At 40.1% G+C, this 1,020,389-nt stretch overlaps 1 protein-coding gene across 1 annotated transcript; it reads left to right on the forward strand.

Annotated features, from left to right (window-relative positions):
* Positions 1-174,638: 174,638 nt before the first annotated feature.
* Positions 174,639-758,189, forward strand: TAFA1 (TAFA chemokine like family member 1). Its single transcript, XM_062200197.1, has 4 exons — positions 174,639-174,756; positions 637,232-637,372; positions 752,114-752,238; positions 758,172-758,189. The coding sequence occupies exons 1-4, from the start codon at positions 174,639-174,641 to the stop codon at positions 758,187-758,189; spliced, it is 402 nt and encodes a 133-aa protein (XP_062056181.1).
* The last annotated feature ends 262,200 nt before the right edge of the window (positions 758,190-1,020,389 follow it).

Consider the following 1,020,389-nt stretch of genomic DNA (forward strand, 5'->3'; position numbering starts at 1 on the left):
TTGCTGTTGATTATCCTAGGCCTATATTCCTATACTTCTCTGGTTTTTTACAAGATTTATTTTATTATTTATTTGAAAGAGTTTGAGAGAGAGAGTAAGAGAGCTCTTCCACCCACTGGTTTACTCCTCAAATGGCTGTAAACACAGGGTCTGAGCCAGCCTGAATCCAGGAGTCCAGGATTCCATTGTGTTCTCCCCCATGGGTGACTGTGGCCCCAGCGCTTGGCCAATGCTCCATTGCTTTCTCAGGCACAGGAGCAGGGAGATAGATCTAAAGTGAAGCACATAGTTCTGGAACAGGCATTAATTTGGAATGCCCCTGTTGCAGTCTGCAGCTTAACCCACTGAGCCACAATGGCAGCCTTAATTCCTGTGCTTCTTAAGCTCTTAGTTCAATATACATCCCCTGGAGAGCTTGTTAAAATACAAATTTTGATTTTGTGGGCCTAGAATGGGGCTAAGTATTGCATTTCTAAGAAGCTCCATCTGATGCATAAGTTGCTGATCCTGACCCCACATTTGTTAGCACTAGTGCATGACAAGCATTCAGTAAGTCGTTTTGTATTTAACTTATTTATTTATGAGGGGGAGAGAGAAAGAGTGGTCCTATTAACTGCCCCACTCCCCAAATGCCTCCAGTGCCTAGGGCTGAGCCAGGCTGAAGCCAGGAGCGAGGAAGAGAGAGAAGAGATGTATAGTATGGCACATGCTCAGTCGGACTTGCCCCTAATGGTAGAGTTAGAAACGTGCCAGGGGATTCCAATGCAATCCCATCAAGGTTGCATGTTCCAATGCCATCTCACTAGTCCAAGTGATCAATTTCAGTTCACAATTGATCACACTGATAGGTCTAAGAGTCAAGACACTCTGGCAAAAAAAAAAAAAAAAAAGAAAAAGAAAAAAAAGAAGACCTAAATGAAAGATCTCTGCAAGTGAGATCCCAGTGGAAAGAACAGGGCCATCAAAGAAGGAGGTACCTTTCTCTGAAGAGAGGAGAGAACTTCCACTTTGACTATGACCCTGTCGGAATAAGATCGAAGTCGGCGAAACCTAAAGGTTTCCATAGCCTTGGAAACTCATGACTAGAGCCTAGGGAGATTACTGACGCCATAAACAAGCGTGTCAAATTGTTAAGTCAACATCAGGAGTCACTGTGTACTTACTTCTCATGTGGGATCTGTCCTTAATGTGTTGTCCAATGTGAAGTAATGCTATAACTAGTACTAAAACATCATTTTACACTTTATGTTCTGTGTGGGTGCAAACTGATGCAATCTTTACTTAGTATATACTAAATTGATCTTCTGTATATAAAGATAATTGAAAATGAATCTTGATGTGAATGGAATGGGAGATGGAGTGGGAGATGGGAGGGGTGTGAGTGGGAGGGAAGTTATGGGGGGGGGAGCCATTGTAATCCATAAGCTGTACTTTGGAATTTTATATTTACCAAATAAAAGTTAAAAAAAGAGAAAAAAATAAGAAAAAGGGAATGTAACAACAGACACCACAGAAATAAAAAAGAATCATCAGAAATTACTACAAAGAGTTGTGTGCAAGAAAACAGGGAAATCTATCAGAAATGGATAGATTCCTGAACACATGCAACCTACCTAAATTGAACCATGAAGACATAGAAAACCTGAATAGACCCATAACTGAGACAGAAATTTAATCAGTGGTAAAGTCCCTCCCAAAAAAGAAAAGCCCAGGACCAGATGGATTCACTGCTGAATTCTACCAGGTATTTAAAGAAGAACTAACTCCAATTCTTCTCAAACTATTCAGAACAATCGAAAAAGAGGGAATCCTCCCAAATTCTTTCTATGAAGCCAGCATCACCTTAATCCCTAAGCCTGAAAAAGATGCAGAATTGAAAGAAAGTTACAGACCAATATCCCTGATGAACATAGATGCAAAAATCCTCAATAAAATTTTGGCCAATATAATGCAACAACAAGTCAGAAAGATCATCCACCCAGACCAAGTGCGATTTATCCCTGGTATGCAGGGATGGTTCAGTGTTTGCAAATCAATGTGATACACCACATTAACAGACTGCAGAAGAAAAAACATATGATTATCTCAATAGATGCAAAGAAAACATTTGATAAAATTCAACACCCTTTCATGATGAAAACTCTAAGCAAACTGGATATAGAAGGAACATTCCTCAATACAATCAAAGCAATTTATGAAAAACCCACGGTGAGCATCCTATTGAATTGGGAAAAGCTGGAAGCAATTCCACTGTGATCTGGTACCAGACAGGGACGTCCACTCTCATCACTGCTATTTAATATAGTTCTGGAAGTTTTAGCCAGAGCTATTAGGCAAGAAAAAGAAATTAAAGGGATACAAATTGGGAAGGAAGAACTCAAACTATCCCTCTTTGCAGATGATATGATTCTTTATTTAGGGGATCCAAAGAACTCTACTAAGAGACTATTGGAAGTTATAGAAGAGTTTGGCAAAGTAGCAGGATATAAAATCAATGCACAAAAATCAACAGCCTTTGTATACACAGGCAATGCCATGGCTGAGAAAGAACTGCTAAGATCAATCCCATTCACAATAGTCTCAAAAACAATCAAATACCTTGGAATCAACTTAAACAAACAAACAAAAAAAGATGTCAAAGATCTCTACGATGACAATTTCAAAATCTTAAAGATAGAAATAGAAATACAAGAGGATACCAAAAAATGGAAAAACCTTCCATGCTCATGGATTGGAAGAATCAATATCATCAAAATGTCCATTCTCCCAAAAGCAATTTATAGATTCAATGCAATACCAATCAAGATACCAAAGACATTCTTCTCAGATCTGGAAAAAATGATGCTAAAATTCATATGGCATCACAGGAGACCTCGAATAGCTAAAGCAATCTTGTAAAACAAAAACAAAGCTGGAGGCATAACAATACCAGATTTCAGGACATACTACAGGGCAGTTATAATCAAAACAGCATGGTACTGGTACAGAAACAGATGGGTAGACCAATGGAACAGGAACACCAGAAATCAATCCAAACATCTACAGCCAACTTATATTTGATCAAGGGTCTAAAACCAAATCCTGGATCAAGGACAGTCTATTCAACACATGGTGCTAGGAAAACTGGTTTACATGTGCAGAAGCATGAAGCAAGACCTTTACCTTACACCTTACACAAAAATCCACTCAGTATGGATTAAAGATCTAAATCTACGACCCAACAAATTCGAATTATTAGAGAACATTGGAAACCTTGCAAGATATAGGCACAGACAAAGACTTCTTGGAAAAGACCCCAGAGGCACAGGCAGTCAAAGCCAAAGTTAACATTTGGGATTGCATCAAATTGAGAAGTTTCTGTACTGCAAAAGAAACAGGAGAGTGAAGAGGCAACTGAAAGAATGGGAGAAGTTATTTGCAAACTATGCAACAGATAAAGGGTTAATAACCAGAATCTACAAATAAATCAAGAAACTCCACAACATCAAAACAAACAACCCACTTAAGGGATGGGCCAACGACCTCAATAGACACTTTTCAAGAGAGGAAATCTAAATGGCCAACAGGCACATGAAAAAATGTTCAGGATCACTAACAATCAGGGAAATGCAAATCAAAACCACAATGAGGTTTCACCTCACCCCGGTGAGAATGGCTCACATTCAGAAATCCACCAACAACAGATGCTGGCGAGCATATGGGGAAAAAGGGACATTAACCCACTGTCGGTGGGAATGCAAACTGGTAAAGCCACTATGGTAATCTGTCTGGAGATTCTTCAGAAACCTGAATATAACCCTACCATACAACCCAGCCATCCCATTCCTTGGAATTTACCCAAAGGAAATTAAATTGGCAAACAAAAAAGCTGTCTGCACATTAATATTTATTGCAGCTCAATTCACAATAGCTAAGACCTGGAATCAACCTAAATGCCCATCAGCAGTAGACTGGATAAAGAAATTATGGGACATGTACTCTATAGAATACTATACAGCAGTCAAAAACAATAAAATCCGGTAATTTGCAACAAAATGGAGGAGTCCGGAAAACATCATGCTGAGTGAAATAAGCCAGTCCCAAAGGGACAAATATCGTATGTTCTCCCCGATCAGTGACAACTGAGCACCAAAGGGGAAACCTGTTGAAGTGAAATGGACACTATGAGAAACAGTGACTTGATCAGCCCTTGTCCCGACTGTTGATGTACAATTTAATACTTTATCCCTTTTAGGTTTTTTTTTACTTAATACTATTGGTTGAACTCTGTAATTAACACACAATTATTCTTAGGTGTTTAAATTTTAACTGAAAAGTGATCCCTGTTAACTATAAGAGTGGGAATAAGAGAGGGAGGAGATGTACAATGTGGAACATGCTCAATCAGACTTGCCCCAAATGGTGGAGTTAGAAACATCCCAGGGGATTCCAATTCAATCTCATCAAGATTGCATATATTAATGCCATCTCACTAGTCAAGGTGATCAGTTTCAGTTCGTAATTGATCATAATGATAGGACTAAGAGTCAAAGGGATCGCATAAACAAGACTAGTGTCTGCTAATACTAACGGAAAGAATTAAAAAGGAGAGAATGTCCAACATGGGAAGTGGGATACACAACAGACTCATAGAATGCAGATGTCCTAAACAGCACTCTGGCCCCAGAATCAACCCTTGAGGCATTCAGATCTGGCTGAAGAGCCCGTGAGAGTATTTCAGGCATGGAAAGCCAAGACACTCTGTCAAAAAAAAAAAAAAAAAAAAAAGAGGACCTAAATGAAAGGTCTCTGTGAATGAGATCCCAGTGGAAAGAACAGGGCCATCAAAGAAGGAGGTACCTTTCTCTGAAGGGAGGAGAGAACTTCCACTTTGACTATGAACTTGTCTAAATAAGTTTGGAGTCGGTGAACTCAAAAGGCTTCCATAACCTTGACAACTCATAACTAGAGCCTAGGGTGATTACTGACGCCATGAACAAGAGTTTCAAATTGTTAAATCAAGAACAGGAGTCACTGTGCACTTTCTCCTCATGTAGGATCTCTGTCCTTAATGTGTTGTACTATGTGAATCAATGGTATAACTAGTAATCAAGCAGTACTTTATACTTTGTGTTTCTGTGATGAGTGCAATCTGTTAAAATCTTTATTTAATATATATACTAAATTGATCTTCTGTATATAAAGGTAATTGAAAATGAATCTTGATGTGAATGAAAGGGGAGAAGGAGTGGGAGAGGGGAGGGTTGTAGGTGGGAGGGAAGTTATGGGGGGAAGCCACTGTAATCCAAAGGCTATACTTTGGAAATTTATATTTATTAAATAAAAGCTAAAAAATGCTGGAATACTCACACTACTAATGATGTACTTTCTCTCAATCTCATTTCATATTTTTGATATAAAAAAAAAAAACAGGTAACGTTGATGTTCCTCCTATGTCTCCCAATTCATGTTTCCTTCCTGGGCCACTTCTGAGTTAGAGATGTGTGCTTCTGGGTTAGGTTCTAAACTTCTATGTCTTGTGTCTGGAATATATTTTTCTATATCCTAGAAAATGTTTTACTATTTGGTAGTATTTTATAATACACATGTAGATATAATACTATAAATAGTGTATTGTTTGAGTGTTAAAATATTCAGACTTACAATATACCTATGTAACTATCTACAAGGGCTGCTTTTCACTTGCAATTATGTTATTTGTATCTGCCCTTGTTGAATTGCACAGGTATAACTTTTTCATTTTAAATTCTACCACATTCTATTTTAATTTTCTGTTATGCAATTGATGGATGTTTAGGTTGCTTATAATACAATTTCACCACTGTTAGTGTAGACATTTTTGAACAGTCTTAGGGGACCTAATTGCAAGACTTTCCATACTATATCCACATAGAAATGGAATTTTTGGATTGCAAACTGTATTGTATCATTTTAAAAATTATTGACAAGTTGCCAAATTATTCTCAAAGGTAACTACAGCGGCTCAGTTCCTTCTAGTATGGGAAGTTGTGTTAGCAATTTGTGAGGTCAGTACACCTCCCCCTATTTGAGAAGTATGAAATTATATCTCATTGTTCATTGTTATTTTACTTTGCAATGTTTTGATTGCTACTTGAAGTTGAACTTTTTTTATTTTTGGCTATTGTGCTTATAGTTTGCCTATTTGGATCTTTAGCTCATGTTTTCTAATTAATTTATAATGCTTCTTATCTGATATTAATACTATGTGTTACTGGTGGTGCATTATAAATAACTAGTTGTATTTTTTCAGTTGTTTGTATTACCGTAATTGATATCCACAAATTGATAGCTTTCATTTGGATGAAGGACACTTTTTCCTTTTGTGTTCTATTCCTTTATGAAGGGCTTCTTTGGTGCAAGGTGGTATAGCAAAATGATTAGGGGCACTATCTCTGGAGTCGGATGGCCTGGGATAAAGCAGAGTTGTCAGCTGTCTTATCCTGTCCAGTCCAGTCCTGTCTGATTTTATCACAGCTTACTGATGAAGGCTACTGGTATCACGTTAAATGGGGAAGGTGGTTAGAGGAAGTAAGTTCAGTGGAATTTCTTGTGCAATACCAGCATTGTCTTAAGTGGGAATTAGAGAATTATTTTTTAGCCCTGCACTGTGCAGCAGGCAGTAGGATGAGGGTATCTTTTGTTGATGGCGCCTCATCACTGCAGGAGTTTCGGCAACATTAGGACCTATATGTGAAGATAGCAGACTTAAGTCAGAAATTCTGAGACTAGCTTTAGGAGCACCCCCAATTTGCTATTTGATGCTCTGTAAATCTTTTTGTTGCCATTTTATTTATTGACAGCCCTCAGTGGCAATATTATTGGCCAATGCAATTCCTTTTTTAAAAAATATTTATTTATTTATTTGAAAGGCAGAGTTACAGAGAGGCAGAGGCAGAGAGAGAGAGAGAGAGAGAGAGAGAGAAAGAGAAAGAGAGATCTTCCATCCACTGGCTCACTCCCTAGATGGCTACAATAGCCGGAGCTGCACTGATCTGAAGCCAGGAGCCAGGAGCTTATTCTGGGTCTGCCAAGTAGGTGCAGGGGCCCAAGCACTTGAGCCATCTTCTGTTGCTTTCCCAGGATATTAGCCAGGAGCTTGATTGGAAGTAGAGTAGCCAGGATGCAAACTGGTACCCATATGGGATGCTGGCACGGCTTTACCTGCTATGCCACAATGCCAGCCCCAGCCAATGCAATTCTAATACTCTAAAGTACTATGCGTATTAAAGGTGCTTACTGGATGACTGCATTGACAATAACACTTTACCTCTCTCTTCTTTTTAATGTATTTATTTATTTGTTTATTTTTTTGACAGGCAGAGTTAGACTGTGAGAGAGAGAGAGACAGAGAGAAAGGTCTTCCTTTCCGTTGGTTCACCCCCCAAGTGGACGCTACGGCCGGCGTGCTGTGGCGATCCGAAGCCAGGAGCCAGGTGCTTCCTCCTGGTCTGCCATGCGGGTGTAGGGCCCAAGGACCTGGGCCATCCTCCACTGCCCTCCCAGGCCACAGCAGAGAGCTGGACTGGAAAAGGAGCAGCCGGGACAGAATCTGGCACCCCAACTGGGACTAGAACCCTGGGGTGCCAGTGCCGCAGGTGGAGGATTAGCCTAGTGAGCCTCAGTGCCGGCCATTTTACCTCTCTCTTAAAAGCTATCTGAAAATGGGGTCATTGAAGCTTGCTCCACCTTCTTCAAGAAGTTGGGAAGATTAAATCAGATAACATGCTGTGTAAAGTCACCCACAGTCTATGATGAGGACTGATTGTAGCACAAATCACTACTCAGTGGGTCCTTAGTATGGATTCTCTACCAGAGTGTGAATTCCGTGAGAGTAGGAATGTTCTCCGACTTGGTTATGACTGTGAACTCAGAAGTTTGCTGGATACATGGAATAAAACATAATTTAATCAAGATCTTTATTTGAGTTGAAGAAAACAAAGGAGAACATAAAACTGAATTCAAGGATCTGACATGAGAATATATATGAGTGAGGGTGTGTGTAAGAATAGTGGAAAAGAAAACCCCCAAAAGAAAAAAAAAGGATGAAAATGCCATAAATGAGAATCAGGGAGACATTGTCTAGGAATTTAAAACTCCTAGACTGAAAAGGGCATTTTGATATTTGGAGTTGTTTTATAACTGAATAGGATCGATCGGATGACCAATCTGATTGCATACAACTGGCCATTAAGATTGTAAAGAAAACCACAATCTCACTGTTAATGCTTGATGTAGTGTTTGTGAGTCTATGAAGGGAGATGAGAGACAAGAGTCTGCAGATTCCTGACCTTTTCCATTTTGGGGAAATGCTTTCAGTGTTGGAAAGTTGCCTGTGCTCTGAAGACAATAATAATGTATTCTGAAGAACTTCGAGTTTATACTTGGGTTTTGTCCATCTGCCACCCTCTGCATTCTCATAAAAGTAGTGCTACTTGGCATCTATTGTTTTTGCTTGCTCTCTCTCTCTCTCTCTTTTGTTGCTGTTGTCTGCTAACAGCATTCCAGTTTGTTTTGAGGAATGTCTTTTGGGCTTCTTCATTTGAGGATCAAATGCTGTTCTATCTCCAAAAGCGACTGTGTGACCCCGGCCTCCAGGCCAGGGAAATCAACGTAGGCCATCTTGATCACAAAGCTTAGCTCAGGGAAGGACCCAAGGGCCACAGGAAACAGACATTTGCTTAGCGACTTGTTCTTTAGCTGTAGTCAAAGAGAAGTCATCTTGCAACTAGGTTTCTGGTTGACTGTAATCCAAAGGAGGGAACCTCAGACATGGATCAAAAGCAAATGGGGGCCGGCGCCATGGCTTAACAGGCTAATCCTCCGCCTTGCGACGCCCGCACACAGGGTTCTAGTCCCGGTCGGGGCCCCGGATTCTATCCTGGTTGCCCCTCTTCCAGGCCAGCTCTCTGCTATGGCCTGGGAAGGCAGTGGATGATGGCCCAAGTCCGTGGGCCCTGCACCCACATGGGAGACCAGGAGAAGCACCTGGCTCCTGGCTTCGGATCAGTGCGATGTGCCGGCTGCAGCGGCCATTGGAGGGTGAACCAACGGCAAAAAGGAAGACCTTTCTCTCTGTCTCTCTCTTTTACTATCCACTCTGCCTGTCAAAAAAAAAAAAAAAAAAAAAAGGCAAATGGGGCTAACAGGGAGAGACTGAGTTCTGACAATAATGTTTGAACATCTGAATCCTTTATTGCTTTAAGATCTTCCTTCCAACTCATTCAACCAGATCATCCAGAAAATTCTCTGCTTCCTTCAATTTGAGTGAAAGATCACTTGCTCTCCCAAAGAGCCTTAATTAATATACTTTGATTTAGTTGAACTTTTCAATGGAACCAATTCTTGAAAATGAAGCCCTTATGTATAGATTATTATAAATCAGAGTACTTGTATGTGTGCTTTATTTCAAGGTAATTACTTACTGAAAACACTTCCTCGGACCCTTAAATTCTCATGTGTTTGCACATGTATGGCTACAAGTTGCACTAGATTATCTCAAATTGATTTCCATGTTAAAGTAAAAAAATCATAGATAGGTTTTCCTATGATGCTCTTATGCTCTCTCCTGTTTCTTAGTTGTGCCTGATAACCAAGGCTAATTGTTGCCCAATTTCAGAATACATGCTGTCTTTTATTCTCTTACTTTTTTATATTCATTTCCCCTAGTATCCCTGACAACAGAAGGTGGCCATGCAGCTATGAAAGTGATATGAAATTCCTGCCATTCTAAATTGTTACAGTACTAAGGACATCAATGTTCCCAAGATCCCAGTGAGCCAGGAATTAATGTGTATGTAATCACTAATACAGCATGAGTGCCTTGAGTTCATTCAGTATATGTTCACCCCAGTGTACACCCCAAAAAAGAGGTGAAATTTTTCCAGCTTTTCCGTAATTAGGGTCCAGAGTGTTGGTTACCATTGGAGGAGCTTGCAAGTCCCCTGAGACGTTAAGATGTATAACCATGGGGTATCACTTGGGTGTATATCCTTGGGGATATTGAATGAGGTATACTAAGTCTTTTTCCATAAATAAGCATCTCTCCTACCAGGAGTTTATGGTGATGTGCTGTTCTTTTGGTTTTCCTAGGAAAATCAGCTAGAAAGGTCTACTTTCAGTGATAGCAAGAGGATCGTAGTGCCTTTTTCACATGACCTTCCAGAGTGTGTGTACAGTGTCACCCCAAGTGATGTGCTTGAGGTTGAAACTTGGCTCTTCCTAGGTGGGTAGTCTTAAATCTTTTAATGCAGCTGTTACTAGGATCGGATTCTACTATCCTAGGGCATTGTTTTAAAAAATAATTCTTCCACTTTCTTTTGATCTCTCTGCTATCTTCTCCCTCTCTTCCTCTTGTTTTTTTGCGACTTTTTTTCCTTCTAGTTCTTTCATAGTTGATAGGACTAAACCTACAAACTATTAGCAACCAAAAATAAATTAAAAATTTTTTCTCCTTAAAAGTGAATCTAAATTGGAAGCCATACCAGAAAGTGAAAGGAAATGCTTAGAATTAATACTCCAATTTCATTAAGAAAAAGAGAAAATGGAATTAAGCATGAAAATGTTTATATTCTAAAACGACTTCATTTTACAGATGAAGGAAGTATGGCTCAGAGAATTTAAGTAAAGAGTCAGAGTTGGCAGGGGTAAAAGCTCTGGAGCTCCAAGTCCAGCCTAGATGGAACTGAGTATAGGGCTCTGTTATTATCTATTAAGTCTGAAGGATGGGGCAGGATCTGGCCCATGATGTATTCTTGGGAAAATTATCCTAGAAAAATGTCACAAGTAATAGCTTTTAGAAAAAAAAGCACATAAGTCACAAGATTTGACAGATTGTCTCTTCCACAGGTTGTTATGGGAATAAGCCAACACAACATTTAGAAGCCTATGTAGATTTCCAAAAATGGGACTGATAATAGTCTTTGACAGTAAACTGCTTTCTTCTCTGAAATTCACAGTTTATATACAAAGTCCTAGGCATTGGTTTTGCTCTAAGCAGATAAAAGAACTTTGAAATATTCTATGTGTAACTTTACTAACTAAATTTTACAACCAATACATGTTTATAATGCATTCATAGCCTTATGTCTTAATATCTGGTGAGTTATACTCAAATATTTTAAACTTAATTTTGATATAATAGCTAAGAACACAGTAATTTGTTATTCTACAAAAAATAGAAAGTATACTTTAAATATAAACTGCTACTGGCTTTTTACATTTTATGAATATTTTTGCTAGATAGAATGCCCCTTCTTACCAATTCTTGATAAATTCTTATTCATTTCTTATATCAGGGAAGAGGAAGCGAATAGGTACACATTTAATATAATAAGAGCATCTAGCCATATTTAAAGTTGAACACTTAATTCTATAACTTTCAACTTGCATAGAAATGACTTATAAACCTGATAGTAAAATATGATTTCAATTAGCAATTTCTAGATACAGAAACTGAAGATCATCTTACATGAAGCTTTGGCTTTCAAATAAAGTAGTGCCTGAATTCAACATGTTTCCATGTAACTGCATATCTTTGCTTTCTATAGTAAATTGTCACTTTTAAGTTCTCAGTATTTCTTCCATTGTATATTTTATTTTATGGTCCCAGAATTAAAAGTAGCAGATTTACAGAGGCATAAATGTTCATATTCCAATTGCTATATATTGGATAGGATTAGAAATCATAGGGAAATACTAGGACACTTGTTGCACTTTGGGTAATGTTAGAAATGCTTATCTATGTTCTTTATATAGACAGTAGGTTTTAGTTTGTTTGTGTTTCCTTTGTTTCCTGTATTTTTAGCTTAAAGACCATTGTCAGAGATTGCTTACAAAAAGCAGTTATGTCGAAGTTGGGAAGGAGAGCTAGGGAAAAATGCCGGAATCAGAAGAAACGATAAGCTAAAACGATGGGGATTTCCTTGAGATTAGTTCTGGTGATAATGATAGTTCAGAGCCTTCAAAATCTAAAGGTATTGGGATGATCTAGAGGAGAACAGGTCTTGGGTGACAACAGACAATGCTTAGGTAATGTAGCTGTGAAATAGAGATGTGACTTTAGGTACAGGTTGAGCCACTACATACAGGTTAGTCGTGTTATATCCAACAATGTGAACCCCTTTCTCAAGGCCATTACTCAAAGGTGAAAACAATAAAAAATTCTGGGATACAGGAACTGACATAGTGTCTATAACACTCTGTAAAATGAAACATCTGTACCTCTGTGTAGCTGAGGATGACCTAGGGATGTGTTCAGAAGAGGGAGACTGGGGCTGGCACTGTGGCATGGTGGGTAAAGCCACTGCCTACAGTGCCAGCATCCCATATAGGTGCTGGTTCTAGTCCAGGCTGATCCAGCTCTATGCTATGGCCTAGGAAAGCAGTGGAAGATGGCCCAAGTCCTTGAGCCCCTGCACCCACGTGGGAGACCAGGAAGAAGTTCCTGGCTCCTGGCTTTGGATCAGTACAGCTCCAACTGTTGTGGCCAATTGGGGAGTGAGCCAGTGAATGGAAGACTTTCTGTCTCTCCTTCTCTCTCTGTGCAACTCTGACTTTCAAATAAATAAATAAATCTTTAAAAAAAGAGGGAGACTGTGCTTTCTCCTCCTATGTCCCTGTTGATGCTTCAGACTGAACTTGTCTCAATGGAATTCTCCCTCCGATTGGCTGCTTCTTCAGTATATTCTTTATATGGGCAAAGGGAAGCATGATTGTTGGAATTAAGCATGTTACCTAGATCCACACATAATAAGCTCTCCATCAATGGCAGCTTAGGGTTATGATAATTAGTATGTATCACTTTATTTGGTTCTTCTAAAAAATTACCAATACCTGCCTTTTTAGATGAGAGAACTGAGCATCACAGATGTTAGGTATATGAACCAAGATGACAGTTTGTAGGCTACAGAGTAGGAGGCAGTGTAGAATGTGTCACAGAAAACTTCTAGCACTAACCACTGATCTCTACTGCCTCTGAAGAGCGTCTGATAGGATTGGGTTATGACAGGGAAGTGCGAAGAGGAGGTAATGATTTCCACATTGCTTCCAACTGTTCTGAAAGGCCTTGAAGTACAGTTTAATGGTGTTTTAGCTTTCACTAGAATTAAAAGTCGAGTGGCATTGTGTGCTGGTTTTTGTTCCCCCTTTAGCTTATATTTGGAGAAGTAATTATTCTGAGGCTTCCAGGATGTGTGTACCATAAAGCCAACAATAAAGAGAGACCTCTTGAGGTGTGCTATGGATATTTATTTCCTCCAGATACTTCTCACTGAGAACAACTCATTGGCTACATTTTTGACCCACTATATTTTTTCTCCTTAATAGGAAGGTAAGGAGACCTTAGATCTAATTCTCCTGAATTCGTAGCATGGATAAATCACACAGTAAACAAACAAACGAAAATCTTCTAGACCTTAATATTTCCAACTCAGGAGGGGAAAAACAGAGCTGCACTGTTTTTATCAGGCACTGATTAAGTTCACTGGGTGGTCATCCTTGAGAGAAGCTCAATGTGGTGGGCTGAGCAAACTTGAAATTGCCTGGCAAGGAATTTGCATCCTCCATGACCCTTCCTTTAACTATACTGAAGTTTAGATATCTTTCCCTTGCTTAAATTTCTCTAGCATTTATTTCTTGTATTTTATCTCTTCAGATTTGTAGGTTGTTGGCTTCATCTCCCAGTTACAGCAGCGCCTCTGCCTGCTTTCTTCCCTTCCACCGTGTGTGCTGGGTAATCTATGTGCTGGGTTCCATGTAGAGGGTGGAGATGAGAAAGACTGGCACGGCTCAGGGACTTGAGATAGGGACTGACCAGTTTTCTATCTTCTCTGTTATTCAACACAGCTCTGGTTTGAGGAACTGTAAGGATGCTTAATAGGTATTCATTAACTTAATGTATTTAAGAATGAGCCAAGAAGGTAATGGAGCTCTGATTTGGCCCCAATGGTTACTATGGAAAGCCATCTCAGTTGACTCCATCCATGACATATGCAATAGGAGCAGCAGCATTTGTAATCCTATTGTAGGTCAGGGATATCTGCTGTATTCTGGGAGCTTCTGAGATGGAGGTAAGAGATGAGAAAATGAATTGATTTATAAGAAACAAAGTGGATGTGGGATTTGTAGGAACTGAAAAAACATGTTGTATCATCAAGTTCAGAATTCAAATCTCTGAAAACAAATGAACACACAACAAAGGGTCCTCAGAAGGTTCACAGACCTATAAGGGGCTGATTGACGGGTTCTGATTAGAGAAAAAAAACTGTGCAAGTTTAGAGGACATCATCAATGATTTCAGCAGTTCAATCACACTTTTACAATATGGTTGATTCTGAATTTTTTTTTCCTCTGTAAGAGAGATTTCAAGTGAAAATCATATTCAGATATCTGAGGGACTAACACAGAAGAAAAGGACTTACTGAATATGTGAGACCAGTGTTTGGAATTCAGAGGGAAACAGTATTTTAGTTGAACACACTTGCTGGAGAATTTTTGAATGCATTCTTATGAGTAATGAGTTCTTCTCACTAGAGGTGTACAGGCTTTGTATAAGAAATCTACAGCTGGAGTGTTGAAAAGGGGTTGGATTTAAGAATGTTTGTGGTCTTTCATTTGTTCTACAACTGCGTGATTCCTTCAAGGTCAAGATACAGAGATACATTCTGGGTGCAAGTTTAAGTATGAGCCTCTTTTCCAAGCTATTTGTTGAAGATGGAACAAATGTCTTTCCACTCTGCCATTGTGTCCTGGAAATGGATATGCACTGAACGGAGGCGCAGACACTTCAGTCTTAGGAATCTTTCAGATGTCAAAAATTGAACCTCATAGACCATAGAAAGAATATTATAGGCTTCTTAACAATAACCAACACTGGAGAATATTTAGTGCAGTAAATATTCTTTCTGTTATTAAATAATCACTTTACAGTCCAGAGAAGTAACTGTTGGGCCATCTTGCTAGTGAATTAGTTACATGTCATTGCAAAGCAGATTACTCCCAGACACAGTGGCTTGACACATTAAGGATTGTTTATTATGTATGGTTTCTGTGGATCTAGAATCCTGGAGTGGCTTACCTGGGGAGTTCTGGCTTGGAGTGTCTCATGAGATGGTCATCAAATTGTCAGCCAGGGCTGCAGGCATCTTTAGACTTGGCTGAGCCTAGAAATTCTGTTCCCAGTGTGGCTTATATTCACTTAACTGAATTTAAGTTGATGCTAGCTGTATTATGAAGCCTCAGTCCCTTCCCACTTGGCCTTCTCCAGAGGACAACTTGAGTGTCCTCCTCATATGGTGGTTGGCTTTCTCCAGAGTGACTGAGCCAAGAGAGGGCAAGTTAGAGGCTGCAGAATCTTTTTTTTTTTTTTTTTTTTGATCTCAGAAGTTATAGACCTCCATTTTTTCGTAGGCCAGTCTTACTCACTATAGGCTGGCACCACTTAAGGACAGGAGCCAAGAAACATTGTGGACTGTATTGGGTGCTGGGCATCATGTGGGATCAGACTGCAAAATATCTCAAGTATTTATCCAAGATTGGGATATCTCTAAAAGAATGTCAACATAATTCCATAGTTTTCCTTCCTTTTGTATTTTTTTATTCGAGTCACTCTTTTTAAAATTAATTAATTTGATGAATTAATTAACTTGTTTTTTACAGAATACAAATTTCATAAGTACAACTTTAGGAATATAGTGATTCATCCCACCATACCCGCCCTGCCACCCTATTCCCACCCCTCTTCCTGCTCCCTCTCCCCTTGCCAGTCCCATTCTCCATTAAGATTCATTTTCAGTTAACTTTATACACAGAAGACCAACTCTATACTAAGGAAAGATTTCAACAATTTGCACATACACGTACACAAACACACATACAAAACTTCTTGAGAACTAGTTTTACAGTTAACTCTCATAATACAACTCATTGAGAACAGAGATCCTGCATGGGGAGTTAGTGCACAGTGACTCCTGTTGTTAATTTAACAATTAACACTCTTATGTATGATGTCAGTGACCACCTGAGGCTCTTGATGTGAACTGCCTAGGCTATGGAAGCCTTTTGAATCCACAAACTTGGTCAGTATTTGGACAAGGCCATAAGCAAAGTGGAAGTTCTCTTCTCTCTTTAGCGAAAAGTACATTTTTCTTTGACGGCCACTTCTTTCTCCTGGGATCTCACCCACAGAGATCCTTCATGTAGAACATTTTTTGCCAAAGTATCTTGGCTTTCCATGCCTGAAATGCCTAGAGTCACTCTTTATCCCTTTGTTTTGAAGGACAGCTTGACAGCATTCTGTCTTGGATCTTTTTGACTTCAGTTCCTCACAAAACATTTTGCACTGAACTTCCAAAAGGCACATGGTTTAGAAAATAACCCTATGGTCAGACATTGAGCCATCTAATATTATTGACCCCTTGTTTAAAAATTTTTACCAAGTTCTAAAATATTTTTGCTCTTATAATTTCTGAAGTATAATTAATGCATTTGTGATGCATGGGAATTCACATTGTCCTCTCTGTTACCAATATTCAATCTACTACTTAAACCAGCTGGGCAGTGTTCGCTGGAAAGGAGTCAGAGGAAATGTTTTATTGGGTCCATTCCATCCGTTTTAGGATGGGCTTACTAGACATATCACAGAGTTGCTGTGTCAGCGTATATCACTTTGCAACAATAGGCAGTTGGATGAGATATTTTTGCTTTGCATCACTGTCAGTTGCTGAGCTTTTCCCCCTTTGTACCACAGATTGTTACAGTATTTAACGTTTATGAGTTCTCTCTCAGTACCAGCTGGGGCCATGGCCAAAATACTGATTGGGAGTAGGTGGTGGGATTGGAAACTATATATATGATGGCTGAACAGCTGGGATAATCTATGTTTTTGAGGCAATAATCATGAATAATGCAAATGTAGCTATAAAAATAGAATGGGGAGATGATATCTTAGTGGGTGGGGATTTTAAGGGAAAGTTATAGTTTTAGAGTTGTAATGATGGTACCTCTGGCTAGGTGTCAACATTAACATTCCCTGTGCACAAAATTTGGAGATGCCAACATAACATTTTAATTTAACCCCTAAAGAACAGTTGACAGGGAATTTATCTGTTGTTGTCTTCTCTGGGAAGGTTTCCCCTCCCCAGCTCCCCTGCACTGTGTCAGGTGCTCCATCAGGGTTATCACACAGCATCCTTTATTTCTTCACTGTTCACAATCATGGTGACTTTTTGACTCCTAGTATTTCTCTCAAGAATGATAGGTCAGTGAGGCAGGGAGTACACATCCCTCAGTCACTACTGAGTTCCCAGCACTGAGCATGATATAGGCAAGGTAGGCAAGTGCCTTTGATTATTAAGTGAGGGAAATGCAATTCAGTGTAACTGAAAAGGTAGAGTAAGAATATTGCTCAATATAAAAATTATCTACAGAGAGAACCTGTGAAAGACATGGAATGAAGGTTTTGACTGCTGACATGGCGTAGGCAGTAGAAGAGAGAGGAAAAAGGTATTCTGGCCAGGTTAAACACAGGAGCAAAGGCCAAGAAAGGACCATGCCAGATGGGAACACTTCAGAGGCCTGTAACTGGTGTAAATAATATATTTGAACCACAGCTTTCTCAACATGAAGATTACTTCACTTACTATTATGCTACATTGCTCTCTTGTAAAAGCTATATTATAAATGCTATCTTGGATTTAGATTAAGAAGGCAGAGTAGGGGAGGGAGCTTGTTGTTCTCATCTAGGAGAAGATAGTTTAAAAAAAGTGGAAAGTGTGAGCCTCAGGGAAGAGTTAGGGAAAAAATCGCAGAGGAATCTCTATGCAAATTGGAGGGACACAGTGGACCTAGATGGAAGGCGTGGACATGCACAACTCAGGACCCCAGCAGCCAAGAGCCTCCATACCAGTGCTGGAGAGTGAGGTGAGACCAGACTGCAGCTGCCCAAGCCACCTGCAAAAAAGCTTCAGGAAAAGCCTGGAGGGAAGCTGACTTGGAGCACTTTGGGGGATAGTGTATCTATAGCATCCTATAACAAGCCAATAGAAAGCAGATGCCATTTTGGACATCTGTAGCAACTGCACCAGCCCGTGTCTGCACCTAGCAATGAGCCAAGCAGAGACTCCTAAGTCTGGTGCGGAGAACAGACTGGGGGCTGGGTGCTCGTGACTGTGAGAAGCCTGTGTACTGGGACTGTGAAAATACTGAGGCTAGGTAGGAGGACTCACAGTGTGGCTGGGACATTGGGCAATCACTGTGGGAGGATGCACACTCAGGGCTCCCTGGTTACCTTATGAGGGACATTGCTGGGGAATCTGAGCTTACACTGAGGACTGCACAGATCCTTTGTGTGGTTCTTGTTGCAGACCGGACGAATAATATACCCACTCAGTCTAGTGCCCAGGCACTGGTCTCCTTTGAGGAGCTCAGCTGAGTGTATGCCAACAGATAAGAGCAACCTCCCCTCTGACTAAAAAAAAAAGAAAGAAAGAGGAGATTTACCACAGCAAACCTGAGTGTGTCACCTCAGACACAACCTTCACCCAGGAGAACTGAACAGAACTCCCTGGCCATACCCACCAGACACCTATAGGTATTCACTGAAAGCAGACACTCCAGTAATCTACACAGGCCTAGTACAAACATAAAAAGCTGCCACAGTGAAACAACAAAGAAGAAACCAACGAGTATCTCTACAAATGCTGAATAACAAACATACCAATTCAAGAAACAAGAATAAGAAAGACAATATGATTCCCTCAAAAGAACACCTATTTCAATATTAGATTGTGAAGATGATGAGACTGAAGAAATGCCAGAAATGGAATTAAAAAATTAATCATAGGATTAATTAGAAGTAATCAGAAGCAAATGTATGAACTAATGAAATCCGCATATGACATGAAAGAAAATTTCTCCCAGGAAAGTGATATCTTAAAGAGAAATCAAAATAAAATCATGGAAATGAAGAATTAAACAGAACAAATAAAAAATTCAGTAGAAAGCCTTAACAACAGAATTTATGAAAAGCAGAACAAAGAATATCTGACTTAGAAGACAAAGCACAGGAAATTATACAGTCAGACCAAACACAAGAAGAATAAATTAGAAAACTAAAAACCACTGTTGGGAATCCACAGGATACTATCAAACTACTCAACAGATGAGTTATAGGAGTTCCTGAAAGCATGGAAAGAAAGGATTAGAAGGTTTTTTTTAGTGAAATAGTAACAGAAAATTTCCCTAATTTTGAGAAAGGGACATCCAAGTACAGGAAGCACATAGAACTCCTAATAGACATGACCAGAAAAGATTTTCATCACGACATATTATAATCAAACTCTCACAGTAAAAGATTAGGACTCTAAAATATGCATGAGAGAAACAGCACATTACTTTCAGAGGATCTCCAATCAGATTCACAGTGAACTTCTCATCAGAAACCCTACAGGCTAGGAGAGAATGGCAAGATATATTCCAAGTCTTAAGAGAAAAGAACTGTGAACCCAGAATAGTAACCTTGCAAAGCTCTCATTAATGAATTAAGGTGAAATAAAGACCTTCCATGACAAACAGAAATTGAAAGAATTTGTTACCACCCGTCCAGCCCTGCAGAAGATGCTTAAGGATGTGCTGCACACAGAAACACAGAAAAAAATCACTATTAAAGAAGGCAAAAGAAGAACATCCCCCCATAAAAAGTACAAAGGAAATTCAAAGTAAAAAATAAAAATATTTATGGAAAAGTTGCAGGGTAAAGTCGCTACTTATCAATAGTCACCATGAATATATATTTAGCCTCAACTCTCCAGTTAAAATACACAGACTGACTGAATGGATTGAAAAACAAAAGCCATCTATTTGCTGCCTACAAGAAACACGTCTCACCAACAATGTTGCATGCAGACTGAAAGTGAAATGATGGGAATTGGCTTGCCATCCTAAAATCATACAAAATAGACTTTAACATAAAAACTGTTAAAAGAAGCAAAGATAGTGAAGGTATCACTTCAACAGGAAGATGTAACTATTATAAACGTATATGTATCTAATTACAGGGCACCTGGCTATTTAAAAGAAATGTTAAAGGATTTAGAGGGAGACACAGACTCCAAAACCATAGTAATGGGAGATTTCAATATCCCACTTTCAGCAATGGACAGATCAATCAGACAGAAAATCAGCAAGGAAACAGCAGAGTTAATTGGCGCAATAGACTAAGTGGACCTACCAGATATCTACAGAACTTTTTCATCCTACAGTTGCAGAATACACATTCTTCTCACCAGTACATGGAACATTCTCTACGATTGACCACATGCTAGGCCATAAAGCAAGACTCACCAAATTAAAAAAAAAAATCAGGATCATACCATGCGTCTTCTCAGATGCATGGTATGCAATAAAGCTGGAATCAGCAGCTCAGGAATCTCTAGAACATATGTAAATACATGGAGACTGAACAACATGCTCCTGAATGAACAGTGGGCCATAGAAGAAATCAAAAGACAAATCAAAAAATATCTGGAAAGAAATGAAGATGGCAATACAAGATATCAAAACTTATGGGATATGCCAAAAGCAGTGTTAAGTGGAACGTTTTTAGCAATTGGTGCCTATATCAAGAAATTGGAAAGGCACCAAATAGTTGAGCTATGAATATGCCTCAAGGATCTAGAAAAACAAGAGCAAACCAAACTCAAAACTAATAGGAGAAGAGAAATAATTTATATTAGAAAAGAAATCTACAAAATTGGAACAAAAAAAGATCAGCAAAAAGAAGAGCTGATTTTTTGAAAAAATAAAAAAATTGACACACCGTTGGCCCAACTAACCAACAAAAGAGAGAAGAGACAAATCAATAACATTAGAGATAAAAAAGGAAATGTAACAACAGACACCACAGAAATAGAAAGAATAGTCAGAAATTACTACAAAGAGCTATATTCCAACAAAGTGGGAAACCTAGAAGAAATGGATAGATTCCTGGACACCTACAACCTATCTAAATTGAGCCAAGAGGATACAGAAAAACTAAACAGACTCAAAACCAAGACAGAAATTGAATTAAAGTCCCTCCCAACAAATAATTCACTGCTGAATTCTACCAGACATTTAAAGAATTAACTCCAATTCTTCTCAAGTTATTCAAAACAACTGAAAGGGAGGGAATCCTCCCATATTCTTTCTATGAAGCTAGCATCATCTTCATTCTTAAGCCTAAAAAGGTGCAACAGAGAAAGAGAATTACAGATCAGTTTCCCTGATGAACATAGACTCAGAAATTATGAAAAAATTCTAGCCAATCGAGTGCAACAACACATCAGAAAGATCATTCATCCAGGCCAAATAGAATTTATCCCTGGTATGCAGGGATGGTTGTTTTTCTAAATCAATCAATGTAATACATTACATTAAGAAACTGCTGAACAAAAGCCATATGATTATCTCTATAGATGCAGAGTAAGCATTTGATAAAACACACTTTCATGATGAAAACTCTAAGCAAATTGGGTATGGAAGGAACATTCTTCAACACAATGAAGGCAATTTATGACAAACTCATGGCCAGCATCCTATTTAATGAGGAAAAGTTGGAAGCATTCCCACTGAGATCCGGAACCAGACAAGGATGCCCACTATCACCATTGCTATTCAATATAGTCTTGGACATTTTAGCTAGAGCCATTAGGCAAGTAAAATAATTCAAAAGGATTCAAATTAGGGAAGAGGCAGTCAAACTATCCCTATCTCCCAGGTTTCCCACATGGGTGCAGGGGCCCAAGGACTTGGGCCATCTTCCACTGCCCTCCCAGGGCATAGCAGAGAGCTGAATCAGAAGTGGAGCAGCCTGTACTCAAACCGTCACCCATATGGGTTGCTGGTGTTACAGGCCAGGGCTTTAACCCATTGCACCACAGCACCAGACCCCGGACTACTTCTAAGTGTACAGTTAAAGACTTGCCATGGGACCCCAAACCCCATTAAGCTGAGTGGTAAAAATGCCATCTTAAGTGTTAAAGTGACCACATTGTGTTAAAGGGATCATATATATAAGATCATGTATCCGATAATAGTAATAGAATTAAAAAGGAGAGAATGTTCCAACATGGGAATCAGTCCAAACAGCAGACTCATAGAGTGACAATAGCTTTAAATAGCAATCTAACCTCAGAAACAGCATTCTGGTTTGGCTGAAAAGCCCATGAGAGCATTTCAGGCATGGAAAGTCAAGACACCTTGGCAAAAAAATGTCCTCCATGAAGAATCTCTGTGAGTGAGACCCCAGTGGAAAGAAATGGCCATCAGAAAAGGATGTACTTTTCTCTGAAGGGAGGAGAGGACTTCCATTTTACTTATATCCTTGTCTAAACACTGACAGGGATTGTGGATTCAAAAGCCTTCCATAGCCTTGGCAGCTCATGTCAAGAGCCTTGGGTAGTCACTGACTTTCATACATAAGAGTGTTAATTGTTAAATTAACAACAAGAATCACTGTGCACATATTTCCTATGTAGGACCTCTGTCCTAAGGTATTGTATTATGAAAACTGACTGTAAAACTTGTTCTCAAAAAGTTGTGTGTGTGTGTGAAAATTGTTGAACTCTTTACTTAGTATATAGTTGGTCTTCTGTGTATAAAGTTAATTGAAAATGAATCTTAATGGAGAATGGGACTGGTAAGGGGAGAGGGAGGAGGAGGTGGTGTGGAAGGGCAGGCATAATGGGAATGTATTCCTAAAGTGGTACTTATGAAATTTGTACTCCTTAAATAAAAGATTTCTTTGAGGGAAAAAAAAAGAAACCATTGAACCCTGTAGCAGAATGTTTTAAGCTGCAAGAAACAAATCAACTCAGTGGCTTAGACTGTGGTTGATCCTATGCCTGGCTGGAAGACTGCCTGCTTAGCCTATGCAGGAGGTGAAGAGGGCAGGGCACACCATGGCCCCTGAGAGAAACCCTGGTTGAGGACTCAGCACACTGAGACCCACATATGACCTGACTGCAGGCAGGCGGCAGGGAGCCCAGGAACATTCCCCCACCCCTGCTTCCTGTTGAGGGGCCTTGTTATTTTCAGCTAGATCAACAGCTCCCAGATGTGGCCCAGACTCATAAGACCACCTGGAAGGCTACATGGGCTGTGTGACCTTCCAGCTGATTGGAGAAGCATAGTGGCGCCAGTATTGGCTTTATCCTATAGAATTAGTGTTGCTACCCTGAGCTAGGTACTTCCCTTTGTCTTCCCTATAAAAGCTTGTGTCTAACTGCTAACAAACAGACAAGATCACCGAAACTGTCTTAGGTGCTTCTTAACAAAAAACACTGTCGCCCTACCGTACAGATAGCGTGGGCCTCGCAGGACGAGCCCACATTTGATAATAATGAAATTCATTTTCTCATGTAATAAAATATCCACAGGGTGTCACAGGAAAAAAATGCTATCTTGTTCCACTTTTTTATACCTTTATGTGCTTAAGGCAAATTCAAACACTGGATAGGATAAGCCATCTTCAAACTGTCTGGAGAAAACAGAAGGAGTTGATGTTTTTAGCTTTCCACATGTCATTTGAACAGATTTTACCCACCTGGGTGATAAAGTTAGGTATAACTCTAGAGCTGCTAGTGCAACAAAAGAAAGATGCCAAATGAATCAGTGTGATTTCTGAAAATAGAAAGCAGATTATGAAGACAACAATTTTGCTGAAGTGAATCTCAATATAGAAATTAACCAAGGGTTCTTACACAAAGGCTTTGAGATGGAGTAGTATGACATTGCTTAATCTATAGTCATTCAAATATTCACATGATTTTGGTTCATTGGCAAATTATAGTGTCCACAAGGGAGTTAAGAGGCAGACGTGTCACATTTTACTTTAATGAATTGCATGTCTTTTTTTTTTTTTTCAACAGGCAGAGTTGACAGTGAGAGAGAGAGACAGAGAGAAAGGTTTTCCTTTAGGTTCACCCTCCAGTGGCCGCTGTGGCCGGCACACCACGCTGATCCGAAGCCGGGGGCCAAGTGCTTCTCCTGGTCTCCCATGCGGGTGCAGGGCACAAAGAATTGGGCCATCCTCCACTGCACTCCAGGGCCAGCTGGACTGGAAGAGGGGCAACCGGGACAGAATCCGGTGCCCCAACCAGGACTAGAACCCGGTGTGCTGGCGCTGCAGGTGGAGGATTAGCCTATTGAGCCATGGCACTGGCCTGAAACCCTTACTTCTACAGTTGTTGTTCTGCTCCCCAAACACACTTCCATATAATATTAATACATATTCAAAAGCAGAGTACCTGACCTCCCAAATGTGAAATACTATATGGCACTCAATGTGTTTACAAAGAACCATTTGTCTGGTATCTTCACATGAGGTCATTCTGTTGAATTTTAGATGCCTGTAAAAGGCTATCAAGTCAATCAGAATATGATTTATTGTTAATTGGCACTAAGATTTGCAAGAGGTCTTACTATGTGTCAGGATCTGGTGCCAAGCATTTTACAAGTGTAATCTATTTTAATTGACCAGCATTTGTATAGATTAATAGTGGTCTGGGCAGAGTAGGGGCAATTCATTTAGCTTCCTCCTTGGAATTCACTGTAGGAGCAAGGTTATTACTTCTCTTTCTCCCTCTTGAATTAAAATAAGTGGCCAGGACTTTGTGGTACACGTTTCATTCCCGAGACCCATATCACTCAGGATCTGTCTGCAAACATGAATAACGTGGCTGAGAGTTTCTGTCCCACGCAGATGTTTCAGGCCACACGAAGAAGCAGACAAATATGTCCAGTGGTGCAGTCTCCACTTGTACTGGTGACCTTGTCTCTGGCAGATCCAAATAGCCCGAGTGAGCAGTTAGAAAATGAATGGATTTTTCTCCAGGGCCCTCTCTTCACAAAATTATTTTTTAAAAAAATTCTGTTCATGTTTTAGTGACAAGATGAAAAATTAAATACTCAGTGTCTCTAAGCCTAAAATATTTAGATAATGTGTAAGTGAATCCCATAATGTGACCAAAAACTGGCCAAAGTTGTAATACTATGTCTGTGCTTAGTAAGTCATTTTTATGCTGAAATACAAGTTCCCATTTCCCAACTGCCTATGAGACCCCAGAACCATAACCATCCCTAAACTATGTCTTGTTTTTGTGTGTTAATTGCAGTAAGGTACTATGATATTTTTGTCTTAATGTTGTCATTGTAGCCTCACTCTAAATAATTTTCATCATTCTATTTAGTCTAATGTATTCCTGGCTATGCTTTGTATAAACTAGACCTTTGAGTATAGATAGATGGTATGTTAATGTTCATTTATTTTAAAAAAAGTTAAATAAAGCCCCAAGAAGTACCAATCTGGGACTGTCACCTAGGAACATAATGATCCACTTCTATCTGTGGCTTGCTCCACAGGAAGGGAAAATCACTCCTGGCCAGCTGTTGTTTCTGCAGCATCTTGCCTGTCTCTGGCAGGAGGAAGTACTTTTCCTTTCTTTAGGCAGAAGAGAATTTAGAATTTGGGAGAGCACTGAGGGGAAGGTCAAGTATGACTGGAAAGGACATATGAAATAACTGGTGATGCTACTTGGGCTCTTGCATATCCTGAGCTGTTTCATTCTAGAAAGCAACTCTAAATATCTTAAAATTTAAAAAAATTCACATAAAAGTCTTGATACTTATATATTTTTTTTAAAATTGGCATCCAAATTGCACACCAGGAACTTTAAAGGTCTGTATCAGGTACCAATTTCTAAATTCCTCAAATTTTTTGAGTCACTTACCTAGCAAACAAATCTAGCTAACTGTCCAGCATCAGGACCTCAATGGGTTTTTAATATCCTTGACTGTTTCCTACATTTAATAGATTTTATGAATTGATTAAAACAATAGTAGCAGCTTTGTTTCTTTAGTAAAATGGCTAGCAATGAAGGTATATTTACTCTACCTGTCACTTGATATTTTCTGGGAGTAAATTAAGGAAGAGGAAAAAAAGGCAGAAAAGGGAAACAGCACATTGCAGGTTGTAAATCCATCCTCCATTTAGAGATGAAGAAACAAGGATGTAGTTGACAGCATTGAAAATGATTCGGTCAGGACCTCCAAAAGTTCTTTTTTTCCTTAAAGGCAATGAGAAAAATTAGTGAAAGTGATCAGAAGCATCTTTTTTAGGATTAACTAAAGGCTTGGTCCCATCTGGTGAACATTTAAAAGAGACAGGTGAGTCTTCATTAGAAGAGTGAGCTTTGTTGAACTTTGATTTGCTCTATTCCCATATCCCTCTCTACAGCACTGTAGTAGCATTTAAAACCAATAAAACAGGTTGGCTCTGTGGAGTAGTGGGTAAAGCCGCTGCCTGCAGTGCCAGCATCACATGTGAGCACTGGTTTGAGTCCTGGTCACTCCACTTCTGATCCAGCTCTCTGTTGTGGCCTGGGAAAGCAGTAGAAGATGGCCTATGTCCTTGGGACCCTGCAGCCACGTGGGAGACCTGGAAGAAGCTCCTGGCTCCTGGCTTCAGATTGGAGCAACTCCAACTGTTGCAGCCAATTAGGGAGTGAACCAGAGGTTGGAATACCTCTCTTTCTCTCTCTCTGCCTCTCCTTCTCTCTCTGTGTAACTCTGGCTTTCAAATAAATAATCTTTAAAAAAAAAAGACTTATACAAAAAACCAATAAAACAAATCCTTGTGAAAACTCAGCAATGTAGTAGCCATTGCAGGAGGAAGAACATGCTGGAATCCATTCGAAGTCTCATTCCAGAGAATTGTTAATTTGACCTGTTTGGAAATTCCTGAGGAGACTCCAGTTACATGGATGTCTTTATTATGACCTAACATATGATCAAATGAAATCCTGTTCTGTGGAAACATTTGTCTAAAACATTTGGAGGCAAATGTTTAATTGTGTGGCTGCCTGAGGAGATGGACAACAGTTGGGGGAAATGATAGGCTAAGCAAAAAACTTGGAAAGAGAAGTTGGGGAATGATAAGTACATAAAGACATAGAAAAACTGAAAAAAATGTTTATGAAATTAAAGGTAAGTCTGAAAATAATTCTTCCCATCATTTAGAGATTAAGGAAAGGACACATATCTGGAATCTGAATTGATGAAATATCTCTACAATACTTTTGCTTTAGCCTCTTATTAACCTTTTTCTTGATTGCTTCCGTCAGTTAATTCACTTTAAATGTCTAATAGTTTTAAATGGCAATTCTATGCTAACCACATCAAGAGCTTTTTTGTGAAATCATGGGTTAAATATGCTTGTAATAGTTCTACTAACATTAAAATAAATATATAATTATTAAAAACAAAGATTGTCCAGTTAATATCTAAAGGTTTTTAGGAGCCCTACAGAGCACAATTGTTGTCTTAGGAGAGACATAGCCTTCCTTCTGGGAGGAGTTGTTTCACCAGAATTCCAGTTTCTGGTATATTTGTTTTATGATTCTTTGTGCACAAGGCAAATTCAATGGCCTTATCTGTAACATGTGAGGAAAATATATAATACCCATATGACTATCACTGACAGAGAGCCTCTTGGAAGCTCTGGTTGTCCACTATATATAGTTGTAGGTTGAATTGTATTATTGAAAAAGATATTTTGAAATCCCAACTCAAATACCTATGAATGTGATGTTCTCTGGAAACAGTCTTCCTAGATGCTGTCAAACTAAGGTGAAGTCATATTAGTTCAAGGTGGGCCCTAAATCCAATCACAGGCATCATAAAATGAGAAAGTTTTTAAAAAAGACTTATTTATTTATTTGAAAGGCAGAGTTAGAAAGAGAGAGAGGGAGAGAGAGAGAGAGATCTTCCATGTACTGGTCCACTCCCCAAATGGCTGCAATGGCTAGAGCTGGGCCTGTCCTAAGCCAGGAGCCAGGAGCTTCTTCCCAGTCTCCCACATTGGTGCAGGGTTCCAAGCACTTGGGCCATTCTCTTCTGCTTTCCCAGGCACATTAGCAGGGAGCTGGGTGGGAAGTGGAGCATCCAGGACTTTAATTGACCCCCTTATGGGATGCTGAGGTTGCAGACAGCAGCTTAACCACCTACTTTGCAAATGCTGACCCAAATGAGAGAATTTTTAAAAATTATTTATTTGAAAGGCAAAGTGACAGAGAAAGACAAAGACACATACATACACGAAGGGAGAGGAAAAGAAAAAGAGAGCTTTCATCTGCTGGTTCACTTCCCAAATGATTGCAACAGCCTGCGTGTAGGTAGCCTGAAGCCAGGATCCAGGAACTCGATCTAGGTCTCCCACCTGGGTGGCAGGGGCCCAAGCACTTGGGCCACCTCAGATGCTTTCCCAGGCACTCTGATAAGGGATGGTGGTTTGCAAGCAGCAGCTTCACCCACTGCAACACAATGCCAGTCCCAAGATAAAAGAAATTTTGATGTGCTGGAAGAATTTCATGTTTCAGTAGAGGCAGAGATTGGAGTGATGTCTCTGCAAGTCAGAGCATGCCTTGAATCCTGGCAATCACTGGATGCCAAAGGGGAGAGGAAGCATCTTCTCCCAAAGCTATTGGAGGGAGAACAGCTCTGGGGATTCCTGGATTTCAGACTTCTAGTCACTAGGGACACATACATGTATGTTGTTGTAAGCCACTCAGTTTGTAGTAATTTGTTACCGGATCCTGGGGAAATCATGTTTCTATCTTTTCTTGTCTGTGTAAGCTACATGAAGATGAGGTCTCAATTTGTTGACTGTTGCTTCTCAGATCCTACAATAGGCACCCACACCTGGTAAATACTTATTTGATATTAAATTTTAAAAATTATTAGTTTACTTGAGAATCAGAGAGACAGACACACACACAGAGGGATGCATAGTAAACACTTAATTGATATTTTAAAAGTATTATTTATTTTTAGAGAGAGAGGGAGGTTGACAGGGATAGAGGGAAAAATGCCACCAATTTGTTCAATCACCAAACGCAACACCCAGGACTGGGCCAGGACCAAAGCCTGGAGCGGGGAATTAATCCAGGTCTCATGTGTAGGTGGCGGGAATCCAGCCACTTGAGCCTTTGCTGGCTGCCTATCAGAGTGCACCTAGGCCAAAAGCTGAAATTGGGAGCCAGAGTTGGGAACTGAATTCAGATACTCTGCTATGGAATGTAGGCATTTAATTGTTAGACGAGGCATTCACCTTGATTCATAATTTTTGAATGAATGAATGAATAATGTCTGTTAACAGTTGTGAGAGTTATACATTTATTGTACTGTATCTCCAGGCCTGGGAGAATTTTCAAAGTATGTCTAAGTTCACACAGCCAACAAGTAGAGAGCCAAGACTTAAACCTAGATATGATACACCTGATTCCAAAATTTTTTTCCCTTCTTACTATAATCTGCCTAATGCCAAACACAGAGTTGGAACCAAGGGATGTCTTGAGTCCCTTGCAACTGAGAACAGTGGTTCTATAACATAACTTTTTGAAGATGGCATTTTGAGTCATCACATCCTATAATATTTGCTGAGATTATGTCAAAATTGGGATCTCCAACAGAGGAAGGCAATAACTAGTTTTGTTTCTTATTCAATTAATATTTGATGAGTACTTATTATAGACCAGGCCCTACAAATATTTCACATGATGGATCTTTTCATATACTTTTCCCAGCAATCTTGCTGCGTTGAAATTATTGCCATTTTCACCTTAATCATGAAAAAACTGAAGCACAGAGAACTGTTGCAACTTGTTGAATGACACAGCTAAGAAGTAGCCAATTTTGGAGGGCCGGCGCTGTGGTACACTAGGTTAATACTCCGCCTGCGGAGCTGGCATCCCATATGGGCACTGGTTCTAATCCCAGTTGCTCCTCTTCCAGTCCACCTCTCTGCTGTGGCCTGGGAAGGCAGTGGAGGATAGCCCAGGTGCTTGGGCCCCTGTACCCGCATGGGATATGAGGAAGAAGCACCTGGCTCCTGGCTTTGGATTGGCGCAGATCAGTGCAGCTCTGTCCGTTGCACCATTTAGGGAGTGAACCAACAAAAAGAAGACCTTTCTCTCTGTCTCTCCCTCTCACTGTCTGTGATTCTACCTGTCAAATAAATCAATATTTGCAGACACTAGTCTTGTTTATGTGATCCCTTTGACTCTTAGTCCTACATTATGAACAATTCTGAACAGAAATTGATCACTTGGACTAGTGAGATGGCATTGGTACATGCCACCTTGATGGGATTGAATTGGAATCCCCTGGCACGTTTCTTTCTCTACCATTTGGGGCAAGTCAGCTTGAGCATGTCCCACATTGTACATCTCCTCCCTCTCTTATTCCCACTCTTATATTTAACAGGGATCACTTTTCAGTTAAGTTTCAACACTTAGGAATAATTGTGTATTAATTACAGAGTACAACCAATAGTATTAAGTAGAACAAAAGATACTAAAAGGACTAATGTATTAAGTTGTTCATCAACAGTCAGGGCAAGGTCTGATCAAGTCACTGTTTCTCATAGTGTCCATTTCACTTCAAAAGGTTTCCTTTTTGGTGCTTGGTTAGTTGTCACCGATCAGCGAGAACATATGATATTTGTCCCTTTGGGACTGGCTTATTTCATTCAGCGTGATGTTTTCCGGACTCCTCCATTTTGTAGCAAATGACTGCATTTCATTGTTTTTTTACTGCTGTATAGTATTCTGTAGAGTACATGTACCATAACTTCTTTATCCAGTCTACTGTTGATGGGCATTTAGGTTGATTCCAGGTCTTAGCTATTGTGAATTGAGCTGAAATAAACATTAAGGTGCAGACAGCTTGTTTGCCAATTTAATTTCCTTTGGGTAAATTTCAAGGAGTGGGATGGCTGGGTTGTATGGTAGGGTTATGTTCAGGTTTCTGAGGAATCTCCAGACAGACTTCCATAGTGGCTTTACCAGTTTGCATTCCCACCAACAGTGGGTTAGTGTCCCTTTTTCCCCACATCCTCTCCAGCATCTGCTGTTGGTAGATTTCTGAATGTGAGCCATTCTAACCAGGGTGAGGTGAAACCTCATTGTGGTTTTGATTTGCATTGTGGATTTGATTGCATTGACTGCCTGTGCCACCGAGTGTCTTTTCCAAGAAGTCTAAGAGTCAAAGGGATCACATAAACCAGACTAGTGTCTGCGAATACTAACTGATAGAATAAAAAAGGGAGAGAATGATTCAACATGGGAAGCGGGATACACAGCAGACTCATAGAATGGCAGATGTCCTAAACAGAACTCTGGCCTCAGAATCAGCCCTTAAGGCATTCGGATCCAGGTGAAAAGCCCATGAGAGTATTTCAGGCATGAAAGCCATGGCGCTGTGGCAAAAAAAAAATAAATAAAATAAAAAATGAAATGACCTAAATGAAAGATCTCTGTGAGTGAGATCTCAGCAGAAAGAATAGGTCATCAAACAAAGGGGTACCTTTCTCTGAAGGAAGGAGAGAACTTGCACTTTGACTATGACCTTGTCTAAATATGATCAGAGTCGGCAAACTCAAAAGGCTTCCATAGCCAGGCAACTCATGACAAGAGCCTAGGGTGATTACTGATGCCATAAACAAGAGTGTCAATTTGTTATGTCAACAACAGGAGTCACTGTGCATTACTCCTCATGTAGGATCTCTGTCCTTAATGTGCTGTACATTGTGATTTAATGCTATAACTAGTACTCAAACAGTATTTTTCACTTTGTGTTTCTATGTGCGTGCAAACTGTTGAAAGCTTTACTTAATATAAGCTAAATTGATCTTCTGTATATAAAGAGAACTGAAAATGAATCTTGATGTGAATGAAAGGGGAGAAGGAGTGGGAGAGGGGAGGGTTGTAGGTTGGAGGGAAGTTATGGGGGGAAAAAGCCATTGTAATCTATAAGCTGTATTTTGGAAATTTATATTCATTAAATAAAAATTTAAATAAATAAATAAATAAATCTTAAAAAAATAAGTAGCCAATTCTGAACTCAATCTAGACCCTGAATCTACAAATCTCAATTGCCGAAGTGCTGGATCCTTTTTTATGTGTTCTTTCCATTCTTAAAGTCCTAGTCTAGCAACTCACACCTCAAAAGCCCCTTTTTTATGCTGTGCACCTTCTGGTATATTTTTCACATGTGAAATATACCTGTGCTCTCTATTTTGGTGGGTACCTGGTCCATATCTAAGCTACACTCTTAGCCTTCCAAGCTTATACACAGTAGATATAGCATAATTGTGGCTTACATTGATGAACCTAAGTTTCATGGATTTCTAGGCAAATTTTCAAAATGTTCTGAGATGATCACATTTGGAACTGGTTAAAACTATCACCTTCTCCCAGTTTTAATCACTTGCATTAGCAATCTGCTTGCTAAAGTTACATTTCTTCAGGCTTCACTTCAGCCCTAGTCCATCTCCAAGTGGGATCTTCTCAATCTCAGCATTTATAGTGTTTATTCAATGTCTGTGATACCTTCTCCCAGTTCAGTGACTTCTTTGGAAATATTTCTATTCTGTTTTAGGTTTTGGCTTAGATATCCCAGTCTTTAAGAACATCTCTTTTGATCCAAAGCTACAGGCGAGATGTTAATTTGTGCTTCCACTGAACACTTTGATATTTAGCCTCATAATAGTGCTTTGCAGGCTCACATGTACTTACTTCTCTACTTAGAAGTGTCCCTTTCACATACTTGTGCACTCTTTGGGGTCAAGACCTTTCACTATCACCTCCTGTGTACCTATCACTGTCTCGGGACATTAGCAGGTGTGCACACCAAAAAGGAGATAGTGGAATTAATGAACCATTGGGAGGCCTTAATTTGTGCTCAAATCTTTGGGGTCAAGATCTTTCACTGTCATCTCCTGAGTACCTATCAATGCTCAAATCTCTGCACAGGTCAGAATGCCTTTATATTTAGTGTCAGCATGAAGATCACATTCCTCCCCTACCCCTACCATGCCCCTCGTACCTGGTTATATCCTCCATTGCAGGACATGAGTTAGAATTAATAGTCACAGAGGGGTGGGTGCCATGTGCAGTAGGTTAATCCTCCATCTACCGCGCCAGCATCCAATATGGGTGCCGGTTCTAGTCCTGGCTGCTGTGGCCTGGGAATGCAATAGGAGATGGCCCAAGTCCTTGGGCCCCTGCACCCACACGGGAGACTGGGAAGAAGCACCTGGCTCCTGGCTTCTGGCTTCAGATCAGCACAGCTCCGGCCATTGCGGCCATTTGGGAAGTGAACCAATGGAAGGAAGACCTTTCTCTCTGTCTCTCACTCTGTCTGTAACTCTTCCTCTCAAATAAATAAATAAATAAATAAAAAATAGTCACAGAAAGAAGGAAAGCACAAGTGCTGATGGGATTGTTTGTCTTACTAATTTAGTTTAAGAAGGATGCAAATGCAGTCAATTTAGATATTAATAGTACAACAGCACTAAGCCCCTTAAATAGTTCCTGAGTCAGCTTGGCTTGGGCTTGGCTTGGCTTCTGTTGGAATACATGAAGAAACCGGGAATGACAGCCACATAATTTTGCAAATCACAGTATTTCAAATAAAACACACCCTTTTGGCAATCTAGGCTAACTACAAATTAAGGGAGCCAACATTTCTTTTTCATAAAATGTAGAATGTTTTCATTTTCTGATAGCATCTAGCAGGTGCCACATTGACTATGTAGGCACTTAATAAATGCTTAGGGATTCTACTTCATTAGCAAGTGGCTTTCATAATAAGGTATGGGGGAAAGGCAGGAAAAGTCTTTGGAATTTCTTTCCTTTGTGATATACATGTTTACACAAACCTGACTCATGATTACACAAACAAGCAGAGATTCTTAGATCATGATAGAAAATATTCCTAGGCATTGGCTTTTTGAGTGTGTCTCTAACTAGCCAGGTGACCTTAGATAAGACACTTAAGTTCTCTCATTTTTTCTTTATTTTTATGACCTTTTAGTTTATCAATGGAGATAAATCTAGCCTCTTTCTTAACTCATATTTTTGTTTATAGGATTTAATGCAGCAAAGTGATATTGAAGATTTAGCTTGCATATACTATAGAGTCACTTAATAAATATAAAAAATAATACATAAGTGAAATAATATGCATGAAAGAGATTTATGGGTCAGAATTACCCCCAAACAGTGAAATCTGCCATAAGGCTGGAAAGTGCCAAAGAAAAATATTTTATGAGTTTCAGCTTCTTCATTTGTAGCTAGGCTCAGGCCCACTGATCCTCTGAGCACTGGCTTATGTCAAGGTTGCTTCTGTGGGACAAGGGCCACAGGTAGGATGAGTTTTGGTGGAAGGAGAAATAGCTGATACTTAGTGCATTATGAGGTTAAACTCTGGGTGGAACCCTTGTCTTCTGAGGCAGTGACAAAGCAGGGGGGGAGATTGTAGGGAGTGTAGGGAAGCACCTAAGCTGAAAAGACAACGTCATCTACTGCTAATGGGAAGGTTCTCCTAACTGTATAGTAGTTCTATGCCTAGGCCTTGGGCATACGTGGCAATATGCTACTCAGCGTTTAACATTCAGTTTTTTTTTTTCAAAATAAGAATAATAAAAAAGCCCCAGTTTGTAACATTAATGGAATTTCATCATATGAATATACGCACCATGGCTGATTTTAAGCCACCAATGGTTTACCAATAGCCTCATATAATTTCTGAAAATCTAGCAATCAGCTCTCATGAGTCAGTGTAAGCCATCTCCAGAAAAATCATGGGAAATCAAAGATATCAAACAGTAAAGAGAATTAGCCTATAGACCCTCATGTTTCTGTTGGTAGCTTCAATAGCATCACACCACACGGAGTCTTGTGTCATCCATATCCCACCTGCTCCTTCCATTTTCAACTGGATTATTTTGGAAACTATACTTCAAAATGTATCTGAAAGATAAGGACTCTAAAAAATACCTACAATGGCATTATTATACAAAAATGATTTCCTCAAAACCATTATGTATCCAGCCAGCTCTCATGCTTGCCTGATTCATAAATATACACGAAAATATTTTTATGTATATGCATCTTTCCTCCCCCAGAGGGTATACAGTTGGTTTATGTAAATCAGGATCCAAACAAGATCTGTGTCCTGCATTTAAATGATATATCTGTTAAGTTTTTTTTAAGCTATGGGTTCTTTATTAACCCCACTCATTTTCTTTGCAGTTTGCCAAGGAAATTGGGTCACTTATCATGTAGTTTTCCACTGTCTGAAATTTGCTGGATGGCTCATGTGTGGTGTTAATGTGTCCTCCTGTCTCCTGATATTTTCTATAAAGTGGACATTAGGTCTGAAGGCTTGATCTCATTTAGGTTCTCTCTCTCTCTCTCTCTCTCTCTGTGTGTGTGTGTGTGTGTGTGTACCTGCATGCACAAGGATCTTTCGTGAGGAGAGGTAAAACTTGCCATGACTTCATATTCGGTGGTGCATTGTGTCTTGTTGTCCCTCTTTTAGGGATATTAAGATTGATCAGTGGGTTCAGGCTGAAGTGGATGGCATTTGTGTTGCCAAAAGGACACCCAAAATCTGAGATAAATATTTTCTTCCTCAGCCTCAAAGATGCCGTTTAACCACAAACACATAAATCCATATAGAAGTATAAACAGTTACTAAATCAACCCATGTATTTTATTCATGATCACTTCACATTTGAAAGCTCTTGCTGTGTTTATTTTCTTTGAACTGAATTTGGGGCTTTGACTGCGAAGCCATAAATCCGGTTTTTGATGAAATACGACTTCTCCATGGTGCCAGATTGGAACTCGTTCCGTGCTAATTTTTCTTCTTAGTCTGGCTTTGGTAAGTGGCAACTGTTCTGATTGACTCCTTTCAGGGCGAACACACCACTGATTCAGATTCAAGCTTCTAGAATACTTTTCCTTTAGTGCTTAACTTTTGATGGACAGTGTATTACCAGAGATGTTCAAATCTGCAAGGTCGTACAGGCAAGATGTGATGTGTGCCTAAGGTACAGGCAGGCAAGCAAGTTCCGTCACCCGGAGTGTGGCTGCCTCCTCTAAGTTTCCTTGGCCACCAGTGAGGCCTTATTGCACTTAGAAGGTTACTCTTCTAATTTGAACTCTGTGAGACTTTGGCTGGAGGGTAGTACTGTGTCCCAGTGATAAAAGAATACATAAAACAACCCAGTGGCTGATCATTCTCCCTGGCTGTCAGGGAGTCATGTCTAATAGCATCTCCATGCCGTTTGCGCCAATTTGCTTGCAATGGCATCCTTTTCCGTGGGCTGGCTGCTCAGCAGGCCCTGAAGCAATCTATGAATAACTTCCCAACAGATGCTGTTTATGAATTGAAGCAAATGGCTTCCCTGTTTCTCTTTTTTCTCACTTCAATAATTTTCAGTTACATTACGATGAATATTTATAGTCCTGTAGCAGTGCATAAAAATGGAGAACAAGCAGACCTGGGCATTGTTTCCTACGTGAGTGCTGTTCTAATGGGCTTTGGCTGACTGGTTTTAATAATGTTCTGTTGATGGACTGAAAAGATGATGCAAATTGGAGATCAGTCATTTTCATTCACTGTTTTAGCAGGACAGGCATTGATGGAGTGCTGGCTGCATCTGTCACTAGCCTGTGACACCTTGGCTAGCCCAAACAACACATCCTGGAGCACATAAGTCTCCTCTTTCAACTCCTTTTGCCTTCTTTTGAGCCATTTCAAATGTTTGATGACCATGGAGATCTTGACATTAATATAAGAGTTCATTAGGTTTCTTTTGCCTTTCTCTACAGGTATTGCCATTTGCTATTCAAATGACTAACTGCATTAAAAGCTGCAGTCCAACTAAGAAATCACTCCCAGGAATTAAAATGTAAAATTATGAAGGAATATGTTCGGTTTTGATTTGCTAGATTCTTTTATAGAAGGATATTGGGAGACATTTTCATCTCAAATGGCTTTTTCAAATGTTTTGTATTTCCGTGTTCTCTTAAATATTACAAAAATGAGAAAACTTATATCTAAACATAGCTCCTAAATTTAGTTCTAGGGGAACTACTCTATCTTCAGGGGCTTATATTCAGATAGCTGATATACCTTACTTGCATTTTCTATTTTACAATAATGAGTTAGTTAACTAGCCTATATTTTCCAAACCATTGACTATGTCATATTGGCCCACAGACAAATAATTGCCTGTTTGGCTATTTGCTTATAAATATGAGTGATGAAAATTGTGTGTAAATATGTATATGCATGCTCAGTGAATATATATTGAAGCCTCCCAAAATATTTAAATTGTCCCATTTTCTACTCTTGCATTATGAAATACTCACCAACTACTCAAATAGAACTAAATTTATTATGCATGCAAACCCACAATATCTATCCCACCTATCATTTGTATGCTATACACAGAAGGTTGTGCTGTATCACAACAGTAAAAAAGAGGAAAAAAAGGCAATTTGGAGAGTAGTACGTTTTTTGCTCTCACAGCAGCAGATGCAGTGTAATTTTCCTTTGAAAATGGGAAATATAACCCACAGTCCTAAAATATTCAAAACGTTAATGAAAAGCCAAAGAATTTAATACAGGCAGACTATTTTTCCAAACTTTTGTGTATTTTTTTATTTATTTAAGAGCCAGAAAGATAAATAGATGGGAGGAGAGAGAACAAGAGCCAGAGAGAGAGCAAGAACAAGAGCGAGAACGAGAGAGAGAGAGCCTGCATCTACTAGTTCATTTCCCAAATGCCTGCAATGGCTAGGGTTGGTCCAGGCCAAAGTTGGGGACTTGAAACTCAATCTGGGTCTTTGACGTAGGTGGTAGGGACCTAATTACTTGTCATTATTGATATCTCTCAGGGTTTGCATTAGCTGGAAGCTGAAATTGAAAGTTGGAGCTGAGATTCAAACCCAGGCACTCTGATACAGGACACAGATGTCTCAGTTGGTATCTTAATCATTAAGCCAAACCCTTGCCCCAGGAAATGTTATTTTTAAAGAAACTAATACCTAGCATAATGTCTCAAAATGATTATCATGTCCTCAAAATATAAAACTGAGAAACCCTGGAAAGACTTTCAGGCCTAGAGCAAAAGATCTAAGAATAGACTCTGGTCCCTACTTTTGCAGAACAATTCAGCATAGCACCTTCTATTTATTTTAACTAATAGTGAAACATTGAAAAAGAATAAATGCAATGAACATCTCAGGAATTGAATGTGAACATAGTTGTGCTCACTAGGATAAATAGTTCATAGTAATTTGTATGTGATTTTTGCATATGATTTTAGAGGGCAATGTACACATGAGAATTCACAGTTGCACAGAATACTTTTCTTTAATGTGGAGCTTTATTTCACCATTAGAAATTTCTGGATCTTTGCTTCCTTTTTTCCCCCTTGTTCTATGGTTAACCACTCTCCTGATTTCCATGTAGACAAGCCTTTTATTTAGCTTATTTTCTTTCATATTATTCCTTACCCTGAAGTAAGGAATATTATTTGATTTATTCGTGTGAAAATATTTATTTGTGTGAAAGATGGAGTAATGGGGGGAGGAGGGAGGGAAGGAAGAAGGTGGGGAGAGAGAGAGAGGCAGGGAGGGGGAGAGAGAGAGAGAGAGAGAGAGAGAGAGAGAGAGAGAGATCAATCTTTAATCTACTAGTTCAATCCCCAGATGACTGCAATAGTCAAGGCTGGTCTGGATCAAAACCAGGAGCCTGGCACTCCATCCATGTCTCCCACTTGGGTAGCAGGGGCTCAAGTGCTTGAGCCATCTTCTGCTAGTTGTCAGGGAGCTGCATCAAACGTAGGGATGCTAGGAATCCAGTCATCATTCTGATATGGGGTACCAATGTCGCAGTGGCAGCTTAATCCTTCTCACCGCAATGCCAGCCCCTTATGTGTGAATTTTAAAAAGCAGGAGGATGTTTTGGGGAAAATTTTCATTTGCTGATGGTCTTTTCTACAGGGGGCACAGCATCATGGAATTGAATTTACTTCCCAGTGCACAGGTGCTACCAAAACATGACCTGAGTATATAGAGTTTTATGTGAGATTTAGGCTTCTGGAAGAGTGTTAGACTAATCAGGTTGGTAGATACACTGATGAAGAAAGTACTAGATGCAAATGATGATTATGAGTTGGTGGCCAAGAAAGTTCCCAGTAGAAAACTTTGAGTAACGCTGAGTTAGAACCACGCCCAGAGTTTAGAGATGATGCAGTTTTGCCTGAACTTTGTTCCTCATTTAGAAGACAAAACTGCCTGAATAATTAAGGAAGATCCACTGAGGCTCACTCAAAAATCAAGATAATGATCTCAAGTGACTTTGAGAGGCTTGGAATGTTTCAAGTTGACAGTGGCCCTACTGGGTTTTAAGCCTATGTCGGGGTGACATCAAAAGCCACACTCTTGACTGGCGCGCTCCTTCAGGTTTTCAGATGAACTCTCTGGAGGCTGGCAGTGGGAGAATCTCATTGATATTGGAGGCCATTCGATAGGTAGTGTCCTAGTGCCATCCACTAATTCTCCCTCTCCCCTGATTAAAGGGCTATTTGTCTGCCCAAGTCAGAAAGAAATTGGGACAGTAGGGATTGTGAAAGTCCTTTACAACTTCTTATATCCATGGATGTGTCTACAACAGGCAAATATGTATCACTTTTATTATTATTATCCGTGGTCATCAAAGAAATCTTTTTAAAAAGATTTTTATTTGAAAGGCAGATTTATATATAGAGAGAATGAGAATGAGAATGAGAATGAGAGCGAGAGAGCGAGAGAGCGAGAGAGAGAGAGAGAGAGAGATTTTTCCTTTGCTGGTTTACTCCCCAAATGGGCTCAATGGCCAGGGCTGGGTCATGCTGAAACCAGGAGCCAGAGGCTTCATCTAGATCTACCATATGGGTGGCAGGGGCCCAGGCATATAAGCAGGGAGCTGGATTGGAAGTGGAGCAACTGGGGCAGTAGCTGGCCCATTTGGGATGCCAGCACTATAGACAAGTGCTTTACCTGCTATGCCACAGTGCCAGTCCCCAAAAGCAATCTTTAATTTCTAAAAAGCCAAATACTGTATTGTCAAACTTTATGGACATCCTGTACAGCTATCTTGAAAAAATAAATCATTTTTTCTCGCAAAATATTTGCTTTGGTATCTTGTGGTGTTAAATATATTGTTCTCTGAGTCCTGTATTCAAGGTGACTAAATTACCCTGTGCTATTTTCACATATAACCTTTCTTATCCATCCTCATCTGTCCTGTCCAATTCCTTCCAATAACTCATTCATCCATTGATCTCTTCTTGTTCTTGTCCAATACTGTGTGTAGGGCAATTACTGGCAGATAGTGTAGTGATCACCAGAGACTCCGTGGTAAACAAGGTAGAGCTTGAACCCACACTCAGGGAATGCTATCTCAAATGGGTTCCTTTCAAAGCACAAAGCTTATTACGATATCATGAGATAATGCTAGAAAATGTAAGCACAGTGATATGCAAGTGGGCCTGAGGAGGTTGGCTGGAGCTGGGAAGGATTGTGTATAATCAGAAACCTTTATGATAGGTGAGGATTGGCAGGTGAAATGTATAGGAATGATAGAAAAATGTTCATGTGGAAGGACCAGGATAGATGAAGTTCAAGTTGGGGGTCAGAGCATGGCCTTGTGAAGAAATGAAAGTTAAGTGCATCTGATGTCAGGGTTTAATGCACAAGTGGGAAGCACTGTGGAGACAGAAATAGAGGAAAGACATCACCAGAAACCAAGACTGGGGATGTAGGCAGTTATGCTTGGGCCTGATCTTAACAGACTATGGGAACCACAGTGAGCATCTTAGATTCCATTTTTTCTGAGGATAATGGGGATTGCAGATGGGTTGCAAGAAGAATAAGGACATGCAATTTTCATTTTGGAAGGACCACTGAGAACAAGCATGGCAGGCATACTGGGAAAGCAGGGCTGAAGGCAGAGATACAGATACAGATACAGGGAAACTAAGCAGGGAGATAGACAGGGATAAATGAGCTGGAGTTTCTGCCATTCCCTTATGGTGACTGTATCCCCTTGCATACCATCCTAGTGTAACCACTTTCCCATTATGCATCTGTGTCTCATCCAGGACCAGGAAGGAAAGGGGCCATGGTGGCTACCTGGAGGTTAAATTCCATGTGGCAGTGCCATGAAACTCCTAGAAAGCTTCATGCGCACTGAACTGCACCCCATTTGTCTATTCCACTAGGATACCACTGCCAACTTCATAAAAGAGACTGATAATGGGGCAGCACAGTTTTGCTTCTTTAGCTCTGGGCTTCTGGACATTCTTATGTATCTTTCTCTGGCCTCCCCCGTGTCTCTCTCCCCATAGGTACCTCTCTGGGCCATGCTTGACACATATCTTGGGTATCCCACTGTGTGGTGTGACCTGCGCTCATGGATGAATGTATATTCATTTTCTCTTACAAATAACTCCTGCTCTTACTTGTGCACTTTAATAATGGCTCAGTCTTGCATTGTTTTCTCAGTGGAGGTAAGAACCTGGAGTAAAGATTAAACCACTCAGGTCCATGCAAGAGCCACCTAGCGTGCAGCTGTGGTCCAGCTGAGAGGGGATGGGGACATGACTTGAGCGAGCTGAGAGAAGTCCGGAACCATGATATGCTCTGAGCATTGTCCTCTCCCTGGTATTCAAGATGCCTCCCAGCGTGGACCATGCTTCTTCTGCCAAATTGAGGTCCCAACAGAAACTTACAGTTGGGGTAACTATGAGTTCTTTTTAATCTCCTGAAAAAATCTCCCTTACTGTTCTTTTTTTTTTAGTAAATATAAATTTCCAAAGTACAGTTTATGGATTATAATGGCTCCCCCCCATAATTTCCCTCCCACTCGCACCCCTCCCATCTCTCGCTCCCTCTCCCATTCCATTCACATCAAGATTCATTTTCAATTCTCTTTATATACAGAAGATTAATTTAGTATATATTAAGTAAAGATTGCATCAGTTTGCACCCACACAGAAACACAAAGTGTAAAATACTATTTAGTACTAGTTATAGCATCATTTCACATTGGACAACACATTAAGGACAGATCCCACATGAGAAGTAAGTACACAGTGACTCCTGATGTTGACTTAACAATTTGACACTCTTGTTTATGGCGTCAGTAATCTCCCTAGGCTCTAGTCATGAGTTGCCAAGGCTATGGAAGCCTTTTGAGTTTGCCGACTTCGATCTTATTCCGACAGGGTCATAGTCAAAGTGGAAGTTCTCTCCTCCCTTCAGAGAAAGGTACCTCCTTTTTTTATGGCCCTGTTCTTTCCACTGGGATCTCACTCACAGAGATCTTTCATTTAGGTCTTCTTTTTTTTTTCCAGAGTGTCTTGGCTTTCCATACCTAAAATACTCTCATGGGCTCTTCAGCCATATCTGAATGCATTAAGGGCTGATTCTGAGGCCAGAGTGCTGTTTAGGACGTCTGCCATTCTATGGGTCTGCTGCATATCCTGCTTCCCGTGATGGATTGTTCTCTCCCTTTTTGATTTTATCAGTTAGTATTAGCAGACACTAGTCTTGTTTGTGTGATCCCTTTGATTCTTAGACCTATCTGAGCCATCGAATGTGAACAGAAATTGATCACTTGGACTAGTGAGATGGCCTTGGTACATGCCACCTTGATGGGATTGTATTGAAATCCCCTGGCACATTTCTAACTCCATCATTTGGGGCAAGTCCAATTGAGCATGTCCCACATTGTACATCTCCTCCCTCTCTTATTCCCACTCTTATATTTAACAGGGATTACTTTTCAGTTACAATTTAAACACCTAAGAATAATTGTGTGTTAATTACAGAGTTCAACCAATAGTACTAGAACAAAACAAAGAAAAAATAATAAAATGGATAAAGTGTTACATTGTACATCAACAGTCAGAACAAGAGCTGATAAAGTCACTGTTTCTCATAGTGTCCATTTCACTTCAACAGGTTTCCCTTTGGTGCTCAGTTAGTTGTCGCAGATCAGGGATAACATATGATATTTGTCCCTTTGGGACTGGCTTATTTCACTCAGCATAATGTTTTCCAGATTCCTCCATCTTGTTGCAAATGACTGGGTTTCGTTGTTTCTTACTGCTGTATAGTATTCTATAGAGTACATGTCCCATAATTTCTTTATCCAGTCTACTGTTGATGGGCATTTAGGTTGATTCCAGGTCTTAGCTATTGTGAATTGAGCTGAAATAAACATTAATGTGCAGACAGCTTGTTTGCCAATTTAATTTCCTTTGGTAAATTCCAAGGAGTGGGATGGCTAGGTTGTAAGGTAGGGTTATATTCATGTTTCTGAGGAATCTCCAGACTGACTTCCATAGTGGCTTTACCAGTTTGCATTCCCACCAACAGTGGGTTAGTGTCCCTTTTTCCCCATATGCTCGCCAGCATCTGTTGTTGGTGGATTTCTGAATGTGAGCCATTCAAACCAGAATGAGGTGAAACCTCATTGTGGTTTTGATTTGCATTTCCCTGATGGCTAGTGATCTTGAACACTTTTTCATGTGCCTGTTGGCCCTTTGGATTTCCTCTTTAGAAAAATGTCTATAGAGGTCCTTGGCCCATCTCTTAAGTGGGTTGTTTGTTTTGCTGTTGTGGAGTTTCTTGATCTCTTTGTAGATTCTGTTTATCAACCCTTTATCTGTTGCTTAGTTTGCCGATATTTTTTCCCATTCAGTTGGTTATTTCTTCCCTTTCCTGATTCTTTTGCAGTACAGAAACATCTCAATTTGATGCAATCCCAAATGTTAATTTTGGCTTTCACTGCCTGTGCCTCCAGGGTCTTTTCTAGGAAGTGTTTGCCAGTACCTATATCTTGCAGGGTTTCTCCAATGCTTTCTAATAATTTGATGGTTTCAGGTCATAGATTTAAGTCTTTAATCCATGTTGAGTGAATTTTTGTGTAAGGTGAATGGTAGGGATCTTGCTTCATGCTTCTGCACGTGGAAATCCAATTTTCCCAGCACCATTTATTGAATAGACTGTCCTTACTCCAGGGATTGGTTTTGGATCCTTGATCAAATATAAGTTGACTGTAGATGTTTGGATTGATTTCTGGTGTTTCTATTCTGTTCCATTGGTCTATCCCTCTGTTTCTGTACAAGTACCATGCTGTTTTGATAACTATTGCCCTGTAGTATGTCCTGAAATCTGGTATTGTGATGCTTCCGGCTTTGTTTTTGTTGTACAAGATTGCTTTAGCTATTCGTGATCTCCTGTGTCTCCATACGAATTTCAGCATCACTTTTTCCAGATCTGAGAAGAATGTCTTTGGTATTTTGATTGGTATTGCATTGAATCTGTAAACTGCTTTTGGGAGAACGGTCATTTTGATGATGTTGATTCTTCCAATCCATGAGCATGGAAGATTTTTGCATTTTTTGGTATCCTCTTCTATTTCTTTCTGTAAGGTTTTGTAATTTTCACCGTAGAGCTCTTTAATGTCCTTGTTAAGTTGATTCCAAGGTATTTGATTGTTTTTGAGACTATTGTGAATGGGATTGATCTTAGCAGTTCTTCCTCAGCCAGGGCATTGCCTGTGTATACAAAGGCTGTTGATTTTTGTGCATTGATTTTATATCCTGCTACTTTGCCAAACTCTTCTATAACTTCCAATAGTCTCTTAGTGGAATTCTTTGGATCCCCTAAATAAAGAATCATATCATCTGCAAAGAGGGATAGTTTGAGTTCTTCCTTCCCAATGTGTATCCCTTTAATTTCTTTTTCTTGCCTAATAGGTCTGGCTAAAACTTCGAGAACTATATTGAATAGCAGTAGTGAGAGTGGGCATCCCTGTGTGGTACCGGATCTCAGTGGAGATGCTTCCAACTTTTCCCCATTTAATAGGATGCTCACCATGGGTTTTTCATAAATTGCTCTGATTGTATTGAGGAATGTTCCTTCTATATCCAGTTTGCTTAGAGTTTTCATCATGAAAGGGTGTTGTATTTTATCAAATGCTTTCTCTGCGTCTATTGAGAGAATCATATGGTTTTTCTTCTGCAGTCTGTTAATGTGGTATATCACGTTGATTGTTTTGTGAACGTTGAACCATCTCTGCATACCAGGGATAAATCGCACTTGGTCTGGGTGGATGATCTTTCTGACTTGTTGTTGCATTCTATTGGCCATAATTTTATTGAGTATTTTTGCATCTATGTTCATCAGGGATATTGGTCTGTAATTCTCTTTCAATGCTGCATCTTTTTCCGGCTTAGGAATTAAGGTGATGCTGGCTTCATAAAAAGAATTTGGGAGGATTCCCTCTTTTTCAATTGTTCTGAATAATTTGAGAAGAATTGGAGTTAGTGATTCTTTAAATGACTGGTAGAATTCAGGGGTGAATCCATCTGGTCCTGGGCTTTTCTTTGTTGGGAGGGCCTTTATTACTGTTTCAATTTCTGTGTCAGTTATGGGTCTGTTTAGGTTTTCTGTCTTCGTGGTTCAACTTAGGTAGGTTGCATGTGTCCAGGAATCTATCCATTTCTGATAGGTTTTCCTGTTTGTTGGCATACAAGTCCTTGTAGTAATTTCTGATGATTCTTTTTATTTCTTTGGTATCTGTTGTTAAGTTTCCTTTTTCACCTCTGATTTTATTGATTTGGGTCTTTTCTCTTTTTTTTTTTAGTTAGTTGGGCCAATGGAGTGTCAATTTTGTCTATTTTTTTCAAAAAACCAGCTCCCCCTTTTGGCTGATTTTTTGTAATGTTTTTTTTTTTTTTTATTCAATCCTGTTGATTTCTTCTCTGATTTTAATTATTTCTCTTCTCCTAGTAGATTTGGGTCTGGTTTGCTGCAGATTTTCTAGATCCTTGAGATGAATTGAAAGCTCATCTCTTTGTTGCCTTTTTAATTTCTTGATGTAGGCCCCTATTGATATAAACGTTCCTCTTAACACTGCTTTTGCTGTATCCCATAGGTTTTGGTATGTTGTGCTGTTATCCTCATTTACTTCCAGAAATTTTTTTGATTTCTCTTTTAATTTCTTCTATGACCCATTGTTCATTCAGGAGCATGTTGTTCAATCTCCATGTGTTTGCATATGCTCTAGGGATTCCTGAGTTGCTAATTTTCAACTTCATTCCTTTATGGGCTGAGAAGCTGCATTGTATGATTCTAGTTCTTTTGAATTTGCTGATTCTTGCTTTATGGCCTAGTATGTGGTCAATCCTAGAGAAGGTTCCATGTACTGCTGAGTAGAATGTAAATGTTTTATGTGTAGGATGAAAAGTTCTGTAGATATCTGTTAGATCCATTTGGGCTATAGTGTCGTTTAAATCTACTGTCTCCTTGTTGATCTTCTATCCTGATGATCTGTCTATTTCTGAGAGTGGAGTATTAAAGTCCCCCAGTACTCTTGTATTGTGTTTAAGTCTCCCTTTACGTCCCTTGACAAATCTTTTAAATAAACTGGTGCCCTGTAATTAGGTGCATATACATTGATAATCGTTATATCTTCCTGTTGAATGGATTCCTTAATCATTATATAGTGTCCCTCTTTGTCTCTCTTAACAGTTTTTGTGTTAAAGTTTTTGTTGTCCGATATTAATATGGCTACGCCTGCTCTTTTTATATTTCTGTTGGCATGGTATATATTTTTCCAGCCTTTCACTTTCAGTCTGTATGCATCTTTGTTGGAAAGATGTGTTTCTTGTAAGCAGCAAATAGATGGGTTTTGTTCCTTAACCCAATCAGCCAATTGGTGTCTTGTAACTGGACAGTTCAGGCCATTAACGTTCAATGTGACTATTAATAAGTAATAACTTTGCTGTGCCATTTGCCAAAGATATTTTCTAATATATGCTTTGAATTCCCTATATCTTTTGCTGTGAAGTTTCCTTCCTTTACCTCCTTTCATACTGATGACTGTGTTTCTGTGTTTCTGTGTGTAACACATCTTTAAGCATCTTTTGCAGGGCTGGACAAGTGGCAACAAATTCTTTCAGTTTCTGTTTGCTGTGAAAGGTCTTTATTTCACCTTCATTCACAAATGAGAGCTTTGCAGGATATAATATTCTGGGGTGGCAGTTTTTTTCTCTTAGAACCTGGACTATGTCTCGCCATTCCCTTCTAGCTTGTAGGGTTTTGATGAGAAGTCTGCTGTGAGTCTAATTGGAGATCCTCTGAGAGTAATCTGACATTTCTCTTGAACATTTTAGGATCTTTTCATTATGTTTCACTGTGGTGAGTTTAATTACAACGTGTCGTGGTGAGGATCTCTTTTGGTCATGTTTATTAGGGGTTCTATGAGCTTCCTGTACAAGGGTGTCTCTGTCCTTCTCCAAACCTGGGAAGTTCTCTGCTAGTATCTCACTAAGAAGGCCTTCTAATCCTTTCTCCCTCTCCATGCCTTCAGTAACTCCTAGAACCCGAATGTTGGATTTTTTAATAGTATCCTGTAGATTCCCTACAATATTTTTTAGATTTCTGATTTCTTCTTCTTTTCTTTGGTTTGACTGTTACCTTTCCTGTTCTCTGTCTTCTAAGTCCGATATTCTCTCTTCTGCTTCACCCATTCTGTTTTTAAATCTCTCTAATGTGTTTGTCATTTGATCTGTTGAATTCTTTTCATTATGGTTTCTTGTCACTATCACAGTTTCATGTTCTACTAGTTGTTTCATTTCATTTTGATTCCTCCTTAATATTTCATTTTCACGAGAGAGATTTTCTATCTTGTCCATTAAGGATTTCTGTAGTTCAAGAATTTGTTTTTGAGAACTTCTTAATGTTCTTATCAATTTTTAAAGATCCACTTCTTGCATTTCTTCTATCTCGTCATCTTCATAATCTTGAATTGGGGTGTCTTGTTCATTTCGGGGCATTGTAGTTTCTTCCTTGTTCTTGTTACCTCGGTTTCTGCATTTGTTTGGCATTGTGGAGATATTCTTTGGTTTCTTTGCTGTGGTTTTTTTTTTTTTTGTCATTATACTGTGACTCTAGATTAAATGGACTGTCTGCTTTTGATGGAGCCTTAGAGGCTTGAGATGGGTGTGGCCTGAGAGCTCTGTTTGGTTCCTCAGGGTTAAGGGTGTGTCAAAGGTGACACTCCCAGGTTAGGAGTGGTAAATCTCTCTCTCTCTCTCTTTTTTTTCTTTTTTTTGATTCAAAAGGGAAGTAATTCTGCACAGCTGAATGGAATTGGAGGTAGTTAGCAGGCGAATGATATACCCATAGGAGCCAGAGATCGGAAGCTCTTTCCCAAGGACCACACAGGGAATCTGTGCTGCCCTCAGTATTGGCTCAAATTCTCCTGCAGTCTCCCTCTGGGTTGCCAAGGTTACCGAACTGTAGCGTCTCACGAAAGTACTCATGTGAATTCTGTGAGTTCTCTCCCCCACCGTCTCTTTTTTCACAGTCTCAGTTCATTAGCTCCACACATTCACTAGGTCCTAATCTCCTGTTATTTCACCCCCCACCAGAGTCAGGTTTTTCTGCTAGGCTCAGGGCCGGTGCAGACCTGAGGGCACCCTGCTTATGACGTATGTCCAAAATGGTGCCTGCTCTTTGTCTTGCTCACCTTTGAGAGGTGAGCGGAGAGAGAGAAACTCATGTCCGTATCGGTCACTTTTTTTTTTTCCTCTCTCTTCTAGTTAGGTTTCAAGCCTCATTCCCTCTAGTCTGCTCTTTCTGCTTGCCCACCAGTGTCTCGGGCTGTTGAGGTTTGGCTCACCTCGCGTTCCAGTGCTGGTGTGTTGAGTCTGCTGCTGGTGTCCTGAACTGTGGGCTCCCACACTCTCCATGCAGGTCCACTGTGAATCACTAGTTCCTGAAGAGTTTCCTCTGCTGTTTCTTCCCCTACTCTTCCTTGACCCTGCAGTATCTCCACTTTTATTAAACTGTTGCTTCCCAGACTATCAGTGTGCTCCCTTCCTATTCCACCATCTTGGCACTCTCCCCCTCCCTTACTGTTCTTCCAACCACTTTTTATTGTCCGTGTCTCTGTTGTTTATCGTATCTATATTATATGCATACCTTCATATTAATTTTTGTATTAAATCATCAATTTCATATAACTTTGGTATACTTTTGAAGCACTGTGGTTAAGGGTGCAGGGCATGGTATTAGATACACATGTGTTTAAGTCTTTAACCCTGCTATTAAATATTGAAGTTACTCTGGGAAAATTTGTTAATCTGTGCATCACTTTCAGTACTTTTTTTTTTTTTTTGACAGGCAGAGTGGACAGTGAGAGAGAGACAGAGAGAATGGTCTTCCTTTGCCGTTGGTTCACCCTCCAATGGCCGCTGCGGTTGGCGCGCTGCGACCGGCGCACCGCGCTGATCCGATGGCAGGAGCCAGGTGCTTCTCCTGGTCTCCCATGGGGTGCAGGGCCCAAGGACTTGGGCCATCCTCCACTGCACTCCCTGGCCACAGCAGAGAGCTGGCCTGGAAGAGGGGCAACCGGGATAGAATCCGGTGCCCCGACTGGGACTAGAACCCGGTGTGCCGGCGCCGCAAGGCGGGGGATTAGCCTAGTGAGCCGCGGCACCGGCTACTTTCAGTTCTTTTAAGATGGAATAACAACAACAATTATACCTACTTTCCAACTTTAAGAACAACCACTAATCCACTGTAATAATCCTTTTTGTAAGGTTTGATTCATTATAACAAACACCTCCAGAAGATTACAATCATATGTGAAGAAATAGTGTATTACTCTGTTTCTTTTTCTCTTGGTAAAGATATAAATTCAAACCTGTTGAGATAATGTAAGCAAAAAATTCCATTACTGGAAAAGAACAGACTTTGTAAAACATTAATGCAAACTGGCAACTCTGGGTCCTAAATTATTTTAGATTACTTGTAAACCTTACAATATTTTACTCACACAACCCAATAACTAGAGGTTAGATGTAGTTAAAAATGATTGCTGCCCCAGTCATCCTAAAAGCATGCATTTTTAAAAAGTATATTTTAAACAGCAGAGAAAGTAACAAATGGCAATTTCTCATGGAAATTACTTTTTTGTTCCTGGACAAAGAGTTCAGAGCCAATCCCGAACCAATCAATATAAACTCTCATATAAGCCATAATTAAGGATGACAAATGGATCCTTGTGTGATACTAAATAATGCATTTATACAAATAAATATCTAAAGTAACACTTAAGAACCCAAACATCCAAGTCTAAAGATTGCATGCTAGCAACATTCTTGTTCTTCTCTACAGATTGCAGTGGATACTGCGACAGTAAATCTTAAGGGGTTGCACATGTTGGGACTGTGAGTTCTGCGTCGTGTTACAACTATTTTAGAGTTTCAGATAGGGCTGATTTGTTTTAGTCAACTCTTTAGTTGCTGTATTGATGGGGTCACCGGTTCTAGGATTTTCCCATGAGATGGACAGGGAGACCCCTGTGGCTCTTAGAACATTGGGGCTAGTGGACATCTCTCCTATGTTCTCAAAATGGCTGAAGTTGATATTGAGAACCTGTGCAAAACAAGAATATGCATGTTAGCCATTTCAGAGCAAGGGTTTATAGGAAAAACCCAGGCAACAAAAGCTGGGAATAATTTTGGATAATGTGTCTAATAGGAAGCCATCATTCAAAAAGTTTTTTTAATGTATTTAATTTATTTGAAAATTAAAAAGAGAGAAAGAGCGAAAGCCAGCTCCTAGCTGGCTTACTTCCCAGAGAGCCACAGTGGTCTGAGTTGGTCATGATGAAGCTGTGAGCTAGGAGCTCAATGCAAGTCTCCCATTTGAGTGGCAAGGACCAGCTACTGGATTGCATTTGCAAGGAGCTGGAATTGGGAGTGGAGGCAGGGCTCAAATCTAGGCTATGGGATGCACACATCCAGAGTGGTGCCTTCATCACTTTGCTAAACACCCATCCCCACCATTTGGGAAGTGGACAGGACTGAATCCACACACACTGAGGGCACTACTTCTACTATGCTCCCAACAAATATTGGCGTGTTGGGAAGTAATTCTTCACATGCTATACAATATAGGAAAGGCATGTACAAAAACTAGAGTATTTGCACTTGATATAGCTCCTGTGAGGTCAGTTTTCTTTATAAGTGGGCTGAATATTTGGAAGGAAGGTAAATATTTATAACAAATTTTTGTCAGGCAACTTATATTTATATAGGAATCATGTACTGGAAATAAAGCCAACCCTCTAAGCTTTCAACATTTCAAATGAGTCATTAAATATTTTGTATCTTTACTATGCTGTCTGATCAATAAAGTGTAAGTAAAAATGGTTGGCATTGAGGGACAATGGGTTTAGCTGCAGCTTGCAACTCTGGCATCCCATGTTCGAGTGCTGGGGTTTGAGTCTTGGCTGCTCTGCTTCTGATCCTGCTTCCTGCTGAGGCACCTGATAAAACAGCAGATCACCTAAGTTCTTGGACTCCTGTCACCCATATGGGAGATTTAGATGGAGTTTCAGGATCCTGACTCAATCCTGCTCATTGCAGATGGAAGATTTCTCTGTTTCTCTCCCCTTCCCTGCTCCCTATCATGCTGCCTGCCAAATCAATCAATCAATCAATCACATTTTAAAAACAGTATAGGTAAAAGACACTGTACAAAGTTATAGCTCATTATACTATAACTATTAAATTTAAGTTGATGACTGTAGTTTGCAGAACTTAACATAAATTTCTAGTTACCAGCTGTTTCTTTGTATTTTCCTATTTAGAGATAACTTTCAAAGAAATCCCCTTACCTAATAGATGCACACAGAAAATATTGTCTTTAAAATTTGGTCTATGTTTCCTCTGCATGGTTGAATCTGTGCCCATAGAAATGTATTTTTGGGCTGTGGACTTCTTTGTTTTTTGAAGGGCTACAAGGGAATTGAGAAAATCTACAAATCAGGGGCTGGTACTGCGGCATAATGGATAAAGTTGCTGCCTGAGATGCTGTCATCCCATGTGGGCACTGGTTCATGTCTGTGCTACTCTGCTTCTGATCCAGCTACCTGCTAATGGCCTGGGAAAATAGTGGAAGTTGGCCCAAGTGTTTTGGGCCTCCGCCAATCTTGTAGGAGACCTGGAAGAAGCTTCTGGCTTTGGCCTGGCCCAGACCTGGCAGTTGCAGCCATATGCAGAGTGAATATCTACAGAGTGAACCAGGGGAGGGAAGAGCTCTGTTTTTTTCTGTCTCTTCCTCTCTCTCTGTAACTCAGACTTTCAAAAAAAGGAATAGATTTTTTTTAAAGAACATCTACAAATCAGACCTTCTGACTACAAAGCAAAGCTATACCCAAACCACGTGCCACCTGGCAAAATTTACCGTGTCAGGAATAAGGAAGGAAACACCTGTTCTTCCTTGCCACGTGGAGGATAAGTTGAGGGCTCAGAGGCTGAATCTAGTTCTTTGGACTCAGCAATCTTCTGGGTAAGTTGCCTTGTTCTTTGTGTTGCTTGGATTGGCAAAGATCTGGCAACAATTTTTTTTTTGCCATATATGCAGAAATAACTGGATATAGTGAACAGGAAATCTGGATTCTACGTTTTTTTTTTCTTTCTGGCTCTAATCAAACTGATAGTGATGCCCATTTATGAAGCATCTTTGATGAGCAGAGTGCTGTGCCTTGGTAGCTTAAATATAGTATCTCAAATATTATGCTACACAAGAACCCTATAAGAATCCTGTAAGACAAAGACTCTGTAGCATTTCCCAACTGTTGGAGATAAAATAAACTGAGGGTCAGAGTGATTAGCTAACTTGTTCAAGGCCAAAGAATCCAATATTTAATCCAGCTACATTGGACCTTCTCTATGACTCTTACCTTCCAATTCTGTAGTGCAGGCAAGAGTGCTTTTTGTGCGTGCACTGTCTCTGTCTGTATGATGAGAGATGAATGATAGATTGCTTCCAGGGCTTTGTGCAACAATATGAAGTCTTAATTTCATTAATTCAGTACTTTTCTATAGAATGCAACTCAGTGTAATAAGTGTCTTTTTTGGCCTGATCACTATCCAAGATGTGTAGTTAATAAATTACTAAGAATTTTATTAATACCTATTGTGAAGGGATTTTTTGCCTGCTATTTAAGCCTTTTCATGAAAAGAACCTTAGAAACAGCACTTGCAAATGTTCAAATGTTTGTGATGTGTCATTTTCTACTCCAAAGATGAAACAAAAAAGTCTTTTGAAAAATGCAGGCATTAGAGGAGTTCATAGATTCATTCTTCATAGGAATTAGGGTACTGATATTTTATTCCAGGAATTATTATGGCACAATTTTAAAGTTGATGGCAGGGCTTCTTTTGCAGTGAACTATAACAATCAGCTAAAATTTTATTTTTAAGTGACACCTGTTGCATCTCTAGGCCTACCCTGGAAAGATAAAATACAGTCCTTTCTTAACTCAATTAAAAACACCACAAGTGCTATCTCCATTTCCCTGTGTGTTCTCCCAGCATGAGATGACTCAGCCAGAAATAGTGTGATAATATCGCAGATGTTCCTTTGCTCTGATAGCTGGTTATTGCTTATCTCAATGATATTTTAATACAAACACACAACTGTTCACCCTGCTTTATGGCTGTCAGAATTTTGCTTCATATTTAACAAATGTAAGTTTATGAGCAGATGTATCATTGACTCAGATTTACTTTCCCCCTCATTATGGTGCATGGTAAAGCTAAATGCTGGAGAGGGTATTAGACACATCTGCACTGAGGAACTCTTGGATTCCAGTCATTCATCCAGTCTGTCATTTCCCACCAGCCCCCAAGCCACGGGAGCCTCATTCTCTATTGTTAAGACCAAAAGATTAAAATATCATTCTAGGATCACCAGCAAAAATTTCCTCCATTCCTGATAATGAGCTATGTTTAATATTACCAGTTTGTCCTGTATAGAGTTTTATAGAAACACCAAAATCATTTCCTGAGCCATCATCATCTTTAAGTGTTTGTTTATTGTTTAATTTTCATCTAGATTGTTGCATTGAGGAAGGTTTTGGAACCAAGTACACATGACTTTGAGTTTTGACTCCCTATTGATTTAGCTATATGGCCTTGGTGGATTCATTTACATTTTGTCTGGTCCCCTCTGCCTGTCTCATCTTGGGCTCTATTTAATTTTTCTTTAGTTGCACTGACCTTTTCGGCTTCTTTGCTGGAACAAGTTTCAGGATGTCTCTGACTGTGTCTGAAGCTCTAGAGTACTTAGGGATTCATAGACCTGGACCACTGACCTTGTGTGAAACTGAGCAAAGTTTCACGGTTGTTAGCAGTCTCTTCCTCTTAGTGGGAAGTCAGTCTCACAAACCATTGAGATGGGACAGAATATTATTTAACAAAAAACAAAATGAGTGGAACTGACCAACAGGGTCCCATACAGATGATGTGTTGCAATACTTTTCCCCATAACAGCGTGATCAGTCACTGGGAAACTTCATGGGGACAAGTGAAGCCCCAAAATCGATAGCTCTGATAGAATATTGAGAACTCTGGTTCCAAACTAGAATCTCATGTATGATCTTTTGGACCCAACCATAGCCAATTACAGACAAGGCATTGCCTGGCGGGCCCATCTGGGGTGGGAGTGGGGAACTCTTCTTTCAACACCAGATGTGATACACAAGCAGGGCATTGCAGTGTTTTGGATGGAGGTACAGCCAATGGTGCGGGGCTCCTTGGGCCAGCCCCACCCATGTGCACGTCATCATTCCTCACCCAGGTACCACCCTTGAGAGGCCTCCTAATCCGAGATCTCAGCTGAGGTAGTCCACAGGCACCACCTCCTACAGCCCATGGACTCAGGAAGAAGCAGGAGATGATTCCTCTTATCTGCAGTGCATATCCAACCCTCTCCGGGCACTGTTCTGTGGGAAAAAATGGGAGTCTGGGGGAGCTGGTGCCTCTCTTCTCACTTGCACTTCACTCTGAGTGAATCAAGGCTTGATATCATTAGTTTGACTCATTGTCCTGATGGGACATTTTGACATCTGGCTGCCCAACAAGAGGAATTCTGCATACTTTAAAGATAATAATAAGAAAACATCAAATTTACTGACCATTAACTGAGTACTAAGCATTGTTTTAAATGCATCATAAAAATTAATTCACTTAACAAAATTCTAAGTTTGGAACCCCTTCTATTCAACAAGTGGCTACATAATTTGCTTAATGTACAGAAAAACATGGGACAATCAGGATTTGAGCCCAAGCAATAGGAGTAGACTTCAAAAAGTCCAGGAAAAAATGCATTAAAGGTATGAACTTGGGGCACATGTTGTGATGTTGTGGCACAGCAGGTTGCAATGTGGCATCCTATATGAGCATAGGTTCAAACCCTGGTAACTCCACTTCCAGTCCAGCTCCCTGCTAATGTGCCAGGGAATGCAGTGGAGGATGGTCCAAATCCTTTGGGCCCCTTTCATCCATGCAGGAGACCTAGATTGGCTCTGGGCTCCTGGCTTCAGCCTAGCCCCATTCCAGCCATTGTGGCCACCTGGGGAGTGAACTAACAGTTGATAGATACGTCTTTCTGCTTTTCCCTTTCTTTCTCTCTCTCAGAGGCTCTGTATTTTAAATAGATACAGATCTCTTAAATAAATAGTGTATGAACTTGAGAGTAGATATTTGGTATAGTATGTCGAATGCCACTTGGGATTCCCACATCCCATATCAAAATGCTTGACTCAAGTCCCACTTCTGTTTCCTATTCAGCTTCCTTGAAAAGCAGCAGATAATGGCTGAATTTCTTAGGTCTTTCTCACCTGCATGGGAGGCCTGGATTAAGTTCCTGGATCCTGGAATCAGCCACCTGGTCCAGCCCCAGTTGTTGTGTACATTTGGGAAATGAATCAGCTGATAGAAGATCGTTCTTTGTCTTTCCTTGATCTCATTATTTCCGTTTCTCTATCTTTAAAATAAAACAAAAAATAAATAAATAATGAAAAAGTATGAGTTTATTTTGGTACAAAAGTATTTTTGGTGAAAATTGTTTTCCAAAATTTGTGGAAAATGAACATTATGAAAAAACTATGCATGGGTTTTGTTTGTTTGCACCATAATAGACTCATCTTTTTAATTCTGTTTTTCCATGCACTTTTTAAGGTATGCTTAATAAGTGGCCAGAGTCTGTTCTCCTAACTACTTGTTTATACAACTTGCCTGAGAAGCAAAGTGGTATGCATCCCTCACCTCTGACTTCTGACATATTCCCATCAACCATGTGACTAGGAGGCTATGAAACCAGGATGGCATCATTTCCCTTCTCAGGCCTTTTGCATCTCAAGCCTACCCCCACGTTTGTCTGACTGCATTTTATTCATTAGTCAGATACTGACTTAAATACATTGTCTCAGAAACACTTTCCTTTGTCTCTCTGCATTGATCCTCATTGCTTCCTGTGTCTCTTCTTCCAGCGCCTGTGACTATTGCAGTGGTCTTCCATCCACTGGTTCACTCCCTGATTGGCTGCAAAGGCTGGAGCTGCGCTTCTCCGAAGCCAGGAGCCAAGAGCTTCTTCCAGGTCTCCCACACAGGTGCAGGGGCCCAAAGGTTTGGGCCATCTTCACTGTTTTCCCAGGCCATAGCAGAGAGCTGAATCAGAAGTGGAGCAGCCAGGACTCGAACTAGCGCCTATATGGGATTGCCGACACTGCAGGCGATGGCTTTACTAGCTACGCCACAGTGCCAGCTCCAGCAATGAGTTTTGAGTCCATCAGGTCTAGTAGCCCTGTCTCTTTGTGTCTGAAGGATGTGTTTACAGTCCCTAAGTTTTAGGTTACTTATATGTAAATTGAGGATGATGAATTTCTAAGTTGTGGTTTTGGTGAAACTAAATTTAATACTAAGTTTATGTAGCATATAAAACAGATCTCTCGAAAGAGTAATTCCACATTGTAATGTACTGTCTAGGTACTTATTTTTTAAAGATTTATTTATTTATTTATTTGAATGGCAGAGTTACAGAGAAGCAAATGCAGAGAGAGAGAGAGAGAGAGAGAGAGAGAGAGAGAGGTCTTCCATCTGGGGGTTCACTCCCCAGATGGCTGCTACGGCTGGAGCTGAATCAATCTGAAGCCAGGAGTCAGGAGCTTTTTCCAGGTCTCCCACATGGGTGCAGGGGCCCAAGGACTTGTGCCATCCTCTACTGCTTTCCCAGGCCATAGCAGAGAGCTGGCCCAGAATAGGAGCAGCTGGGACTTGAACCGGCACCTATATGGGATGCCGGCACTGCAGGCCAGGGCTTTTACCTCCTGTGCCACGGAGCCAGCCCTGTAGGTATTTATTAACATAGCTATTTCCCAAGGGACTTTCCCATGGCTTCATAATACCATGAATGTTACTAAAGAAAACCTCCCTTCCTTTCAAAGTGTGTTTATTCACTCATTCATTCATTTTTATTCACTTTAGAAGCAGAGAGATAGTCAGCTTCACTCCCCAAATGTCAATAGCACACTTGAGACTTTTTTTTTTTATTGAATACTCTCTTAAAAAGTTTGCAACATGCACTTGAATGTATGAACAAAATAAAAATAGTAGCTAACATTTATCAAGGATTTTCTGTGGCTCAAAAACTTTTATAAGTGCTTTAGAAGTATTAACACATAGAAATTAGGAGTCAGGAACTCTTTCTGGGTCTCCCTTGTGGGTATCAGGGACCAAACTAGTTGAGCCACTACCTGCTGCCTTGCAAGGTGTGCATGAGCAGGAAGCCTGATTGGAAGTGGAGGTGGGTGGGAATCAATCCCAGGCACTCTAGTGTGTGACGCCATTATCCCAAGTGGTGGATTAATCTACTGCAATCCAGTTGCTGCCTCTGGTTTCCTTTCAAAGGTGTAAGAACTATTTGGCAAACTGGTAAAGCCCGGTATACCCAAATGATGATTCAACATACTTTCTGGGCAGGGCATAGATAAATGGATATTCCAAGGAAGAAATTATTTGAGCATAACTACAATAAACAGGTAAAGCAGGAGCAATAAAATTGAGCAAAATAAATAGATTTTATAAATATAAAGTGAAAACTAAATCACTCTGGCAATTACAGCTTTCCTATGATTTATGTCTTTAATTCATCTAAATCAGTGACCCATGGAGTATTGGCATAAAAATTTTAAATTCAGCAAAAACCTAAATCACTGGAAGGAAACACTGAATTTTTATTAGTTATCCCTCTTTCATTGACTTCTCCCAAACAAAATAAATTCTTCCCTGAATAAGGCAAAATGAAGTATTACACTTTACTAAGATAGTATTGATCTGTTGAGTCATGGCATCTAATATGTCACAGAAACAAAGACGCCCAACTTGACTGTGAAATGGATGGTGAAAAATTACCATTCAGAGACTTGCCGCTTTTTCTTCTGCTTAACATTAACATGACATGTCAGGATTATATGGTGGGAAGCAACAGAAATAGACTCTTGAAACTTGGGTAAAACATACAAAAAACAAAAGAAAACCTCGAAAACTCCTTGTTGAGGTGTCTCAGCTGAAGATATGAGGTGAACATCCAGGCTTCAGAAAGTAGAGATACAAGCCCAGGAGTGTAGAAGCAGGGGTGAATGGCCAGCCTGTTGAATTCTTACTTAGCAGGAAGTTAATCCTATGATTATAAAATAAACTGAGAGTATGTCATTATAAAAATTAAATGAAAGAATAGAATGACAGGAGGAGGCAGAGTGAGAGCATGGGGCAGGAGGGAGGGCAGGGTGGGAAGTATCACTATGCTCCTAAATCTGTGTATGTGAAGTACATGAAATTTGTTCACCTTATATAAATTTAAAAAAAGAAGAAGAAACCATTCCGATGGACTCCATTTTGAATTACTCCTTTGAAATTCAAATCCTTAGAGGAAAATATTTGATTGGATCTCAATGACCAGAAGAAAGAAATGATCCCATCTGATTTCATAGCAAAAACATCACGGCCGGCGCCGTGGCTCAACAGGCTAATCCTCCGCCTTGCGGCGCCGGCACACCGGGTTCTAGTCCCGGTCAGGGCACCGATCCTGTCCCGGTTGCCCCTCTTCCAGGCCAGCTCTCTGCTGTAGCCAGGGAGTGCAGTGGAGGATGGCCCAAGTGTTTGGGCTCTGCACCCCTTGGGAGACCAGGATAAGCACCTGGCTCCTGCCATCGGAACAGCACGGTGCGCCGGCCACAGCGCGCTACCGCGGCGGCCATTGGAGGGTGAACCAACGGCAAAAGGAAGACCTTTCTCTCTGTCTCTCTCTCACTGTCCACTCTGCCTGTCAAAAAAACAAAAAAACAAAAACAAACAAACAAAAAAAAACATCATGTAGTTGGTGGGAATATGTCATCCATCTCAGGCAGAGAATATATATAGGTTTTTTCTAAGGGAAGAAAAGAGAAGTTGTGAAACTGAGTGGTTAGGAGTATAGGCTCTGGGTACTTATGAGCATACCTTAAAAGTGCTTGGAAAAATATAACTAAACCACAAGGTACCTTGCTACAAAACTTTCTTTTGCTGAAAACATTTCTTCATAATACATATAAAATGTGTATTATGAAAAAATATACTTTGATTTCAAAATTTTGTTGCATCAAAATAAACACTTTTTAAAGATTTATTTATTTGAGATGTAGAGTAGCAGATATAGAGAGGGAGAGGCAGAGAGAAAGGTCTTCCATCTGCTTGTTCACTTTTTTAATGCCACTTATTCATGAGTGTTTTGAAGTACCCTTATACTGCCAAGCTTCAAATCCCATTTCCCCAACATACTACCTGAAAAATAATAAGCAAGTTACTTAACCTCTTATTGTCCCAGTTTCCTCATTTACACACACACACACACAAACAGAAAAACTTTCCATGTTCATTTATTGAAGGAGTTAATGTAATCAAAATATCCATACTACCAAAAGCAATGTACAGATTCAATGCGATCCCAATCAAAATACCAATGACATTCGTCGCAGATCTATAAAACAAACGGTGGTAAAAAAAAAAAAAAAACCGGTGGTTTCATATGGAAACACAAGAGACCCCAAATTGCTAAAGCAATCTTAAATAGCAAAAACAAGGCTGGAGGCAACAAAATACCAGATTGTAAGATGTGCTACAGGGCAGTTATAAGCAAAACAACATGGCACTGGGAAAAAAAAAAACAGACTTGTAGGCCAACAGAACAGAATGGAAACCCCAGAAATCAACTCACAGACCTACGACTAACTAGTCTTTGACAAAGGAGCCAAAATCAATCCCTCAAGAAAGGACAGTCTCTTCAAGAAATGGTGTTGGGAAAATTGGATCTACATGTGCAGAAGTATGAAACAAGACCCCTACCTCACACTTTATGCAAAAATCAACTGAAAATGAATCAAGGCTCTAAATCTGTGACTTGGTACCATCAAACACTGGGAGAACATTGGGGAAACTCTGCAAGACATTGGCATAGGCAAAGATTCCTTGGAAAAGACCCCCAGAAGCACAAGCAGTTAAAGCAAAAATAGACAAATGGGATTACATTAAGCTAAGAGACTTCTGTACTGCAACAGAAGTGCTCACCAAAGTTCAGAGGCAATTGATAGATTGGGAGAAAATATTTGCAAAGTATGTAACTGATAAAGGATTGATATCCATAATCTATAAAGAACTCAAGAAACTCAACAAAAACAAAATAAACAGTCCAGTTAAATAATGGGCAAAGGACTCAAACAGGTATTTTTCAAAAGAGGAAATTCAAACGGCCAACAGACACATGAGGAAATGCCCAGGATCACTAGCCATCAGGGAAATGCAAATAAAAACAATAGTGAGGTCTCACTTCACCCTAGTTAGAATGGCTATCAAATAGAAATAAAAAAATAGTAAACACTGGCAAGGATAGGAGAAGAAGGTACCCTAATCCACTGTTGGTGGGAATGTAAACTAGTACAGCCATTGTGGAAAACAGTATGGAAAATTTCTCATAAATTTGAAAATAGATCTATTATATGATCTACCCATCCTATTCCTAGGAATTTATCCAAATAAAATGGAGTCAATATACGAAAGAGTTGTTTGTACTCCCATGTTTATTGAAGCTCAATTCACAATAGCTAAGACAGGGAGTCAACCCAGATGTCTGTCAACTGACTACTGGATAAAGCAAATGTGGTATAAATACACTATATAACATTTCTCAGCCATAAAAAGAATGAAATTCCGACTTTGGCAACAAAATGGATGAAACTGGAAACCATTATACTTAGTGAAATAAGCCAGACCCGAAGAGACAGATATCATATGTTTTCCCTGATCTGTGGTAACTAATAGAGTACAAAAAATGTAATTTATGTGAGTGAAATTGACATCTTGAAATTTGATTATGATTTGCAGTCTACTGTTAAGGAACAATGTTTTCTTCTCCTTCCCCTTCCCCTTCCCCTTCCCCTTCCCCTTCCCCTTCCCCTTCCCCTTCCCCTTCCCCTCCTCCTCCTCCTCCTCCTCCTCCTCCTCCTCCTCCTCCTCCTCCTTGCTATTTATTGAATTATTTACTTGGTTGAGTCTTAAGCTGTTGATTATGGAGTGAACTTCAAATATTTCATTGTAAAAACTAGAAGAGAGAATGGGAAGGGAGGGAGGAGGGGATGTGGGAGCATGGGCAGGATGGAGGGTAGGTTGGGAAGTGTCACTATGCTCCTAAATCTGTATATATGAAATACATGAAATTTTTTCACCTTATATAAATTCAAATATTTAAAAAATTTGAATAGAATGATCCCTACCTTAGAATTTTGGTTAATCAGTTAAATTTTCTGAATATTTAATGTTAAACAGTGCCCAGTCCACAGTTAACTCAGAAATCCCATTTTCAATTCTGTGGCTATTTCAACAAAGTAATATTTAGTTTGAAGTTACCATACTAAGTATATTTATTGCTCAATTTCAGTCTTTAAGGGAAATAATGGTCTACTCAGTACACTTCAGTTTTCATCTTATTAGAAGATATTCCCTACATCAGGGATCCCCATCTGCCTCCAGACATGATTGAAGCCCTGTCAACTAGAATTTTGTTTCTAGCTCAATGAAACCCATGTTGGATTCCTAACCTACAGAACTGTAAAAAAATTGTGCTTTTAAAGCTACTGTGTGTGTGGTAATTTGTTATGACAGTAAGAAAAAACTAAATCATCAGCCTTTTAAGATTTAGTATAAATATGTCTTAATTACTGTATGTGACATCCTTATATTTAAAAATGTAATAGATGCTAAGTCCCTTCATACTGAAGTATAAAGCAAAGTAGGATATTCTGAAATGGCCAGGCTGGTTGCCCAGTTTTTAAGAATAACCACTCTGGCTTCTCTGGGCAGCTAAGGTTGGAAGGAAGTGTGAGGAGAAATGTTGATATGGCATAACCCTTCATTTTCACACCATATTACACGGGATGTATTCCCCTGAACACAACTGGATGTGGTGTAAGAGGAATGCTAATCGGTGGCTGTCTCTTCCAGTTTGAGTATATGATGGTACAGCAAAGAGAAAGCCTGTGTACTTCCGTTGATGTTAGGGAAAGCTGTTTGATTCACAGAGGCATTGCCAAAAAGCCCCCACCCAGGAGAAATGACCCAGGAGAGGAGTGGAAAACAGGCTGTCCAGGACAGGATGAGGAGATGGAAGTGACCAGTGGGGAGAATGGCATTGCCATTGTCAAGGGTACTATAGTCAGAAGTTCCTGATGGGAGGGTGTCCAAAGAACCACAGCACAGTCCCCATGTGAAGGACTCCTCACTAGTATTGTGCCGTCCCCTGGGGGGTTTCATTAGTAACTTCTTCCTGGATTAGAGTCTTTGTGTCGCAGAAGCCAAGCTGGAGAAGAAGCTATAGAGGACTGGGCAGGGCCAAGAGAACAGAGGAGACAACCCACTACTGACTTCTCTGCTTAAAGTGGATCTAAACTGGGGAGGGAGAGCAGTTCAAAATCAGATACATAATATGCTCTACACTGGAATTTTATTACTGTAATGAGACTGTTCTTTTGACTTGAAAGGGACCAAGGAAACTGTGGGACTTGTCCAACTTATCATATCAAAACAAGAAAGGATTAGCACACAGTGTGGGTTGGAAGAAGCAGTAGGAGCAAGTGACTCAATTTTTTCTGCATGAGTGTGTTCCACTGAGTCCAGTATTTTCATATAATAGTTACAGAAACAACAGAGTGGCTTATAGACTCAATGAAACAAATTGATTCCTAAAACAACATCCTTAAAGAACAGATCCAGCCGGCACAGCGGCTCACTAGGCTAATCCTCCGCTTGAGGCACCGGCAACCCAGGTTATAGTCCGGGTCCCGGTCGGGGTGCCGGATTCTGTCCTGGTTGCCCCTCTTCCAGGCCAGCTCTCTGCTGTGGCCTGGGAGTGCAGTGGAGGATGGCCCAAGTCCTTGGGCCCTGCACCCAGACAGGAGACCAGGAGAAGCACCTGGCTCCTGGCTTCGGATCAGCACAGTGCGCCGGCCACAATGCGCTGGCCCCAGAGGCCATTGGGGGGTGAACCAACGGAAAAGGAAGACTTTTCTCTCTGTCTCTCTCTCTTACTGTCCACTCTGCCTGTCCAAAAAAAGAAAGAAAGAAAGAAAGAAAGAAAGAAAGAAAGAAAGAAAGAAAGAAAGAAAGGGAAGGAAGGAAGGAAGGAAGGAAGGAAGGAAGGAAGGAAGGAAGGAAGGAAGAAAGAAAGAAAGAAAGAAAGAAAGAAAGAAAGAGCGAGCAGATCTAATAAATAGAAATAATAAGTGAGAGAATCAATCTGGAAATTCAACTATTGGCAAAGAGAAAGAGTGTATGTAATTATAGTGAGTGAAGATGAGATTAAAGTAATAAGAATGCTAATAGACAAATATGACTAAAACAACCAGCATGAATAAATGAAGTCTCTGAGATAGATATTTCCCCTGCAAAGACAAAATGAAACAAGATACATTCAAAAACATAATAGTTTCCCACAAAGAAGGAAGGAACAATATCTTCAGATCAATGAGCACATGTACTTCTGTTTTCCAGGCATAAAGGGATATTGTGTACCTGAGTGAAAGCATCCATTGGCCACAGGCTTTTCCATAGACAGGGCATTCCATTCCAGAAGACAGCAATCTTCTCCGTGTTTGGAGGGAGAGCCCCCAAAGACATGCTAAATGACAGAGTTAGTGTTTTCTGAATGGTTGCAGAGACAATGTCAGACCCCATGAAATGAGGAAATGTAGAGCTCACTTATGCTTGTGGGGGAGTAAATATCTCAAACACCAAAGCCAGCCAGTGGAGAGACCAATTAGATTAAGAATCCAGGAATTACACAGACGGGTACAATTAATCATCTGGTGGGGAGCAGGATTATATTTAAATACAGATATGTGGGCAAGTATTGTGGTGGAGCATGTTGAATTGGTCCTACCGATGCCAGCATCCCATACTGGAGTGCTGGTTAGAGTCTTAATTCGCTGCTTAAAATGCAGATCCCTGCTAATGTGCTTGGGAAGCAGTGGATGATAGCTGAAGAACTTGAGTTCCTGCCACCAATTTGAGAGATCTGGATGGAGTTTCTGTCTCTTGGCTGCTGACTGGTGCAGCCATGGCTGTTAACACTATCTTGAGCGTGAACCAGTGGATGGAAGATAACTCTCTCTCTCTCTCTCTCTCATACACACACACACACACACACATACACACACAGCACAACCTTTCAAACAAATAAATCTTAAAAAGATAAATTTAAGAATAATGCCATAAGTCACACAGTCCACATCTATATTATCCTTTTATAGCTCAATGTTGTATAGCAAAATCGTTGTTTCTCAGCATCCCTTCATTTAGACTGTGCCAACCAGATGTTCCGGAAAAAGGCTCAGAAGGCAGAAATAAAATGTAGTACAGTTGTCTGCCTTCTGCCTTCTTTGCCTGCAGGCAACAGAGGGGAAACCTTGAGTTTTTGTTGACATGCTCCAATGCGTAATAATCTGATTACAGGATCAAGCTAGGGCAGGGCATCTATTTTTTCCTTTTGCCAGTGTGAATCTATGAAGCAGGTTAGAGCTATGAAATCAAGTTGTGGCGACAGTGGTTTTCTGAAACCTGTGTCAATCCTTGGAGTTGGCCATTCTGTGGTGGCCACACTTTATTTACTTGGGAGCCAATCCTTTCTATTCTAAAGTAGAGTTTTGTTTTTTTTTTTAAAGGACTATTTCTTATTCTGCTTCCCTTTTCTCCAGTGAGTTTTATAACATCTAAGTTTGTGCTTGGAAGAGGAGGGGCATGTGATCTTCTCCGTCTTATTTTGTGCCATTTGTTTATTCAGTAGATATTTATTGAATACCCCCAGTAGGGCAGGTTCTAGCTTAGGTACTGAGGATGTTAAGCTAAGCTAACAATAGTTCTTGCCTCTGAGGAGCCCTTTCAATCTGAGACACAAAAGGGAACAAATCATTTCAATACTGTTTCCTCTGTTGCCGCTGGCAACAGCAACTTCTTTGCCATTATTTAAAAATTGGAATGCAATAGGCATTTGGTCTAGTGGGTAAGATTCCAGGGTCCCATGTCAGAATGTCTATGCTCAATGCCCATCTCCAGATCCTGACTCTGGCTACCTACTAATGCTGACCTACAGAGACAGTGGTGATGGCTCAAGTAACTGAATTTGGTGGAACCCAAGTGGAAGACCTGAATTGAATTCCTGGCTCCTGGCTTTTGGTCCAGTCCAATTCCAGCTGTTGTTAGCATTTGGGCAGTGGAGTAGTGGATGGGAATGCACATTCTCTATCTGGTCTGTCTCTCAAATTAAAAAAAACATGTTTTAAAATACAGGAATTAAGCTCATAATGGATTAATTTCAGTAGGGAGACAAGTGAATACAGACACACATCTTCAATCAGTGAGTTGCTCAAATCAATCAGAGGTGAATGATGAGTGAATGTTCGTAGATGAAGGCAAGTGCCAGTACCTAATGGAGGGGGGCTGGAAAAGTGTTCACTGGTGTAGCACAGTCCATTATTGGCCCACCCAGACCCTGCAGAGGCTATGAAGCAAAGCAGTTGTTAGAGAGAAGGACTAACTTGTGGTATACATCTTATGTGAACTCTATTTTGCATACAATATACCTGCTGCATTAGAGTTCCATGTCTGGAACATTTCTTTAAAAACAGAATAGAAGCAGAAGTCATCTGCATCCATCTTACAGTTGCAAGCAACCCTGCCTCTCTCTTAGCCATCAGGAACTGAAAATCTTGCCTTGTACTCATATCTGTGGAAAGAGTTCCAACGGTCAAAAACCCCGAAAGAAGATTGTTGAAATCTAACTGCAGTGTTCTTTAGCCAGCATTTCAATTGGCTACACAGTAGTGAAGCTGGCTCTTGCTGCCACATGGTCATGAAATTTCGTTGCTTGAAGACCTTGTGCTGAGTCTTCTGTCTGGGAGGAAGAATTTTATATTGCTTAAATGCATCCATCACTAAGAGAAGAGAAAGCGTGTGCTAGATACAGGTTATATGTCTCCTCAAATGTGCTCATATTACCTGCACTGCCTCTTTGGGGGCCTTTTTTGCTTGCCCATATTCCTGTTCAAGTAGCCCCAGTGGGGAGTCCTGCTTTTATGGCTCTAAAGTTCTTACGGACATTTCTCCCCTGAGGACAAAAGTCAGACAACTGCTTGGTCTTCATAGTGCTCAGTGTGCAATAGCAGCAGCAGTTCTAGTTCCTGGAGCTGGAGCTACAGGATTCTGGCTTTCCCAGTTGCTACCCAGAGAATAGAGAAGACAGTAATCCATGGGGAGGACTTTGAAATATAAACTACAGGCGATGGGAAGGGGCCATAAGATAAAGTGTTGGTACTGTTTCCCTTGGTAGACTGTTCTTAGATATGGCTACCCCACTGGGCTTCTGAGTGGCTGATCACTATGTTTGTTGAGAAGCTAAAGCCAGCAGGGTTCCATGGTATAATGGTTAGCACTTTGGACTCTGAGAGGCTGAAGCCAGCTCAGGAACCCTGCCTTGGTTTCCCTTCATTCTTTGACTTGATTTCACCCATTCTCTTGCTCTTGCTTCCCCAGGATTAAATACCCCCTAATAAAGTGTGGACTTATTTTTCACTATATCCTAAAAATCAAGATTGAATAGCTACACACATAACTCTTAATTTTGAATTTTAATTAATTTAAAAAAACATTTAAAAACTTTGTAGACAATCTACATTAGTTCAGGCTATCTTAACCGATGACATAGTTGAAGTGGATTAGACAGCAGACATTTATTTCTTCTGATTCAGGAGGCCAGAAGTCCAAGAACCAGGTTTCAGCAAGGTCAGGTTCTGGGAAGGACCTTCTTTCTGATTATGTCCTCACACAGCCTTCCTGGATGCATATATGCAGAGCAGGAGTTCATGTCTCTTCCTTTTTAAAAAATTCGTTTATTTATTTGAAAGGTAGAGTTACAGAGAGACAAGTCATACCCGCTCACCCACACACATACACACACACACAGAGAGAGAGAGAGAGAGAGAGAGAGAGAGAGAGAGAGAATCCTCCATCCACTGAATCACTCCTCAAATGGCCACAATGGCTGGTGCTGGGCTAGACTGAAGCCAAGAGCCTGGAAAATCATCTGAGTCTCCCAAGTGGGTGGCAGGGCCCAAGGACATAGGCCATCTTCTGCTGCTTTCCCAGACCCATTAGCAGGGAGCTGGATTGGAAGTAGAGCAGCCAGGACTTAAATTGACACTCATATGGCATTCTGGCATTGCAGGAGGCAGCTTAACCCTCTGCACCACAAGGCCAGCCCATTTTTATAGGGGCATTGATTCCATTACTGGGCTCCACTCTCAGCATCTCATCTAAACCTAATTACGTCACAAAGGCCCTGCCCCCAAAGGCCATCACATGGGGCATTACGGCTTCGACATATGAATTTGATGGAACATAAGCATTCAGTCCATCACATAGACCATCTCACTGAACATGATTGTAAAAGCAACAGATTTCACCTTAGAGTAACAATGACAGTGTAACGAAGAGAGCAATCAATGGCAACAGTTTGTCTGCCAGGCCACAGTGCCAATGAGGTGGAAAGGACTAAAATGAAAGAACACCTGTCTATGTTTGAAGTCCCTGAGAGGCCTGTGTTATAGGATTCTAGCTTTAGGTCAGTGAGCATACCTTTCTGGGGAGAGAGTGAAAAAATGTTTATAATTTGGGAGCTCAATATACTAAAACCTAAATCCTCTGATGGAAGAGGACCTGGTGCATTGCCTATCTTATAGAGCTGTCCTTGCAAAACACATCACTGAAAAAGAAAAAGACAGACCCCTGCCTCAAACTGGAATATCATCTTCCAAGCAACACATTGGCTTTTTCTGTCATGATCAGCTGTGGCAATTGGCTGCTGAGAAATCTTTGAAAGACATTGTGCAATATGTAATATCAGTAGAACCACATGGATGATTTTCCTCCCTGGTGAGTAACTCCAAATTTTTTTCAGAAGCAGTCATTAACACTTCTCTCATCCCCTGTGGATTTAGAAAGAAATCTAGATCTCTCATATCCAGACCACTGCTCTGTCCGTTGGGGACAGAATTTTCAGCACTAATAAAAAAAATTTTATATTCTCTGATTTAGTCCCAGTCCCAAGATTACTTTGCTTTAACTTTGCTTTGGCAGCTCATTTCCTTCAAGGGGTTGTTTGTTCTAAAAACCAATGGGACATGAATAATGTATACATTTTAAAAACTACCCCCTTTCCATGGCCTCATTATGGCCCACTGTGTTTTTAGGAGCATATGTGTTAGTGGAGTGTTTGCAGTATTTATGACTTGAACTTCTAATTTATGGGCTCTTAAAGGTACACTAATCATCAGCATACTAATTATTAATATTGTGCTCTGAGGGTTTTCCTCTCCAGCTCTTATTGCAGGCAGAAAGCTTGCTCTTAAAAGTAACATTTGGCAACTTCCAAGCCAAGCAGGACCAGGTCAGACTGGAACATGGGCCAGGACAATTGATGTGTGGATGGCAGTATCGTAGGAGGTTATTTACTACATGAAAGGCCAACTTTGCCAATTTTTAAATGTTAATGGCTTGTGGTGAAGATAAAAGGTTTTATGCTGTCTACCTAGAGATTTCAGAATTTTGTAATCCTGGCATGGGAATGGCTTGATTATCTCATAAGTCATTTTTACTTCTATTTTAATTAGAGTTGTTTATGAACTTTTATAAATTTAAAATCAAAACTTTCTTCAGTGTTATATATAATTATTGGGTCTAAATGACCGAATTTAACATGCTGGATTTAGTGATTTGGAGGGAGAACAGATATCTTTGTTGGTCCTAGGGGAAAAATGAACCAAAATAAATTTTTAAAATAGATAATATGGATTTGTCTAAGCCAAATCCAGAATGTTCAGCTGCATATATAGGAAATTCTAATTAACTCAATAACTTGAGTGCATCATCATTAGCAAATTAAGAAAGAGTTGCCCAGGGCCCAGCTTATTCTAAGAGAATTTGCTTAAGTGTTCATAAAAGTTTTAGTTCATTACTTAATTTTTATTTGTTGTATATGAAACTTCTTTTTGAAATGTCCTACTCAAAATATGTCTCATATTTGGATAAAACTTTTTTTAAGATTTATTTATTTGAGAGGCAGAGAGAGCTCTTCCATCCACTGGTTCACTCCCCAAATGGCTGCCATGGCCAGAGCTGGGCCGATCCAAAGCCCAGAGCCAGGAGTATCCTCCAGGTCTCCCATGCAAGTGTAGGGGTCCAAGGACTTGGGCTGTCTTCTACTGTTTTCCCAGGCTGTAGCAGAGAGGTGGATTGGAATTGGAGCAGCTGTGATATGGGATGCTGGCACCACAGAGGAGGCTTAACCTACTACACCACAGCGCCAACTCCTGTTAAAGTTCTTTAGATGCGTTTTCCCTTGATTCCATACTAATTTTAATATTTTAAGAGACAAATCTTTTTTTTTTTTTGACAGAGTTAGACAGTGAGAAAGACAGAGAGACAGAGAGAAAGGTCTTCCTTCTGTTGGTTCACCCCCAAAATGGCCACTATGGCCGGTACTACGCTGATCCAAAGCCACGAGCCAGGTGCTTCCCCCTGGTATCCCATGCAGGTGCAGGTGCCCAAGTACCTGGGCCATCCTCCACTGCCTTCCTGGGCCACAGCAGAGAGTTGGACTGGAAGAGGAGCAACCTGGACTAGAACATGGCACCCATATGGGATGCAGGTGCTGCAGGCAGAGGATTAACCAAGTGAGCCACAGTGCTGGCTCCAATAGACAAATCTTAAAAGCCTTATTTTAGGATACAGTTGAAAACTGTTCCCATTATTCATGTGATATTAGTATAGTTAATAATATGTTGTGTGTATATTATCTATATATGGGTGATATCTTTAAATTAAGTAAGAATCATTACTTAAACACTTGTTTATCATGAAAAAAGCTCCACGCACTCCTTCTCTGTAGTTACCTGGGATTTCAGGAGATTTAGGGAAATACATTACCTTATCAAACTTGAGTACAGGGAATAGACAGAAATACCTGTGGCTATACATGATATTCAGATTGAAGTTTCCACTTACTTCTTTGAGAAACACATTTTCAGCAATTCTAAAATATAGCCAAATAAAATATTTTAGTAATTACAGAAGATAACTTTATAACCACCGATTAGTAAAAAGAAATGGAAAACAGAAAAATTATTCATGTTAGTATTAACATTAATAATGATTTTATCTTTGAGTGTCTTAATTTCTAGTCTTTTACTTACATATAGCCTGTTTGTAGTTTTGATAGTACACTATTTAAATCTATCATTAAATTCCACTTACATTGTATTTATGCTATAAATATTTTCTATACATTTTCATGCTATGTGTTTCTATAATAAAAATGATTGAAAGTTACATGAGTGGGAAATATAATAATGGCAATGTAAATAGATCAGTTAATTCCTCTTACAAAAATGGTTCTAAAGGACTTCCATTTTTGTCTCAACATGTCTGTTACCCATTTTATTGTTCTTTGAAAGTCTTTTATATATTCTTGAAAATCCTGTACACCAATGTTCATGGCAACTTGATTTATAATAGTTCAATACTGGAGAAATCCAGATATCCTTATCATGTGAATGGCTTAAAAATATGTGATGCATTTATTCCATGGAAAACTGCTCATTAGTAAGAAGAAAATAATTACTGACAAATGCCACAACTTGAATGAATTTCTGAGGATTATATTAACTAAACAGAGTCAATTTCAGAATGTTGTATGATATAAAATTCCCATTCATACAATATCATTTACTGACAAAAATTGTAGAAAGGGAGTACAGGCTGGTCATCACCATGGGTTAAAGAGAGTTGTGTGCAGAAGGAAACTGGATCTGATCATCATGGAATTCTTGAGATGAAGGAGATTTTGAGTAGCTTGATTGACTGTGGTGTTGAACACATGAACCTACTCATGTGAAAACATTTTCTAGAAATAAACATACGTATGCAGAGTATTTTTGTTAGTTTGTCCAAAAGATCAAAATATATCAAACATAATATTTTATGACTTTTTCTAAGAAGTAACAGTATGTTACAGTTTTTTGTCAAAAGCCACATCATTTCAGTGTCAACTTGAAATTCTTGTAGATATGTGCCATAATTTATTTGTCTCATCTTCCTTTTTAATGGATATTTAGTTATATTCCCATTTTTTGCTATTCAATTAATGCACTGAGAAAAAAAATAGGGAATGTTTCTAAACATGAACAACAAGCTTATGTGATAAAGAAATTAAGGGAAAAATTCCATTTCCAATAATGTCAAAGATACTTGGAGTTAAGTTAAACCAAAAAGGCAAAAGATCTGCATACTGAAAACTATAAAACATTGTTGAAAAAAATTGAAGAAGACACAAATAAATGGAAAGATATTCTGGGTTCATGGGTTGGAAAAAATAACATTGTTAAAACAAAATCTATTTAAAAAATGAATGCAAGCCCTATCAAAATTCTAATATCACTTTTCACAGGAAAAAAATTCTAAAATTCATATGGAACTTCAAAAGATCCCAGACAATCAAAACAAGATGTACCAAAAACAATCAACTGGATGCATTACATTACCTGACCTCAAAATCTATTAGAAAGCTATGGTAATCAAAATTGCATGGTAGTAGCTTAAAAAAAAAAGACATATTATGCATTGGGGTAGACCAGAAAGCACAGAAATAAGGACATAAATTTACAGCCAATTGATTTCAACAAAGGTGCAAAGAACATAGAACACAGAATGGAATAGTCTTTTTAACAAATTGTGTTGACAAAACTGGATATCCACATGCAGAAGAATGGCACTAGAGACCTACCTCATACCATATACACAAGTCAATTAAAAATGGATCAAAGACTTAAATATGAGAGTGGAAACTGTAAAACCACTGTACATTGTGATTTAATGCTATAACTAGTACTCCAACAGTATTTTTCACTTTGTGTTTCTATGTGGGTGCAAACTGTTTAAATCTTTACTTAATATATACTAAATTGATCTTCTGTATATAAAGAGAATTGAAAATGAGTCTTGATGTGAATGGAAGGGGAGAGGGAGCGGGAAAGGGGAGGGTTGCAGGTGGGAGGGAAGTTATGGAGGGGGGAAGCCATTGTAATCCATAAGCTGTACTTTGGAAATTTATATTCATTAAATAAAAGTTTAAAAAAAAACACTAGGAGAAAACAGATGAAAAGCTTCATGACATTGGTCTAGACAATTATTTGTTGGATATGCCCCACAAGTATATTCAGTGAAAGCAGAAACACAACTGCATTATATCAAATTGAAAAGTTTCTGTACAATGAAAGAAACAATGTGAGGAGACACAAATGAATGGGAGAATATATCTGTACACCATATATTTGGTAAGGTATCCAAAATATATCCAAGATACATAAGGAACTCAACTCAATAACAAGAAAACCTTAATAAAGAGGCAAATCAGTTGAACAAGCTTATCTCAAAATAATGTACACAAATGTTGAAAAATACAGAGTATATGTTCAACATCACTAACCACTAAGGAAATGCAAGTTTAAAAAGCAGTGAAATATCACCTTGCACCTGCTTGAATAACTATTTAAAAAAAGTTAAGAAATAACAACTGTGGCCAAGATGTGAAGAGAAGAAAATCCTTGTGCACTGCTGGTGAGAATTTAAATTAGGACAGTCACTACAGAATATAATAGGGAAGTTCTTTACAACACTATAACTAGAATCACCATAAGATCCCACAATGTCACTTCTACGTTATATAGCCAGTGGAATTGAAATCAGTATGTCTGAGATCTTGGCACTGCCATTTTCACCGTGGCATTATTCACAATATCCAAGATATGAAAGCAACCTAGGTGCCCCTCAGTTGACTACGTGAATAAAGAAAATGTGGTAAATATACACAATGATATGTTATTCAGCATTTAGAGTGATGGAAATCCTGTTATTTGGAACAGTGAGGATGGACCTGGAAGACATTATGTTATATTATTACAATAAGTGAAATAACTCACACATAAGACAAACAGTGCATGATTTCTCTTCTATGGGAAATACAAAGTAGTTCAACTCAGATGAGTATGAAGATGTTTCCAATAATTTAGTGGGAAAGGAAATGGAAAGAGAGAAGGAATGGAAAGATGGTCACAAAACACACAGTTAGACAAGAAAAAGTGTTAGTGCACTACTGCACAGCGGGCTTAACCACAGTTTATAATAACATATTGTATATTTAAAAATTCTAGAAGAGTAGATTGCAAATATTTTCACCACAAAGAAATAAGTATATAATGTGGTGGATATACTAATTTACTTGATTTGGTCATTCCACAATGTATACACATGTTATAACATCACATTATATCCCCTAAAATATATACCATTATTGCCAATTAGAAATACAATCAAATTAAAAACAACTTAAATATTTCAGCAAACATACTGTTAATTATATCTTATGTACTTTTTCAAGTTTTTTTTTTTTAAGATTTATTTTATTTGTTTGAAAGTCAGAGTTACAGAGAGAGAGAGAGAACTTCTACTCACTGGTTCATTTCTCAAATGGCTGCAATTGAGGGGACTGGGCCTGACTGAAACCAGGAGCCAGGAGCTTTATCTGGATCTCCATATATGTGCAGGGGCCCACATACTTGGGCATCTTCCCCTGCTTTCCTAGGTGCATTAGCAGCAAGCTGGATTGCAAGTGGAGCATCTGGGACTTAAACCAATACCAGTATGGGATGCCAGTATTGCAGGCAGTGGCTTAACCTGTTGTACTACAATGTCAGCCCTCCTTTTCAAGTATTTTAATATTTATTTGTTTGAGAGGGGAGAGAGAGGGTGCTCTTGTGGGGTCACTCCCCAAATGCCCACATCGTGTCGGAGTGGGCTGGGACAGAAGCCGAGCTGGAAACTCAGTCCAAATCTCCCACATGGGTGCCAAGAACTCAGTTACTTGAGTCATCACTGCTGCCTTCCAGGGTCTGTAGGAGTATGAAGCTGGAACTAGAAGTTACAGCCCAGAATCAAACCCAGGCAACTCAATGCGCAATAGGAGAGTCTCAAGTGCCAGGCTGAACACTAGCTCTACTAAGCATTTTGTTGTTATTTAGGTGGCTAATTCCTCCCTTCAAACTGTTGAGTCACGTGTTTTGTACATTATCAATATGAATCAATTTATGTCAAGAATTCTTCTGAAAGTAGTTGAGAACTTCTGTTTCAAAGTGATGAGTGTTTATTTTCCCACATTCTTAACAGAGTGTCATTAACATTTTTTTTTTATCTAACTGGGGCATAATAATATATTATTGATGTTGTTATTTGCATTTCTTTAATTTTGGTGAAGTTGAATGTGTTCTTTATGTTTTTTGATTTATTACATTTTCCTGATAAACTGCCTCTTCATTTACACTTTGCCAATTTTTACCGTTTTGACTGATTTGTTTGAGTCCTTTATAAATTAAAGAAATTTGTTCTGTCAGAAGTACTATGCCAAACTGTTGAAATCTTTACTTAATATAGACTAGGTTGATCTTCTGTATATAGGGATAATTGAAAATGAATCTTGATGAAGAATGGGATGGGAGGGGGAGTGGGATGTGGGATGGTTGTGGGTGGGAGGTTGGTTATGGGGGGAATACAGCTATAATCCAAAAGATGTACTTTGGAAATTTATATTTATTAAATAAAAGTTAAAAAAAGTATTATGCCAAAAAAAAGAGGCAATGGTTATAGTAATGCCATATAAGTTAGACTTTCATACAAAGCATATTAGAGACAAAGAGTGATAGAGTGGTATTTAATAAAAAAAAATCAGTACAACAGGTAGATACACCAATTTTAGTAGTCTTTAAATTGGGTAGCAGAACTCCATACAATGAATGACAAAAAACTGATAGGACTGGAAAGATAATAGACAATTTAATTATTATTTGCAATCACGTCAGAAGTGTCAAAACACGTCTTTCATTAATTCACAGGAAAAAAATAAGTAAAAAATCAGTAGAAATATTAAAAAAACTTGAGGGCTGATGCCATGGCATAGTGGGTTAACGCCCCAGCCTGCAGTGCCAGCATCCCATATGGGCACCAATTCTAGTCCCAGCTGCTCCATTTCTGCTCCAGCTCCCTGATGATGTGCTTGGGAAAGCAGCTGAGGATGGCTCAAATCCTTGGGCCCCTGCACCTATGTGGAAGACCTGGGAGAAACTCCTGGCTCCTAGCTTCAGATTGGCTCAGCTCCGGCCATTGGAGCCATTTGAGGAGTGAACCAGTGGATAGAAGATCTCTCTCTCTCTCTGATTCTGTCTCTGTCTCTACCTCTCTCTGTAACTCTATCTTTCAAATAAAAATAAAATAAAATAAAATAAAATAGAAATATGAACTAACCTGACCAAAGTGATATTTATAAAACAGTGCAAACTTAATCAGCAGAATATAAATTGTTTTTATGAACAGAGGAGTGCTTACTAAGACACAGCCGATGCAAGACCATAAAACAAGTGTCAATAAATGCTGAAATATTTAAATCGTGTAGAGTGTTTTAATATAATTAAATTAGAGATCGATAACTAATGATCATCCAAATGTTTGGAAAATATACATTTATAAATAATTCTTCATTCTAAAGGAAATTAAAGTTCTATTTCTGGGTGTACAGCCAAGAGCTGACAGCACAGACTTTGAAGAGATATTTATGTACCTGTCCTCACGGTAGCTTCATTTACAATAGCCGGAAGGTGGAAATAACCTAAATGTCCATTGATGGATGAACAGATAAGCAAAACGTTGTACACACACAGAGAGACACACGTACACACACACACGCAGGGAGAGGAATATTTTCAGCCTGAAAAAGAAAGACAATTCTGATACACGCCATGACATGTGTGAACTTTGATGACACGATCCTAAGTAAAATAAGAAAAGCACACATTTTGGGGCTCCATTTATGCAGAATTTGTGGAGACAAACTAGAGCAGTGGTTGCTGGAAGCCCGTGGGAAAGAGACATGGGCGTCACTGTTCAGTGAGTACAGAGCTTCACTTTGGGAAGATGGGAAATCCTGGACATGGATGACAGTGCTGGCGGCACAAAAATGTGTTTAGTGCCACTGCATACTGCATTTAGAGATGGGTATTCTCTGAAGAAACAGAAAAAATGAAGATATTACAAAGGTAAATCTTGGATTATATGTACTTCACTACAGTAAAAAGAAAACACATTTTAACAAAATCTAGACTATGTTTTGAATGGAATAAACATGAGAATAAAACATTAAATTTTGTGAAATACAGCTAATGTATCTCAGAAGCACTTTTATATATTTAAATGCTTATATTTAAAAAAATCAACTCAAGTAAAAATCTAAACTTGCACCACAGGATGCTAGTAAAAAAGAGTAAACTAAATTCAATAAATAGAAGTAATAAAGTAATAAAAATGAGAGCAATATTATGAGTAATCAATGAAAGGACTATTATGAGTAATTTTGCATTGACACTTTAGATGAAATGGACAAATACCTTAAAATATTTTCACAAAACAGTTTCAAAAAATATAGTATCCAAATAATAATAAAAATAGCATTCATATAACCCTAGGCTCATTTTTTTAAAAAAATTTGTTTATTTGTTTGAAAAGTAGAATGACAGAGAGAAAAGGATAGAAAGAATCCAGGAGCCAGGAGCTTCATTCAGATCTCCCACACAGGTGCAGGGTGCCAAGCCCTTGGGCCATCTTCCACTGCTTTCCCAGGCACATTAGCAGAGAGATGGATCAGAAGTGGAGCAGCAGGGACTCGAACCAGTGCCCATATGGGATGCCAGCACTGCAGGTGGAATCTTAATCTGCTAAGCCACAGTGCCAGTCCCAACCCTGGATTCAATAAACACATGGAATTTTTGGTTTCAAAATGCTCCAGTAAAGAAAACTGTATGAATATGTGACTTCACTAATGAGTCTTACAAACATTGAAGAAAGTAAATCTTACACAAACTGTTTCCAAGGAGAGAAGATCTACTTCCCAGCACATCTTCTTTTTATTTTTAAATGATGCAATATGTGCATGTAAACCAGGCACGTTCTTCCATATACTTTATTTTTTAAAAAAAGCTTTTTAAAATTTATTCAAAAGGCAAAAAAATTTATTCAAAAGGCATAGTTACAGAGAGGGAGAGGCAGAGAGAGAGAGGAAGAGGGAGAGCGAGGGAAGGAAGGAGGAAGAGAAAGAGGGAGAGGGAGAGAGAGAGAGAGAGTCTTCCATCTGCTGGTTCACTCCCCAGATGGCCACAATGGCCAGGATTGGACCACACCAAAGCCAGAAGCCAGGAGCTTCATCTTAGTCTCCCATGTGGGTGCAGGAGCCCAAGTACATGGGCTACCAACACATTTTATAGGGAAATTGTTACACTAATTTAAAATTACATTAAGATATTTCAAGAGTAGGAGCCCGGGTTGTGGCATGTCACAACTGGCAATACTGGCACCCCATATGGGCACTGGTTCAAGTCCTGGCAACTGTGCTTCCAATTCAGCTCCCTGATAATGTGACTAGGAAGTATAACTCTGTCTTTCAAATAAGTATGTCTTCAAAAATATCAAGAATAGAAAACTGCATATGAGTATATATCACAAATATAGATGGAAAAATTCTTAAATCAAAATAGACACATATAAAAGAGTAGCTCATTACCAGCCAGAGGGCTTAATCCCGGGAATTCAAGAAGTGCTTAACATTCAAGTATCAATTAATGTCATTTATCATATTAATAGAATAAAGGATAAAAAAATCCTTGGTCATCACAATAGGAGAAGAAAAATATTTTAGAAAGTAATATATATTCCATGATGAGAAGTTGATGAAACTAGCATTAGAAAAAATACATTTTCTATTTGTTAAGCAGCAGCTACACAAAATTTACAATAAATGATGTGCTTAGTCAAAACTATATAAGTTTTACTAAAAATCTAGAATGATTCAAGGATGTCTACTTTTACTATACCCATTCAGTATTGTACTGGGAGTCCAAATGAGGCAGAAGAAAGAAATAAGAGGCATCCAGTTTAGAGGAAAGCTTGTCATGAACATAGAAAATCACAAAGCATGCCTTTAAAAAACTGTTAGAACAAGAGTGCTTAATTACTTTACAGGTCAAAATGTCAATATAGAAAAATGAACTTTATTTCCAATGCTGTTTATGAGCAACTGGAAAACAAAATTAAAAGCATAATTGCAGTTATAATGGCAAGTTTAACAAACTGCCCTTTAGAATAAATGTATAAGGAAGTGTTAGCCCTGTATGCTTTGCTTAGATAAATTAGAGAAGTCCTAAATAAGTGGGAAGAAGTTCCATATTCTTAGATCTGAAAACTCCATAATGATAAGATGTCAATTCTCAAACTAGCATATAGAATCAATGCAATTCCAATAAATATTTCATCAGGAGTTTTGTAGAAAGTGACACAAAGTTTCTAAATTAAATAGAAACACTAAAGTTACATGGTTGCAAAAAAGAATTTCGAAAAAAAGACAGTGTTAAAAGATTTATATTACCTGATTTCAAGACTCAGTGTAAATTTACGTTGAGCAAAACAGTGTGGTCTTATTTTTGAAATAGACAAACTAGAGGAACAGAATAGAGTCTAGAAATAGTTTCATGCGCAGATGGTTAATTCATTTTCAAGAAAGGTGTAAAGTCAGTTCAACGGGAACAGAACCTGGTATAGTTGATGTGGTGGGCAAAATAATGTCCTCCCACTCCAAAAGATTTCCATATTTTAATTCTCAGAACCTCTGAATATGCTTGGTTACATGGCAAAGAGGATGGAAGTTGCCAATAGCTGAGTTCAATTTTGGGAAATTATATTGGATTATCCATGAGGTCCCAGTATAATTGCAAATATCCTTAGAAAAGGAAGAGGAAGCAGCAGAGAACCTGAAAGATGGCAGAATAAGAAAGGTTGGCCCCAACGTTACTAGTGAAGGAAACCAGATGGTGTCACCCCAGAGTCTGCCTATATGACATAAATATTCTTTGGCAAATGTTATTACGCAGCAAACAGGGGCCAGTGTTCTGACGCGGCCAGATGTGATGGCAGCATCCCACACTGCAGTGCCAGTTTGAATCTGCTGCTCTGCTTCTGAGGCACCTTCCTGCTCACGCTCCTGGACAGTCAGCGCAAGGCGGCCCCAGTGCTTGGGCTTCTGCCACCCATTGTGGGAGTCCTGGACGGAGACCGTGATGTCTGCTAGCTTCAGCATGGCCCATGGCCTAGCCTTGACTAGTGTGGTCATTTGGGCAGTGAACCAGCAAATGGAAGATCAGTCTCTGTCTCTCCCTCTCTTCCTGTCATGCTGCCTTTCAAATAAATAAATCACTCTTTTTTATATGAAGCAGCAGCAACCTGAAGAAGATCTCTTTTTATTCAGAAGACGTGGTACCAATTCTGCTTTCCTAGAGACCTCCCTTAACAGCTCGAATGTGAAACCCAAGAAACTCAGAAACCAACTTTGCCCCATTAGTTACTGCCATACATTCATCTTTGCACAGTTTCCCACCCCTGGAGCCGTAAACTGTTCTTCTTTGTCTTATCACTTCTCTAAATGTACTTTTCTTTCCGGAAGATTCTATAGACACGAGAGTGCTAAGCCACTGCTTGGTGAGGTTTTTTTTCATGTGATGTGCTCTGCATGCCTTAATGAACTTGCTGCTGCTCCTCTTGTTACTCTATTTTTTGTTACAGGAATCTGTTCCAACTCAGAACTTAGGAGGATTGAGGAGAAATTATATTTCCTTCTCGACACTGGCTTTAAAGATGAAAGAAGGTGGCCGTGAGCCATTGGCTATGAGCTCCTTCTAGAAGCTAGAAAGTGCAAGGAAACGGATTCTCCCCTAGAGCTCCCAAAATAAATACGGCCATACTGACCATTTGATTTTTGACTCAGTGAGACATTTATTTTGAAATGTTAACCTATCACCAAAAATAAGATGAAAAAAATGATGCTGTCTTGATCATTATTTCATGTCAATTTGCTACAAAAGCCATGGAAAATAATATAGTTGCAAATCTGTGTGGGTGGAAAATCTCCACCCTTATTTTACATTATTCTCAAATGAAAGGAAATGGTTCCTAAACCTAAATGCAAAAGCAAAAACCAGAAAACCTCTGGGCAAGTTGAGGAGAGAACTTTGTGTTTAGGTTTAACCAGATTTCTTATGTATGATACAAAAAGCATGAGCCAGAAAAGAAAAAAAAAATGACAGATTGTTTCCTCAAAATTTTAAAGCAATTTATCTCTGAAAAAAAGTCCCAATAAATTAGGTATAGGAAGAATATATCTCAAAATTTTAAGGGCTATGTATTATAAACCCACTGCCGCTCTCAAAATGAGTGGGAAAAAACTGGAACCACTTCCCTTCAGACCTAGAATGAGACAAGGGTGTTCACTTTTGCTACTCTTATTCAATGTATTATTGGAATTATTAACAAAAGCAGTTAATGAAGAGGAAGAGGTAAAAGGGCATTGAAACTGGAAAGGAGGAAGTCAAAATATCCATGATTGCAGATGACATGATTTTGTACAAGGAAAAAACTGGGCACTTTAGCAAAATGCTGAAGGACTGATGAGTGAGTTTAGGGTAGTCACAGGATGTAACATCAATGTACAAAGAGCAGTAGCATCTGTATACATGAAGAACGACCTTGCTGAAAGGGATATCAAGAAAGAAATCTCAGGGCTGGCATGGTGGTGCAGCGTGTTAAGCAATTGCTCGTTACATACTTTGGGAAATGAATTGGCATTTGCTTACATGTTAAAATATGCTTGTTTTATGGTATTTCTTTCCTGGTTATCTACTCGAGAAAAATTTATAACATCAATTATTAGAGCAAACCAAAGTTTTTATCAACTGTTTAAGATAATAAAAATGTGGTATAAACAAATAATAGGAAACTGCTCTGCAATATAAAAGAATGAACTGCTGATAGGTGCAACAATACAGGTAACTCTCAGCATACTTGTGGATGAACACTGTCGTGCTGAATGGTAGACTCCAGACAGGAATAACTGAATACTTCATGGCTACTTACATGTGAAATCCTAGAAAAATCTTGGAAGCAGAAAGCATATTGATGGTTGCCAGGAGTAAAGAGAGGGAACTGATGACAAAGAATCAGGAAAAACTTGATGCAAATGAAGGAAATAATCACTGTTTTAGGTCAGTGATAGTTACAAGGCTGTAAACTTTGGGCCAAATTCATTAAACTGGGCACTTAAAATTTGTGCATTTTTATTATGTGTATATTATACTTTAGCAAAGTTTTAAAATTATTAAAAATGACTCTAGTATTTATTAGTAAAAATGACTCTAGTGTTTAATTGTATGGTCAGATATGATTAGCACTACTAAAGTGTAATATTTACTGAGTTATTATATTCTTATTGAATTCATACTTCCTGAGTTTAGTTTTTAGAATTGTGATGCTTTATGCGTGTCAGTTGCTTTGGAAAGTATTGGAAAATAACCAGGATTCATTTTTCAAACTACATTACATAATTTGATATGGGAATTGGTCAATTGAAATAATCACTATTCAATTATAAAAAGCCCTGGTAGAAATGCCTGGTATAGGTTAATTAGTGCATAACTGTATATCATTCCTGGAAATAATAGCAGTAGTGTCTACCTCAGTACTGTTGTAAGGATTAAATGAATTGAGCTGCATGAAATATGAGAATGTTTCCAAAAGTTCATGGAAATGAAATTACAGGATAAATTTTGATGCAAACAAAACTTTGAAATGCATGCATAATATTTTCAAAATACACATTTCCACGAACTGTTTGAAGACCCTTTATACTTAGCATAGTGCTTGGTGCATAATTAGCCATCAATACTTAAACCTCTATATCTGTGGATTCCATATCTGTGGACTCAACTGACTGGCTTGAAAATACTCAGGAAAAAAAAAAAAAAGGATCTGCTGTAAACACATATAGACTTTCTCTGCCTGCCATTATTCACTAAGCAATACAGCATAATTACTCTCCATGAGATATTATAAATAATCTAGAGATGATCTAAAGTATATAGGAAGCTAATGATAGGTTGTAAGTAAACTCTATCCTATTTTATATAAGGCACTTCAGCCTCCTTGGGTTTTTGTATCCTCGGGTGTCCTGGAACCAGTGCCCCAGAGATACTGAGGGGGAATTATCCAAGGTAGCCATTACCATGCATGATACCTGAGCTTTCTCATGGAGGAAGTGCATCACTATTGCAGTAGTCACATTTCATTCCTGCCTGTCCATCATGCCTTCTCCATTCTTTGGGTAACAAAGCATCCTATTTTCCTCACACACATGCCCTTTCACCAGTCAATGAGATCCTGGAGAGAGAGTTAATACCAGGCAGGCACTCACACAGGGTTCAGCAGTGTGTTTGATCTCTAGGCTGCGGTCGCTGGGTAAGCAAGAATCCCTGGATCAAAGCCAGGCCATGTAGAAACTTACATGAGACTCATTGATGAAGGTGAATGTTGGGAGCTACTTGCTGCTGTTTTCTGTTCCTTGTGGAGAAGCCAGCCTGAGACTGAATCCTGCACAACCTGGGAAGAGGCTGCATGCAGGGGAGCCCCAGGCTTCTGAAGTCACTCGAATCTATCGCTTTGTGCTTTGTGAGGGAATGAAAACATCTTCTCGCTGCCCACTTTGTCTGAGATGATTTGGTTTCTGTCATTTACATCCAAAAGTATTCAGTGCTTCAAGTTTTGGTTTTTAGCAAGAACCATTTTATTTTGAGATACACAATTGTTTGCATGTCTTAGCGTCTCTATTTTCCTATTTATTGACATTTCGATTTTCATGCTGCAATAAGATGGTCAATTTTGAATTTTGCATGTGAAACCAGATTTAAGTGAAAAGGCCCCAGGCCCTTGCACGCAAGGCATTCTGATATTACCAGCTTTCAGATCATCAAGACAGTTTGCATTTGACCTGGTGATAGGAAATACAGGGGCAATTCAAAATGTTCATGAGAAGTGGAATCAAAAGCTAAGTATGTTTAGTACAAAACTTCTTGAAGTCCACACACAGGGTCTTCAGAAAGTTCATGGAAAATGGATATTAGGTAAAAAATGCAGGGGTTTAAGATTCTAATTTTGCCTCAGAATAAACTCATATTTTAGTGCTATTTTCCCACAAGCCTTGAAGTTCTCTTGCACTTACACCCTTGGAACAAACTATGGCAATTTTTGGAGAGTTTCAGAGGCCTGTTTAAACTTAGCCATCCAATGATGACTGTCCTATGTCTAGAGTAACTTGCCTTCACAATACTTAAAACATTTGATTTATAAGTCCTTTAAGAACCCTTACCTTTAACTTGCCTCTCATCTTCTCTCTCTCTCTAGGAAACTGACTTTTTTGGATACTTTCCTTGTAATATTTTTTTTGACAGGCAGAGTTAGACAGTGAGAGAGAGAGACAGAGAGAGAGTTATAGACAGTGAGAGAGAGACAGAGAGAAAGGTCTTCCTTCCGTTGGTTCACTCCCCTAATGGCCTTTACGGCCGCGCTGCACCAATTTGAAGCCAGGAGCCAGGTGCTTCCTTCTGGTCTCCCATGTGAGTGCAGGGACCCAAGCACTTGGGCCATCCTCCACTGCACTCCTGGGCCACAGCAGAGAGCTGGACTGGAAGAGGAACAACTGGAACTGGTACCCGGCACCCCAACCAGTACTAGAACCCAGGGTGCTGGCGTCGCAGGCGGAGGATTAGCCAAGTGAGCTATGGTGCCGGCCTCCTTGTAATATTTTATTAAAGGTTAAGCTCCAAGCTATTTCATTCTTTTCTATATTTTTAATTTAAGGTATACACATTTCATGCATTTCATATGCACAGATTTAGGAACATGGTGATAGTTGCCACCCAACCCTCTCACCCATGCTCCCACTCTTCCTCCTCCTTCCTCTCCTATTCCCTCTCTTAATTTTTACAGTGATCTACTTTCATTTTACCTTATACTCATAAGGTTAACCCTACACTAGGTAAAAGAGTTCAAGAAATAGTAAGAAAAAAAAAAAAAAAACACTGTTCCTCAACAGTAGAGTAGGACTATAAACAATCATCAAATCTCAAAATGTCAATTCACTCCTATATATTACATTTCTGATATTTCTGATGTCACTGGAGGAAAGGCCGTGGAAGCTGTGGGGTTCTTCAAGGAAGAAAAAATTGAGGCATGAGATGGAGAGCAGAGTGATAAGGCTTTATTGGGGATAGGGCATCATCAGAACGGAAGGGACAGATAGAATGCCCAGTTACTCGGATGGGTGGTGGTGTTGGGGGAGAGGGGAGATCGGGGTTACATGGTTGAATGGAGAGAATACACCTGGGCAGGCCAAGTGGGTGGCTCAGTAGAGAGGCAGAAAGCTGAGTGCACAGTCTGTTTGAACTCCCTAGGTTTTTAAGGGAGTCTGTTTACCCACCTCCCCCTCTCCTCCAGGACAAAGGATGGGAGGTCCTAGTGGAAGCGTTAGTTGGGTGAAAATTAGCAAATTCCTCCCCAGATTTGCTGGCAGAGCAGCAGAGGGGCTTCCCTTAGTGCGTCTGAGAAAGTTTTATTGTCCCATGTTATCAAGTCAGGTAACCCATTTGGTCCTGAGGAGAAAGAATTCTGGGTGCTTTCCTTGGGGTAAGGGCTGGGACCTCCTGGAAAGTTATCAGGGTCTGAGCAGAACTTTGAAGTGCAAGATGCTGGGCTTCTGGATCTTCCACAGTAGGTGCTGGTCTTCAGGCCTGTCTTCTCATACACACATAGGCTAAATTTCTGACTTCTGACCTATCACTGATATTCTACTTGTTGTCACCAATCAAGGAAGACATATGGTATTTGTCTTTTTGGTACTAGCTTATTTCACTAAGTATAATGGTTTCCAGTTGCATCCATTTTGTAGCAAGTAAGGATTTCATTCTTTTTTCATCTGAGTAGTATTCCTCTCTCTCTCTCTCTCTTACTCTCTCTATATATGTATATATATTTCTTTAATATATGCATGTATATATAATTTCTTTATCCAATCATCAGCTATTCTGAATTGAGCACAATAAACTTGCAAGTACGATCACTCTTTTATATACTGTTTTCATTTCTCTTGGGTAAATTCCCAGGCGTGGGATGGCAGGGTTATATGGTTGACCTGTTTATAGAAACTGACATTTGAATACTGTTAGCTACTCAGACTTGGGGACCCTGAGCAAGTTTCCTAATATCTCTGAGTTTCTTCTCCTTAAAATGATTGCAGTTGTCCCTATTTGCAGAAGATGGAGAGATTTAAATGAGTTGTAAAGGGCTGAGAACCAGGCCTGAAATTTAGCTAGTGCCCAAGAAGGGTTTGCTATACTGTTATTGCCCATTTTATTTCTTTAAGCTATATTCTGGTAGAATGAGAAGTATGTAAGACTTGGGCGTAAAACATTGGTAATGACCATTGCCATTAGTGATTGGATAAGTAAATACTTCAATGGATTATATATTTAATGTGTACAATGAGGTTATTCTTTCCAATTGCAACTTCCTTAGTAAATGTCTTCTGGGGTAGGGGCTCAATATTTGTTCAGTGAAGTTGGTTCCCTATAGTTCATTATCAGAGAACAGCACAGTAACATTGTTTACCTTAGGACACTGAGAAGTCCTTGTCTTCACAGGTGACTTGCTTAGCTAATTATAGTTATCTCTCCTGTGAGCAAAATGTTAACTGCAATAACCACAAAACTTAGTGACAAAATGAAAACCTTGCCACAATGAATTACAGCTTTCTTCACCACCTTAAATAGTGGTTTGAACAGAATTTCATGTTGTGTGTAAGATATCTAGGGTTATCATTTTTACTGTTGTTGAACCATGTGGACAATGCAGGTGTCCTGAGCTGCCTTTTACACTTCCTACAGAGCTGTGCTGTTGAATACTTGTATCAGACATTATATTATTTTCCATCCTTTCCTTCAGTATTTGATACCTCTTTTTGACACAGCTTCCTTTCATCTTTTTTTTATTTTTTTTTAAACTTTTATTTAATGAATATAAATTTCCAATGTACAGCTTATGGATTACATCTTTTTTTTTTAAAGATTTATTTGTTTGTTTGAAAGTTAGAGTTACAGAGAGAGAGAGAGAGAGACAGAGACAGAGAGACAGAGACAGCCCTTCCATCTGCTGATTCACTCTCTGGGTGGCTGTAACAGCCATGGCTGAGCTGGGCTGAAGCCAGAAGCCAGGCATTTCTTCTGTGTCTCCAACGTGAGTGGCAGGGGCCCAAGCACGTGGCCCATCTTCTACTGCTTTTCTTGACCATTAGGAGGAAGATAGTTGGGAACTGGAGCAGCCAGGAATTGAACTGGTGCCCATATGGGATAACAGCATCGCAGGTGGCAGCTTTACCCACTATGTCAAATGCCAAATGCCAAAATGCCAGCCTCCATTTCCTTTTATAATTCATTTTTATAATAGCTTGTGTACAGGGAAATGAAATAATTAATAAAACTGTGTCTAAGATAAGAGGTGGGTGTTTGCTCTAGCTGTAAAAATGCCAGTTAAGATGCTGACATCCCACATTAGAACTCCTGGGTTCAATTCTGGATCCATCTCTTAATTCCAGCTTCCTGCTAACATGACCCTGGGCAGCAGTTGATGATGGCTCAAGTATTTGGGTCCCTGCCAGACATGTGGGAGACTTGGGTTGTGTTTTGGGCTCCCACTTTCAGCCCATCCCCAGCTATTGCCACCATTCAAGAGTGTGAACCCATAGATGGGAGCTCTCTGTGTCTGTCTCTCTTTCTGTTGCTCTGTGTCTCAGATAATGATATTTTTAAAAAATGTCAAAAATGTGGATAAGTAATTAAGTAGTGAGTATATTGAATTATTAGTGAGTGTATTAGTGAGTGTATGTTCCTAAGAATAAAGTCTCTTACTTGGTAACCCTCATGCATTTTAGTGTTGGGATCTTGGCTCCATTTCAGTTGAATTCCACGTACTTCTTTGCCTGAAGGAAGTTCTGCATCTGAATGAGTTACCTGTCATAAAGCACTCTGAGTTTCTCAGTCATGGAAAGCCAAGAAACTGTAGCAAAAAATGACCTAAATGAAAGATCTCTGTGAGTGAGATCCCAGAGGAAAGAATGGGCCATCAAAGAAGGAGGTACCTTTCTCTGAAGGGAGGAGAGAACTTCCACTTTGACTATGGCCTTGTCTAAATAAGGTCGGAGTTTGTGAACTCAAGAGGCTTCCATAGCCTTGGCAGCTCATGGCAAGAACCTCAATAAGAGTGTCAATTGTTAAATCAACAATGGGAGTCACTGCGCAATTACTACCTATGTAGGATCTCTATTCTTAATGTGTTGTACTATGAGAATTAATGGTAAAACTAGTATTCAAACAGTACTCTATACTTTGTGTGTGTGTTTGGGTGCAATCTGTTGAAATGTTTACTTAGTATATACTAAATTGATTTTCTGTATATAAAGATAATTAAAAATGAATCTAAATGAAGAATGGGATGGGAGAGGGAGTAGGAGATGTGATGGTTTGTGGATGGGAGGGTGGTTATGGGGGTGAAAAAACCACTATAATCCTAAAGTTGTACTTTCTGAATTTATATTTATTAAATAAAAGTTTTCTTAAAAAAATAAAGCACTCTGAAATGTTCATGAGCTGAATTGGTGAACTGTATTTAGTACTAGTTTTTCCAAGAGGTAAAATGATAATATGATTTTTTTTGATTATGTAGCAAACAACTATGCATAGATTTCAAAAAAAATTGACCAAAATAAACTTATCTTTTAGCTCCATTTTCTACATACTTTTTGAAGTAGTTTTTGCATTGGTAGGAAAATATTAAGATTTAAAGATGAAAATTCCTTAATAGTATCTACAGTATGCAACAGAAATGTGTAGTGGATTTTTCAGTAGTATAAAAATTAAGTTTTTGATCAGAGTTGCCTGTGTTGTGGTCTTTGCTAAATACCTGGTAGATGCTTAATTTTGCATTTGTGTATTGGTTCTCCATGCTGAAAATAGGTAGGTGTTTGGTGCAATGGTTAACATACCACTTGGGGTGCCAGCATCCCACATCACAGTGCTTGGTTTGAGTTATAGCTCTTCTGCTGCTAACCCAGCTCCCTGCTAATGCACACTCTGGGAATCAGCATGTAATTGCTCAGGTATTTTGGTTCCTGCCACCCATAGGGGAGACCTAGACTGAAATTCCAGGCTCCTTATGTTGGCCTGGCCCAGCTCAGGTGTTTGTAGCCATTTGGGGAATGATTCAGTGGATGGAAGAACTCTATTTCTGTCTCTCTGTACTTAAAATAAAATGAAAATAAAAGTAAATAAAAATTTTAAAATATTTATTTCTTTATTTGAAAGGCAGTGTTAGAGAGGGGGAGGTAAAAGCAGAAGGAGAAAAGTCTTCCATCTACTGGTTCACTCCCCAAATGGCTGTGAAGGCTGGAGCTGGGCCAGTCTGAAACTAGGAGCCAAGAGCTTCTTCCAGGTCTCCCACTTGGGCACAGGGGCCCAAGGACTTGGGCCATCTTCTATAGCTTTCCGAGGTGCATTATCAGGGTGCTGAATTGGAAGTGTAGCAGCCAGGTCTTGAATGGGTGTCCATAGGGGATGTGAATGCTGCAGGTGTCAGCTTAACCCACTATGCCATGGCACTGGCTCCTAAATTAAAAATTTTAAAGAATAGTTCACAGAAAATGGAATGAAAAAGTAATATGATTTTCCCATGAACTTTTGGAGACCCCTCTTGCTAAATCTGTAAAATAGTCATATTTACAGTGACTTAAAGTCAAGTTGAGATTTGAGCTAAAAGCTTTACTAACTTCTGTAAGCAGCAAGAAGTGATAATGAAAAAAAAATTAATGCATCGGTTGTGACAACTATACACTAACAACGTGAATCTTCCTTGCTCTGAAGTGCAGGTCATTATTTCAAATGAAGAACAACCACGTTCAGTGACACTGACAATGTGGACTTGATACAGAGCTCCTTCTAACTTTTTACCCCTCACTTTCTAGGTTCAGGCAACAGCTGTGGGGGTTATAATGTCATTTCCATAAATGCTGGTATAATTTCAGAGTTTTCCCCAGTATGGAGAAGTCACACTTTTTACCATTAACTTAAACCAAGGAATCCGATCATGGCTCCTTGTAAGCCACTTATGTCTTGATTTACGTGAATAGACCTGATGGCTAATTGTCAAAGGCAGAGTGGATTTCTCAATCACAGTCTTTTCTTATAGAGTTGTACATGCAACTTTCATTCATTAATACTGGGGCATGTTGAGAAAAATATGTCCCTCTTGTGGAGGGTTGTACTTTATCCATACATGAGTAGTTTTGACTCGAGTGACCTATATCAAGAGAGAGATTAAGTAGAGTAGAGGAAAGACTATGAATCGCAGGCTGCGTCTAGGCAGGAACACAAGGTTCAGAGAGTTAACAGTGTCCGCAGGAATACGAGTATAGGACGTGATGTTATTCCCCAAATTATCAGGGAAAAAATACAAAAGAGGGGAAAAAATAGTGGGAACAGTCTTCTACTCCCACCTCCCCGATGTTCAAGTTCATCTTTCCTTAGATGGAGTTTGTGCCTCAGATTTCTCTTCTGAAAAAGTTTAATGTTTTCCAGGCTCTCGTCCAGTGAGAAATAAACCAAAAAGCTTTTGTTTATTTTTGTAGCAATCACTGTGTCCTCGGGATGTAATTCTCAGAGGCCCACTGGTGGGTATTCTAAGAAAATGTGCTGCCTCCTATGTGATAAAACCAGCGCACACGCTCATCTTCTAATTTGACGTCCAAGGAGAATGTCTGTTTCATCCTCTTGCAAGCCAAGGATCTGTCTCCACTCGACCTGCTTCTTGGGGGGGATTCGGCTTTGGGGAGGCAGCTCTCCTGGTGTGTCACCCCTTCCCTGCCTCCTCGTCTTCCTTCCCCCTTCTTTCTCCCTCCTGCTCTTCTTCCTCCAGCCCTTCCTTTTCTGCTGCCTCTCCTTCCACCCACGTTAGTTCTTGTAACATCGCTGAAAAAAAAAAAAAACAACTCTGTCCCAGATTTTAAGCACTTTGAAATTCGTGTGATAAGAAATGTACCCTGAATTTAATCTGATTATTAAAAAAGAACTGCAGATTCAACTTCTTATAATATCTTGCTACAATTTTATCTACTTTTATCTTCAGGACTTAGCTAAAGTCATCGGAAGTAGATGATAAAAAGAAAAAACACCTGTATTTCTCTAATATATGATATAGACTGAAGACTATCTCAGGAATTTAGGGATTATATTACAGATTGTTTTTGCCTGTACTGGGTGCTACAAGGAGTTTAGATGTGTTTGTAGTTTAATATTCTATTTTACTTGTTTTTGCAAGGTAGAATGTGAGGGAGGGGGAGAGAGAGAGAGCGTGCACACAAGAGAGAGCACTCCTCTTGTTCCATGGCTGATTTACTCACCACTTGCCCCTTACAGCTGGGAGCAGGTCCTGCTGAAGCTGGGCTCTGGGAAGACAATCCAGACATTCCATGTGGGGCACAAGAATCCAGTTCCCTGAGCTGTCACTGCTTCCTCACAAGCCTGCACTGGTGGGAAACTGAGCTGGACACTAAACTCAGGTACTCTGATGTGGCACATGGGCATCTTAACCTCCAGCCCAAACACTCACTCCTTTGCTACTTTATTTTCAAGGGTGATTTTGAGAGGGACAATCATTAAGCCACAAAAGTTCTTCTAAAAGACGCAGGTTCCTTAGTTGGATGAACTTGACTTTTCTGCAAGTATGATCTTTGATCCATTTTGTAAAATATTTATTAATGTATTTGAAAGTCAGAGTTACAAAGAGAGAGAGGGAGAGCCAGAGAGATCTTCCATCTGCTGGTTCACTCCCCAGATGGCTGCAATAGCCAGTGCTGGGCCCGTCTGAAGCCAGGAGCTTCTCCTTTGTCTGCCATGTAGGTGCAGGGGCCCAAATGCATGGGCCACCTCCTGCTGCATTTCTAGGCCATTAGCAGGGAGCTGGATCATAATTGGAGCAGCTGGGACTCAAACTAGCATTCATAAGGGATGCCAGTGTTGCAGGTGGTAGCTTTACCCACTATGCCATAATGCAAATTCTGGCCTTTGATCTTTGAATGGAGGACTTAAATTTGCCTGCTCATCTCTTACGTGAGCTAATTGTATCCAGGTTTTGGTTCTGTCTGACATTCTGACACTCGGTAAGCAAGCTGCTTTCTTTCATATCTAATTTTATTTTAAGGTTGAAGATTGATTTCCCACATAAGTCATTCTTAGAAAATATGACTTCTTATTAAATAATGGATGATATAGTTATGACAGTAAACAGCTTTTTAAAGCAAAGAATTAAACTTTTAAAAGATCAGAATCCCAACGGAAGCCCAATTCTGTCTTTTCAGGTTTGGGGACTCATTTTCTATTTAAATAAATTTCTATTGCAGGCCTGAGGTCATAGTTACCAGTTCATCAAATGTTAGTTCAAAGAGAAGGGAAAAATGGCCTCTAATGACCCTCAACTTCCTGGCAATCACAACCTGACTCTTTCTCTTCAGAGAAATGAACAAAAGGAATTGAAAGCTGAATAGGAAATCTGAAGCTTTCGCAGTCTTCTGGACACTGGAGCACTTGCCGTCACAGGCACTCAGTAGCACTGACCTTGTCTTGGACTCCACTCATTTCAGGTCCTTTCCTTCCTGACATGATATGGTTTCCAAGATAAGTTGTAAAATGCAAGCAAGCAAGGAGGGAAGCAAGTACAGATCTGCACATTCCATATACATACATGTACTTTCTGTGTACATGTACAGCCTGTATACAGTATCCCTGGGAGAAAAGGTGACAAAATGGTAATAACAGTCCCTGTAGAATGGGACAGGGAAAAGAAAAGAAGCTTACATTTTCACTTTTTAATTGTCACATTTAAATTTTAAAAGAAGACTAAGAGTTCCTGTTTCTATAAAACTATTCATAATACCAAGCTGATCTCTTCCATTAGTTGTCTCTTAGTTATTTATCAGGTTTGAAAGAAGGTGCTTCTCCCATTACCTTGGCCAAAATCTCTTATAGATTGACCAGACTGTACCAGAAATTAGGACCTAAATATTGTCCTTGTTAGTATTGATTTATAATAACCCACAATGAAAGATGCAGAAGATTCTGATATGAGCCAATGGGAGATATTTTTATACAGCCAACTACAGTTTGTGCATAGATATATGTCTCATAGGAATACTATGGACTATCTGAACATATTACATAATATATAGGAATTCTGTACTGTATCTGAATGTCAAGTTGCATTTAATGCTCTAGAGTTAAAAGCAAATTATGAAAAATTGAGGAAGAAAATGTAGTTTCATGTAGGTATGGTTGAGCAAAAACATTCAAAATATGGCTCCCGATTCTTCTGAGCAGTGCTAGTGTAGGGTACTCTTCCTCATTTATCTGTGGTCAGCTCTGAGTGATCACAGTAGAGCTGCCCTTGCTCTGCTGATCAACCCGGGGCTTGTGCCTATCTGGGTTTGCAGTGGCACAGTAGGGCTGATGGGCCTCTGACCCACTCTGTCTCCCTTCCTCCTGCAGACTGGAATTTTTTTTTTTAAGGAAAAGGGTTTATTGCAGGAAACCCAACAGATGGGAGGGAAGGGGCGAAGAAAGAAAAGAGAGAGAAGGAGAGTGTAAGAGAGAGATCCAGAGAGAGATCAAGAGACAGAGAAAGGGAGAGAGATCAGGAGACAGAGAGAAAGAGAGCTGTGTGTTCAGGAACAGGTCCTTTTAAAACTTTGCTGGGGGTCAAGCAGGGAAGTAGGAGCAGCAAATCGCATTAGAATGGGGGTGAAGCTGACACCAGTGGCTGGGCCATGTGGCCACCTGGCTTCCAGCAATGGCGGTGAGAGCTAGAGCCTACCTAGGATGATGCCAGGGTGTGTATCGCACCATAGATAAGACTGTGCCATTTTACTAACATTCCCTCCTCTTGTTTTTTATAAAGCAGTTGTATGGGATTATATTAACCCAAAAAAGTCCAGGAGGCATAGAGGGATGATGATCTGTCTTTAGAGCTACTTCCTGCTGACATGGGCCGATGAGGCACTCACTGCTGTCATGGGGCAGTGTCGCAAGCTGCTGTCTCCTGGGTGGGGGCGAGTATATACCTGTAGCAGCATTTGGTTGATTGCCTGGTTGGTGAAGGCCTTGTTTGTTCCATTATTAACCCCTGTAAACACTTAAACAGACACTGTAGCATAAAAGACAGGGTGAAAATAGCAACCAATGATCCCAAGAGTGGCATTAACCAGGTAATGAGAGGGTTTCATAGAGAAGAGAAAATAAGGAGGGTCTCTGGACTGTTTGATGGATGTGGTTTAAAGCTGATCCCAACCAAGACTGGGAGAAAAACCACTCATCTTTTGCAGGTAGAGGGGTTTGTCTGTAGAGAAATTCTGAACAGTCATACAACATTAAGTGGTGGAGAGGACCATCAATACGCACAGGTCAGGAGTAGAGCCATTGATGTAAGAGTAGGGCTATGATTACAAAGGAGTGAGGCCCCAAGTGGGCTAGACAGGGTCTAGAACAAAGGACAGAGTCATTATTAGAGGACCTAAGAAAGGCGCTGTTCTCCAATTGAGAGGCAAATAGAACCTGACAGAGGGGGCCTGGTAATAATCTGGTGGGCTTTAAAGCTTTATCAATTATGAGGCCCAGACCTATATATTCTTCATATGGGGTACATCCTAATGGAGGGGTGAACCTCCTTGGGGAAGGCACCCTGTTGAGTTCCATTACCTAGCTGGCCTAGAAGGAGAGCTGGCCAGGTAAAGGCAGGTGGCATCTTCTGCCTGCAATGTTACTGACCCTACTTAGCTGTCCCCTCAGCAGTAGTGGTTACTTTGGAAGCTGGGCTGCGTGAAGGGCTCTTCAGCTTGGAACCAGCAAGATCCATGGCTCTGGCCTGGGCGTCCTTTGACTCTGGGGCAGTTCCAAGATCCAACTCTTGGCTGGCAGAGTTGCCAGTGCTCTTCATAAGCTGACTTCCGCTGAAGCCCTGGCTTTCCACATACATTGACAGCCACCTGCAGAATGGTCTTAGGCTATTCTTGTGATCCAGACAAAATGAGAGCTCATTTTGGTGGTCTCAGAAGGCCCATGTGTGGAACAGGCACTTGGCCCCTCAGGCTGCATTCTGTTGACTAAGCCACAGCCAGCCCAGACCCAAAGGCCAGGCACAAGGGCTCCAACCTCTGCTGGAGAGGTCATCAACATCTTAGAGGCAGGAGACTAGCTCCTAGGAAGGGATCCACTGTGGCCACGTGGTCTTGAGCTTTGGGGAAAGGATGCTCCCTTAGATGAAACACTTGTATTGTTTTGTTTTTAAAGTATTTTCCATAGTCTGAAAAATTAATTTTAAGCTTTATTTTGGAAATGGGTCATAATTCTACATCCTATATTTTCTTATTCTACTACAACAAAAACAGAGATTATTTACTGAGCACTCCTGATTTTCCAGGTACTCTACTGCTCACAAGGCATTTTGTACATATTTATCTCTCACTTATCACTACTATAATGTAAGATAGATAGTCCCATTTTCCAGAGGAAAAGACTAAAGTTCTTTGGTTCATAAGAAGTGGCAGAACCAGCAGTTGCTTCCAGATCTGTGTGGCTATAATATTTGGGCTTCTACAGTATGATAGAGTCCCAAGATATTTGAAATTAATCTTTCTAAAGTCAATTATGAAAGCCTTATATAGGGTCTGGGGCTGAAGGCTGGCAGAAAACACAGGAGAAAAAATAATTTAAATAATATGAGCAATCCATGCAGTCACTTACCCAATGAGGGTTTGGCCCTTAGGATCTCAGGGCTGGGAACCATATATTTGTTGTTATCTCCATTAATCCCAGTGGCAAGGTGGTTCTGAGGCTAATGCAAGTTTTTAAAAAAGGATTTATTTGAAAGTCAGAGTTACAGAGAGGCAGAGACAGAGAGAGAGAAAGAGGTCTTCTACCCTTTGTTTCACTCCCCAGAAGGCTGCAATAGCCCAGGGTTGGGCCAGGTGGAAGCCAGGAGCTAGAAGCTTCTTCCTGGACTCCCACTTGAGTGCAGGGGCCCTTGGACTTGATCCATCTTCTGCTGCTTTCCCAGGCACATTAGCAGAGATCAGATCAGAAGCAGAGCAGCTGGGGCTCAAATCAGTGGCCATATGCGATGCCAGCACTGTAGATGGCTGCTTGACCCACTGTTCCACAATGCCAGCCCTGCTAATGTGATTCTGTTAATTTTTGTGTCCTTTTCCTACTATTACTCTAAATGCAAGCCAGTTCCTTTATCCTGTATTCAAACAGAGAAAAAAGTGATTGAAGAAATGTTAATGAATTGTTGGTGTGCAGATAGCAAGTTGCAATTGGTTTGCATTGTGCCATGTTACTGGGGAATGTTCAAGGATTTTGACTCTACATATTTTTATTTTAAGAGCAAAGGTCTGTCTAAATCTCAGTAAAATGTAAACTCAGTTAGCTATATCATTTTGTGTGGTGTGGATTTTAATGTTTGTAAAAATGCCTTTCTAAATTGGTATATAAAATATTTATTCTTGCAATCTTAAGGTGTATTAATCTAGTTTAATCCATCAGAAAAATAAGTGACATTACTGTGACAATGTTGTTTCCATGCCATTTTGTAGAATAACTAGCTTTTGCATGGTGTTTTATGAATGAATCACTAATTAATAGAAAATACTCTGCAAGGAAGAATGCATTTTTGTTATTAAGTGGACTTAGCTGTTGATTATCATAAAGTTAATGGAGAAAACAGCATATGAATTGAAGTGAGCAGACAAAATCTTATTATAAACATTCTATTTCATTTTTTTACTGCTAAATTTTTATTGAAATGCAATTTACACTAAGAAATGTGCGCATGGAAGTGTATAAGTCAGTATATTTTCTCAAACTGAACACACCTCTGTGAATATCACTGATAATCAACAACCTTAGAAGATCCCTGATTCTCTCTCGAGACACAATACCCTCTTTTGGAGTTTTGATGGTATAAATTAATTTTACCTGCATCTCAAATACTGGAATGATATAGTTAGTGCCTTTTTGTGAGTCTGATTGTTTTCCATCATCATTGGCCTTGAACGATTAATCCATGAGACTATGTGCCATTGTAACTGCTTTGTTCCCAGGAGGGAATACACCACCACTTATCCAATCTACTCTGGTGAGCATTTGGGCAGTTCCCAGTTTGGGTCCATTAAAAATAATGCATTGTGGATACTCTAATATGTTTTTATGAACAAGTATTACATTTCTGTTGTAACAGGATATAAGAGTGGACTTTTGGGATCATGGATTGTGCATGTTGCCTCCTTGGTAGGAAATGTTAGGCTTCAAAAGTGATTGCCAATTCACTTACTTGAGAAGAATACAAGAGCTCCCAATATTTGGCTCCATCCCTTTAATTAATTAACTTTCAAATTTTTTTAAAAGATTCATTGTATTTATTTGAAAGGCAGAGTTACAGAGAGAGGTAGAGACAGAGAGAGGTCTTCTATCCGATGGTTTACTCCCCAAATGACTGCAATGGCTGGAGCTGCGCCGATCTGAAGGCAGGAGCCAGGAGATTCTTCTGGGTCTCCCACGTGGGGGCAGGGGCCCAAGAACTTGGGCCATCTTCTACTGTTTTCCCAGGCCATAGCAGAGAGCTGTATCAGAAGAGGAACAGTCGGGACTAGAACCGGCACCCAGATGGGATGCTGGTGCTTCAGGCCAGGGAGTTAACCCACTGCGCCACAGCACCAGCCCAAATTAATTAACTTTGAATTTGTTTAAAAGGCAGAGAGAGGGGCATAGAGTGGGGGTGGGGGTGGGGAGACAGAGAGAGAGAGAGAGAGAGAGAGAATGAATCATCTTCTGTTGGTTTACTTCTGAAATGCCCACAACAGCCAGGGCTTGGCCAGGCAGAAGCCAAGAGCCTAAAACTCAGTCCAAGGCTCGCATGTGGGGGCAAGGACTTGAACTGGTGTCTTCTCAGTTATGCATTAGCAGGACGCTGGGTTTGGCCATGAAGCAGGGACTGGAACCCCGGTGTACTGATATGAGTAATTGGCATCATATGCAGTGTCTCATCCACCACACCAGTGCGCATCCCACTGTCATTTTAGCCAGCGTGGTTCCCTCTTAGCTGAAGGATTGTAATGGCTGAGTTTTCCCATTATTGTAGTCTCAAGGCTCTGGGTTAACAATTCAAGAAAATAGTTATTAAAGAAAGCTCTGATGATTATAAAAAAGAAAACTAGAGGAAATGTCTCCTTTTTAAAAAAGATTTATTTATTTATTTGAAAGTCTCTCATTCATGCACACACACACACATATAGATGATTCACACTCTTAATTTTTACGCTGATCTATTTTCAGTATACTTAATGATCGTATGGTTAACCTTACTTTAAGTAAAAGAGTTCAACAAATAGTATGAAGAGAAAGAAATCAAAACAAAATAAAACAAAACAAAACACTGTTCCTCAGTGGAATAGAGAAGGGCTATAAACAATCACTAATTCTCAAAATGTCTAATTCATTTCAATACATAATGGTATACATGCACTATGTAATGTTCTTCTTAACTGAGTTACATTAAGCTCACCTTTGGGAAAATAGGACACAGAATAGTTTAAATTAACAGCGATGGTATCTTGTTTGCATTTGTTCATTGTTCGTCTCTCTTCAAGTTATTAGGAGTGACTAACCTGTGCAGTACCTTCATTTAAAAAAATACTTCTACAAAATAATATTTCTCTCCATTTTGTCCAGGCACTCTGGTTCCTATTCTAAAGAAAACCAAGTCTGATTCAAATTAGAAAATTATCCCATGGGGGGGCGGAGCCAAGATGGCGGATAGTGAGGACGTGTGCCTTAGTTTGGGAAAATAAACTTTCATAAAAGCGGAATTACTGTAGCGTCAGGAAAAAACTCAAGAAAAAAACTGCAGAGGAATCGCTTCCGGATCTTGTGGAGGAAACACAGAGGACTTACAGGGAACCCACCGCGTGGAAAACCAACCGAGACAAGCCAAGCGGCAGCGGCGGGAGAGGAGGCAGAGCCACAGAATCTCGCCAGCGCGGGAACGGAGGAGGGTAAGAAAGACAAAAGACCTGAGAAGTCCGAGACATTGGGGGGAGGGGGAACAGAGGCCTCTCCCTTCACTCACCAAGCAAAACAAAGAGCACCGCGATTTTACATATGTAAAGCTCAGCCAAACTCAGTATCTTTAGCGAAACTGGAGAACACATTGAGGGCTGCATAAACTCTTTGTGTGGCCCCAGGGGTAGATCAAAGGAATACTCACAGAGGCCAGATTTCAACTACCCTCAACTCCACTCCCAACTGAGTCAAAAAAAAAAAAAAAAAAAAAAAGAGAGAGAGAGAGAGAGAGAGCGTCCCAGCAAGGAGCAAATAATCTGGGAGAGTCGCTCTTTACACAGCCTTAAACCTCAAGAAACAAGCATAGCTCTCTGGCCATACCCATCACAGCCCCTAAGGCTCCAACAAAACAGACAGCTCACTTAGAGGCATAGTATAACGAGAGAAAAAAAAAACAAAAACAAAAACAAAAACACCACAAATTATCTCTAACTTGCCAAGCGGGAACGGAGGAGGGTAAGAAAGACAAAAGACCTGAGAAGTCCGAGACATTGGGGGGAGGGGGAACAGAGGCCTCTCCCTTCACTCACCAAGCAAAACAAAGAGCACTGCGATTTTACATATGTAAAGCTCAGCCAAACTCAGTATCTTTAGCGAAACTGGAGAACACATTGAGGGCTGCATAAACGCTGTGTATGGTCCCAGGGGTAGATCAAAGGAATACTCACAGAGGCTAGATTTCAACTACCCTCAACCCCACTCCCAACTAAGTCAAAACAAAAAAAAAAAAGAGAGAGAGAGAGAGCGTCCCAGCAAGGAGCAAATAATCTGGGAGAGTCGCTCTTTACACAGCCTTAAACCTCAAGAAACAAGCATAGCCCTCTGACCACACCCATCACAGCCCCTAAGGCTCCAACAAAACAGACAGCTCACTTAGAGGCATAGTATAACCAGAGAAAAAAAAACAAAAACAAAAACACCACAAATTATCTCTAACATGCCAAGCAAGAAACATAGAAGCGGAGCTACCAAGAACAAGGAAGGCACTATGACGCCCCCAAGTGAACAAGACATGCCAATGCAAGATTATGAAGATGAAGAGATAGAGCAAATGCAAGAAGCAGATTTCAAAAAATTCACAAGAACATTAAGAAGTTCTCAAAAACAAATTCTTGAACTACAGAAATCCTTAATGGACAAGATAGAAAATCTCTCCCGTGAAAATGAATTATTAAGGAGGAATCAAAATGAAATGAAACAACTAGTGGAACAGGAAATTGCGATAGTGAAAAAAAACCTCAATGAAATGAAGAACTCAATAGATCAAATGGCAAACACATTAGAGAGCCTTAAAAACAGAATGGATGAAGCAGAGGAGAGAATATCGGAATTAGAAGACAGAGAACAGGAAAGGAAACAGTCAAATCAAAGAAAAGAAGAAGAAATCAGAAATCTAAAAAATACTGTCAGGAATCTACAGGATACTATCAAAAAACCCAACATTCGGGTTCTAGGAGTTCCTGAAGGCATGGAAAGGGAGAAAGGATTAGAAGGCCTTTTTAGTGAGATACTAGCAGAAAATTTCCCAAGTTTGGAGAAGGACAGAGACATCCTAGTACAGGAAGCTCAGAGAACCCCTAATAAACATGATCAAAAGAGATCCTCACCACGACACGTCGTAATCAAACTCACCACAGTGAAACACAAAGAAAAGATCCTAAAATGTGCAAGAGAGAAACGACAGATTACTCTCAGAGGATCTCCAATTAGACTTACAGCTGATTTCTCATCAGAAACCCTACAAGCCAGGAGAGAATGGCGAGATATAGCCCAGGTACTAAGAGAGAAAAACTGCCAGCCCAGAATATTATATCCTGCAAAGCTCTCATTTGTGAATGAAGGTGAAATTAAGACCTTTCACAGCAAACAGAAATTGAAAGAATTTGTCGCCACTCGTCCAGCCCTGCAAAAGATGCTTAAAGACGTGTTACATACAGAAACACAGAAACACGGTCACCAATATGAAAGAAGGTAAAGGAAGGAAACCTCAGAGCAAAAGATCACAGGAATCTCAAACCAGATATTAGAAAATATCTTTGGCAAATGGCAGGGCAAAGTTACTCCTTCTCAATAGTCACATTGAATGTTAATGGCTTGAATTGTCCAGTTAAAAGACACCGATTGGCTGATTGGATTAAGGAACAAAACCCATCCTTTTGCTGCTTACAAGAAACCCATCTATCCAACAATGATCCATACAGGCTGAGAGTGAAAGGCTGGAAAAAGATATACCACGCCAACAGAAATGAAAAGAGAGCGGGCGTAGCCATCTTAATATCGGACAACATAAACTTTACTACAAAAACTGTTAGGAGAGACAAAGAGGGGCACTATATAATGATTAAGGGATCCATTCAACAAGAAGATATAACGATTATCAACGTATATGCACCTAATTACAGGGCACCAGCTTATTTAAAAGACTTGTTAAGGGACTTAAAGGGAGACTTAGACCCCAATACAATAGTACTGGGGGACTTCAATACTCCACTCTCAGAGATAGACAGATCAACAGGACAGAAGATCAACAAGGAGACAGTAGATTTAAATGACACTATAGCCCAAATGGATCTAACAGACATCTACAGAACATTTCATCCTACATCTAAGGACTTTACATTCTTCTCAGCAGTACATGGAACCCTCTCTAGGATTGACCACATACTAGGCCATAAAGCAAGTCTCAGCAAATTCAAAAGAATTAGAATCATACCATGCAGCTTCTCAGACCACAAAGGAATGAAATTGGAAATTGGCAACTCAGGAATCCCTAGAGCACGTGTAAACACATGGAGATTGAACAATATGCTCCTGAATGAACAACGGGTCATAGAAGAAATTAAAAGAGAAATCAAAAATTTTCTGGAAGTAAATGAGGATAACAGCACAACATACCAAAACCTATGGGATACAACAAAAGCAGTGTTAAGAGGAAAGTTTATATCAATAGGTGCCTACATCAAGAAATTGGAAAGGCACCAAATAGACGAGCTTTCAAGTCATCTCAAGGATCTAGAAAATCTGCAGCAAACCAAACCCAAACCCAGTAGGAGAAGAGAAATAATTAAAATCAGAGAAGAAATCAACAGGATTGAATCCAAAAAAACATTACAAAAAATCAGCCAAACGAGGAGCTGGTTTTTTGAAAAAATAAACAAAATTGACACCCCATTGGCCCAACTAACTAAAAAAAGAAGAGAAAAGACCCAAATCAATAGGATCAGAGATGAAATGGGAAACGTAACAACAGACGCCACAGAAATAAAAAGAATCATCAGAAATTACTACAAGGACTTGTATGCCAGCAAACAGGGAAATCTATCAGAAATGGACAGATTCTTGGACACATACAACCTCCCTAAATTGAGCCAGGAAGACATAGAAAACCTAAACAGACCAATAACTGACACAGAAATTGAAACAGTAATAAAGGCCCTCCCAACAAAGAAAAGCCCAGGACCAGATGGATTCACTGCTGAGTTCTACCAGACATTTAGAGAAGAACTAACTCCAATTCTTCTCAAACTATTCAGAGCAATCGAAAAAGAGGGAATCCTCCCAAATTCCTTCTATGAAGCCACCATCACCTTAATTCCTAAGCCAGAAAGAGACGCAACATTGAAAGAGAATTACAGACCAATATCCCTGATGAACATAGATGCAAAAATCCTAAATAAAATTCTGGCCAATAGAATGCAACAACATATCAGAAAGATCATCCACCCAGACCAAGTGGGATTCATCCCCGGTATGCAGGGATGGTTCAACATTCGCAAAACAATCAACGTAATACACTACATTAACAGACTGCAGAAGAAAAACCATATGATTCTCTCAATAGACGCAGAGAAAGCATTTGATAAAATACAACACCCTTTCATGATGAAAACTCTAAGCAAACTGGGTATGGAAGGAACATTCCTTAATACAATCAAAGCAATATATGAAAAACCCACGGCCAACATCCTATTGAATGGGGAAAAGTTGGAAGCATTTCCACTGAAATCTGGTACCAGACAGGGATGCCCTCTCTCACCACTGCTATTCAATATAGTTCTGGAAGTTTTGGCCAGAGCTATTAGGCAAGAAAAAGAAATTAAAGGGATACAAATCGGGAAGGACGAACTCAAACTATCCCTCTTTGCAGATGATATGATTCTTTATTTAGGGGACCCAAAGAACTCTACTAAGAGACTGCTGGAACTCATCGAAGAGTTTGGCAAAGTAGCAGGATATAAAATCAATCCACAAAAATCAACAGCCTTTGTATACACAGGCAATGCCACGGCTGAGGAAGAACTTCTAAAATCAATCCCATTCACAATAGCTTCAAAAACAATCAAATACCTTGGAATAAACTTAACCAAAGACGTTAAAGATCTCTACGATGAAAACTACAAAACCTTAAAGAAAGAAATAGAAGAGGATACCAAAAAATGGAGAAATCTTCCATGCTCATGGATTGGAAGAATCAATATCATCAAAATGTCTATCCTCCCAAAAGCAATTTATACATTCAATGCAATACCCATCAAGATCCCGAAGACCTTCTTCTCAGATATAGAAAAAATGATGCTGAAATTCATATGGAGACACAGAAGACCTCGAATAGCCAAAGCAATCCTGTACAACAAAAACAAAGCCGGAGGAATCACAATACCTGACTTTAGGACATACTACAGGGCAGTTGTTATCAAAACAGCATGGTACTGGTACAGAAACAGATGGATAGACCAATGGAACAGAATAGAAACACCAGAAATCAATCCAAACACCTACAGCCAACTTATATTTGACCAAAGATCCAAATCTAATCCCTGGAATAAGGACAGTCTATTCAATAAATGGTGCTGGGAAAATTGGATTTCCACATGCAGAAGCTTGAAGCAAGACCCATACCTATCACCTTACACAAAAATTCACTCAACATGGATTAAAGACTTAAATCTACGACCCGAAACCATCAAATTATTAGAGAGCATTGGAGAAACCCTGCAAGATATAGGCACAGGCAAAGACTTCTTGGAAAAGACCCCAGCAGCACAGGCAGTCAAAGCCAAAATTAACATTTGGGATTGCATCAAATTGAGAAGTTTCTGTACTTCAAAAGAAACAGTCAGGAAAGTGAAGAGGCAACCAACAGAATGGGAAAAAATATTCGCAAACTATACTACAGATAAAGGATTGATAACCAGAATCTACAAAGAAATCAAGAAAATCCACAACAACAAAACAAACAACCCACTTAAGAAATGGGCCAAGGACCTCAATAGACATTTTTCGAAAGAGGAAACCCAAATGGCCAACAGACACATGAAAAAATGTTCAAGATCACTAGCAATCAGAGAAATGCAAATCAAAACCACAATGAGGTTCCATCTCACCCCGGTGAGAATAGCTCACATTCAGAAATCTACCAACAACAGATGCTGGAGAGGATGTGGGGAAAAAGGGACACTAACCCACTGTTGGTGGGAATGCAAACTGGTTAAGCCACTATGGAAGTCTGTCTGGAGATTCCTCAGAAACCTGAACATAACCCTACCATACAACCCAGCCATCCCACTCCTTGGAATTTACCCAAAGGAATTTAATTTGACAAATAAAAAAGCCATCTGCACATTAATGTTTATTGCAGCTCAATTCACAATAGCTAAGACCTGGAACCAACCCAAATGCCCATCAACAGTAGACTGGATAAAGAAATTATGGGACATGTACTCCATAGAATACTATACAGCAGTAAGAAACAACAAAACCCAGTCATTTGCAACAAGATGGAGCAATCTGGAAAACATCATGCTGAGTGAATTAAGCCAGTCCCAAAGAGAAAAATATCATTTGTTTTCCCTGATCGATGACAACTGAGCGCCAAAGAGGAAACCTGTTAAGTGAAATGGACACTATAAGCAACAATGAACTGATCAGCTCCTGTCCTGACTTTAGATGTACAATGTAATACTTTATCCTTTTTAGTATTTGTTGTTGTTGTTGTTGTTCTAGTACTATTGGTTGAACTCAGTAATTAACACACAATTATTCTCAGGTGTTTAAATTTTAACTGAAAAGTGATCCCTGTTAAATCTAAGAGTGGAAAAAGAGAGGGAGGAGATGAACAATTTGGAACATGCTCAATCGGACTGGCCGCAAATGGTGGAGTTAGAAATGTGCAGGGGATTCCAACACAATTCCATCAAGATGGCATGTACCAATGCCATCGCACTAGTCCAAGTGATCAATTTCAGCTCACAATTGATAGCTCTGATGGGTCTAAGAGTCAAAGAGATCACACAAACAAGACAAGTATCTGCTAATACTAACTGATAGAATCAGAAAGGGAGAGAAAGATCCAACATGGGAAGTGGGATACACAGCAGACTCATAGGATGGCAGATGTCCTAAACAACACTCCGGCCTCAGAATCAGCCCTCAAGGCATTCAGATCTGGCTGAAGAGCCCATGAGAGTATAGCAGGCATGGAAAGCCAAGATATCATGGGAAAAAAAAAAAAAGACCTAAATGAATGATCTCTGTGAGTGAGATCCCAGTGGAAAGAACGGGGCCATCAAAGAAGGAGATACCCTTCTCCGAAGGGAGGAGAGAACCTCCACTTTGACTATGACCCTATCGGAATAAGACCAAAGTCAGCGAACTCTAAAGGCTTCCATAGCCCTGGCAACTCATGACTAGAGCCTAGGGAGATTACTGACGCCATGAACAGGAGTGTCAAATTGTTAAGTCAGCAACAGGAGTCACTGTGTACTTACACCCCATGCGGGATCTGTCCCTAATGTGTCGTCTAAAGCCAAGTGATGCTATGACTGGTACTGAAACAGTATTTTTATACTTTGCGTTTCTGTGTGGGCGCAGACTGATGAGGTCTTTGCTAATTATATACTGAAGTGATCTTCTGTATATAAAGAGAATTGGAAATGAAAAAAAAAAAAAAACAACCTGGTGTTAAAATGGAAATGGCATAGAAAATTAATTATTTTGAAAAAAAAATTATGTAGGATCTCTGTCTTTAATGTGCTGTACATTGCTATTTAATGCTATAATTAGTAATCCAATGGTAGTTTTTTCACTCGATGTTGCTATATGGGCAAAATGTTGAAACCTTTACCTAATATATACTAAATTGATCTTCTGTATACAAAGAGAATTGAAAATGAATCTTTACATGAATGGAAGGGGAAAGGGAGCGGGAGGGGGGAGGGTTGCGGGCGGGAGGGAAGTTATGGGAGGGGGGAAGCCATTGTAACCCACAAGCTATACTTTGGAAATTTATATTCATTAAATAAAAGTTTAATAAAAAAAAAAAAAAAAAAAAAAAAGAAAATTATCCCATGGGGCCAGTGCAGTGCCTCACTTGGTTAATCCTCTGCCTGCAGTGCTGGCATCCCATATGGGTGCTGGTTCTAGTCCCGGTTGCTCCTCTTCCAGTCCAGCTCTCTGCTGTGGCCCAGAGGGCAGTGGATGATGGCCCAAGTGTTTGGGCTCCTGTGCCTGCATGGGAGACCAGGAAGAAGCACCTGGCTCCTGGCTTCGGATCGGCGCAGCCATTTGGGGAGTGAACCAACGGAAGTAAGACTTTTCTCTTTGTCTTTCTCTCTCACTGTCTATAACTCTACCTGTCAAAAAAAAAAAAAAAAGAAATAAAATTATCCTTTCAAAGCAGTCCTATAGATTATAGTCTTGTGACACAATGCGATGTAGAAGACACACCTGTGGTTTTATTTTCTTAGCATATGCCTCAAGGAAGTAGCCCATCTGTACAAACAAATTCCTCTTTTGCATCTCAAAAAATAAGGCATGTCTCAAAATAGCAAGTTTCTGGACAGTATACAATATTTGGAGAACTAAAGTTTTCGTAATATTTGGTTTGGAGACAATTTACAAAGTCAATACTAGCATTTGACTTAGCTATCTTACTAATGGATAAGAAATATTTAAAATAACAAAAAGTTTAAGAAGATAGTATCACTTTACAAAGTAAATGGCAGTAGGACAAAGTTGACATTTATCAGTGGTATTGTTGTGATTTTCAAAAAGCTTTGGCAATCAAGGATATAGGCTTTGTCTCATATGTTAATTTTGATTTGCTTATAGGAGTTAATTCATTTCTGGTGATTTTAGTGGAAGAGTTACAAAATCTGCTGAGCCTATTCAGTTTAACAGCTATTATTTTAATTGTTCCTTAACATCAATCCATATGAAAAGGAGTTTCCTGTTCAAGTGCAGGTCATGACTGTTTTGATTGGTGTGTTCTCCTTTTATGGGTAAACTGGAGCTGCTCTGAACAGAGTATCTTTCTTTCCTTTCTTTTCTTTCTTTTTTTTTTTTTTTTTTGACAGTCAGAGTTAGACAGTGAGAGAGAGAGAGAGACAGAGAGAAAGGTCTTCCTTCCGTTGGTTCACCCCCAAATGGCTGCTACAGCCGGTGCTGTGCTGATCCGAAGTCAGGAGCCAGGTGCTACCTCCTGGTCTCCCATGTGGGGGCAGGAACCCAAGCACTTGGGCCATCCTCCACTGCCTTCCCGAGCCACAGCAGAGAGCTGGACTGGAAGAGGAGCAACCGGGACAGAATCAGCTGCCCCAACAGGGACTAGAACCTGGGGTGCTGGCACCGCAGGCGGAGGATTAGCCAAGTGAGCCGTGGCGCAGGCCTGAACAGAATATCTTTCAAACCTGGTGTCTTCTATTCTGGGGGGAAAGAAAAACACCAAACAACGTGGCAAACACTACTCAAAAAGAAAAAAAAAATTAAAGGTAAATTTTATAAGGAGCTTACCATATTTAAAAGTTTAGAATCTTTCTTGCCATGGTGTCCCATGAATGTTAACCAGAAGAAAAAAGCCATAATGTTAAATGCTGTCATTAGCTCTATTTTACAAAACAAGCATGTTGCGTCTCGAGTGCATTAGAGTGAGCAACTTGTCCAAATCACTCAGCTAATGGGTTTTAGGTGTGGCTCTCAAACTTATTAATGCCATTTTTTAACTGTGTAAATGACTCAGACTTAAAACATTGTATACAGGCAGTCCTTGCTTTATAGGGTATTTCAATCTCTGCCAGTTACTTAAATAAAAATGCAGGTTAAATTTTGGTTGCCACAGACTATTAATTGTAATTGTATGAAGTCCGGTCCTCTCCAATCTGTCAGTCACTGCCTGAATGGCAGGTGCACACGATGATCAATGACCAGTCCTGTACCCAGTCCTGCTGGTGATGGATCACTGTGTGTCTGTTATTCAGATGAGCAGTACACATAGTTGCATTGCCTCTTGTCTCTCAGGGTAGATCCCATGTTTTATAAAAACGGATATTTAGAAGAAGGAATTGGCCTACAAATGTGAAGGTGCAGGGAGGACATTGAACATGATGACACTGGACGTGACCTGCAAATCAAGTGTACATGAGGTGAGAAAAGAAACGGCTGTCTGGGGATATGGACACTGTCACTGCCTGAGAGATTCTAGATGTACAGCCAGAGGGACTTGGTGAGAGAAAATTATCCACATAAATGGGGAAAGTGAGCGGGAGGAGAGGATGAAGATGTCCTAGCACAAGTGACATCAGCGAAAACTTCACATCAGAGGAACTCTTGGAATGAGTTCGTGACACCCAGATCTAAAAGTGTAAGGTGCTAGAAGCTGATTCAAACTTAGAAAGGAATATGACAATTTGCCAAGGCACAGAAAAGATCTGGCTCAGAATCCTAAGTTCTATGATGAGAACAAGGCAAGGATTGCTTAAACTACTCTTTTTTTTTCTTTTTTTTTTTTTTTTTCAGTAGAAAGAACTAAAAGAACCCTCTCTTAGCTGGAGTGGCTCTAACAAAATGCCTCAGTTTTTTTACTTTTATTTGAGAGGCAGATATTCAGAGATTGAGAGAGAGAGAGAGAGAGAGAGAGAGAGGACTTCCATCCTCTGGTTTACTCCCCAAATGCTGTAACAGTGTTTGGCTGCACTGAAGCTGGGAACTCAGTCCAGATCTCCCATGTAGATGGCAGGAACCCAATTACTTTATCTATCACTGCTGCCTCCCAGGGTGTGCAGTAGCAGGGAGCTGGAGTCAGGATCTAGAGCGAGATAGCAGACCCAAATACTGCAATGCAGGAAGCTGGCATCTTAACCCCTAGGCCATATGCCTCCCTGATAAGTAATTTAAAAACAATTTATTTTTTGCAATTCTGGAGGGTTGCAGGTTCAAGACCAAGCTGTGGGCTAGGAAAGTTTCCTTCCAAGTCCTTGTCTCACTGTCTGTAGGCAGTTGCTGACTCACTATGTGTTCACAAGACCTTTTCTTTGCCCAAAGTGCAGACAGAAAGAGGGCGCTCTCGAAGCCTCTATTTATAAGGGCACTAATCCTAGGATAGGAGTCAACTTATGACCTCATTTAGCTCCGTTTACCTTCTGAAAGCTGTTATTTTCAAGAACAGTTATACTGTGGGCTCAAGCTTGTCTATGTAAGTATCATGGTGACACAGTTCAGTCTATAACACATGTCGATTTTCAGTATTTCTAAGGATGTAAACTAAACAATGTTCTAGTAAATATATGTTACTTCTGTTCTTACCACAAAAAATGAAAGCTATGTGAATTAAGGTATATGATTTAGCCATTCCATAATGTATGCACATTTTAAAATAGTATTTTTGTGCAAAAAAATATGTATATGATTTTTGTAAAAGTAAATAGGTAGGGGTAGGAGTTTGCCACAGTGGTTCAGATGTGCCTGGGATCCCTATATTCCATCTTGGGTTTGAGTCATGGCTTGACTCCAAATTCCTGTTTCTTACTAGTGTGTAAACTTGGAGACAGTGATGCTGGCTTAACTAGTGGGGTTCTGAATTGAGTTCTGAGCCTCTGACTTCCGCCTGACCCAGCCCTGGCCATTGCAGAAATTTTAGGAACCAGAAGATGCGAGATCTCTGTCTCTCTTCCTTTCAAATAAATGCAATAATAAATAAAAATTTAAAAATTAGCAAATTAAAAAGTAAATAAATATTAGTGTAACTTCAAAAAATCTATATTTATAATGAAGAGTAAGATAGTTTTAAATGAATAAATAAAAAAGTGGTAAGATTCAGTAAATAATTGTAATTTTTCCTTTTGGTTAGTGAGATGACTTCACACTGTGTGACCATTGGTCATTTTTTTAAGACTATTTATTTGAAAGGCAGAGTTAGAGAGAGACAGAGAAAGAGAGAGAGGTCTTCTATCCACTGGTTCACTCCCCAGAAGGGTGCAATGGCTGGAGCTGGGCTGATCCAAAGCCAGGAGCCAGGAGCTTCTTCCAGGTCTCCTATGCGGGTGTAGAGGCCCAAGGATTTGGGTAATCTTCCACTGCTTTCCTGGGCCATAGCAGAGAGCTGGATCAGAAGTGGAGCAGCTGGGACTTGAACCAGCGCCCATTTGGGATGCCAGCACTGCAAGATGTGGCTTTATCTTCTACGCCACAGCGCCAGCCCTGACTGTGGATCAGTTTTACAGCTCTGTGCTACCTAATAAAGGAAGGACTGCCTGTGCTGCATGCTGGGGGTTTTGCAGTGAGGTGAGCATTCTCAGACATGGCCAGCATGAGTAGATATTAGTTAGCTACACTCTTCATTGAGCACACATTGACCGAATGTAACCAGGAACTTAAAAATATTACTCTCGGTGGCCTTCTAATGTCACTGCCTGGATGATGTCACCTGGAAACAGACACACTGAGATTCGTATTCAGGGATGTTTGCTTTACCATTTGAGATTGCTAGGTTGACTGAAGTAATAGAGCTTCAAGAAAAAGCCATGGAAAGACAGGTACCCCAGAATTTTCCTAAGTACAGAGTAAAGACAATGAATACAGGGAATGTTAACAATGTTCCCAATTACATTCTTTTTTTTTAAAACTGAACACACAATTTCTGAGATCTGACTCAGCAGATTTCTCTACCATGTACAAATCAGATATTATTTTCCTCTGATTTTGAAGGGGCTTCTTGTCTGGTCAGAATAAAACTCAAATTCTATACTGTGGCTAAGAAGGACATTAAACTCCTCTCTGATTGCACCGCTTTTGTGTTTGTTTTCATCTTAGCAATTTGCACTTGTTCCTCTGCTTTGCAAACTCAGCAACCACGTCTCTGTGGAGGTGACTCCTTTTGTCCCCTCTGGGTCTCAGCTCCTCTGTACTCTTACCGTAAAAGATTGCCCGGGCTTCCTCTCCTCCACGCCAGTTATACTGTGTCATTGTTCTCTGTTTTCTTCCTTGTCTTGTATTTGACCCTGGATTGACTGGAGCCAGAATATGAAACAAAGGTTTGAGTGCAGGGAGATTGTTGATAGATGGATCTATGAAACTGTTGTATGGTTAAGCCTAGTGGACAAAGAAGAGATGAAAAGCAATAGAATAGCCGGCACCGCGGCTCACTAGGCTAATCCTCCGCCTTGCGGCGCCGGCACACCGGGTTCTAGTCCCGGTCGGGGCACCGATCCTGTCCCGGTTGCCCCTCTTCCAGGCCAGCTCTCTGCTGTGGCTAGGGAGTGCAGTGGAGGATGGCCCAAGTCCTTGGGTCCTGCACCCCATGGGAGACCAGGAGAAGCACCTGGCTCCTGCCATCGGAACAGCGCGGTGCGCCGGCCGCAGCGCGCTACCGCGGCGGCCATTGGAGGGTGAACCAACGGCAAAGGGAAGACCTTTCTCTCTGTCTCTCTCTCTGTCCACTCTGCCTGTCAAAAAAAAAAAAAAAAAAAAGAGAAAAGCAATAGAATAATGAGTTTTAGGGTTGAATCCTGCTAAGGGACACAGGTGCTAGACCCTCTGAAAGACATGTCTGAGATGTCCATCTTAAGGAAGAGCACTCAGACCACAAAGGTCAGAAGTAGCCAGGAGGTCATTACTTCCTCACATTTTCTGGAATGTAGAATTTTGTTGTAGACACCCTATGCTGTGCTGTCTTAGATAAGTTCAGAGGCTAGAAGCAAGAGGTACATGAAGTAGGACAAAAGCTTAACATTTAAAGTAATTCTTGGGCATACTGCATGAGATAGAAAGTTGCAGATACGATCCAACATTAGAAGGGAACAAGGCATGGTGAGGTTACACCTGCAAAAGCTCATCAAAACTTGGCAGGAACCATCATCTCATGGGTAGCTGGAGTGAGAGATGAACCAAAGTGGCTGTAGGAGAGACATGTGATACACTACTAGAGATCACGCATGTTGAGGAGTCTTCTAGAAGTTGATGGGAGATGCATAGTGTTAAAGTGTGCACAGATTTCAAAAATTGTTTTCACTGAAATAAACATGTTTTTTAAATTCCATTTCTTGACTTTTTTTTAAAAAAAAAGTTAATTTCCATTTATTTGAAAGGCAGAGAGATGTAGATGGCAGGAGATAGATGGAGAGAGATCTTGCTTCTAGTGGTATGTTCCTTAGATGCGCCCCAACAGCTGGGCTACCTTGGGCTGAAATCAGAAGCCTGAAACTCATTTAAGGTCTCCCATGTGGGTGAAAGGGGCCCACGCACTTGAGCCATCACTTGCTGCCTTCTAGGGTGCTCATTAGCAGGATGGTAGAATCAGAAGTGAAGTTGAGACTGGAAACTAAGCACTCCAACGTGGGAAATGAGTGTCCAAAGTGGCAACTTACCCCATGGGCCAGACACCTGCTACTTTCTCACAAACATGTTGAAGGACCTTCATGTATTTGCTTATATACTGACTGTTTCTAGAGGGCTTGCAAACATAACTACAAAGGGTGAATAAACAAGCAAAATCTGAGATTCTTAGACTAAGCCTGTTGTTGCTTACTCTAAGCAAAAGGAAAAGCAAATTCTGTATGGTAGATGTACTGCTGTGTGGTATCCAAATTTCTGGTTCATTAACATCAACCAATTGGATCTCACAAAGCAAAATGATTGACAGCAAAAACAGGCAATCACATAATCACCTGATGATTTGGTATAGGAATATCACATCCAGAATATGCAATCAGATGGAATATTTAAATAAATAAAAATGAGCAAGCAACAAGGAAATTATCAAAAATAACCAGCTATTTGGTAAGTAAAGTCTATTTTCTTTTCCATTATGGTTAGCTCTTTTTTTTGGGGGGGGGGGTGGGCAGGCAGAGTGGACAGTGAGAGAGAGACAGAGAGAAAGGTCTTCCTTTTTCCATTGGTTCACCCCCCAATGGCTGCTGCAGCCGGTGAGCTGCGGCCAGTGCACCACGCTGATCCAAAGCCAGGAGCCAGGTACTTCTTCCTGGTTTCCAATGCAGGTGCAGGGCCCAAGGACTTGCGCCATCTTCCACTGCACTCCCAGGCCACAGCAGAGAGCTGGATTGGAAAAGGAGCAACCGGGAAAGAATCCAGCGCCCCAACCAGGACTAGAACCCAGGGTGCCGGTGCTGAAGGCAGAGGATTAGCCTATTGAGCTGCGGCACCGGCCTATGGTTAGCTCTTTGATATCAGAACTACAGTAGAAAATACAGATATGCGGTTCATGCATGCTACTATACAGAAAAAAATAAATTATTAGGATAAAAATGTCATTATATAAAAATAAAAGTCACAATTCATTAGGAAGACACAGCAATTTTAAATGTGTATACTTCACACAATAGTTTCAGAATATGTAACACAAAAATTATCAGAAATACAGAAAGATACTGAGAAATCTTAAATGATAGTTGGAGGTACACACAGTGTGCTCATTTGTTGAGAGGGCTAGCAAGTATCTATTTCATTAAAAGCCATTTTATTAATCTTTTCAGAACTGCTGATTGGGTGACAATGACTAAATCTTGCATTTTGACCTAGAGAATGCAAAATTTTCTAAATGTTCCATTTCAACTTTAGAAGAGTTTTCCCCAGCCAATTGTCAGGTGTTTAGAATTTATTTTCTGTACATTTGAGCTTATTGATTGTATAATTCAAACCTTGTGTCACCTTATGAATTTCTTCCCACTGAGGAAGTACCAGACTTGGTTAGCTTTATAGGCAAATTCTGTAATGCTTTGAAGGAACAAATCATCCCAGTACTATGCATGTTCTCTCACAAAATATAAAAAAGAGAGACTACAGTTCCATTCTGTGAGCCAAAATGGAAACAAGGGGTGATTCCACTTAGACATGCAAGTGTTAAGATATTAATGAAAATATTGGAAAGATGGGGACCACTGTAGTGCTGCAACCGGTAAAGCTGCCATCTGCAACAAATGAGCGCCTTTCAAATCTCAGCTGCTCTGCTTCTGATCCAGCTCTTTTCTAATGTGCCTGGGAAGACAACAGGCGATGCCTTAATGCCACCCAAGTGGGGTACCTGGTTAGAGTTCCAGTCTCCTGGCTTTGGCCTGACCCAGTACTGACTGTTGTGGCCATCTGGGGAGTGAGCCTGCAGGTAGATGATCTCTCTTTCTCATTCTCCTCTCTCTATGTAAATTTGCCTTTCAAATAAAGAATAAAATAAATCTTTAAAAAGTATTATAAGAAGAAATTCAGCAATCTATTCAAAAGGTAATTCATTAGAACTAAGATGAGTTTGTTTTAGGAATTCAGAGGTGAGTTAATGTTAAAAGTTTATTCACATAATTTCCCACTTTAATATGTATAAGTATTAAAACCACGATTTCAACAAATGTCAAATAAGTACTTAATAAAACCTTTTTTTAAGATTTATTTTATTTTACTTATTTGAAAGACAGAGTTACAAAAAGAGGTAGAGACAGAGAGAAGTCTTCCATCTTATGGTTTATACTCCAAATAGCTGCAATTGTAGGAGTTGAGCCAATCCAAAGCCAGGAGCTTCTTCCAGGTCTCCCATGTGGGTGCAGAGGCCCAAGCACTTGTACCATTCTTTGCTGCTTTCCCAGGCACATTAGCAAGGAGCTAGATCGGAAGAGGAGCAGCCAGGACTCGAACTGGTACCCATATGGGATGCCAGTGCTGCAGGCTGGGGCTTTAACCCACTGTGCCACAGTGTCGGCCCCTATACTAAATAAATCCTACAATTCATTTGTAATAAAAATTTTGGCAAGCTGTAAATAGCAAAGAATTTCTTTAATCTGTTAAAGGGTACCAAAAACACCTACAGCAAACATAATTCTTATCAGGAAAACAGCAGACATTGCTTTTAAAACTTAGACAAGGATGCCTACTTTTGCTACTACTGTACAACATCGCACTGCAAGTCCTGACCACTGTAGTCAGAAAATAGAGAGAAACAAGAAGTATAAGGGATGCAAAGGAAGAAACCAATCTCGTTGTTTTTGACATGATTTTTCACATTGAGCACTGTGTAGAAAAATAAGATAAAATAATAATAGAGCTTACAAAGACAGGTGGATGTATTATTTGCATTTATATCTAGCAACTAAAGATTTATAAAACAATTTTGAAAAGATGACATTAGCAACAAAGTATGTATGATACCTAGGAAAAAATTTCAGCATTAAAAGTGTAGTACTGATATGGAGAGAACAGTTAACACCTTTATATTTTAAAGTATAAAAAGAAAATGTTAATAAATTTGATGAATAAAAACGTTTAATATTATAAAATATTTTTAAGGATTTATTTTATTTATTTGAAAGGCAGAGTTACAGAAAAAGAGAGGGAAAGAGAGACTGATCTTCCATCCACTGGTTCACTCCCCAAATGACCACAATTGTCAGGGCTGTGCTAAGCTGAAGCCAGAAGCCAGGAGCTTCCTCTGGGTCTCCCCATGGATAGAGGGGTGCAAGGAGTTGATCAGCTTCTGCTGTTCTCCTAGGTGCATGAGCAGGGAGATGAATCAGAAGTGGAGCAGCTAGGATTCAAATGAGCGCCCATATGGGATGCCTGTGTAGCAGGTTTCAGTTTTACCCTTTACACCACAATGCCAGCCCCTAAAAAGTTTTTTAAAAATTTATTTGTTTTAGAGGATGAGAATCAGAGAGAGAGAATACTTCCTTTTGCTGGTTCATTCTCTGAATGCTCATAATGACTAGGGCTGGGTGAAGCCAGGAGTGAGTAATATGATCCTGGTCTCCCACATCGATGCCGGAACCCAGTGACCTGAGCCATCATTACTACCTCCAAGGATCTGCATTACCAGGAAGCTGGCATCAGGAGCTGGAGATGGGAATCAAACAAAAGTATCCACACCTGGGATGAGGCCATCTAACTGCTAGGCTAAATGCTTGCTCCCTATAAAACTTCTAATACTTCCATGTTCATCAGGAGATAAAATAAAATTCCACTTAAAATCCCAACAGACATTTAAGAGGCAATTTAAATGCTGAATTCTAATTTTAATGGAAGATCATAAGGCAGATATTTGGCACAGAGTTAAGATGACTCTTGGGATGCCAGTATCCCATATGGGAGTGCTTGGGTTGAAATCCTGCCTCTGTTTCTAATTCCAGTTTAGCACTAATGCACATGCTGGGAGGCAGCAGATGATAGTTCAAGTACTTGGGTCCCTGCCTCCCACATGGGAGATTTGAACTGAGCCTCACAGCTCCAGACTTTACCCTGGTTCAGCCATAACTTTTGCAGGTATTTGGAAAGAGAACCAGCAAAAGAGATGTCTCTGTCTCTGAGTCTGTCTTTCTACCTTTCCAATAAATAAAAATTAAAAAAAAAATAGTGGAAGATCAAATTCCCAAAAACAACCAAGAGACTCCTCAAAAAAAAAAAAAAAAAAAAGGAGATGTACTAGATAAGAAATGCTATAGATAGTCTGTTTAACAAATGATGTTGAGAATGTTGGATCTCTGCATGCAGAGTATGAAACAAGACCCCTACCCTACGCCCTATACAATAATCAACTCACAGTCGACCAAGGATCTAAACCCAAGACTTGAAATCACCATACCACTAGAAGAAAAAATAAGGGACACAACACAAGACACTGTCATAGGCATAGACTTATTGGATAAGACCGTAGAAGCACAGGCAATTAAAGTAAAAAATAGATTAATAGGATTAAAACAAGAAGTTTCTGCACAGCAGTGGAAACACTCAACAATATGAAGAGGCAACTGACAGAAAGTGAGAAAATATTTGTAAATTATGTATCTTATAAAGAATTAAAATTCAGGGTCTATAAGGAGCTCAAAAAACATAACAGCCAAACAAACAATCCAGTGAAGAAATGGGCTGAAGAGGCTTTGTTCAAAGAATGAAATACAAATGGCCAACAGACACATGGAAAGATGCTTAGGATCACTATCCATCAAGGAAATGTAAGTAAAAATCACAATCAGGTTTCCGTCACTCCAGTAAGAATGGCTATCATCTAAAAATCAAAAAATAATAAATGCTGGTGAGAATGTGGAGAAAAAGCTGCTCTGATAAACTGTTTATGGGAATGTAAACTGGTATAGTCACTATGGAGACTCTTCATGAATCTAAAAATAGATCTACCATATGACTCAGTCATCTCATTCCTGGTAATGTACCCAAAGGGAAAGAAATCAGCATATGAAAGAATTATCTGTACCCCCATGCTCATTGCAGCTCCATTCACAGTAGCTAAGATATGTAATCAATCAGTCTATCAACTGAAGACTAGATAAAGAAAATGTGTTATATATACACTATGGAATACTACTGAGCCATGAAAATGAATGAAATCCTCTGTTTTGGAAAAACATGGATGAAACTGGAGACCATTATGCTAAGTGAAATAAGCTAGACCTAAAAAGACAAATATCATATTTTTTCTGATTTGTGGTAGCTAATGTAGTGAGTACCAAAAAATTTAATTTATATGAATGAAATTGATATCTTAAGCACTCTGACCTCAGAATCAGCCCTTAAGACATTCTGGCTGAAAAGTTCATGAGAGCATTTCAGGCATGGAAAGCCAAGACACCTTAACTAAAAAATGTCCTACATAAAGAATTTCTGTGAGAGAGACCCCAGTGTAAAGAAGTGGCCATCAAAGAAGGATGTACTTTTCTCTGAAGGGAGAAGAGAACTTCCACTATGTGTATTGCCCTGTCTAAATACTGATGGAGACTGTGGATTGAAAAGGATTCCACAGCCTAGGCAGCTCATATCAAGAGCCTCAGTGATCACTGACATCATACATAAGAGTGTGAATTGTTAAATTAACAACAAAAGTCACTGTGCACTTATTTCCCATGCAGGACTTTTATACTCAATGAGTTTTATTATGATAATTAACTGTAAAACTTGTTCTCAAACAATTAATGTGTATGAGTGTTTGTGGGGGAGTGTGCAAATTGTTGAAATCTTTACTTAGTATGGAATTGGTCTTCTGTGTATAAAATTAATTGAAAATTAATCTTAATGGAGAATGGGACTGGGCATGGGAGAGGGAGGAAGAGGTAGAGTGGGAGTGGTGGTGGGAGGGCAGGTATGATGGGATGAATCACTACATTCCTAAAGTTGAACTTATGAAATTTGTACTCATTAAATAAAAGATTTTTTTGGAAAAAAATTTTTAAGCTCCAAGGGAGCATTAATTACATTTAAAGTTAAAAAACAGAAGAAATTGACATCTTAGCATTTGATTATTGTTTATAGCCCTTGTCTATATTCCTGCTGAACTGTGGTCTTTCTACTTTTTACTGATTGAACTCTTTATTCAGTGAAGTATTAAACCTATGACTACAAAGTAAAAATATGTCATTTCAATAATTAAAAGAAGAGGGAGGTGGGGAAAAAAAAGAAGAAAGGAAGAAAGGCACAAAGAAGGAAAGAAAGAGCTAGAGAAGGAGGGAGGGAAGTATCAATAAATTCTTAGAATTGTACCCCTGACACGAAATTTATTCTCATATTAATAAAAATAAATTATTAAAATGTGAAATTTAAAAATCTATAATAAAATTTCAATTATTAATATTGTTAATAGGCAAACTGGCCAATGGAACAAACTCAAGATCCTAGAAAGAAGCCTACCTTTACTTGGCAATTTAATGTACAGTAGGGACCTTCAAATTAACAAAGAAAATATGAACCTTTAAATATCTTGTGCTGGAAAAATTTATTATCCAAATAGAAAAAATAAAAAAACAAAATGCAGTTCCTACCTCACACCTTCAAACAAGAATTACCATTTGATGAATTAAAAATTTAGTTGTGAAGGCAAGTATTTACAATTTAGAAGGCAACTTATAACCTTCATAGGTTTAACATTTTAACATTTTTTTTTTATTTTTAACAGGCAGAATTAGACTTTTTCTTTATAACACAACAATTGTATCCACCAAAGTAGTTTCCTATGGCTGCTGTAACAAATGATGACAAAGAGCGTGGTTCACAATTGGTTCTCAGACAGTTCCGGCATCTGGAAGGCTGAACACACTGTTTCTTTTTTTTTTTTTTTTTTTTTTTTTTTTTTTTGACAGGCAGAGTGGACAGTGAGAGAGAGAGACAGATAGAAAGGTCTTCCTTTGCCGTTGGTTCACCCTCTAATGGCCGCCGCGGTAGCGCGCTGCGGCTGGCGCACCGCGCTGCTCCGATGGCAGGAGCCAGGTGCTTCTCCTGGTCTCCCATGGGGTGCAGAGCCCAAACACTTGGGCCATCCTCCACTGCACTCCCTGGCCACAGCAGAGAGCTGGCCTGGAAGAGGGGCAACCGGGACAGGATCGGTGCCCCGACCGGGACTAGAACCCGGTGTGCCGGCGCCGCAAGGCGGAGGATTAGCCTGTTGAGCCACGGCGCCGGCCTGAACACACTGTTTCTACAGGCCCATTCTTGCTAAGAGCACATTCAGGAAGAGTCCTTTCGTGCCTCTTCCAGCTTCTGGTGTTTGCCAGCAGTGCTTGGCTTTCCTTTGCTTCTAGCTGCCTTACTCCAGTGCTCCAATGTCTCCCGTGGCTCCTCTGTTTGCATGTCTAACTCTTCTTCTTATATGAACACTAACTTTGGACTTGGGGTCCACTCTAATGCATTACAACCTTCGCATAACTTGATCTTGTCTACAAAGATTAAAAAATTATTTCACTATTTACCATAAAAGCACATAAAGATAAGATGTAAAATGTAAGAAGATATTAGTAATCTATATAATGAATGTATCAATGATATGAATCAATAACAAAGACAGTACAGTAGGAAAGTTGGCAAGTGGTCATGAATATGCAATTACAGAGGAAAAAACATGTATGGTAAATTATCTTATGAACATGTGCAAAACTTTTGTAGTAAGTAAGGAAATGCAAATTAAGATTGGAATAACTAGGCCGGCGCCGTGGCTCAACAGGCTAATCCTCCGCCTTGCGGCGCCAGCACACCGGGTTCTAGTCCCGGTCGGGGCACCGATCCTGTCCCGGTTGCCCCTCTTCCAGGCCAGCTCTCTGCTGTGGCCAGGGAGTGCAGTGGAGGATGGCCCAAGTGTTTGGGCTCTGCACCCCATGGGAGATCAGGATAAGCACCTGGCTCCTGCCATCGGAACAGCGCGGTGCGCCGGCCGCAGCGTGCTACCGCGGCGGCCATTGGAGGGTGAACCAACGGCAAAGGAAGACCTTTCTCTCTGTCTCTCTCTCTCTCTCACTGTCCACTCTGCCTGTCAAAAATTAAAAATAAAAAAAAAAGATTGGAATAACTTGTATTTCATTTTCCTTAAATTATGGCTGCTAACAATACCAAGTATTTCTAAAGATTAAGTAACAAATTTTCATACATTCCTAGTGACGCTTTTCATAGAAACATTATTGGCAATAGTAAAACATAGAAGCAATTCTATGTTCATTGGTGGGATAATTGATATATTGTGATATGTTTATTTAATGCACTGTTACACAGCAACAAAAGTGAATTAACAATAGAGATGTCAAACAGCAGAGTCAAGGATTCAACAGGCAGAAGTGTTTACACAGACACGGATGATGAATCTATGCTAATAAAGCAAGAGGATGAAAATTAAAAAGAAATGATTACCTTCAAGGAGGAGGCAAGAAGTTGAGACAGAAAGGAGCCCATAGAGATTTTCCTAACAGTCTCATTCTTAGAAGGCATGTGTTCATCTTTTAGGCATCTTAAGGTACAGGCATATTGTGTGTGCTTGTGCATGGGAGATATCCCTTAACACACAAAAATTATTTTATATATATTTTAGGTTTCATGATATGTGCATCGAGATATGCTCAGTACTCTGAAACCAGCTTCATTATCAATGGAGTGTTGGTAGACAAGGATTCAGGCAGTCAGTAGAAGACATTGGCAAGTGTTGGGGTGCAGAGTACCACTATCTACATGGGAAGCTTGACTCATTGATTTATTAACTGCAGGATATTGGAAAGTTTCTTCTTTTTTGTTGTTTTAAAGATGTATTTATTTATGTGAAAGGCAGGATTTCAGAGAGAGAGGTTTTCCATCTGCTGGCTCACTCCCTAAATGGCCACAGTGGCCAAGATTATGTCTGGCCAAAGCCAGGAGCCAAGAGCCAGGAGCTTCTTCTGGATCCCTCAAATGGGTAGAGGGGCCCAAACATTTGGAAAGTTTCTAAATATGTCTTAGACCATTTTTGCTTACAAATCACACAATACCATGGGTTGGATAAGTTGGGAAAAGGTTTACTCTCTCTCATGGTCTTAGTCTAAGGTCAAGGAGCCACATCTGGTGATGGTCTCCTTGCTGGCAGAGTCCCAAAGTGGTGAAGAGCATCCCACAGCAAGGGAAAGGTGCATTCATGAGAACTTTGCGAACTGGCTTTTACAGATCTGCTCTTGAAGTAGCCCATTAATCTATTAATTACATAAATGGATTAATCCAATTTTGAGGGTAAAGCAACAATCACCTCTTATGAAAAATTCTGTTTAATTGATTTAAAAGACAGGGCAACACACACAACTTGAGAGAGAGAGAGAGAGAGAGAGAGAGAGAAAGGGAGATAAATCTCCCAACTCCTGCTTCACTTCCCAAATGCAAGCAAAGGCTGGTGTTGGGCCAGGCTGAAGTGAGGAGCCCAGAGCTTAATCCAGGTCAGGAAGCCAGGCACTTGAGCCATCATCTGCTGCCTCGCAGGGTGCACAATAGCAGGAAGATGTAATGGAACTGTGTCTGGGACCAGAACCCAGGCACTCCACTATGGGATCTAGATACCCCAAGTGGTCTCTTAACACATGTGCCAAATGACTTCCTCCCCATAATAACCTCTTAAAGGTCCTGTGTCTTAATATTTTTATCTCCCTAAGAGATTAAAGTTCAGCAATAATTTCAGAGGAGCGAAACCATATTCAAGCCATAGCACTTGTGTTTTTTGTTTTTTGTCTATAAAGTGAAAGTACAAAGGTGGGCCCTGTTTCACAAGGTAGTTCTAAAGATTCTGTGAAAGAATGAAGGTAAGTTCTTTGTATTCAGTAGGTGAACACATAGTAAATAGCTAGTGAATGTAATTTAGGTGGATTAGATCAGAAGCTTGAAATATACTCACAGAAGTCCTCTCTCGCACTTCTGTTACTGCTTTGAAAAGCCCTTGTCCCCGGATGACTACTGCCCCCTTTTGCTGAGAATCCAAAAGGAAAATCCAAGCCCAAGAGGGTCTGCAATTTGAAGCCAGTTGTCTGTCTGAGCCCAGCGTCAACCCATCCTCAGCTGATAAACTGTTGGAGATTAAAGAATAAGTAATTGTTTAAACTAATGTGTCCTAGTATTTTATTTGTAAAAACAGTTAACTGATACATGAGCTGCGATTATTGTTATAATGAGATAATCGCTCTTGGATCTGCAAAGTTTATCTCAGAGCCATTGGTTGTACCTAGGCAGGTTGGATTTAATGCCTTAAAGCTCTGAGAATTTTAAGCTTCTCTCTTGAGCAGCTTCCACTAGCATGAATGGTTTACTCACACTGGTCTCATGTTTCCCTTAGTTTCAGAAAACTCTGGCTTGACTCAATTCTGCTTTAGCACATGGGATCATTGTTCACCTACTGAATACTGAAAGGAGAGAAGAGTCCTGTGCTCCCTAGTTCAGCTTTTTAAGTAGCAATTTGACATCTATATTATGAATGTTTCCCTTTGCTGTTAGAACAATGCACAAGCCACTTATGCATGTATTGTGTTATTGATCTGTGCCGCAACTTGGCTAGTAGCCATGGTCAGGGTTATGTTGGGCAGTCGTAGTGACTTGCCCACAGAGTTGATATGGCACAACAGGACTTAGATCTGCAGCTTTCGATTCCAAGTCCTGGCTTGCTTTCGTGGCTTCATGAATGTCTTTGAATGCGTCCAACTTCCTTGCCAGAGAATAGACGCTGTTCAGCAGACTGGGTCACCAACAGATGTAGTTAGTACTGGCCCTGAAGGAAGTGTGCAGCAGCCTGTGATCCCTGTGGCAGCCACTGGAACTCAGACACATACACACATTTCAAAATGTCAACAATTCTAGGGCTTTGTATGGGATAGGGACAATTCTTTACCCACAATGCCTTGGGAACACTGAAATCGCTATCATATGCATTAACAACAGTATGGAAACAATAAAGCAGATTCTGTGTTTATATACTTACTTGGAAATTAAGGTACCCTGTGAGATAAAAAGGTTAATGAATTTACTGTATTTTCTATAAATTCCTGCACAAGGGGTAGGTATCAGGAGGAGTGGTAAGACACCTCTTGGAAAGTCCATATTCCACATGGAAGTATCTGGGTTTGAGTTCTGGCTCTGTTGTGAATTCCAGCTTTCTGCTAACCTGCACCCTGGGAGGCAGCAGGTAATGACTCAAATAGCTGGGTCCCTGACACCCATGTGGGAGAGTGGCACTGAGTCCCCAGCTCCTGGATTTGGCCTGGCCCAGCTCAGCCCCTGCTCCTGGGGCATTTGCACACAAATATGAGCCAGGAAGTGAGCTCTCTCGCGCTTTCAGTCTCTCTCTCTCTCTCTCTCTCTCTTGTCTCCCTCTCTCTTTCTCTACCTCCTCAAATAAAATGAATTAAAAAATGAAAAAAGTGAAAATTAAAGTTTCTGCACAAATAGTAAGAAAGTAACGTGAGCTTTCCAAGGGATTGTCACTGTTTAGAATATTATTGAATATTCTTTTAAGTAATGTTGCAGTATTTTAAATCATACACTTTGTTTTTACTTGTTACTCCACCTTCTCCCCTCACCCTGTTTCTAACAGCATTGTTTGTTGGAAGATAACTGAGTTCAATGATCTAGCATGAGGGATCAAGTCTTCCTTTACTGGTTTTATGACTATGAACTTCTGTTTTTTTAAAAAAATGATTTATTTATTTATTTCTAAGATAGAGTTACAGAGATAGAGGGAGAGGCAGAGGCAGAGAGATCTTCCATCCACTGATTCACTCCCCAAACGGCTGCAATAATCAGGGCTGGGCCCAGGCCAAAGCCAGAAGCGAGGAGCTTCATCCAGGTCTCCCATGTGGGTGCAGAGGTCCAAGCATTTGGAACATCTTCCACTGCTTTCTCAGGCACATTAGCAGGGACAGGGATCAGAAGTAGAGTAGCTAGGACTCAAACTAGCTCTCCTATGAGCTGCTGGAGCTGCTGGTGGTGGCTTAACCCATTGTACCACAGCACTGGCCCCATGACTTTGGATTTCTAAGCCTCAAGTTTCTTATCTACAAAATGTGACAACTAGTAGGACTTTTCTCATTGTTGGTTTTTAGAAGATTAAATAATTCATATATAGTGCTTAGAAAACAACTGGTTTTGGTCAGCATTTAAATGCTAGAAATTTATTATATATGCAAGGAATTTATACCTCAGATTATAAGGAATCATGAAGGTCAGCCCTTTGGCATGTGATGTAATCATTGCTGGTTGCTTCCCCTGGGCAGTATGCAGTGTTTATTGGTGTAGCTGAGTGTTCTGTAGGGATCAAGAAGTCGCATTGAGTCTCAGGGCTTGAGTTTCAGATTCCATGGGCAGGTAACTGAAGATCTCTTGGCTCCAGTGCCCTTTTCTTCATAAATAATCCTAAACCCAAGAGACTCTTCCTCATTGGATTGCTCAGAAGATTGAAAAGAATGGATGGAAAGCATTTAGTACGCTGCCTTCCACATACAACTCACAATAAGCAATAGCAGTGCTATGGCATAGAAGGAGTTGGGATAAAGCTGTATATTGTGCTGTCTCCCCTGGTCTGAGGTGTTGTTTCCGTAAGTCTCCAACAATAATATATATATTTTTCATTTATTAAACTTTTATTTAATGAATATAAATTTCCAAAGTACAGCTTATGGGTTACAATGGCTTCCCCCATAACTTCCCTTCCAACAAGAATATTTTAAAGCTGACTGACACCTTCCTGCTGTTAATTGCCAGCCCTGGGTCAAGGGCCTCCCGGTTCCTGTGGAGTAGCTCAGCCCGCACTTGGCTTTGGGCCCTTTCTCCTAAAGAGACCTTTTGGGGCAGAGCCAAAGTCCGTACACACTCAGTGGGCACTGCCGCTCACAGCTGCTACCCATGTGTCACTGAGAACACACTCTCCTTGACAGAGCTCCTCGGAGTCATCAACACAGCAGGGGACTGAGTAGAAAGTGTCCCGCAGAGGTTCCCGTCTCCAGCATTCGACTTGCCATTTCTGAGAAACCCATTTCTGCACAGCCTTTGCCCCAGCCAAGCTCCAATTGCCCTCTCTGATCCCTGATCCACTCCTGGAATACTCCTACCTTTCACTGCAGGCTGTGAAAATCCAAGTCTGTTCACCTTTCCCGATGTAGTCACAGGCGTATCTTAGCTCACAGCTAATCAGAAATTCTTCCTTCATCTGGACTTCTCAACACTCGTGTAAAAATAATAAATCTAAACTCTCTATCATGGCCTAAAAGGCCTTGTACAATCTGGCGCTTTCTGCTCCTCTGATCTCATTTCCTACTTGTGTGCTTCAGTCACACAAATCTTCTCAAAGTTCCTTGGGCGCTCCAAGTTCATTATCAATTTATTGCCTTAGCATTTACTGTTCCCTCTGCCTGGAAATCTCTCTTCCAACATCATTGACTGGTTGAAAATCTTTTTTTTTTTTTTAATCTGTTGCCATCAAAGGATCTTCCCCTGTTTAGCAAACAACTACAATACAACCTATATTCCTATGACTTTTGCATAAGGATTCTCAACCAGGGATGATTTTGCTTTCTAGGGGACAATTGGCTATTTCTAGAGGCATTCTTGATGGTCATAGCTGGGGGCAAGGGGCTACTGCTATTTGTATTTAGAGGCCATCAATTCTCTAAACATCATAAAATGCACAGGGCAGCCCTCCACCCCCCAGCGAAGAATTATCTGGCACAAATTGTCAACAGTACTGAGGCTGAGAATCTATACATAGCATGTGGTCTCATTTTAGGTTTCCCAAGGACTGTGGCACTCTGAAGTTATCTCATTCATTCAGGCTTTTAACTTTGTTTTGTCTGTCTCTCAGACTAGAATATAAGCTCCTGAGAATGGGAATACTATATTTTTTTGTCTTACTCAATTGCAAGTAGACACTTCCATCTCCAAGGTCTAGTGTGGTATCTGACACTTATACCTTTAAAGTATTGGTGAAATAAAAATATATCAATGAACCAATTAATTGCTAAATAAAAATTTGGTTATGTCCTACATATAGCACTTAACCATATTGCATCTTAAGTAGACAAATGTGTCTTGGTTGTATGTGCATATTGTAGGATTATATACCAAATGGAAAGATGTGATCCCATAGTGATTAGCGTGATGATAAATATATGACAGCTGAGATGTACTCCTAGGTAGGAAATCTCTAGTGAAGAGGGTTTTGCTTTTCCTGTGTGTAAGTATTCAGGTAGCAACACTATGAATCATGGACTTGTGGTTTCTTAAAGGTGCTTGGGTAAGAGTTCTGGGAGATCACTGTGTGATTAATTCTGATATTATTTTAAACTGTATTTTTAACCACCTAAAATTTTAAAGGAAATATGCACTTTCATAAAAACTGTGTACCATTTTTGGACACACTGAAATTCTTCACATCTAATTTTTACAGCCAGGTGAACAAATCAGTTTTGTTTTTTAAAGATTTATTTATTTATTTGAAAGGCAGAGATAAAGAGAGAGAAGGAGAGAGAGAGACAGAGACATAGAAAAAAACAATCTTCCATCCACTGGTTCACTCCCCAAATTGCTGTAATGGCTGGGGCTGGGCTAGGCTGAAACCAGGAGCCAGGAGCTTCATCTGGGTCTCCAACATGGGTAACAGAAGTCCAAATGCTTGGGCCATCTTCCATTGCTTTTCCAGGCCATTAGCAGGGAGCTGGATCAGAAGTGGAAGAGCCAGGACTTCAAAGGGTGCCCATATGTGATGCAGGTACTGCAGGTAGAGGCTTAACCTTCTACACTGCTGTGCCAGCTTGCAGGCTTAGGAATGACACCTGTTCCCCGCCCCCAGTGCTGAGCACACACACACACACATACCCTATTCCCTTGCATATGCAGTGTTTGAAAATGATTAGGGACTATCTGTGCATAGTGCAACTGGTTAAAAATGCAGGTGTTCCTTGCTTGCTCAATTAGAAACACACAGGTGACAGCAACCTCAGACTGTCAGTAATGTTTGCTTGGCATAGTTCTCCTTAAGGGCAGAATAGCATATCGTGCATCAGTAAGAGTTTGTTAAGTATGAAATGGAACTCCGCTCTTTTGCAGAGCATTTAAAGCATTCTAAAGTGTGCAGTTGAACTCCACTTGTCATGGCATTGGAACCCTATGTCCTGCTTTGTTCTAAAAGGAGTCAGCCTGAGATATCCATGGAAGGCTTGATAAGAACAGATTCCAGATCAGCATGCCTATATCTCTCCTGCAGCCTATGTGAGAATAAGACTACAAATACACGCAGACAGGGAACTGTGCTGGGTTTTGTTCCCCATCCTCTGGGAAGAAGGACACGTAGAGACCAGGAATATTAGATCATACAAGTTAATTGTGTTGTTAAATTTTTTTTAAATTATTTATTTATTTTAAAGTCAGAGTTACACAGAGAGAGAAGGAGAGGCAGAGAGAGGAAGAGAGAGGTTTTCTATCTGCTGGTTCACTCCCCAAATGGCTGCAATGGCCAGAGCTGAGCTAATCTGAAGCTAGGAGCCAGAAGCTTCTTCCAGGTCTCCCACATGGGTACAGCAGCCTAAGGACTTGGGCCATCTTGTAGTGCTTTCCCAGGCCATAGCAGAGAGCTGGATCAGAAGTGGAGCAGCCATATGGGATGCTGGCACTGGAGGCAACTGCTTTACCCGCTATGCGACAGTGCTGGCCCTGTTAAATTTTTTATATTCCTACTAAGTCTTTTTTCTACTTGTGTGAAAGGTAAATCATTCTCCCACTGTCAGGGTGAGATTGTCTACTTTCCATCTTGTCACTCTCATTTTTTATTTCTGTATTTTGAAACTAAGGTCTAGACCTTCTCAGTGAATCAAACTGCTCTTATACTTATTACTAAACTATTTCTATACATTTCTGTTTAAAAAACCATATTTTTCTAGTGTTATTATTTGTATCTATTTTCTATTAGCATGAGTAGTTACTGATATATAAGCACACTTGTCTTTCAGACAAGGATTTATTGAAATCCCTTGAGTCCTTAAATTTAGGTGTGTGTGTTATCCTGTCAATAACATAGAGCTACTGGATTTTTAAAAGCCACTTTGCAATCTTGTATAACAGAATACTGAAGGATTTAACCCATTTACAGCCATGTGACTGAATTTATTTGTATTTATTGCTGTCATCTTACTTATTCTATGTCTTATTTTCCCCCTTTCCCCTTCTCTTTTTAAAAGAGTTATTTGGGAAGCAGAGACGCATACACATAAACATATACACAATAAGAGAGAGAGAGAGACAAAGAGAGAAGGGCAGGGAGGGGAGAGAGAGAGAGAAGGAGAGAGAGGGAGAGAAGGGAGAGAGAGAGAGAGAGAGAGAGGTTCCCATATACTTATTCACTCTCCAAAGTTTGCAATGGCTGGGCCAGGGCCAGGGCCAGGGCCAGGGCCAGAACGTGGAGCAGGGAATGCATTCAAGGTCTTCCAGGTGTTGGGAAAGAACCCAATTACTTGAGCCAATGGCCGCCTCTCAGGGCCTGCATTGGCAGAGAGCTGGAGTTAGGAGCTAGAGGCAGAAATTAAACACAGGCACTCCAGTGTAAAACACAGGTGTCTTAACTGCTATAATGGGTAAAAATCTATTGCCTTTCTTTCCTTGTTTTAGATTGAGAAAGGATTTCCTCCCTCATCCTGTTTTATCCTTTTATTTGTTTGGAAATTATATATTGTATGTCTATTTTAGTATTACAGAAACTTTTGGTACATACCTGTCTGCCTTGATGACGTCAGCTGTTACTAGTGTTGTCATGCTGCAGAATCAAGCAAGATATTGTAACAGTTTTATTCAGATCACATCTATTACTATTTTTTTTTTGACAGGCAGATTTAGACAGTGAGAGAGAGAGACAGAGAGAAAGGTCTTCCTTCCGTTGGTTTACCCCCCAAATGGCCACTACGGCTGGCATGCTGTGCCATTCCGAAGCCAGGAGCCAGGTGCTTCCTCCTGGTCTCCCATGCAGGTGCAGGGGCCAAGCACTTGGGCCATGCTCCACTGCCTTCCTGGGCCACAGCAGAGAGCTGGACTGGAAGAGGAGCAACCAGGACAGAATCCGGCACCCCGACCGGGACTAGAACCTGGGGTGCTGGCGCCGCAGGCAGAGGATTAGCCTAGTGAGCGTAGGCGCCGGCCGATCACGTCTATTACTATTACCTAGGTTTTCAGTTTTAGTCTTAATCGCTCCCCAGTAAGACAATCCTATAATATTTCATTCTGTTGATGTTGTTTTATTGACCCACATAAATGCCAATATCGTTCTCATGCTTCTTCAGAACTTCTGTGTGATACATGATTTTCTTTCTGCTTAATGCATGTCCTTTAAAGTATTGTTGCTGAGGATCAGACTCATCAGAAAATATTTACTAGGTTTTCATTGTCTGATTTTTGCTCTTATTCTAGAATATGTGAGAAAATTCTTGATATTTCTAGTGATTAAACTTTGAAGCAAATTTCCCAGGATATCTGTTTCAAGTTTCTAGATGTTGTACATCAAAGAGAATTGAAAGATCACAAGTAGGAATATTTAGGGAACACAAGCACAGTTCTTATTGTTGAGTTGAACCCATACAAGTATGATATTGCCATTTATGCTGGTTAAAATCAACCGATGCCAGCAATTCCATATGGCTTATTCGGTTATTTACAACTGTTCACATTTAAGATTTAAGAGTGGAAACATAGAGGTAATAAGGCCCCAAGACAGATAATAATCTGAAACTTATTTTGATTTATCAAAAATTTCTTATTAATGACTTAAATAAAAAACTACAAATTTGAACATAAATTAGTTTACAAAAATAAAGGACCATTGTAGTTTGCTTTGGGTTTAATAAATATTTCATTTGTGAAGAAGATTCTTCCAAGTAAATCAAATCAAGGGTGAATTTTGTGTTTTGTCCGTAGATACATGATTCTTTACCTGTTTATGAGACTTTGAAGTAGAACCTTATGACATACTCTTGCTGTTGATTTTTTTAAAATAGTTATATATTTTCTGCTTTACCATGACTCCTAGAAAGCTTTTGAAAATGTTGGCTAGTACAGATTTTCCTCTTGTGATTCTGTTCTTGAATTTTCCCTCACTGAAAATGAAGGTTAACTACAATTTAGTTCTTTAATTCCATGCTTTTCCTAAAATTCTTCAAATCCTTTCTAGCATATTCTATCATATAACCATTTATACTTACTTGGAAGAGAACTTGATGTCTGTAATGAACCAGGCTAAAATATATGGATTGTCATCAATTCAACAGTTACTAATCAATTCACTTGTTCCTTCTTGAAATTTCCTTCCTCCTCATAGAATATAATATTTCCCAAGTTTACATGCTTATTGTCACAAAACGTTGCTATGATGATTTGTTATGATAACACAGTTAAAATGACTTTGTTGCCTGTAATGTAATTCATTCTTATTTAATTCTTGGAAATATAAATCTGCGTTCTTTATGGTTGCCTTCTTTATCTCATGAACGCTTTTTTAAAACAAACAATCTGATCTTTGTGACTGAACAAAATAAAAGAAAACTTTTAACAAAATTCAACAATTATATAACTATTGATGGTTCTACCTTTAAAAAAAAATGAGAGGGAGGGAGAGAGACAGAGCGAGAGCAAGCTCCTGTCTGCTGGTTCACTCCCACAAATGCCCACAATGATTGGGTCTGGGCTAGGCTAAAACTGGGAGCCCACAGCTCAGTTCAAGTTTCCCTTTTGGTTGGCAGGGATCCAAGGACAGCATCACTTGCTGTCTCTCAGAATATGCATTAACAGGAAGCTGGAATTAAGAGGGGAGCTAAGACTTGACCCCAGGTACTCCAATAGGGTGTCTCAAAACTGTTGTCTTTTTATTTTATTTTATTCATTTGAAAGAGTTACAGAGAGAGGTAGAGACAGAGAGAAATCTTCCATCTGCTGTTTCACTCCCCCAAATTGCTGCAATGGCCAGAGCTGAGCTGACCCAAAGCAAGCAGCCAGGAGCTTCTTCTGGGACTACCACATGGGTGCAGGGGCCCAAACACTTGGACCATCTTCTCCTGCTTTCCCAGACATATTAGCAGGGAGCTGGATTGGAAGTGGAGTAGCTTGCTACTCAGACGGATGCCCATAGGGGATGTCATTGCCACAGGCTGCGTCTTTAACCTGCTGTATCACAGCATCCTCCCCTGTATTTTTTTAAAAGATTTTTAAAAATTTATTTGAGAGGTAGAGTTACAGGCAAAGCGAGGGAGAGACAGAGAGGGAGAGAGAGGTCTTCGATCCACTGCTTCACTCCCCAGATGGCCTCCATGGCCGGAGCTGCACGGATTCGAAGCCAAGAGCCAGGAGCTTTCTCTGGATTTCCCACGGGGATGCAGGGGCCCAAGGACTTGGGCCATTCTCTACTGATTTTCCAGGCCATAGCAGAGAGCTGGATCAGAAGCCGAGCAGCCAGAACCAGTGCTCATGTGGGATGTCGGCGCTGCAGGTGGAGGCTTAGCCTACTATGCTACCACACCAGCCTCCCAAAACTGCTGTCTTAACTACTAGGGGAAGTGCCTTGCCTGGTGATGCTGCTTTTAATAATTCTATAATTTAATCATTTAATTAAAGCCTTATTTTTTTTAGAAATCTTTTCCTATAAAATGATTTTTTTAGAGATTTTTATTTAAAAATAAAAGTGCTGGCATTGTCATCTTCATTAACCTTCATTTTATAACCATCATATTTACTACTCCTTATATCATACTTTCTCCCCACATTGCCTTAAATGATTTAATTTGGGCTGGTGCTGTGGCTTAACAGGTAAAGCCACCACCTGCAGTGCCGGCATCCCATCTGGGTGCCGGTTCTAGTCCCGACTGCTCCTCTTCTGATCCAGCTCTCTGCTATGGCCTGGCAAAGCAGTAGAAGATGGCCCAAGTCCTTGGGCCCCTTCAGCCTTGTGGGAAACCTGGAAAAAGATCCTGGCTCCTGGCTTTGGATCGGCGCAGCTCCAGGCATTGCGACCATCTGAGGAATGAGCCAACAGATGGAAGACCTCTCTCTCTCTCTTCCTCTCCTTCTCTCTCTGAGTAACTCTGCCTTTCAAATAAATAAATATTTAAAAACTTATTTCATCGAATTTTCAATGTAATTCTGGAAAGTAGAGTGATTTATAAATGAGGAAAATAAGTGAATTACTCCCACTGAGCCTTGATTCTAGGCCCTCAAGTCTGTCTACCTTTCTTTCCCTTCTGTTGTGCAATCTTTGTACATGAAAACCTGAATGTGTCACCTGTAACAAGCAATGATCTCTATATAAACTAGTAATAATTCACTTAAACAATTCTTGAATCTCAAAAGAGTGCTGAGTATGTGAATTTTGTAGATGAACCTGTTGTTTTGTCTTGGACAGCAATTATAGTTTTGCTATTCCTAGTCGTGTGAATTCCAGCTTGGTAGTCACTAATTGTATGTGACGGTTGAGCATTTCGACTGTGGATAGTGTGAATTGACTTACGCTGTAAGAATAAAATGCACACTGTATTTCACAAGCTCACTGTACTAAGAAGGATGCACTGGACATCCTCTGCATAGGTAAAGGGAACAATCAGCAGAGTGAAGAGAGAATCTATGGAATGGGAAACAATTTGTGCAAACCGTATTTCTGACAGAGCGCTGATATTCAAAATACATAAACTACTCAAGTAATTCAATAGCAAGAGAACAAATTAATAAATGGGCTAATGAAGGGGCAAGTGCTGTGGCGCAGCAGGTTAAAGCCCTGGCCTGAAGCGCCGCATCCCATATGGGCACCGGTTCTAGTCCTGGCTGCCCCTCTTCCAATCCAGCTCTCTGCTATGGCCTGGGAAAGCAGTAGAAGATGGCCCAAGTCCTTGGGCCCCTGCACCCATGTGGGAGACCTGGAAGAAGCTCCTGGCTCCTGGCTTCGTATCGGCACAGCTCCAGCCATTGCGGCCACCTGGAGAGTGAACCAGCGGATGGAAGACCTCTCTCTCTGTCTCTACCCCTCTCTTAACTCTGACTTTCAAATAAATAAAATAAATCTTTTTTTTTTAAAGAAACGGGCTAATGAACAGCAAGACAGTTCTCAAAAGACACACAAATGACCAAAAGATAATATGATAAAGTGCTCAACAATAGTGATTATTAGGAAAATGCAAATCTAAACCACAATGAAATATGTCTCATCAATTTAGAGTGACTGTTTGCAAAAACAAAAAAGGTAAATGTTGGTGACAATGTAGTAAAATTATATGCCATTGGCAGAAATATTTATAGTAAATAGTTTGGAGATTCATCAAATTTTTTTTTGAAAAATTCCCATATGCTCTGGCAAATCCCACTCTGGGTATACATCCTAAGGAATTGAAATCAGTAAGTCACACAGATAGCTGCACTTCTGTGTTCATTGCAGCATTATTCACCATAGCCAAGATACAGGAGCAACCAAAGTGTTCTTCACTAGATCAATGGATACAGATAACATAGTTTATATACACAATAGAATACAATTTAGCCTTAAAAAGAAGGAAATCCTGTCAATTGCAACAACATGAAAGAAATCTATAGGACATTATGTTAAATTAAATAATCCAGCATGGAAAGACAAATATCACATAATCGTCCCCATATGTGAAATAGAATACAGTTACTCCTATGGAACTAGAGAATAGAATTGTGCTTACTAGGGGTTGGGATTGAGATGAAGTATGAGGGATCTTTGCCAAAGGATAAAGTTTCAGGAAAGTAGGAGAAAATAGATGCAAGAGATGTATGGTACAGCGTGGTGTCTATGGTTAACAACAACATAACATGTTCTTGAAAATTGCTGAGAAAGTATATTTAAATGTTCTCAACATAACATATGATACGGATGTGAGATAATACATATGTTAATTAGGTTGCTTGCATCATTCCAGAGTGTACATGTGTTGCCACATATCATGTTGTATGCAATAAACATGCACAATTATAGTTGACAATTAAAAATAATTTAAAGGGGCCGGCGCCGTGGCTCAACAGGCTAATCCTCCGCCTTGCAGCGCCCACACACCGGGTTCTAGTCCCGGTTGGGGCACCGGATTCTGTCCTGGTTGCCCCTCTTCCAGGCCAGCTCTCTGCTGTGGCCAGGGAGTGCAGTGGAGGATGGCCCAAGTGCTTGGGCCCTACACCCCATGGGAGACCAGGAGAAGCACCTGGCTCCTGCCATTGGATCAGTGCGGTGCGCCGGCCGCATCGCGCCAGCCACGGCAGCCATTGGAGAGTGAACCAACGGCAAAGGAAGACCTTTCTCTCTGTCTCTCTCTCTCTCTCTCACTGTCCACTCTGCCTGTCAAAAAAAAAATAATAATAATAATTTAAAGGGAACATAAATGATTCGTGTTTAATACTAATTACACATAGAAATGGAAAGATTTTAAGTCTAATATGTCTAATGTTTTAACGAAGTTAATTTCACTTCATTTAAAAATTATTTCAATGCGTTTAAAACAAAACATAAACTAATACAGATGACCTGTATGTGAGCCTTCGCTTGTCTTTTTATTGAACAGGACTGATGCAGGGCTTTCCTTTTTCTTAGGCATAGTTGTTGATTTCACTCTTCAGTGTGTTTTTCCCCTTAGAACGATTGTAAGTTTTCTGTCAAGTACTTAAACCTTACTATAACATAATCATCTGTTTTTATACTCTATTTGGCATATGACACCTTCATTTAGACTCTGTTATGCCAAAAACATAACTAAAATTTATGGAAACTTCCTAGATATTTGAATGACTTTCACATTAGAATTTCAGGCATATTTAAAAAAGAGTATAAAGGGAGGGAGAGTTGAAGCACAAATCATTTTTATACTGTGAGAATGGAATCTAATGTTAAAGTAAAATTGTGTTCAATAATTACATTGGGAAAGTTTTGCCTGCTTTTCCTTATCTGTTGTGAGTGTTTGTGTGCATATTAGGGCCCTTCAAGGATGAGATAAATCAATAAATAGAACAGTTTCTGCCATGGACTAAATAACACATATTGGCTTATATTTTGTTATGAATTTTGGTTTGGAGGGGCAGGCATCTGGCTTGGTAAGTAGGATGTCTTGTCACGATGTCTGCACCTCATATCGGAGGGCTTGGGTTCAATTCATAGCTCTTGTTCCCAATTCCAGCTTCCCACCAGTGCAGGGCCTGGAAGGCAGCAGGTGATGGCTCAGGTAATTGGGTCTCTGCCACCACATAGGAGACCTGAAAAGAGTTCCTGGCCCATGGCTGTGGCTCCAGCTCAGCCGTGACTTTTGGGGGACATTTGGAGAATGCACCAGAGGATGGAACTCTCTTTTCCTTTCAAATGAATGAAAAACATGTTTAAGCATATAAATTTTTTTGATTGGGGATATCCTACAGATCAATATATTCCTAAATGATCTGTGGTACAGTGGAAGTTTGTAGCTATGATAGGAGTAATTATTAATGAGTGATAGTTGTGGAAACACACCTAAATGCAATTCTGTTTTTCTATTTCCTTTGAGCTAACTATCCCTTCACATTTGCAGTTTTATATTTTTATTGTCTTTGGAATTATAGACTATCACCACTAAAGGCAAAATTACAGTTAATCAAACTCTCATATTAAGCAGATGAAGAATGTGCCACCCCCAAAAGTGTTGTTGCAAGACTTGTGCAAAGATAGTTGTTTAAGAGATGAAGGCCTAACAGTGATATTTTATAAAAACAAAGGCCATAGTCCAGGGCTCAGAAAAGACTTTGAAGACAGTATCTCATCTGATCCTTATAACAAATAAATAAATAAATACTTCTTTTCCCATGGCAGGGGTGGGAAAATAGAGGTTTGAAGAAACTCAATTGGTTGTCCAAGGTCACACATCATGTTGACCAAGAGTTAGTGTACAAATCTGAGTTGGATTCCAAAGAAATAATTCTGAACTATTTTGCTTCTTACATTATTAATTTTGTTTTATTTTTAAAGCAAAGTGATAAAATAAGTGTGTTTAAACTAGCTGTTTGGTATTTTTTTTTTTTTTTTGGTCAGTCTTGGATGAAGGTGAACTGAAGTCAGTTTTCAGATCTAGGCTCTCATTCGTGGCCAAGAACTACAAGGAAGGGAGACAGCCTAAGTGTCATAGTGACGAAGCCCAGGGCCAAGACCCCAGGGCGTCCCTTGATGTGTTCAAACTCAGCAGGACAAAACACACATACAGGATGAAAAATTAACGATGGACAAAATATGTAGACACATTTCCTTGAGGGACATGTAAATTGATTTAAAGAGCAAACAGAGACGGGATGTGAAATGGACTGTGAAAATGACTTTGTGTTTCGTCTCTGTCTAGAGAAGCTAAAGCTTGACTTTGCAGCTCCCAGTAGAATCCTGAAGTAAATTATCAGCAAATCTCAGGTTCTTTAAATTTTTGGTTCTTTAGCCTCAGTATAATGAATTAAAATAACTTTAAAATTGGGTAAAAGAAAATGGAATTAATTTAATTGCTTATAATTAAGTGAACAAATCAACTCCATTTACTGTTAAACTTTAAAATTTTATCTTAAATAATTTATCTCAAGTAGTATGAGGTCTACTGGGCTTAATGATTTGCAGAGCCAAATTTAATTTGGAACTGCCTGAATTCCTTGGATTCTTCTAGCTGGTGGGAAAAAAAAAAGACCACCCATAAATACATAAAGGACCCTACTGTACATAGAAATGGGTGGGAGGTAGAACAGAAGGTGAACAAACCAAACATCTTGTTTCTAATGTACTGGATAGGATAGTTCTGGAAAATTCACATGAAAAGAGGTTACTCCTTGTAAGAATGGGAATATTGCTTTCCTATTGCCCTTGTAATAAATCACCACAACATCACTTGCTCTCTTGTTTTAAAAAGCCTCGGCACAGCTATGTCACTCAGGGAGGTTTTAGGGGAGAATTCACTTCCTTGCCTGGGGCAGCTTCTTGAGGCTTCCCATATTGCGTGCTTGTGGCCCCTTTCTTCCCTCTTGAAGCCCAGCAGAAAACTGTCTTCAAATCAACCTCTCTCTCTCTCTCTCATGTTCTCTTCTTCTTTTTTTTTTTTTTTTATAGGCAGAGTGGACAGTGAGAGAGAGAGAGACAGAGAGAAAGGTCTTCCTTTTGCCGTTGGTTCACCCTCCAATGGCCGCCGCGGTAGGCGCGCTGCGCCCAGCGCACCGCGCTGATCCAATGGCAGGAGCCAGGTGCTTCTCCTGGTCTCCCATGGGGTGCAGGGCCCAAGGGCTTGGGCCATCCTCCACTGCACTCCCTGGCCACAGCAGAGAGCTGGACTGGAAGAGGGGCAACTGGGACAGAATCCGGCTCCCCGACCGGGACTAGAACCCGGTGTGCCGGCACTGCTAGGCGGAGGATTAGCCTATTGAGCCGCGGCGCCGGCCTCATGTTCTCTTCTGACTCCCTTTGCTACTTGGCAGGACCTGGGTACCACCAACTTTCATTTCCCCCACATATGAACCCAACTGTATGCTGTTTCTGTCTGCTCTGATTCTGCTTGCTCCTGCCTTCCGCTTCCTACCTCCTCTGACATGAAGTCTTCAGAGGCCGAGGTCCTGCTCCAGATTAGTGTTGCTAGCATTTTACTGTACTTAGTTATTGCTCAAGAAGCCTTGTCCACCTGGAAACACATTGACCCAACATTAAGCAAGTTTAGTCATGTGTTCTCTTGAGATGTTGGCTCCCTTACAACCTTGTCCCAATACCTTTGTGTCTTTTCTCTGCGTAATAGGTCACTAGTGGTGTGGTACGTGCTAGTCTCTCGATGCAATTCCTACTGCTCTCAGTGACCTGACCTAATCCTTGTTCTCCGTCTGTGGTTGCCATGTGTATACACAATATGTATGTACAACAATGCACATAATACCTGAAGGCAGACAGTTGCTCACCACATCTGGGTGATTGGACAGACACATATATATGCATACATAATGTAGGGATACAGATATTTGGCAAGAACATGCTCATTTAAGAGAGTACTGTCCATTACTTGTGTTATATATTTGGAAAGTTTTGAAGTTGAGTTATATGGAACCTGTATGATGATGTTACGTAGGTAGTTTCATTAAAAGAGACTGATGGATAGAGGACTTCCTGTCATCTAGAGTCCAAACTTTGGTTGCTGGGACCCAACCAAGTGTCACTGACAGGAGGTAAATCTTACCGTAAGTTCCCAGGAATGTTTAATCACCAGTGAGTCAGATCATAGAAGCGTTGTAGTCTCGTATTAAAATGTATCACTACTGGTGAATTAATTGTACATAGTACATATTATTTTATCACTTAATTTAAACCATACTCTGCGACAAATAAGCCAAAAAGAGCTATTTTCAGATGGAAGAAATGGTAATTTTTCCTCTTGAAGTTTGGTAAATAATTTACTAAATCTCCTACCAGAATCCCATGGAATTTCAAATAAATCAGTAGATTTTCAGTTTAGCTGTTTAGGATTCATAATGAATCCTTAATGTCTAACAGCATCTACTGTTTACATTTGCCTGGGGTCTCTCAAACATTATGAGATGAAATGATTTTTCTGTTCCTTGGTGAATGGCTGTCATAGAATTAAAGTGTTTCATGAATTTCATATTTGAGTGAATGACTTCCATTCGTCAGTCTCATGTGGGGAAGGAGAAATAGGCGGAGCTGCGTTTAATGGTATCCTGTCTTGTCTAGATTGAATTTGTTATGAATTGCATGGTTCTCAATTGTACTCTCATGTGTCCTTAAAACAAACCACAAATTCTATGGGACACATATTTTGTTCTTTTGCTGAACACTCTGAGTGTATAAATGATGATTTAAGGGCCATGAAACTGAAGTTGGTATAAGGCTACAAACAGTATGTAAATTTTCTTTGGAACATAAAAGAGAGCTTGTTTTGAATATCCTTAAAAGTTTAATAAGAATTCCTTTGAAGGCAGTATAGAAATGCAGCTCCACAGAAAAATAAATACGGATCCATTAGCCTTTACCAAAACATACCCAGATTATAAAATTTTTGTAGAGTCAATGATTTCCTCCTTTTAAAATCACTTAAAACAAGTGGTAAGAATTATATTGTTATTTAAATAAGGAACATTTGTGTATATACAATGGATTTCTGCCTAAACTTGGGAGATTGCAAAATTGCAGTGTGAGTCTATTGGAACACTTTGGGAAATTCATCAGGAGGCATCCAAATAGCACAAACAGGAGGAAGTTAACTGGCTGGGCCCTGTGGAACAGTCGGTTGCTAACCTTTTCTAAGAACACAGACAATTAAGTGTCTTCGCAAATCTCTACTGTTAGACCTATGAGAGCTGGATTTGGTTCTGGGCACTAGCAACAAAATATTGGACAAGTAGGATAATGTATCTGCCTCAACAGTTTTTGCCTTCTTCTCTTGGGGAAACAAAGCTCATACACAAATTAGTGTGTTCTATTCTGTCAGGTCATTAGAAATACTACAAGGAAGAAAAGAAAAGGAAAAAAAAAAACAAAAAAACAAGGTCAAGTCTGAACATAACAAGAGTGTGACCCAATGGCCCGGGCTTAGTTTTCCTCTCTGATGGCTCTATCTTATGATTTTGTTTTGCATGGGAGTTTGAAGCAGTTTATAAAAATACAAAACTCACATAATAATAGGGTAAATATCTGAAGCAACTGGGTATATAAGGGCAGGAAAACTATTTTTTAAAAAATATTTATTTGCAAGTCAAAGTTACACACAGAGAGAGAGAGAGAAAGAGGTCTTCCATCCTATGGTTCACTCCCTAGATGGCCACAATGGCTGGAGCTGCACCGATCTGAAGCCAGGAGCCAGGAGCTTCTTCTGGGTCTGCCACACAGGTGCAGGGGTGCAAGGGCTTGGGCCATCTTCTACTGCTTTCCCAGTCCACAGCAGAGAGCTGGATCGGAAGTGGAGCAGCCAGGTCTCGAACTGGCGCCCAAATAGGGTGCTGGCACTTCAGGCCAGGGCGTTAACCCACTGCACCACAGCATCAGCCCCAGGAAAACTATTACATCTCAGGATTAAATTAGATCACAGAAATGTAGAGTTTGCAGCTTAGTACAGAATAGACCACAGACTGACCCTCAAGCTCCTACTAACCCAAGTAAAAAGGAGTATTCAAGGGGTCTTGTAGACTGGCTTGTCTAAAACATGGAGGTTGTATATTTGTTGATGAGGAGAATATTGTGGTTCAGTAGAGACCTAGAAAGATTTTTTCTGTGTGGAGTTGGCCTCACACGATAGATTAGATCACTCTCTGATAGTCTTCAGTGAAGGCTGGAGGGTCATTACTCAAGCCAGATCAACAAAAGCAATTAGAGATCAAACCATCTCTGCAGGACTATTTATTTTCTCTTGGTCATACCTTTTTGTGTGTTTTGTAGGGAGACTCCCAGGACCCTCTGAGAATCTTATGGAAATTCTGAACCTTACACCCACACATAGATCCATCCATGTGTATTTTGGCAAATAGAATCAGGTGTGTTCATAGAAACATCATGTTTTGTATATCCTGTCAATATTCCCATGTCTGTCTGGGTATAGAGCAGCAAACATGTACTGTTACAGATTCTGAGTAAAAGAAAAAAAAAGTGCAAATATTGTGTGGCTGATACTACTTAGAACCACTGCTGGTTTTGCAAACTAAAGCCTTAAAGAAAACTGAGGAATGCAGCTGCACACTGGCATTTCTGACAGCATGTTAACAGGCAAGATACATCAGCTCACACGTGACACCTACCACCGTTTATGTCTACAATATCTAGATATCCACTTTTCCCCTTTCTGCTTTATTCACCTTTCCACTTTTAAGCAACACAGAAAGAATTTTTGTGACAGTGTGAATATCTGCCTCTCAGTCTGATTTCATATCTTGGAAAATTGAATTAGCTCACTAATAGAATAGAACTGAAAAGTTAAACAGAACTTCTCAAGTGGAGCCATAATTGGAATTCACATCACAAAGAGATCGATCAAGAACAACAAAGAAACTGGTCCCAATCTTGGTAGACAAAAGTCTTAATTGCCAGGTATCAGTTTTTAAGTTTGGCTTGGCATCATTAAGAGGATTTCAAAGTCTTTTACTCACTGGGATGCCTTTGACCACGCCCACAACATTTACCCACGTGACTTGCCTAAACAAAATTAACTGAATCAGAGTCAAAGGGCCCATTGTGACATGATATAACTGTACCCATTATTTTTCAGCAGTTCCTTTTCCATTCTCTACCTGTTTTCCCATTTGCTCCCCCATGGTTTTCAAAACCTTTATGGGACACTGAGAAAGCCAAGGGTGGGAGAGTCATTAGTTGCTATGGAAGAGAAGAAAGTTCTCTGCGTGAGACGGGAGACTCTTTGGTAGTCAAGCGGAGGTTCTGAGGTCCTGAATTGCAAACACCTGCTTCTGTTTTAGAGCTCCACAATGGTAACACTCAGCAAGACAGAAAAATTCTTTCTTAGAAAATAATGCCCTGTAGTGTGAATTTCTCTTCAGGTACACATGCATAAACACTTATTTTATATGGGTGGATTTGTGAGACTCAGTTGGCGTGTTTCTTACAAGTTCCTTACCCATGAGATGTTTCCACTTTGAGTTCTGTTTACCAAGAGAATTTGATTAGATTTTCTGAAAACTTTCTATTTGTGACCTTTTGCTGGTGTGCTCACCATTACCTAAGAATAGTCATAAGCCAGTGTAATGTAAAAGAAATACTCAAGGATGTATGTGTACATTTCATGTAAGATATTTCTGAAAAGCATAAGGTTATATCCAGATAAGTTTTTAGTTGGCAGCATTGAGATAACTATATATGTATTTCAGCTGAGAAGGCAAACTTCTCCTTTGTAATCTTTCAAAGCCCAAAATAGTAAATTTGTTTTTGTTTTTTTCCCTTCATTCCCCTGAGTTTATGCTCCTTCTCTCTTGTGATTATATATTAAATATTAAATAAGGGAAGGATAGCAAGGGAGCAGGTGAGAGCCGAGAATGATAAACCGTAATTAAATAAATATGTCCTTACTGCTGCTGGTTCAGAAATGTCCTCTGGGGTTGCCCACATGTGAGGCAGCTTGCATCAAATCAATGCCCAAAATTCAAGGTAGCTTCCCTGTGGATTTTGATTTGGGCACGCATTTGCAGTACAAGTATTGTTTTCACCCTTGGTGCAGTAAAATGTTTTGACTTAATCTCCCCACTTTTTTCTCTTAAGATTTATTACTTGATAGAGTTAGAGAATGACAGATTTTTTTTTTTATTTGACAGGTAGAGTTATAGACAGTGAGACAGAGAGACAGAGAGAAAGGTCTTCCTTCCATTGGTTCACTCCCCAAACAGCTGCTACGGCCGGCGCGCTGCACCAATCCAAAGCCAGGAGCCAGATGCTTTTTCCTGGTCTCCCATGCGGGTGCAGGGGTCCAAGCACTTGGGCCATCCTCCACTGCACTCCCGAGCCACAGCAGAGAGCTGGACTGGAAGAGGAGCAACCGGGACTAGAACCCGGCGGCCATATGGAATGATGGTACTTGCAGCAGGTGGAGGATTAACCAAGTGAGCCATGGCACCGGCTCACAGAGGGAGATCTTCCATCTGCTGGTTCACTCCCCGAATGACTGCAATAACAAGGGCTGGGCCACACTGAAACTAGGAGCTTCATCCAGATCTCTCAGGTGAATGCAGGGGCTCAAGCACTTGGGCCATCTTCCACTGCTTTCCCAGGTGCATTGGCAGGGAGCTGGATTGGAAATGGAGCAGCCAGCACTTGAACTAGCACCCAATATGAAATGTCGGCACTTCAGGCGATGGCTTTACATGCTAGACCACAGTGCAATCTCCCCATTCTTTAGTTTGCTTTTCATAAAAGGAAGATTAAGGGCAACCATTTAGGCTGGTGGTTACGATGCCACTAATGATACTGGTGTCCTACACTGAAGTGCTTAGGTATCATCCAGCTTCCTGCTGATGCAGATTCTGGGAGGGAGCACAGATGGCTCAAGGAACGGGGTTCCTACTACCCACATGGGAGACTTGAATTGAGTTTCTGGCTCCTGGCTCCTGGCTCCTGGCTCCTGCCACAGCCCAATCCTGGTATTTGGAAAGTGAGCCAGCAGATAAGAGCTCTCTTTCTCTCTCTCTCTTTTTTAAAAATATTTATTTATTTACTTGAAAGTCAGAGGTTACACAGAGAGAAGAGAGGCAGAGAGAGAGGGAGAGAGAGAGAGGAAAAGAGAGAGGGGGAGAGAGAGAGAGAGAGAGATCTTCCATCTGATGCTTCACTCCCCAGATGGCCGCAACGGCCGGAGCTGAGCCGATCTGAAGCCAGGAGCCTGGAGCTTCTTCCAGGTCTCCAACGTGGGTGCAGGGCCCCAAGGACTTGGGCCATCTTCTACTGCTATCCCAGGCCATAGCAGAGAGCTGGATTGGAAGAGGAGCAGCAGGGACTAGAACTGGTGCCCACATGGGATGCTGACGCTTCAGGCCAGGGCTTGAACCCACTGCACCACAGCGCCGGCCCCAAGCTTTCTTTCTCTGACTCCCTCCTCCCCATCTCTCTGCCTATGAAGTGGGAAAAAAATAAGAAAAAAAGCGAGGATTAAGAATCATGCCTTGTGGCATAAAGTTGTGGCCAGGGTAAAGGAATGGATACATGAAAAACATACAGAACCTGATGAGATGATGATGTTAGTGTCTCTCTTTTACAAATTTAGGTTGTTTTAGAGATCTTTCTTTTCCACAGTATTTATTTATTTATTCACGTATTTGCAAAGCAGAGAGAAACAATGAGAGGTGAAGATCTTTCATTCACTGCTTCACTCCACAGATGCCTACGACCACCAGGGTCAAAGCCAGGGACTCTATCTGGGTCTCCCCACCGTGGGTGGCAGGAACATCAGAACTTGGTCCATCATCTGATGTCTCCAAGGTGCATTAACAGGAAGCCTAACTGCATATGGAGGTGGATGCAAGTAGCCTAAGTGGCAGCTCAACAGGCTATGCCACTCCATCCACCTCAGCCTTTCTCTCTTGATTGCTACTTTGTACTTCATTTCTAGTTCCTCTGAAGCATAGCATCTTGTCTCTTTGATGAACTTCAGTCTCACATCCGAAATTTAGCAGAGTGTGTGTGTGTGTGTGTTGGTATCCATCTGTAAATACAGCTACAAATGTGCTAGTTCCTCTATTAGCAGTGCCCTCCTACCTCAAACGCCCTCAGCATCTCTCTGCTCTCCTGCCTCAATACCTCTTCCAAAGCCATGAGCAGTTTTTATATACAAGGATGACAACACCATGCAAATCTCAGCCATTAGATCGTGAGAGCCTTTAGATAATGCTTTTGGAGGGACCCTTCTGAAACGCGTTCCACGTGGTTCTGACACTTCTCAGCAAGAATGAGCCTAGTTGCTCACCATCCTCACCCATTCAATAATGCAGACTTTAGCTTTTCTCATTCTATCCTTTCTACTTCCTAGAATAATTTCTCAAAATCTCTAAGACTTTCCTGTGGCTCTTTAGGGGAAGAATCCAGTGTAAAATGCAGAAATGAGTCAGACCATTTTGCCCTCTCCAAAAGTATTGAGCATTTATCTGTGTATTTTTCATGTCATGCAGTAAAAAGGAGGCAAATTGATAGAAGCCCAATTTTATTTATATAGAAAAATCTATAAACTTAAGTACTTCTTGGAATTCTTAAGGGCCTCTTCTTATCAAATAAATTATCTAACAAATGAATACCCCCAAAACTTAGATATCTTAAAGGTGCTTACTACTTAATTCTTTTAATCTTTCTTTGAAAGAAAGAATCCTATTTAGAGTGTTAGTTATGTCCTCACTGTGTACATTTTCTAGGTTTGGCCTTTGGGACACTTGTAATTTATGACCACTACTGTTTGCTGTTTGACTAATGGAACTGACCAGAAATACAGTATGCTGATTTAGGCCTAGACAGGTCAACTTGTAGTGTGGTAACTTTTCTTTGGAAAACAAGTTTGCATTTCTCTTAGCATTTTTCTAGGATCCATGTATGATTTTCTGTCTTGGATTGTGGGGAACCGCAGGCTGGCCACCTGTGAGAACCTCCTCATCTACATAGTTTGCAGCAATCGGTCGACCACAAGGCCTACGAAAACAACCAGGTGAAACAAATGAAACAGAATGGACTCTGCATAAACAACTAGGAAGAACCAGGTGAAACAGATGAACTTTCGACCTGAGGCTATACGCACCCTTTCATCTGATTGGACGATATCAGCATAAAAGGACATTGGGAGCTGGGCGGCCACCGCAGCCCCTTCTCCTCTTTTCTCGTCTCTCCACTTTCCTTCTCTCCCCACAAGTAAAAGTTCCTTGAGAACCGATGAACAGTGACCATGTTGTGACTACGTTGGACCCTCGCCAGCGAGGGTCCGACATTGGATCATCGTGGACAGTTAACTGTTTGCTTGTAAGTGCTTGCATGATACTAATAGCTATTTTTCAGGAAGAAAATTAATTGTGATAAAGATATATGTAACCTGCTCCCCTCAACAGAAACTTACCTGTAACAGTAATCACTTAAGAATTGCTCGCTCTCGCTCTCTCTCTCTCTCTCCCTCATCTATCCATTTATTTTCAAAAGGCAGAGTTACAGAATGAGGGAGAAAGAGAGAGAGATTCTCCATCCACTGGCTCACTCCCTAAATGGACACAAGGCCAAGGTTGGGTCAGATTGAAGTCAGGATCCCAGAGCTCCTTCTGGGTCTCCCACCTGGGTGCAGGAGCCCAAGCACTTGGGCCATCCTCTGCTGCCATCCCAGGTGCATCAGCAGGGAGCCACACAGGAAATGGAGCAGCCACCACTGGAACATCTGACATGGGATGCTGGGGTGCTACAATTTTCAGGGATAATTCTTAACTCACACAGCTTTCTTCATAAAGACAAATAGCTTATTGGTTCGATTCAGCTGGACGACACGTTGATTTGATCCATATGGCAAAGATAATGTTTCTAATTGGAATTACTTAATATTTAAAGATCTGGTGTGTTTAAACAAAAATGAATATTTTGAGCTTCTGAAACGTTGGATGCTGAAACATACCTGGGTCTCTGTTCCGACACTATATTCACAACCTCGAGCAGAAGATAAGATATTTTTGCATCAGAGGTTGTCATTCTTTCTTCCAAGGTTGTCACCTCTTGGTCCTTCTCCTTGTTTTCCTGCCTCACTCATTCACACCACCAGCCTAGTGTCTATGGGGATTTGAGACTGGATATCATTTTTAACATATTTAATATGTTTCTCCAGTGTGTGAGTATATTTAAACAAAATACTTTATAAAACCAAGTTATTTATAAAACCTGAATTATAAAATGCAGAACTGCTTTCAAGCAACCAAGAAGCAAATCCGTTATGCTTTTGAAACAGTCTGGGTAGACGTTACGAGCGTATTGTGAAGATGATAGATCAATTGGAAGGTGAGAGCACACACAGAGACAAGAGAATATGGTGACAGAAATCAAATGCCTTGAAAAGGTAGACTGTATTACTTCTTCAGTAGTTGTTTATCCTAGCGTATTTACTGGATCCTTCGCATTTGCAAGTCTCTTCCACTATAAGATCTGGACTTTGCATTAATAGTCATATATATTCCCTTCTAGAATTTTCTTAAAGGTCACCCTGAGAATGACCTGAGAACTTTAACAGGACATGAGCCCTCATTAGCTACTCAACCAAAAACTCTTAAATATATTGGATCCTGAGTTGGTATTAGGGTACGATGACAAGACCACTTTTCCCTTTCAAAGCATTTCAGGAAATCAACTCCAGGTAAGGCCTTTAAGGCCCATTAAAAATCTCCAGATGTGACATGTCTTTGATTGCTGAGTTGGTGAGTAGAGAGGAAGTGTGTGCCTCTCAGAAGCAATGAAACTCATATTCAATCAGGATTGTTCTCTGAGAATGCCAAGCTTGCAAGGCACCAGGTAAATCAAATCTCTTATTTATATATTTGTTTTCTGTGAACAAACCAAACAATTCCCCGTCTCCTCTGAAAAAATCCCCCAGGTCATGTGCAACACATACGAGGGTCTTCAAATTGAAGTTCATGGAAAATGTGTATTATGAAGAAATCTGAGCACAGATTTCAAACAGTTTTTGCACCATAAGCAGCTTACCTTTTAATTCCATCTTCCATGACCTTGTTGAATTGCCACATACTAGTTCATAGCTTTGTTTAAATAGATGTTCCACGCTATGCAGTTTTTATTACAATCATCTCACAATGGGGCTCTGCTTCTATTCTTAACCCTTTACAGCTCATTTTTAATCCCACAGGCAAACCATCCTGCTACAATGGAAGTCATATTGGGTTGCTCCTGTCTTCTAACATTCTGGAAGAAGTTAGTTGATTCCGAACAAATGAATAGGTTATTATAGTGCCTCACAACAGTAATTCTCATAGTCCCTGGATCAGGAACATGAGCATCATCTGGCAACTTGTTGGACATGCATATTCCCAGAGCCTTCCCCAGATCTACTGAGTCAGAAATAGTGAGAGTGAGCCCAGGCATCTGTGTTTAAACAAGTCTCTCATGAGGTTATGATACTTTCCCAAAGTATCATGACGTTAGCACCTCGTTTACCCTTTGAGCAAATGGATGTATTATTTCTCTCCTTGTCCTACCCCTGCCATTCTGGTTTCTGTGATAAGTACATTCCTGCTCCAGGCCCTTTGCTCTTAGTACTCCATCCACTTCCCCAGAGCTTTGTGTGTGGCTCCCTCTCCCTCACTACAGGTTTTTAATCGGGTATCATCCTCATGGTTGAAGCCTCCTTTCTTATTATGTTAATTTCCTGGACCACAAACTGGGTGGCTAAAAATAATAACCATTTCTTACCCCAGAGTTCTTGAATTTAGCACGGCTGTTCTCACTTTGAGACTCTAGGTAGAATTCTCCCTTTCATTTTCCTAGATTCTGGTATTGGCCAGAAATCCTTGGTGGCCTCTAGCTATGGCAGCATCATTTCAGTTTCTGCCTTTGCCATTGGCTGGGACTCCACTCATGTGTCTTCACAAGGTCTTTGTAACACACCAAATTGAACTAAGAGCCCAGGCTACTCCAGTTGGATACATCTTAATGACTTATACCTGCCATCACTGTTTCCAAATAAGAGCACATGCTGATGTACTAGGGAGTAGGACCTCAACGCATCATTTTATGGTTGAACACAGCTCAGTCCACAACACCCCCAATTTAATTGCATCTCACCTTCCACACTGCCTATCCCACTTCTCTGCTTTGCTTTTCTTCTTGCTATTTATTGCTTCCTAATACACCTTACAATTTACCAACCTATTTGGTTTACTGTCTGGCTCTCTACATTGGAATTTAAGTTTCATAAGGGCAAGGGCTCTTGCTCATTTTCTTTCCATCCTCAAATCATCAACAGCTTTTAAAACATGCCTGGGACACATGAAGGGCTCTGTAAATATTTGTTGAGTAAATGAAGTGATAGACCACTAAGGACATCATTTTATTGTTACAAAGTCTGATGACTTATATTTAATTTAAAACACAAAAAGCAAACTTTTTTTTCTTCCCCTAGAGCCAAGTTATAGAGAGAATATGGAAGTGCTACCTGGGAAAAGATACGTTCATTTGGAACCTGATAGTAAGCTTCTGGATGGACCAGGTGTTCTCTCAGGAAAAAGCCTAAGGGATGCTTTGGAGCTGGGTATATTCATAACCAAACTGGCAGCCAGGAACCCGGGATGGACTGGTATCAGAAGCTTCACTGGTCAAGGCAAGTCAGAGTAAAAGGCTCCTCTACTGAAGCCTGTTGTGCCTGCATATTGACAGCTCTCTTCACTCATTTGTTCATTCATTCATACATCCAACAATATTTAAATATATAAGTGTTAAGCTCTGGGCTATAGCCTTGGATTATGAGATCAGACCTCTGAGATTCTGGAATTTACAGGGGAGAAAGAGGCTGGATACAGATGTGTGTACACTTGCCCCACAGCCACTCTGTATGTATTCCAAAGAAACTTAACTTTCATTAACAAAAGCCATGCACAAAAAAACACAGGTGTTTAGTTGGTCAACTGGAAGTTCAGTTGGATTGGAATTTCGCAGGTAAGAGTGCTGTTAATCAAGATTTGTTATGAAAGCCAATCCTTGGTGCACTCCTGAGTGATAGGATTAATTGCAAGAGCTATCTGGTGGAGCAGGTTGGAATGTAAGACTTCAATCTTCTATCTCCACTGTGCCATTGATGAACCACATAACTTAAGAAAAGGCACCTAAACTATCTGGGGCTCTGTTTTCTCATCTACTTTATATATCTCCCTATCCTATCTTCTATCTACCTATCTCTATCGTCTGCCATTTATCATTTATATCTGAGAGAGAGAGAGCACTCCCATCTACTAGTTCACTGCCCCAATGCTTCTGATGGCTGGGACTGCGGCAGACCAAAGCCAAGAACTGAGACTACAGTGTGGGTTTCCCAGTTGGGTGGCAGGAACCCAACCACTTGAGCCTGAATGGCTGCCTCTCAGGGTCTACATTAGCACGAAGCTGGAGCCAGGAGCTGGAGCTGAGAATTAAATCCAGATACTTTGATGTTGGAAGCAAGTGTCTTAACTGTTAGGCCGAAACACTTGACTCTGTTTTCCTCATCTATAAAGTAGCATTCATCTTTCAGTGTTGTGAGATGAACGCAAATGAAAAAAAAAAAATTGACACGTTTAGCAAAGTGCGAGGTCCACAGCAATCACTCAGTAAGCTTATACTGGAAAACAACTCCAGATGTGGCATATCCAGGAGTCTGGGTGGACCTTTGCTTTTCTTCTGTAGCATCATGGAATTATAAAAGTGGAATCCTGGAAACAGTATATGCTAGATTTCTGCAAATGTGAGCAGCTCCATCAATCAAGATGTAGGCAGTTTTTTGGGGGGAATAGTATAGAAAATTAGAAACTTCTCCTGTGTTTTTTTTTTTTTTTTTTTTTTGAGGAGGTTGTCTAAGCTTTAGCATTGATGACTCTTGGGTGGACAATTGAAGGAAAGTTTGACAAAACCATCAGGGAAGTGCGCCATCCCACTAGGGGAAGTTTCATCCCAGTATTGTTAGAATTAGGCAGAATGGCTTCGGAAGCCGTTCTCTTTAGCGGCTCGCCTAGCCATGTTGCTTATAAAAGACAGCAGTGAATTGAAACTGAACAGCAAACTGTGCTCTCACCATCTGTCTGGAAGGAAGCATGATATAGGAGTGGCTGTCATTCAGGCTTCTTGGAGAGAAAAATCATTTATAAGTAAGTTTTTCAGCCCTGAGCTGAGGGCTCTTTGGAGAATTGGACCGTCAATATTCACATTGCCTCCTAAAGTGACTTCCAGGTCTGTATTTCAGTAGGAAGGCTTCTACAACCATGTTCACTGATCATTCTCATTACTTTATTAGATCTGTTTAATTAAATCCCTGAAGATAAGAAACTCCCATCTACTCTGTTCTGATTTTTTTTTTCTCCCTTTGGAATTCCCCCTGTGTGTCATCAGAATTTAGATAGTGTGCTGGAAGGCTATTCAAATATTCAGTAAATAATACCCATAATCATTGCTTTGCTAACCTGTTGACTTTCAAAATACTGCACTTATAGCAACAATCAGGTTTTAAGCTGTGAAAATTATTGTACATTAAAAAAATCTGGACCTGAATAAATAGAGAAAGTGGTTTGTTTGTTTATTTATTTATTTTTTAGGGCGAAGACACCATTGTGTTTTAGATGGAGACAGAGGGTGAATGAAAAAGTCTATGGTTCCCTCCCTTTGCTAGACTCTCCAGGATGCTGGGAAGATAACAGCTTGCTGGCCCACTTCTGACTACATAGAAAGATCTTTCCTTACAGGTAAAGTATTTTATATACATTTTTTTCCATTCTGGAAACATGAACAGTGGCCTTTTTTTAGGTCAGATATATAGGTCTACATTATGGATGGCACACAGTGCCTGCTTCTATAAACTGATTGCTGTTCTGTCCTTGCTTACCCTACAGCACAGAAGATATTCAATCCAAACAGGCCGGCTTCTGCTAAATGACCTTCATTCTGTATTGCTCTTGTTATTACTTCACACCATGTCTATAGCATTGGATGAAACTGGGCTTAGCATCTATTCAGTAATTCCTTGAGCCGTAGGTTTCTAAATTTAAAGCAATACAGAAGAACTCTGCTTTATTGCCAGGACTGAGGGGACTATTTTACGAGGAGACATAATTTGACTTAGAATATTTCCACCTTCTTGTAACAGTGTGCTGTATTTTAATAGACTTCCCATGTATTATGCAAACGAAATGTTTTACAGACTTGTCACAGATGGCAGTTGGCAGTGACTATTGGACGATCGCTTCATACCATCTTCTTAAAAATGACAAGTTTGATTTGCCTACCCATGATCCCTGAGTTGAGGCGCATACGCCACAGAATTAAGGAAAACTTCTAAAGGACAGAATATTAGAGTATTCCTTAAACAATGACTGGAATGTCTTCCTATATCGAATCTGAAAGAGGATTTCAGGCTCCCAATAATTCATAATATTATGATGATGACTATCGTTACTATATATTAGACATGATGCTGGGACGTAGACTGGAGACAGGCAAGATAAGTTTTTTGAATACCTGTTTGGATTTGCATTCTCATTAGCAGAGTTGTATGCCAGATTTTCCACAGTTAGCCTTTCTTTTTGGGTCCTCCTTAACCAGTCTGGAAGCTCACCCCACTCCTACCTCGTAGTGCATAGTGCCATTTCCCGTAACAGGTGCCATTCACATTTCCCTGTGCTATCAGTTTATGGGTACTTGATTTTTATTTCCTGAAACCATGGCTTCTGCCCCGTGTTAACTTATTACTTCTGATTGTAAATCTGGTCACCAGTAGCATTACCATGTAGTTTAACTATTTGTTGAATGAGACAACTTTTGTTTTAGTGGGTGAAATTTGTTTTAAAGAATTTAACTAAGTTAGTTCAAGTATAAGTGGGGTTGTTGATAGGACACAGAGGAATTTTATAGAAATCACAGGCAGAGGGGCCGGTGCTGTGGCATCGTGGGTAAAGCCGCCGCCTCAGTGCTGGCATCCCATATGGGTGCCAGTTCAAGTCCTGGCTGCTCCGCTTCTGATCCAGCTCTTTGCTAAGGCCTGGGAAAGCAGTAGAGGACGGCCCAAGTGCTTGGGCCTCTGCACCTGCGTGGGAGACCTGGGAGAAACTCCAGGCTCCTGGCTTCAGGTCAGCCCAGCTCTAGTCATTGTGGCCATTTGAGAAGTGAACCAGTGGATGGAAGACCTAGTCTGTCTGTTGTCTGTCTGTCTGTCTCTGTCTCTTTTTCTCTCTCTCTCTGCCTCTGTAACTCTGCCTTTCAAATAAATCAATCATTCTTACAGAAACAGTCATGGGCAGAAAAAAATGCAGTGTCAGGGCCTTGTAGGAGATGCAGTAGAAAGTCTTGATTCAAACAACTCTGGGATCCTCAACAGTCATGGTGTCCACAGATTTGATGTCCACAACCAGTCCAGTGTTTCAAAATCCAAAATCCACATCCCTTGTAAGAAAGTCTTTTGGCCAGGTTGCCCTTTCCTTTTTATTTTCCCTGTCAATGGACGTTGTAGTTGATTCTTTTTTAAGTCAGGTGTTCACTTCTGGTCCCATGTGATGCAATGGTAGGAGGCATGGTGAGGGGAGAACATGGAGGAAGAATCCCACGTAGAGGCTATGACTAGTGACAGGTTATTTCAGAAGGCAACGAGGGTGTAGCCTCTAAGATGAAATGTGGTTACACTTGTCCCTAAGGACTTTTCTGGAAGACAAGGGAATTTCAGGGAAAGCAGTTTTCAGAAGGAGCTATAGGTGGGAAGGATGGTTTTCACTTACATTCAAATTATATTCAGTAAACGCTTCCTGTTTTGTCAATGTTTCATTCCTGACAGCAATTAGAAAAGTAGAAGACTTAATACACATGTTCTGAGCATGTTCAGGCCTCAGGGGAGAGAGGGAGAGAGAGAGAGAGAGAGAGAGAGAGAGAGAGAGAGAGAGTGAGCGAGCAAGCATGAGAGTGGGACCATCGTTCTGTGCACACACATGTGTGGGGAAGAGGAGAGGAAGTAACATGAGCTTTCAGTGCTGGCAGTAATCTTTGGGCTCTTCTGGCTCACCATACATTTCATAGATGAAGAAATTCAGACTCATAAAGTTTATGTGGCTGGCTTAAGGGCACACAGCTATGAATTAAAAGAACAGAGACTCAGGTCTCTTGAGCCACAATGCAATGAGCTTTATAACCCAACACCATAATATTTTTGTCTCTAGAAAAAGAATTTTTATTAATTGAAATGGGCCTAAATATATGTATCATACTCTATCATTGGAAGTAGGCTTGTTTCCTTTCAGGTCTTGGCTCCACGTTCATCATTACCCCAGAGGCTCCCTGACCACTCCCTTAAGTCAAATCCTGTTCCTCATCCTCCAGGCTTTCTATTTTATCATTATTTTCATAGCCCCTTATCATTTTCCATTCTCTTTAATCAAATTGTTTATTTCCGTTTTTCTCTTCCACTAAAATATGAGATTTTATGAAGGTAAAGCTTGTCTTCTTCATGTCTGCATCACCAGCCGCTATCATCCTGCTCAACACAGAGTAAGCACGTGTACATAATTGGCCATGCCAATTAATTAAATATTAAAATAAATAACAAAATAAAAATTATAAGATTGTAAATAAATATTAAAATAATAAATAGTTTTGGAAGACATACACTGTTTTGGCTACATGTACTTCCTAATTGTTGATATCATCCAAGGCTTAATATCTTCACAGTATTTTATTTCTCTAAAGATTCCTGCTTATTCTCGTATATCATGTTATAATTTCAGGCTAAAACAAAACCTGGAGTTCATAGCGAAGGGAACTAGCAACATCTGATTCAGATGTGACTTTACCTGTGTGGGTGTATTCCACATAAACTGTGAGTGTGTTCACAACAGAGAGGAACTTGGCTTGGAGATGTAGCATCCCAAACATTCTCTGTATGTGACTATTCCTGTGACTCTGACAGTAGAGCTGTTCCTGCTTATTTCTGGCTCTTGGCAGCCTACAGATGCTTCCTGTTAGTGCTCCTGGCAGGTTACTGATGGGGCCTGTTGTTTATTGCCCTATCTATCAAGTACTATTTATTTTTAAAATAAACTTTAAGTGTACTGTAAACTCCCTTCGCAAACAGATTTTTCCTCCTCTTTTACACTTGACAAGACTTTTAAAGGAATAGAAACTCTGCCTCATAAATATTTGAACTTGATCCTTTTAGAAAAGAATTACACTTAAGGTACTCAAGAACAGAAGTCCTAGTCCAAAATTTTTCTTTCAACTACTCATCCCTTTTTCTCTCTTTCTCCCCACCTCAACTGACCTTCTTTTTTTGCTTTATCTTATTCTAGCTTCTATACTGTTTCTCAACCTACTCCCAACCCAATCCTCTAATACATTCATGTTACCTTTCTCAAGTACTGCTTATATAAAGTAAAGGGACTTGCACTATGGTGCAGTGGGTTAAGCCACTGTCTGCAGCTCTGGTTTGAGTCCTGGCTGCTCTGCTTCCAATCCAGCTCCCTGCTAATGTGCCTGGGAAAGCAGCAGAAGATAGCCCAAATGTTTGTTCCCATGCACTCATGTGAGAGACCCAGATGAAGCTCCTGCTTTAGGCTTGGTCCAGCCCTGGTCTTTGCAGCCATTTGGGGAGTGAACCAGCAGATGGAAGATCTCTCTCTCTTTCTCCCTCTCTCTCTGACTTTCAAATAAATAAATAAATCTTTTTATAAAATGCATTTATTGTGAAGGTTAGAGGGCTTACTGTTTTTCAGATCATTAAATCTAAACATTTTACATCTCTTGCTTCATCTTCTGTCATGGAAATCTACTGTCCCATTCAATCCTTCAACACAAGGCTAATGACAAAGGACATAGACATGGTGCAACATAAAAGAGTTGGGGATTTCGACTCATGCTGACTTAAATTCAATTCTGTCACTACAACTTATTAGTTTATAGCCTTGAGGACATCCCCTAACATTTATAATTTTCTTTTATGTCCTCATTAGAAAATGAAGACTAAAAATATCTGTTTAGATAAACATTCATGGTGTCCTCTAAATATCCAAGCTCTTCCTCTAAGCACATGGCAACATTATAGTCCACCAGCACTTTTTATGTTAGGCCTGGCTATCTGACTTACTTGGTTTAATATAATGAGAGAGAAGTGATGTGTTCTACTTGTGAAACAAAACTTATCCTATCCCAACTGAAACATACACTTTGTGAGATTAGTGGCAAGAAATGTAAAAGTTGCAGTAGGCAATCAATGCATGGTAGCTGCCATCATCAGGAGTATTATTTTTTTTAAGATTTATTTTTATTTATTTGAAAGAGTTACAGAGAGAGGTAGAGACAGAGAGAAGTCTTCCATCTGGTGGTTCACTCCCCAGGTGGCTGCAACGGCTGGAGCTGGGCCAATCTGAAGCCAGCAGCCAGGAGCTTCTTCCGGGTCTCCCACGTGGGTGCAGGGGCCCAAGGACTAGGGCCATCTTCTACTGCTTTCCCAGGCCATAGCAGAGAGCGGGATCAGAAGAGGGGCAGCTTCTTCTGCTCTTTGTTAGTTTTATGTATACTTTCTATTCCGTATTTTGTCTTTATTCCAATTATGTTACTGTTGTACAAATATGTGTTTGAATTTCTGGTGCTTCAATAAATTATAAGACCTTTGAGAAGGACAAGATACTGCACATGCTTTTGTTCAAGCATATCCAATTAGGTATGGTGTATGTTGCAACTTTGCTACCATTGTAATAGTATAAAAGCAGCTATAGATACTAGGTAAATAAATGGGCATATCTGTATTCCAGTCAAACTTGACTTCTGAAAACTGGAAGCAAACCATAGTTTGAAATCATTATTAAGACGCTGTTATTACCCTTCCTCCTCCTCCATCTATCAGCTCTGGTATTTCTCTTTCTCATGGATATGACTGTATCCTTTGAAGCCACAGGTAGCATCTTTTCTTCACAGAGAGAATAGCCACTACTAGCTGTTAAGTGTGCTACAAAGGAAAGAAATCCCTTTCTCCCTGGTCTGCCTTAGTGGTGTGTGTCCACACTTAGATCTTAGATCAGTCTCTGTTGACAGAGCATGGGAACTCCTGATTGGTGAGGCCTAAATCGTGTGACTACCTTGTGACCAGAGACTGGTGGGAGGCAGTGTAATGAATGAGCCACCTAATGTGTAGATGGAGGAAGTAAGGTGGATTCAACAGGCTGTTCGCTAAGTCTCCTTTCTCCTATATGTGCAGAGAAATTGGAAAGGCCCTAGATAACAGGGCCATTCCTAAGAAATGTTTATTGAACAGGAAACTTGCCATTTTAGAACCAATCTTTTCAGACATTCCTCAGAGATTTCCTATGGGGTCTGAAAACAAAGACATTGATGGGGATTTCTAATGGGTTAGGTGGTATTACAAGTAGGAAAAAGAGCAACCCATGGTTACTCTTACATTTTTGACCTAAGCCCTGGATTGCATAGGGGTACCATGTTTTTAAAGGGTTAAAATTCTTCTCTTCATCTTTGAGGGGAAGCAGTAACATGGCTAATTCCCAGCTGGCTTATAAGTATATTTCCAATAATCTGGGAAAACTCAAAGAACTTTGTAAAAGGTGCTAAACAGAGCAATATGATGCTGTATGAGTCAGGACTCCATGGAAACTGTCCAGATTCCTTTCTGTGATATGGAGAACACCTGAAAATTCCTAATATGAAATTCCATAATAAGGACAAAATCTTACTCTTGCTGTTCCTGGCCACATAAATTCTGCTAACGAGCATTACTGGCTACTGTGGATATGTTTCAGGCACTCAAAAACTGAATCAATTTGATATATCAGTACTTCCTCTATTTTTACTTGGCTCAGAAAATTTGATGAAATTATACAAATCCCTGAAATCTAATATTTTTATGTGATAAGATTGTGTAAGAGGAGGGGGTGGAAGAGAAGTTTGGAAAATGTGGTGACAGATGGCAAGTGGGCTCAGGCACATAACGTTCCTATATATAGGGGAGGGGACAATCTGGTTAATCAAGGGGAGGGGGGAGCACTTTTAAATTTAGATTCAAGTATTTTATATATTCAGCAACATCGTTTACTGAAGCAGCCTCGCTGGGTAGCTTTCATTTTAAATTTTTTCATGGTTGGGGTGAATTGTGTGATACATATTTTCAACAGCTTTCCATATTCTTTCATGATGTCTACATTTCAAAATCCAGTGGTATCTGCAAGTGTGGCATATGTCTTTGGAGGGAGGGCTGAGAATATAAGCACAGGGAAATATAGTGATATTTTGAAAATTAGGTCATGACAATTCATTTATCAACTTGGAAAGCTGAAATTGGTCACAATGAGGGTGATTTTATAGTTGAATAGAATTAGGAGTGAGATGGCAGAGAGGGAGAGGACTCCTGAGATCACTGTCCATCTCTAGGTAAGATGTCATCAGGTGGATTGTTTTACCTTGTATGAGGAACCTCAGCACTTTGAGTCTGAATTATTTTTTATTTTTTTAACTTTTGAGAGTTAAAAATAGTCTGAGTTATTCATTTGTTTTCATTTAATCTGAAATAGAGAGCGCGCGCGAGAGAGAATATCCATTTAGTGGTTCACTTCCTGTATGTCCTCAATAGCCAGTGCTAGGCCAGGATCCCAGAACTCTGGGTCTTCCATGCGGATGGCAGCTCCTATATGGATGGGACAGAAGAACTTCAGCCATGACCTGCTGCCTTCAAGAGCGCTCACTAGTAGGAAGCTGAAATCAGAAGCAGAGCCGAGACTTCAGCCCAGGCTCTGTGATACAGGATGCAGGTGTCCCAAGCTCTGTCTTAACTGCTGTGCCAAATGCCCACCGCATGGTTTTATTTTATTTTCAAGATGAGGGTTTGAGTTAAATGATCATTGGAATATTTCAGTTTTGTATTTCCATTGTTGTAGTCTATCTCTTAATGTACTGTTAATTAGCATGCTTTTGTTTGCAAGTAACAAAGTCTTACTTGAAATGTCTTAACCTGTATCAGGTAAAGTCCAGTGTTGAACAGAATTTAGGGTTGATTTGATTCAACAAAGGACATTTCTCCTACTTGTTAGCCCTGCTTTCCATGATTTCAGCCTCATCCTAAGATTAGGACCCCTTCAGGATCTCAAAATATCTGTTAATGACTCAAGGTCCACATCAGGATGATAAATGAAAATAACCTCCTGAAGTTGTGAGGCAGTATCATTCCAGGAGATCCTTTTTGGCTTTGGGTGGTGGCCACCTGAACTGACAAGACTCCTAGAAGTGACAGTTCAGCGGGGGGTGGGAGGTGAGGTGGGGATTGTGGTTGCAAGATTGAAAATCAAGAAGAGGTACTATGTGGAAGGGAGGAAACCATGAAATCTAGTAAACTTGCTTATAGCATGTAAACTTCATGTCAGCTATGTGATTAAATAAGAACCAGAAAAAGAACTCAACTTCTTGAAACAGTAGCTGTTATCATACCAATCTCACAGTAAGCACGCAGTAAAGATGCCTACGTTGGGCTAGCCTTCAATCTGTTAGACATAGGGAACATGCCTTTCAGTTGGCAACTAATTAAGAAGAAATTTCATCTGCTTCTGGAGTTACCATAGTGACCAGAGGCTTATCGTGGTAAGTCTTTGTTTTAGTGCAGTGGTTTTCAAACGTGGCTGCAAATTGGGACCTCCTAGGGAGATTTGAAAACTGCTGCAGGCTGAGTCACACTTCCAGAAGTGCTGATTTGATTGATTTGTGCTGGGGTCCTGGGCGACCAGGATTTCTAGAACTCTCCACATTATTGTAATTCACCGCCAAGATTAAGGACCTCTGGTCTAGGGAGTCTGAGTATGAGCATGCTCCATTCCTTCCCTGCTCCTGTTCAGGAATGTCCGAGGTTTTCCATGAGCTCCCTTTACTAATTCTCTTTTCCTCTACTCCAGACTCGGAACTGCTAGATTCTCCTCTCTGAGCTGGGACTCCCAGAAATACACATGCTCTCCATTAGGGTATGAAAAAACTGGAATGTGAGGGAGGAAACCAAAAGTGGGGAAGGCCTACTGTCAATATGGTGTGTTAGAAGAAGAGGACAGGGGGGTGGGAAAAACAAGAAGAGATGTAAAAAGCCGTTCCCTCTGGCACGGCGCTGTGGTTGCAGAAGCACATTTAGGCTCTCTCAGACTCAGATTCCCACACAAACACCCATACACATACAGACACATCATCTGAAATTCTTCCCAGCCTCCTCCCTGCTCAGCCCACTGCCAACCGCTTGCTTGGAATCTTTCTGCAAATTCATAAAACACCTAGTACATGAATCAACGAACAGTGACTGTGTTCACTCATTCACACATTCATTTATTCATACATTCTATAAATATTGATTGAACACCTACTATGTGCCAGGTAAATGGCTACACAAAGAGTATGAACAGTGATGAATAAAACAGGAGCTTTTTGCTTGTACAAATGCCCTGAATTTAGAAAGCGATTGATATGTATGAAGAAGGGGATGATTATCTTCTACCCTAGGTCTTGTAATCTGGTTTCTGCGTTTTATTTTTTTTTTATTTTTTAAAGATTTACTTATTTATTTGAAAGGCAGAATTACAGAAAGGCAAAGGCACAGGCAGAGAGAGAGAGGGAAGTCTTCCACATGCTTCACTCCCCAAATGGCTGTAATGACTGGAGCTGCGCCAATCCAAAGCCAGGAGCCAGGAGCTTCCTCTGGGTCTCCCACACGGGTGTAGGGGTCCAGGGACTTGGGCCATCTTCTACTACTTTCCCAGGCCATAGCAGAGAGCTGGATCAGAAGTGGAGTAGCCGGGACTCTAACCAGCACCCATATAGGATGCCAACACTGCAGGCAGTGGCTTTATGGGTTATGCCACAGTGCCAGCCCCCTCTGTATATTCTTTATTGAATGAATACTTACTGGATGAATTAATTGCTGAATGAATGACTGAAAGAAGACCTAAATGACTGGAGCATGCTAAGTGTGCAAATAAGTTGGGAGGAGTGGAATGATATTAGGTTGAAAAAATGGACAGATGTCTGTTCATGCTGATTCTTGTGGTCTATGGCATTACAAAATAAGATGCTATATTCTGTGCACTGGGGAATGATTGCATGTTTTCAAACAGGGAATAAGGTCAGGAAAAAAATCTGCCTGAAAACCAGAGGGATAAAATGCTACTTGGACAAAGAATAGGATGAAGGAATGTCCCAGAAAGAACAGAAAGGGCAGTAGCTTTGAGTCAAGAAATGTCTAATATGTCTGAGGAACTGAAGGGCATGGTGCTTTGTATGGGGATGTGGAGATAAAGGATAGTCTATTCGAGAGACAAATAATAGACATGTATGGCCCAGAGCCGTGGATGTTATATAACAAATGCAAGGGTTGGCATTGCATCTTATGGAAATGTGGAGAGGGATGTAAATCTATACTTCAGAGGCAAACCAAAACTCCATGAATGACATACAAAAATTAAATCTAAAAAGGTGAGTTGAGTTAGGATAAAGAAGGGGAAGAAGAATGTTAGGTGTCAATGGAAGGAGGGATAAAGATGTCTTATACAGAAGAATTGGATTTGCAAAGGCATAGACAGACAGGAAAACATTCAAAATTCTTAGAAAAAATTCTTACAGTCAAATTTAAATTAAAACTTTATAGCATAGATTCTAATAATTAGTAAGACATGGAACTGACAATAGAGGTTCAAGCAGTCTGACACCAGACTCCAACATAAATAAATAAATAAAAACGAAGGAAAACCCAAGGATATATGGATTAAAGTATGTATATTTCATTTTTCTGTTTGTTTTACTTTTTCTAGAGTTTGTATTTTTACCATAATTAAAATTCAAAGAAGATATTATATAAGCAGCAGTATTGTTAGTAAGACAAAGACCAGAAGGAAAATATATTTGAAAATAAATTAGACACAAACCTAAGGCATGAAGAAAATAGGGTTTAATCCCACATCATGGAAAAGAGATTTGTATTTTTTTGTTGTATTTAACCACTGGTAAATATAGGAACCTACAGAAAAAAGCAAAAGCACTCCTGTTAATTTTACATCTTGCTTAAGCAAAAACTTTACTGTGAGAAAAGTAAGATCAACAAAATCTTTACGCAACAAATGGATGAGAAATATTAGAGAAATAAAAGTGCTTTAGATTATTTAAGTAGAGTAAGGGCACCACTAATGGAATAGAAGACATTGCATTTTGAGAAAGAAAATCATACTACAATTTATGTTAAAGCACAATTGTTTTAAAAGTAGCAGTACTAAATAGGCATTTTTTGGAACATGTTAGTGCACACACTGACGTATGAATAATGGGAATGAAGAATGCTTGTGGGAACTTTGTGTCAGCATGAAAAGAGCAAATATCTGAGTTATTTAGATTTAAGAGGGACTTGAGAATGCTAATGGTTGTAGAAAGCATATTCAAGGATATGATAATAGAAAATATCCCAAACTTAGAGAAAGGTATAACTACCTAGACACGGGAAAATCAGGTATCATCAGTCAGATCAACTCATGGAAGTCTAACCTGAGACCTTAAAATGAAGCTCTTCAAAGTTAGAATTCCCCAAGCTGCAGGGAAAAAAAAAAAGAAACAACACATAAAAGGTTTCCCAGTGTGCTTGACTGAAAGAATTATTGGCAGAAACCTTACAGGTTTATAGAAAGTAGGATGAGATTTTTTGCAATACTGGAAGAAGCAAACTGCCAACCTAGAACACTGTACCCAGAAAAGCTATCATTTAGATGTGAAGGTGTGGTAAAGACATTCCCAAACAAAAACAGAGTTTATCACAATACCTCTCCTACAACATACACAAAAAGGAGCTATTTAAAGTAAGAGAAAGAAATGGTACAAGTTGGAAGAAAAGGGGCTGGCACTGTGACATAGCAGGTAAAGCAGCCGCCTCCAGTGCCAGCATCCCATATGGGCGCTGATTAGAGTCCCAGCTGCTCCACTTCCAATAGCAGCTCTCTGCTATGGCCTGGGAAAACAGCAAAAGATGGCCCAAATCCTTGGGCTCCTGCACCTGTGTGAGAGACCCAGAGGAAGCTCCTGGCTTCAGATCAGCACAGCTCTGGCTGTCGCAGCCAAATGGGGAGTGAACCAGCAGATGGAAGACCTCTCTCTCTCTCTGCCTCTCCTCCTCTCTTGGTGTAACTCTGAGTTTCAAATAAATAAATACATCTTTAAAAAAATAAACAAATTGGAAGAAAATACCAGAAGGTAGAAACCTCACTGGATAAAGAGCTTAGAAGTAAATCCATGCATATATCTACAGTCAACTGATCCCTGACAAAGATGTCAAGAACATGCCTTGGAAAAAGGACAGTCTTTTCCATGAATGGTGCTGGAAAAATTGGATATCCAAATGCAGATGACTAAAATGAGACACACCCTTCTCTCTCATAATGTAAAAAATCAACTCCAAATGGATTAAAGTCCTAAATCTAAGACATGAGACTATGAAACTATTAGAAGAAAACAAAAGAGAAATGCTTAAGGACATTTGAATGGACAAGGATTTTGAGGCTAAGACCTTAAGAGCACAGGAAACAAAAGCAAAAACAGACATATGATATTTCATCAAACTAATAATGTCACATAACAAAGGAAATAATCAGTGATTGAGGAGACAACCTACAGAATGAGAGAAAATATTTATAAACTATACATTTGAAAAGATGTTAATAACAAGAATATATAAGAAACCCAACTCAATAGCACAGGAACAAATAATAAAATGGGCACTAGATTTGAACAGACATTTTTCAAAAAAAAAAAAAAACCTTACAAATAACCAAAACCACATGAAAAATATCCAGCATGGCAATCATCAGGGAGCTGCATATCTAAAACATAATGAGATATTAGTTCATTCCAGTTAGAATGGCTAATACCAAAAAGACAAAAGTTAACAAGTGCTGGGGAGGACGTGGATAAAGGGAACCTTTGGGTAGCATTGGTACGAATGTAAATTTGCCCAGCTATTGTGGAGAATAGCGTGGAGGGTCCTCAAAAACTTAAAAAACAGAACTACCACATGATCCAGCAATCCTACTATTGAATTCATATCCAAAGGAAATGAAATTAGTCTGTAGTACATGTTTATTACAGTCCTATTCATAATAGTCAAGAAATGGAAATAATCCAAGTGTTCATCAACTTTTGAATAAGCAAAATATGGTATATATACACAATGGAATACCTTTCAACCACCAAAAACATGAAATGCTGTTGCTTGTGACAACATGGACAACATGATAATGAGGCAAAGAAATACCAGCACCTAATGATTTTACCCACATGTGGAATCTAAAGAAAATGGTCTCAAGGAAGCTGGATGTAGAACAGCACTGAGGCAGAGTAGGGACAAAGAGTGGGAAAGGTGGATTAATGGGGACTAAGTTAGATAAAGAAGTTCTGTGGTTCTGTCACACAATGGAGTAACTAGATGATGATAATGTACTATACAGCAGAAGAAAAGCTAGAAGAGGAGATTTTGAATGTTTTCACCAGATAGAGATGACACATATCTGAGGAGATAATTATGTTTACCCCAAATATAACATTGCATAATGTACACTTCTATCAAGACATCACATGTTATCCCATAAATATGTACATTTTTTATATATCAGTTAAAAATAAAAATGTTTAGAAATGTGAATACTGTAGGTTTTGTATAATAGATTACAGATGACATTTTAAATATTCTATCTGAATTTTGAGTTTTCAATATTTTAAAATATGAATATGTTTTTATTGGGAGAAATAATATAAAATATCAAAGTACTTTAGTCCTAAAAGTACATATGGAAAATATTGCACTATAGTTAACTCTGTGATTATGTCTCTTCCCCTTTTATCCTTATTATCTTAATTTTTCTTTATGTACCATACCTCCTTCACTCCATGCATTTCTCTTGGAAAAACTTGGTGTACTTTTGAGTTAGGGGCAGGGCATTGCTGCAGCTCTAAACCTAACAATGTTGTCTTTTCCCATAATCAAGGTAACGGAGTCAACGAGGGGCAAATGACTTATTCTCCTTATCCTCATGCTGATTCTAAAAGAAGATAAAGCAGACATTTAAGCAAATGATTTCAGAAATAGCTATTTGCGGTGCTAGTTATGGCGATAGCGTTTATATCCCAAGGGCTACAAGAATATAAAGCATGGTAGCCTGGTCTAGTCTGGAGTGGCAGAAAAGGATTATGAGGCAAAGTTTCCCTGACCCTTCAAGGACCCAAGAGAAGAGTGTAGCAGAGTGGAGAAGAAGAGTGTGGGCAAGCGATGAAGCTAGAGAATAAGATAGGGAGCGGCCAGCTATGCAGAGGGCCTTGTCAACTGTGGTCATGAATCGGGACTTTGCTTTACGCTCAATGGGAAACCATTGAAAATTTTTAAATATCAGAAGTGACATGACATGATCATCATGTGTTGCAAGCGTCCCATCGGACTGCAGAGTAGAGAAGACATGAGTGGGAACTGTACACTCTGAGAGAAGTTAGGAAAACATTAAACTGAAATAAGTTTGATCTCAACTAGGCTCTGCGATTACACTTGGCCTAAATCAGCCTCTCTACAAGTGAACTAGCTTTATACATAAACCAGGTGTAATCTAACCTAAGCGTATCCCCTCTTACCCAAGCAACTAAGTCTCAGGCAATCACATACTCAAGCTTCAGTGGATCACAGGCTGCCAATTGATCAGACCATGTCCAAATAAGGCAAATGTCTTATCATAACACACCTGTGTAAGATAGATGCCAACTGAAGTTACTCAGGTTGTTTCTGCGTGTTACTTCCTGTTTTCTGGGTAGATACACAACCTGCTTATGTGATGGTGGTGGTGATGGTCAATTTGGAACCATCCAGATAGGGTCTGTAGTGCTGCCCAGTTCTACAGCCCCTTTCCTGCTAAATACTGCTCAAGTTAAGTTGTTTCAGTTTTTCTTTTAACTGAAGTGTTGCCATAGTTCATAGTAAAAGATGAAGATATCCTGGGTAAGGATGTTTGAATGGAGAGGGAGAGAATGGACTGATTTGAAGCACTGACAGAAAGTAGAATTGACTGGAAGTTGTACCTTGATGTGGACATCCAGGGAGAGGGAGATAGGAAGGGTTTCCATTTCTTTTCTTTTCTTTTTTTTTTTTTTGACAGGCAGAGTGGACAGTGAGAGAGAGACAGAGAGAAAGGTCTTCCTTTTGCCGTTGGTTCACCCCCCAATGGCCGCCGCGGCTGGCGCGATGCGGCCGGCACACCACGCTGATCTGATGGCAGGAGCCAGGTGCTTCTCCTGGTCTCCCATGGGGTGCAGGGCCCAAGCACTTGGGCCATCCTCCACTGTACTCCCTGGCCACAGCAGAGAGCTGGCCTGGAAGAGGGGCAACCGGGACAGGATCGGTGCCCCGACCGGGACTAGAACCCGGTGTGCCGGGCGCCGCAAGGCGGAGGATTAGCCTGTTAAGCCACGGCGCCGGCCGGGTTTCCATTTCTAACACAAACCGTTGGGTGGATAAAAGATCATTTCTCAGAGCAAAAAAGGATTTTGATAACAGCTATGGATCTGAGATTTTTATAAGCCAAAGATTATAATATTACAATAATTTTCATGCTCTTTATGTGCGTATGTGTTCGCATCCCTTTAATTAAGAGATGACTTGGTTTCTAACATAGCAGTGTATTCATTACTTTAATTAGAGAGAAAGAGATGACACTGTTGTGATTTCAACTTTCTTTTTGTCCTAAAGGGAGAATAAAGAGATGAGAAGTGAAAGAACAAAAGAAATGACCTTCTTCTCTTTTTATTCTGCCTGGAAGACAGACAAGATAAGCAATGAGGAATTATAGTTGATAAAGTAATTGTAGAGATAGGCTGGTGGAGGTGAAAAATGAGACTCTCACGTGAAGGTTATCTTTTCTTTCAGCCTAAGAAAAATTTTGGCTGCCATTTCCTTTTTCTAACAGTTGCTGAAAGTGCTGCCCCACATATCCTGATTCAAATAACAGAATCAAGTATCACTAGTTTTATAAAAGATAATTTATCCCTCTGATTTACTCTGCTCATTCTCTCTTACTATCAAAGATGTTTAATTCTTATTCAACAGTAGTTGGGGAATTTTTTTGTTTTCTATTGAGGCTGTTATTCAGTTCTGATCAAAACCTTGTGGATGCTTTGGATTTTTAAGAAAGGATTGTTCCCCTCTTTACTACTACTGCTGGGAAACTTAGAATTCAAACAGTGTTTTTCCTGCATCACTTCAGGACTTGCATTTCATGTGCTAGTTTTGTAGATGGTGCATCTTGCTTTACCAACTTGATCTTTTGTATTATACTTATGCTCTAAAATTTACTGTTTCTTAGAAATATTGTTTGTGTAGAATTTATCTTCTTAGAGCTGAAGCTCTGGGAATCAGAAATGAGCCTGAATTATAGTTCTTTATCCTTCATGTACAGGTATGAATGACATTAGTTCTATAGCTCAATTTCTCTGAAATTCATGTTTTCACTCACAAAATGGACATCATTATAATATGAAGCTATTAGGACTTTGGTGAGTATTAAATGAGTAACTGCATATGAAAACTTGGACTAGTGTTTGGTATCTAGAAAGGCCACTCCCTCCTCCCCCCCCACAAGTAAGTATGAATATAATAGCATCATCATCACGTGATCAACTCATATTCTCTTTTTGTGCTTTATCTGTTTGAACATATTTTGAAGCAAGATATAGAAACAAGCAGGTTTATATATACTTTATTTTTTATTTACTTTGTTTACTTATTTATTTATTCCAAAAGTACAATGGAAAAGCTAGGGGTGCTGCTATGTATCTGGTATGGGACACATACTAGGACTCTAGGAAAATGTCATTGTGATGGGAAAACTTCAGGTAGCATTTTAGTAAAAAAAACCTGAAATAATACAAATGACTTGGAAAATTGGGCTTGGGGAGAACTAATGGGTCAAATCAACTCTAAGCCAAGGAGGAAAGGTATGTTGCCTTCACATGATCAGATCTTTCAGACATTGTTAATTGACTGATGTGTAGCCCCAGTGATTACAGGAAACAGAAATTGGGCTTCGGTGCTACCAGGCAGATCGAGTAGAGGTAGGTGGCCGAGGTAGGTGGCCACCCTAGTCAGGCTTTGATCCGTGCCTCCACTTTCATTAACCAATTTAAAAGGATCAAGAAAGTTACCAGGGATGTGAAATCACAACCAAAATGTGTTATTTCAAGAAATACTTAGAATGGATTTTAAATGGTGTACATCTAAACCACTTTAATTTGCATTGGACTGAAACTTGGCATGTTTCTCAGTCCAGATGTAATTTATTTAAATTCCATTTTAGTTGTTTTTCAATTTAGAAATATGCATAGACATAAAATTTTGCATGTGTCACATTTTCTTTTCTGCACATTTGTGGATTAAAATTAGCCCAATTATTAAATGGCCTGATCTTAAAGTGAACTAAGGACAGTTTGCAGTGTAAGTGACAAGAAATGAAAAGTGTGGTCCTCAGGGGAGTGAGGGATTCTCTACCCTTGAATAAGTATGTGGTGGTGCTTGTGGCCTGGATGCAGGATTCGTCCCCTTCAATGTGTTTCCCAGGGACATTAATCACCCCGGAAAAGACTTCTATAATCATTTGTGGAGACACAGTCAGAGTATGGGATGGCATATGTAATTTTCCACCAATAAAGCCCCATCAGACGTCCTGATCTTGGTCTTTCTCTTCCTCAGCTTCTGCTGTGTTGTCCTTTCTCCACCTCTTGGCCTCCACCATTGTCTTTCTCTCTCCAGATTTCCACTGCACTCCGTCCTCTGTCCTCTAGTGCCCTATTCTCACTTTTATTATGCAATGCCCATGGCTGAACATTCTTAGTTACTGAAATATTCTGAGGGTTTCAACTCCCCTCACCCCGCTCTCATGAGGCATTCCTTCTGAATAAATATGGGTTTCTTTGTGAGAGTTCCAGTGGATATGATTTTCTTTCTTTTGATATATACAAATGTGCAAATAAATATAATCTACTCTGTTTAAAATGTGTGTCTTTGGTTTAGCCTGGAGCACATTCTGAACACCGAAATGCTTGAAGTGTCCTGACTTTGTGAAACTGGATGCTGGAAAGCAAAGGTGCTGCAGACTTTTGCCTTCCAGACACTGTGTGGCACATGATCTTGAGGTCTATGAGCGATCAATTTGTAACTCCTGGATCACAAGAACCCTAAGGGGTTCCAGCTGTGATAATCAAGGCTTTGGATTTATCACTGCCATAACCAAAAAATCTCCACTGGATCTCTACTGTAGCATGCTCTGTGAAAACAGGAACTTTAATATGTATACTACTGTCATCTCATGAGTTCCAACCATGCATACAGCAGAAAAATTCAGTTAATAAATGAATAACACAGGTTAAAGTCTTCATCAGGCAGGACCAATTAGGTTGTGCTACAATAACAAATAACTCTAAAGTCTCAATTGCTTAAACAACAAACTCTTTCTTATTCACTGTGTGCATCTATCCTGGGTTGGCACAAGAAGGGGAGCAGGGCTCTGTTCATCTTAGGCACTCAAGGGTCCAGTATCAGTGCAGCTAGTCCCTGTTCCAGAAGCAGAGATCTGGAGAATGTCACTCCAATGATGAAATGTTCCAGTGACACCATCAGTTCTACTGACATTTCCTTGGTCAAGAACTTTATAATCCACCCAACCATCAATGAATCAGAAATTGTAATCTAACAATTATTAGAAGGTAGAAAGGCCCAACTTCTACAAAAGGTATGAGAGTAGTTTTGATCTAAGCTGTGGAAAGGTCTACATGTCCTTAAACATCAATCAGCTCTTCATGGTTACATTAAAGAATGAACGATCATTGGTTACAATGTAATACACTGTAAGGTGTTTGGCAGGAGAAAAAATGAAATTATATTGATATTTTTGTTTTATCACATGCACATGTAGAATGTCACTAAAGACAAATCTTTTTTTCCAGTCTTTTTTCCTTTTAATTTTCAGTAATACCTGTCTGATTGCCTTGAACATAACCCATTAGCTGTTGCTCCAAGTATGTTAAATTCAATTGTAGACAAGTAACTATCTTGACTCTTAGTCTGACCTCTAGAAATGGAATGCATGATAGTTTTAATTTCTTTAGATTTTTATTCTATTTATTTGAAAGGCAGGGTTATACCCCCCCCCCCCACATACACACACACAGGAGGTGGGAAGATCTTCCATCTGCTGGTTCACTCCCCAAATGGCCACAATGGCCAAGGCTGGGCCAGCTTGAAGCTAGGAGCTTCTTCAGGATTTCCCATGTGGCTGCAGGAACCCAAGCACTTGGGCCATCCATTGATGCTTTCCCAGGCACATTAGCAGGGATCTGGATTGGAAGTGGAACAGCCAGAACTCAAACCATTGCCCATATGGGATGCTGGCACAGCAGGTAGCAGCTTAACCCAGTGTGCCACAATGCTGGCCCCATGGTTTTAGTTTTTAAAAATGGTAACCGTTAGTGGTAAATGTGAGCTTTCTTTAATTTTAATTCATTATCACACCAAAACACAATCAAAAGCAGTCTTGGGCAAAGAATTTCTTACACATTCCCATATTTCAAATGCATCACATAAATTATGCCTCTAGAGTGGGTAACTCATATTTTTTTTCAGAGTATCTTATATTAAACAAGAAAATGCACTGTTTTTTAAACATTATTTTTCCATGAAGTATTTGATCTGTGGATTTAAGAGACAAGTTCTTGAGCCAGATCATTTGGATTGGAAACCTGCTGCATCATTTAGTAGTGTATTACTTTGAGCAAATTCTTTAACTTCCCTATTTCCTCTCATTGCCTATTTATACAATGGAGATACTAATAGCTATCTTATGGGATTAGTAAAAAGAATCGAATTACATTTTATAAAGCATACTGCAGGATAAGTCCAGCACAAAGTGGAGTTTTAATGAACATTAGGTGCTGCTGCTATGGATCTTCTTGTCTTGATACTACAGAATGAATATAAAGTTCTATGCGTACTCACTAACCCAACAATAACAAACCACAAAATCATCCCATATCAGTTAGAACTTAGGCATTCTCATCTTTGACTGTAAGATAAATAGCCACTTTTTTTGTTTGTTTTTGTTTTTTGACAGGCAGTTAGTGAGAGAGAGAGCCAGAGAGAAAGGTCTTCCTATTCTGTTGGCTCACCCCCCAATGGCCGCTGTGGCCGGTGCACCGTGCTGATCCGAAGTCAGGAGCCAGGTGCTTCTCCTGGTCTCCCATGCGGGTGCAGGGCCCAAGGACTTGGGCCATCCTCCACTGCACTCCTGAGCCACAGCAGAGAGCTAGACTGGAAGAGGAGCAACCGGGACAGAATCCGGCGCCCTGACTGGGACTAGAACCCGGGGTGCTGGCGCCACAGGTGGAGGATTAGCCTAGTGAGCCGCGGCGCCGGCCGCCACTATTGTTTTGAAATCTGGTTAGTGGTAAACTACTGCTTCAATGTGAAGAGTCCCCATGTGTGTTTTGTGCAGGAGAAAGTCCAGCAGGAAAGCCAGGGTAGTCTGAAGGATCCTTCACCCTCTTACTCTGTGTCAGAGGAGAAGACAATGGCTTCCACAGAGGCAGCAGCATCAAACCTTCTTTGTAACACCTGCAAAAGGCAAGAGAGTACGTTGAGGAATTTTGAGAAGTGTTCCAGGAAGAAAAATTGTAAATACTACTTCAATTTTAAAAACAACACAAAAGAAGAAACAGTTTGATTTGCAGTAGGGGGCAAGTGGAGATCACATCTGTTCTCCTTTGGCCCCAAGCACTTAACACATAGTAGGTGCTTCATAAGTGATTTATGTAACAACTTAATGAGCATGTCCGATAACTGCTATAGTGCAATCTATCAATGGAAACTAGGAGCTGGAGTGTAGCCCAGTGATTAAACTACCCACATCCTCCCTCAGAGGACCTGGGTTCAATTCCTAACACCAGCTTCTTGATAATGGGCACCCTAGTTGGCAGCCGTAATGGCTCAAATAATTGGGTTCCTGCCACTTGCATGGGAGGCTTAGATTGTGTTGCCAGATCCCCATTTGGCGTGACCCGGTCCCAGCTGGGGAGTGGACCAGTGGATGAGATCTCTCTGTATCTGTCTCTGCCTCTCGAATAATAAAAAAAAAAATTAATGAAAACTAGGTCATCTTATATGCATCACTGAAGCTCAGATACAGTCCCACTATCCTGCTGAAGAAGAAAGGGTTCAGACCATAGTACTAGGGAAAAAAAAAAAAAGATCCTGAACTTCTGAGTGTTTCCCCTCCGCATCCCAGCATGTTATTTGAATGAGGGCAAAAAATTTTTAAAAGATCCTTGAGCATATTTCTCCACTGAAACTCAGTCTCCGATGCTGAAAATGATATGTGTTTATTTATGAAATAGATTCCAAAAACTCAGTAGGTTTTTATTGGGGTTGTGCACATAAACATCCTTATTGTAGCCCAGCTTTATTCTCAGATTTAGCTGCCAAAACAACCAACAGACTGCAATTGGCATAAACCTAACAATAATTTTGTTTAACTTCCTGGCTCAAAGAACACTGAGAGGGAAGAAATGGCTTCTATTTCACTTTCCCATTTACTGTTAGAAGTCTAACACCATTCACACTATCAATATTTTGCAGGATTTTTTTAAAATCCATTTTGTTTCCGCTTTCCTCTCTATATGCTTTTGGCAAATGAACAGCGTCAGTAAAACTTCTAATAGAATCCCTCAGGCCATATAGGGTTAAAGCACTGCTTGACTTATTGGAGAGTTGTGGGCAGGTATTGCAATTCGCTGTGCTGTAATTGAGGGTAATGTCACTTTAAGACATGTGATACTTTAGAGAGGAGGGATGTATTGAAACAGACTACTGCTACTTACAGCGCCGTTCAGCAGCCTTGCTTTTTCGCGGCACTGCCTTACTCTGCCCCGCAAGCACTGGAGTGGGGACGGTCTGTCCGTAACTCAGCTGATTCCCAGCAAGAAACTGCACATTCTCTCACCACCACTTCAAAGGTCTCGGCAGGCAGAGGTGACGCCAGGAGATGATTTAAAGGTGAAAATGACAAGGTTTCCACCGCTCAAACCCTGGCTCCTTTTCTGACAATACGGTTTGAATGAACCTGATGTCTTCTTTACTGTGGAAATAGGACCGCAAGAAGAAAACAGCTTTTTAAATCCTGATAAAGAAGATTGTTGGGAATCTGCTTCTTTCTTTCTTTTGTAAATCTCAAATGGTGACACAGATGGATTTTAAAAAGTGTTAGAGCTTTCCAATGAACACTAATAGAGTACTCTTCTCTTGGCTGGATTTTTCAGGTAAGAAGTCTCTTTACGGATTGGAGGTGCAGAAAGCAGATTCAGTGAAACCCAGAGAACTATGCAAGGCTGGCTGCATTATTTGGGGAGAACACTTATTAACATTGAGACAACCTCCCTGTCAGAGAAGGAGCTGTGACAGCCAGATGCAGGAGCCTCGGAAGCAAAGGCTAAGAAAGAAAGAAAGTGCAATTTTTTTTTTAAAAGCGGAGAAAAATGGGAGAGGGGCATACTGCTAACACCACATCACAGTAATCTCCTTGGGTGCTAAGATCTTTGTGGGTGAGGAAAGGAACATGAGGAAGCAGTCACTGAAGAACTGTTCAGTTTTGATCGGGATAGGATTTTTTTCAAGTTTCGATTAATAATTCCTGGGGCATTTTAACTGTGACTCACAAATAGTAAATGCATGTCCCAGTCAGTCTACACTTTTTTCTATAGGGTTGTTGTGAAAAGGCTGCAGAATGCATTCACAGGAGGAGTGTTGCTTTTTCCTCTCTGCTGTAGCAAATGTGTGTATGTTATCCTGATAGCTCTGGAAACAATGAGGCCAAGTGTGTTGTATACAAAAGTAAACAGTACCCAGGGAAACTAATTAGAAAGCAAGGGGTCCCTCACAGACTGGGGCGTGAATGGCACCATGCTGTGGAAAATAATGTTTTTCTACTTTGCACTTAATAGTAGTTGTCACCATTTGTCTATTATAGTCTTAAGCCCTTCTCAAAGATGATGAGGCTCTCCTAAAACCCACAAATTACCCTGTATTACGTGCAGATGTGCATATATAATGTATATTTTTGCTTGCTGAACATCACAGCTTTCACAAGAATACCAATTTCCGTGGATCAAGAAGCCACGCTGGGAGGCGACTCGTAGCTTTTGGATGTGTAATTGAAAATCTTGAAGGGGGATGATTTGACAGTGGAAAGGGACAGAAAAGCCCAGTCTTGATTCTAAAGCTCTCTGTCTACCCAAGAGAAAAGCATGTAGTTGCCTGGATTCTTGTGTAGAAAATGCTTCCTTACCACTGGCTGGGTAAGGATGATGCCTGAAGTTTGATTAATTTGGCAATAGGAAATGCAGCAGAAGGTGTTGTTTAAGGAATTGGACAATATGGAGCGCAGTTGAGCCTCTGTGGCTGCTAAGATGCTCATAGGTGCAGCTAAGAACTGGTGAAGTTTCACTGCCTGAGAAAAGGTATATGTTCATCCATAAATACACACACCACCTGTATATGCATATTCATCAACATCGTGCAACAAATGCTGCCACAGAGTCTGAGGAGGCAAAGCAATATTGTAAATTGTGGCTCACTCTAGGACAGAGGCATAGATCTTGCCTCTGGAACTCATTCTGGCTTAAGACAATGTCTTCTGATTAAGTCCAGCCAAAAGGATCGGCTCTATCAGGAGATGATAGCATGCCTCTGAGAACTGATTACTTAGTTTAGAAGACAGCCTTGCAATTAAAAATTCATGACTGTAGAATTAAAAAAAAAAAAAAAACAGTCTTTCCTTCCAGGCTTATGTCAGACTCGCAATGAAGTTAGAATGAATAGGAGTTTGCAGCTTTCCACTGTCTGGGTTAACAATAAGGAACCTTGTATAAAATAGAAATTTTAGCCAGCGTACAGGGATCCAAAACTATCAAGGGTCCCAAAGTTTATTTTTGTCTTTTGGCGATCCTTGGAGTTTTGTGATCCAGATTTTGAAAAATCAGTGTACGACCTCCTGGAATAGGCTTTCTCTCCACCCCGATTTGTGGCATGACCTCTGCTGAGCATTCATTCTAGCCCAAGAAGTCATCAAGAACATGACGTCTGAGCCCTTCCTTCCTTGCTGAGCTGGGGCTTGAGGCAGGGGTAACCTGTTCTGTCTAATGTTTTCTTTAGAGGATGGCCATGGTGTCGGCGATGTCGTGGGTCCTGTACTTGTGGATAAGTGCCTGTGCACTGCTGCTCTGCCAGGGGTCTCTCCAGCACACGTTCCAGCAGCACCACCTGCACAGACCAGGTAAGTGGGGAGCTGGCTCCACCGCAGCCTCCGCCAGTCTCACCGCTGTCTCCTTAACAGATGGTTGAATGCAAGTGACAGGAAGTGGCTGGGCGCCGCCGGCAGCTTGCCTTTGGATTCCCAGATATATTGTTGGCTGGGTGCTCTGGGGGGAAGGGGTGTGCCTCAAAATACCTTGGAGGGATTTCTATTACCGTCCTCCCCACCCACTTCTCCATCCCTGAAAAGCCCAAGGCATCGGTTCCGGGATGCTTTAGCCAATTGCAGAATATTCTGCAAAAAAGTGGGGTAACTTTCAGAACTTGAGGGATTTGTAGGGAGGCAAAACCGCTATCATTGCCTGTCTGTGCTTGGGATGCATTTTGAACCATAATCTCAGTATGTGACTAAGGACTGCGGGGAAGTGTTAGGCTCCGAACAAACTTGGCAAGTAAGTTGTCAGCGCAAAACAAATGAAAAGGGCACTTACTATGCCTGGTCTGGTTTAACGGGCCGCCTCTCCTTTCTCTTCTTCCTGCATTCTCTCCAGCGGCTTTTCTTTCCTCTCCCCCCCAGCAGCTGCGAGGACAAGCCGGCTCCTGCTTGATTCTTTTCTGACGTTCCCTATATTGAACTCTCCGTTTTGGAGGCATTTTGCTTTCTGCGTCTTTCCGTTCCAAGTCCTGTCCTGCTGTGGCCTCTCTCTTCCATCGGGATCTTTCTCTGCTTCTGTTACCTGTCCAGCTTTCTCCTTCGTGTCGCTCCCAGAAAAGGGGGAGGTTTCCTGCCAGTTTCTGTTTAGCTTCAGCCTTTGTACCTCCCGGCTACTCCACCCGTCACTCTCACCCCTACCCCCGCCCGCCATTCCAATCCCCAAGCTTGGCGTCCGGGACCAGCAGCGCGCCTGGAACCCCTTACCCCTCACCCCCAGCGCCCCCCAGTCCCGAGCGGCTCCCGGTGTCCGGTCCCCGCCAGGCCTCCTCCTGGGGAGCCGGGTTTCCTCCCGCCGTGCGGCTCCCGGCTCCTTGGCACAGCCCTCCCGCAACACCCCCGCCGCCGCTGGCACAGCCTCCGAGGCTCTGCTTCCAGACAAGAGGCAGGCTCGGCCGAGGAGCAGCCCGGATCCCTGTCCACGGCGTGTCCGCTCCGCGCTGCCGGCCGGCGCGCCAGGCTGCTCGGCGCCGGAGCCGTGGCGGGGGCGGCCGTGCGTGGGGCTGCGGCCAGGGACTGCCTCCGTCCGGGCCCCGGCAGCCACGGTGCCCACGCCCCGGGTCGGGGAGGGAAGACGAGGCGGCGCGGGTGCCCCCGCAGGTGGGCATGGAAACCGCTCCGCCTCCGCGCGCCGCCCGCCTCTGCTTCAGCCTCCGGCGCCAGACCCCGGAGCTTCCAGGTGGAGGGAAACGAACGTGGACTTGGCGGTCTCCGCGTTCCCTCCAATCACCGAGTCGCCAGTGTATTCTGGTAAAAGTTTCACTGGTTGCATGGCCATACGGATAACGGGCGAAACCTGTGTTCGTTGTGGTTCCCAATAGGCTGGGTCATGAAAAGCTTTAGTCGTGGCAGGAGCCATAGGCCGGTTTCTCTCGGGGTTAATCCCGTTATTTGGGTGAGCCCTGGGCCAGTGGGTGTGTCACTTCTCCGCTTTGGCCCGGGAAACAAGTTCCGAGAGGCTGAGTGACTTGGCTGAGAACACACAGCCCTGGCATCAGCAAGGTTTGTTTTTGCCGTCAGAGCGGTGACCACGGGGTGGAGGTGGGGGTAGGGGACGGGGAGAGGCCCGGTTTGTGCATGAGGTGACCATTTCCTGATTTATGGAAACCTTTGTTATCTCAGTTCGTGGGCCTGAGCCTGGGAACTGCAAACTCTTCGCTCCAGAAATGGCCTTGGCAGAACCGGCGAGTGACAGGTGGTGAGGGGCGCGTGGCAGAGTTCAGGCCGGGCCACCGCCAGGTCTCTGTGTCACCTAACGCTGGTGACATGACCTTGCGTCTGGTGATTTTGCTGCTCTGAGCCCAGTTCCCCATCCTGAATTTGGGGGGGGGGGGGTGAAGGTGTGAATAAAAGAACTTGTGAGAAGTGGCTGTGATTGTCAAGTTTTTGCTAAATGTCAGGAACAGGAACGCTGTAGTTCTCCAGTAAAGCAGGCCGCAGCCCTCTAAGTCAGGGGTGCTGAATGAATGAAGTTTGGCTGTGTACACAGCTAATAAGCCACATAGCCAAGGTGATTTTTTTTTTTTTGCCTTTGCCCTTTACTTTTGTAAACCATGTGGTGTATGGCTACAATATATTACCAAATGGGTGTGTCTTATTTTGCACGCGATGCATATACTTGTGAAATAGATACAGTGCAGTGTGCAATAAGCTTTCTCATAGGTTGTTTCTATTCATGAGTTAATACATTTTTTTTTTGGTTGGGGGTAATGGCTATTTTACTTTTATAAGTAAACTCACATCTTTGTAGGGCTTATTAAAAAAAAATCTCTTGATTTTTTAATTAAGAAGCACCTCATCCTGTGCTGACCAAAACTGAATTTAATTGTCTATTTCCACCAGTGTCTTCCTTAGCATCTGCTTGTTATCAGCCATGCACGGCTGATCCACTGTAGCCCTGACACTACTTTAAACCCAAAGTGCTTATGCATTTGAGACCCATCTCAACTTTGTTGCTGAAACGAAGGAAGCCATAAACAGTCCCTTCTAGATGCAGAAAGATTAAAATGATATTAAACTGAAAGTTCAATGATTCTATGTAATAAGTTTATTCAACTTTCTTGGGTTTCCAACAATAGCTGCAGAGATTAAAGTGATACATCTTGGTCAGAGCAATATTCTAGATTATTTCAGTCGGACTCTTTAATGCAATCTTCTGTTTTGATTTCCAGAATAAAAATATGCTTTCTTTGATGAGAGTTGTGACGTTTTTCCTTGGTGGGTCTTAAATCTTCAGGGACACTAATGAAATGTGTATGAAAACGAGAGAAATCAGGGCCAGTTATCGGTGGCAGTCCACCCCTAAGTGAGCAAATAAATAAATAAATAGCTGGATAAATGAGCAAAAAGGAAAAACATAATCTCATTTTCTCTGATCAGTTAAAACAAGTGACATGATGAGAACAAATGAGACACCAGCAGACCCTGAGCTTCGCCACATTTGCCTAAGCTTGAAAAATCGCCTCTTTCATAAAGCCAGAGCAGGCAGCCCTGCGTGCATACCAAGTATCCGGGAAATGTGGGAAATGACGAAGCTTTCACTCAGAACTCTGGATGGAGGGAGAGTGAGGCTTTGCAGCTGCCTCCTCACCTGCTTAGGAAAGGCCACCCCCTCCCCCACAACCCCTCCACCCTCTGGGTGTCCCTAGCCAGCCTCTTAGAGCCAGCTTCCCTGTCCCCTCTGCAGTAAGATTGATGGTGTTCCAATGGCAAGCAGCAATTTCAGTCTCTCAAGAAATAATCCACCACACTGACAGATGAGTGGAATTGGACGCGCTGTTCCCCTTGTTCAGACTGTGCAGCACCTGGATGGCACCAGTCTGCCAGGGTCCTTTAGGGGCAATGCTTAGAGATTTGGGCCAATTTCTGCTGTCATAACATGAGATGCAGACAATGTTTTTGTGAGGCATGGATTTGTGATCTGTCTCCTCAGTGCGGTGGGTTTGTACATAAACAGAATGAGAATATGTTAACTACTAAACTGACTGATTTTAATGCATTTGCCTGCAGTCCCCAAGTACTCCCTATTTTTCATATTTATGGTATTAGAAATGCACTGTTTATTTTCAGTTACTCACCAGTTAAGGAAGATTAAAACAGTCAATCAATGGAAAGTGAATTTTAAAATTACATAACAGAGTAAAATGGGCTGTAGATTAACAGATTCATAATTTCAATAATTTAATATTTGGCTAGATCAAGTTTTTATTTTGGAAGTGATATAGGAAATTACCATAACAACTTGAAGGATATGTGGGCTTTTGTCTTCATAGTAAAGCAATAGGAATGATGCTTAAAGACAGACCTAATAATGAAAACTTAAAAGTCATCTTTCCTTGTTTAAGGTGATTAAAATAGACAGCCTCAACTCTTTATAATCACCGGTTTTTATGTAACACGTGAAAAAAAGGATGAATGGCTTGCCAAATGTAACTTTCTAATTTAGAATTAGTTTCTTGCCTCTCTTATGATTTATGAATTATGGCAGCACTTTTAATGATTACTTAATTTTGGATGTGTGGGTGTTTCTGTGTGGGGGGACATCTTTGAAACTTAAAAAAATATGGATCATTTGAGAATTCTTTAGCAAGAAAAGATCTCTGTGGTTCTTCAGTAATTTAAAATCACACAGATAATTAAGAGAGACAAGAAGTTGTAAGTGTCTAATGAATCATTTTCTCTTGAGTCACTACAATTTTAGTGACGGGGTGTTTATATATATATATATATATGCGATTTATGCTTGACAAGATTTAAAGGTATATTAAACAACCTTTTTATATTAGAGGTATTCATTTATGACTTGATTATTACACACTGAACTTCACCATCTGTTTTAAAGCGAGTTGCTTTTGTAAAATAATTATAAAACATTCTTGAATGCCTTACTCTTATTGGTTGCTTTATAACATTAATGTAAAGAAATGGTGGGAACCGCAGTGGTTGGATATGGACTTTTTAACAATGCATATCAGTGCTGGGTTGCTAAGTGTAGTGCATTGGCCTGAGAATTCCAGCAGATAGGTTGTTATTTGGTGTAAGCTGTTGCTAGTGATAATCCATTGAGCCCTGAGTCAAAGCATAGCTGGGAACACTTGATAAGACCCCAAAATATCAAAACCGAGTAAAAAGACAAGTAAATAGTTCCTGCTGATGCTTGAACAAACCAGACACTTATTGCAATGCTCTATAATCTCTTATTTGAGCTCAAGTTCGTGGCGTCAATTCACAGTCAAAAGCAGTAAATGCTATGCTTTCCTGCAAGCAAAAATGTAAGTGGCACAAATGAACCTTAGCTTGTAATTGTCAGTTTCTTAAAGTTCATCTAAGATGATATTGAACTCTTTTAAACTCATTCCATTTTAAACCCTGTATAAAAAAAATCTCAAAGTTTAAGTACACCAAAATTAGTATACCATTTTTGAAAACAATTTGGCTGTGTCTCCTAAAATGTAAAATGTGCAAATCCGGACATAGAATTCCATTTTTAGATGCCTATACTAAGAAAATGATTTGACACAAATGAAAAGATGTATGTATGTTAAGGTATAATCACTGCAGCAATGTTTTTAAGGGCAAAAAAGAAGAAAGGAGTTCATCTCCATCAAAAGGGGCTTGGTAAAATCAATCATGGTATATAGGCACGCAGTGGGATCCAGTGCAGCCATGACAAGGGATGAGATGTATTTATATGTACTCATGTGGAAAAGTGCCCGTGATGTATTGCTGAGTGAAGAGCTCAAGGAACAAAATACTCTGCTTCAGAATTATCTTGGAGAAAAAAATCATATTTGCACTTAAAAATTTGTCAGAAATGATATGCACATCCTTTCAACGGCTGTAGTTAAATCTGGTGAGAGGGCTGAAATGACTTAGACTTTGTACGTCTTATAATTCTGTATTTTTGTTTTGTTTATAACGTGAGCATCTACTACATTTTTAATATGTTTGAAATATTAGCTCTAGAGCATTTGAATAGTAAAACTAAAGAAATCAATGTTTCCAGTTGAAGTAGGAAAGTATTGTGAGATCCTTTTCCTTCCTGGGGCCTTATCCACTCAAACATGTAGGCCAGCATTTCTCAAATGATACTTCATCAGCTGCTGTTCCACTGAGGTTCTCCTTGGGAAAAAAGTGTTGATTAACAACACCTGGGGAAGCACTCACCTGATGCTGTTGTCTCCTTGAAGGTTTAGAGTGCATGTGTAAGTGTGTGAAAGTTCTGGAAAGATTTGCAGGTCAGAAACCTGATTTCGTTTAACTAGAGTTTTCTAAACTTTTTTTTTTTTTTTTTAATCTGGGCAACGCCTACAGTGCCTATTCATATCGCATGTTTGGGGAAGTGTGGGACAAGATAATTCTGGAATCCTGTGCTATTATTCATCTTTTTACCTCTCTCTCTTGCTAAAGTAGTTGACATGTAGTAGGTGCTCAGAAAATACTTGATAAATTACGAAAAGAAGGAGGAATGAAGGTTCTGGTAAAATCTTAAATTCTCCCTTAGCTGTTGCTTCCTGTGTCTGAATGTTTGTATAGGTGTGCATGGCTGTATATTTGTGTGTGTGATAATAATTTGTAGGTATCTTAAATGATGAGTAATATAAACATGAAGTTGTCACTGTAACAGAAATATATGGATGTGTGCATGTTTTGTGGGTATTTGAGTCTGCTCAATATCTGAGGATATACTTAGATATGTAGTCAAAATTAGACCTGTCAGGTTTTCAATCACAGTATCAAGTTTTCCTTTGGCTTTTTTCACACATAGGTCTAGAAAATAATAAGAGTTGTGCTGAGGGCCTGAAGAGCAAGTCTCACTGAGTAAATTGGAAAAGGCCTCTTTTGTTTGCAAATCTTTTATTATCATGAGAAAATTTTACTTCATCTTTGTAGCAGGAAGGAAATATCACCAAACAAGCAATTTCTCATTTCCTTGAGGGTAGAGAGAAGACGACTTGTTTAGTTAAGGATCTGTATGAACTAATCAAAGCCCTCAAAGGTCATGTCCCTAAAGCGCTTAGGGAACTCTCTTTTTCCAACTTTACATAGGAAAGGTCCAGAGAAAGACAAGAGAAAGGAGGTCCCAGAGATTGTGTCACAGGAAATGGAAGTGATGCTGAGTGCTGCCTCCTCCTGCAGTGATACCTTCCTGCGTGCTGAGGGGAAGGAGTCAGGCCTGTCTCACCCCGAGTCTGGCAGGGAATCAGACCGTCCGCAGCCTCAGGTGTGGCCACCGCCCCGCCGATGCAGCGCTCCGCATTTACCTTTCCTGTATCTTCGCTACACCTTTTCCTCCCGGTTTGCTTGCTTCCTTACGTTTCTCCTTAAGCGTAAACCTGAGCTAACTGAATCTTTATACTCATACATATAAAGGAATTTTCTGACTTCTTGCTTGTGTGGGTGAAAAATGGGCCTTATTGAGGAGTAAGTTTTGAAGCACCTGCAGCATATGAGCTCCCAGATTGAGACCGGCTACCACGCCGCTGCGGGAAAGACTTCCGGGCTCTTGAAATGAACAGTATATCCTGGATTAGAGTCAGCAGGCCAGCGAGTCGTACTTCCCACTGAATAAACATTGGGTAACTAGTCAAGAAATATTTGATCAACTAGGCATTAGCCATGCAAGAACTATAAATCCTTTAAAACCCAAACTCTGGTGGGAAGGGAGCCCAGGAAGCCTTTGTCATACTGAATGGGAGTGAGGAGTCAGGCTGGGGCTTTGGGGACCTCTGGGAAGGTTTCAGGTGGCAAGGCTCCAGCTGAGAGGGTCAGAAGGAAGGAATGATGTTGGTACCACAGCTCCTACCTGTAAGGAGGTGACCCGTGCATTCCATTAACAGGGAAGTGTACTCTGTCAAATCAAAGGAAAGCTTAAACTGCCCAAGGAACTGATTTATTCATTTATCCATCTGATGCAGCCAGAGTTACAGCAGAATCATCCTTGTATATTTAAGAAAACCTTCCGCTAAGACTACTTGGGACCTTGCTGGATGATTTCACAGATGAACTAGGCAGATACCTTCCTGGTTACAAAATGAGTGAGTTAGCAAACGATTGAGCCAGACACTGGGAAAACTCCACAGCCTATGCACGTGCAAGGACACCCACAGTGCATTCAGTGCTTTGCCTGAGATGGGCCCAATGTGGAAGCAAGACAAAGACCTAGAATTTTCTGTGTAATTTCCTCACTTTCTAAATGTCAGGTGAGACAAGGAAAGCTTGACTAAGGGATCTAGCCCATCTGCAGGCTGTTCCCGTGTAACCTCAGAAAAGATCACCTCCAGTGCCAACATTTTATGGTTCCTAATGAATTTATCAAATATCTTTCTGTAAGCAGCACAGAGAGAGGTAAGGGCAGTGGAGCCCAAAGGGGACGTCTTTGCAAAACGATCTTGGTCAGCTTAAAATTATGGCCATGATTCAGTTTCATCCTGACTTATACCCAAAAGGCTAAGACTCCATCTCTGTGTCTCTTGCAGCTCGGTGGTATTGTTAGGAACTGCTAAACAGGTAGCTTTTCTGTAATGAAATCACTGGTCTAATCAGAGAACTCCTCTGAACCTCCACTAAAAACCAAGTCATTTTCTTTTAAGTTACAGTTTGGGAGTAATAGCAATTAGTAAATGTAATAAAAGGCAAAATAGTGATGCCTATATAAAACTCTTAATTTAATACTTTATTGAAGTTCTTAAAATCTGTCTGCAGCCCACCAGTCACTTACAAATTTATCTTGAAACCCAAGATTGTTTATTCTGTTGTTCTTTTAAGCGAATGAGTCAAGATTTCATGTGCCTTCATTTTGTATATGAATAAAGGCTATTTATTAGCCAACCGAATGAATGATCATTCTACTGGAAATGACAGGTAACCAAGGTTTACTGAGCTCCCTCCATTTAGTATTCTGGTAAGAAAACTGGCTGCCAGCTCTTGGAAACCTTGTGAGGTTTCCCGCATGCAAATACTGGAGATTCACATAGTTTGGAGAAAGATAATTTGTTATCAGGGGATCCTGAGTGTTCTCTTGAGTTACTAGTGATTTGCAGTTGCTGTGGTCCTTGTTTTTAAACTATAAACTAGTGTTGGTTTGGTTGCATCACTATAAATTGTTTGCTGTGGGCTGATTGGTTAACTATAGTTTGTAATGATGCATATCTCAGATTCCACATTTGTTTAAGACTAGAATTTAAGGCATTCTTGAATTGTGGTTTGGAAATGACTGCTCTGTATTATGATTGCTAAAACGTGTTGTGTAATCACCCAAAAATTGGCTTGCTTACTGATATTTGTGGGATTGTTTATACACTGTGACCCTCTGCAACATGTTCTCATGGTACATACGTCTTTCTTTTATATCCATAAGGTGTCATTTTATAGTATAGTATATTAATAGGTTCATCTGATTCTATAAAAGTAGTGATTCATAAATGCTTCTTTCCAAGAATTTATTACCTAAGTATTTTGCTACTGGGACATAGAAACAGATAAGAATGAAATGTTTTACCACCTCCCCATGCTATGGTGGGGAAAGTTGGAATACCTCTGTTGTATGAAGAAATTGTAACTACAGGCCAACCCCTTTATAGAATACTGAATTAAAAAATATGTAACATATAGGAGAAAAAGTTTGTTCTGTGAAATAAAATGGTAAGATGCAAAGACAGAACTACTAGCTGTTTGGAAGCTTCTCAGATGAGGTCTTATTACACTGAATCAGTTTTGTGGCTTCTTACATCTCTTTATCTGTGAAAATGCAAGATGCCACATCCCCGACAGGTACTCAAGAATCGAGGTCATTGGGTGAATATTTGTAGGGCAAATTTTTGACAGAAGTTCCCAAGATTGCTTAAGAAGGAAGAGCAAATTTATGACATGCCTGTTGCCAATCTCTAGCCTTCTATTTGTCATAGACCTAAGTAATCAGTCACAATGATTGTTCTCACTCAGCCTAGATGTGATTTCAGAATTGTTCTCAATCCTCCCTGGCACTGTCTATCTACTGAGTGACACCAGCCTACCCCTGATGTGAGCTAACTGGTTAGCCATCTCTTGATTGTTCTTAGCCACTCCCACTCCACTCCTGCTGAATATGTACCACAAAATTCTTCTCATTAAAGAACAAAAAGAAAATGAGACAAATTTTAATTTAATCTAGTCCAAATGTTAAGAGCTGCACGAGAACTAAGCTGGTTTTTGAGACAATGCAGCTTTAGACAATATTGTTGATCTCTGAGAATTGCAAAATTCTACTTTCAAAAAATTTTTTTAAAGATTTATTTATTTATTTGAAAGGCAGAGTTAAGGAGGGGCAGAGAGAAAGAAGTCTTCTGTCCCCTGGTTCACTCCCTAAATGGCCACAATGGCCGGAGCTGCACTGATCTGAAGCCAGGAACCAGGAGCTTCTTCCAGATCTCCCACTCAGGTGCAGGGGTCCAAGGACTTGGGCCATCTTCCATTGCTTTGCCAGGCCATAGCAGAGAGCTAGATTGGAAGTGGAGCAGCCAGGACTTGAACAGGTGCCCATATGAGATGCCGGCACTGCCAGTGGTGGCTTTTCCCACTATGCCACAGCATTGGCCCCTCAAAATTCTTAATTTCTCTATGCATTTTTTGCTAACTCTATGTCTAAGATGCAAAGGTACAGGGCCGGTACTGTGGCATCATGGGTAAAGCCACCGTCTGCAGTGCCGGCATCTTATACGGGCTCCAGTTCAAGTCCTGGCTATTCCATTTCCAATCCAGCTCTCTGGTATGGCCTGGGAAAGTAGTGGAAGATGACCCAAGTCCTGGGGCCCCTGCACCCAGATGAGAGACCCCAAGGAAGCTCCTGGCTTCGGATCAGCCCAGCTCTGGCCATTGATGCGGCCATTTGGGGAGTGAACCAGCAGATGGAAGACTTCTCTCTCTCTCTGCCTCTGTCTCTGCCTCTCTGTAATTGACTTTGAAATAAATAAATGAATCTTTAAAAAAAAAAAAGAATGCAAAGTTACTTGTAATATGGGCTCTACCTGCATACGGTACTGCTGTGTTATCCTAAAGCAGAAAGAAGTTCATTCTGAGCAGAGGAGATTTGGGAAAATCTGGGAAGGGGTGATTTTGTGTTGAGTTTTCAAGGTTGGGTAGAAAGTCAGCTAATGCCAAAAAGATCTTGGGTGGTTTCTTTGGCCCCAAGGGATCAGAACAAAGAATGAGAGGCTGGTGAGGATAATAGAGAGGCAAATGGACCTGAGGCTGCAGGCCCTGCAGTGCTTACAGAAATATTTGAACGATTCCAATGAAAAGGAAGGCATGGCTTTTTTCTTAGTTGCTGTTTTGTAATCAGAAGGCTGCCTTGTCGGTATACATCTGGTGATCACAGATGGAAAGCTAGGTAAGATGGAGGCAGAGGCGCCAGTAGCACAATCAGCAGTGGCTGGTTATGAAGGAAGCAGCGGCTGAACTTGGGCCAGCCTCTCTGCACCCCAGGAGGCCTTTCACCTTTTCAATAATTTTTATGTAATAAAAGACAAAATATGTCACCAAGGTTGATTTTAGATATCTGGTTATTATATTTAAGCAATCTGAATCTTTAATTGGCAATCAAAAGATCTTAACTTTTATTTTTAATGTAGCATTGTCACTCGCTTCCCAAGGAAATTAATTCCAGGACATTCCCTTACCCCACACCCAGAATACCCAAATCCAACAATACTCAAGTCCCTTATACAAAATGGCTTAGTATTTGCACATAACCTTTGCACATCCTCCCGTATACTTGAAATCCATCTCTATACTAATAGTACCTAATACAATGTAAATGAGTAGAAGTAGTTGTTACACTGTTTTTTTAGGGAATAAGGACAAGAAAAAAATCCTGTTCAAGTTTGGTACAGACACATTGGTTTTGCAAACATTGACTCCATGAACTACAGAGGGCCAACAGTACAACACTTTTAATATCTGATATTTAGTAAATGTGCTTGATCACCTACTAGGTGCAGAGAACCACACTTTCCAGTAATAACAAAAGTGGTTCTCCCATATGAATACCGCTTTATCAGTGCTTTCCCTATTAGATACAAGCTATGTGAGGGTAGCAGTGCTTTAATCAGTGTCTGGAATGTGACAGGGTCAAATAAATACTTGTTGAATAGATGAATGAATGATCCTAAACATTTGGCTCTTGGATTTAGTCCTCAGAATAAGTTGGGATGCAGGATATCTGCTCGTTTTACTAATAAAAGATGCTAAAGAATACTTCGATGGATTTGTTCAAGGTCATTTAGCTTGGGGATTTTTGCCAGCCTCTTTCTGTGTATGTGGGTCCTAATTTGGATTATTTCTTCTTATATAATGTCTGGCTGGCAATATGGTTGCTAATATGGTTGGCACTCTTGTTGCCATTGTACAAATCACTGGGGAATGTGGAGAATAGTTAACAAAGGTTAGAGGAAATCTTAACGTTGTGCATTGACTCTCAGTCATGTGCTGGTTTTGTTGTTGTTGTTGTTGTTGTTTCCTATCACAGGCATCACTTTCAGGAATAACAGCATCCTAGTATAGGCCAATTGAAATCACAGATCAGATGTCTATGATGAAGAACATTGTTCTGCAGACGCCAGGCATCTTTTTTCTTGGGCATTTCTCTTGGTCTGTTTCATGCAAGTTTTGAGTACTGTAGACAGATGATGGTTTAGTCTTAAGTTTTGCTAAACAAATGGGCCTAGCTCAGAGCACTCTTTGCTTGTAGGTTTAACAGCACCTCTTCCTATTCAAGTGCTTTTCACAGGACTATTGTTTCTCAATTTGGAGACCATTTTGTGCTCCAGGCAGGGAAGCAGTAGCATAGGATATGTCTACATTTATTAGACTTAGTCTTAGTGTAGATTTTCTGTTAAGTTTAAAATGAAGTTATAAATCTTTCACACTGAAAAAGAATTCTTGCCAAATGCAATTGAACTTTTTGATAAGGTTTTCTGGCATTTATCATGTTGAGACTTTATAAATTATCAAGAATATTGTAAAGTGGGCTGACCTTTCTGGTAAGTGCTTTGATCATTTATATCAATGTCTTTCTGCTAAAAAAGTAGAACTTGCTGTCTTTTGAATAAAACTTGCTGGACCCATTGTCCTATAATGTGTTGGGTAGCAGTTGTTTATGAATCCAACCTGAACTTTCCAATTCATATCATCATCAAAATAAAAACTTTTTCTCTTCTGAAAATATCCTGATGATCATACAAATTCCTGGCACATAGCTCATTCTTCTTATGATCATGCCCTTGCAGACATTGTCAATCAATCGTGGAATACTTTTGTGTTTGAACCCAGATTCAACCTGTTAATCCTCCCAAGCACAGTGCTTTTGTAACTGGGTTATTAAGTTTGAGAGACCTGGTTTACAAAGTGTCAACAAGCGTAAATCCCAGAGCAATCATTTTCCAGTACATACTTTGCACCTTTGTAAGAGCCTTCCGTGGACTTGCTGTTGAGTTTTGAGTTTTGTTTTTTTGTTTTTTGTTTTTTTTGACAGGCAGAATGGACAGTGAGAGAGACAGAGAGAAAGGGCTTCCTTTGCCATTGGTTCACCCTCCAATGGCCACCGCGGTGATCCGAAGGCAGGAGCCAGGTGCTTCTCCTGGTCTCCCATGGGGTGCAGGGCCCAAGCACTTGGGCCATCCTCCACTGCACTCCTGGGCCACAGCAGAGAGCTGTTGAGTTTTGAGATCAAACATGAGGTCGCATTTTTTAAATAAGTTTTTATTTATTTATTTGAGAGGCAGAGAGACAGAGGAACAGGCAGAGGGAAAGTGTCCCTATCGTCTGGTTCACTCCCCGAATGCCTGAAATGGCCCAGGCTGAAGCCAGGAGATGGAAGGGCAATCCAGGTTTCCTATGTTTGTGGAATGGACCCAACTACCTGAAGCTTCACACTGCTGTCTGCCAAGGTCTGTCTCAGCAGGAAGCTGGAGCCATGAACTGAACCCTGGTACTCCTTATAGGACATAGGTTACCTTAACCACCAGGAAACTTGCACTCAGGCTGTTCTTTTGTGTATTTCAATTGTCCAATCAAGGTGAGTGATGTTATTCATTTAAAAGTAATAGTTCAAGTTATTGAGTAAATGAGTGCATATAAAATACTTAGAATGATTTTTGGACCCTGTAAATGTAGCATCTACCTACATCTTTGGGAATCAAGTAGAGTTGATTGACGTGGGGCTGGCACTAGCATAGCAGGTAAAGCCACTGCCTGCAGTGCTGGCATCCCATACGGGCTCCAATTCGAGTCCTGGCTGCTCCACTTCCATCCCAGCTCTCTGCTAAGGCCTGGGAAAGCAGTAGAAGATGGCCCAAGGGCTTGGGCCCCTTCACCCACGTCGGAGACCTGGAAGAAGCTCCTGGCTTTGGATCAGCACAGCACCAGCTGTTGTGGCCATCTTGGGGAGTGAACCAGCGATGGAAGACCTCTCTCTCTCTACCTCTGCCTCTCTATAACTCTGCATTTCAAATAAATAAATAAATCTTGGGGCCGGCGCTATCGTACAGCAGTTTAACCCCCTGGCCTGAAGCGCTGGCATCCCATATGGACGCTGGTTCGAGACCCAGCTGCTCCACTTCTGATCCAGCTCTCTGCTATGGCCTGGGAAAGCAGTGGAGGATGGCCCAGGTCTTTGGGCCCCTGCACCCACGTGGGAGACCCAGAGGAAGCTCCTGGCTTTGGATTGGTGCAGCTCCGGCCATTGCGGCCAACTGGGGAGTGAACCAGCAGATGGAAGACCTCTTTCTCTCTCTCTCTCTCTGCCTCTCTTCTCTCTGTGTAACTCTGATTTTCAAATAAATAAATAAATCTTTTAATAAATAAATAAATAAATCTTTAAAAAAGGGAGTTGATTGACTTGCAGATCTTGTACAAGATCTCACCCTCTTTACCACTGGTGATTCTTGATCTGGGGAGGCTGTAGGAATAAGGGCAGCTTGGTATCTCAGACAATCTAGGAATTCACATCCTCTTCCATTGCTATACTTGCTTGCTCTAATTATGGGCATGTCAGTCTATCTTCCTCTTCCTCACCCATAAAATAGGGCCTCCTGTTTATGGAATCTCTCTCTAGAAGGCATAAGTAAGAAATACAGGTGATGTGTGCTCCACACCTGCTATATAAGTAGGTGTTTAGCACATGGTATCTAGTTATTGTGTTATATAAATATATGAATGTCAGAGTAAAGATAAGATAGATGGATTGCTTAATATGAACACGTACACCCATAATATTTTATTACTTAAAAAGATGCACACAGAAATTTTACAATTTGGATTTATTTACTCAGGCTCACATCTGAGTCTTCTGATAATAAAACCCATGTGCTCAGCACAGGCAAAAGATTTTATGGATAATCTCTACTCTAGAATATCTAATAGCCGTGAGTCCTAAATCAATATGAACTGTTCAATACTTGCAGTATCCTTCCTTCCAGCAGCAAGTTACATATGTGATTACTGGTGAAGGTGTTCTAGTCAAGGAGTTTGGTGTTGTCTATGGGTTGCCAAACAGAATGTTTAATTTATTTAAACATCTGACCAATAATTCCTTAAAGGGAAACAGTCCGCATATCAGCATTGGTGTTTTGTTACTCTCATACTGGAATATAATCCCAATAAAACTCCCTTAAAAGAGCTGCTGGTCAACTAAAACCTTATATGATTTAGCCATGCTTCTTCAGGTGTTTTATTCTTCTAAATCGATGGTGTTATCTGTCCTTATAGCATCCCATCACCTTTTAATGACAGGACCTAAAGGAAAACCCAGGTATACACTGACCAGTGGCATCTACATGTTCATTCTATAGCACCATTTACGTGTTTAGCTATGTTCCTTTGTCTATGTAAATACAAAACAGTATCTTAGGAAATGCATAAGCAACATGGCATCTAATGTTGTGAACCTTAGCAATTGAAAAATTTAGAAAAGGAAAAAGAAGTTCCATTGGTCAGCTTCTTATGTTCAAGATTCTAGGGAATTTGGGCTAACATGAAAGAATAGCCTATGTATATTAAAGATATTGTAGATGCTGATAAATTTGCAGTTAGTGTTTCAGAGTCTCCTAAAAATCATACCCAACAGGCACTAGCTCTCTGCTGAAGAAGTCAAAAGCTTTGTAGGAGCCTTGCTGAGTTCTTGATAAAACTTTATTATCTTTTTTTTACTGTCATCATTAACATATTTCACAAATGCTGTTAAGTATTTCTGGCAAGCAGAGCATTGGAGTAATTTTACAGTAGTGTAAAGGATTTATTAATTATAATCTTTTCATGAGTCTATTTATACCCAATGGTGACATTAATAGGCTGCCAAAACAAACTAGAGTTAATTGTATTTAATTAAATTGTTGAAAACAAGTAAGAGTACTTTATTATTACTATAAGCAGAAAGCCCTATTGATGTACTTGTCTGTGTGAATAAGATTTGGTATAAGTTCTTTGTATTGGATATGGTATTATTCATCAACAGAAAGCAATATAAAAATGCTAATTCAGGAAAGTTGTCAGCACAATAGGATATTTGGAGATGAAAACTTCACATACTATTTGTACTCTTATATCTAGTGTTAGATAAATAAAACTGAGTTCCTGACAGAGCTGATATTCCTGTCTTTCTCCTGCGGCATCCAGGAAGCTTCAAGGCCATTTTTTCTACCCCATCCCTTCCTTGGAGAGGTTGTTAGTACACAGAAGGGTCTAAGCTCTGAGTCAGGACATCCATGAGAAAGCAATGCTTCAAGTAAGTCCTGAAAAAGTAGGAAAGGACTGTCCCAAGATGAACGGGTGGAATTTGGGCAACAGAGAATCCTAGGTCAAGATAATAGCATTCATTACCTTTGGCCAGGAGGCAGAATGGAAGTCACCTTAGAAAAATATGATGATTGTGCGAGAGGTACTGCTTTGTCATGGATTAATGCCTGTAAATGCTTTGACGATTGGAGGGGACTGAATAAAAGCTGACATTGGAAGGAAAATATTAATTTAGTTCACCTCCTTTGTTTGTTTTGGAGATTTATCAATATCTAAAGATTTTTACTAAGTACTCACTATGTGCTAAGCTTTTCTTGTTATTTCATTAATTTTTATAGTTTCCATTGTGAGCCAGCTATTCATGTTGTTTTACTTCTGCTGATGAAAATAATGCTCAGAGAGGTTACCTAACTTGCCTAAAGTGCACAACTCATAAGTGGGGAAGCCTGGATTTAAATTGGGGAAATCTGATTCCAGACCCCACATCCTCAATGACTATAGTACAGTCACTCTGCCTGTATCATTAGATTTACTTGTGATGGACAGTGTTAAGATGTGAGCAAACGTATATCAGGATAGACTAGGTGATAGCTAATTCCTCTAAATCTCAGTGCCTTAAGATAAAAAAGCTTAGTTTTTGCTGATGCTGCTGTCCACTAAAGGTGGCTGGGGACTATGTCCCACCTTATCTGTAATCTGCAATTCAGAGCCGCAACCATTGGTGATCATTTTGTTCATCATGGCAGTAAGAAGAGATTTTTAGAGATCTAATATCAAATCAATGTTCAGCTTGAAAGTGGTACAAGTCATTTCTGCTCACGATTCATTGACCAGACCTGGGCACATGCTGAAGGCAGTATCAAGAGGCCTGGAAATGCAAACCTACCATGTTCCCAGAAGACAGACAGAGATACTTGATTAGCAGCATTTGTATTGACCATAAACCACCTCAGTCATTATGATATTCCCTTTATTATAGTACCTTTCATCCTTAGATATCCAGGCTCAGATGCTGTAGCTTTTTTCAGTACTTGAATAAGCCTCCAGAAACTTCAATTACTCAATCTGACAAAAGCAAAAGAATAAAGAAAAATATAAGCCAGCTAGTGAATCCAACAAAATAGAACAAAGAGACACCAACCTTGCTTTGCTTTATTTTCATATAGTTGACTTTGGAATGAATGGATGTCACATGATAATATCCTTATTTGAGTGAAAAGAAAGCAAACCTTTGAGATTGCTAGAGTTCCTTTCCTTGTCTTCAGTGAGTCTCTTTCCCAGAGCAAACATTGGACACTTTTATTTGCTCGTCATTTCTTCTTCCTCACCTCCACATTCTCATTTATGTGAATCTAATCTGTGAATTGATTTCCAGTTTTTAGAAGAATTGTCATCTGGGAATAAAGGTTCAGAGTTTTCAATACTATCTGGGATACTGCTGTTTGCTTTAGATGAAACTTTTATGTGGCTTATTCTGCAAATAGGTGATATTTTTCTATTATCCTGGGTACCTTTTATTCTTATTTTCATTTCCAGAAATATATCTGTTTCTACTTGTCAGGTTGAGAAATCAGTTATGGATCAAATGAACCCATTTGCCATGGATTAATGCACGTAAATGCTTTGATGACAGCAGGAAACAAAGGCTTCTGAGGATGGATGCTGACTTTGGAAGAAAAAAAAATTAATGAAGCTAGGAAAAGAGTGAAAGCAGAGAACATTGCAATTTTAGGTGCTAAATGACTTATTTTCAAGCCCTAGGAGTATGGCAATATTACTCCTTTCCTCCTCCTTTTAATTAAGTGCTCTCATAATGCATAGTGACCTCGACTGAAGAAAACTTGTTTTAGGGAACATTTGTCTTCCCAATAGCTGTTATTTAACCAAAAGGATTTTTCCTTATTAGCTAAAAAAAATCTCTGTTGATAGGCAGAGCAGAAGAAGCTGTAATTCATCATTGTGAGGCTAAAGGAGAGAAGAAACAATGGCAGGACTGGCTTGGTCTGCAAACATGTCTGTGTGTCACAAATGTCATTACCAAGTGTGACTTTGCTGTGTTTGATTCAGAGAGACAAGTTTGCATATCAGATTTAGTTGTGTGAAATGTGGCTTTAATATTCAACTTCCCATCTCTGAGGAGTGGAATGAGGTTGAGGCAATTGTTTTGTTGAGATTTTAAATAACTCCGGAGACCTTCTCCATGCTCTTCCATCCCCCATGCCTTCTTAAAAAGCAAATTTAAGCAGTCAAGAATTTGAAAATACCTTAGCAACCAACCATTTAGACAAAGCTTTCAGTGGATACTTCATTTGTATCAGAACATCACCTGCCTAGTGGTTGCTTGTTTATTGGTTGGATTCACAGCCATATTGTTTTGGGGCATGCTGAAATTCAAGATGCCTCCTTTTCAATCCTAGGACTGTTCACCCCCTCTTTCTGCAATCGTTTTCTTCAGCACCATGGAAAGCAATACCATCCTTCCTATTCCTCACATCAAAAACCTTGCAATTACTCTCAACAATCTTCCTTCTTTTATATTTCACATTAAATCCCTCAGCAAAGCTGTTTGTCTAACTTCTCAATATATCTAGGCTCAAACCATTTTAGACTACTTCCACTGCTGTTAGCTAGGCCAAGCCACCAGCTCCTGTAGGTGGTATTTTGTAAAAGCTGTTGGCAGTCACCTGCTTTCTCCATCATCCCCTTCAATCTGCTCTCCATTCAGCAGGCGGAATGAGAGGTTAGAAAGGTAGCCATACCTTGTCAGTCATCTGTTCAAAATCCTCAGTGGTCAGATGTCTCTTGGAGTAAAAGTCAAAGTCTTTGCAGCAGATCTGACACAACTTGTTCCCAGCCATCTCTGTGCTGATTTCTGCTGTTACTCTCTTTATGACTCTTCTCTGTCTGCAGTCACTGGCTTGCTGGCTCTTTAAAGCAGCCACAATTCTGAATTGTTTCTTCTCTATCTGGACCATTCTTTCCCAGATAACTTCATGATGTGCATTGTCACCCTCTCAAGTTTCTACTCACATATCACCTCCTCAATGAGGTCTCTCTAGTCCATTTTATTAATTTCTTTTTTTTTTTTTTGACAGGCAGAGTGGACAGTGAGAGAGAGACAGAGAGAAAGGTCTTCCTTTTGCCGTTGGTTCACCCTCCAATGGCCGCCGCGGTAGCGCGCTGCGGCCGGCGCACCGCGCTGTTCCGATGGCAGGAGCCAGGTGCTTCTCCTGGTCTCCCATGGGGTGCAGGCCCAAGGACTTGGGCCATCCTCCACTGCACTCCCTGGCCACAGCAGAGAGCTGGCCTGGAAGAGGGGCAACCGGGACAGGATCGGTGCCCCGACCGGGACTAGAACCCGGTGTGCCGGCGCCGCAAGGCGGAGGATTAGCCTGTTGAGCCACGGCGCCGGCCATTTTATTAATTTCTAATTTCATATTCCTCCTAGAACCCCTGCTGTACTTGTTACACTAGCATTTTCTGCTTTTCAACTTATTATATTCACTTATTCATTAAATTTGTTGTTCATCTCTTTCCATTAGAATGTAAGTTCCAAAAAGGCAGTGATTTTCATTACTTTGATCCCTCATATTTTAAAGGGCAAAAAAGAAGGCTCTTTTTTCAAATTTACTTTTTATTTTTTTAAAGATTTTTATTTATTTATTTGAAAGTCAGAGTTACACAGAGAAAGGAGAGGCAGAGAGAGACAGAGAGAGAGAGAGGTCTTCTACCACTGGTTCACCCCCCCAAATGGCCGCAATGGCTGGAGCTGCACTGATCCGAAGCCAGGAGCCAGGAGCTTCTTCCAGGTCTCCCACATGGGTGCAGGGGTGCAAGGACTTGGGCCATCTTCTACTGCTTTCCCAGGCCATAGTAGAAAGCTGGATTGGAAGTGGAGCAGCTGAGTGTCGAACCAGCGCCCATATAGGATGCTGGCACTTCATGCCTGGGCGTTAACCCGCTGCGCCACAGCACCGGCCCCAAAAGAAGGCTCTTAATAAATATTTGTTGAATAGAGAAATGAATCAATTTTAGGGTCTCATGAGCTCAGAACAGACCCAGCAAATGCAACATAAGTAGTCCCATAATTACCTATACCCCCAGCCTACATCAGTTTGCTGAGAATGGAATCCCTTCACAGCTCTCCTGGCTCTAGACCCATGAGCATGAATGGCTCTGTTTGTCATGGCAGTGAGCCTGGGGGTTGTCCCAAGGCCAAATCCTTGCAAAAATATGGTGACATGGTGACTGATCCAACAATTTGGGGCATAATGGAGAATATGTCTGACAGATTTTGTAGCAAATGGTGGTACCCAATAGTATCCTCATCCATGGATCCATTTTCTCTCATTTCTCTAATAGAAGTCCAGATGGCAAATTAGTGTGATTTTTAAACACATGGGAGTTTTAATGAGAAATATTTCATATTTAAATGTCCTTTTCTCCTGGTGTTGTATTAAAACTTTTATATCATTTATATACATATATCACTCTAAGCACTGTATACACATAGAGAGATCTCTCTCTCTTTTTTTTTTAAAGGTTCATTTATTTGGAAGGCAGAGTTACAGAGAGGCAGAGGCAGAGGGAGATAGATAGAGGTCTTCCATCCACTGGTTCACTCCTCAGATAGCTGCAATGGCCGGAGTGATCTGAAGCCAGGAGCCAGGGATTTCTTCCAGGTCTCCCACATGGGTGCAAGGGCCCAAGGACTTGGGCCATCTTCTACTGCTTTTGCAGACCATAGCAGACAGCTAGATCAGAAGTGGAGCAGCCGGGACTTGAACCAGAGCTCATATGGAATGCTGGCACAACAGGCTGCGGCTTTACCTCCTATGCTTCAGTGCCAGCTCTGATCTCTCTCTCTTTATAAATATTATCTTCACAATAAGCTAAGGAGGTAGGAATTTTTATTATCCTAATTTTTCAGATGAGAAAATAGAATCTCAAGGTGATTCCCCTAGCATCACACATCTAGTAAAAGAGAGGTGGGATTCAAACCCAGATAGTTGGAATCCATTGAACATGTTCTCAGTGACTGTGTTGTGTATTCACTTGTGTGTACCTTGAATCAGGAAAAGAGTACTCAGGTATCTTGAATGTCATTTTTCAGGAAGGTAAACAATACTCCAGACTTGTGAAGATTGTTTCTCTGGGGGTGTCATCTAAGACGTGGGATGTGTGTCACCTTCTTGGGTAGACTGTTTCAATGCTGGCTTGCTGACGTGGTAGTTTTTTCCCCCTTGATGCTTAACAGAATCCTGAGGAAATAAGGGCTGAGAAGGATTGATTCCAACTTTCTGGTAGGTTACAGAGCTGGCCCATTGTGTCTTTGATGCAGAGCCAATGAGATGTGAAGGCAATGAGGATGTTACTCCTGGCTTCTCCCTTTTCCCCACTAATTGATTGTCATAGGAAATGTTTCCTCTGTGAACTAGGACAGGACTATTGCTTGTGGAATCCTGATTTTTATTTAAACAGCCCGAGGTCACAATAGCTATGTTGGCAACTGTATCACCCTGCCAACTCAGATTGAGTTTGTCATTGATGAAAACCCCCAGGTCTGTTTCACACATGTCGTGGCCAAGTCAGAACACTTCTAATCTCTGTTCTCACAGCTGGCTGTTTGGACCCAAGTGGAGACTTGAAATTTTTCCCTGTTACTTTCTGTCTTGTAAGATTTCAACCTTCATTTCATCCTAATGGGAACTTTAAAATTTTTCAATTCTTTCTCCTAACACATGAACAAGAGTTCCCAGATGAATGTTTTTGGATGGATAATGATATCTACAAATTACAGATTAACAAATTGGTTCCTAATTGACTTGAGCACTGCTATGTTCTAAGAATGTGAGTTTTAAGAGGGCTTGGGAGCTGCTTCTTTTCTACATGACTTGTGAGATGGAAATTTGAGGAGAAATGTTCACTGGGAACATATACCATCTATGATCATTTATTGCAGTGTAGTCTGGTGCAATAGAAATAATTGTGTAATACAAAACATATGTAAAATTTAAGATTTCCTAGCAACCACATTTTGAAAAGTTATGAAAACATATAGAGTAATTGAAATATTTTAATTCAATGTCTTCAAAATATGAATTTACTAGTTTCCTGTGATTGCTGTATCATTATCAGCAACCCAGTAGCTTCAAACAGTAGAAATTTACTTCCTCACAGTTGTGAGGAATGGAAATCCACAATCAAGATGTCAGAGGGCTCACGCACCCTCTGAAGGGTCCTTCTTCTAATTTCTTGAGGCTGTTTGTGTTCCTTGACTTGCAGCTTCAAATCACTCTATTCCTCCTCTGTTTTTCAGATCTCCCTTGTCCTCACTCTTAAAATGACACTTTGTCTTTGGATTTTAAGTTCACCTGTATTAGAATATGTGCCTCCTTTCCAGATTCTTCATCACATTCTTCTATATCCATGTACTGTTCACTCATTTACCATCTTTTTTTTTTTTTTACAGAGTTAGACAATTAAAGAGAGAGAGAGAGAGAGAGACAGACAGACAGAAAGGTCTTCCTTCCGTTGGTTCACTTCCCAATTGGCCGCTATGGCCGGCGTGGCGCTGATCTGAAACCAGGAGCAAGGAGCTTCTTCCCGGTCTCCCATGCCGGTGCAGGGGCCCAAGCACTTGGGCCAGCCTCCCCTACCCTCCCGGGCCACAGCAGAGAGCTGGACTGGAAGAGGAGCAACTGGGACTAGAACCTGGCACCCATATGGGATGCCGGTACCGCAGGCGGAGGATTAACCAAGTGAGCCACGGCACCGGCCCCCACTCATTTACCATCCAAGGGAAATATGCAAGGGTTCTGAGGACTAAACATGAGCATTTGGAGGAGGGGCTATCATACAGTTCATTACATTCATCATGCTCACATGCATTCAGTGTAAAGAGTAATCATGAATTTTTCTTTTTTTTCTGGACTAAGTCTTTGAAATCTAGTGTGTGTTTTATAGTGACAGCACATTTCAATTCAGGCACCCAATTTTTATTGGAAATACATGATCTGCACTGAAATTTTGTAAAGTTTATATTTGAAAAAGCTCAGTTCACATACTTGAGTTGTTCCAACCATATTTAAAAGTTTTCCAGCAAGTGAAATCAAAGAGCAATAATAAGTTAAAGTGAAATTTACTATTCATTTTCCTGGTCAATGGAGCAACATTTTAAATACTTAGTGGCTAGTGACTACTCTGTTGTACAATGTTACCCTAGAGCTTATTTCAATCATAAAAGCTAGTATAGTATATTATATAATGATGATTTAACTTTAAAGTATTGAGATTGGTAATTTACTCTTTTTTATTTTATTTTATTTTTTGACAGGCAGAGTGGACAGTGAGAGAAAGAGACAGAGAGAAAGGTCTTTCTTTTGCCGTTGGTTCACCCTCCAATGGCCACCGCAGCCAGCGCACTGCGGCCAGCGTGCTGTGGCCGGCGCACCGCGCTATTCCGAAGGCAGGAGCCAGGTGCTTCTCCTGGTCTCCCATGGGATGCAGGACCCAAGCACTTGGGCCATCCTCCACTGCACTCCCTGGCCACAGCAGAGAGCTGGCCTGGCAGAGGGGCAGCTGGGACAGAATCTGGCGCCCCGACTGGGACTAGAACCCGGTGTGCTGGCGCAGTAATTTACTCTCAAAGCATTTCTGAGAACTTATACTGTGCCACGACCTGAAAATACAGTAATAAACAAGACATACATGAGTCCTCTTAAGGAGTTTTCTGTCTGAATGCACTTGGGGTTTCTTACTTGCCTGTGCTCTGGTAGTCAGAAGTCGGTATGGAATGATAAAGGTTGATTGGAATGACAGATACAGAAAGCCACTGGCTAATGCATCTAATCATTTTGGCTAAGAGATCTTGCTTCTGATCAGAATTGCAGGAACACCTGATCTTCTATTTTCTATCAAGTCTACAGGGATTGTCTTTTAAATTTCCTCTAATTAACTTCTCTTCAGAAGGTGCCTTTGTTGTGTTGTAAGATGAAGGAATGAGACAATACCCTTAAGATGTCAGGAGAATGAAGATAATTGGAAGTGAAATGAATAACCTTATTAATAATGGTCAACAGCAATATCTCATCCATAAAATAAGTTATATAGGTCAAACAAGTTCAAACTTTTTCTTTTTTTCTTGTTTTTTTTTTTTTGACAAACACTCATTTAATGAATTTTAAATCATCCTTATTTTATATGGTACATTTTGCCTGAGAGATGTTGCAAATAAGATGTTGATTGTTTCTCCTAATAGCTATGCTGGGCTGAAATGGCCCTTTTTCAGGAGAAGAAAGGATACTCCTTTAGAGTAGTTTTGGAGAGGCCACAAGTCATCACATATATTACATTTCAAGAAATGTAAGAGCTTAGCTTCAATGCCAGAAAGAACTCTACCAATAAAAATATATTGTGGCTTTTGAGATGGTTGAGTTTCTATTTTGCTGGTATACATCAATTCCAAACTTTGAAATTATTTCCTATCTCAACTCAGAAGTTCCTATGCAGAATCAATTCCCAGCAAATTTTTTAGAATAATAATAAAAAAATAGAATCCTTATTTAAGTGTAGAAAGCTACAGGCCTCAGTTGTAAATACTTTATACAATTGGTATTGGAAAAGGAAGAATAGTCAGTCTGTATTGGGGCCTAGGGTTGTCCATATTGAGAAATTGATGGTGAAGTAATTTCCTGGTGGGATGTCTAGTGACCAATTTTGTTTCCCACCTGGATTCCGGTTTCATTCCACACACATTTATGTGGATGCTGTGCTGACCCTGGTAGGTGACAACGGAGAAGATGAATAGAAGTATACTTTGTCACGAAAGCACTTAGGAGAGAGAGGACAATGCTTAAAAAATGAAAACTAATACATGGTGTGGAAAAGTAGGTAGTGAATGGAGGAGCAAAGAAGAGAGGGGAATGATGATGGTAACCTAGAAGCATTGGGGAAGACTTCATTTGTGGAAGATATTGCAGAGGTGTGGGATTGGAAGAAAGATGAAAGCAGTTGTTGCCATTTGTTGAGTTGTTCTTAGGGGGCCAGCTGGCCATAGATCAGAAAGCCTGATTTGGAGTGATCCATAATTAAAAAGGGTTGTGAATACATTGAACAGACAATTTAAATAGTTTTATCTAAAAAATTGGTAGGCTTCATGAGTAAACATTCATCCTAAATAACAGTTATACTATTTAAGGGAGAGAGTTCTATTCAATAACTTATGTCTTCTATTATCTTTCCCGTGGCTTCTATTTTCAGTTCAATCTAAATACTGCTTGAGTCATGTCCCATTGAGATAAATCAAGCCAGAATTGAGGCGATACAATTTTTATACTTAATCTCTAAATTATACTATTTGAATCTTCTTACAGATTTTCTTCCTCTGAGCTGCAGGGTTTATTTACTTATTGGACACACTGAAATCCGAGTCTTGATATTCTTCTATTTTTCTTTTCTCTGAGATTTCTTTGTGTATTTAATTTTAAGCTTTATGCAGTGCCTTCATGTCCTTCCAAACTGTGTTGGGTTTGGGCAGCTTCATGTTCACAGAAAACTCCATGATGCTCTGAAAAGGACACAAATTCTTGAGAAGAGCAAATGCAATAAATTACAGAGAGGAAATGTACAAGAAGGGATGCTAAAGTGACCAAGTATCATCATATTTAGTCTGCTTCTTGTTTTCATCTTTTATTTCTTATGCTCTCTTATTCTCTATGCTCATGCAATGTGAATTTTGAGCATCTCACTCCCAACCAAAAGCCTACCTCATCCCATAACAATCCAAAAGAGACACCAATCTGATGGTAAAATTTTAGAGGGTAAATAGGCCTTGGCTGACAGGATCTTGTGGAGGCAGACAAAGGTCATTACACCGTATGATGCAGAGTGAGGATTTGCTGAAGTCCTCCTTGCCTTAACCCAGCCTCAGTTCTCCCAGTAGTGCTCCACCTCTGCTCCACCTCCCCTCTCTCTCTGACTTCACTTATTACATTCCAGACTCCCTTCTGTTTTTTCAAGGGGGACCCTAAACCGCTTTTTAGATACAATAACCTGTTCTCTTGAATGTATCCTTCATGCCAAACTACCCAGTAAAACAAAAGTATCTTGCTTATACCTACATACGCAAGAACTTGGGAGATTGTTAATACAGCACCCTTTGGTATCCATGAAGGAGTCATAATAGGAACCTTGTGGATATCCAAATCTGTGGATGCTCCAATCCCTTATATAAAATGTTGTAGATTTGGATATCACCTAGGCTATCATTCCATGTACTTTATCATCGCTAGGGGCCAGTGTTGCTGTGCAGCGGGTTAAACCACCATTTGCAGTATCAATATCCCATGCCAGAGTGCTGATTCACATCCCTGCTGCTCCATTTCTGATCTAGCTGCCTGCTCATGAGCCTGAGAAAGCAGTGGATAATGGGGTAAGTACTTGAGTCCCTGCCACTTATGTAGGAGACAAGGGTGGAATTCCTAGTTCCTGGTTTTGGAATGCTCAGCTCTGGCTCATATGGCCACTTGGAGAAAGAATTAATAGATGGAAGATTCTCTCTCTATATATTTATCTTTCAAATAACTAAATAAATCTTTAAACCATCTCTAGATTACTTATAATACCCAAAATACTATAAATGTTATGAAAATAGTTGTTATATTGTATTATAAAATTCATATTATTTTTAAGTTTCTCTATTGTTATCTTTCATTATGTGTGGTTTTTTTTTTTTTTCCTGTCAGCAGTTGGTTGAGTCTGTAGATGGAAATCCATGGATAAGGAGGGTGACTGTACTTATAAATGAATTGTTTGCCATTCCTTTTTTTTTTTTCCAAAGATTTATTTGAAAGTTGAGTTATACACAGAGAGAAGGAGAGACAGAGAGAGAGGGGTCTTCCATCTGCTGATTCACTCCCCAGTTGGCTGCAATGGCCAGAGCTGTGCTGATCTGAGGCCAGGAGCCAGGAGCTTCCTCCAGGTCTCTACACGCATGCAGGGGCCCAAGGACTTGGGCCATCTTCTACTGCTTTCTCAGAGCTGGATTGGAAGTGGAGCAGCCGAGACTCGAGCTAGCACCCATATGGGATGCCGACACTGCAGGCAGCAGCTTAACCTGCTAATCCACAGCAGTGGCCCCTGCCATTCCTTTTTCTCTTCCTCGCTTAGGTTCTTTCTCTATTCCCCCTGTAATTCTTTACCTCTTCCTTTCCTTTCTAAAGTCTGACATCCTTCCATTTCTCCCAAAAGTAAGTCAGAGGAAAGAACATTTATTTATATGGGTTTGATGGAAAATATATATACTTACTGCTCATTCAGGAAGATAATGCCCAGTTGTAACACCTTTACAATAACAAAAAAGTGGTTAAATTGCCTTCAATTTTCAACAGAAATAGATAACATGTGTTGCAATTTTCTACATTTTTCTATTGACCTAGTTGCTATTTCACTGTATGAAAGTAGGGACTCACATTTGCTGTGTCTGAGATTTTATACTCAATCCCTGTTCTGCCAACTTGCTCAGCTGTTCCAGTCTTCACCCACTGTCTGTCCTCACAGTGGGGGATGATGCTTTGACATTCAACACCTGACATAACTGGAACAATCTACCTCAAAGTCATACATGTTTATGTCTTTTTTCCAGAAACTTTGAGTTATTAGGTTTTTTTTTAATTATTAAAGCATCCACAAGGCAAATATTTAGCTTCTGACATTGATATTTATTTTGTGTTATAGATGAGACACTTCTCTTTTAAACAAAAACACTCTCCATCTACTCTCAATCCCCTGATGATAAAATAGTATTTTTAAATACTATTGTATAAGCCAATATGATGTAACAAATATCAATTTATGAATTATTGGATTAAATCTATGCTAGACATGACCTTATTGAGGAATGGGTAGTATGAAAAAAATTAACATATGAAATATTTTTTAAAGCTTGTAGTCTTGTTCTTCTCTGTAGAAAGTAGAACTGAAATTTATGTTTTCCCTATCCACAAAAAGTTTTACTGGGTACAAGCAATCAGCCTAAAGTTTAAGAAGCCAATTAAAATGCCTGTGCTCCATATCAGAGTACCTGGGTCCCATACTCGATTCTGTAAATTCATTTACTCCTCACTCTGACTGCAGCTTCCTGATAAGGAGGACTCTGGGAGGTGGTGGTGATGGGTTAAGTAGCAGGTCCTTGCCACCTACTTGAAAGACCTAGGTGAATCCCAGCTCCTGACTTTGGCCTCAGCTAGGATCCATTGCAGGTTCAGGGAACGATACAGCAGATGGAAGTTCTCTCTCTATATGCCTATTTTTCAAAAAATAAAGTTAAAAATTTTTTAAATCTTTCATAGAGGACGTGTTTGTCAGTGTATAAATGCTGGAAAAATAATTTGCAGCCTCCCTTCAGTTACATTTGGTGAATAAATAGACATAATCATTAGATTTATTTCTCATTTGGGAGTTGGGTGTACTTTTCAGATCAGTCCATTTAGAAGAAGAATGGAGAGGTGAAAGGATCACTGTGAAATAAATGAGAAGTCAGTATCAAAGATATTCATTGTGAAGGCATCTTCACCTTTGATCTACAAACTAGAAAGAGTGGTGTCTTTTATGGGCATGGTGTTGCTTAGTTACTAACCCACCTCTACATGTAGTGGCCATGATCTCTTTTATAAACTGAGTCAAATAAATGGTATCTTGGGTTTACAGAAGAAAATCTGTGTGATTTTAGTGTGATTCCCTAGCGTACTTCCCCCTTTTGAAGTATATGGTGAAGTTAATTAAAATAATAGCATGTTTTTAAAAAATTATTATTACCTGAAAGGCAGTGTGACAGAGAAAAAGGTATCTTCCATCTGCTGGTTCACTCCCTAAATTGCCGCAATGGCCGGAACTGAGCCAATCTGAAGCCAGGTGACTGGAACTCCATCTGAGACTCCCACATGGGTGGCAGATGTCCAATTATTTGGGTCATCTTCTGTTGCTTTCCTATGTGAATTAGCAGGGAGCTGGATTGGAAGCAGAGTGGCCAGGACTCATATTGCTGATTTGATATGGATGCCCATGGAATAGGCAGTGGCTTAACTTGCAGCACCACAACACTAGCCCAGTAATAACTTTCTTAAAAGCAGTAACAACTAACAAGCAATTTTCACATGTTTTAGGCCCTGTAGTGGTCTCCTTTATGTAAATTCGTTTACTCCTTATATGGAATTTGTACATTAATACTATTTTGACCTTATTTTGCTGAAGAGGAACCTTAACACAGTTCTTCATAGTAAGTACCACATGCTTAACAAGTATGGAGTTCATTTTGAGACCAACAAGTCTGATTCCAGACATCATGCTTTTAAAATATTACCTTAAATGAATGCTAGTCCAGCCTTGCCTATTGCAGGAATTCTAACAGGGTTTCTTTTTTTCTTTTTCTTTTTCTTTTTCTTTTTCTTTTTCTTTTTTTTTTTTTTTTTTTTTTTGACATGCAGAGTGGACAGTAAGATAGAGAGAGACAGAGAGAAAGGTCTTCCTTTTGCCGTTGGTTCACCCTCCAATGGCCACCGTGGCCCGCGCGCTGTGGCCGGCGCACCGCGCTGATCCGATGGCAGGAGCCAGGTGCTTTTCCTGGTCTCCCATGGGGTGCAGAGCCCAAGCACTTGGGCGATCCTCCACTGCACTACCTGGCCACAGCAGAGAGCTGGCCTGGAAGAGGGGCAACCGGGACAGGATCGGTGCCCCGACCGGGACTAGAACCCGGTGTGCCGGTGCCGCAAGGCGGAGGATTAGCCTAGTGAGCCGCGGCGCTGGCCTAGGGTTTCTTTACTAATGGATGCTTCCTGCTTGTAGTTCTTGTGTTCCATGGAGTGGGCAATGAGTAGTTGTTATTACTGGTTCATATCATTGTGATGTGAATGGGAACATTTTGTGTCCCAGAATAGAGGGAAAGAGGCTCTTATAGCTTTATCCTCATGATGGGTTGAAGGAAGAAAAGTTGGGAACATTATAGATTGGTGAGGGCAGGAATGTTGGGGTGAATGTTGACTAGGTGTCTGACACAAGCCTAGAAAGGAGAAGTGAAATAATACCTTACCCCTAATCAGGTATTATGTGATCATTGTTGCTTATATATCTATTCTTATTGTGATGCGCAGGTTGGAGGTATCTTCAGGCTTCTCACAAATTCTATTTCCACCTGAATATCATTCCTCTGAGTCACTCATTCAACATTTTTGGGTAAGACTGTGAATACAAGGACTTTTCCATTCCCCTTTTCATTGCTTTCTCAGCTCTTGTCTCTTCTTTAATCAAGAAGTCAAGCATCCTTCTGATTTATAGTTTGTAATTAGACCTTTCTCTCCAGAGTTTTGTAGCCCAGTGTAGCCTGTGGTGATGCATTCCATGTGATACTGAGAAATATCTGACTTCAACATAAACCTATTTCACCAATAATCATAAACTACATTCTCTTTTTTCTTTTTTTACTATGTTATCTTAATCCTGAGTTTACATATGTTTTCTCACATGCTTTCTTATATTCATTAGTATATTTTGTAGAAGCAACACTCTTGATATTAGTATGTCACTAATAGTAACTTGATTTTTTTCATATTACACATAATTCTTGTTTATTTGTTTAAAGTCCTACCTTCTATTTCCAAGTGCCCCACCTCCAAGATCTTATGATGAGAATGGCAAAATTCCAAAAATCTTGACAGCATCAGTTGCTGGCAAGAATCTGAAGCAAATATGGCAACAAAAAATGCCCCAATCACTTCTGAAAGCCATTTGGAAGTTTCATATAAAATTAAATGTGTGTGTATTATGGGACTCAACATTCCTGCATGTATGTATTCAACCAAGAGGAATGTAAGTGTGTTTACACAAAACCACATGTGAACATTTATGGGAGCTCTATTCATAGTTTCTGAGAAATGAAAACACTCCAGGTGTCCTTTAATGGGTGAGTAGGTAAATAAATTGTAGTATATCCATATATCACAGTAGTGATAAAATACAACAAAATGGCTGAATCTCAACTGCTGTATGCTAAGTATAAGAAGGCACATGTGTGACCACATCCTGCATAATTTAATTCACATGACACCAGAAAAATGTAAAATCATGGGGATAGGAAATTGATCAAAAGGGTCAGGGGTATGACTGAGGGTAGATGCTGACTGTGAAGGGCCAGCACTGGGAGACTTTGGGGCATGACAGAAATACTCTATATTGAAATAATGATGATAGTGTGGTGCCTGCATGAACTTGTCAAAGCTCATTAACTAAAGAAATGAGTGAATAAGATAAAAAAAAAAACACAGCAATCGTCTGACTGTTTTGCCTTTGACTTTCTATATTTTTGTCTTGGGTATTAGAAAATTAAAAGCAAATGTTGCCACCTTTCCTAGGAGTATCATGTTTGGCTGTGGGTGACCTTCAGATAGGTCTTGGTAAATCCTGGTAAGGTTAGTTGAGTTGCACAATTACCAGAGAAGACAGACCTTCTTCTCAAATTTCTGCCCTGGCCTCAGTTCATGGCTCCTGTCTCTCTAGGAAATGTTAGACCATGAAGGTTACTCTTCTGATCCCCCCATAGATACTGACTTCAAATGCGATTCCTCCTACTTCGTTGACAATGCTAGGAACTGAGAAAATTCACCATACAATCATTTCTTCACATAAGAAAAAAATTTAGTCTTTGGACATTCCAAGATCAACAGGCTTTTGAACACTGATATTCATTGGTGTGAGCATTCACTTACCAAACACTCATCTCATACACACTGGATGTCAACTCCTAAGCCAGTAACTGATGAGCTTGAACTAAGCCCATCCCTCTTGTGTCTGTAGTCTAGTGGAGCATAGAGATAGGTAATGGTTAGATGCAGCAGTATAATGATTGTAGCAATTACATTGGACTATGAGGAGGCAGTGATTAGTTTTTCTGGGTAAGGTCAGGGAAGAATGAAGAGAAATTGTGGTAGCTGAGTTAAGTCTTGAAAGATGAACCCACTCGCCACCCTTCCCCATCCCCAGAGTAGAAAAGGATGAAAAAGGGGCTTCCCAGGCTGAAGGAGGGACAAGAAGAAAGACAGTAAGGCATGAAAGAGCACAACGTGTTTGGAGAAAGTCCAGCACTGCAGAGCTGCTGGAGGGTGACCCATCAAGGGGCTCATGTCTGGAGATGGTGTCAAAGAGGTGAGGATCGGATTTGCTGAGGAATTTGTCCTTGTATCTTACATGCCTGTGATGAGCACCCCAGGAGCTCCAGGGCTTTGTATCACTCTCCCTGAGCCCGCAGTCTGGTTTCACAGAGAAATATTAGAAGACTGCCTTCTGGCTGCTGCTTTTTAGAAATGTCGAGTATTAACATTTTATGTCCAAACTACAGTTTCAGTTTTTTCCCAATGACATTTTTTTACTCAAAAAAGTAGGTAATCCATTTTGAGAGAAATACAGTTCATGCAAGGGATTCAGTAAAATTATCTTCAGTTTTGGTGGAAAAAATTTTAGCCTGTAAATATTTTAATCTTTTCTTCTGGTATGTGGAAGGGGTCCTGCTAAATGGTTTTAGGCAGGAAAGAGAGCAAGATTTGCATTTAAGAAAGATCATTCCTAAGGAGATTTGCAGAGAGAAGGTCTCTGGCAAGATATATTTTACTGTTCTAGAGGCTCAATTTAAGCAAATCCTTTTTAAGCATCTTATGGCTAGACAGGACAACAGAGGGAGAAAATATATTTTTACCGTATGTCATTCTATCCAAGTAGAAATGAAATCTGAAGAAAATTGTGTAGTCTCTCTCTTTCTTTCCAGAACAGCTAAATGAGGAAATGAAAGACAAAGAAAACCACAAAGCACCTTTCTATATAGTTGTATACAAGCCTGGTGTTATTAAAATTATTGTATTTAACATGATCCTTAACTGATCATACCATTAACAAGCCATAAATTGATGCAGCAAAGATTCCACAGCAATGTTGATTTCTGCTTACTGTATTTAGCTTAATGTATACTTGGTTTGCTTGTAGAACAATTGATCATGTATTATTAAAGTCATCATTGTCATATATAAGAGCAATAGATCACTGTGTCTACATAATCTTCCTTACGCTTTTTGTTAGTGAGCCTTCTTGGGAGGTTGATGGGTAAGAAGAAAGTTGGAGAAAAATCACACAAATCATTAATACCTTTGGAAAGTCAAGATTTTGTGTCAGAGGAATCTTTAGCCAATATTATTGGGAAGACCTAATATCAGTGTAGCCAGGTGGGAAATCTCTAAGGAGCTCAGTGTAAGTGCTTTGCTTTATCTTCTTCATTGGGCTATAGGTTCTTGGAGGTTGGGAGCCATGGCCTTCTTGGCTGACAGGTGAAGCCAGATCAGGAGACGGAGAGCATGTACTCCATCAGGAGATCAGCAATATCAACTGCATGCATGAATGATGCCTAGGAGTTGCAGCACCGGTCTATGCAGTCTCTAGTGGGAGGGAGTCACATTTCCTAAATAATTGCATTAAAATAGAGTAGTCTATCATTTTTTTTAAAAAATTAAATAACATAATGCTGAAAGGAAAAAATTATATAAAAATAGAAAATAAACAATTTTCATCCTTTGGAAATGTTCAGCTGAGATGGTTTTGAATAATCTTCATTACTCAGACAGCATTATTGCTACCATTTTATGATACAACCTCCTGTCTTCTTTTCAGTGCATGGTTATATGTATGCATTATTTTCATAAAAATGTGATGCTATTATACCTTTTGTTCAGTAACCTGTTTGTACTAATCTGTTACATGTATCTGCATTTTGTAACTTGCAAATGCTGTGTCTATCTATCTATCTTTAACTTGCACTGTTCATGATTTTACTTCAGTGCATTGTTCTCTAGTAGAGTATAAACTCTTTATGGACAGGAGCTATATCTCCCTTGTCCTCTGTCCTATATCCAGGTTCTACTATCTGCTGGTTCCTATATCAGCATTGGTTGATTGATGCCTATCTTTTTGTTTGCTTTGGTTTCATGGTTGCTCATTCTTTGCATCCAGCATAATACATTTACTTAATCTTCTATTGTTGGAATCTTAGACCTCTTTGTAAAGATTTTTATTTATTTTCATTTTGAAAGGTAGGGAGATGGAAGGAGAGAAGGAAGGCAAGAGAGAGAGAGAAGGATAGGAAGAGGGAGAGTTGGGGGGGGGGAGAGAGCGGGCTTCTATCCATTTGTCACTCCCCCAAATGCCCACAATAGCCAGGGCTAGTCCAGGCCAAAGCCAGGAACCTGGAACTCAGAATTCGCAAGTACTTGAGCCATCGCTTGCTGCCTTACAGGGTGCACAATAGCAGGAAGCTAGAATTGGAGCAGGGACTTGAACCCTGGCATTCTGATAAGGAATGTAGGTATCTCAAGAGGCGTCTCAACCACTGCACCACATGCCTGACCCAGGGAATCATAGACTTTTGAATATTTTTTGGACATGAATATCTATGAGCAGATTTTGCTTGTCAGTGTTAGTAATTATGGATACTTTAAGTTGCTTCATTCACCATGTAGAAATAGAAATCTGGTGGTTAAGAGACAAGTACTCTATAAAGCCCATTCAGGATAGAAGGACTCATCATTATCAGTTTAATTTGAATCTTACAATGTAATTTTCAAGGACTTTCTGTATATATATATATATATATATATATGTATATATATATGTGTGTGTATATATATAACTATATAAAACTACACTGTGGAAGGTATATGCTATCATATATTTTCTATAATTGATATGATCTTGTTATTCTGTGGATTTCTCCTCACTCAATGACTGTGTAGAATTTCAACTCACACCACGACAGGCAATTCTTTTTTCTCTTACTGTTTTGCACAGTGCTTCAATAAACAGCTGAATTATACCAGGAAGACTTTTGAACAAGGATTTGAGTGCAGATCTTGTACTTGAAGGCCATTGTTGATCTCAAGAGACACCAGTAGGCAAATGGAGATGTGAGACAGCAAAGGGAAGGAAGGAGGCCAATATGTATGGCTTCCATAAGTAGGTTTCTGACGGGAGCAACTGGGATTTGCTCCCACTGGGGTCTTCTCAGGGGCTGAGTGTGCTTAGGAGAGGTTCAGCTGGTAGAGTTACTAAGCCACGGTATTAATCCACCAACTCCAGCTTGTCATTGGCTGTGGGCTGCTTTCAGGGTAGTAACTCAAACATTTCTGAGCTACCCTGTGAGAAGCAGTCAAGTGTAGCCCTGTGCTCTTGTTCCCAAGAAGTCCTCAGTCCCAGGCACCCAGAGCAGAAAGCTGATGTTGTCAAGTGTTGACTTCTGAAGGAATATGAGAAGGCCTTGGGAACAATGGTGACATCTTTTTGCGCTCTTATGTGTTGGTGGCAGCATTTGAATCCCTTCTCTGCTTCTGACTCAGCTTCCTGCTTATGTACACCCTGGAAAACACTAGGTGAAAGCTCAATACTCGTGTCTCAGCCACCCACCATGGAGATCTAGATGAAGTTCTTAGCTCCTGGCTCAGTCACACGAGTGGTGGACATTTGGGTGTTGAATCAGTGGATGCAAGATCTCTCACTTTGTCTCTTTTTCAAATAAATAGATAAATAAAATCTTAATACATATTTTAGTAAAATATTCAAATTATTCCTTTAATTTTTAACTGGACCCTCCATCTCAGCTCAGTGTATTTTCCTGTATTCTTTTGCAAGGCAGTCTTACTCACTTTGACCATTGTTATAAGTCCCACTTTGAAATGCTCCTCTTCACGTCTAGCCTCCTCTCCCTGTGGAGTCAGCCAATTACTCTGTCTTAAAACACTCATGAGTGCTTTTGAGACAAAGCCCACTCTGTCACTCTGCACTGTTCCTGTAGATGGGTTTCAGGACAGTCACTGATTGAAGCTGTAGTACAGCTTGTGTGTCCAAGAAAGTGTCTTCATTAATGCTGACTAAGCAGAATATAGTTTGTGCCTGTGCTTTCATGACGGGGTTAATGATCTACCCAGAGCCACTCTGGAGCATCATTTTGACAAGGGTGTTATGATTTCCCCTTGTTTGCTGGTTCACAAAATGTGATCATCATACTGGCAGCATCCATATTACCGGGAAATCTATTAGAGGTATACATTTTTGGCCCCTTCCTCCCTCGGCCTACCAAGTCAGACTCTCTGGTGGTAAGATCCAGCATTGGATGGAATTCTTTTAACAAGCCATGCAGGAGATTTGGGTTAGCACTAATATAGGGGAGCTACTGTTTCATTTGTTTATAATTTGCATTTATTCAAGTTTTTCTTATCCAGTTTTTAAAAAATACAATTATTTGAGCAAAACAGCAAGTTCTTGGCCATTTTGAAAACTTTTTCTCTTTTGCTTCAGTAACACATAACAATGAAGATTCCAGTGCCCACATTCTCTGCCCATTTATGGATTATGTAACTCTGGAATAACAGAGTGTTATTTTGAAATCACATCAAGACAATGCCTCTTTCTGCCAATACATCAAAACATATTTTAATTGCACGATGTATCACATTAAATTATTTTTATAGAATGATAGAGTATTTGCAAGTAATATGACTAATCATTATAAAAGAATGCATCACACAGTAAAGAAATCTATAATCCCAAGCCAGAAAATGTTTTTTTCAGCCCTAATTTCCCATTCTCTGTGATTTTTCACATTTCTAAGAGACTGACTGTTGAGATCCTTTTACATAAAACATATCCTTGTTGCATGTGAAATAACCTCATTAAAAAATAATGGAACCAACCAATTCGGTTTACCAAAATTCAGTTTTGTACCCTCCTACAGTTGATGCATGGATTAAAACCCACATATATGCACTGAGTTGGTTGCTAGGAAACATTCTTGCTGAGAATGTTGAGTCATTCGTGTTGATTATTTCTTGCATTTGCTCTATCTTTGTGAAGGATACATTTTTTTCCCTCCCATTTTACACTGGAAAATTCAAACATGGAAAGGCTCAGAAAATGGACTTGAACTAAAAACATTTTCAGTGTAATGCTTTGCTTATTAACCTATTCATCCATTGAAAAACATTTATTGAGTGCCTTCCATGTTGGGTGTTAAGACTGCATGGGAAAATAGGACAGTCAACTAGGACTTCCAGTCCCAAATAGGCAAAAACCATGTCTTTTATTATTTTCCTCACTACCAGCGAACTTTTACAGTAGTAGAACTCTAATTCAGAAGATGCTTTATCTAGAAGCTCAGTTTGTAAAAGACAATATTTGAAATGTTCTGGTAAAAGAAGAGCATAGAGTGCTTAAGAGGGCATGGCTAGGCCGGTGCCGTGGCGCAATAGGCTAATCCTCCGCCTGCGGCGCCGGCACACCGGGTTCTAGTCCCAGTCGGGCCACCGGATTCTGTCCTGGTTGCCCCTCTTCCAGGCCAGCTCTCTGCTATGGCCCGGGAAGGCAGTGGAGGATGGCCCAAGTGCTTGGGCCCTGCACCCCATGGGAGACCAGGAGAAGCACCTGGCTCCTGCCTTCGGATCAGCGTGGTGCGCCGGCTGCAGCGGCCATTAGAGGGTGATACTAACTGATAGAATCAAAAAGGGAGAGAAAGATCCAACATGGGAAGCAGGATACACAGCAGACTCATAGAATGGCAGACATCCTAAACAACACTCTGGCCTCAGAATCAGCCCTCAAGGCATTCGGATCTGGCTGAAGAGCCCATGAGAGTATAGTAGGCATGGGAAGCCAAGATATCATGGAAAAGAAAAAAAAGACCTAAATGAATGATCTCTGTGAGTGAGATCCCAGTGGAAAGAACAGGGCCATCAAAGAAGGAGGTACCTTTCTCCGAAGGGAGGAGAGAACTTCCACTTTGACTATGACCCTATCGGAATAAGATCAAAGTCAGCGAACTCTAAAGGCTTCCATAGCCCTGGCAACTCATGACTAGAGCCTAGGGAGATTACTGACGCCATGAACAGGAGTGTCAAATTGTTAAGTCAGCAACAGGAGTCACTGTGTACTTACACCCCATGTGGGATCTGTCCTTAATGTGTTGTCTAATGTGAAGTGATGCTATAACTAGTACTGAAACAGTATTTTTATACTTTGTGTTTCTGTGTGGGTACAAACTGATGAGGTCTTCACTAATTATATACTGAATCTATCTTCTGTATATAAAGATAATTGGAAATGAAAAAAAAAAAACAACCTGGTGTTAAATTGGAAATGGCATAGAAAATTAATTAATTTTTTTAAAAAAAATATTATGTAGGATCTCTGTCTTTAATGTGCTGTACATTGCTATTTAATGCTATAATTAGTAATCCAATGGTAGTTTTTTCACTTTATGTTGCTATATGGGCAAACTGTTGAAATCTTTACCTAATATGTACTAAACTGATCTTCTGTATATAAAGAGAATTGAAAATGAATCTTTATGTGAATGGAAGGGGAAAGGGAGCGGGAAAGGGGAGGGTTGCGGGTGGGAGGGAAGTTATGGGAGGGGGGAAGCCATTGTAACCCATAAGCTGTACTTTGGAAATTTATATTCATTAAATAAAAGTTTAATAAAAAAAAACACAAAGCTAGTAAAGAAATAAAATAAATAAAAGTTTTTTTAAAAAAAAGGGTGAACCAACGGCAAAGGAAGACCTTTCTCTCTGTCTCTCTCTCTCACTATCCACTCTGCCTGTCCAAAAAAAAAAAAAAATCATTGAACTAGATTGGATAGTGCTAAGATATTTTATTATTTTTTAAAGATTTATTTATTTACTTGAAAATCAGAGTTACAGAGAATGAGAGGCAGGAGAAAGAGAGAGAGAGAGAGAGAGAGAGAGAGAGAGAGGGAGAACAACAATAGCAGCAACAGCCAGGGATGGGCCAGACCAAATCCAGGAGCCAGTAGCTTCAATTAGGTCTCTAAATACTTGCAGTATTTAAAAATATTTAAATACTGCAGCTTTCCCAGGTGCATTAGTGGAGAGCTGGATCAGAAGTGGAGCAGTTGGGACTCAAACTGGTGCCCCCTATGGGATGCCAGCGCTGCGGGTGGTGGCTTCATCCACAGCATCACAGTGAGTGCTGGCCCCAAAGAGAGTACAGTTTTATATATGACTAGCAAGTCCTATCTTCTGCCTCTCCATCTGCTATGCGACTGGTGCTATCTACATAAAGTAGACAATGATGACTGACATGAAGGAGAGAAAGAAGTCTTAAAGTAGTCTTCTCAACACTTTCTCATTTTGGTACACTTTAAATCCACCCAGGTCTTCTGAACTTTTTTGAGTTCTTCTATTTGAGATGGGAGATGAATTGTTTTGAGAATTAGTTGAAAGATAAACCCGCTTTAAGGATTCCATTAAGTGAAATGGAGATTAGCCCTAATGGTTTTGTTGCTGATTGGAATGACTGCATCCCACGTTGGAGTACCTGTGTTAAGTCTCGGGTCCTCTCCTGATTACAGATTCCTGTCAATGAACCACTGGAAAGTAGCAGTGATAGCTCGAGTCCTTGCGTCCTGCCACCCGGGCGTTTAGGAGAGTGAACCAGCAGATGGAATGTTTGTCTATTGCCTGTCTGCCTCTCTGCCGCTCAAGTAAATAAACATTTAAAGAAAAGAATTACATTCAAATGTAAAGGATTATCCAAATAGTAAAGCTCCTGTTTCAAAGAAATTACCCACATATTTTTATTTTTGTCAGCCTGTGTATATTTATTTTAATGTGTTTTCAGGAAAGGTCATTAGAAAACTAGTCAGACCAAACAATACTAGCATTTAATCTATTGTAGAAACAAAATTATTTTCCCTTAGTATCTAAGAGAAGTCTTCAAAGCAGTTTGATTTTGCTTTTGCTACTGAAGACATGTTGAAGTCTTAACATGAAAAATAAAAAAGTGAGTTTATTATTCATAGAATTTTCTATGAGTTCTTTTTCTCTGCCATCTAAAAGTGAGGCTAGCGTTTTGCCTTCTGTTTTCCTCTGAATCCTACAAGAGACTGAGGCTGCTTATAGGATTTAAGTATTTTTTTGCTCCTAGATTTCTTTCTTCCTTGTCATTGTACAACTCTTGGATGTTGCTTGCGTAAGTCAGAAGCAGTCTACATTGCTAATGGCATTTATTTTGGAGTTTGCTATTGCTAAGAGATGCACGGGAAATTCTTTAGGAAAAAGCTTTTCCTGTTTTCTAATCAAAGCCCACTCTACATCCTCCCAACCAATCTTTTTCTACTCAGACATAGAGGCTAGAAAATTCAGTCTCAGATTTAGGGTTCTGCTATCTGAAGACCCAAGACTGGGACCGTGTTTGACAATAATTCCATGTCCCTCAGTTTGGATAAGAAGCCTTTCTGTCACATCATTTGCTTGCTTGTTTGTTCATTCATCCTCTTTCCCAGCCTACCTGCCGCTGGTGTAGGAGATGTGAGTGGAGTTCCAGGCTCCTGGCCTTGCCAAGGCATTGCTCTAACAGGCATTTGGGGAGAAAACGAACAGATGGAAGATCATTCTCTCTCTCTTTGTTTCTGTCTTTCAGTAGGTGAAAATAAATATACATTTTAAAAAGAAAGAAATCTCCCATCCACTGGTTCAGTCTCCAAATCTCCACTATAGCCAAGGATGAGCCAAGCTGAATCCAGGAACCCAGAAATCAATCCAGGTGTCCCAGGTGCCATCACCTGCTGCCCCCCCCCCCTTCCCTCAAAAGTATGCAGTAGTAGGAATCTGGAATTGGAAGCAGAACCAGACCTTGAACCACTCTGATTTGGGATGGGGGCACCTCAAGCAGCATCTTCAACATTGCACCAAATGCTCATCTCCGCTTCCCTGTCTTGATCTTCTGATGCCTTCCCACTATGTGCTTCTGGGCATCCATGACATGGATTCTTTTATGATTTAAGACACACACACACACACACACTTCTTCAGTGAAATTTCAGTTGTACATTACAATGTTGGAATTGATTGTTAAATGTGTAAATGAAGGGCAGAGAGAGAGAGAGAGAGAAAGAGAAAGTGTGATATTTGGAAAGAATATGGAATTTTAGTGCTGGCCATGAGTTCAAATCATAGACCAGACATTTACTCAGGGTTGGATATTGGACAAGCTTTAAAAATTTTCTAGATTTCATCTCCCGGTTTCTAAAAATGGGATTAATAATGCTGAAATGTCAAATGTTCCATGATTAGATATGAAGTGACCCAGTGTCAGGCATATAGAAGTTATTTGATAGCAGTTATTAACATCATATCCATCACATTAACATCATATCCATATCTATCAATTAGCTAGTGGTTTATATCCAACAACAACACAGTCTTGGATCACAGAAGGTTAGTATTTTTTTTTGACAGATCTCTGGGTTCATGGAGACAACTAGTTGGTCTCAGCTGGCTCATGTATGCAACTGGGAGTTGACTGATGTTGGCTGGGATATTTTTCCCTGAGTGGAGGGACCTGCCTGCCTAGACCTGCTGTATGGGCCTCATTCTGCAGTTCCATTTGAAAACAGTCAGCTCTCTGCTTCTTCTCCTGGAAATGGCTAAGGAACAAGAGGCAACATCTGAGACATCTTTTGCATTGTAATCTTGGAACCAGGACTGGATCCCTTATGAACAGTATACTGGCCTAAGAAAATCGTATGCATGAGCTCAATGTTAAGAAGTGGACAATTGCACTCCAATTTGCTGGGTAAACAACAAAATTTTCTGGCAAAAGATCAAAATATAGGGAAGAGTGAAGAACTAGGGCTAATAGTTTAATTGATCTTAATAAATGTTCTATAAAATTGCAAAGTCAGGAAATTTGGGTTCTTCTTCCGCCTTTACACCAAGCTTTGTGATCTGAGGGAAATCCCTCTCCTACTTTACACTTTAGTGGCAACTTCTAGAAAGGAGAAGGAGGAGGTTCCACCATTAGTAACAAGCTTTACTTGGTAGTAGTCATCTTGTATTCTTTAACGAGAAAGACACTGAGCTAACCCAAGGCTTTCAAGAGAGCTTCTGTCTTGATTACATCTAGCAAAGGCATTTGGGATGTAGCACAGAGGTTGCATATTGATTATGTTATTCGATCTCTTTTTTAATGTATAACAATTCATTTATTTTTTCATAAATACAACTTTAGGAATATAGCAATACTTCCCACTGTACCTGCCTTCCCACCTACACTCCCACCCCTCTTCCTCCTCCCTCTCCTATTCTCATTCTTATTTTTTACTAACATCTATTTTAAATTAATTTTATGCACATACAGTTAACTCTATACTAAGTAAAGAGTTCCACCAATTGTATGAAAAAATAAACCTGTTCACCAACAGTTGAGACATGGGTTATTCAAAGCCATTGCATCTTAAAGTGTTAATTTCAATTCTATAGATTGCCTTTAGGTGCTCTATTAGTTATCACAGATCAAGTAGAACATATGGTATTTGTCCTTTTGCAACTGGCTTATTTCACTAAGTATGATATTGTCCAGTTTCATTCATTTTCTGGCAAATGACAAGTTTTCATTTTTTACCGCTGTGTTGTATTCTATGGTGTACATATCCCATAATTTCCTTATTCAGTCTTATGTTGACAGGCATTTGGGTTGATTCTGTATCTTAACTGTTGTGAATTGAGCTGCAATAAATATGGGGGTACAGATTACTCTTTCATATGCTGCTTTCATTTCCCCTGGCTAAATTCCCAGGAGTGGAATAGTTGGGTAATATGGTAGATCTATATTCAGATTTTTGAGGTATCTCCATACTGTCTTCCACAGTGGATGAACCAGATTACATTCCTACCAACAGTGGACTAGGGTGCCATTTCCCCCACATCCTCACCAGCATTTCTTGTTTGTTGATTTCTATATGAAAGCCATTCTAACTGGGGTGAGGTGAAATGTCATTGTGGTTTGGTTTTTTTTATTTCCATTTCCTTGATGGCTAGTTATCTTGAACATTTTTTCATGTGTCTGTTGGCCATCTGGATTTCCTCTTTTGAAAAATGTGGCTTAAGTTCTTTGCTCATTTCTTTTTAAATTTTAATCAATGAATATAAATTTCCAAGGTACAGTTTATGGATTACAATGGCTCCCCCCACCCCATAACTTCCCTCCTACCTGCAACCCTCCCCTCTCCCGCTCCCTCTCCCCTTCCCCTTTGCTCATTTCTTAACTGGGTTGTTTGTTTTGTTGTTGTGGAGTTTCTTGATCTCTTTATATATCCTGATAATTAATTCTTTATCAGTTGCAGAGTTTGCAAATAATTTCTCCCATTCTGTTGGTTGCCTCTTTACTTTCCTGTTTCTTTTGCATTACAGAAGCTTGTCAATTTGATGTAATCCCATTTTTTAAAAAGATTTATTTATTTATTTGAGAGACAGAGAGCTACAGAGAGGAAGAGGCAGAGAGAGGGAAAGAGGTCTTCCATCCACTGGTTCACTCCTCAGATGGCTGCAGTGGCTGGGGCTGTGCCAATCTGAAGCCAGGAGCTTCTTGCATCTTCCATCCACTGGTTCACTCCTCAGATGGCTGCAGTGGCTGGGGCTGTGCCAATCTGAAGCCAGGAGCTTCTTCCAAATCTCCCACATGGGCAGGAGCCCAAGGACTTGGGTCATCTTCTACTGCTTTCTCAGGCCATAGCAGAGAGCTGATGGGAAGTGGAGCAGCCAGGATGTGAACCGGCACCCATATAGGATGCCAACACTGCAGGCAGTGGCTTTGCCCACTACATCACAGTGCCGGCCCCATCCCATTTGTTAATTTTGGCTTTTATTGCCTGTGCCTTTGGGATCTTTTCCAGAAACTCTTTTCCTGTGCCAATTTCTTACAGGGTTTCTCCAATTCCCTCTAATAATTTGATGGTATCAGGTCTCAGATTTAGGTCTTTAATCCATTTTGAATGGATTTTTGTGTAAGGTGTAAGGTAGGGGTCCTGATTCATACTTCTGCATGTGGAAATCCAGTTTTCCCAGCACCATTTGTTGAAGAGACTGTCCTTGCTTCAGGGATTGATTTTAGTCCCTTTGTCAAAGATAAATTCCTTGTAGATGCATGGATTGCTTTCTGGCATTTCTCTTCCCTTCCGTTAGTCTGTCCATCTGTTTAGGTGCCAGTACCAGGCTGTTTTGGTTATAACTGCCTTGTAGTATGTCTTGAAAGCTGGTATTGTGATGCCTTTGGCTTTGGTTTTGTTGTATAAGATTGCTTTAGCTATTTTGGGTCTCTTGTGTTTCCATATGAATTTCAACATCATTTTTTCTATATCTGAGAAGAATGTCTTTGGTATTTGATTGGTGGTGTGTTGAATCTATAGATTGATTTCAACAGTATGAACCTTTTGATGATATTCGTTATTCCAATCCATGAATATGGAAGCTTTTTCAATTTTTTTGTGTCTTCTTTTATTTCTTTCTTTAATGTTTCATAATTTTCACCATAGAGATCTTTGACATCCTATGTTAAAATTATTCCAAGGTCTTTGATTTTTTTTGTAGCTGTTGTGAATGGGATTGATCTTAGAAGTTCCTTCTCAGCCATGGCATTGTCTATGTATACAAAGGCTGTTGATTTTTGTGTATTGAATTTAGATCCTGCTACTTTTCCAAATTTTTCTATGAATTCCAATAGTCTTAGTGAAGTCTTTTGGAACCCCTATATATAGAATCATATCATCTGCAAATAGGGATAGTTTGAATTTCTCTTTCCCAATTTGTATCCCTTTGGTTTATTTTTCTTATCTAATGGCTCTGGCTAAAACTTTTGGGGCTATATTGAATAGCAATGATGAGAATGGGCATCCTTGTCTGGTACCAGATATCATTGGGATTGCTTCCAACTTTTCCCTATCCAGTAGAATGCTGGCTGTGTGTTTGTCATAGACTGCCTTGATTGTATTGAGGAATATTCCTTATAAACCCAATTTGCCTAGAGTTTTCATCATGAAAGGGTGTTGTATTTTATCAAATGCTTTCTCTGCATCTGTTGAGATAATTGTATGTTTTTTTCTTCAATTTGTTAATGTGATGTATCACATTGATTGATTTGCAAGTGTTGAACCATCCCTGAATACCTGGGAGAAATTCTACTTGGTCCAGGTGAATGATATTTCTGATTTGTTGTTGGATTTGATTGGGTAGTATTTTGTTGAGGACTTTTGCGTCTGTGTTCATCAGGGAAATTGGTCTGTAGTTCTCTTTCTCTATTGAGTGTTTTCCAAGTTTAGGAATTAAGGTGATGCCTGCTTCATAGAAAGAATTTGGGAGGATTCCCTCCCTTTCAATTGCTTTGAATAACTTGAAAAGAAGTGGAGCTAGTTCATCTTTAAATGCCTGGTTGAATTCAGCAGTGAAGCCACCTGGCTTTTCTTTGTTGGGACATTCTTTGTTGCTGATTCAGTGTCCATCTTGGCTCTTGGTCTATTTAGGTTTTCTGTGTCTCATGGCTCAATTTAGGTAGGTTGTATGTGTCCAGGAATCTGTCCATTCTTCTAGGTTTCCAGATTTGTTGGCATACAGCTCTTTGTAGTAATTTCTGATGATTCTTTTTATTTCTGTGGTGTCTGTAGTTAAATATCCTTTTTCCTCTCTAATTTTATTAATTTGGGTCTTAGGCCAATGCTGTGTCAATTTTGTTTGTTTTTTCAAAAAACCAGCTTTTTGTTTTGATGTTCTTTTTTTTGTTTTGTTTTCATTTTTTAATCCTCTAATTTTATTTCTTTACTAGCTTTGTGTTTTGTTTACTGTTGTTTCTCTAGGTCCTTGAGATGCATTGATAGCTCATTGATGTTGAGACTTGCTTTATAGCCTAGTATGTGGTATATCCTAGAGAATGTTCCATTCACTGTTGAGAAGAATGTATATTCTGTGGCTTTAGGGTGGAAAGTTCTGTAGATACCTGTTAGGTCCATTTGGTCTATAGTGTCGATTAACTCTGTTGTTTCCTTGTTGATTTTCTGTCTGGTTGATCTGTCCATTGCTGAAAGTGGGGTATTGAAGTGTTCCATTACTACTGTATTTGAGTATATATCTCCTTTAAAATTTCTTTTAGTTAGCCATGTGCCCTGTAATTACGTGCATATATTTATAATAGTCATATCTTCCTGTTGAATTGCCCCTTTAATCATTATATAGTCTCTTAATAGTTTTTTATTAAGATCTATTTTGTCTGATATTAGGATAGCCACATCAGCCCTCTTTTGGTTTCTGTTACCATGGATTATCTTTTTCCATCCTTTCACTTTCAGTATGTGTGTATCTTTGTTGGTAAGATGTGTTTTTTGTAGGTAGCATGTATATGGGTTTTCTTTTTTAAACCATTCAGCCAGTCATTTCTTTTAACTGAGGAATTGAGACAATTTACACTCAGGATGACTCTTGTTAAGTATTGACTTTGCCTTGCCTTTTTTCTGTAAATAGTCCTAATTTTGTATTTTGGGTTTCCTTCATTCTTTTTCTGGGTCATTTTCTGCTAGCATGGAATATATTCTTTTATCCTTTCACTTTCAGTCTGTGTGTATCTTTTTTAGTGAGATTTATTTCTTGTAGGCAGCAAATAAATGGGCTTTGTTTTTAATCCATTCAGCTAGTCTGTATCTTTTAACTGGAAAGTTGAGGTCATTTACATTCAAGGTGATTATTGATAAGTAATAACTGGGCCCTGCCATTTTTCCATAAATATCCCTATTTTTTACTTTGGATTTCCATTGAATTTATACTGGGAGATTTTCTGCCTTCACCTTCTTTTATAGTGATGGCCATGTTTTTCGATTTCTGTGTGTAGCACAACCTTAAGGATCTTTTGTAAGTCTGGACAGGTGGCAACAAATTCTTTCAATGTCTGTTTGTCATATAAGGTCTTTATTTCACCTTCATTCATAAATGAGAGCTTTGCAGGGTACAGTATTCTGGGTTGACAGTTTTTTTTCTCTTAAGACTTAGAATATATCTCGCCATTCTTTCCTAGCCTGTAGAGTTTCTGATGAGAGGTCCACTGTGAGTCTAATTGGAGATCCTCTGAAAGTAATCTGGCATTTCTCTCCTGCACATTTTAGAATCTCTTCTTTGTGTTTACTTTGGAGAGTTTGACTACATATGTTGTGGTGAAAATCTTTTCCAGGCATTTCTATTAGGAGTTCTATGTGCTTCCTGTACTTGAATGTCCCTTTCTTTGTCCAAATTGGGGAAGTTTTCTGTTATTATTATTTATTTGAAAAAAACCTCCTAATCCTTTCTCTTTCCACAGCTTTTGGAATTCCTAATTCCCTTATGTTGAGTCGTTTGATAGTATCCCATAAATCTCCAGCACTCTCTTTTCAGTTTTCTATTTTCTTTTTTTTTTTCTCCTTTTTGGTCGACTGTAAAAATTCTGGAGATTTGTTTTCTGTCTCAGATATTCTTTCTTCTGCCTCATCGAATGTGTTCTTAATGCTTTCCACCATTCTTTTAAATTGAATTCTTCATTTCCAATATTTCATTTTGATTTATCTTTAAAATCTTAATTTCATGGGAAAATTTTTCATTCTTGTCATGTACAGATTTCTTTATTCATGAGTTTGCTTCTAATTACTTCTGTGTAATCTTACAATGAATGTTTTGAATTCCATTTCTGGCATTTTGTCAATCTCTTCATCTTCACATTCTGGTATTGAAATGTTGTGTTCTTCTGGGGGTGTCATGTTGTCTTATTCTTGTTTCTTGAATTGCTGCATTTATAATTAGGCATTTATGGTGACACTTGGCTTTTTTTTATGTGATGGCTTTTATCTTTGAACTATGCCTCTATAGCTAAGTGGAATGTCTATTCTTTCCATGAATACTCAGAGGCATGTGCTGGGTATGGTCAGGGAGCTCTGCTTAGTACTCCAGGGTGAAGGGAGTGTCCAAGGTGACACCCAAATTGGGTGTGGTAAATGTCTTTTTTGTTTGTCAAAGGGGAGGTTTGTTCTACTCTGTTGGTGTATTGTCACACTCACCTCCTCTCTTCAAAGGAGACCAGTGCCTGGGCGCTAGCCCCAGTGGGTATAATTTTCATCTGTGCTGCCACAAGAGCAACACAAAGGATCTGTGCAGTCCTTGGTGTGAACACAGATCCTGTAGTAATGACCCTCACCAGGGAATCAGGGAGCCCCGAGCATGGGTGCCACCTATAGTGATTTCCCAAAGTCCCAACCACACCCCGCACCCTCCCACACAGCCAGTGTTTTCACAGTCCTAGCATACAAAGCTCTCACAGTCATGAGCTCACAACTCCCTGTCAGTTCTGCCAGCCAGACTTGGGCATCTCCTCTCATATGGTTGCTGGGTGCATGGAACATGAGCTGGCTCAGCTGTTAATGTATGTCCAAAATGGCATCTGCCCTCTCTCGGCTAGTTGCAGGGCACCAGTACTGGGTGACTGGGGAGAAACATGCCCCATTTTTTTCCTTTCTAGGTTGGTAGGCACACTGTCCCCCACAGGGCTCCAAGCTGGGCCCATGGCAGGCTCTTTCCACAGCTTTACCACCAGTGGCTTGGGCTTCTTCAGTCTGATCTCACCTCACTCCAAATCTGGTGCTGAGGCTCTTGGCTGCTGGGATCCTGAGCTGTGCACAACCACACCCTCCATGTAGGTCCACAGTGTCCCCCTCCATTTGCATAGAGATTTTTCTGCTGTTTTCTCCCTAACCCTTCCTTGTGATTGCACTCTCTCCACCTTTTTTGACTATCCTTCCCTAGACTAGAGAAATTCACTCCCTCCCTATGCCCTGAATGAGTTCTGCCCTAGGTGATTTCTTACGTCTCTTTCAGCTCTCTAATCATTGCTTTCATAATTTTCCAAATTGTACTCCATTTTGAAAATAAAGTGCCAAAATTAAAAAGTGGGGAACATTTTTAGGGGCAGAATGCTTTCATCCTAGAATTGATTTAACTCATAAGTGACTAACAAGCTGTAAATAATACAAAGCAGCATTTTAGTGATATTGGCATAAATTAATTACTAAAGTTTTGAATTAGTTTAACATGACATGATTTAATTAACATGCCCTACCAGCGGCCTCTTTCCACTAATAGGTTTACAGTGCCTCTTAGATTCACAGTAACCCTTCCTTTTTCTCGTATCTCCATTATTTATGTAAGCCATATTCCCAATGAGGATCTCATTTTTGCAACCACAGTGTTAGATGGAATATAGCTATTTTGGCAGTGGTTTTCAGGATTTGAAACCAGTCCATGTCTTTATTTAGTTCCTGTATTAAATGAAAAAAATAGGACACAGGTCTAGATGATTTTTATTGGTGTTGTCGCCTGTAATGATAAGGTTCTATTTAGGTGACTTTGGCTGTAGAAGTTTAAAATAATTCATCCTGAAAACAAACACATTGCTACCAAGATCATTAAAAGTTTTGTTGTTTCATTAATCCTGGAAAATACCTAATTTATACTTTATTTTTTAAAAATATCCATTATTAAAACACTCTGTAATAACTGTGCTCCTTAGCTTGAAATGACATATTTTTAATGTTTGAAGCAAAGGTTGGTTATAAACAAGAGCTCTTGAAACAAATCAACAACATTTTTCAAAGTAAGGTCTGATTATCTCTCTGTTTGGGTCAATGATGAGTGTGTGTTGATTCTCTGATGGTAATGAGTATTGATTGAGTGCTTACTGTGTTTAAGCATCATTACAAGTATGTTCTGTGGATGATCTGATTTAATCCACACAACACTATGCATGGAAGTTCCACCTATTGAATTGGTAATTGGGCCAAGATTGAGAGAGATTAAGTGACTTAGTTGGTTAGAAGGCAGGTGGTCTGACTCTTGATCCTGGGCTGCACTGTATTAGCTGCTATACTGTGTCTACAATATGCTTAAATCTGATGGCATCAATTTATCCTTAGAAAATGGTATAACATACAGCATATATATTTTTAAAAGGAAAACACATGTCAACATGTACTACTTTTGTTGGAAGTCATGAATAAATTATGTAAGGACTGTACTTAATAAGATGTAGGTAAAGTTTTGGCTACATTTGTTATCCTAGTTACACCTATGAGAAGCTATTTTAACATTCAAGATAGATGAGTTTTAGCTCTTTGCTTGTCCTCATCCTCATGAAAGGAAGCAAATTCTGGGTCCTACATAGATTGTCTTCATAAAGCTCCTGTAGTGAGAGCAGATTTCCTCTCCTTCAGGATGTACCATTGGACACCAGCCCACCTTTCACACAGGGAACTCTTGAACAGACTGAAACTGACCCTCCTGATATCTTGACAGAGACCCATATACCTGAACCCAGGTATGAGGCAATTCTGAAACAATCGTCCAGTTAAAATAAAGTTCACAGAGAATATGGGAGGAATAAATTCAGGACAGAACTCATCATAAAGAAATGGCATAGCAGTCAACTGAATTTCATGGAGGGCTTCAAGGGCAAGCTCATTTTCATGGGTGATGAGCACTTTTAAAGATGAAGCAAAGCCCTCATCTCTGGAATGAACTAAGATCAATGGATATCATTTTTTCCTCCTGTGATGCTGTATAATTTCAGTGGATTCTACTGTCACGGGAGAAGCATTCTTCCCTAATAACAGCCAGGCTTGTAATTTAAGCTACTTTCTTACAAGAAATAGAGAGTTACTAAAATTATTTTACATAATAGGGTCTGGTATGTATTGGAGAGATTTATGTGTGTACAACTAAGGAAGACAACATCTAGACCTGTGGAAGACACCAACACTTGGGTGATGATAGGTGTGGGACGGCTCTGGAAACTTCTGCAACATCAGATGCTTCTGCCTCCTTCACCACAAGGCAGGGGACTCAACCGTGGCAAGGGTGTTTCAGGTCATGCAAATGGGTAAAGCTGGTTGATGCTTATGGGAGATGACGCCTCAGGACTGCAGTAGCCATCTTCTGACCAACAGGAAACCAAGGTGATTGCAAGGAAATTGACCCTAAACCCAGACATCATGGAATCACTTGGGAAACAAACCTCAGAATTACCATTTTCCCTTCTTCCTGCTTTGTGAATTCTGACTGTTGCTAGTTCAGTACCCCATTCCTGCTGAGTGAATCCATCCTGATACTCTCTCAGAAATCATCAGTACTGGATAACATAACATCTGCTATTATAAGAATGTATTGTGCAGTACAGACACATCATGTTCACAGAGCATGAAGATTGGTCCTGCCAACCAGAGATGGGAGGATTTTGCTCTGCACGATGCTCAGGGAGCACCAATCAATAGTATAATGTACTACTATGTGCGGTAGCACCAGTTTGATTCCTCACTTTCTCTTTCTAAGACCTACAATGTTCTTAGAAACTCCTTTTTTATAATTCAGAGGCTTTTGAAAACAAAAACTCTGTATCTTTGCCTATAGTGCGTGGAGTAAGATAGAGGCAGAGAAGTCTAGTGAAAAGGGACTGTTTCCTTGGAGGAGCAGCTCTTGCTCAGATACCAGGTAGGATGTCTATGTGACAGCAGAATGACTTCAAGGCTTCTCATTAAGTGGGGTTTGTGGGCTGTGGATGAGGAATTACAGCAGTGATATATTAATCAAATATGAGGATTTTTTTAATCCCTATGGAAAATGAGGGTGGCTAGTCTGTTTGTTTCCACACACTGTAAGAGGCATAGAAATGTGATTTTTGTTGGCAGGCACACATGGATTCTGCATCTCAGCAGTGGAATCTGGACATTGTTTTCATATCTACCACAAGGCCTGTGGAAGTTTTAAACCCTGATTGTTCACTTGGAGCTCAATGGAATAGACCATTTCAAGGTCGGTGGTGATATACAAGCAAAGGAAATGTATAGATGTTCATTTCTAAGAGAGAAAAATATTTCTCTCTGTCCCTCTCTCTTGTCTGATGGCATAAAAACTGTCAACATCACAGAAATGGTTCTTCCTACACTGGGGGAGGAAGGAACAGGGAGAGGGCATTCTCTGTGTGTTTTTTCCCCCTCAACTCCCTCTCATCCCTTCTTGAGTTAACTCTCAGAGGTAGTTTCACGAATGTTTGCTGTTGCTGCACAGTACAGAAAAGGGAGACAGAAATACTCAAGTGCTTCCATAGATGATTATACTATAAGAATTGTTTGGCTAAGAGTGCATGCTCTAGAGATAGATCTTCTGATTCAAGTCTTGACACCACCAGTTACCAACAGTGTGACTTTGGGCCAGTCAGAAAACTTCGATGGGCATTCGTTTACCTGCCTGTAAAAATAGTATATCTTGGTTTGAATTTCCTAAGAACAGACTTTGAGATAAGGATTCACATAGAGGTAGATTATTTGGGGGGTGATTTCAGGAAACATATTCTGGGAAGCAGGGAAATAGCAGGGAAGGGGCTGAAAGGCAAGAAAGAGCAAATCAGCAAACCAGTGAGCACTAGAGAACTGATAACTCAGTCTGAGAGTATAGAGTGGATATCAAATTTACTCCAATTAAGGGCAGACTCTGAGGAATTTACCACTAACCCTAGGAAGGCAGCATATATTAGTCCATCTTTGCTTCTGTAACGAAATACCTGATACTGTTTATGTATATGGAAAGTTTATTTGGGTTCATATTTCTGGAGGCTGAGCTATGAGACGAGCTTCTAGTGGGAGCTTTCTTAGTGTATAAGATGATAGAAGGCGACAAAAATACAAGAGGTGGTCTCGTAGCACAACAACCTGCTATTGGCAAAACAAACATGTCTGTGAGAAAGGCATTGATCCCTCGTATGATCTAATCATCTCTTTAAGGGCCCATTGCCTCTTAACACCATTATATTGGGAATCAGATTTCACCATAAGTCAGAGGGAACGGACTCTGTTCAACCCATAGTGCTGTGTGTGGGTTATTTATGCTCTGTAGCTTCTCACTTTGCCTGGGCATGTGTAGAGTATGCTCCCTAGGCTAGGAAGCGAAAGTCCTCAGTGAGTGGAAGTGAATGCTTAGAGAAGTTGGGATGGGCATCAACATCATCGGAGGAGGAACATCATTGGGTAGTTGGGAGGATTAGAAGAGTTTCTGGAAAAAAAAAGTGCTTAGAAGAGTGCCTGGCATTTGTTAAGCTCTAAGTGTTTACCGGCTGCCATGGTTGTTGCTATTGAACAGAGTCCTAAAGGTAAGAATCCGAGTCCAGAATTGGGCTGGATTCAATTTCTGGCTCTACTACATACCATTGAAGGGGCTATTGTTTTAGCCTCTAATACAGGGGTCAGCATCAACAGAACTTGTCCGAAAAGGGCCAGATAGAATGCTTTTCATCTTTGCTAGTGCTGCAGTCTCTTTTGGGACTATTCACCTTGCTTTGTAGTGTGAAAGCAACAATAGGCCCATCCATACGTGAGTGAATGTGGTTGTGTTTCAAGAAAACTTAATTCACTGCAATAGGTGATGGACTGAATTTGACCCCACTGGTTATGTTTGGCTTTTGTTCCAAAGTATCTATTCCCACAGCTAAATAATGTCGGGGAAAAAAAAAAAAAAGTTTACTTCTTGGGAGAAAGCAGAACCTAGATTTTTTTTTTTCATTTTCAATTCTCTTTATATACAGAACATCAATTTAGTATATATTAAGTAAAGATTTCAGTAGTTTGCACCCACATAGAAACACAAAGTGAAACTTACTGTTTGAGTACTAGTTAGAGCATTAAATCAAAATGTACAGCACATTAAGGACAGAGATCCCACATGAGGAGCAACCTAGATATCATATGTAGCATCTCTTTCAATATGCCTTGGTTGAATCTTGCTGTGAAGACATTATACATTGATGACTTCATATGAGACATTCCTTCTCGTTCATGTTCACCATCAGTTTTTCCATCTTTTGTGTTTTTTTTTTGGACAGGCAGTTAGACAGAGAGATAGAGAGAAAGGTCTTCTTTCCGTTGGTTCACCCCCGAAATGGCCGCTACGGCCGGCGCTCTGTGGCCAGCATACTACGCCGATCAGAAGCCAGGAGCCGTGTGCTTCCTCCTGGTCTCTCATGCAGGTGCAGGGCCCAAGCACTTGGGCCATCCTCCACTGCCTTCCCCGGGCCAGATCAGAGAGCTGGACTGGAAGAGGAGCAACTGGGACAGAATCCGGTACCCCACCCGGAACTAGAACCTGGGGTGCCGGTGCTGCAGGCGGAGGATTAGCCTAGTGAGCCGAATGGGGGTATTCACTATACCTGCTCCTCAAGTTGTGTTGTGGGATTCTGTGGCTTAATCCTGTTCCCCAGTTTAGCTTAGTATTTGACACATATTACATTTATTTTGATTTCTACACTGACTCTACTTTTTTTATTAGCAGAATCGGCTGGGATTATTCTGTTGGGGAAAAGACAACAGGGTATTTTTTGAAATCCTCACAAATACTTAGATCCAGCACAGATATTTACTTGTTAAATTGGAATAGCCCATTATAACTGCAAAGGTTTTATGAGAGGTTCTTAAACAGAGGGGATTTTTGCTACTCCTCTCCCAAGGTCTGGAGAGTCTTTTTTTTTTTTTTTTTTCAAATGGAGGGGAGAGGATGGGAAACGCTAACTAAGGAAGAGTGGGCTGCAGGCATGTTGTGGGCAGAGGTCCAGGGATGCTACTAAGCATACTGCTATGTACAGCACAGTTACGCACAACAAGGGCTTATCTGGACCCAAATGGCATTAAAAGTTGAGACACATAGGTTGTGGTTATATATGTCACTTCTGAACTTTTACCCTCTAACATTTGCACTCTGTATGTCACAGTATTTCATATGATTTTAAAATTATGGTCACGATTTTTCTGGCACATAGGCTTTGAAAAGATACATGGAAATATTTTGTCAAGATAAGTAGATTTAGGTGTGCAGTGGTATTTTGTTGAATGACACTTTCGTTTAAAAAAAAAAAAAGCAGGTGCCTCATTGATAAAACCATGTAATTTATGTTCTTTTAAAGCTACTTTAAATGTTGAAGAATATTTTTAGCCATACAAATGATATCCTTTGCATTCTCTGTCTTTTGGTCAACTTAAAGCATTTTGAGATGATAGAGGACTGGCTCTTAAAGCCCTCCTCTTTGTTATAATTTAAGGAAGTCTTTTCTTCATAAATTACTCAGATGTCCGGCAATGAAATGGGTGTAAGGTGATTATTTATACCTGTTTACCTCTCAGTATTATGACAGCATGATATTTGAAATGGAATATCCCTGTTGAAAGTGCTTTCTATACTGCATTTCACCACACTAGATGATTGTTAATAGCTATTTACTGTCAAAAAATCACCATGACCTGTTGTTTCATTTCTAAGTATTGAGATCTTCTCTCAACTTGACAGATGCATTTGCTAGAGAATTTATATCATGAAAAAGCTTTAAAGAGGCCATTTCCTTCGAAATATCCCTTTTCAATACACGCTCTGGTTTTGGTGCTCAACTTCTACCTAAACATCCCCAGATTTCTATAACTTATCTGGGTCTGTGAATGTCCTTACGATGTTTTATATCCTCCTCTAGCCTATGTTGGGAACCGTGAGCTAATTAAATAAGAGAATTCTCTGTGGTGGCACATCCCATCAATCAGGACACAAAACTTTGATGGAGGGCTCTTGATCAGAGAACCATCTTTACACTCTTCTAAGGCATTCCTGAAAGTAATACTCTAGATAGGTTTGCCCCTCACTTCATATCCTAATTAACCATCTCCATTCATTTTTTTTGTTCATTTATTCATTTAACAACAAATATTTTTTGAGCTTCTATGTGCCTGGCACAAATGGAACAATACAAAATTTCCTATCTAGTTCATTTCTGAATCTTGTATCTAGTATTAAAAGATGATTCTCAAAAATATAAAATAATGATTCACACAAATACAAAATAAATATGTCAATGATTTTATGTGACTCAATTAGTAAGAGGAACAGTTAGATTTTACAATTGACTTAGATGAGGATTTGATTTATAAAGATTTATAATCTCTATCCAATAATCTTAATTTTCACTGCCACAAGCAAAAATCATTTGCCTTGTCCTGGACAGGAAATATTTATTTCACTAACACCATCCACAATTTAACTTCTTTCTCCCTGGAATTGCAAAATTGATGGATGGAATACAATCAAGATTGCATGTATATCTCATGAAATCATCCTATTCCTGAAGTATCTGTGAAACATCATCAAGTAGTCTATAAGAACTCTGGTTCATTTCCCAGTCTTAAAGACTTTGCCTAACAAAAACATAGATAATTTTCAAATATGCAAACATTGCAAAAGTTGTTAGTGCAATGGACAGAAGGAAAGCAATGTATTGTGAAAGAATAGTAGGTAGAGTGAGAGTCTTTTTTAAATTATTTTAAATTTGAAAAATTTTAAATATTTTGCCATGTTCACCTCATATGTAGCTATTATATACATATGCATACATACAATCTTTCTTGAAAACAGTGATATTAATATCATATAACATGGGATTCATCACACTGAATGGAAAGAGAGGAAAAAGTATACATTGTTATATAGATGATATAATTCAGTTTATAGTACTGAGTAATATGGCATCCAATCATTTGTTATACTCTCCTTATATTAAGTTCCACATATGAGAGAAAACATGTAATATTTGTCTTTCTGTGTCTTACTTGTTTCACTTAATATTGTGGTCTCCAGTTCCATCATTTTGTCACAAATGTCAGGATTTCATTTTTTATATGGCTGAGTAATATTCCATTGTGTATATATACCATGTATTCTTTATCTAGTCATCAGTTGATGGACATCTGTGTTGAGGTATTTAGATGGGAAATCCAAGGATAATGCCTGCCAGTGGTTTACAGTTTCATTCCCCATGGATCTCCTGCTTAAAGTTTAACAGATGTAGTAAAAACCTGAATTTCTATGTGTGAGTAATGTTGTCACACCAGTATCGGCTGCTAGTAGACTCCACTAGTGCTTTTCTGAGTAAGAATGAAAATAATATCAGAATTGCCTTCTAGGACCCTATAACTCTTTGTATTTTTGCTCTCAAAGCTTAGAATTTGTATTTTAATAAATAATTATTTTTATTTTATTCAATCTGTGGACTCTGCTTCTGCTCTTCATTTTATAACAATTTATTTCACAGTAATTTATGTGGTATAAAATCACCTAAATGGCAAGTGAAGATTCTAACAAAATAGGGTCACAAAAAAATAAAAGAAATCAGGATTTTTTGAAAATATTTTGCGAAGTACAAAAATACAAATCAGAGTAATTCTGGGTTCCCTTTCACTTGTTCCCAGGCAAAGTTTTGCCAAATCCTGAGTTACATAATTGGTTGAGGATAATCATCACATCCATTTATTTAACACACACTTAATGAGTAGTTACTGTTTGCTAGATGCTTCTCTATGATCTGGGAGTATAGAACTAGTTAAATTACAAGACAGATTGATGACTCTAAAGTTCTTGATCTAGTACTAAATACGTTTATTTTTTATGTGATGGATTAAAGTGTGAGCTCTAAACCTTGGTAAGGAAGTGGTTGCTTTCATGCGTTGGTTTACAGAAACAGACTCCAAGGCAATGATTTGAGTCCAAGCGTTTTATTTGGATGGCAAGGGTAGCATCTCCAGGAGTGGGGAAGTAAGGATGGGATGGGAGGGCAGTCAAAACTGGTATATTGGTGAAGGATGTTTGGTGTAGCTGTTAAGACCCTACATGTAATGCCTGTATCCTGTATTGGAGTACCTGGTTCCAGTGCTTCTGGTCCAGCTTCCTGAGAATGCACACTGTGGGAGCCAGCAGGAGATAGTTCAAGTACATAAGTCACAGTCACCATATGGGAAACACAGACTGAGTTCTTTGTTCCTCGCTTTGACCTGGCCCAGCCCTAGCTATTGAAGGTAGTTGGGGAATAGTGGATCAAAGATATTCTCTCTCTCTCTCTCTCTCTCTCTCTCTCTCTCTCTTTCTGTTTCCATCTCTTTTTCTTTCTTTACCTTTCAAATAAAGTGAAAATAAACAATTAAAAAAAAAACTGAAGGAGTCATTACAAATCCACCTGCCACAGTGTGTGATAGAAGCTTACTCCCATGAAGAAACTCTGAACACCTCGCAAACATCCCACCTAAGGAGTGAGGAACAGCGGTATTTATACATCAGTTCTTATAATTGAGTCATTAATTGAGAGCTACTAATGTGTGTGTAGGGGATGGGTTTTGGGAGAGAGGAAGTTGAATTCTTCAGCGTTCCAAGCTTCCCTGTGCAATGAGTGCCTCCATCAGTCTACTTTTCTTTGTCTCACTCTCCACTTTGCTCCTCTCTAGCACCCCAAGCTACACAGCCCTCAAGATCTGTTACCAGATATATTTTCCCAGTTTCCATAGTCCCTGTGAGCCTATGTTGTTCAGTAATTCTTGACTTCCTGAGGCAGAGTTTATCTTTTCCCATTGAAGCCATGCTGAAACTTAGCCATGGTTTTTGACTTGTGTTGGAAAGCAGGGCAGGTCTTGAGGGAGCCCAGCATCTTTCAGGACTTCCTTGGTGGAGCTTCTGCTTGGTACCCCAGCAGGAAGACAATGCTGCTTTCTAACTAAGGGGTGTAGGTAACTACTGAAATCCCAGAGAATTAAGGGGAATCTGAGAGTTCCAGAGTCTAGGTCGCATGACTGACCCGCCCCTTTCCCATGTTTCAGAGCCACCCTGCCATCTGCCCACCATCTTCTTTACCAATGATTTGACTTCAAAGGTTTGCTGGGGCTGTTGCTGAAATACTTTCTATAGTTCTTTCCTCACATAAGATTCTGGCCTCAATTTTCAGTCTGATTTTTCCCCAGCCTAAAGAAGATGAGAACCTATTTATTTATTTGTTTGACAGGTAGAGTTATAGACAGTGAGAGAGAGAGACAGAGAGAAAGGTCTTCCTTCCATTGGTTCACTCCCCAAATGCCGCTACTTCTGGCACTGCACCAATCTGAAGCCAGGAGCCAAGTGCTTCTTCCTGGTCTCCCATGTGGGTGCAGGGGCCCAAGCACCTAGGCCATCCTCCACTGCCCTCCCGGGCCACAGCAGAGAGCTGGACTGGAAGAGGAGCAACCGGGACTAGAACCCAGCGCCCATATGGGATGCTGGTACTGCAGGTGGAGGATTAACCAAGTGAGCCATGGCACCGGCCCGTAGAGCCTCTTTATACCCTCAGACAGGTTTTCTGGCTTCTTTACCATGCCTTGGGTTGTTTAGCTCATGTGAGCCTGTCATTTTATTCCTTTCAGGTTATTGATATTACTTGGCTGGGCTATTCAATTCCACAGCCTTTCCAATGGCCACTACCCCTGTACCTCTCAAGTGCCCAGAGAGATTGCATAAGCTAGTGAATTCATGAACCACTGCATCCCTGTCCAGCTGTGCCCCATCCTAATTCCCTTTTGGGTTAGAGTCTGAGTTCTGATGTGACAGCACGCCACTCCACTCTACTGGCAATGGTTGATTTTGCTTACATTTTGCAAGTTTCTGGTTGCAAAGACTGATTTAAAGGTTTGTTTCTAGGATCACTGCAGTTGAACTTAGGGTGACTAATTCATCCTAGTATAAGTAAGACTTTCTGAGATGTTAACACTGGAAGTTTTACCTCTTGAAAAAGCCTTCAATTCTGGGTGCATTTGACATATTTTTCCAGGATTGCCTTGGTTTTAAAATTAAACCCCTGATCCAGGGCTGTGGCATAGTGGGTAAAACCACCACCTACAGTGCCGGCATCTCAGATGGGTGCTGGTTGGAGTCCTGGCTGATCCACTCCCCATCAAGTTCTCTGCTTTAGCCTGGGAAAGTTTTAGAAGAGGGCTGAATTCCTTGAGCCCTCGCACCCATATAGGAAACCTGGAAGAAGCTCTTGTCTCCTGGCTTCAGATCAACGCAGCTCCAGCTGTTGCAGCTGTTTGGGGAATGAACAAGCAGATGGAAGACGTCTCACTCTCTCTCTCTGCCTCTCTGTAACTCCACCTTTCAAATAAATAACTCTTAAAAAGGTAAACCCCCATGTTCTAGAAACCTCCTAAATCTTGAGCAAACTAGGTGATTGGTCATTGTAGTTACAATTATATCACCCCAGAGGTATATCCTGAAATAAATCTAGGCTTCTTTGGGAAGTGCACGAAATATTAATATGATACAGGGAAGGTAGGACAGTCAATCAAGAAAGTTTTGTGGTGCAGCATTGTGGTGTAGCAGGTTAAGTCACCACTTGAGACTCCAGCATCCAATGTCAGAGTGCTGATTTGAATCTCAGAGGCTTCATTTCTGACCCAGCTCCCTGCTAATGTACCTGGGAAGACAGTAGAAGATGACCCAAGTATATGGTAAACTCAGATGGAGTTCCTGGCTCCTAGCTTCAGTCTGGCCTAGCACAGGCTGTTGCAATCATTTTGGGAAGTAAACTAGATATCACAGTGAACAACCAGAGCTTAATCTCATGGAAAACTCTGGGAAGTAGGGAAAACATATACTCAGAAATTTCTCAGTAGAGAAGCAAGGGAACTGGGGGATTTGCATTCCAACTTCTGAGTTATCTGTTGAAGGCTATTTATTTCCAGAGGGTATCTGACTCCAGGTACTTTCTGTTCAGCTGATCATGGACAGGATGGCTTGATTGTAGCTGCAGTAAAAACGGTCAGCCCAGGTGTGCAGACATGGACAGTGGGAGCTTGGCAAAGACACTGAAAGGTATGCATGATAGGAGTAGGAGCAAAGTGGTGTTTGCTGCTTCTCACCCCTGTAATGACTCAGCTCCTACTGTGACCAGTGTTCACTTGACTTCATCATTGTTTTTTTTTTGTTTGTTTGTTTTGTTTTTTTTGGCTGTGGTGTTTTTTTCTCATTATACTATGCCTCTAAGTGGGCTGTCTGCTTTGATGGATCCTTAGAGGCTGTGATGGGTGTGGCCAGAGAGCTCCGCTTGATTCTTCAGGTTTAAGGCTGTGCAAAAAGCGACTCACCCAGATTGTTCTCTCCCTTGCTCCTTGCTGGATTGCTCTCTCTCTCTCTCTTTTTTTTTTTTTTACTCAGTTGGGAAGTTATTTGGCACAAGTGAGTGGAATTGAGTGTAGTTGAAATCTGGCCTCTGTGAGTATTCGTTTGATCTACCCCTGGGACCACACAAAGAGTTTATGCAGCCCTCAATGTGTTCTCAAGTTTCACCAAAGTTCCAAAGTTACTGAGTTTGTGAACTCGTTGGTGGCGCTTTACATATGTAAAATGGTGCCTGCTCTTTGTTTTGCTCGGTGAGTGAATAGAGAGGCCTCTGCTTTTTACCCCCCCAATGTCTCGGGTTTCTGATGTCTTTGTCTTACCTTCCGTTCGTCCCCCCCCCCCCCCCCCCCCCCCCCCCGTTGGCGAGATTCTGAGGCTTGGCTCCCTCGGTTGGGTTTCCACGTGGTGGGCTCTCTGTAGGTCCTCTGTGTCACATCCACTAGATCCGGAAGCGTTTCCTCTGCAGTTTTTTTCTTGAGACTTTTCCTGAGGCTACAGTAATTCCACTTTTATGAAACTTTATTTTCCCAAACTACGGCGCACGTCCTCACTATCTGCCATCTTGACTCCGCCCCCCGACTTCATCATTGTTAACCAGGATGTTTAGTGAGAAAAGCTTCAATCCTGAGTGGTAGATCTGAGCTTCAACTGAGAGTCATCGTCTCTCTCTCTCTCTGTCACCCATTGTGGATTCCTGTTACCGCGGTCAGCAATTCTGTTCCTCCATGGAGGGCAGAGCATTCTGTCCTAGATCAGAGTCGGCATGTATTTTTCTCCCCCGAATTGAGAATTAGGAATAGAAATCTGTAGTTTGTAGATTTGCCATTGCAGTAACTCAAATGCTATCTAATGGTTCACAGCTAGAGATATTTCAGATGTCTGCATTAAGGGACTGAATCCCATTGCTTGAAACAGTGCTTCTTCATACACCCAAAGCCATGCTCCACTCCTCTCATTGGTATTGGAAAGAAATGATGCTGTGTAGCATCACTGCCCCTCTGATGCTGGCCAAATGTGTCTTTTTACTAAGTCAGTGAAACAACATCTACTCCACTGTTTCATTTAAACAAGGATCTTTGTCTCAGAAAATACAGTGGGGTGGAAGCAGTGTACTTCCTTTCCATTTGTATATGTTCGAAAAATTAGAAGTAATTATTTAACTGTAGTTTATAACTTGGCCATTACAGTATGTGATAAGCAAAATAGTGGCTACCTGGAAAGATGTCCACATCCTAATCCAGAGAATCTGACTGTGTTACCTTCCACAGCAGAGGGGACTTTGTGATGGTGGTGAACACCAATGCTCCTCCAGCAATAGAGACATCCCTGCCTCTGCATTTGCTCCAAAGTTGACTCTAATCTTTTATTGTCTTTTAAGTACATTGAGCAAAATAATCTATATAATGCATTAAGGGAGTTCCTGGCACATAATAAAAACCCCAAAACATTGCCTATTATTACAACATCACAGTAGTCATCTTTATGATTGTGATGACTTCACAGTTTACAAATTGTTCTCACATACAGTGTATTCTTCCTTTAAATGTAGTTTTGTGTTTTGCAGTTTGATTTATACTCAGTCAACCATGGTCTGAAAATTCTAAAATTAAATGGAAAATTTAAGGAAAAATGCATACAATTTAAACAAGTTTATTACGGTTCACGGGTACCACTATTCTATTTTATTAGTAGTAATTGTTGTTAAGCTCTTGCTGTTATAACCTTAAATTTATCGAAGGTATGTAGGGTCACGCACAGGAAAAAACAGTGTATACAAGGCTGGTACTCTCTGTGGTTTCAGGCATATACCAGGAATCTTGGAATGTAGGAACTACCTGGTAACTGCTGGAGTTGGGAGCAAATGGTGGAGATGTTTGCTCCTTTATATTCGATCTCCACATGTTGCTCCTCTTGTTTTCCTATTGCCAGTAACAATGAGGTGCCTCCTTTCCTGCATCCTCACATTTCCCGCAGGAAAATTCATGATAGTGACCTTAAGAAAAAGACCATGTGATTAGGAAGACCTTGACCTTAGATGCCTTTTATACTAACAATGACAATATTAATTCTATGGCATGTTTGGGAAGTGCCGGGTACTGCTCTGATTACTAGTATTTATGGATTTCAAAAATGTTTGAAACCAAATAAATATGACTTTTTAAACTTTTATTTAGTAAATATAAATTTACAAAGTATAGTTTATGGATTACAATGGCTTTCCCCCCCATAACTTCCCTCCCACTCGCACCCATCCCATCTCCCGCTCCCTCTCCCCTTCCATTCACATCAAGATTCATTTTCGATTATCTTTATATACAGAAGATCGATTCAGTATATGCTAAGTAAAGATTTCATCAGTTTGCACCCACACAGAAACACAAAGTGTAAAATACTGTTTCAATACTAGTTATAGCATTACTTCACATTGGACAACACATTAAGGACAGATCCCACATGAGACATAAGTACACAGTGACTCCTGTTGTTGATTTAACAATTTGACACTCTTGTTTATGGCGTCAGTAATCTCCCTAGGCTCTAGCCATGAGTTGCCGAGGCTATGGAAGCCTTTAGGGTTCGCCGACTTCGATCTTATTCCGACAGGGTCATAGTCAAAGTGGAAGTTCTCTCCTCCCTTCAGAGAAAGGTACCTGCTTCTTTGATGGCCCCGTTCTTTCCACTGGGATCTCACTCGCAGAGATCTTTCATTTAGGTGTTTTTCTTTTTTTTTTTTTCCAGAGTGTCTTGGCTTTCCATGCCTAACATACTCTCATGGGCTCTTCAGCCAGATTCAACTGCCTAAAGGGCTGATTCTAAGGCCAGAGTGCTGTTTAGGACATCTGCCATTCTATAAGTCTGCTGTATATCCTGCTTCCCATGTTGGATCTTCCTCTCCCTTTTTGATTCTATCAGTTAGTATTAGCAGACAGTAGTCTTGTTTGTGTGATCCCTTTGACTCTTAGACTTATCAGTGTGATCATTTGTGAACTGAAATTGATCACTTGGACTAGTAAATATGAATTTTAATTTCACTTTCATGAACTTTTTGATGTTTCGTCATATGTAAATATCTATCTTCCTTACAACAGTAACTCTGTGAGGCAGACATAATTATTGGTAGGAGTTTATTAATAAGATTGGGGAAGAGGTGCTAAATAACTTGCTTGCAGTCACAGAGTTAGTAAGTGGCATAGGTGCGATTTGAACTCGGGTAATCTAGTCTCAGAGCCTACATTCCTTCCCACTAATAAATGATCTTGGCAGGTAGAGAACAAATCTTTGAAGGAGAAGAACACAAGGCAGGTGAGTTTTGCTAGCAGGAAGAAAGATTGCTCTGTAAAAATGCAGTCTCCAGTGAGTTACCACATGGCTGTGCCCCTGATCTCTTCATGAAGCAAAGGATCTCAGTGATCTGTCCTCCACATCTGTGAGTTTCACATCTGTAGACTTAATCAATCATGGCTGGAAAATATTTTAAAAATATTGTGTCTACTCCAGAAAAAAAAAAAAAGGCCTAAATGAAAGATCTCAGCGAGTGAGATCCCAGTGGAAAGAACGGGGCCATCAAAGAAGAAGGTACCTTTCTCTGAAGGGAGGAGAGAACTTCCACTTTGACTATGACCCTATTGGAATAAGATCGAAGTCGGCGAACCCTAAAGGCTTCCATAGCCTTGGCAACTCATGACTGGAGCCTAGGGAGATTACTGACACCATAAACTAGAGTGTCAAATTGTTAAGTCAACAACAAGAGTCACTGTGTACTTACATCTCATGTGGGATCTGTCCTTAATGTGTTGTCCAATGTGAAGTAATGCTATAACTAGTACTGAAACAGTATTTTTACACTTTGTGTTTCTGTGTGGGTGCAAACTGATAAAATCTTTACTTAGCATATACTGAATCGATCTGCTGTATATAAAGATAATTGAAAATAATAAAAAAAAAAACCCCTGGTGTTAAATTGGAAGTTGCATAGAAAATTAATTAGTTTTTAAAAATATATATCATGTGGGATCTCTGTCTTTAATGTGCTGTACACTGTTATTTAATGCTATAACTAGTACTCCAACAGTGTTTTTTCACTTTGTGTTGCTATGTGGGGGCAAACTGTTGAAATCTTTGCTTGATATGTGCTAAGCTGATCTTCTGTATATAAAGAGAATTGAAAATGAAAAAAAAATTGTGTATATACTCAAACACATACAGACTATTGTGTCTTATTTTTTATCTTAAAAGATGTTGTATTAGGCCGTGACACTTTACTTTAAAGGGATAGACTATAGCAGTAAAAATTCAGAAAGAATAGCAGATAGGTGAGGAGGAATATTCTAGACCAGTAAATAGGATTGTGGGCTCTTGGCTGTAAACCGCTGGTTGGATTTTCACTGACAGCTTTACCCTGACCCCTGTGAATGTGGAGAAACTGGCCTTGTCTGTGTCCTGGGTCAGTTCTCTGTTGAGCTGCTGGTCTTTGTCATGGATGTCAGGTGGATATGCCTTAGAGAAGAGATAAAAGAGGGCAAGGATGGGCTTTGGAGATGCTGTATAATTTTATTGAGTAATATTTCTTCTTTAAATGGGCTCATGGATAATTCAATTAGCTGGCTTTTGATTGCTGTTCTTAGTGGGTAGGCACTATGTAATGAAAATGTGGATTGTTCAAGTCCCTCTGTCACAAACCATCTTGTCAGCATGGGTGATTGAACCTGATCCCACTGTGGGTTCTACAGAGGTCCCAAGTACATACTCCCCTGTAGCTACATCTTTCTTTTTTGTGTGGGTTTTCTCATTCCCTTTCTTTTCCTCTCCCCCTACTTCCTTTCCATAGCATCTCTCCCTCCCTCCAGATGTTTTCCCCAGCTTTCTTTGGAGATAGAGCTAACAGTTGCACAAACTAAAAAATCCTTAGACTAAAGGGACACCAAATGAAGATATTGTGAACTCCTTCCAGTGGGAACATCCATGACATGGATGTTTTATCAGTGCTATGTGCAGATGGTGTCTATCAGGTGGTAGAGTTTGGGAAAGATTTAAGTCATTAAGGCATATCCACCTGACACCCATGACAAAGACCAGCAGCTCAACGGAGAACTGACCCAGGACACAGAAAGTATCAGATTGAAAGTTGGATTTTATATCTTGAATATGAAAATCACACACACATACACATTAAAGCATGGCTCTTGATAATTTTCTCTATTCCTTCCACATCAAAAATTCTCTATTGAGGCTGGCGCTGTGGCTCAATAGGCTAATCCTCCACTTGCAGCGCTGGCACCCTGGGTTCTAGTCCCGGTCGGGGCACCGGAATCTGTCCTGGTTGCCCCTATTCCAGTCCAGCTCTCTGCTGTGGCTCGGGAGTGCAGTGGAGGATGGCCCAAGTCCTTGGGCCCTGCACCTGCATGGGAGACCAGGAGAAGCACCTGGCTCCTGGCTTCGGATCAGCGTGGTGCACCGGCCATAGTGGCCATCGGAGGGTGAACCAATGGTAAAGGAAGACCTTTCTCTCTGGCTCTCTCTCTCACTGTCCACTCTGCCTGTCAAAAAATAAATAAATAAATAAAATGAAATAAAAAAATTTTCTCTTTTAAATTTAGTCTCCAGGAGAATGGGAAAGCAGAAGTCCTGAAAAAGGACTGTGTTCAACATAGTGGAGCATTCTTCCTCTGAGAGCAGGCTAAAAAGTGAAGTAGGGCTCAGTGTAGGGCTCCAAGGTGGAATAGGCATGGTCTATACACATCCACATAACTAGAAGGGGTCCCGGCATGAGGAATATGCACTTGTCTATAATGTCTCTGAAAACTATGGGGTTTGACTTGAAGCTTCAAAGAGATGATTTACAACCAGAATAACAGATTGCTTTTGCACAAGTTGCAAGCACTATTCATCATGAGCAGTGTCTTGAAAAGGAAGTAGATCCCAAAGAAGAGCAGATAAGTAAGTGAAGATAAAACTGTAGCTGATGATTAAAGTTCATTAGTATCATTCAGGAAATCTCTGTTGTTGAGATCTTTCTCCACCATACTCCCTTTAAGGAGGCCGATGGAGTTGAACCATTGGTACAGTGTTGTTTCTCTGTTTTTATGTTCTTCATCACAGAGGATTTTCCTATTCATGGGGAAGTCTAGATATATCCCAGTAATTGAAACCTCTGTTTTCCAATCCATAGTAAGAGTTCCAGTGCTTCTGGCAAAATATACTAGACATAAGTAAATACTATTATGTTAATTAAAAATATTTATTTGAAATACAGAGTTCGATAAATAGAGAGTGAGAAAGAGAAAGAGACAGAGGAAAATATTTTCCGTCTGTTAGTTCAATCCCCCAATGCTGACAACATCTAGGACAGAGTTAGACTAAAGTCAGGAGCCAGGTACTTCAACTGGGTCTCCAACATGGGTAGCAAGAATCCAAGTGCTTGGACTGTCATGAGCTGCCTCCCAGGCACATTCGCAGGAAACTGAATCAGAAACACAGACTAGTGGGGGTTTCCACCAGCCTCTGATAGGAGATACAGGTTTTGAATGGGCAGTTTCACCTGATATGCCACAATGCTTGCCCCGATATTTTATTTCAAATGGTGTCAATTTACCTTTTGGTACTATATGGCTAGCAATCAAAACCTCTTAGTGAACAGTATCCTTTTTCTCCTTAATTATATTTTTCCTTAGATTAGATCATCCCAAGCAAAGATGCCTCCAGGGATGAGGCCAAGCAGGTGATGAGAATTATCCAAGTGGCTCTAAGTCGCTGCAAAAGGGGATAGTGGCAATTGTACAAACTGGAACCTATATGCCTTTGTTCAGAGAGGCTGCTGCTACTCAGTCTCTGCCAATAGTTGCCATATAGGGCTTCCAGCCCAATGTTGTGATTCTGGAAAGTGTTTTCAGTAGATGCTAGAAATATGATCAAATAAGCCAAGTGTTCTGTTGTTCCAAATGATGTACAAAACCTGAAAGATTAGTTTGTGAACTCTGGAGAATAATTTGTTCTTGGGGAATTATTATTAAGCAACTAAACAAAAACAAAAAAGCACCAAGAAAACAAAAAAACGGGTTCTTGACCAAACCAGTTCAAACACAGGCCAACAAGGATGAATGGCTGTATATACATGCAGGACCCTCAGGCTTGTTCAGGTGAAAGTCAAAACTGTAAGCTGAAATCTCAGCTGTCTCCCAGTATGTGTGAGGGTGGAAGAAAACATTTTAATTTTGAAGAAATGGGAGAGGGCTCATGGAGGAGGCGATGTTTGAATTACGAAACAGGGATGCGACTAGGTCAAGAGGCAAAAGGGAATGAAGAAGCAGTCCTGAAGAGCTGACTGCAGGGAAGATATCTCCCCTAGTAGAGAAAGATACTGATTCCTCTCCTGCAATAATGGGGACCCCAAGAGCTCACAAAAGCAGTTAGTTGAAGGCAGTGGTTACTGACAATGCCAAGTGGCAGGCTAAGGAGCATAAACTTTATTAATCTGGTAGGTGGTTGCCAACTCAAACGCTTGCAGAGATCAGCAAAGTAACCTCTAAAGAAAAATTACCTTGGAGGTGGGGGCACTGAATCCAGATAAAAGACTCCAGTGGACGGTTGCCATGTAGAAATGAGGTGCCAACACTGCCTCTGAGAAGTTTGAAATCTGGATTTTATTTGCAAGTTAGAATTTTTAAACGTTGGCAGCAAAATCACATTAAAAAAGCAAAGTGTGAATTGAAGCTTATTTGGAAACCCATATGTAAAATAAACTCAGAGCTGGTGGGTGATAGGTGTTGGGGTAACCCATGTTCCAGTGCCGGCAGCTATGTCCTTCCCCTTCTTAAGCTGGTTGTGGTTTTCCCATCTTAGAGTACATATTAAATATTAGTGCTATTGCTAACCATTGAGGATATAACAAACTTTGCATGGACGTGTAAAGCCCTATGTTAAGCAATGTGTGCACATGGACGAGAAATCTAAAATGAAAATTGTGTTTAAGGGTTGCTGTGATTTGAATGTTTCTTCCCCAAAAATGCATGTGTTGGGAATTGAATCTGCAAAGTCACATGTTAATCATATGTGGAGCTGGAGATTTGGGTCCCACTTTCATGGATGGATTATTGGAATAATGGGTTATTGAGGTAATGGCTTTGTTAGGAAAGCAGCTCCCATTGGCACACTTGTTCTGTTTTACTCTGAGATGCTGGACTGTAAGAAAGTCCTCACTAGCAAGATATGATTGGAGAACCTCAGAAATCTGTATATAGAACTACATATCATCCAGCCATCCCACTCCTAAAATTTACCCAAACCAAAAGAAAGTAACATGAAAGAATTATGTGTATCCCATGTTTATTACAGCTGCATTCATAATAGCTAAGATATGGAATCAACCTAGATGCCCATCAATCAATTATTGGATAAAGAAAATCTAGTATATATATATACTATGGAATTCTACTCAGCCATAAAAAAAGAATGAAATCCTGTCTTTTACAACAAAATGAATGTAACTGGAAACCATTACACTTAGGGAAATAAGCCAGTCTCAAAAAGACAAATACTGTTTGTTTTCCCTGATCTGTGGTAGCTAATAGAGTACCAAAAATATAATGTATAGGAGTGAAACTGACATTTTGAGATTTGATGATTGTTTACAGCCCTTATCACAACTGTTGAAGAACAGTGTCTTTTTCTTCCTACTATTTTTTGAATTCTTTACTTAGGAGAAGGTTAATCTTATTATTATAAAAATAACCTGGAAGTATGTCATTGTAAACATTAAAAGAAAGAATAAGAAAGGGAGGATAAGGGAGGGTAGGAGCACAGGTGGGAGGAAACTTGGGATGGGAAGTATCAGTATGCTCCTAAATCTGTATGTATGAAATACATGAAATATGTTATATATATTTCATGTATTTCATACATACATATATTAATTCATTCAATGTATTCATATATATATATAAATGTTAAAATAGATTAGAAGCAAATGGACAGAATTTTGCTCTGTGGTTGATTTTGTAGCCAACTTAACTGGAGAAGGTAAAAAGAAAGATGATGGAGTAGGCATTGTAGTAAAGTAGGTTAAGCCTTTGGTTGGAATGCCCACATCTCATATCAGTGTTCCTGGGATTGAGTCCCACCTCTGCTTCTGATTCAGCCTTCTGCACATGAGCCTGGGATGCAGCAAGTGATAGCTCAAGACTTTGGGTCCTTGCCACCTGCAGTGGAGACCTGGATCTATTTCTTGGCTCCTGGCTTTGTCCTGGCCCAAACCTGTTTGTTGCAGGCATTTAGGGAGTGAACCAGTAGATGGAATCAACCAACCAACCAACCAGTCAATCTCCCTTTCTCTGCTACACTGCCATTCAAATACCTAAATAAATAAATAGTTTTTTAAGGTAAAAAAGTGGGACAGAAAGATGGCTGAGTGCGATCATGAGAAAAATCCATCTGCAGGAGCTAGCATTTGATCTAGTTGTTGAGACATGTATTGGAACCTGTGTTGTCCCATACTGGAGCACTTGGTTTGAAGTCCCAGTTCTGTTCCTAATCCCTCCTTCCTGTTAGTGGGTACCATAGGAAGCAACAGGTGATAGTTTAAGTAATTGGATCCATACCACCCAAGTGGGAGACTTGGATTGAATTCCCAGTCTTTGATTTCAGCATGGCACTGAGCCAGCTATTGTGGGCATCTGGGCAGTAAATCAGTGGACGGGAGCTTTTGTTCTAATAATTTCTCTTTTTCTCTTTCTCTCAAATAATTAAACTAATTATTTCAAAAGAATGAAAACGCAAACAACTAGCTAGGAACACGTTTTCCTCCAAAGGATGGGGAAGAAGCAGTGATAGTTGATGAGGAGTGGGGAGGAAAAATATCTTCTGAAGCTGCTTTTTTTTTTCTTTTGCTTGACTGGTGATGAAAGGACAGTTTTCATCTCCTAGAGAAATGTACTGGCTGTGACCAAATTAGTTCTGAATTTGCTATTATTGAAATGCAGTTTCTTGTATTTATTAAAATGAAGTGACTGTCATATTAAAATTGAAAACGAGCAGTTGCACATGCAAATTATTTCTAAAGTTCAACTGCTGCTAAATGAGACACAGTGCTCCTAAACTTAGAAATGCTTAACATAAATTATGACCTAATTAACATTTGTATGGTAATCTGGACTTCCTACAGCTTATTCTTCTAATTAACACATGACAAATGAGCACACATTAATATTTTATTGTAACATAACTTGTCCAGGAGAGCTTCTTAACTCTTCAGAAAACACTTTGCATTTTGTGTATTTTTTGTTTGCCATTTTCCACCTGAGAAGTATCCTGTTGTGCTTTATGTCATTATATAATTTTAATGATAAAATTGTCCCATGTTGTAAGCTTAATAAGTTCTACAAAGATGTGAACTCCAGGAGTCTCATTTATACTTTTTTTTTACCCTTTCCTGGAAACATCTGCATTTTGAGATAAAAAGTAATTAACCTTATATGTACATTTTCATTAATTATCACCTTCCATGGTGGGTGTAAAATTCTATCCCAGAGCTGTGGATTCCTGTGTATATCTAGAGCCATGAAAGAGGTCACTCTCATACGTAAGGCTATGGATTTTGTACTTTGCAAGGGATTTCCTGTTGATTCCATATTTAATTAGTTCGTGTCATTCCTCATCCAAATACCAGTCCACAAATTAGTCAGGGAGATCTGAACACCGCTGCATCTACCAAGGAAAGAGTACCTACCTATGAATATCCGTTGGAACTGGTTTTCATTGGGTTGCAATTTTTGTGTGTGTGTGTGGCTTTCCTGTACATTACGAGGTTTTGTGTGTTACTTTGGAATTTCAAAGAATGATTGCATAGTGTATTTTTATATGAGGGCATAAATTTGGGTCTGTGACCTCTGAGGTCTAGTAGAGTTTCTAGACTACAATGAAGGAAAGTTGCTATGATGAGCAATGTTTTGGGTGTTATGTAAGTACTTTACAAGGGCATCTGTGATCATGAGGGCTCCTGGTTTGTTGCCTTCTGCATTTAAACATGCCGTTGAGGTTATAGATCAAACTTTACTGCCTAATGCCTGTGTCTCACTCACAGCCTCTTAAATCTACTGTTGTCCAGCTCCTTCTGGTCATAGGAGAGCCGAGGGAAAGTGTAAATTTTGAGTGGAGACATCTATGAGTGTTCCATTTTAATCCATTAGGAATTTGTGTGTGTATACACTATCATAAATAGGTCTAAATGAATATACTTGGCTCTATCTATATATAAATACAAATGTATCCATATATGTCTTTTTATTAGCCAAGATCTGGAAACAACCCAAATGTCTACCAACACATGGGTAAAGAAGTAAACTGTGAATAGCCAAAGAACAATATACTACTCAGCAACAAAAAAGAATAAACTATTGATATGTGCAACATCGATGGGTCTCAAAATATTTATGCTGGCAAAATGTGCACATACTACATAATTTCACTTATATAAACTTCTAAAAAACACAGAAGTGATAGAAGCTCAGTGATTACTTGGAAGGGGACAGAGCAGGGGTTATAGAGTAGCAGGACAAATGCCCTTGATTGTGGGATTGGTTGCACAGATTATATATATTCTGTATATACAGATATATGTTTTATATGTATATATGTATATATACAGATATATAAATTTACATATATACATATGTGTGTATACAAAATATACATATATGTAAATTTATTAAATTATACAACAAATATTTGCATTTCATTTTATATCAAAAAAGTGGTGTGTGGGTATCCATGTTCATGCATGTGTGTGCATGTTTCTCTGTGGACTAGTGAAGTATATTAGTTCCATGAGAGCAGAGAATGTTATCTTTCATCCACTGCTGCATTCCCAGCTTCTGCAATGGTGCTTGGTACATAGTAATTACTTAACAGGTATTTGTTTGAGGACTACATAAGTGCAATGAGTGGATATTCACTTGCCTGCAGATATTAATAAACATTCTATTTCTTCTTTTGAACACCTGTCTACCTAAAATTATAACCATTTTTTTCTCTCTCAGTAGAGCAGGGATGGTGTATAAATGAGGTGGTTCTGGAAAATGTAAGAAATAAACTCATGAGCAGTAACTTCATTGCACAGAATGGCCAGGTAGAAGGAAACTCTAGCTACAGATTGAGAGGCAATAGAATAGCCAAATGTTTCATGATCAGAGTTTACAACATAGACTTAAGTCCTGGTTTCTTGGACGTAAGGCCTTCAGATGATTCTGGATATGTAATAAGATTATAAAAAAAATAAGATTATAAAAAAAAAGTCATCAAGTGGGAAGAGTAAATTGAAGCAAGGTAACCCATGATGATGACCTGATAAATTCAGGGCAGAAAGGAAGATGAACAAAATATCAGGGGATGACTAGAGGAGGGGAATGCTGGGTGCGTTTGTAGGGCAATGCCTCAGGATCTCTGTCAAGGTGAAGTGGTGACACATCTGCTTGAAGCACAGGGTTTAGAATAGTGATTAAATAAAAACAGTTAATGCTAGAGTCTTTGACTCAGCAGCATGTAAGATGGCCAATTATGCCTGGAATAACTGATCAATAGATTTTCTTGTGGATTTGTCTAGGGTGACTGGCATAGGGTTGTATAGTAGAATTTCTTTGTCTCTATTAGACTGGCCAGGATTCAGTTTGAAGACCAACAGTGAGATTATTTTTTCTTAGACTAACTGCACATCTATTTCCTTGCCATATCTGTATTCTGATCCTAATTTTGCATCCTGTAGTCATCCTAAATATGTCTCGGATAAGGATTTACTTCTGTAAGTGTCCCAGAATGTTTCTGTGGTCTCCCTAATTTTCTCCAATTCTTATCCATTCTTCATGACATGCATGCATGTTCGCTCGCTCGTCAGCTTCTTACTACTTAATACATCACTGTGTACTTCCCCATTTGCAGTGAGAAGTTTCCTTTCCATTCAAAGTATAATGCTCTTCTCCCTCCAAGACTGGAGGCTCATTGAGAATAAGGAATGCAGTTACGTTCATTTTTTATCGACAGCATTTAGAAAAGTATCGCATATTGGCTGGGTGCTCCAAAAATATTTATCAAAAGAATTAACAAGTTGATCACTGTCTTCTGGATGCAGAATTGGACAAAAGTATCAAGATTTGGGCTTCCTTTTACAAAATCATCCTTCATTTGGAATGCTGTATGCCTATCAATGCAGGCTAATGTTTGTGTATTATTCACATTACTTTTTTGAAATGATGGCCAACTTGCCATTAACCATTTATGCCAATTTGCAACTTAAAATTGCAGCCAATTGGAGTTGTTAAATATCTTTTAAATGGGCTGCTCTGAGCTCTTTGACTTTGTTGTTAGGCAGATGAACTTAAACACTAACTCCAAGGCTTTTGATGTGAGAGAAATAATTGCGGAAACTAGCACAGTCTCTGGTACATGGTATAAATCTAGTATTTATTTTTTGAATGGGTGATTTTACAGAATTCTAGGCATTATATTGTTATTCCAAGCCTGGAATTTTCATCGCTTTTAATTATAGATTGCTAAGTATTGTCACCATTGACTAACAAACTTCCGCCACTCCCTACCTCTTTCTTTTTTTTTTTTTTTTCTTCTTCCCTTTTTTCCTGTTCAGCAATCCTTTAGTGATTGCCAGTCCCATGCTAGATCTGATGACTCAAAGTTGAAGGAGACCTTGTCTCTGCTGCCAGGGGTGTGAGAAACATGAATAATCATTTTAATAGGATTAGGAATAGCCATTCTTCCCATAAAGGAACTATGAGATGTGTAAACAAAGCCATGAAGACAGGCATGTTCACTCTTTTGACTTCCATCCACTTGTTGCATCCTTTGACTTTTTATCAAGCTTGCAATTCTTCACATGGAAGCAATATCTTCAATACCTGAAGACAGCAAATCATTTCGGGTTGTCTGGCTCTGGGTACTGTTGATCAAGATTAGGAGCTAATGCACACAAAACAAAAACTTCCAACTCAAAAAAAATTTTTTTTAAATGGACTATTTGATGAGAGATTAGTTGCATAGCTGATTTTCATAAATGATGCACATAAAGTAAAAAATGCAACAAGGAATAAGAATTTATATCTGTCAAAGGTTTTAATGTACTCATCATGGGGTGAACTTTAATGCCAATTTTATTTTCCATAATCAGACACTTACTTCTCTGTGTCTTATTTCTGCTCAAGCAGATTCCTCTTGTTTATATTCTCTGGCTATTTCTGCTGTTTTGAGGCTGAGACTTCAAAGTATGACAGTGCTGATGGCTCTAGGCTCTTACATTTTTAATCATCCTAATTCCTGTACTTGGGGTCATATTACTTAAGCAGGCGCCACTATACTCAGGAATAGTGCTGCTAAAATAAAAACGTATCTATGTCTTTATTCCCCCTGTGGTTTACCGAACACTAACCCCAAAGAACATGGAACTGGAAACCACAAAGTTCTTATTTCCTCCAAACATATTTTTTGATCAAAAAAGATCTCCTGTGTTACTGGTTCCAGTAGCATTGTTTGCTTTGTCTTTTTCCTGATGTGTTCCTTACTGAATAGAAAATTCATTTGACCTTATTATCACTCTCTTCTCTTCATATCAAACAATAACAAGGGCAACCATAAAAATAATAACGGCTAAGTATTTTGAGCATTTATTAAATGAGAACCTGTGGTCCAAATACCATACATGCATTATCTGATTTAATCCCCTATACTGTTGTTCATAGTATATTCTACACAGGTTGTTTTTAGCAGATTTCTGTGCTCTATCCTTGAATATTTTGGTTCAGTAGAACCAAATGAATGAGGTGCAAAACTCTACATTTTTGGGTAATTTTAAGAAAGGAAACAATTTGAACTCTGCAGTTTTTAATACCAGAATAATCTAATGGAAGTATTGTCAGAACTCTGCTTTAAGAAATCATGATATATGTATACCAAAACAGATAATTCACTGTGATGGAAATCAATTGGTCTGGATCTGGCAGTAACTATGCCTCACCAGTGGAGAGAATGGGCTGATGACGGGAAATCAAGAAAGACTCCCTGGAGGACATGTTGTGTAGTGCTTTAGAACAGAACTCTGGAGCTAGGAAGCCTAAGTTCCCATGCCAGCTCTGCCACTTGCTAATTGTAACACTTAGCCTTTTCATGCCTCAGTTTCCCATCTCTAAAAATAGGAAGAGTAACAGTACTTTACTCATATAGTCATTGTAAGAATTAAATGAGTTAATAAATTTAATTTGCTTAGAACATCACAAGAATTGTTTACTGCTTTTTCTCTTTCTTTTTTATTGGAGAGTATAATCCTTTACATGAGGCTTAAAAGATGCAGAAGAGCCAGCCAGGTGACCGGCCAGATGTGGTAACAGTAGGTGGGCTTCTCATCCAGGCAGGCATGAACAAAAGCACAAATGGAAGCATCCGGGTATTGGTATTGTTAGAGTCTAAAGTATGTGGTGTGAGGCTGGAGCACCAAGCAGAGATCAGGTTGTCAAGGTCCTTGAGTTTTGTATCAGACACTTTGAAGTGAGGAAGACCCATGCACAGGAGTAGCAGAGGCTGGCTTGGCTGTTGTGACAGTGGGGAATGGAATATGCATTTGAAGAAAAAAGATAAGAGGCATAGTGACTAGGTGGGTGGAACTACTGGGGTCCAGGTGACACAAGGTGAAAAGATCGAATGGGGATGGCAAGAAGAAGAATTAAGAAATGTTTAGGAGATAAAATAGATCCTGTTTTTATGGTTAGAGGTTAAGTTGAAGAAAAGACCAGTCAAGGTTCTGCCTAGGAATGAGGTAAACGTCAATGGCGTTGAGGTAAAGTGGATGGAGTTTCCCTACATTTCGCTAGCTTAGTTTTAGACAATGGAGCTTGTGACACCCCTGACAGATGTCTCTGGGCAATTGTACAATTATGAGTCTACAGATGGGTGAGTGGGTTTATCCAAAGTTTGGAACACATGACTTATTGTGTATGAAAACTCTGGCCAATTGAAGGGAGCAACGCAAATATATGGGATTCAGATCAATGTTACTCCCTGACTCATTAGAAAGATTTCCAAAGAAAAAACTCTGTGCATTGACATGCATTTAAATTCAGGTTTCCAAAGGAACTTTCCAGAAAGTCCATCCTTATTCTTGGTTATTTAGAAAAAAAATAGATAAACCAGCAGAAAGGAGCTCTGTTGGATAGGATTTGCTATTTGTTGTGTGCTTTGTGAAGGATAACTTATTCCTATGGCTCTATTATAGGAAGAAGACATTTTTATAGATTTACAGAATATTAAAGTAAGAAACAACCTGATTTTACAGTGTGTGGAAGAAAAAAAAAAGGGGGGGATCTCCTGGGGCTAAGTGATTTACTCCAGGTTACCCTGGAAATACCAGGCAGAATCAGGCACTGGCAGCAAAGTCCACTGGGCTGGCCAGAGGGCTTCTCCACTGCTTCATGCTGACTCTCATTTGTAACATCAAATAATGTGTCTTTTTTTTTTCTTGACAGGCGGAGTTAGACAGTGAGAGGGAGAGAGACAGAGAGAAAGGTCTTCCTTTTTCCGTTGGTTCACCCCCCAAGTGGCCGCTGCCATGACCAGCGCGTAGCAGCCGGCATGCTGCGCCAATCCGAAGCCAGGAGCCAGGTGCTTCTCCTGGTCTCCCATGTGAGTGCAGGGCCCAAGGACCTGGGCCATCCTCCACTGCACTCCAGCGCCACAGCAGAGAGCTGGACTGGAAGAGGAGCAACCAGGACAGAATCCGGCACCCCAACCGGGACTAGAACCAGGGGTGCTGGCGCCGCAGGCGCAAGATTAGCCTAGTGAGCCACGGTGTTGGCCAATAATATATCTTCTACCCCTTCATTATTTGTCTTTTCCATTTACCTTGCAGTTAAAGAGAATTTAGATATGATTAAACGTAACATCACTATGTGGCCATGTTATCCAAGAATGCTCTGCTCAGTGATGCTAGTATTTTTCTTTTTTGAGAGGAAAAGGAGGAAGAGAGGGAGGGAAGGAAAAAGGGAGGAAGGGAAGAGAGAGAGAAAGAGAGTACTTCCATCCACTTTCTCATTCCCCAAATGGCTGAGGCTAGACCATGCTGAAGCCAGGAGCTGGGAACTCAATCCAGGATTCCTACTTGGGTGTCAGGGACACAACTTCTTGAAGCATCACTCACTACCTCCCAGGCTGTGCATTAGCAGGAAGCTGGAGTCCTGAGCCGGAGCCAGGAATCAAAGCAGGTACTCTGATGTGGGCTGCTTCTTAACTGACATCTTATCCACTAGAACAAATGCCCACTCCCATACTAGTTTTAAAGTGTCCAATCAAGTTCGGGATGTTTTATGTTAGACCTGAAATTCAAATCAGATCTATCTGAATCCTGAGGCTGTCTCCTGACCCCCTATATTTTCCTCTAAATATATTGCTTCAGTTTTGAATTTTGAAAATTGCTTCTTGAGTCTGAAAAAAAGCATCTTATTCAGGCATGTTTGTATTTGCCATTTCGGAGCATTTTTTGAACTACTGAATATTCCGTTTCTCAGTCCTCTGGAATTGTTGCCACAAGATGCCTCTGTTGTAAACATTGGTCCTTGCATCATGCGTAGATAGCCTTTCCTAGGACGCTGACAACTGGCAAAAGGTGCACATAGAGTGTGTAAGACTGAGGACTTCACAAAGTAGGATCACAGAAGGTGGATCTGGGGTTAATAAGCATCATTGCCAGAACAGTATGTAAAGCTATGACTCTCCCTATTTCTTTTGTATACGACCCACCGTTGAGACTGGCTGCTGATGTCTTCTGCTTTGTGCTGGCTGCACAGTTAGCACTTGCCTTTCTGTCTTGGACATACTAACTGGCACCAGGGGTAAAATTAGCTGCTTTTTAACTTTCCACTGTAGTCTTGAGTTTCTGATACTGACTCTTACTCCTAGGCTAATAGACTATCAGTCACATTCAGTGAGTTTCCTTCCTCTCTCATCCTTTTCCATAAGCTGATTCTGAAACCAATTTGTAGTTTGTGACAAGAATGTAGAAAACCTAGCTAGGATATTATATTCAAGTCCACAAAGAGAAGTCTACCACAATGGAATGATAATGACTTGCTTTCATTTTACACCATTTTAAGTCCCAAGAGAGTTATTAGAAGCAAATGCTGTTGTATTACATATTGGGAAGAAGCAGCCATTAAGGTGTTGTCAACCTTCTAACCCTTAGACATATCCCAAATGGATGGTAAAGTAAAGGTGACATCAACACAGCTGATGCTGGGCCAAGAATCACGATCTTTCATAGAAAAAAAATGCGTACAATCATCTAAGAAAAATCACCACCCACAGAATTAAATAAGCCACATGGATATCTTTTGAGATGTTTTGCCATTGTTCTACTGCTCCTTTAACATTCTTGATGAAAGTTAAGTGGAAAAGCAAATATGTAGTTATTTTGACTCTGTCAACTCCTCTGGGGACAAGAACTTGATTTTTAAAAAGGCAAATTTTTAGTAGCCCAGGTCATTTTTCTCCCTGAATCAATTTCTATAAGCCATAAATATAGGAAGCACAATACCTCGCTGGTTACAAGTTTGAACTTTGCCATCTTAGAGACCTGGATTCAGGTTTTAAGTACAGCATTTTCTAACTTTGTGACATCAGACTCTCAAAGTCTTATCGGCATGTCTGTCAGATGGAGCCTAAACTATTTTGGTTGTTGGAGGACTTAATACAGAATTGAAGTTGGTATCAAAACATACTCTACGTTGTAACTGTCTATGGTGACGATTTCATTTTTATGTCATGATAATGTGTTTATGTCTGTCTCAAGTGTCTTACATGGAGGAAAGTACTATGTTCATAGTATGTCTTCAGGGACTGATACCATTTCAGATACTTTGGAGGCATCAGAAGGAGGACTGAATTGATGGCATTGGAGCTTCAGAGTTCTCAAGCCCTACCTTGTCATTACTGATCACCCCACTGTTTGACATTGAAGAAGTCACTGCCACTCTTGGTTTACCCACTTTTCTGTATATTAGGAGTGAGTGTCCTACCTGCCTTTCAGAGCTGCTATAAGAATGCACTTAACATTTAGTGGAAAATTGTATCTTAATTTGTGAGGGATTAATATTTAATGTGAATGTAGTTCATAGCCTTCTGTTTCACTCCATTCTTTGTACTTGTGAAATGCTCACTAGCATTAAAGGAGACCTAATGAAAGAGTGCGAAGGCCATGCTTTATTTCCTGCATGTATGGAATGAAAAAGTGCTTCTACATCAGAGAAGGGCTCTATCTAGAAACGAAATTCATTCTGGGAGGAATGGAAATTAATTGAGCCACTCAACTACAACAAGCCTCCAACCTTAACCTATTAATTTCTAAGTAGTTAAATATTTTCAGTGATAATTACTTTTGTCTTTGCTTGAATTAACTGGATTTTAATAGCCTGTATCCTATAGATTTTGTGTGAAAACCACTTACAATAAAATTATGCTTCCAAAAGACTGGAGAGGAATACTCCCAAATGATCATTATGTCTGGACAGTGAGATTGAGACTATTGATGACTTTTTTGTTCTTTCTTAAGCTAACTTTGGCTTAATTTAGCTCTTTTGGTGGCATTCAACATTCACAAGATTGGTACAGGTGCATGGGTGTTGATGGCCAGTAGGTCAATGGGCTGCCTTGGGGATCTGTGAGCAGGTGTAGTAACATGGATGAGGCTCATGGCAAATGGAGATGTATGGGGAGCAACGCCAAAGGTCTCAACAGTGGGAGTTCCCTGTTGCTCTGTTAGTTACAGGCTTCAATAATTTTCTTGGTTTTTACATGTTTTCTTGCTTCTGGCTCATTGTCCACCAGCTGGCTTTCAGCCATTCTTTTAAAAAAAAAAAAAACTCTCAATTTTCGTTTCCTCTTGATCTCTGCCTCTCATATATTCAGCTCATTCTTCAGTTTGTCTGCTTTGTGCTCCACCTGGCCCCTATACTTCTCAGGAGCCTTTCTTTTCCTTGCACACTTTCGAAATTATCCACCACTGCAGTCTCTTCTTTATGTATTTTCTTCCTCTTCAAATTTCAGAGTTTGAATCAGCTCATGCCTGTGTAGGCAGTGCTGTTCATGACAGTTTACCACATGGACTCCTTGCCAGCTCGTTGACTGGTTCATCTTAGTCCTGGAGGTGACCCAATGTGTGATGTGGTAGATACACTATGCAGCGACCTGGGGCATCCCTTACAAGGACTCTGAGTGGGGAAAGTTTCCTAATGGAGGAAAGTATGACAGACACATGTCTAATAGAGTTACTAGATTATTTTTGTACATTAAATGTAAGTATTTATGTATTTAGCATTGGAAGTAGATTATAAGACGAATTTTATTCACATTCCAGCTTAGAAGAAGTCCTTTCTTTCTCTCTATGTATGAGGTTTTTTTTTTTTTTTTTTTTTTTTTTTTTTTTTTTTTTAACTCAAGGTCTTTTCTGCGACCTTTGGTTATTGCTGTATACTTGCTTATGCTACACCCTGATCTTGGAAAACCTGTCCATAAAACTCTCTCTTTAGGGTGCCTCCAGATTTCAAGCTCTGCTTCCAACCCTTGATCTTTTGTCCCTTGAAATAACACTTCCTATGCATATTGAGCATCCCTAATCTGAAATACCTAAACTTGAAAGGTTCCAAAATTTGAAACTATTTGAATGTCGATATGACACTACTAGTGGAAATATCATGCTTGACCTCATGCTGACAGGTCACGATCAAAACACAGGGACAGCAATGGATGTTTGGATCAGTGGTTACAACACCACTCGGGATGCCCATGTGCCATATCAGTGTGCCTGGGTTCTAGTCCTGGCTCTGTTTCTGATTCTAGCTTCCTACTAAGGCACACCCTGGTAGTAGCAGATGACGATCCATGTACTTGGTTTCCTAGTACCCATGTGGGAGACCCAGATTGAGTTCTGGACTCCTGCCTTCAGCCTGGCCCAGCCTTAGCTGTTATGGACATTTGAGGAATGAACAGGTAGATGGAAGATCTCTCTCTGTTTCTCTTGCTCTATCTCCCTGCCCTTGAAATAAAAGAAACAATTTTTTTTATACACAAGCATACTAAAAATATTATACAAAATTACCTTCAGGTGATGTGTAGAAGGTCTATATGAAATATAAATGAATTTCATATTTAGACTGGGTTCCATCTCCAAGATATCTCATTATGTATATGCAAATATTCCCATATCCAAAAAAATTCAAAATCCAAAATACTTTTGATTTTAAGCATTTTGGGACCTCTACTGCAGTGGGAGTTGACTGCCTTTTTTTTTTTTCACATTGACTTTTTTTTTTTTAACTTTTATTTAATGAATATAAATTTCCAGTGTACAGCTTATGGATTACAATGGCTTCCCCCTCCCATAACTTCCCTCCCACCCACAAGCCTCCCCTCTCCCGCTCCCTCTCCCCTTCCTTTCACATCAAGATTCATTTTCAATTCTCTTTATATACAGAAGATCAATTTAGTATAAAGATTGCAACAGTTTGCACCCACATAGAACACAAAGTGAAACATTCTGTTTGAGTACTAGTTATAGCATTAAATCAAAATGTACAGCACATTAAGGACAGAGATCCCACATGAGGAGCAAGTGCACAGTGGCTCTTGTTGTTGACCCAACAAATTGACACTCTAGTTTATGGTGCCAGTAACCACCCTAGGCTGTCGTCATGAGTTGCCAAGGCTATGGAAGCCTTCCAAGTTTGCCAACTCTGATCATATTTAGACAAGGTCATAAAAGACAGGGTGAGGATAGTAACCAATGATTCTAAGAGTGGCATTTACCAGGTTTGAACAATTATACAGCATTAAGTGGGGAAGAGGACCATCAGTACACACAGGTTGGGAATAGAGCCATTGGTGGTAGAGTAGAGGTTATGATTACAAAGGAATGAGGCCCAAGTACGCTAGACAGGGTCTAGAACAAAGGACAGAGTCATTATTAGAGGAGCTAAGAAAGGTGCTGTCTAACCTACAATTAAGTTTTCTGATTGAGAGGCAAATAGAACCTGATAGAAAGGGCTTGATAATAATCTGGTGGGCTTTAGGCCTTGTAAGTTAAGAGGCCCAGACCTATCTATCTCTTCACATGGGGTATATCCTAAGGGAGGTGTGAACCTCCTAGGGGAAGGCACTCTGTTGACTTTCATTACTTGGCTGGCCTGGGAGGAGAGCTGGCCAGGTAAAGGCAGGGGGCATCTCTAACAAGAAATTTACAGTTCTGCCTGCAATGTTGCTGACCCTACTTGACCATCCCCTCAGCTGCAGTGGTCACTCTGGAAGTCGGGCTGAGTGAAGGGCTTTTCAGCTTAGAGCCAATAAGATCTGTGGCTCTGACCTGGGCATCCTTCGACTCCAGGGCAGGTCCATTTCCAGTGACCCAACTCTTGGCAGAGCTGCCAGGGCTCTTCACAAGCTGACTTCTGCTGAAGCCCAGGCTTACCTCATTGAAAGCCACTGCAGTGGACTGGCCTGTTGGGTCTCCTTGAGGGCAGATCACTATACAGATCAGCCATTAATAGGCCTGCCACCCATTGCTTCTGATGCCTAGCTTTCTTTTCCTCCTGGTTTGTGTTAAAGCAGACCAGAGGATGCAAGTCAAGGGAGTGCCCAAATCCCATCTCTAATCTTCGGTGGCCTGAACTACAAGTCTATAGTCACAGGCATGTTCTGTAGTAGTTTTTCTAAGGTAGACAATGCCCATGAGGAAAATTATATTCTCACTTTAAAACTTTCTTTCCCTTTGGTCTGAAAGGGAGGTTTTTTCTACTTACTGTATACTTCGCTGATGGCGAAGTGAATCTAGCTATGAGATTATTATTTAAGTTCTTATTTTGGCTATGCTATTATAGAAAAATGTTAGCCATCTCTTTTATAAGGTCTATAGATTAAATTGTGCGTCCTACAGATTCCTTCATAATAGAATTAGTTTCCTACCTTGAAGAGAATAGAGAAATGAAAGAACAAGTTGGGCTTAGAATAGAGAAATGAGGGAGCAAGTCCTAGATCGCTTGCTGACATTAGCAATATTACATGAATACTTAGCAAACAGTTTCAACCATTAGATAAGAACTTAAGAAAACATTTACCAGAAGGTCCAATGCCTTCTATAAATTTTAAGAATCATGTATTTGAAAACACCTCTTCAATATCTAACATGGTATAGTTTGTTTAACCAGTAAACTTAAGCACAACCATATAAAATGTTTTTAGTTTCTTTCTACCAACAAGTTTAAAACATATGATACACAGATTCAGGTCACACCAATTAAAATGTATCTTTGATTGATTTTAGCAGCTTAAATTTATGGACAATCTTATCTATAAGCCATTTAAAGTAAAACTCTTAATAAAATTTCCCCATGTGGACATACAATATGTACACACATATAACATAGCATAATAGACCAATATAGCAATTTTAATAATAGCTTTTAAAATCTTTAACTCTTTTTGTAGATTGCCAATTGATTTGAATTGCTTTTTGTTTTTAGATTACTTTAACACATACTCTTTAGTTCTTTGTCCTCTTATTGCAGTTGTAAACATGCATTTTGCATTAGAGACACTGCCGCATTTTTTGCCTCCCAGCCATAATCCAAACTCCAGGTCATAAAAATTATATCATGTTAGATTCTTGTGTGCTACTTTAGAATGTTGTAGGTGCTACAAACATGTATGGACTACTTTGAGATTATAATATCTGAATGACAAAATGGGCTTCCATTGTGTTTTCTCACCTACTGTGTGTCTGAGTTTTCTCACTTTTTTTATACCTCCTGAGAGTTAGGTATTACTATCCTTGTCTTCCAGATGAGGATTGTAAGACTAAAATTAACAGTAAAAATAAGTTAAATAAATCTGGACACATTAGGACAATGGGAAGATCACAAAGGAGGCAACCCTGCCAAACTTCCTTGATGTTGATTGTGATCTACTGAGGAGTAGCTGGGACGGTTGATGAACAGAGGATCACAGTGTGAACCAAGCCAAGGTGAATGATAGTGTCACAATGGAAGTGGGCATTTCAGCAGTTCCTCTGGAAGTTAAGTGTGACTGTGCTATTAAACACAACGGTCTCTTAGTAAGCTATCTTCTGTAGCTCTTTTTTTTTAGTGCAAAAAATAAATATAAAATTTATTAAAACACCCACAGTATTTTATAGCTCTTAATGGTTATCACCACTCCTAACCTTTAGAAGAAACTGGAGCTCTAGATCCTGCTTTCTGTGGAGCTTTGGAGTGACTTTTGTTTGTATTTTTATCCATTTCAAAGAATATATCGACCCATTCAAATCAACCAATTTTTTTGCTATGTATTTATTTAGACTTCATAACCACTTAGGGAAAGGAAGTTCTGTATTTGAATGAGATTTCAGTAAATCTTCCAAAGTGAAGACTTTAATATTTTTCATTTTAAAATTTAAAGAAATGTTTAAGAAATAGAGATGCAGAAAGAGGGAGCAAAGAGGGGAAGAGAGAGAGAGAGAGAGAGAGAGAGAGAATGAGAGAATATGATAATCATTCTCATCTGTTAGTTCCCCACCATGAATGATCCCAATGGCCCCAGCCAGTGATGAAGTAGGGTTCCAGAAACTCAAGACAGGTCTCCCATAGGATGGTAGGAACCCAACTACTGAGCCCTCACTGCTGTCTGACAGAGTCTGCATTACCAGAAAACTCGGCTCAGGAGCCAGAGCCAGGAATCAAACCCAGGCAGTTCTGGGTGGAACATGAATATCTTGATGGATATCTTGACTGCTAGGCTACCTGTCTGCTCGCAATATTCTTCTTATTCTCTTTCCACACTTGATTCAGTGAAACTTCCGCACAACAAGCAGCCATTTTTTTTTTAACTTTTATTTAATGAATATAGATTTCCAAAGTACAGCTTATGGATTACAATGGCTCCCCCCCCCATAACTTCCCTCCCACCCGCAACCCTCCCCTTTCCTGGTCCCTCTCCCCTTCCATTCACATCAAGATTCATTTTCAATTCTCTTTATATACAGAAGATCGATTTAGTATATATTACATAAAGATTTCAACAGTTTGCCCCCACATAGCAACACAAAGTGAAAAAATACTGTTTGAGTACTAGTTATAGCATTAAATAACAGTGTACAGCACATTAAAGACAGAGGTCCCACATGATATTTTTAAAAAATTGATTAATTTTCTATGCAATTTCCAATTTAACACCAGTTTTTTTTTTCATTTTCAATTATCTTTATATACAGAAGATCGATTCTGCATATACTTATTAAAGATTTCCTCAGTTTTTACCCACACAGAAACACAAAGTGTTAAAATACTGTTTCAGTACTAGTTATAGCATCACTTCACATTAGACAACACATTAAGGACAGATCCCACATGAGACATAAGTACACAGTGACTCCTGTTGTTGACTTAACAATTTGACACTCTTGTTTATGGTGTCAGTAATCTCCCTAGGCTCTAGCCATGAGTTGCCGAGGCTATGGAAGCCTTTAGGGTTCGCCGACTTTGATCTTATTCCGATAGGGTCATAGTCAAAGTGGAAGTTCTCTCCTCCCTTCAGAGAAAGGTACCTTCTTCTTTGATGGCCCCGTTCTTTCCACTGGGATCTCACTCGCAGAGATCTTTCATTTAGGGTTTTTTTTTTGTTTGTTTGTTTTTTGCCAGAATGTCTTGGCTTTCCATGCCTAAAATACTCTCATGGGCTCTTCAGCCAGATCCGAATGCCTTAAGGGCTGATTCTGAGGTCAGAGTGCTGTTTAGGACATCTGCCATTCTATGAGTCTGCTGTGTATCCCGCTTCCCATGTAGGATCATTTTTTCCCTTTTTGATTCTATCAGTTAGTATTAGCAGACACTAGTCTTCTTTGTGTGATCCCTTTGACTCCTAGACCCATCAGAATGATCAATTGTGAACTGAAATTGATCACTTGGACTAGTGAGATGGCATTGGTACATGCCACCTTGATGGGATTGTATTAGAATCCCCTGGCACTTTTCTAACGCCACCATTTGGGACAAGTCCGATTGAGCATGTCCCAAACTGTACATCTCCTCCCTCTCTTTTTCCCACTCTTATATTTAACAGAGATCACTTTTCAGTTAAATTTAAACACCTAAGAATAATTGTGTGTTAATTACAGAGTTCAACCACTAGTACTAGAACAACAACAACAACAACAACAAATACTAAAAAGGATAAAGTATTACATTGTACATCTAGAGTCAGGACAAGAGCTGATCAGGTCATTGTTTCTTATAGTGTCCATTTCACTTCAACAAGTTTCCCCTTTGGTGCTCAGTTAGTTGTCACCGATCAGGGAAAACAAATGAAATTTGTCTCTTTGGGACTGGCTTAATTCACTCAGCATGATGTTTTCCAGATTCCTCCATCTTGTTGCAAATGACCGGGTTTCATTGTTTTTGACTGCTGCATAGTATTCTATAGAGTACATGTCCCATAATTTCTTTATTCAGTCTACTGTTGATGGGCATTTGAGTTGGTTCCAGGTCTTAGCTATTGTGAATTGAGCTGCAATAAACATTAAGGTGCAGACAGCTTTTTTGTTTGCCAAATTAAGTTCCTTTGGGTAAATTCCAAGGAGTGGGATGGCTGGGTTGAATGCTAGGGTTATATTCAGGTTTCTGAGGAATCTCCAGACTGACTTCCATAGTGGCTTAACCAGTTTGCATTCCCACCAACTGTGGTTTAGTGTCCCTTTTTCCCCACATCCTCGCCAGCATCTGCTGTTGGTAGATTTCTGAATGTGAGCCATTCTCACTGGGGTGAGGTGAAACCTCATAGTGGTTTTGATTATATTTCTCTGATTGCTAGTGATCTTGAACATTTTTTCATGTGTCTGTTGGCCATTTGGATTTCCTCTTTTGAAAAATGTCTATTGAGGTCCTTGGCCCATCTCTTAAGTGGGTTGTTTGTTTTGATGTTGTGGAGTTTCTTGATTTCTTTGTAGATTCTGGTTATCAGCCCTTTATCTGTAGCATAGTTTGCAAACATTTTTTTCCCATTCTGTCGGTTGCCTATTCACTTTCCTGACTGTTTCTTTTGAAGTACAGAAACTTCTCAATTAAGACCCCTACCTTTCACCTTACACAAAAATTCACTCAACATGGATTAAAGACTTAAATCTATGACCCGAAACCATCAAATTATTAGAGAGCATTGGGGAAACCCTGCAAGATATAGGTACGGGCAAAGACTTCTTGGAAAATACCCCAGAAGCACAGGCAGTCAAAACCATAATTAGCATTTGGGATTGCAACAAGCAGCCATGTTTGACAGGTGTGTCCATCATGGAAAATTCTAGCCGCAGTTTGATTTTTGTTGCAAAAGCAGAGCATTAATTCTGTTATTTGAAAAAAAAATGCACATCTGATCTCGATCATATCTATCACTATTTTTCCTGCCCTGAAGGAATTTTCTCTGTTCACAGGAGGCACAGCCTGTTTGTAAATACTGAAATGGCTAGTGATTAACCAAGACATCTGGAAGTGGAGGATGACCTGATGCTGTGATGTACTAGTGGTACAGAAAGAAAACCTCCTAAGGTCATCCTCCTTGCCTTTCCCACAATGTTCTGTGGTTACAGACACTTCCAGAATATTCTCTAGGTTATTCAGTGCATCGTGGCTGACTTCATCTGGGGAGGATATGACCAGTGTCAAGGATTAATAACCGCATGGAGCCTCTTGGAGAAGCAAGTTGTTTTCTGGGTAGTCCATTGCAGTGTGCGGAGGGTCTTGTCTTTGTCTTTGTTCTCTGATTTCAGTGGCACGGGTTGCATATTTCTCTCTATTGCCTCATTACTGGAAGTGTTTCTGACTGTTTTATGTAAAAACAACATTCTAGCTTTTTATTTTTCACTTATTCTTAACTCATGAGATCAACCAACTATATAAAAAAAGTATTCTTGCTATCATTTCCTCTTCTGATTTTAAGATTCATATCTAAATTGTGGTTTTTTTTTAAGTTGTTGTTGCATAATGAGGATGAGAGGAAAGGAACGTGAGATCCTGCTACTTGCCTTTAATGTAGTCTAAAGAGTAAGGGCAGCTTATTGCTAATAATGTTCTGAAGTTCATACTCATGGTCACACAGCCTGTTGAGATATAAACCATGTTCCCAGACAGTGGCCTGTTGGAAAGAGATTCTTTGAAGCTACCAGATAGCAAAAGGCTTCGGGTAAAATTCCCTTAAATGCTTTACAAAAATAATCTTTCCGCTTGATCAGGATCATCCAGGTTAACATGGGATGTTAGAGCATCATTCTCCTTGCAAGATCATCGTTTTATCAAGATGAAAAGGGTCTTCAACAAGACACCCCACAAATCCCAAGACAATAATTACATTCTTGGAACTGGAAATCTTGCATGTTTGCAGACATTTTAGAGTCTGGCATTTGTGGCTTTTCTCACACTATGAAATATTTATGCGTTTTTCAAATAACCCTGCTTAGTTACCATTGGATACCTACTGTTGTACGGGAATTGCATTTAGAAAGAAATTGAATCTGATTTGCAAAATCCATAAAGCTTTCATACCAGATGCTTCAGTAGACAATAGTTGAAAATGCTGGGAAATAGATGTTAATTTGGTTTGGAAGGTCTTTTCGTTGTTGATGGTGGTTAAAGAAAATAATAACTCCTGATGTTTTGGTTCTCATTTATAGGAAATGATAGTGCCAATAAAATTGGACTGTTTTAGATATTGCAGCTCAATTCACAATAGCTAAGACCTGGAACCAACCCAAATGCCCATCAACAGTAGACTGGATAAAGAAATTATGGGACATGTACTCCATAGAATACTATACAGCAGTAAGAAACAACGAAACCCAGTCATTTGCAACAAGATGGAGCAATCTGGAAAACATCATGCTGAGTGAATTAAGCCAGACCCAAAGAGAAAAATATCATTTGTTTTCCCTGATCGGTGACAACTGAGTGCCAAAGGGGAAACCTGTTAAGTGAAATGGACACTATAAGCAACAATGAACTGATCAGCTCCTGTCCTGACTTTAGATGTACAATGTAATACTTTATCCATTTTAGTATTTGTTGTTATTGTTGTTGTTCTAGTACTATTGGTTGAACTCAGTAATTAACACACAATTATTCTTAGGTGTTTAAATTTTAACTGAAAAGTGATCCCTGTTAAATCTAAGAGTGGAAAAAGAGAGGGAGGAGATGAACAATTTGGAACATGCTCAATCGGACTGGCCGCAAATGGTGGAGTTAGAAACGTGCCAGGGGATTCCAACACAATTCCATCAAGATGGCATGTACCAATGCCATCGCACTAGTCCAAGTGACCAATTTCAGCTCACAATTGATAGCTCTGATAGGTCTAAGACTCAAAGAGATCACACAAACAAGACAAGTATCTGCTAATACTAACTGATAGAATCAAAAAGGGAGAGAAAGATCCAACATGGGAAGTGGGATACACAGCAGACTCATAGGATGGCAGATGTCCTAAACAACACTCTGGCCTCAGAATCAGCCCTCAAGGCATTCAGATCTGGCTGAAGAGCCCATGAGAGTATAGCAGGCATGGAAAGCCAAGATATCATGGAAAAAAAAAAAAAGACCTAAATGAATGATCTCTGTGAGTGAGATCCCAGTGGAAAGAACGGGGCCATCAAAGAAGGAGGTACCCTTCTCCGAAGGGAGGAGAGAACCTCCACTTTGACTATGACCCTATCGGAATAAGATCAAAGTCAGCGAACTCTAAAGGCTTCCATAGCCCTGGCAACTCATGACTAGAGCCTAGGGAGATTACTGACGCCATGAACAGGAGTGTCAAATTGTTAAATCAGCAACAGGAGTCACTGTGTACTTACACCCCATGTGGGATCTGTCCCTAATGTGTCGTCTAAAGCCAAGTGATGCTATGACTGGTACTGAAACGGTATTTTTATACTTTGCGTTTCTGTGTGGGCGCAGACTGATGAGGTCTTTGCTAATTATATACTGAAGTGATCCTCTGTATATAAAGAGAATTGGAAATGAAAAAAAAAAAAAACAACCTGGTGTTAAAATGGAAATGGCATAGAAAATTAATTAATTTGAAAAAAAAAAATTATGTAGGATCTCTGTCTTTAATGTGCTGTACATTGCTATTTAATGCTATAATTAGTAATCCAAGGGTAGTTTTTTCACTTGATGTTGCTATATGGGCAAAAAGTTGAAATCTTTACCTAATATATACTAAACTGATCTTCTGTATACAAAGAGAATTGAAAATGAATCTTTACATGAATGGAAGGGGAAAGGGAGCGGGAAAGGGGAGGGTAGCGGGCGGGAGGGAAGTTATGGGAGGGGGGAAGCCATTGTAACCCATAAGCTATACTTTGGAAATTTATATTCATTAAATAAAAGTTTAATTAAAAAAAAAAAAAGATATTTTTAAAAAGAATAATTATGTTAATATAAGCATTTCACTTTATAAACAAAATGTAGAAAAGCTATCACCTAGAGAAAACATTTTAGAAAATACTGTGCTAGTTTTGTCTTCATCCTTTGCTCTCTCCCTTTTATCTTCCCTGTTTGTCCATCAATCCATCCATCGTCCACTCATCCAACCCATTGATCTTTCCATCTCCATCTTTAAAGAATATTTATAATAAACATAAATTCTGTAAAACTTACTTTTGTAATGAAATAACACACTTTGAATGTTTTCCATGCCAGTCAATGTATAACTCTATTTCATGGGAATTTTATTTAATTACAGAATATTCCATGGATTGTATATCCTATCCCTTACTATTCAATGCCTGTGTTGTTTCTCTATAATAAACATTTCTGTGATAGGCAGCATTCATTTGCTTATTAGTTCAATACAATAAATATTTACTGAGTTGATACTGGGTGCCAGGTTCTGGGGCTACAACCATAACTCTGTCTTCCTGTGCTTCCTTGATACATAAATCTGACAAAATCATTCAAATTTACTTTGGAGTAATAATATTTATTTTTGCTGAGGCAGTCTTTATCATCACTTAAAAGGTTAATGTTGCTGGTTATTATTTTCTGGATCCATTAAAAGATTTTTATATAAATAATACTGTAATGAAGACTTGAAAATAATATGTACTTAGAGAACATCTGTAACCTAAGTTAATTGAATTGAAAAATATAGCAGTTGTATTATCTGACTGCTTCCACAGCCACAGTGAACTGATGATATCAGGCAAATCCAGATAATTTATGATTCCATAGATTTTGGTTTTATTGATCATTTGTGGCTGTGACACATATAGAGGTTTCTACTCATAGCAACCAGACAAGTGGAGATAGTGTGACATCATGTATAAAGCATTGGCCAAGAGCCAGGGTTCCTCAGTATATAACTAATTTCAACTACTTATTAGCTGTTTAACCTTTAGAGGTCATCAAATATTCCTGAGTTTCAGATTCCTGCTCTGTAAAATGAGATTCAATTGCTAACTAATTTCTTAGTTTCTGTTAGTCTAGCAATTTTGAATCTCTGAATTTTCTAGTGTTTCTACTGAAAATTAACAATGAAATGATTTGTTAACCTATTGAAGCTAGTCTAAGGGACAGGGATAAAATAACAATAAATATATTGATATCATTAAGCCAAGGAGTATTTGAATTCTCTGCAAAAAGTCCAATACGGAGTAAAACATGGAGCCCATACAATTAACAAGCTGAGAAATTACAGTGCTGTCACTGGAGATAGAAGTAGTCACATTATGTTTCTATTTGAAGGTCAAGCTGATCAGCTATGCTGATAGCTAGGATGTTGAGTGAGTGTAAAAGAACTTTCAGGATGATTCTACCATTTCTGGCCTGAACAAATAATGCCATTCACTCAGACAGAAAGTCCTGAGGTTTTTATGGGGATTTGTGTAAGGTTGTTACTGGGATGGGTAGTGAGGTTGGGCAACATTTTGGCTTTGCATATACTCTGTTTAAGGGGCCTACTAAGCATTTAATTGGAGATATTGGAGTGAAGTTGGATATATGAGTCTGAAACTCAAGAGAAAGGTCAAGGCTGATACTTTAAATTTGAGAATTATCAGCATTGGCCAAGTGATCTTAAGGCAATTACTCATGCTATACCAACTCATTTCTAAAGTGGTAGCTATGCTTTTTGTGCAGACTAGATGAGATAATATGAATTGCATAAAATTTCCAGCACACTGCTTTAATAAATTGGGTAAATAATAAATATTAGCTCTTCCTCTTCATCATGATGATGGATGAATGGATGGACAGATTCTTGGTGAATTAGTTAATCAGCATAAACATTAAAACACGATGTGGAGTCTTGGCCCATCTTGGAGAAGATAAAATGTGTTCATCTGGCTTCAGTGCAGTGTACAGGAGAAAAGTTAGATCCCCATATGTGAGTGTGTGTATATATATGTGTATGTGTGTGTGTGTGTGTATATATATATATATATATATATGATGTTGAATACATTGTTATTAATCACACCTTCCAGAAAAAAATGGAGCCATGAATCCCAGGGTCCACGTCATCAGGGTTGACTGTGGCAATTCCGGTCTTTGTGGTTGAAGTGTGGTCTTGACCCTTCTTGTCTAGATGGAAATGTTAACTAGAAAAGTCTATGTAGTCCTTGATGTTCTCAGAGAGAATCCTTTTAATAATTCAGTCAACAGTATTTACATGGTCCCTCGATGTCTGGGCTAGGTCTTGTTAGGAATGAAGGATAAAATATTAAAGAGAGAAATATAAACAATCCTGGCTTGAATTACAATTTCTAGTTAAAAAACGTGTTCATGATTCACAGAAGCTATTATATGTGTGATCTCTGAAAATGAAATTGGCTGGCTGACCTCCTAAGGGCCCCCTCTTAAACACTAAGTGCATATTTCACCATAATAACCGAGACTTTGCAGTTAAGGTTAGCAACCAGGACCCATCTACTCACTAATTCCCTCATTCATTCAATCACCAAAGCTGTGAAGAGCGACTAATGTGAGCCAGCCATTCCAGCAGCTGAGAATTTCAGGGTTTCTGGAGTTGTGATGGCTGAGATGCCACTGCTTGCATTGCTTGTATGCGAGTATTCTCCCCAGCACGTTAAAAAAATAAATTCCTGTAAGATGTATGTCTCTGTTTTTAAAAACTAAGCACTTTGAGACACTTGTTGAGTCACATGCATTGCTAAGAAACAGTGTTAGAGTATGGATGCTATGTACCTTTCACTCCATGGTAGCTGAAGGCAAAACTGTAGTATAATTACACCATGAAGTACTAATTCACTTTTTGTGAAGATTTGATATCACTAGAATTACAAATCTAAGATGTGAGACCACGATCTAAAGACATGCAAAGACTTTTAGTGAATGCTATTTTTCTTATTTTGTAGCTTTCGCTGTGTGTTCCCCTCTACCAGGGCCCCTGTGCTGCTGGATGTCTGTTTCTTCGGCAAGTTCCCCAGCCACACCAGTTCCCTGTCCTTTCCAGTGCTCAGCTCACTACAGATTCCTTGTTCAATATCATGTTCCCTTTGTAACTGTAACTCCAAAGGAAAAAACAAACAAACAAACAAACAACCTTTCTATGGCCTCTGGCAAGGTATTTGGTCCTGAAAGTGGCAGGATGAGTGTTATTTGGATGACAGGATCAACTAATCTGCCCAGCTGAGGAAACATACATTTCAAAGAAATGGATGAGAGAGACCAGGAAGTTTTGGTGATGTTATTGGCAATCAGTGTCAGGAAGACTTCTGCTTCTCTAAGCCCAAATCTGTCCTCTTTGAACAGATTTCCTTCCACAACAACAACCAAAGTATATTTGCATTCAGATACATGGGAGAAATATTGTTCTTCACAACAGTCTAATCTGAGTCAAACATCAATCAAGCAACTGCTGAATCATCTTGAAAGTGGGTCTGAAAAAAAAAATTAAACAATCTATTCCAGAATAGCATTCTTGATGAAGCACACATTTTGTGTTGTTATTCTCTAATATTGTTCTAATCAGCTGGTCAATCTTAGCTGAAAGATATCCCCTATAAAATGACAATAGAAGTTAATATTTCCTTAGGCCTTTCTGATGGCCACTGAGGACATTGACCAGCTTCACTCTAGGGATAATAGAGCTCTGGTATCAGGGCATTTTAAATAGCTTGGCGTGTAGTTTGCAACAGTCTAGTAAAGATATATACCCTTATAGATAGCTCTGAGAACATTTGAAACACCTTAAAAACTATGTACATAGAAATACTATGTATTTCTTTCATGGAAAGTTTTCCTCTTCAGAGTCTGGAATAACTGGGTAACTTTACTCTCCATTCTTCACCAGTGCTCTGAGCCATGAAATTTAACTTCTCAGTATCTGCATTAAGACCTTCCAGCATGTACCAGTCTGCTGGGTGCTTGCTTTCTTTGGCACTGATCAGTCACTTGTGATATAATGATGAGCAAGGTGTTGTCTTTACAGAGCTTCATTTCTCATGTCAGGAACAAGTAATAAATCAACTATGCAGACCAATGAATTAAATAATCTTGATAAACCATTGCAAATGAATGAATGAGTGTGCAAAGGAATGAATGGAAAAGCTGTCCTGAGAGCAGGAGCTGGTCTTAGAATTTTTAGCTGGACCCTGATATTCTCCTGTTCACATGAACAATTTCCCAGAGCTTCATAATCAGACAAGGCCACTCTGCGATGGTAGTGAATCAAGATAATGCTTCTGTGATTATCCTTGAATACAGACAAAACCATGAGTGCTGTCCAAATCACAATAGCCACCTAATACTTCCTGATAATGGTCAATGTGAGTGAATTGCTTTTTTACCAATGAATTTAAGCCTCTCTCATTTTTAGTCAAGAATTGTGAGATGCCATGTCATAGAACTATTCCTTCTCTTGGAAATGTGTGTATCTCAATTGGGCAGATTAATTGATGCTCTCATCTAATTAAAAGTCATCCTGCCTCTTTGGGGGCCGGATGCTTTGCCAGATGCCACAGAAAGGGTTTTCCCTCTGAGGTTAAAGTTCCAAAGGGAAGGTGATTTTAAACAGGGAATTTGTAGTGAATTGAAAGTTGGAAAGGAGAGGACTTGATGCCAATGAGACACATACAGAAAAAGTACACATATGTGCAGTTCACACAGCAAAGTCCTGTTTCCCAAATCTCCCAAATGCCCTAACACAAGCTCAAATCTTTTTTAAAAAGATGTATTTACTTACTTTAAAGGCAGATATAGAGAAGGAGAGAGGGAGAGGGGGAGGGAGAGGGAGAGATCTTCCATTCACTGGTTCACTCCTTATATGGCCACAACAGCTGGGGGCTTTGCCTGGCTAAAGCTAGGAGCCTGGAGCTTCTTCTGGGTCTTCCATGCTGATAAAGCCCTCAACTTAAACCACAGTGCCACAGTGCCGGCCCCCAAGCCCAATTCTTAAGAGTTTTTTTTTGGTACCCTATCCACATGCTAACTTAACTACAGTCCCGTATGTTAGGAGCTCTCCCTGGTTGCAACACCCAGCATTCATAAGGAGTGTGTTCCTACTCTATTTGGCTTGAAGGCATCAATGAATGAAACACAGACCATTTTTTCTGATGCCTAAAGATTTTGTCACTGGGTAACTGGTTTAGATGTTAATACACTGATTGCTCTCGTCCCATATCAGAGTACCTGGGTTCAAGTCCTGGCATCACTTCTCATTCAGTCTTCCTGCCAGGGCGCACCCTGGGAGGCAGTAAGTGATGGTTCAAGTACTTGAGTCCCTGCCACTCAATTAAGAGACCCAAACTGAGTTCCTAGCTGCTGACTTTGGTCTGGCCCAGCTCCAGTCATTTCAGGTGTACATTGAATGAACCAGTGGATGGGGGAATTTCTCTCTCTCTCTCGCTCTTGCTCTTGCTCTTTTGTCTCTCAAACTAAATAAGTTAATTACATTTTTTTCTCTTTTTTAAAAGATTTATTTTATTTATTTGAAAGACAGAGTAGGGACAGAGAGAGAGGTCTTCCATCCTCTGGTTCACTCCCCAGATGGCTGCAACGGCTGGAGCTGAGCCAATCTGAAGCCAGGAGCCAGGCACTTCTTCCAGGTCTCCCACATGGGTACAGGGGCCCAAGGACTTGGGCTATCTCTACTGCTTTCCCAGGCCACAGCAAAGAGCTGGGTTGGAAGAGGAGTAGCCGGGACTAGAACCAGCGCCCACGTGGGAATGCCGGTGCTTCAGGCCAGGGCTTTAACTCGCTGCACCACAGCGCTGGCCCTAGTTAATTACATCTCCAAAAAATATTTAATTCCTAATTTAATTACTGGTTCAAGATTTGGAATAAGACCTGCTAAAATGCAAATATACCCAGAATGAAAAAGAGCTTAGTCAGCAATGACTTGTTACACAGATAAAGTCAGAGAGGGCAGCCAGAGACCTAAGTGATCCTCAGAGAGAAAGGTTGTGAGAGGGACAGGAGGAAGACTTCTCAGAAAGAAGCGAGGAAGAATGGAGACCAGCATGGGAAGAGATTTCAGCTTATGGGAAGAAGAGTTTTAAGTCAATGAGAGCTCGCTTGTGACAAATGGGCAAGAGTGGAAGAAGGCAATTGAGCCACATTCTGCCAGTAAATTCTCCTTCTCTCAGGTAAATCTTTGATGGGCTGATGAAGCAGTTTTCCTCCAAGAGTTTATAGGTACATGAACAGGCGAAAGAACACTTCTTCCTTCCAACAAACAGCTCTCAGAAGTCATAACAGAAACTCTAAATATCTGGACATCTACCAGAATAGCAATTGTACTCCCCAAATGTGCCAAAATAAAACAAGCTGGCTCCCGGAGGATACCCAGCAGGGCAGGACACATTGTAACTGCTCAGTAAGTCTTCTTCCACCCCAGAATGGAGATTTGCACCCAGTTCACTTTGTGGTCTGGAGCCAAATGAGACTGGCTGGGCAAAGCTTAATTTTAAGTATTTTGTTCCATGATGTTTCTTAAATAATCTTTTCAGATTAGCTCAGTCTCCTTTGGATAAATATTCAGTCAAGCTGGTGGTTGAAATTCATTGTTGTGTTTATTTATTTAGTCTCAAAAGTTTTTCCTGTCTTTCCCAAAAATCCAGGATGACTTTAGGTATAGGAAGAAAGCATTGTGTGTTGTCCTGGTGGTTGAGGAAGCAAAGCTGGAGTGAGTGGGTAGCTGGACTGTTCCCTGGGCTCTTGTTGGTTTCTGCAGGGATCCTCCTTGTCCACCTGGTCGCTGAGAGTCTTGTCTGTATGTGTTTCTCAAATTCAAAGCTGAATTTCCACAGTGGCATTCCTCTGCACTTCTCTTTCTCACTCCGTAACTTGATCTAACTCAGCTCCTGCTGGCTCAGGAGAGCATCTTGGGTCTTAGCCATGGTGATATTTAGTGTATGTCCATCTGCCTTATTGCAGCCATCAGAAAGATCTTGAAAATTCCCCTAGCAGAAACAGGACAGGCCCTTCTGGGCTCTGAAATCTCAACTACTGTTTGTTTTACCTAAGGCAACTTTGAATCTCTCCCATATCATAAGCAATGCGTGAAGCACCATAGTGAGATCTAGGGGGGGTGGGGTAGTCAGTGGAGTTTCTTTCTCTCTAAGTCGTATGTGGCCACATGCTACAGCTGCCCCATGTCAGAGGGGTGCACACAGCTAGTTGCATTCTCCTGGGACTATCAGATAGTAACCTTCTTATGGTACTCTACAGCAGTATAGCTTGGTGTTTTCATTACTCCTTTTGAGGACTGGTCCCCAAAGGTGGATAGGGGTTGATAATAAATAAGTCACTTTTTTTTTAACCTTCCTAGAAGCAGTCTCAATTCCCCTATTAGATGGGAGCTATCTTTATCTTGTATCCTAAGTTTACTCTGCCTTTGACACGTAGAAAAGCCCCATGGATACCAAGCCTGTTGCCTGATATGAAAAAGGAGCTTTGGGAACTAATCATTTTTTTCTCTTTTGACAATGCCTGACTATCAGAGTCATTATCTTTGTTATGAACTCAATATCTAATTTGACATTCAACTTGCAACAAGACTTTTGTTGCCAATGATGCCTATTCTTTTTCTGAGCCACTGAAATTCGCTAAGGGAGGGTATCCTGATTTAAGATGAATGAAAAGTATATCAGTTTAGCGTTTTCAAAAATATTAGACTCATCACAATTTGAATTCCAAACAGGTATGGTTTCCAGCTTTGATTGGTTTGTGTTTATTTAATGTACTCACCTACTTAAAACCAATGGCTCTTTCTCTGATATCCTACATAGTTTACTTATTTTACTTATTGAGTTTGTGGGTAACTATCTCACTTCCTCCATTAGAATATAAGATCCACAGAGGCAGTGCTTTATTCATTGTAGGGACCCATAACTAGTTGTTCAATGAGTAAACAAAACAAGCAGAATTCCCTAAACTCGGTTCACAAAAGTATTAGGAAGAAAAGCATATCTTGTGTACAGGTGAGAAAGTGGACTATCAACATTAGTTGAAGATGCTAGTACCGGCCCTTGTGCAAACCACCTGGTAATGAAGACAATGATTGTTATGGTGATACTGATAGTTTTAATAGCACTAATGGTAGTATTTATTGAGCACTTGCTGTGTCTTAAGTACAGTGTTAAGCACTGTCTATGGATTAATTACTTTAATCCCAACAAGATCCCCTGCGAGGTAGGTACAGTTGGTGTCCCCATTTTTCAGACCCAGGAAATGGCCCCAAGATGTGAAATGGCTTGCCAGAGTAGTAGAGCTCAGTCCAGAGAATTTCCTTTCCTAAAATGCTGTAGATATATTATTTTATTTTATTTTGCTGTTTCAACAATTCTGCCAGGTAGGAGCATTGCCTGCACTTCCTAGCACAGGACACCAAGCATCAGGGAGGTGGACATAACTATGCCAGCATCACATGGTTTATAATCCCAGTGGAGATGGGATTCGGAATCAAAAGTTATCACCCATAAATTTCAAACCAAATGAGCTGTTGTAGTGACTTGACATCAAACAAAAAACACACTATCATTAAAATGGAGTATGTCTAGAATAATATACAAACTCTCTCTCTTTCCCCCCACCCACCCTCAGCACCTTGAGGGAGTTGGAGTCACAAAGCCCATGTGTATACCTGAGAAGTGAAGATTGGGAAAATTATTCTCAGAGGCAATGGTGAAGAGCAATCAGATGGATTGGAGGGTTTGGAAAACATCCAATTACCACTCAGCAGGTGTATACCCCCAGGTACCCTCAGCAGGTAAAATGGTATCTGGGGATTGCAGTGAATATTTCTTTCACTAAATGGTCCTTTCTGTCTACACTGTGCTTCTGTGAGCTCAGGGATTTAATAACAGATGCTCTGGGATTGTTCTTATTAAAGCTAAAGAATTGTGTCTGCTGTCACCATAGATGCATTTTCCATGCTTGTGTTCACCATAAGAATATCCTAAGAGAAATAATCACCAGACACGCAAGCAACAGGAAGTCTAACCTGGGCTGGCTTTCTTGTGATTACAATTACAGAATCTCAGCTTCATTAACACAGGCTTTTACACCTGACACTTCTTTCCCATAATAACCCTTATTTGAAATGAACACCTTTCAGCCTCAAGGCCACAACAATTATGTTCAGGTTGCAGAGCAATTAGTTTCTACTTCTGTTAGGGTAAACACAATAAATTATTGTCTCTGTTTGTTTTCCTGCCCTATCTGTGTTTGGCTCTGTGTTCACTGAATGGCACGCCACTACTAAACATTTCTCATCTATCTGAAAATGTGCCTCGGATGAAATGTCTCCTTATGTATCATCTGGCTTCATATTCTGTTGGCTCAAAGTGATGACTCGGTACTTTGCATCCTTGTAGACTTAGTCATCTCACTCATTCTTACTGATAGCAGAAAGAAAGGTCAACAGGTGCCTGCCTGTGTGGAGCTTACGGTTGGACGGAACACAGGGCAGGATGTTTTGTCTGCCTTCTTCACTGCTGTGCCCAAGGCCTGGTGCTTAATCAGTGCTCCATAAGTACTTGTTGGATGAGCGTAGTCAAAGTAAAGTGAGTAAGGGGGCTTCCTAGGAGGGTTATTAGAGAGCCATAGACAGGTGCCATGATGAGCTGATTTCCCTGAGGAAGAGCATAAAAAGGTGTGGCAGAAGCTCACAGAGAGAGATTCCCTGTAGCTTGCAGTACAGAGTGTGGCTTCAATTGTCAGGAACCTATGGATCCAGACCCCACTTACCCCTGCACTAGGCATGAGTGCTGGCAGCTTGTTCATCTCTAGCCTCAGTTTTCCCAAATGTGAAATGGGAATTTTCAATGTGGTGTTCTTAGTGACCCACACCGTGTTGGACCGTCCATACTGGCCATTGACTATGAAGGGCTGTTTGGGTTCTTGCTGTGCGGAATGACAGTATTCCTTTCAAATGAAACCTTGTACTGGATTTCTTCTCTTAACAGAATCACAATGAATGTCTGCCATTGAATGCATCAAATAGGGAAAGAGAAAATAAAAGCATGCCTCCCATCCAAAGACATTTTAAAGTGAGACTATTTTTTTAAGATTTATTTATTTATTTGAAAGAGTTACAGAGAGGGAGGGGAGAGAGAGAGAGAGAGAGAGAGAGAGAGAGAGAGAGAGAGAATGAATATGAATGAGAATATCTTCCATCTGCTGGCTCACTCCTCAAATGGTTTCAATGGTTGGGACTGGGCCAGGCTGAAGCCAGGAGCTAGGAGCTTCTTCCAGGTCTCCCATGTGCATGGCAGGGGCTCAAGCACTTGGGCCATTTTCCACTGCTTTTCCCTGGCACATTATCAGGGAGCTAGATCAGAAATGGAACAGCTGGGACACGAACTAGTTCCCATTTGAGATGTCAGTCTCACAGGTGGTGGCTTTATCTGCTAGGCTATAATGCCAGCTCTAAAATGTGATTATTGTTGAAAACATTTCTGTTATGTACAACTACATGACTGGTGTTTTCTTAGGAAGGGTAGAGGTTTCTATTATGCTATGTGGCTTCCTAGCTTGTGTTTTGAGGGGAGTCACTGCAATACTTTAAGCTTCAGTTTTACAAACTGTAAAATGGGAAGAATAACAATAGTGGCATAGCATGACAATTGTGACATAGCATGCTAGCCATCGCTTGCAATGCCCACATTCCATATTGGAGTGCCTGGGATTGAGTCCTGTCTCTGCTTTGCATCCAGCTTCCTGGTAATGTGTACCCTGGGAAGCTGAAGTGCCTGAGTTTCACCCACTTGGGAGACCTGCACGGAGTTCCTGGCCCAGCCCTTGTTGTTACAGGTGTTTGGGGGAGTGAGTCAGTAGATAGAAGAGTTTCTCTATTTTCTCTCACTCTGCCTTTCAAATAAATAAAAACTTCTAAAACTTGAAAAATTAATTTCTGCATCTCAGATTTTAGGAGACTTCTGTCTTTTTTATGGGTTTAGTAGTCAGCCAATCTTTGATAGCCAATAATTATAGGCAGTGGTTATGCTGGTCACATACTGGCATCTCTGCCTTGAAGATTACATGGTAGGAGAGGTGGGGGAAGGTGCTGACAGACATGTGTACAGAGTTAATACTCTGCAGGAAGGGCTATGATGGGAGGATATGCCGAGGACTGTGGGCACATAGATTGAAGGTCTGAGCTTGACCTGAGACTGTCAGGGCTGCCTAAGGGAAGTTTTGCTTTCCAAATCTTAGTCCCATATTTGATGCCTAATTCTGCATGTCACCATATCATTCATGCATGTTTAGAATACATTCTGCTCAGATCAGCTCTAAGCATTCTATTGTTGTGTGCCGTTCACTAACCCAGGGGCTATTTCCTGAGACATACTGGGTTTTAAGCACTCTGCCATGAAATCAGGGGTGAGTGAGATCCCATCTGCCTCCTTGAGATGCCTCCAGTCTTAGGGCAGTGATGTAAGGGAAATATGTGGCATTGTATCTCAGAGGCAGATGAGAGAAAAACCATAGCAGAAACCAAAGGCTAGGAAGGACTGCATGCAGGTGTTTTCACAGACAATAGCACCATGCATTTAGTCACCTGCCAAGCCCTCAAAACCCTAGGGTTCAGAACTCTAGGAAAAAGAAGTCAAGATGCCAATGGGTGAGACGTCAGAGGCCGTGACTGCCAAGCCAGAAGGGTTCTTCAGTAGACTGACCCTCTGTGATTTGAAGTGGAGAGAGAAGGGGAGCACACAAGGACTCAAGAGCAGCCCTGCCCTAGTCTTGCAAGGTGACAGAGGTGGATGACAGTTCTAATGGGGATGGTTTCTCCAGGGGCATTTGCAAGCTCATTTCATAAAATCTTTACCTAAACCCTGGCAGCCTCCCTGAACATCTGAGCAGAAGTTGCCTTAGCTTGGGTAATTCCTGAATCTAATAGGGTCAGTCACTCTCTGAGCATCTTTCTGGAAGCTCAAGTTAACACAGACCTCAAAGTGGCTGGTTCTAGGGAGATGTGGGCAAGCAGCGTCTAATGGCTCTACATGCTTCAAGGTGGGGCTGAGGTCAGATCGATTTTAATATCAAGTGTCTTATCAAAGTCACAAATGCATGACAGATTTTATTTTGCTTTTCACGACAATAAAGATGGGAGTATTAGAGTAGCTGTAACTTTTTGACATTTCAGCCCTGGAAGTTAGCCTGCCTTTTGATTCAGTGTGGTGCGTCTTTCATTTCGCCTTGTGTCAGTTAGAAAGAGGTTGGTGTGAGATGGAAAGCTCTGAGATGGATGCATTTCTGAAAATGTAAGGGCTGAAAGCTTTCCTATGACTTTCCAGTTCTTTTAATGGTCTGCACTTCGGATTTAAAAGGCTGCTGGTTTATGATCATTTAATTATCAGCCTTTCAGCAAACTGTGGTATTCAGAATTTGCAACATCTTGTAACTCTCTGTTCAACCATTCAATTATGTGTACAGAAGGACTTTTAATAATCCTAATACCAGGTAGAGACATTCATATCAGTTAGCTAATAGATGTAGAAAGCTTGCTGACAATTCTTTTTCCCCATACTAAATTATTGGAGTTTACCTGGGACTAAGTCTCAGGAGACTATGATGCAAAAATCAGGCAACTTACCATTGTATATTATAGTTATCAGAAGTTTATTGATCAGTTTCTGGGAAAGTAGGAAAAACATGCCTGAATTTGCAAGCAATTTCAGTTTGTTACTTACTTTTGCCATTTGCGAAGAGGCACATCACATGCTTCCCTGATTTCCCTTTAGTGTCCTGTAGTCTGTACCGCTCTTGAATCCAAGCCAGCTAGCCTGCACTCCAGGTCTTGGTCTTGAGAGTCCAGCTCTGGTTCCCTCCTGGTTGTGCCCCTCTCCATGGATTTGGAACCTTAACATCAAGAACTTTGTCCATCCAAAACTCATGTCCTCCCGACCACACCTTGCTCTGGGTAACTGATGTTTCCAGGATTCTCAGTACAAGTGCCCTGACCTTATTTCCTGGACCTTATGATCCTTACTCTAAGACTACTTTTAGTAATTTTATTGTACTTGGGTAGAAATTTTATATTAGTTAAATAGAAAAATAAAAAAAAATACATATATTTATGATATACAACATGATGTTTTTGAAATATGTCTAATATCATGGAATGGCTATATCCATGTAACTAATATATCCATCCCATCACATTCTTACCATTTTTTTTTTTTGAGACAAGAAAACTTCAGTCAACTCTGTGCAACTTGTAAGTGTTCAGTGCCTTATACCTAACCACAATCATCTATCGTGCCTCATTCTCCTGAACACATCCCTCCTAGCCAAACTTGTATCCTCTGGCCAACATCTGCTTGGCCAATTCCCACCCCCACACCTGGGAACCATCATTCTATTCCACTTTCTAAGATCCCCTACAAGAACCTATGGTCATACTCTCAGGGTCAGAGAAAGATGCTGGACATGTGCACACATGGAGTGACCAGGGGTTGGGATTAGTAGCAAGTGCTCTGCTGTCCAAAGTCATGTGCTTGGCTTCCCCACAGTACAGGCTGGGATGCAAACAGAGAGAAGAAAGGGGGCTGGCATAGGGTGGTCTCCATTTGTACACTTGCCTCAGGTGCTACAAGTGTGGGGCAGCCTTGGTCAGATCTGTCCATGCTCACCATATAGGAAGATAGTAGGGGAATTAGCTGCAGGAAGGCCTGTCCTAACGTTATTTGACAAACGTTGTGGAGTAAGTGTGCTTAAAGATCTCCCTGTTGTCAAACATGCTTATTAACTATGTGTCACTGTGGTTCCAGCTTTTGAGATTCATTGCTCAAGTTTAGACACTGAATCTTTGTTGAAATGTGAATAATTCTTGGGAAGTGTTAATTCATCTATGTTATTCACCAGTAACAGTTAGCATCTTTTGTATGCCTTCATCATGTTGACAGTTGGTGCTGAATTAGTATCCAGGAATGTCCTGCAATTCCCTGAATATGCTAATCACTCTGACATCATCATCACACCAAAATAATAAAATACTAGTTGCCAATATCCACTGTTTGCTGTGTTCCAGGCTCTATTCTAAATACATTTAATAGGTCATATTACGTGATCCTCATGAACTCATGAGGTAGATTCTTTTATTTCCACTGTTGTACAGATGATAAAAACTGAGGCACTGAGAGTATAAGTGGTTTTCCAAAATCCCAGAGTTAATAAGTAGCTCCCAAAGTCAAGATTTGAATTCAGGCCTTCAGATGGCTCCTTCTCATTGGCTTAAGATTTTTATTGTGTGTGTGTGTGTATGTGTGTTTTATTATTAACTGATCAGTCTTTCATGTGTTTTCAGTACAATACAGAAATTTAAAGTCTAAAAGTAGATTATCTTGTGTATAATAAATCTTCATGCCCTATTATTTTGATTGTCACATTCTGGACTTAGTAGCCATTTTATATTAGACTCCTATTCTGGTCATTAAGAGGCTTAGGAGATTGCCGATATTCAGATTGATCTGGGTCAACAGTGTTTGTGTAGCTAACCACAGAAGCAATGGACTTAGATTAAACAATTCCAAGGATAATTTCCTAATAATTCTTACATTAACAATTAACCATTTTTATGTTTTCAGTGTTATGTCAAATGTTCAATGTTATGTTACTATATAGCATTTACATAAATTATCTGAAATACAAAAACAGAGAACTCCAATTCACTGGTTCACTTCCCAAAAGCCTTCAGTGGCCAGGACTGAACCAGGGCTTAAGCCAATATTTCAGAATGCAATCCAGGCCTCACACAGTTCTTGAATCCAGTTATTTGAGCCATCAGCCCTGACTCCCAGTAGTAGGAAACTAGAGTCAGGAGCCAGAGATTGGAACTGAACCCAGGCACTCTGATGTGGGAATGTCAGCATCTTAACTGCTTAAACATCCACTCTAAAATATAGAAGTTTTACATTAAAAGAATATACATACAAATTGTAAAATGTGGTAACAGAAAAAAATTCATTAATTTTATATTGTGATTAAAAATATTGCATGCCTAAAATATATAATGTTATCTTTAAATGAGTTATCTTTACATTTTATTTATTTTTATCAAACTGCATTCAAATGAGAATTTTTGTTTTCTTTTTTGGTGGAATAAGAATGAAGAACTCTGTACCATGGGCAGCAAACTGTAGCCTGAAGCTCAAATCTCCATAGCCTGTTTTTCGAAATGAAGTTTTATTAGAAGATAACCAAGCTCATTTTTTTTTTTTTTTACAAATTATGATTGCTTTTGTGCTAAGACAGCAGGGTTGAGTAGTTGTGATAGAGACTATGTGGGGAACAAAGAGTGAAATGGTTAAGAGAGTTTGACAAACCCTGATATCAACAGTTTGTCCAATCTGAGATGTTGGCTGATACACATTTCAGCCATACTTAAAGTCCCTGAATATTTGAGACTTTGCAAATAGATAAAAGACTGTACATATGAATTTTTGGACTCAAAAATATTCTGCCAGTTAAAGGAATATTTTATTGCTACCTGGGTTGATTTCAAAAAAGGTCACAAAATCAAGGTGAGGTTATCTCAACCCTGGGATAGTTCTTTAAGCAAAAAAATAAATATCTTTATTAAAGTTTACTGAACAGGGAAGTGGAAATTCAAGGGTACAAAACCCCTGAAAGGTATGGTGATAAAATGCAGAAGTGAATATTTACTTTATTCACTATAGCAGAATTAAAATGAGACAAGATAAACAACAAAGTGATTGTGAAAAGATTTTTTTTCTGCTAAATAAACTTTTAAACAGTAAGAAAAAATAATTATACCCTTTTCCTGCTATTTAAGGTCTGTTTTCAGGGACCCAACTCTATACCTTAAGACTCTTCAGTAGTTTCTTTGCAAGAGATTGCCTTTCCCATGCATTTCAGCTGCCTCCCCGTGCAAACCAAATGCATCCCTTGGGGCCTGATAGACATTTGGTCAGAAACAGATGTTGGTGGGAGAAATAAAGTACAGTAGGTAATACAGTTGGAATCTTTGGCAAGCTTAATTTAGCCACAGCTGTTAGTATCTAGTATGTTATTCCTAGGTATGCCTTTTTTGAAAGGGGTAAAATAGTCTCCAGGGAAGGCCCTGTGTCTAACTGTCACCCACAGTAATTACAGGATGCGGAAAACAAAAGTAGGCTTCAAAACTGTTGCTGGGACCACTTGAAATCCATATGCAAAAGCAAAATAATATAATACACAAAGATTACTTTGAGGAACAGTGACTGTGGTGTAGGTGCCATGGATAAGACACTGCTTGGGATGCCCACTTACCACACTGGAGTGCCTGGAATCAAGTTCCTCCTCTGCCTCTGATCCAGCTTCCTGGAAGGCACCTGGAAGGCAGTGAATATGGCCCAAGTACTTGGAATCCTGCTGCCCTTATGGGAGATTTACATTGATTTCCAGGTCCCTGGCTTCAACCAGACCCAGACCTGGCTGTTACAGATATTTGGAGAGTGAACTGGCAAGGTGAGAGTTATCTCTCTCACCCCACCCCCTTCCTCTCTCTTATTCTGTCCTTCAAATAAATTTTAAAAAGAAGAACTTGAGAGGCTATGACTGTGGCATAGTAGGTTAAGCATCTGCCTGCGGCGCCAGCATCCCGCATGGGTGCTGATTCGAGTCCCAGCTGTTCCACTTCTGATCCAGCTCCCTAATTATGGCCTGGGAAAGCAGTATAAGATGGCCCATATGCTTGGGCCCCAGCACTTGCGTGGGAGACCCAGAGAAAACTCCTGGCTCTTGGCTTTGGATCAGCCCAGCTCCGGCTGTTACCACCATTTGGGGAATGGACCAGTGGAAGACACCTCTCTCTCTCTCTCTCTCTCTCTCTCTCTCTCTCTCTCTCTCTGTAATTCTGCCTCTCAAATAAATAAATAAATCTTAAAAAAAAAAAGATGGACTTGAAATATATCCAAGTCTAAAGGTAAAACCTAAAACTACAAAGCTTCCAGGGAAATGCTGTTCAAATACAAAATTGAAAACGGAAGAAAAAGTTCAGCAGCTACTCTGCACAGTATGATAGCCATTAGATGATGAACCTTTTAAGGAATTGAAATGTGACTTATGTGACCAAAGAACTGAAATTTTAATTTTACTTAATTTTAATTGGTTTAAACATGAGCTGCGACTAGTGGCTATTACATCCAACATTTGGCTTTCAGAAGAAAATGTAGAAATAGATATTTTTATCTTGGGTTAGGCAAATATTTCTATGATAGCACTGAAAAGCAAAAACAATTAAAGAAAACTGGACTTTATCAATGCTAAAAATCTTAGCGTTTTGTTAAGAAATCTTAGACATTATTCAGAAAATGAAAAGCCAGTGACTGGGAGAAAGTACTTACGGTCTAATACCAATAAAGGCTTGTCTCCAAAATACAAGTGGGCTAATGCAGACATTTCAGCAAGAAGAGATAGAAAATGCAAATGGGCATAGGAAAAGGCATTTCCCATCATTACTGCCTGGGAAAACAAAAATCACAATTACATTACGTTAAACAGAGAGTAGGCTGGCTAAAGTTGAGGGAAACAACGCTGAACATTGTTGAATGCTGGCTAGCTTGTGGAGCAGTTGAAACTTTCATAAATGTCTGGTGGGAATGCAAAATGTCAAAGCTCTTTTGAAAACCAATTTGGCAGTTTGTTATAAAGCGAGAGGTTTACTTACCATACAGCCAGTGTTGTGCTGTAACCCTACCCCTTCCAACTCATGACAGTCAGCTACACGTATCTATTTCTAGCACTGCATGAGTGATGTCATCTTGGAAGCTACAAATAGGCTAAGGTGGAAGTATTCACACCACAGGGATTACAAATGGTACACATCACAGACTTTTCTGGGGGGGGGAGTTAAAAAGTTAATTTTTAAATATTTCTCAGTATATCACTGTATATGGCCTTTCTCTGGTCCTAGAGAAATGAAAATGCCCACCAGTCCCTGTAGGTAAAAGTTTATAGTAGCTCTGTTCATACTTGCTGAAAACTGGAAACAACCAATATGTCTATCAATTGGTGGATAGATGACTGAATTGTGGTAAATATTCGTAAGTGAAATACTACTCAGCAATAAAAAGCGATGGACTGCTGATGTTTGCAAAAAGCTCTACCACTTTTGAAAGTAAAACAGAAACCATGAATTAAGTTAAATATTTTCCTTAAGACCTGAGTCTACAAGATTTTCTTTCAGGATGTTCCCAATTGTCACAGCCCTTTGAACATCAAAAGCACTTTGGAATCACTAGGCAGGCTGTAGTTGCTATTAATCCACCAGGTGGATTTCATAGACATGTCTTATCTTTCATGAGCCTCAGGAGCTCAGAATTCTCTGACTCAGTCAAGTTCTTAGAAGTGGCTGGATTTTGTATGATTTCTGATACTCTAACATAGTACCGATTAACAGTCAAATTTTAAATCCAGATTCAAAGGGAAACGTGTTTTAGCACATATTTTAATGTCTATTCAAATTTATTTCTTGTGTTTTTATAGATTTTGCAAGGACCCTTGAATGGGTCTGCCCTAGTCATTATGGAACTAAATTCTGTTAAATACTTATTACGAACTAAATTACTTATTCATGCCAAACCCTGGTGATCCAATACTATAACGTATGTATAAGGAAATTCAGAGATTGACAGATTGGTTGTGTGTTTTTCTAAAAATCTTATGTTCCAATATTTCTAGTCAAGTTTTGGGATTTTGCCTTGATACTAGTAAAATCACCCTTCATAGTAATTTCTATATAATTCTATGGTATGGATATTTCAGATAGCATACAATAGATTATTATTTCTGTCCTTTAAAGTATCTATTTCATGTTATAAAATGTACAAACTTATTTAGACATGGACTGTGAAAGACATTTTTGAATCCAGTATACTGGTTGAACCGAATTGTACCAAGTCATAATTTTCTAATGCATCAGTAGGTTATAAGATAAAACAAGAATGAGACCAAAATATATTCCTATTAATTAGATCCCCTCTGGGATGTGAGTGTAATAAAGGCAAGCTTAAGCAGTGGGAAAAATGTCTTCACTGAAGATTTCTTTTGTGTGCTAAGAAAGAGTTAAGGCTACCTATGATGTAATCCAGCTGCTGGCTACCATGCCAACCATATTAGACTTGGGATTCCACAGTGTTGACTGGTGAGTGCCCTGGGATTAAGGTGCTTGCCAAACTAGACATGAAGTGAGAAGAACAAATGAATCTAAATGGTATAAAGTGTTACAAGCACATTAGAAATTTTTGACACCTTGAGAAAACTGTCATTGCTGATAAGACAAAGATACAGTAATAAACTTAGAAAATGTTGAAAATCAGTGAGGGGCCGGCGCCATGGTTCAATAGGCTAATCCTCCACCTGCGGTGCTGGCACACCAGGTTCTAGTCCCAGTCAGGGTGCCGGATTCTGTCCCGGTTGCCCCTCTTCCAGTCCAGCTCTCTGCTGTGTCCTGGGAGTGCAGTGGAGGATGGCCCAAGTGCTTGGGCCCTGCACCCGTGTGGGAGACCAGGATAAGAACCGGCTCCTGGCTTCTGAACAGCGCGATGGATGGCCATTGGAGGGTGAACCAACGGCAAAAAAGGAAGACCTTTCTCTCTGTCTCTCTCTCTCACTATCTACTCTGCCTGTCAAAAAAAAAAAAAAAAATCAATGAGGAAGTAAATTTTTCAATTTCTGAGAATCTAATTCAGTCTTTCATTATTAGTAAGAACGTATCTGGGCTGGCACTGTGGTGTAGCAGGTAAAGCTACCTCCTGTGGCTCTGGCATCCCATATGGGCACCAGTTCTAGTCCTGGCTGCTCCACTTCTAATCCACCTCCCTACTAGTGCACCTGGGAAAGTAGCCAAATGTGGCCTAAGTCCTTGGGACCCTGCAACCACATGGGAGACCTGGAAGAAGTTCCTGGCTCCGGCCATTGCAGCCATTTGGGGAGTGAACCAGCAGATGGAAGATCTCTCTCTCTCTCTCTAACTCTGCCTTTCAAATAAACAGATCTTTAAAAAATTTAAAAAAAAAAAACATATGAAGTAAAATGCTAAACAAAACAGATATAGAAACAGGAAATAATAGTTCTTGCCCAAACACATCTTCATTGTGTAGCACTAACTTAAGTATCTGACAGTACTTTAAAAAGTTTGTGGAAAATAAAGTTCATGGAAAATAAAATTAAAAGATAAGTTTCTTGTGCAAAAAAATTTTAAAAACCATGCATATGAGGGGTAATCAGAAAAATTCATGAAAATGCATATTATGAAGAAAATATGCATGTTTTCAGAACTCTTTTTCACCGGGCTGGTGTTGTGGTGTAGCTGGTGTTTTTCACTGGGCTGGTGTTGTGGTGTAGCTGGTGAAGCTGCTATCTGCGATGCTGGCATTGCGTATGGGTGCCAGTTCATGTCCTGACTGCCCTGCTTCCAATCCAGCTTCCTGCTGCTGTGCCTAGGAAGGCAGCAGAGGATGGCACAAGTGCTTCGGTCTTGCACCTGTGTGGGTGACCCAGAAGAGGCTCCTGGTTCCTAGCTTTTGTGACCATCTGGGGAATTAACCATTGAATGGATGATCTCTCTCTCTGTGGCTTTTCCTCTCTCTCTGCAACTCTGTGTCTCAAAGAAATAAATTGATCTTAAAATGTGCCAAAATCAATTTATCTTTAGTTCTGTTTTCATGAACTTTTTGAGGTATCCATGTATATGTGTACACATGGACTTATATTTTAAAAAATAAAAACTGTATTGTGTATATCTACTTCACAAGTTTTTCAATTGATAATGTACTAACATTTTCTATCAAAATACCTTCTTCCTCAAGGCTACAGGTAATTATGTTCTAAGATAAAATATATATAGGCAAATCTCCATTAGTGAATATTGAGGTTTCCCAATTCCAGGGCATATTTTGTTACCCAATTATTTGTTTGCTTCTATGGCTGTCTCTGGTTGCATGAGTAGGATGTTTTTTGCTTGAAGCAAAGTTCTTGGGGAGAAATGGGGTAATGTCATATTGGAAACTTGGAATGAAGGATACAAGTGAAGAAAATCAAATTTCTGTAGGAAGATGAATTCAAATACCTGGTCTAATGACTTAAGAGCCTCATGTTCTGAGTTTCTGCAAATTTATTTTCAACTCCCCTCTATGCGTCAGCATTGTGCCCCACACTTGTATGAGTGGTCTCTGTTTTCCTTGACTTGCTTTTGTAATCAGTTATGACATTTTCAGGCACTCTTTGTATCAGAAAAAAAAACAAAGATCTTTTCACATTATCTTCAGCTGAGCTTTTTTGTGTGGAATAAATGTAATAATGCCAGTTTTATGAGGACCCTCCATTCTGTTCTCCAAAATAACTAACTCTCTTAATTTGTATTTCTACCAGTAGTGTAGAGGAGTTCTTAATTTCCTATACCCTTGCCAAAATTTTTTCTTATTTTTAGTTTTGTGATCTTTTTAATAACAACCATTTTGAACTATGCTAAGGTGATATTTCAGTGTGATGTTGATTTGTATTTTCCTGATAGCAAACGAAATGGAGCATTTTTCAAATATCTATTCATCATTTGTCTATCTTCTTTTGAGAAATGTCTCTTTAAATCATTTCCTCATTTTTAATTGGATTATTTGGGTTTTGTTGTTAAGATTTTGGAGTTCCCTATGTATTCTAGATATCAGTCCTTTGTCAGATAAATAGTTCACAGGTATTTTTTCTCATTTTATCAGCTGTCTCATAACTCTGTTGAATGTTTCTTTTGTTATGCAGAGCTTCTTTGCTTGATATAATCCCATCTGCCTACTTTTTACTTTTGTTGCCTATGCTTTTGTAGTGTTACATGATACAGCCATCCTGCTTTTGAGGATAAATCCAAAGGAAATGAATTTAGCATATCAAAAGGATACCTGTATCCCCATGTTTTCTGCTGTGCTATTCAGGATAGCTAAGATATGGAATCCATCTTGTTCTCCATCAGTGGATGAATGGATAAAGAAGCTGTGGTCTACATACACGAGGAATATTATTCATCCATAAAGAATTATGCAGCCCTGCCATTTGGAGCAACATTAATGGCAGTGGAGGACATTATATTATGTGAAATAAGCCAGGTGCAGAAATACAAATATTGCACGTCCTCCCTCATGTGTTGAAGCTAAAGCAGAGCAGATTACAGGAGGTTAGGAAGGATGGGGTGTAGGAAGGGATAGACAATAGGTACCAAGGTACAGACAGGAGGAACAGGCTGCAGTGTGGCACAGCGCTATGAGGTGACTGCAATTCACAACAACCTATTACATGTTGTATGAAGAACCACAAGAGCGGCACTTGAGAGCTCTGGATAGAAGAAATGAAAAGAGGTGGCAATGTTAATTCCCTTGATTTGATCACTACCCACCATGTAAATGTCTTAAAAGATCACTCAGTAATCCAGAAATGCATACAAGTATTACACTCTAATAAAAAATATATAAAACCCTTGTGGAATGTAATAAAAATGGTAAAAACAACAACAACAACAACAAAAAGAACAATTTCAGAACAGTCAAGGCTATGAGTAAAATAAAATGGAGTAATGCATAAAAGAGTTGCTGAGGGAGGAGGACTTCCTAGAAGTGGTAACATTCAAGGTGAAACAGAATGACTAAGAGGAACCTGCCAGGTGTTTGATAGAGAGACTGGGTTTTTAAGACTGCAAAGAAACTAATAAAGGAATTAGTCTGGTTTACTAATAAACCAAAAATGTTCCAGTAGATTTGAAAGACAAGGACCAGGGGCCGGCGCGTGGTGCAGCAGGTTAAAGCCATGGCCTGAAGTATTGCCATCCCATATGGGTGCTGGTTCTAGTCCCTGATGCTCCTCTTCTGATCCAGCTCTCTGCTATGGGTTGCGAAAGCAGTAGAAGATGGCACAAGTCCTTGGGCCCCTGCACCCGCATGGGAGACCTGGAAGAAGCTCCTGGCTCCTGGCTTCAGATCAGCGCAGCTCTGGCCATTGCAGCTACCTGGGGAGTGAACCAGCAGGTGGAAGACCTCTCTCTCTCTGTCTCTACCTCTCTTTGTAACTCTTTCAAATAAATAGAATAAATCTTTAAAAAAATAAATAGGCAGGAACCAAACTGTGCAATGTTTTTGAGGGCCAGGGTAAGAAGTTTGGATGTAGGAAAAACCAGGTCCCCAGCTGATGATCGTTTGACTTAAATTTTCTTACTTTACATGTTGCAGAAGCGATACACATCCCATAGAAACCACAGCTTGCAGTTTGCAGTCTGAATTTTGCTATTTTTTCCAGGTTAGTGATATGCAGCATGATATTTTCAGGAGATGCTGGTCAGATAAGTGGCCACAGTTCTCAGTCAGCCACCTGGTCATGAAGACAAATGATCAATACTTTTCAGTGCACCCTGTTGCTAAGCTATAATATTCTGTAGATTATGTGTAGTAAATGATTTTGACTTGAGGTCAAAGTTTTAACTAGAGATGAGTTTATTAAGACCTAACTCCAGTATAAATTAAGGAGCATTAGCACTTCAAGTTTAGTGGGAAGTTATTGAAGAATTTTAATTATTTTTTTAGCATTTTTATTTTTGTATTTATTTTCACTTCATTTAAAAGAGAGACAGACAGAGATCTTCCATCTGCTGGTTCACTCTCCAGATGTCTACAGCAGACAGGACTGGGTCAGGCTGAAGCCTAGAACTCAGTTTGGTTCTTCAATGTGGGTAGCAGAGATACAAGTACTCAAGCCATCATCTGATGCCTTTCAGGGTATGAATATGCAGGAAGCTGTATTGGAAGTGGAGGAGCGAAGTTGTGATCCAGGCAGTCCAATATGGCATGCAGGCATCCCAAGTATCATTCTCAACTGTTGTACCAAATGCCCACCACTGTTGGGTAATCTTTTTAAAGATTTGTTTTATTTATGTGAAAGGCAATGTAATTAGTTGGGCCAATGGGGTGTCAATTTTGTTTATTTTTTCAAAAAACCAGCTCCTCCTTTGGCTGATTTTTTGTAATTTTTTTTTGATTTAATCCTGTTGATTTCTTCTTTGATTTTAATTATTTCTCTTCTCCTACTGGGTTTGGCTTTGGTTTGCTGCAGATTTTCTAGATCCTTGAGATGACTTGAAAGCTCATCTATTTGGTGCCTTTCCAATTTCTTGATGTAGGCACCTATTGATATAAACTTTCCTCTTAACACTGCTTTTGTTGTATCCCATAGGTTTTGGTATGTTGTGCTGTTATCCTCATTTGCTTCCAGAAAATTTTTGATTTCTCTTTTAATTTCTTCTATGACCCATTGTTCATTCAGGAGCATGTTGTTCAACCTCCATGTGTTTGCACGTGTTCTAGGGATTCCCGAGTTGCTAATTTCCAATTTCATTCCTTTGTGGTCTGAGAAGCTGCATGGAATGATTCTAATTCTTTTGAATTTGCTGAGACTTGCTTTATGGCCTAGTATGTGGTCAATCCTAGAGAAGGTTCCATGTACTGCTGAGAAGAATGTAAAGTCTTTAGATGTAGGATGAAATGTTCTGTAGATATCTGTTAGATCCATTTGGGCTATAGTGTCATTTAAATCTACTGTCTCCTTGTTGATCTTCTGTCCTGTTGATCTGTCTATCTCTGAGAGTGGAGTATTGAAGTCCCCCAGTACTATTGTATTGGGGTCTAAGTCTCCCTTTAAGTCCCTTAACAAGTCTTTTAAATAAGCTGGTACCCTGTAATTAGGTGCATATACATTGATAATCGTTATATCTTCCTGTTGAATGGATCCCTTGATCATTAAATAGTGCCCCTCTTTGTCTCTCCTAACAGTTTTTGTGGTAAAGTTTATGCTGTCCGATATTAAGATGGCTACGCCCGCTCTTTTTTCATTTCTGTTGGCATGGTATATATTTTTCCAGCCTTTCACTTTCAGTCTGGGATCCTTTACAGTGGCACACTGGCATGTGGTTGAACCAAAAGCAGACATCCCATAGACTGTATCACAGTGTGAGCTGTTGGGGTTTCCTCCTTCGCCCCACATATCTCAATCCAAAACACTGGGATTAATGGGATTCTGAGTTGCTAGGTCGCAGCTGCCAAGGTGAAAATGAATAGTTATTTATCTTAGAGAAACACAGGAGACTTCAAGTGATTTCTACAAACCACATTTAAAATGGAATGTCCAGATTGCTCCATCTTGTTGCAAATGACCGGGTTTCATTGTTTCTTACTGCTGTATAGTATTCTATGGAGTACATGTCCCATAATTTCTTTATCCAGTTTACTGTTGATGGGCATTTGGGTTGGTTCCAGGTCTTAGCTTTGAACGGAAAGCAATGTGAATGTCAATCAATTATAAAATGAATAGTGACATGTTCATAGAAAAAAATGCTGTACCGCAATAAAAATTTAAAAAGACATTCCTTTTTTTTTTTTTTTTTTTGACAGGCACAGTGGATAGTGAGAGAGACAGAGAGAAAGGTCTTCCTTTTTGCCGTTGGTTCACCCTCCAATGGCCGCTGCGGTCGGCGCATCATGCTGATCCGAAGCCAGGAGCCAGGTGCTTCTCCTGGTCTCCCATGCGGGTGCAGGGCCCAAGCACTTGGGCCATCCTCCACTGCCTTCCAGGGCCATAGCAGAGAGCTGGCCTGGAAGAGGGGCAACCGGGATAGAATCCGGCACCCCAATCGGGACTAGAACCCTGTGTGCGGGCGCCGGCCAAGACATTCCTTTTTAAAGTGGCAAAATGTAAACTCTACCAAAGAAGTCAGGTATTGAGAATTAAAAGAGACAAAACTAAACTGAATTGTAAGTTATACTTGGAAGGAATGAAGAAAGGAAGGGAGGGAGGCAGGCAGGGTAGGGAAGGGAGAAGACAGAGAAGAGGGAGGGAAGAGGAATTAAAAAAGAAGTGGAAAGGGAAGGAGAGAGGAGATACCATTATATTCTTAGAATTGTATTTATGAACCACATTGAAATTGTTCTCTTTGTGTTAATATCACATGATCATGAAAAAATAAAAATTTCAAAAAGTAAGGGAGTGATGACTACAAGCAGCAGAACAAGGTTGACATTTAGCAAGGGCACAGGAGGGAATGAGGGGCTTATAATGAGGAAGGAGCAGGTAGGAGCTTTCTAAGTGCTCGCAGGGTTTTATGTCTGTATCTGGGTGGTGGTTATGCGGAGGTTTGCTCTATGGCAGTGTATTAATTAGTACACTTATATTCTAAGCACGTATGGCTATGCAGCATCGTATGGTCCCTAATGAACATGTAAAAGAGAGATATGAGAGTTCAAGAGTGGCAGTCCAAGGCTGAGTTCTTGGCACAGTGGTTAGGTCACTGAATGGGGTGCCAACATCCCTTATTGGAATGTCTTCCTCAAGTCCCCACTACTCTGCTCATCCAGCTTTCTGCTGATGCACACCCTGGGAGGCAGCAGGTGATGGCTCATGTTCTTGGGTCCTTGTACTCACATAGGAGATCCTGTTTGAGTTCCAGGCTCTGGACTTTGGCCTGGCCCAGGTTTGGTTCTTGTGGCAATTGGGAAGTGAAAATGGAAAATCACCCTCTATCTCTCTCTCTCTCTCCTCCCCACCCCCCAATCCTTTTCAAATAAAATGAAAAGGAATAAATAAAGGTAAAGAAGTAGAATGGTGGTTGTGAATTTCTAACTGAAAACTCAACCAGCTTGCTACTGCCCCCAGGTGTTGGCGTTGCTCCTCTACGTGTGACATCCCTAGTAGCTTGGCCATATAGCTTGTTCTTTGTCATTCTGGAATGTTAAGTGCTAAATAGGAAACATAGTGGACTGTGTTTTGACACATAGTTCAAATAATCAGTCCTAAGATTAGTGAGAAATGACATCTGATGGGCCAGGCTGAGGTTCTGATATGATCTGAGTAGCCACCCACATTAGCCAACACACCCCCTACACGGCTCTGCACCTTGCAGGTGGGCTGGTTTCAGTCACACTGAAGGAGTGTCCCTGTCTCCCAGTTTTACAGACTTGTCAGCAGAAAGCCCAGCAGGATGCTAATCAGGAGGTGCCAGTACCTTATCAGCTTATTTCCAGGTGCTGCTCCTTTATCTTATTTATTTATTTATTTAGTGACAAGAAGATTGTTTAATTACCTAATTCAAAGCCCGGTCAGTGTATCTAGGAATGACTTTAGACTCACTTGTAGCACTTATATAATACATTTCCTATTGTCACTGTAAAAATTCCTGGTAAAAAAAATTCGAGAATGACACACCCTCTAGTAATGATATGTAAGAGTCGCTGCTTGGGCTGTCCACATGCCCTTTTCAGAGTACCTGGCTCAGGTCCCAGCTAATCCATGCTTCTGCTCCAGCATCCTGCTATTTCACACCCTGGTAGACAGTAGATGATGGTTCAAGTACTTGGGTCTCTGCCACCCACATAGGAGACCCAAATGGAATTCTGGGCCCTTGACTTCTGCCTTGGACCAGCCTTGGATAGTGCGAGCATTTGGGGAATGAAGATCTCTTTCTTTATCTCTGCTGCTCTCTCTCTCCCTGTCTGATTTTAAAATAAAATGAAAATAAATAAATACTTATTTTAAAAAGAAACCCCTCTAATCCAAATAAGAGAAATCCTTAAAGATTAACACATAGTTTATGTTATACATGTAATGGAAATATATTTAGCTTTCTGACATAAGCAAAGTGAATATCGTCATGGATCTTGATGATTACAATGTGTATCTGTTGGCCTTTGTACATTGATGAAGCTAAATTCATTGGTAAATCATTGATTCAACTTTGATATTTCTCTCTTTTTGTGCCAATAAGATTAACATGAAGATCTAATTATTCTCAACCACACTTAGAAGAACAAAGATTGTTTGACTAGAAGAACTTTGCACAAAGTAATTCCCCCTGAGACATATTCTAGATCCATGCAAAGTTTTTCTCAAATACGGCCCCATAATCAGAACTTTTGGCAAATCTCTCTGAAAACCTATTGAATTGCCGGCTTTAACAGCAGTAAATATGGGAGGTGTTCCAACACTCTCTCTCTCTTTTTTTGGGGGGGTTTATTAAACTTTTATTTAATGAATATAAATTTCCAAAGTACAGCTTATGGGTTACAATGGCTTCCCCCTCCCAAAACTTCCCTCCCACCCGCAACCCTCCCCTTTCCCGCTCCCTCTCCCCTTCCAATCACATCATGATTCATTTTCAATTCTCTTTATATACAGAAGATCAGTTTAGTATATGTTAAGTAATGATTTCAACAGTTTGCCCCCATATAGCAACACAAAGTGAAAAAAAAGTACTGTTGGAGTACTAGTTATAGCATTAAATAAGAGTGTACAGCACATTAAAGACAGAGATCCTACATAATATTTTTTTAAAAAAAAATAAATTTCTATGCCATTTCCAATTTAACACTAGGTTTTTTTTTCATTTCCAATTATCTTTATATATAGAAGATCAATTCAGTATATAATTAGTAAAGATCTCATCAGTTTGTACCTACGCAGAAACACAAAGTGTAAATATACTGTTTCAGTACTAGTTATAGCATCACTTCACATTAGACAGCACATTAAGGACAGATCCCACATGGGATGTAAGCACACAGTGACTCCTGTTGCTGACAATTTGACACTCCTGTTCATGGCGTCAGTAATCTCCCTAGGCTCTAGTCATGAGTTGCCAGGGCTATGGAAGCCTTAAGAGTTCACCGACTTCGATCTTATTCCGATAGGGTCATAGTCAAAGTGGAAGTTCTCTCCTCCCTTCGGAGAAAGGTACCTCCTTCTTTGATGGCCCCGTTCTTTCCACTGGGATCTCACTCGCAGAGATCTTTCATTTAGGTCTTCTTCTTCTTCTTTTTTTTTTTTTTCCCATGGTATCTTGGCTTTCCATGCCTAAAATACTCTCATGGGCTCTTCAGCCAGATCCAAATGCCTTAAGGGCTGATTCTGAGGCCAGAGTGTTGTTTAGGACGTCTGCCATTCTATGAGTCTGCTGTGTATCCCACTTCCCATGTTGGATCTTTCTCCCCCTTTTTGATTCTATCAGTTAGTATTAGCAGACACTTGTCTTGTTTGTGTGATCCCTTTGACTCTTAGACCTATCAGAGTGATCAATTGTGAGCTGAAATTGATCACTTGGACTAGTGAGATGGCATTGGTACATGCCACCTTGATGGGATTGTATTGGAATCCCCTGGTACATTTCTAACTCCATCATTTGGGGCAAGTCTGATTGTGCATGTCCCAAATTGTACATCTTGTCCCTCTCTTTTTCCACTCTTAAATTTAACAGGGATAACTTTTCAGTTAAAATTTAAACACCCAAGAATAATTGTGTGTTAATTACAGAGTTCAACCACTAGTACTAGAACAACAACAACAACAGCAACAACAACAAATACTAAAAAGGATAAAGTATTACATTGTACATCTAGAGTCAGGACAAGAGCTGATCAGGTCATTGTTTCTTATAGTGTCCATTTCACTTCCACAGGTTTCCCCTTTGGTGCTCAGTTAGTTGTCGCCGATCAGGGAAAACAACACTCTCCCTTTAAAATGAGTTACTGGGGCCGGCGCCGTGGCTCACTTTGTTAATCCTCCGCCTGTGGCGCCGGCATCCCATATGGGCCCTGGGTTCTAGTCCCAGTTGCTCCACTTCCAGTCCAGCTCTCTGCTGTGGCTTGGGAGGGCAGTGGAGGATGGCCCAAGTGCTTGGGCCCCTGCTCCCGCATGGGAGACCAGGGAGAATCACCTAGCTCCTGGCTTTAGATTGGCGCAGCGCCGGCCATAGTGGCCATTTGCGGAGTGAACCAATGGAAGGAAGAGCTTTTTCTCTGTCTCTCTCTCTCTCTCACTGTCTAACTCTACCTGTCCAAAAAAAAAAAAAAAGTTACCTCTGTGTCATTATTATATCCCATTACTTTCTTAGTTTTATCTGCTTTCTTCTTTCTTCTCTAGTAGACTGTAAACTTCATGAAGACAAGAACCTCTGGGCCTAGTTCACCACAGTCTCCCAACATACATCACAGAGATAGACTGGCAGCTAGGCCTTGTAGGTCACAGCCAGCCCACCTGCCTGGTTTTATAAATAAAGATATATTGGAACCCAGTATTGTCTGTTGATTTACATATTGTCTATAACTACTATGAAGTCACAGTGGCACAGTTGAGTAGCTGGTGACAGAGCCCACCTGGCCTGTAAGTCTGAAATATTTACTGTCTGTCCCTTTACAGAAGCCATGAGCTGGTGATGCCTGTGCTAGGACAGTAACTAGTATATGGAGGCTTCTCTGTAATTGTTGACTATCGAATGAAAGAAATAATCACTTATTAATGTCTCTAAGCAACTCTTTCCTGCTCAAGTAAATTTTCCTCATGCATACTACTCTTAATTAATTGTTTTATTACACTGTGATCTCTCCTCGGAAACCTGCACCCCTCATTGTGTTATTAAGTGCCCTTCATTTTCCCTTGGAGCCAATCTAGGGTTTTGGTTATGCTACAGTACAATGAGATATGGGAGTATATGAATCAATTTATGCACAAGTTCTCAGGAGCATGCTAATTAATGCTATGAGAATTTTTCGGCTGCTCCATTCTCTGAAGAGTGGTAAATAGTGTATCAGATTACACTATTAAATGGAAAGTTAAGTTAATCAGGATGGGATATGGTGTATTAGAGTGGCGGGCATGATTTCTTATAATCCCTGGTTGGATTTAATGTTAGTGCACTTCATCTCTGGATGCTGATAACCTATCTTTCAACAGAGAACAGAAAATCCAATGAAGTGATTTCTAGGTTTGTAATCCAATTAACTATCAACATAACCTTGGACTGGGACACTATTTAAGTGGATTTCTCAATGTCTTCTTTAGTAAATGGAAAAACTAGATTAGTTGGTGCTTATACTTCCTTCTAATTATGTTGCTTTATAAATAGGAAACTGTAAGAATTAACTCGAAAATATGGTGGAATCACAGCTGAGTACAGGAGCCTGGTTTTAAAGGTTTTCATTACTTCATGATGAAACATTTCATATAGTTGAAATTGCCTTTGATTTTCACTTAAGTGACCTGATTCTTTAAAATTAGAGTAAAATTGTCCATCTTAACCATTTTTAAGTATAGAGTTCGGTTGTTTCGAGTATATTTGCACTGTTACAGAATCATTCTGCAGGACTTTTTCATCTTGGAGAACAGAAACTCTGTACCATTCAGCAGCTGCTCCACATTTCCTGCAGCTCCTGGAAAGCACCGTACTGCTTTATGTGTGGTATATTTTGGCTACTCTAGCTACCTGATGTTTGTGGAATCATACAGGATTTCTCTTTCTTGTGTGTGACTGGCTTACTTCACATTCCATAATGTCCTCAAGATTTCTTCCATGTGTTCATACAGTAGTATTTTCCTCCTTTAGAAGCATGGATAATATTCCCGTGTTTGTTTATATTGTATCAATTGGTAGACACTTAGGTTGCCCCTACCTTCTTGCTATTGTGAATAATGCTGTGAACATGATTGTATAAGCCTCTCTGCCAGATCCTATTTTAATTGCTTTTAGGTATGTACCTAGAAGTGGGATTGCTAGATCATATTGTTAATTTTTTGAGAGCACCAAACTGTTTTCCATAGGGACTACACTAATTTGCATTGCCGTTCATACAGTGCAGAAAAGTTAAGTTTCTCCACATCCTGATGAACACTTGTTATTTTCTTTTGTTTGTTTTGCTTTGCTTTGTTTTATTTTCTTTGGATAGAAGTCATTCCAATGGGCCTAAGATGGTATCACAATGTGATTTTGGCCTCATTACCCTGATTATTAGGGATATTGAACATCTTTTTATGTGCTTTTTGGCCATTTTTATATCTTCTTAGGAGAACTATCAAGTCTTTGCCCAAATTTTAACTGAGTTGTTTAGTTTTGTTAATGTTGTTGAGGATTAGACGTTCTTTATATATTCTAGATATTAACCACTTATCAGAAGTATGAAATGTAAATATATTCTCTCATTCCATGGATTGCTTCTTCACTTATTGATTGTAACCTTTTATGCACAGAAGTTTTAAGTATTTATTTATTTTGATAGGAATTTTGATATATACACCTATTTTTACTTTTGTTGCTTCTGTGCTTTTGGTTTCATATCTAAGAGATCATTGCTAAATCCTAGGTCAAGAATCCTGTTCCCTGTTTTCTATTAAGCTCTTATGTTTAGGTGTTTGATTTATTTTGCATTCATTTTTCTTTATGCTATAAAGTAAGGATCCATTTCCGTCCTTTTGCATCCTTTGCTGAAAATATCATCCTTTTCACAACAAATGATCTCGGAACTTGTGTCAAAGATCACTTGACTGAATACGTCAGACTTTATTTTGTGGGCTATTTGACATTGTTCTACATGGCAGTCTTTATGCTAGTGCCATACTATTTTTGTTACTATTACAATGTAATGAGTTCAAATCAGGAAGTATGACATTTCCAAAGGTGTGCTTCTTTTTCAATACTGTTTTGGCTAACATACAGTTATTTTTTCCTTTTCTCCTTTTTTTTCTCCCCAAAGAAACCTTCCATTCAATGAGTTCAGATTTTACAAGCATAACTCCTGGGATGTAAAGATTCCTCCCACCATACCTGCCCCCCTCCAGGCCCTCCCCACCTCCTCTTCCCTCTCACATTTCCAGTACCACTCTCCATCAAGATTCGTCTTCTATCAGCGTTATAAACAGAAGACCAATTCTACACTAAGTAAAGATTTCAACAATTTGCACACATACAACTCAAACTATAAAATCTGTCGAGAACAACTTTTATAGTTAATTCTCATAGTACAACTCATTGAGGAGAGAAGTTCTGCATGGGGAGTAAGTGCACAGTGACTCCTGCCATCAACAAAACAATTAATTAACACTCTTACTTATGATGTCAGCGATCACCCAAAGGTCTTGACATGAGCCCCTAAGGCCATGGAAACCTTTTGAGTCCACAATCTACATCACCACATAGATAATGCTATAAACAAAGTGGAAGTTCTCTCCTCCCTTCAGAGAAAAGTACATCCTTCCTTAATGGCCCCTTCCTTCCACTGGGGTCTCATCCACAGAGATCCTTCATGTAGGACATTTATTTTTTGCCACAATGTCTTGGCTTTCCATGCCAGAAATGCCCTCATGAGACTTTCAGTCAGAGTAGCATGCTCCAAAAGCTGATTCTGATGTCAGAATTCTATTTATAGTAATTGTCCATTCTATGAGACTGCTGTGTGGGCTGCTTCTCATGTTGGAACACTCTCTCCTTTTTAATTCTATGTATTGTTATTACCAGACAATTGGTCTTATTTATATGATCCCTTTACCCCTTAATTCCATCTATATGATCAGTTTAACACTTAATATGATCACTTTAATACTTAAGATGGCATTCTTACCACCCAGCTTAATAGAATTTGAATTCCCATGTCAAATTTTTAGCTGTACCTTTAGAATTCTGTCCATAGGAATGTATGCAGATCTATACAGCTCCTCCCTCTCTTATTTTTTACTGGGATCTATTTTTACTTGACTTTATACATATGTGATTAATTCTATGTTAAGTAAAGAGTTCAACCAATGGTATTAAGAAAGAAGAGGGGAAAAAAAAAACTATTCTTTGACAGTCAAGACAAGGGCTGTTCAAGTCATTGCTTCTCAAAAATGTCAATTTCACTCTACAGGTTTCCTTTTAGGTACTCTGCTAGTTATCACAGATCAGGAAGAACATATGGTATTTGTCACTTTGGGACTGGCTTATTTCATTAAGAATGATGGTTTCCAAATTCATCCATTTTGTTGCAAGTGACTAGATTTCATTTTATTTTACTACTGTGTAGTATTCCAAATAGTACATATACCATAGTTTCTTTATTCAGTCTTCAGTTGATGGGCATTTAGGTTGATTCCCTGTCTGAGCTATTGTGACTTGAGCTGCAATAAATATGAGGGTCAAATAACTTTTATTTTCTAAATTCATTTCTGTGGCTAAATTCCCAGAAGTGGGATGGCTGGGTCATATGGTAGGACTATATTCAAATTTCTGAGGTATTTCCAAACTGTCTTCCATCGTCGTTTTACCAGTTTACATTCCTATCAACAGGGGATTAGGGTACCCTTTTCCCCATATCCTCGCTAGCATTTATTTATGAAAGCCATTCTAACTGGGGTGAGGTGAAACCTCATCGTGGCTTTGATTTGCATTTCCCTGATGGCTAGTGATCCTGAGCATTTTTTTATGTGTCTTTTGGCCATTTGGATGTTCTCTTTTGAAAAATTTCTGTTTAAATCCTTTGCCCATTTCTTAACTGGGTTGTTTGTTTTGTTATTGTTGAGTTTCTTATTTTTTTTTTAACTTTTATTTAATGAATATAAATTTCCAGTGTACAGCTTATGGATTACAATGGCTTCCCCCTCCCATAACTTCCCTCCCACCCACAAGCCTCCCCTCTCCCGCTCCCTCTCCCCTTCCTTTCACATCAAGATTCATTTTCAATTCTCTTTATATACAGAAGATCAATTTAGTATAAAGATTGCAACAGTTTGCACCCACATAGAAACACAAAGTGAAACATACTGTTTGAGTACTAGTTATAGCATTAAATCACAATGTACAGCACATTAAGGACAGAGTTCCCACATGAGGAGCACGTGCATAGTGACTCCTGTTGTTGACCCAACAAATTGACACTCTAGTTTATGGCGCCAGTAACCACCCTAGGCTGTCGTCATGAGTTGCCAAGGCTATGGAAGCCTTCCAAGTTTGCCAACTCTGATCATATTTAGACAAGGTCAAAAAAGAGTGAGGATAGTAACCAATGATCCTAAGAGTGGCCTTAACCAGGTCTGAACAATTATACAGCATTAAGTGAGGAAGAGGACCATCAGTACACACAGGCTTGGAGTAGAGCCATTGGTGGTAGAGTAGAGGTTATGATTACAAAGGAATGAGGCCCAAGTACGCTAGACAGGGTCTAGAACAAAGGACAGAGTCATTATTAGAGGAGCTAAGAAAGGTGCTGTCTAAGCTACAATTAAGTTTTCTGATTGAGAGGCAAATAGAACCTGACAGAAGGGGCTTGATAATAATCTGTTGGGCTTTAGGCCTTGTAAGTTAAGAGGCCCAGACCTATCTATCTCTTCACATGGGGTACATCCTAAGGGAGGTGTGAACCTCCTAGGGGAAGGCACTCTGTTGACTTTCATTACTTGGCTGGCCTGGGAGGAGAGCTGGCCAGGTAAAGGCAGGGGGCATCTCTAACAAGAAATTTACAGTTCTGCCTGCAATGTTGCTGACCCTACTTGACCATCCCCTCAGCTGCAGTGGTCACTCTGGAAGTTGGGCTGAGTGAAGGGCTTTTCAGCTTAGAGCCAATAAGATCTGTGGCTCTGACCTGGGCATCCTTCGACTCCAGGGCAGGTCCATTTCCAGTGACCCAACTCTTGGCAGAGCTGCCAGGGCTCTTCACAAGCTGACTTCTGCTGAAGCCCAGGCTTACCACATTGAAAGCCACTGCAGTGGACTGGCCTGTTGGGTCTCCTTGAGGGCAGATCACTGTACAGATCAGCCATTAATAGGCCTGCCACCCATTGCTTCTGATGCCTAGCTTTCTTTTCCTCCTGGTTTGTGTTAAAGCCGACCAGAGGATGCAAGTCAAGGGAGTGCCCGTGTCCCATCTCTAATCTTCGGTGGCCTGAACTACAAGTCTATAGTCACAGGCATGTTCTGTAGTAGTTTTTCTAAGGTAGACAATGCCCATGAGGAAAATTATATTCTCACTTTAAAACTTTCTTTCCCTTTGGTCTGAAAGGGAGGTTTTTTCTACTTACTGTATACTTCGCTGATGGCGAAGTGAATCTAGCTATGAGATTATTATTTAAGTTCTTATTTTGGCTATGCTACTACAGAAAAATGTTAGCCATCACTTTTATAAGGTCTATAGATTAAATTGTGCGTCCTACAGATTCCTTCATAATAGAATTAGTTTCCTACCTTGAAGAGAATAGAGAAATGAAAGAACAAGTTGGGCTTAGAATAGAAAAATGAGGGAGCAAGTCCTAGATCGCTTGCTGACAATAGCAATATCACATGAATACTTAGCAAACCGTTTCAACCATTAGATACAACTTAAGAAAACATTTACCAGAAGGTCCAATGCCTTCTATAAATTTTAAGAATCATGTATTTGAAAACACCTCTTCAATATCTAACATGGTGTAGTTTGTTTAACCAGTAAACTTAAGCACAACCATATAAAATGTTTTTAGTTTCTTGCTACCAACAAGTTTAAAACATATGATACACAGATTCAGGTCACACAAATTAAAATGTATCTTTGATTGATTTTAGCAGCTTAAATTTATGGACAATCTTATCTATAAGCCATTTAAAATAAAACTCTTAATAAAATTTCCCCATGTGGACATACAATATGTACACACATATAACATAGCATAGTAGACCAATATAGCAATTTTAATAATAGCTTTTAAAATCTTTAACTCTTTTTGTAGATTGCCAATTGATTTGAATTGCTTTTTCATTTTAGTAACCTCAGTTAACCATACTTTCTCTCAGTTGGTACTGTTAATACATTATTGGCTTCATCTGTTTACAGAGCCATCCCAAAGTACTGAATACAATAAAAGTGGCTGGAAAAAGTCCATAGGAACCTATAGGAGGGCGGCTAAACACAGAACCAACAACGCTTTAGTTTTATGAGCAGCACATCATATATAACTGTGGATGATAAAAGACTTTAAGTCGCCATGTTTAAAATTATAAACTCATCAACCAACAAGAGGCACTTGCTTACTTCACAGTATTTTTGAAAGCACCTGTAGGATTTTACAAGTATTTAACCCTTTAGGCCTCTGGGGCTTTCTCATTAAGATAACTATCATGCCTAGTAACACAAGATCATCAGACTTTTTAATTCTGAAACATTTGTATTAATAGCATTTTCCATTATAGAAACTTAAAGTTTGGTACCACATCACATCTTGACAGTCCTTCTAATATAATCCAAATAGCCTGATTAGTTGGTGTCTCTATACGATGAGAGACATAGGTACTTCGATTTTTCAGTTGGGCCCAAACTGGAAAAACCAAAGTCCAGGATTTACTGGAAATTTTAGAGACCAGATTGTTTGAAACTTTGATTTTTTGAATGCCTGTCAAGAATGCCAAGAAGGCTCAAAATCCAAAATATCTGGTTGAAATAAGATTCCTTAAAATCATGACATAACATAGACCAAATTTGATCATTGTTACAAGGTGATTATTCAAATCTTTGAAAATAAGCACATATTTAAATAACCCATAGCTCTTAATAAAAATGCAGCTGTTTTTGAACAATTAGAATTTAACAGACATCATGAGAACATAATAGATTACTTTAACACATTGATTTAACAGAGCATCAGATTTTAATTCTATGTCAAAGAGAAATTGAGCTTCCTGTGATCTTTTGCTGTGAGGTTTCCTTCCTTTACCTTCTTTCATATTGGTGACCATTTTTCTGTGTTTCTGTGTGTAACACATCTTTAAACATCTTTTGCAGGGCAGGACGAGTGGCAACAAATTCTTTGTTTCTGTTTGCTATGAAAAGTCTTTATTTCACCTTCATTCACAAATGAGAGCTTTGCAGGATATAATATTCTGGGCTGGCAGTTTTTCTCTCTTAGTACCTGTGCTATGTCTCGCCATTCCCTTCTAGCTTGTAGGGTTTCTGATGAGAAGTCTGCTGTGAGTCTAATTGGAGATCCTCTAAGAGTAATCTGGCGTTTCTCTCTTGCACCTTTTAGGATCTTTTCTTTATGTTTCTCTGTGGTGAGTTTGATTACAACGTGTCGTGGTGAGGATCTCTTTTGGTCACGTTTATTAGGGGTTCTATAAGCTTCCTGTACTAAGATGCCTCTGTCCTTCTCCAAACCTAGGAAATTTTCTGCTAGTATCTCCCTGAAAATGCCTTCTAATCCTTTCTCCCTCTCCATGCCTTCAGGAACTCCTAGAACCCGAATGTTAGGTTTTTTAATAGTATCCTGTAGATTCCCGACAATATTTTTTAGATTTCTAATTTCTTCTTCTTTTCTTTGGTTTGCCTGTTTCCTTTCCTGTTCTCTGTCTTCTAAGTCTGATATTCTCTCTTCTGCTTTGCCCATTCTGTTTTTAAGGCTCTCTAATGTGTTTGTCATTTGATCTATTGAATTCTTCATTTCATTATGATTTCTCGTCACTATCACAGTTTCATGTTCCACTAGTTGTTTCATTTCATTTTGATTCCTCCTTAATATTTCATTTTCACGAGAGAGATTTTCTATCTTGTCCATTAAGGATTTCTGTAGTTCAAGAATTTGTTTTTGAGAACTTCTTAATGTTCTTATCAATTTTTTGAGATCCGCTTCTTGCATTTCTTCGATCTCATCATCTTCATATTCTTGAATTGGGGTGTCTTTTTCATTTGGGGGCGTCATAGTGTCTTCCTTGTTCTTGTTAGCTTGGTTTTTGCGTTTGTTGTTTGGCATGTTGGAGATATTTGGTTTCTTCACTGTGGTGTTTTTTCTTGTTACACTATGGCTCTATATTAAGTGGACTGTCTGCTTTCGGTGGAGCCTTAGAGGCTTGAGATGAGTGTGGACTGCTAGCTGTGTTTGGTTCCTCAGGGTTGAGGGTGTGTCAAAGATGACACTCCCAGGTTAGGTGTGGTAAATCTCTCTCTCTTTCTTTCTTTTTTTGATTTAAAAGGGAAGTAATTCCGCACAGCTGAACGTAATTGGAGGTAGTTAGCAGGCAAAGGATATACCCACAGGAGCCAGAGATCGGAAGCTCTTTCCCAAGGACCACACAGGGAATCTGTGCTGCCCTCAGTGTGGGCTCCAATTCTCCTGCAGTCTCTCACTGGGTTGCCAAGTTAGATGCTAATCTCCTGTTATTTCACCGCTCCCCCCAGAGTCAGGTTTTTCTGCTAGGTTCAGGGCCGGTGCAGACCTGAGGTCGCCCTGCTTATGACGTATGTCCAAAATGGCACCTGCTCTTTGTCTTGCTAGCCTTTGAGGGGTGAGCAGAGAGAGAGAAACTCGTGTCCGTTTCGGTCACTTTTTTTTTTTCCTCTCTCTCTTCTAGTTAGCCTGGTGAACTTTTCCCCATAGAGTTTCAAGCCTCGTTCCCTCTAGTCTCCTCTTTCTGCTTGCCCGCTGGTGTCTCGGGCTATTGATGTTCGGCTCACCTCGCGTTCCAGCGCTGGTGTGTTGATTCTGCCGCTGGTGTCCCGAACTTGGGCTCCCACGTTCTCCACGCAGGTCTACTGTGAATCACTAGTTCCAGAAGAGTTTCCTCTGCTGTTTCTTCCCCTACTCTTCCTTGACCCTGCAGTATCTCCACTTTTATTAAAGTGTCTCTCCCCCGGACTAATAGTCTGCTACATTCCTATTCCGCCATCTTGCCGCTCTCTTATTTCTTTATATATTCTGGTAATTAATACTTTATGAATTATGTAGTTTGAAAATAATTTTTCCCAATCTGTCAGTTTCCTCCTTTTCTTTTGGAGTACAAAATTTTCTCAACAATATTTTTTAGATTTCTAATTTCCTCTTCTTTTCTTTGGTTTGACTGTATACTCTGCTGTGCTCTGTCTTCTAAGTCTGATATTCTCTTTTCTACCTCACTGATTCTATTTCCAAGGCTCTGAAATGTGTTTGTCATTTGTTCTATTGAATTCTTCATTTTGGTTTTGGTTTCTCTTCAATATCTGACTTTCATGTTCTACAAAATTCCTCATTTAATTTTGATTCCTTCTTAAGATTTCATTTTCACGAGAGATATTTTCTGTGCTGTCCTGTATGGATTTCTGTAGTTCATGCATTTGTTTTTGATAACTTCTAAATGCTCTTATCATAAATTTTTTGAAATCCGTATCTTGCATTTCTTCTATTTCATCATCTTAATAATCTTCTATTGGAGTGTCATGTTCATTTGGGAGTCTCATGATGTCTTCCTTGTTCTTGTTTCCTCAGTTTCTGCGTTTGTTGTTTGGCATTATGGAGATATTCTTTGGTTTCTTCTCTTTTTTTTCTCACTGTGGTGGCTTTTCTCGTTATACTGTCACTCTAGATTAAGTGGACTATCTACTTTTGGTGAATCTCTAGAGGCTTGTGGTGGGTGTGGCCAGAGAGCTCTGTTCAGTTCTTCAGGGTTAAGGGTGTGCCAATGGTGATACACCCAGGTTTGGCGTCGTAAATCAATCAATTCTCTCTCTCTCTCTCTCTCTCTCTCTCCCTCCCTCCCTCTCTCTCCCTCCCTCTCTCCCTCTCCCACTCCCACTCCCACTCCCACTCCCACTCCCTCTCCCTCTCTTTTTATTCAGAAGGGAAGTAATTCCACTCAGCTGAGCTCTTCTCCTTGATGGCAATCAGTGCCTGAGCACTAGCCCCAGTGGGTATAATATTTGTCTGCTCTGTCCCAAGGACCATGCAAAGGATCTGTGCAGTCCTCAGTGTAAGCTCAGATTCCCCTGCAATGTCTCTCACTGGGTAGCCAAGGCTGCCCAAATTTGTGGCATCTCCCACTGAGACTACTCATGTCTCAGCCACACTGAATTTTCCCACACACCCTCAGTTGTTTTTTTCACAGTCCCAGTTCATAAGCTCCACACATTCACTAGGTCTTAGTCTCCTGTTATTGCTCCCCACCAGAGTCAGGTTTTTCTGCTTGGCTGAGGGTGGGTGCAAGCCTGAGCTGATGCAGCTGTTATGTATGTCCAAAATAGTGCCTGCTCTATTGTCTTATTTGCCTTTGTAAAGTGAGTGGAGAGAGAATCGTGTCCGTACTGGTCCCTTTTATTTATTTATTTTTCTCTCCTCTAGTTAGGCTGGTGTAATTTCCCCCACAGGGCTTCAAGCCTCATTCCCTCTAGGCTCTTCCTGCCACTTTTCCGCCAGTGTCTTGGGCTACTGTGGTTTCGTCTCACCTCCGTTTCCAGCGCTGGAGTGGAGAGTCTCTCAGCAGCTGGGTTCCCGAGCCGTGGGCGCCCATGCTATCCACATAGGTCCACCATGTCCCTCTAATTCCAGAAGAGTTTCCTCTGCAGTTTTTCCCCTAACTCTTTCCTGAGACTACAGTATCTCCACTTTTATTAAACTATCTTTTCCTGGACTATCAGTGAGCTCCCTCCCTATTCTACCATCTTAAATATTCTGTCGTTGTTATTTTGATTGGTATCACATTGACTCTGTAAATTGCTTTCAGAAGAATGGGCATTTTGATGATACTGATTCTTCCAATCCATGAACATGGAATATTTTGCCTTTTTTGTTGCTTTCTTCTATTTCTTTCTTTAAAGTTTTGTAATTCTCATCATAGAGATCTTTCACATCCTTGGTTAAATTTATTCCAAGGTATTTGATTTTTTTTTGTAGCTTTTGTAAATGGGATTGATCTTAGAAGTTCTTTCTTAATCATGGCATTTTCTGTGTATACAATGGCTGTTGTCTTTTTTAGTACTGATTTTATATCCTGCTACACTACCAAACTCTTCTATGAGTTCCAATAGTCTCTTTGTGGAGTCTTTTAGATCCCCTATATATAGAATCATGTCATTTGCAAATAGGGTTAATTTGACTTCATCTTTTCCAATTTTAGTCTCTCTGATTTCTTTTACTTGCCTAATGGCTCTGGCTAAAACTTCCAGGACTGTATAGAATAGCAGTGGTAAGACTGGGCATCCTTGTCTGGCTCTGGATCTCAGTGGGAATACTTCTAACTTTTCCCCATCCAATAGAATGCTGGCAGTAGATTTATCAAAAATTGTCTTGACTGTGTTGAGGAATGTTCCTTCTAAACCCAATTTACTTAGAGTTTTCATCATGAAATGATGTTGTATTTTGTCAAATGCTTTCTCTGTGTCTATTGAGATAATCGTATGATTTTTGTACTTCAGGTTGTTAATACGATGTATCACATTGATTGATTTGCAAATGTTGAACTATCCATGCAGACAAGGGATAAATCCCACTTGGTCTAGGTGAATGATCTTTCTGATGTATTGTTAGATTTGATTTACCAGAATATTGTTGAGGATTTTTGAGTCTATGTTCATCAAGGAAATTGGTCTATAGTTCTCTTTCTCTGTTGCATCTTTTTCAGCTTTATGAATTAAGGTGATGCTGGCTTCATAGAAGGTGTTTGGCAGGATTCCATTCCTTTCAATTATTTTGAATAGCTTGAGAAGAATTGCAGTTAGTTCTTTTTTAAATGTCTGGTAGAATTCAGTGCTGAAGCCATCTGGTCCTGGGCTTTTCTTTCTTGGGGAGATCTTTATTACTCATTCAATTTCCATCTTGGTAACAGTTCTGTTTAAGTTTTCTATGCCTTCATTGCTCTTTAGGTGGGTTGTATGTGTCCAGGAATCTATCCATTTCTTCCAGGTTTCCCAGTTTGTTGGCATATAGTTCTTTGTAGTAGTTTCTGATGTTTCTTTTTATTTTTGTGCTGTCTGTTGTTAAATTTCCTTTTTCATCTCTAATTTTATTGATTTGGGTCTTCTCGCTCCTTTTTTTGGTTAGTTGGGCCAATAGTGCATCAGTTTTATTTATTTTTTCAAAAAAGCAGCTGTTTGTTTTGCTGTTCTTTTGTATTTTTTGATTTAATTTTGTTGATTTCTTCTCTAATTTTAATTATTTACTAGTTTTGGGTTTGGTTTTCTGTTGTTTTTCTAGATCTTTGAGATGCATTGATAGCTCATTTATTTGGTGCTTTTCCAATTTCTTGATGTAGATACCAATTGCTATAAACTTTCCTCTTAAATATGCTTTTGCTGTATCCCATAAGTTTTGATATGTTGTATTGTCATTTTCATTTGTTTCCAGAAATTTTTTGATTTCTCTTTTGCTTTCTTCTATGACCCACTGTTCATTCAGGGGCATGTTGTTCAGTCTCCATGTGTTTGCATATGCTCTAGAGATACCTGAGTTGCTGATTTCCAGCTCCATCGCATTGTGGTCCAAAGAGATGCATGGTATAATTTCAATTTTTTTGAATTTGCTGAAACTTGCTCTGTGGCCTAGCATGTGGTCAATCCTAGAGAAAGTTCCATGCACTGGTCAGAAAAATGTGTTTTCTGTGACTTTAGGGTAGAAGGCTCTCTATAGATCTGCTGGATCTATTTGGTCAATAGCATCAGTTAATTCTGTTGTTTCCTTGTTGATTTTTTGTCTGGTTGATCTGTCCATTCCTGAAAGTTGGATATTGAAATCCTGCATTAGTATTATATTTGAATCTATATCTCCCTTTAAATCCTTTAACATTTCTTTTAGTTATCCATGTGCCCTGTAATTAGGTGCATATACATTTATGATAGTCACATCTTTTTTTTTTTTTTTTTTGCTCTTTCAATACTTTTTTGTTAAGATCTATTCTGTCTGATATTAGGATGGCCACATCAGCTCTTTTTTGGTTTCTGTTAGTTTGGATTATATTTTTCCTTCCTTTTACTTACAGTCTGTGTGCATCTTTGTTGGTGAGATGTGTTTATTGTAGGCAGCAAATAGATGTTTTTTTCTTTTTTAATTTATTCAGCCAGTCTGTGTCTTTTAACTTGGGAGTTGAGACAATTTACATTTAGGGTCACTTTGTTAAGTACTGACTTTGCCTTGCTTGTTTCATAAATAGTCTTAATTTGTATTTTCGGTTTCCTTTGTACTTTTGCTGGGTCATTTTCTGTAGTGATGTTCCTGTTTCTGTGTCTAAAACATCCTTAAGCATCTTTTATAGGGCTGGGTGAGTAGTTCAAAATTCTTTCAATTTCTGTTTGTTGTAGAAGATCTGTATTTCTCCTTCATTCATAAATGAGAGCTTTGCAGGCTACAATATTCTGGGTTGACAGATTTTTTCTTAGGACATGGAATATATCTCATCATTCTCTTCTTTCCTGTAGTGTTTCTGATGAGAAGTCTGCAGTGAGTCTAATTGGATTTCTTCTGAATGTGATTTGGTGTTTCTCTTGTGCACATTTTAGCATCTTTTCTTTATGTTTTACTGTGGGGAGTTTTACTACAATGTGTCCTGGTGAAGATCTTTCCTTGTCATGTCTATTGGGAGTTCTCTGTACTTCCTGTGCTTGGATGCTTCTTTCTTTCTGTAGATTGGGGGAGTTTTCTGTTATTATTTCATTAAGAAGGCCTTCTAATCCTTTTTCTCTTTCCATGTCTTCCAGAATTCCTAGGATCCATATGTTGGGTTGTTTAATAGAATCCTGTAGATCTCCAACTGTGTTTTTTAGTTCTCTAATTTCTTTTTCTTTTATTTTGTCTGACTGCAATATTTCCAGAAATTTATCTTTTAGTTCTGATATTCTTTCTTTTGTCTCATCTATTCTAAGACTTTCCACTGCATTTTTTATTTGATCTATTGAATTCTTCATTTCTAGTATTTCATTCTGACTTCTCTTTAATATTTCAATTTCTTGGGAGCACTTTTCACTTAGATTGTAAATTTGCTTCTGATTGCTTCTAAGTAATCTGAAAATTTTCTGAATTCCATTTCTGGCATATCATTAATATCTTTCTCTTCACCTCTATTATTGGAGAGTTGTAATGTTTCTTTGGGGGAGCTCATAGTGCCTTCCTTATTCCTATTTATGGGTTTTCCTTTGTTTTTCAGCATTTGTATATTTTTTCTTTTTTTGAGGGGGGGGTGTCTGGTTGCTTTTCTCTTTATTTTGTGTCTTTGTGCTTGTGGTGTGGTTTCCCTCTCATATGAGATGCTTTGTGTTTGTGCATTGCAAGTGGAAGCACACAGCACCACCTACTGGAGCCCAGCTCACTTCTCAATCATGGTGAAGGTGGTAAGAACTCTGGTGCACAGAGCTACACCTACTGTTGTCTAGCTCACTTATCACTGGTGGTTGCAATGAGCTCAAGTTTTTGATATTTAGGACTTCTCCTTGTTGTATAGCTTGTGTGGTGGGAAAGAAATTACTCTGAAATGCTGTGATCCCCATTCTTGGGTGGGGGGTATGGTGAGGTGGCCACCACAATTGATGGGCATGTGCGTGGGAGGTAGAGGCAGCAGTCCCCTGCTTACATTCTGTAAACAAACAATATGGCTTCTCCCAGTCCCTGCTGGTTTGGTTGGGGAAGGGGTGATGTAGATGGGCAGGGGGGTGCCCTACCTCTCTGTTTGTTCCTCCGTACCTTCTCTTTTTTCCTGTGTGCAACTTCAAATGTAGTTCACTAAGCTCCCTCTCCTGATGCTAGTGCAGGTCCATAGACCTGCAATTTCCTATCTCATCTGACCTGCTGAGGGCTGGCACCAGCCTCTCTGTTCCATGCTTCTGCCACGCCTCTGCTATTTCCTTTTCATAGTTGCTCCTTCAGCGTGGACCTGCCCAGTCTTTGTTGGTCTCCTGGGCTTCCCCTAGTGAATTTCCCATGGCTCTGTCTCCAGCATGTATCCTCTCTCCTTTTTAACTATCTATTTTGCCCCACGTGACTCGGATCCTCCTGTTGCTATACTGCCATCTTGGGATCTAACATATAGTTTTATATGCATCATTTCTCGGAGTTCTGGAAAGTTAATTTTAGGAATACTAAATTTTGAGAATTCTCAACCTTGATTAAAAGAAAGGAAAAAGAATGTCCATATGCAAATGTCTACTAATTCATTCATCCTTTTAAAAAACTGTGGGATCAGATGTTTGACATAATGGTTAAGATGACTCCTAAGATGACTGCCTTCCATGTTGGAGTGCCTGGGTCTGAGTCTCAGCTTCATTGCTGATTCCAGCTTCCTGCTGATGTGCAGCCGGGAAGACAACAGGTAATAATCAAGTAGTTCAGTTGCTGCCACTCATATTGGAAACCTGGATTGTGTTCTGTGATCATGGCTTACGTTTGGCCCAGTCCTGGCTATTGCAGATGTTTGTGGAACAAATCAGAAGATGAGACATCTCTCTCTGTTTGTCCATCTTAATAATATCTCTGGACTTTCAAATAAATTTATAAAAAAAGAAAATTATTAAATATTTCACAATCAATTATGACTGAAGAGAATGAAGAATGCTCAAGAGGCCCTATTTACCTGCAAGATTTTGCTGGTCAGTTTTCATGGTAACCCTCTGTAGCTTCCACATTTCTGTCTAGATCTATTTATTCTCATGAGAGTCATGTAGATGAGACAACTTCATTTTACAGCAAGTGAAGTTCATAATATAGGGTAAAGGGTTATTTGAAGATGCACCATTGTCCATCTTCATGTTTCTATGTGACAGAAGTTTCTCATTTCTCTATGAGTCTTAAAGAGCATGAATCTAGTACCCATGGCAATTGATTTTCTCCATGGAATGTGTCCTCCTAAGAGAATAAAAAGGATTGGCTAAGAACCCTTAGGAATATGACAATCTAGTTCCAGGTCTTATAGATGCATGCCCATAAGGTTAATGAAAGACTTTGGACTGTGGACTAAGTTGCAAAATCACATTCTGCATGGAGTCAATAGTCTCTTATTTCTTACAGTAGCTTTTCATTTTGTTTCAGTTAATATCTGCTACTGAGTCAGCAGTATTAGGAAGAAAAGCAAAGATGTGAAGCTCTCCAAGTTTCATCAGAGAGAAAGTATATTTAGTTTCCTTGCTAATAATACCTTCTAAAATGCATTCCATCCTAATTATTCATAGAATACATTTTAATTTAGACTTTTTCAATATTGTGCATAAGTGTGTTTATATGCATGTATGTGTTTGTATACAGGAACTTCAGAAAGTGCTTCAAAAAATTCATGTAAATGGACCTAAATGACAAGTGTTCTTCAGCGCAAAAATTGTGGAATCCCATGTCTTCTAAAGTTCATAGAAAATGCATATTATGAAAATACTCTGTATAGATCTCAATGTTTTTGCATCAAAATGAACTTATCTTACAATTTTATTGTCTATGAACCCTTTAAAGTAGTCTATATATGTGTGTGTCCCTCACCAGAACCAGGGCCTCCCAAGAGTGAACTCAGAACATTCTGACTCAATAATTATTAAATGATAAAAATAAGAATATCCCCTTCTCTGTTTTTAAAAGTCTTGGCAGAACTCAGTATTCTGTGTCAGTGGATCTTTCACATATGCAAGCTTATTTTTGGTGTTCCAAGTAATCTGAAGTTCACTAACGAGGATTGAAGAACACTCTTGAACTGAATGTACAAGGCTGGAGTTGAATAAGAACAAAGTGTTTAGAGTGCGAATGAGCCAGCTGGGATACAAAGTTCTTCATGGTGTCCCTAATTCAGCAATCATGAGTTTTCCAATTTTTCCAAAATGAGGCAGGGTTTGTAGCTAAGTGTAAAAATATTAAAATAAATGCACATAATTTACTATTCTGCTCAAAATTATACCTTGGTCATCTCGATCAGTCAAAATACAGCACATATTCCAATTTGTAACAGTGGGCAATGTCTTCCCTTCAGAAGTTGAAGTATGATTTTTCAGATATGAGATTTGTAATTTTATTGGAAATGGAGGTTAATTGAAGGACATTTATAACTATTGAGATCTTTTGTATCTATTAATAATACCAACTAATGTGACCAACATAGTGGTGTAGCAGGTAAAGCTGGTGCCTGCAATGCTAGTGACCCATGTGTATGCCGGTTCACATCCTGGCTGCTCCACTTCCCACCCAGCTCTCTGCTAATGTACTGGGAAAGCAATGGAGGATGGCCCAAGGGCTTGGAACTCTGCCAGCCATGTGGGAGATCTTGACTCCTGGCTCCTGGCTTCAGCATGGCCTACCACTGGCTATTTCAGCCATCTGGGAAGTCAAACTGTGATTGGAAGATCTCACTCTCTGTCTACCTCTCCCTCTTTGTCTGTAACTTTGACTTTCCAAATAAATTTAAAAATCTTTACAAACGAATAATACCAGCTAATGTTCATGGAGCATTGTACAAATCAATCACTCTACTAAGTGCTCAGCCTGTTATATTTACAACTATCTCATAAAATACAGTTTCCAGAAAAGGAAGCTGGGTTCTGTCCATACCTCATGTATTTAGGATTCAAGCCTCATCCCATCTAACTCAAGAATCAAATTTTCATGATGATCCTATTCTATGAAAGTCTCTGATACAGAAGTTCTTTGTATTGCTGAATTCTGAGGCTTTCTCAATAATTTAACTTTGCTAATGATTTTGAGGGTTCCCTATCCCAGCCTATAGCCAAGTCATTTGTGTTCTCCTCAGCAGGGACACCAACACTGGGAGGTGTGATCCTTGCAATGCATGGGTTTCACAATATTTATAAACACACTTGGCCAGAAAGGGTTCTGTCTTCTGTGTATTGTCAGTTATAAAGAATTAACAATCACATATGTTCCCAGGGTTGTGCAGCTGGAAAAGGATTATTTTTAAATGAGATGAAGAGAAGAGAATGGAAAGATTGTATGGAGCACAACATAGTGCACAATTTAAGCAATCTGCACAAAAGGATCACTTACCCCTTATGGAGAGAGAAAAATAAGTTAGGTGGGAATTAAGGGCCATGTTCCAATGAAAAGCCAAATCAAGAAAAACAATAAAGTTTACTATTGGCAGAGTTTATGTGTTTTTCATAAAAGGCAAAAGCGTGGCAAAAAGCCAGGTGCCTCTAATTCCATAAACAGAACTTGAAGTATATTGGAAATTTGTTTATTGTTATAGTAATACTTCAGTTGCTCTTGCTCACTGTAACTTGCTTCATGCTGTCATGTATTTATGTGTGTGTGTACACCAAGTTTTTATATTTTTAAAAAGATTTATTTATTTGTTGTGAAACTCATACTTAGAGAGAGAGATTGACCTTCCATCCACTAGTTTACTCCCCAGATGGCTGCAGTGGCCAGCACTGGCTAGACTGAAGCCAGGAGCCAGGAGCTTCATCCAGGACTCCTATGTGGGTAGCAGGGGCCCAAAGACTTGGGCCATCTTCAGCTACTTTTCCCAGGTCATTATCAGGGCACTGGATCAGAAGTAGGGCAGTCAGGACACCAGCTCACATAAGGGATTCTGGCATTGCATCCAGCAGCTTTACCTGCTACTTCACAATACTGGCCCTGAAATTTTCATATTTTGCATATATGCACACAGATGTAAAATATTTTACATAGGTACATATAAAATTATTTATGTCACATACCTATACATACACACACAAAATTTTTATGACTTATTACGGAAGTAAAGCGAATCAGCTAGAAATGTCAGTAAAGAAATTAAGAAGGTTTAGAACGTTATCCTTGAAATGCACTACTTTAGAATCTTTCCTGCCTCCCTTCCTTTCCCAATGCAGACAACTCCTACACGGAAGTTTCCTCTTTCCATAGGAAAGCACATTAATTCCTCCCCCTGGACGATTCTTTAAGCTTGTTCACAGGTTTACTTTTTTATATAAAAAGATTTATGTATTTATTTGAAAGTCAGAGTTGGAGAGGGAGGGAGGGAGAGAGAGAGAGAGAGAGAGAGAGAGATCTTCCATGTGCTAGTTCACTCCCCAGATGGCTGCAATGGCCAGTGCTGGGCCATGATGAAGCCAGGAGCCAGGTGTTTCATCCAGGTCTCCCAGGTGAGTTACAGGAGTGCAAACACTTGGGCCATCTTCTGCTATTTCTCCCAGGCCATTAGCAGGGAGCTGGATTGGAAGTGGAATAACCAGGACACAAAGTGTCATCCACATGGGATGCTGGAGTTACAGGCAGAAGTTTGCCTGCTGCTCCAAAACACTGGCCACAGGTTTACCTGTTTAGATGCTAAGCTGTGTCTTCTTTATTTGAGAGGCAGAGGAGAGGGAACTCCAAGACTCGGGTTCAGTCTTTGAATGCTTGGGATTGCAAACCAAGTCTCCCACTTGAGTGGCAGGAACCCAATTACTTGAGTCATCACCACTGCCTTCCAGGGTCTGCATTAGCAAGAAACTGGAATTGGCAGTCAGAGCCAGAACTCAAAGCCAGGCACTTCGATAAGAGATACAAGTGTCCCAAATCAGCACCTTAAATGCTAGGCCAAATACCCCCCCATGGATGCATTCTGAATGCGGAAGAGTAGAAGAGGAAAGAGATACCTAAAGAGGAGCAGGGTTGACAGGAAGCAGAACAGATACCATTTAAAGGTTTGCTAGCACCCCACTTAGTTTAAGTATTTGCCAGAGAGTCTGGGAAGGGTAGACGCTGTCTAAAATGAAGAGATGGATGAAAGACCCTGCAGAGGAAATTGGGGAAATTAGGGAACAGTTATTTCCTCTTGCCTGGGCTAAGGGGGTTCCCGCCTGAGACAACCAGGAACTTTGCCTGCTGTGCAGCCTGAGACTGTGGTACACAGCCTGCTCGCAGTAACCTCCAGGGCGGGTGAGACTTCTTTCCATGTCTGATATGGTAGATGGTCTACCCTTGAGAGTTTTCATCACATGCTTCTATCTCTTTCAGTCTCTGGGATTTTTCTCTCTCCCAAGTTAGCATGGTCCAAACTTGCCTTTAACAGCCAACCGATGGAATGCTGTGCGCACTGGAAATATGTCTAAATCCATGCAGGTGTGCATCTGAAATTTGGATGGAGATTTAATAATAAAGACTCATCACTGAGCTCAGTGCTATGAGCTGCTCTTGCTCTGTTAAGCAGCTGCTTTGTGAAAGTAACTGCATTTTTTGTTTTTACTTTTTGGCTTTTTTATGCTGATAAAGGAAAAATTTTTTTCATCAAAAAATGCATTTGATTCCCTAAAAGAGATTTTGGCTGTCACCATACTGAAGTCCTCTTAGGTTTTGTCAAAGCTCCCTTAATCTTGCTGAATGTTAAACCATGTCATTGTGAGGGTCTGGGGTCCTTTTACATTGAAATCCTTAAAATACTTGGCAATTTGCTGATGTATGTTAATATTCACGTGTAAACGATTTTTAAAGCTTTTTTTGAAAATTTTTTAATGTTGCCTTCAATTAAATTAATTAGAAATTTAATTGTGCTTGGTGTAAGTCTTACCAGTTAGTGGTAACAGGTTTTTTAAGATTGTCCATAGCTAAAAAACGAGAGAAAACACTTCTGTTTTTCTTTCTTTCTGTCCTCCGTGTTGTTAGTGGTTGATGCACACTCAGGTCCCTCTAGATTTTCTGAAAAATCTTTCCAGTAGATTGACTTATAAGGGAGGCATGTCTACAGTGTCTGCATGGCCCATAAGGATACAAAAGGGGTCTGAGTTATAAAAAATGATTAGGACCACTGGACTGTGGAGAGGGGGAGAATGCCCAGGTAGGTTTTCCTTTAGGCTGAGAGGATACATTATAGGGAGCATGGAAACTGGAAGTGTGGATTGCCCTGCTCCTTTGACCTTCAGTTAATCTCAGTACTCCTTGGTACCTTCCATTGTCCCATCTGAACAACTGAGCTGTAATAATGAGCATGTGCAGAACTGTACATCTCCTCCCTCTCTTATTCCCACTCTTAGATTTAACAGAGATCACTTTTCAGTTAAATTTAAACACCTAATAACAATTGTGTGTTCATCCTTGAATTATGAGGGCTAAAAAAGCTGATGCACACCAAACACATAGAACAGCCCAGAGTAGCCAAGGCACTGCCTGTGCTGCTGTTATTCATGCTATGATTGTTACCAGTACTGTTGTGGTTTTGAAAATTAGTTTTTACAGATGGGCCAAGGACCTCAATAGACATTTCGCAAAAGAGGACATCCAAATGGCCAACAGACACATGAAAAAATGTTCAGGATCACTAGCCATCAGGGAAATCCAAATAAAAACCACAATGAGGTTTCACCTCACCCCGGTGAGAATGGCTCACATTCAGAAATTCACAGACAATAAATGCTGGAGAGGATGTAGGGAAAAACGGACACTAACCCACTGTTGGTGGGAATGCAAACTGGTTAAGCCACTATGGAAGTCAGTCTGGAGATTCCTCAGAAACCTGAATATAACCTTACCATACAACCCAGCCATCCCACTCCTTGGAATTTACCCAAAGGAAATTAAATTGGCAAATAAAAAAGCTGTCTGCACATTAATGTTTATTGCAGCTCAATTCACAATAGCTAAGACATGGAATCAACCTAAATGCCATCAACAGAAGACTGGAAAAAGAAATTGTGGGATATGTACTCTATAGAATACTATGCAGCAGTAAAAAAAAAAAAAGAAAGAAAAGAAAAGAAAAGAAAAGAAAAGAAAAAAGAAAAGAAAGAAAGAAAGAAAGAAAGAAAGAAAGAAAGAAAGAAAGAAAGAAAGAAAGAAAGAAATCCGGTCATTCGCAACAAAATGGAGGAATCTGGAAAACATCATGCTGAGTGAAATGAGCCAGTCCCAAAGGGACAAATATCATATGTTCTCCCTGATGAATGACAACTAACTGAGCACCAAAAAAGGAAACCTGTTAAAGTGAAATGGACACTATGAGAAACAGTGACTTGATCAGCCCTTGTCCTGACTGTAGAGGAACAACTTACTATTTTATTCCTTTTAGTATTTTTTTTTGTTCTACTTAATGCCATTGGTTGAACTCTTTAATTAACACACAATTGTTATTAGGTGTTTAAATTTAACTGAAAAGTGATCTCTGTTAAATCTAAGAGTGGGAATAAGAGAGGGAGGAGATGTACAGTTCTGCACATGCTCACTCGGACTTACCCCTAATGGTAGAGCTAGAAACTTGCCAGGGGATTCCAATTCAATCCCATCAAGGTGGCATGTACCAATGCCATCTCACTAGTCAAAGTGATCAGTTTCAGTTCATAATTGATAATAATGATAGGATTAAGTGTCAAAGGGATCACATAAACATGACTACTGTGTGCTAATACTAACAGAATTTAAAAGGAGAGAATGATCCAACATGGGAAGCAGGATACATAGCAGACTCATAGAATGGCAGATGTCCTAAACAGCACTCTGACCTCAGAGTCCTTAAGGCATTTGGATCTGGCTAAAAAGCCCATAAGAGTGTTGCAGGCATGGAAATCCAAGACACTGTCACAAAACAAAATGACCTAAATGAAAGACCTCTGTTAGTGAGATCCCAGTGGAAAGAAAGGGCCATCAAAGAAAGAGGTATCTTTCTCTGAAGGGAGGACAGAACTTCCACATTGACTATGATCTTGTCTAAGTAAGATCGGAGTCGGCGAACTCAAAAGGCTTCCATAGCCCTGACAGCTCTTGATGAGAGCCTCAGGTGATTACTGACGTCATCAACAAGAGTGTCAGTTGTTAAATCAACAACAGGCGTCACTGTGTACTTACTCCCCATGTAGGCTCCACATCTTTAATGTTTCGTACTATGGGAATTAACGGTAAAACTGCTACTAAAACAGTACTGTATACTTTGTGTGTCTGTGTGTGTGCAAACTGTTGAAATCTTTACTTAGTATATACTAAATTGAGCTTCTGTATATAATTAAAAATGAATCTTGATGAATACTGGGATGAAAGAGGGAGTGACAAAAGGGATGGTTATGGGTGGGAGGGAAGTTATGGGGGGAAAAAGCCACTATAATCCAAAAGTTGCACTTTGGTAATTTATATTTATTAAATAAAAGTTAAAAAAAAGAAACCTAAAAAACAATAAAAAAGAAAATTAGTCTTTACAACTCTTTAAAAAGAGAAAATGAGCCTCATTATGTTTGTGGCTATGAGTTCAAGGATATTCTAAATGTGCTAGAGAGACCTGGCCTCTGTGATGATGTGGGAAGTTGGAGATTGAGAAGCTCTTTGTCTTTTGAAGGTCACAGAATTGCAGCATAGGACCTGTCACTGGAAACTCTGAAAGCATCCCCTCATTTAATGCCTGTTGACAGGGTGACTGCCAATCTGTTGGTGTCCCTCATCCCCCCTGTGGTTTGCAGTGCCCTGGGGGCTCAGATTCAACTCATGCTGGCAACACCTGTGTGGTGTCCTTAGATTGACTTCTTACTACAGGGAGTTTTCTAATACTGAATGAACTTGCACTGACGGTAGGTAAGGGGAGCCCAACGCAACTCTTAAGCAATGGAAATGCAAGCACTAGGCAAATAATATTCCCATTTTCCAGGTGGGTGATTCCAGGAATCTCTGTGAGCCTCTCATATACCCCAGTGGATTTTCTGCATCCTTGCCTGCCTTCAACAGAGATCTTCAAAACACATACTTTGATTGGATTTGCTTCTAATTTTATCACTCTCCCTGCTTCTGGGTTCCTGTCTCCTACAATCTCTTTCAAATAAACCACCTGCACCTAAACCCTCATTGCAGCCTCTGATTTCTCAAACTGAGACCCACACTGCTCTGAAATCCTAATGCTGAAGCCAGTGTCTGTGCAGATGTACTGGATGCTCCATTTGTCTTGTTCAGTGCTATGTCCCCAGTGCATGGCATACCGCCTGACAGCCTGTAGGCATTAGTAAATACTGGTTGAATGACTGAAGCAGTGAGTGGATGAGCAAGCATGTTTCTTGGAACCTGATAATGAACAGGTCAGTTCATTTCTGTTCAGGTAAATTCACTAAATATTGTAGTGGAGATATGGCCAGAGGATGTCACTGCCTTCTCCGGGGACTCATACCTATTGCCTGGTTATGACTGTCTTCATTCATGGCAAGCTTTCAGTTTCTCCTGCAATCCTGAAGGGGGGAAATGGTGAATGTGATGGTTCTCTGTACATGTACGTACCTTCAAGTACATAAGTGCTTCATAATTGAATACATATTCATCTATCCTGTGTTATGGGCCCTACTCCATGTATAGATAATAGAAAAGGGTGAACTATTTGGTGCGCACCTTGTATGAGGCACAGACACTTGGAAGTGATTAAAACTTGGAAGACTTGGAAGTGATTAGAACAGACACATTTTGTTATATAAGGCTCACTTGAACAGGTAGCTCACCTGCTAACATAATAGCACAGTAGGCCTCCGAGGTGACTCGAAAATATAGTATACCCTTTTAAGTGGCATTCTTCTGCTTGACAGCCCAAAAGAAATTTAAAGGAGTGCAATGAGTTCCATAATTTCAACTTTTGTACAAATGGAGTATTTGAAGTTTAGACTATTTAATCTATAGGATCAAATGAACTTAATGTTTTAGCAGATATTTATTTAGAACAATTGATGCCACTATATAACGTAAAAATATAGAATGTGTACAACAAGGCTTCCCAGCCCGAGCAATTAGTACAACCTGCAAACCCCTGAATGGGCCTTATCAGTTGACTTAATGCACTCTGACCATAAGCAAAATCCAACATCAGGATTCTGAAGTTTCTGAGCAGATCTCTGCTTTACTCGGTCATTGAAGAGTGTGAGAAAGTCTTTATAGATAAGTTTTATAAAGACAGTGAGCCTTATGTAGTGATTAATGATAAAATAGTAAGTCCATCTACATTGTTTGATGTCTAGAAAATGAATAAAGAGCCAAACATTCAAAGGAAGGTATCATAAAGGGACCAAAGTGAGAGGTATGATTGACCCAACCTTGGTGGTAGTGAGACTGTTGTCTCATATCTTGCTAGCTTTCAAACTATTTTTATTTATAATGTTGCAAAAACATGATCATAGGGGAAATGGACTTCTATGGGGCATGATATTGCTCTATATGGTGATGATGATGATGACAATAATAGTGGTGGCTACTGTTGGTTATGTCACAAGCTCATTCCTCATAACCACTCATTGATGTAAGGTAGATATTGTTACTATTATTGCAATTATTATTCAGGTTTAAAGATTAAACAAAATATTTGAGATACAGAGAGAAAGAGGAGAGATAGTTTGGGTTTACTCCATCCACTTGTTCACTCCTCAAATGCATATAATGGCAAAGATTGGGGCAGGCTGGAGCTTGGAGCTGGGAACTCAACCCAAGTGTCCACGTGGGTGGCATGAATCCACCATCTCCCAGGGTCTGGTTTAGCAGGAACCTCAAGTTAGGAACCAGAGCCAGGTATTAAGTTCAGGTACTCGGGGCCCGGCGCCGTGGCTCACTTGGTTAATCCTCCACCTGCAGCACCAGCATCCTATATGGGTGCCAGTTCTAGTCCCGGTTGCTCCTCTTCCAGTCCAGCTCTCTGCTGTGGCCCGGGAGGGCAGTGGATTATGGCCCAAGTGCTTGTGCCCTATATCCGCATGGGAGACCAGGAGGAGGCACCTGGCACCTGGCTTTGGATCGGCACAGTGCCGGCCGTAGTGGCCATTTGGGGGGTGAACCAACGGAAGGAAAACCTTTCTCTCTGTCTCTCTCTCTCACTGTCTATAACTCTACCTGTCAAATAAATTTAAAAAAAAAATTCAGGTACTCATTATGGGACATGGGCATTTTAACCACTCAACCAAATGCTCACCCCCTTAATAGGGTTTTAAAGCTAGAGAAACAGATTTGGGGAAGTTACACAGTTAATAATCCACAGAACCGAGACTCAGACTCAGGCAAACTCACTCCAAAGGCCACACAGTTAACTCCACATAGTTTTTGCTAGTAATCTAATATACTGTTTGCCAACTTAAACTCATCAATATTGTAGGCCATCCAAATTCAATTCGAAGTAAGACCCTACTTCCCACTGCTAAGGGACTTCAAAGTGTAACGAACAGAAAATTGTGCAGATTCTGAGGTCGATGGCTGGGAGGCAGGACATCCACCACAACTTTATTAGCCAAGCAACCATTTCATTAAATAGATAAGCAACTCTCAAAGGGACTGTCAACAGGATGATGTTGTGTTTTAAAGGTCAAGCACTGGTTTCCAAGAGTTTTAAGTAAGGCAGGTATAAGGTGTGATTTGAAATGGATAGTTTTATTGGTAGTCACAGCAGACTTCCAACATACTCATGCACAAATGTCATTTCTGATTGTTTGCAATATTCTCCTGAGCCATTCTGCCTGCTCTTCTCCCCACGTGATGCAATGTGGCTATGCTCTGTGGAGAGGGGATCTTTGCTACTTAGAGAATGCCCTGGGAATCATTTAGCCATCAGCAGCTCAGTCCTTATCTCCCACTAGGATTCCAATTTTCCTCACATTACTTGGGTTCAGTGAGTTAACTCCAAACCCAACGCTTCCAGAAAAAAGAAAAAGAAAAAAAAAAAAGAAAGCCTTTTGCTCAACGTTGATTTCTAAAACAAGATAGTCTTCCTAGTTTAAGTGAAAATGTGCAGCTTTTATCCTCTGTCATTTAAATGTGAACTTAGATATAAGAATAAATCATGCTAATTAGAACTCAGAAGAGAGCAAGCATTTTTTTTTTCATCTTTTGCTACCCAGCATTCCCTTAGGAGGTCATCTCCATCAAAAAATACCAACTTATTCTACAAAGTAATATTTTACAGGTAGTATTCTACAAGATCGTTAGCAACTGTAAACATTTAATAGGAAATGTGCTAAGTGCTTGAGTGGTGTGGACCCATTTAATTCTCATGAGAAAGCAAAGGATGGCTGGGGGACCCTGTTGTCATTTATAGCCAATGCAGATGAATTAGTCCCTGCTCAAAGATACTAAGCCATTTACCTAACATCACACAGTTGGTAAGTGGTAAAGCTAAAATCTATACCCCTTGATTGCCTTGCTCTGGTCTTCAGTGCTACTTGTGATTATAATCACAATAGGAGCCCCACACAGTGAAGGAATTCTATAGCTAATCCCAGTATTTAAACAAATCCAGTGCTGGAGCATTGTGGCATAGACAGTAAGGCTAGATCACTGAGATCACCCAGATCACCCAGATGCCTACACCAGCATCCCACATGGGTGCTAATTAGAGTCCCAGCTGCTCCTTTTCCATCCAGCTCCTTCCTGTTGTACCTGGAAATGCAGCAGAAGCTGGCCCAAGTGCTTGTGGCCCTGGTACCCACAATGAAAGACCTGAAAGAAGCTCTGGGCTTTTAGCTTTGGCCTGGGGAGTGAACTAGCAGATGGAAGATTGGTCTCTCTCTCTCTCTCTCTCTCTCTCTAACTCTGCTTTTGAAGTAATAAAATAAATCTTAAAAAAAAAATACAATGGTAGCCTGGTGAGAAGTAAAAGTGTTGACTCCATGTATGCTTAATAGATTTAAGCAAGTAACTCAAGGTCATCAAGCTCCAATGTTCTCTTCTGTTAAATGGGTGTAACAATGACTGATTCACAGGTTTCCTGTATGGGTTAAGGGAGACATCATTTCCAAAGTATTTTAGATAAGTTTCCTGTACCTTTCACTCTGTGACAGATGCCTTCCACCTTGGCACCTAAGCAAGTTGTGGGCTTTCTTTTCTGATAATTCTTCAAAGCACTCATAATTAGAAGTTTGTAGTATCTTTTCTCTGCTGAAGGATTTTGAATTTTAAAATTCAAATGACCATCTAAAAGATCTGGAGTCTCGGCAATAGGCTTGTATGATTCTGTTCCATAGTGTTTGCAAAACCGGCTCCACGGGAGTTGTAACCACATTGCTGAAAAAGAAAAAGTTCCTTCTCAAAGTAAGTGTGAGAAAAATGGCACAATACTGGAGAAACCCATCCAGGTGGACTCAGGGAGTTCTCTAAGCCCTGCCATGGAGAAGTCTGTGATTGCTTTGATCATGGAACACTTGCTGTCATGTTTCTTTGAGCAACATTTTTAGAATATTTGGGAGATGCTGACCTTGAGCCTTAAAGACTTTTGTTTTACTTATTAGTGATCATGTATTTCTTCACACCAGCCCTGCCAGGTAGCCAGGGCTGGCACTGCCCTGAGATGCAGGTTCTCCTGAGGCTCAGGGAAGTGAAAGAGTTGACCAACAGCGATGTGGCCATTCGTTAGGAGGGTAGAGCTGGAAGCATAACTGCCGAAAATCGTGTCTTGAATTCCTGTTGAACATAACCTGATACCTTTTAAAATATTTAATCACAGGAGTTTCAGGTACAGGAGCAGTTCTCTGCTGACACTTGGGGCAGTGGAGCCCTTGGCAAAAAGGCTCAAGTCATTCCTTCTCTGTGACACAGTTCACACCCTCTCATTTATTCCATTTCAGCCACTACCACGCTCATCCCAACCAGCTTGGCCTCCACCATGGCCTCCTAATCAGTCTGCATTTCTTACCTTATTCCATTGGGTGCCCTTTCTCAGGCCAGTCATCAAATTACACTCCACAGCACATCATGGTGTGCTCTTTCTTACAATGTCCTAAAAGTTTCTGTTTTCTTTAAGATTTGTTTGTTGATGTATCTGAAAGGGAGAGGGAGAGGGGAAGGAAGAGGGAGAGGAGAAAGAGGAGAGAGGGGAGAGAGAGGAGAGAGGGAGAGAGAGAAATCTTCCGTTCATTGGTTCACTCCCTGAATGTCTAATAGCCATGACTGGGCTGGGCCTGGGCTGGTCTGAAGCCTGGGGTACAGAATTCCATCGGGATTTCTCATATGGGTAGCAAGGACTCAAATACTCTGGTTATAATCCACTGCCTTCCCAGGTGCACTGGCAGGAAGCTGGATCAGAAGCAGAGTTGCTGGAACTTGAACCTGCATTCCATTCTGGAATGCGGGCATCCCAAGTGGTGGCTTAACATGCAGCATCACAATGCCCTGCTCTTCTTTTCCTAATATTAAACCCCAGGTGCGTGTGTTAGCCCACAAAACCCTATTTACATTGACTCCTGTCACCTTCTCCAGCCTCCTCTCATCTTCATTTCTGTTCTACCATATTCTAGACACAATTCTCTGCCTCAAGCACATCAAACCACTTTGTGTCTCAAGGCCTTTGCACCTCTGGATCCATTTGCCTGAACAGTTCTTTCTTCTCCAGCAATTTTCTGGTGTGGTTCCCTCATCATCTCAGCTCAAATGTAACCTTCCTGTAAAATACTTAGTCCTCTCCGATTAAATTCTCCTTCTTGGCCTTTTTAGACTCGTTGCACTGTCTCTTTCCTTCGTAGCAGTTCTTTTCTTGCTCATCCATTTGTTGGCTTGTTTGTTATCTATAAACTCCATGGAACAGAGACCTTTTAGGTCTGTACCTTTTCATTGTTAATTACTGCATCATGCATGGCACACACTGGGCTCTTCTGCATTCTTTTAGGAAATAAATACCTATAGAATGGATGAATGAATTGGTGGGTAACTGATGAAGTCTCTTTTCCCAGGGGGTTCCTGTGTCCTGTGCTGTCTATGATGCCACATCACACCTGTGACCTTTGAAACTAAGCAGTGGTTGTTTTTCTTACTTGCCACTGTCTCCATTAGGGTTCCTCTCTAGCCAACTCATGTTCTCCCACACTTGGGGTGACATGTCAGACCGTCTTCCCATCATCATCTCTGGTTGCACACAGACCAACACATTCACATACACCCCAACCAGAAGATTATCTGCTTGGAAAGTATCTGTTAGAGCTGCATAAGGTGGCCAATTAGTTGACTATTGTTCTCACCAAAGGGAGAAAGAATGTGTATTTAGTACCTCCTGGGCTCACCCATCTTGCATTCTTATTCTTATTTTTATTTTTAGATTTCCCACTACTACACTGCTGCCCTTCTTCACTCTGCTGCTGTCCTTACTACTGCTGCTCCCAAGTAGATGAAGCAAACATTTGAGCTGTTGCTGTGAGCTATTTCATCTTCAAAGAGTAAATCCAGGCCTCAGCTACTAAACAGGCTGAGTTGAGTGCTGTGTGAGCCCTGATCATAAAACCTCTGGCATTCAAGATTCATGCCTTAGAATCACCATGGTGTCATGGTTAGAGTGCAAGCCTTAGAGCCCAAGAAGCTAGGTACCAGAGGGGGCCTGTTAGCCTTGTGTGTCACTTAGTTTCTGTGTAGCTGTTTCTTCAGTTCCTGGGAAATAGGAACAATTAGGGAACTTTCCCATTTGTTGAGAGGCAGTACGGATGAAACATTCAACATCTGGTGTCTACTTTTCACTGGGAACATGACTTGGGAGACAGTGGATGCTGAGGTTCCTTCAGACAATATATGTTTCACCTTTGTGCTCACAGAAGATCCTCTGTCCCTAGTTTCCCTAAAGTAAGATACCAAAGCAAACAATCAAACTGGCCTCATTTAACAAAAGCTTACTGGATATTAGGGACTGGGCAAGCTGGCAGGGTCAAAGAGGTAGACGATGCAACGTTTACCACAAGAAACCCTAGAAACTTGCTGAAGGGACATGGTCTTCATGTGAGAACAGGATAGTTCTAACTAAAGATGTAATTAATTGGAGAGTTGAGGAAAGTAGATCTCACATAAGAAAGACATTTCTGAGCCCATAATGGTCAGGACTGGCTTCTAGGAAAGTGTGGGAGTTGGGCTGGACATTGGAATAAAAGTGGGATTTAGATGAAATGTCAAATGTGATGGAAACTGGAGGGGACACTGCTGATTGAATTTTTGATTGATGATTAATTGATTGATTGCAATAAAAAGAGAGCTGAAGCAGCTGACCCTGTGGAATTGACTTTTGATTAAGTCATGCAACCAAGTGTGCCAGTATTTGCTGATAGAATCCATTGCAAGTAGCAGATGCTACACCAAGTCCATTAATCCATGACTTCATCTCATCCTCCCAATCACCCAAAGAGGTTGGTATCCTTGGTGTCCTCATTTATCAATGGGAAGACTCTGGAATGTGGAAAGATTAGACAGCCATAGAAGAAAGCCTTCTAAAATGGCATGTACAAAAGGAAAGAGTGGCACCAGCATGGGGGAAAGATGGGGGCTTCCCCACAGCAAATGGATCTGATGGTCCATAGGAGAGCTGGGCACAACGAGTTATGCAGAGGAAGTCAAGAAACACTCATGGCACATTCAGTTTCTTCCTGGGATGAGTTTCTATAAGGGCTGCTGAGATAAATGTGATCAACCCTCTGTACCCATGAGTTCACCTGTGGATGTTACTCACCCTGAATGCAGGATATTCAGAAAAAAATGTGTCTGCATTGATCACATACAGACTTTTACTCATCATTAGCCCCCAAATAATCCACTCTAACAACCAGGTACATAACATTTACAGTGTGTTAGGTTTCACAGGTAGCTTAGAAATTATTTAAAGTGTATGAGGGGACGTGCATATGTTAAATCAAATTGTCACACCGTTTTATGAAGGACTTTTGTATCCATGGATTCTGGAATTATGGGGATCTTTTAAACCAATCCCCTGAGGATATCAAGAGACTACTGTGGTTGTTTCTTTGATAGATGTGATTGTTTAACAATCCACAAAGCTCCTTTGTTAGCCACTGTCATTTAGAGACACAGATTGAATTCTGGTTTCTCGTTTCCTTCAACTTGGGGAATAGTTGGTTCTTGCTGTCAGTCTGTGTCGGTGGCCTGCTGGAATCTTTCAAGAGTATATGTTCTTATTGTTAGAGTATTTAAATTGAAGTTGGATTTAAAAAAAAATTCTGAAATCCAGAAAGCTAGAATTCTTTCTGTGGTTCTAAAACATCTACTAGTTTAAACAAGTAACCAGAGACTTTGTGATGTTGATCTGGAAAAGTTCTAGACTTTGGGAGGTTTTTCAAAGAGAAGATAATAGAGGTAGTGATTAACCTTACCACTCTTGGGAAGACAACGACATGAATCTTGGCTCCTTTCACTTTCTTATTCTAACAACTTGTCATTTTCAGTATAGACCAATTTTGGCTGCATAAACAGAAATCCAAAATAGTAGTGGCTTACGTGAGATAAAAGGTAGTTTTTCTTTTGGGTAAAATGATGCTTACACTAGAAGAGTCTTCAGGTATGTGAAGTTTCTTAGCATGTCATTTCTGTCCTCTGAGTTGCTTCATAATTATGACCTCTTGTTCATTTTTCAGCCATTGGTGAGTGTTCTAGATAGGAAGAGTGAGACATGGGGAAAGACAGAAAGGGTGTATTTCAGCTGCAAACACCTTCAATTACATCTCGTTGGCCACCTGTGTCTATAAGAAAGGCTGGAAAATGCATACTTTTAACTGGGCACATTGCCACCTAATAGTAAAGAGCGGGGGTGGTGGTGGATTTTAAGTAGTCATCAAGTGGCCAGCGCTGTGGCTCACTAGGCTAATCTTCCGCCTGCAGCGCTGGCACTCTGGGTTCTAGTCCTGGTTGGGGCGCCAGTTCTGTCCCGGTTGCTCTTCTTCCAGTGCAACTCTCTGCTGTGTTCCAGGAGGGCAGTGGAGGATGGCCCAAGTGCTTGGCCCTGCACCCGCATGGGAGACCAGGAGGAAGCACCTGGCTCCTGGCTTCTGGCCATTTGGGGGGTGAGGCAATGGAAGGAAGACCGTTCTGTCTGTCTGTCCCTCTCTCTCTCACTGTCTAACTCTGCCTGTCAAAAAAAAAAGTAGTCATCAAGCAATGTCTTCCATACCACATCTCTGGGATAGGTGGTGCTGGCCAAAGCTAAGAATTTATTTCCTGACATTACTCCAGCACTCAGTGGGAGGGCATGTGCTTTGCATGTCTGTGGTCCTGCATTTGGCTTTTGGCATTTCCCTATTTCCAGGTGGCATGGAGGAAGATGCACTGGCTGTAGAGTCTGTAGGTCCCAGATCCATACCCCCACCAGGGTAAACTTAGTCGAGTTGCTTTAAACCTCTAATCCTCTATGAGTTTTTCTTGATTGTAAGCCACCATCTCTTAAAGTTGTTTTTTTGAGAATGAAATGACATTATGAATATAAAGAACCTACCCTTGTGCTTGGAACATAATATGTGCTTGAGAAATGTCAGTGATATTTGTTGTATGCTCAGAGTTGGAAGCTGATTCTTTAAGGACTGGAATATTTGAGCTGTGGAAAGGCAGTTTATTTAAACAGGTGTTATTGAGTGGCAGTCACTGTTTCTTCATTCCTTTCAATAGTTCAAGATTTTTCTTTCCCCCTTTTACATTTAAGCAGCTGTAGGTGTTATAAGTGTACGTTTCACTTATGTTTGAGATATGTATCTCATGTGCACATAAATATATTTTCTTTCATTAAAACTAGGCAATTTTGCCGAAGTTAACAAATGAATTCTACATATTGTTAAATAATTCTCAGCCAGTGATGAAAACAAATTTAGCTTCAGAAAAATGGGCTTGTGAATATGTTTCAGATTTTCACCCATGCCTCCTTTCAAGAATGAGAAAAGATCTAATTAAGGCAACAGATGGAGGATTTTATTTGCATCCCTCTGGGAGGGGTCATGAGTCAGGGTTTTGCAAGTTTTCTTAATATAAGTAAACACAATGCATAGAGACTCTATGTGGGAGAGGGACAGCTTTTTAGCAAAGGATTGCTATTGTGGGTCTTTTCAATGTGGCACCATGTGCATGTATTTGAAATATGCTGTGAGTTAAATCCACATAGTCAGGGCACAGCTCTTCTAAACACAAAGCACACCACTACCTCCTCCCCTCCAAAAGGACAGAGCCATCTCTGGAGAACAGCAGAATGGTGTTCTATTGAAATTAGGGGGACAGGAGTTATGAGAATTCTGAGGCTGTAGCAGCGTTTTCTCTGACAAGTTGCCCTCCACTTTACCTGGAACAGCTTCTCCATGGCAACCCCTTCACGGGGAGCCTTCATGGCCTCTTTGTAAAATGAACCTGTTGGAAAGGAACTGGAATATGGATGCTTGAGCTCCTACGTGGAAAAGGGGAAGGAGTTATAAACACCAGGGAAAGAGTAGAGGATTTCTTTGCTTGTTATTATTTTGTCTTCTTAAAAAAGGAAGGTTTAAATTTTGCTTTGTTTGTTGGATCCCCTCTTTCATCAGTGAACATTCTGATGAGCTGTAGTTTCGATTCATTTGTATCACAGGGATACTAAGTTTTAGCCCCATGGTTTGCAGCAATTTCAGAGGATATTTCAGTCTCTTTTTCACCTGTTCATTCAACTCTGTCATCAGCTACTCAGCACAGAGGATTTGGCTGAGGGAAACATCTCAGAATAGTGTTTTCAAGAATACAAGTTTTAGAAAGAGAAGACCAAGAGCACCAGGATAGTTCTTTCCATTATGTGTGAGGGATATTGTTTTCTAAACTCTTTTCTGAAGGTCTAGAAATAAGAGTACTTTGTAGGAAATTGTCTGATTTGTTCACATAGAATAAGTGAAGAGAATCCTCTAAAGAGAAAAAGGAAGCAAAGCAAACAAAATCCCCAAGCATTCAATCACATCCAACTGTTTGACAGAAAAGCCCTGTTCTTCTTTTTTCTTCCCAAATGTTCTATAATTAAATAAAAGAACGGGCCTTGACTAGATGTTGACCTTCCTTCAACACGTTGGTTTTCTTGAATAATTTATTCTATCAGATTTTGTTCACAAAATGTTTGATTTCAAACTAAGAAAATACACTTCAAGTTGCAGTATACCCACAACAATAGTAGTAGAAGATGAGATTGTGCAAGGCAATACAAAAGGAAGGTGTAGAAATTTTATGGGTTCCTGGAATATACTAAAAGCAAATGAAACTAATACCAGTAAGTCTATGAATGCAAAGGTTTTTATACTCTAAAATCTTTCCTATAGTTTTAACAGAAGTAGAGAAGGATAGAGAGGAACAGTGCCTATCACACAAATTATTGTCCTGCTCTGGATGTCCTTGGACTTGGCAGTTGTATTGGTCAGCTATAGTCAGGGAGTGAGGCCACAAAAGGTAAATCATGGGAGAAATGAAGGGAAGGTCAAAAGAAGCTATTTTCACATCTGCTTGTCCCTTAAACTTGGAATTTTCTCATAATAACAGTTGAAGGAGAATAGAAGCTCTATTATTTAGAAAGGAATGGCAATATCACAATGGTGGCATCAACATATTCAAGATACTCAAACCCATTTCTTTCTATTATAGTTATCTTTATCAAAGTTTTTTCTTTAGCCAATTATCCTAAATGCTATTATACATAATCCATCTTAGCTACTATTTACAGTAAAAAAAAATATGGATTCAGTGAGCAGATGTTTACCTCTTCAGAATTACAAAGAAAAACTTGAAAATGTCAATAGAATTTATGTGCGAATGTCCAATGTATAGGGTGGCCCAGTAGGTCTCCTCCTGCTTTGGGCTCTTGAAAAGAGTTACATGGTAGACAGATTTTTTTGTTCATTGAATAACCATGTGCTTCCCTTGCTCCCTCCACCCTCATTTCAGTGTAGAAGAGTCAGGTGATAAGTAGTGGCAGTGGGCTAAGAGTAGAATTGATATGTCATATGTGGGCTGAAGCATTTAGAAGGTAGATTATCCTGCATCCCTTGCCCTCACTAGATTTATATATACCATCATGAGATTTGTGTTGAAAGGGCAGAGTAGCAAAGTAAAAGTTCCCAGGAGAATGATAAGGTAGTATAGAAGTGGTCTATCTTGGATTAGATTGTGTGACTTCAGTTGGAGACTCTTGGATTATCTGTTACCATAGCACATCTTCATCTATCCCGACTCATCTCAGTAAATCAACATGAAATGTTTGTTTCCAAGGTTTATTTTCTTCAGCCAGTTGTTTAGAATAAAGGGAATAATGCAATTGGTGATCTGTAGGCTGAGGAATTAAATAGAATTGGTTTGGAATCCTAGTTCCACCATTTATGAGCTGTTGAAACACAAAGCACATGATTGAATATATTTGTGCTTGCATTTCTTCATGTCTAAGATAAAAACTCCTCACACGTGAACAACTTATTTTCAATAACTAGACTGAAGTATTTAGCATGATATTGAGCATGTAGTATGTATTTGATAATGTTCAGAGCTGTCCTTGCTTATTATCATAGATATTTGGTTTCTTTAAGAGCAAGGAAGCATTTGATAGGGATCTGAATCATTGCAAGTCTTCAGGAGAGAGGCTATGTTTAACGTTGCTGGAACTTGCTAGGACTACCGGAATTGGGGTTCTAAATGCCACCATCAAAGGAAGAAAATTCTGCACCAATAAGCAGTAAGTCCTGTTTCTTGTGATTACTGCCCTTGAGGGTAGCCATGCAGGAACAGGCAGGCTGCTTTTGTCCCGTGTTTTAGACTGGTGCTGATATCTTTAGAATTTTTATACTAACCATGTATTTTAATTGTTAAGGAATTCCATCAGGAAATAAATTTCTACTGTGTTGCTATATCTGTCATTATATATACTTCTTGTTTGCATTAACACATGCAAACATTGATATACCAAATACAGGGCCAATTAACCTTAGAAATTAATTGTGTATTTAAATAGCAGTAAAAGAAGAAATACACACCATTGGAAGTTAGAATTGGGAATAGGTTCTGTAAAGTGAACACTGTTTCAATAATATGTGGGAATGAATAATTCCCCACCAAACACCAAAGTAATAATGTGCTGTAGGCTTGCTTTCCTCTGTAGAATTTGCCAGGAATTCAGTGGGAAACAAGTAACATTATGGGGAAATATTGATTCAGTGTAGGCACAGTGAGTCTTGTTATGATAAAGACAAAGTCTGTGGCCATTTCTTTTCTCATTTTCTTCTTTTTTTTTGAACAAGAAAACAAAATATGTCAAATTGCTTATTGTAGCTGAGACATTTATATTTCTTCCTTTTAGAAAATAAGCTAGAAGATTTCTTGAGTTTCACCAATATTTTCATGATCCAGTACCCCAAGGTCATGAAAAACTTGAGCTGATGTAATTATGCCAGTTCTGGTTTTTGAATTTTGATTAAGCCTGGAGTCTTGTGCAGGAATTCCTTCCATTAATTGAAATCTTTATCTTAACTCATCTGTACTCATCACCTGCTCTGTCACAACTTAGATCCACATTGGAAACTGAGAATATAGTGGTTAAGAGTCCAACCTCTTCCTGTTTAGCTTGCTGCACTCCTTACTAACTGACCTTGGGTTAAATTCTTCAATGAACCTTAGTTATCTGAACAATGGAGACAATAGTAGTGCTTAACCCATGCAGCAATGTCTGGTACTAAAAAAAAATGTATGAGAAATTATATATAAGTACCCTATAAATATTAGACATTACCCAAGCTGGCTTTCCTGTGGCTCCTTGCAGTCAGTTTCACTCCTATCTATGCAACTGCGGTAAGAAATAGATAATAGGCAAGAATGAAGGTGTTCTGGTGTCCCAGTCTGTCACTCCAGCTGTCCATTCATAGCTTATGTGCAGGATAATTGGCCATGACAGCACTTGACATGGATTATCAGAGTTGATTCAGAAAATACAGCTGGGTTGGATTCCAGTAAACTTCTTGATTCATGGCATAAAAGGGGGATTGATTGCTCATCAAGCTTTTAACCAAGGAAACTGGGTCATTTGCAGGGGTGCTGAGGATGATGCTGTGTAATATCAGAACAAATTTCCTCTTCCAGAAAGTCCTTTCGGATTAAACTATTACATTTTCCAATTGAGAATCATACCGTTTCCTCTTTGGTTGTCTTGATGATATCCACTACTTTGGAATAGTTCCTTTCTTCATGGAGTGGGTGCATGCATCACTGAGTTTTTCCCCTTTACAAACATATTTTGGATGCCTACTGTATACAAATCCCTTTGCTGAAAACTTTTATTTTGCCATTTGCTTGAATTGTGACCCTGGTCAAGTTCCTGAACCTCTTGTGCCACCATCTATAAAATGAAGATAACAATGGAATCTGCCTCACAGAAGTGAGTATGGGAATTCGATACAGTAAAACACATAAGGCATTTCAGGTAGGGCATAATGAAAGTGCTCACGGAGTAGTGAGTATTACCATTACCTCTAGTTTATAAGAGCAAATTGTTTCAGGAGAGTTAAACAGCTTTCCCAGGATTTTAGAGCCTTCTCTCCCTGCCCTCAAAATCTCAGCATTTAACCCCACCCCATTTAATCTCCTACCTCCTAGGATCCACCCTAGAGATCTTTAAATCCAGTTCCTTGTTTTCCTTAAAAATCACTTATTCTAAGTTGGAGTGACTCTTATGAGCTTAAGAAAACAACACACCAAACCTATCTTGAAGAGAAATATGGAAGAAATGTCATATTAAATTCAAATTTCTATTTGTTTATAGAAATATCAGCATGGGCTTTATTCATTCATTCATTCACTTGAAAGGCAAAGTTACATTCAGGCAGAGGCAGAGAGAGAGAGGTCTTCCATTTGTTGGTTCACTTCCCAAATGGCCAGCTGAAGCCAGGAGCCTGCTGCTTCCTCTGAGTTTCCCATGTGGTTGCAGGGGCCCAAGGACGTGGGCCATCTTCTGTTGCTTTCTTAGGTGCATTAGCAGGCAGCTGGATTGGAAGTGGAGCAGCGAGACACAAACTAGTACCCATATGGGATGCTGGCACTGCAGGGAATGGCTTTACCCACTAAACCATGGTGCTGGCCCTAGTCTTAGCTCTTTAGCTTCTGAGGATAGCCAAATGGAACTGCAGGTCAATAGTTGGCAGGAATCTGTGAGGGTCTATTTTTCTCACGCATCCAAACTGCTACACAAGAGGTAAGCAACATAGCACATGGCACCTAATTCTAAAGTAGATATGTTTTTAATGAGACTTGAATAGCCCACAATAAACATCTTCTAGCCCAGCCTTACATAATCTACCCTCATTCTTGGCCATTGTTCACCTCAGTCCATAACCACTCACCACGGATGATGTTAGGGAAGAAGGTAAGGAGGTCCCCTGTTGAGAAAGACAACTCTGGTCAGCAAGTGCGGAGGATGCCTCTGTTTTTGCCTGACTGGCATCTCGTCTGCCTTTTGCTCATTCTGCCCTCTCAGTCTACCTGGTTCAAGTGTGCTCTGACTGCAAGAATAGACACCTGACTCAGGCCTGGCCAAAACAGAATACATCTTGAGATTTATGCTGGAGTTAGAAGGAAATAGAAGTTTTGTTCTGAGAGTCTTGACAGCAAAAGGATGAATATTTGGAGTTCCTCAGGGCCACGACTGCAGAGAGCCTGGCTGACAGTGAAGTCAATGCAAAAGAAAGCAAAGCCAAGAGATAGAAAGGGGCAGATTGCTGGTTGTTTATTTGGATCAGCCGGATACTGCTTGGCCTGAAGTTTTCTACCGGGCTTCCCATCTATGATGAGGGTTGATAAATGTCTTCTCATTTGTTCCTTAAGGCAGTTTCAGTGACTCTCTGTGATTCTCCACAGCCAGCTTTGTCCCAGTTCTGAGATGTTTTCCCTCACTGCTCTCTTTTACCTTCTGTGAGAGCTTGACATGATGTGAGACTCCCTCAGGAGTCTCTGAAGAACCTGGGGTCACGGAGTTTTGAGATTCTGCCCTTCCGTTTCTTGGTTAGCAGGATTACTGCTACTCTGCATGCTCTATTCAGAAAAGAGGAAAAGTCTCACAAGACCAGGAAAATAGAGAGCATCTCTAACATTCTATATTAACATATGAGGAAATAATAATGGTTAGTTAAAATTCTTATATATATTGTTCATACTTCTCCAAATCTCAAAAACTGGTAATATCAGTCTGTTGCATATGAGGAAAAGTTAATATCAATCTGTATTGCATATGAGTAAATAGCTATATGTCTGGATTCATGTAGTCCAATTTCTAAATAACAGAGAGAGAGGCAAACTGCAAACATGAAGCCACCTTTACACTTTTTGCGGATCCTTTGTGCTTTGGTATAGGATTCAGAGTTCTCTCATTTTAACTGTTTCCATGGTACACTGTTCATCTACAAACCTCAATCATCCTTGCTGGGGGTGGTAAGCCTTTTTCCAGACTTCAGCTTCAGATGCTGCCCACCCAACCATCTGTGCAACAGATTTGTGTGTTATCAATTAAAGTCGAAAGGAAGTTGGCAAAACCTCCTACTCTAACAGGGTGGGCTAAAGAAGTTCCTGTTGAAGCAGAAATGGGTTGTGTCTATGATAGTGGTAGTTGGTAGCTTTCCAGGAACACTTTAAATACACTCCCATGCCATGAATCGCTCAACTCGGATTTGCCTTAACATGTTCCTCTCAGAAGTGGCTTGTTCCTGTAGAGTAGACCAATGCATTAGTAAGCAGCAATGCCATTGTGGAAAGCCAAGCAGTGCCTACACTTTGGAGAATCTGACCTTATAACTTTCACTTTGGGACTCAACTTGGATAATCACTGTTGTCTTTTTTTTTTTTTTTCAGTATAAAAATCTTTGCACATGAAGTATGCTGTATTCCATTTATAATCACAGAAACTCCTTGATTTCAGCTACTCTGGAAGACTATCCATCTGTTTCAGACTCCTCACCCAGGGAACATCAAAATATCAAGCAAAAAAAAAAATGGCCTGTTACTTTAAGATAGACTGTCTCAAGCACAGGCCCCTTAGTTTTGTGAAAATCCATCTTCCTTTATTTTTTATAGAGCTAGATGACTTAACTTTTTGTACAGAGATTTGTAAAATATTCATTGAACATCTATATAGATAGACCCTCTAAGAATAGAGATTAACCATACATGGTTTCTGCTTTCATGGAACATATTTTCTAATAACTAAGACTAGACAATCCATAGAGTTAGCCCATTTCAACTACCAAAAATGAATTCCAATTTGGCTTATAAATGGGTCCCTGAATTTTAAGAAACGTGGTCCCATCATGAGTAGACCTTTACAATTATAGCTGTCAAATAAATTATCAGCCCTTCCACCAACATTCCGTCAGTAATACATAAGGAACAATAACCACCCCCTCTTTCTTTTGTAAAATTTATCAATCTCAGCATAATCACTTTTGGATCAGTTAATTCATTGTAGGGACTGTCTTGCACATTGTAGGGCTTTAGTATCATCCTTGGCCTCAACCTACTAGAAGACAATAATAACCTCCCTTCCCAAGTTGTGGCAGTGAATAATGTCTCCAAATATTCACTACTAAGTGCCCCCTGGATGGGGGTGGAGTGGGATGAGAAAAAAAAAAAACACCCCTTGTTTTTTGTTTTGTTTTGTTTTGTTTTTTTGACAGGCAGAGTGGACAGTGAGAGAGAGAGACAGAGAGAAAGGTCTTCCTTTTGCCGTTGGTTCACCCTCCAATGGCCGCCATGGCCAGCGCACCACACTGATCCGATGGCAAGAGCCAGGTGCTTCTCCTGGTCTCGCATGCGGGTACGGGGCCCAAGCACTTGGGCCATCCTCCACTGCACTCACTGGCCACAGCAGAGAGCTGGCCTGGAAGGGGGGCAACCAGGACAGAATCCAGCGCCCCGACCGGGACTAGAACCCCGTGTGCCAGCGCCGCAAGACGGAGGATTAGTCTAGTGAGCCACGGCGCTGGCCAAAAAAAAAAAAAAAAACAAAACAAAAACAAAAAAAAAAAAACACCCCTTGTTAAGAACCCCTCAAGAGGAAGAGTAAGTATTGAACAGTGAAATTTGAAGGCCATCTTCTGCTCTGTTGATGCACAGAAAAACATGCTAAAACAGAATTAATTTTGTTCTATAATGATCCAAATTAATGGAGAATGATGAGTCATTCATGGGGATACAGGGATGTATTCAATGGCTTTTTACAACCCCTGTCAACCCTGAAATCCTAGATCACTTTTTATCTATAACCTGCCCTGGATCTTCCCTGTCCCTGCAGCTCTGGGACCTCTTACATTTATAATGAGCACCTGACAAACACCATCACCATTGAGCATGCCCTTTGTGGTGGAAGGAAGCCTGAAGGACTCATTTTTTAAAGATTTTTTTTCTTTGTTTTTGAGAAAACCTGGAAGAAACATTCTTTTTGAAACAGGAAAAAAAATTAAATTAAGGGCTGTAGAAAAATAACTTTATGTGCTCTTAGGTACCAGAATCAACCATTTGTTAGAGCTGAGCGTCTGCTAACGTGTGAAAAATTCTTGGAAGGCATTTCCTAAACTTTGTTCCTGTCATTTTATCGGTTTGTTCCCATGATCCTTCTCATTTGCTGTCCAGATCACGCCAGCCAACTGAAGTGTGGGCACTTTGATCCTCAAGATCCTATTTATTTGGTATCTGGGAAGGCAGTCAGACCAAAACTAAAGGAGTTCAGGATCTGAACATTTTAAGACCTGGTTTTGAATCTTGTGGTCGTGATTTCCTGACTTGGTAATGTCAGGAAAAAAATAGTTAAATTTCTATATCTTACTTCATCCTTAAAAATGTGATTGGTCCAACTCTCAACTGCTGTCAAGATGGTAGCTATTTGTAAATTTCAAAATTACCACTCAAGTTATTTGTTAATATAATTGGACCTGAAAAGTATGTTTCATCATTGTCTATTTATGCAAGGTTCTTTATTTCAAGTTGGGCAAAAGCAAAAATTTGTCCACCAAGGATATGCTCTGGCTATACTTTTTATTTTAGTCTCTCCAAATGTAATCCCCAAGTCTCTACTGCCTCAATGGGCTATCCTACAAATTTGTTCAACCTGATTTTTCTGTAGTAAAAGTGTGATATCTAGAATTAGATTTGGGATCAAATCTCCCAATTCGCTACTTTCATCTCCATGCTTGCCTACATTGAGGATTGAGCACACTGTCTATTATGAACCCAGAGGAACCTCCATTTCCTCACTGGAAGATGAGAATTATAATAATCCATATTTTGGGGCTGGCGCTGTGGCACAGCAGGTCATGGCCTGCAGTGTAGCATCCCATATGGGAGCCAGTTCTAGTCCCAGCTGCTCCACTTACAATCCAGGTCTCTGCTATGGCCTGGGAAAGCAGTAGAAGATGGCCCAATCCTTGGGCCCCTGCACTTGTGTGGGAGACCTGGAAGAAGCTTCTGGCTCCTGGTTTTGGATCAGCTCAGCTCTGGATATTGCAGCCATTTGGGGAGTGAACCAGCAGATGGAAGACCTCTCTCTCTCTGTATCTACCTCTCTCTGCAACTCTGTCTGTAAAATAAATAAAATAAATCTTTGTTGAAAAGAAGCCCATATCTTAAAATATAAAGAAAGATTGTACAATGGCATCAAGATATCTAGACCCCATTGAAAATGCTCAAAAAGTTAACTTTCACAATGATTGAGTTCATTATAGCTCTTTAAGAAAACTGATGTAGAAAATCTTTGTCTTCTCTTTAGTATAATGTGAATTTTGAAAATATTTATTTGGCTTACACAGCTCTAAAATGCTGTTGACTTCATGGTCTACATGACTGCTATACCTTAGAGTTATACAGCCATGGGCCTGGTGGCTTTTACTGCCTTTCAGTGAGCATTGAACATTTGCTGCAGAAAAACCTACTGTTGACACGTGGGTAGAGTTTTTCTCAAAGTCCCAATGATGAAACTCTGAGAAGAGCTTTGAAACAACAATGGATTTACTACATTAATTATTTTTAAATTAAGGAGAGAGGGAGAGAGGGAAAGAGAGAGGGAGAGAATATATGAGAATGAATTTTCTCTCTGTTGATGAAAACAACCATGGTTGCACCAGGCTGAAGCCAGGAGCCCAAAACTCCATCTTGGTCTCCCATGTTTGTGTCAAGGATCTTTAGCCATCATCTGCAGGAAGCAGAATACTAGGATAGGGGATAAAAATTGTAACAGAACCCACTTTAGGGAAATAGTTCCATCTGGAGTGGGCTTTTGGTGCAGCAGTTACCACCGTTTGGGACACCAGTATGCCATGTCAGAGTGCCTGCTTTCAAGTCCTGTCTCCCCTCTTTATTCCAGCCTCCTGCTAATGTACACTGTAGAAGGAAGCAGGTGGTGCCTCATGTAGTTGTCCCTGCCACTCATGTGGGAGACCTAGACTGAGTTCCAGCTACCAGCTTTGGCCTGAACCAGCCCTGGTTGTTGTGGGTATTTAAGTAGTGAACCAATGGATGGAAGATCTCTGTCTCTTAGTGTCTGTCTCTCTCTGTCTTTCAAATAACAAATTAATTAATTAATTAATTAAAAAAGATATGGTCCACATGATAATAGATTGTTAATTAGAGGTGATAGTTCCTGAAATATCAGACTTATATTTATGCAATAGGATTTCCTGTTTAAACAGGCTTAAATGACTTAAACTTGGCTGGCAATGTGAGGATACTAGAGCTTAGAGCTTGCCAGAGTGAGCACAAGGAACTTTAAAGGCTCCCTGTATATGGATATGATGATATGATATGTATACACATATGTATCCATATATAAATGTATATGCATATGATATGATATGAATATGGATGTGATGATGTTTTGAGATCTTTAACAATAACAAGAACTTCTGTAGCTTTGGAGAGACTGCCCCTATTTGTAACAAGTTCTTCATCACAGGAAAGGCTGAGCTAGGATCCTACCTTTAGCAGGGAAATGAACCAGTCCCTATCCATACCTCCTACTTCTGTCTTCAATATCAGGAGGCAGCATTCCTTTGCCTGATAACTCCATGGACATATGCCAGACAATTAGAGACTACCCATATCATTTAGAACTGCCCCATATTATTCAGAATAGCCAGTCCTCAATTGTTTGCCCTGCTCTGCCTTAGCTGAGGAAATGCCAGTCAAGGCATAGACTCTGCCTCCTCCCTCGTTGTCCAGCTTCTGCCTTCTGCTCCCATCTGCTTTGCGTTTTGCTCACATGGCCCTACCAAGGAACCCATGCCTCCTGTCTCTAGGACCGGTAAGTGTAATGAGCTCTGTTTCCCAGTGTCTATCCTGTCTCCTCTTACTGCCATGCCTCAACAGCTTAATTCATATGAAAGAAATAAAAAAAAAAAAACAACTACTCAACAACTCCCATGTTATTGAATGTATGACTCTGTCTATGCCTCCTCGAGGCTCCCATCAAGGATAATTTGAATGTTCATGCTTCAGATATTTAAGAAAAACCTTGTTTGTAGCTACCGTGTTGATGAGTTCTATTCCTGGCTCTTTTGCTCACTTAATGATAGACTTTGAGCAAAGCCAATGATCCTGTCCATGTGTCATGTGCCTTGTTTGTAAAATAGGACAGGTTCCTGTCCTGCCTAACCTCTCAGACCTGTTGTCAGAGTTAAATGTGGCCCTATGCATTGAAAATACTACACTTGGGAAAGTGATGTGCCAAACACCTGTAAAATAGTCCAAAATATTTGTACCACTGTGAAAGAAAGCTGTCCTGTCCCTTTTTGCAAATGAAGTAAATTTCTTGGCCTCTTTGATGACTTGCTGCAGACATTCGAGAAAATGTAGGAGTCTGCTTCTGACTGTGTTCTTGTATTTGACCTCTGCCAAGCACCTGGTGCTAATTATTTCTGTGTGGAAGAGGCAAAAAACCAGTGTTGTTACTGATGTGTCTAATTAATAACTACAGGTCAATTTGTTTATCAGTTACTTCTCTTACAGATTACTTGTTTTTTGACTAATTGGTTGTGTTAGAAGATGGTTGTGTATTATGCCAGAAAGGTACCCTACCATTGAAAAACAAATGACCTTTAGATGATCATTTGAAGTAACGCATCAGTCTGTACCTTATGAGAGGCCTTATATGTTTAACGTCTTTCTCTCAGACCATGTGAATGAGTGTAGTCTGATTGGTGAGACTCTTTTTAATGGCCAATAAACTCTAACAAGTGTTCAGTTCAGTTTGTCTCAGCAGTTTTGCTTTAACATTACTATGCATATCCTGTGTCCTGTCTCCCTCAATTTTGGTGATGGGAGTTGAAATACTTAACATCAGACCATCCACTTTCACCTGTGAGATGCTGGGGACTTGAGAAAGTCGGTCTGTGGAGTGTCACAGATTTCAGAAGAGCATCTGGCCTGTGTTCCTGCAGCTTCCCAGCTCTGCCTCTGTCACATGCCCTGCTGGGTGCAGTTTTCCTTCCTAAAACAGCCTCCTGGTTCATCCTCATCAAGAGGCAGAGTGGTCCAGCTGCAGCCCTGCTCAACCCTCTTTGGGGACAAAGAGCTGAGGGTTCTCCCTCTGATGCACAGGGCCTGCCTTTGCAGAAGGCATTGCCATCACAATTAAACTGATTCAAGTCCAAAATGCTTGGTACAAATCCAGTTCCCAGGAGTGTCTACATCACTCTGCAACTGGATACAGAGTACCTAAAGGAAAAAAAAATTCTTCCAATGAGTTACACATCTTTTTAAATCTTTTTCATGAACAATATTAACATCCTGCTTGTGGTACAGCTGCTACTGTTAATGAGGCTGATACTGATCAGAATGTTTATTGATTGTATATGCCTGGAGACAAGTTAAGCATTTTACATGTATTAGCTCATTTCATTCTCCTGAAGACCATATGTGCTAAGAGGTGTTCCTTGCCTCCCATTTTATGATTAAGGAAACTGAGGCTTGGAGATACTAATTGTTATACCTCCCTTAAGTACTTACTTGATATCAGCTCTTACTCTAAGAATTTCCGTAAGTTAAGTCGGTTAATCTTAACTAATTTAACCCTGCGAATTGGGCATTATTGTAATCCCATTTAATAGATGAAGAAGTTGAGGCATAGGGTTTTTCAAAACTTGGCTCATTTCTTTGGATTTAGATAGTTGTGTGACTGGTAGGTCCTACTGGCTTAATTCTAAAGTTTGCCTGTTCCCTCATTCCTCTATTGACAGGGGGTTAGAAGTGGGAAGTATCAGAGACGGACCTAGGGGTGGAGTTGTCCTTCGTTGTGAAGTCCAACACCACCTGGAAACCTGTACTTACTGCATTTGAGGTGCTGCACGGGTGACATTAAGCAAGCTGTCTAGTGCTAAGATGTAAATATGGCTGTCATCTGCAAGATATGATTTTTTATTCCAGTAATAGGAAAATTGTCAATTATGGATGAATTATGGATGCTACCGATATCTATAATTTGCAGCTGCAGTTTTGTAAACACATGCAGCTGCCTTTAATTTTATTTTCCTACTCAGGTAATTCATTAACACACACCTGCAGTTCCCTATGATACAGAAATGAATGAAACGGGTTTGTGGTTTCCACTCATCATGTTTCATACACCTCTCTATTTAATTATCACACTCAGAGGTTGTAAAATTGGTTAAATATACGTGTGTCTGAATAAGGAGTGTAGTGATTATCCTTTAAAGAATATACCCATATTCCCACTGTAGCCATTGACTTAAATCATTGCTTTATCAGCCAAAACCCACAGCAGTTTGGAAAAAGAGGAAAATGTATAATTGATGTTTTTCCTAACTTTTATGGCAACAAAGGCGAACCATTAAAAATCGGACTTTGAAGAGAGCTTGTTGAAGAATCCTTAGCACGAGATGAGGGCCATGACTGGCGCTGGTATGTTCTTGTTGCTCCACCATTGATGATGACAAAAGCTGGCAAGGCCACATGCAGGCACTGGGTTGTTGCAAGAGCAGAGTGGCAAGAAGTACTTGCTTTAACCTTCCCTTTTCCTCTTTCTTCCCCACCTGTTGAAACTGATAGGTTGGGTTGTTTTCCGATTGTTTTCTCTGACACATCTGTAAAAGTATAAAGTGATTTGTGTGGTTTATCTGCAAACAGTCTCTTATGGTCAGTTTTTTAAGCAAGGGCTTCTATAAATACACATTAATTATAATCAATAATAATCACATTGGCTACTTTTTTTTCAGCACTGACCTATGTCCAGCTTTTCATTCAACATATTGTATTAGTTATTTCATTGAATCCCCAGAGCAATCTCACATATTGGCTTTATTTTCCTATTTTTTAAACACTAGATACCAGATCTAAAGAAGCTAGGAGACCCATTGTCATAATGATTCATCTGGCAAATAGGGACTCTGTGATTTAAACCTAGTGTGGCCATCCTTCAAAGCCTGCCCTTCACGTCCCAATGCCATGCATTTAGACCTTAGACAGATACTCTGCTCAATACCACTTCCACTTTTACCTTTAACACCCACCTTGTATAGTTGCACCTATTACAAAAGCTACAGAATATTTGCTGATACTGGTGCCAATTCCATTGCCTTACATTTGTATTTAGGCCATTGTTATTTAATATACAGAAGTTTTCAGTGTGTGGACTAAAATTATGTTGACAACCTTAATGTCCTAAGCAGTTTAAGGCAAGACAGTAAAGTGAGATAGGTGATTTTTCTTGGTGTTTTCTGTCCTTTGTGCACGAGAATATTCATTAGGATGAGGAAAAGAGCCCACTTCCCCATTTTTCACACAGTCTTATATATCCTGTATATCTTTGTTACCAGAGCTTATATGCTACCAGATTCTAGTTGGTAATAATTAGTTTATCTGACAAGCTTACCTGTGAACTGAATTTCCAACAGATAGTATTTATTGGAGCATTATTATGTGATAAGCACTGTGTTAAACTTTTTCTTAGAATTATTATCTTTCAAAGCCCTTTATGATGTCATCATTATCTTCATTTACAAAATAGGAACCCGAGGCACACAAAGATGAACTAATTTGTCCACAGCATAGCTTCAACAAAGTAAAGCAACAGAAGCAAGGTTTACAATTTATTTTGGTATGACTTCAGTCCATGAGTTGTGATCTTCCTGTCACAGGTCAATTTTGTCAAGGGTACTCATTAGCAGGAAGCTGGAATTGGGAGCAGACCAGGGACTCAGGCACATTGATATAGAATGCTGGTTGCCCAAGCCGCATATTCACTGCTGTACCAGACACCCACTTCTTATAGTAATTCTCTTGCTTGTGCAAAACACAGCTAGATTCAGATGCTAAAATACAGTCACCACACATACTTTTCTTTTCATATTTCAGCTTATTGCTCCTCTGTGTTGGCTTCCTTCTTAAATTGATACTTCTGAAGTTCAATGAGGTGGGCCCTACCAGCTCCAAGATTATATTTTCCTGGGTTAGAGTTTCCAATGGGAAGAATACATTATTCAAATTAATTTCTCAAAAGCCCTACAATTGAGGTTCAGATTATGACCATGACCTTCCCAAACCAACATTGAATCCTGTCCACAAGCCTGAAAGTAGAGAGATAAGAGAATGGATGATGGGACCAGCTACACACAGATCACATGACCTGTGGGCAGGGGAGACTTAGTTCCCAAAGGAAAGTTAGGTATTAATACTAGGAGGCAAGGATATCCTCACCCATAAACAAGCACAGTGAGGTACACTCTGCATATAGTTCAGCTGTCATTTTCCCTTATGTGACTAGATATAGCGTGATTTTCTCTGCAAATATTTTTAAATGGTAGCCAGTCTAATGTGAACCAGTGCTATGTGTTTCTGCCTGGATCAGTAGCAAATTATTCACATCAGACCCAATTAGCATTCTAATGGAATTTGTTTCCCACATGCTTTAAACCACTGAAATGAACAAAGTTTTTTTGATAGGTCACAGGACACTTTCCAGGGCCAGTAAGAAACCACTGCAGTCTGGAGAGAGCAGGGAGGTCATCATTGGGGGCCGAGAGGGAACTGGGGCTGAGAGAGTGGAAAGAATGGGAATTCTGTTGTGGAAGCTGTAAGATGGCCACAGAGATGTGCGTGATTCTGAGATGTAATTGGAAAAGCTCTCCTGTAGCTTGAAGGACTTTGGGATTGAGCTCTCAAAAACTGCTTTATTTTATTTGTTCATATTTTATGTATTTCAAACCTCCTCATGTTAGCATCATTCGGGGTGCAGAGGGAACTTCGGGGGGTGGCTAAAATGGACATGACAGCCTGTTGAGTTTATGGTGTTCTTGTGGCTAAGCCACAAACCTTAACCTTTGCCTTGACTGAGGAAGCCCCATCCTCTGACTTTCCTGAGTTAGTCAGCAGAGCAACCCTTCCTGAGAAATACTTGCCTGTTGTCTTTGCTAGTGCCTACATGTTGTTTAGATTGCTGCATGGAGAATTCAATTTCCATAATAATAAGCTATGCACAAACTTAGGTCTAAGACATTATATTCTTTAGTTACTGGAATTTGGCTTTCTAGTCCCCATCTTTAGAGTTGATGACAGATACTACGTTAGACATTTTATTGATAAGAGTGATTAATGTGAGAGGGTCTAATAAACAGAAACCCATTTCAGTGATTTCATATCACATAAATCTATTATCATAGTCTGTATATTTAGCAAGTGAAATTTCACACACAGTTCAGGGACCCTACATCCTTCTATCCTTTGGTGCCACCATTTTCCATGACGTCATAGATTTGTCTTCTACAACCTCTGCTTTCAAGTGATGACCTGAAGGGGTTTAGAGGAGCCTGTAGGCATCTTTCCTCCCCAGTTTCTGTTGGCCAGCTCTGGCTGCAAGGAGCCACCTCCACTGCAAGGAACACATGTGGAAGTGCACTCCCCTTGCACCCGGAAGAGGAAGTGGATTCGGGAGCATCCAGTCACCTCCTGCTGCTGTCCTTCCTGGAGCTTTGCTCTGCACCAGGATTACAGTAGAATCGAGGGAACTCCATCGCTAGGTGAGGACTGCTGAACTTAGGGTTGCAGCTGACAGTTCTGTGATCCAGACCCATCTGCTTCTTGGAGGTTCCTATTTCTCTTCTCACAACTCCACAAAGGAAGCTTGGCCCACACTTCTAGGGAAGTCATGTGGCCAACTATGCAGAGTTTTGTTCTGCTCTGGGTTTTATCTGATGTGGGGTGCGGTTGGGGGAGGGTCGTCCCTGCACTGGCCACCCACAAGATGTCCTTTCTCTGTCCTGACATGAGGTACTTCTCTCTCCATGAACTTCTGTTCTCACATAACGCCTCCTCCTCCAGTCTTTGATACACACACACACACAACACACCCCTAGTGCCTTTTTTTTAAGATTTATTTTATTTGTTTGAAAGACAGAGTTGCAGAGAGAGGTAGACAGAGAGAGAGAGAGAGGTCTTCCATTGTTGGTTCACTCCCCAAATAGCTGCAATATCCAGAGATGAGCCAGTCTGAAGCCAGGACTCAGAAGTTTCTTCCGAGTCTCCCAAGTGGGTGCAGGGGCCCAAGGACTTGGGCTATCCTCCATTGCTTTCCCAGGCACAATAGCAGGGAACTGGATCAGAAGTGGAGCAGCTGGGACTCGAACCAGCACCCATATAGGATGTTGGCAGTGCCGGCCAGAGGCTTTAACCCACTGCGCCACAGTGCCAGCCACTCACCCTTAGTGTTATCTTACCAAAAGCTTTGGAATAAAACAGTATAGAAGACCGTTGTTCTGGGATGAATACAGGAATAAGCAACAAGAGAAAACAAGAGAAAAATAAGAAAACATCATTTCAATAAATTATCATACAATAAATAAAAGTTAAGATATATCAATCATGTTAATTACTTATAAGACCTATGACTTATTGCGATGACTAATGAAACCAACCCTATGAGGGAAGTGACATTTCTCCCCATTTGAAGATGTGCAAACTGAGACCAGAAGTTACATCACTGGTTGGGGGAGTTCCCACTGAGAACCCATGCGTAGCAGACCAGATTCTGAGCCATCAGCAATGACGTCACAGGGGTGTGCCTAGACAGTGGGCAGCTATAACCCTGACGGACTCCCAGTGGAAGCCTTGCCACTTCCTGATTTGTGCAGGTATCAGCAGACTGCAAAGGCTCTTGAGCTTTTACCAAGCATTCACTTTCTTCCAGACATCGTGTTAATCAATTTGTGAGCTTTGTTTCACTTACTGCTTCTAACATGATTGTCCCCATTGTCTAGACGAGGAAACAGAAGCTGCTTGGTGTTGTGACTTGCCCAGTTAGGAGCAGAATCAGGGTTCAAACCATAATCGTTGTGATCCCATAGTCCATTGTCTATTGCACTCTCAGTCACCTGTCACCGTGGGGACCCATGGGGAGTCATTATTCCTCATGTTACGGGGGAGAACAGCCACTGTTTGTTCAGACTCAGGCCGCAAGTTGGAAACTAACAGGTCATTTCATTAACAGTGGCACAATGGCAGGGACTGGACGTAAACCTCATACAGGAAGACTGAGTATGAGGCATAGCTAGGAAAGAACTGACACAAACCTGGTCCCTAGCATTTTCCCTTAATTTGCCAAAAGCCTCCTTCCATCCCAGGTTCAAAAAGTCATTTCAGGGTTTTCAACTTAAACAGCTTACAGTTATATAATTAATTGCATTCAGCTTCAGTTATAATTACTAATTGATCCAAGCCTGCCAGCGTCACACCTGGCAGCAGTGAGGAGCACAACTGTGATGACAGGAGGTGGCTGCGATAATTAGGTTAGTACTTTTTTCTCCTTTCAAGTACCAGGTGCTCCAAACCACAGGGTCCGGCAGACTGTATTTGGCCCAAGGGTATCCTTTCCGTGTCTGGATTCCTTTTGAAGAAATTAAGAGCCATGGCTGAATGGACTGGTGGATGAGACAGGGTCAAGTACAGGCACCAAACTGAGCTTACCGAGGAAGGTTCAGGGAAGAGGACTTGGGATCCTGAGATCAGGTTGGGAGGAAGGGAAAGACCGTCCGATGAGTGTTCATTGCATACGGGGTCTTGAATAGGTTCTTGGGAGTGCCTGCTCATAGTAGGAAAATACTAGACATGGATTTCAAAAATTGTTTGTGGCTGGAAAAACTTCTTTTAATTCCACTTCCCACAAAAATGTTTGAAGTACCCTTGTCTGACTTAGCTTTTGACCTTTAGAGTTCCCTTATATTTTTGGAAATACATTTTGGATTTCCGGGAAGCAAATGAGAGATGGAGGTCAAAAAGCAGTCATGTGCTTGTAAGGACTGGTCGTGTTGCTCAGTGGTCATGTGTATCAGAATTGAAATCGGAGCTGCTGCTTTGTCTGCTGGGTTTGCTCTCTTCCTCTGGGTGTGGTTCTTTGTAAGCCTGAGGCTGTAAGCAAAATAAGTGATTTGGCAAGGCCTCAGTTTCCTCATCTGCAAATTAGAAATGCAGGATGTGGCTGTTGTGCTCACTAAGTGAGAAAATGCATAAGCATCTCAATGCAACATTGGTTGTACTGTGAGTTGTTCTCTTCATGTTAACTGGCTTTTTCTGTATTGTGTTCAAAAGGAGAAACAGTTTGGTGACCTACATTTGAGTCTGAAATGATTGACAATAGTGTAGCTTTAAAGTGATAAACGTTATCATCATCTTCATCTTTATAATAATGGCTCTAGTTTCCTGATAATGTCGATGTGCCAAGAAAAATGCTAAGTCCATGTTAGCCTCAATTCATGTCATCCTTAATGTTGAGGTTGATCTTAATAACCCCATTTGTATAGATGAAAAACTGAGGCACACAGAGATTGCATTATTTCGCTGAGATTTATTTCTGTTTTTAGCTTACAATGGAATGTGATGAGTTAGAACTCAGGTATACTAATTCCATCACCATTAACCATTGTGCTTCTCGCCTTGAAAAGGGGTGGAGACAATGTGATCAGGTTCTTTCTGGGGATATTAGCAAACCTAAATTTTAGTGCCAGGTAAGCCCAGTTTGTTCTTTGTGTTTTAATTCAAGTTGAATTCAAAAGCAAGCAGGATGGTGTGGAAAATATGCATTGGGAGCACGTTTTGGAAGGACCTAGAGAAATTATTATTTGTTCCCTTTTTAAAAATCTATTGGGTTTTATCTACTTTTGAGTGCTGTCTCTGTGCTCCATGCAGAAATCCAAGCTGAGGCCACTGTTAAAGGGCAGAGAGGAAACTTTTATAGGCCATGATCTTCAATCTGATGTGGAATATTGCCAAAGGGTATCCAAAATAACACTAACAAAGATGATCACAGCTCCATCAAGAACATATGATAAAGAAGCTTTTTTTTTCTTTCTTTCTTTATTTGACAGATAGAGTTAGAGAGAGAGAGAGAGAGAGGTCCTCCTTCTGCTGATTCACTCCCCAAATGGCTGCTATGGCTGGAGCTACGCCAATCCAAAGCCAGAAGCCAGCTGCCTCCTCCCGGTCTGCCATGTGGGTGCAGGGTTCCAAGCACTTGAGCCATCCTCCACTGCCTTCCTGGGCCACAGCAGAGAGCTGGGTCAGAAGAGGAGCAGCCAGGACTAGAACCCGGTGCCCATTTGGGATGCTGGTGCCGCAGGCGGAGGATTAGCCAAGTGAGCCACGGTGTCGGCCCCAGCAGCTTTTTCATTATGGGAAACTAATTTTTCCCGACTGCCATCAAAAGGAGGGAAAAAGCCTTTCTTGGAAGACACACAAGCAAACAGGAAAAAATACAGTTTGTTTATTTTTAAACACTATCCAGTCTTTTGGGAGCTGTCTTCTGATCAATAGAAATGACTAAGAAATCCTATGGTCTCATTTCCCAGGTTTTATGTTTCCCATTTATTTAACCAAGATAATAAGAACTCATATGTGGCCTCTTTAGTCATTTCCAAATAGAGTTGGCATCTTTAGTTTATCTGCAAATAGCTCTGGCTGCAAATTTCATTGTAAAATTGTCTTCAGCATAAACAACTGCTGGGTGGGCAGGCAGCTATCACCCCAGGTTCCTTGTTAGGGAACGTGAGGTTCCCTCGCTGAAGGACTTGGGCTATGGTGATGGGGAGTTGCATCTTACTTTCTGGCCCATGGGAACAAGTTGTGAGTCCTGCACAGGTTTCAGATTTTTTAATCTCTTCACTCTCCGCTCATCCCCTCTTCTTTGGATTCAACAATCTTCAGAGATCAATATCATTCTGTAAGAATCAGTGGGATTTAAAAATCTGTGATGAGGCCTCATTCAACACCCTTACAAAATCTGTCCCTGAAGAGGAGCCCAAAGAGTGAAGACCTGGTCACATGGCTTTGCTACATCTTTGTTAGGTTGATAGAAAATGTACTTCAGATTTATGCCAGTCTTTACACTGGCATTTGTACTGCTCCCATTTCTCAGGGACGTTGGTAGCTCAGAAGGGTCTGCCCACTCTTGTGTGGTCCGGGCAGCTACCTTTCTGGCAAACTTTCCCAGGAGCTGCCTCGTAGAACCCTGTTGACAATGAGAATGTGGCACACACAGATTAGATTGCGCGTGTCAGCAAAGGGCTGATTTCAAATTCAACATGGGAGGTATGGATTGTAGGAATTATGCATAAACCTAGTGTGTGTTTCTCTTCACTGAATCTTGATGAATCTTGCACTAGAAACATGGTGGCTGTTCTGTTGCCAGTCTGGAGATAGGTGTGAGGTCGCATCAGTCAACCTGTTAGTGTGGCACAACCTTGTACCTTCTTCACTTGTGTTACAGTGAAGTTACTGGCTTGAATAGAGCACCATGTCACCTGAAGAACACAGCAATTAATGCAAGAATCATACTTTGAGATGTGATGGTTTCAGTTGTCAAGAACTTCAAGAATTTGCAACCAAACTCAATTGTTCTTTTTCCCCTCTCCTTTTCTATTCATTGATTTCTTCTTTTCTCTGCTTTCATAAAAATCACACTTGATCATATGTAATTGAAATAAATGAATAGTATAGCATATATATTTATATATAATGTTATTTATATTTTGCATTTTACATATAGATAAAATAAATATAAAATATTTTATAATTTATATTATATATTTATAATATATTTCATATAATTGTATTTTGTTATATATAATATATATGCTTTCTATTTTATGTAATATTAATATATAATAAATAGATAATATATAAAATATATATTTAAATGTATATAGGATATTTTAAGTATATAATATATTTTAAATATACATAGGATATTTTAAATATATATATATATATATATATATATATATATATATATTTGTCTACACATACACTTTGAATCCAGGGAGGATATTTTGCATATAGAGAGGTAAAAAAGTAATCTTGTAGTTTGAATGGGGAAAATCTATATTTGACATTGATCCAACTTTTGCCAAATGAGGTGGTGACTAAAGGAAGAAACCCCAAACACTGGGCAAAACTGTGCTCAGTCACCCACTCAGCAAGCAATGTTGAGTGTGCAGCATACACCCAGCACTGGGAGTTTGCTGGGAGCAGAGAAGGGATATGAACTCTGGTCTCTAAGAGCTCACTGTCTTGTCTGAAGGAGGAACATGTTGGTGGATAGCAAGAAGTTCTTATAGCTGGAAAGAACTAGGGAGGCTTTATAGAAGGTGACAGCAGGCTACCCAGAAGGAGGCGCATCCTGACGTTAGACATCCTGATTCAGGTTCTCTCATCACATCAGCTGGCTGGATATAGCATCTTAAGCCCAGCGCCTCAGTTTCATCTTGAAAATGAGACAGCTGCACCATGAGCCTCATTTAATTTCCTGAATGATGCTCCTTGGAAAGAAAAAGCACACCCCAACATTCAAGGAGCTACTAAGGCTTTCCTCTCAAAGGCACCGTGGATGTGTGTATGTTGCAAATGGAAAATCCTTAGAGCCTGCAGGGCAGAGAGGATGTCCTTATTATACAGTGAGGGAGACACAGTCAGGGAAGTCACTTGTCAGATAGTCCTGCCAGCTGCTTGTGGAGTTGTTTAGAACAGAGGGTAGCAAACTTTCTGCAAACCGTGTGGGCTGAGCAGCTTCTGTCATTACTGTTCAACCCTGCTGCAAGTCTGAAAGCAGCCATAGATAGTAAGCAAATGAATGGATGTAACTGTGTTTTCAATAAAACTTTATTTATAAAATGAGATGGTGACTGAATTCGTCCAAAGAGCTATCTTTTCTGGCACTCGTTATAAAGTATTAGGATCAGATTATGGGCTTTGGAGCTAAACTGCTGTGTTGACATCCCCGGGTACATCTCTGTAGCTGTTTTACCTTACTATTTGTCAGTTTTCCCATCTGTGTTCTGGGTATAATAATAGTATTGTCCACAGAGGTGTTGTGAGAATTAAGTGTAATGTGATCTGAAAAATGACTAGAATAGAACCCAGCATGTTCTTAACTTCATTAGCCGTTTTTGGTAAGACTCAAAGATATTGAGCAATTTCTGTCACACAATCACAGTTTCCATTCAGATGGCCACATTCTGAAGCCTGTGCTTTTACCCAAGCCCTGTCTCCAGTGCCTTCTCAGGTTTGGGGGAGGAAGGGATTTGGCCACGTCTGTCTAATTCCAAAGCCCATAATGCCTCACCAAAACAGCTTCCTAATCATACACCCATGCTATGTAGGCTCCTTTTAGATCAAAATGCAAATGCCAGTTCAGGCTTCATGCAGGTTAAATGCAAATGATGAGTGTGTATGTGTTAGTTCTGCATCTTAAAAAAATAATGAAGCCATGACTTTAATTACTTTTTGGATCTCAGCATAACTGTACACTGTACATAGCAGTAACATTATAATAATACTCTGCCAATGCCAATGCCAATCTAAATATACTTCTCTATATTTGTTAGGAATCTAGAAAACAATGTTTACCTTTATCACAGGGACATAACGTTTCCCATAAAAGGTACAGTACTGTGGCATGCTCAACATACACAAAATGCAAATATGATATAATGTTTTGGAAATTCCATCTGTGCATTTGTGTCCACTTCTGCTAGCATTATGCTATATTTTAGTAGAGAACTACCAGAGTTCTCGATGAATGATCTCCAGACTACCAGTATTGGTGTCCCCTGAAAATTTTTACAAAGGCAATGTTGTAGGCCCTCTTTCACACTTATTGAATTAGAGATTCTGGAACCCAGAATTTAGTGGTTTTTTTTTTCTGTTATGTAAATTATTTATTAACACTATGTCATTTGTATAACATTTTATAATTTTCCAGAATGCTTTAAAAAGTATTACTACATCATTATCTTCAAAATAGTCTTGTGAAGGTGGCAGAATAGAAATAGAAATATATATATAGGCATTATATATATGTGTGTATATATATATATATATAAATTTATGTCAGTTTACTAGTGGGTAAATTGGGAAGAGTTGAGCTGGATTGCAAAGCCAATACTTCATCCTCCAAGTCCTCTCTGACATTACTTAGTTTGTATTCTTTCTCCTTAAGCCATCTGCTTACAGTTATTTCTATTAGCATGCTCATTCCTCCTTGGGTTGACCAGTGTATCCAGTACATTGTGGTTTCTATCTTGAGATCCATGGTTTTTAGTCCTCTAGAGAAACAGCCAGGAAAATGATAGCTCTGTGGACTGAATCTGGCCCACCGCCTGCTTTTGTAAATGAATTTTTATTGGAACATGGCTACACTCATTTTGTAAGTAGTGGCTATGAGAGGCTGTTTTTACCCAACAACAGCAGAGCTGAACAGTTGCAACAGAGATTGTATAGTCTCCAGAGCAGAAATTTTTTATTATTTGGACTTTTAGAGAAAATGTTTGCCCATTTCTGATCTAGAGGCAACCAATTTCTTGTATGAAAGTTGATTGATAGAAAGGTAAAAGAGAGGGAGGTCAACTTCCGTTCCCTAAGTTTGGGTTCAGTGTGGAGTTGCCCTCAGTTTTTCTCTGCGTGTGTTTCTCGGTGTTCTAGACCACTCTGTCTATTAGGACTGTCATTTTTCCCACCAAAATTTATGAAACTAAATTTACTCTGTCTTCCTCCTGTGAGAGAGTCCTCAATAGTGCAGACTCTATCAGTATTCTCCCTATTGAATTATCTCAATTAAGTATTTTCTGGGAATCCCGTTAACTGTGTGTATACCAATCTGACATAATGAAATTCTGTAAATGCTCCAAGAGGGATACTCTGAGCCCAGACCAGAAGCAAAAAAAGGAATTATAATCTACTCTTGCTACTCTGATTGTGTTATCTGAGAAACCTCAAGTGCTTTCTAGTGTGCTCTGTGTCCAGACTCCGAATGAGGAATGACAAAATTTTTAGATAAATTGGTTTGTGAAATATTTATATGCACTTTAGTGGCACAGACAGGAGGTAATCTGTTTTGTATTGAATCAGCTTGGGACAGAAAAAAGAAGCACAACGTTAATGAGATTTTTTAAAGCCACTTTTAAATTCATGTTGGCAAAAGACAAATAGTCAAGACTTTTAATTTCTATAAACTTAATGGCTAGAGAACAAATAAAGCTTTATTAACTTAAATAAAAGTAGCTTTTCTTTCAAGGGCATAGCAATTTATTTTCCCTTCTGTGTAATCTTCTGAAGGGCTGCTCTTGTCTATGTATTGATCAGCCTTTGCCTGCGTGTTTGTTGGGTTTTAACTAAGTACTGGCTTAGTATACAGGCTTAGTACACTGAGCAAGCTTCTGATCCAGGGGTTACCTAACACTAGCTCTTTTATTTTTTAATACTCATTTATTTATCTGAAAGTCAGAGTTACAGATAAAGGGAGAGACAGACAGACAGGCACACACAGAGAGACACACAGAGAGAGAGAGACAGAGAGACAGAAAAATCTTTCATCTGCTGGTTCATTCCTCAAGTGGCCACAATAGCCAGCTATGGGCCAGCCCAAAGCCAGGAGCCAGGAGCTTCATCTGTGTCTTCCACATGGGTGCAGGGGCCTAAGCACTTGGGCTACCCTCCACTGCTTTTCCCAGTACATTAGCAGGAAGTTGCATCAGAGGTTGGGCAGCCAAGACTCCAACAGGTGCCCATATGGAAAGCTGGCATCACAGGCAGCAGATTTTACCTACTATACCACAGCGCCAGCCCCAGCCACCATTATTTTCATGTCAGTTATGCTGTGCTCTTGCTGTTTAACCTTAAGCTAACACTTGTTCTCTCCATTTGATCAAGTGGTTCACTCATACATACAGGAATTAGCTGATTTTAGTGTCTGATGAAGTGGATGTTATACTTGGAGCATGTTAATCACTCTAGAAAAGTGTGATAAAGGTATGGCCAATCCTTCAGCTCAGACTCAACTCTTTCATTTTATTTACTCTAAAAACATCTTCTATTAATATAAAGAGAACATTTTATGTATTCCATAGGTACAATTCAGATAACTGTATTTCCCTCACTGCTACCTTTCCTCAATCCCCCTTTTTCCTTCCTTTCTTTTTTTCTTTAACTTTTGCAAAAACCTAATTTTAGTACACTCTATGATCACAGGCTTAATGCACCATAATATTCAACAACAAAAAGTAGAAAGACCACAGTTCCATGGGAGGATAAACAAAGGCTAAAAACAACTATCAAATCACAAGATTTACATTTTAAAGAAAATTTATTTGAAAAGCAGAGTCAAAGAGAGAGAGAGAGAGAGAGAGAGAGAGAGAGTAAAAGACACAGGAAGAGCAAGATCATCCATTTGCTGGTTACTCTCCAAATGGCCAAAATGGCTGGAACAAGGCCAGGCAGAAGACTAGATCCTGGAACTCTAACTGGATCTTTCACATGGGTGACAGGAACCCAAGGACTTTGGCTATCATTTGCTGCTTTCCCAGGCACATAGGAGGGAGCAGGATCAGAAGTGGAGCAGCCCATGTGGTATGCCAGCATCACAGGCAGTGACCCACCCTGCTGTGCCAAATACCAGCCCACAGTCTTTTCATTTTATTGATATCTCCAAACTAGGGTCAGGAACCTGTTGACTATGTCTCCACATTCCTCTCTCCTTTCTATCTCATGGAGCAATTCCATCTTGACTAAAATGTTAGTTCTGTTGGCTGTATCCCCTTGTAAACTATAAGTTGATTCTTGATCATCAGGGTATCAAAAATACCTGGTGTACTGTGGGTGCTAAATAAATTTCTGATGTGTGGACTAAATAGGGACTTAATTTTTAGCTAATAAACTGGAAGGGCCGTGCAAACAGACTATGTACCCAGTCCAAATATACCAAGGAGCTTACTAAAGAACACTTCTGGAACAAAGTTAGGCAAAGCAAAAAGGGTGGAATGCCATCAAGATTTTTACAGTTCAAGCTCTGGAGTCTATAAACCATACAATCCCTTTAACATATCCTGATCCTGTCCCCAGTTCTCCCATTTATGCAAAAATTCCCCTTCCGGCTGACCGCTGGCAAAATGCTTACCTTGGCTTGCTGAATAATCTTATTTTTAAAATTTTTAACAGGTTCACTCATCTCAGGAAGGATGCATTTCACTTCTAGCATCATTAAAATAGTAGCCCATTGCCATTCTGCAATTCACTGCTGAATCAGCACCTCCACTACAACCTCATGTTTCCAGGGTGTCTAATTTGCCCATAAATATTCACTCATGGTAGAAACTTGAAGGGAAGGTCTTGATTCTGAAGGTAGTTTGTCAAACAGAATTGCTAAGTAACTGTTTAATATATGTGATCTGTTGTGGAATTTACAAACATTCAAAGCAAATTCAGAAAAGTGCTGCTAAGGCATTGTAACTCATGCTATTACCTGGAATATGGACATTTTGTCTTGAAAGTGTCATCAGTAAGCTTTGAATAGACCCTTACCCCCCGCCTTTGGGTCATTTCTCTTGGTGTATTTGTAGGGTATTCTCAACTGTTGTAAACTTGACAAATTTTAATTTTTGCAGAATTTCTTCTATTTCATTACATCCTCTTATTCATTTACTCCTTTTCATCTGCTTTGCTCTTACCCAGGTTTAATCTCATCTATCATGTACATATTGTGTGTGTGTGTGTGTGTATTTAAGAGTTGCTGCGTGGGAGTGGTGATGCCTGTGATGCCAGTATCCCATGTGGGCTCCAGTTCATGTCCCAGCTGCTCCACATCCAGTCTAACTCTCTGCTAATGGCCTGAGAAGAACAACAGAAGATGGCCCAGATGTTTGGTTCCTGCACCCACATGGAAGACCTGAAAGAAGCTCCTGGCTTCAGTCTGGCCCAGTCTTGGCCAGTGCAGCCACCTAGGGAGTGAACCAGCAGATGGACAAGCTCTCTCTCCCTCTCTCTGTAACACTGACTTTCAAATAAATAAATCTTTAAAAAATAAGAGTTGCTACATGGGGAAATTAATATCCTTTCATACATGTTATGTGCTAAAAGAAAAATGGAGGCCAGTTAAATTTAACAAAGTTTAATGTAACAAGAAGGTTCTAGAAATCAGCAGTCTTCTAGATCAAAGATGTTTTTGAATAGTCATGTGTACAGGTTGTATTTGCAGTCAGAGAAAGGGAAGTGACATAAAGAACAAACTTGATTGGGCACAGTTGGCATTTGCCAAATGGGATCATGTTTTGTCAGATTTCAGCTTCTGATTTGCAGGAAGTTCAGCTGCTATTACTGCCGGAGACTCAGTTGCTTTATTACAAGGATTAACTTAGTTATGTCATGATTTGTTTATGTAGCAAGCTATATTACCATTCTGTATGCGTGGAGGTTGCTTTGGGCCAAGCTTCTCATTCAAAAACAGAGGTTGGTTTAGGCCAAATTTATTTTGGTTGGTAAAGCATATGATTTGAATGTGGTTTGTCTGCCGAGGTTTCATACATTGGAAGTTTGGTCCCCACATGCTGATGTTAAGAGCTGATGGAGCCCTTAACAGAGCCAAATAAGATGTCAGTGGAGTTCCTGTCTTCAGAAAGGATTGAGGTAGTTATGGAACCTCTGAGTTGATTCTTGCCAGAGAGTTTTCATAGAAGAGTGAGTCTGGCCCCTCCCCTTAACCCTGGCTTCTTGTCTCAGTTTGATCATTCCTATCATGATGCCATCAGCCAGCAGTTCCTCTACCAGAAGCCAGATCAATGGATTAGCCTGAACTTTGACTTTCAGCCTTCAAAACTAGGAGCTGAAGAAACCTCTTTTCTTTATAAAGCACCCTGTCTCAGGTATTTTTGTTATGGTAAAAGACAATGGATTATCTATGTGGGTTATCTATGATGGATTTTTCCCTGCAATACTACTTTTACCATCTTTCTAGAAGATAACCAAATTGCCTGTTTTCCTCCACTCTCATACACATTGAATGATTGTAAATTCCTTTATATATTCTCTGAGGTATCATCTCAGGGATGTATTCTCCCCCCCAAAAAACTCCATAAACTAGGTTCAAAGCCAGTTACTTAAATACTGCTATGTTGATGGCACTACTTTGTAGCACACAAGTCTCCTTCCTTCCACTCTATAAATAAACAGAAGGCAGGTGTTCACAAGTGAACTCTTTGCACAACTGTTCAAGGAGAGTAACATTCAGGCCAAGGTACAACAGCCCCAGAGAGAATTTGAAAATTGATGATAGCCCGGAAGTTTCTGTCACTAATTTAGGATCTCACTTCCTAGTTGTTGAGTGCCTCTCTACACCAACACACCTAACAAAGAAAAATATTAGTAAATTTATAGGAATCTCTATGGGAAACTGCAAATCACTTTCTGTCACCAGCAATAGCACCTAATCAGCAGAGATGAAACTGCTGTGCACTCAGATTCTAGCCCCTCCCTTCTGTCTGAAGCCCTATATTTAGAGAAAAACCTCTTGGGTAACACTTTGATCTTAAGCTGTCTCAAGATAAAGGTGTATCTTGGCCACCCAGCTTCTGAATATAATATAAAGTCCATTGAAGTAGCTAGAATGGTATTCTTAGATTGTTTTATTTATTCAGGAGCATCTGTTCCATGTGAGGTACTTTGATCTGTTCTGCAGATGTAAAAGATTAACAAGAAATGGCCTCTACCCTCAGACTGCCTGACATCTGTTAGGCAAAAACATAACCGACCAGTATCCTACTGTGAAATTTAGCATAAAGGCTTATTTATTTAACAAATACTCACTAATTAAGTGCTTTCTGTGTGCCAAGCTGTAGAAGTATGTGATGAATTAGACAAGATCCTGCCATCTTGTTTCCCTGGAAAGAAACATAGTATATGAATAGTTAAGCCTGGGTGATGAGCAACTAACTTGGTTCTCTCACTGCTGGATCCCCAGCATCTACTTCTGGACCATGCTCCTTTGTTCCTGGCACATCGCCTGCATTCAACACATGCTTGAGAGCTTGAATTAAAATGACTGAGTAAAACAAGTGCTATAGAAAGGGACATATTTGCATGACATACATGATCATGGAGAAATGAGGATGAAAGTTTCATTCTGACTGCAGGGGCTGGAGAAGAAGTCAAACCTGACCTTGAACTGTGACAAGAAATTGAGATGTGGGGTGAAGGAAAGTCGTAATGACCCCTGAGGGAGAGAAAAGACAGAACAAAAACCTGCAGGTATGAAAGATCATAGTCCTGCTCAGACACTGAAATTCATTGTGGCCAGAGCTCTGAGCCTGGACTGGCAAGTTTGAATTTGATTGTGAAAGCCTTACTTGCCAAGGTCAAGGTTTTGTTATCCTGTGGACCTGTAGGACCTCCAAGATTTCTCAGCATAATGGCTCCTCAACCCATGAGCATTTCAGGTTCCTCCTTTCCCAAGTCCCCCTTTCACAGCACAGTTGGTTTTCCTTCCTGTTAGTACTTCCCCACCCCTTGACCTGTCAGTTAGTCTCTCACCCAATAATGCTGTCCATCATCACATTGAGATTTTTCTGGACTCAGTTGTCCCTAACATAGAGCAGAGATAAATCTTGTGCTAGGCCGGCGCCGCGGCTCAATAGGCTAATCCTCCGCCTTGCGGCGCCAGCACACTGGGTTCTAGTCCCGGTTGGGGTGCCGGATTCTGTCCCGGTTGCCCCTCTTCCAGGCCAGCTCTCTGCTGTGGCCTGGGAGTGCAGTGGAGGATGGCCCAAGTGCTTGGGCCCTGCACCCCATGGGAGACCAGGAGAAGCACCTGGCTCCTGCCATCAGATCAGTGTGGTGCGCCGACCGCAGTGCGCCGGCCGCAGCGGCCATTGGAGGGTGAACCAATGGCAAAGGAAGACCTTTCTCTCTGTCTCTCTCTCTCTCTCACTGTCCACTCTGCCTGTCAAAAAAAAAAAAAAAATCTTGAAAATCTTGTGCTAAAAGTCTGTCACTTCCATTTGAGACCTCTAACAAGCAAAACCACCTTTCCGGAACAGCCACCAGGGTGTGTTGAATAGTGGAGGAGAGGCCAGGACACACCGTGTACCATAAGGGAAGCTAGTCTAGTCTGAATGCTCACATTAGAAATTAACAGTGTGCAAGACACAGCCAAGCCTGCTGGGCTCCTCCCTCATAAAGCACATAATGGGAGAAGCACCCTCCCCAGAGGATGCAAAGGGAACATTTTCATATAAAGGTGCCAATTTAATCATCAGACCAAAGTTCTGCAAATCCAATGTAGGGCAGACTCTCAGGAAGAGGCTGGAGGCTTAATGGCCTGTTTGTGCGGCCTGAAATCCCCTTTCAGACACGGATAGGGCCAGCGGAAGTACATCCGCCGCGAAACCCTGCAGAGTAGATGTGAATCTTCCATGTGATAAATCACATCAAGGATGTAAACTGGCCCCCTTTGGCAGATGCCTCAGCGAGAAGAATATTTTCACTACTGACTGTGCAGGCTGTTAAGTATAGAAAGTCTTTTAGTTTTAGTTTTTGGCACTGTCCGATGTAAGGCGGGACTTTCCAGTATTACGCAGAAGAATCCTAGGGAGGTTATTTGAGATTTGGAAGTCCTGTGGCTGGTTGTGTTGTGGTTTGGACATGAACAGAGGTCTGCTGAGTCAATGTGTAGGATGCTCCTTTATGCCTTGGAAGCACATGCGTACTTTACAAAATGTGCTCTTAAATGGCTGCATCAACATCACCATGGAGGAGTTAACACGCAAATTTGGGGTCTCCACCCAATCAACCATTCTGGTAGTGGGGTTACAATAATCTGGATGTTTCACATATCTTATGTTCTCCCTGATCGGAGACAACCAACCAAGCACAAAAAAGGAAACTGGTTGAAGTGAAAGGGACACTATGAGAAACAGTGACTTGATCAGCCCTTGTCCTGACTGTTGATGTGCAATTTAATACTTTATCCCTTTTAGTATTTTTTGGTTGAACTATGTAATTAACACACAATTATTCTTAGGTGTTTAAATTTAACTGAAAAGGGATCCCTGTTAAATATAAGAGTGGGAATAAGAGAGGGAGGAGATGTACAATTTGGGACATGCTCAATCGGACTTGCCCCAAATGATGGAGTTAGAAATGTGCCAGGGGATTCCAATGCAGTCCCTTCAAGGTGGTATGTACCGATGCCATCTCACTAGTCCAAGTCATCAATTTCAGTTCACAAATGATCACACTGATAGGTCTAAGAGTCAAAGGGATCACACAAACAAGACTAGTGTCTGCTAATACTAACAGATAGAATCAAAAAGGGAGAGAACAATCCAACATGGGAAGTGGGATACACAGCAGACTGATAGAATGGCAGATGTCCCAAACAGCACTCTGGCCTCAGAATCAGCCCTTAAGGCATTCGGTTCTGGCTGAAGAGCCCATGAGAGTATTTTAGGCATGGAAAGCCAAGATACTCTGGAAAAAAAAAAAAAACTAAATGAAAGATCTCTGCGAGTGAGATCCCAGTGGAAGGAATGGGGCCATCAAAGAAGGAGATACCTTTCTCTGAAGGGAGGAAAGAACTTCCACTTTGACTATGACGTTGTCTAAATAAGATCAGAGTCGGCAAACTCAAGAGGCTTCCATAGCCTTGGCAACTCATGACTAGAGCCTAGGGAGATTACTGACGCCATGAACAGGAGTGTCAATTGTTAAGTCAGCAACAGGAGTCACTGTGCACTTTCTCCCCATGTAGGATCTCTGTCCTTAATGTGTTGTACTATGTGAATCAATGGTATAACTAGTAATCAAGCAGTACTTTATACTTTGTGTTTCTGTGTGAGTGCAATCTGTTGAAATCTTTACTTAATATATATACTAAATTGATCTTCTGTATATAAAGATAATTGAAAATGAATCTTGATGTGAATGGAATGGGAGAGGGAGCGGGAGATGGGAGGGCTGTGGGTGGGAGGGAAGTTATGGGGGGGAAATCTATTGTAATGCATAAACTGTACTTTGGAAATTTATATTTGCTAAATAAAATTTAAAAAAAATTTAAAAAATAATCTGGATGTTTCACAAGAGCTCTGGAAGAATTCTGAACACAACCACTTGAGACCCTCTGCACAAAAGAACACCTATCATAAGCTGAAACATTTTTTTTTTAATCCATTTTTTTTAAACTTTTATTTAATGAATATAAATTTCCAGTGTACAGCTTATGGATTACAATGGCTTCCCCCCCCCAATAACTTCCCTCCCACCCGCAACCCTCCCCCCCTCCCGCTCCCTCTCCCCTTCCATTTGCATCAAGATTCATTTTCAATTCTCTTTATATACAGAAGATCAATTTAGTATAAAGATTTCAACAGTTTGCACCCACATAGAAACACAAAGTGAAACATACTGTTTGAGTACTAGTTATAGCATTCAATCACAATGTACAGCACATTAAGGACAGAGATCCCACATGAGGAGCAAGTGCACAGTGGCTCCTGTTGTTGACCCAACAAATTGACACTCTAGTTTATGGCGCCAGTAACCATCCTAGGCTGTCGTCATGAGTTGCCAAGGCTATGGAAGCCTTCCAAGTTCACCGACTCTGCTCATATTTAGACAAGGTCATAAAAGACAGAGTGAGGATAGTAACCAATGATCCTAAGAGTGGCATTTACCAGGTTTGAACAATTATACAGCATTAAGTGGGGAAGAGGACCATCAGTACACACAGGTTGGGAGTAGAGCCATTGGTGGTAGAGTAGAGGTTATGATTACAAAGGAATGAGGCCCAAGTGCACTAGACAGGGCCTAGAACAAAGGACAGAGTCATTATTAGAGGAGCTAAGAAAGGTGCTGTCTAAGCTACAAGTAATTTTTCTGATTGAGAGGCAAATAGAACCTGATAGAAGGGGCTTGATAATAATCTGGTGGGCTTTAGGCCTTGTAAATTCAGAGGCCCAGACCTATCTATCTCTTCACATGGGGTATATCCTAAGGGAGGTGTGAACCTCCTAGGGGAAGGCACTCTGTTGACTTTCATTACTTGGCTGGCCTGGGAGGAGAGCTGGCCAGGTAAAGGCAGGGGGCATCTCTAACAAGAAATGTACAGTTCTGCCTGCAATGTTGCTGACCCTACTTGACCATCCCCTCAGCTGCAGTGGTCCCTTTGGAAGTTGGGCTGAGTGAAGGGCTTTTCAGCTTAGAGCCAATAAGATCTGTGGCTCTGACCTGGGCATCCTTCGACTCCAGGGCAGGTCCATTTCCAGTGATCCAACTCTTGGCAGAGCTGCCAGGGCTCTTCACAAGCTGACTTCTGCTGAAGCCCAGGCTTACCACATTGAAAGCCACTGCAGTGGACTGGCCTGTTGGGTCTCCTTGAGGGCAGATCACTGTACAGATCAGCCATTAATAGGCCTGCCACCCATTATAAGCTGAAACATTTAATGGCAGTCCCAGCAGTCTAAGTTATTCCCAGGATAGAGCTGAAAAGCAAATAAGAAATCATGTATTTCTCAAGAATCTGCAAAGCCAAATGGATCTAAAGGTCACTGTTAATGTCACTGGCCAATGACAGTGTCCTCTGTCAGGTTTTGACGAAAAATTTTCTAATTTTCAAAGCAACTGATTACTGCACTGGTTTAGGAATTTATGTCTATTTATTGGTCATAATAACAGTGTTTTCCAATACAGAACAAAATTTATTTGTTTCATTCTACACAAATCATAGCAACCACTATCTTCTGTGTTGGGTTTTATTCCTCCTAGTCCAGTGGCAAGTGCAACAAAATTTTATGAATAAATGTGTCCTTACTCATTTAAAAATTTGAGTAAATGTATCTCATGAACTCTGCTCAATAGATAGCATTGATGGAATAAATACTTTGCTGAAATTTCAGAATATGCAAGCAGATAATTTTGTAATCACACATTAATTCCCCCTTGTACATCAATACATCTTCCAGCTTTTGAAGCACGTTGTTGAGAGATAGACAGCTTTTCATTTCTGGACAGTCATAACTTTTATGACTGGTTATAAGCAATATCTGACTAATCTGTTCCAGTATAGGAAAGGTGAAATTGAGAAATTGTTAGCTTTTCTTTAGATCCTAGTGAAGATTATAATTATAATCAATGAATTCTGATATTAATGGATTAGCTAAAGATTACTTCTGCTGATTTTGCAGTTTTCTTGTGCACCATGGGTTTGCAAGTCTTTTCACAAACCTCCAACTCAAGAGTCTAAATACACTTTTTTAAAAAAAAGATTTTATTTATTTATTTGAGAGTTAGAGTTACTGATAGTGAGATGGAGAGACAGAGAGAAATTCCTCCCATCTGCTGATTCACTTCCCATATGGCTGCTATGGCTGAAGCTACACGGAACCAAAGCCAGGAGCCAGGAATTCTTCCAGGTCTCCCATGTGGATGTAGGGGCCCAAGGACTTGGGCCATCTTCTGCTGCTTTCCCAGGCCATAGCAGAGAGCTGGTTTGGAAGCAGAGCAATTAGGACTCAAACTGATGCTCATATGGGATGCTGGTGTTGCGGGCAGCACCTTAATCCTCTTTGCCACAATGCCTGCCCCTTTTAATCTCTTGGAACATTCTGGAGAATAACAGCTGCTGTGTCGTGAAGACACTCCAACAATTCTTTCATGACACTGATGTGGAGAGTAGCTGAAGGCCCTGAAGAAAAGCTAGCCCTAAACTGCCAGCTCTGTAATTGAGTCCTCGTAAGGTGTGTCTTAACCATCTCCAGTCAATATCTGACTGCAACCAGAGGGAAGATCAGCCAGTTTCTGCCAACCAAACTGCCTCAGTTTCCTTTTTCACAGGAATCATGCTAACCAGCTGTTAGCTCACATCACCATGAACATTTTCTTCGTAGATAAGATTTCATAGCTATGAAGTTTTAATCATGGCTTTAAGAAGGTTGTTACTCAACAATAAATAGCAAGAAAAGAATTTTATGGTAAAAGGCAAGATTATGACAAGTGAAATGTGCAAATACAACAGTCATGAATATATATCTCATTCTCTTCATCATCTCAAGAGTTTTGGAGGAAAGTTAGTTTTCAATGAAGTTTAAGAAAAATGTATTACAGAGGTGAGGCAAAGAAAGGCAGTTTATGTCTGTGACAGTTGCCTCTTCAGTGGTTAGTCAGAAGGCTTGAGGACCTGGTGTTGACATAGTTTGCTGATTATAGAAACTGTAGAGTGACACTGAAGGGGAATCAAGGCCTTTTATGAAGCCCTTACATAATGGTCAAGTGAGAAAGCCCCTCCCCTGATCTGATTTTTCATAAAAGCAATGAGAACGCTTTCAAAAATTCTGAAAATTAACTTTTATAAAACTCTGGAAATTCACTAAGGGCTTACAGAAATCCAAGGATCACTTATCCAAGATAAAAGCTGAATATCAGTAAGAGGAGCAAGATGTGTGGCATTTTAATTTGCCTTATTCCCATCATTCAATCCCTGGGACTGCAGTAGCCTTGGAAATGAATGATATGGCAACCATGGTATTTGTGAAAACCAGCAGTCTAGCAGGCACTGACAGGGATAAAATGACTTTTCGCATCCCCAAAATCGTCATCCCCAAAGAATTTTTATTATTTGTCCAGTAGCTCCCTGAAAATGTGTCATTTTCAATAATTATTTTCATACTATCTAAGATTTCTCTTTGTAAACAGCCCCATCCCCAGGGTGTTTGTCAAAAACAATAAGCTGCTGCTGTTTATCATTGCAACTCTCTGAGGCAGAGAACAAAGCACACAAACAAGAGGTTGAAGAAAAACTTGGAAACAGTGCTGTTTGAAATGTCCAACATACTCTTGGAAATCTTTAAGGGACTGTGCGGTGCAGGGCTGTGATCATGCCCAGAAATAAGCTGAAAAACTTCTAAGCTTTTAAGGAAACTTCCACCCAATCATTAATGGACCACTAACTTACTCAAGCAGATACTTTCGTGGATACAGTCTATACACATCTGCATAAAATGCAGACTTTACAGAATTTAGCCAGGAAATTACCAAAACCAACACATGGCAACAATAATAAGACCTAGATAAGTTTGGTCAACAGAAAAATGTCCTCCAACCCTTGAAGATGTCTGTATCTTAATTCTCAGAAGATGTGAATATGTTATGTTACATGGCAGAGGAGAATTGACATTGCTAGAAATTGGCCTTAAAATCAGGATGTTATTGGAGGTTGGCAGTGTGGTGTAGCAGATTAAGCTGTGGCTGCGATGCCAGCATCCCGTATGTGCACTGGTTCCAGTACTGGCTGTTCTACTTCTGATCTAGCTCTTTGCTAATGCATTTGGGAAAGCAGCAAAAGAGGGCCCAGGTACTAATGCATTTGGAAATGCAGCAAAAAAATGGACCCCTGCACCCACATGGGAGACCTGGATGAAACTCCTGGCTCCTGGCTCTGGCCTGGCCCAGCCCTGGTCATTGTGGTCATTTGGGGAGTGAATCAGCAGATGGAAGATCTAGCTCAAACTTCCCCAAATGTGATTAAATATTAATCTATACATTAAGACAAGTCAGTGAACTCCTAGCAGCGTAAACTCAAGGGATCCATATCTAGACAAATCACAAATGGTCAAGAAAGCAAAAAGAGACTCTTGGGAGCAGCAGTTAAAAACAGCTCATGACTAACAATAAAATTTTGTCAGTGAGCTTTTTAATTACTAGAAGAAAATGTCTGAGGCAGGCTATTTTGTTAAGGAAAGAGGTTGTTTTGGTTCACAATTCTGGAGGTACATGGTTGAGGGATCATATCTAGTGAGGCCCTTCTTGCTGGCATGATCTTGAAGTGGTGCAGAATATTTCACAGTAATAGCTAGGAAGCACACATGTATGTGTATCTCTCTATACCTCTACTTACAAAGTCACCAGGTTTCAATCATGAAGGCTCCACCCTAAAGATTTTATAGAATCCTAGTCACTTCCCATAGCCTCCATCTCTGTGCATCATAGTTGGATTAAATTTCCACCCTCTTTAATTCCTTATGATGAGAATTGAATTTCAACACATGTAGCTTTGGGAGACAAAGCATATTCAAATCATAGCAAAGATTAACAGATAACTTTGCACCAACAATCATGGAGACTGGAAAGCAGTAGGGTGATGTATTAGAGGTAGTAAGTGAAAAATACTCTAAGGATACTTCAAGCAGTTTTTGGAAAATGCAATAAATGTTAAGTTTATTTGGTTACAAGTAAATTTTCAGATATATCTAAGAAGCATCTTTTAAAAGTTCATGTAAAATCTGTATTGTGAGAGACTATGCATGGGTTTCAAAATTTTTTCCACAAGATAAACTTATATTGCCATTCTCTATGAACTTTTTGAAGTATCCTCTTATCAACTAAGGATGCTAGATTCAGTAAAGCTTTCCTGCAGAATTCAAAAAGAAAAAAGGCTTTCCAGATAAACAACAATGAGAGAACCTCTTGCCAGCAGAGCCACCCTTTAAGAAATGATTAAATGAGTACTTTAGTCTGAAATAAAAAAGACACAGACAATAATTTGAGTTCACATGGGAAAAGAAATAACATCAATATAAAATACAAGATAAAGCATTTTGTTTCTCCCTCTTTTCTTCTATCTGACTTGAAATAAAGATGCATAAAATAATAATACTGTATTGATGGGCTTATAATGAATAAATATATACTTTGTATAATAATAGCACAAAAGAGTGGAAAGGAAATGCAGCCATGTAAAGAAAAGCTTTGTGTTTTATTTAAATTATTTTTCATTTGCATTCAATTAAGTTGAGATATTAGTTGCAATTCTAGTAAAACCACTAAAAATAACTTTAAAATGTAGTAAAGGAAACAAGGGAATTAAGCCATATACTAGTAAGTACTTATGTAACCAAAAAAGGCAGTAATAGAAAGAATGGAGGAAATCAAAATGACATAAATCATAATGACAATGAAGAGTAAAATGACTGACATGAATCCCAATTTATAAGTAGTTACATTAAATGAAAAGGGGCTCAACAATCCATTCAAAGGGGAGAAATTGGCAAAATGGTAAATAAAACGTGATTCAACTATATATGTTGTTGCAAGATATGTACTTTAGATCCAAAGACAAAAATTAGTTGAAAGTCAAATGCAACAGCAAGCATAAAAGAGCTGGAAACACTAGACAATATAGGCTTTAAACAAAAATGTTATTAAGGGAAAAGATGGGCATTTAAAAACCATAAAAGTGTCAGCCCATCAGGAAGATAGAATAATTATAAAAAAATTTTACCTAACAACAAAATTCCAAACTACATGACACAAAAAGCAATAGGCTTAAAGATAAAATTAACGAATTCAGTAATAATAGTTTGAAACTTCAGTACCAGTACCCTGTCATCAGCAATGATAAGGCAACAGAAACATAAAAGACTTGAGAAATGCTACAAAGTAACAAGAACAGACTTCTGTAAAACACTCCATTCATCAGCATAATTGTACTCTGTTTGCAAGTTCATGCAGGACATTCTCCAAGTAAGAGGATAACACAAACCTTGATAAGTTTGAAAATACTGATGCCACCAAAGAGAAAAAGTTAAAAATTAGTAGCAGAAGAAAATTTGGGGAAATCATGAACATGGGGAAGTTGAACAGCATAGTATTGTGTAGTGAATCGGTCAAAGAAGAAATCTCTTAAAAAGTTGCAAAATAAATTGGAATGAAAATGCATGACAGTATAACATAACATACTTGTGAAAGAAGTACTTAGAGGGAAAGTTTAATTTATAAACATCTATATTTAAAAGTATAAGGCTGCCACAAAACACACCAAACAGCAGAGTATGGGAAAGGGTTTGTTGGTGAGGAAACCCAACAAACCAAAGGGAAGGGGAGAAGAGGAAAAGAGTGAGAGAGGAGAGCATAAGAGAGAGAGAGAGAGAGAGAGAGAGAGCGAGCCAGAGAGGTCCTGTTAAACCTTTGTGGGGGGGTGCAAGCAGGGAAGTAGTAGCAGAGAATTCCATTAGGGTGGGTGTGGAGCTACCTGTGGTTGGGGCATGGGACCACCTGGCTTACAGCCATGGCAGTGGGGGCTAGAGCCTAGGGTGGTGTCCGGGGTGTAGATCGTGCCCTAGATAAGACTGTGCCATTTCACTAACATAAAGGAACAAGGATTTCAAATTAACAGTGTAACCTTCCACCATGGGAAATATGAAAAAAAAAAAAAAAAAGCAAACTAATCCTAAGGAGTAGAAGAAAAAAATAATAAAGATCAGTGTGGGAATAAATGCAATAGAAGAAACACAGAGGAAATAAATAAAATCAAAAGTTGATTCTTTGAAAAAGTCAAGAAAATTGGCAAACTTTAGGTATCTTTGTTACCGAGATTAAATGGTGGCAAAGAAATGCAACCTCAGTTCTTGTTGCCCATAGAATTTCCACATGGACAAGACAGAGAGGAAAGCAAGACTTATTTAAGTCAGAAACCTCCTGCTGCAGTAGCTGGGAGGGAGGCTCCAACAGAGGCAGACCAGAGAAATTGTGAGGGTCCAGTCTTTTAACCTATTTTTTTGGGGAATAAAACAGAACAGCTAATACTCAATCAGAGGATGGGGGCAAAACCCATCAAAAGGCAGAGAATCTAATCCTGCTTAGCTTGCTTGTAATAAAACCAAAAAGTCATCAGAAGGGTGTGATTGGTACCTTCTTTCTATTCTCATGATAAACTGAAAACTCAGGGAGGTGGAATCACTACTTCCTTACTATTCTAGTGATAGAACTGGAAACTTTGAAGCATCAGATTGGCACTTTTATCTTGCTAAAGGCAGGTTTTGAGAGGAAGCATGCATTTTATACACTCTTAAAGGGACTTCTCTTTTCCTCATTCCAACAGGGATCCAACCTAACAGCCTACTAGTCCATCTACCACCTCACATATTGACTAAGGGAAAGAAAGGTGACTCAGATTACTACAATCTGAAATTGAAGTCAGAATATGGCTACCTATGTTACAGAATTGAGAAATATAATAAAGCAATAATAATGCACCATAAAATTAGATATACAGATGAAATGAACAAATTCTTAGAAACACCCATACTGAAACTGCCTCAATAAGAATTAGAACAGGTAAATACAACTATAATAAGACATTAAATTAGTAATCGAAAATTCCCTACAGAGTAAATTTCAGGCTTTATTTTATTTATGAATTATATCAAAATTTTAATAAGAATGTATATAAATCCCTTACAAAATCTTCCTAAAACTAGAAGTTTTCTCAACTCGTTTGATGAAGCCAATATTATCCTGATCATCTGTTACCGCATCAAAACAAACACCAAATCTCTTATGAATATAGACACAAAAGTCTTCAACCAAAATCTGGTAAGCAGAAGCCAGGAACATAGAAAAAGAACTGTACACTACGCCAGAAGTGGGTTTATCCCTGGAATGTAAGGATGGTTTGACATCTGAAAATACATTAGCATAATACACCATATTAATAGTTTCTAGGACAAAATCACATAATCATTTCAATAGATATAGAGGAAAGAAGGACAAAGTTGGAAGACTAACAATTCCTGATTTTGAAACTACACACCTGCCTTTCCTTAACATGACAGTGTGTACATATATATTCAAATTGTAATTAAAGTTCAGAAATAAAGTATTTCAATATAGCCAATCAATTTTCAACAAGGTTATCAACTGTTCAATGTGGAAAATATAATCTGCTCATCATCTAGACAGCTTCATGCAAAAGAGTGAAATTGGACCCCAACTCATACCATAGGAACATTAATTTATTATAGATTTTAGACCAAAATATAAAGGCTGAAACTATAAACATACTAGAAGAAAACATAGGCATAAATCTTCATAATCTTGTACCAGGCAACATATTTTAGTTATGTGAACAACACAAGTAGCCAAAGAAATTAAAGGATGGGTTGTTCTTCAATATTCCAAACTTCTGTTTCAAGAGACCATCAAGAAAGTGAAAACACAGGTCCAGATTGGGTGTAAATATTTTCAATTACATAGCCAATGTCGCCAGTATTCAGAATATATAAATAACTCTTAGAATTCAACAACAAAAAGACAGTTCTCTTTAAATGGGGAAGTATTTGAATAGAAAGTCTCCAAAGAACACACAACCTAATGTCATATGGAAAGATACTGAACAGCATTAATCATTAGAGAAAGACAAATCAAAACCACAATGTGGGGGCTGGCGCTGTGGCTCACTAGGTTAATCCTCCACCTGTGGCGCTGGCATCCCATATGGGCGCTGAGTTCTAGTCCCGCTTGCTCCTCTTTCAGTCCAGCTCTCTGTTGTGGCCTGGGAGGGCAGTGGAGGATGGTCCAAGTGCTTGGGCCCTGCACTCGCTTGGGAGACCAGGAGGAAGCACCTGGCTCCTGGCTTCAGATCGGTGCAGCGCCAGCTGTGGCGGCCATTTGAGGGGTGAACCAATGGAAGGAAGACCTTTCTCTCTGTCTCTCTCTCTCTCACTGTCTAACTCTGTCAAATTAAAAAAAAAAAAACAAACACAAACAAAAACAAAAACAAAAAACCCACAATGTGGGTGCTGGCATTGTAGAACAGTGGGTTAAACCACCGCCTACAATACCAGTTTGAGTCTTGGCTGCTCCACTTCTGATCCAGCTCCTTGTTAATGTGCCTGGGAAAAGCAGCAGAAGATGGGCAGTTTGGGCCTCTGCACCCATGCAGGAAACCTAGATGGAGTTCCAGGCTCCTGGCTCCAGCATGGCCCAGCTCTGGCTGTTGATACCATTTGGGTAGAAAACCAGCAAATGGAAGACCTATTTCTTTATCTCTCTGTCTCTCTAACTCTCCCATTCAAAAAACAAAACAAAAAACCACAATGCGATACCATTTCATATCCAATAGATAGACAATGAAAAGGATATGGAGAGACTGGAGTCTTTGTACACTAATACATTATTGATGGGATTATTAAAAAGGTACAGAAATTTTGGAAAACAAGTAGTTCCTCACACTATACTGTTATACAGTTGATACATACTTTTTTTTATAGGTTGATGAAATTTACTGATATTAGTGATGATATTTGTACAACTCTGTGAGTATACTAAAAATCATTGAACTCTGTACTTTAACAAGGTGATCTTTGGGTACTTGAATTATATCTTAATAAGGATGTTATTCAAAAGAAAAGATCTTTCACAATTTTTAGTAACAGGTCATTAAAACTATGTAAGCATAGCAATCTGAAAACAAGAGCCCCCCAGAAAAGCTACAAAATCATTGTCCTGGTGTATGCATTGACCAAAAACTGCTTTCCTTACAAATCTCAATAGTGCTAGTCTAATTATCCTGTCAGAGCAACATAGGGTCTTGTTGCAGCATTGTTGTGAAAAAGGAGTAGGGAGAACCCAACTAGAATTCTTATTCAAGCTCCGACAGCAAGTGCCCTGTGTGTTAATTTACAAATGATGTCACAGCCTTGAGTAAAATGTGGAAGTTGAGCCAGGTCAGGGGAGGGGCGCTCTGCTGTGGTAAAATATGAGGAGTTAAGACGCTGAGAAAGCCAAGACCTCAAACTGGAGCAGATCTGATTTCATCTGTGTCAACTTTTTCATGTCTTACAATGTTTTTCTTGGCTGAAAAGGAAGTTTAAAACTCTCCAGACTAAATGATTTCTGAACTGATTTTCAGTGGATTCACTCTGAAGTCTATATATAGGACCCTGCTATTTAAATCCAGTCCTCTTACTTTTAAGTGTTTTCCCCTGAAAACTCTACATTCCCCCAACCCCTCCCCCCCCCAAAAAAAACCTGCATTGTTCTTTAAAGGTAAAATAAAAACTAGCTAAATGATCACCAACTCTAAGCGGATAGCATTCCAATTAGAGTATGTGTTACTGTATCACTGGCATTTCATCTGATATAATGTCAAAGTTGTGAATCACACAAGTCATTCAAAATCACTTTGCAAATACTTGAGTGGCAGTTCACACTAAGAAATATCTGTTTTTGGACAAGCTGGAGATGTAATTCACCCAATAAATATGACAGAACGTATATTCATTTCTGTAGTGCATTTTCATGGTCTCTTCATGTTTTGGTGGTAGTTGATTTATCAGTTTTGGTATATTTGAATAAAGGTACATATTTTGAACAAATCCACCAAATTTAATAGCACCCTTTGTTGTTGTTGTTTGTTTGCTTGCTTGCTTGATTTTTTTTCCGGGTAGAAATTGCAATCTGTAGTCCCAGGATGTGACCTAGCATCCTCTAGATGATTTTGTCTTTCATACTAAACTCATGGACCATAGGTTTTGAGCCAGAGTTCCACTTGTCTCTCCAAATACCTCAAACCTTGCTTACAGGTGAGAAGATCCTCATATTGTGAGTGCATCATCTGTGTGGCAGGGCTGTAACAGGCTGTAACAGAACATCATACACTGCAGGGCACATAAAGAACAGAAATGACTCTGTTCTGGTGGCAGGAAAGGCCAAGGTTAAGGTACAAGCAAGTGGCGAGGGCCTCCTTGTTGTGTCATCCCATGATTTAGGGTAGAAGAGCAGAGAGGAGAGAAGGAGCAAACATCTCTTTCTAAGAGGTCCACTGCCAGGATAATAGCACAAATCCATTCATGCACACAGTGCCCTCAGTCCCAGAGCCTTCTGCTAGGCCCCACTTTTCCACACTGCCACATTGGGCATCAAGTTTCCAACTGGTGAACTTTGCCTCTAAAATTCATTCAAGCCATGACACACATGGTCATCTTGCAATGAACTTGAAAGAGGAGCAGGGAAATAATGCTTCTTTTAACTCTAGTTGTATTTTAAATGTGTGGTTCACAAACATACACAAAGGGCCTAATTTGAAAACCTCATTCAGGACTCTTGCAGGATTCGGAACTCATGTTCCATGAGACTTTATGTGAAGAATCAGAGACTTTGCTGTCTTGTTATTTTTGGCTGCTCAGCATCAACTGTTTCTCAGGATCCTTCTCCAAAGTTGGTGATGTGTGTCATACTGGGATTTACCTTTGTTCTTGGTATTTTGTAACCACTTTTTGTCATTCTCAAAGTCATTAATTTCAGAACCTCCTTGAGTTTTGAAGCAGCTCTAGAATCACCATATAAAGGATGCTTAGATCACAGCATGATAGGATATTTAAATTTTTTGAAAAATCATATCTCCACCTTGGACAAAGACACACATTTTTGGGTGCAAAAGTATGATCTGGAATTATTTCAAAGTGCTTTCTAAGTGTTATAAATAAGTTCAGGGATAACCCAAAATCTCTTAGAAATTCCATCCCAAATCAACAGTTACATGGATCAGCACATTGTGAGAAATGGAAGAAGGACCCACTCCAGACTTACAGAATCAAAATGTGAATTTTAAGACTGAGTCAGGCTTTGTCAGTGTGTTGTATTTTGAGAAGCACTGCTTTGCATAGAACTGAAAGATGGTGGCTGATATTTTGTTTTGAAAGTCAAATTATTGTTGCTTATGGCAATAGAGTAAATAATATAAATATAAATGCAGTTTACAGCTCACTTAGTTTCTCATTTAAACTTAATAAAGTTTTTAATTGGAAGAATTTTCATTATTTCAATTATTTCCTATTGTAGCAAATGCTTTTACCATTTTGATATCATACTCATTAAAATTTATATAATTCATATTTGCCTACAAATATGCTTGTGTATTTACCACTCCTCCATTCCAAAAATATCCCACTACACCCTGACCAATGTGTTTGTACATTTAGACAATGCTCCTTCTGGGATACCCAGACCACATAAAATAGCAAAGAGTTCATTAGAACAATGTCACCAGCCTAGTTATAATTAAGGCTGCATCAGCAATTTCAGGGTTTATAACTCTGCTGTAAAGTTGTACTCTGGGATGAAACTCAGCATAAAAGCTCAACCTGGGAGTAGATTGTTTGCCAGATCTGGGAGGAGTGTGGGGGAAAATTGATTTGGTTGTTTATGATCCACAGTACTGCTCATCTGATTCTGGGTGGCATTTGAATTAAAATGTTTTATGGACTTGTGATCATTGAGAACTGGTATTTTCACAGTTCTCTTCATAGACTTTATTTAAACTGTAAACACTGAAGTAACTCAGATAGTGCTACTATGTATATTACATGGGTAGAGCAAAAAATGTGGAGAGACACCATTAAAAGGAGAAAGAAGAAATTCTTGTTAGGCGGAAAAGGCAACATTTCAGCAGTAGGATACAGTAAACTCTTTAGTTGCCTGTACCTTTCTGCCAAGTAGACTCTGTGGGACACTCCCTTGAACTGCTCTGGGGTGCTTCGTTGATAGATCACCATGAGTACTGAGAGAAGTTTAGATCCAGCACTTCCAACACTCCTGTTCACATTTGACTTCTCTTACATGGAGCTACAGAGCTGGCCGCTAAAGGGAAATTCTCACTGACTAAAAACTCCTCATGTCCTGGGCTCCTTTACCTCCTTGATGCTCTTTTTGCTATTTTGAAGAGAGAAACTTGCTGTCTTGAGAGTTCTAGACATAGTAATCAAGAATAGAATGGCAGAGAATTTCTGTTATGGTCAATCCGTGATTAGGTACATTGCCACCTAGGGTGCAAGTTTAAATGTGGTTAAGGCAGTCATATAAAACAGAGTACCAATCTCAGTAACTAGAAATTCCTTATCTTCAACATAGAGTTTAATGTTAATGATGTGTGTGGTAGTTATAAGCTGGAAACCTTGAATAAGACAGATCTGGGATCCAAAGCTCTTTTCACTAACTGCATGGGCTTTAAGACTTAATACTTTTGAGCCTCCATTTCTCTTACTTACATATCTTAATGATGATGGTAATAATAGTCACTATAGAGGGTTGTTACGGAATTGGAAAAGGTAGCCCTGCAAAGTACAGTATCCAGAACAAGGTAGCATTATTTTGTTACCTTGTGATCCAACCCAATTGGCATTTCAACTTGTCATTGATGTATTCATTCCTTCACTCATTTGTACAACACACTTAGCTGTCCCATCCACTGTGACAGACACACTGATTGAGTAGCCTGTTGGTTTCAGTGGTGACTGGATTTGGGACAGTCCCTTTCTCATAACCTAGTGAATGAACTAGAAAAAAATCAGGCAAATAAAACAATCATGAATTGTGATTGCTTTTAGGAAGAAAGCAATAAAGGAATAAAAGTGGAAATTAACATGGGGTGATGGGTCTGAGAGTTAATTCAGAGTGTTCAGGGAAGATTTCTAGCAGGAAGTGTGTATAGAACTGATACCTAATGGGCTAAGAATGGCTGAAAGACCAGATCACGGGAAAGCATCCTAGCCCAGAGGATCATCAGGGTTCCAGTCTGTACCCTCTGAGGAAGAAAGAGCTTGGTGTGGGCAGGGATCTGGAAGAAGGCTGGGCTGGGTAGAATGATGAGATTAGCCTGGAAGGGAAGAATAGAGAAGCACATGGCTTTGTTACCCCTGTAAGGAATTGATTCCACAGAGTGACATGAGAAGACCTGGAAGAGAGGTACAGTTTAAGGAGGTGCTTCAGACTGGCCTAGGATGAATGGCTTGGGGAAAGTTAATAGTTGTCTGTGAGCATCCCTGTGGATCACAGGGGAAATCTACAAACACCTATGTCTGGGACTGCTTTGTAGCCCATGCATTCTGTGATAAGCTTTGGGATGCTGGATGTTTTCATTATCAACATGTCAAGGAGGAGGGAGGGAGGAGCTCAGAAAGAACTTACTTGGTTCCAGCAGCTTTTTATAGCAGAACCACTCCAGATTGCATTACTGCTATTTTGACACTCACATCATCATTCATAATTTCATTAGGTCATAACTCCCTTCCAGGAAAACTATATTTTATGTCTCCCCATCTTCCCTGCACAAAAACACCACTTTTGTTATTTTTAAAATTTAAAATCCAAGGACATGTACAAGATCAGCATATTTCTCTGATTTTCTCCCCTCTGTGTAGAAAATATTTTTAGCCCTGTTATGACACCTTATTACTGAATGACCTTCAGAACTTAATTTGAGTACATAAGGTATCACAGAGTGAATGTGGGATTCATATCCTCATTAGGATATTTTGCTTTGCACCATGTTATTCCTACTTTTCTGTTCATTTTTTTCTTTAGGTCATTTCACATTGGCTTTTGCTTTTAGAGAAATTGATATTGTAAAATAATTGAACTAAGTGGGTTTTATTTTTGTATTCCTTATGTTTCTGAATTATTAAGTAATCATGTGATAAATAATACACACTTACCTAGTGCTTTGTTCAAGGACTCCTTATTTGCCCCTGGAGAATACTGAAAATATCTTCTGTGTAAAGATTCCAAAATAACATTGGCTTATCTGCCTTTTTCTTGGTGTACTCCCACAATACTAGATTATTACACTTATCAGGTGTCAGATATGTAGGTTGGGTAATACACATCTATGAAGTAGGAGATTACTTTCCTTGACTTGACTATGAAGCCAAATAAGGCAAACTTCCTTGAATGTATGCCCTATAAATTCAGAAGGGCATTCATCCCACTCAACATTTATCTACCTTACCCAGTTTATTAGTTATGGTGTACATGAGAACAAGTCAACAACCGTGGTTCTTTTAAAAAATATTTTATTTATTTGAAAGGCAGAGCTACAGAGAGACAGAGAGAGAGAGGTTTTCCATCCTCATCCACTGGGTCACTCCTCAAATGGCCGCAACAGCTAGGGGTTGGCTAGGCTGAAGCCAGGAGCCAGGAACTTCTTCCAGGTCTCTCATGGAGGTTCAGGGGCTCAAGCACTTCAGCCGTCCTCTGCTACTTTCCCAGGCACATTAGTGGGGAGCTGGATTGGAAGTGAAACAGTCAGAATTTGAACCACTGACTTATGGGATCACGGCACTGCAGGTGTTAGCTTATCTCTCTAGGCCACAGCGCCGGCCCCCCAATAACCATGGCTCAACACTAGAGGCAATCAACCAATGTACACCAAATTTTGACAATTGCATGAAATTTGTTCCTGTCTATAACACACAATTTTTAAATTATAACTATGTGACTTCATATTGAGCTGGGTTTTCAGATTATAAAATGATAACCTGAAATGATGGAGGAGTGGGAAGACTGATAGCAGATAGGTGATACAGGGTACTGTCCAAGGATAGGGCCACACCTTAAGGCAGGTTTTGTTTGATCAGCTCATATTGTCCCAACATGGGAAGGGCAGATGACTTATTTCTAATGCTAAGTTAAACAGTTTCTTTTGAAAAATCAGTTGTTTGGCAAAAATCAAAAGGAGCTGAGTAATGGCTGCCCCTTCTGTAGGTGGTACATGATTCCCTAGTTTGCCCTATGCCTTGTCTCTCCTTTTTTTTTTTTTTTTTTTTGATACATGTCTTGTTTCACTCATTTACAGTGTGTGCTTGGCATCTGTATCCTCTCCGATGAGGATCATCAGAGCAGCAACATCACCTGGAATGACCCAGTGACCCTCACTGACAGCTTGTGTGCCCTTGTGTACCATGTCCCCTTGTGTCTGGCTGGGTCTATTGACATTCTTATAAAAAAAAACTCAGCTCATAGCTCCCATCTTGCTGGCTCTCTGTCTCTTGCTTTCTCTGCTTGTTTGTGTTCATGAAGTGAACTGCCCTACTGTGGAGGGCCAAAGGCTGACCTTGGGCCAATAGCCAATGAAGAACTCCTTGGTCCAACAATCTTCAAGGAATGAATCTTTCCAACAACCACATTTGGGAGCAGTTGCTTTTCCGGTTGGCTTTCAGATGAAACCACAACCCTGGCTGACATCTTGATGATGGCCTAAGGACAGATCCAGGAGCAGAGGGCCCAGTTACATTGTCCACATATTCATGACCCTTTAAAGTGTCATTGTTTCAGACTGCTGAATTGCAGGCAATAGACAAGTGTTGTAGTGCTGAGGTTAAGCTGCCACTTGGGGTGCCTGTAACCCATATTGGAGGCCTGGGATTGAATCCTGCCTCTACTTTTATCTGGCCCACCTTCCTGCTAATGCACACACTCAGAGGCAGCAGCAATGGCTCAAGTGCTACAGTCCCTGTCACCCATGTGGGTAATCCAGATGGAGTTCCTGGCTCTTGGCTTCAGCTCAGCCCAGTGCCAGCTGTTGCTAGCATTTGGGCACTGGATAATGGATCTCTCTCTCTCTCTCTCTCTTTCTCTCACTAAATCTGCTTTAAAATAAAAATAAATAAGTAAAGAAATGAATTTTTTAAAAAATGTTAGAGTACTCGTTATGCAGCAATGGATTAATAATATACCCTACTTCAGAAAAGGACGGTACACTTAGTAAAACATGCAAAAGCTTTCTTTAGGCTTATGTAAGTCAAGGCAGTGGACTTTGCTGTTCTCATACCTGTCAGTTTTTGCATAATGAATGATGTTGGAGGTACTTGGTAACTGTGGAGTGAATTAAGGGCAACCAGTGGTGAATCATTCATTGTGGACGACAATATGTTGTTTATGTGGTAACTATTGCTTTTCAAGCACTGTTTGAGTATATCTTTTTAAAAATCCATTTTATATGTGTTTCGAAATATTCTAATGATCAAAAGAATGTCTTAGACACAAAGACATTAGAAACCACTCACCTTGATGAGTTCCCAAAAATCCCTTACTCCTAAAGGAGTCTACTGGAAATAGTGCAGGAGTGTGTTTGGTCTGGCAGTTAAGGCACCCCAGGCCCATATCAGAGTACCTGGATTCAACGCCTTGCTCTGGCTGCTGATTCCAACTCCCTGCCGCTTCAGAACCCGGAAGGCAGCAGGTGATGGCTCAAGTAGTTGGGTTCCGTACACACATGCAGGAGGCCTGAATAGAGTTCCTTGCTCCCAGCTTCAGACCCTGCTCAATCATGGCTGTTGTAGGCGTTTGGGGAGTGAACTAGCAGATGGTAGCGTTCTCTATTTCTCTCTTCCTCTCTCTCTCCTTTTCTCCCTCCCCCCACTCCCTCCCTCCCTCTCTCCCTCTCTTTCTCTCCCTCCCTCCCCTTTCCCTTCCTTCCTCGCTCCCTCCCTCTTTCCCTCTGTCTTTGTTTCTCTGCCTCTCAAATAAAGATATATGTTATGCTGACACTGTGGCTCACTAGGCTAATCCTCCACCTGCGGCGCTGGCACACCAGGTTCTAGTCCTGGTCGGGGCACCGATCTTGTCCCGGTTGCCCCTCTTCCAGGCCAGCTCTCTGCTGTGGCCCAGGAGTGCAGTGGAGGATGGCCCAAGTGCTTGGGCCCTGCACCCCATGGGAGACCAGGAGAAGCACCTGGCTCCTGCCTTCGGATCAGTGCAGTGTGCCGGCCGCAGCGACCATTGGAGGGTGAACCAACGGCAAAGGAAGACCTTTCTCTCTCTCTCTCTCTCTCTCTCACTGTCCACTCTGTCTGTCAAAAATAAATAAAATAAAAAAAAAGATATATGTTATACAAAGACAGAAATGGCAGAGACATCTGGGGTGGGCATCTCTTAGCACGTCTCAAGGGTAAATGAGGGGGGATTGCAACTCCTTCATCGGCAAAATAGGGCAAAATCTAAGATGTGAAAGAAGCAGGTCTTTAAAAATGTGATTCTTTTCTGATAAGCTGTATAACCTTTAGTGTATTACTCAATATAACAGTCTCGGTTGGAATATAGTACTATTCATTTCTTTATCTGGCAAGCTTTGTAAAAAAAGCCCCCAAATCATAGTGGTTATTGTGCTCAATGTGAAGATAAAAATGAGATGTGGAGTGCTATGCATGGCCGCTTTGGCTTTTGAGGTTGTGACATTTAAGTTCTCAATGCTGCTTACAATGCAGTAGTATTTTACTCAGAATTACTCTGACACTTTAACATATTCAAATATCAGAAATGGGAATTAGGAATTATTAGTGCTAAATTCTCGATTCAACTTGTACTTCTGTTGTTACTTAATTTCCCTGATTCTATGGAATTGAATTTTTCAGAGTAGCCTGAACAACACCCCTTTAAAATACTTAATATTCAAATACATATATTTTATGCATGTTTATATAATCTCATAACTTATAAGCCTTCTTTATACAAACCTTACCTTCTTGTAAACCTTATACAAAATGTGTTGCTTTATGTTATACTTTTACAAGCAAGTTCAGTCCATTTACTTTCTTATTTAGTAATAACATCATGTTTTATTGATTTTTTTGTATTTTATGCTTATGATGTTAAGGATGAGTTATATTGAATCAAAAATGAAAAGAAATATACTTAATGTCTTACTTTAGGAGGTCCAGGGATAAAATGTCAAAACAAAAAGATCATCACAATCATGTTTATTTATTAACAATTATCCTCTTATAAAATCCTTAAAATATTTGATACTTGTAATCTGAGGAGTTTGCAAATGATTTTAGCATCAAGCAATAGCATCTCCTACCCCAGTACTTCAGGTAAATTAAAGATTTGAGAAAACTTACTCTTCAAAAAAAAAAATCCATTGACTAATCTTGCCCAAGTTCACCACGTTCACCTTTTAAAGTTTTCCCAGGACCACTCATTGTGTGTCAAGTATAAGAAGCAGATCAAAGGTTAATTATACTTAACTGGACTTCATTAAGTTATAATATAAGATCTTGAGCTCCTCATTATGCCCTAGGATTGGACAGCACTGTCATAACATCGAGAAATAATGAACTAGGAGTCATGCATTATCATGCATTGGAACCCTCTAGCAACTTATTATGTTTCAGATATATTGTCTCTGGTGAGGTATAAAGTGAGGTGCATATTAATAGACTGGTCAAGTTCTCATTTTGAAAAGAACTATACTTTTATATAATAAAGACTTTCTTATTGGGACTATTATAATTTAAGAGTCTCTGTTGGATCCTGTTTATCTTTCATTATTATTTACTAGCTTCCCTCAGTCATGAGAAAGAGGGTTATTTGATCACTCATGGCTTGTACATTCTACTTGGAACACAGCCTTTTGTTTTGAATTTAGTAACTGTCCCTTGCTTCATTTCCCAAGTGGAGATTTCCAGCCCACTTTCATAATGCAAGGAATTAAGATAGCATATTTGCTGCTAGGAACATTCTGTTTAGATCAGAGTCAGTTCTGTAGTGCTCATTTTGCTCTGAGAATGAGAATCCATGCAGATGAAACAATAGTAACTGTAGTTAACATGTCAGGGAAGATGAATGTACAAATATGTGGTAAGTATAATGCCATGTGCTTCAGAGATAACCAGAATGAGAGATAATGAACTAACTTTGGTATTCTGTAATGCAAAGCTAATATACTAAAAAAGATACTGCCCTTCACAAGGTAATGTAATTGTTCCCAATCCATAACCTGAACAATAAACTGAAACACCCTGTCGAGATATTAACAAAGCTACTTTCTCCACATGGCCACATGACATTTTATATTCATACAGCTAAGAAAGGGGCTGGATATCAGAAAATGTCTTATATGCAATGTGTGCTTGCAATTTTCTGAGTTTCTGTGAATAAAGAATCAAGTGATGGAGTTGGCACTAACATTTGTAATAATTCAAATGATTGACAAAGGATGGATATGGTGATGAAATACATCACCTCCTCAAATTACATGTCAGCAATCTCAGGGCATCCTAAATCCTGTGTGAAAGCAAACACCAAGTCTGATGAGCCTTGCCATGTGGGAGGCTTTGAAAATTATTAGAGTGCATACTTTGGATACACTGCAGCTAAAAGGTACACCAATATATTCTTCACGCTATGGTTGATCAGCTCTTTGCAAGAGTGTACATATGAGTATCTGTGCAAAGAAAATAGGGGAGGAAGGAAAGGAAGTTGATGTTTATCCTTTGTACATATAAGAACTTATTCTCTTTCACCCTCCTACCCCAGTCTTAAATGCCACATACATAGTTTTTGGAATGTCTTTCTTCTGTCTCTAAAACATCACTGTTGACTAGTTCCTACAGGGATATGGAAGCCCCCATTTGTTACCAAATTGACTGTTGGGTAAATATCAGGCTTTGATTAAATGATCGAAGATTGATGACTCACCCATTTAGAGTTCCTCCAGAAAAAGAAAGACATCAGACTCAAAGAGAGTTGACTGTCATGTGACTTGTTTTCACAGTGGCCTGTGGACCGCCATATTGCTTGCTTAAAATGTTAACTCCTGAACACAATGTGCTGAGGCAGGAGCTCAGGAATGGAGCCTAGGATAGTCCTGGTATAAGCAAGTAGTGCTTGATGATGTCCTGTTACCCAGGACATCAGTTTGCATCCTTTATTCAAACAACTGTTGATATAGATTCTATCTCCTCTTTGAAATATTGTTTGTCTATATTCAAGTCAAATCAGCAGTTAATCTTGCTGTGTGGTAACAACTCTGTCCAGAGAGTTGTGTAAAATTCCCTGTTCCCAGGAAGCTGGCAGGATGTTAAGAAGGCAGACGTCTAAGCCAGCACCAAGCAGAGATGGGCAATGATGTGGGAACCATGAGAAAGGTGTTCCTGAAGGGACCCCTTGAAGGCTGACCAGGAGCCCAGCAAGGGAGGGTAAGAAAGAGCAGAAAGCAGAAAAGGGCATTTCCAAATAGAACAGATCACATGTGTTGGTCCAGAGTCTGTAACACAGAGCAGATTTGAAATGTGGAAAGCCTTAATGTCTGGGAAAGGACAAGCAGTTTGTGGCATGGAAAGGGCTAGAAGAGGGACGTTATGAACCTGTGTCCTCCAGCCTGTTAATTTCATAGTATTTTCATGGTTTGTCCCCTGGAGTACCTCTTGTCCTAATACTTATTTTCTTAATATGGTCCCTTGAATTTTTTCATTTCATGTCTTAAACACACGTATTTTAAATGAAAATTCCACCATACTATATAAACAATAAACCAATGTCATCTGCCATCAACAGTTTACTTTTTTTTTTTTTTTGACAGGCAGAGTGGACAGTGAGAGAGAGACAGACAGAAAGGTCTTCCTTTTGCCGTTGGTTCACCCTCCAATGGCCGCCGCGGTAGCGCGCTTAGTGCTGATCTGAAGCCAGGAGCCAGGTGCTTCTCCTGGTCTCCCATGGGGTGCAGGGCCCAAGCACTTGGGCCATCCTCCACTGCACTCCCTGGCCACAGCAGAGAGCTGGCCTGGAAGAGGGGCAACCGGGACAGGATCAGTGCCCCGACCGGGACTAGAACCCGGTGTGCCGGTGCCGCAAGGCGGAGGATTAGCCTAGTGAGCCGCAGCGCCGGCTCAACAGTTTACTTTTAAAACAAACCTTAAACAGAAACAAACGAAGGTGTTGAATTCTAACTCCATTTTGTTGCCTTCAGAAGATGAGGAGTGTGAAGCCTACTCTTCCTGAAAAAGGAAGGTGAGTGTGAGAGTGAGGAGGAAGTCTTCCTGCTGACAACAGGAGTCTGTCCTGGGGAAGATGGTGCCAACACTGCCACTTCCTTGGAATGCAAACCATGATTGTTTACTGCCTTGGTTAAGCTGTTGTGCTGTTTAATAACATTTGGGGGGTCTCCTGTAATACATTTCTAGTATTTGGAAATAATTATTGCAAATCAAAACGATTTTGATTTTTTTCCCTAGGGGCAATTAGAAATTGTTGGAGAACTTTTAAAACATTCATGGTGATTGACTAACTCTTCCACTGAATTACCCAGAAGACCCTGTAGCCAAGGTCATTTTAGCTTGAAAATATTTTTCAGGTTTTTTTATTCATGTATTTAACATTTAAGTTAATAATTCTCATATTTATGGGCAGTGACAGTGTGATATTTCAATACATACGGACAAGTCTACTGACAAAAACAGAGTAATGAGCACTTCTGCTTCCTTTTTTTTTTTTTTTGACAGGCAGAGTGGATAATGAGAGAGAGAGACAGAGAGAAAGGTCTTCCTTTTGCCGTTGGTTCACCCTCCAATGGCCGCCGCGGCCGGCGCGCTGCGGCCGGCGCACCGCGCTGATCCGATGGCAGGAGCTAGGTGCTTCTCCTGGTCTCCCATGGGGTGCAGGGCCCAAAGACTTGGGCCATCCTCCACTGCACTCCCTGGCCACAGCAGAGAGCTGGCCTGGAAGAGGGGCAACCGGGACAAGATCGGTGCCCCGACCGGGACTAGAACCCGGTGTGCTGGCGCCGCTAGGCGGAGGATTAGCCTATTGAGCTGCGGCGCCGGCCTCTGCTTCCTTTTTTTAAGATTTATTTATTTTACTTGAAAGTCAGAGTTACACAGAGAGAGAAGGAGAGGCAGAGAGAGAGAGAAAGAGAGAGAGAGAGAGAGAGAGAGAGAGAGAGAGCAAGCGAGCTTCCATCCACTGGTTCACTCCCCAATTGGCAGCAATGGCTGGAGTTGCACCATTTTGAAACCAGGAGCCAGGAGCTTTTTTCAGGTCTCCCACATGGGTGCAGGGGCCCAAGGATTTGGGCCATCTTCTACTGCTTTCCCAGGCCACAGCAGAGACTTGGATTGGAAGTGGAGCAGCCAGGTCTCAAAGCGATGACCATATGGGATACTGGCACTGTAGGTGGTGGCTTTACCCACTATGCCACAGTGCTGTCCATTTCTGCTTCTTTGACATTCCTTTATGATTGGCTCTTGGAGTTCCTTTTTTTCTATTTGGCCATATAGTACATACTAGGTTATTGTGGACTCTAGTCTCCATGTTATCCTGTGTAACACTAGGAACTTACTCCTACAATCTAACTCTGATTTGAAACCCCATTATCCAAACTCCCTCTATGCCCCCACCTCTGCCATTCTCTAGTAGTCACCATGCTCTGTTCAGATTGTGTTTCTTGTTATTGTTGTTGCTTTTGGTTTGTTTGTTTGTTTGTTTAGCTCCCATATAAGAAGGAGAGCATGTGATATTTATCTTTCTGTGTCTCGCTTATTTCACTTAATGTGATGTCCTCCAGGTCCATCCATGTTCCTGGAAATGACATGATTTCATTTTTTATGACTGAATGGGATTCCCTTGTATATTTGTGCCACATTTTCTTTATTCATTTGTTTGCTGATGGAGGCTTTTATTGATTCCATGTCTTGGCTATTGTGAATAGTCCTGCAATAAACATGATGGAGCAGGTATCTCTTAGATATGATGAGTTCCTATCTTTAAGGTCATATACCCAGTACTGGGATTGTTGGATCATATATCAGTTCTACTTTTAGTGTTTTAAGAAAATCCCTGGCTGGCTCACTAGGCTAATCCTCCACCTGTGGCGCTGGCACTACAGGTTCTAGTCCCGGTTGGGGTGCCAGTTCTGTCCCGGTTGCTCCTCTTCCAGTCCAGCTCTCTGCTGTGGCCCAGGAGTGCTGTGGAAGATGGCCCAGATCCTTGGGCCCTGCACCTGCATGGAAGACCAGGAGGAAGCACCTGGCTCCTGGCTTCGAATCAGTGTAGTGCGCTGGCCATAACAGCCACTTGAGGGGTGAACCAACGGAAGGAAGACCTCTGTCTCTCTCTCTCTCACTGTCTACTCTGCCTGCCAAATTAAAAAAAAAAAAAATCCCCATACTGTTTTCCGTAGTGGTTGTACTATTCACATTTTCACCAATGTTGTATAAGAATTCCCCCTTTTCTTTTCTGCAGCCAGCAATTGTTATTTTCTGTCTTTTTGATAACAGTCATTCTAACAAGTATGAGGTGATAACTCACTGTGGTTTTGATTTGCATTTCCCTGTTGTCTATTAATACTTAGCATTTTGTCAAATCTTTCTTGGCCTTTCTTTAAGAAGTAGCTATTCATAGCCTTGCCCATTTTTTTAAGATTTATTTATTTTTTATTTGAAAGGCAGAGTTACAGAAAAGCAGCAGAGAGAAAGAGAGAGAGAGAGAGAGAGAGAGAGAGAGAGAGAGAGAGAGAAGGAGGTCTTTCATCTGTTGGTTCACTCCCCAAATGGCCACAATGGCTGGAGCTGCACTGATCCCAAACCAGGAGCCAGGAGCTTCTTCTAGGTCTCCCATGTGGGTGTAGGGACCCAAGGACTGGAGCCATCCTCTACTGCTTTCCCAGGCCATAGTAGAAAGCTGGATCAAAAGTGGAGCAGCTAGAACTCGAACTGGTACCTATATGGGATGCCGGGACCGCAGGTGGTGGCTTTACCTGCTACACCACAGAGCTGGCACCAGTCCATTTCTTAGTTGGACTGTTTTTGTTGTCATTGTTGTTATCATTGCGTTTTTTAAGTCCTTGATATATTCTGGATATTAACCCTTTGTCAAATAAGTGAATGTTTTCTCTCATTCATGTTCAGTGTTAAACATTCATGTGATTTGTACTCCAAGAAATATGGCAACTCTTTATCATTGTAATAACAACAGACCATTGAGTAAAACCTAGGTTTAACTAAGATTTGAGGACTGAAATTTCCCTCCTTTCTTCCCTCCCTTCCTCCTGCCCTTCCTCCTTCCCTCACTGCCTCCTCCCTCCCTTCCTCCCTCTCTCCTTTCTTTCTCTGTCTTTTCTTCACCTTTATACCCCTCATCTCTTACACAAGTTGGGCACATAGTGGGTGTGCAATAGACATACGTTAGAACGAGGACACACTTAGCATGTTTGCATTGTGACTTAGTAGCCTCTTCTGTGAATTTTCAGTTCTGAAAATCATAGATTCAGCACATTGAAGTTTGTATTGTACTAATATGCTTTTTCATTGTCAATAGATGCATCTTTCTGTATTTAAAACACACTTCTAAGAAGTCTTAGGTGCCATCAATTACTAAGGAGCAGGGATCCAATTTCTCATTACTTGGTTTAACCAAAGCAACTTAGATTTTGTCTGTTTCATGGATCACATGAGGGGTCAAATTTATTTCCACTGCTAGGAAATATTATATATTAATGTTAGCTGTCACAAAACACACCAAACGCCAGAGTAAGGGAAAAGGTTTATTGGGGAAAACCCAGCAAACTGGAGGGAAGGGGCAAAGAGGGAATAGGGAGAGGAGAGTGTAAGAGAGAGAGAGAGACAGAGGAGAGGAGATAGTGAGGAGAGAAGATAGAGCAGAGAGACAAGAGGAGGAGAGGAGAGCAGAGAGCAGGAGAGGAGAGCAAGGAACAGGTCCTTTTAAAACTTTGCCCGAGGGCAGGCAGGGAAGCAGGAGCAGCGAATCCCATTAGGTTGGGGGTGGAGCTTGGCACGGGTAGTTTGGGCTGTGTGGTTACCTGGCTTTCAGTAATGGTGGTGGGAACCAGGGTATAGAATGTAAATCAAGGTGCAGATTGCGCCACAGATAAGACTGTGCCAGTTTCCTAACAGGAAATACCTTTGTCTCATCCCTACCTGGAGCTGGGCATAGTAATGGATTCTCCTATCTATGCACCTCTCTTCTTCAGCCAGGAACCTAACCTGCCTGGGATAGTTCCTTCCCTAGACCCTCCCTCCAGCCTTTCCTCCATTCATCAAGTATTTGTGTATGCCAGGCTCTTTACTAAAGACTTAAGATATTTGAATCACTTCAGGTTCCTGAGGAGCTTTTGGTAATGTTATGGGTAACATGGTGGCAGCAAAGAAAGGCGACCTCTGTTCTTGTCTCGCATAGAAAAAGAATTGTTGCAGTGAGCAAAGCAAGATTTTTCTAAGTCAGAAGCCTCTGGCTGCAGCAGCTGGAATGAGGGCTCCCAGAGAGGCAGACCTGAGAAACTATGACAGTTGAATCTTTTAAGCACAATTTTGGGGAAAAAAAAAAAAAAAAACAGAGTGGCAGCTAATAACAATCAGAGGGTAGGGACAAAGCCCATCAAACCATCATAGGGCTGGAATCCTTTCCTGTCTAGATTGCTCATGATAAAAAAGCCATCAGGAGGATGTGATTGGTAACTTCTCCTTTCTATTCTCATCATAAACTAAAAACTCAAAAGGATGGAATCACTACTTCCTTGCTGTTCTCATTATAAAACTGGAAACTCAGGCTTGGAATTGTCACTTTTCTCTTGCTAAAGGAAGCTTCTGGTGAGAAGCATGCATTTTGTAGCCTCTTAAAGAGACTTTCCCTTTCCTCATTCTGACCTGACCCACCTAACTGCCTGTTAGTCCATTTACCTCAACACAATAGCAGCATGCTAATTTCTCCTCTTGCTGAGTTGGTTCCTTCCAGACACATCATGAGCTGAACCCACAAATGCTGCTTCTCACAGTCATCTGTCCTTCTTTCTTCTGTAACTACTGGATTGTGGAAAATACGTGCAACCTTTGCAAAAAACTGATAAGGCTGGTTTGCTTTACCTAGTGAGTTAGCTCATGTTTAAGTCTGTATGCTTTGTTTCTGGCCAAATTTTCATGAAATTTAAGAGGAGTACTGTGGTGATCATGAAGCCCCAAGTTCTTTCTCAATTCATTTTTGTTTTTATTGTTATTCGGTGTGGATAAAAGAATAAAACATGAACATTACCTCTTTGCTGATTCCCTACATAACTGGACACCATATTGCATCAGAAGCAGCCTCTCAAGGTATCTTTTTAATTTGTATTTATGGAATTATAGCACACAAACTGAGAAATGTATAAATCATAAATGTATAGCTTAATGAATTATCACAAAGTGAACACAAGCAGATGAAGAAATACCATCAACAACCCAGCAGCCTTTCTCAGGCCATTTACAATCACTTTCAACCCTGGCCAAAGGTATTATCTTGACTTTCACCCTACACATTAGCCTTATCTATTATTGAATTATGTGGTAGGCTGATAGACTGTAGCCACATCTGTTTGACAGTGTGTTTGTGAAATTCATTAGTTTGGGTGATATAGTTCATTGCTGCATGGTATGATTATAAAAACAATTTTTAGAATGCCTCTGTGAGATTTTTAGAATGCTGCCTTTCCATTTGGGGATTTTACAAATAATAACTGTGTGTGTGTATTCGGGGAGCATGGCCAGGTATTCCTCTTCAGTACATACTGGGGATAGGATTCGGGACTAGTACATGCAACATATCAATTAGTGCAGTAAAAAATTCCAAGCAGTTTTCCAACATGGTATGCAAGTTTATTTGATGGTGCTTTTAAAAAAAGTGATGGAAGTGGAGTTAAAGACAAGCTTATTTTGTCACCCGAACATTTTGAAATCCTTGCGTATGAGGAATCTTAAAAATGTTTATGAAAAAATGTGTGTTATGAAAAAAACGGGCTGGCTGGCATGGTAGTGCCACGAGTTGGCCTGCCATGTACAACCCTGGCATCCCATGTGAGTTCCAGGTACTGGCTAATCTGCTTCCAATCCTGCACCCTCCTCAGGTGCCTGGGTCATCTGGAGTGGGGTTCTAGTGTTTGGGTCTCTGCTGCCCTTGTGAGGAGCCCTGGTGGAGTTCTGGACTCCTAGCTTCCTCCTGACTAGCCATTATAGTCATCTGGGGAATGAACCAGCAGGTAGAAGATATCCCCCTATCTCTCTGAGACACTGCCTATCAAATAAATAAGTAAATCTTTGAAAAAGGGGAAAAAGAAAGAAAAAAACTATACCTGGATTTCAAAATTATTTTGCACCCAAATGAGTATTTTTTTTTAATTCTACTTTCCCAGAATTTTTGAAGTACCGTTATACTTATAGCAGATTTGACATCCTTGCCAGTACTTAGTTCTAACAGTCTTTTTAATTTTCACTATTTTGTGTATTATGAATTTCTTTTGCATTTTAGTCATTTCTAATGAAGTTGAGCATTAGTCCATGTGATTGATGATCATTAGGATATTCTGTGGTGTGAGATGTCTGTTGAAATGTCTTTCCCATTTTCTGTAAGAATGTCCTGTGTTGTCTCACTGGTTTCTAGATCTTTGCATTCTGAAAATGGCATCCAGCACTGGGCCTTCAGAAGTGCACAGAAGAGCCCATGACTAGTAAGTATTCTATCAAAGACAGGTGCACAAGATAAAAGACATGTCGAAGACAAATTTTAGATTCAGATACAAATAGCCTGAATCAAATTATTACATGACTCTTTTTCAAATTATTTGACCCCTCTAAACCTCACCGTATCCATCTCTAAAATGAGGGGAATAAATGCAAGTTCCTCATAGGAGGCTTTGACTACAAATGAGACCGCGTTGGATAAGGTTCTGACAGTGGACACAAAGTGAACTGCTGTCAGTGTTGCTGTTGTCACTGCTCTAATCCTTGTTATCATTATCAGCCCTTGGCACAGGGGATTTCCTTCTAGCATGGGAATGAACTTTGAAGACCCAGTTATGGAGAAGGTGGCTTGGTGAGGACGTATTAGCACAAAGGCAGATGGTGAACTTCCTAGGTATTTGTATCAAACTACCACAGGCTCAAAGAATTGTCTTTCTCCACTGGAGGGAGATTCCGTCAAAAGAAGTGTGATTAGTCATGTGGAACCCGCCTGCTGTCTCCCCGAGTGGTGTCAGAAAGAGATACTAACGAATTCTAACGTTTTGTCATTCTTTTTCCCTTCCGTATTCATTGTCAGCCACCGAAAGCCCCCTTTGTGTCTATGTGACTCCGAAGTGAAAGAAATGATTAATTAGATCACAACATATCTCACATTCACTACATTACAGCCTGAAAGTGTTTCTTCTGAGACTGGGAGGCTGCTTGCTCCTCTGGATCCATTTTAGGAGATAGCAGTGTGTCACTAGAAACACAATTCCTAGTCTTTCCTGAAAATTATTTGACTCATCCAATTGAACTTGATTTCCTTGAGCTTTGTTCTCTGAATACAAAATATTGAGATGGGGCAAGTACCATTGCTGTGGGTGGATTCCCAAATGTAGTCTCAGACTGACTGCCCCAGTGTCACTTCTGATAAAGTGTGTGAATCCCAGCCATTGCTCCTGGCTTCCTGTGTTTACTCTGCATCAGTGGAAGCATCTGGATTTCATCAGATGCCCATGGGATTCTGCTGCATGGTGAATTTGAGACCCAAACCTTAACCTATGACTGCGGTGAATAAATGGGTGTGTGTTGGGAGGTGTCTGTAAGAGCAGAATTGAAAATTCACCCCATGAGCTATTCAAGTTTTTTCCTAGAATATCATTATGAGCCAGAGAAAGCTAAAATTTTCACTTAATGTGAACTTCCAGTGAGACTAGAGGCTGAGAAAAGTATCTATTCCAAGACACAATTTTAACACATACCTCTCACCTCACATTGACTTCCTAGTAGTTTTAAGTACTGCCTATGTATCCATTCTCACAACTTAGGGATCTTAACAAAACTGTGTAGCTTATGGAATCCAGGTATTTGGTCTCATGTGGAGATTTCAGATAAGGTCTATTGGAAATCCTTGGGTGAAGGTAAGAAGTTAGCTCTGTTTTAAGATGGATCGGTTGTGTGTCTCTCTTAGTTTTGTTTTGTTCTGATTTTACATTTTTAAATTCATTGGTAAATGCATTATAATTTTTTTCTCGATGTTATGTTTTCTCTTCTGTTGTCCCTGTGTGTGGAATCCTCAACAACAAGGCAAAGAACTTAATACAGGGTAATATTTTTCATTAGTTTTGAATTTAAAAGTATTTTCATGGGATACATTGGACTACCATCATGGAAGCATTTATTAAGCCTGTTCAAGCAAGGGAAAACCAGGAGCATACTTTGTGTAAAGCAAATTACCTTTGCAAGCAAATTGAAGCTGATACTTGTGTTACACCAAATAAATTAAGCTCAGGTTGTATCCAGTTATTTTTCTCTTTGTGTCTTTATTGGTTTGGATTCCCTGTAGTTACCTCTAGACCTGGTGGAGTGGAACATTTGAAGAAATGCTTATCAATAGGTGAAGGTACACACTAGTAATTTGAACTTTGCTCATCAACTTACCCTGATTCTGTAGTTACCACAAAATTTTTATTATTATTATTATTATTATTATTACAGCAAAGGTAGTAAAATCAAGGAAGGAGAGAGTGGACTTTTAAAAATAGGACCACTGCCTGGCTTATGGTCACAACATCATAGGTAAACTTTATTTCATGTAGGTTTGCTGCAAATACTTATGAACAGAAGGCCATGGGGTGATGGGCACTTGATTTGAACTGTAGGTAACTGAAGAGGCTTGATTGGTGTGATCATTGTACAGGATCTGACATGATGGTGTTTTGATAATATTCCTGATAGCTCAATAGCTATTTGAATACTCCTTTTCTTTGCTTCAACCATTCATAGGTGAATTCCCAATCTGAGATCTCTTTCTATAGTCTTGTTTTTGTTCTATCTTTTGTTTTGGATTGGTTCCCCGTTTCCTTCCAGTGCCCTTTTTAAATATATCATTATCTTTGGTTCCTAAGAACTTATTTTCTCCTGAGACATGAGAGTTCTGTTAACTCCAGCCTGGTGATTGTTTATTGAGTGAGTACCCTGTGACTGACTCAGGGGCTGTGAGAAGGAGCCAAGCACTCTTGTTCTCATGGAGATCACCAAAATGAAGTGTAAGCCAATGTGATTAACTTGATGATGAGTGACTTAACAGAGAAGTAAAAAGGGCTCTGAAGGCTTCTAGCAAAGGGCTGTATGCAGTCTATGGAAGTCACAGATGTGGTTCTGCAGGGTCCTCTCAAACCCGAAGCTCAACTAAGAACCCATGCAGTTATGGAGGGATATGTGATACAGTCAAACAGAAAAATTCAAGTGTGAAAATGTGCCTGCACATGTCCAGAATGGCTCAAAAGCACGAAGTATGAAGTGAATTGGATAGTCTCTCGACATGAGCTCAGAGAGTGGGCAGCAGCAGGTCATGGTGATCTTACATGTTATTAAGATGCTGAGCTTAATTCAATGGGAATAACAAACCACTGAAGTATGTAAGTATGAAGAATAAGTCATAGTATCTGCCTCTTCCTCCTAAATAGCAAAAAATAAACTCCACGCAAATCGGGATAATAGGAAATTTCAGTTCTACATACCATGTACTAATTGTGGCATTTAAGAGAGAGGATGTGGTGGGGAGGAGCTAACTTATTTTTATTTAATGTACTTTCCTATTACTTAAACATACATTATTTTTGTAAAAAAATCATTTGTTGAACATTGTGTTTAAGAGATAATAAAGGCCGGCGCCGCCATAGCTCAATAGGCTAATCCTTTGCCTGCGGCGCCAGCACACAGGGTTCTAGTCCCGGTTGGGGTGCCGGATTCTGTCCCGGTTGCCCCTCTTCCAGGCCAGCTCTCTGCTATGGCCCGGGAGTGCAGTGGAGGATGGCCCAGGTGCTTGGGCCCTGCACCCGCATGGGAAACCAGGAGAAGCACCTGGCTCCTGGCTTCAGATCAGCGCGCGGCCGCAGCGCCCATTGTGGGGTGAACCAATGGAAAAGGAAGACCTTTCTCTCTGTCTCTCTCTCTCACTGTCCACTCTGCCTGTCCAAAAAAAAAAAAAAAAAAAAAAAGAGAGAGAGATAATAAAGGATTTAATAAACATTTTTATCAAAAATATCACGTAGGAGACCAAGTTACATAGAATTGAAAGAAAGATAAGTTGTTCAAAACAGTTGAACATAAATGTAAACTTAGAAATTTAAAACAAATAGCAAAAGCATAAAAACAAAAACAAAAGCCTCTGAGTGTGTCTTTCTCCAATGATCCTCTTCCCATTCTCAAAAACTAATACTGCACAGGTTCTTGTATTCTGAAAGACAAGGCTTTGGACGAAGTTGTGTTTGTTGCGTATATGCTTTCTTAAGAACTTGGGGTTCATTATAATTTTGAAGACAACATTTTTCCCTAGGCAAAAACATCCCCCAAATTATTATGTGAATCAATCATAAAATATTATTTTACTTAGAGAAATTCTGTTTTTTGTCAAGTATCTTAGGTTACCTAGGCTTTAAAGCTGAGGTGAAAACAAAAAACAAACAAAAAAACAAACAAACAAATCTCTTCTTTGTCTGTCATTTATGGCCCCTTTTAGTTAGATTTCTGTTGCCCTAATACTGTGTAACAATTAGCCCTTGAACACCAATTCCTTACAATGACAAGTATTTATTTGTAGGCTCGTGAATTTATAATTTCATTGTGAGTCAGCTGATCTTGGCTAAAATTGGCTGGTCTGGACTGTATTTTAGGCTCTGTGTCAGGTTCAAGTTTACTTTATGTGACTTCATTCTGAGACTCAGGCTGAACGATATCTATCTGGGACATGCTAATCCCACATCAAAGCACAGAAACTCTATAGGACTGAAGAAATCTCCTAATACCTCTTGAGCCACAGCATAAACTATCATTTTTGCCCACTGGATAAAGCAAGTACAATTGACAACTCAAAAAGTCAATGGGGTATGGATGCCTATTCTGCCTCTAGGATGTGACCAACTAATCACATATCTAAGGACATGGACAATTTTTTTTTTTTTAAGATTTATTTATTTACTTGAGGGCAGAATTACAGAGAAGCAGAGGCAGAGCAGAGGCAGGGAGAGAGGGAGGGGGAAGGGGGGCCAGAGAGAGGGAGAGAGAGAAAGTCTTCCATCCGCTGGTTCATTCCTCAGATGGCCGCGATGGCCGCAGCTGTGCCGATCTGAAGCCAGGAGCCAGGAGCTTCTTTCAGGTCTCGCTTGTGAGTGCAGAAGCCCAAGGACTTGTGCCATCTTCCACTGCTTTCTCAGGCCATAGCAGAGATCTAGATGGGAAGAGGAGTAGATGGGACTTGAACCAGTGTTCATGTGGGATGCCGGCACTGCAGGTAATGGCTTTACCTGCTATGCAACAGTGCCAGCCCCCAGCCACATAGTTTTTGGCACTTTGCTATAGCAGCCCTAGAAAAATAATCTATTTACTCTCTGTACATCTTGGAGCAAAGTGCTTCAACGTATGAAGCCTTCGTTTCCTCAAATTTACAATAGCAATGACAGCAGTAGTTTGCTCTTGGGGTTGGTGTGAGATTTTGAATGTAAAGTGCGTTGCATAGAGACTGATATGTAGGTGGTGTTTGTTACCAGCGAGGGTTTGCCACTCATCATCACTGCCAGCATTAACTAGTAGTAATTGGCTTCTCCCAGATTCCTCCGACAGAGTTACTCCACATCCCTTTAATTTCTTATAGTCCTGTCTTCAGCAGCTGTGTCTCTCAGTTGTCCATTCGTATCTTGGTTCTCAGTGTCTCTTCAACATTGCCTTGGTACTGACAGAAGACATGCCTGAAGGAGTTCTGACTGTTATCCTCAATAGTCCACAGCATTTGGGAATGTTCTTCCAAGGCTTACATTAATTTTGGATTTACTCTGTTAATATATGTGAGTTTGTTAAGTACAAAAATGTGTGTTCCAAATTATTACTTAAGTTGCTTTATTTCCTTCTAAATTTTTAAGGGAAATGTCCAGGTCCTAGAGATACAACCTAAGGCCTCTTGTGTCTTTCTAACTTTCCCCTGCCCCCACAGGCTCCTAAAAACTTCCAAGTTCTTTACATCCTTGCTTACTCATAGGATTTTGTGAATTTCTTAGTTATCAATGCTGGAATGACAATTTATGACCATTGTTTCTTTTTCTTTCATTTTAAATTATTTTTATTTTTATTGATATGAGAAATAAATTACTATTTTCTCCTTTTCCCCTCCTTTTTCCAATTTTTCATGTATGTAATGTGAACAAATTCCATTTGTTTCATATTTACAGATTTAGGAGCATAGTTATACTGCCTACCCTACCCTGCCCATGGTCCCACCATCCCTCCTTTCTTTCTTATTCCTTTTTCTAAATTTCAGAGTGACATACTTGCAGTTTGTTCTATAACCATAAGCTTAGCCCTCCACTGAATAAATAATTCAACAAATAAGAAGTAGAAAAAAAAAATACTGTTCCTCAAAGTAGAGACAAGGGCTATGAACAATAATCAAATCTCAAAATGTCAATTTAGTTCATAGCCATCATTTTTTGTACTCTATTGTTTTCCAGAGATCAGGAAAAGATATGATATTTATTTTGGGGGGACTGGCTTATTTCACTAAGTATAATGATTCCCAGTTCCCAGAGGCCCTTTGGCAAACTCTAGAGGAATTTTTCATTGTCACAACTTGGGGTGCTGCTAGCATTTCGTAGAGCTCAGGGATGCCATTCAATATCCTACAATGCACAGGACACCCCTGTAAACAAAACACAGTCTAACCCAAGCTGTCAATAGTGGTGAGGTTGAGAAAATCTACTCTGATCCAGGTCAGAAATTTCCGCTTTTCACTAAGGCCACCACCATAAAAATGTCTGATTTTTTTTTCTTTTCCATTCTTTTTTCTCCACATGCATCAATAACATTTGTGTCTTTGTGTTACGTTCAGCTCTGAGCACTAGCTCTGAGCACTAGCAAGTGCTCGGTGAATGTTTAAGGGTGGAATCTACTACTGGAAAAATGTTCTTGACCTGTGTCACTCACCATTCACAAATCTATAGCTATTTTCCCTTTTCTTCTGGTCTAAATAGCATCAAGAATGAATAGGGTTTCAGCTGGGCTCTATGAAGATGGGTCACAGGTCACCAAACTGAGATCTGGGGAAAAATGATTCCATTCCAAGAACAGGAATGCGGTAAATAAAAGCAGGTCATGGATCAGAGGTGTGACTGTGCCCTTCCCACCTGCGGGTAAGCTGTTCCCACCAGGCCTTGACATTTCTCTATCTGTATAATTTGCTAACTTTCCCCTGATGCCTCAAAAATGATGAAATAGTGATAATAGTCTCCTATCAGTGGACATCATGTGTTTAGTTCATCACCTTATACTCATTCCTCCTAAAGACATTCCTTATATGGGTCAGACTCTAAGAGTACTCTCAAGCAATGCTGAACCCTCTGGGTATTCCTGATAACTGTAACCAAGCTATCCTCATGTTGTACATAATATCTTTTTGGTATGTCTGCCTTTATTTTAACACACTGAACTCCTGGAGGGGTTGTGTCTCACTTGTCTGTTTTCTCCCATGCCTGGCGCATGGTGGATGTTCAATGCATGTGTGACGGAACAATGAGTCTAGTGGTCAATCACTCTAGAAAGCAGTCACTCAGTTTGAATGTAGCATATGTGGCATCTTCTGTCTCACCTGTTGTCCAAAGTGCACATAGCGTTCTTTTAGCTGAGAAAATGAACTTCAGGTTAATGGAAGGAAAAATCAAAGGGAAGTTTACTGCCTCAAATAATTTAAAAGTCGCTGAGTGTACTTCCTCATACGGAGAAAAATGATGTCGTATTTCTGTCTCTTGCATCTTGCTCCTGTTCTGTTTTTTTGTGATTCCTTCCTTCCTTCCTTCCTTCCTTCCTTCCTTCCTTCCTTTCTCTTTCTTTCTGTCTGTCTTTCTTTCTTTCTGTCTGTCTTTCTTTGGACAGGCAGAGTGGACAATGAGAGAGAGAGACAGAGAGAAAGGTCTTCCTTTTTCCGTTGGTTCACCCTCCAATGGCCGCTGCAGCTGGCACATTGTGCTGATCCGAAGCCAGGAACCAGGTGCTTCTCCTGGTCTCCCATGGGGTGCAGGGCCCAAGCGCTTGGGCCATCCTCCACTGCCTTCCCGGGCCACAGCAGAGAACTGGCCTGGAAGAGGGGCAACTGGGATAGAATCCGGTGCCCCGACTGGGACTAGAACCGGGGATGCCGGCGCCGCAGGCAGAGGATTAGCCTATTGAGCCGCGACGCCGGCCCTTCTGTGATATTTTTCATCCATGACTAGAACCAGGGGCTCATAACCCTTGTCACTGCTCCCTGTCTCCGTCTATCTCACAGACTGGCTCTCCCACACAGTAGGGGTGATGGCTACCATTGGTCCTGAGGAGTGACCATTCCCCATAGCTTCTCTAGAACAGTCCTGGAAACAACTTCAATTGGTCCTCCTCGGCTCATTACTGATAACTGAGCAATCACTTTGTCTAAGGGAATTGGATCGTGTGGTCAGGGGCAACCACAAGACTGTCCACTGACCGAGGGACATGGTAGTTGCCTGAGTCAGCTGCATGGAATGAACTGTGGAACAGAAGGAGGTATTTTCTTTTCTTTTGTTAAATTAACTAATTTATTTGGAAGGCAGAGTTACAGTGAGAGGAGAAACAGAGAGAGAGATCTTTGATCTGCTGGTTTACTCCCCATAAGGCCACAATGATTGGGGCTGGGCAAGGCCAAAGTTAGAACCAGGAGCTTCTTCTAGGTCTCCCACATGGAAGCAGGGGCCCAATGACTTGGGCCATTTTCTGCTACTTTCCCAGGTGCATTAGCAGGGAGCTGGATTAAAAGTGGAACAGCTGAGATCTGAACTGGTGCCCCTGTGGGATGCCGACACTGCAGATACCAACTCCATCACTGTGCCACAGCCCTGGCCCCAGCAGGTGTTTTGTTTTTGCGAGAATGTGTTGAAGGATCTCCTGGACAGAAAACACAGTGGATGCCCAGTACACAAGAGTGCTTCAAAATGCTTGTGGAAAAAATGGAATTAAATGATAAGCTTATTTTTGTGCAATTTTTTTAAATACATGCATATTTCTCATAACATATGATTTTGAAGATTCCTTGTATTAGATAACCTATTACAGGCTCAGCGTGTGTCACTTTCTTCTTCAAAGCTGAGAATCGTGCTTTATATCCCAGCAGTAATTGGTGAATATCCATTTATATATATATATATATATATATATATATATATATAGTCAGAAACTGAAGAAAACATGTAAAATTTACTATGCTTGGTCTTGCCAACACACTAGTTTATGTAGAATGATTTGCCAGCATGGTGCATGGAAAATTTCCTGGCCCATAAATAGAACACTTATGCTCTGCTAAAATATATATTCCCTGAGCTTACTGTATTGCTTTTCTTAATAAAATGGTGAAATGTAAGACAAATAAGTGGGTATGCTATATAGAGTACACACCTTCATTGGAACAGGTGTATCTTTTGGAATTACTTGATTTTTACCTGATACATTCATGACAGTTCAATCAGGAGGACAAGCTCCCCTGAGGTTCAGAAAATGCACTGAACATTCGATCAGGCAACATCAAAAACCCAGGACCACTGGGCTTTCATTCTCCTTGTAAGTGGCAGCTTCTAATTATAAAGAAAGAAATGTCAATGCCTTTAATTTTTTTTTTATTGCTAACAGTGTGGTTGTATTAAATCTGACTTTAGTTGACGAGAACCACTCATAATTATGTCTTATAGAAATATGCTATCAGGCAAAGCATGAATCTATCTTTTTCAAAACTACAAGGAGACTCTTATTTTAAAACTTAACAAATACTGTACTATTAGTCTGTGATAACGAACTTGGTTCCATATTCACTGGGGAAAAAAAATGCCTTTAGAAAGCTGAGAGCTGGCCAGCACCGTGGCTCGATAGGCTAATCCTCCACCTGCGGTGCCGGCACACCAGGTTCTAGTCCCGGTCGGGGCGCCGGATGTCCCGGTTGCCTCTCTTCCAGTCCAGCTCTCTGCTGTGGCCCGGGAAGGCAGTGAAGGATGGCCCAAGTGCTTGGGCCCTGCACCCGCATGGGAGACCAGGAGAAGCACCTGGCTCCTGGCTTCAGATCAGCGTGGTGCGCTGGCCACAGTGCTGGCTGTGGCAGCCATTGGAGAGTGAACCAATGGTAAAAGTGTTGTACCTGAGCAAGTGCAAACAAAGGAGCTCCACACATTGATAAAATTTGATGGTCCTTTATTGCGGCGGTGGAGAGTGGGCTCATGCCCTAAAGAACTCTTGACCCTGAAGCCCAAAGCAACAGGGTTTATAAAGGCAAAAACCACAAAATCAGGAGGGGAATTCATGGTTGCTAGGAAGAGGGGTGAATACATGGTTACTGGGGTCAAGCTGACCTAAAACCTATGCGAAATTTGTATTAATTATAATCTTGATAATACCAGTTACAATTTTAACAATTCCAATTATAATCTTGACATTAACCCAGGTATTGGTTTTAATCATATGTAGGACATAGACAAATTACATTTTTATCATTAGCCCAGGTGTAGCCTATTCACTTCCAAGCTTGAGCGATCATGCTGGGGGTTTCTATGCTCTGCCAAGTGTGATGTAGTGGACTGCTATTGTTTAACTGTTTTAGATCATAGTTTTAGACCAGAGTCTCATGGTGTGGGGGGGCACCTTCCCAGAATGGAGTCTCAGGTTCTCCAAAATGGAGTCCCTACTGTCAAGGTGCTACTTCAAAAGGAAGACCTTTCTCTCTGTCTCTCTGTCTCTCTCTGTACACTCTGCCTGTCAAAAAAAAAAAAAAAAAAAAAGCTGAGAGCTGTCAGTTACATAGTATCATTTTTCACTCTGGGTTTAATTGTTCTTTAATACAGGTGAGTTGAATGTTTCTGAGACTTGAATTATATATAATTAAATGTAATGTAACTCCAGTCCTAATAGAGAGTAATCACTGTGGCTAAAGAGATTTTTGTTTGTGTTAGTGTTGCACCCTAAAGGCTTAGAATGTAAATGTTGATCGATAAATACTTACTGTATGGTGATATAGGTTTTTAAAGATGAAAACCTCTGTCACTCAAGTTGTACCTTTTCCAGAAAGTCTTAGACTTGTCATCATGTAGTAGATAGCCTCTTCAGATTGTCAGTAATATGCATTTAAGTTTTCTGTCTGTCTTTCCCTGACCAGGTAACTCAGCACTAAATAATATTCTAGTATCTAGATGCACCACAGTTACTTGCTCACCTGAAAGGCATCTTGATTCCTTCCAAATACTGACAATTATGAATACAGCTGCTATAAACATATACATAGAGCTTATTCAAAATGGTTTTCCTCTGCTCCCCTGCTATAGGCAGCAGGGGACTTTCCTGCTGTATTCACTGTGAGGATCTGGTGGAGCTCCCGGGGGTGAAAGTCACACAAGTATCATTTGTTTTCCCTGATGGGTGACAACTGAGCACCAAAGGGGAAACCTGTTGAAGTGAAATGGACACTATAAGAAACAATGACCTGATCAGCTCTTTTCCTGACTCTTGATGTACAGTGTAATACTTTATCCTTTTTAGTATTTGTTGTTGTTGTTGTTGTTCTAGTACTAGTGGTTGAACTCTGTAATTAACACACAATTATTCTTAGGTGATTACTGACGCCATGAACAGGAGTGTCAAATTGTCAAGTCAGCAACAGGAGTCACTGTGTACTTACATCTCTTGTGGGATCTGTCCTTAATGTGTTGTCTAATGTGCAGTGATGCTATAACTAGTACTAAAACAGTATTTTTGCACTTTGTGTTTCTGTGTGGGTGCAAACTGATGAAATCTTTATTATACACAGAATCTATCTTCTGTATATAAAGATAATTGGAAATGGAAAAAAAAACCTGGTGTTAAATTGGAAATGGCATAGAAAATTAATTAATTTTTAAAAAATATCATGTAGGATCTCTGTCTTTAATGTGCTGTACACTGTTATTTAATGCTATAACTAGTACTCCAACAGTATTTTTTCACTTTGTGTTGCTATATGGGGGCAAACTGTTGAAATCTTTACTTAATATATACTAAACTGATCTTCTGTATATATATATATATATATATATATATATATATATATATATATAAAAGAAAGTCACACAAGTGTGAGAAATCGTCTACCCCTATGGAGTTTTGTACCCTCACACTTGTCCACACCAAGCAATTCATAAATTGCTGTGAAGCTTCTCCTACCCTGGCACTGGTTCCTGGGATGCTTTCTGCTCTGGCGTGTTGTCATTGCTTTCTGAATGTGAGGGCAGCATCTTCCCTGGGATCTCACTTCCCTTAGGGTTCTAAGATTTCTTTTTGATTTTTCTGTTTGTCCAGCTTTTCATTTCTTAGGGTGGAGAAGCAACTTCCAAGTTTCTTACATGCGGGACTGGAAAACATTAGTCTCTTCCTATCTTTCATCTTGGCTTTTTGATTGGGGCAGGCAGGGGCAGGGTTGGTGGCTAAATTGGTCAACAGGAACTCTTCATCTAGTAACACTATGGTCATGGGAAGACCCAGAACTTTCATTTAGTGATCCCATAAAAGTTAATTCAGTTTGAAGGGGTGCCCTTTGTCCGTTTTTATTTCCTAAAGTGACAGTGATTGGCCATCTTTGGTGATGTTGTAGGCTCTGGACCTATAACTGTCCAGAGGTGGGATATCTGCTAGATTAGTTTTATTAGTGTGCCTTTACTTGGGCCAGAAAGGCAAAACCGGGACTGACATCTGATAGAACTCATACAGATTAGCAAAGGAACAGATCCCCAAAGTAGGGATCATTTAAAAGTAACATCCACAAACGCTCAGATGGCCACTGTATTCTCCCCTAAGAGTCTTCTTTATATAGGGTCCTAATTAATTTAAGTGGTGTCCTTTTCCAGCTCCCTTATGAAAAAACTAAAATTCTCACAGCAGAGTGATTTCCTCAAGGTCATCTAGTGAGTGTGTGACCAACCTGTGAGCTACCCGAGATATACAGTTTCTAGTCTAGAGCCTGTTTGCGCTGTATCCTGCATGTACTATAAACACACTTCCTTTTTTTTTTCCCCCTTTAATTCCAAGCATAACCATTCCCACTCAGCAAATTGTATCTTCTTATGGAATTATAAAGCAGTTAGGCCAGTTGTTGTTGCATACACAGTAGAAAACTGACCTCGTGCAGAATGTATTGGAATCTCATAACCCAGGTAAGCCCAAGAAAATGAACCATGACTTCATAAGACTGCAGCACAAGGATTACGCGAGGGAGGATTTCTGTTAACTTATTCTGTAAGATACAGGTGGTTTTTACACATTGCACTCTTGCGAAGATGATTTAAATCAGTTCAATAACTGGGGTTTGTGCTTTATGAGCTGCAACTCTTAGTCGATAAACCCAATGGGAATCATTGCAAGGAACTAGGCTCCAGCTGTGTTCATTTCACAGTCCCTCTCATCCCATGGTTTCTGTCATCCTGGGAGCATAGTCTGCAACATTTTAGACTTTGTCCTCAAAGCATTCAAGAAGCGGTAAATGACTGTGAGGAGCAGAGGGAATGAAAAAGAACGCAGTGTCTGGACTCTATGACCCCAGGCAGAGATCATCTCTGAGTCACTTTCTCCAGTTTTAAAATTTGGATATTTGGAGCCCAAACGCAGGTCATTTCCATCATCATTTGATGACTCTACTACCACTGTGGGACAGAGGTGGACTTAGCATAACCATGGATTCCTAGAAACTAGAACATGATCTTTTCTTCAAATGTCTGCATTTGTTTCTTTACTATTAATACGAATTTCCACAGGACCAGACTGTCAGTAAAGCCTAGGTGATCACAAGCTGTGTCTCAGAAGAGCAGTGTTGTCATTCACCTGAGGGTGCACAGAGGGAAAGCCACAGTTAGTCACCGGATTGGTCCTCTTCACATTAATAGTAAAATACAGTTGGTTGAGAAATAGTAGCATGTAAAAAATTGAGTCTCGTCCAGATTTTCTCTTTAGCTAATTGAACTTTCAGGAGATGTGCAAAAATGTTCTGTGGTTATAATGCCCTGGAATTCCTTGCAAAAGAAGTGAAAATACGTCACCCTCTGATTAAGGAAAAACCTGAAATCCCTTTCTCGTTTCATGAGTTATATAGATATTGAAATGATTTCAAGAGTTCTCATTCCTTTTTGCATACTTTGTTTTTAAAATCATAGGTTTACACATAAGCAACCTGTAGGCTTTGGTGAATAGCAGCAAACTTCAGTAGACATTAAAGTAGATTTCATGCTATGTCTAACATTATGGTAGCAGGAAAGAGATGCTCTCTGTGTTTACTAAGGCAATAGGATAATAGTTGATTTGAATTTACTTCTGTGTCAGTGTAGACAATATGATCCTTTGTCAGAAAGAAAAGGATGACAACTAGTGGCAAATAGATAACAGCATTTTGACGGCCTTAAAATGAGATAGATGTTCAGATTTTTTTCTCTTTCATATGTCTGATTTGCTGTGAAATGTGATAAAATATTGTCGACTATGTGTTAATATTAAGTTACTAATGTTTTATAAAAAAAAATCATTTCCACATGGCAGTATTCAGGACTCTTTCAGTTAAGAAAAAAAAAAAATCAGTGTAAACTTGCTTAAGTGAAAACAGGATTCATTGACACCTATACGAGAATTGAACAACAGTGCTTATCGGGACTTCAGGCCAATTTAGGTGCATTGGATCTATGTCACCATGGATCCCAGGGGATCTCTGAGCTCTACTCTGCTTTGGATTGATCTTATCTGGCAAGGTCTTTCTGTGTGGAACAAAAGACCTACACCTCTACCTCCCGATTTGTATTTTATCATCTTTTTTTCTTTGTTTTATAATTTTTAAAAACATTTGCAACATTTCCTACAAATGTAGACCTTTTATACATGTGTACTTATGTATATGTAGGCTGTTTTTTCTTGAAAACTTGGCTGTGCACCACATGGAGATCGAAGAGTATATTGCCACGCCCAAGGTACGATCCAGTGAATTGGTATTTGTAATTAAATCCTTGATGATATCACATCCACACAGTTTTTGTACTCTATATTAACTTCCACAAGTAAGAGAACATGTGGTATTTGTCTCTCTGGGTCTGGCTTATTTTACTTAGCATAATGATCTCCAGTTGCGTCCATCTCCATTGTTGCATATGTCAGTATTTAATTATTTTGTATGGCTGAATAATATTCTATCATCCCAGATTTTCCTTATCCAATCATCAGTTGTCGAACATCTAGGTTGAGTCCATATCTTTGCTACTGTAGATTGAGTTGCTGTTAACATGGGTTCAGGTATCTCTTACATATGCTGATTTCATTTCTATTGGTTATGTCTCCAGGAGTGGGATAGCTGAGTCATATGGTACATCTATTTTTAGCTTTCTGAGGAAACTCCTAGTGTTTTCCATAATGATTGTACTAATTTGCATTTCCACCAGTATTAGGGTACCTTTCTTCTCTATAACTTCACCAGCACTACCTCACTCTCCTTAGAATGGCTGTTATCCAGAGATATTTTATCATCTTAATTACCCTAAGCCAATGGGAACTTTGCTTGACAATGGTTCCTAAGTGCTGGAGTTCCATCTCATGGACCGCCTTGGGCTCCATGTCCATACCTGAGCCAGTTACCGTGGCTAGAGGAACAGGAGCCAGGAGCCATTGCTGAGTATTAAACCCAGGCACTCTGACGTGGGACATGGGCATCTTAACCACCAAGCCAAATGCACGCCCTAAAACCTGCCATTTTATTTCGATAACACGCAGCACCAGGAGAGTCCACCATGCCTTAAAGCAATCATATTGGTTGAATTAGTGGTTGAACCAAGTTGCTGTTCTTTCAGGCTGGTGGTTACAGCAAGCTGATTTGGTGCAACATGTCTGGGTCCAGCTTTTCCTTTGTCTCTGAGCAAACTCGAGGTGCATTTTCTAGGGACATAAAGACAGGTCTAAGGAAACACCTGGGGGCCAGCGCCATGGCACAGTGGGTTAAGGCTCTGGCCTAGAGCGCTGGCATCCTATATGGGCACCAGTTCTGGTCCCGGCTGCTCCTCTTCTGATCCAGCTCTCTGCTGTGGCCTGGGGTAACAATGGAGGATGGCCCAGGTCCTTGGGCCCCTGAACCCATGTGGGAGACCTGGAGGAGGCTCCTGGCTCCTGGCTTCGGATCGGTGCAGCTCTGGCCGTTGCGGCTATCTGGGGAGTGGACCATCGGATGGAGGACCTCTCTCTTTGTCTCTGCCTCTCTCTGTGGCTCTTTCAAAATAAATAAAATAAATATTTTTTTTTAAAAAAGGAAACACCTGAATCCTTTTCCAACACCTGCATTTTTGTAGTCAGGTTAATGTCACCAATCAGGACAAAGCTACTCAGTCTGAGTTTTTCCATTAAGGGATTGGAGCTAACACACTGCTTTGCTAGTTCTTGAACCAATTTCAGATCCAGCACCTTATTTTTATAGTGGGAAGAAAATAGTGTCAGCGTGAGTCTGAACAATACTTTATCCTCTGTGCTTTCAGGGTCCCAGGAACTCATTTTCCTATATCCCCTCCTCCCAGAAACAAGGGCCATGCCAAGTGTGCCAAGTTTTCTGGTTCTAGCTCACACTGTCTTATGCAAAATTTTCAACACACTGTAGGCTTTTGTGGTAGGTATGGTTCTAAGACGACTTCCAAGTTTCCTATTCTCTATTTTACTCTGCAGTTTCACCTCTTGACAGTGCCTGGGCCTGGCCTAATCAAGTGAGCCCTCCCCACTCCTTTTTGTTTTTTTTTTTTGTTTTGTTTTGTTTTGTTTTGTTTTTTAAAAAAGAGGATCTAATGGTTGGAGATAAAATGTCTGAGAAATTGAAAATTTCCAGAGGTGTCCTCCTGATTGCATTGGCAAAGCAACTACTGCTTCATGGATACATCCATGTGGCAAGGGCATGAGAGTAGCCTCTGGGTACTAAGAGGGGTCCCCAACCAAAACCTAGTAGAAAAAAATAGGAAAAAAATACAGTAGCAAGGACATGAGTTCTTCCAGGGATCCAGGTGCACCTGTAAATAGACCTTCACCCAGCCATACCTGCAAGAGAGGACACAACTAGTTGATGTCCTGATTTCAGCCTTGTGAAACCCTGGGCTGAAATGGGCCAGGGACATGATACATGTGTGTTGTTTTAAGCTGTTAGATTTGTGGCAATTTGTTATGCAGCATTGGAAAACAAATACAATCTGGAACATGCTTCAGCCTCCTCACCAAATACTACATTGTGGAGCAGTAATTTCTAGGACTGTTACACAAACAAAAAGGATAATGTGGCTTCATAACAAATGGAAAGCAACCCAGAAATGTTGTAATTCTCATAGACAATTAAGTTTACAGGGTGGCATATCATATTATCATTGTCCCTTCTTGCATCTTAACTCGTTTATTTGCTGTCTTCCACATGCATTATAATATTATACGTCTGTTCTCTGCAGTTTCGTTCCGTGATTTTCTGGCTTATGATGTGTTTAGACATTGACTCAAATTGCAGTTGTATGTTTCATCTTTTGAATTGTTGAAACACTATCTTTCATTCTAGCAACAAATACTGTAACATCCCTGATAATATTTTTCTTTCTGTCATTCGTGTTTGCTGTGGAAAAAAAAGAAACTTCATTTTTTCTTGCTTTATAATATTATTATTATTATAAGAGGCATAAATCCAACACATTTAATGTATTATTTGTTGTCTCAGAGGTTGAAATTCAAAAAGGCTAGTCCAAATGAATAGATGTGAAAACTATAGGTGCTGAAGTTGTGAGTCTGTCTTTTAAATTCATCAGTGTCAATTTTACTTTTCTTCCTAAGCATGGTTAAACATGATTTGGAAGGACCAAACTGCATCACAAATCTATTTTTTTTCTTTCCGTTGCCTGGGATTTGTAATAAGTTCATGTTTGAGAGAAAGAAAAAGGGAGAAAATAATTGGAACTGTCTCTCCTATTACCACCCAGTCCTATTTTTGAAGATTTTTCTATTATTTAACACCTTCCATTTGTTTTACCTTGAAAGTGTGATACAGTTATCAGAACCTGAAGAAATTGAAATCTAACGTAAAGGGCTTGTTCACAAATATCTCAACTCAAGTTGGGAAATCTTTTAGGATCTTGCCTCTAAAATAAAAGTTGGCCATACAAATGTCTCTGGAGACAATCCTGGGGACCAGGTGATGCTGCCGTAATTATCAGCACTAACACACGATGACGAAGACTTCTTGTGATGAGAAGATTTGCTAGTTGCTCATCCTTTGTGCAAAGTCTGATGGGTGTAGATGTGGGACTTGTTCCACAGAAAACCATATCCTCCTGGGTTATCCACCCTGGCCCACCCTCCACTGTTTGTTGTGGGCCTTTGGGGAGTGAACCAGCAGGTTGTGTGAGCTATCTCTCTTTCTCTGTCTCCACCTAAAATCAAATGACAACAAACACATATTTTAAAAAGAGATGTGCCAGGACCCTTAGGAGGTGAAGTAGTGATGGGGGCCCTCATGAATGGGTTCCTCTCTCTCTCCAGGGAGAGGGTTAGCTAGTGTGAAAGCAGGTTGTTATAAGGTAATGTCATCCCTCATGTTCTACCTGTTTCGCTTTTCTGTCATATTATCACACAGCTTGAGGAGACTCTCGCCAGGTGCATCCACCTGATCTTGAATTTCCAAACTTCAGTACGGTGAACTAAATAAACATGCATTTCTGTCATAAATTACCCATTTTTAGGTTTTCTGTTATAACAGCAGAAAATTGACTTCTCCTCGGAGCTTTACAATACAGCGGCCAGCTTTGGTCAAGCCAAGTGATCCGAGGGAGAGCAAGGCAGTCCCTAGCTGTACACTTTATGACCTTGCCTCAGAAATTCCAACCACTATTCCCACAAGATGTTACTCGTGATGCAGTTAACTCTATTCAATGTGAAAGGCTACACTACACAAAGGCATGAGTATCAGGTGGCAAGAATCGTTGGAAGCCACATTGGAGGCTGGCAGTAAGATGTAGGTGTAGCATAGATTTTGTGCTTATAAAGCATATTTTTACATGAGTTATGTTCATGTGATTATTATTAGATAATCTTGCTGGTGTGAATGTTGTTTTAAGAGAGAAGATTCTGAACAAACTGATTGATGCCTTCACTTTCATGATGCTTACATCTGAATCTGTGTAGATCTGGATATTTGAAAATATTTGTTCACTTTTTGTCTGCCAGGCATCATTACAGACACTATAGGATACTATGGTGATTGAGGTAGGCAGACTGCCAGCCATCATGGAGACTGGAAGGGAGGAGACTCTACCCAAGTAACTAGGCATTGTTATGAACACTATAACTGAAAAAGCGAACACTGGGTCAGACAGTAACTGGCAATAGAGGCTTTGAGTGAGAGTATAGCTACTGTTGGCTGCCCTGAAGATACAGCATTTGACCCAAGACGGACAGCCTGATTAAGAACCTGTTCTGTGATGATGGTGAGCTTCAGGGAGGACAGATTTGCTCAAGAGCTGGAAAGATGCATGCAAAGTGAATGGGAAGTAGAGGAGCAAGAGATGAGATTGGAGAGAGAGTGAAGGGGGCCAGATTGCATAGTGCCCTCTAGGTTACTTCTCAATGCAGTGAGGGCATTAAGAAATTTTGAGAGAAACAACTTGAAATTTTTTTTAGGTACAGGACTGATTAGTCTTGCTACTAGGTAGAAAAATCCATGATCAATGATCAGTTTCAGCTTCTGTTACCTTTATTCCTCTTTTTGTGTTCTTCTAATCCCTTATGTCTTTGGCTTTTGAACAAGATATAATTCCCTTGCAGGAGCACTTGTTCTTCTTTCCTTCTGATGGTGGAACATGATTCAAATCAGAAATCAGTCACACAAAGTGAATCTGTCACCCAGTTCTTATATGTTCTCTGCCTTTTCCCCATTTCTAAATTGTGTTTTACCTGGAATTCCTTGGTGCTACAGACAATATGTCCATCACTTTTTTAATAGGCTGTCTCAATGAAGCCAAAGTGAGTTGAGGCAAAGATGGGTGGTTTGGAGAAAAGTAATGGTTGCCATGGAGTTATTTACTCTTCACTCATGTGAGCATCTTTGGCTGGTCTGCGCTGGTACCCATGAACTGAGATGGCAGATGGGGTTACAGCCCAGCATCCCAGCCAAAGGCGGAAACACCATCTTTGGAAACTCTCAGGATACTCCACATTCTGTCTCATTAACCCTCCTGTGGGCTCAGCAAATTTGACTTGCAACTGGTGATAGTTAGAAAAATTCACCTTGGGGAGAGGGAGTACTTCATGCACACAGTAAGTTTATTGGCTCCTCTCCACTTCAACAGAAACTGGTAACTGATTCTGTTAGGTTACATGGTCAGTCATAATGTTTTGTTGTCAGCAAAAAAACAAAACCAATTCCAGCAAATGTAAGTAGAAAATGGATTTATTGGATAACTTGAGAAATTGAATGGGAATGTTGCGAAAACAACTTTCAAGGGGAAAAAAAATCAGCATTCAGCATCTGTCCATGAGTCAAGACTCAGCATCTGGTTCACAGTCCACAGGTCATCATTTGTGGAATGAATTATTTTTATCTTTTTGGGTTTTACTTCACTCTGGTTGATATTAAAAATGTCAAGAGAGCTTATTGGTCCAGCTTGGCTCCATGTAGTTATGAGAAGTAATATCTCAGAAGGAAATCAGGGTGATGTTCCCTAAAATGATACCTTTTCATTTGTCTTTCCCCCAAACTCCCTTACAGGATCATGAGGTAGGATACTGGATGTACAAAAGATACTAAGTCTTATGGAAAATGTTGACAAGTCTGTACATTCCATCATTTCTCTACCTAATTGGGAGAACACTCAGCTTACATATTCAGGTAGTTTGATCAGTAAGTTACAGAAGTCATGTGTCGGGTCTTTCTGTATAAAATCCCCCAGCTTATGCATACAATCAATGTCTGAGACCAGAGGTTAGGCCCAGCCTAAATCTTTGTACCCCTAGAGCCAGCAGGAAAGTTCTGCCTATAGCCAGGATAGCCTTTAGCACATTCTTCCAATACTGAATCAGTTCAGCTTTGCCTTCCATAAAAAATTATCTGAGCTTTGCCTTTCTTAAGTTCAGATGAGTATTATACACAGAAAATGACCATATTAAAAAGAGCTAACATCAAAATAGTTAATATCATTCTCCATATTAGTTTGTATGTCTGTGTGTGTGTGTTCTATTGTAATATGCTGTTGGGTTGTACTGAAACTGTTTCCCAATTGATTCAAACTAGCCCTGTCAAATACATTAGCACTGGTTCCTTGGATTAGATTGTTAGAAGCAATACATGGCTGGGCTATTGGTCTTAGCTGTGACATGCATAAATAGCTTGGTTCTCAACATGGTCCAAATGCTTTTGTCAGTCCTTTTCATGGTTTCTAGTTATGGTAGAATACGTTTATTTCCTTAGTTTTTGAGGCACACTTTGAATAATTCTATGTGGTAGCAAAACCAATTAGGAGTTGAACTAACTCTGTGCTAGAACTAGATCTGTGAACAATATTGAATATGTTAAAAATTTAAAAAAATAAAAATAATTAATCATTTTTTAAAAAGAAGCTATGGTGTTTTGTTACCTGCTTGGTCATATGGCATACATAAAACATCCAGTAAAAAAAACACAGCATGATGATGTTCTGTGCTTCAAACTGCATGATTTTCCTAGAGCACAAATCACAGTGTGTGAGAGCACAGCCTTTGGCTTTCGGGAGACTTTGTGCCATTTCATTCTCACCCTGAGTTCTTTTTTTAAAGATTTATTTATTTATTTGGAAGGCAGAGTTACAGAGAGAATGAGAGGAGAAGAGAGGAGAGGAGAAGAGGGAAAGAGAGCGGAGGGGAGGAGAAGGGAAGGGAAGGGAGGGGAGAGGAGAGATCTTCTGTCTGCTTGTTCACATCCCAAATGGCTGCAATGGCTGGGGCTGTGCCAGGCTAAAGCCAGGAGCCCAGATCTCCACCTGGGTCTGCAACATGGGCAGCAGCAGCCCAAGCTTGAACCAGCTCTCATATGGGCCTCAGATGGGATGCTGTTGTCACAGGTGGCAGCCTACCCTGCAGCACTACAATGCTGGCCCCTCAGTGTGAGTTCTTGAATAAGTTACCAAATTTTTCTGGGACTCTGTTCCCTGATTTTCAGGTATGTATTAATAGTAGCCAAAGTTAAGTAAGATCACATGTGGGCCGGCGCTGCTGCTCAATAGGCTAATCCTCTGCCTGCGGCGCTGGCACCCTGGTTCTAGTCCCAGTTGGGGCGCCGGATTGTGTCCCGGTTGCTCCTCTTCCTGTCCAGCTCTCTGCTGTGGCCCAGGAAGGCAGTGGAGGATGGCCCAAGTCCCTGGGCCCTGCACCCGCCTGGGGGACCAGGAGAAGCACCTGGCTCCTGGCTTTGGATCAGCGCAGTGTGCCGGCCACAGCAGCCATTGAGGAGTGAACCAATGGAAAAGGAAGACCTTTCTCTCTGTCTCTCTCTCTCACTGTCTAACTCTGCCTGTCAAATAAAAAAAAAAAAAAAAAAGGATCACATGTGCTAAGTTTCTAGTATTGTCTCTAATTTTTAATAAAAAATATTAAAAGTTGTTATCAATAATTGCAGGTTGGTCTTACAATGTACTTCCCAGAGGGTGGGCATTGGGGTAGCCTCTAGGACGTTATTCATAATGCCCACATTCCATACCAGCGTGCCTGGATATGAGTCCTGGTTTTGCTCCTGACTCCAGCTTCCTGCTAATACACATTCTGGGAAGCAGCAGGTGATGGCTCAAGTACTTGGGTCTCTGCCACCCATGTGAGTACTCTGGATTGAGTCTGGCCCAGATCTAGCTATTACAGGCGTTTGGGAGGTAAACCAGTAAGGGGAGATCCCTAGCTATCTGTCTAGCTGTCTCTGTGTGTGCGTGCACTCTGTCTTTCAAATAAATGACTGAATAAATAATATTTTAAAAAATGCTTTAGGCTGGTTCTGTGGCTCACTAGGCTAATCCTCCGCCTGCAACGCTGGTACCCCGGGTTGTAGTCCTGGTTGGGGTGCTGGATTCTGTCCTGGTTGCTCCTCTTCCGGTCCAGCTCTCTGCTATGGCCCGGGAAAGCAGTGGAGGATGGCCCAAGTCCTTGGACCCTGCACCCGCCTGGGAGACCAGGAGGAAGTACCTGGCTCCTGGTTTCGGATCAGCGCAGCATGCTGGCCGGCCGTAGTGGCTATTTGGGGGATTAATCAACGGAAGGAAGACCTTTCTCTCTGAATCTCTGTCTCTCTCTCTGTCTAACTCTGCCTGTCAAAAAAATTTTAAAAATTTTAAAAATGCTTCATAGATTGCATAAACTATCTTTGGATATTTATTGCATTCATAAGAGAGTTCATTGTCCCTATCTCTTAAATTATAGAAGGCAAGTGTTTTCCTTGATGATGGGAAGGAAAGAGATTCTTGATGGAATCAGTGGGCACTTCTCTACAGTCTTAGTTGAAGTGCCTTGCCTGAATGTGGCACCTTAGACTGCTCGGCCATCCTGACACTGAAGTGCCTTAGTAAGGAGCACAGTCACAGTTCTGCTTAGAGGTGGTCCATGGTGCTGCTGATCTCTGCAATAAAGGGAACTCAGATTGCTGCATTATTTAATCACATCAATATAAAGCCCCATAAATGACTTGATACTCAGTGAGGCGTCATTGCCTGGGGTGTCAGTGAGTTTTCACTGTGAATTAGTGTGGTGACTGCTGGAACCAAAGCCTGAGGTAATGCACGTGCCTACGAGGAATAACAAGAGCAAAAGTAATAAGTATAAATAGATCATATTCCCCACACCCCAGTCACTTCCTATGCATTATCTCATTTAATTTTCACTCAGGCTCTCACAAGGTACAATGTTTGTTAAGACTCTCGGGTTTGAAGTCAGACAATCTGAGATGAAATCTAAGCAATGTGACCGTGACCTTGATACTCTTCATAACTAAGTTTTGTTATTTCACAAATGGAGTCTAAAAATTTTGAAAACTAGAGGGTTATAGCAAATCTAGTTGACAATGGGCTTGCTGGTAAGTTTTTTGATACACACTGAAAGTGTCATACAAGAAAGAAAGTATTAATGAGTTAGACAGTTATAATCAAAACTATTTGCTCTGTAAATGGCACTGTTAAGAGACTTTAAAGAAAAAGGGAATTAAAGAGATAGCCCGGACTGATAGAAAACATGTAAAAAACACATATCTGATAAAGAACATTAAATCAATATATGGCTAAAATCTCAAAAACTGCCAATAACAAATGCTAGCAAGAATATGGTGCACCTGGGCCCCCTCACCCATCTGGGACACCTGGCTAAAGGGCCTGTCTCCTGCCTTCTGCCTGGCCCAGCCCTGGTCATTGCAGCTGTTTTGAGAGTGAACAAGTGGATGGAAAGCCTCTCTGTCTCTTCCTTTCTCTCTGTTACTCTGCCTTTAAAATAAAAAAAAATAAATCTTAAAAAAACATAAAACAACTTCACGTAAGAGTTAAGAGGAAATGTTGACATAAGTAATTATATCACACAGTCATAAAGGTGAAATGGGTATACACATGGAGTTGATATGCAATGTGAGGGCACAAAAAAAAACTGGTGGAAAAATTTAATTAAATGATAAGAATTTTAGTATGAAAATTTGATGTTTACACTTATAAGAGGTCTTCAAAATGTTCTGGGAAAAGCGTATTATGAAAAAAGTATGTTGGACTTCAATTTTTTAAATCATTGATTTGAGAAAGAAAGATAGAGAAGGAAAGAGAGAGAGAGAGAATGAGAGGGAGAGAGAGGGAGAGAGAGAGAGAGAGAGATTGCATCTGCTGAGTTATTCCCAAATGCCTCCACCAGCCAAGGCTAGGAAAGGCTGACGTTGGGAGGCAGGAACTCAATGCAAGGCTCCTCATTGATGGCAAGGTCCCAATCATATCAGTCATCACCACTGCCTCCCAGAGTCTGCCTTAGCAGGAAGCTGGAGTCTGGAGCTGCAGCTGGGAACTGACTCAGGTCCTCGGATATGTGACACAAGCATCTTAATGAGTATCTTAAATGCTGGGCTAAACATCTGCTCCAAAACTCCTGGATCTTTAAATGCAAGCTCTGTATAGTGACTGTCCTCCAAGTGTACAGTGTGGAAAAGGGGATGGGAATAAGAGAACTTCACAGGCAAGAAATCTGACGAGCACTGCCTCAGCCACACGCTGAAGATGATCATAAACTGTAATAAGTCATGTGGATAGTCTGTATCCTCGAAAAAATGAGGTGCGAAAGGTATCTCACCTCTGTGGTCCTCCTCTGCAAAGCCCAGAATCCCTGCCTAATCAGGAAAAAATCTGATCAGTGTAAGTTGAACGATTATCTAAAAATTATCTGACAAGTGTGCCTCAAATTGTCAACGGCATCCAGAACAAACAGTCTGAGAAATGCTCATAGCATTCGGGAGTCAGATGTCTGAAGGTCATGGGATATCCTGAATGAGATCCTAGAACAGAAACCAAACATTTGGCAAAAACCACGGCCAACTGAATAAAATGTGGCTTTGGATATTACATTACTATATCAAGGTTGAATCAATTAATTATGACAAGTGTACACACTAATATAATTATTACCACAGAGGAAACTGGGTATGAGGTATACAGGGATGCTGTACTATCTTCACAGTTTTCCTGTAAACATAATGCTGTTCTAAAAATTAAAGTTATTTTTTAATGGGGGAATTCCTATGATAATTAAAATAGCCTACTTTCCAAACACTTTATATATACTGACTTATTTCATTTTTATGACAACTCTGAGATAAGGGAACTTGTTATCTCACTTAATCCTCACAGGAACACCTTAGACATTCTTATCATTACCATTATTATTTTTGAAGGCTATTCAGTCTAGAAGAAAGTGAATCCCCTTCAAGGGGAAGAGAGGAACTTCCAGCAACAGGGACTAAGTGCTACATACTTGGGTGCTTTTCTGGGAAGTATGTCCAAAACCCCGTGTCTGCAGATCTTGATGGCAGATGGATTGTCACAGTTTGTTCCCTGGATGTTTAACTGGCATCACACATGATTTGATGTTTCCAATTCCCAGTACTAATTTCTTCTAAAAAAAAAAAAAAAAAAAAAAAGGAAGATAGCTTCCAGCCTTCCAGCCTTCCAGCCTTCCAGCTCACAACTGTAGGAACTCAGTGTAAAGCCCCAAATCTCCACTTATCTTTCAATAGATGAAATCTAAACTTCAGATTATCTTCTCAACATTGAATGACAAATACCTTTAAGATAGAAATGATATTATAAACTAGCTTGTAGTACCTTCTGATGTAATGATGTTCTTAAAAGGATCAAGTGTGACTTTTTCCTCTATCAGTTAATTAATTACATATTTAAAGAGCATTTTATTTCTCCTGAGAATTCCAGTTTCTAGTTTGTTGTTATTAATTTCTAAACCATGATGTGTGAGTGGGGGATGATTAGTAGCTGCCTCTTTCAATGGGGTGTGGGGCTTAGACTTGCCTCAGTGCTCATCAGTCAGCTATCTTGTGCCTGTATCTGTGTTGGTCTTTCCCTTTTGTGCCTGGCCTTATTGGTATATAATCAATGAACATTAGTGCTGGAAACAACTACCTATAAGTAGTGGAAGTGCATCCAGACAGAAATTTTTGTCCAAAACTCCAGAGAGCAAAACATATGAAATGTTAATACTGACATGGAGTTGAATTTCTGTGTAACTAACTTGAAGAAGACATTGACTTGTGAGTGATGATATCCTTGCCTGCTACAGCAGGTGTAGTGGAGAGCCCGGATGTGGGTCATCTTAAGTAAATTGCCATTGAATTTCCATCAAGCCCTCAGAGTCCATAGTTCTGTCTCTCTCATGCCTTTAGTTTCTTAGTAACTATGACCAACACAAGCATAACTTTATTTTATCTTCTAAACTCTGAATGTGAGATCCTTTCAAGTGCCCTTCATGGTGTTGGAAGATTTCTAAATTGTACTACTCAATGCCTAAGCATTCTTTTTTTTTTTTTTCAAATTATTTTAAGCCAAGATGTTCTCTAAAAGGATTTATAACTTACCATTAGAAATCCTCTTCATTGCTTTTTAGCCCTTTAGGATTTTGTAGGGATTACTAAAGGGATTTCTTTTTATCACTAGGGAAATATGGCTACAGCTATTATATCTTAAAAAAATAAATCTTAGGCAAAGCCTGACAGTGAGAAATGCATTTATATTCCCCTCCAGAACAGGTTTCTTTATAACCCAAAGACATTTTTAAGGTGTTTTGATTTGACAAGGACTAGTAAAATAGTAAAATAAAACTCAGAGGACTTAAATCCACTTGTGTATGTAGTTTACTAATACTGACATTATTGAATATCAAGATATCATTTAGAAAGCATTCTGCTCAGAAAGTGAGGATGTTGTAGCACACTAATACCCTACCTTCTCAGCTTGGCCAACAGCCATTGTCCTCAGCATCCAAGTCCACTCAACCAGCTCCCTTGCTGGCTGTTGGCCAGGGGTCACTCCGCTCCAAGGTGGCCCTCAGGGGGCCTCCTTTTCTCACGCATGTCTGTTGGCTTTCTTCCAAACTATTCCACAAGCATGTCTCTGTTGCTCCACATTCTGCACAGCTCAGCTGATTAGGTCAAATTTATCCAGAAGAATCTCTCTTCATTGACTCAAAGTTGGCTGATTTGTAACCTAATCAAGGAAATGTTATCCCACAGTACTCAAGGGTCTTGCCCACACTCAAGGGGAGGGAATTCCATAGGGAATATATAGCAGAACCTGGGAACCTTGGATGTCATATTGAATTCTGCCAATCACAGATGGGTCCAGGTTTGACTCAGCACTGGCTGTGTTTTAGGATTATAGTTCATGACCAACTTAAACATACAGGGCAAACAAAATTAGAGCAACAATAGTTATCCATACATAAGAAGGTTTTATTTCCTCTCCCATCCTGTGTGAATTTAATATGATAAATAGATTTATAAGTCTTATCTGCCCCCAGTTAATTGTGCAAGTCACAATATGAAATGTACTTGTATTAGAGCATGGATTAAACCTTTGAAGCAGAATGTTTTTAATTAGAAGAATGCCACTTAGCAAATTCAGCTCATTAACACAATAAGATGCAAATTTTATATGATCACTGGGTTAGGTGCTCTCAAATGGTTTATAATTTTGTGACAACAATAGGTAAATATTGTGTGCAATACAAGGCTAAATAAAGTTGCTTCCAGACTAAAGTGTGGTCTTATGGATCTCAGATAGGAAAGTGATTTGCTTAGGCTGAGATAAATCTTACAGATGAAGGGGCACTTGTGCTAAGGTTGGAGCAAAGCAGCGTAACAAGTTTAGACTTCATCACAACTTGTATGTAGTTCTTTAATTTGTTTATAATTATTAGGATCTTCTTTCTAAGTCCTCAATGAACTCATTAGTGAAGGGAAAAAATACCTTATAGTAACCGTGCAATCAGGTTAATAGTTCTGTCTGATTTTTTAATTCAGTTGCGTTAGAGGGAGTTCAGTCTCTTGTACAAAAATGATGAGCATCTCCAGAGGGGGAGAACCATTAGTTTGTAAAATTACCTCTGCCATCATCAAGAAATTCTTCAAAATGGCATCTGGGTATGTAAGTGCATGATTCTCAGTCTCTTAAAGAGATGGTGTGGGGAGCTGGCATGGTGGCCCCAGGGGGTTAAGCCACTGCTTGCAATGCTAGCATTCCATATCAGAGGGCTAGTTCAAGTCCTGGCTCCTTATTAATGTGCTGGGAAAGTAGTGGGTGGTGGCCCTCTGCCCACCCATGTTGGAGACCCCAGTGGAGTTCTGGGCACAGTTGTTGTGGCCATCTAGAGAATGAACCAGTGGATGGAAGATCTCCCTCCCTCTCTCTCTCTGACACTCTGCATTATAAATAAATTAATCTTTGGGAAAAAAATATGTGTTGGTGCCTAGGTGATATGGTGTTCTCCAGCTTTCCTGTGCACCAACAGTGTTCCTTCTTTGCCTCTCTCTTACTGTTGGGGTAAGGGGCACTTACTGTCCCTGACTGAGTCTCCTTCAACCAGCCTTGGGTCCTCTTCCCTGGCACTGGAGCTTCCTTTGTGGATGAGCTGGGATCTCTTTCAAGACCTGGCCTAAATGGTGTGCTTTGTATTCCTAGCAACAGGGTGGTCTTTGTCCTGCTACAGCACCCCTATTGGATGTCCCCAGTTCCAGTCGGATTGTGAGCAGCTTCTAGTCTTAGAGACCAAAGAGCAATCAAGCGTCGCTCAGGAGCATGGCCCCTCAGCTCATCCATTTGCCTGTTCTTGTGCAGTACCTTGGCCTCCCTCTGGTCTCCTTCCAGTAACAAATGTCCTTCTTATTGTCTTCAGTAGTACTCTTGCTCATGTAATTCACGTCATGCATGAGACTTTGGCTTAGAATGAGGAATATTGGGAATCAAACTGGCCCTTTGCTTTCCTTCCCTTCTTTGTTCTCTTTCTCATTATTTTGTAGGGAAAAAAAAAGTTGAGTTTGCCTCTGTTCTTTCTTTCTGCATCTTCCTAACATAAAACTTAGTGGCAAAGACTCTTAATTACCTCCTGATAAATCAAGTGAGAAAGATTAGATTATGTTCTTTTGAGAAAATATTATAGGAGATGATTGTTTTACGTCTTTTTTATGTCAGAAGGAGAAAGTTGTCTTTCTTCATGTATTGTTTTTGGCCATATTCTCCTATCTCACTCAGAACAGATAGATGCGCAAGAAAAATTGGGGTAAAGTCTAAAAGAGCCAGAAAGTGAAAAGAGGAAAAACACTTTCAAGTTTTTGAAAGTAATTTCAAAGAAAGTTAAGGATTGTCTCAACTAGCAGGGCATCTAGGTAGGGGAAACAGAATGAGCAAATGGACAGTGGGGGAATTCTCAGTGAAGATGGTACATAACAAGCAAATATGATTATACTGTTCTGCATCATTTTAATGTAAGGGACAGGGGGAGAGAGAGAGAGAGTGAGCATCCACTGGTTCACTCTCCAAATGCCTGTCTGTAATGAGCAGGGCTGGGCCAGGTAGAAGTCAAGAGTCAGGAACTTAATCCAGGTCTCCCAGATGGGTGGTAGCATTCCAGTTACTTGAACCATCAATGCTGCCTCCCAGGGTCTGATCTAATAGGAAGCTGGAGTTGAGCCAGAGCCAGGACCCAGCCCTATTACTCTGCTTTGGGAGGCAAGTGTCAACCTCTGGGCCAAATGCTTACCTCTGTTTTGATTATTTTAACCTAATCAGATGTAGCAGCAGAAATCATAACATTTTGCAGCATAATCTGAGCACACAGAATTGCCATGTGTTTGTGAAGTAGAATGAAAATTTATGGTGTAGTTGTTGAACACAGAACTGTTCATAGGGAATGACACCTGCAAGGTGCTTTGGGGCCCACTGTAGAGAGATTATGCCCTCAAGATGAATAACTTTTGGTCCCGAGGAGGTCAAAATGCCTGTAACTTTTTTCACTTTGCTTTCAAGGTTTTGTTGGGCTTGAGAGGAACAGAAGATAAAGTCTGACTTCTTTAAGTTTCTGGCTCTGTGTTGCGCGTAAGAAGTTCACACACACAATGCCGTGAGTTTGAAAAGAACCACAAGCCTCAGGAATAAAGTCTGCAGTAGTTTCTCTTGCCCTTTAGGGTAAACTTTATCTGATGTCACTGAGAAAGAAGTTTGCCTTTAGGTAATTGTCCTTTTTACAAGATGAATATCATGCCACATAGAAAAGCTATAGATTGCCCCTATATTAGACGAGGAACAATATAGCTTTATTTGCAGAGTTAGAAGTAAGCCAGTTAGAGTTGGTTTCTTAGCTGATGGCCTATTTCCTGACATGTTCTGAGTTCTATGAAGACTGCATGTTTTCTCCATAATTCCATCCTCTTCTGCCGCCATGATTCCTAGCCTAGGTTTTTTCCCCCCACCTGGTGTGCGTTTAGTATCTATATGATTAGTGAATCTCAGTGTCAAACACAGGTTGAATCAACTTTCCACATTTTACTTGTCCAGGCCTTTTATTCCCTCTCAATGTGACAGATCAAATATTCACATCTTAATAATTTTCTTTTTTAGAGAGCAAGCAGTACTGTTTATTTTCAAATATGAATTTTGCATTCTCTTGAAGATCCTTAATGGTGGCATTTTTCCATCTTTTGAGGCTTGATTTCTTTTTTGGAAGAAGCAAGTCTTTCAGAGCCAAGTTTGGTGATGAAGGTAGGGATTCAGACTGTGTGCTCCTCTTTCCTGCCAAAATAATCAGGTGATTTCCTGCAGGGCCTCTTAAATGGCTACATAGGCATCTCTGATGTACTTTGGGCTGAGACAGCTTACCAAGCCTCTCAAGATAGCCACAGGCATTGGAAGGGAAACTTCAGCCAATAAGCAAGGTGAAATTCCCATCCGAACTCATCTGCCAGGAGCAGGCATTTGCTCTGGTGGTTAAGACACCCGTGTCCCATGTCAGAGTTCTTCAGTTCCATACCTGGCTCCAGCTTCCTGCTAATGCATGCCCTGGGAGGCAGCAGTGATGGATCAACTATTTGGGTCCCTGCCGCCCACGTGGGAGACCTAGACTGAATTTCTTGCCTTCTGACTTTGGCCTGGCCTAACCCTAGCTATTGTGGGTATTTGGGAGAGTTGACCAGTGTGGGCATAGGGGAGTGTGGATCCCTGTGTTTCTCTCACTCTCTTTATTTCACTTTCTCTCTCATTCCTAAATAAATACATTTATATAAAATGGTCACTTATCCAAGGCTGTGACAGATAGAGGTCAAGACAAATGTAGTTCATGTTTCAGCCTGAAGGGGTCAGCAGTTTTGATTAGAACACATGATTGACCAGAGCTTTCTGGGCTTGACCAGGCTTTATTTTAACTTCTTCACTGAAAATTGAGTGCAAGTTCACACAATCATGTTTATGTGACTCTCTCAACATCAAACACATTAATTTGACTAAACCTTAATCCACTGCTTTCTTTGGCCAGATCTCAGTTAATGAGAATAAAATTTATTGAGCACAGATTTTATTGCCATGGACCATGCACATATTGGGAAACTGCTAGTATTTTGGGGTGTTTTATATCTCCCTCCCTGGCCAATGTTTTCTGGTTTGATGCTCACAGTCAATAGAAAATCTAGAATATTTTAGAAAGCTTTAAACACATGTACAAATTACCTCCAGTCAATAAAGGTAGATATTGGCAAATTTAAGACTTGCTGCTTATAACAAAGAATGAAGACCAGCATTGATGTGCCTTATAGGTGGATTTTATTCCTTCCAGTATTCTGAGCCCCCACACCACAGCAGATTTAGCTGTGCTTCAAGGATGAAAGATGATGCTGATTGATCCACCCGCTAAGGACCAATCTCTGTCCAAGGAACTCACAGAAAATTAAACAAATTGTGACCTTCTTCTTGTTAAAAATTTTGCAACCTAAGCTGAAGGGCTGCTAGTATAATTAATTTTGTTGGCAACCTCTTTGGCATCCTGGAAATCTAGTCGTCAGAGGGCTATGAGCTTGGTGACGGATGCCTGTTTCCTGAAAACGTTCTAGCTTGCAACTTTCCTTTTATCCTTAAGATTTACTTATTTATTTGAAAGGTAAAATGACAGGAGAGAGAGAGAGAGTAAGAGACAGAGAGATAGACATGTCTTTTATCCACTCCTTCACTCCCCAAATGGCCAAAGGCTGGGCCAAGCCAAAGCCAGGAGTCAGGAACTCCATCCTGGTCTCCTACATGGGTGTCAGGGGCCCAAGAATTTGAGCCATCTTCTGCTCTCTTCCCATGCATATTTGCAGGAAGCCATATTAGAAGCTGATCATTTGGGACTCCAGCTAGTTCTCAGATATGGTATGCTGGCCTTGTATGCAACAGCTTAACTCTCTGCACCACAGCACCAACCTCTAGCCTGTGACTTTCAACACAAGAGACCATGCACAGTTGATAATAAGGACACGGGGCAATGTGGTGGGCAATGAATTCACCCTCCTGACTGAGATTCATTAGCTCTTATCACTGGTGATTTTCTTCATTGCTCTGAGTCTTAGCTTCCTCATCTCGGATAGCAGTCATTTCCCCCAACTTCTGAGAGATGTTTATATCATGTAAATGAAGTCAAAAGTAGAAAAGTAGAACTGTAGACTTACAGTGGGGAAGGAGGTAGAAGGCTGGTGATAGTGGGCCTGTGGCTACACTGCTTAATATTTTATGTTTCTGAAACCTTTGGCTTGTGGCATTTTATTATTTAGTGTTCATTTTTCTGGGTTCAAGCCTAGAGTAGTTTTGTGTTCAAGAAGAGACCTGATAACAGGTTTTTCACACTGTCCAATCTAATTGAGATCCTGTCTAAACATTCATAGTGACTTATTCAGGGTCATCTATTTAAAATGAACTTACACACACCCATAGAATTCATCAACAGCAGGAGTCAAAATGGATTGCCTGAGACTTCCTGCAATATGGTGCCACAGAGGGAGAGCCAGCTGGCAACCTTGAAGGGTCCTATCTCCTATAGCCATGTGTGTTCTTTCTACCGCAGCTCAAGGGCACTGAGAGTGGCTGGCAATGCCTATTTCCTGGGTGCTTACTGCATTCCAGGCTCTATTCCAGGGATCCAGCAAGTAGAGTGGTAAGGGAGTAGGGTGTGGAGTAAGTTCAGTCCTGTCTCTACTACTTACTTTGAGACATTGGGCAATCTATATTGTTTCTCTAAGCCTGCATTTCCACATCGTAAATTCCTTTTCTTCATTCTTACTTGGTCACTTGTAGAACCTTGAGTAAGTTTCTGAAAATGTCTCTGAGCCCCAGATCAGTCTTCTGTGAAAAGGAGGGGTTACCATGAGCAGTTGATAAATAAAATACACGTGAAAATATTTAGAAGCCATCCGTTTGGAGAGAGAAGATGTTGTTATACATAAATTTGTAGCATATAGCAGAGATAGGACTGAGAGAGTCATGCTTCTCCAAAAGAACTGTGTACATCAAAATGCTTCTCAGTGTGCAGTAATTAGCAGAACTGAAATTCATATCCTATTTTCAAAGTTCAAATTATGTTTAAAGAAAGACTAACTGACTGGTGGGAAGATATTGTGATTTTCTCAGTCTCAAGGGTCTCTTTTTCCGCACTGTCCTTAGCACGTCTTGATCAGACAATTAAAAACAAGGTTCAGGTTGGAGCTCAGAATGAAATGATTTTGTGTCATAGGAATATGCTGTTTGCTTATTGGCTGACTAACACGCTCCCAAGTGTCTGACATGTGTGTGAGAACAAATGTGTTATAACAATCACAGGTTTCACATCCCTTGGCCCCATGTCCGGATGAATGTATCTCAGGCTTACACATGTGAGTTATTATTTCAAAATGTTTGCCTGCCCTCCCCTCCCTTACCCCACACCCAGTGATGGCCATTTCTTCCATGTCTTTCTATGATATTCTAGTACGAGAGACACAAACAGGTGATAAGAACAAACTTGTAAATGTATCCTTGACCTCAAGGATGCGTGTAGTCTGAATGGGGAGAGGAGGCCTAAGCATTGCTTATCCTCCCCCATGCACTCCTCTTCTTCATTTTAAATTCAATCTGATAGCACATTTTATAAGGCACTTTCAAGTATATTATATTACGGAAGAATCTCAACTGGACTGAGATGTAGACAGAGCCTGCATTATTATATGTATTTATTTTTTAATATTTCTTTTGAAGTCCAGAAAACCAAAGTTCAGAAGTCAGTTGGCCCCAGTTACAGAACTAGTAATTCCTGGGGACTAGTCACTTCCCATCTCAGCCCCTCTGCTGAGGCTGGTGAGTTCTGTTTTCTACCACAACCCCCAAGGACACACTTGGGGAAACAAATCTTTACATCAGCAACAACACCACCAAGCGCCACCAGGATGTTCAGGGAGTAAAGGCACCGAGGCTTATGCCAGGGTTGAGGGGCTGATGTGGCCTCCATTATTTAAAGTCTGTTTCCTACAAAGGAGGAGCCCCATTGCATGCATAAGGCCCTGGAAGCTTCTGCAAGCCTAGAGTCAAAGTAGTCATTGGTACTGGTGCAGAATGATTAGCCTTCACACATGTCAAGATTTCTTTTTATACACCGAAGGCAAACGGTCTAGGAGGTATAACTTATCTGCAAAAATACATACATTTCCAGTGTAGGTTAGCTTGTATCCTAGCAATCTCTGATTGGGTTTCCTCTAACAGGAGAACTAAAAATAAATCACATGTCATTAGATAATCTCACAGTATGTCCATTACTTTCTCTTCCTGCTAAAAAGCCGTGAGATTATGATTTGAGCTATGCTAAGAACATCACAAGAAGAATGAGGAGAGGGAATAAAGACAGATTAGAAAATAATTACGGGGGCTGGAATTCAGCCAGTCCCTTCGAAGCTTTGCCATGTTGGAGATGGCCAATCTCCAGGTGAACATGAAGGAGGACTGTGTGGAACTTACCATGTTACTTCCCACCAGCCTCGCTCTGTATAGGAACACTGGGCAAATAGATTCACACAAGGCCATCAAATGCAGGGGGGGAATTCACTATGAAGCTAAATGGCAGATGGAGATTACAATGCTGATCTACTTCTGTTTTTTAAAACAGTGTTGGGTTCCCCTTCCCCAAGTAAGAGATACTAAGTTTCTGTCTGCAGATCTGACTTAAATCCTTAGTACAACCCCTAACAAGGTGTGAGTTTATCACTCAATATCAGAAGCATCTAGGGTTTTTCATTTTATTAAAATGAATTTTTTCCCACCTCAGATGCTCCATGGAGCAAAGTCTGTACATTATAAGTGAAAAGTGATTCCCCAGAAGGAAATCTTTTATCACGGGCTGTAACCTGGAATTGAGCACATACTTTATTTTGGGGAGCTGCCTTGTGGAGAAAACAGCTAAAAGTTGAACTTGGAGACAGGATGACAAGTGCATAAGTGAGCAGCATGCAGCTGGGCCTCCAGGATGGAAAAATGGAAGGTAGACTATTGTAGCAGACGCATTTGTGAAACAGGAAGAATAGAAGTAGTTACTCACTGGGTCATTGAGATAACGTGTGCTAAGTATTATCACATCATAATGTTGTAAGCCCTTGATAAATATTAACCAGTATATCAGGCCTGATAATCAAACTCAAAAATATCTCTACAGAAAGTACATTGTTATTGTGGATTTTCTGTTCTATGTAACAGTACCATATGGCTCTGTACTTCCATTTCATTTGCTCCTGATCAACTGCTTAGTAATTAATTTGTTTAGCAACCCATGTCTTCTTCTATACATTTGAAAGTCTTAAGAACTGGAAATGTTCTTGTCTCTATAGCTCTAGTGCCTAGCACAGAGTTCAGAACTTACTAGTTCTTAATGTATATGAATTTCTTTGACTTAAAAGCAATGATTGCTTCTTCATAAAGCCTGCTCTGGGAAATATAGTAACATTGGAATAAAAGCACCTGGTCTGATGTTGGAATTTCTAAGGAACATAGGCCAGGACAGTACCCTTTGGGCATTTGTTCATAGACCTAAGGTTAAGTGAAAGTTGAAGGAAGAGGATTAGGAGAAATCAGACAAGTAAAAATGAACACTGGCAGTTGGGGGAGTACTTCTCCACTCAACTCTTTTCCTCTAAACCCTGAACTACCCACTACCTGCATCCTACAGATCCAGGAGGTAGCTCAACTTTGGAAAAATAGATGGCTTGATTTTCATCAAAATTCTTGGCTATGGACTTGCAATTATTGGACCAAAGAGGCTCCATAGTCTTAGCAATATTTTGTGTTGGAGTGGATTTGCAAGGTATGTTGACTATTTCCTCGCTGGATTTCCTCACTGGCAGTCAAGCAGATAACTCAGGTTTCCAGTTACTCTTCCCTATTTTTCTCACTGTCCAAAAATGAGTTTCACTTCTTTGAAATAAATGTATGTGAGAAATTTTTATATGCTAGCTGAAAAAAATGCAAACATTTGCTAGGATATCTTATTCTAAAACAAAGAGGAAAAAAAACTTGCGACTGTACTGTCTAGTATATTGTCTCATAATCATTCTCTCTGGCTTTGGTTGAAAAAGGATAAAATATCCCACAGCAGCCACAGTAGTGGCAAAAGATGTTTGATCTTGTGTTTTTTTTTGGTTTTTTTTTTTTTTGAAAGTGATGCAAAATTACTATTCTATTGTGTAAAATGTAGAAACACAGGTTGGAACTACAGGATGCTTAAGATCATTGTAAGAGAGTCAAGTTTTTATTCACATTATGAATCATTGTTTTAGTGGATGAGGAACTAAGAATTCCACTATTAAAAATGTGATCATTATCATATAAGCAATTAACATTTTGTTCATTTGATCTTCGTATGGATATTGGTTCTTTTTTTTTTAAAGATTTATTTATTTACTTGAAAGAGTTACACAAAGAGAGGAGAGACAGAGAGAGAGGTCTTCCATCCACTGACTCACTCCCCAGTTGACCGCAACAGCTGGAGCTGCGCCAATCTGAAGCCAGGAGCTTCTTCCAGGTCTCCCATGCCACCAGTGCAGGGGCCCAAGGACTTGGGCCATCCTCTACTGCTTTCCCAGGCCATAGCAGAGAGCTGGGTAGGAAGAGGAGCAGCAGGGACCCAAGCTGGTGCCCATATGGAATGTCAGTGCTTCAGGCCAGGGCGTTAACACACTGTGCTGCAGCGCAGGCCCTGGGTATTGGTTTTTCAATGTCCTCTCTCCTTCAGATTCTAGCTCGTCCACATCCCTGTTTATCTATAAAGTGGAGACATTTGCAAAGTCTGCCTTAAACAGCTGTTTATGACACCTAGATGCCTAATACAGGTGAAGTCCCTACAGCAGCAGAGGACATGTGATGATGGCAGGGTCAGTAACCCCTTAGTTACCATTTACTCAGTCTTGACTGACAACCATCCTTAATTTCAAGAATTTATCGTGTTTGGTGGACTTTCTGCAAAAACAGTAAGGACTTTTTGTTTCTTTGCTTGTAATTAAATCTAGCATGTAAACAAAAACTTATGTTTATTTGTTTATATTTAGGTAAACAATACCTGAGTGCATATTTGTGTATCTACAAAGAATCATACAAAGCTAGAGGTCCCACCTTTTCCAACATACCCAGATATCAATTTTATACATAAATATTTTCCTTGACATATATTGTGGATATTATGTATGGCTGTAAAAGTAGACTAATTGTACAAGATGTATCTATTCCCATCACCTGGTTTGCACAAAAACCGTTTTATTATACTTGCTGTATTACATATCTCTCAATCCATCTACTCCTCAATCCATCTTACACTTGCTAATAACTTTATTGAGATATAATTTATGTAGCATAAAATTCACTTGTCAAAAAAGACACAATTGAATGATTTGTTAGTAAATTCACACAGTGTGTAACCATCATCACCTCTTGGTTTCAGAACATGTCCATCATCCCACAAAGCTGTTCCTTGTACCTACTTGAAGTCCCTCTCTCTTTCTGCCCTCAGCCCCAGGCAACTGCTAATCTGCTTTCTGTCTCCACTGATTTGAAAAGCCATAAATTTCAGCCAACATAACAAGAATTCACGAGGTACTCCTTTACCCGGGTGTGCAGGATTGCAAAAGTTTTGCAGAAACTTTCCAGACTGTGAGAAACTTATTTTTTGTTTTTTCATGAGGCAGAATTTTACATGGCACAGAAAAATCTCCTGGTATTTAAGAAAAATCCTTCTTCTAATTCTGTATGTCCTGAGCATTAAATCATTCCCATTTTCCTGATGAGATTAAAAAACAAGTCAAGGAAGAAGTAACACCTGGAAGTATCAGGAGAGTGGGAGGAATAGTGCTTAAATGCAAACTTGAAGATCCCCTTGCTCATCACTTTGCTCACCACTCTGAGGCTGTCTTTGTTGAATATTGCTTTACCTCCATGGAATATCGATGGATGGAGGAATAGACACAGATTCCCCAAAAGCTGGTATTTCTGTGGATTTTCAGCCAAGGTGGTGATTGCTTGAACAGATTCCCCACTATGGCATTTGAGAATGAAATCAAAGAGCAGCAGTGACAGGTGTTTGGAAACTGTATTTGGAACTGGCCTCCTACGGAAAAAAGCTAGACACCGACTTCGTGGGGGATGAGAGGAGTCAACAGTGTTCTCAGAGGGAAGTGACTTCCCTGGCAGGTTTCCAAGCAAGCAGCTTTAGGTTTCTTTCAAATCAAATCCCCTGAAGATATATATGGAGGATGGGGAGTGGGGAGCAACCGAATGCCACCTTCAGGTATTGAGTATCTTCTCTTTTGGAGATAAAATTGTCCATGTTAACCCAAGGGAGAGTATTTAAGATTCATCAACTGTGGGTGAGATTTCATTGTAGAAAAGCACCAGTTCTTCCTACAGGCAGTGCAACTACACTTCACATTCTTCTGTTTCCAGAAAGAGTGGCTTCTGACTCATTCACAAGGAAACTGTTCTGGGTTCCCTTTTCACGACTTCTCACCTGGCCCACCAAGCTCTACTCTGCTTGGTCTTCCTAGATGGAGTCATCCCTGCCTACCTTTTCTTGCCCACATTTTGTTCTCATCCTTGGTAAGCTAAACACACACACACTCCAAAAAACTCAATGTAGTTGGTATTTGCAGTATATATACTTAGACTTCCGCTGACTACTCAGTCGCTGAAAATAAGGTGGTTAAAGGCAAAGTTGTAGGGCCAGCATTGTGGTGTAATGGGTTAAGCTACCGTCTGTAATGCTGGCACCCTCTGTGGGTACCAGTTTGAGACCTGGCTACTCCGCTTCTGATCCAGCTCCCGGCTAATGTGCCTAGGAAAGCAACAGAAGATGGCCCAAGTCCTTGGGTCCCTTCCCCCATGTGGGATACCTGTATGAAGATCCTGGCTCCTGGGTTCAGCCTGGCTCAGCCCAAGCCATTGTAGCCACTTGGGGGCATTGAACAAAATGAATGGAAATCTCTCTCTCTCTCTCTCTCTCTCTCTCTCTCTCTAACTCTGCCTTTCAAAAAAATAAAAATAAACCTTTAAAGAAAGGCAAAATTGCAGAGATGGAAACTTGATTTAAACAACGCAGCTTGAGTGTCAGTGGGATACAGCTTAGTGGGAATCCCTGGTACAGTGTCCATGCTCAGTAAACACTCCTGAATGAATGAATGAGGAGCACAGCTGAACTCTACTCTTTCCAGTAAACATTGGAATCTTTCCTGAACCCCTGTCCCTCCTCATGTGTGCACACACACACACATTCCCTGGATTTTTGAAGGTCATGCTCCTCTCAGCTCAAGGTGAAGGGGCTATTTGCTGCTCTTTGAGGGTTGTAAATCGTATCTCAAATATGGCAACTGTGGAGAGACTTTGAGTTCAGCTAATTAGGTAGACATTTTATTTTATTACAGTCAATGAATTAATTTAAGTCAGATGCCTTCACTTCCCATGTCTCATCACCTCTCACAGTGTCAGCTATGGAAAGCATCTGAAAAAGACCATGGTTTTATGGACTGAAGCCCTTCTGGAGCAATAACTTTGTGTTATAGCGATAGCAGCTAAGAAAATATCAATAGTGTCTCTGAAACCTATAGCAATGAAATCCTGGACCAGTTATACAAGTCTTCTGTGTACCAAGCGTCTCATACAGATATCACATAGATTGATTCTAACAAATAGATGTAATTGAGAGGATCCAATCATACATTATAGGTTAGTATTTGTTGGCCAAAATAATTAGCACCTGATGGGAATGCTCAATTCTTATTTCCATATTTTCCATAGAGTAGTTGAGTTTCTCTCCAGGTAGACATTATGATCTGGTTAGTGCTGATCCTCCTCATAGGATAAGTATACTCTGTGACCCATAGCAGTCCAGTGAAACTCAGACCTAGATTTTTGGTACATATATTGGTTGAGAGAAATTATTGAGAATTAAATGTGAGAGGGAAATAAATCTGGAACCTCTAAGAACTAATAATATATGGAAACTTCTTAAGAGTAAGGAGAGGGTCTGGCACCATGTCACAATGGGTTAAGCCACAGGCTGCTGTACTGGCATTAAATACGGGCGCTGGTTCAAGTCCTGGCTGCCCCACTTCCAATCTTTCTGCCTGTTAATGTGCCTGGGAAAGCAGAGGAGGATGTTTCAAGTACTTGGGCCCCTGCCCTCATGTGGGAGACCCAGAAGAATCTCCTGGCTCCTGACTCCTGACTCCTGTCTGCTGGCTGCTGACTTTGGCCTGATACAATCCTGGTTGTTGTGGCCATCGGGGGAGTCAACCAGTGGATGGAAGATCTCTCTCTCTCTCTCTCTCTGTGTGTGTGTGTGTGTGTATGTGTCTCTCCTTCTCTCTAACTCTTTCAAAACAAAAAACAAAGAGTAAGGATAAAGTAAAGCAAAGCTGAGATATGGGAAAGAGAGTCTCTCTTGCATAAATTGAGCATTGTATTGCCATACCTGAAACCAGAACCATTCCAGAACTTTTCCATGAGGAGATAGGTGCTATGAATTTTCCTTATTTGTTTAAGCTGATTTGAGTTTGAGTTTTGGAATCTACAAACGAGAGTCTTAATTAACATATTGCTATGATTATTAACAGTATGGCTATCACATTACCCTCTAGTGCCAGTCTTCTTTGTTTTACAAGGTGGATGCTCAGTAAATGGTGAACACCTGAAAGCTCATAGTGGAGTAGGGAAGAGTTAAGGGCAAAGCTCATATCATAGGAAAGCTGGGTATTCTGGAGCCACTCATTTACACCTGTAACTTCCCATGGCATCCTGAGTCATACTCTAAGATTTTTATTAAAAAAAAATCTCTAAGATTGCTTCAGTTGTAGCTTGATTTAAATAATCTATACTTATAAAAATATATTTCCACAAAGCAGCTCATTCAAAATGAAATTGTGTTACTATCATTATAGGGTTAGGAAATTGCAAAACACTAGGCTAAGACCACTTGAACTCCTTCCACTTAGTTATTTTACGAAGTCCTCTTGGCAGAATTATCTTAACAAGATGTGTGGAAAGAAGGGATTTGTGCACCTGAGGAGACAGATACTAACAAACTAAATATACTATAGTAAAAAAATGCTAAGATGGAGTTGTTGAAAACATCCCTGTTTCCCCAAATATTGCAATTATTCCTTCATATTCAGAGTTAATGCTATTCATAGGGTTTTAGTTTTTCCTGACACTAAGTGTTCATATCTGGTCACATTTACATGGCTTCCTAGGGCCTTCTTTGGGTTTCCTTTCTAGCACCTTCTCCTAAGATTAGGATCATGGAGGATCGTTGACAACCCATCAATAGGAGTCCATGCAACATGTGCTGGAATTAAGGGAGTTCTCAGAAATAATTAGATTGCCTTCAGTCATCGAATACTGTCACACACATATGACAACATTATAAGATATTGGCTGGTTCAGGCAGCTGTAACACAATACCATGAGCTGTGTGGTTTATAAACTTTAGAAACTTGTTCTTCACAATTCTAGAGACTAAGAAGTCCAGGCTAAAGGCAATGGCAGATTTGGTGTCTGGTGATGGCCTGCTTTCTTGCTTCATGGACAGTGCTTTCTTGTTATGTCTTTAAATGGTGGGAAGCACATTTTGGAAGCAGATTGTCTCTTCACAATAAGCATACAGTTGGGATCTAGATTTTCCTAACTGACAGATTTTTTTTTTTTTTTTGCTGAAAACATTGTTGATTTTTGCTCAATTGCAAGTGTATTCCTTACTCATTGTAAAATCTAGAAAAAAACAATCAGAAAGAAGAAAACATGTAATGATTAGAATAGGAATTGAATATAAAGAATTATGTAGAGCAGGAGAGTGTAATATCAAGGGATTTGCTGCTAAAGATTACAAAGAACCTTATGTAGTATCAGAATAACACATATAAGGAGGCATTGGATGAGTAGAATTGTTTTAATTATTTCCTTGGCCAATGTAATGACCATTGAGTAAATATTTTGTAGTATCTTAACACAAACACAACACTACAGACAACTGTAGTATTCAACCTCCTCCCCTTTTTCTTCTAATTTTCTTCTTTCCACCGTATCAATCAATGCATACCTAATTTTATAACAGGAAATTTACACTGAAGGGAAATGTTTCTCTATTAATGAGCATTCAAATCCATAGTTTAAGGTTAGTTTGCCTTAGATCAATATCTAAGTTTGAGACATAGAAATTAATGATCTGTAGAGATCGTTGAGAGTGAAGGCCTCACAATGCATCCCACTTCTTTAATCAGTGGATTTATTTAGTCTAATTTCCAGAAATAATTTCCCAGATAGAAATATTAGCTAAGTAGTTCCTTTGTGTATTAATTTTTTTCTGGAGAGCGATTTTGTGAGGCACAGGCTTGGATCATGTTAGGGATATATATTTATACTTACTTGGAGCAAAAATTAACTTTTACGAATACAGTAAGAAATCTTAGAGATTTTTTCTTCTTTTTCTTTTTTTACATCATTTTCAATGCACCAAGAATTTTGTACTAACAACAGTAATGGTAAAGAACCCAAGGACCAAGAACTACTATAGCATTGACTTGAGTTGATTTTAAGATTCTAAGGAGTTATCCTAAGTTATAGGAACTCACAAGTCTTGAAACTGAACTCAGACCCTGAAATTCAATTAAGAGACCCAAGTGTCTATTTCACAGTTGTGGTGAGCTCCCAATATATAGTCAAAGAGATACCGTGTTTTCTTCATCCTTAATGTTTGGTAAGTGGATATTTTTCCCGATGTTCCCTCCTTCGTCCTGGAAAGGCTCCTGAAATACCATATGAATTTTACCAGTCCAACAACCCCGAACAAAAATAGTAACCATGGTGACTACTGGTCATGGCCCTAGGGGACAGGTCCAAGACTCTTGGGTTGCGCTCAAGTCACACATAGATGAATTAAAGTAGTGCTTGGTTTAACTTCTAAGCTCTCAAAGGCTTAGTTGCCAAAACAATTAGCAGGTTTAGTCAGGGGGAAGGAAGCAGTCCATCTGCTTCTTTTGTGCCATTTAGTGCACACAGCCAAGTGATTGACTGAATCCCTCAGACAATTAGTCAGAACCATTCACAGCCCCCATGTCCCATAACAACTTCATTGACACATTTATAGATGAGAAGACAGATGGTTTCATTGGAAATGAACTTGCCTTTTAAATATATAATAGCACCTCATAAATAAATAGTGTTTTACCACTAAAGGTTTTCTTATGCATTCTGAAATCTGGTGCTTTTGTAACCAGTGAGTGATTTTGCGAACGAGGCGATGGAGTATTGCAGAGGTAAAGTGGTTGCTCAAGGCTGTGTATGAGCTGGGTTTAGAACCTCTCAGCTTTTGACAGCCAACATGGTGATCTCTCCGCTGCATGTTTAGGAACAATGAAGAAATGGGGAAACTCTTGACTATTCTGCGTCAATGATCTAGAAGTCCTCAAAGCTTGTCGCCAACTGTTTCACCCCATTAAGAGTGGGCCTTTAGGAGATCCCCAGACAGGGGGAGTTGTTTAAGAAAACACAATAGCCCCACCTGTACAGCTGGGCATGTGCAAAACAGAAAGTCAGAGCTTCTGTAAAATAGGGGAAGTTGGGGAACCCTTCCCTCTCTCTTAAACACGAAGGTGGATCACAAGCTATTGTCATTGTCAGTGGTCCAGAGGAGACGGTGCAGCAGACAGGAGATTCAGAATATAGCATTGTCCTTTCTTTCCATCACTCCAGCTGCACAGAGAAGGACCGCTATCCTCAAGGACATCACGTTTATATGAACTTTGACTACACCATGCCTTTGCAAACCAGCCAACAGAGACTATTCTGTGACACCATTATAGAATATCCTAGAGGCTAAGCTGTTAAGTATGTGCCTTTCTCCTTTTCAGAGGAACAAAATGGACAGGGGCGGGGAGGGGGGAAGAAAAGCCTTGCATGCCTCTGTTCCTTTAGAGATCGAGGTGCGTTCTGAAGCTGTGGTCCATGACTCTGCCCTTTTCCAGAGAGTGGATGTGCCTTCCCTCCCAGATTTGTCTGGCCATGGAAAAAGCATGTGTGTGTCCCTTTGAATCACTCTGATCCTGTTGCACAGAAGCAGAAAGAAACGTAGCTGTGGACATGGAATGGTTAAGAAGCATTGAGTCATTCTGAGTCTTGGCCACACTGACTTCTGCCAAGGATGGTTTTCAGGCTATGAAATAACTGTAGTGTGGATATTTTCCTATTTTCCTTTGATGTGAGGGGTGGAGAAAATACCATCTCCACAGATACAAATTACCATGGGATATTTTTGGTGTGCTTGTTTAAAACCAGTTATGAGATGTTTCTATCTTCACAGTGGTTAGGTCAGTGATCTTGTGGGTACAAGGGAAAAGTTGGGGTTGTAAAACAATGCATTGTTTCATCAAGCTGCCAATTAGAGTAATTATTTTATATAAAAGGCTTAGCTACTTGATCCCTCTGGGAAGAGTAGAAGATAAATGAAGTCTGTCTTTATTTCAGATTCAAAGAGGAGAAAAAGAATGTAGCAGGTGTTTGGAGGTCTTCCAGGTACCCTGAGACCTGGAAGTACCTTTTGGGAATGACTTTTGGGCTGACAATACTGTTTCTATGGGCTTTAGTTTTAATAAGGCTCTCTGGATGTGAACATAGGAGGACTCTTCAAAATATTCATGGCAAATATGCATTATGCAAAAACTGCATGGATTTCAAGAACTTTTTTACACCCAACTAAATCTGTCTTTTAATTCCATTCTTCCACTGAACATTGTGATATGTCCTCATGTAAGGGTTAAGACTGTACTGAGGAGCCCTCCTCTTCATGACTTATAAAGAATTTTATTTTTCAGCTTGCAAATGAATTGGTACACACAGAAATAGCACTGGAGAGTGAAACACAGAACACAGATGTGTGTGTTCTGAACATCAGTGTGTATGCTTTTTCAGGGAAGTACAAGGTTACTTCAAAAACAGCATGGAAAATGGAGTTAAACAGTAAATATAATTTGGCACAAAACTACTTGAAATCCATGCATAGAAGTACGTAACAGGGCCGGCTCTGTGGCATAGCGGGTAAAGCCACTGCTTGCAGTGCTGGCATCCCATATGGGCACCAGTTCGAGACCTGGCTGCTCTACTTCTGATCCAGCTCTCTGCTGTGGCCTGGGAAAACAGCAAAAGATGGCCCAAGTCCTTGGGGCCCTGCACCCACATGGGAGATCTGGAGGAAGCTCCTGGCTCCTGACTTTGGATGGGTGCAGCTCTAGCCATTGCGGCCAACTGGGGAGGGAACCAGCGGATGAAGACCTCTCTCTGCCTCTCCTTCTCCTCTCTCTGTGTAACTCTGACTTTCAAATAAATAAATAAATAAATCTTTAAAAAAAATAAAAAAGTATTTTAAAAAAGAAGTGCATAAGAGAGCTTCAAAAATTATGGAAATCTGCATTAGGGAAAAAACTACGCATGAACTTAAAAGCTTTTTACACCAAACTAAATTTGTATTCTAATTCCATTTTCCACAATTTTGTGAGGTATCCTTTTATTAAAAGTTACTTGTCATGGTATCCTGTGTGGAACATTTTTGCATCTCAATTTCCTGCAAATTCATCATTATATTTCCTTATGACTTTTTTAGGTGAACAATCTAATTTTTTTCCTCTTCTTTCTAAGACAAGGAATACTGACTAAACCTGAGCAGAGTAAAGGGTGTGACAGGTACATTGGCCTTACACTTCATTAATGCTTGATTTGAAGATTTTACTTTTCATTTACAGCAGGATGAAAACCTCAAAAAGTCCACTTACTTTTCAAGCCAGAATCAAAAGCAAAACATGCAAGAAGCCTAGGATCTGGGCAAAAACATTAAAAAAAATATATAATTGGAAAATTTTGCAACTTTGCAAATTACCTGAAGAGTCCCACACAAAAATTTGACTCTCGAGATTTCGTCTTGCCTTTTGGTTATTTTAATTTTGGTTTTTGATCTATCAACTCTGGACTTCAACATGACCAGTCCCAAGCCTTGCCAGAGTCTGCAGGAATATACCCTGAGATCACAGTAGTAAATTAGGTAGCTGGAGGTACTTTTCATGGTTCATGATGGGAGCTGGGAAGGGTCGCTTTTGCAATGAATAAACTTAGAGGAATCTTTTGTTAAGGTTTAGATCCTACTCCTGCACTGGTTGTGATATTATCCTCAGTCTTCCTATGACTCTGGTTAGATGAGAATGGTTTCTAATGAAACTTTTCATTTGTGCTCATATGTAAGAAAAATAAAAGAACTTCTGAAATACAGATCTTTTGGAAGCATGTTCTGTTTAAACCTTTCTCTTAGACTCTTCTTTGCACAATTTATTTGGATAGCCAGTCCTTTTTTCCATGCACATAAAAAAAAAGTGATCTCTAAAGCAATCTTCTCTAAGTGCTCATAAGTTCCAAATTAGTGGTGTCTGAATTAATGAGATTTTACTGCACATTTGGTATAATACATCTCTAGTATTTGTGCCTGATGAATTTTTGTTCCTAGTAATTAGGTGCTATTTAATTATAGTTTAAATTCTTTAATATCACCTAGTTTAATGGCTATATTAAGTACTATTTTGAGAGTTGAAGCTATTTGCCTAACATCACAAATTTAGCTTTGGAAGAGAAAATATCATTTATTTTTTCCAGCTTCTTACTACTGAGAATTAAGTGCAGTCATATATTATTATATAAACTGTGATTTTGATGTAGACAAGATAGCATATCTCTGACTGTGTGTGTTGCATGTAACACTTAGCATATGGTGACTCCCAAGTATTAATGTGAGGTGTATTTGCATGTGCACCAGAGCAAGTGCAATGAGATAAACTAGAAACATTTCCTATTTCCTAAGAAGTATTTTAAGTTGATTTTTATTCTTCTGAAAATAGATGAAATGATCAATTTATTCCTGATATACTACATGATAGTTGCTGTCTTCTACTGGATTTTGGCTGGAAATTGGAAGTGGGGATTGTTGGTGCTGGATCATATATCTCAATTACAGCACACACACCAGTGAACTTCAGATTTTACATTGGAATGTGACATGTCAAAAGTTTTGAGAAGGCTGGCCTATGATACTTATAAACATGGTTTCTTAACCTTCTACTTTAAAATATCTATACAATATAGTCATAGAAAGGTGCAAAATAAATGTACAAAGGTGTCCCTTCCCTAATGTTAACCTCATTCATAGTTATAATGCAATATCAATACTAGGAAATTGACATTGGTACAATCAACAGCACATATTCTGATTTTACCAGTTATACTTGCACTTGTGTGTGTGTGTATATGTGTATTTGTGTGTGTGTGTGTAGATCTATGCTACTTTATCAAATACATAAATTCATTAACCACCACTGCAATGAAGAAGCTTAATGTACCTTGGCCACAAGGTTCCCCTGAGCTAATTATTTATAGCCACACCCTCCAAACCCATTGCAATTATTAATCTACTTTCTATCTCTACAATTAGAATATTCTACACATATTATATAAATGGAGTCATACACTATGTTGCCTTTTGAGATTGACTTTTTTCACACAGTGTGATTTTCTTATGGTCTATTCAAGTTATATCTGTCAGTAGTTCATTCCTTTTTATTGTTGATAAGAATTGAAGCGGCCCCTGAAAAAGAAAGAAAATCATAGGAAGCAAAAAGTAGGTGATTGAACTCTTCAGGAGCCCTGAGGGAGTGGGAGACAGGAGACTGGTGAAATACAAACAATGTAGTTTTTCAGATCTTGTTGGGTCTGCCCAGTGGACATGATTGAGCACTCTGCAGGCTTCTGGTGCATAACAAGCTACTCCAATGTCAGTTTCCTGTTTGGTTCACACTGCATGCCACAATAAGCATACACATCAACCAATCCCAGAGAACTTCCTGCTTCAGAAGTGCATAAAAGGGCCGGCGCCGCGGCTCAATAGGCTAATCCTCCGCCTAGCAGTGCCGGCACACGGGGTTCTAGTCCCGGTTGCGGCGCCGGATTCTGTCCCAGTTGCCCCTCTTCCAGGCCAGCTCTCTGCTGTGGCCCGGGAGTGCAGTGGAGGATGGCCCAAGTGCTTGGGCACTGCACCCCATGGGAGACCAGGAGAAGCACCTGGCTCCTTGCTTTGGATCAGCATGGTGCACTGGCCGCAGTGCGGCGGCCATTGGAGGGTGAACCAACGGCAAAGGAAGACCTTTCTCTCTGGCTCTCTCACTGTCCACTCTGCCTGTCAAAAAAAAAAAAAAAAAAAAAAAAAAAGAAAAAAGAAAAAGAAAAGGTGCATGAAAGTCCAAGCCAGGCAGCTGTGGGCAGGTCCTACTGACTGCTGGAGCTTCCCTCACTCCTAGCTTATCCCATGCCAACTGCAGAACTCCTTCAACATTGTGAATAATAATCCATATATACTACAGATTGTTTAGCTCCAAATCCCTTAAAGGACATGAGGATACTTTCTAGTTGTTGGCCGTTATAAGCACAGATGCCATAACCATCCTGAGAAAGATAATTTTTTACCTCTCTGGGAAAAAATATCGAAGTGTGTAACTTCTAGGTCTTTTGGTAAGATCATTTTTAGTTTGTAATGGACATTTTATAACTTCCATTGCTTTCCAGAGTGGCTGTAGCTCTTCTGTTCCCATCAGTAAAATCTGAATGACTACTGTCTCTGCATTTTCACCAACATTTAGTGTGATGACACAGTTTCAGTGTGGGCATTTTTCTAGAGATCTAGTGGGTTCTCGTGTGGTTTTAATGTATATTTCCCTAATGGTTAGGGATTTTGAACATCTTTCATGTGCTTCTTTGCCATTGGTATATCTCCTTCAGCTAAATGTTTCTTCATGCTTATTTTTAATTTTGAGTTTTGAAAGATCTTCATCTGATTTCAGTGCAAGTCTGTTGTCACATATGTGATTTGTGAAGATTTTTAAAAATTCTCTAGTTTGTACTTTCATCTCTTTCAGGAGGTCATTTAAGGGTGAAAGTTTTTAATTTTTATAAGGTCCAGTTTGTCACATTTTCCTCTCATTAATTCTTCTTTTGATGTAAAGTCTAAGCATTCTTTACCTAGTCTTGAGTCTTAAAGATTATCTTCTATGATTTTCTAGAAATGTTGTTGTTTTAGATTTTTTAAAAAGATTTATTTTATTTATTTGAAAGAGTTACAGAGAGAAATAGAGACAGAGAGAGAGGTCTTCCATCTGCTGGTTCCCTCCCCAGATGGCTGCAACCGTCAGAGCTGCGCCAATCCGAAGCCAGGAGCCAGGAGCTTCTTCTGGGTTTCCCACTCGGGTGCTAGGACCATCTTTTGCTGCTTTACCAGGCCATAGCAGAGAGCTGGACTGGAAGAAGAGCAGCCTGGACTAGAAGAAGAGCAGCCTGGACTAGAATCAGCACCCATATGGGATGCCGTTGCTTCAAGCCAGGGCTTTAACTCACTGCACCACAGAGCCTGCCCCTGTTTTAGATTTAAGTTTAGGTTTTAGATCCATTTCTAGTTAAATTTTATGTAAGATGTGAAGTTTATAGTTAGGCTTATGTCTTTTGTCTACAGATGTTGCATTACTACACCACCATTTTTTGAAAAGATTATTCCTCCTCCACTGAATTATAGCATGATTTTTTTAAAGCAACACATTTAGCCCATAGGGAAATTAGACACCCTGCATAATAATGATTAGAAATGTTGAAATGCCTACTGTGTTACTAATCAGTTTATATGCTATTTGCAGGGGAGAAGATTCATTTGAACAGTTCTGTATTTTCATTTTAGAAATACAGGAACTAAGTTTTGGAAAAAAAATAAGTGATAGGTAGCACAGTGCAAAGAGAAATTGAAGTCATGTCTATATGACTTGAAAGTCCACAATGTGCTTAATAATAAAACATTTTCTTTAAAGATTTATTTTATTTATTTGAAAGTCAGACTCACACAGAGAGAGAAGGAGGGAGGGAGGGAGGGAGGGAGAGAGAGAGAGAGAGAGAGAGAGAGAGAGAGAGAGAGAGAGAGATGGGCCCTCCATCCACTGGTTCACTCCCAAATTGGCCACAACAGCCGGAGCTGGGCCGATCTGAAGCCAGGAGCCAGGAGCTTCTTTCAGGTCTCCCACATGGGTACAGGGGCCCAAGGACTTGGGCCATCTTCTACTGCTTTTCCAGACCATAGCAGAGAGGTGGATCGGAAGTAGAGCAGCCGGGACTCAAACTGGCACCCATATGGGATGCTGGCACTGCAGGTGGTGGCTTTACTCGCTATTCCACAGCACGGCCCCCCTAAAATGTTTTCTTACCAAAGGAAACTCAGAACCAAGACTTTGCATTTATAAAGTCCTTACTGTATTTTACACTCAAGGTTGATGACCTCTTTGGTAGACTCTCAAAAATATGTTTCTCTTTCTCAAGAACTAGCTGAAACTTTGTGAACTGGAAATGCAATTAAACTGGACATAGGCTATATTGTCTATAACTACTTCAGTAAATGAAATAAATTGTAGTCTTCATCCACAATCAGTTTTTAATAATAGTCTTTGCCATACTACTAGTTAGAGCCAATTAATCTAGCACAATATTGCTTCTTTTTACAAGTGAAGATCACAAGACAAATAAGTGCTTTGCTTTTGAGGATGAACTTTTCTTGTTTGGTGAAATGTATTTGCTGGTCTTTTGGAAGCAGTAAGAAATATGTTGGTCTTAGAGCCATAAAAAAGGACTCATTTACTGGAACAGCCAGGACCCAAGCAGTGGTATGTGCAATGGTTTCCAATTCTACAAAACAAACTGTGTGCTTTGTTCCCTTTCTGTTTTCAGAGTCCAGAATGGCATTTCTGAATACAGTCAGAAAGGCAACATCTGTATTCCAATGCCTGTTTTTTTTTTTAAGATTTTTATTTATTTATTTATTTGAGAAGTAGAGTTATAGACAGTGAGAGCGAGAGACAGAGATAGGAAGGTCTTCCTCCTGCTGGTTCACTCCCCAGTGGCCGCAGTGGCTGGAGCTGCGCTGATCTGAAGCCAGGACCAGGAGCTTCTTCCTGGTCTCCCATGTGGGTGCAGGGGCCCAAGTACTTGGGCCATCTTCTACTACTTTCCCAGGCCACAGCAGAGAGCTGGACTGGAAGAAGAACAGCTGGGACTAGAACCGGCGCCCGTATGGGATGCTGGTGCCGCAGGCGGAGGATTAACCTACTGCGCCATGGTGCCGGCCCCTCAACGCCTGTTTTTACACCTGCATATGGAGATTACAGGGCAGTACAGTCAGCCAAGTGTGCCTTAGAACCTCATACCCATCCTAAGGGAGCACTTCCACACCTCAGGCATCTGTTGCCCTCATTGTGCCCAAATAAACCTCCTCACAAGTCCCAAAGGTCCTGGAAGGACACAGCTGAATCAAGAACAAAGAATCTCGGGGCTGGTGCCTTGCTTTAGTGGGTAAAGCCACACCTGTAGCACCAGCATCCCATATGGGCGCTGGTTTGAGTCCCACTGTTCCACTTCCAATCCGGCTCCCTGCTAATATGCCTGGGAAAGCAGTGGAAGATGGCCTGAGTGCTTGGGTCCCTATCTTTGTGGAAGACCCAAAGTAAGCTCCTGGCTTCCTTTGGGGAGTGAACCAGTAGATGGAAGATCTTTCTTTCTCTCTCTGTAATTCTGCCTTTCAAATAAATAAATACATTTTTTTAAAAAATTAAGAACAAAGAATCTGGTATAATCTTGGTCCATCTGTCTTCCCTCCTTTGATCTCTGTATTCTCTCTACGAACTGGGACTCCCTCCAGACCTCACTCATCTATTGTAAATATGAAATGAGACAATACAGTGAGAGAAATTTCCCAGTGAGCCAGCCCTAGCTGCAATCTAAGTAGTCTTGTTCTGGTTGCCCAGCAGTGTGGTGCCACCACAGTTCTATGTCTACTCAGACCCCCTGGTTCAAACTTTAGCTAAAATACCAGCCAGTAAAACACCTCAAAAATGGACAAAACCTCCATTTTCCCCATAAGTAAAGTGGGGGGCAAGACTGGGTAAATCTGAGCATTGGGAAGGCTGATAAAGGTTAGAAGGTGGAATTAGACTGTTTGGACTCAAAAACTGGTCTTGCTACTTTCTGGTCCTTCAGTTTCTTTGTCAATTAAGAGCTGTATGCTGGCTGGCGCCGCGGCTCACTAGGCTAATCCTCCGCCTGCAGCGCCAGCACACCGGGTTCTAGTCCCGGTTGCCCCTCTTCCAGGCCAGCTCTCTGCTGTGGCCCAGGAGTGCAGTGGAGGATGGCCCAAGTGTTTGGGCCCTGCACCCCATGGGAGACCAGGAGAAGCACCTGGCTCCTGCCATCAGATCAGTGCGGTGCGCTGCCGCAGTGCACCGGCCGCGGCGGCCGTTGGAGGGTGAACCAATGGCAAAGGAAGACCTTTCTCTCTGTCTCTCTCTCTCACTGTCCACTCTGCCTGTCAAAAAATTTAAAAAAAAAATTTTTAAAAAAGAGCTGTATGCTGATGTCTCTTACTTTATGTGAGAAAGAAATGGAATTACATGAAGTGATCATCAATATGCCTGACTCATGGTAAACTTCAATAAATAGGAATTAAAATATTACTTATTAATTAATAAGCAATACTAATTATTAATACTTCCACCCACTCTGCATACCTCTTGCCTGACTCCCTCTCTGTGCCTTCTTCCGACTTGCATGGATCTTGAAAGATGAGTGCGAATGGAAACACAGAAAACTTTGTTGTGTTGAAGAAAGCCCACCTGGAATGTTCCCTCATACTGAGAAATCTCTTTCCTTCGTATGCACAGTTTAGAATAAAGTCTTCTTTTGCTAGGCACTTTCTAATTGCTTCTCATCTCAAAGAAGAAAATCATGTGAAGTAGTATTTATTTTCTAGTCCCCAGCTGTCACCAGAGCTAACACCTGTCCTAGTTCCAGCTCTGGTAAACTCTGGCAATCCTCCTCAACTGGACAGCATTAGGAGCCTTGTCAGTTTCACAGTGCCTTTTGCCTGAAGCCACCACCAGTACCTCACACTACACATATTGTGAGTGGGCTGCAGGTGACAGGCTGTTTAGCATCTTTGCATGCTGGGGGACGCAGGTGCTATAGGGCTCCAAGGGTGGTCATGTTTCACTTTCACCCCTGCCTACATCATTTTTATTTCTACTTTGTGGATATTTTCCATTGCTGAAACTTTGTTTTAGCCATGATCTGAATATAACCCTGTATAGGAAAAAGGGATGTGGTTTTGTTTTTTTTTGTTTTTGTTTTTGTTTGTTTGTTTGTTTTGTAATTTGAGAAGCAGAGAGAGACAGGCAGGCAGGCAGGCAGCTCCCATCCTCTGGTTTACTTCCCAAATGCCTGAAAAGGCCAGGGTTGAGCTGAGGCTAGAGCCAAAAGCCAGGAGCCAGGAACCAGGAGCATAATCCAAGTCTCCTGCATAGATGGCAGGAAACCAATTACTTGAACCATCACTGCTGCCTCCCAGGCTCTGCATAGGCAGGAAGCTGGAGTCAGAAGCCAGAGCCAGGATTTGAACCCAGGGACTACAATGTGGGACACACGGATCTCTATAAAGGTAAATGCCATTCCTATGACAGTGATTTTATTTATCTGAGAGGCATATTGGGGAGGGGGTAATGAGAGAGAGAGAAAGAGAGAGAGAGGGGGAGAGAGAGAGAGAGTTTGTATATGTGCATATATTAGCCCCTGTCTGCTGGTTTACTTCCCAAATTCCCACAACTGTTGAGATTGGGCCAGGCCTAAAACTGGAAGTTGGGAACTTCATCCAAATTTCCCACATAGGTGGCAGAAACCCAGTTACTTGGGCCATTACTTGCTGCCTTCCATGATAAGTATTAGCAGGAAGCTGTTATCTGGAGCTGGAGCCAGGTAGCCAAACCCAGGGAATCCAAAATAGGATGTGGACGTCTTAACCAACATCTCAACCACTAGATTGAAAGCCTGCTTCTCGTGATATTTTCAGATCGGAGCGCAAATTGTGGCTCCATCCCACAAGGTGACAGGGAACGTCTCTCTGTTTGATGACTAAATTAATTTTGTTGAACATCTATGTCCCTTATAAACTGAAGAAAATTTGAATCTAAAACCACTATTGCCAAAAGGACAGAATTAGGGATAACTCCATCTGCAGTGTTTGATTGCAAAACTATTAAGGAAAAAAAATCTCATTGTAAGATTCTTTTAAAATTTAGATTTGAGATAGGGTAAATGTAAGCTTTTAGTTTAAATTGACTTTCAGGATATGCTTGTTCGAAAAGCTAAAGCGGTTCTTTTTGTTTTAAATTTTATTTTTATTTATCTGAAAGGCAGAGATATGGAGGGTGGGAGGGAGATGTAGGTGGAGGGGGCCCAAGGACTTGGGCCATCTTCTGCTGCTCTCTCAGGTGCCTTAGGATCAGAAGTGGAGCAGCCGGGACTCGAACCAGCATCCATAAGGGATGCCAGAACTGCAGGTGGCAGTATAACCTTTTATGCCACAGCACAGACCCCACTAGAGCAGTTTGAATACTAAAAATCTTTATATTAATTTCTAATAACCATTATGCATTGGCAATATTTCATGAGGATTTATTTATTAAATAGAAGATTGTGGCTACTTATTTTATAAATCTAAGAAAGGCTCGGTTTGGCTCATTTAAAATCTGAATAAAAACTACTGGAAACACTTGATAAAGCTATGAATTGAAAATTATTAGAGGAGAAGGCTTCAGTTAGCCATAGGTTTGATGATTCTAGAAATGAAATAAAATTATGCAGAAATGATGAAGAATGGGATCAGGCAGTGAAAATGACGTCAAAGTCAATGCATTATTACAAAAGTGGGTGTGGCTAGTTGTAAGATTTATTTGTAGAACTCTTTATTTAGTGGAGCTTTAAGCCTTTGGTGATAACATAAATTAAAAATGTCATCTAAAAATATAAAATAGTAAGTTAAAAAAAAGTGCTCCCAAACAGAGTACTTGCCTTCAGTAACCCAATTCAAATTGTCTTAAGCACCAAAAGAGAAGTATTAGCACAACTGACTAAAACAATGCAAGAAATAACTAGATCCAGGAACTCGGATGATGTCCTCAGAATGTGTCCTCTCCTGGTCCCTGACGCTGCTTTCCTGATGTCAGTTTCACTACTGGGCAGACCCTTCCTGATGAGTCGAGGTGGTTTTGAGAGTTCCAGGCTTAAACTCACTAGCTCAGTGATTCTATTGGGGAGAAAATGCCATGGATGGTTGTGTCAGCCACATTCTGACATCCAGTCTCAGTTACCTGATTTGGATCATCAGGCTGGCCCTGAGAGAGACAGAATCACAGTCGTGAGTGCTTTAGATGTGCTGTTTGACCTCCTTGTATCGACTGGCTTAGAAATACAGCAGGGGTGTTTCCCGGGAGGAATGTGAGAGTCTGTTACCAGGGAGGGGGCTGGCCACTCAAAAGACAGAATCAGCCTGTGCATCCTCCACCACTCATCTGCCCATGTGGAAGGCGTAGGACAGGAGAAAGGCAGACAATGAGCAGCTAGGACCCTGAAAGACAAACAGAAAAAGGAAAAATCTGCCTGAGGTCCAGCTCATACACTCAGACACAAAAGGGCAGAATGATGTGAAGGCTGCTGATGCCAAAAGCGTGCACCCCAGTGGACCCAGCATGAAGCCCTGCTGAGCAGAGGTGATAAGTGGCTCTCTAAATATCTATTTTTCTTACAATTTCTCTATATCCCACATGTACACTGAGACTATTTTATTAATGTTAAAGCTCATAATAAATTCATTCATAAAAAATATCTCCAGCCACAGACCACACCCCCTCATCACCTGTAGCCATGTCTCTGCCTCTTTTGTCCTGGATATGATTCTAATCCAGACTTCTCCATGTGTGAATTATCTCACCTGGAGCGAAACTGGCTCTCAGTGTGTCTGTCTGTGGAACTGGGATAAGAATAATGTCATCTACAGAGTCTTGTTGTCACAGCACCTGACAGAGGATAAGCATCCGGCTGGAACAATTGATTGGTCATTTTAGTTTCATTTGGAAATGTTCTCAAAGTCAGTCTTTTTGTAGAAGACATGCTTGCTTGTAGTCAAGTATCATTTCTAGCCTAAGGCATACCTGCTTATAGTATTGCAAGAAGCTGTAATACTCCAGTGCTCAATATTAGTGATTTAGGATCAGAAAATGAGTAACTGTAATTCTAGCTCAGCCTGGCCCCTCCATATTATGCCCCCCTTTATCTGTCCAGGCAGCCTAAGAATATCCCACGAAATTCCTATTGTCAGGAGACTAGCCCTATTGCAAAAACACTGAAGTACTCAGTCAGCTACAAGTTATCTTCATATTTTAAAATTTCTATCATTTCTTTTTAAGGTGTCTAGCCCTACGGCAAAATAAAAATAGCTTTGGTGGGGATTTAGACAGGAATTCAGAGAAGGAATTTTCTAGCCAAATTGGGCAAGCCTAAGTGATCCTTTAGTCATTTTTCTAGCAATTTCCTTCTTCCCTGGAGCCTGACCCTGCAGGACCAGGATCTATTTTTCAAGTCAATTACTATTCATAAAGGGTATAATTACATAAAAATCAGAAAAAGAACTCCATTTCTCTTATTATGGTAATGTAATGGTAATTTTTGAAATACCTACAATACATATGATAGAAATGGCATTTGCTTTCTTTCAGCTTCTCATTGCTTTTAGTTTAATACCGTACCATTCCCAAATCTCCAATTTATCAGCAAAGCAGCCTTAAAGGCAAGGTGTAGATGATTGTGAAGCAAGAAAACAAAACAAAACAGATGATTAGCTTGTAACACACCATTGTGGCTACTCTATTTCTCATTGGTTAATATTTAAATGTCTCCCCAAGAATTCAAATGTGGGCAAGTTTGGAGTGGTGACTGTAGACGACAGTAGCCCAACTTGTTCAGTGTCACACTCTCAGCTCCCAAACCCAGCTCCTAATTTTGACATTTCCTGTCCTTCCTAGCTAACTTTTTCAGTGTTCACTGTGACTGTGTGTTAAGTGCTGTAACACATTTTCTCATTCAATCTATGCAGCACTTCCCTGCCAAGAGCTATGTGATTCTGTTCTCTTGTCATTGCCATTCTGTTTCTTCAGGTCCTTCAGTAAACATTCCCCAAATGGCCACTCTAGGCCAGGCCATATTCTATGTGCTATAGATACAGCAATGAAGAAAACAAAGACTTGAGTTTCCAGGGGTTAGAAACACAGTAAGTAGAAGGATTAGGTGAAGGATGAGAAGAGGTCAGGAAGATGAAGTTTTTCTTTTTTCTTTTTTTTTTTTTTGAGAGGCAGAAAGAGAGAGAGAGAGAGCACCCTCTTATCCTCTGGTTCACTCTCCAAATGCCCACAATGGCTGAGACTGGATCAGGTTGACACTGGGAGTTTGGAACTTGATCCAAGTGGCAGACATGCAACTACTTGAGCCATGACCACTGCCTCCCAAAGTGCATAGTAGCAGGAAGCTGGAGTCGGGAGCTGGACCCAGTCATTCAACCAAACATTCTAATGTAGGATATGGGTGTCTTAGCCAGCATCTTTTTAAAAAATATTTATTTATTTATTTGAAAGGCAGAATTTCAGGGAGAGAGAGAGAGGGAGAGAGGAAGAGAGAGGGAAAGAGAGAGGGAGAGACAGAGAGAAAGGCCTTCTATCAACTGGTTCACTCCCCACATGGCTGCATTGGCTGGAGTTGTCTTGGCTTTCCATGTGTGAAGTGCTCTCATGGGCTTTTTAGCCAGTTCTGAATGCCTTAAGGGCTGATTCTGAGGCCAGAATGCTGACAAAATTACCTTTAATTTCATTTCCCATGAACTTTCTGATGTCTCTTTGGGTATGCTCTGCTGTTGTTTCTGTAAGTAAATTTAATCCTCACAGCCAATGTCTTTCTGTTGTGATCTCCTCACTTAAAATCTCAATTGCCTTATTTCACACTTTCTTCCTTGACTTAATTGTTCAAAACTCTGCACTACCATCCACATACCCAGTTAATTATCCCCCACAAGGCTGATTAGAGCTCTCACTTCTTTTCCAGTGCTCCTGGTTATTATTCTGGCTTTGGGCCTCATCTATTCCATCTTCCCAGGATTTCTAACCCTTTGACAGTCTAGTACCAAACAACCTTTTCAGTCTCATCCTTGATGCCTCAAATTTGACTACATACCTATTTTTGTGACAATACCAGGCTTTTTTTTATTATAACTGCCCTGTAGTATGTCTTGAAATCTGGTATTGTGATGTCTCTGGCTTTCTTTTTCTTGTTTAAGATTGGTTTTGGTATTTGGGGTCTCTTGTGTTTCCATATGAATTTTAGTATTGTCTTTTCTAGATCTGAGGAGCATGTCATTTGTATTTTGATTGGGATCACATAAAATCTGTAAATTGCTTTCAGTAGTATGGACATTTGAATATTAATTCTTCCAATCCACAAGCATAGACGACTTTTCCATTTTTTTGTGGGTGTCTTCTGATTCTTTCTTTAATGTTTTGTAATTTTCATTGTAGGATTCTTCCACCTCCTTGGTTAAATGTATTCCAAGGTATTTTTTTATTTTTATTTTTTATAGCTATTGTGAATGGGACCAACTTAGAAGTTCTTTCTCAGCCATGACATTGTTTGAGTATACAATGGCTATTGATTTTTGTGTGTTGATTTTATATCCTGCCACTTTACCAAACTCCCTTATGAACTGCAGTAGTCTCTTAGTAGAGTCCTTTGGTTCCCCTGTATACAGAATCATGTCATCTGCAAAAGGGATAATTTGACTTTATCCTTTCCAATTTGTATCCCTTTGATTTATTTTTCTTGCCTAATGGCTCATACTAAAACTTCCAGAACTCTATTAAATAGCAATGGTGAGAATGGGCATCCTTGTCTGGTTCTGGATCTTAGTGGAGAAGCTTCCAACTTTTCCCCATTCAATGCAATGCTGGGTGTACATTTGTAATATATTGCCTTGATTGTGTTGAGGACTGTTCCTTCTACACACAGTTTGCTTAGTATTTTTATCATGAAAGGATATAGTATTTTATCAAATGCTTTCTGTGCATTGATTGATCTGATCATATGGTTTTTATTCTTCAATTTGTTAATGTGATATACCATATGTATTGATTTGCATATGTTGAACCATCGCTGTATATCAGGGATAAAGCCCATTTAATCCCAGTGAGTGATGTTTTTATTGTGTTTCTGAATTTGATTAGGTAATATTTTGTTGAGGATATTTGCATCTATATTCATCAGTGCTCTATAGTTCTCTTTCTCTGTTGTATCTTTTTCTGGCTTCAGAATTTAAGTGATGCTAGCCTTATAGAAAGAATTTGGGAGGATTTTCTCCCTTTTGATTATTTTGAACAGTTTATGAAAAATTGGAATTAGTTCTTTAAAGGTTTCGTAGAATTCAGCAGTGAAGCCATCCGGTCCTGGGCTTTTCTTCATTGGAAGGGTCTTTATTACTAATTCAATCTCTGTCTTGGTTATTGATCTCTTTAGGCTTTCTATTTATTTGTGCTTCAATTCAAGAAATCTCCAGAAATCTGTCCAATTCTTCTAGATTTTCCAATTTGTCAGCATATAGCTCTTTGTAGTAATTCCTGATGATTCTTTGTATTTTTGTGGCATCTGCTTTCACATTTCCTTTTTCATCTCTAATTTTATCAATTTGGGTCTTCTCCCTCTTTTTTTTTTTAGTTAGTTCAGTCATAGGTGAATCATATGTTTGTTTTTCAAAAAAAAAAAACAGCTCTTATTTTACTGATCTTTTGTATTTGTTTTGGTTTTATTTCTTCTCTATTTTTAATTATTTCTTTCCTCCTACTAATTCTGAATTTGCTTTGTTCTTGTTTTTCTAGGTCCTTGAGACATATTGATAGCTCATTTATTTGATGCCTTTCCAATTTCTTGTTGTAGGCACTAAGTGTTAAATAAACTGTGCTTTTTGTACTGTTTTTGCTGTATCACATAAGTTTTGATATGTTGTATTGTCATCTTTATTCATTTCCAGGAATTTTTTTGTTTCCATTTTGAGTTCTTCTATGACTCACTGTTCATTCAGGAGCATGTTGTTCAATCTCCATGTGTTTGCACATTTTCTAGAGATTCTTAATTTGTTAATATGCAGCTTCATTCCATTGTGGTCAGAAAAGATACATGATACGATTTCATTTCTTTTAATGTGCTGGGATTTGCTTTATGGTCTAGCTTATGATCTATCCTAGAAAAATTCCATGCACTGATGAAAAGAATGTGTATTCTGCAGCTGTGAGGTCAACTATTCTGTAGATATCAGTTAAATCCATTTGGTCTAAAGTATAGATTAGCTCTGTTGTTTCTTTGTTGGCTTTCTGTCTAGTTGATCTGTTTATTGATTAATGTGGGGTGCTGAAGGCCCCAATTACTATTGTATTGCAGTCTATGTCTCCCTTCAGATCCATTAACATTTGTTTTAGATAGCCAGGCATCCTGGTATTGGGTGCATATGAAGTCATTATAGTCACATCTTTCTGTTGAATTGATACTTTATTCATCAAAATGCTCTTTGTCTCTTTTAACATTGTTTGTGTTAAAGTCTATTTTGTCTGATATTAGGATGGTTACACCTGCTTGGTTTTGGTTTCCATTAACATGAAATAACATTTTCCATCCTTTCACTTTTAGTCTGAGTGTATCCTTCTTGGTAAGGTGTGTTTATTGTAGGCAGGAAATAGATGGGTCTTGTTTTTTTAATTCATTCATCCAGTCTGCATCCTTTTTATTTTTTTAAGATTTATTCATTTATTTGAAAGGCAGAGTTACAGAGAGGCAGGGCGAGAGAGAGGTCTTCCATCCTTTGGTTCACTCCCCAGATGGCCACAATGGCTGGAGCTGCGCCGATCTGAAGCCAAGAGCCAGGAGCTTATTCTAGGTCCCCTACATGGGTGCAGGGGCCCAAGGACTTAGGCCATCTTTCACTGCTTTTCCAGGCCATAGCAGAGAGCTGGATCAGAGGTGAAGTAGCTGGGACTCAAACCGGTGCCCACAGGAGATGTCGGCACTGTAGGCGGTGGCTTTATCTGCTGTGCCACAGCACCGGCCCCCAGTCCATATATTTTATGGAGAATTTAGTCCACTTACTTTCAAGGTTATTGTTGAGAAGTAACAATTTGGTCCTACCATTTTTCCATACATATTACTATTGTTTGCTTTGGATTTCCTTTGCAGTTTTACTGGGAGATATTCTGCCTTCACATTCATTAATAATGATGCCTACTGTTCTGTTTCTGTGTGTAGTACATCCTTAAGAATCATTTGTAAAGCTATATAAGAGGTGACAAATTCTTTAAATTTCTATGGTTTTGGAAGGTCTTTATTTTTACCTTCACTTATAAGTGAGAGCTTTGCTGAGTGAAGAACTCTGTGTTGATAGTTTCTTTCTTTTAGGACTTGGACCATGTTTCTCCATTCTCTCCTACCCTGTAGGGTTTCTGATGAGGTATCACATATTAGTCTAATTGGGGATCCTCCGAAATTAATCTGGTGTTTCTCTCCTGCATGTTTTATAACATTTTCTTTATGTTTTACTGTTTAAAGTTTAATTACTATGTGTCTTGGTGAAGTTGTTTTCTTTTCTTTCAAAAGAGAGATCAAGCCTCTGAGGTCTGGCAGTCTAGGAGTATTTGTATGTCTTTAGCACATTATCTCCAAAGAGAAAATACAGTGGTTATATATGAGCTACCATGAAGGCAAATGTATTCTTTGTTTTTAAAGATTCATTTATTTATTTGAAAGGCAGAGATACTGAAAAAGAAGAAGAAAGAGAGAGGGAGAAAGGGGAGTGAGAGAGGGAAAGAGAGAGAGAGAAGAGAGAGGAGAGAGAGATCTTCCATCAGCTGGTTCACTCCCCAAATGGCCACAATGGCTAGGGGTGGACCAGGCCGAAGTCAGGAGTCAGGAGCTTCCTCTGGGTCTTCCATGTGGGTGCAGGGGTCCAAGGACTTGGGACATCTTCCACTACTTTTCCAGGCACATTAACAGGGAGCTGGATCAGAAGGGGTTCCATTGGGACTCAAATCAGCACCCATATGGGAAGCCAGCACTGCAGATGGTTGTTTAATCTTTACGCCTCAGCAGTGGCCCCAAAAATCTTTTCTTATTGTATCTATTAGGAGTTCTATATGCTTGCTATACTTCGATGTCCCTTTTTTTCTCCAAATTAAGTAAGTTTTCTGCTATTATTTCTCTGAATAGGCCTTCTAATTCATTCTCTCTTTCTAGACTTTCAGAAAGTCCTAAGACACATATGTTTGGTCATTTTATAATATCCTATAAATCTCAAACACTGCTTTCTGTTTTTCTAACTTTTTTTTCTTTCTTTCTCTCCTTTCTTTCTTTCTTTCTTTCTTTCTTTCTTTGTCTGACTGAGATATTTCCAAATATTTGTCTTTTGGCTCTGATATTTTTTCTTCCTCCTCACCAAGTCTGTTGTGAGGCTTTCCACTATATTTTATATTTGACATATTGAATTTTTCATTTCTCATATTTCAATTTGATTTCTCCACAATATCTCTGTTTATCAGCAAGATTTTTCATTCATATCATGTATGGATTTCTTTATCTCATGAATTTCTTTCTCTGTGTTTCTGAGTAATTTTATGATCATTCTTTTAAATTCATTTTTAGGCATTTCATCAATTTCTTTGACTTCAGATTACAATATTGAAATTTTGTTGTGTAGCTTTGGTTGAGTCATGTTGTTTCCTGTTCTTGTTTTTTTATTTCTGCACTTATTTTTAGGCATCTATGGAAACACTTGATTTTCTCCTCTGATGGCTTTTGTATTTGAACTTTGCCTTTGTGGCTTAGTAGAGCGTCTTCTCCATCAGTGAATGCCCACAGGCCAATGACCAGGCCAGGGAGCTCTGGTCAGTGCCGTAGGGTGGGGCAAGAATCCAGGGTGAAATCAAGCTGGGCCAAGAGACTCAGCTACACCCCATGCCCTACTGTGCAATCACAGAATTATCACAGTTACAGCACCACCAGGCTCCCACAGTCACGAGGTGCAGGGGATCCCCTCTCAGCCCAATGAATCTGCCCCGTCCATGGCGAGAACAGAGACATTCCCAGTGCCAGTGCCAGTGTCAGTGGGTGCACCCTCTTGGCAGTTTGAGCCCAGAGCCTGTGATATGTTGAGAAGATGTGAACACCTCACAGTCCTTAGTGGGTGCCCAGACCCTGCAAACACTCCCAGCCAGACTCAGTCAGTGGGGAATGTGGATTTTCCCCTCTGGTAAAATCCCTGGAAAAAAAAAAATGACCTAAATGAAAGATCTCTGCGAGTGAGATCCCAGTAGAAAGAATGGGCCATCAAAGAAGGAGGTACGTTTCTCTGAAGGGAGGAGAGAACTTCCACTTCGACTATGACCTTGTCTAAATAAGATCAAAGTCAGTGAACTCAAAAGGCTTCCATAGCCTTGGCAACTCATGACTAGAGCCTAGGGAGATTACTGACACCATAAATAAGAGTGTCAAATTGTTAAGTCAACAACAGGAGTCACTGTGTACTTACTCCTCATGTGGGATCTGTCCTTAATGTGTTGTCAAATGTGAATTAATGCTATAACTAGTACTGAAACAGTATTTTACAGTTTATGTTCTGTGTGGGTGTAAACTGATGAAATCTTTACTTAAAATACACTAAATCGATCTTCTGTATATAAAGATAATTGAAAATGAATCTTGATTTGAATGGGATGGGAGAGGGAGTGAGAGATGGGATGAGTGCAGGTGGGAGGGAAGTTATGGGGGGGAAAGCCATTGTAATCCATAAACAGTACTTTGGAAATTTATATTTACTAAATAAAAGTTTTTTTAAAAAAATAAAGGATTTCACATAAAGTTATTTTTCTCACCTTTTTGTGAAAAAAAAAATAATCATAACTGACATCACCAAGGTCATCTCTCAAAGCTGAAGCTGAGCAGTGGCTGCCCGTTTTGGCTAGAGCAGGAGCTCTTGAATTTCACAGTGTCTGCCACTCTCAATAGTCAGATACCCACAGGCATTTCTAACAAGTAGTTATTGCATGAATTTCCATTAAGAATAATAGTTGTAAGTCCTTTTTGTATCCTAAGTGCCTGGATTAAAATTTCACCTCTCCCACTTACTAACTGTGTACATTGACCAGCAACTTAAAATCTCTGTGGCTTTTCTGTCAAATTTAACTGGTGTGATGATGAAATCATCATACAAATAATACATCATAGAAATCATACATACATACATCATAGAAATAATACATATAAAACATTTAGAATAATTGCTGGGCATAGAAAGAACTCAATAAACATTGCATTTTGAGGTTGATATTTGTGATTGCCACTGCTGGATCACATAAGTTAGTATATTTCTCAAGGGGAAAATGGTTTTACAATGCTGTCTCACTGTCTTTGTGTACTTTAATCCTTCTTTCCAAATGGCCTATTCATTCTTCTCTCATGGAATTCTGTCCACCTCTTAGGCCGCCTTCAAATTTCACTGCTTTGTGAAACCAACACCGGCCATTCAGTCTAAACATCATTTGTTACTGCTCTCTATTCCCTCACCTCTGATTTGTGATCGACTTGCTGTACATTCATCTACTCCCTTGAATTGCTCTCCAGCTGTCATATGCTGATGTTTTCATCTTTCCAACCAAATTGTAGAATCCTACAGGAAATGCATGGCTGGTGATGACTGGATCATGTTTCAACTTTCTGGCAGATGGTTGACACCAATTCTATATTTTCCAATACTTATTTTCTGAAATATTATGGGGAGAGTATTATAACGACACTTTATTGGTCCATGATAATAAGTTAGAAGTCAGATTGCTATCTGATGAACAGGATATTGAAATAGTCTGTTATAAATAATAGAGTTTTGAAGTTGAAATGGTTTTTTCATTCATTCTAATACAGGTTAAGGTTGTTACTGTGTGACATTAGTTTCATATTGGAGATCACCAGCATGTACCACTGTGTTTTGATTGACTTATTTCTTATGTTAATGAAGTTGTAAACTTATTTGGCCCATCTCTAAAAATGACTAGTTAATCAGTCTCTTTGGGATTCTGAAAGGGATGCAGGAAAATGTGTGTGTGTGTGCGCGGTATGTTGAGAGTTCAGTATGGTTCATACCAGGCATCCATCTTCTTTTCTTTTTAAACTTTTATTTAATGAATATAAATTTCCAAAGTACAGCTTATGGATTACAATGCCCCCCCCCCATAACTTCCCTCCCACCTGCAACCCTCCCCTCTCCCACTCCCTCTCCCCTTCCATTCACATCAAGATTTATTTTCAATTATCTTTATATACAGAAGATCAATTTAGCATATATTAAGTAAAGCTTTCAACAGTTTGCACCCACATAGAAACACAAAGTGAAACATAGTGTTTGAGTACTAGTTACAGCAGTAAATCACAATGTATAGCACATTAAGGACAGAGATCCCACATGAGGAGCAAGTGCACAGTGACTCCTGTTGTTGACCCAACAAATTGATACTCTAGTTTATGGCGCCAGTAACCACCCTAGGCTCTAGTCATGAGTTGCTAAGGCTATGGAAGCCTTCCAAGTTCACCGACTCTGATCATATTTAGACAAGGTCATAAAAGACAGGGTGAGGATAGTAACCAATGATCCTAAGAGTGGCATTAACCAGGTCTGAACAATTATACAGCATTAAGTGGGGAAGAGGACCATCAGTACACACAGGTTGGGAGTAGAGCCATTGGTGGTAGAGTAGAGGTTATGATTACAAAGAAATGAGGCCCAAGTGTGCTAGACAGGGTCTAGAACAAAGGACAGAATCATTATTAGAGGAGCTAAGAAAGGTGCTGTCTAAGCCACAATTAAGTTTTCTGATTGAGAGGCAAATAGAACCTGACAGAAGGGGCTTGATAATAATCTGTTGGGCTTTAAGCCTTGTAAGTTAAGAGGCCCAGACCTATCTATCTCTTCACATGGGGTACATCCTAAGGGAGGTGTGAACGTCCTGGGGGAAGGCACCCTGTTGACTTTCATTACTTAGCTGGCCTGGAAGGAGAGCTGACCAAGTAAAGGCAGGTGGCATCTCTAACAAGAAATTTACAGTTCTGCCTGCAATGTTGCTCACCCTACTTGGCTGTCCCCTCAGCTGCGGTGGTCACTCTGGAAGTTGGGCTGAGTGAAAGGCTTTTCAGCTTAGAGCCAATAGGATCTGTGGCTCTGACTTGGGCATCCTTCGACTCCAGGGCAGGTCCATTTCCAGTGATCCAACTGTTGGCAGAGCTGCCAGGGCTCTTCACAAGCTGACTTCTGCTGAAGCCCAGGCTTACCACTTTGAAAGCCACTGCAGTGGACTGGCCTGTTGGGTCTCCTTGAGGGCAGATCACTGTCCAGATCAGCCATTAATAGGCCTGCCACCCATTGCTTCTGATGCCTAGCTTTCTTTTCCTCCTGGTTTGTGTTAAAGCAGACCAGAGGATGCAAGTCAAGGGAGTGCCCAAGTCCCATCTCTAATCTTCGGTGGCCTAAACTACAAGTCTATAGTCACAGGCATGTTCTGTAGTAGTTTTTCTAAGGTAGACAATGCCCATGAGGAAAATTATATTCTCACTTTAAAACTTTCTTTCCCTTTGGTCTGAAAGGGAGGTTTTTTCTACCTACAGTTTACTTCGCTGGTGGTGAAGTAAATCTAGCTATGAAATTATAATTTAAGCTCTTATTTATACCAGGCATCCATCTTCAATATGGATAATAGAGAAACCATGAGAATTCATTGTATATTAACTTGTTGGATAAAGACGGTGAAAATAGTTGCTGGGTAAACATGATGATCAATTATAACAAGATTGAACTACGTAAGGTGATTGATAGTGGAGGTGGAATGTTAATGCCAGCAAATGCCTCCCTAGCATTCAGTCAAATCTCAAAAGATACTTATAAACCTAGAAGGAAGATACTTGTGGCATCATTCGTAAAAAATCTGAAATAAAGTACTTTTCATATGCCTTCATGATAGAGAGAGGGCTGTAATTATTGAGGCTGCTATCTGAAAAATACTGCTGGAATCCATCCATATGAGAACCAGTGAGATCCTCTTATGGATAGGTATTGTTACTAGGGAGGCAAACTAAAGATACATAGGGATGTTACACTCCTAGGTTTTAGCATTAAGTCTACCACAATTAATTCCTAGTTTTTGAAAGTGATCTTCCAGACTTTTCTAGCCTGACTCACTCTAATAAGAGCTCTGGTGTCACATGGATCACAGAGAGTAATGAGATTATTTGATTTACCAGAGAATGCCAAATTGATCTTGCCTGCAATAATCCCACAGTGTCAGCTTACATAGTGTAATAGACTGAAAAGGTAATTTGGTACTCAGACTAAAACTAGCCCTGGAAGTGGCAGCCACTTGTCCTCATTGAAAGGTGGACAGGAAATGAATTGTGTAATGAATTACTTGTCACTCAAAAGATGTTTGATTTACAACAGAAAATAGAAACCATTTCAAAGAGTACCCATTTTACCAAAAAAGAAGCAATAACTCAAAACAACTACTCATGAAACAGATGAAAAGGATTCATTCATCTTTAGGTCATCTGTAGCTCCCAAAATTAGCTTGAAGTGGAATGATCCAATCTGAGAAATGCAAATGGATAGAGAAGGAACAATGAGTCCCCGCTAGTTCTCAGATGAACTTCTATTAAATATTTTTCTTGTGTTAGATTTGGCTTACAAACCTGTGATTTATGCATCTAGTTTGTGTCCAATTTAGAAAATAAAACATCATCCATTTACATTTATTGGTTTGGTTCTGATTATAGTAATCATTAAATCCGGATCATGAAACCCACTCACCCACTCTTCAGGCATGTAAGTATTGAGGACTGAACACTTTATTTAAGGTCCTCACATACAAGGCCTCATTAGTAGAAAACTAAATCTTCTGCTTGAGACCTTTATGGTTATTTTCAGTTGTTTGCTTGTTTGGTTGTTTAGTGGGGGATAATAATTTATATGTTTAAGGGACCCTGAGCTGCTTGGAATTTGTTCTTTGCTGGAGGTATTGACTAAAGTGTCTGAAGAAAGGATAGTTGCAGATCGGCCGATGCATAAGGAAAGACTTGTCCACTCCCTCTGGCTGCCATGCACTTAAATCTGTAATAAACAAAGATTTCAATTTTAACAAATATATATATTAATGAACAGAATAATGGCTAATGAATCAATTTATTGATGATTTACTACTGAATTAATTTGTTAGTTAATACATTTACTAGTAGTTTTTTTCCTTTTAGAATACTAGTTCTAATTTCTACAGTACATAGTATTTATCAAAGCCAGAAAACTACATTAAAATATCTCCTAAATATTAGATTCTACCTATAAGCTAGAGAGTTACTATAGCTCCTTTAAACTGGAGTATCCCTTTTAGGTATGAAAAAAAAAGAATGTTTATTCTCACTTGTTTTTGGATGACCTTGATAGGAATCCTAGTGCCTGGTAGCTGGAAACTTTCCACATTTTCTACATATACTTCATGACTTCACAAGGTTTTCTTTTAGTCATGGGAAAGCTATTTCTCATTTCCAGAGGTTCTCTCAAAACCAAAAGCCTCTTAGTTCTGGGAACGTCATAATGGTTCAGAGAAAACACACTGGCTGCAAGACCAAGGCTTGATTAAGTTGCCAAATGTGTTGGTGTCTCAATTAGTACACCTGTAACGTGGGCATAATAGTACTTCCTATCTCCTTGCATTGTAGTGTGAAGTGTTATTATTGTCTTTTTGAGGAAATAATTTCTCTATTCAGATCATCAGTAGCCCTCTTTATTAACAGTCTTGATGTCTACCCTAAGAGATAAACGTGTCATTAAATGTATTCCATTTATAAAATTATTTTTCAATTTTTCAATGTGTACAGCCTTATCAGAGTTTCAGGTTTTTCCAACACCATGGAATAGGGCATTTGCAGGTGCTTTTTTTTTTTTTTGACAGGCAGAGTGGACAGTGAGAGAGAGAGAAACAGAGAGAAAGGTCTTCCTTTGCCGTTGGTTCACCCTCCAATGGCTGCTGCAGCCGGCACACCGCGCTGATCCGAAGCCAGAAGCCAGGTGCTTCTCCTGGTCTCCCATGGGGTGCAGGGCCCAAGGACTTGGGCCATCCTTTTCTGCACTCCCGGGCCACAGCAGAGAGCTGGCCTGGAAGAGGGGCAACTGGGACAGAATCCAGCGCCCCGACGGGTACTAGAACCCGGTGTGCCAACGCCGCGGTGGAGGATTAGCCTATTGAGCCGTGGCGCCGGTCTAGGTGCTGCTTTTCTACATGAGACACCTTCCACTTGGTGCTTTCAGTCTGTCACTCCTGCTCATCCTTCAGATTTAGCTAAACCTAAGTTTCTTGGGCAGTCCTTCAAAGCCCAGCCACTCTGTCCCAGAGTTTAAGTTAGCTTCTGCCCATCAGTAATCTAATTTCTTTTTTTTTTATTAAACTTTTATTTAATGAATATAAATTTCCAAAGTATAGCTTATGGGTTACAATGGCTTCCCCCCTCCCATAACTTCCCTTCTGCCCGCAACCCTCCCCTTTCCCGCTCCCTTTCCCCTTCCATTCATGTAAAGATTCATTTTCAATTCTCTTTGTATACAGAAGATCAGTTTAGTATATATTAGGTAAAGATTTCAACATTTTGCCCATATAGCAACATAAAGTGAAAAAACTACCATTGGATTACTAATTATAGCATTAAATAGCAATGTACAGCAAAGAAGGAGGTACCCTTCTCCGAAGGGAGGAGAGAACTTCCACTTTGACTATGACCCTATCGGAATAATTTCTTTTTTAAAAGAAAGATTTATTTATTTATTTGAAAGGCAGAGTTACAGAGAGACAGTGAGAGAGAGAGAGAGAGAGAGAGAGAGAGGTCTTCCATTTGCTGGTTCACTACCAAAGTGACCACACGGCCGGAGCTGTGCCGATCTAAAGCCAAGAGCCAGGAGCTTCTTCCAGGTCTCCCACATGGGTGCATAGGCCCAAGGCACTTTCGCCATCTTCTACTGCTTTCCTAGGACATAGCAGAGAGCTGGATCAGAAGAGGAGCAGCCAGGTCTAGATGTGGCGCCCATATAGGATGCTGGTGTATCAGGCCAGGGCGTTAACCCACTGCGCCACAGTGCTGGCCTAGTTATCTAATTTCTAACACAGCATGCTGACCTCGTTCTTGAACTGACTACAGTTAACAGTGTTGTATTCTATGTGTTTAACATCTTCCCCCATTAGAGAGTTAACTCCCTCAAGGTGGGAACTGTGTCTGTTTTTTAATCGTGTACCCTGACTTCTAGTAGAATGCCTCAGACATAGTTGGTGTCAGTGAAGAGCTGTGAATCAATGGATCCATCAACAAATGAACACTGGGCTAAGTGCTTAACAACTATAATTCTGTTTAATACTCCTGGTATAATTTGAAGTACATTGCCATTACAAGCACCATCTCACCAATAAGGAATTTTTTTTTTTAACATAGTAAACTCAAGAAGGACTGTTATATACTTCTGAAAAGTGGCTAACCTCATACCAGAGTATGTGCTGGACTCAGTGACTTGCTTCCAAAAACAGAGCATGGAAATGTAAAAAAAGGTTTAACAAAATTGGCAATTGTACACCAGATCATCTTGGAGCACATCATGTCAACCAAGTGACCAAGGTTAACATAACCAGCAATAAATACACTGTTGATATTGTTTACCCAGATATGACGTGATGAGAAAGACAATCATGTCTGGCATTTTCCTCCCAAGCTTACAACCCCACCCTAATCATGGGCATTCTATAAAACACCTTTCAAAACTCTCATGGTCATGAAATACAAGGAAAGGCGGAAAAGCTGGCACAGAACAGAGTGCGGGCACTACAGAGACGAGGTCCTAAATGCAGTGTTTGATCCTGGAACACAAAAAGGACAAACGTGAAAAAAAGATTAGTGAGATCCTACTTCAGTCTACTCGGAGTCCTCATGTTAATTTCACAGTCCTGTCAAATGGGCTGAGATTGCACATCCGCTATTTGAAGAAACCGATTAACGGTGGACAAGAGTTATCTGGAGTATTTTTACAACTTTTGGTAGATATGAAATTGTTCAAAAATACTTTTTAAGTGGATAAATTGGTTTAGAAAGCAGGGCTGACAGTTGGTATGTGATGGTTGGTAATGGCTGACATGATTCAGGTCAGAGAACATATTGGGTCCAGCGGGTCAGGACCTGCCATGGCTTGTTGTCAACATTTTTACATTTTGAGAATCTCTGCTCTGCTGTTCTGGACTTGTCTCTCTTTCTCAAAAATCATTACAATGAATTTTCTATTTACTCTGAAGTATTTTCTTTGACATTTTTTTTTCAAAGCAGCAAGGAACTGTGTTGTGACTGGAAACAGTGTAGTTGCCATGGTGAATGTAAGTGTTCAGAGAATATTTTCACATCGAAACTCCAGAAAATGCTAATGGAACAGCCCAAGAAATCCAGGCTCCCCAGAATCGTAGAACAAATAATTAATGTGTACATGACTAGGGGAGCCTTCTGGTCCACCTCACTCAGGGCATGTGAGAGTATCAGTAGAAGACTCAATGTGTCTTTCCACATTTTTCCAGGTTCACTTGCTTTCCCCAGATAGCAACAGAACTGAACTCTGTCAGAAACATGCTATGACATCTTTATGTCCTGTGCATCCCCAGGCAAGAGAGCCCCACCAATGTAATTCTCAAGTCACTTGAGAGCTCTTCTCTGGACACTGATATCTCAGGTTCTGTTGGGCTCAGATCAGGATTCCCAAAGAAGATTAAGGCAGGGATTCTCCAGTTACCTGGGAATGTTGTGTGTCTGCAGGTTCTGACTCAGGGAACGTGGCCTGGGGCCAGGTCTCTTAGTTTTTTGAAACTGCCCTGTGCTGTGGCAGGACTCTGGGTTGCTGTCTTTGCTGATTTGCTAAGTAAAAACTATACCACCAGGGGTGCCACTGCATTTTCCAGAGATTCCTTTTCCTTTTCAGCTTAGTCTCTGTAGCCCAGTAATTAACGTTTGTGAAGTCCCCAAGTTAGGTTACAAAATGAAAAAAAAGAAGAATTTGTTTCACTTTTGATATCCCTTCACAAGAAATTGATAAAAAATAAAATTGTATCACCTACTTTGTCAAAGTCTGATTTCTATAGGATGATGTGTTCCTTCATGTGCTAGGGCATCTTCAAATTGTCCATGGAAATGCACATTTTGAACAAAAGTGTGTATTTCCACCTTTTCACAAATATGAAATTCACTATTGAATTATGTTTGAAAGGCAGGGTGACAGAGAGAGCGAGCTACAGAGCGAGAGAGAGAAAGATATCCTCCATCTACCCATTCACTGCCCAAATTCCCTAATTCCATTTTCACCAGGAACTTTTTGAAATGTCCTCATCAGATCATTTGTGTTGTATTTTTTTAAAGAATTATTTATATATTTGAAAATCAGGGTTGAAGAGAGAGAGGGAAAGGCAGAGAGAGGGAGTTTCCTTCTGCTGGTTCACTTCCTAGATGGCCTCACTGGCCAGGGCTGAACCAGGCTGAAGCCAGGAGCCAGGAGCTTCATCCAGGTCTCCCACATGAGTGGCAGGGTCCAAACACTTGGGCCATTTTCCGCTGTTTTTTGCAGGCCATAAACAGGGAGCTGGATTGGAAGTGGAGCAGATGGGATGCAACCTGTGCCCATATGGGATGCCAGCATCGCATGTGATAGCTTAACCTGCTATGCCACAGTGCCTGCCTCTTATGTTGTATTTTGACCAAATCTGAGAATCTCTCCTACGTCTGATCGCTAAGTGATTTAATGGCTTTTGTCAATTTGTCCAAAACTAAATCTAATTGAGGGGCTGTTTTCCATTAGTTATATAATTTTGTTGGTGTTTGTATTCTTATCAGGTTTTGTTTGTTTATTTCCCCCACCCTCATGCCTTGATTACCAATGTCTCCTCAAACCTATGTCCTTGGTCCAGGAATTTGTCTAATGTGATCAAGACAGATGGCATGATTCCAGGGATGCTAGACATTGCCTGTTCTATGCATTTAAAATCTTTGCAACACTGTGCATATTTCCATGATGTCTGTAATTTAATTGATAATGTTTATACTGTTTATTTGAATAGCAGGTTGTCCTACATAGCCAGGAAGACAGATACCTGATAAAACACAACATTTCTGGTTAGTCAGCATAGTACCTATTCTTAGACAAGGACTTGTGAATTTGAGAGCTTGCTGTTATTCAGGGATTCTAGCATGCCTCACACAGTGTTGACCCTAAAACATCATGAAGATCTATTTCAGCAGTGGACACCAGTGTATATTTTTTTAAAAAAGACTTATTTATTTACTTGAAAAGCAGCTACAGAGAGGGAGAGAGGGAGAGACAGAACAGAGGATATAGGAGAGAGTAATCTTCCATCTACTAGTTCACTCCCCAAATTCCCACAATGGCCATGGTGGGCCAGATTGAAGCCAGGAGCCTGAAACTCCATTTGGGTCTCCCAGGGACCCAAGTATCCGGGACATCTCCCACTGCTTTCCCAGTAGCATCAGCATGTAGCTGGATCAGAAAGTGGAGCAGCTGGGACTCAAACAGCACTCATATGAGATGTGAGCATCACAGGTGGCAGCTTAACCCACTGTGCCACAAAACCAGTGTATTTTTTATCATGGAATTTCACTAGGATGTTAATACTTAACACATATGGTGCTCGTTAATCTCCTGTGTGCTACCATCCTGATTGATGGTCTCATATTTTTTTCTGAAATGTATATAAATATTTTATGTAAAATTGAGTGTAATCCTGCATAGTAAGGTAGAACAGATGCTTTAAAAACACACACACGGTCAGCTTTGTAGTGCAGTTGGGTTAAGCTGCCACCTGCAATGCTGGCATCCATACTGAAGCACAAGTTCAAATCTCAACTTCTCTGCTTCAGATCCAGGCCCCTGCTAATGCACCCAGGGGAACAGTGGAAGATGGCCCGTGCCGCCCATGTGGGAGACTTGGAAGGAGTTCCTTTCTCCTTGCAACCATCTGACCAGTGAACAATGTTTAGAAGATCTCTTGTGCTCTGTCTCTCTCACTCTCTGTCACTGCTTTACAAATAAATAACAAATAAATAAATCTTTAATCAGTGTTCTGTGGGAACACTGAGGCTCAGGACGTGCTCATGGACTAGAAGTTGCTAGAAGCTGGTTCTGGGAGAGATGATAGAGATTTCACCAGAAGAAAGCATTGAAGCTGAGAGCCTGGGTTACTTGCTCCAAGTGTTACAGTAAGGGAGTGGAGAATCAGGACCCAAAGTCACCCATGTTGCCCCTCACAGCAGGAAACTTCCTGGGCCTGGAGAAACAGTGGGCACCAACATTCTCAGTCTTTAGTCCAGGTCTGAAAAAAAATCACTTTTTCTCCCAAGGTTCACATTGGCAGGAAGGTAGAGTCAGGAGCAGGAGGTAGAAATAGAACCCAGGCAAAGGGAGTTTAATCTTAACTGTGAAACTGAACATCCACTCCCAGTCCAGGTGTTCTGACTACACTGTCAAACTGTGTTTCTGAAGTGAACTACAGAGGTGATTGTCAGGTTAGTGTATGTCGACATTTATTTTCAAATTCTTTATTTTAATGTATAGTTAATTATATTAATATCTTTATTTTAATGTGTCTTCAGCTTCCAAGTAATAATGATGTACCCAATAGTAGCTCATTAATATCAATTAGGTAAAATAAAAAGTGGGTTTTTAAAAACCAAAAGTAGTCTTCGTCATTCGCCGTACAGAGATTATTGAAGTTTGCAAGCTTACAAGGTAGATTCCCAACACCTTCTGCTTTGAATTACTCAAGTATGTGTCTCTGAGACAAAGAAATGAAATGAGGCATGTGAAACAGAAAAAGAAGTGTTAACCACACGCTCATACAACACAGGGCAGGTGGATAGTGATCATTACAAATCACTGGTAGGATATTTTGTAGACCTTTTTAGCATAATCCTTTAAAAATAAATCTTAAATCCCTCTTAGGATAGGAATCACTTATTTTGAGCTTAACATAGCTGATGAAAACGTGTACAGGGATGGACCCTTGGCACAGTGGTTAACACTACCACTTGGAATACTTGCTTCCCATATTGGGGGTGCTTGGGTTCAAATCTTGATTCTGTTCCCACCTCCAGCTTCCTGCTAATGTGTACCCTTGAGGAAGCTGCTGATGGCTCACCTTCTTGGCTCCTTCCCACCCATGTGGGAGATCCAGATTGAGTTTCTGGCTCCTGGCTCCAGACTGGCCTAGTCCTGGCTGTTGTAGCAGGGATTTGGAAGTGAGCTAATAGACGGGAGATGTCTGTCTGTTTCTCTGCATTTCAAATAAGTTTTAAAAATACTTGAAGTTTTAGGCCGGTGCTGCGGCTCACTAGGCTAATCCTCCGCCTGCGGCGCCAGCACTCCAGGTTCTAGTCCCGGTTGGGGTGCCGGATTCTGTCCCGGTTGCTCCTCTTCCAGTCCAGCTCTCTGCTGTGGCCCAGGAAGGCAGTGGAAGATGGCCCAAGTGCTTGGGCCCTGCACCCGAATGGGAGACCAGGAGGAAGCACCTGGCTCCTGGCTTCAGATCGGCGCAGCGTGCCAGCCGTAGCAGCCATTTGCAGGATGACCTCTCTCTCTCTCTCTCTAGCTCTGTCTGTCAAAAAAAAAAAACACTTAAAGTTTTAAAACTAAAAAAGTAAGTATTTTTAAAAGTGTCTCTAGAAATAACTTATCACAGGGAAAACCTTTTGACAGTCTGCTTAAACTGTTTAAAAGTTGCTTTAGTAATAGAGCATTAATTATATGTTGTTCATTCAAAACCTTTGTAATTTGACAAATTGAGTGCTATATCTGAGAAGACAAACATGGCCATTTTTATAACAAAGTGAATATATAAGTAGGATACTTTAAGATTTTGATGATTATTATGATATGCTATCATAGCATATATCTCCATGTAGAATTATGAAAATGCATACAAATATTGGGATTTTTCACATAATATTCATTTTAGGAACTCATATTGTTTTTTTGGCAACACAAGATGTGTGTTTAATTTGGGATAATATCTACTTTCCTACTTTTATTTTCACATCATCATGGGTTTGCTTAACTTAGAAGCTCTATTGAAAGGACTATTATCAAAAACTCTTTCTGAGGGCCGGTGCTGTGGCTCACTAGGCTAATCCTCCGCTTCGCAGCGCCGGTACACCAGGTTCTAGTCCCGGTTGGGGCACCGGATTCTATCCCAGTTGCCCCTCTTCCAGGCCAGCTCTCTGCTATGGCCCGGGAGTGCAGTGGAAGATGACCCAAGTGCTTGGGCCCCGCACCCGCATGGGAGACCCGGATAAGCACCTGGCTTCTGGCTTTGGATCAGCGCGGTGCGCCAGCTGCAGCGCGCTGGCCACGGTGGCCATTGGAGGGTGAACCAACGGCAAAGGAAGACCTTTCTCTGTGTCTCTCTCTCACTGTCCACTCTGCCTGTCAAGAAAAAAAAAAATCTTTCTGAGGCTGTGATCACTTGGATCTTAGTTTCCTGTTTAATTTTCCTCTGTCATTATTAACATGTGTTGGTTTCATTTTCTTTGTCTTAATCATTTCTTGCTAGGAAGTCTAACCACAGCATATTTGCTGTATATCCCAAAGGGTCCTGGCCCTGCTGATTTCTACATCAACCTAATTTGAGAAGTCCTTCCATGTGAAAATGATTCCTTCCCATGAAGGCCAACTCACTTAAATTAAAGATGATTCTGCACGCTTACCCAGCATCCTACCAAGAACTGCTTTTGGATTCCTGCAAGGTCTGGACATGTCCCATTTGACATTCCCAGTGGGAATTCTTCAAAATTGCAAAGCCTCAGAAAGAGGATTTGCTCTATTCCCACTCGAGAGAGAGAATTTTCTAGAGCACAGTGTACGGTAAAGCCTGAACTGAGTTCATCTCCAGGTCTGAGAAAGATCACATAAAACAGGAAAGCAAGACCTTGGCACTGATTGGAAAGATCCTCTCTAGGAGATTTGTTACAGAGCTGGCTCAAGACACACAGAGCCCTCCCTTCCCGTGGCCTGAGTTGTTGAGTGACTAAATGTCAGTCCTCTACATGGGGCTGGATGGTTCTGACATAGCTAATTCAAGTGCCAGGCCTTCCTAGTATTGGGATGTTTCTCTCAACTCTAGTGCATTGCCTTATATGGTTTATACCTGGAAGTCAAAGTCCTGAATATTAAGAAGGAAAAGAATTTATGCAGTCTATGGATTGCTGATGTCTTGAGTTTCTAAATTGAATGGAGCTGTTAGATTTTACTCCCCCGACAGAGTCAGCAAGTTTTTGTTCTTTCTGCCCATGTAGCTGTTGCCCTTTAAGACATAAAATACTTCCTTCGAAGGCAAAAGAAAGCACTCCTGGTAAGAATGCCATTGGAGCAAAGTGGCCAGTATGGAGGCTGAATTGAGACAGACGTGGAATGTCATCTTTGTCATGTACTGCCATTTAATTTACAGCCGGGATGGTCACTTAAACTTTTACACTCTGTCATAAGGTGTCCTAGCAGTTGGTAGAGTGTACAGTTTGATCTTTGGCTTAAAAGAATGAGCTCAAAATATAAAATCACTTTAATTGGAGAGATCTATAATATGTGGATTGCAAAGTTGAAGGTCTTATAAGAAATATAAGTTCTGTCTTTACACAAAAGAGTAGGTATGAGCAGGCCGACCCTAAGTAAATCGCTGATGCCCCTTCAGTATCATCCCTAATGATACTGGCGTTTGGGTTGTTTTTAGAAACTCGTTGAATCTTCACACCCCTCTGAGTTACATTGCGCTGGCTGCTAGTCTTTGTTTACCCAAACTTGCTCCACATTTGGAATTCTGCTTGTCTAGGGCACGGGGCTGCCACCACTGTGATGTGGCTTGCTAGCGGGGGCCATGCCAGAGAACACCTCCCAAGGAAGGTCTGTGGTCAGAGAAGAGGCAGACGGAGCCGAGCCTGGGGCTGTGGGAAAGGGGTAGGGAAAGGGATGCCAAGGAAGCTGGTCACCCGGTCCAGTAGTTGATCTGTGTTCTGCACCTGCCTCTCTAGAGGATGCTGCCTAACTCCTAGAGTTAAGTGTGTGGTTTTAATTGGCTTGTTACCATAATTTGAAGCTATGTGTCCTGCCTGACTGGTCTTTAATGAGGCACATCCACTCTTGGGCTCAGTCAAGCAAAAGAGGCTTTGGTGGATTAATATTCTCCAGTTTCTCCTGTGAATATTGCCCACAGCACAGGGAGGTTGGGTGTCTATAAAAGCAGGTCTCCTGGGGATAGTCCTCTTTTTATGCAAAGTATCCTCCTCCCCAGAGGATATAGCAAGAGAAAGCTGAGTTTTGCCTCACAGTAAACCAACTTTACTCACCCCCCTCCCCACCATTTGTGTACACTGGTCCGCCAGAGCATAGAGATAAGACTTACTGAATGCATATTTGATGCTAAGTATGTAGCATGTATAATTTTACTCAATCACAGCATACCTATGTGGGGACATTGGTGATTATGTCATCATCATTTCAAACAAGGAACTCTAAAAGCTCAAGAAACTGGGACAGGCATTTGGCCCAGTACTGAAGTCATTGCTTGGAATGCCCACATCCCATATCAGAGCGCCTGGTTCAAGTCCCAATTGCCCCACTTCTCATTTAGCTTCCTGCTCAGGGTTAACACCCTGGGAGGCAGCAGACAATGGCTCGGTATCTGGGTCTCTGCCACCCACAGAGGAGATGCTCCTGGAGTCAACCTGGCCAGCCCTGGCTATTATGGGTGCTTAGGGGAATGAATTTACAGTTGAAAGAGCTTTGTCTCTCTGTCTATCTGCCTTCCAAATAAAGTGAAAATGAACGAATACACTTCAAGCAACTATCACAAATTATATAGAAAATTAAGTATGAAGCTAAATTTGAAGAATAGCTGTGCTATCCAATATTTATGTGGGGGTCACAAGAATTACTGCACACCAAAGGTGGAAGAGCTTTGGACTGGTGCTTTGACTTCCAGGGAATTTGTGTAGGGAATTTTCAGGGATTTTACTTCATGAAAAGATAAGATTTCTCCCCTGGAAATTTTGTTCTACCGCATGTAGAGTGTTTAAAGGATTTCTTTTTTTAGTATTCAGGGGACAGGGAATATAACCCTTACAATTCTCTTTGTATTTTATAACTTTTCTCAATTCTACCTTCTCCTCTAAGTGCATTTTCTGTGACTCCTTGTACGTCTTCGAATATGTGGTCTACACTGGGAACACAAAAAGCACAAGATGAACTTTCACTAGACAATTGTTAGGTAATATTCTGGCTGCAAGATGTTCCTATAAACGTGAACTGGCGAAGGTGGTCTCCCAATTCTGGGATTTTTCTTCTGCATGCACTCCTTAGAATAACTCTAAGTTCCTCTTCTCTGGCAGCCCAGAAAATGCCTTATTCTTTGTGTTGCAAATGTCTGGCATTGTTGAAGAGGTGTTCAGAGCTGAGGCAGAGTTTCCAAATCAGACTTCTATGCACCAGCTCCAGCTATAAAGTTCTCAGGTCTTTAACGGCCATTGTGAATCCTCCTCATTGTGGAGAAGATAACCAAAGTTTTGGCACTGAAAGATCATACTCTAATAAAGGACAGCCACCTCAGGGTATAAGAAAGCAAGAGGGAGCAGAACACCATTTCAGTTTAAAGGAGAAAAAGCCATATTTTGAGATGTTGCCTAAACTTTGACATTTTGAAGTTCAACAGATCCAAACTGGAGGCCAAAACTGCCTGGCCCCCTTGACTTTGCTCTCTGTGGGTGTTGAGAAGCAGAGGGGGCTGGGTGGGAAGTTCAGATGTTAGTTTAATATTAGAGTCCTTGAGATATTTTCTTCCTGTGCTATTTGACCTCTTTTTGATGGGTATTATCATCATTTTCCTCCCGCTGGGAGAAAATACGGTGAAGCGAATGAAAGGTAAAAGGGCTGGAAAGGAAAAGAATGGATGAATAGTGGGTCAAGGCCAGACCTCCTGACCCAGGGAGGAGAGGGGCAAACGAAGCCCTTTGGTTTTCTTCCAGGAATCAAAAAACGCCCACCTCTTGCCTGAGTGACATTTCCCCTCTGCTTTCCTCACGCATGTGTTCCAGGGGCTGCTGATGTTGCTTAAGCAGCGTGTTTCTTGCCGCTAGAAAGAAACCAGTCAGTTGGGTAATCATGATAATTAAAAAAGATGTAAACCTTCAGAGTGGCTGACACTAAGTCATTACACTATGCTGTCTTGCCTGACTAAGCTAACATTGATTCCAGTACCCCATTCTTGCGACATGTAAGAATTTCTAGCCAATCTGGCTTTTTCCTCTTTCCTCCCTTCCCTTCTTTTCCTTTCTTTGCTTTGCTGTCTTTTTTCCTTCCATCCCTCCCTCCTTCTGCTCCTCTAACACACTAATGCTGATGCTGATGCTGCCTGTCCAAGGTGTTTGATAGCATTGTTCCAGACTAGTCTGCCCCAAAGTTTAATGTGTGCCTGAATTGTTTGTGTGTGTGTGTTGTTAAAGATGCAAATTCTGATTCCGTAGATCTTGGATGGGACCTAAGATTTTCCCTTTCTGTCCCCTTCCAGGTGATAAAGGCATAACACTTTGAAAGGGTTCAGGACAATTGTCTAGGCACTTCTAGCACAATGCGAAACATCCAGCTGTAACACCTCCCAAGACTGTGCTGGAACGTGTTGCTTGGAATCCCACTTGGTGAAGTAGTTCCTAGGCCAACCCTGGCAAGACTGTGCTGCTCTCACCACTGCTGGAGAGCAGGCTTCAGTGACCTATATTCAGATGTGCAAGATCTTCAAAAAGTTCATGGAAAATTGAATTAAAAGCTTTATTAACTTGGGTGTGAAAAATTCTGAAATCTGTGCATACAAAGGGTTTTCAAAAAATTTGTGAAAAATACACATTACAAACAACCTAAAAATGGATTTCAAAACCTTTTCTGCACCTGAATACATTTATCTTTTAATTCTGATTTTTTTCCATGAACTTTTTGAGGTTCCCTCGTATTCATCCCTTTCATTGTGATGGCTGGCTGGCTTAGCCCTCTACATTGAGACAGAAGTGAGTTTCAATCTGCTCCATCACTTGCTTAAGCTACTTCCTTAATTTCTCTAAGCCCATGCTTAGAATGGAAGTGAAGGGACTGGCATTGAGTGCAGGAGGTAAGGCCATGGCCTACAATGCTGGCATCCCATTTTGGAGAGCTGGTTAGAGTCTCAGGTGTTCTGCTTCCAAACCATCTTCCAACTAATGCACCTGGGAAAGGTAGAAGATGGTCCTACTACTTGAATCCCTGCAATTCGTGTGGGAAACCTGGATATAGTTCCTGGGCCTTGGCTTCAGTATGGTCCAGCCCCAACTGTTGTGTCCATTTGGGGAGTGAACAGGTGAATGGAAGTTCTTTCTCTTTGTCTCTCCATCTCCTTTCTCTATATGTATAACTCTGCCTTTTAAATAAGTAAAGTAAATCTTTTAAAAATATGCTGTACATCGTGATTTAATGCTATAACTAGTACTCAAACAGTATGTTTCACTTTGTGTTTCTGTGTGGGTGCAAACTGTTGAAAGCTTTACTTAATATATGCTAAATTGATCTTTTGTATATAAAGATAATTGAAAATTAATCTTGATGTGAATGGAAAGGGAGAGGGAGAGGGGAGGGTTGTGGGTGGAGGAGAAGTTATGGGGGGGGCATTGTAATCCATAAGCTGTACTTTGGAAATTTATATTCATTAACTAAAAGTTTAAAAAAATTTTCTAAGAAAATGAGGCTGAAGGGTCTGGAATTGTGCTATAGTGGAAATAGCCACTGTTCTGCAACACCAGCATCCCATGTGGGTTCCAATTTGTGTCCTAGCGGCTCCTGTTCTGATCCAGCTCTCTGCTATGGCCTGAGAAAAGTATCAGAACATGGCCCAAGTGCTTGGGCCCCTGCCACCCACATGGTTGACCTGAATGAATCTCTTGGCTCCTGGTTTCAGACTGTCCCAGCCCTGACCACACCAGCCATCTGGGGAGTGAACTAGCAGATGGAAGACCTCTCTCTCTTTATTTCCCTCTCTCTGTTATTCTGACTTTCAAATAAATAGATAAATCTTTAAAATATATGTGAGGAATTACTTAACAGGGTTGTGAAAGAACCCCAAAGACAGGGCTAGCTAGGAGTTAGACATTCTTGCTGCTAGTATTTTCAATGGACTCTTGTCAAAGTTGGTATTTTGTATCCAGTAAGAACATTCTGAAGTGCCTCACATCATCTATACTTGGAATTAAAAATATTTAGTGTAACGTGGACCGAAGGTCAGATGATTCTCAGTATATTCAGAAATCTCTCATTTCTATTTAGCAGTGATTTCCCGGTCACTGTAATCATTTGGAATTTGCTTACGCTGGGTGTGAAGGATTTATCAAGAGAGGGCCAGGTGGACTGTGGGGCAAGTTTGAAAGTATAACCTGGGACTTCCAAAAGCTCTTCCAACCATGAATGCACTCCTCCTGGATTAAAGCTCCCATCGTTTGAGCTGAGCCTCTGAACGAAGGCACGGAGAGAAGGTTGGAAGGTACTTCATCTCATGGGGCTGGGGTGGCACCTGGGTCATCAGCGGCTGTGGGAGGTGCTGTGGATTAAACAGTAGACAAAGATCAACCGTAAATTTAAAATTTGTTGCAGTACCTGAGGGCCATTTAGTTTTCATGAGGGCTTCAGAAACTTAGCTCAGAGTGATGACAAGATAAACTGATTTTGTTATTTCTATTGAAGCCTTCTTTAATTTTCTAATTTTTAATTTTTTTAAAATTTTTTTAACTTTTATTTAATAAATATAAATTTCCAAAGAACAGCTTTTGGATTACAGTGGCTCCCCCCCCCCCCCGACATAACCTCCTTCCCACCCACAATCCTCCCATCTCCCACTCCCTCTCCCATCCCATTCACATCAAGATTCATTTTCAATTATCTTTATTTATACAGAAGATCAAATTAGTATATACTAAGTAAAGATTTCAACAGATTGCACCCACCCAGAAACACACAAAGTATAAAGTACTGTTTGAGTACTAGTTATACCGTTAATTCACATAGTACAACACATTAAGGACACAGGTCCTACAGGGAAAGTAAATGCACAGTGACTCCTGTTGTTGATTTAACAATTGACACTCTTGTTTATGGTGTCAGTAATCACTGGAGGCTCTTGTCATGAGTTGCCAAGGCTACGGAAGCCTTTTGAGTTTGCCAACTCCAAACTTATTTAGACAAGATCATAGTCAAAGTGGAAGTTCTCTCCTCCCTTTCAGAGAAAGGTACCTCCTTCTTTGATGGCCTGTTCTTTCCGCTGGGCTCTCACTCACAGAGATCTTTCATTTAGGTTTTGTTTTTTGTTTTTTGTTTTTTGTTTTTTCCAGAGTGTCTTGGCTTTCCATGCCTAAAATACTCTCATGGGCTTTTTAGCCAGACTCGAATGCCTTAAGGACTGATTCTGAGGCCAGAGTGCTGATTAGGACATCTGCCATTCTATGAGTCTGCTGCGTATCCCACTTCCCATGGTGGATCGATCTCTCCCTTTTTTATTCTATCAGTTAGTATTAGCAGACACTAGTCTTGTTTATGTGATCCCTTTGACTCTTAATCCCTTCATTATGATCAATTATGAACTGAAAGTGATCATTTTGACAAGTGAGATGGTATTGCTACATGCACCTTGATGGGATTGAATTGGAATCCCCTGGCACATTTCTAGCTCTACCATTTGGGGCAAGTCCGATTGAGCATGTGCCAAACTGTACATCTCCTCCCTTATTCCCACTTTTACATTTAACAGGGATCCCTTTTCAGTTAAATTTAAGCACCTAAGAATAATTGTGTTAATTAAAGAGTTTAACCAATAGTGCTAAGTAGAACAAAAAAAAAATACTAAGAGGGATAAAATATTAAGTTGTTCCTCAACAGTCAGGACAAGGGCTGATCAAGTCATTGTTTCTCATAGTGTCCATTTCACTTCAACAGGTTTCCTTTTTGGTGCTCGGTTACTTGTCATTGATCAGGGAGAACATATGATATTTGTCCCTTTGGGACTGGCTTAATTCACTCAGCATGATGTTTTCCAGATTCCTCCATTTTGTTGCAAATGACCGGGTTTCATTGTTTCTTACTGCTGTATAGTATTCTATGGAGTACATGTCCCATAATTTCTTTCTTAATTTCCAGTCTACTGTTGGTGGGCATCTAGGTTGATTCCAGGTCTTAGCTATTGTGAATTGGGCTGCAATAAACATTGAGGTACAGATAGCTCTTTTATTTGGCAATTTAATTTCCTTTGGATAAATTCCAAGTAGTGGGATGGCTGGGTTGTATGGTAGGGTTATATTCAGGTTTCTGAGGAATCTCCAAACTGACTTCCATAGTGGCTTTATCAGTTTGCATTCCCACCAACAGTAGGTTAGTGTCCCTTTTCCCCCACCTCCTTGCCAGCATCTGTTGTTGGTAGATTTCTGAATGTGCGGCATTCTCACCGGGGTGAGGTGAAACCTCATTGTGGTTTTGATTTGCATTTCCCTGATTGTTAATGATCCTGAACATTTTTTCATGTGCCTGTTGGCCATTTGGATTTCTTCTTTTGAGAAATGTATATTGAGGTCCTTGGCCCAAATGAGTTGTTTGTTTTGTTGTTGTGGAGTTTCTTGATTTCTTTGTAGATTCTGGTTATTAATCCTTTATCTGTTGCATAGTTTGCAAATATTTTTTCCCATTCTGTCAGTTGCCTCTTCACTTTCCTGACTGTTTCTTTTGAAGTACAGAAACTTCTCAATTTGATGCAATCCCAATTGTTAATTTTGGCTTTGACTGCCTATGCCTCTGGGGTCTTTTCCAAGAAGTCTTTGCCAAGAAGTCTTTGCCAGTGCCTATATCTTGCAGGGTTTTTCCAATGTTTTCTAGTAATCTGATGGTGTTGGGTCATAGATTTAGATCTTTAATCCATGTTGAGTGGATTTTTGTGTAAGGTGTAAGGAAGGGGTCTTGCTTCATGCTTCTGCACGTGGAAATCCAGTTTTCCCAGCACCATTTATTGAATAGACTGTCCTTGCTCCAGGGATTGGTTTTGGATCCTTGATCAAATAAAAGTTGGCTGTAGATGTTTGGATTGATTTCTGGTGTTTCTATCCTGTTCCATTGGTCTATCCATCTGTTTCTGTACCAGTACCATGCTGTTTTGATTATAACTGCCCTGTAGTTTGTCCTGAAATCTGGTATTGTGATGCCTCCAGTGAAGCTTTCTTTAAAAAAATGATTTTCAGTTTATATTAATCAAGAATCTTTGTTAGACATGATAGGAGCAAACAAAAATACCTAAGCCAAAAAAAAAAAAAAAGATGGAATTTGTAGTGTTAAGAAACTGAAGGTTGCAAGGATGCAGTTTGATTTAGAATATGACATGATGCAACATGCCAATGCTGAGTCTCCCTCTCCTAGCCACCAAACTCCCCTCTGTCACTTGATGCTGCTTTCTTCTGGATTTGTGTCCATTTCTGGAAAGATCTCTCCTTGAGATGGCAAGGGTGACCACTTGTTTCCCGATAGTGCCACAGAAGCCCTGGGATCAAGTTTCACAGGCCTAGCTGTGTCACATGCATATCCAACAGCTCATTGTGTGGTCCAGGTAATGGAACTGCTTACCTCCCATTGGCCAGGTCTGGGCCACATCAAATCCCACTTAACCCACATAACTGAGAATGGAGCAAGAGTGATTTTCTTAGTTTTCTTGGGTAATTGCTTCAGGCTGAAGACAGAATGAATGCTGAGTAGGTAAAACAACCAGTCTCTAAAGACCAAATGAGAGTTAAGGTGATCTCTTCTTCTTCTTCTTCTTTTTTTTATAAAAGATTTTATTTATTTGAGAAATAGAGTTACAGACAGAGAGACCGAGAGACAGAGAGAGAAAGGTCTTCCATCCGCTGGTTCATTCCTCAAATGGCCTCAGTGGCTAGAGCTGAGCCCATCTGGAGCCAGGAGCTTCTTCCTGGTCTCCCAAGCGGATGCAGGGGCCCACGTACTTGAGCCATCTTCTACTGCTTTTAGAGGCCATAAGCAGAGAAATGGATTAGAAAAGGAGCAGCCAGGACATCAGCCAGCACCCATATGGAATGTTGGCACCGCAGACGGAGGCTAAGCCTGCTGTACCACAGCTCTGGCCCCAGGGATTTCTTTTAAGAAACTTGGACAAGAGGTAGGCAGTTTCAGGTTTTGCAGCAACTTTATAATGATCCACATTCTCTGATGTCTGTCTCCAACAAAGGGTTATTGGAAAATGCCTTAAAGTTTGCAGAGTTACTAATTCACAGGATGGAGATGGGGAAAACATTTCGGTCACAGCTACCTGTATTTTGTTGTCATTTTCCACGTTAGATCTCTTTCCCTCACTCTCACTCAGGCTCTCTCTCTCCCACCCCACTGTCCCCCAGTCCCACCCCTGACACACACAGATTTAAATTTATACAATCAGCCTCTTCACCTCAGAAACGGGGGGATGTGCTGCCAGCCGCAGGGTTTTACTAACATGATTGAAATGTGGTTAAGTGATTTTCAAGTATACAGCGATTTGCACTGTGTAACTATAAATAGATGCTCAGGGGGAAATTCTCTTTCCCCAATCCTATTGACTTATAGAGATGTATGTGAAGATCGGAGCTCTGAGCAGAGTGAAATACGGCTTTGTATTGCCGCTGCTTTCTGCTGAAGATAAAAATCACTTTACATAGAAAGCGCCTTATTCTCACTGGGTGAAAAGCTGCTCTTTTGTAATACAACACAAGGCTCTGGAAAGCTGTGTTAGCCTCTCTGTGGCTGGAGCTCCATTTAGGGAGCAGAGCGGTAGTGAACTTGAGGCTTGGGCACCTGTCTTCTCTCCTGTTGTCCTGTTGCATGGCCTACTCTTGCCTGCTTAGTTTATGAACCACAGTCTCCTATCTCCTTGGTGACCATAATAAAACTTCCTAAAGGTTGAGAGGTTTGAGGAGAAGATAAGACAAACCCCAGAAAGCCTGGGGCGAGGGGCCTGGCATGGTATAAAACGACAAAAATCCAAAATGGTCCTGGGTGAGTATGTGGTGTCTGATACGTGGGAATGTCAATAGGGTATAATAATTTAACGCGAGGTAGGCAGAATAGTGCTTTTATTCTATTTTGGAGGAATCATTGGATTGAAAGCAAGGCTAGGTATTAGCTTAACAGAGCATGCGGGTTTTGCGGTTTTGCGGTAATTCATCTCCTGGGCTGTGGTTTCTTCTTCTAGGAAATAAAAGATTCAAATGGGATCTAGGATTCTCAGTGAAACGTATCCATAGCTGCAGCTTTCATACATTGTTACGATGTGCTGAATGTTTTCAAGCCAAAGCTAACCTTAAAGTCAGTCCAAGAGATGATTTAGTTGTGGCTGAAATTGCTAAAGTGTTAAAAATTCATTTCTTTTAATACCTTCATCTTTGTGCAGACACATAAGCACTGGGTTGAGAGGTCAGCGATTTGAATTCAAATCCCATCCTTTTTTTTTTTTTTTTCTCTGAAAGAGCTGCTCTGTCCCTACTTTGTTCTAAGCACGGGGGTTATATTCTGGTTAGACGAAGGGAATAAAAACACATAACAGAAAGAAAATTAATTGTGAATTTTGCTACATGTTGTAGAGAAAAGGAAGCAAAAGAAACAGAAATAGTAGTCATGGAGGCAGCCCCATTTTCATATGGAAAGGCCTGTAAGAGGAGGGCACAAGCTAAGAGGACAAAGCATCTCACCATGCAAAGGAAAGAAAAAGAATTTCAGACAGGGGAAAGCCAGTGCAAAGGCCCCTCAGTCAGCAAGATCTGGATTTGCTTGAAGAAATGAGTGACAGGCATGGCAGAAGTCTCATGGCTGCTGGGAGAGCAGAGAGCAAGTGATTGGAGAAAGCAAGCAGCCAGACCATGCAGAGTTCCATATAGCATTGTGCATGGCTTGCACTGCATTCTTTGTGTATTGAGACACTACTGCAGTGGAACAGAATAGCAAAGTTAAGATTCAAATGAATCGCGCTGTGGTAAAGAAAAAGATTGGAAGGTTTAAGAATTGAACCCGAAAGATAAATTAGGAAGCTACTATAAAAATCCAGAGATGACACAATGGTAGGCTAAACTCAGTGGTGACAATGTAATGCCCAGAAAGACATAATTTAGCCTTATTGTCCCTGGCTGTGTCACTTGCTCAAATTGCTTTTCCAGTCCCAGAGACTTAGTGTCACTGTCAGTAATACAAGCAAGGAGATCACAAGCTCAATGTGTTCTATGCACATTTTATTCTGGTTTGTAAATATCCCTAAGCCAGGCCAACATTCTCATTAAATTCTTGGCTTCGGTAGAATGCACTGATGTGCTCCTATGAGCTTTTTAACCAGACCTTAAGGTAGAGCTGTGGGAGATGACCAGCCAGAGAAATAAGAAATTAGTACAAGTCTTCCTGAGAGCTGTGGGAGCTGGCTGGCCTGGAAATGGCTTCATTTTCTCTATTTTACACTTGGGGTGGCTTCAAAACCCTCCATTCGGTCAGGACACAAGTGAATTTTCTCATTCCAAATTCAGAGTGTAAATTTCACAAATCCAGATTATCAACGTTGAGTTTCACTCCGTGGTGTTTCGGATGATAGTTTTCATGAAGTGTAAAAGATTAAAAAGAACTACAGTGAAGGTTCTATTAAATGAAGGATTACAGAGAGAAAGCTCACCCAACCTCCTCCTGCATTTCTCTTGCTGGTGTTCAGAGAAAAATGGTGAATTAATAGAAGAGCAAAACAGTGTGGGATGCCAATACATTCAAGAAAAAGCCAAAGTTCATTTCTGCCTGCAGATTCAAGCGCTACTAGCAGATCAATGCGAGCTTCACAGCGTTGTTTGCAAAAATCATTCCACAGCTAATATCCTCAAGGACAAGACAGCCTGCTTTGGCTACCCTAAGGGTTTGGCTGAATTGCTTGGGAAGTGATGTTTTCTAGTGGGAGGATTTTGGGAGCCTTCACATTTGCAGCACAAATGAATGATGTTATCGAGATCTCAAAGAAAGAAGTGAGGGGCTTCGGTGTTGGCATTTTTTTTTTCATATAGAAACCCCTGTGTGTGTATGTGTGTTTGTGTGTGTTGTGGGGAGTGGGGGCTGTGTGTATGTGTTACTAGCCTTTGTCACAAGTTCCATTATGGGCTTCTGTTTCAGTATAATTGCTTGGTTATTAACCTTCTCTTTTTCTTTTTCTCTCATGTAGTTGTTTTCTCTAGAAGTGAGTTTATTAGGAAAGGCCTTTGTGTGTCATTTTGTAGTTACTGCAGATCAATGCAGATCACATACAATGTGCAGATACGTGATAGGGGTGGGTCTATAAAATTTGTATTTCTTGAGAAAAGCAGGCAAGATAAAAGCTTTATTATGTGCTTTATTTGATCTGAGTTTTAAAAATCAATTTCAGGTCTTCAGAATGGGATATGCTAATCAGTGTATGTCTATGTAACACTTATGGAGAAGCAATTATTGCAGGCACTGGGCTGATAGCAATGAACTGGAAGGCAAGATTCCTGCACTTACAGAACTTGCAAGCAGAAAAAAGAAGGAAGCCAAAGAAACACACGATTACAATGTGAAAATGTGGGGTAGAAACATAGAGGATGATTGTCACCCTTTGAATAAGATATAGATCCCCCAAATGTCATGCAGACATTTTTTTAAAAGGTGTATTTATTTATTTGAAATGCAGAGTTACAGAGAGGCAGTGAAAGAGAGAGAGAGAGAGAGGGAGAGAGAGAGAGTATTCCGTCCATTGGTTCACTCCCCGGATGGCTACAATGGCTACAATGGCCAGAGCTGCACCAATCCGATGCCAGGAGTCAGGAGCTTTTTCCAGGTCTCCCACGTGGGTACAGGTGCTCAAGGACTTGGGCCAACTTCTACTGCTTTCCCAGGCCATAGCCGAGAGCTGGATCAGAAGTGGAGCAGCTGGGACTGGAACTGGCACCCATATGGGATGCTGGCACCTCAGGCAATGGCTTTACCCACTATGCCACAGCGCCAGCTCCCACACAGATATTTTAACCTCTGTGTCTTATGGGTGGGTACTGTGGTGCTGTGGATTAAGTCCCCACTTGGTATACCCAAATCGCACACCACATCAGAGTGCCAGTTGGAGTCCTTGCTACTCCAATGTTGGTCTAGCTCCCTGCTAATGCACCTGGGAAGCAAGAGATGATGGTTCGAGTATTTGAGTCCCTGACATCCATGTGGAAGACTCAAAAGGAATTACTGGCTCCTGGCTTTTTCTTGGCCCAGTCCCAACATTTGCATCCATCTGGGCTGGGAACCACTGGATAGGCAATCTCCTCTCTCTCTTTCTGTCTCTCTCTCTCTTCATCTCAAGTAAACAAATAAATAAATTTTTAAAGTCTTATGTGAATGGTTGATGGGTTAAGAGTGGAGATTTGATCTGATTGTGGTGGTTAGAATGTGGGCTCAGGGGAGGTCTTCAGCTCCCTGGGAACTTGCCCTTGGAAGGTAGTTTTTCTCCTGAGAGGCCTGGTTATTTAAGCTAATTTTGACCTAGCTTTTCTCTTTGCTTCCTGGCTCATCTTAAAACTTCCTCCACACATGTTCTGCCATCAACTGCGCTAATCGGATGCCAGACCAGTGGGGCAGCCTGAGTTCAGACTGTGAACCCCTAAACTGTGGGCTAACGTAAACCTTCTCTTGCCTAAAAAGTTCCCTAGGTGTTCTAGTTAATGTAATGAAAAACTGAGTAACACGGACTTCTTGTGGTTGGTGGAAGAAATCGTGCTGAGAGATGACGGTTGGCCAATGAATACTTAGGAAAGAAGTAGGGAGAAAGAGTTCCAGGAGACAGAAGAGAAATCGAAAGGCCTGGAGAAAATGTGTTCTTCTGAAGGAGAAGAGCAGAACCAGAGTGGTGGGGAAGAAGAAAGCAAAAAGGGTTTCTAGCCAAACTACCTGTGTCCTCAGATGCCCGATCAGCCAAGGTCTTTGGAAGGTCATGAGGACAGACAAATACTGAACAAGTAAGCAAGAGTAGTTCAAATGAATACTATGAAAGAAAACAAGAAGATAGGGAAAATCTAGGGGAGACAGAATCCAGGATTGTCAGGTGCAGCTGGCCTGTAAGTAGGGAATTGCAGACAGAGTCTCTCAGGCAGCACGGTAAGTGGTGCAAAGACCAGGAAGTAGGGCTGTGGTGTTTGTCTAAGCCATCAAATCCCAAGTTTTCAATTCTGCAGATATTTCAGTGACACAGCATTTATTTCAGAGTTATTGTAAGTGGGATATTTACTGCTCAATTTAAGTCTTTAAGGGTGTCCATTACACAGGGCAATGGGCTATAATTCAGAGTTCATTTCACTGCCTCCAAACCTGCTGTTCCCTGAGGACTAGGAACTTTTACAGTGTTGCTGGATGATGGGCATTGGCTCATAGAGATGGTGCCATTCTTTTCTGCAAAACCCAGTGACTGATGCACTGTCCCCCTATGGAGCTCTCAGTAAACCTATGTTGAATGAAAGCATCTCTAAGATAAACTGGCCACAGATCGCCCTCCAACATTGTAAGACTAGGAAAAAAAAAAAACAATTTAAACATTGTAATATAGCTAAAAATTAGTGATTTAATAGCCAAGCAAAAAAAGTATTCAAAGCATTTGTAAGAATAAACAGGTACAAGGAAAACATCGTATAAAGCAAGGGGTCTCAACCTTGTTAGTATTAACACGGTTAATACTATTAGCTAGCTATTGGGCTAGCTATGCTAATACTATAGCATTTGGGCTGAATCATTCTTTGTCGTGGGATCTGTGCTGGGGCGAGATTTAGTAGCCCTGGCCACTACTCACTGCACACCGGCAGCATCTCTCCAGGTGTGCCAGCTCAAGATGCCTGCAGAAACTGCCAAATGGCCCTTTGGAAATCACTGCCCTGGCAGTAGGCATAGCATGCCGCTTTCTAAACTGTTGCAGAAGCCGTTCTTGTACCACGCAGAGGGTTCTCATTTTGATTTGTGGGCCAAATTTTCCTGAGAGATATGATAAAGAAGTCCCCGGAATTGAAATACTGTATATCACACATGCATTCTTGGGAGCAGAAAACAAAGATGCTTAATTTTTTATTGTTTTTTATCATCTGTGTTCAGACATCCGTCAATGTACAAGAAGCCAGTTTCCGAGTTTTTCTTTATAAATATGTAATATAATTGTAGAATAAACCTCCTTCATCATCCTGATGTGAGATTGGACTAATACTCATCTTCTATATTGAGTTGTATCAGGATATTATCCTATTTTTAAATAGTTTGTGGAGGGGAGAAGAAGAAGAAAAAGGTTTGATTTGCAATATATTGAAATGTGTAGAATAACAGTTCAACTTCATCATGCTGTACCACCCAGCTGTCTCATGCAGATTTAATAATTTTTAAAAATAGCTTCATTGTTTTTTTCATGATTTTAAATATTCAGAGAATATAGGCAAGTATACAAAAGGAAATTAACATCATCCATAATCGCACAATCTAGCAATAACTATGCCCATTACTCTCACAGATTCGGTTACTTCTTCATTAAATTAGGTACTGGATTCTCTGTTAAGACTGGAAATGACCTTTTAGAAACCTGTTTGCCTATATGTTAGCATGGATAATCCGTCTCTTCTCATACTGCATGTATCTGGACACTCGGACTGTCAGTTAATGCTTTGGCTGGGATGTGTTGGACTGTGGGTGACAGAAACCTGAATACAAAACAAAACATGAGCTTTGATGTTAAGGGCACTGTCTTCTTTGTATAACAAGTTTGAAAGAACCGCAAGGAACCCTGGCAAAACATCTTCTCCTTTAGGTATTTGTCCAAGTTCCAAACTGGAAGAGGGCAGAAGAGCAAAGCAAAAAAAAAAAAAAAAAAAAGGCAAGGGCTGCCCGAATCTGACCCCATAAATTAGTTTTCACAAATCTCAAGAGTTTAACCAGCAACACTGATTGATCTCATTTGCTGAAACTCTGAGGCATGGACTCCAAGATGCAAAAAGTGGAAAAACAGTGCAAAATTGTAGTAGGATAAAAGTGTTGAATGTCTTCCCCAAAGTAGATATACCTTGCCTCCCCTTCTCTAAGGTAACTTCTGTTTAGAATTAAACTTACAGATGCTTGCTGAAGTACATATGGAGAGCTACATAAGTTTAAGATTGTTTAATTCCTCCTGTTAAACAAAACAGTAGACATTTTCTTCTTGTAAACAGTTTATTATTGGCAACTGTTGGAGATCAGTTGCTATAAAGCATTTACAGATAATTGCATAATAGTTCATACTATGAACAAATCACAATCATGGCACTGCTCCATTTTAATAGGTACACAAGTTCTCTCCAAGTTGTTATTATAAATAAATCCATCCCGGATATTTTTATACTGCATCCTTACACAAATGGATGTGCTTTTCTGTAGACAACCTTTTTAGAAATAGAATTGTCCAGGCTATAGGAGATGTGTGAAGCTTTTTAAAATATTTTACAAGGTACCATCAAAGTGCTTACCAAAAAAGTCTTAATTATCGCTTCTCCCACCATTAGTACGGAGGTTTTCTTTTTCCACTTGTTGTCACTGATAATGGACATTACCAATCTTTTAATGTTTTTAATTTCATGAGCAATAACATGTCACTGGATGAATTTAGTTTTAAACTTTCTTTGCATATTTGTATAAAGGGAATAAATTTCATATATACAGTTTTAAGAGCATAATGATATTTCCCACCCCACCCTCCTTCCCTGCCACTTTCTTACCCTCCTTTCTTCTTTTCTTCTAATTTTTACACTGACATACTTTCAATTTTCTTTATAAGCACAAACTTTTAACCCTCTACTAAATATTCAACAAATAGTAAGTAAGAAAACCACTGTTCCTCAATAGTATAGACAAAGGTTATAAACACAAATCAAATCTAAAAATGTCGATTTCACTTATATACATTATAAATTTTTATACTCTGTATACTACTAACCACTAATCAAAAAAACATGATATTTGTCTTTTGGGGGGAATGGCTTATTTCACTAAGCATAACAGTTTCCAGTTGCATCCACTTTGTTGCAAAAGACAGAATTTATTCTGTTTTTTTCCTGCTAAGTAGTATTCCATTGTGTATATGCACTATGATTTGTTCATCCAGCCATCAGGTGATGGACTTCTGGGTTGATTCCATATAAAGAATTTCACAAATGCAGTAGCTCCACTCACCCATGTTGATTTCTGCAAATTCACTTACCTGCTATCAACTGAGGTAAAAAAAAAAAAATGTTGCTGGAGTACAACAAGGAATTAATTATTCTGAGCAACAGAGACCACATTTGCACAACTTTTGACAGAATATTGCTATAATTGTTCTATTTTATTCTTTGTGTTCATTGCTAATCTCTCACAGTATCTAATTTATAACTTAAACTTTATCATAGTATGTCTGTGTAGGAAATAAACAGATTATATAGTATTTCAGGTACCCATTGGGTTAGGGGGACCCTAGGTCCTTCCTGCACATTAAATTCAAAAGCATTTTTCTCAATAGGAAATGTCCAGTTTCAAATAGAGGTCTCACAGAAGCATAGACAGACCAGGGAGACTATTTTCTGTGTAACATTAAGTTATACAATGGGCTGTACATTCATTTTCTATTCCTATTTATTAGCTGGGTTTGCAAGTATAACACAACACATTGTGTATTACATAGTACGTACAGCAATGGGGAAATGAACACCACCTAGGGTCTTAGAACATAACTTCTGCAGAATGTATGTATAATGAATTTCCATTTCCCATCACCCATCTTCAGCAATTATCAATATATTGCAGAGGTGTTTCATATGCATGGGATTTAATCTTTTTGTTTGTTTTGCCAGCATTCCTTGCCCTACTGTTTTAGTTGTTCTTGTACTTTTCATGCTAGCATCAATTTTGATTTCTGCAAAAGTCTTATGTATTTGGTCTTAAGGCATTATAGCCAATAGTCTTATTTTCTATCTAGAGAAGAGAAATGAAATTGGCAGCATGTGTGCTGTCATGTCCCTCTCCTGCACTGGGGTAGGTAGCATTTATTGATCAGGATACCTTTTTGCAATAAGTTTAGCTGTACCTTTGCAACACTTTTCAGCATGGTGCTTTAAGCCAGCAGTTCTCAGACATTAGCATACCTTAGCATCACCTAGAGAGTTTGTTAACACATATATTCCCGGGCTCCAGTTCCATAGATCCTGATCCAGTCCATCTGGGGTGGGACTTAAGACGTGGCATTTGTCTCCGGCTTCCAAGTGATGTGAGGCTGGTGTGACTGCTGCCTGACCAGGCACCTCACATTCTTAGAATCATTTTAGAAGAGTGTTTCCAAACCACAAAGTGCCTAGGAATAGCTGAGATGATGTTCTAACCCAGATTTTGATGCTGTGGTTTTGCTGCAGGTCCTGAGTTTCAGCTTTTCAAACGAGCTGCCAAGTGGTCCTGCCATTTCTAAGACTGCATTTGTATATCCAGCTCCTCAGTGGCCCCAACTAAAGCCGAGTTCTCTTTTGAAGTGAGATTAATCGCCCATGGCTGATCTAGAACCAAGGCCTTCCTCCAGCTCAAACTTTCCTAATTTTCATTCCAAATGCAAGCCAGAATATGCAGCGGAGAAACTTTTCTTAACATTAGAATTCCAGGGCTGCATGATGAGAAGTTATGCTTTTTTGAGAAAATTGGGAAATGGTCCGGGAGTCTGTTCTTTAGGCAGCTCTTTTGTCAATTTGGAAGACAGCTAAGTATGGGAGCCACTACTTGATATGCCATAGACTAGACACACGTGTTCATTCTTGAATTCATCCATTTTCTCCCCAAGCCATCATCTTTTGCGATAACATTAGATGCCGCAGGCCATGCTAATATAACCATCTGTGGATTCTTCTTCTGTAGAACTGATAATCTGGTGAAAGAGGTAGACAGAGCAAAACAACATCTCAACTATCAGGAATCAGAGAAGAAAAAAATTTTCCTTCTCCTCTGTATCCTCCTTCCTGAATATTAAATTCAAAAGCATTTTTCTCAACAGGAAATGTCCAGTTTCAAATAGAGGTCTCACAGAAGCATAGATAGACCAGGGAGACTTTTTTCGATGTAATATTAAGTTATACGATGGGCTGTACATTCATTTTCTGTTCCTATTTATTAGCTGGGTTTGCAAGTATAACACAACACATTGTGTATTACATAGTACGTACAGCAATGGGGAAATGAACACCACCTAGGGAATCATACATTTTTTGGTTCCTTGACTTTGGTGGAATTTTAATTAGTAATCTTAGTGATGTACAACTGTAGATTTTTGCATTTTAAGTAATGTGCAAATTGTAGTCCTTCATTACATTCTTCGTTTCCTCAGTTCTCATCCTACATGTTTTCTAAGCAGGATTAAAACTTCCAATAATGCTAATAATGCATGTGTTATGTTACCCTCTGCTGGTTGGTGTTCTTTGCTGTCAGTAAGATTCTAAAAGAACCATTTGAAGAAACAGAATAATGGAGAAGAAAAAGAACTGTAATCAAGTAGAAAAGGACTTTGAAAATGGGGACCTGAGACATCTTTCAGCACTGGCCTTTATAACACTGATATTGGACTGGGACTATAATTGTCCATCACTCTTTTCAATGGTCAATATTCCACTCACCACAACTCATTCTTTCAATACCATTGATCGTTTTAACAACAACCCTAGCTGGCAATCATTCTTTGTAAATTACAAAGTTAGTGGTATTCCTTCTGCCTTGTTTTGCGGTTTGTTGTTAGGCAGTAGCAATGTTCTATGTCTCCATTAGTGCACTATTGTGAGTGAACTAGAAGATTTTTCAGGTGATAATGAGTTTCAGGCATGATATCATGGAAGCATGGCATGAATACAAAGCCTCATGTCATTACACAACGACCCTGCCTCCAATTCTAGGGCAGCTGACCATGCATTATGCAGACTTTTGATTTGTCTGTTTGTTTCCCTTCTGCATAGTGGGATGGTTGGAAAGATTTTGATGCAGAGAACCCAGATTATATCACCCTTGAGGATCTAAAAATCTAGGACATGGGACTTCAGGGATTGGTGAGAATTACAAAGATCAAGATGTATTTTGCTTAAGTCATGTTGGAAAAAGGAATGAAGTGATAATAATATGAATGTATTCACTCTCAGGAGGATACCTCATTTCTTCAGATAAGTTCAGATCTTATAATCTTTGTGTTTCTGAGCAATTAGTTTCTCTGACTCTCAAGCTCATTGCTACTGAATTATTAGAAAATATGTATATTATAGAATGTTTTGGAGAATTAAATGACATAATATTTATTAAACATTAACTATGCTACTGATCAACATGATGTGTAATTTATTTCTTGTTCTTATGGAATATTCCTTTGGACTATGAAATTGATAGAATTTCTATTAAAAGTTTTTTCAAAATTGTAGCATTTTAAATTTTAGATGCATTATTCTCTTTGATCCTTATATCAGCCCTCTACGATATGCATGATATATATTTTAATTAAGTGTTTACAGATAAGTAAATTTAGGGTCTGGGAGATTAAAGGGGGAAATGCATTTAAAAAAAACTGGTGGTCTTAGACATCACAAAACAACTTAAAGTTGCACAAAAGGAAATGAAGTTGTAAGACGAAAATCCTCATTTTCTGATTCAGTGCTTTTCCCACTGTGCCATGCTACCCTTGAGATTATCGTTAAACTATATTAAGATTTTACTTTTAGTGTTTTTCAAATCAGGAATGCAGAAAACATGCTGTGAACCCAGCTCTAAAAACAGTTATTTAAGATGTTTTGATTTTTCTGGGCACCAATTTCCACATTAAACATTCTAATGAAGCATACAGCCGTGGTTGTGGAAGCAAGACCAGTGGAATGCAATTATGATATTTAATTCTATTTATTTATAGCATGATAGTCAAATAGGTGAATTGCAATCAACTTAGAGTTCATTTTCAGATTCTTTAATGATCTGGATTATTGTTTACACAGACTCGATCGGGAGTTTTAAAATTCAATAAAGGTATGGGGATTTTTTTTTAAGATTTATTTTATTTATTTGAAAGACAGAGTTACAGAGAGAGGTAGAGACAGAGAAAGAGGACTTCCATCTGCTGGTTTACTCCCCAGATGGCTGCAAAGGCCGTAGCTGCACCAATCCAAAGCAAAGAGCCAGGAGCTTCTTCCTGGTCTCCCCCATGGGTGCAGGGGCCCAAGGACTTGGGCCATCTTCTACTGCTTTCCCAGGCCATAGCAGAGAGCTGGATCAGAAGAGAAGCAGCTGGGACTAGAAGTGGCGCCCAAATGGGATGCCCGCGCTTCAGGCCAGGGTGTTAACCTGCTGTGCCACAGTGCTGGCCCTGTGGGGACCTTTTATTTGATGTGATGAATATGTTGGAGTAGATGAATTTCTGCATTTTCTTTCATGGGAAGTTTATCTATTGCTTAGGATACCTAAAAGAATGGATACACTTATGACATCATTGCTCTACATTTTTATTTTCCTTAGGGTAATATCAATATGATTTCTAGTCCCCAGAAGGGAGAGGAAACCCTCTATCCTCTTCATTGCTATTTCTTATTGGGGTCATCATGGAAAGTAAGTATTAGTCACTTGCTGAGGATCAGGTGCTATTCTAAATACCGCTCAACTACCTGATGAAGTAATATGCCCATTTTAGAGATGAGGAAACTAAGAATCAGGCATGAATTAGGGACTTGCCTTAGATGACAGCAAGCTAGCCAGCTTCTCCATCACCAGCGCTCATTTTTTTTTTTTTTTTTTTTTTTTTTTTAGAGATCAGAGTGAGACAAAGCTGTGTTGCCTTGACCTCAATATATAAAGCAAAGTCGTGGGCATCTCATAGTGCAGAAATCCTTTTTGTCCCTGTGAGACCTTACAACCACACATCTGACATTTACTCGATTGTCTTCTCATCACAGTCATTCTAACCACTCCTTTGTGCATCAGGATAATGAAAACTACTGTGAGGGCGTGTTAGTGTATAGGCTTTTGAATGCAGAAGATAGTTCTTCCTTAATGATGTCAGATGGCAGCTTCTCACCATTCTTCTTTTTTTCTTCCCTGATGGTTTATACCCAGCCTCCATTTTTTTTTGCTACTTTTACCCTTTACTATTAAGTAAGTACTTTCAGAAGGTTACCTATGTAGTCATACAATCATGACATTTTAAAAATTTTTTTATTTAAAAATTTTTAATTTGTATAAGATGAGCAAATTTCATATATTTGATATATACAGATTTAACAGCACAATGATGCTTCCCACTCTATCTTTTTTTTTAACTTTTTTTTAATGAATATAAATTTCCAAAGTACAGCTTATGGTTTACAATGGCTTCCCCCCCCATAACTTCCCTCCCACCCGCAACCCTCCCCTTTCCCGCTCCCTCTCCCCTTCCATTCACATCAAGATTCATTTTCAATTCTCTTTATATACAGAAGATCAGTTTACTATATATTAAGTAAAGATTTCAACAGTTTGCACCCACATAGCAACACAAAGTGAAAAATACTGTTTGAGTACTAGTTATAGCATTAAATCACAATGTACAGCACATTAAGGACAGAGATCCTACATGATATTTTTTAAAAATTGATTATTTTCTATGCAATTTCCAATTTAAAACCAAGTTCCCACCTATGCTTCCACCCTCCCTTCTCCTCCTTTTCTTAATCTTTTAATTTTTACAATGACATGCTTTCAGTTTATTTTATAACCACAAGCTGAACCCTCCACCAAATAAAGAATTCAACAAGTAATAAGTAGGAAAACCACTGTTCCTCAAGAGTAGAGACAAGGGCTGGGCAATTTTTAAATGACAGAGCACATGTACAACCAATATCACAGCCATCTTTGTCTAAGTACATTCTCTGGCATGTTCATACAGTGACAAAGTTACCTAACACAGTCTGCGATGCATCCTCATCAAGGGACGCGTGCCTGTGTTTTATTCAGTCCCCACCACAGTCTTGAAGTAGGACTGCCTGCAATCCTCAGATGACAGATGAGCTGCTGAAGGTTAGATCCAAGATCTAACAGGTAGTCTAAAATAGAGTTGGGATTTGTATTTAAGAAGCCTGACTCTTATTTTCTCTTATTTAGCTTATCCTCTAGCGATTCATGTTTAGCCCTTAGAGTTCATATGAGCATATCATGGTTACAGGAACCACATATTTTTTAAAGATTTATTTATGTATTTGAAAGTCAGAGTTACACATAGAGTAGAGGCAGAGAGAGACAGAGAAAGAGAGAGAGAGAGAGAGAGAGAGAGAGAGAGAGAGAGGTCTTCCACCTGATGGTTCACTCCCCAATTGGTCGCAATGGCAAGAGCTGCACTGATCCAAAGCCAGGAGCCAGGAGCTTCTACTGGGTCTCCCACATGGGTGCAGGGGTCCAAGGACTTGGGCCATCTTCTACTGCTTTCCCAGGCCATAGCAGAGAGCTGGATCTGAAGAGCAGCAGCTGGGTTTCCAACCAGAGCCCATATGGGATGCCGGTGCTTCAGGCCAGGGCGTTAACCCACTGTGCCACAGCACCAGCCCCGGAACCACATATTTTTAAAGCTAAAGATTCTCAGTGTCCTGCTAAGTGATGGATCTATCTCAAAAAATAGCCTTCTATGACAGTTAAGAGACAACCATTTGTGGATGACTCCCTTCTAAATACAAAATAAAGATCTTCCAAGGTTCTCCAGGTAATGTCACTGTATCTGTCTTACATTCTAATGTGCTCTCTTGAGTTTGGGGGGAGGGCCATAGTTGGTAGCTCGTGGAATCCACAGCCTGGCTACAACCCAGGGAGCAAGTCCTCCTTCCTGGAGAATGTTAACCATAGCAAGCATCATGGCAGAATTAAGGCTGGGAAGAGCTCTCCTAAAGCATCTTGTCTATGAAGAGGAGAATTTTTGGCTGTCATACTGTAGCAGTGAATCAAGCATTTACCCAGTGTAACTTTACAGGTAAGCTTCCCAACCTTTTGTTTCAAAGACACCATCTGAAGTACATAAGATTCCAAGTTAATTGCCTCCACGTCTGCTCTGGCTAATCATTGGTCAGCTAATTTGTGGTTACAATGAGATGAACCAGGTTCACTTTCTTGTCTGGCATAGAGTCTCTGGATCTCAGTTTTATTCAAAATCTAATGGGAATTCAAAGGAATCATACTGGATACACATCTTAATTTTTGACTGATTTTAGAAGATAATCCCTTTCCTTGAAACTGTGATTCCATTGTACTACAAAATTCACAGAACAGATGTACTGTGCTTTATGACTAGAGGATTAAGATTTAACCAAATGAGGAAAGCCTGCATACAAGCAGGAGATGGTAAATATAGGAAGAGAGCCCTGGCTTATGACATGGTTTGTTGTTCATTCTTTTAGTTTCATTTACGGATTCCCCAGCTTTGATGCACATATATTTTACTGTTTAGGGTTTTCTGTGCCAAACCAGGTGTATCTTATGTTGTGAGCAATTCAAAGAATTTTTTTTTAGAATGCTTTTGGTGCAGTTATCTCATGATCACTAAATTTAACACGTTTTTATCTTTCTAAGATAAAACTTGCATGACAAATCCTGAGTGTATCCCAGCCAGGGCTCTTGAAGTGCAAGCTTCCACAAGTCTCTGCCCTCTGTTTCCTGCTGGGGAGAATGGAGTATTAAAGTCTACCTTGAAGTCTTTTAGAGAGGACTTCATTAGATTCAAGGTTATCACGGACCCCACAGGGCTTGGCATCACGTGTGGGATGTGTTAGTACTTAGCACAGGTGCTTTTCCTTTCCAGCTCAGTGCTCCCTCTGGCCATCCCACAGCACAAGGTTGGAGTGGGGAATCATTGCTGGGCTTTGGAACATGAAGCTGTGTCCACCTGCCTGCCACTTCCTTTATACATTGTGTGGTTTCATACCTTGCAAAATACCCATTGACTAGTATTAATGAATTTCCAAAATATTTTTACCAGAATAAACCTTTTTTTGCTATACAGATTAGAGAAAATCCTTTTCTTTTTTGCATTTCATTATTTTCTTTAAAATTTTGTAATAAAAAATGCTTTTCCATTTTTCTGGGATACCCTACGTATACACACATAAACGGGTAAATTCCACTTTCTATGAATTTTTTGAAGTACCCTGCTACAACTTTAAAAACTGTTATAAAATATATGCCTCCCCCGTGACACAGTTATCTTATTACTAAATATAGGACCCTAAGAGTATGTCTTCAAAAGAATTATACAAGCATGTTTTAAGCACATTTAGTCACCAAAATTGGAAAGGACTTATGTGCCCATCAACAGGAGAATGAATAAATGAATTATATCTTGTACAATAGAAAACTACACAGAAGCTATGAGAACGAAGTAAAATGCATTCAACAACATAGGTGAAGCTCAAAAGCGCTATGCTGAATAAGAAGAGCAAAAGAGTTATATGGCATAATATGGTATAACTCAAAAGAGTTATATGGTATAATCCCATTAAGAAGAACTGTAAGAATAGGCAAGAAAATTATGCTGATAGAACTCAGAGTAGTGTTTACCCCTGAGAGTAGCTGATGAATGAATGATAGGAGCACAGAGGAACTTTCTAGTGGGACTGAAAATGTTATAAATACTAATGTGGATGGTGCATGTATTATATAGACACACATAAAAACTCTTGAAGATGTGCTTTTAAGATTTGCAGATTTTACTTTATGCACGTTATACCTCAAGATTTCCAAATAACACAAATACTGTAATAGTGTGATTTGTTAATATAAGATTTATCTAAAGAAATGAGTCCGTATATGAAAAACTTTCTGAATACTCAGTTTCTTCAGTGAAGAGGTGGGGAGTAAGAAGTGACTGTTAGGCTGATGCCACGACTCACTAGGCTAATCCTCCACCTGCGGCACCAGCACCCGAGGTTCTAGTCCCAGTTGGGGCGCCAGATTCTGTCCCAGTTGTTCCTCTTCCAGTCCAGCTCTCTGCTGTGGCCTGGGAGGGCAGTGGAGGATGGTCCAAATGTTTTTTTTTTTTTTTTTTTTTGCGGGGGGGAGGTTCATAGGAGAGATTTATTTGAAGACATATTACAACATATAAAGACTACATAAAATCTTAATTTCTACTCGGACTGTGGTCATTTGATATAATGCATAATAAAAAACTTAAAATCCGGAGCGCACAGAGGACCAAAAGGGGCGCCGGCAGACGTCAGCAGCCGGAATACAAACCTCGCGACAGCCCCTCGGCGGCCGGGGCCACGCACAGCGCGCGGCCCGGACTGGGCACGCCTCACGAGGGCAGCACGCGCTGGGGTGGGGCTAGTCCTGGGCAGCCTGGTCCTCCGGCTTTACCTTGGCTGAGGCGCTCTCTCGCGCTCTGGCCAACACACACAGCTTGATCTCCAAGCCGATGGCCTTGGCCAGGGGAGGCGGCACGGCGTTGCCCACCTGCTGGTGCTTGTCCACGATGTTGCCAAAGAGCCGGTAGGTGTCCGGAAAGCCCTGGGAGCGGGCGCAGAGGTGCAGCACGCGGCCCTGCTTGCCCGTGGGCTAGGGGTTGGTGACGGCCCAGGTCCTTGGGCCTTGCACCCGCTTGGGAGACCAGGAGGAAGCACCTGGCTCCTGGCTTCGGATTGGTGCAGCGTGCCGGCTGTAGTGGCTATTTGGGGGGTGAACCAACGGAAGGAAGACCTTTCTCTCTGTCTCTCACTAACTCTGCCTGTCCAAAAAAAAAAAAAAGTAACTGTTAGAGATTAAAATGACTAAGAATACATAGCAATCAAATGCAATTTATGTGACTTTTGTGTCCTGATTTTTAAAACTTTGTGAAAAATATATGTTTGAGTCTGATAATGGTATTGTGATTCAGGGTGAAATGATGTGTCTGGCAGTTATACTAAATATTCCAATCATCAAAGAAAGAGCAATGATCTCAAATGAGAATGGTCAAGTGTCTAATCTTAGGAATGAAGCTCAGATTTACAAATTAGGTGACTGAGTGTGTAGCACAAAAACCTCAGACCAGTCTGAGAGAGGAAAGACGGGTGAGTTAATGAATCTGTTTTTGGAAATAAGCTTTTGGTCCCAAGGGTCTTCCAAGAGGAAATGATCGGCTCTGTGGTCCAGGAACATCCTACTAAGATCCGGAGTGGTTCTCAGTGAGACCTCAGAGGTGAGATCTCCAGTTCCTGAAGCTGCAGCTATGAGTTTGAGAGAGCTCAGATAAGGAAAATAGTAGGAGTGAACAAAAGAGCCAGGCGAAGCTGTGAACATGCAACCTTCAGAGAGTAGACAAGAGAAATACTCTAGAACATACTAAGAAGCACCAATGACGAAGAACCAGGAGGGAGCATTAACTCTAGGGTCAAAGAAAAAGGGACAGGGAGGGAAGCTGGACCCCTTGGCACACGTTTTTAACAGGGCCATTCTTGATGCTCTATGGTTGGAGTCAAGGCTGGTTGCAATTCAAGTGGGGAAAATTCAGCAGTCACTGGGCACAGAAGTCAAGCACGCTGCAAAGAAAAATGCCAGATAACAGCCAGCTCTCTGGCCTAGCATTAAAACTGACACACTTTCATATTTTTCTTGGGCTCTGTAGGCCCAAGTGGAGACTCTGTTTGCCAAGGCTCAGCCCCAAGATAATTTACTTTCCTTTTATTTTTTCCTTACTCCTGAATTGAATTATCACCTTCCTGAAAAGCCTTCTGTGTAATGGAAAAACTGACACAAGCCCAGGTGGAATACAGCAACCCAAATGAAGCTCCCGTTATTGCGCTATTACACGAAGAGCAGGCTTCGGTCTGCCCCTGCTAACTATGAAGTCCTAATCAAGCCGCTTTGTTTTAATGGCAGCTGTTGTGCCGTGACCTTTGCGGCTTCCCCACCCTGCTCCTGGAGCAAACAGATTCAGTTTTGGGCTGAAGCTATTGTGCATAAGAATCACCATCAGGGGTGATGAGGTTTTCTTCTGGGTCTGCATGGGACACAAAGCATCGTGCAGATCCTCCTGTCCCTCGGAGTCTGGAACAGTGGACCTGGCCAAGGGGGCAGGTTGTGAGGACTCCCTGAAGCCGAGTCTTCGGTTCCTCGGGCCTCGGCTTGCAACATCTCTCCTCTCCTGGCCTTAAAGGTACCTCCTGACATTCTGTGTGCATTTTGAGTGATTTAAAATACACCCAAGGACATTGTTTTAATAGTGGTACCTCCTTGGCATTAGGCACTATAGAAACTTCCAATTAGCATTACTTTTCCCTGCCTCCACCGTGTCCTGTAGCAGGGGCCATTTTTTGAAATCGAATTCCATCTGTTTATTTCCCAGGAATGAAAGGCTTTTTTCAGATTTTTCACCGTATCTATTGCTCATGTCTGGAGGATTTGTACTGGGGTGAGCTTTCTGGCTTTGCTGTATAGGTTACGGTTGTTGTTGGTATTTTTTATTTTTCTGAGAGTCCTCAAATGATAAAAATCCTTTCTACTTATTTTATTTTCCAACCCTGGGGTTTCTAGGCCCCTTTTTGTGAGCCAATGCAGATTCCTGCTAGCGAAACCCTTTCCTCGCGTTCTGAAGCTATTTTGCTCACAATTCTCATTACTTTGCTCTCGGGTCATGGTTGATCTCCCCTCTCCTTGCGCAGCTGAGAGTTCCGGCTGTTTCTAATCCCGAATTAGCAGAAATAGAAAAATCTGCTCCTTGAGGTAATAAGTCTCTCACATGTGCTGCAGCTCAGGCCACACTGCAAAACGGAACATGGATCTGGGCCCACGTGTGAGCCCTGACGTTGCCACGGGCGCAGGAGGAACATTGGTTCTTAAGCAGCTTTGCTAAGGTGAGACTATCCTTGGGCTCGGATTTGTGTGGAATCCAAAGGAGTCAGTGAAAGCAGAAATGAGGCAAGTAAAACGCACACTGACGCTGGGCACCTTCCATTTCGTTGGCTCAGTTTACCGCAGAATTGGCCCGTGCGAGATGATGCTGCCATTCGCGCCAAGTTAGCACAGCTGTCTGTGCAGCACCACTAGAATTCCTTTTATTTGTATTCTAACCTCACCCACGTTTTTAATGATGTCTGTCCTCCATTTCTCAACCAGACGCTTTTCCCTATCTGCTTTCAATGCTAATGTCTCCCTGTCCTGTTTTTCAAATTAAATATCGTACTTAAAATATTAATATCGCTTGCTCTTTGATTCTTTGTTTATTCATCTTATGCAAAACATAACAGTGAGACCTCCATCTGTATTAAATGCTACTGTATAGGCAGATTCAATGACTTATTAATGACTGTTTCATGATACGGAAGAGCTGAGGCTTTATATAATCATGCAATTCTTATTCAAGAATGCTCTGCTAGTACTACCCTGTAGGGAAAAAAATGAAATATGCCTATCTTTTCAAAGAAAAAAAAAAAAAGACTAGCTTTGTGAAGATCGTTGTGGAAATAACTAAGCCTTGAAACTAGGCCAAGTGAATTCAGTCTCCAAGGAAGTTAGCTCATGTCTTCAAGTATTTGGGTTTGTAAACTTTGGTAGTGTTCATTGAAGTGGAAGCCACATACTGCAAGTGTAAATTTCAAGGAATTAGCACCAAAGGGGTAGCCATGGCCAAGATAAGGCAGAAGTGTATTTTGAGGCCCTCTTTCTTGTCTCTTGCCCATATTCTATTGAATTGTTTCTACTTTTGTCCTTGAATGTAGATAAACAATATGTACATTGTGTACATTAGATTGAAATCTTCGATTGATTATTAATAAAAGGCCACTGGGTAGGTTGCATTTCCACTCTAACAGTGGTGCCACTTGATGAATAGAAGTTCTTCTTCTTTTTTTAATGTGACCCAATGCATCAAGCTTTTCCTTTATGGTTGATGTGTTCAAATCAATGTCCTGAATTTAAACACTCTTTACCCTGGGGCTGGCACTGCAGTGTAGCGGGTAAAGCTGCTGTGTGCGACACCAGCATCCTCTGTGGACACTGCTTTGAGTCCCAGCTGCTTTGCTTCCAATCCGGCTCCATGCTAATGGCTTAGGAAAAGCAGCAGGAGTGGCCCCAGTGTTTGAGGCTCTGCCACCCATGTGGGGGACCTGGAAGAAGCTCCTGCTCCTGGCTTCAGCCTGGTCCAGCATTGGCTGTTGCAGCCACTTGGGGAGTGAACCAGCAGAGGGAAGCCAGGTAACTCTCTCTCTCTCCCTCTCTTTCAAAATAAATAAATCTTAAAAAAACTCTACCTATCACAAGGTCATGAAGATAGGAGAGAATTTCAAAAAGTTCACTTAAAAATTAGATAAAAAGATGAAAAAAATGGAAATTCTTGTTTAGTTTTTTTCAAAACATGCAAAACACAGATTTTCCATGACATTTCTGTAGACTCCGAGTTATCTCCAGCATTCTTTGATGGCAGCTTTACTGTGTGTTTCATATCGTTCATTGTTAGATCTGCGTTCGGTTGAACCTGTTTTAATGTCAGGATTAGAGCCATTGGAAGCCAATGTGCTATTCTCCGGAGAGGTTTGCCATGGTCTAGTTTGTATCACATAAAGATTTCTCAGATTACAATGTAGAAGATGGACAAGAGTTGAAGCAGGGAGAATATTTAGAATGTTCTGCCACAGTGGTTCAGTAGGAAGTGATTATGGTACAAATTTGTATGGTAGCAGTAAAAATGAAAAGGAGTGATGGGATTTGCTGTGGGCGAGGTGGGGTCTAGATTCCTGTTCCACGTCCTTGTCTTCTACTTAGAGAAGCATTCTAAGTACAGGCACATATATGGTACACAGAGTGCTTTCTCACCTTTTAAATAAATGTTACCAACCACACGCATGGGCATGGGTGAAGAGTGTGATGGGCCAGGAGGGGGAAGGGTAGAGGCATGAAATACAGAGACCGTGTCTCATGCTCTGTCTCATCATCGTCTGCAAAGGGAGAGAGACGTTCCCAGTTGACTGCCGCTTCTATGAGATTTGAAGAGAAACTGTTACATGATCTCTCCCCCAAGTCCCAGAGGAAGGGAGATCCATCCAGGGAAGGGGATTATTTGACAGGTAGGTGGGTAGGATTCCACAGGGTGGGGGAGGTGTGACATCCAACTCCAGCTACTTGCCTTATCTCATATCCTATTCATGTAGGTTTCAGAATTCACATTTCACATTTTTTTAATTTTTTAAAAGATTATTTAAATTTATTTGAAAGAGTTACAGAGAGACGTAGAGTTGGAGAGAGAGGTCTTCTATCTGCTGGTTCACTCCCCAGATGGCTGCAATGGCCGGAGCTGTGCCGATCCGAAGCCAGGAGCCAGGAGCTTCTTCCGGGTCTCCCATGTGGGCACAGGGGCCCAAGGACTTGGGCCACTTCTACTGCTTTCCCAGGCCATAGCAGGGAGCTGGATCGGAAGAGGAGCAGCCGAGCCTAGAACCAGTGCCCATATGGGATGCTGGCGCTTCAGGCCAGGGCTTTAACCCACTGTACCACAACACTGGCCCCCACATTTCATGTTTTACAGAATGAATGAATAGTGGTACTATTAATTAAGATGGAGCCAACAAAAAGATTTGTGGAACAAAATGAATTCAGGTTTGCTCAAGATGAGATTCATTGGTTAAGGGGCAAGGGATAAGGAATAGATGAGTGGACCAGTGGCTAGTCTATGATGAATAAGCACAGAAGTGATAAAGCTGGAGTACCCAGATCCTCAGCCCTAGGCTGAGGATTGTCACGTGTTACACTGACATAACCCAGAGGATGCGCTGGTGAACTCTAGGTTCAGCCATTTTGGAAAAACAAAATAAAGACCATCTGGTCAAATAATTCAGCATGTCTTATATAATAACTACCTCTATGGTTTAGTGTATGGGTTTCTTACATCTATGAGAGAAACTGTCAGAAAAAAATAATTCTTCAGCTTCATTTAATCCAATATTTCTCTAGTTAATTTTTTTTTCATCAAAGTGTTTCCATAGAGGAAAGACATCTCACCACAGTATTGTTAGTGGTATATGGAATAATCTTTGGAAGAAGCTGTCTTTAATTTAGTGCCATGTTATGTAAAAAAGAATCCTATATAGTGCAGTGAGCACTCTGTATACTCTTACCATAACACTTAAAAGGGGATAGGCATTTGGTCTGGTGGTTATGATGCCAAATGGAACACTCACATCCTAGATCAGATTGCCCAGATTTGAGCCTGGTCTCCACACCCTCTCCCAGCTTCGTGCTGATGCACACCCTGGGAGGCAGTGGTGATGGCTCAAGTTTTTGGCTCCCTGCCACCCACATGGGATGCCCAGGTTGAGATCTTGGCTCCTAGCTTCAGCCTGGCCCAGCTCCAGGCATTTAATGAGTAGATTCTCTCTCTGTCTGCCTCTCCTCTCAAATAAAAAAAATTAAAATGTGCATAGTAAACATTATTTTTATTCATTTTTATCTATTTCTGCAATCTTATATGAATGGTAAAATGTCTTTTAACTGCCCTTTCTCAAGGGCAATTCTCCTGTGTCATAATAATTGAAAATTAAGAAGTTACAGAGTCATAATTAAATCATCCCCTTTGAACCCTTGTGGCTGAAACTGCATATTAACCACATCCTATTCAGATCAGGAGTAGCGAGAAATATTCTGAACACCAACTGCTACAAGATAACATAACAAGCTTTGACAGCTTCCTAATTACCTGACTATCTACTAGTTAAAAACTCTTTAATACTGTGGCAGTTCTCTTCTTTGCACATAAGTCAAAAGGTACATCTACTTTACATTTAATTGATATCTATATTGCTACTTTAAAAAGAATGCACTCCCTCAATATATTGCACTATTAATTTATAACCTTTGATCTGCATTTGGGAAATAATTTTAAAAGAAATTACTTATTATAGCATTGTAGATAAATCTGAAAACTGCAACTCAAAATCGATTTAGCTATTTTTTTTCTTTCTGAACAAACTCCTTTTTTTTCCCCTAAAGATAGAACCCACTTTCCATTTGATGGCTATAAACTTTTACAGATTTTATTTCATATTGCTAAACTTTTTTTTGCCATCTGTAGAATATGGGGAAAATAACCATCTTAGGGTCATTGTGAAATCTAATAAAAATGATGCATATAAAAGCATTACAACATGATCGAGTCCATAGCAAATATTCAAGGAATGCTAGTACTGTCCACTTCAGTTATGAAGATTTTTGGACCTGACAGCAATGTGGGTTCCATGTACAGCTGTCGAATTGAAATAACTTTGGCTCTTATTGAAGTTTCCCTTACTGCATTTGTAGAATAAGAAATATTTGGAAGAGGAGTCATGGACCGTTAAGGTGTTTCACTTTAGATGCAATTAGTGGACTTGGAAGGTGCTTTTGAGAACAATATTATAGCCTCTTCATGCGGAGTACTTTTTATATGCCCAGTGTTTCTTAAGCTCTCTACAGCCAAGATTTCAGTTAGTCTCCTCAACAACACTATGGGGTAGGAAACATCGTTGATCTCCTTTTACCATACACTAGGCCTAGAGACTTTCCCATGGTGAAAGAGTGGTGGAGGTAAATTGCCTAAATCTGTCTGCCTCCAGAACCCTTCCAATCAGCCACAGTACTGTGGTTTCCACAAGTCTCATAAAGAATAAGTCATTGTATGGAAAAGTGGGTGGAGGCACAGAAAGGTGTACACATTAAGGGAATACAGACTCAGCATGCTAAGTCCATTTTCAACTGAAAGGAATTTGCATCATCTATTTAAAGGACTTTTAAAGTTTTCTGAACCAAAATGATGTTGATGTCTCCAAAACCACAAATCCCACTGGATCAGTTGCTTCCAAATAAATGTTTGTTCAGAGAATCTTGAGCCAGTGACCCTTAAGGAATGACTGAAATAAAATGCACTGGGTAGCTTTAAAAACCCAATAGTCGGGGCCGGCGCCGTGGCGCACTCGGTTAATCCTCCACCTGCGGTGCCGGCATCCCATATGGGCACCGGGTTCTAGTCCCGGTTGCTCCTCTTTCAGTCTAGCTCTCTGCTGAGGCCCGGGAAAGCAGTGGAGGATGGCCCAAGTGCTTGGGCCCCTGCACCACATGGGAGACTAGGAAGAAGCACCTGGCTCCTGGCTTCGGATCGGCACAGCTCCGGCCATTACAGTCATTTGGGGAGTGAACCAACGGAAGGAAGACCTTTCTCTCTGTCTCTCTCCCTCTCACTATCTGTAAATCTACCTGTCAAATAAATAAATAAAAATCTGAAAAAACAAAAACAAAAAACAAACCAGTAGTCTAGTGGAGAGATAGCATGGTGCCAGGCATATTATCATATAACTGTTTTTCGATTACGTATAGGAGGTGGCTGCGTAAAGTAGATGATTTTGGACCAGTGCAGAAAAGAGTAGACTCATAAACTAAAATCTCAGCAGAAACCCACTTATAAGGGAGATGAATTGGGGGAATCCAGTCATTTGCAGAAGAGATGACTCCTTACCTGGGAGAAGTTAGAATGGATAAGCTACTGGGTCAGTTGAACTACAATGATATGCAAGAGAATGAGTACAGCATGTCTGAAAGAATTGAAGGAGTCTGTCTTCCTGGCGGTAGACACACCAGGGAAAGTGAGGGAATCTGAGGGCAAAAGTAGAAAGTTGATAGTAGATGTTTTGGAAAAAGCTTTTCTTTAGCAAAATGTTCAGCCATCTCCTTGGCTTGTTAAATGTGCAAGCAATGATTTCAGCAAAAAGTTCCCTGAAGTTTACCCTTCAAAATCTTCCAAACATTTTATTCTGTATTCATGCAAATAGGGTTTCAGTTATTCCCACCTGTCACAGTCTCTCATCCCCTTTCTCCCTCCTAGCCAAATTCAACCTAGATATCAGTGTGTCTTTCCCACACACACAACATATTAAACACAGTAGACTCTAACTATCCAGTGAAGTATTTTTAGAGTGCATTTAGTTTCCTGTACTTATAGAATCTTCATAGCTACATGCAATTGCTCAGTCATACCTACAGAGAGATTTAAAGAGGAAAATATTGGGAGGGTGTTGATGCAGCTGTCAAGTTATTGCTTGGGATACTTGCATCCCTTATCAGAGTGTCTGGTTCGAGTCCTGGCTCCTCTGCTCTGGAACATCTTCCTGCTAATGAATCTTGGCCCCTGCCATCTACTTGGAAGTTCTGGATACAGTTGTGGGCTATTGGACCAGCCTTTGTTTTTAAAGGCATTTGAGGAGTGAACCAGCAGATAGAAGATCTCTTGTTCCCTCTTTCTTTCTTTCTTTCTTTCTCTCTCTCTCTCTATCAAATAAAAATGAATACAAATACATAAATAGTTACCAAAGGACCAAAATCTTTCCTCATTTCCCAAAACACCCTCTCTACAGTTCTCCTCTGTCTTTCTGTGCTCACTTACCATACATCCTCCCAGAAATGTTTCAAAGTTTGGGAGCTTCTCATAGGCTTGGGGCCATGTTTCAAGTCAGTGTTTGCATATTTTTTGCCTTTCTTCTTTCTGATCTTGTGAGAGCTACTAAAAAAATGTGTCACTTCTTCATTCTCAGCCACCAGTTAAATGAAGAGGCATTCCATTGATCAATTCCCTTTAATTCCCAAAAGGTACCTATTCAATCATATTCAATGTTGTACCTTCTTTAAACCATTAGTATCAAAGTATAACTTTCTTTTTTTTTTTAAGTGCCTTAGGTTTGTGTTAACAACTACAACCTCACTGAAAAGCGTCACTGAAAAATTGATTTCTCTGTGTACCAAAGGTGCTTAACACTTCATGGAAGATGTGATGTTTATTTTTCTGTTTATGTGTTTTATTTTAAAGGCAGAGAGAGTGAGTGAGTGAGAGAGCAAGAACACTGTTCACTCCCAAATACCTGCAACAGATGTGGCTGGGCTAGGGCAAAGCCCAAAGTCAGGAACTCCATTCTTACTCCCATATGAATGGTATGAACTCATGTATTGGGGCCATTGTCTGCTGCCCCATAAGCACATTAGCAGGAAGCTGGGTTGGAAGCAGAGCCAGGCCTCAATCCCAGGCACTCTGAGATGTGGACATCACAAGCACTGGCTTAAGCTGCTGGGCCACAACTCCCACCAATGGGGTACTTTCATAGTGCAAGAGTACATCAAAAAAGTTCACAAAAAAATTGACTAACAGATAAGTTTATATGGATGCATAGTTTTTTCTTGATAGATATTTTGCATGAACCTCTTGAAGATCCCTTGCATGCATGGATTTTGAAAATTTTTGCACCAAAGAAAATATCTTCTAGTTATACTTTCCCTGCCAACTTGATGAAGTACCCTCATATAATGAATGTTATAGATCCTCTCTTCAGAAAAAAAAAAAAAAACATATGCTGATAACATGCAGCAGTGATATCAGGATCTTTATACACTTTGTGATGGTCATCCAAGGACCCCCCCCCCAGATTGGGAACCCCTATTGTAGGTCACTTCTCTTAGTTATCTTGGACTAATGAGAGTGAGCTAAGAGTGTGCTATCAGGATCAGATAGAAAAGAGCTCCAGTCATGTTCTCACTTCTTGATAGCCATGTGATTGATCCTAGGAAAACTGTCTAACCCTGGCCAGTACCACAATTAACAATAGCAGCTATATCCTTGGCTCTCATAAAGATTAACTGAGCCATTGCATGCAACAACTTAGCATGGTGCCCAATGTGTATGCTTACTCAATGGAAACTGTTACTGTCTTCATACGGTGTATGTATTTAATATCTTAGGCTTTTCAGGGGGAGTGGAAGTCAAGGCAAAGAAGCTGATCTTTGGAGACTCTTGAGGTGAACTGAGGAATAATTTCCAGGTCAAGAACTATGGTGGGAAAAGCCCTTTCATTTCCTTCTGAGGCCCACCAAGGGACCACTTCCTCCAGCCCTCCTATGAATGAGGTCAGGGAGAAAAGCAAAACTTGTCAAAAAGCACAAAAAAGTAGAATTTGATCAAAGCACTGAGAATCCCTCTGCAAAGCTGTTGATTAAGATTTAGGAGTTTCTGTTCATTTGCAGTGAGAGACAGAGGAAATTACTAAAACATACTTTGAACCAGTTAAGAAGGTTGTCTCTGATTCAGTGTTTGCTTGGGTCTTCCTTCATTTGAGGAAACACTTTAGAATATGTCAAATCGCCAAGTTACAAATAAACAAAAAGAAAAATTTAAATCTCATACTCCATGCACAGTTCTCCCAGTGGTCAATAATTAATATTTTGTATAATTCAGAGCTGCATTGTGCAGTGTAATTAAAGTTAATTCAAGCCACATATATAATTTAAAATGTTCAGATGGCTGCATTTTTCAAAAGTACAAAATGTGAAATTAATTATAATAATAAATTTATCCCAGTATATCCAAAATGCCACTAACACATGTATTTGACGTACAAATTTGAAAAGGGCATTGCATTCCTACTTTCATATTAACTCTTCAATATCCACTGTGTCTATGACACACACGATATATCTATATCCAAACATTACATTTTCCAAAGTAAAAGCAAAATGCAATCTGCCAAAGTAAATTGTCAGGTTTTGGGAAAAGATATGTTACATTGTTTGCATTTTTCGATTTAAATTTTAATTCACATAAATGAAAATTGGGGGTTGAACATGTGAAACACTGGTTGAGATACTGCTTAGGATCTCCACATCCCATATTGGAATGCCTGGGATTGAGTCCTGCCCCCACTCTGATCCAGCTCCTCTCTAATGCTACCCTTAGAGATAGAAGTGATGACACAAGTGTCTGGGACTCTGCCACCCTTGTGAGAGACCTGAATGGAGGTCTTGGCTCCTGGCTTTGGTCTGGTACAGTCCTGTGTGGTGAGGTCACTTGGGAAGTGAACCAGTGTTTGGAAGATCTCTGTCTTTGTCTTTCATACAAAAAAAAATGGTAAATAATGGTTTCAGAGTCACACAAGCATATTTCATGTGTAAAATAGATGGATGTGGCTAGTGGTTACTGCGTTAGCAGATTTTAGGGGAGAATCCGAAATTTAGACTCACAGTTCCAGGTTTGAATCCTGTTTCCCATTTGCTCACTGTGTTTGATGGTAGAACTCGCTTTCCTTCTCTGAGCTTGTTTTACTCCCCTATATCTAGCACTCTAAGCCCATGAATTTGCTACAAGGGTTGGATGAGATCATGGAAGATGAAAGAGCCCAGTGAACTGTAAAATGAAATATAAACATAAGGTATTTTAAATTGAATAATATGAAGAGAGTTAATTAGAGACTTTGAGTCAGATTTCACATTTGTGAAAGCAGAAGGAAATCATCTCCTTTAACTATTGCCAATGATGATCATAAATCCTAAAGTTAGGATGCAGTGGGTTGGTGATTTTCTTTAAGCAAATCATTTTCATAATTTCTGTTAGGAAAATCGTGGCTTTTCTCTTGCTATATTGTGAAAGGTATTGTTTTTAAAGATAAAAGTCATTTAAGCCTTTCTCAAAAGGTTGTGACAACATGGTCACAGGGGTGTATGTCAATTTGTAAGACATACATAAAATTGTCGTGAGTGTTTATCCCCCCATGAAGGATGGAAAAGAGGATTTGTTTTACTCCATAGACCTCTCTGGTGTTTCAATTCTCAACAGAGGAGCCCTGTATTATTTCGGGGATAAAATCAGTGCAATAAAAAGGTTCATCTTCTATGAGGTAACGGGCTCTGATTCTACATCCATAAGTGATCCAGTTAATTCTCTTGATGGGTGAGCCTCACCACTGCTCCTGGAAATGAGCGTGGATTGATCAGTAAACCATGGCTGCATCTCCTCAGGGGACCCGTCTCCAGAGGCTGATCCCTTTGCAGTTCAGAACCCATGATCTTGACTCCCACCCACACAATTTTTAGGCTCATATTTTGGTCTGTGTTTATTGTCGTCTCCAGCCTTTTACAGCAGGTGTCATGTCTCTCCACCTGTATATCTTCTTGAATTTCAGTTTTTGCCTCTCTGAAGAATTGCTGCATATTTGGTTGAATTCTTCCAAGAACCCCCTAAATGAAAGGCTGTCACATATGCCTTGAAATCTCTATTTAGACCGCATAATCCTGAATATAGCCTTGGAATTTGATGAAAATCTGTCTAGGTGTTTTCACGCTAAGTAGCTACAGAAAGAATAAACTTAATGTATTCAGATTATCCTCAAAAGGAATACAAGTTACCATGTGATTTCTAAGGGTTGAGAAAAATAATTGTTTAAAATGTCTCCGACAATGACTTTGAGCCAACTGGCTTTTAGAGCTCTGTTGAACCGAGTTGTTGTCTAGTTCTTATTTCAGCATAGAAGTAGCCTTTCCATATGCCTTTATGTTAATACAGCTCATAATTATTGAATGCTTGCATGTGCTGACTCTGTGCTGGGTGCTGTAAATACAGTGATGAACAAACTTGGACATAGCTGCTGCCCGTAGGGAGCTTGTCACCACTGGAGTCACTTGTTCATCAAGTCACCTAATGGGAAAATTTGACAGTAATAAAAAGTGTAGCAGTTGCTGAAAGTGAGGAAAATAGTCATAGTGAGGGCATAGGGAGAAAGTAATGTAATGGGAAGGCCAAGAATGTTTCCACAATTGAGCTGAGACCCAGCATATGGAAGAGTGGGTGACACATAAGGTTTATCTCTCACATGGATGGGACAGCATGTGCTGAAGTGCTGAGGTAGAAGGTAGCACAGTACATCTAAGAAAGTCAAAGCAAGCCCATTGGACTGAAACACAAGAGAGGAAGACGTACAGCATGGCCATGGCAGGTTTTGTCATAAATGGTGAGCTTTAGTCCAAGTTGTTACCCATTACAGTATGTTATTCTCTTCATTGACCAAAATTCTTGCAACTCCTTGGACTGCCACTAGCCTATTAAGTTTGCAAGCAAGCCAAGAATCAGCATAGAACCATTCTTTGTAAGTTTAAGAGCAGTCACCTCAATGCTAGAGCTTCATTCTGAGTTCCCTGGGACTAATGACAACAAATTGGATAACAGAGACACCACCATCTCCTGCCCAATTCCTGGAGATGCTTATTCCGTAGACCTATGGTGAAGCACAGCCATCTGTGTTTCTAAAGGCTCAGCAACTACTGCATTAGGCATCAGTTTTGAGTATTTCTCATTTAGTTTTCATTTTTTCTGTCTCAATATAGTACAAAATAGTTATTGATTGTCTTTGGAAGTATCTAATGAGGAGAAAAATAGTAGTGAGATCTTCTTCTTCTGATAGCTATAGACTTCGTGATATTCTAGTTTCTAAAGTTTCTGAGGTTTTCTGTACTAAGAATATTCCTGTATTTTCATATTTCTTCTTTTAATTTTCCCCTTGTGAAATTTTGACTCTATAAGTATACTTCTATTTATTTTGACACTGAATTAAGTCAATTATTACAAAAAGCTTAGCAATCTAGCATTCTCAAATCATGTTAATTTTATATTTTAGTTCATTAAGAACTTATGATTTCTAAAACTTTCCTGCAATAAATATGATTTATAATTTCTGAACAGTTTAAAAGTGAGACAAAGATGTTTTGTCTTGGAGTAAATTAGTTCATTGGACTTGGAGCTAATTTCCCTGCCCTTAGCTCTTCGTTCTTTTCTATGTGCTTAGGCAGACTGATTGGGTGTCTGTCTTCTCTTTTTTAACTTTGCCCAGAGAGCCCACGCCCACAGCTCCTCATGAGCACAGGGTGAGCCAGTAGCTAGAGGTGGACACCAGTTCTTAGTGGCCACTTAGATATTTCTTGCAAGGACTTAAACTCGAGATCCAACATGTTGAACTTACTAGTTTGGGGTGCTAGAAGAAAGAGGCCATGCAGAATTGGGACTGAAGGTGTTATCCATGAAGAGTGTGTGTGTTTGCCATATATTGCACACTTTAATGGAGGAGAAGTCAAAGGAATGGAATGAAATGGAAGGTCACAGAAAGGAAGATACTACAGGGCACTGTCGCAGTGAGAGCAGACCTTAAAGCTGAGGGGGTGAAATGTGTAGAAAAGGGGACAAACCGCAGAAAACATCGAGGACAAGGGGAGTGAAAGACGATGAGAAAGGGACAATGGGCCGGAGAGTTAGAGAGAGAGAGAGAGAGAGATAATGATGTAAAGAGAGATACTGGAAACAGGGATACAGGGACCACAAAGAAAATGAGGAGAGAGAGACCAAGCACAATAGCAGCATTTTCTCAAAAAAAAAAAAAAAAATTAACTCATTATTAAGCCCGTACAGTTTTTTTTTTCTTGTTGCTGAATTCCCCATCGATCAATTTATCATTTTTAGCCTAGAAAATATTTTTAAGCTTTTTTCATTATCTGTTTTACTAGAGGTTGCCTTTCATTTTTTTTTTTCTTTCAATAATGCCAGTTCCCTGAAAATCTGAGTAACTTCTGGGCCTTTTTATCTTAAAACAATTTCAGACATCAAAACTCCACGTAGAAATTACCAAGATAGTACAGATTCCACATGGACCTTTTCCAGAGCTGCCCCCAGTGATAACATATTACAGAACTAAACAACAATTATTAAAACCAAACATTTGATATTGTTGCAGTGAGGCTAATGGAAATACAGACCAGCAATTTTCATATGCACTTGTTTTATTCAGTAAGTTGATCCATGTTTACTATATGTAATGATCAAATCAATGGTAAGCATTTCCATCTCCTCAAACATTTGTTATTTCTATTTTTGTTGCTGTTTTTAGTCTTTTCTTTTTGTGTATGGCTTGTGAATTTTATCACACGTATAGATTCCTATAACTACCACTAAAAGCTTTAATTTTTTTTAGCTCTTAAAGATTTATCTATTTTTTTAAGGCAGAGTGGTAGAGGAAGAAAGAAGGCAAGACAGAGATGTAGAACAATCTTCTATCCACTGGTGTATTTCCTAAATGCTTTTAACAGCCACGGCTGGTCCGTATCAAAGCCAGGAGCCTGGAACCCCAGCTAGATTTCCCACGTGGGTGGCAAGAATCCAAGTCTTTGGGCCGTCATCCACTGCATTCCCAGGTGCATTAGCAGGAAGCTGTACTGGAAGCACAGTAGCTGGAACTTGAACCAGCACACCAGTATGGGATGTGGACAAGACAAGTGGCAGCTTAGGCTCCTGTGCCACAACACCTACCTATGTATGTGTTTTTTAAAGAAAATAGTCACATGGTTAAAATAACCATAGTATTGAAAAATACTGAATGAAAACTTTAAATCCTAACTCCATCCCTTTCATCCTGTTTCCTATTCAACACATAGCCATTTTTATTATCTTCTTTTGTTTTTATTTCCATTAATTCTTCCTGAAAATAAAAGCATTTTTATTTTCATCCCTCTTACATAAAAGTTAGATCGTTATACAAACTGTTCTGCACCTTGCTTTCTTCACTTAATATTGATTAGAGATCATTTTACATCCTCCTATGAAGAACTCCCTCATTCTTGGGTGTTGTCTCCTGTTGTATAAACCCTGCCCTTTAATTACTTGAGCAATCTTTGATTGGCTCTCTGTGTAAAAAAATCAGGATGTAATTAATGTAATTAATCTCATAAAGCAAGTCTTTCTGGCCTCAGAATCAACCCTTAAGGCATTCGGATCCAGCTGAAAAGCCCATGAGAGTATTTCAGGCATGGAAAGCCAAGACACTCTGGCAAAAACAAACAAACAAACAAACAAAAACCTAAATGAAAGATCTCTGCAAGTGAGTCATCAAAGAAGGAGGTACCTTTCTCTGAAGGGAGGAGAGAACTTCCACTTTGACTATGACCTTGTCTAAATATGATCAGAGTCAGCGAAATCAAAAGGCCTCCATAGCCTTGGCAACTCATGATAAAAGCCTAGGGTGATTACTGATGCCATAAACAAGAGTGTCAATTTGTTAAGTCAACAACAGGAGTCACTGTGCACTTACTCCTCATGTAGGATCTCTGTCCTTAATGTGCTGTACATTGTGATTTAATGCTATAACTAGTACTCAAACAGTATTTTACACTTTGTGTATCTGTGTGGGTGCAAACTGTTGAAAGCTTTACTTAATATATGCTAAATCGATCTTCTGTATATAGAGATAATTGAAAATGAATCTTGATGTGAATGGAATGGGAGAGGGAGCGGGAGAAGGGAGGGTTGCAGGTGGGAGGAAAGTTTTTTTGGGGGAAAAAGCCATTGTAATCCATAAGCTGTACTTTGGAAATTTATATTCATTAAATAAAAGTTAAAAAAAAAAAGCACGTCTTAGTAAAGGTCAAAAGAAGGCATCCAAATGTGAATGATAAACTTGGGCAAGTCAACTGGTCAGTGAGGAGCATGGTGGCTTGCTGCTGGTACTGGGAAAGCAAAGTAGAAGTAAACATACATCTACACCTCTGCAGTAGAAAAATGGATTTTTTTTTTTAATCAAAAGGAATGTCATCTGAATCATTTGCAATAAAGGGGTCATAATTAAATTAGAAAGTAGTGCTGGCAACTCTGCCAACATTGAAAACTGTCAGAAATCCTTCAGATGACTGATAGTTGGTGCTTAAAGAGATAGAACATGGCTGAACTGTCCAGGCCACGTTGAAAGAGAGATTATGTTTCAGAATGATAACATTGATTAAATGCATGTATTTTGGAGTCAGACTTTTTTTTGGTAAGTTTTCTAGGTATATATTCTTAGGTCATTTGTTTTTGTTTTCTTAATTGGTAGGATTATCCATCTTTGTAACCTTAGTTCATTTAATCCTAGTTCATTTGTTGTGATTTGTTCCTTTTTATAGTTGGTGATTTTATCCTTGGCGATTAACAAGAAGTATGAGAGAACTTCAAAACATTAGTGAGAAAATTAGATTATAAGAGTTTTTTAAATGTAAACTGTTTCTCAGCATAAGTTCTACCGAGTTTAAGACATCCTTGTAAGTGATATTATGCCATTTTAGTCTAGCTCTAAAGAGTTGAAGTTTCTTGGCAGTTAACCCCGTCAATCATGTCTTTATATTATTCATTTTAAATATTTTTTAAGATTATAAACAAAAATGAAGTGAGAAAGATATAAATAAGAATGTAAGGTGGATTCTGAATTATTTATTATCCAAACTCACAAAATTACCTTGATTGGTAATGGAAGCTTTCCCATTTTCTCTTAAAGCTTTGGCTAGCCTTTTCAAAACACTCTCAAAATAACCAGATACGGTTTTTTGGCCCTCTAGAAACTCAAGAAAGTACCATGAACATCCCAAAAATCTGTTGCCATGATCTTTGCACTTGACTGGTATACTTTGGCTTTGATTGACTACTTCTACCTGTTAGTAACCATTGTTCTGGTTGTTTTTTGGTTTCAGCATTGTACTGGTAAAGCCATATTTTATCTCCTGTTAGAACACTTGCAAGAAATGCTTCAGGATCTTAATCACATTTGCTTAAAATTTCCTTTGAAAGGTTTGCTGTTGTCAACAGGTGATCAAGTAGAAAGTTTGCTCTATTTTAATTTTTCAGTCAAAATTAGATAAGCTGGACCAGTTAAGATTTCTATGCTGTTGACTATTGTTTCTGCTGTTAACCATTGGTGCTCTTCAGTTAGGACACAAACAAGAGGAATTTGTCCCTTGCATTTTAATGTAGATGATCTGCTTCTGTGGGCTTCATCTTCACCATTGTTTCATCTCTTCTTCAAAGAACTCTCCCATTTGTAAACTTCTGATTTATCTGGGGTATTGTCCCTAATATGTCCTAAAGCATCAGGGATTTCACCATTGTTCTACCCACGGTTCATCGTCAATCTGATGTTTGTTCTCATTTCAGTTTCAGTAGAATCCATGTTTCCTTTGTAGGAATTCTTTTCAAACCAATGTCTTATCCTTGTTGGTGCCTCAAACTAGAGCCTGACCAGACATGTTATAAAAGCTTGTGGGAGCCGGCGCCATGGCTCACTTGGTTAATCCTCCACCTGAGACGCCAGCATCCCATATGGGCACTGAGTTCTAGTCCCGGTTGTTCCACTTTCAGTCCAGCTCTCTGCTGTGGCCCGGGAGGGCAGTGGAGGATGGCCAAGTGCTTGGGCCCTGCACCCGCATGGGAAACCAGGAAGAAGCACCTGGCTCCTAGCTTTGGATAGGCACAGCTCTGGCCATGGTGGCCATTTGGGGAGTGAACCAACAGAAGGAAGACATTTCTCTCTGTCTCTCTTTCATTGTCTATAACTCTACCTAAAAAAAAAAAAAAAAAAAAAAAGCTTGTGTATGTTTATTATGGAACAAAAGAAATTTTAATTCTTGCATAGTTTTTTAAAATAATACACATTTTCCCTGAGCTTTTTGAAGGTCCCTTATGTTCATACTTTATTACATAACTTCTCTTGATCATGTATATAGCTAAAAGAAACAAGCTTATTTATGATAGATTCAATAGTCACTACCAAAGACCACATATCTTCTTGTACCCCAATGAAAAGAAAAGAAAAATTTTAGTTGGTGTTTGAAAGGCCAAAGCAGTAATTACATTAAACTACAACTCACTAATAAAAGTACTAGAAATTGAAGGTGTGTTTATTGCCTGGCCAACTCAGTCACTTGTTAATTTAGTGATTCCAAGAGTTATCCAGAAAGGCAGTGAAATCCAGTGAGTATTTATGGAGCATCTCTTTTGTGTCATATACTACAGATATGTCCAAGATGCAATCTTCCACTCAAAGAATCCAGTTTTCTCCCATCATTTCTACCATGACCATTTGTAAATGCGAGCTAACTGCTCCAAAAATGAACAGAGGTTTTATGCTGATAGTTCACTGTGACAATGAACCTTCCCAGCCCCTTACACATCAACCTTTTTAAATCTTCTTTTTAACTTCTTATTTGTTCAGTCTCTTTGCTCACTCATTTGTTTACTTACCATGTATTTTCATGTGTGAAAATGAACGTTTCAGGAGAACAGGGTCCTTGTCTGTATTGCTGGCTCTGCTGTCCCCAGCACCCCAGCCGATGTCTAGCACACTGTGCTGAAAGCACTCACTGAACACTTTGGGAGGAACGGGACAGAAGCAGCAGTCCAGCCTCCAGGAAAGACCGCATGACTTGAAGTCTAGAAAACCAACATCCTCAAACATCATGCTGAGTGAAATAAGCCAGTCCAAAAGGGACAAATATCATGTTCTCCCTGATCGATGGCAACTAAACGAGCATCTAAAATGATACCCATTAAAGTGAAATGGACACTATGAGAGACAATGACATGATCAGCCCTTGTCTAGACTGTTGAGGAACAAGTTACTATTTTATTCCTTTTAGTATTTTTGTTGTTGTTGTTGTTGTTGCTCTGTTTGTTCTACATAAGACCACTGGTTGAACTCTGTAATCAATGCACAATCATTCTTAGGTGTTTAAAATTAACAGAAAAGTGATCTCTGTTAAACATAGGAGTGGGAATAAGAGAGGGAGGAGATATATAGGTTGGCACATGCTTACTTGGACTTACCTCCAATGGTGGAACTAGAAATGTGCCAGGGGATTTCAACTCAGTCTTACCAAGGAGGCAGGTACCAATGCCAGCGCACTTGGTAAAGTGATAAGTATAAATACACAACCGATCAAAAAGATAGGGTATGTGTCGAAGTGATTTCACAAATAAGACCAGTGTAAGCAAATAATGAAGGATAGAATTAAAAGGGAGAGAATGAACCTGCAGGGGAAGGAGGACACACAGCAGATTCATAGAACGGCAAATGCCCAAAACAGCACTCCTGCCTCAGAATCAACCCTTGGGACATTCGGATCTGGCTAAAAGGTCCATGAGAGTCTCACAGGCATGCAAAGCCATGACACGGTGGCAAAAAATAATCTAAATGAAAGACCCTGGTGAACAAGACCCCAGCAGAAGGAAGAGGCCATCAAGGAGAGAGGCGCCTTTCTCTGAAGGGAGGAAGGAACCTCCACTGTGATATGGCCTTGACTAAACAAGTTCAGAGTCGCTGAACTCAAGGGGCTTCCATAGCCTAGACAGCTCATGGCAAGAGCCTCGGGTGATTGCTGACGTCATAAATAAGAGTGCCAATTGTTAAATCAACAACGGGAGTCCCTGGGTACATGCTCCCCATGTAGGATCTCTGTCCTTAATGTGTTTTACTATGAAACTTAAAAACACTACTAGTCGAACAATACCCTATACCTTGTGCGGTTGTGTGAGTGTAGCCTGTTGAAATCCTTGCTTAGTATATACTAAGTTGATCTTCATTATATGAAGGTAATTTAAAATGAAACTCGATGAAGGGTGGGATGGGAGAGGGAGTGGGAGAGGGGAGGGCCACGGGAGGGAGGGAGGTTGGTGGGGGGGGGAGCCACAAGAATACAAAAGTTGCACTTTGTAAATGCACATTTATTAAATAAAAAATAATAACTATATAACAAACAAAAAAAAAGAAAAAAGAACTTAATAGTTTACCCTTTTAGTATTTTTTTATGTTCTATTAAAACTATTGGTTGAACTCTGTAATTAATACACAATTATTTTTAGGTGTTTAATTAATGCTATAACTAGTACTCAAATAGTATTTTACACTTTGTGTTTCTGTGTGGGTGCAAACTGTTGAAATTTTTACTTAATATATGCTAAATTGATCTTCTGTATATAAAGATGATTGAAAATTAATCTTGATGTGAATGGAAGAGGAGAGGGAGTGGGAGAGGGGAGTGTTGTGGGTGGGAGGGAAGTTATAGGGGGGGAGCTATTGTAATCCATAAGCTGTACTTTGGAAATTTATGTTCATTAAATAAAATTTAAAAAAAAATTCCCCCCCCCAAAAAAAAAAAAAAAGAAAACCAACATCCTCTTTCCCACTTAGCTGTTAACCAGCAAGAAACATAATCTTCTCTAAACTTCAACATGTGCAAAATGAAGTTTCTACTTCTGGAAAATAGGACTAATAATTTAGGTTCAAAATACGATTTTTGGAATTAGAATATCAGACTTCTAACCCAGGTCTACTTACTAACTGTATTTGATCTTGGAAAAGCTATTTAACCCTCTGTGCCTCTGCCATCTCATTTTTAAAATGGGTAGAATATTAGTTGTCTACCTTATAATATTGTGTTGAGTATATATTCTCCTCAAAGTGCATGACAAGGTGCTTGGTATGCAGTCAACACTTAACACATCTATTGTCAGCATTATTGTGAGAATGCAATGAGAACAGTGACCTGAAGCAGTGGAACTGTTTTAAGAGCTACAGAGAGATTTCCAGACTACCAGAATGGTAATATTTCCAGATTAGTCTGTTTGCTGCTGCTGTAACAGAGTACGTGACATTGGCTGATAGAGACATTTATATTTTATGCTTTTGAGGATTGGGAAGTCCAAAGGTAAGGGAAGCCTCCATCTGGTAAGAGCCTTCTTTCTATGTCATTTCATGGTGGAAAGAAGGGCAAGATAGAAGGCAAATGAGAAAGATGGGAGAAGGAAACTAAATTCACCTTTTTATCAGAAACTGACTCCTGGAGAAATTGTTCCACCCTGTTTAAACAGAATTAATCAGTTCATGGCCTAATCATCTCTTGATGGTCCAGTTCTCAACACTGTTGCATTGAGAATGAAGTTCCTTACACATAAACCTTGGGAACACACTTAAACCATACCACCACGTCACCCCTATTAGGGACAAACATTCATCTTCTAGTGTGAGGCTTCTAGAACCACAGTGCCTTTAATAAATTCCTAAATATAACAACCATCTTTCCAAATGGTAGCATACTAAAATAGAGATTTTGGAAAGGGCTAACATTTGATTGACCCTAACATATAGCATTAAAATGAGCTAGTTAGTCTATTTAAAATGGTGACAAAGAAAATGTATTTTGGTCCAACTCTCTTTGTTAGGAAAATTCTTAAGAATTAAAAATATATCACAAAAAGGCAAAGCTTTTATTGGAAGTCACTGGTTGCTGACATGTATTTTAAAAAACAGAGGGACTGGCACTGTGCCTGTGACACCGGCATCCCAAGTGGGTGTTACTTCATGTCCTGGCTGCTCCCCTTCCAATCCAGCTCTCTGCTATGGCCTGGGAAAGCAGTAGGAGATAGCCCAAGTACTTGGGTCCCTGCACCCATGTGAGAGACCCAAAAGCAGCTCCTGGCTCCTGGCTTCACGTTGGCCCAGCTCTGGCCATTGTGGTCATGTGGGGAGTGAATCAGCAGATGAAAGAACATTCTCTCTGTCTCTCCCTCTCTCTGTAACTCTAGCCCTTAAATAAATAAAATCTTAATTAAAAAAAAAACACTAGAAAACCAGAAGCTCTTCTATAAAAAGAAAAATAAAAAATAAAAGTTTTGTTTCATTGTGTTGCATTGGAAATATACTCACTAGAATGTCAAATATTAAGGCTGCACCACAATTTAGTGCTTGCTTAACAAAAGTAGACATTACATTAGTGGAAAATTGAAGTATACGGTAATAGTTTTTATCCACAAAAAGTAAGGCAGAGCTATTTCAAAATGATGGAAATCTGAGATTGTATATTTAAATATGGCAGAATGAGGGTGTCTAAAAGCGTGTAGAAGCATTCTAACCATACTCACATCCTGTCACATATTAAAGCAGAAAATAACCAATACTTGTGTCATTTCAATGATATATACTTGATATGAGCATATGTAAAGAAAGTACTATGTGGAATAATCTATCTACAATTCCAAATATTTGTTACAGTTCAAGTCAATATAAGTAAACTTCTAATCATAGCAAGAAATTCTCTTGTTGAAGTTGTCTTTATATTTTACTGAGCAAAAAAGGTTTTTTTGGCTATGATTTGTCTTCCCACTATGACTTTTTTCTGTATGTACCATTTTTATAATCTTGTAGACAGGTGTGGATTGAATCATCAGCACATCCTATATATGCCTCTTCCTGTTGGGAAATCCATAAAGTTTAGTGATAATCTTCTATTCCCCGGATTTGTACTTACAATGGGGTATTACCAATTCCTGTGGTATCCAGGAAGTGTGATAAGTCCCATATAAAATTGTTCCTGATTATTTTTTTAAAAATTTATTTTAAAGGCAGAGTTAGGGAGGGCCACACAGAGGGAGGGAGGGAGGGAGGGAGGGAGAGAGAGAAAGAGAGAGAGAGAGAGAGAGAGAGAGAGAGAGAGACATGAGGTAGAAAGAGAGACAGAGGTAGAGAAAGAGACGGAGATAGAGAAAGAGAAACAGAAAAAAAAAAAGAGAGGGGAGAGCGAGGAGAGGTAGGAGAGAGGGAGAGGGAGGGAGGGAGAGAGGAAGATATCTTCCATCTGCTGATTCACTCCCTGAATGGCCTCAACAGCCAAGGGTGGGCCACACTGAAGCCAGAAGCCAGGAGCTTCTTCTGGGTCTCCTGTATGAGTGCTGGTCCCCAAGTACTTGGAACATCTGCTGCTGCTTTCCCAGGTGCATTAGCAGGGAGCTAGATGAAAACTGGAGCATCCAGGACTCAAACCAGCATCCATATGGGATGCCAGCATCACAGGCAACAGCTTTACCTGCTATGCCACAGCACCAGGCCCCAGATTACACTTCATGAATGATTACTAGAATATAAAGGAAAAATAATGAGTTAGAGCCTTCAAAGAGAGATTTGGCAAAATTAGAACTGTTAGGTGGAAAAATAAGTAAAGAAAATTTCTTCTGATGCTCATGAATTATTTCGTTGGTTGGTAAGAGGGAGTACAAGTGAAGTTACTGGGGAAAGTGTGGGACCAAAGAAGGTTGGTTTGGCTGATTGGATGCATTCATTTATTCTGTGTGTTCAGGCTGACCAGGCGAAAAGTCACCCAACAGACCTCACAGTACCTCTCTCCATCCTATTTCACTGTTTTACTTCTTTCCCTCTACACAGCAGTAGAGATAAAACAGGACATATTGGAGAGCCACATTGGGTGGCTTAGTCCCACAGAGATGTATTTTCTTAGAGTTCTGGAGACTGAAAGAATGAAATTCTTGTGTCTGCAATGCCTTACTCTGAGACTCTGAGTAGAATCCTTCCCTATGTCTTTCTAATTTCTAGAGGTGGCCATCAATCCCTAATGTTCCTTAGCTTGCAGCTGTATCACTCCCTCCATGGGCTCTGTCATCACATTTTTTAATTATATATGTCTATTTCATATTATGGTTTCTTCTTTTAGGACACCAGCCATACTGGGTTAGAGCATACCCACCCTAATGACCTCTCCTGACCTTAGCCACAATGCTGTCCCCCCCCCCCCAGCTAAAACCTTCTGTTGAATAAAAAAGAAAAGATAGGGCAGGCATTGAGGTACAGTTGGCTTGGGAATCCCACGTCCCATATTGGAGTGCCTGGTTTGAGTCTTGGTTACCCTATGCTTCCAACCCAGTTTCCTGCTAATGCATCTAGGAGGCAACAGATAATGGTTCATATCTTGGGTTTCTGCAACCCACATGTGAAACCCAGGTGGAGTTCCCAGCTCCTGGTGTTAGCCTGGCTGAGCACTGGGTGTTGCAGACATTTCCAGAGTAAGCTAGCAGATGACAGATCTCTCACTTTCTCTCTCTCTATAACCCTTGTTCTGCCTTTCAAACAAATAAATAGTTTAAGATAATAAGAAGAGGCAAGAGAAAAATCTAAGAGTGGATTACATTTAAAGGCCAGATGTTTGAAATTGTTCTTGCAGAGAAAATGCAAACTAGAGAGGTTTAGATGGCAAGAAGAGGTCCAGCTGTTGGGAGAACAGTAGAACTGATTAAGTAGTATCTGGTAATTGTCCACTGAGAGACCTTCACAGTCTGCACTTCAGTAGTTGTGTATCTGTAAAGATGCATCTCATTACACCTTAGTACTTCCCCTTTATTGGGTGGACTTTTTTATTCAGTGGACTTAGTGCCTAAAGGGAAATAACAAGACTCTCTTTGGGTTTGACCTTGCAAAAATGTAATTAAATGACAGTAATTATCAGGCTGCTATTAACTTTGATACATCCAAAATTTCCATTTCTCCTGGGACAGTTGGCCTGAGTTTGTTTTTCACACATATAGAGACACACTATTTAATGCAAACATCTAGTTGTGTGTGTGTGTGTGTGAAGTAAATTTACATGCTTTCAAAAATACATTTTGACTGAACAATTTAAGTTTGCGCTCACACAAGTTCATTGAATCTCAGCACTGGATAGGATCCAGATGGTAGAGGAGCTAAAGCTGTTTTCCAAAACTATAGGTTATAAACACTTGTCCCAGCCACAGGGTCATTTATCTCCCAGGTTCGGACTTAGTTGTAGTATTCTGTGGAACCAGCTATCCAGACAGCAGGTAAGCCACTGGGGTCATTGTTCTCGGTACTGAATCTGCACTACACACAGCAGAACAGGGTGGGTGGCAGATAACAGATCTTTCTCTACATTGTGCACATCACAGCACCAGTTTTGTCACATGCTTTTTCAAAGACCAATTATAGCTTAATTCTCATACTTTAAACTACTTTCTGCTAAATATTTGCATTCCTTTTTTGATAAATTTCTTTATGTTGTGAGGAGAGGGAGGGAGAGGGAGATGTATACATTGACTGAGAGAGCTTCCAAATGCTGTCCACTCCCCAGTTGCCAACAATGGCCAGAACTGGGCTGGACCAAAGCAAGAATCCAGGTCTGTCACATGGGTGTTAGGAACCCAGTTTTTTGAGCCATCACCATTGTCTCCCAGGGTCTACATTAGCAGAAAGATGGAGTCAGGAACTAAGCATATTACTTTGGAAAGCCACTGAACTTCTTTGTGCTTCTGTTTGTTCATCTACAAAAGGCTACTAATAGTAGTCTAAATGGGAAAGTGTATAGAAAATATTGAATATGTAGCCCATCACATAGCAGTGTGCCTACTCAATAGTGCTGACTTCAGTTAAGATTTCTTATCCCACACTTCCTAATAACAAAGTGCATTTTATAATACAATGATGAAAATGACTAGTTGGACTCTTTATTTGTCCCTTATTACTCAAATGCTGGGAAATGTTTAGCTTCTATAAGAAAAATTTGCTTGATTTTGGAATTCAAACTAGAAGACAGAATTTGAGTGTATTTTCATCGAGTGTTCTGTGGCCAAACTAGAAAGGCCTTGTAGGTAAAATAATCTGCAAGTATGTGAGAATATCTGTCAAGCCTACAGTTCCTGTAGTATGATATTGGGATTTATAACATCTATATTCAGCAGTAATATTCAACTAAGCATATGAATAATATTGCATGACAATTTTCTCCAATCTGCTGTGTTTATGGCTTTTTCCAGGTCTTATTCATGGTTTCCATTAGAAATTTGCCCACACTTTGCCCTGAAACAATATTTGTATTATGTCTCGATTATGTGTTTGCTGCTTAGGCTTTTTGCGCATAAAAAAAAGATCATTTGAAAGGACTGGAGATTTGGATTGCACCCCGGACTCTTTCCTTGATTTAGCATGTTAGTTTCATCTGGAAAGTTTAAGCACTCATTAGAGAGCGGATTCCATAGACTGGAAAGACCTAATGAGGGGTGAACTCCATGTGAGAAGGTGAGCCTGAGGTCAGGGTTGGGAACATATAAAGATGCATAGGGAATGACTAATCCGTGCATGAGACTCAAAATTGCCCTTGTCATGGCATTAGTCTCTGGTATGATTATTTTAACCTGCTTAAATGTCCCACATAATCACATATGTTGAAGTAAAAGCACTCATCTTTAGTATTGTCAGGTGCTGAATCAATATATGTAATCATTCCTCCAAAGTAGCAAGTATGGTAATAAATCAGATTATATGAATAGAAGTGCCACTTCCTAATTTGAAAATCAGCCTCAAGATAATGACATAGTCAGGTGCTAGAACCCTGTGATTTACAAACCATCAATATTGGATGAATTAAGAGGCCGCAGCAAGGCTTCGTGCTTAAGGTAATTGTCTCACACACACTGCTTGATTTCCAAAATTCTACTTTATCTGTTGCATTCTTCTTCATTAGAATTCCATCACCCCTACAGTGGCCATACTCTAAGTTATTTCTCTGTTATTTTTAGCTTCTTATCATATCTGATATGACTATTTTGTTCATTTTTTCCTTTTAGTATTTTAAATATACATTTACCTGTGGTATAGTGTGATGAGTCAACACATGTATTCAATGTTTGAAGGTCAATTCAAGTTAGTTAATACTACAATCTCTTTGAAATGTCACACTGTACCCCAGAGATAATATGCAATTATTGTTAAGTTAAAAATTTTACATTTATAAAATATATTTAGTGAAATATTTTAATTTATTTTATAGTAAGTTACAAATACTTTTTTCTATTTTTATTGTTTCCCTCTTTTCTTCTCTAACTTTCTCAGTGCATTTGCTATCCTTTGACAGCCTGTCACATATGATGTTTAGTATAGAAAATAGATGCCTTCAAAACAATCTTAAGTTCTCCATTGCCACTTTATTCACAGAAAACAATACACTCCGTATTCAACAATGGGGGAGTTGTTTCCAGCAAATCCATGCCTGACAGTGGCATGGGACAGTTACCCTTCTCATCTAAAAATTCATCAAGGAGGTAATGCTCATTCATTTTTAGCATATGCATGCCAATAACACGAGGAACACAGAAGGCGGTACTGCAGAGTAGTAAGCAACACATCTCATTTCATACACAAAGATACACACACACACAAATAGAAGCACACACACAAACCTGAAGCTAACAGGCACTTGGAAAGCACTCATTGTATTTTAATAATATCCTAGTTTAATACTCTAGCCTATGTAGTTTTAATGAACTTTTTCCCAACTACTGCTCCGGTCCTTACCACCTTGCTTGCTCTTTACATTACTGCCAAATCAGTCTCTCTTGTCCCTACAATGTCTAGTTTATTCCTGCTCTAGAGCCCTTAACCTTGATCTGGAATTCCCTCATCACAGATCCTCATGTGGCTTATTCTTCCTCATCACTTAAATCCAAGCTTCAAAGACTTTCCAGTTTAAGGTTCCCTTTAACCCAGGCACTCAGAATCCCAGAGTCTTGTTTATTTCTTCATAGGGCTTATTGGTCTTTGTCCACTTGTCTTCTTATTCATTTTCACGTCTCTAACATAACGTGAAAGTGGAGAACTTGCCCTGTCAAGCCCATTGCTCGCTAGATCCTCAAGCCAGACCATACAGTCCATGCTCAAGGAAGTTTGTTGAGTATTTGTTGAATAATAGCAGCACTGATAGCAAAGACATCTATCTTGTGATTAGACAAGGCCATTATCCATTATGCACAAATGTGGGAAGAATCCCAGAATATTTAAAATGCAATACACAAAGGATCAGTTTACCTACTTAATCCTTTTTCATTGGCCTGGAAATGGAAATGGCTATTTGAAGTGAATATCCTCCTTGTTATTTGTTTTGTTTGCATTGGCGAACAAAAGTATAAAATAAGATGAACAAATGTATTAGTCCAAAAAATTAAACAGGAGGAATAGCTTTGGAGGAGGGTCGATGTAGACCCCAACTCACGTGATCAGGATCCAGTCTTTCTCTCCCTTTCATCCTCCGTCTTCTTGGAGTTCACATGACAGGTTGGTAGTCCTAGCAGCTCCAGACAACACACAGTTTCAAATCAGTGGGAAAGGATGAGTTGGCTTTTTCAGTGGTCATAGCTATTTTCAGCCCACATGGGATATTTGTGCAAATTAGAACAGATAACCCTTTCTTGAGGAAATTTTCCAAGAGAGTAAATGATTTATTTATGAATAATTGTTGAAACATACATAAAATACCCTACAAAGTCATACAAGTCACATTATTAAAAGTAATATTGCAGAATGTGTAAATTTTTAATCACAAAACTTAAAAATATTCAAATGCTTTGCTATATATTCAAGGTTATAAAATGATTGCATGTCTTCCTTTTGGGAAAACAAAACAGGGCAGTTTCAAAGCCTGTACTGCTACTAATGCTGTAGACTTCACTATTTTTACAGTAAAAGTGGAGATACTCAGAAATTTCTCTTTTAATTTTGAGATACCAAGATTATGACTAGTCACTAGTATCAATTAAGTTATATACAGTCTAAAAATTTTGAGTAAAATGGTTTGGAAATTTTTGTTTTTAATTCTTACTATGAGCATACTTCATACAAAGTGCATTGTACATGTTAGAAAACTATGTATAAATTGAAAGTTTTTCCCATACTCATGTCCCCTCAGTACCACATTACCATGTTCCTTGGTAAATTCCAATTTGATAGTTTACTTCGTTGAAGTAGCTCATACTCACTGAAATTTGACAAAATTGACATTTTTGAGGTTGAATTAATGACTCAAAATATTAATGGATTCTAACTGACTTCATTCATTTGACAGGCAGAGAGAGAAAGAAAGAGATCTTCCATCTGTTGGTTCACACACCAAATGCTTGTAATATCTAGGGTGGTATTAGGCCACAGCCAGGAGCCTGGAACTCAACCTGGTCTCCTACATGGTGGGGCAGGGACCCAAGTACTCAAGCTTTCACTGTTGCTTCCTAGGGTATACTTAGCAGGAAGCTGGGATCAGAAGCAGAGCCAGAGCTTGGACATAGGAATTTCAATATGGAATCTTTCCCAGGGGGCATCTCTGCTACTCCAGATACTTTTCTACTCAATGCAGATTTTGCAATTTAAAATTTAATTATGGGGACAGGCATTATGACTAGAAGTTTAGATATTTTGTGGGATGTCAATATTCTGTATCAAAGTACTTGGCTTGAGTCCTGGCTCTGCTGCTGACTCCAGCTTCCTGTTAAGGTACACCATAGGAGGCAGCAGTGATGGATGAAGTTACTGGGTTCCTGCTTGGCATGTAGGTAGCAGGGTTGAGTTCCTGGCTTCCTGCTTAAAATACGAATGTCAAATTTTCTATGTGGGAGAAGTCCATGTTAGTGCTCAAAGATTTTGAAGTTTACTTATCTTCAATTGTAGTATTTTAAAAGATGCTTCATTTTTCTCCCTAGAATTTATTCCTTTTAGTACTTTATGCACTTTCCATATACTAAATTTTGTTTTCATGTTTCTTAGAATAGTAATAATACTTGAAACATCAAAGCAGTATCATAAGTACCAAGCAAATACATTTCATAGAAATGCTTTTGTAAGGGTAGTATTGTCTTGCATCATAGAATCTATGTACTTCTTAAACTCCTTGCTTAGAACCACATGTTATTTTTTATGATCCTAGTGTTTACAGTCTCTTGATTCTTAAACTTGTCTATTCTTCTTATGTCAGGACATAAACATCTACATCAACGTTGTTAGAATAACAGCTTTTACTTTCATCTCTAGAAAACTGACCTATTCTGATTTTTAGAACAAGACATCTTACCACCATCTGTCTAAAAAATGTTTTAACTAAGTATGTAAACTGCTTCTGTTGACAGTTATGATCAAATATGGAGAAAAAGTAAAAATAATGAAGCTATTTTAATATGAATGGCACTGCATCTGATATAATGCCCTTCTGCAATGGCCAAATAGGAGAATTGCTCAAGGGGACTGGAAAGTTTGTGTAAAGTTAAAGACAAATCTATTTTGGTATAAAAAAAATGGAAAACCATGCAAAGAGAAGTCTTCAAAAAGTTTTTGGAGAATAAACATGGTGAAAAAACTGCATAGATTGCAAAAAAAATTTTTGCACCAAAACAAACATCTTTTTGTTCCATTTTGTTCCACAGATTTTAAGAAGTTCATCCTTCTACAACTCACTTCACAAAAGTGCAAAAAAAAAAAAAAATCCCTTACCACTACTCAGTTGGCACTGCCCAGGCTGACTTGGGTCATTTGCTTAAATCGATCATGGACAAGTATCATGGGCCTTGCTGTTACTCTCAGGTTCTGAGATTAAAGTCAGTTTTTCCTCTGAAGCCCATGGGATGGGAGAAGGGGAATGGTTTTAAGAAGGTGGTATGACTCTTAACCTGCAGAAATTACAAATAAACCTTAATAGTTGATTACAAAATCAGTAGAACTATACAGAATAATTTTTCTGTTTCAAGTTTAAGCAAAATCACTGTATCTACCTCATTATTCCATCTGAAGCTAATGTTTGAGTGTCCCTTTATAGGATTGAAATGACCCTCGTTGTTCTTGTTAGTTAGCATAGGCTTTAGAATTTAGTTGTCTGATGTTTATTATTTCCCTTTGGTAGCCCATGAAAGCTCTTTTGGATGAAACTATTCTCTATATTGAACACCTGGTCCAATTAGATAGCATAGTTGACATGCAAGTGAGAAGGCAAATGCACATTGCTTTATAAAATTCGAATAGGAACACCTGTTTCTGTCCATGGAGGACTTTATCACATGTTCAGAGTTGAGCTTCAGTTGTCTACTTACCCATAAAGGATATTGAAATCTGTGTTTGTACATCAGAGTTACAACAAAGTCATGCCACCAACACATAAGTATTCCTGTCACTTGCACTACACTCTGATTCTCCTGCTATTAATGTTTCATACTTTGTTGTCAATCATATTCCATTAGATAAAAATAGTTGGCAAATTTTCCCTCGGATGGGACTTGTTTTTATAAGGAAAGGCATCACTGTAGCGCACACATAGATGTGTGCCTGCTCACATGCACACACAAGGTCTCTTCCATCCAGTGGTTTACTCCTGAAGTTCCTGTAACACCTAGAGCTGAGCCAGGCCTAAGGTAGGATCCTAGAATTCCATCCAGGTCTCCCATGTGCAGAATGTGAGTCATTACCCACTGCCTCCATGATGCATCAGTAGGAAGCTGGATGGAAAGCGGAGTAACTTGGACTGCGAATCCGCATTCACCTATAGAATACAGGCATCCCTAGCAATGGGCTTAACTCCTGCACCACAGTGCCCACCCTGCCCAGTGTTTTGTAAGGGAAGGTTCACTTTGGTTTTCATGGAGGGGAGAATATTGACCCACATGTTCTTCATCCATTCCAGTAGTTGATTAGGTTTTTCGACTTCTCACTGGAAAGTGATGGAATGGGAGAGCTGTAGCATTACCAAATTTCATAAGAAATTCATCAGACTGCTTACATAATTACCAGATAGTGAGCATGCGTTTGATTCTGTAAAGTTCAGTTGGTGGTGTGGAGACCCCTTGAGTTGAAAAGGCACAAATGAGCCCTCCTCCTTCCACAAGGTGGTGCATGGAAGTGTTAAGGGGTTTCCTGGGACAGAGAAATTCATTTGGAATTGAGTTAAAGATGCATTCCTATGACTTTAAAGCCCAGTCATTTTTCCTAAAGGAGCATTAGTCAATTTGCTTTATTCCTCTTAGGTCATCTGTGCACAGCTCTAAAAATCAAAAATTTCTGTCCACTTTCTTAAACGGTTCTTTCTGCAGACTTTCAACTCTCCTAGACTCTGACAAATCAAATCATTTTAATGAACCACAGCAAAGAGCTTGTGTTGAAACAGCTGGAAGCACAATATGCAAATCATGTTTACTGGTAGCTTGGGCTCCAGAGAAATCATCTTTCTATGACTGCTTTATTATTTACAGTAGTTTTGAAATTTAATTTTTGTCAACCCTGACAGACGCCATCCGTGTTAATACTTGGGCTGCTATATATGTGGAAAAGCCTAAACATGTGTGGAATTTTGTGCTTGGGAGCTGATAATGTGGTTAACAAATGAGTTTAACAATATCCAGTCATTTCTGAACAGTCAAAGAAATTCACCTGAGGTCTGAGGAAACAGCGGAGAAGGTGGTCCGAGGAATATGAATGAAGAAGGGAGGAGGCAGTGGCTCTGGAGAGCACTGTGCATAATGAAAGCATGACAGAGGATGATTAATTATATTTCAGAGCCAGATAATTCCCAGAGAATTTGTGTGTATGATAAAAAGTTTCTAACCTTTCCAGTTGTAATTAAATGAGGGATTCACTAATCTAGGCTGAGTAAAGACTATTTTGCTCCATCACTGGAGGAAAGTACATGTTGAAATGGTTCTTTCTGAAAATATGCCCTTGACTGTCTGAGGTGTAAAGTTGACCACAGTAGGCGATTACCAGGGAGTGGGAAGGCTGCTCACCTCACTAGAGAGAACTCCTTCCTTTTGAAATGATCCAAAGTGTTAAATGAAATTATGATAGCTTGGAAAATTCACCTGCCCCCAAATATTTCAGGATGCACCTTAAAGTGGAAAAGAAACATTAATTTTTTTTATAAGATTTATTTATTTATTGGAAAGTCAGAGTTACGCAGAGAAGGAGAGGGAGAGGGAGAGGGAGAGCAAGACCCTCCATCCACCAGTTCACTCTCCAATTATCTGCAGCATCCGGAGCTGAGCTGATCTGAAGCCAGGAGCCAGAAACCTCCTCCGAGTCTCCCACGAGGGGTACAGGGGCCCAAGGACCCAGGGCCATCCTCTAGTACCTTTCCAGGCCATAACAGAGAGCTAGATCAGAAGAGAAGCAGCAGGGACTAGAACCAGCATCCATATGGGATGCCAGCATTGCAGGTGGCAACTTCACTGCCACTCCACAGCACTGGCCCCAGAAAGAATTCTTAACCAACACTGTTTCATGTTGCTTTACATTTAAATCTTCCACTGAATGCGTGTATAAAAATGTTTGGGTTTTTCATGATGTTCAACCTTTTCTCTTTCTCCTTTTTTCTTGGCATTTCCTTTCAGGCAAGTAAACTAGTGTCTGGAGAACATAAGGAAAACCTTCCAGTTTTGATGAGGTGGTTTAGCTGCTTACGGACTCCATGTGATTCTCTTTCTTTCCACCACATATCCATTGGCCTCTCTGTCTGTATGTGTCTGATGCTGTGCTAGGGAGATTCAGCACCTACTATAATGTCTAGCACTTGGCAGGTCTTGAGAAACATTTACAGAACAATTCAATATTTGAATTTGATGGTTTTGGTCACTTCTTGGTATCTTCTTCTAAGATATGAAGAAAAGGTAGAGAAGGCAAAGATACAATAAATGAAGGTTTTAGAAGTGCTTTGATTACTGAAATAATAGCCTGAAACCTCCATTATTTCCAGCTACATTTTGTTCATTCCAGTGTGATGGTAGCATCTGAGTGACCTAGAATAAATATACTAAAATAGTTAATATGAGATAAGAAGAAATTAAAGGTGAACTATATACATATTAGTTGGAGAACCAACAACTGGGGAATGAATTGTAAAAAGGAATGACTACAAGGAGAACAGAGTATTTTTCAAGGATTTGTTTATTTGCTTATGTACTTAGTTGAAATGCAAACAGAGAGATCTGTCCTCTGGTTCGCTCCCCCAAATGCCCACAACAACCAGGGTTGGGCAAGACCAAAGCCAGGAGCCAGGAGCACCACTTAGCTCTCTCCTGGGAGGGTGGGAGTAACTCCAAACCCTGAGCTGTCATCCACTGCTTTCCAGACCTATAAATGGGAAGCTGGAGGAGCAGCAGAGAGCCGGGACCCAAGCCAGTAATATGAGAGGGGATTTGTGTGTCACAAGCAGCAGCTTAGCCCACTACAATACAGTGCCTATCCAAAGTTGACTACAAGACAAATAATTTGAATGCCTTGTAAAATATGGTTTTAGCAACATATTAATGGATGTGTGTGTTTGTGTATATCCTGTACTTCAGGCTGCATTGCTAGAGATCTTATGGAGAATCAGCTCCTCAAAGAAATGTTATCGTGTTCTATTAATGAGAATGGACTAGGCTATCTGCACTAACAAACTCTAGCCTCAGTCGCTTAACACAACCCGGGTCTGTTATCTCTCCTGTACAACTTGGGAGCTGTAGCTTTGCTCTGGGTTGTCTCCCCTCCCAGATTGCAGGCTAAACTGCAAATATTTAGAATAATGCTGTTCACTGCTGCAGGAAGAAAGGGGACCTCGTTGACTGTGTGCTTGCTCTTGAAGCCCTAACCTGTAAGTGACACACCTAAGGTAGTAATTCAAACTAGTCATTTTTGCCAACGTGTAGAGAATGTGTTTTTCAGGGGTCTTGACAGATTCTCAGGGGTGGAAAGCAGGGTGGTAGTAAAGAAATCATTGAACATTCCACAAGGGCTGAAATGCACCTTGTTGCACCCATTGTAGGGTGCCCTGTATTTAGCACAGAGCCTGTAATGTGTCAGATACTTGGTAACTGTTGACTGTAGGGATCAGCTATATTATTCATGAGACCCAGTGGAAAATGAAAATGGGGGGCCATTTCTTCAAAAAATATAAGAGGGAAAATATTGTTAGACTTATCAAAATAGAGAAATCCAGTTTTTGTGGTTTCTTTCTGGATCTGTCATGGTATTTATTTGCTACTTAATGTTGTACTTGTTTAGTTATAAGGGATACTTACTGGTTAGTATAGACCTAAACATGTGACTGAGAACAAGTAAATGCCCCTTTCTCCTTCTTTTTTTTTAAAGATTTATTTATTTATTTGAAAGTCAGAGTTACACAGAGAGAGGAGAGGCAGAGAGAGAGAGGTCTTCCATCCACTGGTTCACTCCCCAGATGGCCACAACAGCAGAGCTGAGCCGATCCAAAGCCAGGGGCCAGGAGCTTCTTCCGGGTCTCCCATGTGGGTGCAGGGGCCCAAGGATTTGGGCCATATTCTACTGCTTTCACAGGCCATAACAGAGAGCTACATAGGAAGTGGAGCAGCCGGGATAGAACCAGCGCCCATAGGGGATGCCAGCACTGCAGGCGGCAGCTTTATCTGCTACAGCACAGCGCCGGCCCCAAGTAAATGCCCCTTTCAACAGGCCTCTAGCTAAAGAAACTGCAATATATACTTAGTACCAGAATCAGAAGTAACCAAATCACCTGTCACACTCAACTGTGACACTGCTAGGGCAGGACAGGAATGATCCTGGCTATGTCCCATCCCAAATCAGTGTGGGTATATATTCCATTCCAGAACTTTCCATACTCAAGTCCGAAGAGGACAGCAATAGTCACTGAGCAGGTATGGGGTGACACCAGGGAGTGGGCTGGGCTGCTGGGTGAGGGGGAGATGGAAGGGGTCCAGGGTGCTACATGTAGGGAAACAAGCGGCCAAAATTAGCCCAGGGAGACTGCATTCAAGGTATCACTGAGTGTGGGTAGCTCCTTCACAAACTTCAAAATACGGGGCACAGGACTACTTAGGAGCCAAGGATTCAAGCCTCTGGCACATGCTCCATTGTCCCATCAGACTTTGCTTTTTTTTTTTTTTTTTTTTTTGACAGGCAGAGTGGACAGTGAGAGAGACAGAGACAGAGAGAAAGGTCTTCCTTTTCCGTTGATTCACCCTCCAGTGGCTGCTGCGGTCCGTGCGCTGCAGCTGGCGCACCACACTGATCCTAAGCCAGCAGCCAGGTGCTTTTCCTGGTCTCCCATGCGGGTGCAGGGCTCAAGCACTTGGGCTATCTTCCACTGCCTTCCCGGGCCATAGCAAAGAGCTGGACTGGAAGAGGAGCAACCAGGACAGAACCGGCGCCCCGACCGGTACTAGAACCCCGTGTGCTGGCGCCGCAGGCGGAGGATTAGCCTATTGAGCCACGGTGCCAGCCTTAGACTTTGCTTTTAATACAGAAGTTAAGACAAGAATCTCAAGAATGTCAACACGATGACTACAGAGCATTGACCAGTAACACTGGGCTCCTTGGCAGCCGCCCTAGTCACATGCCCATGAGGCCACATCTGCTAAGGATGTAGTCAAACAGAATTGTTCTAGTCTTATTACTGTTCATGTTGCCAACCAAGAAATTGGGAAGATAGAAATTTACATGCAAATACCTTAATTAGTATGACACTCTTTGGAGATGAGACCTCCAATTCCAAGGCAGATTGGGCCCCTCTATGGTAGCACCACATGTTTCTCTCTCTCCTGGCTTTCCAAGGTATGCTCTTTGATGCCTGAGTCTCCTGGGAAGCATTTGAATAGCTTTGGGTCCTTGTATATACTCCTTGAAACAACCTAAATTTAAAAGAGGACAGTGTATTGGGCATTTGCTCATAAAATCATAGACTGTTGAAATAGAAGAGGTTTTTTAAAATAATTTTAAACATTATTTTGCTTGTATGTTTTTAGTGGGGTACAGTGTGATGATTTATGGCAAGTATTTAGTAGGTGATCAAATCAGGTAGTTAGTAGTTCTGTCTCCTAAAACATATTATAAATGATAAATATAATATGTAAATTTACCATATTTATATGGTAAATAAATAGAAGGTGTTCAGAGGCTCCAACCACAGATGATAGTGAAGAGAGGGGAAACCTTTGATTGCTTTGATTTTATAGGGACACATTGCATCCATTTGTTGAAATGTCTGGCTGTAGTCTATAGACACATGCAACTGTTGAGCTTTAATAAAAATGTTATGGGGTGGTATTGCTGTCAATTCGTTCCAAGAGGAGGAGCGTGGTGGGGGCAAGAGGCGCAGAGTCATCACACAGACCCAGGGAGACTGGTGAAAGCGGGCCAGAGGCGAGCAGACTGCAGACTCGTTTATTTCAGTTGGTACAGCAGCTTAAATTGCCAGAATAGCCAATCAGGTCAAGGGGCAGTTTATGCCCTAACCAATCACAGCCTGTTGCCAGGCAGTATCTGAAGCCATCCAATCACAGCCTGTTGCCAGGCAGGCTCTGTTGCCAGGTGGGTTTCGAAGCCATTCCTGAGCAACTGATGCTCGCTTGCCAGCGGCCATCTTGGCATGGCCTTCTCATTCCACCACAGGGCGGACAGTTGGCATGGCAGTTAAGTCACCTCATAGGATGGCCACATTCCATATTGGAGTGCCTCGTTTGAGTCCTAAGCACATCACTTCTGTTCCAGATATCTTCTGATGCACACTATGGCAGGCAGCAGATGATGGTTTAAGTACTTGGGTCTCAGAGACGCAAAGGTAGCCCTGGGCTCCTTGCTGCAACCTATCCTAGCCCTGACTGTTGAACACATAATGGGAGTGAATCAGTGGATGGAATATCTATCTCTCTCTTTGAAAAAAAAAAATGAGAAGTTTTTAAAAATTTATGTATGAGAGGTCTGTAAAGTCATCAAGTTGGCTGTCTTACCTTACTGTTGAAGAACTGAAATGCGTAGAAACAAGGGACACATCTGAGGTCACACCACACTGTATTGATACATTCTTGACTATGGTCTAGCTCTCATGATTGTCCATCTAATGTAATGTTGATTAATTTCTTACTAGATTTTTTTCTTCCTTTTTGAGTGTTCGTTTTCTATTTGTCTCCAATTCCAATAGGAGTCACAGGACAGGATAAATATCTTTCTTAAACACTTTGAGAAACATGTTTTATATATTCCTTGTTATTGCTTAAAAATGTTAAAGATGACTTGCAACAAGTAGGCTTATTTACCTGAAAGTTAATTAAATTGAAACCTTTGAATGATATCCTATTTAATAAAGATCCACTGTTTAATGAACTTACAGATAAAAGAAATGAATGCCAATATTTAAATTCGTACCTAGAAACAGAGTTCATGACACTGATAAATATCCACTTTCTAAACGAATAACCCTTCTGCTGGTATTCAGAAGACAGAATTTTGTTGGCAGACTTTTCTTTGTCCTCTTCCTCTTCCTTTTCCTCCTGTAGGATCCCCAGTGAACATATCCCTTTCACAATAGTAGTTGAGGTATCCTGAGTCCTATCAGGCATATTGAAATGAAAATATGGTTCACTTTAAGCTCATGGAAGAGCTAGTTATTAAAATATCTAAACCCACAAAGAGACTTAATTCTTAGTTATTATTTCTACCCTAGTAAAATTCAGTGCATGTGATTTTTAAAGATATAGGTTGAACTAACTCAACAACATTGATGGAAGTCACAATCAACAATAGCATAAGTGAGGTAACTATTACTCTCAGTGTAGTAATTTTTAGCCAGAGATTATTTTAACCCCTTCCTCCTCTAGCTTCCAACCCAACGGACCTTAGACCATATCCAGAGATACAGTTGTCAAGGCCAAGGTGCTGGGGTGATGGTGGTATAACTGACATCTCATCAGCAGATGCCAGGATACATTGTATATGACAAAGAACATTCCCCATTCCCAACAAATAATTACCTGGCCCCAAATCTCAGCAGGATAACCTTAAGAAACACTGCCCTAGGGGCTCCTTTCAAATTCTTGCCTGATGGACTTGCAGCTCATGAAGCTGGTATCTGCCATTGTTACTATTAAGGATTTTTGACTACACTAAATTCATTCTGTGCTTTGTCCTTTAGGTAGAAAGTGTGTTTTTACGTTCCTATCCCCAAATGAATTCATCATCATAAAAATAGGGTGAGAAGTATCTTTTGTTCTTTAAAGTTCAAAAGAGATGTTTCCATATTAGAAGGATTAAATCCTTCATTCCAGTTTAGTATTCCAAAGATGGAAGAAAGTAGCTAAGCCACAGTTTGGATCTAATTTACCCTACTTAGCTATTTAAAGTCTTCATTATCATAAAAATAATTGGTTATTTTCATAATAACACTGGAATCGTTATTAGCTTTGATAAAGCGAGTAATGAGAATACAACTAGAACAGCATTTCTTCAAAAATGATAATTTTATCTGACTATTTCATTTGCTATTTGAATGCATATGTTATATATTAATATGTTTATATATATATATATATATTCATTCAAATATATGTAACAGACCTGAGAAAATCCCTAAGTGCTTTTGATTTAACCATACATTTTTCTGTTGGTGTACGGGTGGAGTATAATCATTTAGCCCTTTCTTTTCCCCCACCAAAATCCAAGTCGCTTAAGAGATGGTGTAAGTCACACAAATGCAAATTAAAATAGTATTTTAGCTTTCTTTTGATAAAGGCAACTTGAGAAGTAGCTGGGGTACATGGCCACAACCTGCTGTCTGTGTGTCTGCTTTTACTGTTGACTCCGAAACTCAAGCCACCCTCTTCCCCTCTCCTTCGGACTCCAGGCCAGAGATGACTCCCTACCACTGCTAACTCTGATCTCCTTTTTGATGACAGAGCTCTCTCTTGCCTCTGTATGCAGTTTTCTGATAAAAGCCATGTTCTAAAGACTCTTCTTATGTTTACCTAGAACAGTAAATCATGCCACAGGGCAGGAGCTCAAGCAGAGAAAGCGTGCAGCCTGAAAATGTTTTTCCTTGGAAAGAGCCAAAGGAAATGTTCCAGCTCATTTCCTTCTTCCAGGGTCTCCAGTTAAATTAAAGTCCTCTTCCCAGGGGATAAAAAGAGAAGGTACCCAGGAGGAACTGGGAAACATCTAGGCCTGATTTATTCTCCTACTGAATATAGTAGGCATTCTCTCTCTCTCTCTCTCTCTCTCTCTCTCTCTCTCTCTCTCTCTCAAAAAGATTTATTTACTTATTTGAAAGGGGAGGGGAGGAGAGGCCAATGGAGAGAGGTGTTTCAACTGCTGTTTCACTCCCCAAATGACCACAATAGCTGAAGTCAAGAGCCAAGTCTCATCCAGGTATCCCAAGTGGGTAGCAGCAGGAGCTCAAGTACTTAGCATCAACCACTGCTTCCTAGGTGTGTTATCAGAGAGCTGTATCATAAGTGGAGTAGCCAGGACTTGAATTAGTGCTCAGGTATTGGATGCAAGTATCCCTAGCTGCAAATTAACCCACTGCCCCACAAGCCCACCCCACAGAGTACAAGTTTCAATGTTTGTCCTACAGTGCAGGCAACACGAACTATAGTTCTCACAATGAGTAACAAATCTCTGATGGGCCTCTTGCTAGCTATGTTTTATAGGCAAGTCAATCAAGTAATCTCTCCTTCTATCTCCTTTTTTAAAAATATTTATTTATTTGTTTGAAAGTCAGAGTTACAGAGAGGCAGAGGCAGATAGAAAGAAAGAGAAAGAGAGGTCTTCCATCCACTGGTTCACTCCCCAGATGCCCACAAAGGCCAGAGCTGTGTCAATCTGAAGCCAGGAGCCAGGAGCTTCTTCTGGGTCTCCCACGAGGGTGCAGGAGCCCAAGGACTTGGGTCATTTCCTAATCCTTTCCCAGGCCATAGCAGAGAGCTGGATGGGAACTGGAGCAGCCGGGACTCAAACCAGTGCCCATATAGGATGCTGGCACTGTACACGGTAGCCTTACTGGCTATACCACAGTGCCGGCCCCTTGTGTCTCTTTTTCTATCAATAAGGGATAAATATGGGTTATTTCAGAGGACTGACATGAGGTATATATTCTCTAGATGCAGTTAGAGCATTGCTTAGCACATGAGAAACCCTCTGTAACATCTCCCATTGTTATTATCCATCGTGGTCATGCCCATTAAATGAGATAATAAAAACCCCTCCTTCATGGGTTCATTGTAAGATTGAACACACATGCCCCAAATACATCATACATGCTCATTAAATTAGCCTCTGATCATTTCCCCCTCCATTGGGGTGTCTTTTATCAATATTTCCCTTGAGGACAGAGATAAGGGAAGCAGGGGAATGAAAATAACCAGGTAGATAAAAAATCTTAAATATACAAGAAACAGATATTCAAGACTTTATATAGTACTGGTCTAAGAATCATCAGGCATGAAGGGCATAAAATTTGTAAAAAGACTGAAATAAAAATTTCTAGGGCTATACAGAAAATGTCATGTCCTCTACATATTTGGCTATCTGGGAGCCATTATTGCTCTCCTGTCCTTTTTTCCTTACCTAGTCTCTCCTCTCCCTGCATTTTCCCATCCCCAACATCTTCTTGCACCCTGGTTTAAATTTTTACTGTGTCTGTCACTCACTGAAGTCTCCATCTGAATTTGAAAGACACGAAAACCACAGGAGGATGGTTGTCTACCATTTTAAAGAAACCATCAACCGCATTCTCCAAGGCTTCCTAAGAGGCCTTAAGTGTAAATCATCATTTTCTCTCTCTCCTGTTAACATTGTTCATGAAAGATGTATTTCCTGCTTAAAACACATTGCCATCAGTTCAGCTAGATCCAATCCTAAAGACAAAGAGGCCTGGTCCCTCAGCTATGTGTATACTAGGATTGCTCTGGAACCTCGTAGGTCCCTTTATAAATACAAAAGCATTTTGCATCTTTAAATTTTATACAAAACTCTGTCTAACTGCAGGGGAGACTAATTTCTCATTTCATGGGCCTTGGGCCATAATCTAAAATTACTTACACAAGTACAAATTTTCTACAATCTTGTATTATAGATATTTTCACGGAAAGTACACATATTTTGCTTCAGAGTCCATTATAATTACTTTAATAGAGAATAGTATTTTAGCACAGTAATTACATTATTTAAAGCTCAATCTTAGAGTAAAATTAATACTTCAGTAGGATTTTCTGGTCTTGTATTTATGGCTTCTTGCTCCTTTCCAAACCATCATATAGCCTTAGGAAGACATATGCTTCAATCAAGAAATACAGAGTTCTTTAAGTTAATTCTCATCATCCTAATATTTCAGTGTAGTTCTCTATGCTTGTTAGAGTCCCAGGTTTGGAAAAGCCACCTGTCTTGCCCACCAAGTTCATGTAAGGACAAAGTTTGGACTGGAGTTAAGAGTCTGTCTTTAGGGGCTGACACTGTGGCTCAGTAGGTTAATCTTCCACCTGCAGTGCCGGCATCCCACATGGGCACTGGTTCTAGTCCTGGCTGCTCCTCTTCATATCCAGCTCTCTGCTGTGGTCTGGGAAATCTGTGGAAGATGGCCCAAGTGTTTGGGCCCCTGCAATCATTTGGGAGACCAGAGGAAGCTCCTGGCTCCTGGCTCCTGGCTCTTGGCTTCTGATCAGCCCAGCTCCAACTGTTGCGGCCATTTGGGGAGTGAACCACCAGATGGAAGATCTAGAAATAAAAAGAGTCTGTCTCTAAGTACAAGTTCCCTCTTAATAGAATATACAGCCTTGCACCTCCAGAAATATCTGGACTCTGGCTGTGGCCTAAGGTCATAATCACACATGTAGGAAGAGTTAGTTATCATTGTGTGTCTTCAGAGATATTCTGAAAAGTATTTCCTTAAAGTCCTAGTGTGACTTTGCCAAGTATGAGTAACTTTCAGCTTAAACATTGGCTTCAATCCATCCAGGGCTGGCTGCCCTAGATCCAGGTGAACAAAACCTGTTCCAGGGAGAAACACTATCTCCTCCAGATGAAATGAATCAGGATTTATGCAGCCACCTGTACAGTACATTAGCTGCCACCTGCAGACCTACCCAGCTGTGTAAAATTCACTGAAATGAATAGATTCAAGTAGCCAGAACTAGGAAACAGGCTGGAGAGTCAGAAAGCAGAAGCCAACACAAATGCACAGAGAAACTGAGGGGCAGCTAGAAACAAAACCCAACAAAATAAAACAGATTTTTACAGGAAAAAGAAAACGTGAGCATGAGGTTATCTACAGGTCAGAAATTGATAGTTTTCTGGCCAAATGTATTCAATCAACTGTCCTTTGTATGTGTAACTAGGTGATTTTGGCGAACACTTGATGGTTTTTCAATGTTGAGGTGTACAGCACTGTCTTAAACTGAAATGGAAGAAGAACAGCCAAAGATCTCATAGTGAAGGGAAACCAAATGATACAAATATTTGTTTATTGCTTTAACTGAAGAGATTTGATGGAATTCATTTTCTGAAAAATAATTCTCACAAGCAGTGAGCCATAAAGCAGTGTCTGCTAACTGCTAGCACTTGGTGGATGTGCTATGAAGCAGTTCAGACCTTGGCTTTGGAGCCCTCCACCTGCACATACTCCTATGCTGCATTCTGGCTGGGATGGGCAAGCCAGGTTGTCATTAGCAGACATTGCTTTCTAGGCCTTTTTGGTAAAATGCCTACAGAGATAGCACAGGAAGGGCAACTATGTCTCGCAGACTCTAAGCATTGTTGCAATAAACCTCAGTAAACATGACCTCTCAATAAACATCAGCATCTCAGTAAACATCATCTTTCCTGCCTTATTTTGTATTTTGCTCAAAGAGCCTTCCCTATCCCCAAAATTGTTTATAATCCCATTCAAAAAGATTGTGGAAAACAGAATTAAAAATAAGTGTATTTGTTGCAAAAAAATTTTTTTTGAGATAATCTGCATGGTTTTTTTCACAACCCAGATTTTCCATGAACTTTTTAAAGACGCCATAATAAATTTTGGACTTCCCAAAGCCCGTGTCTCTTCCTGCTAGTGCTGATCTTTGGCAAAGGTTTTGCTGCACCAAAATGAAGAAAAGCAACAACATAGAGGATTTTCTATGAAGCCAAGTTAATAATACTGATGATAGTTTTGTTGAGTTTGTTTGTTTTTGAGATGATTATGTTTTGCTTATTACTGTACTTTCTTTTAGGAATGAATGGTGGTCATAGATAGCAAATGGGAATTTTTAAAACTGCATATGATTAAAAAACTGAAAAATTCTAAATCCATAGAGCCAAGGAGCATCAGAGCACACGGGGCACATGCTTGTCGATTATAGTTGGGTGTCTCAGCTTGTCACAGAGGCAGAGCACACCTCGGAGAAGGTAGGAAACAATGGAGAGAAGGTGAGGGAAGGCTTCTCATGGGACTTTCCCTATGAGGTAATTTGGGGGAGGTTTCATGGTTTTTCTCTTGATTATGTGCTATGCGAAAATAGGAGAAATTCTGATTGTTCATCCTAATAACTTGTAGAAATAGAGGGAGAAACAAATTACGGCCAAGTCAGTCATTATCGAAGAAATGACAGTCACTTACTAAAGAATTGGAGGTTTGTCCTTTGGTGTTCCTTGTTAATGTCCCTGCTCAGATGTGTTCAGTGGATGGTCCCTTTGTCACAGTCACAGAGTAGCCTTGAACTGTGTTGGTTGGTGTTCCATTAAATTGTTTATTTCATGCAGAAATCATGGCTTAAGTGTTAGAGTCAGCCCTGTACTCCTTCTGTCTCTGTCTCTCTCTTTCTGTCTCTCTCTATTTCCTAACTGAACTACTCATGACATCCAAAAGTTGGGGAATCATTGTGATATAGGATAAAGGGGACTTGTTTAGAGTCTGTGGGTGGATATGTGACCCTAGAGAAAACAGTCACTCCATGGCACCAGCGATCAGTCATCAGTTGTGGGAGGAATATGGAGTTCATCAGATAATCTTGCCTGAAAGTGCTGAGAGCCCTGAGATTAGTGGCATGGATTAAGAGTCACATAATCAGTGTTTGATTCTAGCCACTTCCCCCACCCCATCTCCCTGCCCTCCAAGTACTAACCCCTTTCTCATTTTAAACTAAGGATGATAATGGGAGCTACTTCTTGGAATTGTGATGATTCAATTACCCAATATATGGGAAGATTTTAGAAGACTGCCTGGCACCAGATAACTGCTTACTTAGTATTTCCATATCATAGTATGATAGTGAATATGGTGATTTCTCTTCTCTCAGTATTAACTGTGCACCTATTATATTCCAAGTTCTGGCTGGATTAATGGGAAAATTAATTAACCTCTCTTCACCGAGTTCTTATTTTTCTTAAAATCACGATGTACTTGTGAGCAATTTAGAGAATTACCCAGGAGGAACCTGCCATGATAGCAGTGTACTCCGAGATAAACCATGATTTTGTTAATCCTATTAACTGGTGTGTGTTCAATTCTTCATCAGTTTATTCAATTGTCATAACTCCCTGATGTTTCCAGGGGCTTGGCTCTTCTTAGGCCTCTGTTTTGAGTGAGAAAACTAGGAATAGAGAGAGGCCAAATAATCTATCCAATGACACATACCTTGCTTGTATTTTAAGTAGAGACTTGAACCCTGGTCCCAAATTCTCAGTTGCTCTTTCTTGATTAAGGATATGTTAGATAAGGGCTCATTACAGAGCAGCAACTACAAATACTTTTTGGTTTTTAACCATTTGAGGAAGTTATTTGAAATAATAGAACAACTTAGAATGTCTGAGAATCCAAGCAAATGGTAATTTCAAAGAAAATATAAAGACTTACTGGAATTCACCGTGTTCCTAAATCCTGAATGCTGTTTCCTCAGAGCTACTTACTTTCTTATTTTCATGTGGCAAACAAGGAATTGAAACTTTGAGACTGATAGAGAATTCTGGGTTTGCTTTTTATTGATGCTATCATTGAATAAAACCAGCTTTCGGAGGATCTCTATGTCATAGGTTTGCAACCCCTAAGTGTCTGCTTGTTTTAAATGAACTTTGTCTACCCCAGAATTCGGTTTATGCTATTGACACTTATATTTGGAGACTAAGCCTGGAAAGGGAGGAATTATAACAAAATAGGCAAATAAGTCCCCCCTGGGACTTGTTGGGTTTATTAATGACCAGTGTGCCACATCGGTATTTTCCATTCAGACCTCTGTATGTTCACATTAGCCTTGGACATGTGTTCCTGAGAGCTTGCTTGCAGTACACCCTTTGTGCTGTGCTGGATGGCCTTGCACATCCCATGCTGCTCTTGAACCCCAATGAATTACTAAAATTTACCTTGCCACTCCATATCAGAATATTTGAATATCAGAATCCACTGTTTGAAAGATGATGTAAACTGTGTCATCACAAAATTGAGAGAATCATTATGGCATAAGGAAAAATACTAGACATTAAATGGTTCTTACTGTTGCATAGATGTGACACTGAGATATGTCTGAACATGATCTCATTTCATCCTCACAATTCTGGGAAGTAGTTTTTATCATCTCTTTTTGAAAAGATGAACTGAGAGATGTTATGTGATGAACCTGAAATCTTAAAAGTGAATTTGAATATCTCACTGCAAATACAGGTTCCAAGTTCTAGAGTATAGATTTCATTGCCAAAATTTTCCCTTTTCCAAATTTATTTAGATATTACCAGGAAGATTATTTCAGAAACTTTAGATCTATTATGTATAGTTTTAGCAAGAAATGAATTTTAGAAGGGCTTCAAACTAAAATACACATATAACTGAGAGGTAATAGGAGTGAAGTATGGGCTTTGGTGTTAAACTAATCTGGGTTTAAGCAGTAGCTTCAATACTTACCAGCTGCATAAAACTGTGGTCAAAATATTAAAAGCCTTTATGCCTTAACACTCTTATCAGTAAATGGAGGCAGCAATACTTACTTCATGGGCTTGTTGAGAAGATTAGAGGGGTTAATTCGTACAAATCTTCAGCACAGTATAGGTCACAAATAAATATTCAACAAGGGATCATAGGTAAAGTATTATTCCTGCCCTCTGCCCAGGTCGGTGTTATTTTTCTCATAATTAACTGAAAGGCATGGAGACTTCCAGTTTTTTTGTGAATAATAAGACTTTTAAGAAGGAAGTTTTTCAATTGGATTATATCACTTAAAGCAGAAAAGAGAGCTTCCTTGCTCATCTACTGGTCTCTATCAGGAGACACAGGTGGACCCAGATCATCTATGAACTACACAATCTTCATATCCCTGAGAATTGTGATAGTGTTTAATCATATGAGGAAAGTTGTAAAAGGCGGCGTTTGAGTATTGAGACAATGAGTTGGTAACAAGGGTGATGTTCATTTTTTGGTTGTTGGATATTCAAGGGCACATTGACTGTTCAACCTTGTTGATGTTCACCTGTTACTCTGACACTGGCAAAGATGTCATTTTTTTTCATCATGTTCAACTGGAAAGTGAACCTCAACTGTTGTGTTTACATGCTTAGTTTTCATGAATTGGCTGGTTGGTGATCAAGTGGGATTTTGTGTTTTTCTCTCAGATGCATTCCCGAAGTGCCTGGCCTGGGCTGTGTGGAGTGTTGAAATTACCAATTTCATAAAATTGCTTTTGATGTTGGGGAAGATGCTATTTTTATTGAGCACGGCAATTGCCGCCCAAGTTTCAGGAGGACAGTCTCTTTCTCTTGATGATCCTATTTAGTTTCAGATTTGTGTTTGGGGAAAGTAGTTATTACACAATTTTGAGTCCCCTTGAGCTGAAATTGCTAAAGAAAGTGTCTGCTGGGCTAGGAAGCTGGTCTCAGCACTTTAGCTGTTTTCTGAGAGGCGTTAACAAACATTTCAACCTTACTGGATTATTACAAATTCTTTAAGGCATTTTCTATGACCTTGCATAAAGCTATGCTAACATCAAGCATTGATACATTACCCATTCAATTTTATTGCAGAGTTTTCTTTGGAATTCACTTTGTGCATCAACTCACACATAACACTGATGTCTGTGCACCCTTCATTCTTTCTGTCATTACAGAGAATAAACTCTTATATGTGGTGAATTTGTACATAACCTTGCACCTCTAACAAATAGAGTCAGATGAAATTCAACAAAAAATTTAGAGCTTATTGTGGTGTATAATGACACAGAAGCTAGAAAGAGTGAGGTACACAAAGTGGAGTGATAGAATATAATGTATGATGGCCGGCGCCGTGGTTCAACAGGCTAATCCTCCGCCTTGCAGCGCCGGCACACCAGGTTCTAGTCCCATTTGGGGCACCAGATTCTGTCCCGGTTGCCCCTCTTCCAGGCCAGTTCTCTGCTATGGCCCGGGAGTGCAGTGGAGGATGGCCCAAGTCCTTGGGCCCTGCACCCGCATTGGAGACGAGGAGAAGCACCTGGCTCCTGGCTTCGGATCAGCGCGGTGCGCCAGCCGCAGTGGCCATTGGAGGGTGAACTAACGGCAAAGGAAGACCTTTCTCTCTGTCTCTCTCTCTCTCACTATCCACTCTGCCTGTTTTAAAAAAAAAGAATATAATAAATGAAATAAAAAATAAGTAAAAAAAGGGGGGGGGTGACAGGTTGGTTCCAAGTCGTGTACAAAATGGGAAAAAATATAACCTTGTGGTGTTATAAATTCTACAATGTTCTGTATGTCATTAGACACTTCTTCTGATTCTCCTTAGAGAAGTAGAACATAGCCTCACTGGTGGACACTCTAAATGCCACATCTATCATTTTTGGTGCCTCATCTTTCAAAGTGTGTCCCTCATGGATAATCTGCACCATTATAGCCATGCAAAGCCAGGTCCTGTCCAGAATAAACCTGCATTAGGTGTTGATGATTAAAACACCTGCCCTAAGGACCGCCTCTAAAGCTCAGGGGCCGCAATACTTGACTGCCAGGGCCTTTGTCAAAACCCTGCATATTTGGTGATTTCTGTAATTTTAATGACGCTCATCTTAAATTTAATCCTTGGCTTTCAACAATCCCAGGGCATTCTTCAACACTAGCTTCTCATTAACCATTAACTATATACTTTGGAAGAGTTTCGCATGGAAAAAATTGAAAACAGGAGAACCATCCACAGTTTGTGGCTATATCTGAATGACCCCTGAACTCTCATCCTTAAGAGATTCTATGCTGAAAGGTAGAGAAATGGCAGCTTTCTTATTCACTAATTTATAACTATATAAATAAGTTAATTTCCCTGATTCTGTGTTAAGTTTTGCATTAGTCTTGACTTTTTTTCTTCTTTTGTGCAGTGATAAGGCTTTATTGGGATAGAGGATAGGGCATCCGTCAGAACAGAAGGGACAGAGAGAGTGCCCTGTCACTCGGACTGGGTGAGTCTTCTTAAAGTTAAAAGTGACAGAAACCCAATTCAAACTGGAAAAGTAAATAATGGTGTAAACACATATGTAGACTCAAGTAACTGAAGTGCCCCTGTGATCCAGGGAATCAAAGTATGTCAGTTGGTGATTTGCCTCGATCGGTCAGTACCACTTACAGGAGTGTGTTGATCAGATTCTTAAGGGAACTCACTTTGTCAGAACATCATTGGCAAATGAAGAAAATAAGCAACGGGTTACATCCTCCACGTAGTTCTAGATGCAAATGAAGCCTTTTTTGGGGAGGGTCCTTACAACAGATTTCATTTCAGACTTCAGTTTGGATTCCATGCCCTTTGTCTAAGCCTTCACTCTGCCCACATGATTAAGTACCCTATTGACCAAGCTTGTTATGAGCCCATTCCTATGTCGAGGGGGTGTTGAGCCTCAGCAAAACATATGGAATGGATTCTTTACTGAGTAGAGGACTTCAAGCAAGGGGCTCTGGGAAGAGACCTCCACCAGGCCTCTTCCATATGTTCTTCCTTCACCTTCTTTGCCTACTCTTCATTTCGCTTAGAGATGCACATGGTGGTGTGAAGCACTTATTAAGCTCTTACAATGGTTCATGTCTCTTATCATACTTAATTCCCAAAACTAATATGTAAAACAGGGCATGTTATCATTATTTTCAGTTCACAAGGGAGGAAGTAAAGCTTACAGAATTTGTTATTTGTCTAGGGCTACACAACTACTAAATGGTAGAATTGGAACTGAAATCATGTATAACTAATTACCCAGGCTTCCAGGCTTGGTTGGTTTGATTGCTTGGTATAACTTCAAAGATTTTTAGTTGTGTATGTTTAACTGAAAGATTGCCTTCAATGTTTTAGTTTTTGTGGCTCTCACATTTCTCTACTTTCAATAAATATTGTTGTGCGTATACTGAATTTAAATACCTCGAAGACAGGTAATGTCATCTGTTTTTCTCACAGTTTAAAAATGGTCGCATACTAAGAATTGAAAACAGATGTCCAAACAAAAATGTGTACAGAACACTCAGAGAAGCACTGTTCAAAATAGTCAAAAAATGAAAACAGTGCAAATGTCCATCAACTGATGACTGTTTTATCAAAATGTGGCTTATCCGTGTTGAAATAACATTCACCCATGAAAAGGAATGTAAATACTGATGCATGCTGTGACATGGATGAACCCAGAAAACTTTATGCTCACTGGAAGAGTCTAAACAATGAAGCCACATAATGTAAGTTCTCATTTTTATGAAATACTCAAACAAATGCACACAGATGGAAAGTAGATTAGTGGTTGTCAAGTGTTAAGAGGGAGGAATGGAGAGTGACTGCTGAAAGAGTGATGGGTTTTTAGAGTGATGAAAGTGTTCTTGAACTAGATAATGGTGATGGCTAGAAAACATTGTGAATGTACTAAATGCCATTGAATTTCACTATTTCACTTTAGAATAGTGAACTCTGAGTTACTTGAACGTTACTAAAATAAAAAACTCTAAAGGCTTCCATAGCCCTGGCAACTCATGACTAGAGCCTAGGGAGATTACTGACGCCATGAACAGGAGTGTCAAATTGTTAAATCAGCAACAGGAGTCACTGTGTACTTACACCCCATGTGGGATCTGTCCCTAATGTGTCGTCTAAAGCGAAGTGATGCTATAACTAGTACACCCCATGTGGGATCTGTCCCTAATGTGTTTATTAAAAATAAACAAGTAGGACTATCAAAAATTATTGCACAGTAAAAGAAATAATCAACAAGATGAAAAGGCAGTCTACAGAATGGTGGAAAAAACTGACAACCCATATCCAATAAACAGTTAATGTCTACAATATAAGGAACTCCTAAAATTGCAAAGGATAAAAGGAGGGATAAAAGCCCAATTAAAAAGTAGAGAGAGGGGCCAGCACTGTGGCATAACAGGTAAAGCTAATAAACTGCAGTGCTGGCATCCCATATGGGCACTGGTCCAAGTCCCAGCTGCTCCACTTCTGATCCAAGTCCCTGTTAAAGCACCTGGAAAAGCAGTGCAAATGACCCTAGTGCTAGGGCACCAACACCCAAATGGGATACCTGGAAAAGCTCCTGGTCCAGCCTGGCTGTTGTGACCATCTGGGGAATGAACAAACAGATGGAAGATTCTCCCTCTCTCCCTCTCTCCCTCTCTCCCTCTCTCCCTCCCTCCCTCCCTCCCTCCCTCTCTCCCTCTCTCCCTCCCTCCCTCCCTCCCTCTCTCCCTCTCTCCCTCTCTCCTTCTCTCCCTCCCTCCCTCCCTCCCTCCCTCTCTCCCTCTCTCCCTCTCTCCCTCTCTCCCTCTCTCCCCCTCTCTTTCCCTCTCCCCCCCCCCTCTCTCTTGGGGGCAGCCATTATGGCTCACTAATTGGGTTCCTGCCACTCACAGGAGAGACCTATATTTCATTCTCAACTCCAGGCTCTGACCCTCACCATTGCAAGCATTTGGAGAGTGAACCAGATGATAGGAGCTCTCGCTCAGCCCACCTGCTGTTTGTATCGGTCTGCCTCTCAAATAAACACTTTAAATAATTTTTTTTTCAAATTAATTAATTTTCTATGCCATTTCCATTTTAACACCAGGTTGTTGTTTTTTTTTTTCATTTCCAATTCTCTTTATATACAGAAGATCACTTCAGTATATAATTAGTAAAGACCTCATCAGTTTGTGCCCACACAGAAACGCAAAGTATAAAAATACTGTTTCAGTACTAGTTATAGCATCACTTCGCTTTAGACGACACATTAGGGACAGATCCCACATGGGGTGTAAGTACACAGTGACTCCTGTTGCTGATTTAACAATTTGACACTCCTGTTCATGGCGTCAGTAATCTCCCTATGCTCTAGTCATGAGTTGCCAGGGCTATGGAAGCCTTTAGAGTTCGCTGACTTTGATCTTATTCCGATAGGGTCATAGTCAAAGTGGAAGTTCTCTCCTCCCTTCGGAGAAGGGTACCTCCTCCTTTGATGGCCCCGTTCTTTCCACTGGGATCTCACTCACAGAGATCATTCATTTAGGTCTTTTTTTTTTTTTCCATGATATCTTGGCTTTCCATGCCTGCTATACTCTCATGGGCTCTTCAGCCAGATCTGAATGCCTTGAGGGCTGATTCTGAGGCCAGAGTGTTGTTTAGGACATCTGCCATCCTATGAGTCTGCTGTGTATCCCACTTCCCATGTTGGATCTTTCTCTCCCTTTTTGATTCTATCAGTTAGTATTAGCAGATACTTGTCTTGTTTGTGTGATCTCTTTGACTCTTAGAGCTATCAGAGCTATCAATTGTGAGCTGAAATTGATCACTTGGACTAGTGCGATGGCATTGGTACATGCCATCTTGATGGGATTGTGTTGGAATCCCCTGGCACATTTCTAACTCCACCATTTGCGGCCATAAAAAAATTATGTAGGATCTCTGTCTTTAATGTGCTGTACATTGCTATTTAATGCTATAATTAGTAATCCAATGTAGTTTTTTCACTTTATGTTGCTATATGGGCAAAATGTTGAAATCTTTACCTAATATATACTAAACTGATCTGTATACAAAGAGAATTGAAAATGAATCTTTACATGAATGGAAGGGGAAAGGGAGCGGGAAAGGGGAGGGTTGCAGGCGGGAGGGAAGTTATGGGAGGGGGGAAGCCATTGTAACCCATAAGCTATACTTTGGAAATTTATATTCATTAAATAAAAGTTTAATAAAAAAAATAAATAAACACTTTAAATAGCCTAAAAACAAAAATAAGAAATTTGTACGAATATGGGAACAGTGCTGCGGCACAGTGGGTTAATCCATTGTCTGCAGTGCTGGCATCCCATATGGGCACTTGTTTGAGACCCGGCTGCTCCACTTCCAATCCAGCTCCCTGCTACTTTGCCTGGGAAAGCAGTGGAAGATGGCCCAAGTTATTGGGCCCCAGCACCCACATGGGTGACCTGGTGGATCTCATGACTCCTGGTTTCACCCTGGTCCAGCCCTGGTCATTGTAACCATTTGGGGAGTGAACCAAGGATGGAAGATTTCTCTGTGTCTCTCCCTCTCTCTCTTTGTAACTATGCCTTTGGAATTAATTAATTATAAAAATTTGAATAAGGCTATTGATGTGTGTTTTCCCTGTTTTAATTCTTCAAGACAGAAGAACACTCATACAGTTTGATAAAGTAGTAAATATTATATTTCTTTTTTTCAAAAGATTGATTTATTTTGAAAGAGTTACAGAGAGATCTTTTATCAGTTGGTTCACTCTCCAGATTGTGCAGGGCTGGGCCAGACTAAAGCCAGGAGCTTCATCAGGGTCTTCCACGTGGGTGACAGGGGCCCAAACAGGCCATATTCTGCTGCTTTTCCCAGGCCATTAGCAGGGAGCTAGATCAAAAGTAGGCAAATGGGATTAAAAGTGGTGCTCATATCTTACCTGCTAAGCCAGGATGCTGGCCCCATGAATATTATATTTCAATTATTTCTTTGTTACCTTTGTCAGATCTGTAAGGCAGTTGAAACTGATTGAAGAAGATGTGAATGATTATTAGGGAAAACCAGATCTTTCAAATGTATATACATTGGTCAATGTTACCTAAGCGTAATAGAAATCTCACTGCTTCTCAGACTTTAAAATGTGTACAGATTACCTGGGGATCTTGTTAAAATGTAGCCTCAGACTCGGTAGTTCTGAACTGGGATCTGAAATTCTGTATTTTTCACCATCTCCCAGGTGATGTTGACTCTGCTAGATCAGGCGCCACCCTTTGGTTTTGCCTGTGGAGGAAATGAGCTCTGGAATCCCAGTGTGTTCGTTCACTTTCATGCTCTGTGCTTTACTCATTGGCTAGGTGCTCACCATGTGTGTCATGCTAGATATGTGTGAGGTTGACCAGTAAGATACTCAGCTGCATGAAGTCACTTGGGACCAAACCATCTTGGTGAACCTTCTGAAGAACAGGAAACAAGAGGGTTGGAAAACTGTGCCCCAGCAATGAAATATTCTGACCTCCAAGGTGTCACGTGTCACTTTGAATCACATTTCCTTAGCCAGAACTAATCTAATGATCATGCCTCACTTCAAGGGAGTGAAGAAATGTCATCCTCTGAACATTAAGAAAGGAAGCAAACCCACAGGGAGGAACTTCAAAAAGTTCATGAAAAATGGAATGAAAAGATAAGTTTATTTTGGTATACAACATTTTCAAGATCCACAAATAGGTTTTTTTTTAATAATTTATAATTTCCATGAACTTAATTTTTGTTTTTGTTTTTTTATTTTTTTTTAATTTCCATGAACTTATTGAAGATCCCTTATCTGTTAATGAACCTTAGTGACTTGTCAAGGGGAGCACAGTGCACAGGGTTTTGTCATGTGCCCATGTTGCCTGTTTATAAATTTCACAAGAAATTTGTTTCCATCAAAACTTCATATAGATATTTTCAGTATATAAGAAAATTTGGCACAGTTTTTCCTTCTCTTCCCCAGATAAACTAATAATTCCTATAGTTTTGGAGCTGAAAGGAATTGTAGAAGTTGTTACAAATGCTTTTATTTAATAAATAGTGATTCAGAAGCTTAGAAAAGGCAAGCACTATACTTTCCAGGGATGGTAATATAACACGTAGAGTTTTGTTATTTGGGCATCTGCCCTATGAACATTTCCATGTTCACCACTGCCTACTTCTAATTCTGAGAAGTGGCAATGAATGAGTTACTCCTACAAAAACTAAAGTTCTCAAGCCCGTGATTTCTCACAGTCATGATCTAATAAAGCATTTTGTGCTTCTTTTATTTTTAAAACAGGTGCATTAGGGTGGACTTGATGTGCTGAGTAACTGAAATTTCCGGGCTATTCCAGTGGTTTATGGGCACAATGGGATCAATTTTATCTTTAATTGGAAGATATCCTACAAAATTTAAAAAACATGTGTTTTATACAAATATGGCCTCAGAAACACTTTTGATCATACTGCAAATTTGACATGTCATTGAGTCCATTTATTACGAGTATTTTTGTTGGTACTAAAAATTACTGCATACATAATATGCATTATCAGTAGCTAGAATGAACAGCATCCTGCCTTTGAATATTTGCCCAAATAGAAGTTCTTGCTTTAGAAAGGAAGACTCTCCTATGATACTGCTGACACAGAAGATTTATTTGGGAGGAACACTGCTTAGTTGTTTTATCAAGTTTTGATTTGTACACCTGGTTTGCGATTCCTGCGTTCCAGCCTACTGCTTTCAACATTTGCTCTGTATTTCTCTTTATTCTTGGTATACTGAGTTGGAAAATGATGGACCATTCAGGGAGGGGATCCTTAGAGTCCAACAGATTTGGGCTTCCCTCTCAGCATCTCCCTTTGCCTGCTGTGTGACCTTAGGTAAAAGACTTAATTTCTCTGGTCACAGGTTTCTAATCTTGGAGTAAAGAACATAACATATGTTGCAGCTTTACTGTGAAGATTAGAGGCAATACATCTCAAGCAGCTAGCCAAGGACCAAGTCTATTTCATGTGTTACCGAAAGCTGGGTGCCTGTTGCCAGTGCCAATCAAAATAACAAGGACAGTGTTTCAGGGTGAAAGAAAGAGGTGTTTAACCTGTTGACAGATGGGAGGGTAACAGGGCTGGGCCTCAAGGACTACTGCTGTATTGAATGAGGATATTTTGAGATATATAAAGGGTCTATACTGAAAGGAGAGCTAGACTGTTAATTTCCAGAAGGAAACACAAGACCTTGTACATTCCTTCTCTGTTTTATTCTCTGGTTGTCTGCATAAGCAGTTAAGGAACATTGCAGTATGCACAATAGGACTTGGGTGAGTGGGAAGCCAGCAGTCTAGGCCGGAAGTATTAACAAGATGTTCTGATAATATGATGGTCAGGTGGGCTTCCGTCAGCCTGGGGGCTGCATGCAGTCAGCAGCTATCTTTGTCCTAGGCCTGGAATTGCTGCAGATGGAATCCCATGGGACAGTACTGCCCACCAGTGCGTCATCCGTTTGAGAAGCAAATGACTTCATAAATGCAGTGATGAGAATCTCTTAGGGCTGGCTGGACCAGGCCCTCCTTTCAGTGAGTTAAGCCAAGGGAGGATGGCTGGGGCCTGGCACCTGATGTCTCTGCATCTGCATTCAAGGCTTGGTTCCACATGCATGCCTTAAAGGCTTGCTATGATTATTACAGTCCCCATGTGAACCGGGCTTCAGTATCCTGAGAATCTGAACTTGAATATCCTTGCCTCAATGCCCTCAGACTCTCATTTTCATGCTTAGGATCTTCCCCGACCCTGGCTTTGCTATCCCTACTCACCTTCGATGTGCTTTCTTTTCATGCAAAAGCCTGGCTCAGAAATCATCCTATCTTCTTTATCAAAAATCCTTTCTATCTGAATGTCTATATGAAATTTTCTGGCTTTTTCCCAGTAGCAAGTAAGTCTTGAGGAAACACAACTCTGGTCCTGTACCAAAGTTTGTGATTTCCAGTTAAGCTTAGCTGAATATTCCTCCAAGTGGATCCTTAAACTCTGCGCTGGTGAGTCACTTGGTAGGTCGGTACTTAAAACAAAGTCCCAGTCCTTCCAGACTACTGAATCAGAGCACTTAGGGGGCCAGGCAGGGTGTGCTGTCACTCAAGCTTTCCAAGTGACACTCTACCCTCCAATGACGACTATAAAATGAAGTGTGTCACTTCTTTTTCCCAGTTGATTATGATCCATATTTTTATAAAAGCCTGCATTGGTATACAAAAAGTGCATATAGTGAGTATATATAGCGTGGTGACTTTGGATACAGCTGTAAACTCATGTTACTATCATCACAGTCCAGGTACTAAACAAATCCACAACTTCTGTAGGTTTTCTGTGTCCATTGTTGTATTTGTATTGTTTCCTTGAGTGTGTGTGGGGGGGGGGGGGGAGGAGAACACAATATAAGATCCTCCTGCTTAACATATGCTTAAATTCTGCCTTTTTAAGAGTAATCATAGGGTCTGGGATTGTGACATAGTGGGTCTGGGGTCATGACATAGTGGTTAAAACCCTCACCTGCAACTCCAGCAGCCCATATCTGTGCTGGTTTATGTCACAGTCACTCTACTTCGTATCCAGCTCCCTGCTAATGGTCTGGGATAAGCACCCAAAGATGACACAATTGTTTGGGCCCCTACTACCTGTGTGGGAGACGCGGATGAAGCTTGTGGTGCCTGGTTTTGGCATGGCCCAGCCCTGGCCACTGCAGCCATCTGGGAAGTGAACCAGTGGATGGAAGATTCTCTCTCTTTGTCTCTCTCCTTCCCTCCGACCCTGCTTCCTTCTTTCTCTTTATAACTCTGACTTTTAAAATAAGTAAATAAAATATTTTTAAAACAAACAAAAAAAAAAAATCAGGGCTGGCACTGTGAGACGCAGTAGATTAATCCTCTTTCTGTGGTGCCAGCATCCAATATGGATGCTGGTTCTAGTCCTGGCTGCTCCTCTTCCAATCCAGCTCTCTTCTGTGGCCTGGGAAAGCAGTGGAAGATAGCTGAAGTGCTTGGGTCCCTGCACCCGCTTGGTAGACCTGGAAGAAACTTTGGGCTCCTGGCTTTGGATCAGCCCAGCTCCAGCTGTTGGGGCCATTTGAGGAGTGAACCAGAAGATGGAAGACCTTTCTCTTTGTCTCTCCCTCTCACTGTAACTCTCCCTGTCCAAAAAAAATAAATAAATAAAAAATTATGAGATATTTGAAAGACACGTGGCTGGATACATTCTACTTTGTGGGGCCTCACTGGGTAAGATGAGGTCCCTCCCACCTAAATTTTACATTTCTTTTGTGCCTTTCTTCTCTATTCTATTTGAAAAAGAGCAGTATTGTGTCTGAGACATGGAATCCCTAACGAATTTCATGGGTTCACTGAAGACCATGTGGTTGTGTTTTTCTAATCATTTAGTGGTGTTCTGTCAAACTAGATTAGCCTATGTTCCAGGGCAGAGCTTCAGGTTCTTTGGCTTGCAGTCCATTTAATAATGCGTGTGTGCGCTTCTATTGTATGAGCTGATGTTGAAATCTCTTCTCCCTGGTGAGTTAGCGGTTACCTATTAGGGATCTTGAGTACCTGTTGTTAACAACCCTTGGGTGAGGCCAATGCCTTAATTTTTACTTACATAATAGAAGTCATCCATCAACTTTACAGAGCCTTTTTGATATGGTTGATGCTTATCGGTGTTCACAAAATAAATCCCTTTACCCAACCTGTGTTTTAATTCCAAAGAAATTGCCCTTGGCTATGTTCTACAGTCAATATGGAATATGTTACCCTGCTGGTGGTTTGGTTTTATTAGGGATTTCTGATCCTAAACCAAAAATGCCTTGTGTTGTCCCTCTTTGAGATTTCAGTTAGAATTACTACTTCTGTTAAGCGTAAATGTTCAAAAAATGCTTTCTAGTGAAAACAACACAGCTCTCCATTTTTGAGCTTTTATTATGTGACCCAACTATCATGCCCCTTATCACAGCCCATTTTACGTGGAAGATTCTCGGTTCACCCTCACCAGAAAATTGTAAGATTATCTCATGTTATTCTTTATAGCAGACAAAAACCAAGCCCTAGAGGGGTTTTAAATAATGGAGCCAGGTTCAAAATTTTGTTTTCTCATTCCAGACCTATACAGGGAGTCGTAAAGAACTGCTGCCTAACATCTAGTAACTGTTTTGGTCAACAAGTGTTAATCCTCCGCTGTATAATGAATCACCCCAGAACTCATTGGCTGAAAATCCTCATGGGATGCTGATTTGTCTGGAGTTTGGTTGACCTCAGCTAGGCTTGTCTAAACTTGATTCCAGACAATATTTTGGGTAAAGGTAGACCATGATTCTCATTTTGGGGCAGTGACAGAAGAGTAACAGGCAAAAAGAGTATTACAAAAGAGTAATAGGGCATAGTTTTCTTGTGGCTACTAATAGCAAGGAAAGAGAAATGACTAATGCTTCTTCGGGATTTGGACTAAATAAGACACACTGTCAATTTCACCTGTACCCCATGGGTGAAAGCAAGTGAGACAAGACCAACCTCAGCCTTAAGAAATATGGAAATGAATGCAAATCCTGGGAGAGGGGTGTGGGTGAAAATATCACAACAATGATTAATCTACCAGATTCACTTACCTTTTACTTATCCATATCAGCAAAATGTCATTGAAATCTGGGCACAGTATTAAAAGAAAGTATATATTATATAACAGAATTGTATTATATGAGTTATTAAAAAGTAACCCTGTCATCATTTCAATATTTGTATTATAGAAACCTCATTTATAAAGGTATAGAGACTTGTATTATTAGAGACACAGGGACTCTGTAGACTGTGGTTATTGTTTAAAGATGCATGAGAGCTGAGCATGTTAGCTAGTAGGTAAGATGCCTGCATCCCACACTGGAGTAGCTGGGTTCAGTTTCCATCTCTTGCTCCTGACTCCAGCTCCCTGCTAATGTGTGTCTGCGGCAGCAGTGGTGATGGCTCAAGTATTTAGGTCCCCACCATCCACATGAGAGACCAGGCTTGCATGCTGGTCCCCAGCTTTGGTGTGGCCATCCCTGTTACTGCAGGCATTTGAAAGGCAGAGAATGAAACAGCAAATGGGAGTGCTGGCTCGCCCTCCATCTCTCTCCTTTCCAAATTGGGTGGAAAAGTGGTTATGAAAATATGGATGGCAATGACTACATTTTGATAGAGAAATAGCTGTTGAAGTTAATTCTTTCTTCAACTATATTATATATACCTTGTAAGAGAAACATGAAATTAGTGTATTGAAAATGGTCTTTTATTAAAAGCCAGTTTTATAATGTCTTTGGTAGAGCTTTGACTATAATCCTGTTGTTATTAATAGAACCACAGTTTCTCACTGTGCAACTTGTCTTAAAGGTTGCCATTGTCTTTGAATATGCAGTCTCCATTTTTTTCTTGGTGTAGATACCTGAGCAAACAAAAATCGCTGAGAAGATTGCAGTCGACTTTTCCCCCACTTCTGACAAACTATGACTACCCTAGCCTCACATCAGAGGGGTGCTGATAAATCAGCTCTTAAAAACAGAAAAAAAGAACAGGCTGTGATCCATAATATTTGCCAATTTCTACAATGTAAATATTCCCCTGATGACCACTTTCAATTTAGCAGAGGCTTAGCAATCAGCTCACAAAAATGTTGCAATAAGCCAACTCCCACAACCCTCTCCTACTGTAAATACTATTTGTTCTACTAAGTGGTTTCTTATCCCGTTTATTTTCTACTAATTATCCTTTCATATGGCCTGAGTTTATTTTCACACACCATCAAAACAAAAAGCCAGGCTTACGTGATTTTTTGAAAACCAGTGTGAAAATATGGCACGTGTAGTTTGAAAACAAGCCATTGTGGTTTTGATGTGCATGCAGATTATGTATTGTACAATAGAAGGTAGCATAAAAAATCTGCAATATGTCATTGGTTGCACATTCCTCATGATATAAGCAAAGGAATGAAGATCCTCTTTGAGCTTCAATCCCAAGGTTTCAATGGATGAAAAGAATGACACCTTGTCTACCTTCTGATTCTCTGAGATGAGCTGTAGGAAATCTAGAAAACTAATCTTACTGCTTATGCTGTAGATTGCTCTCAATATAAGTGTTAATGTCTTTTTGTGTGTGAGTGGATATGGATTTTAATGGAGAAATAGATCCTCCTGTTTTGACAAGTGTCACTCAAAAAGAATGAGACCATTTTTTTTAACCTTTAAGCAGCCTCACTATTCTGCTGTTCTTGCACAGCAGTGACCCCAAAGCTGAGTGATGGCAAATAATTTCTGTATTCTCCTCTCCCATTCTCTTCCCACAAACCCGGCCCTACACTGAAATAGAAAAGCTCCTTAATTTCTATCTTGGGCACGTTAGAGTCTTTGAGGGACTCCCAAGGATAACTGTGTGTCAATTCTTTTCCCTAATTCATTTAGTTTAGTTACTACTCAAGATAGTGTGCTGTAAGCCCTGCCTTGGATGATGGGAAGGATTGAAAAACATTGATCATTTTAAAAGTTACAGTCTAATAAGACAAAAATCTGACCTCTCTTCTCATTTTCATCATATTGGGAGGAAAACAATGAGCACATCGAGGTCAGTGCTATGCCTTCACAGAAAACAAATTAGAGGCTTCTGTAGTAGAGGCACTAGAAGTCAAAGAAGTCTTTCTAGAAGAAGGAGCATTAACTAATGAGTAAGATACTGAGGTCTAGAGGTTAGGAAGGTGTGAGCTAGTTTTCCTGATTAGGAAGAGTTGCAGAAGTAAAGGTCCAACAACAGAAGAGATACACCAAGAAATAAGAGTAATTCAGTTTTACTGCAGCTTAAAGGGAGACAGGAAGATATCCAATGAAAATTCAGCCTTCCAAAGGCCCCAAGCACTCATGTGGTTTTGGATTTTGAGATACTACGTGTTGACAGCTGAATGATCTTGCTAAGGAAATTCCATCATCCAGTGGTTACCATCTTCCACTAGGGTCAGTACCATTTATGGATTAACTCAACTGTAGATGGATGGGATGTTTCCACTATGTTAGCCCACTCTCCTGAAATGTGGGTGACCTCCATTAAGAAATGACCCCTGGCCCTGGCAAAAAATAAGTTAAAGGAAATAAATCGACAAGACCAGTGTCACTCTTGCCCTCATAGGCCTCCGTGAGAGGAATCTGAGATCCCAGTCAATTTGGAAGCAAACATAAGAAAGTGCTAGACAACCTAAGACTTGCCACCTCCATGTGACAAAACGAAGTGATTGCCCAGTTGGCTTTGGGTTTGTTTTCCTTGTCTTATTCTGCTTAGAACTAATGAGAACTCTTTGCAGGGTGTCTTTCATCAGCTCCAAAAGACCTGAGTTGGTTTGTTCCCATACCAGTGCATTGAAATGGAGCTTTTTAAGTGCAGCTAAAACATTAAGTACCATTCACATATTTTTTTTTCTTTCTTTCCTTAACTACACAAATCCCTCAGAAAATACGATTTTCATGTCTTAATTGTGATACCCAAAGTGTCTTTTATTCTCAGCATGCTTGAGATAGCAAAGTAATTTTCAAGCTGAATGTGATTGTCTCAGACAGTCATGATTCAAATATTTAATCTAAAGAGAAAATTCCCAGAGTGCTTCTCTCATCATTTCTCAGTTCTGTGGAGAATAAAACCCTCAACTTTTTATGAGCTGATATTATTTCCATTATTGGTATTATGCTGTAGGCAAATAGTCTTCAAGAGACCATGTCTAGTTTCCTTGTGCTTAGCAAGTTAGGCATTACAAAGGCCCAATCTGGCCTCCACAATAAGAGCTGCTGCTACCTTGTAATCTGCAGAGAATTTAATAACAATCATTTCATTTTATACAAAGCAGCCTTTAAGCTTTAATGCTGGATTCTTCATACATGCAAAGTATCTTTTTTTTTCCCCATTGTAGGCCTATTTTACTCAAAGATCAAATTCCCTATAGGTTGGTTGCCTTAACAAAATGCTCTCAGGTGGCCCATGGCGGGCTGTTAAGAATCTATAGATTGATTACCTAGGGATCTGGATGAAAGGAACTTACATGGCAAGCCACTGGAGTCACTTTTGAGTTTTCTCATTACCTATTCAGAAGAAAATGTTGCAGATTAACTCTTGTTTCTAAATTGCTGGTATTTTAATGTATCCTAAATAAATAAATGGTACATCTCAATGAGTTTTTCTCCAAGTGTAGTCTTCACACCACCTACGTATAAATCTCCTGGTGAGATTAAAAATGCAGATTCCTGGGGCACTCTACAGCCTCCCTGAGTCACAATTTCTAGGGATAGGGAACCAGTAATTTATATTTTTTTCTTTTCTTTTTTTTTTTTTACTAAAGTCATGTGATTCTTCTACACCCTGTGTTGAGGCTTATGATCTCTATTGTTGGCAGTTTCGCTCTTTAATTTTATCTGCACAAATACTATATATTAGGGTACTTCAAAAATTCATGGAAGTTGAATGAAAAGTTGTTTACTTTGACCCAAAACTTTTGGAAAGATGTTTCATAATACACACTTCCCATGAATGTGTGGCCCTGTATGGATGGCTTTCAAAATTTTCTGCCCCAAAATGTACTTATTTTTTCAATTTTGTTTTCCGTGAACTTTTTCAAATTGCTCCCTATCAGAATAGCCTCTCCAGAATTCCAAGGAAAGATATCAAGCTTGAGACTGGTGCAAGTTCATGATTCTCCAGCTGTTTACTAATGTACCCCTGAGCTTTCCAGTCATCTCGACCCCACAGATTTTACATTTTCTAGGAAATTATAGTGCTACTCTACATCTATCTACTGGGAAACTACTAGTTTATAGTAATTTGGTTGCCAGCTGAAGATTTTCCTACTCCTTGCTGCTGGTTTTTTGATGATGGATGGCTTTGTACAGCTGAGTTTTTATCAGTTGCTGCAAACAAAAGCTTGGATCATGTGCAAATCAATGTGAAATGAGAGTAAGAATGTTGATGTCCTGCCTGATGCTGACATTTAAAAAGTTAGGTAATAAAATTATTTCAGATATTTTATTTTGAATAACCTTTAACATATTATGTGTAAAGTGGGATGACTTTTATATCATCTTTCAAATAATATATGTATTTTTAAAATATCTGCCAAATTACTGGAACACACATATCTCAAGGCATGTGAAGTAACCACTTTCATGAATGGAGATGTGACGACTTCTTTGACCTTCATATTTACAAATACTACTGCAACAATCCAGTGCCACAGGACCTTACCAAGTTTTGGAACTTAGGTTTAAGTTATTTGTGGAAATAAATTGCAAACCCAAGTCTTGGTGACTGTAAGGGCTGTGTCTCTTCAACATTGCTTCGTAGATCATAATCTCATTAAGGGATCCCAGAGCAGAAGTGTGGCTGGAGAGAAATGCTGTTCAGGTTGGCAAAGGAGTTAATTATCCTCATGGCACTAAAATGGTCCGATTGAACTGGACAGTAGGAACCTTGATTATAACCTGAACTTTGACCCTAGCTGTGTGACTTGGCCAAGGTTGTAGAACTTGTCTGTGTTGTTGAGATTTTACCTGAGTCCTGGCTCACTAAAAGCAGGGAACGAAAAGGGTAGGTAGGCAAACACACACACACACACACACAGAAAGAAATCTCTAGCTGCCAGAAACTGGGCTGTGTTTTCTGTGATTGTTTTTATTTCACCATCAACTATTCTAAAATTAAATTATTTTACAATTCCTGTTACATAGATGCCCCATGAAATAGAGAAGTGAAGGTAACACAGGTCACCCAGCACCAGAACGTAGGCTCTTTACTCTCTTCAAGAGTAATAACTAAGAGCAGTTGTGTAACTCACTCTGAAGTGCCCAGGGTCAGGTCCCAGCTTCCTTTCCTATTGGTTTCCTGCTAATGTAGACTCTGGGAGGCAGAAGGTGATGTCTTAAGTAGTTGGGTGTCTGACACTCAGGTAAGAAGCCTTGATCTGGTTCTTGGCTTCAGCCACATCCAGTACTGGCTGTTATAGGCATATGGGGAGTGAACTGGAGGATGAGATGTTTTTCTCCATTTTTCTGTCTCTCTCTGCCTTTCAAATAATTAAAAAATCTTTTTGAAAGCATGATAGGGCCTGGGTTTGTAGCACAGAGGCATAATCTACCTCTCAGGATGCCAGCATCCCATATTGGAGTGTGGATTTGAGTCTCCACTGCTGTGTGTTCAACCCATCTTCCTGCTAATGCATCTGGAAGGTAGCACATCATGGCCCAAGTACCTGGTCCCCTCTTCCCACATGGGACAGACCTGGATGGAATTCCTTTCTCTTGGCTTCCGCTTGGTCCGTGCTTCCTTGGCTGTTCTTGCCATTTGGGGAGTGAAGCAGCTAATAGAAGCATGTGCACATGCTTGCTTGCTCATGCGCGCGCTCTCTCTCTCTCTCTCTTTCTCTCTCTCTCTCTTCTGCCTGTCACTGTGCCTTTCAAATAAGTAATTTTAAAAATGTATATAAATAAAAGACTGATGAATGCATTGAATTAAGGTCTTTGATAGTCTTCAAAATAAAAAAGTAAAATTGAGTGGTTCATTCATGTGTAGGTCTCTGGAGAGCAGCATCATAGGGAGTTTAATTCAACAACAGTGTCCCACCAGGGCCTAGAAGAGATCACGGTTGTGGCCCAGACCAACTGTTCACTCCGGAGCCAGCCTGCTGCTTGCTCCGTCCCCAGGCTCATGTCATCAAGGCATGGATAAAGTGAGCTACTGGGGCCACATAGCGTCTCCACCTCCACCAGGCAAAGAGGCCAAGGGGAAGAGGTCTGATGAAGGACCAGGCAGGCAGCCGCTGTCTCGTTTCTCCCATTTGCTGGCAGCTGTCCTCAGGGTAGTCCTTCATTCTCTACCAGATCGCACTTTGCACAGAGAACCAATGAATATCAAAATTGAGCTGCGCTTTTACACAGGAAAATCCTCTGACTCCAAGAAAATAGAAAAGGGATGAACGGCACTCCATGTGTGAGAAGTGAGGGGGAAGCGTGAGAAATCATGCGTCTGATGACATGAGCAGTCGAGTGACATTGGAGCTTGACAAGCAGTCCCAGGAGGTCACGTTCGAGCATCTCGTTAAGGCAGAAGAGAGCGTCTCATTCAAGTTTCTGCGCTTGCCTGCAAAAGGCTCTGATGGCTTTAAGTGGAAAACAGGCCTCTGTAGGAAGTTTCAGGTTTATGCCTGCAGTGTTGGGATTAGTATTTTAAATGAAGATTCTGGAAAACCAGAGGCATCCTCTTGGCAGTTTATAGCACGGTTTTTGAGGCAGGGAAAGGAAAGCGTGGATCAGAAGAAGCACGGAGGTTGTGGGTGATGCAATGTACATCGTCTTCCTTGAGGGCCCAAGGTAAAAAGGTTGGGCAGAGAGCAGCTTGTCAAGTTACGCTCCTGGCTTTAGCAGCCACCCAGCAGTCTGTTTAGAATTTTTCTGGACAGATGCCCTGACTGCTTAACCACTGTCCTTTATCCACAGTTTCCTTGAGACCTCACTGCTTGCATACAGATCCGATTGATCTGATTGAAAGATTCAGAGACACTGGAAGAAAGCTCCGCGATGCTCCTGCTGGGTTCAGTGGTGCTCCTGCTGGGTTCTTTCTTTGTCTCTGTCAATCAAGTGGCACAGGGTCTTCAAGTGGGGAATGGTGGGTGTGGCTATGGAAAAGGTATCTGGATCCGCAGTCCTGGGTTCTAGTCCTGGTGGGCCACTTTCTGTCTAATGACTCAGACTCCTCCAAGCATTCATACTTTTTGTCTGCAAAGCAGACACACCTCACAGGGCTATGGCACAGGTAAAATTACCAACAGCAGGAGCTTCAGATGCTGGCTTCCATCTCTGGCTAGCAGTATTAATTCTAGAGCCAGTTACAGAACCTCTCTAGACCTCAGTGTCATTGCCAATGGGATAGAACGAAGGATTAAATGAGATAATGTTTACCAGGAGCTCACTGCAGAGCTTCTCACATAACAATCTATGCTAACTCAAACTGTTTTTATTTACCACTGTACTTACAGTACTGATGGAATGTTTCATAGATTTTGGAATGCAGAACACAGCCAGACCCAGTGTATGCCTAGATAACCTTGTCTTCTGTTATCAGATGTATCTGCTGCCTAAGTTAGGTTTTTTTCATCTTTCTCCTATGCTTTCTTGAGGTTGAAACCTGGAGGATGGGGCACCATGTGCAAGCTATCTGAGACCAATTTTCCTAATTTTATTCCCGTGGCTACATATGAGAGACTAGAGAAAGAGGCTGTAAAGTCCAAGTCTTTCTCCCCTCCCTTCCCCTGCCCTTCCCCCCTCTCCTCTCCCCACCCTCCCAGACCCCCTCTTTTTCTCTGCTATTAGTTAAACTGAAGTTCGCTTCCTGAAACACCGTAAAGGACTCCCATCTTGTTAGAGTTCTGAAATACTTCAACCCGAGCTTCTTGATAGCCCTTGTTTTCTCCCTCCTGCCTCCATCCCCCAAACCTCAGAAAGCAATTTTTAAGACTCCACATGAAATGTAAGAATGAATTACTGCAGTCCCTCGGCAGCCACAGGGATCACGTTCCTTCATGAAAAGTTGCGTGGTTGGAAAAACTGTGGTAGGAAGATCAAGGCTTCTGATAAAACAGAGGGTTAGGGCAGAAGCAGTAGGAGTGGCTTTGAATAATTGTGAAGCCTGGTTGATAAAATTTCCAGGAGGATTGGCTTCTAAACAAATGGGATTTCTTATGCTAAAGCCTTATTAAAAGGCTGATGCCAGTCTTTCTTGTTCCTTTGTAAAGAATTATTTTTTCTTCCTTTTTCCTTTCTCTCAGGAAATTTTTCCTCATATTGCAAAGGATGATTAAAATTTTAAGATAGATGCTTCCATATGCGCTGATATCTAGATTGTACTTCTCTGAGTTTTTTTCTGTCACTGTTCCGAAGTTTAAAAAATGGCATGTACTGTCTTTGAATTGAAAAGCGCATTTGTGGCTGCTTGTTTTTTGGTTTCCAGTAACAAAATGGTTTCTAATGGCTGAAAATATATGCCACCTCTCACCATCCTCATTTTTCTGGGAATAGTCTCTCATGAACAGGTTTCCCAGAAATAAATATCCTGTCTGCTAGGGTCTGTGAAGTCATTGCCCAACCTCGCAGTCAGCAGGAAGAGTGAAGTGTGTCAGTTTTTTCCTTCTTAGCGTCCGTGTTTCTGTCTGGACATGCAGGATGCGATGTTTTTAAATTTGAAACTGTTTTAAATTTCATGTGAAAAAAATCTAGAGCAGTAAATTGTGTCTGCGCAGGGCCAAGAGGTAAATATTTTTACTTTGAGAGCCATCAGTCTCTGTCAAATGCTTATCTGGGCCACTGAAGGGAGAAAACAGCCTTGAGCAATATATAAAGAAAGGGGCGTGGCTGTGTCTCCCTTAAACTTTATTTGCTAGAGCAGGGGGCAGGAGTGGATTTCACCCCTGGGTCTTAGACCCGAAGACCCCTGATCCACATTATTTCCTACTCTTAAGGCTGTGGGGCCTTGTGGGAAAGGTGGATCAGCACAGCGGCATCTCCTGTTCAAATCCTTATATCACCATTATAGCTCTGAATTAATTTATTTCCCTTTTGGACATATGTACTATATAGTTTGCCACAGTCTCCGCTAATCCCTATGAGACTCCCAACCCTGTCTGCTTGATTTGCTAGGGATATTTATGTGGCCTCTGTCAGACTAATACACTGTGGCTCTGACTTAAGGGCTACAAACTGAACCATGCCTATGCATAATTACTGGTATTTTTAGGTTAAAAATTCTGGTGGGCCAAAGATTAGAAGCAGCACTACAGTTAGCAAGAAATCATGTGCTCAGCCCATGATTCAGTTGGTCCTGTGTGATGGGGGAGTGCTTTAGAAGTTGTGCATATCATCAGTGGTGTAGGACAGCCAGGAGTTTAATGCTTGGCCCAAACTAGGAAAAATAAAACGTCCAGCCGTGAGTGACGCTCATGTAGGTTGGGGATTCGATCCTGTGCTTTTCAAAATGTAGAACACACACGTTTGGAATCACATGACAGGGCACATCTTCTCAAACTCTGGTCTTGCAAGATTTGCATTCCAGTTGGGAGAAGCAGTTGGGAGTTGGATGTTTGTGACTGCACTAGCACTGCAGATTCCTAGGCCCACAGGGGTTTCCAGGGTTTGCATCTATAAAGGGACCCCAGGTGTTTCTTACGCAGTATGAAATTTGCAAAACTGCTCCAATAAAGTGAGTGCAGGGATTGTACTTTCCTGTTTGTTTATTGGATGCAATTTACATTCCTTTCCAACAGAAAAGCAGCAGGATGCATCTTTAGGCCCCAGTCAATTGCATGTAAGAACCTTTATTCCAGATGCGATTAAGCATTGATGAAGAGGTTGCTTATCTGTGGTATAAAGGACTCCCTGCTGGGTCTTCTGATAACTGTGCAACCCATGGCCAGCTATTAACCTCTCTGGTGTCAGTATTCTTACCTGAAGGCATAAATGCACACTTTCCTAAAAGACCAGCAAGTTCTCCTGGTATTCAGAGCACTGACTTTGAAATTCTCTCGAAGACTTCCTTTGTTGGAGCATCTGATGCTGTCAGACCTGTCAGTGAAGGGAGGAAAATCATTCTGTCTTGGTGGCTCACCATTACTCCCGCAGAGCAGGGCTTCCCACCATCAGCTGCACACTGGTGTCCTTCGGGGGGTGCCTTGTAAGTCCCTGATGTCCGGACTCTGCTCCAGATCAACTAAATCCAAGTCCCTGGAGCAGGGAACAGGCCTCTGCAATACGAAAGCTCTCAGGTGTTTCTGATGTACAGCCAAGGCGAGGAGAGCTGTGCTGGGCCACATGGGCTGAAGTGATTACAGAAGACGCTGGGCATGCCTGCTAAACACGCACGCATGGTCTCAGCCCTGGTCTTCAATTCAGTGTTCTAATCCACTGAGCCTGGGACGGGTCCTGGGAATCGGTGCTTTTTTGTGTTGGTTTATTTGACTTTATTTATTTGCCAGACAGAGAAGAACTTCCACCTGCTGATTCATTCTCCTCTTGTGCACAACAGCCAGAGCTGAGCCAGAACAGATCCAGGAGCTGAGAACTCAATCCCGGGTCCCTGACATGAGTGGCTCAGATTCTACTCTTGGCCCCATCAACTGCCGCCTTCCATAGGGTGCATTTGCAGACAGCTGGAATCCGGAGCGGAGTTAGAAATCAAACCCAGGCTGTGCAATGGAAGACGCAGGTGTCCCAGAGAGCATCTAAACTGCCAGAGTAACCAGCCAGCCCGGCATCTGGGTTTTTAAAAAGCAACCAAGGCAGTTATTAAGGTCAGATAAACTTGGGGAAACACCACACCAGATAATTGCTTAATGAATTGGACATTTTATTTTTTTAAGGTGAACAAATAACATGTATTGCATATATACAGATGTAGGAACACAGTGATACTTCCCTTTCCACCCTCCTTTCCTCCCACCCACATTCCTCCTCCTTCTTTTCTTATTTTAATTATTACAATGATCTATTTTGTTTGTTTATACTAGTAGGATTAACTGTACACTAAGTAAAGGATTCAATAAATAGTAAGAAGAAAAAGTTTTACATTTATTCTTGTGATTAAAAATGGCTTTATCAATAATTATACAATTAAGCACAATGTGAAGTTCCTTGGTTTTTCTTTTGTGATCCTAGAAACATTCCAAAATTTAGGGTTTAACATTTTGCCATTTTCATTTCATATGTAGCTATCATACAAAAGGGAGCAGGACAGAGAGCAGACAGAATACCAACTCGCAGCCAGCCTGAATTTATTCAGAGAAAATGAGCTTGAAGAGGTTAATCAACTGCCAGCTCGCACACAGAACAGGTAGCAGAGGGCCCAGACTCCAGCAGGCGGGGCCTTTTCCTGTCATAGGTGCGCTAGGAGTCGGGATGGGGGCAAAGGTGAGCTTCCCCATGCAGGTTCTTCAGGTTTGGCTCACAGGCTTCCAAACCTGGGGAAGAATGCAGGGAATGTGGTGGGAACAGTACAGGATGTGAGACTGAATCGGCCTCTTGAGGAAGACAGGGCCAATGAGGATCTAAAATGGCTAAGGCTTGTGTCCTTGTTCCATCAGTATATGCTTTGTGTCCCTTAAAAACGGGCATATCCGTCATCATATATTATGATACGGGATTTATGATGATGACCATAAGGTGAAAAAAAGGTTATATTGTCATGTAGATGGTATAATTCAGTGAAAACAGTATTTATAACTCCCAATAAAGTGATGATTTTTATACTCTGTATATATTAACTTCTACATCTAAGAGAAAACGAGAAATTTGACTTTCTGTGTCTGGTGCTCCGTGTTCATAGACTTACATGGGCTTGCTTGTCTCTGTTCCGTATGTGAAGACAGATGTCTGGTTAGCCATTGACAGGTGAAGCTCACCTTACCAACTTAGGGTCAGGCGCCCCAGCACATCCTGCGGCTGCTGTGCTGTGAGCACTTGAGGAATTCTTATTGTTAGCTGCTTTGAAAATTTTTGATGCTTCCAGTGTACTGAGTGTTTCTGAACTAGACTTTGGATAAGTACATCGTTTTGTATTCATAGCCACTGTTTGCTGCATAATCTGGCTTTTCATGCAACAGTGCCTGCAGGGAAGTAGGAGCAATAGGAGAAACATTGTCACTTTCCAGGAGAGAAAAGCGAGCCTGAGGCAGAGAGCTGGGAAGGAAGGGCAGTGGGAGAAGGAAGAGGAAGCCTCTCCAGCAACTGCAAGGTCACAGGAGCTGTCAGTCACGTCCTGTGTTACTGCCAGTGATGAACTTCACATGTGAAGTCCACACAGCTTGTGTTACGCCATGTGTGGATCAAAAACGAGCAAGTTCTATCGCAGTTTCAGAATTAATCAGCCCTGACCTGGGCAGTACAAATCGGAGTTTTTAAACAAAAAGCTGCAACTGGTACTTATAGCTTTGGAAAAGTGTTCCTGACTTCTGGCCTCCACATTCTCATTAGACTTGAGACTCGGATTGGATCATAGATTACCGATAAACAGCCTGTGGGCTGTGCATCTGTGAACAGACTCTCAAGTTTTGGCCACAGGATTTTAGCTTTCACCTTTTATTTTTTTTAATTAAATACAAGACATGTTTAGTTACCCTTTTTTTTTCCCCCTAACGTTTGTCCTGTCCCAAGATCCGGTATAGGATACCTCAGTGCTTCTAGTTCAGGATGAATTTTTAAAATGAATAAGTTGCCAACTTTGAAAGAGTAAACTTCTTGATGTAAAAGATCTACACGTTGGGGAGATTGTTTGGCACAGTGCTTAAGATGCCTGTTGGTACCCCCGTGTTTATAAGACTGCCGGGTTTAAGTCCTGGACCCTGAGCTGACCCAGCTTCCTGCATCCCAAGACGCAGCAGGTGATGGACCAAGTGGTTGAGATCTTGCTGCCTTGTGGGAGACCCAGACTGAGTTCCTGGCTCTGGACTATGGCTTAACCCAGGCTTGGCTGTTGCAGGCATTTGAGTTGGAAATCTCTGTCTCTGACTCTGCCTTTTTTTTTTTTTTTTTTTTTTTTTTTTTTTTGTTAAAGATGCAGATGTCACTCTTCCCCTGAAAATGTAGATACTCTGGCAGCAAGAGCTTTGTGTTCCCATATAATCATATTAAGCTCCAGCTGAATTACTGATGCCCCTTTAAATCTGACATGTGGTCTCATTCTGCCCGAGTCCCCTCCATTCTCTGTTGCCTCCAAGACTACAGGAACCATAACCATTACTTGACATCTTTTGTAATAGCCAAGAGGCTATGGAACATTTGTTCTCATAATGCCATAAAAAAAAAAATAAACAGGAGATGGCCTAGAAAGATAGCATGTTTCCACATACTAAGCATTTAGGTGAACAACTCACTACAGTCATTCCCATGGTCTTCCTGGCCTCTGTGGCTATTTTGGTTTGAGATGTCTGAGGGAAAGGCATTGTGGGTATTTGGGATGTGGTGTTAACCAGTCAGGCCAGAGATGTGTGAAGATTTTGCAGACTGAATCTATCATGATTTCTTGTTATACCTTCATTTACCAAATGTGGGATTTCTGAGCCCTGGACCCTCAATCAATAATGTGGAGTTTGCGTGCTCTCTTCCTTCCTTTGGCTCCGGTCCTGGGAACCCAGACTGCAGTATGAACAAGAACATGGGCTTTGAATCTAAAGGACTCCATTGCAGAATCGAGCTTGACCACTTAGGTTAGGATTTCGCTCCAGTTGTTTGACCTCCCTTTGTCTGGGTTTGTTTTCATAAAATTTTACCAATAAATAGGACCTTAGAGGGTTGTGCTGATAGACAAAGGATCTAATACATGTGAAGAGCTTAGAGCAATTCCTGGCATATAGCGGTTGTTTTGTACATAGCACTCACTTTAGAACCACCTTAGTAGCCTCATAAGAAGGCTTGTGCACACAAAATGCTTCGTAATTGTGAATCACGAATGTTCCAGGGCGTGTGTTTAGCCTAGCAGTTAAAATGCCCACATCCCATATCAGAACTTCTGGGTTTGATTTCCAGTGCTAATGAGAATCCTAAGAGACAGCCATGAAGGCTCAAGTAGTTGGGTCCATGCCACCTATGTAGGAGACCTGCATTGAGTTCCCTGCTCCTGAATGGCCCAACCCAGTCCTTGTTATTGTAGGCTTTTGGGGAGTGAACTAGTGGACAGGAGATCACTTGCTCTCTGTCTCAATGAATTACAAAATAATAATTGTGAACTTTTCTGCATAGTAAAGAGTAACAGGGGGTACTATTTTGTGAAATAGATTGAGTGTACTTTATGTGGCTCCAGGGGAAAATTCGGACTAAGTAAGTGAAAGAGCAAAACAGATGTTGGTTCGGTGTCACTTATGCTTTCCATACCTCAGAGATGGAAAGCAATGGGGTGTGTTGCTTGGAGGGAGATGGGCAGCCTGTCCCTCATGGTGTTCAAGCAGACACTGGATGATTGTCATTAGGAACATAGCAGAGCTATCATCCACATTGGTCGCTGCAAGCTACACATGACTATATAAAGTTATACGAAATGAAAATTCATTATGCATTTCAAGTACAAATAGGAATAGGCACAAGGGACCAGCAGCTATTTTATTAGCACAGATACAGAACATCTCTATCATTACATAAAGTTCTGTGGAATACACCATAGCTATTTCACATTTTGGAGGATGGCCTGCACTAGACTTTAAAATGTGGTACTTGGGAAAGGTCTTCCCAGGAAGAAAGAAATAACCAGGGTTCTGAGTGATATGAAGTGTACCCATGGACTCCTGGATTTCATATCATGCATGAGTCCAGGCAAAGCACTGTTCTGAGTCTTAGTTTCCCAGTCTGTATAATGAAAACTTGCCATAAAGATGAGTATTAATGGTTAAAATTAAAGGGCCATTCATTGGGGTGTAGCCAAGTAAGCCATATCTTGCAATGCCAGCCTCCCATATTAGAGACATGGTTGGAGTCTCCATTGCTCCCCTTCTGATCTAGGTCCCTCCTAATAAACCTGGCAAAGCAGCAGAGGATGGCCCAAGTACTTGGGCCCCTGCACCCACATGGGAGACCCAGAGGGAGCTGCTGGCTCCTGGCCATAGATCAGCCCAGCCCAGACTGTTGTGGCCATTGTGAAGTCAACCAGCAGATGGAAGACCACTTTCTCTGCCTTCCCCTCTTGCTCTGTCTCTTTCTATGTCTTCCAAATAAATAAAAATAAATCTTTTCAAAAATTCAAGTTGAAGGTCGTCTAATCCTCTGCCTTGCGGCGCCGGCACACCGGGTTCTAGTCCCAGTCGGGGCGCTGGATTTTCCAGGCCAGCTCTCTGCTGTGGCCCGGGAGTGCAGTGGAGGATGGCCCAAGTGCTTGGGCCCTGCACCCCATGGGAGACCAGGAGAAGCACCTGGCTCCTGCCATCGGATCAGCGCAGTGTGCCGGCCGCAGCGCACCAGCCGCGGTGGCCATTGTAGGGTGAACCAACGGCAAAAAGGAAGACCTTTCTCTCTGTCTCTCTCTCTCACTGTCCACTATGCCTGTCAAAAAATTAAAAAAAAAAAATTCAAGTTGAGTTTCTGGCAGAGTTAGGGCTCTATGGATTGGGTTCCTTCTTTCAGGAAAAGGGTGGGAATCGAAGACTGCCAGCAATGTCAAGTACAGCAAAGCACCCACTTGCTGCAGAATCCGTCCAACACCAGCAATTACCTTCAGTGAGCATCAAGCTAAATTCCATGCACATGTTATCTGATTTAATTCTTGACACCATACAGTGAGATGGCTGCTCACACTGAGGATACTAGAGCTTAGAGAGATTACATGATTCACCCAAGTTTGTAAAGAAATTCTATGCAGAATTTGAATGCAGCTGCTTTCGACTCAGATTGATTACAATTTATGAAAGTTAATATATAGGATGTTATATCTTCACAGTGATGAAAGCAAGAAACTTAATCATCTATAAATTTGCAAGAGTCTGTGCATTCAATAGTCCTGAATGGAATAACCCCAGATTTAAAATGGCACTCCACTGAGGGGTGGGAATGGAGATGGGGGAGAAAGGGCTAACATTTACGAGGAATTTGCAGAAATAGATAAGAAAGTCTGTAGTTAGAGGCCTGTTGCTGGTTTCTTATTGGTATAGTTTGCAGTTTTGATGTGTGCAAGGATATGTTAGTTTTATTCCAGGTTCTTGCTCACATGAGGATAAGTTTACTACATACAGACACATATAAGGTACACAGTACAATAACAAAATTTGTTAAAAAGGAGAGAAAGTGAACAAACAAACACACCTGAGTGTGGGTTGCCCCAGGCAGAGAAATACCTATTACCAGTGGGTCAGAGGGCTGCCTGAAGGGAGGAAGGGTAGGGGGAGAGATAGGGCACCTGTGTATCACCTCCATCCATGGTCCCTGGTGAGAGAGAAAGAGCCTAATCTCCCTACCCCAGTGTTGGCCCCTTTTATGAGGTCCGGGGCAGAGGGTGGTGCCCCTACAGGTGTAAAGCCAGCTGGGAACCTTGTGACAGCTGCACAAGTTCCACGTGGAGCTTAGTTTCTGTATTTTCATGGCATTGTCCCTTAGGTACCAGATGAAGAAGTTGAATCCTCGGAAAGGAAGCACTTTGATTGGCAAGCTGGAGTACAGAGTTGCATTTCAGGGCTTGCAGCGACTTCTGGCTAATGTAGACCTATCTCGCTGCCTGCATGTTCACCCCACATCAGTTTCAGTTTACTGTTTTTCCATGGATCTGGTTTGTTCACGTAAGAATTTAACGTACCTGAGCCACCACAGTCTAATGGCCTCTCAGTTTGAAGATTTAAGTCAATTTTTAAACTGACACATAGTAATGGTACATACTTGTGGGATAGAGGGTGACATTTCAGTGCATGTATGTAACATGTAAGCAGCTTATCTATGGCTTCAGACATAAATCGTCTATGTTGAAGACATTAGGAATCCTCTCTACCAGCTATTTTGAAATAGTCAATGAATTGTTGCCGACCATAATTACCCTACAGTGCTGTGGAACATTAGAATCACTCCTATCCACTTGCACCCTGAGCTCATTAACCATCCTGCCTACCTCCTTCCTCCCCCACCTCCTTCCTGGGTTCTGGTTATCCCTAGCAATTAGAACCTTTCTTTAACAGCACATACATATGCATATATAAACACCATGTGAGCACATTAGTGCACCTTTTCATGCAGTCCTAATGGCTATTTAATACGTGGAGAATTTTGGAAGATTTAAATGCCTTGTTTAACAACTGATAATTCGGTAACTTGCATGACTGATATTTGGACCCAAGTCCCTTTACGCCAGGTTCTTTATGACCTGTCTAGACTCCTGTTTACAAGACACAGTGAACAAAATCTTTGGAGGTTAAGGTCACTCTGGCCTTTCTCATACAGAGGTAAACATGCCACAGCTGTGTCTCCTCTTACCAACGACCTTATAAACTCTTAGTGACAAGAATTGTATCTGTAACATTCGTTTTTCTTTGTTTCCCAGACGGTACATAACACACAAAAATTCAATCTTGATTTGCCTACTTGAATGGTGGGAAATCTTTGAGGGGGACAGAATAACCAAGAAATGTTTGCTATTCAGCAGCTCCCATCAGTGGAGCCTTGTCTGTCTTGGAGAAGCAAAACAAGTTCTCATTCTGCATATATTTGTTATTTTAATTATTGATAGACATCTGCATGAAAGGTGGAAGGGGATGTTTGTTTCCAGAAAGATAACTAACATTATACACAAGGCAGAAAGCACCAGGTTGATACAGTGCTGTCTGCCATGTTTTGGTTTTATTTTGTTGTTGTTGAATTCCTAAAAATAATCTTTGATTACATTCTTTTACTTTTAGGCAACGTTCAGCTGTTGTGTTGTATAGATGAATCTCCCTGCACTAGTCAATGCAGTTTCTCTGTTAAACCAGCCAAGTAGAAAACTCCAATCAGCTACACAATTGCTTAGTTAAAGAAGTGTTACTGCATCCAAACAATGAGGATGAAAATAGCTTTTGGCAATTGCATTCTTTCCAAGCATTCTGATTCTTGTTTGTTGTGTAAAAAGAAGCCTAAGGCTAGACATCTTGGTGTGCCTTCTGGATGTGTAAATATCCTTGAGCTGTGGATTCCTAGTTACTTTTATTTAAGTTCCACCTAAATTAGAAGGGAGAGGGTCAATTTTATTTTAGATCTTGGAAATTGAAAGGTTTTCTTTTAAAAATGATAGAATGACAGATTATGAAGAACTTCTAATGTTACACAGTGTACTTCAAAAAATTAGTGGAAAGTTGAATTAAAAGAAATTGATTTTGGCACAACAATTGAAATGCATGTATAGTTTTATATGAATTTTCTGTGGATTTTATATGAATTTTTAGAAGACTCCTTTTTTTTTAAGATTTTATTTATTTATTTGAGAGGTAGAGTTACAGAGAGAGAGGCAGAGAGAAAGGTCTTCCTTCCATTGGTTTACTCCCCAAATGACCATAATGGCCAGAACTGCACCAATCCAAAGCCAGGAGCCAGGAGCTTCTTCCGGTCTCCCATGAGGGTGCAGGAGCCCAAGGACTTGGGCCATTTTCTACTGCTTTCCCAGGCCATAGCAGAGAGCTGGACTGGAAGAGGAGCAGCCAGGACTAGAACAGATGCCCATATAGGATGCCAGCGCCGCAGGCGGAGGATTAAACTACTGCGCCAAAGTGTCGGCCCCAACTCCTACTTTCTAGATTAGTTCCTTTGTTTCATTGCTGGTTTCTCACAGAGGTATCAAGCATTTATTAAGCAGATTTTCTTGTCAGCAAGTTGTTTGCGTTCTACTTTCAGGGAAGCTGTTTATTCGTTCACTACTACTCCCAGGATTGGGTATATGTATTTTCAGATATTTTTCTTTTTTAAAAAATATTTACTTAGTTTTTCAAAAGCTAGAAAGAGAGAGAGAGAGATCCTCTGTCTTTTGGTTCACTCCCCAAGGGGCTACAATAGTCAGGGCTTGGTCAAGCTGCCCAGGAGCCTTGAACTTCATCTGGCTGTCCTACATGGTTGGCAGGGGCCCAAGTACTTGGGCCATTTTCCTACGCTTTCTCAGGCGCACTAGTGGGGACCTGGAGTGGACGTGGAACAGTCAGGGCTTGAATGGGCACTCTGAGATGGGATTCAGGCCTTGTAAATAGCGGCTTAGCTTCCTGTGCCACAACACTGGCCCCAGATATTTTTTCCATGAACTATTTATATAATTTTGGCTTGTTTCTATAGAAAAACAAGGCATTATTTTAGTTCTCTTTCTTTATTTTTCTAACTTTTATGTCCTGGATATCTGTTCATGTCTTCTTCTTAATGAACTAATAATATTCATAATTATTGTAGTACCAAAACCAGTCAGTAATTATTGGGAATGTGTCACATGTCAAGCATTCTAACATATTTCAGTTACTGCACTATTCACTTCAACATTTCAGTAAATTGGGAACATTATCCCAGGTTCACCAATTTCTCCATTTTAAGGGCCAAGAAACTGAAGTTTGGAGAGGTGAACAGCTGGCCCAAGGGTGGACAGCTGGTAACTGGTGGACTCTCTCAAGCACTATATACTGTGCCTTCACTGTGTGAAGGATTGAATATAATCCCATCCTATGAACGTGCCATTAGCCTCCCTGCTAAAAGACAAGCATAGACACATTTAAATTATTAAAGGATTTCTTTGGGCAGACAGGGATCCATGAATTAGACAGTAGCAGGCTGCAACTGGTTCAGCTTTCCCCTGGGCTTGATGGGAAGGAGTTTTTTAATGTTTATTTATTTATTTTCATCTACTTGAAAGGCAGAGTGAGTGAGTGAGTGAATGAGAGTGAGAGAGATCCTCCATCTGCTGTTTCACTCCCTGAATGCCTGAAACAACCAGAGCTGGACCAGGCTGAAGCCAGTAGCCAGGAACTCCATCCAGGTCTCTAATATGGGTGGCAGTGACCCAAGAATTCGAGCCATTATCTACTGCCTCCCAAGATGCATCAGCAAGAAGCTGGGTCAGAAGCAGAGTAGCAGGGATTCCAAGCCGCATTCTGTTGAGATGCAGGCACCCCACATAGCTGTTGAACTTGCTATGTTATGATGTTCATGCTGGGAAACTTTTTTTTAAGGTGTTTGTAGAACCAAGACATGGTTTGGTTAAAGTGGAAAGTCCTTAGTTGGCAGTTGATTGGTGATGTCTGATTGGTTAAGATCAAGTTGCATTTTCCTGTTGGTTTTAGGCTTAGATTTGCTTTCATAGCAACCCAAGGTCCTGGGGCTGTCTCAACCTGATGTCCTCCCCTCACCATCAAATTATATTTATAAATACTCTTACAACTTGGAATGGCCCAGTTCCCATTCTGATTGTCTCTGCCTCCAAATCTCTAACTCACTCTCCCTCCCTGTCAGCTGGAGTGATTGCTAGTAAACACTTATTATTTTAAAATTATTACTTTTAATATCTTTTAAAATAAAACTCATAGCCTGCAGAGTTACAGAGCCTGTGGCATGCGTTAGTGATATTGTTGGCGGTCTTTGATGCTAAGATAGAAAACCCATCACAGCACAATGGAGAAGACAACAATCCTTCCATAACTGTTATTTGAAACTGTTGATACCCACTGAGTATCTGCATTGATTTGCTGCTTCCAGAACTCAATCCACCTAAGAGATTTCTGCCTAAAGCAGGAGTTACTTCAATGAATGCAATTAATCGGGTATTCTCTTCTGTCAAGGTTTTGGCTAATACACCTCTGAAATAGGCCTAGATCTCACCACTATAATAGACAAATTTTTTTCTTGCAAAAATCTGTTCAACACCATAAACTCTGTTCCAAATGCACACTGCCTGTTCTTGAGCCAGATACTTTGTTCAGTAGAGGACCTTTCTCCATGGAGAAATCTCTTGGCTTATTGTGCACACATTGTGCAAGTAGATGAAATTATTTTCATATGTTCTGTGGCCAATAGAAAATATTCTTTTTTAAAAAAATATTTATTTTGTTTATTTGAAAGGCAGAGTTATAGGGTGGAAGAGGAGGGAGAGAGAGGTCTTTGATCTGCTGGTCTATTCCCCAGATGGCCTCAGTGGCCAGAGCTGTGCCAATCCAAAGCTAGAAGCCAGGAACATCTTCTAGGTCTCCCGCCTGGGTGCAGGGGCCTGAGGACTTGGGCCATCTTCTACTGCTTCCCCAGGCCAGAGCAGAGAACTGACTCAGAAGTGGAGCAGTTGGGACATGAACCAGTCCCCATATGGGATGCTGGCACCTCAGGCATTGGCTTTACCATCTATACCATGGCACTGGACCTAGAAAATATTCCTAAAATCATGTGTATCAGAAACCACAGAACTGATTCCAGTAACTTTTTTTACATTTTTAATCTTTTATTCAATGAGAAAGATGCATAGGAAAATGAGGCCCCTATCTATAGGACAGAGGTAAATCTGGGTTCATACCAAGTACCAGGAACCAGCCACGTGGAAGAGCATCAGGAAGCATGGGACAGGTGGCCCCAAGACCATGTGCCCTGGAGGCGCAGGGCCACAGCAAGCCATTATCCAGTAACACTTAATGAGGCCATTGTGGTAGGCTGAATAGTAGCCCCCCCAAAGATGTCTGCCTCCTAACCCCCAGAGGTATGGATATCTTACCTGGCAAAGGAGTGTCAAGGATGCAGAGGGAATTAAGGCTGGTGATTGGTTGGCTGCTTATCTTGGAGTGGATTATCTTGGGTCTTGATTGACCCTTTATAATCACAGGGATCTTTAAGAATGGAGCAGTAGGTAAAAGATTGGAGGAAAATGATATGAGGAGGACTCAGTTTGCCATTGCTGGCTTTGAGAACAGAGGAAGTGTGTGTGTGTTGGCGGGGGGGGGGTGGGGGGCTAGGGGGGGTGGGGGGTGGGGGGTGTCACAGCATGAGAAATATACTCAAGTTACAGCAGCTAGGAAAGCTGAAAGAACAAATTTCCTTTTGGAACCTTCAAGGAAGGACCCAGCCCTGCTGACACCTCTATTTTAGCCTAGCAAGACTCACATCAGACTTCCGGAGTAACAAAACTATGAAGATGATGGATTTGTGTTGTTTAAAGCAACCAGATCTGTGATAGTTTGCTACAGTAGCAATTGAAACAAAGAGCAACTCCTTAGAATACTTCTTCTTGGAATACTTAGAATACACACTCCTTCTTAGAATACTGAATTGTGCCTGGAACTAAAGTTTATTTCAATGTCAAAGCAAAGGGTTCTTTCCATCAATCGCATCACCTTTATATCTTCACAATAAGGTACTTCATTGAGTCTGTTAGCAGAGATCTTGATTTGATAAATATTAATAAAATATGGATACACTGAACAAGAAAACACAAGTCTTAGTTCTCAGAGAAAAGATTTTGCACCACATGGACTTTTGAGTTCACTGTTCTGAGTGTGGATGTTTTTAGACACCCATGTATGTGTGTGGGGATCAATCTCTACCACCCCATCAATTACAGCTATGGTAGCAGGTTGTCCCCTTTCAGAGGGAGAATACATAACTAACTTCAATAGCTTTTCAATCAAATGCTGCCTCATGCTCAATGTCATGGTGAATTGGTGGAACTTGTTTATTTTACAGATTCTCACAGTAGTCCACAACAGCTGGGGAACCCTGTGACAGAACTAGTAATTGCAATTCTTTTGAGAAATCACTTGAAGAAACTTAATTCTTTTCTGATTAACAGTTTAACTGGTTGGTAGAACGTAAGTGTTTATCTTGTCTGTGAGACTATTTGCTTAGTGATGGCCATCATAGGTGACATCCCATACATCGTGGCTTCCCAGCACTATTCTTGGCATAACTAATTCACGTTTTTGTCACACAGCAGGATGCCAACTTCACTTGCCAACCAACACTTCCAGAGAAAAGGGTCTGTAGCGATTCATCGGCATTGTCACTTACTACAGTTTTCTTTCTGCATTACAAATATTTTTCTTTATAAAAATTTTTCATTAGAAAAATTTCAAGTTGGTACCACTAACATTATCATAGTTAGTCACGTGAAATACTGTGGGTACACACAAGTATGGCATATGCTACTATTTAAATTCACAGCTTGGCCTCTTATGAAGACACCATGCTGCCTAACGTCACTGATTCCTATGGAAATGCTCACATTTCCTGCAGAAACAGATATCACTCGACTATGCAGTAGCATGTTGATTACATATTGCAACCATGAAAATATTTTATACTCTAATGAAAACTAAAATTTATTAATTTCAGTTATTATTCACTGAATATAGAGCTGGTAGGATGCTTCTAAGTTATGAATGTGTTGCTCACACAAAATAACATTCATGTTACCAGTCTTTTCTACCAGAGTGATGAATAAAAGTCTGGTATGATTTTATGTTAAAGAGATAATAAGGAAAAAATGTGCTTTTGCTGAAAAATCTAATTAATTACTATCATCTGAAGAATGATCTCATAATAGTATTCAGATATTTAATTATTATATTGGTGGGAAGTCAGCTTCCATTGACTGCCTCTACTCAGTGCTTAGCAAGAGCAAACAGGGCTGAACTGTAACACCACAGACCTGGTAAGACGTAGCAAAGAGCGACAGAACCAGCATTTCGCGAGTGTGTACTGTTATGTTGGATTAGTTGATTGTGCACATTATGTAATTGATTGCACAAACATCTGTTAGGGGGCCAGCATTGTGGCACATCTGGTTAAGCTGTTGCATGAGATACCAGTATCCCATAGGAATGTTGCTTCCACTTTCAATCTGGCTCCCTGCTAATTCTCCTGTGAAAGCAGTGGAAGATGGCCCAAGTGTTTGGGTCCCTGCCACCCATGTGGGAGACCTTGATGGAACTTCAGACATCTTAGGTTTATGGAACAGCACAGATACAAACCACAGAGTTTGGTTTTGTGCACAAAGAGCAGGCTCCTTGCAGAAATGAAGTGGAAATGCCGTTAGGTCATTTCTACAGAGAATGCAAAGCCATGAAGAGTTTCTAAGGACCCATTACTTAATAGCTAAATCTGAGGACTGTTGTGGAAAAGGGGGGGACCAAAAGTCTAGTGGTTGGAAGGTAATTATGATGAACAGGTAAGAGATGGTATAGGATGGAAGCAGTGTCTACAAATGCATGTGCTTGTGAGAATGTTTTATCAGGAAACCAAACAAGGGGCACGTGTCATAGTACAGTGAAGAATAGGAGAGAATATGCAGTTTTCAATTATCTGCATACACAATTAATTTTCTTATCCATTTGAATGTTATAGAGAGCTTTTCCCATCAGCTCTTTCTAATGTGGTTCAACTGTCTGATTTTTTTTTTAACTTTTATTTAATGAATATAAATTTCCAGTGTACAGCTTATGGATTACAATGGCTTCCCCCTCCCATAACTTCCCTCCCACCCACAACCCTCCCCTCTCCCGCTCCCTCTCCCCTTCCATTTGCATCAAGATTCATTTTCAATTCTCTTTATATACAGAAGATCAATTTAGTATAAAGATTTCAACAGTTTGCACCCACATAGAAACACAAAGTGAAACATACTGTTTGAGTACTAGTTATAGCATTAAATCACAACTGTCCCCATTTGATAGATGAAAACATCAATCCCTAGAGAAGCTGAGTGACTTGTCTCAAGCCCTGTGAGTAGTACATGAGAAACTGAGAACTCAAAATGTAAAGGACACATTTTTCACCTCATTTTCCTACCCAGAGCAAACCTAAGCCAAACTCAGCTCTTAAAAAGAAAAAAAAAATGTCTGTAATTTTTCAAAGTGCTTCTGGCTTGATTTTCTATAGAAAATCTCCCCTAAAATGAGTAAACAATTATGCACTGGCTCATTTGTTTGCATGGAAGAGGCAATGAAATTCCCCAAATACATCCAAACAGAAAGGCAAGTGCTAGCTTTTTTCTTTATGGGTACCCAAATGAAGATACAGGCAGCCTCACTGGATTTCCCAAGATTACAATGATGCCAACATTTTTACGTATTTCCGTTCTCCACGGAGTCTCTTGGGTCACATTGCGTCTGTCTTGTGCAACCTGCCATGAAAAACTATTTCCAGCTGATGGATTTGGGTGGCTCAAAAGCATGAACTATGGGAGGTCAGGAATCTCAGAACTAAGGATTGCACAATGCGTTTGAGAGTTGTTGCTTCCGGGAAAAAACTGAGCAGTCTACTCTTGGGTGCTAAGAGGAGTGATAATAGAAAGTGAAATCGGAATGAAATGTCACTGGAGACCATGTTGCTCGCTCCTTTCCTTTGGTTAGGATAGTGGCATCCAGCTGTAAGCACATTTAGTAGAACTGGTTTAAAATACATGGGGTGCTCCTTTGGCCTAGTAGTTATTTCCCCTGCTTATGTTGCTTGCATATCCTGTCAGAGTGTCTGGCTTCAAGGCCAAGTTCTCAGCTTCCTGCAAATTCACACCCCAGGAGGCAGCAGGTGATGGCTCATGTATTTGGGTCCCTTCACCCATGTGGGAAACCCTGCCTCCTGACCTCTAGCTTTGACCTGGTCTTGGGGCATTTTGGAGAGTAAATGAGCAGATGGGTGCTTGCTCTCTTTCTCTCTCTCCCTCCCTCTCTCCCTCTCCCTCCCCCATTCCTCTCTGCCTTTCAAAGTAAAATAAAATAAAATAGAATACAGATTGCTTGGCTTCAATCCAAACTTGCCGAATTAGGGTTTTCCAGGAAGAGGCCAGGTAATCCAGATACTTAATGAGCACTTTTGGTGATATCTGGTGTGGAGCTTCAGGATAGCACGGTCTATGACAATTATTATACATAATTCATAGCCCACATACAACATTTGATTCAGGAGGCAATTCTCCAGAATTTCAGGAAATTTGCAAAATAGCAAGAACAGCCCCTTAAAGGAGAATTCGTGCACAGACTTAATTAAGGATAAAAAAAGATAATGAAGGGAACAATTCATTTAAGGATAAATCTGGAGAAACATGTTTACTGTTATGAACTTAGATGATATAGGCATATCAGTTTCTAGGGAAACAGATATAAATCTAAGAGGATCACACCGTGTATTTTTCAGTTCTGTTTTGTCATTGTGAATTTGGAGTGAAGTCACAAACATTGCTGACTTTGAAATAGTGCTCGATATGTGCCCTGGACACACCGTTTTAAGGGCTTCCAATATGTTGATGCCCATATTAACTTTTTAATCTTCAAAATATGAATATTTGACACAGAGAAGTTATAAAACTCTTCAGAGGTCACACGGCAAGAATTCAGACCCAGATATCTGCCTGTGCAGTCTGCACTACTTGGATCCTTTACTTCGGATGACAATCAGCTTGTTTATAAAAGAGTTTATGCTCTTGACCTTGATCATGAGTCTTAAAGCCTCCTTTGTGGGGGCAGGCAGGCTGTAATAATAAATAAAAGATTGGTTGTTTTTGTTGTAGCAGCTTATGTGCATTAAGCAACCAGTATGCTCAGTCATTCTTTTATTATTATTATTATTATTTTGACAGGCAGAGTGGACAGTGAGAGAGAGAGACAGAGAGAAAGGTCTTCCTTTTGCCGTTGGTTCACCCTCCAATGGCTGCCACAGCCGGCACGCTGCAGCCGGTGCACTGCGCTGATCCAAATGCAGGAGCCAGGTGCTTCTGCTGGTCTCCCATGGGGTACAGGGCCTAAGCACTTGGGCCATCCTCCACTGCACTCCCGGGCCATAGCAGAGAGCTGGCCTGGAAGAGAGGCAACCGGGACAGAATCCGGTGCCCCGACCAGAACTAGAGCCCGGTGTGCCAGCACCACAAGGCAGAGGATTAGCCTAGTGAGCCACGGCGCTGGCCCTCATTCTTATAAAGTATCTTATGTATTACACAGTGAAGTAAAACTGTTAAATTTCATTTTGCAGATAGGGAAACTGACATTTCCCCCTAAGATCTTTATTTTATTTAAGGTACACATATTTCATGCATTTTATATGTACAGATTTAGTAACATAGTGATACTTCCCACACAACCCTCCCTCCTGCCCATGCCCCCACCCTTCTCCTTCCCTCTTCTCTTGTTCCCCCTCTTAATGTTTACAGTGATCTATTTTCAGTCTACTTTATACTCAAAAGATTAATCTACATCAAATAAAGAGTTCAACAAATAGTAAGAAGAAAAAAACCCGTTCCTCAACAGTAGATAGAAAGGTTGCAAACAGTCATTGAATCTCAAATGTCAGTTTTACTCCTATGCATTATAATTTTGGTACTCTATCAGTTACCACAGATCAGGGAAAATATATGGCATTTGTCTTTTTTTGGGACTGGCTTATTTCACTAGGTGTAATGGTTTCCAGTTGCACCTATTTTGTTGCAAAAAAAAAAAAGGATTTTATTCATTTTTATGGCTGAGTAGTATTCCATTTTCTTCTCTTCTCTCTCTCTCTCTCTCTCTCTCTCTCTCATATGTATGTGTGTGTGTGTGCGTGCGTGCCCATGTGTACAATTTCTTTATCCAAGCAACAGTTGATGGGCATCTGGGTTGATTCCATATCTTAGCTATTGTGCATTGAGCTGCAATAAACATGGGAGTACAGATAACTCTTTAACATGATAAGTTCATTTCCCTTGGGTAAATTTCTTGGAGTAGGATTGCTGGGTTATATACTATATCAGTTTTTAGCTTTCTGAGGTATCTTGATACTGTCTTCAATAATGGCTACTTTAGTTTATATTCTCACCAACAATGGATTAAGGTATCTTTCTCCACATCCTTGCCAACATTTATTGTTCATTGATTTCTATTTGAGAGCCATTCTAACTGGGTGAGGTGAAATATTTTTGTGATTTGATTTGTGTTTCCTGAAAGCTAGTGATGATGAGCAATTTTTCATAGGTCTGTTGGCCATTTGAATTACCTCTTTTAAAAATGCCTGTTAATGTCCTTTGCCCACTTCTTAATTGGATTATTTCTCAATGTTGAGTTTCTTGACAAGGCTTTTTATAGATTCTGGATATTAATTCTTTATCAGTTGCATAGTTTGCAAATATTTGCTCCCATTCTGTCAGTTGCCTCTTAACTTTGCTGAGTGTTTCCTTTGCAGTGCAGAAGCTTCTCAGCTTGATGTAATCCCATTTATCTATTTTTGCTTTGATTGCCTTGTTCTTGGAGTCTTTTCCAAGAAGTCTTTGCCTATGCCAATGTCTTGCAGAGTTTCCCCAGTGTTCTTCTGATTTAATGGTAGTAGGTCTTAGGTTGAGATCCTTGGTCCATTTTCAGTTGATTTTTGTATAAAGGATAAGATAGGGGTCTTTTATCATACTTACGCATGCAGAGATACAATTTTCCCACCATTGTTTGTTGAAGAAACTCTCCTTTCTCCAGGGATTGTTTTAGGTTGTTTGTCAAAGATTAGTTGTTTATAGATGATTGAATTGATATCTGGAGTTTTTGTTCTGTTCAGTTGGTTTATATGTCTGTTTTTTTGGCTGGTACCAGTCTGTTTTGATTTTAACTGTCCTATAGTATGTCTTGAAAACTTGTATTGTGATGCCTCTGGCTTTGTGTCATTTAAGATTCCTTTAGCTACTTAGGATCTCTTGTGTTTCTATATGAATTTTTGCATCATTTTTTTCTAGATCTAAGGTATTTTGATTGGGATCACATTGAATCTGTAAATTGCTTTTGGTAATATGGACATTTTAATATTAATTCTTCCTATCCACGAACTTGGAATTTTTTTCATTTTCTTGTGTCTTTTTATATTTCTTTTTAAAATGTTTTATAATTTTCATCATAGAGATCTTTGACCTTGTTGCTTAAATTTATTCCAAGGTATTTAATTTTTTATCATGAATGGGACTGATCTTAGAAGTTCTTTCTCAGCCATGACATTGTCTATACAAATAATGCTGATTTGTGATTTAATTTTATTTCCTGCCACTTTACCAAACTGTTCTATGAGTTCCAATAGTCTCTTAGTGGAGTCTTTTGTTTCCCCCATCTATAGAATCATGTCATCTACAAACAGGCATAACTTGACTTTTTCATTTCCAATTTGTAGTCCCTTGATTTCTTTTCATTGCCTAATGGCTCTGAGTACATCTTACAGGAATATGTTGAATAGCAGTGGTGAGAGTGGGCATCTTTGGTTCTGGATCTTAGTGGAAATGCTTCCCGTTTTTCCCCATTCAAATTGCCTTGATTTTGTTGAGGAATGTTCTTTCTTACCCAATTTCTTTCTTACCCAATTTTCATCATAAAGTGATTTTGTAGTTAATCAAATGCTGTCAATGTATCTATTAAGATAATCATATGGTTTTTACTCTTCTCTTTGTTAGTGATGTATCGTCTTGACTGATTTGTGAATATTGGGCCATCCCTACATATAAATTCCACTTGATTCAGGTGAATGATCTTTCTGATGTGTTGTTGGATTCAATTAGCTAGTAGTTTGTTGAAAATTTTTGCATCAATTTTCATCATCTTCTAAGATCTTTAATAACTTCTATAAGGTCAGAACATATATCTATCTTAATATTAAACCCTGCTTTTGCAAGTCTACTTGCTGATGTTTACCAGGTCAGTATTGGTGCCAAGAAGTCTACCTAACTACTGAAGCAGAGGCAACAGTTACTGAGGGTGTGTCCATATCAAGAGGTATTTGTGGAACTTCTAAATTATAGCTACAGGCAAGAAGCATGGTTCAAACATTGGAATCCATCAGCGTTCTGAACCATGGAGGAGTGAAAGGACATGGAGAGGGAAAAGACATATACCCTCTGAAAATCAAGAATGTGAACTCCCACACAGCATAAAAATGGGTGACTCTCCTTTCCAGTCTCTCTCATGCAGTAGTAGTCAAACCTGGTAGGGAATTATCACAGTGGAGAATGCAATGTGAAATGATGTGAGATCCTGATTTCAACAAAGTGCAGACTGCCCTATGACCCTTGTATAATACAGCAATTCATCTCATCCTTTAACATCCTGACACCAAGTCCCTGTTTTTAAATCATGAGGGAATGTAATGTTGATTTTTCTTGAACAGAAATGTCTAAAATAAAGACATAGATTTTGTTGGGTAGAAATGCAGAGAGCCAAGAAGTAATGTATTGTAGTGGGTACAGACGGGCTTAATCCCCTACTTTGTAGCAAAGTAGGGTATAGCAGGACTTCAAATTAAACTTCAAGGCCAGATGGTTCAAACTGAGCTTTTGACTTTGGGTGAGTGATTTACCTTATCTTCTGTAAATCAAAAAGAATAATTGTAGTTTCTAGGATTTGTGCAAATTAAATAAATTGATGAGTATAAAGTATTTATTAAAGTGCCTGATGTATAGTCTTTGCTCAATAAATAGGACCCATTATTAATGATAGGAGCCAGACTTGGAAGGAAGATCCAAGAATGGTATCTACATCTCTAAAGCCTGATCATTACCAAGAATCATAGTGTTTATAATCTGAACTCTGTCAGGTATTACACCCTGGATATAGACTATGACTCAGAGTTTCCATAACACACCATCCACGTCCCCCAGTTCTTTAAGGTTTATGTTCGTTTGCTTACCTCTTAAACAGAGATAATGTCAGTGTCACAGGGTAGATGTCAGATTTAGTGAATTACTTTACACAAAGTATTTAAGACTATGCCCCTCAGTGGTGATGTTCTCTCTGATTAAGTCTCACTTGAAGCTCTAGGTGCAGAGTTTCTGAACCAGAAATCTCTCATAGTGTAGTGTGTTCTAGTTCACCCCTGGGAAGTTGAAACTCTTGTGAATGACAGGTGCCCCTCTTTAGTAATCTCATATGCTTGACAGCCTTTTGCTTAGCTGAGTACAATTATAAAGTGTGTAGAATCGCCTTAGGTTTTAAGAGGGTTGCAATGATAAGATTTAAATGAGGCAAAAGAAACAAAAGTAAGATCAAAGAAACTCCCAAACTTCTCATTTACTTATGGCTTTCCATGTCCATCCAAGCCCATGTGCCTTCATTGTTCTCCACTAGGAGGCAAAAGACAAATATGTCAAGGGCAAGACAAATCACCTGTAGGTGAGGTGGCAGGGCTGAAAGAGCTCAGAATGATGTCCCTAAAATCTGATGAAACTCGGGTAATGCAATGGCCTACCACCTCAGACACGTGCTGCAATCATCTAGATTGTGTAAAAATGTTGCAGCATAGCATGAATGCTTTGACTAGGTTGGGACATAGGTTGAGATGCCCATATTCCAATCAGAGTGCCTGCATTTGATGCTCAGACCTGGTTCATGACTCCAGTTTCCACTAATGTAGGTCCTGGGAAGCAGCAGTTAATGGCTCAAGGTTGACTTAGATTGAGTTCCCATTTTATGGTTTCAGTCATGGCCACTGCGAGCTTTTGGGGAATGTGCCAGTGAATGAAAGCTTGCTTTCTTTCTTTCTTTCTCTCTCTCTCTCTCTCTCTCTCTCCCTCCCACTTACCTTGTCACCCTCTTAAATAAATAAATTTTGAAAATGTTTTTCTGACCCAGTTATACTTCAGAAAAATATGTTTGTATGTGTGAGAATCTATACATTTGCTATCTTTGATTTAAAGCTCCCCAGGTGATTCTAGCATGATGTCAGGGTTAAGAAATGAGATACACAGGGCGGCACCGTGGCACACCAGGTTAATCCTCCACCTGCGGCACCAGCATCCTATATGGTTGCCGGGCTCTAGTCCCGGTTGCTCTTCTCCCAATCCAGCTCTGCTATGGCCTGGGAAGGCAGTGGAGGATGGAATGAGTGCTTGGGCCCCTGAACCCACATGGGGGACCAGGAAGAAGCACCTGGTTCCTGGTTTTGGATCGGCATAGCTCCGGCTGTTGTGGCCACTGGGGAGTGAACCATTGGATAGAAGACCTTTCTCTCTGTCTTATTCTCTCACTGTCTGTAACTCTACCTGTCAAATAAATAAATAAAATCTTTTTTTAAAAAAAAGCAAAAAAAAAAAAAAAAAAAAGAAATGAGATACACAGATTCCAAAGCCACAGATTTTAGGATGGAGACTAGCACAAAAGACAACTGGTGCTATAGATGGAGTGATTCTATTATCTATAAAACTAATGTTCGTCATTAATGGCTCACTAAGTTACCACCTATGTCTAGTGGTGAAGCAAATTAACTCAAATGCAAACAGTTTATTTATATGTAAACATTTCCATACATTTATTTGAATCCCTAATGATTCTCTAGATGTTAATTATGTATAAATATACAAGCAATTCTGCTGGCCAGTTGCCTGGAATTTTCATTTTGTCCACATTCCCAAGTGAAAAAGCTGAAGATTCCCTCCCTGTCCCCCTTAAATAATATAGTTTATGTAGTCTTTCAAATGTAGTCTACTCAAGCGTACCATGGTCTCTTCAAATATTTTAAATTTATGAGCTGAAATAAACTTAAAATTTAATATTACGTTAATAGAGGTTTTCTCTGGTCATCCACCATTCGCCTTTAAGTTTGTAAACCAGGAGATGTTGAACAGTACAGAATTTGGTGCAATAAATGGAAGAGTCTCCCAGGAGATCATGTTTGAGGTCGTAAGTATAAAGACTTCATCATAAGAACACAAGTCATTTCTGAATGGCCTCAAAGCTCTGACATACCTATGACATCATCTAAGGAAAAAGAAACCCTATTATTCAGACCGTTATAAGGGGAGTTAGAATGTCAGGCTACCTAGGAACCAGTAATCATCATGAGATTTTTAGTGTTCTAGAGTGTCCCCCTTGCTTCCTTCTTCAGTCCCTTAGCACCTTTAAATAAAAAAAAAAAAAAAGATTTGAAAGGCTGTTCTGTTGTGTGTGTGTGTGTGTGTGTGTGTGTGTGAGAGAGAGAGAGAGAGAGAGAGAGAGAGAGAGAGAATGAGCTCTTTTATCTAGTGGTTCACTCTTCAAATGCCTGCAACAGCTAAGGCTGTGCCATGCTGATGCCAGCAGTCAGGAAATTCATCTGAATATCCCATGTGGGTAGCAGGGACCCAAGCTTTGAGCCAGCACGTGCTGTCTCTCAGGGTGCGCATCAGCAGGAAGCTGGATCAGAAGTGGAGGCAAGCCTTAAACCCAATGGATACGGGACTCAGATCCAGGCACTCCATTGTGTGTCCCAACAGCTGCTAAAGCTGCTATACCACAATGCCCATCCCATCATTATTTTTGGATTTACTCATTTTCACCAATAGAAGTGAGAAATTAAATACAAAATGTTCTATTTGTGCCAGCAATATCTCTCACAACTCACTCATTCTGAGACCAACAGGCATTGGAGACAACAAATCCATGAAATTAGTTACTATTTAGAAGCAACACAGAATTATACAAGAATGTATTTTGAAGTCATCACTCATGTATAATACTTCTACTCTGTGATTTCCTCTGTGAACAAATTTATATTATATATAGGACTAGTATGTGGTAGTAGAGTTATAAAATCAGTTACAAAAAACTTTTGATGCAAATAATTTATGTGATGTAGGAGACGCAATATATATTATGTATATATGTACATATAATAAGAGTGGGTATCTAACCTAGTGGTATAGATGCCTGCATCTGATAGTAGAGTGCCTGCATTTGGTACCCAGCTCCAGTCCTGACTCCAGCTTCCTACTATTGTAGACTCTTGGAGACAGCAGTCATGACTCATTTAATTGTGTTCTCACTTCTCATATGGAAGATTTGAGTTGAGTTTTTGACTCCCAGCTTTGGTACCAGTTCAGCCCTGACCATTGCAGGCTTTTGTAGAGTGGACCAGCAAATGGGAGGTCTCTGTCTCCCTCTCTTTCTCTCTCAAATAAATAAATACATAAAATAATAAAAGTATGGATATATATATATATATATTTAGCTATATTACCTGATGTGACCTTCTAATATTATCAGAACATTTTGTGTTAGCAGACTTTCATTTCTCCAAAACAGATCTTATACACCTAATACTCATGCCTATTCAGGAGAAGATGTTCTGGAATATCAGTCTAGCACAACCTAGACTGCACACACACACACCAGCGATAGAAAAAAAATACTAATATATAAATTGCTTTGTAATGAGAGCCTAAAAAATAACACCACCAACCATTATAATCATGTAGGTAAGCTTTGAGCTAATCTCTGGGTCAGAATCTCTTTTATAATGGATAAAAAGAAAAGGTGACCGGCACCACAGCTCACTAGGCTAATCCTCTGCCTGTGGTGCTGGCACCCCAGGTTCTAGTCCCGGTTGGGGCGCCGGATTCTGTCCTGGTTGCTCCTCTTCCAGTACAGCTCTCTGCTGTGGCCCGGGAAGGCAGTGGAGGATGGCCCAAGTCCTTAGGCCCTGTACCCCCATGGAGACCAGGAGGAAGCACCTGGATCCTGGCTTCGGATTGGGGCAGCGCGCCAGCTGTAGAAGCCATCTGGGGGGTGAACCAATGGAAGACCTTTCTCTCTGTCTCTCTCTCTTACTGTCTAACTCTGCCTGTCCAAAAAAAAAAAAAAAAAGGCATGACTTCTATCATATGCCAACAAATTGACACTAAAGTTCTAAAAAATTATTTTACAAAGTGTTTATACTAGCAAAGAAATCATGCCTACAATGAGTGTATATATACATATATATATAAGCAAATACTTAATATTGGCAAAATATATAAGAGACTCTAATTCTAAAACTGATACCATCAGGGCAGGCATTTGAACTAGCAGCTAAGATGCTAGTTAAGACACCTGCATCGTAGGCATGGTATTGTGTCACAACAGGTTAAGCCACTGCCTGCAATGCTGGCATCCCATGTGGATGCCAGCTTGGGTTATGGCCACTTGGAGAGTGAACCAGCAAATGGAAGCTATCTCTCTGCCTCTACCTCTCTCTGTAACTCTGGTTTTCAGATCAAAATAAATCTTTTTGTTTTTATAAAATAAAAAGACATCTGTGTTCCATATTATAGTACCTGGGTTCAAACCTCATTTCTGGCTCCTGATTCTAGCTCCCAGCTGACACATACCCTAGGAGTAAGCAGTGATGGTTTAGGTTTCTGAGTTCCTCTCCCCGCCCCCACCCCACAACCTCTCAAAAATAAATCAGTACTGGGCCTGGTGCTGTGGCACAGAGGGTTAACACTCTGGTCCAAAGCACTGGCATCCCATATGGGCACCTGTTTGAGACCTGGCTGCTCCTCTTCCCATCCAGCTCTCTGCTATGGCCTGGGAAAGCAGTAGAGGATGGCCCAGGTCCTTGGGCCCCTGCACTCGCGTGGGAGACCTGGAAGAAGCTCCTGGCTCCTGGCTCCTGGCTTCGAATCAGTGCATCTCTCATAATTGTGGCCAACTGGAGAGTGAACCATTGGATAAAAGACTTCTCCCTCCCTCCCTCTCCCTCTCTCTCTCTGCCTCTCTTCTCTCTGTGTAACTCTTTCAAATAAATTAAAAAAAAAAATCAGTACCATCAACTATGTCACTCCATTGGTTATGACTCAATAGTGGTCACAGCATGAAGATTATATTATTCTATATGGTTTCTGAATGATTCTATCCATTAGCCAATTTTTAAAAAAGATTTATTATTTACTTTGAAAGTAATAGAGAGAAAGAGAGACGGGGACGGGATCTTCCATCCACGGGATCACTCCTCAGGTAGCTGCAACAACCAGCACTGGGCTAGGCTGAAGCCAGGAGCTTCATTCAGATTTCCCACGTGGTGGCAAGGGCCCAAGTACTTGGACTATGTTCTGCTGCTTTCTTCAGACCATTAGCAGGGATCGGAAGAAAAGCAGCTGGGACATGAACTGATAACCACATGGGATGTTGGCATCACAGGTGCTAGAAGGCGGGCCCCTCCTTTAGCCAATTCTGTGTTATTGCTGTTCGTTTTAGATCCTCAGTTTCTCAGGGATCACCTCAACCCTTTCCTACATTGTTTTCAATCTCAATATAAATTTCCTTTTGCATTGTTTCTCCAAATATTGTTTTTAAATAAGAATGGTTGTTTCTAGAAGTCTGTGCACATTTAGACATTGGCTTTAGGAATAATTCCAAGTTCCTTCTCGAAATATTTCCAAATGACACACCTTCAACCAATAAGAAAAATCCTGCCTAGTACAGTAGAAAAGAAAATAAGACCAAGTGTGTATTTTTTAAAACACTCTAGGGACTTAATGGCTGCATAAATATTTGTTTTGGAGTATAGAGCTTTCCTGCTTCAAAAAAAGATGTTTTGCAACCTTAATTTAACTAATGTGGAAGAAATAGCTGGATTTTATTGCAAAAATTGGAAATGAATTGATGATGCTGACTACTTAAATAAAGAGATATTAGAAATAGGAACTTGATGTCCTTTTTGTCAAATGTATGGGAAAAGGAAACGTTGTTGAAAACCTAACAAGAATTATCTTCCTAAAACCACATACGAGAGCCACAAGCATACTCTTCAAAAGTTGAAGAATGCTGTTTTCTTTGTTAAATCTCCTTTTATGTGTTTTGTGGGTTCTTTTTTAATTGTCTGGACTCTATATAATCATTGAAAAGGTTGTGGTGTACCTGGGGGGGAAAAAAAAACTGGGAGTCTTTAGTGGATTGATGCTGAACACCAAGGCTTTGATCTCTTGATGCCTAGCACAAATACTCCCACAAGTCAGTTCTGGTTTCTGACCAATGAAGAAGCAAACATGGCAGCCTAGTCCAGTGCAGAGAGAACAAACATCTCTAAATTTAATTAACTGTCATCATGGAGTAGAATCTTCTGCTTTGAAGAAGATACTTTGGAATATAATCTTCCAGAACACTCCTTTGCTTTGGGGCTAGTTTGTTGCTCTAACTATGAAATTAAATAGTTTAATAATCTAGAAATAAGCAAAGGAAATGTATCAATAAGTCAAGCACACCAGAAGTGCTTCATGTTTCTTTTTGAATCTTCTGTTCAGTAAAGATATTGATTTTTTTCCTCTTCCAATTGATACATTGTCAATACGGATCCACTATTATTATAAACAAAATCTGAGTCTTTGTTTCTTCATTAGTAAACTGAAGATAATGCTTTAATTCTCAAAACTTTTATAAGAAGCGTGGAATCACCTAAGCCAGATCTTGCCACCTCAAGTGAATAGAAGTTGGACCAATTTTGAAATTAATCAAAATATCCAAGTTGGAGACAGATGGGCTTGTTGGAAACCGTGGCAGATTGGTGATCGAAAGCTATTTTTATTTAGTTATTTGTTAAAGTATTATTGATTTATTTTCATTTTATTGGAAAAAGTGGGGAGGGGAGGAGAGACACAGACAGAAATCGCTCTTCCGTCAGCTGGCTCATTCCCCAAATACCCACAACAGCTAGGACTGTGCCAGGCCAAAGCCAGGAGCCTGGAACTCAATCTATGTGTCCTACATAGGTGGCAGGAGCCAGAGTACTTCAGTCATTATCTACTGCCTCCCCTTGTCCACATTAGCAGAAAGGTGGATTGGAAACAGAGTTGCTAGGGCTCTAACCAGTGATTCTGCTATGGGATGCAGGCTTCCCAAGCATCAACTTCACACAAATGCCCAGCCCACATGATATTTTTAATTGGGTGTAGGATTGCTTTTTAGCATCAGTACCAGCTGATTATTCTAATTTAGGTCTGATGACAACATGCTGCCAAAACCTCAGATATTTACATAAAAAGTAGAAATGTAGATGCTTAAGTGAATTTAGATTGTAACTGATTTACACTTTTGAAAACCTTGATGTAGGCCAACATCGAATGAGCCAACTCTTTCCAGGCAGTTTGAGATGCGCAGTAAGATACATAGAAGGTATTTAATAAAAATGCCTCCTTATTGTCCACTTTTGTTAGGAGATAAATATTTGAGTTATTGAAGATGACCCCACATGCTGAAAATAAGCAAAGAACCACAGTTGTCATTGATGTGTTTTGAATTAAACAAGGACAATGTTGACTGTTTATGTGGTATTACCAACTCCTTAGCAATCTCTGAAGAACATAATCTTGCACTATGCAGGGCTCCTTTGCACCCTGGTGGCAGCCTGATGGATTCATGACTGTTGAAAATGTCCATATAAGTATAGGCCAGATTGCCATGAACAGAGATACAAACTCCAGTGAAGAATAATCAATCCCAGAAACTGACAGAATGGAAGCCCACTCTCTGAGTTAATGAGCACTTTGATAAAGAGAGCCAGGTGGGTTTGGAGATGGGCTACCAATCTTGGGTGTTCCTCTGGGCATGTGTTCAAGATGCCATTTTTACTAATTGCTAATCAATGACAAATAGTCCCATATGGAACTGGCAGGTGAATCGAAATTGCAAGGGGGAGAAATTTCAGGATCTAATATAGTATAGTCTTATTGTCAGATCAAGGCCAGTGAAAGCTGAGCTGGAAAAATACAATTTGGGGAACATGCTGCAAAGACCTGCATGCAACAAAGGTTGAATTAATAAAACGAAGTAGCAAAGCCAATCAGATGGAAAAAAATAAATCCAGCCCTGAGGAAATCAGTGATTAGAAAAAAGAAGTGGAAGACACAAAGGAATAGCCCCAACAAGAAGCTGAGCCCAGCAATCTGCTGAAAAATATCAAACTTATTTGGAACACCGTTGAGGTTCATAATAGAAGCCAGTGTGAAAGGTCCCCAATCTGTCTTCAGGCAAACCACCCACTGGAGATGGAAATGATTTGATTTGGCTTCCATCTCAGTGGAAAAAAATATGTCCCTCAATATGTAAAGTTTACAGTTAATATGTATTTCCATTTTAAAGTACATTCTAAATGGTAGGTTTCCCTCCTATTTATGGAGTGCCAGGATGCCACTTACAAAGAAAATACAGACCATAGCCTTGCAATTGTGGCTGGTGGGATTATTCAGATGGCCAAACCTTCATGTAGGAACTAGGTGGTTGGAAAATGAGCATTAGACAGAAAAAAGCATGTAATGAAAATTGCATCTTGAATGATTGCAAGGGGCTGACATTGTGCAGTGAGTGAGTTAAGCTGCCACCTGTGATTCAAGCATCCCCCATCAGATCACTAGTTCAAATCCAGTCTGCTCTGCTTCCAGTCTAGCTCCTTGCTAATGCAACTGGGAAAGCAGTGAAAGATGGTGCAAGTACTTGAGCCCCTGAAACCCACCTGGGAGACCCAGATGGAGTTCCTGGCTCCTGACTTTGGCCTGGCCCAGCCCCAGTGGCCGAAGCCATTTGAGGAGTGAACCAGTAAATGGAAGATTCTCTTAATTTCTCTCTGTCTCTCCCTCCCTCTGTCACTCTGCCATTCAAATAAACTAAATAAGTCCTTTTAAAAAAAAATGGTGGGCAAGCATGAAGTCCATTTACTGCTCAGACAGGACCTTGGTGAGTGAGTCTGTTTTAATGAGGTCTGAGTTCCCATTATATTTGTTTAACATTTCTAACATCCTCTGAATTGTAAGCACCAGGAAGATGTATCACTTTTTTCACCGATACAATCTCAGCCTGACAAAGCATAGACACACAGCAACAAAAAAGTGAATTAATAAGCTAATTAAACCCAACAGCTTTGTTCACCCTAGTAATAGTGACTACTAAAGAACAAATGCCTCCTATGTTGAGAGATCTTACAACACTTCATAGTAAAAGTCTGTAAAAGAATAGGATAGTATAATCTTCATCTTACACATGAGAAAACAGAGCCTTAAAAAGATCTTAAATTAAAATCACAGGATTAGTAAGTGGTAGAAGTGAGATTTGAACCCATGGCTTGTTAACTATGAAAGCAGAGTCTTCTGTTTAACTTCATCCAAAGAGAAACAATGGTATGGGGGAAAAAACAGAAATCTTGAATTCCAGTTATATTTTGTCACTTATCTGCCCTTTGTCTTACATGCCATCCCTCATATCAGCCTTGTTTTCTTCATTGCAACCCTTGGCCAACAAGACCTTTTGAGTGTATTTTATACGATGGCTACAGCACACTCTGGCCGTGTAACACATGTTGATGTCTGAGCTACCATAAGAGACAGCAGTCATTTCATTTTAGTTGAAGACACAAGTCAGCATCTGGAAGACCAGATATGCCAATCTTAATTTGAGACCATATTTTCAAATCTAACTCGAATGTGAGGGAAATGCTTATCAGTATTCAAATGGAAAACTTGGGTCACTCTGCCTAGCAAACATTGACTTTGTTGGAGCCTTGTCTCTTGAGTGAAAGTGAATGGATTCTGAACCATCTAGAGCTCATTTCTGTATTAGTTTAGACTCTTGTTTGACAGCAGTGGAAACTCACTTGGGCAAGAATAAAACACAAGCAGGAAATTGATTGTAAGGAAATGCAGTGTCTCCTGGAACCCAAGGGCAAGAATGCATCTAAGACTCAGAAATGGACCAAAGAAAGTGTTGCTTTCCTGCAACTTTCTACCCTGCAAACTAGCTTCCTTTGCTTCCCAACCCATATGGTAAAACACAGCCACCCACCACATTTCCTATCATGAAATATTGTTATCCAAGAGACTTCCAAGATGTATATGGGGATTCTAAACTCCCTGGGATCCAACATGGGTCAGTTGCCCAGTTGAACAATCCACTGAGGCCAGGGGGCAGGGACCATGTTTTATGAGCATGGTTGCTGTGGTAAAAATATGTATGAGAATGGCTGCAAAAGAAAATATCCCAGTTGTGTTCCATAAAATACAGCAGCAGAATTTGAGGTGAGTTTACTGGTTGTAAAGTTTTAACAGATTAATATTTATTACCATGAGTTGGCTTTTTGAGTACTCTAGCATTCGGTATGCCTTCATGCAGAAAACAGCTTTTAAAAACTCCCTTAAACATTCCATATTCTCTAACTCCTTCCCACATATTTCTAAAAATCACTGTACTATGCTGGCATCCTGTTAAGCATTCACCTTATGATTTCGTACCTATGAAAGTCACCTACTTTGAAGTCTCCTAGTTGTTAAGTTACTTATTATGCTTTCATGTGAGATAAATGGCCCCATCCCTGCTAGGAAGTCCAGCTCAGCCTTTTTCTTATTATCACAGTGATCTCAGACACTCTGTCTCCATACATTCTTTATAGATTGTGTTATTTTCAACACCTCTTAGCTACCTGCCTACAAAATCATCCTCTTGTGTAAAAGAAAAGCGTTATCTCCAGCCTCATTTTTCTCCATGGTCAACTCTCTGTAGGCTAATCACATTTCACAATAATTGTCTTTTGGGGATACAAGTATCTGGTACTAATCTTATCAAAACCCAATCTTTAAGAAGATCTTCCTTGGGCATGATTCTATCAGATATTTTTTTTTTTCAGTGCTCCAACTAAAATCCAATCCTGCCAGACATAAATAGCCTTCTTGCCTCCTGTTTTTCATTCTGCTTGCTGATCAGCTTTCATCCTCTAAGGCAAGACTTGTTTTTGTTCCAAACAGGACTGGTTTCTATTGTGTGGCCTACCCCAGACACAGATGTTATTATATGACAATGATATCTATTTTCTATTACCTTGTAACTAATTCCTAAACTTACTTGATTTTAGTATAGTTGATTAAAATCATAGGTTTTGCTTTACCCACCTAAAGCACATTTGACATCAATTCAAAAAGAGCACTTGGCATTTGTACTCCACACGAGTCACCGAGTAAAACAGAATGGAGATGAATCAGATGTGTCTCTACCTTAAGGAAGTTGCAGTCTATGCACTCTGTATATAAATAAGCCCAATCAACTCTCATGTCTGGAAAAAGTCAATATCAGATTCATTAATAGTTGATTTCTAAGGATCACTATGAATCATTTCTCTTTGTTCAACTCCACTCATTAATACAGATAGGAAAAATCTGCTTTCTCATTTTCTATATATATGGCTATGTGCCATGTATTTCAAATGTGTGGTTAAGTTTGAGATCATTACTTTGGCCCAGTCTTTGTATAAACATATATAAATATCCCCAGAGGATTTGTATGCATGGTTAAGGGAGAAACCTCTGCTTTTAGCTCAGGTCAAAGTGAATGAGAATCTCTGGAGAATCAGCCCAGGTATCTGCATATTTTTCAAGCCTCCTGAATACTTTGAGAGTGTCTGAGAATTACTCTTTATTTTCCTCACTTTGACACAAGGTTTTTTTTTTTTTTTTTTCTTCTTCCTGTTGAGACAGACACAGACACATGGAGGGCTCCCATCTACTGATTCACTCCCTGAATGCCTGCTGTGGTCCATGTTGAGTGGCAGAAACCCAGTTCCTTGAGCCATCACTGCTGCCTCCCAGGGTCTGCAGTAGAAGGAAGCTGAAGTCAGGAGCCACAGCTGGGAACAAATCAATATACTTGTTAACTGCTAGACCAAATGCTGGCCTGAAACACTATCTGGATTGAATGTTTTCCATTGACTTTCCTCTCTCCTCCAAACTTTATCTTTTGATTGTCTTGTGATCTCTGCACTAGAGGTCTATATATGAGCCCCTTTCCAAAAGTCTACAAAACTTGGTCTTTCAACCACCAAGTCCTCCTTCTCTGCTAGTTATATGACGTTCATGAACTTAAAGGGAAATTTTAGTACAGAGTTTAAATGCCTAAAGATATAAATCTCATATTTTGAGGTTCTACCCTATCTCTATAATTTACCAAATAACTTTGGGCAAGATAGTTAAATTCCTGAAACTCGAGTTCCTTGTCTGTTAATTGGAAGTAATAATAGACTCCTTTAATGGGATTTCTCCTCCTGAAGATTGAAGATTAAATGAGATAATGCAAGCTTCTAAGCTGTTATGAGGATCAAGGGAAGAACTGTTGTCCATATCACTTCCCTAAGACGGAAAATCTTTTACATAGTACTTTGAAAACTTTCCCTGTGATTGTAGAAACACCATCATAAATCCTAGTGGAACACTAAAATTTTTGATGAATCAAGTTATTGGTGAAAGAGAGAGTGGCCAGAATGACAGACTTCAAGCCCTAGTTACCTGGATTCAAATCCTGATTTTTCAGCTGATCATCTGTATTGTAATTGAGGGATTACTGGATGCAGTCTCTAAGCCTGTTTCAAGTTGTTGAAATAGAAATAGTTTCTACCTTGAAAGTTGCTCCAAGAGCTGAATCCCTATGAAGTACTTAATCATAAGTCATTTCAAATATTTAATGTTATTTGATTTATTCATATTATTAGGCACTTCCATAAGTCATTATTATATATTACTGCATGCAAGCCATATCAGGCTCATCTCATATTTTGCTAAGTTGTATCCAAACATAGACACACCAAGTTGTGCGCACAGGGTCTGTGACTCCTTTTGCACTACAGGGACAGGTTGAGTAGTTGTGATATAGTTCATAGGGTCCCCAGAAGCCTAAAACCATGCCTTATTGTCCAGCCCTTCACAGAGAAGTTCACTGAGCTATGCTGTAAGTAAGGCAGTGTGCTACATGCAGTTCCCTCAACATGAAGTATGCCTTCTGTCAACCATGTTAGGTAGCTTCTGTTGTTAGCTGTTTGGTCTGGGAGGGAGCAAAGACTCAGAATGGTTACATAGCCCTAGATGGAACAAGTAACAGCTAAGGAAGCTGAACTTGAACTGCATTTGAATAACTGAAATCCACATCATTAGTTCTGTTTCTCAGATGAGATTAGATAGTTCTTTGATGATGTGTGGTGGCTGAGAGGATCACTAGTTAGTTCCTGTTTCACGTTGTCTCTAATTTCAAATGTAGGTGGTATAGAGAGGACATAATTTGGGAAGTCCACCTTTGGGTCAATCAGTTCCATTATACCTGCATTCAGAACTCAAGTAGGATGCTATGCACGTAATCTAGGGTGACTCAGGGTGAACTGGCTGCAGATGTTTTCTTACCACCTTCTTTGTTGACAACCATCCTCCAAAGGGAACTATTTGGCTTCACCAACAGAGTTGCCTCCAGACAACTGGAGTAATGGAGCTGAAGAATTCACTTTGCAGGCAGCCTTCTTTTCTTTTGGCCTTTTGTATGTCTCCTCTGTAGCTAGTAGGTGTAGGGAGGTTTGAAATGTGTATGTCTGAAGCTTTGCCTGCCAAAAACTTATTATATTTTTGACAGTACCATTTCCCTTTGATTCATTTTTGAGGTATATTATATGCATAAGAATTAGGTCCTAGAATAAATTTCCCATGAGATCAATTTGCGAGACTTTTTAGTTTGGAAAGAAAGATCATTCTCTTGTGTGTATGTTGGTTTGATATGGTAATACATACAGTTGCCCTACATCTAGATTGCTGGTGTGCTCAGAACTTTCTTTGTAAATTCAGAGATTAGATTTATACACTCTGTGCGTTAATGTTCCTTTTTTGGTGTCTGCCTATTCACATTTCCTTAAGGATGAATTAAGTGTGTAAGCACAAGCAGAGTGTGGTAGAATGAGTATCAAATTTATACATTCAAAAAGTTGTCTTTGTTGTTAGCAAAAAGCAGACTAGAAATCTAGCGTTGTGCTCCCAGTGACAATTAGGTTTCTCACAGATCTGGCATTCTCTATGCTGGATTCAAAATGGCACTGTGTGGTTCAGTGTGCAATGGAGGACTATTTGAAGACACTTAGAAAGTTACCGATGAACTGCAGGGTGATATTTGTAACTTCTACGGTTACCCAAAAACATCTCGTCCCACTCGTTGATTAAATATCATGTTCATGGAGGCTATTGGGCTTTTATTTAAGTTTTTGTTTAAAAAGCTTTGTCAGCTGGCGCCGTGGCTCAACAGGCTAATCCTCCGCCTAGCGGCGCCGGCACACCACGTTCTAGTCCCAGTCGGGGCACCGGATTCTGTCCCAGTTACCCCTCTTCCAGGCTAGCTCTCTGCTATGGCCCGGCAGTGCAGTGGAGGATGGCCCAGGTACTTGGGCCCTGCACCCCATGGGAGACCAAGAGAAGCACCTGGCTCCTGCCTTCAGATCAGCACGGTGCACTGGCCGCAGCACGCCAGCCACAGCAGCCATTGCAGGGTGAGCCAACAGCAAAAAGGAAGACCTTTCTCTCTGTCTCTCTCTCTCACTGTCCACTCTGCCTGTCAAAAAAAAAAAAAAAAAAAAAAAAAAAAAGCTTTGTTTATTTATTTGAAAAGCAGAGTGACACAAAGAGAGGGAGAAATAGAGAGGTCTTCCAACCTCTGGTTCATGCTCCAGCCAGGGCTGCATTGGGGTGAATCTAGGAGCTAAGAACTCCATTTGGATCTTTCACGAAGATGGCAAGAACCCAAGAATCTAGGCCACCATCTGCCTCCTGAGTGCATTAGCAGGAGGTGGGGCTCAATCCCAGGCACTCTAACATGGGATGTGAACATCCTAAGTGACCGCTTAACACATTATACCACAGCACCTGCCCCTCTTTGTCCTCTTTCACATTGAACAGCACCATCAAGGCAGCTTTTATGCATTGGTACCAGTGTCCCCTGGAAATATTTTGTCTCAGTGACATGACTGTTGGTGTGAGTTTACTTTGTGTTCACCCTTCAACAAATAACTAAGATGGCATTCATGTGCCAGGCATTCTGTGGGGTGTGAGGACATTGAAGCATAAGGGTGTATTAGGTGGATCTGTTTACTAAGTTTTCTTTTCCTGTTTTTAAATCTTCTTTCTCTTCGCAGGACATCATTTGAAAGCTAGCTTGCTGCTACATTCAAGGATTCCCATATGGTATTAGACACAGTATTAGACACAGCTCTGACTTCTTTTTTTTTTTTTTTTTTTTTTTTTTGACACAGAAAACTCTATGGAGAATGAGCTTTCTGAGACCACAACTTTGACAGATGATATATACTGTGTACTCCATTCAGTTCCATGTTTTCATACAAAGCAATTATCACTATATTTATGTAACCAAACTCTTGCTGACTGTATCATTAAAACTGATTTCTAAGAATCAGGGTTATATATCCTCATACCATCAAAAGAATTCATAGTGACTTTATCAATTCATGTTAAATGTTAAACAGTTAATAATATATTCTATACAGGTTGGGGCCAACACATTCAGTATTTCAATATCATATTTTTAGTGAGGAAAGTAAAGGTTTTGTCAAGTACATTACAAAAAATTACAGTCAGAGAAATCTTGGTTTGAAGAGAGATACAGAAAAGTGATGTTTCTTAATGGGGTGGGGGGAGCAGGGTACTGAATGAATACATATTAGAATTGCTCCATTTAAACTGGACATTTATGAAAAGGTAGTACAGATTTAAAGAAAATTAATTGTATTCATTGGAATTTAAATAATAAAGTTTTATTAATGAAACTCCAATGCACATTAGCAGTTTTAGTAACCAGATCATACAGAGGACGTACTCTGAATTCCCAATCAATGTAAGCTTCTGAATTCTTTTTAAATGATTATTGATGAAAGCCTCTTTTCCATCTACACTTGGGTGCTTTTTCTCTAATTTGTCATTTGTAGCATTTATCTCTGTTACTTCCTTTTAACTGCATTCAGCTCGTTATGCCGCCTTTGAATTTCCTTTTGGATCTTACCACCAGGCTCCCGTTTATTTGCTGTTCCTAGTGAATCCCCATCTATAGATGTAGACAGCAGCCAACTCAATCTTGATTGTGCCAATGTCCATTCAACCCTTTTGGATCTATGATCCAAAGCTATGAAACTGACAAATATTTCTGTTAGACCAAATTATTGTTAATAAAGACATCCCTCTTTTTTAAAGAGTTTAGGACTGTTTGGTTTCTTCGGTATGTAGGCTTCAGAGGCAGGAGTCTTTTGAATGGGTTTTCTACATTTTAATAATTAGCCGGTAATTCTATAGTAAGCAAATAGAGATCTCCACTTGATTAGCCATCAGGATTTTAGCTTTACTTCAAAAATCTCTTCAATACAAGATTACGTTGTATTTTTTTTTTTTTTGCATTCTTAAGTGGTATTTATCTGGGAAAGTAGCCCAAGAGACTCATGTTATATTAGTGGTTTGGAAAAGGGCATTGCATTGTGAAAATTAATAAACTGTGATCCAAGTCACTTTATTTGTGCTCTTTTTATGAACTTTGTCTACAGTGAAAACAGAAAGAATACTTCTGACCATGAGCTAAAGGGTAGAGATCACTTTTTAATTAAAAATAAAACCATGGATTTTGCCAGCTAGCATAAGGTCTACATTTATAAGGACATTTCTGTGTTTTGAAAGCTTATACTTGTAGTTGGTATTCTGGAAAATATACCTGGACAGGTTCTGCATCAAGGACAATTTTGATATGTCTGTAATACTATAATGTGCTTTGCCCTGATTTATAAATTAGCCTAGGTTGAAACTTAGTAAGTTGACAGGACTTTTATGAGCTTTTTTTTTTTTTTTTTTTGCCCAAAGAAATACTGACTGTGTACAAAATGGTCTCATGTACCTGACCTCTTGGTGACTAAAATATTTTATGTGTTTATTTATATCATCATGAGTAGCCATCCCCTTTTTCTTTGTATTATGAACATGGCTACATTGCCTAGCTTTGTAAAACAGCTATATACACATTTGCAAGTATATCAGTAAAAAGATTTTCAGAATTGGTATTATGAGTCAAAGTTTATTCACATTGAAATTTGGTAAATATTATCAAATTATAGAAGGAGACTCCTAAAAGTTTGTAGAAAATGAAATTAAGGGGTCAGTATATTTTGTTGACAAAAATTTTGAAATCCCTCCCATACACTTTCTCAGAATACATATTTTCTATAAAATTTTTAAAGGTTCCTTTTTTTCTTTCTTTTTTTTTTTTGTTTGTTTGTTTTTCTCTCTCTTTTTTTTCCCCCAGGGGAAAGCGGAACACAGTCCTTATTTTCTTTAAAAGAAAGATTATTTAGATCCACCTTATGGTACTTTAAAATGTTTGTTTCTCCATGTCATCACCAACTTTATATATTATCCTTGTTGTACTGTTTACAAAACTGTGAGGGAAGTGAAAGATATTTTAGATTTACGTTATGTTTCTTGTTATGTGAGTAGTTTTGTTTTTGTCCATTTATTTTACTTTTTAAAAGATTATTTATGTATTTGGAAGTCAGAGTTACATAGAGAGAGACAGAAAAAGTGGAAAGAGAGAGAGAGGGAGGGAGGGAGAGAGAGAATCTTCCATCTGCTGGTTCACTTCCCAGATGCCCACAATAGCCAGGTCTCAGCCAGGCCAAAGCCAGATGCCAGGAGCTTCTTCTAGGTCTCCCACATAGATAATAGGGGCCCAGATACTTGTGACATTTTTCCACTGCTTTCTCTAGGGCCATTAGCAGGAAGCTGTATCTGAACTGGAGCAGCTGGGGTACAAAGTGGTGCCCAAATGGGATGCCTGCATGGCAGGCTGAGGCTAACTTGCCGCACCACAACACTGGCAACTTTTTCCGTATTTTTAAGTAAAAAACCCTGTGAAGTTGTAAGTCTTATAAAGTAGGAATTCTGATATTTGCTTCATGTTAAAACAGTCTATTAGGGCCGGCGCCATGGCTCAACAGGCTAATCCTCTGTCTAGCGGCGCCGGCACACCAGGTTCTAGTCCCAGTTGGGGCACCGGATTCTGTCCCGGTTGCCCCTCTTCCAGGCTAGCTCTCTGCTATGGCCCAGGAGTGCAGTGGAGGATGGCCCAAGTGCTTGGGCCCTGCACCCCAAGGGAGACCAGGAGAAGCACCTGGCTTCTGCCTTCGGATCAGTGTGGTGCGCCGGCCGCAGCGCGCCGGCCACAGCATGCCGTCTGCGGCAGCCATTGGAGGGTGAACCAACAGCAAAGGAAGACCTTTCTCTCTGTCTCTCTCTCTCTCTCTCACTGTCCACTCTGCCTGTCAAAAAAAAACAAAAAAACAAAAAACAGTATATTAGAATTGAAATATAATGTACACTGAGAAAAACATACAAGTCACTAGTGAACAAGTCAGTTAATTTTCATGAATGGAATGCACTCATGACCCAATAGCTGACATCAAGAAATAGACCATTACCAGCAAACCAGAAGTCTTCATGGTGAGCTCTCCCAGTCATTACTACCTCTCCCAGTGTAACTGCTGATTAAACTTCTAACATCATGGGTTGGTTTTGTCTTTAAAAATGATTTGTATGTATTTATATGCCATATCCTTCTCAGTGTCTGGGTACTTTCATTCACTTTCTTGTATGGAGCAATAGATGGCTCAATCTTGTTGCTTATAGTGCAATTTAGTTTGCTACTGGTAAACATTTGAGCTTCTTCCTATTTAGGGTTATAAAAATTGGCTATGAATATTTTTGTATGATTCTTGAATGTACTCATTATTTTTGGGTATATAACTAGGTAGGGCACATCCATTTTACAGAGAAGCTTAAAAATTCTATTAAAATACTAACTTTGATCATCTTATTTTACCTATTAAAATATTTAACAGCTCCTCAGCATCTTTCAAACAAACCGTGAACATTTAACATTTTAAAATGGACTTAAAGATCCATTATAAATTTACACCAGAAGATCTTTGATCTCTTCCCTTATTCTGCCTGACAGCACCTTCCCCCACTTTGGCCCCAACACTCCAGTCTTCAGTGATGCTGGATTGCCTGCCATCTTGTTCTTGGCCAAACCTCTTTATCAGAAAGATTTCATAAGGAGGGAAGGGGGAGCAAGATGCTCTTTATTCAGGGCTCTTGTCGTGGACCCCCTGCATTTTCACAAGCACTGTTTGAAAGGTTTTATTGAGTTATTGACTGCATTGGCTGTTTTGTGTGAGCAAATGTGACCTCCTGAACAGCTTCACTTCCCATGTTGACCCCATTAACCTGAATATAGTTTCTTGTGAAGAAGAAAATTTTTGCCTTGGGTTGAAATTGCTGTCCCGTTAGGCCAGCTTCTCCCTAATGTTATATCATGACGATCATTATCTTGCATGAATGTTTCTTCAGGGAGCTGCAAACTTTGGTAACCATATTCTGCTCATCATATTATCACTAATAAAATGTCTTCTGACAGACTGACATCTAACCAAAGAAAAATGGTCATTTTATTTTAAGAAAAATGTAAGGCTCCTCAGTACCAGGTCACCTACTCTTTAATGATGACTTATAGGAATGAGCTTAATATTATTTTTAAATTGCTTAATAATATTTTAAAATTTGCATTCTTTTAGATTAGGTGGAAAAATGTCTCCGCTTATGTAGTCTGACCAATTTAACATCCAAATCATTCTCGTTCTACATGTTTCCTCTCCGTTGCTCAGACGATAGTTAATCAATATTTTTTTGGCCATAAAAATTTTATGGTTTCATTTACATCACATCAGAGTTGAACTAGTTTATTCATGAAGATATCAAAAGTAATGATGATGATGAAGTTTCACAGTCTGAGCATGGCTGTACTGAGCCCCTTCATGTTAATTACTCCATTAATTCTTCATAATCACCCTATGAAGATTTTCTTATAACCACAGTTTACAGTGCTCAGACGGTTTAAGAAATGTATTCATTTTACCTAACTCTTAAGCCATACTTTTGGGATCTGAACCCAGCATGGTAGATTATTGAATCCAAGAGACTTCACTCTGGTATTTGGCCAGGGATTTTATGTCTCTCCTACTTGGGCTTCCTTGACGGCAACAGTGGTCAACCATACAGTTGACGATGAGGCAGTTCAGCTGCTTGTGTAGTTATTAATTGCTAGGAATCAATACAGTGAGTTACTTGGACTTTTCTGTCAGAAGTCTCAGAAAATCAGTATCTAATTGATCCTCTCTTCCAAGCTCCTCAATAAATTTAGAGATACTCAGCTATTCCTGTAGGCTTCTAAAACATAGTGCTTACTATGTTATTGGTTCTGGGCTAAGTGCTTTATGTGAATTTCTTATGCAAGCTACACAATTATTCAATGAGGTACGTTGTTAGGACACTTAAACTTAACTCCAAATAAATCAGGCATATAAGACAAAGGATAATATGCTGACACTCTGAGGTAAGAATTTCAGAGGTAGAGCCAAAAACATTGGAGCTAGCAGCTCAAGATGTCACAAGGGCTGGAATTTCTCTCTCCACTTTTCTCTGTGTCAGCTCAGCTTCCTACAGGCACTCTCCAAAGGTCATCTCACACCTCAAGTTCAGGAGAAACAACGCTTCTTTTCACATAGGCCTCAGGCTTATCTTGACCGAACAAACTTGGGTCACAGCCTGTACTTGAACATTCACTGTGGCTGGAGAAAGACCATGCTGTTGGGTCATGTCCAGGTCACAGTCCCACTTCTGGAGCCCTTGTTCACCTGCACTTCATGGGCTGAAACTAGGATGAGAGTGGTCACTCTCCAAAGGACACAAAGTATGCTGTTACCAGAGAAGGGTTGGGACATAGGCGAGTGAGAACAGTGGGTTTCAACAATACACAGTCGTAGTTATCATTGTTCCCATTTCTTAGACAACAAGTTCAGGAAGCTGGAAATGGTTGACAGTTTCCATTTATAAAATGTAAAGCCAGTATTCCAATCAAGGACTTTCAGTGTAATCACAAAACTACGTTGTATTCCCCAACAACTAATTCTGTGCAAGGAAGATTCTCAACAGAGCTGTATTGCTTCTGCTGAGTGATCCAGCCCAGATGAGGAATTGATAACACTTCAACCCCAGAATGCCTCACAGCTATAAATATAACAAAGGTATTTTTAGGCTGAGTAAAGTAGATATTTCTAAATTCTTTTCCTTTCTAACAATTGTGTTTTTGAGGAGCAAAATCTGTGTTTTCATATTTGTATAAATCTTATATTGATTCCTGGAAGATTCCTTGATCAGTAAACTCAAATATCTAACTTTGCAGACATTTTGCATGTAATTTACCTAAGTAATCCATAAATAAAAATGTAGGGGAAAATGCACTAGTTTGTAATGAGATGATAAACTCAGAAATTTGTTTAGGCCCTGTGTTGGTTATCTACTGCTACAAAACAAACTGCTAGCAACCTAGAAGCTTTACACAGCACACATTTATCATCTCACAGTGCCCTTCAGTTTGGAATATGGCTTAGAAAAGTCTTCTGCTTGGACTAGCATCGTGGTGCAAAGTTTTAAGCCTCTACCTGTGATGTCAGCATCCCATATGGCAGCAGTTCAAGTCCTTGGCTGCTCCACTTCTGATCCAGCTCCCTACTAAAGTGCCAGGGAAAGCATTGGGCCAGGGAGAGTTCCTGGGCCCCTGCACCCATGTGGGAGACCTGGATGGAATTCCTGATTCCTGGGTTAGGATTGGCCCAGCCCTAGCTGTTGTCATTTGGGTGAATGAACCAGCAGAAAGGAAAATACCTCTCTCTCTCTCTCTCTCTTTCTCTTTCTCTGTGCATGTGTGTAGGTGTATGTGTCTCTGTCTCTCTCCTCCTTTTAAATAAATACATAAATATTTTTTTTAAAAATTGAGAAGTCCTTACCCCAAATGGTAGAGCTAGAAATGTGCCAGGGGATTCCAATTCAATCCTATCAAGGTGGCATGTATCTATTCGATCTTGTTAAAGTGATCAGTTTAAGTTCATAATTGATCAAAAAGATAGGATTAAGTGCCAAAGGGATTACATAAATAAGACCAGTGTCTGCAAATAAGTTATGGAATTAAAAAGGAGAGAATGATACTACGTTGGAAGCAGGATACACAGTAGACTCATAGAATGGCAAAAGCCCTAAACAGCACTCTGGCCTCAGAAACAGCCTTAAGGCATTCATATCTGGCTAAAAAGCCCATGAGAGTATTTCAGGAATGGAAAGCCAAGACACTTTGGCAAAAAAAAAAAAAAAATGACCTAAATGAAAAATCTCTGTGAGTGAGATCCCAGCAGAAAGAATGGTCCATCAAAGAAGGCAGTACCTTTCTCTGAAGGGAGGAGAGAACTTCCACTTTGACTATGGCCTGGTCTAAATAAGATCGGAGTCTTGTGAACTCAAAGAGGCTTCCATAGCCTTGGCAGCTCATGACAAGAGCCTTGGGTGATTACTGACATCATAAATAAGAGTGTCAATTGTTAAATCAACAATGGGAGTCACTGTGCACCTGCTCCCCATGTTGGATCTCTGACCTTAATGTGTTGTACTATGAGAATTAATGGTAAAACTGCTACTCAAACAGTACTCTATACTTTGTGTGTCTTTGTAGGTGCAGTCTGTTGAAATCTTTACTTAGTATATACTAAGTTGATCTTCTATATATAAAGATAATTGAAAATGAATCATGATGAAGAATGGAATGGAAGAGGGATTAGGAGATGGGATGGTTGTGGGTGGGAGGGAGGTTATGGGGGGAAAAGCTGCTGTAATTCAAAAGTTGTACTTTGGAAATTTATATTAAGTAAAAGTTGAAAATAAAAAATAATTTTTTAAAAAAAATTGAGAAGTCCCCATTTAAGATCTCATCAGGTTGCATTCCACGTATAGGATATGACTGTAGTCTCATCAGACACTCTCTTGTCGAAACAGATGTTTCTGAACTTCCTCAAGCTCTTGTTAAAATTATTCTTTTGATTGTATGACCGATGTCCCTATTGTGTTGCTAGCTGCCAGCCAGGGGCCACTCTGAACTCTTAAACGCTACAAGTATTTCCTTACCCTTACACATTTCTACCAAATTTCAAGGCTTATTTCTTCAATGCCAGCAATGGAGAGTCTCTCTGGTGTATGGTAACAAGATTTTGTAGACATAGCTAAAGATCTCTAATCATGGGGCTAATATTACACTATCATTGCTATATAAAGTAACCTGGTTGTGGGAACAAGATCCTATTATTTTTTGTTGTGTTTTGTTAGTTGGAAGCAAGCCATAGCTGTGCCTTCATTCATGAAGAGCATGATAAGGGGGACCACCCTGGGTCCTGTCTCTTACAGGTATCAAATCCTTGGGCATTTTCCTGGTTTGTTCATTCTACCTAAAATACACATACCTCATCATGCAAAAGAAATCATACTTGATGGCCCTTCAAGAATCTAAATCAAGTAGTTCTACTCTGACAAGACTTTCTTGACCTATTACTATGAATGTGGTATCTCCTGGTTGTTCAGAAACCCCCAGAAATTGTACCTAAACTCTCATTATCACTTTCTACTTTGAAGTAATGATTTTCCCTGTCTTAATTCGCTGCCTAGCTGTTTTTTTTTAAATGATTTATTTATTTATTTGGAAGTCATAACTACAGAGAGATGGAAAGAGAGAGAGATGGAGACAGAGAGAAACATCTTCCAAGTGCTGGTTCACATGGCTTCAATGGCCAGGGCTGGGCCAGGGTGAAACTGGGAGCTTCATCTGGGTTCTTCCACGTGAGTGTCAGTGGCCCAAGTATTTGGGCCATCCTCTCTTGCTTTTTCTAGGCCATTAGCAGGGAGCATGATCAGAAGTGGAGCAGCCAGGACTTGAACCAGCACCCGTATGGAATGCTGGTGTCCCAAGCAGTGGCTTTACCTGCTGTCCCACAATACCTTACCACTCTGCCTAACTCTTTGAAGTCAAACTCTTCCTTGCTTTCTTCCACTATGTAGATGTTTACCAAAATCCTAATATGTCCTAATATGTATCAGGATTTTATTTGATTGCAGTGAATAGAAACTCCTACTGAATTGCAGGTTAAATAAATTAGCAAACAGTTGATTTTTTTTTTTTTCATGTAATAGAAAATCCAAAGGTAAAGGTCTGGTGACACTGACTCAGTGGCTCAACACTCCCAGAGTTAAAGTCTCCATAACACTCTTTGCCTTTTTCTTTGATATTTCTCTTGTTGACACAAAATGGCTCCTGTAGCTCACCTTGGGCAGTGTGCGTTTCCAGCAGGGAGAAGCAATAAATAGTGATAGGAAGCAGCAGTAACTGTGTTCACAATGCAAAGTCTTCCTAGATGGCTTTAGCAGATGTTCATTTTTTGCCATTGACAAGAACTGTGTCATGTGCTCATCTGTGACTATGAGGGACACAGAATACTTTTGAATGTCTGGACAAATTATTGCTCTAACTGTATAGGAAGAAGAAAGAATGAGTACACCAGTATATCCGGTATATCCAGATTCTGTACCCCAGATTCAAGCAAGCATGATTAGAAAACATTAAAAATAAAATTTGCACTATGTAAAGGCTTATTTGTCAATACTCCCTAAACAGTATGAGAGTACTTCTAATTGTTCAGGAAAAAAAAAGATGCTTATTTTGGTGCAAAAATTTTTTGAAAACCATGAAAACTTGAAATCTTTAAAAAGTTCAGGGGAAAGGCATGAGTTTCAAGATTTTCTTGCACCAAAATAAACAACTTTTGATTCCATTTTCTATGAGCTTTTTGAAGTATGCTTGTACCATATAACAATAAGTTGCATAGCATTTTAGTTGTGTTTTATAAGTAATCTAGAGGAGACTTGAAATGTATGAAAGATGTGTGTGGCTCATACGCAAATACTAAACCATATTTTGTAAGACTTGAACATCCAGGGGCCTTGGTATCACAGTGGGTCTTGGAACCAGTCCCCTATGAATACCCTCAGGCAGCTGTATTGTGTTGACAACAATGATGTCCACAATAAGGCATTGTGCTGGGTACTCAGGATAAGATAATCAATGAAAATAGACATGGCCACTGTCTTCCGAAGCTTGTAGCTTCTTAGAAGAACTGGAAAATAGTTTAAATAAAAATTTCACAAACACACGGAGTATCACCAATGTAAGGTTGCTGAAATGAAGACGTGGCAATCAGAGTGGAAAATGGGAATGAGGAGATTATAATGGACCTAATAAGGAAATTCAAGAGCACTTCCCTGAGGAGGTGGTACCCAAGGCAGGGTGGTGTCTGGTTCCACTTTGGCACTTGGGATAGATTCATATATAATAAATATCTATATATGGGAGATAAGCAGAAGAGCATCTTCCTGGTAGTTTTAGTATACTTGTGCTTCATGGCTCTTTGTATTTTGAGCAGGAGAAAGTCTAGTATAAACTCAAGAAAGAAATGCATGTACTGGATAAAGTTCAGTCTCCGGGTTCAGGCATAGCTGTGTCAAGTGTCATCAAGGGTGGTGTTGGGAAGTGTCCTCCCCTCTGCTCGGTTTACCTCTATGCTGACTTCACTCATTTGTAGGCCTTTCATCACTTGGTCGCTAGTGATGGCGATTATCCACACAGCTGGTCCTCAGATGTGTGCCCTTTCTGCAAACTGGGGTTCAGATCAGTACCACCCAAATTCTATGAACCAGAAATGGGGACAGAAGACCACCGGCTTCTCTAGGAAATCCAAGACCCTTCTTCCAGTAAAGTGGCCAAGCAGAAAGAACAAGAGTTCTTGGCACACAGAACTAATGGCATTAGCATTGGCCAAGCTGGCAATCACAAAGTAACACTACTAAGAACACTTGGTGGAAAGATGTTTCCTGTTACACTTCCCTATCCATTCTTGTCCTGTATTTGTGGCATATTGAGAAGTCAGCTAGCTTGCTTTGCAACAGCTGCCCTACCCAGAAGGCAGAACTACCTCTGTGGTTTGAAATTAGTGTGCGTGAAACTGCCGGAGGGCAGAGTTTCTGGTGTAGCTAACATCTTTCTCTTTGTGCCCAAGTGCACCCTGCAAGCCACAGGGCTTCTGTGCTCACACACACGTGCCTCCCTCAGGGCCAGCCTGCTCCTAGAGGGTCTGGGTAGGAAGCTCACTTCAAGCACAGGTAGTCCCAGGGAGCTCAGGGTCTGCCTGGTGGCCAGACTAAGTGAATTCAGATGGCCTTAGACTTCTGATCACATCTCTGCAGTCAGGGAGGAAATGAAACCTTGTTTATCATCTTGATAAACAGTCTCTTTCAATGCCTCCAGATGCTGTATGCAACTCGGTAGAGTCAAATACTATTAAATTGTCATCACTGTCAAAAAAGAGAAGTAATAAGTTTTTCTACCTGAGTCATGGTTAATGACTTCGGCAATGTGTAACACAAATCAGAGTTAGTTTCTGTTTGCCTTCTTTTCCCCTCAATGTGTGTTTTCTGATCTCTCTGGCTGTGGAGGTGAGGCACAATCTCAAAATATAAATAAATGTATACTTTTATTATTACCTCTCAGCTAAGCCAATGAAATACCAAGATGACAGGGGCCAGATTCAGTTGGGATGAGATATGTGAGCAGAGGTAAAAGCCAAACAGCAGCATCTTATTCTGGTTCTTCGAGGAAGGAATAGTTTAGAAAAACTGTATTTGACTCCGTGAAAGTCTTGGGGATGATTCTAACTGGTAGTTATCATTAAAGATATTTCCCAGAGTTACTTAAGCATTCTAACTAGCTAAAGTTACCTCTTTTACTCTCATGATCTTAAACAACAGATTATTGCAGCAGCCAAAAAAATTATCCTCCCCAATTTCATTTGCTTTAAGACAACGAAAGTTCATTCCTTAATCACACATCTTGCATGCTGTGAGTCTGCAGCTAGGCTGTGTTGGAAGTAATTACTCAGGAACTAGGACCTCTGGCCCAGACACCATGTACATCATGGATCAGCAAACTATGGCCTGTAAGGCACATCTGGTTCACCATCTGACGTGGGTGGCTTACAAGCAGACAGTAGTCTTTACTTTTTAATGGCTGGAAAGAAACAAAAGAAGACTATGTGTGACTATTTGTGAAATTCAAGTTGCTGTTCTCGAAGCTAAGATTTTATCAGCATACTTTCACACCCATGTGATTACAGGATGCTTACAGCTGTTTCCATGATGTAACCGCTGAGTTCAGGAGTTGCTCCAGATATCAGATGGCTCAGAAGTCTGAATGTATTTGCAATGTGTAGCTTTATAGGAATAGCTAACTGACCCCTGATCTGAAATATTTCTAGCTGCCACATCAACAGGGAGAGCGTCTCAGAGCATTCTGCACAGGTGATTAAACGCTCAGCCTGGTCCTATTACATCAATTCTATTAACACCCACTTAGCCCCTCCTCCCAAAGAGGGGCTGGAGCTACCATAATCCCAAGAGGAGAAGAGACAGTCATTTAACAGCCCCAATGGCTGCCACAGTCAAAATTAATAACAGCAACAGCATCAACAGCAAATAGCTTCAGAGTACTTAATGCTTACAGAAATTTTCTTACTGCTTTACTTGCGTTCTTCCACTCATCCTCCCAACTACATCGTGGTGTAGGTGTTGCTGTTTCTCCCATTTTCCAGATGAGGAAATTAGGCATGGAAATGTTTAAGGCTAAGGTCGGGCACTGTTGCAACTCGTCGGGATGGCTGAAATTCCAGTCTGAAACGTTATGCTCTTAACCATCCTACCACACATGATCTTCTGAGACTTAGAAAATTCCAAGAGACCACTTCCTCATAATATCCTCATTTATAGGCAGGCAGAGACACAAGCAAAATGTTAACTTCAGTGCTTATATCACAGATTTTCAAAACATTAAGCAGTTTATTTGGGAAGTTGTCAGTAATGAGTCCATGGATGAAAGTAACACCTAACATCAGTGACTGTGTATGCAGTTCTATGTGGCCAAAGCAAGGACTTGCAATTTAATATCACTTTGTGACTCAGCAAGTGGCCCAAGGTGGGAAAGTTCTTTCTAAGGGACAGATGTTTACAATTACTTCTCCTCTGCTTATCTAAAATTTTGTCTTCATCTTCTCATCTTTGCTTCTGTTGCACATTAGGAATGCTTTCCCATGGGCCGGTGTTCTTTTAGCTGGGAGAAAACGTGTCATAAACTACTTATGGTTTAGAGGTGGTGGATTTGGAGTCATCATGTTGTCTGATTTATATGGGTGCTTTGCTTTTATGTTCTCATAAGGGAGTTTGTGTGTAATCACCTTCCATGTTCATTTTAGCATCCATTACATTTACCTAGAAAGGATGACGGAAGAGTTTCATTGTAAGAGAATAAAAGAAAGTTCACAACTGTTGGTGGGCTTCCTTCTCTGCATATATTCTTGGTTGTAGGCAATTAATAAACATAATGAAAAATATAGAACAAAACTAAAAAGATAAGAGTAGACAAAAATATATTATCAAAAGCCCATTAGACTAGCCAACTGTACGTAAATATTTCAGACATCGGTGGTCTTTGACAGGAGGGTTCTAGAACCTGAAAGGCAAATTTTCCAGGCTTTTCCCCCATTTTGAAAGTCTTTACCTTCTATTAAAAGCCATGCCCATTTCATCTATGGAATTTGGTTTACATTTTTATATTAATAATAAGAATGGAAACTCTTAGAGTATATCTCTTTTCTAGAAATTGTCTCCATATCATTTCCAGCCTTGAATGCTACATTGGAGAAGGAAACCTGACTAAAGTACCGTCTAGATGGGTCACTGGCCTTGGTTTAAGTGTAGCCCTAAAGGATGTCCAAAGGTGATCTAGAATGAGAACATGTCTCCCAAGAGTAGAGCAATAGACATGGCTATTTTTCTAAGCCTTGTGACATTTCAATTCTTGCCCTAATCACAATACTAGAACACAACTTACTTATTTTAGATCATAGCATGGGATATCTCAAGGGCACTAAGACTGTGATTTAGAGACTTAGCTCAACACCCAGGGTGAATGCCCCACTTTGAGGCAGATGCTGTTTTAGCAGCCACTTTTGCTTTGAATGGATTTCCTACTGGGCAGTAAGTCATTTCTAAGTGAACAAATTTGCAGTATATTCAAGGGAAGTCCAAATCACGCAAGTACATTTTGGGACAGGAAATATAGTAATGAAGACGTTGATGTCCTCAGCCTTATTTTAACAAAAATTCGCAGGTAGATCTATAACTAGCACAGAGCCAAGCTGATGTCCAAGCCATTACAGTGGCCCTCATCCTTAATGCTGTCTGCGGACTTCTTGACACAAAAAGGTAAAAGTACCATAGCACTGAAAAACAGGAACGAGCAAAAGATTTTCTTCTTGTAACTTGTCTGCTGTATAAATTTGTAAAATTTATTTTCATGTGGCTGGAGGACTTATTAAAAACATTTCTGCTGTAGAGTTTCAACATCTTCCACGTTTAAGCCAATTTTAAGTAAACCGTAAAGAAGCGATGAACAATGTTTAAAGGCACCTCTTGGGATGCTTACATTCTATGTCAGAGTACCTGGGTTCTAGTCTCAGAGCTACTGCTGATTTCTGTTTTCTGCTAATAACTACCTGGGAAGTAGCAGGTGATGGCTCCCACCCAAATGGGAGACTCAGATTGAGTTCCTATCTCCTGGTTCAACCTGGCCCAGCACTGGCTGTTATTTGGATGAGTAAACCAGCAGGTGGGAACACTCTCTCTACCTTTCAGATAAATAAATGATTAATTAAAAATAAAATAAGGACATATCTGGAAGAGGTTGAGTGCTGAGTTGATAATGTCATTATCTTACTTTTGGAAATCTTTTTTATTTCACCCTTAAATTTTAATTAATTTTAAACACATTCAATATGATTTATGTATACAAGTCTAAGAGCATAATGGTATTTCCTTCCTCCCTCCCTCCCACACCTCTACCCCCTTTCCTTCAACTTTTCTTTCTTATTTTTTTCAGTTTTTGAGATAATGTACTTTAACTTTACATTTCAGTGAAAAGGCTTAACACTTCACTGAGTAAGAAATTTAAAAAGTAAAAAGCCAAACGACCCTTGTTTAATGGAAATAAACACAATGGCTATAAACAATATGTAAAGGGAAAAATGACCATTTCACCAATATACAGTTGTTTTGTCAAATATTCATTCATAATTTCTTTCAGTGAAATAGATCATACAATAATGTAGCATCTAAATATTTGCTCTGTGCTTACAAGATAAAAATTAGGTTCATTTAGACTTCAAACTATTTCCTCTCAACAGCTACCAGTTGCATCCATTTTATTGTGAAACACAGGATTTCATTCTGTTTTATGGCTGACTAGTATTCCATAGGGTATATATACTACTTTTTCTTTATCCAGTCATTGGTTGATGGACATCTGGGTTGATTCCATATCTTAGCTATTGTGAATTGAGCTGCAGTAAACATGGGGATATAGATAACTTTTTCATATGCTGATTTTATTTCATTTGGGTAAATTCCCAGGAGTGGGATGGCTGAGTCATATAGTAGATCTATTTTTGGCATCCTGAGGATCTCCATACCGTCTCCCACATTGGCTATACAAGTTTTCATTCCCACTATGGATTAGGAAATGATATTCTCACATCCTTGCCAGCCTTTATTGTGTTTTTTTTTTTTTTTTTTAATTTCTGCATGAGGACCATTCTAACTATGGTCAGGTGAAACCTCACTGGGGTTTTGATTTATATTTCCCTGATGGCTAGTGATCCTGAACATTTTTCTTTTTTTTTAACTTTTATTTAATGAATATAAATTTCCAAAGTACAGCTTATGGATTACAATGGCTTCCCCCCCCCCCATAACTTCCCTCCCACCCACAATCCTCCCCTTTCCCACTCCCTCTCCCCTTCCATTCACATCAAGATTCATTTTCAATTATCTTTATATACAGAGGATCAATTTAGTATATATTAAGTAAAGCTTTCAACAGTTTGCACCCACACAGAAACACAAAGTGAAACATACTGTTTGAGTACTAGTTATAGCATTAAATCACAATGTATAGCACATTAAGGACAAAGATCCCACATGAGGAGCAAGTGCATAGTGACTCCTGTTGTTGACCCAACAAATTGACACTCTAGTTTATGGCGCCAGTAACCACCCTAGGCTCCCGTCCTGAGTTGCCAAGGCTATGGAAGCCTTCGGAGTTTGCCGACTCTGATCATATTTAGACAAGGTCATAAGTTCTCTCCTCCCTTCAGAGAAAGGCACCTCCCTCTTTTTTTTTTTTTTTTTTCCTAAGGGAAAGGATTTATTGGGGAACACCCAACAGACCGGAAAACTGATTCCAGCCAAGACTGGGAGAGAAGTCACTCATCTTTTGTAGGTAGAGGGGTTTGTCTGTAGAGAAATTTTGAACAATTATACAGCATTAAGTGGGGAAGAGGACCATCAGTACACACAGGTTGGGAGTAGAGCCATTGGTGGTAGAGTAGAGGTTATGATTACAAAGAAATGAGGCCCAAGTGTGCTAGACAGGGTCTGGAACAAAGGACAGAGTCATTATTAGAGGAGCTAAGAAAGGTGCTGTCTAAGCTACAATTAAGTTTTCTGATTGAGAGGCAAATAGAACCTGACAGAAGGGGCTTGATAATAATCTGTTGGGCTTTAGGCTTTGTAAGTTAAGAGGCCCAGACCTATCTGTCTCTTCACATGGGGTACATCCTAAGGGAGGTGTGAACATCCTGGGGGAAGGCACCCTGTTGACTTTCATTACTTGGCTGGCCGGGAGGAGAGCTGGCCAGGTAAAGGCAGGTGGCATCTCTAACAAGAAATTTATAGTTCTGCTTGCAATGTTGCAAGCAGATCTGTGGCTCTGACCTGGGCATCCTTCGACTCCAGGGCAGGTCCATTTCCAGTGATCCAACTCTTGGCAGAGCTGCCAGGGCTCCTCACAAGCTGACTTCTGCTGAAGCCCAGGCTTACCACATGGAAAGCCACTGCAGTGGACTGGCCTGTTGGGTCTCCTTGAGGGCAGATCACTGTCCAGATCAGCCATTAATAGGCCTGCCACCCATTGCTTCTGATGCCGAGCTTTCTTTTCCTCCTGGTTTGTGTTAAAGCAGACCAGAGGATGCAAGTCAAGGGAGTGCCCGTTTCCCATCTCTAATCTTCTGTGGCCTGAACTACAAGTCTATAGTCACAGGCATGTTCTGTAGTAGTTTTTCTAAGGTAGACAATGCCCATGAGGAAAATCATATTCTCACTTTAAAACTTTCTTTCCCTTTGGTCTGAAAGGGAGGTTTTTTTTTTTTTCTACTTACTGTTTACTTCACTGATGGCGAAGTAAATCTAGCTATGAAATTATAATTTAAGCTCTTATTTTGGCTATGCTATTACAGAAAAATGTTAGCCATCTCTTTTATAAGGTCTAAAGATTAAATTGTGCGTCCAACAGATTCCTTCATAATAGAATTAGTTTCCTACCTTGAAGAGAATAGAGAAATGAAAGAACAAGTTGGGCTTAGAATAGAGAAATGAGGGAGCAAGTCCTAGATCGCTTGCTGACAATAGAAATATCACAGGAAAACTTAACAAACAGTTTCAACCATTAGATAATAACTTAATAAAACATCTACCAGGAGGTCCAATGCCTTCTATAAATTTTAAGAATCAGGTATTTGGAAACACCTCTTAAATATCTAACATGGTGTAGTTTGTTTAACCAGTAAACTTAAGCACAAACATATAAAATGTTTTTAGTTTCTTCCTACCAACAAGTTTAAAACATATGATACAGAGATTCAGAACATTTTTCAAATGTCTGTTAGCCATTTAATTTTCTGCTTTAGAAAAATGCCTATTCAAGTCTTTTGCCCTGTTCTTCACTGGATTGTTTATTTTATTGTTATTCAGTTTCTTGAGCTCTTCATAGATACTGGATATTAATGCCTTACCAGGTTTATAGTTTCATATACTTTCTCCCCTTTCTCCCATTCTATCAGTTACTTGCCTTCTCACTTTGTTGAGTGTTTCAATTGAATTCAAAAGCTTCTTAGTTTGATGTAATCCCATTTTTTTTTTTGTTTTTGCTTTAATTGCCTGTGCTTTTGGGGTCTTTTCTAAGAAGTTTTTGCCTATGCCAATGCCTTGCAGTTTCCCCAGCGTTCTCCTGCAGTAATCTGATGGTATCATGTTGTAGATTAATATGCGTGATACATTTTGAGTTGATTTTTGTATAACGTGAAAGGTAGGGGTCTTGTTTCTTATTTCTACATAATAAGATTCAGTTTTCCAAGCTCCATTTGTTGAGGATCAATCTAGGGATTAATTTTAGCTCCTTTGTCAGAGATTAGTTGGTTGTAGATGTGTGGATTGATTTCTGAAGATTCTATTCTGTTCCATTGATCTACATGTCTATTTTTGTGCCAGTACCATACTGTTTTGATTATAACTGCCCTGTTGTATATCTTGAAATCTGGTATTGTGATGCCTCTGGATTTGTTTTTGTTGCAGAAGGTTGCCTTAGCTATTTGGGGTCTCTTGTGTTTCCATATGAATTTTAGCATCATTTTTTCTATATCTGAGAAGAAAGTCATAGGTGTTTTGATTAGTATCCCATTGAATCTGTAGATTGCTTTTGACAGTACGGACATTTTATTTCCATTTTTTTGTGTCTCTGTTTCCTTTAATATTTTGTAATTTTCATCATAGAGATATTTTATGGTTAAATTTATATGTTAATTTTATAACCTGCAACTTCACCAAATTCTTTTATGAGTGTTAATGGTTTCTTAGTGGAGTCTTTTGGTTCCCCTACATATAGAATAAGTTTATCTGTAAATAGAGATAATTTGACTTCCTCCCTTCCAGTTGTATCCCTTGATTGCTTTTTCTTGCCTAATGGCTCTGGTTAAAACTTCAAGGACTATACTGAATAGCAATGGTGTAAATTGGCATCCTATTCTGGTTCCAAACCTTAGTGGAAATGCTTACAACTTTTCCCATTCAGTAAGATGCTGGCTATGAGTTTAACATAAATTTCCTTGATTGTATCGAGAAATGTTCCTTCTATACTCAGTTAGCTTAAGGTTTTCATCTTGAAAGGATGTTGTATTTTATCAGATATTTTCTCTACATCTTTTGGGATAATCATTGTTTTGTATTCTTCAATTTGCTAATGTAAGGTATCACATTTGTTAATTTTCCTATGTTGAAACAGCTCTGACTACCAGGGATAAATCCCACTTGTTCTGGGTTGAATTCAATTAGTATTTTGTCAGGATTTTTGTGTCTATGTCCATCAGTGATTTTAATCTATTGTTCTCTTTCTTTGTTATATGTCTTCTTTTGGTTTTGGAATTAAAGTAATGCTGTCTTCATGAAGCACTTTGGAAGGATTCCCTCCTTTTCGACTGTTTTGAATAGTTTGAGAAGAATTGGAATTAGTTCTTCTTTAAAACGCTGATAAAATTTAGCAGTGACATCACCTGGTCCTGGGCTTTATTTGTTCAGCGTATCTTTATTACTAACTCAATTTCCATCTTGGTTATTGATCTGTTTAGGGTTTTCCATGTCTTCATGCCTCAATTCTAATAGATTATACATGTCTATGAATTCATCCATTTCTTCTAGATTTTCTAGTTTTTTGGCATATAGTTGTTTGTAGTAATTCCTGATGATTATTTTCATTTCTGTGATATCCATTGTTATATTTCCATTTTCATGTCTGATTTATTGATTTGTGTATTCTTTTTTTGGTTAGTTGGGCCATAGGTGAATCAATTTTGTTTGTTTATTTTTTTCAAAAAACCAGCTCTTCATTGCATGGATCTTTTCCTTTTTTTAAAGATTTATTTATTTATTTATTTGAAAGTCAGAGTTACACAGAGAGGAGAGGCAGAGGGGGGGGGGGGGTCTTCCGTCCATTGGTTCATTCCCCAAATGGCCACAATGGCCGGAGCTGTGCTGATCTGAAGCCAGGAGTCAGAAGCTTCTTCAAGGTCTCCCATGTGCAGGGGCCCAAGCACTTGGGCCATCCTCCACTGCTTTCCCAGGCCATAGCAGAGAGCTGGATAGGAAGTGGAACAGCCTTGTCTTGAACCGGAACCTGTGTGGGATGCTGACGCGTCAGGCCAGGGCGTTAACCCACTGTGCCACAGCCCAGGCCCCTGCACTGATCTTTTGTATTTTTTTGTTTCAATTTTGTTTTTTTGTTCTCTAATTTAAATCATTTCTTTCCTCCTTCTAATTCGGGTTTTGGTTTGTTATTTGTCTAGATCCTGGAGATGTATTGATACTCATTTGTCTCATACATTTCTAATTTCTTGTGTACACATTAATTTCTATAAGCATCCCTCTTAACACTGCTTTTGCTATATCCCGTAATATTTGATATGTTGTATTGTCATTTTCATTCTTCTCCAACGATATTTTTATTTCCCTTTTGTTTCTTCTATGACCTGGTTTTCATTCAGACTGTATTATTCAGTCTCCATGTATTTGCATATTTTCTGGAGATTCTTCAGTTATAAATTTCAAACTTTATTTCATTGTGGTCAGAAAGGATACATGGTATGATTTCAATTTTTTTTTATTTGCTGAGAGTCGCTTTATGGGCTAGCATATGATATATCCTAGAGAAAGTTCCATGCTTGATGAAAAGAATATATATTCTGCAACTGTGGGATCGAATGATCTTTCGGTATCAGATAGGTCCATTTCGTTCATAAGGTGGATTAGCTCTGTTTCTTTGCTGATTTTGTCTCCAGTTTATCTGTCCTTTCATGAAAGTGGGGTGTTGAAGTCTCTCATTACTGTTTGTTGGAGTCTGTGTCTCCCTTTAGATCCATTAACATTTATTTTAAAGATCCAGATGCTCTGGCATAGGGTGCATATACATTTATTATAGTCCCATTGTCTTGTTGAATTGATCCCTTCATCATTACAAATGCCATTCTTTGTCTCTTTTAACAGTCTTTGTGTGAAAGTCTATTCATCTGGTATTAGGATGGCTACATTTGCTTGTCTCTGCTTTCTGTTAGCATGGAAAACTTTTTCCATTCTTTCACTTTCAGTTTGTGTGGCTTTTTGTTTTGTTTTGTGAGGTGTGTTTCTTTTAGGCAGCAGGTAGATAGGTCTTATTTTTTGAATCTATTCAGCTGGTCCATATCTTTTAATTGGAGGATTTAGGCCTTTAACATTCAAGGTTGCTGTTGTTAAGTAATGACTTAGCCAGGCCATTTTCCAATAAATATTCCTATTAAGATTTTCGTTGTACTTTTACTAGAAGATTTTCTGCTTTCACATTATTTCGTAGTAGTGACTATCTTTCTGTGTTTCTGTGTGTTGCACATCCTTAAGCATCATTTGCAAGGCTGGACAAATGGTAACAAATTCTTTCAATTTCTGTTTGTCATGGAAAGTCTTTATTTCATCTTCATTCATAAATGAGAACTTTGCAGGGTACAGTATTCTGGGTTGACTCTTTTTCTTTTAAGACTTGAACTGTATTTCTCTATTATTTCCTAGCCAGTAGGGTTTGTGAGTCTAATTGGAGATCCTCTGAAAGTAATCTGGCATTTCTCTAGTGCACATTTTAGAACCTTTTCTGTTTTACTGTTGCAAGTTTGACCATAATGTGTCAAGATGAAGATCATTTCTGGTCATGTCTATTGAGTTCAATGTGTTTCCTGTACATGGATGTCCCTTTCTTTGTACAAATTAGGAAAAATTTTTGTAATTATTTCACAGAATAGGCCTTCTAATTCATTCTCAATTTCCCACAACTTCAGGGACTTCTGAGATCTGTATGATGGGCCATTCAATAGTATCCAATAAATCTTTTTTTTAAAGATTTATTTATTATTTATTTGAAAGTCATAGTTACACAGGAGAGGCAGAGAGAGATAGAAAGAAAGAAAGATCTTCTATCTGCTTCCATCTTCCATCTCCCCAAATGGCTGCAGTGGCTGGAGCTGAGCCAATCCAAAGTCAGGAGCCCGAAAGCTTCTTCCAGGTCTCCCATGTGGGTGGAGGGGCCCAAGGATTTGGCCATCTTTCACTGCTTTCCCAGGCCGTAGCAGAGAGCTGGACCAGAAGTGGAGCAGCCGGGACTTGAACTGGTGCCCATATGGGATGGTGGCACTGCAGGCAGCAGTTTTCCCTGCTATGCCACAGTGCTGGCCCCTCCAATAAATCTTGATCATTGCTTTTAATTTTTTAATTTCTTCTTCTGGGTGATTTTTTATGTCTGACAGAGATATTTTGAAACATTTGTTCTATAACTCAGATATTCTTCCTTCTACCTCACCAAGTCTATTGTTATGGCTTTCTGCTGTATTTTTATTTGGCATATTGAATTCTGCATTTCTAATATTTCAGTTTGATGTCTTTACAAAATCTGTATCTCATGGGAAAATTTTTCATACATTGTCATGTGTAGATTTCTTTAACTCATGTGTTTACTTCTCAATGTTTCTGAGTAATCTTGGGATCATTCTATTGAATTCATTCCAGGAATTTAATCAATCTCATCTTCTTCACATATTGAAATGTTGTTGGCCGGTGCCGTGGCTCAACAGGCTAATCCTCTGCCTAGCAGCACCAGCACACCAGGTTCTAGTCCCGGTCAGGGCACCGGATTCTTTACTGGTTGCCCCTCTTCCAGGCCAGCCCTCTGCTATGGCCCGGGAGTGCAGTGGAGGAAGGTCCAAGTACTTGGGTCCTGCACCCCATGGGAGACCAGGAGAAGCACCCGGCTCCTGCCTTCGGATCAGCGCAGTGCGCTGGCCGCAGCGCGCCAGCCGCGGTGGCCATTGGAGGGTGAACCAATGGCAAAGGAAGACCTTTCTCTCTGTCTCTCTCTCTCTCACTGTCCATCTGCCTGTCAAAAATAAAAAAAAATTAAAAAATAAAAGAAATGTTGTTGTGTTCATTTAGGGGAGTCATGTTTTCATTCTTGTTTGTTGTACTTCTGTGTTTATTTTTAGCCATTTTGAAAAAATTTGTTGGTTTTCTCCACTGATGGACTTTATCTTTGAACTGTGCCTCTGTGGGTTAGTGGAGTCTACTGTTTCAGTAAATACCCAGAGGCATTTGCTGTTTGGATTCAGGGAGCTCTGGTCAATACTTGGGTGGGGTAAGAATCCAGGGTGACACCCAGGTTGAACATGGTAAATCTCCCCTATTGTCAGGGTGAGGGTATGATCGTGCTTGTTGGCGTAATCACAGCCTGACCTCCTCTCTTCCAAGTTGATCAGTTCCCAGGGTGAGCTCACAGCAGGTATGACCCTCGCCCACTCTGGCATATGAAGTGCACAAAGGATCTTTGCAGTCCTCAGTGTGAGGACTGAACTCTCTGCAATGACTCATCCCAGGCAGTCGGGGAGCTCTGAGCCTCTGATGCCAGACTCATTGATTGTCTAGAGACCCAGCTAGACCCACACTCTAGCTTGCAGGATTCCTACAGTCACGTCATGCAAGGCTCCCACAGTCATGGGGTGCAGAGGATCTGCTCTCTGCCCCACGAGCTTTCCCCATCCACAGACAGAGTAGTCACTTCCAGAGCCAGGTGCCTTTGGGTGCACCACCTTGGCAGTTCGAGCTCTGGAGCCCGTGATAGTTTGAAAGGATAGGGCCACCTCACAATCTTTTTTTTTTTTTTTTTTTTTTTTTGACAGGCAGAGTGGACAGTGAGAGAGACAGAGAGAAAGGTCTTCCTTTTGCCGTTGGTTCACCCTCCAATGGCCGCCGCGGTAGGCACGCTGCTGCTGGCGCACCGCGCTGATCCGATGGCAGGAGCCAGGTGCTTCTCCTGGTCTCTCATGGGGTGCAGGACCCAAGGACTTGGGCCATCCTCCACTGCACTCCCTGGCCACAGCAGAGGGCTGGCCTGGAAGAGGGGCAACCGGGACAGGATCCGGCGCCCCAACCGGGACTAGAACCCGGTGTGCCTGCGCTGCAAGGCGGAGGATTACCCTATTGAGCCACGGCGCCGGCCAACCACCTCACAATCTTAAGTGCAACCAGTCCCCTGTCAGTCCTCCCAGCCAAACTCAAAGTCAGTGGGAAACCACAGATTTTTCCCTCTGGTAAAATTCTCTGCTAATGTGCATGAGAGCCAATGCAATCAAACTGGTGTCAAGAGGGTGACTTCTCCTCGCTGGTTGCTGGGCAGCTTTGTGAGTGAATGGGGAGAAGGAATTGTGCTTTTCCTTCACTGGATAAGGTGAGGACCCTGCCACATACTAAGGCTCCAGGCCAGACTTGTAGTCAGTGTGGCCTGGAAGGTTCTCCCTCATGCAGTAAGTATCACCAGTGACACAGGCTGCTGTAGTCTGCCCTCACCTTGCTTTCAGAACATGGCATCTCCCCAGGCTAGGAGATTTGTGTGTGGGGTCCCCATTCACTGCTGTGCATCCAGGCTTTCCACAGTGCTCCATGGCATTCCTCTTCTTTATGTAGAATTTCTGTTGCAAATGTCTCTCCAACTGTCCCCTCGGAATACGTTTCCTCTGCTCCTCTGCTGTCTTCCTTGGCCAGAATCCACACATCTTTTTCTGAAAATCTTATTTCAAGGTAATACTAAGGCCTAAATGTGATTAGCCGGTCTTTGCCTGAAATGATAGGAAAATGAGTTTGAGGAAGGGACCATGTTAGTGAAAACAGGAGGGAAAATGAAAAAATTGTGTGCTCACCAATAATCTTAATCTATTCAAAGATGATAATTCTGATAATACAGTGGTATGTCAGCAAGTTAAGTCAAAGTGTGTACTATGAAAAACTATGTATAAATTTCAAAATGCTTTTGCCCTAGAAAAAAAATTATCTTTTAATCCTATTCTCAATGAAGTTATACAAGTTCCCTGGTATTAATAACAACAGGCTCTGTTTTAGTTAAGCCTTTCTATTATAATCACTTTATGTGTACTTATTTCATTGTCATACCCATTTAGTCCTTAAAGTAAACCTATAAAATGTATGCTATCATCCACATATTACAGATGAGAAAACTGAGGTATACAATGAAAAATAATAAATTCATGCCTTCAATCTTTGCAGCCTTTCTCTCATGCACTGTGCTGTACTGCCTCAAATATGGCTTTCCTGCCCAGAATTTGTACCTTCTCCCTGCTTTTGGCCTCTGCATACCCCAGAGTCAAGGGAGAGAAGATGGCAATTTGTTTAATCTCAAGTATAAACAAATAAAGCAGCCATTTTGCACTCCTCAACCAAGACATGCTTGAAGAGCCATTAGTGTCTTTCTTGTCAGTGATTTACAGAGAGAGATGCTTGGAATTTCCTTCCAGTCCAGTGGGTCAATAAAGAATTTTTAACACAGTCTTAAATACACATTTCTGACATCCATTACAATAGATTCCAAGAGAGCTATTTTTAAGACCTTGATCAAGAAGTCCTGTAAATGTGACTCTCCAAACAACTGGGCTTTTTCTTACATATTACAGCTCTTAAAAAAAGGAACCATTTGCAATAAAGTGAAAACGCAAGGTTCCGAATAATCTTGTCAATCTTATTCCTTAATCATCTTTTATTCATTTCCTCCAAAAGTTGCCCTGAACTGTAAACACTTATCCTGGCCTGACTACTAATGAGAACTGATGTTGCCATACAGTTCTTCTGACTTGCTATTTCAGTTTTAAGTTATTTCATTTAGAATGAAAACTTTTTTTCTTGCTACATTTTTACTCTTCCAAGCCAAAATTCTCAGTTGATTTTTCTACAGGTATAGAAAAGTCACTTCTTTGAACAAAGTGAATTCAAAGTCATCCTTAGAAAAGAACAAATAATGAATATTCAGGAAAAATTCCAAAAAAATAAATAATTTATGTTCAGTCTTTCTTGTCTTCTTTTACCTTCTTTTGCCTTTTGCTTCAAAGGAGCTTCTTCCTTTTCTTCCTCCATCCCATTATTTTCAATCACTTAGCAAATGTGTGAGTGCTTACTATTGTGCCAGGTACTAGAGATGAAGAAGTAAATGAGATGTGGTCCCACTCATCACGTAGTGTCTTGTCACAGAGGAAAGACAGGTGATTAACAAGAATGCCAGTTAGGAGTCACGCAGCAAAGCAAATTTGGCTTGTGAAGAGAGCATCCATTCAGAGCCAAAAGTTAGTCTTTGAAGATGAGGTTCATTGAACAAATATTTAGAGACCAAACATGTACCAGTTTCCGAGATTAGTAATGGTGGTGGTGAAACAGGAAAATTGCCGTCCTTTCCTTTTATGGGAAAAATGAGATATTAGTTTTTAAAATCTGCATTATAGCCGGCGCCACAGCTCAACAGAATAATCATCTGCCTTGCGGCGCCGGCACACCAGGTTCTAGTCCCGGTCGGGGCACCGATCCTGTCCCGGTTGCCCCTCTTCCAGGCCAGCTCTCTGCTGTGGCCAGGGAGTGCAGTGGAGGATGGCCCAAGTGCTTGGGTTCTGCACCCCATGGGAGACCAGGAGAAGCACCCGGCTCCTGCCATCGGATCAGCGCGGTGTGCCGGCCGCAGCGCTGGCCGCAGCGGCCATTGGAGGGTGAACCAACGGCAAAAGGAAGACCTTTCTCTCTGTCTGTCTCTCTCACTGTCCACTCTGCCTGTCAAAAAAAAAAAATATATTTGCATTATATTATTGTGGGAGAAGGATATCAGAGGTAACATCTATATAAATGTAGGAGATGCAATTGTATATGAACACAGGAGAATATAACTTGCAGAGTAATTCAGGAAGATCACCCAAAGTGGACCTAAATGATGGCTTCAGAGCTGTACACACAAAAATAAAGAGATTAGACTTAGGTTCCCTCCCTTTCATTTCATTTCAAGGCAGTTATCTCTATTCGAATTTAACACTCTACTGCAACATCTTTTCATCTTTCCTAGAAAATCTGTAATAATTTTGAATTGCTTGGCTATGCTTGGTCTTGGACATAAAGCTTTCAATACTAAAATATTCTCATGAACATACACTTCTCTAACAGGTGAAAATAATTAGATATTAGCAATTTCCTGCAAGTTCCCACCCTCATGATTGACCCAGCTTGAAGCCCACAGTGATCAAGTGGGTTGGTATGAATTGTTTCTATTATATTTCCAATATGGGGGCAAACCCTGATGTATATCAACTTCCATGTTTTTATCCATCTGCCTGTTAGTCATTCCTAAACTCATATTTCCTTCCTATCATGACACATAATTGTCATCTCAGAGAATCTTTTTAAACAAAACGTTATCCTTAGCAATTTATCTTTCTGGTGTTTCCTACCTTGCATGGGGCAAGGTAAGCAATGATGCGTTGAACTGCCAAGGGGGGATGCTTGCTCAGAGCATATTTAGCTTGGCTTTTTTTAAAAAACTTCTCCAGCTCAGAGAAGTTGTCGATGCAAGAAATAATCTTCAAATGATGTTTTTTTTCCCACATTTTGGACATTTTAAATTTGTTCCTGTTAAAAATAGGTTTAGACAAAGTGCTCAGAGCTCTGACAAATCCACAAGAATGAGCCAAAGGGGAATTACAATGGTACTCCATGAAGCCCCTCCTTGCAGGGGTCCCAGCTCTCAGCACTGGGGATCAATAGGCCAAAGGGAGTCTGAAGCAAGACCACTGTCTCAAAGATTACTAGTGGAGGGAGAACCTGCAACTTGGTTTTTATCCAGCTCATCTTTCTCAGGTTAGCTTGTATCACCAATAAAATTGCTGCAGTTCAGTCCTAATGCCCCAGTCAGAAAGAACAATGAGATCCCTTATGAAGCTAGATGTAGATTATAAGACTAATTTCTTATATTTTTATCTTAGCTGTGTTTTCTACAGGCAAATTGATGACAAGAAGAATAATATGGAAAGTATGAATAGCATAGAAAGCATCCATACTCGCTTCTTTTTTTATTTTTAAAATTGAATTTGTTTGAGAGACAGAGTTCCTATTCATTGGTTCATTCCCCAAATATCTGCAATGGCTGGGAGAGGTCAAAGCTGGTTGCCAGAAACTCAATCCAGGCCTTCCAATTGTATGACAGGAACCCAACTACTCGAACACCACTGCTGCCCCCACGGTCTGTATTAGCACATAGCTGGAATCAGGACGTAGAGACAGGTATCAAATCCAGGTACTCCCATGTGGAGTCAGCACAAAGCCAAACACCTGCCCCCTGGCTGCTGCTTTATGCTGCTTCCTCTGCCATTAGTTAATGGGTTACACCTGTCTAATTTCCTCGTTCTGCAGGTGCTGAGTGAAATCCAGAAAAAGGCCATTTTCCAGATAATCCATAAACAAAAAATGACAAGCTCAATTTTCTGAGCACTTAAATCACTTTGTTTTGTGAAGCCATAGATCATCATCTTAAAGTCATTTTTACTTCAATGGAGATAAAATTTAGGAATGGATTTCATTGGTGCCAAAGAAAAGTCTGAAAGGCCTTTATATGGAAAATATTATTGTTATGATTTGGAACTAACATTTAAAAAGACTGTTCACTAGGTAATCCTTAAAATGCAAATGAAATAGATTATAAGGGACAGATTTCTAGTTTCCAGAAAAGTTTACAACAAACCTAACTTTTCCCTTTACAGGGGACAAATCTGAGAAGCATTTTAGTTTCTTGTTCCTGTTTCCTCTCAGACAGTTCAATAAGATTTTATAATCAGTTCCAGGGAGACCTTGAAAAATTCCCTCTCTGTGGTTATAATGGAAGCTTAGGATTTTATTTATTTTCTCAGAATTTGATCAACTTCTCATTGTATCTTAGATAGGTCAAAGTAAATGTTGGCCCCTGGTACAGGCAAGAAGTAAAAACTCACACAGAAATTGGTGGGTGTGAGAAGGAGAGTAGTTTTCAAGCTGACTGTGCTCTACTTTACCAAAGGCATCCAGCCATCTCAGTTATATTCCACATTATTTGATCTTGTAAAAATCTGCAACATGTTTGTTACTCATTTTTCATCCTGTCCAATCATCCATCCATCAATCATTTAATATTACCTTTAGAAAGCTGATAATCACTTCAGTACAGCAGTTTCTTTTTTTCTTAGCTGAGGAATTCCTTTGAATAAGAAATTATTTTATTGAATGTTAAAAATCAAATAACTACAGCGGCAGCTTCTCTCCCCGAGTGGTGGTAACTGAACCTCAGATAATCTGAGTCCCACAAAGTAAAATCTAAAAGCAAAGGACTGAGATGTAAATGACCCTTTTCTTGTCAAAGATCTCCTATTCCAGTTTTGTCAACACAAGTCAGTGGACCGGGTTCCTTGGTCAACACAGATTGAAATATTAAATTTCTCTGGTTGACTGTGACAAGGTTTCATAAATGAAAACCTTGGGAAATAGGAGAATTTGGTATAATGAGGCAATTAGAACTTGCCTCTGGGGCTCCACCATGTCCACCAAGACATAGTTCTTGGATCTGCATTAATGTAACAGAACAGCAGGTGTAATTGGAGCTATGGTTCAACTTTTCTGGACCAAGTGAACTTATTATTTAGAGTAGTCCTTCTCTGGCTTCCTCTGTGCAAATCCCTACTCCATGAACACGAGGAAGATATGGCCTGGGTTTTAATGAACATGGAACATTCATCAGTTCCAGCTTCCAAGCTCTCCTCCTCTTTTTAAAGAAATGGCAGCATTTGTACCAAGGAAGAACTAGAGAGAGAGAGAGCACTGATATGGGGTTGGAAGGTCTTGATTCTGTTTCTGATGCTCTGAGTACTTGCTCAAAACCATCAGCAGGTTTTTAAGTTGCACTTGATCTCAGTTGTGTCTTCTTTAAAATGGAGTAATCATACCTTCATTAGGCTCTTATAAGCATAAAATGAATTGAAGTCATATAATCTGTCTACTGTGATGTCATGCACATAGGATAATCCAATAAATTATTATTCTTTTAATGCTATTATTATCATTCTAAGTTAAGTGGTTGTGTTATTTTCTTTAAATCTACACCCTTGCTGGAAAATGGGGATTATAATAGGCCTATCTCTATCATTAAATGTTTTTTAATATTGAATGAAATATGTGTGAAAATCACTATTTATATCCTGACTATATGCCAGATATTGTTTAATGGGTAAAGGGATGGACATTTCTGTCCTTGAGGAGTTTACATTCCAATGGGAGACATACAGAAATAAATGTCATAAATAACATGTGGTACATTTGAAAGCTATCTGTGCCCTGGAGGGAGGAAAGGAAGGAAACAGACCAGTTGTATTTTCATGAAGTGCCCAACCAGCTATTACAGACACGACCAAGGGTATTTGTAGCTGACAATTATAAGCTAAAGTGGCATGGTGGCCAGTGTCTGGTGGAAGAGTGTAATGTATGAGTAACCCTAGTAACTCTAATCTGAGGGTTGTGCATATGGAAGTAGGAGATACTCTTCCATGACCCAAACTCGAGCTTTCTTACTTCCTGCGTGTTATGTTTCAATGGTCATTTCCTTCTGCTGCTTTGCTGCCTTGTACTCCTCCAACCCCTCCTGCACAAAGTTGCCAAGGTGATTGCCTAAGAGCACTACCCAAATCACACCCATCATTGGCTCCAAAATCCCCTTTAATGCATCATTGCAACACTGAGGACTCTCCTTGGAGAAGGAAGCCCTCTGCAATTTAATCTTATCTCACATATGGAAGAAAACACAGGTCCAGTCACTCTAGGGTATTTTTGCAGATGTGCTGACTGGATGTTTTGAGTAATGGTTGACTTTAGAACGAGGATAGGAAATATATAAGGTGATCATAGACTATCTCATAGGGTCGGAAAATGAGAAAGTCCATAATGCACAACACACCCAGTGATTGGGATATGTCAGAGGGCCATAGGAAGTTCTCACAGTAGTCAAAGCCAGAACATTCTGAACAACTAAGCAATTAACACTGTTAATAGCACATAAATATAATCAATTATATATTGATTAGTTAATATATTAATTATAATATAATTAACTGATAATTAATGACTACAATGTAAAATAGACAATAAACACCCAAGAGTCAATGCTAGTAGAAGTAAATTACTGATTACATGAAATGAATAGGAGAGACAAGACAAACCTCTCATGAAGAGTTTTAAGCAGTTTTAATACATATTACAACCTCAAGAGGTGGAACAGAACTCCTAATTTTTCAAGGTGGTGGACTGCTCTCACAGTGACTTCCTTCCAAAGAGTATGGTATGGAACAGGGGGAGGGAAAAACGTTTTCCCATGAAGAAGTCTAAGAAGCACAACCTTGGCCAAGTGACCAAGGTCAGCATCAACAGTGAGAATCATGTTGATGAGACGTACCATGATATGATGTGATGAGAATGGTACTTTACTTCTGGGGTCTCCCTCCAAAAACCCGTAACTCAGTCTAATCAAGAGAAAAATAGCAGACAAATCTCCAGCAGAGTGGGCCAATATTCCACAGACCTGGCAAGGTCATTACAAAGTAGGGAATATTTGAGAAACTGCTACAACTATGAGAAGTCTAAAGAACTAAGACAATTAAATGTAATGCAGCGTCCTTGATGGGAACTTGGCACAGAAAAGGCATTAGATAAAAACTCAGGAATTCTGAAGAAAACCTAGACTTTCTTTAATAATAATGTGCCAGTATTGATCCTGCAAAGCTCTCATTTGTGAATGAAGGTGAAATTAAGACCTTTCACAGCAAACAGAAATTGAAAGAATTTGTCGCCACTCGTCCAGCCCTGCAAAAGATGCTTAAAGATGTGTTACATACAGAAACACAATTATTAAAAATGCTAATGTAAGATGTTAGCAAAAGGGGTTAAAGATAGAAGGTAACAGGGTATAGTATATTGAAGGACTTAGTATAATCTTCACAAATTTTCTGAAAATCTAAAATAAAAAATTCTTTTAAAGTACCTCATAGTCTTGTGTTATGATTGCAACTTATAACTTAAGTTACTGTCCTGATTATTTCAAAGGAACTGGGTTTCCCATTCCAACTATTGGGCTACTTCAACAATTTTTGGAAGAATTAAGTTTAAAGGTAGCTTTATTTTGATGCCAAAAATTGTAATTCATTTGAATGCTAGAGATGTGTGGAGACAAGCAATCACCCTGACCCTGACCCTGATCTGGAACAAGCAGAGTTTAGCTGCTGGTGCAGATAGGAGTACCTAAAAGTGGGCACAGTACTAAGAGTGAACAGTGATGGGAGAGAGGGAGTGTTCTCCAAGGAACCGAACTTTGAGGTACGCTCTCAGGAAATTTAAGTAGGTGAATGGAACTGTGTTGGGATGATGGGGGTGGAGGGATAGAAAGTAAGAGAGAATATTCCTGAAGAAACTGTGTGTGTGAAATTTCTGAAGCAGAAAGGGTGGTGACACCAGAAAATAACTCTAACGTCACTCTGGAGGTTATTATCATTGATGACGTTTGTGGAGTTTTTACAGCATGTGAAGCTCAGTGCTAACCTCTGTACATGTTTTCTTAGTTTATTATCACATGACCCTGTGACACAAGTGTGGCTCTTTATTCCCACTTTCCACACAAGGAAACTGCTAGCCTCAGATAATAGTGACAGATCTAAGCTTCAGACCAGCACAGGCACTCCATTCCATTGCAAGAGATCAAGATAGAATGAGTCTGCCTCAAGTCAGGGACTCATGTGGGGAGTTTCTTTCAGGTTGGACCAGAGATTCACACCCTGGCACCACCAGATCATCCTGCCCTGTGAGGCACTATCTTGGACAGTGTCGATGGTTTTGTAGTATCCCTGTTTTCCACCTGTGAGATGCCAAGAGCACGCCAGTGATCACAACCAAAACTATCTCCAAACTTGCCAAATATTATTGGGGAACATAAAATCATACCCCAGGGGCCGGCACTGTGGTGCAGTGGGTTAATGCCACAGCCTGCATGGCTGGCATCCTGTTCTAGTCCTGGCTGCTCTGCTTCCCATCCAGCTCTCTGCTATGGTCTGGGAAAATAGTAGAAGATGGTACAAGTCCTTGGGCTCCTGCACCTGTGTAAGAGACCCAGAAATAGCTCCTGGCTCCTGGCTTTGGATCAGCACATCTCTGGCTGTTGCAGTCATTTGGGGAGTGAACCAGTGGATGGAAGACCTCTCTCTCTCTCTCTAGTTCTACCTCTCTCTGTAACTCTTTCAAATAAATAAAATAAATCCTTTTTTAAAAAAATCACACCCCATTCCCACTGCAATACATTGGGGATTTCTCCCATATCCCTTCTCTCTCCCCTCTCTCCCACCCCTTTTTTCAATGTTTCTTATATGTTCATATGTGTATCTTCTATGTGTATGGCACATATACACATCCCTTAGAGTTCATAACACAGTATTTTGTATATTGTGGTTCCTTAGCAAATGCTTCCTAGAATTTCTGCCCACTGAATCCTCAAAGCCAAGAATCTTTAATGTTATGAGCTCATTCTGGTCAAATAAGAACACATTCTTCTTTAACTTAAAACTTGATGTTTGGAAAGTTAATTTCTGGGTTTTGGTCACTTTTTTTGTCTAGTCATACCTGGAGGTCTGGCTTGGCTAATTTCCTGTAGACCAGAAAGACTGACCTGATTGCTCATAAACCTTTAGACAGACTCAGCAGCTCACCTGCTGAGGCTCTCACCAGTGACATACATTAAGTTGCCAATAAATATGCGTGACTGCATGGTTGTGCTATAATAATTTAAATGAAACCACATGCCTGGGCCTGCAATCGGAGATTCTGTTTAAAGCATCCATCTATTTTCTCTAGCAAGGCTTTCTTTGGTTGTGGGTGAGATCTAGATTTGGAACATGATTCTCAGCAGGTTTTCTATCCTGCCTCTGAGTGTGGGCAGGCAGTGTGAGGGCGGCCAGTTTCCGGGCAGTCTTCCTACCACTGTAGTTTGTGTCCCAGAAGAGCGTCAGTTCCTTGGCATTAGAGGGAACTCGGGGAATGTATCAGTGCAAAAACAGCACAGGTGAGCATCCCCAAAATATAATACACTGGGGCCAGTGTTGTGGTGTAGCAGGTTGCATCAGTGCCTGCCACACTGGCATCCCATATCAGAGTGCCCATTTGAGTCCCAGCTGCCCTGATTCAGCTTGCTACTAATGTGCCCGGGAAACCTGTACAAGATGGCTCAAGTGCTTGGACCCACGTGGGAGACCCACATGGAATATCAGCTCCTGCCCTCCACTGGGCCCAGCCCTGGCTGTTGGGAACAATCAATCAGAGAGTGAACCAACAAATGGAAGATACTCTCCCTCTCTTTTTCTCTATTTCTGTGTGTTTGTGTGTGTGTGTGTGTGTGTTTCTCTCTGTTGCTCTGCCTTTCAAATTTTATATATATATATAAAATGTGTTTCCATCAGGTGGTGTCTTTATTTCACATGCTAGATACAGGTATCTGCTGTTTGCCTCTCACCTCCTGGAACCCAGTATTGTCCCATCTTAAGAAGACTTCATTGGTGCCGTTTGTGCTGGAGAAGGAGAGAGCTGTAATGCTCTCTTCCCCAAGATCTTACATAGTTAAAGAGAGTTCCTTCATAATTATGCCTCATGGAAGCTGTTGCTCTGGTTTCTGTCACTTTCCCAGTAACTTCACGCTGACTCCCAGAGGCCACACCGGCCCTGAGTTATTTCTCATAGATGTCCTGTTCTTTCTCTTTTGCCAGAAGGAGGGACATGCGAGGTGATAGCAGCACACAGATGTTGTAACAAGAACCGCATTGAGGAGCGGTCGCAAACGGTGAAGTGTTCCTGTCTCCCTGGGAAAGTGGCAGGAACCACAAGAAACCGACCTTCCTGTGTGGATGGTAAGTGGCTGGCGTTACTCTCAAGTCTTGCATCCACGTGTTCGCTACATGTAATGGACTTTCTTGTTTCTCTAACTATGGCTTGGAATTATGAACAAGGTACATCTAAAATGCTAGAAAATTATCTCCACACTAGCCCTCACCAAAGACTCAAACTCCAAAACTCCTGCTGAAATCTGGTGCAGTAGTGGTGTGGGGTGGAGGGACCTTTGGGTGGTAACTAAGCCATGAGGTCTGCACCTTCATCAGAGGGATTAATTCCGTATAGAAAGGTGAGCTCAGCTCCTTCTTCTGCTCTTGACATTCTGCCTTACACCATGTGAAGATACAGCAAGGAGATCTCAAGCCTCCAAAATTGTGGACCAGTGAACTTCTCTTCATTGTAAATTATCCAGGCTGAGGTATTCTGTTAGAACAACAGAGAATAGACTAAGATGTGTGGCTTTTTGATTTTCAAATATCTATATTTTGATATTCTTTTAAAGAAGGTTAAAGGAATATTTTCTAGTCAAGAACTTGAGGATCCAGTTCATTTGGGAAATGATTTTAGATTGAGACTACATAGAATGATGCTGGTGGTAGTGATAATAAAGAAAGCAATGCCTAATATTCACTCAGTAAATATTGAGTGGGATCTTGCTCTATGCCAGATATTCCTGTAGGTACTTTGGACACATTGATGAACAAATAGAATGGTCCTGAGTATTTACCATGTGCCACGCACTGTGATAAACAATTCTTATGTGATATTTTATTTAATTCATCCCAACAATTCCATAAAATATATGTTTTACTATTACTGTGTAACAAATTACCCCAAAACTTAATAGCTTAAAATAGCAAATATTATCTCACAGTTTCTGTGAATCAAGGACTCAGCTTAGCTGAGATTTTGGTCTCAATGTCTTCCCTGTAACTTGTTAAGATCTTAAGATTTGACTTATGCTGACTATGGGTCTAAAATGACTCTCTTATGTGACTATTGGCAGATGGTCCCAATTCTATGCCATGTGGACTCATGGAAGCCTGGTGTTCTCATTGTATGTTGGCTAGCTTCCCTTGCTGCTAGTAATCCAAGAAAATAAACCAGTAGTCAACAGTGTTCTTTACATCTAGGCCACAAGTTACATTTGATTCTGTTCACAGTATCCTATTGGTTATACCAGCCAGCCAGAGTCAATGTAGGACTAGATTGGAAAGGCTTAAAAAATGCGTTTGCTCCAAGTCAGAGACTCATGTGAGGGTTTCTTTCAGGTTGGACCAGAGATTCCCAACCTAACACCATTGATGTGTTGAGCCAGGTCATTCTGCACTGTGGGGCGCTGTCCAGGATGATGTAGGAATGGACTGCAAGGGCTTAAAGCCCAGCAGCCTAAAGGACAGACATGTGGCACACCAGTTATACTGCTGCTTAGAATGCCCATAGCCCATGTCATTTCACCTGAGATTGAATCCTGCCTCCACTCCCCCATTCTAGCTTTCTGCTAGTCTGCACCCTGGAAGGCAGCAGTGATGGCTCAAGTGCTTAGGCCCCTGCCACCCGTCCTGGCTTCAGCTTGGTGCAGCCTCAACTGTGGCAACCTTTTGGGAAGGGAACCAGTGGATGAGAACTCCCTCCCTCCCTCCCTCCCTCCATCAGTTGTGTGTGTATGTCTGTCTGTCTGTCTGTCTACAGCTCTTTCTCTTTTTCTCTACCTCTCATCCTTTAAGGAAAAAAAAGACCAGCAGGCCAGAATCTTTGGCTCATCTTGGAGTTTGATTTCCACGGGCCTATCCCCTGGCCTTCTCACTTTAAGCATGAATGAACAGGGAATTTAGTAGGGTTATACAGTGCTCCAATGGCTCCAAGGTTGGTAATCCAGAGCTTGACTGTTTCCTGAGCCAAGAGTAATAGGCATTCGTGCCAAGTCTGGCCTGCACCTTCAGTGAGTCTAAGATGCAAATGGATTACAGACGTCTTTCTCATAATTTTTTAGCTGAGCATGAATCAATCAGATTCTTCAGTTATGAATAAGAACCCAGAGAAATGATTTATTAGTATAGAGTCACAGAATGAGACAAAGAACCTGGGTGTCTTGGCTGAGGATCCATTGTTTTCCTCTGAATCCAGACAGCAAAGAACCTCTTCCAGATTAACTTGTGTTAGGCGTTTTCATTATGAATCAGTAGACAGTTGGAAAGAGAAACACACTCAAATTAGGGTAAGTAAAAGGCAAGTTATTTTAAGAAACTTGAAAACTCTTGGTGAACCAATTTTTAGAAATTCAGCCAGCTTTGGTGGGACTTGTAAAATCTTCCTGCAGCTGTGTTCTCATTTTCTTTGTTCATGGGACACACTACTTCTGATGGCTCTTAATGTCATTCTGCACTCTGTGGACTGGTTCTCTCCTCAAGGATTTTCCTTTTGAGTCTCCTATAAATTATTGACTGATGTGAAGATTTTATGTCTGTGGTACCTTCTGTAATCTCACTCAGCATAATGGTATAGCTTCAGGCCCCTGTGTCTTCAGTGTATTTTCTGAGAAGGTAGAATATGATTGGCTCAGCTAGGGTCAGCTTTGCCCAGTCATTCTCAGCAAGTACATGACAGGTAGAGCAGCCCGTTATGTACAATAAGAAAGTTAAGATATTTTTAACAGATGTGGAAAAAGTCAACCTTGGGAATGTATTATGATCATTTGTTCTCCATTGGGATGGTTTCTCCCAGGGGCCATTTGGGGATATTTGTAATCTACACATTTGGCACAATGTGTGTGTGTGTGTTTGTGAGAGAGAGAGAGAAAGAGAGCGAGAGAGCAAGAGAGCACTTGCATCTGATGTATGGTAGCCAGGGAAGCTATTGAGTATCCTACTAGGGCACCCCCTACCCACAGCTAAAAACTATCCAACCCAAAATGTCAATGGTACTGAGGTTGAGCAATACACACTGTGATTATTTCCTTGTCCTGTGTCAACCAGCACTGTGTAGGAAAGGCAGGCAGCCAGGCTAGAGAAAACCATCTCACCCTCCTACTGGAGGAAACTCTTGGCCATAGAAGCCAACTGGCATTATGAGACAGCAAACCGTGATGGTTCCTCATGTTCTTTGCCAAAGAAAGCACTGGGGCTGTTAACCATAAATCTTCACTTTGCTTCTAGTTCATGTTTATCTCTAATGATCTAGAAATAGAATTGCCTTCAGGATTTGGATGCAAGACCCAAAGAGCAGTGAATTAGCTGTGGTGGCAGAAGGAGACGTGGCATCTGGCCCTAAGTTTCTGTGAGAAGTGAAGGCATGGAACAGTAATATTTTATATCTCAGCACAGTTGGTTTGCCTTTGGAAACTCTGACACTTGAGTGCAGTTGATTCTAAAAAAGGGCTATATATAGCCTATCTCCCATGCAAAAGTCAACAAAGAATAAAGTGTTTTTTAGTTTCATGCTGATTATTTATGTTTTACACAGCATTCTGCTCTTCTAAAATCCTTTGGTCCATTGAAATATATGGGTAAGTGTACATGTTGCTATGATCAAAGTTGTTTGTGGTCTAAATCTCTGCATGCAAATTAAATATGAACTGTGAATACAAATGAACAATTTCAATGTACTTTTACCATGGACTCAGAAATTAATACGCATGAGTAGAATTTCTACTGCCCCTACTCATAATATAATGACCTTGAGAAAGACATGTTTGCTTTCAAATTTGTTTCCTCATCTGTAAAATGGGAACATTGATCATCTCTGCTTCCTAAGGTTGTGATGACGATCAAGAGGATTATGTGTATAATGTGAATTGCTTAATGCCTGGTTCCTGTCCAGTGCTCAGTCAATGGCAGCATCTGTTTCTTATCTTGCTGAAAGTATGCACAATGCACATAGAGAGACATGGCTTTACAAAGTTTTGTTTCACGTTAACTCGGTACCGTAGCATTTAGCCATCATTCTTCCTTGGAACTGCTTCCAGTTAATTATCCTGGATATCACTAATGCTACCAAGTCATCTTCAAAAACCTTGCTTAAAGCCAGGCATTTAACTTAACAGTTAAAATGCCTATGTCCACATAGAGTACCTGGATGCAATACTCAGCTCCCGTTCCTGACTGCAGCTTCCCACTAATGCAGACAGTAGGTAGCAGGGGTGGCTCAAGTACGTGGGTTCCTGCCACCCATGTGGGAGATCTAGACTGAGTTTCTAGATTCCAGTTTGGGCCTTGGCTCAGCCCTGGCCACTATAGGCGTCAGGGAAGTGAACCAGCAAATAGCAACTCTGTCTGTCTCCCTGTCTCTGTGTCTATCTCTCTTCCCCCAGCACCCACCTCACTTCTCAAATATATATATATATATATATATATATATATGTATATATGTATTTAAATGGATGTTCATTATAGAGATTTTAAAAACTACAGAAGTATAGCCACACATTAAACTCACTCATCATATCTTTGCCCAGAGATTATCCTTTTTATATGAGATAAGTTAATATATGTCCTTCTAATATTAAACGACTCCTAAGGAGAAAACGCACATTGAAGGTATGCTACTGAGCTAAAGTAGTATGTGGTTTTACTGGTGGCTCATTTCTCTTAATGCACGATAAATACTTCCCAAGTTAATGTGCATTCAAACCATTATTGTTCATGACTACCCAGAGTTATCGGGGTAGTTCCACCACTGCCTTGCTGACTCCCTTCTCCACTATGGCACATGGTCAATGTTTCTTTCATGCCCCTGTCTCACTTCCCTAAGAATACAGAGATGCCAGCTTCTCTCCATGACATGGGCTGACAAAGGCTTCACTACATTTATCCTAAACACGTCCTGCTTTAGATAGTGCATCTCCCATGGTAAGTGTTCCAATTACTGTCATTTGCTTTCCTCGAAAATTATGGGTCACTTGGCTTCTACAGTGTTCTCAAAAACATGACCAGTGATGATTTTCTAAGAAGCATGCACTAGATTGTTTTAGGACTCAAAATATGAGACCAAATTACTAAAATGGGACAGAAATTCAGGGGTAAAAATCTCAACAGCTTATTCAAGAGTATTTCATTTGCAGGAACATTTTAAGTGGTGGTCTTTGATTTTTAAATTGATGCTCTATTACCTGATAACTGAAAATGCTGAAATACATACTCATCAGCTTAAATTATGAAATGTTTATTTATAACTACTTATAATAGCATGAAACCTTTGGCCCTATGCCTGGCCCTCCTCTGAAGGACTCTGTCATTACACTTTAATTATTCCTTAATTAGTCTATAACCCGAAATAGGACAGACTAAGCCAGAGGATCATGACTTCTAAACATACCTATTTATTATTTAATGTAAGAATTTTTCTAAGCAAATGAGATTAAACTATTCACAATAAATTTCCAGCAGGCTTATGAAAGTATTTCTATGATTTAACATTTATTGATTGATTTGAAAGACAGAGTGTCACAGAGAAAGAGAAATCAAAAGAGATCGGGGCCAGAGTGTTGCATAATAGTAAAGCCATCGCCTGAAGCACCAGCATTCCATATGGGTGCCAGTTTGAGTTCTGGCTGCTCCACTTCCAATCCAGCTCCCTGCTAATGTTCCTGGGAAAGCAGTGAAGGGTGGCCCAAGTCCTTGAGCCCCTGCACCCATGTGTGAACCCTGGTAGAAGCTCCTGGCTCCTGGCTTCAGATTATCCCAGAACTAGCTGTTGCACCCACCTCGGGCATGAACCAGCAGATGGAAGATGTTTCTGTCTGTTCCTCCCTCTCTCTCTAACTCTGCCTTTCAAATAAATAAATAAATCTTTGAGTGAGGGAGAGAGAGAGACCTTCCATCTGCTAGTTCACTTCCCATATGACCACAACAGCCAGGGGTGGGCCAGACTAAACTCAGGAGCCAGGAACTCCATCCTCATCTGCCACGTGGGTGTCAGAGACCCACGTTTCTGAGTCACCATCTGCTGGATTGGAAGCAGAGCAGCTGGAGCTCAAACCAGTGCTCTGATACGGGATTCTACAAACAGAATTGGAAATTTAACCCTCTGTGCCACAAAATTGGCTCTGTTATGTGATTCTAATTGTTCTATAATGCCATAAAATATTATCAATCTCAAAGTTACAACAAATTTTTTAAATTTACAAATTAATAAATGAGCTTTATGCGCTTATGTGTGTGTAACAGGCCTAAAGAGAAGATATCTATGTCCAGCATATGCATCTGCATCTCAAAGTCATCCCCATAATGTTTCAGGGGTAGCCTGGCCCTCGCATCCTGCCCTGCCCCCTTCTGCCTTCCACAATCTCCCAGGTGCAGCCTAGTATCTGCATCTCAAACACCCTGCTCCCTTCCTCTGGTCTGATAACATTTGCATCCATAAAGTCCTTTGTTTCAGACCTTCAAGAGAAGTTTTTCTATTTACATCCAAAAAGCCCTTTGTTCCAAGAGGAGCAGAGGTGGGGAAGCAAGACCCATCTCCTTAAAAACCCCCAGCCTCAACTGGACTGCGCACTCAGCTCTCTGCATGTTTGCTGAGCCGCCCGCCTGGCCTGGTCAGGTGTAATCTCTCCACTCAACATGTAACCTGTAACCTCCCTCCTTCCTCCCCCAACCCCCCAGTCTCTCAGGCTCTGTCTGGAGAGGTGCCCATCCGTCCTTACAGATGTTCCTTCCTAATAAACCTTGCTGTTTTACCTCCCACTAAAAAAAAAAAAAAATAGTATAATACAGTGGGTATGTATTAGTAATATGGTAGGTATAATTCTACATAATAATATAATTAATAATATATAATTTATTTAATATAATGGTAGTGGTTAGTATTTGGGGTGGGACTAAACATGTACCACTCTTCCAACTGTCCATGCCCCGTATGGTAGATCCTCCAATGGGAACTGAGGCACAGAAATACTCGGTGCATGATTCAAAGTCATGCAGCCAATAGGGGCAGAGTGCAAAGAAAACCTTGGGCTGTCTGGACTCCAGAGCCCCCATTCGGTAACCATAGACAGAGTCATATCTAACACAAACACATGTTAGCTTCCTAAGGCTTTCGTGGAAGATGTGAAATACCTGCGTGAGAAGGGGAATCTATTCCAACCACGCCCATCCTTTCAGAAACACCGGATACTTGGGCCCCGTGTGCACCTTCCCTTTCCATGTGTTAGAGATGATTCCAGAGATCACTGCCACAGAATAATCAGAAGGCTTTTTGTAAACAACACTCTCTGTGTTACAGATTGATGGTCAAAACCTTGACTGGAGAGGGAAGGTAAAATGTCTGTTTATGGTGAAATTCTCTTGTGGTTTTCTCCATTATATTGTTACAGTGGATTTTATTGTTAACTATAAATAAAAAAGGACTTTATTGTTTAGTAATTTACGTGTGTTCCTAACTCAGATAAATATCTGGGGGGAAATTTCAATTGTTGCTTAGTAGGAGAAATCCTTTAACACATTGTGGACACTAGCATCTCATGATGAGTTTGCAGGTCTTCCTGTTCATCCCGTGTAAATTACAATCCTTTCAGTGACTGATTGCTTGGTATTCTTGCCTCCATATACTGATTTGCTAGCCAAAGGCAGCAGTGAGAAGAGGCCAATTTATATCAAAGAGCTTAAAATTTTCACAGCAATGGAAATCTCAGTTTGAGGGCAGGCATTTGGTGCAGACTTGGAAGGCTCACATCCCATAATGGAGAGCCTGGAGCGGAATCCTGGTTTTGCTTCTGATTCTAGCTTCCTGCTAATGTATACTCTATGAGGTGGTAGGTTAAAGCTCAAGTACTTAGGTCCCTGCTACCCTCATAGGAGGCTAAAGAGTTCCTTGCAGAGTTGTAGCTGTTAGGGGGAATGAACCAGCTGATAGAAGACCCTGTCTGTCTGTCTGTCTGTTTCTATGCCTTTCTAAATAAGCAGTATAAAAAAAAACCTATCAGTTAATGAAATTTAAGTCATTTTATACTGCTTGCTATTTTTATAGAGACACAGACTTACAATATATCTGGATACGTTGCTCCTAGACCTTGTCATTAGCCTCCAAGATAGGAGCAAAAGGACAGAAAGGGAGATAAATAAATGCTCAGACAGATACAAAAGCTGACAGTGAGAGTAAAAGACCAGCAAAGACCAACATGGGAAGGAGATGAGAAAGGGTAGCATGAGAGATAGATCAGTGAATAGAAGTTTAGAAGTTATATTAATGTCTATCCATAAGTTGGCTTGGTTCATTTTTCCTAACAATTGTTTATATTCATTTTTACAGTCAATATCTATTTTTTAAAGATTTCTTTATATATTTACTTTGAAAATCAGAGTTACACAGAGAGAGGAGAGGCAGAGAGAGAAAGGTCTTCTATCTGCTGGTTCACTCCCCAGTTGGCCACAATGGCCAGAGCTGCGCTGATCTGAAGCCAGGAGCATCCTCTGGGTCTTCCCATGCAGGTGCAGGGGCCCAAGGGCTTCAGCCATCTTCTACTGCTTTCCCAGGCCATAGCAGAGAGCTGGATCAGAAGTGGAGCAGCCAGGTCTCAATCTGGCGCCCACATAAGATGCTGGTACTGCAGGCGGCAGCTTTACCCACTATGCCACAGCGCCAGCTCCAATATCTATTTTTTAAACAAAATAAAATTTATTTGATAGATTTAGACTTTATTTTTTTAAAAAATTGCCTTATATAAGATTCCAGAACCAAAAATCTGCAAAAGTTGTTTTCAGAGATTACTGCTTTGGAAGAGACATGATAGAATTTTCTTGACACCACATTATAATATTTTAGTGACAGTCATGGTAGAGCAAAAGGTGTGAGGATTGTAGGAAATTTGAAATTCAATGTCAGAATAATGTGAGATACGTATATGAAAAATATTACATATCCCATCTCCTTCTTAGCCTTACAAAACATGACAGCATATTAAAGGCTCTGGGAATTCTGCAGACAAGTACCTCATCAAACTTCATCCAGTGTTTCCCAACCTTTGCTGAGTATAGAACTTTTTTCTGTGTAACGGATCTTCATGTCCTCTAGTTTCATTGTTTCATGAAATAGACTTTGACCATGATGCTGTAGACTATTTAATATAGACTGTGGCTTGTTTTTGGTTTTCAGGAATAGCTTTTGGCCTTCTGAGTTCAACTGATAGTCCTTATACCCATATATCAGTGTTTTTCCTAAGATTGGCTGACCAAACAGTGCACAACTGATCAGATTGTAATGCGATTTACAATATCCTAGTGACATGTCCCTCTCAACTGCAGTGCGAAATCATCTGGAAACCATCCAGTACAGACCTAGTATGAAAAGGTATAGCTCCTGTTTTTATTCACAAGTGTTGAATTTTTCAGGAGACAGAAAGGATGGCTTCATTTGGTTCTGTGAACTGATTTACTTGTCCACACACAGTGAGATGCCACAGTAACAAATTGTTGTAGAGGAGAAGAGACTTATGTTGCAGAAATGGTGGCCTCTGCCATCTGCGTTTGGCACTTGCTTATGTTTTTGTTTTTTAAAAAATAGATGTATTTATTTATTTCAATGGCAGAGCAATGGAGAGGGGGAAAGGGGAGGAAGGAGAGAAGGAGGGAGACAGAGTTAGAGAGAGAGTAAGAGAGAGATCTTCAATTCCTAGTTCACTCCCCAAATGGCCACAACAGCCAGGCCTGCACCAGGTGAAAGCCAGGAGCCCAGGACTCCATCTGAGTCTCCCACATGGGCAGCAGGGCCCAAGCACTCAGCTGGTTTCCAGGAGCACTAGTACAGAGCTGAATTGGAAGTGGAGCACCGGGAGCTAGAACTGGTACACTGATATGGGATTCTGGCATTGCAGGAGGCGGCTTAACCCACTGCACCACAACACTGGCCATGAAACCTACCCATTCTTTCAAAGCAGGCTCCAGCTGATTTAATGCCGAGTTCAGCTGGCTTTTTCCAAAGACATTTTGAAGGGAGAATCCCTTGCTCTTATTAGAAGCTCTTCCATCGTGTCATTAGTCAAATAGCAGCATTTGCAGGCATAGTTTCTGAAGTGTATGTACGTTTTCCTTGACAATGGCATTTGAGCTATAACTTAGCACCTGAACCTACCCAGCTATGTAAGGGATCCAAATCTGCCTTCATAAGAGCAACAAGGGGAAGGATGTAGAAAAAGTGAGAATCCTTTTGATACAGTCTAAGAAGAGGTCTGTCTCTGCATGTGTCCCTTCCTATAATAAAGAGACGGGGAGTTCAGCTGTCATATAGTCCCCTCTCCTGCCAAGAGTACATGTTGCCTTTCTCTTTGCCAGTTCAGAGCAGCTATTACCAGTTGACAGCCCACTGGCAGAAATTACCTTCAGACCTGTTGCTGAAGGCATTGGGGCATTGAATATGGGGACTTGGCCAGGGAGAGTCCTGTTACCCACAAGCCTCTGTGTTCCTTGTGGTTTCTTTAGGGCTTGGACACACGGATGTTTAGTAGCTACCTGGCCCCCAGAGACAGTGGAATGTGCAGTGCCTGACTCACTTAGTCATTTCCCACCTACTATCATGAAGAAAAAAAGTGAACTTTTGAAACAGAAATGTGCTCTGTAATATAAAGGTAATATATATTACCTGAGCTATATAAATGTGTATATGCATTTGATAACATAATATATATCAAAATATCACATTATTCCCCCATAAATACCACAATTATTAATTGTCAATTAAAATTAAAAAAAAAAAAACAACTCTTGGGTACACAAACACAGCAAAGAAAGGGTAAGAACAAAAGTAATTCTCCCTCTCTTCCCATCTTACATATTTTTAAAATTTATTTTATGTTTCCTTTATTTGGGAAACAGAGAGACAGCATCCATCTACTGCTTCTTTTCACAAACGCCTGCCAGGACCAGGGTTAGGTCAGGACTAACACCGGGAATCAGGAATGCAATCCAGGTCTCCTGTATGTGCACGGCAGGGACTCAGCTTCTCGATCTAGCGTCTGTTGCCTCCCAAGTGTGCTTTAGCAGGAAGCTTGAAGTGGGAGCTAACACCAGGACTCCAACCAAGGCATCCTGATATGCCCCCCACCACCAGCCACTTAACCAGCATGTTACCTACCAACCCAAATCTCTCCTCCAACCCTCTTATATGTTAATTGCAAGAAAGAACCATTGTCAGGTTTCTGTGCATCTGTCCAGAAAACATCTCAGCATATGCAGGCCTTCAGATATACACATGAAATCAAAATGGTACTTCATTGTATAGGATATCTGAGCCTCTATTTTTAGCCTGGTGAAGTGTCTTAAATTATTCACAGAAAGTGAGATAAAAAAATGGCTAAGAAACATGGAAAAATGCTTAATATCATTCAATTGAGGAAACATAAATTAAACGCTGAAATGAAATGTTTCATCAATCAGAAGGCAGGGCTGAAAGGTTTAGTAATACTCGGTCTTAAGGAGGGAGAAAAGAAAATTTTCATTTAAATCATACACAGTGATAAATGGCTTACAAACTCCATTAGTTAACCACTCTTCTCCATTTAGTTCACCCAGAGGGAAGATGATAAATAGGAAATGTTGCAATGTGACGGGAAGTGTGGGGAACATACTATGAACTGTTATGCATTCTCACTGCTCACAGTGACGTGAGTCAGCAGTGCTTCTTGGACCTTGGGCTCCCTGTATTTTCTCAACAGGATTGGAGTCATGAATCTGGATATCATTTAAGAAATCTCCTAAGCAATTTCATATCATTGCAATGGGAAAGCTGTGTGTGAAACTGTGTTTCATGTACATGCTTGTATCTGAATAAAACAAGTCCCAGTATAATCTGTCTGTGAACACACTTGGGAAGTGGAAATTTCTCTGTGCAAATGTCTGTCATGGTGTGTGCATGTGTATGAGAGAGAGAGAGAAGAGTAAGAAAAAGGACAATTATGATAGATCAGATGTTTGTCAGTTTTCTATCTTGCATAAACTTGGTCATATATAATTCCAAATTCATAAATAAGGGAATTTCCCTAATGTTTCCCCAAAGTCATTAGATTTCATTTGTCTCCAAAGAACTCAGGTGTTTTGAAAACCCTGGTCTTCTCTGATATGAGAGTACTTTTAATCCTTATTTATTTTTCTAGAAAGGGGGAAAAATGTTGTTCTAAATCTAAGGAGTCAGCTCCTCATCCCTGTAGCTGAGGCCCAGCCTAGATGAGGCAGGATTTCAGGGCCCTGTGTTATTAATGTGCTGTCCATATGAATAACGAGCGAGCCTGGTGAATTATTTCACACTTCTAGGAAAATCTATTGCCCTGTCCTTCTGCAGCCGGCCTGGAAGCTGCTGAGTGTATTGGTACATTTCTATGGAGAAGCTTCTGATAACTTCATCTGAGGAAGTGAGAAAACCTGTGTCCCCTTCTGGGACCCGTGTAGGAATTTATGTAGATGAATAATATTTTGCAAAATTAACGCTGTGCTCCTCCATCTTCTCAAGCTCCTTGAATTTCTGAGCCTCCTGCTACCCCCAAGTAGGAATATGTGATTTGCTCAGTAACCAGGGAAGAGAGGTCCATATATTTGGTGTTGCAGTTCAAAAGCTATCCAAGGACTCAGAAAGCAAATTGAAGGATCAGTTTTTTCTTGCTATATGCCTCCCTCCACACACACACACACACACACATACTCACACACAGAAACATACCCCTTGCCACTCCAGGTTGCTTTGAGCTGAAGGAAGGCAGGAAGGAAGGACCACATGGGTAGGAGAAATGAGGTCTTCCACTAGTACCAGGAAGATGTGTGTCCACCTACAGACCTACCTCTCCAGCATCCAGCCAGGAAACCTTTCTACATGACAGCTTAACACTCTTGCTTTATGTCCTTTTGCCTGCCTTCCAATGACAACCATCTAATCACAGAAGTTGGCATATTGCACAGACTTTCTTCAATAGGAGTCATACCCCCCAGTATCTTTGACCTCCCTAGCCTTCTACCATGCACAGATGACTGCAGGAAATGAGAGGAGGAACCAGGGCTCCTACATGGATACAGTGCTTTTAAAGAGGAAATCTTGTGTACCAGCAACGCAGAACCAGATGAGTTCAAGATTTGCAACTGATCTAGAACATTGACGGAACACTCTCACCTTTCTCAACACCAATTTCATTTATAAATTGAAGACTAACTCCTTTATCTGGTATTATTTAGTATTTTCATTATCACATCATTTTTTAAATTAAGGATAGTGGTTAATGAATTGATCTAGTAATATCACTTAAACTAGTAAAATGGGCAGTTAACTAGCCTCTCATTCAAAGGAAGGTTATGGAGCCGGCACTGTGACATAGTAGGTAAAGCCTCCATCTGGAGCATCCCATATGGGCGCCAGTTTGTGTCCCAGTTGCTCCTCTTCCACCTGTCTGCTATGGCCTAGGAAAGCAGTGGAGGAAGGCCCAAGTGCTTGGGCTCCTACACCTCCATGGAGACCTGAAAGAAGATCCTAGCTCCTGGCTTTGGATCTGGCCATTGCTGCCATTTGGGGAGTGAACCAGCAAATAGAAGACCTTTCTGTCTGCCTCTTCCTCTCTCTCTCTCTCTCTCTCTCTCTCTCTCTCTCTCTCTCTGTAGTTCTACCTCTCAAATAAATAAATAAAATCTTAAAAACTGGAATGTTACATTCCTTTAATTTTAGAATGACCTGCATATGCTAATTTAGAAGTTATTACTCATGGTCTTCTTTGTTGCCTTGACACTAATTTTTCTTTTATCAAATACTCAATGCTTTCTAGTGTACAAAAAATCCATACCTCTTTATATAGTGATTCAAGGCAAAGGGGAAGTTACCGTGAGGACGTACTTAGGATTGTGAAATCTAAGGACAGAGATTTTGCTATGGTAGCACTCAAGGCAGATCAGCTGAAGTACAACCAGGAGCCAGGCCATTTGTGTTCATGAATATAGTGTCACCTTTCCTCTGGAGCACATTCTGGATAGATATCCTCATCTTGTCTCCACAAGCCACAGAGGTTAAGTCTTACCACATCAGGTGGCCATGGTCTTAGCCACCTGAGACAATAGTTATGATGCTAGTTTCAAACTAATAATTGTACTAGTTTATGATTATTGAGTCCTTACCATGTTCCAAGCCTATGTATTGTGGGTGTCACTTTAGATAATCCTCACATCAGCCTTACATGATGAGTGTAATTATCTCTGTGGAACAGAAAAGGAACTTGAAGACTTAGGGAAGTTAGAACATTTCTTTCAGGACACAGTAAATGCATATTTGAGACCCCAAATGGAAACTGGTAGAAATAATAGGTAGGAAATAGAATCAGAAGCAAGGACAGGAAACATTTAGAGTACCTGGTCACTTCTTGTATCTCATTCCTGAAAAAGTGACAGCACCCATCAGGTTTATTAGGCTCTTGCTTAAGCACTGCCACCAATGCACACCCCATCATCATTTTTATTCCATGTATCTCAACTCCATCTATTTTTTTCAACTGCCCAACTCAAGATTGCCATGATCTCTGCATTCTTATCTTGAGCACAATGAATTCTGATAAAAATGTGTCTCAATACCCATTGTTACCCTATCTGATGTTCCCTTTCATTACCTAACCTGTATCCTCAGCTCAGATCACCATTCCTAAAGGTCATGCCCTCCTCTAGGTTCACCATAAGGGTTATCATCACTTACTGTGTTGTACCATAATCTTTGTTGGGTTGGAAATCTCCTCTGCTAGAGAATCTCATTAATTCACTCAACAATTATTTTTGGAATGTAGATTAAATGTGGGGAATTGTGCCAAACAATTGACACCTAATAATGAACAAAAGTAGCCCCTTTCTGTCATGGAGCCCACAGTCCATCTGGAGAGACAGACCTCAGTCTAACTATAGCTAAAAATATGCATGTAGGAACTACATGTTCAGAAGGAAGAGAATCAGTCCTTGGAGAGGATACACTAGCAATCTGAAGGAAGGTGGAAGTTGAGATGACTTCTCTGAAGAAGTGACATGAGTCTTAGATATGAGATATAGCTCAAGTTAGCCCAGCAAACATCCCAGGCAAACAGAACAGCATGGGCATGAATCTTGGGTTTTGATCCAGAACTTGAGATTTAGCCATTGTGGATAAATCCCAAAGAACAATGAGATTGTATCTCAGAGAAGGCTGAAAAGATAGATGGTCAGATCATCAAGCTGGGTTTCTACTTCCTAACATAGTTCTGAAAACTGCAATGTGCTCACCCAACTCTTAAAGAAGGCAGACTGGAGGAATCTGGTGAGAAATTGGATAATGAGCCTCATGGAATTTTGTAAGGAGACAGCATGAAGAGTCCTTTCCTAAAGCAAAAATCTCCTATGTAGTGTCTGACAATGGATTTCAAAATATCTAAAATAATACTTCAAACAGTGCCAAAGCAAAATAAGCCTAAATGTCTTTTTCAATTTTTTTTATTTAAGGGAAACAAATTTGGTGTAATTCATCCATACAGATTTACATGCTCCACCTGAGTGTTTCATGTTAAGTAAAAACTTAGCATTGCATTCATTCCCTAACAGACAAGTGGAAAGTTTCCAGGGCAATGTAGAATCACTGACACTTATAGAATCACGGCGGCCTGGATTTCAATCCTAGTTCTGCCAATGATTGTCTCATGCCTGTCACTGTGTGGTTCTCCTGGAACCACAGTTTCTTCATCTATAAATGAAAACTGAGGACATCTTTCTCAAGAACAAAGGAGAGGGAACCGGTGTCTGGTGCAACAGTTGAGATACCATTTGGGACACCTGATCCCAAATCAGAATACTGGAGTTGCAGTCCTGGCTCCACTTCCAATCCCAGCTTCCTGCTCAAGCATACCCTCAGGAGGCAGTAGTGATGGCTGAAATCGCTGAGTCCCTGCCGCCCAGGTAGAATAAATAGTTTGAGCTCAGGGCTTCTGACCTTGGCCTGGCCCCTTCTTGGCTATTGCCGGCATTTGGGGAGTGAACCAGCAGATGGCAGGTCTCTCTCTGCCTTTCAAGTAAAAAAATGAAAACAAATAAGCAAATAATGTTTTAAAAGTTGATTAGAATATTAAATGAGGTAGTACTTATGTACAAATCTATTTGAACTGTATACGCTCTATATGAAAGGAACAATTAAGTCTTTCTGCTAGATAGGGCCAATCAAAACCTAGATACCTGTTTAGCTTCATAGAGGCAATAATCTATAAACTAAATAATTGTCAGTTAACTCTTTGAAACATTTATAGAATGTAAGCTTCTTACAGTGTGTTACTTTAGAGTTGGTTGTTGAGGTATCCTTATGGGGTAACTTGAGGTTGGTATGAACTAAGTTTCTACAGCAACCAAACCACTGTTCTGAGGAAGGTTCCTCCCTTGCCTCTGTATTTCTGCATGAGCACAGCTTCTTCCAGCTATGAGCTTATTACAGGCAATAGGAGACAGTGTAAATAAATGTCTTCTTGGATGCTACTTACAAGAGATTGAATATAAAGTGATTCAATTGTAGAAGCCCATCAGGTCCTGCACTTTGATTGTTTGGAAGTTCACTGAAGAGCTTGCCATTATTCACCCCCTTCCTTGCATGCACACACAGAGAATTTCTATGCAAAAATCTTGAGCAGACATTTGTTCTATCCCTGGCTGTTCCTAATGTTCCAAGTGTGGACAAAACACATATCAGCTTGACTTTACACAAAATTTTTGATCAAAGGTAGAATTATTCAATACATTTAATGATTAGTCAGATGGCAAAACTCTATAAACAGCCTTGCCAGCCTGCTGACTGGCTGATAGAATTTTGGTATACATTTCATGGTTAACAATGGTCATCTAAAACTTGTCATTTTTGAGGGTCTCATCTTAAAGAATCTGTGGAATTTAAGAGAAATGTGTCTAATACCCCCTCCTGTCTACGCCAAAAGTGATACATCAGAGGCTCTAGAAAATGCCCAAATCAGAAGCTTTTTTCCACAAATACTCATCATTTTTTATGCTGAACATCAGAGATATAACAGGTTGATAGTCATGGTTCCTGCCTTACTAATTGGGAGGACAAGGGGAGATGATAAGTAAAATGTATGCTGTGTGCGGCAATGAGGATCAGCCTGGAGTGCTCTGAGAGCAGAGATGAGGGTGTTTAACCATGGAGACAGAGAGCTGGAAGTGCCTTCCCAGCAGCATTAACACTCAACTGAGACTTCAATGACCAGGGAAGAAGATGGACTACAACACTGAAGACAGAAATAAGAACATATCCCAAAATCTAGAGTCCACAAGAGAAGCATGACCAGTCCAAGGAACCAAAACAAGTTGAATATGCCTGGGTAGAGAAGAGAGTGGGATTGTTCTGGAGACAAGTGAGACCAGAGTTGTCAAGAATATCAACTCCATGCAGCATTCCTGTGGAAATTCTGTCCCAGGGCACTGGGGTCAGGCATGGAAGTGCTTTGTGTAGGTTAGTAGCTTGGTTGTATTTATGTTTGGGTGTATCACCACGTTGCATAGGAATTCAATTGCTTCTAATTTTACTGCTTTTTATTGTAGTCAGGCCCACATTTCTGTCCAATACAGCAAATAAGCCCAAGAAATGCCAAAAAAGATGTAGATTCTTTCTTATATTTAAGTCAGGACTCTTATGCTTAGGGTTGCAAAGGTATAGCTCAGCTCTGCTGGCAAAAATGCAGACTTTGGAAGTAGAAGTGCCTCCTAGAAGAAATCCTAGCATCTTATTAGGCACAGGCCTATGAAGCTCTGCATTATACGTATTCAGAAGGTCAAGGTCAGAAGAAGATTCCCAAGTTGTTGGGGAAACTTTGGGTACAGCATCAGGGGATCATTGTGGCAAGAGGAGAGTCAATACTGCTTATGAGGAAAAAGGGAGAAAGACTAGACTTAAGGTGTCTCAAGCATGGAAAGGTATTTCATGCCAGGAGAATTGAGGAGTTCCCTGAGTATTCACCAGACTGCATGTTAGAATCACCTAGCGAGGTTCTTAAAGGTATCCATGTCTTGGCCATACCCCTCATATGCATCCTAAAGGATACTAAGGGGCAACCAAAGTTGAAGACCAAAGATACCATGGCTGAAAGCATGGCCTTGGGAGTGTGGCAAAGTGGGGTGGAATTATCAGCTTTCTGGAAACAGAATTATGTCTTTGCTCTTGAGTTTTCATTTATAAACAGACCTTAAAGTATTAAAACATGATGCATATGAATATTTCTAACCCAGAAAAATAAAGCTAATATAGATCATAGACATAAAAGGAATTCAGCTCTTACCCCTCTGCCCTGTTGCTTCATGTGTCAAATGATGATTATAATAGTGGCTGCCTGTTATGATCAATGCAAGTATTAAATAAGTTAACAAGTGAAGTGATGTGTAGTTGTTTGATAAGTGTAAGCTATTGTTCTAACCCAAGTGACATAAATAGAAGAAACAGGACAGAGTAGATGGAAATCACAAGGCATGGTCCAAAGACACCAATTAGTTTGGCAGGTGCCTCAGAGAATAATAGCAGAAAAAATTTACAAAGGGAAATTCAGGCCAAATTGCTTTCTTGAGCTCCAGGCTAATGTTTAAATTTGAGAAACTGTTCATTAATTGATCATCTAATAACATAGTCCCCAAGCAAGTTAGGCAAGCCAGGTGTATAGTGTACAAAATAGAATAAATTAAAGTCTTGTTCATAGTCCATTCCAAAACTTGACCTCTGATTTGAATTTTTTTTTTGACAGGCAGAGTGGACAGTGAGAGAGAGAGAGACAGAGAGAAAGGTCTTCCTTTTTGCCGTTGGTTCACCCTCCAATGGCCGCTGTGGCCAGTGCACTACAGCCGGTGCATCACGCTGATCTGAAGCCAGGAGCCAGGTGCTTCCTCCTGGTCTCCCATGTGGGTGCAGGGCCCAAGCACTTGGGCCATCCTCCACTGCACTCCTGGGCCACAGCAGAGAGCTGGCCTGGAAGAGGGGCAACCAGGAAAGAATCCGGCACCCCGACCAGGACTAGAACCTGGTGTGCCGACGCCACAGGTGGATGATTAGCCTAGTGAGCCATGGTGCCGGCCCTCTGATTTGAATTTAACACAAATGCGGAACAAACAGCTGTCTCTGTGAAAAGCTGAGATTAAATAAGCACAGAGCTTCAAAAATGCATAGCAAGTCACTGAGTAGCCTCTTATGCCCAGGGTGCATAAGGTGTCAGCACTCCTTAGACACAGCCAACTCCACTTCTGCTGGCCTGATTCTGGCCACTCTATTTTTTTTCTTTTCAACTTTTATTTAATAAATATAAATTTCCAAAAAAATACAACTTTTGAATTACAGCAGCTTTTCCCCCCATAACCTCCCTCCCACCCACAACCATCCCATCTCCCACTCCCTCTCCCATCCCATTCTTCATCATGATTCATTTTCAGTTATCTTTACATACAGATCAACTTAGTATATACCAAGTAAAGATTTCAACAGACTGCACCTACAAAGACACACAAAGTGTAGAGTACTGTTTGAGTAGTAGTTTTACCATTAATTCTCATAGTACAACACATAAAGAACAGAGGCCTACATGGGGAGCTGGTGCACAGTGACTCCCGTTGTTGGTTTAACAATCGACACTCTTATTTATGACATCAGTAATCTCCCTAGGCTCTTGTCATGAGCTGCCAAGGCTATGGAAGCCTCTTGAGTTCACCAACTCTGATCTTGTTTCGACAAGGCCATATTCAAAGTGCAAGTTCTCTCCTCCCTTCAGAGAAAGGTACTGCCTTCTTTGATGGCCTGTTCTTTCCACTGGGATCTCACTCACAGAGATCTTTCATTTAGGTCGTTTTATTTTTGGCCACAAAAAATAATAAAAAAAAATAAAAAAAATAAAAAAAAAAAGTTCCGCCTGAACTTTGCATGCCTGCAAAACTCTCATGGGATTTTTAGCCAGATCCAAATGCTTTAAGGGCTGATTCTGATCTGGCCACTCTATTAGGAAACTTTCCGTGGTGCTGAAAATGGTTTCCATTCTTTTCATTCTTCATTTATAAGTATTCTAAAGAAGATTAAAAGTGACTTGTAAATGGGGGGAGTTGAAAAAGCTTGTATAAAATGAAATTGAAAGACAAATTTAGGGGCCAGTACTGTGGCACAGTGGGTTAAAGCCACAGCCTGTGGTTCGAGTCCCAGCTGCTCTGCTTCTGACCCAGCTCCCTGCTGGTGGCATGAGAAAGCAGCAGAGGATGGCCCAAGTTATTGGGTCCCGCACCCACATGGTGAGACCCATAAGAAGCTCCTGGCTCCTGACTCTAGGCTTTGGCCTGGCCCAGTCTGGTTGTTGTAGTTATATGGTGAGTGAACCAGTGGATGAAAGATCTCTCTCTCTCTCTCTCTCTCTCTCTCTCTCTCTCTCTCTCTCCCCTTCTCTTTCTCTGTAACTCTACATTTCAAATAGATAGATAAATCTTAAAAAAGACAAATTTATTTGGGTACCAAAATTTTTTAAATCTGTGCCTATACGTGGTCTTCAAAGAGTTTGTAAACATGTGTATTTTGAAAATACAATGCATTTGAAAAATTATTTGCACTAAAATGAGCCTTTAATTCCATTTTCCAAGAACTTCATGTAGTACCCTTGTTTGACTGCATCCCATACAACAAGGTAAAAATAAGATGTAATTCAGATGTTACAGAAGTCAGAATGTAGGGGAAATGAGGGCAGGAGGCTGATGCAAGGAAGACAGGTGAGGACCTGGCCCACCTAAAGGGAAGGCTTTAGGGGCCTATAATATGCTAATATCAGACCACAAATTTGGCTTTAAGCCTCCCAATGGGCATTGCAAAGAGGAAAATAAGATTCTTTACCATATTTAGAATGTTCCCTGTTTAATCCAGACAGGTTCTAAGAAGAGAAATAGCTTTTCCTGGGTGAAATATCTTTTCCTGCATAAAGTAGTTTTCCCTGAAGAGAACTTTCTTCAGGTTTAAAGAAAGAGTGTAGAGTGTAAAATAGTAACATTCTCATCACTTCCCAAAACCCAAGTGGAGTACCTACATAGTAGCTGTCAATACATTCGTATTGGGCTGACGGGGGGGGGGGGGGGGGGGGAGGGGGGAGCAGAGAGAGAATCTTCCATCCTGTGGTTCACTCCACAAAAGGCCACAGCAGCCAACGTTGGGCTAGGCTGAGCCAGGAGCCAGGATCTCCAATTGGGTCCCTCACTGGGGCCCAGGCATTTGAGCCGTCTTCCACTGCTTTCCCAGGTGCATTAGCAGGAAGCTGGACTGGAAACAGAGCAACTAGGACTCAAACTGGCACTCTGTATTGGATGCCAGTATCACAAGTTAAGGCTTAACCCACTGTACCAAACTCCAGTCCCTGTCTCTTCTAAATCATGGCTCCTTATCTATAAAATATTGATAGCAGTATCTACTTCAAAAGGACGTTTTATTAAATGATCTATTTATCTTACTTACCAATAAGTTTTCACACTACGACAACAGGGATGAAATGTTACAATGCAGACCATATGACTTGCAAGGCCAAAAATATTTAGTATTCTTTTAGAGAAAAGTCTGCTGATCCCTAATAGAAGAAAAGAGAGGTACCAATAATAGTGTAGCAGTAATCTGAAATAATGGTGAAAAGTTAATATTCTATCTTTTATCTGAGTTTAATTTTTGTCACAGCTCAAAGATTGTTAGACAGAACTTAGACATTTAAATCTCTGAGGCATTTCATACTTTGCAAACTTTGTGTCTCAAAAACTTTATTTCCTTTACTATAAAACTAGCTGGTTCATTATGACATCTGTTTAGCAGATTATGTATAGGACATTTTCCATTTCTATCATTTTATTTAACATTTTATTTTCAGTTGAAAGAAAGTCTTCTGATTGTGCAGTGTCTGATCCAAATTTGTGTGCTGGTGGAATGTGCACCTTTGTAGAATTTAGCACTGAGGGATTATCTGCTTTATAAGATTATTGTTTTAATCAGTCAACACGTGAACAAATGATCTATGCAGTGAAGTATGGGCAAACTAATTTTCTCTGAGGAATTCTCCATGGATAATTTATATTGAACGAATATATAAATATTGATGCAGTTGCAGACACTGAAATTAGCATTCAGCATGAAAAGTTTTTGAAGTGAGTAGGATGCTATTTGGATCAGATGTATGACCTCTCAGCCTAAATCCAAAATTCTCAATATTAGCATGCATCAGCACCACTTAGTAGGCTTCTTGAACCACAGATTATTCAGCCCTATCTCCAAGGCTTCTGATTCAGTAGTCAAAGGCAGGGCCAGAAAGTGTGCATTTGTCAATAATCTCTGAACACTGCTATGATTGTTGAGACTGTCCTCTGAGAACCACTCGTCTAAAACAAAGGTCAGGAAACTACATCTTGACACCCACTCTGGCCTGCCACTTGTTTTTGTAGATAAACTTTTATTGGAATACAGCCACACTTGATTATTAATGCATTGTCTGTGACTGTCTTCACACTACGACAGCACGGATGAAGTGTTACAATACAGACCATATGACTTGCAAGGCCAAAAATATTTAGTATTCTTTTAGAGAAAAGTCTGCTGATCCCTAATAGAAGAAAAGGGAGGTAGACCTGGAAGAAGATAGCAAGGAGTCTGGTGCCCCTCCCTTCCGCCTGAACTTCACAGAGCTTCCCTCATTGTGTTAGGGATTAGCTACAAGTTCACCAGCAGCACATTCAATTATAAGGACAAATCATTTATATATGCCTGTCATTAAGGAATGAAAATTAAAGGGAATTGAATTACACACTTCAGTACCCAATTTATACTAGATGGATAGGAGACTTATGTCGAAAAAGAATCACTAAGTCAGCTTTCATCTCAAACCTATCACTCCTAGGGAAGACACAGCACTTAACTTTCCCTTTTGAGAAGACAAAAGGGCTCCATCAAAGTGATGGATGGTGCACTGCTGTGTCCAGTTAATTAGACACACACTCATCTGCATGTGAATCACAGGAAGTGAAACACAATTGCCATTGCACAGAATCAAATCATCTGAAGGCACTTGCTGCTTAATGAGGTCATCCTCAGCAGAGGGAAGTGGTCATAGGGAAGGTCTGTATCATGCTCATGACACCTTGGCTTTGGTCGCTGTGCTTCTCCTTGGAGACATGATTTACCTGTCCATTGCATGTCCAAGTCTGTCCAACAGCAGAGGCTGAACAATCAGATTCTCTTTTGCAGTGTTGGGTCATTTGGTGTTATCATTTGGATAAGAGGGTTTTTTTAAAAAAAGATTTATTTATGTATTTGAAGTCAGAGTTACACAGAGAGAAGGAAAGAGAGAAAGGGAGAGGGAGAAAGAGGTCTTCCATCTGCTGGTTCACTCTCCAATTGGCCACAAGGGCTGGAGCTGCACTGACCCAAAGCCAGGAGCCAGGAGCTTCTTCCAGGTATCCCATGCAGGTGCAGGAGCCCAAGGACTTGGGCCATCTTCTACTGCTTTCCCAGGCCATAGCAGAGGGCTGGATTAGAAGTGGAGCAGCTGGGACTCGGACCGGCCCCTGGATAAGGTTTTAGAAGGACTTGTCTGGTATTTGAATGGTGCCCCTCATACTTTGAAAGTGAGTAAAGAGAAAGAAAGTAGCACTTGTTGGGTATCCATAAATGTGCCAGGTATTGTTGTAGGCACTTATGTTTGTCAGCTCCAGTGAGTTTCATGGCAATCTTGTGAGATTACTGGTAGCACTGTTCTGTTCTGTGGAGAGGAAATCTGAGAAAAAAAGAGCTGAAAAGACTTGGTCAAGTTCACCCTCCTAGTGATTGCTGGAGCCAGGATTGTACCATGGGTCCTCTAGCAATCATGCTGTTGGTTCCTCCACAGGGCCCACTGCATAGTCCCTTTCCAAACTGTCTAGATGCTCTAACTAAATTCACCCATAGTGCATCACCTGCTGTGGGTCCACTCATTCCTGCCTTGAGCCCCTTGTCTACCTTATAGGGAACGTGACCATTCACGTTCATTTACAGCTCCCCATGACCATTCTCCTGAACTCTCCAGGTTCTAACGTGATTGTTAACAAACCAAAGTTAACTTCAAACAGACAGTGAATAGGTAGATGAGTGTGGGTGGTAGGTTTTTTTAAAAAAAAAAAGACTAAGTTTCTGTGGAGGACTGGAACCCAAAATCTATCGAGAAGTACACCAAGCAAATAAAACACGAGACACCAAAACTGGCAAATAATGTCCACTTTCAAGTCAGTTCTGATCATTTGTTAGTGTTTTCTGCAGTGCTACATTCTGCCCTAGAAGAAAGAAGGTGAAAATAGCAATAAAAGGATCAGCACATTTAGTGCGCCTTGCCAGGTACGGATCTCGACACCTTAAATATGTTATCCTGGTTAATCCAGCAACAGTTCTGTTTGAATAAGAGAACTGAAGCACTGGGGTTAAGTGATTTGCCCAGTCCACACATTCAGCATTATTGAGGCGCAGAGCAGAGAGGTGTGCACAGGAAATCATGGCAGTCATGGAGCGCCTGAGTCTATCTGGTTAGGAGAGCAGTGAGTGTGTGACACACAGTCCTTTTACATCTCTGGGGGAGTTCGCCTTCAAGTGAGGGGGCAAAATAAGAAGGAAGTCATAGGGCTTGTTAACTTAAAATCGAAGGCCAACTAGTCCTCTTTTAGGACTATTTATTTGTTTATTTATTTAAAAAGCAGAGAGAGGGATCACTTCCGATCACCTCCATCAGCTCCTTCATTCCCTAGATGTCCTTAATAGCCTGGGCTGGACCAGGCTGAAGCCAGGAGCCAGGCACTCCATCCTGGTCCTGAACCATCTTCCAAAGTCTTCCCAGGCACATTAGCAGGAAGCTGGATCAGAAGTGGAGTAGACAGGACTCAAACCAGCACTCCAACATGAGGTGCTGATGTTAAAAACAGCATCTTAACCTGTTGCACCACAGTGCCACAGTACCTTTTAATTGTTTAATATATTTAATAAAGGTATTAAAAAGAATACATTGGGCAACTAAGAAAATGAGTAATATTGAAATGCAGTTTTCAAAATACATTTAGACATAAATTTGTGAGTGATATGAATGCTCTTTTATTAATACAGTAAATAATAACATTCATCTTTAAATGTGTAGCAACCACAGTTTAAAAATGTTAAAGAACATAAAGCAACATGTTAATAAATCTATAATGGCAGTAATATTACACAAAAATCTGTGTGATTTCTATTTGTGACAAAGTTACAAGTATTATCTATCATGTGTAGTTGGTTGCTTTCTTATGTAATTAAAGGTGATGCTAATTTCAGTTAAAAGTTAATGAAAGGAAAGATGTCATTTTTTTTCTGCTTAGGATCACACACCCTCTGAATTCTATCCCCTGAGACTTTGTATTACATTGAGAATAGTGCTAATGTTGGAAAAATAAAACTGGATATGAAAGGCAGAATAACAGAATTTAATAACTTCTCTTTGTAATTATGTAATCTGCGTTAGTCACTTCACATCTCTGAGTCTTCATTTTTTCACTGCAAAGTGGAAATAATGCTCTTTTATAGGACTGATGTGGACAAGAAAAATATAATGCTACTGGAATAACTGTGAGCTGTAAAACTTGTTATTAATTCTAAGACATCTTGATTATTATTACTGCAGAAGCAGCCACAAGGTAGTAAAGGAGTTTGAACTGCTTATTAATCCTTTCATTCATGTTAGTAAAAAAAAAAAAAAATCTGCTCAATTGACTTTCTACTGTGGCTACACAAACGTATAATCCAGGCTAAGATACAAAATAAATTAGGCATGCCTATACCTTCAGAGAGGTTGGAGTCTACTGTGACAAAGACAGACATCATCTCCATGGAATAGAAGGACATAGAGTGAAAGAGAAATACACAAAGAAAGAGCAGTTATGTCTTCCTGCAGGACATCATGCACTGAGCCTTAAGGCTTGAATCAGAATTAGGCAAAGAAAGAGGCACTGCTGTTGTAATTGGAGCGGACATTATAACAAACAGCATAGAGGTAGGGTATAGGCATATGCATGCAGACTTTGTTTGATCTGTGCCAGAGCATGAAGTGCTAGAGAAAGGAGATATCAGAGAGGAGAGGTGGGGACCAAGATATGAAAGGCGATACCTACTCTGTTGAACATTTTGGACAACATTCTATAGGGACAAGGGGATTCTGCTATCTTCTGGGTAGGCAACTTATGTGCTCAAATGTATGTGTTAGGGAGAAGTTACAAATTGGCTACCTTCTGGAAAAATCTGGCTTCATTATTTGCTCAGTCTACTAAATTTTGATATTCTTTCTCACTTAAATATTCAGAGACTATCTCTCAAAAAAAAATGGATGGAAAGAAGAATGGGAGGGTGGGAGGGAGAAAGGATGAAAGGAAAGGAAGAAAAGATCCAACATCTCTGCATCCATATTGCACACAGCATCTACTAGCCATAGCTGGAAAGTGATGTTCCATTAAATGAGACATGGTCACTGTTTCCTCACTGATGCTGAGATAAATCCAGTGCATGATTTTCTTACAGTAAAGAAATACTTCTCTGCTCTTGAGTCTACGCCAAAACTGGGTAAGAGAAAACCAAAAGATTTCCAAGCTTCAAGAAAAATGGGATGGGGTATTTGGTCTAGCATTCAGGATGCCACTAGGGATATCTCCATTCCACATCAGAATACCTGTGCCCAAGTTCCAGCTCCACTCATGAGTCTACCTTACTGCTTATGTGTACCCTGGGAGGCATCAGTGGTGGCTCAAGTAGTTGAGTCCCTGTCATCTACATGAGAGACTTGGGTTGCATTCCTAGCTCCTAGTTTCTGCTCCAGCCCAGCCCCTGCTGTTTTTGTATTTGGAGAGTAGCAAATGGAGGATGGAGGATCTAGCAGATGGAGGATCAATCTTGATATATCTCTCTCTCCCTCCCTCCCTCTCTTTCTTTTTATTTTAAATAAAATACATATTTTAAACATTAAAAAATAGATAATATTTCCTTTCTCAGCCTAGCCTGCTTCACTCGCTCATAAGAACCCCCTGGAGCTTGACACATGATTTTGCAGCCCCGCTTGCTAAGCATAGCACAGGTCCACAGACTCCAGTAGCCTGGATTTCATGGGACAGTTGCAGAGGCATGGAGAACAGCTGGGTGATTCCCATGTCCCTGACAAGAGTGGGAATTAAAGCTGTAGTCCTGGGAGTAGGAAGGAGGAGGCACTTTAAACAATCTGTAGACCCTAGAACCACAGGTTCTCAATTTGTTGGATTTGAAGGTTTCTAGTTTGTACTTAAAGGCTGTAGTTTCCTCAACACAGGAAAAGAATGGAAAGGTATAAAGTAAAGAAGGTTGTATCAGTTTTGGACATGTTGAATTGGAGGTAAAATTGGAATGTACGGTAGCAATGTTGGGCAGAAAGTTGGGTACCTGAAACTGGAATCCATAGAGATGTCTGGGTTAAAGTTTTGGACTTAACCATTCAGCTGAAGGTGATTGGTAGATGATGTTCTGAGGCTGAATCTCATCCTTTGGGCAGAGGCTGAGGTTCAAGAAGAGCTCATGGACAGATGCCCAGGGCAAAGCACACTTGAGGAGTAGACCCCACAAAAGGACCTAGATGAAAACAGCCACACGAGAGTGCAAACTGCAGTAAGAGGTGAAGAAAGAGGGATTTTCTTGGAAATTTGAAATTGAATGTCAATCGTAGTGAGTCTAATTGGTGTTAAAAGAACAACACCACATAATGATTCCACCACAACACTTCCTGTATACCAGGCAGAGTCCTAAGTAGTTTACATTTTAACCAGTTGAAAACAATCTCGTGAGGAAGGTGCCTTGGCTATCCCCATATAACAGTGAGGGGGCTGGGGGAGGCAGAAGTTACCTAACTTTCCTAAGTAAGCACAGTGATGCAGGCAGTTTCCAACTCAGGCAGTCTAACTCCAGACTCCAGGCTCTTGGCTTTACGGCTGTTAAAGTATCTGTCCAGGTAGGGTGGATAATACCTAGGTAAGCCAGGTTCTGCCTGTTGTCCCAACATCCAGTGTAAGGGGAAGTCATATTCCAGATTTAGATGAAAAAGTTATGTCTATCTGGCTACCGTGTGCATGCAAAGAATGGACACCAGGGGCAGATAGTCGTGTATCATTTAACTATGGGGATGGATTCTGAAAAATACACTGTTCACGAAGTGATTCTATCAAGGTGAAGACATCACAGAGTGTCCTTGCCGTAACTGAGATGGTATTGATCATGTGGCCTTTGGATGCAATCAAAAGACACAGTAAACTTGAAATGGAGACTGCTGCTGATAGACAATGGTATAGTGTTCTATAGTAAACTTTTTTCTCAAGTACAAGTATGTGCTAAAATAATGAGGAAAAGTATAACAAATACATATAACAATAATATCATAATTTATTTTCACGTGTTCGTTATGTATATGTACATAACTATATACTTTTATATGACAGCATAGTAGATATGTTTATCTCACCATCACTGCAGATATGTGAGTAATGTGCAGTGTGTGCCACTGCAACCTTGAAATGACCATGATGTCACTACGTGGTAGGCATGTTTCAGCTCCATTGTAAACCATGGGACCACCATCACATATATGGTTTGTCACTGGATGAAGCTCCATTCTGTGGTCTATGACCATACATGTTTTGATCCTAGACCACAGCATTTCACACTTCATAAGTCCTCAGTAAATGTTCATTAAATGAATGCAATAGAAGTGTCAATTCCAGGGGAGAAGAGAACGTCATTGATAGGTAAAGAGCAAACAGGATATATCACTAAGATTGCAGGGAGTTGTCAGTAGAGGAGGAACTGATAAGACCACAGGAAGACAGTGAATGTCTTGTTCAGTGATGTCTCAAAAGAGGGAGAAAGAGATGACGTTGAAGACACTCTTTCATCACAAAGAAAATAAAAGCTACTAGGCCTTTTATCCCTAAGCTCATATCCCTATCATTTTCTCTTTCCATCTATATGGTCACCAAACATCTCATGAGTGCTTAAAATGTTCTAAGTGTGCACAAAGGGCTTGGTTTTATAAAGTAAAGTAGTAAAGCTCTGCCTCTGAAACAGAAAAACAGAGGTGAGGATGTGCACAGGGTGCAGACGTAGAAAGACATTGGATGGAAACTGATGGAGACCATGCTGGCAGATTAGACTCCTACCATGAAACAGAGGGGAGAGCCTTAGGTCCACACTCAGAAGGTTGTGTGGGCCTGGGAAAAGTGCTAGAGATTTTGAAGACAATGAATATTCCAAAATGAGACAGGGAGCTGGTTGATAGTGAAAAGATTCCAGAACAGTTCTGCTGGTTAGGCTGAGGTTGGAGACCACAGGGACAAAGTGAGGCTAGGAAGTCTTTGCATAAAGGCTTTCTTGGGTACAGGTAGAGGGATAGAATGGTGAAGGAATCCACAGGGTTTGTGAGAGAGAGCAGGTCAGATGGTGATCCAAGAATGGGAGATCAAGGGAGAGGAGCTGAGCTGGGAAGAAAGGAAGCAACCAAGTGTTTGAATGCCTCTAGGTTGGTGGCGTTGTTTGGTGAGAAGGAGGGCCCTGAGAAGGCCTAAAAGATGCAGGGTTGTCATCAGAGAATTGTCAGTTAACATTAAGGACCCAAGTTGACCTCTCAATCATTCTTAGTAGAACATGACTGCTGCCATCCTTACTCAGCCATGCATTCAACATCGAACTGTAATTCAGCCTCAAAGCATGTATCTTACCCCCCAGAGAGTGCTCCTTGTTTTGTTGGGCAGCCAGGTGAATTTAAAAATCATACCAAAATGAAGATTTGAGATCCACGTGCCCCAGTCAAAGGGGACGTTTTTGTCTTCCATCAGGGAGACATTCCTGGGCATGTGTGAAATTGATTGTAAATCACTTGTGTTGTTTTCTAGATATTGGACATGCCCATTTAACATATTTAATGTGTTTCTGACATTTAGAAAATGTCTAGCAAGCTTTGCACAATCATTATTTAAAGCATTTTCTTGAAAGTACCCCTGAGTAGTTTCTAAACACTGTATTCTTTTTTGATCAATTCTGAATATCCCTGAAGAGGGAATTGTAAATATCGAATACTGTTGTCAATCAGGCTCATCTGCTCACCTCTTTGAATGATAATATATATTCATTTGGAACACTACATGTAGCTACATACTTGGGGTTTTATTTTTCTGTGTTGCAATGATAGTGCTTGATTACATTGATGTTTTTAAATAGATTAATATGTACAGTAATAGGCACTTGCTAACAGTGCGAATTGCTGGGCTCAAAATTCTTGAAGGCTTTTTAAGAAAGATGAGGTTTTATGTGAGTAACAGGCAATACATTAAACCCTCTGTCTTTTCAGAAGAGCCATTGCAGGGTCCTTTCCCCCTCATCATTTGTGTTAAGGAATGACAATTCCTAAATTAGGATGAAATCAGAAAAGAGAGTATGTTTCAAACATGAGAGAAATGGTATGCAACTCTTTCTCAAGCCAATTTCTGCCTCTGTTCTGATCAAAATGCAAGCTATCACCCTACATTCTACAGCTCTGGAGCATTCTGGCTGCTCCAAATGAATACGGATGATATATAAGTGGACTTGAAACAGCAGGTGAGTGGAGGTGTGGAGTGGCAAAAGGCATTGTAGGTGTGGAATGCAAATATGGATCTCTTTGTCCTTAATTATATTTGATACATTCTCTGCATATAATATCAATGCAATCTAATGAGAAAATGTGCAATGGGGCTATTTGGCAATGGGCAACAGATTTTGTGTGAGCATCTGGCACAGGAATAATTTGACAAACAGCAATATGCCAAAATTGTGTTCGATAATTTTTAAAGAACTATTTGTCAGACTGAATACTCATTATTCCTAGAATGTTCTTCATCAATTCCATGATTTAAATGACAATTAGCTACAAGGTTTATGTTGCATTTGAGGCATTCACATTCCCCATAATTCTCTGCATGCTTACTGTTCATTGGTAATGATGTGGTAACTTCTGTGGCCTCTCACCTTGACACCCTGCAGGAAATCTAAGCTCACTTGCTGGTGCATCGTAGTAAATAAAGGTTTAAGGAGGAGAATATAAATGAAAAATTAATTCTCAGCACACCCATGAAAGTTGAAGCAGGTTAACAGATGTTCTGTATCAATGGGGCATCTCTATCATCTTGTGTATTTATGGCAGTGACTGCCGTGGAGTTGTTACATGAACATTCTGCAACTTCAAAATGTGAGCTCTGTTGTCAACCCAGGAATTACAAAGGAATAATGGCAGCTTTTCTAGCTTCTCCAGCATTATCTGTATAAGAAAGAGGGCCAAGATTTGCAATTAGTCTCCTCAATGTTCGTCGGCTTTGAACTTGTGATTCCTTCACTGCATCTACTCAGTAGTTTCTACTGAGTTTGATTTTACTCTGATGGCCCTTTCCTATTTCTGTGTCTACTCTCTCCAAGCTTGAATCTCAAGGTCAGCTACATCTAAGCCAAATGCCCCCCCACCCCATTTCTTCCTTGTTGACAAAAATATTTTATCATGTACAACATGTTGTTTAGAATATGCATGCATTGTGAAATGGTGAAATATAATAGGCATATATAATACCTAACATCGTCTTTTTTTTTTTTTTTGGCAATGAGAATACTTAAAATCTACTTTCTTAACTGTTTTCAAAGATACAACATATTATTTGTTTTTCATTCTTATTTATTTGAAAGAGAGACAAAAATACAGACAGTTCTTCCAGCCTCTGGTTCAACCCTTAAATACCCACAATAACCATGGTTGGGCCAGACCAAAAACAGAAGCCTGGAACTCAATCCACATCTCCTCCCTGAGTGGCAGAGACTCAAATATTTGAGTCATCACTTGCTTCCTCCCAAGGTGTGCATTAGAAGGAAGTTTGGACTAAAGCCTAGGCACTCTGATAAGGGACATGGACATCCTAACTACTGCACTAAGCGTTCATTCTTGTTTTTTTAGATGTTTTAAAAATTTTATTGAAATACACCATACATACCAAGAAGTGCACCTAAGTGTACAGATCTGTGAGTATTTTGTACTCTGAGCACACTCATAACCAACACTCAAATTAAGAACTAAATATTGCCAGTACCCCAGAAGTTCTCTGTACTCTCCACCTCCTTTTCTTTTTTAACATTTTTAATTTATTAATATTAAGAGAATTAATGTATTTACTACATATGATTTTAAGAATATAATGATTATTTTTAATGGCAAGTAAATATTCATTAAGATAAAACAGTTTCCACAATCAGTCACACAGCAAACCCAACTATATTCTGTATGTCAGAGATACATCCAAAGAAAAAGATTTGGGTAGTTTGAAAATTGAATGTTCACCATAGAAATGGAAACACAGAGAAAGCTTCTGATAAACTATTAATATATGAAATGTATAAGGAACTCAAAAAACAACAACAAAACAAATAATCCAGTTAAGAAATAGGAAAATAATTTATCTTTATGGGAAAGGCAAAGTGACATAGAGAGACAGACGTAGAGGTCTTCTTTCCACTGAAATGCTCCCCAAATACTTGAAATATCCAGGGCTGGATCAGGCCAAAGTTGGGAGCCATGAACTCCATTTGGATCTCCCATGTGGATGGCAGAAATTCAAGTACTTTAGCCATCATTTGCTTCCTCCCAGGAGCATTAGCATGAAACTGGATCAGAAGCACGAAGTAGTTGGAAGTAGAACAAGGTGCTCAGGTAAGGTTGAGGATGTCCTAAGCATTGGCTTAACCCACCTAACTGCACCATTGACAGACATTTTTCAAAAAAAGAAATACAAGTGAGTAGCAAACACATGAAAAAATGTTCTGTCACTAGCCATCAGGGAAATATAAATCAAAACCATAATGAGGTTTCATCTCACTCTAATTAGTATCAAAAAGACAAAAAAAAAAAAACAAAACAAATACTGTTGAGATTGTGAAGAACAGAAAACCCTAATACACTACTGGTGATGATGTAAATTAGTACAGCCCTTATGGAAAACAGTATGAGGATTGCTTTAAAAAAAAAAAATGCCTGTTTCTAAGGATAGCTACAATGTTTTGCAATAGATTTCTTTTACTGATTCCTCCTGCTACATAACTGAGATTTTATATTCTTTAGCCAGCATCTCCCCTTGTCTTTTATATCCACTATTTTTTTAAGATTTATTTATTTTTCTGAAAGGCAGAGTTACAAAGAGGCTGATGCAAAGAGAGAGAGAGAGAGAGAGAGAGAGAGAGAGAGAGAGAGAGAGATGTCTTATATCTGCTGGTTTGCTCCCCAGATGGCCATAATCACTGGGGTACACCAATCTGAAGCCAGGAGCCAGGAGCTTATTCCAGGTCTCCCATGTGGGTGCAGGAGCCCAAGGACTTGGGCCATCTTACACTTCTTTCCCAGCCCCTAGCAGAGAGCTGGATCAGAAATGGAGCAGTGGGGACTCAAACCGGTGCCTATATGGGATGCTGGCACTGCAGGTGACAGCTTTACACATTACACCACAGGGCTGGCTGCTTTTCTATCCACTTTTATGTGTTCATTATTTTGTTCCATATATAGGTGAGACCCAGGAATCTGCCTTTTAAACTAACATCCTAGGTGATTCTGATGATGTTGTCCCATGGACCATGCTTCAAATAGTTTAGAAAAGGAGATGAGTCCATAAAACCTGTAAATCATGGTCTTGTTCTATAGTTGTAGATCTTAAAATGTGTATTTGAAAATCCAGAGTTACAACTTGTTTTCACAAGGACTCCTTACTTCCTGTTTGCAGCTGTGTAATTTCTAAGAGAACTCAGGAAAGTTAAGTGATATATCTAAATCAGCAACTCAGAATCTGATTCTAGGGCACAAGATTCTGGTTCTAAGCTTATCATTCACCTCGCTCTTTGCTTTTTTTTTTTTCTTTTTTTAAAGATTTATTTTACTTATTTAAAAGAGTTGCAGAGAGAGATAGAGAGAGAGAGAGGTCTTCCATCTGCTGGTTCACTCCCCAATTGGCCACAACAGCTGGAGCTGCGCCAATCTGAAGCCAGGAGCTGGGAGCTTCCCCCAGGCCTCTCACACAGGTGCAGGGGCCCAAGGACTTGGGCCATCTTCTACTGCTTTCCCAGGCCATAGCAGAGAGCTGGATTGGAAGAGGAGCAGCTGGGACTAGAATCGGCACCCATATGGGATTCTGGCACTTCAGGCCAGGGCTTTAACCTGCTGTGCCACAGCGCCAGCCCCCATCTCGCTCTTTCCAAAGAGGGCCTGTTGAGTCTCACCATAGAATAAATGTGTTTATCTTATGCACAAAACCTCTATGGGTAGGTTACTTTGAACTGCTTAAAGGGAATGTTATACAGTTAAAGCACAGGTGTTTTTGAACAGTTTTTCCCACTTTCTTTTTTTTTTAACTAAATCACAACTCAAGCACACATCAGATTCTTTTAAGAAATACCTTGGGAAATTTCCCTGGGAAACAGACTCCCAAACAGGCTTGCTTGTAGTAGGTTCGTAGAATAACATTTTTGGGATCAACATCTGTGGGTGAGGTGGGGAGGCAAACGGAGGTGAGAAGGTGGGGATGGCAAAAGAAGAGCTGGACATGTGATGAGGTCACTACAGAACTTCAGGAGACACCACACGGATAGTCCATCAGTGTCCGTCTCCCTCAGACAGGGAGGGGGGCCGTTCCATACCCCAATTGTCCAGTCTTTGAGTGAAAGGGGCCTCCCAGGAAGGGGGTATGATCTTGGGCAAGGAAGCTCCCCCTTTACCTGAGAGCCGTTCCTGGTGGCCCCTCAGCTGTCACAGGAGCTGGGAGAATGAGTGTCTTGTCCTGAGGGAGAAGCAAAAAGGATCTAGTTGACATACCACGGTATCTACCACAATTACCAAGATCCTAACCTGTATGACAATAACAAAATTGTTTTAAAAAGAAAAAAAATAGTATACAGGTATTAGTATATTAAGCACACATTACATTATTGGAAAACTCTTCTTATACTTTGATCTTGAGTTCAAAAACCTACATCTCAAAAATGTTTAAACAGTGGCTGCTTTTGAAGACATAATATTTTGTTCTCTTTATCTTTTAATGCACGAGGAAAAGTAAGCGATGAATCAGCCTTGAGTGTTCACTTTTACAAATTTCAAGTTCTAAGAATTGAATAAATAGAACTAAATCCTGATTCTGAGGACAAAATAAATGAAACTAATACTAGTTTTATGGGAGCTGAATGAAAGTGTTTGCAGCTGATAGAAAGTATTAGCTCATCTTTGAAATGAGTGATGCGATCAATACGAAGAAATCTCACTGCTGCCTTTTCCCTAATTCCCTATTTACCCACGTAAAACTCTCATTTGAAGATGCCCCCGTCAAACGCTCATGAAGTAATAGCATCCCCAGTGAAATTAAATAAATTGAGGAATAAAGATAAACTCATCATATGTATTCAAAGACACCTTAAACTCTGGAAAAAAGTAATGAAGATGTAGCACTCATTATCTTTAAATGTGGGTTGTGCTTCCAAAAATTGCTAGTTACTTTGAATTCACACAGTAGTTAACCACAGGGTTATTGAACTGGACCACAGGGAAGCATACATAATGTCCTTTATTGGGGCTTAAGAAAGGTACAAATGCCTCTCACTTTCTCTGAAACAATCTCATGAGGGCTGCTTCCTTAATCTCTCAGTGGGTTGAGGAAACAGCATTTTTTGTGGCCGGCGCTGTGGGGTAGTGGGTAAAACCACTGCCCGAAGTGCCGGCATCCTATATGGGTGCATGTTCAAGTCCCAGCTGATCCACTTCCAATCCAGTTCCCTGCTAATGCACCTGAGAAAGCAATGGAAGATGATCCAAGTGCCTGGGCCCCTGCACCTATGTAGGAGACTCGGAAGAGGCTCCTGGCTCCTGGCTCCTGACCTTAGCCTAGCACAACCCTAGCCATTGTAGCCATTTGGGGAGTGAATCAGCAGATGGAAGATCAGCAGATGGAAGACCTCTCTTTCTCTCTCTCTGTCTCTGTCTCTTTCTCTCTCTCTGTGTCTATAAATATTTTTTAAAAAGAGTGAAAGAAACAGCTTTTTTTAAGATCTAAGAGAAAAAGAGATATGAGGCTCTTAAAAATGTCATCTGTTCATACAGCAAAAATTTAGCTGGAAATTGATTAGGGGAGGCATTAATGATGTTAAAAATAGATTGGGACAAAATATTCATTTCCAAGTCAGAAGAGCAGACTTGGAAGGCATCTTTGAGCAATCCTGTCCCATCACAGACCACCTGATGCACCCATGTGTTCTGCTCTCTGCACCGTTTTATTTTTCTGCTCAGCACCTTCTGCCTGGGGTCTGGCTCCTCCAGGAATACAGTTTGTTTTATGTATGTATGTATGTATGTATGTATGTATGTATGTTACTGCTGGAACCCAGGCCCAGGGAAGAAGGAAATGTTTAGGATAATAGTGTGGATGGTGGCAGGAACATAAACATCCTAACACAAGAAGCTGGGCTGAAGTTTTAGAAGTTGCATTCAGAGGCAAGATTTCTCCACCAGCAATCACCTCTGCTTCACTGGGTTCCAGAGTCAAAGCCTCCCCTTTCCCTTCTCTCAGAATGAAGCTCAGAGAAACAAAGAATATTCACCCATGCAAGCACCAAGGGCAAGAGAACAGGGGACCTGGAGCGACTTTGTTAACACAAAGGCCACTGCTCTTACCCAGCCAGTTTCTCACTTCCTAGAACTAGACTGTAGCCCAAGAATTTGCATTAGCAGTAACTTCCTGCCATTGCTGGTCCAGAGATTTTACATGAAGAACAACTGTGCTAGAAATTTTTCCCTAAAATTAAATATAGTCAGAAAGAAGAATGTATCTTTCTTTAAATTTATTTATTTTTTAATGAATACAAATTTCATATGCACAACTTTAGATATATAGTTGTTCTTCCCACCATGCCCGCCCTCCTACCCCTCCACCTCCTCCCTCTCCCCTTCCTAGTCCCATTCTCCATTGATTCATTTTCAGTTAGCTTTGTACACAGAAGACAAAGACTATACTAAGTAAGGATTTCAACAGTTTGCACACACAAACACACACAAACTGAGAACTAGTTTTACAGATAACTCTCATAATACAACTCATTGAAGACAGAGGTCCTGCTTTGGGAGTTAGTGCACGGTGACTCCTGTTATTAATTAATTTAACAATTAACACTCTTACATATGACATCGGTGACCACCCAAGGCTCTTCACATGATCTGCCTAGGTTATGGAAGCCTTTTGAGTCCACAAACTCTGTCAGTATTTAGACAAGGCCATAAGCAAAGTGGAATTTCTCTCCTCCCTTTAGAGAAAAGTACATCCTTCTTTGATGGCCACTTCTTTCTGTTAGGGTCTCACTCACAGAGATCCTTCATGTTGAATATTTTAAAATGAAATTTTTTTTCTAAAACCCAAGCTATAAAACAAATAAAGATCTGTATACATATCCCAAGATGGGCATGATAAAAAATACAAATAACTGGCCAGAATGTCCGGAGGGAGCCCAGACCAATTATACCACACAAATGAACAAATCCCATGTGAAGAATTTTAGCAGGTTGAACCAGCTAGGCGATCTCATTTTCCCCCTGCCAGTGTCCGGTCTGCTCTCAGTTGCTCTGTACCACTGAATCTTAGGACAGTGACAGCTAGCAGACGGATTGAATCCATGTGCCATTCCTACATTTCAGTATCTCCTCTATTGCAGTGACTACGGTTTTCATGGAAAGTCTGGTGCTGGACAGAGCACGATCCTACCACACCATAGTACTGTGATATCAGGGAGAGGGAAACACTCTCTCAAGTGTTTTCTTCCTGTATTCCCATGCAGGAGGCCATTGCCCCTAGGGTCTCAGTTAACTGTGTCCACTTGAATCCCTGAGGGTAATTCCAAAAGCCCTCTCTTATGACAGCACTTGATAGTAGACTGACCCTCCTTATTCACTTTCTGGTTCCCCACCAGCAGCTCATGCCCCTCTTTCTGGGGAAATTTTGACTGTTAGTGCATAATGGATTGATGCCTTTGGGGAAAAGGAGCACTTGCTCCAAGAACCATTAGATGGGTTGCAATAGGGAAGTTTATCTTAGTGAAAATGGAAAAAAAATCAAACTATGTAGCAGTAAAGTGGTCTATGACTGGGAGGTATTGACCAAACACAATACATTTTGACAGTTGAAAGTTATACTTTTTAAAAGAGTCTTTGGAAAATTCTTGATACAGTGGCAGGTGAAAAAAAAAAAAGAAAGCTTAGATGAATAAAATGTTTTTGCTTTTGTCATTGTATTTTCAGGTAATCTTAATTTTTTATTAAAATATAGTTTGAAATCAATAAAAGAAAGAGGGATGCTCTAGTTAATTACAATTATGTCAAATCACCGTGAGCTCTGTCTTAAATTATATTATGGAGGAAGCACTGTCATGAACAGAAGTTTGGGTATATTTTTCATAATTTTATGTTTTGAATCTTAAATGTTAACATTCTGACACATTCACTCCAAAGGTAGACATAAATATACATATATATATTCAATTTTTCTTAAAAAAGGGTATTAATATCACAAAGTGAAGGTCACAGCATGGGGAAAGAAGGGTAAATTGTCATGTACATGGTATGATTCAGTGAAGCAATGTTTATAACTGTATATCAAATGGTATGACATGCACACAATTGGTCTCTTGTTCTTTTTCTCTCTTTCTCTTCTCTTCGACAAATAAGAGAGAACGTGATATTACCTAACATGGTAGTGTCTTGTGTTAAGTGGAATAATCTTTGAGGGTAACAAGGCGTTTTCCAGATTACATTTTGATAGACACCTGAGACTTCTTTTCACTGACTGACAAGCAAGATGAAATCCCATAGCACATATATAGTTTAGCCTGCCTTGGTAGAGCAAATTTACCTTTTGTTCTGAATGTGGGTTGTGTGCCATTTACTGAATTCTAAAATTGGCAACTACGAAGGTAAACAAAACAATTCATCTTTATTTTCAATTTAAGTGGCCTCTTTAACAATATGGATTAAACTGTTGTAGGCAGCTCTATCCCCCACCTCTTTGTGTTGTTCGTGCTTGTACTTCTTAGCTCTTTGGTTGCTTTGTGATTATTATAATTTTAGCTGAAAGGGCATCATAGAGTTTTCTAGCACATGGGGGGCATAGATTTCCATGCTGGGTGACACATTGATTGAGTCAGCCAGTAAATTAACAGTGCAGAACTCTCTTAAATTTTAAAGTTAATTGCCTTCTCCTCTTAATTTCTATGGACGTAATCAATAGATGCCAGAGAAAAAGTTAAAAGAGTTATTTAGCAAGCATCTATTTCCTGCAGCATAATGAACAAACAATGTTTCATCTCAGAGTGGATACTGACAACTTACAATTCAAATGCAGTCATTTATAAGGTTTTTAATCAAAGAGTTTCATTGGTAGTCAGTGTCTCCAGTCACTCTTTTTCTTGAAAAGCAGGTAGGAATTTTTTTTTTTTTTTTTGACAGGCAGAGTAGATAGTGAGAGAGAGAGAGAGACAGAGAGAAAGGTCTTCCTTTTTGCCGTTGGTTCACCCTCCAATGGCCGCTGCGGCCGGCGCATCTCGCTGATCCGAAGCCAGGAGCCAGGTGCTTCTCCTGGTCTCCCATGCGGGTGCAGGGCCCAAGCACTTGGGCCATCCTCCACTGCCTTCCCGGGCCATAGCAGAGAGCTGGCATGGAAGAGGGGCAACTGGGATAGAATCCGGCGCCCCAACCAGGACTAGAACCCGGTGTGCCGGCCCCGCAAGGCGGAGGATTAGCCTGTTAAGCCACGCGCCGGCCTGAAAAGCAGGTAGGAATTTTAGATTTATAATCAGGCTGGTTTTCTCTTTAGCTGTGTCCCCAGCCTCTCTTCCTGGTTGAATTGTGTGCTCCTCGCTCCATCTTTGTCACCTGTAAACTCACTGTCTGTTTACACATTGAGTCTTGAATCTATATCCTGTACTGTAAATTTTCGTGGAAAACATTATTATGAAATATTAAATATGTCCACATACCCAAGGACAAGTTATTTCAGTGAGTGTTGGGGGGTTTCATATTGGATGAAGTAAAAATCTAATAACATTTCTTTGTTGGGTGAGGAGAGAGGGTAGCATTTAGGTTTGTTTTTTTTCCTCCCCATTTCTGCTAAATTCTTGACCTCAAGTTAACCAATAATTTCACAGCCTCTTTAACAGCCAACAGCCATCTTGAATAAGACAAATAGTGTTACCCAAAAATTAGAATATTATGTATAAGACAAAGTTAGTGGGCTGTATGGATTAAAATAGTACAAGTCCTTAAGAAAATGAAAAGGCTTATGATTTTGACTTTATTTAAAAATAACTGTGTTTCATACATTTGATTCAGCATGCTCTTGATGAGGTAGAACATTATTTCATTTTTATAGCCAAGGAAAAATTGATCTCATGCCATTTCCTGTAGCCAAGCAGAGAGAATCCAAGAATACCAGCAACTGTCTCCCATTTTTTGCTCATTTGTTGGATACCTGCCATGTAGCAGATCCTGGTCTCTTTGTTGAGGCTTTGTAGGTAAAGAAAATGGACAAAACCATGACTTTCATTCATCTTGTAGTAGTATGGGGGTGGAATAGTAAGGAAGAAGGCAAAAAGTACATAGATGCATAAATAAGATCTTTTCAGATACTGTAACTACCATGAAAGAAATGCAACCAAATAATGGGATAAAGAGTTGGAGTGGAGGGAGCAAGCTCCTTTAGACTGAATAGCTAGAGACATAGTACATTTGAGATGAGACCTCATGAACAAGAAAGAACCAAGCTCGGAAAGTTTTGTGGGGATTAATGGCAGCATGTTCTGAATTTCCAAGGAGGCAAATAAGTTCATTCCACCCTTCTTGCTGAAGTGCAACTAGAGAGGGAGAGATGGGATGCAATGTAGAACTGAGGGAAGCCAGGGACACACAGTGTGGGAGAGTGGGTGTTCAGTGCACAGTACAGTCAGAGCAGTGGCTGTTTTCATCCAAGCATTGGTACACGTTTGATGTTTTTAAGCCAGGGCAGTATGGGGCCAATACCTAGTGTTTGAGCATAAACTGAAGATAGGAAGGTGCATGAAAGGAAGACTAGCAATAACATGCCCCCATCTCTGTTCTCTTACATTGTTGTTGCACACATTTAGAATAAGCACAGAGCCCCAAGACTTGCTAAGTAAAAAAGGAGAGGAGAAACCAAAGAGGTGCTTTGTTGCTGAGGCTTACACTGGGTCTCCTTTCTTCCTGAATATATAGAATCCTGCTTTGGAGGTGGGCGTTTGGCACACCTGTTAAAAGGTCACTCAGGACCTATATTGGAATGCCAAGGTCAAGTCCTAGTTCCTCAGCTTCTGTTATGCTTCCTGCTAATGTGTATCCTGGGAAGCAGCAAATGATGGCTCAAATATGTGGGTCCCTGACATACACATGAGAAACACAAATGCAGTTCTGCCCCATAAAGTGAAAAAAAATTGAAAAAGTCTTTTGAAAACAGATTTTATTTGTGTGACAGTGTGATTAGGGAAGGCAGGCACTGTTCACATCTAGGACGTGATTCATGATGTAAATTATACATAGTAATTTTAATCATCTCTGCTAGTGATTAGTTTAAGGGTGGGACAGTGGCTCTGTTTGCCATACTAAAGGAGTGGATGCCCATGGTGTGGGTAGGAGGGAAGAGGAGCAGAGTACAGTGATAAACTTCTGTGAAAATTGTTGCTTTCTGGTAAAAGTAGAGAACAAGAGGCCTCCCTTCTCTTTATGCCTTGAATATTGTTAGGGATTTACTAGCATTGCAGTAATGGTAAAGTGATCAAACCCAGCATGCTCATGATCACAGATTAGTGACCTATAAGAGTCTAAGTCTATTGAACATCAGAATTGTCCAACTAGGTATCTCCAGGCACCTTTAGTGCTTAAACCATTATTGATTGGCCTGTTCTGTTACTTGTAACCAAATGCATTCTAATTGATACACCTATGCATAGATTTTCTAGGCTCTGGGCAGTTGAAAGTAGAAGCAGTGAAACTGAAAATGGCAATTATTTAAGCCAACTAGATGGCTGCTTCTCAAGTGGCAGTGTATATGCAGATACTCTGGGACTGGAATGATGGCTCTGCTCTCTTACTCTCATACCATCATAGAACTCTATTCCAAAGCATCTCATGGGACAAAGTGGCTGTTCTGGCTCTAGCCATCAGCTCCATGTTGCAAGCAGCAGAAAAGAGGAAAAACAGAAGGCTATGGCCTTTCCTTTTAAGGACAACCATTTCCACTTATATGTTATTTACCCTAGCTCAGTCATATTAATGCTCCTGGCCTGAAAATGTTGTCTTTTTATTAGGAAGCTATGTACCTAACTAAAACTTGGGTAATCAGTTTCCAAGGGTGAAGAAAATACACCTGGAATGGGGAGGCAATATCAGGTAGTCTCTCTGCTGTAGATGGTTGGATCAAAAGATTAGCCATTTTCAGTCTGTTACTGCTATAGTGGCAGCTCCCATTTGTAGAGTGTATCTGGCACTGTACTTGACTGGCTGCCAAATATTTACTTGTCCCTCTACTTCTGGGTACACAGTAGGTTTGCCCACTTCCTGCTCTCAAGTTTGTTCAAGTTGTAAGTGAAGTGACACATGTCACTTTTCTGCAGAGATTATTTACTGATGTGATACATACACAGACTTTCTTCTCTGCCACACTAGCCAATGATGTTTCAGATGGGGACTGCTCTGCTTCTATAATTCTCAGAGCATAAAAAGCAATGAATTGGGATAGAAACTGTAGCCAATTTATTGTGGGGACAGAAGGGAGAAATAAAACTTTACTTTAAGCTACTGAAATCTGGGGGTTATTTGTCTTCAGGGTATAACCCAGCTTATCCTAATACATGCATGTTTTTTTCTGAAAATTTGACAACTCTGAAATGTGACTATTACTGTCGTCACCTTTCTGATGTTTAGAGACATTAAATGATCTTCCTAAACCACACACCTCAAAATTTTGGGTCTTGTGTGAATATCTCTTGAAACATTAGGTGCTGATATGAAACCTTAGTAATCTCCATTTATCCACACTCCAGTCCTAATGTTGAACTGCTTATTTATCTGGATGATAAATATTGCTGACCATACAATATCTTTAAAGTCCTCCTGAACCCACATATCTCTTTAATATTTTTGTTTTAACACTTAACATTAGCAAGGTAACCAAGGATCAGTCATTCTAAGAGTAGTTGTCAGTAGAGGATATGAAAGAAAACATTCAGTGACGCTTGTTAAAGATGGTAAGGAAGGCTTTTTTGAGGATGGCCATGCTGATGTATGTTGAAATCACTGGAACAGGGAATACAGTGGGAGAGAGACTGGTTTTAAGACAGAATACAGAATGGAAATTGGGAATTTATAGCTAAACATCAAGACAGAATTAGAGGATAGGAAACTTTAGAGGTGGTGGGGTATTCTAGCTAAACCAACCTAGTAGAATTCTTATTAAAGGCAGGCCAGGGTGATCAACCATCACATGGAGAATGGTAGGAGATAAATAATTCACATGGAAATCAAGGATAAGTTGATTTCAAGGAGAGGGGATTCTGGTTAAATGGACTTAGAAGAGTTCTTCCTAAAATTGGGTAATTCATAGATAAAGATGCATGTCCACAGTTGAGAAAGAGTTTAGGGGAACCTGATTAGAGTTTGTTCATTGAGAATATCTTTGGCAGTGATTGTTCCAAAAGCTGAAAACTATTGTAAACATCTAATGAGAGTTCTTCAAAACACTTGTAAAGAGTCAATATTGTGAAAAGCCTGTATATGGAATTCAAATTTTTTACACCAAAATAAACTGACCTTTCAGTTCCATGATCCACAAACTTTTGAAGTATTTTAATACATAAAAAAATTTATAGGTATCCTCTGTCTTGGCAAAAGTAAAGATAACTGTATAGCTAACTATGATGACAAGATAGGATAATCAAATCCCTCTTAAATTCTCTTAAGTTTTGTTTCAATGCCAGAAGCCACTTCCACTTTTAGAGGGCCCTGATACAGAAACAAATCAAGAGAAAAACAAGCTGCCTTGGTTTGGATGTGTCCCCCCAATTCATGTTTGGAAACTTTATTCCCAGTGCAGCGGTGTTGTGAGATGGGACATACTGGGCAGTGTTTAGGCCATGAGGTGGTCCACCCTCATAAATACAATAACACCTGAAGAAAAGAGTGAGCTGAGTCCCATTTTGCCTTTTCCTCCCTGTGCCATTGGGGACACAGCATTTCTCCTGGCTAGAGGATACAAAAAGGCCCTCACCAGATGCCAGGACCTTGATCTTGAACTTCTCCGCATCTACAACTGTGAGAAATTAATTCACATTCTTAATAAATTCCACAATCTCTCTTACTCTTCAAACTGCACACAACAGAGGAAGATAAGTTTCAACTTCTTATTAAGATTTTAAAGATTTACATTTAATGAATTTAAGCTTTTAATTCCAAATTAAAGTAACACAGTATAATTAGGTTATTCATACCATACCAATAAGAAGTTCTTTAAAATATATTAATGCATCATCTTTATGAATGTACTATATTATTATAAAAATATATTAATGCATTATCTCCCTAGCTCTAATACTGGTTTAGTGTTGAAATATGCATGAAGAACATCTTTTTCTTTCAATCCTACCATTGTGTCTCTCAGACAGTATATACAAAGTTTCATTTGGAGATACCGCCAAAGTCTAAATTGAGACTCCTTGTATTACTGAGCCTGAGCCAAATTACTCCCAGTCCCTTGGTGACAGGTTCTGCTTCCTGCATTTTTCCTTTCTCCAGGCTAAGTGCCTCTACTCCTAGGCTGTGCCAAGACAGGGAGAAGGAGTTGAAGCTCAAATCCGTCATGTTGATCACTTGCTATCCATTCCCGTCAAGACTTTGGCCCAAGAAGGCCCTGAAACAATTGCATAAAGTGAAGTTTTTAGATTATCAGTGGATTTCAATTACAGTGTTTGTGCTCTCTTGGACCCCTATTACTATCAACAGTTGAGAGCTGGCATTATTGCTGAGATTTATGAGGCTTCTTCACTGAGTAGCTCCATCCAACTTAGGGTCTCCGTTATCAGCACTTTTCCATTATCTTCAAATCTGGTTTCTTAGAAAGACGAATGTTCACTGCCTGCATGATTTTAAAAACTGCCAACTCATCAATAGCCACACCATTTTTTATGTATAAAAAAAAGGAATTCCAAAGGTGCCGAACACTCCCATGTCACACTGGTTGAGTCATTGGAATGTCACAGAAGAAAATCAGGCATTAAAAAAGTCATAAGGAGTACTACAAAGGTTACAGTTGAAACTTCTTCCCAAGTGATTGTTCAGATCAAAAACTACCAGAGTGTGTTTTGGAAATATATGTTTATTTCCAAATATATATGTATATTTTCAGTATATGCTTTGGAAATATTTTTATGCTTTGTTTGGTTTCAGTATTGTAAGGTTGAAAGAATTTGGTACAGAACACTGATAAGACTTAACAATTATTCAGTGAAAATGAGATGTTTTAGATCACTTTCATGACTGGCTCTTCTGTTTCCTTCCTTCCTTCCTTCCTTCCTTCCTTCCTTCCTTCCTTCCTTCCTTCCTTCCTTCCTTTATTGCTCTTCCTTTATTGCTCTCTCTTTCTCTCTTTCTTTCTTTCTTTCTTTCTCTTTAAAATCTCAGAGATTCAGCAACACATGTGAAACTTTAATGGCTGCCTACAGAGGTAGTTCCACTCTTCTCCTGGATCACTACACTTACTTTGATGTTTGAAAAAATTGGATTCATATTCTATTTCTGATACTTATCAATTACATAACCTGAGCCCAATGACTTATGCTGTCTATATGGAAAATGGAGACAATAGTTGTACCTGTAGGGACCCTATAAGGAACGTTAGAAGTACATACACAGTCCTTGGTGATAGAATCAGTGTGGTGGTGCATACACAAGCCTTTAGCATGTGATAAAAATGTTTAGAACTAAACACACACAGACATACACACACAAATAAAACTAGGGAATTCTGAGCAAGGTCAGCAGATTGGATCAATATCAATATCCTGATTGTGGTATTGTGCTTTAGTTATGAAATATCTAACCATGGGAACAAACTGAATAAAGACTACATGTGATCTATTATTTCTTACAATTGCTATTAAGCACATTATTTTAACAATTCAAGAAGTGAAATCCAAACAAAATAAAACACCTCAATGCCTGGAGCATCATGTACCCTATTAGAGATCAAAGGTCTAAGATTACAAAAAACATGAAAGATTCTAAATGAAGACTTGAATGAAGAAAGTCTTCAGTGAGAAAAAAGGTCACCATGAGCCTGGCAAATTAAATCAGAGTCTAATGCATGTTCAGAAAAGTACCTAATTCTCTAATAAATTACTTTCATACATGAAGAATGAGGAATGGTGTATCAGTCAAGCTTTGAATAGAAAAATAGAATTCACTTTAGATATATTGATTAGCTAGCCATTTAACACAGGAATTATGGATTATAGAATTGATATGAGCGCTGGTACATGCCATCTTGATGGGATTGTGTTGGAATCCCCGGCACATTTCTAACTCCACCATTTGCGGCCAGTCCGATTGAGCATGTTCCAAATTGTTCATCTCCTCCCTCTCTTTTTCCACTCTTAGATTTAACAGGGATCACTTTTCAGTTAAAATTTAAGCACCTAAGAATAATTGTGTGTTAATTACTGAGTTCAACCAATAGTACTAGAACCACCACAACAACAACAAATACTAAAAAGGATAAAGTATTACATTGTACATCTAAAGTCAGGACAGGAGCTGATCAGTTCATTGTTGCTTATAGTGTCCATTTCACTTAACAGGTTTCCCCTTTGGCGCTCAGTTGTCACCGATCAGGGAAAACAAATGATATTTGTCTCTTTGGGACTGGCTTAATTCACTCAGCATGATGTTTTCCAGATTGCTCCATCTTGTTGCAAATGACTGGGTTTCGTTGTTTCTTACTGCTGTATAGTATTCTATGGAGTACATGTCCCATAATTTCTTTATCCAGTCTACTGTTGATGGGCATTTGGGTTGGTTCCAGGTCTTAGCTATTGTGAATTGAGCTGCAATAAACATTAATGTGCAGATGGCTTTTTTATTAGCCAAATTAATTTCCTTTGGGTAAATTCCAAGGAGTGGGATGGCTGGGTTGTATGGTAGGGTTATGTTCAGGTTTCTGAGGAATCTCCAGACAGACTTCCATAGTGGCTTAACCAGTTTGCATTCCCACCAACAGTGGGTTAGTGTCCCTTTTTCCCCACATCCTCTCCAGCATCTGTTGTTGGTAGATTTCTGGATGTGAGCCATTCTCACCGGGGTGAGGTGAAACCTCATTGTGGTTTTGATTTGCATTTCTCTGATTGCTAGTGATCTTGAACATGTTTTCATGTGTCTGTTGGCCATTTGGATTTCCTCTTTTGAAAAATGTCTATTGAGGTCCTTGGCCCATCTCTTAAGTGGGTTGTTTGTTTTGTTGTTGTGGATTTTCTTGATTTCTTTGTAGATTCTGGTTATCAATCCTTTATCTGTAGTATAGTTTGCGAATATTTTTTCCCATTCTGTTGGTTGCCTCTTCACTTTCCTGACTGTTTCTTTTGAAGTACAGAAACTTCTCAATTTGATGCAATCCCAAATGTTAATTTTGGTTTTGACTGCCTGTGCTGTTGGAGTATTTTCCAGGAAGTCTTTGCCTGTGCCTGTATCTTGCAGGGTTTCTCCAATGCTCTCTAATAATTTGATGGTTTCAGGTCGTAGATTTAAGGCTTTAATCCATGTTGAGTTAATTTTTGGGTAAGGTGATAGGTATGGGTCTTGCTTCAAGCTTCTGCATGTGGAAATCCAATTTTCCCAGCACCATTTATTGAATAGACTGTCCTTATTCCAGGGATTAGATTTGGATCTTTGGTCAAATATAAGTTGGCTGTAGATGTTTGGATTGATTTCTGGTGTTTCTATTCTGTTCCATTGGTCTATCCATCTGTTTCTGTACCAGTACCATGCTGTTTTGATAACAACTGCCCTGTAGTATGTCCTAAAATCAGGTATTGTGATGCCTCCGGCTTTGTTTTTGTTGTACAGGATTGCTTTGGCTATTCGAGGTCTTCTGTGTCTCCATATGAATTTCAGCATCATTTTTTCCAGATCTGAGAAGAAGGTCTTCGGGATCTTGATGGGTATTGCATTGAATGTATAAATTGCTTTTGGGAGAATAGACATTTTGATGATATTGATTCTTCCAATCCATGAGCATGGAAGATTTCTCCATTTTTTGGTATCCTCTTCTATTTCTTTCTGTAAGGTTTTGTAGTTTTCATCGTAGAGATCTTTAACGTCTTTGGCATGTACCAATGCCATCGCACTAGTCCAAGTGATCAATTTCAGCTCACAATTGATAGCTCTGATAGGTCTAAGAGTCAAAGAGATCACACAAACAAGACAAGTATCTGCTAATACTAACTGATAGAATCAAAAAGGGAGAGAAAGATCCAACATGGGAAGTGGGATACACAGCAGACTCATAGGATGGCAGATGTCCTAAACAACACTCTGGCCTCAGAATCAGCCCTCAAGGCATTCAGATCTGGCTGAAGAGCCCATGAGAGTATAGCAGGCATGGAAAGCCAAGATATCATGGAAAAAAAAAAAAAAGACCTAAATGAATGATCTCTGTGAGTGAGATCCCAGTGGAAAGAACGGGGCCATCAAAGAAGGAGGTACCCTTCTCCGAAGGGAGGAGAGAACCTCCACTTTGACTATGACCCTATCTGAATAAGATCAAAGTCAGCGAACTCTAAAGGCTTCCATAGCCCTACTGACGCCATGAACAGGAGTGTCAAATTGTTAAGTCAGCAACAGGAGTCACTGTGTACTTACGCCCCATGTGTCCCTAATGTGTCGTCTAAAGCCAAGTGATGCTATGACTGGTACTGAAACAGTATTTTTATACTTTGCGTTTCTGTGTGGGCGCAGACTGATGAGGTCTTTGCTAATTATATACTGAAGTGATCTTCTGTATATAAAGAGAATTGGAAATGAAAAAAAAAAAAACAACCTGGTATTAAATTGGAAATGGCATAGAAAATTAATTAATTTGAAAAAAAAATTATGTAGGATCTCTGTCTTTAATGTGCTGTACATTGCTATTTAATGCTATAATTAGTAATCCAATGGTAGTTTTTTCACTTTATGTTGCTATATGGGCAAAATGTTGAAATCTTTACCTAATATATACTAAACTGATCTTCTGTATACAAAGAGAATTGAAAATAAATCTCTACATGAATGGAAGGGGAAAGGGAGCGGGAAAGGGGAGGGTTGCGGGTGGGAGGGAAGTTATGGGAGGGGGGAAGCCATTGTAACCCATAAGCTATACTTTGGAAATTTATATTCATTAAATAAAAGTTTAATAAAAAAAAAAGAAAGAAAGAAAGACTACGTCCTGTAAAAAAAAAAAAAAAGAATTGATATGAGCGCTAAGGTGAAAGAATAATGAAATGGTTAGGACCCCATTTTCAAGAAATCCAAGAAATCTTCAAGTTATTGCAAACAGGTGAGAGTCAATGATTCTAGCTTCTTTTTTTTTTTTTTTTTTTTTTTGGCAGGCAGAGTGGACAATGAGAGAGAGAGACAGAGAGAAAGGTCTTCCCTTGCCGTTGGTTCACCCTCCAATGGCCGTCGCAGCTGGCGCTCAGCGGCCAGCGCACCGCGCTGATCCAAAGCCAGGAGGCAGGTGCTTCTCCTCGTCTCGGGGTGCAGGGCCCAAGCACTTGGGCCATCCTCCACTGCACTCCCGGGCCACAGCAGAGAGCTGGCCTGGAAGAGGGGCAACCGGGATAGAATCCGGCGCCCCGACCGGGACTAGAACCTGGTGTGCCGGCGCCGCTAGGCGGAGGATCAGCACTGGCCGATTCTAGCTTCTTTTGAGGTCAAAGTGGTTAATTTTCAGAAGAACCCACAGATGATAAAGCAAACCACAGTCAATTGTCTGAGCTACTTGGGAATCCTAAGTAGATCTGGGAAGCTGTTGACCTGAATCACCAATTTGAAAATCCTATCAGAGGATAGTGGCTTGCATTCCTCTTTTACCTCCCAAACATCACCTGAATGGTTCTCAGCGACTGTATGGGAAATGGGATTCTGGGAAATAAATTTATAATTTATTCCTAATGACAAAGAGGAAATGCAGCAAGGTAGATGATAACTGATTACGATGACAATGATGTGAATTAATGACAATTCAAGACACATAAATGAAGATTTTTTTTAAAAGGCTCTAGGTATGTCACTTGATAAATGTTTTTTTCTTAACTTTCCTATCTGTTTTCTTTTCACATTTATTACCAGACACTAAAGATCCAGTGGCTTTATTAGAGGGTAGCATTGTTTCTATTGTGAAACTTGCCACCAGAGAGTAACAACATTTTCACTTGGTTTGTTTCCTTCTCAATTGGAGTTGGCCAAAGGTAGAATGATTATCTGAGATAGCAAGCCTCACATCTCTGGAGTAGATCTGCTATAGTAGGCTAACTGCAAGCAAGTAGACATCAGAAAAACAAATATTATTCAAGATCTTGGTCACATGTTTTCCAGTTTGTTCCATGCTCAGAGAAGATTCCAGAGAGCTCTTCTTTACTTACTTTGGCATACTAAATCCCATCTCTAGTTACTCGGTTAAATAGCTTTGCTATAATTGTCACTGATTTCCCTTCCTGAGCTTATCATAATTTACAATCATTTTATTGCTGTATTTGTGTGCTTGTTGTTGTTTTACTTCCTCTCCAAGTAAATCTTCCAAGGAGTACACCTTTTCTAACTTCTTGTACACTGTATTCCCAGGGTCTAAGAGAATAGCAAACAGGAAAGATGCAAAATAAATATTTTTTGAACAGAGAAAATCTTCGAAGACGAAAAGGTCACTATGAGTGAAGTAGATTAGCTTAGAGCCTAGTATTAAATGATAAGTCTGCAGCTTATTTATTTACAGCTGTAAATAAATACAATGCTAATATGTCAGAAGTTTTTTTTTTTTTTAAGAAAAATGTGTATTTTAAAGAGAGAGTGAGAGGTCTTTCATCTATTGGCTCACTCCCCCCGCAAATGTTTCCAACAGCCAAGTCTGGGCTAAGTCAAACCCGGGAGCCAGGAACTCCATACTCGTCTCCCACATGAATGGAACAGGCCAAGTATCGGGCTGTCCTCTGCTGCCTTCCCAGGGGCATTAACAGGAAACTGGATTGGAAGTAGAGCAGCTGGGACTTGAGCGGGAACTCCAATATCAGATGCCAGAATCACAAGTAGTGGCTTAACACACTGTGCCACCACACTGGCCCATGTGTCCTCAGTCTTAAGTGTCAAACCATTGAGTAGGCATGCGAAAGCTGTTTTCTAATACCACAACAATTATTCATCTCATATATAGACAATGAAACAAAAGTTGAAGAGATTAAGTGACTAACCGAGGTTATTGTAGTTATTTAGGATGTAAGTTTGCATGTTTCCAGGGTCTTGTCTTTCTCCTCTCTATTAGACTACTTAGTGCTTCTCTGAAAAGGGTAGGCGTGGGGCTTACAGTAGGAATAGAGCACTTGCCCACTCAACCATTTGAGAATCTGAGGCTTTGCCTAGCAGTTGATATCCACACCTGTGCCCCATTACTAGAAACTATGACAAGTTGGCCGTGTCATCTGTAGGAACAAGCCAGAGCTATCCAGCTGTCAGAGCCTGATCCACATCCAGAAGCTTTGAAATTTGTCAGATAGAAGCCCGGAGAGTTAGACTCACTAATACATGTATACTGTGTGCAAACTTCACCTCTAGTAACCTGAAATACTTAAATGTAGCTTTCAGAAAGTAGTGGTTTTCCAAAGAACCTAGCTTACCCAGGAGTATTTTGCAGGTTTTGCATCTTGGTTTCATAAATCCTTGAAAATTATCTCCCCAGCTGTATTCCCAACTGTTTCTATTACTTCTCCATGAAAAGCAAATTTAGACAGGGGTCAGACATGAAAAGGCATACAGGAGATTAAGACAAAGTGAGCCAAATAAATCATCACTAAGATATCGTCTCTAGTTAAGGGAGAAAAATAGCACAAGCCGAAAAAGCAATGAAAGTGGCAAAGATAACTTTGACTGCAGGGACGAAGTTCTTGTTTATCACATTAGAGTGTCTTTGTTTTCTTCAGTACGGCCATGTTTTTCCTATTGCATATTAGAAATCTGGAGAGTTCTCACAGTGAGATGAGATCTGCTGAACCGATTAGCTAAGGTCCTACTTCCATATCAAAGAATCTCTGGTCCTTTGAGTCCACCACTGATGTTGCAATTGAAAAATCTCTCCTGCTCTGGGTCAGATGTGAAGAGATTCCGGTCCTCTCCCCCAGAGCACATTTTGAATGCTGGTTTCTCATTTTAAAGGGCCTGACCTCAAGTCTGAGATAGTTGCAGTCTTCAGAAACCTGCAGCCATTCAACACAGTGAGAAAACTACTTAGAACCTGCCCTGTGTGGCTCAAGGGTTATGAAAGGGAAGCAGGGAACTCAACTTGTCTACACAAAAGCAGAGGTCAGGCACTGAATTTAAGGAGATATGCAAGTGACCTTAAAAGTTTCTTGGAAAATTCACATCCACAAACTTTGCGTTCTCCATGTACATGGCTATGAAGAACTGTTTTAACAGCCTAAATTTTACATTGATTTTTATTTATATCTGAGAGAATAGAGTAATAAAGAATATCTTTACATCATTAAAGAAGCTAAATAAATATCATTTTTCAAATTGGCTTAAAGTCATTTGATAGACAGCTCTGTATTCCTTATTTAACAGCTGCCATGACCTAAAGTCTCACCTAAATTAACCATTAATGGATCCTTTTCTAACACTTGCCCTTTCAAATTCAGAGGATTTGTTGCTAGGATCCACTTTCAAAAAATGAGATATAAACCCCATTTATTACCTGAAAAATGTTATATCAGTGTTAGTTATAATTATTAGTATTTTCAATATTGGTAATAAGGTAAAATGAATAAATTCAATCACAATAGCTCTTCCTACTTTTCATTATTTTAGTCCGTGCGTAACACACATACTGAGAATCTCCTGGACTTTCATAAAGTGAACATATCTGTGTATCTAGCACCCAAATGACAAACCAGAACATTAGCAGCCACCCAGAAGTCCCCTTGGGTCTCTTTGTAACCTTGACTGACCTTCTCCAAAGGATAACTTCTACACTAACTTCTGATATCATATATTAGTTTTTAATTACTTTTGAACTATAAATGTTATATTGAAATTCTACAAAATTTTCACATCTATGTATTTTAGTTTTGTGAAATGCACCCGTATTGCATATAATAGTTGTGTCTTCATTCTCATTGTTGTATAGTATTCCACAGTGAACCTATAACTTTTTAAAGTTCTACTTCTGATGAGCATGCAAATAGCTTCCAATTGGGAATATTATGAATAAGACTTTGGCATTCTCACACTTGTCTTTTAGCAAACACATATGAGTGATTCTGGTAGATATAAATTTAATACTGGAATTTCTGAATAAAAATGCATATTTTCAGGTGTAGAAGATATGACCCATTATTAACAGATGAGAATTTTTGAAAAATTGTATTGTTGGATATAAAAAGGTAGCCCATCATGCTTTATTTATTTTCATTTTATCTGAAAGGCAGAGACACAGAGACAGACATAGATCCTCCATTTGCTAATTCACTGCCCAAGTGCCTACAATAATTGAGGCTGGGCCACCCTGACACCATGAGACTGGAACTCAGTCCAGGTCTCCTACATGGGTGTCAGGGATCCAACTACTTGAGTAACATCTGCTGCCTTCCAGGGTGCACATCAGCAGGAAGTTGGAATCAGCAGCAGAGCTGAGACTTGAACCCCAGCACTGTGACTTGGGACATGCACATCCCAAGGGGCGGCTCAGTTGTGGTGCCAAAGAGGGCCCTTCATTGTGATTTTAATTTGAGTTTAGAATGAGGGACACAGATCATCAGTGACGTGGAAATCATTCTACTAGTATTTGTGGATCATTCATTTATTCATGAGAGGTGTGAATCTGCTGCATTCATCTACCAGAAGAGGGAAGAAATCTTTAAATCATAGAATGAAATTGAAAAGCAGAGGTGACTATCAGAGATCAATACTGATCGGTCCTTGCAGATAGGAGCAGACATATAATATACTCTGTGATTCTCGAATTCCCAGAGGTGACAGGAGCAGCATTTGCTGTCTCATTAGGTATTCTCAACTTTGCCATTCTCTTTGTTTAACAAATCGGGACATGGTGTGGCAAGTTGACAGAAGAGTTGAGGAGAATTCTCAGCGATGCTCATAATGTGCTGTAGACACCTGTGCATATTTATTGGGTCTGCTCATGCTCCACAGCAGGCCCTTGCTAAATGAGGGATCTGGAAGACTCTCAGCAATCTGTGTAAGAGAAAACATCTAACAACTTCTCTGACAGAAATGGAAAATAAGAAACAAACAAGGAAACATTATTTTCAGTAAGGCTCGGAGTCTGCAAAACATGGAACTCTTTCCCAATGAATATTTATTCACCTTCTATGAGATGCTAAAAGCTGAAATAATCACTCTTCCCACCAGTTCTGGAATCATCTGTGTGTCTTGGCAGTTGTTAAGCAAAGATACAAGGATTAAACATAAGTTTATGTAGATTGAGCCTTTATCAATTGGAAGACAGCATTGCAACGGATCATTCACTTCTACTTCAAAACACCAAGGGCTTTGTTCATTAGCATAAGAATAGCATGAACTATAACCTGTAAGTGCACAAGTAATTTTAAAAATTATTCGGATGAAATGATTTCCTAAAAATGTGTGTCATATTGTGCAAATATTTAGCTCCATACTTCTGTATTATGAGAGATTCCAAAAATATTTTATGAAATACTTAAATATGCGTTACCTCTTAGTAATTCACCACACATTTGTGTGTTGGATGTGTGTGTGTGTGTATATGAATGTATGTAGTTATATTCAATAAATGGTCATTTCATACATATATACTTAATGTGTTACAGGTATACAAGTACATATTTATATGTGTGTATGCATTTATATGAATACAGATATTTCTACCCTATATAAACAGAAGTTCTAGACATTGTTTAAATCTTCCTCTTTTATTTTTAAATCTTGAAGTCTTCCAGTATTTTAAATGAGAATTCTTCAAGATTCTCAGGAATCAGTGTCATGTCAGTACATCTGTCATGTTATTTTTTTAAATGACTGCATGAGGTTCTATTGCAGGCATCTACCATAATTGAGTTTAACTCTCCCTTCTAGTTGGTCTTTTGCTCCTTTTTTCTTTCCCCTATTCAAACAATGCTGGATAAATATCTGCATTCAATATCTTTATATAATATAAGACTGTATTTGTGGAATAGATTCTGGGAAATGTACATGTTCAGTCAGAAAGGTTGTGTCAAGTTTGGAGACATTTATAGGTTCTTTTTCACATCCTTACCTCTGTATATGAATGTGGTATCAACTCCATTCAAATCATAGAGACTAAGAGGATGGGAGGCAATGTCATAACTGGAACAAGAGGCAATGGATACTACATAGACCCAAGAAATAAGCATATGAAGGGACTTGAGAAAGTTCCTTGGGAAAAAATGCAGTTTCATGATTCATCTGTTTTGCTGTAAAAAAAAAAAAATCTGAAATCCATCCAGGTTTCCCATAATATGCCTTTTCCATGAAATTTTTGAAGAATCCTTTTATATAAATATATGCATACAGGCATAGATGCACACTGACATACATGTATATACAAACACATATAACTTCAGGGAGGAGCCTAAAAATTATCATTTTCCTGATTCTCAGCTGCAACATTGTAGTTTGCAATAAGACTTTCAATGTTCTGGGCTTGCATTATTGGCCTAAATCAGTAGCTCTGGAAATAGGGTACCTGTACAAATAGTGTCAGCCTGAGCAGGAAACTTGATAGAAATCTAAATTCTCAGGATCCACTCCAGACCAGCTGAATCAAACTCTAGAATGGGACTTCAGTAACTTAAGTTTTAGTGAAGTCATCTAGGTCCTACAGAAGCACCTTGTAGTTTGAAAACTATTGGCCTAAATGAGCTGTGATATCCCGTCCAGTGTTCTTCAGATCTTCTAAGTGTCCAAGCCCTGGGTGTCTGTTTCCTTCTTTTTAGATTACAAGTGTTTTGAGATCAAAAAGTAGGTTAGAACCGAATTAGTTGTCAGAAGCTGTTGCTTCATATAGCAAATAATATATAGCAAATAATGAGAGCATAAGTAGAAGAATCCTTTGTAAGCTGGTCACCTCATAAATCATCATGTCTTTGAACTGCTTGTTTGAATTTCATTATCTCTTTGACTGTGAGACTTGCACCTGTGACAACAAAGCCATGAGCTCCTTACTTACTCTACATCAGTATCTGAATTTATTTGGCTCCATCAGGAAAATCCACTGTCGCCTTCCATGTCATAGACTTTAGAAAGTCTGTCCACAGTGAGCATTTTACTCCACTAATTACCTGAACAGGATTTCCTCAAACAACTGGTGTATTTTGCTCAAATTCTTAAAATTTATATTGATTCCCCATTTCAAAGTTACCCACTGTGGAGGCTAAAAGAATTTTAGAAGAATTAGGTGACTTTACCTACTTCTTTTAGGCTTAATGCAGCCCACCCTTTGGAGGAAGATGTTCATTCAGATCAAGATCTGCTGCCACTCATTGTGTCACTTCCCAATGCTTCCTTAACATTGCTGAAGCTCATTCCTTGTGTCGAAAATGAAACAATGTCCCACATCCAAGGATATTGAGTGACTCTAATTTTTTGATTTATATAAAATAGGTAATGTGTCTAGTGTGTACATAAGTATCAATAAACAGTAGATTTTTAAATTGGTCTAGTTTTTTTTTATCAGTAACTTGGAAATGAGTCTCTAGATCATTTATAAAAGAGAGAATTTTGGGCCCCCATTTCAATTTTTTTCCTACTGTCATGGCTGGCCCTTCCTCTTTTTCCTGTTCATTTGCCCTCTCAACACAGTGATAGTCTTCTGACTGCAATCTTTCCAAATATACCGTATAAGTCACTATCAGAATAATACTCCTAAATACAACTTTGATACAGTTATCCCTGACTTACAAAAAGAGTGGCTCCAGCGCACATGTTCTTCTCATTCGCTGGGCCCTTCCCAACTACCAGTCACCGGGTTTGGATACTGTGGGCACAAAGAAGAAAGGCAGGTGCCCTTCAAGAAGCTGGAAGTCTCTGCAGGAAAGAGACAAGTTGATCAACTACTGCAGAGCGATGTTGGCAGTGCTCACATAGAGGAAAGCCCAAAAGGGTACAGAAATCAGCAAGAACAGTGGCACAGGAGTCAGTGAAACAAAATGTGGTGGCATTTCCACTGAACCTTAGAGGAGGAGGTGGAAGACATCCTTAAGTTGTTTTTTTTTTTTAATTTTATTTAATGAACATAAATTTCCAAAGTACAGCTTATGGATTACAATAGTTCCCCCCCCCATAACTTCCCTCCCACCCACAACAGTCCCCTCTCCCACTCCCTGTCCTCTTCCATTCACATCAAGATTAATTTAAGAGCCTAGGGTAGTTACTGGCACCAAAAACTAGAGTGTCCATTTGTTGGGTCAACAACAGGAGTCACTGTGCACTTGCTCCTCATGTTGGATCTCTGTCCTGAATGTGCTGTACATTTTGATTTAATGCTATAACTAGTACTCAAACAGTATGTTTCACTTTGTGTTTCTATGTGGGTGCAAACTGTTGAAATCTTTACTTAATATATACTAAATTGATCTTCTGTATATAAAGAGAATTGAAAATGAATCTTGATGTGAATGGAAGGGGAGAGGGAGCGGGAGAAGGGAGGGTTGCGGGTGGGAGGGAAGTTGTGGGAGGGGGAAGCCATTGTAATCCATAAGCTATACTTTGGAAATTTATATTCATTAAATAAAAGTTTAAAAAAATTATCTTTATATACAGAAGATCAATTTAACATATATTAAGTAAAGATTTCAACAGTTTGCACCCACACAGAAACACAAAGTGTAAAATACTATTTGAGTACTAGTTATAGCATTAATTAAACACCTAAGAATAACTGTGTATTAATTACAGAGTTCAACCAATAGTTTTAAGTAGAACATAAAAAATACTAAAAGGGTAAACTATTAAGTTCTTTTTTTTTTCTTTTTTTGTTTGTTATATAGTTATTATTATTTTTTATTTAATAAATGTGCATTTACAAAGCGCAACTTTTGTATTATTGTGGCTTCCCCACCACCAACCTCCCTCCCTCCCGTGGCCCTCCCCTCTCCCACTCCCTCTCCCATTTCACCCTTCATCGAGTTTCATTTTCAATTACCTTCATATACTGAAGATCAACTTAGTATATACTAAGCAAGGATTTCAACAGACTACACTCACACAACCGCACAAGGTATAGGGTATTATTTGACTAGTAGTGTTAGTAGTGTTTTTAAGTTTCATAGTAAAACACATTAAGGACAGAGATCCTACGTGGGGAGCATGTACCCAGTGACTCCCATTGTTGATTTAATAATTGACACTCTTATTTATGACGTCAGCAATCACCCAAGACTCTTGCTATGAGCTGTCTAGGCTATGGAAGCACCTTGAGTTCACCGACTCTGAACTTGTTTAGTCAAGGCCATATCACAGTGGAGGTTCCTTCCTCCCTTCAGAGAAAGGCGCCTCTCTCCTTGATGGCCTGTTCCTTCTGCTGGGGTCTTGTTCACCAGGATCTTTCATTTAGATTGTTTTTTGCCACCGTGTCATGACTTTGCATGCCTGTGAGACTCTCATGGACCTTTTAGCCAGATCTGAATGTCCCAAGGGTTGATTCTAAGGCAGGAGTGCTGTTTTGGGCATTTGCCATTCTATGAGTCTGCTATGTGTCCTGCTTCCCCCGCAGGATCATACTCTCCCTTTTAATTCTATCCTTCATTATTTGCTTACACTGGTCTTATTTGTGAAATCACTTCGACACATACCCTATCTTTTTGATCGGTTGTGTACTTATACTTATCACTTTACCAAGTGCACTGGCATTGGTACCTGCCTCCTTGGAAAGATTGAGTTGAAATCCCCTGGCACATTTCTAGTTCCACCATTGGAGGTAAGTCCGAGTAAGCATGTGCCAACCTATATATCTCCTCCCTCTCTTATTCCCACTCCTATGTTTAACAGAGATCATTTTTCTGTTAATTTTAAACGCCTAAGAATGATTGTGCATTGATTACAGAGTTCAACCAGTGGTCTTATGTAGAACAAACAGAGCAACAACAACAACAACATAAAAATACTAAAAGGAATAAAATAGTAAGTTGTTCCTCAACAGTCTAGACAAGGGCTGATCATGTCATTGTCTCTCATAGTGTCCATTTCACTTCAATGGGTATCATTTTAGATGCTTATTTAGTTCTGTCGATCAGGGAGAACATATGATATTTGTCCCTTTTGGACTGGCCTATTTCACTCGGCATGATGTTTTCCAGCTTCCTCCATTTTGTTGTAAATGCCCGGATTTCATTGTTTTTTACTGCTGTATAGTGTTCCATAGAGTACATATCCCATAGTTTCTTCATCCAGTCATCCGTTGATGGACATTCAGGTTGATTCCATGTCTTAGCTATTGTGAATTGAGCTGCAACAAATATTGAGGTGCAAATGGCTCTTTTTTTCTCGCCTTTAATTCCATTTGGGTAAATTCCAAGGAGTGGGATGGCTGGGTCCTGTGGTAGTGCTATATTCAGGTTTCTGAGGACTCTCCAAACTGTCTTCCAGTTTGCATTCCCACCAACAGTGGATTAGTGTCCCTTTTTCCGTACATCCTCGACAGCATCTGTTGTTGGTTGATTTCTGTATGTAAGCCAATCTAACCGGAGTGAGGTGAAACCTCATTGTGGTTTTGATCTGCATTTCCCTGATGGCTAGGGATCCTGAGCATTTTTTCATGTGTCTGTTGGCCATTTGGATTTCCTCTTTTGAAAAATGTCTGTTAAGGTCCTTGGCCCATTTTTTTATTGGGTTGTTTGTTTTGATTTTGTGGTGTTTTTTGATCATTTTATAGATTCTAGTTGTTAGTCCTTTATCTGTTGTGTAATTTGCAAATAACGTCTCCCATTCTGTTGGTTGCCTCTTCACTTTCCTGTTTCCTTTGCTGTAAAGAAACTCTTCAATTTGAGGTAATCCCATTTGTTAATTTTATCTTTGATTACCTGTGTCTCTGGGGTCTTCTCCAGGAATTCTTCGCCTGTTCCAATATCTTGAAGGGTTTCCCCTATGCTCTCAATGAGTTTCATGGTGTCGTGGTGCATCTCTAGTTCTTTGATCCATGTTGAGTAGATTTTTGTATAAGGTGTAAGGTAGGGGTCTTGCTTCATACTTTGACATGTGGACATCCAGTTTTCCCAGCACCATTTGTTGAAGAGGTTGTCCCTGTTCCAGGGATTGGTTTTAGGTCCTTTGTCGAATATGAGTTGGTTATAGATGTTTGGATTGATCTCCAGTGTTTCTATTCTGTTCCATTGGTCTATCCATCTGTTTTTGTACCAGTACCAGGCTGTTTTGATTATAACTGCCCTATAGTATGTCTTGAAGTCTGGAATTGTGATGCCTCCAGCCTTGTTTTTATTGTAAAGGATTACTTTAGCTATTCTCGGTCTCCTGTTTCTCCATATGAATCTCAGCATCGTTTTTTCTAGGTCTTTGAAGAATGACTTTGGTATTTTGATTGGTATTGCATTGAACTTGTAAATTGCTTTTGGGAGAATGGATATTTTGATGAAATTGATTCTTCCAATCCATGAGCATGGCAGGTTTTTCCATTTTTTTGTGTCATCTTCTACTTCTTTCTTTAGTGTTTTGTAATTTTCATCATAGAGGTCTTTGACATCCTTGGTTAAATTTATTCCAAGGTACTTTATTGTTTTTGTAGCTATCGTGAATGGGATTGATCTTAGACGTTCTTCCTCGGCCCTGGCATTATCTGTGTATACAAAGGCTGTTGATTTCTGAGCGTTGACTTTGTATCCTGCTACTTTGCCAAACTCTTCTGAGTTCCAATAGTCTCTTATAGGAGTTTATCGGGTCCCCTATATATAGTATCATGTCATCTGCAAATAGGGATAGATTAACTTCCTCCTTTCCCATTTGTATCCCTTTAATTTATTTTTCTTGTCTGAAGGCCCTGGCTAACACTTCTAGGACTATATTGAATAGCAATGGTGAGAGTGGGCATCCCTGTCTGGTGCCAGTTTTCAATGGAAATGCCTCCAACTTTTCCCCATTCAATATGATGCTGGCCATTGGTTTATCATAGACTGCCTTAATTGTGTTGAGGAATGTTCCTTCTAACCCCAATTTGCTTAGGGTTTTCATCATGAAAGGGTGTTGTATTTTGTCAAATGCTTTCTCTGCATCTATTGAGATAATCATATGATTTTTGTTTCTCAATTTATTAATGTGATGTATTACCTTGATTGACTTTCAAATATTGAACCATCCCTGCATACCAGGGATAAATCCCACTTGGTCCAGGTGAATGATCTTTCTGATATGTAGTTGGATTCGGTTTGCCAGAATTTTGTTGAGTATTTTTGCATCTATGTTCATCAGGGAGATAGGTCTGTAGTTTTCTTTCTCTGTTGTGTCTTTTCCGGTCTTAGGAATTGAGGTGATTTTGGCTTTGTAGAAAGAATTTGGGAGGATCCCCTCGCTTCAAATTGTTTTTGAATAACTTGAGAAGAACTGGGGTTAGTTGTTCTCTAAATGTCTGGTAAAATTCGGCGGTGAAGCCATCCGGTCCTGGGCTCTTTTTTTCGGTAGTGCGTTTATTCCTGATTCAATTTCTTCCATGGTTATGGGTCTGTTTAGATTTTCTATATCTTCACGGCTCAGTTTAGGAAGGTTGTATGTGTCCAGGAATCTATCCATTTCTTCCAGGTTCCCCAATTTGCTAGCATACATCTCTTTGTAGTGGCTTCTGATTTATTTCTGTTGTGTCTGATGTTACATTTCCATTAATATCTTTGATTTTACAGATTTGGGTCTTCTCTCTCCTTTTTTTGGTTAGTTGGGCCAATGGTGTGTCGATTTTGTTTATTTTTTCAAAGAACCAGCTCCTGGTTTTGTTGATCTTTTGTATTCTTTTTTTTTTTTTTTGGTTTCAATTCTGTTTATTTCTTCTCTGATCTTTAGTATTTCTTTCCACCTTCTGGATTTGGGCTTGATTTGCTGCTGTTTTTCTAAATCCTTGAGGTGCATAGAGAGTTCATTTGTTTGGTTCCTTTCCAGCTTCTTGATGTAGGCACTGATTGCTATAAACTTTCCTCTTAGCACTGCTTTTGCTGTGTCCCACAGGTTTTGATAGGTTGTGTTATCATTTTCATTTGTTTCTAGAAATCTTTTGATTTCTCTTTTAATTTCTTCAATGACCCACTGTTCGTTTAGGATCATGTTGTCCATTCTCCATATATTTGCATATGGTGTAGAGATTCTTGGGTTGTTGATTTCGAGTTTCACTGCACTATGGTCTGAGAAGCTGCATGGTATAGTTTCATTTTTTTTTTAATTTGTTGAGGCTCCCTTTATGGCCTATCATATGGTCAATCCTAGAGAACTTTCCATGTACTGGGGAGAAATACGTGAACTCTGTGGCTGTGGGGTGTTAGGTTCTGAAGATATCTATTAGGTCTATTTGGTCTATAGCGTCAATTAACTCTGTTGTTTCCTTGTTGAATTTCTATCTGGTTGATCTGTCCATTGGTGAGAGTGGGGTGTTGAAGTCCCCTATTACTATTGTATTTGAATCTATATTTCCCTTTAAATCCTTTAGTAATTGTTTCAGGTAGCCAGGCGCCCTGTAATTAGGTGCGTATACATTTATAATAGTAAGGTCTTCCTGTTGGATAGATCCTTTAATCATTATATAGTGCCCTTCTCTGTCTCTTTTAATAGTTTTTATGTTAAAGTCTATCTTGTCTGATATCAGGATGGCCACAACAGCTCTTTTTTCATTTCTGTTAGCTTGGAGTATCTTTTTCCATCCTTTCACTTTCAGTCTGCGTGCATCTTTGCTGATAAGGTGTGTCTCCTGAAGGCAGCATATAGATGGATTCTCTTTCTTGATCCAATCAGCTAGTCTATGTCTTTTGGTAGTAGAATTAAGACCATTTACATTCAGTGTGATTACTGTGAAGTACTGTCTTTTCCCATTCATGTTTCCTAAACGAACTAAGTATTTTGAACTTTGTTTGTAGGTTATTCTACATTCACTTTTTTTGCAGTGAAGTTCTTGTTTTTGTATTTCTGTGTGCAGCACATCTTTGAGCAAGTGTTGTGGGGTTGGACACATGGATACAAATTCTTTCAGTTTCTGTTTGTCTTGGAAGATCTTTATTTCCCCTTCATTCATAAATGATAGCTTTGCAGGGTATAGTATTCTAGGTTGGCATTGTTTGCCTTTTAAAACTTGAAATATATCATGCCATTGTCTCCTTGCCTGTAGTGTTTGCGATGAGAAGTCTGGGGTGAGTCTGATTAAGTTACCCCTGAATGTGATTTGTCGTTTTTCTCTGGCACATTTTAGGATTTGTTCTTTGTGTGTCACTGAGCTGAGTGTTGCCACAATGGGTTGCGGTGAATTTCTCTTTTGGTCTACCCTGTTCGGAGTCCTGGCTATCTATTGAATTTGCCTGTTGTTATCCAGCTGCCTTTGTTTGAAGTTTTCTGATATTTCATTGAAAACACCTTTCAATCCATTCTCTCTTTCCACCCCCTCAGGGACTCCTATTATCCGAACATTACACCGTTTGATTGAATCTTATAGGTCTCCAACCATATTTTTTATTTTTTTAATTTCTTCTTCCTGCGTTTGAACTGACTGTATTATTTCTGGAAGTTTGTCTTCGAATTCTGATATTCGGTCTTCTATTTCATCTGTTCAATTTCCGAGGGATTCCATGGTGTTTTTTATATGGTCAATTGAGTTTTTCATTTCCAATATTTCATTCTGGCTTCTCTTTAGGATCTCTAATCCTTGGACTTGTTTTTCGTTCAGCTCTCGACACTGTTTCTCATTATTTCTAAGTAATCTGATTATTAATTTTCTGAATTTTTTTTCTGGCATGGTTTCAAATTCTTCTTCTTCTTCAGCCTCTGTTATGGTTGGTTTGGCCTGTTCTGTTGGCGAGTTTATATGTTCTTCTATATTCTTATTGTGGGTTTTTGTTTTGTTTTTTGGCATTCCATCTGGGTGGTTTGTCAGGTTGATTTCCCTCTGCAATGGGCTGCTGTGAATCTGTACCAATATCCAGAGTAAGCAAGCTGCTCTGCCTTCTAGAGTTTGTTTATTTTTTACTTATTTATTTATTTATTGTAACTTGAGTGGGCTGGTGTCAGGGCTTTAAAGTGCTGATCTCTGCCCCTTGGGGGCCGGTTTCCTTGTTCCTATGTTCGCCCTTAGGTGTCTGTGCCTAGGGTTCGTTGGTCAGCCACTCTCTCTCACTGCACCTCCTGCATGAGGAGTGTCAAATAGCTCCAGACCACCTTTGGACTCCATCCCTGCTGCTTCCTCCTTCGGAGCAGAGACCAGCCTCCTTTAAGCCTGAATGTAAACAAACAAGATGGCTGCACTCTGCGGCTGCAGCTCTGATTGTGGGTTGGGCAGCTCCTAAGGATCCTGGAATTTTCAATCCCTCAGTTCATCCCCCTGGATCCTGCCTTCTTCCCGAAGGCGCTATTCAAATTTTTTTTCTGGTAACTTGAGTAGACTGGTGTCAGGGCTTTGAGCTGCCCTCCCTCACTGCCCACCCCTGTGCAAGGAGTGTCGTGTGGCTCCACTCCACACCTTTGGGCTCCACCCCCGAAGGTTAGTTCGGAGGCAGAGGCAGTTCTCCTTTAAGCCCGAATGTAAGCAAACAAGATGGCTGCTTCCCGCCCGCTGCAGCTCTGATTTGGGGGAGGGATCCTGGATTGTTTAGTCCCTCAGTTAGACCTCCTGAATCGCGCACTCTCTCCGCAGGTGCTACTCACTCTGTTCCGTTTTCTATTTCCTTCCCCACTCAGTTGTGGGTGTCTCAGTGTCCATCCCAGGGTGGGTTGGGGGAAGGGCAGTGGTGGCTGTTACAGCAGTGCTGGGCGAGTGCCCTGTCTCACCTCGGCTTCCAGCGCTGGTGCGTATACACTCCTGCTGGTGTCCTGCTCTTCAGGCGTCCGCGTCCTCTTCACAGGTCCACCCTGTCTCCCCAGTTTCGGAAGAGCTTCCCTTTCCCAAAAACTACAAATTCTCACCCCTCTTTGAACCTTCCCTTCCCGGACCATCAGTGTGCTCCCTCCCTATTCCACCATCTTCTAATTCGAGCAGCACTACATCCTTAAGTTTCATCAAACAGCTTGTTTCCTGCATCTCCTGGCTAAAACATCTGATGTTCCTCAGGCAGAGTACCACCTGCACTCTCCCCTGTTGGTAGAAATCACTTCAGACCTCACTCAGCAAGCTGACAATTAACCTACTTCTAAGCCAATTAAAACAACACATTTTTCTGGCTTGGATGATGTATTCAGGGATGGGCATATGGTCCAACTGGAACCAATGCAGTAACAGTTTCCCTGGGATTTCTGGAACCTCCTAGCTTTGAGAGCTCTTGGAAGCCTTGCTGCAACTACAAGTGGAAAATCTGCCTGAGATTTTGGCCAACGTAGATGAAGAAGGACGTAAAGTACAGCAAAAGAAACCAGACTCTGTTGACATCGTTTTAGCCCCTGGACCTGGCAGTTCCTAAAACTGGTTCTATTTTTGGACAGTTTAGTTAATGGAGCCACTGAATTCGACTTCTCTCTTAAGCCTATCAGAATCAATTCTATTGTCTCTTGCAAGCTATGTACATATCTTTGCCAGATTTGGGGAAGAAAGATATTCAAAGCCAAGGAATCAACAGGTGGGAAAGAATGGCCCTGAAAGAAAAATGTTCACCCAGGCCTCATCATGTGGTTCGGCTTAGTTGTGGCATAGGGTGAGAGGGAAGAAATGAACAGACGCTGGAAAAAAGCCCTGATCATAAAGGATCTTGTAAACCTATTAAAGATGATCTGTCTGTCTGTATCTATCTTCCTATCAGAGATTAGCAAATATTTTCTGTGAAACAATAGATATTTTTGTCTTTCTGGTTCAGGAGGCTGCATATAGTCACTTTCAAAACTACTCAGATTTGCCCTTGTAGCAGGAAATTAATCACAGACAGTACACACCCTAATCTATAAAACGCTTTGTGGGTAGCAAACCCCATTTACATCCTATTCATTCATCCATTCAGCAAGTGTTTGTGGAGTACTTCCTCTGTGTCAGGGCCCGTTGTTGCCTCTGAATGGAAAGCTCTGGTTATGCCTCCCACTGCCCACCTCTGGTGGGATTTTTGTCCAGGCTGGAGTGGGTAGAATGGGGGGGAAAAAGACAGAAAATGAGTGAGCAGCAAGATAATTTCAGAGAATGAATTATTCTGAGGGGAAGAGAGAGAGTGATGATAAGAGGAGCCTGGGGAATACTGAAGTGGGGGAGGTTTATAAAATGCCTCTCTAAAACCGATGCCTTGGGTTGCAATGGGCAAATGCCTCAGAAAGAAGCCTTTGGAGCCCAGGAAACAGCAAAGACCTAAGAAGTTACAGGACAAGGGGCTGCCTGGAGGAACAAAAGGAGGCCGGCATCAGGTCTCTATAGGCTGAGATAGGAAGCTTGAATTTCATGTGTTTGGAAGCCATTCCAGATTGTTAAGCAACAAAGAAGCATTATCTGATATAATAATAATGGCCTGATATTACAGTAATGCTGTCTAGTGGAAGTATAGGGTCACACATGTGATATTAAATTTTCTAGTGGCCTCATTAACAAGTAAAATGATACAGATTTCATGTGTATTTTGTTTCATCCAAGTGCATCTAAAATATCATTTCAACATATAATCTGTAAAAAAAAATAGACATTTTATGTTCTTTATTCTTCATACTAAATCTTCAACATCCTGTGAATATTTTAGCCTTAAAGCATATCTCACTTGGGAGTGGCCACCTCTCCAGGGCTCAGAAGATGCATTTGTCTAGTAGCCATTGAGTAAGACAGTGCAGCTTTAGAAAGATCAATGTGAGTACTGAAAAGGGAGTGGCATCTCTAGAATAAGAGTAGAAGCAAGGGGGCCAGTGGGAAGAGTATGGCAAGGGTCTCAGTGAAAAAGTATCATCCAGAGTAATAGCAGAAAGAGATTCATTTGGGATATGTTGTGAAGATAAGGGCCTAAGGGTTGGATTTAGAAGGCGAGGTGAAGAAAAGCAACAAAGATGAATTCTAAGGGTTGACTTCAGAAAAGGTTATTGGTTCCATTTTCTGAATGAGGAAAGTCCAGGAGAGGAAAAAGTTGGGCAGAAGTAGAACAAGCAATTTGAGTTTTGATATTTGGAGTTCAAGATACCCATTAGGCAATCAGGAAAGCCATTAAACAGAGTGGTTCCATTCGAGGATCCATCATTAATCTTACAGGCAGAGGTACTTTCTCATATTTCAGAATCTTTGAAGAAGCAAGTTTAATCTACCTGCATTTGGCCCACCTTCCTCCCTTCCGCCTTCTCCTCCTCTCTGTGTCTAAAGAGATTGATTTCATTTTGCATGAGATGCTACAGTATTTTAAATTTAAATAGAAACTTCAAATAAATTGGATTTAAAATCTTCTCAGGGAAAAAGGAAACAATCTGTTTGCTGGAGTTTAATTCAATGCAGGAATCATAACCAAGGCTGTTTGAACCCATCCCTTGATTAACTTCCATGGCAACACATGCTCTTGTAAAAGTAGAAGGATTATTGGAGTTTCAAGGAAGTGGCTGTGGCTATTTCTGTATACACAGAGAAACCATGGAATGGACCACTGGTTGCAATCCCCTGTCTCCTGGACCCCTAATCCACACTGAACAACTAAACATCTTTTCTTAATGATTTCCACCACTACGGGTTACAGAATTTCTTTGAGGGGTCAGTTCCAATACCTTATGTTCAAACCAGCTGATAGAGAAGAGTAAATGTTGCCAACTTGCACAGCTGGCTTTGCCAGGTGCTTAATTGACTCAAAAGCTGTTTTCAAGCTAACCACTATTTTGTGTTAAATTACCCCACCCTAACAGACTGTAAACTACAGTGGCCTAAGTAAATTGAAATATTTTTCCAACTTTGTCACTGACTTCCATAGAAAATGGAACCAGCATTGTGGCATGGCAGGTGAAGCCACCACCTTCAATGCTGGTATCCCACGTGGCCGCCGATTTGAGTATGGCTACACCACTTCCAATGCAGTCTCCTGCTAATGGTGTGAGAAAAGCAGTGGAAGGTGGCCCAAGTGTTTGGGCCTTTGCCACCCACATGGAAGACCCAGATGATGGTCCTGGCTCTTGGCTTTGGCCTGGCCCAGCCCTGGGCATTGCAGTCATCTGGGGAGTCAACCAGTGGATGGAAGATCAGGTTCTGTCTCTTCTTCTCCTCCCCACCTCCGTATCTCTGACTTTCAGATAAATAAATCTTCCTTTAAAAATGAGGAAAATTCAGTCAGCCAACTTAGCTGGCCCCTGCTGACGAAGTCAGGATTCAGGTATAAATAAAATTGGTGCATCTGCTAGAACTGTTCTGAGCCACTCTTGGACAAATATTGAAGGCCAGTCTCTATCCTCCATATTTACCAGGAAGCATCTAAGATGACTAACTTTCTCTTGACATGCCAATAAATGTGAACAAATTGTAGTTATTGTAAAAAGCTCTGTGTAGGCCTGAAAAAGAATTTGATATAAAGTCAAGTCAATTCGAATGCTCCATTATTTATCCCATTTGATGGTTGAGACCGCTCAGTGGCTGCTCTCCTCAGGGTAGTTTACCACTTATGAGCACCGTGATCTGTAATTTGTAGGAAACTTTAAAAGCTAAACCATGCATTTTGCTATAGTAAAAAGCCAGTCATGATTTAAGAGGAGAATCCCTTGTCACTGATACCATTCCAGCCTATGCTCTTAAAAAGTGTGTTCCATTCAAATTTGGTAAAATCCTTTCCTTCACTGACAGATTCCATGAAAATAGATTTCAGTTGCCTAAATCACTAGTTGCTGAATGAAAGAAGAGGAACACCCATATTTACATGGCTATCTTTGCATTATTTGGTATGTATCAGAAAAGAAATCCAAAACCTGGGGAGCCAAGGTGGTTGTGTTTACTTGGCTTGCCTAGTGCTTTTCAGAACTTTGGATTTGAAAGCTGTCAAGTAAGGCATGCTATCTCCACTCGTCATTCCCTGTGGTCGGATACATGACCTTGTCCACAAGTTCAAGGCATAAGCCTGATCTCCACTGTGCCTCCCATATCAGCAAAGCCTGGACCTTGAAATCAAACAGGCATAGGTTCAAATTTCAGCCTTAGCATTGACGACCTCAATTTTCACAGCTATAAAATAGAGATAACAAGTCATCATTTTCATAGGGTGCTTGTAGAGTAGTTCTAAGAGATAATGCATTGTACTCATCCAATATGTGGCACATAGCAAAGCATTTAATAGAGAGGACCTCTTAGTCTGTGGAATGAACCCATTTGAAATTACCAACCAACACAGGAATAATACCCACAGAAAGCCAAAATGTTACATGAATGTGTTACCCATTTTCCCTCTAACTGCTGGGCATTTTATCATCCTAGCCAGTGCTTTGCATTTCAGAGGCAATCTGAAATCACCCTGTGGGTTGTTGCTATGCTTATTTTTGAGACCATTTAAAACTAAATATGAATGTATTATGATGCCCTTTTGGGGGGGTAAGTTTTGACAATAAACCAAAGAAAAAAAATGAAACGAAGTAATGGAAATCACAAATCCAGTAGAGTCCAATTAACCCAAACAAGGTCAATCTTAAATTTAAGAAAAGATGGAAATGTTATTATGGGTCAGAGAGTGTTTGAAAACTTCAGAATTTAATTGCAAATAAGAGAGAATGTCAGTTTCCTGGAAATGTGACCTAACTCTCAAATATTATAAAACCAGGAGAAGCTTGTGGAAACATGGTAATACTCCATAGCAAAGTTCAGGTGGCTTTAATTACAAGCAGAAAACAGCAGAAATCTTTAGCATATTGTGAATTTCTTTCACTATCTAAAATCTCTATAGCTAGCTAAAGGAAAAAATAACCATTTTTATGGGCTCTCAATTTTTCACAGCATTACGCTTAGTTATATGATTCATAAATTCTGGCATATTTACAAAGGTAGAACTGTGTCTTTGTTGCTGGAAATGTTGAAACTTCTGTCTGTGTCAAACTATTCCCTCTCCCAAAAAAGATGATGTGATAAATTACAAATTAGTCTTGTTGAAACAGTTAGAGCACTGTGAATGTTTCTACTTGTTCTTTTTATTGGTGTGTATTGGAGGATTTCCACAGAAAGAAGCATCTGTGTGATTTGGCATCCATAGGCCTGCATTAGTAGTGTAGCTTTCCTTTCATCTCGCCCAGAGAGCTCAATCAAGGCTGGTGTGATCAGTGGATCAGGAATGCAATTCTCTCAATTGTGAATTCCTACCCATTGCCTCCCTCGGAGAATATGGAAATGGCCGCCTGGGTTTTCCCATTTCAGGAAGGGCTTTGGGATGCTCCTGTATTGGCTAATAATTGAGGATGCGAACATTCCATTCATTAGTCTGATCAAGCTATTAATTTTTAGACTAGATCAAAATGTGAAACATTTTATGTTCAATTCATATTTGTCTTGCACATTATAAATATATTTTTATTTTTTAGTAATTTAGGGGAGGGTGGGAGATAATGCCCTTGGCATAATTCACAAAAGCAGCTGTGACAACCTCCAATCATTTTACTTCATTTCAAAACTATTTCCAATCACAAGGAACGATTTCTTTAAAATACACTTGTACATTTCACCTGTGGATGTCTATCACTTCATCCTCAGTATGAAAAAAAAAAAAAAAATGCCTGCACTCATCACCCAGTTGTAATCCGAGTGACCTGTCATGATGCTATAACCACATTGGAGTACCTGCTAGTATGTTTCTGAAAGGCCATACTTGTGACTGTTAAAGAGAAAAACTTCGGGAATCTTGGCTGGGTTGAAATCGTGGATGTGCTGCTGATTTGAGCTAATTCGTAAAATTCCCTGGGGCTCACCTTTACGTTTGTATTTTGGCAATGAAATACTCCCCTCGGGGGATTTTTATAGATTCAGTGAGATGATGAAAGTGAGACAGTTAGCACAGCTTTTATACACAGCAGCTCTCAGTGCCTGGTGTTTTGTTCTCATTGGCATCAACGGTGGCATTAGTGCTGTTGCTCATTACTAATGTGATTTTGGAAATTTATTTAACCTTTCTACATCTTATTTTCCTCTTCTCTAAAGCAGGATCCCATACCTCATAGTGTTACTACACAGATTGTGTATATAGCTCTCTTATAATTGGCATCAACAGAAGAGCTAACGTTCATTATGTACTTATAGACTGTAAGTATCTTACATGAATCATCTCACTAACTCCTTACAACATTCCCATCATTATGTCCATTTGAAAGATAAGAAAACTGAGACTCAGATTAAACTAACTTCATAAATTGCTTTGTTAATAGGCTGGAAAGCTGAGATTTTCAACTCTTGCATATGTAACAAAGGTTTTGCTTTGCATAGTTTTTTGGTAATACCATAATCTGTAGGCTACAATTGGTTTGTACCTGGGAAGGTAACTGTCATAAATGAAATAAACCAAGTGGGAATGACGGTGACACAGGAGGAGCCTACCTCCTGTGAAGGGATAGTCCATGCCCGTTATTACACAAGGCAATAAGGAACCTATGTTACCCTGCCCTATTATGGGTCAAGAAAAGCCTGGAAGCCAGACTTTGGTGTGAAATGTCCTGATTATTAGCTGTTTCATAATCAGGATATTTCAGCTAATTTGATTCACTTTGTAAACACTGTGATGGCCAAAGAAAATATATCTCCAGGCAGAATTCTGTTTGCATTTTAGTTTTCCAACCTCAAATATTCTCCAGAACACCTGATGCAAAAGCTGGCCTGTAGACCCATGAAGTCCCCTGAGACTTTTTACAGGGTTTGCATGTTCAAAATTAACCCAAATCAACTATTGGCTATTTTTTTGATCACTTCCACATGCTCACATTAAAGTGAAAGCAATGTCTGTTTCCTTGCTAAGATCATAAGTAAAGCAATGAAAATCCATTGTCCTTATTTACTCCAGACTCTTGTGTACATAGAATGTTCCATGTGACAAAAGGGGAAGTGCAGATATTGTGATTGACCGAATGGTCACCTTGATTGTGAAGTACTAGTTTGACTTAAATAAAAATTTTCAAAGTGCAGTTATTCAGATTTTGATTTTGGCAGACTTTCTTTAAAAACTGTGAGTCTGTCACTTCTAAGGAAAGTAACTGGTGGTGTTTGTTGCCAATGACAAAACTCGAGCCTTTAAGTGAAAATGTAAAATTTTGGAAAACTTTATCTTGACAGATTCTCAATACTTAAAGGATTTTCTGATGCAAATGGTAGTGTTATTTTAAACTCTCACTATTTTTATATTGTAAAGTGAAATAAGCCAACATGTTAAATATTTGCTTAACTCAGTGAACTGACTTTTTTCCAGAGGACAATTCATGTTATTACAATATCATCCATGGATATAGGGTTATTTAAAGTACAAGATAGACCAATATATTTTCAGCTAATTGAGTATGAATGCTTCATTAATATGGTTAAAAAGCTAAGTTGTAATTAAACTCTCAGAAACATCTGCCTTGATATTTAAACATCATAGAATGATATATAGAATTATTTTAATTATCTTAAATGCTGTTCTAATGCCATCATAGTACTATAAAATGTAATACTCTTCCCTTTTCTTACTTCATTTCCATTTGAAGATAGATTCCCTTCATACATTTCAAGCAAAACTGCATATTACAGCAGAGTGAATACAGAAGAACATTCATATATGAAACTACCTTTCTTCTAAGTCTGATATGAAAAAATTAAAAAATTACAAAATAAGCCACCCATCTTTCTAATTTTTCTGTTTTAGAAAGCACAGTTAATTTTCTTTAAAATATGTCACTTATGTTTACAAGTGGGTTTATTATTTAAATGAGTTTAAAATACTTTCTAGATTTCTCAGTGTTCAGTTCTGATTCAGAGGAATGCTATCAAATATCAATAGATAAGCAAAGTTATTTAAGATCTTCAATAATTTTTAAGAATATAAAGGGCTCTTCCGGCCACGAATGTATGATAACTAATACTCTGGAACAGAGCTACTCAAAAACTATTTATGGATGAGCAGAATTTGCATATTTGGGAAATTATTTAAAAATCCAGCTTCTTGGACCTCACTCTAGACCTGTCAGATTAGAACCTCTGCATCTTAATGAGCCTTTGGAGTGATTCTAAAGCCTTTCAAATATGGACAAGTTCTACTCATTATTAAAGAATATCTAAGAACAAGAACATGTCCTCAATTGATATGTATAGTTGTTTGTTTATTCCATATACAAGAAATTCTGCATGGATGTATTATGATCAGTACATAAAAAACTAAACCATGCATTAAAATATAGAAATTAGAGACTAAGATGTTTATTGTTCACTATATTGCCTTTCTGTGTCCATCTGGATCCCCAGTTGTAATTGCATGGCTCCATATAGAGACTAAAACTGTGTAAACACTCCCTTTCCCACCATGATTAAGTCTGGATAAATTAAGAAGCCTGGCCTCCTCCTGTCCCATTCTGTTCTGACCACTGGCTTTTTTCTTGCAACAAGCCTTTTCTAAAATATTCAGTGAAGACTTCTCTGTCACTGAGCATTTCTTTTATAGAAGTTAAGGCAGCAAAGCCCAGGGAAGCCAAACTACAGAGAGAATTTCTGAGTGAGCTGCTTCCCTGATAGTCTGCATTCCCTGATCTCTTCCCTGAAGTCATCTGATCTCCCCATGAATGAAAGAAGAAACCAATGAATGAATCAGGAAGGTGTTTGGGCAAGTTCTCTGCTGTTTTATTGTAGCCTATCATTCTTGATTTTATTTATGGGTGAGTTTTTAATCCCAAAGTTTCAAGATACATAACGTCAGAATTTGAATGATGGTTTGCTTCTGATGTTTCCATATTTGTTTTGTTGAAAAAAACAGGAGATCAAGGATAAGCAACATTTTATAGATTTTTTTCTTTTTGTTGGAAGGAGAGATTTTTTTTCCAGAAAAATCTATTGTGGGAAGGTATTTTTCACCATCAACATCTCAATGAACTCAGAATAAAGGAACAAGCACTCTAGTAAACCACATTAAATGTATATTTCCCACCTTAGCCCCATCAAAAAGTTGAACTGGCTCTACCCAAGCTTTTCTAAATATAATCTCTATGTAAAAAGACTTAGAATGTTGTTTTCTCTTATTATTTTTAACTATTAGAAAAATGTGAAGGCACTTTGAAAAGTTCATGGAAAGTGGAATGAAAAGTTTGTTTTGGTATAAAAAGTATTAAAAACGCATAGTTCCTAGATAATACACATTTTCTATGAACTTTTGAAAGTGCTCATGTATGTACAGTTATTCACTTTCACAGCCATTTTTAAGCATGCAGTTCACTGGTATAAGCATTCATATTGTTTTGCAAAGAATTTTCTGAAACTCTTCTCATCTTCCAAAAGTTGCCTAATGACACCTCCCATGCCCTGAGCCAATTACTTTTTAAATAATTTTCCTTCCAAGAAAGCTAACTTGTGATTAAGCCCCTGTTATTCTTTCCCTTGCAGCTTGATGCAATTCCTAACTGACCTACTTCCTCAAGGGGTTGTTGCAGGGATGAAGTTGTAATAAGCATACGAAGCAGTAAGATCAGTGCCTGGCACACAGAACATGCTTTCCAAAGGAGAGTATTTGTCTAAACTGGTCTTGAATTCCGTAGGACTTTTACCAAAAAGTCCTTGCTGAAAGCTCAAATTCTCCCCTGGACTGTGGACAATATGGCTCTTTTTTTCCCTTTAGTTTTATTTATTTATTTGAGAGTCAGGGGAAAAAAAAAAGAAAAAGAAAACGAAAACTCCCATCCACTGCTTTAATCACCAAATTCCCACAATGGCTGGGGCTGCACTGGGGTACACCTGGGAGACAGGAACTCAATCCAGTTTTCCTACACATGTGGCAAGAACCCAACTACTTGAGCTATCATCTGCTGCTGCCTTTCAGGGTTCACATTAGACGGAAGCTGGAGTCAGGAGCCAGAGCTAGGGATGTAACCCAGGTACTCTGGTACAGGATATGGATGTCTTAACTGCTAGACTCGATGCTCCCTCTGGCAATATGGTTTTCTGTAAGTTGAAGTAATAGCTAGAGTGAAAAGCAGAAGAACACAACCAACACATATTATCACTGACCTCTCATCAGGGCATTAGCTTAACTGGTACTCTCTGCTCTCTCTCTCTGAAGATCCCAATTGAGACCCCCAATGCTGTTGGATTTCTGACTAGAAAGCTACTTTCTGGTTCATCTGAGTATTTCTGTTCTCACCAACTGAGTTGTGTACTTAACAAGACTCAGTGTTTCCAAACTTTTTATGCCTTCAGCACTTGTTATTGAAACACTTAATTATATATTTTATAAACTAATATATAAATTGAAGAAAAAAGATGTAAATACTCTAGGAAGGCTAATAAAAGACAAACCACTTTTCAGATGAGCAAAATCATTAAAAACAATCTGCAGTGTTCTGTGTTAGGTTCTTATTTGACCTCAAAGAAGCCAAAACTGGGTGACAAAGAAGATGCATAATGAATGTGGTTTATGCATCTTTAGAGGAGTTACTTGGGGCTCAGTATATAAACTCCTAATCCACAAATGTCTTATCCCTACATTTAAAAATTCTCTAATAAGTGTACATGTAGGTAATGAAACATATATGAAATATAAGTATCAGTTTGTTCTTAATTGCTTCTGCTGAATTCAACTCACTTACCAATGACGATTCTCAATCATTTTAGATTAGGGGGCACATTTTAAATCCTGTCCAGAATCCACACTGTGCTGCAGGCGTAGCCTAAGGACAGATATCTGAAGCAGTGAAGGTTTGATAATAAGGGTGCAGAAAGACACATTCTCCCTAGGCTCACACATGGATCAAGAAAGCAAGGAAGCCCAGGAAGGAGTCTACATCAAAGCAACTTAGACAATGCCAAACAAACTTTCTTTACAAGCTTAAAGGGGAAAGTGATCTCTGTGGACAGTGATTTAAGAGGTAACTTTGAAGTATTCCTGTTTATTCTGCAGGATTTTCCCACTTGCCTCTTGAAATAGAATGATAGCAAACTTTCTTTCCCTTAAGCCAAAAAAAAAAAAAAAAAGAAAAAAAGAAAAAAAGAAAGAAAAGCAACACATCTTCTGAAATCACATATCAGTGTCTACACTGTGTCTACAATTTGTCTGTAGGATGCCTAAGCCACTCCTATATAAGGCCTACAAGAAGTAGGTTGCAAGACCCACATCCTTACCCAGCATGATCTGTGTTAAAGGGACTCAGTATCCAGTGGTAATAAATTAGGAAAAGAGAGGATGTTGAGAGTAATAGTTGCTAAGATGGCCTCTGTCATTGCCTTTGCTCTGCACGTAGATACTGTTCCTCCATAAGAAGTCACTCTCCTGACTACTTATCTGATCAGTGCTATGTGGAAAGAGTCATATGCTGAATTTCCAAGGTTAGGTCCCGTGAAACACTGAAGCTTCCTCTCTGCACTGGAATGTTCCTATTTAAGATGCTCCCTGTTGTAATCCATCCTCAGTGCTGTTGAGACTCCTAGGCCAGCTGGAGAGATTGATTGTAGTTACTGCAGTTGACAGTTTCAGTGGGCTCCCAGCCCACAGCCACATAGCTAGCTCTAGAATTAAGCCATGTTGGATACCCAGCTTAGTTGAAACTCCAGGTGACTAAAGACCCCAGCCACTACCCAAGTGAGGTCTCATGAGAGGCCCCAAGAGAGAATGACCAGTTGAGTCTGATCAACTTACCCAATTGAGATACTAAGTTATTGTTCTGAGCTATAGATAACTGGAACAGACATTGTAAAGCACAGTGGTTTAGACTATGAGCTCTGAATGTGGGTTGATATGAATCTGGCTTCTATTATTCATGTAAATTTAGACTGTCATTGTTAACAAAAGAAGCCAAATATCTATGGAAATAGGGATAAGCTTTATTTCAGGAATATGATCTATAGATTGTGGAGGCTCAGCCTTTAGTAGAAAATGAAAATATAATCCACAGAGGGACTTCAGTAGATCAAGGTTTATACTGAGTTAGGCAAAGAAGGTTCTGTATCAAAAGGAACTAGGTCTGATTCTTGTCCAGGTAGGATCCGTGCATCAAATACATTTCTCCCATCAGTCTCCTAGTATTTGGCACTACACACACACTACTAATTGTTTTGTTTCTACTAGGTATTCTGTCATGTACCCAAGGTCACTTCTAAGGTAATGGTGCCAGGAAGTAATACACTTTTAATGCTTTAACACATGTCTGTTCATTCATTTATTCACTCAAGACTATTCACGGAGTATCAGTAGTGGGGCAGACCTTATGATAGATACTAGGAATATGGTATGGAAGTCAGGGGGTCTGGCATCATGGCATAGTTGGGTAAGCCAATGCCTTCAATGCCAGCATCCCTTATGGGCACTATTTCGAGATTCAGGTGCTCCACTTTTGATCCAACTCCCTGCTAATGTGCCTTGAAAATCAGGAAAGCAGAAATTAGCCCAAGTGCTTGTAGCCCTGCACCCATGTGGGAGACCCAGATGAAGCTCCTGGCTTTTAGCTTCTGCCTGACCCAGCACTGACCATGGAGGCTATTTGGGGAGTGAACCAACAGGTGTAAGATATCTATCTTCGGTCTGTGTCTCCCTTTCTTCATAATTCTGCCTTTCAAATAAATAAATCTATTTTTAAAAAGAATGTCAGATAGGAATTATGCAAGTCAGTATAAGAGGAAAAAAGAAAAAGAAATGGCTGTGGTTGTGAACTTTAGAGGAATTTAATGTGTCAGGGATTAGGATACATCAATAAAGTCCTTAATGGCTAAAATAAGACCTAAAGGAAGGATGAGCAGACATGTATCAGCAAATCAGAGTGATCAACTGGGTGATTAGAAGGATGGGTGAGTGGGTGGAAGTTTGCCCAGCAAAAGAACCAGCCTGACAAATGCCCCAAGAGAGGAAATAGCATGATTCTTTCCAGGAAATGGAAGTGGACAAAGTGTGCTGAATGGGAATTCAGCTGGCAGGGAGCCTGGAAAGCAAACAGGGCTCTCTAAAGTACTTGTCTCACCAAGATTAAGATGCAGGCTTTATCCTAATGGTATTTAGAACACAATAAAGCCTTTGTAAGTAGGGAGTAACATGATCACAATGGTTTTTGTTTACTGATTGGTTTTAGGATGGCTGTTACTGCTAGCTGTCTCCCAAGTGGAAGAGGATAATAGCTTGCAGTAGGGAGCCGTGCCATGGATGAAGAAAAATGCTCAGTAGTCATATTCATAGATAAATACCCTCAACTGGTAGCCAATTAACTTAATTTTTCCAAAGGATCTACTTGGATCTGATCCTACTCTTAGGATAGATCATTCCAACTACCAATCCCTTGCTTAGTAGTAACTACAACCCACCAACAGTTGTTTGAAGATCCATACTTGGTATTAGGAGATAGTTAAGAGATTCGAGTATTAGGAGATAGTTAAGAGATTCAAGCTAAGAATTTGATCCTGGCTCAGCAGGTACATGTTGTTGTAGGATCTTGAAGAAAACTAGTTGTGCTTCTGTTTCCTCAACTGTAAAAACGAGCATAGGATAGTATCTTTTTTATGGGATTGCAATGCAGATTAAAAGTATATAAAGTATATGTAATTGCACCTGGAATGGAGGGAGTGCCTAATATTACTTGCTATTGTATAATCATTCAATCCCATACTTGTATTAAGCCTGCACTGGGAATGCAAAAGAGAATTAATTAGTATTCCAACTATGAAAGATAATGACACCTAGGAGCATCAGGTTATAAATCACAAAGATAAATGGATAATGGAAGCTGAGATTGTTGCAATGGTGCAACCATGCAGCATATGAATACCAAATTAGAAAAGCATGTCGTGGCTAAGTGGATCCAAGTAGGTACATCTCCCCATACAGAGAGGTTAGAACAAAACAAAGCCTAACTCTAGCTGGAAAATGTAGTAGTTACTGGAAATGTCTGAAGACAAAAGTTCAGTTTTCCTCAAAGAGTAACTCAAGTGGAGGAGGAGAAAAAGTCTTTTTTGGATAACAACAACAACAAAAAAATACCCAAAAGTTTTTGGTAGATGTTCAGTTGTTCGGTTTTCTTCTCCTCCTCCTTCTTTTTTTATTTTATTTTATTTTATTTATTTATTTATTTATTTATTTATTGGAGAAAACTGTTCTAGTGGCCACCATGTAGAAGAGAACATTTCAAGTAGTTTTTGTGCATGGAGGGTTGGCTGCCAGGGTGATTGACTGAAATGATCTTCAGGGACTTTCAAGAGTACAGAAGATTTTTTTTTTTAACACTTACAGGGAAATGGAGCCTTGGAAGCCTGTCTTTCGCACAAGGGATTTTTGGCATGTATTGGCTGAAGCACAACAGTAAATTTTCTCTCTCCTACTTTTGCAACAACCATTTCCCTTTATCCACTCAAAGCTAAATTAGCAACATGAAGTCATTAAAATGGAACTGTAGAAATCATTGAAGAGATATATTTTCTCCTAACTCTCATAAAGCATTGGGTGTTGGGTATTGGTTATTGAAATATCTTGTGATATCCATGTGGAATTTTCGTGTATACTGAGCATCTCAGTTTATTTGTCAGGGTTAAATAGATATGGATAACAAGTATGTTGGGCAGTATTTTCCATGGAGACTATGTTTAAATAAGCCAATTTATTGGTTCTTTCCAATCATTTTTTTCCACATATTTTGGCAATGGCATGACTTCACCAAATCCTGAATTCTCAGCAGAGAGCATATTTTTGCTTTTACTTTGGTTTACTCTGTGAAATGACTTTCGTTCCTTCCTTCCTACCTTTCTCCCTTCCTTCCCTCTTCCCACTCTCCTCCCCCCCATTCCTCCTTTCCTAATTCACACAACTAAAATTCTTGAGCTCACATTTTAAGTTTAGAATATAAAGACCTTCAATTTAACCATAGAAAAGTGCAAGTACAAATAAATTTAGGATTCTAGCAGAAATGAGGTCCTATGTGATTAAAAAAAAAAAACAAAAACCTTGTTTATAGTTGTGGATATAAATATATAAATAAAGGAGAATGTTTTTCCAGTTCTCACAGATAGTGAATGGAAGCAAAAGGCAGGGAAATATATGTTGGTGAGGAATATTGAGGTTACAAGTATCAGAAAACCCAATTCAAACTTTCGTTGTGTGCAGTAGGGAAGGAGGAAGTAGTCTCTTAGGTGCAAGACAAGGCCAGAGGTGAAATATACTCTGGGTTCTGCCTCCCAAAGCAGTAGCTTCCTTCCTGGGCTCTTTGAGTTGCCCTTGGCCAGCAGCAGGCTCATTTTCCTGGGCTTGAATGCCAACAAGGGAAAATGTGTTGCTTTAGATAAGTCACGGGATCAGCTTGGTTTGGGCTAACAATTTGGCTTGTGTTGTGCTGTGTTCTGAACCAGTGCTTTTCAACGCTCTGGCATGAAAGATTTTTTATTATTATTACTTTTTAAATAGCCAATCTTTGATGGACCAATACTTTTGTAAGATACAATAAAAATGAATTAGCATGAAGATGACATGGAAAGAAAGACTTAGAAAATACAAGCCCAAATCCTTTATTGTTAGACTTCACATACATAAAATTACTGTCACGCTAAAATAGTACTTAAAAACTCTCTCAATTTTTTTTTACTTATCTTGTTGCATCCCAGTAGCAACTGCAGTTTCTAAAGCAGTGTGAGTTTCAACAACCACCACCCCAACAGACTGAACATGGTCCACTCCCAGTTTTTCTTTATACCAACCAAAGGGAACAGATTTCATGGATTTCATATGTAAGTTTTAAGAGTATAATGAGACTTGGATTTTTTAAAGTTTTTTTGTGGGAGAGAGAGAAATTGATTTTGCATGTGCTGGTTTACTTCCCAGATGCTCCCTATGGATAGGACTCAATCCACATCTTGGGTATCAGGGAACCCAGCTACTAGAGCCATCACATTTCCCTCCCAGAGTCTGTATTGCTGGATTCAGGAGCTAGAGCTGGCAATCAAACCCAGGTACTTCCATGTGAGACACAGTCTTGACCACTGGCCAACCACCAACTCCCACCACCAGATTTTATTAAGGTTTGATTTTCCAATCTTGTTTACGTATTGTTGATGCCACTTTCAAGATACAACAGAGTTGAGTAGTTACAACAGAGAGTCGGTGGCATATTGGGCAGAAATATTTACTATCTGAACTTTTATGGAAAAAAAAAAAACCACTCTTGTGATTCCTGCTGTAAGCAATCATTGTGAGCAGCACTCCCTGACTGATGACTGGATAAGGCAAAGAGACGTACACTGTAGAAGTACAAGCGTGGAGAGTAGGAATGGTTTGCCTCTCTAAAGGCCACTAGTATTCTGCTTCCAAAAAAGGGAAAAATGATTCTAGGAAGCTAAGGACCTGAAATGACCTAGTACAAAATTTACATGTTTTTATTTGTAGTTCCTCATTTTCCTGACTGTACCTAAAACTGAATTACTCAAGAAAATGAATACAGCAAAGTCAAAACATGGCTTCAGTAATTTCAGGTCATAAGCAGGATTTGACAGAATTTTCTTCTCAATTCCTCTGAAGAATGAAGAGGGATGAAATGTGTGAAGGAATAAATAAATCTTAAATGTTACTAAAACAAGAGAATTGACAATAACTATCACAAAAGTATATAAAGTAACAATACTTATAAAATATTTTTCTAGCTTTATTTCCAGAAATGGAAAGGAAAGCTATTTGGAGATTATATTTATTTATCAAGCACTAAATAATATAATGCCATGAATATCTAAACACTGCTAAATTCTGGAACCAAAAGAGTGAGTAAAGTGAAGGAGTTCCTTTAAGAAAAAAGCTATAGTCAGTAAGTAATTAAATAAAACAATTGCAGGTTATAATTGGGCTAAAATTTGACTATCACAAAAAGGAATAGACACAGAAATTAATAATGGAGGCTTCCCATTAGCAAGTAAGGTATCTATAAGAAAGTGATATTGAAGCAGACTTCCCCAGGAGGAGGAACAGCTAGCTAGGAAAAGTCTGCATTGTAGACATGTGTAATATACAAGTGCAATGGGAAAGCAGTGCCAAGTGTGTATGGTAAGGAAATTTAATCTTGCCCAGGAAGATGCTTTGAGCTGGGTAAGCTAGAAGAAAAATAATCTTCAGGTGTTGGGGAAGGTGGAAACTAATGTATTCAGGGTGAGCCTTAGCACATATAAATTCTTTATTGATGCTTTAAGTAGGTGGGTGGCATAGTTTATTTTTTAAAATATCACTTTTGTTGTTATCTATTTAATGAGTGATAATGATGTAATTATGGATTCATTTGAAGGACAGTATTCTAAGCAATTCATATGTATTAAGCTACTTAGTCCTCATAGCAACTCTATTATTAACTCTATTTTACAAGGAAGGACTATAATTATAATTATTCCTTATATTATTTGCTCAGAAAGATAGTCTTCTTGTATTTTAGAACATACAAAAAGAAACAAAGATTATCATCAAACACAAAATAGTTGTTTATGGAACCTGGACTACTAATATCCAAATAATTTCAGATGATTGACAGGTTGCTAAACACTGAGTAATTCAATAAAACATTGTATAACTGGATAAAATCTGAATGTATTCCAAAAAAAGAAGGTGAATGTAGACAGAGTAAGAATCCTAGACAAGGCTGGCGCTGTGGCTCAATAAGCTAATCCTCTGCCTACGGCGACAGCACCCCAGATTCTAGTCCCAGTCCCGTTTGCCCCTCTTCCAGACCAGCTCTCTGCTGTGGCCTGGGAGTGCAGTGGAGGATGGCCCAAGTCCTTGGGCCCTGCACCCGCATGGGAGACCAGGATAAGCACCTGGCTCCTGGCTTCAGATCAGCACGGTGCGCCAGACATTGGAGGGTGAACCAACGGTAAAGGAAGACCTTTCTCCCTGTCTCTCTCTCACTGTCCACTCTGCCTGTCAGAAAAAAAAAAAAAAAAAAGAATCCTAGACAAGTAGACATAATCTCAACTACTGTCAACATTAGCAGGTTCTGAGAAATTAAACCCCCTGCAGAGAGAACCCGGACTCCTTGTCCTGATGAACCATCCCTCCTGACTCCCCTTGCTCCCAGGGACCTTCCTTTTTAACAATTTCTTCATTTTTTAAAATTTTAAGGTATAACAATTTTTAACACCTTTGCCTGTTCCCACTTCAGCACATATACCTATGTGCTATATTGTCTTGAAAACAGGGATATTAATATCACAAAATGTGTGATTCATGACAGTGATTGTAAAGTAGGAAAAGAAGGGTATGTTGCAATGTTGCGTGCTCATCTTTACCTTCTCAAGTCAAACGGTTCCCTGTTGATATTCTTAGAAATAGAGCATGTAAGATGCTGTGGTGTTGTCAAAACCAGTCTTGACCAAGTCTAGTGTTTCCCCAACAAAAGCCTCAAAATCAAGCGCTGAAATCATTCCAAGACACTAAGATTTGAAGACATGTATTCAATCTGACACTTGTATACAGTATCTGGAGCAGCATTATTTGTAATAGCCAAAAGCTGGAAATAACCCAAAGGTCCATCAATGAATGAATAAATAAGATGTGATAGTACCATTCAAAGGAATATTACTGAGTCATTTAAAATGATGAAGTATTAATAAAGTCAACAAAGTAGATGAACTTGGAAAGCATGCTAGACACAAAGACTACATATTTTATGACTCCATTTGTACAAAATGTCTAAAACTAGTCAATCCAGAGACAGAAAACCGACTACTGGTTGTCAGGGGCTCTGGGAAGAGGAGAATGGGGATACAAGATTTCCTTTTGGGTGCTAAAGATGTTCTGAAACTAAATTTTGGTGCTGGTTATACATTGTGAATGTACCAAAATTCATTGAATTAAATACTTTTAAAATCATTAAATTGGTGAGTTTATCATGTGAATTTGATCACAATGGTTTTCTTAAAAAATTGCTACAGGTGATTTTTTTAAATTTTATTTTCTGCTAAAATCTGATGTTCCCATTTCCCAAGTACATGATTTGGAAAGGGAGCCAGTGAAAGCGCACTGATGGATTTGTTTGAACTAAATGCTCCATGCTGGGAGAATGAGTAAGGAAAAGGCTGATGATGATCTGACGATGACAATGACCTTGAGCATCATTATTTTATCATAATGTAATTTGGAAAAATTAATCCAATACATACAAACTGAATTTTAGTGCATGCTTCAGTGACTACGTTTTTTGAGGATTTTGTATTTAAAGTATAAATTTGTGGTGGAGGGAAAAGGAAATGATTAAAAACATGTTCTTGTTTTATTTATGTACACTCAAATAAAATCCAAAGCATTGACCTTTCCAGCAATGGAGTTCATATATCCCTTTTGTCTGTCGGAAGCATTGTTCCAGAAGGATCTTTCCAATTGAAGCAAGTTTCCTCTGCCTTGCTCATCTGGTTAACAGCTTGCAAAGGCCTTTGTTTGGAAAACCAGAAGGGCTCCTTAGCTGCCGTCCTAACCTGAATCACCCCAAGCACAAATTGTTCCAAGAGCAGGCGTGCTCATTCTCTTGCCAGGGTGCTGTGAGGGGCAGCCCTAGCCCCTGGCGTGCATTCCTGGAGCATCTTAACTAAGGTTGTAGCCAGGATGCAAGAAGACAGTCACACTGTCCCGGCAGTGTCTGCCACTTCGACTTCACAACGATTCGGTTCATTTTGCCTGGTCCATGCAAGCTCACAATCATAAGAGACCCTCAGCTGTCCCTGTCCTGTCCTGTCCTGCTGTGTCCTCACTTCTGTTTCAGTCTTCTTAAAATGAAAAAGGAGATCCTCTGTTGAATCTAAATTGTGATGATCAGTCTTTCCTTATTTGTTTACTAAGAATCTATCATGCAACCTCCTATGGGATAATCTAATGAGCTTTAAAATGCCCCACATCTGCATCAACAAAAATATCAGTGGGAGTCAAAGGAAAAGACTCCCAAAGAGTAGCAAGGCCAAGAGATTGTGGTTTCAACTAAAAGTAAGGAGGATGTCTACTCAAAAAACAAGGTGATGGGGTTGTCAGATTGCAAAGTTTGTGGGGCATGTGAAATGGTTAGAACACAGTGTGTCTTGCTTCAAGGAATAGGCGAAGGGAGGAGTATTCAATTGAGCTGACGTGAAATGTCAAGTATATTTACTGAACCTCTGGAGAGCTATCTTGACAAATTGGAGTCTGAGCAGTGGATGGTTCTACTCCAAAGTAGACTTCTGGAGTGTGCCCAGGTAGACAATGAGATTACTGCAAGCGCAGAAAGATTGGAGTCCTGTCACGTGTTCCACCAACATGTGTATGTTTAAGTCTTTAGCAAACACAAAAAATAAAGAGCTACTATCTGAGGGAAAGTCATAGATGCTGCAAGCTATATTCTTCCAAAATCTATGCTTCTTTTTAACATATTATTTTGTACTCATGGACATTTTGAGCATGATTCTAAATTTATAATCACATGCAAGAAGAGGGTCATATTTAAATTCATTTCTGTCATCTTATACTACTTTTCTATGTCTGTATAACAGGTTACAGAAGTCCAGCAACTTAAAACAACACATCTTTGCTAACTCAAAGTTTCTGTATCAGAACTTTAGCCATTCCTTATGTGGGTCCTCTTCTCACTGACGTACCAGGATGCATTCTGAGTATCAGCTGTGGTGTGTTCTCATCTGGAGGCTTGACTAAGGAAGAATCCATTTCCAAGCTCCTGCAGGCTACTGGCAGAATTATATGCCCACATGCACCACATACACATGTTCATATTTCTCTGCAAGTGAATATTTGATGGCTCTGGCTTCTTACTGGGTCCTAGAAGCCCCCAGTAATTTCCAGCTACATGTCTCCTTCCATAGGCAGCTCATATCACAATGGGTTCCATCTTCAATTCCAGCCAGAAAACCTCTCTCTTCAGTCTGCCAAGTGGGAGCCTTATGTGATGAAACATAGTCATGGAAGTAGCATCTTCCTCATTTTTGCTATTTCTTAAGACCAGCTCACAGATTTTATTTCTTTATACCTGTGCACACTCAAGCAGAGGCGATGACACAAGGACAGAATCATTAAGGGTTATCTTGGGGTGTGTCCATCATATATCTACACATAAATATTTATGTGCTTTATCAGTCTGCACTCCAGGCTTGTCACCAGTATCTCAAAGTTGCTGCACATGCTACATGGGCAAACTCAGGGCAATGCTGCACACCATTGGTGTGTGTTTGGTTGTCATCTATTTGCTTTTGGCTCAAACTTCAGTCAATGAAACCCCATAATTCAGGGTGAAATAAGTGTTCTTGCATAAAGAAAATGCTACATATATTTTAATATTTTCCTAGAAATTAATTTTTCAGGTTCTCTAATTTATCACTTAATAATGACCATTTTGATGAATTTGGCAGATGAATATACTGAAAAGGTCTCTTGTTTTCTAAATGAGCAAAATATACTCGTTTTTTATTTGAATCATTTCCAAAAAATCAGGTACAGTGAAAATGAATTAGAAACATGTATTTGCATTGCAATGAAATGAAATTTTTTCAAGGTTGCAAAAGTGTTTTTTGTGGTCTTTCGCAAGGCCCATGATGCAGGAAGGGTCTTAGATATTGCAAATGCCTGGCGTTTTAGGCCACGTGTAGCAAATCGGTAACATTCCTTCTGCCTTTCTGCCCATCTTTGCCATGGCAGACATTGATAACCACAGTATTCTTTCTCCTCAATCCTAAACACAGTTTTGGAATTTTTAACACCATACCCCAAGCAGCTGCTATCAATGACTGAACTGGACCTAGAGTTATGCATATTGGCCATTTTTGCCTGGACGTCCATTTAACTTACTCTAAGACCAGCTCTGGATCAGAAAACTGAACTAAAAATGATCTGCTGAAAAACAAAAAGCAAGCATGGACTGATGGAGAACCATGACGACAGAGTGTTGGGGAAGAGATTGCTGCTACAGGAAATAGACAAGTTTCTGTTGAAATATTATATGGGAAAATGAGATATAGCTGTGTGTTGTTTTATGTTACATGGTCACCAGCTACTCATATTAGAGAAAACGAACTTGATTGGAACTCATAGTTAGAATTCTTTAGCCCTGCTCCCCTCTGAAATGTCATCTACTTATACTTTCCATTTAGCTAAGCGGTATCTGCAATGAGAAACAGGTATTATCCTACTAGATGATTTGGGGGCTCATTTGATATCTACCTCTGTCTACAGGCTGAGGACAGTGGCAATGGCTCCAGCAGTTGGGTTCCTGCCATACACATGGGAGACCTACCTCCTGATTTTATTGCTGGCACTTGAGGGATGAAGCTGCAGACAGGAGCTCACTCTCTGTCTTTCTGCCTCTCAAAGTGATTAGTGAAAAAGTTAATCAGTATCTCTTCTGTCACAGTTCTCAAGGTTTTTAAAGTCTAGGGTCATCCCATTCTTTTTTTTTTTAAGATTTATTTATTTATTTGAAAGGAAGAGTTAGAGACCCACAGAGAGGGAGAGATAGAAAGATAGATCTTCCATTTGCTGGTTCAGTCCTCAAATGGCTGCAGTGACCTGAGCTGGGCTGGTCCAAAGCCAGGAGCCAAGAGCTTCTTCTGGGTCTTCCACGTGGGTACAGAGGCCTAAGTGCTTGGGCCATCTTCTTCTGCTTTCCCAGGCAAATTAGCGGGGAGCTGGATCAGAAGTGGAGCAGCCAGAGCTTGAACCAGTGCTCATATGGGATGCTGATGCCACAGATGGTGGCTTCACCCACCATGCCATAGTGCCAGCCCTCGCCAATCAATTTCTAATAAGGGCTTTGCTATTGGCTGTATGTTGAACTAAAACTTGACGTATAGTCTTACATGGGCTGTCTTTGGTGTGTACAGAAGTAAGGGGTGGGACATTCTGGTGGCAAACTTTTTTTTAAAAAATCAATCACTGTTATGACCTCTATCATTTGTAACACCCAAAGCCTTTGAACAAGTAATAGGTCTAATCATTATCAGCCGTTACTATGCAAAGGTATTTTGTTCGTTGGACTCATTTTAGAGAATTACACAAGGAAAATCAAAGGACATGGACACTAGAGGATGGGAAATGCACCAGAGGCAAATAGGTTCCTGAAAGGGAGCATGGCCTGAGGTTGGAGGAAACCAAACCCAGTTTGTTGAGACACCTCACCCCAGAGAACTATTATCACTCATCTGTGTCCCTTCTGGACTCGAGGTGAGAAAGACACACGTTGTATATAACTTTCAGTTTTTGAGTCAACCATTGTCAAAGGATAAAGTGCGATGTGGTTATCTTAGCTTGTAAGATCCATCATGAGTTGTCACCATCCCTTTGCTCCATGCTTCCTATCCTGTTCAGGCGTTTGCAAAAGCGATATCCTGCCATGCTTTCTCCTCTGCTACATAACTTTCTGCCTACATAACTCTGGAGCCCCACACCTGTGTCTCTAGAGGACACACTGTTCTTTCTGCGGTAGGACTTACCATGTTAATCATAAATGCCTGTTCTGTTGGCAATATACCCCAACTGACTGAGAAACTCAAGGGATGAGAAAGGGAGGTGCTTTGGCCATCTCTGTATCCTCAGACCTTAAATTGCAGAAAGTGGAAACTTCTGAAGTGGGAAGTCAAGCCCAGTCATACCACCTTGAGCTATAGGAGGCACAAGTTAATCTTCTGTTTTCCAAGGGTATTTCACATCCCTGTTAAAGCAGAAAGCCACCCATGGTACACTGGGTTCAACATTACATTTCTTAGTTCCACATCTCAGAGCATAAGTGTCAGCTTTTGCTCCCAGCTATCCACACAATGTTACTAAATTTCATATTGCATCTAAAATGTATAGTTCACATACTATTTAGAATAAAGAAACTGAGACTCAAAAAAGTTAAGCAAATCAAACAAGGTGACATTAATTAACAACTGAATACAGACTACACTGGGGAATTTTGACTTCTAATTCAATGTTCTCCCCCACTGTATCATTTTGCAAAGTACAAAAAAATAAATAAATAAAACAAAAATAAAGTGACAGATTTATTGAGCTGTACAAAAGGGTAAAGTGAAGAAATAGGCCAGTTGTTATTCGGCTTTTGCTATTGGATAAAGGTTAAGGTAAAAAATGTGTCCCCTAATAGGAATCAGCTACTTCAAACCCTTAAGATTTTATACCTTTGAGTTTTAATCTGCTCTTGCTTATTCAGAAGAACAAGAAGAAGGTCAAGTATCTATTGCATTGATTTTCCAGGGTGTACATTAAGAAGACTGAAATGCAAATGTATCTCTCTACTCTGTGAGCTATTTTATCGTCCCTGAAAGGGGAAAAAACTCATTAGATCTTTTGCAATCGTATTTCATTTGCTTTGCACATTCAAGATTACACCCATCACTGTTTTTTAAATAAACATATAGTATAAATATCTGAGTAGCAATAAATATGGAAATAAGGCTCAGCCTCTTGCTATGATGAATTTAAACATGAAGCAATAGGTATGAAAACAAATGTGAAAATAATACTATTAGCAAATGCAGTTGCCATAAATGTTATTAACTTAATTATCTTCATGGCTTCAGTGGGTTTCTAATCATATATTTCTACTGGCAGACAAGTTGAAATAACTTATTCCCTCTAGACCTCAGTTAGAAACACACAGCAAAAGAACTATTTTTCTTACATCAAAACAATAAAACTTGAATTTAATTGAGTAGAGGCAATCGTGTGTGAGCAGAGTAAATATGAGTTTTTCATGCTGTAAAATGATTCTGAGGAATCTCTGTAAATAAGTAAATATTAAAAGTGGTTTGGCAAAAAATAGTTTGAAATTTAAACAAATAATTGCAGCTTAATTTTCACCAAGTTTATGATCTTTTTACATTTTATTGGTAGTCTTAGTGTAAGTAGATTTAATTTTTTGAAATCACTTGCCTATAACAACTTTCAGCATCACTTATTCAAATTAAAATCAAATACATGTTTTAGAATTACAGTAGGTAATTATAGAAATGATATTCAATATTTACTTGAGCATTTATTGTATTCCAGAAATTGTTCTGAGTAATATGAAGGTGCTTCAAATATTTCTTTGAAAACAGAAATCAAAGATTTTTGTTGGTTCATAAAAATTTTGAAATCCATGCACACAAAGGGTCTTCAAAAAGTTGATTGAAATGTGTATTATGAAACAGTTATGCGTGAAATCCATTGTTTTGCAACAAAATTAGCTTCTTTTTAATGGTTTTCAAATTTTTAACTGACCATGTGATGTTTTGATGCATTATATAACATACAGTCAGGATGATGATATGTGATTCCTTAAGCATTTTATGGTAAAAGCATTCAAAATCCTCTCTAACTTTGAATTTCATTTTGCCACACACATTCTGAAGTGCTCTGGTCTAAGTGTTGATGGTGATCATTCACCATCCTCAGTCATATATATAGTGCTTATATGGGACAGATCCTCTGCCCAGCATTGTCTATGTTAGCTTCTTCCATCTTCTGATCTCCACAACCCTCTGAGATAGGAATATTATGGTTATCCCCACTTGCTGAACACAGATGATAACTTTTATAGAAGTTGAATATCTTGATGAAGTTCCCTTAAACCTATGCCTCCCTGACCACAGATGAAGTTCTTAACCACTTGTGCTAAACTGCTTCATATGATGCACAGGGAATACATCAAGTAAGCCTACTGATGTGTTTAAGAACTCCATTCTGTTCCTTTCATCATTTAGTGAACATGAGTTTGCCTCCTACAATATGGAATTTCGGTGATTCCAAAAAAAAACCTTACTCTTTTTTTAAGGATTTATTTATTATTTAAAAGGCAGAGTTACAGAGAAGCAGAGGCAGAGAGAGACAGAGAGACACAGAGAGAGAGGTCTTCCATCTGCTGGTTTACTCCCCAAATGGCCGCAACTGCCAGAGGGAGCTGATCCAAAGCCAGGAGCCTGGAGCTTCCTCCAGGTCTCTCACACAGCTGCAGAGGCCCAAGGACTTTTGCTATCTCTGTTGGTTTCCCAGGCCACAACAAAGAGCTGGATCAGAAGTGGAACAGCTGGGACTCGAACCTTTGCTCACATGGTATGTCAGTACTGCAGGTGGTAGCCCTACCCATCATGCCACAGCGGTGGCCCCCAAAAACTTTACCTTTAAATAAAATTAAGGATCAGTTTTTAAAGTATTAACTCATTTATTAGCCTGAAAAACAATGAGCAGCTGGCTTTAAAAAATCTATTTTAAAAATTGGATGCTGGTATCATTAACTCTATGTAATTTTCTCTACCCATCATCAAAAGTACAGATACAGACTTTTAACTATATTGTGTATATTTTGATTGATGACCAAGCAATCGTTTGTGGGAGATTCAGGACCAAGAAGTCTAGCTAATAGTTTGTAGTCCATTTGTGTTCCAGATACAATCATAGGGACTGAAAAATAGCTTTCTGGATCTCATCTTCATTTCATTAAGAAAATAGGGTTAAACAAGCTTAAAACTTGTCCAGTATCTTAGAACTAACAAGTGACTGAAAGTAGGATTTAAGGTAAATAAACAAAAACTGTTTTCTCTGATGTTAGATCCCATGTTCATGATTATTTTGCCACATTAACTGTGGAATTAGATTGTGAGAAATTCCTCTTTAGGAACAAATTTCACCTTTTGAGAATTTTGTCAGTCTTGACCTCTGTTCATCTTTTCAAAGCACCATCTTCTATCATGCAGTTTCAACAACTCTGTAAAGTGGGAGGTAGACTCATTTTGCAGATGAGACTCTGAGGCTTGATAATATTACGTGATTGGCTGAATCCTCACTAATGTCAGTAGCAGACATGGTGTCAGAATCCAGCTCTGCATACAACTCCGTTCCACTTTTCACTCATCAGTGCTGCAGAACAAGGAGCAAAAACATAACGTGGAGGTCAGATCCACTGACTTCTTTCGCAGTGCTGCAGGTGGGTTTTGCAGGTGAAGGAGCAGGTGGGTTTGTGGCAGGTGATGGCTAGCAGGTGCCAGACAGGTGGCATGTCAGTTATGCTAGATCGGTGCTGTCTCATAGTGCTTCATTGAGATAAAAATGTCCCAGTCTGTGCTGTCCAATAGGGAAACAGCCACCACATAGGACTCTCACACACTTGAAATGTGGCTAGTCTGAGTGGAGAACTGAATTTTAACTATATTTAATTTAATTAATTAAGGTGTAAATAAACACATATGGTTATTAGCTGCCATATTAGACAACAATACAACTAGTCTTTTTTGTCACTTACTTTAGGGGTCACATCAGACTTCTGCTGACACAGAACGTTCACTGTGCAGTTCATAAAGACGGGTACAGCCCAATAAGCCCCCCAAAACTCTTAGCCCTGGAATAGCTTCACTTTCCATTTCTAATTGGCTCACAAAAACACTATATCATTTAATTAAAAAAAAAAAGCTATAAAGGAAGCAGGAAAGGGATGAGTTATAATTTGCATATGAGAAGGCAAGTCCTAGGCCATCCAGAGGCCTGCCCCACTGAGACACAAGCTAATAATTTTGACTGTCCAACTCTTTATTTTTCCCCAGTAGCAGTTGCTCAAACTATGGGTCAGTACTTTGTTTCTGTTTAGAAATGTTTAGCCCATTTAGACTGCTAAAACAAGGTACTGTAAACTGGGTGGCTTATAAACCACAGACATTTATTTCTCACACTTCTGGAGTCTGGGAAAAATCTAAGATCAAGGTGCTGGCAGATCAAGTGAGGCTGTGCCTCCCTATAGACAGTGGTCTTCTCACGATTCTGTTATATGGCAGCATGGACGAAGGCTCTTTTATAAGTGCACTAATCCCATTCCTGAGGCCACCACCCTCATGACCCAGTTATCTCCCAAAGGCCCCTCTTCCTAACCATCAGGGTTAGGATTTCCACTTGGAATTTGGGGAAGTCCATTGTGAAGCATTTTGAAAAGTCAAAATGGCCTTTGAATCCCTTCTGATATCCCTTCTGTATAGGTCTGGCAAAATCTTTTTAGATATGTCCTTGAATTTGCCTTTTTTTATGACTTCAACTTCGAAACAGTGCCTCTGATACTAACTTTATGTATGTACAAGGGTACAGATGCACATGCCTAAAGACCCTTCATCTAATTATTTGCAGCTCTTTCTTTCTCACTTCTCCCCCTATCATAGCTTCTCTTGGTTGAAACTCTTCCAGTAGTAAGAAACAATTCAGCTGACCTAAACAAAAATTTTAGGCCATGAGATGAGAGGCCAAGGCAATGTCTGTCTTTAGGCATCAATCCCTCCCTCTCCATCTCTCTGCACAGTTTTCCTCTGTATTGATGTCTCTCTCAAGCAACTTATGCCTCAGAGATGTTAGAAATCCTACCAGCCACTCGGTTTTATATCTTACTAGGTTACCTCCAACAATGAAATGAAATCAGCTTTCTCCCAATAGCATTAGCAAAACACCTGGAATTGAAAGTCATTAGTTGGTCCAGATCAGCATTATTTCAGAATCAGGCACTGTGGCCAAGGAGACTTTTTGTTGTTGTTGTTAATGACTATATAACAACCCCAAAACTTACTGAATTAAAACAACCATTTTATTGCATATGATGATTTTATCAGGCAACAAGTTGGATGAGGTTCACCAGGGCAATTCTTTCGTTACACATGACATTGACAAAGGGAACTAACTCTATGGTGTTCAGGTGGTGACTGAATTGGTCTGGGAAATCCAGTCATTTATTTTGGCTTGGAGGGGGTGACTGGAAGGCTCTTTTCAGATGGGATTATCAACTATGATTTTGCCATGTGCCCTTTACAGTGTGGTAGTCTTAAAGTAGTGTTGTAGTCTTGAGCTTCCTACAGAATAGCTTGTGACTCTCAGAGAGAGTCCATCAGCATGAGTGAACACTGCAAAATGTTTAATCCTAGAGTGTCAGCTCAGCTGTGCTCTGGGTCAGAATAGTCCTAAGGCGATCCAGATTTAGTAAGAGAGGAATGGTATTTTATTTCTCAATGGGAAGAGTTATTAATTTTTTTCTTGGCATTTTTGCATCTACAAAGAGATGGCATGATCTGATTGGATAAGCTTGGTCATGTGGCCCCCTCTGCTTCTAATAGGAGTGAGGCAGCTCCACCTAAAGCATCTGACTGACTCTGGCAGGGGGAAGGGAGGGAGATTCATTCCCCAAAGGAATATCAGAGTATTGTTGCCAGAAGACAAGGGGAGAGATGTTAGGTATGTGGAGATAACAGTGTGTTACAGATGGCTGTTGACACTTCCCAACCTTGTGATTCTAGCATGTGATATGAAACAAATGGTATCAGAAAAGCCTAAACCCCACACTCATTCTGTTGCTTGGGATATTTAACTGAAAATCTGAACCTTCCCTTCCTTCCCTGTAAACTATGAATAATAGCTTTCTTCCCAGTATGGTTATAAGCCCTAGATATAAGTCACTTAGAGTTTGGTCAACAAACATTATCCCCTTCTTTATTTCCTGATGAAACCTCTTAAATTTGGGGACCCCTGAAACTAGCAGTCTCTTTGACAACGCATGAAATGTGATAGCCTGTGGAGTTTGAAAAGTGTGGAAACCAAGTATTGCTCCCCGGCTGCACCAGCCCTTACTTCCAGATTCAATTCACATTTTCATTTTTATCAGTAAAGGCAAGTTTGGTCTCCGTTCACATGAGAAAGTGCCTCTATGCATCTCTGCAGTGACATACTCTCTCCTATTTCATTTTGAAATTCATTTCTCTCAGAATCCAAAGCATTGAAGGTCATCGGTCCTTCAAGCAATATTGGAAGCCATTCAACCCCTCTTACTAAAGAAATTTAGGGATAAATTTAGCCTTTCTCTTTTATTGGTCATCAATGAGAAAATTTGGCCGCTTAATATTTTTTCCTGGACATTCAGGTGCTGGAAACTGTCTTCTAAATTCGGCAATTCAGTGAGTCTTAAACATACTAGACTGACGACTTCTCTGGTGCTTTTCATCATGGAGACACTGCTAAAGCTGAGCTATCCAGGAAATGTTAATGTTGTTGGATACATTTGTTAGTGTGAATACCAGCTGAAAAAAATTAAGCTACATATGTCACTGCAGTTCTTCATATTTTATAGTTTCATTTATAGCTCTCCTCCCTAATGAGCCCAGTTCTTAAATTTGATCTACATAAAAGCAAACTTGGTTTGAATGCAGTCAGGGTATTGTGCGGCACCTGCAGACAGTACCACAGCCCTAGTGCTTTCTCTCTCTTGCTACTAAAAGAAGCAGAAACAGAAAACATAGTGTTCAGTATATAGGGGTTATGACCCTGATGATAAATGAGGTCATTTGAGGAAATTAAAAAAAGAGGTGGCTATATATAGCAATGAAATACAGATTAAATAAGTTGTTCCTTTTTAAATTTCCTTCTGTCATTCTAAGCATATCTTTAAGGAGAAAAGCTCGGTTTGCTACTGCCAGGTCTTTAACACTGTTCTAAAATTTGGCCATCTCCAAATTTTTAAAAAAAGATTTATGTGTGAATCTGAAAGGCAGAATAACCGAGACAGAAGGAGAGACAGAGAAAGAAAGACATCTTTCATCAGCTGGCCCACTCCCCAAATGCCCACAACAGCCCAAGCTAGACCAGGCTGAAGCCAGGAACCCAAAACTCCATCTGAGTTCCCTACATGGGTGGCAAGAACCAAAGCACCTGGGTCATCATCTGCAGCCTCCCAGGCACACCAGCAGGAAGCTGGATCAGAAGCACAGAGCAGCCAGAATTCAAGCAAGGCGCTCCCATATGGCATGCAGGTGTCCCAAGCAGTAGCCCAAGCCACTGCACCATGACACCTGCTCCCATCTCCAGTTTGTTAAAACCAACTCAAGATTTTGCCTTAGTGAAGATACAGCAGTATCTTCTTAAAAATCAGCACAAATTTTTTATTATGTTTGTTTCACACTGACCTTCAAGCAAACAATACCAGTTTTCCACTGACAACAAGGAAATCAAGTTTCCTTGTTATATAAATTCATTGAAGTTTAAGAATTCCTAAAAATGACAACCTGTGTTTTAAAATCAGATAGGGTCATTTGCTTGAGTCATGGCCTGATACAGGTTCTTTTGCCCTGACTCCTTGTTTATAAACCAAGAATCCCATTTGTTTTGTGACAAGCCTGCAGTCAAATGGCCTGTGATGAGAAGAGCAGAGCAAATGCTAAACAAGCAACCTCCGGGCGGCATCTGATGGAGATCCAGACTGAAGGAAATATTCAATGAGGACAGACTGCTTGCTCCTGTCAAGTGAATTAATTCATGCCAGTGCCATCCATTCTGCTGCAGTTTCCAAATGCAGAACCATAGCCCAGGAGGAGAAATTCATCTGATGGAGAAACAGTACTGCCTAAGACAAAAGAATGCTTGTTCCAGATCAAAAGTGATCATTTCCATTATCCCTGTGGCTTCTTTGATTTACCACAGCAACTGCCTTTGTGTAAAGCCTTGCTCATTAGGAATTCTGTGATCAAATTTTATAGTACTGAAAATATATGCAGTGTTAGCTGCCCCCACTCACAAGCACATGCACACTTTTGCTCCAGAATTGCTGAACCACTAAGAGCTGCTGGAATCCTACCTCTGGGTTATGCACAAGTTGACTTCCACTGCGAATACCCAGGTCTTTTTTGTTGATTGAAAATTCCTGTTTGTCTTTTAGCACTTATCCCAGACAGCCCTTTTCCAACCTCTAACCTGCCCTGGAGACAGTTTGTGGTGATGGATTCCCTGTCCTGCACCCTTCATGTTTGAGCATAGACAAGTTACGGAGCCATCCTTCACCTTGGTTCCCTCCTTTTACAGTAATAATTTTAAAAAGCTAGGTTATTAAGCACTTTTACTTTTAAGCAAGGTGTTTATTCCCAACTTAGAAGAAAACTGAGGCAAAAGAAGCTTTGTGCTTTGCCCAAGATCATATAGCAGAAAAAAGATCTGAAGCTAGGGTGTTGTATTTCAGAGATTTCACTCTTAGCAATTGCACTCTGATGATTTGATGCTCGAAACCAATAGGTATGTGTCTGTGTGGGTATGTATAATAGCACGTGCAATATGTCACTTCATTTCAAATGATAACATTTTAAATGAAGTTGACAATAATAGCAATCTTTGCAAGAAATTCATCTAGTGATTATAGTGATCCGGTTTCTTTCTATTGTTAGCTACAGAGGCACCTATGAAACTGAATTAATCAAAACAGAAAATTCAGTGGCTTCCCATGAAAAACTCAGATGTCAAGCTAGAACTTGAGACTCATTTCCTTGGTCCCCAACATTTGGTTTCAGTGCCCTATGTATTGTTATACTTCTCAAGCAGGATCACTTCATGTGCGGGCCCTGGATGCTCAGGTTTATGACTTAGTAGTTTTACATCTTACAACAAAGACACCTACTTGTTCTCAAAAGAGCCAATCAAAACCCCAGAACTAACTCATTGGATAGTTTCATTCACATCTGAACCAATCAGAGATAAGGTAGAAGACATCTGCATAGAGTTAGCACTGGATCACATGAGCACATGGATTGAGAGAGTAAGAGAAGGTTGTTTCCCCAAAATAAATCCAGCTAGTAAAATCCCAGAAAATAGGTTGGAATTGATACTGGAGAGGCCAATACAACAAATGTGTACAACACAGGTTTCATATTAATTTTCATTTTCCAAAAAGCCTATCTCTGAGGTCTTAAGATGATAGCAATTTTATTAATTAATACACAGAGTCTTTAAAAGTTCACAGAAAATGTGTGTTATAAAAAAACTATGCCTTAATCTCAAACTTTTTTGCAACAAATGAACCTACAGTAATTCAGCAGGGTCTAGTTTGAGGTCTAGTATCAGAGCATTATGAGTTCAACTGAAACTGAAGCAAGAACAAACATCAGATTTACAATGAAGCTTGGATGGAGGGATGATGAAATCGCTTATGTTTTCTGAATAATTTGTTCAGCTTTCACAGAAATTCTGCCAGAAGAATTAGAGTTGAGCAAATTTTCTGCTCAATGGGCATCAATGTTGTTGTACCCACAACAGCTGCAGACAAACACACTTTTCAATGGAAATTTGTGAAATGGAATCCAGATCCTGAAGCTTTTCATTGGTGAGAATTGTAACAGGGAATGAAACGTGGTTTTACCAGTATGATCCAGGTGACAAAACACACTCAAAGCAGTGGCTACCGAGAGGTGGAAGTAGTCCAGTCCAAGCAAAAGCAGACCAGTCAAGAGCAAAGGTTATATAGCAAGAATATGATCCAGGCATTTTGACAGTTGGCTTTCTGGGGGGTCAAAGAACAATAATTTGGGAATCAGAAGAGTGTTTTTGAGACTGCTAAGCAAAGTTAACTGGGAGAGCTTCACCACAGAGTCCTTCTCCATGATGGCAGTGCCTCCTCATTTCTCTCATGACACAGAGACAGTTTGGGAAGAGTTGTGTGAGAAATCATTAAGCATCCACCTTACAGTGCTTATCTTAATCCTTCTCACTTCGTTTTGTTTTGTTTCCTAACCTCAAAAAATCATTGTAGGGCACCCCTTTTTTTTCTACAGTTAATAATGTGATAATAATTTCTTATAAAAGTATCTTGAACTTGATGGAAATTATGTTGAAAAATAAAGCTTTTATTTTTGGTATTTTTAATTCCATTTTTGCACGACCTTTCTGAAGTCCCCATGCATAAGTGATAAGACTAAATTTCACTTTAAATGTCAGTCATTTGTCTTAGCCCAAGTACTAGGAGCGGAAATACGGGTCTGTTCATATCAGGATGTTCAACTTCTTGTCCTAGAATACAATATATGAAGAACTGTTTAGAAGAGTGCAGTTATGGTCTAAATGTTTCTGAAAATTTACCAGAGGGTGATGTTAGGAGATGGGGGCTATTGGGGATGATTTGATCGTAGGACAGAGTCGTCATGGGTGGAAATAATGACTTTATAGGTAGCAGCTCTAAAGAACTGCCTTGTTTCTGTCTGCCATGTGGAGATGGATTGAGAAAATGCCATCTGTGTCACTGTGTCCTCATCTGGCAAGTCTGCCTACCAGTGCCCTGTTCTTAAACTTCCCAGCCTTCAAAACTGCTGGAAATCAATGATTATATTTCATAAGCTACCCATTTGATGGCAATTTTTTATAATACCCCAAATGCATGGACACAGTTGCTAATGGTTGTCTCATGGGTTTATATTAACTAGTGTGATTAGCATGATGCATTTCATAAATGAGTTGATGTGTATATACTATGGCCTCCTTAATTAGTCGGGGCTGCTTACCATAGACCATACACTGAGTGGCTTAGAAACTGCTGAGATTTATTGCTCACAGTTCTGGAAGCCTGGAAGTCTGAGATCACATTGGCAACATATTTGAATTCTTATGAGGAGCCTCTCCTGGGTCGTAGGCTTCCAATTTCTTGTTGTTTCCTCAAATGGCAATAAGTAAAGTGAGTTTTGTGGGGCTCCTTTCGAAGAACGCTAACCCCATCCGTGAGGGCTGTAGATCTAATTATACACCAAAAGGCCTACCTCTTAATATCATCATATTGCAGCTTAGAATTTCAACATGTTAATTGCAGGGGGGGGCAGAATATGGTCACAAACATTCAGCCCATAACAAACATTCAGGACCTACATATTGTATATGACTTGCCTTTCTGAATTGGGGGCAGGAAGACATTATTCATGAAGAGTTACAGAAGATTCAGAATCGAGATGAAGTGATTTGGGTATATTCCTTCTTGACCAAGGAGGATCTTTTGATTCAATGGAATCTTATAAGAAAAGGCAGTTTGCCTTTTCTCAGAATTTCACATTAAGCCATGGCGCAATAGTGATTGTTTTTCTTTGGGAGAACTTGTCATCTCAGAAAGTGAAATGAAAATGGTTTTTGAGCCTGGCTCTTGGGTTTGAGCCAACTTAAAAACTCAGAGAACAAGGGAAGCAAAGTTTCTCCAGACCTATCTTCTCTGTAAAGCATATGAATTTACCAAGATTTTCAGATTCTTTCCCTGTGGCCCAGACTCAGGTAGAAAGAGATCTCAGCCTGTCCCTGATAGAACAGAAAATGGTTTTACACAGACCAACCATAAATACCACTGGCCTTTTCTTTTGTTGCTATTTTTGTTTTTTGCTAGTGTTATTTTTGCCATTGATGATGGTAGTGGTAGTTGACTTTAAGTCCTCTTCTGATTTCCTTCTTGTGCTACAGCAAAGCCTCAGAAATTACCAGAGGACAAATTTCTCTATGCATTTCTCTTCTGCTGAAATAGTAGTGAAGACATTGAAATGCATCTTAATTGTTTAGTAAAATTGAATTTAGCTTCTCTAGACCATAACAGTTAGTATTTTTCCATTGTGAGCCGATCTGCATTGTAATTAAGAAAGTCTGACTTTATACTGACACTGTAGTGTGCCAGGAAAATGCCCAATTTACATACAGCTGTGTTGTTTCTGTAGCTTCTGCATCTGGTGTGTCATGAAAGATAATCTCCATGTGCATGCTTAGTGAGGAGACATATAATAAAGCAAGCAAGCCACTCTCAGTGCTGTCTGGTGGTCAACTGAACTTCCAAATATTTTTAAAATATCTGTGCCTTTATCTAAGAGTTAGAGAAGGGTGGGGGGGAGGAGGGAGGCAGAGATAGAGACAGACACAGAAAGAGAATTATCCCATCTGCTGTTTCATTACCCAAATGCCTGCAATGGCTAGGATTGGGCTGAAGCTGAAAGCCAGGAACTCAATCGTAGACCCCTACATGGGTGGCAGGAACTCAGTAACTTAAGCCATCACTGCTGTTTCCCAGGGTCTGAGTTAGCAGAAGCCGGAATTAGGAGTCAGAGGTGATTTCAAACCTAGGCACTCTGATACAAGATGTGGGCATATTAACTGACAGGCCCAAATTTCTGAAATATAACACAAAAATTCCTTTTTCATGCACTGGGCATATTCAACACTGAATGGGTAGAAAGCAGCAGTAACCTGGCTTTAATGCAATCCAACCACTGGATTCATTCAACTGGTCCACAGATGTTCTTTGAGTTACTTTGGTTTTTATGTATGATTATGTTAGGTAGCAAGTAACAAGATGCACAGCTGCAGTAGCTTGAACACTAGGAGCTGATTTTTTTTCTGTATGACAGGAAGTCTAGAGATATGGATTACTGACTTGGTTCAGTGACATAAGTGCCAGCATTGCAGCAACTTTCCTGATCTGTCTTTCATGATGGCTGCAGGGGTTACAGCTGTCATAGAAGCATTCAAGACTGGAAGTAGGAAGATGGAGCACTAGGCCAGCAGTGACTGTCTTTTTAACAGGAAATCAAAGCCTTTTCTAGAACAACCTCCCCAGCAGACTTTTGTTTACTTTCATATATCAGAATTTGATCATAGGACCAAGTCAGCTACAAGGAAAGCTCGTAAAGCAATTATTTTTGTGTCTAGCTGCTAGAGTGGAAAGTATCAAGGGAGAGTGGGTTACGGAATGGCTCTGCTGTAGCCAATTTACAATGCTGGGCACAGTTCCTGTGTGTCAGGTTCTCTGCTTGGTGCTTTAAATACACAACTGGAAATGTACAATCCCTGGCCTCAAGAAGTGTGCAGATTGGTGATATGTTAGGTAAAGAACATTTCAACTATATGAAGAAAACAGGAACATAATGCTATCGAAGCTTTAAAAATGGAAGACTTAAGTTTGGTCCAGTGTGGTAGTTTGTGAAAAAATGAGATTAAAAGGTAAGTTTATTTTGGTCTCAAAGATGAACTCAGAGACATTTAGTTATTTGGCATGCTATCTAGCTATTTCTCATGCAGATTATTTTCTTGGATGTGAAGGTGTCATTAGTCCATTGAGTGGAGCAACAAAGACACAAATAGCACTCATGAAGGAAAAGGGGATAAAACCCCACAGTTTGGAGCCGTGAGATTTCTTTGCTCATTTTGGGAGGCCAACAAAGAAGTGAATCTAGGCTTTCTGTATTTGAGTAAGTCAAGTAGAAGTATAAAAGCATTGTAGGTATTTAAATATTTTTCAGGAAATTTTTTAGCTGTGGAGTATACTTGACGGGCTGAGTATACATAGTATCTGTCATTGCCCTTTCGTTAAACTTCGTTAGACCAGGTGTAAGTCATGTGGGTCATTTCTCACATTCTCAATGACAGTAAGTATGTCATTTGAGGTGGTAAGAAGTTAAGAGCCTACACTGAGTGATCCAGTGGAATCAGAGCAGACCAAGCGATGAGAGCAATGTGTGATGGTAGAGAGGAATGAGATAGAAAGATTCTGGCCACAAGATTCCATTCAGAGCCACTGGATCAGAAAGAAGAAGGCTTCCAGGTCTATTTCTGGGTGACTGGAGTATTTCAGAGATTACCCCTATGCCAGGATTTGGACATTTCAAATGCAGTGGGAAAAGTATATGTGTTTCTATGGGAAGAGAGGATGATGGAGATACTAGGGAGAGGCTTAATTCTTACATGAATGCTTTAAGAGGCAAAAATTCATATATACACTTGCATTTGATTTAAATACAATATCCCCTTAAAATATGAATACTAAAATAACACTCTTTTAAAAAATTATCTCTTCATTTATTTGAAAGGCAGAGACACAGAGGAGGGAGGGAGGGAGGGAGGGAGAGAAAGAGAGAGAGAGAAATTTCCATCTACTGGTTCACTCCACAAATGGCCACATGGCTAGGGCTAGGCTGAAGCCAGGAGCCAGGAGCCTCTTTGAGGTCTTTCACATAGCTTCAGGGGCCAAGCACTTGGGCTGCCCTCTGCTGCTTTCTGAGGAACATCAGCAGGAAGCTGGATTGGAAGTGGAGCAGCTGGAACTGGAACTGTCAGCCATATAGGATGCCAGCACCACAGCTGGAGGCCTAACCCTCTATGCCACAGCACCAGCCCCTAAAATAACAGTCTTAATAATGATCTACTGTACTAAAGCATTTTCATCTACTTGTTGCCTTGATATTTAAGTCTACTGTGGATATGAAAGTTTGGGTTATGTTTAACTTTCATTTTCAAAGGCCTAGATTTTCTTTGCATTGATACCTACTCTGATATGATTCCTGCTTCCTTTTAAATACAAGAAGAAAGCACATATGCAAGTGGACTTCAGATAGTTTGTGGAGGGGCCGGCATTTTGGAGTAGTGAGTTAAGCCACTGACTGCAATGCAACCATCCCACACAGGGGCCAGTTGCCAGTTCAAGTCCTGGCTGCTCCACTTCCAATCCAGCTTCCTGCTAATGCTCCTTGACAAGCAGAGGAACATGGTATCATGGTATAAGTACTTGGTGCTCTGCACCCACATGGGAGACAAGGAAGAAGCTCCTGGGTCCTGTCTCCTGGCTACTGGCTCCTGGCTTTGGCCTGACTCAGCCCTGGCTGATATGGCCATTGGGCCATTGTAGAGTGAACCAGCAAATAGAAACTATCTCTCTCTCTCTCTCTCTCTCTCTCTCAATCTCTGCCTTTCCTTTTTTCTGTGTAACTCTGGCTCTCAAATAAATAAATAAATCTTTTTGTAAAATTTTGTGGAAAATGAAACTAAAAGATAACTGTGCTGCCAAAAATAAAGAAATCTGTGCAGGTTTTTTTTGTAATATACATTTTTCCACAATATGCATCATATTGAATGGGTCCACTTGTTGGATTTAGGTGAAGAATACCTAACAATCTTACATCAGATTTCCAAAGCTTCTGTCACTCTCATAGTATCCTCAAATTTTTGTTATACCAGTACATTGTCTTTTTTCATCATTTGCTTGATGTTTTTCTTTAAATTTACTTAGATGTATTCATTTTAAAAGGTTATTTTCTTGCTATTCATGTCATTTCTGTTTGCTGTGTAATAAATCTTTTCATACTGAATGCTTAAAGCAACAAAAATGTAACACTGGTGATTTTGTGTTGGGTAGGCAGTTCCTTTGGTCCCAGCTAGCTCAGTTAGGGCTAAACAAGGTTGCACAAAGAGCAAGCCCCAAGCACAAATACTTTCAAACCTCTCCTTGTATCATGTTTGCTGATAACTGATTGGTCAAATCACAGGGTCAAACCCAACCAGAAGGGCTGGGAGGGTGCTCTGTCTTCCTTGATGACATCAGGAGCCAAGTCATTTTGCAAAGGTGTGAGTGGTCTTGGGAGAAGGGAAAGAATTTGTGGTCTTTTCTGCAATCAGAAAATGAGAAATTAATATTACCTGACAGTAATAGATGGTAAATTTTGAAAAATGGATCAGCATTACTAAATCATGACTGCTAGTAAAATAAGCTGTCCAACTGCCACCATGCTCCCCACCACCCTGGAGTTCTCAGCCACCAGATTGCAAAGAACTGTTCCAAGTTTCTAGGTTTTACTATTGACTTTCGGTAAAGCGTTCCATCTGGCTTCCAATTTACAGCTGTGAAATTCAGCCAGAAGAGTAGGGGCTGTGTGGTTTGAGGCAATAGAGCTGTGATTCCAAACTTTTTGCAGATAGATATCTGAAACCTTGCCACAATCATATTCCTGGCATCCTTTGACATTTCAGCTTTCTTGATGCCATTGTTGCCATGAACAAGTAAATTGCAAAGTGTCAATACTGGAAGTTTTCTTTTCCTATGTGCATGGGCTGTCTCTGTAGTCAGATTCCAGCTTTTTTTTTTTTAAAGCAGAGCATTTGCTATTATTGCAGTTAAGTATGTAAAAATAAGAATATTATGTCATCACTCATTTCCCCGTCTATTTTAAAACTCAGGTGAAAGTTCGGGTATGCTTTTTCTGTAGCTCAGACTGCTCCTGTATTAAATAATGCCAAGCATAGAGAAGATGGTATATAAATTTTTTTTGATAAGTAAAGCTAAACTCTTCCTAACAACCCAGACAACTTCACAAAAATAACCATGGTAATCATAAGCATTTTGTCAGGGAAAAAAGAAAAGCAGTTAACTATTACTTTCCACTTCTCAAGGGTCTGATGAAGAAAGGGGTTTTCCACAGGGCTACTGGGCACTTTTTGCTAAGTTACAGAAATAATCGATTATCAGTTTTTTCCCATTTCAAACACATACAAATCAAATTAGATTTGAATGCTTTATGATCAAGATTTACACATTTCATCTTTACATGAAAGTCAAATCATATTTTCTGAAGTTCAATTAATTACAACAAACCTGAAGGCATTGGTCTCCCCCAGAGACTGTAGGAGCAGGTATTGTATCATGTTTTTCCCTTATTTTATTAAACATCTGCATTAGCACATTCACCAGGGTCTGTGAGATAGGCATATAAAGCCCTGGGAGCCAGGAGCTTTTATTCAGACCTCAAACCTCCTAAAGGCTCCATGTTCTCAGTTGTAATTCACTCAGCCACCCATGACACCTTAATAAAATAAGAGAACCAATGTGCCTCATTCAATTCCCCAGGATTTGGCTTCTGAGGCAATAGGTGAGTTCGGGGTTAGAGACACTTCTTCCCTAGTTGGTATCAATTTTTATAGATCTGAAGTGGCCTAAGAGGTTTTGTGTGCCCTGTTCTTTCTCCCTTGTCTAAAAGTCTCCATCAGTGCCAAGAGCATCTCACTGGGTATTTGAACTTTCCTTTAATCTAATCCATTTGGAAAATGACTCACAACTTATTGAATAAAGTAGAGAAAATTGATACCTTTTCTTAGGCTGACAAAGTCTTTTTCACTGCTGGCGTCTGAAATGTGTTTTCTATTTAAATTTTATTTATATCAATCTTCTCTAGTGGAAGTGAGATTAAAATGAAAGACCTTACAATCAGTGTACAACTATCCCATTACTGCCAAGACTGTGAGCACGAGCTTTGCAAATAAACTTGATGCCAGGAATTTTCTGGGCATAATTTAATATGTATGATCCGTTGCAAAGTAGAATCAACCAAAAGCAATATTTTAATATACCAATAACCGTAAAAGCAATTGCCTTACATGTGAAAAGAGGAAAGAGTACTTAACTGACATTATTTGATTAGGGTAAATCTGTAGCAATTCTAGCAAAAACTGTGTTATCGACTCTAATAATACCCTCCTAAAGTACTTTTACAAAAATTGGGAAAATTCTTTTATACTAATATATTCCTCAATGAGCCATTTCTAAGTTTGCAAGAAAACATACCCAAATGTAACAATATGCCTCTACCAAATGGGATCATGGGTGATATTTATTTTCCTTCGGATAATTATCTGTATTCTTTGAAAGTTAGAAAGGAGTATGTATTACTTCTAAAAGCAAGGTGGAAAAACATAACGTTTTCTTTGGCTGACCGTATAAAGTACATTGGAAACATCTGTGCCTCAACAAAGCTGCAAATTAATGTCTGCTCTCAACTTCAGGGTCATTCCTAAATATTTTAAATGGAGAAAGTTAAATTCAAAGATACAAGGGATATAGAGTGGAAATGTGTTTAGTAAGCATGATTCAATGTGTTCTTTCTTAACCATTAATTAAAAATTAGGTTGCTACACAGAAGCAAAAATGCAAATAATTGAATTTACTTCTAAAATGAAACTTTGAAAGCCAGACTAAAACCTAGTGTTTGATTTATAAGTAGACTCCAGGCCAGTGTAATCGCATATTGAATGTACTCCACCCCTGGCACCTAGTGTGAGAAAAGGAGAATTGTTGGCAGTAATTAGGAGTATCCTTGAGTTGGCAAAAATTTTTAAAAGACCCTGAAAAGTCCCTGTCCCCTGAGAAGAGGACTTATTTTCAAATAAGTAGGAGCTGACACCCTGTATTGTGGTAAGACAGCTTGAAACAGCCCATCACAAGTAAGAGATTTCTTGCCACTTTAGGCTTTCTCTTAAAATTTGTGTGAAGTTGATCTTTTATATCATTATATATATTCTTTTTCTTTTTTTTTTCTTTTTTGACAGGCAGAGTGGACAGTGAGAGAGAGAGAGACAGAGAGAAAGGTCTTCCTTTGCCGTTGGTTCACCCTCCAATGGCCGCTGTGGCCGGCGCATCTCGCTGATCCAAAGCCAGGAGCCAGGTGCTTCTCCTGGTCTCCCATGCGGGTGCAGGGCCCAAGCACTTGGGCCATCCTCCACTGCCTTCCCGGGCCATAGCAGAGAGCTGGCCTGGAAGAGGGGCAACTGGGATAGAATCCGGCGCCCCAACCGGGACTAGAACCCGGTGTGCCGGCGCCGCAAAGCGGAGGATTAGCCTGTTAAGCCACGGCGCCAGCCTCATTATATATATTCTTATTTGTTTTAATAGAAGAAACATTTTCATTACTTAGTGATTATATTACTTCATCTTTGAGAACTCCTCTTGCTGCCACTTCCTGGCTTCTGGCTCCTGGCTTCAGATCAGCACAGCTCCAGCCATTGCGGCCAATTGGGGAGTGAACCATCGGATGGAAGATCTCTCTCTCTCTCTCTCTCTCTGCCTCTTCTTTCTCTGTGTAACTCTGACTTGCAAATAAATAAATAAATCTTAAATAAAAAGAATTTGTAGAAGAAATGCACTACTAATCAATTCCATCAGCAGCAATTAAATCTATGTATGTCTTTGAGAAATATTGTAGATTCTATAAAGAAACCCAATTCCATCTGTAAAAAAAAATATCTCAGAATTAATGTAAACCTGCATTGAAGATAAGGCATTAACTCTGTATGAGGTAATTGGATAGATGCATACATGGCTTGATAATGGACATGTGGATAAGTCATGTTAATAAGCGCCACGTGTTGCACATAAAGCTTATTAGGCATTATGCAAGGTGCCTTATCGCATCTCAAATTTATAAGAACCAGTTGTGGTTTTAATAACTCCATCTTTACGTGAGGCAACTGAGTCTTTAACTTTCCAAAACTATGCTACTAGTGGGTGATGAATTTAAGATTCAAACCATATCCTTCTATCAGCATACCCAGGAGCTTAGAGGCTTAACCAATACACAATGACTCCAGAGTGGATCCTGGCCTTAAACATGTGCTGGTGAGAGAGTTTGAAGTGACTGCAGGGAAATGTATGCAGTGCCTTTAATTTTCTGTTTGCTTTGATAAAGACAGTAACACACAGGGAGCCACTGCAGGTCTTTTGAAGAAAAGCATTGTAACAGCTGTTCCAACAACCTGTGCAAAAAGGGAGGCTGAAGAGCTGTCCCCTCCCTTTAATGAAGTCCTAGCGATTGCCTTAAATTGCATGACAGGTTGCATAAAAATGAGGCTGGAAATTTGTCTTGATTGATGTACTTATAACCTACTTCTGGGAACATGAATATAATCATATGTTCAACCATTTAATTTATGCTCAAACTCTCGTAAGTCATAAAAACAAGCTGAGAGTTTGGCATAATATTGAACAACAATGGTTTGTTCTCTAAATTTGTGAAGCATTGCCTTTTCCATTTGGAGAGATTTTATCCCTTAGAGTAATAAAAGTAAAGACACCAACAAAGATGATGATAGCTAATATTTATTGAATATTAACTGAATGTCACACTCAGTCTAGTGGCTTATAAATTAATATATGAGCGCTGCTGATATCCTCACGTAAGCACTACTCTACTGTAAGCACTACTTTTGTTTTATTTAATTTTCATCTGCAAATTTCAAACCCATCTTTGCCATTCAGAGACGAATGCAGTCTGGTCGCTAGTCCAAGAGAAGACTGTTGTCTGCTAAGAAGAGACAGGCACCCAGGGCCAGTGCAGTTAGGGTTACAGTGAAGATGGCTGAGTTCCTGACTGCGACGTTGCTTCAGTTGTCCTACGTCACTTTCACCGCTTCTTCACAGTTCTAGAGCGAGCATCCAGAATCACAACCTTGTCCCTTCTCTTTTTGAATACCATGACACTTACCTGGCTCTTCTGCCAGATTCTTTTTCTTTGTTCCATCTTTCACACCACTGATACATTCAACTCCCCCAGCCACGTTTTAGTCATGTCTTCCTTTGACTCATTGCATCTAGATTCTAGAATCTTCATTAACTCATGCATATATTAAAAAAAAACTCAAGCTTCTTGTTTTTAAGAACTTCCACAGTCATACAGTCATATTAAAGTTTTATCCTTTTACTCTCCCATGAGTTTCAAGTCTGATTTTCAGCACAATAACACATGTGCTGAGGGAAGAGGTCATTGCTCATCCCTACCTCCTTCCTGTAATTCATGCCAAAATGACAGTAATGTCCCTCACTGAGAAACCCAGGGCTGAAGTATAAGAGTTCAGGTCAGGGACTTTGTCATGTTCTTTATTTAATCACTCAGTGTATTAGATATTACTTTGATGAACAGTTGCTGAATTGAGAGTCAAATATTATCTGTTGAAATGATAAAATATGGGCCTGCAGATGTTAGGCAATATAATATAATGTTTATTTATTAGTATCTCACTGTATTTCCATGGGAAATGCCTTATAAGTGGACAACGGTAAAAACAACAAAAGACAAAAGGATTTCTACTGCATTTAGGGATTGTGGTGAAAGATGGATTGATTCTCCTTTTATAGTCTCTCTTTTGCTCTGGAAAAATGACCCAGTAGAAGGAAGACATCAAGACTTGTGATTAAAGTGGGTTTAGTGATTTTAGGAATGACTCAAGGAAGGATGAACATTCTTGAAACACTTGAGTAACAGATGTTTCCCTGAACATGGCACATTTCATAGAGCAAATATCAGAAGAGCACAGGGTTAAAAGGGACTTTAAAGATCTTTGTTGGCCGGCACCGTGGCTTAACAGGCTAATCCTCCGCTTTGCGGCGCCGCCACACCAGGTTCTAGTCCCGGTTGAGGCGCCGGATTCTATCCCGGTTGCCCCTCTTCCAGGCCAGCTCTCTGCTATGACCCAGGAAGGCAATGGAGGATGGCCCAAGTGCTTGGGCCCTGCACCCGCATGGGAGACCAGGAGAAGCACCTGGCTCCTGGCTTCAGATCAGCGAGATGAGCCAGCCACAGCGGCCATTGGAGGGTGAACCAACAGCAAAAAAGAAGACCTTTCTCTTTGTCTCTCTCTCCACTCTGCCTGTCAAAAAAAAAAAAAAAAAAAAGATCTTTGTTAAATAATAATTAGACAAGAGAAAGTTTTTATAACATACTTAATTAAGTTTTTGTAGGAAATAAAAGGTTTGTAGGACAGCTACTCTTCTACCTCACAAGTTTCTCTTGACTTCAAAAATGCTCACTTTTAGGAAGTACATTAAAACACTGTGACTAATGAAATTAAGCAATGTGTGGCTCAGACCACACAAAACCAAATATGGTAAACTTTCTCTTGCCCAGCAGATTTTCTTAATTTAATTTTTAAAACTTTTACTTATTTTATTTGAGACATCTTCCACCTGCTGGTTCCCTCCCCAAATGCTCACAACAGCCTAAAAGGGCTGGAATGAAATGAGGATCGTGAAACTCAATCCAGGTCACCCAAGTACTTAAGCCATCATCTGCTGCCTTCTAGCACGCCTATTAGCATGAAGCCGGATTGGAAGCAGAAAAGTGGGAACTTGAACCAGGCACTCTAATATGGAATATGGGCTTCCTAAGTAATCACTTAACAGCTTGTACCAAATGCCTGCTCTGAGTTAATTTAATTTTATAATAAACTACATGTTTTTATGTTCCATGAGTATTTGTGTTTGATATGAAATTCATTGTTATTAGTAATACAATACAATTATTTTACTCAGCAGAGTCTCTCTCTCTCTCCACACACACACACACACACACACACACATGGATTTTATGAGTTAACCTCTCTTGAGAGGTGAATTTTAGGTCGAAAGTTAGAAATTATCCTATGTGTGTGTGAGAAAGGCCTAAGGAGGACAAAGGTTTTTTATCTTTTTTTTTAAAGATTTTTTATTTCATTTATTTGGAATAGTTACAGAGGGAGGTAGAGACAGAGAGAGGTCTTCCATCCGCTGGTTCACTCCCCAGATGGCCGCAATGGCTGAGGCTGCGCCTATCCAAAGCCAGGAGCCAGGAGATTCCTCTGGGTCTCCCGTGGAGGTGCAGGGGCCCAAGGACTTGGGCCATCTTCTACTGCTTTCCCAGGCCACAGCAGAGAGCTGGATGGGAAGAGGAGCAGCCGGGACTCGAACCTGTGCTCTTTTGAGATGCTGGCACTGCAGGCAGCGGCTTTATCCACTATACCACAGCACCAGCCCTAAGAGATATATTTCTAAATTATCACAATAACACTTAAGTCATAAACAAGATTGGCTCAGTAGCATTTTTACAAAAGCAACACTGAAAGAATGAACTAGATTCGAATAAGCCAGAAGATAGTGCCAGATCATAAAACTCAGTTTAGGAGAGGCAACTGTCACATGAATTTTTAGCTATTATAAGCAGGTCTGAGGACATTTTTATTTAGAAAGACTTTTCTTTTCTCCCTTGAGTCAGTGGATCATTACAAATTTTAAATTAAAGATTATATATAGGATTTGGAGACTTTGTTTTTTTTTTTTTTCCTACTGTCTACATTTTCATTTAGGAGACATTCATGCTGGAAAAAAAAAAATAAAAAAAAGGAAACTACTTGTTAGCATGCATCAAAGTAGGTCAGCTCCAATAGGGCAGAGAGCAACTTAAAGGAAGAAGACCCAGGCTTCTTAGAAGAAGGCAGAAAATACTAAAGGCTGACCCCATCGGCAGGTGTTCATTTATTGGCATGCTTTCGTGCAGAAAGAATGGAGCATGCTAAATTGAAGGAGTGTTGGGACCAGCTCTTTCATCTCAGAGCCGCGCTCAGAGAGTTTCCAGTCCTAATGCCTCATTTTCAGGGCAGTGATATTGAAATAGGAGGCAGGCTAGCAAGGAATACACATCGTATGTGCTAATAAATGTGCTAAGGAAGTGCCAGCCAAAAGGCAGCTTCCGATAATGGCTTTTCAAAAAAATGCTGCCAAATGCTGATTTTTATCTTACTTTCCCCCAAATTTTTATAATTTTTTAACCTCTTTGAACACTTTGTGCGTTGTTCTTGCCACCCAAACATGTGCTTTTCTTAAAAGTTGTTTCTTAAAGTGGTGACATAGTCAAATAAGTCTTTTTGACCAGGTCAACAGTCTTCCATTGCCTCATGCCTGGATATAACCCATGCTATTAAAATGCAAATAAATAAATAAAAATGAAGAACTCTTAGAATCATTTTGTACTCTGTAAAGGGTTTGGACGCAGTGGAGGATTTCTGTCTTCTGTTTCACTCTGTTTTATCAAAATATCTTGTTATTGCTCATATTGTCTGGACTGTTAACAAGATTTTACCTCGTGTGTGATGCCTTGCTCACCAGATCCAGGAAAGGTACAATTGAAGTGTACTGGCCTGGCTCACCTGTAAGGCAAAAAATAAAACATGGAAAAATTATTTTTGAAAAATTTCTTAAATTGACAACGTAATAGAGTACACCTGACTTTTTTTTTTTAATTTATTTTGTTTGAAAGGTAGAGTAACAGGGGGAGGGAGACAGAGAGGCCTTCCATCTGCAAGTCTACTCCCCACATGGAGGAACCAGTCAGGGCTGGGCCAGGTCAAAGCCAGGAGCCAGGTGTTGTGGCCCCAAGTACATCTGAGTTTGCATATGTAACCCTACATGGTAATTTCACTCAAAGTGAAAATTGAGGAACACTGAATTTTAAGGGAGGGAAAGACCAAAACAAAGAAAGCATAGAAGGAAAGCCTAAACACAGATGTCTTTCATGTTTAAATCATTGTGTTTTAAGGAGGCAATCTATTGTCTGGTGAATGCTGAGTGAGTAGACAATTCCCACGTGCACCTGCTCACTGCAGAGTTTACTGCATTCCATTTTAATATGGATCTTCTGTGGCATTAACAGATGTCACTTGATTTCTTTGTCAGTGTGAGGTTTAAACATCATGGTGAAGACTCCTCTTTGGGATGTGGGTATTGATGGATGAGAATATAAAGAAGTAGATAAGAGTCTCGGCCCAGTCCCAAAACAGCCCATTGGGAAGTCTCACAAAACAAACAAGGCTCATGCCTTGATGCTTCAAAATAGAAAAGTCCATACGAATCTGAGAAGAGCAAAGGCCTTGAAGAACTGCAGAAATGACCAGTGCTCAGGTAGAAATTATTTTTCACTCAAAACATGAAGAGGGATGTGGAGCTTCTTGATTTGCCTTGAGTGGTTCTAGTATCTGGTTCTAGAATCTCATTATCAAAACACAAATATGCTAAACTTGGTGGCAGCTTCTTACTCTGGCCATCCTTGACATCAGCCTGAAAAGGAGGGCTGATTTTTAATCAACAGTTCTGCGTGTGAGAGTTGCACTCGTGTCCTATCAAACATTTGAAAGAAGCCACAATCCTACCAGCCATAATTTTGACTGGAAAGAAATGTCCTCAGGTATTATTCCTCTTGACTTTTATTTTGCAACTTTCCTTCTGTCCTTGCAGTCTGTTCATTTTTCTCTTTTGCTGCATCTTTGAAGTTCTCCAAGGCTCTGGGCTAAGGACGTAAACCCTGATGCTGGGCAGATCAACTAACCTATCTGGAAAGAAGTCATTCTGAACAGCACCTGGCTCTTTGTCTGCTTCACCGAAAAGAAATGGTACAGGGTCCATGACATACAAAATCTAGCAGAATTTCCTAAAGGCCCAAAGAACGAGTCTCCCCATTGCACATGTTTTCATCATTGAAATAGATTTTGGACAAGTTGCTGCTTGATGAAACCTAACAATGTAATTATATATATGTTATGAGGTTGATAAACTGAAATCCTGTTTTTCATAACAGAATTTTCATAGTCACGGGAGATGAAAGTAGGCTTTCTGTGCTTCCAAAAGCTTTAAAACCTGAATAGGGGCTGGTGCCATGGCTCCCTTGGCTAATCCGTCCCCTGCGGTGCTGGCACCCCGGGTTCTAGTCCCGGGTGGGGCACGGGATTCTGTCCCAGTTGCTCCTCTTCCAGTCTAGCTCTCTGCTGTGGCTCGAGAAGGCAGTGGAGGATGGTCCAGGTCCTTAGGCCCTGCACCCGCATGGGAGACCAGGAGGAAGCACCTGGCTCCTGGCTTCGGATCAGCACAGTGCCAGCTGTAGCAGCCATTTGAGGGGTGAACCAACAGAAGGAAGACCTTTCTCTCTGTCTCTCTTTCTCTCACTAACTCTGCCTGTCAAAAAAAAAAAAAAAAAAAAAAAAACCTGAAGAAGGATATGGTGTGCATGCCCAGGTGGTCTAGATGAATTACAAACACAGTGCTGTCCTGTTTTTCCACACAGCCTCCATTGTGATTGGGAAATGGTGGTGTGAGATGGAGCCTTGTCTAGAGGGAGAAGAATGTAAGACACTCCCTGACAATTCTGGATGGATGTGCGCAACAGGCAACAAAATTAAGACCACACGAGTAAGTTCACTGATTTCCCATGTCTCATGCATGTTACATACTGAGCTCTCTGCCTTGGTGTTGTGCAAACAGCATCCAGAGAAACTTTGAATGGAAAAGAAAAGAGATTTTTTCCCTGACTGAACATATTGGTAACTGTGCAGATCAGTGTCTGTTCATGAATAAGTCAGACTTTGAACTTGACTTTTCCTCATAGAGCAGTATAGTGCTTCTCTTACAGACTCATAAATAAAGCTGGGCTGTCATAGCCTGAGGGAAAGGGAACAGTGAGGTAATTATTCGAATAATTCACATAACAATGGTGCTCAGAATGACAATCAAGTAAGGGCCTCATCTAATTCATTCAGACCCTTTCAGCCATTGTCTCCAACTCTTTAAAGGAATTATTTGATGGTATTTTAGAGAAGTGAGAGGTTTTTGTGAGGTGTTAGAATCACTTCTTGATTTCTCTTGTTAATTCAGGAGTAATCTTCAAAATTTACAATGACAACCTGTAGGGAAAGGCTATCCTACCCTCAGAATTGGTGCCTAGAGCGAGATAGATACCCAGTTAGGGCAGCCACTAGCGCTATAGGGACTGAACAGTCTGGGAATCACGAAGGGATTGGAGGATGCTTGGGAAATATCAGGCAGTGATGATTTGCCCATTAATATAAATGCATGTCAATATTTTAGCAATCAGTATATTTATCTACATATGTACCAACTCAAGATAAGCCCTGGTATGTATGTGTGTGTATTTGAATATTTTTAAAGCAAGCTCCACCAGTTACAGACCTCATATATTAAACTTTTAGTCTACAAATGATGCCTTACTTTGAAAGGCATCCAGTCCCATATTATGAGTCTTAATGTGATCCTTCTCAGCATCATCTCTTCATAAGTATACTTAACTCTTACTTATACTTGATGCTAAAATAAATAAGAGTAATGTTATCTAATACTCTATAAAGCTCTTGTTTTTCAAATATAGAATAAGTAGAGATACTTTGAATGTCAAATTTGGTTGCCTTTATAGATCATACTAACCATGGCCATACCTCTCCAGCCTGTGGCTAGGAGGAACTTCTGAACTACCCTGCATTGCTGACACACTTCTGCATGTACCTGTAGCTCACCAGGGACTATTGTGTTTCATTTCAAGGCAATACATGCAGAAAAGAATATTCACAAATGAGCCTGGCTTTTGCCATTTCCTTAGAGAAATAATTTTGATTAGCTAGGGGAAGAGGAATATCGTACTTTCCTTTGGTCATTTTTGCCTGAAAATGATTTTGTCAAATAATTTGGAGGTGCTCTCAAAAATTGGTTTGATTTAAGCTACTCTTAATTATGTGCAGTATGGATGGTCCCCAATTACCTACTCTATAAACATGTTGCTACTGGCTTTGCTTCCAAAACTCTATTCCCCAATCTAAAGGAGAACCAATCACTCATTATAGAAGGTAAGTCTTGCTTTCATGATCTCTGCAGACCTAAAACTCAAGTACACGAACATAAGGATAGTCAAATGTTTTTGAGATTCAAATACATAAAGTTCTAAGAGAAGCAACTAGGAGACTCTTTGGAAGATATAATATAAACTCAATAAAATAAAATAAAAATTGTCACTTCCTCTTTATTGACCTCTGTGACTTCTTTGATTTGACCTCTGTCAAGTATATTACAAAATGCTTGAGCATGTTATAAATACACTCCCAAACATCCATTATCTGGCATCACAGGAGTTGTGCGCAGAACATCCATTATCTGGCATCACAGGAGTTGTGCGCAGAATCTGATCAGGGTCAAGGAGGCTAGAGCGCACTGTTTGCCACCACCCTGGATGGGCAGAGCACAACTAGACAGCTGGATATGTAAGAGACACACATTGTCCTTGCAGTTGGTTTGAAAACTGAGGATGTACTTACTCTGAGAAATGAGTCTGTTTCAAGCCAGGAAATAAGAGTCTACTTTACAGTCATGTATGAGACAACTTAGAATTCTCAAGTCTGTATTTATAGACAGAAAAAGAGAACACTCAAAAACATAGACTTTTTAAACTTTCCGGGAACTCCAACACCTTTGACATACAGTGTCTCCCTTACCTACCTAAGAAATTCACAATGAAACGTAGTTTGCACACAAAAGTCACCAAGAAATTCCACAGGATGCATGTTAGAGCCTTCTGTTCTAGAAAAGTGGTGAGCAAGCACCTCTCCTGAGATCACAGTCTCTGACAGTAGGTTTTTATTACTTTCTCTTGTACTCCAGAGCCCCAGTGTGCCTACACACTACAGCAATTTTACTTTTTTTTTTTGAGTACTTGATTTCTTTTTTTTAATTTAGTAAATGTAAATTTCCAAAGTACAGTTTATGGATTACAGTGGCTTCCCCTCCCCCATAATTTTCCTCCCATTCGCACCCCCCCATCTCCCACTCCCTCTCCCATTCCATTCACATCAAGATTCATTTTCAATATCTTTATATACAGAAGATCGATTTAGTATATATTAAGTAAAGGTTTCATCAGTTTGCACCCACACAGAAACATAAAGTGTAAAATACTGTTTCAGTACTAGTTATAGCATTACTTCGCAATTTTACTTTTAATGATTTCATTCACAAATTCATGTTCTCATTATAAGTTGTACATCTACCTTGTCCTATTCATATCAAAGAGGGAAGGAAAAAAACAAAGAAAAGAACATCTTTTGGTCTGGTGTGTAAAGCTGATCCAAAGAAAATAGAAAAGAGACTAGGTATTGTGGTGCAGTGGGTTAAGCATCACTTGCAACACCAGCATCCCATATTAGAGCACTGGTTCCAGTCCCTGCTGTTCTTACAATCCAGATCCCTGCTAATGTGCCCAGCAAAGCAGCAGAAGATGGCAGAAATACCTAGACCCCTGCCACCTACATGGGAGACCCACGTAGAGTTCTAGACTCCTATGTCGTCCTAGCCCAGCCATGGCTGTTGCAGCCATTTGGGAAGTGAACCGGTGGGCATGGGAGATCTTTATCTCTCTCTCGCTCTCACTCACCTTCTCTTGTTTCCACTCTGCATTTCAAATAAATAAATAAATCTTTTGTAAAAGCTGAAGAAATAACCCAAACTATTAAGGGCAACTGAGACTTGCCATCATACTATTACTTTAAAAGTAACTCCAATGTAAAAATTATTGCAAGAAAAATCCCTGGACCCCATTCTCTTTCCCTATATTAAAAAAAGAGTTTTAAATTCTTTTTTTGTTTATTTTCTTTTGTTAATATTAAAGGGAACAGATTTCATGTATTCCATAGATACAATCCTACTTTGTAGGTTACTTCCAAAATAATCATTCTAAGAGAAAATTCTCAGGAGTCTTGCAAATATAGATAAGCAGATGTTTCAAAGTGTGATGCATTTAAAATGTTCTGATACTCATTTTTAAAAAGACTAGAGAGTGAAAATTCAGTGTTTCATTTAAACTACTAGACAATGAGAATGGTGATTAGCCAGGGTGACCGGCTGCTTTCTAAGGAAAACCTTGGGAAAATTGCATCTGGGTGACTATGTTACTGAAGGAAGGAGAAAGGAGATGTGGAATTGGGCAAAATCTTTTGGGGGTATTTGGGAGAATAAAACATAAGAGGAGAAAAAACTCCTGGATGCCACCATATAGGAAGGAAGTTGGCAACTCTGAGAGGTTTCTCAAAACCAGCTTAGAGTAGAATAAAGCTAGTGGCATATACTCTCCGGGTAGAAGAAGAATAGTACATCTGGATGAAGTTTCATGGCCAAATTTTACCTTACCCCTGCTTGATCCTAACATAAATTGCTTCATTAAACTGCTTGGCAAAATTAGTAGTAAGACTAACTTGTCTGATTATTGACTAGTGCTCTTTTCCTGTTGTTTTAGATATCCACTCCTTTATTTATTGGCTTTAACCTAACAAATATGTAAGCTTAGACATTATAGAGACTATATCCCATGTACTCAGGAACAGTGGCTTAATTTTGAAAGACAGACTTCCCCTGGAGGAAATAAGTTACTTGACAATGATGTGATAATTCTATCTCAAACTTAGCATCAGTTGTTTGAGGACAGGAAGAAGAAGGGGGCTTGAAATGAGGAGAAAACCAAGGTCACTTGAAAGGAAAAATAGCAGAATAAAACAGCAGCACATAACCCAATGTAAAGCCTTAGCAAGCAGCAAACAACTTTGGATTTGCCTCAATACAATATGAGAGGCTCTTCCAGACTAGTGAGATCAACAGTTCGTACACAAATTTCATTCCTTAAAGGAGGAAGAGCCGAGATTGTACAAGTGACTACCATGGCCATTTGTTCAAATTGGCCCAACCCTAATCCACCATGCCATTTGTCCACAGTCTACTGGGTCCTTCATCCTGACAGTAACTCAGATTTTGTGAGTCTCTACCTATTCTAATTGCCCCCAATGTTTTTATATGAGTGGAATGAAAAAGTACCATCTTTGACATATCTCAGCTTCTCTTCAACTTGTACATGCTCTGGAATGTTCTGAGAGCCCATGGCTTTCTAATCCTTACTTCCAGTCCATTTTTGCATGAAATACTTTTTAAGAGAAAGAAAGAAAGATTCTAAAGAGATAATAACAGTTGCTGGCCAGAGGGATAAAGAATTGGAAAATAAGAAGGAAACATTAATAAGCATGAAAAGGTTGAGAGATTTGAAGATTACAGGAAGGCAGGAAGAATAAACCAAATGGTCCTATCACTGTTACTTCAGATTCAAGTGAACTCATTTATTTTTTTAGCCAATAAATATATTAAAGGCTCTGCTATCCAAATTTACAGTATTAACATCTTGTGGATGTGCTGGTGAACTTGACAGAGGTCCTGGTCTTCCATAGAGACCAGGGTCAGAGGGACAAAAAGGCAATTTACATTCCATTTTGGAAACACCACTTTCTCCTCCCCCAGTGTAAGAAAAAGGCTAAAGGCCACTGGAATGTAGGAAATCAAAAGGAAAGGATATGAAAATAAATACATGGAAATTTCTCATACATGCTGACTTTGTCCAACCCATCTTGGATGCAGACTTTTATTGCTATTCCTGCCTAACTCTAAAAGCCTCAAATGGACTTCCACTTCCGGAATCAGAACCCTGAATTTCTAAAACTATAAAGAATTCAGAGATGACAAGAAAGCCGTTTTTTCCTTGAACTCTAAAGACTTCAACTCTGTTAAAATCATCAGTCATACTATACACCAGTGGTTCTCTGTGCATGTTTGATTTTGAATATTTCATTTTGGGGGACCATATTCAAATGGATTAAATCGAATCAAGTTATAGAAGTGTGCTCTTGACTGCCCTTAACAATGTATCCTTGAGCAGAGCAGTTGTCCATCTTGCCAAGATCTCCTATGTTCCTATATAGATGTGGTCTAACCTTTGTGATAACCTTATACCACCACTCTGTGTCTTAGAACAGCTCAACCTGAACAAGACCACGAAGTGACCTGCTGAGGTCAAATTGCATCAGATAGACACAGGAGTGATTATGTAATTTGCAGGGCCCCTTGAAAAAATGAAAATGCGGGTTTTTGCTCAAAAAGTACTAACAAGTTCAAGAAAATAATAACAGGGTATTAAACACAGTGTGAGGCCCTTTTCAGAACCCTGTGCAGCTGCATAGGTCACACGTCCATGAAGAGAATCGCAGATAAACATTGTTCCAAGAGTCTTTCCCCTTAGTTGTGACACTAATTAACTTAATTCAGTGATGAAAATATCATAGCCTGTCAAATATGCTTTGCTCACCATTCGAGAACTGCTCTAATTTTTAAAGAATGTTTTCTTACTTCGGATCATCTGAAGGAAGCAACATCATAAAGATTCAAGAGGTCCTCATTTACTGAATAATTGTATTATTTTTGTGCCTCCATTTACTGCATCTCTCGCTGAAATTCTCTTTGTTTGGTTTCAGATCCATCCAAGAACCTAACAGAAGCTTTTGTGATAATAAAGGAAAATCAATCCTGTGGAAAACACATTTTGAGAATTCCAAACATCTTACACATTTACAAACCAAATGGATTGCTTCTGTGCACTTTGACTGGTTACCAGATAATCATAGTGCATTTACTGTGTGTAATGAAATACCCCATAGTGAGAAGACTCGGAGTTTTTGGCAACAACATGGAAAGTGGATTTTTAAAAAGGGTTTTCTCAGTGAAAATTGTGGGTATCGTGAAGGATCAACCGTCTTCTAATTTGGATCTACAGTTACTTTGTACCATTTGAAATATATGTATATATAATATTTTGAAATATTATATATTCTCTTCAAGAAATGAACAGTACCACTGTTTGAGACGGCTGGTGTTATCTCTTTAAGTTTCAGATGTCTTGTCTATTTTGTTTCATTTTGGTTTTTGTCATTTTTCTTTCTATCAGCAAGGAAGATATGTGCCCTTTTGAGAATTCAATGTGGTAATGCCACTGGAAGGCCAGCTACAGGTGGACTCCTGGAATCTGAGGAATCATAAAGATACTGAATCAAGAGCTTCCTTCTGTTTCTCCCAGATGGCCCAAGGAAGCACATCGTCCTGTTTTATTGCTTTCTACCCTGTGCGATATTAGCATGCAAGCTTGGCTTACATAACCATACTTTATATTCAATTGATATATGATAACCATTCTAACCTCTTCCAGGAAAATATTTTTAGAACTACTAGCTTTTTCACAGATAAGAAAATGAGGATTCTAGAGGGAACTGCTCCACCATGCTGTTAAGACTCTGGCAGAGCTGTGGTAGGAAGTAGATCCTTGTATCAATAAGTCGTGTAAATACAATGTCTTAAGGCTTTGTATAGCTGTCTTAGACTGCAGAAATGTCCTCTAACTAAATCCAAAGTCTGGCATCGTTAACTACATAGTGCTGTAGCAACAAGTCTTATCATGGCATCTCTTTCTATGTTTGATTTGCTTTTTCCTAGAGAATTCAGCTCTCTTCTGGTGAGATAGGAAGGCTATGAAAGCAATTAGGTTCCAGAATGATCTATGTGACCCAATGTTGGACAGCCCTATTAAAGTGGTAAATAACTTCTTTCTAAATCTACTTGTCCTCTTTATTTGCCATTTGTTTTTACTGAATCACCTTTAACTGAGTCCAAACACACCCCGCTACAAGGCTCACAGGTACCCTAAACTTCCTTGCTTCCATGATAGTCATTATTCCCAGCCACCAAGAAATCTACTGCTCCTATTGCAGAGTCCTCTGTCAGCAACATGCATTATCAAATACCATCCTCAGCCTTCGAGAGTGATCACCAGGATGACATATATGGAGCTCATGCCCCAAAATTAATTACTGTCCATCTTCTTTATTTTAGAGTTACTCAGTTGATAATTAAAGGAAGAAAATATCTACCTAGGTTCTCATTTTCTTGGAGACAGCAGAACAGTTCTTTACATTGCTATCCAATCATGTGCAAGCTTATCTGCATTTTCTTTAAAACCTCCTTGCTGAAACACATGTGGATAGGACTTCTTATTCTGGCAGCAGCACAACAGACCTCATAATCTGGACTTTCTAGTCTTAACTCTCAAGTGAAATCAAGAGGCACATGGATCTCCACCAACATGGCCTGAAGTCTGAACAGATGTGTTGACACTCTAACCAGATAAACTGATTCTGTATCTTGAACCTCTGTAAAAGCATTTAGAAATGGAAAAAGAATCCTGACTGAAAAACTTGACTTGCCACTTTCATAAATATTTGCCTGAAACCACATAACATTTTTACCAGCAAATCTGAATTTTTTTGAATTTATAGCAATATGCTAAAATTTGCCTTGCATTATAAACTCAAATAATTTTCCAGAACAGTACATCCCAAAATTGTGAAGAAAAAAAAAAACTTCCATCCACATTGGAGAAATATTTCTAAAGAAGGTAAAACAGAAATACCAGGGGTGTCATTTGATCCTTCAGAACATCAAAGGACATTGTATATCTAGCAAGACTAGAACAGCAGGAGTCAAGTAAAAAGATTCCAGAACCCAGACATGTAAATTGATCCAAATAATAGGATCCAACAATAAATTATTTCTATTTCAGGATATAGCCACTGTATTGGCATATTTTCTTTCAAGAAAATCATAAATCTAGATTTTAAATATAATTTACTAGCATTTCTAAAAAGCAATGAATTCTTTCTGCTGGAAAATGCAACATTATTATTGCCTTAAAATCTCTGAACATGGGGAATTCACTATGAGATTAGTGTTCCTTGGAACATTCTTTTAAAAATATTGATCACAAATGAAAATCCAGTGACAGAAAAAATACTATTTCCTTTAGGAAGACCTTACATGAGCAAACGTTCTTCATAATTCACAATAAGTGACATTCACAGCTTCTCCTGTTGTCTAACCAAAGGCTTCAAGTCGATGGAAGAGCTAGTCCAGAGGAGCACACAGTAGTTCATTTCCCTTTGGTCAATTCATGTAATCATCACCCTTGAAAAGACCTAGAGAAAGAAACAGGGAAGAAGACCACATCAGAATCAGGCAGCCATCCTATAAGATAGTACAAATATTTGTAAATGTCATCAAATTCTGTTTGGTTTTAACCAAGTCCCTTACACAAACGTGTGAACTATCAAGTTGTGTTTAAATTTAACTTGCTCCAGTTTGGGGGTACTCAGCAGCTACCATCTGCCTATTGAATCTGAAAACTTCTGGTGTAAAAACTTCTATCACATATTTCTGGTAATAAAGAGCTCAGTGTGGTATGACTAATACTGATTTTGAACTCATGCATCAAGTATGATGAATAATGTTATAACATCATTAGAGCACAGAGTTTATTTCCTCCCTTGGTAAATGGGAAAATGTGGCTTTTGTTGTTGTTGTTGTTGTTGTTGTTGTTTTAAGATTGATTTATTTATTTGAAAGGCATATTTAGAGAGAGGCAGATGCAGAGAGAAAGAGGTCCTTCATTCACTGGTTCACTCCCCAAATGGCCACAACAGCTGGAGCTGGGCCAATCTGAAACCAGGACCAGGAGCTTTCTCCAAATCTCCCACACAGGTGCAGGGACCCACCTAGAGCATAGCAGAGAGCTGGATCGGAATAAGAGCAGCCAAGACTCAAACATATGCTCATATGGGTCGCTGGCACTGCAGGCAGCAGCCCTACCCACCACACCACAGCACCAGCCCCAGCTTATTTCTTAAGATTTTCCAGTAGAATAAGGCTCATTTTGCGGTGATTAGATATATCTATTAACAGACTTGTCAAACACACTGAAAGGTTTACTACTTGGCTTTTCTTCTGTACGGAATGATAAAGAATGTTTTCACCAAGACACAGTTCAACATCTTTTTTCAATCAAACTGAGCGTAACTTTCAACAAGTTATCACCAAGACACAGTTTAACATCTTTTTTCAATCAAACTGAGTGTAATTTTCAACAAGTTATATAGTGATTTTATTGTGTGGTATTTTATGCTACCTTGCCATTGTCGTTGATACAATAAGTGATGGAGGACATAAAAATTGTTTACCTGAGGAGATCCACCACATTCCTCATCTGCAGGGGTTATACACTCCTTCCTAGGAGATCAAATATCATCCATTATGTGTCTTTCTCTTTTAATTAAGCTTAATAGTCCTATTTCAAAAGCTATTGCTTGACAATAAAGAGTGCCATGTCTCTTTTCATGTGTGGTCCTCTTCTAAATAAAAGATTTTCTGTTTAGTAAATTGGAGGACTCAAGCCACCTCCATCTCTTTTACAAATGCAAGAAAACATGATAAAAGGCACTGTGTGCAGAAATGTGAGCACTCAGGACTAGTGGCAACAGCAATAGAATCTAATTTTCTAGTACCCTTGGGCATAATATGAAAGTGATTAAACAGAATTATTTCCACACTTCAAAGTAAAGAGAAGGCCATTAATTGTACACAGATACATCTCAATAAATCTCCTATTAAAAATTTAGAGATTTTAGGTTGAGTAGGCTAGGATTTTGTTTTCCTTTGTAAAAGAGCTCAGGGAGGTAACATTGGATGTCATGGCATTCTCATCATTGGGCCAGGAGCAGCTCTTATTTATTTATTTATTTATTTGAGTTATATAAATAAGCTCTTTGTACTTTTTAAAGATATTACCCCCTCTTTTAATTATTCTGGTAGCTAGCTCCATTATTTAAAAAATAATAACTGACTACAAAGCATGGAAGTCAGGATTCTAGCCATAACTGACCAGATCCATAGTCCAGGCAATATTTATGCCTGATTACCATCTGCTTAGAGAAGCTATAAGCCAAGAGCAGACTTGCATGCATGTCTTGGGGAAACCTGAAGACACAACTTCAAAGGAAAATGTTTCTCAACCAGTAGGACATGGCATATAGGCACATGTCCAAACATTATGAAGTGGGTTGAAAGTGGTTTGTTGCTATTACTAAAGTTGCAAATGAAATTATAAAGGGATTCAGGGTAACTTTTGAACAGGGGAACAGGGTCTAGAAGACGTATACACCTACAGGACCCAGCCTGGAAGCATGAAGAAGTTAAGCTAGGGGCCTTGTAGTGAGCATTTGGTCCCAGTGTATTATGGCCATGCAGCATTATGGAGCTAGTACAGTCATGTTCCTCCTTTTTTTTTTTTTTTAATATCCTGAAATTCAGATGTTAATAAGATATCTCCGGATTTCTTGTTTATAATCCACTGAAATTTTCTTGAAAGATGTCACTGAGGACTATTCCGTGAGATACTAGTGTGAGAATCTAGCCTAAAATCACAATATTATCATGTACTAGTGTGTGCATTCTCACGCGTTTCTCTGGTGGTAGAAGAGTGACAAGGGGCTGAGCGTTCAGCTGAGTAGTTGAGATGCCACCTGGAATATCATCTCACGTGGGAGCACCTGAGGGAGAGTCCAGCCCACTCTCCTGATTCCAGCTTCCTGCTAATGCATCCATGGAAGGCAGCAGGTGTTGGCCCAAATACTTGGGTCCCTCTCATTCATAAGGAAGCTGGATTTGGAGCCTGATTCCTGAGCATTTGAGAAGAGAACCAGTGGTTGGGAGTGTGGGGGTGCTTTCCCTCTCTCCCTGTCTCTCTCTCATAGCAATGGCAATTCTGATGGCCCTTCTGATGTTCCCTCCTGACAGAAGCATGCCGAGGTTGCCAAAAGAAGGCAAACACTGTACTAGAGTAGAGTAAATGGATTCAATTTCCAAAGTTTCAACTATGTAGTAACCAAGCCAGCATGGGAGTGAAAAGAAGTAGTATAAGCTGACAGATCCCATCAGCTGGTGCTGAAAGATTGAGATTCCATGGGATTGGCTCCTCAGTGGAAACAGGCTCCACCCTCTGCCTCTATGTTCCATGCAGAACCTCCCTGACATGACTGTCTGTGACTTAAGGCCTTTGTTTACATCTGACTTTTACCCCATGGGCATTCGAGAGTTATTTGGTCCTTGGTCTGGAACCTCCCAAGATGGCCAGAATGAGATGCTCTCAAAGTTTCTCACCCCTTTCCCCCCACCACGCTCCTTACTGCCATCACATTCCCTAGTCTCTTCTTGCCACAGCCCAGGCCCCACAGGCACTGTGTCCATTGAAAAGAGCTCCAGATTTATAAGCAAAAGAGCCTCCTTCAAAGGTTCAAGTCTTTGGTTTCCACTGACTACATAGAAAAGAGGGAAAATTCTCAGTTTTCATACCTGTAAAATGAAGATGGCTATAAATAGTCTAAAGCTTACAGGAGAACTAGGGAAACAGATAAAGTGGGAATGTTTTACAAATATGAAGCAACAGATAAACACTTGATATTGTTCTCAGATTACTGTTAATACAGTATCATCTGGAAGTTCCCTGTTTTGGTGCTAGACCAGCTCAAGGCAAACAAACTTAGGGGACAAAAATGGCCAAACTATGACCTCGTACTCTTCCTAGAAAGCCTGAAGACTACACAGACCCTGTATCAGCTTTGTCAAATCCCCCAACTGTCAGCACCATGGTCATTTTTTAAGGCCCTGGAAAATTCCAGTGTAACCCACACTTGAGCAATACCCCTGATACTAGCAAGTCACTGCATATTGGAGGTGGTGCCCTGCTGGTGTCCATAATATTTATCCAGAACTTGACCTGCCAGCAGCCTCGGCCATCTGCTATATAAGACAATTACCAGCAGCCACACACAGTGTCACGGCCAGGACATTCTTTCTCCAGTCTCAGTTCTATTGTGGTTCAGACTAATTGTCCAAGCAGATTCATATGATTCCCTGCACTACTGCAGAGGTGTGATCTTTCAAGCCCTGGTGTATGCTCACCTTGCTGGTAAAGACCTCTTTCCTACATTCTCTTGTTGACTTATTCGTATGACAGGTAGCTGATGAGTCCTTTCATTATGCCACACACAGTACTAGATACTAGGAGTCACTTCAGGCCTTACCTTATTCTACATGAAACAAATGCAGAAGTGAGGGGCCAGTGTTGTAGCACAGCAGGTTCAGCTGCTGCTTGTGACACCAGCAGCCCATGTTGGAGAGCTGGTTCAAGTCCCAGCTTCTCTGCTTCCTATACAGCTTTCTGCTAACGTGCCTGGGGACTAACCTTTAAGACAGATCACTGGGATGTGGACAGCATGAGTTTGGACTTTATCTGAATTGTAGCAGCAACCCATGCAAAAGCAGTTTATAAGCAGGGAGGGCTACAATCTGGTTTACACTTGCAGCTGACACTAAGGATGTCCATACATATCCTCCCTGTATTTATGTACAGGATAAAGCAGATATGTGTCCCTGGGAATGAAGAGAACACCTGTCAATCTTTGGCAGATCTGAGTGATGTAAAAATTCCTCAGTTTCCTGGTAGCAACACTGAGATACGTACTACACAAGGAATATCCAGTAAGACTTTCTGAAATGTGAAAGTATTCAGTATCTGAGCTGATGAGATGGTAGCCAGTCAGCAGATGAGGCTGTCAAGTGCTTGAAATCGATGCAGGAACCAGTTTTTACTTTTATTTTTTTTAATATTCTTTTATGTGTTTGAAAGGCAGGGAGACAAGACAAGTATCTCCCATCCACTGGTTCATTCTGCCAAATACCCACAATGGTCGGGGCTGGGGGATTTTATCTGAATTGAAGGGGATTTCTGATGGGTTGTTAGACCCCTTTATCATTAATAGACAAAGCATATCCATTTTGTACTTTCTTATTATTCTCATACTAATAAGATGGAAACAGGAGCATCCTGCTTTCATCTCTCTTACTTGTGTGTTAACGTCTTTGTCTCAGTAACTTCGTATGCAGAAACCCACCTAAGGTAATGTTTTAAGGTGGTTTCTGTTTCCAGCAGGGAGAACAGATTGAAGGGTGCACAAGCAGAACTAAGGACGTCATTAAGGAGGTAGAAGAGGAGGATGTTCATGGATGGGGCAGATGCTGTGGCACAGCAAGTTAGGCCGCCATTTGGGGCACCCTCATCCTGGCTACTCCACTTTTTTTTTTTTTTTTTTTTTTTTTGGACAGGCAGAGTTAGACAGTGAGAAAAAGAAAGACAGAGAGAAAGGTCTTCTTTTCCATTGGTTCACCCCCCAAATGGCTGCTACAGCCGGCGCTGCGCCGATCCGAAGCCAGGAGCCAGGTGCTTCCTCCTGGTCTCCCATGTGGGTGCAGGGCCCAAGGACTTGAGCCATCCTCCACTGCCTTCCCGGGCCACAGCAGAGAGCTGGACTGGAAGAGGAGCAACCAGGACAGACCAGCACCCCAACCGGGACTAGAACCTGGGGTGCCGGCGCCACAGGTGGAGGATTAGCCTAGTGAGCCATGGCGCCGGCCTGGCTACTCCAATTTTGATCAAGCTTCCTGCGAATGCACCTGAGAAGCAGCAGATGCTGACTCAGGAGTTCCTGCCACACATGTGGTAAACCTCAGTGGATTTCCTTGCTCCTGGATTTGGCCTGGCCCAGCTGCAGTTGTTGTGGCTATTTGGGGATTTGATTCAGTAGGTGGAAAAACCTGTGTATGTGTCGCCCTCTCTCCCTGTCACTCTGCTTTTCAAATAATAAATCACTAAGTAAATAAATAAATCTTTTTTGAAGTCATGGAAAATATTTAAAATATTATTTTCTTGCAAAAAAAAAAGATTTGAAATCCAGGCATAGTATTTTCTTATATCTACTTTTTCATGAACATTTTGGAGACACCTCTTATGCATGAATTTCAACTTTTTTGCACCACAATAAGCTTATCTTTTAACCTCACTTTCCACAAACTTTTGGTAGTTGCCTTGTCTTTAGTAAGTTACATAAAACTCTCATTCTGTTAGAGACTGAGAACAGAGCCTTGAATATTGTTATCACTTTCTTGGAGGAGTTAATGACTTCACTACCGAAGTCAATTGTTGTTCAATGGACTTGGCTATCTGTGATCTTGTTGATAAAAGGAGCATATGACCATGTTGTATCTGTCAGAGGAAAGCTGTGGAGATAAAACCTTAGTTTCATACGATTCAATCTGTTGAACTAGTCTCAGTGAAACACTGAATTGTCAATGAGAAGATTTCAAATGTGTCTTAGTCCAAATATTTCATTTTACCAAATGGTTAAAACAAGATGGGCATCCTAGCAAATGCACTGGGCTAAAAAGCAAATATTGATGTTAGTTCTAACTTAGGGAGTTACCTCTGCTGTGTGAACTGATTCTTGAACTGGCATTCCCTATGGGCAATAGCAGATTGCATCAGTGAAGAAATATGATGGGTGAACCAAAGAAACAGCTTAGAGTTTCAAAAGACATAGGTAAAAGATATAACTGGCAGGTGCCACGGCTCACTTGGCTAGTCCTCCACCTGTGGCGCCGGCACCCCAGGTTCTAGTCCCGGTTGGGGCGCCAGATTCTGTCCCGGTTGCTCCTCTTTCAGTCCAGCTCTCTGCTGTGGCCCGGGAAGGCAGTGGAGGATGGCCCAAGTCCTTGGGCCTTGCACCCGCATGGGAGACCAGGAGGAAGCACCTGGCTCCTGGCTTTGGATCGGTGCAGCGCCAGCCGTAGCAGCCATTTGGGGGGTGAACCAATGGAAAGGAAGACCTTTCTCTCTGTCTCTCTCTCACTGTCTAACTCTGCCTGTCAAAAAATAAAAATAAAAAAATAAAAGATATAACTAAGGCAAGTTGCCAGAAAGAACTGTATATGAGTTACAGTGACCTCTAAGAACCTGGTTAGGAAGGCCAAATTCCCCCACTGACCAATCTCTTTCCAGAAGCGCTAAGCGCAATGTAGAAAGCTTCATGTTGCTATGTCAAAGCTACTGCCTGAATCCAGTAATGTGTTCGTGTTGGAGAATTCAGGTTTTACTCAAGTAACTTGTTATTTCTTTGTCAATAAAAATTATCTTCAGGTAAAAATCTCTGGAAGGAGTATTGTTAAGAAAGAAAGAAACCTAAGATAAGAGATTTGTGCTCCAGCATCAGGCTGTCCTCCATGGTCCAGTTACACTGGGGGCAGTGAAAAGGGTAGGGGGAAAAGCCGGAGTTGTACAGTCTATGGATTTCTATGGTGAAAGTACTCCCACCATGGCTGATTTCCAGAGAGCAGCATTGAGTTGGGAAGAAATGCTCACTAGGGGTTTTCTGCCTGGGCAAGAGGAAGTACATCACTAATGCCAAAGGAAATAAAATCTATCAGAAACTTGCCACAGCAGTGCAGGAATTTGAGAAGTTTGGGTGAGGAGTCACAAGTTAGAGTTCATTAAGTAGAGCTATGATTGTTAGAATGTGGGGCTGGCGCTGTGGCATAGCGGGTTAAGCCACAGGCTGCAGCATTGGCATCCCATATGAGTGCCAGTTCAAGTCCTGGCTGCTCTATTTCTGATTCACCTACCTTCCAGTGACCTGGGAAAAGCAGCGGAGAGTGTGCCAAGCACGTGGGCACCTGCCACCTACATGGGAGACTGGAAAGAAGCTCTTGGCTTCTGGCTTTGGCCATTTGGAGAGTGAACCCTTGGATGGAAGATCTTTCTCTCTCTGTAGCTCTGCCTTTCAAATAAATAAATAAACCTTTAAAATGGTGGGAGGGAAGCCATGGGGGGGGAGCCACTGTAATCCAAAAGCTGTACTTTGGAAATTTATATTTATTAAAGAAAAGTTATTTAAAAAGTTATTAAAAATAAAAGAAATATTTCAAAAAAAGAGTACCAAACCATGAATTAAAATAAAAAAAAAAGAAGTGTTTTCATTTTTTTAAAGCTTTTATTTAATGAATATAAATTTCCAAAGTACATCTTATGGATTATAATGGCTTCCCCCCCACTGATAACTTCCCTCCCACCCACAACCCTCCCCTTTCCTGCTCTCTCTCCCCTTCCATTCACATCAAGATTCATTTTCTATTCTCTTTATATACAGAAAATCAGTTTAGTATATATAAAGATTTCAACAGTTTGTCCTCACATAGCAACACAAAGTGAAAAATACTGTTGGAGTACTAGTCACAATGTACAGCACATTAATGACAGAGATCCTACATGATATTTTTTTAAAAAGTTGATTAATTTTCTGTGTAATTTCCAATTTAACACCAAGTTTTTTTTTATCATTTTTAATTATCTTTATATTCAGGAGATCGATTCAGTATATACTAAGTAAGGATTTCATCAGTTTGCACCCACACAGAAACACAAAGTGTAAAAATACTGTTTCAGCTTAAAAACACTACTAGTCAAACAATACCCTATACCTTGTGCGGTTGTGTGAATGCAGCCTGTTGAAATCCTTGCTTAGTATATACTAGGTTGATTTTCAGTATATGAAGGTAATTGAAAATGAAACTCGATAAAGGGTGGGATGGGAGAGGGAGAGGGGAAGGCCACGGGAGGGAGGGAGGTTGGGGGGGAAGCCACAACAATACAAAAGTTGCACTTTGTAAATTCACATTTATGAAATAAAAAATAAAAAAAATACTGTTTCAGTACTAGCTATATCATTACTTCACATTGGACAACCCATTAAGGACAGATCCCACATGGGACGTAAGTACACAGTGACTCTTGATGTTGATTTAACAATTTAACACTCTTGTTCATGGCGTCAGTAATCTCCCTAGGCTCTAGTCATGAGTTGCCAAGGCTATGGAAGCCTTTAGGGTTCACCGACTTTGATCTTATTCCGACAGGGTCATAGGCAAAGTGGAAGTTCTCTCCTCCCTTCAGAGAAAGGCACCTCCTACTTTGATGGCCCCATTCTTTCCACTGGGATCTCACTTGCTGAGATCTTTCACTTAGGTCTTTTTTTTTTTTTTCCAGAGTGTCTTGGCTTTCCATGCCTAAAATACTCTCATAGGCTCTTCAGCCGGATCCAAATGCCTTATGGGCTGATTCTGAGGCCAGAGTGCTATTTAGGACATCTGCCATTCTATGAGTCTGCTGTGTCTCCCGCTTCCCATGTTGGATTGTTCTCTCCCTTTTTGATTTTATCAGTTAGTATTAGCAGACACTAGTCTTGTTTGTGTGATCCTTTTGACTCTTAGACCTATCAGTGTGATCAATTGTGAACTGAAATTGATCACTTAGACTAGTGAGATGGCATTGGTACATGCCACCTTGATGGGATTGTATTGGAATCCCCTGGCATGTTAAAAGAAGTGAATTCTGAATGCTGTATGTCAGAGACCTGAGGATCAACCAAGCTCAAGATTCCGGAGTAAACCATTAAGGGAATTTTTGTGAATAATTAGGAAAATATTAACTACTAAGAACCAATTTGGATTTGCTCAGAAAAAAATCAAAGAATCATGCCAGACATCTTTTTCATTGGCTTCAGTGTTTGACTAATATGAAGGATCTTATTAAAATGGTGAAGGCAGGTGTTTGGCCTAGGTTCAGAAGCCGATGCCTGCATTCCAAATCAGAGTATCTGGGTTTGATTCCTGGCTCTACTGCAGACTCTAGTCACCTGTCAGTGCAGACCTTGGGAGGCAGCTGGGATGGTTCAAGTAATTGGGTCCCTATCACCCATCTGGGGAGACTTTGATTGAGTTCCTGGTTCTTTGCTTCAGCTCCCAGACTGACCTGGCATGGGCTCTTGTAGGATTTGGGGAGTAAATCAACAGATGCAAGTTCTGTGTATCTTTCTTTCTCTCTCTCTCTCTCTCTCTCTCTCTCCCCCCCCCCCATTCTCTCTCTTTCTCTTTGTGTGTGTGTGCCTTTCAAATTAAGAAAAATTAATATGATAGGCAAACCACAGCTACATTTAGCAATCTGAATCTAGATCAGAGATTGGCAAACTATGGCTCTTATGCTAACTCTGGCCTGCTGCCTGTTTTTAGAAGTAACATTTAATTAGAATAGAGCCATTTGCTTACTTGGTAGGTAAAGATGCTTTTGCACTAAGATAACAATTGAGTAGTTTCAGCAGAGACCTTAAAGCCCTGAAAGCCTGAAATATTTACTGCCTTATCCATTACAAAGAGAGTTTGCTGACTCTTTTTTTAATACAGAAAATCTATCTGGTGTTTATTAAACTTAGTTTCTCCAGCTATGATTTGGCATTATACAAAGAAAGCATCTTAATGACACAATAGAGTTAGATATCTTTTCAAATTGAAATGTGATACCCTTGTCTCCAAATATTTGGATCACCATAAATTTGTTTAAAAATACACATTAAAGGCATGTTTGACAAGCTAAACTTTCTATAATCTTGGTACCACAAAATATATATAATATACTATAGAGATATGGAAAAATCTAGTTAGTACATGATACTTTGCTCACCATTCACAGCTTTCTTATGTGAAATGCACACACTGACTTAGAAATCCTAGCTTTTGAACTCCAAAGTACTTCTGAAATTTGACTATCTAATGTGCAGAAAAGTGGGTGTGTTGATAGTAATGTGGGCTCCAAACCCTAGTGCTAGCCACGATCAATTCCTGGGCCAATTGTATCCTGCAGAAAGATTTTAGTGGTGGAATCCTGGGTTCTATCCTGGCCATGTGTTGCCCAGTGTTTTATTATCAACCAGTGGAACAGGAGCCTTGAAGCAGCATGCAGGCCTGTTTTGCACATCATCTATGATCAAAGTGGTCATTGATTGCCTTGCATGGCTGGAAAAATTGCAAGCAAATAGATAGGCAGACAAAAGCAGATGTAGTGATGTGAAACAGTTCAGGGACATGATGCTTAGATTGGTGAAAAAGAATAAGCAGATCAAGAATGAGAGAAGTAGTTAAATATTTAAAGAACTGTCATGTGTAAGAAGAATTAAATTCATTTCTAAAGACTGCATGGAATGTATAGTGAACATAGTTTAATAACAAACTACCCAACTGACTTTCTTCAGAAGGCAATGAATTTCTTGTTATTGATGGTGTTCAAGCACAGACAAGAACTGTTAGCAGTGCCATAAAGGAATTCATGCCTAAGCAGTCTTGCCCTTCCCAGAAACTGTGATTCTCTAAACCTGTTTCCAATGAAGTACAATGAAAATGAAATTATAGGTGCTCTCTAATGCCAGATTCTTGTGACATGGCAAAGTCTTAAATTCTGAGTAGCAACCCAAGTGCATAAGCCAGGTTGTTTTGGTTCACATATACAGATGTCCCTTAAGTGTCCACAAGGCATCATTTACCAGCAAACACAGAATCATTGTCCCATGTTTAATGTCCTCTATATCTTCAGAATAAACAGGCCACAGAGGAGGCAAGACAGCGCCAACTCTAATTAGGCACATCAAAAATGCAGTGATGGGGCTGGGCATTAACTTAGCAGTTAAGACTCTGGCTGAGACATGGACATCCCACATTGAAGTACCTGAGTTCAGTGCCTAAGTGCAGCTCCTGACTCCGACTGCCTTGTAATGCAGACCCTAGGAGGCAGCAGGTGATGGCTCAAGGAATTGGATTCCTGCCACCCATGTGGGAAACCTGGATAGAGTATCCAAATCCTGACATCAGCCCAGCCCAGCCACAGCCATTGCCAGCACTTAGGGAGAAAATCAGCAGATGGGAGATTTCTCTCTCTCTCTCTCTCTCTCTCTCTCTCTCTGAGTCTCTCACCCTCGCCCTCGCCCGCTCCCTCTCTCTTTCTCTCTCCCTCCCTCTCTTTCTCTCTCTCTCTCTCATTCTTCTCTTTCTCCCTCTGCTTCTCAAATAGGTATTTTTAAATTTTTTTTTTAAATAATGAAGTAGTGATGCATCCCTTTGCTACATGGCATGTTAAAATTGACATTTACAATTCCAGTCCTCTTTCCAGGAATGTCTATAAATAAATAAGACCATTATGTATTGATTTGCCTCATTGCAAGTTTTATTTTTCTGATGAAGGGAAAATTTTTAAATCTGCTTATTTATTTGAGAGTAAAAGAGGGAGGAAGAGAGAGAAATCTGCTATCAATTGGTTCACTCACCAAATGCCTACAACAGTTAAGTTTGGGCCAGGCCAAAGCCAGAGGCAGGATACTTAGTCTGGTTCTCCCACATGGATGATACAGACCTAACCACTCAAACCATCATTTACTTCCTCCCAGAGGGTCCCTTAGCAGGAAGCTAAGGCCTTTATCAGAGCCAAGACTGAAACCTAGGCATTCTGATACCAGTGGAAGGCATCCCAGGTGATGGCTGCACCACTTTGCCAAAACCTTGCAGCAGGGAAAATTATTAAGTGATAATTTTCACCACTAATTCAAAAGTGCAATGACTGTGGTTAATTAATTACTCACTGTGGCAATTTTACCCAGAGTCTAGCACCAGTATGCAGGTCATTTGTCCCAAATATCCCCAAGTAACCAAGCACTGCCTGTGTGCCTACACACATCAGCAAAGGAGTTATAGCCGGGTCAGGGAGACAGTGTGACACAAGGTAATTTCACTACAGTCTTGTCTCAAAACCGTAGTTGTCAACCCTGTAAGATCCTTTAGATAACAAATATTTCCTGGCATCACCTTACTCTCCAGAAATGAAACTCTTAGGTAGTATTACCTCCCTATACATGTAGTTTGGAAAAATCAATATAATACTTCAATGTAATGTAAGAGAGAACATATTTTATAAAAAATTAATTTACAGTCAATCTGACACATAAGCCCAGAAGATATCATAAAAGTTACTTTTTTTAACCTACTTAATAGTAAATGAGTTTTCTATTTTAGAAAACTGAAATTTATCCAGATACTGTGGACACATTATATTTTATATTTTTAAAATACAAATTAAGTAAAAATGTTCACATACACTGGAGCATAGATGTGTTTATAAAACCAAGAATACAACATCTATAAATACAAACTGAATAAAGTAGGTTTATTGATGACTCAACTCCACAAATCATGCTGCTCTTGATAAAGTAATTTTCCTAAAACGATAACCAATGTTTAGTAAAATTCAGAACAAAGCACTAGAGTCTTTTCCTAGTTAAGTCATAGTTTTGCTCCTGGGTAATTTAATATTTTAAAGAACTACGTATTTATTTGAAAGGCAAAGTGACAGAGATAGGCACTGAGAGTTCTCTTCTGTCCACTGGTTCACACCCCAAATGGCTACAACAGCTGGGGCTGGGCCATGCTGAAGTTAGGAACCAGGAACTCCATCTGGATAGCCACATGGGTCGCAGGAACTGAAATATTTGAGCCATCAAGTTAGCAGAGAGCTGGACTGGGAATGGAGAAGCCAGGAATAGAACTGGCACTCTTACCTGGGATGTGAGCAACCCAAGTGGCAGCTTAACATAAGTGCACCACAGTACCCACCCCTACTCCTGAGTAATTTTAGTGTATGTCACAGCCATGCCAGCATGCTTTAAACCAGCTGATGAGTGGGTGAACCAAAATGCTTCACCCGTATCAATCAATCATAAAAAGGAATGATATACTGACATACACTATAGCATGGATAACCCTTGAACTCATTATGCTAAGTGAAAGAAGTCAGACATTAAGTCACATATTGTGCAATTCAAATTAAGTGAAATATACAGAAAAGGCAAGTCTATAGAGACAGAAAGATTAATTTCCAGAGGCTACAGTAAAGAGAGACAGGGGAGTAACTGTTACCTGGTCATTTGGGGATATACTGGAATTTGTTAGTAGAAATGACTACATAATCTGGGAAATATGCTAAACAGGGCTGAATTACATACCACTTTAAAAGTATATAACTTCAGGGCCAGCACTGTGGCATAGTAGGCTAGGCCTCCACCTGTGGTGCCGACATCCCATATGGGCGCTAGTTCATGTCCCAGCTGCTCTGCTTCCGATCCAACTCTCTGCAGTGGCCTGGGAAAGCAGTGAAAGATGGCCCAAGTCCTTGGGCCTCTGCACCCACATGGGAGACATGAGGAAGTTCCTGGCTCCTGGCTTCCGATTGGCTCAGCTCAGGCTGTTGCAGCCATCTAGGGAGTGAACCAGCAGATGGAAGACCTCTCTGTCTGTCTCTCCCTCTCTCTGTCTGTAACTCTGCCTCTTAAATAAATAAGTAAATAAAATCTTTTTAAAAACCCAGTATATAACTTTGTATCAGTTGTCCTGAACAATTACATTTTGTGCACTGAGTTCATTTATGGACTTATGTTATTTAAGCAGGTTTTCCTGTTACTTTTATGAATGCTCAATGGAGCTTTAATAGTGCAGTGAAATAATCATTCTTGAGCAAAAAATGTACCCTGTGCTCTAGGACATAAGGCATTACACCCCAGCTGCCACACAGCACCCCATAACCTCTGTGACAATCAAAATATAATAATCACTGCACGAATTTCCATATGGCTCTCAAGGTAAGGTCCTGTGCCTATGGAGAACTACAACCTTAACAGCATCAAAAAGGATGAAAACAGATCAATATGTGGCACTGCGACTTCCTGAATTTTCCAGACTGTAGCAAATAGCCATCAAGGAGTACCACACAGAGTCCACTTCCCAGAAAGGCCATTTTAGTCATGTCATCTGGTCCCCTCATTGTTGCTTCCCAAGCCAGCTTTTAAGATCCCGGTGTAGAGTGCTCTCCTGTGCAGTGCCCTATGAAATAGTTGCAGGAGTCGGCTTCCCCCACCCTCCCAGATAAATGTGATTAGCATGCCCAGTGTTTCTCAGCTTCCTCAGTATCTCGTATGGGTCAAGAATGTGTTTCTCATTTGTCTATTTTTGCCTTTATTGCCTGTGTTTCTGGGGTCTTTTCCAAGAAGTCTTTGCCTATGCCAAAGTCTTGAAGAGTTTCTGTGATGCTTTCCTCTAGTAGTTTGATGGTATTAGATCATAGATTTAGATCTTTGATCCATTTTTAGTTATTTTTGTATTAGCTGTAAGGTAGGCGTCTCGTTTTATACTTCTGCACATGTAGATCCAGTTTTCAAGGGTTAGCAATGGTACATTAAGGTAGAAGTTGAAAAAAAAAAATTCCAGGCTGTTTAGGAAGAGTACAGATATTTTTTTTTGTTTCTCAAAATTTTTTTTATTCTTACTTTTTTTCCTTGTTTCTTTTTCTTTCTTTCTTTCTTTCTTCTTTTTTGTTTTTGTTTTTCTGTTTTTAAACATCATTCAAAGGACCTCAAGGCATGGGAAGGGCTTCAAATGGGAAACTGGGTGGCTGAGTGCTGTGGTCGCAGAAGCACCGTGGGCTGCTGGTATCACCCAAGACATCTTTTCAGTTTTGTTCTTCATTAATTGGCCTCTTCTAAATGCTGGAGGCTTAAAACCAGGATCTAAGTAAGTGATGCCTAAATGAAGTGTTGGCACACACAAAGGTGTCTCTAATTCTCAAAGTGCTTCCTGTTCATTGCCTTTTAGCTTCAAAATAAAATAGCCCTAGAGTAACTTAGAAGAGGTAGGTGAGCCTTACAGCTCAGATGTATTTGAAGGTCATTTCCCAGCCTGCTGATCTGTGCCAAAACCACTGTGAAGATGGACCAATCTGTTGTCTCCTGTGGGCCGATTCCATTAACTGGATGAGATTTTTATGCATCAAATATTCAGTTTAAACATTGGCTGTAGTCCCAACAAGAGGAGAAAAGGAGTCAAATTATTTTAAAATGTCTTTCTCTTCTTAAATGGCCTGGAAGATTTTTCAATCCCATAGTAGGATTAGCAACACGTTCATTTTTTCCATGATAATCCTATTTGACCTTCCGAGAGATGCACTCTGAATTCCACAACTGGATAAAAACTCTCTTTATCTAATATTTTAATCTGAACATAAAATTAATGATCTCTCTGAATAAAGTGAATTTCAAGCCTTCACATTTGTTCAAGATTATATTGAAAAAGAATAATAGATGTGGGTCACATCAGGGGCATTATTACAAAGAAATTCAAGATAGGCTGAAAGTCTATTTGTTTTTTTTTTTTTTAATTTTACGGGAAAATGGTGTTCATTATGTTGGTTTTTATAACTCCTGACAGCTTTAAAGTTCTCTGCTTTGACACAGAATTGGTCACAGTGCAGCTTAAACATTTGGTAGAAAAGTGACTCATCAAAGCCTTCACTGTGATCACTGTGCACTTAAAACTCCCAGAGCTAAGGCCAAAGCCCCTGGACACGCATGAGGATTCCTGGGTGCATTCCCTGTTCCATGTGGGAGCTGTTTTTCAAGAAGTTTCTATTATGGATAATAAACATCAGCAACAGCCGCATTGTGTGTGTAATGACCCTGTATAACCATCACCCAGCTTCACCAAGTACCAGGACACAGCACTTCTTGTGTCATTCATAGCCCCATGGGCTCCCCAGCTTATTTAAAAAACTCATAGCATTCATAAATGTATCAGACTGTATCTGTAATAGATAAGCCATCCTTTGAAAAGTATAACCAAAAATACAATTGTCAAAGCAAATAAACAATGCTAAGACATTAATACCAACCATCAAGTCAGTGATACTTCTGAGTTTCTCATTATCTTGAAATGTTTCAATAAATTGCTTGAATCAGGTGCCAAATAAGTTCCATTTATTATAAAAGCATGATGCATTTCTTAAGTCTCTTTTAATTTACTCATTTCCCTTCTGCCTCTCTTTTTCTTTTGTCCTTGAAAACATTTTTTAATTGTTTTAACTTTTATTTAGTAAACATAAATTTCCAAAGTACAGTTTATGGATTACAGTGGCTTTCCCCCGCCATAACTTCCCTCCCACTCGCACCCCTCCCATCTCCCGCTCCCTCTCCCATTCCATTCACATCAAGATTCATTTTCAATTATCTTTATATACAGAAGATCAATTTAGTATATATTAAGTAAAGATTTCATCAGTGTGCACCCACACAGAACACAAAGTGTAAAATACTGTTTCAGTACTAGTTATAGCATTAATTCACATTGGACAACACATTAAAGACAGAGATCCCACATGAGGAGTAAGTACACAGTGACTCCTGTTGTTGAGTTAACAATTTGACACTCTTGTTTATGGCATCAGTAATCTCCCTAGGCTCTAGTCATGAGTTGCCAAGGCCATGGAAGCCTTTTGAGTTCGTCGACTCTGATCTTATTTAGACAAGGTCATAGTCAAAGTGGAAGTTCTCTCCTCCCTTCAGAGAAAGGTACCTCCTTCTTTGATGGCCCATTCTTTCTACTGGGATCTCACCCACAGAGGTCGTTCATTTAGGTTTGTTTGTTTTTTTTGCCAGAGTGTCTTGGCTTTCCATGCCTGAGAAACTCTCATGGGCTCTTCAGCCAGATCTGAATGCCTTAAGGGCTGATTCTGAGGCCAGAGTGCTGTTTAGGACATCTGCCATTCTATGAGTCTGCTGTGTCTCCCACTTCCCATGTTGGATCATTGTCTCCCTTTTTAAAGATTCATTTATTTATTTGAAAGTCAGATTTACAGAGAGAGGAGGAGAGACAGAAAGAGAGATTGTCCAACAGCTGGTTCATCCCATAGATGGCCAAAATGTCCCAGCCAGGAGCCAGGATCTTTATCCAGGTCTCTCACTTGTGTGCAGGGGCCCAAACACTTGGGCCATCTTCTGCTGCTTCCCCAGGCCATTTCAAGGGAGCTGGATCAGAAGTCGAGTAGCTGGGACACGGACCAGCTCCCATACAGGATGCTGGGGACTTAGGCGGTGGTTTTACCTGCTGTGCCATAACACCAGCCCCTCCTTGAAAACATTTTTATGCAGTGGTTTGTTTTTGTCCTGTAGAATCTTTCCAAAGTCTACATTTTATGGATTGTATCTCCTTGGCATTGTTGAAAATGTTCCTTTCTTTGTCTCTTGAATTTCCAATGAGTTAGTAGTTATGTCTAGAGATTTGCTCATATTCATACTTTATTTTTAAATTCTTTGCTAAGGTAAGACTTCTTTTTAGGTGCAAATGTGCACTTCCATGAAGAGACACATAATATTCGATTGTCTCTTTTCAAGATGATATTGATTTTTAAATCAATTCCAAATATTATGTTGCAAATTCTACCATTCCTTCCTTGTTAGCTAAATGCTCCTCTGAATTTCCTCGTGTCTTTATCCAGAGGTGCAGATTTTCTAAGAAAGTATCATATCATTGATTCTCTTTATCAGCTTTCAAAATATTGAGGCATTTCACCAGCAAACTCCAGAGTGACTGGTGGGTTCTGACTGTCACTTTGACTTTAAAGAAGTAAACACATTTGCTGTGTCTTAATTATTTGCCACGTGTTGTCCTTAGTGATCATTAAATTAACTCCATCCTCTTCAGCCAGTTGAAATTTAATGAAGGCTTGCCAGGGGCTGTCAAAAACAGACCAAAAAAGATTCTGGTAGGGATCCCAAGAGCTTCCTACAGATGAAGAACTCTTTTCCTCGATTGAGTACAAATGCTCTTTCATCTCCTTCGGGCTCCTCCAAAGTCCTAACAACATTGCAGTTTGGCTCTCAGAGGGCTGATGGTGGTCCATATGGTCCAAAAGGGACTTACTACCCAATTAATTGTAGCCACTCACCAGGTCACCAGAGTTTCTTGTTGTAAAGCTGTAGTAAGGTATCAGTCTTCTGATCTCAGCACTCTTTTCTTTTTTAACTGTTTAAAACTTAGAGACAGGGAGCAAATTTCATGTATTACACAGTTTTAAGACCAAAATGAAACACCCTACCACCTCTCCTTCCTTCACTCCCATCCTCCCTCCCTCTCTCCTCCTTTTTTTATCTTTCTTTTAATTTTTACAATGACATACTTTCAATTTTCCTACTCTCCACTAAATAAGGAATTCAACAAGTAGTAAGGAGAAGAACCGCTGTTCCTCAAGAGTTTAGACAAGTGCTATGAGCAATAATCAAATCTTAAAATGTCAATTTTGGTCCAATATATTATATTTTTGTACTCTGTTTAACCCAATATCTCAGAACAGCTATGCCACGTTACCAATTTCTTATTCTTCTTATCATCCTCTTAAAGTTATCCTGATTATTGAGACTAGTCTAGGTACTTGGCAAAACAAATGTGAGATGGCAAGAACAATAATGCCCCTTCTTATAGTATATTTGCATGTTCCAATAGACCGTGGTGGAGCATATGTCATATTTGCTCTTGATTAGAACTGTGATCCTTGCAGATCAACACAAAGTTCATTCCCTAGGTAAAAAGGAAGATTGAGACAGTGTTACTGAGTAAGCACTTTGTAGAGAGCAAATCTGATTTTAAGAAGTCCTGGTTGGTTGAGCAGAGGTAAGGAAAAAGATAGAGGATAAAGAGAAGAGGTTTTAAAATGTTTCAGAAGCTTTTCCCTGGGAGAGGATAAGCCATTGATAGCTATCTTAATACTGTTGGGCATTTTGCTTTACCTAATAAACTGGATCTTTTTTCCTGTTGGCTGGAGATATAAAGTGAGCATAATTTCTTAAGCATGTTTCAAGTAGACTGTTGCAGTCGTAATGTAATATGGTCTAATGCTCTCCAACCATTAGCTGTGTCCCTCCATCAGAGTTGCTATTATACCGCACGGTTCAGTGATGTTGAAAGTTAAGTGGGGACTGGCTGAAAAGTGAAGCAATGTTTTTGTTCTCCAAGCAAGGTAACAACATTTACGCAATAAGAGAAAATAAAATGTTTCTGTTAATGACTCTTTAAAAAAAAATTGACTAAAGCAAAACAAAACAAAAAAACAGCTGTGATTCAAATTGACATGAAAGCAAAGGTATTTCAACAAAGGAGTTACAGATGCTGGCTAACATCTCTGCACCTTTGTTTGCTATTACTGGAACTGCTCTCTCCTCAGAGATGGGCTGGGACCACTGGTTGATTTGATGGGCTACAAGGAAGCGTGTGGAGACTACAGACCACAGTTGAAAATGTCTAAATAAAATAAAAAAAAAACAACAGACAGATTTTACCAGATATCTATATTTAGATTTCTTATATATCACACATCTAGACTGTAGGGTAACAAAATTTTCTGAAAAGAATCAGATAGTAATAATTTCAGACTTTGCAGGCAACTGCTGAACTCTGCCATCATACTGTGGAAGAAGCCATAGATAAAACAAATGAAGAAGGTGGCATTTCAACATGATCTATCTGCAAAGTTATTTACAAAAAACAAGCAACAGGCCAGATTTCGAGTGCAAGCCACAACAGGCAGACCTCTGATGTGGAAGATGACAGAATGCCTGGCTTTCATCTGAGAACTTGGCATTCCATCGCCAATGGGAAAGAAAAGGTGCAGATGCAGAATAATTTTTCTAAACAAGTGGCTCAGGGTGGGGACAAGATCAGAATGCTACAGAGGGAAAATTTTCAGTGACTTGTGAAAAAAGGATGTGTGGCTAAGGTGTTTGGGGTGGTGGGATTTTATCTTAGCAGAGAGAACCACTCTCCCAGTACAAAGTCCAGTGTGAAGACCAGGCCTCAATATTCCCTTTGAAAGTTCTCCATGTTGTTCTAAAGCACAGCCAAGGAAGACAACCACGTTTCCCAGTATTAAGGGTATGTGGCATTGGGATGACGTTTGGATCTAGGAAGAGGAGGCAATGTAGAATTCAGATCAGCATCCAGTGATGTGTCCCCTAACCATATGTTGTTGAATCAAATCATCCAGGAAGTCAGTGCTCAACATGGTGGCAATCCATAATCTTCCCAATGTACCACCTGACTCTTGTCTTAGGTGCGGAGCTGGCAGCCTGCAACCCACCTTATGCCTTTGTACAGCCTGTGAACTAGGAGGAGTTGTTTACATTTTTTGTATGATTGAAACAAAAATGTTAAAGAATGCTGTTAGGGATTTGTGAAAATTTTATGGAATCCAAATTTCAGTCTCCACACAAATGTTTACTGGAACTCAGCCGAACGTCTTCATTTATGTCATCTGTGGTGGTTTTCACCCTGTCATAGCAGAGTTGAATCATTGTAACAGGACCGGGCGGCCCACAAAGACCATATATTTACGATTGAATCTGCGTTCGTTTTCTTTTTTTTTTTTTTTCTTTTTTTTTGCCAGGCAGAGTTAGACAGTGAGAGAGAGAGAGACAGGGAGAGTTATAGACAGTGAGAGAGAGACAGAGAGAAAGGTCTTCCTTCCGTTGGTTCACTCCCCTAATGGCCGCCACGGCTGGTGCTGCGCCAATCCGAAGCCAGGAGCCAGGTGCTTCCTCCTGGTCTCCTATGCGGGTGCAGAGACCCAAGCACTTGGGCCATCCTCCACTGCACTCCCGGGCCACAGCAGAGAGCTGGACTGGAAGAGAAGCAATCGGGACAGAACCCGGCACCCCAACCAGGACTAGAACTTAGGGTGCTGGTGCCGCAGGCGAATGATTAGCCTAGTGAGCCACAGCACCAGGCACCAGCCCTGTATTAGTTTTCTATGGTTGTGACAAAATACTTGACACTGAATAATGCATGAAGAAAAGAGGTGCTTTTTTTTTTTTTTTTTAACTTCCAGTTTTGGTAGCTGAAAGCCAAAGATTGGTGACCTCTTCTATTCAGGCTCTGAGAAGGCTCCTCTGGCTGTCTCACAGCATAGACAGGAAGTAGAAAGAGAGAGGATCATATCATCCCCCACAAGCGAAGAGTCCACAATCATTCATCCCCTACAAGCGAAGAGTCCCTGTGACCTCACTACTTTCCACTGGGTACCACCTCTTTAAGGTTCTACCACCTCAGCTCCACCGTGCTGTAGACCAGGCTTCCAGCACATACACCGTTAGGGGACCAACCACATCCAAACCATAGCATAATCCTTTACAGAAATGGTTGCCAGCTTTTGTCTTAGAGACTAAAGACCGCTGTGTTTGGGAAGATTAGCAATTATAACAGGAGGTCATCCCAACGAATGTGTGTGTTTCCCTCAAGTTGCTCTGAAACAGGCTCCCTTCATCTGACAACAAGTCTTTGACTTTTTAAAGATTTGTTTATCGGGGCCGGCGTGGCACCGGCATCCCATATGGGCATCGGGTTCTAATCCCAGTTGCTTCTCTACCAGTCCAGCTCTCTGCTATGGCCCGGGAGGGCAGTGGAGGATGGTCCAAGTGCTTGGGCCTCTGGACCCACATGGGAGACCAGGAAGAAACACCTGGCTCCTGGTTTCAGATCGGCGCAGCGCCAGCCAGCCGTAGCGGTCATTTGGGCAGTGAACCGACAAAAGGAAGACTTTTCTCTGTCTCTCTCTCTCTCTCTCTCACTGTCTATAACTCTGCCTGTCAAATAAAAAAAAAATTGTTTATGTATCTGTTTATCTGTGTGTCTGTCTGTCTACCTATCTATCTATCTATTTGAAGGCAGAGTGACAAAGACAGAGAGAGAGAGAGATCTTTCATCTGTTGGTTCACTCCCCAGATGGCCACAACAGCCGGGGCTGAGCAAGGCTGAAGCCAGGAGCCTGGAACTCCATCTGAGTCTGTCACGTGAGTGGCAGGTGTCTGACTGTCTGACTCCTTGGATCATCCTCTGCTGCTTTCCCAGGTATGTTAGCAGGCAGCTGAATTGGAAATGTAGGAACTGGAACTTGAACCAGTGCCCCAATAAGGAATGCCAGCATTGCAAGTATTGGCTTAACTTATTTCGACACAATGCTGGCCCACTGAGGTATATAACTTTTTGTGCCTTTGACACATTGGGGAGTTTGGAGAAATCTTTGATCCCTTTTTAGGATAATAGTTTCTAAATGAATAAAATGAATAACACAAGATTTAAAGAAAAAAATCTTATTAAAGTTAGTAATCAAAACATTAAAAAATAAAATTTGAGGTATAGTAAGATGCGTTTTTATTAAAACATTAAATAACAAACCTAGAAGCAGGTTTAATAGCTATCATATTTTTAAAGTAGTCTTGAGGGTAAAAAATATTTTTGGAATATCTAAAATGACTATAATATGATATAAAAAATCTGTGATTTCTCCAGGTGACAAAATCATGGATAATGCTAATATCATGGTGGTTATTTGCGTACATTCATAATAGAAGGAAATGCTAAGTTTAGACTTTCTGAAAATACTGGTGTAGCATTTCCTAAGTTTCTGGAGTACTTGAATTTCATTCATAGATCAAGGGATCTGTGAACTCCAGGCTAAAAATACCTTAGAGGCTCTGTCCACTGGGGCTCTGCACACAGGAAAGAGAAAGTAGGCACCACAGACCGTTCCAGAGATGTTGAGAGACAGGGCTGGAAGTGGTATCAGATAAAACTGTCCACATTCCACTGGGCAGCACTGGGCTGACGGCCCCACCTGACTGCAAGGAAGGTCAGGGCAAGACTCCGTTTTAACTCAAGAAGAAACAGAGACAGCTCACCAAATGCCAGCCTGTACCCATGCCCACCTTCTCTCCAAGGCACTACTCAGAAAACTGTTAGCAGCTATATTCATCTCAGGCTGCTATTCCAGACTACCACAGCCTGCATTGCTTAAACTTCAGAGGCTGGCAAGTGTAACATCAAGATGCTGGCAGATTTGGTTCCTGATGGGGGCTCCTCGTTGGCTTGGAGACAGTGACTTTTCACTGGGTCCTCCCACAGGAAAAAAGGGGAGAGTGGGGAGGGGAGAAGAGAACCCACAGTCACACTGGGGCATGAGGGAGTCAAGATGTAAATCTGGGGAGAATATGATGCCATCCACAGCAGAAGTCAAGTTGGGTTCTTGTAGGATGTAGAGAAAGGATTATGTTTTGTTCAGAGTCCTCCTGGTTACTTGATCTCAATATGGTAAATAGCTCCACATTTTCATGTTTTATCCTGAAGCAACAGAGCCTTTCATTAATTGACTTGTCTTATTAATTCAGTAAGTAGCTTCAAGGATGAACTGCTTCCCTGTGCTTCCCCGTTTGGGGCCCCTTTTTGATTGTTGGGAGGAAAGCTTCAAGGCTGAAAGTACTCTGATGTTTTTCACAGTCACTGGCAAACTTTATGCACTGGTGAAGATTTGCCACATTTGGAATGACTTCAGACTATGAGTTTCTCATTATATTATAATTTAATTCACACATCTTAGTATGATAAGAAAATATTGAGTAGTTGTGATTTAGTAATAGCATGTTTGTCATAGAGAGTTAGTGCTGTGTTTCAGCATTTGTTTTAAATGACATTTTAAAATGGTATATGGTGCAGTTAAATGTGATAATTTCTTTTATTTATTTATTTATTTGAAAGTCAGAGCTACACATAGAAGGAGAGGCAGAGGGAGAGAGAGGTCTTCCCTCTGCTGGTTCACTCCCCAATGGCCAGAAGTGAGCTTATCTGAAGCCAGGAGCCAGGAGCTTCCTCCAGGTTTCCCATGTGGGTATCGGGGCCCAAGGACTTAGATCATCTTCTAATTCTTTCCCAGGCCACAACAGAGAGCTGAATCAGAAGTGAAACACCTAGGACTCGAACTGGGGATGTCGGCACTGCAGGTGGCAGCTTTACCCGCTGTGCCAGGGCATCGGCTCCAAAATGTGATAGTTTCAATGCCAAAAGAAACCCTCAAGTGACAGTGTTAACTCTATCCTAAAATAGAGAAATGTGGACTTCAAGCACATGTTTGGAAATCAAATTAGAAAATCAGGTAGAAAATGAGGATTCTTACAAACTCCAAGGAAAGTATGGATATTTAAGAGATGAAAATCTTGCAAGTATTAAAATCTCAGGGCCAGCATTGTGGCACCATGGGTTAATCCACTGTTTACAATGCCGGCATCCCGTATCAAACTGCCAGTTTGTTTGCAGCTACTCCGCTTCCAGTCCAGCCTTCTATGAAAGCACCTGGGAAGGCAGCAGGTGCTGGGCCAAGAACATGGGCCCCTGCCATCCAAATGGAAGACCACAGTTGAGCTCCTGGCTCCTGGCTTTAGCCTGGCTGAGACCTCGCTGTTCCAGGTATTTAGGCAATGAACCAGCAGATGGAAGATTCTCTCTCTCTCTCTCTCTCTCTCTCTCTCTCTCTTTGCCTGTCAACTAAATAATATTTAAAAATAGATCCCAGTAGTGACTGTTAAAGGAATTCCCAGACTTGTATATTGTTTTCTTCTTTCTTTTAGCACCAGAAGAGAGTGCACAGATGGGAACCTAATATGTGTTTTTAATGAGATTTATATTGATGATGATAGATATGCTATTTTGTGAAACCACATGAGATAGGTACTAAAGCATGACAAGGGAATATTGTGAACAATTAGTAGCAATTTAGGCACTAATCTCCAGAATTATATGAAATCTACAGTATTATTATATAAATAGCATTCTGAAGTGAAAGTGAAGACAGTCTCATCTCTCCACGAGGACACAGATGTGCCTATCTTTTGTTTTGCCCCTTTGCAAAGATCCCTTTGAACAACAGACTTGTGAGATCTAAAAAGGTTTAGGATGCCTGTTCTACAAAAGGCTTGACATATTGAGCCTGCAAATCAGCTCGTACCTTGACAAGTAGATTTAATGTGAACAAATATTCATGGACCAATGCCCCACTTAAGCTCTGAACAAAATCTGAAAACAACTAAATATTATTTTAAACTTTCCTGTGGCATATTCTACTGAAACCTGATGCAAAGCAAATGCACTAGTTAAGGTGTCTTTTATTCTGAAGAATTGGTATTTTTAACAGGCTATGCAATATGAAGAGGAAGGGAGTTGTCATAGTGAAAAAATAATATTGGACTGTGAATGTGATAGGACATTCCTTGTGGCCTGCTCTGCTAGCCCTTGAACTTCATGTATTTCTTCCATAACTCCACACAGAGCACAGAAAAAGGACTGGACTCTCATGAAGCAGCACATTAATTCATTAATCTCAACACTTAGTTATCCTTTTAGAGTTCACTCATTCATTCAACAAGTATTTCTTCAATACTTACTATGAAGCAGGTTTTTTTTCAGTTTATTTCCTTTTAGCACACATTTTTAACCCATTAACTTTAGGAATATATTTCTTGATAAATAATTCAAAAATATACAACATAGGGGAAATGTAAAGTCACCATTCCCTCTTCCAAGTGTCAGCACCTTTGCCACAACTAACCAACCCTGGGCTCAGAAGTCAGCAACCTGTGGGTCCACAGCTGGGTGTTGTGCTGCATGTTCCCTGAGCAAAGAGTATTTTTCTGAAATGTAAAGGATTGTTTAAAAGCAAAAAAAGACTGTTATGCAATAGAGTCTATTATGTGGCCTACAAAGCATCACATATTAAGTCTGGGTCTACACAGGAAGAATTTTTGGATCACTAGCATAGACTTCTTGATTTTTTTCCTAGGTGTGTGTGTGTGTGTGTGTAGTAATAGATATAGAAACATAATATATATATATATATATAGATAGATAGATCACTATAGTTCTGTTTTTGATTTGTTTATAGCAATAACTTTTTTTATTTACTGCTCTGTAACTTGCTTTGTTTACCTACTAGTCTATCTTTCAGATTGTTCCAAGTCAGCATATTTTTATTTCTACCTTTTATTTTGTAACTCATAAATATCATTTCATACATATTTGATATTCTCTGCTCCAATAAAACCATTGCCTCTCCCCAGTTTGGAGCAACATCTTCTTTGAAAACCCCCCCACACACATTTTCAGTTTTTCTCTACCATATATCCCTATCTTCCATTTTTAAACATCCACTCATTCATTCATTCCACAAGCATTTACTGACACATTATGTGTATCAGGTACCCTTATGGAACCTGAATATTTTTTTTGACAGGCAGAGTGGACAGTGAGAGAGAGAGAGACAGACAGAAAGGTCTTCCTTTGCCGTTGGTTCACCCTCCAATGGCCGCCGCGGTAGGTGCGCTGCGGCCGGCGCACCGCTCTGATCCAAAGCCAGGAGCCAGGTGTTTATCCTGGTCTCCCATGGGGTGCAGGGCCCAAGCACTTGGGCCATCCTCCTCTGCACTCCCAGGCCATAGCAGAGAGCTGGCCTGGAAGAGGGGCAACCAGGACAGAATCCGGCGTCCCGACCGGGACTAGAACCTGGTGTGCCGGTGCCGCTAGGCAGAGGATTAGCCTGTTGAGCCACGGCGCCAGCCGGAACCTGAATATTTAATAGTGAAAGAAAAAAACACCAAAACTCCTGCCCTTTTTTTCGACCTTCCAGCTTAATGAGAGAAATAGATAATACACAAAAAGCATAAGTGAAATATAACAGGAAGGAAAGAAGGACAATATGAAATGGCAGATGGTAGGGCTTCAGATTTTAATCAGTCAGTCATGCATGGCCTCCATGACAAAGTGACACTTGAGGAAAGGGGGGTGATAACTGTGAGAACATCTGAAGGCAGAGCATTCAGGACAGAAAAAGATAGCCAGTGCAAAGGCCCTGAGGTAGGTGCAGTGAGGGTGGCAAGAAGTGAGTGCTATAAAAATCCCAGAAGAGGGGAAGCCACGTTTGCCTCCATCAATAGATAATCGATGCCCACCATCGGTAGATAATTCCCCGAATTCCAATAATGATGACAATGTGTTATAAGTAGACTCTTCAGATCTCAGGGAAAGGCTAATGTCATGTAGAATATGCCCATAAATCTTAATTTCTGAGACCATATCTTATATGGTTCATACTATGAAAGGGTTTGTTCTTAATTTTAAGATCAAGGTCATGTTCTTAGAAGGTACTATTGTAAAACCTTTTACTTTGGGAGAGAAAAATAATGTCTCTTCTTTCCATCTGCCCCAACAGAAACTACATCATATCTGCATCTTTAACAGAAAAAAAATAAAGATTCTGAGAACAAAACAAAGAAGTTCCCAGCAAGCTGGACTTTTTGGCAGCACATAGGAGCTCACTGAGGGCAGAGCCCAAGGAACAGCCACCTGCGGTCCTGTGAGGCTCTTGGTCAGGCCCTTGAGGGCTGATTTTCAGTGAACTGGAACAGCTCTGTTGTTTGCTTCTTGCTGGAATCTTCTTGAATTCTGCAGGCTCTCAGTGGAGGTCACATACCAGCAACTCTCTGCTTCCCAAATGGGACGCATGTTCCATTTCTTTCCTGTTACAAATTCTTGCATTCTACTAAGTTGAAATAACTTCTCAGTCCCAGGGATCAATTCCAAGTTAAGAGTTTCAAGGGCACTGTAGGGGTGGAGGGGAGAAATCTTAAACCTAGAACTTTGTATGACTTTACTAGGACTGTAGCTACCTTTAAAACTATAACTGTGCTGAATATAGAAACTGGACTCAGTTTATACCAAGAAATATAAAATAGTTCTCCATCCTAAGAGAGCCACAATGAAATTGAAAGATTTCAGAAAAATTATTTAATTCCTGGCTCCATGGAAAATGGAAAAGCCCAAGATGTTTTAACCTGTGGGAGAAAAAAATGTTATAGTACTAATACCTTATGTTCTTTGGGTGATAAATGGTGGAACAAAAATGACTCACACTAACTCAGAAAGAAAATGTATTGGCTCATCTCTCTGCGACATCCAGGAGTATATGTGGTGTAAAAGACCTTCACATATTGGACATAGCAGATTCCAGGGGTTCCTGTGTTGTCTTTCTTTCTCTTCCAGTTCAACTTCCAATACGTATTGGCCATGATTTCATTCTCCAGCCATGTGAATGAAAAGATGCCAGTGAGGCATTCCATGTGTATTCATCAAATTGTTTAGAATTTGTGATCCCAACAGAAGAGAATATGTCTTCTCTAAAGTTCCAGAAGCAATGTCCAAGGAGGAGTCTGCTTGGTCTATGAAGATCCTTGAATATCCGTCCCTTCAGCAATCACTGCAAGGAGAGAGATCTTGGGGTGTTGGACAGAACTAGAGAGTACATGGTCGTCCTTGAGCTCAGTGAGCAGGGCCACCAGATAGAAAAGGGGAGGAATGGTCCTAAAAGATAACAGATATGGAGCCAAGAAAAACCATGCTCCTGACTCCTGGCTTCCCAGCTCTAGCCATTGCAGCCATTTGGGGAGTGAACCAGCAGATGGAAGCGCCCTCTCTCTCTCTCTAAGTCTGCCTTTAAAATAAATAAATCTTTTTTTAAAAAGTTCATAATTCCCTGTTTCTATCTTTTTTCCATTTCTCTTTTTTCTAGCTTCTCCAATCTATTTTGGTTTTAGAAATTGTGTGTCCCGTGGCTCAACAGGCTGATCCTCCACCTAGCAGCGCCGGCACGCTGGGTTCTAGTACCGGTTGGGGCGCCAGATTCTGTCTCAGTTGCCCCTCTTCCAGGCCAGCTCTCTGCTATGGCCCAGGAGTGCAGTGGAGGATGGCCCAAGTGCTTGGGCCCTGCACCCGCATGGGAGACCAGGAGAAGCACCTGGCTCCTGCCTTCAGATCAGCACGGTGCGTCGGCCGCAGTGCGCTGGCCGCAGCGGCCATTGGAGGGTGAACCAACGGCAAAGGAAGACCTTTCTGTCTGTCTCTCTCTCACTGTCCACTCTGCCTGTCAAAAGAAAGAAAGAAAGAAAGAAAGAAAGAAAGAAAGGAAGGAAGGAAGGAAGGAAGAAATTGTGTGTCTTCCCTTGTCTTTGAAGTCACTTGGCAATTTCCTCTGGCCTTAAGTTAGTAACCTTAGATTCCAGATTCCAGAATGTCTTTTTTGTTCTGATATCTGGGGTTTAGATGCTTTGCATGTTTGAGGATATATAACTTAGCAAGTTTTTCTTAACAATTCCTAGTAATCTTTTAAAATTTACTTGAAAGGTAAAATGAGATGATAGAGACAGAGAAACAGAGAGAGAGAGAGAGAATCTTCCATCTGCTAGTGACTCCTCAAATGCCTGCAACAGGGAGGGCTGGACCAGGCCAACATCAGGAGTCCAGAACTCAGTCTGGGAGGGAAGTTTGATCAATGATTCCTAACAGCTGAGAATCTTCCCTCATTTTCCTAGATCACCCATTCCACATCGGGAAACCTCTCAAAGCCACTACACAGTATCTGCTCTCCCAACAAGACAGATGCTATTTCTGCTGCACTTTAGAGGACAATATTTGATCATGTTTATTTCCAACAGCAAAGCAAACAAGTCTCTGACACCAGCAGCAGTTGTAATAAGGTTCATTTATACCCAATGAATTTAATTGGCTCCATCTCTAAAGTGCTACATCAGCAGTACTTTGCTGCCTCATTAGTGGCTGTTATTTCATCTGCACAATGAAAACGAGGGCATAAATCCATAGCAGTAAAGACGTTCAGTGGTTAAATAGTCTCCAGCATATATGAGTGCTAGATTGAATAATAAGCTTGCAGAGAAACTATCATGCTGGCAGTTCTTGCTCTTACACAGTTCAAGAAAGAATGGAATTGAATAAGTCAGAGTGAGGACCCTATCTAGAGTCCTAATTTAGTTTTTCAGGATGTGAAAACTTCATCAAAAGATGACTTCCCCTAAGGGATGATTCTGCAGAGACAGAAGTAAAAAATTACACAATAGATAAAGTGATAACTGTGGGCATCAGAAAGACCTGGACTAGAATCCTATCTTCACTCCTTGCTAGTTGGGTGACCTTGGGTAAACCACTTAACATCTCTAAGAGCACATGTTTCTTTCTCTGTGTCGAAGCTAATAGCAAACTATGCTACAGGATTGTTGAGGTCATTAAATTAGACAACCTTCAAAAATCAGCTAGTGCAGTATCAAACACAAAATGAGCCCTCCAGAAATGCTTGCATTGGCCACCGCAGCTCACTAGGCTAATTCTCTGCCTGCGGTGCCAGCACCCCGGGTTCTAGTCCCCCCGCTCAGAGCGATGGATTCTGTCCCGGTTGCTCCTCTTCCAGTCCAGCTCTCTGCTGTGGCCCAGGAAGGCAGTGGAGGATGGCCCAAGTGCTTCGGCCCTGCACCCACATGGGAGACCAGGAGGAAGCACCTGGCTCCTGGCTTCGGATTGGCGCAGTGTGCCGGCCATAGCGGCTGTTTGGGGGGGTGAGCCAACGGAAAGAAGACTTTTCTCTCTGTCTCTCTCTCTCACTGTCTAACTCTGCCTGTCAAAAAAAAAAAAAAAGAAGAAAGAAATGCTTGCATTTTGATGATCATAATCATTCATAAGACTAGAGGACATATTATATTCTCTTTTTAATAACTTTTTATTTATTTAATGAAAACAAATTCCATCTATCTCATATGTGAAGATTTAAGAGTATAATGACACTTCCCATCCTACCTTCCCTTCATCTCTTGCTCCCACCCACCCTCTTCCTTCCTTTCTAATTTTTCTTTCAAATTTTGCTATGACATACTTCCAATTTATTTCATAATTACAAGTTTAGCCCCCCACTAAATAAAGAATTCACCAACTAGTAAGTAGGAAAACCACTGTTATACATTCTTATTTCCCTCAAGGAAGTCTTCTCCCAGAACCATATATGAGGACACTTTCAAAAGTTTGTGGGAAAAGGGCAGTAAGAAAAAACTATGCATGGGTTTCAAACATTTTTGCATCAAAATATACTTATCTTTTAATTCTGTTTTCAACAAACCTTCGGAACTGCCTTTGTAGATAACAGGCATTTGCTACAAGTTGGGTGAACAGGTACATGGATGGAAGGATGAAGTATTTGACCATTCATAGCATAAAATTATGGACTTTATTGGCATTTTAAACAAATGCATTAATATGGCTAAAAGTATGTTTCAAGAGTGAGTACTGTTGAAACATAATGTTTCAAAAGGTGGTGGTGCCTCTTCCTGTCAATTCTTGATTTCTTGAGTCATACAACATTTGTGTGGCATCTCACTACTGAATGCCAGGCACTGGGGACATAGAGAGAAATTATACTTTGACACTAAGGAACTGACCATTTTAGGGGCAAACATATATGAACACGATATGATTAGCAGTAACAGATACTGTTCTCATATCTGGGAGAGCCATTTGCCAGGTTTTATTAAAAACCCCAAGAACTCTTTGCAAATCCATACTTCTATAATAAAGAGAGGAAGGGAGGGAGAGAAGGAGAGAGAGAGAGAGAAGAAAAGAGGGAGAGAGAGGAAGAGAAAAAAAGATGGGTTATTACTTTCTTGAGGAGACAATGCCATTTGATAATTAATAAGGACCTTCATTGGAAAGTCAGACATTTGAGATTGAGCCTTGTATTTGTCAAATAGAAGTTGTACATTCTTCTTTAAATGACCTACCTCAATCTCCTCAAATTCCTTCCCCTTAACAATGGGGATTATGAGCACACGTTTCCTATAGAGATATGAGAGCATTTGTAGATAACATTTACAAAGAACTTGGCATTAGGTCTAGCATGTTCTTCAAACCCAACAGCTGCTGACCCTCAGTCTCTGACAGCCAAATGGATAAACACCCATTACAGAAGAAACAATCCACTGCTAAACAATGATGACAGCCTTAGCCCCTAAAGCAAACAATGCGCATGACAGTGTTTTCTTTCTTCCCCTCAATTCAAGAAAAGATTCATTAATCTTAAGACAAAGAAGAGAATTTGGATGAGAAGAGAGAAGAGATAAGGCAGGGGCTGCTTATTCTGTCTGCTCTGCCTGCAATAAATCCTGGTGATGGGAAGGGAAAACTCCTTCATGGTTGGTTTTAGAGGAATAGATGGAATCAATATCCTGCCTATTCCATTTCAGACTCTGCTAGTCACTAATCTTAAAGATATGGGAGTAAGCAATAGAAATAAGCAATTCTGTATCTCTTGTGGTTCTCCAGCAACAAACCCTGTAGGAAAGATCCAAAGGGGCTGAGCTTGGGCTGAAAAATAAGTCTGGAGACAAGGACACTGAGCGTGGAGAGTAATCTGAGGACCACATGATAAGAACTAGTCCAGCTCTCTGCTGTGGCCCGGGAGTGGAGGATGGCCCAGGTCCTTGGGCCCTGCACCCTCTTGGGAGACCAGGAGGAGGCACCTGGCTCCTGGCTTTGGATCGGCGCAGTGCGCCGGCCACAACGCACTGGCCCATAGCGGCCACTTGGGGGGTGAACCAATGGAAAAAGGAAGACCTTTCTCTCTGTCTCTCTCTCACTGTCTAACTCTGCCTGTCAAAAAAAAAAAAAAAAAAACTAGGATGAAACTTTGAACATCTCAGAGATGAAAAAGCTGGAAGTCAATGAGCCTAAGCCACATAAAGCATCATAGACAGGGACCCAACACTCAGGTAAGACAAGTTGCGCACTTGCATACTTCAGCTTCACAACTTACCATCATTCATCTTTCAGTAATTCATTCCATCTAGCTAAATAGGGACAGTTTCACTGAATTAACCATATTTATGACACCTGTATTTACAGGAGTTTATGCCATAAAAATTGGAGTTGTATTTTGTATTAAGTATATTCCATTAGCAGTACCAAAGGTGCTGAGTTACCCAAAAGAATTATTGAGGGTTGTATGATTTAATGCAGAGTTCTTAAAGAAGTCTGACAAGTTCAATCTGTAGAAATAAATCACCATTTTCTCAGGTGCTCCTTCTCACCTGGACATAGATACTAAGCAACTGAAAAGGGAAGTGAAGAACAAAGGAAAAATTCTTTGTGTGTTGCCTTGGAACCTGGGCTGCAGCTTCTGGAAAGCAAGCGCTATTATCTAGTTCAGGAGTTGGCAAAGAAATTTTATAGTGGACCACATGGAAAATATTTTAGGCTTTGTGAGACATAAGGCCTGTGGTATAACTACTGATGTTCAACGTTAGAACATGAAAACATCCACAGACTGTATGTAAACAAAGGAGTACAGCCAGGTTACCACAAAAATCTATCCACAAAAAATGTTCAGCAGCTGGATTTGGTCCACAGGCAATTGGCTGACCACTGGTGTAACTCATCTGCACCCCACAAGGTCTGTGTGGACATTAGACACACAACTAGATCCCAAAATGTGAAAAAGCACATACAGTTGCCTGATGGAAATGTGGCAGACACAAGCGACAGTGAGCTCTGTTGGGTTTGTTTCCTGGGCTGTTTATGATCTGTTCCCCTTAATATCCATCAGGAACCACCATCATCCCCACCCTTGGTCCACATGCTTACACTTGGGCTACACCCTTGTCATGTGGGCAGACAATGTGCTCCAGATCCCACCACGGATCACACTGTTTTGCTAGCCACAGTGACTGGTGCAGAGGTGAAGACGTGTTCCAACTTCTCCAATAGGGGTTGGATTTGTGACATGTTCATTGAAGAAGTTTCATCCAGAGGTAAACCTAGAGAAAACGAATTGAGTGTAAATGGTTTATGGGAGAACTGATGCCATGAAATACTAGTCGGGAAGGGAGAAGAGAGAAAGAGCAGTTTGAAAAACGTGTGTTATCTGGAAAGTTAGAAAGGATGAGAACTGGAACTGAATTCCTGCTGGGGACCTTTGAGAGCCAATGTGGGATGTAAACCATTTCCCATTAGCCCTTGAGAGAGGGCTGTCCTTCATCTCTGGTATGTTTCAATCACAAAGACTGACCTCTCAGGCCAAGGGATGCAGATGCTAAGGTTTGAAAGTCAAAGCCTGTTATACTGAAACAAGGCTAAAGGGGGAAATGAATGGGACACATACAACATTTGTTACCCAGACTCTTGTTAGTCTCCCTATTAGATGCTGCAGAAACCATAGGCCTTCTTTACTCAGTTTGAGCCTCTGAATGCCACTATTCTTGGAATCATCCCACGGACATTTTAGTTACGTGTGCTGATGAATTTCCTGTTTGCGTAAACCAATTTGACTCAAATTTCTTACCATATAGGACTAAATAAAATACACGGCAGTTGGGAATTTATTTCCTACTGATGTTGATTGATCACACAATCTGATAAATATTTTGGAATATATAGAATTCATATATATAAAATCATATATATTATATATGTAGTCTATATGTTTGTCTATACTTGTATCTCCATGTAGGGTTATGCACTGCATGCAGTCAAAAGCTACAAAACTAGTTTGGTTCTCAGTAGTGTGCAGATAGTTAAGTAAGACTGTGATACAAGTTTTCAGAGGAAGGTGATCAGATTTGCCCACTCCTTCTATTCCTCCACAACATGCAAAGCAACGAATGTCTGCTTCATTGAAGAGTCACGGTTATGCCAGGTGGCCCAGCAGACTGCCAGGAGCTGTTTAATCAAAGAGACACATTTCTCTTCCTCCTGAGAAGTTACTTTTGTCCATAGCCTCTGTGCTTGAGGTTTATCTCTCTTTTCCATTCTTTTCAGTCCTATTTGCTAATTGGAATTAAAGGATTACAGTTGAGATGTTCCGGACAAACAGAAGGGGATCAGGCGATAGTAAGTTCAGGAAAAGCAAATGCAGTCATTTCAGGGAAAGTCAGTGAGCCATGGCAGCCAGCAAGGGATGGCACACACTTATTTGAGTGGGGAAATTTCCAAAAAAAAAAAAGATTAAAAGAAAAATTGTAATGCCTTTTTTGTGTTCTCTAAGGAAATGGAATATCTTTCTATTCTATTTTTGTTCATACTGCTGTTTCATTCAATGTGACTTTTGCTGAAAGACACTGACGTGGGCTAGAAATGAGTATAAAACTTGAGTGAATGTCGGGCCCATGCAGTTCAGTGTATGGAATCTTATTCAAGAGGCACAGTTCAACAGTGTAGATATAGATCCTGATGGCTTCCTCTCACTCACCTAGCATTGCTATGGAAAATATACCATGCCAGCCACTAGTCTAAGCAGTCAGGATTCAACTATGAACAAACTAAACAAAAAGCATAAGCTCTGGAGAGGAGTTGACATCAAGTAGGGAAAAACAGAAGCTAGACAAATAACTGTAATGTATAGGAAGGAGCTGGTGCTAAGCAATATGGAGACAAACAGTAGGAAAAGAGATTCAGGACACTCAGGATAGAAAGGCTTCTTTGAGGCCGGCGCCGCGGCTCACTAGGCTAATCCTCCGCCTTGCGGCGCCGGCACACCGGGTTCTAGTCCCGGTCAGGGCACCAGATTCTGTCCCGGTTGCCCCTCTTCCAGGCCAGCTCTCTGTTGTGGCCAGGGAGTGCAGTGGAGGATGGCCCAAGTGCTTGGGTCCTGCACCCCATGGGAGACCAGGAGAAGCACCTGGCTCCTGCCATTGGATCAGCGCAGTGCGCCGGCTGCAGCGCACCTACCACGGCGGCCATTGGAGGGTGAACCAACAGCAAAAGGAAGACCTTTCTCTCTGTCTCTCTCTCACTGTCCACTCTGCCTGTCAAAAATTAAAAAGAAAGAAAGAAAGAAAGAAAGAAAGAAAGAAAGAAAGAAAGAAAGAAAGAAAGAAAGAAAGGCTTCTTTGAAATGGTAGCTTTTGACCAGAGATGTGAAGGAGATGTGGGCATCAATTGTGCAGATATCTGAGGGAAGAACAATTTAGGTCAAGGGTACAGCAAGTGCAAAAGCCCTGAAGTGGGCAGGTACTAGACTCAGAGGACACGGAGAACTTCAAGGAGGCCAGTGTGAGTCTTGAGCAGGGGTTAGCAAGCTTTTTCTGTAAAGGACCGGATAGTAGAAGTTTTCAGCATTGAGGTTCCTATTCTTAGTCACTACTGAAGTCATTCAATCTGACATTATGGTATAAAAACAGCCACAGACAGAACATCGATAAATAGGTGAGACTGTGTTCCAAGCAAACTGTATTTACATAATAAGAATGCATAGTTTGCAGTCCCCTGGACTAATGCAGGAAGCAGGAATTAATGAGACCTGAAGACACGGACCCTTATACACCATGGATCGCTGTAAGCACATCAGAGTTTTCTTTGTGTGTTATTCAAGGTTCTCCAAACAAAACTCTGTATGTGTGTGTGTGTGTGTGTGTAAGATAAGGAGCTCTAAAATCCCCAAATTCCTCAATTCCATTAAATATGCACTAAAATAATGAAAGTAAGAAACTTGTGATGTATTGAGATATATATATATATATATATATATATATAATTACTTTACTATTATTTGCTGAAGAGATGTCCACAGATTTCAGCAATCTTCCTAGCCCTCCAAAGAGTACACACAATTTCTAGCCCAAATGTTCTCCTCATCTCCTTTTTGTAACTAACTTGTTTTTCTCCCACATTTGGGAAACTTGAGGCTGCGGCTCTGGCTAGGGTCAAATAAGGGCAGAGTCAGGAGGCACATGGGAAGAGTGTGTGTGTGTGTGTGTTGTAAAATAAGGAGCTGACTCACAATTATGTCAGCAGTCAGCAGAGCCTTTAATGTTGCCCTAGTCTGCAAGCCAATGGATTCCAAGCCTGGAAAGAGTTAATATTTCATTTCAGCTCCTAAGACAAAAAAATAATAAATGTTTCCACTCCAAGGCAGTCAGCAGGAGGAATTCTCTTTTACTTGGGGGAGGCTCAGCCTTTTTGTTCCATTCAGACCTTAAATGTGGCCCACTACATACATTACAAAGGGCAATCTGCTTTACTCAGTCTACCAATTCTAGCAATTTAAAAGTTAAACTCGGGCCGGCACCGTGGCTCAATAGGCTAATCCTCCGCCTTGTGGCGCTGACACACCGGGTTCTAGTCCCGGTCGGGGCGCCGGATTCTGTCCCGGTTGCCCCTCTTCCAGACCAGCTCTCTGCTGTGGCCAGGGAGTGCAGTGGAGGATGGCCCAAGTGCTCGGGTCCTGCACCCCATGGGAGACCAGGAGAAGCACACGGCTCCTGCCTTCAGATCAGTGCAGTGCGCCTGCCACAGCGCACTGGCTGCAGCGGCCATTGGAGAGTGAACCAACGGCAAAGGAAGACCTTTCTCTCTGTCTCTCTCTCTCACTGTCCACTCTGCCTGTCAAAAAAAAAAAAGTTAAAAAGAAAAGTTAAACTCACCCAGAAATACTCTCACTGACATACCTAGGATGTTTAACCCAGTGTCTGAGAACTCCATGATGCAGTCAAAATGACATTTAAATTTTTAATTAATAAATAAAAATTGTATCTGCTTATGGCATATAACAACATGATGTATATAGGCATATATATAGCTAAACATTATATATATATACATATACATATATATATATATAAAACAACATGATATTGTATACCAAAAAGTCAAGCTACTTAACATATGAACTCCCTCACATATTTACCTTTTTTGTGGTAAGAACACTTGCAATCTCCCCTGGCAATTTTCAAGTATGATGGATTGCTACTAACTGTAATCATCATAATGCATAATAGATCTCTGATTTGTTCCTCCGGCCTTGGTGAAACTTTGTGTCATTTGACCAACATCTCTCATTACCTCCATTCCCATCCTCTAGTAATCATCATTTTACTCTCTGTGTCTGTGGATTTGACTTGTTTAGGTTCTACAAGTGAGTGAGCTCATACATCATTTGTTTTACAATGTCTGGCCTATTTCAGTTAACATCATATCCTCTAGCTTCATCCATGTTATCAGAAATGACAGGATTTCCTTCTTTTGAAGGCTGAATTGACACTGTACGTCAATGCTACATGTTCTTTGCCCATTCATCTGTTGATCAACACTTAGGCTAATTCTATATTTTGGCTGTTATAAATAATGCTGCAATGCACAGGGGGAGTTCAGATATATCTTTGATATATTGATTTCATTTCTCTTGGGCATATGGGCAATAGTATGATTGCTGGATCCCATGGTACTTCTGTTTTTAATATTTTCAAGAAATGCAACACCGTATTGCATAATGGTTGTACCAATTTTCATTCCCACCAACAGTGTACAAAATACACTTTTCTCCAAATCCTTCCACCACTTGTTTCTATCCTCTTTTTCATAATAGCCATTCTAACAGTTATAAGGTGATCTGTCAATGTGGCATTAATATGTATTTCCCTAATGATTAGTGATGTGAAGCATTTTTACATATGTCATTTGTATGTCTTCTTTTCAGAAATGCCTATTAAGGCCATTGGCCCATTTTTAAATTGGGAGATTTAATTTTTCCCTATTGAGTTATTTCAATTCCTTAGATACTGAATAATATAACCCCTTATCAGAGGTGCAGTTTGCACACATATTCTCCCTATCCAAGGGCTGTCTCTTCACTCTGTTGACTATTTCTTTTCTGCTGTGCAGAGCCTTATTAACTTAATATAATCTCATTTGTCAGTTTTGACAGATACACTTAACCATCACTCTTCACATAGGATGGCAAGCTGTTGAAGGATTTTGAGCCAAGAAATGGCATAATCCAGTTTACCTGTTAACCATACACTCTGACTGGTGTGCCAAGGACGAAAAAAGAAACCACTTAGGAACTATTGCAATGTTTCAGAAAAGGAATAATGGTGATTTGGACAAAGCTGTGGCAGTGGAGATGATGAGGAATGATCAGATTCTGCCTGTTATTCTGAAAGTAGCACTGATGGCATTTTCTGATTACATGATTAAGTACAGGAGACAAAATCACCCTAAAATGGACTTTCAGACTTTGTTCTCAGTGACTTAAAAGATTAAGCTGTCCCCAACCCAACTGAGATAAGAAAAGTGATATGGAAAGCTGATTTGGAGGAAATTTAGGAATTCTGTTTTAGGTGGGTTATCATTAGACAATACACATGGCAAAGTAGAACAAGTAGTTGTATAGACTTGTGATCTATACAACATTCCTTTGAACTTCTAAAACTGAAAACCTTATAATCTCTTCTTTTTATGAAGTTTGCCTGCTTCAAGTATTTTGTAATAGTAAAGTAAGACATACTAATATGAGGGTACTTCTGACAACTCATGAAAATGAAATTAAAAGATAAGTTTGGTGCAAAAATCCTGGAATTCATCCACATAAGGGGCCTTCTAAAAGTTTATGGAAAATGTGTATTATGAGACTACAATGCATGCATTGTATACCAATCCATCATTGTCATTGTGGAGACAAACTGAATCTCTAACAAAGTCCTACTCTTCCACTGTGCCTCCTGACTCTGCCCTTATTTGTCCCTTGCCAGAGCCGCAGCCTCAAGTTTCCCAAATGTGGGAGAAAAACAAGTTAGTTACAAAAAGGAGATGAGGAGAACATTTGGGCTAGAAATTGTGTGTACTCTTTGGAGGGCTAGGAAGATGGCTGAAATCTGTGGACATCTCTTCAGCAAATAATAGTAAGGTAATTATATATATATATGTGTGTGTGTGTGCATATATATATATATATATATATATCAATACATCACAAGTTTCTTACTTTCATTATTTTAGTGCATATTTAATGGAATTGAGGAATTTGAAGATCACCTTCTCCCTATCACCAATAATAAAGAAACCAAGATCAATAGCAGTAAACTAACTTGTCTGAGCTTCACTTTTTTTCGGAAATGTATTTCTCTATTAGTCACAAATCTGTAAATTTGAGTGTGTAGAGAAAATATCTAATTCACATGATATATGATATGCCTATAATATATAGAACTGTAAGAAGTACTTTCATTGAATCAGCATTTCATTGAATCTTTACAACCCTATGAAGTAGCTACTTTTTTGCCAAGCTAAGATTTTACTTTATTGCAACATGTAAATATTTTTATGAATTTCTCTGCATTTAAAGAAATGAAACACTTTAATGTACATCTCAGGTTTAAAATGTTTTCTCAATGAGGAACAGGTGTCCGTTGAACTCATACTTACAGCTCCATTTATTGAATCAGATAACAGGACAGGTTTTTTTCCAAAGAAATCTTCTATTTAATAAGTACAAATTTCGTGAGTACAGCTTTATGAATATAGTGATTCTTCCATCCACATCCACCCTCCCACCCCCACTCCCACCCCGCCTCTTCCTCCCTCTCCCATTCCCAGTTCCATTCTCCATTAAGATTCATTTTCAATTATCTTTATACACAGAAGACTAACTCAACACTAAGTAAAGATTTTAACAGTTGGCACACACATACACACACACAGAAAAAACTGTTTGAGAACAAGTTTTACAGTTAATTCTCATATTACAATTCATTGATGACAGAAGTCCTACATCAAAAGTAAGTGCACAGTGAATATGTGATATATGATGTCAGTGATCACCCGAGGCTCTTAACATGAACTGCCAAGGCTATGGAAGCCTTTTGAATCCATGATCACCATCAGTATTTAGACAAGGCCATAAGCCAAGTTGAAGTTTTCTCCTCCCTTCAGAAAAAAAGTATATCCTTCTTTGATGGCCACTTCTTTCCACTGGTGTCTCTCACAGAGATCCTTCATGTCGGACTTTTTTTGCCACAGTGTCTTGGCTTTCTATGCCTGAAATCCTCTCATGGGCTTTTCAGAAAGTCCAGAATGCCTTAAGGGTTAATTGATTCTTTTTTTTTTTTTTTTGCTAGGCTAAATGCCCATGTGGAAGGTGGTTTTATTTAATTTTTTATACAATTTATTTTTTTAGTAGATATAAATTTCCAAAGTACAGTTTATGGATTACAATGGCTTCCCCCCCTACAATTTACATCCCACCCATACCCCCCCAAGCTCCTGCTCCCTCTCCCATTCCATTCACATCAAGATTCATTTTCAATTATCTTTATATACAGAAGATCAATTTAGTATATATTAAGTAAAGATTTCATCAGTTTGCACCCACACAAACACAAAGTAGTACTGTTTCAGTACTAGTTATAGCATTACTTCACATTGGACAGCACATTAAGGACAGATCAGATCCCACAAGGGACATAAGTACACAGTGACTCTTGATGTTGATTTAACAATTTGACACTCTTGTTTATGGCGTCAGTAATCTCCCTAGGCTCTAGTCATGAGTTGCCAAGGCTATGGAAGCCTTTTGAGTCCGCTGACTTTGATCTTATTCAGACAAGGTCATAGTCAAAGTGGAAGTTCTCTCCTCCCTTCAGAGAAAGGTACCTGCTTTTTTGATGCCCCCGTTCTTTCCACTGGGATCTCACTCGCTGAGATCTTTCATTTAGGTCTTCTTCTTTTTTTTTCCCAGAGTGTCTTGGCTTTCCATGCCTAAAATATTCTCATGGGCTCTTCAGCCAGATCTGAATGCCTTAAGGGCTGATTCTGAGGCCAGAGTGCTATTTAGGACATCTGCCATTCTATGAGTCTGCTGTGTATCTCACTTCCCATGTTGGATCATTCTCTCCCTTTTTGATTCTATCAGTTAGTATTTGCAGACACTAGTCTTGTTTGTGTGATCCCTTTGACTCTTAGACCTATCAGTGTGATCAATTGTGAACTGAAGTTGATCACTTGGACTAGTGAGATGGCATTGGTACATGCCACCTTGATGGGATTGTATTGGAATCCCCTGGCACCATTTGGGGCATGTCCGATTGAGCATGTCCCAAATTGTACACCTCCTCCCTCTCTTATTCCCACTCTTATATTTAACAGGGATCATTCTTCAGCTAAAATTTAAACACCCAAGAATAATTGTGTGTTAATTACAGAGTTCAACAAATAGTACTAGAACAAAAAAAAAATACTAAAATAGATAAAGTATTACATTGTACATCAACAGTCTGGACAAGAGTTGATCAAGTCATTGTCTCTCATAGTGTCCATTTCACTTCAACAGGTTTCCCCTTTGGTGCTCAGTTAATTGTTGCCGATCACGGAGAACATATGATATTTGTCCCTTTGGGACTGCTTAATTCAGTCAGCATAATGTTTTCCAGATTCCTCGATTCCTCCATCTTGTTGCAAATGACCGGATTTCATTGTTTTTGACTGCTGTATAGTATTCTATAGAGTACATGTCCCATAATTTCTTTATCCAGTCTACTGTTGATGGGCATTTGGGTTGGTTCCAGGTCTTAGCTATTGTGAATTGAACTGCAATAAACATTAAGGTGCAGTCAACTTTTTTGTTTGCCAATTTAATTCCCTTTGGGTAAATTCCAAGGAGTGGGATGGCTGGGTTGTATGGTAGGGTTATATTCAGGTTTCTGAGGAATCTCCAGACTGACTTCCATAGTGGCTTTACCAGTTTGCATTCCCACCAACAGTGGGTTAGTGTCCCTTTTTCCCCACATCCTCTCCAGCATCTATTGTTGGTGAATTTCTGAAAGTGAGCCATTCTAACCGGGGTGAGGTGAAACCTCATTGTGGTTTTGATTTGCATTTCCCTGATGGCTAGTGATCCTGAACATTTTTTCATGTGTCTGTTGGCCATTTGGATTTCCTCTTTTGAAAAATGTCTATTGAGGTCCTTGGCCCATCTCTTAAGTGGGTTGTTTTTTTTGATGTTGTGGAGTTTCTTGATTTCTTTGTAGATTCTGGTTATTAACCCTTTATCTGTTGCATAGTTTGCAAATAATTTTTCCCATTCTGTCGGTTGCCTCTTCACATTCCAGACTGTTTCTTCTGAAGTACAGAAACTTCTCAATTTGATGCAATCCCAAATGTTAATTTTGGCTTTGACTGCCTGTGCTTCTGGGGTCTTTTCCAAGAAGTCTTTGCCAGTATCTATATCTTGCAGGGTTTCTCCAGTGTTCTCTAATAATTTGATGGTGTCGGGTCGTAGATTTAAGTCTTTAATCCATGTTGAGTGAATTTTTGTGTAAGGTGGAAGGTAGGGGTCTTGTTTCATGCTTTTGCACATGGAAATCCAGTTTTCCCAGCACCCTTTATTGAATAGACTGTCCTTACTCCAGGGATTGGTTTTGGATCATTGATCAAATGTAAGTTGGCTGTAGATGTTTGGATTGATTTCTGGTGTTTCTATTCTGTGCCATTGGTCTATGCATCTGTTTCTGTACCAGTACCATGCTGTTTTGATAGCAACTGCCCTGTAGCATGTCCTGAAATCTGGTATTGTGATGACTCTGGCTTTGTTTTTGTTGTACAAGATTGCTTTAGCTATTCAAGGTCTCCTGTGTCTCCATATGAATTTCAGCATCATTTTTTCCAGATCTGAGAAGAATGCCTTTGGTATTTTGATTGGTATCGCATTAAATCTATAAATTGCTTTTGGGAGAATAGACATTTTGATGATATTGATTCTTCCAAACCATGAGCATGGAAGATTTCTCCATTTTTTGGTATCCTCTTCTATTTCTTTCTTTAAGGTTTTGTAATTTTCATCATAGAGATCTTTAACGTCCTTTGTTAAGTTTATTCCAACGTATTTGATTGTTTTTGTAGCTATTGTGAATGGGATTGTCCTTAGAAGTTCTTCCTCAGCATTGGCATTGCCTGTGTATACAAAGGCTGTTGATTTTTGTGCATTGATTTTATACCCTGCTACTTTGCCAAACTCTTCTATGAGTTCCAATAGTCTCTTAGTAGAGTTCTTTGGATCCCCTAAATAAAGAATCATATCATCTGCAGAGAGGGATAGTTTAACTTCTTCCTTCCCAATTTGTATCCCCTTAATTTCTTTTTCTTGCCTAATAGCTCTGGCTAAAACTTCCAGAACTCTATTGAATAGCAAAAAAAAAAAAAAAATAGCAAAAGTGGTGAGAGTGGGCATCCCTGTCTAGTATCAGATCTCAGTGGAAATGCTTCCAACTTTTCCCCATTCAATAGGATGTTGGCCATGGGTTTTTCATAAATTACTTTGATTGTTTTGAGGAATGTTCCTTCCATGCCAAGTTTGCTTATAGTTTTCATCATGAAAGGATGTTGTATTTTATCAAATGCTTTTCTGTGTCTATTGAGAGAATCATATGGTTTTTGTTCTGCAGTCTGTTAATGTGGTGTATCACATTGATTGTTTTGCGAACATTGAACCATCCCTGCATACTGGGGATAAATCCCACTTGGTCTGGGTGGATGATCTTTCTGATGTGTTGTTGCATTCTATTGGCCAGAATTTTATTGAATATTTTTGCATCTATGTTCATCAGGGATATTCTTCTGTAATTCTCTTTCAGTGCTGCATCTTTTTCCGGCTTAGGAATTAAGGTGATGCTGGATTCATAGAAAGAATTTGGGAGGATTCCCTTTTTTTCGATTGTTTTGAATAGTTGGAGAAGAATTGGAGTTAGTTCTTCTCTAAATGTCTGGTAGAACTCAGCAGTGAATCCATCTGGTCCTGGGCTTTTCTTTGTTGGGAGGGCCTTTATTACTGTTTCAATTTCTGTGTCAGTTATGGGTCTGTTTAGGTTTTCTATGTCTTCCTGGCTCAATTTAGGTAGGTTGTATGTGTCCAAGAATCTATCCATTTCTGATAGATTTCCCTTTTTGCTGGCATACAAGTCCTTGTAGTAATTTCTGATGATTCTTTTTATTTCTGTGGTGTCTGTTGTTACGTTTCCTTTTTCATCTCTGATCCTATTGATTTGGGTCTTTTCTCTTCTTTTTTTAGTTAGTTGGGCCAACGGGGTGTCAATTTTGCTTATTTTTTCAAAAAACCAGCTCCTCGTTTGGCTGATTTTTTGTAATGTTTTTTTTTTTATTCAATCCTGTTGTTTTCCTCTCTGATTTTAATTATTTCTCTTCTCCTAATAGATTTGGGTCTGGTTTGCTGCAGTCTTTCTATATCTTTGAGATGAATTGAAAGCTCATCTATTTGGTGCCTTTCCTATTTCTTGATGTAGGCACCTATTGATATAAACTTTCCTCTTAACACTGCTTTTGCTGTATCCCATAAGTTTTGGTATGTTGTGTTATTATCCTCATTTACTTCCAGAAAATTTTTGATTTCTTTTTTGATTTCTTCTATGACCCATTGTTCATTCAGGAGCATGTTGTTCAATCTCCATGTGTTTGCATATGCTCTAGGGATGCCCAAGTTGCTAATTTCCAACTTCATTCCTCTATGGTCTGAGTAGCTGCATCGTATGATTCTAATTCTTTTGAATTTGCTGAGACTTGCTTTATGGCATAGTATGTGGTCAGTCCTAGAGAAGGTTCCATGTACTGCTGAGAAGAATGCAAATGCTTTATGTGTAGGATGAAAAGTTCTGTAGATATCTGTTAGATCCATTTGGGCTATAGTGTCATTTAAATCTACTGTCTCCTTGTTGATCTTTTGTCCTGTTGATCTGTCTATTTCTGAGAGTGGAGTATTGAAGTCCTCCAGTACTACTGTATTGGAGTCTAAGTCTCCCTTTAAGTCTCTTAACAAATCTTTTAAATAAACCGGTGCCCTGTAATTAGGTGCATATTCATTGATAATTGTTATATCTTCCTGTTGAATTGAACCCTTAATCATTATATAGTGTCCCTCTTTGTCTCTGCTAACAGTTTTTGTGGTAAATTTTATGTTGTCCGATATTAAGATGGCTATGCCCTCTCTTTTTTCATTTCTGTTGGCATGGTATATCTTTTTCCAGCCTTTCATTTTCAGTCTATATGCATCTTTGTTGGAAAGATGTGTTTCTTGTAAGCTGCAAATAGATGGGTTTTGTTCCTTAACCCAATCAGCCAATCTGTGTCTTTTAACTGGACAGTTCAGGCTGTTAACGTTCAATGTGACTATTGATAAGTAGTAACTTTGCCCTGCCATTTCCCAAAGATATTTTCTAATATATGGTTTCAGAATCCTTCCTTTACCTTCTTTCATATTGAAGACCATGTTTCTGTGTTTCTGTGTGTAACACATCTTTAAGCATCTTTTGCAGGGCTGGACGAGTGGCAACAAATTCTTTCAATTTCTGTTTGCTTTGCAGGATATAATATTCTGGGATGGCAGTTTTTCTCTCTTAGTACCTGGGCTATATCTCGCCATTCCCTTCTAGCTTGTAGGGTTTCTGATGAGAAGTCTGCTGTGAGTCTAATTGGAGATCCTCTGAGAGTAATCTGGCGTTTCTCTCTTGCACATTTTAGAATCTTTTCTTTATGTTTCACTGTGGTGAGTTTGTTTATTACGTGTCGTGGTGAGGATCTCTTTTGGTCATGTTTACTAGAGGTTCTATGAGCTTCCTGTACTAGGATATCTTTTTCCTTCTCCAAACCCGGGAAGTTCTCTGCAAGTATCTCACTAAAAAGTCCTTCTAATCCTTTCTCCCTCTCCATGACTTCAGGAACTCCTAGAACCCGAATGTTGGGTTTTTTAATAGTATCCTGTAGATTCCCAACAATATTTTTTAGATTTCTAATTTCCTCTTCTTTTCTTTGGTTTGATTGTATACTTTTCTGTGCTCTGTCTTCTAAGTCTGATATTCTCTCTTCTGCTTCACCCATTCTGTTTTTAAGGCTCTCTAATGTGTTTCTCATTTGATGTATTGAGTTCTTCATTTCATTTTGATTTCTCTTCACTATCACACTTTCCTGTTCTACTAGTTTCTGCATTTCATTTTGATTCCTCCTTAAGATTTCATTTTCTCAAAGGAGATTTTCTATCCTGTCCAGTAAGGAATTCCATACCTCAAGCATTTGTTTTTGAACACTTCTAATTGTTATTATAATAAATTTTTTGAAATCCATATCTTGCATTTCTTCGATTTCATCATCTTCATAATCTTGGCTTGGGGTGTATTGTTCATTTGGGGGTGTAATAATGTCTTCCTTTTTCTTGTTTCCTTGGTTTCTGCATTTATTGCTTGGCATTGTAGAGATATTCTTTGAATTCTTCTTCCCTTGCTGTGGTGTTTTTTCTTGTTATACTATGACTGTATTAAGTGGACTATCTGCTTTTGATGGAGCCTTAGAGGCTTGAGTTGTGTGCTCTGAGAAGATGTATGGTATGATTTTGATTTTTTTTAATCTTCTGAGATTTTTTTTTTTGGCCTAGCATGTGGTCAGTCCTGGAGAAAGTTCCATGCAATGCTGAGAATGTGTATTCTGCAACTGAAGGATGAAAAGTTCTGTAGATAACTATTAGGTCCATTTGGTCTGTAGTGTCGATTAACTCTGCTGTTTCCTTGTTTATTTTCTGTCTGGTTGATCTGCCCATTGCTGAAAATGGGGTATTGAAATCCCCTATTATTATTATTATATTTGAGTCTATGTCTCCCTTTAGATCCCTTAACATTTGTTTTAAATAGCCAGGTGCCCTGGAATTAGGTGTGTATACATTTATAGTAGCTATATCTTCCTATTGAATTGATCTGTTAATCACTACATAGTGCCCTTCTTTGTCTCTTTAACAGTTTTTGTGTTAAAGTCTATTTTGTCTAATATTAAGTTGGCTACACTAGCTCTGTTTTGGTTTCTGTTAGTATGGAGTATCTTTTTTCATCCTTTCTCTTTCAGTCTGTATGCATCTTTGTTGATAAGATGTTTCTTGTAGGCAGAAATAGATGAGTTTTGTTTTTAATCCATTCAGCTGGTTTATGTCTTTTAACTGGAGAGTTGGGGCCATTTATATTCAAGGTGACTATTGATAAATAACAACTTTGCCCTGCCAGTTTCCATAAATATTTCTATTTTTTACTTTGCATTTCCTTTGTACTTCTACTGGGAGATTTCCTTCCTTTGCCTTCTTTCATAGTGATGACCATGTTTCTGTGTTTATGTGTGTAGCACATCCTTAAGCATCTTCTGCAGGGCTGGACATGTTGTGACAAATACTTTTAATTTCTGTTTGTCATGGAAAACCTTCATTTCACCTTCATTCATAACTGAGAGCTTTGCTGGTTACAGTATTCTGGGTTGACAGTTCTTTTCTCTTAAGAATTGAAATATATCTCCCCATTCTCTCCTAGCCTGCAGGGTTTCTGATGAGAAGTCTGCTGTGAGTTTAATTGGAGATCCTCTGAAAGTAATCTGGCATTTCTCTCATGAACATTTTAGAATCGTTTCTTTGTTTTACTGTGGAGAGTTTGATTACAATGTCTCATGGTGAAGATCTTTTCTGGTCACATCTATTAGGAGTTCTATGTGCTTCCTGTACTTAGATTTTCCTTTCTTTCTTCAAATTAGGGAAATTTTCTGTTATTATTTTACTAAAAAGGCCTTCTAATCCTTTCTCCCTTTAAACGCCTTCAGAAACTCCTAGAACCTGTATGTTGGGTCATTTGATAGGATCCTGTAGATTACCAACAGTGTTTTTTAGTTTTCCAGTTTCTTCTGTATAGTTTCCTGTTCTTTGTCTTCTAAGCTGGATATTCTTTCTTCTGCTTCACTGATTCTGTTATTAAGGCTTTCTACCACATTTTTTAATTGTTCTATTGAATTCTTCATTTCCAAGATTTCATTTTGATTTCTCTTTAAGTTCTAAATTTTGTGGGAGAAATTTTCTTTCATGTCATGTAAGTATTTCATTAGTTCATGCATTTGCTTCTGATTACTTTTTTTTTTTTTTTGACAGGCAGAGTGGACAGAGAGAGAGACAGAGAGAAAGGTCTTCCTTTGCTGTTGGTTCACCCTCCAATGGCCGCCGCAGCTGGCTTGGACCGGCACACCACACTGATCCGATGGCAGGAGCCAGGTGCTTATCTGGTCTCCCATGGGGTGCAGGGCCCAAGCACTTGGGCCATCCTCCACTGCACTCCCTGGCCACAGCAGAGAGCTGGCCTGGAAGAGGGGCAACCGGGATAGAATCCGATGCCCCGACCAGGACTAGAACCTGGTATGCTGGCGCTGCAGGCGGAGGATTAGCCTAGTGAGCCGCCGCGCCGGCCTGCTTCTGATTACTTTTAAGTAATTCTACAATCAGTTTTTTGAATTCCATTTCTAGCATTTCTTCAATCTCATCATCTTTACAATCTAGTATTGAAGTGTTGTGCGTTTTGAGGGGTATCGTGTTATCTTCCTTATTCTTGTTTCTTGAATTGGTATGGTTGTTGTTCAGCATTTTTGAAGATATAGGTTGGTTTCTTTGGTTTTTTACTATGGTGGTTTTGTCTTTGGATTATATCTGAATGGATTAGTGAAGTGTTGGCCTTCAGGGAATACCCAGAGGTATGTGGTGGGTGTGACCAAGGAACTCTAATCAGTGCTGCAGGGTGAAGGGTGTGTCTGAGGTGACACACCCAGATTTGGTGTGATAAGTCTCTCTCTCTTTTTTTTAATCAAAGGGGAGTTTTGTTCTTTCCTGTTGGTATAGACTCAGCTGAACTCCTCTCCTCAAAGGAGACCAGTGCCTGGGTGCTACTCCTAGTGGGTATATTGTTCATCCCTCTGCCCCAAGGAACACACAATGGATATGTGCAGTTCTCAGATTCTCCAGCAATATCCCTTGGTAGGTAACCAAGGAGCCCTGATCATGTGGATCCTCCCACAGTTACTGCCCAAAGTCCCAGCCACTCCCTGAGTCTTCCCACACAGCCTCAGTGTTTTCACAGTCACAACACACAAGCCTCCCATAGTCATCAGCACCCAGCCCTGTTCTCCCCACCAGACTCAGAAGTCTCCACTTGGCTGGTACTGGGCACAAACATGAGCTGGTGCAGCTGTTATATATGTCCAAAATGGTGCCTGCTCTGTATCAGCTTGTTGCAGGACACCATTGCAGGGTGATCAGGGAGAGAGAAAACATGCACCTCTTTTGTTTTTTCTCCTCCAGTTTTAGCAGGTACAATATCCCCTACAGGGCTCCAAGCTGGATTCCCTCCAGGCTCTTCCTGCAGCTTTTTCACCAGTGGCTTGGGCTGCTGCAGTCTGGTCTCACCTCACTCTCTGAAGCTGGTGAAGAGGCTATCGGCTGCTGGAGTCCTGAGTTTTGCGAGTCCTTGACCTCCATGTTGGTCTACTGTGTCCCTCCAATTTGTGTAGAGTTTCTTCTGCTGTTTTCTCCCTAACTCTTCCCTAAGACTGCACTCTTTCCACTTTTTTTAAACTCTGAAGTAGCTACTTTTATGAATGAATATCTATAGAGTTCAGAGAAATTATAACTGGACATGAGTCGCATTACCAGGCAATGACTAAACTGGGAAGAAAAACTTAGACTGAAGTCTTCTGTATTTCCCTGAACACAAACACCTCTCCATAGTGAATTACATGTGTTGGGATGAGGGTGTAGGATAAAGAGGATCCACATTCAATGATAGTTAATTTTCTGAATCTGTTTTGTTCTGCTAAGGACATGCTTATGACCTGACATACTTCATAAGCACTTTCTCTGAATGACTTAGCTTTATCTTTCTTCATAGGTTTGTTCTACATTCCCTTGTTAGCAAGAATTTTCATGTTCTATAGTCCCAAGTGAGAGTAAAATAGTCTCTATTCCAGAAAGAGAAAAGAATGCAGGTAAAGGACAATATACAAGCTCTATTAGCTGAAAGTATTATAATGTGGAATTCAATTATAAACAAATTTAACATGAATATGTATCAAGAACTTGTCATAACCTAACAAGGTATTAGTTGTTGCCCATTCTGAGCTAACTGGACTTAAATTGAGAGAACATACAACCAAGTCTCAGATCTGCTCCTCTTCCTGTGTGCTGTGCTGTCTTTTATAGCCATATAATTTGTCCATGATCAGTTCCAAAATATCCTACAGAAAGGAATCTTGTGCCTTTTTACCATAAGTGATTTCCTAGGATAATGAGGGAAAGAGGATCAGGACGGTGATAAGGGTTGACAAAAGAGGAGGAGGAAAAGTAATGGAGAGGCCCAGAGATACAGACTTTTATTTTTAAGTTAGCACATACTAAATTCATGATTCCCTGCATCTTCCTACTATCTTATGCACTCTATTTTTAAACTCTTCCTCATTTTATCAGACTTCCTTCTTCAGGCCAACTATATCCACAAGGAAATTTCTCACAAATGTAAAGGAATCTCTGACTTTGTTATCCTGAATTTTCACTTTGGATGGACCATTGAGTGGTGTCCATAGATCGTGCCCCTACCTTTCCTACATTTCCATTTAGAAACTGCATGAAGAATTGGCAGTAATCGAGAAGATGATGCCTTCTAACTTCTAAGAATAGAGCAGGCTTTCTTAGCTTTGGCATTGTTGACACTTTCAACCAGGTAACTTTTGGCTGTGAGAGCTGTCCTGGACACTGCATTGCAGCCCTCTATCCACTATATGCCATTTGCACATTCTTCCAAGTCATGATGATCAGAAATGTTTCCAGGATGAAAAAACTGGTTATATAACTGATTAAGGAATATGCAATATAAGCATGGACAATTAGCAATGTTAAAAGAAAGGAAGTTATCAAAATATAAACATACAGAACTGATGATGTAAGTTAAAGAGACATAGACATTGAATAAAACAGTTCCCAAAGACCAGAGCTGGAATAGTTTGAACAAGAAAGTAATTAAAATAATGTTAGATCTTGACTCAGTGTGTAAAATAAATATCCATAATTCCATACTGATATAAATAAGTGACCAAATAATTAGCATAATAGCCCTCAAGTTGGTGGTTTATAACTCCCACTCCTTAAATGTGGTTTATACTTAGTGATTTCCTTCCAAAGATACAGTATGAGGGAAGGCATCTGGCCTAGCAGTTAAGATGCCACTTGGGATGCCCACATGCCAGGTTGGAGTGACTCATTTCTGATTCTAACTTCATCATAATGCACACTCTGGAGGCAGCAGGTAATGGTTCAAGCATTTAGGTCCCTGCTACCCACATGGGAGACCCAGACTGAGTTCCCAGCACTTGGCTTCAGCCTGATCCAGCTCTGCCCATGGAGGACATTTGAGGATTGAACCAGTAGATGGGAGACCTCTCCCTCTTCTTTTCCCTTTCTTTCTCTCCCTACCCCATATGTTTCTGTCTTAAAATAAATGAAATAAACAGTTAGTACAGTATGGAATAATAAATAATATGTACAGTATGGAATTGGTAGATGCAAAGAGTAACTTTTCAGTAACTGAATATGACAGGGAGCTTGAAAATATGTTTCTCTTTCTGTTGAATGTTTTTTCACTCTATTGATCGTTTCCTTTGATGTGCAGAAGCTTCTGAGTTTGATATAATCTCAATTGTCTAGTTTTTGCTTTTGTTGCCTGTGGTTGGTGGGTCTTATCCAAGAAGTCATCACCTATACCAGAATATTAGCAACTCAAAAACTCAACAACAAAACAACTAATCCAGTTGATAAATGGGCAAAGTACCTCAGAAAGACAGTTCTCACAAGAAACAATACAAATAACCAACAAATTATATGAAAAAGATGCTTAACATCACTAACCATCAGGCAAATGCAAATAAAAACCACAATAAAATAGCACCTCACCCCTGGGCTATTGTTCAAAAGACAGAGAGTAACAAAAGCTGGCAAGGATGTGGAGAAAGGCAAATTCTTATACCTTGCTGGTGGGAACATAAATTTCTGGAGAAACTTTGAAAACCAGTATGGAGATTTGTTTAGATTAGAAACAAATTCCAAAATATGGAATCAGCCAAAGTATCCATCATCAGGTGAATGGAAAAAGAAAAATATGATATACACATACACACACACATATATATACACACATACATACATACACATATATAGATACATACATACACAATGGAATATTATTTGGCTATGAAAAATAATGAAATTCTATCATTTGCACCAAAATGGTTGCAACTGGAGAACATCATGGTTAAGTGGAATAAGCTGGGTATAGAAAGATAAATCCAGCATGTGTGCCTTTATATGCAGAGCTAAAAATTTTGAAAATCAAAACAAAGAAATAAAGAAATGCCTATGTGAATCAGTTTTCATGAAAATATAGTGTTTTGTCAAACTATGTTTCAAATCTTTGTCAGGAAAATTGATAGAGTTATATACTACCATCATTTTGATGATCTGTGACTATCTTGAAGTTTATATTGTAGAAATTGACATCTTTTCATTTAGTTGTTGTTCATGGCCCTTGCCTATATTACTGCTTAACTGTGATATTTTTGCTTTTTGTTTGTTGAACTCTTTATTTAGCAGAGCATTAAACCTTTGACGATAATGTAAAAATCAAAATATTTTATCTCAAAATAATTTTAAAAGCCAGCACAAAGTTAAGTTCCCATATACAAGCAGATTTACAGTAAGCATGAAATGGGCTCTAAAAATCCAGGTGTACAAACAAACGTGCTTTATTTATCTAAAAAAGAAAGAAAGAAACCTGGCAGGCACAAACTCAACAAGGTGATCAAGGTCTACATCAACACTGACAAGTCAAGTTGATAGCATGTACTCTAGATGTGATAGGACAAGAATGTCACTTTATCTCTGTGGGCTCCCAAAAAACTAACAACCACAGTACAATCTTGAAAAACAACCAGACAGAGCCTACTTGAGAGAAGTTCTACAAGATGTATGTACCAGGACTCCTCAGAGTTGTCAAGGTCATTAAAGAAAGTCTAAGAAACTGTCACGGCCAAGAAGAGCCCAAGGAGAAAGATGAGTGAGATTGTGCCAAGGCTCCCAGCAGAGAAAGGTCACACAAAATAAAAGCTAAGGCAATCTGAAGGAGGTAGAGAATTATTTAATAATGCTACATTGCTATTGTTTCATTAATTGAGTATAGAGTACTAATTATTGATGTGTGAGATGTTAATAATGAGGCAAAATGACTGTGAAATATACATACAGGAGCTGTCTACTTTTTTGCAACCCCTCTGTAAAATCTGAAACTCCTCCTTAATAAAAGTTAATTTTAAAGAATTTCAGCCGATATGTCCCTATATCCCCTGGGAAGCAAAACTACCCTCAGTTGAGAACCACTATGGTGGAGAAGCAAATTCAAGTTCCACTTCTACCTTTTTTTTAAAAAAAATTTATTTACTTATTTGAAAGATAGAATGACAGGAAGAAAGAGGAAGAGGCAGAAGAATAAAGAGAGAGATTCCATCTGCTTTTTCAATTCCTAATTGGCCACAATAACCAGAGCTAAGCCAGGCTTTAGCCAGGAGCCAAGAACTCCATGAAAGACTCCTATATGGGTGGCAGGAACCCAATTAGTTGGTCTGTCATTCACTACTTCCCAGGCACATTAATAGGAAACTGGATTGGAGGCCAGAAGCATCCAGGACTCAAAGTATGCACTCAGATATGGGATGCAGGCATTACGAATGGCAGGTTAACATGCTGCACACAACGCCCGACTCCCCTACCACTTTCTAATTGTGTGGTTTAGGGTTAATTCCTTGGTACGTCTGAGCCTCTGGAAAATGGAAGTAATAATACCTATGTAAGGATTAAGGGAGGTAATGAGAAATGCAGACTGGCACTTAATAAGCACTTGATAAACGTCAGCAGTGAAAACTCCATTCTTGATCATTATTATTATAATCTCATTTTGTTTGAGTGATGTGCTATTGACATACTCCTGTTTGTTCCTATCCCATTAGGCTCCAGGAAAAAAAAAAATTATATCAAGGGCAATCTGGGTTTAGACAAATCTGCCTTCTTGCCTTGAAAAACAGAATGTGCTTTAAAAAAAAAAAATGACAGACTCTCCCCTGAACCTACAGCCTCTCTCAGGAAAAATCCAAACAATGATCGACAGTGGCATTTCCTGCACTAATATGAGACAGGCCAGCCGGCCTCCATCAGATTTACTTTGGTTAGACTCATTTATTGAATCTGGTGATGAGAAAGGCAGCAGGATGGCAGAAGCACAAGATGAAGCCATCCATCTGGGCAGGGAACAAGGATGAGGGAAGTGACAGGAGTGGGCTCAGTTCTCTGAGGAGCCAGCCCTTGATGCTTGGTGGGTTTGAGGGTGAATTCCCTTTGACTACTTACCCCTAGAGCATGTTTGTCATTTAAACCTCCATTTTCTAGTACCCTGGCTTCCTTGTTGTCTAGACATAAAAACCTCTGCCATTAGGCACATTCAGGCTAATTGAATATTTTTAAAAAGACTCAGGTTGAACAAAAATCACTGTCAGGCAGCCAATACTGCTTTTCATTTACACGTTGATGTAGAAAACTATGATTCTTGAAGTCAGATTCACCTGATTCATATTCCTCCAATGGGATGGCCCAAGTGCTTGGGCCACTGCACCCACATGGGAGACCAGGAAGAAACTCCTGGCTCCTGGCTTTGGATCGGCACAGCTCTGGCCATAGCAGCCATTTGACGAGTGAACCAATGGAAGAAAGACCTCTCTCTCTCTCTCTCTCTCTCTCTCTCTCTCTCTCTCTCTCTCCCCCCTCACTGTTGGTAACTCTACCTGTCAATAAATAAATAAATATTTTTTTAAAAATCCTCCAATGTCACTTTCTAGATGTATGCCAGTGGGCTAGGCTTTTCTGCCTCTCTGAACCTCCATGTATTCCTCTATAAATTGGGGATAATGGAATAACTGAGAGGATTTATTTATGGAAAAGAGAGCAAAAAAAAGACCCAGAATGGTAACAATGGCCAGAGAAAGTCTGAGATAGTCTCATTGTGGCAAATGATGCCTTCTGGAAGCCCAAGTCACAAGAAAAATACACTGTATATCCAGATATATGAGTCGTTTTTTAAGATTTATTTATTTATTGGCAAAACAGAGTTACAGAGAGGCAGAGGCAGAGAGAGAGAGGGGGGGGTCTTCCATCTGCTGATTCACTCCCCAAATGGACTCAAAGGCCAAAGCTGGGCCAATCCAAAGCCAGGAGCTGGGAGCGTCTTCCGGGTCTCTCATGTATATGCATGAACCCAAGGACTTGGGCCATTTTCTGCTGCTTTCCCAGGCCATAGCAGAGATTGGATATAAAGTGGAGCAGCCGAGACTCGAATCAGTGCCCATGTGGGATGCTGGCACCGCAAGCCATGGCTTTACCTGCTATGCCAAAGTGCCAGCCCCTAGAGATATCTGTCTTAACTGGCTCCAACCAAGGCCTGATTGGATGCTTAATCCCTTGAAACTGAGGCCAACAGAACAGTAGCATATGTTCTGTCACACCCTTGTATTCAGTAATTTTCAGGGCCAAGTGATGAGAACAGTTCAATGCAAGCAATGCTTGTGGTTTGTGGAGGCTGGAGAGATGGAGCTAACCTCAACAGAGGATTTTTACTACTGGTTAATATTCCATAGTGTATATGTACCATAATTTCTTTATCGAGTCAACAGTTGATAGACACCTTGGTTGGTTCCATATCTTGGCTATTGTGAGATAAGCAGCAATAAACATGGGGGTACAGATGACTCTTTCATATGCAATTTCATTTGCTTCAAGTAAATTCCCAGGAGTGGGATTGCTGGATCATTTGGTAGATCTATTTTCAGTTTTCTGAGGCATCTCCATACTCTTTTCCACAATGGCTGCATCAATTTACATTCGAACAAACAGTGATTTGGGGTACCATTGACCCCACATTCTTGCCAGCATTCGTTGTTTGTTGATCACTGTATGAGAGCCATTTTACTTAGTGTATGGTTAATCTTATGAGTATAAAGTAAGATGAAAATAGATCTTTGTAAAAATTAAGAGTGGGAATAGGCAAGGGAGGAGGAAGAAGGTTAGGAGCTTGAGCAGGAGGGAGGGTTGGGTTGGAAATATCACTATGTTCCTAAATCTATACATATGAAATACATGAAATTTGTATACCTTAAATAAAATTTAACAAAGTCAATGGTGAGAAGCAATCATGAATACCCCAGATTTGGGGCCATTGCACTCTGGAGAAATGAACCACATTGTAGTTTTGATTTGCATTTTGCTGATGGCTAATGATCCTGAGCATTTTTCATGAGTGTGTTAACCATTTGAATTTCCGCTTTTGAAAAATGCCTGTTCAAGTCCTTTGCCCATTTCTTAATTAGATTGTTTTGTTGTTGAGTTTCTTGAGCTCTTTATAGATTCTGGTTATTAATCCTTTATAAGTTGCATAGTTTGCAAATGTTTTTTCCCATTTTGTCGGTTACCTCTTCATTTTCCTGAATGTTTCTTTTGCAGTGCAGAAGCTTCTCAGGTTGATATAATCTCATTTGTCAATTTTGGCTTTGATTGCCTGTGCTTCAGGGATCTTTTCCAAGAAGTCTTTGCCTATGCCAATGTCTTGCAGAGTTTCCCCAATGTTCTCCAGTAATTTGATGGTATGGGGTCATAGATTCAGGTTCTTGTGCCATTTTTCAATAGATTTTGTGTAAGGTGTAAGGTAGGGGGTTTTGGTTCATACTTCTGCATGTGGAGATCCAATTTTCCCAGGACAATTTGTTGAAGAGATTGTCCTTGCTCCAGAGATTGATTGTAGCTCCTTTGGCAGAGATAAGTTGGCAGTAGATGCATGGATTGATTTCTGGGGTTTCTATTCTGTTCCATCAGTCTATATGTCTGTTTTTGTGCCAGTACCAGGCTGTTTTGATTATAACTGCCCTGTAGTATACCTTGAAATGTGGTATTATATTGCCTCTAGCTTGGTTTTTGTTATATAAGATTGTTTATCTTTTCAGTGTCTCTTGTATTTCATATGAATTTTAGCATCATTTTTTCCAGATCTGAGAATGCCATTGGTATGTTGATTGGGATCTCATTAAATATATAAATTGTTTCCAGCATTATGGATATTTTGATGATATTGATTCTTCTAATCCATGAACATGGAATATTTTTTCCATTTTTATGTCTTCTTTTTTCTTTCTTTGTAACTTTCATCATACAGATCTTTGACCTCCTTGGTTAAATGTATTCCAAGGTATTAAATTTTTTTGTGAATGGGATTGATCTTAGAAGTTCTTTCTCAGCCATGGCATTGTTTGTGTATACAAAGGATATTGATCTTTGTGGGTTAATTTTATATCCTACCACTTTACCAAACTCTTTTATGAGTTCCAATAGTCTCTTAGTGGAGCCTTTTGTTTCCCCTATATATAGAATCATGTAATATGCAAATAGGGATAGTTTGACTTACTGCTTCCCAATTTGAATCCCTTTGATTTATTTTTTCTTGCCTAATGACTCGCTAAATCTTCCAGAACTATACTGAAAAGCAATGGTGAGAGAGGGCATCCTTTTCTGGTTCTGGATCTTAGAGGAACATTTCCAGCTTTTCCACATTCACTAGGATACTGGCTGTGGGCTTATAAATTGTCTTGATTGTGTTGAGGAATGTCTGTTCTGTACCTATTTTGCTTAAGGTTTTTATCATGAAGAATACTGTATTTCATCAAATGCTTTTTCTGCATCTATTCAAATAATCTTATGGTTTTTATGCTTCAGTTTGTTAATGTGATGTATCACATTTATTTTGTGATGTTGAAGCATTTCTGCCAACAAAGAATAAATCCCACTTTGTCCACATGAATGATTTTTCTGATATGTTGTTGGATTTGACTAGCTAATATTTTTTTAAATATTTATTTTATTCATTTAAAAGACAGAGTTACAGAGAGAGGTAGAGAGAGAGAGAGAGAGAGAGAGAGAGAGGTCTTCCATTGGCTGGCTCACTCCCCAGATGGCCACAATGGCTGGAGCTGCACCAATCTGAAGCCAGGAGCCAGGAGCTTCTTCCAGGTCTCCCACAAAGGCGCAGGGGCCCCAGGACTTGGGCATTCTTCTGCTGCTATCCCAAGCCATAGCAGAGAGCTGGACCAGAGGAGGAGCAGCCAGGACTAGAACCGGCACCCATATGGGATGCTGGTGCTTCAGGCCAGGGCTTTAACCTGCTGCACCACAGTGCAGTCCCTGCTAATATTTTATTGAGGATTTTTGCATCTATGTTCATCAGGGATATTTGTCTGTAGTTCTCTTTCTCTGTTGTATCTTTTTTTTGTTTGTTTTAGGAGTTAAGGTGATGCTGGCTTGATAGAAGGAGTTTGATTGTTTTGAATAGCATTAGAAGAATTGGAATTAATTTCTCTTTAAATGTCTGGTAGAATTTAGCAGTGAATCCATCTAGTCCTGGCTTCTCTTTGTTGGGAGGGTCTTTATTACTGCTTTAATCTCTGTCTTGGTTTATTGTTCTGCTTAAGTTTTCTACGTCTTCATTACTGTAAACAGATTTGAGTCCCATTCCCATAGAACTTCAAGTGCACCGAGATGATCCTTAAGGCATTCCAGTGCCTTGTGTACAAAAAAAAGATGTCTCATATGCTGCTGCAGAGCGTCTACCTCAGACATACCTTATCCATGGCTAAAGGATGGAGCTCCAGAGTTTTAATGTAGCTGAATGTTGAGTAAGCAGCTGGGATGATAGAGCAAAAAAAAAAAAAAAAAAAAAAAAATGCCTGCCAGTCCTACTTCTGCCACTGACCAGCTTTGAAGCCTTAGCAAAATGCTTAACCTCTCTGAACCTCAGGAATCTCAACTCTAAAATAAGTATTTTGGCCGGCACCGCGGCTCATTTGGCTAATGCTCCGCCTGTGGTGCCGGCACCCTGGGTTCTAGTCCCGGCCGGGGTGCCAGATTCTGTCCTGGTTGCTCCTCTTCCAGGCCAGCTCTCTGCAGTGGCCCAGGAAGGCAGTGGAGGATGGCCCAAGTGCTTGGCCCCTGTACCCACATGGGAGACCAGGGGGAAGCACCCAGCTCCAGGCTTCGGATCGGCACAGCACGCCAGCCCTAGCAGCCATTTGGGGGGTGAACCAACGGAAGGAAGACCTTTCTCTCCGTCTCTCTCTCTCTCTCTGTCTAACTCTGTCTGTAAAAAAAAAATACCAAAAAAAAAAACAAAAAAAAACTATTTTATGATATTTAGTTGCAATATCTAGCAGAGGGCCCAGTACATAGCAGGCTCCCTATAAATGCTGGAGATTATATATTTCCTCATTTTTGCTGTCTTTTGAGTTGGTTTCCCTGAGAGAGTAAATCTGCATAAACTGTAACAGGAGGAAAAGAAGGGTTTGTAGTTAATCTAATTCAATTGGACATAGACAACAAGGAGGCTAGGGTACTGGAAAGTGGAGGTTTAAATGATTAACATACCCTAATGGTGAATAGTCAATTGGTACTTTGAAACCTCCTCCTAGAGAAAATGTCATATCCCCTTTAAATCTAAATTTCATCTAAAGTGATCCATTCCACATTCTAGATTAGCACACTCTTCTGTCTTATTTGTGGTTTTACTTTCTGTGTTTTCAGTTACCCATAGTCAATTGCAGCCCAAAAATATTACATGGAAAATTCCAGAATAAGTAATATTTACAAGTTTCAAATTGCATGTCATGCTGAGTAGTACGATGAAATCTCACACCACCCCACTCTCTTTGATTGGTGGTATAAGTCATCCATTTTTCCAGTGTATTCAAACCGTATACACTACCTACGTGTTAGTCACTCAGTAGGCATATTAATTACCAAATTGACAGTGGAGATATTACTATGTTGATGATCAAGTAACCTTGTTTTACGTAATGATGATCCCAAACCACAGGAGTAGTGATTTGGAAATGCCGAAGAGGAGCCATTAGTCTATGGCCTTTAAGTGAAAAAGTGAAAGCTACACATGGGTATGATAAAATATATAGTGTATTTGGGTTCAGTGCTATCTGTTGTTTCCGGCATCCACTGTGGGGTCTTGGAATGTATCACCTGCTAATAAATGGGACTACTACACATTCATTCTCAACAGAGCATTCATACATAGGAACTCCTTTACTGAGAACTGAATTTTCTAGCTGCCTCCACAATAACATTACTTTAATCATTATATAATATTTACTTCTGTGAGGTATTTTCAAAATGGCTGTTCTTCCCATACCTCTGATAGGGACTGAAAAGGACCATTGAAGTAGATGCACACACATATTCTGAAAAAAAGTCATGGCATTTCTTATCCTTTAGCAGTAATCAACTCATGTAGGAAAAGGAAATTTATCAGTGTTGAATTATGTCTTATTTGCTATGCTCTGCAAAATATGGAAACCAAAAATTACTGTGTAATGTTACCCCATAGCATTGAACTACTTCTCAAAGCAGTTTAGCTGTAATTATGAAAGGAAACAGATGTTTCCAGTCCCCATTTTTCACAATTCCTACATCTGTCAAGACCCTCCATGGGCTAGTCAGAAGAAGAGCTTAGGGGAGAATTAACTATTGGGTTTCTCCATCTCCTCCTGGAATTAGGAACAGTGGTAAAAATACAGAGGTATTATGTGAAGGTCAATTTCTAGCTATGTCACGCACCAACCCTTAACTGGCAGCAGGGAGCAACACTACTCATTTGTACCAAGGCCCCTGGAGTTACTCAGCTGTATTAAACTATTAGGAGGAAGAATGAAAATCGAAATGGATCGCATCCATTTGAGGTGGGCTGCTCAAAATGCGTTCACTGGGAGTGTTAAATTCAATATAGATGACAAGGTCAGACGAGATCCACTGCCGTACTGCAAGCAGATTAACGTTCAGGTGTTCACTGCAGGATATTACTGCACACTTCATTAGATTATACTTCTAACCTGAAACAATAACTGTTAAATTCCAAACTGCATCTGAGTCTTGGAGATCATTCCTCAGAGATACCTTAACCTTGGGACAGGTAGCTGAATAGGAATTGATTTGTCATCTTCTAAAACTTGCTAGAACTAAGAGTTCACAAATTGACACTCAGGTGACATATCCTCAATTCTGTCGTGGTTTAAACTTGGCTCGAGACTTGTATAGTCCTGAATCTGTCTCAAATTGCTGCAGCCCTTTAAAATATTACAATGGAATCACACTTGCAAATAGGATACTGACCTTACTAGTGAAGATTGCCTACATTAAAATCATGTCTGTCTTGTGACCCCGTGGCAAAATTTGTCATCAGCTAACTTTGAGCAATATTCATTTTTACTTGTTCCATTTTGAGGTCATGAAATTTAACCTGACCGGTGAGAATATGACCACAAATTTCCAACCCTTTCAATTCTGGGTTTCAACTTCATCTTTTTACCACCTTGTTTTCTGAGAATGGGGGTTTATGTTCCTTGATCAATCTTGTGCTTTCATAAAGTGACAGCATTTCACCCAGGCATTATTTTTTTACCTCCCTACCCTCCAAGGTATCATCTGTCTTCCAGACAAAAGAAATGTTTCATGATGGCAAGCAGCATTCAGTGTGTGCTACAAAGGATGCCTCTGTAGGTTCATTGGACAAATAGTGGTCAAACCCCTCTGTGGGCCATTATTGTTTGAAGGTCTGGGGCCACAGTGAGAATATCAAAGGGACATTTGGAGCTCATGCACCACTTATAGTAAGAGGCAATAAAGAAAAACACCTAGTTTCAAAGAATGAATAAGGCAATAAACTAAGAAGCATAGTTATGTCACTTGATATCTTTCTAAAAGGTACATTTGTAGAGAGATCTGAAAATATTTGGGAAAAGAATATTCCATACAGATGAAACAACCACATAAAGCTTCTGGCAACAGGAACAAACCTGTTTGGTTAGAGAAACAAAACAGTTCAATTCAGAAAGATGAGGACTCCGAGGTAAGCCAGGACAAGATCATTTGGCGCTTTCTTGATCCAGGGCAGGAGTTTGGGTTGACTTTCTGAGTGGTAGAAAAGTACCACAGGGCTCTTGTAGAAGGACATAACCTGATTTCACCTCTCTAAACATTAAATTTTGCTTGATCTCTAGTGAACATATCTACAGTTTTTTATCTAAATTATAATAGCTTGAGAGAATTGGCTTTGGTGATGAAAGGCCTCTGAGTTCTCTGATTTTATCTGAGCTAGTTATTTAATTTGCAGATTTAAAACCCATAATGTCAAAATGGGCATCTCCCCTTAAATGAGATCATATTAATATATGACACAAAGTAAACCCACAATACATGGTAGAGGTTTTTTATTCTTAGATTCTTCCCATTATTTATTTGTCTATTCAATAAATATATATTCAACCACTGGTATCCTGCCCCTTCTAAGTATTAATGCAATGGTTTTATTTTGTTAGTTGTATATTATTCTTTTATATTTTAAGAGTATTTCATTAGTTTATTCCATCATTACCACCACCTACTTTATAATGTAAGGGAATTCCAAACTTACCATGATTTCTGATATTTTTGTGCTTCTTCAAATCTCGAAGCCCTGCTGAGAACCTGAAATGAGCACATAAATCCAAAATTCCCATCACTCAGATGAAACTGACTAACCCACCATAGTACAAGACTCCATGGTACTGAACTTGTTAATCTTTTCCAAATCCCCGAAAATTTGACCTCATGCTAAACTACCTGAGAAATACAATTCTTTTTCAATAGGCTAATGCTTTCCAATGCATACCATAGCAACTCTGGTTTTATACTATTTGTTGATTGGCCTTCAATCCAATATAGACTGTTTTTGAAGAAGAGTTGATTTCCCTAAGTTGTGAAATAAATCCACAAGGCAAAGTTCTTGAATATTCAAAAAAATATCCATGATTTTATCTTGATGCTCACTTGATATCATGATTAGCCTTATTATAGTCAGCACATTTTCCCTATTCTCCAGAGCTTCATATGTTTCACTCAGCACAATTTATATCTGGCGGAAATCATTATAGTAATATGTACCCTCTGTTGTAATAAAATTAATTGTACACATTGATCAAAATCTGAAGGCAAACATGGAGAGGGTTCATGGCACGCCAGTAATATGGTGACATCTCTTTTGAGAAACATTAAAATCTGGAATGTCACTGGACTCCAGGCTTGTGTCAAAAAGCAGTAATTGTTCCTGAGATAGTGCTATGTAGACTGTGACACTGTCACTGCACAAAACTCCCAGCTTAGGATTTGATCAGAATTCTGCGAAGTCAAAAGGAGCTCTGATATGTGAAAGCTCTCCATGTCCTAAGTCATTATACCTAAGCAGCTTTGTAACTTAGAAGAAATGTTTCCTGGAATGATTTTTCTCACAAATTCAGACTAATGAACACATCCCAAAGTTCAAAGGATGGCTTACAGTATGACCAAATAAGGTATGACATTAAGAGATCCTAGAGAGTATGCTACCAGATACTACTTTATCTTTCCAGTGAAATCCCTCACAACATGGTCAGAAAATGTTCTGTAAAGTGACTATGAGAACCACATGTGAAATAACAGCACAGAAACTGGGGCCAGGGCAGAGAAGGGACAATGGGCAGAAGTTGATAATATTTAGCAGCTGCCTTGAAGTGAAGCCCTCAATTTTGATATCCTTGTCTGCTCTATAATCAGACAGTATTGCCTTAAAGGGACATACAGATTTGTTTCCTTCTTCTATCACTTTGATAAGACTTTGGAATGATGTAAACAGAAGTGTCTTCTTTGCCTACCTGTTGGATATACTTCCTGAGAGTCATTTTAGTATTAGTAGTAAGAACTCATCTGTATTGATAAATTATTATAGCAACTATACCACCTAGTCCATCTTAGTATTTCTCAACAATCCTACTCATTCGACACCTTTATTACACCTGTTTTATCAGCACAAAAACTGAGGCATAGAAAGGTAAAGTAACTTATCGTAGGTTATCAGCGCTCTATTTAGAAGCTAGGAATTTGACCACAGGGGAGGAAAAAGGACTCAGTTTACCAAATTGTGATGGTTGATGTTTATCCTCTGTTTTCCTGTATGCCATTGTGTTGGCTGCAGGAAAATCAGTAATGGCCACCAGCATCCAGATCTGGCCACAAAAGTAAAACTTAGTAGACAGTTGAGTCACTATCTTGGGAATGGCCAGAAGAACATACTAACCCACCAAATAGGATTTTTTCCTTTAATTCTCCAAAAATCTTCCTACTTTGGTATATCTGGACTTCCTCCTGGAATGGCATAAATTATCTATCTCAACTCTTTAGTCCTCTGTGGTAGAATTATATATACACACCTCTGCCATGGCCTTGTGGTAGTTGAAATGTGTTCCTCAGCCTTCGACTTTGTGTTTTGCATTTGACTTTTTTGGACAATAATCAGTTAGTGAACATAATATAAGTACAAATTTGAATCATACTTTCACAGAGGGTCTCACTCTCCTGCAGTATGATAGTATTCTCTAGGTAGCACCTGCCCTTTCAGCCTGGGCCACAAAATAATTTGAGCCAATGCAAAACCTAGAGCCAAGCCCAACTGACTAACAGGTAGTTGCAGGTGCATGCCAAATGACCACAGCCTAAGTTACCTGGGTCATTGAGCCAATGTATGAGAATGAGTAATATTACTGTAAGCCCTGGGCTTGGGGTAATTTCTTATGTGGCATTATTACAATCATAGGCAACTAATACACTACAACAAACACAAATTAGAGCTTCTTCCACTTCTGTGCACATTCTTATGCACATACTCAACCCGCAGCATCCATGGGTTCCAGCCAGACATAGATGGAAAATGTTTTTTTTTTCCACTTCTATTCTGAACATGTATAGACTTTTTTCTTGCTGTTTGCCTATAAACAACATTAAAACTATTTATATCACATTTATAACGCATTAGATATTACATGCAATCTAGAGGCTATTTAAAGGACATGGGAGGATGTGCACAAGTTATATCCAAAACCTAGACCATTTCATCTAAGGCACATCAGCATCCTCAGATTTTGGTGTCTGCAGGCAGTTGTGAGAAACAACTGTATTCTCTTCTTGAACCCACTGGGTTGCCTGAGCACATTGTCAAGTTTCCAAGTCCAGTACTGTTTAATCCAGTGATTCTTAGTGTGGGTTCATCACTAGTTTAGAGAGGAAAAATAGTTGTTAAAGTCCATAATTAAGGTATGATTTCCATAATTAATAATTAATTAATAAGCCATAATTAAGCCATGATTTCATGTACATTGCTCTGTAGCTATATATTTGCTCAAGGTTGAGCAACCTGAAAGGAACAAATAAAGTCTATGCAATATAAAGCCATATTTTCCACTCAGACTCTTCAGCATGTAACATAAGTAGAAAATCCCTAGCAATGAGTGATAGATATGGAGAAAAAAACAGAACGTTCCTATTTGCCCATGGTTGGTGTCATTTTGCCACCAAGTATCTCCAGTACTAACCTGTTTGAGGAGTTTCTGGGGATCAATCCAGGTGTAGGGGAAGGGATTGGGAAAAACTGAGTCTGAATTCAGCTTGCAGATTAAATTTATGTATGCCCAGTCTCTATCATAATTCTTATTTTATCTGCTAAACTCGGAAAGACTTTAAGTAATAGATTTTAAAAATTCCTTTTCATATTCCCTGTACCCCACATGATTCTGAGTTCACTTCTCAGATACTGTGCTTGGACCTATGGATGTGGAGAATAAAAATACTTTGAGAGTCTTAACCTTCACTTCAACCTACAGAACAATATCTAGAAATCCTATCATCAAACCTATGGAAGGATAACTAAAACAAATTAAGATATAAAAGTACTTGTTCCTAGCAAGCATCTCTGGGGAGTTCAGAGTTGGGCCCCAGGTGACTTGATACCATAAGAGTGAAGTTATCCTCTGTGAGTGAGATCCCAGTGGAAAGAACGGGCCATTAAAGAAGGAGGTACCTTTCTCTGAAGGGAGGAGAGAACTTCCACTTTGACTATGACCTTGTCTAAATAAGATCAGAGTCAGCGAACTCAAAAGGCTTCCATAGCCTTGGCAACTCATGACAAGAGCCTAGGGAGATTACTGACGCCATAAACAAGAGTGTCAATTGTTAAGTCAACAATAGGAGTCACTGTGCACTTACTCCTCATGTAGGATCTCTGTCCTTAATGTGTTGTACAATGTGAATTAATGCTATAACTAGTACTGAAACAGTATTCTACACTTTGTGTTTCTGTGTGGGTGCAAATTGTTGAAATCTTTACTTAATATATGCTAAATTGATCTTCTGTATATAAAGATAATTGAAAATGAATCTTGATGTGAATGGAGTGGGAGAGGGAGCGGGAGATGGGAGGGTTGCAGGTGGGAGGTTGTGTGTGTGGGGGGGGAAGCCATTGTAATCCATAAGCTGTACTTTGGAAATTTATATTTATTAAATGAAAGCTAAAAAAAAAGTGAAGTTATTACCTTTTATGGCAGACAGTGCAGGACAAATCTCAAAACATTTGCTATATTTTAAAAAGCTGAATTTTTACAGATGTTATGTCCTTTCTACTTTTTTGTATACCCAGAACCTTTTCTTTCATGGGAGACTAGTGAAGACAGATGCTGGGATTGTGTGTGTGTGTGTGTGTGTGCTTATATGTGTAAGCATCATGGTTTCTTGTACCTACTTTGGCATGCATAATTTTAATGCACAGAATTTCTATTGATAATTTACTTTCAAAAATTTGACTTAGACCATTAAATGGGTCTGTCAGTGAGTCAGTGGAAATCAAAGGAACTTTCTATTGGGATTGTCTGTCTTCCAGGAATGCCCAAAATAGACTAGAGGAACAAAGTTTCCAAAGAAAATGATAATTTCTCATATTCATGGCTCTGTCATCTGCTATGTTTCATCTGAACCTGTCCACAAGCTGGGAGAAAGGTAGCATAGAGGTTATTACACCTTTACCATTGCAGGAATTAATTCTCAGAATGCTTAAGTCCCACCTCAGCATCAGAATTAGAATGTGAAACCAGACCTTCTATTCCCAGTTTAAGGTTTTTCTCCTAGAGTTTAGCAGTATCCCCTCTAGCAAACTGCTAAGGCCAAACTTGCTTGTTGGGTAAGAAAATGCTTGCCCAAATTTTGATCAAGCATCACTTTTTTGTGTTATATAACTATTTAGAACTCCACTATTAGACTTTCTAGAATACAACCTTCTCTACTTTCTAAAATTTTGCCTTTCAGAACAAAGAGTAAATGTCACCTCCTCCTTGAAACCTTTTCTCAGCCCATGTCTTCCACTCAACCAGATTAAATTTATCTCTGCTCTAAATGCTCCAGTGAGCCTTGGCTTCGGGCATATGTGTACCTGGTTATATGCACCTGCTACTGAACTATAGACGTCACCAGGATACCTCCTCTTTCCTTTTGCTAATACATCATAATCCAGATTAGTTTTTAGTATTAAAGCAGTGAAAAATCTGAGCAGTCCCTCAATCATTCATCAAAAATTTATAATCCTGAGCCTGTTCTGTCTTCCCTCATATGAGCTATGGAAATCAGGAGACACAAAATAAAACCGCCATGAATTTTCCTTGATGCTGCATAGCACGATGACATGGAAAAGCAATCCAGTTCTCTAACATTCCAGCTAAGTACATTTGGGAAAATCATTGAAATATCCTTTACCTCCCTTTTATTATCTATAAAAATCTCATTTTTATAAAAAATAATTATGTCAAAGTATATGATGGGCTTTGTATACCTGACACATAGTAAGTGCTCAGTTCAGTGGTGGTTACTTTGTTGTTTGTAATGTTGTGGTCACTTTTTCTGCTGATCTTTCTAATAAAATATGTAGCCCACACTACCCCTGTGGAATCATTAGGTCTGTGTACCATGACTTTTTACTCACAGCCATCTTTGTCTTCTCTCCTTTACAGCCCTTTGCATGGGGCCCCAGCAAGCTTCCCAGTGCAATACATAAATAGTGGCTGTTGGAACCAGGGTGTTAATTTAGCCTAGCCTTTGTTCCAGCTTTCCCACTGGCCTGCCTTCTATCTAGATGGATGAACTGGAGCAGAAATAAGGAGGCAGTGTTCTTTCTTTACATCACACACCTAAGGGAATCTTTTTTTTAGTCTTCTGAGAACATTGAACCCACCTCAAGCTCAAAGTAGCTCTCAATGAGAGAAATCATTCATGAGAAACTTGGAAAGTCTGCTGAACTTCAAAGCCAAGCAGAACCACTGCTGGTTCCCCATGCAACTTTCTCAAGAATCTGAAAGCAGCATTTGGGCAACCAGAATGTTAGACAGGGCTTGGGGCAAAGATAAACAACCACCCTGGCATTCAGACAACACCAACAGGTGGAATCAAACCATCATTTGAAGGGAATTTCTACCTAGATGCATCTTCTGCTGCAGAGGCGACTTTCATGTTTTACTTAGCATTCTCACAGGAAACCTGTAAGTCATACTTTGAGACTGTTGCCTGGAACTTGGGAGTGTTAAAGATGATGAATCAAGTTACCTTATAGGGAAGTTTGAGCCAAAACCAGCTTTTTTGGTTGTTATTTGTCTCATAGACATGTTAAGAATGGATTGCTGGCTCTTAACTGTAGCTTATTCTTTGGCTAGTTATGCAGAAATCGCTACCTTGGATTCCCCCTGAATTTCTGGCTTTCTGATGGAAACTTTAATAGCTCATTAAATGGCATTCCACTCATGTTTCCCAACCTCACTTTCTGCTATTTTAATGTGTGCTTAGGACTTTTAACAAACAATGCCAAATAAAGAGCTATGCTCAGCCACAAATACACGAAAGCATTTTTTTAATAGTCTAAATTCAGTTGATGAGTATGGGAACTATTATTGAAGCAGAGATGTTGGAGACTTGGGTTGAATTCCTACTTCCTGGCTTTGACCTGGTCCAGTCCTGGCCATTTTGTGCATTTGGGGAATGAACAAACAGGAGACTCCCCTTAAATAAAATGTTTTAGAAAAACCACTTTCTTCTCTAAAATACAGCTCTAAATTTTTTTTCCAACTGCTTCCACTCAGAGAATCTGATCTATTGGGAGAAAATAAGGGAGTTGTTGATGGTTAACAATGATAAACATTTATGAGGCATCACAATGTAGATACTAAAGACAAATGGATTCAGTCCTCCCACAGGTGTATATATATTTAGACCACTTCCATGCAAAGAAATATCCAGAAGCTCTTATTAACAGGATGCCTTAAACATTGAAACAGGTGAACATTTTAGGAAAACAGGGAGAGAGAGAAAGAGAGAAAAGGAGCAGTGAAGGGATTTCTTTTTGTTTTATTCTTATTCTTATCCCCAATGACCAGCATATAAGAGGTACTTAGTACGTCACTGTGAGATGGATGAATGAGACAGTTGAACTTCATTGTTCCCAAGTTCATTACAGGCACTTTGGCCAGTGTTGAGACTTCTTGATGACATGATGAACGTGACCAAGCTGATAGCTCCTACTGGTCCCTGAGCAAAGATTTTTGCCTCTCTTCTGCCTGCAGTCAGGGTTCAATTCTCAAAACGCAAATTGGGTCATGACTTTCCAACTGGTTTTGGAAGAAAATAAAGACTCCACCAAAAAAAAGTTTTGCAGGGTCCTTCGATGTGAGCTTCCTGCTTCATCCAGCTGCTTTGTTCAGACTCGTCTGATTCCTCTCTTCTCCCTCATAACCATCTGGCCACACTGGCCTCCTTTTAGTTTTAAAATGTACCAGTTTCTTTCCTGCCTAGGGGCCATAGTACATACTAGTGTTCTTTCTAGACTGGTCTTTTCATCTCTAGATTTAACAAACTCCTCTTCAGCCCTCAAAGTCTAAGGAGAAATATTCCACCCTCTGAGAAATTCTCTCTGCCTCCATTTCAACCAGGCCTCTCTCTTTTTCTTCCTAATAGCCTATCTACCTCTCCTGACTTTTATATCAATTTGTCATCACGTATTTGTGTAGTTGGCTATTTAATAAGCTTCACAGATAGAAGGACTGTGTCTGTTGTTTTCATCATTTTATTTGGCAGTGACTTAATACATACCTATTGGCAACAAACACTAATGGCCTCTAGGGAGTCCTTTAAAATCTAGTTTTTAATATGTTAGTTGTGGTCTGCATTTAGATCGCTGGAAAGCAGGCACTTGTCTTGCTTATATCTGTCATTCCCTTCAGCTGTGTTGATAGGGGAACCATCCCATAAAGGAACACCAGCCAGTGTTATTCCCAACTCAAAGGAACAGATATCCAGCAGAGGATGCCAACAGCCTAAATCCGATGAGAAAACTCTTTACCTCCCTCCCTGCCTACCTTGTTAAGCCAGCTAATGTTCCTCAACAGCTCTGTTGAGTTCCCATTTGTATTTGAAGCTGTGTTAGTGAATGTTATTTTAATTCAGGTGTCATTAGTTTGAAAACACTTTAACTAGCTCTTGCATCAGTCTCCAAAAATATCAGCAGCCTAGCTGAAGATGGCTTCCATGGAGACTAGTTATCTTAAGACTTTTAAACATAAGTCAAAAGGGGAGAAGAAAAGAAAGATACTGACAGCCTTCAGACTACTAGCCTCCATCCTCTGCAGCGTAAGTCCTTCACTGCAGTTTTAGACCAGGGAATTCAAATGGGATTGTTGGTCAGAATGAATGAAGCACCCTGAAGGAATCGTTGTAGTATTTACTCCAAGATACCCTTCCTATCTTCCTAATCCCTCTATAAAAAGAGCTTGAGTTAATTATATATGCAAGGAACAGAAGGTAAAGAAAGTAAAATGCAATTCACCAGTAGAAAGACTTGTGCCCCCTCCCAGCCTGCTAGAGAACTTCACTCTCTGCAGAGCTGAGTGGAAGCATCATGGCTTTGGACTGTCCTTGGGTATTGTTCCCAGACCATAACGTCTGCATCATGAGTCTTAGAAATGAAAAATCTCTAACTCCTAATCTACTGCATTTGAATCTGTCTTTTACAAAACCTCTCCCTCTTGGATTGTTTGCACACTTATCTCAGAAGAAAGATAAAGAACAGAAGGAGAGCTACAGCCAATTACTGAATCACATGTGTCAAACCCTAGTCAATGCCCCTAGACCTACAAAAGAGACCATTAGGTTGGCAGAACTTTTGGGAACTTATCCTCCCATGTGGTATACCCCATGTTGGAAGAGTCAAGCAAACACCTGGCCCAGGTTGACTTAGAAATGAAGGTCTTCGTGTGGATTTCATAAAGTTCATGATGTTAGCAAGTCACAAACTGGCCCCAATGAATTCCTTTGGCCAAAAACTACAAATATCCATGTCTCTGTGACAGACTGAAAGTGGAGAGCTGATGAAAGCTTACTATTGAATATTTCAAAGATACAAGAATTAACTCTTTGGCACTCAGTAATATAATTTGGAAAACATAAATTTCTTTGATTAAAAAAATGAAGTTTTTTGCCGGCGCTGTGGCTCAATAGGCTAATCCTCTGCCTCGCGGCGCTGGCACACCGGGTTCTAGTCCTGGTCGGGGCACCGGATTCTGTCCCGGTTGCCTCTCTTCCAGGCCAGTTCTCTGCTATGGCCCGGGAGTGCAGTGGAGGATGGCCCAAGTCCTTGGGCTCTGTACTGGCATGGGAGACCAGGATAAGCACCTGGCTCCTGCCTTCGGATCAGCGCGGTGCACCGGCCGCAGCGCACCAGCCGCGGCGGCCATTGGAGGGTGAACCAACGGCAAAGGAAGACCTTTCTCTCTGTCTCTCTCTCTCTCACTGTCCACTCTGCCTGTCAAAAAAAAAATGAAGTTTTTAAAAAACTATTTCATTTCATTTTATTTTATTTGACATGCAGAGTTACAGAGAGAGGGAGGGAGAGACAGCAAAAGAGATACGTCTTCCATCCCCTGGTTCACTCCCCAAATAGCTGTAATAGTTGTAGCTAGGCCAGGCTGAAGCCAGGGAGCCAGGAGCTTCCTCCAAGTGTCCCATGTGGGTGCAGGGGCCCAAGCACTGAGGCCATCCTCTGCTGGTTTCCCAGGCACATTAGCAGGATACTGGATCAGAAATGGAGCAGCCAGGACTCGAACCAGCACCCATGTGGGATGCTAGTGCTGCAGGCAGTGGCTTAACCCACCATGCCACAACACAAATCCCTTAAATGAAATTTTATTCACATTAGAAGGGGTACAGTGGTACAGTGGGCTGCACCTGGTACTCAGAGCTGAGGTATTGATAAACAGAAGATCAAACTCAGTTATCTCAGTTACCTAGGAAGAAAAATAAGAAAATTCACTATGCCATTGTATAACCATTTAAAAGGACCTAATGTTGTATACTTGAGGTGGATATCAGAGGAACAATTATAGATTTAGAATCAGTTTCAGTTAATTAAAAACTTATTGAACTTTTAAGACTTTAACTCATATACTTTAAAACCATATATATATAATACCCACTTAAGAGATGAGCCAAGGACCTCAATAGACATTTTTCAAAAGAGGAAATCCAAATGGCCAACAGGCACATGAAAAAATGTTCAGGATCACTAGCAATCAGGGAAATGCAAATCAAAACCACAATGAGGTTTCACCTCACCCCAGTTGGAATGGCTCACATTCAGAAATCTACCAACAATAGATGCTGGCAAAGATGTGGGGAAAAAGGGACACTAACCCACTGTTGGTGGGAATGCAAACTGGTTAAGCCACTATGGAAGTCAGTCTGGAGATTCCTCAGAAACCTGAATATAACCCTACCATTCAACCCAGCCATCCCACTCCTTGGAATTTACCCAAAGGAAATTAAATTGGCAAACAAAAAAGCCATCTGCACATTAATGTTTATTGCAGCTCAATTCACAATAGCTAAGACCTGGAATCAACCCAAATGCCCACCAACAGTAGACTGGATAAAGAAATTATGAGACATGTACTCTATAGAATACTATACAGATGTAAAAAACAATGAAATCCAGTCATTTGCAACAAAATGGAGGAATCTGGAAAACATCATGCTGAGTGAAATCAGACTGTCCCAAAGGGACAAATATCATATGTTCTCCCTGATCAGTGACAACTAACTGAGCACCAAAAAGGAAACCTGGTGAAGTGAAATGGACACTATGAGAAACAGTGACTTGATCAGCCCTTGCCCTGACTATTGATGAACAACTTAATACTTTATCCCTTTTAGTATTTTTTTGTCCTACTTAATACTATTGGTTGAACTCTGTAATTAACACACAATTAGTCTTAAGTGTTGAAATTTAACTGAAAAGTGATCCCTGTTAAATATAAGAGTGGGAATAAGAGAGGGAAGAGATGTACAATTTGGGACATGCTCAATCGGACATGCCCCAAATGGTGCCAGGGGATTCCAATTCAATCCCATCAAGGTGGCATGTACCAATGCCATCTCACTAGTCCAAGTGATCAACTTCAGTTCACAATTCATCACACTGATAGGTCTAAGAGTCAAAGGGATCACACAAACAAGACTAGTGTCTGCTAATACTAACTGATAGAATCAAAAAGGGAGAGAAGGATCCATCATGGGAAGTGGGATACACAGCAGACTCATAGAATGGCAGATGTCCTAAATAGCACTCTGGCCTCAGAATCAGCCCTTAAAGCATTCAGATCTGGCTGAAGAGCCCATGAGAGTATTTTAGGTATGGAAAGCCAAGACACTCTGGAAAAACAAACAAACAAACAAACAAACCCTATATGAGAGATCTCTGTGAGTGAGATCCCAGTGGAAAGAACGGGCCATTAAAGAAGGAGGTACCTTTCTCTGAAGGGAGGAGAGAACTTCCACTCTGACTATGACCTTGTCTAAATAAGATCAAAGTCAGCGAACTCAAAAGGCTTCCATAGCCTTGGCAACTCATGACAAGAGCCTAGGGTGATTACTGACGCCATAAACAAGAGTGTCAATTGTTAAGTCAACAATAGGAGTCACTGTGCACTTACTCCTCATGTAGGATCTCTGTCCTTAATGTGTTGTACAATGTGAATTAATGCTATAACTAGTACTCCAACAGTATTTTACACTTTGTGTTTCTGTGTGGGTGCAAATTGTTGAAATCTTTACTTAATATATGCTAAATTGATCTTCTGTATATAAAGATAATTGAAAATGAATCTTGATGTGAATGGAGTGGGAGAGGGAGCGGGAGATGGGAGGGCTGCAGGTGGGAGGGAAGTTATGGGGGGAAAAACCCATTGTAATCCATAAGCTGTACTTTGGAAATTTATATTCATTAAATAAAAGTTTAAAAATAAATAAATAAAGCAACATAGTATGTAAAAAATGAATGAATTCATGATTAAATACATAAAGAAAATATTATTTCTTCTTTCTAAAAAAAACATATATATAAAGCCTTTTAACTTGTAATAACTCCATCCAAGTAAATGTGCTCTAAAATATTCAAGAATATGACCAATAAAATAAGAGCCCCCTTTTCTTGTGAGGAGCACTAAAGAGGATAATAAGGAGGGCAGAGTGCAAAGTACCCTTATGTAGACAGGCTCAGAATGGAAAACAATTCTCAAGTTCAGCAAGGAGGGGCAAGTGTGAGTGCAAGGGCTGAGTAAATAGCAGAGTACCTGCCAACTTTAGACCTTTCTGAAATTCTTATAGAATCCTTAAAAGAGCTTTAACTATGTTCCCCAAGTGGGTGGGAAAATAGTGCCTTTTGAATATATTTTCATGGAGTAGTATATCTTGATCACTTTCCCAATGAACCAACTCTACTTCCAGCAGAGTGAGGAGGTACCCAAGGAAGCATCAACCCACCCCCGCCTTCCCCAACAAACATACACAAAGGGCCCTTCCACATAGATATGTAAATTCCCAGTATCCTAATTAGCATGCTTTCATTTTCTATTAAGGTTTTTTAAGATAGAGTCTTAAATGCTGACTTGGAACCCTGAGGAGCAATAACCAAATTGAACATTGAGTTGTTTTTTCCTCTCAACTCACCTGTGAGATAATTAAATCCAAAAACAAAAAAGCTTTTGTAAATTTTTATCTCTTGGCATTGCGAATAGGTGAGCAACTTTAGAAATGCGTGAATGACTTACTTAAAAGAAATCTGATTTGTAATAGACTTCGATACTCTTCCCACATTATCTCTGCTGTCTGCTGAGTGGGTTGGTCAGAACCTGATGGGATTTATGGTATCGATGTTGTCTTAACAAAAAATATGGGTTCCTGTTACTTAGGCAAAATGCATTTTAACTGTACGTATACAATAACCAGCTTGTGTGATGGCCAAAAGCTCCCCCGAAGTAGGCAGAAAAAATACAATAGATTCTGCTTTCCTATGAGGAAGTTGAGATACTTACTCAGAGTAGTATCTCTAGGAAATTAACCAAATTTTCTGACTACTATGCTTGCATTATTCTCTTCTATAAAGTTGCCTTATCTGCTTCTAGAAAAGCATTTCTATGAATTCCATATCATGCATTGATATATGCCATGATAGTTAAAAAAATTGTTTACTTGATATGCAGTTTTGCAACAAATGAAAATTATCTTTTAAAATCTGCTGTGCCTATTTAATAACAAGTGAGTTTTTATAGAAGGGTTTACACAGATGTTCACAAAAGGCATGAGGCTAATGTCCTGTATCTGACCAGTCTTCAGTGTGGCTGCTCTCCAAGGTGCTAATATGGAACACATCATTTCCTCAAGAACAGATTTGGTTCCTACTTCTTTACAGAGTGTAGCACTGAAATCTATTTTCATAACTCATCTTCTAACTGTGTTCTCCATATCTACTATGCAGTAGAGAAATAAATCAAAAGCAAACCTTGTTCTCAATAATGTATAAATCCCAGCTCCTGAGTAAATATAGCATGACTTCAAAGAAAGGAAGGGTTTTATCTAGGTTTTGGGAAATAGCTCCTATTTGTAGGTGGAAGTTGAAATATCTAGTATGAGAGTAACAATTCTCATGCAGTGGTATGGAGATGGGAAATCTTCTAAGGAACAGTTTTTGAGTAGAGAGTCAAATAAAATATGATAAAGTCAAAGATGTGAGTAAGAAGTGAATTTATCAAGAACCATTTTTTAAACTTTTGGGGCAATGAGTTTTACAATGATATGTTTTCTAGGTAATATTATATTCCCATTAGTTCCTATCAATTTAATTCTATCATGCTACCAGCGAAGGAACCAGGAAAAGTGAAAAGGATTTTGGAAGAAAAAGACCTGAGTGCATTTCTGCCACTTCTGACTCTTTGACTTTGAACAAGTTACTTAGCCTCTCTGAAATTGTTTCTTTATTGGTAAAATAAGCAATGTTATAAAAACTTTCTCAAGTTTTATAACTCTCTGCTACATCTCAGTAAATTGGGATGATATGACCTGCTTAATGAGATTGCCATAAATATTATACTAGAAAATGTGCATAATATACCATGCAGGACTTTGCCAATATTAAAAAATATAAGGCTCTCTGATTCCAGTGTTACCTTTATATCTATGCAGCAAGATTTCACAGGCTGAGATTTTCCCTTTGCATTCCACATCCCTAGTTAATAATTATAATATTTTAGTTATCCTCATTTGTATTGTCTCAAAATTTCTCTCTTCTCCTGTCCCTGACCCCAAGATAGAATACACTCAAGGTAGTCAAGGCTCTGGAGTTTCTTCTAGGGATTGGTTTGGCTTGCAATGAGTGGTATGTTAATGACACTTTCTGAACCATTTACTTTGGTGCCTCTATTTTCCATCTCAGAGAGAGCCAAAGGGGCAGCAGTGGTTCTTATGGCCTTAACCCAATGACTGGTGATCATGGCAAAGATGTATCCATTCTTTTCCAGAGCTCAAAATTTTAGGATTTATCCCACTGTTTGATCAGAAAATAACCATCTTTTCACAAGTAGGTCCCCCAGGGCAGTTTTTCAGAATCTGGGGGTCTTATCTCTCACTGGATTCTGTTTCCTTCTAAGATGTAGTCACAAACAGGACAAGCACTAATGCATCAGCTATTTCATCTTAATTACGAAGACATGTTTAATAAATCATAGCATACACTGGTCATTTCCTATTGACTGGTAGAAAGTTGTCAGTTACTTATTAACAGTGAACTAAAACACCCCCTAGACTGCACATTAGTACCACATTGGAGGCTTATTCTAGTTGTCAAGGTTAGAAAATCAAAAACTTGAAGAGTTATCTCCTACACACCTTCCACCTGTCTTAACAGTAGTATTCCTTTCAGATAATTTTTTCCAAGACAAACGTGGTCCCAGTCTCTAACAACAGCATGTATTACTAGGTACATGTCTTTGTTTATGGAATCACTCCATGTGTGGCAGAAATTACCACCCTCTGACTCATTTAACTAATATTTATTGTATGATTACACTGATATCACAATAAATAAAAGATATAAAATCTTGTCCTTTGGTGGTGTTATATATAGTAGTATCCATTATTAAGTTAGGGTAAGAACAAAGGAAAAAATAAGTTAAGCACTAAGTGGAAGTGGCAGGTGTTGGGGAGTTATAATTTTATGTGTAATTATCCTGGAAGGCCAGAGAGGCAAGTACTTGAGTAAGGACCAGAAGGGTTAGAGAAGTGGCACATGCAAATATTCCAGGAAAACAGCAATCCAAGGAGAGGGATTGGGACAGGCAAACAGCTGGAGGCAAGAGCCTACTCAGTGGCTTTGAGAAATTGGAGAAGGGTTGTATGAGTCACAGAGTTAAAGTAGGTACACAAGTGGAGGAGGACCTCAAGTTCTGAACACGGAAGGTTTTCAAAGGCATGCAAAGAACTTAAGAGTTTATCTCTGGGTGAGATGGAGGCTACTAGAAGATTTTAAGCAGAGGAATGACATGACCTGACTTATGTTTTAAGAGAGGTGCTTTGGCTCCCGTGTATCCATGTAGTAAGGACTTAGCATCAGGCTTGCCCCTGGATTTTGGGCATACAACCTTGAGCTAAATCTTGTCCCTTCTTTCAGTTCACAGATTCTGCAGCAGCTATTTATACAGGTTGCCAGAAAATGAGGAAATGTTTTGTTTAATTAAACATGGGCAAGCACCATGGATTGTGAATGAGTGGGGCTATAATTTTATCCTGCTGCTAAGTATCCTTCCCATTCCCCATATATTGCCTTCTGTTTACTTGGTGGTAAACTCATATTTCTTAGGCTCAACCATTATCCTCCATAATCTGATGAATAACTCCTTTCTTATAGCTGAACCAAAGCTGGTGTTTATTCAGCCAAAAGTGTTCCATAGCAAGCTATGTTTCATCAGATTTTCAAAAGCCAATTTTTCTTTGTAAAGAAAATTGAAAAATATCCACAGGTGTCTTATCATCATTTGAAAGTGTGGGTTGCTTTATTGAGGATCAATCAAGTCAGGAGTGCTAAAATCACTTCTCCCTGACCCTCTCCAGAATACTGGTCACATCATGTTGTTTGAGTTCTGAGGTAGAATGCAAGTTTTTTGGCCAATGTTGGAGTACATTACCTGGTAACAGAATCCAAAAAGAAGCCTCCCTAATTAGTGTGTAATGCAAAGTCACTAGTTACTGTTGTTGTATCCATAACATAGTTTACAAATCAAATTCCCATTTGTCAGGAGGTGAATATGTGAGTATATGAATATATTCTTCTTATGATGTATATTAGTCAGCTTTTGCTATATATAAAGTATCCAAAGTTCTCAGTGGAGCATTTCATCAGCAATTATCTCTTGTTCAAGTTCAGCAAATCAACTGGTGTGCTCTGCTTCAGGCTATGGGTTGTGTTCCAGCCTACCAAAATGTGGCTTCCATGACTGGGGCATGTTCTTCTCACTATAGAAGTCAGAAGCTCACAGAGTATGTTAAATTGGATGATTGCATCGAAAACAGGATTCCCATGCTCTAATCTCTTGAATCTGTGAATGTGATCTTATTTGGGAAAAGGCTGTACTAATTTACTGAATGTTTGTGTCTCTCAAAAATCCACGTGTTGAAGCCCTAACTGCAAATGTGATGGTGTTTGCAGTTGGGCCCTTTGGTGGGTAATTATGTTTGCGAGAGGGTGGAATCTCCATGAAGGTATTAGTGACCTTACAAGAAGAGAAAAGGATGGGGCCGGTGCTGTGGCACAGCAGGTTAATCCTCCCCCCGTGGCACTGACATCCCATATGGGCGCTGGTTCTAGTTCTGGCTGTTCCTCTTCTGATCCAGCTCTCTGCTATGGCCTGGGAAAGCAATGCAAGATGGCCCAAAAGCTTGTCCTCCTGCACCTGCATGGGAGACACAGAAGAAGCTTCTGGCTCCTGGTTTCAGATTGGCACAGCTCTGGCCATTGCAGCCATTTGAGGAGTGAACCAGCAGATGGAAGACCTCTCTCTCTGTCTCTCCATCTCACTGTCTATAACTCTCTCAAAAAAATAAATAAAATATTGAAAGAAGAGGAAGGGATATGAGCCTTCTTGTTCTCCAGCACATGGAGACACAGAAAGAGAATAGTCATTAGCAAACCAGGAAGCGGGCCCTTACCAGACGGAGAATCTATTAGCCTCTTGATTTTGAACTTCCCAGCTTCCTGGATGGCAAAAACAAACTGTATTGTTTAAGTCACCTAAATGGTGGTATTTCTGTTGTAGCAACCCAAGCTAAGACAGGATCCTTGCAGATATAATTAAGTTTAAAAACTGAAGAGGATTAGATTTGGATCTTTGGTCAAATATAAGTTGGCTGTAGATGTTTGGATTGATTTCTGGTGTTTCTATTCTGTTCCATTGGTCTATCCATCTGTTTCTGTACCAGTACCATGCTGTTTTGATAACAACTGCCCTGTAGTATGTCCTAAAATCAGGTATTGTGATTCCTCCGGCTTTGTTTTTGTTGTACAGGATTGCTTTGGCTATTCGAGGTCTTCTGTGTCTCCATATGAATTTCAGCATCATTTTTTCTATATCTGAGAAGAAGGTCTTCGGGATCTTGATGGGTATTGCATTGAATGTATAAATTGCTTTTGGGAGGATAGACATTTTGATGATATTGATTCTTCCAATCCATGAGCATGGAAGATTTCTCCATTTTTTGGTATCCTCTTCTATTTCTTTCTGTAAGGTTTTGTAGTTTTCATCGTAGAGATCTTTAACGTCTTTGGTTAAGTTTATTCCAAGGTATTTGATTGTTTTTGTAGCTATTGTGAATGGGATTGATTTTAGAAGTTCTTCCTCAGCCGTGGCATTGCCTGTGTATACAAAGGCTGTTGATTTTTGTGCATTGATTTTATATCCTGCTACTTTGCCAAACTCTTCGATGAGTTCCAGCAGTCTCTTAGTAGAGTTCTTTGGGTCCCCTAAATAAAGAATCATATCATCTGCAAAGAGGGATAGTTTGAGTTCGTCCTTCCCGATTTGTATCCCTTTAATTTCTTTTTCTTGCCTAATAGCTCTGGCCAAAACTTCCAGAACTATATTGAATAGCAGTGGTGAGAGAGGGCATCCCTGTCTGGTACCAGATTTCAGTGGAAATGCTTCCAACTTTTCCCCATTCAATAGGATGTTGGCCATGGGTTTTTCATATATTGCTTTGATTGTATTAAGGAATGTTCCTTCCATACCCAGTTTGCTTAGAGTTTTCATCATGAAAGGGTGTTGTATTTTATCAAATGCTTTCTCTGCGTCTATTGAGAGAATCATATGGTTTTTCTTCTGCAGTCTGTTAATGTAGTGTATTACGTTGATTGTTTTGCGAATGTTGAACCATCCCTGCATACCGGGGATGAATCCCACTTGGTCTGGGTGGATGATCTTTCTGCTGGAATAAGGACAGTCTATTCAATAAATGGTGCTGGGAAAATTGGATTTCCACATGCAGAAGCTTGAAGCAAGACCCATACCTATCACCTTACACAAAAATTCACTCAACATGGATTAAAGACTTAAATCTACGACCCGAAACCATCAAATTATTAGAGAGCATTGGAGAAACCCTGCAAGATATAGGCACAGGCAAAGACTTCCTGGAAAATACTCCAACAGCACAGGCAGTCAAAACCAAAATTAACATTTGGGATTGCATCAAATTGAGAAGTTTCTGTACTTCAAAAGAAACAGTCAGGAAAGTGAAGAGGCAACCAACAGAATGGGAAAAAATATTCGCAAACTATACTACAGATAAAGGATTGATAACCAGAATCTACAAAGAAATCAAGAAAATCCACAACAACAAAACAAACAACCCACTTAAGAAATGGGCCAAGGACCTCAATAGACATTTTTCGAAAGAGGAAACCCAAATGGCCAACAGACACATGAAAAAATGTTCAAGATCACTAGCAATCAGAGAAATGCAAATCAAAACCACAATGAGGTTCCATCTCACCCCGGTGAGAATAGCTCACATTCAGAAATCTACCAACAACAGATGCTGGAGAGGATGTGGGGAAAAAGGGACACTAACCCACTGTTGGTGGGAATGCAAACTGGTTAAGCCACTATGGAAGTCTGTCTGGAGATTCCTCAGAAACCTGAACATAACCCTACCATACAACCCAGCCATCCCACTCCTTGGAATTTACCCAAAGGAATTTAATTTGACAAATAAAAAAGCCATCTGCACATTAATGTTTATTGCAGCTCAATTCACAATAGCTAAGACCTGGAACCAACCCAAATGCCCATCAACAGTAGACTGGATAAAGAAATTATGGGACATGTACTCCATAGAATACTATACAGCAGTAAGAAACAATGAAACCCAGTCATTTGCAACAAGATGGAGCAATCTGGAAAACATCATGCTGAGTGAATTAAGCCAGTCCCAAAGAGAAAAATATCATTTGTTTTCCCTGATCGATGACAACTGAGCGCCAAAGAGGAAACCTGTTAAGTGAAATGGACACTATAAGCAACAATGAACTGATCAGCTCCTGTCCTGACTTTAGATGTACAATGTAATACTTTATCCATTTTAGTATTTGTTGTTGTTGTTGTTGTTCTAGTACTATTGGTTGAACTCAGTAATTAACACACAATTATTCTCAGGTGTTTAAATTTTAACTGAAAAGTGATCCCTGTTAAATCTAAGAGTGGAAAAAGAGAGGGAGGAGATGAACAATTTGGAACATGCTCAATCGGACTGGCCGCAAATGGTGGAGTTAGAAATGTGCAGGGGATTCCAACACAATTCCATCAAGATGGCATGTACCAATGCCATCGCACTAGTCCAAGTGATCAATTTCAGCTCACAATTGATAGCTCTGATAGGTCTAAGAGTCAAAGAGATCACACAAACAAGACAAGTATCTGCTAATACTAACTGATAGAATCAAAAAGGGAGAGAAAGATCCAACATGGGAAGTGGGATACACAGCAGACTCATAGGATGGCAGATGTCCTAAACAACACTCCGGCCTCAGAATCAGCCCTCAAGGCATTCAGATCTGGCTGAAGAGCCCATGAGAGTATAGCAGGCATGGAAAGCCAAGATATCATGGGAAAAAAAAAAAAAGACCTAAATGAATGATCTCTGTGAGTGAGATCCCAGTGGAAAGAACGGGGCCATCAAAGAAGGAGATACCCTTCTCCGAAGGGAGGAGAGAACCTCCACTTTGACTATGACCCTATCGGAATAAGACCAAAGTCAGCGAACTCTAAAGGCTTCCATAGCCCTGGCAACTCATGACTAGAGCCTAGGGAGATTACTGACGCCATGAACAGGAGTGTCAAATTGTTAAGTCAGCAACAGGAGTCACTGTGTACTTACACCCCATGCGGGATCTGTCCCTAATGTGTCGTCTAAAGCCAAGTGATGCTATGACTGGTACTGAAACAGTATTTTTATACTTTGCGTTTCTGTGTGGGCGCAGACTGATGAGGTCTTTGCTAATTATATACTGAAGTGATCTTCTGTATATAAAGAGAATTGGAAATGAAAAAAAAAAAAAAACAAAAAACAACCTGGTGTTAAAATGGAAACGGCATAGAAAATTAATTATTTTGAAAAAAAAAAATTATGTGGGATCTCTGTCTTTAATGTGCTGTACATTGCTATTTAATGTTATAATTAGTAATCCAATGGTAGTTTTTTCACTCGATGTTGCTATGGGGGCAAAATGTTGAAACCTTTACCTAATATATACTAAATTGATCTTCTGTATACAAAGAGAATTGAAAATGAATCTTTACATGAATGGAAGGGGAGGGGGAGCGGGAGGGGGGAGGGTTGCGGGCGGGAGGGAAGTTGTGGGAGGGGGGAAGCCATTGTAACCCACAAGCTATACTTTGGAAATTTATATTCATTAAATAAAAGTTTAATTTAAAAAAAAAAAAAAAACTGAAGAGGAGATTATTATTTGCAATTCAAGAGGGCCTGAAATCCAACAACTGAGTGTCCTAAGAAGAGATATAAGAGAAGATGGCACATGAGACAAGGCCATGTGAGATGAAAATGGAGACTAGCATTAGTTACCCATAAACCAAGGAACACCAAGAGTCACAAGAAATTGGAAAAGGCAAAGATGGATCACCCTAACAGACATCAGAGGAAGCACAGCTTACTGAAACCCGTACTTTGGACTTCTAGCTTCCAGAACAATGAAAGAGTTTGAAGTCATTATTAGAGCAACCACAGGAAACCTGAACACAGAGAGATGAGTAACAACAAAGGCTTCAGCATAAGCTTTCAGTTTGTGCACTGTCTTGTCTGTCCACTTTCCATTAGCCAAAGCCAGTCAGTAGGCCAAGCCCAGTATCCATTACAGTTGGGAAATACACTACTCCAAGGAGGCCAGGGAAGCGTGAATGCAAGGGTTATTTTTCTGAATAATATTCTACCATATTTTTGTTTCTTTGGTGACATTTGCAAACTAGTTTTTACTTCCAAATCCAAGATTCCAAGAAAAAATTCAGAACTTACATAGGAAGTTCTAAACAGAACAAAAGGTGCATCACGATTTTTAAAAAATGCAGTAGGCATGAGCTGGGTCCTCAAAGAGTGAATGATTAGGAACTCTAAGGTGCAGCCAGCCTCCCAATATTTAGGTACAAAAGATATTCCCTGAAAATGAATTTCTATCGCTACCTAAACAGTTGACCCTCCAAACTTATGTTCATTAACTGTGGTAAGCTGGGCTGAGATATACTGAGATACACTTTTTCATCTTATTCCTGTATATACATCTTTTTAGGGTGGGACTTGGACTGCCAGCATTAGGATTCCTCAGGGTAATCATTACAGATATTTTTAATATTTATTTTATTTATTAGAAAGGCAGAGTTACAGAGAGAGAGAGATAGGAGATTGACCATCCACTGGTTCACTCCCTTGGCCGAGGCTGGGCCAACCTCAAAGCCAGGAGCCAGGAGCTTCTTCTGGGTCTCCCATGCAGGTGCAGGGGCCCAAGCACTTGCGCCATCCACTGCTGCTTTCTTGGGCACGCTAGCAGGGAGCTGGATAGGAGTCAAGCAACTGGTATGCTGGCACTGCAAGCAGTGACTTAACCCACTATGCCATAGCACCGACCTTTTATAGATTCTTAGGTCTCACCACTCACCCACAAAATCAGACTCTCCGGACATCACAGAAAATTTTGATTCACGTCAACATGTAAGCTCCACTGTTGTTCTCAGATTTTTATCCTAACTTGTTCCCATCACCAACATATTAATGGATGTGAGTGACTCCCTGTCTGTGTGTATATGGGATCACCATCCTAAGCCTCCAGGTTAGGAATTCCTTTGAACTCTAGTGTTATCTTTGTCAAGTTCTTGAATATTTAGCCTTCTATGATACATGTATTTAATCCAATGAAGACAAATATTTCCTTCTACTCTTCTAGAGAGAGAGAGATTTTCCCTCTGCTGGTTCACTTCTCAAATAGCCACAATGGCCAGGGCTAGACCAGGCCAAAGCCAGGAGTCAGGAGCTTCTGCCTGATTTCCTATGTGGGTGCAGGGGCCCAAGCACTTGGGCCATCCTCCTCTGCTTTCCTGGGTGCATTAGCAGGGAGCTGGATTAGAGGTGGAGCAGCTTGGTCTCAAACTGGTGCCCATATGGGTTCTGGTGTCACAGGTGGAGGCTTTACTCGCTATGCCACAGTGCCGGCCCCATACTGTTCTTTACAACCCTTCCACCCATGTCTTCATCTTGGTGCTGCTCTCTTTGATGTTGAGGAAAGATGGGAGAGACTCTCTTTCATCAGACTCTCTTTCCCACTGAATTCTATCAATACTCAAAACAAAAGCACATGGTTTAATTCTAGGGGCTCACAACCACAGGAAAGCCTTCTGTGGGCTCCCAGGTGAGAAAGTCCTAGTCTAAGCCTTATAAGAGTAGGGAAGATAATTCATTTCTATAACTGCAACTACAATAAAAGTGACAACAATTAGCTATTATTGGGCACTTACCATATGCCAGGCACTGGGCTGAACTCTTAAGTCCTTTCACTCTACATCTGCCTGAGGATTAGGTGGTATTATTATCTCCATTTTGCAGTTGAGATACATGGGCCTTTGAGGGTTTATGTAGACAGCCCCAGTTAAATAGCCTCAGGGCTCATTATCCCAGGCCAGATGCTAACTTGCTTAGATCTTCCAGAATTTCACTTGCTGAGTTCCAAGGTAAAATCACCTAAATGAACTATTGTCAAATTTTGCAGATCAACAGAATCCCCCATATTTAATCCTCCTTGGGAGAAAATCTGTAGAAACAGTGAGTAGTGTTGACTATTTGGCTTTGCCCTTGGGCATCCCATTGTTGTGTCTTACTTGTACATCACCTAATCTGTTATTTTCCTGGAAAGACCCTACATGTTGGGTATTTTGGCATGAACTTGAATTTCTGGTGTCGAGTGAGAAATACTAACGGTGTGTATGTTGGTGGTAATAAGAGCAATAAAGAAAGTAGGCCCTTTGAGGAAAGAGATCAGAGAGGTTCAGTGTGCTGTTTGAAATAGGTTAGGGCAGGGCCAGTATCATGGCACTGCCTGTTAAGATGCTACTTGGGACACCTGCAAGCTATTTGAGCAATGGTTCAAGTCCTTGTTCATCCACTTATGATCCAGCTCCCTGCTAATAGGATAGGGAACATCACTTCAATATAATGTCATATGAGCAAAAACTTGAAGGAGTTAGAGATGGAGTCATGAGGCTAAACAGGGACAAGACATCTAGACAGCAAGTAGAGCAATGGCAAAGGGAAAGCATGAAGATCACTGTGCAGTTTCATTTTCAATTACCTTCATATACTGAAGATCAACTTAGTATATACTAAGCAAAGATTTCAACAGGCTACACTCACACAACCGCACAAGGTATAGGGTATTGTTCGACTAGTAGTGTTTTTAAGTTTCATAGTAAAACACATTAAAGACAGAGATCCCACGTGGGGAGCATGTACCCAAGTGACTCCCGTTGTTGATTTAACAATTGGCACTCTTATTTATGACGTCAGCAATCACCCGAGACTCTTGCTATGAGCTGTCTAGGCTATGGAAGCCCCTTGAGTTCACCAACTCTGAACTTGTTTAGTCAAGGCCATATCACAGTGGAGGTTCCTTCCTCCCTTCAGAGAAAGGCGCCTCTCTCCTTGATGGCCTGTTCCTTCTGCTGGGGTCTTGTTCGCCAGGATCTTTCATTTAGATTGCTTTTTGCCACCATGTCAATCTTCCATATACTTTTTGAAGTCCCCTTGGATAGATCATGGCAAAGACTCTAGAATTCATTGTATATTGGGAAGTCTTTGCAGGGTAGAAGCACGATACAGCTACTCTTTGACAGGAATCGCCAAGATGGTTGTGTGAAGAATACACCACAGAAAGTGCAGGGAGAAGCAGAGAAACTGGTGAGAACAACAGTTTAAACTTCTTGTGTCCCTTTGGCATTTCATCCTTCTCCCAGAAATGTTCTCAAGTGTAGGAAAAGTACTTTGGATTGCAAAGAAAACAGTTATATAAAATGCCAGTAGCAAAAAATTATTTAAAAGATAAAACTGTCTTTTATAAAGATAGGTGTTTTTTTATGAAACCATTAAATGCCAGAATCTAGTGGTGAATCTACCATGATTTCAGACATGACAAAGGGTTAAGTATTATTTTGAGACACTTTGGACATCTGTAATGTATTAAAATTTCTATGATTTTTATTGGTAACATCACAGATTATTCCTATAGTACTGGGCTTTGCTACCTACAAAGTATAATTGTAAAAAAGTGTTAAATTTCAGTCAGAGGCTAATGCAAAGGAAGATTTTACGTTCACTGAAGTTCAAGGACCTCCTAAATTCTAGGCATGGACCTAGGTTGAGAACCCTTGAGTGAGAACACCGTTGCTTGTGAAGGGCTGGTCTGGGAGGGCTTTGTTGAGCATTTATTCTTTTAAATCAAAGCACAAAGAAATACACCAAAATGGTCCTCAGTCTCTATAAGCGGTACCTACTGCGGTCAGCCAAGGCCTCACAGTCGGGGAGAGCTGAGTGACCACACAGCAGGAGCAGTGTGACGAATCTCTTTGTCCTTCCTTTGGGTCTCAATTTCCCAATGTGGCAGGTGTCGCTGGTGATACTGCCTGAGATCTCGGGTGCTGGATTCTTGCTTGGCACACAGCCCTCTTGTACTTGTGTCATAGTTGTCATTTGAGAGTTGTTTAAGTGATCTGTACTGGTGGTTCTCCGCACTAGCTGTGTGTTCGGATCACCTGAGAGCATTTAAAATTCCCAAATGGAGACTGCACCCCATATAATTAAGTCAGAGTCTTTGGGGTTTGGACCTAAGGACCAGTAATTTTTTTTTTTTAAGGCATGCTGGGTTAATGCCAATGTGCTGTCACAGCTGAGGACCATCAATCTGTGTGTTCTGTTGAAGTTTATCTTACAAATGTTGAATTCCAGTGGCTCATGAAACAAACTCAGGATCTCAGCCTGGCCGCTTTCCTCAGGCTGGGGCCAGCAGAGTGGTTCCCCAGCTAGTAACGTAAATGGAGCGGAATGAGATAAAGTGTGAAGACTTACTTTTCCCATTTCCTCTAAAGGTAACCAGTGTTGGTTTATGTGTGTTTTCCTGCAGTTATTGACTGCATACATACACACATTGATATGGATGTATTTGATATATATTAAATTGCATCTGTATCTCAATTTACGCAGAGATGTTATACCATATAATTGATAATATTTCTAAAACATTTTGTCAAAAAGCTTCAGTAATAATCTATGAGTGTTCTCTTAATGTTTATCATTTCCCATCCTTTAATATAAAAATTACTGCTGTGAAAATTAATAAATGCAAACCGTACATACTTTCTCAGGTTAAAAAAAAAGAAGACTGCTGTTGCAGTATCCTAATAGGATAGGCTGATGGACTAAATTATGATCAGCTTAATCAGATTTAGAGCGCATTGAGAGAAATCCAATTCATTTTAATACATAATGGCTATTTTTCTAAAAATCAAATTCCCAAGGCATGGCCTATCTGTCCAAATCCTATTTGTTCCTATTATTTATTGTCTATCTGTGATTTCAAGGTCCTGAACTTTAAATACTCCACAAAAGATCAGAAAATCATTTTAAAGAAGGAAAATGGGGGTTCAGCACTGTGATGTAGTGGATTAAAGCCCTGGCGTGCAGGGCCGGCATCCCTTATGGTTGCTAGTTTGAGTCCCGGCTGCTCGACTTCTGATGCAGCTCTCTGCTGTATCATGGGAAAGCAGTGGAAGATGGCCCAAGTCTTTGGGCTCCTGTACCTACACAGGAGACCCAGAAGAAACTTCTGGCTCCTGGCTTCGGATCAACTTAGCTCTAGCCGTTGCAGTCATTTGGGGAATGAACCAGCGGATGGAAGACTTTCTCTCCCTTTGGCTCTACCTCTCTCTTAACTCTGTCTTTCAAATAAATAAATCTTTAAAAAAAATAAACAGAAGAAGGGAAAATGTTTATTCCCATGATTTGATACATACTGGTTGTATACATGTATTGAAATGTCACACTGCACCCCATAGATATGTACAAATATTTTTAATAAGTATATTTGATTTTTAAAAATTCTATGTATAAGTAAAGAAAAAGATAGGGATACATACAATGGCAGTCTGGTGAGCTAGTTGAGGGCTAGAATAATATCTTCTCCCACTGTCTTTACAGCACCAGGAACCCTTGTTAAACTGATGTGAAGTATTTATACCCTGCTTCCAGTCCTGGCTATGTCTTTTTTAAAATAGTTTTCCTTCCTCTAAAATGGAGATAGTGAGATGCATCACCTGTGAAAATCAATGTAAGTAATGAGTTAACTATGGTTTGGCCAAGCCAAGCTCCATAGCAAAGAGGACTGTAATAGTGCTGCAGTTGTCTAGTAATGTTTGTCCCAGCAACAAGCACAACATATTTCTCATCCTTATACTGGGTAGTTTAGAGTATTCAGAAAGGGGGGCAGTGGTAATTAGGAAATGCTACCTTGAAAGAATTCAGGCAGTAAGCCTGGCTCTGACAGAGGACAATGACTCTCAAACCATGGAAATAATAGTGTGAGAGTGAGCTGATAAAATCATTAGTTTGCCCAGAACTTTCTTGGTATATTCATTTTGCCTTAAATCTGATATAAAAACATATAAGTATTATATCATTCTCCTTTATAATAACCCATCATGATTTTATTTTGAGAAAATGTATGCTTATACCAACTCCTTTCCCTCCATATTTTGTATCCCAGGGGATTTGAATGTGACTGGGAAGAAGACAATTTTCTTTGCTGTCTCCCGAACCATTGGTGATTTTTGTTATAAAATGTCATCTTTTTCCACCAAGTTTTCACTTGTTACAATTTAAAATGGGCAAGCAATCCACACTCAGGGAGGAAAAAAGTCTGGGATCTATTGGAAAGTATGACAGCCCCTTAACAATAGCATTGCAACGAGATGTTAGTACTGTAGTTTATAAATAATTCATCGATCCCATGGCTTTGAATAGTTCTGTCAAACTCCACTAGAAGAGGTGGCAAATTATTTTTCAACACAATCATTTGTTTTCATCCATGAAAAATAGTATGCATTCATACTATGGCAAATAAGAATTGAAACTCCAGCCAGGCAATGTGTTAGAAGACTTTTGCCATTCAAACTTCATGCGTACTTGGTGCAATTGCCTCTTGGGCCATCACTGCATGGAGCCACTGTCCCTGTTAATTGTATCAATTTGTAGGTTTGACAGACAACCTCAGGAGTTGTTCTCAAATTCTGCATTAGGCCCAATGAAATGTTTTAGCAAAAGATGGACAAAAACATAGCTTAATCAGAATGTCAAGAAAGTTAGGTATTAGCTTTATGAGACAGTAATTCGATCATGTATGATTTCTTGTATGAATCTGTCTTCTCTTCTGATCATTACAGAAATAAAAATATAATAATAGACAAATAAATGGATGATAGAAGTGGATGGATGGATGGATGATGGATAGATGAGTAGATAGACAGATGACAGGTAGAAAGAGAGAAAGATGAAGGAAGGAAGGAAGGCAGGCAGGTAAGGAGGCAGGGAGGGAGGGGAGGGAGGGAGGGAGGGAGGAAATAGATGGAAAAATGAAGATTGATGGGAGAAAATATTCTAGGTATCCTGAATAACTAGCATGAGATGCAACCTGTAGAATATATCAAAATACATCTTGGTGACTCTAGTGATTTCTTTCCAAACAGAAACTGATTGAATGAAGTCAGAGTAAAGACCTGAAAGATGAGTTGAGCAAGAGGTATTTCCTCCTGATTCTTACCCAAACATCCACACACACAGCTGGACACTATTGAGAGGACTTTGTATGGGCTGAAGGTTGCGAATTTAGCATGATGGAAATGAACTCAACGAAGCAGAAAAATACGTGGATCCTAGGCATTCACTACTGTCTCTCCTATGCATTACTGTACTACAATGTAAAGCCAAAAGCCAGTGTGAATGATGAGCCCTTTACCTTCTAAGATCCTAATCATATGGGGGGGGGGGGCAGTGTTGAATTGTATCTGGACAATCAGCCTTAAATGAGAAAAATCCTGGCTATGATCATGGATCAGCTAATTTGTAGCTGAAAAATAAATCACTCTACCTGTCTGGGCTTCCACTGTGTGCCCCGAAAATCAGGCAGCTGGATTGTAGAACCTACTGGGTGCATTTTGGCTGAGAGTTGTATAATGTACAAAGGGCTTAAGAGTGTAGATGTTTACTAAGCCCTCACATAAATATCTTCTTTGAAAGAATTTATTTATTTATTTTAAAGGCAGAGTTACAGAGAGAGCTTCTATTCACTGGTTGACTTCCAAAATGGCTGTAGTGGCTGGGGCTGGGCCAGGCTGAAGCCAGGAGCCCTGAACTCCATCCTGGCCTCCCACATAGTGGTAGGGATCTGGGTCAGACTCTGCTGTTTTCTTAGGTGTATTAAAAGGAAGCTGGATCCGAAGCAGAGTATCCAGGACTCTAACCAGTGCCCATATGGGATGCCAGCATTGCAGGCAATGGCTTAACACATTACACCACAATGCTGGCTCCTAGTTTTTTTGTTTTGTTTTGTTTTGTTTTTAAACAGGCAAGTGTTATGGGGAGAGTTTAGGAAGCAAGTTGTGTTTTTTTAAAAAAGTTGTGTAGTAGTGACACAAAGTAATGCCATGAGGCAGTCCATGTACTCTCAAAGCCAACTTGGCAGGTAATGGGCTAAAGTTAGACCATGTTACCTATCCCTTTCTGTGAAACTTTTATTAAGATTTATTTATTTATTTGAAAGTCACAGAGAAGAGGAAAAGGGGGTGCTGGGGAAGAAATTCCATTTACTGGTTCATTCCCCAAATGTCCACAGCAGTCAGGATGAGGCCAGGCCAAGCCAGGAGCCATGAACTCCATCTGGGCTTCCCATAGGGGTGATAGAGATGCAAGTTTTTGAGCCATCAACTGATGTCTCCCAGGTACATTAGCAGGAAGCCGCATCATAAGCAGAGTATCCAAGACTCAAATCAGGCATTAATATGTAGGCTGCAGTCAGCCTGGATTTTGGTTTAACCTACTGTACCACATTGCCCACACCTGTGCTGCCACTGTTTAAGTTTTTAGTACAATCAAGCAGGGTTAATTTGGATAAAGAGCAGGAATTAAAAATTAAAACAATATTATTTCTATCAACAGAAAGCTTTCAAAAGTAGAGTTTAAAAGTTTTTCATCTGTTCAACTTTTTCAAAATAAAACTTCCTCATCAGGTACATGTCAGTGCTACATATTATTTTCTCTCTATCCATCCACTTCTAAGATCCTGGCAAACTGTGAGGTCATGGAATGAGGAAGCAAACATATCCATAGATTCTGTTGAAATAGAAATGCCCTCTGAGTAGGCTTCAGAGTTCTGTGCTAAAGGCAAGGGCACTCCCAGGCACACTCATTATCATTTCAGAACACAGCCAGAATGTCCCGGATGAGAGAACCAACTCCAGAAGGGAGGTAGACAAGCCACATTTTCTAAAAGCAAGTTATAAAATATGAAATTGGTTTCTTGAGTCCATGGGTTAAGGAACACTAAAGCTGTGCCTTGAATTAAAGGCCTGTCACTTTCCCTACAAGGTCCTTCTGTTTTCACATGGAGTTTTATGTAGAAGATGAAATAGAAGGGAGAGTTTTCTCAAGATGTGTAGCTTTGAAGAAAAGTGGTTTTGTTGTTTGGTCGTGCAAGGAATTGACTTCAATATATACAGTAGGGTTTACTTCAGTGGCTGTGATATATCTATCTATTTGGTTTTTATAGACACTTATGTTACTTATATTCCTGGCATTTTCGCCAAACTGACCACTCAAAAATTAGGGAATCATCTAATATAAAAATTTTTACAAAGTTCTTCACTTACTTTGTTTTTGAAAAATTCGGTATAATTTGGGCAAAATATAAGACGACCCTCAGTCAATCCTAGGTTAAGATGCCTATAGAAATGCCTGTACACAGTTGAGCTATTTTACATTTATTTTCTACTTCTCTTTGTGCACAGATTACTTATTTCTGGAGTTGTGGCTATCATAATTGCCAAGATTCACTGTCAGGGATGGATTTTTTTAAACATCTCTTTTAAATAAAGTAGTGTACAGGGTGGCGTTGGAGAATCACAAACATAGCCACTGCAAAATGAGAGGGACATTGTCTTTGTATGTACATAGTAAATTTCAAATAGTCAAACCTGGCAAAATACCTGAACTCACAAAGGGGTGCGTGACTAACTGAGACACAGAAGTGATGTAGTCTGGGGAATTGTTAGGGGACTCAGAGTAGTCCAGTGCTCCCATACACACTGATTCATAGATGCAGCCTACAACTGTCAGGGCTGCCATGCTCTGCCTTAGCTACAGAGGGATGTCTCAGCCAAAAATATTCTCCGCCCAGGGAAGCCCACATTCAACGGCTGATGAAGTAGGAGGATAAGGGCCTGGATATTTGGGCCCGACCTTAGGCAAATCTAATGGCCGTATCCACTCCTGGGCTCTCCATAAAGTGAATCATACTGTGTCAGCCCCTTCTTTCTACATAGCTCGATCCTACTTCACACCTCCTCTCTACCTGCCTCCTGAGGATTGGCCCTTAATAAAAGCTCAACAACTGCTTTGCTGGTTTCAGAGAACTCAGCTTCCGTGAGCAGTGTGAGAGGCAGAGAAGAAAGAAAATGAAGAGTCTGTTCCATGCTAGGTATGTATAAGGTATCTGCCAGACAGCTAAAGAGGAAAGCAAGGAAACAATTTTATATCCAAGCCCAGTGCTCAGGGGAAAGGTCAGGACTGGAGATACAAACTGATCGATAGACAACAACTAACAGTCAGTGTCTACAGCATGGGACTAGATATCTTAAAGAGAAAATGACAATAGAGAAGAACATTTGCAAGATTTAAGCCCTAACATTTAGAGGTCAGAAAAAAAAAATAGAATCCAAAAAAGGGGAGGGGGGACTGAAAAGCAGCCAAGGAAGTAAAAGAAAAGTCAGGTGAATTTGATCCTGGACACTCAGGAAAGAATGAGTTTCAAAGAAGTGGTTAGTCATGTCAGTGTGTCGAGGGGTCCAGTAAGATGGGGACTGATTAGATTTGGCATGATGGAGCCATTGTCAACCTGACAGGAATGATTTGGAGGAATGGTCTGGATAAAAGCCTGATTGGAGTGCTTTCAAGATAGACGGAAAGGGAATATGAAGAATTCTTCAGTTTTGCTACAAAAGGGAAGAAAGATATGGAGTTATTGCAGGAGGAGCTACAGTTTAGGGAAATGCATTTTTAAGGAGGGGAAAATGTTTTAAGGGAGGAAAATAATTTTATCATTGTTATCGACATATTGATGTGATCCCACAGAAAGTGAAAAATAGTGACCAAAAAGAAAGAGGAAGATTCCAGGAGGACAGTCTGCGTGGGTGAGAGCCATATGTGTACACAGGCAAAGGAGCCCAGTGGTAGGAGGGACAGGTTGTTCCCTGCACCAGGAGACAGGGAAATTAAATGGGTACAAATGCAGACAGGTTTCTGATTGTTCCTATGTTCTCGGTGAAATGAGAAGCAAGGTCATCACCTGAGAGTATGAAAACACAGCTTGACCTTCTAATACAAAAGCATAACTCTTAACTCCTCTCCAGCCATGCTCCCACTTGATGCACTGATTGCGTGGATTTTGAAGTGTGTGAGATCGGTGCTGCCTCACCTTCCTTCGCTCTCGCAGTAGTTGCATCTGGTTCTGTGTCCATGGTTTCCTGAGTCCCTTATAAGCAAGATTGCCCCGTTGGCGACACGGCAGGGCTCACAGTCCCGCCATCTCTGCAACCTCAGCCTTCCCTTCATCAGCCCTCACAGGCATGGATGTAGTCGCTTTTTCCATTTGCTGGGGTGGGGTTTGTCCTAGGCATTTGTATTTCTCAGGACCCAATGTGTGCCTTCTGGTTCAAATCTCAAGTCCTACAGGGGAAAAAAAATTGATTCCAAATAGAACTATCTAGTAGTTAAATATTTTGGTCAGCTCTTTGAATATGTCTGCTGTCTCCAGGCCTTTTTTTTTTTTTTTTTTTTTTTTTCAGGCAGAGTGGACAATGAGAGAGAGACAGAGAGAAAGGTCTTCCTTTGCCATTGGTTCACCCCCCAATGGCCACCGCAGCCGGTGCACTGCGGCCAGCGCACCGCGCTGATCCGAAGGCAGGAGCCAGGTGCTTCTGGTCTCCCATGGGGTGCAGGGCCTAAGCACTTGGGCCATCCTCCACTGCACTCCCAGGCCATAGCAGAGAGCTGGCCTGGAAGAGGGGCAACCGGGATAGAATCCGGTGCCCCAACCAGGACTAGAACCCTGGAGTGCTGGCGCCGCTAGGTGGAGGATTAGCCTGTTGAGCCACGGCGCCGGCCTCCCGGCATTATTAATAATCACTCCAAACCCTGGAATACACTGAAATGTAGACCATTCGTCCAATGACAGGTCACCACTTTCCACTGAACATTCAAACACATACACACACACACACACATACACAAGATTATTACATGCCAAGCATAATCTAGACTCTGGACTCAATGGCTGATTTGGAAACTTGGTTCTGCCACTCCCCAACAACTGATTATTAAAAACATTTGATAGTTCTGTGCCTCAGTTTCATCATCTCTAAAAGGGAGACATTAATACTCTTGAATCTCATGGAGTTCTTGGGACAGTCAGATGAGTTACGGTGCCTAATATCTTCAACATACCTTCTGGGAAGAAGAGGGAAGGGTTTAGAGGCAGGCATTGGTGCAGGGGTTAAAGTACTGCTTGGAATACTCACATCCCTTATTACAAGATTCAAGTTCTAGCTCTGCTCCAGCTTCCAGCTTCCAGCTTCCTGCTAATGCATACCCTAAGAGGCAGCAGGTACCATGTGGGAGACTCAGACTGAGTTCCGGGCTTCCAGCTTAAGCCTGGCCTAGCCCTAGTTATTGCAGGCATTTGCAGTTATTTGCAAAGAGATGGAAGGCCTCTGTGTATATCTGTTGCTGTGTCTCTCTCCATTTCTCTCTGTGTGTTTCTGTCCCTCTTTTTCCCTTTCAAATACAATTTTAAAAATTAAAAGTTAAAAAAAGACAAGGGTTCTGTCTCCAGCAGCAGCTTATGTTATGTCAGAAGCCCTGAGAAATTTTTTTAGAGATAACATCTTTTACTTTCTCCTAGCTAAAATTTTGTTGACCACAGAACCCTTTTGTCACTCATTACATATTAACCCTTACAATATTGCTCTGGAAAACCCACTAAGGATGTATATGTTAGTTTCCTAGGGCTGCCGTGACAAAGTACCACAAACTAGGGGGGGTCCAAACCACAGAAATTAATTCTCTCATAGTTGTGAAATCCAGAAGTCCAAACTCAGGTGCCAGCAGGGCTGTGACCTTCTGAGGGCTCATGGATAGAAGGATCCTCTGTGCCTCTTCTGAGCTCCTGGGAGTTGCACACTCTCCCTCATGTTCCTCGGCTCGCAGCTGTACCACTCCAATCTCTGCCTCTATCTTTGCATGACCCTCTTTCCCATTTCCCCTCTGGTTACCTAATTGATCTCTCCTTATGAGAACATGGGTCATTAGATTTAACTCCCTCGCCCCATTTCAGTAAGATCTCAACTGGATTGTACCTGCCAAGACCCTATTTCTGAATACCGTCATAGTCACAAGTAGCAGAGATCAGGACATGGACATATCTTTGTGAGACACAACCCAACCCACAAGAAGGTATAGGAAACAAATATCTCCAACAGTACTTATTTTTTTTTTTGTTCCCGTGACTGTGCCTTAGTAACTGTCTAATAGGTCTGGGCTCTGATAAGCATGGTAATGGAAAATGCCATGAAATCCAAGCATGTGTTCAAAGGACTTATCTTGTTTCAGCAGAATAAGCTGGTTTGGATGGTGCCTGGTGAATCACATGTGGCATGAATTGTATATTGATTGCACCACGGATTGGAAAGTTTTAAAAGCTTTGCTCACTGCAGGTCCCTTAAGATGCACTGATAGGGCTGACTTGCCATGAATGGTTGTAAATGGAAAAAAGGTATACCAACTTCCATTTTCCCCTAGTTATTCATATAAAGCCCAATCCACACTCCCATCCTTAGACCCTAAACAAAGATTCATTATTATTTCAGTTAACTAATTATTTTAGCTAATTAAAACCTCTCCCTTTTCCTGTTGAAGAACGCAGGCTAAACTTTCGGGAAATAGTTCAGGGCACAGTTTGTTCATTGTTTGCCAGCAACTTTGCCACTGTGTACTCACGGGCTTCTTCATTTCAAACAAACCATATGAATCAGGAGCATTTTAAATGCCTTTGTAACAGGAAAGAAGTTGTTCTCAAAGTGAAATATGGAGTTTGCTATGTCTCTTTGTCATTTCTGCCTCCTGAACATATGCTATTGACAACGCTATGACTATCTCTGCACTTCCAACTTCAGCTTCCAAGTTTTTGTATTTTCTTATAAACAGATGCATTGTTAAGGGGAATTCTTGCTTTGCTAAATGGCATTTTCCATAGGAAATATAATATCATCTTACTCATTAGTGAGTTATTAGTCTGGGAATAAAACAGAGGCAATATCAAATTCTTATATAACCATGATTTTTAGGAAGTGTTATCTGTCAGACTCAAGTTTGGATAATTGTTTCTTGTTTGTTTGTTTTTTTAAAAGATTTATTTTTTTTGAAAGTCAGAGTTACAGAGAGAGAGGAGAGCAAAAAGAGAGGGGAGGGGGAAGGTCTTCCATCCGATGGTTCACTCCGCAATTGTCCACAATGGCTGGAGATGTGCCAATCCGAAGCCAGGAGCCAGGAGCTTCTTCCAGGTTTCCCACATGGGCACAGGGGCCCAAGGACTCAGGCCATCCTCTACTGCCTTCCCAGGCCATAGCAGAGAGCTGAATCGGAAGCAGAGCAGCCGAATCTCGAACCAGTGCCCATATGGGATGCCAGCGCTTCAGGCCAGAGCATTAACCCACTGCGCCACAGCGCCGACCCCATCTTGTTTGGTTTTTGTCATTGTTTTGGTTTTAGGTTCTGGTTTTGTTTGGCTTTTAACAATGTGGTGAAACTTAACATTAGCTATAAGTAAATATATACATCAAATTGAGCAAAAGAATATTGTCCTTCTCTCCTACACACTAGTTGCCTAACTCCCATTGCAGAGTTCATCTCTGTTTTCCATTTGTTAGATGTCCTGTGAAAAAGAGAATATGTATGTGTGTGTGTGTGTGTGTATACACAGGTATGTATTCATATCCATAAATCCAAAACAGTCACAGCATGCTTTGCCTACCATACTGATCTTGCTGAGAATTTATCCTGTAGATAGTTTTAAGTCACATGGAGTGAGTCTTCCAAGATGACTCCCGTGACCTAGATGAACTTGGTATTCGTGCCCTGGTATAGTTTTCCCCCACATTGATAGGGTTGATTAACATACCAATAAGATATTGTGGAAGTAGCAAAGTGAGTACAACCAAGAGTAGGTTTTACAAGGTGTGTTATTATCTCCTTCCTCTTTCTTGGGTCACTCACTTGGAGGTAAGCCAACCACCATACTGTGAAAGCATTCAATAGCACTATAGAGAGGCAAGGAACTGAGACCATGAGTCAGCAATCCTGTGAGTAAAGCTTTTGGAAATGCAGCTTCCAGTTGAAATAAAGCTGGCAAATAATGCAACTTCAACCAACGCCTCATCAACAACCTCATGAGAAACTGAGCCAGTACCTCCCAATTTTTGAACAGCAAAAACTGAGGTAATACATGTTTGTGGGTTTGATCCACCTGTTTAAGTGATTTTAAATAACTAATATGAGTGTATACCATTATATGACATTTATATTAGTAATTGCATGAGATATACTGTAACAAAGAAGCAATAATTCTAAAATACACTGACTTAAATAAGAAGATTGTTTGTCTCCCGTAAGTATCTTAGAGATGTGAGGCACAAGCTGGTAGAGAAACTGTGCTCCATACAATGTTTCAGGGGCCCAGATCCTCCCAACTCATTGTCTGCTGCCCCTCAGATTATGGTCAGAGTAAAGCCGGGTTGCTGTCCTGTGTCTCAGCTTACAGAAAAGATCAAATAAGAATGTTCAAGGCAAGCAATTTTCTTATGGACCCAGGAAAATGAAATTGAACTCATTTGAGAAAAAAAATTATTCACAAATCTACTATTCTTCAGCTGCAAGAAAAGTTGGGAATAGTTATCTAACTGGCCAACTATATACTGAATAAAAAGTGAAGAGTGGATTTTAGGAGAACCACTATTATTCTTCACAGCTTCATAGTGTCCTTTTGTTTATATGTATATACTCTTATTTAGCCAGTCACTGAATGGCAGTCACAGATATCCAGCCTCTTAGAGCATTGTAGAAAATTACCCTGAGAATGAAGAAATGGGAGAAGTTAAGTGAACATCCACATGATAGCTGCAGGAAATCTATATAAAGTATTCAGATAATGCACAGTTTGAATTATCATGGCTTTGGAGGCAACAGAAATTGACCCATACCTGGGTGTCACACTAGAAGCCTATGACAGGAGAGTAAGTGTAAAAGCAAAAGGCACCTTTGTCACAGTTGCTCCGTGAATATTCTTTGAGCTCTCCATTTATTTCGTGTGTAAATTCTAGAGCCCATCTCTCTAAGGGCAGAGTTTTCAAAGTATGGCCTTTGGATCAACACCATCAGAATAACATAGGAGCTTCAAAATACAAATTATTTTTGCTTCATCCAGAGATACTGAGGTTGGACCCAGACATCTGTGTTTCCATAAATCCACCAAGAGGGTCTGTTGCTTGCTAAAGTGTAAGAACAATAGGTCTAAAGACTGACAGTAGTGTGTGCCCCTTACAAGGGATGTGACTTTGAGCAAGCAAGCTAACCTCTTTGCCTTAATTCATCCATCTGGGAAGTAGGCAAAGTAACAGTATCTGCCATTGTTAGATAAGAATTGAAAGAGCTAAAGTATATAAAGCACTTTTAACAGTGTCTGGCATATGGTGAACAGTCAGGAAATACTAGCCATTATTGATGCTGTTGTTATTGTTATGTTCCTGACAAGTGGTTCCATCAGTTTGTGGTTCCACCAATTTGTGGCTCAGAATGACCTTGGGACATTTTATGCGCATGTGAAGTGGCTCTGAGACACGTGGCTCCCTAGAGAGAAAATGGCCACCTTCCCTCACCTGGGGTGGCTCCCCCTCTTTCACCATCCCAGTGCCTCTGAGTACTGATTGTCAGTGACCCCAGCAGCCACCAGATGGCTGGATGAACACTTTATGCAAAGAAAGGTGTGGAGGCCGGCGCCATGGCTCACTTGGTTAATCCTCGGCCTGCAGCACCGGCATCCCATATGGGCACCGGTTCTAATCCCAGTTGCTCCTCTTCCAGTCCAGCTCTCCGCTATGGTCCGGGAGGGCAGTGGAGGGTGGCCCAGGTGTTGGGCCCCTGAACCCGCATGGGAGACCAGGAGGAAGCACCTGGCTCCTGGCTTCAGATCAGCAGAGCACCGGCCATAGCGGCCATTTGAGGAGTGAACCAGCGGAAGGAAGACCTTTCTTTCTGTCTTTCTCTCTCACTGTCTGTATCTCTACCTTTCAAATAAGAAAAAAGTGTGGAAATAAGGATAATATAAGAGTATCTACCAGAAATCCAAGTCCAGCAGAACACTCCTAACAATTTTTCATTTTGAGTTCTGGCTGGATCAAGCTATATGTTAGGTGCTGAGGAATTAGAGGTATAATAAGAATTTCCAGCATGAGTGAAGGTCAGCCTCAGAGATGAAAAGATGGGGCAGGTATGGGACTGAAGTGCTCGGGACCTAAAAGAGAGCACAGGCAAAGTCAGCAAAATGCCCAGTGCCCAGCATCACTGTGTGTGTGTGCGCGCGCACACGTGCGCGTGCACGTGTGCACACCTGCTCTCATTTGGTATTTTATACATGGTGTCAATCACAGACTATTGGTTTCCTTGCCCTGTGGCTTTACATGGTAAAGGCCTTTTCACCTGTTTAACTCAGCTCTCTCTTAAATCAGGACTTGCTGCCTTGCGCTGTTCCCACCAGAGCCACCTTCCTGAAAGACTGACCTTGGGTGCATTGAATATAGAAGGGCAAGTGTGATCCTTCCCTTTGCACGGGGCACTGTCTATAGTGATGCAGTTTCCCTCCTTAAGTTGGCAGGGATAGAAAGTTTGTGGACCCTCTGAGCTTCATGATAAGAATGCCTATTGCCTAAATAATTATCTGGAATTGAGCACAATTGTCACCGGTAGAGCTGTGGCTACTGTTATTATAAGACTCTTGAGAAGTTTGCAGGCTTTCTTTTTATGGAAGCTTTTTTTTTCTCTTAGTGTTGTGGAGCTGTGTAAGCACGAAAAGATTAAAATTTATCTTGAGAACATGATATCCACTTATTAAGTAAGAAAAATGGATCAGGAGCCTACTCAAGCTCAGCTAGTTTTCCAAAAGGAGTCAAACACATCTCCTAAAATAATTCTTCTTCCAAAACAACTGGTAAGGTGAGGGATAGCTCTGACCTCACAACTGGTTTTATCAAAGGACCTCATCATTTTATAAATTTTGGGAATCTGTTGTCTATCTCTCAAAAATTAGCTCCACTCAATCCCACTGAAATTCAGCTTCATAATTTCTCTTCAGGGTATTTGTCCCTCGGCCATTCTTTTCTGTTTGTTTTGTTTAAAGATTTATTTTATTTATTTGAAAGGCAGAGTTACAGAGAGAGGTAGAGGCAGAGAGAGAGGTCTTCCATCTGCTGGTTCACTCCCCAGATGGCCGCAATGGCCAGAGCTGCGCCAATCCAGAGCCAGGAGCTTCTTCTGGGTCTCCCACGTGGGTGCAGGGGCCCAAGGACTTGGGCCCCCTTCCACTGCTTTCCCAGGTCATAACAGAGAGCTGGATCAGAAGAGGAGCAGCCAGGACTAAAACCTGCGCCCATATGGGATACCGGCACTGCAGGTGGCGGCTTTACCCACTAAGCCACAGCGCTGGCCCCGTGAGAGGGTAGTTTTGAGGGTAGTCTTTGAATTTTGTTTGGACCCCAGGAGGCCCTTACTTAGCTGTCTCCATTTTTCAACACACCTAAGACATTACATACATAGTTAGGTTTTTTTTTTTTTCTTGAGATTTATTTATTTTATTTGAAAGGTATAGCAACAGAGAGGCAGAGGCAGAGAGGGAGAGAAAGAGAAGTCTTGCATCTACTTGTTCACTCCCCAGTTGGCCGCAATGGCCAGAGCTGTGCCGTTCCGAAGCCAAGGGCCAGGAGCTTCTTCCAGGTCTCCCACGCGGGTGCAGGGGTACAAGGACTAGGGCCATCTTCTACTGCTTTCCCAGGCCATAGCAGAGAGCTGGATTGGAAGAAAAGCAGCCAGGACTAGAACTGGCGCACATATGGGAATCAGGCACTTCAGGCGAGGGCATTAACCCGCTGTGCCACAGCGCAGCCCCTGTCCCTCAGCCATTCTGTGCCATGTATAGCACCCCGTAATCCATGGGAGATTTGTTCAAGACCCCTCAGTGAGTGCAGGCTAAAATCATGGGTAGTACCAAATCCTGGTCAAGGAGACATCAAAACATTTTTTGTAAAGTGAGATTAAAACAAAAAACTTGTAAATTTATTTCTCAACATGAGGTCCATCAAGTTCAAGACACTTTTTCAGCAGTAATACCAGCCATTTGGTCCACCCTCAAAGAATTAATGGTCCTGGGAATTTAACCATATCAGTGTAGTCCTTTCTACATTATTAACTGAAGAGAAATGGGTATACTGGGAGCCAGCACTGTGGCTTAATGGGTGAAGCCACCGCTTGCAGTGCCGGCATCCCATATGGGTGCGAGTTTGGGTCCTGGCTGCTCCACTTCAGAACCAGCTCTCTGCTGTGGTCTGGGAAGGCAGTGGGGGATGACCCAAGTCCTTGGGCCTCTGCACCCATATGGGAGACCACAAGAAGCTCCTGGCTCCTGGCTTCGGGTGGGCGTGGCCCCGGCTGTTGCGGCTAATTTGGGAGTGAGCCAGCAGCTGGAGGAACTCTCTCTCTCTCTCTCTCTCTCTCTCTCTCTGCCTCTCCTTCTCTCTCTGTGTAACTCTGACTTTCAAATAAATAAATAAATCTTTAAAAGAGAAGAAAAAGAAAAATGGGTGTCCTTTAAAGGCGCTATTTAAGATTAGGAAACATAAAGAAGTCAGAAGACACAATATCTGGTCTGTAAGTTACACTCCTAATGATTCTCCAACAGAAATATCACAAAATAGCCCTTGTTCATTCACAAGAATGAACAAGAACACCGTTGTGGTAGTCAAGGATTCTCTGCAGAAGCTTTCCCAGGCATTTTTCTGCTAAACCCTCAGTTAATTTTCTCAGTCTCTTACTAAGCAGGTGTTATATTTCTTATGATGCTTCCTGAAAGTCAGCATTTAGCATCCCTCAAATCTGTTACCATGACCTTTGCTTTTTAGCAGTCCACTTCCACCTCTTAGTAGCCATGGCTTTGATTGTGCTTTGTCTTCAAATTCATATGGGTAAAGCCACATGACAAATCTTTGATGGAATGCCTTAGGATTATAATCCTGCTTGTTTAACATTTCTATGGAGAGCTCCTTTCTTTGCTACTGGTCCTCTGGGGGTAGCAGTTTTGGCACCTGGTTATTTTTCGGTAAGAATTGTGTGAGCTGGCCCACTTCAGATATCCATGGTGTTGGCTGATTTCCTCTGTTAATTGTCTGTCCTTTTCAAAGAGAGCATGAACGAGATTTTTTTTCTCACAGAGTGATGTGGATGATCTGTCACTGTGAGCTTCATCTTTATGATTGTCTCAGCCCCCCTATTTAAAATGAGTTATGCAACTATAAACTGCTGATTTATTTGGGGCATCATCCCCTTAAACCTTTTGTCAAGCATCAATGATTTTATCATTCTTGTACCCAAGCTTCACCATAAATTTGATGTTTCTTCTGGCTTCAATTTTTAGTACCATTCATGTTGTTCTGATAGGAGCTCTTTTCAAAATGAAATCTCCTTCGTGTCTTGAACTAGATCATGTTCATAGTGGTAAGAACTTAGTATCAGTTTATTTCAATGCAAAAAAAATGTTTGAAATACATGCAGGTTTTTTCATAATACTTTCAGGAACTATTTGAAGACTCTTCATATATACTATGCTTTCTCCTGTACATACATACCAATAATAAAATTTACTTTATAAACTACACACAGGGAGCAGATATCTAGCCCAGCACTTAAGATACCCACATCCTACCTAGGTTCAATTCCTGGCTGAAGCTCCTGATAGCAGCTTTCTGATTATGCAGACTTTAGGAGGCTCCAGTGATGGCTCAAATACTTAGATTTTTGCTGTACTTATGGAAAAACTGGATTGCCTCCCCAGCTCCTGGTTCTAGCCCTGACCCACCCTAATCCATTACAGGCATTTAAGGGGATGACCCAGCAGATGTGAGTTCTCTCTATGTGTGTGTTTGTGTGTGTATGTCTGTCTTTCAAATACATAAATAATTTTTAATTAGGCACAATATAAAAAACAATAATAACTAATAATAAATTAGAACATTAACACTGGTCACAGGTTATATGAATGCAGTCTGTCTCTCTCAAACTATCTTAATGGTTACTTAAACAATGCACTGCAATACTGTTACAGTTGATCCAATAACTGAAGTGGCTACTAAATGACTAATGGACAGATAGGGTATGCAAAACGGATACTCTGCACAAAGGGATGAGGCACATCTTGAGAGAAGAGAAATGATGTAAGACAGCATGAGATTTCATCACACTACTCAGAATGGCACACACTTTAGAACATAGGAATTTCTATCTGCAATTTTTCACTTAATGTCTTCAGAGCATGGTTGATCCTGGATTAACTGAAATTGTGGATAAGGATGGACTACTTTGTGTCAGGTGGGATGTTGTACGGGGGGAGTCCAAGATCTAAGAGGGCTTGTGCATAATGTTCATTGATCTCAGAGAAATGATCCATAGGTCTGATTGGGATAGGCATGGGTTTATTTTACATGGGAGTGACCCATGGCTGCTGATGGTCAGTACTCCACACTGCCTGGTCAAAACGCACAGTATTAAATAGCAAGAACTTAACAGCAGCCATAGTTGATTACTCTGATGCATGGCCAAAGCAGCCTGGTGTTTCCCCCAGTGTTCTGCAAAGAAAGGCTATCAGGTGGGGGGCACAAATTGCAGATATACTGAGCTTTTTTTTGCCTTTTCACCAGATTCCTTAAGACATTTCCCCTAGGGTTGTGGCCTATCTCAGGGGCTTCCTGCTACCTGGCATGTTCTTTCTCACAGGGGAAGGACAGTGGTAGGAGCCTTCCCCAAACAGGGTTAATGTCACACCTTCATTTTCAGTTGGTCTCTGGTTGGCTTAAGCTAATCCTCCCCAGAGGTTGGCTCAAGGGTGAGCATGTGACCAGATGAGAGCCAATAAATTCCCAGAAACATTTTAAAGAAGAGTAGTGTTCCTGAGAAAGGGTGCTCCTGCTCTCCCATTCCTGAAAAAGCACGGTGTGAGGAATTGGAATCTAGTGCTATACAGAAATACTGCTGCCATTGTAGAAATCAAGGTATAGCTAAAGGCAAATGCAGAGCCCAGGTTGAAGGAAAATGCAGGTGGCAGAACACAAGGTGAGAGCAACTTAGACACTGGTGAGGTGGGAGCCTTTGACTGAAGCCATGCCTGAAATCGACTACAGTGTCTGGATCGATGGTTTCTGTTGTGTGATCCCTGGACCAGCAGAGTTAGCATTTCCTGGAAACTGGTTACCAATGCAAATTTTTGATTCCATACTTCAGATTTCCGGAATCAAACCTCTTTTCACATGAGGGTCAGCCCTCTGCAGTTTAACAAACCCTCTGGGAAATTCTGATGCACACTACAGTTTGAGAATCACTGTTGTTGACTGATGCAAGTCAACGTTGATCAAGAGTCTGTTTTTTTTAAACTTAAGTACCAATATTCTAGAGCTTACACTCCCATGAACTAATCCATAACTTTCTTAGTAAAATTGATCTTAATTTGGCATTCATACTTGTCATACCTGTTTCAATCCTTTGGTTCTCATAGTTGGTAGAAAATGAGATGGGCTGCCCTAATTATAAGCCTCCTTACATTGGGTTAGCTTATGCGATGACATCTATGCCTCAGGCCATCCCTCTGTGGGACAAAGAGACTGAAGATATTTTGTGCACAGATTCCTCCTTGTGAGGATGATAAAACGAAAGTGGCCTCCCTGGCTAAAATCCTTCACATCTGGTTCTTCCTGCCACACCTGGTGGCCCATATAGCTGAATAATTAGACCAGCAGGCAGTGAAGTTGGGCAGACTTCAGCTTGAATCCCAACTTAGCTACATTCTAGCTTTAAGACATGGAGCACGTCATTCAAGATTTGTGCCTCCAGATTTCTTTTTTTAGATTTATTTTTTTTTTCAAAAGGCAGAGTTACAGAGAGGCAGAACTAGAGAGAGAGAGAGAGAGAGAGAGAGAGAGATCTTCCATCTGCTAGTTTACTCCCCAAAAGGCACAACAGCCAGAGCTGTGCTGATCTGAAGCCAGGATCCAGGAGCTTCCTCTGGGTCTCCCACATGGGTGCAGGGGAGCAAGCAACTTGGGCCATCTTCCGCTGTTTTCCCAGGCCATGGCAGAAAGCTGGACTGGAAGTGGAGCAGCTGGGACTCAAACCAGCACGTATATGGGATGCTGGCACTGCAGGTAGTGGCTTTACCATTACACCACAGTGCCAGCCCCTAAATTTCTGCATCTGTAAAATTGTGAAACATTACTATTCCCTTTAGATGGCTGGTGTGAGGATTCAGTAAGAATAAAGGTGGAACAGGCTTAGTGCTTGGTCTTCCACGGAGAACAATATTGTCAAATTCATCACACCATTGCTACTGCATCACTGCCTGTATCATGCAATGGCTATCCACATAGGTGACTGTATTGTGCCAAGGAGTGTCATTTAGGATAAGCAGTATTGAGTAATGCAGCCTGCTGATTTCCAGGGCCTCTCACCCAAAGCAGAATGGCTTCACACAGCATATAAAGGAATCTCATGGTCACCTTTGAAGCAGAAGCTGTGTTGCTTAGCCACATCTTCCTACTTCAGGCCTTCATTCTTCTTTAGGGGTTGGGCCTGCCATGGATTAGGAGTTGCTTATATTGCCATCATAGCAATTAAAAGATATTGCCATTCTTATTTTAAAAATATTTTTAAAAAAACTGCTGCAAGCAGCAAGTGTCATTCAGTTATAACTATGCTTAATGCATGTCTGTTCCACACCTAGGAGATGAATTTATCGAGGGTTTTGACTTCCTACCTTCTCTTCCCAGTGGCATGCTGCCTTGGAAGGAGAGGGACCACACAAAACTCAGGAATGGTTTTCTAACCTGATTTCTATGACTTTGCTCCAGCTAATTTCTCTGGCTTTTCAGCACTGCTGTGACTTGAGTGACACATCAAGGGCACTTGCGTGATAGACATTAGAGGTGGCAGAAATGATTCCCAATTTAATAATTACCTGGGTGCAAATACCAGATGTTCCACTTAAGACCTATGCTTTTTGAGCTAGCTATTTAGTCATATAATTCTTCTGTTTATCTATCTATAAAATGGAATTGACAGGTAGGGTTACAATGTTAAACAAAGTAATGTTTATAAACTCTTAGAAAAATAGGCCAGCGCCGCAGCTCACTAGGCTAATCCTCCTCCTTGCGGCGCCAGCACACCGGGTTCTAGTCCCGGTTGGGGCACCGGATCCTGTCCCGGTTGCCCCTCTTCCAGGCCAGCTCTCTGCTGTGGCCAGGGAGTGCAGTGAGGATGGCCCAAGTCCTTGGGCTCTGCACCCGCATGGGAGACCAGGAGAAGCACCTGGCTCCTGCCATCGGATCAGCGCGGTGCGCCGGCCGCAGCGCGCCTACCGCGGCGGCCATTGGAGGGTGAACCAATGGCAAAGGAAGACCTTTCTCTCTGTCTCTCTCTCACTCTCCACTCTGCCTGTCAAAAATAAAAAAAAAATTTAAAAAAAACTCTTAGAAAAATAAATACAAATAATAATAATAACTTGCCATTAACTAAAAACTTGATTTGTACTGCTTAACATAGATAACACCTCAATAAGTATTAATAGTTACTTTGTATGTCTTAGCGGTGTCTACATTTTTTTTTTTAAATCTACGCTTACTTTGTATCTATCTTAAGCACTTGACATTTATCCCAACCATAAACCAATGAAGTATAGAAGTATGATAATACTAATGATGGAAATAATAATTTTTGCACTAGGCACCATCCTGAGCATGATGGCATATGTCACCACAACCTTACTAGGGAGATTTCATTGTAATTTCCATTTTTTAGATGGGTAAACCCAAAACACAGACAAGTTAAGTATTCTATCCAAAGCTACACAGTGAGTAAGTAAAAGAATTAGGATTCCAATTCAGTACTGCCACCCCAACTCCATATTCAAGCCCTCAATTTCCTGCCAACTCAAAGCCACATACATGCTGCCTATGACATGAAGACATCAGTTTCACATTTGGAAGCACGCAAGTGGTATAAAGTATTGGTGCCATTTTTTTTTTCTGCTGGAGAATCGATTCCCATTGGGAGCTATGTGGATGGAATGGAAGGTTTTAAAAGCTCCAAATTTGCTGTGTGACCAACCCCATATGCTCCATGAAAAAGAGGGATTGCTTCTGTAGTGAAAAATGACTCCATTAGTAACAGGCTTTAAAAACTGTCACATCAGCTCCTCCCAGAAGATACTTGTTGGGTAATAAAAAGTAGAGGGTTTTATAGCATCCAATTATATGACAAGTGAGATACACTTAAAGGTATTGAAAAGAAATATTCCAAACATGAACTGAAGAGTATGAGAAAGTAGAACTGGTCCATGCAGTAACCTTTTTCTGAGACAATGAGGAAGGTGAATGGGACATAAAGGATAAGTGTGCAACCTGACTTAAATTTGGTACATCTACATGGAAGCTGTGTGTCTAGTGATCAGGGGTGTGGGGGAAGGATGATTCTAACCATCACTTGCAGGCTGCTACTATGGACCTGTTCTTGTCGAAAGCCCTTCCCAACATTTTTCTGCTCCTTACTAAAGTGGCTTAATTGGACCACTTATTAAACCTATTTTACAGATGAGAAAACCCAATCTAGGAGATAGTAAGCGACTTGCGCAAATTTCCTACTACCTGGGAAAAGCAAAACAGGGCTTCACAGGGAGTTACGTGGACTAGAGAGCTAATGCAATTTATTCCACATCATATTGCCTCTGTAAAGAGAACCCAAATGAGAAATACTAATATTTGAGGCCTCAACTATAGGAGAAATGACTTCTGATTTTCTTGGTGCCACGTCCCATATGCATATATATAGAAATGTACGTTTTTTTTTTTTAAGAGGTAGGGACAAATTAGCATCTTGCTATTATGGAAATACCTAGGAAAAGGTAGCCCCATGGGAAAAATGATGGCATATCCCTTTGGTAATCAGTCCAAGAGAAGTCTTTGTGTATTTATCTTTATTCCCAATGTTTTATGCCAAGCAGACTGCAGAGTACATGATTCATACATGTTTACTCATTTGGTTTGGATTTTGTTCTCCTGGTTCCCAAATCCCTTAGATGGAGCCGTGCATTTTAAGTTTCTTGAACTCTGGGAAAGTGAATGATATTATTCTTTGGTACCTGCTTTTCCCCTCTAAAGAGCAAGCATTACCATGTAGATGCTCAAATAATGCAATAAATACAAACCATACTGTGAATTCTGTTATAGCGAGCTTCAAGTTGTGCACAGAGAACTTGGAAGGACTGAACTGAACACTAATACAAATACAGACTCAAACAGTAACTGTATTCTGGGAAACTTTTACTAAGCCTGGTTCAGACAACAAAAATTGGATATTTAAATTTTTAAGTAAGATTTTACTGGGGCTGGTGCTGTGACGCAACAAGTTAAAGCCCTGGCGTGAAGCGCTGGTATCCATATGAGCGTCAGTTCTAGTCCTGGCTGCTCCTCTTCCAGTCCAGCTCTCTGCTAGGGCCTGGGATAGCAGTAGAAGATGGCCCAAGTCCTTGGGCCTCTGTACCCATGTGGGAGACCCAGAAGAAGTTCCTGGCTTCTGGCTTTGGATCAACATAGCTTCAGCCATTGCAGCCATCTGGGGAGTGAATTCATCGGATGGAAGACCTCTCTCTGTGTCTCTACCTCTCTCTGTAACTCTGTCTTTCAAATAAATAATACAAAAAAAACAAATCTTTTTTTTTAAAAAAGTAAGATTTTACCTAGTTCTTATCCATATAGTGAAAGAAGAAATAACACAAGCTAAAACACTGAACTTTTCCCGACTCTCAGAATCTTTACAATTCATGCTTCCTATCTACATTTTAGGATTAAACCCACTGTAGATTGAAAATAGTACAAGAAAATACATTTGTATTGAATATACCTACACTTATTTTCTTTTCATTGATTCCTAAACAGCACATTATAACTATTTATATAACACATACTTTGGAATTATGAATTATAAGTCATCTAGGGATTATTTAAGGTGTATAGAAGGATATATGCAGGTTATGTGCATGGACTATGGCATTCGTTATAAGCATCTATAGATTTTGGTATTGAAGGAGCATCCTAGAATCAATACCCTAAAGAGACCAAGGGACAACCAACTATAGAACATTGTTGCATTCATCATTAATGAGGAATTAGCACAGTTGCTTGAGCAAGGAGCCAGGAGCTTCATTAAGAAAACTGTCTTTCATTGAGGCTGGAGGTACCTTTTTTTAAGAGGTAGGGACAAATTAACGTCTTGCTATTATGGAAATACCTAGGAAAAGGCAGCCCCGTGGGAAACATGTTTAGTTTTATTTTGCCTTTCTAAAACTGACTTTTATTTTTCTTTGGCCATAGGATTCTAGTATTGCAGGGAAGTTTGGGGTGAGGTGTCCCAGAAAACAGGAGTAGGCTCTGGATTGTCCTAGCAGAGAAGGAGATTCCTGGTAGGCTAAGTAATGATCTCCTGAAGGTGTTCATATCATAATTCCTGCAACCTGCAAATATGTCACTTGAACCTACCAAAAGGATTTTCCAAATTGGACTAAGTTAAGGTTCTTGAGGAGCTGAAATTGTGGCACAGTGAGTTAAGCTACCGCTTGCAACATGGCATCCATATCAGAGCATCAGTTCAAGTCCTGGATGTTTTGCTTCTGAGCCAACTTCCTGCTAATGTTCCTGAGAAGACAGCGGAAGATGGTCCACATACTTGGGTCCCTGCCACCTATGTGGGAGACCAGGATGGAGTTCCTGGCTCCAGGCTTTGATCTGGCCTAGACCTGGCTGTTACAGCCTTCTGGGGGAGTGAACCAGTAGATGGAAAATTTCTCTCTCTCTCTCTTTCTGTCTCTCCCATTCTGTCTCATTCTCTCTCTCTCTCTCTCTCTCTCTCTCTCTCTCTCTCTCTCGGTGTATGTGTGTATGTGTGTGTTTGTGAAAGGGTCTTGAAATGGTAAACCAATGAGCCCAGTGCAATCACAAGAACCCATGTAGGAGGGAGGCCAGAGTGTCATAGGAGCCAGAGGAGAAAACATGATGGCAGCAGAGGTGAGTGGGGAGGTTGCTCATGTCAGGATGGAAGAGGGCCACAAACCAAGGAATGCAGAAATCTTCTATAAGCTGCCAGAGGCAAGGGGCTCAGTCTCTGCTCGAGCCTCCAGAAGGAGCCACATGAGACTGCCGGCCTCCACGAGAGTAAGATAACCGCTGTGTGTTGTCTGAGCCTCCTAGTTCGGGAGACTCTGTCTTCACGGCAGTAACAGGAGATGAACAGGTCTGAGCTCCTCAGCAGCAGCTGCTGGCAAAGAGAGGGTCATCCCCACTGTGTGCCCATCAGATGCCTGACCATCGTCTTTGGCCATTTGCGATTCACCCTACGGCTTTTCCACCACAGCACTATTAACCTCTTATGGCAGACAATTCCCTATAGTAGGAGCAGCCCTGTGCATTGTAGGATGTTCAGCAGTATCCCTGGCCTCCACCCGCTAAAGGCCTGTGGCACCTGTCGCCAGTGGTGACAACCAAAAATGTCTCCAAATAATGCCAAATGTCGCCTGAGGCAGGAGAGGGCAGGAGAGGCAGCAATATTGCTCCCAGGCTGAGAAGCACCGCTCTATGCAGTTCAGGCATTCCTTGATTATAAAATTCCTGATGGCAGTGAGTAAACCATCTTTCTCCCAGGAGCCTAATTCATAAATTAGCCAAATCCAGAGACACACAAAATACGCTTCAGTCAGAGTCATTTTGCTGCTCAATTACAAGGCGAAAAATCTTCGCCTCTAGCCTAGATGGAATCATCTCATGGCTTGTACCAAGAGATGAGACAGGATTTATTTCTGGATGAATCTCAGCTGATAACCCAAGGCAAGTTATTAATCTGCTCAGCCCAGCCAGCTCACACCTTGAGCCTGTTACTCTCAGTAGATGCCAAACAAAGCATCACATCAAACAGAGTGGTGTGGCTTTGCACCCTCCTTCCTTGTTTGGAGGAGTTAATTGGGGATCCTACTCTGTTACTGTTCCAAAAGTCGCAACATGTATTAGGAGGAAATGTGATAAAGTCTGGGCTCCAAGGTGTGGCCTTATCAGAGATAAGGAAGGAAAGCAGACTCTGCAACCCATTTCTCCCCTCTGAGTTGATGTGATTGACAGAGGATACCTGGATACAGAGAGAGAGAAAGAGAAAGAGAAAGAGAGAGAGAGAGAGAGAGAGAGAGAGAGAGAGAGAGAGAGAGAGAGAGAATATGAAGAGATTCCATCTCATTTTCCAAAAGAAATTCCTGTAATGGCCTAGGTAGATTTAGCAGAGAAAGATCAGACAGGAAGGGAGATCTAGGGAGGAGTACGAAAATAAATGTCCATGAGTTAACTCATTAAGTCCAAAGTTTTCAATCTGCAGATGTTTCAACAACATAATATTTATTTCCAAGTTATCAGGAGTGGTATATTTACTGCTCAATTTCACTCTTTAGAGTTGCCCTATATTTAGGATGATGGGACATGTATAATGATTAGCTAGAATGGAAGGGAAGGGGGATATTATTGACTGTGTCCTCCCCCAATTATTGCTCTCTTGATACTCTAACTCCCAAAGTGTTGGTGTTTGAAGGTGGGGCCTGTGGGAGGTCACTGTCCTTAGACGGCCTCCCGATTGTGGAACACCTGTCCTGGAATTAGTCTCTGTATAAGAAGAGAGGCTGATCGGAGGTTATGTGCTCTCCACCATGTGAGGACACAGTGAGAAGAAGGCCTTCACCAAGAACTTGACTGTGCTGGTGGACTCTGGACTTCTCAGCCTCTATAGAGGACAGTGACAAATAAGTATCTGTTGTTTAAATCTCCCAGTCTGTGGTATTCTGTGTTAGCAGTCTGGGCTGACTGAGATAGAAGAACAGCCAAACCACCCAAATTATACCAAGAGCTGGAACACATCTGAGTCTCAGAGAGTGACCCACTATAACTGCCACCAAAATTGGAATCTCTGGATTATTAGTTTTTTTCAGTTACACAAATATGAAGATAAAAATGCTCTGTGACCATGGGCAGATTCTTTGATTTATATGTAGGGACAGGGGTTTTCTGTATTAGAGCATAATAACACCTATCTTGAAACAGCATCCAAAGAAGGAAGAATATATGGAGGTGTAAGGCATGTGATAGGCCCCTCCCTGTCCTCAGTCCCCTCCCTTCCAGCCTCATTCGGGCCCATTTGGAAGACTGGTAGGTCAAGCATGCTGAGCCAGGGTTAGCAGCCCATGAGTGTGAAGGAGGCTGTGTAAACATTTACACCTCATGTGGACAACCAGCAGGCCCACCCTTGTAGGGCTCTCCTGTACTAAGCACATTTGCTAGCTCAGGTTCTTCTAATGAAAGCACATTGGTTCTCCTTCCAGAAGTCATCTCTTTCCACTCTCAGTCCACAGGTTCTCCTGGGGGCAAGTGACACCCAATCTGCTTGCTCTCTCTCTCTCTTTTACTCACACACACACATATACACATGATCTACCTCCAGAAGAGAATAACTTCTTGGGTCTGACCCATGAGTTTATTACCACTTACCTAAACCAGTGAATCCATCTCAGGAATACAATAAGAACTACTGGGAAGAGGGACCCTCTATTCCTACTGAGACCGGGGTTGTAGTATGAACCTACAAATTTCAGAGGTTACCATAAGAGTCCTCTATGAAACTGAAAGTCACTGCAGAAGACATCAGAGGTGAGAGATAGAAACAGACTGAGCATATCAGGTCCTCTAGATGCAGCTGTTCCTGAAGCTAGTTGGTCTCTTGACTTCCAGACATTGGGGCTATAAATGCCTTTGTGTTTAAGCAAGATTGAAGTAGGTGTAACTCACTCCCCACAGAAAAACTCCTGAAAAATACATCCCACCCTCCATAAGAATTTCTGAAAATCACCTTGGGATGAAATTACCTCTGTTCTGGACTACATTTCCCAGAGTCTTCAGTTGCTGTTCAAATGCCACTGGAACCACCCCAGAGCTAATTTGTTAGGGATGTATCCTTATGGTCAAGCTGCCTTTACACATGCCTAGAAGGCTCGCCACAGCCATCATCTCAGTACTAATTAGAAAGTTGTTTCACTCTCTGCCCAACAGTGCCCCAGCCTGCCTGCCACCATCAGAGCTAGGCCATCCGTGTCCATTGCACAAGGAGAATCCTTCCTTCCTGCATGTCTCATGGAGTGAGGGACACAGGGCAACCTTGATTTGCCCAGTTATAAAAGTTCCAACTGTGACTTGCTGCCTAGAGTCCCCCAAACATGAAACAACCTCTCTCTTTTGCTCCTTTTCACAGCCGTCTTTTTTTTTTTTTTTTTTTTTTTTTTTGACAGGCAGAGTGGACAGTGAGAGAGAGACAGAGAGAAAGGTCTTCCTTTGCCATTGGTTCACCCTCCAATGGCCGCCGCGGCTGGTGCGCTGCGGCCGGCGCACCGCGCTGATCCAATGGCAGGAGCCAGGTGCTTCTCCTGGTCTCCCATGGGGTGCAGGGCCCAAGCACTTGAGCCATCCTCCACTGCACTCCCTGGCCACAGCAGAGAGCTGGCCTGGAAGAGGGGCAACCGGGACAGAATCTGGTGCTCCGACCGGGATTAGAACCCAGTGTGCCGGCGCTGCAAGGCGGAGGATTAGCCTAGAGAGCCGCGGCGCCGGCCTACACAGCCGTCTTCTCTCCCAGAAGGCCCAGCCACAGATTAATGAAAGTAAGATTTGAGAAGCTTTTCTAAAGGGAGGTAAAGAGGGTAAAGAAGGCAAGGGAAGCCAAAGCGTAGGGTCTGAATGATCTCTGGCCATGATCTGTGACAACACAGCACTTAGCAAACAGAATCACTAGAGGAGTCTGATTTTATTCACAAAACTTTCCTGATATGAACAGATGTAACTTTCTCTTGATTCTTAGCTGTAAACTTTTAAAAATGTGTCCATAGCAGTAATGAATCCCTTGGACATTTACCCACGCCATGGCTTCCAGATGAATGTGTTAGGAGCTAGTGATTCTTGGGGATGTGATTGACACACCAAGCTGGTCTTGTTCGTATTTGCTGTCAATGTGAGCAGATACCCTCCTGTGGGCATTACATAAAAATTTCTCCATGGGTGCCTCTTTTGGTAATTTCTCTGCATTTCAATTTAAAAGTATTTCATACAAGACAGACTGTAATTTGAAAAGCTTAGACTGATGAAGAGAAGGATGGATAGAGATGCCTTAGTAAGTCTTGCTTAAATAAGTCCAGGAGCATTATTACTGTGTCATGATTAGACCAGTAGGAACTCAAAGAGCTTAGAATTCTGCCTTTCGAAAGCAATGTATAAATGAATTAGCTGTCCTCTTTTCCCTGAAATCACAAACCTGGTAAAGAATCTGCTGTTGGTCTGGAAACCATGGACTGCCTTCTCTCCTTCTCCAGGGCTCCCTCCAACAGCTTCAGAGCTAACGTTTCTTCCTCCAAGCTAAATGAAAATGTAGGCTAGAGGCCTCCAACAGCCTATGTCTCTGGAAATGTGCATGCCCCATGTTCAAGAAAAAATAAGCACAAGCCAACTAGAATAGTTCTGGGTCCCATTTCCAAATCCAAAGAGAATCTGATGGGCAGTAATGCTCCGTGTGATCATCTCTGGTCCAGGTCTTAAGCAGAGGAGTGGCACCATGGGAAACATTGTCATTGGTAACTATTGGGTTATTACGGAGGTAACTCAGAATCACAGAGGGTAGCTTACAATATCTGTAATTTTCAAAATCTCAAACCCCTTCCTTTCTCTGATAGGGCTCATTGCCATCATTAACTTGCTGCAGCTGGGGAGCCTTGCCTGGAGAAAGCTGGTTTCCCTTTAAATTGAGCTCAGCCAACAGTTGCTTTTTCCAATGTAAATTTCTTACAAACAGGCCTTGAAACTTAAAAAAAAAAAAAAAAAGAATCTTGAAACCCCATTAAATAACACAGTTCCTTAGCAGGAATTTCTCCTGGGAAGGGATGTCTTCTATTCAAATGCTGTGTTATGACAAGCATGACAGACTTGATGGGGATCTGTTCTGACTCATGACATCGCTTAAATTAGGTGAGATGGAATGTGTGCAGGCATTCTAAGCAAAGCTCCTCGGGGCCCCAGCCCTATTATTTTTGTTAATAGTTCTGAATTATGACTGTCTTCTCCCGGGAACAATAGCCCCTCTCTCTATACTGGATACATCATGGTAAGTGTGGAATATGTGATTCCTTACTTGCAAGGCCAATTGGCCTGCACACATTAAAGGCTGTTGCATTTTCCTCCCTCTCTGCTTCTCCCAGGCTACAGTTTGCTCATCTCACTACCAGAACTTTGGTCTGCAAAAGTCTAAGTCTCTTCCTGGTTCAGATGTAATCTTCTGCAAAGGGAAAATACCTGGAATGACTTCTGGTCCACACTGCAGTCCTCAAACTTGATTCACAATCAACATCTCTTTGGAGGGGAAGTGCTATACTCACATGTGATCATCATCACTGGTTGTTAGCACAGATGTATAAAATGACGCCTTCATAGCATTGAGTGCATTCTGCAAATTCTTAGCTGTAAGTCAATTAGCCTCCTGATGGAATGAGAAAACTGGAGGCCGGACTTAATTGTACTTTCAAAGAAACTGAAACAATTTAACTTAAGCAAATAATAATTTGTTTTGACTTTTTCTTTATTTTAAGAACTATGAAGAGAAATAGGCAGAGAGAGCTTCTACTTGCTGGTTCACCCTCCAGACACCAGCAATAGCATGGGCTGAGCCTGGTGAAAGCCAAAAGCCAAGATCTCCACCCATGTTTCCCATGTGATTGGCAGGAACCCATTTTTTGAGCCATCACCACTGCCTACCGGGGTCTGTGTTAGCAGGACTTGGGTCAGGAGCCAGAGCCAGAAATTGAACCTGAGGGAGTCCAATATGGGAGAGGGCCATCTTAACCACAAAGCTAACCACCAAGTGCTTTATTAACTCTTGTCAGTGAACATTCCAGCCCCTCCATCCCACCTGCCCATCACGCAAAGCTAGATCTAGGGCTATAAAAATCATTAGAGATCAGTTTCTGTCTGCAACTTGGTTCTGCTTTCCCCATTGCTGGCTCCAGTCTCAGTCTTGTGAAGGCAGTGAGCAGCTGCAGAATCACGTTCTCCCAGCTTCAAGACAGCAAAAGGTAAAATCTTCTCCAATAGATGCAGCTGTGGGGTCAGTCTCTGTGCTCCACGGACCAAGGAACCATGATTGGCTAAACCTGGGCCATAGGTCTGCCTTTTGAACCAGGTGGTAAGGCCAACCATACTTGAACTTTGAGTGCTCCAAGAGTTCAGGTGGTTCCTCCAAAGCCAATCAAGATGCTTTTATGATAAGAAGGGGGAACAGATGTTGGGCAGCATACCAAACGAAGCCCATTTGCAATCTATATTGGTCTTCTTAGGCTCCTGTAACAAAATACCACAGACTGGATGGCTTAAGCAACAGACATTTATTTTCTCATAGCTTGAGACAGTAAGTCCAAGATCAGGGTACCAACAGGGTTGATTTCTGATGAGCCTATTCCTTCTGGCTCGCAGATGGTTGCCTTCTCACTGTACCCTCACAAGGCCTTTTCTCTGTGTGCAAGGCCTGGTGTCTTTTCCTCTTCTGAAAAGAACAGTCCTATCCGATAAGGCCCACCCTAATAACCTCACTTCACCCTAATTACCTCCATCAAGGCCATATCTGCAAATACATTCACGTTGAGGTTTAAGGATTCAACATTTGCAATCTGAGACCGCAATACAATTCAAACAGTCCAAATAGAATAAGTTATTCAGGCAAGGTCAGACAATTAAAAGCAGGTTTGAGACTGGAAGCAGCATAATTACTGCTAAAACAATATTCTCTTTGTCTTAAAGTACACTCTTTTAAAAGCTAGAATGTAAAAATCACTTCCTTCAAGCAGCTTTCATTCTAGGTAAGGCAATAAACAGAATGTATAAAAATATCATATTATAATAAAATGGGCTAAGGAGAAAAATTCAAAGCTAATTGGGAAGAAAGTACATCTGTCCATGAAGTAAGCAGGGTTGACCTAAATGAGGGGGTCACACCTGGAGGATTTGAGGAAGTGGGCAAATTTGTTGTGCAACAGACCGGGGTGGGGGAAAGCATGTCAGAGGGAGACTAGCCAGTGCAAAGGCTCTAAGGTGGGCACATGCCTGATTGACCAACAGAAGTATGAGGCTGAGACGGCTGAGAGGCAGAGCAAGCAAAGGGAAGAGTAAGATGGAATGAGAGCAGATGTAACATAAGGCCATACCATGTAGGCTCATGTATGAAATTATAAGGCCCTCATGTCCCAAGAATCCATCAAAGTATGCTGGGCAGAGGCATGACCGGCTTTGATTTTTGTCTGGTTGCTGGATTTGCAGCACGTTATGCAAGGCAAGGATGGGAAGGTTAGTTACGAGGTGACTGGAACTGGCAATGATGAATTCCCCAGGGACACTGCTGAGAGTCCTCTCCATGGCCGAGGTCTGGGTGAATGCCCAGAAAAGCTGGAGCGAGAAGTTCTGGGGAAAAGTGGGGTCCATCAGCATGGTCAATTCCAAGAGGAGGTTTAGCCAGAGGAGAGCGGGGAAATGAAGCTGCAGCTGGAGGGAGCAAAGGAATAGGGCAAGATGGTTTAAAGGTGACTGAGATGGCCATGTTGTTCTACCCAGCTGGGAAGAATCTCGTTAAAGGGGAGACTCGATAAGTAGGGGGAGGGAGGATGCATTACAGGCGCCGGAGCAGGACGAGCAGATCTCGTGCACAGGGGAAGGTGGAGCTTTCGGAAAACGAGGTAGCCAGATCACCCACAGCGACAAGAAGGAAGCAGAGAACCAGAACACAGTCACCGGAGGGTGAGTCGCTGTGGCGATGGGAGTTGGTGGAAGTTTTCTGGTTATTTCTTGTCTCAGAGAAGGGAATTGCAAGGGCGCTGGCTCCGACTGATGAGCGGGAGTTTGTTGGCTGTTGGAGTAAGGGAGGAGGCATCAGGAGGTCTCTGGGACAGCGCAGAGATGTGAACATAACGCCAGGTCCGCTGCTGAGCACCAGAAGGTGGACCCAAGAATAGGAACACGATGGAAGTGGTTGGTTGTGAGGCTGTGTGTTGAAAGGGGAGTGGGCAGGCTGCAGTCTCGAATGATGGAGGAAGGGTGCTAACTCGTTGAGCCTTGGCAGGCTAAGAGAATAGTGATGCAGACAAACGCAGGCAGGCAAAACTTGGACGCACCGAAGGGAAATGTCTTGTTCTACTGTTTGGTCTAAGCTTGACACTGACCTCAGGCAAGTTCTTCATCCTCGGGTAAATCGGTCTTAGCCTTCTCACTCACACCTCCAGGGAAAATCATTGAACCTCTGTGGAGAGGAGTTGTAAATCACCAAGTGTTGTTCCAACGTGAATACTGGCAGAGTTGGGGAAACATTTCTTTGAAGTGGGATGCTTGTAATCTAGTGATCAATATATGTTGCATAATACATAGGTGAATATTCCTCCAGCAAATAGTCAGATGGATATACATTTTTCCAGAATTAAAAATTCTAGGCGGTCTGAGCCAGCAGCTCCTCAGTATTCTTGCATAAATGAGGGCCCAACAGGATCAATTAAGCTCATTTGTTGACTCATCCTATTAAAATGCCTTCAGGCCTCTAGGAAAGGATGAGCCCAGAATGCACTGTGCTCAAAGAGAAAACCAATGGAGGAAAATATATGAGCAAACCAAATTGGGTCTGAGAGGTAAGACTAGAGTTTGGGAAGACTTAATTTGAAAATTACATAAAGCTTGTGCTAAAAAGAGTGCTGACTTTATCTGTGTGTTCATTATATATTCACAATGTCCAAATAAGCATTGTTTCCCTCAAAGGTTGTCTTTGAAGGTTGGCATCTATTCTGGCAAATACCACACAAGCTGCTGTCAGAACTCAGGGGGCACTCTTTGCACCTGCCAGCATTAGCTCATCTCCTTCTGTGGGAATTTGACTTTAACAAGAAGCTACCCGTTGTTCAGAATCCAAACTAATAAGTAACATGTGGATCAGATGGGAGACTTGGATTTTTAAAGGGGCTGATATTCTAATGTGGCATGTAAGTGAAACCCACACACAATTTGCAAATTCAGATGAGGTGGAAAATCATTTCAAGGAAGAGTTACATTAGAATATATTTGTAGCCTCTTACATGGAGAATTTCACCTCATTTGAAATAACTTATTTTACTGCTCATTATTTAAAATTTGTATGGAAAAAAATCAAGATCATTCTAATTCCCCAGCCAAAATCTACTTAGGATTTGTATTTTTTTTTCTTTCTGAAAAATCTCCTCGTGCTAAGAGTTTGAAAGGTTTTGAGGATTTTAATGAGGTTGTGCTACATAACCTTTTTTTGTTGATTGTAAAATGAGTATCATTCTGTATCAAATATAGAATTGGATACTGTTTTTAAAGGCTGCCAAGTGTCATGTACAGAGGATTCATCACATGATTAACCAGCCCCTGCCTGGTTGTATGTAAGTGGCACCCAGTTTTTTTGATGCCTAAACCTTCCTTAGTGCTCTTGTATTGAGTTAACATACTTTTCAAGGATTCTAGCTTATGGGGTTTATCTAATCATGATTTTAGGAACCTTACAGAAAGGCAAGGTTCTAATAAAAGTATGGCCAACATGTGGAGGGATGCTGGTTTCAATATTGTCCTAATAGCCAGGAGAGGACAAATTCAGTTATCACATATTGGCTTGAGCCCACATCTCTAGGCAGCCATCTCAATGGGAATCCAAATGGCACTTAGAACATAGAATTTCATGACACTGTGAGATGCCATGCTTCTCAGAGCTCATATAAAATACAATGATGAGTTGTCACAGTGAACTGATGGACCTGCTTCTTAGCTATCTAATCCTCCCTCTACATATGCTATAACCAAGACCACCAAGCTCCAGGAAGATGAAGTCACCTGCCCAAAGTCCTATGGCCACAAGGGAGACAGTGGATGGCAGTGAGTCACCTGGAATGGCACTGGAGTGGACTGCCTGCAACCGAAAGCTGCATTCAGTGAGCACTCTAAGCCTCAGTTTGGAAAATGGGCTGTAACACCTGCATCATTGAATATCATTGTAAAGTGCAGGATAGAGTGAATTCTCAGAGCAGTTACTTGACATAATGTTGGAAGAACAGGAATAAGAGTAGTGGAGTCAGTGCTGCCATGGCGATGGCCACATGGTGGTAATAACAGTTTTGACGATGGCTCAGTTGCACAGTGGAATCATGACATGGTAGTAGCACAAAGGCACTTCAGCATGTTCATGGATAGGGGCAGGTTTCTAGACTAGGAGTTAACATGCCTCCATCCCATATCAGAGCTCCTGGGTTCCATACCCAGCTCTGGCTCCGCACTGCAGCTTTCTGCTGATTTACTGACTCCCATGCTGACTTAATGAGAATCCCACTGACAAAACACAGCATTTCTTTAAATTAACAGCCAGACACAAATACAAAATCAAGTGCCTGGGATACATAGGAGATCTGGGTTAAGTTCCTAGCTTCCAGCTTTGGCCCAGCCCGGGTATTAAAGACATTTGGGGAATAAAATAGTAAATGAGTGCACTCTCTCTCCCCGTCTCTCCCCGTCTCTCCCCGTCTCTCCCCGTCTCTCCCCGTCTCTCCCCGTCTCTCCCCGTCTCTCCCCGTCTCTCCCCGTCTCTCCCCGTCTCTCCCCGTCTCTCCCCCTCTCTCCCCCTCTCTCCCCCTCTCTCCCCCTCTCTCCCCCTCTCTCCCCCTCTCTCCCCCTCTCTCCCCCCTCTCTCCCCCTCTCTCCCCCTGAAATATATTTTAAAATTTGAGTAGAAATTAAAAAGTAGAATTATAAAGTAAATTTATTTTGGTGCAAAACAATGAAACTATGCACTTTTTCCATTATACACATTGTCCAAGAGATTTTTGAGGACTCATCATAATCCTGATAGTAGAATTGAGTGTTACTTTGTGATTGTGTAGCTGTTGTGCTGTCTCAGCTACTGTGTGGTAGAATTTGGGCAGAATGCAGGCTAGATTCACTGGTGAGCATTTCTTTCGTTAAGCATGTCTCACTTAAGTTCCCAGCTCGCTGTTTTGAACCCCAGATCAAAGGCATATTTCAGTCTGAGTTGATAGGTACAGGCACATACTGCTATGAGAATTCTAGTCCTAATGTCTTTTCGTGATGAAACAGAACACCAAGATAGTTGCTTGCAGTTGAAGTCATGGTCTAGTTGCCCCTGACCACAGGGAAACAATTATTTGAAGCTGTAAGAGTGGCCATGTGTTTCAGCTATGAAATGAAGATGATGTTGATGACCGTAGCATTTTTTTCTTCATGTGCTTTCTGGACACGGTGAGTTCCTCTTGCTAAGTATGCCTGGGTTTAAATCTTTAAAGGGTAGGGAGGAGAGAATCTGTCCATATGTGGGCAATTGTTAGAATTCTCATGAATATAACAAGTGGATCACACCCAAGGTTACTTTTTCAACTCGTGGATATGGATTTATTCATTGACTCCCCACTGACTTAATGGGACTCACACTGATAAATTATAACACAACATTTTTTAAAATTAAGGGCCAGGCATCCACTAGGGATGCTCAAAATCAAATTAATATCTTAGGACCATACCCAGGTTGTAACTCTGAAGGAGCAAATAATTACCTAGCTTTACGTGGAGGCAGATGGAACAGTAAGAAAATCCTTTCAATGGGAATGCTCCCCTCTGTGCTGCCTCCAGTTCATCTGAAGGTCATTTTTTAAATTAACATCCAATGCACTCTAAAGCAGTGGTGATCATTCATACAATAGTACAAATATTTATCTAATGTATTGTATGTGTCACTCTGCTAGGGATCTCCCTATAAGCCATTGTGTCGGCCTATGTCAGTTTTCCACACTGGGGAAGGCTTTGCCCAAAGGGGACATTGGTAATGTCTAATAAGGTTTTTCATTGTCACATCTGGAGACAGTGTAGTGGGCTGAAGTCTGGGATTGCTGCTCAACATTCTGCCGTGATTGGGAGAGCTCCCCAACAGAGCTATTCGGCGCAACTCCTGAGGCTGGAAAACCCTGGCATCCAAATAGTCCTTCCTCTTGATTGAATTGGTTGCTTCATCCTTTCAGCTGTCTATTGAGCACCTATGATAAGCCATGCTCTGCACTAGGTGCAGAATACATGCAGAAGAATAAGGAACTGTGCTTGGAAACCCAGACTGTATGCCTTCTTTATCAGATCGTAGCTCGGGCATCATCTGGAAAATGCGCATTCCTGAGCCTACCCCACAAGTCCTGAGCCAGAATCTCTCAGAAGGCCTAAGATGTGGCACTCAGGTTTTTGAATTTTTTTTCCACTGATAAATTTCACAAAAGTTTTAACTATGGAAAATGCTACACCGGTGTCACATACCATAGGAAATATTTTAATATGAGAATGAAAATAAACAGTGATAGGAAATATTTGAAATAAACTGAATAAACAAAATCTAATCGACTTTGCGTCTACCAAGTTTCAGAGATGTTAAATTATTTAACACATACAACAACCCTTGTGAATAAATGGTGCTCATATTAAAATCGGTTTCAGATGTGCCACATTGAACACTAGTTGGCTTAGGAACTGATACGCTGAGAGGCTGATGAATTGGCATATGTTTTCTTGGCTAGATTGTGGTAGAATCAGGGCCCAGACTGCACTGTCTGTACTTCCCAGCATAAATGTGTCCCCACCCTCCGCCCAAGTCCTCTGGTCCCTTCCCTTACCTGTATGATCCAGCTGCTCACAGATAGCCCAGCCCTCAGCTGTCCAATAGACCCCTCCTGGGTCAAGGTCTTTATTGGAATCCTAGGTAGAGTTCCTACCCAACTGCTTTAAGTGGCTGTAAATTAATCTATCTAAATGTTTTCAAGAAAAGAAAATGGTTCTTGCAGATGGAGCATCCCTAATCTGAATATCCAGAACTCTGAAATGCTCCAGGATAGCACAAGTGGAAAATTCCACACGAAAAAACTTTTTCATACACAAAATTATTTGAGAGTGTTATACAAGATTAGCTTCAGGCTATGTAAATTTTCTGTTTAGATTTGGATCCCATCCCCAAGAGATCTCATTATATATTTGCAAATAATCTAAAGTCAGGAAGAACCTGAAATGAGAAAGAATTCTCATACTCATTTGGATAAGGGATACTGAGCTTATATTTACAATTCCTGACTGTTCTAAAAGGGTTATAATCCACGGAAAGGCTCAGATCATGTTCTGAGAGAGAGAAGTCCCCAAGTGATTGAGAGAATTCCGCAACTCTTCTTCTCATACATTGTCCGTGTTCACAGAGTTAGGGGCTCACTCTTGTAGGAAGTGAGAAAAACATATCCATGTAAACAAAAGTATAAGAAACTGAAATTAAAACATACAGATAGATAAATGGCATTTAAATCCTGTGTATCTTTAAAGCTTAATTTTTTTGACCCTCAAAGTTTTTCAGTTGCCCCAGAATGCAGCGATATCTTCAAATATTTTAAGACAGAATTTTTCACTGTTTCTCAGAAAGTTTTCCCTTTGTCATCTAGAGGTAAACCCTTTGAGAAACATGGCTTTTTATTTCCTGGGGTAACTCAGGGACCCAGTGAAGGCTCAGCTATGAGTTGTGGTCTGATCATTAAAAGGGATACATTTTTTGCCTTTTTGGCAATGGGAGTGGGAAGCTAAATAGAGTATATAAACAAAAAATGTTATTTTCTAGATATGAAGATAGAGTATTTGGGTGTCTACCCAAAACATGTGTCCTCCTAGTGATAAGTCCAATCATACAATTGAAGTATTTTTAATAGGGTAAATTTTCTTCCTAATGGAAGGTTTCCCAACATGAAAATGGGAGGATAAGTTTTTTTCATGACACTCGGTTTGTTACCAGCACATCAGTCCTGTTTGCATCTTTCTGGTGAGGATTTCAGCTGCTCACAACTCCCCCATTGAAAGAATCCGCATCTACTCTGTCAATTATGGTCCAGCAAGCAGAGTTAACCTGTCCTTTGAGGGACACAGGAATTGATGCCTGCCCCTGATAACTCCGCTCAATTTCTTTCTGTGGGTCAGTTTGAGAGAATTGGTTCTACAGGGTGGAGGAAGCTCATCAGTGGGGCCATGGGCTGAGTGCGTCACGTCACTCTACCCCATGTCCCTTGGGAAGGTGTGAGACTAGGGCCAGTAGCGGCCCTAACAGGGCTCTCCCTGAGTCCCAGGGAGGCGAGTTCCCGGAGAACGGGGCTCCACTCCACGCGAGGGCAGGAGATGCCACGGGCCCGCCCCAGGTCCCAGCAGATGCCTCCTTAGCCGGAGCTAGGAACAGACTCAGGGCCAGCGAATTGGTTCTGATGACCAAAAATGGTTCTAGAACTTTCAAATAAAAATAACAGTAATGAGGGGCATATAAGATAGTACATTAGAAAGGGAGAGGGAGCGGGAGAGGGGAGGGTTGCAGGTGGGAGGGAAGTTATGGGGGCGAAAAAGCCATTGTAATCCATAAGCTGTAGAATTGAAGACAACTGTTGGTTTGGAAGCAGGCAATACAGTGAGGTGGGTGCTGGTGGTGTTAACTAGAAAAGGAACTTTAGAGATAGGCTACAACTCATGTAAACTTCGTGGATAGGACAATCAGTGTATCCAAAGAAACTGAGGAGGTGTCCTGAATTCAAAATCAAAGACTTGAAGGAACAACCTCCATGTCCTGAGAGCCCACACCCTAAACACTTGGGAAATATCAGAGAGGCATAGTTACATAGGCCTGTAGGCTAAGCCTCTGAGTTTGGGTGAACCCATTGTCTTATGATTTTGGGATAGCTAACGACAGTGCTTGTGTTTGCATGTCTGTGTCGCTGCAAGGGACCCGTATCTGTGCACACAGCAAATAGTGTGGGGTAATTGTTGGCCATTCTACAGAAAAAAATTTTCTAAATCATACATCTTGGATTCAGAGCTACTTAGGTAGAATACATCCTGGTGACCGTTCTGTATTTGGCAAGATGCCTGACCCAGGAGAAAAATAAAAGGGCTTTCTTGCAATTGACACTGTGATTTGCACAGATCAACTTGACTGTAATCAGTTTTTTCCACACAAGGACTTCCAATAGGTGATTAGGTAATAATTGTATTATCTGACCTATGCGTGGAGATAATTCACTTGACTCAACCTTAGGATGAATTTTGGAAGATACAATACCAGTGATACCAGAAGAGAATATGTGAGATAGGAAAATATTTAATTATTTTAAACCACTATTTTAATTTTTTTAATGAAACTTTTAATGAATATAAATTTCCAAAGTACAGCTTATGGGTTACAATGGCTTCCCCCTCCCAAAACTTCCCTCCCACCCACAACCCTCCCCTTTCCCGCTCCCTCTCCCCTTCCAATCACATCATGATTCATTTTCAATTCTCTTTATATACAGAAGATCAGTTTAGTATATATTAGGTAACGATTTCAACAGTTTGCCGCCATATAGCAACACATAGTGAAAGAAAAAAAAATACTGTTGGAGTACTAGTTATAGCATTAAATAAGAGTGTACAGCACATTAAAGACAGAGATCCTACATAATATATTTTTTTAAAAAAAATAATTAATTTTCTATGCCATTTCCAATTTAACACCAGGGTTTTGTTTTTGTTTTTTTTTTTTTTTTTATGGCCCTCAAGTCAGCTCCCCAGCCCTATTAAAACAACTCCTTCACCCAGAGGACCAAATCCCCCTCCCTTCTCCTGGTATACCATATAAAAGATAGGCACATGAAGTGTACAAAAGCAGTGAAAGTGATATAATTGTGGGTGTGGTACACATGCAAGTAAGAAATCCAACCAGTCACAAATTTCCATTGTATGACCTGCCTACTGCTACAGTTCTCAGAACTGATGAAATGCTCAGACACTAAGACTTTTTGTTATAGTAATGAGGTAAAAAATGGGAAGCAACACAAAAGGCAGCCTTTCATTACAGATTTCTTTTTGACAGTTGGGTCAAGTTGAAGAATATTTTATTTAAAGATATGCAATTGGTGTCCACGGTTTGGAAAAAGAATAATTTCCCAAAGTATATGCAGGCTTTTTGACTGCCTTGTCTGATAAAGTACCCCAGTGCCAGTTTTTTGTCTGCCTGAGGCTGAAGGACAAAACAAGACAATTATTCCATCCTGTGTTTGGTTATTGTTACTGATCTGTAGCACCAAATACATGAGTGGTGTTTGGAGTAATTGTTTACATAGCTGAAATCCACGTTAACTTGGAGTAAATGAGTTAGTTAAGAACATGATGTGTGGCACATCAACCAAACCTGCAGAAGTAGAAATCCACTTGGCCCTTGTTGAGGCCTTCTCAACAAGGGAATGGTTTTTGCTACAAATGTGTAAAAACTTAAAAATGTAGTCCTTTGAGGCAGACTTGGGATTTCATTCAAAAAATGGTTACTTGACTTTTAGGCCCAGACATCTGTGTAGCAATATTGAGTAAGCCCTTGCTTAAAACTGGTGTAGGTATTTTGTACAGCACTTGGGATGCCCACATGCTACATTGAAGTGTCTGGGTTTATAGAGGAAAAAACCCTTTCTCTGCATCTGCCCTCCTGATGTGTCTCACTTTTACCCTTTCCCCTTATTTGCTATTTACAGCCATAAGATTGCAAGCGGCCAGTGAATATGAAATAAGAAAAGCTAAAACCTTGGAAATCACCATGAACTAAAATCTAAGAATGGTAGTTCTAGCAAAATGTGTAAAACTTGCATACACAGGGGACATGACTTTTTTATAATCAAGACATAAAGCAAATCAGGGTGAAGTGAAGGGATATGTCTTTGAAATAACAGTATTTCTGATTTATTATTTCCTACATTTCAAGCTAATTATCTTTGTTTGAGGTAGAGAACTGAAAAGATACTACTTAAAAATTAATAGCAACTTCCTTTGTAATATTTTACTTTTTGGCAAACTTCACCATTCATTGATTCCTTAGAGAGTTTTAATTGTTGGAACTCTAGAGAGCCAGTTTTTATGTGGCACCAAGCTAGTTGCCTCAACTTAAGATCAGGAAAGGAAAACTGAGGTTTTGTCTTAATGCAGTCATATTTAAATAAATGTGTGATATATATAAAACATCTTCCATATATAGACAGTTGTTAAGGCATTAAATGGTGATGGTCAGAAGTTAATCTCTGCAATAACTTTGGAGCTATAATAGACGTTCTGTGTGCCTTTTTACTGTGGGAGCAAACTTCTTTGCAGCCTCAGTTTTCTGATCAGTAATATGGGAATTTTAACACCTATCTCGTGAGATGAGATACCTAGCATACAAATGATCAACCTTTTGTTGCTATTTTTCTGTTACTTCAAGAATATTTTCCTTCTGACATAGAAGGACAAGGGATTCAACTACTGAGCATCGAAGTATGGAACTGCATAATAGGTAACATATCGAGTCCATCCATCCATACCTACAAAGGTGTGTCTCCAGCCCTGTTCTCACAACTAATGAGGATTTGAACTAAGTTTCTGTGGACACCAAACTCCCAGGCTCTTACCTATTCCTGTGTAGTAAAGGTGGTCAGTGACAACTCCAGAGTGTCTGCCATGGGAGACAGTGATAGGCATTGAGGATGGCAGCACCTCCAAAGGCTATGTAGCTTGCACATGACCACTTGGTGACAATCCAGAGACTGAGTCCCACCTGTGACTTCAAGTCTTGGAGGTTGCAATTCACACATGCAGGGCTTTTTCAGGTCCAAAGGTCTCAAAATAAATGACTCCTCTCATTTATTGCAAGTATTTAATTACCATGCATATCATTATAGATGATATTTACTTTCTAAAGAACAGTCAGCCCTCCCTATCCGATGATCTACCTCCATGGATCCAACTAATCACCAACTGAAAATATTGGGGCACAAATTTTATCTCTACTGACCATGTAAAGGCTCTTTTTTTTTCTGTCATTATTTCCTAAACAACATTGTAAAACAGCTACTTCCACAGCATTTGCATTATATTAGGGTCTAGATATAATTCAGGGATGATTTGAGTATACAAGAAGATATGTGTGGGGTTAGATGAAAATACTGAGATTTTATAGAAGAGAAACTTAAGCATCAGCAGACTTTGGGATTTGTAGGATCCTGAAACCCATCTCCTGCTGACACCGGGGATGATTTACAAAGTATGCTCTTCTAAGTGATACTGTCTTCTGTATAAACTCAACAAAAGAGCTCACTGTGGATTTTTTTTAAGGGGAGCAAAAGTTTTCATCTATGGAGATGCACACTACATTCTCTTCTCCCCAGGAAACAGCCATCTCCTTGAAAAGCGCTAGAACTGGAAGAAATTGTCTGAAAAATCCATCCCTGTATCTTTCATTCATTGCAATTCAGAGCTAACAGCTCTTGTGACTCATGAAGTCTGGAAAACACAAAGCCCCATTTAGACATTAGACAGTAGACATCCTTCTGTTGAGTGCTGTCTTTAGACATGTTTGACATAGATAATTAGATAATTACACATGTCAGTCTACTCTACATGTATGTACCAGACACTCCCTTTGTATGGGTTGGCCTTGGAAGAAAAATCTCCCAATGTTACCATCTACTTTTTTCCCCATTTGATGTTTTCATCATCAATAAGCTGTACTTGAATGTTGAAGATCATTGCTATCATGCATGATAGGTGAAAATCTAAATATTCCCAAGCCATTTAGTAAGTCTGCTAGAAAAACAGCAATGAGAAGAGACACAGCAGTCTACTGTAATTGTCAATGGGAAGAGAAATAAAACTATTCAGCCGTTTGGTTGGGTTAAATCTGTTGTATAATCACAGATGTTTAGAAACTTCCTTAAAAATGACTAAATTTTATCTTGAGGTGTAATGTAATTACTCTGACAACCACTGTTATACTCTGTGTATGAGCTTGAGTTTTTTAGATTCTACATATAAGTTAGATTTTACAGGACTCGACTTTGTGTGTCTGGCTTACTTTGCACAATGTTGTGTAACTTCATCCATGTTTTGCAAATGTAGAGATGATCATTTCAAGGCTGAATAGTATCCCGGGGTGTGTGTGTGTGTGTGTGTGTATGTGTGAGAGAGAGAGATTTGTTCTATTTATCCATAAAGAGACACTTATATATTTCCATATCTTGGAATGCTTCAATGACCATGAAGGAACAAATATTCTGTAGCACCTTTCTTGATTCGCATGTTAAATTATCCTTGCAACCATAATAAAACCTATTTGATCATGGTGTATAAGCCGTTTAAGATACTGTTGAATTCACTTTGCTAGGTTATGTTAATTTTTTTTTTTTTTTTTTTGCTTCTTTGTTCACCAAGGATATTAGCCTACAATGTTACTTTGTTCTGGCATCTTTGTCTGGCTTCAGTATGAAGATGAAGCTGTCCTTATAAAACTAATTTGAATACATTCATTCTTCTTGAATTTTTGGGAATATTTCTGAAAGAATTTGCATTAACTCCTTTAGAGGCTTATTACTAATAAATTTAGTGAAGCTGAAAGCTAGAAAATCAATGTGAAAAATTCAGTTGCATTTCTATATGTAGAAAAAAGTAATTCCACTCAAAATGGCATCAGAAGGAATAAACTTTTTTTTTTTTTTGGACAGGCAGAGTGGACATTGAGAGAGACAGAGAGAAAGGTCTTCCTTTTGCCATTGATTCACCCTCCAATGGCCTCTGTAGCCGGCGCACCACGCTGATCCGAAGGCAGGAGCCAGGTGCCTCTTCTGGTCTCCCATGGGGTGCAGGGCCCAAGCCCTCCTTGGGCCATCCTCCACTGCCTTCCCGGGCCATAGCAGAGAGCTGGCCTGGAAGAGGGGCAACCAGGACAGAATCCGGCGCCCCAACCAGGACTAGAACCTGGTGTGCCGGCGCCGCAGGCAGAGGATTAGCCTATTGAGCCAAGTGCTGGCCTGGAATAAACTCTTAAAAACCAAATTTTTAAGAATGTTTTATTTGGAAGTCACAGAGAGGGAGTTTCTCTCATGGTTTACTATCCAGATGGCCTCAACGAGCAGACCTGGCCCACACCGAAATCAGAAGCCAGGGGTTGGTTCCTCACCTGAGTGCCAGGGGCCCAAGAACTTGGACCATTTTCCACTGCTTTTCCAAGCCATTAGCAGGCAACTGGATTGGAAGTGGATGAGCCAGGATTTGAACGGGCATGTTTGTGGGATGCCAACATTGCAGGTGGCAGCTTTACCTGTTCTGCACCAACTCCAACGCCTAGAAACAAATTGAATCAAGGTGATAAAATATTAAATTGACTAGCACAACTAAGTGAAAAATAATCTGTATTTGTGTTTCAGAATCAATATTATCAACATGTACATTCTACCCAATGCAATCTTTTGATGCAATCCCTAACAAATTCCAATGGCATTTTTCACAGAAGTAGAAAAACATCTCAAGTTCATACAGAACTGATTGTAAATACACCTGAATAGCTAAAACAATCTAGAGCAAAAACAATAAACCTAGAGGCATACCATTTCTTGATCTCAAACTATATTCAAAAGCTATAGTGATCAAAATAGTATTTTAAAAGGACACATAGACCTTTAAAAGGACACACAGAACAAAACAAAGATCCTAGAAGTACACTCACATGTAGTAGATGCTTAACTAATTATTGACAAGGGTACCAGGAATACTCTATGAGGAAAGGATAATCTCAATAAATGCTGAAAAAACAGATGCCCATATGCGATAAAGACTTAATTGTCAAATATAAGACTGTAAACATCCTAGAATATAAAGAAAACTTCACCTGATAAGGATGTTGACAATGATTTTTTTGGATAGAACAGCAAAACCACAGATAACAAAAGCAAAAATAAGTAAGACTATATCAAATTAAATAGCTTCAACTAAAACTTATACAATTCTGCAAATGAGAAATTGACCTGAATGTCTTTGGGGTAAAAAAAAAAATTGGGGAGGGCTGTTGATTTCTGCAGATTCCAGAGGAGAATCTATTTCCTTGTTCATTAAAAATGCTGTCAGAATTCAGTTGCTTACAATTCTAAGACTGAAGTTCTAATCCCCCCATCTTTTTTTCTTTAATTTGGTGTCAACATGTAGTACTTGTACATTTTAAGGTGATACTGTGCCATATACCAATATTTATATGTAGCATAGATGAGCCAAACCAGGCAACTAGCTTTTCCATTCCCTCATATTTTCTATGTGTTTCGATCCTTGCTGCTCCACTGTTCCAGTTCTTCACACAGTATATAATACATTGCTTGCTGTCTCTCAGCTAAAGACTATTCTTAGCTTCTGAAGGCCACCTACTTGCCTTGGCTAGGGCTTGCTTCCTCTGTTTTCTAAGTTAATAATGACAGGTCAAGTCCCTCTCAAACTTCAAATCTCCTGTCTCTCCTTTCAGAGTACAATTAAATGAGATGATTTTGACCAAAGATCGCTATTCTAAATTTGAAACTACAAATCTGTCTTCGATTAAATTATCAAATATGCTGTTTCACTTTTAAATTCTTTTTTGTTATATAACTTTGACTTACTTGCTCGGTATAAGGTTTAATTATTGTATATTTAAATTACAGAAATAGGGGCTGGTGCTGTGGCTCACTTGGTTAATCCTCTGCCTGCGGTGCCAGCATCCCCTATGGGCACCAGGTTCTAGTCCCAGTTGCTCCTCTTTCAATCCAGCTCTCTGCTGTGGCCCGGGAGGACAGTGGAACATGGTCCAAGTGCTTGGGCCCCTGCACTTGCATGGGAGACCAGGAAGAAGCGCCTGTCTCCTGGCTTCAGATCAGCACAGCGCCAGCCAGGGAGGCCATTTAGGGAGTGAGCCAATGGAAAGAAGACCTTTCTGTCTCCCTCTCTCACTGTCTATAACTCTACCTGTCAAATAATAAAAAAATACAGAAATAGACTAACAATGTACTATTTAATGTCTGTCATTTCACTATAGATTGACATAATGAATGTAGGATTTGTATAATCATTTTCTGTTAACCCTCTTCTCCACATGCTTTTCCATTTCAGCCTGGCTGACCCTTGATCTTATCAGAGTAATTCCTTACTCAATTTTGTATTCATACCATAGAGCTTTTTTTTTGACAGGCAGAGTTAAACAGTGAGAGGGAGAGAGAGAGAAAGGTCTTCCTTTCCGTTGGTTCACCCCCCAAACGGCCACTACAGCTGGCACGCTGCTATCTGAAGCCAGGAGCCAGGTGCTTCTTTCTGGTCTCCCATGTGGATGCAGGACGCAAGCACTTGAGAGCTGGACTGGAAGAGGAGCAACCGGGACAGAACCCAGCACCCCAACTGGGACTAGAACCCAGGGTGCCGGCGCCGCAGGCAGAGGATTAGCCAAGTGAGCTGTGGCAACAACCTGTACCGTAGAGCTTTGATATGCACATCCAACTGATAGGCTCCTCCCCAGACATCCTCATGGTTCCCTTTCTCACCACCGTTAAGCTTTTGCTTAAATATCATTTCCTCAGTAATGATGTACCAAATCTCATTATTTGAAATTGCAATCCAGCTCCCTTTGACTCCTTCTAAATTCATGTTCCTCATGCCCTTGATTTACTTCCACTTTCTGAAATATTTTTCCAGGATTATTGTTGATGTCTTCCCCTGTGTGACTAGGATATAGTCTCCACAAGAGCAGGAACCTTTGCCATTGCATTCTTGAATGAATCCAAATACCTAGAAGAGTGAGTGGGCCGATGATATGTTGAACGAATGAATGAATGACTTTTCTGGTACAAATTGATGCTTTTTAAAATTTACTGGAGACTGGGTATTCTTAAAATATCCAAGCTTCCATCGAGAAAAGCCTGATAGATTTACATTGATTTGTGACTTCTTTGCATCCTCCAGTAAAACTCAGTGGTTGCTGCTTTGTGTACCCAACCTGAATGATGTAGCCAGCTCCTATCGCTAACGGGCTCATAATAACCACGTTTCCCTTCAGAAGAGACAATCACTACATGAGCTAAGGCATTATCCAGGAAAGTTAGGTTGTTTTGAAGTCTTTGATTACATTTTTTATAAAGAACACTTAATTTTATTTTTTATCCAGCTGTACAATATAAATCTATGTAGCTTTTCTTGCATTTTAGGACAAAAAGTCTATTGCATAAAAAACTTCTCTATTGAGAAATCCAAGATGGCGGAATAGGAAGGGAGCACATTGATATTCTTCGGCAAGACACAGGTTAATATAAGTGGAGATACTGCAGGGTCAAGGAAGAGTAGGGGAAGAAACAGCAGCGGAAACTCTTCTGGAACTAGTGATTCACAGCGGACCTGCGTGGAGAGCGTGGGAGCCCAAGTTCGGGACACCAGCAGCAGACTCAACGCACCAGCGCTGGAACGCGAGGTGAGCCGAACCTCCATAGCCCGAGACACCAGCGGGCAAGCGGAAAGAGGAGGCTAGAGGGAACGAGGCTTGAAACTCCGTGGGGAAAAGTTCACCAGGCTAACTAGAAGAGAGAGAGGGAAAAAAAAGTGACCGAAACGGACACGAGTTTCTCTCTCTCCGCTCACCCCTCAAGGGCGAGCAAGACAAAGAGCAGGCGCCATTTTGGACATACGTCATAAGCAGGGCGACCTCAGGTCTGCACTGGCCCTGAGCTTAGCAGAAAAACCTGACTTTGGGGGGAGGGGTGAAATAACAGGAGATTAGCATCTAACTTGGCAACCCAGTGGGAGACTGCAGGAGAATTGGAGCCCACACTGAGGGCAGCACAGATTCCCTGTGTGGTCCTTGGGAAAGAGCTTCCAATCTCTGGCTCCTGTAGGTATATCATTTGCCTGCTAACTACCTCCAATTACATTCAGCTGTGCGGAATTACTTCCCTTTTGAATCAACAAAAGAAAGAGACACTTACGACACCTAACCTGGGAGTGTCATCTTGACACACCCTCAACCCTGAGGAACCAAACACAGCTCTCAGTCCACACCCATCTCAAGCCTCTAAGGCTCCACTAAAAGCAGACAGTCCACTTAATCTAGAGTCATAGTATAACAAGAAAAAAAAAAACACCACAGTGAAGAAACCAAATATCTCCAACATGCCAAACAACAAACGCAAAAACCAAGCTAACAAGAACAAGGATGACACTATGATGCCCCCAAATGAAAAAGACACCCCAACTCAAGATTATGAAGATGATGAGATAGAAGAAATGCAAGAAGCGGATCTCAAAAATTTGATACGAACATTAAGAAGTTCTCAAAAACAAATTCTTGAACTACAGAAATCCTTAAAGGACAAGATAGAAAATCTCTCTCGTGAAAGTGAAATATTAAGGAGGAATCAAAATGAAATGAAACAACTAGTGGAACAAGAAATGGTGATTGTGACGAGAAATCATAATGAAATGAAGAATTCAATAGATCAAATGACAAACACATTAGAGAGCCTTAAAAACAGAATGGGCGAAGCAGAAGAGAGAATATCAGACTTAGAAGACAGAGAACAGGAAAGGAAACAGGCAAACCAAAGAAAAGAAGAAGAAATTAGAAATCTAAAAAATATTGTCGGGAATCTACAGGATACTATTAAAAAACCCAACATTCGGGTTCTAGGAGTTCCTGAAGGCATGGAGAGGGAGAAAGGATTAGAAGGCATTTTCAGTGAGATACTAGCAGAAAATTTCCCAGGTTTGGAGGACAGAGGCATCTTAGTACAGGAAGCTTATAGAACCCCTAATAAACATGACCCAAAGAGATCCTCACCACGACACATCGTAATCAAACTCACCACAGTGAAACATAAAGAAAAGATTCTAAAAGGTGCAAGAGAGAATCGTCAGATTACTCTCAGAGGATCTCCAATTAGACTCACAGCAGACTTCTCATCAGAAACCTTACAAGCTAGAAGGGAATGGCGAGACATAGCCCAGGTACTAAGAGAGAAAAACTGCCAGCCCAGAATATTATATCCTGCAAAGCTCTCATTTGTGAATGAAGGTGAAATTAAGACTTTTCATAGCAAACAGAAACTGAAAGAATTTGTTGCCACTCATCCTGCCCTGCAAAAGATGCTTAAAGATGTGTTACACACAGAAACACAGACACATGGTCACCAATATGAAAGAAGGTAGCAATGTGTTAAAGTAATCTATTATGTTCTCTTGATGTCTGTTAAATTCTAATTGTTCAAAAACAGCTGAATTTTTATTAAGAGCTATGGGTTATTTAACTATGTGCTTATTTTCAAAGACTTGAATAATCACCTTGTAACAATGATCAAATTTGGTCTATGTTATGTCATGATTTTAAGGAATCTTAGTTCAACCAGATATTTTGGATTTTGATATTGGTCTATTATGCTATGTTATATGTGCGTACATATTGTATGTCCACATGGGGAAATTTTATTAAGAGTTTTATTTTAAATGGCTTTTAGATAAGATTGTCCATAAATTTAAGCTGCTAAAATCAATCAAAGATACATTTTAATTTGTGTGACCTGAATCTGTGTATCATATGTTTTAAACTTGTTGGTAGAAAGAAACTAAAAACATTTTATATGGTTGTGCTTAAGTTTACTGGTTAAACAAACTACACCATCTTAGATATTTAAGAGGTGTTTTCAAATACATGATTCTTAAAATTTATAGAAGGCATTGGACCTTCTGGTAAATGTTTTATTAAGTTCTTATCTAAGGGTTGAAATGGTTTGCTAAGTATTCATGTAATATTGCTATTGTTAGCAAGTGATCTAGGACTTGCTCCCTCATCTCTCTATTCTAAGCCCAACTTGTTCTTTCATTTCTCTATTCTCTTCAAGGTAGGGAACTAATTCTATTATGAAGGAATCTGTAGGACGCACAATTTAATCTTTAGACCTTATAAAAGAGATGGCTAACATTTTTCTGTAATAGCATAGCCAAAATAAGAGCTTAAATAATAATCTCATAGCTAGATTCACATCGCCATCAGCGAAGTATACAGTAAGTAGGAAAAAAAAAAAAAAAAAAAAAAACCTCCCTTTCAGACCAAAGGGAAAGAAAGTTTTAAAGTGAGAATATAATTTTCCTCATGGGCATTGTCTACCTTAGAAAAACTACTACAGAACATGCCTGTGACTATAGACTTGTAGTTCAGGCCACCGAAGATTAGAGATGGGACATGGGCACTCTCTTGACTTGCATCCTCTGGTCTGCTTTAACACAAACCAGGAGGAAAAGAAAGCTAGGCATCAGAAGCAATGGGCGGCAGGCCTATTAATGGCTGATCTGTACGGTGATCTGCCCTCAAGGAGACCCAACAGGCCAGTCCACTGCAGTGGCTTTCAATGTGGTAAGTCTGGGCTTCAGCAGAAGTCAGCTTGTGAAGAGCCCTGGCAGCTCTGCCAAGAGTTGGGTCACTGGAAATGGACCTGCCCTGGACTCGAAGGATGCCCAGGTCAGAGCCACAGATCTTATTGGCTCTAAGCTGAAAAGCCCTTCACTCAGCCCAACTTCCAAAGTGACCACTGCAGCTGAGGGGATGGTCAAGTAGGGTCAGCAACATTGCAGGCAGAACTGTAAATTTCTTGTTAGAGATGCCACCTGCCTTTACCTGGCCAGCTCTCCTCCCAGGCCAGCCAAGTAATGAAAGTCAACAGAGTGCCTTCCCCTAGGAGGTTCACACCTCCCTTAGGATATACCCCATGTGAAGAGATAGATAGGTCTGGGCCTCTTAACTTACAAGGCCTAAAGCCCACCAGATTATTATCAAGCCCCTTCTATCAGGTTCTATTTGCCTCTCAATCAGAAAACTTAATTGTAGCTTAGACAGCACCTTTCTTAGCTCCTCTAATAATGACTCTGTCCTTTGTTCTAGACCCTGTCTAGCGCACTTGGGCCTCATTCCTTTGTAATCATAACCTCTACTCTACCACCAATGGCTCTACTCCCAACCTGTGTGTACTGATGGTCCTCTTCCCCACTTAATGCTGTATAATTGTTCAGACCTGGTAAATGCCACTCTTAGGATCATTGGTTACTATCCTCACTCTGTCTTTTATGACCTTTTCTAAATATGATCAGAGTCGGGGAACTTGGAAGGCTTCCATAGCCTTGGCAACTCATGACGACAGCCTAGGGTGGTTACTGGTGCCATAAACTAGAGTGTCAATTTGTTGGGTCAACAACAGGAGCCACTGTGCGCTTGCTCCTGATGTGGGATCTCTGTCCTTAATGTACTGTACATTTTGATTTAATGCTAAAACTAGTACTCAAACAGTATGTTTCACTTTGTGTTTCTATGTGGGTGCAAACTGTTGAAATCTTTACTTAATGTATACTAAATTGATCTTCTGTATATAAAGAGAATCGAAAATTAATCTTAATGTGAATGGAAGGGGAGAGGGAGCGGGAGAGGGGAGGGTTGCGGGTGGGAGGGAAATTATGGGAAGGGGAAGCCATTGTAATCCATAAGCTGTATACTGGAAATTTATATTCATTAAATAAAAGTTTAAAAAAAAAAAAACTTCTCTATTAAGATATTTGTTATTTTGTCTTACTGCACTGAATAAGACATCCAGTGCAGCACTGAATAGCAGCCATAGTAACAAGCATCACTAAGTTTTTACCAGCTTTCATGGCTGTTTTTCAAATTTCCCAGCAAAAGAAGACTCCATTTATGTTCATAACGTTGATTTTCTTAACATTGATTTTTTTCTTTTTTAAATTTTTTAGGTTACACAGTTTGATGTATTTCATACATACAGATTTAGGAACATAATGATATTTCCTACCTTACCCTCCCTCCCACCCACAATCTCACTCTTCTTCTTCCCTCTCCTATTCCCACTCTTAATTATTAGATTTATTTTCAATTTACTTAACAATCATAAGGTTAACCCTACACTAAAAGTTTAATAAATAGTATGAAGGAAAAAAAAAATGTGTTCAACAGAAGAGACAAGGGCTAAAACAGTCATCTAATCTCAAAATGTCCATTTCATTTTAATATATTACCTTTTAGGTACTTTACTAGTTACCACAGATCAGGGAAAGCATATAATATCTGTCTTTTTGAGACTGGCTTATTTCACTAAATACAATAGTTTCTAGTTGTATATCCTGTGTTTTGCCACAAAATTGTTTTTTTAACAGCTGAGTACTATTCTATAGTATATACATACCAAAATTTCTAGTCACCAGTTGATGGACATCTGGATTGATTCCATATCCTAGCTATTATGAATTCACCTGCAATGAGCAGGTAACTCTGTAATATACTGATTTATTTTGGTTGGGGTAAATTCCCAGGTGTGGGATAGCTGGATCATATGGTAGATTTATATTCAGATTTTGAAGTATCTCCATACTATTTTCCACAGTGGCTGGACCAGTTTACATTCCCACCAACAGTGATTTAGGGTACATTTTTCCCACATCCTCAATGACAATGATTTTATTCATTGTTTTACCAAGATTCCTAGTTACAGTCTTTTGTTTTATTCTGTCAAATCTCTTTATAGCATATGGATATATAAAATATTTTTTAACCTGGCCCCAAGATTGACAAAGCGCACTGGTTTGTTTTTATGAAGTCATATTGGAACACAACTGCACCCATACATTGGAATGATATCTGAGGCTACTTTTGTGCTACAGTGACAAAGTTGAGTACTTGTAACATACAGTCTACCCACAAAGACTTAGCATATTTACTGGGCTGTAAGATAATGTTTCCTTTACTTTCTTGATATATTTGACAGACAGTGGCACAAAGTGAGGAAAAGATACAGATCCCACCCCCTGGTTCGCTCCACAGTGCCTGCAGTGGCTGGGGCTGACCCAGACTAAAACTGAGAGCCAGGAACTCAATCCACGTCTCCCACATGGGTAGCAGGGACTCAGCTGTCTGAGTTACCCCCACTGTATCCAGATTCTGCCTTAAGAGGAAGCTGGAATCAGGAGGTGGAGCTGGAAATCAAATCCAGGTACTTTGATATAGAATGCTGCATATTACATTAATAAAATTATGAATCCTCAAACATTGTTACCCTATGAAAACTGTAATGTCATCTTGTTAATTGATTGAAATTTTTTTGGTAATATTTTCTTTTGGATTTTTAAATTGTAAGGAAATGGGTGTCTAAGTTTTCTGTACTATTAAGTAGAAGGTTTGGAATTCGTATCATGTTACTTTGGTAAAGATAAACTGGAACTGTTCCCATCCATATTAGTCAGCTTGGGTTATATAACAAAATGCCACAGCCTGGGTAGCTTCCACACCAAGTGTATTTCTCACAGTTGGGGAGGCTGGGAAGTGCAAGGTCAGTTTCTAGGCTGACTCAGTGTTGTTAGAAGGCTTTCTTCCTGGCTTGTAGATGGATAACTTCTCACTGGTACAGAGCGGGAAAGAAGGAACTGAAAGGAGAGAGAAATCTCTCATCTCTATCAGTAGAAGACCACCTGCATTGAAGAAGCTTCTTCAAAGTCTTCCACGTGGGTGCAGGGACCCAAGGACTTGGGCCATCTTCTGCTTTTCCGAGCCATAGCCGAGAGCTGGATCAGAAGTGGAGCAGCCAGGACTGGAACCAGCACCCACATGGGATATCTTCAATGCAGGTGGTGGCTTTACCCACTACAACACACTGGCCCCTATACAGCCTTTCTTATCATTTAAAAATCTCTCCTAAGGACTGGCATTGAGTTGCAGCTAGTTCAAGCTGCCTCTTGTAGTACCAGCATAACAAATCAGAGGACCAGTTAGATTCCTGGCTACTCCATCTCCTATCTAGATTCCTGCTAATGCACCTGGGAAGACAGGGGAAGATGGTCTAAGTACTTGAGACCCTGCCACCCACCAGGAAGTCCCTGATGGAGTTTCTGGCTTTTGGCTTCGGCCTGGCCCACCCTTGGCTGTTGTGGTCTTCTAGAGAGTGAACCAGTGGATGGAAGATACTACTTTCCCTGTCTTTCCATCTCTGTCACTCTGTCTTTCAAATAAATAATTAACTTTAAATATCTCTTCCAGAGATGTGGTTATTAGCTCTATCTCATTCCAGCATTATCTTTTGTTTTTGTTTTTTAATTAGGACTTAGAAATATCTGGTCTACTTCATTGAACTTTACACACATCTAGCTCTTGCAGCTTCCTCTCAGGTCCCTATTTTTGCTTTCCGGTAGATTGCTTTATGCTTTAATCCGAGTTTTCTCAAACTTCTTGTCAGTTACTCTATTGTTCATTTTATATCATTGAGCTGAATGCTTAGTTCTTGTGTTTTCTCAGTGGAACCATTGAAAACTGGGAGTTTATCTCCTCTTTGGAATTTGATTCCTGAAACACTATAGTAACTGTAAGTCTCACTCACAATACTTTGCCAAACCCTATCCTTGTTGAAATGCCTGCTCTTTTCATGTGGCCCTGTAAAGGATGACTCTGACCTAGGACTCATTAGGATGTTTAGTTTTCCAATGGGATAAACTTGGACTCAGTTGCACTTAGATGCGCTTGAAAGTGCTTCTATACAGTGATGTATTTGAGGTTTCTGTATTGATGTTTTAGTCCCAGTGCCTCTCTTGGCCTCTGAAAACTCAATGACAGTTCTCTAGAACACGTGAGACTGTGTGTTTCCCCATCCCTTACTCTAAGCACTTCCTTGCTGTAAGTAATTCTACTCATGGAATTGTGGCAGAATGGCTTTACAACTACTTAAAATGTTGTCTCTGGTCATGATAGAATCGGTAGGGGAACAGGTTTATGAAATCCTCAGGCACATAGTCACAATACAAACTGTCTATATACTCAAGTTCTTTTTTTGTATACAGTCCACTGGCATCCTCAGCTTATCACAAGGTATGGCATTGCATGGGTTATTCAGTCCCAATTACTGGCAATAAAAATCTAATCCATGATTGTTTGGGCATCTTTTCTACATAATATTCCTGTTTATTTCTTTATTCTAGTAGCTTATCATAAAATAAGCACTTTTAAGGACAACTAAGAATGGAATATCTACACTTTAATCCTTCATGAAACTCCTTCTCTCTAGTTGGTAAAATTCCAGCTGTGCTGTTGGATTTTTCATTTCTGAAAATATCTGGAAGGTCTCTCACCATTATAACGTGATGAGTAGGCTAGGATTTCAAAGTTTTTACATCAAATAAAATAAAAACAAAATAAACTTTTGACCAATTTCCACAAACTTTTTGAAGAGTACACATGTATTGTGTCTCATTCCCCACAAGGTCTCATTTTTTTGAAAAATAAATGTACCCACATACTTAAGAATGTTTCATTTTTAATTTCATTCACATTTATTAAGATATAATTGATGCATCAGAATTGTGTGTAATTACGATTTACATATTTTTCCACAGCAACCTTTTATTTAAGTTATACAAATTTCATGCATTTCATAAATACAACTTTGGGAACATGGTGATTCTCCCCACTCTCCAACCTTTCTCCCTCCTCCCTCTCCTAGTCCATTCTTATTTTTCACTAAGATCTATTTTCTTTTTTTAACTTTTATTTAATAAATATAAATTACCAAAGTACAGCTTATGGATTAAAGGCTTCCCCCCTCTCCATAACTTCCCTCCCACCCACAACCCTCCCTTCTCCTGCTCCCTCTCCCATTCCATTCACATCAAGATTCATTTTCAATTATCTTTATATACAGGAGATCAATTCAGTATATACTAAGTAAAGATTTCAACAGTTTGCAACCACATGTAAACACAAAGTGTAAAAATACTGTTTCAGTACTAGCTATATCATTATTTCACATTGGACAACCCATTAAGGACAGATCCCACATGGGACGTAAGTACACAGTGACTCTTGATGTTGATTTAACAATTTAACACTCTTGCTTATGGCATCAGTAATCTCCCTAGGCTCTAGTCATTGGTTGCCAAGGCTATGGAAGCCTTTTGGGTTTGCCGACTTCGATCTTATTCCGACAGGGTCATAGTCAAAGTGGAAGTTCTCTCCTCCCTTCAGAGAAAGGTACCTCCTACCTTGATGGCCCCGTTCTTTCCACTGGGATCACACTCGCTGAGATCCTTCATTTAGGTCATCGTCTTCTTCTTCTTTTTTTTTTTTTTTTTTTTTCAGAGTGTCTTGGCTTTCCATGCCTAAAATACTCTCATAGGCTCTTGAGCCAGATCCAAATGCCTTAAAGGCTGATTCTGAGGCCAGAGTGCTATTTAGGCCATCTGCCATTCTATGAGTCTGATGTGTCTCCCCTTTCCCATGTTGGATCCTTCTCTCCCTTTTTGGTGTTATCAGTTAGTATTAGCAGACACTAGTCTTGTTTGTGTGATCCCTTTGACTCTTAGAACTATCTGTGTGATCAATTGTGAACTAAAATTGATCACCTGGACTAATGAGATGGCATTGGTACATGCCACCTTGAGGGGATTGTATTGGAATCCCCTGGCACGTTTCTAACTCCATCATTTGGGGCAAGTCCAATTGAGCATGTCCCCAATTGTACATCTTCCTTTCTTTTTCTCATTCTTATATTTAACAGGGATCACTTTTCAGTTAAGATTTAAACACCTAAGAATAATTGTGTGTTAATTACAGAGTTCAAGCATTAGTACTAGAACAAAAAATACTAAAATGGATAAAGTATTACATTGTACATCAACAGTCAGCACAAGAGCTGATCAAGTCACTGTTTCTCACAGTGTCCATTTCACTTCAACAGGTTTTCCCTTTGGTGCTCAGTTAGTTGTCACGATCAGGGAAAACAAATGATATTTGTCTCTTTGGGACTGGCTTAATTCACTCAGCATGATGTTTTCCAGATCCCTCCATCTTGTTGCAAATGACCGGGTTTCATTGTTTTTGACTGCTGTATAGTATTCTATAGAGTACATGCCCATAATTTCTTTATCCAGTCTACTGTTGATGGGCATTTGGGTTGATTCCAGGTCTTAGCTATTGTGAATTGAGCTGCAATAAACATTAATGTGCAGATGGCTTTTTTGTTTGCCAATTTAATTTCCTTTGGGTAAATTCCAAGGAGTGGGATGGCTGGGTTGTATGGTAGGGTTATATTCAGGTTTCTGAGTAATCTCCAGACTGACTTCCATAGTGGCTTTACCAGTTTGCATTCCCACCAACAGTGGGTTAGTGTCCCTTTTTCCCCACATCCTCTCCAGCATCTGTTGTTGGTAGATTTCTGAATGTGAGCCATTCTAACTGGGATGAGGTGAAACCTCATTGTGGTTTTGATTTGCATTTCCCTGATGGCTAGTGATCCTGAACATTTTTTCATGTGTCTGTTGGCCATTTGGATTTCCTCTTTTGAAAAATGTCTATTGAGATCCTTGGCCCATCTCTTGAGTGGGTTGTTTTGATGTTGTGGAGTTTCTTGATTTCTTTGTAGATGCTGGTTATTAATCTTTTATCAGTTGCATAATCAAAGCAATTTATGAAAAACCCACGGCCAGCATCCTATTGAATGGGGTAAAGTTGGAAGCATTTCTACTGAGATCTGGTACCAGACAGGGATGCCCACTCTCACCACCGCTATTCAATAGAGTTCTGGAAGTTTTAGTGAGAGCCATTAGGCAAGAAAAAGAAATTAAAGGGATACAAATTGGGAAGGAAGAAGTTAAACTATCCCTCTCTACAGATGATATGATCCAAAGAACTCTACTAAAAGACTATTGGAACTCATAGAAGAGTTTGGCAAAGCAGCAGGATATAAAAACAATTTATAAAAATCAACAGCCTTTGTATACACAGCAATGCCACGGCTGAGAAAGAACTTCTAAGATCACTCCCATTCACAATAGCCACAAAAACAATCAGATACCTTGGAATAAACTTAACCAAGGATGTTAAAGATCTCTACGATGAAAATTACAAAGTCTTAAATAAGAGGATACCAAAAATGGAAAAATCTTACATGCTCATGGATTAGAAGAATCAATATCATCAAAATGTCCATTCTCCCAAAAGCATTTTACAGATTTAATGCGATACCAATCAAAATACCAAAGGCATTCTTCTCAGATCTGGAAAAAATGATGCTGAAATTCATATGGAGATACAGGAGACCTTGAATAGCTAAAGGAATCTTGTACAACAAAAACAAAGCCGGAGGCATCACAATACCGGATTTCAGGACATACTACAGGGCAGTTGTTATCAAAACAGCATGGTACTGGTACAGAAACAGATGGATAGACCAATGGAACAGAATAGAAACACCAGAAATCAACCCAAACATCTACAGCCAACTTACATTTGATCAATGATCCAAAACCAATTCCTGGAGCGAGGACAGTCTATTCAATAAAGGGTGCTGGGAAAACTGGATTTCCACGTGCAGAATCATAAAGCAAGACCCCTGCATTTCACCTTACACAAAAATCCACTCAACATGGATTAAAGACCTAAATTTATGACCCGATACCATCAAATTATTAGAGAACATTGGAGGAACCCTGCTAGATACAGGCACCAGCAATGACTTCTTGGAAGACTCTTGAAGCACAGGCAGTCAAAGCCAAAATTAACATTTGGGATTGCATCAAGTTGAGAAGTTTCTGTACTGCAAAAGAAACAGGAAAGTGAAGAGGCAACTGACAGAATGGGAAAAAATATTTGCAAAGACCTATTTTCAATTCAGTTTATACACAAAAGATTAACTCTATATGACGAGTTCTGGAAGTGTATTTAAAAAAAAAAAATTTGTTGCTCAACCGTCAATACAAGGGCTGTTGAAAGTCATCACATCTCAGTGTCAGCTTCACTTCTATAGATTACCTTTTAGGTGCTGTATTAGTTATCACAGGTCAGGAAGAACATGGCATTTGTCCTTTTGGGACTGGCTTATTTCAATAAGCATGATGTTTTCCAGTTTCATACATTTTATTGCAAATGACAGGATGTCATTTTTTTTTCTACTGCATAGCATTCCATGGTATACATATCCCATCATTTCTATATCTGGTCTTCAGTAGACAGGTATTTGGGTTGATTGCATATTTTAGATAATGTAAACTGAGCTGCAGTAAACAAGGGGATACAGATGATTCTTTCATATGCTGGTTGCATTTCCCTTGGGTAATTTCCCCAGAGTGGGATGGCTGGGTCATATGGCAGGTCTATATTCAGATTTCTGGGGTATCTCCATACTGTCTTCCATAGTGGCTTTACCAGTTTACATTCCCACCAACAGTGGATGAGGGTACCTTTTCCCCACATCCTCACCAACATTTGTTCGTGATTTCTGTATGTAAGCCATTCTAACCGTGGTTTTGATGTGCGTTTACCTGACAGCTAGTGATCCTGATCATTTTTTCATGTGCCTGTTGGTCATTTGGATTTCCTTTTTTTGAACAATTCCTATTTGTGTCCTTTGCTCATCTCTTAACTGGGTTTGTTGGTTTGCTATTGTTGAGTTTCTTGATCTTGTTTTATATTCTGGTTATTAGTCCTTTATCAGTTGCATAGTTTGCAAATGATTTCTCCCATTCTGTCAGTTGGCCTCTTCACTTTCTTGAGTATTTCTTTTGTAGTGCAGAAGCTTTTCAATTTGATGTAATCCCATTTGTCAATTTTAACTTTGATTGCCTGTGCTTCTGGGGTCTTTTCCAAAAACTCTTTGACTATGCCAGTGTCTTGCAAGGTTTCTCCAGTGTTCTCTAATAATTTGATTGCATCAGGTAATAGATTTAGGTCTGGTCTATTTTGAGTGGACTTTTGTGTAAGGTGCAAAGTAGGATCTAGCTTCATACTTCTGCATGTGCAGATCCAGTTTCCTCAGCAGTATTTATTGAACAGACTGTCTTTGCTCCAGGGATTGATTTTAGCTCCTTTGTCAAACTTAAGTAGATCACAGACGTGTGGGTTGATTTCTGGCTTTCTATTCTGTTCCATTGGTCTATCCCTCTGTTTTTGTGTCAGTAACATGCTTTTTTTGTTACAACGCCTCGGTAGTATGTGTTGAAATCTGGTACTGTGATGCCTCCAGTTTTTGGTTGAATGAGATTTCCTCAGCTATTAGAGGTCTCCTATGTTCCCATATGAATTTCAAAATTTTTTCTAGATCTGAGAAGAATGTCTTTGGTATTTTGATTGGTATCACATCAATTATGTAAATTGTATTTTGGACAGTTTGATAGTAATTTTTCCAACCCATGAACATGGAAGATTTTTCCTTTGTGTGTGTCTTATATTTCTTTCTCTAATGCTTTGTAATTCTCATCCTAGACACCTTTGACATCCCTGGTTAAATTTATTCCAAAGTTCTTTCTCAGCCATGGTATTGTCTGTGTGTACAAAGGCTATTGGTTTTTATCTGTTTATTGTATATCCAGTCACTTTACCAAACTACTTGAGTTCTAGTAGTCTCTTAGTGGAGTCTTTTGGATTCCCTATATGTAAAATCATGTCATCTGCAAATAGTGATAGTTTGATCTCTTCCTTCCTGATTTGTATCCCTTTGATTTATTTTTCTTGCCTAATGGCTGTGGCTAAAACTTCCAGAACTCTATTGAATAGCAGTGATGAGAGTGGGCATCCCTATCTGGTACTGGATCTCAGTGGAAATGCTTCCAGCTTTTCCCCATTCAATAGGATGCTTTCCATGGGTTTCTCATAAATTGCCTTGATTGTATTGAGGAATGTTCTTTCTATACCCAATTTGCTTAGAATTTTCATCATGAAGAGGTGTTGTATTTTATCAAATGATTCCTCTGCATCTATTGAGATAATCATATGGTTTTTTTTCTGCATTTTGTTAATGTATAGCATTGATTTGCAAATGTTGAACCATCCCTGCATACCAGGGATAAATCCCACTTTGGGTGAATGACCTCTCTGATATGTTGTTGGATTCAAATGTCTTGCATATTGTTGAGCATTTTTGCTTCTATGTTCATCAATGGAATTGTGCTGTAGTTCCCTTTCTCTTTTCTTTATTTTTTAAGGTTTATGAATTAAGAAGGCGTTTGGGAGGATTCTCTTCCATTTAATTGTTTTGAACAGCTTAAGAATTGGAGTTAGTTCTTTAAATGACTGGAAGAATTCAGCAATGAAACCATCTAGTCCTGGGCTTTTCTTTGTGGGCAGGGTCTTTATTACTGATTCAATTTCCATCTTGGTAATGTGTCTGTTCAGGTTTTCTATGTCTAATTGGCTCAATTTAGGTAGGTTGTATGTGTCCAGGAATCTGTGCATTTCTTCTAGGTTTCCCACTTGGTTGGAAGACAGCTCTTTGTAGTAATTTATGATGAGTCTTTATATTTCTGTGGTGTCTTTTTATATTTCCTTTTTGATTTCTAATTTTATTGATTTGGATATTCTCTCTACTTTTTTTTTTTTGGTTATTTGGCCCAGTGGTTGTGTCTATTTTGTTTATTTTTTCAAAAAACCAGCTTTTAGTTTTGCTGATCTTGAGTATTGTGTTTTGGTTACAATTTTTTTTTAATTCTTTAATTATTTCTTTCCTCCTATGAACTTGTTTGGTTTGTTGTTTTTCTAGGTCCTTGAGATGCAGTGATAGTTCATTTATTTGGTGCCTTTCCAGTTTCTTGATGTAGGCAACTATTGATATAAACCTTCCTCTTAGCACTGCTTTTGCTGTATCCCATAAATTTTGATATGTTGTATTGTCATCTTCATTTGCTTCCAGAAATTTTTTGTTTTCTCTTGTGATCTTCAACGATCCACTGTCCATTCAGGAGCATGCTGCTCAGTCTCCAGGTGTTTACATATGTTCTAGTGATTCTTGTGTTGTTTACTTCCAACTGCATTCCATTTTGGTCAGAGAAGATGCATAGTATGATTTCAATTTTTTTTGAATGTGCTGAGACTTGCTTCATGGCTTAGCATGTGGTCTACCCTGGAGAAAGTTCCATACACTATTGAGAAGAATGTGTATTCTGAAACTGTAGGATAGAAAGTTCTGTAGATATCTGTTAGGTCCATTTCTTCTGTAGTTTCAGTTAACTCTTTCCTTGCTAACTTTCTGTCTGATTGATTTGTCCATTGCAGAATTTGGGGTATTGAAGTCCCCCATTACTGTTGTATTGGGTTCTCTGTCTCCCTTTAGATCCATTAACATTTCTTTTAAGTAACCCTGTGCCCTGTAATTAGGTGCATATACGTTTGTTACAGTCACATTTTCCTGTTGAATTGATCCCATAATCAATATGTAGTGCCCTTCTTTGTCTCTTTTAACATCTTTTGTGTTAAAGTGTGTTTTGTCTGATTAGAATGGCTACATCAGCTCTTTTTTTGGTTTTCATTAGTGTAGAGTATCTTTTCCCATCCTTTCACTTTGTTGGGAAGATGTGTTTCTTGTAGGCAGCAAATAGATGTGTCTTGTTTTTTAATCCATTCACCCAGTCTTTATATTTTTAACTGGAGAGTTGAGGCCATTTACATACAAAATGACTAATGCTACATAGTAACTTGGCCCTTCCATTTTTCCATAAATATTTCTATTGTTTACTTTGGATTTCCTTTGTACTTTTACTGAGAGTTGTTTTTTTTTTTTACCTTCACCTTCTTAGTGATGACCATGTTTCTGTGTTTCTGTATGCAGCACATCCTTAAGCATCATTTGTACGGCTGGTTGAGTGGTGACAGATTGTTTGAATTTCTGTTTGTTATGAAAGGTCTTTATTTCACTTTAATTCATGAATGATAACTTTGCAGGGCACAGTATTCTGGGTTGACAGTTTTTTCTCTTAAGATTTGGAATATATCTCAGCATTCTCCTAGCCTATAGGGTTTATTAAGAGAATTCAGTTATGATTCTAATTAGAGATCCTCTGAAAGTAATCTGATATTTCTCTTTTGCGCATTTTAGAATCTTTTCTTTATATCAAATTCTCCACAGTAAAACATAATGTGTCATTGTGGAGATCTTTTTTGGTCATGTTTATTAAGGGTTCTGTGTGCTGTTTTTACTTGGATGTCCCCTTTCTTCAAATTAAGAAAGTTTTCTATAATTCACAAAAAGATCTTTCTAATCCATTCTCTTTCCATGCCTTCAGAAACTCCAATGACCTGTATGTTGAGTTATTTGATAGTACCCCATAAATCTCCAACATTGCTTTTTATTTAATTTCCTCCTTGGTCAGACTGTAAAATTTCTAGAGATTTGTTGTCTAACTTTGATATTCTTTGTTCTGCCTCACCAAATCTGTTCTTTAGACTTTCTGGGACATTTTTTATTTGACCTGTTTAAAACTTCATTTCCATTATTTAATTTTGATTTCTCTTTAAAATCTCAATTTCATGGGAAAAATTTTCATGTCATGTATGGGTTTCTTTAGTTCATGAATTTGCTTCTGATTACTTCTAAGTAATCCTACTATCAATTTTTTGATTTCTGTTTCTGTCTCTTCATCTTCACATTCTAGTATGGTAGTATTGTGTTCTTTGGGGGCATGATGCTGTCTTCCTTATTTTTTCTTCAATTGCTGCAATTATTTTTAGGCATTTGTGAGGTCTTCTTTCCGTTGGTTCACTCCCCAAATGGCCACAGTGGCCGGTGCTGCGCCGATCCGAAGCCAGAAGCCAGGTGCTTCTTCCTGGTCTCCCATGCAGGTGCGGGGGCCCAAGCACCCGGGCCATCCTCCTCTGCCTTCCTGGGCCACAGCAGAGAGCTGGACTGGAAGAGGAACAGCTGGGACTAAAACCTGGCACCCATTTGGGATGCTAGCACCGCAGGTGGAGGATTAACCAAGTGAGCCACAGTGTGGGAGTTTAGATCAGGTCTGTTGGTATAATCTTTGTCTCAGCTCCTCTCCTCCAAGGAGACCAATGCATGGGCTATAGCCTCAGTGCGTACAATATTCCTCTGTGCTGTTAGAACAAGCACACAAAGGTTCCATGCAGTCCTCAGTGAGAGCAAATCCCACAGAAGTAACCCACCTCAGGGAATCAGGGAGCCCTGAACATGTGGAGCCAACCCACGGTGACTGCCCAAAGATCCAGCCACACCTTGCATGCTCCCACATAGGAACAGTGTTTTCAAAGTCTCAGCACACAAGACTCCTACAGTCATGAGCACTCAACCCCCGTCAGTTCTCCCAGCCAGACTTGGGCATCTCCTCTCAGCTGGTTACTGGACACATGGATACAAGCTGGAACAGCTGTTATTTATGTCAAAAATGGCATCTGCGTGCTCTCAGCTAGTTACAGAACACAAGTGCTGGGTGGTCAGAAAGAAAGAAATGTATCCTCTTTTTGTCCCCCTGTAGATTGGCAAGTACACTGTCCCCCACAGGGCTCCAAGCCATACTCATGCCAGGCTCTTCCCACAGCTTCATCACCATTGGCTTGGGCTGCCAGTTTGGTCTGACTTCATTCTCCAAAGTTGGTGCTGAGGCTCTTGGCTGCTGGGCCCTGAGTTTTGCACATCCACACCCTGCTTGTTAAATTCACTAATTTATGTTGAGTTCCTCTGCCATTTTCTTGCTAATTCTTCCTGAAACTGCACTCTCTCCACTTTTTTTTTAAGCTGTCTTCCCCTAGACTAGAGCAGTAAGCGCCATGAATTACCTCTTTTTTAAAGATTTATTTATTTGTTTAAAAGTCAGTGTTAGTTGGAGAGATAAGGAGAGGCAGAGAGAGAGAGGTGTTCCAACTGCTGGTTCACTCCCCAGTTGGCTGCAACAGCTGGAGCTGTGCCAATCCAAAGCCAGGAGCCAGGAGTGTCCTCCAGGTCTCCCACACGGGTGCAGGTGCCCAAGGATCTGGGCCTTCTTGTACTGTTTTCCCAGGTCATAGTAGACAGCTGGATCGGAAGTGGAGCAGCTGGAATTTGAACAAATGCCCCATATGGGATGCTGGCACTGCAGGTGGTGGCTTTACCCACTATGCCACAGTGCCGGCCCTCATGAATTACTTCTTAAAAGCCTATCTCCCAATGCCACTACCCATGGTATTTTGACGCATGTTTACATTGTGAAGTGATCACCAAAATTAAGCTAATGAGAATTAATATAACCCCTTTTTTCCCTAGTGAAAATACCTAAGAATGGGGCCGGTGCTATGGCATAGCGAGTAAAGCCACAGCCTGCAGTGCCAGCATCCCATATGGGTGCTGGTTCAAGTACCGGCTGCTCCACTTCCAACCCAGCTCTCTGCTATGGCCTGGGAAAGCAGTGGAAGACGGCCCAAGTCATTGGGCCCATGCACCCATGTGGGAGACCCGGAAGAAGCTCCTGGTTTTGGATCAGTGCAGCTCCGGCCATTGCTGCCATCTCTCTATGTATAATTCTTTTTAAAGATTTATTTTATTTATTTGAAAGACAGAGTTACAGAGAGAGGTAGAGACAGAGAGGTCTTCGGTCTGCTGGTTCACTCCCCACGTGGCCCCAATGGCTTCAGCTGTGCCAATGTGAAGCCAGGAGCCCCTCCTGAGTCTCCCACGGGGGTGCAGGGGCTGAAGTACCTGAACCATCCTCTGCTGCCTTCCCAGGCCACAGCAGAGGGCTGGATCAAAAGAGGAGCAGCCGGGACCCGAACTGGTGCCCATATGGGATGCCGGTGCCACAGGCAGAAGCTTAACCTACTGTGCCACAGTGTCAGCCCCTCTCTCTGTGTAATTCTTTCAAGTAAATAAATAAATCTTTTTTAAAAAGAAAATATATACTCTCTGCAAATAACAAGAATTGAATTATTTTTAACTATGGTTACCATTCATCAGAAATTATTCATCTTATAGCCCCCATCTCCATTTCACACACCCCCTATTTTCTGAATGCCACTATTCTACTCTCGGCTTTGATCAATTTGACTTTTTTAGAAATTGCATGTTTAAGTGAAACCATATATATATATATGTTACCCTGTATCTGATGCAATATTCATCTTAATGTCTTGTAGATTTTTCCATGTCTCACAAAGATAAGATGAATGATTTTTAAAAGGAAATCATTTTCCCAATTATTGGCATGTTTATATGTGTGTACATGCCTCACATTTTATCAACTATTGATGGACACTTACTTATTTATCTTGGTTACTGTTGCAATGAACACCAGCATGTAGATATCTCTTCAACATACTACTTTTATATCCTTTGGATACGTACCCAGGAGTGTGACTGTCGGATCATATGGTAGTTCTATTAATAATTTTTAATGAGCTCCTATGCTGTTTTCTGTAATGGCTGTGCTGATCTACACTCACATCAGTGTTAGAGGACAAGAGCTGCCTTTTCTCCACATCCTCACCAATACTATTGATCTTGTGACTTTGTGAGAAGAGCCATCCTGATGAGTGTGGGTCGGTATCTCATTGGGGTTGTATTTGAAGTTCCCTGATTACTGATACTGAGTAAATTTTCGTATACCTATTGGCCATTTATATATCATCTTTGGAAAAATGTCTCCTCACGTCTTTTACGTACTTCCTATTAAGGTGTTTATTGCTAGTGCTTTGTCTGAGTTCCTTACATATTTTAAATATGTACCTCTTAGACAACATGAGGTTTACAAATACTTTATCCTAACCCATAATTTTCATTTCATGTTGATGATTTTTCATTACTATTTAGAAGGTTATTGGTTTATCAAGCTGAACCACTTGTTCAGCTTGGCTTTCATTGCCTGTAATGTTAGGATTATATCCAAAAAGTAATTGCCAAGATTAATGTAAAGAAATTTTTTCCACATTTTTTTCCCAGAGTGTTGTGGTTTCAGATCTTACATGTAAGTCTTGAATCCATTTTGAATTGATTTTTTGCGTGATATAAGAATCCAATTTTATTTTTTCCACATGTAAATGTACAGGTGCCAAAGATTACTTAACCATGTGTGGTGTGTGGGGGTGTGTGTGTGTGTTTAATGAGAACTGTATTCTGTCCCTTTGGTCAATGTGTTTTTCTTTGGTTAGCTTTTTTGTATGTTTCATTTTTTAAATTTGTCTATAGATTGCTTTGGGTGGTATGGACATCTTGACAATAAAATTATTGTGATCCATGAACATGTAATACCTTGTATTTGCATCTTCTCTGATTTCATCATTATTTTGTTTAGTATGTACATATCTATGTACTCCTTGGTTAAACTTACAGCCAAGCATTTTATTCTTTTTGAAACCAGTATAAGTGGTATTTTTAAAGAATTACTAAATTATGTAAAAGGCAGAGTAATAGAAGGAGAAATAGAGAAGATCTTGTGTCCACTGGTTTGCTCCCTCAAAGGGTCACAATGGCTAGGCTGGTTAAGGTCAATGACAGGAGCCCAGAACTCCATCCGGATCTCTCACATGCATAGCAGAGATCAATGTACTTGGTCCATCCTCCACAGCTTTGCCAGGCACAATAGCAGGGATTCTGGACTTGAACTGGTACTCTGATTTGGGATGCAGGTATTAGAAGCAGTGGCTTTATTATTATCTCTTCAGTGGCTACAGGACCTGAGAGGACAACTCTTATTTCAATTCTAATGTTTTTCTTTGATCTTGCCAGACTTAAAAGAGGCTTATCAGTTTTACTAACTTCAGATAATCAGCCTTTGGTTTCATTGAGTTATTTTTTAATTGTTTTCCTATTTCCATTTTCATTGATTTCTTTGGGGTTCTAGGTAAACAGTTCAGCACTTTGAGGAGAAAAGAAAAAAAGACCAAAAAACAAAACAAAAACAAAAAACCAGCTGTTCCTCTGCAGTCCAGACTAGGGCTGTTCAAATTAGTACATCTTAAAGATAATTTCACTTTTTTTTTCTTTTTCCTCTTTTCCCCCTTCTTCCTTCCTTCCTTCCTTCCTTCCTTCCTCCCTCCCTCCCTCCCTCCCTCCCTCCATCTCTCCCTCCCTCCCTCCCTTCCTTTCTCCATCTCTTCCCCCCTCCCTCCCTCCCTTCCTTCTCCCTATTTCCTTTTAGAAACTTGATTCTCTTTAAAGAAGAAACCTAGAATGAGCTTTTGAGAGCTCTTGGATATAACTTTTGAGACACAAAAATATCCTCCACTTAATACACTAGAAGAAATAATTCTTTGGGAGCAAGTTTGACTATTAATTCCCATAATACAATACTTTGGGGACAGAGGTCCTGCATGGGAAGTTATTGCACAGTAACCCTTGTTTATTTAACAATTAACACTCTTAGGTATGTTGTTAGTGATCACCCGAGGCTTTTGACATGAGCTGCCAAGGTTTTGGAAGCCTTTTGAGTCCACAATCTCCATCAGTATTTAGACAAGGCCATAAGCAAAGTCTAAGTTCTCCCCTCCCTTCAGAAAAAAAATTATATCCTCCTTTGGTGGCCGCTGTTTTACTCTGAGGTCTCGCCCACAGAGATCCTTCGTATAGAGTTGGGGTTTTTTTTGTTTGTTTGTTTGTTTGTTTGTTTGTTTTTGCTGTGTCCTGTCTTGCCATGCCTGAAATGTTTGCCTGGGCTTTTCAGCCAGACTGGAATGCCTAAGGGGCTGATTCTGATGTCAGAGTGCTATTTAAGGTGATAATCAGTCTATAAGTCTATTGTATGCTTCCCATGTTGGAGCATGCACTCCTTTTGATTTCAGTCTATTTTTATTACTAAACACTTATTCCTATTTATATGAACACTTTAACACTTGATCTATCTATATGATCACTTTAACACATGTGCTTTCCACATGATCTCTATAGCACTTAAGCTGCTGTTTTTACCTCTCAGCTTAAGGGGATTTAGGGTCCCATGTCAAGTTTTTTTTTTTTAATTAAACTTTTATTTAATGAATATAAATTTCCAAAGTACAGCTTATGGGTTACAATGGCTTCCCCCTCCCAAAACTTCCCTCCCACCCACAACCCTCCCCTTTCCCGCTCCCTCTCCCCTTCCAATCACATCATGATTCATTTTCAATTCTCTTTATATACAGAAGATCAGTTTAGTATATATTAGGTAAAGATTTCAACAGTTCATACCCACATAGCAACACAAAGTGAAAAAATACTGTTGGAGTACTAGTTATAGCATTAAATAAGAGTGTACAGCACATTAAAGACAGAGATCCTACATAATATTTTTTTAAAAAAATTAATTTTCTATGCCATTTCCAATTTAACACCAGTTTTTTTCATTTCCAATTATCTTTATATACAGAAGATCGATTCAGTATATTATTAGTAAAGATTTCATCAGTTTGTACCCACGCAGAAACACAAAGTGTAAAAATACTGTTTCAGTACTAGTTATAGCATCACTGCACATTAGACAACACATTAAGGACAGATCTCACATGTCAAGTGTTTAAACTGTACTCTCAAAATAAGTCGGTAGGAATATTAAGTAGAACTACACTGCTTTAAAATTAGACTTCATACATTTCACTATTACAATGTTAGGATCACAATAACTCTTCCCACCATGCCTGCCCTCTCACCCATACTCTCTGCCCCCTTTCTCTTCACTCTTATTTTCACTCTTATTTTTTACTAAGATCAATTTTCAATTAACTTTGTACACAGTTGGTTAACTCTGTGTTAGGAGTTCAAGGATTAATATAAAAAAAATAAGTTAAAAAGGTAAAAGAAAATCAAATTAAAAGAAAAAAATGTTCAACAGTTAAGAGAAGGGCTATTTCAAAGTCATTGCTTCTCAAAATGTCAGTTTCACTTCTTAAGGTTATCTTTTAGGTGCTGTATCAGTTATCACATGCCAGGGAAAATATGCAGAGTTTGTCCCATTGTGACTGTCTTATTTCTCTAAGTATGATATTTTCTAGTTTCATCCATTTTGTTGCAAATGACCAGATTTCAGTTTTTTACTATTGTGTAGTATTCCTTCTTTATTTCTGTGTATTTTATTTTTCTGTTTTTTTTTTTTAATTTTCAGATAGGAAATGAATTACTTACTTGAGTTTTCCTAATTTCCTTTCAGCACTGCTTTTGCTTTATCTCAAAGATTTTGATATGTGGTATATTTGTATTCATTTTGTTCTACGTAATAATCATTTTCCTTTGGGACTTCTCTTTTGACTCAGATTATTTCAAAGTGTCTTGCTAATTTCCACATATTTTGAGACTTTACTACTGTCTTTCTGTTATTTCTGGTTTGATTGCATTATGACCAGTGATAACACTATTTCCATTTTTACAAATTCTCAGAAGGTTCCTTTAGGGCTCAGTAATTGGTCTTTCTTAGTGAATCCTTCATGGAACTTGAAAACATTCACATTCTTCTGATGTCGGAGTGTTCTCTTTGTGTCATGAGATTATTTTGGTTCATTATGTTGCTTAAATCTTCTGTATCCTTATTGATTTTTCTCCTAGTGAGTCTATGAGTAGCTGAGACTAGAATCTAAAGTCCCCAACTATCATGAAGATTTGTCTGCTTCTCTGATTTTGTAGCTCTGATGTTTTGTGCGTACATATTTATTAGCAGTATATCTTCCTTGTTGGTTGAACCCTGTTATCTTGTAGTATTCCACATTGTCTCTAGTAATTTTCACTGCTCTAAAATCGATACTATCAAATATTAATATGTATACACATGTGTCAATTTTCATGCTTTATCTTTTTAAATCCTTTAAGTCTTCCTTTGTCATTGAATTTGACATGAGTTTCTTAGAAACAGCATATGGCTGAATTACTCGGTTTTGTATACCCTCTGCTATTCTCCTAGTGTATGTAGACTATTTACAATTAAGGAAGTATGGATATGCTGGTACCTAAGTCTGTCATTTTGTTGTTTGTTTTATGTTTGTCTCCTCTGATACTCATTTCTGTTTTTCTTCTCTTGTCCTCCTATGATTTGTTGGAAGTTTTTAAGGGTTTAATCTTGACTTTACCAGTATGTTTTAGACTATCCTTTGGTATGTTTTCATAGTGGTTCTGCTGAGTAATCCATGAATAGTTTTTTTCATAATGCACATTTTCTATGAACTTTTTGAATGCACAAATCTCAAAGTTTTGCGAAGTAAACTTATTTTTAATTCTATTTTCCATTAACTTTTTGAAGTGCCCTTGTACACATGTGTTATCAGAGTCTTTCACCCCTTCGAGTTGTGTAATCTCACTTTTAGATTCCTTTACCATTGTAATATTCTATAATTGCTAAAATGTTTTGCTTCAATATTTCATATGATTTAGACAACTTGTAAAGAAAATAATAGCATTGTATTTACATTTACTCTTTCATTTTTCCTGTTCCTTTCTGATTCTTTAACCTTTGCTCTTTCTGTTTGAAGAAATTCCTTAAGCTCATCTTTTAGGGCATTTATTAAGGCATGAAACAGAGCACTTCCCAAGCTGAATTCTTGTTATGGCCAAAATCCCTCTGATAGCTTGCCCAGGTGACTTGAGGAGGAGCAGGAAGTCCCCAGCCCAGTGAGGAATTTGAGCAATTCCCCTGTCTACTTATTTTATAGGAATCCAAGTCACTTCACCTTCCCAGTGGTATCAGCTTGTCCTGATGTCACAGGGACTACCTTAAAGCAAGGAGACAAACTGCCTTGTTGGCTGTCTTGTGTTACTACCTTAGGAATCACGTGAGAATTCTAGTGCATGGGGTCAGCATTGTGATGCAACTGATTGCTGCCACTTGTGACATCAGCATTCCATATCTGTGCCAGTTTGAGTCCCAGCTGCTCTGCTTCGAATCCAACTCCCTGCTAATGCTCCTGAGAATGAAGCTGATGATGGTCCATGTACTCGTGGCCTTGGCACCCATGTGGAAGATCTGGTGGGACTCCCAAGCTTTTGGCTTGGGCTTGGTCCAACCCCAGCTGTTGTGGCCTTTTGGTGAGTGAACCAACTGATAGAGATTCTCCCCTCCCTCCCACTCTCCCACTCTCCCACTCTCCCACTCTCCCTCTCCTTTAGCCTTTCTCTCTGTCACTCTACCTTTCAAATAAATCTTTTTTAAAAATGTAGGTCTTCAAGTGCAAGCCACAGACACCACATTTTGTACCATTCACCAAATCAGTGGCAGACAGTGGGAACTGTTGGAACTATAGCCCCTACTAGCGCTACTACCTTGACTGGTCACGTAAGGGTTTCTATAAGGTTTTGGCTTAATCACATGGCTAATGATAATTCAAAATGGTAGGAGTGTAATCTATTGTGCCATCCCAGGCAAACATTTATTTACTTTCTCTTATTAAATTTAACCTTTCTCAGAATTTTCAAATTTTCATACCTCTTTAGTGTCAGCAAGAATATACAACAATTAGAATTCTGAAGTATTTCTGATGGGAGGCAAAATAGTAAAAATACTTTGAAAAATAGCTTATTACTGTTATGTATATATGCTATATGATCCAAAAATGTTGTTCTAAACTTTTTATTCAACAGAAATAAAAACATGATCACACAAAAATCTGTACAATGTCAGTAGAAGCTTTATTCAAAACTACTCACATCTTAAGTAATCCAAAATGTCTTCCAGTAGAATAGGTAAAGAATGAGAAAGAAAGAGATAAAGAAGGAGAGAATGGAATATTCTGAATAACAAGGGACAGAATGCCCACATAGTGTATAACACCAATGAAGCTCACAAATACTATGCCTTGTGAAATAATCTGTACTCTAAGGAGTGCATTTTTTATTGAGTTTGCATTGTATCTATTTGTTGATAATATCTTAATTGTTGGTGTTCTCATTCATGAATATTATATGCCCTCCTGATAATTTACATTTTCTTTGATTTCTTCCAGTAATGTTTTTATTGTTTTTATTGTGCAGATCTTACACATATTTAAAGAAACTTATTAGTGTATGTTGCTTGTAGTTTTGATGTTGGCGAAAGTAGTGATTTTAGATTTTGTTTTAAATTATTTGTAACTTTATTTTAAGATTTATGTATTTGAAAGTTAGAGTTACACAGAGAGGAGGAGAGAGGGAGAGTGAGTAGAGGTCCTCCATCCACTCGTTCACTCCCCAATTGGCTGCAGTGGCCGGAGCTGCACCGATCCGAAGCCAGGAGCCAAGAGCTTCTAGGTCTGCTTGGGCAAGGGCCCAAGCACTTGATCCATCTTCTACTGCTTTCCCAAGCCATAACAGATTGCTGGATGGAAAGTAGTGCAGCCAGGATTCAAACCAGTACCCATATGGGATACCGGCACTGCGGGCAGTGGCTTTACCCACTACGCCCCAGTGCTGGGCTGTGTAACTTCTATACTACAGTGCAATTGAGTTTTTTACACTAACATTGGATCTGGAGTCTTTATTAAATTTACTTACTAGTTTAATGGATTTTCATTTAGATTCCTTAGGAATTTCTATCTACTTAATTATGTAACCTGCAAGGATACTTTTAACTATTCCTTGTTAATCTATATAGCTTTCATTTTCTAGTTTTATCATTCATCTATCCAGTGCAATGTTTAATGAAATGGTAAGAGGAAAACAATCTTCTCTGAACTTACTAACCTTACTCCTTTAAATAAAATGTTTGTGTTAGTGTTTTTTTTGTAGCAAAACATATAATAGAAGATTAGCATTTTAACCACTTGTATAGGCATTTTAGTAGCTTTAATTATTTTCATAATGTTGAGTAACTATCACAACTATCTATACCTAGAACTTCATTATTATCCCAAACAAATTCTGTATTCATCAAACAGTAATTCCCCATTCTTCTCTTCCAGCAGACTTTGGTATCCTCTGTTATACTTCCTGAATTTTTTAATTTGCAGCTGCAAATTCATTTTGCATTTACTCTGCACAAGATTTCAAATTTTTCCACATCCTCACAAGCACTTATTTTCTTATTTATTTATTTGAAAGTCAGAGTTACACAGGGAGAGGAGAGGCAGAGAAAGAGAGAGGTGTTCCAACTGCTGGTTCACTCCCCAACTTGCTGCAGCGGCAGGAGCTGTGCCAATCTGGAGCCAGGAGCTTCCTCTGGGTCTCCCATGTGGGTGCCCAAGGACTTGGGCCATCTTCTGCTTCCCCAGGCCACAGCAGAGAGATGGATTTGAAGAGGAGCAGCTGGGACTATAACGGGTGCCCAAATTGGATGCTGGCGTTTCAGGCCAGGGTGTTAACCTGCTGCACCACAGCACTGGCCCCAAGCACTTACTTTTCTTGTTTTGTATTAGGTTCCTAATCATATGAAATTATGTCTCAATGTGTTTTTTTTCATTTATTAAACTTTTATTTAATGAATACAAATTTCCAAAGTACAGCTTATGGGTTACAATGGCTTCCCCCCTCCCATAACTTCCCTCCCACCCGCAACCCTCCCCTTTCCGGCTACCTCTCCCCTTCCATTCACATCAAGATTCATTTTCAATTCTCTTTATATACAGAAGACCAGTTTAGTATATATTAAGATTTCAACAGTTTGCCCCCATATAGCAACACAAAATGAAAAAAATACTGTTGGAGTACTAGTTATAGCATTAAATAAGAGTGTACAGCACATTAAAGACAGAGATCCTACATAATATTTTTTTTAAATTAATTAATTTTCTATGCCACTTCCAATTTAACACCAGTTTTTTCATTTCCAATTCTCTTTATTTACAGAAGATCGATTCAGTATATAATTAGTAAAGATCTCATCAGTTTGTACCCACACAGAAACACAAAGTGTAAAAATACTGTTTCAGTACTAGTTATAGCATCACTGCACATTAGACAACACTTTAAGGACAGATCCCACATGGGGTGTAAGTACACAGTGACTCCTGTTGCTGACTTAACAATTTGACACTCTTGTTTATGGTGTCAGTAATCTCCCTAGGCTCTAGTCATGAGTTGCCAAGGCTATGGAAGCCTTTAGAGTTCGCTGACTTTGATCTTATTCCGATAGGGTCATAGTCAAAGTGGAAGTTCTCTCCTCCCTTCAGAGAAAGGTACCTCCTTCTTTGATGGCCCCGTTCTTTCCACTGGGATCTCACTCACAGAGATCTTTCATTTAGGTCTTCTTCTTTTTTTTCTTTTCCATGGTATCTTGGCTTTCCATGCCTACAATACTCTCATGGGCTCTTCAGCGAGATCCGAATGCCTTAAGGGCTGATTCTGAGGCCAGAGTGTTGTTTAGGACATCTGCCATTCTATGAGTCTGCTGTGTATCCCGCTTCCCATGTTGGATCCTTCTCTCCCTTTTTGATTCTATCAGTTAGTATTAGCAGACACTTGTCTTGTTTGTGTGATCCCTTTGACTCTTAGACCTATCAGAGCCATCAATTGTGAACTGAAATTGATCAATGTGGTTTTAACTTGAAATTTCCTAAATATCAGTGCCACTGCACATATTTTCATGTGCTTGTTGGTTATTTTTTCTTTGCAGCTTTATGTGTTGAAATCCTTTTTCTGGTTTTGAATCATGTTATAAAAACTGGATACTCTGGCTATTAAATCATTACTAGATAATATTTCAAGCATTTTCTCCTATTCTCTAAATTGAGATTTCATTCTTATAATATTCTTTGGCCTACAGGAACATTTAATTTTTATAAAGTCTAGTTTTTATATTCTTTCGTTACTCCTTTTTTTTTAACTTGTGCATTTGGTGTACAACAAAAATCACTCTATGCTGTCATGAAGATTTTCCCAAGTATTCTAAGTGTGCTATGGTTTCAGCTATCATCTTTAGGTGTCTGGTCCTTTCTGAGTTAATTTTGTAGATGGAGTAAAGCAAGAGCCCATATTCATTCTTTTGCCTGTGTGTGTGTACCCTCAATTTTCCCAGTGTCATTTGTTGAAAAAATCGTCCTTTCCCAAATTGAATGGTGTTGAAAAAGGTAAATTGGTTATAATTATGAGGGTTTGTTTCTGGAATCTGCTTTCTGTTCCATTGGTTTATGCATCTATCCTTACTCCAGTATCACACGGTTCTGAATACTACATCTTTCTATGGCAATCTAGAAGTGTGATGCTGGCCAGCGCCGTGGCTCAACAGGCTAATCCTCCTCCTTGCGGCACCGGCACACCAGTTTCTAGTCCCGGTCGGGGCACCGGATTCTGTCCCGGTTGCCCCTCTTCCAGGCCAGCTCTCTGCTATGGCCCGGGAGTGCAGTGGAGGATGGCCCAAGTGCTTGGGCCCTGCACCCCATGGGAGACCAGGATAAGCACCTGGCTCCTGCCTTGGGATCAGCGCGGTGCGGTGGCCATTGGAGGGTGAACCAATGGCAAAGGAAGACCTTTCTCTCTGTCTCTCTCTTTCACTGTCCACTCTGCCTGTCAAAAAAAAAAAAAAAATGTGATGCTTAGAGCTTTGAGCTTTGTTCTTCATTTTCAAGATTGTTTTGTCTTTTGGAATCCATGGAGATTGCATATAAACTTTAAATGGATTTTTCCTTTTCTTCAAATAACCCCACTGTGATTTTGTTAATGAGTTCACTTAATTAGTATATTGCTTTAGGTAATACTGTCATCTTAAAAATATTAAGTCTTGGAGTGTGGTGCTGTGGCATAGAGGGTAAAGCCCAATTATAGTCTCCGCTGCTCCACTTCAGATCCAGCTCCCTGCTATGGCCTGGAAAAGCAGAAGATGGCTGAAGTCCTTGGGCCCCTGCACCCATGTGGGAGAACTGCAGGAAGCTCCTGGCTTTAGATCCACTCAGCTCCAGCTGTTGGAGCCATCTGGTAGTGAACCAGTGAACGGAAGACTTTCTCTGCCTCTGCCTCTGCCTCTCTGTAACTCTGCCTTTCAATATATATACATATATATATATATCAAATCATATAAATGGGATGTCATTTCTCATTTACATTTGTCTTCATTTCTTTAACCATTTTTTTTTCAGTTTTAAGTATACAAGTCTTTCATTATGTGGTTTACGTGTTCCTAGGTAGCCTGTTTGGGGATGTGATTTTGAAAAAGTTAAATTATTAATTTCCTGTTGGGATTCATCATCAATAGTGTATAGTAATGCAACTGATTAGGTATGTTGATTTTTATATCCTGCAAATGTGGTAAATTCATTCCTAAGTACTGTTTTTTGTAGATTGTTTAGTTTTCTCTGTAAAATACTCTTATCTCAAAAGAGAGATGATGACACTTTTTCCATATATGTATGGAAAATTTCCTTGTCTGATTGCTCTAGCTAGACTTTCTGTAATATGTTTAATAGAAGTGGGAAAAATAGGCATTTTTTGTTCCTGATAGGAGAAAAGCTCTCAGTCTTCTAACCTTAACTATGATGCTACTTTCATATATGGTCTTTGCTATGTTGGGAAAGTTCCCACTATGTCTAGTTTATTCAATGTTTGCATCATTAAAGGATGCTGAAGTTTGGCAAATACTATCTACATCAATTGATAATATCATGTAGATTTTCTTCATTCTATTAATATGATACATTGAGTTTCCATATGTTGAACTATCTGGGATTCCAAGAACAACTCCGATTTTAACAAACTATTGAATTCAGTTGTTCAGTATTTTGATATTTACTTTGCATTAATATATGTGAGGATTATCAGTCTGATTTTTTCTGTTCATCTAGTGTCTTTTTAACTTTATTATCATGATAATGTTAGCCTTATGGTACGAGTTATAATATGTCCTCATCTAATTTTTGGAAGAGCTTCTGAAGGTTTGGTGTTAATTCTTTTTAAATTAATGTTAGAATTCAACCATGGAGCCATATGATCATGGGCCTTTCATGGTTGGAAGTTTTTTTAGGAAACTAAAATACTTTTGTATAATTTTAACTGACTTAAAAATTAAAACATATTTGAGTGGAATCATGTGATGTAGCTATAGTTGTTTTATAGTGAAGAATCTCCAGTTAGTGTAAAATTATCTATCACACCAAACATTTATCATTTCTTTTTATGGTAAAAGCATTCAAAACTATTTTTTCTAGCTTTTGCTTTTTCTTTTAGAAAAAAGTACAATACATTACCTATAGTCACCCTACTGTGCAATAAAACCCCATAGTTTTGGATTCATTTCTACCTGCAGCTTAAGACCCTCATTAAATGACCTTTCCTGATTTCTCCATCTTTTATATTCTTGCCTTGCTCTGTTTACTGCCATTACACTCTCAAATTCAGTGAGACAACTGTTTGAGATGCCACATGTGAATCAAATCATGAGGCACTTGTCTTTTTTTAAAGACTTGTTTATTTGAAAGGCAGATTTACAGAAAGAGGATGAAAGAGACAGATCTTCCAAGTGCTGGTTCACTCCCCAAATAGCCACAATACTGAGAATGGGCCAGGCCAAAGCCAGGAGCTTCATCCAGGTCTCCGACATGAGTGCTGGGGCCCGGGCAGTTAGGCCATCCTCTTCTGCTTTCCCAGGCACATTAGCAGGGAGCCAGATCAGAAGTGGAGCAGCCGGGACTTCAACCAGCGCCCATATGTGATGTCACCATCTTGGGTGGTGACTTAATCTGCTATACCGCAATGCTGGCCCCATAGCGCTTGTCTTCCTGCAATTGGCTTATTTCACTTGATGACCTCCATTTCTGCCCATGTTGTTGCAAGTGAAAGTAGTTCACACTTTTATGACTGAATATTACTCCATTCTATATATGTACCATACTGTTTGCATTCATCAGTTGATGGACACTGAAGTTTCCATGCTTTGGCTGTTGTGAGTAGTGCTGCAGTAAACATGAAACTACAAATGGCTGTTCGACAGACTTAGCTAATTTGTCTTGGATATACCCAATGGTATTGTTTGAACGTATGGTAATTCTGTTTACTTTTTGGAATAACCTCTTTCCTGTCTTCCAGAATGGTTTCACTGCTTTTCATACATTCCAACAGTGTATAGGCATTCCATTCTCTGCATCCTGGCTTGCACTTATTATCCTTTTTCTTTTTGTTAATAGTCTAACTGGAACAAGGTGATAAATCATTATTGTTTTAATCTGCATTTAACAGATGACCTGTGATGCTGAACATTTTTTCCAAGGACTTCTTGGACGTTTATATGTTTGCCTTTGAGAAATGACTGATTAAATCTATTGCTCTTTTTTTTTTTAATTGGATGGTCTTCTTGCTGTTGAGTTGTTTGAGTTCCTTATATTTGCTGGTTGTTAATAATTTGTAGGTAGACTTAATTCTGTTGACTTGTTTGTTTTTCTGTGCAAGAAGCCCCTTAGTTTGTTGAAAATCAGATTCTCTGTACTTCATTTTGATTCCTCTTCTTTGGGAATGCAACAAAAATAAAATAAAATAATAAAATAAAATTTTGCCCATTCCAATGACCCAAAGCATTTCACCTAAGTTTTCTTCTAATAGTTCTATAGATAAATGTCTTATTTTAGGTCTTTATTTTGAATTGATTTTTTATACATAGTGCAAGATAGGGCTCTAGTCTCTTCTGTAGGTGATTATCTAATTTCCTAACACTGTTTATTGAAAATAAAATTCTTTTTCCAATGTATGTTCTTAGCACCTTGGTCAAAGACCAGTTTTCTGTTTTTGTATGGGTTTACTTCTAGGATTTCTAGTCTGTTCCTTTGGTCTGTGATATGTTTATCTGACAGTATTATGCTGTTTGAATTGCAATAGTTTTGTAATATGTTTTAAAACCATACAGTGCTATGTTGCCTGTTCTTTTTATTTTTGTTCAAAATTTCTCTAGCTGTGCATAGTGTTTTGTGGTTCTGTACAAACTTTATTAGTGTTCTAACTAGATCTGTGGGGGGAAAAAGTCATTGGTATTTTGGTAGGGATTGCACTGAATCTGTAATTGCTTTGAGCAATATAGACATTTTAAGGATGCTGATCTTTTTAGTCTATGAACTAAAAATTGCTTTCCATTTCTTTGTGCCATCTTCAATTTGTTACATCAGTGTTAAAGTTTTCATCTTAGAGATATTTCAGCTGTTTAGTTAAATTTATATCTGTGTGCTTTTGTTTTTTTTAAAAATGGGATTGCTGTATTGGATTCTTTTTCAGCGAATTCATTCAGCATAAAGCAACACTACTGATTTTGGTTCACTGACTTTGTATACTCAACTTTGCTGAATCAGTTATTAGTTTGAAGTTTTTTAAGGCTGTCTTTGTGGTGGTCTTTATATAACATCATGTCACCTGCAAACAGTAACCAATTTTACTTGCCCCTTTCCAGTTTGGATGTTCTTAATTTCTACCTTGCACCTAGTTTTTCTTTCTGGGATATAAACTACTCTGTTCAATGAAAGTGGTGGAAGTAGTCATCCTTGTCTTGTTCCAAATCTTGGAGAGAAAGCCCACAGCTTTTCCCCATTCAGTAGGATCTTAGCTATTGACTTATCACATGTTAGTTTCATTATGTATGAGGTATACTTCTTACATATCTAATTTGATCAGAGCCTATGTCATGAAGGGATATTTAATTACGTGAAATACCTTTTCTTCATCTTTTGAGATAATAAGATTCTTCTCTTCACACTGTTGATGTGGTGTTTCAGTTTTTTTAACTATTTTTGAATCCTTCTTGATAACGATGAATGATCTTTTCCATGTGTGCTGTTGGATTTATTTTTCTAGTATTTTGTTCAAAATTGTTCCACCTATGTCCATTAAGAATATTGATGGTTTATTTAGCATCTTTGTCTAAATTTGACAGCAGAGCAGTGCTGATTTCACAGAAAGAGTTTGAAAGAGTTTTCTGTTTTATGTATTACATCAAAAAGAGTTGGTATTAGATATTATTCAAAAGGTTGGTATAATTCCAGAATGAGGTCACCTGGCTTTTCTTTAGGAGATTTTTTTTTTAAGATTTATTTATTTGAAAGAGTTACACAGAGAAGGAGAGGCAGAGAGAGGTCTTCCCTCCACTGGTTTACTCTCCAACCAGCCACAACAGCCAGAGCTGTGCCGATCCAAAGCCAGGAACCAGGAGCTTCCTCCAGGTCTCCCACGTGAGTGCAAGGGCCCAAGGTCTTGGGCCATCCTCCACTGCTTTCACAGGCCACAGCAGAGAGCCAGATTGGAAGTGGAGCAGCCAAGTCTCAAACTGGTGTCCATATGGGATGCCAGCACTGTAGGCGGCAGCCTTACCCTCTATGCCACAGTGCCAGCCCCAGTAGGAGATTCTTAAATGTGTGTGTGTGTGTTTAAGGCAGAGAGAGAGATTAAGAGATTCAGACAGATCTTCCCTCCACTGATTCGTTCCCCAAATGCCTACAACATCCAGGGCTGGACAGGCTGAAGTCAGGAACTGGGAATTGAATCCTGGTCTACCATGTGTGTGGCAGCGACCTGAGTCCTTGAACTATCATCTGCCACCCAATAGGAGACTTTCTGTTACTTACTCAACCTCCTTAATTGTTATTGGTCTTTTTATGCATTCTATTCTTTCATAATTCAAACTTGGTAGTATATGTTCTAGGAATTAATCCCTAGGTTGTCAAACTTGTGGCTATATAATTCATAATAAACTCTAACATTTTTTGTTTCTGTGGTGTCAGTTTTAATATCTCAATATTCTTTGCCAATTCTAGGTGTCTTTTTTTTCTTGTCTTGCTAAGTTTATCAGTTTTGTTTATCCTTCTGGAAATCCACTTCTTCATGTTTTTTTGTGTATTTTCGTATGTTTTATTCTCTTAGTCTCTGTTTAATTTCTGCTTTGAGTTTGACTATTTCTTCTGTTAATTTGAAATTTTGTTTCTTTTCTATTTCCTTCAGGATAGAAGTAAGCTGTTTGATATGCTTTTTTTGTTTTGAGATACGTCTACTTTAATTTTATGTAGGTATTGAATGGTATGACCTTCCTTCTGAGTACTGTTTGTTCTGTATCCCGTAGATTTTGGTAAGGTGTATGACTATTTTGGTTCATTTCAAGAAATCTTTAAATTCCATTCTTAATCTCTTTCATTCATTTGTTGATATGTTGCTTAATCTATTCATATAGTTTTCAAGGTTTTTCTTGTTACTAAATTTAGTTTTATTGCATTGTCATCAGAAAAGATACCTTATATGATTTTAATATTTATAAATTTGTTTAAACTTGTTTTGTAACTGACACTATGCTCAGTCCTAGAGAATGGTCCATGTGTTAGAATGTATTTTGCAGCTGTTGGATAAAATGTTCTGTTCATGTGTATTAGTTACAGTTGATTTAGGGTGGAATTCAACTCTGTTATTGATGGATTGCCTTTCTATTTTGATGACCTGCCCAGTTCAAAACTTCTCATATTAAAGCTCCCTACTGTCATTGTGTTGAAATAGATCTCTCCTTTAAGGTTTGTTAATTCTGGATCTATATATGTGAGAGACTTGATATTGAGTGCATGTATATTTTAAGTTATTGTTTGCTCTTGCTTAAGTGAATTCTTGATTATAGAGTGACCCTCCTTTTCTCCTCCTAATGCTTTTGATTTAAATATGGCTATTCCTGATTCTTTTAGGGTTCTGTTTGCATGGAATATCCTATACCATTCTTCTAGATTTTATGTGGTATCCTTGGAGATGAAATGAGTTTCTTCTAAACAGTATATAGTTGTTGTTTTTTTTTCAACTAAGCTATTCTCTATATTTTACTTGGAGAATTTAATTTATTTACACTTGTGAAAATTATTGATACGTAATGGTTTACTACTGCCATTGCGATTCTTGCTTTCCTGTATTAGTTTTCTTTCTTTCTCCCTTTCTTATAATCTCCATTAATGATTAAATGATTTTCCCTAATAGTGTATTTTTTAAATAAACTTATCTTCTAATTTGATTTTTCCACTAACCTTTTTTTAAAGATTTATTTATTTATTTGAAAGAGTTACAGGAGAGGCAGAAAGAGAGGTCTTCCATCTGCTGGTTCACTCCCCAAAAGGTTGCAATGGCCTGAGCTGCGCCAATCTGAAGCCAGGAGCCAGGAGCTCCTTTCTGGTCTCCCACACTTGTGCAGGGGTCCAAGGACTTGGGCCATCTTCCACGGCTTTCCCAGGCCACAGCAGAGAGCTGGATTGGAAGCGGAGCAGCCAGAACTCAAACTGGTGCCCATATGGGATGCCGACACTGCAGGCGGCAGCTTTACCCACTACACCACTATGCTGGACCCCCTAATAGTGTATTATGATTCCTTATTATTTTTGGTTATTCTGTTATTTTTGTTTTGTTTTGTTTTGTTGTTACCACAAGGCTTACAAAAATCTTTTGGTTATAACAAGGTCTTTTGAAATGACAGCAGTTTGACATTACTTGTAAAGATAGGAAAACAAGGCCGACGCCGTGGCTTAACAGTCTAATCCTCTGCCTTGCGGCGCCGGCACACCGGGTTCTAGTCCCGGTTGGGGCACCGGATTCTATCCCGGTTGCCCCTCTTCCAGGCCAGCTCTCTGCTATGGCCCGGGAAGGCAGTGGAGGATGGCCCAAGTCCTTGGGCCCTGCACCCGCATGGGAGACCAGGAGAAGCACCTGGCTCCTGGCTTCGGATCAACGCGACGTGCCGGCCGCAGCGGCCATTGGAGGGTGAACCAACGGCAAAAGGAAGACCTTCCTCTCTGTCTCTCTCTCACTATCCACTCTGCCTGTCAAAAAAAAAAAAAAAAATAGGAAAACAAAGTAAAAGAACGATAAACAATATGAAGAACTCAACATTTGAACTCTATTCCTGCCCACATTTGGAATTTTTTATGTCCTGTTTTGCCTCTTTCTCTATTGCCTATCTCTTAAGATATCGATGAAGTTATTTTTATACTATTCATACAAAGGAAACAGATTTCATGTATTTTATATCTACAGTTTTAAGACCACAATGATACTTCCCCTATGCACTCCCTCTCTCACTCATGCCCACCCTCCCTACTCCTTCTTTTCTTATTGTTCTTTTAATCTTTATAATGACATACTTTCCGTTTCCTTTTAATCACAAACTAAACAAACTAAATGAAGAATTCAACAAGTAGTAAAGTCACTATTCTTGACGAGTACAGACAAGAACTAATAATAATAAATAAATAATAAATAATAAATGATAAGTCTGAAAATTTCAATTTCACTAATTATATGTTACATTATTTATACTCTGTATATTATTTAACATGAATCAGGAAAAACATACGATTTTTGTCTTTTGGGGACTGGCTTATTTCACTAAGCACAGTGGTCTCCAGTTGTATCCATTGTGTTACAAAAGACAGGATCTTAGGCTGAGTAGTATTTCATCTTCTATACATCGCACAAGTTCTTAATCCAATAATCAGTTTATGGACATCTGGGTTGATTCTTAGCTATTGCGACTTGAGCTCCTATAATCATGGGGATACAGACGATTCTTTTTTAAAAATATTTATTTGAGAGGTAGAGTTAGAGACAGAGAGAGGCAGAGACCAAGGGAAATGTCTTCCATCTGCTAGTTCACTCCCCCAAATAGCTGCAATGGCCAGAGATGAGCCAATCTGAAGCCAGCAGCCAGGAGCTTCTTCCAAGTACCCCATGTGGGTGCCAGGGCACAAGCACTTGGGCCATCTTCTACTGCTTTCTCAGGCCATGACAGAGTGCTAGATTGTAAGAGGAACAGCTGGGTCTAGAATTGGCACCCATATGAGATGGCAGCACCGCAGGCAGAGGCTTAGTCCACTATGACACAGCACTGGCCCCAAGATAAATCTTTCATATGTTGATTTCATTTCCTTCGAGCAAGTTCCCAGGCGTGGAATAGCTGGGTCATGTCTTAAATCTGTTTTCAGATTTCTGAGGAATCTATACTGTCTTTCATAATGGTTAGATAAGTTCACATTTCCATCAACAGTGTATTAGGATGCCTTTTTTCGCACACAACCACCAGCATTTGCTATTTTGTGATTTTTGAATGATAGCCATTTGAACCTGACTGTGGTTTTTATTTGCATTTCCCTGATGCCTAGTCATCCTGAGCATCTTTCAAGTGTCTGTTGGCCATTTGTATTTCATCCTTTGAAAAATGCCAATTCTTGTGCTTAGTCCATTTCCTTACTGAATTGCTTGTTTTGTTGAGTTTCTTGAGCTCTTTCTACATTCAGGATATTAATATTTTATCAGATGTGTAGTTTGTAAATACTTTCTCCCATTCTGTCAGTTGCGTCTTTGTTGACGGTTTCCTTTGCTGTGTAGAAGCTTCTTAGCTTGATAAAATCCCATTCTTCTGTTTTTACCTATATTGCCTGTGCTGCTGGGGCTTTATCCAAGTAGTCTTTGACTATGCCAATGTCTTTCAATGTTTTCCCTGTTTTCCTCAAGTAATTTGGTAGTTTCAGGTTTAGATCCCTTAAGAATTATTTTTTTGTTTAGGGTATGTGGTAGAGGCCTTGCTTCATATTTCTGTTTGCAAGGATCCAATTTTCCCAACACCGTTTTTTGAGGAAGCTGTCCTTATTCCAAGGACTGATTTTGGCTCATTTGTCAAAATTAAGCTTGTTGTATATATGTGAAATAATTTCTGGGGTTTCTATTCTGTTTCATTGGTCAATGTGTCTATTCTTGTGTCAATACTAAGTTGGTTTGCTTATAACTTCCCTGTAACATGTATTAAAATCAGGTAGTATGATGCCTACAGATTTATTTTTATTGCTTAGGATTGTTTTAGCTATTTAGAATCTCTTTTGATTCTATATGAGTTTTAGGGTCACTTTCTACAGATCTGAGAAGAATTTCTTTGTTGCTTTGATCACATCAAATCTGTAAATTGTTTTGGGCTGCATGGACATTTTGATGAAAAGTTTTCTAATCAAGAAACATGGACAGTTTTTTCATTTTTTGTTTGTCTTCTATATCTCTCCTTAATGTTTTATAATTTTCTTTGTAGAGGTCTTCCACACCCTTGTTTGAATTTATTCCAAAGTATTTAAAATTTTTGGAGCTATTCCAAGTGGGATTGATCTTACAAAATCTTTCTCAGTCATGGCATTGTTTCTTTATAAGAACGTTATTGATTCTTGAGTGTTGATTTTTATATCTTGTAAACTTGCCAAACTCTTATGAGCTCCAGTTATCTCTTAGTGGAGTCTTTGGTTCAACTATGTGTCAGCTCATGTTATCTATAAACAGGGATAATTTGAATTCTTTCTTTCCTATTTGTATCCCTTTCATTTCTATTTCTTGCCTAATAGCTGTGGCTAAAAGTTACATAACTATATCGAATAACAATGGTAAGAATGGGCATCTGTGTCTGGCTTTGGATCTTAGTGGAAATGCTTCTACCGTTTCCCCCTTGAATCTGATGTTGGTTGTGGGTTTGTAACAGATTGTCTTGATTCTGTTGAGGAATGTTCCTTCTATACCCAATTTGCATAAGGCTTTTATTATGATAGGATGTTGTATTTTGTCAAGTACTTTCTTTGAATGTGTTGAAATAATCATACAGTTTTTATTTAGTTTGATAATGTGGTGTATTACATTTACAGATTATTGTGTGTTGAATCATGTCTGCATACTGGGGATAAATCCCATAGGTCAAGTGAATGTTCTTTCTGGTGTGTTCTTAGATTCACTTAGCTAGTATTTTCATGAAGATCATTGCATCTGTGAAAATTAGGGATATTGTCTGTAGTTGTTTTTCCCTGCTGTATCTTTCTCTGGTTTTGGAAATAAGATGATGCTGGCCTCACAGGAGGAGTTTGAGAGGATTCTCTGCCTTTCAATTGTTTTTGAGTATTCTCAGATGAGTTGGGATTTGTTCTTAAAAAGTTTGGAGGGGCCAGCACTGTGTAGCAGGAAAAATTACACCCTGCTGTGCTGGTATCCTACATGGGTGCCAGTTTGTGTCCAGGCTGCTCCACTTGCAATCCAGATCTCTGTTAATGGCTTGGGAAAAGCAGCAGAGGATGGCCTGAGTGCTTGGGCCCATGCTACCCATGTGGAAGACCTAGAAGAAGCTCTTGGCTCATGGTTTCAGCCTGGCCCTTCCTTAGCCGTTGTGGTCATCTGGGGAATGAACCTGTGAGTGAGAGACTTCATCTCTCCTTCTCTTCCTGTAACAGTAACTTTCAAATAAATAAGCCTTTTTTTTTATTAAACTTTTATTTAATGAATATAAATTTCCAAAGTATAGCTTATGGGTTACAATGGCTTCCCCCCTCCCATAACTTCCCTCCCGCCCGCAACCCTCCCCTTTCCCGCTCCCTTTCCCCTTCCATTCATGTAAAGATTCATTTTCAATTCTCTTTGTGTACAGAAGATCAGTTTAGTATATATTAGGTAAAGATTTCAACATTTTGCCCATATAGCAACATAAAGTGAAAAATCTACCATTGGATTACTAATTATAGCATTAAATAGCAATGTACAGCACATTAAAGACAGAGATCCTACATAATTTTTTTTTCAAATTAATTAATTTTCTATGCCATTTCCATTTTAACACCAGGTTGTTTTTTTTTTCATTTCCAGTTCTCTTTATATACAGAAGATCACTTCAGTATATAATTAGTAAAGACCTCATCAGTTTGTGCCCACACAGAAACGCAAAGTATAAAAATACTGTTTCAGTACTAGTTATAGCATCACTTGGCTTTAGACGACACATTAGGGACAGATCCCACATGGGGTGTAAGTACACAGTGACTCCTGTTGCTGATTTAACAATTTGACACTCCTATTCATGGCGTCAGTAATCTCCCTAGGCTCTAGTCATGAGTTGCCAGGGCTATGGAAGCCTTTAGAGTTCGCTGACTTTGATCTTATTCCGATAGGGTCATAGTCAAAGTGGAAGTTCTCTCCTCCCTTCGGAGAAGGGTACCTCCTTCTTTGATGGCCCCGTTCTTTCCACTGGGATCTCACTCACAGAGATCATTCATTTAGGTCTTTTTTTTGGATAAAGAAATTATGGGACATGTACTCCATAGAATACTATACAGCAGTAAGAAACAACGAAACCCAGTCATTTGCAACAAGATGGAGCAATCTGGAAAACATCATGCTGAGTGAATTAAGCCAGTCCCAAAGAGAAAAATATCATTTGTTTTCCCTGATCGGTGACAACTGAGCGCCAAAGGGGAAACCTGTTAAGTGAAATGGACACTATAAGCAACAATGAACTGATCAGCTCCTGTCCTGACTTTAGATGTACAATGTAATACTTTATCCTTTTTAGTATTTGTTGTTGTTGTTGTTGTTCTAGTACTATTGGTTGAACTCAGTAATTAACACACAATTATTCTTAGGTGTTTAAATTTTAACTGAAAAGTGATCCCTGTTAAATCTAAGAGTGGAAAAAGAGAGGGAGGAGATGAACAATTTGGAACATGCTCAATCGGACTGGCCGCAAATGGTGGAGTTAGAAATGTGCCAGGGGATTCCAACACAATCCCATCAAGATGGCATGTACCAATGCCATCGCACTAGTCCAAGTGATCAATTTCAGCTCACAATCGATGGCTCGGATAGGTCTAAGAGTCAAAGAGATCACACAAACAAGACAAGTATCTGCTAATACTAACTGATAGAATCAAAAAGGGAGAGAAAGATCCAACATGGGAAGTGGGATACACAGCAGACTCATAGAATGGCAGATGTCCTAAACAACACTCTGGCCTCAGAATCAGCCCTCAAGGCATTCAGATCTGGCTGAAGAGCCCATGAGAGTATAGCAGGCATGGAAAGCCAAGATATCATGGAAAATAAGCCTTTTTTTTAAAGTTGGGCAGAAATGGTTAAAAATATTACATTAAAACAAGCTTAATGATCAGTGATTGCTTTAAAATTTACTATATGGGGTGAAATGGTCATTTTTCCATTCATTATGGTTGATAGCCATTATCTGTATTCCTGCTACACAAGGTATGAGAGGTTGGCCTGGTGTGAAGTCTTTTTTTAGATTTTATTTATTTAACAAGTAGAGTTACAGACAGAGGAAGAGACGGAAAGGTCATCCTAAATGGCCACAATAGCCCGAGTTTAGCCAATATGAAGCCAGGGCCAGGAGCTTCTTCCCGGTCTCCCACACAGGTGCAGGGGTCCAAGCACTTGTGCCATCTTCCACTGCTTTCCCAGGCCATAGCAGAGAGCTGGATTGGAAGGCTCTGTTAAAATAACAGGTGAGTCCATGGTTCCCTGGACGTTCATGGTAGTTGTTGGCATACAGCATCATCTGTATTTTGAAGGATTGGGTGCTTTTTCCATTCTTTGCAATCTGGCTTTGTTGGTGTTGATTCATAAATTCACTTGCTGTATTGTCAATATTTCAAGCCTAGATGATATTCCCTCCTGTCCTGATTTGTCCCAAATCAATAGCTGGTATGCTGTTTGGAATAAACTGCAGACAAGTTTTAAAATGGGTGAAAGCCTCTTTCTGGAGTTAGTGTAGCCTTGATGCCTACTCCTATGGCCACCAATGGCACAAAGCTAAATCAGAGCTGGAGCTCAAAACCTGCCAACACTCCTGCAGCATGGAGGCAGGACCAAAAAACCCACATTTCTGTGGACTGTTTCCTGCTTCAGTAGATTTATATCCCAAGACTGCTGCAAACAGAGCATTACAGGATGACATTGAGACCATAAGAAATCCAACATAGATCCTGAGTTTCCATCAGTGGGCACTGACCTGAGGACAGGAACAATTAGAATCAGCCCAACATTGAATTTTTACCAGCCCAGCACTGAGTCCTAGGATACAGTTCTCTAGTTTCTTTCTATCTAACCGAGGTGGGGGAGAAGGTGATAATGGCATCCCCATCACCACCCACGCTTAGCACCACACTGAGTCACCTGAAGGCCTCGCCATCAGCATGCCTTGCACAGTCTTGGGAGTCCCCGAGTCTGCCAGTGATATGCACCATGTCTGTCACACTGGGGAGCATGACCCTGCTTGATGCCAGGACATGTCTAGAAGCTCCATTTGTGAGCACTGTTAAAAGCAGAGGACAGATACCTGTGAGCTTTCTAGGGTCTGAGCCTCACCACAGCAGGCCCTGCTCTTAAGCTCCAAGGCAAGGTTCTAATTTCCTTTTCCTGCCACATTCTCCAACACCTGGAGTCTGGTCCCACCAGAGCAGGGGGAGGGGTGGTGGAGGTGGTCTCTTGGCCACTTGGCAAAGGAGTATCCAAAGATTCATTCTGGAGCAGAAGCCATGAGGCCCTGTCCAGCTCTGGGTTTTGTCATGGTGGGCATGGGCATGGGATTGGGTTTCATGTCCAAAATATGGATGAATTCCCTCTCCTCCGCAAATAGAATGTGAGGCATCTCTGTACAGAGCTAGCTGGACCTGAGAGGAACAATGTGGCTAACTATTTCATTGCTGCTGTCTTCACGGTCTTTTTTTTTTTTTTTTACCATACTAAAACCAGATCCTGTTGTCTATCATCTGGCTTCGTTGGCTTTTTTCTTTTTCTTCTTTTTTTAAGATTTATTTGAAAGGCAGAGTTACAGACAGGCAGAGGCAGAGAGAAGAGGTCTTCCATCCACTGGTTCACTCCGCAGATGTCCACAATGACCAGAGCTATGCTGATCTGAAGCCGAAAGCCAGAAGCTTCTTCTGGGTATCCCAGGTGGATACAGGGACCCAAGAACTTGGGCCATCTTCTACTGCTTTCCCAGGCCACAGCAGAGACCTGGATTGCAAGTGGAGCAGCTGGGACATGAACCAGCGCCCATATGGGATGTGGCGCTGCAGACCAAGGCTTCAACCAGCTGTGCCATAGTGCTGGCCCCTCCTTCGCTTTTTTTTTTTTTTACAGGCAGAGTGGATAGTGAGAGAGAGAGACAGAGAGAAAGGTCTTCCTTTTGCCGTTGGTTCATCCTCCAATGGCCGCTGCGGCCGGCACATCGCGCTGATCCGAAGCCAGGAGCCAGGTGCTTCTCCCGGTCTCCAATGCGGGTGCAGGGCCCAAGCACTTGGGCCATCCTCCACTGCCTTCCCGGGCCATAGCAGAGAGCTGGCCTGGAAGAGGGGCAACCGGGATAGAGTCCGGCACCCCAACCGGACTAGAACCCGGTGTGCCGGTGCCGCAAGGCGGAGGATTAGCCTGTTAAGCCATGGCGCTGACCCCTCCTTCGCTTTTGTAAAGGTTATTTATTGCATGCACAGCTGTTCAAATTGGTGTCTCTGGGGACAGAAGATCAATGAATTTCTTACTCATCTGCCATCTTGCTTTACCACTTGTTGGGAGGTTTTTGGTTACATATCCAGTCTCCTTGTAAGTTACCTATCTAGTCTGATTTTCTATTCCTTCATCCATCTTGGTGGCTTTTGCCTTTGTTTTTGCTCATTTTGTAGAGTTTATCAAATTTGTTGGTATACAATTATTCCTATAAACTTCTCTTATTCCTGGAAACCCAGTGTTGCTGCTACTAATCTCTTTCCTGATGCTGTTCATTTGAATCTTCTCTTTTTCCTTAGGCAATCTGATTAAAAGTTTGGTCTTTGGTTTGTTTCATTTTTATTTTTTCAAGGAACTGATTCTTAGGTTCCGTGGTATTTCCTATTTTCTTGTTTTATACTTCATCTCTGTTCTATATATTATTTCCTTCTGCTCCCTTTAATATTCTGTTCACCTTTAATGCCGTAAGTTGTAGCTATATTATTTATTTTTAGAACTGTTTTTAAAACACACAGGTACAGCTATAAACATCCCTCTTAGCATTGCTTTTGCTGCATCCTGTTTACTGTTTTCACTTTTTAAACATTATTTCATAACAGTTTTAAATTTATAAAAATATTGTAATAACAGTTTCTAAAAACCCTCTCATCCTATTTCCCCTATTAACATGTCATTCTAGTATATTTGTGACAATTTTTTTAAAAAAAGCAGCTTTGCTAATTTTTATTAAAACTTCTTGGATCCTCACCCTCCCCAGACCCTACTAATCAGCATTGTCTGTTCAGACTGAGATTTTAAATCAAATTAGCTCCCACGTGGGATAGAAATATGCAGCATTTGTCTTTATATATCTGATGTATTTCACTTAACATATGTCCCTTAGTTCCACCCACTTTGCTACAGTTGACAGGATTTCATTTGTATCATTTTGTGTTAGATGCCTTGGTTGATTCCATATTTTGGCTCTTGTTTCAACATGGTGGAGCAGGTATCTCTTCGGTACAACAATTTCCTATCTTGTGGAGATGTACCCAGTAGTAGAATTGCTGGAACACATAAAATTTCTTTTTCTAGTTTTTTAAACAAAATTCTAAACTGTTTTCCATAATGACTGAACTCACATTCTCCCCAACAGTGTATACCAGTTCCCCTTTAACCTCATCCTCTCCAGTATTTATTACTTTTTTATAATAACTGTTCAGACCAGGGTGAGGTGTTAGCTCATGACGGTTTTGATTTGCATTTCTCTCATGGCTAGTGATATTGAACATTGTTTCATAGATTGGTAGGCCTTTTTTTTTTTTCTTGAGAACTGATTATTTACATTTTTTGCCCATATCTTAACTGGATTGGTTGACTTTTGTTGTTGCTGAGTTTGTTGAGTTCCTCATAATCTGCGGATTGATCCTTTGTCAGATAAACAGCTTGGAAATATTTTCCCCCATTCTGTTGAATGCCTCTTCACTCTCTTATTTCCTTTGCTGTGCAGAAGCCTCTGCCTTTACTATAACCCCATTTGTTGAGCTAAGCTTTCTTTGTCTGTGCTTTTAGAGTATTATCCAAGCAATCATTACATACGCTGATGTGTTGAAGTGTGTCCTGTATGTTTCATTCTAGCAGTTTCAGGTTTTATATTTAGATCTTTGATCCATCTTCAGTTTATTTTTCAAAAATTTATGTATTTTTGAAAGAGGATCAGAGACAGGGAAAGACAGAATGGAGGGTGGGGAGAGAAAGAGAAAGAGATGTCTTCTATGAGCTGGTTCACTCCCCAGAATGGCCACAACAGCTAGTGCTGGGCCAGGCAGAAACTATGAAGTACAACCCATCTAGGTCTCCCACCTGGGTGGCAGGGGCCCAAGCCCTTAGGCCATGATGTGCTGCCTTCCCAAGTGCATTAGCAGGAAGCTGGATCAGAAGTATAGCAGCTGGGGCTTGAGCTACACTCCAGTATGGAATGTAAACATCACAAGCAGTGGCTTAACCTGCTGTGCCTAAGCACCAGCTCCTTGAGTTGATTTTTTTTTTTTCTTATATATCATGAGAGGGAGGTAACCAGTTTAATTCTTCTAAATGTATGTGTGTGTATGTATGTGTGCATGTTCAGTTTTTCCAGCACCATTTATTGAAAAGATTATGTTTGTTTCCATTGTATGTTGTTGGTACTTCGGTCAAAAATTACTGGACCGTACATACGGAGATTGACTTCTGGACTTTCTTTTCTGTCCCACTGATCTATGTGCCATTTTTTATTCTAGTACCATGCTGTTTTAATTACTTTGAGGTATGCTTTGAAATCAGGTATTGTAGTATGCTTTGAAATCGGGTATTGTGATGCCTCCAGTTTGATTTTTTTCTCTGCTGAAGTTTTCCATGGCTAGCCTGGGTCCTTTGTGATTCCGTATCAATGTTTAAGATTGTTTTACTGATTCTATTAAGAATGTCATTTGTATTTTGATACATATTGCACTAAACTTTTAGATTGCTTTGGGTACTATGAACATTTTAACAATATTCTGATTTGCAAACAGAAAATATTCTTTTTTGTATTATCTATGATATCTTTGAACAGTGGTTTTATAATTTTCAATGTAGAGATCTTTTGCTTCATTGGATAAATTTACTCCTAAATATTTAATTTGTTGTAGTTATTATAAATGGAATTTCTTAATTTTTCTTTCAGTGATACTGGTATATAAAAATGATACAATTTGGTTTTTTATTTTGTATCTTGTGATTTTACTGAACTGGTTTATCAGTTCTAATGGGTTTTTTTTTGTACATTATGTCACCAGAACCATGTATATTTTGACTTCCTCCTTTACAGTTTTCATGTCGTTTATCCTCCCTAATTGCTCTTACTAATACTTTCAATTCTATATGAAATAAGAGTTCTGAAAGCAGACTTCTTTGGCGTTGGTGTTGTGAGACAGTGAGTTAAGCCACTTCCTGTAACACAAGCATCCCATATGAGCACCCGTTCAAGTCTCGGGTGCTCCACTTCTAATACAATTCCCTGCCAATGCCCCTGGAAAAGCAGTGGAGGATGGCATAAGTGCCTGGGCTCCTGCCACGCATGTGGGAGACCTGGATGGAATTCCAGGCTCTAGATTGAGCACGGATCAGCTCTGAATGTTGTAGCCATTTGTTCGGTGAATCAGAGCATGAAAAAATTGGATTTCTCTCTCTGCCTCTGTCTCTATCTCTTTCTCTCTCTCTCTGTCTCTCGTTTGCTCTCTATCTCTGTCTCTATAATTCTAACTTTCAAATAAATCTTTAAAAAAAAAAAAATCTTTAAAAAGCAGACATCCAGCCGGCGTGCGGCTCAATAGGCTAATCCTCCGCCTGCGGCGCTGGCACCCCTGGTTCTAGTCCCGGTCAGGGCGCAGGATTCTGTCCCTGTTGCTCCTCTTCCAGTCCAGCTCTCTGCTATGGCCCGGGAAGGCAGTGGAGGATGGCCCAAGTGCTTGGGCCCTGCACCCGCATTGGAGACCAGGAGAAGCACCTGGCTCCTGGCTTTGGATCAGCGCAGTACGCTGGCCGCAGCATGCCGGCCGCAGCGGCCATTGAGGGGTGAACCAACGGCAAAAGGAAGACCTTTCTCTCTGTCTCTCTCTCACTGTCTACTTTGCCTGTCAAAAAAAAAAAAAAAAAAAAAAAAGACATCCTTGTTTTGTTCCGTATCTAAGGGGAAACACTTTGAGCTTTGCCCACTCAATATGATACTGGCTGTTGTTTTGTTATTATTGTGGCCTTCTATACCTAATTCGTTTAAGGTTTATATTATGAAGCAATGTTTATCTACATCTATTGAGATGATCATATGATTTTTGTTTTTCATTCTGTTGATGTGATTTATGATGTTTATTGATATGCAAATGTATTTTCATTTTAATTCATCTTTAAATATTTTCTAATTGTCCCTTGTAATTTCTAATTAATCCATGGGTCACTTAAGAACTAGGGTTTTTTTTTGTGTGTGTTGCCATTTATCAGGTTGAAGGATTTCCCTTCAATGGCTAGCTTGCCATTCGTTATAATGAAGGAGTCCTGAATTTTTATAATGAATGGACATTGAATTTATGTAATGAATCAGTATTGAGTTGTGTCTGGAAATATTTCTGCATCTATTGAGATGCTCATTTGTCTTTTATTTCTTTATTCTTTTAATATGATAAATTACACTGATTGATTTTTCAAATGTTAAACTAACCTTGAGTTCCTGGGTTTTAATTGGTTATAATATATTACTATTTTTATATGTGATTATATGATTTAATAATGTTTTGCCTGGTTTTGGTACTAGGATAATTCTGCAATCACTAAGTTGGCAAATAGTCACTTTTTTTTTTTCCTTTTCTGGTGAAGTCTATATAGAGTTAGGTGTTAATTCATCATTAGTTGCTCACTGAAAAGAGAATAATAATGGCTGGGCCTGAAGCATCCCTGCAGAATGTCTTTAATAGAGAACTATTCAGGTAGTATATTTCTTGGTAAACTAAATTTAGTCATTTGCATCTTTCAAATAGTGTTTTCATTTAATCTGCTCTCAGACATACTGAAATAAAATTGTTGCTGCTATTTTATTCATTTAAAATGTAGGATTTATAGGTGATGTTTTCATTGATTTCTGGTTCAGCAATATATGATTTCTCTTCAGGGTCAATCTAACTAGTGGTTTGCTAATTTTATTGGTTTTGGTTCCAACAATGCACCATGATTTCAATTATTTTTCTCTATTGTTGGTTGATTTCCTGTGTCATTGGTATCTTCTTTATTTTCATTATCTTCTTCTTCCTACTTATCAAGGATAGAACAGAGTCAAAATTAAATAATGCAGCCTGTTACAGTCCCAGACTATTGTGGAGTCTCCTGATAAAATCACAGTGTACCAAGAATCTCATGTTGAATTCATTCTCCTGTGGCTCATATATTCATTTTTTTCCTTTTAATAGTATTTTTTTCAAGTAAAACATACAGGAAGACTGTACAGTTTGAAATTATTTTCTTGATGCTAAAAATAGTAATTCTCCAACTTTTTTAAAAAAGAATGAAGAAAATGTACCTGTATCTCTTTAACCTAAAGAGTAAGGGTGTGGGTATTTGGCCTACTGGTAAAAATGCTGCTTTTAATACCCATATTCCATGTTGGAGTACCCAGCTTTGGGTCGTGGCTCTGCTTGCAATTTCAGCATCCTGCTAACGGATACCTTGTGAGGCAGTAAGTGATGGGTTCCTGCTACTCATGTTGGAGGTCTGAATTGAGATTCTGGGTTCTGATATCAGCCTATCTCCAACTCTACAGTTGTTGGCAGATTGGTGTCAAAAGTAGATGGGAGATGGGTACTTCTCTGTGTCTGCCTTTCAGATAGGTGAGATACATATATGCCTATGTACATATTTATGTAGACAAACATTTAAGAAGATAATTGCAGTGACTATGTTAGTGTATTCCCTACAATGTTTTGCTTATACAATTGCATATAAACATAGGAATGATTAACTATGTTTAAAGAAAATCATACTTAAAACCTACACTGTCCAAGATGGCAGCACCTAGCCACACAATGATTATGCCTTTGATATGTGGAATAGTTTATTTGGGATGTGCTGTAAGAGAAAAATGTACTATAGGTTTGAATATCTACTGTAAAAAAGTAAAATAGTTATAATTTGAATACATGTTGAAATGACAACATTTTGAGAGTATTAAATTATTTGAATTATTTGTTAAATTCTTTTTTTTTTCATTTTTTTTTAACTTTTATTTAATGAATATAAATTTCCAGTATACAGCTTATGGATTACAATGGCTTCCCCTTCCCATAATTTCCCTCCCACCCGCAACCCTCCCCTCTCCCGCCCCCTCTCCCCTTCCATTCACATCAAGATTCATTTTCAATTCTATTTATATACAGAAGATCAATTTAGTATAAATACTTCAACAGTTTGCACCCACATAGAAACACAAAGTGAAACATACTGTTTGAGTACTAGTTATAGCATTAAATCAAAATGTACAGTACATTAAGGACAGAGATCCCACATCAGGAGCAAGCGCACAGTGGCTCCTGTTGTTGACCCAACAAATTGACACTCTAGTTTATGGCGCCAGTAACCACCCTAGGCTGTCGTCATGAGTTGCCAAGGCTATGGAAGCCTTCCAAGTTCCCCGACTCTGATCATATTTAGACAAGGTCATAAAAGACAGGTTGAGGATAGTAACCAATGATCCTAAGAGTGGCCTTAACCAGGTCTGAACAATTATACAGCATTAAGTGGGGAAGAGGACCATCAGTACACACAGGTTGGGAGTAGAGCCATTGGTGGTAGAGTAGAGGTTATGATTACAAAGGAATGAGGCCCAAGTGCACTAGACAGGGTCTAGAACAAAGGACAGAGTCATTATTAGAGGAGCTAAGAAAGGTGCTGTCTAAGCTACAAGTAATTTTTCTGATTGAGAGGCAAATAGAACCTGATAGAAGGGGCTTGATAATAATCTGTTGGGCTAAAATCAATCTAAAATCTGCTAAAATCAATCAAAGATACATTTTAATTTGTATGACCTGAATCTGTGTATCATATGTTTTAAACTTGTTGGTAGAAAGAAACTAAAAACATTTTATATGGTTGTGCTTAAGTTTACTGGTTAAACAAACTACACCATGTTAGATATTTAAGAGGTGTTTTCAAATACATGATTCTTAAAATTTATAGAAGGCATTGGACCTTCCGGTAAATGTTTTATTAAGTTCTTATCTAAAGGTTGAAACGGTTTGCTAAGTATTCATGTAATATTGCTATTGTCAGCAAGTGATCTAGGACTTGCTCCCTCATCTCTCTATTCTAAGCCCAACTTGTTCTTTCACTTCTCTATTCTCTTCAAGGTAGGGAACTAATTCTATTATGAAGGAATCTGTAGGATGCACAATTTAATCTTTAGACCTTATAAGAGATGGCTAACATTTTTCTGTAATAGCATAGCCAAAATATGAACTTAACTAATAATCTCATAGCTAGATTCACATTGCCATCCGCGAAGTATACAGTAAGTAGGAAAAAAAAAACCTCCCTTTCAGACCAAAGGGAAAGAAAGTTTTAAAGTGAGAATATAATTTTCCTCATGGGCATTGTCTACCTTAGAAAAACTACTACAGAACATGCCTGTGACTATAGACTTGTAGTTCAGGCCACCGAAGATTAGAGATGGGACACGGGCACTCCCTTGACTTGCATCGTCTGGTCTGCTTTAACACAAACCAGGAGGAAAAGAAAGCTAGGCATCAGAAGCAATGGGTGGCAGGCCTATTAATGGCTGATCTGTACAGTGATCTGCCCTCAAGGAGACCCAACAGGCCAGTCCACTGCAGTGGCTTTCAAAGTGGTAAGCCTGGGCTTCAGCAGAAGTCAGCTTGTGAAGAGCCCTGGCAGCTCTGCCAAGAGTTGGATCACTGGAAATGGACCTGCCCTGGAGTCGAAGGATGCCCAGGTCAGAGCCACAGATCCTATTGGCTCCAAGCTGAAAAGCCCTTCACTCAGCCCAACTTCCAAAGTGACCACTGCAGTTGAGGGGACAGCCAAGTAGGGTCAGCAACATTGCAGGCAGAACTGTAAATTTCTTGTTAGAGATGCCCCCTGCCTTTACCTGGCCAGCTCTCCTCCCAGGCCAGCCAAGTAATGAAAGTCAACAGAGTGCCTTCCCCTAGGAGGTTCACACCTCCCTTAGGATATACCCCATGTGAAGAGATAGATAGGTCTGGGCCTCTTAACTTACAAGGCCTAAAGCCCAACAGATTATTATCAAGCCCCTTCTATCAGGTTCTATTTGCCTCTCAATCAGAATTATTTGTTAAATTCTTAATGTGAAATTGAGCATATGTAAAATTAGGTGTGCGACTCATAACTGAGTCTCATGTTTTGTTCTTATGGTACTTATTGGTGCTATTTGATACTCTTGTTTTCATTTAGTATAGCACCAGCAGTTTTGCCAGTGCTACAAAGAATATTTCACGACTTCTATGTTTAATAGCTATTGAACATAAAATCACTTAGAAATGTCATATACTTCAGCGTGTATAATTTTTCCCTCAATAATGTGTATAGTACAGTTTTTCTTGGTGTTGCAGTTACATTCTACCCAGTTACTTAGCCAACATTTATGACTGAACATGTCCCATATTCATTGCTCCTTTCTTCATTTTTTCCAAACTTCTTTCTTGCATTTATTTACCAAATATTGTCAAGGATCCTGCTAGGTAGCAAAATGTCCTAATGAACAGCAATTGCCTCTAGGCCAAACTTAAGTTCAAATACTACCTGTGTCACTTAACAGCTCTGTTACTTTTTTTTTTTTAAAGATTTATTTATTTACTTGAAAGTCAGAGAAGAGGAGCCAGGGATATAGAGAGAGGTCTTCTATCCACTGGTTCATTCCCCAAATGGTAACAGTGGCCAGAGCTGCGCCAATCTGAAGCCAGGAGCTTCTTTCGGGTCTCCCATGGGGGTGCAGGAGCCCAAGGACTTGGGTCATCTTTTCCCAGGCCATAAAAGAGAACTGGATTGGAAGTGGAGCAGCCAGGACTGGAACCAGCACCTACATGGGATGCCGGCACTACAGGCAGCAGCTTTACCCGCTGTGCCACAGCACCGGCCCTTCTGTCATTTTAAGCAGGTCGTTTAACTTCTGGGTTATCGGGTTTCTCAGCTGTGAGATGATGATACTTCCCTGATAGGATGTTGAGAGTATTAAATAGGATACAATTGTTTCAGTGTTATTTTTAACTCTGTGTAATAATTGTACTTATTTATACAATACAGTATAATTAAAAACATGTATACAGTGTTTAATGGTAAAGTTAGAGTAATTCACATTTCCATCTCATGAAATAATAATGTTTCTAGGTGTTTAGAACCTTCCAACGCTTCTCTACCTAGTTGGAAATATATTAATTATTTCTGTGAACTACAGCTACTGTTTAATGCTGTAGAATATTGGCCCACGTCCCCCTTCCGTGTGCTGAAACCTGCCATCTACCCTCTGATTTCAGTGCCTTCCATTCTACTGTCTACTTCTGTATGATCAGCTTTTTTGGCTTATGTAAATGAAGAAGAGCATGCAATATTTGAGGCAAGCATTTGCTCAGTGGTTGTAATGCCTACATCCCCTTTCAGAGTGCCTGGATTTCCAACTTGGTTGTCCTTTGAATTCCAGCTCAGTACTGATGGTCACTCTGGGAAGCAACAGGTGATGATTCAAGTACTTGGATCCCTGTCTCCCACAAGGGAGACCCAGATTGAGTCCCAGACTCCTGACTGTCTTGGCCCATTTGTGGCTGTTGTAGGCATTTGGGGAGTGAACCAGTGGATGGAAGATAATTAACCATTCTCTATCTCCTTCTACTTCTCTCCCTCCACCACTTCCTCTCACTCTGCCTTTCAGATAACTATTTCTTATAATAAAAAGAACGTACAATACTTGTCTTTTTGTGCCTAGATTCTTTCATGTAACATAATGTTCTCCATTTCTATCCCTGTTACTGCAAATGAGAGCTTTTCATGCTTTTGGTTGCGGAGTAAAATTCCAATGTGTCTGCATCTCTTTCTGTGTGTATACATACATATAGCATTTTTTAGAAACAAAGCAAATTGACCTCTGACATATCAAGACCATGTAGTAGAACTGATCACTTGATATGTGCCCCCTAAATAAACTCCCAATGCATGCATCCACTGATACACAGCTGATTGTATATCTTGGTTATCGTGAATAGCACTGCAATGAACATGAAAATGCAGGTTACTTCTCCACAAAATTATTTCATTACATCTGGGTATATACCTAGTAGTGAGATTGTTGGATTAAATAGCATTTCTGGTTTCAGATTGTTGACAACTATCTAGACTGCTTTCTCCACTCATAACTGTGATTTAACTGCCCACCAACACTGTGTAAGAATTCCCCTTCCTCAGCATCTTCATGAGCATTTATTGTGGTTTTTGTTGGCTTCTTGACAATAGCCTTTCTGACTTGAGTAAGATTATATCCTACAGTGCTTCTGAATTGCATTTCCCTGATTATAGTGATATTGAATACTTGTATATTTTCAGAAATATCTACTTAAATCATTTACAGAATTTTTAATCAGATTATTTGTGATGGTGTTGAATTTTCTTAATTCCTTATACATTCTGAATATTAACTTATCAAATGTACAGCTTGCAAATAGTTTCTCCATTTCTATAGGTTATCTTTTTACTCTAGATTGTCTCCTTTCCTTCCTTCCTATGCAGAAGCTTCTTAGTTCGATGTAATCCCATTTGCCTATTTTTTTTCTGTTGTTTTCTATGCTTTTTGAGTTTTATCTAAAACGCTTAGCTTACCCCAGTATCTTGAAATTTTCCCTGTGTATTTTCATCTAGCAGGTTCATAGTTTCAGATCAGACATTTAGGCCCTGTATCCATTGTGAGTTTATTTTTTATTTATGGTGATAGGAATTGGTGGGTCTCTTTTCATTCATGTGAATATACATTTTTCCCAGCTCCATTTATTGAAAAGATTATCCTTTCTCCACTGTCTGTGGACTTCATTTTTTTAATTTTTTTTTTTTGACAGGCAGAGTGGATAGTGGGAGAGAGAGACAGAAAGGTCTTCGTTTTTGCCATTGTTCACCCTCCAATGGCCGCTGCGGCCAGCGCATCACGCTGATCCGAAGCCAGGAGCCAGGTGCTTCTCCTGGTCTCCCATGCAGGGGCAGGGCCCAAGCACTTGGGCCATCCTCCACTGCCTTCCCGGGCCACAGCAGAGAGCTGGACTGGAAGAGGGGCAACCGGGATAGAATCCGCCGCCCCCACCAGGACTAGAACCTGGTGTGCCGGCACCTCAAGGTGGAGGATTAGCCTGTTGAGCCAAGGCGCTGGCCAATTGTCTGGGTTTTTCATCAGGGGAATGCTGGCCTCATAGGATGAATTTGAAGGAGTTCCCTCATTTTCAGGTTGTCAGAATACTTTGAGAAGAATTGGTATGAGAAGGATTGGTATTGGTTCTTCTTTAAAGGTTTTCTAGAACTCGGCATGAAGCCCTCAGGTCCTGAGCTTTCCTTTCAGGGGACATTATTCATTACTAATATATTCTGAAAGTTCATTATTGGTTTGCTCAAATTTCTGCCTTCATGTGTGTCTAGAACTTGACTATTTCATCAAGGTTTTCCAGTTTTTGATACATAGTTTTTTATTCTACTTGCTAATGATCCTTTGTAGTTCTATGGCATAAGTCACAATGTTTCCTTTTTCATCTAGGTTTTTTTTTTTGTAACCTGGCTAAAGATTTGTTGATTTGGTTTATTGTTAGAAAAAAAAAAAGGCCGGCGCAGTGGCTCAACAGGCTAATCCTCCGCCTTGCGGCGCCGGCACACCGGGTTCTAGTCCCGGTCGGGGCACCGATCCTGTCCCGGTTGCCCCTCTTCCAGGCCAGCTCTCTGCTGTGGCCAGGGAGTGCAGTGGAGGATGGCCCAAGTGTTTGGGCTCTGCACCCCATGGGAGACCAGGATAAGCACCTGGCTCCTGCCATCGGAACAGCGCGGTGCGCCGGCCGCAGCGCGCTACCGCGGCGGCCATTAGAGGGTGAACCAACGGCAAAAGGAAGACCTTTCTCTCTGTCTCTCTCTCTCTCTCACTGTCCACTCTGCCTGTCAAAAATAAAAAAAGAAAAAGAAAAAAAAGAAACAGCTATTCAGGCCAGCATTGTGGCACAATAAGTTAATCTATGGCCTGTGATGCCAGCATTGTGTATTGGAGTGCCAGTTGAAGTCCTAGCTGATGAATTTCTGAACCAATTCCTTGAGATGTAGCTGGTTAAGCAGTGGAAGATGGCCCAAGTGCTTGGGCCCTGCTACTCCAATAGGAGACTTGGATCAAGTTTAAGGCTCCTAGCTTCAGTGTGGCTCAATCCTGGCCATTGCAGCTATTTGGGAAGTGAACCAACAAATAGAGTATTTTCCTCTATCTTTGTAACTCTGCCTTTCAAATAAAAAAAAAATCTTAAACAGATCTTCATATTGGTGATCTTTGCTATAATTTTTTAGTCTCTAGTTTCTTGTTGCTGCTTAGATCTTTATTTCTTTCCTTCTAGTGATTTCAAGTTTGCTTTGTTCTTGATTTTTCTAATCCCTTGAGTGGTGTTTTTAGGTTGCTTGTTTGAAATCTTTAACTTCTTTGGTGTAATCATCTATTGCTATGAACTTCCCTCTTATTACAGCTTTCATTGTACCTTATAAGTTGTTTGCGTTTTCATTTGTTTGAAAAAAAAAAAAAGTTCATTTGATTTGCTTTGACCCATTGGTTATTCAAGAACACAATGTTAGTTACCATATGTTAATATACTTTCTAAAATTCCTCTTGATGCTTCCTAGTTGCATTCCATTATGATCAGAGAATAAACACAATGCGTTTTCTCTTGTCTTGAATGTATTGAGACTTGTTTACTGACCTAATGTATGATCTGTCCCGGAAAATGTTTCATGTACTGATGAGAATGTGAATTCTGTTTGATGAAATATCTGTTAAATCCATTTAGTCTATAGTATATTTTTTATTGTAACTTATGGATTTTTTTGAAAGGCAGAGAGGAAAGGAAACAGGGAGTTATCCCAAGCACTGGTTTACTCCCAAAATACCCATAAAGGCCAGGTGTGGACCAGGCCAAAACTAGGAGCTGGGAACTCATTCCAGGTCTCACATGGGTAACATTGTCTTAACTACTTAGACCATCGTATTAGCAGGAAGACAAAACTGGGAGTAGAGCCAGCACTTGAACCCAGGCCCTCTAACAAGGACATAGATGGCTGAAGTGACGCCTCAATTGCTGTACCAAACACTTGGCCCTGCAGCTCAGTTTAACTCTGTTATTTATTGTCAATACTTCTCTCTGGATGATCTATCCATTGGAGAAAATGAAGTGTTAAAATTCTCAATCATTGTTAGAAAGGTTATTTCTGAACAGGTCATCAAAGAAGAAGGTACCTTTCTCTGAAGGGAGGAGAGAACTTCCACTTTGACTATGACCTTGTCTAAATATGATCAGAGTCGGTGAACAATGCTGTACATTGTGATTTAATGCTGTAACTAGTACTCAAACAGTATTTTACACTCTGTGTTTCTGCGTGGGTGCAAACTGTTGAAAGTTCTACTTAATATATGCTAAATGGATCTTCTGTATATAAAAATAATTGAAAATGAATCTTGATGTGAATGGAGAGGGAGTGGGTGAGGGGAGGGTTGCGGGTGGGAGGGAAGCTATGGCGGGGGGGGGGGGAGCCACTGTAATCCATAAGCTATACTTTGAAATTTATATTCATGAAATAAAAAAATAAAAATTAAAAAGAACGGTTATTTCCCCTCTTTAGGTTTTGACCTAAAATCTATTTTAGCTGAGTACATTGTTGATGATCACTTTTGGCTGCCATTTTCACTGAGTATCTTCTACCAACCCTTCATATTAAGATTAAGTGCATCCTTACTAGTGGTTTCTTATATGTGACATAGAGGAGGGTCTTGTACTTTTATCCATTCAGCTTCTGTGTATCTTTTGAGCTGGGAAGTTAATCTATTTACACTGAAGGTTATCATTGGTAAGGAAGAATTTACTTCTGGCATTTTATTGATTATTTTGTATACTGTTTGTTGCTTTCCATCTCTCTTTGTGTGTGTGGTTTGTTGATTTTGTATAATAGCTGGGTTTGATTGCTTTGTCTTGTCTTTGTTTATCTGCTTTACCAGTGAGTTCCGTTCTTTGGTGTTTTGTTTCTTTCATGATGGCATTTATTGTCTTTGCTTCCAGATGTAGGACTATTATCAGCATTTCTCTTATGGCCAGTCTAGTGATGGTAACTTCCCTTAGATTTTGCATGCCAAAGTCTTTATTCCTCCTTCACATCTAAAGGATAGATTTGACGGTGATAGTATTCTTGATTAGCAGTTTTTCTCTCAGAATCTTGAATATGTCATCCCACTCACTCCTACCCTGTAAGGTTTCTGCTGAGAAATCCTCTGTGAGTCTATTGGGAGTTCGTTTAAATGTCACTTGGCACTTTGTTTAGCTGCCTTTAGAACTTTCTCTTTGTCTCAGATCTTGACAGCTTAACAGTAGTATGTTGCAATAAGAACCTTTTTTGGTCAAATATTTGTGGTCATTTGGACCTCCTGTACCTGAATGTCCATATTTTTCCCAAGATCAGAGAATTTTTCAGCTATTATTTCATTAAACACATTTTTATAACTACTTCTATTTCTTTTGGAACCCCCATAATTCAAATATGTGTGCATTTAGTGTTGTCCAGTAATCCTAGGGGCTTCAGTTTTTAAATTTTTTTTCTGACTGGGATATTCAAAAGGCTTGTCTTCAAGTGCAGAAATTCTTCTGCTTAAGCTGACTGATTGTTGAATCTCTCAGTGGTATTTTTCATTTGGCTTGCTGAGTTTGTTTAGTTTCAAAATTTGTGTACGGGTGGTTTTCATCTATAATTTGTTGCTGAATTGCTCATTCCTTTCAGGACTGGTTTCATAATTGTATTGAATTATCCACCTCTCTGTCTTACATTCCATTGGGATGCCTCAGAATCATTCTTTTGAGTTCTTTAGCAGACATTTCATCAAGACCCTTTTCTCTTGAGTCTATTGCTGAAGAGTTACTGTTCCTCGGGAGGGACTGTATCCCCTTTTTTTGGTATGTCTTGTGATCCTAAGTTTGTATTTCTGCATTTGGTGCATCTGTTAGACTGTCAGCTTTCTAAGGTGACTTTTTGTAGTAAAAAGTTTTCCCTTAAAGATGTGTCTTAGGGCCTTTGGTAGGCTGCACTGGTTTGGGGTCTAGCTGGGCACCATAACGTCATCACTGAATAGCCTCTATGCCATAATTGATGGTTTTGTGAGTCATATGTGTAGCCTCAAGATAAGAATCTGTCTCTGAGGGCTTCACAGGGATGTAGGCACAGTGATGGCTCAGATGGATGTGGTTCACTTGTCAGTGGGGTAGGGCACCCTCTGTGAGGCCGCATTAACAAATGGGAGTGGTGACACTGGGGACCTGGAGCGTGAATGATGTTTTCTTAGGCATGGCTGGGATAAGCTCCACTGTTAGTGGGGACTTCTAGCAGCAGTGATACTAGGGATGTGGAACTTGGGGAATGTGTGGCAAGCACCACTGGAGGTCAGAGCTTCCAGCAAAAGCAACGCTAGCACTGGTATGGTAGACCTGGGTCCCCACCTGGGTGAGTGTCACTTGTAGCAGGAGCCTCTGGTGGCTACAGTTGGAGTGCCAGGGTGTGGATGATGGCGGACACATCCTCAGGCCCTATAGAGGCAACAATGTTGGCAGTGGAAGCAGGTGGGAGGCATGTCCTTGAGCCCCCATGGTATGCATTACATAAAGGAAGCATATCCACAGCCCCCACCTGTTTGCCCATCACTTGTGACTGGCAGTAGCTGTGGTGGGTGGTTTGGATCACAGGAGGTACAACTTGAGGCTCAGAGGTGACATGTGGCCCAGTAGTGGGAGGTGGTGACAGTAGCCAGTAGTGAAAGCAATAAGGAGTACTAGAGAGACAAGACATGCACATATGGCTCAGGGGTTTCATGTTCCAGTGACAGCCAGCGGCAGCTGTGGCTGGGATGTAGCTCATGAGAGAAGCACCCTATGCCCAGTGGTAGTGCATGCTGACAGAGTAGGGGGGAGGAGTGATTGTGGAAAGGACAGGCCCCATGTCCCAGGGGACAAGCACTTTTGTTCCCCAGGTCTTGGAAGCAGAACCTTCCACTGTGCTGAACTACCTACCTCCAGTAGTGCAAGACACTGCGTGATCTCGGGAGGTGAGCCGCGTGCCAGGTCTGGCTGGATTCATGGGGCTTCACCTTTTTGCACGATGGTGGTATGGTGGTGTTGAAGCCTCAAGACTTGTGTTTGCTGGAGCAGTATGGATTCCAACAGCAGCTCTAATCTCAGGTACAGCAGCTGGGTTCTGGAGGTGAGACAACACAAGCTTGTCCTCTAAAGCAAGGCCACCAAGTGAACTCTGGGAAGCTTCCCTTGCTGGGCTAGGATTGCCAGCAACCTTAGCGTCAGGCTCTGCTGGAACTCTGCTGCTCACCCTTTGCCCTGCAGTGGGGTGTGGGAGCTAGAGTTGTAGTTGTCAGCACGCTGTTCCCTTCTCTGTGTCGCCATCCCAGGTCTCTCCCTTGCTCAGCTCCAGTGCTCAGCCCGGCACATTAGCAGGAAGCTGGATCGGAAACAGTAGCCTAGACTTGCACTAGCACTCTAGCAATGGGTGCCAGTGTCCAAGCAGGCAGCTTACCTCACTGTGCATTGACTCCTTCCTCTTGTCTTTTTGATTGTAGCCAATCTAACTGAAGTGAAGGGATACCTCATTGCATGCATTTCCCTGATGAACAGCTACATTGAGCACTTTTTCATGTACCTGCTGGCCATTTGTATGCCTTAATGTTGAGAAATGTCTATTTTAATATACTGTCCCTTTTTTACTTTGTTACTTTTTACTGTTGAGTTCCTTGTTTATGCTGGTTATTTACCCCTTATCAGATCCATGGCTTGCAAATATTTTCTCTGACTCTGTAGGCTTTCTCTTCATTCTGTTGATTGTTTCCTTTGCTGTGTGCTAATTCTTCAGTTTGATGAAATCCCATTTGTCTATTTTTGCTTTAGTTTTTTGGTTTTCTGTGCTTGGGGAGTCTGATCCAAAAAGGCAGTAAACACTACAGTGTCCCAAAGCATTTCCTGTTTTTTTCTAGTAGTTTCAAAGTTTCAAGTCTTAAATTTAGATGTGTAATCTATTTTGAGTATTTTTTCTACATGGTGAGAGAGAAGGATCTAGTTTCCTTCATTTGTGTGTGATTATCTAGTTTTCCCAGCACTGTTTTTTTAATATATGTTCTCAGAACTTTTGTCAAATATCACTTGGCCAGGGCCAAGATTGTGGCACAGCAGACTGAGCCAATGTCTGTAGCACCAGCAATCCATACGGGAGCCAGCTCTAGTTCTGGCTGCTTGACTTCCAATCCAGCTCCTTCCTGGTGGCATGGAGGGCAGTAGAGAATGGCCCCTGTACCTACATGGGAGACATTATGGAAGCTCTGGGCTCTTGGCTTTGGCCTAGTTCAGCTCCAGCCATCACAACCATTTGGGGAATGAACCAGCAGATAGAAGACCTTTCTGTGTGTGTCTCTCTGTCTCTCTCTCTAACTCTGCTCTCAAATAGATAAGTAAATCTTTAAAAAAAAATCATTTGGCTGTGGTTTACTTATAAGGTCTTTAATCTGTTCCATTCATCTGTGTATCTGTTTGAGTGCCAGTCTCTTGCTAGTCAATTGCTGTAGCTTTGTAGTGCATTGTAGTCAGGAGTGTAATATCCCCTGCCTTGTTCTTTTTAGTCAAGATTGCTTTCGCTATTCTGGGTCTTTTTATGGTCCCAGACAAATTTCAGTACTATTTTTTCTAGTTCTGTGGCAAATATTATTGGTATTGTAGTAAGAGTAGTGAATGTGTAGATTGCTTTGGGTATTGTAGACATTTTAACAACATTGATTCTCCCAATCCATGAAAACAGGATGTCTTTCCATTTTTTATGTCCTCATCATTTTTCTTTCTATCCCTTCTTTAAAGTTGTAATGGTAGAGATCTTTCACCTCCTCCATAAATGTATTCCTGGGGGGGGGGAGGATGAGGGAATTGTAGCTACTGGAAAGAGATAGGTTTCTTGATTTGCTTTTCAGACAATTTACGATTGGTGTATAACAGTAATGCAGAATTGACTTTTATCCTGCCTTCAATTTTGCTGAATGTGTTTACTAGTTCTGTTAGCCTTTCTGTAGAGTCTGTGGGGTGTTCTGTATAATATAACCTATCATCTGCACAACCGTGATGATTTGATTTCCTCTCTTCTGGTTTGGAGTCCCTTTATCTCTTTTCCTTGCCAAACTTCTCTGGCTAAGACTTCTAGTATTGTGTTGAATAAAAGGATTAGAAATAATCATTTTTGTCTTGCTCTGGATCTTAAAGAGAAAGCCTTACTATTTCCCCTTTCAGTATGTTGTTAGCTGCTGGCATATTGTATATGGACTACATTACGTTCAAGTACATTCTCTGTAAACATAATTTGTTCAGTGTTTTTATCACAAAGGGATGTTGCATTTTTTCCACATGCCTTTTCTATGTCTATTGAAATGATCATATACTTTTTGTCCTTGATTCTACCATTGTGGTGTATCATGTTTACTGATTGACATGTGTTGAACCATCCTTGCATCCCCAGGATGAATCCCACTCGATCACTGTAGACTATGTTCAGCACACTGTTAGTTTAGATTTGCGTTTTGTTGAGCGTTTTCATCTGTGTTACTCAAGATATTGGCCACCTTTTTCGGTTGTATCATTGTCTGATTTTGGTATCAAGATAATAGAGGGATAACATTTGTGTATAATTCCAGTCATTTGATTGGGTGTATAGATTCATAAAAGAGATAAACATCCACCAGAAAAGTACAATGCTTCATGTTTTCACAAGTACTTTAGCAGCTGATAGGGGCTACTTGACAGAATTCTGGACAGTGAGCAGATGCATCGACACATTCACATACCATCATGATACGGTATCATCTAGATCCTTAGTTTCTACAGCTGCAGAGTCAACCCACTGTGGAGTAAATATTTTAAATGTTTTTTTTTAATGTGAACATGGACAGACTGTTTATCTTCATTACCTAAATGATACAATTTAACAACTATTTAAATCACATTACATAGTATAAGGTATAATTAATCTATAGACAGGATACATACAGGAGGATATATGCATAGGTTGTATGAAAACACTAAACCATTTTTAAAGGTTTATTTATTTGAAAGGTGGAGTGACAGAGAGGGGAGAAAGATCTTTTATCCACTGTTCACTCTCCCAATGGGCACAACAACTGGGATTGGTTTAGGCTGAAGCCAGAAGCCCAGAGATCTATCATGGTCTCCCACATGGGAGGCAGAAACCCAAATACTTCTGCATTCTGATGTACAGTTAGCATGGAGCTGAATCAGACACAGAACAGCCAAGACTTGAACCGGAGAGTTCCAGTATGGGATGCCAGCATTTCAGGCAGCTGCTTAGCTCATTGAGCCACATCATCAGCCCCACTAAACAATTTAGTACAAAGGACTTGGTCACCAGCAGGTTTTGGTATCTGTGGAGCACCTGGAACCAGCCTCCATGGAAACTGAGGGACAGGGCGATCACCGTGGCTCACTAGGCTAATCCTCCGCCTTCGGCGCCGGAATCCCATATGGGCGCCGGGTTCTAGTCCCAGTTGCTTCTCTTCCAGTCCAGCTCTCTGATGTGGCCCGGGAAGGCAGTGGAGGATGGCCCAAGTGCTTGGGTGCCTGCACCCACGTGGGATACCAGGAAGAAGCATCTGGATCCTGGCTTCAGATCGGCATAGCTCCGGCCGTAGCGGCCATTTGGGGGGTGAACCAACGGAAGGAAGACCTTTCTCTCTGTCTCTCCCTCTCATTGTCTGTAACTCTGTCAAATAAATAAATTTTAAAAAGAAAAGAAACTGAGGGACAAGGATGGTGATTGTACTTGGAAAAGAAGCATGAGAGATATTTCCACAAATGAGGAAATATCTTTGACAACAGAGGTATACATAGAGTTCCAATTTAGTCCAGGAATGATTTTCTTCTATTACAGATATCTGATTATCAAGCAAAACACCAAAAACTTTAACAAAGGCCAGAATTTTAACAAAGGAAGTAGTAAACCTTTCCCTTACAGTGAGAAAAGATCTGAAGACTTACACTGTGAGCACAGGAGAGCATCAGGAGTTTGAGAATACATTTATTCAACTTAGATTAAAAATGTCCTTGTGTTCAGGGTAACAGTGAGCAATATAATGATTGAATCTGATAAAATGCCTCTATTCTCTCAAATTATCCAATGTGAGTGTAATGATGAAGCGAATTTATATACTTCGAGCTCTTACTTGTGAGAATAAATATACCTGAAACAATCTTTATGAAATTCCTGGATGTGCTAAATTAATAGTTTACTTGGTTATAAAAAATTAACTGGACACTTGTCTGTACTACAGAAAAAAATCAGTGTCCTGGAAAACTTCCATAAAATCCTTTGTCCAACTTAGTCTTCATATCATGTCATTCAGTAGCCTGCTCTCCAATAACTAGAAGGGATGCCTAGTCATACGTGGTGTATAGGTTTTGATTGAAAGCCTACAGTATGATATTTCTTTAACATTGCTTTATCATTCAAGTAAAGCTGATGAGGATTTTATTTGTGTGTTTGCACCTTTTCATTGGAAAGTCAAGATGTTTGCAAATCCAGATTAATGACAGTAGCAGTGAGTTTCACCTGCTCATAAATCTATTTGTGCTAGTGTATTTTGACAGGTAGAATATATTATGTATCTAATTCCCACCGTATGTATTTGTCATTTTTACTCAATTTATAACAATCCCAAAAAGGATACAGTAAGAAACATACTTACTCTGTAATATATTTTTGTGTTTTCATTTATTTTGTAGACTCATTTGCAGTTATGCTGCCAGCTTTACTATGATTTATGGTTATAACTTGTTTGTGTTTGGATTCATACTTCTATTTGCTTAAAAATACTCTGATTAATATAGGTTGATATGCTTCCAAATCAAAATCTTATTGATGAAAATATTTAATACACTAAAGAAATTTTTAAAACAATTGCTGCTTGAGACATACAGGATTTTCTCTTAAGGCAGTGCTGAATAACAAAACACAAGAGGCATGTGTTTCATTTGTGGAATTGTATCATTAGGGGTGCTAAAAAAGGAGGATCTTGTCCAGTAATTCCAAATAAATGATGCTGTTGCCCTTGGGGACATTCAGCAGTATGTAGAGGAGATGTGGCTATCACAACTAGGATACTGTTGGCCTCCAGTTAGTAGAAGCCAGAGATGCTGATAAACATCCTCCATTGCACAGGAAAACCCACAACACTAGCAATGAGTTATCTGGCCAACAGCATCAATGGTGCCAAAGTTGGGAAACTTTGATCTTATCTGATGGAGATCCATTTCATGTGCTTTAGTGTCAACATCCATGTTTCTCTACCAATAGCCCTATAAGAACTACCCAAATTACATTTCAGATACTTGGATAATAAGTGAATACTTCAATACCTCCTGGCTTGATGTAAAATAGCAAAAGTCCCAAGTAATTGAAATGGCAAAGCTGATGCCATCTGCACCTTCTCAGATGCACACAAATGCACACACCATCAATCTGTGCTCCTCTGTATAGAGCCTGTCTCTCTCACCTACATCTAAGAGGCCCTGAAGTCGCATCATTGTGACATGCACAGGCATGCCCTGCCATGTTGGTTTCTTTTTGTGAACCCAGTGAGAGAAGCAATAGGGAGTAGGGAAAGCTCAGCAGCACCACTGTGAATAGTTGCTTGCTTCCCAAACTGGCTGTGATTTGAGCCAATTCTAAGCTCTTGTGAGCCCTGACTTTGAACACCCTTTTCAGTGTGGCTCCTATGGAGTTTGAATGTGTTACGTTTCAAAAGGACTATAGTTCCTGGCCTGCCAATCCCAGTGGTTTTCAGGACAAGGAAATAATATTGAGCTACACAAATTCAGTAATTCTGTGTTCCAGAGAACAACTTCTGTAGACCGAGTTAGACATGTCATCTTTATATGGATGGGAAATGTGTGTCAATATTTTTTTTGAACAACACTAAAAGGAGTGATAAGCTGTTGTATTCTGGATGCTTAGGGAGCATAATTTCTAGAGGAAATGAAGAGATGTCATGTGGCTGGCTTCTGTTCACTCAGACACCTTAATTTCTGCTGCTGGATGTCAATCACTCAACATAAAATTGCCAGGATTTCTCATCATGCAAAGCATTTGTGTGGAACTGTTAACAGAAAAAAAAACTAACTTTTCTACTCTGTATTATTCACAAAATTGGGGAGGGATAGTTGAAATGATCGTATACAGGAATAACATCAAGGCTGGGTATGATTCATAACAACTAAAGAAATGGTATATCCATAATTACAATAATAACAGTAATATAGGGTATTCAAACCCCCCTCTTCTCAACCCCGTGCTTAAGGAAGACAAAACATGAGTTATTCTTTTCAGCTAACACTATTTGATATGGACTTAGGTAACACAGTAATGCAAGAGGACATCCTCCTTCAATATAAGATGAGTCCTAGTTGTTCACCATCAATGGGCCATGGATTCCAAGAAGTCATAACACTTTGAAGGGAAGAGACAATAGGATAGATGGGATTTTTGACAGCAAGAAAGATATTTCTTGCTCAGTAGTGACACAGCCCCAAATCATAATGTTAGCAAGTATTTGGAGATTGCCAAAGTGTATGAGCGGGAATCTGAGGTCTCATTAAGTGGAACTGTCAAAGAAGCTAGTGCTTTCAGAGGATAAGATAGGAATGCAGTTTTAGGATGAAGTGCCTCACCCCTACATTCCTATTCCTACATTCTGAAACTCCATCTATATTTCTTCTTTCACTTTGATTTTACCTATCCTTTCCCCCATATTCTCTCTGGCTTGCACATTTTCAACTCTCATCCCTGATATTTTTTTAAACTTTTATTTATTGAATATAAATTTCCAAAATACAGCTTATGGATTACAATGGCTCCCCCCCCCATAACTTCCCTCCCGCCTGCAACCCTCCCCTTTCCCACTCACTCCCCCCTTCCATTCATATCAAGCTTCATTTTCAATTCTCTTTATATACAGAAGATCAGTTTAGTATATATTAAGATTTCAACAGTTTGCACCCACATAGCAACATAAAGTGAAAAATACTGTTGGAGTACTAGTTATAGCATTAAATCACAATGTACAGCACAGTAAGGACAGAGATCCCACATGATATTTTTTTAAAAATTGATTTTCTATGCAATTTCCAATTTAACACCAAGTTTTTTTTTCATTTTCAATTATCTTTATATACAGAAGATCGATTCAGTATATACTAAGTAAAGATTTCATCAGTTTGCACCCACACAGAAACACAAAGTGTAAAAATACTGTTTCAGTACTAGTTATAGCATTACTTCACATTGGACAACCTGTTAAGGACAGATCCCACATGGGACGTAAGTACACAGTGACTCCTGTTGCTGACTTAACAATTTGACACTGTTGAAAACAGGAGATTAATAGTAAGGAAATGGACCTCGCCTTGCCTTGTGATGTTGGCACTCCAATCTGAGCATTCTGCAAGTGTAATTTTCAATTAACTGGGGGGGGGCAATTTCAGGTCTTGATTTCATAGATAGCAATGATAATGATGATAAATATTAGTGGATGTCCCAAATATGCTAGCTATGAATGCATTGCTTCATTTCATCTTCAGAAAAACTGTTTGAGGATAGATATTCCTAATACCCTCTTTTGTAAAGAGACTGTTATCATCTTTGTCCAGATCACTCAGCCAGGAATTCATGGAGCTGTCTGGCTTAGAAGTCCATGCTCATAATAATGCCATTCACTCAAGTAGAGAAAGACAAATTTAAGGAACCTTGAGGGAGTGGGTGCTTGTTGCAGCACCTAAGTTTCCACTTGAGACATGCACATGCCATATGCAAGTGCCTGGTTTGAGTCCTGGCTCCTCAACTTCCAATTCAGCTTCCTGCTGAAGCACATATGGGAAGACAGCAGGTGATGGTTCAGGTACTTGGGGTTCTGGGCTCCTGGCTTTGGCATGGACATTTGGGGAGTGAACCAGGGGATGGATGTTTTCATTCACTCTCCCATATTCATTCATTCATTCATTCATATTCATTCATTCTCTCTCTCTCTCTCTCTCTCACACACACACATATTCTGTGTGTGTATATGATGTATATATCCCTACCTTTCAAGGTTTTAAAAACATTTTTAAAGATTCTCAAGAAATTAAAGTATACCATAGGGCTGGGGCCATCAAAGTATGTCTAAGGTGTGAGTATATGTGTTTGCTTCTTCATGCCCCTCTGAGTTCCAACCAATACAAAAGAGCTATAAGTCCGGAGAATGAAGGACGCATGTGGGTGTGTCTGAGTGGGTCAGGGAAAGACCTGATGACCAGACCTTTTGGGACAGGTGAGATTGTGCACCTGCAGAGTCTGTGATTTGTTTGGGCACATATGATTCCTGAGTAACTCTGTTTCAGATATGATCCACCTGTTGTGTTTACCAGGCCTCCCGTCCTTTCTCTTCTAAAGCCTTTGATACATATGCAAGTGCTCCTGCACCATGGTGGGCTCCTTGAGCTCCTCCTCCAGGAGACATCTGTATAGCTCTGTCTCTCTTCTGAGACACAGGCAGAAGTAGTCATTCAACACCTTCACCAGCAATCATGGAGTTGTTAGTGGTTTGTCACGATTTTTGCTGTCACTGCTAAAGTGCACATCTTCACAATCTGGATTGCTCTGAACTCTTGGGATGGTTGGAAGCCAGCCACTATTACTGTTAGGAGAGTTTACTCGGTCAATAGGAGAGCTACATTACCAAGTCTAATTACACATGAAAAAAAATTTCCACATACGAAGTTGGAAAGGGGAATCAAGGTATAACAGAAGAGAGATGGTTTAATTAAATGACATCAGTTACCTTTTGCCATCAGCTCATAGTTTAATTCAGGTTTCCTCATTGGAAGAACACTGGGTCAAGAATCCATCTTCTGGGGTGCTGGGGAAGACAATTCCTCTCATCCAGCACCAGCCAGGTTCTGTTCCCATAGCCTTAATTAGGGGGAAAAATATAATGCTATAAATTCATAGCATGTCAATCTTAATTTCTGTACAATCCATCATACTCTAAGCATGTGGATGGCAGCTCTTTTTAATAAAGGATCTTGCAGGGCACCTGCTGTGCCTGAAACATTTTATCATCTCTGCTAGCTCCAGGAGTCCAAGTATTAGGTCATGTTTGACTCCGAAAAATATTATTATAAGCCTTAGAATTAGAAACCCAACAATAGAGCTAGCTGATTTCAATTGCCCATGAAGCTATCATACTTTGAGGAATAAAACTTGCTTAAGTTTTTATTTTAATCAAAAACTATAACAGAACCAGGGTTGCTTATCTGAAACGAACAATTTTCACATTTCTGGATGCTATCTGATAATAGCTCTCTCATCCATGAAATAATTATAAAACTATAAATGCTCTAAGAATATCATATTGTCCCCCTCCTTGTTTTAATGATTACTTTATGTTTCATCAGCTTGGAGCTTAAAAGAAGAAACTGAAGAGCATTCAAGAGCCAATTCTTTAAACCTCACATAGACTCTTAGCACCTGGGAAGCCACTGTCTGGGGGAACTGGCTTATTGAAGAATCTCAAGCTCTTGGGATACAAACTGTAAAAAGTTTGCTCCTAATAACAGCCTTCAAGAAGCCTGTCTCATATCTGCCCCAACAATTTTCAGATGAGTAACAACACCCCCCACCTCACCACCTTTCAAATCTTAACCCAATTTCTCAAGGTGTAGCTGTTTTCTACTTAGTCTAAGGATTTCTTTCCGATTCTGAGATTTGATCCTGTTGACTGTTATCCTTTTTTTTCTTTCTGCCACATGATCGCTCAGTCCTGAATCTCACCACCATTAAAAGAGAATCTTCTGTCCCCTACCTGGCAAGTGCATGATTAGGGTTGTTGTGTGGCTCACAAGCTATGGAAAAGTAAAAATCGGCCAGTGGCTACTCTACTGGGACCTCATGGGTTGAGAATGTCAAGTGTTGGTTGGGAAGGGACAGAGAAATATGCACAGGCATTTGTTGGTCCTTCACGGTTTCTCGGCAGAAGTCATAATGACCCTGGCCTCTCAGGCTTACGCGGCTAAAGTTAGTAACAGGTTAGAACATGATTCCAGAGGTCAGATAAAGCAACTCGACCTTGACCCCCTAGGAGAAGGGGGGAAAGGATCAGTAAATATCACTGATGAAAGACAAAGCTACTCATTCAGAATTCGGGATACTCAGCAGAAAATAGAAAGGGTGTGTACCTGCCCTCAGGGTGCTTCGAATCTAGTAGGGGAAGGGAGGCTGAAGAGAAGTTGAGAGATATGCAGATTGGTGACTAAGGTCTGTGAGATGTAACTGACTTACAAATCTAGGCTTGTAATTCAGACAGGAAATAAGGAAAACTGGGGAATAGGATCTGATGAGTATGAAATGGTGTAGAGTGGGATAGAGAATATTGCATATAACGTTTCAGAGTAGGTGTGAAGGCTCTGGACTTGGGGACCACTTGGTATCTTACAGGAAATGAAGGAAGATGCTGGAGGTTGGCCTGCAGGCACAGAGAGAAGAATGGCACAGTGAATGTAGGCAGAGCAGGAGCCATGCCATATACAGCATTGAAAGCTCCAGTGGACGTGCAGAGCTGACTCTAGTCAAAGGGAAGCCATTGGAAGTTTCATGTAGAGAGAGACAGGGCCTCATGTATGATGCTGAGTGATGATCCTGGTGGCTGCTTGGACCATGGATTTGGAGAGGTTCGAAAGGGGACTGGAAGTGCTTTTGTGTTTGTTACCTATTGCTACATAAACCTTACCACAAATGGAGTGGCTTATACAATATTCTCTTAGGATCTCAGGAATCCAGCACATTCTGGCTAGATTCTCTGCTCAGAGTCTCACTTGGATGCCATTGAAGCAATGACCAGCTACAGCCTTTGTAGGAGCTCAGAGTCCACCTCCAAGCCTGTGTGGCTGGTGACACAATTCAGTACCTGGGGACTGTAGGTTTGTGGTCCCCAGGTCCTTAAGAGAAGTCAGCTGAAGGTCATTTTCAGTGTTGCCAGTGCCTGAAATGTGGCTGTCACACAGCACGGCAGGTTCTTCAAGCTCAGCAAGAGAATCTTTGTCTCCAAGATGGCCTGGTACCTCTTTGAAGGTCTTTGAGCTGACTAATCCACACCCACCCAGGATCGTCTCTTAATTCCAAACCAACTGAATAGGAATATTAATCATATCTACAACATATTCTCCCCATTTGCCACATAATAACTGTGATCCTGGGAGTGCATCACATTCACAGTTGGTACCCACACACACAGGGGTAAGATAACATCAGTCATATCTACTAGGGGCAGGAATCTTAGGGGGCTATCTTAATTAATACTTTGCCTACTCTACTTTGTCTGCCTTGTCAGCTCACAGCATTTAGCCTCCTAGGTATTAACACAGCAGTTGTCTGTATTCAAGCGAAGAAGGATTAAGAAGTAGGCAACTGTTGCCCCGGAGGACCAGTTCATCCATAGAAGTCATTAGGAGTAACATTCTTTTTTTGGCTATTCAATTTGGTCATTTTTTTAAGTTCTGAAGCCCAATTTAGGCTGCCCAGATTTGCAGTCCCAGTCAGTAAGCCAGAATGAAATCACTATTTTTTTTTGACACAAAATACAACTGCCAAGCAAACCAGAACAGTTGTAATGGCTAAGGAACCATAGGAAGTCTTGAAATGGGTTTTTGGCCCAGTGGCTTGGATGTCTCTGTTCCCCATCAGAATGCCTGGGTGCCTTACCCAGTTCCTGTTCCCAATTCCTGCTTTCTGCTGGTGCAGACCCTAGGAAGCAGCAGTGATGGCTCAAAGATTGGGTTCCTCTTGCCCACTGGACAGATGGGGGTTGAGTTCCCAGTTTTGGCCCAGCTTGGCTCCAATTATTGCAGATGTTTGTGTGGGTGAACCAGCAAAGTGTGCTCTTGGCACTCGATTTGTGCGCTGTCTCGCTCTTTCAATTCCAGCCTTTCTCCTCGCCTCTCAAATAAGCGAATGAAATGTTTTTAAAAGAATTTTGGAATCATAAGGGAAGAGTTCAGTATAGTCAAGTCTCTTAACCACTGATAACCTTGGTTTCTTCACCTGTAGAATGGGTTGACTAATCATCTCCACAATGTTACTTGAGGGGAATAAATGAGATAACATGGCAAACCCTGATCACGTGGTCTGGCACCTGTAAGCCTGCAGCATCCGTAGCTGCTGATACCCTTCTTTCCTTCTTCACCAGGCACAGCCAATTTGTTGCTCTAACAGTAGAAGGCAGGCAGCTAAACAGCTGGCCAGGTTTTGTCCCAGAAGGGGCTGGGGAGCTGAAGCGAGTGAGCTCACCAGCATCACAAAGCCGCTTGGGCCCTCATTTCTGAGTGTGTTAAGTGAGGATAGCAGCCCCCTGTGCATCCCTTCTTAAGAGGTTTGTGGCAGCAAATAAAGGCTCTTAAAAGAATCCTGCTCTGGGATAATATAGCGATAAATATCTTGCACCCCTGTCTCCCTTTCCCAGAGCATGAAGGTATTCTTGCAGCTCTGGCTAGCATGTCTCAGTAACAGAATGTTCCCGAACAATCTATCATTCCATTGCTTTATATCTGGGATTTGATTATTTATTCATTCAGACTCTGCTACAGACTGCTTCATACTGCTGAGCAGCCAGTAATCAGTTACCACTCAATTTTCCTGTTGTCACACCTGTTGGTAGGAATGGGCACAGTTTGCCTGCTCTAAACCTCAGAAATCTCAGGAGTAGACTTGGAATCTGGAAGGCTTAGTACTTGCCAAAGATTTCTGACGCATGGTTTAGTGCATTCTCAGCCAAATAGGGTACATTTTAGGATGCACTCTTAAAATTGATTTGCAGGGATTTAATCTGAACACAGATGTGACTCATTTGAATCCAAGCTTCAGGCTGTTTGGTTTAGGATGGGAATACTATGTTATTTTGCATTTGTTATATGTCAGATGTCAATATTCAAGTTCCCAGTACAAAACCAATGAAGAAACTTAGGAATGTATATTCATACATGTGTGTTAGAATTAAAGGCATTAAATAAGGAAAAAGTATCTCTTGCAAAGACAGATTAGAATTGCAAAGATTAGAATCATTGTAATAAGAAAGCTCATGGAATCAAATTATTTGTTAAAACTATTCAGAAAGAATATTCCAAAAGAGCATGAACAATAATGTTAAGAGAATTCTGTTGATCAATTATGCTGCTTGAAGACACTCACGTAGAGGAGTTGGCAAATCTGATCACATCCACTGCCGATTTTTGTAAATAGTTTCCAGGTTATTATCATCCTCATCTGTTTAGATATAATCTATGGCTGTCTTTTCAACTGTGGAGTTGAGTACTTACGACAGAAACCATATGGTATACATTGAGTAATTATTTGGCCTTTTACCAAAGAAAGTTTCTGGCCTCTTATCTAGAACATTAGTTATTAAGTTGCTTTTTTAAAGTTAATTAAATACAAAATCTATTTGGAATATTGTTGCATCTACATTTAGGTCACAACAGAATCAATTAAAATAGGAAAAACGTCAAGAGGGGACAAAGTGCAGCTTCCAGTAGAGTCTCAGAATCCATGAAGTAAAGCACAATTGAAGAAAGAAATAGATTATTCAATACTGGTAGTTGTAGACTTCAATACCCTACCTTCAATAATAGAACAGCTACCATATGACTGATAAGAAAATCAAAGATTGGAATGGCACTATGAACCAACTAACCAAATTAACATTTTTTTTAAAAAAGATGTATGTATTTATTTGAAAAGCAGAGTTAGGGAGAGGCAGAGAGAGAGAGAGCACTCTTCGATCCGCTGGTTCACTCCCCAATTGGCAGCCACAGCCGGAGCTGTGCCTATCCAAAGCCAAGAGCCAGGAGCATCCTCCTGGTTCCCACATGGGTGCAGGGTCCCAAGGATTTGGGCCATCTACTACTGCTTTCCCAGGCCATAGCAGAGAACTGGATCGGAAGTGGAGCAGCCAGGACTTGAACCAGTGTCCATACGGAATGCTGGAACTGAAGGCAGCAGCTTTACCCACTGCACCACAGCGCCGCCCCCCCCCCATGTTAATGTTTAAAAAAATAAATTGAAATTATATGAAATCTGTTTACTGATCATAATAAAGTGGAGTTAGAAATCATTAATTGCATATATGCAGACATTAAACAGTATACTGCCATATAACAAGAGGTCAAGGGAAAAAAAAACAGCAAATCACAATATATTCTGAGATGAATAAAAACAAAAATACAGCATTCCACAACCTATGTCATGCAGCTAATGCGGTGTTCAGAGGATATTTTTAAATATACATTTTATAAAGGAATACAAATCAATAAACCTCTCACTTTCAATACTAAAAAGAAGATCAAATTAAACTCAAAACACAAAAGAACAATGATTAGAGCCAAAATAAATGAAAGAATAGAAAAAGTTAGAGGAAATAAAACCAAAAATTTGAAAAGATCAAACAAGAAGAAACCTTTAGCTAGACTGATGAAGAAAAGACCCCAAAGACTTGAATAAAAGAAATCAGAGCCATTTACTATGAAATTTACAGAAAGAAGGCTCATAAGGGAATCTTTTTTAAAAAATTATTTATTTATTGGAGAGGGAGTTACAGTGAGGGGAGGGAGAGAGAGAAAGGTATTCCATCTCCTGGTTCACTCCCCAAATGGCCAAAACAGCTGGAGCTGGGCCAATCCAAACCTAGGAGCCAGGAGCTGCTTCCAGGTCTCCCATACAGGTGCATGGGCCAATCATTTGGCCTATCTTCCGCTGCTTTCCCATGCCATAACAGAGGGGTGGGTTAGAAGAGGAGAGGCCAGGATGTGTACTGTGCCCAAAGAGGATGCCAGTGCCACAGGTAGAGATTTAGCAAACTACGCCACAGCACCAACCCCGGGGAATCTTATCAATAATTTTTTTCTTAATGTATGTGGATCAGAAAAACCATATGAAATGAAAGACTTTGGAAAGGAATGTCCCTGGCACTGAAGAACTATGACATCTGAATAGACCTATAATATTGAATTAGTGTTCCCAAAATGTGGCACAACAAATAAAACCCAAGAAATAACTAGTTCCAGCAGAACTTACAGAAAAATAAACTGAACCTTTCTAAACTTTTTCTGAAAGTTGGAAGAGAAGGTAACACTTCTGACCTCATTCCATGAGATCAAAATTATTCTAACATTTACATTAGGTAAAGACAGCACAGGAAAATAAAACTACAGATCAATGTCTTATGAATATAGATATAAAAACCCTCAACAAAAGAGTAGCAGACGGTTGGAACTCATAGAAGAGTTTGGCAAAGTAGCAGGATATAAAATCAATGCACAAAAATCAACAGCCTTTGTATACACAGGCAATGCCACAGCTGAGGAAGAACTTCTAAGATCAATCCCATTCACAATAGCTACAAAAACAATCAAATACCTTGGAATAAACTTAACCAAGGATGTTAAAGATCTCTACGATGACAATTACAAAACCTTAAAGAAAGAAATAGAAGAGGATACCAAAAAATGGAAAAATCTTCCATGCTCATGGATTGGAAGAATCAATATCATCAAAATGTCCTTTCTCCCAAAAGCAATTTACAAGTTCAATGCATTACCAATCAAGATACCGAAGACCTTTTTCTCAGATCTGGAAAAAATGACGCTGAAATTCATATGGAGACACAGGAGACCTTGATAGCTAAAGCAATCTTATACAACAAAAACAAAGCCGGAGGCATCACAATACCAGATTTCAGGACGTACTACAGGGCAGTTGTTATCAAAACAGCATGGTACTGGTACAGAAACAGATGGATAGACCAATGGAACAGAATAGAAACACCAGAAATCAACCCAAACATCTACAGCCAACTTACATTTGATCAATGATCCAAAACCAATTCCTGGAGCAAGGACAGTCTATTCAATAAATGGTGCTGGGAAAATTGGATTTCCACGTGCAGAAGCATGAAGCAAGACCCCTACCTTCCACCTTACACAAAAATTCACTCAACATGGATTAAAGACTTAAATCTATGACCCGACACCATCAAATTATTAGAGAGCATTGGAGAAACCCTGCAAGATATAGGCACAGGCAAAGACTTCTTGGAAAAGACCCCAGAGGCACAGGCAGTCAAAGCCAAAATTAACATTTGGGATTGCATCAAATTGAGAAGTTTCTGTACTTCAAAAGAAACAGTCAGGAAAGTGAAGAGGCAACCGACAGAATGGGAAAAAATATTTGCAAACTATGCAACAGATAAAGGGTTGATAACCAGAATCTACAAAGAAATTAAGAAACTCCACAACATCAAAACAAACAACCCACTGAAGAGATGGGCCAAGGAACTCAATAGACATTTTTCCAAAGAGGAAATCCAAATGGCCAACAGACACACGAAAAAATGTTCAGGATCACTAGCAATCAGGGAAATGCAAATCAAAACCACAATGAGGTTTCACCTCACCCAGGTTAGAATGGCTCACATCCAGAAATCTACCAACAACAGATGCTGGAGAGGATGTGGGGAAAAAGGGACACTAACCCACTATTGGTGGGAATGCAAACTGGTAAAGCCACTATGGAAGTCAGTCTGGAGATTCCTCAGAAACCTGAACATAACCCTACCATACAACCCAGCCATCCCACTCCTTGGAATTTACCCAAAGGAAATTAAATTCGCAAACAAAAAAGCGGTCTGCACCTCAATGTTTATTGCAGCTCAATTCACAATAGCTAAGATCTGGAACCAACCCAATGCCCATCAACAGTAGACTGGATAAAGAAATTATGGGACATGTACTCTATAGAATACTATACAGCAGTCAAAAACAATGAAATCCGGTCATTTGCAACAAGATGGAGGAATCTGAAAAACATTATGCTGAGTGAAATAAGCCATTCCCAAAGGGACAAATATCATATGTTCTCCTTGATTGGCCACAACTAACTGAGCACCAAAGGGGAAACCTGTTGAAGTGTATTGGAAACTATGAGAAACAGTGACTTGATCAGCTCTTGTCCTGACTCTTGATGTACAATGCAATACTTTATCCATTATAATATTTTTTTGTTCTAGTACTAATGCTTGAACTCTGTAATTAACACACAATTATTCTTAGGTGTTTAAATTTTAACTGAAAAGTGATCCCTGTTAAATATAAGAGTGTGAAAAAGAGAGGGAGGAGATGTCAATTGGGGACATGCTCAATCGGACTTGCCCCAAATGGTGGAGTTAGAGAAGTGCCAGGGGATTCCAATACAATCCCATCAAGGTGGCATGTACCAATGCCATCTCACTAGTCCAAGTGATCAACTTCAGTTCACAATTGATCACACTGATAGGTCTAAGAGTCAAAGGGATCACATAAACAAGACTAGTGTCTGCTAATACTAACTGATAGAATCAAAAAGGGAGAGAAGGATCCAACATGGGAAGCGGGATACACAGCAGACTCATAGAATGGCAGATGGCCTAAATAGCACTCTGGCCTCAGAATCAGCCCTTAAGGCATTCGGATCTGGCTGAAGAGCCCATGAGAGTATTGTAGGCATGGAAAGCCAAGACACTCTTGGGGGAAAAAAAAAAAAAAAGACCTAAATGAAAGATCTCAGCGAGTGAGATCCCAGTGGAAATAACAGGGCCATCAAGGTAGGAGGTACCTTTCTCTGAAGGGAGGAGAGAACTTCCACTTTGACTATGACCCTGTCAGAATAAGATCAAAGTCAGCGAACCCTAAAGGCTTCCATAGCCTTGGCAACTCATGACTAGAGCCTAGGGAGATTACTGATGCCATAAACAAGAGTGTCAAATTGTTAAGTCAACAACAGGAGTCACTGTGTACTTACTTCTCATGTGGGATCTGTCCTTAATGTGTTGTCCAATGTGCAGTGATGCTATAACTAGTACTAATACAGTATTTTTACACTTTGTGTTTTTGTGTGGGTGCAAACTGATGAAATCTTTACTTAGTATATAGTAAATCGATCTTCTGTATATAAAGATAATTGAAAATGAAAAAAAAACTTGGTTTTTTTTTAATTGGAAATTGCATAAAAAATTAATTTTTAAAAAATATCATGTAGGATCTCTATCCTTAATGTGCTGTACATTGTGATTTAATGCTATAACTAGTACTCCAACAGTATTTTTCACTTTGTGTTGTTATATGGGTACAAACTGTTGAAATCTTTACTTAATATATACTAAATTGATCTTCTGTATATAAAGAGAATTGAAAATGAATCTTGATGTGAATGGAAGGGGAGAGGGAGTGGGAAAGGGGAGGGTTGCAGGTGGGAGGGAAGTTATGGGGGGGGGGGGAGCCATTGTAACCCATAAGCTGTACTTTGGAAATTTATATTCATTAAAGTTTTTTTTAAAAACAGTAGCAGACAAAATGCAACAATATATATGATGGTTGTATCTCATGATTAACCATGAGGTTTATCCCAGGGTTGCTTAAATATTGAAATCACTTTGTTGACTAGAATGAAGGACAAAAAACACGATCATCTCAGTCAACAAGAAAAAACACTGGATAAACTCCAGCTTCCCATCATTGTAAGCACATTCCAAAAATTAGGAACAGAAGGGAAACCCTCAGTCTGATTCAGAACATCTATCATACTTAATGGTAAAAGATGGAAAGGTTTTAAGATTATAAAAAAATAAAAATGTTCATCCTGGCCGCTTCTATTCAATATATTACTGCAGGTTGTAGGTGGGCCAATTAAACAAGACAGGTTTAAAAGGCACCCAAGTTAAGGAAGTAGTAAAACTATATTTGCAGGCTATATAAATTGGAATAAGTTAGACATTCAATCCACAAAAATGTATTACAACTACTAAGTGAGTTCAGCAAGGTTACAGGATACACAATTAGTAAATTTTCAAACATTGTTAGTAATAATGTCACAGGCATTTTGGAATACACTTGGGGATTCCTCAGAAAGTTAAAGATCAGATTCCCATACAACCCAGCACTCTTTGGTGAATCATCAAAAGAATTAAAAATATATACCCACACAAAAACTTGGACCATTGGGACTGGTGCTGTGGCATAGTGGGTAAAGCCACCACCTGTGGCACCAGCATCCTATATGGGCACCAGTTTGAGTCCAGCCTGCTCCACTTCCCAATCGGCTCCCTGCTACTCTACCTGGGAAAGCAGTGGAAAATAGTCCAAGACCCTGGGCCCCTGCCACCCATGTGAGAGATCTTGCTGAATCTCCTTGTTCCTGGCTTTGGATCACTACAGTTCTGGCCATTACAGCCATTTGGGGAGTGAAACAGCGGATGGCAGATCCCTCCATCCCCATCCTCCTCTCTGTGTAACTGTGCCTTTCAAGTAAAGAAATAATTTTTTTAAAAATGTATTTGTAGCATTTGTCATAGTAGAAGTATTCATAATAGTCAAAAAGTAGAAATAAATCAATGCCCCTCAGTTTATGACTACATAAACGAGATCTGATATATCCACGCAATGCAGCATTAACCAACCCTAGAAAGAAAGATACATGGATGCATCTTGAAAATTTTGCTAACGAAATAACCTAGAGGTGTAAATGGCCATGTTACCTGATTCCACTTAACTATCTAGAATACAAGATTCTGTATAGGCAAAAATTTTGTCAGTGAGAAACTGTGGAGAAGGAGGAATGCAGAGTGACTTGCAATGGGCATGGGGTTTGATTCTGAACTTACAAAATGTTCTGGAATTAGCATGTGAAGGTGTTTGCAGAACTTTTTAATGTAATAAACGCTGAGTGGTATACTTGGACAGAGTAAATTTTGTAGTGTGTGAGTTATGTCTCCATAGAAAAGAAGGTAATACAAACCAAAATGATGGCAGAGTACGTTGTTCATCAGTACTCAGAGACTTGAAATCCTTTTGTCTGAGACAGAACAATTTTATAGGATTGGTTGTCTTTTCTCCTGTCATCTAAACACTTTACTTTTTGTCTACCCAAAAGTCATCTGGTCAAATTCCTATGGGAGATGTCCACTCCTAAGAAAAGGGAATGTGTGCATTTATTATGCTTCTCCCAATAAAAACCCTGGAACAATGAGATGAGTACAAAAGGTGAATTGAAGGCAGCTCAGCAAACTCAGGCCCCCAGGAACAACGTGGTACTGAGATCCCTGCGTTTGTGTTCTACCTAATCGTCCTCAGACTGGGTACCAGGGGAACCAGCAACCCCAAAACATCACTGGATGTAGACAGGAAAGCCATATGGCCCACATGAGTTCACATCAACTCTAAGTAGTGTCTCCCAGAAAATAGGAGAGGGAACACTTTGAATTTATGATATTATTCTTATACCAAGCCAGGTAAACATAACAGAAAAAGGGGAAACCATAAATCGATATTCTCCATATATACACACATAAAAACGCTTAACAAAATATTTTCAAAAATGTTTCACTAATATGTAGAAGGCATGTATATGCACATCGTTAATAAGTGGGATTTATGTCTGATGCAAGGTTGTCACAGTGTTCAAAGATCAATATGATTTATCCTATTAGCAGGTTAAAGGAGAACGTACAAGATCATATCAGTCACTGAAGGGGAAAGCACTTGACAGCATTCAAAAAAGTCTCAGAACAACAGAAATAGAGGTGAACTCGCTTAATGCGATAAAGAATGTGTACAGAAATCGTACACCTTTCATTCTGTTTAATGATGAAACACTAAGTCATTTCTCCAAGATAATGAACAAGGCATGAATGACTGCCTTCACCACTTTGTGTTAACATGCACTGGGAGTGTTAGCCAGTACAGCAAAGAAATGAAAGACTGAGAAAGGAAAGAATTAAATTGCCTTTTGTTGCAGATGATATGATGTTCTATATACAAAAATCTAAGGAATATATTTTAAAAAATCCTTAGAACACACTGAGTTTAGTCAAAGTTTCAAAATACAAGATCAGGGTACAACAATCAAGGTATTTTTTACTTCTAAATTTTTTAAGGTTTAACAAAGTTTTAACATTTTACCATATTAGTTTCATACAAAAATGCTATATGTACACACAAGATTTCTTGAAAGTGACATGGATATATCAGTACCACAGAACATAAGAGTGATGACAAAGAGCATAAAATATAGAAAGGTCATATTATTATCTAATATTAGACATTATTCACTGGTATAATCTAGAGAAGATAACATTAAATATCTTTATACCAAATGATATGGCTTCCATATGTTACTACATGGATAGTAAAAATAAGTATATATTTTAATTTCTGTATATGAAAGAAATTTACTGTCTATACAATACTCCTGAGCTTTGTACAATGTTTTATATGCTGAAACTTTGCTTTTTTTAATTTTGATATTTTTGGTTGAACTTCACTACATATAAAATCATGTCATTTGCCAACAATGACAACTTGACTTCCTCGTTTACCAGTTAGATGCCATTCATTTCTTCCCTTTGCCTAATTGCTCTGGCTAGGATGCCAACGACTATGTTGAGAAAAGTGGAGAAAATGGGCATCCTTGTTGGTTACAGATCTTAATGAAAAAGCCTCAGCTTTTCTCCATTTATTATTATTGTTGGATTGTTATATATTGACCTTATGTTAGATTCCTTCTCTACCCGTTTCAGAATTTTTATTAAGAAAATTCTTTTTTTTTTTTGCATCTATTCAGATAATCATGTGACTTCAGTCCTTCATTCTGTTGTGTCGTGTATCATGCATATTCATTTGAACATGTTGATCCATTCTTGCATCTCCAGGCTGAATCCCACTGTATTCTAGTGAACAATCTTGAAAGTGTGCTGTTTTAATGGACTTGATAGTAGTTAGCTCAGGATTTTAGCATCTGTGTTCAACAAGGTTATTTGCCCGTACATTTCTTTTGTTGTTGTTGTTGGGTATTTGTCTGGGTTTGGTATCGAGGTAATGGAGGTTTTATAAAATGAGTGTAGAAGAATTCTCTCCTCTCCTATTTTTTAATTAAGACAAATTGGTGTTAGTCCTCCTTTAATTGGCAGAATTCAGTAGTGAAGTCATCTTGACATAGGTCTTTGTTCAGTGAGAGACTTTTTATTACTGATTCATTCTCATTGCTTGTTACTGATCTATTTCAGTATTCTATTTCTTCATGCCTAAGTCTTGGTGAGGTATATGTATCCAGGAATTTTTCCATATCTTCTACATTACCTAATTTGTTGCTGTATATTTATATGTAATAAAATATCTCTTTTCATCTGATTTTTTTCATTTGAGTCTTTCTGTTTTCTTAGTCTGAGCGTTAGTCAATTTTGTGTATCTTTTCAAACAAATAGTTGATTTCATTGATTTGTTGTAATGCAGCTTAGTCTCTATTTCATATATTTCTACTCTGAGTTTTATTATGCTTTACTAATTTTGCTTTCATAGGATCTTTTCTATTTTCTTGAGATTCAATGCTAAGTAATTTATTTAAGATCTTTGTGTATTTTTTATGTAAACATTGATTACTATAAACTTTGCTTTTTCCCTAGTTAGAGTGGCTTTCATATAGAAACCAACACACAATAAATGTTGGTGAGGACAGGGGGGAGGGGAGAAAGTACCCTAATCCACTGTTGGTGGGAATGTTAGTTAATAGAGCCGTTTTGGAAGATAGTATGGTAATATCTCAGAAAGCTGAAATTAGAACTACCATATGACCCAGCAATCTCACTTCCCTGGGAATTTACCTAAACAAAATGAAATCAGCGTATGAAAGAGTTATCTATACCCCCAGGTTTAGCACAGATCAATTCACAATAGCTAAGATAGGGAATCAACCTAAATGTCCATCAACTGATGACTGGATAAGGAAATCATGGTGTGTGTGTAGAGGGGTGGTAGGGTAAAGTATGGAATAGTACTGGGCCATGAAAAATAATGAATCCTGTCTTTTGCAACAAAATGGATGCAACTAGAAACCATTAAATTTAGTGAAATAAGCCAGTCCCAAAAAGACAAATACTATGTTTTCCCTCATCTGAAGTAATTAATAGAGTACAAAAATGTAATGTATAGAAGTGAAATTCACATTTTGAGTATCGACAATTGTTTACAGCCCTTGTCTCTAATGTTGAGGAACTGTGTTTTTTTCTAGTATTTTTGGACTCTTTACATAGTATATGGCTAATCTGATGAGTATGAAGTAAACCAAAAATAGATCATTGTAGGGCCAGTGCTGTGGCTCACTTGGTTAATACTCCGCCAGCAGCACCAGCATCCAATTTGGGCACCGGCTCTAGTCCCATTTGCTCCTCTTCCAGCTCTCTGCTGTGGCCCGGGAGGGCAGTGGAGGATGGCCCAAGTGCTTGGTCCCCTGCACCCGCATGGGAGACCTAGAAGAAGCTCCTGGTCTCGGATCAGCACAGCTCTGGCTGTAGTGGGCATTTGGGGAGTGAACCAGAGGATAGAAGACCTTTCTGTCTGTCTCTGTCTATAATTCTACCTGTCAAATAAAAAAATAGATCATTGTAAAAAAAAAAAAAAACTAAGGGAATAACAGAGGAAAGAAGAAGAAGGGTTGGAGCATAGGTAGGTAGAAGGGTAGGGTGGGAAGTATCAGTATGTTCCTAAATCTGTATATATGAAGTGTGTGAAATTGGTTTACCTTAAATTAAAAAAATAAGGTAAAAATAAACTTTACCTTTAGATGTTTTTGTTGTATCTCATAGGTTTTGATAAATTTCCATTTTCATCCAGTTCATCAAGAAATTTGCTAATTTCCTTTGTAATTTCTTACATGATCCATTGGGTGTTCAGAACTAAGTTGTTTAATTTCCAAGTATTTATGTGGCTTCCAAAGTTCTCTTGCTTTGATTTCTAGTGTTAGTGCATTGTGGTCAAGAAAAATTCCTGATACAACTTTGTTTTTGTTTTTGTTTTTTTTAACTTTTATTTAATGAATATAAATTTCCAAAGTATAGCCCATGGGTTACAATGGCTTCCCCCCTCCCATAACTTCCCTCCCGCCCACAATCCTCCCCCTTCCCGCTCCCTTTCCCCTTCCATTCATGTAAAGATTCATTTTCAATTCTCTTTGCCTGATACAACTTTGATTGTTCAAACTTGTTGAGGCTTACTTGAGACCTACATTTATTACAGTGTGTTGTGTTGAGCAAAATGTGTGTTTTACAGCTGTTTTGATGAAATGTTCTGTAGATCTTTGCTGGAATGCTCTGTAGAAGATTGTTACATCCAATCAATTGAGGGAAGACTTTTAACTCTGCTGCCTCTTTGTTGATTTTCTATCTGGATGATAATCCCAATTAAGGTATTGAAATTCCCTATTACTATTGTATCTGAGTCCATTTTGCCAAGTAGGTCTGTTACTATGCTTTTCATGTATTTGAGTTGATATTAGATACACATATATTTACAAATGTTATTTTTTCTTGCTGATTTGAACATTTAATTAGTATATAATAAGCCTCCTTTACTCTTTACTGTGTTTGACTTAAATATAATGTATCTGATGTATGTGTACCACTGATTGCTTTTTAAAAAGATTTATTTATTTGAAAGGCAGAGTAACAGACAGAGGAAGACACAGAAAAAGATTCATCCACTGGTTCAATCCCCAGATGGTCATGGCAGGCACCCCTGTCAGGAGCCAAGAATTCCATTCGGGTCTCACATTTGGATAACAGAGGCCCAGGCATTTGAGCCATATCTCACTGATTTCCAGACATGTTATCAAGGAGCTGGATCAAATGCAAGGCATCTTGGACTCACTGTTGCTCCGAGATGAGATGCTGGCATTGCAGGCACCTGCTTGACATGCTCCGCCACAATGCCAGCCCCTACACTTGTTTTCTTTTGGGTTCCATTTACATGGAATTTTCTAGTCTGTCCTTTCATATTCAGGTTGTATATATCCTTTAGAGGTAAAGTTGAGTTTCTTGTAAGCAGCATATTGTGGGTCTTTTAATTTTTGATGTGTTTTATTGGAGAATTTAATCCATTTACATTTAAGATGATTACTAATAGGTAAGTTCTTACCACTGAGATTTTGATACATGTTTTCCAGTTTTACTGTAGTTGCTTTCCTTGTAAAAATAATTGGGGGGAGGCGGGGAAAGAAAAAGAGTTTGTATCTACCATTTCACTCCCCAAGTGCCCACAGTAGCCAGGAATAAATCTGGGAGCCAGAAGTGCATCTCAGTGGTCCCAAATGGGTTGCAGGAACCCAATTATGGATCCATCGCTACTGCCTCCTAAAATCTTCACTGGCAGAAAGATGAACTCAAGAACCAGAGCTCAGACTCACATAGCCAGATGTGGGGTTTTGGCTTTGTATCCACTAAGCTAAATGCTTGATCCCCATACTTCTCAACTTCCTTGAGCCTCCTCCATCAATCTTCTTGCGTGGTGACCTGATTTTCCCTAATAGCGTTTTTGGCTTCCTTATTAGTTTTGGTGAGTCTTTTATAGACTTTTACTTTGTGGTTGACATGAAGCTTTTAAAAATTACTTTTTGATCCTAATACAGTATGTCAAAATGATAGTAACTTGATATCCATTAAAAAGATATAAAAAAGGGGCTGATATTGTGGCTCAACAGGTTAAGTCACTGACTGTGACAGCAGCATCTCATATGGATAACAGTTTGAGCCCCAGCTGCTCCACTTCCGATCCAACTCCCTGTGAATGCACCTGGGAAAAGCAGCAGAAGATGGTTCAAATACTTGGGACCCTGTCACCTACATGAGAGACCCAGATGAAGCTCCTGGCCTCGGTGTGTCCTAGCCTTGGCAGTTGTAGTCATCTGGAGAGTGAACTAGCAGATGGAAGATCTCTCTGTGTCTCTCCCTCTTTCTTAAACTTTGCCTTTCAAATAAATAAATCATTTTTTGATCCTGGGAAAGAAAGAGATAAATACTAATCAAGAGTGTTTTGTCCACCCTACCCTCCCTCCTGCCCATACTCCCACCCTTCCTCCTCCTCACTGTCCTATTCCAATTCTTCTTTTTTACAAAGATCTGTTTTCAACTAACTTAATACACTTAAGAATAACCGTACACTAAGCAAAAAATTCAACAAGGAATATGGAAAAAATAATGGTCCTCAACAGTCAAGGCAAGAGCTGTTCAAATCATCACATTTTAAAGTGTCAACTTCACTTCTGTAGATTATCTTCTAGGTACTCACAGTTACCACAGATCAGGGAGAACATGTGGTATTTGTCTTTTGGGGAGTGTCTTATTTCAGGTTTTCTATGTCTTCATGGTTTAGTTCAGGTAGGTTGTATGTGTCTAGGAATCTATCCATTTATTCTAGGTTTCCTGATTTGTTGCCATATAGCTCTTTGTAGTAATTCCTGATGATTTTTTATTTCTGTGGTATTGTTAAATTTCCTTTTCATCTCTGATTTTTTTTGATTTGGGCCGTCTCCCTCTTTTTTTTTTTTTTTTTTTTTTTTTTTTTTTTTTTTTTTTGGTTAGTTGGGCCATTGGTGTATCAATGTTGAGATTTTTTTTTTTCAAAACACCAGCTCTTTGATTCACTGATCTTGTGTATTTTTTTTGTTTTGATTTTTTTTACTCTCTAATTTCAATTATTTTTCTTCTACTAATCCCAGGTTTTGTTTGCTGATGCATTTTTTTAGGTCCTTGAGATGCATTGATAGTTCATTAATGTAGTACCTTTCCAATTTCTTAATGTAGGCACCATGTTTCCTCTTTTTTTTTCTCTTCTTTTTTTATTTTTTTATTTTTTATTTCATAAATGTGAATTTATAAAGTGCAACTTTTGTATTGTAGTGGCTTCCCCCCCCAACTTCCCTCCCTCCCGTGGCCCTCCCCTCTCCCTCTCCCTCTCCCATCCCACCCTTTATCGAGTTTCATTTTCAATTACCTTCATATACTGAAGATCAACTTAGTATATACTAAGCAAGGATTTCAACATGCTGCACTCACACAACGGCACAAGGTATAGGGTACTGTTTGACTAGTAGTGTTTTTACATTTCATAGTAAAACACATTAAGGACAGAGATCCTACGTGGGGAGCATGTACCCAGTGACTCCCGTTGTTGATTTAACAATTGGCACTCTTATTTATGGCGTCAGCAATCACCCGAGACTCTTGCTATCAGCTGTCTAGGCTATGGAAGCCCGATGAGTTCACCGACTCTGAACTTGTTTAGTTAAGGCCGTATCACAGTGGAGGTTCCTTCCTCCCTTCAGAGAAAGGTGCCTCTCTCCTTAATGGCCTGTTCCTTCTGCTGGGGTCTTGTTCACCAGGATCTTTCATTTAGATTGTTTTTTTGCCACCGTGTCATGGCTTTGCATGCCTGTGAGACTCTCATGGACCTTTTAGTCAGATCCGAATGTCCCAAGGGTTGATTCTGAGGCAGGAGTGCTGTTTTGGGCATTTGCCATTCTATGAGTCTGCTGTGTGTCCTGCTTCCCCCACAGGATCATACTCTCCCTTTTAATTCTATCCTTCATTATTTGCTTACACTTATCTTATTTGTGAAATCTCTTTGACACATACCCTATCTTTTTGATCAGTTGTGTATTTATACTTATCACTTTACCAAGTGCGCTGGCATTGGTACCTGCCTCGTTGGTAAGATTGAGTTGAAATCCCCTGGCACATTTCTAGTTCCACCATTGGAGGTAAGTCCAAGTGAGCATGTGCCAACCTATATATCTCCTCCCTCTCTTATTCCCACTCCTATGTTTAACAGAGATCACTTTTCTGTTAATTTTAAATGCCTAAGAATGATTGTGCATTGATTACAGAGTTCAACCAGTGGTCTTATGTAGAACAAACATAGCAACAACAACACCACCACCAACAACAAAAATACTAAAAGGAATAAAATAGTAAGTTGTTCCTCAACAGTATAGACAACGGCTGATCATGTCATTGTCTCTCATAGTGTCCATTTCACTTCAATGGGTATCATTTTAGATGCTCATTTAGTTCTGTCGATCAGGGAGAACATATGATACTTGTCCCTTTTGGACTGGCCTATTTCACTCGGCATGATGTTTTCCAGCTTCCTCCATTTTGTTGTAAATGCCCGGATTTCATTGTTTTTTACTGCTGTATAGTGTTCCATAGAGTACATATCCCATAGTTTCTTCATCCAGTCATCCGTTGATGGACATTCAGGTTGATTCCATGTCTTAGCTATTGTGAATTGAGCTGCAACAAATATCGAGGTGCAAATGGCTTTTTTTTCTCCCCTTTAACTCCATTTGGGTAAATTCCAAGCAGAGGGATGGCTGGGTCCTGTGGTAGTGCTATATTCAGGTTTCTGAGGACTCTCCAAACTGTCTTCCATAGTGGCTTTACCAGTTTGCATTCCCACCAACAGTGGGTTAGTGTCCCTTTTTCCCCGCATCCTCGCCAGCATCTGTTGTTGGTTGATTTCTGTATGTAAGCCAATCTAACTGGGGTGAGGTGAAACCTCATTGTGGTTTTGATCTGCATTCCCCTGAAGGCTAGGGATCCTGAGCATTTTTTCATGTGTCTGTTGGCCATTTGGATTTCCTCTTTTGAAAAATGTCTGTTAAGGTCCTTGGCCCACTTTTTTATTGGGTTTTTTGTTTTGGTTCTATGGTGTTTTTTGATCATTTTATAGATTCTAGTTGTTAATCCTTTATCTGTTGTGTAATCTGCAAGTAACGTCTCCCATTCTGTTGGTTGCCTCTTCACTTTCTTGACTGTTTCCTTTGCTGTAAAGAAACTCTTCAATTTGAGGTAATCCCATTTGTTTATTTTATCTCTGATTACCCGTGCCTCTGGGGTCTTCTCCAGGAATTCTTCGCCTGTTCCAATATCTTGAAGGGTTTCCCTTATGCTCTCAGTTAGTTTCATGGTGTCGTGGCGCATCTCTAGTTCTTTGATCCATGTTGAGTGGATTTTTGTATAAGGTGTAAGATAGGGGTCTTGCTTCATACTTCGACATGTGGACATCCAGTTTTCCCAGCACCATTTGTTGAAGAGGCTGTCCTTGTTCCAGGGGTTGGTTTTAGGTCCTTTGTCGAATATGAGTTGGTTATAGATGTTTGGATTGATCTCCAGTGTTTCTATTCTGTTCCATTGGTCTATCCATCTGTTTTTGTACCAGTACCAGGCTGTTTTGATTATAACTGCCCTGTAGTATGTCTTGAAGTCTGGAATTGTGATGCCTCCAGCCTTGTTTTTATTGTAAAGGATTGCTTTAGCTGTTCTCGGTCTCCTGTTTCTCCATATGAATCTCAGCATCGTTTTTTCTAGGTCTTTGAAGAATGACTTTGGTATTTTGATTGGTACTGCGTTGAACTTGTAAATTGCTTTTGGGAGAATGGATATTTTGATGAAATTGATTCTTCCAATCCATGAGCATGGCAGGTTTTTCCATTTTTTTGTGTCATCTTCTACTTCTTTCTTTAGTGTTTTGTAATTTTCATCATAGAGGTCTTTGACATCCTTGGTTAAATTTATTCCAAGGTACTTTATTGTTTTTGTGGCTATCGTGAATGGGATTGATCTTAGACGTTCTTCCTCGGCCCTGGCATTATCTGTGTATACAAAGGCTGTTGATTTCTGAGCATTGACTTTGTATCCTGCTACTTTGCCAAACTCTTCTATGAGTTCCAATAGTCTCTTATAGGAGTTTATTGGGTCCCCTATATATAGTATCATGTCATCTGCAAATAGGGATAGTTTAACTTCCTCCTTTCCCATTTGTATCCCTTTAATTTCTTTTTCTTGTCTGAAGGCCCTGGCTAACACTTCTAGGACTATATTGAATAGCAATGGTGAGAGTGGGCATCCCTGTCTGGTGCCAGTTTTCAATGGAAATGCCTCCAACTTTTCCCCATTCAATATGATGCTGGCCATTGGTTTATCATAGACTGCCTTAATTGTGTTGAGGAATGTTCTTTCTAACCCCAATTTGCTTAGGGTTTTCATCATGAAAGGGTGTTGTATTTTGTCAAATGCTTTCTCTGCATCTATTGAGATAATCATGTGATTTTTGTTTCTCAATTTATTAATGTGATGTATTACGTTGATTGACTTTCGAATATTGAACCATCCCTGCATACCAGGGATAAATCCCACTTGGTCCAGGTGAATGATCTTTCTGATGTGCAGTTGGATTCGGTTTGCCAGAATTTTGTTGAGTATTTTTGCATCTATGTTCATCAGGGAGATAGGTCTGTAGTTTTCTTTCTCTGTTGTGTCTTTTCCGGGCTTAGGAATTAAGGTGATATTGGCTTTGTAGAAAGAATTTGGGAGGGTTCCCTCCCTTTCAATCGTTTTGAATAATTTGAGAAGAACTGGGGTTAGTTGTAATCTACATGTCTGGTAAAAATCGGCAGTGAAGCCATCCAGTCCTGGGCTCTTTTTTTTGGTAGTGCGTTTATTACTGATTCAATTTCTTCCATGGTTATGGGTCTGTTTAGATTTTCTATATCTTCATGGCTCAGTTTAGGCAGGTTGTAAGTGTCCAGGAATCTATTCATTTCTTCCAGGTTCCCCAATTTGTTAGCATACATCTCTTTGTAGTGGTTTCTAATGATTCTTTTTATTTCTGTTGTGTCTGATGTTACATTTCCATTAATATCTTTGATTTTACAGATTTGGGTCTTCTCTCTCCTTTTTTTGGTTAGTTGGGCCAATGGTGTGTCAATTTTATTTTTTCAAAGAACCAGCTCCTGGTTTTGTTGATCTTTTGTATTGTTTTTTTGTTTGTTTGTTTGTTTGTTTGTTTCAATTCTGTTTATTTCTTCTCTGATCTTTAGTATTTCTTTCCTCCTTCTGGATTTGGGCTTGATTTGCTGCTGTTTTTCTAAATCCTTGAGGTGTGTGAAGAGTTCATTTGTTTGGTTCCTTTCCAGCTTCTTGATGTAGGCACCAATTGCTATAAACTTTCCTCTTAGCACTGCTTTTGCTGTGTCCCACAGCTTTTGATAGGTTGTGTTATCATTTTCATTTGTTTCTAGAAATCTTTTGATTTCTCTTTTAATTTCTTCGATGACCCACTGTTCGTTTAGGATCATGTTGTCCATTCTCCATATATTTGCATATGGTGTAGAGATTCTTGGGTTGTTGATTTCGAGTTTCACTGTGCTATGGCCTGAGAAGCTGCATGGTATAGTTCCAATTTTTTTAAAATTTGTTGAGGCTCCCTTTATGGCCTAGCATATGGTCAATCCTAGAGAACGTTCCATGTACTGGGGAGAAATACGCGAACTCTGTGGCGGTGGGGTGGAAGTTTCTGAAGATCTCTATTAGGTCTATTTGGTCTATAGTGTCAATTAACTCTGTTGTTTCCTTGTTGAATTTCTGTCTGGTTGATCTGTCCATTGGTGAGAGTGGGGTGTTGAAGTCCCCTGTTAGTATTGTATTTGAATCTATATCTCCCTCTAAGTCCTTTAGTACTTCTTTCAAGTAGCCAGGTGCCCTGTAATTAGGTGCATATGCATTTATAATAGTAATGTCTTCATGCTGGATAGATCCTTTAATCATTATATAGTGCCCTTCTCTGTCTCTTTTAATAGTTTTTATGTTAAAGTCTATTTTGTCTGATATCAGGATGGCCACACCAGCTCTTTTTTCATTTCTGTTAGCTTGGAGTATCTTTTTCCATCCTTTCACTTTCAGTCTGCGTGCATCTTTGCTGATAAGGTGTGTCTCCTGAAGGCAGCATATAGATGGATTCTCTTTCTTGATCCAATCAGCTAGTCTATGTCTTTTGGTAGTAGAATTAAGACCATTTACATTCAGTGTGATTACTGTGAAGTACTGTCTTTTCCCATTCATGATTCCTGAAATGAGCTGTTTATGTATTTTGAACTCTGTAGGTTACTCTACATTCTTGTTTTTGTATTTCTGTCTGCAGCACATCTTTGAGCAAGTGTTGTAGGGTTGGACGCGTGGATACAAATTCTTTCAGTTTCTGTATGTCTTGGAAGATCTTTATTTCCCCTTCATAAATGATAGCTTTGCAGGGTATAGTATTCTAGGTTGGCATTGTTTGTCTTTTAAGACTTGAAATACAACATGCCATTGTCTCCTTGCCTGTAGTGTTTGCAATGAGAAGTCTGGGGTGAGTCTAATTAACTTTCCCCTGAATGTGATTTGTCGTTTTTCTCTGGCACAATTTAGGATTTGTTCTTTGTGTGTCACTGAGCTGAGTGTTGCCACAATGTGTCATGGTGAATTTCTCTTCTGGTCTACCCTATACGGAGTCCTGGTTATCTGTTGAATTTGCCTGTTGTTATCCAGCTGCCTTTGTTTGAAGTTTTCTGATATTTCATTGAAAACACCTTCCAATCCATTCTCTTTCTGCCCCTTCAGGGACTCCTATTATCCGAACATTACACCATTTGATTGAATCTTGTGGGTCTCTGACCATATTTTTTAATTTTTTAATTTCTTCTTCTTGCGTTTGAACTGACTGTATTATTTCTGGAAGTTTGTCTTTGAATTCTGATATTTGGTCTTCTATTTCATCTGTTCAATTTCCGAGGGATTCCACAGTGTTTTTTATATGGTCAATTGAGTTTTTCATTTCCAGTATTTCATTCTGGCTTCTCTCTCTCTCTCTTTTATTTATTATTTTTTTTTTTTTACAGGCAGAGTGGATAGTGAGAGAGAGAGAGAGAGAAAGGTCTTCCCTTTTTGCCGCTGGTTCACCCTCCAATGGCATCTCGCTGAGCCGAAGCCAGGAGCCAGGTGCTTCTCCTGGTCTCCCATGCGGGTGCAGGGCCCAAGCACTTTGGGCCATCCTCCACTGCCTTCCCGGGCCATAGCAGAGAGCTGGCCTGGAAGAGGGGCAACCGGGATAGAATCCAGCGCCCTAACCGGGACTAGAACCCGGTGTGCCGGTGCCGCAAGGCGGAGGATTAGCCTGTTAAGCCACAGCGCCGGCCTCCTCTTTAGGATCTCTAATCCTTGGGCTTGTTTTTTGTTCAGCTCTCGACACTGTTTCTCATTATTTCTAAGTAATCTGATTATTAATTTTCTGAATTCTTTTTCTGGCATGGTTTCAAATTCTTCTTCAGCCTCTGTTATGGTTGGTTTAGTCTGTTCCATTGGCGAGTTTATATATTCTTCTGTATTCTTATTGTGGGTTTTTGTTTTTTTTTTTTGGCATTCTGTCTGGGTGGTTTTTCCGGATGATTTCCCTCTGCTATAGACTGCTGTGAGTCTGTACCAATATCCAGTGTAAGCAGGCTGCTCTGCCTTCTAGAGTTTTTTTTTTTTTTTACTTTTTTTTGTTTTTTTTTAATTTTATTTATTTTTTTTGTAGCTTGCGTGGGTTGGTGTCAGGGCTTTGAGGTGCCAATCTCTGCCCCTTAGGGGCCGGTTTCCTTGTTCCTATGTTTGCCCTTGCATGTCTCTGCCTGGGGTTCGTTGGTCAGCCACACTCTCTCACTGCACCTCCTGCATGAGGAGTGTCAAGTAGCTCCAGACCACTTTTAGACTCCGCCCCTGCTGCTTCCCCCTTTGGAGCAGAGGCCAGCTCCTTTAAGCCCGAATGTAAACAAACAGGATGGCTGCACTCTGCCCACTGCAGCTCTGATTGTGGGTTGGGTGGTTCCTAAGGATCCTGGCATTTTTGACCCCTCAGTTCGCCCCCTGAATCCTGCTCTCTTCCTGCGGGTGCTATTCAGATTTTTTTTTCTGGTAACTTGAGTAGACTGGCGTCAGGGCTTTGAGCTGCCCTCCCTCACTGCCTGCCCGACCCTGCGCAAGGTGTCGTGTTGCTCCACTCTACCTTTGGGCTCCACCCCCGAAGGTTAGTGTGGTAGGGAAGCAGCTCTCCTTTAAGCCCAAATGTAAACAAATAAGATGGCTGCTTCCCGCCCACTGCAGCTAAGATTTGGGGGGGGAGGGGATCTTGGATTGTTTAGTTCCTCAATTAGTCCCCCTGAATCGTGCACTCTTTCCACAGGTGCTACTCACTCTGTTCCATTTTCTATTTCCTCCCCCACTCGGTCGTGCGTGTCTCAGTGTCCGTCCCAGGGTGGGCTGGGGGAAGGGTGGTGGCGGCTGGTGCAGCGGCTCCTAAGGAGTGGCGGCTCCCGCCGAGCGGTGGCTCAGCAGGGCTGGGCTTCCACGCGGTGGGCGACCCTGCTCTCCCCGTAGGTCCTCCGTGTCATATCCACTAGATCTGGGAGAGTTTCCTCTGCAATTTTTCCCTGAGCCTTTTCCTGAGGCTACAGTAACTCCTTTTATTAAACTATCTTTTCCCAGACTATCGGTGCAAGCCCTCACTATTCCGCCATCTTGGCTCCTCCCCCCATCTTTCCTCTTAACACTGCTTTTGCTGTATCCCGTGAGTTTTGGTATGTTGTATGGTAGTCTCTATTTCCAGAAATTTTTTTTACTTCTCTTGTGATTTTCTCTGTGACCCACTGTTCATTCAGGAGCATGTTGTTCAATCTCCATGTGTTTACATATGCTCTAGAGATTTCTAGGTTGTTGATTTCCAGCTTCATTCCATTATGGTCAGAGAAGATACATGGTATGATTTCTATTTTTTTTTAATTTGCTGAGACTTTTTTTATGGCCTAACAGGTGGTCAATCCTAAAGAAAGTTCCATGCACTGCTGAAAAGAATGTGTATTCTGTAACTGTAAGATGAAAACTTCAGTAGATATTAGTTAGGTCCATTTGATGTATAATGTTGATTAACTCTGTTTCCTTGCTGATTTTCTGTTTGGTTGATCTGTCCACTGCTTTAAGTGGAGTATTGAAGTCGCCCATTACTATTGTATTGGAATCTATGTCTCTCTGTAGATCCATTAACTTTTCTTTTAAATAGCTAAGTGCCCAATAACTGAGTGCATATACATTCATTACAATCACATCTTCCTGTTAAATTGATCCCTAATCATTACATAGTGTCTTTCTTTGTCTCTTTTAACAGTTTTTGGGTTAAAGTCTATTTTGTCCGATATTAGGATGGCTACCTCAGCTCTTTTGTGGTTTTTGTTAGCATGGAATATATTTTTCCATCATTTTACTTCATGTCTTATGTATCTTTGAGATGTGTTTTTTTTTTTTTTTTTTTTGACAGGCAGAGTGGACTGTGAGAGATAGACAGAGACAGGTCTTCCTTTACCGTTGGGTCACCCTCCAATGGCCACCACGGCCAGTGCACCGCACTGATCCGAAGCAAGGAGCCAGGTGCTTCTCCTGGTCTCCCATGTGGGTGCAGGGCCCAAGGACTTGGGCCATCCTCCACTGCACTCCCGAGCCACAGCAGAGAGCTGGCCTGGAAGAGGGGCAACCGGGACAGAATCCGGTGCCCCTGACCCAGACTAGAACCCAGTGTGCCGGCGCCGAAGGTGGAGGATTAGCCTGTTGAGCCACAGTGCTGGCCTGAGATGTGTTTCTTGTAGGCAGCAAATACATGGGTTTTGTTTTTTGATCCATTCAGACAGTCTGTATCTATTAACTAGAGAGTCAAAGTGACTTTTGATAAGTAACTACTTGGTCCTGAAATGTTTCCATAAATATTCTCATTGTTTACTTTGGATTTCTTTTGTACTTTTACTGGAAGATTTTCTGCCTTCACCTTCTTTCATAGTGATGACCGTGTTTCTATGTAGCACATCCCTAAGCATCTTTGGTAAGGTTGACAAGTCATGACAAATTCTTTGAATTTGTGTTCGTTTTGGAAGGTCTTTTATTCTACCTTCATTCATAAATGAGAGGTTTGCAGGGTTGATAGTGTTTTTCTCTTAAGACTTGGACTATATCTCAACATACTATCCTAGATTTTTAAGTGGGGATTTAAGTGAGTTTAAGTGGGTATCCTCTGAAAGTAATTGGCGTTTCTCTGGTGCACATTTTAGAATCATTTCTCTGGTTTACTGTGGAGAATATGACTACATTGTGTTGTGGTGAAGATCTTTTCTGCTCATGTCTATTAGGAGTTCTATATGTATCCTGTACTTAGATATGCCTTTCTTTCTGCAGATTAGGGAAGTTTTCAGTAATCATTTCACACACACACACACACACAAATGCCTCCTAATCCATTATCTGTCTCCATTCCTTCTGTGGTTTAGTGGACTGTCTGCTCTTTGAGTGAATACCCAGAGGCATGTGCTGGGTGTGGCCTGGGAGCTCTACTCAGGTGTTCCAGGGTGGGGAGAGTATCCAGAGTGACACCCAAGTTGGGTGTGGTGGATCAATTTTTTTATCAGTGGGGAAGGTTTTATCAGCCCTGTTTGCATAGTTATACCTTCACCTCTGCTCTTCCAATGTGATGAATAACCAGGCACTAGCCCCAATGGGTACAGTATTCATCCATGCTGCCACAGGACCCACACAAAGAATCTGTGTAGTCCTCACTGTGAGCATGGATCCCACTGCAATGACCCATCCCAGCAATCAGGGAGCCCTGGGAGTGTGCAGCTGCCCACAGCAAGTTCCCAGAGACCCAGCCACACCCTGTGCCCTCCCATGCAGCCACAGCATTCCCACAGTCATGGGACACCAAGGATCCACTCCACCTGGCCAGTCCTGTCCACGGAGAGGCAGACACAATCCCAGAGCCAGCTGCCTGTGGTGTTCCACCTAGAGAGGTTGAGCCCCAGAGCCTGTGATGTTCTGGGAGGTTGGAGGCACCTAATGGTCTTATATAGGTGTGCAGTGCCCTGTCTAACCAGCCAGACTCCGGTGTCTCCTCTAGTCTCCTCTAGCCCCTCCTCTAGTCCTCTGGTTACTGGGCACACAGATACAAGCCGGTATAGCTGGTACATATGTACAAAATGGAGCCCACCTGCTCTCAGCCAGTTGCAGGGTGCTAGTGTTGTGTAATTGGGGGAGAGAGAGATGTGCCCCTTTGCTTCCTCTAGGTTGGCTGGTACCCTATCCCCCACAGTGCTCCAGGCTGGACTCAGGCTGAGTCCTTAGACAGACAGAAGATGTAATCATGATTGTCGAGGATTAGCTGTGGGGGGTGGCAGGGATGGCAGCATGATTATAAATGTTAACATAAGGGTGATCATTGTAGTGGTGGAATGTGTCTACATCGAAAACTACACAAACATTATACCAGGGTCAAGTTCTTTGGATACTGTGCTATAATCATGTAATCAGTGAGTGATCGTGAATGATCTGGGTGAAAGTCACAAGGAAACTTTTTCTTTGACTATCTTGGGCTGTTGCTTTCAGTGCTTATTTGTTTTCATCTACTTAAAAGAGCCAGTGACAGACGAAAGGTTAACAGGGGGAGGGGATATTCTACCCACTGGTTTACTCTACCAATGCCTGCAATAGTCAGGACTGGGCCAGGCCAAAGTCAAGAGCCCAGAACTCCATCCACGTGGGCAGCAGGAGCCCAAGCACTTGAGCCCTTGCTGTAGCAAACCGTTATGCATAAGCAGGAAGCTGGATCGGAAGCGGTGTAGCTGGGACTCGGAGCAGCATCCTGGTAGGGGACGTAGTTGTGAGCAGCAACAGCTTAGCCCGCTACATCACAATGCCAACCCTTACCACTTTGTTTAATTACTTTGAAATAAAAACCTCAAAGGCCAAATCACAGGGACACCACTTACTCTGGTAGGGATAGAAGTTAAATGTAACAAGCACATCTTGTTAGAAACAACTCACACTATTATCGGAATAGTTGTGTTTCCTGAGAATTACCTCTCAGCTCTTCAAAACATCACAGATTCTAATGCACAAATTAAACATCTTCAGCATCTTGGGATTGTATAGGTAACTACATTTCAGATGGCAGTGGTGGCAGAACACTGGGAAAACGGGTGCTGGGGCAGCTCATCCTCTCATTGGATAAGCACAGAAGTATATTGTGAATGACTGAATCAGTGCACCTGTTAACATAGTGGATTTCTAAAGGTACCTCTAGCGATTGATCTGTATGAAATCACAGCTGTTCCAAAGATCAGAATAACACAAAAGTAAAGGGAAGAGGAGCTTGTTTTGTTTCCTGAGTTTTTAAACTGTGAACCAAAGACTTGACAGTACTGTTACATGTTCATAGGAAAAAATAAAAAATAAAACAGAACTCAAAGGCTGAGTATGATCAGATGCCTAATTATATTGCTAGGCAATTGAACGAACAAAGACTCTACTTTGATTCGGCACACCAGCATCCACAAGGCTCCCTGCATGGGGTTACCATGAAAAAGAGCTTGGTTTTATAATTTGCCCTCTGTGTACTGTATTCCAAACACAATCGGTAAGTCTGATTTGACATTGTTCCTGATTACACAATACTGACTATCTTTTTGAATTCTCCTTTGTTAGTAAAAGAATGTGGTGGTAGAATGAGTGTGTTTACTGAAATGTACATGTGGCTTCAAGTCTCCTTTGGAAAGCAAATGAAAGATACACTTTTATCTTCCCAGGCCTTGATTTTTTTCATTGCTTCTCTGGAACATTACCTGGGAGAAGTACAGTTTTAAGGGAGATTTTTCTGCTACCTAAATAAATATTTGATTACCCAAGTAAATCCTGGGTTTGGCTGTCAGATCAGAAAGGAGTTGGTCATCCCTTGCAAGCCCGAAGAAATTTCCTGCCTAGCCCTTGCCCCTAACCTTCCTTTTAGTCACAAAATAATGGAACTCCTTCTGTAACAGCATGCTGGGGGCTCCTGCTTTCTGCAGAACAGCATCTTGGCCATTGGGATTCCGTTAAGCATCAAGACACATACTTTGTCATTTTAGCAGTCTTGCTGACTGTACTCCACCTAATGTCTTATTGCTAAGATCTATTAGTATCTTATCAAGTTGTTAGTTAAGTAATTTACATTTAAATCTATTTACTTTCTAAGAACTCATATTCTCAGTTCTGGACAGCCTTATGTAATTACAAACTTTATTACAGCATTCAGCTCTACATCTCCTTTTAATTTCCCCTATCACCAACCTGAAGAGGCTTTAGTTTTCCCTCTGTGCTTTATTTTTGCTTGTACTCGAAGGCCTCGGGAATGGCTTGTGGTTTCTGTTCTTTCCACCTCCAGAAATGTATGTATAATGCCTAGGAAAAAAATTTTGTAAGTGAATTTTAAAAGATCTTCGCACTCATCCATTATTAATTTCTCTGAGAATGTATTGCTAATACTTCCCTCATTGTTTTATATAATGGCTGCTTTTTTGTACAAGAGTAAGTTTATTGAGCAATTCAATTTTCCAAGTTCACCCTTCTATTTTTTTTTTGTTTGTTTCTTAGTGGGAGGTAAAATAGCAAGGTTTATTAGCAAAGGGACATCCGTAAGGACGGATGGGCACCTCTCCAGACAGAGCCTGAGAGACTGGGGCATGGGGGGAGCGAGGTTACATGGTTGAGTAGAGAGATTACACCTGAATAGGCCAGGCGGGTGGCTCAGCAGCGAGGCAGAGGGCTGAGCTCGCAGTCCCGGTTAAGGCGGGGGGGGGGGGGGGGGGGGGTGGGGGGGTTTTAAGGAGATGGGTCTTGCTTCCCCACCTCTGCTCCTCTTGGAACAAAGGGCTTTTGGGATGTAAATAGAAAAACTTCTCTCTTGAAGGTCTGAAACAAAGGACTTTATGGATCCAAATGTTATCAGACAGGAGGAAGGGAGCAGGGTGTTTGAGATGCAGATACTGGGCTGCACCTGGGAGATTGTGGAAGATTTGTCAGGCAGAAGGGGTGGGGACCCCTCCTGGCAGTTTATCAGGTAGAAGGGGGCAGGGCAGGATTTTAACTCTGGGCTGCACCTGAAACATTGTCAGGATGACTTTGAGATGCAGATGCATATGCTGGACATAGACGTCTTCTCTTTAGGCCTGTTACACACACATAAGCTCATAACTGACTTCCTACCTAACATTCCCCCCTCAAGAGGTAATACCCAAAATTCTTCTTTGGGATTATGGATGGAGTTCCATTTTCTGTAACTTCTTCAAAACTGGCATGTGGGCATCGAGGGGGATTTGGGTATTTCCTCTTGCTGTCTGTCTTATGGTATGCAACAGTGGCCTTGGAAAGACTGTCCTGCTTGGTGCAGAGGGCTGCTCAGGTCGTCCAATGGAATGGGCTGGAAGCCTTGCCTGATGACCATTTGGAGTTTGACAGCTTTTAGTCTCCAATATCTTCTCAAAATCCCTTCGTGGTTGCCAAAAATGTCACCGGAGAAATTGCAGGGTTCTTGTCTTCACGCAAGAAAGAATTCAGGCATGAGACAGAGTAGTGGGAGGTAAAATAGCAAGGTTTATTAGGGAAGGAACATCTGTAAGGACGGATGGGCACCTCTCCAGACAGAGCCTGAGAGACTGGGGCATGGGGGGAGCGAGGTTACATGGTTGAGTAGAGAGATTACACCTGAATAGGCCAGGCGGGCGGCTCAGCAGTGAGGCAGAGGGCTGAGCACCCCCTTCTATTTCTTATCTAATTATATTTTCATGTCTAATTTGAAAACATGTCTACTACTGTTTTATTTCCAAGTCAGCTATTTAAATTTTTGTGATTTTTTTCCCCTGTGTCCACGCTACACAATTTTAATTGAATGGTATAAAGTCACACAGCAACTAATATTTTTAGGATTTGAAACTTTTGTTCTCAAAAAACCAGTACCTTCTCATTTTAAAATTCTAGTTTGCCATGTTTTTAGAAACATTTTAATCATTTAAATAATTGACAATTACACATGTTTGTGGGATATAGCAGGACATTTCAATATGTGTACAATGTGTACTGATCAGGTGAGGGTGCTGGTTTCCTCTCATTGCCATTACTTTATCATTGCAGCCTTGGAGTGCTTCTGTTAGATTTGCTCAGAAAATACATAATAGGCTATTGTGAACAATAGTCACCCCACCCCCAATGTGACTTAATCCTTCTCACTGTGATTTGGTACCCATTATCCGATCTCTCTCCAGTCCTTCCAGCCTGTTCAAATTACTGGTCAATGTTCATTGTTTTTGGATTACACATATGAGGGAAAACATGTACTTTTTGTCTTTCACATAAAACCTTCCAGTTCCAAATGTTTTGCTGCAAGATTTCTTTCTGTTTTATGGCTAACTGCTATTGCTGTGTGTGTGTGTGTGTGTGTGTAGAGCTTACATTTGCTTTATTCATCTGTTGGTGGACACCTCGATTGATTCAAGATCTTCACTGTTGTGAATAGTGCTGCAATAAACATGGTGGGTGCAGGTAGGACTTTGATATAATTCTTTCATTTCTTTTGGATACACACTAAGTAGTGGGTTTGCTGGATCATATGACAGCTTTTTAATGTATCTCCATACTGTTTGCTGTAGTGTCTGTGATAAGTTACATCCCCACAGTGTATAAGAATGTCCCTTTGTCTGCATCCTCACCAGAATTTGTTCATCTCTGTCTTCTTGATATTAGCCATCTAACTGGGGGTGGTGTTGGATTTTTTTTCTTGTATTTTTAAGCCATTTATGTGTCTTCTGTAAAGATAGAGAATATCTTTAGATACTCTCAGGTATATCCTTAGAATATATTTTTCCCATTTCTTTACTGGATTAGGGGAGAGTGTTGAGTTTTAATTCTTTTTCTATTCTAAATAGTAATCCTTTGTCAGATGAATAGTTTGCAAATATTTCCCCCATTCTGTTAGTAATTTTTTCACATTTTTTGTTTTCTGTGCTGAGCAGAATTTCTTATCTAATGTCATCCCATTTGTCTATTTTTCTTTTGTTACCTGTGCTTTTGGGGTAGTAGCCAAAAATATCATTGCCTACACCATTTCTTAAAATATTTCTCTCTGTTCTCTTCTAAAAGATCCACAGTTTGAAGTCTTACAGTTAGTCTTGAATTCATCTTGACTTTAATTTTGTATAGGGTGGGAGGTAGGGATCTGGGTCCCATGGTGTAAGCAAGGCTGACTCATGTGCTGGCTATCAGGATCTCACAAGACACATGACATGGATGAAGACTTGCCAGGTTCCACCGGGACATCTGTAAGGAATGTGCCGGAAGCAAGCCCTGGGACATGTAGGGAAACTTTGCCAAAACTTGCAGAGCTAGCCAAGGTGAATCTGAAGCTACAGGATATTCAGGGGCCTGCTCTTCAGCCCTGTAAAGTACACTGGTTCCAAGCTCTTCTGCTAGTCTCTGGGCCACTTGGTAGCCTCTTAGTATAGCACAGGCTGTGCTGTAGAAGCTTGGGTTCTGGGGCTTTGATGGGGAGGAGCAGGAGTGCAGAGGTTTGAAGTCTTGGTTCCCTTTATTGGAGCAAAGCAGTCACTGGGACTCCAACTATGGAATGAGAGCCTGTGAGGACTACAGAATTCCTACGGTTAGTACTGTTGTTCTATAGCAATTATGGGAGATGACTTTTATTGTTTGTTTGCTTTTCTGGTTCCTTTTACTGATCACTGTGGACACCCCTGCCCCTGCCTCCAGTCAGGAAGGCAGTGATCTTTGTTCTGCTTTCTTTTTTTACTTTATTTTTTTAAAACTGATTTAATGAATATAAATTTCCAAAGTACAGCTTATGGATTACCATGGCTCCCCCCCCCCCATAACTTCCCTCTCACCCGCAACCCTCCCCTCTCCCGCTCCCTCTCCCCTTCCATTCACATCAAGATTCATTTTCAATTCTCTTTATATACAGATCAGTTTAGTATATATTAAGTAAAGATTTCAACAGTTTGTACCCATATAACAACACAAAGTGAAAAAATACTGTTGGAGTACTAGTTATAGCATTAAATAACAGTGTACAGCACATTAAAGACAGAGATCCTACATGATATTTTTAAAAATTAATTTGCTATGCAATTTCCAATTTAACACCAGGTTGTTTTTTTTTTTTCATTTTCAATTATCTTTATATACAGAAGATCTGTTTTGCTTTCTCAGAGACTATGTTGTGTAGCATCTCTGCCACTTCTCTATTGATTCCCAGCCATCTTGGATCAATCTGGCTTATGGTTCTTGATGCTATTACTGTTTCTTCTCAGGCTGCAAGTCTCTGCTAGAAAAAGTTTAAGAATAAGACAAGAGATATGCATCTCAGCTCTGGAACTTCAACTCTCAGTGTACAGGCTGTCCATTTCTTTCCATCTGAAAGTTCTGGAAAATATTATGCTTTGTCCTATGCATAATAGGTGCTTAATACATATTGACTCCCCTCCTCTCTCTACTGATTGGTTCACAGTGGGGCCAAAGATGTCTCAGGCTTGCATGAAAATCTGGAAAAACAGAGATCAGAGGAAAAGCTAATAGATGAACTCTGAAATCTATAGAAATCTCTTTGCAAGCATTCCAATACATGAAGTCTCTGAGTGAGTGAGACTTTTATGTGACTGATCAGTTGAAACAATGATAATCTCAGAGCTTTGACAGTCAATCGATTGGCCATTTCTAGCTGTCTGACTTAGCTTCCCTGTTCTAGAATAATAGCTTGGTCTAATGTATGATGACCAGGTGAGCCAAAGGACTATCTAAAGGAGTACAACTGGCAATTAAATGTATGGACTCATCTCAGAGACAGAGTTTGAAGAAGGAACTAAAACCTTTCTCATTTGTACTGGAGGATTGTAATTTATTGTATATCAGTGTTTGATGATACAGGAATGCCAATCACTCTTTTAAACTGTACATCTTTGGACTTTTTTTATTCTGCGGATTATAAATCACTCTTGGTCACTTTTGTATTGAAGTTTCCGTCTTTGGCTTTCTGGCTTCCGGAAATCATATATAGAAAGATACTAAGAGTTAGCTGCCATATAGCCTACAAACACTGTTCCCAGATTGACCTTTAATGTGGTTTATGTTTATATATTTTGCCACATACAAGCTTTTGTAATTATGTAGTCAAAACTACTTTGACAAATAGTTTCCTATTTGGATGGAACTGCCTCCCGAGCCCTATCGTGGGCCTGAACAGTCCCCTCCCCACTACTGATCACTTCTTGCATTAGAGATGTCAGGAGAGAAGATGAAAACCACTGCAGTTCTCGTTAAACCACAGAAAGATGCATGGAGGGACAATTGGGGAATGTCTTCCAGATTAGTCTGTTGTCTCATCAGTTCTGTGAAGACCATTCAAACAGCTCATGGGAAGTGGAATTAAAAAAAAAAGTTATCTTGGTGCAAAAAATTTAAAATCCATGCACAGCTCCTTCATATTTTATATTTTCCATGATCTTGCTAAAGAACCCCAGATGAAATGACAATTAGATTGGAGAAATTAGTTGTGGTGTGCTATTACACAGTAGGGTTACTATAGATGACAGTAATATATATTCCCCCCAAAAAATAAAGCTGCAAAAAAGGCTCTTTAGTGTCTTCACCACAAGAAACAATAAGAGTTCCATGAATTAGATGTGCTTACCTGATTTCAGTACTATATAACGCACATGTGTATCAAACCATCACATGGTACCCTATAAATGTGTGATTTTCTGTGTCAACTCAAAAAAGACAAAAGAGATGTGACACGAGAGCCTGCCAGTAACACACTCAAATCCATGTCGACTTTATTCTCTCTGACCTCAGCCCAAATGTCTGCATCACCAAATCGGGGCCATGTTTTCCTGCAGGCAAAGTCCCTTTCTCTTGGGAATGTCAGACACTGCATCTTTGAAAGAGCCTCTCCTGCGTTCCCAGTCTTGCTCTATGTTCTAGTAGCAGATCAGGAAAGACAGTGATCGAAAGGGCATATGGCAGCATCAGATACCAGTTTGTCTGACTTGGCCAGTTTCTAGAGTTGTCACTAACTATTTCTCAAGCTGAGACTTCATGGTTTTACATTAGCTTCTTTACTGTGGCATTAAGAATCCGTTTCAGTCCTCTGTCTGATATATAGCACTCATAAATATTTAAATATTGCAAAGTATTGTCCTGATTCTTATTTCAATCCATGCCCCCACTGAGCTGACCTAAGCATTCCACTCTATTGATTTGTGTGAGCGAGGCTGTGTCAAAGAAAAACTTGGAATCATTCTTTGTTTTCTTTTCAGTTATTGCAATGCTAAAATAGTAAGGGCATGGCTTTATTTCCTTTGATGTCTATGAATGGTCTATGAGACATTAAATCTTATACTTAATATATGCAACAAAACAATGGTGACATTCAAAAAGAGAGTAGTCAAGTTCAGAGACCAAAACTAACCTACCCAGAGCAGAATGTCAGATTTGGAAGCCTAGGACCAAAGTTTATCTGCTCACTTCCTTTTCTTGATCATTAATTATAGTTATTTAATAATTCAGTGTCTTGTGCTATGTTGATAACTCCTCTCATTAAGAGAATCAAAGCTGGTAATTAAAGGATGGGCCAGAGACCTCACCCTCTGAGATCAAGGGCCCAAAGGAACAAAAGAAAAGGTGCATCATTTTATATTCCTAACAGGAACTTGGGCTATGAATATTGATAGCACCAAATAGAAGAGAAAGGGACTCAAGTAGGAGCCTGCAGAGCCTGCTTTGTTCTCAGCCAAAAGAAATCAATACCACCAAGACTGCCCAACATGCTTCAGTAATGATCATCAATTATTTAACAGGCTCTTTTGTTCAAAGTTTCTGTTTACAAGATTATAACTTGAAATGATTGTTTCCTTTCCCATGACTGCTGGATGAGGTTTGAGGTGTTTTTTTTTTTACAAGATGAACTTGAAAGAAAGATGTTTGTGTGTCTCTTGTGTCAGTCATCTCAGGTTTCGTATTCAGTTAAGGGTAACCTGGGTACTACATCTTTCTTGCCAGTGGTGATAGCATGTCCAGGTAACTCTTCACAAGCCAGGTCATTTGCCTGTCTATGAAGCAGAAGGGTTTTCGGTAACTGTCCCATATGGACAGCCAAAGTCACTGCCAAGCAGGGCTCCCGATGTTGTTTTCCAGGTTTGTCCTTCCTTTCTTAAAGTTCTAACGGACGTGGAAACAAGTAGAAAGTGCTTTATGGTCTCATCTTATCTGTTCCAAACTTTGTTAGCTGCAGCCATTCGACCCTGTAGCCTCAGATTTGAACAAGGTGGTTGAGTTCCCTTTTGGTATGAAGTGTCTACCTAGATTACAAGTTATTCAGGAAGATGTGTGCTCTTATTTAAAGCTTATGTGCTTACTGCCATGCTGAGGTTTATGATGCAAAACTCTTAGGAACATTTGTGTCAGGATGCTATGAAATGTCCTATTTGAAATTCAAGTTGAAATTTACCATATCATGGTGTTAGGATGGGGATCTCTAAGAGGTGATGATAAGGCTATTAAAAAGGGATTAATGCCTTTATCATGGTAGTGAGCTCTCTCTTAGAAGACTGGAGTAGTTAGACTAGCAGGTTGTAGTGAAGTGACTCTGTCCCTCTTACTTTGTCTCTTCTGTACCTACCCACTGCCCTTTAACCTTCTGCCATCCCCATATGCTGGTGCTATGCACTTGCACTTCTCAGCCTACAAAACCTTGAGTAAAAATTAACCTCTGTACCTTATAAATTATTCCCTTTCAGGTGTTCTGTTACAGCAACAGAATATGGACTGAGAGGAATGTGCGTGTGTGTTTGTGTGTGTATGTGTGTGTGTGATTACCCCCTTTTATATGTAAAGAAACTAAAATTTTTACAGCTTCAGAAGTACACAGCTGAAACAGGATTCAAACTCATCATGTTTGCCTCTAGCACCCAAGCTCTTCGCTACTGTCTCATAGTATTCCAATGGACCAATTTTGAAAAGCCATGTTTTCACATTGTATGAAATAAGATTTGGAAAGTGTGCTCTATAAAGGACCAAAGAGCAAATATTTGGGCTCTGTAGGTGAATGTCTGTCACAGTCTACTCTGTCAGGGCTGTGCAAAAGCAGCAGGATATAATCCACAAACAGCTTGCCATGTTGTAATAGACTTTTATTTACAAAACTGGCTGGGCTGGATTTGACCAACGGGCCACAGTTCACAAACCCTTGAAGTGGAAGAATCCCATTCCTCTAGTACAACCATTCAGGATACCTAGCCTATTTCAGAGAGACCATGAAATGATTAAGTTACTTATCAGAAGAGCATTGGAGTCTTCCTTGATCAATGACACCCTACGAGCCCCTGAAATAATTTTGTACAAAAGTGTTTTCTGATCGTGGAGAATTTATCTACAAAACAGGCATTTTGGTGAAGTTAATTCCATTCCTACGTTCATCAATTGTCAACCTTGTACACCAAGTTCGTTTAAAAAAAATCAGCATATGCACAAATGTCAGGTGATGGGAATTTGTCAACTAGAGAGGTAGTGGACTGGTTCTTATTCAAGAAAGCTTGTCAAGCCACAAAATGGGCTGGGTCACATCTACCTACATGCATTTTCTGTCCAAACTCTCTGCTAAGCAAAAGGGCCCATTGTCTACAAATGAGCACAGTGGAATTTATAAAATCAGAGCAACATTTACCCCAGTTTCAGCTACACACCAGTTCAATATTGTGTGATATGATCTCGGGCTGATAATCTCCTTTAGATAAATAAGGAATATACTTATTTGTAAAATTTGACCCTTTTTGTCCCTGAAACCTTTTATTTAAGGAATACAAATTTCATACATTTCACGTTTACAATTTGAGAAACTTGGTGATTCTTCCCACTGTATCCACTCTCTCAATTTTCTTCTTCCTCCCTCTCCTATCCCCATTCTTATTTTTGACTAAGACCTATTTTGAATTAACTTGATACACATGATTGATATTGTGTCAAGTAAAGAGTTCAACAAATAGTATTTAAAAAAAAAAAAAACTTTTCCTTTCGTCTCATGTGGGATCTGTCCTTAATGTGTTGTCCAATGTGAAGTAATACTATAACTAGTGCTGAAACAATATTTTTACAGTTTGTGTTTCTGTGTGGGTGCAAACTGATGAAATCCTTACCTAGTACATACTGAATCGATCTTCCGTATATAAAGATAATTGAAAATAAAAAAAAAACTTGGTTTTAAATTGGACATTGCATAGAAAATTAATTTTTAAAAAATATATGTAGGATCTCTATCCTTAATGTGCTGTACATTGTGATTTAATGCTACAACTAGTACTCCAACAGTACTTTTCACTGTGTTGCTATGTGGGGGAAAACTGTTGAAATCTTTACCTAATATATACTAAACTGATCTTCTGTATATAAAGAGAATTGAAAATGAATCTTGATGTGAATGGAAGGAGAGAGGGAGCGGGAGAGGGGAGGGTTGCGGGTGGGAGGGAAGTTTGGGGGCGGGGGGAAGCCATTGTAATCCATAAGCTGTACTTTGGAAATTTATATTCATTAAATAAAAGTTTAAAACAAAAAACTTTTCCTCATAGTTGAGACAAGGGTTGTTCACACTGCTGGCTTCTCAAAGTGTCAATTTCACTACTATAGATTGCCTTTTAGGTGCTCTATTAGTTATCACAGATTGGGGAGAATATATGGTATTTGTTCCTTTGGGACTAGCTTATTTCACTAAGTATGATGTTTTCCAGTTTCATCCATTTTGTTAGAAATGACCGGATTTCATTTTTTTACTGCTGTATAGTATTCTATGGTGTATACTTATCCCATAATTTCTTTATCCATCTTCAGTTGATGGGCATTTGGTTTGAAATGCTATTGTGAATGGCAGTGCAATAAACATAGGGAAGCAGATAAGTCTTTTATTTGCTGATTCCATTACCCTTGGGTAAATTACCAAGCGTGGGATGGTTGGGTCATATGGTAAGTCTATATTCAGATTTCTGAGGTATCTCCATACTGTCTTCCATAGCAGCTTTATGAGTTTGCATTCTCACCTACAGTGGATTAGGATAACTTCCCCCACATCCTCTTCAGCATTTGTTGTTTGTGGCTTTTGTATGAAAGCCATTCCAGTGGGGGTGAGGTGAAACCTCATTGTGGTTTTGATTTGCGTTGCAAGGGATCCTGAGCATTTTTTTCATGTGTCTGTTGGCCAACTGGAATTTTCTCTTTTGAAAAATGCCTGTTCAAATCCTTGGCCCATTTCTTCACTGGGTTGCTTGTTTTGTTGTTGTGGCATTTCCTGAGTTATTAATAGATTCTGGTTATTAAACCTTTATCAGTTGCATAGTTTGCCAGTAACTTCTCCCATTCTGTGAGTTACCTGTTTACTGTTTGTTTTGCAGTATAGAAGAGTCTTAATTTGATGTAATCCCACTTGTCAATGTTGGCTTTGTCTGTGCCTCTGGGGTCTTTCCCAAGAACTCTTTGAGTATGCCAAGTCTTGCAGGGTTTCCCCAATGTTCTGTAACAATTTGATGGCATTTCATTGTAGATTAAGGTCTTTAATCCATTTAGAGAGGATTTTTGTGTAAGGTATAAGGTAGGGGTCTTGGTTCACTTCTGCATGTGGAGACACTGTTCTCCCAGCACCATTTGTTGAGGAGACTGTCCTTGCTCCTGGGATTGATTTTAGCTCCTTTGTCAAAGATCAGCTGACTGCAGATGCATGGATTGATTTCTGGAACTGCTGTGCAGTTGCAATGGTCTATCCATCTATTTTTGTACCAGTACCAGACTGTTTTGATTATAACTGCCTCAGAGTATGTCTTGAAATGTGCTATTCAGATGCCTCTGGCTTTGTTTTTGTTGCATGAGATCGCTTTATCTATTCGGGGTCTTGTGTGTTTCCATATGAACTTCAGCATTGTTTTTTCTATATCTGAGGAGATTGGTATCACATGGAATCTGTAAATTGCTTTCAGTAGTAGGGACATTTTGAGATTCTTCCAATCCACAAACATGGAAGATTGTTGCATTTTTTTTAATAGAATCTTATTTCATTCTTTAATGTTTTATAATTCTCATCATGGAGATCTTTGACTTCCTTGGTTAAGTTTATTCCAAGGTATTTGATTGTTTTTATAGCTATTGGGAATGGGATTGATGCACATGGCATTGCCTGTGCATACAAAGGCTGTTGATTTTTGTGCATTGATTTTATATCCTGCTACTTTGCCAGACTCTTCCATGAGTTTCAAGAGTCTCTTAGTAGAGTTCTTTGCAGATGACGTGATTCTTTATTTAGGGGATCCAAAGAGGGATATTTGGAGTTCTTCCTTCCCAATTTGTATCCCGTTAGTTTCTTTTTCTTGCCTAATGGCTCTGGCTAAAACTTCCAGGACTATGCTGAGCAGCAGTGGTGAGAGTGGGCATCCCTGTCTGGTACCGGATGGTACTGGGAATGTTTCCAACTTTGCCCCATTCTATAGGATGCTGGCCATGGGTTTATTGTAAATTGCTTTGACTGTATTGAGGAATGTTCCTTCTGTAACCAGTTTGCTTAGAGTTTTCATCATGCAAGGGTGTTGTGTTTTGTGAAATGTTTTCTCTGCATCTCTTCAGATAATCTAATAGTTTTTGTTCTTCAATTATTAATTTGATGTATCACATGGATTGATTTACAAATGCTGAAGCATCCCTAAATACCAGAGATAAACCCCACTTGGTCTGGGTGAATGATCTTTGTTAGATTGAATTGGGTAATACTTTGCTGAGGATTTTTGGGTCTATGTTCATCAGGGAAATTGGTCTGTAGTTCTTTCTCTGTTGCCTTTTTTTCAGTTTAGGAAGTAAGGGGATGCTGGCTTCATAGAATTGGGAGGATTCTCTCCCTGTCAGTTGTTTAGAACAGCTTGAGAAGTACTGGAGTTAGTTCTTTAAATGTTTGGTAGAATTCAGCAATGAAGCCATCCGGTCCAAGGCTTTTCTTTCTTGGGAGGGTATTTATTACTGATTGAATTTCTGTCTTAGTTATGGGTCTGTTTAGGTTTTCTATGTCTTCACGGCTCAATTTACATAGGCTGTATATTTCAGCAATCTGTCCATTTCTTCTAGGTTTCCCAGTTTGTTGGAGTACAGTTCTTTTTAGTATTTTCTGTGGTGTCTGTTATTAAATTTCCTTTTTCATCTCTAATTTTATTGATTTGGGTCTTCTCTTTCCCTTTTTTGGTTAGTTGAGCCAGTGGTGTGTCAATTTTGTTTATTTTTTCAGAAAACTCATTATTTGTTTTGCTGATCTTTTGTAATTTTTTGTTTCAATTTTGTTGATTTATTCAATCTTAATTGTTTCTCTTCTATTTGTTTTGGGTTTGGTTTGCTGTTGTTTTTCTAGGTCCTTGAGGTAGGCACCAACTGTTATAAACTGTCCTCAACATTGCTTTTGCTGTATCCCGTAAGTTTTGATATGCTGTATGGTCTTTGTTTCTTGAAATGTTTTGGTTCCCCTTTTGATTTCTCCTACAATCCACTGTTCGTCCTGGAGCACACTGTTCAGTCTCCATGTTTGCATATGTTTTAGAGATGCTTGAGTTGTTAACTCCAGCTTCATTCCCCTGTGGTCTGACATGATGCATGGTATGATTTTGATTTTTTTTTTTTGAACTTTCTAAGACTTGCTTTATGGCCTCACATCTGGTATATCCTAGAGCTAGAGAGAGTTCCATGCACTGCTGAGAAGAGTGTGTATTCTTCATCAGTGGGATGGAAAACTCTGTAGATATGTTAGGTCCATTTGGTCTATAGTGTCGATTAACTCTGCTGTTTCCTTGCTGACTTTGTTGATCTGTCCATTGCTCAAAGAGGAGTACTGAAGTCCCCCAATACTACTGTATTGGAGTCTAAGACTCCCTTTGAATCCCTTAACATTTCTTTTAAATAGCCAGGTGCCCTCTAATTAGGTGCATATACGTTTACATTAGTCACATCTTCCTGTTGAATTGATCCCTTAATCATTGCATAGTGCCCTTCTTTGTCTCTTTTACCAGTTACTGTGTTAAAGTCTATTTTGTCCGATATTAGGATGGCTACATGATCTCTGTTTTGGTCTCTGCTAGCATGTATTATCATTTTTCATCCTTTCACTTTCATTCTGCATGCATCTTTGTTGTTGAGATGTGTTTCTTGTAGGCAGCAAATAGATGGGTTTTGATTTTAATCCATTGAGCCAGTCTGAATCTTTTAACTGGAGAGGTGAGGCCACTTCCATTCAAGGTGATTGTTGATAAGTATTGACTTTGCCCTGTCGTTTTCCTGTAAATATTCCTATTGTTTACTTTGGATTTCCTTTGTACTTCTATTGGGAGATTTTTCTGCCTTCAGTATAGTGATGACCATGTTTCTGTGTGTAGCATATCCTTGAGCATCATTTGTGAGGCTGAATGAGTGGCAACTGATTCGTTCAATTTCTGCTTGTTATGGAAGGTCTTCATTTCACCTTTATTCATAAATGAGAGCTTTGCAGGGTACATTATTCTGGGGTGACAGTTTTTCTCTTAAGGGTTGGAATATATCTCTGCATTATCTCCTAGCCTGTAGGATTTCTGATGAAAAGTCACCTGTGAGATCCTCTGAAAGTAATCTGACATTTCTTTCGAGCACATCTTGGAATCTTTTCTTTATGTATTACTGTGGAGAGTTTGACACAATGTGTCTTTGTAAAGATCTTTTCTGGTATATCTATTGGGAGTTCTATGTGCTTCCTGTACTTGGACATCACTTTTTTTCTCCAAATTAGGAAAATTTTCTGTAAGTATTTCACTAAAAAGATATTCTAATCCATTCTCTTTCCACGTCTTCAGGGACACCCAAGACCCATATGTTTGGTCATTTGATAATATCCCCTAAATCTCAAACACTGTTTTTAAAGTTTTCTAATTTTTTTTTTTGGCCTGACTGAAATTTCCAGCAATTTGTCCTCTCGGATATTCTTTACTCTGCCTCTCTGAGTCTGTTGTTAAGGCTTTCCACTGCATTTTTTAATTCTATTGAATTCTTCATTTCTAATATGTCATTTTGATTTCTCTTTAAGGTCTCAAGTTCATGGAAAAACATTTTTTCATATCACATGGAATTCATCATTTAGTGGATATGCTTCTGATTACTTCTTAGTAACCCTATGATCCAGTTTTTTAATTAAAACTCTGGCATTTCTTCATTGTCTTTATCTTCATATTCTAGTTTTAAAGTGTTGTATTCATTTGGAGGCATCACATTGTCTTCCTTATTGGAGTTTGTTGAATTGCCGTGTTTATTATTCAGCATTTGTGAAGATAGTTTTTGGTTCCCCACCCCGTGATAGCGTTTATCTTTGGACTGTGCTGCTGTGGCTTAGAAGGGTGTCTGCTTTTTGAGTGAATATGCAGAGGCATGTAATGGGTATGGCCAGGGAGCTCTGTTAAGTGCTCCAGGGTGAAGGGAGTGTCCAGTGTGATACCCAGGTTGGGCATGGTAAATTTTTTTTGATCATAGGGGAGGTTTGTTCTATTGGTGTAGTCTCATAATCACCCCTCTTCTCAAAGGAGACAAGTGCCTTGGTACTAGAGCCAGTGGGTACAATATTTGTCCATGCTGCCACAAGAACCGCACAAAGGATCTGTGCGGCCCTTGGTCTGGGCATGGATCTCACAGCAGTGACCCTCACCAGGGAATCTGGGTGTGTGGAACTACCCCTAGTGACTGCCCAAAGTCCCAGTCACACCCTGTGCCCTTACACACAGCCACTGTGTTTTCACAGTCCTAGCGCACAAGCCTCCCACAGTCACAAGCACCCAGTCCCCTGTCAGGTCTCTCAGCCAGACTCTGTTGTCTTCCTCAGCTGGTTGCTAGGTATGCAGACACAAGCTGGTGCAGCTGCTACTTATATAGTCTGGTCTCAATTCACTCACCAGTGCTGGTGCTAAGGCTCTGAGCTCCTGGGGTCCTGTGTTGTGTGGGTCCACACCCTTCACAGAGATCCATCGTGTTCCTCTAACTTGTATGGAGTTTCCTCTGGTATTTTCTCCCCCCTAACTCCTACCTAAGACTGTGCTCTCTCCACTTTTTTAAAACTATCTTCCTCTAGACTACAGCAGTAAGCTCCCTCCCTATTCCACCATCTTGGTTCCCTTGACCCTTTTCTAAACATGTTAACATGATATTTGTCAATAGTTCACTGGCATTTTATAAGGTAATAGCAATGAATGCAGCTGCCAATAAAAGAGAGTCAAATACTAGCGAGACATTAAGGCTGGTCCATCTCCCTGATACCTGCAAAACAGAATAGAATGTTATTTTAGAAGTGGTCCAAGAAAAATAACTCTACAACACCCTGTGTTTTATCACTTCCAATAGTAAGCAGCCTGGTGAGTTCGAGCAGTTTTAAGCTTACTGACTCTTAAATGGTCCTCTATGAAATGGGAATATTCATAAAGATCTTTCAGCAGTAACTCAGGCAACGTTGGGAGCTTCAATGTTTGTTGAATTTAACAAATGAAGAGAGTTGCACTAATCCGTGGGCAGGCCATGAGAAGGTGCACAGGGTTAGAGCAGCACATCCGAACATGAGGGAGTTAGGATAACTGCGTGGTTGTTCCTTTGGAGAGACCTTGGCTCTGTCTAGAGTCCTGGAAGGCAGCTATGCCCTTTTTTTATTGCTCTTAAGATTTACTTTTATTTATTTGAAAGGCAGAGGCACAGCTTGGGGTAGAGGTGGGGGGATAGATCTTCCATCCACTGGTTCATGCCACAGCTGGGCCAGGCTAAAGCCAGGAGCCAGGATCTTCCTCTGGGTCTCCCTCGTGGGTGCAGGGGTCCAAGGACTTGAGCCATCTTCTACTGCTTTGCCAGGTGCTTCAGCAGGGTGCTGGATCAGTAGAGCAGCCAGGACTCAAACTGGCACCCATATGGGATGCCAGTGCCGAGGGCAGTGTCTTAACCCATTAGGCTCCAACACTGGTCCTGGCAGCTTTGTCTTAAGATGTAAAAATCGGAGACCTCTCAAGGGTTGAGAGTGCATGTGCCACCATCCAAGGACCAACTGCAGACATGACTGATAGCCTCAGAACTCCCTTGGTAGCTTTTTTCATTTTCTGTAAAAATACAGAAAAGTCTCCTACCTACTTTCCTACAGGAAAGGAATAGGAATGAAAACATTAAAATGCTTCTCAGAGAAAGCCCCACTTCAGGGCTCACTTTGGCTCTAGGTAAAAAGTACGCTTTGAAGCAATAATGGATGAAATGGCAGCTTCAAGGCCTACCATTTCCCCAAATGGCCCGTTTATTCCCTCCAACTAGCTTCCTCCCTAGAAATGCACCTCAAGGTGAGGCAGTGTCATTGTTACTTGATCTTATCTGGGTGCAAAATCAAATGTGTGAACCCAGCAAACTAAGGCATTGTTTAGTCTATCATAAAACTGCCTCACATACTTTTTTGTAAGTTACTTTGCTTACAGTGGAAGGACTTATACGCAACACAAGAGAGTAAGCATAAAACATCATGAATGTGGCAAAGCTTCACTGAACCTCCCTATATTTTTTATAGTCACTTTTTTTTTGACAGGCAGAGTGGACAGTGAGAGAGAGAGACAGACAGAAAGATCTTCCTTTTCCATTGGTTCACCCCCCAATGGCCACTGCGGCTGGTGCACCGCACTGATCCGAAGCCAGGAGCCAGGTGCTTCCTCTTTGTCTCCCATGCGGGTGCAGGGCCCAAGCACTTGGGCCATCCTCCACCACACTCCCGGGCCACAGCAGGGAGCTGGCCTGGAAGAGGGCCAACCGGGACAGAATCCGGCACCCCGACCGGGACTAGAACCCAGTGTGCCAGCGCCGCAGGCAGAGGATTAGCCTATGGAGCTGTGGCGCCGGTCTATAGTCACCTTAATGCTACATAGACACAAAGTAGGAGCCCCCAAGTGTGTGTGCGCCAACTTTGCTATATGGTCACATCCCCAAAGTTACATATCCTCTTTTAAAAAAAAAGTTTTTATCTTAACATCCTGGGCTTGCAAATTTTGTATGTTAGCACAAAGTCTTAAGGCATAAAATAATCACAGAAACGTACATGCCATCAACAGAAAGAGATTTCTTTACTTACTACTAGGAAAGCAACAACTCCGGTAGGCATCAAGTCAGGCAAACTCAAACAAAAATTCACGAATGTATATCACCTTCGCCCATTTCTTCTGCATGAGTAAAACCAAATTATTTTTACCATGGTACACAACATTATATGTTGAGTTTCTTCTCCCCAGACATAAATGTAAAAAGAGGAATCATCAGTGCAGAAAGTATGATTTTGGCATTCTTAATATATTAAAGTCATTCCATTTTATTATAGTGCTATGTCTGTTAATAGGCATTATGCATTTAAAATCTGGGCCAGTCATTCTTCATCCATCTCGCTTCTTTTTGCATGACAGTTTGACAATATATGGACACAAGTCCACGGCAAAACCCTTCAATTGAGAAAACAATCACTCAAATTTTACCTGCATTTAAGGAAATAAAATGACAAAAATAAAAAGTGGTAAGTCAGGAAGAAATCAAATGTAGTCTAAAAATTCAACATCTAAAGACTTAAGGCTTAACAAAATATTTTCGTATTATTGGCATAACACCAGGCCTTAGAAATCACCTTAATATAAACAGACTATTTTTCAGATGATTTACCTATATAGGACTTACACATAAGCCACAAAAATCTTCAAAAGTTTTCCTTGTGTTTTGACTATGTCACGTAGAGCTTTAGGTATAAAATATGGTAACTGATAAGCTTCCTTAGCACTCAGAAAAATGATGCATTGAAGTGAAAATGCTCTCATTTTATTTCTGCTTACCTAACAATAAAACCTAAAAGACAAATTTTGAATTATCAGAAGCGAAAACACAAATGTAAATGCAGTAACCCCAACAAGTCCTGTTCTTCAAAGAGTACTCAAGAGATGTTCTTCACTAGGTCACTGAAGTTCACTAATGGACACCTGCGAATCTGTTGTGCCAAAAGTTGTTGATTGAAACTCCTTCCCCACCACTTTAATGCAACGGCTAAAGGACAAATTCCTAAGAGGAACCGAAGGAAGATCCTTTGACACACGTCTGCATTCCTTTGGAGAGCCCGAAAGAGACCGAGGACCACACGTTCTCTTGGCAGTCATCCGTCTTGATGTCTGAGTTGTTCCTTCAGGATTTCTTGCAATTATGTTCCTTTGCAATCCAGGATGTCAACTGTGTGGCAGCCTGGTTATGCCTCAGTGTAATAAAATCAGGAAGCAAAGCAGGATGGGACAGTTCAGTGAACACCACTTCTCACAACACATATACACAGAGGCGAAGCTGCTGAATCCCAAGAGAGTCTGCCATCCAGTGGCCAGGGCGGTAATCCAGGCCAAAGAGCTCTGCATCCCGCTGTGCCTCCAGCAGTACAGCACAGCTGTCTCTTTGCTACCGTGTGACCTAAAACAAATGCAATTCGTGAGCGTCTGACACTGCGCACCCAGCAGAGATAGATCTTCCAGCTGCTGTGACCACTCAAACGCCCTACCTGTGTCACATGCATATAATTTTTCAGCTTGTTCCTTACCTTCCAAGTCAACTACTCACATCCAAATCCTTCTTAAATTTTGTGCTTTTAGGCTGCAAAGAAGACATGCACAAAGGCTTCCATCACCAAGTAGGATGTGCCCTCGCTTTGTATTTTGTAAGGTTATAGAAATCCCATCTGATTAGGTGCACTCATTGTCCAACAACCCAAGCAGGCTGTGCACACTTTCATGGCCCTAAACATTTTTCACATGAATGCTGATAAAAATCAATGCATGTCTAGATCAAAATACTGTCTTTGCATTTTTAATACAATTAACATTCCTTTTTTTTTTCCTAAAAATTTTTTTTCAAAGGCAGAGAGAGATCTGCTATTCACTGGTACACTCCACAAATGACATTCATTTATATAAATTTTTCAAAAAAAATTAATTTGAAAGGCAAAGCTACATACAGAGAGGGGTTTTCCATCTGTTGTGTCACTCTCCAAGTGACACAATGGCCAGGGCTTGCCCAGGCCGAAGCCAGGAGCTAATTCTGGATCTTTCATGTGAGTGCAGCAGCCCAAGGAATGGGGCCATCCTCTGCTGCTTTGCCAGGCACATTAGCAGGGAGCTGGATCAGAAGTAGAATAGCCAGGATACAAATCTGGGATGCCAGCATTGCAGGCTGCAGCTTAATCAACCACACCACTCACCAACCCTATTTGGCACAGGCACCATGGCATAATAGGCTAAGCCTCCATCTGCAGTGCTGGCTTCCCATATGGGTGCCAGTTTCTGTCCTAGCTGCTCCACTTCTGATCCAGCTCTCTGCTGAGGCCTCAGAAAGCAGCAGAAGATGGTCCAAGCGCTTAGGCTCTGCACCCACGACCGAGACTGGGCGGAAGCCCCTGGCTTCAGATCAGCCCAGCTCTGGCAGTTGCTGCCATTTAGGGAGTGAACCAGCAGATGGAAGCCCTCTCTCTTTTCTTCTCTCTTTCTGTAACTGCTTCTCAGGTAAATAAGTAAATGTGTTTTAAAAAAAATGGTGTTTTTTTTTTATTTGACAGAGTTATAGACAGAGAGAGAGAAAGGTCTTCCTTCCATTGGTTCACCCCTCAAATGGTTGCTACGACCAGCGTTGCACTGATCTGAAGCCAGGAGCCAGGTGCTTCTTCCTGGTCTCCCATGCAGATGCAGGGGCCCAAGCACTTGGGCCATCCTCCACTGCACTCCCGGGCCACAGCAGAGAGCTGGACTGGAAGAGGAGCAACCGGGACTAGAACCTGGCGCCCATATGGGATGCCAGCGCCACAGGCGGAGGATTAACCAAGTGAGCCACGGCACTGGCCCAAAAATGGGTTAGTTTTTGAAACTGCTATATTTAATGGAAGCCTATCCATTAAGAAGGTAATAACTGGCCGGCGCCGTGGCTCAACAGGCTAATCCTCCGCCTAGTGGCACCAGCACACCAGGTTCTAGTCCCGGTCGGGGTGCCGGATTCTGTCCCGGTTGCCCCTCTTCCAGGCCAGCTCTCTGCTATGGCCCGGGAGTGCAGTGGAGGATGGCCCAAGTGCTTGGGCCCTGCACCCCATGGGAGACCAGGAAAAGCACCTGGCTCCTGGCTTTGGATCAGCGTGGTGCGCCGGCTGCAGCGGCCATTGGAGGGTGAACCAACGGCAAAGGAAGACCTTTCTCTCTGTCTCTCTCTGTCCATTCTGCCTGTCAAAAAAAAAAAGGTAATAACTGCATTTTTCATTTTTAAGCATTCAGGTTCATCACATATGATCTGAGAAAATAGAATAGCCATTTCTGTAGTTTGATCACGTTGAAAAATTTACTTGTTGGATGGTCTGTAAACTAGCTCAGGAGAAAAATATTTCAACAGATCTGTACTATGAAAACTTTTTGAAAATCAAGTATATCTGATAGCATACTTTTGATGCCTGACCTTTAAACCCAATAGGGTATTTCTTCAAACCTCAGCTTCACTAATATGGACCCTAGTTACATATTCCACAATATAATTGCTCTTTAATTGGTGCTGGGGATATCACATCAGACAAAAAAAAATCTGTTCATATAGAATTTGGATTCTAGAGCATAGGGTGGAAACCCCTTCTGTAAATAACTAAATGCAGTAAATATTTCAGCTTTGCAGCCTTTAGTCACAATAGTAGCAACTCCACTCTGTCTTCACATCACTAACAAAAGCAGCCACATACAATAGGTAAACTAATGAGAATTGCTGTGTTCCGATAAAACTTTATTGATAGGTACTTAAGTTTGAATGCCATATGGTTTCATGTGTTATAAACTATCCTCCTCTTGATTTTTTCCAACCATTTAAAAATGTAAAATCCATTGTTAGCTCACAGCCGGTGAACAGAGAAAAGCAACACTGGGGCAGGGGAGAAGGAGGGCTCCTCTTCTATACAGGACTATAGGAAAGGTGTCTGAGGACACACCTGGAAGAAGCGAGGGAGGCCTGACCATATCGGGGTAGGGGAGAACTTTCTAGGGAGAGGGAGGTGCAAGTGGGTCTGATGCCAATACAAAGACCTTGGCCTTTTTCTGACTGAGGCACAGAGGTGAGATAAGGAATGCATGGCAGACCATCAACCTAAAGGGATCACACTGGTCAAAGAGGGCTTTGGGACAAGCGTGATGATGATGTGAGAAATGAGGACTCAAGGAACAGCCCGGGGGTCTCTGGTGTGAGCGGCTGGATGAGGGAGTGAGCCCTGTCCTGAGATAGAGTCCATTGTCTCTCTGTGCCTTAGTTTGTTCATCTGTAAAATGGAGGTAGCAGTACCTGCCAAACTCAGTGGTACTATGAAGAGCGCACGAGACACTTGACGAGAGCCTGGCTGCATGGTCCGACGTCCATCACAGGGTCAGCACTGAGGAAACAGTGGCTGTTGTGATGTTAGCTCTGTCTGATTCTATCACAGATCTGTCAATAACCGAAAAGTAACTAGGCCAAGTACCATTCTATATCTAGGGTATAATTTCTAGAAGCGTCTTATTTGAAGTAGCTCATTCCCCATGTCTAGTTCACTTTGGAGAATAAAATGCTAAGATAGGCTCAGACTTACTTGCTTTTAAAATTATTGTGTGCTGATTGCCTATGGAAGATGGATTGCTATCTTTGAATTTTGATGAGAGAGTTACTGTATGTCAATGTGGACTGTACTACCATGCATCAGGATGCCCTGAGCATTTCTACATCTGCCTATAGGCATCAGGGAAGATCCATCTTGGCTGGACCTTGAAAGACACAGCTGAGAAACTGACCATGAGTGAAGACCTTTTTCTGGTGCATGCACTCTGTGTACTGTCTCTGTTACCACTGGGGACTCAGGGTGTCTCAGCAGGGAGGAACTTGGGCAGGGACGTTACCCAAGTGGCAGAGAAAGCAAAGTTGAAGCCAAGTAAAGGCAACAGCAGGTGCAAAGCCAATTAGATAAGCAATTCCCTCATCTTGCCACTTAACTGCAATCACCCCAGACTCAACACTATACCAGCAGATCATAAAAGTGGGGTTCAAACTTGTATTTGACAAGGCCCCATGGTGATTGTTCTCTAGGCATATCATGACAATAACCCGTGGTGGTAGCCCAAGAGACAGAGGGAAAGGTGCCAATTCGCCATGCTCTTTATTTTCATCTATTTGACAGAGATAGATCTGTGTTCTCCTGATTCACTCCCCAGATGCCTAAAATAGTCAGGGCTGGGCCAGGCAGTCCACAGTCAGGAGCCAGGAACTCCAAGCACGTCTCCCACGCGGGTGCCAGCTACATGAGAACTTAAACCCTCACGTTGCGTCCCAGGATGCATGAGCAGGAAGCTGGAAGAGGAAGGAGTCAGTGCTTGAACCAGCACTCTGACATGGGATGTGGGTAACCCGAGCAGCAGCCTCCCCTGCTAAGCCACAATACCAGGGCCCAGAGAGTTGTTTTAGGAAGACACTGGACAGCACCTGCTCATCTTAGATGTTGATGGGGAGAGTGGTGCTGATGGGAAAACTGTTGCTTCCATTCTTTAACTCCTGCCCCAGGAAATACTGAGACATGTCATAGAACCTTTGACAAACAGCATGAATTGAAAGAATCCTATAGGATGCATGCAAAGAGCTACTGAGAAAACTGTATACTATTCTCGAAAGCAGAATGTTTACCAACAACTCGGACTTCTACCCACCAGACACTGGTAGCAGCACTCCCCTCAAACGTGAAAACCAGAGCTATCCTCCAAAATTGCCTAATGTCCAGAGACAAAGGTGCTTTTGGTTGACAGCCCGTGTTCTGAAGACACAGTTCTTTATCCTCAGTTGAGGGTCTTAAAATACCAGCATTACAAAGTATAAAATTGCTCTGGCAATTCCATGTGATTTTCTTCTTCTGGCAAATGCTTGGCTTTAGTACATTGTGTACTTGTTTGAAGACTGAACAGTGACATCTACAATCAGGAAGGGGTGCAGCAAGACTCAGCAGGAAATGAAGGAGAGGAAGATGGAGGCAGGACGACAGGCAGAGTGATATTTTCCTACATGTAGTAGTAGTCACAGCCTCTCTGGAGACACTGAAAACTATACAGGCAGAATAAACGGAATGCCAGTCTTTTATACCCGGCCAAGGCATCTGGCTAGGGAATAGCCCCTTCTCCCAGTCACATATTCATCTGAGGCTATTCCTATCTCGAGTTGACTGCTCACACTTTCCATATTTGCATTTAAATGGAAAGGAAAATTGACAGGGGTGGCTTAGTGCAGACAACCTGACATTTTTAGCCTTTCTCTGTGCTGGTGTTGCTGTGCATGAACTGTTTAAGGAAAAATGGAAACTATTTTGTTATTCAGCTAATGTCTCCTCTAGGGAAGCAACTGCTCTGCCTTTATAGGACCCCTGTTTCACCTGTGCAGGAAGGTCAGTAGCGATCCTCAGAAAAAGATAGAGCTTCTGGGGGCCCCAAGCTTGCAAGGAAGCCAGTCTCAGCTCCACAAATGAAGGTACTCTATGTGCATGAGAGCCATAAAAGGCATAAAATGGTTGATGCAGTTCAAGTTGCACTGACTCGAATTAATAAAGGAAACAAAGTTTTACGACTTCAAGAATATTCTCTAGTGGCATATCGCTGGGAAAAAAAAAAAAAAAACAGCAGTCCAAGTATCATGACAGCTTGGGGAACTGTGTTACGTCTCTACAGCTTCTCAAAGTGCTAAAGGAAATGTCAGTACCGCTGAGGATGGGGCTAGAGCAAACTGGGCTTCCCAGCACAAGGAGCCAAAAGGCCCCTCGTGCTTCCAGTAAATGTAGGGGTGCAGGAAGAGGATGAGGGAGGCATGGTCTTCTCCCAAACACAGTTGGCCTCTGCTCCTGGTTTATAGCTGGTTTTTATGTAAAGCATAATTTTCTAAAATGTAATGCCTGCATCTGCAAGAAGGACAATGGATGAAAACTTTCATCGCTGGCCGTAACTCATCCGCTACGCCAAGAATTTCAGTTAGGAGGGACTTCAGGGAAAATGGCTGCAACGAGTCTGGGGAGGAAGAGTGGAATTCTCTGAGAGCAGGTTCTGCAAAGCGGAAGTCTACTGGGAATGACTGGAAGGAGAACGATAGAGATGATGGGAGTGCTGTGACCCCCTCGCTCCACATCAAATGACTCCATGGACGACTCCTGCCCTGCATTAGAAGCATACAGTCAGCCCCTCAGTATTCATCCTTTATACAGTATTTGCACATAACCTTACAGACATCCTCCTGGGCACTCATAATGCATAATCCAAAACAAAGGCTTGGTAAATAGTCATTGCATCTATTGCTCAGCAAATAATGACCATAAAAGGTATTTGTGTTCAGCAGTGGTTGACTACATAGCTGCAAATATATAGGGCTCATTGTAAGTCACGTCATGGTGCCAGTCATTCCAATGTCACTAATGAAGACAAGTTGATAATCACAATTAATTTTGAAAAGGGTCTAGTAAATTAATCCAAAATGTTCATAAGAAAGAAAAATTGAGAAGCCAGTCATTCTATATTACATTTCATAAGAGACCAAGACTCAGATAATAGCTCAATGCAGAGTCATGCCATTCCAGTATTCTGACTCCAAATATATCAGAATGGCCTGGAGGGCATTAATTTTCTCCCCAGAAACAGTTACTGGGGCACTCAGCTGAATATGGGACTACCAGGGAAAACAGACGCAGGACTGGACTTCACAGCTCTACCATGAGAATGGTCTAGGTATCGAGCAAGTAAGAATAGCCATCCCTGTAAAATATGACCGTAGGAAATGCTTAGAGGTACAGGGGACACAAATCCAATCGGTAAAATTCCCTGAAGAAATAATGATTGATGAGAAAAGGGGGAACAGCCACCATGAAGGCATCATGATAACAGGTACTAACAGAAGGCCCCAATGTCTAGAGCAGAAAGAAGGCAGAGCTTGATTTGCCAGGGGGTCTGTTAACAGTCAAACAGCCAAGGAGCCAAGAGATACCACTGGAAGCAACTGGAAGATTTTAGGGTGAACTAGCATAGAATAAACATTCTTGCCTTAATTGCATGGAAGGAATCTAGGCCAGAAGGGCGCATTAAGAATCTAGATGAGATAGAGGATTGGCCGGGGCTATACAGATGGAAATCTTCCCTATGATCCAGCCATCCCACTCTTGGGAATTTACCCAAAGGAAATGAAATCAGCAGATGAAGGAGTTACCTGTACACCCAGGTTTACAGCAGCTCAGTTCACAATAGCTAAAATATGGAATCAACCCAGATGGCCATCAACTGAATGGGTGGATGACTAGATTAAAAAAAAAAAAAAAAACTACTCAACCATAAAAATTGAAATCCTGTCTTTTGCAATAAAATGGGTGAAACTGGAGAGCATTATGCTTAGAGAAATAAGCCAGACACACACACAAAAACAAACACCATGTTTTTCTGATTTGTGGTAGCTCATATACAGAGTACCCAAAAACTGTAATGTAAATGAGTGAAACTGACATCCTCACATTCGATTATTGTTTATAACCCTTGTCTAAACTGCTATGGAATAGTGACCTTTCTATCTGTGCTTATAAAGTCAATTTAAATTATGCTATCATAAAAATTAAAAGGGAAGGAGAGAGGGAGGGAGGGAGGGAGGAACAAAATTATCATTATGTGCTTAAAATATAGGAAATACATGAAATTGTTTTTCTTTATATATTTGTTAAAGAAAATCCCCAAGTCAAAGGAATCCAGAAAGGAATGGGGAGCGAAGGAAGACATTAGGTTTGTAGCTGAAAAACTGGACACTGGCACTCCACAGGGACCACGTGAGGAGGCAACGGTTAC

This window comes from Lepus europaeus, chromosome 9, assembly GCF_033115175.1.
Source record: "Lepus europaeus isolate LE1 chromosome 9, mLepTim1.pri, whole genome shotgun sequence".
NCBI lineage: Eukaryota > Metazoa > Chordata > Mammalia > Lagomorpha > Leporidae > Lepus > Lepus europaeus.

Excerpts from the sequence above, each read along its gene's own strand:
- TAFA1 (XM_062200197.1), top strand. The coding sequence starts at position 174,639 with ATGGCCATGGTGTCGGCGATGTCGTGGGTCCTGTACTTGTGGATAAGT. Across the intron at positions 174,757-637,231 it reads GCACCACCTGCACAGACCAG|AAGGAGGGACATGCGAGGTG; the intron begins GTAAGTGGGGAG and ends CTCTTTTGCCAG. Across the intron at positions 637,373-752,113 it reads CCGACCTTCCTGTGTGGATG|CCTCCATTGTGATTGGGAAA; the intron begins GTAAGTGGCTGG and ends TTTTCCACACAG.